We start from the raw sequence: 890,216 nt of genomic DNA on the forward strand, positions 1-890,216 counted from the left end.
AAAAATTAGCCAGGGCGGGCGCGGTGGCTCAAGCCTGTAATCCCAGCACTTTGGGAGGCCGAGGCGGGCGGATCACCTGAGGTCGGGAGTTTGAGACCAGTCTGACCAACATGGAGAAACCCCGTCTCTACTAAAAATTCAAAATTAGCCAGGCGTGGTGGCGCATGCCTGTAATCCCAGCTACTCAGGAGGTTGAGGCAGGAGAATCGCTTGAACCGGGAAGTGGAGGTTGCAGTGAGCTGAGATCACACCATTGCGCTCCAGCCTGGGCAACAAGAGTGAAACACTGTCTCAAAAAAAAAAAAAAAAAGTGAGGTGCAAATCCTACTTTTGCACCTACTGCTCTTTCCTCGCCCTAGAAATTTCCACAGGAGCACAGTCATCAACCTACAGAATGTTAACACCAAGGGGACTTTCAAGATCTGGTCACCTGACCAAATACCAGAGAGGGTAACCGCTTTGCCCAAGGTCACACTGCTGGCTGGGGCAGGGCTGGGACTAGAGTAGCTCTGGAAAATGGGAACAAGAATAGAACCTATCTCAATCTTGTTGCAGGGAGTATGTTACATGCTTAGCACATTGCTTGGCACATAATAAACTCTCATCGAATAGGAGCTGTTGCTGTTATCGTTGCTATTATCATCATCATCATCATCACAGGTGTCCATCCTTGCCTCCAAGTTCCTTGCCTCCTGATCCTCCCATCCCCCAGTGCTATTCTCCACTATTTCCTCCCTTTCCTCCCAATCCATGATTTCCTCCCTTCTCCCCTCCCAATTCATGTTTGGCCCACTGCAGTCAGCGTCCACCACCACCAGTGCCTGGAACCTTCCAGGCTGAGGTCACCAGGGACCTCCTCCTTGTAGAACCCTTCCTTCCCTCGACCTCTCAATGGCATGTGACCCTAGCACTGCTTCCTCCTTAAATGTCCTTGACTTCTATAACATAAACTCTCCTGCTGCTCAGGACATCCGGCTCTCCCTCTCACCCTCTCTGCTAATCCAGACACAAATAGTCAACTGCCTACTGCCATAGGCACCCAACGTCAGCACATCCAAAGCAGTTTGTTACCAGCTCCATCACCCTGCCCCGCTCCTGGGTTCTACTGTTCAGTGTACAGATAGCCCCGTCCACCAAATACCCTAGGCTGCACCAGGCAAGACAGGGGAGGACTCCCAGAGGTACAGCCTAGGGGATGGATTTGGTGGATGGGGTTCATCTGAACATCCTTCTTAACATCCCACCTTTTTTTTTTTTTGAGATGGAGTCTCGCTCTGTCACCCAGGCTAGAGTGCAGTGGTGTGATCTCAGCTCACTGCAACCTCCGCCTCCTGGGTTCAAGCAATTCTCCTGCCTCAGGAGATTCTCGAGTAGCTGGAATTACAGGCATGCGCCACCACGCCCTGCTAATTTTTGTATTTTTTTTTCTTGAGACGGAGTTTCACTCTTGTCATCCAGGGAGTGCAGTGGCGCGATCTTGGGTCACTATAATCTTTACCTCCCGGTTTCAAGCAATTCTCTGCCTCAGCCTCCCAAGTAGCTGGGATTACAGGCACCTGCCACCATGCCCAGCTAATTTTTGTATTTTTAGTAGAGACGGGGGTTTCACCATCTTGGCCAGGCTGGTCTTGAACTCCTGACCTCGTGATCCACCCGCCTCAGCCTCCCAAAGTGCTGGGATTACAGGCGTGAGCCACCATGCCCGGCCGCCTCTGCGCCTTTGAACATGCTGTTCCCCCTGCCTGGAATGCTCTTCTGCCCCTTAACTGCCTGCAAACTCTCCCTCACCCACTTGGTCCTAGTTCAGGCCCTCCCTGATCCCATAAACTCAGTTACTTCCTCCCTGCAGTATCAGCATCATTCATAGCACTGTCATAGCCCTTTTCATCCTGAAGTTAATAATTCCCTATGTCTGTCACCCCTACTAGCTATCTGTGTACCTACCATGTATCTCCATGTATCTGTTAATACTTTCCTATGTCTGTCATCCCCAGGTGCTATCTGTGTATCTCCTATGGCCAGCCCATGATGATTCAGTGAGTGTCTGCTGAAAGACCGAATAATTAAACTTTTTCAACTTCTGTCCTGATGGTAAGTATAAGAGGAGGGATGAAGATTAGGCTGTAAGGCCAGGCGCAGTGGCTCACACCTGTAATCCCAGCACTTTGGGAGCCTCAAGCAGGGGGATCACGAGGTCAGGAGATCAAGACCATCCTGGCTAACCGGTGAAACCCCGCCTCTACTAAAAATAAAAAAAATTAGCCGTGCGTGGTGGCACGCGCCTGTGGTCGCAGCTACTCGGGAGGCTGAGGCAGGAGAATGGCGTGAACCCAGAAGGCGGAGGTTGCAGTGGGCCGAGATCACATCACTGCACTCCAGCCTGGGTGACACAGCAAGACTCTGTCTCAAAAAAAAAAAAAAAAAAAAAAAAAAAAGATTAGGCTGTAAGAGGAACTGGTAAAGTGGAACACAGCAGGGCAAATGTGCTAGTCAACTGTCATTGCTTACCCTGGAAATTTCCCCAGGAGCGGAGTCATCAACTTACAGAATGTTACCACCAAGGGGACTTTCAAGATCTGGTCACCTGACCAAATACCAGAGACGGTAACTGCTTTGCCCAAGGTCACACTGCTGGTTAGGGGCAGGGCTGGGGCTAGAGTCCACGTAGCTCTGGAAAAAGTTTGGGCAGATGCTATCTCATCCCATGAACTTCTTCCCTTCCTACCCATTCTGTCTCCCCAAAGGAGGTCCCTGATGCCCTAACATGGTCAGGGAACTACCTGGGCTCACTCACAGCTCTTACAGCATTTGCTGGGACCTTGGCCAGGTGGAGTTACCAAAATCCTGTAGACTGGAGGCAGGGGGATCCAACTATCACCATATTAGAGATTGGCAAACTGAGGCAGCTAGCTAACCGCAGAGGGCAAGATTTGATATTGAGTACTGTGTTCCTCCTGTAGAAAGACCTGAGAAGCCCAAACTCCCACATATGCAGAGTCACTATTCACAATAATCATGACTGCTGACTTCCTAATGTCAGGGAAATCCCCTCACTCCCACCAGTTCCTCCTGAAACAGAGCCTCCCTCCATCTTGCACAGGGTGTCTGACTTAGGAAACAAACTGTACACCCACCCTCCTAAGCCACCCAGGCCTACTAGATAGATCACCTCCGAGTCATACCCTTTAATGGGGAAATCACCCTTCTTTGTGCCAGGCACTTGACATCGTCACTGCTCACATCAGCCCTAAGGTTAGTACTACAGTCTGCGATGGGGAAACGGAGGGTCCCAGATAAGTCACTACTAATCCATGGTCAAAGCAAGAAAGTGGCAGGGCTGGGACTCGAACTTAGGTTTGCCTGACTCCAGCGGGTCCCCGCCCAGGCGGGAGGCCCTCCCAGCTGAAGCCTTTCGCTGACTAGATTACCTGGGGGAAAATGACTTAACCTCTTCGAACCCCCAGAAGGTCAGAAGCTTTGCTTTTGGGGGAGAAAATGGTGTGCAAACGAGACGCGAAGGAAACGCAAACCCTCGGGCGTCGGCGCAGCCTCTTCCCCGAGCCTGGGTCTGTCTAATGGCCCAGAGGGAGAGGTCGCACCCCCGACCCCTGGCACCTGCGAAACCAAGCGCCCGGTCGGCTGGCAGAAACGAAACCTCAACACCCTCCAGCCTCCCCCGCTTGGTTCCCGGAACCGGCGAGCCAGGCTTCGCGGAAACTTGCCCGGCGGCAGCCGCCTAGGGCCCCGGGATCGCCCTGACCGCAGCCCGCAGCTCCGGGCCGGGAGGTGCGGGCCGGCGCGGTCGGGCCCGAGCAGCAGCGCGACGCGCGCTTCCGCCCCGCTCGGCTCCGGCGGCGGCCGCGGCGGCCCCACAATCCCCTTCTGGCTCCGGGGACGGGCGGGGCGGGGCGAGCGGGCGGAAATAATTTTCTGTTTGGTCGTCTCTGCCCCAGTCCCTTCGCCGCGGGACGCGCGAGACGGGAGAAGGTGCGGGAAGCGGGAAGCAGGAGCGGGAGCGCGCGGCCCTGGCACGCATAGGGCGGCGGAGAGGGCACGAGCAGGGATTGAGCACCTACTGTGTGCCTTCACGCTTTACAAAAGGATTTTCGTTCGATGTTCACTACAGCCCCTGCCCGGGGGTACTGATGCCCCATTTACAGAGGGACAAGCCGGATTTCGGAGAGGTGAAGTCACTCGCCGAAAGTCGCACCGCCAGGGTCTGCGTGACACCCTAAAGCAGTGTTCAGTTACCCCGGGGAGAGCGCGATGAACTTGAACCACTTGTTGGCTGGTTCCTGCTCTTGCTCGTTTTTTGCGGATCGACACATAGTGGGCGCTCAGGAAAATAAATGTTGGAAGCTTGAGATTGAACTTGACAGCTCGACCCTAGGTACCCGCCACGAATCCAGCCCAGCCCGCGGGGCACCGGGTTTCTCCAGACCTCGCAGGGAACATTTGCGGATGGGCTGGTAGAGGAGGCTCGGACATCCCAGTTCCGCACCCGCACTCGACCAACGCGTGGTAGCGGAACCCCTGTCGTAGCGAGGCACAGACTGGGTTCAAGTCCCGACTCTGCCGATTTCAGCCTGAGTGACTTTGAGCGAGTCACTTTTTCCCGTCGAAACCTCAGTTGCTCCATCCACAAAATGGGAAATATGAACAGCCACCCTAAAACGGTGTGGGGAGGATTAAACGAAACAACGTTCCCAAAACTCTAAACTTACAAATGTTGTCTCCCGTCCATCCCATAAACTTAGGCGACAAACCTGGCGCAGGGTGACCTGAGACAAAGGCTTCCCGGCCCCTGTCTCCAAGTCGTCCATCCCTGGGGCGTAGGCACGTTTTAGTGAGCCCTGTCCGGCGAAACCCGAAACTGCGGCCACCTTGGCAGCGGTGGGCCCCAAAAGGAAATATTCAAATATTCTGAAACTCGTGCATGATTTAGGACTGACATTTTTACGTTTAATTTTCTTGCAGTTTTATTCTTGCTAGTAAAGGTAATTCGTTAGAAACCCTTAAGTGCAGTTTCTCCTCTGTGTCTTGTTTAACTTTTCGTGTTAGCGAAATTCACAAATTTGACCAAGGAACCGGAGCGCGGCCGTCCTCGCCGGGATTCCGGTCATCGCAATAATCTGGCTCTCGGCCCCTACTCCCAGGCACGGAGGTCGAAGAGACGGGCTTCCCCTACACCGCCCTGTGTAGATGTAGCCTCTTCGTCCCGGCAGCCCTCCGAGATTCCCTGTGTCCACCGGAGCGAGGAGAGGTGTGGGGCTGCAGCCCAGAACTCAGCTTCCTGGACCTCCCCAAACTCCCGCCTCTCCGGGATTAAGGGAGTAAATCCCTGACGCCAAAGACCAGGTCAAGGACAAGTTCTCCCCCGCCCTACTCCCCCCTCCTGGGCGGGGATTCATCTCCCTTCCGGATGAAAGGTACTAAAGAGCCGACGGGGGGCCGCGGCGGGCCCCAGGCCCTTGATGTTCCGGTTGAACAGGTGCTGGTGAAAAGGAGGCGGACCCGGCGGAAGAGTCTGCCAGGGGGCAGTGCGCCGAAGGGGAGGCGGCCTCCTCCACCCCCAGTCCCCCGGCCCGTCTTCCCTTCTCCTCTCTGTTTGCCCCTCCCCCGCAGGAAGCGTTCCCGGCCGCGAGGTCTTTGAAGTGTCGTTGAAGCCCCCAGGGCTGCCTTCTCCCCTACGCCACCCGAACTCCCGCTGTGGGGGGCGGGTGACCTTTAGTCCCCACGAGTCGTCCCCCTTTAGGAAGTTTTTGGGGGTCAGATCTCACCCCCCCTTGCCCACACAGGTTGGGAAGAAGACTTTGGGCCGACGCCCCTCACTTCTCCCCCAGACCCAATTGCAGGGACTTTAGTCCTCTGGAGTGCTGCGTGTGAGTTACCTTGTGTGTCTGTGTGCGTGCCTAGAGGTCAAGTGTAACTGGTGTTCGTGAGCACCTCGTGGTTGCGGGTCTCTAACTCTCGTGGGTCTCTAAGCGCACCCGCGGGGCTGGAGCGGAGGTTCGTGTCTCTGGGAGGGTCAGTGGTGTGACTGAAGCTGGGAGTTAGCTCGTGTCTGTGGGTGCCTCGGTGTGTGTCTCTGGGGCTCTGAGTCCCTGTGCGTGCGTGTGTGTCTGTGAACCCGACAGGAAGCTCCCCGAGGGCAGGAATATGTTTTGCTCTCTACTCGATCCCAGCGACTGGCAACGAGCGTTTAATAAATATCTGTTGAATGAATAAATGTCTGCGTGTGAGAGCGTCTACCCTCCAGAGTGGCCTCGGAGGAAAGGGCCCGAGGGCGGCCATCCAAAAAGACCCCCAGACACGGGGTGGGGCGGGGGCGAACGGCCCGCGTCGCTCCCATTCCTCCTAGCGCCCCTTCCCCCGGTCTCCACTCCAAAGTTTCCCTGGGGCTGAAGAATCCACCCAGAGACGAAGACTTGGCGGAGGGGGCTGGAGACTCGGGGACCCGGGGCCCGAGACGGGAGTGCGGGCAGAGGGAGGGCTCGGGAGCGACGACCCAGAGCCGTGAAACGAAAAAGAAAGCAGGCAAAGCAGCACGGAGCGAAAGAGCGAAAAGCTCCCTACCAAGCCAGGCTTTGTTCCCTGAACCTAAGACTTTACCCGGCGGCTGGCGGCGGGCGGGCCGGGAGCGAGCGAGCGGAGGCGCGCGGCCATGGCTGCCGCGGCCGGGCAGGGGGGCCGGGGGGGCGGCGCGTGAGCGGGTGGCGCGGGGCGGCGCGGGGCGGGCGGGCGCCCGCGATGTGCCACTCGGCGCCTCCCCCGCCGGGCTCGGGCTACGCGGCGGCGGGGCGGCCCTAGGAGCCGGGCGAGCGGCGCGGAGGGGGCGAGCCCGGCGTGCGAGTCTCATTGTTGTGGGGGGGGCCCGTCGGGGCATGAGGGCGAGAGCACGGCGGGGGGGGCGGCCAGACAGAGCGAGCGAGGAGGAGGAGGAGGAGGACGCGGAGGAGGAGGAAGGAGGAGGCAAAGAAAAGAAGCGGCGGCGGCGGAGGGAGAGGAGGAGGGGGCGAGGAGGCGCGCGGCCCCCCGCTCCCTCCCTCCCCCCTGACCCCCGACCCCCGCCGGCCGGCCCCCCGCCCCAGCCCCGGAGGGAGCTCATGGGAGTATGAAGGAGATGGTAGGAGGCTGCTGCGTATGTTCGGACGAGAGGGGCTGGGCCGAGAACCCGCTGGTCTACTGCGATGGGCACGCGTGCAGCGTGGCCGTCCACCAAGGTACGGGGGTGGCCCGCGGGGGGCGGCGGGACCCCGGGGGCGGCGTGCGCGGGGCGCCCCCGGCCGCGCCCTCCGGAGACCTCCTGGGGCTCGCGCGCCCCTCCCCCACCCCACCTGAAGGGAAGGGAGGCGTAGGGGGAGCTCCCCCCGCCCGGTCCTGGAAGACCGGGTCAGGCATTGTTTTCTTGCCTATTGTTCCAGTTCCGCGCCCCCCACCCTAAGTTGAGGGAGTTTGGGGAGAGTCTAGGGAGCAATGAGTGAACTCCCCACGCCCCACACCGCGGGTGTCGGGGCTGCCTGGGGAATGTTTACCTGCGAGGTGTCCCCTCCCGCCCGGTTATTTTGGTCCCGGCTCCTGGAGGAAGAGGTCAAGGGGGGGGCGTCATCCCCCCTCGCTTCCGGATAATGGGAGGAGCGGACTTGGAAAGGGAAGAGAAGGGTCCCAGGGGAGAAGGGACTCCTAAAATCCGCCGGGGAAGAGCTAAGGATAGGAGAGAGGTTGTGCAGGGGGCCGGAATCGAGAAGAGGGAGGCTTGGAGTTTCCCCCAGCAGCACATGGTTCGGGAGTTAACTCCTTGAGGAATCTTGCCGAGGGCGCAGGCTGGCATCTCCCGCCTGCCTGGCACAGGCAGCCGGGCCCCCCCTTCCTGGGACATCCCTGAATGCTGTGGCCCGGGGCTCTTCCCGCCACGCTCCTCTCGGTTCCCAGCACCGCACCTGCCCTCAGCCTTGACTTTTAACCTGATTCTGGAATACTTAGAGGTAGAAGATGAGGTCCCTAGACCCCCTACTTCTCCGCCTCGTCCCTCACTGGCCCTTTAAGAAATCCCCCCGCCCACAACAACAAAACGTGTTTGACGGTCGTGACTGTTGTCCCCTCTGGTTTTCTCTATTTCTGATGCTGATGGCTGGTCCGAGGAAGAAGCTGGGAAACAAGTCCAGAAAGGGCGTGGGGGGAGGATCTTCTAGAAGTTTAAGGTCAAAGACTCAGACTTCCCGCCCTGTTTGAAGTGCTTAATTGTGTGGTTGAAGGCTGGTGTTGGGCGGTTGGGCAGTCCTGCTGTAGAGTGAGTGACCCGTAGACTGGGGAGCAGCCCCCACTGCTGGAACTGGCTCTAGTCCTTTGGAGTCACCGCCTTCCCCCAGTTACCCTGGGAAAAAGCCACTGGCTGACAGCTTTGCTCAGCGACTGTCCTCCCCACCCTCAGCTTGCTATGGCATCGTTCAGGTGCCAACGGGACCCTGGTTCTGCCGGAAATGTGAATCTCAGGAGCGAGCAGCCAGGGTGGTGAGTTCCAGACTGCCCCTCTCCACTCCCCTGCCCCTCCCACACACCTGAGCGTCTCAGGTTGAGCTAGGGGACTCTGAGGCCGAGGCTAGGGTGGGATTTAGCTCTGTCACACAGACTTCCTGTTTCCTGCACACCTACCTCCAACCTCATCTCTGCCTCACGCTCATCCCTCCCTCTGCCCCACCTCAGGCATGGGGCTTTGGTTTTTGTCTGTTTGAACTTTTTTATTATGGGAAGTTTCCTACTCATATGAAAGTAAAGGGAAAACTATAATGAATCTCATGTCCCCTTCCTCATTTTCAACAGTTACCAACTCATGGCCAATCCTGTTTCCACTGTAGCCCCATCCATCCACCCTAGAGCTTAGCATTTCAGCCTGGGACCCCTTGAACGTGTTCAGGGAGGGTCCAGCTCAGCAGATCCCCCAACCCCTGTGCACTCTTGCATTGGCAGAGGTGTGAGCTGTGCCCACACAAAGACGGGGCATTGAAGAGGACTGATAATGGAGGTGAGGCGGGCTCATCTGCTGAGGTCAGCAGGGCCCCCTGAGCAGGGTCTGGGAAGGCAGGAATGGACTGAGTTGGGGTGGAGGCCGGGTTTCCTTTCCCTGGCTGGCGCTGGAATCTGATGGGAAGGCTGTGGAGGAGGGAACAGTCTGCAGCGTGGGGTCATAAGGGGTGGAGTCTCCGGCTTGCCATCTGCAGCTGAGGCTACCCCCACACTGCCCCAGGCTGGGCACACGTGGTGTGTGCCCTCTACATCCCCGAGGTGCAATTTGCCAACGTGCTCACCATGGAGCCCATCGTGCTGCAGTACGTGCCTCATGATCGCTTCAACAAGGTCAGCGGCCCCCCGCCGTGTCCCCTACCAGTTCCCTCCCATCTATGGGTTCCTCCAACGCTCTCTTCATCCGGTGTAATTTGATTCTGTCCAACGAGCACTGAAAGGGAACTTGGGAGGTGGGTAGGTACCTACCAGTGAACCACCCTTCTGTTGACAGACACACTCATGCTCTGGCACTCAGGTGAAATAGTAGGCTCCCCTGCAGTAGTTCTGCCAGAGGGTAGACCTTCGCAGTTACTTCATTCATTCATTCGCTGGACACATTTTATTAAGTGCCTACTATGTGCCAGACCTGGTGCAAGGTAGCTGGCACACGCTGTTCGGTGCTGATCAAGACAGGTGTGCTGCCCGCTCAATGGAACGCAAGTTCTTGCATGCGAAGACTATAAATATCAGTAAAAAGGCAAAGTAAATGCAATTTGTGATAAATGCTGTGAAGAAAATAAGACACTAAAATAAAGACCTGGTGGGGGCTTACTTTAGACCAGATGGTAAAGGAAGGAGACATTTAGGCTGAGACCTGGGGCGTGAGAAGGAGCCAGCTTCCAGGAGGGTAAGGGCCCCCAGGTTCCAGGCAGAAGAAAGCCTGGGCAGAGGCACAGAGGTGGGCATAAGCTCCCTAGTGAGCAAGACAGACAAAGGCCTTGGCCTTTCAGAGCTAACCATCCAAGGACTGTGCTACCCAGCATAGTAGCCATCGGCCACACGTGGCTACATAAATTAATCAAAATTAAAAGCAGGCTGGGTGTGGTGGCTCACACCTGTAATCCCAGACTTTGGGAGGCTGAGGGGGGTGGATCACCTAAGGTCAGGAGTTTGAGACCGGCCTGGTCAACATGATGAGACCCCATCTCTAGAAAAATACAAAAATTAGCTGGGCATGGTGGTGGGCACCTGCAGTCCCAGCTACTCGGGAGGTTGAGGCAGGAGAATCCCTGGAACCCAGGAGGCGGAGGAGGTTGCAGTGAGCCGAGATCGTGCCACTGCACTCCAACCTGGGCGACAGAGGGAGACTCCGTCTCAAATAAATAAATAAAAATAAACAACAATTAAATACAGTTTAGAATCTAGTTCCTCAGTCACGCTAGCCATAGTTCAAGTGCTTATAGCCCATGTGACTGGTGGCATTTGTCTTGGACGGCGCAGACCATAGAGCGTTTTCATCACTGCAGACAGTTCTGTGGGATAGCACTGATCTAAGACTGTAGAGAGCAAATGGAATGGAGGGGGTGGCCTAAGGACCATCAGTAGAACAGGGGCTCCCTGGAGGAGGGGACGATTGCGCTGTGTCCTGCAGACCTGTTACATCTGCGAGGAGCAGGGCCGGGAGAGCAAGGCGGCCTCGGGAGCCTGCATGACCTGTAACCGCCATGGATGTCGACAAGCTTTCCACGTCACCTGGTGAGACCCCTGTCCCACCCCCCTGCCCCCCGGGTTTGTCCTGGATGGCCACTGATCAGGCTCATCCTAGCTGCTGTCCCTTTGATGGTGGTGGCAATGCTTTGGATGGTCTTGGCTTCGCCTCAGCAGGGGGCCAGGAGGGTGAGAGGAAGGTGGCTCATGTGATCTGTGGCCTCAGCCGTCTCAGGCTGCCTTCTCTGGTTAGTGCCCAAATGGCAGGCTTGCTGTGTGAGGAAGAAGTGCTGGAGGTGGACAACGTCAAGTACTGCGGCTACTGCAAATACCACTTCAGCAAGATGGTGAGTCCTGGCGACCAGCGCATGAGCGGGTCAGTCAGCTGTGGTAAGATGGTTAGAGGGCATGGGCTCTGGGCCAGGCCAGTGCCTGGTGCTAGGAGGACAGAGAGGGAAAAAACCCAGTCCCTGCCCAAGAGGAGCTCTTCATTCGATGAGGAATAAAGTACAGCTTCAGGTGTGTGGATCAGAGCTAGACCAAGCAGTCTGTCCCAAAAGACAAAGCTCAGACCCTGCCTGTCAGAGTCTAGGAGGCTTCAAGGAAGAGGTAGCATTTAAGCTGAGTGGAGGTGGAAATCAAAGTAAGAGCCAACATTTGTGTGGGAGGCAGCATTTACTACGCCTCCGCCTTAGGACAAAGTTCCTGCCATGTGTTATTTTGTGTGGTCCCCCCACCAACCCTAAGAACTAGGTGTGCTATATTTTCCCCATTTTACAGATGAGTAAACTAAGGCTCACTGAGGTCATATAACTTATCTTGCAGCTGGTAGATGGGATTTAGAACGGGCAGCCTAATTTGAAAACTCCTCAGGAGCCTGCCAAACAGAGAAACGAGTCCCAGGCAGAGGGACTAGCGTGGACAAAGTCCTGAGAGGAGGAAGGGCATGGGTGAGCAGCGGGAGAATGGGGTGTTTGGTGGGGAAGAGGCAGGAGATGAAGTGAGAAAGCAGAGCCCGAGCTGGGCTTGCCTCTGCCCCAGGCTTCAGGGGTCCAGGGGGAGGCTGGAAAGGGTGCTACTCTGTGTCTGTGTTTGTGGAGAGACGTGTGTCCCAGAAGCTGTGAGGTATTCTGGAGCAGTTGGCTGCAGCTTGGATCTACCCCCGAGCCACAGGCTTGTCAGGCCTGTAAGCGGGAGAGTAACATGATCAGATTTGTTTTTTAGGAAGATTACCCTGGCAGCCGCTGTGAGGCTAGATCAGAAGGGCTGAGGCTGGTGGCCGGGAGACAGCTGCAAGAAGGGGGATGGAGGGGTGAGGCTGGATGCTAGAACCATTTCTAGGGAGACTTGCCTAATCGTGGGAGTGGCTGAGAAGTAGGAGTTGGGGGTGACATTTAGGATCTAGGCTCTAGACACTGGGTAAATGGAGCTTGAATACCTGGGGGGTGCCATGAACAAGGGGTACAGCTGGCTTCTGTAGGGGGAACACATGTCCTGATTTGCCCCAGACAGTCCCAGTTTATACCTGTTGCCCTGGTGTAATTATTATTAGTTCCCCTGTTTCATTTTTGAAAGTGTCCAGGTTTGGATCATAAGTTACGTGGTCACCGTGGTTTCAGGGTTTGATGATAGCTTAGGACAAGGTAGCGAGCTTGGCTTGGTTTGCAGGAGACACCATGTGGAGACATTTAGATTTGGTGGATGTCAGACTCCTGGGCAGGGTGTAGTGGCAGCTCCAGGCTTATAAGGCTGGGGCCGTAATCCCAGGTTGTCCACAAGGATGGATCAGGCGGGCCACGAAAGAGGGGGCCTTGCAGGGTATGGGGCTCTGCAGGTAGGAGCTGTGTCCAACACTGGGGAGCTGCCCACTGGTCAGATAAGGCCTGAAATTAGCCCTTGGGTTTGGCAGTTGGGAGGTAGCTGGTGACCTTAGAGGGAGCAGCTATAACCCCGGGGAGGGTGGAGCCATCAGGCTGGGTCTGTAGTGAAGGGGATGGGGGAGGCAGGCCCTGGCTGGGAGGAGACGCAGCATGTGGGTTGTTTGGGTTGTGTTGATGTTTAACTTCCCCCCTTTCTTCAAGTTAAGGGCAGCATATCCTTTGGGACAGGAGCAACCACTGTGTTTGGTGGAGGGGAGGGGCCAGGATAAAGGAGAAGAGGGTGATAGCTGAGCCAAGTGTCTGGAGGGAGGATTGGATATGGAGTGCAGGGGAGCACTGGCTCCCCACGAGGGTCCCCTGCACGCCCTCTGCTCCAGGGAAGGAGGTAGAAACGGGCCGTGGCTCAGTCAGCCAAGAGGGCACCATGGAGAGAATGAAAGACCCGGGCCCCAGTCTCACCTCCACCTGGGCCTTGCTGGGGCCCAGACGCATCCTTGCCTCTTCTGGGCCTCAGTGGTTGACTCTGCACATTGGGCGAGCCAGCTGGAACACTCTAGGATTTTCAGGCTGGGGAACACCCTTCTGCTGAGCAGAGCATCATAGAGGACATGAGGTCCTCTTAGTGACAGACGGGGCACATGGGGCTGACCCCCAGGATCAGGATCCTCTAACCTTCTGGAAGCGTTCCCTAAGCCCGTGAGAAGAGGGTTTGCAATTTCTCTCAAATCTCTCCCGCAGAAGACATCCCGGCACAGCAGCGGGGGAGGCGGAGGAGGCGCTGGAGGAGGAGGTGGCAGCATGGGGGGAGGTGGCAGTGGTTTCATCTCTGGGAGGAGAAGCCGGTCAGCCTCACCATCCACGCAGCAGGAGAAGCACCCCACCCACCACGAGAGGGGCCAGAAGAAGGTAGAAGTCCTCCCCCACCTGCCATCACTCCCACACGGGGACTTGGAGACTCACAAACATGGCTCAAAAAGCCATCATGAGGTGCCCTTAAGGTCTTGGCCCTGCCTTCTTCCTTCCTCTGAGGCCACTGAGGGCAGGAGGGGGCTGAAATGAAACGGTGGGGGGGTGAGGCGGGAGCTTGGCTTCCCTGTGGCTGTGTTAGTGGTTCCTCTGGGTCCTCCCCATGACATCACAGTGTCCCCCAGGCCCCAGACACATGGCTCTGCACGTTGCACACGTCTCCGCAGTCCAGCCATGTGCCGCCTAGTAAGTGCTCATGCCTGCATTCCCTCGCGCCACATAGCACAGCGTGCCCAGCTCCTGTCCCTCTGTGCAGCTGTGTCCCAGGTGGACACCCTTGCAGGTGTTATGTTCACGCGCGTGGTGCTCTATAGCACTGGCGTGATAATGGGACAGGCTATTTTTAGCAGGCGGGGCCGGGGGAAGGGCTGTTGGCTCTCATAGGAACTTGCCTGAATCGCTCCTGCCCAGCCCATTATCCAGCCCTCCTCAGGGAGAGATGGTGCCCACAAAACCCCATCCCTAAGGGGGTGTCAGCTCCCCATACCCACATGTCATGTTTGTCCTCGCCCAGACAGCCCCCCAGCACAATATCTAGTCACCTCTCCCTCTCCAGAGTCGAAAGGACAAAGAACGCCTTAAGCAGAAGCACAAGAAGCGGCCTGAGTCGCCCCCCAGCATCCTCACCCCGCCCGTGGTCCCCACTGCTGACAAGGTACTGCTGCCCACCTTCAGGAGGGATGGTGTGTGGGTCTGGGGTGGCAGAGGGAGGGAGGCGGGGGCGAGAGGTTGGTGAGTCAGGGACCTGGGCACCCTCCCCACAGCTTCAAGTTAATGCCACTCCCCTCCTACCCCATACCCTCTACTCCTTCTTCCAGCCTAGAAGGGGCCACCAATCACCGACCAACCATGGGATTGGGAGTTTGGGGTGCTGTCTGCCAGATACTCCCATCTGCCTCTGTCCAGAGGGCCTCAGCCCTGGGCTCTTGTCTGCAGAGAGTGGGGGACGGCACTCAGGCCTGCTCTCCAAGTTCTAGGGCCCCTGTCCCCAGAGATCGGTAGAGGACATCCCCTACGCCCCATCAGGAGGACACCCAAAGCTTGTCACCCAACCCAAATCCCACTCTGTGCAGGTTGGAGGGGCTGAAAGTTCTGACCAAGGTGGCATGGGGGGCAGGCCCCTGGACAGTATCCCGAAACTCCCACTCATCCCACCATTCCCAGCAGGGCATGGTATGTCAGGCCTGTCTCCAGAAATGGGCAACATCTGGCTGAGCGATAGGCAGGCCCTACCCTAGGCCAGGGAATTGCTAATCCAAGCTGGAACAGCCCTCCCTGCTCCCTACAACCTGCCCTCCCCATGGGAGGAGAACCTGGTAGGGTGGGGGGAGATGGAGAAACTGCTCCCTCCTGTCACCATTATTGCCCATTCACCTCCACCCCATCTCAGACGGTTGGCAGAGTTCTGGGCACCTTAGCAGGAGGTTCAGGTATCAGGTTTCCAGGGTGATGTTGCTGTGGCAACTGCCCCAGTAAACCTCTCCCCTGCTTCCCAGGGCTCACCTGGAGACCTTGTCATTCATGCCCTCTGACCTTTCCAGGGGCCTGCAGGCAGGTGGCAAGAAATGGCCAGGGGTCTGGGAGTTTTTCCAGTAACTGGATGTCCCTTGGACATGCCAGAGAACTCTGCCCATCCTCCTCCACTCGCCCCAGCACTTCGGCTACCCTTCCCCCCAGCCCCTCTCTTCCCTTGCTCTCAGAACCACATCTGGCTCCCTTCAGAACTCCAGCTGTTGAAAAGAACAAAGAGGAAGACAGAGACCAGGACTCCGCCCGGGAGGGGCAGTGCAGGGTGGCTCTCGTTTCTGGTCCAGCCTGCATTCAGCATTTATCTGTTCAGCACGATTAACTGAATACCTGGTCGCTACTAGGAGGAAAAGGGCCTTCCCTGGCAGCAGCCTGAAGCACGAACGAACTCACGGCATGCCAGGCTGTGTTCTAGAACCAGGAGATGGAGGGGCATATGGAGATTAGTCCATTTAATACTCAAAATAATCCAATTAGGTTGGAAATTTATAAACCCCATTTAATATATGAAGATGATGGGGCACAGGGAGGTTAAGTAATTTGCCTAAAAGCACACAGCTAGTAAAGTGGTAGACCTGAGATTCCAATGCAGTCTGGCTTGAAGGCTTGTGCTCTTCACCTGCCCACAGCACTGTCTCTGCAGCTGCTGCCACTGGACGTCTCATCATTTATTGACCCTATACCATGTATCTGGCATCATGCTGCTTCCAACTCACCACATATGCATAGTGCTCCCTGTAAAGACACTGACACTTATCGACGTTGAGACTTTGCACAGTATAACATGGCAGTGAGGCCAGGCGTGGTGGCTCACGCCTGTAGTCCCAGCACTTTGGGAGTCCGAGGCAGGTGGATCACCTGAGGTCAGGGGTTCGAGATCAGCCTGGCCAACATGGTGAAACCCTGCCTCTATTAAAAATACACAAAATTAGCCGGGTGTGGTGGCTGGTGCCTGTAATCCCAGCTACTTGGGAGGCTGAGGCAGGAGAATCACTTGAACCTGGGAGGTGATTGAAGGTTGCAGTGAGCCGAGATCGCACCATTGCACTCCAGCCTGTGCAACAAGAGTGAAACTCCATCTCAAAAATAAATTAAGAAAAAACAAAAACATGGCGGTGAAGGGCAGAACCCATCAGGCTCATACCTTGCTCTGCCCGACTTAGAGCCCACGCTCCTTCAACCACCACCCTGCCGCTCTCTTTGGTTTCTGGTGCCTCAGATAGGACAGAACATTTCAGTGCAGAGTGGCAGCTGTTGACATGTGGTCATGTGTGCACAGTTCTCTGGAAATAAGGGGACAGAATGTCTTGTTCCACCTGAGGTATTTAGGGAGGCTTCAGGGAAGAGGGACTTCCAAGCTGGATTTTAAAGGATGAGAGATTTCCCAGGAAGAGTAAGGATAGGCTGTCCTGGCAAACGCTTAGTGTGTGCAATCAGGTTGTCTAGGAAGAGCATGGGGTGGTCAGAGAATGGGTGGAAAGCCAGGGGGCCGAAGTTTGGGGTAGTAGCTGGAGGGCTCCAGGATGGCACCAGAGAAGCCCATTCTCCTGTGGGTCCTCTTCTCTGCCTCGCCACTTCCAGCATAGGTCCCGCCTTCTTAGACGCCCTAAGTATTCAGTGAATGAATGGACCAATGAGTAAATCTCTTCAGACTCTGGGACTGTTTTCATCTCCCTCTTGGCTTCCATCTTCCCTGCCTAAGGTGAAAGACAGACACCTTCTTGGGTTCAGTGAATTCCCCTCTGCCTTACACCCAGGAGTGCCACAGCTGCCTCCCCATATCCCTGGTCTAGGAGCTCCTGGCCACTCCCTGCCCGGAAGTCCTTCATGAAACTAGCTGTGGGCTCTCCCAGTTGAGCTAGGTCCTGTGCCCTCCTGCTTCACTCCCACATCAGGATCAGCACAGGCCCAGGCACCTGGTGTTGAACCTTCCTCTCTCCTCTCCTTCAGGTCTCCTCCTCGGCTTCCTCTTCCTCCCACCACGAGGCCAGCACGCAGGAGACCTCTGAGAGCAGCAGGGAGTCAAAGGGGAAAAAGTCTTCCAGCCATAGCCTGAGTCATAAAGGGAAGAAACTGAGCAGTGGGAAAGGTGTGAGCAGTTTTACCTCCGCCTCCTCTTCTTCCTCCTCCTCTTCCTCCTCCTCTGGGGGGCCCTTCCAGCCTGCAGGTGAGTGTGGGCATCCGGGAGGAAGCTGGGAGCAGGGAAAGCCTTTTGTCCTGAGCTTTTCTGGCAAGGGACTTTGCATATTGGTTTTGCATCTCATTTACTTCTCCATTGGTTCAGGATAAAGATGGGGAATCCCCTCCTCTCCAAACCTGCCCCCAAACCCTTCCTTCTTGAACCAGAACTCTCCTCTCCCCTTCAGGGGCCACCCCACCAACCTCATAACAGTATTCCTTATCCCCTACATTTGTGCTGCAAGGTACAATTTTTCAAGAACCCCCATTAACATTTTCTCCTATAATCGCTACAGTCATCTGGTGAGGCCAGTAGGGTGCGAGTTACTCTCCCCCATTTTATTACAGGTGGGAAAGCTGGAGGGGTCGGGGGTACTCATCCCAGGACACAGACAGTGGCAGAGCTGAGACAGGAAACCAGGCATCCCCATTCGTGGACCAGAGCTCTCTCCCGCCAGTACACGCGGGAGTGGGAGGGAGTGCGGGGATCTGGGGTCCAGCTGTAACTGTTTCCCCTCTGTGCACAGTCTCGTCCCTGCAGAGCTCCCCTGACTTCTCTGCATTCCCCAAGCTGGAGCAGCCAGAGGAGGACAAGTACTCCAAGCCCACAGCCCCCGCCCCTTCAGCCCCTCCTTCTCCCTCAGCTCCCGAGCCCCCCAAGGCTGACCTTTTTGAGCAGAAGGTGGTCTTCTCTGGCTTTGGGCCCATCATGCGCTTCTCCACCACCACCTCCAGCTCAGGCCGGGCCCGGGCGCCCTCCCCTGGGGACTATAAGTCTCCCCACGTCACGGGGTCTGGGGCCTCGGCAGGCACCCACAAACGGATGCCCGCACTGAGTGCCACCCCTGTGCCTGCTGATGAGACCCCTGAGACAGGCCTGAAGGAGAAGAAGCACAAAGCCAGCAAGAGGAGCCGCCATGGGCCAGGCCGTCCCAAGGGCAGCCGGAACAAGGAGGGCACTGGGGGCCCAGCTGCCCCATCCTTGCCCAGTGCCCAGCTGGCTGGCTTTACCGCCACTGCTGCCTCACCCTTCTCTGGAGGTTCCCTGGTCAGCTCCGGCCTGGGAGGTCTGTCCTCCCGAACCTTTGGGCCTTCTGGGAGCTTGCCCAGCTTGAGCCTGGAGTCCCCCTTACTAGGGGCAGGTTAGTGACCCCTGGGGACAGAGGGCATTTCAGGGCCCAGCCAGTCTAGTGAGGAACAGAGCTTACACATGCACTTAGAAGGAAATGGGATGGATACCACTCCAAAAGATAGAGCACGGAGGAGACAGTCACCTTCAGGACATCCCCCTCTGCATGCGTGGAGTAGAAAGGATTGGGGACAGATTGTCAGAAGGTTTTACCAAGTTTTGGGAGGGAGATTAGAAAAGCTAGGAATTCTGTAGCCCTCGGCAGGGCAGTTTAACAAGCAGGCGCAGCAAGCAGATGTCACCCAGGCAGGAAGTGACATCTTTGCAGCAAGAGGGTTAGACTGGGGCATGTAGCCAGATCCCGGGGAGCACTCGAGCTGGGGAGGGGCTGTCAGCCACCTGGCTGAGCAGGAGTCTGGGGTGGAGAGTAACCACGTGCTTCCCTCTGTCCTTGTGCCTGCAGGCATCTACACCAGTAATAAGGACCCCATCTCCCACAGTGGCGGGATGCTGCGGGCTGTCTGCAGCACCCCTCTCTCCTCCAGCCTCCTGGGGCCCCCAGGGACCTCGGCCCTGCCCCGCCTCAGCCGCTCCCCGTTCACCAGCACCCTCCCCTCCTCTTCTGCTTCTATCTCCACCACTCAGGTGAGACCTGACTCCTGGGCTCCTCCTTCCCTGGGCAGGTTGGGGACAGACTGACAGAGGACCCCAGCCTTCCATGGGAATTGGAGCAACTGGGCTGAGTTGCCATCAGACCACCCTCCGGGCTCTGGACCCCTCTGCTCCCCAGCACACCCGGCCCCCTGCACCCCGGTACACACAGTTGTGCTCTAGATCCAAGAATAACCGCCAGGGGATTCTACCTCCCTCCCTTAGGTGTTTTCTCTGGCTGGCTCTACCTTTAGCCTCCCTTCTACCCACATCTTTGGAACCCCCATGGGTGCCGTTAATCCCCTCCTCTCCCAAGCTGAGAGCAGCCACACAGGTATGTGAATATCTGATCCCCTCTCCCCTTTCTTCCCAAAGGTCGGACACCCATCACCTGCATGTGACCCCAGAAAGAATGGGAGAGCTTTCTGGCTGCCCCCTCCCTCTGGCCATTGCCCTCCCTGCAAAAACAAACAGGCCGGGTGTGGTGGCTCACGCCTGTAATCCCAGCACTTTGGGAGGCCGAGGCGGGTGGATCACCTGAGATCAGGAGTTTGAGACCAGCCTGGCCAACATGGTGAAACCCCGTCTCTACTAAAAATACAAAAAGTAGCTGGGCGTGGTGGTGGGCGCCTGTAATCCCAGCTACTCAGGAGGCTGAGGCAGGAGAATTGCTTGAACGTGGGAGGCGGAGGTTGCAGTGAGCCGAGATCGCTCCATTGCACTCCAGCCTGGGCGATAAGAGCAAAACTCCGTCTCAAAACAAACAAAATCCCAGCGTAGTGGCTCCCGCCTGTAATCCCAGCTACTCAGGAGACTAGCCTGGGCAACACAGGGAGAACCTGTCTCTTAAAAAAAAAAAAAATCCACACACAGCAAACCAGGGTACACTTTCAAGTTAGAACCCAGCGAGAAGGCAGGGCAGGGAAGTTACTGCTCCATCTCACAGAAGAAAAAGGCAGAGATGGAAGACTTGCTCAAGGCAGGAAATGGCAGACCTAAAGCTCAGATTCTGTTCTCCTGACTCCAAGCCCAGTGCTTTCACCGGTGTAGCGTGCTTCCCCTTGGCTTCGTAGTGTGTCTTGGGATCAGCGCTTACGGAGGTCTCAACCTCTCCGGGTATTTACGAGTTAAGGGGGCGGGTCACAAGCGCCCCGCCCTCTCCCTGGAGAGTCAGCCCAGCCCCAGAAAGCTAATTGGTGCAGGGAGACCACCTGTCAGGCTGGGAGGCGGGGCCTACAGCCAGGCTGCCGACTCAGGTAAGCCTTAAAGGGGACAAATATGATTCCACGTTTAAGAACGACAGAGTAGGGTGATATATTTGTTAAAACTCAGATCAGGATTCTGTGGCCCAAGGAAGAGTTTTAGTTTTGCCTCCTGATAAGGGATCTGATGAATGTAAAAAGTCATACAGAGCTAATTATGATAATAGCTGCAGTCATTAAGGGCTTGCTACATGCTAGCTAAACCCTTCAGGTAAACACTTCACATTTATTACCTTCTTTTAATCTTAATAACAGTCACTTCGGAGAGGCTGGTTAGGAGCCCAAGGTCACAAAAGTTGATGTCAGGTTTAAGTTCAATCCAGGTCTGTCTTGACCTCAAATTTCTATAACTCTGAAGATCCCAGGAAAGGAATTGGGCGGTGGATCTGAAAGAAGCCAGACAGTGGAGCCTTCAGCCCAGAGGAGGAAGAGAGCAGATGCCCGGGGTTTGCCTCCCAGGGGCAGGGTTTCCAAGCCAGGGCCCTCAGCGCTGGCCTTGAACTGCCAGTGTGGGGTTGGGGATTCCTGGGGAAAGGGATCTGCGGTGAGGTCCCAATCCCATATCCATCTGGGGGCGGGGACCCTGAGGCAGCTACCACTCCTCCACGCTGATCCCAGCCTTCCCTTCTTCCAAGAGCCAGACCTGGAGGACTGCAGCTTCCGGTGTCGGGGGACCTCCCCTCAGGAGAGTCTGTCTTCCATGTGAGGGAAGGGGCAGCCTGGAGGAGGGGCTGGGGGCAGGAGGGACACCCGAGGGAGGAGGGACGGAGAGACCGGCGTGGGCTGGAACCCCTGGGGGATACGGGAGAAGGGCCAGAGGAGCCTGGAGTGGTCGGGTCGACTGAACCCAGGTTCCCTCTGGCCGCAGGTCCCCCATCAGCAGCCTCCCCGCACTCTTCGACCAGACAGCCTCTGCACCCTGTGGGGGCGGCCAGTTAGACCCGGCGGCCCCAGGGACGACTAACATGGAGCAGCTTCTGGAGAAGCAGGGCGACGGGGAGGCCGGCGTCAACAGTGAGGAGGGGTGGCGCCGGTCGGGACGCCTGCCCTAGGGCCCTAACAGTCACCTTTCTCCCCGAGGTCCCCAAGCTTCTTTAAGGTTCCGCCCTTAGGCCCCGCCCCAGCCTTGACTCTCGGCCACCCCGGGCCTCACCTCCCATCCCTGCCAGGCCACACGACCGGCCCTGGTCCCTCAGCGCCCCACCTTTGGCCTTCGTGGCCTCCGGGCCCCGACCTTACCAAACCGCAACTTCCGCCCTTCTCTCCTGACCCGTGTGGCCTCGACCCCAGCCTCAGGCTCCGCCCCAGGTCTTCACACCTGTGGCTCCCCAAGTCCCGCCTCTCTTCTCAGAGCTCACCTGTGTCCCTCCTTAGGATGGCGCCGCCTTTTCAAGGGCTGAGCACTGGCTCCCCTCCAGGCCCCGCCCCCGGTCCCCTGGCCCCGCCTCCGCCCCCTCGCCCCTCCCTCAGGTTCCTCGCTCTCTCCGCAGTCGTGGAGATGCTGAAGGCGCTGCACGCGCTGCAGAAGGAGAACCAGCGGCTGCAAGAGCAGATCCTGAGCCTGACGGCCAAAAAGGAGCGGCTGCAGATTCTCAACGTGCAGCTCTCTGTGCCCTTCCCTGCCCTGCCTGCTGCCCTGCCTGCCGCCAACGGCCCTGTCCCTGGGCCCTATGGCCTGCCTCCCCAAGGTGAGGGGATCCTGCCCAGCCCGGGAGAGAGGCCCGTGCCCTGAAGTCCGGACTGGCCCTGACTGCAGCCTGTGACATCCCTCCCACAGCCGGCAGCAGCGACTCCTTGAGCACCAGCAAGAGCCCTCCGGGAAAGAGCAGCCTCGGCCTGGACAACTCGCTGTCCACTTCTTCTGAGGTGGGCGCTACGAGGAGTGGGGCAGGAAGGAGGGGGAGACTCAAGGCTCTCCTGGTCCCATCTCTTCCCCGCAGCTATTGGAGGCTGGGCAATGAAGTGACTGACTGAGCAATTGATTGATCCATTCAGTCCTCCCTTAATCAAGTAATATTTATGAGGTGCCCACTTAGTGCCAGCCATTGGCTAAGCAATCAGTGAGCAAAACCGGCACAGCGCTGCTTCTTAAGATAGGCTACCCCAAGCAAAGAAGGAGTAATCACAAACTGGGAGATATGTTAGTGTGGAGAGAAATTGAGGGCTGTGAGAGAGAGAACGGGGGAGGGCTGCTTCTGTGGATAGAAAGTGGTTAGGGAAGGCCTCTTTGAGAAGTATTTGTGAAGGGTTTATTATAGCGCCTCACACAAAATAATTCCTGTGTAACTGGTGGCGGTTCGAATAGCAGTTGCTATTGTGTTGTGGTTATTACTGGAATCCAACAAACTGGGTTCTTGTTCTCTCTCTGCCATTTATTAACTGTGTGACTTGGGCAGTAATAATCATAATAATAACCAGCATTAATTGCACACTTGCCCTTTGTCATGCCCTATGCAAAAATTTTTTAAAGCATTCATTTAGTCTTCATAGTAAGCCTATGGAATAGGTACTACTGTTACCCCCCAGCTTACGAGTGAGTAAACTAAGACAGGTTGAACCCAAGGTCACCCAAGCCATTGGATTGTGGACATAGGATTTGAACCTGAGCCTTTCACTTTAGCTGTAGTGCTTTTGCCTGCAGAGTTACTTAACCTGTGCAAGAATCAATGGCTTCACCCATAAAATGAGAATAGCAAGATAGCACAGGTCAAGCCCTCAGCCCAGGATCTGGTTCACCAGATGGTCACCACCATCATCATTGTCCATTATTAAATGAGGATGATGAGGGGCGCTGGACTCCCAGGAAGGGGTCAGGAAACATGATTCGTGAAGACAATTTGGATTCTTAGCCCTCATCCCCGGACCTTGCTTCTTCCAGGGTGCCTGGGGGTGAAGTGGGGGTTGCTGTGCTCTGTGAGAATGCTGGTGGGTGCTGGGCCAGGGGCCAGAAAAGTCATGCTGGCCCTCTGACCCCTCCCTTCCCCCTCCCTCCCCAGGACCCACACTCAGGCTGCCCGAGCCGCAGCAGCTCGTCGCTGTCCTTCCACAGCACGCCCCCACCGCTGCCCCTCCTCCAGCAGAGCCCTGCCACTCTGCCCCTGGCCCTGCCTGGGGCCCCTGCCCCACTCCCGCCCCAGCCGCAGAACGGGTTGGGCCGGGCACCCGGGGCAGCGGGGCTGGGGGCCATGCCCATGGCTGAGGGGCTGTTGGGGGGGCTGGCAGGCAGTGGGGGCCTGCCCCTCAATGGGCTCCTTGGGGGGTTGAATGGGGCCGCTGCCCCCAACCCCGCAAGCTTGAGCCAGGCTGGCGGGGCCCCCACGCTGCAGCTGCCAGGCTGTCTCAACAGGTGAGGGAGAGCTCAGCCCTGGGAAGGGGAACAGGGTGGGGGGCTGGCTCTGGGAAGGGAGGGATTTTCCCCAAAACACCCACAATCCCTAAAAGGAAAAATGGCCTCTGGTCTCACAGGGTATATAATCCTAGTCACCTCTTGGCCTCTAAGGACTCCACAGACTGTTAGACATGTGTGTCCTCTGGACGGTAGCTCCCCAGGGACAAAAGAATTGTTGACTTCCTGTCCTGCACTCTAGGATTTCCTTCTGGGACAGTTCTTCTAAATCAGACCTGTATCCCTCTTGCTGCACCCTATGAGCACGGTGCTCTAAGATCGCACATCCCTGCCTTGCTTCCCCTGGGTCTGAGGGAGTCTAGGGGCTTGGGATTAGGAGCAGGAGTGTTTCCCTGGCCCTCCCCCATGGTCTGTGTGTTGTCCCCCCCCCACCCCCCACCCCCACCTCAGCCTTACAGAGCAGCAGAGACATCTCCTTCAGCAGCAAGAGCAGCAGCTCCAGCAACTCCAGCAGCTCCTGGCCTCCCCGCAGCTGACCCCGGTAATGCCCCTCCCTTCCCTGCCTCAGGTGCCCCTTGGTCTGCCTGGAAGGGCACATCTCAGAGGATCAGGGCCAGCCAGGAGAGGGCAGGAGCAGGCAGAGTGAGGGGAAGCTCTAGGCTGGGCCTGTGGGACTGGGGCTGGGCCCTGTGGAGCATCCATGGCAGGTAAGGGGGATAAGATCATGCCCAGGATCCCCTGGGCATTGAGAAAGGGCTGCTGTAATAGCCCCAGGTCGCATCCTGGTGAAAGACTCTGGAGGGCAGCAAGTCCTCAGTTATTCAGCATTTCAGTCCCAGCCCCAAAGGCATTCAGGGGAAACTCCAGGGTCTGAGTGGCTGTGCAGGTGACACCACCCTCAACCACAGCAGCTTCTTTGGGTCTGTCTCCTGTTGGGTCGGCTGAAACTACCTTTGGAGAAAAGGAGTTTTACTTTTTAAAAATGAGGGAAGCAGCCGGGTGTGGTGGCTCATGTCTGTAATCCAAGCACGGAAGACTGAGGCAGGCAGATCGCTTGAGCTCAGGAGTTTGAGATCAGCCTGGGCAACTTGGTGAAACTGAGTCTCTACAAAAAATTAGCTGGGCGTGGTGGTGCACGCCTGTAGTCCCAGCTACTTGGGAGCCTGAGGCAGGAGAATCGCTTGAACTGGGGAGGTGGAGGCTGCAGTGAGCTGAGATGGCGCCAATACACTCCAGCCTGGGTGACAGAATGAGACCCTGTCTCAAAAACAAAACAGGGAGTTGAAAAAATAAGAAAAATCAACATTTTCATATAAAGAAATATTAGACAGGAAACCAATTCAGCTGGCTGCCTGTAGGGACCAGATGGGAGCAAGAGGAGTAAGTTCTTAAGGTAAACTTTGATATATTATTTTGGTTTCTGGGACATTAAGAATGCTTTGCCTATTCAAAGCAAAATAAATGAATCTTAAATGATAGAAGCAAACAAAACAAAAGAGAAAGGGAATTGAAAACTTTTTTTTTTTTTTTTTGAGACAGAGTTTCACTCTTGTTGCCCAGGCTGGAGTGCAATGGCATGATATCGGCTCACTGCAACCTCCGCCTCCCGGGTTCAAGGGATTCTCTTGCCTCAGCCTCCCAAGTAGCTGGGATTACAGGTGCATGCCACCATGCCCAGCTAATTTTTGTATCTTTAGTAGAGATGGGGTTTCACCATGTTGGCCAGGCTGGTCTCAAACTCCTGACCTCAAGTGATCCACCGGCCTCAGCCTCCCAAAGTGCTGGGATTATAGGCGTGAGCCACCGTGTCCGGCGAATTGAAAACTATTGACCTAGTCAGTAGTTTTGGCGAAACCCCGTCTCTACTAAAAATACAAAAATTAGCCGGATGTGGTGGCAGGCCCCTGTAATCCAGCTACCTGGGAGGCTGAGGCAGGAGAATCGCTTGAACCCAGGAGGTGGAGGTTGCAGTCAGCCAATATCGCACCACTGTACTCCAGCCTGGGTGACAGAGCAAGACTCCGTCTCACAAAAAGAAAAGAAAAGAAAAGAAAACTATTGACCTAGTTTAGTGTTTTTCAACTTGGGGGCGTCTGTGGTTGTCTTAGGAGCTGAGGGGTGATTCTGTGGGCAGGGCCAGAGATATTAAATACCCTGCTGTTGGCCGGCAGTGCTGCAGCTGGCAAATACCAATGGCGTGCAACCATTTTCTTGTCTAGATGGGGAGACCCAGGCTAAGTGGGAAATGCGAGACAGTACCTTGACTGTCTCACAGGCCTCTTGCCTCCTGATTCCAGTGTGATGGGGTGGGGCCTGGCCAGGCAGGGCAGGCAGGCAGCAGGGAAGAGACCCCCGGGACTGTTGGCCAACAAGCGGTCTGGCCCCCTTGCAGGAACACCAGACTGTTGTCTACCAGATGATCCAGCAGATCCAGCAGAAACGGGAGCTGCAGCGCCTGCAGATGGCTGGGGGCTCCCAGCTGCCCATGGCCAGCCTGCTGGCAGGAAGCTCCACCCCGCTGCTGTCTGCGGGTACCCCTGGCCTGCTGCCCACAGCGTCTGCTCCACCCCTGCTGCCCGCTGGAGCCCTAGTGGCTCCCTCGCTTGGCAACAACACAAGTCTCATGGCCGCAGCAGCTGCAGCTGCAGCAGTAGCAGCAGCAGGCGGACCTCCAGTCCTCACTGCCCAGACCAACCCCTTCCTCAGCCTGTCGGGAGCAGAGGGCAGTGGCGGTGGCCCCAAAGGAGGGGTGAGTAAGGGGCCCGGGGCCTTCCTGCCTCCCCTCTGAGGGATGGGTAGAGATGGATTGTCAGAAGGCTTATCATCAGGTACCTCAGCAGGGGGAAGGAAGCAACCCCTAGGTCAGCAAAGTACCCTGCCTCAGACCCCAGGGCCTCTGCTTGCACATGGGTGCCCTCCTGCACGGCCAAGAAAGATCCGATCTGAGCATGGGCTCAGAGGAAAAGGACCAATTAGAAAACAGCCTTCCTCCGGGAGGACCAATTAGAAAAAGCCATTTTGTTTCTCATCCGACCAATTAGAAAAAGATGACCCTCTGGGTAGGCCAATGTCAGAAAGGCCCTCTCCCTCTCCTGAGGGCACACGGCCTTAGCTTGCACATGCCCACGCAGCCCGGTGCTCTTCTGCAGGGTGGTTTCACACCCCTGCGCATCGGCCCTGGTGCACACCCCTCAGAGCCCAGGCCAGAGGCTTCCATTGGCCCCGTTTCAGTACCCCACAGCAGCTTTCTTGGCCTAGGAAGCTGTTCTTATCTGGGGGTTAGGACCTGACACTTTCCACACCCCCGGCCTCCCTCCCTCTCTTTCCAGACCGCTGACAAAGGAGCCTCAGCCAACCAGGAAAAAGGCTAAATCCACCCTTACCCCTCCTGACCCCCCCAAGTGGAGGGAACAGATCCTGGCCTGAGGGGTCCTAGCCTGGAGCAGGCGCCTGCGCCCAGACCCTGGAGAGCCTTGACCCAGAGCCTGTGCTGAGGTCCAGGGAGTGTGGAGAGCTCCTGGTGTCGAGGACTGAGACTGAGAGGGGAGCCCCCTCCATCTGGCCCCCTTCCCTTTCCGCACTGTCCGCTTTGTGAGGCTCAGAGGAAGGACAGTCTGCAAGCCCGCCTAGGAGGTCCATCCCCAGCAAATGTTTTGGAGGTCCCCCCAGAGAGCAGAGTGGGCCATGGCAGAAGTAGGGGGTTGGTTGGACCTGTCACATGAAATGGATCAGCACTTGAATGGGGAGAAGTGGAGGGAGAGGCCCTGGGCCTGTCCCTGCGGGGAAATCTTTTATGGAAGAAGGGCTGGACCCACTTTACCTGCAGTTTCTTCCCAGCTCGGGCAGATGGCAGAAGGGACCCCTTGGACTTTTTCTCGCCATCCCTCCCCCCAGCGCAGGGGCACAAGCTGAGCTTGTAAAAGCCCACAGATGTTGGGGGCTGGAGAAGGGGCAGGAGAGCATCACACTCAGCCCCAGCCTCCTCAACCTCTTGGGGCCCCGTGATGGGGAGGAGAGGGCAGGTGCGGGGAGGCTCTGGCCTTCCTTGGTGCCCCGCCCTTTGTTTGCACTATTGGACTTAGGAGTGCCGAGGGTGGGGAGATGGAGCTGCCCGTCTCAGTGTGTGAGTGTGTGTGTGCGTGCATGTGTGTGTGTGTGTGTGTGTGTGTGTGTGTCTGTCTGCCTGTCTCTCTCCTCCTGGACCCAGGGCAGCCAAGGGCAGGGATAGGCGCAGTGGTCAGATGAAGCAGCGCCAGAGAGGGGACCTCCCAGCTCTTATTTGCACCCTCCCCACCTCACCAACTTTGGTCCCTCTCTGGGGGCATGAATGGTTAACAAACACCAGAGCAGTACTCCAATATTGGAGAGTCGCTGGGGGCACAGGGCTTTGAATCAGGGTAGTATCCTGCCTTCCCTCCCCTGACCCCACATGGTCTCAGGGCCCCCTTAGGGCCCCCTACCCCACTGATAGCTTCCTCCTTCTCTGGCACAAGGGGAGCCCCAGGGCTTGGGGGAGGGCGTAAGGTGGGGGGAAATGCCACTGCTTTTAGCAAAAGCCTCCCTCCCAGAATTAGCCAGCTTGCCTCCTGCACCCCACCCCCACCAACCAGGGGAGCCACTAAGCTGACTAACAACTGTCCCCTCACCCACCAGCTATTTCCCCAGGGTAGAGTGGGCAATTCTCACCTTCAAAGAGTCCCCGCCTGCCCAGGCCTTTGGCACAGAGGCTGAGTGGACAGTCAGGAGAGAGGCGAGAGGCAAGGCGAAGCCTGTGTCCCTGTTTCAGTTGCACTGGGGTTGGAGCCCAGGGTAGGGGTTTCCAGCTTCCCCAGGCTCCGGCCTTGTCAGTCTCTTTGCATGTGTGGATTTTTCTGTGTGTGTTTCTGTTTGGGTTTTTGTTGTTGGGTTTTTTTTTTTTTTTTAATAAAGAAAAGAAGATGTGTATATTTTTGGCAACGACAGAAACGTAGTGCAGATATATTTTTGCCTGTGCTGCTCAACTGTTTTTTTTTTCTGATACTGAAAATAATATTAATATTCCTGTTGATAAGACTTTGTAAGATGTTAGGGAGCTGATAATGGAGGGGGGTGGGAATCCTTCAAAGGCAATTTCTTAGGCACTTGCAAGGGCTTGGGGGAGGGGGAGGCAGTTGTGATGACCTCAGAAATACTCACTTTTTATTAATGCTAAATATGTTAGAAAGAAATGATAGCATTCAGCATTTTATTCTTCTTAATCTATTAAGCTGTGTAACTCCCTGCCCCAAACCACTGAAAAGAAAAGTAACCTTCAGGCCAGGCGCGGTGGCTCACGCCTGTAATCCCAACACTTTGGGAGGCTGAGGCGGGCGGATCACTTAAGGTCAGGAGTTCAAGACCAGCCTGGCCAACATGGTGAAACCCCGTCTCTATCAAAAATTAGCCGGGCATGGTGGCACGTGCCTGTAATCCCAGCTACTTGGGAGGCTGAGGCACGAGAATTGCTTGAACCCAGGAGGCTGAGGCTGCAGTGAGCCAAGATTGTGCCACTGCACTCCAGCCTGTGTGAGAGAGTGAGACTCTGTCTCAAAAGAGAAAAAAAAAGAAAAGTAACCTTCAGAGATTCTTAGAAGAGTTGCTCATTCACACCCACGCCCTTGCCCAAGGCTGGCCCACTTAGAGCGAAACTTAACTTTTGTCTGGATGGGAAGAGAAGTAAGTCTACCCCGAGGTTGCCATGTTGAAGAGTGAGAGGTCCAAGTGATTCTGTGCATTGAAACCAAGACACCCCACCCAGAACACTTCTTCCCTCCCTCAGCCCAAACCAAAGGCTGGGGTTCTCATCTCCAAGTGGCTGTTCTCCAACTTTCCCAAGCCGCTTGCATTCCCCAGACTGGACTACTGTGGCGGTTAGGTTAGATTTGAAGACGGGGCCCAGGCTGGGTATGAACGGGTGCAGCCCTCTTCTCCTCTTCCCCCCCACATCTCTCATGAGAGAGGTAGTGGCATTTCCTTCTCAGGGAGCTTCAATGGGAAAGGTCTCGAAAGCTTCAGGAGGAGCAGAATACCAACGCAGGGGGATGGCTGTAACGATCTCACCGTCTCCTAACCTCAGTCCCTTTTTTGAGAGTGAATGGTGGAGGGTGGGAAGGGACCCAGATTTGTAGATCTCTTTGTCTGGGGGAGGGGAAGGATGTGGTTTGCAGAGCGGAAGCAGAGTTTGGAAACGCATGAGAGCAGAGCTTCGTGTGTTCCCACCCTCAGTGAGGAGGTGTGAGTGGGTGAGCATGTGGAGTTGGGTGTTCCCACCCTCAGTGAGGAGGTGTGAGTGGGGGTGCATATAGAGGCAGTGCCTGCTGTGGGGTCACAACTGGTGCATGCCAGCGCCAAAGGGACCTGTCTTTAGGGGTCATTTCAGCCAGCTCCTCCCATCACAGATGACAGCTCCAAGCCTAGAAGGGGCTCAGTGACAGGGCCAGGACAAGCCCTCAGGACTGTGGCCTCCTGGCCCTTGGTTCCCCTGCCCCACAACATGGTCTCCACATGGCTGGCTGGCTGGCTGTCCCTGTGTGTGTGTGACACACGGTGTGAGTGCAGGGCTGTGCCCGGGGTGGGAGGGTGTCTATGTGGCACTGACTGTCTTAGCTCAGAGCTGGTGGATCCTCTCCATGGACAATGACACTTTAAGGATTGTCTTGGTTTGTTTTTCCTATTTGTGGGGTATTTTCCCCCTCAGGCTCCTGGGTCTGCTGCTGCCTCAAGGTGTCCTGACCTTGAGGCTGATGAGGGGACCCCTGCCTGTTTCCCCCATACTGAGTTCTAGGGAGGTGCTCACCCCAGACTCTTAGGAAGGGTCTAGAGAAATGAGAGGAGCCCAAGCCAGGGGCCAGCTCCGAGAAAGGGTAACCTCCACGCTTCTCTCTCCCAAATTGGAAATGAAGACAGGTTTTCAAAGGCACAGGCTCCCCCTGCCAGCTTCTAGGATCTTCCTTGGTGTGCAATGGGCCAGTTAGGGGTAGGCAGCTTGCACCCAGTTCTCCTTTATCTCAACTTATTTTCCTGGGGAGAGGTGCCTAGAGGGATTGAGGTAACTTCAACTGGGAATTCCAAGGAAGGTGGGCAAGTAGCCTTGGCTCTCTCCCACCATGTCCATCAGGATTGAGAGTGTGTCTAGCTCCCGACCACTTTGTCTTGACCTACTGAAAAGTTGGGAACTGAGGGGTGCCTTCATTCCCCTTTGTTCACTTTCTCCAGCTCAACTTGGGACTTGGGTGGTGGGACTGGAGACCTCACCCCTGCTCCCGTCCCGCCCCCTTTCTATCCCAACCTGTTTCCATGTAGCAGACCCTTCCTAGGGAGCAGGGAGGGGAAGCCACAGATTGCAAACCCAGGGGCTCCTTTTTCATTCTTTCTAAAACCTTGATATCCTCAGCCCAAAGGCGATGCCCCCCTGCCACCTCCAAGCCTGGAATTGTGCATAACCCGGATCTTGTATCTTTGTATAACGGATGTTATTTGTACGAAGGGCAGTTCGTAAACAGCACTTGTTCTTTTAATAAAAGAATGTTTTGCAAAAAAAAAAAAAAAAATCCGAAGAGCCCCTGCGTAGTCTCGCTTTATGGAAGGGGACAGGAGGTGGGTGCCAACTGCGGGGGTGTAGGAGGGCGTGGGCTGCGGCCCTTCTGTCCGCACTCAGCGGCAGAGAGCGCACAGACGCTCAGCACACCCGGGCCCACCACGCAGGGTGCATCAGTCCGTGGGCCCCGGCCGTCGGGACCCTGACCCGTCCCGAGGTGACGCGACGCCCGCGCGCTTGCTCCCAGAAGCGCGGCCTAGGCTCGGCCAGCAACAGCGACTCCTGGGAGGGTCCTGCGCCCTCGGGGGTGCCCCAGGCGCCGAGGCTGCGCGCGGGGCGTTCCACCGCCAGGCCCGCCCGGCAGGGGGCGCCGGGACCGACCGCTCACGCCCGGCGTGCTGAGGAGGCCGCTGGGCGGGCGCCGTGGTCGGGCTTCCGTACCCCGCCCGCCCCTGGCCTCCGCCCTCGCAGAACGCCGCGGCGTCTTCCGGGGCCTGGCGGGCCGGGGACCGAGGGGGCGGGGAGGTGACCCGGCGGGGGCGGAGCCAGCGGGCGGGCGCGGCGCGGGAGGCGACCATGCGCGGCGCGGGGGCGATCCTGCGGCCGGCGGCGCGTGGTGCCCGGGTGAGCACCCCCGCCCTGCACCAGCCCCCGTCCCGAACCCCAGCCGGGCCCCTGCCAGCCCCCACTCCAGCCCCGGCCCGGCCGAGCATCCCGGAGCTCCCGGCCCGTCCCGCCGGTGTCTGGCTTGCCTCAGCTCACAGGCTTTTCCCGAGCGCCAGTCCCTGCCAGGACCTCCGCAGCCAGCACCTTCTCTTGCGACCTTTTTCTTACCCTCTCATTCCTCCCTCGCCCCTTCAGCCCTGTCACCTCCTCCTTCCTAGATGGCCTCCCGTGTCCTTCCCTTTCCACTGATTTTATTTTTCCGTTTCCAAACCACCGTCTTGTGATGCCTGCCATGCTTGCGTACCTTGCAGGACCTGAACCCGCGGCGGGACATCTCCTCCTGGCTGGTGAGTCCCCCCATCCTCCCCTCCTCCTCGCACAAGACCCCCAGGCACGGAGATCTCAAAGGCAGAAACAGGAAATGGAGCTAGGAAGAGTACAGGCCTATTCCCTGGAGTTAGCCCGTGGCTCTCAGGGAGGTGGGGCGGACCAGAGGGCACTGGGCAGGGCGCCAGTCTTCTGTACTGAGGACAGCAGCACCTAATGAACCAAGCCCCAGTGTGGGTGGCCCTGCCGTAGGCTGGAAGGATCCCAGCCCGCCTTCCCTAGCACGCAGGTGGGAGCCAGCGTTTGAGGGAAGGCAGCTGGACCCTGAAACCTGAGTGCCTGCATGGCTTTGAAATCTCCCTGTCCAAAGCTCACGGTCCTATGGTGTCCTGGGGAACGGTCTTGTTGGGTGGCATCAGATCAGCCTCTTGTAGAGGAAACCTGCCACACACACAGGCCAGTGGGAAACTAGGAAGGGTCGCAGGCCGGACGGTGCTTCCAGGGCTTGAGCTAACCCTGAGCCCCTCATCTTCCCTGGCCACAGGCCCAGTGGTTCCCTAGAACCCCAGCCAGGTCCGTGGTGGCCCTGAAGACCCCCATCAAGGTGGAGCTGGTGGCAGGGAAAACCTACAGGTGGTGTGTGTGTGGCCGCAGCAAGAAGCAGGTGAGACCCCTGTCTGCCTTCCTACTGATACCTCTGGCTAGGAACAGCCTGGTGTCTCCAGTGAGTTCCCACCCAGGATGATCTTATTCTTCCCACACATACCTGAGGGACACCAAGGGGGCTTGGGAACAAAAGGCCAGTGCCACCAGCAACCTTAAGCTCACTGCATCTACCCCTTGCAATGAAGCCAGAGAGACAGAAACTCAGTCACGCAGCCAGCCTGGTGTGGCCAGGCTTCCAGTGGGCTCTTCTGGAGCTGTTTGTTTCTCAGAGGTGCACTGCATGGCGAAGCTCACCTGGCCCTTCCCTGTCTCCTTCCAGGAAGCGCCTGGGCCACAGATTCCCAGGCCTTGAACCCCAAAAGCCTACAGCACCTGGTATTTCCTGGCGGTCTTCCATCCAAGTACTAACCAGGCCTGACCCTGCTTAGCTTCCGAGATCAGATGAGATTGGGCGCATTCAGGGTGGTATGGCCATAGACACATTGGGAAGAGATTCTGCTCAGGCTCTCCTGCCTCCAAAGCCTCCCAGCCTTCCCCTGTGCCCCTCTCTACTCTTCTTCCAGAAAACTCTTCCTTCTCAGTTTATGGGACTTCCTGGCCGCTTGCCACAGTTTGCTGTCTTCTCAGCTTCACTGCCTGCCCCACTTGCTTCCCCTTCTGCCCAGGAGCCTTTCGTCCCAGCAGGAACCTGCCCATATTGTTTGCCTCCCTGGCCCCTTTCCTTCCTGAGCAGAGCTCTGACTGGTATTCCTTCAAGCTATGTGGCATGGTGTCAGCAGCCCAGGGTCCTTGAGTCCCACTTAGGTCCATGCACCTCAAGCCCTCTAAGACAAGTTGCTGGTTTCTATTTGCACGCTTCTCTCATCTCCTTTCCATCCCACCCTAACTCCAATGTCAAGAGGCCTTGGTTCAGCCAGGCGAGGTGGCTCACCTGTAATCCCAGCACTTTGCGAGGCCAAGGCAGGAGGCTCTTTTGAGTCCAGGAGTTCAAGAACAGTCTGGGCAACAAAGTTGAGACCCCGCTTCTACAAATGCCTCTACCCCCACCAAAGACTAGCATGGAGGCAGGCCTGTGTTCCCAGCCATACTGGAGGCTGAGGAAGGAGGACCGCTTGACCCCAGGAGGTTGAGGCTACAGTGAGCCGTGTTTGCATCACTGCACTCCAGCCTGGGCAACAGAGTGAGACCCTGTCAAAAAAAAAGGCCTTGGCACCAGCTCTGCCTTCAGCTAGCAAGGCATGTCACCTTTCTGGGCCTGTTTCCATTACCCAGTCTCTGCTTGAGCGGCTTCTGGGATGGGGAGTACACTTCTGTGCCAGCCAGCCAGTTTGCTATGGGGCATCCCCTCCTCCTTGTAACCTTCACTCCCTGTCACGTGCCCAGTTATTCCCTGGAGCCAAACAAAATTGCTACCACAGTGTACTCTCCAGCCCAAAGAAGTTTTAACCCAGGAACATGGGAAGTAAATGAATTTCATGATCCAGTGGAGACTCAGAGACACACACACACACACACACACACACACACTCACACTCTATTAGTGTCCTGGCCCTCTGGGTGTCCCAGAGACTAATGCTATAAAGACTCTGTAAATACTTACCAGACACTTACTATAGGCAAAGTGCATCACGATCATATTTTATTTCCTCATACAACTCTACTCTTATCACCCCCACATTACAGATAAGAGAGGTCACTCAGTGAGCCTTGGCAGTCTTGCTCTGGAGCCTGTACCCTAACCACTGTGCTCCACTCCCCCTGAGCTCCTGCAGCCTGCCCTGCCCTGCCCCAGCAGGTGGGGTCAGGTCTTTGACTCCTGTCTTTCCCCCACCAGCCCTTCTGTGACGGCTCCCACTTCTTCCAACGCACTGGCCTATCTCCACTCAAGTTCAAGGCCCAAGAGACCCGCATGGTGGCACTCTGTACCTGCAAGGCCACTCAGAGGCCCCCGTACTGCGATGGCACCCACAGGAGTGAGCGCGTGCAGAAGGCAGAAGTGGGCTCCCCACTCTGAGGGGGCTGCTGCTGTCCAGCCACAGGTGGCCTTGGCTCCAGGCCTCTGACAGGCACCCCCTTCTGTGGGAAAGGAAACAGGTGCTGAGCCCAAGAGACTCTGGTACCCACTGCTGGCTCATGAAGGAAGAATTATTCCTTATAACCTAAAAGTCTCCAGTCTGGGGCAGGCGGGAGTGGGCCCTGGTTCAATGTTTGCTGATGGGGAAGATGGCAAAAACAAGCCTGCCCAACCAGACTGGTAGTCCTGCAGTCACTGCTATGAGGCCCACGTGCTGCCTCCTGCTCCAGATTTTAACCTCTCTGTGGGCTGGGGGCACCTGACCAGCCACAGGAGAGGGCAGTTCAGATTCATTCTGTATGGGGTCCCCAAGCCAGGCTAAACCCAGAGATGAGAGGCACCCTTCCCTTCTTCCCTCCACCCCAAAGAACTACAGGCTCCAGAAAGTATGCAGCATTTATTACAAAGCCAAGAGATACAGATGTCCCAGGGCAAAGGAGGGTACAGTCACAGGACCTCAGACACAGGACAAGGTGCAAACACAGACAAGCCCATCAGGGGGCTCCCAACCCCACACACCTACGCTATGATGGAATCTCGAGTCTCGACTCCCGACTCCTCTCAGATCTATGCACACTTGAGGAAATCTCGGTGGGCAGCGACCTGCCAGGGTCTGTCCCTAAGGAGGTGGTCCGCTGACCTCTCAAGGGGTGGGGGTGGGGTCAGAGCTTACAGGTTTCTGTCTTCTTGTGCTTTTAGATGCAGTTGCTCTGTCCTGACCAGGTGACCGGGCCTCAGCTGGGGGTGGAGGGGCAATTGGAAGGCTGTTTGCCTCTGGCAAAGTCTGGGATCTGTGCTTGTGTGAGGTTAACCCACCCCCACTTCCACTCTAGGCCCCAGGTGAGACTCCACCACCAGTCCTGCTAGTGAGGGTTCCCCGGTGAGGGTAAGGTTGGTGGGGGTGCAGCGCTTCACAATGCTAAAGCCTTAGCCCTCCTCCAAGAGCTGAGACCTCTCAGGGCCTGAATCTTCTTTTCCACAAGATAAATGATGCAAAGGCCACACACACAGGAAAAAAAAAAAAAGAGGCAGAACTATCTATTCTTTGCACAAAGTTTCCACTGCAAGAGGAGGAGGTGATGCAGGTGCCACCTCCACCCTGCACTTGCTCCTCAGAACCAGGGATAAACTGCATTTGTAAAAGGCACTGTTCTTAGCAATTTCTGGACATTCAACAACGTGGGGGGCGGCCACTGGTCAGAGGCAGGACAGCAGCCAAGATGGGGAGAGAAACGGGGAGAGAAAGAAACGATTCTAACTGACTCCTATATGCAGCCAGTTGGAATCATGCCTAAAGCTTTGGGTCTGAAGGGGCCCCCAACACACCACCTGCCTTGGGAAACAGCGAGGATGGTGCAGAGCTTTATTGAGACTCCAGTGGCCCATCCAGTTCATCTCCAGGCACCCCCAAAAACAGCAAATTACACAAGACCCCCCCCAAAAAAAATGAACACCATTTTCCACACATACACACACACATAAAGTTTGTTTCCTGTGGCATTTAAATTAATCTGGTTGGTCCATAGAAAATAAGTATGTATATTTGGTTTTTCCTATGTACATATATATATATATTTATTTATAAAACCCGCCCCCCACCCCCAAGGTGGGAAGAGCTGGGGAAAGTAGAAGAGGTGGAAAAAAGGGCCCAGAAAAAGTGGAAGGAGTGGAGAGGCTTGGCTGGAAGAAGGGAGAGGGTCCCTGGCCTCAAGTTAAGGGGGGCACGGGAGCGCCGTTGACAGTCATCTTGCGCCCCCTGCTGGTGGAGGATGGTGTCTGCAGGCAGTTCAAGCTACCCCCGTTGGCAGCTGTGGTGGCCCCACTGGCTGTCGAAGGGGGAGTGGGGGAGGTAGGGTGGGTGGCTGGAGGCCCATGGGAACTGGGAGAGCCATGGGATGGGGTGGCTGGGCTGGGCAGGGAGGAGGAGGTGGCTGGCAGGGTGGCAGGGCTGGGAGCCTTGTCGCTGACTGACTCACACTCGGACGCCCCGCTGGTGTTGGTGCCCTCGGAGGGGGTGGGCACCGTGGCTAGGGTGAGCCGCTTGCAGGCTGGCTGGACACGGTACTTGAGGGGGAGAGGCCCGTTCTGCGGGGAGAGTGGGGAGGAGAGACACAGGGAAGGGGAAGGTATCAGGAGACAGAGTCCAACTAAAGGGCCACCATCTCCACCCCACAGTGTCCAAACTCGAAAAAAGGGATGGGATGGGGCCTTGGAGAGGAGAGAGACAAGGATACAGGGTGCATGAAGACCCAGAGAGGGAAAAGGTCTAAGAGCAGAGACTCCGTCAGAGAGGAGACGGGAGAGAGGGAGGCAAACACACGGCAGCTGCCAGCACCTATTTCTGCCCCCAAATCTGGGGACACCGTCTGCCCAGGGAGCCTTGTCTCCTGAGCGGAAAGTCATCCGCAAGAGATGGCCCAGAGGCTGACCTGCTGTAGCAAGCCACCCTGGACATGCAGCTCATGGGATAAGGGACAGACTGTCTCTGATTACAGAAGGGTGGCCCATGTGGCCACAGACCTATGCCAGACCCTGTGGGAGTCTGCTCCCTGCCCGCCCCACTCGCTGGCTCACCCGCCGCCAGGGGTAGATGTAGGCGATGTCCATGAGGGTGTAGTATTCCTTCAGTGGCTCGTCCTCGTACAGAACCTCCACCTGGGGGAGGGAAGCGGAGGACACCATGACCCTGGCCAGCTCGGGGCTCCAGGCTGGGAATGTGGGGGACTGGGAGGCGGGGCAATGGGAAGGGTGGATTTACAGATGGTCCCTTATTTCTCTGGGATTTCACTGTGGATTTGACTTCCCTGTCAGAGTTGTTCCAACATAACTCCTGACCACCAGGCAGGAAGGGTTCCAGAGAAGTTTCCCCTATTGTTAGCAGCCTCTGGTCCCACCATGCACACAGCTGTCTGGGTCTCCTATCTCTGGCAGGTCGCCCAGAGGAGCTGAAAAGGCTCAGGGGGATCTCCTGGAACTCTGGCTCTCACCCCCAGCTGCAAAATGGAATCACCCAGGGAGCTTTAAAAAACACCAATGTGGCCGGGTGCGGTGGCTCATGCCTGTAATCCCAGCACTTTGGGAGGCCAAGGCGGGCGGATCACAAGGTCAGGAGATCGAGACCATCCTGGCTAACGTGGTGAAACCCCGTCTCTACTAAAAATACAAAAAATTAGCTGGGCGTGGTGGCGGGTGTCTGTAGTCCCAGCTACTCGGGAGGCTGAGGCAGGAGAATGGCGTGAACCCGGGAGGCGGAGCTTGCAGTGAGCGGAGATAGTGCCCCTGAACTCCAGCCTGGGCGACAGAGCGAGACTCCGTCTCAAAAAAAACAAAACAAAACAAAAAACAAACACCAATGCCTAGGCCAAGTGCGGTGGCTCAAGCCTATAATCCCAGAGCTTTGGGAGGCCGAGAATTCAAGACCAGCCAAACCAACATGGAGAAACCCCGTCTCTACTAAAAAAACAGAATTAGCCGGGTGTGGTGCCACATGCCTGTATCCCAGCTACTCGGGAGGCTAAGGTGGGAGAATCGCTTGAGCCCGGGGGGTCAGCAGAGGTTGCGGTGAGCCAAGATCCTGCCATTGCACTCCAGCCTGGGCAACAAGAGCAAGACTCTGTCTCAAAAAACAAACAAACAAACAAAAAACCAAAAACCCACCAATGCCTGGCTAGGTGCGGTGGCTCACACCTGTAATCCCAGAGCTTTGGGAGGCTGAAGCGGGTGGGTCACTTGAGGCCAGGAGTTGGAGACCAGCCTGGCCAACATGGTGAAACCCTGTCTATACTGAAAGTACAAAAATTAGCCACGTGTGGTGGCATGTACCTGTAGTCCCAGCTACTTGGGAGGCTGAGGCACAAGAATCACTTTAAACCAGGAGGTGGAGATTGCAGTGAGCCAAGATGATGCCACTGCACTCCAGCCTGCGTGACAAAGGGGAAACAAAAAAAGCAAAAACAAAAAATCAATGCCTGCATCTTACCCCCAGAAATTCTGACTTAACTGGTAAGATGTGAGTTAACTCATGAGATTTAACAGGCAACAGTTTAGGATCCACTGTCCTAGAGTGTGATCCATGGACCTTCAGTACCTAGGAGCTTGTTAGAAATATGGAATCTGGCCGGGTGCCGTGGCTCATGCCTGTAATCCCAGCACTTTGGGAGGCCAAGGTGGGGTGGATCACGAGGTCAGGAGTTTAAGACCAGCCTGGCCAACATGGTGAAACCCTGTCTCTACTAAAACTACAAAAATTAGCCAGGTGTGGTGGCAGGCGCCTGTAATCCCAGCTACTCGGGAGGCTGAGGCAGGAGAATCGCTTGAATCCGGTAGGCGGAGGTTGCAGTGAGCCGAGATCGCTCCACTGCACTCTAGCCTGGTGACAGAGCAAGACTCCATCTCAAAAAAAAAAAAAAAAAAGGAAATATGGAATCTACTAAATAAATCAGAATCTGCATTTTAACAAGATCTCCAGGGGACACATATACATTCAAGCTTGAAAAGCTATGTCCTGGAGCTCCGTTGGAATTTCAGACTAGCCTTCCCACAGCCAACCAGCCTGAGGAGGCCCTGCGTTTTTTGCACTCACCTCTGCCACAGTTCCGAGTGTGCAACATGCACACATACACACCGTCTTGGTCCCATGCACCACTGCACACTGACTTCAACACCCCTAGACTGCCCCCAATCTTGGTTTCAACCACCCTTCTGTTAACGCATGGGCTCAGTTAACCGCGCAAGCCCTGGGTGACACCTAGCCAGCTCTGACCAATGGCTGGGCTGCACAGACTGTCTGACACACCCATACACAGACACTCATTTTTTGAAAGGCCCAGGGACCCACCTTGTACTTGCTGGGCACATCCATCTTGTTGCGGAGAAACTTGGCAAGATGCATGACGGTCATGGCTGCTGGGCATCGCAGGAAGCGCACCCCTGTCTGCTGGGGCACAGGCACCCATGGTAGGGGATCCACCCCAGGCCACTCCCTCCCAGCCCACATTCCAGTCCTGGGCAGGCCCCAGCACTCACTTTCTCTTTGTCCCCATCCCCATTCTCCAGGGGGCCCTTCTTCTCGTCCCGGTCCCTGGGGACGGAGAAAGAATGAAGCTAGGAAGACCCAGGAAGAACCAGGAGACCCAGGAGGATGATCCCTCAATGGACACATCCAGAGAGGGTCCTGGGTGGGAGAAGGGGTTACCCAGACTAGGAACCCAGAAGGGGCCAGCCTGGGCCAGACTTGCCTGGCACCTTCGTAGAATTCGATGGAGAGGCTGACAATCTCATCATCACTCAGAGCCCCCTTCTCCTGCTCCAAGACCTCGCCGCGGTCCTCATTGGAGCCGTTGGGGACTGCAGAAGGAAAGAGCTCTCGGGTTGGCGGAGGATGTAGGAAGGGAGCCCGCCAAGGACCCAGAGATCATGAACTCAGCCAGGTGAGCCCAGCCACCTTCTGGAGAGGTGTGCGCGGAGGAGGTCAGAGGGTGAGGGGTAGCGCTACACACCTACATGGTCCCAGGCAAGACTGTGCACACACAAACAGACGCGAGCACACTCACCCTCCGTCAGGGGGTACGCTGCATAGAAATCCCGCCGCCGTTTCATCTCATCTGGAAGAAGGCAGCAGGATGAGGACAGGGCCATGGGTTGGGAAATGGGGTCAGTGGAGGAGGAATGGAGTGCAGATACCTTTAAAAAGCCCAGGGACCAATTTGTAGACAATGTCTTGAAGTGTTTTGTCAGACCTGGGGAAAAATGGACAGGGCTTATCAGCAATGCCTTCTCCAGAGCGCTCCGACCTCGCCCTGCTCTCCCAGCCAGGGTACCCCTCTTCCCACCCCCTTCCTGAGACCGGTGCCCAGGCATTAGGATCCCTGTGGGTCTGGTCTTTGCCCCTCTAGTATGCCTCACCCTGTGATGAGCCAAATGTAACCCCAAGGTCGGGGAGTAGCCCAGGTCCACACCCCATGCTTCTCCTACACCTGCCGCCTTGGCTGAAGGAAGCACGGAGCGTGGGAGGGATGGGGGAGGCTGACCCAGAGGATCGCGGGGACAGGAGGTGCCGTGCCAAGCCCACCTGATGCTCAGCAGCGGCCGGGTTTTATGGACCTGCACGTCACACATGGGGCAGTATTTGTTGGTCTCCAGGTAGCGCACGATGCAGGTTTTGCAGACTTGGGGGTGTGGAGAGAGAGAGGAGAGTCAGAGCCAACTTCCAACTCCAGGACCAGCCTCCCCGCCCTCTGCTCAGACTCAGATATCCCTCCTCCTCCACCCTGTCCCTGCTCCGAGGCCCAATGTGGCGATGTGTGTTCTGCACGTGTGGTACCTGTCCTTGTGCACTGTTGAGGGAAGCTGGATCTTGTGTGAGACAGGCCAGTGTCATGTACAATGCAGAAGGTCAGCCCTGAGTCCCAAGCTCCCCGATGGAGTGGGGGACAAAAGCCAGCGTGTTCAAGATGCCTCTGAGTCCCACCCCCCTGCTGCCAAGCCCACAGTGCAAACAAGGGGTGTCCGCGTCTTCAGGGCATAAAATTTCAGCCATTTCAAGAAAGAACTGAGATTTCAGATGTGAGTCCTTGAAATGAACTTCTGGGCTGATGCCCCGCGCCCAGTCGCCCCTGCGAGGTAGGCCCTCTGTGACCTAAGGATTCCCAGCAGACACGTGGGCGCGTTGGCTCTTTAGGGCAAGGGTTTGCGTGCTACCTTCCTCAGGCCGTGCCCGCCCCAATCTGGGCACAGAGGCTGCCCACCCTGAGCAGCTCCCCTCCCCCCAACTCACAGGAATGCAGGCACTCCACGATAGTGGTGGCGTCGATGAAGTACCCCCCGCAGAGGGCACACATGAGGTGGGGGTTCAGCTCTGTGATTTTGATCCGTGTAGTCCGATGCATGATTCCGGGGTCGGGGGTGGGGGGACTGGGGAGCGTTGCCCTGGGAAACGGAAGTGGAATCAGAAACCCAGAGTTGGCCGGGCGCGGTGGTTCACGCCTGTAATCCCAGCACTTTGGGAGGCCAAGGCGGGCGGATCACGAGGTCAGGAGATTGAGACCATCTTGACTAACATGGTGAAACCCCATCTCTACTAAAAATACGGAAAATCAGCCAGGCATGGTGGTGGGCACCTGTAGTCCCAGCTGCTTGGGAGGCTGAGGCAGGAGAATGTCGTGAACCCGGGAGGCGGAGCTTGCAGTGAGCCGAGATCATGCCACTGCACTCCAGCCTGGGCGACAGAGTGAGAGTCTGTCTCAAAAAAGAAAAGAAAAAAGAAACCCAGAGCCTCGGCAGCCCCTCTTACGCTTCACTCCACACCTCCCCCCACCAGCACATCTCTCCCTGAGCCCAAGACCCTTCTCTGCCTTCAGGGTGGGCTGGGGGTGTACATGTGGCTGGTTCTTTCTGGCCACCTCTGAGAGTTCATTGGGTGCCCAGGCTCTGGAGAGTCACACAGCCTTGAGCAACAAGGTTAGGCTTCCTCTGAGAAGCAGGAGGAAAGACTGAAGTTAGGCCACAGGATGTACTGCCCAACTCCCCAGAGAATGTGAGGAGGCAGGAAAATGGAAAAGAAGAGGGTTTTTAAAACTCTTTCCAATCCCAAGTCGGGCACAGTGGCTCATGTCTGTAATCCCAGCATTTTGGGAGGCTGTGGCAGGAGGATCCTCCTGCCTCACGTGATCCCTTGAGTCTGGGTGGTCGAGGCTACAGTGAGCCGTGATTATGCCACTGCACTCAAGCCTGGGCGACAGAGCGAGACTCTGTCTAAAAAAGAAAAACAAAAACAAAACTCTCCAATCCCAATCCGTATTCACTCACATGGTCCACATTTAAAGCATCCTAGGAACTAGGAGGAAACTTAGATAAAGCAGCCACTGGCCTGAAACTTCAAGGAATAGAAGAAGGGAAAAATAAGTTATCCTTACTCCCTCAACCCCTCCACCCAGGTGCAGGGCCTCAGACTTGATCCTTCCACTACGTCCCAGCCTCCTATCTACTCCATCCATTCACTCCTCCTCCAGGAAGTCTTCCCTGGAAACACCATGGACACAGGCTACCCTAAGTTAGAAGGCCGCAGCCATCACTTGTGCTTCTGGCTCTGCATCCAGCCTAAGCTTTGGAGCACCTCCCTCCTCTAAAGTCTGCCAAATATAGGCTGCTCCCAGAAAATCCACCATACGCTAATCATTTGGCTTCCAGGCCTGAGACTCAGGCAGGGAACAGAGAGGGTCCTTACATGCCTGAAGTTGGGAACGTGCAGCTCCAGCCCTAGCCCTGGACTCAAAGAGTTTAGGCAAAAAGGCTATACCCCTGCCACAGGAATCCCTGCCAGTGTCCCTGATGGACAGCCGCCTGCATGAGTGCTCCCTGTCCACAAGCACACAGGGTCCAGGAACCCCCCTTTCATACACAATGCAGGAATCCCCCCCACATGGTCACTGTTACTCTCCCACTGTCTCCTGCCCTGGTGACGCCTCTGCCACCTGTTCACAGGCTGTCCAGTGACAAACCACAGGCTCTCACAGATGCCTGCCAAAGCTGGGCAGAAAGTGCTCTGTCCCCAGACCGCCTGCTCGACACCAGCCAGGCCCGGGCAGGGTCCAGAGAGGTGAAAAGTCCGGCTCTGGATTGGCCACCGTGCTTCCTTCTTGGTAAAGAAATCAAACCAAACCTGCACCTGGAAGGGACAGCAGCCCTCCCTCCTCTTTCCCAGAGTAAAAGCCCAGGGGTGGGGCTTGGGAGGGTGGCCAAGCCCCAACAGCTCCTTTACAACATACTCACACCCTTCTCTCCTTTCCAGAAAGATTTCTAAAGCCACCACACTGAGTTTTCTAGGACAAGAAATTCACAGCCGGGATCAGCAGTTTCTATAGAGACCCCAGGATGAGTCTGGCCAGGACCCAGACAGCCAACAGAGGCTCAGGGAACCTGGCCAGAGACCGAAAGAGATGCAGAGACACAAAGGCCACATGTGGGAGAGACACCAGGTTACAGGGCAGACAGAGGGGCACAAGCCAGTCCTACAGCAAGCCCAGAGACATGGCGGAGAGGTGGCGGCCCCGGGGATCTGAGAAGGGAGAGGGGTTCCCACCCCACGCAGGGTGGCCTCGGCCAGCCCTCCCTGCATGGGTCCCCCCTTTGCAATTACGCAGAAAGCTGCTGGATACTCCACTGTTTGGTCGTTTCCATAGTAACCCTGTCCCTGGCAAGATGCCCAAATATTATTACAACCATCCAGAGGAGAGAACAATCCAAGTGGCTGTCTCTCTGAGCGTGTGTAATATCCATCCTGTGTACGTGCCATCTGGGCCTCCAAAGGTACTTCCTGTGACTGCCTGTCAGTCATATGTGTGTCCAGATGCATCTATGTGTGTGTGCAGAGCCACCAACAAACATGCTGATGCTGAGCTCTGATAATGCCTGGGGTCTCTGTTGCTGGGGTAAATCGCATGCCCTCATCTATCTCCCGTTCACCCTCATATACACATGCACGCGTACACACACATACACATGTAGGCTCCGCACACTTCACATCGTGCCCGAGCCACCTCATTCACACACTCGCTGTGTTTTCAAAGCAGACACTTGCTCTTTTTTTTTTTTTTTTGAGATAGTCTTGCTCTGTTGCCCAGGCTGAAGTACAGTGGTGCGATCTCGGCTCACTGCAGCCTCCGCCTACCGGGTTCAAGTGATTCTTGTGCCTCAGCCTTCTGAGTAGCTGGAATCACAGGTGCATGCCACCACACTGGCTAATTTTTTTTTTTTTTTTTTAAACAGAGATGGGGTTTCACCATGTCAGCCAGCCTTGAACTCCTGGCCTCAAGTGATCTGCCCGCCTCCACCTCCCAAAGTGTTGGGATTACAGGTGTGAGCCACCACACCCGGCTGACACTTGCTTTTAAGAAGAACCCCACAGCCGAGAGCCCCACACTGCGAATGGCTGTACCCCTCACCCAGTCACTTCCCCGAGCATTTCTGAGAATTCAGCCCCAGCCTGTTCCTCTGGACCCTTTCTAGACACGAGGCCCAAGGTGGTGCTGACTGAATGAAACGCTGCTCCTTCTCCAGTTTAAGAAAATAAGCCCCTTGCCACACTCCCTGCTCCCCTCATTCCATCCCCACAGGTTCTGACTGTTACCTCTGGGGCTGGGGGTGGGGAGAAGCACTGATTGGCTCCTCACCTGATTGCCATGGTTACCTGCAGGGCCCTGCCAGCAGGTGCCAAGAGCAATGTAAACAGGAGCTCTGACTCCCTAGAGCACCCTCTCCCCATCTCCCCACCCCAGGAGGCCCCAGGCCGCGAATTCCTGATACCCAGTTCCTCCCCCGCTGCACTGGCTGGTGTGCTGTGAGAAGGTGAGGGAAAAAGGGGTGATGGGTGACTGGAAATCCAGCTGTCATTACTTTGAGGAAGAGGCTGGGAGATGGGAAGAACTCGAGGGAGAAAGAGTGGGAGACACAGATCCCAAGAAACAGAAAGGGGAGGCCAAGCACCATTGGAAGTGGCCTCTGCAGAGCTCAGGTGCTTTAACAGGTCAGTCCCAACTGTGTGTCCACCCCTCCCTGGACTTGAGCACTGCCTCCACCTCTAACACCACTTTTCCCCAAGCAGAAGCCAAGCCCTTCAGTGTCTTCTGCCATTGTCTTTGCAAGGGTGTGTGTGACCCTTAGGCAGCCCACATTCTGGGCCCTGAGGCCCTGGGTCTGGCTATTGCTAATGTGGCAGGAAGGGAGCTTGCTCAGCACCCAGCATCCAACCCCGACCCCTCTTTGCCATTCAAGCCTGGCACTTGTCTTTCCCAATCCTTAAAGACCCCTGCTAAGAAAACACCACCATCTCTTTCTCTCTCTCTCTTTTTTTTTTCTTTTTGAGACGGAGTCTCACTCTGTCTCCTAGGCTGGAGTGCAGTGGCAAGATATCGGCTCACTGCAACCTCCGCCTCCTGGATTGAAGCGATTCTCCTGCCTCAACCTCCCAAGTAGCTGGGAATACAGGCGTGTGCCACCACACCTGGCTAATTTTTGTATTTTTAGTAGAGACAGGGTTTCACCATGTTGGCCAGGCTGGTTTCCAACTCCTGGCCTCAAGTGATCTGCCCGCCTCGGCCTCCCAAACTGCTGGGATTACAGGCATGAGCCACCACACCCAGACCCATCTCTCCATTTTAACCAGTGTCTTTCTGGAAGCCACCCTGCAATTTAGGCCTCTCTCACTTCTTCATGGTCCCCTGTGGAAACAGTGGGTCTCCCAGCCCCAAGGCCCCTGTGCTTCTCTGATGCCATAGCTCTCTCTGCTCTCCCTGCCTCCAAATGAAATCAGCCCCACTCCCTCACTAGAATGTCTCCAGGTCTTGGGAAAAGTCACTCAAGGTCACATCCAGATGTCTAGAACTGCAGAGGTGAAAGGGCTTTTAGAAAGCACCTTGTTCAGCTGGGCGTGGTGGCTCACACCTGTAATCCCAACACTTTGGGAGGCCAAGGCGGATGGATCATGAGGTCAGGAGTTCAAAACCAGGCTGGCAAAGATGGTGAAACCCCATCTCTACTAAAAATACATGGTGGCTCACGTCCGTAATCCCAGCACTTCGGGAGGCCAAGACGGGCGGATCATGAGGTCAGGAGATCGAGACCATCCTGGCTAACATGGTGAAACCCCGTCTCTACTAAAAATACAAAACATTAGTTGGGTGTGGTGGCACGCGCCTCTAGTCCCAGCTACTCGGGAGGCTGAGGCAGGAGAATCGCTTGAATCCAGGAGGCAGAGGTTGCAGTGAGCCGAGATTGCGCCACTGCACTCCAGCCTGGGCAACAGAGCGAGACTCTGTCTCAAACAAACAAACAAAAATACAAAAATTAGCGGAGCATGGTGGCAGGCGCCTGTAATCCCAGCTACTCAGGAGGCTGAGCCAGAGAATTGCTTGAACCTGGGAGGCAGAGGTTGCAGTGAGTGGAGATCGTGCCACTGCACTCCAAGCTGGGCCACAGAGTGAAAGAAACTCCATCTCAAAAAAAGAGAAAAAGAAAAAGAAGCACCTGTTCAATCCTTTCATTTTACAGATGAGCACACTCAGATGTGACTTGTCTAAGGTCACAAAGCAAAGCAGTGGCAGTCCTGTGACAAGAAAGTGCCTGACTCCCACCCCAGTGCTTTTAACATCCTGGCACCTGGCCAGGCTCCTCACTCATCTAAAGCAGTAATGCCCGGCTTCATCCCAGCAGGTGGGAGGGGAAAAGAGCAGCTCCCTGGAGTGGCGGGAAAACCACTCAGTGGGCCGCCGTCTGGGAGGGAGTCAGTCTGGCCCAAACATGACCATCAGCATGGACTCCTGCCTTGAGGCAGGAAGAGGAGGCACATGTTAATTGCCTTACCCCACTTCCTACACATAGGGAAACAGAGGCTGCAGGGAAGCACAGCCAGCCAGAGTACAGCATCAAGACTCAGACCAGGGGTTTTATGACTCTGTTCCTCTCCCAGCTTCGTGGGTCCAACTGCGCAAGCCCCTTGTATTTGTGTTTGGGGCCGTGAGGGTCTGCCTAGGGACACTGTGAACCTCCCAACTTTCCCCAATCCTTGACAATGGCACAAAGATCTGCTCCCCTGTCCCCACCATGCATTGAAAAGGGCCTCCTGAAGCTGGGCTTACTCAACCCTCCCTTCCTCCCTCTCCCACCTCTCAACTCCCTAAGATCAAACAAAGGCAAAACCCCAAAATATACACATTGCCAGATACACACACATACAGCAAGACACACCCCCCTCCACCTCTCACACTCACTACACACAAGGCCAGATAGACACGCCACAACCCTCCCCCACCCTGCGCCACACACACACACAATCACAGCCAGACCAGAGCCAGGCCCACCCTCGCTACATGCAGAAGCCATCCACATCCACCCCCCACCTAGAAGCACACAGCCTGACATCCCTGCCTGGAAACAGACCCTGCAAACACACACTAACCTTTTGTACGACCCTGGTCCACCCAGGGTAAATTATAACATAAGTCTTCCAGCAACAAAAGCAGTTCAGCTTCCAAAGTCCGCTCTGGGGACCAGAGGCTGGAGGGCTGCAGTGGGCATGTGACCTGCACAAAGCTGTACCCTCTTCCTGTTCGGGCTCTCTCCATTCCCATGACAACAGCTCCATCAACCAAGATCTCTCAGGCAAGGCCAGGGGCAGCAGAGTCCCCCTTCCTGCCCAACCCCCAAGACTTCAACTTGAACCCTACCTAGCTACACATGGTCTGGATCCTGGGGTTGGTTTCCTGCTTCATTCCAAAGTCAGTTCTAAAGCCTCAATCCCCCAACCCCCAACCAGGGGAGCCCGTGGGAAAACCTTCCCACCAAAAAGCTGCAACAGAGCTGGCTTTATGCTCCCAGTAATAACACCTTGGACCAGAGTGAAGGGGGGAGGGAGGAGAGAAATTAAAGAGTTTCAGGAACAGAAACTGCCAGAGGTCCCAGAGGAGGAGGCATCAGAACAGAGCGGGGAGGGGACAACCAGGAGACAGCCCTCCCCTCGAGACAGACCTCTGGGGAGACTGAGGCAGCATGGGGGACACTGAGGGACAAAGATCTCGGGAAGCGCTGGGTAACACTTCCACAATATTCACTGGCAAATCCACCCGCCTCCATGCCGCCTCCTCCCACCTCAAGCCAACCGGAGCGATTATGGGCAGACAGGGGCAGTGGGGGAGGGCGAGGGGCAGCCCGGGCCCACCGTGGAGACAGGCAGGGGGTGTCTGCTTGCCCGGGGGTCCCACGCCCTCAGAGCTAGCAGTAGGAGGGCGTGCGCAGGGTGGGGTGGCTGGGCGTCCCAGGGGAAGGGGGGCCAGTTTAGCAGATCCCCCTGCTTCCGCTGGCGATGGGAAATATTGCGATAAATTTCCCTCCATCCCCATTCTACCCCCAGCGCCCGGGCTTCCCCAGGAGCCCATGTCCAAGGATCAGGGACCCCAGTTACCGGGTGGCCGCTCCCACCTTCCCTAGAGCCAAACTTTCTGCGGGGCCCCGGGAGGGGTGTTCCGGAGGGAGGCTCTGCTGAGGTGGTTCGGGGAGGGGGCGGGGCGCCGGCGCCGGGACGGGGAGCGGGGACCGGCGGGGGGAGGTGCCCGAGAGGACCCGGACCCCGGCGGGGAAGGGCGCCCTCCCCCGGCCTCGCGGCCGCCCCAAAGCACATCCCCTTCTGCCGGCCCCAAGTCCCCGCGCGTCCACGGCGCCCCTGTGCCCACGGGAGAGCGACCCCCGCCCAGATGGAAAAGGGGGTAGACCGGGCAGAGCGAGAGGCGGCTTTGGCTCGTGGGGAGCGGCGACCCAACCCAGCGCGCATCCCGCAAGCCCTCCCGGCTGCCCCGGACCTTCCCCCTCGCTACCTCGGAACAGGGTCTGCCCGGGGGCTGCTGCACAAAGAGGTGGTGGTCGAGGGAGACGCCAAATCGTTAAGACGGGGAGCCCGTTTCGGCCATCTTGGAAGAGAGGAAAGGGAAAAAGGGACAGAAAAAAGGGAGAAAGAAAGGCGGACGGGGCAAGCTGGGCTAGGGACTGACGGGGCGCGGGGGGTGCGAAGGCAGGATCGGCTCAGAGCCTCCCCCTCCCATCGGGGCTTGCGAAGAACGGCCGGCCCCCATCCCAATCCCCAGAGGGTTACAGGCCAGGAGAGGGAAAGGCAGGGGGAGTCCGCTCCGCTTACCTGGGTTCGGGGTCCGGTGGGTCTCGGGGAGGGGGGGATGGGAGGGAGGGAGGGAAGGGAGGGGAGGGGGGCCGCAGCCGTGTCGCTCGCCCGGGCGGCGGGAGGGGAGAAACCTACGGTAAGAAAGGAGTTTGTGAAAGCGGCTTGGGGTGGGAGGGAGAGGGGAGGGGAGGGGACCGAGGGGGGAGGGGAGGGACCGGAGTGTGGGGGGGAGACAAAATGGCTTTTTTCCTCCAGACAAGAGTAGGTCCCGCCCACCACTCACCCACGTGACCTCATTCCTTCAGGATGCTGGCAGAGACGGGAAGAGGAGGGGGAGGCTGGCGCGGCCGCTCCCCGCCACCGGCTGCCGGGTCCCTAGCCAGGACGAGACCCCTCCCTTCCCATGCGGCCGCCCCGACCCCGGAGGATGGATTCTCTTATGTTACCTTCCGCAGTTAGCCCCCCTCCCTTCAAAATATGGGTTCCCCCCACTGACACTGTGATGCCCATCCCTAACTGGGGCGCCTGGAAAATGGTGAAATGGGGACTGGGCTGAAAGGTGGCTCGTGGTCCTCCACGCCCCGGCCTAGACCAAAGGGCGCGGGGCTCCGGCGGGGGACGCGACGCCTTCAGCCAGGCGTCCGAGCGATTTTCATTCACTCCAAGTGACACTCCCTTAAAATTAATAACTGCATCTGGGAGGGCGAGCGTGTCCTCCCCACTCCCCTTGCCCCCTCGGCGGCAGGGGCGCTGGCCCCGAAAAGCGGCGCACCAGGATCCAGCCTGGGCGCCTGGCAGGGAGCAATCGCGAGAGGGGAGTGGAGGTGCGGGGTGAGGCCGGGTGGGGGGCCTCGCCGCGGGGGGATCGGGTAGCTCTGGCGGAGGCTGCGCCCCCGGCGTGCTCGGGCAGAGAAGAACGGAGGCCCGCTGAGGATGGGAACTCAGGCTCCGGGTCTGGGACACAATAATCCGGCCGAAGGCGAGCGGCCACACTGGACTAGGAAACGAGGCGCCGGGCTGTAAGGTGGGCCCGCGCCTTTTCTCCTGCCTGGCGCTGATTCCCGCATTTTTCGCTCGCGCCCTGCGCTGCGCGCTGCCTGTGCGCCTCCCTGGGCGCGCGGGCGGGAGAGTCGGGCGAGCGCCAAGACGGCTGGGCCCGACTCCCACTGGCGCCCCGGCTCCACCTGGCGCTGGGGCTCCGGTCCGCAGTGGCTCCGGCAGGAGGGAGAGAACGAGGAGGGAGGCTTGGAAACGCCGGGAGTAGCGGTGAGGCCGACGCCGGGGAAGCGAATCGATACTGCGTTACTGGACGCCCGTGGGCCTCATGAGGATGGTCGATTCCCTCATTCGTTATTCACGATTTATTAGGGATGGCGGCCGCGTCTGTCCCTCCAGAGAGCTCGATTATCCATCCGGCCAGCAGCGCCATTAAGCGCACTGACGGTGGGAGGCTCGAGTTAGAAATTAGGATAGGAATCTTCGCCCAGTTTTGGAGCGCCTGCCTCCTCTTCCCTCGTTGCTCGCAGCCAAGGCAGCCGCGAAGCTGGGGGCCTCGGGTGAATGCTTTCGCCCTCTGGCCGGCGACCAGGAGACCTGCGCACACTGGCCGCCGAGTGACCCCAGCTCGAGCCTGCAGCCACACCAGCGGGACGGGGGCGGGGAGGAAGAGGAAGGGCGGAGAGACTTCCTTCCAGAGGGAGTGGTCCGAGAACCGGCGGGAGAAGGGCCAAGGGAAGATCCGGTCACCTGCTCCGGAGCCTGCAGGCGGAGAGGCGAGTAGTTCACCGGCCCCGGAGGAAAGGGGACCCTCCCACTGTTCCCAGGCAAATGTGTCGCCGGCATCCTGCACTCTGCCGGGGAAGACGCGCATCCACTCGCTCTGCAGGGAGGGGAACGCGGGAAGGACTCCCAGTCAGCCGCCCCTCTCTGGCTACAAGACCCCGAACAAGAGAAACCTGTAACAGGGGCTCTGCGGAGATCTGGATCCCACCCACCAACCACATGGGCACCTGGGGGGCTGCCCCTCGGGGCATTATCAGCCAGTGGGAAGGGGGTTGACGTTCCTCTGCGGCCCATGAATCCTGGAGGGCTGCCCGAGGGGCCACCGGGGTCCATCCACTTATTCTTCGGTTGTTAAGCGCCAGACAGGAGAGAACCGCTAGAGAGGAGTGTGCTAAGACCCTATTACCCACTAAAACTCCATTTTCATCTTTTGCGTCCTGGATGACTAGTCTCCACATTCCTGGCCTTTCTGGTTTCTCAGGAGAACCTTCTGACCCAACTCTTCCCACATCGAAAGAGTTTCCTAGTCTTTTGTTCTACTACTAGCCGACATAGAAAGCACCTGTCATGTGCCAGTGTCAAATACTGCGCTAGGAACTGGGAACTCAAGGCACAGGAGCCTGGCTTTTGCGCAGGGCGCTCACAGGCCGGTGGGTGCAAACCCTGAAGGACACACAGCCTGTCCCTTTAGCGCCCATCGCTTCTGGTGTGAGCTCCCGCTAAGGGTGGGTGAGTACTGGGGTGGGCTTCCAGAAGAGGCCTCCTTTGAGCCGAATCTGCAGAGACCAAGTGTCTATGAGAACTGCTCAAGAGTGCTTTGCACATTCTCCTCCACAAAGGTCGAGGCTCCCACTGCGCCCAGGAATGCGCCTCGTCAGACATTAGGCGCCCCTTGATTTTGTGTTTGCATCTCACGCGGTCCTCTAGCTGACAAGTGCATCAGAAGAGTCACAGTGGCTGTCACAAGCCAGAGACTCGCAGAGGACAGGAACGCGGGAAATCTAGGCAATTACCTCCAGCATATACCAAGAGCTATTGCGAGGATCAGATCCCTTTAAAAATGGTGACGAGACAGGAGAGGGCGGCTCCTCTAGAGCTTTCCGGAACGTCTTTACCTCTGTGTCCTTTATACCTTTTATCTCCCCCAAACAAGGTCCTTAGTCAGTTTCTCCTTCTATTTCCCCATCTTCCTCCCCCACCTCCCTGTGTAGTTCTAGGGGGAAAAAATGTGTTGTTTTCCTTTTTTTCTGATGCTTCTAATATTAAATGCGTCTATTTTCCCACTCTCCATTGTCTTGAGGTCTTCCCCTACCCACCCTGCCTAGTTCTGTCACGTCCCTTCTTTCCCTGTATCACAACAATGTTCTCCCTTTCTCACCTTTGTTTCTCTTCATACTTGTTTCTCTCTCTGTGTCTCTCTCATTCTCTTCCCTTCCAAATGTAGTATTTGGAGACTGTAATATCGATTGAGGCAGACAATAGAAAACTGTCGAACCTCCACTGTAAATTCATTCTTAATCCTATGAAAAAATGCATCCTGAAACGTGTTGCATGCACAGTGAGACAAAAACCTGTGTCTTTAGGTTTCCTGCGATCTAGCTTGGAGGCGGGTTGGGGGGGTGTGGAGGGAAGTGCTGGAGAAATTATCCCATTATTGACTGAGCAGCAAAGAATTTTCAAGAACAGTGATTCTCCTAGAAAAAGTATTGCTGCTGCCATTTCAATGCAAAATTTGGCTTTTGAGTAAAAGGCTTAGGTTTTTATCTTCCGGGGAGAAAAAAAAAACCCAAAAGACAAAAAAAAAAAAAAAAAAGGTCATAGCGTCCCTGGGTGGGCTCGAACCACCAACCTTTCGGTTAACAGCCGAACGCGCTAACCGATTGCGCCACAGAGACCGAGTCGACTACCGGCGTAGTAGTGAGCCGAGTCAATGGGAGCGAGCCTGGACGGCGCAGACGCCGTAAGAGATGCCGCCATCGGGCGAAATAAGTGGAACCCGGGGGAGAAAGGGAAGGATCCTGATGGGGGAGGGAGGCGAAAGAGCTTGGGAGGAGAGGACGCGGGACGTGCACGCCCTTCCTCCATTGGAACGGCGAGAGGTCGACTCTGGCTATCCTCAGGTTCTACCTCAAACGTGGAGAGGCGCGGAACGTCCCTTTTTAGGGTGACCTGAGATTGAGGATACGTGAAGTCGGGCCGCAGGAAGTCCCCCAAATCAGAACAAGCTTCGGCTTCCAAACTCCCTTTCACAGCTGAACCCCTGCAGCCGCAAAATACCCGCGACGCCTACACGCGACGCCTTCCCCTTCCCACCTGCATCATTAAATTTCCATTTAATGGGCGCCTCCTATATACTAGGCACTGTTGTGGGCCAGTGAATATTCCGAGCCTAGGCAAGTGCCTGGTACACAGTAAACGCAGGATTTCTGGAGTGAATAAATAAGCTAGCACGACTAATACGACGAACTCATACATCACGTTGATAAGCGTCACGGTGCCCCTTCAGCTGGGGCCGCAGCTTCCTAAACCCAGTTTCACCAGCCCACGTGCGCGCAGGCTCCGCCCCCAGTCCCTGAGGTCCCGAGTCCAGGTCCGCCGAGATCCCACTATGCACCGTGTCGCAAGTCTCTTCCGCAGCCACAGTGACTTTTCACTTCCGCTTTTCCCGCCTCCGTTTTGACTTTGCAACCAAACTACCTGTACTGGTGACCGACAGGGACGTGTGACCAATAGAAAGCCCAGATGTCCAGGAAGAGTCCGCCTATCAGCCAATGAAGAGACAGCAGTGAGAGCGGTTGCGCAGTGAAGGCTAGACCCGGTTTACTGGAATTGCTCTGGCGATCGAGGGATCCTAGTACACCGCAATCATGGTGAGATGGGGAGTTAAAGCAAAGGGGCATGGGGAAGGATTGAGAAGCGGAGGGGGTCAGGAGAGGCTTGGGGACGAAAAGGGCCTAGGGTCGATGGAAGGAAGCGGTTTCAGTTCGAGGGGAGCGGGCCCCGGTGAGGACCAAGAGGGTGAGTGCGGCTCATTGCCGCCACACAGTGCTCATCCCAGCTGGAGAACCAGGGGTTCAGACGCCTCCGGAATGGAGAACGGGCGTACAGGAGCCTCCGCATCAGGAGCTGGGCCGGGGGCTGTGGCAGCGTTTGACCCCCCGCGCTGACCCCTCCGCTCTGTCTGTCCTAGTCTATTATGTCCTATAACGGAGGGGCCGTCATGGCCATGAAGGGGAAGAACTGTGTGGCCATCGCTGCAGACAGGCGCTTCGGGATCCAGGCCCAGATGGTGACCACGGACTTCCAGAAGATCTTTCCCATGGGTGACCGGCTGTACATCGGTCTGGCCGGGCTCGCCACTGACGTCCAGACAGTGTAAGTTTCAAGGGTCCCCGCCCACACCCAGGCCTCTTCTTGGACCATCCAACCCCGGCGTCTTGACCGGCCAAGGTGTCAGTCATCTACCACACACCACCAGTGAGTTTGAGACTTTGCCGCCTCCAAAAAACATGTCCTTCCCTTTCTTTTTTTTTTTTTTAGACAGGGACTTGCTCTGTCACCCAGGCTGGAGCTCAGTGGCATGATCTCAGCTCACTGCAACCTCCACCTCCCAGGCTCAAGCGATTCTCGTGCCTCAGCCTCCTAAGTAGCTGGGACTACAGGCGCGCACCACCATGCCTGGCTAATTTTTGTATTTTTAGTAGAGACAGGGTTTCACCATGTTGGCCAGGCTAGTTTCGAACTCCTGACCTCAAGTGATCCACCTGCCTCAGCCTCCCAAAGTGCTGGGATTACAGGCATGAGCCACCACACCTGGCCTGACTTTGATTTTGACAACAATTTTGAGCAGACAAGACAAGCCCAATAGAAACATCTTGCAAGCAGTTGGGGTTTTGTTATTACATCTCAGGGTTGGGGAAGCATTGGCAATGTGCCAAATCTATGGGAGCAGATTCTGGAGAGACAAAGTCTGTAGGGAGGGAAATAATGAGCGGCAGTTTGAGAGCTGAACGTTACATTTAGCAGTGAGGGGCGAAGAGAAGCCAGAGAAGAATAAGAGAGGAAAAGAACGGTGATAGGTTTTCAGGAGGGAATACGTGGTCACAGGGGGCAGGTCCTGCAGGGTACTGGTGCCTGAGGAGCAGCAGGTCCTGGATTTGTTTCCTAGAAGGTGGAGAGACTAGCTCACAAGCGTGGGTGGATGCCTGTCAGAAAATGTTCTCATTTCGGCTGGGCGCGGTGGCTCACACCTGTAATCCCAACACTTTGGGAGGCTGAGGTGGGCGGATATCTTGAGATCAGGAGTTCCAGACCAGCCTGGCCAACATGGTGAAACGCTGTCTCTACTAAAAATACAAAAATTAGCCAGGCTGGGTGGTGGGCACCTGTAATCCCAGCTACTCGGGAGGCTGAGGCTGGAGAATTGCTTGAACCTGACAGACGGACGTTGCAGTGAGCTGAAATTGTGCCACTGCACTCTAGCCTGGGCAACAGAGCGAGACTCTGTCTCAAACAAAATAAAAAAAGAAAGAATAAAAGAAAATGTTCTCATTTCTCTTAAAACTCCCTGAGTCTCAAGAACATAACACTTACTGAGATCTCACCCAGCCTGCCCTTTTTTCCTGTCTGGTAGAGTCAGAGAATGACATCCTGGGGTTCCTGTCAGTGAAGTCTCCCGTGAGCCTTCCCTTCTGCAGTCACTGCTGTTCTCACACCATTTCCTTTTCTTCAGAGGGCTTTTCTCACTGCGTTTGCTTCCTTCTGGGCAATGACTGCTCATTTCACTAGGCCTCAGTTTCCTTACCTGGAAGATGAAGCTCAAGTCATTTCTAAGTCTCTTTGCTCTGGTGTCCTGAGACTCATTGCTTTTCCTCCAGCAGGTGTGGCATTGGTCTGCTCTATGCAGGGGCCTATCCTGGGGCTCTGAGATGGAACTGGCAAGCTGTGACCTTTTTTCCTTTTTTCACCAGAGCTGCCAAATGGCCTTTTTCTAAGGCATCTTTCAAGTCTGTTAGCACATAGCACAGCAGTTGGTGCTGCCCCCTTTTTTTTTTTTTTGTCACCCAGGCTGGTGACATAAACTTAACTCACTGCAACCTCCGCCTCCAAGGCTCAAGTGATCCTCCCACCTCACCCTCCCAAGTAGCTGGGACTACAGGTGTGTGCCACCATGCCCAGCTAATTTTTGTAGTTATTGTAAGAGGCAAGGTTTCGCTATGTTGCCCACAGCTGAACTCCTGAGCTCAAGCAATCCTTCCGCCTCAGTCTCCCAAAGTGCTGGGATTACAGGTGTGACCCACTGCGCCCAGCCTAAACATTTTTAATATGGAACGCTTCACAAATTTGCATGTCATCCTTCTGCTAATCTTCCCTGTATTATTCCAGTTTTAATATATGTGCTGCTGGCCAGGCGTAGTGGCTCACGCCTGTAATCCCAGCACTTTGGGAGGCCAAGGTGGGCAGATCACGAAGTCAGGAGATCGAGACCATCCTGGCTAACACCGTGAAACCCCATCTCTACTAAAAATACAAAAAGTTAGCCGGGAGTGGTGGCGGGCGCCTGTAGTCCCAGCTACTTGAGAGGCTGAGGCAGGAGAATAGCGTGAACCCGGGTGGCGGAGCTTGCAGTGAGCCGAGACTGACTGCGCCACTGCACTCCAGCCTGGGCGACGAGTGAGACTCCGTCTAAAAAAAAAAAAAATATATATATATATATATATATATGTGTGTGTGTGTGTGTGTGTGTGTGTGTGTGTGCTGCCAAAGCAAGCACCAGTTGCTACTTCCTAACACATGTAAGACTACAGTTTTCCCTGGGCAGGGACTGAGATGAGATGTCTCCTTATGTTTCCCTGACCTCAACAGGGTAGACACTCAGGAATATTCAATAATGACTTACTAACTCACTTTTCTCCTACCTCAGTGCCCAGCGCCTCAAGTTCCGGCTGAACCTGTATGAGTTGAAGGAAGGTCGGCAGATCAAACCTTATACCCTCATGAGCATGGTGGCCAACCTCTTGTATGAGAAACGGTGAGTGCAAGTGTAGCTAGCACTGAGGGAATGCAGACATCTTTGAATGTAGTATGGAGTAGGTACTGAGGAAGAGGACTCTCCTTGTTTTTCCATCTCTTATTTGCAGGATAATATCCTTATTTTATGGGTGTGTTTTCTTTGGGCCTGTCTGGCAACCAGATAGGAAAGAAAATACTTATGTTGGAAGAAGGCAAGGAATGCACATAGCAGATAAATTTGCATCTAGGCAAAAGAGTTAGTCCCACCAGAGTGTTCTGGGGTCTCCCAGCAGGAGCCACTCTTGCCCTAGAGCTATTCTGTCAGCACTGGCTTCTTGGGAATAGCAGGGAGCCTAGGAATGGGGTGTTCATTTTCGTCAGTTCTCCTTGAGGGCTTTATGGTGAGAAACAAGGGGCCTAACTGTAGAATTTAGTGCAGAAATCTAGGATGGAATTGAAAGGAAACCCTGTGGGTGCTTTCTACCTCTGGGCAAACCTGGGTGGCCAGAATATAAGTTGAGCTCTCTTTTTCTTTTTTTTTTGAGACGGAGTCTTGCTCTGTCACCCAGGCTGGAGTGCAGTGGCGTGATCTCGGCTCACTGCAACCTCCACCTCCCAGGTTCAATCGATTCTTCTGCCTCAGCCTGCCATGTAGCTGGGACCACAGGTCCATATCACCACACCCGGCTAATTTTTGTATTTTCAGTAGAGACAGAGTTTCAACATGTGGGTCAGGCTGGTCTCGAACTCCTGACCTCAGGTGATCCACCTACCTTGGCCTCCCAAAGTCCTATTATAGGCATGAGCCACCATGCCTGGCCTGATCTCTTTTTTTTTCTTTTCTTTTAACTTTTTATTTTGAAGTAATTTTTGTAATTTGTAAAAATACCCTTTAGCTTTCAAAAACTTTTTCTTTTTTTTTTTTTGAGATGGTGTCTTGCTCTGTCGCCCTGGTGTGCAATCACGGCTCACTGCAATCTCCACCTCCCGGGTCCAAGTGATTTTCCTGCCTCAGCCTCCTGAGTAGCTGGGATTACAGGTGTGTGCCATCACACCTGGCTAATTTTTTTTTTTTTTTTTTTTTTTTTTTAGTAGAGACAAGGTTTCACCACGCTGGTCGGGCTGGTCTTGAACTCCTGACCTCAACTGATCTACTGCCTCCGCTTCTCAAAGTGCTGGGATTACAGGCATGAGCCACTGCGCCCTGCAAAAAGTCTTATAAAGTTGTAACAATTAACTCATATTTGGATGTATATTAAATGGCTTGCTGGGCGTGGTGGCTCATGCCTGTAATCCCAGTACTTTGGGAGGCCAAGGAAGGTGGATCACTTGAGGTCAGGAGTTCGAGACCAGCCTGGTCAACATGGTGAAACCTCATCTCTACTAAAAATACAAAAATTAGCTGGGTGTGGTGGTGCACGCCTGTAATCCCAGCCACTCGGGAAGCTGAAGCATGAGAATTGTTGAACTTGGGAGGCAGAGGTTGTAGTGAGCCAAGATCATGCCACTGTACTCCAGCCTTGGTGACAGAGTGAGACTTAGTCTCAAAAGAAATAAAAAATAGGTCGGGCGTGGTGGCTCATGCCTGTAATCCCAGCACTTTGGGAGGCCAAGGTGGGCGGATCACGAGGTCAGGAGATCAAGACCATCCTGGTCAACATGGTGAAACCCCATCTCTAATAAAAATGCAAAAATTAGCTGGGCGTGGTGGCACACACCGGTAATCCCAGCTACTTGGGAAGCTGAGGCAGGAGAATCGCTTGAACCTGGGTGGTGGAGGTTGCTGTGAGCAACTTGCCTCAGCCTCCTGAGTAGCTGGGATTATAGGCGCCTGCCACTGCACCTGGCTAATTTTTTAATTTTTAGTAGAGACAAGGTTTCATCATGTTGGCCAGGCTGGTCTCAAACTCATGACCTCATGATCCGCCCACCTCAGCCTCCCAAAGTGCTGGGATTACAAGCATGAACCACTGCGCCCAGCCAACGAAAAAAAAAGTTAATAATATCTGGGATTATCTGGATAAGAACCTTAAAACCAAATACTATAACACAGCTCAGGGCCTGTGTTTGAACTTCCTATTATGCTGATGCCGAGTTACCATCTGAAGTAACTTTTACTGCAGTGTTTCAGACAGAGGTGCGTAGATGGTATCTCTGGGGTCCAGATTTTAAAAAGGGTCTGGACATTGCTCAGGTTTGCAGTTCAATGCCTCAGCCTGTCCTGCCAGAAAAATCACTGATTTCAGATGGGCTCATAGAGGAAGCTCCCGTCAATAGTAGCTAAGAATCCAGAATTTTTCAGGTCACCTAATGTATTTTTTTTCTTTTCAATAAGAGTAAGACATTTATTTTATTATTTTTATTTTTTATTTTATTATTATTATTTTTTTGAGAGTTTCACTCTTTCGCCCAGGCTGGAGTGCAGTGGTGCGATCATGGCTCACTGCAACCTTTGCCTCCTGGGTGCAAGCAATCCTCCTGCCTCAGCCTCCCAAGTAGCTGGGACCATAGGTGCATGCCACCATGCCTGGCTAATTTTTAAATTTTTTTGTAGAGACAGGGGTCTCACTTTGTTGCCCAGGTTGGTCTTGAATGCCTAGGCTCAAGCAGTCCTCCAGCCTTGGCCTCCTCCCTAAGTGCTGAGATTACAAACGTCAGCCATCATGCCTGGCCTAAAAAAGTTATTTTCATGGTGGCTCATGCCTGTAATCTTGAACTGTGCGTGTGTATGTGTGTGTGTTTCTATTTAGAGCTATAACTGAAGATCATGCCCTTAGAAATGACTGTGATCCAGGCCTGGAGCATTGGCTCACGCCTGTAATCCCAGCACTTTGGGAGGCCGAGGTGGGTGGATCACAAGGTCAGGAGATTGAGACCATCCTGGCTAACACGGTGAAACCCCGTCTGTACTAAAAATACAAAACATTAGCTGGGCATGGTGGCGGGCACCTGTAGTCCCAGCTACTCAGGAGGCTGAGGCAGGAGAATGGCTCGAACCCAGGAGGCAGAGCTTGCAGTGAGCCAAGATCGCACCACTGCACTCCAGCCTGGGCGACAGAGCAAGACTGTCTCAAAAAAAGAAAGAAAGAAAGAAATGACTGTGATCCAATAAGACATATGGATAACGTCTCTTTTACTGACTCTTTCTACTGAGGATATTGGCCATTTGTTATTTGGTATTTTATAGATATTCCTTACCTTATAAACTGTTATAAGTTTAAAATATTGTAAGTTGAAATGGGTATTTTGTAGACATAGGATGCAAATACACAAAACACTATATCCAAAAATTGCTCACAGCAGAACAGTGTAAAGTATCTGTTGTTTCCTCTGGTGATTGTGTGGCTGACTGGGAGCTGCGGCTCATTGTCACTGCCCAGCATCAGGAGTGGGTTTGGTACCACAAATTGCTAGCCTGGGAAAAGATCAAATTTCAAAGCATAGTTTCCACTGAATGCCTGTTGCTTTTGCACCATCATAAAGTTGAAAAATTTTAAGTTGAACCATCATAAGTCAGGGACCATCATCTGTACATAAAGATCCCTAAGACTGATTTTTCTTTTTTTTTTTTCTTTTCTTTTCTTTTTTTCTGAGATGGAGTCTCGCTCTGTCGCTCAGGCTGGAGTGCAGTGGCGCGATCTCGGCTCACTGCAAGCTCCGCCTCCCGGGTTCATGCCATTCTCCTGCCTCAGCCTCCTGAGTAGCTGGGACTATAGTCACCCGCCACCATGCCCAGCTAATTTTTTTTTGTATATTTAGTAGAGAGGGGGTTTCACCGTGTTAGCCAGGAAGGTCTCGATCTCCTGACCTGGTGATCCACCCACCTCGGCCTCCCAAAGTGCTGAGATTACAGGTGTGAGCCACCGCGCCTGGCCCAAGACTGATTTTTCTTAAAGATCAGTGTCTAGAACAAGTTTCTGATGAGCTGCCATTTCCTTTTGACAATGAGAGTAACCCAGCCACTGAGTATCCCTCTTTGCCTTGCCTGCTAGGGGGCTCAAAACAAAACTTTGTGTTCAGTCTGAGTTATCTTGTATTATGTTTTAATGGTTTAGTTTTATTTTTCAGTGTTTTTCATATAAACTGCCTCCAATCTTTTCTCTAAAGGAGTAGAGGTATAAACATACACATAGAGGACTGAGTGATGGTAGGACCTTGGGTGAGGAGAGGGAGGATTAGAAGAAAACAATTCTGAAAGAAAGAAGGAGCACAAGAGGGTCAGAGGTGAGAAGGATAGAAAGGTAAGTGTTGAAGAAAAGAAAGTGGAAAAGTCTTAGAATATTTCTAGCTGGCAGGAGAAGGGAGAGGGAGCTGGCCTCAGGGAAAGGTGATCTTCCTAAACAGGTCCTCCATTTCCCTTTGGGTCTGGGTCTAGGCCGGGGCCTTGTCTGAATAGGCTTAAACATGAAAGCGAGCGTTCTTGAGTTCTGGTTTCTCTCTCTGATGCTGGCCCCCACAGGTTTGGCCCTTACTACACTGAGCCAGTCATTGCCGGGTTGGACCCGAAGACCTTTAAGCCCTTCATTTGCTCTCTAGACCTCATCGGCTGCCCCATGGTGACTGATGACTTTGTGGTCAGTGGCACCTGCGCCGAACAAATGTACGGAATGTGTGAGTCCCTCTGGGAGCCCAACATGGTACGTTGGTGGCATGGAGAGGGGCTGGGCTCTGAGTTACCCACCCTTGGTCATTAGGAAAAAAGTGTGTTTATGTGGCAGGTAATGGGGAGAATGGTGCAGGTGGGAGAGAAAGCCACAGCTGCTGCTCCTTGGAAGGGTATCCAGAAATTCCATCTGCCAGGCTGGCTGGCTGGCTCCAGAGGAGAGCATCTTCTGTTAGGAGACCACAGTTAGATATTTGCCACAGCAGTAAGAATTCCTTACATTGGGTTTACAGGGTTCTCGCATCCATTCACTGAGCAAACATTTAACTCAGTGTAGGGTTAGAGGCAGCTCAACAGGTTGTCTGGGTTGGCAACCTGGATCCACCCACCACCTTAGTTATTGTTCTTGGAGAAGCCAGTTTCCCTCTCTGCCTCCACTACCTTGACTGTAAAATGAGGATAAAAAAGTCTGCCTTAGAAGTGGTGCTGAGGAAGCCGGGCGCGGTGGCTCACGCCTGTAATCCCAGCACTTTGGGAGGCTGAGGCAAGCAGATCACCTGAGGTTTGGAGCTCAGGACCAGCCTGACCAACATGGAGAAACCCCGTCTCTACTAAAAAAAAAGTTAAATTAGCCGGGCATGGTGGTGCATGCCTGTAATCCCAGCTACTCGGGAGGCTGAGGAGAATCGCTTGAGCCTGGGAGGCGGAGGTTGCGGTGAACAAAGATCGTGCCATTGCACTCCAGCCTGGGCAACAAGAGCTAAACTCCGTCTCAAAAAAAAAAAAAAAAAAGTGGTGCTGAGGAAAACAAATGAGTATATGTGCTGCCGAAGCGAGCACAAAAACAAGTGAGAAGAGATGAGATAGTGCTTGACGGCGAGGGTCGGCTGTCGTTATTAAGTGCCAGCTCTTCCGGCCACTGGGGAAAGCAGGTACAGTCTGCTTTCAAGGGCCCACTGCAGTCCAGTGAAGCAAGACACATCCAAATACCTGTTGAACTGCAGTTTGTTGGGAAGAGGAGGAAAGAAAGGGTCTGGGGGCAAAGGTACAGGAAGGGGCAGGTATGCTCAGTGACTGGAGAGCTGAGCCTGGCTGGAGTGTGGGTTAAACATGGGGAGAAATGATGCTGGAGACTGAGATGAGACCTCAAAGGGCCTTGAATGCCATGCCAAGGAGTTTGAACTCTGTCCTCTGCCATAGGAACCTAGGGAATCAGGTGCCTTTAGGTGGACGTGACAGGCTGTTACCGCCTGCAGGAGGCGCTGAGGTCCTGAGCAAAGACAGTGGCAGTGGGGAGGCAGGAAGGCAGCTGTCAAGGGGACTTAGTCACTTAAAACAGAAGCGAAGGATGTAGAGACAGAGGATGGCTGGGTTCTCCAGCTAGGCTAGCCAAGACAGAATGTAGAAGGAACAGGTTTGGGGGAAGTGGGTTTGTGGTTGGACAGGTTGGGTTTTGAGGTACCTGTTAAGATATCCAGGATCAGAGCCCATCAGACAGCTGCTAAAGCACACTGGAGCTAAATAGGGATTCTTCTCCCTATTTTACAGAGAAACTGAGGCTCAGTGAAGAGAGACATACTATTTGCCCAATGTCACACTGCTGATTAGTAAAAGAAATTCAGGGCTTGAAGTCTCTTTCACTTTCCTTTACATAATTCTGCTTCCTTCCAAGGAAGGAGCTGAGAGGGGCTTCCCACATCCTGGGAATCATCCCTTACTTCAGGCATGTCTTGGGGCCAGAGCTGGGAATCTTGAGCCTAGAAAAAAGAGAGTTAAGGGACCAGACCAAATCAGAGCCAGAGGCTGTGGTTTGAAGGGGTTCCACTCTGTTGGCAGGATCCGGATCACCTGTTTGAAACCATCTCCCAAGCCATGCTGAATGCTGTGGACCGGGATGCAGTGTCAGGCATGGGAGTCATTGTCCACATCATGTGAGTATGGGCTGGGAGAAGTCTAGAAGCTCTGCAGACACCCTGCCTCTCTCCCTTCTCCACGAGCATACACCCCATTTTCCCAGCCCCCTGGTCAGGTGTGAGATAAGAAAGGTGCTTTTGGCAGTCCTGGGTGAGCAAAAGTCCATGCCTCCCTATGGCTGGTAACTGGCAGCCTACCCAGCTTCCTCTGGCCTCTTGTCAGGTGAGGTTCTGTGACCCCGTGCTCACAAGAGACATTTCTTCCTTAACAATGTCTCCGAAGTCTCAGGGATCCGTGTTGGGGTGAGCCACAACAAAGCTACTGCAGATGGATTGAAATTCTAGGTGGCTCGCATCCTCTCTCCAGCCCAGATCTGTGTGATGTTCTGAGCTCTAGAGACCAATTTCCAAGCCTCAGCCAACTCCCTAAGTGCCATCCTCCTTGTCCTTTTACTTGTTTGGGGCCATCACCAGGAACCTGATTGGATAGAGTAGGAGGTATCCTTCCAACCACTTTCCTACATTGCAGGATAAGCATTTGGACCCTTTTGGGGGATAGCCTGCTTAATTACCGTGAAATAGTATTTGGCCAGGCGCGTTGGCTCACGCCTGTAATCCCAGCACTTTGGGAGGCTGAGGTGGGCAGATCACTTGAGGTCAGGAGTCTGAGACCAGCCTAACATGGCGAAACCCCGTTTCTACTAAAGATACATAAAATTAGCCAGACGTGGTGTCACGTGCCTGTAATCCCAGCTACTAGGGAGGCTGAGGAAGGAGAATTGCTTGAACCTGGGAGGCAGAGGTTGCAGTTAGTCAAGATCACGCCATTGCACTCCAGCCTGGGCAACACAGTGAGACTCTGTCTCAAAAAAAACAAAAACAAAAACAAAAAACCCAAAAAACAGAATTTACCACCGACGGTTTTTTTTTATGTTCTTTGGGGTGAAACACACCACACCTTCTCCTTCCTAAGTGGCTTGTTCTCTAGGCTTGGAGGAGCTTCTTCCCCCTTTTTTTTTTTTTTTTTTTTTTGAGATGGAGTCTCATTCTGTCGCCCAGGCTGGAGTGCAATGGCACTATCTCAGCTCACTGCAAACCTCTGCCTCCTGGGTTCAAGTGATTCTCCTGCCTCAGCCTCCTGAGTAGCTGGGATTACAGGCACGTGCCACCATGCCCAGCTAATTTTTGTATTTTTAGTAGAGACGGGGTTTCACCATGTTGGTCAGGCTGGTCTTGAACTCCTGACCTCGTGATCCGCCTGCCTCAGGCCTCCCAAAGTGCTGGGATTGCAAGCATGAGCCACCGCGCCCGGCCAAGCTCCTTCCCTTCTTTTGAGAGCTGTGAAGTCTGGCCCTGAATCATTTTCTGGGAAAGCCTCCCTGAGGTGGTTCCACCTGTGGAAAGTCGGCCCAGGTCTCTGTTCCTATCCCTCCTTCCTCACCACAGGCGGAGGAGATGAGCTAGCAGGAATGAACTAGAGCAGGATAGTTACACCTAGAGGCAGCGGGCAGCTATTTGTTCTGCTCCCTTGCCGCAGGGCTTGAGGGCTTGGTGCTGAGGGCCAGGAGAGCTAGTCACAGTCACGGTCCAGATGGGTAGAGATGTTTTCTTGTGATTTTCTCCCTCTGCAGCGAGAAGGACAAAATCACCACCAGGACACTGAAGGCCCGAATGGACTAACCCTGTTCCCAGAGCCCACTTTTTTTTCTTTTTTTGAAATAAAATAGCCTGTCTTTCACTCCTGCTTTTGTCTTTGATGCTTTCCTGCAGATCTCTGCCCTAGCTGGGCAGCTACAGCCAGCCACTCAAGTGTGTGTGGCCTGGCCCTCGGCTTGCTTTCTGGCTCGTGCTCTACTCCATCAGTGCGTGCCAGTGGGGACAATCCACATGTCACTTGCTGCATGCTCCCTGTGTGCTAGGCCCCACACAAGTGCTTTACACGATCTAGAATTTATTCATCATAATGACTCAAGGTAGTTGAGATTATCCTTGTTTGGAGAAGAAGGACAGTTAAATAACTTACCCAAGTCTACTTTAATAAGTGATAAAGCCAGGACATAAACTCATGTTCCATTGATGCCAGAGCTTAGAATCCTTTTCACTCAAACTCTACGGGAAAACCCTTACATCTTTTATTGCTTCAGGTAGAAATTTGGTCAAGTACCCATAAGTAGTCTAGATTAGTGTTTCTTAACCTGGCCAGCTCATTAGTCACCTGTGGAATTCCTAAAACACATACCTTGATCCCACCCCTTGAGATTCCAATTGGCCTTTTAGGGGCCTGGGTACCTGTCTTTTCCAGAATTCCCCAAGTGATTCCAGCTTGCAATCTGCAGTACATAGATGGCCTAATAAGCAAGTAGAAAGTTTGCATAGCAGAGTGGTTCCCAAACGTTAGCCCCCATCACAATCACCTGGAGGGCTCATTAAAAGTTTGATTCAGTAGATCTGGGTTGGAACCTGAGAATTTACATTTCTGACTCCCAGGTGCTAATGACACTGCTGGTCCAAGACCACACTTTGAGAACTACTGGGTTTTAAGCTAAATGCCCAGATGCAGTAGATGAGGTGCACAGAGGTGACATGTTCAAAGTTATGTCAGGTGAGTGGCTCCTAGCCAGAGTTCGTTCTACACAGCTGGAGGCGGGGGGGCGGGGGGGGGGTTGTCCATTCTTCCATGTGCATGGTAGTAACAGCTAACAGGCAGATTGGCTCTGGTGCTGTGGTGTTTTGTTTGTTTTTTCCTTAAGAGTCTCATTGTTGCTAGGGCTGGAGTGCTGTGGTGCAATCATGGCTAACTGCAGCCTCAACCTCCCAAGCTCAAGTGATCCTCCTGCCTCAGCCTCCTGAGTAGCTGGGACTACAGACATGTGCCATCACATCCAGCTAATTCTTGTTTTGTAGAGACGGGGTCTCACTATGTTACCCAGACCGGTACTGAACTTCTGGGCTCAAGTGATCCTCCTGCCTTGGCCTCCCCAAGTACTGGGCGTGAGCCACCAAACCCAGCCAGTGGTGCTGTGCTTTTAACCACTGTTTATTAATTGCATCTGAAAGCGGGATGTCATTGACCATATTCTTTCTCCAAACTCAAGCCATACATTGATTTAGCCGAAGCTGCCTCTAAAGCTAGGACCAAAACTTTTTAATTCTGGGAAGAAAAAAAAAAGGTTCATTTCCCAAGGACTCACACATAACAGATGTACACAAAGCTTTTTGAGTTTTATTTTTTTCCTCAGGTTGGAGATTCATCGTAACATGCATGCATTTTCAAACAGTAACAGGGTCTCAAACTTTTTAAAGCAGACGTTAGACAAGCACAGGGGATTGAAAATTCCCATTTAAAAAATGGAAACTGCAGTGGGATATGGAGAAGTCACACACTTGGTGGGGTGGTGGTTTGTCCTGCTTCCCCAAAAGGTGGATATGAACTTAATTCACATTTTTTAATTTCAATGATCTGACCTGATGCTGGGATGTGCCGAGCAGTACTGCCCCCTCCCCCAAGGGTGTTGGCTCCCACCGCCTCTCACAGTGGCTCTGCGCAAGGGCAAGAGGCTCCTGTGGAAACTTCTGCCCTGGGATACTGGCACAAGCTGCCAAGGGACAGCTGAGTCTCCTTTTCCCCATGGGGCACTCTTCATAAGTGGCACATTCTAGAGGAGGGAGAGGGCCACGGTCACTGACCCCTGCAGATGGCTGGTAGATTGGGGAACAGTTGTCTGAATGGGTTTTCCCTTTCAGGACCTCCTGCCCGCATGACTGCCAGGAAGAGATGAGGCTCCTAGACTTGGGGGGCCACAGGTTTAAGGCCAGAGCTCTGAGTGTTGTTTAAACGCACTGTCCCTTCTAGCCCCCAACACCTGAGTAACTCACATGCTGGGGTGCTGCAGTTTTCTCTCCCACCCTGAATTGGTAAAAAGACAACTGGGGGGTAGGACTGGCTACTGCAAAAAGTCCTGGGTCTTTGGTCCACCTCCCCAAGGTATGCCCTGGCAGACCATGAAGACAGGAAAGGCAGGGCAGGAGTGTAGCCTCACGCCCTGAGCGCTACCAGCAGGCCTGTTTGAGGCCAAAAGCACAGGCAAGAGAAAGAGTCAAGTAGGGAGAGGGGATAAAGAGCTGCCTGTGGTGGGAACTTAAGAGACTGCCACTGAGAACAGCCACAGGGGCCACTCGTGGCGCCTGCCACAGACCAGCAACCCCTGAGCTAAAGAAGGAGAGGTGGAGCACTGCTTCAGTCTGCGCCCCTCAGCTGTGGCTTCCCGGCATGCCCTGTGACCCCAAGCCGCAGGGTACAGGAAAGAAGTTTGTGCTGGGGGACTCAAAGACCCAGAGGTTAATTAACAGGAACCAGGGCCAGGGGCCTTCATCTAGAGGTCAGTGGAGTCTCCAGGGCACTCATCACTGTGGCTGGGAGACTACAGTGTCTCGGCTGCGGACTTGTGGAAGAAGAGGGGGAAGGATGGGAGAAGGGGTGACTGGATGCCAGCCAGGAATCCTGGCCTTAGCCCTATCCTGGCCTCGCCTAATCAGCCATGTCGTTATTCTTACACCTTTCTTCTTGGGAGACCCAACATTATTCTGAGATGCCATGAGACTGTTTAGCTTTTCTTCATGGCCCCAGGGAGTGAGGCTGAGGGCAGTCACTTCCCCTCCAATGCCCTCGACTGCCCAGTAAAAGAATGGCGGGACCCAAGGAGGAAAGAGTGGGGGCAGACAACGCTTGGGGGATCAGTCCACTTTCTCTACATTCAAACTGCAGACCAAATAGAATACCATGACAAAAAGAAGAGAAAGGAAACTTGTATAAACCAAGATAAATAGCTTTTAAACATTTGAATGCCAAAAATTGGGGGCCAAACTCAAGGTTTTGAAGATAGCACAGCGAATGACCTTTAAAAAAAAAAATTGAAAATCCACCAAACCACAGCTCAAAATGTTATGACCCAGTCAACAATACTGTCAGAAAAACAAAAAGCATTTGAAACAGAATGCTACCTCTCAAAATGTAAACAATATACAAAACACACAAACATACACACACACACACAAACTCAATGTTAAACAAGTTAGATACCTGGTAGTCGTCTTTAACCAGTAAGAATGTGTTACACTTTCCATACACATTATGGCAACATGATCAGCAGACCAAATGCAGAGAAGCCGGTAGGAACCCGAGGCCACGGAGGCTGCTGGAAGACAGCTTTCCAAGCTTCAGAGATGCTGCGCCTGACGAGGAGCAGATCCAAACTTCCATTCTTCATTATGACGTGGGGAAATCAAGTCCAAACATTATTCCTACATAATCCCTTTCCCAAGTCAAATTTGTTTTCTCCATGAGCCAGTTGGTTTCAAGTTCCCTAAGTCATGTAGTGGTCTTGCGGCAGTTGTTCAGACCTACCTATGGCCCCTTCCTGGGGCCAAGGCAGTGGTTTGACCCCCATCTGCCTCTTCCAGAAGGTTTCCCATCCAATCCAGCAGCCCCAGTGAAGTCCAAGAATGCCGTCTCCATTCTTTCCTGACCTATATGCTGTGAGTCAGGCACAGAGACAGTGCTGGTTCCTGCTTCGGAAGCTGGGCTTGGCCAGGTTTGGAGGGAGCCACAGGAAACCAATCTATTCATTCAAAATGGTTTCACAAGCGATCTTCACATCTTTGGGGTTATCTACAAGTCTGACCATATCTCATCCCAAATCCCCAGTTCCTGGTTGAGGGGGTGAGAAGATGCAGGAATGTACCTCCCCCAATGCAGAACAACAGAGCTGTTTCTCTCCTGGCCAGAGCAGCCTGTGGCTCAGTTCTGAGGGCCTGGGTGGCAGGCTCCGAAGGCAGGTGGAACACCTGCAGGAAGCCACTCCTTCCAAAAAAGCCTGTGGGCTGCAGATCTGCTAAAAGTCTAGAGCGGGGCAACAAGGAAAAACAGCCCCAAGGCTGAGGCCAGGTCAAAACCCACATCAAGCCTCCAAACTGGATTTCCTGGATCACATCCTCATGTAACTAGGAAGCCACCTCACGTTTGGACACCACACTCTAAGATGGGGGCACCTTGCTGGCTGTAACTCTCCAGGCACAGGGAGACAGATCTCCTACAAGGTCATCCCGGAGCTTAACGAGGTGTCTCTGCTAAAAAGCACTCCAGGCGCTTGGAGATCTGCCCAGAGCTAAGAGTTCGGCTAGAAGTAAGAGTGCCTGGGAGGAGGTCAGAAGGAAGAAGGAAATAGATCGAGGGCACAGGGCCTCATTTGATACATCAGTTTCTGAAGTTTTCCCAAAGGGAAATAACCATTTAAACATGAGGGTCCTGATAAATCCAAAGGTACTCTAGTTCCTCTTGACCTAGTGGGAGGCAGGCTTTACAGAGAGGACTTCTGAACTCCAGGGGCTAAGACAGCCTGGGGCTTGGGTGATCATCACAGGGTTCTCTGAGAACCAGGTGTCCAAGAGCCCAGCCGCTTTCCTGCCCCTCACCATCCCATGAGGATGAACTTATTCCCCTCTGAGATCTCTGATTCTGATCTGAGATCTCTGGTGTTGACCTGGTGTATTCCAGACAGGATGGAGGAATAATGCAACAGTTTTCACTTGAATCCAAGGGAAAGGTGGAGGAAGTTGTGCACAATACTCCATAAATTACAAAGTTAATCCAGACAAGAGCAAATGCAGCAGGGCGAGGTGTCTGACCTCTCCAATCTGGCATCCATAGCACTTGGTTCTGGAAGGACCCTTGTGCTGGGTCTACCGGGTATCTCTTTAATTGAAGGGAACTGAGAGCTCAGCAAAGATGGGGAGGGTGGGTAGGCTGATGAAATATGATTATAAATAGCAAACCTGGAGCAATGAAATTTCAGAAACAAAACCCAAATAAACCCACGAAGTCATCTCTAGCCCCAAGGTATCTTAAAAGGTTACAAGGTACCAAAAAGGGAACCCCTTTTTAACCTGGGTGTCAAATGGGGAGAAAAAATCAAGGGTAAGCAGAAGGTGGGGTTACATCCTGTGAGCAGGTGCACACACAGCACATCCCCCTCCTCTTCAGCTAAAGTCTCTTTCGGTGTCACAGGCTGCAGTCTCATTGCTAAAGCCCTCCCAAACCCGACTCTGCTCCCACCCTCCCATCTAGCCCAAATACACCCTTCTCCCTAACTCCCGATCCCCGACCCCATATCCAGCTCTCTGGCTCTGGCTGAAGGTAGAAGAGAACTACGTCAGGATGTTGGACATAAACTCGTTGAAGCGTTTGGAGTACTGCTCAGGGTTCACAGTCGAGATCTCGGCCCCTGCCTGTAATACACAAGAGGCTGATTCAGGTTGAGTTCCTGTGCCCCAATCAGGAGGCTGCACATGGGGGGAGCCAGGGTATTCAGAAGCCTCTTACTCAGTATCAGAGCTGAATACCACCCCCAACCCCACCAAGACTGAGCAGACCACCTCAGGAAGTGGCATACAAGTCCTGAACTGTCCTGGCCCCACTCCTGTGATTTATAACCCCAGGCCTGCACCGAAGTAGAAGAAAGGCAGTGGGGAGGTGGCAACGCGGCTCTGGATCTCTGTGGGGGCCACTACATGGAGAACAGGGCTTCAGGCCCACAGGGAAACAGGCCTGTGGGGAGCAGTATGGGCATGGAAACAAAGCTATTACTCGCCCTTCAACAAGATGCACAACAGGCCCAGCAGGCCCTGGGGAAAGACACTGGCAGGCTTGGCCCCGAGGGCTGGAGAACTGGGGGATAAACAAATTGGGCCCAGCCTGGCAGGGAGCAGGTGGGTGAAGGCAGGGAACATGGCAAGGCAGGCAGGCTGCTCTTCCAGTCTGCTCTCCTGGGAAGAAGGAGACAGGAGTGTGTTCCTTGGAGCAGGAGGCCTGAGACTGCCCTCCCTGGGGTCTGAGGGTAAGCACAGATGCACCGACCCAGCTGGGCCCTGGATGAAGATGGAGAGGACTCACCCCGTGTTTCACCGTTTTGGCAGCATGTGCAGCTTTCTTCTTTGTATCGTATGGCGTGAGGATATCAATGATGGCCATGAAATACACCTCCTTCTTGGGGGAACCTGGAGGGACAAGGAGAGCAGGGAAGAAGGAAGAGGGGGCAGGAGAAGGGCAGACAGCAGCTGGGCACTGCTACAACCCCCAGACACAAGGCTCAGCTCCATCCTTATCATGTTGGGGCTGAGAAAAGGACCAGTGGAGTCCTTTCCAGCTGTCATAGCTCTTATCTTATTGGATCTTCACAGTCACTCTGTGGGGCTGACAGGACAGTATGAATAAAGTTTGGTTCATCTCATGAACCAGAGCAGAACCACTCTTCAGTCAGCCAGGACAAGCAGGGAAGTATAGGAAAGCCTGGCAGAGGAGGAGCCCCAGGTTCAGGTGGTGACCCTGGATGGGAATCTGGAGGCAGAAAGAGGTCAAAGGCAGCAATGAATGAGGTGGAGGTCCAGATGCCCCTAGAAGGATCTAAACAATGAGCTGAGGGGGTAGGATGAGGGCAGGGCTGTGCAGAGCAGGCGCAGGCTCTGACTTACTTTCATGGCTTTTCATGGCATAGACGTCAACAGAGGGGTCGAATTCCCCAGGACCAAAGAACCGAGGAAAGCTGAGGAGGTTGCCAGGGCTGTCCGGAGGTGTGCCATAGGAGCAGAGTAGGTTGCCACCCACCCCATCATTCTCACACTCCTCGTCCTCTGCCCGCTCCTCCACCTCCATCTCCTCCTGCTCTGCCCGGTCCACGTCGTGGATGCCCACCAGCAGGCTGTAGTCCATGATCTTCAGCTGTGCCAAGAACTAGGAAGGGCAAGGATGGAAAGATGGAAGGAAGAAGAGGTTACACAGGACATCCCAGTGACATCCAGAAAGGGGGGAAAGGCATTCCTTTCAACTCAATTCTACAAACAGTTTTGAAATTCAACAGAGAGTAAGGCATCAGAGCACCCGCCCTCGCGAGCTCTCTCTAATGGGGAAGACAGTCATTCAGCAGGGGAAAGGCAGGAGGTCGAGGCTGCAGTGAGCTGTGATCACACCACTGCACTCTAGCTGGGTAACAGAGGGAGATGGTCTCAAAAAAAAAAAAAAAAAAAAAAAAAGCAAGGAGCTGTGGGAGTTTACAGTGAGGGGTGAGCAAGACCCTCCCTGAAGAAAGGAGTTGAGGCCAAGGATGAAGAGGAGTCAGTGAGGCAAGTACTGCAGGTTAAAGATAGAACGAGCACTGCAGGAAGAGGGAACAGCCCATGACGGTTTGGGATCAAGAGAGGCCATGGTGGCTGGGCACGGTGGCTCATGCCTGTAATCCCAGAACTTTGGGAGGCCAATTAAGGAGGATCACTTGAGGCCAGGAGTTTGAGACCAGCCTCAGCAACGTGATGAGACCCCATCTCTACAAAAAAATTTAAAAATTGGCTGGGCGTGGCAGTGCACACCTGTAGTCCTACCTACTTGGGAGGCTCAAGTGGGAGGATCGCGTGAGCCCAGGAATTTGAGGCTGCAGTAAGCTATGACGGCACTATTGCACTCAAGCCTGGGGAACAGAGTGAGACCCTGTCTCTTGTTTTAAAAAAAGAGGCCATGGCCAAGTTTGAGGAAAGAAATAATGAAATGATATACTATGGAAGAGGATGGAGCGATGGATATGACACAACAATATATTTCAGATCAAAATTTCAACCCATTATGAGTCCTAAACCCAATGTAGTGGGCTGGAACTAGGATTTCTTTAAATTAAATGCAGTAGTCCACCCTTATCCACAATGGTTTCAGTTACCTGTGGTCAACTACAGTCCAAAAATATTAAATGGAAAATTCCAGAAATAATTCATAAGTTTTTAAATAGTGTACCATTCCGAGTAGCATGATAAAATCTTGCTATGTCCCATTCAGTGCTGCCCAGGATGCAGATTATCCCTTTGTGCAGTATATCCACACTGTATGCACTAACGTCCCATTAGTCTTTCAGTAGCTGTCCGTAGCTGTCTTGGTTATCAGTTCACTATAGTTGTATCACAGTGCTTGTATTCAAGTAACCCATATTTGACTTCATTATGACTCCACAGAGCAAGAGTAGTGATGTTGGCAATTCAGATATGCCAAAGAGAAGCCATAAAGTGCTTTCTTTTTTTGAGACAGAGTCTTGCTCTGTCACCAGGCTAGAGTGCACTGGTGCAATCTCGGCTCACTGCAACCTCCACCTCCCAGGTTCAAGTGATTCTCCTGTCTCAGCCTCCCAAGTAGCTGGGACTTCAGGCATGCACCACCACACTCAGCTAATTTTTGTATTTTTAGTAGAGACAGTTTCATCATGTTGGCCAGGCTGGTCTCGAGCTCCTGACCTCAAGTGATCCACCTGCCTCAGCCTCCCAAAAGTGCTGGGATTACAGGTGTGAGCCACTGCACCTGGCCAGCTTTAAGTGAAAAGGTGAAAGCTCTTGACTTACAAAGAAAATAAATTGCATGCTGAGGTTGCTAAGATCTCCTGTAAGAACAAATCTTCTATCCGTGAAATTGTGAAGAAGGAAAAAAAATTCACGCATAGTATATACAGGGTTCAGTACTATCTGTGGCTTCAGGCGTCCACTGGGGATCTTGGAACATGTCCCCTGCTGATAAGGGGGGACTACTGTATAATAAAATAGAATAGAAAATATCAGAATACATGACAGAAAATAAGGGTAGACAGTGTTTCAGTTGTGTGTATCCATTGGGTTGCAAGGTAAAATATACTTCTAACTGGCCTCAGAGACAAAGTCTGAAAAAACTATGTCATCGACTTTTCAGCCCAGGTAAAAATAGAAAAAAAAGGAAAAGGGAACACAAAACCATACAAGAATGGCAGCCAGAACCAACCAATATTCTCAACCCATTCCCTGAAGGTCAAAAGAGGCTGTGTGGTGCTGGGGGAAAGTCCTCCCCTAGCATCATGTGACTCCCCTTGCCAAGCCTTAGTTTTCTCATCTGTATAATGGGTGCTGTGAGCAGGGTGGTGGTTCAAGTCTTTTATCTAGGATTTCAAGACAAAGTATGGAATGATACAGGATGGAAATGGCCAGCTAGCATTCCAGTTTAGCTAATAATGAGGCAAGAGTGCAGTCACCATCATACAGTGGTCACTAGGAGACTGTTAGACTGACCACCATGTTAGGTCCTAACAGAGAACTAGGAGGAGAATCATCATGGAAGCAGAGCAGCTCTATGCACGAGCCCAGAACACAACTAAGGACAAGGAGCCCTAAAGATGGGAGCCCAGCAGGATCTCCTTGGAAGAGGAAGGGAGGGAGGGATGCCACTCTGAGCACTTCCAGACAAAGCCTTCTCAAGGCCCAGGGAGAAGGGGCTAGGGTCCCAGGAAAAAGAAGGTCCATGCACCATGCCCTCCACCCACCTGAGAACATTTATAAAGCAACATGCATTGAAAACAAATGCACTGAGTAAACTGCATTAAATTCTTCTCAGAACCACAGTAGGGGGAGAGGGTAGAAAAGGGAGAAGGACAAAGACTCAGGACAAATAATGTCAGATGATGAAAGGCAGAATAAGGAAAGAACATAGTTGGGGGTGACTAAGGAAACGCTTCCTAGCAAAACGAAGTTTATGACACCCATGTTCACAGTAGCATTATTCCCAACAGCTACAAGGTGGAAGCAACCTAAGTGTGATGGCTAATTGTATATGCCAGCTGGACTGGGCCTGAGTGCCCAGACACTTGGTCAAGCATTATTCTGGGTGTGTCTGTGAGGGTTTCTGGGTGAAATGAGCATTGAACTGGTGGACTGAGTAAAGCAGATGGCCCTCCCCAGTGTGGATGGGCATCATCCAATCAGCAGAAGGCCTGAAGAGAAGAAAAAGGGTGACCCTCCGGTGAGGAAGAGGGAACTCCTTCTGCCTGGTGGCCTGATGGCCTGTAGAATAAAACCACACCACCAGCTCTCCTGGGCCTCCGGCTTGCTGACTGCAGATCTCGTTGGTATCCATAATCCCATGAAACAATTCCTTAAAATAAATCTCTTAGGGCCGGGCGTGGTGGCTCACACCTGTAATCCCAGCACTTTGGGAGGCCGAGGCAGGCAGATCATGAGGTCAGGAGATCAAGACCATCCTGGCTAACATGGTGAAACCCCATCTCTACTAAAAATACAAAAAAAACTAGCTGGGCATGGTGGTGGGCGCCTGTAGTCCCAGCTACTCGGGAGGCTGAGGCAGGAGAATGGCGTGAACCCGGGAGGCGGAGCTTGCAGTGAGCCAAGATCGCGCCACTGTACTCCAGCCTGGGTGACAGAGCAAGACTCTGTCTCAAAAAAAATAAATAAATAAAATAAAAAATAAATATCTTGGTATAAAGAGATTTACAAAACATCCTATAGGTTTTGTTTCTCTGGAGAACCCCAACTGATATAACAAGTGTCCATTAACTGATGAATAAACAAAATGTAATACATCCATACAATGGAATATTAATCAGTTTTTGTGTGTGTGTGTGTGTGTGTGTTTTTGAGATGAGGTCTCGTTCTGTCGCCCAGGCTGGAGTGCAGTGGCACGATCTCGGCTCCCTGCAAGCTCCGTCTCCCGGGTTCATGCCATTCTCCTGCCTCAGCCTCCCGAGTAGCTGGGACTACAGGCGCCCACCACCACACCTGGCTAATTTTGTTTTTGCATTTTTAGTAGAGACGGGGTTTCACCGTGTTAGCCAGGATGGTCTCGATCTCCTGACCTCGTGATCCGCCTGCCTTGGCCTCCCAAAGTGCTGGGATTACAAGCGTGAGCCACCGCGCCTAGCTTTTGTTTTGTTTTTTAAAGAGATGGGGTCTTACCCTCTAGTTCAGGCTGATGCACAGTGGCATGATCATAGCTCACCACAACCGTGAACTCCTAGGCACAAGGGATCCTCCCACCCAGCCTCCTGAATAGCTAGGACTACAGGCACATGTCACCACACCCAGCTAGTTTTTAATTTTTTGTAGAGACAGGATCTCAGTAAATTGCCCAGGTCTCCAACTTCTGGCCTCAAGCAGTCCTTCTGCCTCAGCCTCCTGAGCTGCTGGGATTACAGGTGTTAGCCACCATGCTCAGCCTTATTCAGCTTTAAAAAGAAAGAAATTCTGGCCAGGTGTGGTGGCTCACGCCTGTAATCCCAGCACTCTGGGAGGCCGAGGCAGGCAGATCACGAGGTCAGGAGATCGAAACCATCCTGGTCAACATGGTGAAACCCCGTCTCCACTAAAAAAATACAAAAATTAGCTGGGCGTGGCAGCACGCGCCTGTAGTCCCAGCTACTTGGGAGGCTGAAGCAGGAGAATCGCTTGAACCCGGGAGGCGGAGGTTGCAGTGAGCCGAGATCGCACCACTGCACTCCAGCCTGGCAACAGAGCGAGACTCTGTCTCAAAACAAATAAATAAATAATAAAAAGAAAAAAATTCTGACACATGATACAGTATGGATGAACCCTGAAGACATTATGCTAAGCAAAATAACAGAGTCACAAAAGGACAACTGCTGTTTGCTTCCTTTTTTTTTTTTTATTTTTTGAGATGGAGTTTCATTCATAACATGTTGCCCAAGCTGGAGGGTCACCGCAACCTCCGCCTCCTGGGTTCAAGCGATTCTCTTGCCTCAGCCTCCCAAGTAGCTGGGATTACAGGCGTGCACCACCATGCCCGGCTAATTTTGTATTTTCAGTAGAGACTGGGTTTCTCCATGTTGGTCAGGCTGGTCTCAAACTCCTGACCTCAGAAGATCCGCCCACCTCAGCCTCCCAAAGTGCTGGGATTACAGGCATGAGCCACCTCGCTTGGCTGTTTGCTTCCTCTTATGTGAAGTTCCTAGAGTAGTCAACTTCATAGGGGCAGAAAATTGAACACTGATTGCCAGGGGTTAGGGAGGGGGAATTGGGAATTAGTATTTAATGGGTATAGAGTTTCAGCTGGGAAAGATAAAAGTTCAGAGATGAATGGTAGTGCTGGTTGCATAACAATGTGAATATACTTAATGCCACTCAACTATATATCAAAATGGTTAAGGTGCGTGCCTATAGTCCCAGCTACTTGGGAGGCTGAGGTAGGAGAATCACTTGAACCCAGGAGGCGGAGGTTGCAGTGAGCCGAGATCGTGCCACTGCACTGCACTCCAGCCTGGGGACAGAACGAGAATCTCCTAAAAAAAAACAAAACAAACAAACAAACAAAAAAAACACCTATTATTATATGTATTTTACCACAATTAAAAAAAATTTTTTTTCCCAAGTTTGTTTGTAGGATTTGGTTTTAACGAGCAGCCTCTCAATTTATTAAAAGAGAAGGAGACGCTGAGTTATCAAGTGGTCCAGATAACATTTTCACTATTTAGCACCTGTCCTCCCCAGATTACAAACAGAAGTTTGCTAGGTAAGTGGAGAATCAGAGCCAGAGCCAGAGAAGAACCTGATTAGTGGATTTTTGTTTTTTGAGACAGGGTCTTGCTCTGTCACCCAGGCTGGAGCACAGTGGCATGATCACAGCTCATGTTGCCTTGATCTGCCAGGCTCCAGTGATCCTCCTGCCTCACCCTTCCAAGGTGCTGGGATTACAAGAGTAAGCCACCATGCTTAGCCAACTTTTTCGGTTTTTGTTTTGAGACAATGTCTTGCTCTGTTGCCCAGGCTGGAGTGTAGTGGTGAGACCACAGCTCACTGCAGCCTCATCTCCCGGGCTCAAACAATCCTTTCGCCTCAGCCTCCCAAGTAGCTGGGACTACAGGTGTGTGCCCCTACGCCTGGCTAAATTTTTTAATTTTTAGTAGAGATGAGGTCTTGCTATGTTGCCTAGGCTGGTATTGAACTGCTGAGCTCAAGCGATCCTCCCACCTCAGCCTCCCAAAATGTTGGGGTTACAGGACCTTAATAGCTGGGTTCCTACAGCTCTGATGGCCAGATGCCCTCTCCATTGTAGGGACAACAGCAGAAGGGAGTTTGAAAAAGGTGTTGGAATGAATTAGTGAAAAGGGAAAAGCATTCTAAACTAAATTACAAAGGTCCTACTGGCGCCAACTATGCTCCGTCAGGTGGAATGATCATTTGCACTTGCTTTAGGTGCCCATAAGTGCCCACGCTGCTCAAATCACCACCCTTTTGTCCATACTCCTGGAAAGTACTGAATTCCATTCTTCTTAAGGTTTAAGAGGCGCCTACTCTAGGTACAGAAGGAGCCTTGCAGGTGAAAATGAAGGTTAGTAAGTACCTCAACGTCCCGCTTCAGTTTCTCCAGGAAGTTCTTTTTACTCTCCTCTCCCACATGCAGCTTCTGCCCTTCATTGAGGAAGTCATTGTCTTTGAATGTTGGCAAGTCCTTGGCCTAGGAGAGCAACAGCAGTTAGGCTGGGTAAGCCTGATTAATTCACCCCAGGGACACCCAACTGTTCTGCCGGGAGCAACTATACAGAAAGGGGAAGGAGGGGTTGTCAGTGTACCGACCCTCAACCTGCTAAATCAGCAGTGCAGGAGCCTCTAGTCCCAGGCTTTGGGTGGGCAGGGAGGGCAAACACATGAAAGATGAGGAATGACTAAAGGATTCTTTCCTGTTGAGCCTGGACCAGCTCAGGGCTCAGGCAGCCACTGACTGACTCAGGCTGGACTATGAGATAGAAATGTCTGCCATCCCAGCAGGACTATGAAGAACGTAGTGAGGGCAGAGGTAAAAGACCAGAGACCAAGGTCTAGGCCTAGCACAAGGACAGACAGGTGATTCATGACACACGGCATTTCATGTTGACAGACGGCATGTCTGGGAGCTGGGCTAGGGGCTGGGGTGGGCGAGGGACAGGATGGCCGACAGGAGTTGTTTCTGACTCCAAGCGACCCTTCCATTCCTGCTCAGCACCAGCATACCTTCTCCTTGTCGCTCGCTTCTCTGGCAACCGTAGAACCCTGAAAGGATAAGAGCCATCAGGGGAAGTCAAGCTGAGGCAAAGTCGACTGCATGAGCAAACATGGGAGAGCCAGCAGGTGAACTCAAGTAGGCTTGTTAGAGTCCTAGAGGGGCCAGGAGGCAGCACCTTGTTCATTTACTGTGTCAAGCCCACTTATAGAGCTCTATGTGCAAGACACTTTTTAGGTGCTCAGCAAACAGGACTGCACTGGAGAAGCTCAGTCCCTGCCCTTGAGCTACTTTCCTTCTAACAGGGGAGACAGATATTCAGCAGTGGTTCCACAAGTCATTAGTTCATTCACTACCACGGTGCTCAGTGGTACAGGGAGGAGCAGGACACTCTGAAAGCACATACCACACGGGCCCGGCCTGGGGAGGGACAGTGGCCAGGGCCTACCTACTTCCTGGAAGTAGTATTTGGGCTGAGCTCAGAAGGGTAAGGAGGAAGCAATTAGGTGGGGGAAGGAGTGGGTGGAGAGAGAGAAGGAGACTATTCCAGACAGCAGATGTGAAATCCTGGGAAGAGGAGCACAGGCACTGCAGGAACACAGAGGAAACCAGCCCAGTTGCAGCACAGAGGGAAGGGATGGCGGCATAAGGTGACAGAAGTCAGAAGCCAGGTTCAAGAACACGGAGCACCCTAGTTCACAGCCACAAGTGTGTCCTTCTCAGAGTCTAGAGATGCACTTGTGCTGGCAGTCCATGGGGGCCTGATGGATGCTAAAGTGCATGCGTCAGCACGGCCTCCCTCACTGTGCACATTCCACAGACAGGAACATCAACTGCTGCATAAATATGGCACATTTAGGGCTTAAATAATCTCCTGTTACTGTCACCTGGACTTCAAACTGCCTTTGGTCCACAAGAATCAGGCATATCCACTCCAGAGTTCCCTGTCCATGCCAACACATAGGCTCCAGCTTCCCAATTACATGGAAGTTGGAGTAGTGGCCCCTTCGGGGCTCAGATAGAGGGGAGGCACAGCTCCGGCAAACACAGAGCCCTTTACCTTGAGGTCATACTTGCGATGCACAGTGAGCCGATGGCTGAACACGTTCCTGGTAACCACCATGTAGGTTTCCACACCATCCACGGTCAGGCGGTACATGCCCAGGAACTGTGGCAAAAGCGTGTTGCCATGACACTCCACTATAAACTAGAATGGAAAGGAAGAAGAGAGAGGACTAAGGAACAGGCAGTGCCAGGGATGGATGGGGCTCACCCCAGACTAAAATGCTCCCTGGCTCCCTGGGATTCTAACCTCTAGACCAGTAGTTCTCCAGCTGGGTTCTATGAAGTAATAGGGGTTTCTCAGGCTTAAAATGGGCAACAGCCACCTCCAGCCTCCTGTTGGCATGGCAGAGGGAGAGGCAAGCTGAGCAGGTGGCTCAGAGCCCCTGTGGGTTCATATTATTAGTATCTCACCTAAGATTTTGTTTAAAGTAGGATTCTACCACAGGAAAATCCCTGATCCACACCTTGCATCTCTTCTGCCAGCCTGATATGGGAATGCCGCAGGGAAGAGACAGGATGCAGAGGCAGGCCAGGGATCCAGCCATCTGGGAGAAGAGAACAGCTCCATATCCAAAGCTCTTATCCATGCCATGCCCCAGGGTTTCTGCCATAACTCCTGAAAGACCAGAAGCTCCCTTCGGCCCTTCTCAGGTGCCCCAGAAATGAAGACCCAAGTAGGCTGAGGACAGACACACAGATGGTGCCACGGGGCTCCCTGCCTTCCTCATGGACAGGTTCCAGATGAGTGGAGAGATGGGACGGGAAAAGAAACAAGCCTGCCGAGCTGAGGGGGCCTCTTTCAGAAGAAACGGGGCGGATGCCAGTGCGTGAACACTTTCCAACTGGGAGTCAGTCAGCGATGAGCCTTCATGGCTCCTTTTTTCTTTTTTAAAGTAGGCATTTCAGCTCACAGAAATACGGTTGCAGGAGAGTCCCACTGCTTGGTGATCAGAAGCAGCTGCCATTACCAGAGAGGACCAACCCCTCCCTAAGAAGCTCCCCCAGGGCTCTCTTCTCCCTCTTCCAACCCATCCTCTGCAGCCCAGGCTTGGGACTCACCATACCTGGTGGTATTTCTTTAAGATGTTGTGCATCTCCGCCACGTCCTCGCTGGACACAGTCTTGATGACAAAGCGCCGGTCGTAGGTGGTGAGGAAACGCGTGCCACACCGACCCTGGCTGTCACTGTTGATGGGGGCGCTGCGCGTCACTGAATTCTGATAATCGAGACAAAAGAAGGCTGGGCTTGGCAGGGGAACAGAATTCTGACTTTCGCTGAGTCTTCCCTCAGGGGCTGGACTGCTTGAAAGCCAACAACACTGAGATAGAGGGACTCCCAGATGGGAGTTTACCCTCCCCTTTTCTCACAGGGTGTTCACATCCCTCCCTAAGTCTTCCTCCAAAGTGACAAGAATTGTTCCTTACCACCTGCTCTTCATCCCAGTCTAGGATGGGAAGAGGACTGACTGTGAAAGTTTCCATCCTGATCCCAGATAGCTATCCTACCAACTAAAATTCTGCCTCTGATGGAGGGGGCTGAGTCTAATCTGGACTCTCACACGCACTATGACCTTGGGTGAGCCATTTAACTTCTCTACCCCTGCATTTCCTCATCAGGAACACAAAGATGCAGACTGAGCTGATTCTCCCAGTCTCTTGGGGGTAGCAAAGATGAAGCTTAGAAAATACTGTCTTCAAGGGGTCTAGCACAAAGAAGCAATGCCCATTCGTCTCTTGTCCCTGGATCTACCCTAATGCTGAAAAACCTTCCCCAAAGCAGGAAGCTGATCCTCATCTCTGAGCCTGACACCTTTCCCCTTGCCTCAACCTCCTGCTTGTCTATGCAAGGCTGGGAGGCAGTTTTGGGGAGCTTTCCTGGCTGTATCCCTGCTCCTCCTCAAGGTCCTACTCCCATTAGGATCAGAGAGCAGTAGAAGCCTTAAGAGGGAGGGTGTGGGAAGGCGTGAGTCAACCAAAGGGATATGTTCACCAAGCAGATGCCAAGGGACCTCTGGGAAGCAACGGTGAGGGGAGATCCCAAGTGTCCCTGTTCCCAAGAAAACATACATGGGGATCATGTCACAGAAATGTCTCCTCTCCAAGATGTTTCCCCATCTCTTAATGAGGATCCTGTTATTATTTTTGTAGAGACAGGGTCTCACTCTGTCACCCAAGCTGGAGTACAGTGGTGAGATCTCAGCTCACTGCAGCCTCTACCTCCTGGGCTCAAGTGATCCTCCCGCCTCAGCCTACCAAGTAGCTGGGACTACAGGTGTGCACCAACATGCCCGGCTTATTTTTGTAGCTTTTGTAGAGATGTAGTTTCGCCATGTTTCCCAGGCTGGTCTAGAACTCCTGAGATCAAGCAATCCTCCTGCCTCAGCCTCCCAAAGTGCTAGGATTACAGGTGTGAGCTACTGTGCCCAGCCTTTTTTTTTTTTTTTAAAGATGGTGTTTTGCTGTCACCCAAACTGGAGTATAGTGGTGCGATCATAGCTCACTGCAGCCTTGAACTCCTGGGCTCAAGGGATCCTCTCGCCTCGGCCTCCTGAGCAGCTGGGACTATAGGCATGCACCACCATGCCCGGCTGATCAGGATCCTACTCTTTACTTTCCCCTAATACCTCCTCAGAAAACCCTGGTGGAGAAGTGAGGACCACCTTCATGGGGAAAACTAAAGTCAGAGGTGGTAAGCAGCTCTGGGAGTTCCTCAGCAAAGGTGCTAAAGTAGCACCCCAAAAAACAGGCTGTTCCCGTTACAGAAAGGTTGAGTAGACTCTGTGACTGAGCGCCTCTTCCTCCCAGCCTGGCCTCTCTACCATAAGACTTACAGGCTGCAAGCCTAGTTGGGAGGTAGAGGCAGCATCCCCTGACTCTCTAAGTGGCTGGTAGTCCAAGAATATAGGGTCCCCTCCCTGAGCACCATCCTCCCTGCCCTCATTTCAGTCTTGAGCACGGGCATGCGCCCACAAGGCTACTAGGGGCAAAATGCAGACACTGAGAGGATGTGGTTAGACAGCCCAGGGGAGGGAAAGGAACCCCTCACTTGCAACCCCTCACCAAGGAACAATGGAGGGAATCTGTCTGAGCAACTTGGGGTTGCAATAGTGGCAAGAAGTTTCCAGAAAACCTCCAGCCCCAGTCAAGTCATGATTGAGTTCAGGGTTCAATCCTAACAGCAGGCTGGAGGAACCTCCCAGTACCTCTTAGGTGTAGGCACTCCTGGGCATTCAAGCCCAAGGCATCTCCTCCTCCTCTCACAAACCCTCACCCTCTTCTTCGAGATACTTTTCTTTGCATGCAAGCCCTCCAGAGAGGAGGAGAGAGGGGAGGAGACTCTAACCCAAGGCCCCTTCTGCTGCTGTGAACTACTCTATCAAAGGGGTGGGGTGGGAGGAACTACAGTGTTAGAAAAGATTTGGGCATCCATTCTAGGTTTCACTGTGCTATACACTAGGTTTCACTGTGCTATGGGGAAAAGTTTTCTCCACAGATGAATGAAAGTCAGCTATATTTCAGGCCAGGTGCGGTGGCTCACGCCTGTAATCCCAGCACTTTGGGAGGCCGAGGCAGGCAGATCACAAGGTCAGGAGATCGAAACCATCCTGGTCAACATGGTGAAACCCCGTCTCTACTAAAAAAAAAGAAATGCAAAAAATTAGCCGGGTGTGGTGGTGGGCGCCTGTAATCCCAGCTACTCGGGAGGCTGAGGCAGGAGAATCACTTGAACCTGGGAGGCAGAGGTTGCAGTGAGCCGAGATCGCGCCATTGCACTCCAGCCTGGATGACAGGAGTGAAACTCCATCTCAAAAAAAAAAAAAAAAAAAAAAAGTCAGCTATATTTCTTACAGCTGTAAAGGTGAAGTGGAAAATTCGCCCACCTTCACCACAAGGCTGTCTGCCAAGGAAGAAGATCCAAGGAGATGTGCTAAGAGGAGAAGTGACAGAAACCATGGACTGAGTCAGATTCTAATGTCCCTGACACTGGGATTGATTCCTCCCAACAGGCCAATGGCCTCTACAACACTGTCACGCCCTGAAGGGGGCAGTTGCCCTGGCAGACCAACTCCCCACTCCCACCACCAGGATAGGGCACAAGTTTAGGAGGTGACACTCATACCTGGCAAGAGGTTACACTACCCTTGAAGTCTTCCTTTTCTAATCTATTTCATCTGCTTTAAGAGGCCTCATCTCTCGCTAACAACAATTCTCTCTCTCTTTTTTTTTTTTGAGACTGAGTTTCACTCTTGTCGCCCAGGCTGGAGTGCAATGGCGTGATCTCAGCTCGCTGCAACCTCCGCCTCCCAGGTTCAAGCGATTCTCCTGCCTCAGCCTCCAGAGTAGGTGGGACTATAGGCGCACATCACCATGCCCATCTAATTTTGTATTTTTTAGTAGAGACAGGGTTTCACCATGTTGGCCAGGCTGGTCTCAAACTCCTGACCTCAGGTGACCTACCTGCCTTGGCCTCCCAAAGTGCTGGGATTACAGGCATAAGCCACCATGCCCCACCCAGTTCTCTTTGAAGTCAAACTACGAATGAGAAGGGTTCTTCAGCCTAGACTGGGAATGTCAGACTAAAATAAAGGTGCTTCCGCAGACCCCTCTCCCTCCTGCTGCCCTCCCTCTGAGGGAGAGGAACCTGAGTGTGTGCAGCATCCTCAGAAGCATTTCTAAGGCCCTCGCCCTGCAAGGGGCCCCCAGTGCTGGGGGAGAGACCGCCTGGGCTGGAGCAAGGCATGACAGGGAGACACAGCACAAAAACAGCCAACACGTTTTGATTCTCTACCTGTCCTGTGGCTTCCTGACCCCATTCCATTCCCTAATCCACTGATGTTGCCAGGAGCCTCCATACCTGGTAATCCTGATCATCAATTCCAAACCTCTCCCGAAGGTTTCGGAACACCATGGGGCAATACTCCTTAAACTTAAAGCGGCTGGGCAGGTTCTCCCTAGGGAAAAGCAGAGATATGTCTTTGTGAACTGCCCCTTGCTCATCTTAATTCTATTATTATTATTATTTTTTGTAATAGAGACAGAGTCTTGCTATGTTGCCCAGACTGGTCTTGAACTCCTGGCTTCAAGCGATCCTCCCACCTCAGCCTCCCAAAGTGCTGGGATTACGGGCATGAGCCACCACACCCAGCCTCATCTATATTCTGACTTCAGAACTCTTCAAAGTGTGGTCCACAGATTGCCTGGATCTGAACATCTGCCATACTTAACATGTAGGTTTCTAGGCTCTTAGGAATTCTGGAGTTGAGTCGAAAAACAAACACTCCAGGTGATTCTGAGCATGTAAAAGTTTAAAAACTTTACATCTTGTATTCACTTTGTAAAAGTAATCCAGCAGTATAACTGGTATTTGTGCGATTTTCTATGTGTGTGCTGCCCTTCAATAAAACATACATTAAAGAAAAAAACTCTCACCCGCTGGGCCATAAGCCTGAGTGCAGGCTCCACCTCACAAGCACTGTGCTTACTACAGTGGGAACCTGCATGTGAACATCTGCTGTGAGGTGAAATCAGCCTGAATGCTACAAGGAAAAACCTCTCTCATCAGAGGGCCCCTCTCCTCTGGCCATATTCCTGTGGAAGCATCCTGAAGATGGTCACTTACAGGAAGCCCTGCCCTGGGCTTCCACTGGGACGTAGGAAAAGAGTGCCTGAGTTAAAGAGGTCTTCAGTCAACTGAGTGGGACCACAGAGCCCTGTCTGCTGGCTGCTGGCACCAATCTCCACCCTCCCACTCCCTCATCAATACAGACTCCCAGGAGGAAAGAGAATCACCTTGAAATGATGACTCTTACCAATCCTCCATCTTTACAACAGCTATCCTGTTTAGGGACCCCCTTTCAGAAATATGTCCCAGTGACTACTCCAGGATGACAGGCTTTAAGGAAATCAAAAGGAATGTCTTCTTGGAAAGGAAGTGGCCTATCTGCCTTATCTACCCCGTCTTCTAGTAAACAGTGCTAGAATCTAATAAATAGCACATACAGGGCTGGGCAAGGTGGCTCCTGCCTGTAATCCCAGTACTTTGGGAGGCCGAGGCAGGTGGATCACCCTGACTGAGGTCAGGAGTTCGAGACCAGCCTGGCCAACATGGTGAAACCCCATCTCTACTAAAAATACAAAAAAATTAGCCGGGCGTGGTGGTGGGTGCCTGTAATCCCAGCTACTCAGGAGCCTGAGGCAGCAGAATCACTTGAACCCGGGAGGCAGAGGTTGCAGTGAGCCAAGATCGTGCCACTGCACTACAGCCTGGGCAACAAGAGTGAAACTGTCTCAAAACAACACCAATAACAACAACAAAAACACATACACAGTTGTTGGAAGGACAAAAGGAATAAAGATAGAAGAAAATAAGAGATTGGGTTCTCTGCTTTAGGCCAAGATATCAAGGAGGTAGCACCTCACCAGAGGCCATGGACCCTGAAGGGGGTAGTGGTGCAATGCCCACTTCGAGAACCCGGACCTCTGAGTCAGAACAACCTTCTTTCTTCTGGGTCAGAACAACCTTCTTTCTGGTCTCTGAGTTGAGGGCTGCCTCTCCCTCCTTAGGTGGCCACTTAACAGGTGGCAGCTATGGAGACAGACGGCTTCTAGAACAAGATGGTATTACTTACTATGGCAGAGGGAGGTCACTAAGGGATGTTCTCAAGTCAATCTTCTCCTCTGGACTAACAGTCTGGGAATGGTGGGGTGACAGAACCCAGCTAGTGAGGTGGTGGGGACTGTGAGACAATGAAGAATAGAACCAGGATTCACATGCAGAAAGGAGAAAGTGTAAGCAGCAAATAGTCCTGGGGTGGTCCACAGAGGGATGGAAAATCCAGGCCCCAAAGGGCTTAAAGCAGGCCCAAAATTGTGCCAGGTGTGGCGGCCGCTAGTGTTTCCAACAATATCTGAGACAACCTTCAGACACTGGTGCTAATCCAAGAAGCGACAGCAGACAAAAATGGGAAGTGCTACTCTGGATAGTGCCCTCGAGCCCCATGCTCTGCCTGTTGCTCATACACCAGCCAGACAGAAAAGAGCCTGGCGGCATCCCAGACCAAGAACATGCCTGGCAACCTCCTGCCTCAGACTAAGACCAAGATGGGGCCACTGCTACAGCCTCACACTGAATACCTCAGCTCCAGAGCAGCTCACTGCCACCTGAGCTGGCTCTAGATGAATCACCCTGGGCCCAGCCACATGCCCCAAGGGCCACCGGAGGTAGGCTGATAATAGAGTGAGACGACAATACTAGGATGAGAGGCACATAACGAATGCATTTTCCTAGCCAGTTTGTCCGCTCTGAGATCCAGGTGCTGCTGTCACACCCTGCCAGGTGCTGCCTTGGCTCCCACCATGCATGAGGCTTCAGAAGCCTCTGACTTGAGGGAAAGGACTGCCCACAAAACCTGAGTCCACTCAGTAGACAACTTACTTATTGAAGAGATGATTGTCCACCTTGATCTTGCTGTAGGCTTTGAAGTCATCTGGCATTAGCATGACAGGAACAGGAACATTGCTCAGCTCATTGATCTGAAAAGCAAGGAGAACGTAAGGCTCTCAGCCAGGAGGCCACCTGCCTCAGAGACACTAAGCTACAATGTGGATGCCACAATCTTGCTAAAAGCATGTCCAAGTTTCCCTCTCTGTCTTTTTTTGTTTTTTTGAGACAGGGTCTCATTCTGTCACCCAGGCTGAAGTGCAGTGGCATGACAATGGCTCATTGCAGCCTTCACCTCCTGGACTCAAGCAATCTGCCCACACCAGCCCCCCAAGTAGCTGGGACTACAGGTGCACATCACCACGCCCAGCTAATTTTTTTGTATTGTGTAGAGACAAGTTCTCACTGTCCTGAGCTCAAGCAATCCTCCAGACTTGGCCTCCCAAATTATTGGGATTACAGGTGTCAGCCACCACACCTGGCCCCTCCCTGCCTTTATTTCTGTTCTTCTCTTCAAGTAAGTTCCCAACCTTGTCCTATTTTACCTATTGAAACTCTCCACCTGATAAGGGCCAGCTCAAAAGGCACCTCCTCCATGAAGTTTTCCAAGATTCTCTAGACCATCAATACCCTTTCCCATCTTGGAATTCCTGAAGTTTTCTTTGTATCTGTCTTCTGGCCATCTCACAGTCTCTCATATTGTAGTTAATGCCTATAAACCTCACCTGCTAGAGTTAAGCTAGGCAATACTATATTATTTATCTTTCTTTTTCTTTTTCTTTGAGACGGAGTTTTGCTGTTGTTGCCCAGGCTGGAGTGCAATGGCACGATCTCAGCTCACTGCAATCTCCACCTCCTGGCCTCAAGTGATTCTCCTGCCTCAGCCTCCCAAGTAGCTGGGATTACAGGCATGCACCACCATGTCCAGCTAATTTTTTTTTGTATTTTTAGTAGAGACAGGGTTTCATCATGTTGGTCAGGCTGGTCTTGAACTCTTGACCTCAGGTGATCCACCTGCCCTGGCCTCCCAAAGTGTTGGGATTACAGGCGTGAGCCACCACGCTCGGCTTTAATTATATTTCTAAGCAAAGAGCATCCTACTAATCTTTGGGGCACCACAGTGCTTGGCACCATTACTAGCATATATGGCAGATACTCAATAAATATTTGTCATATGCAATAATAAATGATCAATAGATAAATGTCTCCCAACCTAAGTGGGTATTAATTAAGGCCTTTGAATATCTTCATACAAATTGTGGGTCACTCAAGAAATTAGCTCAAGGAAGAAAAAAAGCTGGATGGGTTTGTGTGGACTTGTAACTCATATCCCCAAGGTAATAGATTAAATTTATTTATTTATTTATTTATTTATTTATTTATTTATTTATAGACAGAGTCTCACTGTGTCGCCCAGACTGGAGTACAGTGGTGCGATCTCAGCTCACTGCAAGCTCCGCCTCCTGGGTTCACACCATTCTCCTGCCTCAGCCTCCAGAGTAGCTGGGACTACAGGTGCCCGACACCACACCTGGCTAATTTTTTGTATTTTTAGTAGAGACAGGGTTTCACCATGTTAGCCTGGATAGTCTCGATCTCCTGAGCTCGTGATCCACCCACCTCGGCCTCCCAAAGTGCTGGGATTACAGGCATGAGCCACTGCGCCCGGCTGTAATAGATTAAAGTGAGCAGTAGTAAATGTCTGGCCACTGCCCCACTTGGACCCTCCTGATAAAAGCAGGGCCAGGCCTGGCACAGTGGCTCATGCCTGTAATCCCAGTACTTTGGAAGGCCAAGGCAGGAGGATCACTTGAGGCCAGGAGTTCTATACCACCCTGGGCAACACAGCAAGACCCTATCTCTAAAAAAAATAATTAAATGTGAAGCTGAGGCAGGCAGATCACCTGAGGTAAGGAGTTCAAGACCAGCCTGGCCAATATGGTGAAACCCTATCTCTACTAAAAATACAAAAAAATTAGCTGGGTGTGGTGGAAGCCACCTGTAATTCCAGCTACTCGGGAGGCTGAGGCAGGAGAATCGTTTGAACCCAGGAGGCATAAGGTATAGTGGGCCGAGATCGCGCCACTGCCTGGGCAACAAGAGTGAGACTCTGTCTCAAAAAAAAAAAAAAATTAAACACATTAGCCAGGCATAGTCGTGTACACCTATCATCCTAGCTACTCAGGAGGCTGAGGTGGGAGGATTGCTTGAGGCCAGGAGTTTGAGGTTACAGTGAGCTGACTGCACCACTGCACTGCACTCTAGCCTGGGCAAGAGTGAGATCTTGTCTCAAAAAAGAAAATAAAATAAAGCAGGGCCAGTTCCTGATGTCAAGTCCTGCCATACACTAAACTAAGGGAGATGGGGCAGGATGCCTTGCCTCTACTGCAAACAAACCTTCTGACTTTCATCCCTTCAGGGAGCTGGATCCTAGACAGAGAGCTAGCTTTCCATTGGTGCAGAGATGAGGGCAGATCCTGCCCTTCCCCACCTCGAGTTTAGCCAGTTAGTGGTCTAATTAACCACAGATGTCCTCTCCCATCACAGCAGAGTATTTGACATTTGACCCTCAACCCAGTTGCCACTAATGCATTCAGGATTTACAGAGGAAACCTTAGTCCTGACTTAATGGACTGGGGGGAGGGGGCACAGCCTTGTGTCTCCCACTTTCCTTGCAAATCCTGTTATCTCAATGAGGCCCCAGGTGGCAGTGAGGGGATAACCTAGAGTCATTAGAACTCCTCCAGGAGCATAAATGGGGGAAATGGCATTTAATTTGCTGCTCCTTTTATGTTACAAACCTTTTTTATTTAGAAATGTCAGAGAATGGAGGAAGTTCAAGTTAATGCAGTAACTGGGCTGGGGAACCATATCTTCCTAGAGTTGGGAAAAAACCCAATTTACTCATGGAGAAATGAAGGAAGCCATAGGAATGCACGTGCTTTGAGAGGGATGCTGGGGGCAGGGTAGTTTATAAGTTGGCAGTGGAGCAGACACTAGGTAAACTGCTGGCAAAAACTGGCATAGACACAAGAGTGTATCCTGTATAATTCCATTTATATGAAATTCTACAGCAGGCATCTATAATGAGAGAAATGAGATGAGTTGCCTGGCCAGGGGGCGGGGGGTGCTGAGTGTAAAGGGACATGAGAAGTGTGATTCTACGGTGACAGAAATGTTTTATATGTTGCTTGGGGTGATGGTTACATGAGCAAATACATTTGCTGAAATTCATCAAATTGTATACTTAAAATACGCACACTTAATATACATAAATTATTCCTCAATAAAGTTGATTTTTAAATTCCCAGCATCAAGCTCTGTGATACCCTTCATTGGCTAAACCCTCCCAATAGCCAAAAAAAACCCCAGAAGAGTCATGCCAGTTCCTATTCCAGGGGGTGCTCACAAGAGAATGTGACTGTCAAATCTGTGCCTACAGAGGAAACCATTCCACTTCTTTGTTTTTCTGCCAACAGAAACAATTCGTGGTGGCTGTCCCATTTCCTTTTTCCTGGCATATCAAGCCTGGCTCCGAGACTTAAAGGGAAAACAGAGACAAAGAGTTCAGGGCTCGGCTGGGCGCAGTGGCTCACGCCTATAATCCCAACACTTTGGGAGGCCTAAGGGGACGGATCACGAGGTCAGAAGATCGAGTCTTGCTCTGTTGCCCAGGCTGGAGTGCAGTGGCAGAATCTCCGCTCACTGCAACCTCTGCCTCCTGGGTTCAAGCGATTCTCCTGCCTCAGTCTCCTGAGTAGCTGGGATTACAGGCGCATGTCACCATGCCCTGCTAATTTTTGTATTTTTAGTAAAGATGGGGTTTCACCATGTTGGTCAGGCTGGTCTCGAATTCCTGACCTCGTGATCTGCCTGCCTCAGCCTCCCAAAATGCTGGGATTACAGATGTGAGCTACTGCACCTGGCCCAGCCTAGGAAATTTTTAACTCAGCTAACATTGGTGAACAATCCATATCTCAACTAGGGGAGACTTACCCCTCATTTCTACTAGGCCACATGTAGATGATTCACTGTAGGGATTAGCCCTATTATTATTATTTTTTTAGTTGTGTGAAATTTTATATCCCAGAGAGTTCTATTCCATTTCAATTGAACTGTTCCTATTGAAATATCTGCTACGTGCTTCATTCTGTTAGGTAGGTGTGTGGGAGGAGGAGAACACAAGGGGAGAAAGTGTTGTACATGCAAAAGAAACAGGAGGCTTATAATCTCATCAGGGAGATGAAAAAAAACCCTGACACCCTCAAAGTCAAAGCAGTATGCAATTAAGTGAGAATCCAGGGATACAGACATCAAGAACAGCAGAGGCTCAGAGAAGGATGAGGCTAGCATGGCCAGAGGGTCAGGCTCCCAGTCCTCATACATCAGGCCAGAAACAAGGCACCTAATGCCTCTCCTGGTATTGCACCAAGAGCACTTGACATTAGGAGAATCTACAAGATCATGCTACACTCCTGCTTAGAAATCTTCCATGGCTGCTCCTCTCAACCTCAGGGTAAAGTTTTAACTGCTTAGCCTGGCATTCAAGGCCTTTCCTAATCTGGCTCAGACTGCCAATTTTTTTTTTTTTTTTTTTTTTTTTTTGAGATAGAGCTTTGCTCTGGTTTCCCAGGCTGGAGTGCAATGGCGTGCTCACCGCAACTTCCGCCTCCCGGGTTCAAGCAATTCTCCTGCCTCAGCCTCCTGAGTAGCTCGGATTATAGGCATGCACCACCATGCCCGGCTAATTTTGTATTTTTAGTAGAGATGGGGTTTCTCCATGTTGGCCAGGCTGGTCTCGAACTCCCGACCTTAGGAGATCCACCTGCCTCGGCCTCCCAAAGTGCTAGGATTACAGGCGTGAGCCACCGCGCCCAGCCAGACTGCCAAATTTCTATTCAATTTACTTCTACTCAGTGTATTAAGGGCCTTACTATATGCTAGGAGCTGGGGATACAAAACCAAAAAGACATCTGCAGAGCTGGGCGTAGTGGCTCACGCCTGTAATTCCAGCACTTTGGGAGGCCGAGGCGGGCGGATCATGAGGTCAGGAGATCAAGACCATCCTGGCTAACACAGTGAAACCCCGTCTCTACTAAAAAAAAATACAAAAAAAAATTAACGGAGCATGATGGCGGGCACCTGTAGTCCCAGCTACTCGGGAGGCTGAGGCAGGAGAATGGCGTGAACCCACAAGGCGGAGCTTGCAGTGAGCCGAGTTCATGCCACTGTGCTCCAGCCTGGGTGACAGAACCAGACTCCGTCTCAAAAAAAAAAAAGCAATGAGTTCACTCTATGCTGATCTACTGGAGATGAAAATTCCTTGATTGATTGATTGAGACAGGGTCTCACTTCCATAGGCCAGGCTAGAGTGCAGTGGTATGATCTCAGCTCACTGCAGCCTCAACTTCCTGAGCTCAGGTGATTCTCCCATCTCAGCCTCCCTAGTAGATGGGACTACAGGTGTGCCATCATGCCCAGCTAATTTTATTTCTAGTAGAGACAAGTTTTCGCCATGTTGCCCAGGCTGGTTTCAAAGCCCTGGGCTCAAGCAATCCATCCACCTCAGTCTCTCAAAGTGAGAGGTATGATTCTGTTGTACATATACAACAGAATACTATTCAGCCTTTAAAAAAAAGAAGAAAATTCTGCAATATGCAACATGGAGATGAAAATTCAGCAGCTAGTTCTAGTCTGGTGAACTTGTGTGTCCAGAAGCCTCCACTTCCCTGTGCGACCTTCATAGGAATTGTTACCTAGGATGCCTGGACTAGGCATGCAGGTTTCCTGACATGTTCCAGTCCTCTGCTGTCGGTTCAGCAGTGGGCTGGCCACCACCAGCAATCACTTGTTACCTGCCACCATCAGAAAACATGACATGCTAGAAATACACTCACAGGACCGAGGAGGTCCAAAGCAAGAACTGCAACTCCAGAGAGGAAGAGAGGGCCACAGGAGCCAATAAATCTACCGGTGTTTACTCCTCCTTTCCATATCTTGCTTTCTCCTTCTCCTGCTGTTTGAGTCCCACTGCTCCCTGTGAGGTGGGAAGGCCTGCTAAAAGAAACTTCATTCAAAGGCCTGAGTAGGAATGTTCTCTAAAGATTTTTTTTTTTTTGAAACGGAGTCTCACTCTGTCGCCCAGGCTGGAGTGCAATGGCGCGATCTCTGCTCACTGCAACCTCCGCCTCCCGGATTCAAGCCATTCTCCTGCCTCAGCCTCTTGGGTAGATGGGATTACAGGCGCATGCCACCACACCCGGCAAATTTTTGTATTTTTAGTAGAGACAGGGTTTCGCCATGTTGGCCAGGCTGGTGTCAAACTCCTGACCTCAAGTGATCCGCCTGCCTCGGCCTCCCAAAGTGCTGGGATCACAGGCGTAAGCCACTGCTCCCAGCCATCTCTGAAGATTTTTTCTTTTTTTTTTTTTTTTGAGACGGAGTTTTGCTCGTCACCCAGGCTGGAGTGCAATGCCGCCATCTTGGCTCAATGCAACCGCCGTCTCCCAGGTTCAAGTGATTCTCCTGCCTCAGCCTCCCGAGTAGCTGGGATTACAGGCATGCGCCACCATGCCCGACTAATTTTTGTATTTTTAGTAGAGACGGGGTTTCACCATGTTGGCCAGGCTGGTCTTGAACTCCTGACCTCAGGTGATCCGCCCACCTTGGCCTCCCTAACTGCTGGGATTACAGGCGTGAGCCACCATGCCAGGCCCCTCTGAAGATTTTTAAAGCAGTAGGGCAAGATAAAAAGACAGGTAAAGGAGGTCAGTGGCTCACGCCTGTAATCCTAGCACTTTGGAAGACCGAGGTGGGCAAATCGCTTGAGCCCAGGATTTCGAGACCAGCCTGGGCAACATGGCAAAACCCCGACTCTTCAAAAAATACAAGTGTTAGTCGGGTGTGGTGGCATGTGCCTGTAGTCCCAGCTACTCGGGTGGCTAAGGCAGGAGAATCACCTGAGCATGGGGAGGTAGGGGCTTCATTGAGCCGTGATTGTGCCACTGCACTTCAGCCTGTGCAAGAGCGCGAGACCCTGCCTCAAAAAAACAAACAAAAAAAAAAACAAGAAAGAAAGAAAATGTATGGACAGAACAGAACTGGGGTGGAATGTAGGAGAGAAATTGAGCAGACTAAAGAATAAATCTGTCCCTCACACCATACCCAAAAGTGAATTCAAAATGGATTACAGACTTAAATGTAAGAACTAAAACTATACATACTCCAGCACTATTCACAAGAGCTAAGGTGTGAAAACAAATCCATCAACAGATGATAAAGAAAATGTGGTATACATATACAACAGAATACTATTCAGCCTTAATAAAAGAAGGAAATTCTGCTATGTGCAACATGGATGAACCTTGAGCACCTTACGCTGAGATCAGCTAGTCGCAGAAAAACATATATTGCATGATTCTCCTTATATAAGGTTTCAAAACAGTCCAATTCATAGAAACAAAGAGTAGAATGGTGGTTGCCAGGGGCTGGGGGCGGGGGAAATGGGGAGTTAATTGGTAGGCATAAAGTTTCATTCAAGCGAGATGAATACGCTCTACAGAGCTGCACTATGACACTGTTCCCATGGTCATCAATAACATAATCGTACACTTAAAATTTTGTCATGAGAGTACATCTTATGTTAAATGTTCTGACCACAATACAATTAAAAAAAAAAAAAGAAGAAGAAGAAAGAAAGAGCTAAAACTCTAGTTGGGAGGATTGCTTCAGGCCAGAAGTTTGAGAACATCCTGGGCAATACAGAGAAACCCCAATTCATTAAAAAAAAAAAAAAAAAAAAAAAGAGCTAGAACTATAAAACTTTTAGAAGAAAACAAAGGAGTAAATCTTCATGACCTTGGGTTAGGCAATGTCTTCTTAGATATAACACCAAAAGCACACACAACAACAACAAAAAAGATAAACTGGACTTTATTAAAGTTAAAAACTTGAACTTCAAAAGATACCATAAGAAAAATGAAAAAGGCAGGCCAGGTGCAGTGGCTCACGCCTGTAATCCCACCACTTTGGGAGGCCGAGGCGGGGGGATTGCTTGAGGCCAGGAGTTCGAGACCAGTCTGGCCAACATGGCAAAACCCTGTCTCTACTAAAAATACAAAAATTAGCCTGGTGTGGTGGCGGGCACCTGTAATCCCAGTTACTCAGGAGGCTGAGGCAGGAGAATCGCTTGAACCCGGGAGGCAGAGGTTGCAGTGAGCCAAGATCACACCGTTGCACTCCAGCCAGGGCGACAGAGCAAAACTCCATCTCAAAAAAAAAAAAAAAAAAAAAAAAAGAAAAATGAAAAAGACAACTCAATGAATAGGATAAAATATTTGCAAATCATATATCTGATAAGGGACCTGTATCTAGAATATAAAAAGAATTCTTGTAACTCAATAATAAGAAGATAACCCAATTTAATAATGGGCAAAAAGATCTTTGTAAATGGGCAAAAAATTTAATAGACATTCTCCAAAGAAAAGATACCAATGAAGGCTGGGGATGTGGCTCATGCCTGCAATCCCAGTCCTTTGGGAGGCCAAGGCGGGAGGACCACTTGAGGCCAGGAGTTCAGGACCAGCCTCGGCAACAAAGCGAGACCCTGTCTCTACAACAACAACAAAAAGAAAATGTACAGGCCAGGCACAGTGGCTCACACCTGTAATCCCAGCACTCTGGGAAGCCAAGGCAGGTGGATCACCTGAGGTTAGGAGTTTGAGATCAGCCTGGACAACATGGTAAAACTCCATATCTACTAAGAATACAAAAGTTAGCTGGGTGTGGTGGCAGGCACCTGTAATCCGAGGTACTTGGGAGGCTGAGGCAGGAGAATCGCTTGAACCAAGGAGGCGGAGGTTACAGTGAACTGAGATTGTGGCACTAAACTCCAGCCTGGGCGACAGAGCAAGACTCTGTCTCAAGAAAAAAAAAAAAAGAAAAGAATATGTACAAATGGCCAGTAAGTACATGAAAAAATGCTCAACATCATTAGTTATCACAGAAATGCCAATCAAAGTCACAATGAGGCCGGGTGCGATGGCTCATGCCTGTAATCCCAGCACTTTGGGAGGCCGAGGCAGGTGGATCACCTGAGGTCAGGAGTTTGAGACAAGCCTGGCCGACATGGTGAAACCTTGTCTCTACTAAAATAAAAAAATTAGCCACGTGTGGTGGCAGGCATCTGTAATCCCAGCTACTGAGGAGGCTGAAGCAGGAGAATTGCTTGAACCCGGGAGGTGGAGGTTGCGGTGAGCCGAGATTGCACCACTGCACTCCAGCCTGGGTGACGGAGTGAGACTCCATCACAAAAACAAACAAACAAACAAAATCACAATGAGATACGAATTCACACCCAACAGAATGGCTTTAATAACTTTAAAAAGACAATAACAAGTGTTGACAAGGATGCAGATACTGGAACTCTTATACACTGCTGGTAGACATGTAAAATGGTACAGCCACTTTAGAGAACAGTTTGGCAGTTTCTCAAATGGTTAAATACAGAGTCACCATCAACTGCTCCTGCTCCTCTGATCCCTGTGGTAAGGCTTCACACATACCTGGTTCTTAAAATGGCCAACAAGTATCAAGTCAGGTCTACCTCCCATGGTCTCCATGCTCCTCTCTGAGGCCATCTCTTCCCTAATTCCAAACCCTCGGAACTGTATTTCATCCACTAAAACACTGGTTTTTGCTCTTCACTAGTTCTTCCCTGACAGGTGCAAAGTCTTCTGATTTTTCTCCTTGTTTCCTACACATTCTTCCTCCACAAAATCCATGGGCTCTTGTCCATGAGAGCAGCTCCTGTGACAACACCAAGTTCAAAGTCCTCTCTTTTTCCACCTAGAAGTAAACTAATCACCTCATGAAAGGGTAACTAACTTCTGCTGTAGATAAAGACATATCCATCCTTCCTATCTGAAACACCATTAGCCACAGACCAGCATGCCTAAATGCCTAAACAGGTGAGAAACTAAAGAAAAGGTGGTATCTGAAATCTCAGATGACAAAATGTTACAAAGTAGGCTTTTTTTGAAGGGAGGAAATCTCCAAAAAAGTGCAGCAGTCCACCGAGGGCAATGTGGTCCTGATCCCTTAGACGAGTGCAAGATTACACTCTTCTTCTAGGCAGATGTCTCAGTTCCCAAATGGGGACACTGAAGTATCAGACCTTACTGCAGACCAGGATGAAGCAATAAAACTTACGACTAACTGGCCTCTGAAGCTTAGCCTGTCCAGGGCAGTGGTGGGAAGTTCCCATGAGATGCCTGTTCATTATGTCCAGAGGCACGGATCTTGCTTAAAGTCAATGCCTTTCCAACTAGCCCCTCAAACAAACTTTCAACTTAAAGTTAGCAAAGAAAAAAGATGACCACTTTGTCCAACAGAGTAGGACTCACAGGACTCCTGACTCGTGATACCTAACCATCAGCTATTGAGAAACTTCATAACCACATATGGACAGACTCATGCCTGCCTATCGGAACACCATGCATCACACACACTCCCAGGACCTGACATGCATAGGCGTATAACCCAGAGCATATATTCACCTTCTCTAACCGGACTATACTTCGCATCTATCCTGAGACTTGGCTGAGGGAGAGGAAAAGAAACAGGAGGCAAAGAAAACAAGACCAGCCACTCAGGCACCACCCTTGGCCGATACAGTCCCATGGTGCTAGACAATAAGCGACATCTCTTGCTGTAACCACAGGCAAGCTAATCCTCCACCTGAGGCCTCCTTTTCTTCATGTGTAAAATAAGGGACCCAAGGTTCATTGCAGCTAGCTGTAATACTCCTGACTCTCAGGCCTCTACCAGTTCTCTACAGACAGGTTGCTTTCTGTGAGAAACAGAACCAGCAGAGAGAGGCCTGGTAGAGTGAGAAGCAGGATGCAGAACAAAATCAAGGATTGACTTCCAGAAAGGGACATGGGGTTCATATTCTGATCACCCAGTTTCCCTAGAAATGTTGTCAGATGACCCCTGGGACAGCAGGAAGACCGAGTAACAAACTGGGCTGGATTGTTGGCCCGAAGCAGCTCCTAGAGGTCTGGGCATTATACCACTGGTACTCGCTATCCTGGCAGGACCCTCACTAACACCAGTGATGACAGTGAAAACAGTAACCTGCCCAAGACCAAGAAACCACAGAGACCTCAATTTACACATGCACTTTCCTAAATGACAGGTCAAGATCTAAAACCCTAGCTCAGATTACGGTTCATCGATCTCCACCCAAAGGCACCTTCAGCTCCTCTGCCAAAGCAATGCAAAGTCTTGCTGGCCCTCTTTGTCATCGCTTGGTCTTGTGAGCAATTTCAAGCACTCACAAGTGAACCTAAAGAACTGAAATCCACAGGAAACCCAAGCTTGATCCTCCTTATTCCAAAATTCTAGTTAGTGAAGTTGGTGTTTCGGGTCCTTTTACTTCCTCTGCTCATTCCTAGTGTGGGGATTCATAAAGAAATGGTCAGAAGGCAAAGAGCAAGTGGTTGGAAGAGGGAGAATAAAGACCCTGAACAAACACCACATAAACAGTCTTCCAGCTTAAACTGTCAGGATCCAACTTCCTGGCAGGGGCTGTTGAACAATCTCAAAGCACCCTAAGGACCCAGGGGACCTATCTCTCCTATCTAGGACCATAATCACTATGCATCATCACAACATTGCAGCCACACAACAGATAAGTCAACATCTTTAAAATGATCACCTTCAAAAACTATGGGAAGACATATTATTTCTACTATGAATAGTCCCTCCTTATAACCAGGCATCCTCTTCTCTCAAATGGTTAATAGCCATTCTTTCTTCTCCCTAACCCAGAGAGACCCAGGTGAAGTGTCTGGTTCAAGGAAGCCTGTGCTTCTCCAGTTGATACATCTTGTTCAAGAGGGAAAAAAAAGGAAACCCAGGGTGGAGTTCTACATTCAAAGGTAAGGAGGCCTGGAGGATGGAAGAATTTGAGCAGCCACAACAACCAAACGATCAGAAAGAGAGGACTATTTGGGCAGACCACTGCTACTTGACAGAGCTGGCAGCCGGCTGTAAGGAACAAGGGGGAATATACACCCTCACAAACAGGATGAGGGGGGAGGAGGAGAAGCAGGGATGAAAGCGACTCCACTGCACTGAGGCCTTGCCTTTGCGCTCCATGGGCTGCCCCAAGCGAGCACGCCACACGCAGGAAGCCAGAAGGGCTGGAGGGAAGGGGAGGTGGCGACGGCAGACCACAGAGACACCAGGCCTCGCGTGGCGTGCGGGGAGTGCACACGGGGCCGAAAGGCGTGCAAGGGTGGGGTGGGCGTGCAAGTGGCTTGGCGAGGGGTGGCAGGCGTCACCGGCAGGGCCTGCGGGGCAAGGGCCCAGGGCTGCAGGGGGCGTGGGAGCGCGCGGGGCCGCGCTCAGAGGGGCGCGCAGGAGCTGGTTACCGTGTGGTTCACCCCCCACATCAGGACGCTGAGGATCGGCTCGCTGGCCCGGAATAGCTTCACTTTCTGGCACACGAAATGCTTCTTCTTGGTCTTGGTCTTGCTGGCGCTGAGCGGCGCCACCGCCACCGCCGTGGTGCTGGTGCAGTTGGACGACATGCCCGGGGCGGCGGCGGCGGCGGCGAAAGAGGGGGGCGGCGGAGACAGCGCACAAGCCAGCGGCCTCAGGCCTCCCCCGGACCGATCCCCACCCCCGCTCCCTCACCGCGCCATGGTCGCGCCCGTCCCGTTACCTCCCACCCCGCCCCGGTGGTTCCGTCCGCCCCACGCCCCGCCCTCCCGCCCCGCCCCGGGGAGCCCGCCGGCCCGCTCCGCACCCCGCCCCCGGGCGGTGCAGCCGCCCTGCAGTCCCCTGGCCCCGTCCTCCCCGTCCGCGTGGTACGGCCCGTCCCGGGGAGGCAGCGGCCGCCCCGCCCGCCCCTCCTCCCCGGGCCTGACAGAAACCCGCCTGGCCTCCGAACGCCTCGGGGCCCCGTGCCGGAGCCGGAAGGGGAGGAGGGCTGGGCAGGCGTCGCTGTGGACCGCGGGAGGGGCTCCCCGCCCGGGCCCCCCAACGCCAGGGTTTGGCTCTTTCCCGCAACCCGAATGCCAAGATGGCGGCGATGCCACCGCTCCGGAAGGGAAGGAGGGACGGGAATGCGAGGAGGGCGGGACGTACCATGCCCACCCCGGGGGAGAGGAGGGACGCAGCAAGGGGAAGAGAAAGTCCAGCCTAGAAAGCCAAGGAACGCCCCCTCGCTCCACCTAAGCGTGGATCTGCCCACTCTGCTGGGCCCCGGGCGCGCTCCACCCGCGGGGCACGCCCCTTGCCCCCAGGGCCAATGAGAGAAGCAGGCCAGGAACACTGGTTTTTATGAATGGGCCCCGCGCCCACCCACCTGCTGCCTGTTCTCCCCGCAAAGGGTCAGAGCTCAGAGGCCGCCAGCACCTTCAGACACCTATCCCACTAATCGTCTTACTCTGGCTCATTTCGTAAAATCTTTGAGTAAACTGCCCCACGCTTTGTTACATAATTCTCAGATGAGGGATCTCCATATATTCGACACAAATTACAGGTCAACGTTGTTCTTTCTGCATGGAAATTCGTAAACACGGTACTCCACAGGTGGTCGCTCTTTAAACAGTTACAAAAATAAATGTGGCCTTTATTACCAATTATAAAATAAACATAATTAACCCCGGCATAATGAAGTGATTAAATGAATAAAAACGTATGTTACATTCTCTAGGGAAAGATCGGGTTTCAAGCATTACAGTGCCTGGCATCATAAGTGTTCAAAAACAGAAATCCAAATACATTTTAAGCAGAATTAGGAATTAGCAGAACAAGGAAATCGCCCAGCTAATGTGCGGGTCAAGAGGGCCTAGGAGTTCACTGGTCAAATGAGGGCTTCTGGTGAAAGAATAGAGAAGGGAAAAGGAGTAAAGACAGGAGAGTGGCCCCTCGAGGGTTTTGTTTTGTTGCTGTTGTTTTTTGAGACGGAATCTCGCTCTGTCACCCAGGCTGGAGTGCGGTGGCACAATCTCGGCTCACTGCAAGCTCCGCCTCCTGGGTTCACGCCATTCTCCTGCCTCAGCCTCCCGAGTAGCTGGGACTACAGGCGCCCGCCACCACGCCCGGCTAATTTTTTGTATTTTTTTAGTAGAGACGGGGTTTCACCGTGTTCGCCAGGATGGTCTCGATCTCCTGACCTCGTGATCCGCCCACCTCAGCCTCCCAAAGTGCTGAGATTACAGGTGTGAGCCACCGCGCCCAGCCTGTTTTTTGTTTTTTTTTTAGTACCTGACTGAAAGAGACTAGCAAACAACTCCTGAAAATCTGTAATTGTAGTAAGGTTACTACACGGTAAGAAGTGAAGCCGCAAAATAAAAACTTCCATTTTATTTTCCTTTAGGAGCCATGGAGCATATTGGCAATTTGGTTCTGACTCCTAAAATCATTTTACTATACCTTTACACTGCCTACATTGGAGACTGCAAGCAGTGGAAAAGAATAGATACTCCAGATCTCGTCGATAAACCCAGGCTCCTCCTAAACCAGCCAGATTCAGAGAGAAAAACGAGCTGGCCTGCCTTATTGTATTACTTGCCATCAAGGTTCAATGTGGTTCTATTACCCAGTAAAGTCATTGACCAAACAAGGTATTTTCACAAAGCTAACCTTTTTTAAAAGCATGTAAAAATTGTACATTTGTACATATACGCATTACAATTTTACATCCAAAGATCAAATAGTTAACAGTTCATTTAGGGCTTTTTGTATTGTTTGATTTTCCAGATTCTGTCACTCCCTTGGCTTTGACCTAACCTGACATCATTCTGTCACATTATCTTCTAAATCAAGTAAACGTTCATTTGTCTCAGTAAGCACAATCTATCTGGGTGACACCAGAGAGGTTTCTGAAGGGTCTGGTGTACGCTGAGGCAGTGAAATAGGTCTGTTGGCACAGGTAAGAAGGAAGTGGCATGATAAACATCACAACCCCAGGGAACAGCCTTCCAGAGTGGCACAAGCACTCCCACCGAGATGGTCCAGTGCCCACCCGTTAAAGAGTCAAAACCCAAAGTTACTGAGTGTCCCACAAAGCAAGTCACACTAGCTCTCAAAGGAAGTGAGCTGTTTCAGGACTCAATGAAGCAGGGTCACTTTGAACACTGGTGGTTTGACATCTGTGAAAGAAGTCATTTGAACTCTTATAAAGAGAATTAAGGGGTCAGCAGCTTCCCTGGAAAATGCAGGAAAACCAATAAGAGAGGGGACAGTTTTCATCTTTTCATAAAGTTCTTCTCCAGAGCTACCGAAGTTCTCTGTAAAGAGTAGATATTCCGCTTCACCCGATCCTCCAGGGAGGAAGTAGATGCACTCTCCAGCTTCATGCGGCTAGGAAGAGAAGACAGGCAAATGCAAGTCAAAAACATTTTCAATCAGTCAACTATTCTGGCAGCTTCAGAAGAAATGGGTTGTTAGCCATAGAGCAGCTGTAAAAACACAACCTCTTTTAAGCTCCCATAGATAACTTTCGAGTGACTCCACCTGGAACCAAATGTTTTTAAACCAGTGTCCATAAGGGAAAATGTATCTGTTTTGGAAAATAAGTCAAAGCCTCATTGGAAAAAGGCTTCCTGGGCCATGAATTCTTATTAAAAAGGAAGGTCAAGGAATTTCAATGATTTAGAAAATACCAAATTCACTTCTCCTCCCCTCAAATGAAAAACATCCCACTGTGTGGTCAGAAAGGAAGAGTAGTAGCCAAGGTGGTCTGAAGGCTGGGCTCCATGTGCAAACACAGAAACACTGGAACGGGAACCAGCTGCCAGCCTGCCTCTTAAGACCTTCCCCATGAAAGACCCTGGCAGGAAGAAGATGCACTCACTGGATGAACTTCCCATCCCGGGAGTCCAGCTTCTCTAGCCTCTGCTCCCGTTCCTCATCCTTAGCATGCCTCTTGAGGATGTTCAGTCTCTCCTCCTCCCTCCATTTGGCGTTTTCCATCATCTCTTGCCGTTTTCGCTCTAATTCCTCTGCAGAGAGTTTTCTGTTGAGCACAGAAACCATACGATCAGGTCTCTTCCAGCAAAAAAACCAGAAGCAGCACAAGAAGCACAGAAGCCAGGTGGGACCCCAAGCTCTCCAGTTCACTGCTCTCTCCAAGTGCAAGGCCAGCCTGAGTTCCCTTCTAACGTCCTGGTCAGGAGGTTTCATCCAAATTTCAAAGGCTTTTAGTAAAGTATTCCATAATCTCACTCAGTAATCTCTAGAGTGATTATTCTGAAATATGAAATATGAAATAAATTGGGAACTCATCAGGAACCTAAACTTGTAGCAATTATATCCCAATGGTTTGCTCAACAATTGACAGAAGAACAGAAGACTAGGTTATCCATGTAACTGTTAACATCTACCATCTAACTACCCATTGGAGACTAGAAATTCATGACACAGCCCATGAGTACACTACTTTAGGACTAAGCTAGAAGCCAGAAGCTGAAGGAATAACTTAGCCTCAGAAAATAATAAATAGGGCCAGGCATGGTGGCTCACGCCTGTAATCCCAGCACTTTGGGAGGCCAAGGCGGGCAGATCACCTGACGTCAGGAGTTCGAGACCAGCCTGGCCAACATGGGGAAACCCTGTCTCTACTAAAATTACAAAAATAAGCTGGGTGTGGTGGTGTGTGCCTGTAATCCCAGCTACTTGGGAGGCTGAGGCAGGAGAATCGCTTGAACCGAGGAGGCGGAGGTTGCAGTGAGCCAAGATCGCACCACTGCACTCCAGCCTGGGTGACAGAGTGAGTCTCTGTCTCAAAAAAAAATAAAAACCTCCAAACGAAAAACAATTTACTATTAAAAATCTGCTTCAGATAATAAATGAAAGATATTAGAGCATTCAAATGAGAGTAGGAGGCTTAAAAAAAAAAAACAAAAACGATTGCCAGGCACAGTGGCTCTAGCCCGTAATCCCAGCACTTTGGGAGGCTTAGGCAGGAGGATTGCTTGAGTCCAAGAGTTCAAGACCAGCCTAGGCAACAAAGTGAGACCTCCCATCTCTGCAAAAAAAAAATTTTTTTTTAATTAGTTGGGCATGGTGGCACCCGTGTAGCCCCAACTATTTGGAAGGCTGAGGTAGGAGGATCAGTTGAACCTGGGAGTGTGAGGCTGCAGTAAGCCATGATCGCCCCACTGCACTCCAACCTAGGCAACAGAGTGAGACCTTGTAGGGAGAAGAAAGAAGTTATCAAAGAAATAATACAAGAAAATTTCCTAGAACTCAAAGACATGGTTTAGATTGCAGGAAGCAAATACTGACACTAGGAAAAAATATACAAATCATACAAGAAAGGAAATGTAACCTCCATATTCTGCTTGGCTTAGGAATGAAAAGTATCAGTAAACAATATTTATATATCATACAAGTATGAATCCACATACTCACTGAACCAAAAATTCTGATGTAACCATATTGGAAAGATAGGGATAGAAGAAACATGGGACTAGGAGTGTATGAGAGCTCATTTACACTAACAGATTATTTACTATAACAGTAAGAAAATATCTAAGATCTGGCCGGGCACGGTGGCTCACACCTGTAATCCTAACACTTTGGGAGGCCAAGGCAGGTGGATTGCCTGAGCTCAGGAGTTCCAGACCAGCCTGGACAACACATTGAAACCCCATCTATATTAAAAATACAAAAATTAGGGCCAGGTGCTGTGGCTCATGCCTGTAATCCGAACACTTTGGGAGGCTGAGGCGGGCAGATCACCTGACCTCAGGAGTTCAAGACCAGCCTGACCAATATGGTGAAACCCCATCTCTACTAAAATATACAAAAATTAGCTGGGCATGGTGGCATGCGCCTGTAGTCCCAGCTACTCGGGAGGCTGAGGCAGGAGAATCGCTGGAACCCGGGAGGCAGAGGTTGCAGTGAGCCGAGATCGTGCCACTGCGCTGCAGCCTGGGCGACAGAGCGAGACAAAAAAAAAAAAAAAAAAAAAGGAAGCCCGGGCGTGGTGGCTCACGCCTGTAATCCCAGCACTCTGGGAGGCCGAGGCAGGCAGATCACCTGAGGTTGGGAGTTCGAGACCAGCCTGACCAACATGGAGAAAGCCTGTCTCTACTAAAAATACAAAAATTAGCTGGGTGTGGTGGCACATGCCTGTAATCCCAGCTACCTAGGAGGCTGAGGCAGGAGAATCACTTGGGCCCAGGAGGCGGAAGTTGTGGTGAGCCGAGATTGGGCCATTGCACTCCAGCCTGGGCAACAAGAATGAAACTCCATCTCAGAAAAAAAAAAAAAAAATTAGCTGGGCGTGACAACATGTGCCTGTAGTCCCAGCTACTCGGGAGGCTGGGACAGGAGAATCACTTGAACCCCGGAGGCAGAGGTTGTAGTGAGCCAAGATTGTGGCACTGCACTCCAGCCTGGGAGATACAACAAGATGCTGTCTCCAAAAAAAACAAAGAAAGAAAAAAGAAAATATCTAATATCTAAAATTAATGGATGAAGAGGCAGCAACATATTTGTATTTTTAGGAATATGTAGCTATGAAAAGAAACTACTGAAAAAGCTGAAAGTAGTTGCCTTTGGGTAGCATGACTAAAAGTGGGATCAGGCAGGGCAAAGAACTACTAGCTTTTGTTTTTTTAAATGTTTTTAAAATAATTTTTTGTAGAGATAGTGTCTTATTATGTTGCTCAGACTGGTCTGGAACTCCTGGCCTCAAGCGATCCTCCTGCCTTGGACTCTCAAACTGCTGGGATTACAGGTATGAGCCACCACACCCAGAGAGAATAATTGAGGGGTTTTTTAAAGAGGGTTTAATTTAAGAGAGGGTCTCGCTCTGTCGCCCAAGCAAGAATGCAGTGGCTTGATCGTAGCTCACTGCAACCTTAATCCCTTGACCTTAAGTGATCCTCCCTGCCTTAGCCTCCCAAAGCGCTGAGATTACAAGCATGGACTGCTGTGTCTGGCTTGGTTTTTGTTAAGAGACTTTTTTTTTTTTTTGAGACAAAGTCTTGCACTGTCGCCTGGGCTGCTGTGCAGTGGTGAGATCTCAGCTCACTGTAACCTCCAACCCCTGGGTTCAAGCAGTTCTCCTGTCTCAGCCTCCCAAATAACTGGGATTACAGGCATGTGCCACCATGACCAACTAATTTTATATTTTTAGTAGAGATGGGGTTTCACCGTGTTGGTTAGGATGGTCTCGACCTCCTGACCTCAGGTGATCCACCCACCTCAGCCTCCCAAACTGCTGTGATTACAGGCGTGAGCCACCACGCCCAGCCTTACCTCGTCCTTTCAATGTCCTCACATGGCTGGAGGCAGGGGACGCAGACCCTTACAGGTTGGCAAGATAAATAAAAGTTGGTTCGTCGAAAAGGTAATGATGGATTATCCATTTGCCATGGTTTGAGCCCCTTCTAGATTCAGGCCTGCAAAATGTGGTTAATCAACTGGGCTCCTGACTCACCTGGTGTATCCGGGAGCATGTCGCCTTTGGTAGACCTCTTTTTTAGGTGATGGGCTCCTAGTTTGGCCTGTCTCTCTCCTGTTCACCTTAGAGTTGTGCCTGTAGCAGACACAGAAGGCAAAGAGGAAAAAGCCTTTTTGGTCCAGGGGCTTACACTGAATCCCTCAAACAATGCAAGATGAGCTAATGGTCTTAGAGGTATAATCTAAGTGTGAGAAAAACAAAGGTATAGGGTTTGATGTTAGACTCACCCCAGAGCTCCCAAAGCACAGAATACACCTACAGATATGTGGCTTTGGATGCCTGAGCTTTACATTGAGGTGGAAAAAAAAAATGATGTAAAGGAAATACCAAAGCAAAGACATTTGGGAAAGTCAATGGACGGACATCACCAAAAGCAAAAACAAATGCCTGCTGGGACCAGGCCCCCACAGTCACAGGTTATTTCCCAGTGAATCCCACACTCACAGTTTGCTGGGTCTTGGGGACCGTGACCTTCTGCCCAGGGATCGAGACCTCCTGTCCCGGGACCCTGCTTCCCTGGTGCTCTTCTTGCTGGCATGTCTTGGGGGTGAGTGGGAGGAGCTTCTGGATCTGGAATGGTTCTTCATCCCATGCCCTCTCTTTTGCTCTGCTGTCAGAGGACCCTGAAGACCCTGGTTACGGTCAGAGTTCCGGACCTACATCATTAAGGAAAAGAGAAGTTATTCACATGGAAAATCCAGCTATTCAGGAGAAAACGCGGCCGGGCTCAGTGGCTCACGCCTGTAATCCCAGCACTTTGGGAGGCCGAGGCGGGGGGGATCACCTGAGGTCAGGAGTTCGAGACCAGCCTGGCCAACATGGTGAAACCCTGTCTCTACTGAAAATTAAAAAATTAGCTGGGCGTGGTGGTGGGCACCTGTAATCCCAGCTACTCAGAAGGCTGAGGCAGGAGAATTGCTTGAACTCAGGAGGTGGAGGTTGCAGTGAGCTGAGATCGCACCACTGCACTCCAGCCTGGATGACAGAGCGAGACTCCGTCTCAAAAAAAAAAAAAAAAAAAAGAAAAGGCAGTGAAACAGGAAATGTTACATAAGGAGCTCACTGAGCACACCAATATCATCACATAGAATTATCACAGAGAACTGTATAAACTTAGTTATCTGCAGAATCCCCTAAAAGAATCTCCTTCGGTCAGCCAGGTGCAGTCGCTCACACCTTGAATCCCAACACTTTGGGAGACGGAGGCAGGAGGACTGCCTGAGATCAAGAGTTTGATACCACCCAGAGCAACTAGTGAGACCTTGTCTCTACAAAATATTTAAAAATTAGCTCGGTGTGGCAGCACACGCCTGTAGTCCCAGCTACTCAGGAGGTTGAGGCAGAAGGATCCCTTGAGCCTAAGAGGTCAAGACAGCAGTGAGCCAGGATCACACCACTGCACTCCAGCTTGGATGAGAGAGAAAGACCCTGTCTCAAAAAAAAAAAAAAAAAAGATGGCTGGGTGCTGTGGCTCATGCCTGTAATCCCAGCACTTTGGGAGGCTGAGGCAGGCAGATCACGAGGCCAGGAGATCAAGACCATCCTAGCTAACATGGTGAAACACTGTCTCTACTAAAAATACAAAATAATTAGCTGGGCATGGTGGGCACCTGTAGTCCCAGCTACTTGGGAAGCTGAGGCAGGAGAATGGCATGAACCCAGGAGGCAGAGCTTGCAGTGAGCCGAGATGGCGCCACTGCATTCCAGCCTAGGCGACAGAGTGAGACTCCATCTCAAAAAAAAAAAAAAAAAGAAAAGAAAAGAAAAGAATATACCTGGCTTGGCTGGGTGCAGTGGCTCACGCCTGTAATCCCAGCACTTTGGGAGGCCAAGACGGGCAGATCACAAGGTCGGGAGTTCGAGACCAGCCTGGCCAATATGGTCAAACCCCTCTCTACTAAAAATACAAAAATTAGCCGGGTGTGGTGGTGGGTGCCCGTAGTCCCAGCTGCTCAAGAGGCTGAGACAGGAGAATCACTTGAATGCAGGAGGCAGAGGTTGCAGTGAGCCGAGATCGCACCATTGCACTCCAGCCTGGGCGACAGAGCGAGACTCCCTCTCAAAAAAAAAAAAGAAAGAAAAGAATACACCTGGCTTAGCTCTTCACTATAGGTTAAGGAAGAGCGAGATGCAGAAGCATGGAGGACAGGACCCAAGGTTAAAAATACAGAAATATGAGGCCAGGCATGGTGGCTCACGCCTATAATCCCAGCACTTTGGGAGGCCGAGACAGGCGGATAGCTTGAGGCCAGGAGTTTGAGACCAGCCTGACGAACATGGAGAAACCCTGTCTCTATTAAAAATACAAAAATTAGCCAGGTGTGATGGCAGGTGCCTGTAATCCCAGCTACTCAGGAGGCTGAGGCAGGAGAATCGCTTGAACCCAGGAGGCAGAGGTTGCAGTGAGCTGAGATTGCACCATTGCACTCCAGCCTGGTTGACATGGAGAAACCCTGTCTCTACTAAAAATACAAAATTAGCCGGGCATGGTGGTGCATGCCTGTAATCCCAGCTACTCGGGAGGCTGAGGCAGGAGAATTGCTTGAACCCAGGAGGTCGAGGTTGTGGTGAGCTGAGATCGCGCCATTGCACTCTAACCTGGGCAACAAGAGCAAAACTCCACCTCAAAAAAAAAAAAAAAAAATACAGAAATACAGAAGTCAAGCCAGGTGCCTTGAACTTGTACTTCCAGCTACTCAGAAGATTGCTTAAGCTCAGGAGTTCGAGACCAGCCTAGGCAAAATAATGATGCACTGCTACTCAAAAAAAAAAAAAAAGAACCCAGCAGATTTATGTTTGTCAAAAATCATCAACCTACACACTTAGGCCAGGCACGGTGGCTCACACCTGTAATCCCAGCACTTTGGGAGGCCGAGGCGGAGGGATCACCTGAGGTCAGGAGTTCAAGACCATCCTGGCCAACATGACGAAACCCTGTCTCTACTAAAAATACAAAAATTAGTCGGGCGTGGTGGTGGGCGCCTGTAATCCCAGCTACTCGGGAGGCTAAAGCAGGAGAATAGCTTGAACCCGGAAGGCAGAGGTTGCAGTGAGCCGAGATCGCGCCACTGCACTCCAGCCTGGGTGACAAGCGAGACTCCGTCTCAAAAAAAAAAAAAAACAAAAAAACCTATACACTTAAAATGTGTGCATTTCATGTAAATTATTTGTAGAGGGATGGGTAGAATGTCTCAATGCCCCATTGGTGGTTTAGTCTCTCTGCTCAGAGGGTCATCAGCCACAAGAAGGTGCTCAGCGATAAGAATGGGCCTGTTTCCCAGCAGCCCAGGCTTCACTGCCCACCTCCCTGCTATCCACATTGTCCAAGTGGCACATCCCACAGTCCCACAGTCACTCCTTTCAAGAAGCCCACATCCCTACCTGTAAGCCATATCCAGGGACTTTGGACAAAACAGGGGAGGAATTTGCCATCTTCTTCTGTGATCTAAGAGATCAAAATACACACACTCATTGAAAAAGAAAATATATATAGGTCCAATTTAAATATCTTATGCTGAACTATGCTTCTTGCCTCCAATGTGACCTTTCCGCCTCCCAGCAGTTACCTGGCAGTACGTTTCTCTATTTGGACTGTCTATGCCGAAAAATGCATCAGCACAATCAAATTTTCCTGTGAAAAACTGTGGGCCTCGCTTCTAAGCCCCAACGCCTGAACACCTTCTCCTCTCACTTCATGCTGCTATTCCAGGGACAAATAGTGACTCAGCAGCGGCGGAGCTGACTGCTTCCACAGGAAGACATGCAAAATGGGCCCACATCAGCCATCAGTCCATTAAAAAAAGCCTATATAAAGCCCACTTCAGTCTTGAAGGAATCCTAAGCTGAGATGAAACAGAGTCACCCCCAGGATGTCTGACCTACCTAAGACCTACTAGGCTAAAGTCAGCATTATTAAGGGTCTCTCTCCAGCAGCATGGCCAAGATACCCACTCACATTTAGCATCTCCAAGGAACTCTAGCATTAGATGGCAAGCTCTGTGGGCACTGGGCCCATGTTCAAGTGTTCATCACTGAATGCCCAGTACCTGGCAGCTTCCAGCACAGGGCAGGTGTTCATGTCTGTGGAATGAATGAGTGAATGAGCAAGTGAATCAACGAGAAGGGAGGCCAGTCGCCACATGCTCACCTCCCTGCACTGTGCTCATCCTCGCTGCTGGAACGATCACTACTCGAGCTTCTGTGCTTATGTTTCTTGTGCTTCTTTTTCTTCTCCTTCTTTTTCTTCTTCTCCTTTTTTTCCAGACTCATTTGCAACTGGAAAATGCCGAGAACACAAGCACACAAGATTACTGAGACCAGCCAGCGCAGTGGCTCATGCCTGTAATCCCAGCACTTTGGGAGGCTGAGTGGAGCAGATCATCACTTGAGGTCCGGAGTTCGAGACCAGCCTGGCCAACATGGCAAAACCCCATCTCTACTAAAAATACAAAAATCAGCTGGGTGTGGTGGTGGGCACCTGTAATACCAGCTACTTGAGAGGTGAGGTACAAGAATCACCTGAACCAGGAGGCAGAGGTTGCAGTGGGCCGAGATTGTGCCACTGCACTTCAGCCTGGGTGACAGAGTGAAACTGTGTCTCAAAAAAAAAAAAAAAAAAAAAGATTACTGGCTGGGCATGGTGGCTCACGCCTGTAATCTCTCAGCACTTTGAGAGGCTGAGGTGGGAGGATCACAAGGTCAGGAGTTCGAGACCACCCTGGCCAATATGGTGAAAGACCATCTCTACTAAAAATACAAAAATTAGCTGGGTGTGGTGGTGTGTACCTGTAGTTCTAGCTACTCGGGAGGCTGAGGCAGAAGAATCACTTGAACCCAGGAGGCAGAGGTTGCAGTGAGCTGAGATCACGCCACTGCACTCCAGCAGCCTGGGCGACAGAGTGAGACTCCATCTCATTAAAAAAAAACAAAAAGCCCAGGCGGGGTGGCTCATACCTGTAATCCCAGCACTTTGGGAGGCCAAGGCGGGTGGATCACAAGGTCAGGAGAAGGAGACCATCCTGGCTAACACGGTGAAACACCATCACTACTAAAAATACAAAAAATTAGCTGGGCATGGTAGCAGGCGCCTGTAGTCCCAGCTACTCAGGAGGCTGAGGCAGGAGAATGGCATGAACCTGGGAGGCGGAGTTTGCAGTGAGCTAAGATCGTGTCACTGCACCACTGCACTCCACCTTGGGCAACAGAGCGAGACTCCGTCTCAAAAAAAAAAAAAAAAAAAAAGATTACTGAGACCCCTATCAGTCTCCTTTGAGGGGCGTGGCTCATGCACAAACTGCCTGACTCCATGCCTCTGGGTCTACAGAAGTCCAGGACATTATAGGGGTTCCCTGTCAACACACCAGGGGAAGGGTCTTAACCCTGGCCGTGCACTAACACCCCCAACTACTGAACTGGTATCTGGTAGGTGAGACTAAGAATTTGTGTTTTTAAACAGTCACCAAAACCACTGCCTAGGAGTTTCCATTCTGTGTCACAGGAACTCCAATTCCACTGAAAGCAGTCAGGAACTATAAGGTCAATCTTTAACTTTCCTTACCAACTGATCCAAGACACAATTACATAATATGTCATGTGAATGGTAAGTGGGCCCTAGAAGCCTTATTTTTTTTTTTTTGAGACAGAGTTTCGCTCTTGTTGCCCAGGCTGGAGTGCAATGGCGCAATCTTGGCTCACAGCAAACTCCATCTCCCGGGTTCAAGCAAGTCTCCTGCCTCATCCTCCCAAGTAGCTGGGATTACAGGCATGAACCACCACCCCGGCTAATTTTGAATTTTTAGTAGAGACAGGGTTTCTCCGTGTTGGTCAGGCTGGTCTCAAACTCCCAACCTCAGGTGATCCACCCGCCTCGGCCTCCCAAAATGCTGGAATTACAGGCATGAGCCACCGCGCCCAGCCCCTAGAAGCTTTATACCACGACCAAGGGCATACTCCAACCTCCTGAACACACTGCATGGTAATGCTTTCCACAGGCTTAGCCCACACTCTTCTTCTGGAAAAACGACATCACATGGTGCATTCTCCCACCCAAAAGACTTTCAACCAAAATCAAGCTTAATTAAGCTTAATAAACTAAGATTACATAAAATAACCAACCTGACCAATATGAATAAACCCCGTCTCTACTAAAAATACAAAATTAGCCGGGCGTGGTGGCACATCCCTGTAATCCCAGCTACTAGGGAGGCTGAGGCAGGAGAATAACTTGAACCTGGGAGGCGGAGGTTGCGGTGAGCTGAGATCATGCCATTGCACTCCAGCCTGGGCAACAAGATTGAAACTCCGTCTCAAAAACAAAAAAATGATTACATAAAATAGCCACAACATGGTCTCTAAAAGACAAAAGTTTTAGAGGCCATTCTGTTTTTCCCCTGGTAAGCTGAGAGTAAATGGAGAGACGTTCTCACGTTATATGGCTAAAAGATGCTCTTGGTGCTTATCTGGTATACTACTTACCAATTCTTTGATTTTCTTCATTTTCACTGGATTATTTAATACCTCTCGTTTTTTCTCCTCCTCCTTCTTCCTAAAGAGAGATAATTACAAAATTCATGACTATTTCTTTTCTCCAAATTCTATGGAGTAACCTTTTCTCCAAACATATACAGACAAACTGGCCCATGTTAAAATCTACATGATTAGCTGGGTGTGGTGGTGTGCACCTGTAATCCCAGCTACTTGGGAGGAGGAGAATCGCTCCCAGCTACTTGAGGGAGGAGAATCGCTTGAACCTGGGAGGCGGAGATTGCAGTGAGCTGAGATCGTGCCACTGCACTCCAGCCTGGGTGACACAGCAAGACTCTGTCTCCAAAAAAAAAAAATCTACATGATGATGGGGCTGGGTGCAGTGGCTCATCTCACACCTGTAATCCCAGCACTTTGGGAGGCTGGGGCAGGCGGATCACTTGAGGTCAGAAGTTCAAGACCAGCCTGGCCAACATGGTGAAACCTCGTCTCTACCAAAAAAAACAAAACAAAAAAATTAGCCGGGCATGGTAGCAGCACGCACCTGCAGTCCTAGCTACTCGGGAGGCTGACGTGGGAGAATAACTTAAACCCAGGAGGCGGAGGTTGCAGTGAGCTGAGATTGTGCCACTGCACTCCAGTCTGGGTGACGGAGTGAGACCCTGTCTCAAAAAAAATAAATAAATAAAAAACGACATGATGGTGTCAAAGCCAAAAATCTCTCACAAATATAAGAGATTGTCTCAAAAAAAAAAAAAAAAAAAGAGTCATGCTCAGTCGTCCAGGCTGCAGTGCAGTGGCATGATCATGGCTCACTGCAGCCTTGACCACCTGGGCTCAAGTGATACTCCCACATCAGCTTCCCAAGTGGCTGGGACTATAGGCCCCCACCACCATGCCTAGCTAATTTTTATATTTCTTATAGAGATGGGGTTTCACCATGTTGCTCAGGCTGGTCTCAATTTCCTGGGCTCAAGCAATCCATCCATCTCTGCCTCCCAAAGTGCTGGGATTACAGGTGTGATCCACCGTACCCGGCTGTCAGTTGTTTTTTTTGTTGTTGTTGTTGTTTTTTCGAGACGGAGTCTCGCTCTTTCGTCCAGGCTAGAGTGCAGTGGCGCGATCTCAGGTCACTGCAAACTCCTCCTCCCGGGTTCATGCCATTCTCCTGCCTCAGCCTCCTGAGTAGCTGGGACTATAGGCGCCTGCCACCATGCCTGGCTAATTTTTTGTATTTTTAGTAGAGACGGGGTTTCACCGTGTTAGCCAGGATGGTCTCGATCTCCTGACCTCGTGATCCGCCCGCCTCGGCCTCCTGAAGTGCTGGGATTACAGGCGTGAGCCACTGCTTCCAGCCGTGAGTTGTTTTTTGATGGTTATAGAGTTTCAATTCAGAATGGTGAAAGAGTTCTGGAGACAGGCTGTGGTGATGGTTGCACAACACTTTGACTGTATTTATTTATTTATTTATTTTTATTTTTTATTTTTATTTTTTTTTGAGACGGAGTCTCGCTCTGTCGCCCAGGCTGGAATGCAGTGGCGTGATCTCGGCTCACTGCAAGCACCACCTCAGTTCACGCCATTCTCCTGCCTCAGCCTCCCAAATAGCTGGGACTACAGGCACCCAGGGTCTCATTAATATTATCAAGAAAATAGGCTGGGCGTGGTGGCTCACGCCTGTAATCCCAGCACTTTGGGAGGCCGAGGCGGGCGGATCACAAGGTGGTCAGGAGATCGAGACCATCCTGGCTAACATAGTGAAACCCTGTCTCTGCTAAAAAATACAACAAAAATTAGCCAGGCGTGGTGGTGGGTGCCTGTAATCCCAGCTACTCGGGAGGCTGAGGCAGGAGGATGGCGTGAACCCGGCAGACAGAGCTTGTAGTGAGCAGAGATCGCGCCACTGCACTTCAGCCTGGGCGACAGAGCGAGACTCCGTCTCAAAAAAAAAAAAAAAAAAAAAAGCGAAGAGAAAACTGTAAAGCAAGAGAATCAATGGCCTTAGCAGGGTCTCAAAGCATCTGTAACAAACCCCCTTCCTAGCCCCCCATTAGTACCTGATGATGAAGAGTGGGTCCTCCCGGATCTTGCTGGCCATGTCAAGAAGGGAATTGGCACCTGATGGGGCAAAGATAGAGCCTGGGAGAAGTCCTGTTTCAGAAGAGCAGCCTGCCTCCTTCTCCTCCATCTTCTCAAAAACATATTTGTCAATGGGGCGCCCCAGCAGGTACTCGTCACGGTTCACCATCCCACCAGGACCCTGGTACATCCAGTCCAACTTTTCTTCTTTTTTCCTGGTTCAAGGGAAGAAAAAGAAATACAATTTCTTTAAAAAGCAGACTTCTGCAAACCTACACCTAAAACCTGGACACAAGGGAGAGAGAACCACAGCTAATCAGAGTTCATTCTACTGGCACCTACCATGCAATAAACACGGCACCCCATGTGGCCGGCATAAAGAAATAGTGCGGGTTGCGTGCAGTGGCTCATGCCTGTAATCCCACCATTTTGGGAGTCCGAAGCGGGTGGATCACTTGAGGTCAGGAGTTCGAGACCAGCCTGGCCAACATGATGAAACCCCATCTCTACTAAAAATACAAAACATTAGCCAGGCGTGGTGGCGGACGCCTGTAATCCCACCTACTCAGAAGGGTGAGGCAGGAAAATCACTTGAACCTGGGAGGCAGAGGTTGCAGTAAGATCACGCCACTGCACTCCAGCCTGGGTGACGGAGCCAGACCTTGTCTCAAATAAATAAATAAATAAATGGTGCTTGTCCTCATGAGGCTTACGAGTGAATGGAGAGAGAATATTCACTCACATAAAGCAATTTATAAGGAAAACCAGTGTTCCTCAACATGGGGTGTGGATCTTGGCTCAGAGCTTCTCGAGTCTCCTTTACAGAGTCTTTATATTATGCTTTCATTTCCAAGATGACCTAAAACAATGAATAAGCACATTCTACATCACCATCTTACCATCAAGAACAATTTCAGTGACCACATACGCAGTTGCATTGATTGTGCATCTTGGTGCTTGTGGGCACACAGACACCAGCGGTAACACTACACATTTGAGGGGATGATGGGAAAAAATCAGAGGTAACTGAATAAGTGACGCTTTCAAGCCAAAAGAGCCAAACACTGAATACGTGAATCATTAGGTAACTATCTGGGTTTCACAAGTGAATAAACCCTGGTCTCAGCCATCTAGGGGCCAAATTAAGTCACAGCATCATGCCACACAAACATTTCCCTGCGGTTCTGGGAGAAAAAAGTGGTGAGAAAGTGGAACCCTCATACCACAGACAGTAAAGGCAGGCTAAATTCATAAGAGCATGCGTGGAAGCAGCCAATACTACATTCACACTGCAACCAGGAAAGTACTTTCATTGACAGTATTATCTATAACCTGAAATTAAATGCTTTTTGAATATGACTTTTTTGTTCTTTTTTTTCTTTTAGACACAGGGTCTCACTCTGTCACCCAGGCTGGAATGCAATGGTGCGATCATGGCTCACTGCAGCCTTGAATTCCTGGGCTCAACAAATCCTGCCTCAGCCTCCCAAGTAGCTGGGACTACAGGGATGCACCACCATGCCTTGCTGATTTTTTATTTTTTCAATTTTTAAACAGATGGGACTTGCTATGTTGCCCAGGCTAGTCTCAAACTACTGGCCTCAAGTGATCCTCCTGCCTCAGCCTCCCAAAGTGCTGGGATTACAAGGGTGAGCCACCATGCCCAACCTGAATATGACTTTTTAAATGTGTATACTTGTTTTTGAGGTTATATAACAACTGTGAGCATAAAGAATGTTTTCCTAGTTGCATGCTTGGACATTTTTGGTAAGAATAATTTAAACCAACACTGCAGGGCCATGACCCTTTTTTTTTTCCCCCAGACAGAGTTTCACTCTGTTGCCCAGGCTGGAGTGCAGTGGAGCGATCTTGGCTCACGGCAACCTCTGCCTCCCAGGTTCAAGTTATTCTCCTGCCTCAGCCTCCCGAATAGCTGGGACTATAGGCATGTGTCACCAAGACTGGCTAATTTTTTGTACTTTTAGTAAAGACGAGGTTTCACCGTGTTGGCCAGGCTGGTCGATCTCCTGACCCCGTGATCTGCCAGCCTTGGCCTCCCAAAGTGCTGGGATTACAGGCGTGAGCAACCGTGCCTGGCCCCAAGACCCTTTAGAATTTTTTTCATATTAAAAAAATGAGTCTGAGAAACACTGTAGTCTACAGTTAAGAACTGATCAGCTGGGCACGGTGGCTCACACTTATAATCCTAGAACTTTGGGAGGCCAAGACAGGCTGATCACGAGGTCAGGAGATCAAGACCAGCCTGGCCAACACAGTGAAACCCCGTCTCTACTAAAAATACAAAAAACTAGCCAGGCGTGGTGGTACACGCCTGTAGTCCCAGCTACTCGGGAGGCTGAGGGAGGAGAATCGCTTGAACCCGAGAAGTGGAGGTTGCAATGTGCTGAGATCATGCCATTGTACTCCAACGCAGGTGACAGTGCGAGACTCGGTCTCAAAAAAAAAAAAATAAGAATTGATCATGGGGCCGGGCGCTGTGGCTCACACCTGTAATCCCAGCACTTTGGGAGGCCTAGGCGGGCAGATCACTTGAGGTCAGGAATTCAAGACCAGCCTGGCCAACATGGTGAAATGCCATCTCTACTAAATATACAAAAAAATTAGGCCAGGCACAGTAACTCACGCCTGTAATCCCAGCACTTTGGGAGGCAAAGATGGGCGGATCACAAGGTCAAGAGACCAAGGCCATCCAGGCCAACATGGTGAAACCCTGTCTCTACTAAAAATACAAAAATTAGCTGGACCTGGTGGCGTGCATCTGTAGTCCCAGCTACTCGGGAGGCTGAAGCAGGAGAATCGCTTGAACTCAAGAGGCGGAGGTTACAGTGAGCCGAGATCGCACCACTGCACTCAAGCCTGGTGACAGAGCGAGACTCTGTCACACAAAAATAATAACAATAATAATAATAATAATTAGCCAGGCGTGGTGGCACACGCCTGTAATCCCAGCTACTCAGCAGACTGAAGCAGGAGAATTGCTTGAACCTGGGAGGTGGAGGCTGCAGTGAGCGGAGATTGTGCCACTGCACTCCAGCCTGGGAGACAGAGCAAGACTCTGACTCAAAAAATAATAATAATAATAATAAATAATAGGCCGGGTGCAGTGGCTCACGCCTGTAATCCTAGCACTTTGGGAGGCTGAAGCGGGCAGATCACAAGGTCAGGAGTTCAAGACTAGCCTGACCAACATGGTGAAACCCCATCTCTACTTAAAATACTAAAATTAGCCAGGCGTGGTGATGTGCGCCTGTAATCCCAGCTACTCAGGAGGCTAAGGCAAGAGACCCGCTTGAACCCAGGAGGCAGATGTTGCAGTGAGCCAAGATCGCACCACTGCACTCCAGCCCGGGCGACAGAATGAGACTCCATCTCAAAAAATAAAATAAAATAAATAACAAAAATAAAACCAGCCGGGCACTGTGGCTCACATCTGTAATCCCAACACTTTGGGAGGCCGAGGCGGGCGGATCATGAGGTCAAAGATCGACACCATCCTGGCTAACACAGTGAAACCCCGTCTCTACTAAAAATACAAAAAATTAGCCGGGCGTGGTGGCGGGCGCCTGTAGTCCCAGCTACTCAGGAGGCTGAGGCAGGAGAATGGCATGAACCCGGGAGGCGGAGCTTGCAGTGAGCCGAGATCGTGCTGCACTCCAGCCTGGACAACAGAGCGAGACTCCATCTCAAAAAAAAAAAAAAAAAAAAAAAAAAGAACTATACAAAACAAACAGATGAATACTTAAGTCATCTAAATACATTAGCAGTAAAGACCAAAAAGAGAAGGGGCAGAGAGAACCAAATGCTGATCTTAGTGTTTTACAATATTGTAGGACATGTGATAGGGCAAAACAAAACAAAGCATATAAAATCACCTTCCCCCATTCACGACAGACAAGCAGGCATGAGTCTGCAACAATGCTGGCTCCTTTCTCTACAGTTGTGCATCTGTACTCTGACCTCATTAATCAGACTCCACAAAAGCCCAAATTTCTGATAAATTGAGCACATGATGTGTAATGCTTTGGTGAATAAAAATGTCAAAACAATTTTTACCTTTGGATAGTACCTCGGCTTATGACTAATGGGTATTCAGTCTAAAATCAATTTTTACTTATTTATTTATTTATTTATTTACTTAGAGGCAGAGTCTCACTCTGTCACCCAGGCCGAAGTCAGTGGCAAAATCATAGCTCACTGTAGCCTCGAACTCCTGGGCTCAAGCAATCCTCCTACCTCAGCCTCCCAAGTAGCTGGGACTACAGGCACATGCCACCATGCCCAGCTAACTTTTCCTTTCTTTCTTTTTTTTTTTTTGAGACGAAGTCTTACTCTGTCACCCAGGCTGGAGTGCAATGGCGTGATCTCAGCTCACTAAAACTTCCAACTCCTGAGTTCAAGTGATTCTCCTGCCTCAGCCTCCCGAGTAGCTGGGATTACAGGCATGTGCCACCATGCCTGGCTAATTTTTGGTTTTTTTTTTTTGAGACGGAGTCTCGCTCTGTCGCCAGGCTGGAGTACACTGGCGCAATCTCAGCTCACTGCAACCTCCACCTTCTGGGTTCAAGCGATTCTCCTGCCTTAGCTTCCCGAGTAGCTAGGACTACAAATGCATGCTACCACGCCCAGTTAATTTTTTTTTTTTTTTTTTAGTAGAGATGGGGTTTCACCGTGTTGGCCAGGCTGGTCTCGAAATCCTGACGTCAGGTGATCCGCCCACCTCGGCCTCCCAAAGTGCTAGATTACAGGCGTGAGCCACTGCACCCAGCCTCTATTTTTTTTTTGTTTGTTCGTTTTTTTGAGATGGAGTCTCAATCTGTCGCCCAGGCTGGAGTGCAGTGGCATGATCTCAGCTCACTGAAACTTCTGCCTCCCGGGTTCAAGCAATTCTCCTGCCTCGGCCTCCTGAGTAGCTGGGATTACCGCCACACCCAGCTAATTTTTGTATTTTAATAGAGACAGGGTTTTACCATGTTGGTCAGGCTGGTCTCGAACTCCTGACCTCAAGTGATCTGCCCGCCTCGGCCTTCCAAAGTGCTGGGATTACAGGCGTAAGCCATCGTGCCTGGCTAATTTTTTTCTATTGTTTTGTAGAGATGGGTTCCTACTACAGACTGGTCTAGAACTCCTGGCCTCAAGTGATCTGCCTGCCTCAGTCTCCCAAAGTGCTGGGATTATAGGCATAAGCCGCCACACTCAGCCTATATATTTTTAAACAGAGATGGAGCCTCACTACATTACCCAGACTGGTCTCAAACTCCTGGGCTCAAGTGATTTCTCAGCCTCCCAAAATACAGCAATTACAGGCATGAACCACCGCACCTAGTCCCCAGTTTTAGTCTATCTGTTATTTTATTTTATTCTGACTTAAGAATACACTGCATATTGTATGCTTTTTATTTTCTCAAACATATTTACTCCCATCTCCTTTTATGAGATGGATGGGGTAGTTATTATCTGCTACTCGTATCCTATATTATACAACAGGAAATTGAAGCAGGGTAAAATCTAGTGGCATTGGCCGTAATCACTCAGCTTTTATTGACAAGCATACCATCCACCTTCTCTCATGGGACCTCACTCCCTGCCCCCTGTCCCCGCCGACCCAAGCAAGCCTGAAATACATTAACAAAGGCAGGACTGCATCCTCAACATATGCTGAGAAGCAGGGTAGAGCAACCATCCTCCATCACGGTTATCAGCCATCTACTGTGAGCTCGGCTTACAGCAAGTCCTTACGTGTTATCTCATTTGATTCTCAACAAACCTTAAGAAGGCGTTGGGTATTATTACTCCCTGGTCCTACTGAAGTAACCAAGTCTCTCAAATTTGATCACAGTTCCACAGCTAGTACATGCAAAGCCAACCTTAGAATCCAGGTGAGTCTGGCATTACAACCCATGCCCTTAAGCACTCAGCCATTATACAACACTGGATGATGCATCTCAGGACAGCTCTGCAATTCCCTACACACAAGCGCACCCCCAGCTCCTCACTTACTTGACGGCCCCAACATCCTCCGCATAGCGCTGCATCTCTTCCCGGGCTCTCTCTTCTCGCAGCTCCCGCTGAAGCTCCTCAATCTTCTTCCGCTCAGCCTCATGCTTCTGCTCGGCCTTCCACACTTTCTCCACATTCCTGAGGGTCTGCGGGTGCCAGCTCTTCTTCAGATTCTGTGGTAAATAAAAAGAAGGTGATGATAATTCGGGGGGTGACTGAGTGGTGGGTATAACTAGCCCTGCCTCACCCACCCTTCCATACCCAAGGCAGGCGTGTGAGGGCAAGATGTCTTCAACAATGGCAAGGTTTTCTTCCAATAATCTCTCACACATCTAGAGGGGAAGGGGAGCTTGTTCAAGTGTATAAAGCTTCAGGACAGGTCGGGCGCAGTGGCTCACACCTGTAATCCCAGCACTTTGGGAGGCGGAGGCGGGAAGATCACTTGAGGTCAGGAGTTTTAGACCAGCCTGGCCAACATGATGAAACGCCTCTACTGAAAATACAAAAATTAGCTGGGCGTGGTGGCAGGTGCGCCTGTAGTCCCGGCTATTCAGCAGGCTGAGGCAGGAGAATCGCTTGAACCAAGAGGCGGAGGTTGCGGTGAGCCGAAACTGCGCTGCTGCACTACAGCCTGGGCGACAGAGCAAGACTCCGTCTCAAAACAACAAGAACAAGAACAAGAAAGCTTCAGGATAGAACGGGTCCTTCCTGAATTCCCTTCAAACAGTTTTAACCTTAAAAGCATACAAGTCATCCTTCCACTAGCCATACCTAAATCAGAGTTGGTGATGACAAGACAGGAGGAATGCAGTAATGAGCAGGAAGGCACATATTTTGAAAGAGAACAGAACTCATGCACTTCTGACAGTGGACATTCATTCTTTTTTTTTTTTTTTTAAAGTCTTACTCTGTCACCCAGGCTGGAGTGCAGCTATCTCGGCTGACTGCACCCTCCGCCTCCCGGGTGCCAGCAATTCTCCTGCCTCAGCCTCCTGAGTAGCTGGACTATAGGCACGTGCCACCATGCCTGGCTAATTTTTGTATTTTTTAGTAGAGATGGGGTTTCACCACATTGGCCAGGCTGGTCTCAAACGCCTGACCTCATGATCTGCCCGCAGTGGCCTCCCAAACTGCTGGGATTACAGGGGTGAGCCACCGTGCCCAGCCTTTTTTGTTTCTTGAGACGGAGTTTCACTCTTCTTGCCTAGGCTGGAGTACAATGGCAGGATCTCGGGTCACGGCAAACTCTGCCTCCTGGGTTCAAATGATTCTCCTGCCTCAGCCTCCTGAGTAGCTGGGATTACAGGCATGCGCCACCACACTCGGCTAATTTTGTATTTTTAGTAGAGATGGGGTTTCTCTATGTTGGTCAGGCTGGTCTCAAACTCTCGACCTCAGGTGATCCGCCTGCCTTGGCCTCTCAAAGTGCTGGGATTACAGGCATGAGCTACCGTGCCTGGCATGGACATTCATTCTTTGGAACTCAACCTACCTTAGCTTGGTCTACTTCACCTGCCCTAAACTTGCATGGTTTACAACCCACCCAGAATCTCTTTCAACTTTCCTTCCCAGGAATCTCTCCTTGGTTCTGATCTCCCCATTCACCCTCAAAGAACACTTCTCTCTCTCCTCCCCATCAGATACTGCTTTGGTTCACTTTCCCAATAATGAAATGTTCCCCAAAGTAAGTAATATCTAAAGACAATTGTAAACTAGCCTGGTGATGTGTGAAGGGGAGATGAGGGGGGTAGATTTCCAAACAGAGGGGAACAGTACAGACAAGTGCAGTCCTGGTGGTGAGAAAGAACATAGCAATAATTCAGTGTGGCTGGAGATGTGGCAAGCTGATGGTGCAGGGACGCAAGAAGAAGCCAAGTGAGAAAGGAGCAGAATAAGGGCCTTATAAGCCATGTAAAGGGATTACAGGCATGCGCCGCCACGCCTGGCCAATTTTTTTTTTTTTTTTTTGAGATGTCGCCCAGGCTGGAGTGCAGTGGCGCAATCTTGGCTCACTGCAAGCTCCACCTTCCAGGTTCACGCCATTCTCCTGCCTCAGCCTCCTGAGTAGCTGGGACTACAGACATCCGCCACCATGCCCAGCTAATTTTTTTTGTATTTTTAGTAGAGACGGGTTTCACCGTGTTAGCCATGATGGTCTCGATCTCCTGACCTCATGATCTGCCCGCCTTGGCCTCCCAAAGTGCTAGGATTACAGGTGTGAGCCACCACACCCAGCCTGACTCCAACTTTTTTTTTAACTTTTTTTTTTTTTTTTTTGAGACGAGGTCTTGCTCTGTCACGCAGGCTAGAGTGCAGTGGTGCAATCTTGGCTCACTGCAACCTCCACCTCCTGGGTTCAAGCGATTCTCCTGCCTCAGCCTCCCAAGTAGCTGGGATTACAGGCGCCCGCCACTGCTCCCAGCTAATTTTTGTATTTTTAGTAGAGACGGGGTTTCACCATCTTGGCCAAGCTGGTCTCAAATCCTGACCTCGTGACCCACCCGCCTCTGCCTCCCAAAGTGCTGGGATTACAGGCATGAGCCACTGCACCTGGCTGAGACTCCATCTTAAAAAAAAAAAAAGAAAAGAGAATGGACTGGAGAGGACCAGGAGACCAATTAAGAAAATAAGATCATGTCCACAAGGTACTTGGCATGTGGAAAATGTTCGGTCAATGAGAGCTCCCTTTTCTTCCTTTTCTCTTCCCCTCCTTGTCCTGCCTCTCCCCTTCGTCAGGTCATTCAGTTGGTTGGTTGTGGGTCAGTCCGTCAGTTGGTCTGACCATCCGTCCATCCTTCCGTCCTTCCTCCCTCACTCCCTCCCTCTTTCTCCCTCTAACCCTTCCCATCTTGTCCTCCCTGCCTCAAGCATAGATTATTTTGCTCCCCAGGGAGAAAATCTTCTGGAGTCATTTTTGGCTGTCACAACTGGTGGAGACGGGTGTTAGTGGATAGCTCCAGTCTAGTGGCTAGAGGCCAGTGATGCTGCTAAACATTCTACAATGCACAGGACAGCCCAACTACCACCACTACCACACACCCCCAAAGAATTATCTAGGCCAAACTGTCAAGAGCGCTAATGTTGAGAAACCCTGGATTAGAGCTTTCCTGTCCTTAAATGCAGTTATGTGAAGAATACACTAAATTGGATGAAACTAGATGGAGTCCTGGCACTCACTGTGATTGAGAACACATGACAAACTAATAGGTTTACTGGGCAGGCGGCTAAGCTGATCTACTTGCTGGTTCAATTAGCTCCACTTTCCGGAGGCTAGCATTTTCCCAACCTTGCCCCATGCTCTTGTGGGTACATTTACCCTATTTGGGGCCTTAGCGCTTTACAAATGAACGTTTCAGTTTAAGAGACATTGCCACATAACTTATATTAAGTGGTATGAATTCAAAAGCAAGCTCTGCCACTACAGATCAGAATCCAGCACTGAAGGAGGTGTGGAAGTCAGAAAGATGGACAGGAAGATCCCTTCAGGCTTAAAAAGGACCCCAGGGCCGGGCGCTGTGGCTAACCCTTGTAATCCTAGCACTCTGGGAGGCCGAGGCGGGCGGATCACTTGAGGTCGGCAGATCGAGACCAGCCTGACCAACATGGAGAAACCCTGTCTCTACTAAAAATACAAAATTAGCCGGGTGTGGTGGCGCATGCCTGTAATCCCAGCTACTCGGGAGGCTGAGGCAGGAGAATCGCTTGAACCCAGGAGGGAAAGGTTGCGGTCAGCCGAGATCGCGCCATGGCACTCCAGCCTGGGCAACAAGAAACTCCGTCTCAAAAAAATAAAAAATAAAAAACGACCCCAGGGCATGGCTTAGGGTAGGGAGAATGGGGCACAAACCACCCCTACTTCAGTCCAGGACATGACTCTGAACTCTCACCCAAGGAAGAGAGGTGTGTGGCAAGACAAGATATACAAAACAAAGTGTGGTGACACGTCCTCCATATCTACCTCCTTTCCTAGCCATGGCTCCATCCGCCCCCTCCCCGGTCTTCCCAGAATTTACAGCCGGTAGAGCCGCAGTCAACAAACACGCAAACACCACCTGTCACTGTTCGCGACACACCTCGGACTTTCCCAAATCTCAGTCCCACCCCTCCATTGCCCTAAGGATCCATCCCCTCTTCAGGGCAACGGCCTCCTCCCGGCGAAAGCAAAGCTGCGTTGCCATGGTTATCCACTCCTTCCTCTACCCCCACCCCCTGCCAATTTCCGTCCCGGCCTCAGTCCTCCCCCGCCCAGGCCTCCCTCCACTCACCAGGTCTCCGCCCCCCATGACGGTGGAGACGATTCCTCACTACGCGGATCTGGAAGATTTCGGGAGGATCAAGAGAAAACGTAGAGAAATAGTTCGGGGGCTACCTCGCGGGATCTAGTCCCAGGAGCCGTCAACTGCCAGTTTCACCACCGCTCTAGAGGTCACTTCCGGGAGGGCGTCATCTCACCGCGTCGGCGTCGCGGAACGATGACGTACAGGGCTCGGTCGCGCTTTGTGACGTTGGCGTTACTTGCAGATTTTGCAAAGGTCCGGGCTCCGCTGTCGAGGCCTTTGCTGTCGAGGTCTCATTTTGGCTGCTTCGGGTCGCCACGTTGCCTGATGTCCCAGACTCTCTGTTGAAACGCCACAACTCTGTTCAGTGATGGGTTGCCGTGGGCCTGTGCCCACGGCTGTGTTGCCATGGCAGCTCACCAGGGCATTCGGCTCAAAGCTCCACGTAGTCTCTGCTAGACCTAAGGTGGACCAGACTAGGCCTCCTCCCCTCACCCTGCACACACCCCCACGCTCCAGTTTTCCAAAACGGCTTTGCAAACTGGCGCTTTCCTCAGACCTTGACTCACAGCAAATCCCCTTATGCCAGGCCTATTTTACGAAGCTAAATAGAAACCATCAAATCGAAATTCCATCAGCTTCCGTTTGCCAAACTTTTAAAATCTGCCAGCTTCCACAGTGGCAGATTTTCCCATAGTGGGAAGCTGGCAGATTCCTTTCCCTTCAGTTACTATGTGTTTTTGGCATGTTTTTCTTTTTTCTTTTTCTTTTTCTTCTTCTCCCTTTGTTTTTGTTTTTTGAGAAGGAGTTTTGCTCTCCCAGGCTGCGGTCGAAGCTGACTGCAACCTCCGCCTCCCGGACAGCAATTCTCCTGCCTCAGCCTCCCAAGTCGCTGGGATTACAGGCGCCCGCCACCCGCCCGGCTAATTTTTGTATTTTTTGTAGAGACAGGGTTTCACCATGTTGCTCAGGCTTGTCTCGAATTTCGACCTCAAGTGATCTCCCCGCCTCAGCCTCCCAAAGTGTTGGGATTACAGACATAAGCCACCGCGCCTGGCTATTTTTATTTTTGTAGCAACAGGGTTTTGCCATCTTACCCAGGCTTGTCTCAAACTCCTGGACTCAAGCAATCCTCCTACCTCGGCCTCCTAAAGTGCTGGGATTACAGGTGTGAGCCACTGCGCCCGACCTGTTTTGTAATTTTCAGAATAGAAGTTTTGCACATCTTTTGTTAAATTTATTCTAAATGTTGTATTTTTTGTGATGCTATTTTATTTATTTATTTATTTATTTATTTATTTATTTATTTATTTATTTATTTATTTATTTCGAGACGGAATCTCACTCTGTTGCCCAGGCTGGAGTACAGTGGCGCAATACCAGCTCACTGCAACCTCCGCCTCCTGGGTTCAAGCGATTCTCCTGCCTCAGCCTCCCGAGTAGCTGGGATTACAGGCATACGCCACCACGACCTACTGATTTTTGTGTTTGTAGTAAAGATGGGATTTCACCGTGTTGGCCAGGCTGGTCTGGAACCCCTGACCTCAGGTGATCCGCCTACCTTGGCCTCCCAAAATGCAAGGATTACAGGCACCCGGCCTGTGATGCTATTTTAAATAAAATTTAAAAATTTTAATTTTCCAATTGTTTGCTACTAATAGATAAGAACGTGCTTTTGTATAGTAACCTTCTATTTTACAGGCTTGCTAAATTCACTTATTAGTTCTTATGGCTTTTTAAAAATACTTATTGCCCGGGCGCGGTGGCTCACTCCTGTAATCCCAGCACTTTGGGAGGCCGAGGCAGGTGGGTGGATCACCTGATGTTGGGAGTTTGAGACCAGCCTGGCCAACATGGAAAAACCCCATCCTACTAAAAATACAAAAATTAGCCGGGCGTGGTGGCGGGTGCCTGTAATCCCAGCTACTTGGGAGGCTGACACAAGAGAATCACTTGACCCTAGGAGGTGGAGGTTGCTGTGAGCCAAGATGGCACCACTGCACTATAGCCTGGGCGACAAGAGTGAGACTTTGTCTCAAAAAAAACAGAAAGAAAGAAAGAAACAGGCTGGGCTCGGTGGCTCACGCGTGTAATCCCAGCACTTTTGGGAGGCTGAGGCGGGCAGATCATCTGAGGTTGGGAGTTTGAGACCAGCCTGACCAACATAGAGAAACCCCGTCTCTACTAAAAATACAAAATTAGCCGGGCGTGGTGGCACATGCCTGTAATCCCAGCTACTCTGGAGGCTGAGGCAGGAGAATCACTTGAACCCAGGAGGCAGAGGTTGTGGTGAGCCAAGATAGCGCCATTGCACTCCAGCCTGGGCAACAAGAGCAAAACTCTGTCTCAGAAAAAAAAAAAAAGAAAAGAAACAAACAAAATACCTATTAAATATTTACTTAAATGTATTTGAATAAAGTTTACTTAAAAGAAAAGCAGGCTCACTGCTGTAGTCCCAGCACTTTGGGAGGCCGAGGCAGGTGGATCACTTGAGCCCAGGAGTTGGAGACCAGCCTGGGTAACGTGGTAGAACCCTGTTTCTCAAAAAATACAAAAATTAGCAGGACATAGTGGCATGTGCCTGTAGTCCCAGCTACTCAGGAGGCTGAGGTGAGAGACTGCCTGAGCCCAGGAGGCAGAGGTTGCAGTGATCCAAGATCATACCACTGCACTCCAGCCTGGGCAACAGAGCGAGACCCTGTTTCAAAAAATAAAAGAGGGCCGGGCGCAGTGGCTCACGCCTGTAATCCCAGCACTTTGAGAGGCCAAGACAGGTGGATCACCTGAGGTCAGGAATCCAAGACCAGTCTGGCCAACATGGCGAAACCCCGTCTCTACTAAAAATACAAAAAAATTAGCTGGGCGTAGCAGTGCACGCCTGTAATCCCAGGTACTTAGGAGGCTAGGCAGGAGAATCGTTTGAACCCAGGAGGCAGAGGTTGCAGTGAGCTGAGATTGCACCACTGTACTCCAGCCTGGGTGACAGAGCCAGACTCCACCTCAAACTTAATTAATTAATTAATTTAATTAAATAAAGAAAAGCAAGCAGAGCACAGTGGCTCATGCCTGTAATCCCAGCACTTTGGGAGGCTGAGGTAGGAGGACTGCTTGAGCCCAGGAGTTTGAGACCAGCCTGGGCAACACAATAAGACACTGTCTGACAAAAAAATAAAAGGAAGAAAAAAGGAAAGAAAAGCAATGCTTTGGGAAAGAGTCTGGCAGTTCCTCAAAAGGTTAAACTTAGTTACCATATAACCCAGCATTTCTACTCCTGGGTATATACTCCCAAGAGAAATGAAAGCATACATCAATACAAAATATTGCCCATGAATGGCTTTTTATTTTGTTTTGTTTTGAGACAGAGTCTTGCTCTGTCTTCCAGGCTGGAGTACAGTGCTGTGCTCTTGGCTCACTGCAACCTTCACCCCACTGGTTCAAGCGATTATCGTGCCTCAGCCTCCCAAGTAGCTGGGATTACAGGCGCACACCACCACACCCGGTTAATTTTTTTGTATTTTTAGTAGAGAGGAGGTTTCACCATGTTGGCCAGGCTGGTCTCCAACTCCTGACCTCAAGTGATCTGCCCACCTCGGCTTCCCAAAGTGCTGGGATTATAGGTGTGAGCCACCACACCTGGCCAAAATCTTGTACGTGAATGTTCATAGTAGCCGTTATTCATACCAGTTAAAACATGGGGGAGGCTGGGCATGGTGTTTCATGCCTGTAATCCCAGGACTTTGAGAGGCCAAGATGGCCAGATCATTTGAGGCCAAGAGTTGGAGACCAGCCTGGCCAACATTGCAAAACCCTAAAAATACAAAAATTACTAAAAGTAAAAAATTAGCTGGGTGTGGTGGTGCACATCTGTAATCCCAACTATTCAGGAGGCTGAGAACCCAGGATTTGGAGGCTGCAGTAAGCCAAGATTGTACTACTGCACTCCAACCTGGGCAACAGAGTGAGACTCTGTCTCAAAAATAAAGTAGGGCAGAGAATCAAAACATATCCATTACCTGATGATGATGAATAGATAAAGTATGGTATATCCACACAGTGGAATATTATTTGGCCATAAAAAAAGAAGTACTGGCTACACATGGTGGCTCATGCCTGTAATCCAAGCACTTTGGGAGGCTGAGGCGGGCAGATCACGAGGTCAGGAGATCGAGACCATCCTGGCTAACACAGTGAAACTCCATTTCAACTAAAAATACAAAAAATTAGCTGGGCGTGGTGGCACATGCCTGTAGTCCCAGCTACTTGGGAGGCTGAGGCAGGAGAATCGCTTGAACAGGGGGGCGGAGGTTGCAGCGAGCCAAGATTGCACCACAGCACTCCAGCCTGGGTGACAGAGTGAGACTCCATCTCCAAAAAAAAATAAAAAAGAAGTACTGTTAAGAGCTACAACATAGATAGACTTTGAAAACAGTATGCTAAGTGAAAAAAGCCAGTCACAAAAGACCACATGTATCATTCCATTTATAGGAAATTTCTATAATAGGCAAATCAATAGAGACAGAAAGTAGATTAGTGGTTGCCTAGAGATGGGTAGGTTGGGAGGAAATAGGAAGTTGACTGCCAATGGGTATGGAGTTTCAGTTTGGTGTGATGAAATTGTGCTAAAATTGATTGTATCGATGGGTGAACAACTTTGTGAATATACTAAAAATGATTGAATTGTAGGCTTTTGTTGGCTGAATTGCACGGCATGTAAATTATATCAATAAAGCTATTAAAGAGAATCAGTATTACTTGCCATAAATAGAATGGAAACTAAAAATGACTTTTTTTTTTTTTTTTGAGATGGGGTCTTGCTCTGTCCCCAGGCTGGAGTGCAGTGGCACGATCTCAGCTCACTGCAACCTCTACCTCCCAGGTTCAAGCGATTCCCCTGCCTCAGCCTCCCAAGTAGCTGGGATTACAGGCACGTGCCACCACACCCGGCTAATTTTTTATATTTTTTAGTAGAGATGGGGTTTCACCATGTTGGCCAAGATGGTCTCAATCTCCTGACCTCATGATCCGCCCGCCTCGGCCTCCAAAAGTGCTGGGATTACAGGCGTGAGCCACCGCGCCCGGCCTAAATATGACATTATTAAACACTAACTAGATACATTTTATTTTTCTTGAAATGGGTCTCAATATGTTGGTCAGGGTCTAAATATATTGGTTAAGCTGATCTCGATTCCTAGACTCAAGTGATGCTCCCACTTCAGCCTCCAGAGGAGCTGGGATTACAGGCTGGAGCCACCACTGTGCCTGACAGGAGGAATTCTTATTTGGTGCCAGCTCTCTAACACTTCTAAATCTTCTAAATCCAAAGTGCAAGGATTACAGGTGTGAGCCACCACGCCTAGCCAATCTCCCTCTCTTTTATTCAAAGAGTGTACAGTGCTGGGCATGGTGGCACATACCTATAATCCCAGCTACTTGGAAGGTTGAGGCAGGAGGATCACTTGAGCCCAGGAGTTGGAAGCTACAGTGAGCCGTGATTGTGCCACTGTAGTTCAGCTTGGGTGACAGAGTGAGAGTCCATCTCTTTAAAAAAAATTTTTTAAACGACTTTTTTCTTAAGTTACTGAGGATAGGAAAGGGAATAATTTTTTTAATTCTGTGATTCAGTGTTTTTGTCTATCTCCAGTCAAATTGCAAATGCCTGCAGTACCCATCCCACACTTGGGACAAACAGACACAAGATGTGAAGCTGGGCACGGTGCTCACACTTGTAGTCCCAGCACTTTCAGAGGCTGAGGTGGGAGAATCACTTGAGCCCAAGAGTTGGAGACCAGCCTGAGCAACAAAGCAAGACCTCCTCTCTACTTATGTTAAAAAAAAAAAAAATTAGCCAGGTGTAGTGGCATATGCCTGTAGTCCCAGTTGCTGGGGAGGCTGAGGCAGGAGGATTACTTGAGCCCATGAGTTTCAGGCTGCAGTGAGCCGTGGTCATGCTACTACACTGCAGCCTGGGTGACAGAGCGAGACCCTCTCTCAAAAAAAAAAAAAAAAAAAGATGTAAAGCTGAAGTACACCACCCAGAATGTGACATATGCCCCTTCCATTTAAGCAATAAGCAATTCTTTTTCATCTTATTTTATTTTATTTTATTTTTTTGAGAGGGAGTCTTGCTCTGTCGCCCAGACTGGAGTGCAGTGGCCTGGGTTCACGCCATTCTCCTGCCTCAGCCTCCTGAGTAGCTGGGACTACAGGCATCCACCACCACCACACCCAGCTAATTTTTTGTATTTTTAGTAGAGACGGGGTTTCACCGTGTTAGTCAGGATGGTCTCAATCTCCTGACGTCATGATCCGCCTGCCTCGGCCTCCCAAAGTGCTGGGGTTACAGGCGTGAGCCACCGCGCCTGGCCTCCTTTTCTCTCTTTTTTCCTTCCTTCCTTCTTTCCTTCCTTTTCTTTCTTTCTTTCCTTCCTTCTTTCTCTCTCTTTCTTTTCTTTCCTTCCTTCTTTCCTTCATTTTCTTTCTCTCTTTCTTTCCTTCCTTCCTACTTTCTTTCCTTCTTTTCTTTCTCTCTTTCTTCTTTCTTTCCTTTCTTCCTTCTTTCTTTCTTTTCTTTCTTTCCTTCCATCTTTCTCTCCTTTTCTTTCTTTATCTTTCCTTCCTTCTTTCCTTTTCTTGCTTTCCTTCTTCCTTCCTTTTTTCCTTCTTTTCTTTTTTTTTTCTTTTGAGATGGAGTCTCACTCTGTCACCCAGGCTGGAGTGCAGTGGCGCGATCTCGGCTCACTGCAAGCTCCGCCCCCCGGATTCATGCCATTCTCCTGCCTCAGCCTCCCAAGTAGCTGGGACTACAGGCACCCGCCACCACGCCTGGCTAATTTTTTTGTATTTTTAGTAGAGACGGGGTTTCACCGTGTTAGCCAGGATGGTCTTGATCTCCTGACCTCATGATCAGCCCGCCTTGGCTTCCCAAAGTGTTGGGATTACAGGCGTGAGCCACTGCTTCGGCCTCTTTTTTTTTTTTTTTTTTAGGAGAGAGAGTCTCACTCTTTTTGCCCAGGCTGGTGCAATCTCGGCTCACACAATCTCCACCTCCCAGATTCAAACGATTCTGGTGCCTCGGCCTCCCAAGTAGCTAGAATTACAGGTGCACGGCACCATGCCCGGCTAATTTTTATATTTTTAGTAGAGACGGAGTTTCACCATGTTGGTCAGGCTGGTCTCAAACTCCTGACCTCATGATCCACCCACCTCGGACTCCTGAAGTGCTGGGATTACAGGCGTGAGCCACCGCACCCGGCATTTCTCTCTCTCTCTCTCTTTTCCTTCTCTCTCCTTTCTTCTGTCTTTCCTTCCTTCTTTTCTTTATTTCTCTTTCTATTCTTCCTTCCTTCTTTCTTTCCTTCTTTTCTTTCTTTCTCTTTCTTTCCTTTTCTCTCTTTCTTTCTTTTTTTTTTTCCCAGAGTCTCACTCTGTCGCCCAGGCTGGAGTGCAGTGGTGCGATCTTGGCTCACTGCAAGCTCCGCCTCCCGGGTTCACGCCATTCTCCTGCCTCAGCCTCCCCAGTAGCTGGGACTACAGGCGCCCACCACCATGCCCGGCTAATTTTTTGTATTTTACGTAGAGACAGGGTTTCACCGTGTTAGCCAGGATGGTCTTGATCTCCTGACCTCGTGATCCACCCGCCTTGGCCTCCCAAAGTGCTGGGATTACAGGCGTGAGCCACCGCACCAAGCCTTTTTTTTTTTCTTTCGACAAAGTCTCGCTCTGTCGCCCAGGCTGGAGTGCAATGGCGCGATCTCAGCTCACTGCAACCTCTGCGTCCCAGGTTCAAGCGATTCTCCTGCCTCAGCCTCTCAAGTAGCTGGGATTACAGGCGTGCACCACCACGCCCGGCTAATTTTTTGTATTTTTAGTAGAGACAGGGTTTCACCATATTGGTCATGCTGGTCTTGAACTTTTTTTTTTTTTCTGGACAGAGTCTCACTCTGTTGCCCAGGCTGGAGTGCTATGGTGCGGTCTCGGCTCACTGCAACCACTGCCTCCCGGGTTCAAGTGATTCTCCTGCCTCAGCCTCCCGAGTAGCTGGGATTACAGGTGCGTGCCACCACACCCGGCTAATTTTTTGTATTTTTAGTAGAGACGGGGGTTTCACCATGTTGGCCAGGCTGGTCTCGAACTCCTGACCTCGTGATTCACCCGCCTCGGCTTCCCAAAGCACTGGGATTATAGGCGTCAGCCACCGCGCCTGGCCCTGGCCCTTCTTTCATGTTTTAATTCGAGGCAGCTTTGCATGTACTAAGTTTTCAAAAGTACGTGCATTTTTATCTATACTCTGACACACACCCAATTACCAAATTGTGTTCACAGCTCTGTCAGACTCACTCACAGATTTAGAATCTCCTCAGGGACTTGGTCTTAATTGAAGACAAATGAGGTCCCAGATGGGCTTTTTGTCCTAAAGGTCAGCTGGAATGTGGGAGGAACAATTTCAGCACAAGAGCAAGTTGAAAGTTGCTTCATCTTTTCAGGTGATACTGTGGCTGACAGTATTTACTGTTAAATGGAGTGGAAGTGAGAAAACACCACAGAAGGGGGCACCTAGATTCGAACCGGGGACCTCTTGATCTGCAGTCAAATGCTCTATCCCTGAGCCCTACCCCCTCTACCTGTAATAAGCTTCTTCCGTGTCCACTTACGGTGACTCAATACAATCAAGTTCCACCCACACGAGTTCTGGCAAGCTTTGTGTTCTAAAGCCCCACCTTCTTAATTATCCATCATCTGCTTTGGCTTTTCCCTTGGCCACCAATAAACTGAAAGGGAACACTTGAAAAATGACATCCTGGGCCGGGCAGGTGGCTCACGCCTGTAATCCCAGCACTTTGGGAGGCCGAGGTGAGGTCAGGAGTTCGAGACTAGCCTGACCAACACGGTGAAACCCCGCCTCCACTAAAAATACAAAAAAATTAGCTGGGCATGGTGGCAGGCACCAGTAATCCCAGCTACTAGGGAAGCTGAGGCAGGAGAATTGCTTGAACCCCGGGAGGCAGAGGTTGCAGTGAGCTGAGATCACACTACTGCACTCCAGCCTGGGCTAACAGAGTGAGTCTCTCTCTCCTTCTCTCTCTCTCTCTATATGCATATATATATACATAAACATATATATATATACATAAACATATGTGTATACACACACACACACACACACACACTCACACACAAACATATATATATGTTTAGTAAAGACAGGGTTTCGTCGTGTTGCCCAGGCTGGTCTCAAGTGATCCACCTGCCTGAGCTCAAGCAATCCTCCCATCTCGGCCTCCCAAAGTGCTGGGATTACAGGCGTAAGCCACGGAGCCTGGCCTTTGCTCCGTTCTTTTTTTTTTTTTTTTGAGACGGAGTCTTGCTCTGTTGCCCAGGCTGGAGTGCAGTGGCGCGATCTCGGCTCACTGCAAGCTCCGCCTCCCGAGTTCACGCCATTCTCTCGCCTCAGCCTCCCGAGTAGCTGGGACTACAGGTGCCCGCCACCAAGCCCGGCTAATTTTTTTGTATTTTTAGTAGAGACGGGGTTTTAGTGTTAGCCAGGATGGTCTCAATCTCCTGACCTTGTGATCCACCTGCCTTGGCCTCCCAAAGTGCTGAGATTACAGGCGTGAGCCACAGCGCCCGGCCCTTTGCTCTGTTCTTGATGGAAACAATAGCCAGCTCTGACCTGGGGCCCTGCTGATAGCTGGGGAAGTGCTTTATTGAGGTTGAGTAGTGTGGCTCCTTCTTATCCCACTGGTAGGGGAGAACTGAAGCCCCTCCTTTCAAACCTGGCACTCGTTGGTATGGAGTGCAAGGGCGTAGGCCTGAGAAGCCCTTTCTCCTCTCACCTTCTCTCCAGAGGGAAGAGAAGCTGAGGGTAGAACTGGCTCCATCCTCTAATCTCAGGGAAGAAACAGCACACGTGGAGACACAAATTAATTTTTTTAACGTAAAATAACACTAAGAGTTCATCTAAACATTTGTCTTAGAAATTCAGGTCGATGGCTATGAAGGGAAAAGATGCTGTTAGAACAGAGGGAAGTGGGTGACCTCTCCGAAGACGGACGTGCTCTGACGGAGGGCTGGAGTGTTCCTGCGGTAGCCAAACCTTCCATTGAACCCATCGATCGGTTTCAGATCAGCATTGTAGTGGTCATGCCCAGTCACCTGCTGGAGAGAATGCCCTTGGGGACAAGGAGAGAGAGGCCTGAGCCTGCATTCAGCCCACCTCTTGGCTTCCCCATTCCCCTGGGTGTGGTATGGGATGCCAACCAGGCGTAGTCACTTGCATTCCCCATGCTGAACACGCAATCCACAAGTGTCCTGAGACTCTGGGCTGAAAAGCCAAGGGCTGGTGAGGTTGAGGGGCAGAAGGCTTCCTAGAAATAAAACCCCGCACCAGGAATAATTGCAGGAAAACTGTGAATGGTTTGTGCTGGGACAGGAAGGGCCAGAAATTCTGGGCTTGGCAAAGCTTGCCTTTCTCCCACAAGAAATGAGAAAAATCTCACCCTTGCCTCTGACCCATGTGGAAAAAATGGATGAGATCAAGATCAATTGAGCCAAATGGCACAAAGTATCATGTGACTAGAGGAGTGGCCCAGGATGGTGGAGCCAGGCTGGGAGGAGGGTTTACCCTGTTAGAAAAATATCTCTCAACTCTTTCCCATTGTTGTTAACCTGGGCCTGGAAAATGAGCAGGATGCAGCAGTGAGGGGAACAGGGGCTTCAGAGTTGGGAAGAGCAGAATCTTTTTGTTTGTTTGTTTTTGAGACAGAGTCTTGCACTGTCGCCCAGGCTGGAGTGCAATGGCGCAATCTCGGATCACTGCAACCTCTGCCTCCCGGGTTCAAGAGATTCTCCTGCCTCAGCCTCCTAAGTAGCTGGGATTATAGGTGCCTGCCACCACGCCCGGCTAATTTTTTGTATTTTTAGTAGAGACGGGGTTTCACTATGTTAGCCAGGCTGGTCTCGAACTCCTGACCTCGTGACCCGCCTGCCTCGGCCTCCCAAAGTGCTGGGATTACAGGCATGAGCCACTGCACCAGGCCAGGAAGAGCAGACTATTAATCCCAGCTCAGCCCTCTTGCCAAATTACTTTAACTCAAGAAACTTGTTTTCCTACCTGTGCCATGGGGTTAGTGTGAGGGTGAAAAGTGCCCAACAAATGGCTCATGTCTGTAATGCCAGCACTTTGGGAGGCTGAGGCCAGAGGATCACTTGAGCCTAGGAGTTCAAGACCAGCGTGGGCCACATAGGGAGACTCCATCTCCACAAAAAATAAAAAATTAACTGAGTGTGGTGGTGCACACCTGTGGGCCCAACTGCTCAGGAGGCTGAGGTGGGAGGATTGCGCAAGCCCAGGAGGTCAAGACTGCAGTGAGTAGTAATTGTGCTACTGCATTTCTTTCTTTCTTTCTTTCTTTTTTTTTTTTTTTTTTTTTTTGAGATGGAGTCTCGCTGCATCGCCCAGGCTGGAGTGCAGTGGCACGATCTTGGCACACTGCAACCTCCGCCTCCCGGGTTCAAGCAGTTCTCCTGCCTCAGCCTCCCAAGTAGCTGGGATTCCAGGTGCGAGCCACCACGCCTGGCTAATTGTTTTTTTGTATTTTTAGTAGAGACAGGGTTCAACCAGGTTGGCCAGGCTGGTTTGGAACTCCTGACCTCAAGTGATCCACCCGCCTCAGCTCCCAAAGTGCTGGGATTACAGGCGTGAGCCACTGCACCTGTCCGTGCTACTGCATTTCATGCATTCCAGTTTGGGTGATAGAGTGAGACCACGTCTCAAAAAAAAAAAAAATGAGGTCTGACATACAGTACTGGTGCTTATTAACTAATATTAGGGGGCACTGTGGCACCATCTGCTCATGTATGTGAAGAAAAGCTGGAAGGATGCAGTCCCTTTGCCTCTTCCCCTCAACCAGGCCTTGCTATGGCCCAGGAACCATGATGAGGCTAGAAATGGAGGCAGCACTTGCCTGTCCCTGCCCAATTTCTCCTGTTGAGGTATCTTTGTCCTTGCCCGAAGATGTGGATGTAGTCTACTATCCAGCCATCCCTTCCTGTACCGCCATGATCCTGAAAGTGGGCAAGAGAAAGTGGGCAAGAACACTGTCAGCCACAATGCTGAGGGGGACACAGTGCAAACTGCCCTGGGGTTTGCTGTGGGGATAGGGAAGAGGTCAGAGCCTTAGGTAACTGGTGCAGACAGATTAAATATATTTAAGAACCAGACCGGGTGCAGTGGCTCAGGCCTCTAATCCCAGCACTTTGGAAGGCCAAGGTGGGTGGATCACCTGAGGCCAGGAGTTCGAGACCAGCCTTGCCAACATGGTGAAACCCCATCTTTACCAAAAATACAAAAAATTAGCTGGGCATGATGGCAGGCGCCTGTAATCCCAGCTGCTCAGGAGGCTGAGGCGGTACAATTGCTTGAACCCCGGAGGCAGAAGTTGCAGTGAACCGAGATCCTGCCATTGCACTCCAGCCTGGGCAACAAGAGCCAAACTCCATCTAAAAAAAAAAAAAAAGAAAAAAAGAAAAAGAAAAAGAAGAACCTATTGCCTCTCCGGGAGGGGCAGTTGAGCTTGGCAGCTGAAGGCTCAGTTTCTGCTGCCAGACAGGCTGGGTTCTAACTCCAGCTCAACCATTAACAGGCTTTGTGACCTTGGGCCAATTACACAGCTTCTCTGGGCCTCAGTTTTCCCATCGGTAAAAGGAGTATTGCTGTGAGGTTTGTTTTTTGAGACACAGTCTTACTCTGTCACCCAGACTGGAGTGCAGTGTTGCCATCTCGGCTCACTGCAACCTCCGCTTCCTGGGTTCAATTATCCTGCCTCATCCTCCTGAGTAGCTGAGATTACAGGCACGCGCCACCATGCCCGGCTAATTTTTGTATTTTTAGTAGAGACAGGGTTCACATATTGGCCAGGCTGGTCTCAAACTCTTGAACTCAAGTGATCCACCCGCCTCGGCCTCCCAAAGTGCTGGGATTACAGGATTGAGCCACTGTGCCTGGCTTGCTGTGAGACTTAAGTGATTTTGTTCAGATAAAGGGCCTGGCATAGTAAAGTTTAATAAATGTTATCTTTATTTAAATGAAAATAATACCTACCACAAATGGTGGTTTTGATAATTAAATAATACTTTTAAAAATTAAACAGATTGGCTGGGAGCAGTGTAATCCCAGCACTTTGGGAGGCCAAGGCTGGAGGATCTCCTGAGGTCAAGAGTTGGAGACTAGCCTGGCCAACATGGCTAAACCCGGTGTCTACTAAAAATACAAAAATTAGCCAGGTGTAGTGGCTCATGCCTGTAATCCCAGCTACTCAGGAGGCTGAGGCAAGAGAATTACTTGAACCCAGGAGACAGAGGTTGAAGTGAGCTGAGATCGTGCCACTGCACTCCAGCCTGGGCAATAGGGCGAGACTCCACCTCAAAAATAAAATAAAATAAAATAAAAGATTAGCTGCTGGGCATGGTGGCACACGCCTATAGTCCCAGCTACTCAGGAGGCTGAGACTGGAGGATTGCTTGAGCCCAGCAGTTCAAGGCTGCAGTGAGCTGTGCCACTGCACTTCCAGCCTGTGTGACAGAGTTGCACTCTGTCTCAAAAAAGAAAATTAGAAAGCCTTTTTCAAGGCCGGGTGCGGTGGCCCACGCCTGTAATCCCAGCACTTTGGGAGGCTGAGGCAGGTGGATCACTTGAGGTCAGGAGTTCGAGACCAGCCTGGCCAACATAGTGAAACCCCGTCTCTACTAAAAATACAAAAAACTAACTGGGTGTGGTGGCGGGCGCTTGTAATCTCAGCTATTCAGGAGGCCGAGGCAGGAGAATTGCTTGAACTTGTGAGGCAGAGGTTGCAGTGAGCTGAGATGACGCCACTGCACTCCAGCCTGGATGACAGAGTGAGACTCTGTCTCAAAAAAAAAAAAAAAAAAAAAGGAAAGAAAGAAAGCATTTTCAAAATATGTATACCCTATCATTTTCAACCTTTTAAATACTCAAGTTCTTCCTTTTCCCCTCCCCAGACTCTGGTTCCTTCTGTCGTAAAATTACGAGTCGATGCCAGCATGGTGGCTCATGCCTATAGTCCCAGCACTTTGGGAGGCCGAGATGGGCAGAACACTTGAGCTCAGGAGTTTAAGACCAGCCTGGGCAACATGGTGAAACCCTGTCTCTGTAGTCTCAGCTACTAGAGTGGCTGAAGTGGGAGGATCGCTTGAACACGGAAAGCAGAGGTTGCAGTAAGCCAAAATTATGCCACTGCACTCCAGCCAGGGTGACAGAACAAGACCCTGTCTCAAAAAAAAAAAAAAAGAAAAGAAAAGAAAAGAAAAATTGGGCCGGGCACGGTGGCTCACACCTGTATCCCAGCACTTTTGGAGGCCGAGGCAGGCAGATCACAAGGTCAGGAGTTCGAGAACACCCTGGCTAACACAGTGAAACCCCGTCTCTACTATTTTTTGTAAAAATACAAAAAATTAGACGGGCGGGCGTGGTGGCGGGCACCTGTAGTCCCAGCTACTTGGGAGGCTGAAGCAGGAGAATGGCGTGAACCCAGGAGGCAGAGCTTGCAGTGAGCCGAGATCCTGCCACTGCACTCCAGCCTGGGCGACAGAGCGAGACTCCGTCTCAAAAAAAAATTAAAAAAAAAATTACATGAGTCAACACATGTGTGACTCATGTATGTCCATATACATGCACTGCACAGACCTATGCAAACAAACATTTGGGACTATACACACACACACAAATCCCGAAGATTTGCTCACAGAATAACCCCATGAGTCTTCCTGTCTCTTCCCCACACCGCTTATACGTAGAAACACAAATACTGGAAGCAAAATGTTGGGGGAAAAATTGAACCATCAGCAAACAGTCTCGGAATCTTTGATCTGGGGGGTTGGTGGAGGAGAACTCTGCTGGGAAGGGGCCTACACCTAGGAGGGAAAAGGCCAGGGGGAGGAACTGAGGTCCGCAGAGGTTTGAGAGGTGTCCCTCCCATCAGACCAAAGAACCCGGAGAGCAAGCCCCATGCCCTGCCACTATGATGTCACAGGAGGAAGGCGTCTCGCCCTGCAGGTCAAATCAATTCCCTTTGTCTTGCTCACTGAGGTCACACGGATTTTTGCGTATTTAGAGAATTTGCGGTGTGAGGTCACCCTAGAGGGCGGGTCTGTGACGTCACAAAAGACAAAGACACCGACTGGTTTGGGAGAAGCTGGCTTTGAGCCCTATCCCCTTGCCTTGCAGAAACCTGGAATGAGTCTATTCTCAAATTCAGGGCTGGAAGGCCATTCTGTGAGCTCAGGGAGCTTGCGCTCAACACCTGTCCTCCCTTTCCTCCAGTCCTCGGGCTGCGTTAAGAAAACTGGGAGGCGGTGGCGGGAGGATAGCGTGAGCCCAGGAGTTCAAGACCAGTCTGGGTAACATGGCGAGACCCCCTCTCTACAAAAAAAAAAAAAAAAAAAAAAAAAAAAAAAAAAAAAAATTAGCCCGGCGTGATGGCGCGAGCCTGTAGTCCCGGCTAATCGCGAGGCTGAGGTGGGAAGGTTGCTTGACCCTGGGAGGTGGAAGCTGCAGTGAGCCGTGATGGCACCACCGCACTCCAGCCTGGGCGAGAATCAGACCCTATAATTACAGGCTCACACCTGTAACATGGCGAAACCCCGTCTCTACCAAAAATATAAAAATTAGTCTGGCGTGGTGGCGCGCCTGTAACCCCAGCTACTCGGGAGGCTGAGGCAGGAGAATCGCTTGAACCCGGGAGGCTGAGGCAGGAGAATCGCTTGAACCCGGGAGGCGGAGGTTGCAGTGAGCCAAGATGGTGCCACTCACTACGCTCCAGCCTGGGCGACAGAGCGAGACTTTGTCTCAAAATAATAATAATAAATAAAAATTTAAAAAAGAAAAGAAAGTAAACCGAGGAGGTGAAAGTGGCGGAGCCTTCTTTGTGGTGAGAACGCTGGAGTGAAGATTTAGGGAGGTGTGTGGGGTCTTCCGGGAAGCTCCTATACCTGATCAGTTTTCCGCAAAAGGGGCGGAACCACGTGACTCTGGAAGTAGCTGCGGGCGTGGTAGTCCTGCTGCGCGTTGTAGGGCGGAATCGCCGACCACAGCTTGGGCCTAGAGCGCCCATAAGCGCGGGCAGCGGTGCTCACAGCCACCCCGTCCAAGATAAAGCCTTTCTCCAGTCGCAGGCGACACTCGCTCAGGTACGCCATCCCAACCACCGTAGCCTCGGAGGGCCTTTCTGGTGGGGGATGAGGACCCTAGATGGGGACACCCCTGCGCATTCTTACGTGATGTCAACGACCCCTGCGACACAAACCCTATTGTCTCCACTCACCCCGGGTTGACCGGTGGGCCCTTAAGGCCGTGGGGGAAGTTGCTTGCTTGGCCCCAGAGGAGGTTGACCAGACTGACTATGCAAGAGGAGTTGGAAAGTGAAGGGGAGGAGACTGGATAACCGATTGTGGGCAGTTTGTGTGCATTTAGGCCCCGCTCCCCCAGTTTTCCTTTAAGGTGAGTATTCTCTTTTCCCACGGTATTACATGCTATTTCCTCAGCTCAGTTTTGTTGAAAAGCTTGTACCCGGAATTGATCAGAAAGTTCAGATCGCACCTACTTCCAATTCTCATTTTACAGAGCTAGAAGTTGAAGCTTAGAAAGTTTCCCTAGGCCGGGCGCGTTGGCTTACGCCAGTAATCCCAGCATTTTGGGAAAACGAGGCGGGGGGGATCGCTTGGGCCCAGGAATTCAAGACCAGCCTGGGCAATAAAGCGAAAGTCCATCTCTACTAAATAAATGAATACTTAGCCGAGTGTGGTGGCGCGCACCTGTGGACTCAGCTGCACTGCAGGCTGGGCCATGGAGGTGGAGGCTGCAGTGAGCCATGATTGTGCCACACTCCTGGATGAGAGAAGGAGGCCCTGTCTCAAAAGACAAAAAAAAAAAAAAAAAAAAAAAAAAAAAAAAAGGCCGGGCGCGGTGGCTCACGCCTGTAATCCCAGCACTTTGGGAGGCCGAGGCAGGCGGATCACGAGGTCAGGAGATCGAGACCATCCTGGCTAACACAGTGAAACCCTGTCTCTACTAAAAATACAAAAAATTAGCCGGGCGTGGTGGCGGACGCCTGTAGTCCCAGCAACTCGGAAGGCTGAGGCAGGAGAATGGCGTGAACCCGGGAGGCGGAGCTTGCAGTGAGCCGAGATCGCACCACTGCACTCCAGCCTGGGCGACAGAGCAAGACTACGTCTCAAAAAAAAAGAGGTTCCCCAAATCCAGTTAGCTGACTTCCGGTCAGTCCACTTAACAATTCTCCTGCCCCACCCGAATTAACATTATTTATTTACTTATTCTTTTTATTTATTTATTTATTTTAGAGACAAAGTCTCGCTCTGTTGCCCAGGTTGTAGTGCAGTGGCTCAATCCTGGCTCACTGCAACCTGTGCCTCCCGGCTTCAAGCAATTCTCTGCCTCAGCCTCCCAAGTAGCTGGGATTACAGGCACCTGCCACCACGCCCGGCTAATTTTTTGTATTTTTAGTAGAGCCGGGGTTTCACCATCTTGGCCAGGCTGGTCTTGAACTCCTGATCTCGTGATCCACCCCTCTCAGCTTCCCAAAGTGCTGGGATTACAGGCGTGAGCCACCGCGCCCAGCCTTTCACTTATTCTATCTATCTATCTATCTGTCTGTCTGTCCGTCTATCTATCTATCTATCTATCTATCTATCTATCTATCTATCTATCTATCTATTTAGAGAGGGAGTCTCGCTCTGTTGCCCAGGCCGGAGTGCAGCGGCGCGATCTTGGCTCACTGCAACCTCCGCCTCCCAGGTTCAAGTGATTATTCCGCCTGAGCCTTCCGAGTAGCTGAGATTACAGGCGCCTGACACTAAGCCCGGCTAATTTTGGTATTTTTAGTAGAAACGGGGTTTTGCCATGTTGGCCAAGCTGGTCTCGAACTCCTGACCTCAAATTATCAGCCCACCTCGGCCTCCCAAAGTGCTGGGATTACAGGCATAAGCCACTGTGTCTGGCCTATTATATATATTTTAATATAAATATAAAATGTATATTTTATATTTAAATATTTTATATTTATATTAAAAATATATATATATATTTTTTAGGTGTCACCCAGGCTGGAGTGCAGTGGTGCGATCTTGGCTCACTGAAACCTCTGCCTCCCGGGTTCAATCTATTCTCCTGTGTCAGCATCCTGAATAGCTGAGATTACATGCCCGTGTCACCACCCCAGACTAAATTTTTTTTTTTTTTTGAAATGGAGTCTCACTGTGTCACCCAGGCTGGAGTGCAGTGGCAGGATCTCAGCTCACTGCAGCCTCCCAGGTTCAAGCGATTCTCCTGCCTCAGCTTCCTGAGTAGCTGGAATCACACGCGCACGCCACCACACCTGGCTAATTTTTGTATTTTCAGTAGAGCCGGGGTTTCACCATGTTGGCCAGGCTGGTCTCGAACTCCTGATCTCAGGTGATCCACCTGCCTCGGCCTACCAAAGTGCTGGGATTACTGGCGTGAGCCATCCTGCCCCGCCACCCAGCTAATTTTTTTTTTTTTTTTTTTGAGACAGGGATTCACTCTTGTTGCCCAGGCTGGAGTGCAATGGCGCGATCTCGGCTCACCGCAACCTCCGCCTCCCAGGTTCAAGCGATTCTCCTGCCTCAGCCTCCCTAGTAGCTGGGATTACAGGCATGTGCCACCACACCCGGCTAATTTTGTATTTTTAGTAGAGATGGGGTTTCTCCATGTTGGTCAGGCTGGTCTCGAACTCCTGACCTCAGGTGGTCTGCCCGCCTCAGCCTCCCAAAGTGCTGGGATTACAGGCATGAGCGACCATGCCCGGCCATTAATTTTTGTATTTTTATTATTATTATTATTTTTTTTGAGATGGAGTCTTGCTCTATTGCCCAGGCCGGAGTGCAGTGGTGTGATCTTGGCTCACTGCAACCTCTGCCTCCTGGGTTTACAGGTGCACGCCACCACGCCTAGCTAATTTTTATATTTTTCTAGATACAGGGTTTTGCCAGGCTGGTCTTGAACTCCTGACCTCAGGTGATTTGCCTGCCTCGGTCTCTGAAAGTGCTGGGATTACAGGCGTGAGTAATTTTTGTCTTTTTAGTACAGATGGAGTTTCACCATGTTGGCCAGGCTGGTCTCAAAATTCTGACCTCTAGTGATCCTCTCGCCTTGGCCTCTTGCCAAAGTGCTGGGATTACAGGTGTGAGTCACCATGCCCAGCCCCACCCGAGTTATTTTCACCCGCTATTATTTATGCTTGTTTTTTTCCCCTCGAGACATGGTTTCACTCCAATTTCCCAGGCTGGCATGCAGCGTTGCGATCCGGAATCACTGCAACCTCTGCCTCCCGGACTCAAGCGATTCTTCTGCCTCAGCCTCCAATTAGCTGGGATTACAGGCACACGCCACCAGGCCCAGCTAATTTTCGTATTTTTTGTAGAGACAGGGTTTCGCTGTGTTGGCCAGACTGGTTTTGAACTCCTGAGCTCAAGTGATCAGCCCACCTTGGCCTCCCAAGCTGGGAGGATTAGAGCCATGAGCCACCAGGACTGGCCTTATCTTTCCTTTAAAATAACAAAACGGTGGGGGGACACATTACCATATTTTTCCTCCAGCTAATTTTCTTTTTCTTTTTCCTTTAGTTTCCACATACAGCATTGGATCTAGGTAATTATATAAATTACATATTTTATTATTTTATTTATTTCTGAGACAGTGTCGCTCTGTCGCGCAGGCTGCAGTGCAGTGGAGCGATCTAGGCTCACTGCAGCCACCGCGTCCTGGGTTGAAGCCATTCTCCTGCCTCAGCCCAGAGTAGCTGGGAGTACAGATACACACAACCACACCCAGCTAATTTTTTTTGTAGAGACGGAGGTGTTTTTTTTGTTTGTTTGTTTTTTGGGTTTTTTTTTTTTTTTTTTTTTTTGAGACAGAGTCTCGCTGTGTCGCCCAGGCTGGAGTGCAATTGCGCGATCTCGGCTCACTGCAACCTCCACCTCCCGGGTTCAAGTGATTCTTCTGTCTCAGTCTCCCGAGTAGCTGGAGTTACAGGCACCTGCCACCACTCCCAGCTGATTTTTTAATTTTTTTTGAGACAGAGTCTCGCTCTGTTGCCCAGGCTGGAGTGCAGTGGTGCGATCTCGGCTCACTGCAAGCTCCGCCTCCCGGGTTAACGCCATTCTCCTGCCTCAGCCTCCCCAGTAGCTGGGACTACAGGCGCCCGCCACCACGCCCAGCCAATATTTTGTATTTTGTTTAGTACAGACAGGGTTTCATTGTGTTAGCTAGGATGGTCTCGATCTCTTGACCTCGTGATCCGCCCGCCTTGGCGTCCCAAAGTGCTGGGATTACAGGCATGAGCCACCGCGCCTGGCCTAATTTTTATATTTTTAGTAGAGACGGGGTTTCACCATTCTGGCCGGGCTGGTCTTAAACTCCTGACCTCGTGATCCGCCCATCTCAGCCTCCCAAAGTGCTGGGATTACAGGCGTGAGCCACCATGCCCGGCCTTGTTTTTTTTTTGTTGTTGTTTTTTGTTTTTGTTTTTTCTTTGAGATGGAGTTTCACTCTTCTTGCCCAGGCTGGAGTGCAATGGCACGATCTTGGCTCACTGCAACCTCTGCCTCCTGGGTTCAAGCGATTCTCTTGCCTCAGCCTCCCAAGTAGCTGGGATTACAGGCATGTACCACCACAGCCAGCTGATTTTGTACTGTTAGTACAGACAGGGTTTCACCATGTTGATCAGGCTGGTCTTGAACTCCTGACCTCAGGTGATCTACCCGCCTCGACCTCCCAAAGTGCTGGGATTACAGGCGTGAGCCACCACGGCCGTTGTTTTGTTTTTTGAGACAGAGTCTGGCTATTGTCGCCCAGGCTGGAGTGCAATGGTGCGATTTTGGCTCACTGCAACCTCCACCTCCTGGGTTCAAGTGATTCTCCTGCCTCAGCCTCCTGAGTAGCTGGGATTACAGGCGCCCATCACCACACCCAGCTAATTTTTGTATTTTTAGTAGAGACGCGTGTTTCGCCACATTGGCCAGGTTGATCTGGAACTCCTGACCTCAGGTAATCCACCTGCCTTGGCCTCTCAAAGTGTTGGGATTACAGCCGTGAGCCTCCGCACCCAGCCGAGATGGAGGTTTTTTTAATTTTTTTTGAGACGGAGTCTCACTCTGTCGCCCAGGATGGAGTGCAGTGGCACGATCTTGGTTCACTGAAAGCTCCGCCTCCCGGTTTCACGCCATTCTCCTGCCTCAGTCTCCTGAATAGCTGGGACTACAGGTGCCCGTCACCATGCCTGGCTAATTTTTTTTGTATTTTTAGTAGAGACGGGGTTTCACCGTTAGCCAGGATGGTCTTGATCTCCTGACCTCATGATCTGCCTGCCTCGGCCTCCCAAAGTGCTGGGATTACAGGCGTGAGCCACTGTAACTGGCCTGTTTTGTTTTTTTCATAGAGACAGTCTTGCCCAGGCTGGAGTGCAGTAGTGTGATCATTGCTCACTGTAGCCTTGACCTCCTGGCCTCAAGTGATCCTCCCACTTCAGCCTCCAGAGTAGCTGAGACTAAAGGTACACACCACCACACCCGGCCAATTTTTGCGTGCCTGTAGCTAGACTTCAGAATTGCTCATCTCAGCCTCCAGAGTAGCCGGGATAATAGGCATGCTCCACTAGGTCTTGTAGTGAATTTACTATTTTTTTATATTTACTACTATTTTTATTATGAAAGTACATGTATTACTGTTCAAGTTGCAAGCTACTATAAATCAGATCTGATATCTTGAATCCATTCTATTAAAACTTTTACCTAGAAAGAACTTGCAGAATATAAACAGTGACAAAGGAAACAATATATATATATATATATCTGGCCGGGCGCAGTGGCTCACACGTGTAATCTCAGTACTTCGGGAGGCCGAGGGGGGCGGATCACCTGAGGTCGGGAGGTGGAGACCAGCCTGACCAACATGGAGAAACTCGGTCTCTACTAAAAATACACAATTAGCCAGGCGTGGTGGTGCATGCCTGTAATCCCAGCTACTCAGGAGGCTGAGGCAGAAGAATCACTTGAACCCGGGAGGCGGAGGTTGCAGTGAGCCGAGATCACACCATTGCACTCCAGCCTGGGCACAAGAGCGAAACTCGGTCTCAAAATAAAAAAATGCTAAAAAAAAAAAAAAAAAAAAAAAAAAAAAAGATACAAAAATCAGCCTAGCGTGGTGGCGGGCACCTGTAGTCACAGGTACTCGGGAGGCTGAGGCAGGAGAATCGCTAGAACCCAGGAGGCAGAGGTTGCAGTGAGCTGAGATTGCACCACTGCACTCAAGCCTGGGCAACAAGAGCCCAGGAGTCTCTTGGAGCCCAGGAGTGAGATGGAGTCTCCCTGGCTCACTGCAACTTCCGCCACTGCAACCCCTGCCTCTTGGGTTCAAGCAATTCTCCTGCCTCAGCCTGCGGAGTAATTGGGACTACAGGCACGCGTCACCACGCCCAGCTAATTTTGTATTTTTAGTAGAGACGAGATTTCACCATGTTGGCCAGGCTGGTCTTGAACTCCTCACCTCAGGTGATCAGCCCATCTCGGCCTCCCAAAGTGCTGGGATTACAGGTGTGAGCCACCATGCCCAGCTGACAAAGGAAAACATTTAGTGAAGTGTAAATATAAAGTTTTTTAATCCAAGTCAAAAAAAATCTCCAAAGAATAAAATGTGAGGTGGGATGCAGTGGCTCACACTTGTAATTGCAGCCCTTTGAAGGCCACAGCAGGAGGATTCCAAGTCCAGCAGTTCAAAGTTACAGTGAGCTTCAGTGGTGTTACTGCACTCCAGCCTGTGTGACAGAGCAAGACTGCCTCAGAAAAGATAACATTCAAAAACAGCAGCGATTAGTGGTTAATATATAAGGATCATATATTGCCATAATATATAAAGACATAAATGGTGGGCCTAGGGGCTTGTCACACTAAAGCTGACTTGAAATTGACCATACTCAGGGATGTTATGGTGTAACTCTCTAAAACTAGAGATTTAATACATTTTTTTTCTTTCCCCCCAGAGTTTCACTGGTTGCCCAGGCTGGAGCACAATCGTGCGACCTCAGCTCACTGCAACCTCCATCTCCGGGGTTCAAGCAATTCTCCTGCCTCAGCCTCCCAAGTAGCTGGGATTACAGCATGCACCACCATGCCTGGCTAATTTTGTATAGTAGAGATGGGGTTTCAACATGTTGGACAGGCTGGTCTCACTCTCCTGACCTCAGATGATCCACCCACCTCAGCCTCCCAAAGTGCTGGGATTATAGGTGTGAGCCACCGTACCCAGGCGAGATTTAATACTTCTAAAACCAAGCCTGGTTCAGTCTAGACAGGGTACTGGTTCTCAGTCTTGGGTATACCTTGACATCTCCTGGGAGCTTCACAATTCTGATGTCTGAGTCCTATTCTGCAGTCTGACTTAATTGGTCTAGGGTATGGACCGGAAACATTTTCAAAAGCTCCAGGTTAGAACAACTCCTCTCTAGGTCTGGTACATTCCATAACTAGTCATGGAAGACACTAAGGGTAGTCCTTTTTGATACCAAGTGGAGCTTGTATTATACCCAACTTACAGGTAGAAACATTTATGGCTGAGTATTTGCAGATACAGATACATAAACACAAACCTTAATCTAAAAACCCTGTTTAGTCCACTTCCCTCCAAATTATTGTTCTAAACAAACACCCATTTTTCCAAAACGCTGGGTGTCACCTAAATAAACTCTTACACGTTTAGAAAGAAATGCTAACAACCTCCTACCTTAAGGCCAAGTCCCTTATTATCAGCGCTTTATGCCTGTTCAGTTGGCAAAAATTTACCACATTCTTCCATTCTCAAACTAGAGCTTGGAACATAAATTACACGATCATCCTGTTTGTCAAAACATTTTCATAGCAAAATACCTGTAGGTACCATCAACTTAATCATCTTCCACTATGACAGTAAACCTACATGGCAATTACTGTTGTTTTATAAATATTCAATTTACTCCAAATCTGTTAACTGCTAAAATGTACATACATAAACAAACTCACATCATTCCTCAAAATCCATGTGTGTGTCCAGGATCTAACTATATAGTCTATCTTAACTTCAATGCCTTTTTTTGGGGCGGGGGCGGGAACGGAATCTTGCTCCGTTGCCCAGGCTGGATGGAGTACAATGGTGCAATCTCGACTCGCTGCAAACTCCACCTCCCAGGTTCAAGCGATTCTCTCAGTAGCTGAGATTACAGGCGGTGCGCCACCACGCCCAGCTAATTTTTGTATTTTTAGAAAAGAGGAGGTTTCACCACGTTGGTCAGCCTGGTCTTGAACTCCTGACCTCATGATCTGCCTGCCTTGGCCTCCGAAAGTGTTGGGATTACAGGTGCCAGCTACCGCGCCCAGCCATTTGAATGCCTTCCTCACTCCAGGAGAAGCTACCATGTATAGCCAGTCATTGAGCAGTATCTACTATTATTTTTGGGACTCAAAACCCAAATAATACTTTTTGAGGCCAAAATTGTAAATACAGCAATTGGAAGATGCTGAAAGTCTGCAAACTCACAAAAAAGCAAGGATTGCTTTAAAAAAAAAATGCCCAGAGTTTCCATTTCAGAAAAGTGATGGTCAGGGTATGTCAAAAACACTGTAGAGGCCTGGGTGGGCAGATCACTTGAGATCAGGAGTTTGAGTCGTTTGGCAAACATGGTGAAACCCTGTCTCCACCAAAAATACAAAAACTAGCCAGGCATGACGGCAGGTGCCTGTAATCCCAGCTACTTAGGAGGCTGAGGCAGGAGAATCGCTTGAACCCTGGAAGTGAACAGGGAGACAAGCACTGCAAACAAATACTTTTTAATGGGTTTAGTTTTTTTTTTTATTTTTTACAAATATACTGGAGAATCATGCAATGCTGCCAGCATTGGATGCAATCCGGGGCCACAAGTCTGCACACTCCTTTGCTACTGGTCCTGTAATGGCAGAACCTGCATTAAAAAAATAAAATAAAATAAAATAAAAACATGTGGGGGACAGATTAAGACATCGTCAAACACAGAAGATCCTTGGCCTGTACTTCTAGACAATCCACCCAACCTCAGAGACCTAAGGAACAAGCTGGACTGATTTCCTACCTTTCATCTCGCCTTTATTGTTCACTATGACTCCTGCATTATCTTCAAAATAAAGAAACACGCCATCTTTTCTACGGTATGACTTTCGTTGTCGAATGACCACTGCTGGATGTACTGAGAGAAGAAAAAAGGACAGCAGTCATTAACCTGTCAAGTCGCAGTGCCACCACAAAAGCAGTTTCCAACTAGACAGAATGTACACTCAGCGTTTGAGACAGTGACAGTGTAAATATCAATCTTCAAGGTGATCCTCCCACCTCAGCCTCTCTAGTATCTTGGACTACAGGTGCACACTACCATGCCCAGATTTTTTTTTTTTTTTCATAGAGACAGGGTTTTGCCATGTTGGCAAGCCTGGCCTCCCAAAGTGCTGGGAGTATAGGGAGTAAAGGCATGAACCACGATCATCTATTCACATCTTAAAATCAAAGCTGCCAGTATTTTCTCACAAGTGTAAAACTCTCAGGACAACTATCCTTGCCTATGCCTTTTCCAACTTCACCTTACAGGTAGGTTATTAAGATCCCAGTATCACTGAATTGGGATGTAGAAATGGGACCTGGGACCCCCAACTCCTCCCAGTCCTGGCAATGAGCAGAGACCAAGCTATTCAGATTTACACTGGAAAACAGTTTGAATTCCTGGGCCCAAGCACCAGGCTTTGTTTTACTTTTAATGAACTGTTTTCTAGTGTCCTAAGTAACTTTTATACCCATCTGTACTAAAGTGAAAAAGACGCTTTTCCCAACTTTCAAAATGAAGTATCACTACACAGTGAAATATAATGCTTGTGAAGAACTATTGTAGAGTCAGACACACCTGGATTCACAATCTTCACTGATACTAGCATGGGGTCCTTACACAGAATTTTTATGACAGGAAGACTACACAAAAAATAGATAAGTCTAACCAAGTTAGTAATGGGACACACATGAGGTAGCCAATACTTACTGACTGACCCTCCTCTACTCATAAACCATTTAATCCTCACAAATTCTTCAAGTAGACCTGGTCCTTTTGCATATTTCTGTGCTTGTTATTTATTGATATTAAGTTCCAAGGGGAGGGGATGTATTCATTTAGCAGAAACAAGGACCAAAAAAGACATTAACAGAATTGGAAACTCACAACTAGTTTTAAAACTGAAGTGTTCGGAGCTCTGGTCTGTCCCACCACTGACTGAGACCAACAATCCACCCTCCTGCCATCTCATCTACAAAGTGAAGGCCATTTGCTCTGCTCTTCTCTGACAGCTCCCTGGGCCACCAATCAGACCCAGGAAGTGTTCTGAGAAGAGGAAAAAGCCCATGCAATTGCTGAATCACAATCACAGTGCTACCCAGCCCTCAAATGGATATTAATGGTGAACAAAAAACAATTTCTAACCCAAAGGCTAAAAATCTACTGGACAGCATCGTGGGGTGGATACAGGAATAGGAGTAACTGTAATACAGGGCTGACAAATCAACATCACATTTGTAAATCAAGGGATGGCCAGGAACTCTTTAGAAGAGCAAGACATCCCAGGGTAGAGACAGATTAGGCAGGCACAGGAAAAAAGTGCAAGCGCTGAAGTTAAAATGCACCAAACACCAGAAGTTCTAAAGCCAGACAGGACACAAGCTGCAAGTATTTTGAGGCCTCCCCCTTTAAATCATACACCTGACAGGAAAAATTTTGAGTGGGGAGCCTGAGATTAAGTAATGAGCAATTAGCCGGGTGTGGTGGTGCACACCTATGATCCCAGCTACTCGGGAGGCTGAGGCAGGACAATCTCTTGAGCCCGGGAGGTGGAGGTTGCAGTGAACAGATATGTGCCACTGCACTCCAGCCTGGGCAACAAGTGAGACTCCATCTCAAAAACAAATAATAAAATAAGCAACGGGCAGCTTGTTTTCGTTTTGTAATATATTTTTTTTTGAGAGCCCAGGAGGCGGAGGTTGCAGTGAGCCAAGATCGTGCCATTGCACTCCAGTATGGGCTGGGCGACAGAGAGAGACTCCATCTCAAAAAACAAAACAAAACAAAACAAAAACAACAACAAAAAAACAACTAAGGTATGGAAGTGACAAGATGATGGTCCCCCCTCCAACACAATATGAGCAAAAACTTAAGATACTTATCTCACACTGCCTCTCAATGGAAAACAAACTTGAGGCCTTGAAAACTGATCCATTTTCCAATAAAGGAAAGCGTCCCCCCACTACTCATCAGTATTAAGGTGGGCTCAGTGTTTACTCACCCTTTTTTCTGAGCTCTGGTTTGCCTTTCTTGACTGTGGCCATCACCATGTCACCCACACCAGCAGCGGGAAGTCTGTTCAGCCGTCCCTTGATCCCCTTCACGGAGATGATATACAGGTTTTTGGCTCCTACAAAAGAATGTAAATAAAAATAAAAAATGTTGAGGGCCATCAGGCCGTTCCATCAGTATAACATTTCCCAAACACTTCCAAAGCCCCTCCCTCCACTCACTGCCCAAGCAGTTAGTCCGCAAGAACGCCTTGTCACACCACCGATTGAAGCAAACAACACATGTTGCCACTTCACCCAAAAGCGATGTTTTCACTCTCCCCTTTCTTGACGGCTCAATAGGTCATTAGCCACAGGCCCATTGAGTGCTTTTAAAAGGGGGAGTATAGCAACGTGCAAAGACCTCACCTGTGTTGTCAGCACAATTGATTACAGCTCCTACCGGAAGACCCAAGGAAATCCGGAATTTCGCACCAGAGGACCCACCACGTCCTGTGGATATAAAGGGAAGGGAAACAGGATAAAGAGATCACAATCTAGACATGGTTCGGAGTTCCCCCTCATACTCAAGCTGTAATTCACCGCACATGCTTTGATAGACTGTACGCTATAGATTAGCTCGCTCGGATTTTACTTATGCCGTCCCCATGTGCCACCCGATTCTCACGGAAAGTAGCCTATTTCTTACTATTAACACTCTGACATCGAAATTAAGAAACCTAGACGACTCAACCCTTGCTCTAACTTTCGCAAAACGCAATTACTCCTGCAAGGCATAAAACCGCAGAGGTCGCGCAAACCAGGGCCTAATCCAGTCTAACTTCAACCCCATTACGATAGCCCTATTCGCGGAGCGATCTCGCGGTATCCAGACTACATTCACGTCGGGATCCTGCCATCTCAACTCTCCAGCACCCCACTGCCACTTTCGAGGGCCCTGGCAGTGCTCTCGCGGTGGCCTGGCTCTCTCTCTCCGGCCTGAAGGAGAGCAAAGCGCCCCAGCTGCCTAGGGCCACCGCTCCTGACGAATCCGCCAGCCACTGCACGACAGATGGTGGAGGATCCTCCAGAAACAAAACCTCACCTCGCTTCGACATCTTGAACGCCGGAAAAAAGAAAAAAGGAAGTCGATTCAAAGGACACTGGGATATGAACTTTAACGCCCCGCCCACCCTCCTCACGTGGCCGGAGCAAAAACCGGCCTCTTCCGCCTCTGGGCGCTGCCTTATTACGTAATAAGTTTACGACGTCGCTTTTAGCCCTCTCTGCGAAGTGGGAGTTGAGGTAGAAGCGCAAGAGATAGGAAGTATCTTCTCTACGAGCTTAAGAGTAGTTAGGGACATGGAAACAGTGATTTGTTAACTTGCTCACGACCTCTTTTGACCACTTAATAGTGCCAGGCACTTATCTGCACACTAGAGAATAGGAATTAAAACACGGTTTGTGCCGTGTGGGGGTTCCCCAAGGAACAAAGAAAGTGGGGGAGGGAGGGAGAACAAGCTCTAAACGGTTTCGTTGAATGTAATACAGTTGAGAAGTGCTGCAGATCATTCCATCTATGTGTTCTTGGTATCATACCATTCTGTATTTTACATATACAGTATTGCTCTATTTATTGACCCGTCCCCCCCAACACACACTCTTTTTTTCTTTTTTTGAGACCGAGTCTCACTCTGTCGCCCAGGCTGGAGTATAGTGGCGAGATCTCAGCTCACTGCAACCTCCGTCTTCCGGGTTCAAGCAATTCTCTGTCTCAGCCTCAGAGTACCTGAGACCACAGGCGCCCGCCACAACGCTGGGCTAATTTTTGTATTTTTAGTAGAGACGGGGTTTCGCCATGTTATTGGCCAGGCTGGTCTCGAACTTCTGATCTCAAGTGATCTGCCCGCCTTGGTCCCTCAAAGTGCTGGGATTACAGGCGTGAGCCCCCGCGCCAGGCCTAATTGCTCCTTTCACAGCTTCAGCCGCCCCTTATTCTCTGGGTTCTTTCCTTCCCACGATACATTAATTCACATACTTATTGAGCTCCTACTTTACAGCAGGTTCTGTCCAGGGCGTACAGCGGATTACATCAGAGAACAAAATAGATCAACATTCTTTTCCTTATGGAGCTTACATTCTGCTGGGGTGCAGGTGGAGGAGGATATTAGACACTAAACAAAAGATATAATAAGTAATTGCAGTATGTAGTATGTTAGATGGGGATATGTATTATAAAAATATAAATAGTATCGCTTCTCGGCCTTTTGGCCAAGATCAAGTGTAAAATATAAATAGTGGCCGGGCCTTGTGGCTCACGCTTGTAATCCCAGCACTTTGGGAGGCCGAGGCGGGTGGATCACGAGGTCAGGAGATCGAGACTAGCCTGGCCAACACAGGGAAACTCCGTCTCTACTAAAAATACAAAAATTAGCTGGGCGTGGTGGCGGGCGCCTGTAATCCCAGCTACTCCGGAGGCTGAGGCAGGAGAATCGCTTGAACCCAGAAGGCAGAGGCGGCAGTGAGCCGAGATCGCGCTACTGCACTCCAGCCTGGGCGACAGAGCTAGACTCCGTCTCAAAAATGTATATAGATAAATAGCTCTTTGAGGAAGACGCGGTCGTAGGTGTTGCGGATCGCTGATCCGCACGCTCCTGCTACTGACTCACCGCTGTTCGCCCTCGCCGAGGAACCAGTCGCTCAGGAAGCCGCGCAGCAGCCATGGCTTTTAAGGATACCGGAAAAACACCCAGGGAGGCGGAGGTGGCAATTCACGAATTCGAGTCACTCTAACGAGCCGCATCGTAAAATCCCTGGAGAAGGTGTGTGCTGACTTGATCAGAGGAGCAAAGGAAAATAATCTCAAAGTGAAAGGACCAGTTCGAATGCCTGCCAAGACTTTGAGAATCACTTCAAGAAAAACTTTGTGGTGAAGGTTCTAAGACATGGGATCATTTCCAGATGAGAATCCACAAGTGACTCATTGACTTGCACAGTCCTTCTGAGATTGTTAAGCAGATTACTTCCATCAGTATTGAGCCAGGAGTTGAGGTGGAAGTCACCATTGCAGATGCTTAAGTCAACTATTTTAATAAATTGATTACCAGTTTTTTTTTCTTTTTCTTTTCTTTCTTTTCTTTCTTTCTTTCTTTTTTTTTTTTGAGACGGAGTTTCGCTCTTGTTGCCCAGGCTGGAGTGCAGTGGCGCGATCTTGGCTCACCGCAACCTCCACGGCCGATATCTATCTATCTATCTCTATCTATCTCTCTCTCTCTCTCTATCTCTATAGAGATATATATCTATAGAGATAGATAGAGATATATCTATCTCTATGTATTTATCTATATTAAAAACAACTGGTAATCGGCCGGGCGCGCTGGCTCACGCCTGTAATCCCAGCACTTTGGGAGGCCAAGGCGGGCAGATCACCTGAGGTCAGGAGTTCGAGACCAACCTGGCCAAAATGGTGAAACCTCGTTTCTACAACAATACAAACATTAGCCAGGCGCAGTGGTTCACGCCTGTAATCCCAGCGCCTTGGGAGGCCGAGGCGGTCGGATCACCTGAGGTCGGGAGTTTGAGACCAGCCTGACGACCAACTTGGAGAAACCCCATCTCTACTAAAAATACAAAATTAGCTGGGCGTGGTGGCACATGCCTGTAATCCCAGCTACTCAGGAGGCTGAGGCAGGAGAATCTCTTGAAACCCGGGAGGTGGAGGTTTCAGTGAGCTGAGATTGCACCATTGCACTCCAGCCTGGGCAACAAGAGCGTTTGAAACTCTGTCTCAAAAAAAAAAAAACAAAACAAAACAAAAATGGGGCCAGGTGTGGTGGCTCATGCCTGTAATTCCATCACTTTGGGAGGCCAAGGTGGGTGTATTACTTGAGGTCAGGAGTCAGAGACCAGCTTGCCCTAAATAGCAAAACTCTGTCTCTACTAAAAATACAAAAATTAGCAAGGCATGGTGGCTCATGCCGGTAATTCTAGCACTTTGGGAGGCCGAGGCTGGTAGACTGCCTCAGCTCAGGAGCTGAAGACCCAGCCCAAGCAACATGGCGAAACCCTGTCTCTACTAAAAATACAAAAAATTAGCCAGGCGTGGTGCGTGCCTGCAGTCCCCAGCTACTCGGGAGGCTGAGGCACGAGAATCACTGGAACCCAGGAGGTGGAGGTTGCAGTGAGCCGAGATCGCGCCAGTGCACTCTAGCCTGGGTGACAGAGCAAGATTCCGTCTCAAAAAAAAAAAAAAAAAGATATTGACATGAAACCAGGCACAGTGGCTCACATCTATAATCCCGAAACAATTTGGGAGGTTGAAGCAGGAGGATCCCTTGAGCCCAGGAGTCTGAGACCTGCCTGGGCAACATAGGGAGAGTCCATCTCTACAAAACATTTAAAAATTAGCTGGTGGCGGCTGGGTACAGTGGCTCATGCCTGTAATCCCAGCACTTTGGGAGGCTGAGGCAGGCAGATCATCTGAGGTCAGAAATTTGAGACCAGCCTGCCCGTCATGGTGAAACCCCATCTCTACTAAAAATACAAAAATCAGCTGGGCATGGTGGTGGGCAACCTGTAATCCCAAGTACCCAGGAATCTGAGACAGGAGAATTGTTTGAAGCCGGGAGGCGGAGGTTGCAGTGAGCCCAGATTGCGCCACTGCACTCCAGCCTGAGCAACAGAGCGAGACTCTGTCTTAAAATAAAATAAAATAAAATAAGCTGGTGGCATGGGAATCTGAGGCAGGAGAATCACTTAAACCCAGGAATTGGGGACTGCAGTGAGCCGTGATTGCACCACTGCACTCCAACCTGGGCTACAGAGAGAAACCCTTTGTCATTTTCCAATAAAAAGCCCTAAGGCAGGGGTGTGACTGAACCGAATGAGCACCAGCAAGGAAGCCAGATGTGACTGGACAGGACGAGTAAAGAGCAAAGTAGTAAGAAATGCAGTCAGAAGTAATGGAACGGTGGCTCACACCTGTAATCCCAGCACTTTAGGAGGCCAAGGCAGGTGATAACCTGAGGTCAGGAGTTCAAGACCAGCCTGGCCAACATGGTGAAACCCTGTCTCTACAAAAATACAAAAATTAACCATGCATGATGGCAGGTGCCTGTAATCCCAGCTACTTGGTGGGTTGAGGTGGGAGAATCATGTGAACCTGGGAGGCAGAGGTTGCAGTGAGCCGAGATCACACCATTGCACTCCAGCCTAGGTGACAGAGCGAGAGTTCTGTCTCAAAAAAAGGAAGTCATGGAATGAAACCACTGTGGACTTTGGCATTGGCTGAGTGAAATGAGGAAACATTCTTTGATTTTAAGCAGAGGAGGGACATGATTTGACTAATGTGTCAGAAGGATCACTGTGGTTGAGTTGTTGAGACTACACTGTGGGAGAGGACACAGGGATAGAAGTAAGAAGATCCATTAGGAAGCTATTGCAGTAACCCAGGAGAGAAATGATGGTGGTTTGGACTAGAATGGTAGTAGTGGATGTAATGTAGTCAGATTCTGGATGTGTTTTGGAGGTAGAGCCAATAAAATGTGGGGTATGAAAGATAGGAATCAAAATGTCTCCAAGTCTTTAGGCCTGAGCAATTGGAAGATATCATTGCCGTCAACCAAGATGGAGAAGGCTATGGTTATAGGAGGAATAGTGTTCCTGGTTGGTACTACCACCAGTGTCTCAACCAAAAAACAGGGACACAATTAATTCTCTTCTCCCAGGCTCCTAGAAGTAGTCACCAAGGTCTATCAACTTGACTCTGTTTCCTAAATTTTTCTGCCCATGCCTTCCACGTTCTGCCTTTGTTTCAAAGCTATTGCATCGGCCTCTATATGGTCAGACCATAATTTCCCACTGCTTAAAATCATGTGCTGGCCAGGCATGGTGGCTCACACCTGTAATCCCAGCACTTTGGGAGGCCGAGGCAGGCAGATCACCCGAGGCCAGGAGTTTGAGACCAGCCTGGCCAACATGGTGAAACCCTGTCTCTAATAAAAATACAAAAATTAGTCAGGGGTGATGGCACGCACCTGTGATCCCAGGTATTCAGGAGGCTAAGCAGAAGAATTGCTTGAACCCAGGAGGCAGAGTTGCAGTGAGCCGAGGTTGCCCCACCGCACTCCAGCCTGGGCATGCAGTGAGACTCCATCTCAAGGAAAAAAAAAAAAAAAAAAAACAAGAAAACAAAACAAAAAACATGTACCGACCCTCTGGTACTTATAGAATACAGTCCAAGCTGTTTAAGCATCGAAGTCACTTGAAATGGCCTACCTCTTCCCTGGCTCCATCTTCTGCCACCTTGCCTCTTATATTTCACACACCAGAAACACCAAACCAGTTAGGATTTCTGGACATATAGCTTAGATTCACACTTTCTTGTATTTATGCATTCACCTGCTTTAGCCACTATGTGTTATTTATTTATTTATTTATTTTGAGACAGAGTTTCACTCTTGTTGCCCAGGCTGGGGTGTAATGGCACCATCTCAGCTCACTGCAACCTTTGCCTCCAGGATTCAAGTGATTCTCCTGCTTCGGCCTCCCAAGTAGCTGGAATTACAGGTGTACACCACCATGGCCAGCTAATTTTTTTTTTTTTTTGTATTTTTAGTAGAGATGGGGATTTTACCATGTTGGTCAGGCTAGTCTCGAACTCCTGACCTCAAATGATCCACCTGCCTCAGCCTCCCAAAGTGCTAGGATTACAGGTGTGAGCCACCATGCCCGTCCAACCTGTTCTTTAAAACTCTGCTCAGGTATCATTTCTTCTCTGAGCCGTTTCACAACCCCAGCAGTTTATTCTCTGAGCCACTTCTTTACTAGGAGCTGTGGTTCTCAAATATTTTCATTTTAGACCCCTTTACACTCTTTTTTTTTTTTTTTTTTTTTTAAGACAGAATCTCACTCTGTCACCCAGGCTGGAGTGCAGTGGGACCATGTTGGCTCACTGCAACCTCCATCTCCTGGGTTCAAGCAATTCTCCTGCCTTAGCCTCCTGAGTAGCTAGGATTACAGGCGCCCACTACCACGCCCGGCTAATTTTTTTATATTTTTAGTAGAGACGGGGTTTCACCATGTTGGCTAGTCTGGTCTCAAATTCCTGAACTCAGGTGATCCATCCGCCTCGGCCTCCCAAAGTGCTGGGATTACAGGCGTGAGCCACTGTGCCCGGCCCTTTTTTTTTTTTTGAGACGAAGTTTTGCTCTTGTTGCCCAGGCTGGAGTGCAATGGTGTGATCTCAGCTCAATGCAACCTCTGCTTCCCGGGTTCAAGCGATTCTCCTGCCTCAGCCTCCCGAGTAGCTGGGATTACAGACATGCGGCACCTCGCTTGGCTAATTTTGTATTTTTGTTAGAGATGAGGTTTTTCCATGTTGGTCAGGGTTGTCTCTAACTCCTGACCTCAGGTGATCAGCCCACCTCGGCCTCCCAAAGTGCTGGGATTACAGGCATGAGCCTCCTTGCCCAGCCTCCTTTACACTCCTAAATTATTAAAGACCTCAAGGAGTTTTTGTTCATATAGGTTATATCTGATGACATTTACCATATTATAAATTAAAGTTAAGAAAGTTATTACTTCACGTAAAATAACAATAAACCCATTTTTTGCTAAAGTAAATAACATTTTAGAATGAGGAATAGGTCAAGTTTGGTGGCTCAGGCCTGTAATCCCAGCGGGAGGATCACTTGTCCTCAGGAGTTTGAGACCAGCCTGGACAACAAAGTGAGATCCTATTTCTACAAAATATCAAAAAATTAGCTAGGTGTGGTGGCGTGAGCCTATGGTCCTAACTACACAGGAGGCGGAAGCAGGAAGATCACTTGAGCCTGGGAGGTTGAGGCTACAGTGAGCCATGATTGCGCCACTGCACTCCAACCTGGGCAACAGAGACCCTGTCTCAAATATAAAATAAAATAAAATAAATAAATGTAACTATATTTTTCCAAACAAAAATAATTTAGTGAGAAGGGTGACTTTGCTTTACTTATTTTTTTTTAAATCCCTTTAATACCTGGCTTGATGAAAGAACTGGTTTTTCATGTTTTTACACTAATCTGTTGTGATTTCACACATTTAATCTCTGGAAATCTCCACTGTATTCTCATGAAAGAGCAAGAGTAAGACAGAAAAAAAATGACATTATTATTAAAATAATTCTTTCCTCTGCACAGAAAGGGTCTCACTAATATTATCAAGAAAATAGGCCAGGCGTGGTGGCTCACGCCTGTAATCCCAGCACTTTGGGAGGCCGAGGCGGGCGGATCACGAGGTCAGGAGATCGAGACCATCCTGGCTAACACAGTGAAACCCCAGTCTCTACTAAAAAATACGAAAAATTAGCCGGGCGTGATGGCGGGCGCCTGTAGTCCCAGCTACTCGGGAGGCTGAGGCAGGAGAATGGCGTGAACCTGGGAGGCGGAGCTTGCAGTGAGCCAAGACGCCAAGACGGCGCCACTGCACTCCAGCCTGGGTGACAAAGTGAGACTCCATCTCAAAAATAATAATAATTATTATTATTATTCTGGCTGGGCGCGGGGGCTCACGCCTGTTATCCCAGCGCTTTGGGAGGCCGAGGCGGGTGGATCACCTGAGGTCAGGAGTTCGAGACCAGCCTGACCAACATGGAGAAACCCTGTTTCTACTAAAAATACAAAAATTAGCCGAGTGAGGTGCCGCATGCCTGTAATCCCAGCTACTCGGGAGACTGAGGCAGAAGAATCAGTTGAACCTGGGAGGCAGAGTTTGCAGTGAGCTGAGATCAAGCCATTGCATTCCAGCTTGGGCGACAGAGCGAGACTACCTTAAAAAAAAAAATCCTTTCTTGCACGCAGAAAGGGCCTAAAGGACACCCAGGATCCCCACATCACACTTACAACTACCAGGGATTCAGAGAACACTCCAAAGTTGCAGATAACACATCCTCCTATAACTTACCAGTTTGTATGTTGATATACTTTGTAGAAGGTGAAGTCTATGAAGGTGAAAAGGGGGTAATACGTAGTTTATTATTTTCCCAGTATCCACCACAGAATGCTCCGAGAGCTTTATCTTTCTTGCCCGTCACTGTGTTAAAACGGTGGCTGTGAGGGGGCACCCGGATTTGAACCGGGGACTTCTTGATCTGCAGTCAAATGCTCTACCCCTGAGCTATACCCCCTCTACCAAAAAAAGGAAGACTGCGTCTTAAATGTAGTGTTTTCTGATCAGACATTGCCTGCAGTGATTCAGAATAGTTTGGTGTCTATGATAAACTATTTAGAGTGATCTGGACCCAAGTAAAGTGGTGGGAGAGAAAAGAGAAGTCTAAGTCCTCTCTGATTCTGGCTTGAGGGTCTTGTACGGATGTGCAGTGGGATCCCTCTTTTCCATCACTATAGCGCCCCCTTTTTTTTCCACTACAGCCTTTTTTACCTCTGGCATCTGGGAATTCTCTTATTTTATTATTTATTTTTATTATTTTTTTGAGATGGAGTCTCGCTCTGTTGCCCAGGCTGCAGTGCAGTGGCGCCATCTTGGCTCACTGCAAGCTCCGCCTCCCGGGTTCACGCCATTCTCCTGCCTCAGCCTCCCGAGTAGCTGGGACTACAGGAACCCGCCACCACACCGGGCTAATTTTTATATTTTTAGTAGTGACGTGGGTTTCACCATGTTGGTCAGGCTGGTCTCGAACTCCTGACCTCAGGATCTGCCCACCTCCGCCTCCCAAAGTGTTGGGATTACAGCCGTGAGCCACCGCGTCCGGCTGCATTTGGGAATGCTTCAAGTCAATTTTTTAGCCTCTGTGCCTGCAACGTGAGCTGCAGTGAATCCTCAGCCCCGTGCTTTGCACACAAGAGGAAGTACTTCCCTTGTCCTTCCCAAGACCATCTCTGCTTCCGGGCCAGGTGTGTCTCCGTTGTCTCCATTTTCTCCAGCATCTTCAATCACTTCCTCTTCCCCTGGCTCCTTCAAACATCAACAGGTTTCCATTAGGAAAGTATTCTTCTTTTTTTTTTTTTTTTGAGACGGAGTTTCCCACTTGTTGCCCAGGCTGGAATGCAATGGCGTGATCTCGGCTCACCACAACCTCCGCCTCCCGGGTTCACGCGATTCTCCTGCCTCAGCCTCCCGAGTAGCTGGGATTACAGGCATGCGCCACCACCCCGGCTAATTTTGTATTTTTAGTAGAGACGAGGGTTCTCCCTGTTGGTCAGGCTGGTCTCGAACTCCCGACCTCAGGTGATCCGCGCGCGTCGGCCTCCCAAAGTGCTGGGATTACAGGCGTGAGCCACCTGGCCCGGCCAGAAAAGTCTTTTACCTGTGATTGCCTGTTCATTTTCTTCCTTCTCACTACCAATTTTTTACTTTTTTTTTGGTCTCGCTCTGTGGTCCAGGTTGGAGTGCACTGACACCATCTCGGCTCACTGCAACCTCCGCCTGTTGGGTTCAAGGGATTCTAGTGCCTCAGCCTCCTGAGTAGCTGGGATTACAGGTGCGCACCACCAGGCCCAGCTAATTTTTGTATTTTTTGTAGAGACGGGGTTTCACCATGTTGGCCAGGCTAGCCTTGAACTCCTAAATTCAAGTGATCCGCCCGCCTCTGCCTCCCAAAGTTCTGGGAGTAGAGGCGTGAGCCATCACACCCGGCCAAGATTGTGCATTTTTTGAGGGTAGGGATCATGTTGCATTATTTCTTGCATTTTCCAAAGTAGTCGGCGCAGTGCCTGGTTCATGGTAATCCCTGGTCGTAATCACCAAACTACAGCCTAGTTAAACTCACCGATGGGATTCCACCAAACCTGCACCCAAGCAGCTGAATGTTGCTGAAGAAAAAAGGTGCACAAGTTTGTGCCAATCAATGTAAAACATGCTTTCTGTCTAGCATTGCTTCACTATTGCCCAAATATGTTTACTTTTTCATGCTCCAAAATGACTATTTCACACAGTCTCTCCTTTCTTAAACCTTCCACACCTTCTTTCTCCTCTTGCTGTCAGATGAAGAGCTTGCCTCTTCCTTTTTTTTTTTTTTTTTTTTTTTTGAGAGGGTGTCTCCTCTGTCAGCCAGGCAGGAGTGCAGTGGTGCGGTCTCGGCTCACTGCAAGCTCTGCCCCCCAGGCTCATGCCATTCTCATGCCTCAGCTTCCTGAGTAGCTGGGACTACAGGCACCCGCCACCACGCCTGGCTAATTTTTTTGTATTTTTAGTAGAGACGGGGTTTCACCGTGTTCACCATGATGGTCTCGATCTCCTGACCTCGTGATCCGCCCACCTTGGCCTCCCAAAGTGCTGGGGTTACAGGCGTGAGCCCCCGCGCCAGGCTTCGAAACGCATACTCTTAAATATCAGTTAAGCACCTTAAATGAAACATGTTCATCCCAATACTGGAACATGATGTCTGTGAGGACATGGGGCTGTACTTTGTTACTTTCTTTTAAGAGTTTTAAAAATAAACTCATTTTTTTTCCCCTAAACTCGCCCCTTTCTCAGTGGGATTTTTCTCTTTTCTTTCTGTTTTTTTTCCCTCCAAGACTAAGTTTTGCTCCTCTTGCCCAGGCTGGAGTGCAGTGGTGTGATCTTGGCTCACTGCAACCTCTGCCTCCTGGGTTCAAGCAATTCTCCTGCCTCAGCCTCCGGAATAGCTGGGATTACAGGCACCCACAACCATGGCTGGCTAATTTTTTGTGTTTTTGGTAGAGACGTGGTTTCACCATGTTGGCCAGGCTGGTCTCGAACTCCTGACCCCAGGTGATCCACCCACCTTGGCCTCCCAAAGTGCTTGGATTACAGGCATGACCCATCGCGCCTGGCGTTTTTGTTTTTTTTTTTTTTTTTTTTTTTTTTAGATGGAGTCTCATTCTGTCACCCAGGGTGGAGTGCAGGGGTGCGATCTTGGCTCACTGCAACCTCCCACCCCTGGGTTCTATTGATTCTCCTGCTTCAGCCTCCCGAGTAGCTGGAATTACAGGTGTGTGCCACCACACCTGGGTAATTTTTGTGTTTTTTGTAGAGTGGGGTTTTGCCATGTTGAGAAGGCTGGTCTCGAACTCCTGACCTCAGGTGATCTGCCCACCTGGGCCTCCCAAAGTGCTGGAATTACAGGCGTGAGCCATTGTGCCTGGCCACCTGCATTCTTCTCTAGCTCGGCTGTTCTACTTGTTCCTACTTGTAATAGACTAAATAATGACGCTCCAAACATGTCTACATCCCAGTCTCCTTGTGAATCTATTTGTGACTATGTTACCTCTCATGATAAAAGCAACTTTACAGATATGATTAAATTAAATATCTTGAGATGTGAGGTTATCCTGGATTATCCAGGTGAGCTCAGTGTAATCCCACAGGTCCTTACAAGAGGGAGGCAGGAGGATCAGAGTCACAGAGAGAGGAGATGGTAACATGGAAGCATGGAAACCAAGGCTAGACGGAGACAGGATGATATGCTGCTGGCTTTGACAACTGGGGAAGAGGCAATGAGGCAGCAATGTAGCGGCCTCTATAGGCTGGGAAAGTCAAGGAAACGGATTCTCCCCTAAAGCCTACAGAAGGAATGCAGTCATACTAACATTTTAATTCTAGCCCTGTGGATTTTTTTTTTTTTTTTTTTTTAAGATGGAGTCTTACTCTGTCACCCAGGCTGGAGTGCAGTGGCACCATCTCGGCTCACTGCAACCTCCGCCTCCTAGGTTCAAGCGATTCTTCTGCCTCAATTTCCTGAGTAGCTGGGACTGCAGGCGTGAGCCACCATGCCTGGCTAATTTTTCTATTTTTGGTAGAGAAGGGATGTCACCATATTGGCCAGGCTGGTCTCGAACTCCTGACCTCGTGATCTGCCTGCCTTGGCCTCCCAAAGTGTTGGGATTACAGGCATGAGCCACCGAGCCCAGCCAGCCCAGTGAAATTGATTTTGGGATTCTGACCTCCAGAACTGTGAAGATAATAAATTTCTGTTGTTTTATGCAAATAGACTGTAATTTGTTATATCAGCAATATAAAACTAATAAAACACTGTAGTCTAAGACATCACCACCATCTCTGACCCGTATTATTACAATAGATTCCCAACTGGCTTCTCTCTCTCTCTTTTTTTCTTGAGACAGAGTCTTGCTCCGTCACCCTGGCTCACTGCAGCCTTGACCTCTTGGGCACAAGCAATCCTCCTGCCTCAGCCTCCCAAGTAGCTGGGACTACAGGTACACACCACCATACCTGGCTAATTTTTAAATTTTTTTTGTAGAGATGGGAATCTCACCATGTCGCCCAAACTGGTTTCAAACTCCTGGGCTCAAGTGATCCTCTTGCCCTGGCCTCCAAAAGTGCTGGGATTATGGGCATGAGACACCATGCCTGGCAGACCCTCTTAGATTTTCAACTATACAATACAGTATTGTTAATTGAAGGCAAAATGTTGTACAGCCGATTTCTAGAGTTTTTTCATCTTGCAGAACTGACATTTTAGACCTATTGATCAGCAACTCCCTCCAGCCCCTGGCAACAATCGTTCTACTCTCTGCTTCTGGGAGTCTGACTATGTTAGAAACCTCATATAAGTGGAATCATGCAGTATTTGGTCTTCTGTAACTGGCCTGCTTCACTTAGCATAATATCCTCAAGGTTCATCCACGTTATTGCATATTGCAGGATTTCTTTCTTACTTAGTTTTTTTTTTTTTTCTTTTTTGCAACGGAGTTTCGCTCTTGTTGAGAGCGAAACTTGTTGCCCAGGCTGGAGTGCAATGGCGTGTTCGTATTCTTTTTGGAGAGACCAAGGAAAAACTTTATCCAGTTTTGCAGGAGGTTGTTCTCTGACTTGCTAGCGGGGAGAGATGAGTGGGATTGTGGATAAAGAATTGAGCCTAGGCCGAGTGTGGTGGCTCACGCCTGTAATCCCAGCACTTTGGAAGGCCAAGGTGGGCAGATCACCTGAGATCGGGAGTTCAAGGCCAGCCTGTCCAACATGGAGAAACCCCGTCTCTACTAAAAATACAAAATTAGCCAGACGTGGTGGTGCATGCCTGTAATCCCAGCTACTCGGGAGGCTGAGGCAGGAGAATTGCTTGAACCTGGGGGGCACAGGTTGCGGTGAGCCGAGATCGCACTATTGCAATCCCGACTGATCAAGGAGAGCGAAATTCCGTCTCTGGGCAACATAGGGAGACGGCCTCCTTCACCCACCACCTGCCCCCATCTCCACAAAATGGAAAACAAACAAACAAACAAACAAAAATTGAACCAAGCAGGGGTGCGGTGGCTCATGCCTGTAATCCCAGCACTTCGGGAGGCCAAGGCGGGCAGATCATGAAGTCAGAAGTTCGAGACCAGCCTAGCCAACATGGTGGAACACTCATCTCTACTAAAAATACAAAAATTAGCTGGGCGCGGTGGCGGGCGCCTGTAATCCCAGCTACTCGGGAGGCTGAGGCAGGAGAATCGCTTGAATCCGGGAGGCCGAGATTGCGCCACTGCACTCACTCCAGCCTGGGTTACAGAGGAAGACTCCGTCTGGAGAAAAAAAAAAAAAAAGAACTGAACCTAGACAAAGCAGATTGGCACCTAAATTCACACGCTTTTCAAACTGCCACCACGTCTTGGCCTAGCCTTTTTTTTTTTTTTAGATGGAGTCTCGCTGTGTCGCCCAGGCTGGAGTACAGTGGCATGATCTCGGCTCACTGCAACCCCCGCCTCCTGGGTTCTGGGTTGCAGCAATTCTCCTGTCTTAGCCTCCTGAGTAGCTGGGACTACAGGCTCCCGCCACCGCTACCGGCTAATTTTTTGTATTTTTAGTAGAGACGGAGGTGGGGGGGGGGGGGGTGGGTTTCACCATCTTGGTCAGTCTGGTCTCGAACTCCTGACCTCGTGATCCGCCCGACGCGGCCTCCCAAAGTGCTGGGGATTACAGGCGTGAGCCACTGTGCCCGGCCTATCTTGGCCTAGTCTTTTAATTTCTCCTTCCTCATTGGTAATTTCAGTATAATCTAGCAAAGAGACACTAATTTTGAACGAATGGTGAAAGTATGAAAATTTTGGGATCAATCGATGTAAAAACAATTTACCAGAGAGCCACCGCCAGAGGGGGTATAGCTCAGTGGTAGAGCATTTGACTGCAGATCAAGAGGTCCCCGGTTCAAATCCGGGTGCCCCCTCGGGTTTCTTTAAGTTTTTTTCACAGCCATCCAGGAATAACCTGAGTCAGCGAGTTCTGAATGCAAAACTCACGGGAGGTGTCGTTTGTATCTTCCACCTACCTAATTTTCACCTTGAAAGGATTCCCGTACCCTAGAGGGAGAGAACAGCAACCAGAGGCTGCCTTTAGGTGGATCTGAGCCCTCATACCCCAAGTGGCGATAAGCGCACCAGTACTCTCAGTTGGAGAACAAAGGCGCGTATCGATTTCCATCTCCGATGCCCATTGGTTTAACGTTAATTATAATTTGTTTTGGGGTAAAAAATATGTCTTGGACGGGGCAGTAGTTCGTACTTGACTATGAAAACTAGGAGAAGTAATCCAAATTCAGAGGTTTTCATATACTCGCGAACTCGAACAGGACAGGGCACACAGATAGAAGGTAGACAGCGAGCAATTTTCCCCTCTTCCTTCTTGACTCAGCTCATAGGCAGGGCTTTGGCTTGATAAGCTATACATGGAAAGTTCAAGGCCTAAAGGAGAGGTAAAACTGGTTCCTCCTGGGTTTTGCACGGAACCGCAGCTCTGCTGATCTGTGATCTCTCTGTTCAGCCTAGAGATACAGCTCACAGTAATAGGAGCCAGGAGAAAAAAATGCGCGTTTCCCCGGGGTCCGAGGAATGACACAACCACATTCCGGGTTTAAAATATCGCAGCTGCCCTTTGACCCAGGCAGCACGCCTCTTCCTTTCTCCTTTATTTTTCCTTTTTTTGGGCAAAACCTAGTCGAGGGGGACGCCCTTGTCTCCCGTCACACTTACCATTTTCCTCCGGCCCAACAGTGACCCTGTCAGGCACGCAGCCAGCAGATACTTGTCCCCATCTTTAGGTTATGAAACTCCATGGCCTTTTATTCTTACTTCAGTGGTTCTTAAAATGTGGTCCCCACACCAGCAGCACCAGAGGCACCTGGAAACTTGGTAGAAATGCAAATTCTCGGGGCCCCCTTACAGAATCAGAAACTAGCAGTGTTTTAACAAGCCCTGCAGGTAATTCTGATGCACGTTCAAATTTGAGAAACACTGTGTTCGTTTATCTCAGTTTGCACTGGGTTATAACTTTACTTTTGTACATTAATAGTCAAGGATGAACACAGCACGTCCATGTCACCATTAATACAGAAAGTTGAAGTTGGAGAAGGGCTGTGTCTATGGGTTTCCCTCGCCTGACCCACCCTCCACCCCCAAAAGGAACGCCAAGTTGAGGCGTTCCCCTGTCTCCCTACCCCCATTGGAAACATCCTGTCCCTCAAACCCGGCACCTCGAACTGTCTGACCCATCTGAGGCTGGCGCCCGTGGCCGCAGAAATCCCTACACCTCTGGCGCGAGTAATGCGGTCGCGCAGCTTTTATACCCACCCCCTCCTCCCGCTGAGCACAAAGTAAAACCGAAAGATTTCTGCTAAGGTTGAAAAATGAGGAAGATACTTTTTCTTTTCTTTTTTTTTTTTTTTTTAGTCAGGACCCAATGTTAAAATGTGAGTCAAGAATGAAAAACAGATGGTTAACAAGGGGAAGGAAAAACCAAGCCATTGAGGGGGCACCCGGATTTGAACCAGGGACCTCTTGATCTGCAGTCAAATGCTCTACCACTGAGCTATACCCCCGCGCCTCTACAGCGCCTGGAGGCGGCTCCTTGGGTGCTAAGCATTGTTGCAGCTGCTACACTGTGAGTAGTGGTGTAACAGAAGGAGAAAGGAATGCTGGAGAAAAAGGGGTCAAGCTGAACGCAGACGGTGCCCGCATCCGGGGAACCCCGGGAAGGTGCACTGCAGGGGCTCGAGAGGGAAGCACTAGCCCGGGCCCGGCAGCGCGCAGGGTCCAAGAGGGAGGGACGGGTTCCGCCCCACAAATGTGGGAAAGGGTGTGGGCCGGAAGAGAGCTAAGAGGGGCAGGGTAGGGGGTCCCCGTTCGGTCCGCAGATTCATGCCGGGTAGAAAGTCCCCGAATGCGGTGAATCAGTTCCAGCGTTCAGGAGGATCCAACCCCACCCTCGACGGGCTTGAGGGGTTAGCCCGCCTCCCGCAGCCCGGGCGCCCCAGATGTGCAGCCTGCTCGCCTCTGCGCCGCCTCCGGCTGGGGAAGGGCCCTGGGCACCGGGCGCAGTCAGCCTGAGAGCGCTGAGGCGCCAGCACCGCGGGCCCCGCCGTCCCCCCAGGAACCCGCCCCCGCGCAGCCCCACGTCGCCCGGAGAGCGCGCCTCGCTGCGCGTGCCCTTGCCCGCGCCCGAGGCGCGTGCCCGCCCCAGTGCAGCCCCTCCTCCCCGCTGTGTTTATTAGGGGAAGGAGGGCGGAGGCGGAGGCCAGTTCCCCAGCTCCAGCCGCCGTCGCTGCTGCCTGTGTAGTTGCAGCCGCGGCCGCCTCCCGCCAGCTCGCCTCGGGGAACAGGACGCGCGTGAGCTCAGGCGTCCCCGCCCCAGCTTTTCTCGGAACCATGAACCCCAACTGCGCCCGGTGCGGCAAGATCGTGTATCCCACGGAGAAGGTGAACTGTCTGGATAAGGTGAGCCCGGGACCGGGAGACGCGTCTTTGCAATCCCCCGCAGTGCTCCGAATCCAGGGAGGAGAGAAGGGCCGGGTCTTTGCCGCCTTATCCCCGCGATCCCAGGAGAATGGAGGGAGGGCGAGCGGGCGGTGTCATGGGGTGTGGGGACACATCCCAGTCTGAAAACCAGGAGATCTGGGGCGAGGCGGGAAGTCCACGCGTAGCGGGCAGCCGCTGCTGGAGAGGGGTGGGCTCTGTGTCCCGGGGTTGGGAGGACGGGAGAGGAGCAGGGAAGTCAGGCGCCGGGGTGTGTTGGGGGAAGGTTAGGGGTGCAGTCCCGCCCCCTACGGCCTGGAGAGTGAGAAGAGACGGCCGCTCCCTCTCCGCTCTGCGCCGAGCGCCAAGTAGGCGGAAGCGCGGGGCGCTGGTGGAGGGGGCGGGGGGGCGGGGCAGAGGCTGGGGGGCCCTGCAAAACCGTCCGCTCCGGCGGGGGTGGCCTGGCTTCCTGGCCTGGCGGGGCGGGGGCTATCAGCCTGCGAGTGTGTGGCATCTGATGCGGGGGGTTTTGGGTAAGGACCCGGGCTCTGCCGCAAGAGCCCCGTTTTTGAACGACCTGCACCCCCTTGGATTCAGTCGTTAAAGGACTCGCAGACCTCCTCCACAGCTTCCCAACCCCCACCTCCAATTAAAAGCCAACTCCCGGTGCTGGGCCGTCCAGCCTGAGCCGGGTGGGGTTGGGTGGCAGAGTAGGGTGGGTGGAGGGTGCTTAGCTGAGATCTCCTGAAATTGTGCTCAGAGCCAGGAGACCGTGTGGAAGAACAAAGAGCTAACTTTTCAAAGCAGGTTTCTCCAATGGAGGGTGGGGTTGGCTGAGTTCTGGGGAAGCCGAGGAAAGGGGGAGGTATTGGGGGGAGGGGAGGGTGGCCTTGTGGAGATTCAGTGTCCCCTGGGGGCCCTGTCTCCCCAATGCTGGACTTGTTCATCTGGTTGCCATTAGACTTTTGGAGGGGGGTTGGAGAGTAGAACTGGGTGTTTCCCGTACAGTTTAGGGTAGGATCCTGTTCTCTTGTAAGCTCCGTAAGATCCTAAGGTAAAACCTGCCCCTCTGCATCCCCTCCCCAGTCTGGAGGGGAGGCCTCTGTGATTTTGTGCCCTTCCTCACCGCGTCTTTCATCCACCACCCAAAGCTGGCTCCAAGTCCAAGTATTCTGTCCTTTCCATCTGAACTGGGAGGGCTGGGAGGACTGGATGGAAGAGAGGTGCAAGGGTGGGAACACTAGATGAAAGAGGGGTATAGAGCCCTGGGGCCAAGTTCATTACTGACCTGGAGCCAGGTTTTGTTCAGGAGAGGATAGTTTATTGGACACCTTATCTCTCCCCTCCCCCTTGGTGTGTGAGCTTCCTCAGTGACCTTTGGCCTCTGAGTCAGCGTGAGGAGGTGGGGTTGGAGGTTCTGAAAGATATTTGAACTTGCTCTTGGGGAGTGTGGGCATATGGGGCCGCTGCTGTGTCACTGTTCCTCCTGGTCCTGGGCTTGACTGGGCAGGAGGAGAGGAGGGGGTATATTGTGGGCACGAGGAAAGTTGTTGATCTCCCCATGACCATGCCAGCCGCTGTTGGGCAGGACTTGAGCTTAGAGCTATCAGATAATGAAGTCTCCCCTTGAGAATGTACCTGTCCTTGCACACTGGGGTTTCGCCCGCCCCTCGTGGCAGAGATTTTGGCCTCTGCATCTTGAGTTCCCTGTGGTCCCCTTCTTCTCCACAGTCATGAATTGGGAAGAGGCAGTGGGCACTTGACCCGTATAAGGAAAAAGCAAAACATGAAGGCAGGATTGCCACTCCAGGAGTTGGGAAACTGGGTCCTTGTTCCAGGTCTGCTCCCACCAGTTTTATGAATGTCTCTAGGCCTCAGTATTCACCATCTGTCAGATGGGTATGATGATGTCATTTCCTTAAAGGTGGGGCAGTGCACTAAAGTCCCTGAGTGCTAAAGAGGGTGCTGTATAGACTATGCCCTCCCTACCTCTCTGGGATGCTCTGTTCAGCTCCACACCACTCCCCTTGGAAAGACCTTCAGTGCCGTGTACCCGAGGGGAGGGGAGCAGGGATGGGCAGGGTGCCCTCCCCAGTTCTCTTACCCTAGCTGGAAGAGGACGTTCAAGTGGGGGTTGCCCAGGGAAGTGGGAGTTGGTGATTCCTTCCTCTTTTTAGAACTCTCCCTATAGGAAGTGGCCCTGGAGAGACCTCGCCCCCTGTACTGAGCAGGAGACCTGAAATATCCAGGTATCAGACCTATTCCTCTCCACCTGCTCCAGGCAGTAAGGATAGGACCAGGAATGGGGAGCCAGTGCCTGGAGGATGCTGGGCTGTGACCAGGGAGGAGGGGAAACCTTCAGTCCCATAGGCAGCTTCAGTCCCATAGTTGCTAACCAACTTCCCAAGGCCTCCCATTTACAGCAAAAGAGTCAAATTAGACTCACCCGTTTCTCTACAATCCCCCATGGTACTCAGCCCACTACGTGGCCCAAAGCACAGGGTGTGTCCTTGGTTTCAGCCTTTTCTCCTCCCTGAGCCTTATCTCCCAAAGGCATAGGTGGGTAAAAACCTTGTCACCTCTGAAGGCCACCCTGCCCCCAACCTGCAGTACCCAGCATGCTTTGCAAGCTGGATAAATATGTATTGCTGATGACAGTGTTTGAGGAAGGAGGTCGAGATTTGCTTCTCCAGAGGACTTCTGGGATTAGAGCTGGGGGAGAAACAGGGTGACCTCATTTGCTCATTCAACAAATATTTATTGAGCACCTACTTTGTGCACCTGCTTTGTATCTAGGGAGCTGTGTTGTCAAGAACCTCGCCACGTCCCTCTTTCCTGGCTTGCTTCCCCAGGTTTCTGAAAACAGGTGGAGGTAGAGGATTGGTCTGCTGCCAGTTCCCCTGGAATCCCCTGTTAGGGTGGGCTCTCTGCCTCTGCTTGTCTCAGCGCTCCCTCCCCACTCGAGGGGGTTGAAGTCCTCACAGCTGTGGTGCCCCGTTTTGCTAGCTGAAGCTTAGAGTACCCCACCATCATCTTGTGACCATCCCTTCATAATAGCTACTAGTTATCACGATATGCTGGGCTCAGTCTTCACAGCAGCCTCACAAAGTAGGTGTATTCGCTCTTGTAAACGATGCACTCCATAAATGGAGGCTCAGGTAGCCCATGTGGCTCATCTCCCTCTCTTAGAGCTGAAATTCACATCCACAGTTCTTTCTGCTCAGCTCTTCTGCCAGTGTGTTTGCAGAAAGTACTTTTATTTATACATATTTATATTTTATTTACATCTCATTTGTGCCAAAAGTAGGTCCCATCCCTTCCTGACCCTATCTGGAGGAATGCTCTGGGCCTGGGGTCTTGTATGGGGGCGTGGGGCCACTGGGAATAATCCTGTCCTCCTCGGAATTTGTGGAGGTGCAGCAAAGATCTATGCCTTTAAGCCAGCGGGTCAGGTGGCCAACCAAGCTAGGCTGGTGCCCCGGCCAGGGTGGGGCTGGCATTGCCTCTGCAGGAGGGAGAAACTGTAACCCTGGGCAACAGGAAGGGAAGAGATGGTCTCATAATCCATCCCTGAGTCATGGCCACCCCAGGTAGCCTGGGTTCAGAGGCCAAGGTGCCAGGCTGCAGGCACAGTGACACGAAGCTTGCCACATCCCCCCCAACCCAGAGCCACAGAGGGACAGGCTGTCCCAAGTGAGGGGTATCCTTGCAGGCTTCTGCCCCTACCAGCCTGTTTACCTTTCTTTAGAGTGGGTTGCAGGTAGGCAAGGGAAGATCAAGATGACCCTGCCTTGGAGCCTCGGATCCAGGCTGAGAGGCCTCTAACAGGCAGCAGAGGTAGGGTCTGTCTGGTTTCTGTGAACAGGGAAGCCATGGACTTTGCAGGCAGCAGGAAGGGGCAGAGGTGCATGCCTCGAGGTGCAGTTTCCTTGAGTCCTGAGGCCCAGGAATGCTTCGCTGAAATCATCTTGCCTGGGGCCTTTAAAAGAGGGGGGCTCTTGCTCTGGGACAGAGCCCATGGGGCAGGGCAGAGGCAGACGGGGTCACTGTGGGGTCCTCTGGACATATTTCCCTGACAGTGTCCTTCCCCAGACCCCATTGAGACAAGGCAGGAGTTCTTTCATCTTAGGGTCCAGGCTTGGCTCACAGCGGTTGTGGAGGGACTGGCCATTTTCTGCCTCCCCTCCCCACAATTTTCCTACCCCAAAAAGGACACAGTGGAAGGAGCTGGTGGGTTTTCTTGAACCTTGGGGCCTTCCTCCAGAGAGGGTAGGGGAGTCGCCTGAAGCTGCTGGAGGTGCCAAGCATTAGGGGTGGAACGGCCTCCTCTCCTGACCTTCCAGCACTCTGGGAGACAGTGGCTGCAGCTCCACTTGACACTTGTGCTTCATAGTAACTGGTTTCCATGTTTCTGCTCAGAGCCCCCTGCAGGGGGACAGGCGACCACCCTCCTCTGCCCCACCCTTGGGTGTCTGGATGAGAGTGTGGGGCCTGTGAGGGAGGTGGGAAGGAGCTACTGATAGAAATAGGTGCCATCCCCTAGAAGAGGGGCTCTGCTTCCTCCGCGTGGCAGCCTGGAGGGGTCTTTGGAACCACTGGGTCCAGTGTTGGCCCTGTGCCCCCTGCCTGCTCAGTACACCCCACCCTCCTTCTCCAAGGGGCTTGGCTCCGGGTGCAGGCCTGGCCATCTGGAGTAGGGGTCTCTCTCCCTTTGTCTCCCCAACGTCAATCAGGAGGCAGCCTTGGAGGTCCGTGGTCCTAGGACAGTGTGTAGCCCTTCGTGTGTGTGTGTGTGTGTGTGTGTGTGTGTGTGAGAAAGTGGGTCATGGTCTGGATTCTGGAGAATGTTTTTCCTGGCAGGCCCCTGTGGGGGTAGGGGGAGGCAGGGGCCCAGGCAGGGGCCTAGGCAGGGGCCTGTGCAGCTAAGTAGGCAGAGGCCAGCAGACTGGGTGGTGACCAGGCTGGGGCACCCTGCCAATGCCTCCCAGTTACTCGGGGAGGGAGTGGGGCTGTCACTTCAGGGGCCTGTGGGGGCAGGGACCAGCCTGTCTTAGTGTCCCTGGTGGGTTCTGTGTGTTGGGGTATGCACCACTTCAGGGGCCTGTGGGGGCAGGGACCAGTCTGTCTTAGTGTCCCGGTGGGTTCTGTCTATTGGGTTATGCACCAGAAGGAGTCTTTAAGTTGCCTCATAGGAGTTTGGGGGCCCTGGGTCACTGGGATAGGCCCAGGTTGGGGAGGGGGCCAAGCTTAGACCCGCCACTTCTTTGCTTCCAGACTTCCGGCTGGCCGTCCTCCCCAAGAGTGGTTCTCCTAGCATTCTGTTTAATATTCCACCATTAGGTTTTTCCTTTGGGTCTTCTTGATAGGGAACCAGTACCCTATTAGAAGGTGATTTCCCCCTGAAATTACCCTGGGGGTCTCTGGTTGAAGTGGGCCATGGTAGGGAGGTTGAATCCCAGATTCTCAGCCTTCTTTCTGCTATCCCCTCCTCCCAGTGTCTCAGAAGCACCTCTCCCTCCGGGGGTTTGGAGACAACATTTTGAAAAGCATCGCCTTGGGGGAATTCCTTGACAAATGGCCAAGAACCAGCTCTGTGGCTGGGCTCCTTCAAAAGTCCCCCTGGGCCTGCCTCCTGGCCTCCTTCTTTTGGAATGGGGAATGTCTCCCTTGACTACTGGGAAATGGGGCAGGGACAGGCCAGCCAGGTCACTCAGGTGGCCTGGATTATTCTGGGGTCCTGGCAGTGGACCCCTGTTTGGTGGTGATCCAGCACATCATCCTGGGCTTCTGGGGGTGAATTTAGATCCTGTTGTCATGGGTTTGCCTAAGCATCAATACTTCTCAGGGGTTCCACAAAGACCCCTCCAGGCTGCCACGTGGAGCCTGTTAGATCGTTTCTCTTTTTTTTTTTTTTTTTTTTGAGACAGAGTCTTGCTCTGTCACCCAGGCTGGAGTGCAGTGGCACAATCTTGGCTCACTGCAACCTCCACCTCCTGGGTTTAAGTGATTCTTTTGCCTCAGCCTCCCAAGTAGCTGGAATTACAGGCATGCGCCACCATACCCGGCCTATTTATTTATTTATTTATTTATTTATTTATTTTTGAGATTAAGTCTCGCTCTATACCCCAGGCTGGAGTGCAGTGGCATGATCTCAGCTCACCGCAATCTCTGCCTCCTGGGTTCAAGCGATTCTCCTGCCTCAGCCTCCCGAGTAGCTGGGATTACAGGCACGCCGTCACTGCACCCGGCTAATTTTTTTGTATTTTTAGTAGATACGGGGTTTCACCATGTTGGCCAGGCTGGTCTTGAACTCCCAACCTCCAGTAATCCGCCTGCCACAGCCTCCCGAAGTGCTCGGATTATAGGCGTGAGCCACCGCTCCCGGCTAGATCTGTTCTCTTTCTGTCATCACTCTCTTCCCTCCGTCGGCCACCCTGGATGGGCCCTGTGTCCCACATTCTCTTTTTTTTTTTTGAGACGGAGTCTTGCTCTGTCACCCAGACTGGAGTGCAGTGGCCTGGGTTCACGCCATTCTCCTGCCTCAGCCTCCCAAGTAGCTGGGACTACAGGCACCCGCCACCACGCCTGGCTAATTTTTTTGTCTTTTTAGTAGAGATGGGGTTTCACCATGTTAGCCAGGATGGTCTCGATCTCTTGACCTCATGATCCGCCCGCCTCGGCCTCCCAAAGTGCGGGATTACAGGCGTGAGCCACCGTGCCCGGCCGTGTCCCACATTCTCACACGCATGAATGGATTGGAGCTGTGGTTGGCACAGTGAAGCCCCTCTGCACCCCAACACACACAATCTCCAGTGTGAGCCCTGACCCCCTCGGCTAAGGTTCACACCTGCTGTGCCCAGCACCTGACATCTGAGTGCTCAGAGGTGCCAAGTGCTGTGCTGAGGGCTTTGAAGGTGATTTCTCCTCAGTCCTGGACAATCCCAGGAGGGCCAGGTGTTATTACATCCATTGTACACACCAGGAAGTGGGCTCCTCTGAGGTGCAGGGCCCCGCCCAAGGCCATACAGTTAGTGGGGTAGAGCTTTGATGTCCACTATAGGGGTGTCCACCTTCAAGGCTTTGAAGTAGAGCCCTTCAGTGCCTCAGTGGGAGACCCGCTGCCGGGTGCTCTCCTGCCCTCCTCCTGGGGTGGGAGAGGATGAGGGAAGGGTAGAAAGGATGTGTTGTGTTGACAGAGCCTGGGACACCCAGCCCACTCCTCTGGCCAGGCATCCCACAGGAAGTGGGAGGTATCGGAGCTGTAGCACCACCTGGGGCTCATGTGGGGCTGGTGGGTGTGCTGGGCCCTGGTACAGGAGCTAGGAGCACCTGGGTTCTGGGCCTGGGTGTGTGGGGGCTGGGCCTTCCTCTTCTGAGGCCTTGGTGCCACCAGAGGAGCTGCTCCTTCATGTTCAGCGGCTGCTCCCTAGCAACCCAGCGCAGCTTTGCATAAGCAATGAGGCCTCGCCAGCTCTGGGCAGGAGGGGTTCCCTGGGGAGGGTGGAGCTGACTTGGGGGCTGCTGCCACTGCTATAACTGGGCTCTTCCCCCCTGTCCTTCATGCCTGCCTGTCTCTTCCTCCTGGGTTCAAATGGCCCATTGGTGGAGGATGAGGAAGGAGAGAGGGGAGGGGAGTGCCAAAGCCTGTGACCTGAAATGCCCCCAGCTCACCTGGGATGATTCCATGTTCTCCCCACAGCCATGGGCCTAGGACAGTCCCAGCAGCTCCTGAGTGCCCCTTCCTAGGGCCTGAGCCCCTTTTTCAGAAGTCCTGGTATCTGATGTATGTCCTCCTGTCTCCATCCCCAGTTCTGGCATAAAGCATGCTTCCATTGCGAGACCTGCAAGATGACACTGAACATGAAGAACTACAAGGGCTACGAGAAGAAGCCCTACTGCAACGCGTGAGTCCTGTTCTGGGCAGGGGGCTGGGTGGGCACCTTGGCTCCCTCCCCGAGTGAGTTCTTCCTTTCCTTCCAATAACCGCAAGGTGACATTGGCGAACACTTCCATCCCCTACTTGAACATCACAGTTTGTCCTCACAACAGCTGAATGAAGCAAGCACTTTTTATCCCCATTTAAAGTGCTTTTATCCCCCATTTAAAGTGCATTTAAAGTACAGATGAGGAAACTGGGGCTTAGGGAAGGGAAGAGACTCTCAAGGTGGGATGGCTAGGGCAAGACAGGCTCTAACCCAATTTCGGGCAGTAAGGCGAGCACGTTTCTTTCCACTGTCCCCTGCTACAAAAGAGGGGGCTTTCCTCGTGGTCTTTCAAGAATGAGTGACGTGTCTGTTGTATTTGGGGTTGAGGACTTTGTTCTGTTTACCTTCCCTTATTTCTCTCCTCAAAATCGACAGTTTCCTTCTCTCACCTGGGTACTTCTAGGCTTTGGGGGCTCCTTCCTCCAGTGGTTCCTTCAAGAAAACTCTCTGGAAGCCTCATGCCAGCCCTTTTGGTGTTCATTTTTTGAGAATGGGCAGGGGTGCATAAAGGGTGTTGCCTGGGCCAGATAGATCTCTTCCCTGCCTGGTGAGGGAGGCTGTGGAGACTGTTTCTTTTGAGTATAGTCATCTTGAGTATAGTGCAGCTCTGTTCCTTCTGCACTGGGACCTGCAGCAGCTGACGGTAGGGAGGGAGTATAGAGGTGGGGTCCCCCATCCCAGAGCCTGGAGGAATACCTCCCCTCCCATCCCATCCCATCCCATCCCATGCAATCCCAGAAAGTACAGCAATTTTCCATCTTCCAATTGACCTTGTGAGTAGCAAGTACAAACTCAGTGTTGGGGCCTCACAGCCGCCTCCACCTGCGAGGTGGAGGCTTTGGAAGGTCAAGTCACTTATAAGTAATGATGTAATGATAATTTCTTTTTCTTTTAATTTGCTTTTTTTTTTTTTTTTGAGTCAGAGGACTCATCACCCAGGTTGGAGTGCAGTGGCGCGATCTTGGCTCACTGCAACCTCCGCCTCTTGGATTCAAGCGATTCTTGTACCTAAGCCTCCTGAGTAGCTGGGATTACAGATGCATGCTACCATGCCCAGCTAATTTTTGTATTTTTTAGTAGAGACCGGGGTTTCACCGTGTTGGCCAGGCTGGTCTCGAACTCCTGACCTCAAGTGATGCACCGCCTCAGCCTCCCAAAGTGCTGGGATTACAGGTATAAGCCACCTCGCCCAGCCTTAATTCGATTTTTTTTTTAATTTTAACTTTTTTTTTTTTAACTTCAACCAACTCAAGTAATGGTAATTTCAGTGTTCACATGAATTTAGGATCTGACTTGAGTCCAGTTTTTTTTTTTTTTCTCTTAATTCTCAGTCAGGAGGCTCTTTGCAGCTGAAGTTCACCCAGGGAAAAAAAAATTTGGGACTTGTCTAAAAAGGGGGCTTAAACCTCCAGCCTTACCCCTAACCTTACCCCAAACCTTCCTTGCTTCCTTACCCCCTCCCGTTCCCTGGCTAAGACCACTCTTTCATCTTTTTAGGGGCTCGCTCATTCAGCAGACATTTATTGCCTGCCTGCTGCTATAATACATACTAACCTGCACCAGGTGCTGGGAAAACAGATTCCTGATAAAAATCTCAAGCCCAAGAAGCAACATGAAGTTGTCCCTTCTGGAAGAAGGAGGGCACTGGGCAGGTTATCTGGGTAAAGGAAGGGTTGCAGCTCTGTCCTGGCCCCTCCTTCAGCTGCCCCTTCTCTTCTATTAATTTCTACTGTTCCTCTTCCCCCTACCAACCCCTCCCACCCCCACAAGGGAAATGGGACATTCTTCGAATTCTTAAGGGCTCACACAAGCCCTGGTTCTCTGCCACTTCCTCCCTCCATTGGGTAGTGGGGTGGGGTTCAGAGAAGCCAGGGCAGTTAACCCCTCCGTTGCTGGACCACCTCAGGCTAGATTCTGAGCCTCCGCCCCAGCACGCAGAAGTCTGACCGAGCCTTGGAGCCCAGTGACTCAAGCAGCCTAGAATTCAGTGAGCACTGGGAGCTGGAGAAAAATCAGAGGCTTGTCCTTGTTTTCTCTGCGTTTTATCAGCCTCATCCAAAGTTCCAGCTTACTGTTTTTACTGTCTTCTTGGGAAGCTGCCACAAGGTTGGGTGGAGGGCTCCTGCAGGGACTGGGGGAGCCAGAAGAGGCAGATCAAGGTTTCTTCTCTGGGTGATGCTTCCAACTTGCAGAGGCAGAGGTTCCCCTGTCTCCCTCCTGGCCTCCAGCCAAAAGAAGCAGGTTGGCCTCTCCATGTTTCCTCCAGCTTTTGTAGCCCTAGCCTCTGCCATGCCTCATTGACCTTTGGCCCAGTTGGGATGTTTCCTGGGAAGGAGCCTAGTGAGAGAGACCTGGGGGCTTTGTGACCCAGCTGTGTTTCACTTTAGCTGTAGTAGCACCTCCTCGCCCAAGGCAGTCATTCTCCCTCCCCTGCATCCACTGGGCCAAGAAGTTACCCGTGGGGATTCTGGGATGAACCAGGTGTGGCGCCCGCTTGCAAGGAGTGCTCTCTGGACGTGTCTGAGCCTTGGTTTCCCCATGGTTAAAAATTCCTGCCCAGGAGGCCTGGCATAGTGGCTCACGCCTGTAATCCCAGCACTTTGGGAGGCTGAAGCAGGTGGATCACTTAAGGTCAGGAGTTCTATCAGCCTGGCCAACATGGTGAAACTCGTCTCTACTAAAAATACAAACATTAGCCAGATGTGGTGGTGGGCACCTATAATCCCAGCTACTCAGGAGGCTGAGGCAGGAGAATTGCTTGAACCTGGGAGGCCAGGGCTGCAGTGAGCCAAGATTGCCTCTGCACTTCAGTCTGAGCGACAGAGCGAGACTCCATCTCAAAACAAACAAACAAACAAACTAAAGATAAAAAAAAATTCCTGCCCAGGGATGTTGGACCCTAGACCAAAGAGGATTTATTGAGCTCTTGCTATGTGCCAGACGCTAGGCCGAGTGTTTGCTGTCATTCCCTCCTGCTTTCTTACTTTTTTTGTTTTTATTTTGCTTTGGTTTTTTGGAGACAAGGTCTCCAAAAAAACTTCGTCCTGCTCAGTCACCCAGGCTGGAGTGCAGTGGAGTGATCATGGCTCACTGCAGCCTCCACCTCCTGGGTTTAAGTGATCCTCCTGCCTCAGCCTCCCTAGTAGCTGGGACCACAGGCATGTGGCGCCATGCTAATTTTTAAGTTTTTTGTAGAGAGGAGGGCTTGTCATACTCTTGGCCTCAGGTGATCTACCTGCTTTAGCCCAGCCTCCTCGTGTTTTCTTCCTGCCTCTGGTCTTATCCTTGAGTGACATTCAGGTTCCTGAATCCTGGGTTTACCAGGGTACAGCTTTCTGCCATTTCTGTTCTGGTCTTGCTTTGTGGACCACAGGCCTGGCTTCCTTCTCTGAAGCATCACGTGCTCCATGCTGGGCCAAGCCCAGTGCAGGACCCGTAGGGGCACGTGGTTTCTTCTGGCACTTTGCCAGGGAGTTGGGCCCACCCAGTGAGTGTGTGAGTTTGGTGTGCAGGGAGGCCTCTATGTTCTGCCTGTCTCTGGCTAGTCTCTGAGGGGAGCTAGGATCTTGCAGGGGGCTGGTCAAGAAAGAAGAAAGCTATCTTTCCCTGTGGTTTCTCAAGATTCAGATTTAAGCTCTAGAAAGTGACTGTAAAGTAGGCAGTGAAAAGGCCTCTTCTGTTTCTGTCCTTGCATCAGACTTGTTTGGGGGAGAGGCAGGGGAGAGAACATAGGCCAGAGCTCACTGCCAGCCCACCTGGTGTGGCGGACCCCCACATGCGTGCAGTTACACACATGCCTGGTGTGTAGGCAGACACCCACGCCGGTGCTGGGGCGGGGGAGGAGGACTTGGGAGCTGGACTGAATGGGCTGTGTTTGTGTTTCCACCTTCAGGACTGCAGCCATGCAGCCAATGCTGTGGCAAGGTTGAGGGTGCACTCCCGGCTTCTGCACAATAGCCAGTGGTGGAGGAAGAACTGCTAATAGAATTCTTTTTGTTTGTTTTTTTTGAGACGGAGTCTCTGTCGCTCAGGCTGGAGTGCAGTGGTGCGATCTCCGCTCACTACAACCTCTGCCTCCCAGGTTCAAGCGATTCTCCTGCCTCAGCCTCCCAAGTAGCTGGGATTACAGGCACCTGCCACCATGCCCGGCTAATTTTTGTATTTTTAGTAGAGATGGGGTTTTTCCATGTTGGCCAGGCTGATCTGGAACTCTTGACCTCAGGTGATCCACTCGCCTCGGCCTCCCAAAGTGCTGGGATTATAGGCATGAGCCACTGCCCGGCCCGAATTCTTTCTTGAAGCTTCTGGGTGGGTGGAGTGAGCCTGCTCTTGGTGAGAGAGATATTTAAGAGAGATATTTATGCCCTCCATTACTTGTTTTGTAAACTGGATTTTCCAAAAGTGGGGCAGATCAGTCCACACGCCCAGGCTTAGCATAAACCTGCATCGTTGTCTCCCTGCAGATAGTCTAGAGTACTGCCTGTTCCCTCCTCTTTAGGGCCCTACTGACAGGAGGCAGGGTTGCCAGCCAGGGAAACCAGCTTGTGAGGTGTCAAGTGGGAGGTGGGCATGGGCTGGGGAAGGAAAATTGGGGGACTTGGTTGCACCTTTCCCCTCTTCTCTGACTGCACATATTTGGGGTTCATTCTCCAGTTTCCTTGAGCTGTGGGGTAAGGACTGAGGAGGGTAAAGATGTCCCTGATTCTGGGGAGCCAGGAACTATGTTTCTGCCCCTTCCCTTAGGCATCAGATGGGAGTAGGGTGTGGTCTGTGTCAGACAAGGCTGGGTGCTTAAGTGTCTCTGGATTCTAGCAAACTGTCTTTAATCCCAGCTGCTTTTAAAAGGTGGGGCAGGGTTGGGTGCAGTGGTTTATGCCTGTAATCCCAGCACTTTGGGAGACTGAGGAGGGTGGATCGCTTGAGGCCAGGAGTTCAAGACCAGCCTCATCTCTACAAAAAATGAAATAAATTAGCCGAGTGTGGTGGTGTGGGCCTGTGGTCCCAGTTACTTGGGAGGCTGAGGCAGGAGGATTACTTGAGTCTGGGAGGTTGAGGCTGTAGTGAGCCCTGATTGCACCACAGCACTCCAGCCTGGCAACAGAGGGACACTCTGTCTCTAAAAAATGTAAAAATGAAAATAAAAATAGGTGGAGCAGGAGTAGGCAAACCCCGCACTGGGGCCCAGGGCTTTCCCTCCTTCCCAAAATTGTCTGCCTCTAACTGGAAAAATGGGGACTAGGGATGACAGTGTGGGGGAGGGCAAGTGCAAATGGCCAGCCCAAGTAGCCAAATGTGGCCTCCAGGTAGCCCTCCCACCTCACTTACCCCCAAATCCCTGTCCTTCAGGCCTCCTGGAGCCTGAGGGATCACTTTGCTTCCTAACACCTACGTTTTACAGATGAGGAAACAGGCCCGCGTTTCCATGCCTTACTCAACTTGCAGAATTGTTTCTCTTCTATATTACCGACAGGGGCAGGCTTTTTTTTTTTTTTTTTTCTTTTCATTTTGTGTGCAATCTGATGGCTGGTAAGTTCTTCCTCAAGTCTAGCCTTGATCTTTTTGACTGCTCTTTTTTTTCCTCTGATTGAACAATGCCTCCTTGTTGCTTCCTATCGCCACCACTTCAGCCCCTTAGGCCTGAGGGGATGGACGGGTGAGAAACTGGGTTAGCAGGGAGCCCTCCCTTCCCGCCTGTGGGCAGCCTTCCCAGTAGGGGCTTTTGGAATCCGCAGCTCTTTCTAGAGGCAGGATGTGGGGGCTGTTTTTTTTTTTTCCTTTTGGTAAAACCAAAAGCTCCTTGTTGCTTTTGTTGATGTCTTTTTGTTCCTCCTTGAACACAAAGCTGTGGTTTTTGAAGAGATCCAAGCCTGGAACGGGCGAGGCTCTGTGTAGAAAGGGCGCTGGGCTTTCGGGTTCGCTATCCTGTTCTTCTGACCCTGGAGTGTGGCTGATGGCAGGACTGGAGAGTGAGGCTGGTGGCTGACAAGCTGTCCCTGTCACCTGTGAGCCCGGAAACCTTGCCCCTGTAGTCCCACCAAGCAGGAAGGCCACCCAGAGGTCCTCACAGATAACCCCTCTCCTGGGACACAGGGCCTCTTCAGTATCATATCCTTTTTTTTTTTTTTTTTTAATTTTTATTTTTTGAGACAGAGTTTCGCTCTTGTTGCCCAGGCTGGAGTGCAATGGCGCAATCTTGGCTCACTGCAACCTCTGCCTCCTGGGTTCAAGCGGTTCTCCCGCCTCAGCCTCCCAAGTAGCGGGGATTACAGGAGGCCGCTACCATGCCTGGCTAATTTTTTTGTATTTTTAGTAGAGACGGTGTTTCACCATGTTGTCCAGGCTGGTGTCAAACTCCTGACCTCAAGTGATCCGCCCACCTCAGCCTCCTAAAGTGCTAGGATTACAGCGTGAGCCACCACGTCCGGCTTTTTTTTTTTTTTTTTTTTTGAGATGGGGTCTCTCTCTGTCTCCCAGGTGGAAGTGCAGAGGTGTGATCTCGGCTCACTACAACCTCCGCTTCCCGGGTTCAAGGGATTTTCCTGCCTCAGCCTCCTGGGTAGCTGGGACTACAGGCGTGTGTCACCACGCCCGGCTAATTTTTGTATTTTTAGTAGAGACAGGGTTTTGCCACGTTGGCCAGACTGGTCTTGAACTCCTGACCTCAGATGATCCGCCCGCTTCGGCCTCCCAAAGTGCTGGCATTTCGTGCCCGACCTGTATCATATACCTTTGAAAAGTTCAGAGGGATAGGCAGCTCCTAAGCAGGTGTGGCTGAGAGGCCCCAGAATATCTCTCATAATGGCCGAGCTTGGAAACGAGTTGGGTTTGAAGGATGAAGTGCTTTGTTTTGCACCCAACCTGCCAAGCACATCTTTCCCCAGAACTGAGTGCTGGAGGTGGCTGGGGTCCATCTGGCCTCCCCTTCGCTGTCTGGGCAGCTGTGGTGTAGAGGAGAATGCCTTGGGCAAGGTCTCTGTCCTTGACACTGGACCTCAGTTTCTTCATCTGTAAAACGGCACAATGAGAATGCCAGCCTAAAGCTGTGTGGTGGGTTTTGAGAGAGAATGTGCACAGGACTCAGTGTGCCAAGATGTTGCTTTGTGTCTCTGTAAATTGTCCTGAAGCCCGAGGCTGCTGCCAATAGCTGCCTGTTTGCCCTGCCCTATCCCTGTCCAGTCCCTGTTCCTGCCCCGCTTCTTCCTGTCCTACATGCCTCTCCCTGCAAACTCCCCAGAGCAGCTGATAGCAGGGAGGAAGGGTGGGTGGGGCACCTGCAGAGAGCCCACCACCCACTTGGAATGATTAACAAGGGGCCAGTACAGGCTGGCCTATGGGACAAAGGACAGCTGTGCTCTGGACTCTGCCCTGCACCCAGCTGATCACCTGTCCCTCATTCCTCGCCATGGCCCAGTCTGTCATGGGGTTGGGTTCCAGCGGAGTCACCAGCTGGGACGGGTGGCCCCTGGTCTGTCTTAGCACCCATGTTGGCATGCACACATTTCCAGCCATCCCTGCTGGGATCTAGGGGTAATGGATGGGATGGGCAGGAAGGGAAAAGGTAGAATTCCCAAAAATTGTTTCTGGAGGGAGGTCAAATCAGTTGGAGCTTTCTTTGAAGCCCGGCATGCTGGTGGGGGGAGGGGTGCAGCACTGATGTTCTCATGCCTTTGCTTCTAGAAACAAACCCGTGACACTTGTCCTCCTCACCTAAATTATCCAGAAAGATCCTATAGACACAGTCTCCTGACTTTGCCCTCATGGGCTTCTCCTTAGTTGAGGACCCCCTTGCTGTCTGTGCCTCTTCCTCAACCCCCGTAGACCTCTCTCTCTCTCTCACTCATTCTCTCTCACTCGCTCTCTCACTCTCACTCTCTCTCTCTCTCTCTCTGTCTCGCTCTCGCTCTCTCCTCACTCTCTCTCTCACTGTTGCTGCTCTCCTGCCTGGAGCTGAAGATGAGGTTGCCATGGAAACCTGAAGCGTAGTGAGCCGGGAGAGGGAAAGGCAGAGTCGTCTCGCCAGGGCTGGGGGCTGGGGACTGGGGACTGTGGGCTGTGGGGAGGGGACAGGGTTGACCCAGCAAGAGGAATATAGCCCAAGCTGTCTGCCTGCCTTCCTCTGCCTGGGGTTGGGCTTAGTGGGCAGGGGAAGGAGCTTGGAGGCTCTGGAGTGCCTCTTTAATCTAGTTAATCTGATGCAGGATTAAAATCCTCCCTCACTCCTGCCAAATTAAGCTGAGCTCACATCTGGGCTGGCTCACCCCCACTTCCCTTCTGATGGGATTAGCACTCCAGCTGTCGGGGGCTGAGACTAGGGGGAAGGGTGCTTCTGAAGAGGATGAAGTACCTGCCAACCCCACCCAAGGTGCCTGCTGCATGTTGGAGGGGCTCCCGAGACCGTCTGGTGGGTGTAGGGTGAGCAGAGGGACACAGTGTGGGGTGCAGGGGGTGTGTGGACATGGCCTCAATGCAGCTGCTGCCTGGGTGTCTTGGAGGCGCCCATCGGTGCAGAGGGCACATCTATATATTCATCGTGTGTGAGGCACAGTGCAGTGTGTGTAGGAACTTCAGACTGTGGAATGGGTGGGGCACGTCAGGTGCACCTGTCTGGCGGTCTTTGGGCACTGGAGCTGGCCTCTGTTTTATTTATTTATTTAATAAAAACAGGCTCTCGCTCTGTAGCTCAGGCTGGTCTCAAACTCCTGGCTCAAGAAATCTGCCCTCCTTGGCCTCCCAAACTGCTGGGATTACAGGCGTGAGCCACTGCACCCAGCCTGGCCTGTTTTAACCCTGTGCATTCTGGCCAATGAGAAACCCCAGGGTTTTGCAGACCGGGTCTGGAGGATGTGTTTGCCCTGCTTGCCTCTAGCCCTCCCCATCAAATGCTAACCAGCCTCATCTTCTCAGAATTGAGTCTTCGAGTGCTGGGCCAGAGCTGCCCGGAGGTCTCCTCTCCCCCACCCTGCTTTTGCCACATGTGCCTCTACTTCCATGTGCTTGCCTCACCACAGCCCCTGCCCATACAGTCTGCAGAATGGCTCTGATGTTGGGAGGAGGGTCGTCTCGTCTCTGAAGCGCTCCCTCTTAGGGCCTCAGGGCCTGCCAGCCCTGCTAGAGATCTTCCCTTTCTGGTCTCTAGGAACAGACTCGTGGTTGATCATCCCTTGGCCTGGAATTGTACAGGAACTTTGAAGGGAGCTCCTCAGCTGTGGGTGGCCCTGGCTGCACGGGGACGACCCCAGACTTGGCCACGTATTCATCACAGGCCACGTCTGTTGCCAGCTGCGGACACCTGTGTTTGCCTTTCCTCATCTTCCCTTCCTCTGCTGGAGGAACTGCGAGTCTGGGCTGACCTGGGTGGCCAGGACCCAGGTGAGGGCTGGGGGACGGGCACCGCTAGGATCATCTGGATCCGGGACAGTGAAACTGGCCCAAGGGAAAAAGGATTTGCCAAGGTCACCCAGTAAGTCAGTGGCAGGGCCAGAGCCCTGCACTGGGCCCTGTCAAGTTATGCTCCTTTGATTGAGGTCTCCAAATCCTGAGCCCTGCCCTTCACAAGTGGTGGCCTCAGGGGAAGTCGCCTGTTTACAGGTAGCTCTGATGCACGGCCATGTGGGCGGCAGGAGAACATGCCGAGCAGAGGGGCAGCTCGTTCTTAGCTCTCGAGTGTGTCAGTTTTGGGTGGAACGTGCCTAGGAAGAGGTCCCAGGAGGCCATCTATGGCTTACCTGGGTGCAGCCTGTGAGTCAGGGATCTGCAGGGGTCATAGCTGTGGTGGGCTGTGGTCACCCAGGGCTAAAAATGGCCTGACGGGCTCCGGCTTGGAGAAGCCACCCACCAGTCCCTGAAGTAATTGGGGCCCATGCAGACCCCCAGACATTTCTCATAGCAGCACATACACACAAACCACATGGCTCAGAGCTGCCTGTCTCTCCTGCAGCTGGTTTGCTAGGGGACCTTGTGATGAGAGAGGGATGGAGAAGGGCTGAGTTCTAGTCCTGCACCAGCTTCAATTCCTGGCGTGACTTTTTTTTTTTTTTGAGATAGAGTCTTGCTCTCGCCCAGACTAGAGTACAGTGGCGGATCTTGGCTCACTGCAAGCTCCACCTCCCAGGTTCAAGTGATTCTCCTGCCTCAGCCTCCTGAGTAGCTGGGATTACAGCTATGCGCCACGGTGCCCGGCTAATTTTTGTATTTTTAATAGAAACAGGATTTCGCCATGTTAGCCAGGCTGGTCTCGAACTCCTGGCCTCAAGTGATCCACCTGCTTTGGCCTCCCAAAGTGTTGGGATTATAGGCGTGAGCCACCATGCCCAGCCTGACATTTGTTTATTCAACAAATATTTACTGAGCATCGCCTACTATTCTAGGAACTTGAGATAAATCAATGAACAAAAGAGACCCCAAAATCCCTCCCTTCATAGAGAAGTAGTGGAGAGAGAAGACAATACATTGATGTGATAAATAAGTTAATTATGAAGACTGCTAAGGGAGAAGTGCCTGGTGCCAGCACACCGTTTCCTCCTCTGAAATGAGGGAGTTGGACCAGAGTCTTCTGGAGGTCTCTGCAGGCTCTGAGGGTTGCCGTGGCTTCGGCTGCCTCCAAGCCAGGCCCTCTTCCTGGGGACCAGGCTGTGCTGGGCCTGGAAATTGGCGGCTAAGTTCAGCATGAACTGAAGAAATCGTCTGGGCGCAAATCTGGATCCCTGTGTGTCTTGGCCATGTTGTTTAACCTCTCTGGCCTCAGTTCTCCCATCTGTCAAAGGGGTACGCTGAATACCAGTCACACAGGTGGCTGTGAGAATTCGGTGAACTAGGGCACATAAGCCCTTAGCACAGGGAGAACATTCACTGTTTGTTTTTTTTTGTTTTGTTTTGTTTTTTCTTTTTGAGACGTAGTCTGGCTCTGTCACATAGGCTGGAGTGCAATGGCAGGATCTTGGCTCAGTGCAACCTCTGCCTCCTGAGTTCAAGCGATTCTCCTGCCTCAGCCTCCTGAGTAGCTGGGACTATAGGCGCACGCCATCACACCCGGCTAATTTTTGTATTTTTAGTGGAGACCGGGGTTTCAGCATATTGACCAGGCTAGTCTTGAACTCCTGACCTCGTGATCTGCCCGCCTCGGCCTCCCAAAGTGCTGGGATTACAGGCATGAGCCACTGCGCCCGGCCTAATTCACTGTTGTTACTATAGATTGAGCAGCCCTAATCCAAAAATCCAGAGTCTGAAGAGCTCCAAGATGCAAAGCTTTGAGTGCCGACGTGATGCCACAAGGGAAAATTCCACACCTGGCCTCATGTGATAGGTCATAGGTCAAAAAGCAGTCAATAATTTTGTTTCATGCATAAAATTATTTAAAATATTGTATAAAATTACCTTCAGGCCATGTGTATGAGGTATATAGGAAATGGTCCCATCCCCAAGATGTCTCAGTATGGATATTCAAATATTCTAAAATCTGAGAAAAAATCCAAAATCTGAAACACGTCTGGTCCTGAGCATTTCCAATAAGGGATACTCAACCTGTATTTTACCTGTCACCCTCAGGTGACCTCCTTTTTTGTCCTCAAGCTGGCCTTCCCACCTACCCTCCAGTTAGGTTGGACCTTGTTAACCGTTTGAAATACCACTTTAACCGTGTGTTTTCTCTCTCACCACTTCCTCCAGGAAGTCCCCCTGGATATGTGTGTCCCTTTGTTTTTCTGTCTCCCCCTTGCTCTCCTCTGCATGGTCGGTCTCCACTTCTGGTCTTAGCTGAAAGCTTAGTCCTGACTCACCTGTGCCCATCTTCCCCCAGCCGGGCCCAGTTGCCTCGACCTCCATGTGTGGTAGGCACAAGGCATGGATTATCCCCAAACAAGGGTAACCTTCAACCCTCAGAGAGTGGCCCAGTGGCCATCCTTTCGCTCAGGACAGTTCTCCTTGGCTGGCCCATCACTGATGCCTGCTGCGTCTTCCCAGGTCAGCCAGTCCCAGCTGAGTCTGAGAAACGCTTGTCTCCCCTCGGCCTTGGTGGTGGACACTGAAGTCCTCCTGTGGGGCCGGGCCAGGGCGTGCCCAAGCATAGGACGAAGTTCCCAGGAGGGCATGCTCTGTGAGAAGCCCAGAGGCTCCTGCCCCTCCCCCAGAGTCACCCCCACTCTGTTTTTTCTGTCCTGCAGACACTACCCCAAGCAGTCCTTCACCATGGTGGCGGACACCCCGGAAAACCTTCGCCTCAAGCAACAGAGTGAGCTCCAGAGTCAGGTGAGGGGCTGGGCGGTGCTGGGGCCTGGCAGGGAGGGATGCTGGGGAGGGAAGTTGTAAGGTCGGCATTTGGCAAGAGTACCTTCCCCTGCGGTTACTCTGCAAGGCCAAGGTGCTGAAATCCTAGCATTGCCTTTAATCTTGACCCCACCCCTGACTTTATCAAAGGAGCAGGGTAGAGCGTTCTCCCACTTCCTACCTAGAGGGGGTTGGAGAGGTGTGGGTGTCTATTTGAGCCCGCTCTGGGGCTCCCTAAAGCCTACCTCCTCCAGGAAGCCACTCTCCCCTCCCTCTTCCCCATTCACACTCACCCACAAAGGAGGGGTTTGGGGAGGACCAGGGAATTTGCCCCTCCAGGTCATGCCAGTCTGAGGCTGGGCAACCAACCCTCTATAGCCGCGTCCCAAACCTCCACCCACTGAAGGGCAAGGTGTGAAGGGGGCCCTGCCATGGGGGCACAGGATAGGGGGCTGTTCCGCCTCTGTCTCCTTTGGCTTGACTTTCCAGAACACTGCTGAGTGGGAGGTATGTGCCCCTGTAGGAGGGGAGGACGGGTTCCAGGCCTAGGGAGAACTTGGTCTTTAGGGGACACGGAGGAATAAGCAAAGGGTCTGGAGTCCTGAGAACAGAACAGCTGACCCACCCTGCCTGGGGGTGCGAGGGCTCCTGGGACAAACCTGGCCAGTGATGAGGTGGGGTGGGGTGGGGCGGGGCTTCAGCCGATGAAGGATTAGGCGCGAGAATACATGTAGGGGAATTTACCACGTGGGCAGCGCGCCCAGGACCCACTCAGGATCGGGAGAAGACTGCAGAGGTTCCACCCGGGCCACAGAGGGGATCTCTCCCAGTTCCTCCAGAGGGGACTCCTGCTGCCTGATCTTGATGTGACTGCCCGGGTCCATCAGGGAGAACCGACCCTGCCTTTTGTCAGGCTTTCCATGCACCCTCTCTCAGCATCCTCCCAGCAGCCCTGTGAGGAAGGTGCTATCTTCCCCATTGTTACAGATGAGGCGACTGAGGCCCAGCGACTTTGAGGGACTAGCTGAGGTCCTGCGGGTAGGAGAGGCAATAATAATATTCACAGCTGACGATGGAGGGCTCAGTGCTCCCGGCGTGTGAGCTCGTTTAATCCTCACCCAGCCCTGTGCAGCTGTAGCATCACTTCACTTCAGAGAAGAGGAAATAGACACTGGCAGCTTTGAATGTAGGTTTGTCTAACCCAGGGACTATCCACTCCCCAAGAAACAGTCTCTACCTTAATAATAAACATGATAGTTCCTTATGCTGTTGAGAAGTTTTGTAGTTTAGGGCTGGGAGCCATGGCTCACGCCTGTAATCCCTGTGCTCTGGGAGGCCAAGGTAAGAGGATCACTTGAGCCCAGGAGTTCGAGACCAGCTGGGGCAACATAGCAATACCTGGTCCCTAAAAAAAAAAACGAGCAGAGATGGTGGTGTGCACCTGTGGTCGTAGCTACTTGGGAGTTTGAGGCGGGAGTATCACTTGAGCTGAGGAGTTGGAGGCTGCAGTGAGCCATGATCGCACCACTACACTCCAGCCTGGGTGATGGGGTGAGACCCTGTCTCTAAAAAAAGGAAAAGCAAGAAATTGTGTAGTTCAGCAAGTGCCTTTAGTTAGTTCCCCTGTTTATCCTTGACTGGGTTCTGGGAGAAGGTAAAAGACCCAGCGTCTCTGTCTTACAGATAGGGGAACCGAGTGAGTGAATGCGGATCCAGGATTTGGGCCCTGGTCTTGTCACTCCCAAGTCTGGGGCCCTTGATGCTGCACAGCCCTGGTAGGGCCTGAGGCTCACAGAGGAAGAGAGCAGCAGCTCACACCTGCCACCCACCCACCTGCGGCACAGAAGCTGAAGTTACTAGGAAGCAGGGAACACCACAGCCTGCCTGGCCATATTTTACAGATTCTAGCCAGGCCCTGACTCCTGCCTTCAATTCCCTGCCCTGTGGAAGGGCCATGGGGGCCAGAGGTGGAGGGGCTCAGAAGGACCTCGGAGAAGAGGTGCTGGGAGCAGATAGCAGGTCTTTGGAGACACACACACACACACACACACACACACACACACACACACCCTTCTCAGGGGAGAAATTCAAACCCCTCAGCCTTTGTCAGTTCCACAAAAGCGTGGCTGCAGCTCTTTTTGCCCCGGCACCCTATCCCCGAGGGGTGGGGTTTGAGGAGGAAGCACCTCCACGTTGTTCCCCCTGCCCAGGATGGGCAGCAAGTGGGCAGGGCATGCTGTTGGCAGGGGCTGCTTCTGCCCCCCACAGGGGAAGCCAGCACCACGCTCTGGGTTTGGGGGCTCCTGTCCCTGGCCTGTGCCCCCTGCTTCCCAGGGTCATAGCCTGCTGGGTTCCCGGGGGGGCCTCTTGGGAGATGAAAATGGCGGTCACTCTTCATTAGGGCCTCACTGAGGGCCAGAGCGTGTCCGTGTGTGTATGTGTGTGTGTGTGCGTGTGCACGCATGCACGCGTGTATGTGTGTGTGTGTGTGTGCAAGCATGCACGCATGTATGCGTGTATGCCTGACTTTGTTTAATCCTTACAGCCACCTGATGAAAGAGGGGCTCTTATTATCCCCATCATACAGATAGGGAAACTGAGGTTTACAGAGGCTGCCCTGCTTGTGCAGAGCCCAGGGACAGGGGCAGACATCAAGTCCCATGACCTGGCCCTGGAGCCCGTTGCTCTGAACAGTGCTGATGGCACAGGCACCGAGCCCTGTGCTCCCACCCTGCAGGATGCACCAGTCAGCAGCAAGTAGGATGGGCTTGTTGGAATGCAGATTCCTAGGCCCCACCCAAGGGACTTCTGCTTGGCAGCTCTGGGTGAGGCCCAAGAATCTGCATTTTGACTCCCCCGTGATTCTGATAAGGACTTTTGGCCCCACTTTAAGAAGCTTAGAGATGGGTCCATGGGCAGGAGTGTACCGACCCTGTTTGTATGCTCTGAGGGGTGCCACATTAGGGTAGGGCTTTGCACTAAGGGCACGGCTCTGTTCCCCTGAGGTGGGGGTCCTCGGGGGTTGGGGGCTGAGGGCAGGATAGGCAGGGGAGGAAAGGGTACTGCCCTTTTTGCAGGCCTGTTCTGTCTCCCTTCCCACCGCCCACCAGCTGTGTGGTCTGAGACTGGCCTCAGACTGTCTTTCCTCTCATAGCTTTGCTTCCTCACCAGTAAAATGAGGACAGCAAACCCAGTTGCCTCAAGCTGGGGGCTGGGCCTGATGCTTTGAGGCTTGGAAGGGCTGAGCCGGCCAGGCTGGAGCAGTGACGGGTTCTGGTTCCTGTGGCTGCCGTGGGGGCAGAGCTGGAGAGAGCTGCCTGCGGCTAGCAGGAAGGGAAGGGGGAGCCTCTTCTGCTCACCCAGCTTCACCCCACGGGGTCAGCTGGCTTCTCTCCATGCCCCTTCTGGGCCTGCCTTGCCCTTCCCTGTCTCTGGGAAGCTGCCCAGGCTATTTCAGCTTTATTTATTTTCCCATCTCTATATTGGTCTCCAAAATGGCACTTTGGGTGTCTGGGACACCTGGAGCCTCCCCTGTGGAGGAGGTAACCACAGAACTGTCCAGAAATGACCCTCTCGGTGGTCCTGCCCAGGCCTGGCTGAGGCAGGGGGCTGGCAGCTGGACCCCCAGCCCCCCTTCTCACTTGCTGCTCCTATCCCACCCCCAGGCTGAGCAGAGGCAGTGGCTTTGGGGTGGGACTGAGCTGGAGGTGTCTGTATGGCCCTGAGCCCAGGCAGAAGTGCCAAGTGCCAGTAGACTGTTCTTCCATTTTTTCCTTCATCAACTCACCTTGATGGGGTCATGGGAAATTACAGGGGGGTTTCTATCCTCCTCGGATCTTGTAAGCAGCACGGGTGGTAGAGTATCACTCTTACCCGAACTAGCTGGCCTGAGATTGAATCTCGCATCTGCTGCCACCAGCTGTGTGACCTTGGGCAAGTTGCTTAACCTCTGTGCACAGTGCCTTCGTCTGAATAATGTGGATTACCTCTCTCCAGAGGGTGGTGTGAGATAGGAGGATATGTTAAGCATTTAAAGATTCCTGACGTGGAGTCAGCATTCAGTGTTTGCTACTACTGTTCTCCCGGAAAGGAGAGGAAATGGAACTTGGACATGAAGAAGCTGGGAAATACACACAGCAACCTTTTGACCATGACTTCCAGCCCCGGCCCTTTCCATCAGCTCTCCTCTCCATCTGTGTGTGTCTAATTTTTTTTTTAAATTTGTATTTTTTTGAGACAGGGTCTCTCTCTGTCTCCCAGGCTGGAATGCAGTGGCGTGATCTTGGCTCATTGCAGCCTTGACTTCCCAGACTCAAGCGATTTTCTCGCCTCCACCTCCTGAATAGCTGGGACTACAGGCGTGCATCACCATGCCCGGCTAATTTTTGTATTTTTAGTAGAGACAGGGTTTCGTCATGTTGCCCAGGCTTGTTTCAAACTCCTGACCTCAAGTGATCTGCCCACCTCAGCCTCCCAAAGTGCTGGGATTACAGGTGTCAGCCACCGCGCCCTGCCTAAATTTTAAAAACTAGTGTTTCTTTTTTGTTAGAAGGGGATGGGTTACAAAGTATGTTGGCCCAACACATGGTAGGCACATAATAGTGGAAATTGTATTTCGCTCAATAAATTTTGTATTTTTTTAGAGATTTTTATTAATTTTTTTTTTTTTTAAATAGAGATGGGGTACTATGTTCCCAGGCTGGTCTCGAACTCCTGGGCTCGAGTGATCCACCTGTCTTGGCCTCCTAGACTGCTGGGATTACAGACATGAGCCATTTTGTTTTTTAAGTCCAGCCTAATTTTTGTGTTTTTTTTTTAGACGGAGTTTTACTCTGTCGCCCAGCCTGGAGTACAGTGTCACCATCTCAGCTCACTGCAACCTCCGGCTCCCAGGTTCAAGGAATTCTCCTGCCTCAGCCTCCCAAGTAGCTGGGATTACGCCCACCACGCCCGGCTAACTTTTTTTGTATTTTTTTTAGTAGAGATGGGGTTTCAGCATGTTAGGCTGGTCATGAACTCCTGACCTCAGGTGATCCACCCACCTCTGCCTCCCAAAGTGGTGGGATTACAGGCGTGAGCCACCGTGCCTGGCATAATTTTTGTTTTTAAGTAATGATCCTTCTTCTTATATTGGGTCATCAAGGCAGTTGTTTTCCCAATTATGCTGCTTTGTTTGGAGATTACGTGTCTGCATTCAATTCATTCATGATCCAACAAATGTTGATCTGCACCTCCTGTCTGCTGGGATGAGAAGCAAGATAGATCCAGGGAGAACAACTAAGAACTGACAGAAAAATTAGAGTTTCACGGATGGTGGTTGTTTGGGTGTCAGGAGCCTCAGATGTCAGTCAGTCCTGGGCCTGACAGCAGAGTTTCCAAAATGGGAGCCCAGGTATCTCCCAGGAGTGGGGTCCTCTGGGAGCCCAGGCATCTCCCAGAAGTGGGGTCCTCTGACCGAAGCGCTGAGTTGCATCCTGGCCTGAGCGACAACTGGGTTGTGACCTTGGGCAGGTCCCTTCCTCCACAGGGACCCCCACAGCACCCTGGTGAGCCATCCTAGACAACAGGGGCAAGCACTCCTGCCAGGGCAAGAAGGGAGCCCTGAAGAGGGGCTCTGGGCTGGGCCCTCCCTACACCCCTGGCCCCCCACCCTTCACTTCTGCCACCCCTTCCATACCCAAAGACCTTTCAAAGAGCCTCCCTGTCTTGATTATCCATAGTCAGGGTCTGAAGGTGCTTTAAAATGGTCACAGACTCCAAATGGGAGGGATTTTAGAGATCAGCTAGCCAGCTCCCTTCAGGGGACCCAGAGAGGGGAACTGACTTGCTTAGAAACACACAGCAAGGTGGTGCTGATCCCAGGCTCCCTCCCTTCTCAGCCCCTACCCCTCACCCCTACCCTCTGTGGGCCTCCTATGTTAGCAGTGAAATGAATGATCCTTCCCCAACAGGGAGGGGGAGGCAGAAGCAGTTCCCGATCCTGGGAACCTGCTGATGTCATTGCAGCGTCGCCATGGCGATTATTCCCCTGGATTAGGGGCCTGACCCTTGCAAAGCCAGGAAGCAGGGGACGGAGTGGGGGACTGGCACTCGTTCAGCACTTCATTGCTGACAGAGCACTTTCACACTGGCCCTCCACAGTGCGCTGCTGCTTTAGAGCCACTGTCTGTATCGTGGGTTGGAGTGACTGGCGTTATGGTCCCCATTTTACAGATGTGGGAACTGAGTCTTGAGATGTGAAGTCGTTGGCCCAAGATCACTCAGAAGTGGGAGACTGAGCCTGCGTTAGTGCTAGCTCCGCCTGGCTTTGTGCCCAGACTTGGTGATAAGAAGCCCCCTCCCCATATTATACCTGATTTCTGTCACAACTCTTTTACAGATGAAGAAACCGAGGCCAGGGGCTTGAGATGCAGGGCTTCTGTATCTGGAGCTACATTTCTCTGCCTCTGAGTGCCCTACCTTCCCCGATGCCCGCTTCCCAAAGGGCCTCCCACTAAGAGTCACCGTGCTGGCCCAGGGCTTCCAGGACTGAGGAAGAGCTGGTGCTAGGCAGGTTCTGGACTCTTGGGGTGGGTTGGTGCCTCTATCCACTGCATTCACTTCTGAACTAATGGGGAACAGCACATCCAAGCCCTTCTTGTCTGGATCAGAACAGAGAAGGAGAGGGAACCACATGGATGAGTGACTGGGGGCTTCAGGAGACAAACAAGGACTCTGACCCCCACAGGCATGTGCAGAGGACCTGACAGGTGTGGCCGTGGCTGCATGCGCATGCGCAGTCGCTCCAGTCCAAGCACAGCTCGGTGCTGCTGCCAGATGATTCCCTGCCAGGGAACTGCCTGGGTTTGTGTCCTGGGCTGACCTGTGTCCAGGACAGTGCAGCCCCCGTGGAGGAAATCCAAGCAGCTGGTGGGGTCTGGAACAGATGGCTGATGAGGTGGACAGTGAAGTCTCTGGAAGCCAAGGAATAGTTTCCTGTTCCATGAGTTTTCTCAGCCTCATTCTGTTCTTCAAAACCCTCAGGGGAGGACAAGCTGTTCCTCATATTTCAATTCCTTTCGTGCCAGGGAAGTCCTTTCTGATGTCTGACTTGAGTCCCTCTAGTACTGTGGTGGGGTGGAAGGGTTCTTCCCTGGAGCTTGGAGACCTGCTGAGATGCTGTCTGACCCCCGCTGCTTTCCTCCCCTCCTATGGCGGTGGCCTCTGAAGCCATCCCGGCAGGCTCCCAGAATCCGCGGGGCCTGTCAAAGGCGCACTGATGGAGCCTTCCCTGGGGCTGTCTCACCACCCTCCTTTCTGGGCACCAACTCTGTCCTTTGGCACAGCCCTCACTCAGCTGGTTGCTGAAAAGCTCCCCCAGGCGTAGTGGGCAGGGCCACATCCTGGCTAACATGAGGGCTGGGGCCACCCTGGGAGCCCTGGAAAGAACCTTTTTCCTATAAGCTTCCAGACAGGATGGGCAGGGAGTGAAGGGTCAAGAGTCAGGCAGATGAGGGTTTGCACTCTGGTAGTGCCGGACATTGACTGCTAAGCTCTGTGACCTTGGGCAGGGGACTTTGCCTTTCTGTGGCTCCGTTTCCTGATCCGTAAATTGGAGCTGTTAATTGCGTGGCTATATGTATGGTGGGATCTAAATGAGATGGTTCATGTAAGGCCCTGGACTCTGTGCCTGCCATTCACTGTGCACCAAAGACTTGGTAGTGGCTTATTATTACGAGTCTAACACCTTTTGGCTGAGGCCTCTGCTTTGAGTTGGGGACTTCTGATCAGGGTCTTTCTGCTGACTCCCTGTCCCTGTCTCCTGACTGGTTGCTGCCTCAGAGGGGCCCCAAGCCGAGGCCCTTTCGGCTCCTGGCCTGACTCCAATCCCTCTTCCTCCCCTCCTGCAGGTGCGCTACAAGGAGGAGTTTGAGAAGAACAAGGGCAAAGGTTTCAGCGTAGTGGCAGACACGCCCGAGCTCCAGAGAATCAAGAAGACCCAGGACCAGATCAGTAACGTGAGCTCTTGCCCTGCCCTGCGGCATCCCTGCTGCCCTCTGTTTGGTCCCCTTCCTGCCAGCCTGGCAGACGCAAGCCTGGCAGATGTGAATGAGGCCAGTGCCTCCACTACCCCTGCCCTCCAGGGTGGGCCTGGGGAAGAGCTTGGGGTTCCCAGATGCCTCTTCTCTGTGTACCCCCAGACCACCAGCACGCATAGCATTTTCTTCTTGAAGGGACTGTATTCTGTGGGGGCCTGTGTGCTAAATCAGCCCCCACTCTCTCTGACTGTTGTTCTTTTTTCTGGATATCGTGGGTATCGGTGAAGACTGCATGTCTCATCTTAGCACAAAGGTCAAAACTGGGGGGCGGGGAGCACCTGGCCTCCCCTGGTCTGCGCCTGGGTGCTGACATTGCAGTCATTTCCGCCCTTCCTTGGCCTCCTCCCCCACATCAGCCTGCTCTTCCTTCCTGTGTAAAAACCCCAGCCAGCTTCACCCGCCAGCCCTGCACCCCCTGGCTCACACCCCCCGCCTCCCTGATGGTCAGTGGCATCTGGCTGTGGCAGGGGTGGGCATGGAGAGTGGGCAGGGGATCAACTGTCCCCAGCATCGTGTGCCCTCCATGGCACCTGTGGCCAGAGAACAGGCCTCAGTTTCCTGCTTGGCAGAGCCACAGGCAAGCAGCCTGTGTGGCTTTAGGCATGCGGGGGCAGGGCACTGCGGTGAGCAGCAACCATGGGGGATGCGCACACAGAACTGCAGGGGCTGCCCAGCCAGCCTGGCCTAGGAGGTCCTGCCAGGGAGGGTTTAGGCAGGCAGCTGTCTTCGTGTCTGGAACAGGAAGGGATCAGTGAGCTGCCCATTGTTGCTCTGGGCTGAGGAACTGGGGATAGAGATTGCCGGGGGAGCCTGGCTTTCCGGTGGTCTCAGCACCCACTCCCTGGGCTCCACATCCCTTCCTACCCTCCACCTGGCCACCTCAGCAGGGCGCTCCTTTAAGAGCTTGGCTGGGCCGTGCATAGAGTGGGCTGCAGTGGTGGGTCAGGTGGATTTCAGAAGCACAGGCAGCCCACAGACAGCAGAACCAGCCATGCCCAAAATGGTGGCTTTCAAACTCTGACTTCAGCCTACAGTAAAATATACATTGTACGTCTTGACCCATCTGACAGGCATACATTTATGTAGAGGGAAAACAGAATGGAAGCTTTCATGAATGAGTACTTCCTACTTAGAGGGCGTTCAGATCTTTTTTTTTTTTTTTGAGACAGAGTCTCACTCTGTTGCTCAGGCTGGAGTGCAGTGGTGCTCCGCCTCCAGGGTTCAAGTGATTCTCCTGCCTTAGCCTCCCAAGTGGAGTAGCTGGGATTACAGGTGCACACCACCACCCCCGGCCAATTTTTGTATTTTTGGTAGAGACAGGGTTTCACCATGTTGGCCAGGCTGGTCTTGAACACCTGACCTCAGGTGATGTGCCCGCCTTGGCCTCCCAAAGTGCTAAGATTACAGGTGTGAGCCACCGCACCCGGCCACATTCAGATCTTTTCTAAAGATGCTGGTTGCAGGCCCCTATACACCCTCACATAATACAGCCCCTTTGAGGACTGTATTCCCAACACTTTGGGAGACTGAGGTGGGAGGATTGCTTGAGCCCAGGAGTTTGAGACTAGCCTGGGCAACATAGCAAAACTGTTTCTACAAAAAAAAAAAAAAAAAAAAAAAAATACAAAAACTAGCCAGGCATGATAGCACACGCCTGTGGTCCTAGCTATTCAGGAGGCTGAAGTGGGAGGATCACCTGAGCCCAGAGGTTTGAGGTTATAGTGAGCCGTAATTGCACCACTGCATTCCAGCCTGGGAAACCGAGTGAGACCCTGTTTCCAAAAAAAAAAAGGACCAGGCGCGGTGGCTCATGCCTGTAATCCCAGCACTTTGAGAGGCTGAGGTGGGCGGATCATGAGGTCAAGAGATCGAGACCATCCTGGCCAACATGGTGAAACCCCATCTCTACTAAAAATACAAAAATTAGCTGGGCGTGGTGGCGTGTGCCTGTAATCCCAGCTACTTGGGAGGCTGAGACAGAAGAACCGCTTGAACTCGGGAGGCAGAGGTTGCAGTGAGTCGAGATCGGGCCACTGCACTCCAGCCTGGCGACAGAGCAAGACTCCATCTCAAAAAAAAACCAAAAAGATGCTGGTTGCAGACTTACTGTGAATGGGTTTTGCAACTGGACTGTTGACCTGCAGTTTGAAGTTGGTGGCCTGAGGAAATGGCATGCTTCCCTTTGGCTAGCAGGGGATGCCTAGGGCGGGCACTCTAATCCTCCTTCCCCTCCAACTTCCAGAGGCCTGTCACAGTTGACTCTTTATATGCTAGGGCCTGGCCTCACGCCCTGGAGCTTCCCTTTGGCTCAGACCCTGCAAAGGGTAAGACCCTTAGGTCTGTGTTTCAGAGCTCTCGGCTTGGAAAGTGGGGGAGGGGGAAGATGGTCTTAGATTATGGGGAAAACCCGGAATGGTTCACAGAACTGGAATGTCGGCTCTTCAGCCTCTGCGGCTTTTCATGTAGAGGCTCTAGTCTTTTATCAGTGACACTTGCTCCCAATGTGCAACCCCAGCTCCCTGGCTGTTCACTCATTGCTTCACCCTGTGGGTTTTGGAGGAGGGGAGACAAGCCCAGTCATCCCTGCTTCCCTTTCTGGAAGGCTTCCAGAACACTCCACACTCAGCCTAAGCCACCTCCTCTTCTTCCCTCCCCCAGTTAGAGGTGTTAATATCCTAGTGACAAAACTCACCACCCTGGCCAAGCCATCCGCATCTCAGGAGATAACCATCTTTTACCCTTCTCGCGGTGCTGCAGTGAGCTAATGGTCCTCTGCAGGAGCTGGGGGAAGGGATCGACCCCGACCTGCTAGCTGCTTTTGCAGCTTTAGCAGAGACCTGTAGGGTGTGAATGCAAAGCCTGGAGACTCTTGGTTTTAATGAAAGCAATTACAGTCTGTCGGATATGGGCCTCCAGACAGCTGTAGCACAGTCACCTGTAGGGTTGACTGAAAATGCAGACTCACAGGCCTTCTCCCCTGGCTGCCAGAATCAGCGTCTCTGGGAGTGGGGCCCAGGAATCAGCATGTTAGACACATTCCCTGGGTTTCTGTGGTGCTCTCTGAAGTTTGAGAGCCACCACCTAAAAGTCTGAAAAAGCTTCACCAACCCCTAAGTCAGAGGGTGCCAGATCAGGCTGTACCTCAGAACCCCAGGGGAGCTTTATTTTTATTTTTATTTTTTTGAGACGGAGCCTTGGTTTATCACCCAGGCTGGAGTGCAGTGGCGCAATCTCGGCTCACTGCAACCTCCGCCTCCCGGGTTCACGCCATTCTGCTGCCTCAGCCTCGTGAGTAGCTGGGACTACAGGCGCCCGCCACCACGCCCGGCTAATAGTTTTTGTATTTTTAGTAGAGATGGGGTTTCGCCGTGTTAGCCAGGATGATCTTGATCTCCTGACCTTGTGATCCACCCGCCTCGGCCTCCCAAAGTGCTGGGATTACAGGCGTGAGACACCGAGCCCAGCCTATTTTTATTTTTGAGACAGGGTTTCGCTCCGTCATCCGGGCTGGAGTGCGGTGGTGTGTTCACGGCTCAGTGCAGCCTGAATCTTCTGGGATCAAGCCATTCTCCCACCTCAGACTCCGAGTAGCTGGGACCACAGGTGTGCACCACCATGCCCAGCTAATTTTTCTTTTTTTTGCAGAGACACTATCTTGCTATGTTGCCCAGGCTGGTCTCAAACTCCTGGATTCAAGTTATCCTCCCGCCTCAGCCTCCTAAAGTGCTGGGATTATAGGGGTGAGCCACCTCACCTGGCCTCCCAGGGGAGCTTTTTTTTTTTTTTTTTTTTTTTAATCAGAGACAGGGTCTCACTATGTTGTCTTAAACTCCTGGACTTAAGTGATCCGCCCACCTCGGCCTCCCAAAGTTCTGGGACTACTACAGGCATGAGCCACTGCGCCTGGGAGCTTTAAACCACACATAAAACCATTGCTAAGTTGTCCCAACCTCCTGAAGTGTTTTGGAAAATAGGGTGTTTAGAGCCACACCTTTTGTTTTGTATCCAAAATAGCATTCCTGTTCCTGTATGTAGCTTGTTGCTTTGCTTCCCAGATTAGCACCAAATGACTCCAGTTACTTTATTTATTTATTTTTAATTTTAGTTTTATTTTATTTTTGAGATAGAGTCTCGCTCTGTCGCCCAGGCTGGAGTGCAGTGGCGTGATCTTGGCTCACTGCAACCTCTGCCTCCCGGGTTGAAGCGATTCTTCTGCCTCAGCCTTCTGAGTAGCTAGGACTATAGGCACATGCCACCACGCCTGGCTAATTTTTGTATTTTTAGTAGACACAGGGTTTTGCCATATTGGCTCGGCTGGTCTCGAACTCCTGACCTCAGGTGATCCACCTGCCTTGGCCTCCCAAGGTGCTGGGATTACAGGTGTGAGCCACTGTGCCCAGCTGACTCCAGTTATTTCTAAAGGTCAGGCCATCTTACAAAAGAATGAGGATATGCTTCCTTGGAGGGATATGCTGCAGACTAGGGCTTTTTACCAGCCAGAGCATTTTAAAAACAAGTGTCTGATCTCCTCTGGGGTGTCTGCTTTGGATAAGTGCAGTCTGTCTTCAGTCTTGCTAAGTGGTGAGACAGTGAGGTAGGAAGAGATGGTAAGGGCCCAGATCCTAGCTTCTGTCATTCTGGGGCCAGGCAGGGCTCTTTGAGCCTCAGTTTCCTCATTTGTAAAAATGGGACAGTAGGCCCTACTTTGACAGGTGGTTGCAAGGAACATGCCAAGTGCTTGGCATGGGATAAATGATATCACTCTTATTATCATCATTATTATTTTTGAGACAAGATTGCCCAGGCTGGAGTACAGTGGCACGATCATAGGTCACTGCAGCCTCGAACTCTTGGGCACAAGTGGTCCTCTCCCGTCAACCTCCTGAGTAGCTGGTACTACAGGCATATAGCACCATGCCCAGCTAATTGTTATTTTTTTTGTAGAGAGAGGGTCTTGCTATGCTGCCCAGGCTGGAGTGTAGTCACGTGATCACAGCTCACTGCAGCCTTGAACTCCTGGGTTTAAGTGAACCCTGGCCTAAGACTCCCAGGTTGCTGGGATTACAGGCACACGCCATCACACCCAGTTATGTTGTCAATGTTATCAATACTTTAAAGGCACACTTGTCTGCTTTCTACACTGTTGCCGGAGAAGGGTCATAAAGTGAAGTTTGGCAGAAAAGTTTGGCCATTGTCTAGTACTGAGAATGTGTGGAAGTGAGGAAAGGGGCCAGTATATTACACATCTATGGTGAGTAGTTGTGTCATCATTAAAGGCATTTGAAGAGTTGCCTTTTGATGGGTCCATGCTATGGGATAAAGGTTACATGTTAGGAATCCTGGCCTTTTGTCATGAGCTCTAGCAGTGTTCAAGTATGGAAAACTTTAGTCACTTTACTGGAGCCTCTTCTTTTATTTACTTACATATTGATTTTCTGTATACAATTTTGTGTCCTTAAAACTTTTTTTATGTGTGAAATATGACACATAGTAACATATACAATAAACACCTGTTTCACCAGGCAGGTATACCATACATTGTATTACTGTATGCCTGTCAAGAGCCCAGTGTTCACAGTGTTAAAAATATAACTCCCATGTAGTAAGTACTTATCATATCTTTATTTAATTATGAGGGAACCAGCTAGAGATTAAAACTGGGGAATATGAGAGGCAGAGGTAAATGCTAGTCTGTGAAAGAAAGTGCTGGGGCCGGGCGAGGTGGCTCATATCTGTAACCCCAGCACTTTGGGAGGCCGAAGCGGGCAGATCACCTGAGGTCTGGAGTTCAAGACCAGCCTGGCCAGCATGGTGAAACCCTGTCTCTACTAAAAATACAAAAATTAGCCAGGTGTGGTGGTGCACACCTGTAGTCCCAGTTACTTGGGAAGCTGAGGCAGGACAATTGCTTGAACCCGGGAAGTGGAGGTTGCAGTGAGCTGAGACTACACCACTGCACTCCAGCCTGGGCAACAGAGCAAGACTCCGTCTCAAAAATAAAAAAAAAAAAAGGAAAAAAGAGAGTACTGGATACATTTAGCTACAGAAATGGTTAAGGGCCTACCATTAGTTACACATTGGCTATTGTCCTACAGGAAAATAAAACCATAAACTTTGAAGATATCTTTGCTGCAGGCAGAAATGCTTTGCATCTCAGTTGGCCAGAAATAATGAGCATTTTATACTCTGTAATGAGCTTCAGTCTTTAGAGTCTGGGCCTAATCAATAGTAAATAGTCAAACAAAGTTTTGTCCCCAGAGTAAAATACTCTGAAGGCAGGTTTGTTGGACAATCCTCTAGTTTGATTTTGAAAGCATGTATTTTTCATTATAATTTTAGTATGTAATTATGTATTCTTAAACACTATAGTTTTGCTTTTCCTGATTTTGAACACAGAGTAATTTTGTGTATCTTGCTTCTCTTACACACCATTGGGTTTAAAGATTCATCCATATGTTTGTGTGTAGCGGTAGTACATCCTTTTTCATTGCTATATAGTATTCCATTGTTTGTTTATACCACATTTTATTGATTCTGTTGCTGGTGGACATTTGTACTGTTTCCAGTTGCTATGGACATTTTTGTACATATCTCCTGAGGTCTATGTACATTGGAACTGCTGCATCTTAGAATGTGTGCTCCTTGGGCCGGGCCGTGGTGGTTCACACCTGTAATCCCAGCACTTTGGGAGACCGAAGTGGGTGGATCATGAGGTCAAGAGATCAAGACCATCCTGGCTAACACAGTGAAACCCCGTCTCAACTAAAAATACAAAAAATTAGCCGGGTGTGGTGGCGCACTCGGTGGCGCAATCCCAGCTGCTCTGGAGGCTGAGGCAGGAGAATCACTGAACCTGGGAGGCAGAGGATGCAGTGAGTTGAGATCGCACCACTGCATTCCAGCCTGGGCGACAGAGTGAGACTCCATCTCAAAAAAAAAAAAAAAAAAAAGTGTGCTCCTTCAACTTTACGAGATAATGCGGAACTATTTTCCAAGTGGCTGCACTGATTTACCCTCCCACCAGCAGAGATGAGTTTCATTTGCTCCATGTGCTCAGATATGTTCACTTTAGCATTTTGATCGTGTAGAGTGTGATAGCCGATGGTTTTAGATTGCATTTCTGTGATTACTAATGAAGTTGAGTACAGACTTTTGTTTGTTTTAAAAATAAAATACTGGGGCATGGTGGGCTCACGCCTGTATCCTAACAGTTTGGGAGGCTGTGGTGGGAGGATTGCTTGAGGCCAGGAGTTTAAGACTTGCCTGGGCAACATAGCAAGATACCATCTCTACAAAAAAAAGAAAGAAAATTAGCCGTGCATGGTGGCATCCACCTGTAGTCCCAGCTACTCGAGCGGCTGAGGTGGTAAGATTGCTTGAGCCCAGGAGTTTGAGGCTGCAGTGAGCCATGATCACGCCACCGCACTCCAGCCTTGGTGACAGAGCGAGACCCTGTCTCTAAAAAATAAATAAATAAAATATTGTGAGTCTCTGATGGGGAGCAGTATTGCATGGTGGTTGAGAACTGAGGCTCTGATGTTAGAACTGGATTCTGACTTAACCCACTGTTTGCCCACATCTTGAGCCTTGGTTTCCCTATCTGTAAAATGGCAGTATTCTCGGGCTGGCTGAGGAAAGGAAATGAGGCCAGGCGCGGTGGCTCAGGCCTGTAATCCCAGCACTTTGGCAGGCTGAGGCAGGTGGATGATTTGAGGCCAGGAGTTTGAGATCAGCCTGACCAACATGGCAAACCCCCGCGTCCACTAAAAATAGAAAAAAATAGCTGGGCATGGTGGTGCACCCCTGTAGTCTCAGCTACTTGGGAGACAGAAGCAGGAGAATTGGTTGAACTTGGAAGGTGGAGGTTGCAGTGAGCTGAGATCGCACCACTGCACTCCATCCTGGGCGACAGAGCAAGACTGTCTCAAAATAAATAAATAAATAAATAAATAAAGTTAAAAAAGAAAAGGAAATGAGTAATGCATGTAAGGGCACCCAAAAAAAGACCCTAGCTGGTGAGCTGATGATTCCACCCAGAGCCTGCTGTTCCCTCGTTCACTGTGATGTATAATCATGTGAGGAGCACCGTATGGAGAGTCAGACTTTTATTTTCCACCACAGTTGGGAGAGCAGGGGGGTCAGAAAACAGAACATCAGCTAGCAGAGCTTTGTCATGGACCCTAACTTGTCATCCTGGAGTCCCAGCTAGTAGGGTCCTGGCTGAGTCGGGAGGGTCCTTAGGCCTGGACCCCTGAACCCACATGTACTTGGACCTCATGGGCACAGGTAGAGTGTGGCCTGTGTCCACAGAGGCCCAGGACAGCTTCCAGGCTGGGGGCTGTGCTGACATGTCTGGGCTTAGGGCGCTCCTCACTCAGGGCTCTCTGAAGGCCAGAACTTTGCAGAGCTTGGAGCAGGGATGAGCCAGGCCCTTGGAAGCTGGGAAATGTTTCCTTGCCTTCTGAATGTGCTAACATCCCCCTCATGTGCCTATTTGCTTAACAAACCAGTAGGTGGGTCAGGAAAGTAATAACACAATTTCCTCATTTGCTGGCGAGGGGAAGGAGAGGAAGCTGAGGGTTTGGAAATTTTATCCAAGTGGGCCCAGGCTGGAAGGAGCTGAGCCTCACTTTTTCTCAGCCCATTTAGCCGCTCTGTGCCGCCTGTCCTGAGTTGCATGCCTGGTGTCCCTCTCTCTCGAGTTAGGGTGACTTTCTGATTATCATTCTTGTTGAGAGTGAAAAGGGGTGCATTGAAATTTATCCCTGAGCAGCAGACATGAACTGGGACTTGGGCGTGTGGTCACCCTGCTCCACACCTGTTCTCAGGAAAGGGCCTGTCTAGCTGTGATTTTGTCCTTGTGTCACCAGCCTTGGCTGTTACTGAGCAATGAAAGCTCTGCCTCGGGAAGTCATTTAATTTCTGAGCCTCATGTTCCTCTTCTGGAAGATGGGAATGAAAGTGTGCGTGTCCGGCCCATTTTTTAGGGCAATGATTGTCAGGGTATGAAGAGCTTGGTCAAGCTGTGTGAAGAGCTGTACAGCTGCAGAGGTTGTTAACATTGATAGAGCCACCCAGGAAGGGTGTCCTGGGTTCAGGCAGCTACTCCTCCAGCCGTCGGGTCAGCCAGCCGTAACTTTAGATACACTTATCCATGTGTAATGACTTTTTAAGAAGCAAGATCAGTTTCCCCAGCCCTTTATGGGAATACCCATGTGTCCATACTTGCTTTCAGCTTAGAGTTTGCTCAGGTTCCTAGAGCTGGTCAGGGTTTGCAGGACCGCCTGGGAGCAGATGGTACCATGGCCTTATTTACAGATGAGGAAACTGAGACCCAGAGGGGAAAGTGACTCCCAAGGTCATGTAGGTAAGCATACGGCTCCCCTAAGGATGAGGCATTGGTCTGGTGACAGTGCAGCCCATCATAAGGGACTGAGCCTGTGGGGTCCAGACCTGCTCTCCTCCCAGAGGAAAAGGCTCCCTGTCACCCCATCGCTAATGCAGATAGCGTCATGTCCAGGGAAGCTGTCACACATTCATCTGGGCCCCCAACATCAAGGACACCTGTCCCTGCAGGCCCCCTGCTGGCACCTTCGGGGCCCAGGGCAGGCCCCTGTCCATTCCGTGTCTGCACTTCCCTCCCTGGTCACAGGTTCTCAGGGGCAGGCTCTTTTCCTTAGCAGAAAGGAAACAAGGGAAGCTGACCTTTCCCACCTCAGAACAAAAGTTGGAAGGGCAGGTGCCTCGTGAGCCTGGAGGCCTCAGGAGGGGTGTCCCCTTCCCTTGTGCCCTCCCCGCCACCAACACCAGTGGACAGGGATCACTAAGAGAGTGGGGCTCGGGAGACTCACCTTCTGCGCTGGGTCTGTGAGAACATCACCTGGAGTGCCCCTCCCAGCGGATGCTGGGGTCGGTTGGATTTTCAGCCTGGCCAGGGTTGGCTGCCTCACCTCAGGAACAGGCTTAGCCTGTGCTGCCACGTGGGTGCCGGTCCTTGCTCTGGCCTGAAGGGAGGGGGCCGGGAAAGGAGGGACTGATCCTGACCCAAACCCCTAAGTAAACTGCCCTCTGCGTCCAGACTGGACTCCCCCCAGACTCTGTCCAGGCCCTTACCACTGCCCTCCCTGTGCCCCCAGCCCGGGCTGCAGGAACTATTGGCTGTTCAGCCAGCAGGAGCAGCAACCATGCAGGTGTTTCCAGCTGTTAACGTGTAAGCCCTGCCTGGCCACGTGCTTGCTCTTGCCTTTTGTGCACAGCCAGTGCCAAGGGGGAGAGGAGGCAGCAGAGACGTTGTGCGGAGGGGATGCCCAAAGGGGACTGCCCAGGCTGGGACAGCCCTGATGGGGCAGGGGCGTTCCAGGAAACAGCAGGTTTTGCCTCTCCTCCTCTTCCCACCCCACTACTCCCACCCCATTTTCCCGGATCAGGAAAAGGCAGGCCAGCATTCTAGGGAACAGGAAGTGAAGTTGGCTTCCAGCTAGGTGCCTGCCAGGGCCTGGAGGAAATTCCTGCAGGCCTGAGCCCGTCTGGGAAGGACCAGTTTCTCTCCTTGTCCTGGTGTCCTGCTTTCTGAGTTTCCCCTGAGGGTGGGGGAGAGCTGTCACTCTCTTCACTCTATGTCCCGCTTCCTCCCCCATCCTCATGGAGCACTCAAACCCTGAACCCTCACACCTTTCTATGGTTGTACCCGTCCCCACCAGTTTCCTCTCTGGAAAGTGAAGAGGAGGCTGGGCACGGTGGCTCACGGCTGTAATCCCAGCACTTTGGGAGGCCGAGGTGGGCAGATCACAAGGTCAAGAAGTTCAAGACCAGCCTGGCCAACATGGTAAAAGCCTGTCTCTACTAAAAATACAAAAATTAGCCGGGCGTGGTGGCAGTTGCCTATAATCCCAGCTACTCAGGAGGCTGAGGCAGGAGCATCACTTGAACCCGGGAGGCAGAGGGTGCAGTAAGCCGAGACTGTGTCACTGCACTCCAGCCTGGGCGACAGAGCGAGACTCCATCTCAAAAAAAAAAAAGAAAGAAAAGTGAAGAGGATAGAGCCCACTAGGGGTCATCAAGGTGTGGGACAGGCAGCATGTTCCTACAGGAAGAAAACTCTAACTCCTGGTTCTGGTTCTTTTTCATCTCATTCATTCATTCATTCATTCATTCATTCATTTGTTTTGAGATGGACTCACTCTGTCTCCCAGGCTGGAGTACAGTGGCTCGATCTCAGCTCACTGCAATCTCCGTCTCCTGGGTTCAAGTGATTCTCATGACTCGGCTTCCCAAGTAGCTGGGATTACAGGTGCCCACCACCATGCCTGATTAAGTTTTGTATTTTCAGTAGAGACAGGGTTTCACTGTGTTGGCCAGGCTAGTCTTGAACTCCTGACTTCAAGCAATCTGCCAACCTCGACCTCCCAAAGTGCTGGGATTAAAGGTGTGAGCCACCGCACCTGGCCATCTCATACTTTCACAATTCATTCTTTGGTGCAAGTTTTACAATATACATTCTATATTTGTCAAGTGATAACTTCCATGTAACTTATAAAATACACATAATTCAGGAAGATTGTGCTAAAATACATTTAACCAATAGGAGTATGCCGTCAGAATATTTTGGCAAACAAGGGTCACTAAGTTTTTTCTGTAAAGGGCCAGGTAGGAGGTATCTCAGGCTTTGTGGCCATATGGCCTCTGTGGCAGCAGCTCAGTTCTGCAGTTCTGCCATGAAAGCAGCCACAGATAAGAGGTAATTGAGTGGGTGTGGCTGTGTTCCAATAAAACTTTATTTCTGGAGGCTGAAATTTGAATTTCAGAGAAATTTCATGTGTCATGAAATATTATTCCTCTTTTGGTTCTTCTTCCCCCCCTCCACCGCCCCCTGCCAAGCATTAAAGAATGTGGAACCCGTTCTTAGCAGCCGGCTGTGGGCTGGATTTGGTCCATGGACCATAGATTCCCAGCTTCTGCTCTAGACCACCCGTTCTCAGACTTGAAGCCTGCTTCAGACTTACCTGGAGAGCTTTTTTCCAAAATGCATATTCCAGAACCCCAGCCCTGATTTTGTAGATTTTCTGGAAGGCCCCAGAACCCGCATTCTAACAAGGAGCCCAGTTGAGTCAGACACAGGTAGTCTGGAGTCCACTTTTTTTTAAACAGAGTCTCAGTCTGTTGCCCAGGATGCAGTGCAATGGCGTGATCTTGGCTCACTGCGACCTCCGCCTCCAAGGTTCAAGCAATTCTCGTGCCTCAGCCTTCCGAGTAGCTGGGATCACAGGTGCCTGCCATCATGCCCAGCTAATTTTTGTATTTTCAGTAGAGACGGCATTTCACCATGTTGGCCAGGCTGGTCTCAAACTCCTGACCTCAGGTGATCCACCAGCCTCAGCCTCCCAAAGTGCTGGGATTACAGGCGTGAGTCACCGCGCCCGGCCAGGAGACCACATGTTAAGAAGCAAAGCTCAAGGGTCTCCAGGATCCTGGTCTGTTCTCTTCAGCCAGTCCTGAGGCCTGGGGTGTGCAGTGCTGTGGGAGACCCCTGCATCAGAATAACTGGCTCCTTCACTACCTTCCAGGAGCTTCCATCCAGTGGGGGTGGGGGACACCACCCGCCAACAGCACAGCCCAGTCCCAGGTGCTATGGAAGCCCTGGGTTCAGCCTGGAGCCAGGGCCAGCGTCCCGAGGATGAGGTGCCGAGATGGACCTTGAAGGATGAGAGAAGCCTGGACTGCCCTTGAGTGGCGAGGGTGGGCTGCCTCCAGGTTGACCTTAATCCCTTCCCTCCCTACCACCATGTGTCCAGATGACCTTGGGCAGGTCCCTTAGCCTCTCTGGATATCGGGATATGACATTGACTACCTCAGAGACTTGTGGGGAGGATTCGGCGAGCTGATATGCATGAAGTGTATCAACTAGGGCTGCTGGCTGGTATCTCCTTCCCTTGTCTTCCCCCACCACCCCAGCCAGGGGACAGGGTGCTGCTGAGGGAGTGGGCTGGGAGAGTCACTTCTGGCCTTGTCTTAGGGATCTGAGAACAGGGCATGGGCCCCGTGTCTGGGAGTGCCCTGGTGCCCTTCCTAGTGGGGTTGGGCGTGGTCAGTCTGGCCAGGGCTGGCTCCCTCCCCCATAAATAGGCTCACCTGGAGGTCTTTTCCCATTTGAGGCAATGAGATATGTATGTGAGGCTTTATGACTTGTCTTTTTTTTTTCATTTTGAGACAGAGTCACGGAGTCTCACTCTGTCACCCAGGCTGGAGTATAGTGGCATGATCTTGGCTCACCGCAACCTCTGCCTCCCAGGTTCAAGCTATCCTTTTGCCTCAGCCTCCCGCGTAGCTGGGATTATAGGCGCCCGTCACCACACCCAGCTAATTTTTGTAGTTTTAGTAGAGACAGGGTTTCACCAAGTTGGCCAGGCTGGTCTCGAACTCCTGACCTCAAGTGACCCACCCACCTTGGCCTCCCAAAGTTCTGGGATTACAGGCGTGATCCACCGTGCTCGGCCTCACCACCCGCCTTTCTTGTGGTGTAGTTCTTGCTGCCTCAAGAACTACATATATCAGGCCTCAAAACCCACCTGATATATGCGTGCCTGGGAATAGGGACCTTGACTTTTCCCCTGTCCCATATGGGCCCAGGGGCCGGTTCTGGGCTGGCCCAGGTGGGGCTAGAGCAGCTGGATCCAGGCACATGAGATGTGAAAGTGTGGGCCTTACGCCGCATGGAGCGGCTGGAGGAAGGAGAGAGGGAGCAAGGGTGCCGCAGGGTCAGATTGCCACAGGGCCAGGGTGCCACAGGGTCAGGGTAGGGCCAGGGTGCCATAGGGTCAGAGTAGGGCCAGGGTGCCACAGGGTCAGGGTAGGGCCAGGGTGCCGCTGGGCCAGGGTGCCGCAGGATCTGGTTGCCACAGGGTCAGGGTGCCGCAAGCACAAGGAGTCACCCGTGATTCTCCAGGGTCTGGCTCTTGGGCTGAGATCCAGGAGACCTTGGCAGGCCTGTCTTTGGGAGTCTGGCACAGCCCCAGAAGGCCATCTGGACAGTTTTCAGACCTGAGAGGAGGAAAGGGCTTGTGTCTGGAGAAGGTGCCATGGGGGATGGGAGGTGGAGGAAGCCTGGGGCCAATCAGGATCTGGATCTAGCAGGGAACACCGAGGCCGGTGTTCTCGTCCCACCATGGGACTCAGCCTGAAGAAGACAAGGTGAATGAACGACCATTTCTCTCTAACTCAGTTGGCTAAGAGGACTGAGCTGGCGCCGAGGCTCTGGACACAAATGGGCCAGTTGACCCTGAGGTTTCTTTCTGGTAGTGGAGGTGGGGCTTCCTCTGGCTGACCCTGCTTAGGTCTCTGATGGAGGTAGCAGGGGCTCTGGTTCCCCCAAACTGGCCAAGTCCTCCACCATAGCACCCAAGGGGTCTGGGCAGAGTGCAGCTTCCCTCCCCTCCCCAGCTTGGCTTGGTGGGCACCTGCCTCCCCTGCCCTCCTGACCTTGATGGCTAATGCAGCCAGCCCCAGGCAGGCACAGTCACAGCCCTCAAACAACATGAGGCCCAACTCAAGACTCCTGGGTGGTGGTGGTCAAGGTGGGGGACTCTGTAGCCAGTAGAGCACTGTGGGGGCAAGAGACTGACTTGAAGGCTTGGAGCCTCACATGCCCGCCTAGTGGGGTGGTCCTGAGGGATATGACTTCTTTGGGCCTCTCTGCTCATTTTTGGAACCTGACCCGAGAAGGAGCCCATCCAAGACAATGTCCCGCCCTCAGGGAGGGTCTGGCAGTTTTTATCCCTAAAGGCTGGGATTCTCAGCGGAGCATCCTAGGCTGTAGTACCCACGACATCTTGCACACAAGAGGTGGAATCGCCTGTTGATGAAGAGCAAGGCTCTGGAATCTGTGATCTTGGGCCACTCACTTCACTTATCAATCCCTTCGCTTCCTTCTTGCCTGTTACATGGGGTCTGCAATCTACCCCTCAGGGGCGCTGACGAGCTCACATGAGCCTGTGACATAAAACACCTAGCACGGCCCTGGCGCAGTAAGAGCTCAGGAAACGGGCTGCTGCTGTGGTTACTGTGGACCCAGGCGGAAACAGAGCAGCCCCGCCCCTGCCGCAGGCATATAAAAGTGACCACTTGGCCGGTCACGGTGGCTCACGCCTGTAATCCCAGCACTTTGGGAGGCCGAGGCGGGTGGATCACCTGAGGTCAGGAGTTTGAGACCAGCCTGGTCAACATGATGAAACCCTGTCTCTATTAAAATACAAAAAATTAGCTGGGCGTAGTGGCAGGCGCCTGTAATCCCAGCCGCCCAGGAGGCTGAGGCAGGAGAATCACTTGAACCCTGGAGGTGGAGGTTGCGGTGAGCTGAGATCGTACCATTGCACTCCAGCCTGGGCGACAGAGCCAAACTCCGTCTCGAAAAAAAAAAAAAAAGAAAAGGGACCACTCACTTTGGTCTGATTCTTCAGTTCTCATGGTCCTTTTACATCGGTCATTTCATTGCATTCTCCAACAGTGTCTGAGGGAGACTGGTGTCTCATTTTGCAGAGGTGAAAACTGAGGCTTGGCAAGATTAGGTAGCTTGTCCAAGGACACACAGCTGGTGCTTCCAGAGCGAGACCTGGCTTTCTGTACCCAAAGCTCTTGGGTAGTCTCTCCCATCCTGGGATCTTGAGGGTCACGGGAAGGAACTGGGTGGTTTGCAGTGGGACCCTTCACCTAGTGCCTTCTGACCTTGCAGATAAAATACCATGAGGAGTTTGAGAAGAGCCGCATGGGCCCTAGCGGGGGCGAGGGCATGGAGCCAGAGCGTCGGGATTCACAGGACGGCAGCAGCTACCGGCGGCCCCTGGAGCAGCAGCAGCCTCACCACATCCCGACCAGTGCCCCGGGTGAGTGCAGGTCCTGTTGGTGCAGATGACCTGAGGCGAGGCCAGTGGGGTGGGGAGGAAGCCAGGAGAAGACAGACAGACAGATACACCTTCCGGAGCCTTGCTCTTAATCAACAGGCGATTATGCCTCTTGTGTGCAAGAGGGGACCAGAGGACCTGAGGCCGGGCCAGCTGGGGTGGGGAGGAAGTCGGCGAGAGACAGACACACACACACACACACACACACACACACACACACATGCACGCACGCATGCAGGCGAGGAAAAGACTGCTTCCCAAGACCCCAAGTTCCATTCTCATCCAGAATGAGGACGTGAGCACCAGGGTCAGGCCTGTACTGGGCCAAGAGGATTGAAAGGAGAGGCCCCCAGGTCATGGGGCTCAGAGCCCCTGCGTGGGATACAACACACAGGCAAATGTGCACACGTGGACATCAGCCTTTGAGCTGTGGGGCTTGAGCCAGGTTGGGGGCGGGGTGGAAGTGCATGGTATGGACTTCTCGGGAGCTCTGGGAGGGGCTGGGTTTGGCAGGACAGTTTCCAAGCCCTGTCTCCTCCCATCTTCCAGTTTACCAGCAGCCCCAGCAGCAGCCGGTGGCCCAGTCCTATGGTGGCTACAAGGAGCCTGCAGCCCCAGTCTCCATACAGCGCAGCGCCCCAGGTGGTGGCGGGGTGAGTAACCCTGGCCGGAGGGGAGAGGCCAGAGGCAGGGGGTCCTTCGGGAAGGCTTGGACACAGCTCATGGATTCTCCTGACCTTTGCACCCACCCTCTGTTGTGTGTGATGATAAGGATCTCAGCCTTGTGAGCAGAGAGGAAATTGGTTGGCGTAGTGGGCAGAGGCTGGCTGGGACTGGGGCCCTGCGTTCCAGCCCTGGTGTACCATGGGCAGGTTGCTCACCCTGCTTTGGGTGGGGTTTCCTTACCCCAGCTACCTGGGAACACACAAGGCAACTTTCTGCATGGGGCCTTCCAGCACTGGGCGCTGCTCTCCTCGCTTCATGAGGATGGCCCCCACATCCTTCAGCTCTCAGGCTGCCCCTGCCTCTGAGGGGCCTCCCCAGCCATGTCGTGTAAAGCGCATCACCCTGATGCTTTGCATCACTCGACTCCGCTGGCTGCCTTCAGAGCACTTTTTCCAACTAAAAAGAGCTCTTCGTGTTGGTCACCTTCTCTGTGTCCCCTGCTGGGCTGGGGACCCTGGCAGCGTCCGTCTGGTTCACCTACTCTGAGCCAGGCCTAGAGCAAGTGAATAAGCCCAGCAGGAATGGGGTGAGATCAGGCTTCCTGAGCCCTCAGAGCTGAAGTCCCGGCTCTGTAAGTCCTGCCACTCACTCCACCCATGGGTGCCGCTGAGCCACCCTTACCAAGCTCCTGGCAGGCTCAGCGCCTCCAGGCTGGGTGCCTGGGAATTCAAAGTAGCTCACGTAGGAGCAGAACAGATACTTAGAGAGATAAAATCGCCTGAGATAATGGCTGGCTGGAGTCTGATGCTCTGGGCACACAAACAAAGGGATGTTAGGACTGCCCAGGGCACTGTGGGCGCAAGAGTTAGTCTGAAGTATAAGGTTCCAGGCAGCCCAGCCAGTCCCTCCCTCCTCAATGGGTCTGTCCTGGATGTGTAGGGTCCATCTCTGAATATAAAGCCACCTCTCTGCCCTCTGGGGGCTTACATTCCAGTCAGGGGGACAAACAAGAAAACAATAAGAAAATAGGTGTATAACATAAGGTCAGCGGTGACACGCTGTGAAGAGAAAGACAGCAGGGTGAGGGATGGATAGAAAGCAGCTGGATTAAGACATTTGGCCGGGGGTGGTGGCTCACGCCTGTAATCCCAGCACTTTGGGAGGCCAAGGCGGGCAGGTCACTTGAGGTCAGGAGTTCGAGATCAGCCTGGCCAACATGGTGAAACCCCCTGTCTACCAAAAATACAAAAATTAGCCAGGTGTGGTGGTGTATGCCTGTAACCTGTAATCCCAGCTACTCGGGAGGCTGAGGCAGTAGAATTGCTTGAACCCGAGAGGCAGAGGTTGCAGTGAGCCAAGATTGCACTATTGCACTCCAGCCTGGGTGACAGAGCAATATCTCCAAAGAAAAAAGACATTTGGCCGGGTGCGATGGCTCACACCTGTAATCCCAGCACTTTGGGAGGCCAAAGTGGGCAGATCACCTGAGGTCAGGAGTTCGAAACCAGCCTGGCCAACATGGTGAAACCCTGTCTCTACTAAAAATATAAAATTAGCTCGGCATGGTGGTGCATGTTCATAATCCCAGCTACTCGGGAGGCTGAGGCAGGAGAATTGCTTGAACCTGGGAGGTGGAGGTTGCAGTGAGCCGAGATCACGCCATTTGCACTCCAGCCTGGGCAGCAAGAGCAAAACTCCAGCTAGAAAAAAAAAAAGAAAAAAAAGACGTGACATTTGAGCAAAGTCCTCAATAAAGGAAGGAGTGAGCCGTGCAACGAGGACAGGAAGTGCAAAGGCTCTGAGGCAGGAATATTCTAGGAAAGTTCAGGGAGCAGCAGGAAGCCCGAATTGACTAGAGTGGGAGAGGGTGGGAGGTCCGATTATGCAGGGACTTGTGGGCCCCAGGAAGGCCTCTGTGACCTGTGATCTGTGCAGAGCGACATAGGTTTTTGGAAGACCACCCTGGCAGCTGTGTTGAGAAGAGGCAGTGGTTTGAGGGTAGAAGCAGGGAGACCGTCAGGAGGCTGTTGCAGGATATAGGCATGGATGGGAGTGGCTCAGCCCAAGATAGAGGCAGAATTGGTGATGAGAGAGACTGAGGTTACTTCATGGGAGGTGTGACTTCTTATCCCATAGACCTGTTGGTTTCAAACTGTCCTGTGGAGCCTCAGAGACCAGTCAAGGGCAGTGAAGGTCAGGGGAGGTAGAATGTTGTCTATAGCTATAGGATTTATTTTTCTTTTTTTTTTCCTCTTTCTTTTTTTAAACTCCATCCTGGTAGTAGGTGGCGCTGTAGGTTTTTGTGTGCCTTACTGAACATTACCTAGATCTAGGGCTTAAGCGGCAGATTTTGGCTGAGGCTTGGAAGGTGGAACCTGATAGACTCGTCTTCTGTCCTCTGAAGATTTTTCTCCCAAGGAAAGATCTTTGTCCTGAACTTGGACAGGACTCATCATGGCTTCTAAAAGAAACTACTGGTGCTTATAATCATACAAATAATAGCATACAGGGCATGTTTTTTCTGTTTTTTTTTTCTTTTTTGAGACAGGGTCTTGCTCTGCTGCCCAGGCTGGAGTGCAGCAGTGGTGCAATCACAGCTAGCTCACTGCAGCCTTAACCTCCTGGGTTGAAGCCATCCTCCCACCTCAGCCTCCTGAGTAGCTGAGACTACAGGCATGTACCACTAAGCCTAACTAATTTTTTATTTTTTGTTGAGATGGGCTCACGCTAGTACTTTGGGAGGCCGAGGCGAGCGGATCACTTGAGACCAGGAGTTTGAGACCATCGTAGCCAACATGATGAAACCCTGTCTCTACAAAAAAGTACAAAAATTAGCCGGGCATGGTGGTACACGCTTATAGTCCCAGCTACTTGGGAGGCTGAGGCAGGAGAATCGCTTGAACCCGGGAGGCGGATGTTGCAGTGAGCCAAGATCACACCATTGCACTCCAGCTTGGGTGACAAAGCAAGACTCCATCTCAAAAAAAAAAAAAAAAAGAGGGAGTTGGGGGGTCTTACTGTGTTTCCCAGGCTGATTTCAAACTTCTGGGCTCAAGCAGTTCTCCTGCCTTGGCCTCCCACAGTGCTGGGATTACAGGCGTGAGCCACTGCACCTGGCCTGCATGTCGTATTTTTAGACATTACTCTGTCATCATGGCTGGTGGACCTTACTGCAGTCCTGTTCAGGGAGGTGGGGCAGAGCTGATGTGACCCGGTCCCTGCTCTGCCTCTGGCCCTTAGTAGCTGCCAAAGGTTGTAAAAGATCGATTGCTCTCAGAAAGCAAGACACAGAGGTTAAGAATCTTTGCAGCAGAGCCTGGTGCTCCATTTCTGAGTTCACTGCTCCCCCAGGCTCTGCTCCAGGGTCGTGGAGAGTTAGAAAAAAATGCTCAGACCCAGGTGAGCCGGCATGCAGGGCCCTAGGCTGACCACACTTCCCCCACAGAAGCGGTACCGCGCGGTGTATGACTACAGCGCCGCCGACGAGGACGAGGTCTCCTTCCAGGACGGGGACACCATCGTCAACGTGCAGCAGATCGACGACGGCTGGATGTACGGGACGGTGGAGCGCACCGGCGACACGGGGATGCTGCCGGCCAACTACGTGGAGGCCATCTGAACCCGCAGCGCCCCCATCTGTCTTCAGCACATTCCACGGCATCGCATCCGTCCTGGGCGTGACCCGTCCATTCTTCAGTGTCTCTGTTTTTTAAAACCTGCGACAGCTTGTGATTCCTACCCCTCTTCCAGCTTCTTTTGCCAACTGAAGCCTTCTTCTGCCACTTCTGCGGGCTCCCTCCTCTGGCAGGCTTCCCCCTTGATCGACTTCTTGGTTTTCTCTCTGGATGGAACGGGCATGGGCCTCTCTGGGGGAGGCAGGGCTGGAATGGGAGACCTGTTGGCCTGTGGGCCTCACCTGCCCCTCTGTTCTCTCCCCTCACATCCTCCTGCCCAGCTCCTCACATACCCACACATTCCAGGGCTGGGGTGAGCCTGACTGCCAGGACCCCAGGTCAGGGGCTCCCTACATTCCCCAGAGTGGGATCCACTTCTTGGTTCCTGGGATGGCGATGGGGACTCTGCCGCTGTGTAGGGACCAGTGGGATGGGCTCTACCTCTCTTTCTCAAAGAGGGGGCTCTGCCCACCTGGGGTCTCTCTCCCTACCTCCCTCCTCAGGGGCAACAACAGGAGAATGGGGTTCCTGCTGTGGGGCGAATTCATCCCCTCCCCGCGCGTTCCTTCGCACACTGTGATTTTGCCCTCCTGCCCACGCAGACCTGCAGCGGGCAAAGAGCTCCCGAGGAAGCACAGCTTGGGTCAGGTTCTTGCCTTTCTTAATTTTAGGGACAGCTACCGGAAGGAGGGGAACAAGGAGTTCTCTTCCGCAGCCCCTTTCCCCACGCCCACCCCCAGTCTCCAGGGACCCTTGCCTGCCTCCTAGGCTGGAAGCCATGGTCCCGAAGTGTAGGGCAAGGGTGCCTCAGGACCTTTTGGTCTTCAGCCTCCCTCAGCCCCCAGGATCTGGGTTAGGTGGCCGCTCCTCCCTGCTCCTCATGGGAAGATGTCTCAGAGCCTTCCATGACCTCCCCTCCCCAGCCCAATGCCAAGTGGACTTGGAGCTGCACAAAGTCAGCAGGGACCACTAAATCTCCAAGACCTGGTGTGCGGAGGCAGGAGCATGTATGTCTGCAGGTGTCTGACACGCAAGTGTGTGAGTGTGAGTGTGAGAGATGGGGCGGGGGTGTGTCTGTAGGTGTCTCTGGGCCTGTGTGTGGGTGGGGTTATGTGAGGGTATGAAGAGCTGTCTTCCCCTGAGAGTTTCCTCAGAACCCACAGTGAGAGGGGAGGGCTCCTGGGGCAGAGAAGTTCCTTAGGTTTTCTTTGGAATGAAATTCCTCCTTCCCCCCATCTCTGAGTGGAGGAAGCCCACCAATCTGCCCTTTGCAGTGTGCAGGGTGGAAGGTAAGAGGTTGGTGTGGAGTTGGGGCTGCCATAGGGTCTGCAGCCTGCTGGGGCTAAGCGGTGGAGGAAGGCTCTGTCACTCCAGGCATATGTTTCCCCATCTCTGTCTGGGGCTACAGAATAGGGTGGCAGAAGTGTCACCCTGTGGGTGTCTCCCTCGGGGGCTCTTCCCCTAGACCTCCCCCTCACTTACATAAAGCTCCCTTGAAGCAAGAAAGAGGGTCCCAGGGCTGCAAAACTGGAAGCACAGCCTCGGGGATGGGGAGGGAAAGACGGTGCTATATCCAGTTCCTGCTCTCTGCTCATGGGTGGCTGTGACAACCCTGGCCTCACTTGATTCATCTCTGGTTTTCTTGCCACCCTCTGGGAGTCCCCATCCCATTTTCATCCTGAGCCCAACCAGGCCCTGCCATTGGCCTCTTGTCCCTTGGCACACTTGTACCCACAGGTGAGGGGCAGGACCTGAAGGTATTGGCCTGTTCAACAATCAGTCATCATGGGTGTTTTTGTCAACTGCTTGTTAATTGATTTGGGGATGTTTGCCCCGAATGAGAGGTTGAGGAAAAGACTGTGGGTGGGGAGGCCCTGCCTGACCCATCCCTTTTCCTTTCTGGCCCCAGCCTAGGTGGAGGCAAGTGGAATATCTTATATTGGGCGATTTGGGGGCTCGGGGAGGCAGAGAATCTCTTGGGAGTCTTGGGTGGCGCTGGTGCATTCTGTTTCCTCTTGATCTCAAAGCACAATGTGGATTTGGGGACCAAAGGTCAGGGACACATCCCCTTAGAGGACCTGAGTTTGGGAGAGTGGTGAGTGGAAGGGAGGAGCAGCAAGAAGCAGCCTGTTTTCACTCAGCTTAATTCTCCTTCCCAGATAAGGCAAGCCAGTCATGGAATCTTGCTGCAGGCCCTCCCTCTACTCTTCCTGTCCTAAAAATAGGGGCCGTTTTCTTACACACCCCCAGAGAGAGGAGGGACTGTCACACTGGTGCTGAGTGACCGGGGGCTGCTGGGCGTCTGTTCTTTACCAAAACCATCCATCCCTAGAAGAGCACAGAGCCCTGAGGGGCTGGGCTGGGCTGGGCTGAGCCCCTGGTCTTCTCTACAGTTCACAGAGGTCTTTCAGCTCATTTAATCCCAGGAAAGAGGCATCAAAGCTAGAATGTGAATATAACTTTTGTGGACCAATACTAAGAATAACAAGAAGCCCAGTGGTGAGGAAAGTGCGTTCTCCCAGCACTGCCTCCTGTTTTCTCCCTCTCATGTCCCTCCAGGGAAAATGACTTTATTGCTTAATTTCTGCCTTTCCCCCCTCACACATGCACTTTTGGGCCTTTTTTTATAGCTGGAAAAAACAAAATACCACCCTACAAACCTGTATTTAAAAAGAAACAGAAATGACCACGTGAAATTTGCCTCTGTCCAAACATTTCATCCGTGTGTATGTGTATGTGTGTGAGTGTGTGAAGCCGCCAGTTCATCTTTTTATATGGGGTTGTTGTCTCATTTTGGTCTGTTTTGGTCCCCTCCCTCGTGGGCTTGTGCTCGGGATCAAACCTTTCTGGCCTGTTATGATTCTGAACATTTGACTTGAACCACAAGTGAATCTTTCTCCTGGTGACTCAAATAAAAGTATAATTTTTACCTGCGGACTTGGTTTCCTCTCTGGCTCTGAGCTGCTGTTGTGTGTGTCTGTGTGTGGGTGTGTGTCTCTAGCTGTAAGGTGCTGCTGTGTGTGTGTGTGTCTAGCTGTAAGGTGCCACTGTGTGTGTGTGTGTGTGTGTGTCCTGTCTGCTTGGGGGCACTGGCCTGTGGCCCTCCTGGGACCTCTGCTGCCCCTCGGGGAGAGAATGACTTGTCTGGATGCCAAGGGGGAGTTTGCTGCTGTCTGTCAGGCCCTTGGCCCCTACTTCCTCCTTGCTGAGAACTCCCCACCAACCTACTTCTGGCTTTCCACCCGCTCATTCCTCTCTGCCCAACTTGGTGATGCTCCCGGAAGCTTCCCTGAGCTCCGTCTCGTATTACTGTGTCACTTCCTCAGTGACATATCTGTCTCCCCACTAGCCAGAGCCCTTGGGGCAGGTGATGAGTCTAATTCATCTCTAAATCCCGGGTACCTGCCCAGGAGCGGTGCGGAGCTGTTGAATTAATGAATGAGCTTGGCTGGGGAGCAGTTCTAGCACTCTGCCGCTGCCAGGCAGAGAGCAGGAGCTCCACGCATTTGAGGAACGAGATGACAGGGCATTCCACAGTGGGACGGGACCTGGATAAAGCTGTCTGTAAGGTGGCCTGGCAACCCAAAGCACTATTCACAGTGCCTTCTGAATGTAATCTTTAATACACATCCCCTTTCTTCCTTCTTCCTCACAACCCTGTGAGAGAAGTAACTACTTATAGAGGGGCTCACTGAAACCCAGAAAGGCAAAGCAGATTGGTGGCAGTCACAGCTAGTGGCAGAGTGGGGCCTGAGACCCCCATGTGATGCTCACAGTCTGGTGCTGTGCCACCCGGCCATGGCAGGCCGCGTGCCTGTGTCTGTGGCAGCTCTTAGATGTGTGTCTCCTGGGCTCCATGTTTTGCTCCAGGTGCCCAGGGTCTGTGACTGGCCAGAAGGCCAGGCGGCCTCCCCTCTTGCTCATTGGGCTTGGGAAGAGGACAGTGGTAGAGAGGGGAATCTGGCCCTGCTCAGTGCTGCCAATCAGCCTCAGGTCCAGCTGCTTGAGGGGCATTTCTCTCTTGGGGCTCAGAACTAAGGAATTCTCCAGCCTCAGAATCACAGCAGGGTGGAGAGGAGGAGGGCTCTCCTGAGCTGAGCATTTGTAATCTGGAGAATGACATGGCCAGAGTCAGCTGAGCTGGGGCAATGTGGGGAGCATCCAAGGCTGCCCTGGGTGGTATAATTAGAGACAGCACTGACACCTGCTCCCCTCCAGGGGTGCAGGCAGCCCAATACTTTCCCAATAGAAGGGAATTAGTTGGCAAAGCTTGCCTCATGTCGGCCTGCCCCACTCCCCGGGAGGCTTCATTCACCTTCAGATCTATTTGATGGAACAGTGCTTTGGGGGACATTGCTGCCAAGTCTCCACTCCCTGCTCACAGAAAGCTCTGCCTCCTGGAAATGGGCCAATGGGAGGAGTTTCTGGATTTCCTTCTGGCAGTGGCCTAAGTTCCTGAGGTCTTGCATTATGAGGGGGTTACCAATATATCTTAACCCCAGGCCTTTAAAAAAAATATTATTTGGGGTGGGGGCCAAGGAGACTAGGCCTCAGAGACGTCCTAGGGAATGATTTAATTTAATAGAAAATAATTGAGGCTTATAAAAAGGCACAAAAATCCTGGCTAACACAGTGAAACCCCGTCTATACTAAAAATACAAAAAATAAGCTGGGCGCGGTGGCGGGTGCCTGTAGTCCCAGCTACTCGGGAGGCTGAGGCAGGAGAATGGCGTGAACCCGGGAGGCAGAGCTTGCACTGAGCTGAGATCGTGCCACTGCACTCCAGCCTGGGTGACAGAGCAAGACTCCGTCTAAGAATAAATAAATAAATAAATAAATAAATAAATAAATAAATAAATAAAAAGAATAAAATAATTCTCTTTTCCCCCTCAGAAGAAACCACTTGAATTTTTTAAATTTCAGGGATACCCCTGGGGAATTCTTCAGTGTCCTCTCTGTGTACAACACTATGCTGAGCTTTTGGAAGAGGATACCAAAGAAAACAAAACTAGGCCGGGTGCGGTGGTTCACACCTGCAATCCCAGCACTTTGGGAGGCTGAGGTGGGAGGATCGCTTGAGTCCAGGAGTTTGAGACCAGCCTGGGCAAAATGGCAAGACCCCGTCTCTATAAAAAAAGAAAGAAGGAAAACAAAACAGTGGGTAATGACTGCAAAGAGACGAAGGAGTGGGTGGAGGAGGGGTCTCTGGTGCTCGTCCTGTAGGTGGATCGATGTGAAAGCAGTCCACTGCAAGCTGAGCAGTGCACGTGGGGTGTAGGGGCCTTCCGGACCAACAGGGGGAGCAGTGTGGCGCAAGAGGAAGAATATGGACTTTGGTGTCAGCATGCCTAGTTTTGAATCCTGGTCTCTGACATTTTTAATTAATTAATTAATTATTTTGAGACGGAGTTTCACTCTTGTTGCCCAGGCTGGAGTGCAATGGCACAATCTCAGCTCACTGCAACCTCCACCTCCCAGGTTCAAGCGATTCTCCTGCCTCAGCCTCCTGAGTAGCTGGGATTACAGGCATGTGCCACCATGCCCAGCTAATTTTGTATTTTTAGTAGAGCTGGAGTTTCTCCATGTTGGTCAGGCTGGTCTTGAACTCCTGACCTCAGGTGATTCACCTACCTCAGCCTCCCAAAGTGTTGGGATTACAGGCATGAGCCACCACACCCAGCCTTTTACTTTTTATTTTATTTATTAATTTATTTATTTTTGAGACGGAGTCTCGCTCTGTCACCCAGGCTGGAGTGCAATGGCACGGTCTCAGCTCACTGCGACCTCTGCCTGCCGGGTTCAAGCAATTCTTTAGCCTCAGCCTCTTGAATAGCTGGGATAACAGGCACCTGCCACCACGCCCGGCTAATTTTTATTTTTATTTTTTTTTTGAGACAGAATCTTGCTCTGTAGCCCAGGCTGGGGTGCAGTGGCGCGATCTCAGCTCTGCCTCCCGGGTTCAAGCAATTCTCTGCCTCAGCCTCCCAAGTAGCTGGGATTACAGGCATGCACCACCAAGCCTGGCTAACTTTTGTATTTTTAGTAGAGACAGGGTTTCACCATCTTGGCCAGGCTGGTCTTGAACTCCTGACCTTGTGATCCACCTGCCTCGGCCTCCCAAAGTGCTGGGATTATAGGCATGAGCCACTGCGCCCGGCTGGTCTCTGACACATCTAAGCTATGAACCATTAGGGTAAGTTTCTGACCATCTCTGAGCCCCATCTATGAAAGACTCATAGGGAGGTTGAAATTGCACCACATGTACGATATCTGGCCCAGTGTAGGAAATGTATAAATGTTAGCTTCATCCCTCAGGGAAGCCCACTGAGATCCACACGAAACTTTTGTCTGTGTCTCCCCATAATGTGACCTTTAGAAGTTGCCAATGGCCCACCCAATACCCAACCATGATTTTTCTGAGATAATCTGCCCGAGGTGTGTGAGAGGAAACGCGAAGAAGGCAGTCAGGAGGATTCACTCTTGGGGGAGCTGGGTAGGATCCTATCTCCTCCTACATCCAGAGCATGCAGGCTCCATTTAGATACAAAGGGGTGGGATTGGGTTCCTGGGGAGAAATTGAGCCCCTTTGATTCTGCGGTTCTGTGGGTCTAAATCTGGCATCTCCTTGGCTATCCACCCCCAGGCTTTGTGATTGGTTGGCTGTGGTTGGTGGGGGGGCAGGAAGCTGCTGGTGGAGCTGCAGCATCCTTCAGTCTCAGGCCCCTGGGAGGGGGAGGGGAAAGAACCAGGGCTGAGCTGTGGAGTGAAGGGGAGCCATTTCTCTCCACCGACTGCAACCTCCGTGCTCACAGCTCACGGTTCACCAGAATCCAGGGGCTTGGTCGGCCTAGGAATCCACAATGCTGGATATTTTCATCCTGATGTTCTTTGCCATCATAGGCCTGGTCATTCTGTCCTACATTATCTATCTGCTCTAGTGGCCTGGAGCTGCGGCCGGAGCCTGCTGGAGAACAGCTCAGAAGGAAGGATGGAGATGAATGGCCGAGTGCCCTGCTTGCTGACGCACCGGTGGATTTTTGCTTCTGCTGTTATCTCGGGTATTGATTCCAAAAAAAAAAGAAAAGAAAAAAAGAAAGAGTTTGCTTTCCTATTTTTTTTCTTAGACCACTCTGAAAAGAATAAGAAATGCCAGCTTCTTTCTTTGGGACCTAATTTAAAATAAGACTTTAAAAATTACAAATAAAATCCACAATGTAAACGATTTTTAGGCAGAACGGGTTGGGAATGATGGATGTGGTGGGGAGGGACTATTATTTCCTAATTTCTTCTTCAAGTTAGGTGCTCAAACTCAAGTTGTCTATTTTCTTCTGGTAATTAAAGGTAAAACACATCTTTGCATGTCAGCATACTTGCAATATAGTTGTTTACAACTATGCTTGTATAATTGCATTACTTAATGATTGACTCATTCTTATTTGAGGGTGAGACGGCAAATAAATTTTACTTGGGGTGGGGTTTTCGGGGAGATGTCCAACTGTGGGATATGGTGGAGAGGAGGGAGGAACTCCTGGTACTTTGCAGTTGTCCCCATCTGAGACTTTTTATTTCTGGGTTTCTTACAGCTCCTGGTCTCTCCAGTCCAACAAGAGGCCTCTCATCCACAGAAGCAGTCCTACTGCCCAGCAGACCTCTTTCAGAGCCTTCCAGACATGGCTGACCCCTGGCAAGCAAGGGGCTTTTTGAGCTGAGAGGCACTTGGCTGGGACTTCAGGAATTCATGGACAGGGCTGGCAGATACTGCATATGTTTGAGCTGTAGATGGGATTGAGAACAGAAAGTTGAAATGGAGACTTATTAAAGTTACCGTGGAGAACTGCTCAAAAATTCATTTTGAATTAAGGAAACTTAAATTCATTTTAAGTTTCCTTAGATCTAAATGCAACTGCACATTACACTCAAATATGTTCCTTCCTTCTCACACACAGGACTCCCTTGTGAAACTCAAGGGGAAGTTCAAGTTGTCCATCTTCATCTATGAAGTAGTCACTTTATCACTGTCTTTACAGATTGCACAGTCTGGGGTTTTGTGGTTTCTCTTGTCTCACTCTCCAGCCAGGAAGAACTTGTCATTTGAGTTTTTAAAATGTATCATTTCTTCCCCACCTCAAACCACTTGTATCCCAGTTTCTCATTTAAAGGGAGAAATGGTTATATAGTCCTCTCTTTGCACCTGATTGAATTATAAATGATAGAAACAAGATGGCTATACTTATTTAGGAAAAATCTCTTACCCCAAAATGAGTGTGTGTGTGTGTGTGTGTGTGCGTGTGTGTGTGTGTGTGTGTTTTAATCAAAGATCTTTTCTGGAAAAAACTTTCCACATAGTTCTCTGACCCATTAGAGTTGAAGAAACTATGTATTTTGGGATTCAGAGTAGAATTGGCCTGCAAATCTGGGGTGTTTATTCCTTTTACAAGTCTATCATAATTGTTCTACATTTAATTTTCCTTTCTTGCTTAAAAGTAAACAAGGAGAGTCAGGAGTGGTGGCTCATGCCTGTAATCCCAGCACTCTGGGAGGCCGAGGCGGATGGATCACCTGAGGTCAGGAGTTGGAGACCAGCCTGGCCAACACGGTGAAACCCCGTCTCTACTAAAAATACAAAAATTAGTCAGGCACAGTAGTGCGCGCCTGTAGTCCCAGCTACCCGGGAGGCTGAGGCCGAAGAATTGCTTGAACCCGGGAGGCAGAGGTTGTAGTGAGCCGACATCATGTCACTGCACTCCAGCCTGGGAGACATAGCGAGATTCCGTCTCAAATAAAATAAAATAAATAAATAAATAAACAAGGAGAAAGATTAGTTTTTAGTAATAACATTGTGTCCAATTTCCATGTTTTAAAACAAAAATTGAGGCATTATATGTCACAACTGAAATGGAAAAGTTGTGTTTAAAAATTATGGACAAGGCCGGGCACGGTGGCTCACGCCTGGAATCCCAGCACTTTGGGAGGCTCAGGCAGGAGGATCACTTGAGGTCGGGAGTTTGAGACCAGTCTGACCAACGTGGTGAAACCCTGTCTCTACTAAAAATACAAAAATTAGCTGGTGTGGTGGCAGGTGCCTGTAATCCCAGCTACTCAGGAGGCTGAGGCAGGAGAATCGCTTGAACCTGGGAGGCAGAGGTTGCAGTGAGCCGAGATCACACCTCTGCACTCCAGCCTAGGTGACACAGCAAGACCCCATCTCAAAAAAAAATAATAATAAAAACATAAAAATTATGGACAAGAAAAAACACTATTCTGGAAGCTTTGTTTTGGCAACAAATTATATGACCTGACCTTTCATAAGTCATTTAAACTTTAGGGCTAGGCCAGGTGCTATGGCGCATGCCTATAATCCCAGCATTTAGGGAAGTAGAAGCAGGAGGATAGCTTGAGGCCAAGAATTCCAGACCAGCCCAGGCAATATAGCGAGACCCCCGTCTCCACAAAAATAAAAAATAAAATAAAAATAAATAAATACATAAACTTTAGGTCCTCTGTTTATTCTGTCAAATGAAAGTGTTAGGCCAAGGTCGCATTATCTCTTTGGAAACTACATCGAGAACAGAATTCCCATGGAACGAACTCTTAATAGTTCACTGGTAGTCCCCCTTTTCTGAATATTCTTCCCAACATGACACTTTATAACAAAAATTTAACTGCAAAACTCTTTTTTTTTCACCAACAGCCAGATTTTGATGAGAAAATGGCCATATTTATTTACTCCAAATATATATTATGTCTGTGATAATTTGCCTAAACTGTTTAAGGAATATTAACAAGTATGATACTGCATCGTGGTATGTAGCAAAAAGATAGGTAATCTGACATACATGGATGCAAGCAGCATGGCTGTGAACCTGGATATATTTAGAAATGATCTTCAGTGGAGTCCTTGATGTGACATTTTCCACTAAAACATTCTTCTAACTCTGGTATATCTTAGTGTTTCGAACTATAATTTCCGTCTTCAAGCCAAGACAGCAGCTCTACATCCTTACCTAGGTAATTCAGGCATGCGCCAGTATTTTGGAGGGGTCCAAATTAGAGTTAGTTATGATGGTATAGATCTTTAAAGTATAGTCTAACCAAGCTTGCTCTGGTCTTTTGTGACATCAAGGCTTCTCAGTCTGTATTCACATAAAGTTGAAACAACTAATCAATTCAGTGAAAAAAAATCAGCAGATTTCACTCATACACTGGTGATATATACCACTGGTATTGGGTACAATGTAAGGAGAGAGGATTACCCATCTCTTCAGTTACTTGTAAAATATGATTTTAAAAAAATAAATCAATACATTTTGGAAAAATTATATGACTTTGTGCTTATATTTATGCAACAATATGCTAGCTTATAACAGGGTTTTACTGTGTTATTTTGATAGTTGTTTAAATTTTACATTTAAACTATTTGTATTTTGGCATCCCAAAACATAATAAAACACTGCAAAAAGTTACCTCTGTAATATAAGATTTTGTATAAATTTTATAAATTTGTGTCATAGGGTAATTTTGTCCAATAAAATGTCAATGAGATAAAAACCACTCTGAAGAATTATAAATTACTTAGAAAAAAATCAAGTGACAATGCTAAGAATCATTACACTAATACCTGCTTTCTTGATGAAAACAGGGGGTTTGTGGGGAAGAATGATGTATTTTATTTATTTTATTTTTTGGTTTTTGAGACAGAGTTTCGCTCTTGTCACCCAGGCTGGAGTGCAATGGCACAATCTTGGCTCACTGCAACCTCCGCCTCCTGGGTTCAAGCGATTCTCCTGCCTCAGCCTTCCGAGTGGCTGGGAGCACAGGTGTGCATCCCCATGCCTGGCTAATTTTTGTATTTTTTAAAGTAGAGACAGGTTTTCATCATGTTGGCCAGGTTGGTTTGGAACTCCTGACCTCAGGCTATCTGCCTGCCTCAGCCTCCCAAAGTGCTGGGATTACAGGTGTGAGCCACCGTGCCTGGCCAAAATATCATTTTGATTTTAAATTACTCAAAAATAATGGGACTTTTCCTTAGGCATCGAAGTACAACTGAAGTGGAAAATTGTCTTTGTAAATTACATGCTTTGGCTTTATCAAACTATAGATATTTTCAAAGCCTAGAGTGGCCTCTTCTTTTTTTTTTGTTTTCTTTTATTATTATTATTATTTTTTTTTTTATTTTTTATTTTTTATTTTTTATTGATCATTCTTGGGTGTTTCTCGCAGAGGGGGATTTGGCAGGGTCATAGGACAATAGTGGAGGGAAGGTCAGCAGATAAACAAGTGAACAAAGGTCTCTGGTTTTCCTAGGCAGAGGACCCTGCGGCCTTCCGCAGTGTTTGTGTCCCTGGGTACTTGAGATTAGGGAGTGGTGATGACTCTTAACGAGCATGCTGCCTTCAAGCATCTGTTTAACAAAGCACATCTTGCACCGCCCTTAATCCATTCAACCCTGAGTGGACACAGCACATGTTTCAGAGAGCACAGGGTTGGGGGTAAGGTCACAGATCAACAGGATCCCAAGGCAGAAGAATTTTTCTTAGTACAGAACAAAATGAAAAGTCTCCCATGTCTACCTCTTTCTAGACAGACACGGCAACCATACGATTTCTCAATCTTTTCCCCACCTTTCCCCCCTTTCTATTCCACAAAACCGCCACTGTCATCATGGCCCGTTCTCAATGAGCCGCTGGGCACACCTCCCAGACGGGGTGGTGGCCGGGCAGAGGGGCTCCTCACTTCCCAGCAGGGGCGGCCGGGCAGAGGCGCCCCTCACCTCCTGGACGGGGCGGCTGGCCGGGCAGGGGGTTGACCCCCCCTACCTCCCTCCCGGACAGGGCGGCTGGCCAGGCAGAGGGGCTCCTCACTTCCCAGTAGGGGCGGCCGGGCAGAGGCGCCCCTCACCTCCCGGACGGGGCGGCTGGCCGGGTGGGGGGCTGACCCCCCCACCTCCCTCCCGGACGGGGCGGCTGGCCGGGCGGGGGGGCTGACCCCCCCACCTCCCTCCCGGACGGGGTGGCTGCCGGGCGGAGACGCTCCTCACTTCCCAGACGGGGTGGCTGCTGGGCGGAAGGGCTCCTCACTTCTCTGACGGGGCGGCTGCCGGGCGGAGGGGCTCCTCACTTCTCAGACGGGGCGGTTGCCAGGCAGAGGGTCTCCTCACTTCTCAGACGGGGCGGCTGGGCAGAGACGCTCCTCACCTCCCAGACGGGGCCGTGGCCGGGCAGAGGCGCTCCTCACATCCCAGACGGGGCGGCGGGGCAGAGGCGCTCCCCACATCTCAGACGATGGGCGGCCGGGCAGAGACGCTCCTCACTTCCTAGATGGGATGGCGGCCGGGAAGAGGCGCTCCTCACTTCCTAGATGGGATGGCCGCCGGGCAGAGACGCTCCTCACTTTCCAGACTGGGCAGCCAGGCAGAGGGGCTCCTCACATCCCAGACGATGGGCGGTAGAGTGGCCTCTTCTAAGTCAGTTTTGTGCCCATCTATTTTAAACAAAAATAAAACCAAAGTCATATATTAACAGGGGAACAGAAAAAGCCATTGACACAACTTCCATTATAAAATCAAACACACCAAGGCAGATACATTAGAAATGTTTAAGAACATCTTTGTACTTAAAATTTAAACTGTGAGACTGCCAGGTGTGGTGGTGGCTCACGTCTGTAATCCCAGCACTTTGGAAGGCCGAAGCAGGTAGGTCACTTGAGGTCAGGAGTTGGAGACCAGACTGGCCAACATGGTGAAACCCCATCTCTACTGAAAATACAAAATTAGCCGGGCAAGGTGGCACATGCCTGTAATCCCAGCTACTCAGGAGGCTGAGGCAGGAGCATCACTTGAACCCGGAAGGTGGAGGTTGTAGTGGGCCGAGATTGCGCCACTGCACTCCAGCCTGGACGACAGAGAGAGATTCGGTCTTAACAAAACAAAACAAAACAAAACACAAAACACAGGCTGGGAGCAGTGGCTCATGCCTGTAATCCCAGCACTTTGGGAGGCTGAGCTGGGTGGATCACGAGGTCAGGAGTTCGAGACCAGCCTGGCCAACATGGTGAAACCCTGTCTACACTAAAAATACAGAAAAAAAAAAAAAAAAAAAAAAACCTGGGCATGGTGGCACGTGTCTGTAAATCCCAGCTGCTCAGGAGGCTGAGGCAGAAGAATTGCTCAAACCCAGGAGGCAGAGGTTGCAGTAAGCCGAGATTGCACCATTGCACTCCAGCCAGGCGGCAGAGCAAGACTATCTCTCAAAAAAACAAACAAAACAAAAAACAAACACCGTAAGAGGCCGGGCACTGTGCTTCACGCCTATAATCTCAGCACTTTGGGTGGCCGAGGTGGGGCAGATCACCTGAAGTCAGGAGTTTGAGACCGGCCTTTCCAACAAAGTGAAACCCCAGCTCTACTAAAAATACAAAAATTAGCCAGGCGTGGTGGTGTGTGCCTGTGGTCCCAGCTACTCAGGAGGCTGAGGCAGGAGAATCGCTTAAACCTGGGAGGCAGAGGTTTCAGTACGACAAGATCGCACCACTGTACTCCAGCGTGGGTGACAGACTCTGTCTCAAAAAAACACTGTAAGATCTTATAGTCATGGGAAATTGCAGGTAATCCACAATATTTAATTACATATTTTATTTTTTGAAACTGATATTAAGCTATGATAATTGTAGCATTTCTAGTTTAGCAGCAATTGGAATATTCATTGCTTACGGATTTAATCACTGAATTAAATAGCAGAACAGTGCAGAATACTGTTCTATAGATTATTGTTTATGAGTTATTGCTAGTAAATGAAATTATTTAATTTTATATGTTAATATTAAGTGTAAGTATACACATACATAAATATACAGCTAATTACAATATTAATTTATATTAAGACATTTCATTTTTTTGATCATGGTAGAGCTATAATTAACAGCTTAAATGAAGGTAAGTTCCCCCACAAAAAGCTCAATGACTTGCATAATGACAAACTCTGAACAAGATGGAATGTTTTCAATTTTAACATAGTTTTATTAATATAGTAAATAAACAAAATTTAGCAAATATCAAATATTTAGTATCAAAGAAAATTTACCATAAAAAGAATACTTCTGAAATAGCAATGCATATTTTCGTTATACGCACCTTTAAGAAAGCAGTGATCTCAGAATGTCTACAAGTATTACTATTATTATTTTAATTTAAGAGTCTTTCAAAGGCCAAATTGTTGCGGTTTGTGGGGTTCTTTTTTCAGTCTCTAGTTTGAGGAATTTTCTGGAGTTATATTTTTCTTTTTTTTTTTTTCAATCTTGCCCTTAAATGCAATATATTTGTTTTCTTGATGAAAAGAATGCAATCTTAGTCCTTTGGAATTTTTTTTCTTTTTTAACCTGGAGAAGACTGTTCAATGCAGCTATCTTTCAGGTCACCTTTCCTAGCTTAGTAATGCCTCAAAAACCAAGGAGCATATGTCCATATCCTGATTTCTTACAGGTTTCACAGTTACCTGCTAGTGGAAGTGCTACAGAAGTCACGTTGTTAGTAAGATATCCAATAACCAAAGAGGCTTTTGTAATAGCCTTATTTTTACCCTTCACAATATTTATTGACATAAAAATCTGTAATCATACATTTGAGTACTATTTGCATAAGGAGGTTAACCTTTTAGTAATAATCACAAAGAGGTTAGTGTTTGTTATTCATTGACATAAGATGGTATTTCCAGCTGCACCTTCTGTTGGGTATCTCATAATTGGCATGAGCAGGAGTCCTCCAAAAAAGTGTTAAAGTTTCATAGTTTCACAAGATACAGAGAGCTTATCACAAGTTGTACATTTTCAATTAGTTTCTAAGGAAGATAGCATCATTAGTTTGTTAGTACTATTATGGTGCATGGTGTCTGTAGACATAATAATAAAGATAAAGATAATAATGTGTTATTGAACTTGCCTTCTACAGGGAGTAAAAAATCATTCTACAAATCAAAGTCAAAGGAGGCTGAGGAAAGCATTACAAAAACGAAAAAGGAGCTGGGCCCCCAGGTCTGCTAATTTAGGCCAATCTTTTTTTTTTTTTTGAGTCGGAGTCTTGCTCTGTCGCCCAGGCTGGAGTGCAATGGCGTGATCTCAGCTCACTGTAACCTCCGCCTCCTGGGTTCAAGCAATTCTCCTGCCTCAGCCTCCCAACTAGCTGGGATTACAGGCGCCCGCCACCATGCCGGGCTAATTTTTGTATTTTTAGTAGAGATAGGGTTTCACCATGTTGGCCAGGCTGGTCTCTTGGCCGGGCTTGTCTCGAACTCCTGACCTTGTGATCTGCCGCCTCGGCCTCCCAAAGTGCTAGGATTACAGGCATGAGTCACCGCGCCCAGCAGCCAATCTTCTACTTTAAAAAACAGTACAGGCTAAATTATCTGACTTGTTAGTACTTTACATAGTTATGTTGTTATGACTGTTCCAGAGTTAGTGAGAAATTGACAGTCTCCTAATGTTTTTAAACTATTCATTTTCCAAATGCTCTTTTTTTGTGACAATGACTGCCTATACCATCACTTAAACATTGATAATAATGGTAATAACAACATATGCTTTTAAAAGTTAATTTCCCCTTTAAAATTTGACATTACACTTTATTCTTCATGACAAAGGTATTCGGCAAAAAAGAATGGACCACTGAATTGAAAAAACTCCAAATTTGGTCATAAATGTTATTTGTATGTTTTAACAATTGAATGGACAATTTGTCAGCTTGCTTTTTATTGGTGGCAGAATGACACAGTTTATTTCCTGCACCCAAAGAATGAATCAAACTTTTTATGTTCCAAATTTTTGGTAAGATGATATAATAATCTCACAATTATTGAGAATAATGAAATAAATAATGTGAGGTTTTTTTTTAATTACAGCAGCAGTCATGTCAGTTCAAGTGAATAAAGAAGATTCAAAACCCAGACCAAATATGTTTTACATGCTTCTTTTGTAAACTTGCTAAAAATAATTGCTGTGGAGATGGATAATTCAAGGAATTCAAGGAAACTTTACAATGCCAAATTTCTTTCTCTAAGGAAATGAAATCTAGAATCCATTTAGTAAAATATTAAAAATATTCACTATTGCTGGGCATGGTGACTTACACCTGTAATCCTAGCACTTTGGGAGGCTGAGGCAGGTGGATAACCTGAGGTCAGGAGTTTGAGACCAGCCTGGCCAACATGGCAAAACCCTGTCTCTGCTAATGATACAAAAAAATTAACCGGGTGTGGTGGCACACACCTGTAGTCCCAGCTACTGGGGAAGCTGAGGCAGGAGAATAGCATGAAGCAGAGAGGCAGAAGTTGCAGTGAGCCAAGATCACACCACTGCACTCCAGCCTGGGCAACAGAGTGAGACTCCATCTCAAAAAAAAAAAAAATTCACTATTTATATTTGAATATTTTACTTTTTTTTCCTTATTTTTTCTTTCCCTCACAGATAGTTGAAGAGGTATATTCTTAACTTGGAATAATCAATGTTTTGATAGATCTATGCTTTGCAAGCATGTATAGGAAAAAAGAGAGGGGAAAATGAAAAAACTAAGGTATTATTTTATACTCTGGTATCTGCCAACTTTTAATCTTTGTAATTCAATTCCATTTATAATTCAACTGAAGGTGAATTCTTACATTGAGAAGAAGAAAATGAAATCAGGATAAAAGCAAGAACTTTGTTTTTGCATAAATATGCTAATGAAAAACTGGAGAAAAAAATTCCTGCCACCAATGGAATTACAGTTGGAAAATCCATCTAAGAAAGACAGTTAAACTTCTCACCTTCCAGAAATGAAGGTAAGTGCCTTTACTACTGAAGTACAATAAAATCCTGTTTTCACAATTTGTATTTTCTCCACAATTTTCACTCTTCCTCAGTCCTATTCATCTCTCACTGAGTCCCTCTTACCAAACATTTGAGAATTTCCCACAATTTACCCCCTACTTCTGCAGATACTTTCCATATCTTCTAGTGTTTCTTTCCTTCATCAGCTCCAAAGGTGAGTTAAATCAAGAGCTTGGGTAAAGAAGGCCAGCCTCTGAGAAGTCCAGGTGGAAGCAATGTGTCTTCAGAAGTAAAGTGCTCAAACCCAAGGAGAAAAAAATGGGATGGGAGATCCAGGAGGACTCCAGCATTATTTCAGCCCTGTCAAGTACTGTTACTATCTACTTTAATAGTAAAAGTAAAAGCAGGAGTGGCAGATGCTAGTCAGGCTGAAACAGTCCTGCAGCTTCTTGGAATCTATATACTTGAGAGAAGAGAACCGAACCCCACTCTCTCATGGGCTGCTGTAAACCACCCATACGTTTAGTTTCCTTTGTCAAATCTTGTTTTTTTGTTTTGTTTTGTTTTGTTTTGTTTAGAAACAGGGTCTCACTCTGTCACCAGGCTGGAGTGCAATGGTACAATCATAACTCACTGCAGCCTCCAACTCCTGGACTCAAGGGATCCTCCTGCCTCAGCCTCCAAAATTGCTGGGATTACAGGTGTGAGCCACTGTGCCCAGACAAATCTCACTTTTTAAGATAGGGAGAAAAGCTTTAGGAAGAAGTAAAAACTATTTGTAAAGATTATTCTGGCAGCAGAATCGCTATTTTCTTTCATTTTATTTTTCTCTTATTTGCTACATTTTATTTGAATCCCCAGTAAAAGATGATTTGATTGCATTGAGACAATATATACCTTCCTGTATGTATAGACCTTTTGTATGATTACCTTAAAGAAGGAAATATATGTCTGTGTGTGTGTGTCTATATATATATATAGACATATATGTATACTTTGTTTTTTATCCATTAGTTCATGTAAAACATGAACAAAATATAATGTTCTTTGTAAGCATATGCCAAGAAGGTAGTAAAAACTGTGATTTGTATTCTACACATTCCAAAACACCATATTGCAAATCTTCACAAAACATTCTGGGCTATGTCTATACAACTTAAACAAAGTGAACATACACACTATTTAGTGAATTTGGGTCTAACTATAAAATGGAATTTTCTCTTGCTTCAAAAATGCATACATACAGGTTGGCTGGTCCCAGATTCTTGAACAGCTAACATTCTATTTTGGTTTGGTGTTAGGTTGACTAAAACCCGGAGAGGCAGAGCTTGTTTTCCAGAGAAATCTCAGCACATTCTTGAGGCTGCCTGTTATTTTTATATTAATAATGATGTACGTAGTTGCTTCTAAAATTCTATCCAGCTTTTGAATTCTTAGGTTACTTAGATGATAAAAAGTCCCATGGATGCTATTTTTTGAGTGAAAAAGTAGCACTCCTCTAATCATTCGTTCAGTGACGTTCTCTAAAGGCAAGGCTTTCTGAGGATTTAGGTAGACAGAGGAGTATTCATGGTCAAATACAGGACCTCCTTATGGAAGTTAGCCTGAGCATGTACAAGATGGAACAAATTCAAAAAGCTTCTGTCATCTTCATCACGGTCTCCTATATGCCATACATAGTGGGGAAAAGAAAATGACAGTTAAAATGTTAAGTATATAATTTATTTTATTAATTAATTTAATTTTTGAGACACAGTCTCCCCCTGTTGCTTAGGCTGGAATGCAGTGGTGCCATCTCGGCTCACTGCAACCTCTGCCTCCTGGGTTCAAGCAATTCTCCTGCCTCAGCCTCCCGAGTAGCTGGGATTACAGGCATGTACCACCACACCTGGCTAATTTTTGTATTTTTAGTAGAGATGAGGTCTCTCCATGTTGGCCAGGCTGGTTTCAAACTCCTGACCTCAGGTGATCCACCCGCCTTATACGTATATAATTTATTTGAAACATAAGATGTTCTAATTTTCCCTAGTAATATTTATTTATTTATTATTATTTTTTGAGACAGCGTCTCCCTGTGTCGCCCAGGCTGGAGTGCAGTGGCACAATCTTGGCTCACTGCAAGCTCCACCTCCTGGGTTCAAGCGATTCTCCTGCCTCAGCCTCCCGAGTAGCTGGGACTACAGGCGCCTGCCACCACGCCCAGCTAATTTTTTTGTATTTTTAGTAGAGACGGGGTTTCACCGTGTTAGCCAGGATGGTCTCGACCTCCTGACCTTGTGATCCACCCGCCTCGGCCTCCCAAAGTGCTGGGATTACAGGCATGAGCCACCTCGCCCAGCCTTCCCTAGTAATATTTAAACAGGAGACTTTTTGTTAGTGACTTTACTAAGTCAAGTTAACTACTGAAATCATGGAATTATATAAGAAAAGTAGATTAGAAGTCAGAAGAAAAGGATGCTCATCCATGCTTTATTGCTTCTAACTTTGAGACCTTGGTAAGTCAGGTAACTTCTCTAAGCCTTAGTTTTCTCATCTGTAAAATAGGGTTAATTATCATGTTGGTTACTTAATAAAGCTGTAAAATAATATTTACAAATATATTTTTATGCTAGTGACAGTTGGTAAGTGAGCAAGTTAAATTTTTTTGCTGTGCAAAATTGAAAGTGGTTCCTTTCAAAGCAGACTCTTCAACTTTATATTCTCCATTAAAACCAATACCAGATTTTTAAAGTGACGAAAGCCAGGAACTAAATATATTGCAAGGAAAAACAAACAAAAGTCCGCTTCCTCTACTTATTGTTAGTTTTTATTTTTTAAAGTCAACATAGAAATAGCTTTTTTTTTTTTTTCCATTCTTGGACTGTTAGAGAAAAATATCTCTGTTTTAGGTGGAGACTAGAGCGCATTTTTACGCACACCTGTGCACCAAGTACATTCCTACTCACCAGACATAATTGATTGCAGCATTTCCATTATAACACATGCAAATGCATTTGCCACATTCTGCAGGAAGTTCTTTCTTTCCACTGGAGTGCTAAAGACTTTGCAGACTTTTTGCATCATTTTAACTGTCCAATCCATGCAGTACAGTTCTTTCTCACACACCTGATTTAGACATATAAAGCGCTATAAACCTTCATGTGAAGAAAGCTATAGAATTTGAAAATGGTGAACAATGATGAATAATTATAGTTTGTGATTTTACATAATTTATGATACCTGACACCATACTGAGTCTATACATGGGAAATGCTCTTCTATCTAATACTATTTTGCTTTCAAATGGTACAATTTTAATGGGAAAAAAGTATGAAGTAAATACAAGCCTAATTTAAGATTATCATAGAAGAATATTTACTAATGAAATAACTAATATTGAAAACAGGCCAGGCACGCTGGCTCATGCCTGTAATCCCAGAACTTTGGGAGGCCAAGGTGGGCAGATCACCTGAGGTCAGGAGTTCGAGACCAGCCTGGCCAAAATGGTGAAACCCTGTCTCTACTAAAATACAAAAATTAGCCAGACATGGTAGCGAGCACCTATAATCCCACCTACTCAGGAGGCTGAGGCAGGAGAATCACTTGAACTCAGGAGGCGGAGGATGCAGTGAGCGGAGATCATACCACTGCACTCCAGCCTGGGGGACAGAGCCAGACTCCATCTCCAAAAAAAAAAAAAAAAAAAAAAAAAAAAAAATATATATATATATATATATATGTATTGAAAACAGTTACTGAACATAGAAAAAAAATTTCTGCTCATTTACTCATTCAATAAACATTTATTGAGCACCTGCTAGGAGCTGAAGATACAATGACAAACCATAAAGACATGGCTCTATTTTCAAGAAGTCCAATGAAGGTGATAGACAAATGGGCAATTTCAATAAGCAAGAGAATTCTATGGTATTGTCGACTTTCCATCTTGAGAATTTTAGGGAATATTTGTTTCTTCATTATTGAAAAGATAAATATTTAAAGATTACATGTTCCTAGCTAAAACTGACTGAAAAGTAAAAGGTTTCTTTTTTTTTTTTTTTTTTTTTTTTTTGAGACGGAGTCTCACTCTGTCGCCCAGGCCGGACTGCGGACTGCAGTGGCGCAATCTCGGCTCACTGCAAGCTCCGCTTCCCGGGTTCACGCCATTCTCCTGCCTCAGCCTCCCGAGTAGCTGGGACTACAGGCGCCCGCCACCGCGCCCGGCTAATTTTTTGTATTTTTAGTAGAGACGGGGTTTCACCTTGTTAGCCAGGATGGTCTCAATCTCCTGACCTCATGATCCACCCGCCTCGGCCTCCCAAAGTGCTGGGATTACAGGCGTGAGCCACCGCGCCCGGCCAAGGTTTCTTTACTAACATCCTTAATTGCCAATCTAACTCACATAGCCAAATAAATAATGCATATTATTAAAATAAACTGTATAGTAGTGTAACTAAATAATAGCACTGTGATAGGAAAGATCTATTGACTATTTATTATGTGTAAAGCACTGTATTATGAACTATGAAAGAAATAAGTGACACAGTACTGGATTTCAAAGAGCTTGCAGTCTATTTTGGGAGATGACCTACTCCACACATACAGTGGCTTAAGGACACTAATAGTAGATGAAGATAGAGAAGACAAATCAGAGGTAATTCAGAGAACTTTAATGATCAGAATTGACATGTTAATCAGAGAAGGCTTTCTAGAGAAGGCTTCCCCACCCCTAGTGATTTTCTCTTCATTACATTTGCTATAGTGCTGCCAAAATGATCTGCCAAAAACACAAAGCCAATTATGTCTCTCCCCTTCATAAAACTTTTCAGTAGCTCCCTATTAGAAAATGGGTTCAAGCTCCACAGAATGGCCCACAAAACCCTTCCTTACCTAGCCTCTCCCTTCATGTCTAACCTCACCTCCTGCTACTCTTCTGCAGATTCTACCCTTCAGAAATCATACTGAACTGCTTACAGTGTCCTGAATACAGTCACATGATCCCATTTTTCTTCTGCCTTGAATAATCTGCTGCCACCCTCTATCTGCCTGGTGAACTCCTACTTATTCATTTACTTATTTATTTTTTAGAGACAGGGTCTCCCTCTGCTATGCAGACTGAAGTGCAGTGGCGTGACCATAGCTCACTGCAGCTTCAAACTCCTGGGCTCAAGTGATCCTCCTGCCTCAGCCTTCTGAGTAGCAGGGACGATAGACACACACCACCACACCCAGCTAGTTTTATTTTATGTTTTGTAGAATTGAGGCTTTCCCTATATTGCCCAGGATGGTCTTGAATTCCTGGCTTCAAGTGATCCTCTGGGCTCAGCCTCCCAAAGAGCTGGGATTATAGACATGAACCAATGCACTCAGCCTTTTATTTAAGTAATTTATTTTTTGAGATGAGATCTCATTCTGTTGCCCAGGCTAGAGTGCAGTGGTGCTATCTTGGCTCACCACAGCCTTGACCACCCAGACTCAAGTGATCTTCCCACTTCAGCTCCTGAGTAGCTGAGCTCACAGGCACGCATGCCACAACTCCTGGCTAATTTTTAAATTTTTTATTATTTATTTATTTATTTTTTTGAGACAGCATCTCACTCTGTCACCTAGGCTGGAGTGCAGTGGCATGATCTGCTCACTGCAACCTCCGCCTGCCAGGCTCAAGTGATTCTCCTGCCTCAGCCTCCCGAGTAGCTGGGATTACAGGCACCTGCCACCACACCTGGCTAATTTTTGTATTTTTAGTAGAGTTGGCATTTCACCACTTTGGCCAGGCTAGTTTCGAACTCCTGACCTCAGGTGATCCGCCTGACTCAGTCTCCCAAAGTGCTGGGATTACAGGCATGAGCCATCATGTCCGGCCAATTTTTAAACATTTTTATTATAGAGACAGGGTCTTGCTGTGTTTTCCAGGCTGCTCTCGAACTCCTGGGCTCAAGAATCTCATAATTTATGGCCCATAGTAAGCACTCAATACAAATTTGTGTTAAATGAATATTAAATAAATATAATATTATATATATATATATATATATATATGTATGTGTATATGTATGTGTGTGTGCGTGTGTGTGTGTATTGAGAGGGGAGAGGGTCTCGTTCTGTTGCCCAGACTGGAGTACAGTGGCACAATTTTGGTTCACTGTAACCTTAAACTCCCAGGCTCAATCAATCCTCCCACCTCAGCCTCCTGAGTAGCTGGGACCACAGATGTTGCCAACACACCGAGCTAATTTTTGTATTTTTTTGTAGAGACGGGTTTCGCCATGTTGACCAGGCTAGTCTTGAACTCCTGGACTCAAGTGATCCTCCTGTCTCAGCCTCTCAAAGTGCTGGGTTTATTACAGGTGTGAGCCATCCCGTCCGGCCTAAATATATTTTTAAGACTTTTTATTTTGAAACATTTTGACTATACAAAATTAGAGAGAATAATATAATAAACTCCCAGTACTCATTTCCCAGTTTCAACAATTATCAATCTTATTTCAACTCTATCTCCATTTACTCCCAAGTCCTCTCCCCAACCCACCCCCACAGTGATTATTTTGAAGTAAATCAAATGGGATGCTTTTTTTAACATGGAATTTTTTTTTAAAAAGAATATAACTTAGCAGAACTGTATAATGAAAATCCAGACTTGAAGTGGGGAGAAGTTAATAGAAGGGATGATTCCAAATATTATAGTTTATGACATGTTTTAATATTAGGCCAGGTGTGGTGGCTCACACCTGTAATCCCAGCACTTTGGGAGGCCAAGGCGGGCAGATCATGAGGTCAGGAGTTCGAGACCAGCCTGGCCAGCATAGTGAAACCCCGTCTCTACTAAAAACACAAAAATTAGCTGGGGCATAGTGGTGCATGCCTTTAGTCCCAGCTACTCAGGAGGCTGAGGCAGGAGAAATGCTTGAACATGGGAGGTGGAAGTTGCGGTGAGCCGAGATCGCACCACTGCACTCCAGCCTGGACAAAAGAGTGAGACTGTCTCAAAAAACAAAACAAAACAAAAGAAAACATATGTTTTAATATTTTGAAAAAGAAACATTAAAAATATATACTTCAATACTCATTTTTACAAAATCTTTTGTCCACATTTCAGTTCCTTCAGGGCAGCTCCCTGTAGGTCAATTGTAGTGTTAAAAAACTTGCTAGAGAAAAACTTATTTTTACTTACCAAAGCCAAAAAGACTACGAGCCTTGCCAGTTCAATGGTGCGTCCATTCACAGCTTTACTAGCCATGAAACTGAAACAGATGTTGTTTCCACTTAGCATTAGGAGACGTGCATTATTCTCTAGAAGCCACTCACGGGGAACCACTTTTATTAGAGGAAGAACAATTATTTAATGAGAAATCACACAACAGCTATAGTAAATACCATTAAGTACATGCAATATTTTATCTTTATTGGAAATACAATTAGTGCCAAGGGAAATGCTCAGAAAAAAATGCTCTAGTTTTCCAATTATGGCATTCAGTCAGAGACAGGTTATTGCCATGTCATGGAGGCTCTTACAAATGTACTAATAATATAAACAAAGCAATTCTCCTACACATAGGTCAGCAGGCAAAGTGTTCTAATCCTGTGCAAGGAAAGCATCCTTGTAAACTTTAGAATCTAAAGGATTATGCAGGAATAGGAATAATTGTTTCACCTTTCCTTTACTCACAGAAGAGGGCTTTTTACAGAACCTAGGAGGGTGTTTCTGAGAATTTACAACATGGGAGTAATTGAGCTAATTAAATGAAGAAGCTTTCAAATAATAATAATAATAAATGTTTATTTATAAAATTGGCAAGCAAAGGAAAGTAAGTTGATTATATGCATTCTCTTCAAACATAATGCCAAACTCTTTAAATATTTTAGAGCATTCAGTGATTTCCAACAGGCACATCATTTGTTACCTGTAGAATTATCCTTATAATTTTATAACTGCATTTTAACAATAAATTTCTATTATTCTATGTTAGTAAATATATTTTTTACCTGATAGTTCATCTACAAGACTGATAACATCATCTGCTGTCCACTCTTTAGTGCTAGCGTCATATAGTAACTTAATGGCATCAGCCAAACCTTTCAGACTGAATTCATCTGTAGGTTCTTCTATCATTTCCTGCCAAACCACCTGTCCTGAATTGAAACAAAAACGAGGCTATGACAGAATAGTTGGCTTTGTGATAAAGACTTGTTTAAAAAGGAAAGTGAATTGCACAATGGAATCCCATTACTTATACAAGCTACTTTCATTTTAACTTTTGAAACAAGAAGTCAATTCTGGTAATAGTATAGATTTGAACGTCTCTGGCCGGGCGTGGTGGCTCATGCCTGTAATCCCAGCACTTTAGGAGGCCGAGGTAGGAGGATCACTTGAGGTACGGAGTTCGAGACCAGCCTGTGAAACCCTGTCTCTACTAAAAATATAAAAATTAGCCAGGCATGGTGGTGCACGCCTGTAGTCCCAGCTACTCAGGAGGCTGAGGCACGAGAATCGCTTGAACCTGGGAGGCGGAGGTTGCAGTGAGTGGAGATTGGGCCACTGAACTCCAGCCTGGGCAACACAGCGAGACTCTGTCTCAAAAAAAACATGTGTGTGTGTGTGTGTGTGTGTGTGTGTGTGTGTGTGTGTGTATGCTTCTTGGCCAGGCACAGTAGCTCATGTATGTAATTCTAGCACTTGGGGAGGCCAAGGTGGGAGGATCACTTGAGCCCAAGAGGTTGAGAGCAACCTGGGTACCAAAGTGGGACCCTGCAGGAGATCGAGACCATCCTGGATAACACGGTGAAACCCCGTCTTTACTAAAAATACAAAAAACTGGCCAGGCGCGGTGGCTCACATCTGTAATCCCAGCACTTTGGAAGGCCGAGGTGGGAAGATCACAAGGTCAGGAGATCGAGACCATTCTGGCTAACACGGTGAAACCCCATCTCTACTAAAAATACAAAAAATTAGCCAGGCATGGTGGCAGGCGCCTGTAATCCCAGCTACTCGGGTGGCTGAGGCAGGAGAATGGTGTGAACCCGGGAATTGGAGCTCGCAGTGAGCCGAGATTGCGCCACTGCACTCCAGCCTGGGTGACAGAGCAGACTCCGTCTCAAAAAAAAAAAAAAAAAAAAATTAGCTGGTTGTGGTTGCACGCACCTGCAGTCCCAGCTACTTGGGAGGCTGAGGCAGGAGAATCGCTTGAACCCGGGAGGTGGAGGTTGCAGTGAGCCATGATCGCACCACTGTGTGCGTGCATGCATGTGTGTGTGTGTGTGTGTGTGTATAATATATGCTTCCTAAATATATATATGCTTCCTAAAGTAAAAATAATGAACCAGTTATGTTACAACCCTGAAAGATGGGTGCTCACCATCTTGAGGAGATATTGGCCCAAAGATGATATACAGTAATCTTGCCTGATTCACCATTGGCCATGGTTTTAATATTCGCGTCAACCAAAAAGCAGAATCACTTCGATGTGTCCAATGATCAAGGAGGACATTCCTACAGAAGAGTCTGATTCTTAACTCCAGTTTTTGGGCACTTCCTATGAAGACAAAAGAATTGTAAATCATTCTTCGTAGAAAGGCTGCTGTGCATATTGAATAGTGATCAAAGCAACTTATTAATCATTATGGTTAGTGATAGTAAACTAGGTTTCTAAACAGGAAGTAACCAAGAGATTATCTATTCTTAAACTCCCCTAACTTCATAATTTGTCTATCTACTTACTTACTTTTACCTTCCTGATTTATAGTCAATATTTTGAATAATGGGTCAATCAATCAAAAGACATGCTTAAGCTTACCAGACTCTTGTACAATTTTGGATTTAAAAAGAAATAAATGCAGAGAAAGGTCAAAGACATATATCATTAATATACTTTGTACTGAAAGTGTCACTTCATTTTCCTCTATGAAAGTTTTATGGCAGGTGTGGTGACTCTTGCCTGTAATGCCAGCACGTTGTGAAGCCGAGGTGGGAGGATCACTTGAGGTCAGGAGTTCAAGACCAGCCTGGCCAATATGGCGAAACCCTGTCTCTACTAAAAATACAAAAAAAATTGGCCGGGTGCCGTGGCTCACACCTGTAATCCCAGCACTTTGGGAGGCTGAGGCGGGCAGATCACGAGGTCAGGAGATCGAGACCAACCTGGCTAACACGGTGAAACCCTGTCTCTACTAAATATACAAAAAATAAGCCGGGAGTGATGGCGGGCGCCTGTAGTCCCAGCTACTTGGGAGACTGAGGCAGGAGAATGGCGTTAACCCGGGAGGTGGAGCTTGTAGTGAGCCAAGATCGTGCCACTGCACTCCAGCCTGGGTGACAGAGCGAGACTCTGGCTCAAAAAAAAAAAAAATATATATATATATATAAATATATAAATATATATACAAATATATAAATATATATAAATACATAAATATAAAAATATAAAAATATATATAAATATATATAAAATATATAAATACATAAATATATATTTATATATAAATACATAAATATATATTTATATATAAATACATAAATAAATATATATACATATATAAATATATAAATACATAAAAATATATAAATATATAAAAATATATATAAATATATAAAAATATATATAAATATATACAAAAATATATATAAATATATACAAATATATATAAATATAAAAATATGTATAAATATATATAAAAATATATATAAATATATAAAAATATATATAAATATATAAATATATATAAATATATAAATATATATAAATATATAAATATATATAAATATATAGATATATATATAAATATATATATCTATATATAAATATATAGATATATATATAACTATATAAATATATATGAATATATATAACTATATAAATATATATGAATATATATAACTATATAAATATATATGAATATATATAACTATATAAATATATATGAATATATATAACTATATAAATATATATGAATATATATAACTATATAAATATATATGAATATATAACTATATAAATATATGAATATATATAACTATATAAATATATATGAATATATAAATATATATAAATATATATGAATATATAAATATATATAAATATATATGAATATATAAATATATATAAATATATATGAATATATAAATATATATAAATATATATAAATATACAAATATATATAAACATATAAAAATATATATAAACATATAAATATATATAGATATATAAACATATATAAATATATAAATATATAAATATATATAAACATATAAAAATATATATAAATATATAAACATATATATAAATATATATATAAACATATATAAATATATATAAACATATATAAACATATAAATATATATAAACATATATAAATATATAAACATATATAAATATATGTAAATATATATAAACATATACAAATATATGTAAATATATATAAACATATACAAATATATGTAAATATATAAAAACATATATAAATATATATAAACATATATAAACATATATATAAACATATATATAAACATATATATATAAACATATATATAAATATATATATATATAGTAGCCAGGCAGCGGCAGTGGCACGTGCCTTTGATCCCAGCTACTCAGGAGGCTGAGACAGGAGAATCACTTGAACCCTGGAGATGGAGGTGGCAGCGAGCTGAGATCTCACAACTGCACTCCAGCCTGGGTGACAGAGCTAGACTTTGTCTAAACAACAACAAAAAAAGAAAATGTTATGTTGCTGTTGTTGATAGACATGGGGTCTTGCTCTGTCACCCAAGCTGGAGTGCAGTGGCATGACTGATCATAGCTCACTACAACCTTGAACTCCTGAGCTCAAGCAATCCTCCCACCTCAGCCTCCCTAGTAGCTGGGACCACAGGCTAATTTTATTTTTTGTAGCGACAGAGGTCTCACTATATTGCTCAGGCTGGTTTTGAACTCCTGGCCTCAGATGATCTTCCCACCTTAGCCTCCCAAAGTGTTGAGATTACAAAGCATGAGTTACCACACTCGGATATAAAAATTTTAGATTAACGGCCAGGCGTGGTGGCTCATGCCTGTAATCCCAGCACTTTGGGAGGTTGAGGCGGGTGGATCATGAGGTCAGGAGATTGAGACCATCCTGGCTAACATGGTGAAATCCCGTCTTTACTAAAAATACAAAAAAATTAGCCGGGTGTGGTGGCGGGCACCTGTAGTCCCAGCTACTTGGGAGGCTGAGGCAGAAGAATGGGTGTGAACCCGGGAGGCAGAGCTTGCAGTGAGCTGAGATCATACCACTGCACTCTAGCCTGGGCGACAGAGCCAGAATCTGTCTCCAAAAAAAGGAAAAATAAAAAATTAGATTAACATAGGACTACTTTTTCAAAAGCTTTACTGAGATATAAATCACATACCATACCATTTACCCATTTAAAGTGTACAATTCAGTGGTTTTTAGTATATTCACAGATATGTGCAGCCATCACCACAGCCAATTTTAGAACATTTTCATCACTTCAAAAAGACATCCTGTTCTTTTTGCTATCATCCTGTTATCTCTCTGTCCTTTACCACCCCTAGCCCTATGCAACCAATACTCTACTTTCCATCTCCATGGATTTCCCTATTCTGGATTTTTTTTTTTTTTTTTTTTTTTTGAGACAGAGTCTTGCTCGTCACCCAGGCGGGAGTGCAGTGGTGTGATCTCGGCTCATTGCAACCTCTGTCTCCCGAGTTCAAGCGATGCTCCTGTCTCAGCCTCCCGAGTAGCTGGGATCACAGGTGCTCCTCACCACGCCTGGCTGATTATTTTGTATTTTTAGTAGACATGGGGTTTTGCCATGTTGACCAGGCTGGTCTCAAACTCTTGACCTCAGGTGATCCACCTGCCTTGGCCTCCCAAAGTGCTGGGATTACAGGTGTGAGCCACCACGCCCCGCCCCTATTCTGGATTTTTATACGAATGAAATCATATAGTATGTGGCATTTTGTGACTGGCTTATTTCAGCTAATACAATGTTTTCAAGGTTCATCCATGTTGTAGCATATATCAGCACTTCATTCTTTTTTTTTCCTTCAACTTTTAAGTTCAGAGGTACATGTGCAAGATGTGCAGGTTACACAGGTAAACGTGTACCATGATAGTTTGCTGCACAGATCATCCCATCACCTAGATATTTATTTATTTATTTTTATTATACTTTAAGTTCTGGGATACATGGGCAGAACGTGCAGGTTTGTTACATAGGTATACATGTGCCATGGTGGTTTGCTGCATCTATCAACCCACCATCTACATTAGGTATTTCTCCTAATATTATCCCTTCCCTTGCCCCCATGCCCCCATCACCTAGATATTAAGCCCAGCATCCATTAGCTATTCTTCCTGATGCTCTCCTTCCCCCAACCCCCACAGCACTTCATTCTTTTTAATGGCCAAATAATATTCTATGGTATGGATGTAATACTACATTTTGTTTATCTATTGACCCATTGATGGACATCTGAGTTGTTTCCATCTTTTGGCTACTATGAATAATGCTGCTATTAACATTCATGTAGGCCAGGCATGGTGGCTCATGCCTGTAATTCCAGCACTTTGGGAGGCTGAGACAGGCAGATCACTTGAGCCCAGGAGTTTGAGACCAGGCTGGACAACATGGTGAAACCCCATCACTATAAAAAATACCAGAAAAATTAGCTGGGCATAGTGGTATGTGCCTGTAGTCCCAGCTACTCGGGAGGCTGAGGTTGGAGGATTGCTTGAGCCCAGGAAGTGGAGGTTGCAGTGAGCTGAGACCATACCTCTGCACTTCAGCCTGGGTGATAGAGCCAGACCCTGTCTCAAAACAAAACAAAACAAAACAAAACAAAACAACAATAACAACAACAACAACAACAAAACCATTCATGCACAAGTTTCTGTGTGGTCATGTTTTCATTTCTCCTGGGGCTATATACCTAGAAGTGAAATTGATGGATCATATAACTCTATGTTTAATCATTTGAGAAACTGTCAGACTATTTTGCAAACTGACTGCACCATTTTACTTTCCCGCCAGCAATATATGAGGATTGTTGTCACATTCTCACTAACACTTATTATTTAAATCGAACTTTCTGATTCTAGCCATCCTAATGGAATGTGAAATGGTATATTACTATTTCTTTGCTTTTCTGAGACAGTGTCTCACTCCATTGCCCATGCTAGAATACTGTAGAGCAGTCATGGCTCACTGCAGCCTCAACCTTCAGGGGCTCAAGTGATCCACTTCAGCCTCCTGAGTAGCTGGGATTACAGGTGTGAGCCACCTTGCCCAGTCTATCACTGTTTTCTTATGACAGCTTTATTGAAATATAATTTATATGCCATACAATTCAACCATTTAAAGTGTGCAATTCAATGGTTTATAGTATATTATTAAATTTCTTATATTGTGATAAAATATAGATCACATAAAATTTGCCATTCTAACCATTTTTAAGTACGCAATTCAGTGGCATCATTTATATTTACACTGTTGTTCAACCACCACACTATTTCCGAAAGTTTTTCATCATCTCAAACACAAACTCTGTAACCATTAAGCAGTAACTCCCCACTCCCCCCTCCCCTCAGCTCCTGGTAACCTCAAATCTACTTTCTGTCTCTATGAATTTGCCCGTTCTAGGTATCTCATGTAAGTAGAATCATGTAATATTTGTCCCTGTGTTCCTGGCTTCTCTCACTTAGCATAATGTTTTCAAGGTTCATCCATGTTGCAGCATATACCATATTTTGTTTATCCATTCACCTGGTCTTTTTTGTTTGTTTTGTTTTTTTTTCTAAGATGGAGGGCCTCCTCTGTCACCCAGGCTGGAGTGCAGTGACTGGATCATGCCCGCCTAATTTTTTTTTTTTTTTTTTTGGAGATCGGGATCTTGCTATGTCGCCCAGGCTGGTCTCTAACTCCTAGGCTCAAGTAATCCTCCCACTTCGGCCTCCTAAAGTGCTGAGATTACAAGCATGAGCCACTGCCCTCTGCCTGCAATGACCATTCATATGCATGTCTCCTTGTGCATATTGTGGGAGTTTCTCAGAGGGAAACAGCTCGATATAAGGTTCTATAATTTAAAAATATGAAATATTTCTGGTATATAGAGAGGTTTACAGGATGCTATAATGAGCTCCTTTGTATCTACCAGCTGGCTTAAGGAATAAAATATCATCAATACAGTTGAAGCCCTCTTTCTCCAATCTCATATTGCTTTTTGCCCCACTGTCTTATTCGATATTTATCATTCCCTTACATTTCTTTGTCCTTTTACTGTAGATGTGTGCCACAATTTATTTTATTTTTATTTCTTTTGAAAAGGGGTCTCTGTTGCCTAGGCTGGAGTGCAGTTACTTGATCTTGGCTCACTACAGCCTCAGTCTAGTGGGCTCAAGCTATCCTCCCACCTCAGCCTCCTGAGCAGCTGAAACTACAGGTACATGCTATCATGGCTGGCTAATTTTTTGTAGAGACATGGTCTGTTACATTGCCCAGGCTGGTCTTGAACTCCTGGCCTCAAGGATCTTTCTGCCTTGGCTTCCCAAAGTGTTGGGATTGCAGCTGTGAGCCACGGCACCTGGCCCACTATTTATTTTTTTATTTATCGAGACAGGGTCACACTCTGTTGCTCAGGTTGAGTGTGGTGGTGCGATCACAGCTCTCTGCAGCCTCTACCTCCCAGGGTCAAGTGATCCTTTCACCTCAGCCTCCTGAGTAGCTGGGACCACAGGCACACACCACCATGCCTGGATAATTTTTTATTTTTTGTAGAGACAAGGTCTCGCTATGTTGCCTAGGCTGCTCTTGAACTTCTGGACTCAAGTGATCCTCCCACCTTGGCTTCCCAAAGTGCTGGGATTTTAGGCATGAGCCACTACACCTGGCCCAAATTACTTTTAATTACATTTTTAAAACTCTGTTTATTTTTTCTATTTTAATCTCTGTATATTATATGCAAATTATAGTTTTTTACCTGGTTTGCTGCAGACAGCCATTTGTATCTTGCGGCAGAGATTAGTCAGTTCGCATAAGAAATTATAAACGCGATGGCACTCAAGTTCATCCCAACCTGCTGTTAAGGTCTGAGGAAAATAAAGAAAACATTGTGGATATTCAGACTATCAAGTCAAAACATAAGTCACACCAGGCATGGTGGCTCACGCCTGTAATCCCAACACTTTGGGAGGCCAAGGTGGGTGGATCACCTGCAGTCAGGAGTTTGAGACCAGCCTGGACAACATAGTAAAACCTTGTCTCTACTAAAAGTACAAAATTAGCCAGGTGTGGTGGCGGGCACCTGTAATCCCAGCTACTCGAGAGGCTGAGTCAGAATTGCTTGAACCTGGGAGGTGGAGGTTGCAGTGAGATGAGATCATGCCATTGCACTCCAGCCTGGGCGACAAGAGCAAAGCTCTGTCACAAAAAACAAACAAAACAGGCCGGGTGCGGTGGCTCACACCTGTAATCTCAGTACTTTGGGAGGCCAACGTGTGCAGATCACGAGGTCAGGAGATTGAGACCATCCTGGCTAACACGGTGAAACCCCATCCCTACTAAAAATACAAAAAATTAGCTGGGCTCGGTGGCACGCACATGTAGTCCCAGCTACTTGAGAGGCTGACAGGAGAATCACTTGATCCCTGAGTAGAGGCTGCGGTGAGCCAAGATTGCGCCACTGCACTCCAACCTGGGCAACAGACAGAAACTCTGTCTCAAAAACAAAACAAAACAAAAACAACACAAGTCACTACTGCCTTATGAGTGTAACTGTTTTTAGCATATGATCAAGGTGATGTGCAATTTTTACCCATTATGGAACAATCAAATTAATAACAAATTTACATAAACAAAACTTGGGAAGCTCCAAAATCCAGTTTCTTTTTGGTTGGAAAGGAAGTATCTTTTCAGAGAACTTTTTTTTTTTTTGAGATTCAATCTCACTATGTTGCCCAGGCTGGAATGCAACGGAGATAACTTTTTTATTTGTTTGTTTGAGAAGGTTTAAATGGTACTGAATCCTGAACTTCGACAATGTGAGGCAAGTAACTAAAACCCTGAACACAGTTTAGATATTTCACTTACAACCATGCTGTGGCTTTAAGACTAGAGTAGAACCCCTTTGACCTCCCCTAGTTGTCATTTATGATATTGCTTATAAATGAGAATGATCCAATTTCAATGTGACAATTCTGAGCATTTATTTATGACTTTTTTTTTTTTTTTTTTTGTAGAGATGGGGTTTTGTCATGTTGGCCAGACTAGTCTTGAACTCCTGACCTCAGGTGATCGGCCTGCATCAGCCTCCCAAAGTGCTGGAATTACAGGTGTGAGCAACTACGCCTGGCTATTTATGACTTTTGAATGTGAACAAACAAAACACTTTCATTGGCTGGGCACAGCAGCTCATGCCTGTAATCCTAGCACTTTGGGAGGCCGAGGCAAATGGATCACTTGAGGTCAGGAGTTTGAAACCAGCCTGGCCAACATGGTGAAACCCTGTCTCTACTAAAAAAAAAACCACACACACACACACACACACACACACACACACACACACACAAAATAGCTAGGTGTGGTGGCAGGCCCCTGTAATCCTAGCTACTTGGGAGGCTGAGGCAGAAGAATCACTTGAACCCGGGAGGCCGAGGTTGCAGTGAGCTGAAATCACGCGACTGTACTCCAGCCTGGGTGACAGAGCAAGACTCCGTCTCAAAAAAAGAAAAAAAAATTAATCTGGCCAGTCGTGGTGGCTAATGTCTGTAATCCCAGCACTTTGGGAGGCTGAGGTGGGCAGATCACCTGAGGTCAGGAGTTTGAGACCAGCCTGACCAACATGGCGAAACCTCGTCTCTACTAAAAATACAAAAATTAGCTGGGTGTGGTAGCGCATACCTGTAATCCCACCTACTTGGGAGGCTGAGGCAGGAGAATTGCTTGAACCTGGGAGGTGGAGGCTGCAGTGAGCCGAGAGTGTGCCACTGCACTCCAGCCTGGGCGACAGAGTGAGACTCTGCCTCAAAAATAAATAAATTAATTAATTAATAAAAACTAATCTTATTCCCTGTGGAAGGACATACAAGAAACTGAAAACTGATTATTTCTGGTGAAGGAAACTCAGTGGACAAGGAGAGAGACTAACTTTTTACTTTATACATTTTCTACCCTTGGAATTGTACAAGAATACATACATAGGTATTACATGTCCCAAAGAAAGAAAGAAATAAGTAAAAAACAAAATTAAATAAGAAAAATCTGTCTTGGAAGAAGACTAGTAGGAGGGCTTAGACCCCTGGAATCTGGGTGAGTAGGAGTTGGTGGCTGGTAGGCTGAGCACAGCAAGATTCTTACGGGTGCAGTGCCTGCCTCACAAGGTTGTTGTAAATTTAAATTAGTTAATACATGTTGTCGGGTGTGGTTGCTCACGCCTGTAATCTCAGCACTTTGGGAGGCCGAGGTGGGTGGATTGCTTGAGGTCAGGAGTTCGAGACCAGCCTGACCAACATGGTGAAACCCTGTCTCTACTAAAAATACAAACAAATAATTAGCCAGGCGTGGTGGCGGGCACCTGTTATCCCAGCTACTCAGGAGGCTGAGGCAGGAGAATCGCTTGAACTTAGGAGGTGGAGGTTGCAGTGAGCCGAGATCATGCCATTGCACTCCAGCCTGGGTGACAGAGTAAGACTCCGTCTCAAAAAATAAATAAATAAATAAATAAATAAAAATAAATTAGTCAATACATGTAAACTGCTTAGAACAGTGTTTGGCACACACTAAGATGAATAAACGCTAGTTATTATCTTCTTTGTTTACAATAAAAGATTAGTCAAAATGTTCTTGAAATAATACATCTGATTACTAATATCACACCTTAAATAACCAGCCCAAGACTAAACTCATTATATAGATACAGATACACGCATGCACACACACCACCTCATAATATTTCTAATCTTTACAACTAGTAGAAACTTTGAGGACACCAATTCTTCAGGAGGAGTAACCTTCATTCAGCATATAGAATGGTTTGGGGGATAAATAAATGTCAAACATTTTTTACCACTGAGAAACTCAAAACAAAAATCTGAGATAGCAAACACTATTAGATTAATACATTCTCAAATCTTTATTTTATTTTGCTCTTTTTAAGATTATTATAACTTTATTAACCTATGAAAAGAGAGATTGGATATTCTATTTGTTATCAGTTCCAAAGGTATCCCTTTTCTTCTCTGATTAAAAAAAATGTACCTGTAAAAACATGCCATAACATGTTAATCCTAAACACTGCATAGGAGCTGCACAGCCATTGAATTTAAAGCAGGAAACCTGTAAAGAAAACAATGTTAATACCTCCTTGTCAGTGAAACTATAGTTTGACAATGGTGGAACAATGGTTTGACATTCAAATTTAATGGAAATAAGCAAGAATTTTTTCAGCACCTATTCTGATCAACATTGGTTACATAGGTGGGGATTATAAAAGTAGTATAAAAGTCTCGGCTGCGCGCGGTGGCTCATGCCTGTAATCCCAGCACTTTGGGAGGCCGAGGTGGGCAGATCACGAGGTCAGGAGATCGAGACCATCCTGGCTAACATGGTGAAGCTCCGTCTCTGCTAAAAATACACAAAAATTAGCCGGGTGTGGTGGTGGGCACCTGTAGTCCCAGCTACTCAGGAGGCTGAGGCAGGAGAATGGCATGAACCCAGGAGGCGGAGCTGGCAGTGAGTCGAGACCGTGCCATGGCACTCCAGCCTGGGTGACAGAGCAAGATTCCATCTCAAAAAAAAAAAAAAAGTCTCTACTCTCAAGGAGTTCACAATTTATTTAATAATAATATTTTATTTTTATTTTTTATGATGGAGTCTTGCTCTGTCACCCAGGCTGGAGTGCAGTGGCATGACTTTGGCTCACTGAAGCCTCTGCCTCCTGGGTTCAAGTGATTCTCATGCCTTAGCCTCCCAAGTAGCTGGAATTACAGACACCACCAGGCCTGGCTAATTTTTGTACTTTTAGTAGAGACGGGGTTTCACCATGTTTTATAACTTCTTGTATAAAACCTTTTGCCGGTTTAGTAGAGACGGGGTTTCACGCCTGTAATCCCAGCACTTTGGGAGGCCGAGGTGGGAGGATCACGAGGTCAGGAGTTCGAGATCAGCCTGACCAACATGGTGAAACCCTGTCTCTACTAAGAATACAAAAATTTGCTGGGCGTGGTGGCGCACGCCTGTAATCCTAGCTACTTGGAAGGCTGAGGCAGGAGAATTGCTTGAATCTGGGAGGCGGAGGTTACAGCGAGCTGAGATCGTGCCACTGCACTCCAGCCTAGGCGGCAGAGCGAGACTCCATCTCCAAAAAAAAAAAAAAAAAAAAAAAAAAAATTAGCCGAGTGTGGTGGCACACGCCTGTAATCCCACCTACTCAGGAGGCTGAGGCAGGAGAATGGCGTGAACCTGGGAGGTGGAGCTTGCAGTGAGCCGAGATCGCACCACTGCACTCCAGCCTGGAGGACAGAGTGAGACTCCATCTCAAAAAAAAAAAAAAGTTTTATTTATGAATGTCATGCTTTAGGAAGAGTAATCTTGATTCAGCATACAGAGCGGTTTGGGGAGTAATGAATTGGATGACAGAAAGGTCATCTGGGAAGCTGCTATAATAATATAGACCAGAACTCAATGCAAATGCTGACATGAAAAAATTGGCTGGGCAAGGTGGCTCATACCTGTAATCCCAGCACTTTGGGAGGCCAAGGTGGGCAGATCACCTGAGGTCAGGAGTTCGAGACCAGACTGTTCAACAGGGCAAAACCTCATCTCTACTAAAAGTACAAAACTTAGCCAGGTGTGGTGGTGGGTGCCTGTAATCCCAGCTACTCAGGAGGCTGAGACAGGAGAATAGCTTGAACCCAGGAGGTGGAGGTTGCAGTGAGCCAAGATCATGCTGCTGCACTCCAGCCTGGGTGACAAGAGCGAGACTCTGTCTCAACAAAAAAAAAAAAAAAAGAAAAAGTCAGTGTATCAGAAACAGCAGATACCACTGAGTGTAGAACTGAACCATCAAGAGTTGGACATATGCTTGGATTTGTATATAAAATTGAGTCTTATAAAGAGACTATGCCCAAACATATTAATACACATTTCCAAGTCTATTATCATAAAATGTTTGTCATTTTATATATTAAAATACTTTCCCATGTTTCTATACATTTAAACAATAAAATTTCAAAATTCAGAAATTATTTCACTTTAATACAATATCTACATCACTACTTTAAAACTTCCTCAGGATTTGTATGTGGTGTAAAATATACTTTATACTCTGACAAACCTAATAAACTTGAATGATGTGCTTAGTTATATATGAAAATTGTTTTATAAACAAGTGAAAGATTACTACATTTTGACATTATATAATCTCGAAGTACTTGGTAAAGTATTAGATTATAATAAATCAATTTTTTAGTGCTAATTCATGAAATTCTACTAATATAGAGTAAAATGAGCATAAGATAATAATAAAATATCTTTACTGGAAATCAAGATTGTAAACTAATTTAGAAGTATGATCTTACTTCTGTGAGTATCTTGTGAATGTATTTTAGCCTTTCCTTGGTGGGTAGCAGCAATGTGCATCTTTTAAACAGTAGACCTAAGAAAGTAAAGAGACATAAGAAAAAATGACAACAATACAATTAAGAACATCAATAGAGCACAGAATAATGTTTCCTGAAAGTCAAGTATGGTATATCACAGTGGACTATGAGTTGATATGATTTCTAAGAGAAAGTTTGGGAGGAAGGGTGCAAAACACTTTCCATTTATGGTATTTACCAAGTGACTCTGATGCTCATCTAAGAGGCCTTGGCATAAAATCTTGCAAAAAATTGTTAAATTGCTACTATAGGACACATGGAAAAATACATAGAGTATAAAAGATACAATAAGACAAAGACACACTAGAGAAATTTTATTTTGTCTTTATTCCACAGAAAACAGATTTCAATATCTCTTGAAATTAACCTCATGTCCACAAAGGAATATGTTTTAAGAGTTGTTAATCTAAAACATGGAAAGAATGAGAAAACTGATTTTTCTTTTTTTTTTTTTTTTTTGAGACAAGGTCTTACTCTGTCGCCCAGGCTGAAGTGCAGTGGCATGCCATCATGGCTCACTGCAGTCTCGACCTTGTGGGCTCCAGTGATCCTCGTGTGTGCCACCAAGCCCAGCTAATTTTATTTTATTTTTCTTGATACAGAGTCTCGTTCTGTTGCCAGGATGAAGTGCAGTGGCGTGATCTCCGCTCACTGCAACCTCCACCTCCCAGGTTCAAGTGATTCTCCTGCCTCAGCCTCCCGAGTAGCTGGGACTACAAGTGCACACCACCACGCCCAGCTAATTTATGTATTTTTAGTGACGAGGTTTCACCATGTTGGCCAGGATGGTCTCGATCTCTTGACCTCATGATCCGCCTGCCTCGGCCTCCCAAAGTTCTGGGATTACAGGTGTGAACCACCATGCCCGGCCCAAGCCCAGCCAATTTTTAAAAAACATTTTTTTTGTAGAGACAGGGTCTTGCTTTGTTGCCCAGGCTGGTCTCGAATTCCTGGGCTCAAGTAATCCTTCCACCTTGACCTCCCAAAGCACTGGGAATAAATTGCGTTGGGCCGAGAAAACAGGTTGTGTATCCCTCTCTCCAAATACAAAAATTTAAGTCATAAGTACTTAAAATTTCAGAAGCTAGATTTTTTTTTTCCCCACAGAAAGTATCCAGTTAGGATGAAATATCCATCTCTTCCTTCTAAGATATCCTTTTATGGGACTTGCATGTTAAGAATGTATAAGATTTTGTGTACAGATACTTTAAAAAGAAAAAAAAAAAAACTCCTCAATTTCTCAGTGAGATGTGTAACTTGAGCTACAGTGACAGGAAGTGTATGATTTGTTTCCTCTAACTTTAAACGTTCTATTTTCCTAAAATGGCCATACATTGTTAACATTCCTATGAGGGCAAATGTCCTCAAACTAAAAATAAGATATATGGTAGGAAAATACATACCTGAACCTTATGACTTTTTTCAGCTTTCATCTTCTATTTACTTTTTTACATATTATAATTACTTTATATAATTCTGAAGAATCTACAGGAGTCTAACTTATTTTTAGAAGTTGCTATGTTTGAGTAACACATGAACAGAATTGTTTTAAACAAAAACCCTCTTTATTTTTGTATATAAAAAGACATTTTTCATACTTGACAACTAAGGGAAAAAAAAGACATTTTTCAGTGTTTGGTTTTTAAGCTGAGTTCTTTCCCTTCATACATTGGTATCCAGTTTCACAGCATATAATAACTAAGGAATTCCAGGCATTAATTCTTAGAATTCTACTCCTGGGCACAATTGATCCTCCTGCCTCAGCCTCCTGAGTATCTGGGACTACAGGCATGTGTGACTGCATCCAGCCTTATTTTGGTATGCTGACTGCCTAATATAAAACTCCTATTTTTAAGGATTACAACTTACCATAAAACCCAATACTGGCTGTTTAAAAAAAAAAAACAACCACAGGTGCTCTGCTATACCCTTTAGAGACTAACTTTTTTAAAGTTCTTCCCTAAATAGAGTCAGATGTAATGTTCTTTCCACATTGGCCATCTGCTCTGTTTTATGTGAAGAAACAAATTAAAATTTATAATTGGCCGAGTACGGTGGCTCACTCCTGTAATCCCAGCACTTTGAGAGGCTGAGGAGGGCAGATCACTTGAGGACAGGAGTTCGAGACCAGCCTGGCCAACATAGTGAAACCCTGTCTCTACTAATACAAAAATTAGTTAGACATGGTGGTGCATGCCTGTAATCCCAGTTACTGGAGATGCTGAGGCATGAGAATCGCTTGAACCCAGGAGGCAGAGGTTGCAGTGAGCCGAGGCTGTGCCATTGCACTCCAGTCTGGGCAACAGAGTGAGACTCTGCCTCAAAAAAAAAAAAAAAAAAAAAAAAGAAAATTATTCTTCAAAGCATTGTGTGTGTGTGTGTGTGTGTGTGTGTGTGTGTATGAATATGAGACAGGGTCTCACTCTGTTGCCAAGGCCGGAGTGCATTTTCACAATTGACTCACTTCAGCCTCAACCTCTGCGGCTCAAGTAACCCTCCCACCTCAGCATCCTGAGTAGCTGGGACAACAGGTTTTGTCCTCTAATTTGTTTCCTCTAACTTTAAACATTCTATTTTCCTAAAATGGCAATACACTGTTAACATTCCTATGAGGGCAAATGTCCTCAAACTAAAAATAAGATATATGGTAGGAAAATATATGCCTGAACCTCATGATTTTTTTCAGCTTTCAGCTGGGCCGCCATGCCCAGATAATTTTTTAATTTTTTGTATAAATGGGGATCTCCCTATGTTACCCAGGCTGGTCTTGAACTCCTGGGCTCAAGCGATCCTCCCACCTCAGCTTTCCAAAGTGCTGGGATTACAGGCATGAGCCACTGCGCCCGGCCCAAAGCACAGCATTCTGAAAATCTTATTTTAATGTCTGAAAATAAGGCTGGATGCAGTCACACATGCCTGTAGTTTCAGATACTCAGGAGGCTGAGGCAGGAGGATCGATTGTGCCCAGGAGTACGGGCCAGCCTGGGCAACACTGCAAGATCCCATCTCAAAAAAAAAAATAGTGAAAACAATAATAGATCAGGTAAGAATGACGATATGAGAAAATGGTAAGTATATCAAACATTTACTTAAAGAATTAGTCATAAACCAAGTGTTTGCATCAAAATTAAATAGAAAGTTGAAATCCTTACATGAATAAAACCATTTAAAAAAGCAATTAAGATCAATACATATTTGTACTTTTTACTGAATTATACATATAATTGTCTTAGTGTTTTTGTTAGTTTAAGCAATTGAGACTTGATCAGGGAGAAAAATTTCTTTCAGATCAAAACCAAAGTATAAGCTCCACTGTGTTACCCAGGTACCACTTCCTCTACAACTAACGATGAATTAAAAATAATTCTTTCTCTTTTTTTTTTTTTTTTTTTGAGATGGAGTTTCGCTTTGTCACCTAGGCTGGAGTGCAGTGGCGTGACCTCGGCTCACTGCAACCTCCATCTCCTGGGTTCAAGCAATTCTCCTGCCTCAGCCTCCTAAGTAGCTGAGAATACAGGCATGTGCCACCATGCCCGGCTAATTTTTGTATCTTTAGTAGAGACAGGGTTTCACCATGTTGGCCAGAGTAGTCTTGAACTCCTGACCTCAGGTGATCTGCCTGCCTCGGCCTCTCAAAGTGCTGAGATTACAGGTGTGAACCACCGCAGCCAGCCGAAAAATTATATTTATAATGAGAAGTAGGAAAAAGTAGTTTCCATATTCTGTTACAGGCTTTACTAAGCCTAATCATAAATACTGAAACCAACAACACTGTAATCAGATCAGATACTTTTCTTTCATTTGGTCTTATTAAATAAACAGGTAATCATCAAATACATTTTGATATATTTACATATCCACATATTCCTAATATCTTAAATCTAAGCATCCTTGGGCTACTAAAAGGCAGTATTCACTTAACTTACTGTTATGCCTTTATTTAAATCACACCATCTTGACATTTGGTTTTATTGCCATGCTTTGATGAATTATAAAGTGGTTTCATAATTAAATCGGTGTTATTAAGTCAAGTCAAAATTAGAATTTTACTTCAGCACTCTCTGGGACAATGAAATCAATGAATGGAGTAAAAGGCATAAATGATTACAAATTAAGGAAGAAAGATTATACAGAATTTGCTTTGATAAGGTCAGTTTAATTATAGCTTAGCCACTTAGTAAATGTACTTAAAAAACCGTAGTTTCTGCTGAGAGGATAAATAGTCTTCCATAATAATGTGTTTAAATTTCTATTTTAAAGGACTAGATTATGGTTGAAAGGGAAAAGAGATAAAGAGATAAAACTCACTTGATCCACAGGAAGTGACGCATAGAAAATACATCAATTTCCTAACCTGATAAGCCACTAGACATTAAGCATCGGTGACGTTATATCTATATGAAATCTCAAGAATTGACACTTTACATCAAAATGCATTTTCTCACCTTTAAAGATAACTGGTTAAGGGAGTGTTCTCACACTAAAGAGTAAAAACATCATAGAAACAGGCATATTTTGGAATATATTCCATTTCCTACTGGCCTTACAGAATTGTATACTAAGTTTCTCTTAATTAAGCACAGTTCTTTACTTGTTGCAATTCTCATTACATAAGTTACCTAGAGATCTGTAGTGCTCCAGTATAGCAGAGTCTTGTCTCCTGTCAGGCAGCTCAAGGTTATGAAAGTCCTGTAGTAAAAGTCTTTTGCTTCCTGATGAGGTTGAGATATAATTAATAATGTGTTGGCTGACTGTTTTGGACACCATGCTTAGCATGCTGATATCCTTCACTACCAAAAGAAATATATATGTGTATGTATCAATGGCTTAAATGCAAGAACGTCACTATTAACACAGTCTATTAACTTATAGGTTAACTCAATCGTCATCATTATCACCATCATCATCCCTTTGGGAAAAAAGGGAAAAACCTTAAAATTGTTTAAAATCTGGTTCTCAATGAATTAGAGACATGTTTGGATTTACCAATCAAGGTACTATATCATAATTACAGGCATGTTTTCAAGAGTTTAAGTACTGCTGTGTTCAAAGGAAGATTTAAAAAAATTAATTTAGGGCTAGGTGCAGTGACTCATGCCTGTAATCCCAGTACTTTGGGAGGCCAAGGCGGACAGATCACCTGAGGTCAGGAGTTCGAGACCAGACTGATCAACATGGACAAACTCCATTTCTACTAAAAATACAAAATTAGCCTGGCATGGTGGCGCATGCCAGCTACTCGGGAGGCTGAGGCAGGAGAATAGCTTGAACCCGGGAAGTGGAGGTTGCGGTGAGCCGAGATTACGCCACTGCACTTCAGCTTGGGCAACAAGAGCAAAACTCCATCTCAAAATAATAATAATAATAATAATAATAATAATAGTAATAATAATAATTATTTAAGTATTGTGCTTTCTCATTGTACTCCTTACCTGACAATAATGAAACTTTAGAAAATAAACACTTAAACACTTAACATGAATGTCATTAACATTTTAGCATGGCCCAAGATGACAAACTAGTTCTTGGGAAAAATTAAAATACTCTAGTGTCTTGTGTAGGCTATTCATAAGTTCCCAAACCTCACCTGACAAATATTTTAAAATTATCTGGAATATTTCCAATGGTAAGGCTTTAAAATTTCCAAATGTTGATATGGGTTGAAAGCCTGAGCCAAGGGTCTTGGAATAACAGCTGGTTTGACGATTACTACGTCTAAGTTTCTGGTTGGGAATCAAAGTGAAATTTGTATTTATTCTGGATGCCATTCTTCTTCTTGTCTCACAAATTTATCCTGGTCAGAAAAACAAAGTACAAGAGACAAGAAAGAAAGGAAATTAAAGCAAGAAAGAGATTTTTTTTTTTAAACGAAGAGGTTGATAGTACGATATGCAATAGCTGTTTCTCTGTATTTGCAAAAGATTTTTGGTTTTTTTTTGAGACGGAGTCTTGCTCTGTTGCCCAGGCTGGAGTGCAATGGCGTAATCTCGGCTCACTGCAACCTCCACCTCCCGAGTTCAAGTGGTTCTTCTGCCTCAGCCTCCTAAGTAGCTGGGATTACAGTCATGTGCCACCATGCCCAGCTAATTTTGTATTTTTAGTAGAGACGGGGTTTTGCCATGTTGGCCAGGAAGGTCTCGAACTCCTGACCTCAGGTGATCTGCCCTCCTCAGCCTCCCAAAGTGCTGGGATTACAGGCATGAACCACTGAACCTGGCCCCACTTACTTTATTACAGCTAAAATTTAAATAGTTTTAAAGTCTCTATTTTCATCTCTTTTTTTATTGTTTCGAACAAAAAAAGTCAGTACTCAGTTTTAAATAAATAGAAAAACATTACTATGAAATTTTAAAGCTACATTAATATTTTGACTTTTTAAAAGAATATAGGCTGGGTATGGTGGCTCACGCCTGTAATCCCAACACAAAAAAGTAGGTGGCATTACTATTACCAATTATGTGCTGTATAATACTCAAATAAGCAGTGAATTAAAGTCTTTCTTCTTTTCTTTGTTGGTTTTTGTTGTTGTTGTTGTTGTTTTGTTGTTTTTTTTTTTTTTGTCAAGGTCTTGCTCTGTTGCCCAGGCTGGAGTGCAGTGGCATGATGATAGCTCATTGCAGTCTTGAACTCTTGGGCTCAAACAATCCTCCTGCCTCAGCCTCCTGAGTAGCTGGGACTACAGGCACAGAGCCACCATGCCCAGCTAAAGTAAAAAAAAAAAAATTGTTTTTGTGGAGGCAGTGTCTGCCTGTGTTGCCCAACCTGGTCTTGAACTCCTGAGCTCAAGTGATCCTCCCACCTCAGCCTCCCAAAATGCTGGGATTATAGGCACAAGCCACTGTGTGTTAATAAGACTAGAATAAATACATGAATAGTAATAATTCTTCCCTCAATTCCACCTTCTGTTAATAATAGCTACTGGCCGAGTGACGTGACTCACCCATGTAATCTCAGCACTTTGGGAGGCGGAGGTGGGTGGAACACCTGGGGTCAGGAGTTTGAGACCAGCCTGACCAACATGGTGAAACCCCGTCTCTACTAAAAATACAAAAATTAGGCTGGGCCCAGTGGCTCATTCCTGTAATCCCAGCACTTTGGGAAGCCAAGGCGGGTGGATCACCTGAGGTCAGGAGTTCGAGACCAGCCTGGCCAACATAGCGAAACCCCGTCTCTACAAAAAATACAAAAATTAGCCAGGGATGGCAGTGTGCACCTGTAATCCCAGCTACTTGGGAGACTGAAGCAGGAAAATTGCTGGAACCTGGGAGGCGGAGGTTGCTGTGAGCCCAGCTAATCTGAAGGCTGAGGCATGAGAATCGCTTGAACCCGGGAGGCGGAGGCTGCAGTGAGCTGAGATCATGTCATTGCACTCCAGCCTGGGGCAACACAGTGAGACTTGGTCTCGAAAAACAAACAAACAAACAAACAAAAAATAACAATAATAATAATAGTCACTGATGAATCTTAGAAAGGGCCTACGCATCTTGATTTCAAAGACAAATATTTCTTAAACTCATTAAATGCAACTTATTAAAATCACTGATTATTTACTTACACTAAATAATTTTTTTTTTAGACAGATTATCGCTCTACTGCCCGGGCTGGAGTGCAGTGGCATGACGCGATCTCAGCTCACTGCAACCTCCCCCTCCCAGGTTCAAGTGATTCTCCTGCCTCAGCCTCCCAAGTAGCTGGGATTACAGGCGTGTGCCACCACTAGTAGCTGGGATTACAGGCGTGTGCTACCACACTCAGCTAATTTCTGTATTTTTAGTAGAGACGGGGTTTCACCATGTTGGTCAGGCTGGTCTGGAACTGCTGACCTCAGGTGAGCCACCAGCCTCAGCCTCCCAAAGTGCTGGGATTACAGGCGAAAGCCACCACGCCCGCCCATTACACTAAATAATTATTTAAACATGTGTACCACACAGCGACTTTGTGTCACTCTATTGTTCTAATTCAGAAAACAATGTCTTTTGTGTATACATATACATATACGCATAATTACAACTCCAATCGAAGGCTCCTTGTTTCTGAAGTAACAACTAAGACATTTTCATCAAAGATATATAATTGTATCTGGCCAAAATGCATTTTCTCCTTTCTACAAATTGCTAAAGTAACATTGTTACTTATACATCTTGAAATGTTACATATCAACTTACATCAATTTAAAATTGGTTACACATTTGAAAACATAACAAAGAAATTTAGTGTTTAGTGAAAAGTACACTCTGAACCTCCTTTGAAACCATACCACAGCGATTGGGGTCAGTATTCAGTGAACACTTAAATTAGGAGGTATTTTAAAATTATCATTAAAATTACACAAATAGGCCGGGCATGGTGACTCACGCCTTAATCCCAGCACTTTGGGAGGCTGAGGCCGGTGGATCACGAGGTCAGGAGATCGAGACCATCCTGGCTAACACGGTGAAACCCCTTCTCTACTAAAAAAAAAAAAAAAAAAAAAAAATTAGCCGGGCATGGTGGCACGCGACTGTAGTCCCAGCTACTCTGGAGGCTGAGGCAGGAGAATCGCTTGAACCCGGGAGGCGGAGGTTGCAGTGAGCCGAGATCACACCACTGCACTCCAGCCTGGGTGACAGAGCAAGAATCTGCCTCAAAAAAAAAAAAAAATAATTACACAAATAACAACTTTACACAATACAGCTAAACAAGAAGAAAAAAATTAAGTTCACTTATAAACACTTTGGTTTATATAATTTCAGACTTTTACATACATATATTTCTTTTTAACAAAAAAGAGGGATCACTATATATAATACTTTGTAATCTGCTTTTTTCAATGAATTCTCTTTCCATGCTAATAACCTTCTACAAGTAATCATATTTTAATGGCTATGTGTCATTCCACCAAGTAAAATAATCTTAATTTGTTTAATCCATAAGGCTGTTTGTAACCTTAACTTTTCACAGTAGGCGTTTTGTTTGTTTGTTTGCGATGGAGTTTCGCACAGTCTCCTGGGCTGGAGTGCAGTGGCGCGATCTCGGCTCACTGCAAGCTCCGCCTCCCGGGTTCAAGCGATTCTCCTGCCTCAGCCTCCCTAGTAGCTGGGATTACAGGTGCCCGCCCCCACGCCCAGCTAATTTCTGTATTTTTAGTAGAGACGGGGTTTCACCGTGTTAGCCAGCCTGGTCTCGATTTCCTGACCTCGTGATCCGCCTGCCCCGGCCTCCCAAAGTGCTGGGATTTACAGGCGTGAGCCACCGCACCCGGCCAACACAGTAGGTGTTTTAAAGCATTTTTATTACAATAGCATAAATCCGGCCTTGGCTTCTTCCTGTTTCTCTGAGAAATGTGGACAGTGGGGCTTGGGCCCGTGGGCTCTTCAAAGACTGTCAGTCACCAGGCGGGGACTTCACTGTGTCAACTGTGAACTACATACATGTTTAAAATAAATATAAACAAAAATTTAAAAATGATAAGCCCAAATTCTTCTAAAACTCAAGTCTCCACTTATAGTTCCTTATTTTCCTCACTCAGAGCTGGACGTTTCGTAGGGAAAAAGCAAGCTTTTGTGAAAATTCTAAAGGTATAATCCTAAATTATTTCTGGTTTCCGCTCACCCCTCTAGCGAATAAGAATCACAGCCCCAAATAATAATAATAAAATGATGTTTCATGCCCCCTGTTCTATCCCACTAATTTTGACCGCGCGTGAAAGGTTTTGAGGGTTCAATTGGATGAACCTCCCCGCCCCCCACACCTTTAAGATAAAAACTACATTCACAGGGATGTCTGTTTTAACATAAAACTCTTGTAAGGGCCCCACCCCATCTGTCGGGCAGCTGCCCCCAAACATCTCCAAAGCCGCAAACTAGGGAAGCCTAAAGGACAAACTGGTCAACAGGAGAATCAGACCACACGGGGTACATGTTTCGCTCCCTTCAGTCCATGAAAGATGAAATTATCGCAATAAAATACTGGGAAAAAAAACCCTCTTTTACCACAGATTTTGACAGTTTTTCCGGCTACAGAGTCACAGGAAAGTGGGAGTTAGTCGTTTTGCCCCACCATCCTCAAATTTCTTAGTGTTTAGAAAAGAAAATATCTCCTCAAGAGCTTCCCGCCAGGAGGCGAGAGGGTCACACTCCCGTAGGCTCCGGAGCTGCAGCCCTACCCACCAGGCGTCCCCGCGGCCTCTAGAATATTGTAGAATCTTCCCAAGAGCCCCCGCGGGAAGGAGGCCCGCCCCCTCATGAATAGCAAGCAGCCTCAGCTCTCGTAGTGCCCGCCTCCCTCATGAATATTGTAGATCTTCCCAGAAGCCCTAGCGGGAAGGAGGTTCCCCCCCGCCTCCCGCCTCCCCGCTTTATGAATAGCAAGAGAGCCAGCTCCCATGGTGCCCTCCGTCTCATGAATAACTAACAAGGGCGAGGTTCCTGGAGCCCAAACTCAGGCCTCAGCCACCCTTCGCTCCAAGCTGAAGACAAGAAGGGGCTGGAGCCGTTACGGTGTGGGGAAGGGGAGGGTGTAGCCCAAGATCCTGAACGTGGCGAGCCACGTCTCTGCTCCACTGCCTTTCCCTTCACCTAGTTTTGAGACAATTTTTGAGTTCCTCCCACCCCCACTGACTCCAGTAGGGCAAGTTACAAGGGGTTTCATCAAACCTTTTGGTGGAAAAAAACCTCCAGACATTCCTTTTTAAATTTGTCTTGCCGGTGCGGTGGCTCACGCCTGTAATCCCAACACTTTGGGAGGCCGAGGCGGGAGGCTCCCTTGAGTCCAGGAGTTTGAGACCAGCCTGGGCAACATAGGGAGACCCCCACCCCCAGCCATAACCCCGCTCCCGGTCTCTAAATAAACACATAAATAATAAATCTGTCTGGAATCAAAGGAAGATGTGTGTCTCCATCCTCTCAAGATGAAATCAAGACAAATCTTTCTAGCTAGGCCTTCCTGGCTAGAAGATTAAATTCTCATTCATTCATTTCTTCATTCATTCTGTAACTATTTATTGAAGCCTGCTCTGGGCCGGGCACAGGAGTAGGCCCTAAGGATGGAATAGAGAACAAGACAGATACGTTTCCTGCTTTAATGGAGTTTATTAGCCTAATGGGGAAGATAGAATGAACAGACAGAGCATCTACAGATGTTGAGAGCAGTTCCGGTGAGAGCAGCGTGACAGAGGAAATAAGACAGAATGATGGGGTGTGTGTGTGTTGGCGGAGAGCTACTTTAGATAGACTGATACTCAAGGTCCCTTTGATATGACGATTTGAGAACTGATGGAGGAGAAGGAGCCAGTCAGGAGAAGGGCTGAGGGAAGAGGGAATGGGGGAAAGATTCTACTTTTGTAGATCAATTCTACATTATACCCAACACAAAATATATAAGGAACTACATAAAGACTGAGTGGAAATTTAGGATTAGTTGGCATGCTGTTATTTTATATAGTCACATATATTCATCCATTTGGCTTTGTATCTTTTTTTTTCCTGACCTCAGGTGACCTGCGTACCTCAGCACTGCAAAGTGCTGGGATTACAGGTGTGAGCCACCACTCCTGGCCTTTTTTTTTTTTTTTTTTTTTTTTGAGACAGAGTCTTGCTCAGTCGCCCAGGCTGGAGTTCAGTGGCACGATCTCGGCTCACTGCAGCCTCTGCCTCCTGGGTTGAATTGATTATCTTGCTTCAGCCACCCAGTAGCTGGGACCACAGGTGGGCACCACCATTGTATTTTTAGCAGAGATGGGGTTTCGCTATGTTGCCCAGGCTGGTCTTAAACTCCGAGGCTCAAGCGATCTGCCTGCCTCCCAAAGTGTTGGGATTAAAGGTGTGAGCCACCGGGCCCAGCCCTGGCTTTGTATCCTTTTGCAGCCAATTCTTTTTTTTTTTTTTTTTTTTTTGAGATGAAGTCTGCCTCTGTTTCCCGGGCTGGAGTGCAGTGGTGTGATCTTGGCTCACTGCAACCTCCACCTCCCAGATTCAAGTGATTCTCCTGCCTCAGCCTCCCAGGTAGCTGGGATTACAGGCACCCACCACCATGCCCAGCTAATTTTTTTGTATTTTTTAGTAGAGATGGGGTTTCACCATGTTGGCCAGGCTGGTCTTGAACTCCTGACCTCAGGTGATCCACCCACCTCAGCCTGCCAAAGTGCTGGGATTACAGGCTTGCGCTACCGTGCCCAGCTGCAGACAATTCTTTTTTTTCCCCCTGTCTCCAACATTGATTAGAGGTCCTTGACCAAGTATCATCCCGTTGGCAGTGGGCCAGACGCACATAATGGAAACAAGGATCCTTAGTGGTGAGAATTTAGCTTTTACTCAAAGTGTCATGGGAAGTGTCATGGGAAGTCCTTGAAGAGTTTTAAGCAGAGAGTGCTATGATCTGATTTACATCATTAAAAGATTGCTCTGGCTTTTATGTGGAGAATAAATGAGGCTAAGAGTGGAGGGTAAGATCTGTTAGGATGTTGCAGGACTAGAATGGTGGCTCTGAGGGATGGGTTTGAGATATATTTTGGTGGTAGAAGTAACTGAATTTACCTAATGGATTGGATATGGGTGGAAGGAAGGGAAAGGAAGGAGACAGGAATAATTCCCAGGTTTCTGACTTCAATAAATGGGTAGAAGTTAATCCCATTTACTGAGATATGCAAGTGAGGAGTTTTTCTAGTGGAGTTTTGTCTTTTCTTTTCTTTCTTTCTTCTTTTTTTTTTTTTTTTTTTGACGGAGTTTCACTCTTGTTGCCCAGGCTGGAGTGCAATGGTGCGATCTCGGCTCACTGCAACTTCTGCCTCCCAGGTTCAAGCGATTCTCCTGCCTCAGCCTCTCCAGTAGGTGGGATTACAGGCATGTGCCACCATGCCTGGCTAATTTTGTATTTTTAGTAGAGACGGGGTTTCTCCATGTTGGTCAGGCTGGTCTCGAACTCCCAACCTCAGGTGATCTGCCCACCTCTGCCTCCCAAAGTGCTAGGATGACAGGCATGAGCCACTGTGCCCAGCCTTATGTTTTTCTTTTCGGAACAAGGTCTCACTCTGTTGCCCAGGGTGGAGTACAATGGTGCAATCACAGGTTACTATAACCTCAAACTCCTGGCCTCTAGCAATCCTCTCACCTCAGTGAAGTGCTGAGATTACAGGCGTGAGCTACCTCGCCTGGCCAACTAGTGGAGAATTAAGAGAATTCTAGTGGATAATTAATTTTCCAAGTGGTAAATTTGAGATTTCTCTGAGGCATCCAAGTGAAGATGTCATGTTAAGGAGGCAGTTGAATTTAAAAATCAGAGTGCTTTTGGAGGAAAATGTCTGGGCTGGAGATATACATTTAAGGATTAGAGGAATATAATTGTAAGCATTAGAGGAATATTGACACTCAGACATTGGGAAAAGGAGGGCAAGATCTCAAAGGAGATTGAAAAGGAGTATCTAGCAAAGTAAACTGGAGAAAACCAGGAGAGTCTGGGGTCACAGAATCCTGAAGCATCGGTGCTTCAAGAATGAGGAGTAGCCCTCTGTGACAAGTGCCACCCAGTTGAGCAAGGTGTCTGTTACATGAGCATTGCAGGTGTCTGCTGGATTTGGCAATCCAATTTAGGTACAAGCACTGCAGGTCCACCTTGTCATTTCCTATTTCAATAACCCATAGTAACTTTGCCTTGCCAACCACCTGAAACTCAAATCTCTCTGCTGTTTCATCAGCGTCCTCTATGATCTGTTGTTCACCTATTCATTCATCCATTTGTTACGTTCAAGCCACGCCTATTTTCTGCCTGGCCTAGTGGTAGCTCAGGATAAATACAATTTTGGCCTTTCAATGGCTCATGCTCAGAGCACCCAACTTGAATAAAATGTAACCCCTCCTTCCCAAATCCGCTACTCCAGCAGGGGTGGAGGCGGTACCTCCTCCTTAACAGATTTATCCCTACCTCTTTGTGCTAAAACTCCCATTAAAAATGACTTCCCTGCTTTCTAAATCTCCCTCTGGGTTCCACTTTAAGATTCACACCCTGCATCAATAAGTGTGCCTTCTTGCCTAAGTGATGCTGTAAACCCCTTGAGATGCCTTATATCTCTTTTGTATTCTTCACATAGAAAAGAATGCCAGGTACAGAGATGGATCTACCGTGAGGCTATGGAAATATCAGGGTTCCCTGCTTGCTCAGGCCCCTTCTAAGTCTTCTTTTTTCTTTTGAGACAGAGTCTCGCTCTGTCACCCAGGCTGGAGTGCAGTGGCACGATCTCGGCTCACTGCAACCTCCGTCTCCTGGGTTCAAGCGATTCTCCTGCCCCAGCCTCCCAAGTAGCTGGGACAACAGGTGCCTGCCACCATGCCCAGCTGATTTTTGTATTTTTAGCAGAGACGGGGTTTCACCATATTGACCAGGCTGGTCTTGAACTCCCGACCTCAGGTGATCTGCCCGCCTCAGCCTCCCAAAGTGCTGGGATTACAGGCATGAGCCACCACACCTGGCCCCTGAGCCACTGTGCCCAGCCCTGTAATTCTGTATTCATAAACAGCAGATGAAGATTGAAGAAATATTTGCTGATGGGCTCAGAATTAGCTAACTTCACATATTTGTTGATTTATTAAGCTTGTTTTATTAACAGGGATTTATGTAAGGGCTTTACTTACTGATCATATCATTCCCTTGCCCCAGAGCTTTCAATGCCTCTGATTAAATATAAGCTTGTTCTTCAATGCCTGCCTCAATGTGGCTGCATTTTTAGGTCTCCAGCCTATCCCCTTAATCTGAAGCCCCCATTATCATCCCTGGTGGCTTTGTTCATGCTAATTTCTCTGCTCAGAAAGCTGTCTCTTCCAACTCTACCTTTTTTTTTTTATAGACAGGATCTCCTTCTGTGCCAGGCTGGAGCACAGTGGCACAATCATGGCTCACTGCAACCCCCCTGAGCTCAAGCAATCCTACTGCTTCAGCCTCCCAAGTAGCTGAGACTACAGGTGTGTACCACCACATCCAGGTAATTTTTCTATTTTTTTAGAGACGAAGTCTCTCTATGTTGCCCAGGGTGGTCTCGAACTCCTGGACTCAAGAGATCTGCCTGTCTTGTCCTCCTGAAGTGCTGGCATTACAGGCGTGAGTTACCACTTCTTCCCGCTTTCACCTTTTCCCATCCTAAAATATCCTTCGTCATTTGCCTCTGAAAGAGAGGTTCCTGGACCAACAACCTAACTGAGAGCTTGTTAGAAATGAAGACTCTCAGACACCATCTCAAAGCTAGTGAATGGGAATCTGCATTTGAATAAGATCCACAGTAAAGTTTGAGACATAGTAACTTAGGCCATTTCACAGGCTACCTCCTTGAGGAATCCGAAATCTTTTAATATCCCTGTAATGAGACAACGTTTTTCCTCTTTTGAACTCTTCATTCATTCTTTGCTGGTACTTCTCTCTGGGCACTTTATTTCACCTTGAATTGTGGTTAATTATGCACAAGACTTAGTTTTCCTGTTAGGTTGTGAGGTCTTTGAAGGCAGTAACAGTGGAATCTCCACTTTGATGAATTAGTTGGCTTGGGAACATTCACACACACACATACATACACGCACCCAAATCTAGGTGGTACTGGTGTTTTAGTTGATCCTCAGAATTTTGCAAGGATTCAAATATAAATTGACTTTCAAATGTGAATGCCATGCATGGGCAAGATCTGTTGCAATTATTTTTACTTAATAAAACAAGCATACAACTATTATTTTATGTCATGAAAGTCTTTAATATAATTTTCTTTTCTTTTCTTTTCTTTTTTTAGAGACAGAATTCCACTTTTGTTGCCCAGGCTGGAGTGCAATGGCCTGATCTCGGCTCACCTCAACCTCCGCCTCTCAGGTTCAAGAGATTCTCCTGCCTTAGCCTCCAGAGTAGCTGGGATTATAGGCACGCGCCACCACGCCTGGCTAATTTTGTATTTTTAGTAGAGATGGGGTTTCTCCATGTTTGTCAGGCTGGTCTCAAACTCCCCGCCTCAGGTAATCCACCCTCCTCAGCCTCCCAAAGTGCTGGGATTACAGGCGTGAGCCACTGAGCCTGACTAATATAACTTTCTTTACCTTTGTCTGGTGCTGTGTGATAAGATTATATCTTCATCTGTAAATTGCAGAGTAGGAAGAGGGCTAGCCTAAATTATTTAAAAACAGCTGGTTACCTGTAACATTCTATAAAAACTCCAGGGAGGCTGGGCGCGGTGGCTCATGCCTGTAATCCCAGCACTTTGGGAGGCCAAGGCGGGTGGATCACTTGAAGTCAGGAGTTTGAGACCAGCCTGGCCAACGTGATGAAACGCTGTCTGTACTGAAAATACAAAAATTAGCCAGGTGTACTGGTGCGCATCTCTAGTCCCTGCTACTTGGGAGGCTGAGGCAGGAGAATTGCTTGAACCTGGGAGGTGGAGGTTGCAGTGAGCCAACATTGCACCACTGCACTCTAGCCTGGGCAACAGCGTGAGACTCTGTCTCAAAAAAACCCCCAAAAACAAACAAAAAAAAACTCCAGGGAAGGAGATTCCACAGATTCCTTTGACTGAAACAATATTTTTTCGGTGGGGAGGGGATGGAATATTGCTCTGTCGCCCAGGCTGGAGTGCAGTGGTACAATCTCGTCCCACTGCAACCTCCACCTCTGGGTTTCAAGAGATTCTCCTGCTTCAGCCTCCCAAGTAGCTGGGATTACAGTTATGCGCCACCAAGCCCAGCTGCTAATTTTTGTATTTTTAGTAAAGATGGGGTTTCATCATGTAGGTCAGGCTGATTTGGAACTCCTGAGCTCAAATGATCCACCTGCGTTGGCCTCCCAAAGTGCTGGGATTACAGGCATGAGCCACAATGCCCGGCCTAGATTTTTTCATAAAATTATTAATTTAGGCTGGGCATGGTGGCTTATGCCTATAACCCTAGCACTTTGGGAGGCTGAGGTGGGATTATTGCCAGGAGTTCAAGACCAGCCTGGGTAACATGGCAAGACTCTGTTTCTACAAAATTAAAAAACAAACAAACAAACAAACAAACAATAATAATCTGGGCATGGTGGCTCATGCCTGTAGTCCCAGCTACTTGGGAGGCTGAGGCAGAAGGACCACTTGAGTCCAAGAGTTTGAGGTTGCAGTTAGCTGTGATTGAGCCACTGCACTCCAGCCTGGGCATCAGAGTGAGACCCTGTCTCTCTCTTAAAAAAAAAAAAAGAAAGAAAGAAAGCAAATTACTTTGAAATTCCCACAAGAAATCAGTGTTCACTGCAGAAAAATATAAAAATTACACACAAGTCTCTCTATTCTCCCCATATCAATCCAATATTTCTACCAGGAGGTAACTGCTGATAACACTTTAGTATATTTCCTTCCTAAAGGACTCTTTCCTGGCCAAGAAATATACATACATATCATCATTTTTCATTTTTACTAGCTACATAGCATTTCACCATAAAGATATATCATACAAATTTGTTTAATTGGTTCTGCATCATTATTAGATTGTTTCCAATTTTTGCCTTTTTTTTTTTTTTTTGAGACCAAGTGTCACTCTATTGCCTGGGCTGGAGTGCAGTGGCACGATCTTGGCTCACTGCAAACTCCGCATCCCGGGTTCAAGCGATTCTTCTGCCTCAGCTTCCTGAGTAGCTGGGATTATAGGCGCATGCCACTGTGACTGGCTAATTTTTGTATTTTTAGTAGAGACGAGGTTTCACCATGTTGTCCAGGCTGGTCTCGAACTCCTGACCTCAAGTGATACGCCTGCCTGGGCCTCCCAAAGTGCTGGGATTACAGGCGTGAGCAACCATCTAATTTTTTTCTTTTTAAACAATGCTGCAATAATCATTTTGTATACTCTTTTAGGATAAACTTTCAAAAGTTAATTTAAAAAAAAATTTTTTTCCCCAAAGGATTCAGGAATAAGAAATGCTCTTGGTACTATTCTTGCTACTCTGCATTTATAAAATTACCTTTCGAAATGTATAGCCTTCGAAGAACTGAGAGATCATCCCAATGGCTCTTAATTATCATCATTGTCATCATCATCATCATCCTATTTCTGGTTTTAAGAAAAAAAAAATATATGTATATATATTTTTTGAAATGGAGCCTTGCTCTGTCGCCCAGGCATGATCTGGGCTCACTGCAACCCCTGCCTTCTGGGTTCCAGCAATTCTCTGGCCTCACCCTCCGAGTAGCTGGGACTACAGGTACATGCCACCATGCCCTGCTAAATGCCTCCTGAGTAGCTGTGACTACAGGAACATGCTACCATGCCCGGTTTCACCATGTTGGCCAGGCTGGTCTCGAACTCCTGACCTCAGGTGATCTACCTGCCTCGGCTTCCCAAAGTGCTGGGATTACAGGTGTAAGCCACCGTGCCCGGCCAGGATTCAATTTTTTTTTGAGACAGAGTCTCGCTCTTTTGCCCAGGCCGGACTGCAGTGGCGCTATCTCAGGTCACTGCAAGCCCCGCCTCCCGGGTTCACGCCATTCTCCTGCCTCAGCCTCCCGAGTAGCTGGGACTACAGGCGCCTGCCACCGCGCCCGGCTAATTTTTTGTATTGTTAGTAGAGACGGGGTTTCACCATGTTAGCCAGGATGGTCTCGATCTCCTGACCTCGTGATCCGCCTGCCTCGGCCTCCCAAAGTGCTGGGATTACAGGCGTGAGCCACTGCGCCCGGCCCAGGATTCAATTTTTATGAGGAAGTTAGAGTAGTCAAAATCATAGACACAGAAAGTAGAATGGTGATTGCCTCGGCCTGGAGGGAGAGGGCAGTGGAGAGTTACTTTTTTTTTTTTTTTTTGAGATGAAGTCTCACTCTATTGCCCAGGCTGGAGTGCAGTGGTGCAATCTCAAGCACACTGCAACCTCCGCCTCCTGGGTTCAAGTGATTCTCCTGCTTCAGCCTCCTGAGTAGCTGGAATTACAGGTGCCTGACACCACGCCCAGCTAATTTTATATTTTTAGTAGAGACGGGCTTTTACCATGTTGGCCACGCTGGTCTCAAACTCCTGACTTCAGGTGATCCACCCATCTCAGCCTCCCAAAGTGTTGGAATTATAGGCGTGAGCCACTGTGCCCGTCCAGAGTTACTGTTTAATGGGTACAGAATTTCAGTTTCTGGAGACAGGATGTGGTGATGGTTGCACAACATTATGAATGTATTTAATACCACTGAACTGTACATGTGGAAATAGTTAAGGTGGTAAATTTTACATGTATTTTACCACAATTAAAAATGCATTTAAGGCCGGGTGTGATGGCTCACATCTGTAATCCCAGCACTTTGGGAGGCTGAAGTGGGCAGATTACATGAGGTCAGGAGTTCGAGACCAGCCTGACCAACATGGTGAAACCCCATTCCTACTAAAAAAAAAAAAAAAAAAAAAAAAATTAGCCAGGCATGGTGGCGCACGCCTGTAATCCCAGCTACTCGGGAGGCTGAGGCAGGAGAATTGCTTGAACCTGGGAGGTGGAGGCTTCAGTGAGCTGAGATCGCGCCACTGCACTCCAGCCTCAAAAAAAAAAAAAAAAAAAGCATTTTAAAAAAGAGATTATATCTGTTAACTAGGATAAAAATTAAATAAAAAATAAATAAATAAAAAAGAGAGTACATATAAAAATGCAGTTTTGGCTGGTGCAGTGGCTCACACCTGTAACCCTAGCACTTTGGGAGGATGAGGCAGGTGGATCACTTGAGTCCAGGAGTTTGAGACCAGCTTGGGCAATGTGGTGAGACCCCTGTCTCTACAAAAGATTAAAAAATATTAGTCGGTCCTGGTGGTGCACGCCTGTAATCCCAGCTACTCGGGAGGCTGAGACAGGAGAATCGCTTGAACCCAGGAGGTGGAGATTGCGGTGAGCTGAGATGGCACCATTGCACTCTAGCCTGGGCAACAAGAGCAAAACTCCATCTCCAAAAAAAAATTACCACGTGCCTGTAGTCCCAGCTATTCAGGAGGTTGATGTGAGAGAATGGCTTGAGGCCAGGAGGTGGAGGCTGCAGTGAGCTTAGATTGCTCCACGGCACTCTCCAGCCTGGGTGACAGAGTGAGAACCTGTCTCAAAAAAAAAAAAAAAAAAAGTCTGGTCTCATTGGCTCATGCCTGTAGTCCCAGCACTTTGGGAGGCTGAGGAGGGAAGATCTCTTGAGCCCAGGAGTTTGAGACCACCCTGGGCAATGTAGAGAGACTCTGTCTCAATTAAAAAAAAATATATATATATACATATATATGTGTATATATATACATATATGTGTGTATATATATGTGTATATATATATACATATATGTGTGTATATATATACATATATGTGTGTATATATGTGTATATATATACATATATGTGTGTATATATATGTGTATATATATACATATATGTGTGTATATATATGTGTATATATATACATATATGTGTGTATATATATGTGTATATATGTGTGTGTATATATATGTGTGTGTGTGTGTGTGTGTATATATATATATATATACACACACACACACACACACACATATATATATTTGAAAAAAAAATCATCTCCACAAAGGATACAAAAATTTAGCCAGGCATGATGGCATGTGCCTGTGGTCCCAGCTATTGGGGAGGCTGAGGTGGGAGGATTACTTAAGTCCAGGAAGCAGAGGTTGCAGTGAGCCATGATCATGTCACTGCACTCTAGCCTGGGTGACAGAGTGAGACCCTGTCTCAAAAACAAACAAAAAAAATGCAGTTTTTAGACAAATACAATTTAAAATATTTGGAGATGTGATTGTAAATAGGTCTAAATAGGCTCAAAGTCCACTAAACGTGGTTGTTAAAATTTATTAGATTCATAAATAGAATATTAAGATTTTTAACCTGAATTTGGAAGCATAAGGGAAAACTTGGATTTTAATGTGTAAGTCTAATAAACCAAATATTAAAAGGAAAAAGAATATGTTGCTTAAAATTATCATAGGCAAGTGACAGAAAATCCCAGATTACAGTACTTTAAACAAGATAGAAGCTTATTTTTCTCACATAAAGTCCTCGGATAAGCAGTCAGGAGTGGTGTGACAGCTCCACAATCATCTGAAACCCAGGCTCCTTCTATCTTGTTGAGCCGCATCCTCAACCTGTGGCTTCCACCTCATGGCCCAAGGTGGCTGCTTAAGCTCAAGCCATCATGTGCACATCTCAGCCGGCAGGAAGTGGGGAAGAAGGGACCCCTACACACATATACTTCAAAGACCAGAACTTAGTCACATGGTCACTACCAATGGGAAAATATTTTGGAAGGCCCTGTGCCCAGCTAAAAAATAGCGGATTCTACTATTATATAGGAAGACAGGAGCAGGGCACAGAGGCTCACACCTGTAATCCAGCACTTTGGGAGGCCAAGGCAGGTGGATCATTTGAAGTCAGGAGTTTGAGACCAGCCTGGCCAACATGGTGAAACCCCGTCTCTACTAAAAATACAAAAATTAGCTGGCCATGGTGGTGAGCACCCATAATCCCAGCTACTTGGGAGGCTGAGGCAGAATTGCGTGAGCCTGGGAGGTGGAGGTTGCAGTGCGCAGAGATTGTGCCATCGTACTCCAGACTGGGCAACAGAGTGAGACTGTGTGCCAAACAAAAAAAAAAAAAAGAAGGGAGGAGCAGATATCAGGGTATGACAGCAGTCCCTGTAAAAGGTAAGCACATTTTTCATTTTTCATACATTTTACCTTCTGTTTCCCATTCCTTAATCAATAGCCTTTTAATGTCTACATTAATCTAACAACAACCTAAACCAATTTCCTGTTGTTCTTGATAGAGAAGAAACATAATTGACTTATGTCTTTTATATAATTGAAAACAATTAAATCTACTTCTAACTTCCCTTCTTTAGACAAAGTAGTTTCCTTTCTAGCTTGACTTGCTTCAAGTTTCCAAACCTTATTCCATCCTGAGATATTTCTCATCTTTTATTGATGTTGCTTTACTTTGGTCCCTAAGTTTGTTATCTCTTTTTCCTACAAAATTATACTTGTTTAAATTGAATTGAATTGAAATATAGTGACTTCATCCTATACTTTCGTTTATTTACTTATTTAAATACTAAGAGTAAAGCTGAACAATTGATGGGTTTTTAACTTCCCTTTTGTCCTCCTTGGTTTTTTTTGTTTTTTTTTTTTTTGAGACGGAGGATGGAGTCTCACTCTGTTGCCCAGGCTGGAGTGCAGTGGCACGATCTTGGCTCACTGCAAACTCAGCCTCCCAGGTTCACGCCATTCTCCTGCCTCAGCCTCCCGAGTAGCTGGGACTACAGGCGCCCGCCACCACGCCCAGCTAATTTTTTGTATTTTTAGTAGAGATGGGGTTTCACCATGTTAGCCAGGATGGTCTCGGTCTTCTGGCCTCGTGATCCGCCTGCCTTGGCCTCCCAAAGTCCTGGGATTACAGGCGTGAGCCACTGCAGCCGGCCTGTCCTCCTTGTTTTTATTAAAAAGACGGATTTTTTTTTCTTTCTTTTTTTTTTTTTGAGACGGAGTTTCACTCTGCCAGCCAGGTTGGAGTGCAATGGCACGATCTCGGCTCACTGCAACCTCCACCTCCCGGGTTCAAGGATTCTCCTTTCTCAGCCTCCTGAGTAGCTGGGACTACAGGTGTGCGCCACCATGCCCAGCTAATTTTTGTATTTTTAGTACAGACAGGGTTTCACCATGTTGGCCAGGCTGGTCTCGAACTCCAGACCTCAAGTGATCCACCTGCCTCACCCTCCCAAAGTGCTGGGATTACAGGCATGAGCCACCACACCCAGCAGAATATTTTCTTTTTACTCGTTATTTTTAAAGACTAGTCAGGTGAATCATAAAAGTTGCTAGCAAACATAATAAGGCATATTCAAGTGATTTGCATGGGGTAGTTAGAAAAAATGTACTGCTGGGATTACAGGCATGAGCCACAGTGCCCAGCAGTATATTTGGGAGGCGGGCAGATCACTTGAGTCCAGGAGTTCAGAGACCAGCCTGGGCAACATGGTGAAACTCCATCTCTACAAAAATTAGCTAGGTGTGGTGGTGCGCACCTATAGTCCCAGCTACTTGGGTGGCTGAGGCTGGAGGATTGTTTGAGCTTGGGGGTCAAGGCTGCAGTGAGCTATGATCACAACACCGTGCAGAGCAAGACCCTGTTTCAAAAAAAAAAAAAAAAAAGAACAAGAAAAGAAAAGAAAAAAATATATACTAACCAAAAATAAAAGAATGTACAAACTAAGGCTATGTGGCACTTGGGGCCGTCTCACATGAGAATGTGACATGGTGACAAGATTTCATCCAAAAACATGCTTTGGCAGAGGAATGGTTTTTAGGGTTGGAAAAAAATTCCTCATTTTTCAGACAAGGGCACCAAGGCCCAAGGAGGTAAAAGCCTTTCCCAAGGTTTTCCACCCCAGTATCCTGGCATGAAGCCAGTTTGTGTAATTACATCTGGATCATGTCAAATTTTGTCTGGGAAAGTGCTATCTTAAAAAGTCAACTATAAAATCATATGTGCTGTATTATCCTATTTTATGAGGGAAATGTACATATAAGTATATAAGAGACTGGAAAGGATGGTGACACTATTAATATGTCAGCAGTAGTTATTTTTGCACTGCAAGATTAAGGGAGGTTCAAGTTCTTTTTTCTTTTATGCATTTCTGGGTTTTCTAAGCTATCTCTATCCCAGCCTATGTTATTTGTGTCGTTAGAAAAAATATTTAAAATATGCACTGTTGTATATTATTTTACCACAAATGGAAGAGATAGAGAAGGGTTGGAAAGTAGTTTTGGATATTTTTAAGTGGGTGTCATTATAAACTGAAAGACGGCAATAAATAAGTGTATTCAGATATCTAAGCCAGTTAATAGTTTTGTCTGGGAAATTAAGAGACAGAGGGACAAATAGCACAGCCGTGAGTAAGCATTACCTCATTTTCCCAAAATCTTTTCCTGACTTCTTTCAAAAGAAGTGCACTGCCCCATGTTAGTTTTTGTTTTGTTTTGTATTTTTTTGAGACAGAGTCTTGCTCTGTCACCCAGGCTGGAGTGCGGTGGCGCGATCTCGGCTCACTGCAACCTCTGCCTCCTGGGTTCAAGCAATTCTCCTGCCTCAGCCTTCTGAGTAGCTGGGATTATAGGCGACCGCCACCATCACGCTCGGCTAATTTTTGTATTTTTAGTAGAGATGGGGTTTCACCATGTTGACCAGGCTGGTCTCAAACTTCTGACCTCAAGTGATCCATCTGCCTCAGCCTCCCAGACAGCTGGGATTACAGGTGTGAGCCATGGCGCCTGCCTGCAAATTTAAACTACAATGTGATACACTGACAACACTAAATGCTGAAGGATGTGGAGCAACAGGAACCCTCATTCATTGCTGGTGGGAATGCAAAATGGTACAGACACTCTGGAAGACAGTTAGGTAGTTTGTTTTTTCTTTCTTTTCTTTTTTGAAAAATTTTTTGTAGAGATGAGATTTGGCCATGTTTCCCAGGCTGCTCTCGAACTCTTGAACTCCTGAGCTCATTTTTTTTTTTTGAGACAGCATTTTGCTCTGTTGACCAGGCTGGAGTGCAGTGGTGCGAGTATAGCTCACTGCAGCCTGGAACTCCTGGGCTCAAGTGATCCTCCCACTTCAGCCTTCCAAGTAGCTGGGACTACAGGAAATGCCACCATCCCCAGCTTAGTTTGTCAGTTTCTTACAAAACTAAATATACTCTTACCATATGACCCAGAAGTCATACTACTTAGTATTTACCCAAATCAGTTGAAAACTTATCTACACAAAAACCTGCATACAGATGTTTATAGCAGTTCTATTCATAATTGCCAAAACTTGGAAGCAACCAAGATGTCCTTCAGGAAGTGAATGGACAAATAAACTGTGGTGCATTCAGACAATGGAATATTATTCAGTGCTAAAAAAAAATGAGTTATCAAGCTATGAAAAGACATGGAGGAAACTTAAATGCATGTTACTAAGTGAAAGAAGCCAATCCGAAAAGGCTACATACTGTATGACTCCAACTACGTGACATTCTGGAAAAGGCAAAACTGTGGAGACAGTGAAAAGATCAATGATTGCCAGGGATTGGTTAGGGGGAGATAGAGGATTTTTAGGGCAGTGAAAATGCTCCGTATGATACTATAAAGGAACTCTATGATACATGTCATTATACATTTGTCAAAACCTATAGAACGGCTGGGTGCATTGGCGCACGCCTGTAATCCCAGCACTTTGGGAGGCCGAGGCAGGTGGATCACTTGAAGTCAGAAGTTTGAGACCAGCCTGGTCATCATGGTGAAACCCAGTCTCTACTAAAAATACAAAAATTAGCTGGGTGTGGTGGCACGTGCCTGTAATCCCAGCTACTCGGGAGGCTGAGGCAGAAGAATCGCTTGAACTCCGAAGGCAGAGGCTGCAGTGAGCTGAGATCGCGCCACAGCACTCCAGCCTAGGTGACCAGAGCGAGACTCCATCTCAAAAAACAAAAACAAAACAAAATAAAACAAAAATTAGCTGGGTGTGGTGGTGGGCGCCTGTAGTCCCAGCTACTCCGGAGGGCTGAGGCAGGAAAATCACTTGAACCCGGGAGGCGGAGGTTGCAGTGAGCCAAGATCGTGCCACTGCACTCCAGCCTGGGAAATAGAGCAAAACTCCTACTCAAAAAAAAAAAAAAAAAAAAAAAAAAGGATAATTTAAATAAAATATTTTTTCTGTCCTATTAAATACTTCTTATGTTCTATTAAATACTTCTTATCAGACCTCATGAGTGCATCACCAAAGACACTTATTGAAGCAAATTCTGTGTGAATAGAATTGGCAAGTCAGTCACTGCAAAGCACTAGACAAGTATGAAAAATACTCCCATGTGGGAAAAACTGCTAAAAAATTAATTTCCAGATGGTCAAAGTTCAGGCTTGACTCATGTGGAATTTTTTAAAAATCAAAAACACTGAAACTTGGAAAACCCAGAAAACTATAATTCTTATTAGTTGACTGAAATTACTAAGTAAACAAGCCACAGTATCGAAGAGCTCATTACTGTTACTGAAGAGCTCATTTTCAAGGAGAAATGTGTGCTGCAATTCTCCCAGAAGGTGGCAGCAGAAAGCTGTATACGACAATATGATTTTTCAAATGAAGCGGGGGGATATCCTAAAGGCAGAAAACTGGAAAGCACTTTAGCTGACACAGAACACTCTCATTTTACAGATGAGAAAGCTGAGTTCCAAAGAGATTACCTGAGTTTCTTAGGCAAAATTCTTCATTGAAATAAATTCCCTGAGGCCGAGCATGGTGGCACACGCCTGTAATCCCAGCACTTCGGGAGGCCCGGGTGGGCAGATCACCTGAGTTTAGGAGTTTGAGACCAGCCTGGCTAACATGGTGAAACCCCATCTCTACTAAAAACACAAGAATTAGCCAGGCGTGGTGGCGCACGCCTGTAATCCTAGCTACTCAAGAGGCTGAGGCAGGAGAATCACTTGAACCTAGGAGGCGGAGGTTGCAGTGAGCCAAGATCAGCCATTGCACTCCAGCCTGGGTGGAAGAGCAACGCTCTGTCTCAAAAAAAAAAGAAAAGAAATAAATTCCTTGAGAGCTGGGAGCAATGGCATGCACCTGTAGTCTAGACCCAGCAACTCAGGAGGCTGAAAAAGGAGGATGGCTTGAGCCCAGGAGTTCTAGGCTATAGTGCACATAATTGTGCCTGTGAATACACTGCAAATTAAAACCTGGGAAATATAGCAAGACCCTGTCATAAATAAATAAATAAATAAATTCCTTGAAATATGTCACACTATGCAGATTTCACTATGCATATTATGCTCAGTGTAAGCAAAATTATTTTTATTTTTGGAGACAGGGTCTTGCTCTGTCACTCAGGCTGGAGTACAGTGGCACAAATCATGGCTCACTGCAGCCTCAATCTTATAGGCTCAAGCAATCCTCCTGCCTCAGCCTCCCAAAGTGCTCGGATTACAGATGTGAGCCACTGTACCTGGCTGCAAATTTAATTAGACATAAAAATATAATATTAAGTTATGATAGAAAAAGCTTTGGGATATTTCCAGAACTTCCCCTCTCTCCACCTTTTTTTTTTTTTTTTTTTTTGAGACTGAGTCTCCCTCTGTTACCCAGGCTGGAGTTCAGTGGTATAATCTTGGCTCACTGCAACCTCTGCCTCCCAGGTTCAAGCAATTCTCCTGCCTCAGCCTCCTGAGTAGCTGGGATTACAGGCACCTGCCACCACACCTGGCTAATTTTTTGTATTTTTTAGTAGAGACAGGGTTTTACTATATTGGCCAAGCTGGTCTTGAACTCCTGTCCTCAGGTCATCTGCCCACCCTAGCCTCCCAAAGTGTTGGGATTATAGGTGTGAGCCACCGTGCTCTGTCAATCTGTCAATTTTTTTTCATTACAAAGTCAAAGACAACCAACCCAAAATTTTAAAAGCTCATATTACAAAACGAAGAAACACCAAAGCAGTGTTATAAAATTTGTGTTACATTAAAAAAATTTATGTTTAATAAGTTAGAATTCCAAACCAAGGAATACATTGCAATATAACTGTGCCAGTCATAAGGTAATAATAGGACATATGAAATATTAATTCACAGGGCACTAAAGAAAGTGTGTGGGCTGGTATTGGGACATATGCTTAAGGCTGTATAATGAATATCTTCATTTCTTCTTTTTTTTTTTTTTCAAAGCAACAACATAAAGTTGTAGGGATATCTTCATTCTTGCTCATTTTTGAGACTGTTGTGCTCTCATTTGGAGATGACGTCAAAGTTTGAATTTGATGACCCTTTGTGACAATGGGGGCTCAGCTAAGCAGCTCTCTGGACTCCCATTATAATAAGCTGTACATACTTTCTGATGTAATAGTAGAGATACTTGGTACTTTATCCTAGAAAAATGTTTTTATTATCAAACATGACAGGCTACTTATGTGGCTGTATTTTATTTATTTTATTTATTTATTTTTTGAGACGGAGTCTTGTTCCATCACCCAGGCTGGAGTACAGTGATATGATCTCAGCTCACTGCAACTTCTGCCTCCCAGGTTCAGGTGATTCTCCTGCTTCAGCCTCCCGAGTAGCTGGAATTACAGGCATGCATCCCCACACCCGGCTAATTTTTGTGTTTTTTGTAGAGACAGGGTTTCACCATGTCGGTGAGGGTGGTGTTGAACTCCTGGCCTCAAGTGATCCGCCCTCCTTGGCCTCCCAAAGTGCTGGGATTATGGGAGTGAGGCACCACGTCTGTCCTGAGGCTGTATTTTAGGTATTGTTCCTTTGTTAACGTTGGAAAATGGCCGAGGAAGCTAATGGGCTGCACGCAGCCAAAGGACATAGTGGCCCGGTTTGTACCCTTCGAGGTACCTGAGGAGCCTCAGTAAAACTTTACCCCGAAAAGGGCCATTTTCTCCTTTTAGCCACTTGCATAAAGAAGAATGATAGTTTACTATGTATTGAAATTGTCCATCACAAGTATTTTTTCTGAGGGTTATGGTCATCACACAGCACCACAAAGGCATTAGGAAAAGAAGCAGTCTAGACAAGTCCAATCAAGTAGATGGCCTTGGTGTTGACACTGAGCCAGATTTACAAATAAAGCCCAAACTTAAACAACAACAAAAAAACTATATTGTTAGGAATGTCTTTTAAAATTACATTTATGGCCAGGTGTGGTGGCTCATACCTATAATCCCAGCACTTTGATAGGCTGACATGGGAGGATCACTTGAGCCCAGGAGTTTGAGACCAGCCTGGGTAACATGATGAAACCAAAAATGTTACCAAAAAATGTAAAAAATGAACTAGGCATGGTGGCACCCACCTGTAGTCCCAGCTACCTGGGAGGCTGAGGTGGGAGGATCACGTGAGCCTGGGAGGTTGAGGCTAGAGTGAGCCACGTTCACGCCACTGCACTCCAGCCTGGGTGACAGAGTGAGACCTTGTCTCAAAAAAAATTATTAAATATTGAAGAGATCAAAATAATATTTGCAAAATATATAAAGTAATAAAGAATCATGATACAATGGACCCTTATGTATTCCCCACCACTCATGTAAGAAACGTGAGGAACAACATCATTGTGAACTTTGAAGTCCACTGGGATTCCCTCCTAGGTCCCCTCCCTTCTTTCTCTCCTTGGAGGTAACCATTATCCTGAATTCATGTTTTTAAATTCCTTTGTTTTTAATTATAGTTTTACCACATGTGTTTGTATTCCTAATATTTATATGTATATAAGTGCTTAAAATTTTAACAGAAATATAGCATGCATACAAAATCATGCATGTTGGCTGGGCGCAGTGGTTCACGCCTGTAATCCCAGCACTTTGGGAGGCCAAGGCGAATGGACCACCTGAGATCAGGAGTACGAGACCAGCCTGACCAACATGGTGAAACCCTGTCTCTACTAAAAACACAAAATTAGCTAGGCGTGGTGGTGCACACCTGTAATCCCAACTACTTGGGAAGCTGAGGCGGGAGAATAGCTTGAACCTGGGAGGTGGAGGTTGCAGTGAGCTGAGATCGCACCACTGCACTTCAGCCTGGGCAATAGAGCGAGACTCCATTAAAAAAAAAGAAAATCACGCATGAAAAAAATGATTTAAGGCTGGGTGTGGTGGCTTATGCCTGTAATCCCAGCACACTGGGAGGCTGAGGCAAGAAGATCGCTTGAGCTTAGGAGTTTGAAACCAGCCTGGGCAACATAGCAAGACCTCGTCTCTACTGAAAAAAAAAAAAAAAAATTAGCCTGGCAGTGGTATGTGCCTATGGTCCCAGCAACTTAGGGTGCTAAGGTGAGAGAACAGCTTGAGCCCAGGAAGTCAAAGCTGCAGTGAGTTATGACCATTCCACTGCCCTCCAGCCTGGGCCACAGAGGGAAACCCTATATCAAAAATAAAATAAAGGGTCGGGCGCAGTGGCTCATGCCTGTAATCTCAGCATTTCAGGAGGCCAAGATGGGTGGATCCTCTGAGGTCAGGATTTCAAGACCAGCCTGGCCAACATGGTGAAACCCCGTCTCTACTAAAAATACAAAAATTAGCCGGGTGTGGTGGTGGCACGCCTATAGTCCCAGCTACTCCGGAGGCTGAGGCGGGAGAATCGCTTGAACTCAGGAGGCGGAGGTTGCAGTGAGCACAGATTGTGCCACTGCACTCCAGCCTGGGTGACCAAGTGAGACTAGGGAGACTCCCATCTCAAAAAAAAAATTAAAAAAAGTAATTAAAAAAAACAATAAAATGAACACACATGAATCTTTTGCCAGTCAAGCAAGAGAACATTGTCACGTTCAGGGAGCCCATGTGCCACTTCTCCAATTGCATCTCCTTTCTTCTTCCGAGAGAAGAATACTATCTGGAATTGTACTAACCACTTTTTATAGTGTAAAATATACACAACATGAAAGTTAACATTTTAACCACTTTTTTTTTTTTTTTTTTTTTGTGAGACGGAGTCTTGCTGTGTTGCCCAGGCTGGAGTGCAGTGTCGCAATCTCGGCTCACTGCAGCCTCCGCCTCCCGGGTTCAAGCAATTCTCCTGCCTCAGCCTCCCGAGTAGCTGGGATTACAGGCATGCGCCACCAAGCCTGGCTAATTTTTGTATTTTTAGTAGAGACGGGGTTTCACCATGTTGGCCAGGATGGTCTTGATCTCCTGACCTTGTGATCTGCCCACCTCAGCCTCCCAAAGTGCTGGGATTACAGGCATGAGCCACCGCACCCGGCCAACCATTTTTAAGTGTACAGTTCTGTGGCATTAAGTCCATTCACATTGCTGTGCAACTATGACTACCATCCATCTCCAGAACTTTTTCATCTTCCCCAAATGAGACACTGTATCCATCAAACAATAACTACCCAATCCTGCCTCTCCCCAGTCCCTGGCACCACCCATTCTACTTTCTGTCTCTGTGATTTTGACTGCTCCAGCTACCTCATATAGGTAGAATCATTCAATATTTGTCCTTTTGTGACTGGCTTATTTCACTTACTGTAAAGTTGTCAAGGTTCATCCATGTTGTAGTATGTGTCAGAATTTTCTTCCATTTAAAGGCTAAATAATATTCTATTGTAGGTACACCCACATTTTGTTTATCCATTCATCTGTTGATGGACATAGGTTGTTTCTATCTCTTGGTTATTATGAATAATTGTGCTATGAACATGGATGTCCAAATACCATTAGAGTCCTTGCTTTCACGTCTTTTGGGTATATACCCAGAAGAGGAATTACTGGATGATGTGATAATTCTATGTCTAATTTTTTTTTTTTAATTTGAGATGGAGTTTCATTCTTGTTGCCCAGGCTGGAGTGCACTGGCATGATCTCGGCTCACTGCAAACTCTGCCTCCCGGGTTCACGCCATTCTCCTGCCTCAGCCTCCCGAGTTGCTGGGACTACAGGCGCCCGCCACCACGCCCGGCTAATTTTTATTTTTATTTTTTTTGTATTTTTAGTAGAGACAGGGTTTCACCACGTTGACCAGGCTGGTCTCAAACTCCTGACCTCAGGTGATCCGCCTGCCTTGGCCTCCCAAAGTGCTGGGATTACAGGTGTGAGCCACAGCGCCTGGCCCTATGTTTAATTTTTTGAAAAACTGCCACATGGCTGCATCATTTTACTTTCTTTTTTTTTTCCTTTTTCTTTTTGAGGCGGAATTTTCACTCTTGTTGCCCAGGCTGGAGTGCAATGGTGCAATCTCAGCTCATTGCAATCTCCACCTCCTGGGTTCAAGTGATTCTCCTGCCTCAGCCTCCCAAGTAGCTGGGATTACAGGCATGTGCTACCATGCCCGGCTAAGTTTTTGTATTTAGTAGAGACGGGGTTTCACCATGTTGGCCAGGCTGGTCTCAAACTCCTGACCTCAGGTGATCTGCCCACCTCGGCCTCCCAAAGTGCTGGGATTACAGTCATGAGCCACTGCGCCCGGCCCTATGTTTAATGTTTTGAAAAATTGCCACACTGGCTGCACCATTTTACATTCTTACCACCAATGTGCAAGTGTTCCAATTTCTCCACATCTTCAGTAACAACTTGTTATTTTCTGTTTTCTTGACAATGGCATCCTAATGGGTGTGAAGTGATAGCTCATTTTTTTCTTTCTTTTTCATGTTTTTGGTGATGCTTTGTTTTAATTATCATTATGGTTTTGATTTGTATTTCCCTAATGATAAGTGATGTTGAGAACATCTTTTTTCTTTGAGACAGAGTTTTGCTCTTGTTGCCCAGGCTGAGTGGCAATGGCATGATCTCAGCTCACTGCAATCTCCACCTCCCAGGTTCAAGCGATTCTCTTGCCTCAGCCTCCCAAGAAGCAAGCCCGCTGCCATGCCCAGCTAATTTTTGTATTTTTAGTAGAGACAGGGTTTCACTATGTTGGCCAGGCTGGTCTTGAACTCCTGACCTCAGGTGATCCCCCCAGCTCAGCCTCCCAAAGTGCTAGCATTACAGGCGTGAGACGCTGCGCCCGGCTGAGCATCTTTTTTTTTTTTTGAGACGGAGTCTTGCTCTGTCCCCCAGGCTGGAGTGCACTGGCACGATCTCGGCTCACTGCAAGCTCTGCCTCCCGGGTTCACGCCATTCTCCTGCCTCAGCCTCCCGAGTTGCTGGGACTACAGGCGCCCGCCACCACGCCCGGCTAATTTTTTGTTTTTTTTTTTAGTAGAGACAGGGTTTCATCGTTTTAGCCAGGATGGTCTCAATCTCCTGACCTCGTGATCCGCCTGCCTCGGCTTCCCAAAGTGCTGGGATTACAGGTGTGAGCCACCGCGCCCGGCCAGCATCTTTTTATGTGCTTATTTTTCAGTTGTATATCTTCTTTGGAGAAATGTCTATTCAAGTCTTCAGGTTGTTTGCTTTTTTGTTGTTGTGTTGTAAAATTCTTTATCTATTCCAGATATCAATTCCTTATTAAAGAAATGATTTGCTAATATTTTCTCCCATTCCAAGGGTTGCCTTTTCACTTTGTTGTTAGTGTTTTGGGGTTGTTTGCATTTTTGTTTTTTTGAGACAGGGTCTTGCTCTGTCACCCAGGCTGGAGGGCGGAGGCATAATCACGTCTCACTGCAGCCTCAACCTCCCAGGCTCAGGTGATCGTCCCACCTCAGCCTCCCAAGCAGCTGGGACTATAGGCACATACCACCACACTCGGGCAATTTTTGTGTTTTTAGTAGAGATGGGGTTTCATCATGTTGCCCAGGCTGGTCTTGAACTCCTGGGCTCAAGTGATCCGCCTGCTCCAGCCTCCTAAAAGTGCTGGGAGTACAGACGTGAGCCACCACACCTAGCCTTGATAGTGTCTTCTGATGCACAAAAGTTGCTTAATTTTGGCAAAATCTAGCTTATCTATTTTTTTGTAGTTGTTGTTTGTGTTTTGGTGTCATATCCAAGAAATCATTTCCAAATCTGATGTTACAAAGTTTTCCCGTCTTCTAAGATCTTTAGTTCTTTGACTCACTTTTTTTTATTTTTTATTTTTATTTTATTTTATTATTATTTTTTTGAGACAGAGTCTTGCTCTGTCGTCCAGGCTGGAGTGCAGTGGCGCAATCTTGGCTCACTGCAACCTCTGCCTCCCTGGTTTAAGCGATTCTTCTGCCTCAGCCTCCTGAGTAGCTGGGATTATAGTCGCACGCCACCACGCCCGGCTAATTTTTGTATTTTTAGTAGAGACGGGGTTTTACCATGTTGGTCTGGCTGGTCTGGAACTCCTGACCTCGTGATCTGCCCACCTCGGCCTCCCAAAGTGCTGGGATTATAGGCATGAGCCACCGCGCCCGGCCTTGACTCATTTTTAATTAATTTTTGTACATAGTAAGGTAAGGGTCCAACTTCATTTTTTTTGCATGTGGATGTCCAGTTTTTCCCAACACCATTTGTTGAAAAGACTGTCCTTTCCCCCACTGAAAGGCCGTGGCATCCTTGTTGAAAGTCGTTTGACTAAATATGCAAGGGTTTTTTCTGGGCTCTATTCTATTCTATTGGTCTATTTTTCTGTCTTTATGCAGTACCATAATCATTCTAAAAATAATTTTTACCTCCTATAGAGTATCTCTAACCTGTTTATTATTTAATTTTGTCTCATAAATTTTTTCAGTGGAACCACACAGTATATATACTCTTGTAGCTTGCTTCTTTATTGAATATTGCATTTTCACAATATTTTTGCAAGACCCCCCGATACAGTTTGCATTTTTGTCCCTACGCAAATCTGTGGAATTGGAAGAGTGGCCTGGTAGTAGGTGATTGGATCATGGAGGTGGATTTCCTCCTTGCTGTTCTTGTGATAGTGAGTGAGTTCTCACAAGATCTGATGGTTTAAAAGCGTGTGGCACCTCCCCGCTTGCTCTCTCTCTCCTGCTCCGCTGCAGTAAGAGGTGGTTGCTTCCCCTTGGCCTTCTGCCATGACTGTAAGTTTCCTTAGGCCTCCCAGCCATGCTTCCTATATAGCCTGTGGAACTGTGAGTCACTTAAACCTCTTTTTAAAAATACATTATCCAGTCTCAGGTAGTTCTTTTTTTTTTTTTTTTTTTTTTTTTGAGACGGAGTTTTGCTCTTGTTGCCCAGGCTGGAGTGCAGTGGTGCAATCTCACCTCACTGCAACCTCCGCCTCCTGGGTTCAAGCGATTCTCTTGCCTTAGCCTCCTGAGTAGCTGGAATTATAGGCATGCACCACCATGCCTGGCTAATTTTGTATTTTCAGTAGAGACGGGGTTTCACCATGTTGGTCAGGCTGGTCACGAACTCCTGGCCTCAGGTGATCCATCTGCCTCGGCCTCCCAAAGTGCTGGGATTGCAGGCATGAGCCACCTCGCCTGGCCTCAGGTAGTTCTTTACAGCAGTGTGAGAATATGGAGGGTCTTTCATATCGATATATGTAGCTAAAACTTACTAATTGTTCCTGATATATGGCATTCCAATAAATGAATGTACCATGATTTATCCATTCTACTATTGAGGAATGTCTGAGTTGTTTACATTATTTTGTTATTATAAATAATGCTTTAATGTATATATTTTTAAAAGATCTCCTGGTGCAAGTGCAGAAGCATTTATCTGGGGTGTGTAGCTAAAAACAGAATTGCTGGGTCTTAGAAACTGAACATCTTCAACTGACAAACTGTTTATCAACGTGGTTGTAACAATTTATACTCTCATTCCAGTATATATTTCCTGTTGTTCCATACCTTTGCCTAACATTTAGTAGTAAGACTTTATTTTTTGCCAATCTGATAGTTGTAAATTGTTCTTTTTTTTTTTTTTGAGACTGCGTCTTGCTCTGTCGCCCAGGCTGGAGTGCAATGGCGCGATCTCGGCTCACTGCAACCTCTGCCTCCCAGGTTCAAGCAATTCTCCTGCCTCAGCCTCCTGAGTAGCTGGGATTACAGGTGCCCGCCACCACACCCGGCTAATTTTTGTATTTTTAGTAGAGATGGGGTTTCACCATGTTGGCCAGGCTGGTCCCAAACTCCTGACCTCAGGTGATCCGCCCACTCGGCCTCCCAAAGTGCTGAGATTACAGGCGTGTGCCACCGCGCCTGTCCCATAGTTGTAAATTGTATCTCATTATTATTATTATTATTTAGAGTTGCTGTCACCGATGTTGGAGTGCAGTGTTACTTTCATAACTCACTGTAACCTTGAACTCCTGGGCTCAAGTGATCCTTCTGCCTCAGCCTCCTGAGGAGCTGGGACTACAGATGCACACTGCCATGGCTGCCTAATTCTTTTTGGTAGAGACAGTGGTCTCCCTACATTACCCAAGCTGGTCTCCAACTCCTGGCCTCAAGCAATCCTCCCACCTCAGCCTCCCAAAATGTTGGGATTACAGGCATGAGCCACTGTACCTGGCCAATGATTTTTAATTTATATTTCTCTGATTACTACTTAGGTTGGGCATCTTTTTTGTATGTTTGGTTTGTTAGTCTTTGGATTTCCTTTTTTCTGAAGGATATACCCATGTCTTCCCATTTTCCCATTGTGTTGTCTTTTTATTGATTGTGCTTCTTTCTGTATCCTAGATAATTTTTAGTCTCTTAATGGTATCTTTTCATGAACAGATGTTCTTTAGTATGAACGTAGTAGAATGTCTCAATCTTGGCACTATTGACATTTTGGGCTGGAAAATTCCTTGTTTTTTTTGTGTGTGTGACTCTGTGTGTGTGTGTGTGTGTGTGTGCGCGTGTGTGTGTGTTGGGGGCTGTCCTGTATATTGTAGGAGGTTTACCAGCATCCCTGGCCTCTGTCCATTAGATACCAATAGCACCCTTCTGCCCAAATTATGATAACCAAAAATGTCTCCAGACATTGCCGAAAGTGCCCTGGAGAGCAACATTGCCTTTCTGCCTCCTGTTTAAGAAATCCTCCACTATTCTGGTGGGGCGTGGTGGCTCACACCTGTAATCCCTGCACGTTGGCAGACTGAGGTGGGCAGATCACTGGAGGTCAGGAGTTCAAGACCAGCCTGGCCAAGGTGAAACCCCGTCTCTACTAAAAATACAAAAATTAGCCGGGCATGGTGGCACATAGCTGTAATCCCAACTACTCAGGAGGCTGAGGTAGGAGAATCGCTTGAACCTGGGAGGTGGAGGATGCAGTGAGCCGAGATTGCATCACTACGCTCCACACTCTAGCCTGGGCGACAAAGCAAGACGATGTCTAAAAAAAAAAAAAGAAAGAAAAGAAAGAAAGAAAAAGAAATCCTCCACTATTCTGAGGTCATGAAAATATTCTCTTTTATTATCTTCTAAAAGCTTTATGTTATTTTTCACTTTTCATATTTGGATTCCTGATTCACCTGGAACTGAATTTTGTATGTGGTGAAAAGTAGAGTTCGTTTTGTTTTTTTCTGTATAGATCCTCAATGTCCTAGTGCTATTTATTGCACTTATCTAACCACAAGCCCCCCTCTGTTATATGTCAAGTGGCATGGAGGCAGGTGTGTATTTCTGGGCTTTCTATTGTTTTCAGTGCTCTACTTTTCTGACCTTGCTCCAATATCACACTTCCGTAATCATTGTTGACTGTTAAAGAGGCTAGATCTGGAAAGGAAGTCCTTTTATTTTGTCTTGGCTATTCCTGGTCTTTTGTACTTTCATTTACATTTTAGAATAAGTTTGTCAAATTCTTCACAAAATCTGTTGGGATTTTGACTGAGATTGCATTGAATCTGTAGATCAATTTAAGGAGAACTGACATTTTTATAAATGTGTATCTTGCATTGCATGAACACAGTGCTCTATTTATTTTAGTATTCTTTAAATCTTTTAATAAAGCTTTATTATTTTTTCCTTAGAGAGCTCTGGCACATCTTTTGTTTGATTTATTACTCTGTACTTCATATATTTGATCCTATTATAAAGTATCTCTCTCTCTTTTTTTTTTTTTCGAGACGGAGTCTCACTCTTGTCGTCCAGGCTGGAGTGCAATGGTGCGATCTTGGCTCACTGCAACCGCTGCCTGCCAGATTCAAGCGATTCTCCTGCCTCAGCCTCCCGGGCAGCTGGGATTACAGGCGTGTGCCACCACGCCTGGCTAATTTTTGTATTTTTTAGTAGAGACGGGGTTTCAACATGTTGTCCAGGCTGGTCTCGAACTCCTGACTTCAGGTGATCCACCTGCCTCGGCCTCCCAAAGTGCTAAGATTACAGGCGTGAGCCACTACACCCGGCTACTTTACTTTTTAAACTTTTTTTTTAGATTCAGTGTCTCACTGTGTTGACCAGGCTGGTCTTGAACTCCTGGCCTCAAGCAATCCTCCCACCTCAGCCTCCCAAAATGCTAGTATTATAGGCATGAGCCAATGCACCCAGCTATAACTTTTCATTACAAAAAATTGTCAGTGTATATGAAAGGTGAAAGAACAGTACAATCAGCACACAAATACCTAGTTACAACAATTGTTAACATTTTATCATTTTTGCTTTGTCTATTTACCTTTACTTTTTTTTTTTTAATTTTAGAGACAAAGACTCACTCTGTTGCCCAGGCTGGAGTACAGTGGTGAAATCATAACTCACGGCAGCCTCAAACTCCTGGGTTCAAGGAGTGATCCTCCCACCTCAGCCTCCGGAGTAGCTGGGACTACAGGTGCATGACACTGTGCCTAGCTAATTTTAAAATATTTTGTAGAGACAGGGTTTCACTATTATCCAGGCTGGCTTCAAACTCCTGGCCTGAAGCAATCACTCCCATCTCAGCCTTTCAAAAGGCTGAGGCAACTGATGTCAGCCACCATGCCTGGCATCTGCCTGTTTATCTGTCAATCAATCATCTATCTTTTATATATACACACATACATATATACATTATATATCTATATGGAGATGGAGTCTTGCCTTGTCACCCAGGTTGGAGTGCAATGGCATGATCTCGGCTCACTGCAACCTCCGCCTCCTGGGTTCAAGCGATTCTCCTGCCTCGGCCTCCTGAGTAGCTGGGATTATGGGCACCTGCCACCACACCCAGCTAATTTTTGTATTTTTAGTAGAGACGGGGTTTCACCGTGTTGGCCAGGCTGGTCTCAAACTCCTGACCTCAGGTGATCCACCCACCTCAGCCTCCGAAAGTGCTGGGATTACAGGCATGAGCCACTCAGCTGGCCATATATATATTTAAACCATTTGAAAGTGTGTGTGTGTGTGTGTGTGTGTGTGTGTGTGTGTGTGTTTGAAACCATTTGAAAGTTTATGTATGTGTATATATATATATAAACACACACATATTTTTATTGTCTATTTGATTCTTCCTTTTTATGCTTACTTTTTTCTTCTCTCTTCTTTTTGATCAATTACTTTTCATCACTTCATTTTTTTCTTATTTTTCCCCCTCTACTAGTTTGGAAGCTAAATATTCTATTTCTCATCTTTTAGTGACTGACCTAAAAATTTATTGTGCATGCTTGACTTACCAAAATCCACAGTAAATCTTTATCCTTTTACCTTCTCCCATACACCACAATGGCCTTAGAACACTTGAACACCAATCGCTCACCTTCTGACTTCTATGCTACGGGCTGTGTATTTTATTCTGTCTTGGTTTATTCCATCAAGGTTTCATTATGCACAGACAGAGGAGGAGCTCAGTCCTTGTGGCAGCTGCTTTCCTAATGAAGACTGGGGCCCTGCTCAGTCCTTCCCACTCCCTCTTGCTGAGGATGTATGTCCCCACCCTTTTCTTGATGAATGTGAGGGCCAGATCTCCCGTGGATATTTGGAACAGCTCCGCGGGCAAGTTGCTGGCTTGTTTCAGGTGAAGCCCACGCTTCTCAGATCACGCCCCACAAGAACCTGGTGTGCTTGGCGCCATGCCTGCCAGGGGGCTGTGCTTTGTCTTGCTCTCCCTCTTGGTCACCTTATGACCCTTGTTGAGGCCCACAGGGAGTACCAAGCCACGGCTGGGCCTACCCTGTGGCCCTGGGGGTCCGGATGGCAGTGGACACCCTCTTGTTAGCTTTTTAGATGTTAGCTGTAGATTTTGTTGTAGTTTTATGTAGTCAGTAGCAGATCAGATAAAATACAGAGTTCACATGTGATTCACTCCTTCCTTTATCTCATTCCTTCCATCTGAGGTTACGTTCCTTCTGCCTGAAGTAGTTACTTCAGGCTGAGGTAATTGATGTGAGCCACTGTGCCTGGCATCTATCTGTTTATCTGTCGTTTCCTAAGAATTTCCTAAGAAAAGGGTCTTTGGTAGCAAATGATTTTAGGTTCTATTTGTTTGATATTCCTCCTCCTCCTCTCCTCCTCTTCCTCCTTCTTCTCCTTTGTTCTTTATAGATATTTTCAGTGGGTATAGAGTTCTAGGTTGATGGTAATTTCCTCAGCACATTGAAGGTATTATTCCATCATCATCTTACTTTTATTGTTGCTCTTGAGAAATCAGCTGTCAATCAAATTGTTTCAGGCTGAAGTTTTCTGACTCTTTTGTCTGTTTCTTTTCTTTTCTTTTTTTTTTTTTTTTTGAGATGGAGTTTCGCTCTTGTTGCCCAGGCTGGAGTGCAATGGCATGAATCTCAGCTCACTGCAACCTCCACCTCCTGGGTTCAAGCAATTCTGCTTCAGCCTCCCAAGTAGCTGGGATTACAGGCGCCTGCCACCACGCTCAGCTAATTTTTTGTATTTTTAGTAGAGATGGGGTTTTGCCATGTTGTCTAGGCTGGTCTTGAACGCCTGACCTCAAGCAATCTACCCGCCTCGGCCTCCCAAAGTGTTGGGATTACAGGTATAAGCCACTGCGCCCAGCCTCTTTTGTCTGTTTCTAAGATCTAGTCTCTGTCTTCAGTGCTCTGCAATTTTATTATAATGTGTTGAAATGTGGATTTCCTTTTATTTCTGTTATGAAGTTACTGAGGTTCTTGAATCTGGGTATCTTATTTTCCATTTATTTTCTTTCTTTCCCTTCCTCTCTCTCTTTCTTTCCCTTCCTCTCTCTCTTTCTCCCTTCCTTCTCCCCTCCCTTCCCCTGCCCTCCCCTTTCTTTTTCTTTTTTTTTGACAAGGCCTTGCTCTGTTACCTAGGCTGTAGTGCAGTGGTGCAATCACAACTCACTGCAACCTCCACCTCCAGGCCTCAAGCAATCCTCCTGCCTCAGCCTCCTGAGTAGCTGGGACTACAGGCATGCACCACGACACCTGGCTAATTTTTGTGTTTTTGCAGACACTAGGTCTCACTATGTTGCCTAGGCTGGTCTCAAACTCCTGGCCTCAAGCAATCCTCCTGCCTTGGCCTCCCAAAGTGCTGGGATTACAGGTGTGAGCCCATAATCCCAGCAGTGAGATTACAGATACAGTGCCCGGCTCATTTTCCATTTATTTTTCTCACTGTGCTGTCATCTGCATCATTTCTTTCACTCTGTTTTCTCTGCTTTTTTTCACCCCTTCTTCCTCTGAACTGCCTTCTCTTTTCAGTTGTGTCTAACCTGCTATTAAATCTGTCCAATGAATTTAAAATTTTTATTACTATATTTTTCATCTCCAGAATTGTATTTTTTTTAAAAAAAACTGCTTGGTCATTTGTATATTCTTTTATTATTAATTCCATTTGTCTGTCTTTCTTTTTCTTTTTCTTTTTTTTTTTTTGAGACAGAGTCTTGCTCTGTCACCCAGGCTGGAGTGCGGTGGCACCATCTGGGTTCACTGCAACCTCCGCAGTCCCGGGATTAAGCGATTCTCCTGCCTCAGCCTCCCGAGTAGCTGGAACTACAGGCATGCACCACCATGCCCAACTAATTTTTGTATTTTTAGTAGAGACAGGGTTTCACCATGTTGGCCAGGATGGTCTCCATCTCTTGACTTCGTGATCTGTCCACCTCGGCCTCCCAAAGTGTTGGGATTACAGGTGTGAGCCACCATGCCTGGCCTCATTTTTATTTCTTAAAAGCTCTAAAATAGTAATTTTATGTCATGTTTCTGATAATTTCTATATCTACAGTCTTTGTAGGTCTGATTCTGCTGTCTATATTTCTGCTTCTTTTGCTCATGGTGCCTAGTTTGTTTCGGTTTTGTGATTTTTGATTCTGTGGTTATTTTTATCAAAACTATATGTGGGAATTTTTTGAGGCCTGAGATAAAGGTGGGTTCTTCTAGAGAGAATTGCATATGCTTCTTCTAGCACTTTAGGTACTTAGGACCACTTTGTTTTATTTTATTTATTTATTTATTTATTTTTGAGGTGGAGTTTCACTCTTGTTACCCAGGCTGGAGTACAGTGGTGCCATCTTGGTTCACTGCAACCTCCGTTTTTTGGGTTTAAGTGATTCTCCTGCCTCAGCCTCCCGAGTAGCTGGAATTACAGGTGCCTGCCACCAAGCCCAGCTAATTTTTGTATTTTTAGTAGAGATGGGGTTTCATCATGTTGGCCAGGCTGGTCGCAAACTGCCGACCTCAGGTGATCCACTTGCCAGGTGATCCACTTGCCTTGGCCTCCCAAAGTGCTGAGATTATAGGCGTGAGCCACCACACCTGGCCCTTAGGACCACTTTAAATTAAAATCTCTGCTGGAGGCTTTTCAGACGATTCGACCCTGTGAAACTAAACTGCAAATTGTTAGGACTAGCTTTTATATCTTTTTCAGGAGTTCTTTTTCACTTTTTTTTTTTTTTTTGAGATGGAGTCTTGCTCTGTCACCCAGGCTGGAATGCAGTGGCGCAATCTTGGCTCACTGCAAGCTCCGCCTCCTGGGTTCACACCATTCTCCTGCCTCAGCCTCCGGAGTAGCTGGGACTACAGGCGCCTGCCACCACGCCTGGCTAATTTTTTGTATTTTTAGTAGAGATGGGGTTTCACTGTGTTAGCCAGGATGGTCTCGATCTCCCAACCTCGTGATCCACCCGCCTCAGCCTCCCAAAGTGCTGGGGTTACAGGCGTGAGCCACCACACCTGGCCCTTTTTCACTTTTATGTAGTACCAAGAACCAAGGCCATTTTGGCTATAGCCCCTTGTGGTCAGATGTATTTCTAGTTTAGCCTAATAGTAAGGGTATAGCTTTAGGGTCTCACCTGTGTGAGAGAATATGCAATTAGAATCTCCATCTTGGGCAGACCTTGAGTTCTGTCTTCTGTCCCTGGAGCTCCTTAAGGTCTTAAAAACTGAAAGCTACTGGTTTGGCAATTGCTCTGTTTATCTCTCTGGGTATCTGTTGTCACATGGTTTGGCTGAATATTCCTTACTTTCATTCATTTATTTAGAGGAAGATATTTTTAGTATTTGATCCAGAATTTTTAGTTGTTTTCAGCACGAGGATCAGTTAGGGCGCCTGGGTCAATTACACCATCTGAGGGGGACGTCTGGTTCCCCCTCACTTATTTTTCAATAATATCCTTAAAGTTTCTTTAGATAACTCTCAGGTCTATATGTGCATTGGTTCCAAAACCTTTGTACATAGCTTTATATTATTGTTTCCTTTCAATACCATGTCCTTTAAGTATGACACATACACAGTGAATTTTAGCATGTGAAACTGATATATTTGGCTGATGAAGAATTACATAATGTTAGGCAGAGAAAAAGATTTCAAGGGCAGCTGAGGTCTGCAATGTTCATGAAGTTTTGGATTTTTCTTTTTTGTGTGCCTCCTGTTTTCTCTTATGTTTTAAACTTTAATTTTGAAATACTCCTAAATAGCCCTGTTTATTTTCCTTGTTAACATTTCTGGTAAACAGAACAGTTTAATGTTTATCAAAGGAATGTTTTTAAGGACAGCATGATCACATTGGATAGTCTCCATTTTCAGCGAGTCTGGCTTTGAAGCACATAATAGAAACATTTTGAACATCTGATTCTCCACATTTCACCAGAGACTAGGCTTTATTTTCTGTGAATGCACCGATTATGGCAGCAAGAGTCAAGAAAACACAGCGAAGAGGAACTCAAACCTCTCCCCTTCCATTTCTCAGCTTGAAAGGGCTTTTCTTTTTCTCAGTTTTTTCTATTTCCTAAAGCCTTCTCTGACCAGCCTGGGGGAAGCCATCTCCCCTCCCCCTGAAAGCAAACGAGATGGTGCTCTTCTCACTCTCAGTACCATCCTCCCACAGGACCCCCTCAAGCTCTATGTCTTCTCCTACATCACTTTCTCTCTCCTGCCTCTCTGGCCTCTCCTCACCGCCTTTTCTTTTCTATTTTTGCCATTTTTAAAAAATTTTTTGAGACAGTCTTGCTCTGTCGCCCTGGCTGGAGTGCAGTGGTGTGATCTTGGCTTACTGCAACCTCTGCCTCCCGGGTTCAAGCTATTCTTGTGACTCAGCCACCTAAGTAGCTGGGATTACAGGAGCATGCCACAATGCCCAGCTAATTTTTGTATCTTAATTTTTATTTATTTAATTTGTTTGTTTATTTTGAGATGGAGTCTCGCTCTGTCGCTCAGGCTGGAGTGCAGTGGCACAATCTCAGCTCACTGCAGCCTCTGCCTCCTGGGTTCAAGCGATTCTCCTGCCTCAGCCTCCTGAGTAGCTGGGATTACAGCTGCCACCACGCCCAGCTAATTTGTGTACTTTTAGTAGATATGGGGTTTCACCATGTTGGCCAGGCTGGGCTTGAACTCCTAACCTCAAGTGATCCACCTGCCTCGGCCTCCCAAAATGCTGGGGTTACAGGTGTGAGCCACCACGACCAGCCTATTTTTACAATTTTTAAAAACGTCATTTTGTTTTTAAATAGTTTTAACATTTTTTACTATCTATTGTATATCAACTGGTCATATCACAACCTCCTTTTCACCTGCTTCTTTCTTCCTTTTTTTTTTTTCTTTGAGACAGGGTCTTGCTCTGCCACTCCAATTGGAGTGCAGTGGTGCAATCACAGTTCACTGCAGCCCCGACCTCCCAGGCTCAAACCATCTTCCAGCCTCAGCCTCCCGAGTAGCTGGGACTACAGGCACATGCCACCACACCTAGCTAATTTTATTTTTTGTAGGATGAGGTTTTGCCATCCTGCCCATGCTGGTCTCGAACTCCTGGGCTCAAGTGATCCTCCTGCCTTGGCCTCCCAAAGTGCTGGGATTATAGGTGTGAACCACCACACCTGGCTTCTTTCACCTTCTTCTTAAATGCCAGTGCTCCTCCAGGCTGTGTGAGAGGCCCTTTTCTCTTCTCCTTCCAAACACTCATCCCCACTGGTGGCTCATGTTGGTGACTTATGTTGATGACTCACAAAGATTATCTCTAGGTCGGCCTCCCCAGGAGCTCCAGACCTCTGTCTCCAAGTGGACACCTCCACCTGGATGTCCCATAGGCTTCTCAACTCAATGTGTCCTGAACTTATTTGCTACCCAACTCCCCATCCTCACTAATATCTGCTTTTCTTCCTGCTTCTGTTCAAGCCAGAACCTGGAAATCATCCTAGACCCTTCCTTTCCCTATTTCCTCATCTCATTCTTCCTCTAAGGCTGACCAGTTCTTTCTTCACAGACAGATAGTCATTATCTGTTCCATTACAAATGCCACTGCCCCTTCCAGGCCCTCCCCTTTTCTTGCCCAGGCCACTGTATTTGCATCTTAACTAGTCTCCCTGCCTCCCATAACATCCTCCTTGAATCCATCCTCTGCACTACCTCCAGGGGACCTCCAGAGTGAGTGTTCTAGAATGCAAATCTGATATCTTTCCCTTGATCAAAACGCCTCACTGGTTTAAAAGGAAGGAATTAGAATTCTTCAGGGTGGCTGCCATGTTCCTCCCACCCCCATCTTGGCACACTCCTCTCCTGTACCCAGCCACGCCTACCCTGTGTTCCAGCGGAGTGAATTGCTCACAGTTCCCAAAGGCCCCAGGCTCTTGCACACAAACCTCCTTTGCTGGGAGTGGACTTCCTCTTGCCGCCGCCCACTTAGCCGGGTCATTGCGGTTTTTCCTTCCAGGCTCAGCCCAAACATCGCCTCTTCTGGAAAGCCTCCCTTGAATCCCACTCCTCTCCCTTCCCCGGTCTGAAAAAGTGTCCTCCTCTGTGCACATTATGTTTTGGGGCATTTTTGCCAGTAGAAGGAAGCTCAGTCTCCTGGGCTTTGAGCTCCTTGAGGGCAGGAGCCTCTATCGGTCCCTTCTGGGCTCTCAGGCACCTCACACGGTGCTGACACAACAGGTGCTTGACCCCAAGTTCTTCTGTTGATGAGCGAGGTGATCTTGGGTAAATCATTTAACCTCCTTACATTTTAGTAGAGATAAATGTACTCTACCTCCCACCGGATTAAATAAGATAGAGTGTATAAAAATACTTTGGAGATTGCATTTCATTGCTTTTCAAATGTGAGGACTTCTTATTACCATGGATGTGCAACTTCAATTAGTGTGCTTTAGAAAAATGTACTCTGTTCATTTCCCCCTCCTTCTCCGGGGCCTTCTCCGCTCCACCAAATGCCCTCTGCCTCCTTCCTTTCCCATCTGGCTGTTTTCTTCTTTTCCACCTACAAATCCATTCTCAGCTCACCCATTCTAAAAACAAGTCTTCCTCCCATCCCTCCTCCCCCTCGAGCCACAGTCCTTCCTTTCTTCCCCCCATTGCTGCCAAAGCCCTTCAAAGAGTGTTTTACTGGCGGCTTCCGGATCTCACCACCCACTTCTTTCTTAATCGGCACAATCTGGATCCGCCCTCAGCACGTCACAGTCCGTGGATCCTCTGAGAACTCCTGTGACCTCCTATTGCTGCTGGATTGCAGGCTCTTCTCGGGCTTGATCTTGGAAGCATCTGGCCCTGCTGAAACCCTCCTCCTTGGCGATAGGGATCCTGAACTTTCCCCATTTTCCTTTTCTCTCTCCAACAGTTGCTTGTTCTCTTCCCGTAAGTGTTGGCATCCTCGAGACTCTTGCCCTTTGGCCTCTTGTTTTCTCTCCTTCCTGCTTCGTGATCTCACCCACTCCCAGGACTGCCATCAGGCCCTCTTTGCAGATGTCTTCCCAGACTGCCGTTTAGCACTGAGCTCCTTTCTGAGCTGTCGGTCCATGTATCCAGCTGCTGGCTAGACAGCTACATTTGATGGTCCTGCTGGCACCTGAAACTCAAAATGTCCAAAATGAAAATCATCCATGGCTGGGCACCACGGCTCACGCCTGTAATCCCAGCACTTTGGGAGGCTGAGGCAGGCGGATCACTTGGGGCCAGGAGTTCACGACCAGCCTGGCCAACATGGTGAAACCTCATCTCTACTAAAAATACAAAAAAATTAGCTGGGCGTGGTGATGCATGCCTGTAGTCCCAGCTACTCGGGAGGCTGAGGCACAAGAATTCCTTGAACCCAAGAGGCGGAGGCTGCAATGAGCCAAGATCATGCCACTGCACTCCAGCCTGGGCAACAGAGTGAGACTCCATCTCAAAAAAAAAAAAAAAAAAAAAGGAAAATCATCCTCATACTGCTTTTCCCACCGAACCACTTCAGTTCCCGTTTGTCTTATTTCTATTAATGGTGCCCTCATTCTCCCGATCGTCTAGAAATTCCTCACTCTTGCTTTCCTCCCACATCAAGTCACTTGCCAAGTCCTATAGATCCTCTTACAGAAGTATCTGTGGTTTCCCCACCTTCGTGTTTGGAGTGCCCTCCAGAAAGGCCTTCATTACCTCTATCTAAACCATCTCCATAGCCTTACAGGTTTGGCTTTCATAATTTTTTTTCTACTTCCTTCCCTTCCCCCTCCCTCCTCCCTCCTTGTCTCTCTCTCCCTTCCTTTTCTGTCTTTCTCTCTCCTTTTCAATAAATATTTATTGAGCACCTACTATGTGCCAGGCACTGGAAAAATAAAAAGTTAATGCAGTGCAGTCCCATTCCCAAGATTTTGAAAGCCAGCAGAGCACTTATTTCAAGAGCCCTGCATTCCGGTGGGGGCCCTGCAGAAGTAAGCCACAATCACAATAGGGTGTAATTGCACTTAGGGCCTTCCAGCTGGTCTCCTGGCCCCCATTTCTTCCTCCTTCCCAATCCATGGTGTTATTAATTTGTGTTAGATTAATATTCCTCAGGTCTTGTGACAATTCCGCCAGTCCCCTTCATTGGCTGTCCATTGCTATGTCTAAGTCCTCAGTACATTTTTATGAGTTTTTAAAAATTTCCCCATCCTGCTTCTCTACATGCGTCTCCAGGGTTCTCCTCTCCTGCTCTCCACCACCCATCGTTTACTGGGAATTCTCTGAAAATGCATTGTTCCTGCCCCTGTGCCTTTCTTCTTATAATTCCCTCCTCCATCACTCTGGCTGTAAAAATTCTAATTATCGCCAGGTGCGGTGGCTCACGCCTGTAATCCTAGCACTTTGGGAGGCCGAGGTAGGCGGATCACTTGAGGTCAGGAGTTTGAGACCAGTCTGACCAACATGGTGAAACCTCATCTCTACTAAAAATACAAAAAGTAGCTGGGCGTTGTGGCGCAAGCCTGTAATCCCGCTACTCGGTAGGCTGAGGCAGGAGAATGGCTTGAACCTGAGGGGCGGAGGTTGCAGTGAGCCAAGACTGCACCACTGCACTCCAGCCTGGGTGACAGTGAGACTCCAACTCAAAAAAAAAAAAAAAAGTCCTAACCATGGGTCTATTTTGAGCCGTGACTCCAGCAGGTATAACTCTTCCCTCCAGCAGTGCTTCCAACCCCCTCGTCATTCTCACTGTGGCACAAAACGAATGATTCAACCAGCAAACCATCTGCTAGAGTCACAGAGAGCTGCAGCAACCCCCAGCTTTGTGGGGTTAACAAGCAAACCCTGAGAGCCATCTCCACCAGCAACAAGGGTCCCGTGTTAGGGGCAGACGTCCCTGAGCAGTCAGGGGAAACCTTGCACTTATCCAAGAGCACAAATAGGACCAAAGCCCCCAACACGCCATAAGGGCCATCAGCAGCATCATCGCGAGGAGGGACTGCAGAGTAGAACCCATCGTGTGGCCTCTAGAGTCCATAGTACATGGCTGGGTAGAGCAAACTGCTCACAGTTCTGGGGCACATTCTACATCTCACATGCCACCAGCTCCTCCCCTATGCTTTCCTGATTTTCTCATCACACGTTGATGCTACTGCTTTTCCGTATTGCCCCTCATGACATCTGCTGTGGTATTTGGTACCTTTTGCCTAGGAGATCTACTTTTTTTTTTTCTTAGACGGAGTCTCACTCTGTCGCCCAGTCTGGAGTGCAGTGGTGTGATCTCGACTAATTGCAGCCTCCGCCTCCCGGGTTCCAGTGATTCTCCTGCCTCAGTCTCCTGCGTGGCTGGGATTACAGTCGTGCGCCACCATGCCCAGCTAATTTTTGTATTTTTAGTAGAGACGGGGTTTCACCATGTCGGGCAGGCTGGTCTCGAACTCCTGACCTCTGACCTCAGGTGAACTGCCTGCTTCAGCCTCCCAAAATGCTGGGATTACAGGCGTGAGCCAGCGCCCCCGGCCAAGATCCACTTCTTTGTGTACCTTTTTTTTTTTTTTTTAAGAGAGAGGATCTAGATCTGTCACCCAGGCTGGAGTGCAGTGGCATGATCACAGCTCACTGCACTCAACCTCAACCACCCCAGTTCAAGCTCTGCCTCAGCCTCCCTAGTAGCTAGGACTACACGTGCACACCACCATGCCCAGCTAATTTTTAACATTATTTTTGGTAGAGATGAGGGCTCACTATGTTTCCCAGACTGGTCTTGAACTCCTGGGCTCAAGCGAACCTCCTGCCTCAGCCTCCCAAAGTGCTAAGGTTACAGGCTTGAGCCACCGTACCTGGCTCTTTGTGTACTTTTGTCTCATCCACCCTAACTACTAAACTCCCAAGCTTGTTAGGACAGTGATCACAAGCCCTGGAGCATGGGAGAAGGAGATTACTAAGTATCCGTGGACTCCAATGCAGGGAGATTTCTTCCATGGCAGGATAGGGGAGGAACCATAGCCTAGTCTTGGTACTTTCCAGGGTGACTCTCAGGGTGGCTTACACACACACACACACACACTCACCCACACTCACACACTCTTTCTCTCACTCTCTCTTAAGAAATGCTGCTGATTGATAGGTTTAGCCTCTGAAGGGAGTATCTTCTCTTCCCTACTATTCCAGCACAGAATAGAATTTTGAACCAAATGGGAATCTGAACTACAAGAATCTAATCAAAATTTTAAAACCTGAGTGTTAGGTTCTTGGCACATCTGAAAGCACCTAGCTTAATGTCTGAGACATAGGTATGTTCAGAAATGTGAATCTTATCACACACACACACACACACACACACACACACACACACACACACACACCAGGGAACCATGTAACAGGTTCTGAGACAGCACAGCCGGTTACATCTGGTTTCCAGTAGGCATGCCTTTCTTTCTTTCTCTTTCCTTTCCTTCCCTTCCCTTCCCTTCCCTCCCCTCCCCTTCCCTCCCCTCCCCTCCCCTTTTTCTTGACAGAGTTTTACTCTTGTTGCCCAGGCTGGAGTGCAATGGCGCGATCTCAGCTCAGTGCAACCTCTGCCTCCCGGGTTCAAGCGATTCTCTTGCCTCAGCCTCCCGAGTAGCTGGAATTACAGGCATGCACCACCACACCTGGCTAATTTTGTATTTTTAGTAGAGATGGGGTTTCTCCATGTTGGTCAGGCTGGTCTGGAACTCCCGACCTCAGGTGATCTGCCCGCCTCAAGTGCTGGGATTATAGGTATGAGCAGGTTTTCTTTATGGATCAATTGATGTTACTTAGGGGTAACATGCAGAATAGCTTGTTCCACGGGGCAAGGTGGACAGATCCTTGTGATTAAGGGGCTGCCCAGTGGGCATTCCTGGACTCAGCAGACAATGACTATGCCCCACCCACCACGTTATGCTAAAATGCCACAAGACATCCGAAGAAATGCTTTCTTCCTTTGGGGGTAATGCAAATATTGCCATTTTTCTGTTTCAAAGAACAACAAGACATTTTCTTGGTAATCTCTCACCTAAAGATATTATTTTGAGGGGGTTAAGAATGTCTTTATCTTTTAGAGACACATGTTGAACTGTTTATGGGTGAAATGACATGATATCTAATTTTCATTAAAAATGACTTAATTGGCCATGCGTGGTGGCTCATGCCTATAATTCCAACACTTTGGGAGGCCGAGGTGGGTGGATCACCTGAGGTCAGGAGTTCGAGACCAGCCTGGCCAACATGGTGAAACCCTGTCTCTACTAAAAAAAAAAATACAAAAAGTAGGCCGGGCATGGTGGCTCATGCCTGTAATCCCAGCACTTTGGGAGGCTGAGGAGGGCAGATCACCTGAGGTCAGGAGTTTGAGACCAGCCTGGCTAACATGGTGAAACCCTGTCTCTACTAAAAATACAAAAATTAGCCGGGCGTGGTGGTGGGCGCTATTCTGGAGGCTGAGGCAGGAGAATCACTTGAACCCAGGAGGAGGAGGTTGCAGTAAGCCGAGATCGCCTCATTGCACTCCAGCCTTGGCAACAAGAGTGAAACTCCATCTCACACACAAAAAAAAAAAATTAGGGAGAAGGGGGAGATGCAACAAGAGTGGCCCTGTGTTGATGGTTATTGTAACTTGGTGGCAGATATGTGGTGATTCATGGTACTAGTTTGTAGAACTTTTGTGTATATTAGAAATTTGCCATAACAGAAATTTTGTTTGTTTTTTTAGAGCACAGATTTTAGAGCAGAACAGACCTGGGTTCAAATTCCCTCTGGGTTCAAATTCCTGCTGTTTTGTCTGGGCAACCTTCCTATTTAAGTCTTCTGAACCCTGTTTCCGCGTTTGGAAAACACTCATAAGAATAATTCTCAGTTCACAAATTTGTTGCAAGTATACAAAGCACTTAAGGCATAGCCTGGAACATGATTGGCAATCAATAATCCTACGATAGCTTTACTTGAGCCTGACCATGCTAGCTATATAAACTGTACAGCTATGGTTTGAATGTCCCCTCCAAAACTCATGTTGAAATTTAATTGCCATTGTGATGGTTCTAAGAAGTAGGATTATTAAGAGGTGATTAGGTCATGAGGACTCCACCCTTATGAATAGGTTAATGTTGTTATTGCAGAAGTGGGTTTGCTATTGAGAGGGCAGGTTGTTATAAAAGCGAATTTGGCCCTCTCTTGCTTGCTCCTTCTCATGCTCTCTTGCCCTTCTGCCTTTCACTATGGGATGAAGCTGCATAAAGGACCTCACCAGATGCTGGTGTCATGCTCTTGGACTTCCCAGCCTCCAGAACTGTGAGCTAAGTACACATCTATTCCTAGTAAATTTCCCAGCATGTGGTATTCAGTTATAGTAGCATAAAACAGATGAAGACAACGACTTTTGGGATCAGCCTGCAATCATGGTTACTGGCAGAAGGCTGGCCTGAGGTACAAGTACAAATTATATACTTCAGACCCTTTACTGAAACTCCTGGAGGGCATTTATTTTATTATTATTACCTTATTTATTTTTTAGAGACAGGATATCACTCTGTCACCCAGGCTGGAATGCAGTGGCACAATCATGGTTCATTACAGCCTCAACCTTCTGGGCTCAAGTGATCCTCCTGACTTAGCCTCCAAGTAGCTGGGACTTCAAGTGCATCCCACCATGCTCAGCTAATTTTTAGCTTTTGCAGAGACTGGGGGGTGGGTCTCTCTATGTTGCTCAGGCAGGTCTTGAACTCCTGGCCTCAAGCCATTCTCTCATCTTGGCATCCTAGTGCTGGTATTATAGCTGTTTTGAGCCACCATGCCTGGCCTCTTTTATTATTTTTCAATGTGGAAAGTAGAGATGAGAGAGGACAGGGGCAATGGTGGGGTTTGTTCCTGGGTTCACAGCTCTGCTGTCACTGTGAGGGAGCTACAGAGGTGGGGAGGGGCAGACCAGGAAAGCAGACCCCTGAAATACAATGTCATTTGCAGATCCAGCCTCTTGTTTTCCATCCTGGACATTCTTCCATTACCAGGCAGCCAACACTTCCCAGGCTGTCCTGGGACTCGCAGTTCTGTCTACCTGGGCACAGTTTCAGGCTCCAGCTGGCAAGGCAGCCCCATCACTTTCTGCAGAGGAGCATGTGCTGGAATAGGAGACAGTGAGATCACAGGAATTCATTAGCATCCCATATTCATTTTCTTTTCCTTTCTAGGCCTTCTCCCCAACCCTCTACCCGACACCCACCTCAGTCATTTTTTTTTTTTCCCTTAGAGTAGCTGGGGGAATCTGTCAAAGCCAGTTCAGGAGCTTGCCTTTTCTGGTGTCTTTTCTAAAACTACGGCATTCAGCCCTCACCAGATGGGAACCTATCAGCTCAGCAGGCAGATAATTATTCTTTCAAGGGTGGGAGGCCCTACCATGAATGGAAATTCAGGCATTTCTGCAGCTGAGGCCCCAAAGCCCCATCATGGAAGCAGTGCACATACAGCAGACAAGCTTTACCTGGGCAAGTCTGCAGGAAGTGCTGGTCAGTGGAGGTGCGAGGAGTGAGATATAGGATGGATTCGTGTTCCCTTCCCCATGAAGCAGTGTGGAACCCACTGGACCCACTCCTGAAGTCTCTCCTTAGGGACCAGTGCAAGCCAGCCCAGTTTTGGTCTGGCTGAAGGGGGTCACCTCCTCTGTGAGGATCCAGAACTCAAGATCAGATATTAGGATGCACAGATTTCTCCTCATTTGATGGAGGAAAATTCTAATAACCAGCTGCCAACAGTGGAGCATGCTGCCAGGAAGGTAATGAGCTCCCTGTTGTTGGAAGTATTCAAGCAGATGCTGGCTGGCCACCTTCCAAGGATATTGCAAAAAGAAGACCTGACATGAATGAGAGTTTGCCTCTTATGTCCTCCAAAGTCTCTTTACCTTTATTGGTTCTCATGGTGTAAAGGGTGAACTTGGAGTCACCATAGGCCCAGGGTTCAAGTCCTGGCTGTACAGCTAGCTGGCTAGATGGCCTTGGGCAAGACACTTAATTTCTTTATGAAATTATATAGGTATATTTTATTTTTCTGATAATGGGTGATAATTATAAAAAAAAAATTTATTGGCCAGGTGCAGTGGCTCGCACCTGTAATACCAGCACTTTGGGAGGCCAAGGCAGGTGGATCACAAGGTCAGGAGACCGAGACCATCCTGGTTAACACGGTGAAACCCTGTCTCTACTAAAAATACAAAAAAATTAGCTGGGCGTGGTGGCGGGCGTCTGTAGTCCCAGCTACTTGGGAGGCTGAGGCAGGAGAATGGCATGAACCTGGGAGGCGGAGTTTGCAGTAAGCCGAGATAGCGCCACTGCACTCCAGCCTGGGCGAAAGAGTGAGACTCCATCTCAAAAAAAAAAAAATTATTATGGACACTTTCTATCCTAATATGTACAGTTTTAATGTATCTTTTTTAATTTTTAATTTTTGTGGGTACATTTTTAAATTTTGTGGGTAATTTTCTGGGTACATATATACAGTAGGTGTATATATCGGGTACATGAGATATTTTGATACAGGTATATAATGTGTAATAATCACATTAGGGTAAGTGGGGTATCCATCACCTCAAGCATTTATTCTTTGTGTTACAAATAACCCAGATACACTCTTTTAGTTATTTTATTTTTTTTTTTTTGAGACAGGATCTTTCTCTGTCACCCAGGCTAGAGGGCAGCGATGTGATCACAGATCTCTGCAGCCTTGACCTTGCTCAAGCAATCCTCTTACCTCAGCCTCCAGAGTATCTAGGACCACAGGCGCCTGTCACCATGTCTGGCTAATTTTTGTATTTTTTGTACAGTTGAGGTTTCACCATGACGCCCAGGCTGGTCTTGAACTCCCACGTTCAAGCAATCCTCCTGCCTTGGCCTCCCAAAGTGCTGGGATTACAGGCGTGAGCCACCATGCCCAGCCTTCTTTAATTATTTTAAAATGTACAGTTAAATTATTATTGACTATAAGTCATCCTGTTGTGCTATCAAATAAAGATCTTATTCATTCTTTAACTATTTTTTTGTACCCATTAATTATCTCTGATAGGATAGGAGGCAGGGAAATTCTGGGCAGAAGAGGGCAGGTCCCTGGTGAGGGCCCCGTCCTCAAGCCTGGAACTGCAGTGCAAAGTGAGAACATGCATTCCTGTTTTCCTGCTCAAATGTTGCCTTTATAAAACCACCCATGGCCCACCCTGCCCCCTATCCTGTGGCCATAAACACCTAGGCTCTGCCAGCAGAGAAGAGGAGAAAAGAGGAGAAAAGGAGAAGCAGCGGGATGTCTGAGACTATGAGTTGGATGTTACAGAGAAGTAGCTTGACTTCAGAGGGACAGCTTGACAGCATTGCTTCGGAGATGAGTGCAGTGGGGGATGGCTGGACTCCAGGGGAAGGTTATCTTCCCACTCCATCCCCATTTCAGCTCCCCTTCCCACTGAGAGCCACTTTCATTGGCAATTAAATCCCCCCAACTTACTATCTCCAATTCTTTTGTGTGACCTCATTCCTCCTGGATGCCAGACAAGAACTCAGGTGCGAGTACAAAAGACACTGACCCCCCACTGAGCTGTTAACACTTAAGCTGTCCGTGGATGGCTAAGCTAAAAGAGCGCTGACTGTAACTCTTTCTGGGGCTTCAGGGGTCATGGGCATCTCCCTAGAGGCTACCGCAGGACTGCTCAGAGTTTTGCTTCTCCTGGCACCCAAAAGCGCTCGCCCCGACTGCTGCACTCACTCACCTGTGCTTCCCCTCCTGCAAGGCGGGGGACAAAGCAGGACTGAGTGAGTGGAGTCTGTCCTTGCCAGCACCGGCACCCTAGCGGCCGGCTAGTTCTAGTGCCCATGCACTCCGGTTCCCACCGGTGAAGGGGTTGGGGACATTTCCTGCTTCATCCTCACTTCCCACCCACCCCTGACTGCCCTTCCCAGCCTCTGGTAACCCTCAGGCTACTTTTTATCTCCATGAGTTCAATTGTTTTAAAATTTTTAGATCCCACAAATAAGTGGGAACATGTAAAGTTTGTCTTTCCTGGCTTATTTCACTTATCCTTTTTAATAGCTATGTGCCTAAGTCCTTTAAACCAGTGGTCCCCAACCTTTTTAGCACCAGGAACTGATTTTGTGGAAGACAGTTCTTCCAAGAACTGGATTGCCGTGTATGGCTTTGGGATGAAACTGTTCCACCTTAGATCATCAGGCATTAGATTCTCATAAGGAGTGTGCAACCTGGATCCCTGGCATGCACAGTTCACAATAGGGTTTGTGCTCCTATGAGAATCCAATGCTGCCACTGATCTGACAGGAGGCGGAGCTCAGGCAGTAATGCTCCCTTGGCTGCCACTCACCTCCTGCTGTGTGGCTCGGTTCCTAACAGGCCGTGAACTCGTGCAGGTCTGTGGTCCAGCAGTTGGTGATCTCTGCTTTAAACCATGGCTTCCTCACCTGTAAAATGAAATAATAATGAAATTGTGAAGATTACATAAATATTAAATAATGAAACACACATAACACGCTTAGCGTTTAGTTAAGCATCTAAAACATGTTGATAGGCCGGGTGCGGGGGCTCATGCCTGTAATCCCAGAACTTTGGGAGGCCGAGGCGGGCAGATCAGTTGAGGTTAGGAATTCAAGATCAGCCTGGTCAGCATGGTGAAACCTCACCTCTACTACAAAATACAAAAATTAGCCAGGCCTGGTGGTACGTGCCTGTAATCTCAGCTACTCGGGAGGCTGAGGCAGGAGAATTGCTTGAACCTGGAAGGTGGAGGTTGCCGTGAGCCAAGATCGCACCACTGTATTCCAGCCTGGGTGACAGAGTGAGACCCTGTCTCAAAAAAAAAAAAAAAAAAAAGGTCATTGATCATTATTTGAAAACAGCCCTGACTCCTAGAAGTATGAGGTAAGTCTCAGATGTAATTAAAAATTTTCTTGTAGCCACACTAAAACAGTAACAAACAATAAACAAGTGAAATTATTATTATTATTTTTTGAGGCAGAGTCTCGCTCTGTCACCCAGGCTAGAGTGCAGTGGTGCAATCTCGACTTACTGCAACCTCCACCTCCCGGGTTCAAGCGATTCTCCTGCCTGAGCCTTCTGAGTAGCTGGGACTACAGGCATGAGCCACCCCAACTGGCTAATTTCTTGTATTTTTAGTAGATACGGAGTTTCACCATGTTGGCCAGGCTGGTCTTGAACTCCTGACCTCAGGTGATCCACCTGCCTCAGCCTCCCAAAGTGCTGGGATCACAGGTGTGAGCCACTGTGCCCCACCAAATTAATTTTAATAATTTACTTAACCCAACGTCCTCAAAACATGTAATCAATATAAAAATTATTAACGAGATATGTTTATAATCTTATTTTTGTGCCAAGTTTTAAAACTCTGTTGTGTTTTTTGCACTTACAGCACATCTCAGTTTAGACTGGCCATGTGTTAGGTGCTCAATGGTCACATATAGCTAGCAGCTGCCATATTGAACAGTGCAGCACTAAATCTTCTATCTTCGCTCTCCTTTGATTTACTGTAACTCTGACAGTGTAGTCTGTGTGGTGTTATGATATATATTGGTTTTCATCTATGGTTCTGAAACTGCCATTGCAAAATTATAACTGAGACAGTGAAAGCAATCTGACCTAACCAACTCCATCTTGCTTCTAACCTCCAAGCTGTCTTTGTTCATTCCTAGGAGTAGGCCAAACTAAATTTGGGAGGAGCTTAAATTTATAGTTTTACTTTGAAACAAAGATGATAACAGCTCATTCCCCTAAACAAACCCCCTTCTTGCCTGGGGACCAGACTGCCTTTGTAGGACTAACAAATTAGCCGAAAGATTAGAAATTATGGTTTAGGAGCCAGGCAGCTGGAGGCTACAAGATTCTAACCCTCCCCAAATTGCTCCTGGGGACAACATCACTATTGTAAGAAGTAAGATCAGATATTTTACAGATTCTGCACTTGATGGATCAGCTGGCATCACCCAGATCAATAAACTGGCTCATGTGATCTTGTGGACCCACTCAGGAACTGACTCTGGAAGAGGACAGCTTTAACTCCCTATGATTTCATCTTCGACCCAATGAGTCAGCACTTCCGACTCACTGGCCCCTCCACCCACCAAATTATCCTTGAAAACTCTGATCCCTGAATGCTCAGGGAGACTGATTTGAGAAATAATAAAACTCTGGTCTCCCACACAGCTGGCTCTGTGTGAATTACTGTCTCTATTGCAGTTCCCGTCTTGACTAACGGGCTCGGTCTAGGCAGCAGGCAAGGTGAACTCGTTGGGCTGTTCCTGGCTGATAACTCCCAGAGCCCTTCTTACAGTCTTGTTAGAACATTGGGTATGTTAGGCCTCAGGGGCAGGCCTCTGACCTTCTCCTGCCCTCCTTTCACCTGAATGTTCCCCTGATTTCATGACTATGAGTCTGAAGACCACACCCTGGGGGAAGGAATGCTGACATCGTGAAGCTTCCATAAAAACCCAAGAGGCCAGGCTTGGTGGCTCACGCCTCTAATCTCAGCATTTTGGGAGGCCAAGGCAGGAGGACTGCTTGAGGCCAGGAGTTTGGGACCAGCCTGGGCAAAGTGGCAAAATTCCATTTCTACTAAAAATACAAAAAAGTAACTGGGCCTGGTGGTGCACTCCTGTAGTCCCAGCCACTCAGGAGGCTGAGGTGGGAGGATTGCTTGAGCCTGGGAGGTGGAAGTTGCAGTGAGCCGAGATTGCGTCACTACACTGAAGCCTGGGTGACAGAGCAAGACCTTGTCTCAAAAACAAAACAAAACAAGCCCCAAGAGGACAGGGCCCAGTGAGCTTCTGGATAGCTGAACACTGGAGCTTCCTGGAGGGTGATGGGCCCAGGGGGCGCGTGGAAGCTCCGTACCCCTTCCCCCACACCTCACCCTACATGTCTCTTAGATGGGATACTTCCCTCAACCCCCTTCGCGAGTGGGAACTGGAGTGGCTTGTTGCACTCAGCCTGTCACTGACCACTCCTCATGGGAGGGAAAGTGTGAGTGAATAAGTGTGGGAACCCGAGGGGACAAATGCTGGAACCGGCCATTCGCTCCTCTCTGGCTGCATCAGGTTCTGTGTGGGCCCCGCACAGCGTCCAAGCATGTTACAACCAATGCTCTTTCAGTTCTGCTGTCCAGGGCTGGTCGAGTGCCAACTAGCTCAGTGGAGGGTCAGAGTGGGAGCCCCTGCCCTCTCGGCACCCAGATTCTTGTCCAGCATCCAGGAAGAATAAGCTCACATGAACTGTTTGAAATGTGATGAATGGCCGGGCGCAGTGGCTCACGCCTGTAATCCTAGCACTTTGGGAGGCTGAGGTGGGCAGATCGCTTGAGGTTAGGAGTTTGAGACCAGCCTGGCCAACATGGTGAAACCTCGCCTCTACTAAAAATACAAAAATTAGCCAGGTGTGGTGGCGCGTGCCTGTAGTCCTAGCTACTCTGGAGGCTGAGGCACAAGAATCACTTGAACCCGGGACGCGGAGGTTGCAGTGAGCCGATGTCGTGCCATTGCACTCCAGCCTGAGAGACAGAGTGAGACTCCGTCTCAAAAAAAAAGAAGTGATGAATGCGGAAGACTTTATTGAGTGGTGAGTGACTCTCAGTGGAAAGGGAGGCTGGAAAAGGGATGGGAAGGTGATCTTTCCCTGAAGCCTGGCCGTCTCCAGCTGGGCCCCTCTCAGAAGCTGCACCATCTGAAGTTAGCTGCATCTATCCGTAGTCTCCGATGCTCAGTTGCTTCTCTGGTCACAGCTCACATGCTTGTATCCTGACCCTCAGCCACTTGTGTTGCTGTGCCAGCTGAAGTCTTTTATGGGAACAGGATAGGGGCGGGGCAGGCCAAAAAAGGCAACGTTTGGGTGGAAGAATGGGTTCAGCTGTTTTCACCTAGGGCCATGGTTCCAGGCTTAAGGGTGGGGTTTAGTTGGGAGCCCAGCCCTTCTGTATCATCTTCATCTGTATCCTTTGTAATATCCTTCTAATAAACCAGTACATGTAAGTGTCTCCCTGAGTTCTGTGAACTGATTCAGCAAATTAATTGAACCCAAAGAGGGGTCATGGGAAGCCTAACTTGAAGCCTGTTGGCCAGAAGTTCTGGAGGCCTGGACTTGCGACTGGTGTGGGAGTGGGGCAGTCTTGGACACTGAGCCCCCAGCCTGTGGGATCTGACACTATCTCCATGTAGATAGTGTCAGAACAGAATTAGAGGACACCCAGCTGGTGTCCAGTCCTTGGTGTGTGGAGGCAAACCTCCACACACATGGTCACAGAAGCCTTCTGTGTTGATTGTTGTGGTGTGAGAGTAGAGGAAAAACATGGTTAGAGAGAGTTTGAGCTGGGAACCGTGGATATTACCTAATCTACATCATGACACCACATCCTGCTTACCCATGGATTAGGTTCACGTGGCTCATTGCTTTCATGTGATTTCTTTTTTTCTTTTCTTTTCTTTTTTTTTTTATTTGAGACAGAGTGTCACTCTGTTGCCCAGGCTGGAGTGCACTGGTGTGATCTCGGCTCACTGCAACCTCTGCTGCCTGGGTTCAAGTGATTCTTGTGCCTCAGCCTCCCAAGTAGCTGGGATTACAGGGGCCCACAACCATGCCTAGCTAATTTTTGTATTTTTAGTAGAGATGGGGTTTCACCATGTTGGTCCGGCTGGTCTTGAACTCCTGACCTCAGGTGATCCACCCACCTCGGTCTCCCAAAGGGCTGGGATTACAGGCGTGAGCCACTGCGCCAGCCTCTTGTGATTTCATCTTGCCTCACTGACTCCACAGTAAGCACTGTAAGTGCGACTAGTTCTTGTTTTCTGTATTTTCAGAACTGCTTTCCTGGGCCCAGGATAAGTGCCCAAGAAGCGTGTTTGGACTGACATCCTTGGGAATCCAACAATGGTTAAAGATAACCACTTCCTTTCTACCTGCTGATGTGGAGCACATATGAGGCGCTAAGCACCGCCTGCACCAGGCGAGCCATTCAGTAAATGTTAGCTCTTATTGTTCTCTTATTGGTGGTGGGCAGAGTTGAAGTTCTGATGAGATCTTCTCAGAAGGGTTACATTGCAGGGGGGCCTTGGAAAATCATTCAGGGCTCTGAGATTCAGTTTCCTTCATCCCTGAAATGGGATGCGAATTCCCCCCTTGCCAACCTCAAAGAACTAGTAGGATGGTGCAAAAGTAATTGTGGTTTTTGCCATTAAAAGCAATAGCAAAACTGCATTACTTTTGTACCACCATGCCCAGCTCATTTTTTGTATTTATTATTATTATTTTTTTTCCGAGACGGAATTTCACTCTTGTTGCCCAAGCTGGAGTGCAATGGCGTGATCTCGGCTCACTGCAACCTCTGCCTCCAGGGTTCAAGCGATTCTCCTGCCTCAGCCTCCCGAGTAGCTGGGATTACAGGCACCCACCAACACACCCGGCTAAATTTTTTTTAATTTTTACTAGAGACGGGGTTTCACCATGTTGGCCAGACTGCTCTCGAACTCCTGACCTCAGGTGATACACCCACCTCAGCCTCCCAAAGTGCTGGGATTTCAGGCGTGAGCTACCACGGCCAGCCTAATTTTTTGTATTTTAATATGATGATCAGATGAGATATTCTGAGAAAGTGTTTAGAAAACTAAGGGGATCCATCAATCTAAAGTATCATTAAACTTGCACTGAGCTCAGCATCATGCTTGGGCTTGGGCAGGGGGAGAGACCGCAGCGGGTGCCGGGACGGCCCCATCTCTGCATGCGCTCTGCTTGCCCTGCCTTTAAGACTTGAACGTGTGAAAGTGCCTTGAAAGCTGTAAAGTCCTATCCAAGGGATCCTTTTATGATGAGCAGGGGTGGAGGCGGGAGTGGGAGTATCAGCTATGCCAGACTGACGAGGAGCTTTGTTTTACTAGAGTGCAGGAAATACAACTGGTGCAAGAGACCTGCATTCATCCAGGTTCTTGTAATTGCTGGGTGTCAAATCCACACAGTTGCTTGAAAAGAAGAAACCAAGATGGAAGTAACAGAAACCACAGAGGTGGTTATGTCTTTTAATAATCAGACCCAAGGAGGAGAACTGAGAGAAAGCTTGAAGGAAACCTGCAGGAGCTTGTCTGCTTCTCTAAGGTCTCAAAGGCAGAACTACTTCCTCAAAAGGCCTTTTGGTAAATCACCATAAACAAAGGAAAGCGGAAATTCCTTTAAGCTTTTTGGTGCTTGATTCTAATCCACCCTGAGCCATGGTCCCAGGCCTCCTACGCTCCTTGCTCCTCCGATGTTTATATGACAGAAAGTTATTTTCCCCAGAAACTGACAATCTGGATTGCAAAGACCAGGCCAGGAAGGAATTTATTCCAGAAACACTTGCAGTGTCTGGCACTTTGCTCCCCATTTCCTCATTTTGTGTTGTTTGTTTATGCAGTGGAACTGCCTATGAGTCATATATTTGGGTGCTGAGGATGAAGAGTTAATTTGGATGAAGAGTTAATCCAGAGCAAGGTCACAACTCTCTTGAATTCTATGAAGGCTGAGAGGGGTGATGAAGCTTCAGAAGAAAAGTTTGAAGCTCGCAGAGGTTGGCTGAAGGAATGAAGCTGTCTCTGTAACATAAAGGTGTAAGGTGAAGCAGCAAGTGCTGATGGAGAAGCTGCAGCAAGTTGTCGAGAGATCTAGCTCAGATCACTGATGAAGGTGGCTACGCTCAACAACAGATTTTCAATGTGGATGAAACAACCTTCTATTGGAAGAAGATGCCAGCTAGGACTTTCATAACTAGAGAGAAGTCAATGCCTGGCTTCAAGGGATAGGCTGACCCTCTTGATAGGGGCAAATGCAGCTGGTGACTTTATAGTCTTTTACCTTTCTAGAAATCCTAGGGCCCTTAATAATCATGCTAAATTTACTCTGCCTGTGTTCTATAAATGGAACAACAAAGCCTGGATGTCAGCACATATTTATAGCATGGCTTAGCAAATATTTTAAGTTTACTGTTGAGACCTACTGCTTAGAAAAAAAGATTCTTTAAAAAATATTACTGCTCATTGACAATGCACTTGGTCATCCAAGAGCTCTGACGGAAATGTACAAGGAGATCAATGTTGTTTTCATGCCTGCTAACACAACATCTGTTCTACAGCCCATGGATCAAGGTGTAATTTCCACTTTCAAATCTTATTATTTCAGAAGTTCATTCTGTAAGGCTATTGCTGACATAGATGGTGCTTCCTCTTGGGTGGGCGCGGTGGCTCACGCCTGTAATCCCAGCACTTTGGGAGGCCGAGGCAGGCAGATCACGAGGTCAGGAAATCAAGACCATCCTGGCTAACATGGTGAAACCCCGTCTCTACTAAAAATACAAAAATTAGCTGGGCGTGGTGGTGAGTGCCTGTAATCCCAACTACTTGGGAGGCCGTGGCAGGAGAATTGCTTGAACCCAGGAGGCAGAGGTTGCAGTGAGCTGAGATCACGCCATTGCACTCCAGCCTCGGTGACAGAGCAAGACTCCATCTCAAAAACAACAACAACAATTTAGAAGAAGTTGATTCCAATGCTTATGGATGACTTTGAGGAGTTCAGACTTCAGTGGAGAGTAACTGCAGATGTTGTGGAAATAGCAAGATAACCAGAATTAGAAGTGGAGCCTGAAGATGAAACTGAATTGCTGCCATCTCATGATAACACTTGAATGGATGAGGAGTTGCTCCTTTTTTTTTTTTTTTTTTTTGAGATGAAGTCTGGCTCTTGTGCCCCAGGCTGGAGTGCAGTGGTGTGATCTCGGCTCACTGCAACTTCTGCCTCCCGGGTTCAAGCGGTTCTCCTGCCTCAGCCTCCCGATTAGCTGGGATTACAGGCACTTGCCACCATGCTCAGCTAATTTTTGTATTTTTAGTAGAGATGGGGTTTCACCATGTTGGCCAGGCTGGTCTCGAACTTCTGACCTCAGGTGATCTGCCTGCCTCAGCCTCCCAAAGTGTTGGGATTACAGGCGTGAGCCACCGCGTCAGGCCAGGAGTTGCTTCTTATGGATGAGCAAGGAAAGTGGTTTCTTGAGATGGAATCTACTCCTGGTGAAGATACTATGAACATTGTTGAAATGGCAACAAAGAATTTACAATATTCCATAAGCTTAGTTAATAAGCAGCAGCAGAGTTTGAGAGGATCAACTCCAATTTTGAAAGAAGTTTTACTGGGGGTAAAATGCTATCAAACAGCAGTGCATGGTACAGAGAAATCTTTTGTGAAAGGAAGAGTCAATCAATGTGACAAACATAACTGTTGTCTTATTGTAAGAAATTGTTATGACCACCCAACCCTTCAGCAACCACTACCCTAATCAGTCAGCAGGCATGACATTGAGGCAAGACCCTCCACCAGCAAAAAGATCATGACTTGCCAGAGGCTCAGATGATTGTCAGCATTTTTTAGGCAATATTTTAAAGTTAAGGTATTGATAGCGGCAGGAGGCAGACAGATCCTAGGCAGACAGGGGTGGGTCCCCAATGAAAGCTGACCTCCAAACCAGACAGTTTAAAGGCTGAAAGCCAAGCTACAAGTCTTGGATAAATCCGTGGACAGATTGAGAACCTCTCTTTCTGTTTGGCACGCTTTCCTCTGATCGATCCCTGCCTTTAACCTATTTTACATATGCCTACTCTTCCCTGTTTTTTTACGCTGTGCCCATCTTTAAGTGGTGCCTTTTTTTTTCAGCCTTTTTGGCATACTCACAAACCAGTCAGCACACACTCTCCCATTCTGAACCCATAAAAATCCTCTTCAGTCCTGGTTCCACTTCCTGTAACTGAAACAATTACCTGCGAGGTATTATTTAACTTTTGGACTATGATGTTTCTAACCTGTGACCATTTCACATAGCCATTCAAATATAAAGGTACGGTAAAGATTATGAAACGGGTTGGGTGCAGTGGCTCATGCCTGTATTCCCAGCACTTTGGGAGGCCGAGGTGGGTGGATCATGAGGTCAGGAGTTCGAGACCAGCCTGAGCAACATGGTGAAACCTCGTCTCTACTAAAAATACAAAAATTAGCCAGGCGTGGTGGTGCGTGCTGTAATCCCAGCTACTCAGGAGGCTAAGGCAGGAGAATTACTTGAACCTGGGAGGCAGAGGTTGCAGTGAGCTAAGATCGTGCCACTGTACTCCAGCCTGGGCAACAGAGCGAGATTCCATCTCAAAAAAAAAAAAATGAAACAGTTACTTGGTATCATTTTGTAAGTAATGAGTTTTTAGTGCTCTTTGGACATTGAGACCATTTCATAAGATTTAGGTTTTGAGAATTTCACAGCATAAAGCCCATCACTGATGCAGCAATGAAGGAAATGTTCTACAACTCAACAGACAGGTGAGAGGAGAAATGTAATTCATATTAGATTTATTTATTTACTGAACTTAGAGCCTGGGGTTACTACTCGACCCCCACTGTTATCTAGTTTAAGTGTTCTTTTCTACTTTAGCACATACACCTAGTTTCTGTGTTTTTTGCCTTTTATAAATACAGAAAAGAGAATAATGTTTTAAAATAAAATCAAGGAAAGGCCTAAGGCACCTGAGAGGGTTTTGTTTTTGTTTTTGTTTTTTTTTTTTTCAGTGAAATGAAGGGAAATTGTTGCCAGCAAGAACTGTGGCAAGGTTATCCAAGGTGACAAATGTCTGTACCACCCAGCAGCTCCGAGTCCTTCTGAAGCATCCTGGTTGTCCAGAAAGACTCCACCGTGACTCATGATACCGGCCAGTCTTCCCGGTAGCACTCAACATTCGAAAATTAGTCTTCATTTCTCCTTCCCAACATGCATTTCTCCTTCTCTTCAGTTGGAGAAAGTAATTTAATTTTTTTTTTTATAGAGTCTCGCTCTGTTGCCCAGGCTGGAGTGCAGTGGCGCAATCTTGGCTCACTGCAAGCTTCGCCTTCTGGGTTCACGCCATTCTCCCGCCTCAGCCTCCTGAGTAGCTGGGACTACAGGTGCCCGCCACCACACCCGGCTAATTTTTTTTTTTTTGTATTTTTAGTAGAGACGGGGTTTCACCGTGTTAGCCAGGATAGTCTCGATCTCTTGACCTCGTGATCCGCCCGCCTCGGCCTCCCAAAGTGCTGGGATTACAGGTGTGAGCCACCGTGCCCAGCCTTACATCACCAATTCTTTCTTATATGTCTATTTTTTAAGTGTAGTATATGATTATATTCATGAAATTCAAATGATACAAATGAAGTCAAATCTATTTGTATTAGAAATTAATAAGAATTAACAGTAAAGTTAATTCTTTATTGATTTGCACACCTATAGTTGCAGCTACTTGGGAGGCTGAGGCAGGAGAATCGCTTGATCCCGGGACGTGGAGGTTGCAGTGAGCCAGGATGGCGCCACTGCACTCCAGCCTGGTGACAGAGCGAGACTCTGTCTCAAAAAACAAAACAAAACAAAAAGAATTGATGATGTAAGAAATCCACAGGAATGTGTAAATTATTTCAAGAATTAACACTCAGTAGATACTTGCATTCCCAAATAAGCTTATAAATGCAGATGAACCTCTAGTTGTTTTAGTTGCTTGTAAAATTCATAGAGGTACGTGTATTTCTTCATTTAACACGGGTTAGTCACTTGGGGAGGGGGATGGGTGTTGGGTTCTTTTTACCTGTTCTTCAGGTCACATACTCAAGCAGGAGCTACTGAATGGGAAGACTGAAACAATTTCTTTTCTTTGCACACTTGGTATTGATAAATGTCAGGTGTATGCAAAATAAAATCTCTGGCAGGTTGTGATATTTATGGGTCTATCTCTTGTGACTGTAGTTTCGTCTCGGCACCAGACATAAGGCAGTTCAATGTCAGGCCATTGCCCTAAACAGTTCCCGATGCCAAGAACTGACAAATTGCTACTTTGGTTTCAATGGATGGTCAAAAGGGATCATCAGGGCAAACCTTGTAGATTTTCTTTCACCAACCCTATTCTCCTTTCAACATTGAAATCCTAGACTTTAGACAGAAATATTGAACTGGGTTGTAGTGAGGAGATATGAGAGGCCTCCTGCCATTGAGGATAAGTGGATATGTCTGAATTGGCCTGCTACCTAGAATTAATAATCTCAATCACTTGGAGGGTGGTATCCATAATTTTCTCCACTATTTGTGCCACCACACCCGGCTATTTTTAGTAGAGATGGGGTTTCACCATGTTGGCCAGGCTGTTCTTGAACTCCTGGCCTCCACCTGCCTCAGCCTCCCAAAGTGCTGGGATTACAGGCATGGGCCACCATGTCCAGCCAACCAAACCTTTTTCTCTTTTTCTTTCCTTTTCTTTCTTTTCTTTTCTTTTTTTTTTTTTTTGAGATGGAGTTTCACTCTTCTTGCTCAGGCGGGAGTGCAGTGGTGTGATCTTGGCTCACTGCAACCTTTGCCTCCCGGGTTACAGCGATTCTCCTGTCTCAGCCTCCTGAGCATCTGGGATTACAGGCATGCACCACCACACCTGGCTAATTTTTGGTATTTTTAGTAGAGACGGGGTTTCACCATGTTGGTCAGGCTGGTCTCGAACTCCTGACCTCAGGTGATCCTGCCGCCTCAGCCTCCCAAAGTGCTGGTATTACAGGCGTGAGCTGCCGCGCAGGCCGTAAGTATGATTCTTATACAATAATCAGCGGCTTTGCTGTGAACCTTGGAAGTGGTCATGCTATTGAATGGCATTGTTTGTATTCCCCATTCACTTCTACAGTGGCACAAATGTTATAGGCTGTGCCTAAAGGAAACCTGATGATTAACAAAGAGTCCCTGAACAGAGTTGCTCCTGCTTCACAGTGCTGAAGGCTTAGAGACTGAGAGATCCTAATTAAGTTACCACAGACCTTTATTTGCTTGTAAGAGACGGCCCTGATTGCTCTCAGCTTTCCAACCTGGGCAGCCCTGCTAGTGAAAGTATTACTTCCTTGGTCATCAACTGTCAAGTCTGAGTAACAACCTTTAAGAACCAAACTGAATGTGTGGGTTGTTTACCTCTCCCTCATACTCGAAGGTATCCCTTGCACACCTTCAAAACCTCTTAGACCAAAAGCCTTATGGCTCTAGTTTGCCTGGAAGGAAGTTGTATTGTCTATAGAGTATGTGTGCCAGTTTCTGCAATAAAATGTTCAAATGTTCTCTCTCTCTGAAACTTTGTTCATTGTATCTGGTGGAATTTTGGTTCTCAGGGAGTAGACACCTGGCCCTTGCTTCTAATGTGAAGTGTCTACCAGCCCAGTGGTCTCTATTCCAGATTTGAACTTACTTTGACCCCCGCCTTATTATGTCTTAGAATTTAATCATATCATTATTATTATTTTTGAGATACAGTTTCACTCTGTCACTCGGGCTGGAGTGCAGTGGCGCGATCTTGACTCACTGAGACCTCCGCCTCCCGGGTTCAAGCAATTCTCATGCTTCAGCCTCCCGAGTAGCTGGGATTATAGGCGTGGGCCACCACGCCTGGCAAATTTTTGTATTATTAGGAGAGATAAGGTTTCACCACGTTGACCAGGCTGGTCTTGAACTCCTGACCTCAGGTGATCCGCCTGCCTCGGCCTCGAAAAGTGCTAGGATTACAGGCGTGAACCACCACGCCTGGCCACCATTTAATCATATTATGATTGAACATTTTCGTTTCCACAGTTTTGTATTTCTTATGTTATTATTCCTTAGTTCCTATCTGTAAGATCATAAAGTCCTTTGAACCAAACACAGTTAATATTTTATACATATGTTAAAAACTGAGGGCTGGGTGTGGTGGCTCACGCCTGTAATCCAAGCACTTTGGGAGGCCGAGGCAGGTGGATCATGAGGTCAGGAGATCGAGACCATCCTAGCTAACACTGTGAAACCCCATCTCTACTAAAAATACAAAAAATTAGCCAGGCGTGGTGGCAGGCACCTGTAGTCCCAGCTGAGGCAGGCAGGAGAATGGCGTGAACCCAGGAGGCAGAGCTTGCAGTGAGCCGAGATCGCGCCACTGCACTCCAGCCCCAGCCCGGGTGACAGAGTGAGACTCCGTCTCAAAACAAACAAACAAAAAACAAAACAAAACAAAACAAAAAAACTGAGGTGTGAGCCCGGACATGGGGACTCACACCTGTAATCTCAGCACTTTGGGAGGCCAAGGCAGGAGGATCACTTGAAGCCAGGAGTTTGAGACCAGCCTGGGCAACAAAGCGAGACCATGTCTTAAAAAAAAAAAATTACCCAGGCACAGTGGTGTGTACCTGTAGTCCCAGCTACTCTGGAGGCTCAGGCAGGAGGATCACTTGAGCCCAGGAATTCCAGGCAGCAGTGAGCTATGATAGTGCCACTGAACTCTAGCCTGGGTAACAGAGTGAGCCCCTATAAAAAGAAGGAAGGAAGGAAGGGAAGGAAGGAAGGAAGGAAGGAAGGAAGGAAGGAAGGAAGGAAGGAAAACAAGTGTGAGATGAGGAGATGAGGAAACTTTCAGAAAAATGCTCTTATTTTCTGCTTTTAGAAACCAAAAGATGAAATGGTAAGGCATCAGGTGGGAATCAAAGTAAGTTCAAAGATGGAATAGAGACCACTGGGCTAGTAGACACTTCACATTAGAAGGTTGCAGTGAGCCTAGCCCGCGCCACTGCACTCCAGCCTTGGGTGACAGAGCGAGACTCTGTCTCAAAAAAAAAAAAAAAAAAGAATGTCTCATCATGGGGTACTACCATTATACGCAGGATTTTTTTTTTTTAGATGGAGTTTCACTCTTGTTGCCCAGGCTGGAGTGCAATGGTGCGATCTCGGCTCACTGCAACCTCAGCCTCCCAGGATCAAGCGATTCTCCTACCTCAGCCTCCCCAGTAGCTGGAATTACAGGCACACACCACCACACCCGGCTAATTTTTTGCATTTTTAGTAGAGACGGGGTTTCTCCATGTTGGTCAGGCTAGTCTCGAACTCCCGACCTCAGGTGATCTGCCTGCCTCGGCCACCCAAAGTGCTGGGATTATAGGCATGAGCCACCGCGCCCGGCCTGTGCAGGAAGTTTTAGAACGAAAAAGATTCTGAATTGATCCTTGCTAACTTTATTTCAGAAAGTGGTAAAATAGCTGTGAAGTACAGACCCAGTGAAGAGATTGTAGGTGTCAGATGTAAAGAAGAACTACACGGTTTAATTCAAGTATGTGGAGATAAAAACTCACTGGTAACATAACCAGCGTAAACATAATTCAAAACAAGCAGCAGAATTTGGAGGATAATTTGTTTCATTCTCAGGAAAATGTGAAACTCTGAAACTGCTTTTGAGTGCAGGGTATTTCTGGGGCTTTTCCTGAAGTCTTGACCCATGTCTCTGACCCCTTATTTGAAGTTTGGAGAGCAGAACTGAGGACGGTTAGAGTATTACTACAGTTGTGGACACAGGAAAGGGGTTAGTCTCCCCCCACCACCCAGGAGTAAAGGGTGCTGGGCTGCTTGAACACAGACCTTTTAGAATTCCCTTCAAACAGGATCCCAAATCTTTCCTCGCTAAGGGGAGGGGAGGGGTGTTCGGAGGTGGGGTGGGACAGGAAGTGGGGTTTGGATGGGATTGTGGGATAAGATCGCGGAGCGGATCTGGACCCGAGCCTAATAAAGGCGGTGTAAATACAGGTGTCATAAAGGACGGGGCGGGGCGCGCGGTTGTCAGGGGCGCAAGCGTCTCGGGGCTGCCAGAATGGCTCCGGCTCAGGGCGCGGCGCCAGCGCCTGTCATGTCCCAGCTGCGCCTCTGGGTCCCACGGCACCTCCTCAGGTTGGCAACTACTGTGGCTACTAGTCCAGGAGGCTCAGCCTCTGGAGTGGGTCCAGGACCGGCTCCAGCCGACTTCCGACCCTCTGGGGCCGACTGAGCCCTGGTTTTCCTGCTCCCCCAGTCTCCCACCCGAATCTCCCTTTGCGCTTACCCCCGACCCCCGCCCCCACCGGCAGACCCCGGGGACTTTGATTACCTGGGGTCCTCTGCTTCCTCCCAGATGTCAGCTCCGCCTCAGGAATCGACTGAGACTTTGACCGAGACTTTGGTTCCATTCCTGGACACAGATTCAGCTGGAGAGCTGGCCCCGGGGCCAGAGCAGTTAGCGGCTGCACACCAGGACCTGAATGACAAGCTGACTTGGCAAGAAAGGCTCCCAGAGGGGGTCTCAGTGCTGGACTGGGATCAGAAACAGACCTTTGCTCGGCCTCCTCGCCTCAAAAGTAAGGTTCATACTGCAGATCTAGATCAGGCTGCAGATCATCAGGCAAATTAAATACTTTACTTGTTCCACCTCTAGATAGTCAGAATTCAGGCCGGGCGCGGTGGCTCACATAATCCCAGTACTTTGGGAGGCTGAGGCGGGCGGATCACGAGGTCAGGAGATAAGAGACCATCCTGGATAACACGGTGAAACTCCGTCTCTACTAAAAATACAAAAAATTAGCAGGACTTGGTGGCACGCGCCTGCAGTTACTCGGGAGGCTGAGGCAGGAGAATCGCTTGAACCCGGGAGGTGGAGGTTGCAGTGAGCCGAGATCGTGCCACTGCACTCCAGCCTGGGTGACAAAGCGAGATTCCATCTCAAAAAAAAAAAAATAAATAAATAAATATAAAATAAATTAAAAAACAAAATAAAATAAATAAGATAGAATTCAAAAGCAACCAAGTTTACTGTTTCGCCCAAGAACCTGAACAAAGATCTAGCTAAGTATCTGAAGCTTGCTAAGGTTGTTGTGTGGAACTCCACACCTATTTGTATCAAAACCTCAGTGTCAGAAACAAACTTTGCAGGATGAGTATTTAGATTCAAGTATGGATACAGTGTATCGCAGCAGCCTGCCTCCAGAACTCCAGATGAACTCAGATGAGCCTCCAGGGCCCCCTGAGAGAGTTGGACTTTCTCAATTCCATGTAGAGCCTGAAACTCAAAATCCAGAGACCCTTGAAGAGATCTAGTCCTCTTCATTCCAGGAAGAAGCCCCAGAGCAGCTTCCACAGCTCACTGAAGAGGCAGAACCTTCTTCAACCCAGCAGGAGGCCCCAGCTCTGCCTTGAGGGGGTCCACTCTTCTTCAACAGAGCAGGAGGCCCCAGCACAGCAACTACCTGCCTCTGAAGAGATTGTAGCTCTGCCATTGATACATCATGAGGTAAATGTTCCATTGAAAAGTTGGAGTGAAGCTCAGCACTCACACTTGCGCAGTGTCACAGTCAAACCTGTGGATGTGGAGCTTGCGCTAACTCCAGAGCCAGAAGGAACTTATGTCAAGCCAGGAACAGGCCTCTGCTCAGCCTCCAGAGCGCGCCAAAGAGGTGGGCTCTTCCTCAACCCAATTAGAGGCCCCAGCTCAGACACCAGAGCGCCCTGAGGAGACGAAACCCTCTGCAACCAGCAAGGGACCCCAGCTGAGCCTCCAGGTCCTCTTGTGGAGGCTGAACTTTCCCCCAGTGAGCAGGAGCAGCCAGCTCAGCCTTCTGAGTTTCCTGTGGGGGGTGGGGGGGTTGAACCTTCTGAGACCCAGCAGAAGGCCCCAGCTCAGCCTCCAGAGTCCTCTACAGAGAGTGCAGCTCAAACTCCATCAAAGCATGAGGTGACAGTTCACCCTCCAGGTGAGGATCAAGCTCATTATAACTTGCCCAGCATTACAGCGTTACAGTGAAACCTGCGGATGTGGAGATTACCATAATTTCAGAACCTACCAAGGAGGCAGAATCTTCTCCATCCCAGCAGGAGATCCCAACCCAGCCTCCAGAGGAGGTGGAAGCTTCTGCAACCCAGGAGGAGGCCCCAGCTGAGCCTCCAGGTCCTCCTATGGAGTGTGCACCTTCCCCCAGTGAGCAGGAGCAGCCAGCTCAGCCTTCTGTGTTTCCTGGGAGGTTGAACATTCTGAGGCCCAGCAAGAGGCTCCAACTCAACTTCCAGAGTCTTCTATGGAGAGTGGAGCTCAAACTCCACTGAATCATGAGGTGACCATTCACCCTCCAGGTGAGGATGAAGTTCCTTTTGACTTGTCCAACGTTACAGTTAAACCTGTGGATGTGGAGGTTACCATAACTTCAGAGCCTACCAAGGAGACTGAATCTTCCAAAGCCCAGCAGGAGGCCCCAGCTCAGCCTCCAGAGGAGTGGAACCTTCTGCGAGCCAGGAGGAGGCCCCGACTGAGCCTCCAGGTCCTCCTGTGGAACCTGAACGTTCCCCCGGTGAGCAGGAGCAGCCAGCTCAGCCTTCTATTTCTTCTGGGAAGGCTGAATCTTCTCCAGCCCAGCAGAAGGCCCCAGCTCAGCCTCCAGAACATCATGAAGTGACAGTTTCACCTCCAGGTCACTGTCAAGCTCAGCATTCAGATTTGCCCAATGTCACTATTAGGCCTCCAGACATGCAGCTCACTATAGCAACAGAGCCTACTGCAGAGGTGGGAAGTTCTCCAATCCACCAGGAGGCTACAGCTCAGGTCTCAGGGCCAGGAAGTGATGTAGAACCTTCTGCCACCCAGCATGGTGGTGCACCTCTGCGTCCAGAGTCATCAGAAGATGCTGGACCTTTAGCAGGTCAACAGGAGACTTCAGTTCAATCTCCAGAACCTGTTAATAATGAGAACCCCTCTCCAACCCAGCAGGAAGCTGCAGCTGAGCATCCACAGACCCCTGAGGAGGCTGAGTCTTCTCCAGCCCAGCAAGAGGCCCAACCTCAGACTCCAGATCCCCCTAAGGAGGTAGAACCTTCTCCAGTCCAGCAAGAGTTCCCAGCTGAGCCACCAGAGCCCCCTAAGGAGGTTGAACCATCTGCAACCCAGCAGCAAGCCTCAGGTCAGCCTCCAAAGTCCACTGAAGAGGTCAGTCCTCCACCACAGCAGGAGATACCAGCTCAGCCATCAGAGCCACCTGAGAAGGTCAAACCATCTCCAGTCCTACAGCAGACCCCAACTCAGCTTTTAGAGCCACCTAAAGAGGTAGAATCCTCTCCAGTTCAGCAGGCAGGCCCTGCTCAGTCCTCAGAGGCCCCTGTGGTCATAGAACCCTCTCGGACCCAGCAGATGGCCCCATCTTCACCTCCAGAGCTCCCTCAGGAAGTGGAACCATCTCTTAACTCAGCAGGGGGTTCCAGCTCAGACTCCAGAGCCCCCTATGGAGGCAGAACCTTCTCCAATCCAGCAGGAGGCCACAGTTCAGACTCCAGAGCCCCCTATGGAGGTAGAACCTTCAAGCCAGCAGCTGGTCCCAGCTCAGCATCCAGAGTCACCTAAGGAGGTTGCAGCTCAACCTCCAGTGCATGAGATGACAATTCCAATAGCAGGCCAGGACCAAGCCCAGATTCCAGTATCACCCAGTGTCACATTTCAACCTTTAGACCTGGGACTTACCGTCACTCCAAAATCCACTATGGAGGCTGAGTATTCTACAACCCCAAGGAAGACTACAGCTCCTCCAAAACACCCTGAGGTGATGCTTCCACCTCCTGACCAGGTTCAGGCTCAGCACACAAACCTAACAGGTCATAGTTCAACCTTTGCACCTGGAACTTACCACAACTCCGCAACCATGTTTTTTTCCTCCAACCATGAAGAACTCAACTCAGCTTCCAGAGACACCTACAGAGGTTGCAGCTCAACCTCCAGCTCATTATGAGGTGACAATTCCAACACCAGGTCAGGATCAAGCTCAGCATTCAACACTGTCCAGTGTCACAGTTCAGCCTTTGGGCCTGGGGCTTACCATCACTCCAGAATCCATGACAGAGGTTGAACTTTCTCCAACCATTCAGGAGACCCCAACTTAGCCTCCTAAGGAAGTTGTACCCCAACCTCCAGCATATCAAGGGGTAACAGTTCCAACACCAGGTCAGGATCAAGCTCAGCATCCAATGTCACCCAGCGTTACAGCTCAACCTTTGGACCTGGGACTTACCATCACTCCAGAACCCACTACAGAGGTTGAACATTCTACACCCCTGAAGAAGATTCCTCCCAAGCACCCTAAAGTGACACTTCCACATCCAGACCAGGTTCAGACTCTCCATTCGAACCTGACTCAAGTCACAGTTCAACCTTTGGATCTGGAACTTACCTTAACTCCAGAATCCACTATGGAGGTTGAACCTTTTCCAACCATGCAGAAGACCCCAACTCAGCCTCCAGAGCTACGTAAGGAGGTTGTAGCTCAACCTCCTGTGTATTATGAGACGTCCATGCCAACACGAGGCCAGGATCAAGCTCAGCATCCAACATCACCCAGAGTCACAGTTCAACCTTTGGATCTGGGGCTTACCATCACTCCAGAATCCATTACAAAGGTTGAACCGTCTACAGCCCTGATGACTACAGCTCCTCCTCCAGAGCACCTTGAGGTGACACTTCCACCGCCAGACAAGGGTCAGGCTCAGCATTCAAACCTGACTCAAGTCACAGTTCAACCTCTGGACCTGGAGCTTACCATAACTATAGAACCTACTATAGATGTTAAACCGTCTCCAACCACGGAGGAGACCTCAACTCAGTCTCCAGACCTGGGGCTTGCCATCACTCCAGAACCCACTACAGAGATTGGATATTCTACAGCCCTGGAGAAGACTATAGCTCCACGTCCAGACCAGGTTCAGACTCAGCATCGAAACCTGACTGAAGTCACAGGTCCACCTACTGAACTAGAACCTACTCAGGATTCACTGGTGCAGTCTGAAAATTACGCCCAAAATAAGGCTTTAACTGCACCAGAGGAACAGAAGGCCTCCACAAGCACCAACATATGTGATCTCTGTACCTGCGGAGATGAGACGCTGTCGTGTATCGATCTCAGCCCAAAGCAGAGGCTCCGCTGAGTGCCTGTGCCAGAGCCCAACACCTACAATGGCACCTTCACCATCTTGTAAGAATCACCTTTCCTCCATTGTCTTCTGTGTCCTGCCTCACATGGCAGCCTTTTCCTGGAGGCCTTCCTGGGCCTTCTTTATCTCCCCAAGCTATACTGACAACTAACTTTCTGCTTTCACCTCTGCCGGTAATCTCTTCTTTCTCGTCGTTCTCCTTTACTATTAGGCCCCTTCTCCAGTCTTTTACTTGTGATTGCTCTTACTTGTTTACTTGTCCATTTTCATTTAGCCCCATCGCATCATTGCTTAACCGCTGCTCTCCTCCCATTTTCGCTTCACCCTCTTCACAGCAGCCTGTCCCTCTCCCCATCTCAGTGATGATGCTCTAAATGGTTAAGAGTTGATTCTAGAGCCAGGCTGCCTGGGTTTGAACCCAGGGCTGTCATTTATTAGCTTGATGACCCTGAGCAAGTTATTCTGCTCTGTGACTTAATTTCCTCATCTTTAAACTGGGGATTATGCTAGTTACCATTTCATAGGATTGTTGTGAAATTTAGGTGAGTGAATATATGAAACACTTCATCAGTGCCTAGCATATGCAGGAGGGTTGGCTGTGAACATGATTACTCAGTCTTTGAGTTATGTCCAGAACTCATCTTTGTCCCTGGCTTTCTATATGTAGCACTCATTTTGTGTCCAACCCAGAGCCAAGTATGCTACTGTCCCTAGAACACGAAAATGGTAGGAGGGAAGAAAGAGAATAGGCATAAAAAGGGAGGTATATATAATTAAGTACTAAAAGATAATGCAGACCATCGGTGCTAGAATTCACCAAAATCTGTGATCTTGAGATTTGGAGGTCAGAGAAAGCTACATGGATAAGCTAAAACTTTACGTGGGGGTTAAAAAGTAGCTATAATTTGTTAAATAGGGGAAAAAATGGGAGTACAATCTAGGCAAAGGCATGGCTACAGATATGATGAGAATTTAGTAGACCAATCTGGCTGCAAAGAATCAGGCGAGGGAGCGATGAAGAAATGATTATGTAAAACCTTGATTATCAGGTATGGGAGTTTAAAAGTTACACAGTGAGATATGGGAAGCCATTGAAAGTTTCCAACCAAGAGAGATTAAATGATTAAAACAGGGAGGATTATTTTATTTTTTGCATAATGTTCAAGTGTAGACATGCAAAGGATTATTTTAGAATCCATATGTAGAATGCCCTAGAGGGGAAAGCTTAATTCAGGGAGACAAAATAGAAAGGTCTAGCAAAATCTAGGAGTAAAGTGTGAAGGGGCTAAATCAGATTGGTTGTGATAGGAGTGAAAAGAAAAAAGCCTAGGATGTTTCAACTGAGGGCACTGGGCCAAAGCTTTGGTGTTATCCGGCATAGGGTTTCTTTCTTCTTATTTGTTGATAATAATAAGCTTTTGCCCATTTTTCTGTTGAGGTATTTACCATTTTTGATTTGTAGAAGGAGTTAGTTTAGACACATAAGTGATTTTGGATAAAGTCCTTACATTCAAAGTAATTAACCGGCATTATCTGTCTAAGAGATGGGATGGATAGGAAGTTAAGCTTCCGGGAGATGCCTCATTTGTGCCAGTGGTCCCACATTATTTCTTGATTAATTGTGCAAACTGGGAAGCTGATAGCTCTGGAAATGAGAAAGCAGGTGTTATTCTCTGTTTCTGAATATCCCCCACAAGGTTGCCATGATTCTTTTACTTATCCTGTTCATTCTTTTCCTACCTATTCAAGGATATGAACTGTGTTTCTTCACAGAAATTTCCAAGGAAACTATATTTCTTACATTGGTGAAGATGTATGGAAAGCATACAGTTGGACTGAGAAACTGTGAGTATATTCTCTCCAAATATGACAAAAAACTAACTGCATTGTAAGATCCTTCTTGGTACAGAATTTTGAGGTCGGTACCTCTGAGAAAACATGTTTCCCTTCCATACCCCAAATGAACCTCTGTTGATTGCAATCGTGTGGTAATTTTAAAATTAAATTTGGTAGGCTCTCTTTAAAATAAGAGTCAATTTAAATTTATTTTTATTATGCAAATAATACATGGGTATTTTTTTTTCTTTTTCTTTTTTCTTTTTTTTTTTTTCGGAGACAGGATCTTACTCTGTTCCCCAGGCTGGAATGCAGTGGTGCAATCACTACTCACTGCAGCCTCCACCTCCCAGGCTCAAGTGATCCTCCCATCTCAGCCTCCCAAGTAGCTGGAACCACAGGTGCATGCCACCACTCCCACCTAATTTTTTATTTTTTGTAGAGACAGGGTCTCCCTATGTTGCTTAGGCTGGTCTCAAACTCCTGGGCTCAAGTGATCCTCCCACCTTGGTCTCCCAAAGTGCTGGGATTACAGGCATGAACCACCACTCCCAGCCCATGATTATATTCTTAATGTATAAAAATGAAATAACAGCTATAACAAAAATCTTCCTTGTGTCCTACTCCCTCATCCCTGAGGTAACACTCTGTGTTTAGTATATAACCTTCCAGACTTTTTCCCATTTGCCTACATACATATTTACATAAAGCAAAATAGATTTGTTGTGTGGTTTTAAAAATCTTTTTTCTTTACATAAATGGTAACATCTTGCAACTTGATTCTTTCACTTCATGATGTGTCTTAGATTTCCTTCCTTCCCAGTACTTAGAGGGTTACCCCATTCATTTAAACTCCTGCATAATATTCCATAGTATGGATGTATCATAGTTTATTTAATAGTTCCCCCATTGATGGATGTTTAGATTATGTCTAGTTTTCTTGTTACATGCATTGCTGCAATGAAATCCATGCTTCTTTGTGAACATGGGCAAGTATTTCTGTAGAATAGATATCTAGAAATGGAATTGTTGGAGTGAAGCCTATGTAGATATGAAATTTTAATTGCCGTCAAAAATGTTGTGCCTACTTACACTATCGTCAGCAGAGTATGACAGCATTCATTTCCCCACACCTTTTCACCACTGGCTATTCTCCAACTTTTTGTTGATGTTATGGATGAATAAAAGGTATCCCATCTAAATTTGAATTTTTCTGATTACTTATGAATTTAATGAAATGTTTTTATGTGTTTATTGAACATTTGTGTTTCTTCTCTGAGTTTTCTGTCCTTTGTTCATGATCTCGTTGAATTTTTAAAATCATTTTCACATTGATTTATAGAAGGAATTCGACACATAAATGATTTTGGAAAAAATGCTCACATTCAAAGTAACTGGCTTTTTTTTTTTTTTTTTTTTTTAATTGAGACAGAGTCTCGCTCTGCCGCCCAGGCTGGAGTGCAATGGCGCCATCTTGGCTCACTGCAACTGCCACTGCCCGGGTTCAAGCGATTCTCATGCCTCAGCCTCCCGGGTAGCTGGGACTACAGGTGCGCACCACCATGCCCCGCTAATTTTTTTGTATTTTTAGAGATGGGGTTTCGCCTTGTTGGCCGGGCTGGTCTTGAACTCCTGACCTGAGGTGATCCGCCCACCTCGGCCTCCCAAAGTGCTGGGATTATAGACGTTAGCCGCCACCCCCGGGCAGTAACTGGCATTTTTTACAACAGTTTGTGTGTCACATTATTAGTTCAACTTACATAGACAAGTTATACACGAGCTCTAAATTAAAAATAAAACACATGACAATCATAGTCATCTAAGAAGAGGAATTATGACCACTTTAAAGTAGTTTCCCTCACCCTTAGTGTGATATCTTATTGGTAAGAAAAAAAAATGCTAGAACCAGACAATCCTGTTTTCTAGCTCTAGAGGAGAGATGGGATTCTGCGGCTTGTGTTCCAGATGGAGTCTCCTGATAACAAGAAGGTGTGGGAGATGGCTAGTAAGGGAGTGTACACCCTTCCTCCAGGGCTCCAGGACCCTGCCCCCTTTCTAACACCAATTGTTCCTGCCTGGAGGAAGACACTCTTTGCTGCCTGGCCCAAGGAAGAAAGATATGTGGTTGATGTGCCTCTGGCTTCTCCCACTCCACTGTCCCAACCAATAACTTGTAGGTAGTTCCTGGGCATTTCTGACAGGGGATCATTTGTAGAGATGCTTCCACATTTTGAGCTAAGTTTGTGGATTTTTAAATTATTTCTGTTCTATGATTTTTAGAGATTTGCTAGAGGTTGGATGGGTAGAGACTTGGCATGTTTTCAATCTGCCACTTGAAATACCACTTCTTAGGAAAACAATTTTGTGCCCTTATTATATCCTAGAGAAACTCAGGCAAAAGTACTATCAGGATACAAGTATAAGAATGTTCAAAGCAGCATTCTTTGTAATAACTAAAAACTAGAAATATCTCAGTATCCATACCCAGTAGATGAATCAATATATTGCAGTAGAATCATATAATGGAATACTCTATTATTCTATTATATAATAATAGAAGTATGTTAATACTTTATATAGTAATAGAAGTATTATTAATACTTATTAAAAGTATTATGTGTGTGTAATACTGAATGGAAGGATTATTAATACTTCTATTATTCATTAGAAACATAATGCAAGCCACATACATAATATTAACTTTTCTGGTAGTCACTTAAAAAATAAAACTAAAAAAGAAACAGGTGAAACATGTTAATATATTATATCCAAAATATTTTCATTTCAACATGCAGTCATTATATATGTTATTAATGAGATATTCTATTTTCATACTAAGTCTTCAAAATATCCAAAGGGGTATCATTTCTACATGTTGTTAGTATAAAAATTAATTGGGGAGTTTACATTCTTTTTTCCATACTAAGTCTTCGAAGTCTTAATTTGGTTGCTAAATTTTTATAAAAAAAAAAACCTTAATCTGTTCTGCTCAGCAGTCTAGGGAGACAAGTAAATAATAATAATAAAAATACTTAACCTGGCTGGATGTTAGGTAGCTCATGCCTGTAATCCCAGCATTTTGGGAGGCATAGGCAGGAGGATCACTTGAACCCAGTGGTTCAAGACTAGCCTGGCAACACAATGAAACCACATCTCTACAAAAAATTAAAAATATTAGCCAGGCATGATGGTGTGTGCTTATAGTCCCAGCTACTAGGGAGGCAGAGGTGGGAGGATCACTTGAGCCTGGGAGGTCGAGGCTGCAGTACGCAGTGATTGTGCTACTGCTCTCTAGCCTGGGCAACAGAGTGAAACCTTGTCTCAAAACAAACAAACAAACAAAACACCTTAGTCTATATTTAGATTTTGTAAAATTTGCAGTTGAAAAAGTAGCATCATATACCCAAGTTGTTGCAAACATAAATTTTCTAATGACTACATTGAGTATCAGCTTTTAAATTTAAAAATAATTAAAATGAATATATTAAAGATTCAGTTCCTCAGTCACACTAGTCACTAACAGTAGCCAAATATAGCTAGTGACTACCTTATTGGAAGCACAACACAGGCCTTGAAATGAATCAATCTCAGCAACATACATCTTAAATGTCCAAACAGATTATTGAGTGAAAGAAGTGATACAGAAAATAATATGTGTAATATGATTTCATTTATATAATGTTCAAGTAGGCAAAACTAAAATATGTTGTTTATGACTGACATATAATAGGTAAAACGACATTTTATTTTATTTTATTTTATTTTATTTTATTTTATTTTATTTATTTTTGAGACAGGGTCTGCAGTGGTGCAAATGCAGCTCACTGCAGCCTGGACCTTCCATGCTCAAGCGATCCTCCCATCTGAGCCTCTCCAGTAGCTAGGACTACAGGTGTGCACCAACATGCCCAGCTAATTTTAAAATTTGTCTAGAGATGAGGTCCTGCTGTATTGCTCAGACTGGTCTCGAACTTCTGGGCTCAAGCAATCCTCCTACCTTGGCTTCCCAAAGTGCTGTGATTACAAGTGTGAGCCACTGTGCCCAGCCAGAACTACATTTTACTTTACTATTTTATTTTATTTTATTTTATTTTATTTTATTTTATTTTATTTTATTTTATTTTTTGAGATGCAGTTTTGTTCTTGTCGCCCAGCCTGGAGGACAGTGGCGTAAACTCGGCTCACAGTAATCGCTGCCTCCTGGGTTCAAGCAATTCTCCCATCTCAGCCTCCCAAGTAGCTGGAATTATAGGCGCCCACCACCATGCCCAGCCAATTTTTGTATTTTTAGTAGAGATGGGGTTTCACCATGTTGGCCAGACTGGTCTTGAACTCCTGACCTCAGGTGATTCACCCGCCTTGGCCTCCCAAAGTGCTGGGATTACAGGCGTGAGCCACTGTGTCAGGCCAGAGCTACATTTTAAAAACAAGAAAATTATTACGAAAGTCAGGATAGTGGATATCTATAAGGGTTAGAGAGGGGGTTGTGATTGGAAAGGGGCACACCTGGGGCTTCTGGGATGCTAGTAATGATCTTTCGTAATGATATTATATGGGTATCTGCTTTATAATTATTAAACTGAATATTTGGCCAGATGCAGTGGCTCACATCTGTAATTGCAACACTTTGGGAGGCTGAGACAGGGGGATCACTTGAGCCCAGGAGTTTGAGACTAGTCTGGACAACAGAGTGAGACCCTGTCTCAGAAATAATAAAATAAAATAAAAACAACATTTATGTTATGTGCACTTTATGCACATTGTAGTTCTCAAATATTTTTAATGGGAGAAAAAAGTCAAATGGCTTCACTTGCAGCCCTGACATAGTTCCATGTGGGGCTTTTATAACAAGGTTTGGGAAAAGAGAGGAGGAAATGGAAGTTCTGCTGATCTTGGTGCCACCCAGAGTTGGATTCTAACAGGGACTTTGTGATCTAGAGAGGAGGCATTAAATATACAATTTGGTGGGAAGAGTGGGTAGGGGTGTGCTTGTGTGTGTGTGTGTGTGTGTGTGTGTGTGTGTGTGTGTGTGTATGTGGTGGTGGTGGTGGTGGTGGTGGAGACAGATGGACACAAAAAGGAAAATGTAAGAAAAGCTTTTAATGAAAGCAGAGCAGATACCACCATCTTGAAATTATCATGACCCAGATTTCCTCCACATGTAGGAGTTAGTCCTGTGTAGCAAATAGTTGTAGTTTGCATTTTGATCTAGAAAATAACTTTTTCATTTTCCAGAATTCTCAATGAAAATTATTTGACTAAATTACATAGGGATTCATTTGAAGGGCCTGCTATCCCTCCAGTATTTGTAAGTTAGTTAGTTAATCATATTTATTAGTTTTTAGTCATATTATCTGTAAAATGAATATAGGGGTTCAAATTAGATAATCTCTAAGATTTCTTTCAGCAATACAATTCTGCAATTCTGTAAGTTTGTATAGGGTCTCAGCCCATCTCTAGCATTAATACCTTCTATGCATTTTCAATTTTTTAATTATATAGACAGAATACAGACAGAAAAGAATTTCACATGGTAATAAGATCTGAGCAGTGATTGACACCCATATGAACCTTGTTTTATAAAAAGTGTTCACATCTCATCTTCCTATATTCAGTCTACAACCAATAGATCAAATCTAATCTACAGTCTGTTTTTAAATAGCCCATTAAGTTAAGAATGGTTTTTACACTTTTAAAGGACTGGGAAAGAAAAAGAAAAGAAACAAAGAGAAATATGCAACAAAGACCACATGCGGCCCACAAAGCCTAAAATATTTACCAACTGACCTTCCCAAAAAAGATTTGGGTCCGGGCACGGTGGCTCACGCCTGTAATTTCAGCACTTTGGGAGGTCGAGGTGGGAGGATCACCTGAGGTCAGGAGTTTGAGACCAGCCTGGCCAACATGGTGAAACCCTGTCTCTACTAAAAATACAAAAATTAGCCAGGCATGGTGGCAGACGCCTGTAATCCCAGCTACTCGGGAGGCTGAGGCAGGAGAATCTCTTGAACCCGGGAGGCGGAGGTTGCAGGATCATGCCACTGCACTCCAGCCTAGGCGACAGAGCAAGACTCTGTCAAAAAAAAAAGAGAAAAGAAAGATTTGAAAAAGTTGCTTTAGTAGAATGAAAGGAATTAAAGTTAACTTCAGATTGTTGCCTAAAGGAGAAGAAAATATAGACTACCTACATTAATTTGAATATCATTAATCCAGAATTTTTTGATAATTTAATCTAAATTAAATTAACATTTATATATTAAATAATAAGCAGCTGAATTATATAAATAATATTATCAAGAATATTAAGCTACCAAAAGAATAGCCTGGTATTAAGGATTTCATTTCAGGAATTGTTATATTAAAACAGATGTTTAAAATGATGGTTAAGTGGTATAGCTAGAGTGTTTATAGTAAGTAAGCATATCAGAAATGCCCCTAACTCTTCACTAATTACAAAATAACTATGTCCTCAGCCCTGTTACCAAGGAAGGGATACCTGCATAGTATTTCTGTCTGTTTAGAGATAAGAAGATACTATGTTCATTGCTATGAAAGCTGGATTTTTATCCTTTGCCCATGGTTTAGAGGTGTGTATGTCATTAATCCTCATTAAGCTCATTAGTGATGCTTTTTTGCAGACAGATTCTTTCAAATGTAGAAGGCTTAAGGAAAGTGGGTGTAAAGACCCTCAGGTGGATGCCAAAGCGCTACAGAGGCCATGAAGTAATAAAACTATATTTCCTTTAAAATAGTCATTTTCCTTCTACTCACTGCCCCAGCTATTCATTTATTTTATAAATATGTGAGTTCATTTTATTTCCATGTGTCAGTTTTAAACATGGTGGGCAACGCAGATGAGCAAGAGCTAGTCCATGCTTTCAAGGAGTTTATGCTCAGAAGAAATGGGATGAAAAATAAGTACATTCAAAAGAAGAAATGGATGTGGGCACTAGGAGGGATACATTGTTTCTGGAGCATAGAAGAGAGGAGATTGACTTCAATTTGGACCCATGAAGATGTTACTAGAACAATGCCATTTGAATAGGACTTTGAAGGGCTGCTGCGTCACATCAGACAAACATGTTGGGGAAAAGATTCTAAACTTGCAAAAGGAAAATGGGAGAGGGGCAAATCACAGGAAAGTATTTGAGGAATACCATGAGTACCTGTAGAGTACAAGGAGGGAGAGTAGGAAATTGGAGCCAGATCTTCTAGGGCTTTGAATGTCAAGCTAAGGGGCCATCATACGGACCAGTGTTATCACAGCAGTGCTGTGAGATAGAGCTGCATCACAATCACTGGGAGGTCGCGTTAGAACTCAGTTCTGCACTCTACCCTCGCAGTTACTGATTCAGTTGGTCTAGAGTGGGACCAAAAATTTGCATCTTCAGTAATTTCCTAGGAGATGCTGATCTTTGCAAGCCACTTCTGGAGAGTTTATCTGATGACTGTGTGCAGGATGGTTTAGGAAGGGAGAGACTAGAGATGGAGACATCAGCCAGACAACGTTACACCATCCAGGTAAAGAGGGAGGGACAAGCTGACAAGCTGGAATCAATGGAAGTAAGAGTTAACTGGAGTCAAGAATGGGTGTTGACTACAACCGTTTTTATTTGAAAAATAAAAATCTAGTTCCATGTTGTTTTGTTGCCCCATCACTGTATAAGTGAAGAAATTGCTTTCATGGAATATTAAAGCAATATGAAACCAAAAAAGAATTTATATTAATATGACAGAAATTAATTATATTAATATGATTTGAATTAGTTCAAAGTTATGTATTAGTTAAAGGGGTAACTTCCTTTCAGATGATGTGAAAGGATGTCTTTTATTTCTTCTGATATTGAACTGGCTTAGGAAAACAGACCTAAACTAGGAAGGTGAGACTATTCCTTTTAATATCAGAAACTATATATAAGGATAAAAACTTTGAGCTTACAATCTAGGATTTGATGAGACTACAAAAGGTCATCTAATCAAGTCTACTGCTCTCAGGAAAAATTAATTCCAAAGTCTATCAAGATCTATAGTTGTATATTTTATTTATTAAAACTATGAAGGTGAGACTCTAGGAGAGGTACTGGCAGGGTTAGGGACTCTGGGAAGTTCAAATACAAGTCTAAAGATTTAGAGTTTAGACGAAAACCATGTATTCAATGTTACTCTAAACCCTTCCTATTTATTCCTACTAATTTGACATCTAATAACTAATCAAGGCAATATTTTCCTTTTACTTTTCCTAGAGATTTATCCTGCAATAAAATACAGCCTATTGAAAGACATACATTTGAACCACTACCATTTTTGCAGTTGATGTAAATTACAAATATAACTCGATTACATTTAGAACTTTAATAAAACTTAATGATAAACCTCTTTGCTATTCATTTTGAAATATGATTAAAATTTTAAAAGTAGAAAGTTACTAAAATTATACAGCAAATCCTCTTTGTCTCTAGGAAAGATTAGTGTAAGAATTACTACAGAGATCATAGTGAATCATCAGAGAGCAGTGGTTCTCAACCAGTGTGATTTTGCACCCAGGTGACACTTGGCAATGTCTGTAGACAGTTTTGGTTGTCACAACTGTGGTGTCCTCCTGGCATCTGGTGGGCAGAGGCCAGGAATGCTGCTAAATATCCTACGAGGTACAGGACAAACCCCCACGGCAAAGAATTATATAGTCCAAAATGTCGATGGCCCTGAAGTTGTGAAATCCTGTCCTACAGAAATAAAGATCACTTAACATAAGTATTTACTGAGCATTCACTCTTTTGTATCTAATGCACCACATGTGCAATGTTAAAGTATAAATCATAAGCCAGTATCTTCCACAGTGAGATTTCTTTAGTGCATAAAGTATTGAGGTTATGTTCCATCCTATATAAATTAGAATCAATGCAAGTGATACATGTTCTGAAAGAACATACATATTTTTCTTCTTTGGCTTGTGTCTTTTTTGGTAGGAATCTTGGTTGCAATTTACTGACAGAACTGAGCTTTGGAACCTTTCAGGCCTGGCACGGAATGCAGTTTTTACACAAGTTGTAAGTGAAATAGAAGATGAATACATGTAAACAACTATTTACATGTAAGAACCTCATACAATTATTGGTTAGCTGGGTATAAGCCCATTATGGATTCTGAAAAGCATGTCTTAAATCCATTCGTTTTTTCAAATGGGGAAACTAAAGTACGAAGAGGCCAAGAAACTTATATAGTTTATATATGACCTGCCCTGCTTTTCCTAGTTCTGACCTTTGGCATGGGCAAGAAAAGGCATGAAACAAGTGACCCTATTGGCACAATGGTCTCAACACAGCAAATGTATGTTGGGGGCTGGGCTCCTTTGTTTTGGGTCGAATCTTTCTAGTAAACAGAACTAATTTGCTTCAGGAAACATTTGCTGCAGTGAGATATATGCCCATTGCATTTCTTTCCAAAGGCAAGTTGCCAAGCGAAGCTGCCAGTAATTTTGTGACCGATATGACACTATTCTGTGGTGTTTGTAAGTTGAAACAGTATATTTTATTGCATTACAAAAGTTTGTTAAAAAAAAAAAGGGGGGGCCCCAGCTGTGGTGGAATGATGATGAATTGAATAGAGCCTCAGCATCAGGGCTTCTCACTTGCACGGTCCTGGGAGGCCCTTGGGAATCGTTGTATTCATACTTTTCCATGTTTTTATTATTAATAGGTAAGGTTCAGGCCCCATAAAATCCTGAAATCACCCTGGGTTCCAATAATTACAATTTTGAATGAAGCCTCTATGTTATTGACAAATACTGATCAGCCGAGTTAGCGGTGTGGTAGGGTCAGTCTATTTTGAATTTGAAACCCATCCCAAGGATATAGCAAGAGCTTATTAGCGGACTTAACTGGGGTCCACTGGCCCAGCACAGTAAAGCCAAACCATTCTGAGGTTTTGCAGTGGGAGAAAGGAGCACATTGGTTTGCAGGGCGCCAAGCAAGGAGGACCAGGCAGTTAACAATCAAAGTCCCCCTCTGAATGGTAGCAATAATCATATCTCTTACAGATGAAATCAGGAATGAAATGGTCTATGGAAAACCAGCAGTGGTTGATAATACTAAATGTTAAGTATGTACATATTTTTTCCCTGACTTTAAAGTGCTTCTCCTTCATTTACCTACACAGGTCCGGATTGATGGCTTATTTTAAAAAATTTTCTTACTCACTTCATTGGTTCTAATAATACAAGCTCCATAATTTTGGAAACTGAATGACTCTGCAATGTAGAAAGGCTATACCTTGGCCCGGCGCGGTGGCTCACGCCTGTAATCCCAGCACTTTGAGAGGCCGAGGCGGGCGGATCACAGGATGCCCGGGCATTTGTAGAGAACACTGCCAAAGAAAAAAAGGCTCAGGAGTCCAGCCCCAAGGGAGCTGGAACAGCCTCACATGGTGCAGGGGCCAAGAAGTTAGCCAAGAACTACTTCATTTCCCACCCCCCATCAAATGATGCCAAGGAGACTAACTCCGAAGAGGACTGATGTAAAATGCTTCTGCCCAGCATGGGTGTTCACTGCACGAGAGCACTTGGCCAAGGGGGTGAGTGGGGCTGAAAATCCTGCTCAGGCTCCATGCTGAGCCACATACAAAGTCTCCCCGAGACATTGTGGGGCCCTTCTGGACAGACATGGAGAGCTTCTGAAAGTCCCGCATGCTTGGAATTATTTTCAAGACCCCAGGTATGTGGTCTGCAGTGGTTCTAATCACTGTTACTATGGACTGAGGTACTCATTTAGTCCTAATAAGACCAGAGAAGTACATTGTGAGAGGCGTGGGAACGGCAGCATCACTCACTGTCTTGTCCACGTGTCTCCCCGGAGGCATTTTCAGATTTCTGCCACATAGGAGATGCTCATGGCGAACTGAAACTCAGGTACATTGGAGGATTCATTGCTGTGGCCAGAGAAAGCAGAGGACATGCAAAATGCATATTTCCCTATCCTCCAGGATGGCTTTGTCTAGTTAAGACAGCCACTCTGGCTTAGGGGTATGTACAGACCTCCCAGTGCTGCACGCGTGAAAAACATGGCACAGAAACCTCACGGCAAGGAGTCTTCCAACAAGGATGACATCTTTCACAAGGACGTGGAGTAAACGACAGAGCCTTCGTGGTTCCCATCTAAAATGAAGAGGGAGTGAAAAGTTGAATTGCTCCTTTCAAGAATCAACAAGCTTGGCATTTTAATTCCTATCCCAGGGGCAGTGAAGCCCCAACAGAGAAAACTCAAACCAGAAAGTCGTCTGGCTGCTGAGCGGGAGGAGTGTGAGGTCCCCTGGGAGGACCTCAGGCCTCAGGCCTCTGCAAACTTGGGAAACTGCTGCTGAGGTCCTTCCAGCTCCATGGTCCCCAGGCTGGTGACTGATGGGGGAATATGGAGTCCAGCTGACTACCAGAGCCTGCATGTCTGCTGCTAGCCGGGAGGAAAGGATGACTTCTACCTCCTTTCCATATTCCAAATTTTACATGACTGCATTTTTTTGGCAGCACCCTGCTGGCAAAGGAGACTTGACGTGTGGTTCCTGGGCTTCTGTCACCTGCACAGACAGGGGTGAAATGAGTGTCACAAGCAGCCACCACTCTGCAGCATACCTCCACATCTAGGCGTGGTGGGGAGCCCCACTTATACTTGGAGGTGTCCTGGCACCCTACCCACTTTTTGGTAGGTGTTTGGGTGTCCAAGGCTTTGCAGAAGAAGCAGGCAGGGAGTCTATGGTGGAGTAACGTGGTGGAGAGGCCTGGAGAGGTGTCATTCTAGCTGGGCAGCGGGTGACACGCAGTCATCCCCTCAGTGAACGCTGGACGTGCTCTGTGGCTCCCTGCAGGCCTGCGGATCCACCAGGGGGCTCCGTTCCTTCTGGGCCAAAGCTGAAGAAGCGGCTGCTGCACCAGAGAAGTGCATCTGGATGAAGGTGGAAGCACACGCGGGCCCGCAGAACCGCCTAAGATATCTTCAGGTGTGGGCTTGGAACTGGTAGGCTTTCATTTCTGCTTCATTCCATGGCCAAAGCAAGCCACATGGGCAAGTCTGAAGCCGGGGCAAGAAAGTATCCTCCACCCACAACGAAACCATGGCAAGCGGTAGGTACTAAGAGGGCTGAGGAATTGAGGCCAATAGTTCTATCTATCCAAGTGAGTGAGGAGCTCTGCTTTGGGGATTGCACAACCTGGGTCTGCTCTTGCTGTGGTGTCTGTCACTATGAACATGACAACATGGATCGCCATCAGGTCAGGGACCCTGACAAGGCAAGAATCATGTCCTCCTCTGCACACAACCCCACTCCCTTCCCCACCATGCCTAACACCAAGCCTGGCCCTCAGGGATGACTCAGGAGAGCATTTTAGGCCATTCCTTCATTATCCCCATGTGACTTGTTGATAAAGATAAGTGCCTCTTCAAGTTCACCTTTTTGAATAAAAGGGATTTATTTAAATATTTCTTTTAAATCTCCACAGCTTTTCATATCTCACACTAACAGATCTTTTATTCTACTAATAATTCTTTGTTAAGCCCAAGTAGTTGTTAAATGGAGTAAAAGAGTGAGTATATTCTGTGTTCTTATATTGTAACCAAGGCCTATCTCATTTTTTCCCTAAGTCTGTCCAGACATGCCTGAACATGCCCAGGCATGTCCCAGCTTGCAGCCTATGCCCCTTCCTTATTTGGAAATGTTATTGCCTTCCTAGTTTCCTGTAAAAAGTCCCCTCCCTTCCTTTGTTTCCCATTGCACCTTTACCTATTTAGGAAAATTTCAAGGTTTTAGCCAGTCGGGATCAGTTTAGATTGTGAGGTGCAGCTCCAACCAGTGGAGGTAGGACACAGCAGTAGAAGCCCAGTGCGTCAGGGATAAGAACTCCTGCCTTTCTTTGTTCAGTGTGCTCTCGTGGCAGTCCAGCTTCCAAGAAGCACCCTTTCTGCAGAAAGTAAATTTGCCTTGCTGAGAAAATTATTTAAGTGCTGGTTCTTCTTTGCAGCACTGAGGAACAAGCATTTGTTTGCAACACTTGTTATGAAATATAGACTGGGCTGGGCGTGGTGGCTCACACCTGTAATCCCAGTGCTTTGGGAGGCTGAGGCAGGTGTATCACCTGAGGTCAGGAGTTCAAGACCAGCCTGGGCAACATGGTGAAACCCCATCTCTACTTAAAATACAAAAATTAGCTAGGCATGGTGGCATGTGCCTGTAATCCCAGCTACTCGGGAGGCTGAGGCAGGAGAATTGCTTGAGCCCAGGAGGTGGAGGTTGCAGTGAGCTGAGATTGCGCCATTGCACTCCAGCCTAGGTGACAGAGACTCTGTCTCAAAAAAAAAAAAAAAAAGAAAGAAACATAGACTTATTTCCTAAAGATCAGCACATAGTGCTAAGTATTTCCCCTGTAAGCTGTAAACAGACTCTGCCATTTGAAACTGGGATCTGTCCCCAGATGTGTCAGACCACCAAATCCCATGTCTACTGCTGCCCTCCAGAAGAAAGGGTTTATACAGAGCCAAACACCAAGGCAGGTTAGTGAAATTACTCTAAAGGCCATTTAAAGCTGGAAAGAGGCTCACCACCTGAAATGCCCTAAGAGGAAGGCTGTCTAGGGATCCAGATGGGACTTAAGGACAATTTTTTTTTGACACAGTCTCATTCTGTCTTCCAGGCTGGAATGCAGTGGTGCACTTGGCTCACTGCAAGCCTCAAGCTCCTGGGCTCAGGTGATCCTCTCACCTCAGCCTCCCAAGTAGCTGGGACTACAAGCATGTGCCACCATGCCCAATTAATTTTTTTTAAGATTTTTTTTGTAGAGACGGGGTCTCCTTGTGTTGCTCAGTCTAGTCTTAAACTCCTGGACTCAAGCAGTCCTCCTGCCTCTGCCCCTCAAAGTGCTAGGATTACAGGCATGAGCCAAAGCACCTGTCCTCTTAAGGACAATTTTAAGAATAGTGAGGCTCACCGTCAGAGCCCCTGCTGCTCTACAAAGCCCCTTGGCCCCTCTCATCAGGATAAAAGCAAGAGCAGCCCCAGATGTTTTGTCTTAATGGCCATCTTTCTCAGGAGACTTTGCTCTTTAAAGGAGAACCACTTAGAACTATGATTAACTCTAAAGAATGCCACCAGCACTACTGAATGCCAGGCATGGGCCTCATGGGTGAAGAGTATATTTTAGAGCAGTGATTCATGGTAAATTATCTCCCCCAGCCCCTAAAATTGACTATTCAATGTCAAACTATCTCAGGCTCAGGCCGACAAAAGTGGAGGTGTGACGAACCTAGGGTTGTTTCGAAGTGTCTTGGTTACGGTATATGTGGAAGATTTTAGAGCTTGTTGTAAAAACATGATGACCCATTGCTCTCCAGGCTGGGTGAGGGATTGCCTTTGTAGATTACAAGAGGATATTATGCAGCAGTTTTTAAAAATGAGGCAGACTAGGCCAGGTGAGGTGGCTCACGCTTGTAATCCCAGCACTTTGGGAGGCCAAGGTGGACAGATCACCTGAGGTTGGGAGTTCGAGACCAGCCTGACCAACATGGAGAAACCCTGTCTTTGCTAAAAATACAAAAATTAGTTGGGTATAGTGGCAGGCACCTGTAATCCCAGCTACTTGGGAGGCTGAGGTAGGAGAATTGCTTGAACCCGGGAGGCGGAAGTTGCAGTGAGCCGAGATAGCGCCACTGCACTCCAGCCTAGGCAACAAGAGCAAAACTCCATCTCAAAAAAAAATAAAGGTGGGGGGCAGACTGGGGCAATCTGTCTCCAGAATACATAGGTGCTGTTAAGGGAGTAAAGCAAGATGTAGGAGGGCGTGTATAGTATGCTACTGTGTGCTGTGCATTAGCTGTACAGAATTGTGTGGTCCGATACAGTAGCCACTAGCCACATATGGCTACTTATGTATAAATTTAGGCCAGGCAGGGTGGCTTATGCCTGTAATCCCAGCACTTTGGGAGGCCAAGGTGGGAGGATAACTTGAGGCCACAGCCTGGGCAACATAGTGAAACCATTTTTCTACAAAAAAATTTAAAAATGTAATAATTGGCCAGGCACAGTGGCTTGTGCCTGTAATCCCAGTACTTTGGGAGGCCGAGGCAGGTGGATCACCTGAGGTCAGGAGTTTGAGACTAGCCTGCCAACATATAGTGAAACCCTGTCTCTACTAAAAAATACAAAAATTAGCCAGGCATGGTGATGCACGCCTGTAGTCTCAGCTACTTGGGAAGCTGAGGTAGAATCGCCTGAACCTGAGAGGCAGAGTTTGCAGTGAGCTGAGATAGTGCTGCTGCACTCCAGCCTGAGTGACAGAGCAAGACTCTGTCTCTCAAAAAAAAAAAAAAAAAAAGTAACCAAACATGATGGTGTGCATCTGTAGTCCCAGCAACTCAGGAAGCTGAGGTGTGAGACTAGCTTGAGCCCAGGAGGTCAAGGTGGCAGTGAGCTATGATTGCACTATTGCACTCCAGCCTGGGCAACAGAGTAAGGCCCTGTCCCAAAAAATAAATTTAAATTTAAATTAATACAAATTAAATACAGTTTAAAAGTCAGCTCCAGTTGGATGTGGTAGCTCACACCTATGATCCCAGCCCTTTGGGAGGCCAAGGTAGGAGGATCGCTTGAGGCCAGGAGTTTGAGACCAGCCTTGCTGACATTGCAAAACCCCATCTCTACTAAAAATACAAAAAATTAGCCAGGCGTGGTGGCGGGCGCCTGTAATCCCAGCTACTTGGGAGGCTGAGGCAGGAGAATCTCTTGAACCTGGGAAGCAGAGGTTTCAGTGAGGCGAGATGTGCCGTTACACTCCAGCCTGGGCAACAAGAGCAAAAGTCCGTCTAAAAAATAAAAATAAATAATTTTAAAGGAATATTTGTCAGAGGATCAGAATAGAATGTACTTTATTTAACAGCCTTTTAGTTTAATTTATAATTTGCAAATATTGAGACAGATGGCCTGTGGCATCCATCTGTCCTCTTGCCCTGAGCTGCACGTCCAGACTTGACTCATAGGCCCCAGCTTGGGTTTTCCAGTTCTTTGAATAGGTAGGAATCTACCCAGGGCTCATGTTTTTCCCAGCTGTGGGGCTGGGGTGGAGGGTCCCTCTGGTACCCCTTTGAATGCTGCAGAAACCAATTTCCAGCATGTGGTCCTGGGCTATGGAAACCTCTCCTTCTGCCTGGGACTCTCACTCTCCAGAGACGAGTTCATTCAGGTCATCTGAGGCCCCTGAAGATTTTTGGCCACAAATGGTTCCTCATAAAGTGGTGCCCCCAGGATGTTCAGCCTCCCCACAACCCCTGCAGGCTTCCTATCCCAGGGTGCCATGTGCTACTGCCCTGCTGGGAAGAGAAGTCTGGAGGGGCACAGGGCAGCACTGCCAGCTTAGAAGCCCCTTGTCCTTTCTTTCTGTCAGATCCTGCCGCCCTGTTCCAGAGGGAAGAGTGGTCTGTCAGTAACAAAATTTCTTCTGTCTTGCCCCTTTTTTGCTACAGTTGGTAGAAATTCGTCCCAGACTTCTTTGGTAACTAATGATGTTGGGATGTTGTGGCCTTCACTGGGAGGAGACAGGTTGTCAGGTCATCCATTTCACAGATGGTTGACCCGATGCCAACCATAACAGGCAGGTCTCCTTTGGCTGCAAGTGACAGAAACCCAATTCAAACCTGTTCTGTGAGTAGGGACATTTCTTGAACCTCAGAATTGAAGGAAGGGGAAGGGTGTGTTTGGGTCCCAGAAAGGGTGAACCGTGGGACTAGAATCCCATCCAGCCTCTACTCCCTCTTCACGGAGGCTTAGCGCCTCAGATGGGTTGTGTACTCTGGCCCAGCACCCACAGGCTTCCTGTGAGAAGCTGAGCAGCTTTACTTGCTTCCACTTCCAAATGTAGTGACTGGCACACAAGCATTCCTATGCCTATGGGGGGAGTGGCGGGGGACAGGGCCCTGGGACTGGCAGCCCCCGCTAAAGCCCCATGAGGGAAGGAGTTCCCCCAAAGGCAGTGCTGTTCTCAGACAGGAAGGGAAGAGTCAGTGCTCTCCACTCTGTCCCGCCTGGCCATTTTCCTCACAGATGTCACCTGTCCTTCCAGGCCCAGCTGCTATTTCTGCCTGACGTTTGGCCAATTTGCATGGTTAAAACCAGTGTATTTCCAGGAGATGGATGATGTTACAGAACTAGGGTTCCAGAAGGCTGGGGTGGCCCGGCACTCCCGCCTTCTTTAGAACACGGAGAGCTATTAGTTAGACAGGGCTGAAGCGTAGGTGGCGAGGAAGAGGAGGCTCCTACTGCAGATGGCCTTGTTCTACTGGTCCTCCCAGAAATTCCTGGGCCAGCTGGAACCCGGGGTCAGAGAGGGATGGGAGAGAGGTAGGCTGTGAAAGGGGATGCGAACACACCTTCTGGAGCCACTGTCTTCCTTGAGGGGACCCCGAGAGGGGGCTTAATGGGCAAGGATGGAGCTTCCTGCTTCCCGAGGCTCAGCGACACCTATCTCTGAGCGACCCTCCTGAGTTAGTGTGGGGTAGTCAGTTGTTGTTTGCCTGAAATTCTAATTTAACAGGGGATCTTGTAAATTTTATTTGCTGAATCTGTTAGCTCTGGGGGTAGGAGGATGAGAAAAGCAAAAGAATGGCCCCAAGCTCAGGCCACTGTGGAGTGAGACAGAACAAGAGACCAGAGAGGAAACAAGCCCACCAGGGTAGCCATCTTGTCCAAGCAGAAACCGCCTGACACCTGAAGGCGGTGGATGGAAGAATTCAGGCCTCTGCCCCCTCAGCAGCATACACCTAGTTTAGGGGAAGGACATACCTTCCCTCAGTGACAGAAATAGCCCCAGATTTTCAGTCTTTACAATCTATACATCTGACAAAGGACTAATATCCAGAATCTACAATGAATTCAAACAAAGTAAGATAAAAAAAAAACCCATCAAAAAGTGGGCTAAGGACATGAATAGACAATTCTCAAAAGAAGATAGACAAATGGCCAACAAACATGAAAAAATGCTCAACATCACTAATGATCAGGGAGATGTAAATCAAAACCACAGTGTGATACCACCTTGCTCCTGTAAGAATGGCCATAATAAAAAAAAATCGAAAAACAGATGTTGGCGTGGTGCGGTGATCAGGGAACATTTCTACACTGCTAGTGGGAATGTAAACTAGTATATCCACTAAGAAAAACAGTGTGGAGATTCCTTAAAGAACTAAAAGTAGAACTACCGTTTGATCCAGCAATCCCACTACTGGGTATCTACCCAGAGGAAAAGAAGTCATTATTTGAAAAAGATACTTGCACACACATGTTTATAGCAGCACAATTCACAATTGCAAAATCATGGAACTAACCCAAATGCCCATCAATCAACGAGTGGATAAAGAAACTGTGGTATATGTATATAATGGAATACTACACAGCCTTAAAAAGGAATGAATTGACAGCATTTGCAGTGACCTGGATGAGATTGGAGATTATTATTCTATGTGAAGGCCAGTGGAGGAAAGGCCAGAGGGCTAGCAATGAAGGGGGTTCTGGGCATTGCTCTATATGGGAGACTCAGCAAGAACTGGGTCACGTGTGTGGAGAAGTTACTGAGTGTGAGGCAAGAACCATGTCTTTTTTCTCCACAGGGTAGAATGGAGGTTGCACTATTCGGGCCGGCCACTCTCCTACTGGCTGACAGGATGCTGCCCGAGATGAAACAGGGTGTGTGTGCACCACGGAGTCAGTCCAAGACTCCTGTTCTCACTCAGGGATTCTTCATTTCTTCTTCCTATTGCCTCCACTTCATGTTATTTTCTTCCCTTCCCATTTACAAGTAAAACTGACCAGAGCCCCAGGAATAAATGGTTTTCTTGGCTTCCTCCTTGCTCCCATCTGGACCCAGTCCCCTGGTTCCTGTTGGTCATTTGCAAACCAAGAGGACCACAATAAACAAATCTCTATTTTTTTTTTAAATATTAAAGCATTCACTCTGCAAAGAATGTGTCAATTTATTCATTACTAATTCTATGTATATTTGAGTACATAAGACAGTAGGAGTGTACTAGGTACGAGAAGGAAGATAGAACTATTTTTCTTGAGGTGTTCATAATCTAGGTGGAGAAGCAGAGACATCCACAAACATTACAAGAGATTATTAAATGTATAATAAAATCCGTATTTATTGCTTTGAAACAGTATTGGCGTCCAAAAATTCCTCCGAAGAACAATTTTTGAAGTAAAACAGAAAGCTCAGAAGTAGGCAATGGGTGAGGCTAAGGGTCTGGTGTTGGGGTGGAGAAAGTAGTGATGGGATGGAGAAATAGTAGCAGATGACAATGATTTGGGGGTAATTTGGGAGAATAGGCTAGGATCTAGATGATTTAAAAAAAGGCTTCTCTGAACAGGATCTGGTTTGCTTGGAGGGTGCTGATGTGGAGTAGAACATGTTTAAAGAAAAGGCAAAGGCAGAACAGCGACAGTTGAAGGAATATCCAGCATAAAGCCACCATCAGTAGTGTCTGACCAAGCTGGGGTTTTATCTTGGACCCCTCGTTTCTCTACCTCTGAGCCTTAACAGCTTCTACCATAAAAGGAGAGATTTGACTATTCAGTGGTTCCTAGACTTTTGTTTTTCACAGGTCATAAAGTGTAAAAAAAATTAAACCTGAGATTTTAAATTTTTAATTATAATATCCAAGTAAGAGCATTAAAGCAACTATATTTATCCAACTATCCTCTATTTATCAGCATCTTTTTATAAAGGGAGGTCATACTTGTAGGAGAATGGAGTGGAATCTATTTTATTTTATGAAATTATTAAAAACCTAATTATATTTTCCATATTGTCCTCATTTTGTAGAGTAGGGGTGGAAACTTCATCACAGCATGGGTCTGAGGACCATTATTTAGAAACCACAAGAGACTTGTCCTGCAGGGTCTCATCTGGCTTTGACATTCTAGGATTAAAGTAAAGAGCAGTAGGACCCACTTTCCCTCTTGTGTTACTGAAACTGCCTTTACAAAAATTATGACAATTCCGACCTAACTGACTCCATCTTGCTTCTAACCTCCAAACTGCCCTTGCTCATTCCTGGGCACAGGCCAAGCTGACTATGGGAGGAATTTAGTTTATTGTTTAACTTTGAAACAAAGATGATAATCCCTTCCTAAAACAAATCACCTCCTTGCTTGGGAATCAGACGTCCCTTGTAAGACTAACAAATTAGCCACAAGATTAGATATTATAGCTCAGGAATTATGTAACCAGAGGCCACAAGATTTCAAACCTACCCAATTGCTCCTATAGATAACATTGTTGTAGGCTGGGCACAGTGGCTCATGCCTGTAATTCCAGCACTTTGGGAGGAGGGGGGTGGATCACTTAAGGTCAGGAGTTCAAGACCAGCCTTGCCAACATGGTGAAACCCTGTCTCTACTAAAAATACAAAAATTAGCCGGGTGTGGTGGCAGGCACCTGTTACCCCACCTACTTAGGAGGCTGACGGGGGAGAATCGCTTGAACCCAGGAGACGGAGGTTGCAGTGAGCCAAGATTGCGCCACTGCCTGGGCAACAGAGGGAGACTGTCTAAAAACAAAACAAAACAAAACAAAAAAAACCCCATAACATTGTTATAGTCTCAGCAATGCACCAAGATTTAACAGTCGCTCCTTGTCTGAGATAATGCGCCCCAGAGTTCTTTGTCCTACCTCCAAGACAATTAAGGAGAGCAGACACAAAGGTGAGGTTAGAGTGAAAGTTTAATAAGCGAAAGAAGAAAGCTCTCTGCCAGCAGAAAGGGAGTCCCACACGGGTGCCCCTATGAGGCTGATGTCCAGGGTTTTTAAAGACTGGGAAGGGGAAGGAATGTGGTTAGTTGCCCCAGGACCACTCAGGAGCTGAAATGATGATTCCTAGATGCTGCTTAGCTTGGCCCAGGACCAATCACGAGCTGAAATGATGATTCCTAGATGCTGCTTAGCTTGGCCCAGGACCTATCAGGAGCTGAAGTGAAAGCTTGGCCCCGGACCTATCAAGGGCTGAAGTGATAATTCACAGAGGCCAAACTTATAGTCCAAAAAGGAAAGTAGAGTGTCCACTGGAACCCACTGGAGCCCACTGTAGCCACGCCCACAAAAGGAGAAGAAACTTTGTCCTGGGAGGCCGCTGACTATACAAAGGACAAAGACATTTCTATGCCAGGTCTTGTTCCTTTATGTGAGTGAGATGGAAGTTTGTTGAAGTTTTTATCCAAATGGACCTGAGGTTTTTCTATCTGTGCAGCCGTGGGCATGTCTCCAGGCACAACACCCTGTGCCTGTTCCCTTATGGGTGCCTGCAGCTTGAATGTTTTCCCAGGCTGCTTTTTCTGTTGTGTGGGGATGAGGCACTGACCTGTGGGCCGGGAGCTCTCTGGGGACCCTTCCCTTGTTATCTACCTAAGGCAAGCTAACTAACTCCTTTCAATATTACTATTGTAAAACCTAAGGGCCGGGCGCGGTGGCTCATGCCTGTAATCCCAGCACTTTGGGAGGCCGAGGCGGGTGGATCACAAGTTCAGGAGATCGAGACCATCCTGGCTAACACAGAGAAACCCCGTCTCTACTAAAAATACAAAAATTAGCCGGGCGTGGTGGTGTGTGCCTGTAGTCCCAGCTGCTGGGGAGGCTGAGGCAGGAGAATGGCTGAACCCGGGAGGCGGAGCTTGCAGTGAGCCAAGATTGCGCCACTGCACTCCAGCCTGGGCAACAGAGCAACACTCCGTCTCAAAAAAAAAAAAAAAAAAAACCTAAGATTGGCGTTCTAGGTATTTTTCAGACCCTGTATTCTGATGGACCAGCTGGGACCACTCAGATTGGCAAACTGGCTCATCTGGTCTTGTGGCCCCCAACCAGGAATTCACTCAGCACAAGAACACAAGTTTTGACACCCTATGATTTCATCCTTGACCCAACCAATCAGCATTTCCCACTCCCTAGCCCCCAGCCTGCCAAACTATCCTTAAAAAACCCTAGCTTCCAAATTTTCAGGGAGGCTGATTTGAGTAATAATAAAACTCCAGTCTTCTATTTAGCTAGTTCTGTGCTTATTAAACTCTTTCTCTATTTCAATAATGCTGTCTCAGTAAATCGGCTTTTCTGGGCAGTGGGTACAATGAACCCATCAGGTGATTACACTGCTCTACCACGTAGCTGATTATGACACCTACCCCTCTCAGACACTATCAGCTCCAATTTGGACCTATTCTTTGAATTTTTTTTTTTTTTTCAAAATTGATCTCTACTTCTCATTCAAACCTCCCATCTCCCACATCATCTGACCTCCACAAGTTCACGTACACAATTCCCCAGAATCACGTAGGACAACTAGGAAATTCTTTTTAAGGATTTCATGCTAGACTGTTAATAGCTTAGTGAGTTATACTTTTATTTGAATATGTTAAACTCCTTAAAAAAAAACCTCTTAAGTCAAAAGATTGCATCTTTCATGGTTATTTCCCACAAGCTCAGTAGGTAGTGCTAATACTTAGTACCCTAATCTCCAGCAGGAGTGAAGATGAAACTGGCTGCTATAAATATGTCCCTACCCTTTCATGCTGTCAGGCCATTTTGGGACTGTACCCTAAACATGCACTTGAATGGAAGTTCTAAACTCAGGGATCGTGGCGGTGTGGCTGGAGGACAGGAACAGGCTCAGAGGCCGGCCCCAGGTAGGAGGGGCGAGGGAGCGATCCGGGCGCCGCCCCTCCCCTCGCCTGCGCCTCTTTTTTTAAAAAAAGCGTGGGCGTGCCTTGCGCAGGCGCAGTACTGCGCGAGCCTTAGCCGCGCAGGCTCAGCGAAGGGAGGCTGGCGGATCTGCTACCTTTTGCGGTTCCCACCAAGAGTGACAAAACCTTGCTAGTGTGGGAGCTGAGCTCTGGACCCACGGCCGACGCTTTGCATGTGAGCCTGGGCCAGGGTGGAGGGAGGGATGGAGAAAGCCGCCCACCTGCTAACTGGGAGTTCCAGAGTCCTGCTTCAGCACCTCACCTGCCTCAGCCTCTGCTGAAGGACTCTTTTTTTTTTTTTTTTTTTTTTTTGAGACACACTGTTGCTCTGTTGCCCAGGCTGTAGTGCAGTGGCGCGATCTCTGCCCACTGCAGCATCCGCCTCCCGGGTTCAAGCGATTCTCCTGACTCGGCCTCCGGAGTAGCTGGGATTACAGGTGCCCGCCACCACACCTGGCTAATTTTGTATTTTAGTAGAGGCGGGGGTTTCACCTTGTTGGCCAGGCTGGTCTCGAACTCCTGACCTCAGGTGATCCGCCCGCCGTGGCTTCCCAAAGTGCTGGGATTACAGGCGTGAGCCACCGCGCCTGGCCCGCTGAAGGACTCTTAATTCTAGAGGGGACCCCAGCAGACAGCTACCCCAAACAGATTTTTAGAGTCCCGGAGAGGTACCTCTCCAGTCAGCACATTTTACCTTCTAGGACTTCTTCAAGTTTAGGATCTTAAGAAGAAAACTTGTTGGTTAAGTGGGAAGTGTTTTGAATTGCATCCTTCTCGAAGAAGCGTTTGGGGAATATGAAGGCATGGGCGGTTTTGTTTTCTGGGCGTGAGATTTCATGCGCTTATTTGGCGTAGGACCACCCCCACAGCTTTCACTGTTCACAGCATTTTCCCAGTTTGACCTTTTGTATTCAGTCCGGGTCTTCCCAAATGCTGCAGTGGCCCATTCTGGTTTCTATGGCGTCATTAAGTTTTATTCAGCAATGGCTGTCCACGGAGCCCAAAAGGCATGCCACCGGAAGCAGCTTTTTCAGACATCTCCTGTCAAGGTGGCTCCAAATATGGAATTCCTAGCTCCGCTGAAATGAAGTGCTGAATTCAATAATAGATTAGCATTTGTCCAGCACTCTGGTTTACAGAATATTTTCAGATGCATTGCCACACTAATCTTCCAGTTCTCTGGTTTTTTTAGATTAAGAAACTCAAACTCAGGGTGGTTAATTGACTTGCTTAAGGTTCCTGACAAGAATTATGGAAGCTTAAGGTTGAACTCAAACCTACTGATGCTAAACCCCATGTCATTTTATGCTGTCCCTTTTTAAGAAATCTCAGCTTGGGCAACATAGTGAGACCCCATCTCTACAGAAAAAATTTAAAGATCAGGCTGGGCACGGTGGCTCATGCCTGTAATCCCAGCAGTTTGGGAGACTGAGTCGGACGGGTCACTTGAGACCAGGAGTTCGAGAGCAGCCTTGGCAATATGGCAAAACTCTATCTGTACTAAAAATACAAAAACATACAGTTCCCTATTGCGCTGTGCCTCAGTGGCCTCCTGTGTAGGGTAGAGGTAGCAACAGCACCCACCCCATAGATGACGATACAAGTAAATCTCCTAAAATGTGCTTGGAACATAGGAAACACCCAGTAAATGTGAGCTGCCGGCAGCACCACCAGCAGTACCATCCCAGAGTCCAAAAGTCAGTAGACCAGGACCTTTGGTTTTAAGTAATGTTTACCTCTGCCTAATTTTGTTAGTTGTGGCTCCTTCTTCACGGCTAAAGAGGGCTAAGTGCTTGTCTACAGAGGCAGAGGGAAGAGTGAGCACAGCTGGGAGGATTCTGCTCAGTCTGTAATGGGCCTGGGGGAGAAGAGCCCCAGGGAACAGAGAGGGGTGTCAGCAGCTGTAGAGAGGGGATGCTCCATCCGGGCGTGGTGGCTCACACCTATAATCCCAACACTTTGGGAGGCTGAGATGGGAGGATTGCTTGAGCCCAGGAGTTCAAGATCAGCCTAGGCAGAAAAACAAGACCCCATCTCTACAAAAAATAAAATAATTAGCCAGGCATGATGGTTCCCACCTGTAGTCCCAGCTACTTGGAAGGCGGAGGTGGGAGGATCACTTTAGCCCAGGAATTCAAGGCTGCAGTGAGCCATGATTGCATCGCTGAACTGAATCCTGGACAACAGACTGAGACCCTGTCTCTAAAAAAAAAAGAAAGAAAAAAAAAGAGAGAGAAAAGGGAGGCTCTGAGAACGGGAAGGTAGGCCCTACAGGAGGCTGCCCTTTTGGCCTTGAGGAGGGGCTCTTGGAATTGCTTAATGTTCCTTAGGAGAGCAGAGTCAGTGCACAGGTTTGCTGAGAGCAGCATCTTCATCTCTTAATTAAAAATGGGATCTAAGGCCGGGCACAATGGCTCATGCCTGTAATCCCAGCACTTTGGGAGGCTGAGGTGGTCGTATCACTTGAGGCCAGGAGTTCAAGACCAGCCTGGCCAACCTGGAGAAACCCTGTCTCTACTACAAATACAAAAATTGACTGGGTGCAGTGGCTCATGCCTGTAATCCCAGCACTTTGGAAGGCCAAGTAGGGCGGATCACCTGAGGTCGGGAGTTCGAGACCAGCCTGACCAACGTGGAGAAACCCCATCTCTACTAAAAATACAAAATTAGCTGGGCGTGGTGGTGCATGTCTATAATCCCCGCTACTCGGGATGGTGAGGCAGGAGAATCGCTTGAACCCGGGAGGTGGAGGTTGCAGTGAGCCGAGGTCACGCCACTGCACTCCAGCCTGAGCAACAAGAGCGAAACTCCATCTCAAACACACACACACACACACACACAAATACACACAAATTAGCCGTGCATGGTGGCACACACCTGTGGTCCCAGCTACTCAGGAGGCTGAGGCAGGAGAATCGCTTGAACCCAGGAGGCAAAGGCTGCAGTGAGCCGAGATCATGCTACGGCACTCCAGTCTGGGCAACAGAGCAAGACCCTGTCTCAAAACACAAAGAAACAAAACCACACAAACTTTGAGGGGGAGAGACTGAAAAAGGGGAAAGACAAGCTGGAAGGGAAGGTTCTAACCCAAGACTCTGGGAAGGTATGATGAAATTTTATTGGCCCATATTCAGGTGATTTTTTTTTCAGTGCTTTTAGCTTTGTGGAAAACTGTAGGCATAATTTAGCTATCTCTAGGGACCAAATGTAAAAATGTTTTATGAACATCAGAAAAATCATTCCCCACAAAATTTCTCTCTGGATTTCACAGTTGAAGTAAAGATTCTACCCCTCTTCCTTCCTCCCTGCACCTCTGGCCCCATCTTGGCGAAGGAAGTAATCCATTGTCCTCCATCCAAGAAGATAAATTAGATGGAGGCATCGCCTGGTGCTCTGTAAGGCTTGTGAGGAGTACTTCTAATTCTTCATGTGGGAGGGTCGCTAGTGTGAGCAGCGGGATGAGAAGGAGGCAGCAACAACTAGGACATTCTCAAGCTCCTGGGACTGTGCAAATAAATAGATGGTAAGCTCACAGTTTCGTGAGCCAAGAGCGAGGATCTGAAGTCATCACTAGGCATCTCTTCGAGGATCTCTACAGGCCTGGAGCAGTCTGTCTGTCATAATCCATAATCTGCTTCTATATTAAACTGTGGCCATGTGGTTCTGGCAACACCCTGAGGTACACAGAGAACAACCTCAGATGGGAATCCAAAAATCTGCACTTGGGGTTTTTCTCTACTTACTAGCTGTGTGACCTTGTGCAAGTCACTTAATGGTGCCTGGCACACAGGCGTTTAATGAATGTGGATCAAGTGAATAAATAAGTAAGCCACCTCCCTGAGCCTCAGTTTCCTCATCTGGGAAAGGAAAAACAGTGCTTCTCCAACAGGCTGCGATCATGTAGGTAGAATTGCTTCCTAAATGGTGCATCTCAAACTTTCATGCCCTTCACAGGAGTCACCTAAGGAGCTGCTCAAATGCAGATTCGGACTCAGTAGTTCTGGGGTTGGGGGGCCTGAGTGCTGCATTTCCAGCTAACCCCAGGGAATGCTAATGCTGCCTGGCTGGACCACACTTTATTATTTTATTTATTTATTTATTTATTTTTGTAGAGACAAGGTCTCGCTGTGTTGCTCATGCTGGTTTTGAACTCCTGGCCTCAAGCCATCCTCCCATCTTGGCCTCCCAGAGAGCAGGATTACAGGTATGAGCCACTGTACCTGGCCTGGACCACACTTTATTATACAGATTTACATTTTTTTAAAGCAGGGTCTTGCTCTGTCCCCCAGGCTAGAGGGCAGTAGCGTGATCATGGCTCAATGAAGCTTGGAACTCCTGGGCCCAAGCCTCCCGAGTAGTTCGGACCACAGGGCATGTACCACTGTGCCCAGCTAATTTTTTTTGTTTTGTTTTTGTTTTTGTTTTTGTTTTGTTTTGAGAGAAAATGTCTCCCTGTGTTTCCCAGGCTGGTCTCAAACTCCTGGGCTCAAATAGTCCTCCCACCTCAGCTTCCCAAAGTGGTGGGATTACAGGCATGAGCCACTGTGCCTGGCCCTGGACCAGACTTTAACTAGCAAGGTTCTATATTCTAAAGTGCTTTCCAGGTGCTTGAAATCATTATTTCTTCAGCCAATGGGGTGGGAGGGCTGTGCCAAGGGTAGAGGGGACCAAACATGGCGAGGGAGCTGGGGACACCCACACATGGGGATAAAGGAAAATCTTGAGTTCCTTCAGGGAAATCCTAGCTAGCCCTGAGAAGTAAATCAGCAACTTGGTAAGCAGGAAGGTAATAGTAGTCTAAAACAATAGCTGAGGAAGTTAGAGCCAGGAGATGTTTGGTTCCCCTCTCTACAAACTAAAGATAACATCTTAACGTATGTCCCTGAGTTGTTTTTCAGAAGCCCAGACCCCTCCAAAAGGGATCCGCTGGCATGTAGACCTCAGATAAACGGGTGCTGAGGACTGACTCTGACTATAGTTCGTTGTTCTAAATTTCTTCCTGAGGGACCTGGAGGAGGCCATTGCCCATGAGCCAGAGCTAACATTCTTTTCTGCTGATCCCACATGTCTAGACAAAGCTTCGCCTCCTGAACCAATCGCAAATCAGAAAATCTTTGAACCCACCTTATGACTTGTGGGTCCTGCTTTGAGACGTCCTGCCTTTTTAGGTCAAACCAACGTATAGCTTCCATATATTGATTTATGATTTTACCTGTAACATCTGCTTTCCTGAAATTTACCCCTGCCTTTTAAAATCCTTACCTGTGGCTGGGCACAGCGGCTCATGCCTATAATCCTAGCACTTCGGGAGGCCGAGGTGGGCAGATCACTTGAGGCCAGGAGTTTGAGACCAGCCTGGTCAACATAGTGAAACCCCGTCTCTACTAAAAATACAAAAATTAGCTGCACGTGATGGTGCATGCCTGTAGTCCCAGCTACTCAGGAAGCTGAGGCAGGAGAATCACTTGAACCCAGGAGGCAGAGGTTGCAGTGAGCTGAGATCGCACCACTGCACTCCAGCCTGGGCAACAGAGTGAGTGAGACTCTCTCAAAAAAAAAAAAAACAACAAAAAAACCTTACCTGCAAGCCATCAAGAGTTCATATCTTAAGCATAAGCCACCCAATTCTCCTTGCTTGGAGTCCTGCAAACAAATGCCTTCCTTTCTCTATTGCTGCAAAGTCTCAGTGTGGACATCTGGTGTTATTGCGCCAGGTGAGAAGACCTGGTTTGGTTCTATAACATTCCAATGTGCCCAGGATTGAGGAGATTCCTGGGATGCAGGACTTTGTGTGTTAGAACCAGGAGAGTCCTGGATAGAACAATTTGGTCACCCTATCGGGATAATGAAAGAGAAAGGCATGCTTTGGTCTAAGTTGCTGTGTGACCTGAAAAAGGACCAGGCAGCTGATTGCTCAGGTCCCACTTTAGACCAGTTAGTCTAGTACCTCCTATTTCACAGGGGTGGAAGCCAGCCCAGAGAAGTCCAGTGACTTGTCCACATCACCCAGCTACTCAGGGGCAGGGCTGAGGCCAAGCTCCCACCTTCCCACTCCCCGTCCAGCTCAGCACCTTCTCCATCAGTTCACGTTGTCTTCTCTTAACACATTCCTCTTGATTTGGCGAACACAGCATGTTTATTTATAAATTGGCTTGTTTGGAGCCTGAAATGTGGCATCACTGATTTTGGCTGTGAGGTGTTCACATTTTTCCTCTCTTTGTTTTGGCTCGCTAAACCATGTTTTGTGAGCAAAACCACAAAGTAATAAAAACACAATGAGGCCGCTAAAGTTGTTCAAATGCAAAGCATCCAGAAATGTGACAGCATAGACTTTCTCAGATTTATTGTATGTCCTCAGACAGTAGATAAAAATGCATGGGGTTTACTTCCAGGGATTTACAGACCAATATAAGTAAACAGCTGGGGTTTCTTTTTAGGCTGTTTCTCTTGGAGGTGGTGCAGGAGGTTGAGGAAAGCACCTCTGATGAGCAGATAGCTGGAGGCTGTTCCCACAGTCATGTCTCAGCGAAGAAGTCGGAGTTCAGCAGCCATCAGAACCAAGGTATGTGTGGTGATCTTCGGAATGCCACTCCAAATCCTTTGCACTTTCTTTTGCACACAGCAGGAGTTGTAAAAGAATGCTTCCTTTTATTATTAACACTGAGAATCCATGCAGAGAGTTTACACTAAACACATGAATACATTGTGTTTTAGAAGGCTGGGTGCCCTCAGTCCCCAGATCTTTGAATTCTACCATTAAGTTCAGGTAGGTTTTTGGAGACAGAGATTGGCCGCATCATATCTGTGACACTGACTCTTCTGGTGTAGGTTTGCTTGGCCAGGGAGTCTGAGTGCAGCCCCTGATCAGTGCTTCATGCCAATCTGTGAGTCTGTTCCAGGAACTAGAGGAGAGAGAGCCTTAGCCTTGCCTGCAACCAGATGAATGGTTAGCTTTAGTGGTGAACACTTTGCTTTTTGAATAGTGTGGTTGGCTGGCAGCTCTTGTCATTGTTTATCTCTCAATTTAACAAACCAAGCTGAAGCCTGAGCACAGCTACAACCTTGTCCAATCTCTTTAGCAACAAAATACCTGTGTGTGCATATCTTATTGCTCAAAACATTAAACAAGGCTGTATACAAACACACACACAAACATACACAGATACACTGTACAGGAGACCCCTGATAAAACACACAAATTTTAAAAATTTATTTTTAAACAAATGCAGTGGGATGATCATAGCTCTCTGCAGCCTTGAACTCCTGAGCTCAAGCAATCCTCCTGCCTCAGGCTCCCAAGTACCTGGGACTACAGGCGTGAGCCACTGCACCTGGCCATGTAGTGAAGGACTTTCTAAGCAAGACCTTGACTTGGAAAGTTGCCACCAACTCCCCAGCTCTGTGAGAAGTTTTAGGGGCAGGGGGTTTAAATTATCAAATTTAGCTGGTTTGCAGGGGGAGTTCTTTCCCAGTGATGAGTTGGGGCTGCTTCTCCCCAGAGTAAAAAATGGCAGCAAATAAATGTTAGATCACAGCCTCTTCTTAGTCATACCCATTTATACATGTCATGAGGGTCATTGCCAAAGAAAGAAGTGAGTTAAGTGTAAGGGAATCTGGTCGGGGGTGGACCAATAACCAGACTCATCCGAACGCTTGGCTGATGGTTTTCCAGTTGCTCCGTGGTTTATCCTTTGTGAAGATGCAAGTGACAATCAGAGTTGGAAACGTGGGGCCTCAGCTCTGCTTGATAAACCAGGCAAGGAAGAGCTGAGGGTGGAGTAGGGGGGTGCCGGTGGAAGGAGGGTCTGAATTTGAGGAAGAAAAAGGACAGTGCAGCAAAGAGTTGGGTTCCTTTCAAGCTTCTAAAGGACACAGTGGGCTGTAACAGAGCTCTCTGAATGAGGGAAGCACAGCCCACCAGCAGAGCATTTACCACCTGTGTGTGTCTCAAATGGCCAGTGGGGCAGTTCCTGCTGTGGCCTGATTCCATGGACAGCACCACTCATCTCACTCCCCAACTCTAGCACACGTTTTCCCACTGGGAGCTCGGCCAACCATTTTGGATCCCTGAAGGGAAAGAATGTCAGGAGTGGAGGAAGGGGTGGTGATGCGGTGAAGCCTCTGCTGCTAGCCCCTGCAGGCAGAGAAAGTTCCAGATGCCTCGGCCTCAGTCAAAGCAAGCCTGGCTGACCCATAGGATGTCAGTGGCATGGGGAGTGGATGTATTTGGCGGCAGATGGCCTGTTTGTTTATGACAAAAAGTACTAGAGATGTGTCACCAAGAGAGGCCTATGGATTTCTTAAGCCAAAACACTTGGACAAAGTCTCCCAAAAAAATAGAACCAAGCATCTCATAGAGTTAATGATTGTCTACAGGATCCCTGACAATGTAAGCATTTCTTTTTCCGTTCTTTTTTTTTTTTTTTTTTTCGGAGACAGGGTCTCACTCTGTCACCCAGGCTGGAGTACAGTGGCATGATTATGACCCCCCACTGCAGCCTCAACCTCCCGGGCTCAAGTGATCCTCCTGGCTCAGCCTCCCTAGTAGCTGGGACTACAGGTGCACCCCACCACACCTGGCATTTTTGTTGTTGTTGCCCAAGCTGGTCTCAAACCCCTGGGCTCAAGCAACCCTCCCACCTCAGCCTCCCAAAGTGCTGGGAGTACAGGCACGAGCCATCAGGCTTGGCCAAATAAGCGTTTATTGGACAGATCCAGTTCTCCAAAGTTTAGAGCAGGTTAACTTGGTAGCTATGGAGTATGACCAGATGGAGACATGGGTCTTGTGGCCGGCCCTGCGACTGGCTGACAGTCCAGCAAGGCAAGGAGGTAGGTACTTCACACACTGTGCACACCCATCTCAGGCAGCCGTAGACCCCTACGCCTCCCCACCCCACAGGCACATGCAGGCTCCAGGGAAAGCAAGTAGTTGGCAGGTGCCTCTCCAACCTGGTGTCTTTGGGCATCCTTGCCCTGGGCGACACAGTGAGACCCTGTCTCAAAAAAAGTCCCTCCCATGCCAGCTGCCTGTGTCCCAACCACTCAGGTGCTTTGCCTCTCAACAGAATCCACCTGCAGTTCCCTGCTAGGTATGTCTCAAGGAGCCCTCTAGCCACCCGACTTGTCTTTAATGCCTATAAAATCCAGTTCAGAGGAGGAAAAATATTTATCAGGCAAGTCCTGCCTTTGGAGGTATGTACAGGCACTGACATCAGAACAGGGCAGTGAGTAAACCCGGCACCGAACAGGCCATCAGAATAGGGAGCCCCACATGGTAAATGTGGCTGCGCATAGCAAGCTCACCCAGGGAAGGCTGGGCTGCAGGTTGGGGTAAAGCCCTTGATGCAGGCTGTAACATGTTTTGATGCAGAAGTTATTGGTTCTGAGTAGAAAGGGCAAGGTAAGAGAGCAAAGCCTAAAAATGCAGTTTCCCCCTTGAGTTCTTTTCTCTCCTCTTATTTGACTTCCCTCCCATGATAACATGCCCCAAGGGCTGAGAGCCACTATACTGTGTTTAACAGATGGAGAGAATACCTTCTTTAGGCTTTCAGAGCTACAGAAGCTGGGGCTAAAATGCCAACTCTATAGCCATGAGGATCTGCTTTCTTTTTTTTTTTTTGAGACGGAGTCTCGCTCTGTCACCCAGGCTGGAGTGCAGTGGCACTATCTGAGCTCACTGCAACCTCTGCCTCCCAGGTTCAAGTGATTCTCGTGTCTCAGCTTCCTGAGTAGCTGGGATACAGGCAAGCGTCACCACACCCAGCTAATTTTTTGTATTTTTAGTAGAGACATTTTAATTATGTTGGCCAGGCTGGTCTCAAACTTCTGACTTCAGGTGATCCGCCTGCCTCAGCCTCCCAAAGTGCTGGGATTACAGGCGTGAGCCACTGCACCTGGCCAAGGACCAGCTTGTGAGTCTAGGGAACCTGGAATGCAGCAGCCCCAATCTTGACTTTAGTTAACCTGTGTCATATGCAGGGGCTTTAAAGGTGGCCAGGAGCAGGGCATCTGGCTATCTGGCTATCTCCAGGTAGTGGGTCGGGGAGGCTCTGAGACTGCTACAGAGCAGACCATTGACAGCCTGTAACTGAGTCCAAATTCATTCTGCTTGCTGCGTCATAGCCAATACGTTGAGAGACAAGGAGTTGGAGCAAGGAAAGGGACTTTATTTCGGAGAGCCAGCAAACCAAGAAGATGGTGGACTAATGTCCTAAAGAACCGTCTTAAAATTATGCGGGCTTTGCCTTGTCTTTTATGTTTAGGTCGGGGGAAAGGAAGGGGCTGACAACCGCAGACATCTGGACACCAGCAAGGGTCCAGGGGAGGTTTGCAGAACTTCTTTGTCCTTGGCTAACAGTCTGTCATGTGACAATAGCCAAACCTCCTCATTCCTATAAATCTTTAACAAAAACAGTTAGCTGTTTACATGCTTCCCCTTTAATCCCAGAGTTAGTTTTGCAAACGGCATGATTCCTGTTTTTGCGTTTTATGTCAGTGCTCTAAAGTTATCCTAGCCTAGGTGCAGGAATAGGTAAAGGCCCCTTAAACAAAAATGGAGTTAGTTATGTTAGTTCTTCTGCTGTTTCATGGTTACAAGACACAGAAGAGAACCCTTGCATCAAAACAGGATGAGATTAGGTTGTTGTTCCTATAAAAAATCCATGTGGTTGTTTTTTGGCCCCCTCTTCAATATTCGGGGTGTGCTGACGAAGCGAGCAGCAGCTCTGGAGCCATAAACCACCATCTCATCTCAGCCCAGGGCATGCTGGGAGAGGCCAGGAAAAGTCACTTCTCTTCTTTGCTTTAACTGTCTTTTCTGTGGCCTCAAAGTCTTCAAAGGGGAGACTTGGTGTTCTCAGCACTGCTCAGCCTCCATGAAGCCCTCCTTCTCATGGCCCGAGGGCTCCACCTCCGCATAGGTGGAATGGTCAGGGTGGCTGCGAAACTTCATGGCTGGCCAGTGGTGAGGTCTACGCTGCAGAAGGCACAGAGGCAAAGTCAGTGGGCATGCCCCCGCCCCCATGGGGACCCCACACTCCTGAGCGACAGAGCCAACCAAGACTGTCTCTTATAAGGGCCCTGGGGCACTTGGGCCTACCAGGAGCCACACAACTGACCTTCAGGGACCCTCTCCCTAAAATGTTCCGTGCTGTGATCCCCCAACCACTGGGAAACCTGCCGAAAGCTAGAGTGTGGAAGGAGGACACTTTATCCTTCACTGTGTGGTCTGCAGAACTCACAGCTGAAAGGTTCAGCAATACACCAAGTGGAGACCTAGGACTGCAATGTGAGGGAGTGGCTCAGAGATGGCTGGCATGATGCTTGAGGCTCTGAAAATGCCAAGATAACCCTCCAAGGTAGCACAGGATCCACATCAGAGTCAACAGGGGGCTTATTAAAATGCAGATTCTGGCCTGTGCAGTGGCTTATGCCTGTAATCCCAGCACTTTGGGAGGCCAAGATGGGCAGATCACTTGAGGCCAGGAGTTCAAGACCAGCCTGGCCAACATGGTGAAACACTGTCTCCACTAAAAATACAAAAATTAGCTGAGTGTGGTGGCACGTGCCTGTAGTCGCAACTACTCAGAAGGTTGAGGCACCAGAATTGCTTGAACCCAGGAGGCGGAGGCTGCAGTAAGCCAAGATTGTGCCACTGTACTCCAGCCTAGGCGACAGAGTGAGACTGTCTCGAAATAAATAAAATGCAGATTCCTGGGCCTGCCTTAGACCTGCCCTATCAGAATCCCTGTGGCCCAGGGATCTGCAGTTCCCAGGTGTTACCCAGGTAGGCTAAGACTTCAGAATGACTAAGCCTCCTAAGAAACTGGGGGAATGACCTAGGCCTGTGGGTTAATGAGGCTGGTGGGCTTGTGACCCACGTGGAAGAAACTAGGGTCACAGAGGCACCACTGCTGCACTCTGTGGGGAACTCGTAAGAAGCCAGAAGTGGAGGACTGGGGGCAGGAGCTGCTGAGCTCTGCAGCCCCGAGTGAAGGGGGCTGAGCCTCACATCCCATGCTGCCCCTCAGGCTGGCTCTTCAGAATTGAGACATTCAAAACTTAGTATCCTCAATTAAAGCTCCCAGAGGGCAGCTCTTATCATTATTTGGCTTGTCTATTTTATTTTTATTTCTATTTTAGAGATGGGGTCTCCTCTATTGCCCAGGTTGGAGTGCAGTGGTATGGTCAGGGCTCACTGCAGCCTCAAACCACTGGGCTCAAGGGATCCTCCCACCTCAGCTTCCCAAGCGGCTGGGACCACAGGTACGTGCCACCACGCTGGGCTAATTTTTTAAATTTTTGTAGAGACGGGGTCTCACTCTGTTGCCCAGGCTAGTCTCAAACTCCTGTGCTCAAGTAATCTTGCCTTGGTTTCTCAAAGTGCTAGGATCTTAGGAAGGAGCCACTGCACCTGCCCCTCAATTTTAGCCTTAAAAGCAGGTATCAGTAGGCAAAAGAGGCAGAGACCCTGGTTCCCTCATGGCTTTGAGTAAGTACTGAGCCTGGCATTTGGGCATGAGAGACCATAAATCACTGGAGATAGGCTGCACAGCCACTAGATGAGCACTATGTGGCACTGTGGCCTTCTTTCTTTCCTCTGGGGATTTTTTCTGATTTCACAAATGGGGGAACAAAAGCAGAGGGGCTGTTCCACAGGACAGGAGGGCCGAGGGAGTTCTGAGGTGCTGATTTATCAGGGTGCAGGACTTAACGGGCGCCAGCCATCTCGAAATGTGCCAGGATGGGGTGGATGAAGTTTTCTCAGGTATGTGGCAGGGGAGAGGGAGAAGGGGAGAGGCAGGGACCGAATGGCCCAGGAGACGCCGACGCAGAAGCAGACAGGAGCCCTGTGGCCACAGATGACACGGACCTCGATGAAGAAGAGCGCAGCATTGGATGTGGGGTGGCCATTGATGTAAATTCCAGCCAGGATGATGGCCGCCACGAGGAGGACTGCCAGCACGATGCCCACGATGGTGCCCAGGTGCACAGGAGTGCCCTTTGTCTTGGGGGACAGGTTGTTCTGAAGGCCTGTGGAGAGATCATTAGGGCAGACAGGGGCTGCAGGGGAGCAGGGAAGGTCGAACCATGGGGTCTTGGGTTCTAACAAAGTCTCAGAGATGAAAGCCGACAGAGCCTTTGGGTCCACTTATCCAATACAGGAAGAGGTTGGGTGGGAGTTGGAATCATTATGAGTAAGGCATTCATGTTCTTGACACCATCTGGGTAGTTTTCCAAAATCATGTAAAAGTTGCCCCAAATGTCTAATAAGGATCATAAGAGAAGTTCTCTCTGATATCTGTGCCACTACATAAGTGCTATTAAGGAATTCACAAAGGGCATCGGAGGGTTAAGAGTTTGGGATCTGAAATCTGGCTGCCTGGGTTGAAATCTATGCTCTGCCACTTACTAGCTGTGTGACCTTGTGCAAATTATCTAACCTCTCTGTGTCTTCATTATCATTTCTTTTGAACAAGGATAATAACACCCACCTAATAGGGTTATTGTGAAGGTTAAAATTAGATGATCCATGTCAAGCACTGAGGACCATGTCTCCCATTTTGGATGACTTCAATAAGTATTAGCTATTATGATGGCAAATGACCATAGTTTTTCCTATCACTGTCCACTCCCAGATTGTGACCTCTTGCAGGGCAAGGATGATGTCTTATTCAACTCTGTGTCCTCAGCTCTTAGAAAAACTGGCAGGGGCTGGCCGCAGTGGCTCACCCCTGTAATCCCAGCACTTTAGGAGGCCGAGGCAGGCAGGTCACCTGAGGTCAGGATTTCAAGACCAGCCTGGCCAACATGGTGAAACCTTGTCTCTACTAAAAATACAAAAATTAGCCAGGCATGGTGGCACGCGCCTGTAGTCCCAGCTACTCAGGAGGCTGAGGCAGGAGAATAGCTTGAACCTAGGAGGCGGAGGTTGCAGTGAGCCGAGATCGCACCACTGCACTCCAGCATGGGCGATAGAGTGAGACTCCGTCTCAAACAAAACAAAACAACAAAACTGGCAGGCCCGTCAGAGAAGCTCAAAGAAAGTCTATGGGATGATCTAGGTCCTCTGGAAGCTAATAAGCCAACAGTCACCCTCTGAGAACATCCTAGGCACTTGAAATACGTCCCGGGGGAGAGAGTATTTTCCACAGAGCTGGAAGCTCAACCCCTTTTGTGCATGACTGAGGTAATGGAAATAACAGAGAGGTTAAGTGATTTCCCCACAGACACACAAATTCAGTGCCCACCACTAAAAAACCTAGTTCCCTGACACTACCTTGGGTGGCTATTTGCCTCTTCACCCTATCCTAAAAGAGATAATGAGGTAGAGAAGACAGATGAGCAGGTTGGCAACAAAAATGTTGCATTCTTCCTACATAGCTAGTGGGTGGGTTGGGAGGGAACTAGGGGTGGCAAGTTTTAATGGGATGTTGCATGCACTCAGAACCATTGTCTTCCCCATCCCCTTTGCTCTGCTCTGCACTCTGTAAGCAGAGGACACCCAGGAGAGAAACTATCCTGGGGCACTCCAGGGCATGGCTAGGGCCTCTGTCTGCCAACAGGTGGGAGGACTGAGGTGAAATGCCCCAGGTGAGCCTCCCCTGACCTGGATGGCAATCAGCCCGCAGCCTGCAGTGGCTCTGATGATTTGATGATGAAGGCTTCTGCTGATGAGCACATGGTGCACAGCGAGGGGATTATGGCCCAGCCACCCCCACAACACACACACACACCCACTGCCTATGGAGGAGCAATGGCTCCACCTCTGCTGGGGGACACCATCACACTGTGCTGCATTAATAATCTTTCCTCTCCTGCTGGAAGCCCTGATGACAATCTCCAGCCCCCGGAGCTGGAAGGCACTTTCATCTCTACTCTTGCACAGGTTGCCGCAAAGGCCTGAGCTGGCTCTGGGCAAAGGGCAGGGGAGGTGGGGGCAGCTCCCACCCTCAGAAAGGAGATTATCCTTCTAGGTAATCCTAGGAGGCTGCAGGGAGTCCCACCTTCTGGCATCCTGCAAAAATTGTAGCGGACAATTTTATGTCCTCTGCCAGCCTGAGTGAGGAAAGAGAAGCTGCTCTCCACCCCTTGCTGACTATGAGCCCATGGGGATCAGAGGGGATGGCCACAGGCCCCACCTATACCTGCCCTGGCTCAGTCCTTCCCCTCCTCCCACTCCTTTCTGGGCAGTGAATATTCAAGGACAGAGAGCCAGGAGAAGAACCACAGGAGGTTCAGGGCTGAGATGAGAAATGTCTAGGGTAGACATGTTCCTTCGATCTAGGGCACCTGTGCCCAGAAGCCCCCCTGCCTCCCCACCCAGCAGGAGGTCTGGGATGCTCAGGCTGCCGTTGCTCCCTCTCCGCACTCATAAAAATAGCCCAGGCGACTGCTGCACCCTCTTCTGGGGTGGGTCCAAGAGGCGCTGGGTCTGACGCTGAGGGCAGGCAGTTCTGTACTCACCGTCTCCTCCTGCATAGGGATTCAACTTGGTGTCATCTTCAAAGAGAGAAGACAGAAGGAGCAAGATTAGTGGAATCATTACAGCCTTTGTCACTCTGAGTCCAGATGGGATGAAAGTTCAGCCCAAACTTTCATTTTAGAGGTAAGGAAACTGAGGCTCAGAGAGGGGAGGAGACTTGCTCAAGTCACACAGCAGTTGAGTGTAGCTGGAGGCTGGGGAGTAAATGAGCGGGGACTGGTGAGAGATGAGGCTGGGAGTGGAGGGCCGGCTGCCTGGAGAGCAATAGGAGGCCATGCACGTTCTTCTGTGGGGCGACAGAGAGATGTGTAAGGGTTTGAAGAGGGGCTTTATGTGTCACAAGGTCAGATCAGCCTGGAGACTCCCTGGGGCTGCAGTGTGCAGGAGAGAGTCCCAACCCACTTTCTGTCTATACCTCGAGGCCTGTAGCCTGTGGCTTTCTAAGTAAGTTTCAAGGGTCCACCCTTCCTGTGGTTCCTTCCCATGCAGATTTTTATGGGGAAAGAAAAGCAAGAGTTCCATGTCAGGAGAATGCTGTAAATGACTGAAGATTCTTGCCCTAAGCACCTGAACTTTATTTATTTATTTATGTATTTTAGAGAGAGGGTCTTGCTCCGTCACACAGGCTGGAGTGCAGTGGTACAATCACAGTTCACTACAGCCCCGACCTCCTGAACTCAAGTGATCCTCCCACCTCAGCCTCCCGAGTAGCTGCGTCTGGCTAATTAAAAAAGATTTTTTTGAGATGAGGTCTCACTGTGTTGCCCAGGCTGGTCTCCAACTCGTGGGCTCAAGCAATCTTCTTACCTCAGCCTCTCAGAGCACTGGGATTACAGGCGAGAGCCACCTCACCTGGCCTAACAAGGTATTTAAACACAACTTTGAATCTATTTCGTTACTGCAAATTGAAAACAATGAATTGATTCATCAAAACTAAGCAAAGGAACTTAAATATCACTGGGCAAATTAACTTGATTTGAATCAACTTGTTGCAAATCTAGACCATTGAAGATCAATTATGGCTCAGTCTGCACCTACCACTGGTAGACAAAAGGACACAGTGCCGCCCACTGCCAGTCCCTCCCAGAGTGACTGAAGGTGGCCACACTGTGCCCACGCAGCCTCTCTCCCACTCACCAAGGGCTGGTTCCCAGCTGCCATCTTGCTGGGGCTCCATGTAATGCACATTGGCTCCTGAGTTAGTGGATCACATGAGAACTCACACAGGAAGAAATGCATGCAATGTTGATCAAATGAGTGGTCATTTTCTGTTGTTAGTTGTCACTTCTTGTGGCTATCAAGGTGTTCTGTTCTGTTGCTTATAAGATAAGCCCTTCTGCACACAGTTGTTCTGGGTGAGTGCCTGTCTCTCTTTGCAATCAAATGCATGGGCTTTGTGACAGCTACTTGCCACTCAGAGGTCATCTGGTTCATTTAAGTGAGTAGCGTTTGACTGCAAGTGAACGGCTCTTAAATCCAGGCCCCATGTCTCCCACTCCTCCTGCCCTGCTGCTTTCTACTTCTGCCTGCCCAGGCAGGCCCCTCTGGCTGGAGTGCTGGGTCCCTTCATTCAATCTCCCTGTTAGAGCCTGTACCCTCATAGAATGTATGGGAAAGACTCTATCCCACACCTGCCTCTGCAAGTCTCCCTGTGTGGGCTGTAACCACACAGGCAGGAGAGTGACTCAAACTCTCCTGCCAAGATGCCTTGCAAGTTGGGCATGTGGGGGGAAGTCATCATTAAAAATGTTTTTTCTTATAAACCAGGCACAATGGCATGTACCTGCAGCACTTAGTAGGTTGAGGTGGGAGGATCCTTGAGCCCAGGAGTTCAAGTCCAGCCTAGGTAACATAGCAAGATCCTGTTCCACCCTCCAAAAAGTTTTTTCTCTTATAGATGTAACTTCAGAATCTTTGCCACCTCTTCCAGGACTGGAAGGACATAGAGCCCTAACTGTCTTCACTTTTTACTCTAATGAATGTTTTCTGTTGGGAACCACTACACAAAACATGGAAATGAGACCCATTCCTTAGCTGGCAGGGGATGCACACAGATAATAAAACTGGCAAACAGAACTCGCTACCTCTGTAGGACAGAGGACCTACATGGTGGGCTGTAGGACAGCCCAGGGGGCTCAGTAATAACAAGTCAGGATTTAGGCTTGGCCCCCAAGTGCTGTGCCCTGGGCTCCCCACGCCACCACAGACCCCCTTCTAGCCTCTGACACTGTGCCTCCACCAGACACTGTCTGGCTAAACCCTCTGGGTGGGGCAGGGTATGTTTGCAGCACCCCTCCCCGCCCTGGCCCAGTGCTGGGCTCAGAACATGCCCTCAGTAAGCCTAGGGGGTTAACTGGCAGTAACTAATCAGGGACTACCTCCTTGTAGGAGGAGCTTTCTTTGACTGGAAGGTTAACCCTGGACTCTGTCACCAGCTCCCCAAAGGGCAAAGTTTCTTTCTGCTTCTTTTTCTTTTCCTTTTTCTTTCTTTCTTTCCTTTTCTTTTTTTGAGACAGCGTTTCACTTTGTCACCCAGGCTAGAGTGCAGTGGTGCAATCATAGCTCACTGCAGCCTCAACCTCCTAGGCTTAACCAATCCTCCCACCTCAGCCTCCTGAGTAGCTGGGATTACACATGTGCGCCACCACGCCCAGCTAATTTTTGATTTTTTGTAGAGACATAGTTTTGCCATGTTGCCCAGGCTGGTCTCGAACTCCTGAGCTCAAGTGATCTGCCTGCCTCAGCCTCCCAAAGTGTTGGGATTACAGGCGTAAGCCTCCTCTCCCAGCCTCTGCTTCTTTTTCATTGAATCCCCTGCAGCACCACCACGTGCTCTGCTCTCAGTGCCAGCTCCTTGTTATTCCAGAGCAACTTCAGAGTAATGGGAGCTGTCGGAATCTGCCTCACTTTTTCACACTTTGCTACTCTGCCCTGACCCTGAATTCACATAGACCCTTTTCCATTTCTTTCAGCACCAAGAGAGGCAGTGGGGTTGAGGGGAAAGATCTCTGCTTTTGGAGCTAGATGAAACCTGACTCTATCCCTTCTTGGCTGTGTGACCTTGGGAAAGTCATCTGCCTCTCTGAGCCTTAGTGTCTCCTTTATAAAACAGGGATATAACAGTATCAAGATCCAGGATTGTTGGGAGGACTGAATGTTAATTTATGCGCTACTTTAGCATCCTACTGGGCATATAGTTGGTCCCCACAAATGCTGATGCTTTCTATCATTCATTCATTCTCCTCCACAACCTCCCCCCAGCCAGGTCCATGGGTCACTGACTTTGTTCTCTAGTTTTCTAGGTAACGTTTAGAAAGGCAGGGGACACACCAGGTGCAGTGGCTCACGCCTGTAATCCTAAGACTTTGGGAAGCCAAGGTGGGTGGATCACATGAGGTCAGGAGTTTAAGACCAGCCTGGCCAACATGGCAAAACCCAGTCTCTACTAAAAATACAAAAATTAGCTGGGTGTGGTGGTGTGCACCTGTAGTCCCAGCTACTTGGGAGGCTGAGGTGGGAGAATTGCTTGAACCTGGGAGGCAGAGGTTGCAGTGAGCTGGGATTGTACCACTGCACTCCAGCCTGGGCAACAGAGCAGGACTAAGTCTGAAAAAAAAAAAAAGAAAAAAAAAAAAAGAAAGAAAAAAGAAAGGGGACATTGTGGAAAGAACATCTCACCACTTACCCCTCCCATAACCCTGAATAACCTACTTTGCCCCTTTACGAGCCTCTTTCCTTATCTATAAGAAAGGACTATGGGCCAGGCATGGGGGCTTAGGCCTGTAATCCCAGCACTTTTGGAGGCTGAGGCAGGAGGATCGCTTGAGCCCAGGAGTTTGAGATCAGCCCGGGCAACATAGTGAGACCTCATCTCTACAAAAAATTTTTAAAAATTAGCCAGGTATGGTGGTACATGCCTGCAGTCCGAGCTGCTTGGGAGGCTGAGGTTGGAGGATTGCTTGAGCCCAGGAGTTGCGGGCTGTGGTGAGCCATGATCACTCCAGTGCACTCCAGCCTGAGCAAGAGTGAGACCCTGTCTCAAAAAAAAAAAAAAAAATCCTAACATAGGGCTAGAGGGGGAAGAAAAACGTGGCTGAATAATGTTTTAAAATGTTAACTTTTTTCTTCTTTCCTTTCCTTCTTGCCATTATTCCTTTCAAGCAGATATTTGGTTCAGGGGAGGCTGTAAAGAACCCACAAGTCTTTCAGTCTTAGCCTAAGGGGAAGGGGCTTTCAAAGCTGGATGCAGGGTTTTGTTTTGTTTTGTGTTGTGTTGTGTTGTTCTGAGACAGGGTCTTGCCCTGCCACCCAGGCTGGAGTGCAGTGGCACAATCTTGGCTCACTGCAACCTCCATCTCCCAGGTTTAAGCAATTCTCCTGCCTCAGCCTCCCGAGTAGCTGGGATTACAGGCGCCCACGACCATGCCCAGCTAATTTTTGTATTTTTAGTAGAGATGGGTTTCACTGTGTTGGCCAGGATGGTCTCGAACTCCTGACCTCGTGATCCTCCCACCTCGGCCTTCCAAAATGCTGGAATTACAAGCGTGAGCCACCGCGCCCGGCCAATTTTTATATTTTTAGTGGAGACGGGGTTTCACCATGTTGGTCAGGCTGGTCTCAAACCCCTGACCTCAAGTGGTCTGCTCACCTCAGCCTCCCGAAGTGCTGGGATTACAGGTGTGAGCCACTGTGCCTGGCCGAGATGCAGGGTATTGAAAAAGGATAAGGGAGAGGAATGTCTCAGACATAGCTACAGAATCCTGGAGGGGGCATGGGAGAAAGGGAAGAGATTTGAGGCCTAGGACCGGAGGAGCCTGCACAAGGCTTCCTGGGACACCGCCTGGTGCATTCACGGGGATGGACCTCTGGCAGCTTCAACCAAGACCCCCAGGCCTCCAGGTAGCAGGGAAGCCCCTAGATTGCAAGACCTGAATAGTCAGGGTGGATGGACAGCTGAGGTGGAATTCCCCATCCATCACTCCAGGGCCTGAAAGTGAGAAGTCAGGTGATCATACAGAAAAACAAGGCAGCCTTTCTCTCACGCCTGAGTGTATGGACTGAGTTCATACCTGCTACAGGGATGAGCCTTTTCAGGTTCTGTGAGGACTGCTATTAAGATTAGCTGAGATAAGGTATATAAAATACCTGGCACTGGCCTGGGCTATTAATTTTTCCCCTCTTCACAGTGAATTGTCTGTAGCCCTGATGTGGGCCAGTACAGTGGTTAGAGCCCAGGAGTAGAGTTCAAGTTCTAAATCTGGCTCTGCTTCTCACCAGCAAGTGACCTAAACTGTCTGAACTTCAGGCCCCCTTAGCTATAAAAGGATGGGGCAGTTCCCATCCCATGAGATCATCCCTGTCAGGGACAGAGAGGGGGCCCCAGAGGGGTGGGTAGCTCTCCTTCCTGGCCTCCTCTCTGCTCCCCTCCTGGGCTCAGAACTTACCTTCTGTGGTGAGGCTGTCGATGAAGAGGGAGGAGGAGGTAGTGGTGAGGTCTCCATCATAGGGGCTGAAGGAAGTGTCAGGGGAGGCTGAGTCGTGGTCCTCATCCTGGAAGTCCTCGCACATCCTGCCCTCTGCCTGCAGGAGAGAGCCAGTGCTGTGTCTTGAATGCATTTACACCTTTCCCTTCATCCTGAAAGCATCTTCTCTTACAGGGCAATTTATCTGTCAGCTGCTTCAAATCCTTCCTCAAGGAAGGGGCTGAGATGCCAATCTTAAATAAATAGAGCAAATCTGAACGGTCACCAACAGCTAACTTCAAAAGTAGGCGGCTGGACAGGGTTTTTTTAAAGCCCAGACTCAGACTAATAAATAGACTGTGGTAAGTGTATGGCCACAGGGTCTGGAGAGTTGATATTTAAATGCTGGGCCCGTCACCTTCTAGCAGCGAGATGCAGGCCAATTCATTAAACTTCTCTGAGCCCCAGTTTTCCCCTGTGATCGATCAATGGGGGCAATGGCCCCCAGCTTTTGGTTCAGGTTAAATAAGAGCGAGGGTAGGGCAACTCACAGTGACATGCTTGGCACATGCAGCATGCTTGCTTTGCAAGAAGATATAAAGGGAGGGGGCAAAAAAGAGGGCACAGATGAATAGACCCATCTATGTTAGTCTATGGTGTGAGAATAGGATGCTTTCCACCTAGAATCAGTGTTGAGTGTACTGGAAAATTCTTGCAGTGAGAAGGAACCTGGATGGGATTCTAAAGAGGAGATGCCTGGAACCACCCTTCTCACTCCCAGAATGACTGCCTTCCTCAAAAGCCAGAGGACCAGAGGCTTAGCAGGTGCATCATTAAGGTCAGCAGGTGCACAGTCTCCCAGAGGAGCCAGCAGTGGCTGAGGCCATGCCCAACATCCCCTCTGCATGCACCAAAAGAATTCCTTGAGAGCTGCCCACTTAAGGTCAAGGCATCAGAATGCTCGTCTCAGAGACCCACAGAGCCCTCTGAAACCTTCCAAAGTGGGTCTGATTGGCTCAAGGCAGTCTGGAAAACAAATCTTAGATGGAAGGGAGGATATTGCCAAGAGCTAATGCCACCTTGAGAAGAGTTTCCAGGGGCAGGCCCTACTGGCTGCCCTCCTGTTCCCCACCACCTGGCACAGGAGTTGCAGCAGATACTTATGCTTCTCACCTCCTGTGCACAGCCATAGTCCATCCACTCCTGGCGATAGCGGTCAAAGCCACTGGAGCATCTGCAGGAGGACCAAAAGGACAGAGTTATGATGGGATTGACAAAGAAGCCTTCCCCTTTCACTGTTCAGTAACAGCTCTCTGCTGATAGTGAGAAGAGGAGCCAAGGTCCCCAGGCTGAGGTAGTCAGGCACTCCCATTCCCTCTACTTCCCCGGAAGATGAAGGTATTTGTGGCATCCCTGCCTTCCTTCCCACCCAGCTCCCCAGGACCAAGGCCACATCTGCCCATGTGAGTAGGTGTAGGGGCTAGCAGGACTGCATGAGCTCCAGTGATCCTCAAGGTCGCCTTGACTCTGAGCTGCCGTGACACTGCTGAGAATCCAGGCAATTCACATACGTGTTTTCATCCTGGTTGTTGAGGGACCTAAACTTGGGAAAGAGAGTAGGGCTAAAGGTAGGCCTCAGCAGACTTAGTCAACACCTCCCCATGTGATCATTCAAGGGCATTTCTGACGGTCCTGCCAGAGAGGCTGGGAGACAACTGGCTGACAAGGGTCTCCGGAGAGGGCATTGGACAGCTCAGCTGGGCTGGAAGACACCAAGCGCCCCTGTAGGGAAAGGATGGGGGCATGACGATGCACCAGAGAATGTTCTCCATGCATCATTCCCAACTTTTCGTTCTTTACTCTTTGGTGCTAGGGGAACCCACCAAGCCCTACTCAAGCCCAGGGATGTCTGCATGGGAAGAATAACATCATGAACCACCAGTGCCAAGAAGGAATTCTCAGCAGGTTAACTGCACCAGCACCCACTGAGGTTTGGTGAGGCCAAGGGCCAAGGCTTGCCAGGAGCTGTCAGTCTTTCCTTCTGCAGATGCCTCTGGGCTCTGAGCTGCTCCTCCTGCAGCAGGGATGGCTGAACTGAGCCAGCCACACTCTCCTTCTGTCAGGTCCTCTATGCCCACTACTTTGGGGGATGGAGGATTAGGAAGGCTATTGGAGGCTGAGAACTAAAGTTTCTTTTAGGGCTGGGTGTGGTGGCTCATGCCTGTAATCCCAGCGTTTTGAGAGGCTGAGGCAGGAGGATTGCTTGAGCCCAGGAATTTAAGGCTATAGTGAGCTATGATGGCACCACTGCACTCCAGCCTGGGTGACAGAGCAAGACCCTGTCTCTTAAAAAAAAAAAATAGTTTCTTTTAGACTGTGCTAACTGATTCTTTCAAAGATTGAGCCTTTGGTATGGGTTTATGACCCCCATTTCTGGAGCTAATCCTGGAATTAACATTACCCTTAGACTCCAGAGTGGGTCATGGCGGGGCGGGGGCAGGCAGGCATCTGCCGTGAGAGACGAAATTGTTTAAATCCATTCCAGCCCAAGAGCAAGGAGAAAAGCTCTGGGAGGCTGTGAAAGGCAAAGTGGGTGGAGGGGAGGGGAGCAGAGAACCATGCAGGGACTGACTGCAGCTGTTGGCAGAGAGACCATGTCAGCTGGCCCTGCCCTCCGGGTTTTTAGGGACCTAGGTTCAGCTCTCAGTTGCAGCTGAGGCTCCAGAGAGCTTGTAAGAAGGGACAATGTGCAGGAGTGAGCCCAGGCCCATGGGGCGCCTGGGGATGGGATGATTTTCAGCCTGCACCAGCCATGCTCCCCCAGGTGGAGTTTCTCTGTGCTCCTCTTTGCTGACACAACTCCTGCAGATGCACACAGTCAGAGGCCTTGCCCTTCCCCCAGCCTGACCAACCTCCTAATGTTGAGGAGGGCTCAACCCTCATTTAACTCATAGTCTCTGAATTTGGGCATATGCTTTAAATGGGGGTTGTGTTGATGGGAGAGTTTGGCTGTCATCTGACCCATTTTGCAGTTCTCATGGCTCAGCGCTTGTGAAAGCTGAGTCATGTGGTGGCAGCCAGCCCCAGGATCCCAGGGCTCATCTGAGGCCATCTCTCCATTGCTTAGACCATGGTTCTCAAATTTGAAAGTACACAAGAGGGACCACTTCAAAAATCAGATTTCTGGGATCCTGGTTCCAGAGGATCATATTCAGTGGGATGGGGCCCAGGAATCTGCATTTTACAAGCCCTCCAGGTATAAGGAGAGCCTCACAGTCTGCAGACTATTCTGCAACGCTCTGCTCCAGGAAGAACCAACCTGGGGTCTATCCTACATATTCTTTCTGAGGCTCTGTGAGTCTCATGCGAAGGATGCTGAATGCTTTGTAAAAATGCTTCTTGCGGCTGGGCGTGGTGGCTCACGCCTGTAATCCCAGTACTTTGGGAGGCCGAGGCGGGCGGATCATGAGGTCAGGAGATCGAGACTGTCCTGGCTAACACGGTGAAACCTCATCTCTACTAAAAAAAAAAAAAAAAATACAAAAAATTAGCCAGGCGTGGTTGCAGGCGCCTGTAGTCCCAGCTACTCGGGAGGCTTAGGCAGGAGAATGGCCAGAACCCGGGAGGCGGAGCTTGCAGTGAACCGAGATCGCGCCACTGCACTCCAGCCTGGGTGACAGAGCGAGACTCCGTCTCAAAAAAAAAAAAAATGCTTCTTGATATCTTGATAGCCTGGGTGCAGTGGCTCACACCTGTAATCCCAGCATTTTGGGAGGCCGAGGAGGGCAGATCACTTGAACCCAGGAGTTCAAGACCAGCTTGGCCAACAAAGTGAGACCCCATCTCTACAAAATATTAGAAAAATGGCCGGGTGTGGTGGTGTGCACCTGTGGTTTCAACTACAGGGGGGACTGAGGCAGGAGGATTGCTTGAGCCAGGAGGTTGAGGCCACAGTGAGCTGTGATTGCACCACTGCACCCCAGCCTGGATGACAGAGCAAGACCCTGTCTCAAAACAAAACAAAAACTGCTTGAGGAGTTTAAATAACAGTGTGTTTGTTCCCACATCTTCCTGAATCACATGACCCCAGCCCATTTTACAGGGTAAACAATCTGAGGCCCCAAGAGAGTGAATAAAAGCACAGCTGGTGGGAAGAACACCTGGGAGACCTGATGGGCACACCCCATCCCCTCTGGGCCCAGAGCTGTGTCCTGTGTGCTAGGCAGGCTGCCTATAAAGGCGAGAACTTCTACATTTGCAGCAGGATATTGGAAAGGAGCAAAGGAATCCTGGAATTAATGTTACTCTTAGACTCCAGAGTGGGCCATGGTGCAGAGGCAAAGGAAATCACTGGGGCCGGGGCAGTGGCTCACGCCTTTGGGAAGGCCGAGATAGATGGATTACCTGAGGTCAAGAGTTTGAGACAAGCCTGGCCAAACTCTTGGTTTGGTGAAACCCCATCTCTACTAGAAAAATACAAAAAAATTAGCTGGGTGTGGTGGTGTGTGCCTGTAATCCTAGCTACTCAAGAGGCTGAGGCAGGAGAATCGCTTGAACTCAGGAGGTAAAGGTTGCAGTGAGCCAAGATCACACCATTGTACTCCAGCCTGGGCAACAAGAGCAAAACTCTCTCAAAAAAAAAAAAAGCACTGGAAAGGAGCATTGGAAAGGAGCAGCACGACAGCTGCACAGGAACTCAGAGACTATAATTTAGCAATTTTCAAGATTGCCTTAAAAGCCCTTGGAGTTCATAGGACTTCCCACTCTCATGAGAACTCTAGTCCCCAAGGAAATCTTTTTCTTCCCCCTCCTCCTGTCATTTATTTATCTTGGACAGGGAACAGAGCTTGAATGCTGAGTCTAATCTGTGAGGAAATGATTTCAGAACAAGGAGTGGAAGAGGAGATGGATTTAAGAACATTATCACTGAAACTGAATCTCACCCAGAATTTTCTGAGCTTCTAAAAGCAAGCAAACACAGCTTTTTAGCTCTCCCAACTTTCCATGGATGCCTGTAGTCCACACCCCTGGTCTTCAGAAAAATCCCTTGCAGCCCAAGAAAGATCTTGAGGTGGTGTTTTGGGGTCATGGGTCTTTGGACCAGACTTTGTCTCTGAACTGGCAGTTCTCACACTTGTTTGCAGATGAAGCATGATGTTAAAATGCAGCTTCCTGGGTTCTCTCCCAGAGATCCTGATACAGAGGGTCTGGGATGGGTCCCAGGAATCCAGTGTGTTTAACTGGAGCCCAGGGTCTAATGCCCACAGCTGTGGAACACTCCGAGAAGCCCTGTTCCAGGATGAACCCTCTCCTCCTGGGTGTGAGGAGGGAGCCTGAGTAGCTGGAATCCCTAAATGGTCTTCCAGAAGCCCCCAGGCCATGTTCTTGTCCCAAGAGTCAGAGTGGTACTGGCCAGAGATACTCTCATGTTGGCTGACTGTGGGCAGTGAGGCCAGGACGGGGCCATGCCACCCTCTTCCCCTCCACAGTCGGCCAGTGGGAGTCAGCAGGTAACCCTGGGCACAAACCTCTGGAGGACATGGCACCAGCTGCAGTTGAAGGTCAGGTCTGAGGACATGCAGGCGTCACAGCTCCTATGCTGCAGGCAGGCTGCAAGAGAGAAGGCAGTGGCCGCTCAGCACCGAGCCTCTCCTTGGGCTCCAAAGGGTGCAACTCTGAATTCCTGGTATTTACAGAACTATGGAGCCCCTGACTTTGAGGAGACCTTTAAGGTCATTAATGCCACCTCCCTTGGTCCAGTCTAGCCCCAATTCCTAACTTCTTTTTTTAAGGGATGAGGTCTCGCTGTGTTGCCCAGGTTGGTGTGTGATGACCTGATCATGGCTCACTATAGCCTCGAACTTCTGGGTTCAAGTGATCCTCCTGCCTCAGCCTCCCCACCATCTCTTCCTCCCTCCCTACCTACCTTCCTTTTTTCCTTCTTCTGTCCCTCACTCCCTTGTTCCCTGCCTCCCTCGCTTCCTCCCTCCCTAGCTTCCTTCCTTCTCACTAGAAGGTCAGGCCCTAAACTGGGTGCTGGGGATTCAGCAGTGAGACCTAGTCCCTGCCTTCTTAGGGCTTAGACTCATATGGGGACACAGACACTAAACAGATAATCAAAAATCACTACAGAATTAGAACTGTCACGAGGTCTATGACGGCAAATCACAAGGTGCTGTAAGTGTGTACAAAGGAATCTCACCTAGTCGGAGACATTATACTTTCAGGTGTGTATCCCACAGTCAAAGGGTTGAAAGGGATTTTTTAAAGGTCAGAGCATACAAAGTAGCAGGTATGTAGGATGAACAAGGCTAGAATCTACTGTATAACATGAGGACTGTAGGTAATAAAATTGTACTGTATGTGGAGTTCATGCTAAATGAGTAGATTTTAGCTGCTCTTGCCACAAGAACAAAAAATCTAAGGGAACTGTGAGATGATGGATATGTTAACTGCTTCATCATGGTAACCATCTCACTGTCTATATGCATCCCATAGCATCATGCTGTATACCTGAAATATGTACAATAAAAGTTATTGTTTTAAAAGATGCTCTGGTTGCCCCCAGTGCTTGTTGGGGGCACTCACTGCCCACTCCTGATGTTCGGTCCATGGGGAGAAAACAGCTCTCCTGGGAGAGAAGAAGTCAAGGCAGAAAGGTCCCATGTGCAGAGCCGAGAGGGGAACGGCCCAGACGTGATCCCAGCAGCAGCCAGAACTGCTACCAGGCTGCACAGAGTGAAGGGGCTGGAATTAGTACGAATGAAGAGGGAGCGACAGCTGGGGCCCAGCCTGGGCAGGACAGAGCCAGAGAACAGAGAGATTAGTGGGACCAGGTTGCTGGAGGGCGCGTGAACCCTTCTGGCACAGGCCAGGCACAGGAGCAGCAGGGCAGGGGGCGCAGTAGGCACGGGGGCTGGATTTAAGAGCTGTTCACTTGCAATCCAGTGCTACTCACTTGAATGAACCAGATGACCTCTGAGCGGCAAGTAGCTGTCACAAAGCCCGTATATTTGATTGCAAAGAGAGACAGGCACTCACCCAGAACAACTGTGTGCAGAAGGGCTTATCTTATAAGCAACAGAACAGAACACCTTGATAGCCACAAGAAGTGACAACTAACAACAGAAAAATGACCACTCATTTGATCAACATTGCATGTGTTTCTTCCTGTGTGAATTCTCATGTGATCCATTAACTCAGGAGCCAATGTGCATTACATGGAGCCCCAGCAAGATGGCAGCTGGGAACCAGCCCTGGGTGAGTGGGAGAGAGGCTGCATGGGCACAGTGTGGCCACCTTCAGTCACTCTGGGAGGGACTGGCAGTGGGTGGCACTGTGTCCTTTTGTCTGCCGTGGTGTTGAAGGCCCTGGGAGAGTGGATGGAAAGAGCCATGGGCAGGAAAGAAGCAGGGGCTGCCCTGTGCAGGAGGATGAGCACTCTCTGGCTGTTTTGTTCCCTGTGTATCCAGAGGGTCTGGAACAGTGCCTGGCACATGGTATGTCGAATCAATATATAAGTGCTCTTGTTATCCCCATTTTATGGAGGAGGGAACTGAGGCTTGGAGAGAGTCGTGGAGCTGACAGTGAGAGGTCTGGGTTTGAACCAAGGTCTGTTTGAACATAGAGATCGAGCTCTTAGCCTTGAGGTCTCACTGTGGGTTTCCCCTGCCCCTTCCTCAGCTCTCACTCCCACCCCAGGCCACTTTTTTATGGGTCTCTCCTAGAAGAGGGACCAGGAGGGACCAGCTACAGAATACGATGGCTTGGAGATAAGCCACTCACCCCTCTGAAGTAATCTGGACAAGTCCTTCCCACACCCAAATGGTAAGGGAGAAGCCAGGGGATACAGAGAGTTTTCTCCCTATCTGGTTTCCCAGGGGCTCAAATCACAGCCTTGATAGCATTACCCCTCCTTCACCAGCTGCTTCCAGGTGGGAGCCCTGCCCTTGCCTTTCCCAGTGACTTTGGAGGCCCCTTAAAAGACTCCAGTCAAACTGGCCACAGAGAAACTCCTGGGATCCTCCTGGGGTATTCATAACACCTACTGACCTTTATTTCTCATCAACATTTCAGATGGCCTGAATGCTATTAAATGCTCACAAAATTCACCGGAGGGGTGAGAAGTACCTTAAATGTACAGTGTCCCAGAAATGCATTCCCAAAACATTTCACTGCTTCCACCCAGGCAGTCAGCCCTGCCCTTGGATGTCCTTGCTCCTAAATGCAGTTTTATCCACATCATAGAGGCTAAGGTTTGCTCTCACCAGTCCTCGAGGAACCCTGGTTCTCAGGCCCTGAGCCTTCTGCCCCGATGGAGAGTGATAGGGTTGGGGTATGGCTGTGACCTCTAAAGTGTCCCAGCCCTGTGACCCCTAAAGTGTCCCAGCCCTGTGACCCCCTGGTGTCTGAGTCCTTTCTGTTGTCCAGGGAAAGACACCTGCTGAGCCCTGTCTGAGACATGGCCTAGCATTTGAGAAGATCCTCCCTCCTTCTCTTCCTCTTCCTTCTCCACCCCCTGCTCTCAGGACCTCCAAGGAAGAGGAAGCAGGGGTAAAGAGAGGCAAGAAATGCCACTGAAGACCGGGCATGGTGGCTCATGCCTGTAATTCCAACACTGGACATGGTGGCTCACGCCTGAAATCCCAGCACCAGGCGTGGTGGCTCACACCTGTAATCCCAGCACTTTGGGAGGCCGAGGTGGGTGGATCACTTGAGGTCAGGAGTTCAAAACCAGCCTGGCCGACAGAGTGAAACCCTATTTCTATTAAAAATACAAAAATTAGCCGGGCATGGTGGCGGGTGCCTGTAATCCCAGCTACTTGGGAGGCTGAGGCAGGAGAATCACGTGAACCTGGGAGATAGAGATTGCAGTGAGCCGAGATCACACCACTGCACTCTAGCCTGGGCAACAGAGTGAGACTGTCTCAAAAAAAAAAAAAAAAAAAAAGAAGAAGAAAAAGAAGAAATGCCACTGAGGCAGGGAGAAGGCCATGGCTTCAGCAGGAAGCTGGGGGCACCACAAGATGGGAGAGGAAATGAAGACCTTCATAAAACAACAAGAAGGAAGATGCTGTACTCCTTCCCGCAGTCTCAGCTGTCCCAGCCCCATCCCGAAGAGCATCCACCGCGGATCCTGTGGGCTCCACAACAGCAGGTGGCTGCCTTCAGCATGGGTGAGTGGGGTGCAGAGGGCCAGGGTCCCATGGTTTATGGAGGCCACCTGCTAAGTCCCTCCATTGCCTCCTGCCTGTGGACCGCAGCATCACCTCCTCTAAGGAGAATACAGTGACAAACTGAGGCCCGTCTAGTTCCTGGATCACCTTTTCTGGGGGCTCAGTCTAGGCGTTCTCAGAGGTACAGCTTTCCCGGGTTTCAATTATGTGGGAATAACAATAGCTGTCCTAGATCAAGCCCTAACCCCCACCCCAAACCCAGAATGGACCCATCAATGTCAGAGCTGCGGCCGATGTGCTCAACTCCACCTAGGTGGTTCTCACCCTTACCCTATCTCTGGGAGGGAGGTGGCATCAGGCTCGGGTTACAAAAGAGAGATGGAGGGCCCCGAAAAGTTAGGTGGCTGCACAAAACAGGAGTCAGTCATGGGCCTGGGACATGAAGCCAGTCTGCTTGACTCCAGAGCTCTTTCTGGGATGGCGGAATGACCCCTACTCACTCGGCAATGGGGTGAACTCCACGGCCGACATGCTGGTGACCTTGCTGGGGTCCAGCTCTATGCGGTGATATTCAAAGATGCTCCTTCGCCGAGATTCTGAAACAGAGGCAGAGCCTGTTGTCAGGAGCATATCACAGGCAGAGGGCATCGAGGCCTCTTCCCGGACAGTCTGACAGGTCAGCCTGCTGCACTGAAGGCAGTAAGTGCACCCAGCAGCCTGGGACAATGATGTTGGCGCTGCTGGAGACAGGGACAGGTGCGGACCTGGAGAGGAGAGTGTTGTGGTGTGAGGCTAAGTGACTCAACGCAGAGACCTGGCTGCTCTTGGGGGCAGGACAAATGGGATCCCATGCTTGCTTCTCCTTGCCTCTGCGCCTTCACAACTGCTATTCCCCTGACCCAAGATGTTCTTCCACCCCTTCTTCCTGTCTAGCTCATCCTTGCAGATCTAGCTCAAGGGCCACTTCCCCTGAGCAGCCCTCCTTGGCCAGCTCCCTCCTCTGCCTGGCTCAGGCCAGGTGCCCCCCTCCCACTGCACTCACCACACTGTGGACATGAGGGTCTATTTGGAGGCTGGGGATGTGTGAGACCATGATCATCTGGTCCTGAACCTCGCTGAGTGCTCTGTGAATGTCTGCAGATGGACAGGCTGACTTTTGCATGTTGCTGTCCACCATCCACCTCACCCCTCCTGGACAAATCCCCCAGCAAGGCTCAGGGCTTGCAGCCAGGCTCGAGTCCTACTTTGGTCCCTGCAGAAACTTCTCACAGGACCTCAGAGTCAGGAGATCCAAGTTCGTTCTAGTTCTGCTCACGACTTGCTGGATAACCTCAGGCAAGTCATTTGGACCTCAGTTTCTTGTCTGTGGAGTGGAAAGACAGAAACACCTACCACAACACCCTTGGGAGGAAAAAGCTGGAACTGTACATGAAAGGCTTCTTTTTTAAAATGACAATCTGAGGTGCTCTGATACTTCTCTCTAGGCCACGATACCCACCCAGGAACCATGACTTGGGGTTGGTTTTCTTCAATTTTGAAAGGCAGGCAGCCCAGCCAGGCATGGTGGCTCATGCCTGTAATCCCAGCACTTTGGGAGGCCGAGGCAGGTGGATCACTTGAGGTCAGGAGTTCGAGACCAGCCTGGCCAACAGGGTTTTTAGTAGAAACCCTGTCTCTACTAAAAATACAAAAATTAGCTGGGTGTGGTGGTACACGCCTGTAATCCCAGCTACTTGAGAGGCTGAGGCAGGAGAATCGCTTGAACCTGGGAGGCAGAGGTTGCAGTCAGCTGAGATTGTGCCACTGCACTCCAGCCTGGGTGACAAGAGCAAGACTGAAAAAAAAAAAAAAAAAAAAAGAGAGAGAGAGAAAAAGAAAGAAAGAAAGAAAGAGAAAAAGAATAGAAAGAAAAGAAAGAACGGAAAGAAAGAAAAGAAAGAAAAAAGAATAAGAAGCAGACAGCCAGGAATTGAGCTTTGAGAATGAGTTACCCCACAAGAGGAAAGAACCACTCAGTGTTTGGTCCGCCCAACACCCTTTCGTCTTCTGGAAACAGCAGCATTCCCCTTGGGGTACTGTGCCTGGCCCATTCCTACAGGTGGGCTGAACCACAGCTGCCATCTTCTTCCATGATCCTGCCTCTCTGGCCACGCTGTGATTGTTCCAGGCCTGGGTATCGGCTGTGAGCTGGACCAATCAGAGACCTCCCCTGGGACTTTTCAACTGTAACCAAGAGGCCTTTTGCTGTCTGGTAATGAAGCTGAGAAGATGCAGGCTCAGAACCTGTGAATGGCCACAGTACCGGGCTCATGGGGAAAGGCAGAGAATGAAGCCACCTCATGGAGAGAAACAGGAAGTGCTGGTATGTTCTGGGCCCTGGGGTTCCAGGACCTGCCCCACTATTCAGCTCTTCTTTTGGTTCTTTGGGCTACTTCAGTATCCTCCGTGCACCCCCCTTTTCCATTTAAGCGAGTTTGAATTGGGTTTTCGTCACTAGAAGTAGGTGGGGACATACGTTTCTCGCTCGGCTGAAGGTGGTTTGGAGGAAAATTTCCCAAGGTGGCAGAAGAGCTGAGTAGGGGCATCCACAAAGGGGTGGGCGTCCCGTGCCACTGCTGGGTGCCCCACCCCCACATCCCCTCCTATGTAAGGAACCTAGAGGAGCTTTGTCCATGGTTCACATAGTATCTCATTATTTATTTACTTATTGAGACTGAGTCTCGCTCTGTCACCCAGGCTGGAGTGCAGTGGGATGATCTCGGCTCACTGCAACCTCTGCCTCCCAGGTTCAAGCAATTCTCCTGCCTCAGCCTCCCGAGTAGCTGGGATTACAGGTGCCCACCACCACACCTGGCTAATATTTTGTATTTTTGGTAGAGAGGGGGTTTCACCATATTGGCCAGGCTGGTCCCAAACTCCTGACCTCAGGTGATATGCCTGCCTGAGACCCCCAAAATGCTGGGATTACAGGTGTGAGCCACCATGCCTGGCCTGTATCTCATTATTTATTTATCCTTAACGTTGGAATTAGTCCCTCCTACTTAACCCAGGACTGCGCCCCCGTGGGTCTGGCACCAAAGCATGCTCTCTTCCCAACACAATGCCCTGCTGCAGGACACTTCAGCCCCTGAAACATTCAAGACCTTGGAATGTCATTCCATGCAGTGAAAAGAAGACTACTCTGGCATTGGTGTCAATAAAGATTCCCTGGAGCTGAGCAGCATCTACATCCCTGAGGCCTGTCTGAAATGCTGGTGCCCCCCACTCCCATGCCACTAGGAGGGTGCACCTGCTACCCACAGGCCAGATGCTGCTCCAGGCCGAGTGGAAAGGGGAAAGCAGATGGGGGCACTGATGAGAGCATGGAGGAAAAGAAGCTCGGCCCCCGGAGGGTGACCACACAAGGAGAGGAGGCTTAGGGTTGCCGCAGCTGGGCAGACAGGCTCTGCCCTTACCGCCTGTGTGACCTTGGACAAGGGACTCAGTGAGCCGCATCCACACATGGGGCTGGTGATGCCATGCAAATGGTGTTGTCCTGAGAATTAAGGGAGACACTCAACGCACAAGGACCCCAGGAGCCCTCGAAGCATGTGAGCCCCTTTTCTCTCTGCCCCGACTGCTTTTTTGCTGTTCTTCTCATGGCTGAGACTCTAGGGCATTTTCAGCCTCTTCTAACCCCTCAAAGTCCACCTTAAGCAATGTTTATAAACTTGAACATGAGGAGGAAGGATGGCACGCATTGCTTTCTCTTTCCTGTCCTTACTCTGTCTTTCTCCCTCTGTCTCTCTCTCTCTAGGACGGCATATTTCTTGTCAGCAAGTCTGATGGGTCCCCCAGTTCCCCGCTGCTGTGGAGAGAGAGGAGGCCCACAGAGGCGGCCTGACCGCGGTACTGTGCTGGCACTCCAGACGCCCTGTTCCCACCCGTCATCCTGCAGGCCTCTCCTCTCTTCTGCTGCCCCCACAGTCCAGGCTGCCTGCTTCTCCTGCTGTGGATGCCACTGCCCCCACCCTAGCTTCCCCTTGTTTCTTCCTGATTACTGTTTCTTGCTTTTGCCACCACTGGAGAATGAGGTCATGGGAGCAGTGGGGGACGGCAGTGCTCAGGTGGTGAATGGACTGGGGACCCTGGAGACTGAGGTGAATTTCCCACGCCCCCTCTGAGGGCTGCTCAGAGAGTACTTATCTTGGAATCCATCTCCCCGCAACACACACCCACTGACTCCCATGGGGAGAGGCAGTGGAGAGGACTTTAGCCTTGGTCTTCCTTTCCTACCAGGAGGATGACAGCTCCAGCCCTGCAGCTCCTTCCTTCGCCCGACTCCTGCACTGGAGCCGGATGGTTTAGAATGAGATCCAGGCCTCCTCCCACGTCTCCCTCCCTTCCTTCCATCCCAGGCAGATCAGGGAACTTGCTCCTCCTCAGGAAAGCAGCTGGACAGAGTGGGTGGGATGAGGAGTCCAGGTGGTCCCCAAGGCGAGCACTGCGCAGGTGTGGGCTTTATGAGAGAGGAGATGAGCTACAGCTGCAGAGACTCAGACATATCAGGTTGAGAGAGCAAGGGAGTTAAGAAGTCAAGTTGGCTGTACACCTGTAATCTCAGCATTTTGGGAGGCCGAGGTAGGTGGATCACTTGAGGTCAGGAGTTTGCAACCAGTCTGGCCAACATGGTGAAACCCCGTCTCTACTAAAAATTTAAAAAATTAGCCAGGCGTGGTGGTGAGCACCTGTAATCCCAGCTACTTGGGAGGCTAAGGCGGGAGAATTGCTTGAACCCGGGAGGTGGAGGCTGCAGTGAGCTGAGACTGCACCACTGCACTCCAGCCTGGGCAACAGAGTGAGACTCTATCTCAAAAAAAAAAAAAAAAAAAAAAAATCAAGTTGTCTTGCCATTCATTCATAAGTGGGGAAACTGAGGTTCAGACAGATTAACCCATAGACAGATACAACTTTGTATAGCACTTTACTTTTTCATTTATTTATTTATTTAGAGACAGGGTCTCGCTCTGTCACCCAGGCTGGAGTGTAATGGCGCAATCACAGTTCACTGCAGCCTTGACCTCCCAGGCTCAGTAATCCTGCCTCAGCCTCCCAAGTAGCTGGTATTACAGGCACACCCCATCATGCCTGGCTAATTTTTGTATTTTTAGTAGAGATGGGTCTCCCTGTACTACCCAGGCTGGTCTCCAACTCCCGGGCTCAAGCAATCTGCCTGCCTCAGCCTCCCAAAGCGCTGAGGTTCTAGACATGAGCCACCACACAGGCCACATCTCTTTACAATTTACCAAGCCTAGCCATTAAGTAGACGGAAAACATCTACTTAAACGAGAAAACTACAAGAGCACAGCGCCACCATGCAGCACATTTGTTGACTCCTTCAGCATGTCGGTGCAGACACCTGCTCTGTGCAGGGGCTGTGCTGAGTGCAGAGCACTCTGTTAGCTCGCAGCCTTGCAGGTTCCCTGGAGCTGCACCATCTCATTTCCCCTTACAACTTCCTGAGGTGCACAGACAGACATCGCTGCTCTCCCCACTTTACAAAGGAGAAAAGTGAGATCGGAGAGGGGACGTTATTTGCCCAAAGCCACACAGTCTTTGTTTTAAAATCAGAGGCTAGACTTTTAAAAAACCTCAGGGCTGGAAGCCACTGTGGCTCCAGAAAGTCACCAAAGTTGTGAGTGCAGATAAATATTTAACAACTGCCTGGGGGCTGGGGTGCAGGTAGGGGCAGAGGAGTCCTGAATTGCCGTTGTTGCCAATTTCTGTGGTGTAAATACTTCCACGGTAGCTGACTTCCAGCTACCCTTTCAAAAAAGTTACTGAACATGGAGTTAGGAAGAGACATGTTCAGTTGCCTCTCACCCAGCTGCATACATGATCTCCAGCACACCCCTGCTGAGAGCTTCCTGATTTGTGTTTCTAAAAGAGTCAAAGGGAAACATTTACATTTCTTTCTTTTTTGTTTTGTTTTGTTTTGTTCGAGACAGGGTCTCACTCTGTTGCCAGGCTGGAGTGCCGTGGTGCAATCACGGCTCACTGCAGCCTTGGCTTCGTGGGCTCAAGTGATTCTCCCACTTCAGTCCCTGCCCCCAGCTCCACCTCCCCCACCAAAGGCTCATGCCCTGGTAATTTTTTTTTATTCTTTGGTAGAGACAGGGTCTCCCTATGTTGCCCAGGCTGGTCCCAAACTCCTGGCCTCAAGCAATCCTCCCGCCTCCAATTCCCAAAGTGCTGGGGTTACAGGCGCGAGCCACTGCGTCAGGCCACATCTCTTTACAATTTACCGAGCCCAGTTGTTTATTTAAAAATAAAAACATTTATTTAAAAATTACGGGCACAGTGGCTCATGCCTGTAATCCCAGCACTTTGGGAGGTCAAAGTGGGCGGGTCACCTGAAGTCAGGAGTTTGAGACCAGCCTGGCCAACATGGTGAAACCTCATCTCTATAAAAATACAAAAATTAGCCAGGCATGGTGGCACGCGCCTGTAATCCCAGCTACCCGGGTGGCTGAGGTAGGGGAATCGCTGGAACCCGGGAGGCAGAGGCTGCAGTGAGCCGAAATTGCACTATTGCACTCCGGCCTGGGCGACAGAGAAAGACTCCGTCTTAAAATATATATATATATATATAAAATTAAGCCAAAATCCAAAAGATGGAATGACTGTGTGTTTGTCTCCTAAAGAACCCTAAGTCTGAGAGAGGAGGCCCCGTGGCAAGCCTCGTAAATATCAGGCAGTAACTGCCGGGTGTCTACAGAGTCACTGTGGCTCTAAGAGGAGGGAACCCTCCATGGAAAGCTGAGGTGGCGAGGGGTTCACAGAGCCCCGCACACGCATGTGCACACCCCAGCCCTCCAAGACACACACACACCTGCACATGAGCACATACTCATATGCACACACATATGCAACCCTTTGACACAAGAAAGACCCTTTGCCAAGCCCGAGTGGGATCTGACAGAGATTGGAGGATGGGCACCTTTTTGTAATTCACATGCCCAGAGGTGGCACCAAGGCCACCTGTGCTGCAGGTGCCCCTGAGTGATGCCAATGGCCATGAGAAGGTGGCCTGGGCTCTGAGTAAGCCTGGGGGCCTGGGAATATCTAGATGAGGATGGAAAGTTTGAAGCAGACTTTCACACACCATCCCCACTCATTACTCCCAGGGGCCATCTCTCCTTCCCCTTCAGCACCAAAACGCAATGGGATCAAAAATAAACATGAAACTCCAAGTCTCCCATGTCCTGACTTCCAGGGTGCCTGAGGCCATAGGTTCTAGAGTCCAATGTCAACCTTTCTTGCTTCAACTGCCTCATACTTCAAGACTCAGCTCAAATGACGTCCCCTCCTTGAAGACTTCCCCCACTCTCAGGCAAAGTGACTGCCCCCCGACCCGGCCCCACTCTGAGTCTACAACTCCCTGAGCAATGTCCAGTGTCCCCCATTACATCGCTTGGTCAATATCTGCTCTCCTGGCCACTCCCGCAGCCAGACCACAAGCTCCGCTAAGACAGAGTCTGCATGGAATTTATCTCTGTACCTCATCCCCTAGCACCAGGCCTTGCACTTAACAGGACCTTAAGAAATGACTGTGAGTGAATGAATGGGTTACAAATAGTCATGAAAACCTCAGCAACTTATAACGTCAGCCCACAGCCCAAAGGAAGCACGCCCTCCCTCCCCAGCCCACCACAAATTACTGCCATTCTCAAAAGGACAACCCTGAAAGACCACAGTAAACCAGACATGCCGCCTCCTAAGCTAGATCTCAAAGCGGGAGGAGAGCTGGCTTTCAGGATTTCTCCACCTGCAAGGCTGCAGGGCAGAGCTTTCCCTCATCAGAAGGAAGGGGAAATGGGAGGGACAAAGGGACTCAGGGTGGGGCACAGATAGAGACTCAGACTTTTCAAGGGAACTGAGTTCGAGGATAGAGACACAAGTGGCAGCCAGGGAAGCCAAGTCTCCTAGAAACTTCACACCAGGCTCTAGGGATGGGTTTCCCCACCATCCGGGCTGGGGGGCAGAGTTGGGGATGTGCCCCAAGCATGGGTGCAGCCAGGGATGCCAGCTGTCCTCTGAAAATACAGTCCTTCCAGCGGAGTGGGGGAGGCTGAGTGGTGGCAGAAAGGGGGATGAGGGTGGGGGGTGGAACTATATCTCTAATTGAAACTATTTGCTCACTTCAACTGCCAGCTTGTACTTGTTCGAGTGTGGGTTTGGTAATATTTTTATTTTTTTAATAAAAGAATCCTTACGCCCCGCCCCCCCCCCCCAACCCCCCAAGCCTGGGTTATTTGTTTTGGATTGTTTCACCAACATCTGGAGCTTGCCCAAGACAATGACTTCCATCTCCATGACCAACAGATCCTTTCTGGAACCAAGACGCAGGCTTCCCCAGAGCACCATTTCTGGCAGTTTAAGGTGTTCTGTTTTATCTCTGCTTCCAGGCATCAAAGATTCAGAAATACTCAGGTCCAGACTTGGCAAACACTGCTGCCCAAACAAGAAATGTTTTTGTTTTTTGTCTTTTTTTTTTGGCGGGGGGGTTGTTTTTGTTTTGTTTTGTTTTTGTTTTTGAGACAGGGTCTTGCTCTGTCGCCCAGGCTGGAGTGCAGTGGCACAATCTCAGCTCACTGCAGCCTCCACCTCCCGGGTTCAAGCAATTCTCCTGCCTCAGCCTCCCGAGGAGCTGGGATTACAGGTGCCTGCCACCACACCTGGCTGATTTCTGTATTTTTAGTACAGATGGGGTTTCACCATCTTGGCCAGGCTGGTCTCAAACTCCTGGCCTCAAACGATCCACCCGCCTCGGCCTCTCAAAGTGCTGGGATTACAGGCGTAGCCACCATGCCTGGCCCCAAACAAGTAATGTTAATGGTTCAAGTGAGAGGTTTGCATGTCCCTTTGTGTTTCAATGCCAGATGCCCATGGGAGAGTGCTGGCTTGGCCAGAAGAAGTTAGGAGATGACAGGTCGATCCACAAACTCCCACCTGGAATGGGTGGTTACCGTATAAAAAAATCTAAGAGGTTGGGTTGGGAAAAAGTCTTCATGCATTCTTTTGTTCCTTGGCTCATGTGATTATTCATTCAATAATCACGAGTGGAGCCCCAGCAGGGGACCCTGCCCCACGGGGGAGAAGTAGGGGGGTCCCTCAGCATTGAAGCAAAGCAGAAAAAGGCAGAGAAAGAAGAGGCCAGAAATGACTCAGGGAGCAGAGTAGTGGGAAAAACAGAAGTGAGAAGGGAAAAGAGGGAAGGATGGGCCCCCAGATGGATTAAAAACTTCCAACGAAGGGCACTTTAAAGGATCCTTTATCAGAAAAGGCAAAATTGGCCAGATCCTCAGCTTCTCCCTGCACCCACTTCCTCACGTGGCTGCCCCTAGATCCCTTCTGTAGCCTGCTCTGGGACCCACCCCTCCCTTACCTGCAGCCTGGCAGGAAGGTACACACAGCTCAGGCCCTGACATATATCTGGACTCAAGTCTGCCTCGGAAAGGACAGGAAAGTTCCGGTAAAGGAGGAGGACCAGCATGTTGGGGCCGTCCAAGGCCATTCGGGGCCAGCCAAGGGGCAGGCTACATTCTGGAGCTCTTTGTAAGAAAATCCTCACTAACTGATCCCACTAATTCAGAATCCCTGTCAGTTTCGATGTTGGCAATGCTAAAGTTGCTTTTATACTAACCATGAAATAAAGAGTTTCTTAAGCAAATGAACAGAGGAAATAATATTGACTTCCGGCGGTCTCCCCAGCCACATAGCGGATACACTGTCCTGTGTGTTTTGAGTGCCTCTGCAAACAGATGCTGCTAATTGCACATGACTTTTCTTTTCACCAAAGATGCTTTGCAGACTCTGCTGAAAAGCCTGCGGAAGAGTTTATACGAGGAAGTACTGGTAAGAACTCTTGTGGTTTTCAGCCTCTTCTACCCTCTCCCCCAGGAGTGAGGCTGTGAGGAGTCCTCCCCATTGCACCTCCCATCCCCTTGCCTAGCAGGGGTGGGGAGGAAAGTGTTTAGAACCTGGGGGAGGAGAGTTTTCCCCAGACAGGGTTCAGTGGCTGGGGATTCCTAAATAGTGAGGAATCAAACTCCCCTCCTCACACTGCCCCAGGCAGGGAGCAGTCAAACCTGGGCACAAGGACAGTGACGCCACCCATTCTGTATGATCAGGTGGGCTTGGTCAATAGGATTATCCATGGTGATCATAGGGTCTGCAGACCAGATGGCTCTTCCTGAACTTCTGTTTCCTTTAAGCCATGATCATTTGGGGTTTACTATTACCTGCAGCTCAACCTAATCCAAACAAATTCCCTGCTTGCCGGATTGAATGTGAGACCCAAAGTCATCTGACCCCTTAGCCACATAAAAGCCATTTCTCCCCAGGAGCAGAGGCTGTGGCCCATTTTAAACCCCAATGAGGGCCATGGATACTGTCCCAGAAAAACGCATGGATGTGAACATGTTCCACTTGCATTTCAATACTCCACATACAGGCCTTACACGGTGGCTCACATCTGTAATCCAGTGCTTTGGGAGGCCAAAGCCAGAGCATGGCTTGAGCGTAAGAATTCAATACCACCCTATTTTATTATTTGTCTTTACAAATAATAAATAAATAAATAAATAAATAAATAAATAAATAAATAAGCTGGGCATGGTGGTACACATCTATAGTCTCAGCTACTCAGGAGGCTGAGGCAGGAGGATCGCTTAAGCCCAGAAAGTTGAGGTTGCAGTGAGCTATGATTGTGCTACTGCACTTCGGCCTGAGCGACAGAGCAAGACCCTGTCTATAAAAAAAAAAAAAAAAAAAAGGCCAGGTGCAACGGCTCACGCCTGTAATCCCGGCACTTTGGGAGGCCAAGGTGGGCGGATCACCTGAGGTCAGAGTTCAGGACCAGCCTGGCCAACATGGTGAAACCCCGTCTCTGCTAAAAAATACAAAAATTAGTCAGGCGTGGTGGCGGGCACCTATAATCACAGCTACTCCGGAGGCTGAGGCAGGAGAATTGCTTGAACCCAGGAGGTGGAGGTTGCAGTGAGCCGAGATTGCGCCATTGCACTCCAGCCTGGGCAACAAGAGTGAAACTCCATCTCAAAAAAAAAAAAAAAAAAAAAAAAAATCCGTATACAATTTTAAGATTCCCAGACTTCCTGAATTTTATGCTTGTTCCCGTAAGCTAAAAACCTCTGACAAAAAGGGATGCAATTTCCAAAACACTCAACTCCCAAACTCAAGTGGTGTCAGACCCCTGTTCTCACCTAGAGTCACAATAGAGCAGAGGACAAGGTCTATGCTATGTCCATTCCCTTCAGCGGTGCCCTAACCCCAGCAACTAGGTCCACTTTCTTGTAGTTACTCATTTTCTAAAAATGTTAGTGCCTGCCCACTGGGCTCACTGCTGGGGGCCATAGAGAGCCCCCAAGGAATTCACACCTAGCTGGGGAGGACAATAAGTTCTATGTTAAGAGTATCAGCATTTGTTCTCGCCACCACTAGAAAGAAAAGAAGAAGAAGAAAAAAGTATCAGCGAAGTGCCGGGGGGAAGAAGAGGAAGCCGTGAATTCCACTGCATGGCGGAGTGGTTACTTGCACAGCATCTGACCTGGGCCGCTGGAGAGGGAGAATGGTGCCAAGCAGTAAAAAAGATTGGAGTAAGAGGCGTTTTATACAAGGGGACTGTGTCATACCGATGTGGACAGCCCTTAGCATGTTCAGGGAACCCAGGGGACACAGACCAGAGCTCCCCAGGCAGAGGGCGGTGAGCGGAGGGAGGGTTTGGAAATGCGCCTGCGTGGTTGACTGCACCCAGCTGTGCCCGGCCTTGAATGCCACACTGAGGATTTTGACCTGACCTGTGGGCAGCAAGGAGTCAGAGAGTGATGTGATCGGATCTGATGGTGACAAGGAGGAACAGGAGACAGAGGGAAGGAGGACGAGGCTGGGAGCTGCTGGCAGTGTCTGGGGGTCAGGTGCTGGCTTTCACCTGGCAGGTAGACCCAACACCTCAGCACACAGCACCTGGAGTCAGACTCCAACCGCTCCCACCACCGAGATTTCCTCCTGATCCTGCAGAGCAGACATAGCCTCCCTGCTCTTTCAGGTGGGTTGTGCTTCCCCGCCCCCTTCACCCCTCATCTCTCTGGTTTGCTCTAAAGGGGCTTCTCATTCCAGAATCACAGAGGAGCCTCAGAGGCAGATGCTACCGGGGATCTGACCCCCTCTAATTCACCCTCATTCCACAGCTTGATCAGGCACACGTTTCCTGAGACTCTGCCTGGAAGAAGCCCTTGAGGGAGGTGCAGATGAAACAGACACATCCCTGCCCCGACAGTGGGCTCAGTAATGTACATGGGATGCAGGATAGGGAAGGAAATAAGGCACAGACACCAAGAACAGTCCCAAGAAGCAGCCTGGGGAGTTTGCACACCCCACTCTGTGGGTGTTTGGGGGAGCTGAGGAGGAAAAGATTCCCCTGGGTGGAATGGGAGTGGGTCAGTCTAAGAAAGGCTCAGTGGTGGACTCCAGGATTTAAATGGAGAAGATCTGGACTTGAATTCTTCCTTTCATAGCTGTGTGACCAAGGATAAGTCACTCTACCTCTCTGAACATTTGTGTCCTCATTTAGAAAGGGACAAATGTACAAACTCACAATGTTTGGGGAAGATCCAAGACACTGTCCAGCTTAGTGCATGGGAAAGAGGATTATAATCAGTGTGGTAGGCAGACGCTAGCATGGCCCCCAGAGAGCCTCTACGGTGGCTGCCTGGTATCCACACCCAGGTGCAATCCAGTCCCTGAGCGTAGACTGGATCTGTGACTTGGTTCTAGCCAGCGGAATGTGGCAAAAAAGATAGGATGTTACATCTAAAATTAAGCTATAAAAAGACCCTGGTTTGCGTCTTCCTCGCCCTCTGCTTTTGTCTCGCTTGCCTGCTCTGATGGAAGCCAGCTGCCATATCATGGGGAAGTTTACCAGGCAAGGAGCCAAAGAAGGCCTCCTTGGGGAACTGAATCCTGAATTCTGAATCCTGAATCCTGCCAAACCACATGAAAGCTCTGAAGCCGGTCCCAACCCTCCCCACCTGCCACCCCATCACGGGGGTAACTGTGACCCTGGCTAACACTTTTTTTCTTTTTTTTGAGACAGAGTTTCACTCTTTCACCCAGTGAAATCGTGAGTGAGTGGTGTGAGGAGTGAGGTGGTGCGATCTCAGCTCACTGCAAGCTCCGCCCCTCGGGTTCAAGCGATTCTCCTGCCTCAGCCTCCCAAGTAGCTGGGATTATAGGTACCCATCACCACACCCAGCTAACTTTTGTATTTTTAGTAAGGATGGGGTTTCGACATATTGGCCAGGCTGGTCTCAAACTCCTGACCTCAGGAGATCCCCTGCCTTGGCCTCCCAAAGAACTGAGATTATGGGCGTGAGCCACCGTGCCTGGCCGCTGGCTAACACTTCAGTCGCAGCCTGTGAAAGACCTTGAATGAGAGGTCCTGGCTGAATTGTGCTTTGCTTCCTGATCCATAAAAACTCTGAGATAATATGTTGCAGTTTTAAGCCACTAAATTCTGGAGCAATTTGTTATACAGCTGTAGCTAACTAATGCAACCAGGTGATACGGAGATGATTTAACAACTGGCTCAACACAGGCGTTTACCAACCAGTCAGAGCAGATGCTGCCTGCAGCCATGGAGCCAGGTCCTGGAGCCCAGGCTGTAATACTTGATAGAGGACTGGGAGCGCAGGGGGCTAAGGGGAGGGCAGGAGGGGTCGTGGGAGGTACGAGGGGGCTCAAATCAGCAGCAATTTGCCAACAAGAATGCAAGTATTTCAATATTTTGACAACTGATACAACTGTAGTGGGGTGCACTGACTCTCAGCCCAGGATCTAATATCTAGGGTTGGAAATGGGCCTTAAAGGATAAGGTGATATCCACAGGGCCCCATGGCATGGAGCAAGGGAAGCCACACATTGGAGCTGAAGGAAGAGTTTTCTGCTGTCGCCGCTTGTGTGCAGTTTCAAAGACTGCTCCATACACATATGGCAAAGACAGGAAAACAGCTCTACTAGCTTAAAAACAGTTCCTCGTGTAGCAGCAACATAACAGAGGCACTGAAATATCAGAAACGCGCAGAAGAGTTCAAGGCCGTGTTTGAGAAAGGGAAGGAGGGAGGGACATTCACACGTATCACGTATCGAGTAGGTGCCTGCTGTCTGACAGACACCCTGCCCGGCTTTATATCCAAGTCTAGGCCACTGGGGCACAAAGGCCTCATGAGGAGCCATGTGGTATGGGTGGCAATGAGCCACAGCATCCAGGACAGTTTTGTGGAAGAAAGGAGACAGAGGGCACGGGGCCCTAAAAAGGGAGACGGAGAAGAAGGGAAGGGAGGGTGAGGTGCGAGCCCCACACTTCTGTGGCAGGCTAGGCCTGGGGTACAGCCACCAGCCAACGGGCCCATGGATCAAGACTATAACCCACCCAAATGCTGACCAGGGAGGAGGGATTCCTTATTTGCCGCTTAGCAGTGGGCGCTTTGCCCTCAAGCCACCAGAGCCATTTGCTCCCAGAACCATAAGCCGGGACCACCCTAGTTATGCTGAGAGCTGAATTAGTCCCAAGTAGAAGCAGCAAAAACTTGACCACAAAACTCCTTTCTAGTAGCATATGCAAATCAGATGCCCCTCCACTCCGATGCCCTGCCCTCTGCCATCTCCCTCGATATCATGCAGTGTTGCGTGGGAAGGGTGTCTAGCGGCTGGCCCTACCGAGAGGTGGTATGCTTCGGGGAGCAAGTCTATGCCTGCTTACCAGCTGGGAATGCTGCAGGCAGGCAGATATTGGGAAGAAAGAATAGAAAGGGAGGTTGTAGGAAGGTGGAGGAAGAAGAAGCTGGTGAATTTCTGAAGAGGGGAAAGAACTCCTGGCCTGTTGGGAATTAACCAGGCCCCATTCACCAGCCCCTTGACCCTTGAGTGCCACCCACCCCACCCACAGATCTGCCCAGATGAAGGTGTGGACTGGGGCGAGATGCTTGGTGGGTGCTAACCAGCCTTTACTGGGCACCCCGCCCAAGCCAGGCACAGTGCCTGGTGCTCTGTGCATGGATATCTCAGCTAATCCTCACCACAGCCCTTGAGGTAGCTCGAGGCAACTCATTAGATGGTGACAGCTACAGCCCAGACCTTGCCTTGGGACACACGGCAAGCGAAAGAGTAGGTGACAGGCATGCCCACCTATGAGGAGGGTAAAGTGCCAGAGTCTCCGTGGAACCCACTTTGGCCACAGCTATCAAAATTGTAAATGCCCCTGCCCTTTGACCCAATGATTGGACCACTGAGAATATAGCGTACGGAAATACTCACACGGGGGCATGAAAGTACCTACTGTATTATTTGTTATAGCCCAAGATTTAAAACAACTGAAAAGTCTACCCCCAGGGGACAGGTTAAATTAAGGTCCATCCATGGAATGGACTATCAGGCAGCCATTAAAGAGAAGAATGAGGCAGCTCACTGTGTGCTGAGACAGAACAGTGGGCAGGATGTACTCTGTTCAAGTGCAGAAACACTGACATCGTATGCTATCAAATACACACACACACACACACACACACACACACACACACTCACTCACCTGAAGGCTTGCAGCTCTGGAGATAACCCAGAACACTGGTTTCCCCTCCCTTTGCCTCCAGGGAGGAGAGCTGAGAGATGGCGAACTGAGAGACAGGGTTCAGGGGCAGGTGAAAAACCTAATCTCTGTACATCCTTTTATATCTTTTGCATTTTAGACCAGATACACTTATTCATGAAAAAATATAACTTTATAAATGAAGATAAAGAAATGCATTAGTACTTTGGGAGGCCAAGGAGGGTGGATCACAAGGTCAGGAGATTGAGACCATCCTGGCTAACATGGTGAAACCCCATCTCTACTAAAAATACAAAAATTAGCCAGGCGTGGTGGCAGGTGCCTCTAGTCCCAGCTACTCAGGAGGCTGAGGCAGGAGAATGGCGTGAACCCGGGAGGTGGAGCTTGCAGTGAGCTGAGATCTCATCACTGCACTCCAGCCTGGGCGACACAGCGAGACTCCGTCTCAAAAAAAAAAAAAAGACATGCATTACTAAATAAGCTGGGCTCAGTGACCCAGGCCAGTAATCCCAGCACATTGGGCACTGGGAGGCTTGCAGGGGAGGTTAAGTTGAGCCCAGGAGTTTGAGACCACCCCAGGCAACATGGGAAAACCCTGTCCATCTCTCCAAAAAAAAATTTAAAAATTAGTTGGGCATGGTGGCATGTGCCTGTGGCCCCAGCTTCTTGGGAGGCTGAGGTGGGAGGATGGCTTGAGCCCAAGTGTTTGAGGCCGCAATGAACTATGATGGGGACACTGCGCTCCAGCCTGAGACCCTGTCTCTAATAATAATAATAATAATGAATAGTAATTCATGGCTGGGCGCGGTGGCTGACTCCTGTAATCCCAGCACTTTGGGAGACCGAGGCAGGCAGATCACCTGAGGTCAGGAGTTTGAGACCAGCCTGGACAACATGGTGAAACCCTGTCTTTACTAAAAATACAAAAATCAGCCAGGCGTGGTGGCCGGCGCCTGTAATCCCAGCTACTCAGGAGGCTGAGGCAGGAGAATCACTCGAACCCGGGAGGCAAAGGTTGCAGTGAGCCAAGATCGTGCCACTGCACTCCAGCCTGGGCAACAGAGCGAGACTCTGTCTCAAAAAAAAAAAAAAAAAGAATAGTAATTCATGGAAATGGCAAAAATCTCAAAGAGGGATGTGCAAACAAGTAAAGGTAGGGAAACTCTGCGCCACTATAGCATGTGACTTTTTGTCCCTAGTCACAAAAGCTGCATGAAAGTGTGAAAGTGCTGTGGCGGCATCTGACCTGCGACACCAGCATGAGGACACTGCTTGTTCCTAGTCCTGCACTGTTCGCTACAGAACAAGGTGTCCTGCTGGATTATAAAATGCTGAGTTTTAAAGTCTACTGTAGTGAGATATTCTTATACCGGACTCACAGACCTGATGTGCCAGACATTAGGCCCAACACTTTACATACACTATCGCCTGCGTGTTTGCAGCAGCTGTAGGGGCAAAGTATCACTCTTATCCCTATTTTACAGATAAAGAAATAAACGCAGAGAGGTTGAGTGACTCACCAGAGGTCAGATGCTTGTGGAAAGTGTGGACTCCAGCTCAGGCTTCCAGTTCCAGAGCTGAGCCCCTAACACTCCACTGAACTTTGCATATAGAAGGTACTGGGTAAGGCCTTTTAACTAAGCCCTGGTCCTTTCCTTCAGATTAAAAAAAAAATAGATTAAAGGCCCCATTGTTCCCCAACCCTTAACATTTCTGTTAAAGACAGAGGTTTGGGGTGGGGCATGGGGGCTGACGTCTGTAATCCCAGCACTTTGGGATGCCAAGATGGGAGGATCGTGTGAGTTCAGGAGTTTGAGACAAGCCTGGGAAACATAGCAAGGCCCTGTCTCTACAAAAAATAACAAAATTAGCCAGGCATGGTGGCATGTGCCTGTGGTCCCAGCTACTCGGGAGGCTGAGGTGGGAGGATCACTTGAACCTGGGAGGTGGAGGCTGCAGTGGGTAGAAATTGCACTACTGCATTCATCCTGAATGACAGAGCAAGACTTTGTTTAAAAAAAAAAAGGCTGTGCTCAGATACTGAATGCCTCAAGGGCAGATGCCCTTCCTCTTCACTGTATCTCAACAGTGCCTGGAACATAGTGGCCCAGTGTGTAAGCAGGAACTCAGAACACGTGTACTGATGGAACCGAACAGAAATAGGCAATGATGCCTCCCCCGGGAAGCCCTGATTTCACAGAACGGCGGTACCTTGCCCTTCTACAGGAAGGTGACTTGGGGGCTCCCAAGCGTGTCCTTCCGTCCAGCCTGGCATGGCAAGAGTGGAGTTGAGAATGCCCCCAGGCCCCATCAAAGCCCAGGTGGGGTGGGAAGGGCAGACAAAGGCTCCTCCCCAGACCTCCCGGGGTCCTACATGGCAGAACTTGTGCATACGGCTCAGCAGAAGAGGTCAGGTTAAAAAGTCTCTGAGACAAGGGTCTAGAAGGAGCGGCAGTGCATGGGATGCCTGCCGCGCTCCCCAGGAGTACAAATCCAAGACCCTCGTGAGCACGCAATGGGGGTCGGGAGCAGGGGAGAAAGAGCTATGACCTCCTAAAATGTCAGCACTGGAGGAGGGCCTGGGAGGGAGAAGCACTCCTTCAGCTACTATCCCATTTTGTAGATGAGGCAACTGAGGCTAGAGAGATGATGTGGTTTGCTGAAGGACAGGGAGGTAACAGCATGGCCGAGGCTGGATTCCTGTCTCCTGGCATCCTATGATGCTCCCTTTATCACCTGGAGTGGGAAGGCCACAATGGTTGTATTCTGGGAGGACTCAAACCCCTTACTAGGGCATCTTTGGAGGTTTTCTACATAGAACAGGGGCTGAGTGGAAGGGCTGTGGCTCCCTTTCACCTTAACAACCAGAGCAGTGCCTCCCATTGGAGATTTTGCTGGAGAAAATGGTCCCTCTGCTATAACAAAGAAAAGCTGGAAGTCACTGGGCATCCTTTCCTGCCTGGTTTCCCTCTCAACTCTCTGCCCCTTGTCTACTCCCTGCCACTGCCATCCCCCCAGCAGCTCAGGTTCAGTCTGAGCGGAGTCCTACCCCCATCAAGGCCTCTGCGGGGTCCCTGAAGACTCACCTGGCACATCCGGGGATGGATTGAGAATCATGAAGGCATCCGATAGGCCGGTTTTGACAGGATGCTGGGAGGAGCTGATTTCCGGGACAGACATAGGGATCTGCGGCAGGGAGAAGAGACTCCGTCCACCTCCCAAACGCTCTGGGGCCCACCCAGCCCTCCCCTGTGAGCTCCAGACCCATCTTTCTGGATGGCACCACCTCCTGGAGGACTCCAAGACATTGGAAGCCCAGTGGGACCCCACCCAAATTCCAAGTCCTCTCCACACCACCTCCAAGCACATTTTCTTCTTTCCTCTGTCTCGGTGAATGGCACTCCATGCAGGCCGGAAACCCGGGACATACCCTTTTCCCTTCCCTTTCTTTCATTTCTTCCCTTCCCCATCTAATGCATCTCCGAATTCTGTTGCTTAACCTGCTAAGTGGCTCTCAAATCTGTCTGTTTTCCATTTCCCCTCATCCTACTCTAAGCTGCTGTCACCCTTCTCCTAAATTACTTCCCAGTATTCCCTCTAAGCCCCCAACAACCTGTTCTCCACTCTGAAGCCAGAGTGACTTTTCTCAAGGGCAAATCTGTGGTTCCCTTGCCCTGTCCTGCCCCTCACTCTCTCCCTTCCAACCATGCTGCCTTCTTCTATTTTTTTTTTAATAGAGGTGTGTGTCTCACTATGTTCTCCAGACTGGTCTTGAACTTCTGGGTTAAAGCAATCTTCCCGCCTCAGTCTCCCAAAGCGCTGGGGTTATGAGCCACCACCCTGGCTCATCATGCTGCCTTCTTTTTTCTTTTTTCTTTTTCTTTCTTTTTTTTTTTTTTTGAGACAGATTCTCACTCTGTTGCCCAGGCTGGAGTGCAGTGGCACGATCTCAGCTCACTGCAACCTCCAACTCCTGGGTTCAAGCGATTCTCCTGCCTCAGCCTCCTGAGTAGCTGAGATTACAGGTGCCTGCCACCACGTCCGGCTAAATTTTTTGTATTTTTAGTAGAGATGGGGTTTCATCATGTTGGCCAGGCTGGTCTCGAACTCCTGAGCTCTGATGATCCACCCACCTCAGCCTCCCAAAGTGCTGGGTTTGCAGGTGTGAGCCACCGCACCTGGCCCATGCTGCCTTCTTTCAGTGCTTTGTGCCAGCCGTGCTCTGTCCTGCCTCAGGACTTTTGCATGTGCTGTGTGCTGTTGTCTCTCCTAGAACATACTTCACTCTCCTCTTTGCTTCCTGAACTCGTATTTATCCTTCAGATTTCAACTCTTTTCCTCAGCAAAGCCTCCCCTGGCCTCTGCCAAGGTTAAGAGGTCTGTGAAAGGCTCAGCTAGCACCAGGCACCTCTACTTGGGAGCGCTTGTCACAGTGGTGATTCTACATTTGTCCCTGTAATTATTGTCCACCTCCGCAACCAGACTTACTGCTCCAAAAGGGTAGGACCCGCAAACATCTTGTTAACTGCTGTATTACCAGCAGCAAGCCCCATGCCTGGCACATTGCAAATTCTCTAAATATTTGCTGAATGAAGAAAGGCTCCAAGACCCAGCTGTCTCTGCAGCTGGGCCCACTCACCTCTTTATAGGCAAAGACAATGCGGCCGTCATGGTGCAGAGCTGCCTGGAAGGTGAAACTGCCCTTGTCTTCCCAGCCTTGGAGATAAACGTGGTCCCACTGAACCACAAAGACTGTCCCTGGGGAGAAGAACAGAGACCCGGCTGGACGGGAGATCATGCAAGGAGCAGGGCCCTACAGAAATGCCAGTCGGAGGGCAGCGGCCACAGGTTGGGTCCCTTCGGGATGATGGGGAAGTTTGCAAAGGTAAGGAGGCAGGAGCTGGGCAGCTCACTAAAGCAGCGCGGCTTCCAAGCAGCAGAGGAGCCAGAAGATCCTGCTTCAGCCCCAGATACTGTACTTGATCATCTCTTTCCCTTTCCTTCTTGTCTATTCTGACTCCTTGAGATAAAAGAAGGAGGAATGTCTGTTCTCCTGGATTCAGACGGGGCTCAAGGGACATCCTGGTGAATGTAAGTAACAATAAAGGCCCCTAACATTTATTTTACCTCGACTAAGAGCCAAGCACTGTCGTTTTGTTATCTCATCAGATTCTTCTGGGTAGCAGGCATTTTTGCCCCTATCTGACAGGTCAGGAAACTGAGCAGAGAAAGGTAGGTGGCTGCTTTGCCGTGGGACTGTGGGACCCTTGCCCTCTCTAGGCCCTGTGCTCCTCTAAAGGACTGGACAAGGGATCCCTGGAGCTGGGTGACTTAAATTCTGAGATCCAGTCTCACCATTGTCAAAGTAAACAACTGTGGAGTTGTCGGAGTAGCCAGGGTTGAAGTTGGCCATCAGGGGCGCCACATACTGAGTAGCTGTGAGCATCCGATGGATCACGTCCCCCATGAAGATGAAGCCTAGGGTGGGAGAGGTGCAGAGGAGTCACCAGAAATGGCCCAGAGGGGCCGCTTTGGGGGCCTTTTCCCCAAGGGCAAGAAGGGCAGCGCAGGCAGAGCTGGAAGTGAGCCTGAGACCTCTGTCGCCCATCCCCATCTGGCGGGCTCTGGGTCTGGTGTGTATGGAGCCAAAGGACCCCAGATAGGAGAAGGTCCTCCCTGTCCCTTCAGCAGGGCACAGACTATAGGGCGAGGGGGCAGGAAGAGGAGAGGACTCACAGCTTTCCCCATCCCTGGGGAAGTGGGATGTGGAACTGAAGTGCAGGGATTAAAGACAGGTGCCTCCTATCAACAGGGAGCCTGGCCCCAGGAGCCCAAGCTCTCAGTGGAGTCTCCCTCTCCCTCTTATTCAGCAACTCCGGGACACAGGGCTGTCCACACTGACTCGTGCTGGCCCGAGGAGACACACACGTGCAGGCACATGAGCAGGTCAGCTAATGCAAGGGAGATGCTCTGACGTCCACTGACCCCCCTCCTGAGAATCAGACTCCTATTAGAGCCAAATGTGCCTTCCTCCCATTTCATATAACCCTGTCTCCAGTGAGCCACCCCTGGGAGGGCCCCTGAGTTCGGGCTGAGGTCTCCAGACTCTCCCCGGGGCCCCACGACGTGGCCTTACCTCCAGTTGCTATGGTGATCTGCCGCAGAGGATGCCCGTAGAAAGGGAAATCAAAGGACAAGACCACTCTCTGCAGGGGATGGGAGAAAGTCAGCACGGGCCAAGCTGCAGGCCAGGGGCCTGGGCACCCACACTGCCTCATGCTTGTTTGGACAGAGTGGGGAGCAGGCATGCCCAGGGCCACTGCTGGGCACCCCAACTCTGGCAAAGTCCCATGGGAACCCCTGGAAGGTACCTCCCAGGTCACAGACCTCGGGCCACAGCCATGCCCACTGACCAGGCAGGGTGGTTTGGCCCCCGGCCTCCCAGCACAGGGAAGCATGGCTGGCGACTGGGGCACTCACCGAAGCCTGCCGGTGGGTGTTGGAGAGTATTGTGTGGATCTTCACTTGGCTCCGGTTGGCCTCGGCCACATCTACCCACAGTTCCCGGCTGTGGGGCTCGCTGGGGCCATAGAGACGGGACACATAATAGCTGTGGTTGTCCTCCTGCCGGCACCCAAGATAAAGCCCACAGGAGGTGTGAGTAGTCAGCATGCCAGGACTGACTCTCCGCCCTTCCCCACTCAGATTTCTGGGTACAGGAAGTCACCACCCTCCCAGGGTGCTGGACCTGTGGCCCCAAGGGCTGATTTAGGCCTAGGACCCCCTGGACTCCCCCTTGGCCCCAGACAGCTCACTAGCTGGCCCCTAGTGGTGCCCCAACAGGCCTGGCCACAGCCAAATCCACGCCTGCTGCCCTCATGCTCAGCCCTCCTGTTCCCAGACAAGCCAGGAGGCCGGCAGCCCCTGCATCCCTTCAGACCAGGACCAAGGCTGAGCTTGGCATGGGGCATAAGGGAGGAACAGACAGGATGGCCTCAAACCGGGCCCTTGTTTTCAGGGAGCTCCCAGGCCGAGGGAGAGTCATAGTCCCTGCCCTGGAAGAGTACCCTATTTAATGGAAAAGGAAAATCTGGGCTGGACGCGGTGGCTCGCGCCTGTAATCCCAGCACTTTGGGAGGCCGAGGCGGGCGGATCACGGGAGGTCAGGAGTTCGAGACCAGCCTGGACAAAACAGCGAAACCTCGTCTTTACTAAATATACAAAAATTAGTGTGGCCTGGTGGCACACGCCTGTAATCCCAGCTACTTGGGAGGCTGAGGCACAAGAATCACTTGAACTCGGGAGCCGAGATCGCGCCACTGCACTCCAGCCTGGGCGACAGAGCGAGACTCTGTCTCAAAAGAAGGAGAAAAATCTGGATCTTAGAAGGCACCAGTCTAAAGGAGGAGGCTGCCTCTTGGTCCTGGGGAGTTTCCAGTCTGGAATGGGACTTATATAAACAGAGGAGCAGACACAGACCCTCAAGCAGAGCTAATACAGAACCCAGAGTCCACACAGCATCACCAGGGTGGTGGGAAGGGGAGAGAAGCAGCAAGGATTCCTTCGAGGCATATCTTTGAGCCTTTGCTGTGTGCCTGATGGAGATGAAATAAAGAAGTTAGAATGCTATGGGCTGGGGGTTCATTCTGCAAAGGCTCTCCTGCAGAGGAGCACTTGGGCCAGGGTTCAAAGGAGGCCAGGGAAATGGTTGGCAGAAAGACTTAAGAGCCAGAGAGGGGCGATGTGGAAGCCCTTCCTGGAGCCGACCCAAGAGCACCAGCCGCAGGAGGAATGGAGGCAGGGCAGGCAGGTTCCCTTGGCAGCCACCGCCACAGAGGTGGGGCCGCTGACCTGTGAGGAGCCCTGGGTCATTAATCAGGCTGCCCAGCGGTGGTGGCGGCAGACACAGCAGAGTAAACGACATTCTCCCTGCCAGGCTGCCAGCTGCCCAGCCGGCCCTTGCCCTGGGCGCAGCGTGAGCAGGGACAAGGGGTTCCTGCACTCCTCACCTGCCAGAAGGCACTCTGCTCTTACGATAAGCGACACAATCTGGAGACCTGGGGTTGGGGCAGGCTGGGGGACGATGAGCGGAAGAAGCATGGTTGGTTGGTGTCGGGGGCTATTCCCTCTGCCACTGCCCTCCCTTCCTGCCTCCAGACAGCCCATGCCTCCACCCATCCTCAGCACGGCAGTCAAACCAATCAAAAACACCTTGCTCTGTTCACAGGCTATCCAGGGCTCCCTGAAGACACTGTCCTCGAGACGAAAACCAAAGCTCTTAGGCTGGCATGCAAGATCCCACCATCAGCCAGCCCCAGCCTCTCTCTAGCTCCTTCTCTCTCCTCTCACCACCTTGTGCATCCTTGTGTGCCCACCCCCCAGACCAGACTCCCCTGACAGCCTCAAGCCACCAATGGTCACTCGTGCCACTGCCCACGCTGGTCCTCCTGTCTGGAATGGCCACCCTCGCCTTCTCCCCTTGACAGATTCCTGGTCATTCAACACTCGGCTTAAACTCTGCCTTCTTTTATTGTTGAGACAGAGTCTCGTTCTGTCGCCCAAGCTGGAGTGCCATGGCATGGCCTCGGCTCACTGCAACCTCCGTCTCCCGGGTTCAAGCGATTCTCGTGCCTTAGCCTCCCAAGTAGCTGGGATTACAGGCACACGCCTCCACGCCCAGCAAATTTTTGTATTTTTAGTGGAGACGGGGTTTTACCATGTTGGCCAGGCTGGTCTCAAACTCCTGACCTCAAGTGATCCACCCACCTGGGCCTCCCAAGGTGCTGGGATTACAGGTGTGAGCCACTGCGCCTAGCCAAACCCTGCCTTCTTATCAGCCTTTCACCCCTACCTCCCCAATGAGGACCTCCACCCCCTGCAAGTGGCCTCCACCATCCCTTATTTCAGGGAGTCCTCAAGGGGTGACTCATGTGTACTATTTGCAAGAGTTACATGGGGCCACTCTTGTTGGATTCTTGGTTTTACTCACAAAGCCACCTGGTAGGGGGGCTGCCCTGATGCCACGGCCCCTGGGGTGAGGGCTAAGGATGCTGCTTCCCATTGCTGCCACAGCCACCAGCCCTGGAGTCTCGGGAGGGTACCCAGAGGGGGACGCACTGCTCTCCAGCTCTGCCCACAGGCACTGAAGCCACTGCTTCTGCCCAGAGCTCTTAGCCTCCCTCGGGAAAGCAGCTCCCTCTGTTTCTGCCCCTTTCCCCATCCTCCAGGAGAACTAATGCTTCATGTTTTTCCTTGGTGTCTGTCTCTCCTATTTCCACCCATCTCTGCTGGAGACCCCTATCTCAATTTTTAAAAAAATCACCCATCAAGAAACAAAGCTCCGTGCGTGGCACTCTGTGCAGAGAGATCTGCACAAAGGAAGAGTCCGATGGCCGCCTCCCAGCCTGCTTCCTGGATTCACAGGTGAGCAGTTTTTATTCCACTTCCAAGCAAAAAAAATATAGGGGGCCCTGCCCAACACTGTACATCTGATAGTCTGTAGGACTCCAACTCTGAAGCTGGTTATGGTTCACCTGGGACCACCTGCCACGGCCGTAGCTACAGCCTGCCCTCTTCCCCCCAGTTCAAACAAAAAAGTGGCTTATTAAGAGACATCAGTTAGCCTAAAATTTTGCCTGAAGAAAGGAAACCAAGTTTAGATGCTATTCAGCCCATCTTTTTTTTTCTTTCTTTTTTTTTTTTTTTTTTGAGACGGAGTCTTGCTCTGTCGCCCAGGCTGGAGTGCAGTGGTGCGATCTCAGCTCACTGCAATCTCTACCTCCTGGGTTCAGGCAATTATTATGCCTCAGCCTCCCAAGTAACTGGGATTACAGGTGTGCGCCACCATGCCCAGCCCAGCCCATCATTTAAATGTTTGTTTGCCCCTGAACTACGAGCCCCTGACACGCAGGGATGGGCAAGGTCACCTCTGTGCCTATGGCTCAAGGTCCCTCACTTCCTCCATGCTTAGGAAGTGTTTGCTGGAGGTGGGGGTAGGGGGACTGGTGCTTTGCAATGTGTTAAAATTAGGGAAATAAACCTGCCTCCCTAAATCCTGGGCTATCTTATGATCTGTGGGTGAGGGGAAAACGAGTGGCCCACCTTAGCCCAGCCAGCACCAGATAGCCTTTCCATCCTTTTGCATGCTGTAGTGAGTTTCAACTGTGTTACCCAAAACGATATGTTCAAGTGTGAACCTCTGGTACCTATGAATGTGACTTTATTTGGAAATAGTCTTTGCAGATGAAACAAGTCAAGATGAAGGCAGACCGGATTAGGGTGGGCCCTAAATCCAATGACCGGTGTCTTTATGTAAACGAAGAGGGAGATGTGGATACAGAGTCGCAGAGGAGACACAGGGAGGATCCCTGTCACAATGAAGGCAGAGATTAGAGTGACGCTGTTTACAAACCAAGGACACCAAGGATTTCCAGGAGATCCAGAAGCTAGGACAAGACAAGGAAGGCTCCTTTCCCAGGGCCTTGAGAGGGAGCGTGGCCCTGCTGACACCTTAATTTCAGACTTCTGGCCTCCAGAACTGCAAGTGAATAAATTTCTGTTGTTTTCAGCTACCAAAATTGTGGTAATTTGTTCTGGCAGCCCTAGGAAATGAATATCTGTGCCACAGGTGTGTGTTACTGTGGCCCAGTTGGGACAACCTGAAATTGTTTTCCCTGTTCCACATCATCCCCTTGCTTAGGCCATTCTGTGGCTCCCCAGTTGCACTCAGAACAAAGGTTACGCCCCTTCCGCCATTCCCTTCTCTTCTTTACTAATAGAAAATTGATTTTGGATTGAGCACAGTGGTTCATGCCTGTAATCCTAGCACTTTGAGAGGACGAGGCTGGAGGATCACTTGAGGCCAGGAGTTCAAGACCAGCCTGGGCAACATAGTGAGACCCTGTCTCTACAAAAAATACAATAAAATAAAACAATTCACTGGGTATGGTGGTGCATGCCTGTAGTCCCAGCAACTCAGGAGGCTGAGGCAGGAGGATCCCTTAAGCCCAGGAGGTCGAGGCTGCAGGGAGCTGTGATTGAGCCACTGCACTCAGCCTGAGTGACACAGTGAGACTCTGTCTCAAAAAAAAAAAAAGATTGATTCTGTAGCAACCAGCAATGATGTAGCCATCTAATAAACCTCATTCCCTGGATGTCTTAAGGATTACCATGTGACACAGGCTGGCTCATGACATCAGCTGAAGGTTCTAGTGGAACCTTCTGAAAGAGATCAAATTTGACTGCTTGTCCCTCTTATCTTTGCCCTTCTTCTTCCTGCCTGGAATGCAGACATGATGGCTGGAGTTCCAACAGCCATCTTGTGAGTATAAGGACAAGAGCCACACCCTAAGGATGGTGAAGTGGACAACTAGATGGAGACTTGGTCCCTGATGACATGCTAGAGGGCTGCTTCTTAAGTCCCTGGGTTTAGCTCTCTGTTAAACGGAAACACAAATCCTTCCCCACGTGTGGTGGTCTGGCCCCAACTCAGCACCTCCTCCTCTCCCCTGCTCTCTTGTTCTGGGAATCACCACACAGTTGTCTGCCTCAGGACCTTGGTGCCGCCTGTGCCTCAAAATTTCTTCCCTTCCCTGTTCAGGAGCTGACCCTTCCTCACCTATCCAGCCTCAGCTCAGGAGTCACTTCCTCAAGAAAGCCTCTCTGATTCCCTGTTGCATTCCCATCACACCCTGTGCTTCTTTCTCCTGGTGTTTTGCACACTTGTGACAATTTACTTGGATTTTATACACATCTTCATGTCTGCCTTTCCTGTAAGATCGTAAGACCCCAAGAGTAAGGTCAGCCTTTATTTATCGTGTTTAAGCACAGAGTATGTGTTCAATGGAGGATTTGTTGAGCAAAGAATGACCACAAATTATAGCTGCCTGTTTTACAGGTACCACTACATATTCTGAAGTCCAGGATAGGATCATTTTACCAAACAAAGCAGGACAGCTGCAGATGCTAAACAGGTGCTCTCAGGTAAGTCTCAGAGTCAACTGAATACAGCTTCCACCTGGGAACCTGAGCGGGCCAGTGTTTAAGACGGTTGCTTTGAGGCTCGGAGAAAGGTCTGGTTTCAATCAGCCTGCTTCCTGGGCCCCGCACAGCGAGAGCTTTCCCCAAACCTCCGGGCGTCTGAAATGAGTGCCCGGGACAGAAGCCACGCTCTGCAGTTGTGAAGCCCAAACAGATGCTGACGTGTCTCTTGCCGCCTCAGCTAAGACTGCAAAGCGTGAGCTTCCTGGGAATGCATCTTCCTGGCCCGTTGCTCGGAGTTCTCTGCTTCACAGCAAAGACAAGCAGTCTGATCCAAACTAGTGCTGTTCTGCAGAGAAACCAGGCCCTGTGTCACGTGCCTCAGCTCTGACACCTGGATGATCCCTGGACTCATTCTTGGAGTTCCCGATGACCCCTGCAATGGCACCTCTTAACTGACAGAAAACTTCCATCTATTCTGACTCAAGGAAAGTCAGAAATGAAACGAGCTGCTGCCTCTAACTCCTAAGCTGATTCTCTCCAATGAGTCAGCAGATCCCAGGGAAGGCAAGAGCCTCGAAGCCTAACGATGCCCTACTCAGGCCAGCGAGGGTGAGGCCAAGCTCTGCTTCAGGCCTCAGAAGTGCCAAGTACAGCTGGCCTGCCAGGGGGAGGACTGGCTCAAGGGCAATGCCATGCAGAATCTGCTGCAGGTCCCAAACAGGCCCAACAGACTGCCCTCCTGGCACACCTGACTTTTATTACTCCAGGACAGTGAAGCCAGGAGCCATATCTACTCAGCTCTGGCTGAGGGTGGCCACACAGTGATGGGTGAGGCCAAATTGCACCCTGGAGGGAGGGGGCGACTTGCAGGGGGATCACTCCTGGGCAGAGCCAAGCACAAAGCCTGCAGGGGAGCATTTGGGAGCGTGGGAGGAAGGAGAAGGGAAGCTGGCATTTGCTGAGTGGTGATGGGAGAGTGCTGGGCATTTCATATTTGTTACTGCAGGGCAACCCTAGGAGGTGAGCACTAATATTAGTCCCATTTTCTCAGTGGGGAAACTGAGACTAGAAATCATGTAACTAGGCCAGGCATGGTGGCTCATGCCTGTAATCCCAGCACTTTGGGAGGCTGAGACAGGGCGGATCACCTGATGTCCGGAGTTCAAGACCAGCCTGGCCAACATGGTGAAACCCATCTCTACTAAAAATACAAAAATTAGCTGGGTGTGGTGGCGCATGCCTGTAATCCCAGCTACTGGGGAGGCTGAGGCAGTATATTCAATTGCTTGAATCCAGGAGTGGAGGTTGCTGTGAGCCGAGATTGCGCCACTGCACTCCAGCCTGGGTGACACAGTGAGACTCCGTCTCAAAAAAACAAAAAATAAAAAGAAATAATGTAACTGTATGAAACCAGGTCAGTTCCACTCAAAGACAGTGACCTTTCCTCTATCCACTGTCTCTGAGATCTTTAAGCAACAGCTCTCCGGGAAGGTGACTTAGGCTACCTACCAGTCATTGGTTAAACTCTCAATCAGAAGGACCACTGTCTGGAGGCTGGAGCTCAGGGATGGTGGCACATTCATCTCCGCCCCCAGCACCTCCCTAGCGCAGGGGTTGGCACCTGGCATCTGGTGGGTGTTCAGCATCTGCTTGCCAAATGAGCTGAATCACAAGGATTCTGCAGCCAATGGTGTCAAGACTGTGCTGAGAATGTGCAGTGTGGCTCTGACAAGGACAGCATCCTCCCCCATCTCCAGTGGCAGGTGACACAAAAGCCACTTGTGGAGGAACCAGCTGCCTCCTCTGGGAATCCAAGCCCACAGACAGCATTCCCAAACCTGGGACATCCTGGACACAGGAAGGTGTCTCTGGATTCCTCAATTTCTTCTCTGAGGAAGTAAAGCCAACAAGGCAGATACCTTCGGGGGCAAGGAAGAGAAACCCAGCTTCAACACGGAGGACATGTGTTAGACCAAGCGTCTGAGAGCCTGGCAGCAGGCATGGAACATGGATGATCCTCGTGTCATCAGGACATTGTCCTAAGTGTGACTGCCTCCTGGTCCAAAGAGGGCTGCCTATAGCCACTGAGGCAGCATGCTTCCTTGTCGGGTTCAAAAGGAGAAACCTCGCACCAAGAGTGGAACACAAGATCTTCCCTTCAGTCTGATGTGGCCCCCGATTATTACAAGGGCCAGGGCGTGCCAGATTGGTTAAACCAGTCTACTTCCCCCAGGAACTGGGGATCATGGCTCCGCTAGGAATGGGGAATGGAAGCTGGGTGAGCAAAGGCCTGACATCAGGGTTGACGGGGAATGTGGCTCAATGACCAAGACCAAGCTCTTTCAGTCTTTCTTCTCTGCCACTTTCAGTGTGGGCTTCATTGTAAGGCTAGGCATCTTGTAGTGACGGGATGGCAGACAGTGGCAACTAGCCCTGGCTCATGGAAGCAAGACAGGCACAGCACACCTCTCCCCGACCACTGAATGAACACGTGTGCTTCAAGATGGCAGGGTCAACCTGGGTCCCCTGCCACCTCTGGACTAGGAAGCCCTAGATGCTAAACAGCTTCCACCTAAACCAAACACCAGCTGGGGGGTAGGATTATCATGGAACCCAAGATCCCATTCCTATTGTACAAGGCTGTAAGGTAAAATATATGTTGAAAAGTCAACCGCAATGTCCACTTGCCATCTGAATCCAACCAATGAACCAGTACTCTCAAAAGACAAGAAGCACTTTGGGAGGCTGAGGCAGAAACATCGCTTGAATCCAGGAGTTCAAGACCAGCTTGGGCAACATAGTGAGACCCTCCCCCCAAGTCTACAAAAAAAAAAATGCAAAAATTAGCTGGGCATGGTGGCATGCACCTGTAGTCCCAGCTACTTGTGAGGCTGGGGCAGGAGGATTGCCTGATCCCAAGGGATCAAAGCTGCAGTAAGCCATGATCATGCCACTGCATTCCAGCCTGGGCAACAGAGCAAGACATTGTCACAAAACAAAACCAAGAGACATGCCTTTTACTTTCTGGAAGCAGAGCTGAGTAAAGGGTTTGATTGGCCAGCATCCTCCAATCTGTCCACATGCCCAGGGAGGTGCAACAGTTCTGCCAACCACTCAGGCCTTGTGGAATGAAAAAGAAGAGACTTCAGCTGGGGCAGGGCTGCTCCATTGCCTGTATTGATTGTCTCCATCCAGTTCTTTATGAGGCCAGAGTTTACCCAGGTTCCTCAGGGCTGAGCATCAGTGATGCAATGAAAGCTATTGCCACCTACCCGCGGCGTTCTAGAGCCAGTCCTTTTAGTCTAGAATTCCTTCCCTCCCTCCCTCCCTCCCTCCCTTCCTTCCTTCCTTCCTTCCTTCCTCTCTCTCTCTCAATCTCTTCCTTCCTTCCTCTCAATCTCTTCCTTCCTTTCTCTTTCTTTCTTTCTCTCTCTGTCTGTCTGTCTCTCTCTCTTTTCTTTTCTTCTTTTTTGAGATGGAGTTTCGTTCTTGTCGCCCAGGCTGGAGTGCAATGGTGAGATCTGGGCTACTGCAACCTCTGCTTCCTGGGATCAAGCGATTCTCCTGCCTCACCCTCCAGAGTCTCTGGGATTACAGGTGCATACCACCACACCCAGCTAATTTTGTATTTTTAATAGAGACAGGGGTTTTACCATGTTGGCCAGGCTGTTCTTGAACTCCTGACCTCAGGTGATCCACCCACCTTGGTCTCCCAAAGTGCTGGGATTACAAGCATGAGCCACCATGTCCGCCTAGTCTACAATTTCTGATGCTCCTGAAACATCAATGTTGTATGGAGCCCTGCTAACTAAAATTTCAGGTGTGACATTATATTTTAAATAATATCCTTGTACCAGACATGTTTTAGGATGCTCCATCCCCATCCCAATGACGTTTGCCCCCAGACCCGTAGGCCCTGCTGAGTTGACTACACCCATCACAGTCTCCTACATGACCCTGTGCTTCCTCAGACTGATTGGACATAGGTAATCACATGATTCAAAAGCAGCTCATCTATTGGAAGCCTACAATCTACAGCTTGTGCAGCCTGAGCCAATCAGATCACCACCCGGGAGGGTGAAATTGGGAAACTGAGAAGCTGGCAGCAAGAGAGCTGAGTTGAAAGATCTTGGAGACTTAGGAACTGAAACCATTCAAGATGAACAGAGTCTGTGAGAAAAAAAGAAAAAAAGGAACCGAAACCATCCTGAGCTGTCTGCAGAAGACTTCTGATCCACAGAAAGGAAAGGCAGACCTTATATACATTTGGCTTCAATAAACATATGATGAATTAATGAAAAGGAGGCAAGAACTGGGGGAGGGGACCTGGTTCCCAACAGCTTTCCAGCTTCCTTGAGGTCTGGCTGTCCTTCATGTCCAGCCCTTGGGTCTCCCATGATCGTCTTCTGCACCCTCACGATAATCCTTCTCTGTGGGACAGCTCAAATAGCTCCTCAGAACCAAAAGGACCTTAAATAGAATAGCCTTGCTTATGAGGTGATCAGAGGAAAAACCTCCAGGGTGAGCCCAGGCAGTCCTTCACTGGTACAGACAGCAAGAGTGTGAATGAGCCCACCACAAAGCAAGGGTACGTGTTTGAGATTATGAATGTGCAAATTACCCTGATCTGATCACTATACATTATATGTATTGAAACATTACTATGTACCCCATGAATATGTACAATTATTTGTCAATTAAAAAATTAAATTAGATCGGGCGTGGAGGCTCAGGCCTGTAATGCTGGTACTTTGGGAGACCCAGGTGGGTGGATCACTTGAGCTCACGAGTTCGAGACCAGCCTGGGCAACATGTTGAAACCACCATCTCTACAAAAAATACCAAAACTGGCCAGGGGTGATGGCGTGCTCCCATAGTCCGAGCTATTCAGAGTCTGAGGCAGGAGAATCGTTTGAGCCTGGGAAGTTGAAGCTGCAGTGAGCCAAGATCGCACCACTGCACCCCAGCCTGGGCGACAGAGTGAGACCCTGTCTCAAAAAAAATTTTTTTTTAACTTCATTTTTAAAAAGAATATGAATGAGAAGAGAGAACTGAGAAACTAAATTTCTGGGAGAACTTTTCCCTGGCAACACATCAGCCACTGTAAACTAAAAATAAAATCCTAAGTCCCCCAACCAACTGAATGGACCCCCTCTTGGCCAATGAGACCCCAGAAAAGCTGAGTTCCCAGCCATAATGGGATGGGAGACCAGACACACCTCATTGTAACCCCTCCCTTTTGCAGTTTAGACACAACTACCAGCATTAATATTAAAATAGAGATCAGAAGACAGACAGAATGGACTCTGTGGCAATATGATATCAAATTATAAAGAGGACCTAAGGCCATGACAGGCACGGGTTAAATCACGCACCCCTGCAGGCCACTCTGACCCAGCGCTTTTTTGTTTTGTTTTTTGAGATGGAGTTTCGCTCATGTAACACAGGCTGGAGTGCAATGGCACCACCTCGGCTCACGGCAACCTCTGCCTCCCAGGTTCAAGCGACTCTCCTGCCTCAGCCTCCCAAGTAGCTGGGATTACAGGCACCCGCCACCACGCCCGGCTAAATTTTGTATTTTTAGTAGAGACCGACCTCAGGTGATCCACCCTCCTCGGGCTCCCAAAGTGCTGGGATTACAGGTGTGAGCCACTGCGCCTGGCCTGACCCAGCATATTGAGTCTTGCTCTGACATATCACATGACATATCAGATAAGGCATGAGATGATGTGACTCTGGCAGATCATACGATACATGGCATGATATGATTGGCAGATCACATGATGATTAGCAAACTTCTTTATCTTAAACATTCTTTTCCACTGACTCCAAGTTTTCTATTTTTATTTATTTTAGGTTTTTTTTTTTTTTTTGAGACAGGGTCTCACTCTCTTGCCTGATCATGGCTCACTGCAGCCTCAGTCCTCGACCTCCAGGGCTCAAGTGATCCTTCCGCCTCAGCCTCTTGAGTAGCTGGGATCACAGGCATATGCCACCACACCCAGCTAATTTTTTTTTTTTTTTTTTTTTTGAGACAGAGTTTTGCTCCTGTTGCCCAGGGTGGAGTGCAATAGCACAATCTCGGCTCCCTGCAACCTCCCGGGTTCAAGTGATTGTCCTGCCTCAGCCTCCCAAGTATCTGGGATTACAGGCATGCGCCATCACGCGCAGCTAATTTTGTATAATTTTGTATTTTTAGTAGAGACAGGGTTGGGATTACAGGCATGAGCCACTGCACCTGGCCAAACACCCAGCTAATTTTTAAATTTTTTGTAGAGTCAAGGTTTCACCATGTTGCCCAGTCTGGTCTCAAACTCCTGGACTCAAGCGATCCTCTCACCTCGGCCTCCCAAAGTGCTGGGATTACAGGCATGAGCCACTGCACTTGGCCTCTACTGACTCCAGGTTTTTGAACAAAGCCTTACTCCTTTAACCAATTGCAAATTAAAGAATCTCTGAACCCACCTATGACCTGTGAGCTCTCACTTCAAGATAGCTCACCTTTTTTGGGCCAAAGCAACATATAAACTCCATATATTAATTTATGACTTTGCCGGTAACTTCTGCTTCCCTAAAATGTATAAAGCAGAGTTGTCACCTGTCTCAGGATCACTTACTCAAGGCTTCTTGGGTTTGTGTTTTCTCCAGGCTGCAATCGCTCATAGAGGCTCAGAATAAACCTCCTAGTTTGATTTCTCTGCCAACACCACTGTGATTCTTCTTCTCTAAAGTCAATCACTGCTAGCTTCTTGGCTGGCCATTGGGAAAAAGAGTCCCATGGCTTGAAATTCACCAACTTTGGGGATACTTCCCAACTGCCACCATAGGCCCCTTATCACGCTGCCACCCACATGGGCAGTTTTGATGGAGGAACCCCACCCATGGCAAAGACTAATAACTGCCTCCCAATAACCACTCTCTCCTTCTTCCTTGAGTTGCAGAGGCTCCCAGTTATAGCTAGGCACACAGTCACACAGTTAAACCATATTTCCCAGCCCTCCTTATGGCTAGGTATGGCTACATGACTATGTCTGGCCAATGGAAGATGAGCAGAAAGATTGCCCGTAATAAGAATGGGTGACCGGGTCCGGAGGCTCACCCCTTTGGGAGGCTGAGGCCGGCAGATCACTTGAGGCCAGGAGTTCGAGACCAGCCTGGCCAACATGGCGAAACCCCATCTCTACTAAAAATACAAAAATTATCTATGTGTGGTGGTGGGCGCCTGTAATCCCAGCTGCTCGGGAGGTTGACACAGGAGAATCACTTGAACCCAGGAGGTGGAGGTTGTCGTGAGCTGAGATCACGCCACTGCATTCTAGCCTGGTTGACAGTTCAAGACTCTGTCAAAAAAAAAAAAAAAAAGGGGGGGGGGACTGGGTGCAGTGACTCACGCCTGAAATCCCAGCACTTTGGGAGGCCGAGGTAGGCGGATCACTTGAAGTCAGGAGTTTGAGACCAGCCGGGCCAACATGTTGAAACCCCGTCTCTACTAAAAATATTTAAAAATTAGCCAGGCGTGGTGAGGCACACCTGTAATCCCAGCTACTCAGGAGGCTGAGGCAGGAGAATCACTTCAGCCAAATCGCACCACTGCACTCCAGCCTGGGTGACAGAGCGAGACTCTGTCTCAAAAAAAAAAAAAAAAAAAAAAAAAAGACTGGGGTGCCCTCTCTCTGCCTGGCTGGGATGCAGATGTGATGGTGGGAGCTGAAATAGCCATCTTGAGCTACAAAATGGAAAGCACATGTTTTAGAAGGCAGAGCCGCAAGATAGCAGGAACCTAGGCCCCCAACACCAGGCCAGTCTATCCCAGGGTATGGTCACTATAATCCATATTGATGTGCCTCTTAAAAAGGATGCGGAGACCTTGCCTGGCAGTGAACCTTCCCAAGGAATTCACACAATTCACAGCCCATTGTAGAAGCTCTGACCAGGATGACTTGACATTACAAAGGAGCTCAGTGAGGGTTACACGAGCCACGCCGCTTGGCAAGTCCACCAAATGGAATGATGTTTCCTTGAAATGTGTGCAAGAAGCCCTGATCAATAATCCACATTTGTTTTGGGAGGCAGTGTGATATGGATTTCAAACATTTTTGGTCCTGAAATCATTTCTTCCAACAAATCTTTCATAGAAGCTCAATACACAAATCACATCAAAGTAAAGCCACATTGGGAGAAGGACAGAGAAGGGTTGGAGCCTAGCTTGCTGTGCTACTTCCTTTTCTGCCACCCTCACTCCCACAGCAGCCCGTGAAGCGCTCCTCAGACCCTCGGGGTTCCATGGAGCACAATTCGAAAACCATTGCTCTAGGATCAAACATATTGTCTGTGGAGTAAGACAGACCCAAGTTCCAAAATGGGCTCCATTATGTAATGGTTGGTGTCCAGCATTCCTCTCTTCTCTGAGGGTCAGTTCCCTCATCAGTGACCTTTCTTGCAAGGTTCCTCTTTTTTTGAGACGGAGTTTCACTCCTGTTGCCCAGGCTGGAGTGCAATAGCCGCATCTCAGCTCACTGCAAACTCCACCTCCTGGATTCAAGTGATTCTACTGCCTCAGCCTCCCAAGTAGCTGGGATTACAGATGTGAGCCACCACACCAGCTAATTTTTGTAATTTTAGTAGAGACGGGGTTTCACCATGTTGGCCAGGCTGGTCTCGAACTCCTGACCTTAGGTGATCCACCCGCCTCGGCCTCCCAAAGTGCTGGGATTACAGGCATGAGCCACCGCGCCTGGCCTCTTGCAAGGTTCTTGAAAGGGGTTTCTTGAAAGGATTAGACAAAACATATCAACACAAAGCTCTTAGCCCAGTGCCTGGCCCACAGGAGGTATTTGAGAAGTGGGAGCTATTACCCTGATTTGTTTGGGCCTTTCCAGGAAAGGGCTTGATTGTGGAGGCTGCCTCCTCAAAGCAACCCCCAGCTCCATCTGAAACGTCAGCAGTTACAGTATTTCTTCCGCCTCAATTAGTCATGCCCAGAGGCCCGACAGGCACTTCATTTCTGACAGCGGGGCAGCATTTACCTTGGCTGAGCTCAAGACATTTCTGGACAGGAACTCTGGCTAAGCTGTCACAGTCGGCCCATCACCTGCCAGCCAACTGGCAGGAGGAAATGCTGGGGCAAGCAACCAAGGACGTCCTGCAGGGCTGCTAGAGAGGCTTGGCTGGCCAGGCTGGTCAGGATGGTGCTGAGGCAGCTGGGTCCAACCCAGGAGGCGTGGATGGGATTACTGTGGGGAGGGGGACATCCCAGTCCCTGCCCTTCGATCGCAGGGCACATATACCAGGAAGCCTTACAAGGCCAACAGAAATGCATTCTAGATCCTGCTTTTCCAAGAGCACCCCTGGGCCGCAACATCAGCATCACTGGGAGCCCGTTAGAAATTCAGATTATTGGGCCCAACCCCAAGCCTGCTGAATCGGCATCTGCCTTTGGAAGCACTTCCAAGGGGATTTTTTGCAAAGCACAGTTTCAGAGGTCCTGGTCCAGAAGTACCTTCTGCATCAACACGTCACTCATTTTTGTCCCTGAAGAGACGGTGGGTAAGAGCTCAGACTGCCTGGGCACTGTGGCTCACGCCTGTAATCCCAATACTATGAGAGGCAAAGGAGGGAGGGTCACTTGAGGCCAGGAGTTCAAGACCAGCCTGGGCAACATAGGGAGCCTCCATCTCTACAAAGAAAGACAAAACTAGCTGGGTGTGGTGGAGCACATCTGTAGTCCCAGCTACTAGGGAGGCTGAGGTAGGAGGATCACTGGAGCCCAGGAGGTCAAGGCTGCAGTGAACTATGTTCACGCCACTGTGTTCCAGCCTGGGCAACAGAGCAAGACCCTATCTCAAAAAAGTTTTTAATTAAATTAAGTTAAATTGTGAGAAAGAGCTTAGGCTCTGAAGGCAAAGACCTGGGTTCTTGTCCTGGTTTTGCCACTTACTGGCTGTGTGATCCTGAATAGGCAACTTCACCTCTCTGTTCCAGATAGCTAAAGAGAGACATGCCTGCCTCATCAGGTAGTTGTGTGGATTAAACATAAAGCCATACAATGAGGCTGGCACTCAGGAAGGGCTTATTTATTTATTTAGAGACAGTCTCACTCTGTTACCCAGGCTGGAGTGCAGTGGTGCCACCTCAGCTTACTGCAACCTCCACCTCCCGGGCTCAAGTGATCCTCCCACCTCAGCCTCTTGAGTAACTGGGACTACAGGCACAGGCCACTACGCCCAGCTAACTTTTTTTGTAATTTTTATAGAGCCAGGGTCTCACCCTATCAGCCAGGCTGGTCTCAAACTCCTGGGCTCAAGCAATCCTCCCTCCCTCCGCCTCCCAGAGTGCTGGGATTACAGGCCTGAAGCGCAATTCCTTTTAATGTCCCCTGTTATTATTTTCTCTCACCTCATGTATCCATACAATAACCCCCAGCTGCCCTCTGGACATAGCCAAACCTCAGGTTGAAATAAACCCACACAGAACATTTGTCATCACAGAAATGCAGGAAGTATGTCCCCTGGTATAACCCTGCAAGGGGAGATCCAGGCTGGACAAAGAGCTCTGCCTCGCTGAGGGTCTGGGGTAGAGAGATGTCAGAGTGAGTGAGGCTGACCTAAGAAAGCCCTGGAAACAGGGCTTTGGATTAGGCTTGTACAGAGGATATGGACTGGCATTGGGGGTATTAAGCATTTCTTAATACCCCTAACAGTTCATGGAAATGGAAAAATCATCCTATCCTGGCAATGACCCAAATGTGGGCTTTTTGAGGGATTGTGATAGGGTAAATATAGACCATATAGCCACAGAGAATTAGGACAAGGACAGACAAAAACAAAAACAGGCCTTCCCCATCCCTCATCTGGTCCCATGCTGGCCTATTTTCTTCTAGTGTTTTTTTATATGTATGTTAATTTCACAGTCACAGTTCTGCTGATCATGCAGTTTCATGGACCGCTTCTGTCACATTTCATGATATCAAAAGCAGCTTTTGATGGTAAACAAGGTATTTCCAAACATCATTTGTAACAGCTGCATGACAGTCCACTCAGGAGAAAACTCACAATTTTCTTCACTATTTCTCTTTTATTGAGCATTTAGGTAGCTTCCAATTTTGATGCTTTTATAAATACTACTGTGATGAACTTGTTGATACATTTTCCATATCTTGGATGACTTCCTCTGCTTCGTAGCCTTTGGTATAAAGCAATGCTTCTCAAACATGAGTGCACATGGGCCGGGCGCGGTGGCTCACACCTGTAATCCCAGCACTTTGGGAGGCTGAGGCAGGCGGATCATCTGAGGTCAGGAGTTCGAGACCAGCCTGGCCAACATAGTGAAACCCTGTCTCTAATAAAACTATAAAAATTAGCCGGATGTGGTGGCGCATGCCTGTAATCCTAGCTACTTGGGAGGCTGAGGCAGGAGAATCGCTTGAACCCAGGAGGTGGAGGTTGCAATGAGCCAAGATCGCACCACTGCACTCCAGCCTGGGTGACAAGAGTGAAACTCCGTCTCAAACAAACAAAAAAAAACCAACATACAAACAAAAAAGAGTGTGCATGTGAATTACAGTAAGGCCTCACTCAACATTGTTGATGGGTTCTTGGAAACTTTGACTGTAAGCAAAGCAACGTATAATGAAACCAATTTTACCATAAAGTAATTGATATAAGCAAGAGTTAAGTTCCTAGGGCATATTTCCAGTTGCTTCTAAATAAAGTCAAACTACTAAATAAAGACCAAAACACTTCTAATATTAAACAGACATAAATGTGAGTTATGTAATACATACATTTAAAAAAGACTCATAAAAACAAGTTAGAATAATTATTTACACAATTATTCCAGTTCAGGGTCTCTGGTGGCTGGAACCTATCCCAGCGGCTCAGGGAACAAGGCGGGAACTGACTCAGAGCCCATTCTATCACAGGGCGCACTCACACATATTCACGCTCACTCATCCTGGGACAACTTAGACACTCTAGTGAACCTAAAGTGCACATCTTTGATATGTGGGAGGAAACCAGAGTACCCGGAGACGTGAAGAGAACATGCAAACTCCACATCAGTGGTGCCCCCAGCTGGGAATCCATTTATTTTTTTCTCATCAACACTACAACAAAACAACGGTGACCACAACGATGTCATTGGAGGACCTACTGTACCTGGGAATCGGATTCTGATTCTGCAGGTCTGAGGACTCCGACATTCCACATTTCCCACGAGCTCCCAGGCACTGCCAGTGCTGCCGGTCCCTTCCCACACCTTGAAGAGTATTAAGAATATGAAAGATAACACCTGAAGCTTCAAGGCCAGGAAATCCTCTTTTGTGACTACAATCCTATTTTTGTACTTTCAGGTAAGATCTGGGAGGGATCTTTCTAGTTAACTTTCTCAAGCAATCAGTGCATCTGATTTTTAGAACAACCCTATGAGAAATGATCAGTCCCACCTTACAGATGAGGAAACAGGTTTAGAGTTAAGGCCCAGCAAGGATACGCACGGTCTACCTCATCTGGGACCTGAGGAGGGTGAGCAACTGCCCCAGTTTACATAGAACTTAGGAATTTCCAGGATGCCAGACTCTCAGAACTAAAGCCGGGACCATCCTGGGAAACCCGGGATAGTTGATCCCCTAGACCAGAGCCGAATTCCAAGTCAGCTTATGCTTCCCACTCCCACTGTGTGCTAGGCCCTGAATGGACATTACCGCACAACACCTTTGCAATAACACTTCAGACAATAGCATCCCCATTAGACAATGAAGAAATGGGCTCCTCAGTAGAGGGGCTAAGAAACTCGCCCAAGACAAAAAGACAAACATTCTAATTAAAAAATTGGCAAGGGGGAAGAAACGGACAAATGACTTGAATAGATATTCCTCCAAAGAAGATATAAAAATAGCCCAAAAAGACATGAAAAGATGCTCAATAAGGCCGGGTGCAGTGGCTCATGCCTGTAATCCCAGCACTTTGGGATGCCGAGGCGGGCGGATCACGAGGTCAAGAGATTGAGACCATCCTGGCTAACACAGTGAAACCCCATCTCTACTAAAAATACAAAAAATTAGCCGGGCATGATGGTGGCGGGCGCCTGTAGTCCCAGCTACTCGGGAGGCTGAGGCAGGAGAATGGCGTGAACCGAGGAGGTGGAGATCGCACCACTGCACTCCAGCCTGGGTGACAGGGTGAGACTCCATCTCACAAAAAAAAAAAAAAAAAAAAAAAGATGCTCAATATCAGTATTCATTAGGGAAATGCAAATCAAAACTACAATGAAGTACCACTTCATACCCACTAGGACAGCTCTCTCTCTCTCTCTCTCTCTGTCTCTCTCTCTCTCTCTCTCTCTCTATGTGTATATATATATATATATGTATATATATATGTGTATATATATGTATATATATGTGTGTATATATATGTATATATATGTATATATATATGTGTGTATATATATGTATATATATGTGTGTGTGTATATATATATTTTTTTGAGACAGAGTTTCACTCTTGTTGCCCAGGCTGGAATGCAGTGGCGCGATCTCGGCTCACTGCAACCTCCACCTCCTGGGTTCAAGCGATTCTCCTGCCTCAGCCTCCTGAGTAACTAGGATTACAGGCACAAGCCACCATGCCCAGCTAATTTTTGTATTTTTTTAGTAGAGACGGGGTTTCATCATGTTGGCCAGGGTGGTCTCAAACTCCTGACCTCAGATGATCCGCCCACCCAGGCCTCCCAAAGTGCTGGGATTACAGGCATGAGCCACAGCACCCAGCCCTATAATTTTTTAAAAAAGGGAAAATAACAAGTGTTGGCGAGGATGTAGAGAAATCGGAACCCTCATACATTGCTGGTGGGAATGTAAAATAGTTCAGTTGCTGTGGAAAACAGTCTGGCAGTTCCTCAAAAAGTTAAACACAGAGTTACCATATGACCCAGCAATTCCACTTCTAGGTATAGATCCCAAGGAATTCAAAACAGATACTCGCCGGGTGCAGTGGCTCACGCCTGTAATCCCAGCACTTTGGGAGGTCGAGGTGGGCAGATCACGAGGTCAGGAGATCGAGACCAGCCTGGCTAACATGGTGAAACCCTGTCTTTACTAAAAGTATGAAAAATTAGCTGAGTGTGGTGGCACGCGCCTGTAGTGCCAGCTACTCGGGAGGCTGAGGCAGGAGAATGGCTTGAACCTGGTAGGTGGAGGTTGCAGTGAGCCGAGATTGTGCCACTGCACTCCAGTCTAGGCAACAGAGCAAGACTCCATCTCAAAAGAGAGAAAAAAACAGATACTCATGCCAGATGCGGTGGTGCACGCCTGTAATCCCAGCACTTTGGGAGGCCAAGACAGGTGGATCACTTGAGGCCAAGAGTTCAAGACCGGCCTGGTCAACATGGCAAAATCCCATCCCTACTAAAAATACAAAAATTAGCTGGGCGTGGTGGCACACACCTGTAATCCCAGCTACTCGGGAGGCTGAGGCACAAGAATTGCTTGAACCCAGGAGACAGAGGTTGCAGTGAGCCAAGATCATGCCATTGCACTCCAGCCTGGGCGACAGAGCGAGACTCTGTCTCAAAAAAAAAAAAAAAAAGAGGCTGGGCACAGTGGCTCAAACCTGTAATCCCAGCACTTTGGGAGGCTGAGGTGGGTGGATCACGAGGTCAGGAGATCGAGTCCATCCTGGATAACACGGTGAAACACCGTCTCTCCTAAAAATACAAAAATTAGCCAGGCATGGTGGCACGCGCCTGTAGTCCCAGCTACTTGGGAGGCTTAGGCAGGAGAATCGTTTGAACCCGGGAGGCGGAGGTTGCAGTGAGCTGAGATTGCGCCACTACACTCCAGCCTGGGCGACAGAGCAAGACTCTGTCAGAAAGAAAGAAAGAAAAGAAAGAAAGAGAGAGAGAGAGAGAGAAAGAAAGAAAGAGAGAGAGAGGGAGAAAGAAAAGAAAGAAAGAAAGAAAGAAGGAAAGAAAGAAAGAAAGAAAAGAAAGAAAGGAAAGAAAAGCAAGAAAGAAAGAAAGAGAGAAAGAAAAAGAAAGAAAGAGAAAGAAAGAAAGAAAGGGAAAGAAATTTAAGTACATTTACACATGTTCACAGCAGCACTATTCACAACAGCCAAAAGGTAGAAACAGCCTAAATGTCTATCAATAAATAAACGGATAAACGAATTATGGTACATTCATACGATTAAATATTATACAGCCATAAAATGGATAAACCTTGAAAATATTATGCTAAGTGAAAGAAACCAGACATAAAACATCACATATTATATGATTCCATTTATATGATATATCCAGAATGTGTAACTTCATAGAAATAAAACACAGATTGGTGGTTGCCAGGGGTTGGGGTGGAGGAGTGAACAGGGAGCAACTGCTTAATGGGTAAAGGGTTTTCTTTTGGGTAATGAAAATGTTTTGGGGCCAGGCACGGTGGCTCATGCCTGTAATCCCAGCATTTAGGGAGGCCAAGGCAGGAGGATCACTTGCGTCCAGGAGTTCAAGACCACCCTGGGCAACTTAGTGAGATCTTGTCTCTACAAAAAATTTAAAAATTAGCCTGTTGTAGTGGCATATGCCTATAGTCCCAGTTACTTGGGAGGCTGAGGTGGGAAGATCCCTTGAGCCCAGGAGGTCGAGGCTGCAGTGAGCCATGATCCCACCACTGCATTCCAACCTGGGCAACAGAGCAAGACCCTTTCTCAAGAACAAAAACAAAACAGAAAAGGTTTTGGAACTGGATGGGGGGTTGGTTGCACAACATTGTGAATTTATTAAATGCCACTGAATTGTTCACTTTAAAATGGTTTATTTTATTTTACTTTATTTTATTTTTGAGACAGTCTTGCTCTGTCGCCCAGGCTGGAGTGCAGTGGCGTGATCCCAGCTCACTGCAACCTCCACTCTGGGTTCAACCAATTCTCCTGCCTCAGCCTCCCAAGCAGCTGGGATTACAAGCATGCCACCACGCCCGGCTAATTTTGTATTATTTTAGTAGAGACGGGGTTTCACCACGTTGGCCGGGTTGGTCTCGAATTCCTGACCTCAAATGATCCACCCAACTCGGCCTCCCAAAGTGCTGGGATTACAGGCATGAGCCACCGCACCCAGCCTAAAATGGTTAATTTTATATTATGTGAATTTCATCTCAACAAAAAAGAAAAAAAGAAACTAACCAATCAACCAACACACCACCCTGCCCAAGGAGAAAGGAAAATGGCCTGCAAGAGGAACCGGACCGGGAGAAAACCACCTGGGGCTGAGTAGCCGGGAGCAGTGTTGTGACCCGAAGCGGAGGGGAGACCACCAGGACCAAGAACCATCATGGGCCTCATATTCTGCTCTTAAATCAACTCTGTGAGATTGGTATTTACCACCCATTTGGGAAATGTGAAGCTAGCAAGGGCTTGGAGGGGCTCTAAATGTCAGGTTTGTTAACTGAGGGGTTAAGTATCCAGCCCAAGGCTATGCAGCTGGTCTGTGTCAGGACCAAGATCGAGGGCCAGGACTGCCGGGCTCCTCCACAGCACTGGAGACGACATCTGCACTCCACCTCCTGCCTCCCTGGACATGCTTTCTTCTCACAGAATCTCTTCTCTCTTTTTCTTTTCTTTTTTTTTTAGGCGACAGAATCTCGCTCTGTCGCCCAGGCTGGAGTGCAGTGGCATGATCTTGGCTCACTGCAACCTCCACCTCCAGGTTCAAGCGATTCTCCTGCCTCAGCTTCCCGAGTAACTAAGATTATAGGCGTGCACCACCATGCCCAGCTAATTTATGTATTTTTAGTAGAGACGGGGTTTCACCATGTTAGCCAGGCTGGTCTTGAACTCCTGACCTCAAGTGATATGCCCTCCTTGGCCTCCCAAAGTGCTGGGATTACAGGCCTGAGCCACCATGCCCAGACAACCTTTATCTTCTCTCTCTTCAAAACTTGGCTCCTAACTTTCCCCTCCCTCCACCCACCCCCCAACTCTGCTCCCAGAATCTTCCGGGATTGGCCTCCTTACCTCGTTCCCTTGAGCACCCTGGTGGGGCCAGGTTCTTGGAGGAGCACTGCTTGCCCCCTGTGGTTTGTGCGAGGAGTCTGACTGGCTTCCTGTCTCCCAAGGCCCTGCGTTCTGAAAACCTTCTTTCGGGAGCTGCCTCCTTTGGAAGGTTGTAGAAACCAGGCAGGTCTTGCACTCTCCCTGCCAACTGTCTTGGATGATGGGGTCCCTGCCCTGACACAGGGTCCCTCGCATTCCTGGGGCCTGCTATGGTGATGTACAAGCCAGGAGGTTTTGCTTGAGCCAGAGAAGAGAGAGGAATTCAGGGATGCTGGGCCATGGGGGAGATTGGGAGGTAAGGGGGGTGAAAGGGAGGGGCACCTCCTCAAATCTAAATGTTCTTATGCTTGATTTCCCCCAAACTCTGGCTCTAAACCTGAACCATGGAACCAAGTAAACATTGGAGTAGAATTTTGAAATCCTCAAAGGAAGAGAACCTTTGCCAAGACCTCCCCTTTCCAGCCTCTTTGAGAATAAATTGTGGCACATCCCAGGGTCTCTGACTCAGCACATCCCAGGATCTCTGACTCAGCACATCCCAGGATCTCTTGACTCAGCACTATGGCTTCCCCAGTTCTCCTGCTCCCGTCCCCGAAACGCCCAGTGTCCCCAGGGCCTCAGAATTGGTCTTGGTGGAAAATCTCCGGAAATCTTGAGTCTGGACAAGAGTCCTGTTTCCACTGTGATGTGGTGGTAGATTGGGTGTGGGAATGCATTTTAGGGAGGAGATGGTTCTGACCAGGGTCCTCGGAGCTGCCAGCTCACCCTGGGACTGGGAGGGCAGGCTAGACGCCTCGAGGCCTCCAAAGCAAGAGGTTCTGAATTGGAAGGAGCATTGTGGTGAGATGGCCTGGCGGGGGGTGCCTGGCAGAGGCACTGGGCAGAGAGGGCTGAATGGAGGCAGCTGGGCAGAGGGTCTGGATGGAGGAGCTGAGTCAAGGGGGCTGAGCCAGAGGGGAGGTCCGCAGCCAGGAGGGTTACTGAGGAACGATGGAGGAAGGTGATGGGGCACTGGGGTTTGTGTAGGGGGAGGCAAAAGGCATGGCAGCCCACCCGCCAGCCCTCAGTCCCTTGATATGGCCCCAGAGCAGAGGGTCCCAGAGCCTGGTTGCTGTTGGCCAAACCCAGCTGTGATACCAGATGAACAGAGGAAGTGTTCCTGTTGAAACCCAAGAAAACTCTGTGAGACAGACCAAATCAAACTTGCTGAAACAGCCCCTTCCCGCCACTCTCCTCTTATCTTGCCCACCCTCTGCCGCCAACCCATCATCTAGATGAGACTTCCTTAGGCCACAGTGATGCTGAGCTGTCAGAGGCATGGGAGAAACAGGTGACTCTGGACACCTGTGCCGGACTCCCAGCCAGGGCCACCCATTCTCCAGGTTGGGGGTGGGCAGATAGTGGGAAAGGGCGTTTGCGGTCTGGCTGCTGGGGGTATCACCAGCATTCTCAGGTGAACACCACCCAGAACAAGGCCTAACAGGACGAGGGCAGGGTAGAGTTTGGGTATGGAGCCACCTGAGTCTCGGGCGTGTGCAGACACCCTGGTGTGTGTAAGCACTGACATTCTCTCATGTGTGTGGGAATCCAAGTTAGCAGAGTTGGGGTCCTTAGAGGCTCCTGTGTCCAGTGACTCACACCAGGGACAATCACACCAGGCAGAACTCTTCCCTTCTACAACCCTGTTTTTGGAGACTAGGATGTCGAAAACCCTACTTCCTTTGTTCATTCAAAGGAGTGCTTGTCATGGACCAGGCACAGTCCCGGCTCTCCTGTGCTTACATTCCAGGGGGAAGATAGGCAACAGACACCAATACATGGATCATTCTTTTCTATTTTTTTGAGGCTGGGTCTTGCTCTGTCACCCAGGCTGGAGTGCTGTGGCGCGACCATGGCTCACTGCAGCCTCCAACACCTGGGCTCACGCGATCCTACAGCCTCAGCATCCCAAGTAGCTAAGACTACAGGCGTGCACCACCATACCTAGCTAACTTTTTAAAAATGGATTTTTTGTGGAGATGGGGGTGTCACTGTGTTGCCCAGGCTGGTCTTAAACTCCTGGCCTCAAGCAATCCTCCCACCTCAGCATCCCGAAGTGCTGGGATTACAGGCGTGAGCCACTGTGACTGGCTGATACACATAATTTGATGCAGGAGGTGATAAGTAATACGGAGAAAAATAGGCCAGGTGCAGTGGCTCACGCCTGTAATCCCAGCACTTTGGGAGGTCAAGGTGGGTGGATCACGAGGTCAGGAGATCAAGACCATCCTGGCTAACACGGTGAAACCCCATCTCTACTAAAAATACAAAATAGCCGGGCGTGGTGGCAGGCGCCTGTAGTCCCAGCTACTTGGGAGGCTGAGGCAGGAGAATGGTGTGAACCTGGGAGGCGGAGCTTGCGGTGAACCGAGATCGTGCCACTGCACTACAGCCTGGGCGACAGAGCAAGACTCCGTCTCAAAAAAAAAAAGAAAAGAAAAGAAAAAAAAATAAAGTCTATTCCCTGTGCCCCAGTCACAGCCCTGCAGCTGCTGGAAAACCACCACATTGGCGGGGTGTGGTGGCTCACGTCTGTAATCCTAGCACTTTGGGAGGCCGAAGCGGGTGGATTGCCTGAGCTCAGGAGTTCAAGACCAGCCTGGGCAACACAGTGAAAGCCCGTCTCTACTGAAATACAAAAAATTAGCCGGGCTTGGTAGCATGTGCCTGTAGTCCCAGCTATTCAGGAGGCTGAAGCACGAGAATTGCTAGAACCCGGGAGGCAGAGGTTGCAGTGAGCTAAGATCATGCCATCACACTCCAGCCTAGGCCACAGAGCAAGACTTTGTCTCTAAAAAAAAAAAAAGAAAAAGAAAAAACAAAGAAAAGAAAAGAAAGAAAGAAAACAACCACATCTAGAACCTTCTCTGTACCAGGCTAAATACCCCAAACGCCTTCTACCATTCCTCCAGGGACAAGAGTGCAAGCCTCTTCACCACCCCAGCTGCCCTCCCCTGGACTCTGCTTGTGTCTGGGAAACCACTTGAAAGGGGAGCACAAGCCCCTCAATGGTAGTCAGGCCCAAGAAATAGCCCGCAGGACCCCCAGAGCCCCAGCCCCAGTCCCCAGGTTTCCATCATGCAGCTGGCTTTCCCACCTCCAGCCTTGGCAGCCACTTTATGCGCCTGACTCATCCTAGCCCACAAGAAGTGGGGATCCCCAAATCTTTTCCTCGTGAGCTGCTGCTAAACCACATCTCTCCCAACTCATTCTAAACTTAAATGCCAGGATTTATATTTATCCCAGTAGTTTCATCTGTTCCGAGGCAGATGTCATTCCAGCCTGCCCATGAGGCCTTCGGGTTCCTGACCTGACATCTGCACTCTCCAGATAAGTTATCCCTTAAAGCCTGGTCCTCCTGTCTTTAGGCAGAGCCGGGGACAAGCCCTATGGCTGTCAGAGGGACCTCCTTCCAGGTGGCCTTGCTCCTGTGTGGACCCTCGATGTGTAGCTGCAGAGGGGATCACAAAGCCCCTGAGATGGTGGAAGCCTCATGTTCTGACAATCGAGCGGGTCACCAATTATAAAATTGGTTTGAAATCTTATAGATCGGAAGTTCCTGGCCAGGCATGGTGGCTCCCGCCTGTAATCCCAGCACTTTGGGAGGCTGAGGCGGGTAGATCACCTGAGGTCAGGATTCTGAGACCAGCCTGGCCAACATGGTGAAACCCCATCTCTACTAAAAATACAAAAATTAGCTGGGCGTGGTGGCGCATGCCTGTAATCCCAGCTACTTGGGAGGCTGAGGCAGGAGAAACACTTGAACCTCGGAGCCAGAGGCTTCAGTAAACCGAGAGATTACACCACTCATTCCAGCCTGGGCAACTGAGCAACACTCCGTCTAAAAAAAAAAAAAAAAAAAAGTTCCCACACCTACATGACCATCAGAATCACATTTTTAAATCTCTGCAACTTCGCCAGGAACACATGGGGAACTTGAAACAACAACAACAACAACAAATTCCCAAAATCCATTGCCCCAGTGTTTCTGAACCAGTCCATCCAGGGTGGAGCCTGAGAATTTGTGGTGTTTTTTAAGCTCTGGCGTTATTGAATCCATACTGGCTCTTAATGAACCCCACTGTCCTTTCTGAACACCCACGAACAATTGCTTCCAGAAATCTAAGTCTCCATGGCTCTTTTCTGAAAGGTCCTCTTTGTGCAGACTGGGACATAATCCTTCTGACCTGTGTGTCTGGTCCTGAGCAGGTTATCAGTTATTCAACCAATGGCCCAATAAAGCTGTGGGGTCAGGGATGAACTGCCAGGTGTCTCCTTAATCAGGGGCCTCTCCTACTCTGTCCTTCCACTCCACCATCTCACCATGGCAGTCCTGCTCCTTGCTCTGCAGGATCAAGAAGACAGGGCAGATTGGGAAGGGAGTGATGCCATGTCCCCTGAAGTTCCACCTCAAACTAGGAGCCCAAACTAGGGTGAGGTAAGGAGGCACCTACCTGGGGTACAACATCTAAGATGGCACCAAAACTCAGGAATCAAGATAGAGAATACTTCAATGCAATATTTTAAAAAATCAAAATGAATACAAAAAAATAATATTTTGATGAACAGAATATCAAAAGTTTATTATGTTTTTTATAGAGGCAAGTTCTCGTTATGTTGCCCAGGCTGGTCTCCAACTCCTGGCCTCAAGGGATCCTCCCACCTCGAGCCTCCCAAAGTGCTGGGATTACAGGCGTGAGCCACCGTGCCCGGCCCAAAGTTTTAAAGAAATACAGGTTTAGTCATGGTTCCAAACCATTTCAGAGCCTGAGATACAAGGAAAAAAACAGTAACAGAAACAATGCAGAGAGCAGAGGGGAAAAAAATCTCAAAATTGTTCTAATATCCTCAGAGAGAGAAGATATTACATCCACAAAAAAAGAACAGGATGCTTTTTTGTTAAAGAAAAATAAATCTGAAAATAAAAAAGAGCTCTTAGAAATTAACAATACGATAGTAGAGAAAAAAATCAGTGACATTATGAAAATAAGATTGAGAAAATCCTCCAGAAAGAAGAACAACAAGCACACTAACAAATAAACAACAAAAAATGCAAAAGAGACGCACAGCAGAAGAGAGAAGAAAAAATTGAAGGATCACTTCCAGAAATGGACATCTAACCATGAGGAATTGTAGAAAGGAGAAATCTGAAAGAAATAAAGCAAAAACGCTTTCCAGAACTGACAAATGTAAGTCTCTTGATTGAAACAGTCCCCCAACGTCCAGCATGGCAAACAAAAACAGCCAGAGAAGGTCATGTCACTGCAATTTCAGAATGCTGGAGTTACAGGGAGTACCCTGAGAGCTTCCAGAAGTCAGGGGAAAACCGGCATACACAAAGGTCAAAAATAAGAATCACACCAAGCCTCTAACAGTGAATCAGAAGCCAGAAGACAATGGAGAGATGCCTTCAAACTTGTGAAAGAAAACTATTTTCAAGGCCTTGAGCGGTGGCTTACACTTGTAATCCCAGCACTTTGGGAGGCAGAGGCTAGCAAATCACTTGAAGTCAGGAGTTTGAGACCAGCCTGGCCAACATGGTGAAACCCCATCTCTACTAAAAATACAAAAAATTAGCTGGGCATAGTGGCACACACCTGTAATCCCAGTTACTCAGGAGGCTGAGGTAGAAGAATCGCTTGAACCCAGGAGGAGGAGGAGGTTGCAATGAGCCAAGATTGTGCCACTGCACTCCAGCCTTGGCGACAGAGCGAGACTCCATCTCAAAAAAAAGAAAAAGTAAATTATTTTCAATCTAGAATTCTATATTCAGCCAAACCACTAGTCAAATGAAAGGACAGAATAAAGATATCTTCAGACATGCACGTTCTCAAGGGAATTTTTCCCTCTGTGCAACCTTTCCCAGGAAGCTAAACAAACAAAAGGATGAAGCAGGAAAGAGAAGACACAGGGTCAAGGGAACAGGGGATCCAACACAGGAGGGAGACAAAGGGGTTCCCAGGACGAACAGAAAGGGAGGCCCCAGGATGGCACCCGTGGTACCAGCAGGCGAGTGGCTGGGCGGGATTGGAGTGCAGGACAGGAGAGAAGTTTCTCGGGGGGATAAAGGAACTGACAGGTTTGACCACCCTGAATTATCTTATTTTCTTTCTTTTATATTTTTTCGGAGACAGAGTCTTCTTCTTTTTCCCAGGCTGGTGAGGTCACAGCTCAGCACAGCCTTGACCGCCCAGGCTCAAGCAATCCTCCAGCCTTAGCCTCCCAAGTAGCTGGGACTACAGGGGCAAACCACCACATCCAGATAATTTTTGTTTTAATTTTTTAGAGACGTGGGTCTCACTATGTTGCTTAGGCTATTCTGGAACTCCTGAGCTCAAGCGATCCACCCGTCTGGGCCTCCCAAAGTGCTAGGATTACAGGTGTGGGCCACCATGCCCAGCCCACACTGGAATTACATTTGAGGCTAGGGGACGTGTAGGAAAATGTAGCTACGGTAGGCACAGAAAACTAAGTAAGCAAGGGCAGGAGAGGGGGCCAGGATCCAGGAAGAGCCAAAATCATACAAGAAAAGAAACAATGTTATGACCCTGCCTGGATTAGAAGTGAACACTATGTACATGATCGTCACAATCCACAACCGAGCACACGGATTGAACAGGAAGATTGGGCGGCAGGGTGAAAGGTTGCTCAGCGGGAGTATACAAAAGCCAAATCTCCCTGAGCCGCAGCAGGCCATGAATAGGTACGGCCTAAAACCAGTGCACAGAGAGGTAGCAGTACAGTATAAGCAAATCCCTTGGAAATATGGAAGTAAACTCCAGAGGAAACAGCCCAGACAGAGCCTTCTGAGAAAGGGAAGGGGGCAGGCCCCAGGGGAGAGGAGGGGCAGGACTGCTGTTTTGTTTTATGATTTTAGCACTATTTAACCTTTTTTTTTTTTAACTGTCAGCACATACTAATTTAAGAAAATAGTTATTAAAATATAAAATAAATCTATACTGAGAAGAAGGTCCTCTTGTTGCTTCTTGCGTCCTAAGAATCCACCCTCATCACTCCCAGCCGCAGGCACCTACACACACAGCCACAGGCACACTCACACTTACACATGCTCATCACAGACACCCACAAACAGCCCACAGTGACAGACAGGTACACATACATAATATACAAAATCATCTGACACAGGTGCGAACCCAGCGTCCATGACACACACACCCATTCCCAGAAACGCACAATTATATTAATAGATTCACCCCCAGACACACCGAGGCTTCCAAGAGCCTCCCGGAAACCCTGAGAGAAGAGCACTCCCTCCAGGCCTCTCCTCCCTGTGCCAGCACCCCAGAACTGCCCCAGGCCAAGGAGGTTGTCTCCAGGAGCTGCACCCTAATTGCTTTCTCTACTCAGCCCCCTGCTGAGTGCCCAGCCCTTAGGCTAAGCAGCCATTAATCCTCTTGCGCCCCAGTCTGTAGATGGGGCAGAAATGGGGTGGGGAAGGGCCCCATCTGGCAGCTGAGATGTGACTCATAAGGCCACTGTCAGCTTTTTCTTCCCTAAGTCATGGGAGAGTCCAGTTTCAGGAATGCTGTGGTCAGGCTGTGCATCCTGATACAATCCATTTGATGTCTCTGGGTCCAGGAGGGAGTAGGCAGCCTATGAAACGCTGAGATGCTGTGATTTTATGACCCAGTCTGGGCCCTGCTTCCATCCCCTCCCCGGGGATTCTTCTCTCCACCCTGTCCTCCGGGGCCAACCCCAAATGATATGTGATTTGCATGTAGGACAAGCACACCTGGGGCAGCTGGTGAGACCTCCCCCACCCCCACTTCGCTCCCCCTCCATGTTCCTCCAGCACTCACCACCACCCTGGTCCTGTTATCTGGCAGCGTGTCCATGGCCAGGGTGCCCCCACCCAGGTCCTGGCTCAGCTGGGTCCTGTCCGGCTCTGACACATGCCCAGGGCTCTCTCGGGCTCTCCGGTTCCAGCCCCGCACGGTCCCTTTGGCAGCCCATCCAGAGCCTGGGCCCTCATCGTGACCTGGGAGAAGGGGACAGAAACCTGAGTGCCAGCAGTCCGGAATGAAGATCAGGAGGGGAATCCAGCCCAGTTATTCTGCAAGGGCCCCAACACCATGCCACTGTAGAATTTGCAGACACTTGACTGACTACCAGGACAGGAGACACCCAATGTGTACTGAGAGTCACGTGCCCAGCTCCAGGCCAAGCACTTCGCACATATCCTTTTAATCCTCATGCCAGCTCTCCGCAGTAGTTAGGATGTTCTCCATTTTGCAAACAAGAATCAGAGGCTCAGAGGTTAAAAGTCACGCAGTGGGTTAGGCATGCAGGTAAGTTTCAAACCCAAGCTGATCTGCCTCCAAAGGGTGATTATTCTCAACCTCAGCTATACACTGGAGTCACCTGGACAGCTTCAAAAGTTCCTGATGTCTGGGTCCCACCCTAGAGATCTCTTGTAACTGGTCTATGGTGTAGCCTGGGCATTCAATTTCTTTTTCTTTTTCTTTTTTTGAAATGGAGTCTCGCTCTGTCACCCAGGCTGGAGTGCAGTGGCCCGAGCTCCGCTCCCTGCAAGCTCCGCCTCCAGGGTTCACGCCATTCTCCTGCCTCAGCCTCCCGAGTAGCTGGGACTACAGGCGCCCGCTACCGCGCCCAGCTAATTTTTTGTATTTTTAATAGAGACGAGGTTTCACCGTGTTAGCCAGGATGGTCTCAATCTCCTGACCTCGTGATCCACCCGTCTCGGCCTCCCAAAGTGCTGGGATTACAGGCGTGAGCCACCGCGCCTAGCCTCGATTTCTTAAAAGAGCCTCAGGGGAGATTTTGAGGAGTCTTGGACTTAACTCTGCAGGCAAGGGTGAGAACCATTGCCGTTGAGCCTTCCAAACCAGTTTCTTATTTCTCTGGCAGAAATGGCACATAATCCTATTTCCCAGTGGGGTCAGGGGACTAGAAGCCAGAGTTCTTTTCGTTCAGGGCTTCTCAACCTCGGTACTATTGACATTTGGACTGGATAATTCCTTTTCCAATTTTTTTATTGTGGCAAAATACACATAACAAAATTTGCCATCTAACCATTTCCAAGTGTACAATTCAGTAACATTAAATACATTCCTAATGTTGTATGACCATCACCACCATCTATCTGCATAACTCTTTTCACCTTGTAAAACTAAAATTCTGTACCCGTTAAATAATAACTCCCTATTCACCCCTGTTATTTTATTTTATTTAAGAGATGGGGCCTTGCTCTGTCACCCAGGCTGGGGAGTAGTGGTGCGATCATAGCTCACTGCAGCCTCCAACTGCTGGGCTCATGCGATCCTCCCACCTCAGCTTCCTAAGTAGCTGGGACTATAGGCATGCGCCACCATGCCCAGCTAATCTTTTTACTTTTTATAGAGACAGGGTCTCACTATTTTGTTCAGGGTGGTTGGTCTTGAATTCCTGGTCTCAAGCAATTTTCCTGCCTTGGCTCCCAAGGTGCTGGGATTACAGATATGAGCCACAGCGCGCAGCCTGTATCTATGATTTTGACTACTCTAAGTATCTCATATAAATGGCATCATACTATATTTGTCTTTTTGTGATTGGCTTATTTCACTTAGCATAATAAATTCAAGGTTCATTCATGTCGTAGCATATGGCAGAATTGACTTCCTTTTGAAGGCTGAATAATATTCCATTGTGTGGATATACCACATTTTGCTAACCCACTCAACTATCAATGGATGTCTGTTTTGCTTCCACGTTTTAGCTATTGTGAACAATGCTGCTACAAACATGGGTGTACAAATATCTCTTTGAGACCTGGCCTTCAATTCTTTTGGGTATATACCCAGAAGCGGAATTGCTGGATTGTATGGTAATTCTATTTCTAATTTTTTGAGGAATTGTCATACTGTTTTCCATATAAAATGTTTTCCATGTAAAATGACTGGACCATTTTACATTCCCACCAACCGTGCACATGGGTTCCAATCTCTCCACATTCTTGCCAATACTTGTTATTTTCTGTTTTTTTTATAGTAGCCATCCTAACAGGTATGAGGTTATATCTCATCGTTTTTATAAATTGGCATTTCCCTGATGATTAGTGATGCCGAACATCTTTTCATATGCTTGTGGGCCATTTGTATATCTTCTTTGGAGAAATGTCTATTTAAGTCTTTTTCCTGTTTTTAAATTGGATTGTTGGTTGGACTGGATAATTCATTGTTATGCGGGAACTGTCCAGTGCTCTGTAAGATGTTTAGCAGCCGCAGCCTTGGCCCCTGCTCACTAAATGCCAGTAGCACCACGCTCCTCCCCATCCCAAGCTGTGACAATGAAAAACGTCTCCAAACATTGCCAAATATCCCCTGGGGAATAAAATTAACCCCCCCTTGCCCCATTGAGGGAGGGGTAATTTTTTACTGTTTTACTCCTATCACTACCTAGATACTGTCTAGGATGGCAAATAGGTTTCATATCACATGCCATCTGCAATCCATTCGTGACAGCCAGAGGCACTCCAACTGAGAATGCAAAGGCTCCTCTTGTATTTAGCAGGAAGGACTGTGAAGATCAATAAGCAATGTCTGCCATGGGCACAGGATTGGAAAGTGACTACACACAGGCCATTTCGCGGCCATGCGAACCTCCATTTCTGGAGGTTGCGAAATGGCTTTAGGTTCCATGATCTCCTCTCCAGTTCCCTCTAGGTTGTTAAATGCATGCTTTTTTTGAGACAGGGTCTCACTCTAGCATGCAGGCTGGAGTGCAGTGGCACAATCACAGCTCACTGTACGCTTGACCTCTCAGGCTCAAGCAATCCTCCCACCTCAGCCTTCTGAGTAGCTGGTACTACAGTTGCATGCCACCACACCCGGCTAGTTATTATTATTTTATTTTGTATTTTTCGTAGAGGCTGGGTTTCACCATGTTGCCTACACTGGCCTTGAACTCCTGGGCTCTAGCGGTCCTTCCACCTTGGCCTCCCAAAGTGGTGGGATTATAAGCGTGAGCCACTGCACCAGGTCTGTTAAATTAGTTCTAACAAAAGGCCGGGCGTGGTGGCTCACACCTATAATCCTAGCACTTTGGGAGGCTGAGGTGGGTGGATCACCTGAGGTCAGGAATTCGAGACCAGCCTGGCCAACATGACGAAACCCCGTCTCTACTAAAAATACAAAAATTAGCCGGGCATGGTGGCGGGCACCCATAATCCCAGCTACTCGGGAGGCTGAGGCAGGAGAATTGCTTGAACCTGGGAGGCAGAGGTTGCAGTGAGCCGAGATTGCGCCACTGTACTCCAGCCTGGACAAAAAAGCGAAACTCCTTCTCCAAATAAATAAATAAACAACACAAAAACCATCCTTTTCCACTTCAAAAAGATTTATGCCCCCCAAAGCTGTGGCTTTTATTGTCATTCTAATGGTCACACCTACTATGGATGTATATATGAGAACAGACCATCAGATAGGTGGATCTGACATTCCCCACCTATGACCCTCTTCCATTTCAGGCCCACCCTGTGTCAGATACCTGTCTCAACCTCTGCCTTCCCCCAGCCCACTCCCCAGAGCTCCTGGATGTGGCTCTCCCTCTCCTAGAGCACCTACGTGTGCGACTATGTGCCTATCTCCCTGGTAGATTTGAGTTCCCCCAGGATTCTCTCCACCTTCTTCAAATTTGGCATGTCCAGCAAACAGCAGGTGCTCCATCACTGCAGAATTGAGGACGCAGTGCATAGGGTAGCTCCTGGGAGCCAGCAAGGACAGAGGTTGAGACCAGGCTTGGCCAGGCCCAGGCCTGGGGCTGAGGCCAGAACTCCGCTGTGGGGCCCTGCTTTGTCATTAGACATTGTATCCAATTAAGTCATTCTTGGCTGCTGGCGCCTACTGGACCCTTGCCGGCCCCCTCTCACTTCTCTGCCCCTAATAGCAACCAGATGCTGCTGGAGCACGTGGGGAGGAGGGCAGTCCCCAGACCCCTTCCCCAAGATGCCCACTGGCTGCCCACAGATGGACATGAGTCCAGGGCTGGGAAGGCAGCCTGCCCACTGCCCAGGCCCAAGCCAGGGCTGTCTGGTCTCTCTTGGGTGGGGCCCACAGCTGCTTCTGGAGACAGAGCTGTTTGTGCTGGGCTGGTCTGCCCAGCTCCCCAGGTCTTCCTGCAAGCAGCCCTGGGGCCTGGGCAGGAGCCAGAACAGGATAGAGCGGGTAGTGAACAAGTGGAGGGGCTCAGCGGCCCAGAGAGGAGTGTTGGGGATCTTCAGGATTCACAAACCTGGAGCCGAGACAGGAGGCGGGATGGTGGAGGCCTGCAGCCCGGGGAAGGACAGGGAGGGGGCCCAGCTGGGGGTGGCCAGGGAAGAGACACTGGGTTGACCTCCACACCCAGTCTTGCCACTCACAAGTTATGGGACCTTAGCCCCATCAGTTTTCCTCTCTAATCCTCAGCTCCCTAGTGACTCAAATGGATTTGACGATGGTGCCCACAGTACAGGCTGCCATAAGCGTCAAGTGAGAAACACAAATGAGGTTTTATAGAGAGCTCAGGCCAGGGTAAGAGGTAAAGAGTCCATGAAAGAGGGCAGGGCGAGGGATGGAGAGGGAGCTTGACCAGGACCCTGGCCTACCCTGGCCTAGCCCTGAATCTTACTCTTCCAACCCATACTACATCTGTTTCCTGGCCACCCTTCCTTCCCTGTTGCCTGGGACAGGACGTCATCCCCACGACTCATGAAAGAAGCCAACACAGCTGGTTGCTCACGTGTATGTGCAGGGGCCCACGTGCCTGTGCACATGCCCACAAAGACTTTCCTGAAAGCCTCGGCCTTCCCGTATGTGCTCACACACAAGTTGGACACCTGCCCAACCCTCAGCCACTCCTCACCCCACCTGCCTTCCACTGGAGAGAGCTCCATTTTCCCTGGACCCGTTCCCCGCCTGCATGTGTTGCCAAGGAGCTTCCGGAACACAAGCTGTTCATTCATTGATTCACTCACTCATGGCCCCAAGTAGTGTGCAGTCCAGTGGGATGCCATAATAATCACCCTAGTAATAAAAATGATAGCTGACTTTCAGAGAATGCTGCTCTGTGCTAGCACTATTCCAGGGGCTTTAAACACATCCACCCCCTTAATCCCCACAATAATCCCATGAAATAGTTACTAGTTTAAAATCCATTTTACAAATGGAGAAACTGAGGCACAAAGACGTTAAGGAACCTCCCAAGGTCACAGAACCAGTCCATGGCAGGATCTGAACTCAGGCAGGCTGGCTCCAGAGCCTACTCAGAACCACAGAAAGTGCAGTAAAAAGTGACCGACAATCCCCACTGTTTCCCAGGGTGCAGGGGCAGCCCCGGGGTGGGGCTGGCATGTGGGCTAGGTTCTTGGAGGGCCCTACTCAGGCTGCCATTGGGCCTGAACCTGAGAGCTTCCCTGGGAGACTGTGTCCCCCAGCATGCAGGGTACAGCCCAGCAGTAGCGTCCCAGTCCCCTCAGCTGGCACTGGTCCCATTTCAGGGCAAGGGGGAATGGGGCTGACCTCAGGAGGCCAGGTTGTGCGGCCCCAGAGCCTGGGCCAAGCCATCCTCATCTCACCCAACACCCAAACTTGGCATCCCAGCCCTGGGCCACCCCATAGCTCAGGTTACCACAGCCTCTATCCTGGGTCAGCCTCCACCCTTAATGCCCTAGAGCTAATCTCCCCCACCATAGCCAGGACAAGCCACCTAGAGGGTGAACTTGATTCCATCTCTCTCCGGCTTCCAGCTCACCTGTCCCTGGCTCATCCTGTCCCACAGGCTGAGAAAAAGAGGAGAAGAGAAAGGAGGCGAGGGGAGGGGAGGGAAGGGAGAGCATCTTTAAATGCCCTGAGTACCTGAGATACACCGAACTGGAAACACCCTTCCCTTGGAACTTCATTGTAGTATCAGAGCAGTAAAACAACACAGGTTTGGAATCAGACAAGCTAGACACTGAACCCTGAATCTACCACCTACTAACTACAACATTGGACAAATTACACACACTCTCTAAGACTCAGTTTCCTCATCTGTGAGATGGGGCTGATAAAACATAAACTTGGTAGGTTTGACACTTTAACAAAATCATATACACAGAGCACCCAGCAAGTCGCCCTGCCTTCCCTGGGTTTCACATGAGGACTGAAACCGTCTTCTCAGGGTTAACAAGAATTACATGCCGGGTTCTGGGCAGAAGTATAGGAGTAATTAAGCATTAATCAGGCTGCACTTCGGCCCATTCCTTTTTTTTTTTTTTTTTTGAGAGGGAATCTCGATATGTCACCCAGGCTGGAGTACATTGGTGTGATCTCAGCTCCCTGCAACCTCCACCTCTCGGGTTCAAGCAATTCTCCTGCCTCACCATCCCAAGTAGCTGGGACTACAGGAGTGCGCCACCACACCCAGCTAATTTTTATATTTTTAGCAGAGATGGGGTTTCACCATGTTGGCCAGGCTAGTCTTGAGCTCCTGACCTCAAATGATGCTCCCGCCTTGGCCTCCCAAAGTGCTGGGATTATAGGCATGAGCCACCACGCCTGGCCAGCTTTTATTTAAGAATTGTTTAAGGCCAGGTGCAGTGGCTCATGCCTATAATCCCAACACTTTGGGAGGGTGAGGTGGTGGGATCACTTGAGTCCAGGAGTTCGAGACCAGACTGGACAACATAGCAAGACCCCATCTCTACTAAAATTTTTTTTAAAGTCTGGACATGGTGGCTCATGCCTGTAGTCCCAGCACTTTGGAAGGCCAAGACAGGAGGATTACCTGAGCCCAGGAGTTGGAGATCAGCCTGGGCAACATGGCAAGACCTTGTCTTTTTTATAATAAAAAAAGGTATTATAAAATTTAATTTATTATTAATAATAAATTTTAAAAAATTAGCCAGATGTGGTGGTGCATGCCTGCAGTCCCAGCTACTCAGGAAGCAGAGGCAGGAGGATCACTTGAGCCCAGGAAGTTGAGGCAGCAGTGAGCTATGATCACACCACTGCACTCCAGCCTGAACAACAGAGTGAGACCCTGTCTCAAAAAAGAAAAAAAAAAAAGAAGGATTAAGATGGTTTTCGGATCCTGAATTCCAGCAGAAGGGCCAATTCGAAGACCCTCAGACAGGAAATGATTTTTTTTTTTTTTTTTTTTTTTTTGAGACGGAGTCTCGCTCTGTCACCCAGGCTGGAGTGTAGTGGCACGATCTCGGCTCACTGCAACCTCTGCCTCCCGGATTCAAGCAATTCTCCTGCCTCAGCCTCCCAAGTAGCTGGGATTACAGGCATGTACCACCACGCCCAGCTAATTTTCTTGTGTTTTTAGTAGAGACAGGGTTTCACCATATTGGGCAGGCTGGTCTCGAACTCCTGACCTTGTGATCCACCCACCTCGACCTCCCAAAGTGCTGGGATTACAGGCGCGGGCCACCGCGCCCAGCCGAGGAACTGATTTAACATGAGAATGCAGTTTCTTTATTTCTTCATGCACTCTTCAACCAATTAACAATTCCCACACGTTGGCCACCCCACCCCAAACCCCATAAAACCTCTAGCCCCAAATGCTGCCCCACGATGATGAAACTCTTTCTCTGCTGCCCCCTCGGTGTTGGTGTGTCAACTTGCTGCACCTTGGGCAACACACCAGTTAGGGTCACAGGACCAGCTTTCAGAGGGGCCAGGGAAGGCTCCAAACCCTAAACTGAAATCCTGCCTCCAAGTTACAAAGCCCCTAACCATACCCTCTCCCTTTCCTCTGGCAGGTAGGGACCCACTGAGGACCCTCACCTGGGGAGAGGGAAGGAGTCAAAGGAAGTGCAGGGAGGGACCACCAGGTAGCAGAAGGGAAGAGGGAGGGAGGGAAGGGGAGGGGAGGGGAAGGGAGGGACAGCAAGAAGAGTTCAGCTCTCTATGTGTGTCCCTTGAGGGGAGAGTCTGGGATCTGTGCCACCTCTGATATACTCACTCAGTCACTCACTCATTCATTCAATACACTTTTATTGAGTCGCAGGCACTGTGCTGGGTGCTGGGGGGACACAAGCCCTGTACCCAGGAAGAGTCTAGTTTTCTTCATGGAGACATACAAAATGAATCATTTGGTAAGGGCTATGAAGAAAATCAGACAGAGGAAAGGGTTGGGGTTGTTGCTACTCTACACAGAGCCATGAGGTGGGGCTCTCTGAGGAGGGTCCCCTTGAGCTGATTAAGACCTGAATGAGAAGAAGCCAGTTAGTTATCTGTCGATCGGAGGGGACGGCAGCTGGAGTGGGTTAAGGGGTGAATCTGGGGAGAGCTAGAGAAGATGGTGGGATGAGGGAGGGGCTGCCTGACCTCCATAAGTTCGCATTTTAGTCTCAGGTTGTTGGAGCCCTAGAGACAATCTGGTCCAACCTCCTTCCCTCCTTTTTTTAAAAAAAGATGGGACCTCGTTATGCTGCCCTCACTATGTGGCATGATCATAGCTCACTGCAGCCTCCAGTTCCTGGGCTCAAACGATCCTCCTGCCTCAGCCTTCCGAGTACCTGGGACTACAGGCGCACACCGCCATGCCCAGCTAATTTTTTATTTTAATTTTAATTTTTTTTTTTGACAGAGTCTTACTCTGTTGCCCAGGCTGGAGTGCAGTGGTGCGATCTCAGCTCACTATAACCTCTGCCTCTCGGGTTCAAGCTATTCTCCTGCCTCAGCTTCCTGAGTAACTGAGATTACAGGCATGCACCACCACGCCTGGCTAATTTTTACTAATATACTAATATTAATAATATTAATAACAATACTAAATATACTAATTTTTGTATATTTAGTAGAGACGGGGTTTCACCATGTTAGCCAGGCTGGTCTCAAACTCCTGACCTCAGGTGATCCGCCGGCCTCGGCCTCCCAGAGTGCTGGGATTACAGGCATGAGCCACCCTGCCTGGCCTAAATCATTTATAGACATGGGGTCTCACTATTTTGCCCAGGCTGGTCTCAAACTCCTGGTCTAAAGCTATCCTCCCACCTCAGCCTCCCAAAGTGTTAGGATCACAAGCATGAGCCACCGTGACTGGTGCAAGCCCCCATTTTATAGACGGGGAAACCTTCCTCAGAGAAAGGAGGAAGCTGTCAGGGTCACCAGTAGTTGGTATTGAGCCTGGCCTCCTGCAGGACTCCCAGGCCAGGATGCCAACTCTCGCTGCCTCTTCTTTATCTGTCATATGCACCTCTGGTTCCATCTGACCAGACTGTCAGTTCCCTGGGCCCCTGCTCTGCACCCCAAGGCCATTTTCCTGTCTGTCATCCTGGTCTCCCCTGCTGTCTGACTCTGTCTTTGGGCCACTCATCTCTCTGCTGCTGCTGTTCTAATGATAGATGAGGTTTCAAGGCTCTACCAAACAAGCCTGTCCATCAGGAGCGAGGGGAGATCTCAGCTACTTCCCAAGGCCCCCCACCAGCCCCACAAACCCAGAGCCTTGGGGAAGGATGCTAGCATCTCTTCAGGTCCTGCTCCCAGCTGCCCTTCCACTGGTCACAACAACTCCGCCATCAATCAGGTCAGGCTGCCCCTCCTTAGCAACTCTCCCCCAGAACGTCCTTCTCCTACATCTGGCCTCCCCAGACACCCGCTTCCTCCTCATAGGTCCTCCTGCCTGTGAAATCCCACCTGGCCTGTGAAAAGGGCACCGGACTGGGAGTCAACAGCTGCCGCCTCTGGCTTCTTACAGATTCCTTAAGTCTAACCTCTATCCCTCCTGCTGCAGAAAAAGTGCATTTCTCCTGGCTCAATCTCTGTCAAAGCCAAGAAGACAGGATAGCCTCTACTTAGAGAAGTGATTCAAGTCTCTGCCTGCCCCACTCTTCCTGGTCTCCTCAACCGTCTACTACCCCAACCCTACTCTGAAGGGGCCGCCCTCAGCCAGGCCCGGGTCTGGCCACTATCTCCCAGCCCATCCTTGTTACCTCCCAATTCCCCCTTCCCCAGCCCTCTCCGTGGTTCACACAATCCAGCCAAAGGTTCAGATCCTCCCCTCATAAACTCTGTTACACCCAGAGTTCAGAAGATCACACCAGGTTGAGGATTCAAAGGAGCCCAGAAATTATTCATAACATATCCAACTCTCTCCTGTTTACCTTGATTTTTTTAAAGTATCAGTTACCCATAAAGACCCTAACAAATATGAAAAGGAAAGGCAATTATAAAAGATCCTTCATTATTCCACGCACAAGAGTCAAAGATTTTGCCAACAGCCTCACTTTATAAATGCAAAAATAGGTCCAGAGAGAGAAAGTAACTTGTCTAAAGTCACACAGCAAGTGAGATGGCGGGACTAGAAGCCACGTCTCTGGCCACCCTCTGTGTGGTCTCCCTGAAAATTGGTGGTTCTCACCAGCAGCTTCTCGGTTCGTCAGCTCCACTGCCCTCTGCCCATACTTCCCACTGTCAGCCTCCTTCCCCTCCCACCCCCAACATACTCTTCTTCTCAATAGGGACCCAGGTCTGTCTCAGCTACATGCTGGGACCATTAAAGTCAAGAACATTGCCACTGACACTGTGCCTGGTGCCAGCACACTCCTGAGACACAGCAGGTCAACCACAGCACTCACCTCAACAGCGCCTCCCTCACCCCACCTGAGGGGCACCCATGCCAATGATGCACAGGTATCTATCTTCTTAATCATCTCTGCTGAGGGGCCAGGCTGCAAATTACCCATCTCCCCAACCCCAGAGAAAGTCTAGGTGCTTAGGGGAGAACAGAGACTATGAAAATTATACCATGAGGGATTCCAGGTAGATCTCAGAAAGGACTTCCAGGTGGGAGAGATGAGTTTGGAGAACTGGTAGGGGGGAAGAGGAGTGTGCAGAATGGGACGCCTCCCTCCACCCCCTACCCCAGTGCCCCATCTAGAGCCAGAGTAGCTGAAAGCCAAAGGCTGCCAGGGCAAATGGGAGCAGGTGTGAGGAGGGGGACTCTTGAGGCTGGGGGTGCAGAAGCAGCAAGTTGCTTCTTCCTGGGCCCACTGCCTCTCTACTGACACCAAATAGGCAAGGGAAGGTGACCGAATGGCTGCTGCCTTCCCAGGCAGAGACGCTGTGTCCCCACCATCCCCCTGGCTGCTCCCACCTATCCCTAGCCTGGATCAGCTTTGGGGTCGGGGGTGTGGCAGAGAAGAGGAAAAGAAGGCATGGCTGGGGCAGGGGCCTCCCCAGGCTCCCATCTCATCAGAATTCAGCCTTGCCTGGGGTGATCAGGGGTCCTGATGACTCTCCCGCTGTCCCCTTTCAGAGCCCATGGCCACATAGAGCCCCCTCTCCTAAGGTCCCTCCAGTATCCTTCCAGGAGAGAAGGAGAGGTCCGGGCATCGGTGTCTCCACCGTCACTCACACACCCTATGTGTTTGGGAAAGTGGGGTCCCTATCCACCTGCCCACAGCCCACAGCTCTCCTGGCCTCCTGCGGACAATGCCCCCCTCGCGGACATCGCCAGGCCGTCCACACCTGCCCATGCCCACACCTGACTGCCCGTCCCTCCCCGCCCCCGGCCCACCCGGGCCGGCTCCCGCCAGTCCTACCTGCTCCGGGCTGGGGGCTCAGCGCCCGGGCAGCCTCCCTGAGCACCAGCACCAGGAGCCAGAGCTCGCCTCGCATGGTGGGTGCCCGGACCTGCCCCCGGCCTGCTTGCTGCCCCGGTCCTGACGAGGGAGGGGGCCCTGGCTCAGGCTGCGGCCGCGCGGTCCCCGGGGCTGGCGGAGGGGCGGGCGGCGAGGAGACGGCGGAGCGCGGGGCCGGGCGAGCCGGCAGGAGCGGCGAGAGCGCGAGCGGAGCTGGAGGCTGCGGCCTCCGGGAGCAGGCGGGGAGCTGGGGGGGCCGCTGGGTCGGTGGGGGTGGGGGGGAGCTGGGGCAGGGGGCGGGGCGGGGGGCGCGGCGTCGTTGGGGGCTCTCCCGGCGCCTGCCCTCAGCCCTAACGGAGCGCTCCCCTAGAGCTCTGCAGCCGCTCCCAAGGCAAGGGGTGCAGAGTAGGGGACAGGGCGGGAGCCCCTCGGGCTGAGAGAACCCCTAGAAGCATCAGCCGCCCCGCGCTCCTCACTGAGCTCCTGGCTCCCTTTCCCTCCTCCGTTCCGCCGGGAAAGCTGCAGAGAGAAGGCCCGAGGACTGGACCCCTGGAAGGGACAGGCGCCCCATCCCTGGGTCACGGGCCCCTGACTGTTCCCCGCCCCCAGCTCCTCCAAGCTCTGCGACTTCCTGAGCTGTTCTTCGGAATTCTGTGCGTCTCTGATGCTTTGTCCTCCAGCCCCCACCCCCAGAAATCTCCCCCTGCAGCAAAGACCCCCAGCTTTTCTCCCCAAGAGGGGCCTGAATCCCACCCCCCTTCCATGACTCCACCTTATCCCTCCACCCCCCATTTCCAGCACCGATTTGCCCCCCAAGCCTAGCAGACGTGAGGGTGGAGGGGGCCTGGCTACCCCTTACTCTGCAACAGTCTGGACCCCTCCCCACGAGTAGGTAACCCAGGCCTCCTGCCTCTCTGGGGCCTCCAGGCCTACTCAGGGCCAGACCCAATCAATCTTCAGAGCCAGCCCCAGACGAGGAAATGGCTCACCCCACCTGTCACCACCTTCTGACAGGCTCTGGGGATAGATAATCTTTTTATTTTTTCTTCCAGGACAGAATAAAAATACCCGCAATGTAGGATATTTAATAGACGGCAAGGAATCAGGTCAGGACACGAAGATGCCTCTTCCCTCCCCTGACCTACTTCGTTCTTGTGACGGCAAGGAGCTGGGGCGCTGGAGAGTGGGAGACGGGGTGAGGGGGCATCCTGGCTTCTAGTGGGCTGGGGCCTAGGGACTAGAAAACCGCGGAGAGGAAGGGTGCGAACGCTGAGCGCCATTGGAGAAATTTTCCAGGAGGAGGGATATGGGCGGGGACAGGAGAAGGTACACTGTGGGCTGGAAGAGACGGATTCCGTGGCACTGAGGTTAAAAAAAAAAAAAAGAAAAGAAAAGAAAAAAAAACACCTAAGAAAGGAAACAACTAAAGGCTCTCTAATCTCTTAGAACGCCGGTTCCTCCTTCCGCCGGGCCCAGAGTCCCAGAGACTACCTCCTCCAGCCCTAAACCCAATGTCCCCTTACCGTGGAACAAGGCAAGGCCGGTCTGTAAATTCTTCTTGATGTCTAATTTAAATCCCAACTTGGCGGACTCTCAAACAGAATCAGATAGGCAGCTACCTCCAGCTGCAGCTACTTGCTGCCCTCAAGTGGCCACGTGACGAGCCACAACCCTCTTGTCCTGCGGGTTTCCTCTTTCCCCAGCCTGCCCACCCCCTGTCTCCGACCTCCTGCCTTCCTCGAGGTCAAGGTGAGAAGTCTCGGGACGGATTCCAGCTCCAGCCCCGGCGTCTTTGCACATTCCTCCATCTGGGGTACCTCGTGGTCTGTCTTACAAGAAGAGCTCAGGCTGAAACATAAACTTGTAAATAGTAGAAGCAAATGTGTAAATTTTAACGTAAGCCTCTAGAACTTGAGATCGTAATCACCTGCAGGGTGTGTGTGTGTGTGTGTGTGTGTGTGTGTGTGTGTGTGTGTGTGTATTTTGTTTGTTTTTTGAGACAGGTTCTCGCACGTTGCCTAGGCTGGAGTGCAGTGCTGCGATCATAGCTCACTGCAGCTTCCAACTCCTGGACTCAAGCGATGGGGAGCGTATATGAAAACACAGATTTCTGGACTCCACCCTCAAGTTTCTAATTCATTAGGTCTGGGATGAGGCCCGAGCGTACCCAGGTAATGCTGCTGGTCCCAGGACCACATTTTGAGAGCCACTGCTGTTGAATCCCCAGTTCCTTTCAGTCCCTCACTGCTCCTCGTCTGCCAGTAGGAGTAAAAGCAAACAGCTTAGGAAAAATCGACACCCAGGACAAAAACAGTATCTCGAAAAGGCCAAAGAGGGGGCACCCGGATTTGAACCGGGGACCTCTTGATCTGCAGTCAAATGCTCTACCACTGAGCTATACCCCCTCTGCCGGCAAACCGACCGCACGTAGTCGTTTAGTGGTATTGCTGCGCAGGCGCTGTGTGGCGTTCCCGAAGGGAAGTGGAAGTGGGGTAAGACGTTTACAAGAGATGGAAAAAATACAACTCCCAGAAGAATTACTCACTTGGAAGCAGGGGTTGTTCCCTGAAGCTCTGAGCTGAAGATCCCCACTGGCAGTATAAGAAAATATATTCCTGGGGTGTGGAAGGAGAAGTCTCTCGAAATATTTCACTTCGGGGGCGTCCCACTCTCCTGCCCTGCAGAAGACCCCTTGCCACGTCTCGGAGCTTCTTTCTCCCTCCCACATGCTCACGCGGCTTCTCCCGACCTGTCTTCCCCAGCCCAGCCCTTAGAAACTCAGCCTCCTTCCCGCCAAGAAAGAGCCAGGCTGACCTGGGGGTGCGCTCGCCTCCGCCCTGCCATTGCGAGGTTGAGCCACCCGTACCGTGTTCCAAGGGTCAGCCCGGAGCTCCTCGCCCTCACTCGCATTGCATTCTACCCTGGGTACACACACAGGCTGAGCCACTGGCAGGGGCCAGGACTCCATCCTCACTCGCCTGCGAAAGCAAAAAGGGTGGCAGGGCTCGAGACTCCCTCCCATTCCATCTGTGCGGGAACTCTTTAGAGGACCTCCGGAGACCAACAAAACGAGGTAACTCCGGAGCACAGAGGGGGCACCCGGATTTGAACCGGGGACCTCTTGATCTGCAGTCAAATGCTCTACCACTGAGCTATACCCCCGCCACGCCACTACGTTGTCATTAGAGTTAATTTCTATGGAATAGGGGTGTGGTCTTCATTTTCCCTTAAAGTTTTAATCTGAGGGTTGCGTCGGGATACCTACTGAAAAAAACACAAAATACAATGGGAATGGCTAGAACTCCTGAGTTCTTCCTTCATAGCCACGCTTTCGGAAAACCAACTAGATTAAGGAATCTTGGGCCGAGAGCGGTGGCTCACGCCTGTAATCCCAGCACTTTGGGAGGCCGAGGCGGGTGGATCACAAGGTCAGGACATCGAGACCTCCTGGCTAACACAGTGAAACCCCGTCTCTACTAAAAATACAAAAATTAGCCGGGTGTGGTGGCGGGCGCCTGTAGTCCCAGCTACTCGGGAGGCTGAGGCAGGAGAATGGCGTGAACCCTGGAGGCGGAGCTTGCAGTGAGCCGAGATCGCGCCACTGCACTCCAGCCTGGGCAACAGAGCGAGACTCTGTCTCAAAAAAAAAGGAATATTGGGTCCTCTATATCCGTGCCTAGACTCTCCCCCAAATGTCCACTGACTGGCTTGAGAAAAGGACTGTCCCCAGGACCGCCCCAGGTCCAGGGATGTACAGATGAACAGACTGGATCTCCATCTTGTCTCCTGGGCTTTTCCAACCCCAGGGTCGCTCCTCCCCTTCTCTCAAACCAAAAGCCAGTTTGAGGAACAGACAGAGGAGAAGGCTGAAATAAGAGGTAAGCATTTTTCAATAGCATTTACTACAGCCTTATAAAAATCCTAATACAGTATTTTTTTTAAAATCCTGGCCGGGCGCGGTGGCTCGCGCCTGTAATCCCAGCACTTTGGGAGGCCGAGGCGGGCGGATCACGAGGTCAGGAGATCGAGACCATCCTGGCCAACATGGTGAAACCCCATCTCTACTAAAAATACAAAAAAATTAGCAGGGCGTGGTGGTGCGCGCTTATAGTCCCAGCTACTCGAGAGGCTGGGGCAGGACAATCGCTTGAACCCGGGAAGCGGAGGTTGCAGTGAGCCGAGATCGCGCCACTACTGCTCTCCAGCCTGGGCGGTAGAGCGAGACTCCAACAATAACAACAACAACAAAAATCATTACACAAAGACAAACAAGCAGCCCCTTTAGGAATCTGGTATATTTGGGAGGAGTGGGATTCAAATTGGAAGGACACTAGAAGTAAAGGGGATGCTGTGGGGTGGCTTAAAGTCCAAGAGCTGTGGTCAGAGTCAGCATCTCAGAGGGAATGGGAAGACGAGGAGAAGTGGAATCCCTGCAGTGCAAAGGGCTGTCCCTATCTGGGACGTCCTGTCCTCCTCCATTTCCCCTTCCAGTTTTTGCCTCTGCCCTCCTCCCCTTGAGCCCACCTTCTTCACCTTGCTAGAATCTCCTTTGCCCAAAGGGAATGGGACAAAAATGGCTGAGGGGCTAAAAAGCCTGAGGGTGGAAGGAGGTTTGAGGAAATGAAGAGCAATTCCAGGGTTTTTTGTTTTTGTTTTTGTTTTTTTTTGAGTCGGAGTCTCTCTCTGTCGCCCAGGCTGGAGTACAGTGACCCGATCTCAACTCACTGCAACCTCCGCCTCCCAGGTTCAAAGGATTCTCCTGTCTCAGCCTCCCGAGTAGCTAGGATTACAGACGCCCGCCACCACGTCCGGCTAATTTTTGTATTTTGCTTTGTTTTGTTTGAGACGGTGTCTCGCTCTGTCACCCAAGCTGGAGTGCAATGGCACAATCTCGGCTCACTGCAACCTCCACCTCCCGGGTTCAAGCAATTCTTCTGCCTCAGCCACCCGAGTAGCTGGGACTACAGGCGTGCACCACCACCAAGCTAATTTTTATATTTTTAGTAGAGACAGGGTTTCACCGTGTTAGCCATGCTGGTCTCCAACTCCTGACCTCAAGTGATCCTCTTGCCTCAGCCTCCCAAAGTGCTGGATTATAGGCGTAAACCACCGCGCCCAGCCTCAGGGGTCTCTTAATCTGCCCCCCCAACACACACACACATTATTCCTACGGAGAGACTGAGGGCTGAGGAGAGGGAGAGAGTTCCACTCACTAAATCTGCAACATATCCAACATTTCCCTGACGTCTCCAAGAAGGATGCCTGCGGCCATGGAGTGAGGAGCAGCTTCTTCTGCTGTGCTGTCTGCAGGAATCCAAGGTATGCAGTCCAGCTTCTCAGCAACGGGTTGGGAGAATGGTGTCAATCTCACTGTCCATAGCAGCCACTGCTCCCACTAGAGAACCATAGAAAAGTAATAAATAGCCACTTGATTTTCCACCCATGTTGACCATGCAAAACCCCAAAGTTTCTGGTTGACCTCAGACTGGAACATCAGTTAGCAGCGGCCTGAGATTCCATCCACTGAAGTCTGGCAGGCAGCCTGCAGGGAGGAAGGAACAGGAGGGGTCAGCCTAACCCAAGAGAATGATGGCCTTCAAGTCTCCAGCCCTTGCCCAGATCGGACTGGGTGCAGGAACCAAAGTTACATCCAATAATTCAATTAACAGAGATGAACTGGCTTGAGTATCTGCTGTGCATCAGGTACTGTGCAAGGCTCTGGAGTTACTGGTGAAAATGCAGACATGCCCCTGAGGCTTACTGTCTAGTAGAAGAGATGGATACTAAATAAATGGTCAGACACATAATTCTGTAATTACATACTGTGATAAAGGAAATATACAGAGGCCTCTGGATGCCTGAGAGTCAGGGAGGGCTTCTCTGAGGAAGGAGCCTGGAGACTCACCTTGCTGGGCCCCTTAGCTGTGTCTCTGGGCAAGGATTCTTCACGGTGATCTGTGCCAGAAAGAGGTTCCCTACGCAAGTTCCCCCATTAGATTGTAAGCAACTCCGGCGCATGGGTGGAGTCTTGGTCATCTCTGTATCATCCTCAGCCTTGGTCTGGCACCGCACAGGGAACATGGGGGGTACTTAGAAAATGCTGATTGGGCCAGGCGCAGTGGCTCACGCCTTTAATCCCAGCACTTAGGGAGGCGGAGGCGGGTGGATCACCTGAGGTCGGGAATTCGAGACCAGCCTGACCAACATGGAGAAAGCCCGTCTCTACTAGAAATACAAAAATCAACTGGGCATGTTGGCGCATGCCTGTAATCTCAGCTACTTGGGAGGCTGAGGCAGGAGAATCCCTTGAACCCGGGAGACGGAGGTTGCAGTGAGCTGAGATCATGCTATTGCACTCCAGCCTGGGCAACAAGAGTGAAACTCCACTCAAAAAAAAAAAAAGAAAAAAGTGGCCGGGCACAGTGGCTCACGCCTGTAATCCCAGCACTTTGGGAGGCCGAGGCGGGCGGATCATGAGGTCAGGAGATCGAGACCATCCTGGCTAACACCATGAAACACCGTCTCTACTAAAAATACAAAAAAAAAAATTAACCGGGCGTGGTGGCTCACGCCTGTAATCCCGGCTACTCGGGAGGCTGAGGCAGGAGAATGGCGTGAACCTGGGAGGCAGAGCTTGCAGTGAGCCGAGATCGCGCCACTGCGCTCCAGCCTGGGCAACAGAGCAAGTGGCCGTCGAAGAAAGGGAAGGAGGGAGGGAGGGAGGGAGGGAGGAAGGAAGGAAGGAAGGAAGAGAGGGAGGAAGTGAGGGAGGGAGGGAGGGAAAGAAGGGAGGGAAAATGCTGATTGAACTGACTGTGGGTTGTGGAAGAGGGTTCTCCTGACCCAGCGGGTGGCAAGGACACTGCTAGAAACGTGTGGTCCCTTGGACTGACTTGCCTAAAGTCTCCCCTTCTTCAAAAAACACATCTGCGCCAGGCGTGGTAGCTCACTCATGTAATCCCAACACTTGGGGAGGCCAAGGCAGGAAGATCATTTGAGCTCAGGTGTTTGACACCAGCCATGGGCAACGTGGCAAAACCTTGTCTCTACAAAAATACAAAAATTACCAGGGCATGGTGGTGTGCGCCTGTAGTCCCAGCTACTAGGGAGGCTGAGGTGGGAGGATCGCTTGAGCCCAAGAGGTTGAAGCTGCAGTAAGCCATGTTTGCACAACTGTACTCCAGCCTGGGGGGTGACAGAGGGAGACCCTGCCTCAAAAAAAAAAAAAAAGATACCTGTGTGCCCAGCCTGCCATGATTCCACTTGACAGGTAAGACGAAAGGGAAGTTTTCCAGGCCTGATGTAAGGCCCTTTCTACGTGGCCCAGCTCCTTAAAATCCTCCAGGTGATTACTCAATATCTACCTGCTTAGTGTCCCTTGTCAGATAACTTACCTAAAATTGCAACATTCCCTCCACACACTTCCACTCTCCCTTTTCTTTTCTTTGTTTTTGCTTTTGGAAATGGGGGTCTGGATATGTTGCCCAGGCTGGACTCCAACTCCTGGCCCCAAGCCATCCTCCTGCCTCAGACTCTCCAGTAGCTAGAACTACAGGCATGAACCACCATGCTGGCCCAATCTCTGTTTCTTACTCTTTATTCACCTTATCATTTATCACTTGTTTTTTTTTTTTTTTTTTTTTTTTTTTGAGACAGGATCTTGCTATGTCACCCAGACTGGAGTGCAGCAACATGGTCAGAGCTCAGTGCAGCCTGGAACTCCTGGGCTCAAGTGATTTTCCTGCCTCAACCTCATGAGCAGTTAGGAATACAGGTGTGTGCCACCACATCCAGCGGTTTTTTTTTTTTTTTTTTTTTGTAAAGACAGAGTCTCGCTCTGTTGCCAAGGCTTTTCTCAAACTCCTGGCCTCAAGCCGTTTACCATTTTCTTTCTTTCTTTTTTTTTTTTTTTTGAGATGGTGCTTCGCTCTTGTTGCCCAGGCTGGAGTGCAATGGTATGATCTTGACTCACCGCAACCTCCGCCTCCTGGGTTCAAGCGCTTCTCCTGCCTCACCCTCCCAAGTACCTGGGATTACAGGCATCTGCCACCACACCCGGCTAATTTTTGTATTTTTAGTAGAGACGGGGTTCCTCCATGTTGGTCAGGCTGGTCTCGAACTCCCGACCTTGGGTGATCTGCCCGCCTTGGCCTCCCAAAGTGCTGGGATTACAGGCATGAGCCACCGCGCCCCGCCATCATTTTCTAACTGACTATATATTTTTCTTGTTTATCATCTGCCTCCCCTACCGGAAAGTAAGCTCCGTGAGGGCAGGGATTTTTGTCTGTTTTGCTCGCTGCTGTTTCTCCAGTGCCTAGAACAGTACCTGGCACAAAGGAGGTGCTCAAGAAAGATTTGTGTACTGAATGGTGTCATTTACTCTACAGAAACTCTAGGAGGTATAATGATCCTCTTCCTTACAGTTAAGAAACTGAAGTCAGAGTGAGTCAATGATTTCTGCCTGGAAGGCTTGTTCCCCAGGTCTCCCCATGGCTGTCTCCTACTCTTCACTCAGGTCTCAGCTCAAAAGTCATCTCTTAAGAGAGGCCAGCCCTGACCACCAGAACTAAATCAGACCTATCCTTCTCCCTTCCATTTCTGGTAACCAGTGGGATTCTTCACATCACTTCTCAGCACCTAAGATTATTGCGGCCAGGTGCAGTGGCTCATGCCTGTAATCCCAACACTTTGGAAGGCCGAGGCCGGTGGACCACCTGTGGTCAGGAGTTCAAGACCAGCCTGGCCAACCCCATCTTTACTAAAAATATAAAAATTAGCCAGGCGTGGTGGCGGGTACCTGTAATCCCAGCTACTCCGGAGGCTGAGGCAGGAGAATTGCTTGAACCTGGGAGGCGGAGGTTACAGTGAGCTGAGGTCATGCCATTGCACTCCAGCCTGGGCAACAAAGAGCAAAACTCTGTCTCAAAAAAAAAAAAAAAGAGAGAGAGATTATTGCATTTAGGCGGAGTGCTACCTCTTTCTCCACTAGAACAAGCCCCTGAGAGCAGGGATGCTGTCTGCTTGTGGCTTACCCACCACATCTCACCTGTGGGGAGATGCCAAATTGGCTTGGCCCAGGAGCCAACTGTGAACCAGATTCTCACAGGAGAGAGGCAGGAGAAGGGTTCTGATGGTCAGTCATCCATTGGTTCAGCCAGGCCCTAGAGATCCAGGTAGGGCAGCCACTAACCCTTCCCTGGTGAGGGCACAGCAGCCTTGTATATGCCACGAGTGGTCTTTGATGGTGCTGAGAGTAAGGAAATGGGAGATCTCCACCATCCTCATGGAGTCCTTCACGTCCTGCTTATTGGCAAATATCAGGACTGAAGCATCCTGTAGAGCCTGTGGACAGAGGAGCCCAGCCCCAGTCAGCCTGCTAGTGCCCAGCCTTCCTTCCTACTGCCTCACAGGCGCTCTCTGGCTCCCTCTCCAGCTGTCCCAGGAAGAGAGGCCCATGCCTGGATGGGGCAGAGATGGGGGCCCTGCCACAATGGTAGCAACCGTATCAAATAACATCAGCAGCTCAAGGAAAGCCTCTTTATGACAATCCCATAGGTGGGAATTGATGATCCTCCTCATTTTATACTTGGGGAAACTGAGGATTAGAGAGGTGAAGTCACTTGTCCAAAGTCCTACAGTGAATGAAAGATGGAGTTAGAACTTGAACCAGCAACTCTGGCTTCTATAGTCAATTGCACTGAGGGTACTGATGCCCTTCATCAGGCACAAACCAGCCCTCCTCATGCTGCTGGTATAGAGGCTCTCAGAAACTGGGACAGCAGGAACGAATCTCAGAGAAGCTAAGTGACCAGCCTGAGGGCACACAGCTAGTACCACTGGGCCCTCTCCCAACTGCAGGGGGCTTACCTCATGGGCCAGCATTTTATATAGCTCCTCCCGAGTGGTCAGCAGCCGATCCCGGTCCGTGCTGTCAATCACAAGGATGATAAACTGGGCAGCAGAGGGGAGCCGTGAGAGACAGGCTTTCTCTTTGGTAAATGTGTTTCCTGCCCTCTTTCTTTCCCCACTGGTCTCTGCACTGCCCAGATGTCAGCCCCAGAGAAATGAAAGCATGCAGCCTCAAGATTTCACCACCCTGCTTCCATTATAATTGTCTTTTTTTTTTTTTTTGAGGCGGAGTCTCGCTCTGTCATCCAGGCTGGAGTGCAGTGGCGCAATCTTGGTTCACTCCAACTTCTGCCTCCTTAGTTCAAGCGATTCTCCCACCTCAGCCTCCCAAGTAGCTGGGATTACAGGCGCGTGCCACCACACCCGGCTAATTTTTGTATTTTTAGTAGAGACGGGGTTTCGCCATGTTGGCCAGGATGGTCTCAAACTCCTGATCTCAGGTCATCTGCCTGCCTCAGCCTCCCAAAGTGCTGGGATTACCACCAGGTGTGCTGCCACACCTGGCCTGTAATTGTCTTTTCTATCCAGACATGGGAATAGCACACCTCTGACTGTGTGGCAGAGGCTGTGCTACATAAGCATTGGGTGTTCATGACTCCATTTAGGCCTTACCACAACGCTGTGGACTTGGTACTGTTAGTATCCCCATTTTACAAATGAAGAGACTGAGGCTCAGTGAGGCTATGTATCTTGCTCTTGACCACACAGCTGGTGAGTAGCAGTGCTGGAAATGGAACCCAGCTCTGTCTCGGTCCAGGAATTATACCACTGAATTCTACTCCTGCTGGAGTAAGAAAGTAAGGCCCCTAGAGAGAAGGGGCCTACCCATCCAGTGCATCAAACAGAAAGCTGCCAGCAGCTGCCAGGAAGTATTCAAACACGTTAACAGGCAGGCACTGCACTGTGTTGAGTATCTGACATATATGCATTACATATTGGTTTGTTATTTAATTTTCACAACAACTTAGGGAGATCATTATATATATGTATATATAAAACTTTTTTTTTGAGACAGAGTCTTGCTCTGTTGCCCAGGCTGGAGTTGCAATGGCGTGATCTCGGCTCACTGCAACCTCTGCCTCCCAGGTTCAAGCAGTTCTCCTGTCTCAGCCTCCCGAGTAGCTGGGATTACAGGTGCCTGACACCATGCCCAGCTAATTTTTGTATTTTCAGTAGAGGTGGGGTTTTGCCATGTTGGCCAGGCTGGTTTCGAACTCTTGACCTCAGGTGATCCACCCGCCTTGGACTCCCAAAGTGCTGGGATTACAGGTGTGAGCCACAGGAACCGACCATTATAATCTCTATTTCACAAGTTGGGGAACCAAGGCTCAGAAAGGTTACATGACAGTCTGATATCACACGCCTGCCTTGGAGACCCTTCAGCCCTGGTGCCCTCCTCACCTCAGTGTTGGAGTAGTATGTGTTCCAGATAAAGCTCAGAGCCTCAGGTCTCACTATGTCCCACATGAAGAAGTGGGTCTTCGGCAGAATGATCTCCTCCACGTTGCTGCCAATGGTGGGACACATATGGACCACCTCATTGGTCAAGCTGGGGAGGTAGGAGTGGGCACCAAGAGCTCAGTCCAGCCTACTCCCAACTCTGGCCCCCAAATGCTCTACTCCCAAAGCAGTCTGAATCTAACTCAGAACAAGTCCACCCAGGTTCACCAAACACCTGCTCGGAGCCAGGCCCCGTGCTGGGCCCTGGGGAATGAAGACAGGAGTGAGACTAAGCCCTGCCCTGGCTTGGACCCCAGAGAAGGGAAACATCTTAGAGGAGGCTCCTCAAACTTTATCTCTTTTTTTCTTTTTATAGAAACAGGGTCTCACTGTGTTGCCCAGGCTTACCTTGAACTCCTGACCTTGGGCTCCTGTCAAGAGATCCTCCTGCCTTGGCCTCCCAAAGTGCTGGGATTACAGGCATGAGCCACAGAGCCCAGCCTCCTCAAACTTTAATATGCAGTTGAATGACCTGAGAGTTTTGTCAAAATGCAGATTCTGACCCAGTGAGTCTGGGCAGGGGTCCAGGCTTTTGCCTTTCTTTCTTTCTTTCTTTCTTTCTTTCTTTCTTTCTTTCTTTCTTTCTCTCTTTCTTTCCTTCTCTCTCTCTCTTTCTTTCTTTCACAGAGTCTCACTCTGTCGCCCAGTCTGGAGTGTAGGTACGATCATGTCTCCCAGGTTCAAGCAATTCTCCCGCCTCGGCCTCCTGAGTAGCTGGGATTACAGGAGCACACCCCCACGCCAGGCTTATTTTTGTATTTTTGTAGAAACGGGGTTTCGCCATGTTGGCTGGGCGAGTCTCGAACTCCTGACCTCAAGTGATCCATCCACCTTGGACTCCCAAAGTGCTGGGATTACAGGCATGAGCCACCGCATCCGGCCACAGTTTTGCTTTTTTTTTTTTTTTTTCCTTGAGATGTAGTCTCTCTCTGTCGCCCAGGTTGGAGTGCAGTGGCACAATCTCAGCTCACTGCAACCTCCGCCTCCCTTTGTCGCCCAGGCTGGAGTACAGTGGCGCAGTCTCAGCTCACTGCAACCTCTGCCTCCCGGGTTCAAGTGATTCTCCTTCCTCAGCCTCCAGAGTAGGTGGGATTACAGGCATGTGCCACCACGCCCAGCTAATTTTTATATTTTTTTAGTAGAGATGGGGTTTCGCCATGTTGGCCAGGCTGGTCTCGAACTCCTGTCCTCAGGTAGATCCACCCACTTCAGCCTCTCAAAGTGCTGGGATTACAGGCGTGAGCCACCTTGCTCAGCCCTTTGTTGTTGTTGTTGTTGTTGTTGTTGTATTTTTAGTAGAGACGAGGTTTCACCATGTTGGCCAGGCTGCTCTTGAACTCCTGATCTCAGGTGATCCGCCCGCCTCGGCCTCCCAAAGTGCTGCGATTACAGGCACTTTGAGAGCAACAGCGCCCGGCCATGGTTTTGCATTCCTAATAAGCTTTCAGGTGATGCCTGTGTGACTGGTCTGTAGACCACACTTTGAGGAGCAAGAGTTTAGAAAAATGAGACAGACACAGTGAGGGACATCAGAGAGGTGCTTTGTTTAAAGTGACATAGAAAATATACACATGCTTTTATATGTAAATAATGCTTCTGAAAAGTTACGCAAAGTTACAATAGGAGGAAAACTAGGAGCCAGAGGCAAGAAGGAAACTTACTTTTCACCGTGTATTCCTCCATTGTTTGAAATTTTCCTTTATAATTTTTTAAAATCATTACATGTATTACTTTTTCATGGAAAAGCTTCTCCTAAGTAAAGTACTTTGGAGGCTGTAAAATGGGAGAGGTGCCATCCAGAGAGCGAATATCGGGGAAAGCTGCGATCGGTATTTACTCAGCACCACCCATATGTGCCAGGCTTGCTAGACCAGGAGCTACAGAGCCTCAGTGAGCCTTTGGGTTTGAAGAAGGGGAAGAAAGTTAACTGGCAGAGGGGACAGGGGTGAGAAAGGAGGGACCTGCCGCTAGAGGGAGCGAAGAGCAGGGAGGCAGTTTGGGACACTTGGCAGGCCTGGAGCTGGGTTTGGCAGGGCCCCCGGGAAGATGGAGGAAAGCAGTGGGAGCTAGGGTTGCCTGTACGGTGCAGGATTTGAATGCCAGACCGAGGAGCCGCAGTACTAGGAAGGTCCAAGCAGCGTGCCCAATCGCTCCTCCGGACTACAGAGGAGCCCGGGAACCCAGGGAAGAGCTCCAGTGATTGGTCCCCCTGCCTGTCAGTCTGGTGGGAGGCCCAGCTCTCTACCCTCCCCGCCCGAGAGTCACTTACAACCGGTAGAGAATGGTGGTCTTTCCTTCATTGTCCAGTCCCACGATGATGACCGTGTGCTCTGGAAGCGTCGGAGGAAGGGCAGCGTCAGGGCCAAACCCGAAGACCAAGGGACTGTGTGCCCCCACCAGACCTCCCAGGAAGGAGATAGCGCTCCCCGCAGGCTGGGGACCTCTGCCCACCGTACCGCGTCTGCTTCCCACCCAGCTCCGACACCTGCCCCACTCCGGGACGGTGGAAAAGACAGCTGAGCCCCCACCTCCCTTCACATTCCAGAAAAGTGTCTGAAAGGCCCGGGGCGCTTCGGGGCTTGCCAAGAGACGGTGTTTAGAGAAAGAGCATAACGCGAAGTCACAATCGCAGGAAACTCGCAGCAGCCCCCCATCCCCGCCGCTGGCTCCGTTTAGCGGGGAGAAAGGAGGGTCGCCCAGCTTTGCGTCCTGGGGCGCACCGAAGCGCCGGGACCCAAGAGGAGCAGGCAGGGACGGGGGCAGGGGAGGCCGCGGGGCAGTCGAGGAGCGCCCATATACGACCCTCGGAGCCCGAGGTCCCCCCGTGCGTCCGACCACAGATCAGAGGAGTCCCAGAAGAGGGCGAGATCAAAGCGCTCGCTTGGATGCCCTGTGCGCCCCTTACCCTGGTTCCCGAAGATGCTCATTAACTTGGCGATCAGCTGTCCCATGGCACTTCCCGGGCCGGACAGGTGCAGGAGGGCTCAGCGGCCTCAGGAGCGGAGTCGGCCCTGGTATTCGGAGCTCCGCTCCCCCGGGAGGGTCTGGCAGATTTTGCCTACGAAGTTAGGGAAGCCCCACACGTCACCAACCTGACCTGGGAACCCTCTGGGACGCTGGCCCTTCGTGGGCACTATGGACACCCCAGTGACTAAGGGCTGCCTGTCCCGGGCCCAAGAGGTGCAAGGAATATGGGGGTTCCAGGCTCCAGCCCTCCCCCTCGCCCTGCGAAAACTCCTGAGTTCTCCGGGTGGACTGCTCCACTACCGCAAATCAGGGGAGACTCAGCACTGCGCGCGGAACCGGATCCCAGCTCTCCCTCCTCTGAGTGCCATGTCTAGGGCACTAGACTGAAGCAAAACCCCAGGCGACCCACTTTCTGTACCTACCAGCTGTGTAGTACAGACAGGGCTCACCGATCCTCTCTGAGCTGGGAGAATATTCCAACCCTCCACAGATGTGCAGTTGGTTCACTAGCGTGGGTCTTGTGGGCCCACTCAAATTGCATTCCCCTGGGGAAGGGCAGGGTCTCCCCTTGATGCTTGGCAACTTCTAGGATAAATCAGTACTCCTACAATTCACGGACAAACCTACTGCCCAGGCACAGCTTCCTGATCCCCAAAAGTGGGCGCCTGAAGACAAGGATGGAGCATGAAGAGAGATCCTCCGGCTGGAGACCCTGCAGAGAGGCCCCAGATACCTGGCAGAGGAGTACATGGGCCAACAGAGAACCAGGAGGCCAGGCCTGAGGAGGGAATGGAAGGTGGAGTTTCCTGCTGTTGCTTGTGAATTTCTTTCTTTGCTTAAGCTGGGGGGAAAAAAACAAAAAATCAGATAACAAAAGGAGAAGTCCAAAAGGCAACGTGCCCTCAGGCTGCAGGAATGGTTAGCAGGAGATCCAGCCAACACACCAGGGAGCCAGCTCCTTCCACCCGACTGTACTGCCTTCCTGCAGCCTCCACTAAGGTAACAACCCTCCATTAAGGTAACAACTTTCTAACTGGTCTCCCTGCATCTTCCTCTCCTTTCCCAAGGCATCCTCTCCATGGCCCCTATTAACCTTCCTAAAGCACAGCTCAGGGTCTGTAACTCCCCCAGCTCATAGATCTTCAATGGCTCCCTATTGCTCACTGGATTCAGATCAGTCTCCACTTGACATTCAAGAGCTTCCACGAACAGCCCCCACCTGCCTTCACAGGTTTATCTCCCAGGCTCTGTATCTACTGGTTCCTGCCTATACATGCCTGGCTCTTTCTGATGGTGCCTTTGCTTCTGCATTTCCTCCTTGAGTGCCTTTCACCTTCTCAGAAAGGAGAATGCCTGAGACCCATTAGCTGCCCTGCCATAAAAGCCACCTGCTTCCCCAGCCCTGACTTGGTTCTCCAGCCACATGGGGCTTCTCCCTACACTGGGCTTATAGACGGGCAAGTCTGTTTCCTCCCATCAACTGTGAGTACCAGGGTGGGATTCATATATTGTTAACCAGCATATGACCTCCCCCGCCAGCCCAATCACTCCCTGCCTGGTCCAGAACCCTGCACACAGGAGGAATGTGTTGCTGTCAGACTGATGTAGAATGAGTTAAGCTACAGCCTGAGAAATGGCACTTGGAGTATTAAAAAAGGAATGTGAACACAAGTTTAAGAGGATTGAGGAAGGCTGGGAAGTTTGCGGGAAGAAGAAGGAAAATAGCTGACTAAATACAGACTTTCATCCCACCCTGCTTGGTGCCCAGAGTTAGAAGGATAGAGTTGACTGCCAGAGCCCATCTGGGCTGATTGCATTTCAGCCTTAGGAGAGAAGGAGCCAAGTCTGGGGCTGGGGGGTGGGGCACCAAGGGTGCTGAGGGAAGCAGCAGTGTCTTAAGCATTTTACCATCTGTTTCCTGGGGTTAGTGGGATGCGGGGAGGAACATCTTAGTGCATGCTGCCCTCCCCACCTCCTCTTTGCAGAATTGAAAGTAACACTCTGCAAGCTGGAAACACATTCAGTAAACAGACAAGGAGAGGGCATCTCTCTGAGCATACTCTGGCTCTGGAAGCTGCCTGATTAAAAAAAATAATAATTAAAAGAGAAAAGAAGAAAAAAAAAAGAAAAGAAAATAGAAAAACAGACGAGAAGATCTGCCTCCACTTTGAGGCCCAGGACCTGGATCTTAAGAAGCATTCATTCGTTCATTCATTCATTTGACAAATATGAGCCAGGAAATACATGAAGTAGACAAAACAGACCTAGTCCAGGTGTTTATGTTTTTGTTTTGTTTTGTTTTGTTTTGTTTTTTTGAGACAGAACCTTGCTCTGTCACCCAGGCTGGAGTCCAGTGGCAGGATCGCGGCTCACTGCAGCCTCAACCTCCCAGGCTCAAGTGATCCTCCCACCTCAGCTTCCTGAGTAGCTGGGAGTAGAGGTGAAAGCCACCACTCCCAGCTATTTTTTTTTTTTTTTTTTTTTTGTAGAGATGGGCTTCGCCATTGGTCTCCAACTCCTGGACTCAAACAATCTCCCGCCTCAGCCTCCCAAAGTGCTGGGATTACAGGTATGAGCCACTGCTCCCATTCCCAGTCTGGGTCTTTATGGAGCTTGTGGTCTAGAGAGAGAGACAGATACACACACACACACCCCTCTGAGAGACAGTAGGAAGGCCTGATTTAGAAAGAAAGCAAGGCACCCTTCTCTGAAGAAAATGAGAGGTGAACCTAGCTGGACTTCCTGGGTCGAGCGGGGACTTGGAGAACTTTTCTGTCTTACAAGAGGATTGTAAAACGCACCAATCAGCGCTCTGTAGCTAGCAAGAGGATTGTAAAATGCACCAATCAGTGCTCTGTAAAAACGCACCAATCAGTGCTCTGTAGCTAGCAAGAGGATTGTAAAATGCACCAATCAGTGCTCTGGAAAATGCACCAATCAGCACTCTGTAAAACGCACCAATCAGCAGGATCCTAAAAGTAGCCAATCACAGGGAGGATTGAAAAAAAGGGCACTCTGGCAGGGTGCAGTGGCTCGGGCCTGTAATCCCAGCACTTTGGGAGGCCGAGGGGGGCAGATCACGAGGTCAGGAGTTCGAGACCAGCCTGACCAACATGGTGAAACCCCATCTCTACTAAAAATGCAAAAATTAGCTGGGCGTGGTAGTGCCCACCTGTAATCCCAGCTACTCAGGAGGCTGAGGCAGGAGAATTGCTTGAACCCGGGAGGCAGAGGTTGCAGTGAGCCGAGATCGCGCCATTGCACTCCAGCCTGGGCAACACAGTGGGACTCCATCTCAAAAAAAAAAAAAAAAAAAAAAAAAAGAAAGAAAAGAAAAGAAAGGAAAAAAAAAGAAAAAGAAAAAAGCGCACTCCGATAGGACAGAAACAGAACATGGGCGGGGCCAATAAGGGAATAAAAGCTGGCCACCTCCCAGCCAGTAGCAGCAATGTGCTCGGGTCCCGTTCCACGCTGTGGAAGCTTTAGTTCTATTGCATTCTTTTGCTCTTTACAATAAATCTTGCTGTTGCTTAATCTTTGTGTCCGTGCCATCTTTAAGAGCTGTAACACTCACCGCGAAGGTCCGCGGCTCCATTCTTGAAGTCAGCGAGACCACGAACCCCACCAGCAGGAACCAACTCCGGACACAAAAAGATTATTGGAGCTAAGACAAAATTTTTCTCTAAGATACTGAACTGGGACAGCCCCTTGTCCCTGGACCATGGTGGCCTCAGCCTAGTTCTCTTTAGTGTAGAACAGTGGAAACCTTAAGCCACATGTAGGACCTGGGCCTCTCCCACATCACCTCATTCTGGGACAGAACCCACTGCAAAAACAGGAGCAGCTAGTCAGGGAAGGAAACAAAGGGTCCCAGGTAGCAGAAGTCCCCAGTCCCTCAGTTCCTGCCTGGTCTCAGCTGACTTCATGGTTGTCGAAATCCTCACACATGGACAACCACTAACTTGCTGATGGTGTAGCCAGAGTTAATTGAGAGCTTCTGATTACCAAGAAACAAGAATCTGCCCCCATCTCTCGCTATCTCCAAGCCAGCTAGAAATGCCTTTCCTGCAAGTTCCAGGCAAATGCAATTTCTTTTCTCTCTTTTTTTTTTTTTTTTTTAGACAGAGTCTCCCTCCATCGCCCAGGCTGTAGTGTAGTGGCTCCATCTCAGCTCACTGCAACCTCCCCCTCCTGGGTTCAAGCGATTCTCCTGCCTCAGCCTCCCAAGTAGCTGGTATTACAGGCACCCACCACCACGCCTGGCTAATTTTTGTATTTTTAGTAGAGATGAGGTTTCACCATGTTGGCCAGGCTGGTTGCGAACTCCTGACCGCAAGTGATCCACCCACCTCGACCTCCCAAAGTGCTGGGATTACAGGTATGAGCCACCGTGTCCGGGCTGCAAATGCAATTTCAGGCAGAAGGCACATGGGGCACAAATACACTCAGACACCTGCTTCCTCCTTCTCAAACCCCCAGCCCCCGCTTGCAGAAGCTGATGCATCCTGGGACAAGGGAATTAGCACTGAACTTGGGGGTCAAAGGCACCACAGAACTTGACATCTATATATCTGAGTTCAAATCCTTGCCTCATGGCTGTATAACTGTGGTCAAATAGTTTAACCTCTCTGAACTTTGTAAACTGGAGTTAATAATACCTGACATTGATTCAAAACATCAGACTCTACTCCAGACCTCTCTGTGGAGCTCCAGACCATGTACCCAGCTGTCTTTTCCTCTTCTCTCTCTTTTTTTTTTTTTTTTTTTTGAGATAGAGTCTCGCTCTGTCACCCAGGCTGGAGTGCAGTGGCGTGTTCTCAGTTACTGCAACTTCCACCTCCCGAGTTCAAGCAATTCTCCTGCCTCAGCCTTTGAGTAGCTGGGATTACAGGCGCCCACGACCACACCCAGGTAATTTTTGTATTTTCAGTAGAGATGAGGTTTCACCATGTTGCCCAGTCTGGTCTCGAATTCCTGACCTCAATTGATCTGCCCACTTGGTCCTCCCAAAGTGCTGGGATTACAGGCACAAGCCAGCACGCCCAGCCTCTGCTTCTCTTCTTGAATGTCCCACAGGCACCTCAAACCCACTTTGACCAAAGATGGACTGATCACTTCTGCCCCTAACTTCTTTGTTTTTTTTTACCTGCTTTTGCTGAGAAGACCACCATCAGCAGTCACTCCCTTTTTTTTTTTTTTTTTTTTTTTTTTAAGACAGAGTCTTGCTCTGTCACCCAGGCTGGAGTGCAGTGGTGTGATCTCAGCTCACCACAGCCTCGCCTCCTGGGTTCAAGCGATTCTCCTGCTTGGCCTCCAGAGTAGCTGGAGGCGTGTGCCACTGCACCCGGCTGATTTTTGTATTTTTAGTAGAGACAGGGTTTTGCCATGTTGGCCAAACTGGTCTTGAACCCCTGACCTCAGGTGATCCGCCCGCCTCGGCCTCCCAAAGTGCTGGGATTACAGACATGAGCCACCACACCTGGCCACCTCTCTTTCTCTCTCTTTTTTTTTTTTTTTTCTTTTTTTTTAGACGGAGTCTCCCTCTGTTACCCAGGCTGGAGTGAAGTGGTGTGACCTCAGCTCACCACAACCTCCGCCTCCCAGGTTCAAGTAAATCTCCTGCCTCACCTCCCGAGTAGCTGGGATTATAGGCGCCGCCACCACGCCTGGCTAATTTTTGTATTTTTAGTAGAGATGGGGTTTCACCATGTTGGCCAGGCTGGTCTCAAACTCCTGACCTTGTGATCCACCCACCTCGGCCTCCCAAAGTGCTGGGATTACAGGCGTGAGCCACCGTGCCCGGCCTCACCTTCCTTTCTCTTATCAGCCGCCTCCACTTGCTCTCCAAGAGCTCAAGATGCTAACATTTATTTATTAATTTAATTTCTTTATTGAGACACGGTCTCGCTCTGTCATCCAGGCTGGAGTGCAGTGGTGTGATCATAGCTCACTGCAGCCTTGACTTCCTGGGCTCAAGAGATCCACCATACCTCAGCCTCCCTATCACAGCCTCCCGAATAGCTGGGACTACACACGCAGCTAATTTTTAAAATTTTTTGTAAAAAGGTGGGTCTCACTATGTTGCATAAACTAGTCTAAAACTCCTGGGCTCAAGCATTCCTGTCCCCTTAGCCTCCCAAAGTGCTGGGATTACAGGCATAAGCCACCAAGCCCGGCCATCTAACTGCTAGATCTCTCTGGCCTCTTTGCCTCCCTTCCAGTCCCACTGCTGTGGCGTAAGGCAAACCCTCCTTTCGCACCTGGATTATCACAGCTGTTTCTAAGCTAGGCCTTCCAATCTATGCGCCAAACTGCAAACAAAGCAATCTTGCTAATTGCTTACAATCCTTCCATTTCTGCATACGAGCTTCAGGACAAAGCCCAAACTCCTTAACATGACTCAAGGCCCACTGTGACCTGCTCCTGCCAATTCACCTTGAGAGCACACTTTGGTGGTGAGGTGCCAAGAATATGTCATGCATGTCCCCTGCTTTCTCTGCCTTGAACACTTTCCCCATTTGTCTGCTAACCATGCTTCCAGATTCTACTCAAGCCTCACCTCTGCCAGGAAGCCTCAGCTGACCTCCCCAGGTTATGGGACTAACCCCTCTTTCAGGTTCCCACAGTACCCAATGCTCCCACAGTACCCAGTGCTCCCACAGCAGAGAGCACATTATGCTGTGCTGAAATAATCTATGGCCCCTACGTAGACTTGTGCCTGGTACATAGGAGGTGCTCAATAAACATTTGTTCAAGGAAGAAACACAGGAATGAATGATTCTGTAGGAAGGCAGTGGGAAATGCACTATGCTGGGAGGCAGAGACTAGGCTCTCATCAACTTTGCCATTGGCTCCCCCAGGGAACTGGGGTCAGCCACTTGACCTCTGGGCCTGCCCAGTTTCCCTTTCCTTTGATCCACTAACTCCTCATCTGTAGGGTCTTGGGGGATGTCTTTTGCCCTACACACACACACACACACACACACACACACACACACACACACTCACTCATGTTGGGCCTCAGCACTCAGGTAGCGGACTCAGGAATTTTAGTCCTCCACGGCGACCAGCACAAAAAACAAGAACCAGGGTGGGCACAGTGGTTCATGCCTGTAATCCCAGCACTTTGGGAGGCCAAGGTGGGTGGATCACCTGAGATCAGGAGCCTGGCCAACATGGTGAAACCCTGTCTCAACTAAAAATACAAAAATTGGCCAGGCGTGGTGGCAGGTGCCTGTAGTCCCAGCTACTCGGGAGGCTGAGGCAGGAGAATCACTTGAACCTGGGAGGCGGAGGTTGCAGTGAACCGAGATCGCGCCACTGCACTCTTCAGCCTGGGCGACAAGAGCAAAACTCCATCTCAAAAAAAAAAAAAGAAAAAGAACCAGGAGGGAGGGGAAATAGTTTGAGGGTACTGTGTGAGGCAGGACACAGGTGGTTGCAGTAACTGTCAGAAGTCCACATCCTGCCAGCTGGGGATGGGAGGAATGGGTACACTCACCTGCTGACTTTCAGTCTGGGACTGGCAGAATCCCTGATTTTCTCTGACCTGCCCCCACAAGTAGTCTGCCTCCCTGTCCCCAAAGCTGGTTAGCAGGAACGAGGGGGGCATTAGTGGAGCCAGAAGCTCAGCCCCTCCCTCTCCTGAGGTGTTGGGGCACAGTGATGCCACAAGAGCAGAAAAACAGTCATGTGTATTTAAGACATTGCACCAGTGGGTCTGGATCTCACCCACTGAGCAACATTGAGCTTCCCATTGCCTTTGGCTCTACTTGTGGAGAGACAGGTAAGTGAAGGGGCTCAGGGCCAGTGTGGAGCTGGGACTGCCCAAGCAGCTCCTGGCTTGGGCACAATACATCAGAGGGCCAAAATCAAAGGATCATCTTTTCTTTTGAGTCAATGACTCAGGGCACAACATCTTCAGGCACCCACCCTTTCAACTCCCCGTGCATATCAGCAGCTCCCAGGTGCCTACGCTGACGACTATGTGGCGAGGACAAAGAAGCAGGCTTGGGAGGCAGCCACAAAGGACAGGACAGTGGTTTTATATATGGCAAAATACTTCTCCTAGGGGAGTACAGACAAATATAGACAGACAGATGGGGGCACAGGACACCAGACAGGGAGGGGGGAAGGGAGGGCAGTGGTGTCTTCTAATCAGTAAGTGGAAGCTGCACCCCACCCCCAGGTGGAGGGTGGGACATTGGCACAGGAGGTGGCGAGACAGGCATGAGGTGCCCATCCCTGAGGCGGGCAGCCGGGCAGGCCCCAGTCCTTGTTGGCACACTCGGCTCTCTCTGGCCCAGCTGGGATGCTGGGGAGGGGCAGGGTTGCTGGGCTACAGGGATGCCAAGGCAAAGGGATGCCCCAGGGGAGAGGGGGTACCAAGGCCTCTCCTGGGGGAAGTGAACATGGGTAACAAACAGAATCACGAGAGGCAAATACAGAGCAGCAACAGCAGCAGCCAAGCCCCCCAGAGGAGATCCGAGGTCCCAAGGCAACCCCTGGGCACCATCCCACGGGTCCTCTCCCCTGGGGCCTCAGGGTGAGGGTGAAGGAGCAGTTTTTTGGTTTAAAATGAGGCGGACCAGAGTGTTCCATGGGCTCCACACCCAGGTGGCACAGGGATGGGGGGCTCAGATGCAGAGGGGCCCCCTCTACTAATGGCAGCAGGCAAGGGATGTTGGAGGCCAAGCTCATTCCTGGGGTAGGCAAAGGCTGAGGCATGGAGGTGGGGGGTGGGGAGCAGCGTCTCGGCCGCTCACTCCTCAGGGTTCTGGGCCCTGGACGTTGCCATGGCCACGGAGGGTAGAGGGTGCTGTATGCCTGCCAGCTTCCACCCAGAACCCTCCCCAAGACAAGCTCCCCATGGGGTGTCCATGCTATGGCTTTCACCGACCAGACGATGCTGCCAGGAAGCTGGGAGGAAGGGGCAGGCAGGGTGAGGGACCTTGGATCTGGGGTCTGGGGAAGAGAGCCCCCATGGGAAAGAATCTGTGGCCTCCCTTTCCAGGAAAAGCGCCCAGCCCTTCCCCAGTACTGCAGCTTGGGAGAAGGAGAGCCATCCCACTTAGGACCGTCACTTAGGGCCCCGAGTAGAAAGAGTTAAGGAAGTGCACCTTTTCTCTAGGAGGGTGAGGGAGGAGAGCCCCTTAAGATGGGAGAAAGGGGACACTTCAGAAAGGTGGGTATCCCCCATCCATCCACAACAGGCAGGTAAAAACCGACAGCTGGGGCTTAAGGGCCTCCCGGGAGCTGGGATGGTAACACCAAAGAAACCCCAAGCTTTGAGCAAAGGCATCTGAAAGGAGGGAGACAGCGCCCCCTGGAGGCGAATACATGTCAGGTGTGAGCCCCTCGCTCCCTCCCCTCCCCTGGGCTCAGAGCCCTTCCTCCCGCCGTGTGGCCCCTGCCTCTCAGCGAATGTAGACGCCTCGTCCCCAGCCCTCCAGCTCATTCTTGTTGCGCCCCAAAACTGGACCCCCACCCTCAGCGCAGTAGCGGGCCTTATTCCGGCCCCGGTTCCGGTTGTCGGTCAGCTCTTCCTCATAGTCTTCTTCCTCGTCCTCCCAGGATCCCTGTCGGGCTGGGGGCGTGCCGCCCCCTGCAGGGTCTCCAAGCCCTGGCCCCTCTGAGGGGTCAGTCTCCATGTCCACACATGAGTCTCCCAGCTCCGTGTAGGCAGAGTTTCGGCTGCCGGGGGTGTCGGCATCAAAAGTGTCTTGGCGGGACAGTGCCCGTAGCGTGCCTGCCCGGCCTGGTGGGTGGCTGCTGGGGTAAAGGCCTGGGGGCTGGCCCAGCTCCCCTGGGTACTCGTGCATGCTGGCGTGCTCCCCGGTGGCCCGTTCCAGTGGCTGGTCCCCGGAAGCAAGGTAGGGTCCCTGGTTAGCAGACGGACAGCACACACCATGCAGATCAGGCAGGGGTGAGAAAAACACAACAAAGCAAGGCAAGTTAGTGACAGCATTAAGAGGTCCGGCCTGGATGAAGAGGGTGCTGGCTCTAGAGGAGGGGCCCCGGGGACAAACGGCTCTGGAGCCCAGCCAGAGGACAGACCTCAGGGCATTTGCTCCTCTCTCGGGACAGGGGGCACCCGACCTTCAACAGATGTGAGGACATATGAACTCTCAGGGCAACTATGGCCAACAGCCGTGAGCCATGAGTCACCGCTTCCTCAGTGCAGGTCATTAATGCTATCTTGGGGCTAACTGTCATTAACAGCTCAGTATTGCCACTCATTAGCGGTTGATTCGGTTAGTCATTGCCTTTGGTTTTCCAAATATATTAACGGGATTTCAGCTCAAACCTGCTGACCCTGGCTTCTTCGACCCACACCAAACCCCAATCTCAGGCTTCCAGAACCCCATGCTTCTCCCACCATTCCCTAGTCGGATGACACCATCTCCAAGGCTGATGGGATTCCTCCCTTGCCCCCAACAAGCACTCAAAGCAGCAAGCTGGGGAAGGCTGCTGGGTCTCCCCCTCCTACTGAAGATGAAGAGGTGGCCCAGTGTCCTTATCATCAAATGTCACGTGGAGGTGGGGCACAAGAGGGGTTCCAGTCCCTCCCCTGCCATGTCAAGCTGTGTGACCCTAAGCAAACAGTTCCCCTCTCTGTGGCCTCATTTCTTGGTTGTAATGTGATGGGGGTTAGACCTGAGTAGCAGTTTCCAAACTGTTACCTAGAGATCTGGGGTGGCATTGGGTGGGAAGGGCACAGAAGTGCTTCAGGGGTCCCCATGGAGGTGGAGGGGAGGCCATTCCCCTGGCTCCCTCAGGGCAGAGCAAGGATGCATTATCTAACATCCTCAGCTTCCACGTAAGATTCATTGAACAAATGGGCTCTGTTGCTGAAAACAAATTTGAAAGCTACAGTCTAGAATGATTTCATGGGTTTCTTCTGGCTCTTAAGACCTTATACTTAATGGTGTGCCATCAAGAGGTGGGCTGTGGCTCCCATGGGAGGAGGGCAAGGCAGGATGGGTCTCCCATGGGAGGTCCTTTCCTGGACTTTAACTGGGAGAATGGTGGAAGGTTCAGCATCAAGTCATAGAAGATGCCACATTCTTGGTCCCTCTTGAGGGGCCTTGTGGAGTCAGGGCTCCAGGGAGGGAGAGTCCAGGTTTAACGTAGGTTTCCCTGGCTCTGAAGGCCCCTGCTCTGTTGGGTCTAAAAAGGGTGTGGAGTCCAGCGAATCAGTTTATCAGTCTTCCTCGCATGTCCTTCCTAGTCCCTTGTCTTAAAAGCGCTCCCATCAGGCCTCATATCCAGCGGGCAGCAGATGCGCTCCTATGGCACCAGGCCCAGGAAGACAGCACCAGAAGCCCCAGACCCATCAAAAACCACAGACACCAGAAGCTGCCGCTCATCTTATTTTTTTACAAAATAAAGCTCTTCCCTTCCTCCTCCATGTTCCCTGCACTCCAGTTCCGACCCCAGAGCAGGAGGGAAGACGGGCAGGGCGCCCACTACATGGCATGTTCCTGCTCCTGGGGCACCACACTGCCCCGCTGTGAGGACTCCAGCCCGCCCCAGAAGCCGAGGTTTCTCCTGAGCGAGGTGAGCACCTGTACCTGGAGGTTGGAGACAGGGGCAGGGCTGGCAGCCAGGGCTGCGGTAGCCATGGTGCGGTTCAGCAGCGGATTGGGTGGCGTGCTGCTGGGCGGGTGTGTGGCCTTCCAATAGGCTTCCAAGTACTCCGCCAGATGCTCGCAGGCATCCTCCAATTGGTTCTCATCCAGGATGATGTCAAACATTTCCTGTGAAGGCGGGGTTAGGGGGCAGGGCTGGGATGAGTGGGGCATGGCCAAGGGGGTTGAGGGTGTGGCCTGGGTGCAGTGGGTAGAGTCAAGGGATTGAAGGACAAGGTTAAAAAGAGGCCTCTGGATGTAGAAGGGAAGGAGAGCTCTCAGATCTACAGATTGGCAGAACTGCAAGAAGTTTTGGCACTCAGTCCAACTCCCTCATTCTAGAGATAAGGCAACCAAGGCTGGGAGACAGGGCTTGACTCTCCACGCAGAAGGGTGCTTCTGGGGCTTGAACCCAGTCTTTGACTGACGGGACCTGCGCTCTTCCCAGAAGACCAGTCTGCACCCACAGGCCTGACCCAGGTGTTCCTGGTCACCCTGTCTCTCATGTAGGCCAGAGGAAACCAGGACAACCCAAATGTTCTCCCTCCATTCCCTTCCCTGGGATCTAGGCACTCACAGGGGGGCACTGTGCCAGCTTTTCCGAGGCCGCTATTTGGACATTGAGGTGTTTGGACTGAGACTTTCCTCGGGACTTGATGAGCCTTTGAAGTACCTGGTTTGGGGAGAGAGAAAAGGAAGAGGAGCTAGAGGGACTCAGGCAATGCACCCAGTCAGAGAGGCGGGTCCTGGTTGGATCAGCATGGAGAGCCAGTGTCAAGACCCTTGAATGCTCCATAACTCTCAGCCCTGGGCACCTCTGCAGAAAGGACCTCAGCAGCCCTGTGTCTACCCTATGCAAAGCTCAGGCTCTCTCCTGGTGTTATGCCAGCCTTCCTTAGGGGCTATATGAAGGGCAGTGATTCTCCTTCTCAACTTCTCTAACATTGTTTGTAGGCCCGCCCACTCTCCTTTTTTTTTGTTTTTTTTTTTTTAAATTTTAGAGACTGGTTCTCGCTCTGTCACCCAGGCTGAAGTGCAGTGGTGTGAACATAGTTCACCTCTACCCTGGGCTCAAGCGAGCCCCCAGCCTAGCCTCCTCAGTAACTAGGGCTACAGGCACGTGCCATCATACCCCACTAATTTTTTTTAATTTTTTTGTAGAAACAGGGTCTTATTATGTTGCCCAGGCTGGTCTGAAACTCCTGGCCTCAAGTGATCCACTTGCCTCAGCCTCTCAAAGTGCTGGGATTATAGGCGTGAGTCACTGAGCCCAGCCACACCCTCTATATTAACAACGGCAACAACAACAGTCTTCCTTTATGGGGCACTTGCTACATACCAGCATTGTTCTGTGCTTTTCACATGATCAATTGAGTCCTGACAACAATCCTGTTAGATAGCTGCTATTATCATTCTCATCTCAACAACAAGAACCATAATTATAATAATGCAAAACCGGAAACTAATCATGAGGAACAATCACACAAACGCACACTGAGGGACAGACAGTCTACAGAATAGCTGTCCTGTACTCTGCCTAAATGTCAGTCTCTGGAAAATTCAAGAAAGGCTGAGGAAGCCTTCCAGATTAAAGAAAACTATACTGGCTGGGTGCGGTGGGTCACACCTGTAATCCCAGCACTTTGGGAGGCCAAGGCGGGCAGATCTTGAAGTCAGGAGATCGAGACCATCCTGGCTAACATGGTGAAACCCCATCTCTACTAAAAATACAAAACATTAGCCGGATGTGGTGGTAGGCGCCTGTAGTCTCAGCTACTCAGGAGGCTGGGGCAGAAGAATGGAGGCAGAGCTTGCAGTAAGCCGAGATGGTGCCACTGCACTCCAGCTTGGACAACAGAGCAAGACTCCGTCTCAAAAAAAAAAAAAAAAAAAAAAAGAGGGCCGGGTGCAGTGGCTCATGCCTATAATCCCAGCACTTTGGGAGGCCAAGGTGGGTGGATCACGAGGTCAGGAGATCAAGACCATCCTGGCCAACATAGTGAAACCCCGTCTCTACTAAAAAAATTAGCCGGGCATGGTGGCAGGTGCCTGTAGACCCAGCTACTTGGGAGGCTGAGGCAGGAGAACGGCGTGAACCTGGGAGGCGGAGCTTGCAGTGAGCTGAGATCGCCACTGCACTCCAACCTGAGCGACAGAGTGAGACTCTGTCTCAAAAAAAAAAAAAAGAAAGAAAGAAAGAAAGAAAACTAGGCCGGGCGCAGTGGCTCACACCTGTAATCCCAGTACTTTGGGAGGCTGAGGCGGGTGGATCACCTGAGGCCAGGAGTTCAAGACCAGCCTGGCCATCATGGTGAAACCCTGTCTTTATTAAAAAATAATAATAATACAAAAATTAGCTTGGCGTGGTAGCACATGCCTGTAGTCCCAGCTACTCACGAGGCTGAGGCATGAAAATCACTTGAACTTGGGAGGCAGAGGTTGAGGTGAGCTGACATCATGCCACTGCACTCCAGCCTGGGCGACAGAACAAGACTCTGTCTAAAAAACAACAGGCAACAAGTGATCCTGGGTTGGTTCCTGGATTGGGGGAAATGTTGCTATGAAGGGCATTCTATACCGGCACAGTGGCTCACGCCTGTAATCCCTACACTTTGGGAGGCAGGGGTGGTGGTGGATCACCTGAGGTCAGGAGTTCGAGACCAGCCAGGCCAACATGGCAAAACCCCGTCTCTACTGAAAATACAAAAATTAACTGGGTATGGTGGCAGGCGCCTGTAATCCCAGATACTCAGGAGGCTGAGGCAGAACTGCTTGAACTAGGGAGGCAGAGGCTGCAGTCAGCCAAGATCGCATCACTGCACTCCAGCCTGGGCAGCCAGAGTGAGACCCTAGCTCAAAAAAAAAAAAAACCAAATATGGACTATATTTTAGAAATAATTCTTGAATTTTACAATTGCATCATGGTTGTGTAAGATAATGATGTTGTTCTTAAGAAACACAATATAGGCCAGGCATGGTGGCTCACGCCTATAATCCCAGCACTTTGGGAGGCTGAGACAGGTGGATCTTTTGAGGTCGGGAGTTCGAGACCAGCCTGGCCAACATGGTGAAACTCTGTCTCTACTAAAAATATAAAAATTAGCCAGGTGTGGTGGTGGGCGCCTGTAATACCAGCTACTTGGGAGGCTGAGGCAGGAGAATCACTTGAACCTGGGAGGCAGAGATTGCAGTGAGCCAATATTGTACCACTGCACTCCAGCCTGGGTGACAGAGCGAGACTTCGTCCCCCCTCAAAAAAAAAAAGAGAGAAAGAAAGATAAAAGTAAATGTTTCAAAATTTGTGAATCTGAAAAAAATTAGACTGTACACTTAATTTATTTTTTATTTTTTAATAGAGACAGGGTCTTGCCATGTTGCCCAGTCTGGTCTCCAACTCCTGAGCTCAAGTGATCCACCTGCCTCAGCCTCCCAAAGTGCTGGGATTACAGGTGTGAGCCACCAAGCCTGGCTTATAGACTTTAAATGGCTGAACTTAATGGTATGGGAATTCTACCTCAATAAAATGTTAAAAAGTTAGTGAATCCTGGTGAAGAATATTCAAAAAATAAGATTTTTTTGATACTATTCTTGCCACACTTCTGTAAATCTGAAATTATTTGAAAATGAAAATCTTCTTACAAAATGGAACAGATATAGTTCTGGGATACCAAGCGTTTATTTTTATTTATTTATTTATTTATTTTTGAGACAGAGTCTTGCTCTGTCACCCAGGCTGGAGTGCAGTGATGCAATCTCGGCTCACTGCAACCTCCGCCTCCTGGGTTCAAGCAATTCTTGTGCCTCAGCCTCCTGAGTAGCTGGAATTACAGGTGCCCACCACCATGCGCAGCTAATTTTTTGAATTTTAGTAGAGGCAGGGTTTCATCATGTTGCCCAGGCTGGTCTTGAACTCTTTAGCTCAGGCAATCCGCCGGCCTCGGGCTCCCAAGGTGCTGAGATTACAGGTGTGAGCCACCGTGCCTGGCCCAATACCAAGCATTTTTCATGGTTAACCCATTTATTTAATCTTCACAAACCCAGTATGCCTATGCTGCAGATGAGGAAACCAAGGCATAGAGATGTTTGGCCGCTTGCCAAAGGAACACAGAGCCAGTAAGTGACAGCCCTGGAGTAGAAGGTCCAGGCTGCCTGGTTCCAGAGTCCCTCCTCTTAACCTCAGTGGGGGAAATGGAAGCATTGGTTACTTTCTAGTTCAGTGTTTTTGCATCCATTATCTCATTTGGTCCTTTCAACTCCCCTCAGGAAGTACTTAAATCCCATCATCCCCTTTATCTCATTAGAAACAGAGGACTCAGAAAGGTTAAGTAGGCTGGGCGCGGTGGCTCACGCCTGTAATCCCAGCACTTAGGGAGGCTGAGGCAGGAGAAATCACTTGAGGTCAGGAGTTTGAGACCAGCCTGGCCAACATGGTGAAAACCTGTTTCTACTAAAAATACAAAAATTAGCCAGGTGTGGCCGGGCACAGTGGCTCACACCTGTAATCCTAGAACTTTGGGAGGCCGAGGCCGGTGGATCACGAGGTCAGGAGTTCAAGACCAACCTGACCAACATGGTAAAATCCCGTCTCTACTAAAAATATAAAAATTAGCCAGGTGTGGTGGCATGCACCTGTAGTCCCAGCTACTCAGGAGGATGAGGCAGAGGAATCACTGGAACCCAGGAGGCGGAGGTTGCAGTGAGCAAGATCGCACCACTACACTCCAGCCTGGGTGACAGAGTGAGACTCCTTCTCAAAAAGAAAAAAAAAAAAAGCCAGGTGTGGTGTGTGCCCGTAATCCTAACCCCAGCTACTCGGGAGACTGAGGCACAAGAACCACTTGAACCTGGGAGGCGGAGGCTGTAGTGAGTGAGATCGCACCACTGCACTCCAGCCTGGGTGACAGGGCAAGGCTGTCTCAAAAAAAAAAAAGGTTAAGTAACTGGTCCAGGGAGCCCAGCTCATGGGATGATAATGGTTACCACTATTGGCTGCCCTCATAAATCAGAGAGTAGGCTGGGTGCGGTAGCTCACTCCTGTAATCCCAGCACTTTGGGAGGCCGAGGTGGGCAGATCACGAGGTCAGGAGATCGAGACCATCCTGGCCAACATGGTGAAACCCTGTCTCTACTAAAAAATACAAAAAATTAGCCGGGCCGTGGTGGTACACTCCTGTAGTCCCAGCCACTCAGGAGGCTGAGGCAGGAGAATCGCTTGAACCTGGGAGGTGGAGGTTGCAGTGAGCTAAGATCGCGCCACTGCACTCCAGCCTGGTGACAGAGCAAGACTCTGTCTAAAATAAATAAATAAATAAATAAATAAATAAATAAATAAATAAATAAATCAGAGAGTATACTGGGCTCCTTACAGCAATCCTCTCAACAATAACACGAGAGGGATTACAACCCCACTTTATAGGTGAAGAAATAGAGAATCAGAGGCTAAATAATTCCCCCAAGATTCCAAGTTCAATAAAAAACAACCAACAATAAGAATAAATCAATACGTAAACCAATCAGAGCTTGAATTTCAAGCCCATGCTGTCTTCTAACTTCAAATCCTCCACCTCAACTCTTCCTCCGTGTTTCTCAGATCCCCACTGGCATCTAGAAGGGAAAGTTAATGGTGCTGCAATACAAGGAAAAAGTAAGGCGGCCTTCCTACCGATTTCCCCTCTATCAAAGTCCAAATGAGGACACTGCAGCAAAAAGGGCTGATATCAAGAGAGGAAAGCAGCCTGGGCAACACAGCTAATCCCATCTCTAAAAAATAAAAATATTAGCCAGGCATGGTGGTGGACACCTGTAGTCCCAGCTACGTGGGAGGCCGAGGTGGGTGGATTGCTTTAGCCCAGGAGGTAGAGGCTGCAGTGAACTATGATTGCATCACTGCATTCCAGCCTGGGTGACAGAGCGAGATCCTGACTTAAAAAAAAGAAGAAGAAGAAGAAGAAGAAGAAGAAAGGAAAGACCTCCCAACTGCCAAGTAGCTGGGTGGCACTGGAACAAAAAGCACAGAATTCTTTCAGTCCAAGGGTGGGAAGTCAATCAGAGTGGAGACAGGGGACTGGTCTGCATGACCCTAATAATAGTAAATAATAGCTAACATGTTGTATCAGACCATTTGCTAAGTGCTATACATTCATATGAGGTTGAAACACTTGACAATACGATGGAGCTTTACAGAGAAGGAAACTAAGACTCAGGCAGATTAATTCACGTAATTAGTAAGCAGTGGAGCTGGGATTTAAACCCAAGCAGCCCTTTCAAACCACGCTGTCCTGGCCAGGGTCAGGCTCCTGCACCCACCTTGGGAGAGGTGATCTTGATGTAAACAATGATGGGGGCCAGCGAGGTCTTGGACAGCTGGGCTGGGTGATTGATGGTGTCAGCATCCAGAGCGACCAACTGAAGGGTCCGGGCCAGCTCGAAGATTCGCTCGATTTCACTCTGCACCTCAGCTGGGGGCATGGAGTCATGTGGATGGGGGAATGTCAGGTGGCCTCCCAGGAACAGCAGGTGGAGGGAACACTTCTGGAGATGGCCCTGCCCACTACCTCCCACACCTCCCACCCCTCCCACATCCGGCCCAGAAAGGGGGAGTGAAGACAGCAGGAGTAGGCTCACCCAGGCTGGAGCGTGTGTTGGAGCGCTCAATGATGATGTGTTTGCTGGGGTTGTTGAGAACTGAGCGCTTAGCCAGGGAAATATCTGCCGTCACACGAGTGATGGAGATCCTGGGGAATGGGGCAAGAGGGGAGTCAGGGGTCAGGGTGGGCTGGAATGCCCTGCCCACTCCCCAGTTCCAGGCCCGCCTTCTGTTCCTCAGTCCGAGTCCCAGGATTGTGATTCGAGGCATCCTGCCCATCCCCAGCAGCAGAGAGCAACGGCAGGTGCGAGGAGCAGCTCCCAGGATCTTACCTGCCATCAAACCGATGCTTCAAGAAGTCAAATAAAGCTTTCTGCATCATGTCTGTAACCTGGGGGTGGGGGTTTGTGGGGAGGGAGGGAGGAGAAGGCAGGCATTTAAAGCCGCTCAGACTCTGAGTCGCTGGGTATTTGTACCCTCACGTTCCACTTTCTTCTGGACAGGCCTTTACGGCGGGCGGGGGTCTGAGTCTGAGGGGCCTCCACTGGGGTCTCTGGTTCCAAGGTCCCTGTAAGTGGCATCTCTGGGAGGGCTCTTCTGAGGGTTTCTTTGGGGGACGGGGCTCCTCTGAGTGGGTCTTTCTGTGGATTGGGCCCCCTGGGGGTTGTCTCTGAAAGTCTGTAGCCCTCCTGGGAGGATGCCTTGGGATCGGGCCCTTCTAGGGGATCTCTCTGGGGTCTGAAGATCTTTCTAAGGCCCCTCTGCATCCACTCCCCTCTAGGAAGTCCTACCTCGTAGCCCTTGAGCGACGGTCCCACCAGGATGATGGGCCTCATGGAAGGCACCACGTCATAGGGGGGCACATGCTCTGTCTGGGGGGGGAAGCAGGGAGGGGAAACCCCAGAGTGGAGATGACATTAGATCCTCTCCCCCAGACTCCAGGCTCCCCCATGCAGCCTTCCCCCACCCTGGTCCCAGAGCCCAGATGTAGGGATCAGGGTGGGGGTGGGGAGGGATGGCCAGGGAGAACCAGGAAGGGTGGGGGAAATGGGGGACAGATGTGGGAATGGGTGTTAGAAGGTCCCCCTAGCTCATCCCAGGGAGTGGGGAGGAGGACACAGAAAGCTGTGATACTCACCGACTTCTGCTTCTGTTTGGCTGGGTCCAGAGATTGCCAAGAGAGGGAAGGGGGAGGAGAGAGGGAAGGGGACCCAGGCAGGGGCAGAGGGCAAGGCAGGAGCCAGGACAAGAGAGGGAGGGAGAGCCGGGCAGACGAGGAGAGATAACAGGGCATGCGTGTTAGTGACAGACAGAGCCAGAGACGGGGAACGGGACCCCACGCCAAGGGGGAGCCAGAGGTGGCCCTGGATCAGGGCTGGGAGCAGGACTGACAGTCAGTCCAGTGGATGTGGGAATATTCAGACATATCCTACCCTCTTCTGGGTCTTGGAAAAGAGCTGGAGAGGGTGACAGCCCCTATCTTGTTGCCCATCTCCTGCCCCCAGTGCATGCCAACATGCCCATTTTAGGGGTTCCCTTAACTGTCTTGCTTTGCAGCCAGCAGCCCCCCCCCACTATGTGCCCACCCAGAGAGTCAAAAAAGGGCAAAGAAGGAATGCCATCCCATGTCCTGCTTCACATGCCAAGGTAGACACCAACACCAGAGCAGGCCCCTGGGAGTGAGGGGAGAGGTCAGGGTTCATGACCACCAAACCCTGCTGCCCCAGGTGTGGGGGCAACCTTCCAAGGGCAAGATCTCCTTCCTGGAGATCGGGCCAGGGTGGAGTTGTGTGTGGAGGGGGATGTGCCCATGCTACCCTTCCCTCCACCTCAGCAGGAAGCCCTGATGCCCACAGAACAGGTTGGTACCACATCTGAATCCATTACAGCCCCCTTCCCTCCACCAAAGTGCTGGCCCTGACTCCCCCACCTCTTGCAAGAACACAGCGAGAATTACCTTCTTAAAGAAGGGGATGCGTTTGCCATGGGGTGGCGGGGTGGTGACACTGCTAACACTAGTCTTGGCAGAGCCACTCTGCTCACCAAGCTCAGCCTCTTCCTCCTCTAACTCTAGGGGGTCTAGTTCAAAGGCTAAGTTAGTCATTTCATTACCTGGACCGGAGAGTCAGGAGAGAGGGAGGAGGGAGGCGAGGTGGGGAGAAGGAGTGAGATGAACGTGGAGACACAAGTACAGAACGCAGGGATGGGGATGGGGAAAAAAGAAAGAAGAAGAGGTGAATGGAACAGGGCTGGGAGAAATGAATGGGGGCAGGGCAGGGGAATCAGGCAGAGAGATGGAGCTACCAAAGAAAAGGGAGAGGAGAGACATGACAGGCCCAGCTTGAGGGGTAGCCTACTCTTCATGGAGGGGGAACCACTGCATGTGCTTGGGGGACTCAGGATTGGGGTGTTTCCTACTGCAGGGAAAGGAGGATTCAGGGAGTGGGGAGACCACCCCACCCAGGAGCTTCTTCCCAAACCCCTGCATGGCGATGGCTCTTACCACTGGCAGGGGGTGTGGGGCGGCGGGTGCCAGTCACCACATCTCCCAGACTGGAACTGGAGTTATCGCCTGATTTGCTGTGTGGGCAGAGGCAAACCGAGCTTGTGAGCAAAGAGGTGGGCGTGGGGGGCTCTCATCCTCTCACATGCGGCACCCCCGGAGGTGCTCCAGCCCCACTGGTGATGCCACAGGCAGCTCTGTGCCCTCAGGGCCAGGGACAACCATTGAGGCCTAGTCCAGGCTGTATGGCCTCTCCTGGGGTTGGCAGCATCCCCTTCCCCTGCCCCACCCAGACACCTGGAGCCGAGGCGGTTCTGGCGCAGCTTCTGTTCCTGCAGCAGGCGAAGGCTGTCCAGTTTGACGGGGCTGGGAATGAAGCCAACCTCACAGCCCTCCTTCACCAGCCGCCCGATCCACCAGTCATTATTGTATTTCTGCAAAGAATATGGCAGGTGGGTGGAAAGAGCAAGAGGGAAACTGCAGGGGCAAGCTAGCAGTCACTCTCTAGGGGAAACGCCCAGACTCACCTCCCAGCCCAGGGGTGGCACCCTCAAAAATCCCCAGCCCTGGCTCCAGCCTCTGAGTGGAGCTGCCAATTCTCAGGACAACTCCAGGACCAGCATGCTTTCTGGCCATGGACCACCCTGCCACCGGCCCAATGCAATTCTGAGAGTCCTTCTCCCCATGTGCCCACCCTACTCTACAAAGGCCGCTGGAGTAAATGCGGATACCTACATGTCCCTGGCACACCGCCATGCCAGTTCAGGCCCCCTAACAAACCCTCCCAACAACCTTCTGACCTAAGCATTACCACCTCATTTTTCCAGTAGAAAATTAAGAGGCTCAGAGAGGTGGAGAGATTTGTCTAAGGTCACACAGCAGATTCAGCCTGGCTCTGCTTGGCTCAGAAGCCTTTTGTCCACTAGCACTCTGGCTGCCTGTCTCCTGGCACCCACTTCCCTGCCCTCCCTCCAGATACCCACCTCCTTGATGTGCAGGAAGTCTTTGGGCTCGAAGGTGATGGCCACTCCCTGCACAGGCACCTCATCCCCTGGAGACGGATTGTAGCCAACATTTGTCCGCACAGCAAATGCCACTGGCTTGGTCTAGAGGAGGCACACAGGGGAGGATGGCAACTAGAGGGCAAACCACAATGTAATGTACAACTTCCTGACAGTAGTGGTGGTTACTTGGATGTTTACTTTATAATAGTTCCTTGAAATGTGTATGGACATGGGCAGGGTGTGGTGGCTCACACCTGTATTTCCAGCACGTTGGGAGGCCAAGGTACGTGGATCATCTGAGGTCAGGAGTCCGAGACCAGCCTGAACAACATGGTGAAACCCCGTCTCTACTAAAAATACAAAATTAGCCAGGCGTGGTGGTGGGTGCCTATAATCCCAGCTACTCAGGAGGCTGAGGCAGGAGAGTTGCTTGAACCTGGAAGGTGGAGGTTGCAGTGAGCCAAGATTGTGTCACTGCACTCAAGCCTGGGCAACAGGGCAAGACTCCATTTCAAAACAACAACAACAACAACAAAATGTATACTGACACTTTGGGAGGCCAAGGCAGGTGGATCGTTTGAGACCAGCCTGGCCAACATGGTGAAACTCTGCCTCTACTAAAAATACAAAAAAATTAGCTGGGCATGGTGGCACACACCTGTAATCCCAGCTACTCAGGGGGCTGAGGCATGAGAATCATTTGAATTCAGGAGGCAGAAGTTGCAGTGAGCCAAGATGGCACCACTGCACTCCAGCCTGGATGACGGAGCAAGACTCTGTCTAAAAAAAAAAAAGTCTGGGCGTGGTGGCTCACGCCTGTAATCCCAGCATTTTGGGAGGCAGAGGCAGGTGGATTCATGAGGTCAGGAGTTCAAGACCAGCCTAGCCAAGATGGTGAAACCCTGTCGCTACTAAAAATACAAAAATTAGCTGGGCGCAGTGGCAGATGCCTGTAATCCCAGTTACTTGGAAGGCTGAGGCAGGAGAATTACTTCAACCAGGGCAGCAGAGTTGCAGTGAGCCGAGATCATGCCACTATACTCCAGCATGGATGACAGAGTGAGACTCCGTCAAAAAAAAAAAATGTATACTGAATTGGCTTGTGTGGTTTTCTCCATGTATATTAACTTTTACAATAAAAAACAAGAAAGCAAAATGTGGAATTCAGCCCTCTCAGGGTAGAGGCGGGGCACTCAGGAATGAAAAGGGTTGGGGGTGGGGAAGCCCACAATGATACCCAGAAAAAATAATAATAATAGCAGGCCGGGCACGGTGGCTCACTGCTGTAATCCCAGCACTTTGGGAGGGCAAGGCAGGTGGATCACTTGAGGTCAAAAGTTCGAGACCAGCCATGACTAACATGGTGAAACTCTGTCTCTACTAAAAATACAAAATTAGCATGGTGTGGTGGCACATGCCTGTAATCTTGGCTACTTGGGAGGCTGAGGCAGGAGAAACACTTGAATCTGGGAGGTGGAGGTTGCAGTGAGCTGAGATGGTGCCACTGCACTCCAGCCCGGGCAACAAGAGCGAAACTCCGTCTCAAAAACAAAACAAAATAAATTAATTAAATAATAGTTATAGGCCGGGCGCAATGGCTCATGCCTGTAATCCCAGCACTTTGAAAGGCTAAGGTGGGTGGATCATGAAGTCAGGAGTTCGAGACCAGCCTGGCTAACATGGTGAAACCCCGTCTCTACTAAAAATATAAAAATTAGCTGGGCGTGGTGGCACGCACCTGTAATCCCAGCTACTCAGGAGGCTGAGGCAGGAGAATCACTTGAATCTAGGAGGCAGAGGTTGCAGCAAGCCAAGATCGTGCCATTGCACTCCAGCTTGGGTGATGGAGCAAGACTCCGTCTCAAAATAAAATAAAATAAAATAATAATAATAATAATAATAGCAGCCAGGCACAGTGGCTCACACCTGTAATCCCAATACTGGCTTGAGGGAAGGAGTCTGAGACCAGCCTGAGCAATATAGGGAGATCCTGTCTGTTTTGTTTTGTTTTGTTTTGAGATGGAGTTTCGCTCTTGTTGCCCATGGTGGAGTGCAATGGCGCAATCTTGGCTCACTGCAACCTCTGCCTCCTTGGTTCAAGCAATTCTCCTGCCTCAGCCTCCCAAGTAGCTGGGATTACAGGCATGCGCCATCACACCTGGCTAGTTTTGTATTTTTAGTAGAGATGGGGTTTCACCATGTTGGTCAGGCTGGTCTCAAATGCCCGACCTCAGGTGATCCACCCACCTCAGCCTCCCAAAGTGCCGGGATTACAGGCGTGAGCCACCGCACCCAGCCAGCCCTGTCGGTTTTTAAAAAATAAAAGGGGCAGCTGGGCACAGTGGCTTACGCCTGTAATCCTAGCACTTTGGGAGGCCGAGGCAGGCAGATCACCAGGTCAGGAGTTCTGAGACCAGCCTGGCCAACATGGTGAAACCCCATCTCTACTAAAAATACAAAAAAAAATTAGCCGGGCATGGTGGCGGGCGCCTATAATCCCAGCTACTTGGGAGGCTGAGGCAAGGAGAATCGCTTGAACCTGGAAGGCGGAGGCTGCAGTGAGCCGAGATCGCACCACTGTACCCCAGCCTGGGCGGCAGTGCAAGACTCCATCTCAAAAATAAATAAATAAATAAAAGGGGCTGGGCACAGTGGCCCATGCCTGTAATCCTAGCACTTTGGGAGGCCGAGGCAGGAGGATCACTTGCACCCAGGAGTTCAAGACCAGCCTGGGCAACATAGCAAGATCCCATCTCTACAAAAAATAAAAAATCAGCCAGGTGTGGTGGTATGCCTCTATAGTTCCAGGTACTCGGGAGGCTGAGATGGGAGGTCAAGGCTCCAGTGAGCTGTGATCACGCCGCTACACTCAGCCTGAGTGACAGAGAGAGACCCTGTCTCATAAAAAATAATAAATATTTAAATTTATTTATTATTATGTTTTTTGAGACAGAGTCTCGCTCTGTCACCCAGGCCGGAGTGCAGTGGTGCGATCTCAGCTCACTCCAGCCTCCGCCTCCTTAGTTCAAGCGATTCTGGTGCCTCAGCCTCCCGAGTAATTGGGATTACAGGCGTACACCACCACACCCAGCTACGTTTTGTATTTTTAGTAGAGACGGGGTTTCACCACATTGCCCAAGCTGGTCTCGAACTCCTGACCTCAAGTGATCCGCCCAACCGGGCCTCCCAAAGTGCTGGGATTACAGGCGTGAGCCACAGCACCTGGCCTAAAATTAAATTAAAAAAAACAATAATGACAGTAATGACCATTTAGTGTTCCAGGTACCATGTTACACACTTAACACATATTCTCTCATTTATATTCATCACAAAAATAAAAAATCCTCTGAAGTTAAGTGGTATTATTATCTTCCTTTTAATGTGACTTTCCTAAGATCACACAGCTATTAAGAGTCAGGACCAGGTCAGGCACGGTGGCTCACGCCTGTAATCCCAGCACTTTGGGAGGCTGAGGGGGGCGGATCACAAGGTCAGGAGATCGAGACCATCCTGGCTAACATGGTGAAACCCCGTCTCTACTAAAAATACAAAAAATTAGCCGGGCGTGGCAGCCAGAGCCTATAGTCCCGGCTACTTGGGAGGCTGAGGCAGGAGAATGGCGTGAACCCGGGAGGCGGAGCTTGCAGTGAGCCGAGATCATGCCACTGCACTCCAGCCTGGGTGACAGAGCAAGACTGCAACTCAAAAAACAAAAAAAAGAAATTTTTAGCACTTATCAAGCCCTTATTATGTGTGGAAACAGTATAATAACACGCACTTATTATACTTATTATACTGTATAAGCAGGCAGGTATTATAGCCCACATTGTGCAGGTGAAGGACAGAGGAGCAAGGTTCAGGGGTACTAGGAAGTGGCTGGGTCAAGACTTGGCCCTGGTTCTGTCTGGGCTCTCTCTACAGCCCAGGACTGGGGGAAATCATGCCAGCACAGCCCCTCCCCACATCTTTCTCACCTTGGCCTTCTCGAGCTGCGCTAATGCCTGGCGCTCTGCTTCCTTCCTTAAGGCTTCCCGGTCCTCCTCCAGAGATACATCAGAGTCTGATGGACGGCTGGTGTAGGACTCCGCTGAGCCCTGAAAATAGAGAGAGCCAGATCAGGGCCATTGCTGCCCCTCCCAGCTCCTGGGCCTGGGAAGGCATGGAGGTGCCACCCATCATGGATGCCTCGAGCCCCAGCCAGCCCAGCATGACACCACAAGGGCTAAGACAAGGTGGTATTAGGTGGAAGGGACCAGGAGCTGAGATTTCTCAGGCCCCTGGGGAAAGTGTGGCCCTAGTGAGGGTGACAGCAGCAAGCAGGAGATGAAGGCAGGCCCAAGGACAGCTGCTTGGGGCCCAGGGAGGGGTGGGAACCTGATAGGGGCACAAGGCAAGGGAGGAATGCCAGGGACGAGTCTCTACTCCCACTGCTCCTTCCCTCCCCTGCCCCCAGCACCCGCTGAGATAGACTCAGCTGAGGTCCAGTGGCATCCATTCCAGGGACTGCAGCCACCAGCTTCGGCCTGAGCTCTCTGCACTATCAGCCGTGGACGGCCTGCTCCGCAGGATGGGGCCACCACAGATTTTGCCAGCTTCTGTTCAAGGGTAGAGGGAGACAGACTCCTACCTCCCCTGCTCCTCTTAACTGGTACTGCCAGAATCAAACTTCACTACTTACAGCCCCAGTCCTCAGGCTCTCCTAGGACACAAGAGAACCCAAGAGTTCCAGGCTGGTACAGACCGAAGAGGCAAGTTAAGAGCAGGATATGGGACAGGGCTTTCCCTGAAATGAGGGCTGCTGGGTGCCAGACAGCTGGCTTTGACCACAATGACCAACCCAGAGCACAAGGGACTCCTTTAGGGATGCACACATATGTGTAAGACACATGTTGCCCGTACAGACCTGGTAGTGGGAATGCACGTGCTTCTTCATGTGTGTGTGTGGATGTGCAAGTACAAGTGTGTGGAGGAGGGTGTGCTCTATAGTTGGCTGCATATGACTGTGTGTGTACAGCCACATGTGAGTGTACTGGGGGGGAGCTCCCAGACATCTGTGACCCTGAGGTTGGGGGACATGTGAGGGCAGGAGGCAAGAGGTGTGGATTTGTGTGACTATGCAGGGGTGGTGTTGGACAAGGCATAGGAGGTTATGTGGCAAAAGAGGAGGACTGCAGGGATGTAGGGGTTCTTTCCTGAGGGCAGAAAAGGGTCACTTGGCCAGGAAGGTCCATAAGTTTGGCATGGAGGGGACCTGGGAAAGACAGAAACAAAGTCCCACCTCTCCCCAGGGGCCTCAGGTCATTAGCTGGTGCAGCTGCCCATCTCTTTCCCAGACAAATAATGAAAATGGGAGACCCGCGGAGGAAGGGTTGGGGTGGAGCGGGGGTCACTAACAGAAGTGGGGAAAGAGGCATGAAGGAGAGAAGGAGAGAAAACCAGCGTAGCTCCCCCTCTCCCCCCTGATGGGAGCACGCAGAGTCAAAGAGCCAGGGAAACAGACAGGGAGACAGACTAGCAGAGAGGCACTCACCGACCCCAACACACACGCGGGCATGCGCGTGCACACACACACTCACCAACCCCAACACAAATGCAGGCATACGCGCGCACACACTCACTGACCCCAACACACATGCAGGCACGCGCACGTGTACACATACACACACAGTTACATGCACACACACAGACACACATGCAGACGCACATGTGCGGGCAGACACACACACATATGCAGACACACAGGTGCACACAGACACACATGTAGGCATGCGCACACATACACACACATATGCAGACACATGTACGCGCATACACACGCACACATCAGAAATGGCAGAAGACAGGAAACAGTGAGGAGGCATGGAGACACGCTGGAGTAAAGGCTGCCCTCCGTCAGCTTTCCTGAGAGGCTGTTCTACCCGCTGCCACCCCACTCCATCCCCAGCTCACCACCACCACGGTCCGGCTGGGCGCCTCCATCCCGGCACCCTCAGTGCCTGGCCCTGCTGGCCTAGGGGGTGGCCCAAACTGCCCGTTCCCTTGGGGGCTCGGGTTACAAGCAGAGTTGCTACATGTGCAGACTGCTAGGGTATATTTAGCTCAGAGATGTGGCAAGGACTGCCCCCCTCCACCACTCCCCACCACCTACCGGGGATCAGAGCTGGGGAGCTAAAAGGAGGAAGAATTGGAGGCTGGGGTCTGACTCCCTGGGTTGGCAAACACTGAAGGAGCCAAGGTCCTTTTCTGCCAAGAGGGGCAATAAAAGCACAGCGTCATTCTTCCCAGCCCTGGCCATGTCCTGCAACAGGAGGGATGAGGGGGTGATTGAAGAAAGGACTTCCTGTCTGTTCCTATACTTAGAAAAGGCTAGAATGAAGCCTCCCCTTCCTGAACCTCCCAAGTCAGACTGAGGCTCACATGTGCCAAGTGCTGTAGAGACAGAAGAAACGGAAAGAAGGGCCTCACTCTAATTAGTGGTGGATCTGCCTGGCATCACCCTCGCTCCTGGCCCAAGGTGGAAGGGAGGGGCTCATCTCCAGAGGACCCCTCCTCTGTGCTGTCTTCTGCCCTCAAATGCCCTGCCCATTTCCTCTTCAATACACGCCTTTTCCTTGTCTAATCCCAAGCCCCTCTCGCCTTTTTTGGGTACCAGGCTTTGGTGAGATGCTAAGTAGTCATAGCAACCACATGCCTCTCTCAGTCCCTCACCCTGAGCCTAAGATGGCCCAGGGTTGACAGATGAGAGCAGCCGCTTACTGACTGAGCACAGAAGACCCCAGAAAGCTATTCTCAGTTACACCCTTTCAGGCAGGGGTGCTGGGCTATCATCTTCTCTATTATAAAATCAACAGCCTCATGCCTCAACCACCCCCACCCCCGTCACCATCACCCTTTCTCTGTGCTTCTTAGACAGTCATGTCTCGAGGTGAGGAGCGTGTTTCCCTGGCCAGGACCTCACCAGGACTACAGGGACCCAAACATCCTTGCTCTGCTTTTCCTAGGACCTGCCTCCACCCAACCCTGTCACAGATTCTGGGGGAGGACATGGAAGCAGACAGCCGGCAGGGGGAGTGGGTGACAGCCCGAAGCAAGCTGGAGGGAGGCAGGCCAGGCTGTCCCTGAATGAGATGACGCAGGCCAGCAGGCAGCAGGGGAGGGTGCCTGGTGCTGGGGGAGGGGCCGGGCAGGGGCGGGGGCTGAGCGAGTGGGTGCCGCTGACAGCACATCCAGAAGAGGTCATGGGGTGTCAGGGTGATGGGGTGGCTCCAGGCAGGTGACAAATGGCACAGGGAAGGGTGCCTGGACAATACCGCAGACCTGGCTCACCAATGCTGGTCTCCACCAACCAGCCACCTCCCTCCTCTCCGCCCAGCCTCCCCATTACCTGGCGGACAAAGCTGTTGGATGTGGTATCCGAGGACGTGCTCCCATCTGACCGTTTGAATCGCCCTTTCCTCTTGCTGTATTTGCCCTGAAGAGGCCAGGAAAGGAACAAGAGTAGAATCAGAAGGGCCCTTTCCCAACCCTCATCTTGCCAGCCCCAGAGCTACAGCCAAGCTTGGGAACAGCACTCCCAGCCCCACCTCCACCCCCCTGCACATTCCTCCTGAGGTGGTACGACCCAAGGGGAGGGAGGGTCTCCCATCCTCACGGAGAGGGCCCAGAGCACAGCCAGGAGTGGGGACCAGTGCAAGAGAGCCCCAGAAGACCCACACGGAAACCACCAAACCAAGCCAGAGAGGCTGGGAAGGGGGGAGGCGCGGAGAAGCTGGAGGCTCATTAGGCAGCAGAGCTAATTAAGATGCTGGGCAGGCTGCAGAGGCCTCCGAGGAAGGGAGAGGCAGCCGGCAGTGCTGGGTGTTGGGTGGGGAGAGCGGGAAAGTCACCCCCACTCCCCCTCCGCAGGAGCAGAGCAGGGCTGTTTGTGTTGGTGGCCCCCAGAGAGGAGGAACTGCCAACCCAGGGCCCAGCCTGGCTTCTCCCCTGTGCCCAACTCTTCCCTTCGCTATTCACAGAGTAGGGAGGGGATGACAGCTCTCTTGGAGACTCAGAGCCAGATTTCTGGGGAGGGAGTAGGGGCATGGAACTGTATTTGGAGAGTAAACATCCAGCCTGATCCCTGGCACCATGGGGGCAAATTTTGCTCCCCACTCTCATCCCTTGCCCAGACAGGACTTTTTCTCAGCTCCCTCTCTCACAATCACAGTAGCTACAATCCTCCCCAAGGGGGCAAGAGGGATCAAGCTTCTACCCTGTGGCCCCCAGCTGCCACTGCCCATGCCCCATGCCCATGGTACCCATCAGGCTACGTCAATCTAAATGTCCCTCGGCCCCGCACCACATGAGCCTAGGACACAGCCCCACAGATCTCTAGGGGGTAAGCTGGCTCAGTCTCAGAGACCGGGTGGAGGAAATACCGCCTGACCATTCAGGAAGCCACACGTTCAGGTTAAGGGCGTCAGGTATTTCCAGTCCTCTTGTAAGAAGAGCTGCTTCTGGCCCTCCCCAGCTTGTACCCACACACACTTGGCCTCAGCCCAGTTCAGAATGGGGAGAGTGAGTGAGGGCTCAGACTTCCAAGTCCCCGCCCTTGGTCTCCATCCTAGACTTTCTTTGGCCAAAGAACCTGGAGGGGCCATGACCAGACTGGGGGCTTTGGCTGCTGGGATCAGGGTACAAGAAAGAGGATGGAAAATGGGAGAGGAGGGCCCCTGGGGACCTTTCCAAGATCCTCCCCTCCCCGCCCTTCTCTCAAACCAGACATATACCCCAACTCAAGTTGTGATGCTCCCTACAAACCTAGGAGGATCACCCAGTGAATCCCAGACACCACCCTCCCCCACCACTGCCAGGCTGGGCAAAGGGAGTGGCACTCAGAGGGACAGGGGACAGCTGAAAGGAAGGCCCCAGTCAGCTGCCTCCCAGGCTCAAAGGGGCCTGGGGTGGAGGAAGGTATTTTTAGGTCTGACTTGACCCCTCTACATACCCATCAGTCACATTATCATGGTGGTTACAGCTGGTGGCCACAGTAACAGAAGAGTTAATGCTATCCTTGGAGAAGGACACTCCCAAAGAAATCCCCTGGCGCGACCATCCCAGAGCCTGCTGGTCACCCCATGAGAACCCACCGCGCCCAAGAATGCCACTTCCTGGGAGTAACCAGGGGTGTAGGAAAAGTGTGCGGGTGGGGATGGAGAAGTAGACCCCTCCCCCAGGTAAAACAGCTTCCCCCCCTCCTATGAGTTGGCATCCATCCAACTTTCCAAACTTTGGAGGCGTTTTTGGGGCGGGGGTGGGGGTGGGGTAAGTCAACGTGGGTGTGGGGGGAGGGGAGCAGGTCCGACATAGAGATGGAGCCCAGGTGGCTGGGAGGGGACCTCGACCGGGGTTGGCTCTTTCCCCACCCTCGAGAACCAGTGTCTGCGGCTTTGAAGGCCTGTTGGCATTTGGCACCGCCCTCTGACCATCGCCTCGGCCACCTCCTCGTGCCACCCCCGCCCCACCCACACCCGCCTGGCGCCCCCGAGCGTGCTCTGCGTCGCCCCCCTTGCCTGGCTCGCTTTCTAGCCTCTTTCAACCTCCCCTTCTCAAGGCCCAGATCCCCCTCCACCAGCACCCCCACGCTCAGCCCACTGAAGCTGGTGCCCAAGCGGCAGGAACCTTGACGCGGGGGAGATAAGGAGGCGAGGGTGACAGGCAGCCCACCCGCCCCCTCCCCGCTCCGCAGCATCGCCACCCAGCCCCAGGCCCAGCGCCCATCAATCACAACCTGCAAGGATGGGGGGCGCGCAGGCATCCCTCTCTCCTCCGCGCCCGGCATATAACCCCTTCCTCTCCCGCGCCTCTCGAGCCGACCTTAACACGGTCCGCGGGAGCGACCCCCTCCCGTTGGGCCGGGCCACCACGCCTCACCTGCGGGCTGGGGTCGAAGACCTCCATGGGGATCTCCTGGGAGGGTGGGTAAGGGCCCCGGGACATGCTGGTCTTCTGGACCATGGAGAGGAGCCTCCCCTCCCGCCGCCGGCCCGGCCCAGCCGGGCTCCCTCAGCGCATGGGAGAGGCCGTGGGAGCCGAAAGCAGCGCGGCGCAGCCAGCACCCGGTCCAGCCACCCAGCTCGGCCTTCGGCTGCCTCCTTCCTGCCTTCCCTCGCTCCTCCCGCTCTCTCCACTGCCGCCGCCGCCTCCCCCGTAGGCTCAGCATCTCCCCGCGCCCCTCCCTCGCTCCCTCCCTCCGCCCGCCCGGCCCCGCCCCTCGCAGCCCCTCCGCCGGCTCGGCGCACACAATGGGCGTGCGGCAGCAGGGAGGCAAGCCCCTCTCGGCTCTAGGTGGCCGCAGGTGGGCCTCTGACTGGCCGTGGGGTGCAGGCGGCCCGCTGGGGCGGGAAGGCAGAAACTAGGCGTGGAACTTGGGGGAGGGGTGGGGGGGCGGTCTACCAGTGGATGCCGAGCGCTGATGGGGATTGGCATGGCTGGCACCACCCCCCTTTTGTCCCAAACCTCTCTTCCTGCGGGTCCCCCCAACCCACTCCTGTTTGGACCACCGGAACTTCCCGGTCCCGGTGATCCTGGGACCTGGCTTTAACTCCTTTCTCCCCAGTGTGGGGCCCAGGCTGCCTCAAACCAAACAGAAAAGCCTCTCCCTCCAACATGGCTCTGGGGCTGCCGGTGGGAGGCTGAGGCTGAGATGGGGAGGGTGTCCAATAGAGACAGCAAAATAAATCCCAGGGGTCCAGGAGTTCTGCCCTAATCAGTCACTAGGATACACCGCCCCCCCAACCCCTGTTCTTCCAAAAGGCCAGGAATGGGGCTGGGTGAGGTCCCTGCTCTTGGATGAGAAAAGAGGAAGAAATATGGAGCTGAGAGAGGAGAAGCTGGTAAAATCAGATCTCATGACCTTTGACCTAGAATTGCGCCACCTTTACCCCTGATTTAGGGAGAAACATCCAAGATCTGGATGCCACCCACCATGACTGGTGGAGAGAAGAGGAATAGGAGATTCTGGGCAATAGACTCTGGCGCCAATTTGGCTCAGGCTGTTTCTGGTTGTATAGCCCCGGACAAATCACCTCTCTGAGCATCAGTTTCCTCCTCTCCTATAAAATGGGGTTGCTGGTACTGTGGAGTCTGTGTCACCTGGTATTATTGGGAGGATGAGGGAGAATTAAATGAATTGCTGGGGTGTTTGGAGAAGCTGTAAGTTTCAATGAAGGGGTCACTCATGACAGGAGGACCCATTCCCTTCCTACTCCACCCCTTCTCCTGCTCCACAGAAAGGAGAGATGGAGAAGACCCTCTCCAGGTCAAGTGACCTTACAATAAGGCCACCACCTTGCTGTGTTCCGCAGGACAGGAGACTATGGGACTCCTCCTCCTCACCCAACTCTAATAGCAAGTGAATGGTCAGTCTGTCATTCCTCTGATCACAACACCTTGGGGAAGGCGGAGCAGTGAGTGAAGATGAAGCCCATTAGAAACGTTCCAGGAGAGTTCCAACCCTGAGCAGGGTTTCCACCTGCCCCTTGGAGACAAGAAAGGCTGGCATAACCGCAAAAGTATGGGCTTTGCAATCAGAAATATCTGTGTTCTGAATCTGTTACCTTAGCTGTAAAATGAGGGCAACGCTAATCGTGTTGTTGTGAGGAAGTAGCATAAATGTTGCTTCCCTTTCTCTCTCTTCTACTTTCTCAGCCAGGAAAGTTGAGATGAAACGGATAGGGTGATCAGCAGGAACCAATCATGAGTTGGAGCCTCAATTCAGATGTAGACTTCTTAAACCCCAGAATGTTCTTCTTGGATTTTTACATTGGGTGTTCCAGATCAGAAGAAAAGGACTGCTTTTTTTTTTTTTTTGAGACGGAGTCTCACTCTGTTGCCCAGGCTGGAGTGCAGTGGCGCAATCTCGGCTCACTGCAACCTCCGCCTCCTGGGTTCAAGCGATTCTCCTGCCTCAGCCTCCCCAGTAGCTGGAATTACAAGCACGCGCCGCTACGCCCGGCTAATTTTTGTATTTTTAGTGGAGACAGGGTTTCACCATGTTGGCCAGGCTGGTCTCGAACTCCTGACCTCAAGTGATCCGCCTGCCTTGGCCTCCCAAAGTGCTGGGATTACAGGCATGAGCCATCGAGCCCAACCCAATTTTTTTTTTTTTTAATTTTACTTTCTGCAATCATTCATCCATTCAGCCAGTGCGGTATTTCTGAGGTGTGTTCGATCGCGGATCCATGCCTGCCGCAGTACAGTTGTGAGCCAAATGAGACTGAGACTAGTTCCCGCCCTCCAAGAGCTTGCAAGACCCGCAGTGGCGTAAAAACACTAACATCTTTTAGTGATCGATTCTGCACTCCAGGGGTTTTCAATCTACTACAAGAGTGAATAAGAGTTCGCCTTTGTCTGATATCTGTTGTCATTCTCTCTCGCTTCTTTAACTGATTTTTTCTCAGCTAATAAAACATCCACCCACAACCCCCCGAACGCCCGCAAACACCAGGCCACTCTAGCAAAACCTCTCTCACTCCGCCTGCGCAATCCAGCTGACTTCCGGTTACAGATAACCACGTGATTGGGAACCCTTGCTGCGCATGTCTAGTAGGAAGTCGGACTATACCACTTTCCCTACGGAAGGGGTACTTTTTTATGTTTTTAAGTTTAAAACCGATTTCTGATATTTGACTTTTATCATTTCAGGCCTATATGGAGGCTATGAGTGAGTTTAGTGTGGCAGAAGATGAAAGAACCGGACAGGAATACGGACGAAATTGGAGCAGGGTTTGGGCTCTCCCCTTCGCAGATAATGGGAGGAGCCGGGCCCGAGCGAGCTCTTTCCTTTCGCTGCTGCGGCCGCAGCCATGAGGTGAGGGCGAGCTGGTCTCCATCAGGCGCTGACGCGTGTCGACAAGGGACTGTCGGTCTTGGGACCGCAGCTGGGGTTGGGGGAGATGAAATGGAGGCCGCCCTAAAGCGGCCGGTCCCGGGGTTTGGGGTAGGCCGGAGCACTTTCGTCCCGGGCCTCCGGAGTGAGGGGGGGCGGGGAGCGTCGCAGCAACTGAGACCAGGAAAAGTCTGCCCCGGCTGGTGCCGCACCGCACACGTGTCCGGTCGACCCACGCGAGCAGAGCAAACGGAGCGAACAAGACCAAGCCGTGGGCCCTTTCTTGCTTGGCACACCCGGAGCGGAGCCGATCTCTGCTTTCACGTGATGTAGGGCAAGCCTAGTGTAGGCCCCAGGCCTCCGACTGCCGAGAGAGGTGATCTCTAACTCTTGACTCCATTCACTCCTTTGGCCTCTCATAAAGGAAATCTCTGCGAATAGCCGAACGAGGCTTGTTACTGTGATAAAACAGGGAAATAAGCCCAGAAAACAGAGTAACTTGCCTGCATTCCTAGACTAGAAATCAGGTCTACTCACCTCGAATATTCTTTAAACGCTGAGTACCAGAAATGGCATAACCCCCCTATTCAATCCAATAAGTCCTTGGCTTGACTTTCCAGAGGAGAAATGCGAACATGAGGCTCCGAGAGGTGAAGGCATAGCGTGGGTTTTGAAGTCTTAAACCCAAGGGGGCCAGCTGCATAGCCCAGAGCCTTAAAGATGATTTAGGGAAGAGTCTTATTTCGCGGCTGTGGTGTGGGTCACAAAGGGCAGGTCTTGATGGGGACGTTCATTCTTGCCCAGGATTGGCTTTCAGAGTCTAATCATGTTTTCTGTGTGTCTAGTATGCTCAGGCTTCAGAAGAGGCTCGCCTCTAGTGTCCTCCGCTGTGGCAAGAAGAAGGTCTGGTTAGACCCCAATGAGACCAATGAAATCGCCAATGCCAACTCCCGTGAGTACCTGGGATCTGTCTCTTCACCCTACTTCCTTCTTTTCTCCTGCGTCAGATTAATGATAACACAATTGTGTTGACTTTTTTTTTTTTTTTTAGACAGTCTTGCTCTGTTGTCCAGGCTGGAGTGTAGTGGTGCCATCTGATCATTGCAACCCCTGCTCCCAGGCTCAAGTGATTCTCCCACCTCAGCCTCCTGAGTAGCTGGGATTAGAGGTGTGCACCACCACACCCAGCTAATTTACTCTTTATATTTTATTTTATTTTTTTTGGGACAGAGTCTCACTTTGTCACCCAGACTGGAGTGCAGTGGTAGGATCTCAGCTCACCGCAACCTCTGCCTCCCAGGTTCAAGCGATTCTCCTTCCTCAGCCTCCCAAGTAGCTGGGACTAAGGCACGTGCCACCACACCCAGCTAATTTTTGTATCTTTAGTAGAGATGGGGTTTCATCATGTTGGTCAGGCTGGTCTCAAACTCCTGACCTCAGGTCATCCATCCACCTCAGCCTCCCAGAGTGCTGGGATTATCGACGTGAGCCACCACACCTAGCCTGGGTTGACTTGTTACAAACCTAGGAAAGTTCATTCAGAGTGTCTATAAAATGGAGGAGTCATTGTATCAGGCTTGTTCTTTTGAGTGTGCTTTCATATATTTAAAATGTAGAAATGGCCAGGCATGGTGGCAGGCATCTTTAATCCCAGCTACTTGGTAAGCTGAGGCAGGAGGATCATGAGCCCAGAAATTCAAGACCGGCCTGGGCAACATAGGGAGACTGTCTCAAAGACAAAGGGTATTTCTCACAACCTCTGTTTGTGAAGGAAAAAGAAAAGATAGAGGTTTTTTGGGTTTTTGAAGGCAAGAAATAAGTTCCAGTGTTTCCATCCTTTTTGAGACCGTGGGGCCAAGAATGTGAGCAGTGTCTCTGGCCTGGCCTATTTGGACTCTGTGATGTGCTTGGGCCCCAGTTGACTGACCAGGTGCATTATGCTTTCCCAGGTCAGCAGATCCGGAAGCTCATCAAAGATGGGCTGATCATCCGCAAGCCTGTGACGGTCCATTCCCGGGCTCGATGCCGGAAAAACACCTTGGCCCGCCGGAAGGGCAGGCACATGGGCATAGGTAAGTGTGGTCATCTTCTCCTTAAGAAATGATAGGTGCTGGCATCTATGCTGAAATATATTCAGGATCTAAGCACTCTGTCTCATCTTGAGCCTGTTTCTTACTCCTTGATATTTGATGTGTTTTCTGCCTGTGTGCAAATCAGAAAGTTGGTGCTGGTATTGGAATTGAGAGTATCCCTGGTAGGAGGTCACATTTACTAAGTCCCTACCTACACTATGCCAAGGATTCTGTACTTTCTAGTTTCAGAATGATCGAAGGAAGCTCCTTACAACGTGCTGTGTTGCCTTGGTGCACTGCCTGTTACACCCACATTCTGCATGAAGTGAATGGGGAATTATTGCTGTATTTGTGCTTCCTTTAAAATTGAGTAAACGAAAGAACTTACGTAGTTGGGATCATCATCTGGAAAATGGAAGTAATGCTACTTAAAATGAGGTTGTGAGGATTAAATGAGTTAAGGACCCTGACTTGAAACTATATTCACTTGGTGTACTTATACACAGTGGGCCTGGGTAGTGGCCCGTTCCTAACTCATCTTCTCCACAGGTAAGCGGAAGGGTACAGCCAATGCCCGAATGCCAGAGAAGGTCACATGGATGAGGAGAATGAGGATTTTGCGCCGGCTGCTCAGAAGATACCGTGAATCTAAGAAGATCGATCGCCACATGTAAGCACACCCTCTTGGGCCCAGTACCCATTTGCTGCTTTGATGGCTAGTTCATTTCCCAGAGATTTTTTTTTTTTTTTTTTTTTTTTTGAGATGGAGTCTTGCTCTGTCACCCAGGCTGGAGTGCAGTGGCGCGATCTCAGCTCACTACAACCTCTACCTCCCAGGTTCAAGTTATTCTCCTGCCTCAGCCTCTTGAGTAGCTGGGACTACAGGCATGTGCCACCATACCTGGCTAATTTTTTGCATTTTTAGTAGAGACGGGGTTTCACTGTGTTAGCCAGGATGGTCTCGATCTCCTGGCCTTGTGATCCGCCCGCCTTGGCCTCCCAAAGTGCTGGGGTTATAGGCATGAGCCACCACGCGTGGCCCACAGAGATCTGTCTTACTGGCCTTGGGTAGGGAGCTTTTTTTTTTTGGAGACAGAGTCTCGCTCTGTCACCCAGGATGGAATGCAGTGGCACGATCTTGGTTCACTGCAATCTGCTTTCGAGGTTCAAGCACTTCACCTGCCTCACCGTCTCAAGTACCTGGGATTACAGGCATGTACTACCACGCCTGGCTAATTTTTGTATTTTTAGTAGAGATGTGGTTTCACCGTTGGCCAGGCTGGTCTCGAACTCCTGGCCTCAAGTGATCCGCCCGCCTCAGCCTCTCAAAGTGCTCAGATTACAGGCCTGAGCCACCACGCCCAGCCATGGGTAGGGAGCCTTTCTAAGAAAGTTTTTCTATTCTGGTCTTTCTTTTTTTCCCTGTATGTCATCAGGATAGCCCAACAGTTTATTTGCCAGGCAAGTTCTATCTAGGAACTGCACACAAAAAAGTCATGGTTTAGGAAGTAATTCATGCAGCAATAGGAGAAAAGAAAGGAAGCTACAAGCTTAGTGACCTTGGGTGGAGGAACAGCTCACAAGGCAGCCTCTGATCCATCACCAACCAGCATCTCTTCACTCCGTGTACCCTGCAGGTATCACAGCCTGTACCTGAAGGTGAAGGGGAATGTGTTCAAAAACAAGCGGATTCTCATGGAACACATCCACAAGCTGAAGGCAGACAAGGCCCGCAAGAAGCTCCTGGCGTAAGTTTCTTTTCAGAGTCTTAGGGGAACATTCTTAGACCTTTGAGAGTTGTTCTTAGATACTTAAAATGTGCCAATGCCTAAGTCTTGACTTGCACGTAGTCTGTCTTAGGAATACAGCTGTTCCCTTAGAGGCACCCACTCCTCTGTCCTGTACACACCCACTCTTCCTGTCTCGTAGGGACTAGAGGTTAGTTGAAGCAGGAGCCTTTGGTGGGCCCAGCAACTCATTCCAGAAGCTGACTAGGCTCAAAGGGAGAGGTCTGGGGATGTGCTTCTGTCTCCCTAGCATCTCATCTCTTCCCAAACTGACCCGTCTTTTCTCTTCCCTGACCAGTGACCAGGCTGAGGCCCGCAGGTCTAAGACCAAGGAAGCACGCAAGCGCCGTGAAGAGCGCCTCCAGGCCAAGAAGGAGGAGATCATCAAGACTTTATCCAAGGAGGAAGAGACCAAGAAATAAAACCTCCCACTTTGTCTGTACATACTGGCCTCTGTGATTACATAGATCAGCCATTAAAATAAAACAAGCCTTAATCTGCCTTCCTCTCTGCTTCTTGCAAGGTTTACGGTTACTGAGTGAGGTTTTTTTTTTTTTTTTGAGACGAGTCTTGCCCTGTCGCCCAGGCTTGAGTCCGATGGCGCAGCCTTGGCTCACCGCAAACTCCACCTCCAGGTTCAAGCAGTTCTCCTGCCTCAGCCTCCTGAGTAGCTGGGATTACAGGTGCGTGCCACCACGCCCGGCTGATTTTTGTATTTTTAGTAGAGACTGGGTTTCACTGTTGGCCAGGTTGATCTCGAACTCCTGACCACAAGTGATCCACCTGCCTCGGCCTCCCAAAATGCTGGGATTGCAGGCGTGAGCCACTACACTTGGCCTGCTCACTGAGTCTTTTACCTTGTTTTAGTGGGATGTAGGGAGAAAAGGAATGGCTTTTATGCAAGCCTCCAAAATACTGTGCCTCAGAACTGCCCTTCGAAGCACGAGTGACACCTAAGAAGTGGTCTCAGAATGTTGGTTGGGACCAGTAGTTGTGACATCAGTTAAGGAATCAGTCTTTACAAAAGCCATAGGAAATACTTAGGGTGTTTATACTTCTCAGCTGACAAGTGGGGGTTACAAATGGGACCTGAGCTTGGACTACTGGCTACTACCTAAGCTGTCACTAAACAGCTTTATTGAGATACAGTTGAAAGTTTGAGACAGAATCACCCTGTCACCCAGGCTGGAGTGCAGTCGGCAACCCCTGCCTCCTGGGTTCAAGCAACTCTCCCTGCCTCAGCCTCCTGAGTAGTTAGGATGACAGGCACCCACCACCATGCCTGGCTAATTTTTGTATTTCTTTTTTTTTTTTTTTTTTTTTTTTTTTGAGACGGAGTCTCGCTCTGTTGCCCAGGCCGGACTGCGGACTGCAGTGGCGCAATCTCGGCTCACTGCAAGCTCCGCTTCCCGGGTTCACGCCATTCTCCTGCCTCAGCCTCCCGAGTAGCTGGGACTACAGGCGCCCGCCACCGCGCCCGGCTAATTTTTTGTATTTTTAGTAGAGACGGGGTTTCACCTTGTTAGCCAGGATGGTCTCGATCTCCTGACCTCATGATCCACCCGCCTCGGCCTCCCAAAGTGCTGGGATTACAGGCGTGAGCCACCGCGCCCGGCCCCCTAATTTTTGTATTTCTTAGTAGAGACGGGGTTTCGCCATGTTGGTCAGGCTGGTCTTGAGCGCCTGACCTCAGGTGATCCACCCGCCTCTGTGCCTGGCCCCCCAGCTCTTTTCTGAGGAACTCTTCTGTTGGAGTGATGAGCTGGCGTGCCTTTCAGGGCATGTAATGGGCTGATGGAAAAGGGCAAGACCTGAGTGGGAATGGCAGGTTGGCTATGGTGTCAGGGCCAGCAGACTCCTAGCTCTGCCTCTGGCGTCCTCATGCCATTCTGGGCAGGATGGGCAGGTGGGTAGCAGAAGGCAGGGAAGCCCACACTTAGAAATGTCCCAAGGAAGCCGGGCACAGTGGCTCACGCCTGTAATCCCAGCACTTTGGTAGGCCGAGGTGGACAGATCATCTGAGGTCGGGAGTTCGAGACCAGCCTGACCAACGTGAAGAAAACCCATCTTTACTAAAAATACAAAATAAGCTAGACATGGTGGCACATGCCTGTAATGCCAGCCACTTGGGAGGCTGAGGCAGGAGAATCGCTTGAACCGGGAGACAGAGATTGCAGTGAGCCGAGAGCCATTGCACTCCAGCCTGGGCAATAAGAGTGAAACTCCATCTCAAGAAAAAGAAAATGTCCAGAGGACCCCCCATCGTATGCCTCACAGCCTGGGATGAGAGGACACTGGCTTCTGGATCCCCCTGGCCACTGGAGCGGCCAGCGTGTTTCACCCATTAGCTCTTGCCCTTTGAAGTGGGGAAGCTGAGGCCTAGAAAGGGAAGGGTCTTGGCCAAGCTCCCAGCTTGGTGTGTGGGACACCTGCTTCCCAGGCCTGGCCCAGAGGAGGAGGGGTAGTGGAGACTGCCCACCCCCAACCCCTCCATGCAGTAGAGAGATGACAGGAAGGAGAAGCTGGGTGTGGTGGCTCACGCCTGTAATCCCAGCACTTTTGGAGGCCGAGCGGGAGAACTGCTTGAGTCCAGGAGTTTGAGACTAGCCTGGGCAACATGGCGAAAACCCATCTCTACAGAAAATACAAAAATTAGCCGGGCATGGTGGTGCACCCCTGTAGTCCCAGCTACTCAGGAGGCTGAGGTGGTAGGATCACCTGAACCCGAAAGGTGGAAGCTGCAGTGAGCCAAGATTGCACCACTGCACTCCAGCCTTGGTGACAGAGCCAGACCCTTCCCCCCAACCCCCAACCAAAAAAAAAAAAATGTCAGGAAGGAGAATGAGGTAACCCAATATGAGACCCTCCCAGGATTCCAGAGCCTGCAGCGCAGAAGCTGGTTTCCACCCTGGACCAGAAGATGGTGCTACTCGCTCACAGGTCAATGCAGGTGTCAGCTGCTGCCTCACTGGAGTTTTTTTTTGGTTTTGTTTTTGTCTGTTCTCGGGGGCGGGAGAAAGAGATGGGTTAGGAAGTTGTAGGAACCCACCTCTTGGAAGGCCTTGGGTTTCCCCACTTCTTTCCTAACCTCACCCCAGGCCTGAAGTTGGCCTCTTTCCACCATGGTCCTCCAACCTCTTCCCAGGCCAGTGCCTAGGAGGGATCCACTCCCACAGGAGCCCCAAGCAGAAAGAACCCCTAAAGTAACTGCTGGATCTTTTCCGGGTCCTGTAGCCTTGAGAAAATCTGATTAAAAGATGTGTCCTCTTGTTTCCTTACTTATGGAAAAAGAAAAAAGAAAAGATGTGTCCTGTCAGGCACATTGGCGTGAGCCTGTAGTCCCAGTTATTCTGGAGGCTGACTGGGAAGGGCTACGTGAGCCCAGGAGTTTGGGGCTGCAGTGAGCTATGACGGTGCCTGTGAATAGACACTGCATGCCAGCCTGGGCAACATAATAAGTCCCTGTCTCTAAAACAAAAATATCAAAAATAATTTGTTGGCTGGGCGCGGTGGCTCACGCTCGTAAACCCAGCACTTTGGGAGGCCGAGGCGGGTGTATAATTTGAGGTCAAGAGTTAGAGACCAGCCTGGTCAACATGGTGAAACCCTGGCTCTACTAAAAATACAAAAATTAGCCAGGCGTGGTGGCACGCGCCTGTAATTCCAGGTATTCGGGAGGCTGAGGCAGGAGAATCACTTGAACCCAGGAGGCAAAGGTTGCAGTGAGCCGAGATTGAGCCACTGCACTCCAGCCTGGGTGACAGAGAGAGACTCCATCTCAGGGGAAAAAAAAAAAATTGTAAAAAAAAATGTTTTTTCTTTCAAGAGCATACAAGTGTCCCTATCATATAATTCCACACCCTTTCAAGGAGCTCGTGACCCACACCCTTACCACGTAAAGAATCCCTGAGCAAACCCAATGCTTGATTTTCTAGAGGAGGAAACAGAGACCCAGAGGAGCCAGTGACTCTTCTGCTGTGCTCAGCAGTGCGGCAAACAGGCCGGGGGTGGGGGGGCTAGGCTGGCTACTGGCTGGTGGCAGACACAAGTGGGGTGTGCAGAACCTCAGTGCTGCACGAACACTGGCGCCTGACTCTGATTCCCAGGCTGCAGTCTCCCGACGTGGGAGGGTGTGATTCAGATTGGGGTGCAGCAGAGGCACTGAGCACAGCTGCTACTGCAGGGCTGTGAGCTGGAGAAGAGGGTACAGAGGGGCCTGGCCTCCTTCCAGTACTGCCTCTGAGGCTACGGCAGGGCTAACCTAGGCTGGCTTCCTGCAAAGCACAGGGAGGCTGAGGCTGCCTTCCTTGCACTCCTCAGCAGGTGCCCCCACCTGCCCAGGCATTGGGTGGACAGCGGGTAAGAATGGGGGTGAAGAAGGTTGAAGGGGCCAAAGGAAGCAGTGCTGGCAAAATGAGTAGGGTTGCACCGAGGGGCTCATTCTCTCTTCTCCCCACCTCCAGCATCCATCTCTCCAGACTCCCTCCTCTTTCTGCATCTCCCTGAAGTCCAGGGAACCTTCATCCCACACAGTACAAGCCAGGTGAAGCTCAGCTTCTGTGTAGGGGGGCATGAAGGGCACATGTGGGTCAGAGACAACAGAGCCAAATGGTGGGATTTGGGATCACCAGTAGCTTCCTAGGCACCCTTTGCCCCAGACCAGTAGTGTTGCTGGTCCGTCCACCCCCAGAGTGGGCACAGAGGAGGGCAAAGGCTACAGTGGGGCACCAACTGTTCCCAGGCCCTAGGCTGTGAGCATGCTGCATGGGGTTCAGCCACCCAAAAAAGCTGCTGTGCTCAGCAGTGCGGCAAATAGGCTGGAGGGGGATGGGCGTCCAGGCCAGCTGCCGGCTGGTGGCAGACACACAGCTGGGTGTGCATAAGGCGTGGCTGCAAGGCTCTCAGGCTCTTGATCCCTGGAGCCTCTGGCCCAGCGTCTCAGGGTGTCTCTGTCTCCATTTTGTTAGTTTAAGGCATTGAGGAAGCCAGGGCAGGGGAGGGAAAGAGCTGAAAGGAGAAGAAAAAGCCGCGGTTTCCAAGACTGGCTTGATCACTCATTTTGCTGTGTGACCCTGGACAAGTCATTAGCCCACTCCAGGCCTCAGTTTCCCCATGTATAAAGAGGGCAGTGTTGAGCTGGGTAATCTGTGTGACCTTAGATAAGCCACCTAACCTGGCTGTGCCTCAGTTCTTCCCTGTGAGAGGAGGACACCCCCACTCGCCTCACAGGATCCTGGAAAGGATTAAGTAACATCAAGTTCCTGGCACGGTTCCCTGGGCACAGTAGGTGCCTATTTATGAGTTCCCTCTCTTTAAGCATTCACACTGGTCTTGTGACCCCTTCTTCCACTCCCAGGGCTGGGGATCCTAGGAGGGGGAGGGTCACCCTCCTTTCCCGGCTCTCTCGACCCCCAACCTCCAGGGCCTTCCTCAAGTCAAGGAGCCCAAAGAAAGCTCAAGGAGGGGACCCAAGGTCTGGGCCCACCTGGCCTACCTGGCTCAGGGGGCGGGGGCTGTAAACCGGAACCGGTGGAGGAGGGGGCGCTCATCAGGAAAGGCAGCCCCCACTCTGCATCCGGGCAGCGCCAGCAGTGCCCCAGCACCCCCGCAGCCCGCCTCTCCTTGGCGCCCCGCTCCCCTCCGCCTATAAATAGCACAGGACGTGCTCGCCGTGGCGATGACGCGGCTGGGCAGGCGGAGGGGAAGGAGGCAGCTCTGCCAGAGCGGTGGGCGGCGAGCGCGGCGGCGGGAGGGGTGCGGCCCCTCCATGCTGGGCTCCGATGACAGGGGCGACTGAGTCATCCCGGGGACCCACGGGCCACGACTGTCCCCGCCGCCAGCGTTTCTGTCTCCGGCTTGGGGGACTGCGGGGACGAGGCTGACCTCGGATGGGTACTGAGCCCTCCCAGACCCCCGGCACGCCCGGTCTCGGAGGGCACCTCTGGGTGGGCAAGATCGGCCTCGACGGCCCTGGCGCGCAGGAGCATGTCCGCCCCTGCGCGACTCAGGTGCACATGGAGGCGGAAAGTGACCGCAGCCCCAAGCCGTTTCCCTCCAGCGTCCCCAGACCTCCTCCCACTTTCCTCAGGTCCCCTTTTGGCTCTCCCCAGACCCCACCCTCCTCGGGCTGCTGGAGGAAAGGGATGAGGCCTGGGACCCCTGCCATGTTGCCGCCTGCCCAGCACCCCTCCTTTCAGAGACGGAGGAATTCTTCCACCCTCAGCCTTGCCCCTCTCAGCATCCCCAGACCCCACTCCCCACTTCCCTGCCCCTTTCCTTCCTCTGTCCCAGTGAGAGACACAGAGCAGATGGGCTGGGACAAGAAACATTTAATTAGGGGTCTGGGGAATCAGCAAGGCCCCAGACCCATCATGCAGCCTCATGTACAGTGGGCATTGGGCCCGCCCCTGGGATATTGCTGGGGGGGGGGGCCTCATGGCAGCAAACAGGGCAGTGTGGCTTGAGACCCCGCTTTGTGGGGGAGAAGTGGGGCAGGGGCCTTTGGGTACGAGGGTCTGTGTTTCTCCCACTGCATGGGAGGGTGTAACTGTGCCCAGGATGGGGGTGGCATGGGCTGGCACAATCAAGGGCATAAGAGGAGGATCTGAGCTTGGGGGAGGGAGGTTGGCACCGAGAAAAGCAGCTGTATTAAGAGAGGGGTCCTCTCTGTGTATGCCCACCCCACCCCATTTCCTGGTGGCCAAAACAGAACATTCCACCTTCCTTGTCTGTCTTCCACCCCCTCTTTTTCCCAGGGCTCTGTGTCCAGAACAAGGGAGCAGATAAAGCCAGCAAAGGGGCTCCTGCAGCACCTGCCCTGTCCCCTGCAGAGCCTGGAGAGAAGCAGGAGAAAGGTCAGCCCAGAGGGTTGGGTTCCTGGGGCGGCCGGGCAAAGCCTGGGACAGGAACTGACAGTCACAGGCTCCCCTGGCGGGTGGTTCCTGTGTGACCGGGGGTCCTGACAGTGAAATGGGTTTGCTTTGACCAAGCACGGGCCAGGATTTTGTTCTCAGTTGGGTTTCCGTGTGTCCAGGCAGCTCTTGGGTTTCCTTTTCTTTCTTTCTTTTTTTTTTTTTGAGACGGAGTCTCGCTCTGTTGCCCAGGCTGGGGTGCAATGGTGCAATCTCGGCTCACTGAAACCTCCGCCTCCCGGGTTCAAGTGATTCTCTTGCCTCAGCCTCTGGAGTAGCTGGCATTACAGGCAGACCCCCATCATGCCTGGCTAAGTTTCGTACTTTTAGTAGAGACGGGGTTTCACCATGTTGGCCAGGCTGGTCTTGAACTCCTGACCTCAGGTGATCTGCCCACCTCAGCCTCCCAAAGTGCTGGGATTACAGGCATGAGCCACCACACCTGGCCAGCTCTTGGGTTTTCTACTTGAACAGATAGTCTCTGATTTGTTACACCTTCCAGGGACCTCAGCCTTCCCCTCATCTGTCCGCCCAGGTTTCAAGTAACGGGAGAGATTCCTGCAAAACTTTCCTGAGAATTGACGGAATGACAGAGGTGGAGACCAGGAGGTGGACTCAGGACCTTCCTATGGTCCTGGGTCCCCTCCCCACCAAGGGTGGAGGGCCGAGGACACAAAAAGGCCTGCTCCCAAGACCCCACTTGCAAAGGAGCAGATGCACGGTCACACACACATAGACCCAAGCAGAGGCTCTGTGGGGAGAGGGGTGTGCCAGGCATGCGCAGGTGGTGTGGGCAGGGGAAGGCTGGGAGAAGCAGCAAATAAATTCCCCAGGAATCTTCCCCAGGGCTGGACTCAGCCCAGCAAGTAGACTGGGGTGCCTGGGCGTTGGGTGGACCTACCTGTAGCTTCCTCATTCCCTCCCACCCCACCCCATCCCCGCCAAGTCCCAGAGGATCAACCCACTCAGGGCACCCCACCCAAGAAATAAAATCTTCCCCAGTACAAAAGGCTCCTAAGCCACGGTAAGTGGCACCTAGGAGAGGGACAGAGGGAGGAAGGGTATGGAGTGGACAAGGGGGCCTGATCCCCTCCCTGGCCAGAAGCAAGGTCCAGGCATGGGCAAGGGTGTCATCTGGGTTCCCTTGGCTCCTCTCAGATCTCAGTCAGGGCGTCGACTGGCACCAGGCCCCGCTTCTTGCCACTGCTGACGCGGATGAAGCCGTCAGCATCCTTGCTTCTGCCCACGCCCACGCAGATCTGAGCCAGAGAGACATGGAGCTGAGGCCTGGCATGGCCTGCAGCCCTGGCCCTGAGTCCTGCCCATGGCCCCCAGGGGACCCACCCTGGGGGATGATGGGACCAGTGTCAGATGTGGATGGAGCCCTTTGCTGGAGTGATGGGACCAGATCCCAGGAGTGTAGAGGCCTCAGCAGCAAGACCAGCACGTCAGCAGACACCCAGCAGCACTTCAGGGCTGACCTTGGAGATTAGCCGCTGTACTGCCCTGCCTCACCCCCATCACAGAGGAGGTGGAGGGAAAAGGACTTGCCTCAAATTACACAAAAAGCCAGAGCTAGCATTCAAACCTGAGCTTTAGACTCTGAATCCAGTGCTCCTGCGCTAACCCAAGCTCCCTCTAATGTCATTCAGTCTCCTGTCTCTGTTGGTCACCAGCCCAAATTCCCCAGCAGGGGCTGGTAGGAGGGCCCTGCAACCCTTTCTTTCTAACCCGCTTTCCCCTCAACTGCCAAGATCAGCCTCCTCCTGCAGAGCATTTACCCCCGCACCGCAGCCTGTCTCCCCCGCCCACTCCCTCCCTCCGCCATAGGGCCTGGGCTGGGCCTCAGGCACTCACCTGGTTCTCCTTGAGGCTCATGTAACCCTGTTCCTTGTTCCCGGAGAAGGGTTGGCAGCAGCGCCAAACATTCTCGCCTGGCCTCACCCGTTGCACAAAATTAGCTGGGAAGAAGCCAACCCGGTCGCCGATCTTGCCCTGGGGATGAGGTTGGCAATGAACACCCGCGCCACACCCCACCCCTGCTGCCCACCACTGCTTTCTCCAGACCCGGTTCCCACTCAGCACCAATGCCATCATCCTCCAGATCTAGGGCTCTCCGGATTCCAGCCCCCAGCCAGGTGGCTTCTGGGCCAGGAATAGCATAAGGTGAGCAGAGGGACAAAGCTGAGGCAAGGAGAGTCAAAACTGAGAGGATGTCCCAAGGGTTGGTCCTAGTTTTGGCTGGGACCAGTGGTTGGAGGAGAGGTTGTCTTTGGGGCCTGGAGAGAAGGTGGGGGCAGTGCCCATTGGGGGTGGGGGCTGCTGGGGTGCCTACCAGTGTCCCTCCACTCCCCACCCTGCCAAGTCACCTTCCACCAGTCCTCGTTAGAGTCATCCACCAGCATGATCCGATCTCCAGGCCTGGGGAGGACAGAGCTAGGGTTGCATATGGAGCAGGGAGTAGTGCCCCTCCCCATCCTAGCAGACCCTGGGCACCTGGGGGACACTGCAGTCCTCAGCTGGGAGAGACGATTCTTTTTTTTTTTTTTTTTTTTTTAAGATAGACTCTCACTCTGTCACCCAGGCTGGAGTGCAGAGGCACGATCTTGGCTCACTGCAACCTCCACCTTCCGGGTTCAAGCCATTCTCCTGCCTCAGCCTCCCGAGTAACTGGGTTTACAGGCACCTGCCACCATGCCTGGCTAATTTTTGTATTTTTAGTACAGATGGGGTTTCACTATGTTGGCCAGGCTGGTCTCGAACTCCTGACCTCAAGTGATCTGCCAGCCTCAGCCTCCCAAAGTGCTGGGATTACAAGGGTGAGCCACCGCGCCCCGCTGGGAGAGGATTCTTGATGCCCTCAGAGGACACCATGTGACCACAGGTACAGCAGGCACTCGCTGGGCAGCCCAGTCAGAGGGCGGGAGACACGACATTAGCATGAGTCACTCTTAGACCCTGGGCAGTTCCAGCTCCTGTCTGGGCTCAGCAGCCTCAAGCATGCAAGAAGGTTCCTGAAGGCCCCCCTCACACTGTGTTTCAAGGTCTGGGAGCGCAGAGCTGCCCAGCGGGGCCAGGTCACAAAGAGGACTTACTGCAGAGCCAGATCATTGTTCTCCTGGGGCAGAAACTTGTAGAGTGCAACGTAGGAGTACATGGGCCCCACATCCTTCCGCAGGGTGGCTTTGGGGAGCTGCGGGAGAATCTCTGGGTCGGTGACCGGAAAGCAGCACCCTCACTCCCCCCACTCTCCACTCGCTCTGAGTGTGCTACCCTGGGGGCTGTGAGGGGACACAGTGAGTCCTAGGTCAACGGCAGGGAGAAGTGAGACCCTCGTACATGCTATGCTCACCCACCCCAAAGCGCACTGGGACGGGAATGGAGAGGGGAGCCCCCTTCTGCCTGCTGTACCCTGGGGCTGCCTGCCTTTGGGAGAGAAGAAATGGGTGCAATGGGCAGTGGGCTGGGGGTGGGAGGGTAACTCCTCCTGCCTCCCATGCCCTCTCATCCTGGCATTGCCCATCCCTGAGGATAAGTGAGGAAGCAGTGAATCCCCACGCACCATGCTCTTGCCCCCCTATGAATCAATGGCAAGGAGAAATTACACCCGCTTCCCACCCTGACCTTCCGGGCCAATGCCAGTACAGGCTCACCTGCTGTCCAGGACTCTTCTCCTCTGGTCCTGGCCCTTCACTCTCTGCTGGGGCTGTGAATACTGGAGATGCTAGGGGCAGGAGAGGGAAAGGGTGAGAGGCAGCAGGGAGCACCCTCCATTGTACCCCATTCCTGCCCTTGATGCCCACCACCACTCACCACTGTCACCAGGCCCCTCCTCAGAGCTGCGGATGCTGCCTTCCCCATCCTCGGTCAGCTCATCCCGCTCACTCTAGGGACAGAGAGAGGAGAGGGCTCAGCCCCCGAGCCCACTGTCATGCTCAGACACCCCTCCCCAAAAGACCCCCCCTTTTTGCCCACCATACCAGGCTCCTTGTCGGGGACTCAGAGGTGCTGCTGAAACTGGAGCGGTTCATCAGTGCCAGGGAGGTGCCATAGCGCAGGGTCTCGTAGACAGGGTCCACCTTCCCACTGTCCCCTGCAGATTATCCACCCTCAAGGCCTGGCTCTGCCTCAAAGCCCTGCATCTCTAGTCCCGGCTCAGCATGCCCCAGGCTGAGCTTCCCAGCTGCCCCCTCACCTGTCCCTCCCAGGTCTTCCTCATCCCAGAGATGGCTCTGGGTCCTCCCATGGTGCCCATGCAGAAACTTGGAGCATCCTTGACTCCTCACTGTCCTCACTGCCCACAGCCACTCTGCCACCTAGTCCTCCCTCCTAGCATCCCTACAACCTATCCACATGTCTCCATCACCACTGCTAGCAGTCTAATTCACATCACCACACTCTCTTGGCAACTGTCATGGCCTTTCAACTGGTCTCCCTGCTTCCACTCTAGCCCTGCCAGTCCACACAGCAGCCAGAAAGCTTTTGTAGAAACACACAAATTACCCTTAGAAGAAAGTCCAAAAGGCTACCCTAAAATGGACCCCAAGGCCTCGTACCCATGGTCTCGTTTTTTCTTTTTTTTTCGAGACGGAGTCTCGCTCTGCCGCCCAGGCTGGAGTACAATGGCACGATCCTGGCTTACTGCAACCTCCGCCTCCTGGGTTCAAGCAATTCTCCTGCCTCAGCTGGGATTACAGGAGCCTGACACCACACCCAGCTAATTTTTTTGTATTTTTAGTAGAGACGGGGTTTCACCATGTTGGTCAGGCTTGTCTCAAACTCCTGACACTGTGATCCGCCCGCCTCGGCCTCCCAAAGTGCTGAGATTACAGGTGTGAGCCACCACACTTGGCACTTTGCCCTTTCTTTAACTCCCTGTCCTTCCTTTCTCAGGCTTCCCTCTGCCCCACACCAGTCTTTCCAGATCCTAAATGGATGAACCCCTCATGCCTCATCCTTCACATCTCTGGGAAGTCTTCCCTGATTTTGCAGATGAAGACAGCGAGCTTTTTCTTTTCTCTTAATTTAGAGATAGGGTCTCACCATGTTGCCCAGGCTGGACTCCAACTCCTGGGCTCAAGCAATCCTCCTGCCTCAGCCTCCCAAGTAGCTGGGATTACAGGTATGAGCCACCACACCCAGCTTTCAGCACACATTCTATGCTCTATTCCTTATCTTCCCCACTTAAGGCGCTCATGCTGATGGTGATTGATTGATGATTTGCATGACTGTCCATTTCAGTCCTATCTCCTTTACTAGACAATAAATTCCACCTTCTTCACTACTGTGTCTCAGAGTCCAGCACTGTGCCTGGCACTTAGTATGTGCTTAATAAAGTGCTTGTTGAAGGAATGATGAGTGAATGAATGAATGAACCCCAAATTCAGGACAGGAACATCCAGAGAAGGGAAATGGTAGGAACTGTCTGTGCCAGTGTGACTCAGGCACCCATCTCAGAAATGTTGATTTCTTTCTTTTTTTTTGAGATGGAGTCTCACTCTGTAGCCCAGGCTGGAGTGCAGTGGCGTGATCTTGGCTCACTGCAACCTCCGCCTCCTGGGTTCAAGCAATTGAGAGACGGGGTTTCACTGTGTTGGCCAGGCTGGTCAGGGATGTTGATTTCTCATCCCACCACAATGGGAGCAGGGACTGCGGCCAGGGGGGGCACTCACCAGTGGGTGGGGACTCTTTGCTTGTGGCACAGACTGGTGGCGGCTCATGCACCAGGAGAGGGGAACTGAAGTTGCGGCGGAAGGAGGTGGACTATGGCAAGAGAGGGCAGAGAGGTTTTGAGGAGGTCATGGCCTATGGAGAACTTGGTCCTTCCCAAGCCCAGGGCCCACCCCACAGGAAGGAGCAGCCCTGAGGGATACTCATTCTCCCATGTGACAGTACTGGCAGCACTCAGCTGGCCATCTCTGCCTGGGTCCCCGCTCACCGTCTTGCCTGGGCATTGCTGGTGGGAGATCTCCTCAGAGCACCAGAGGTGGACGCTGACTTTGCACATCTTACATCGCAAGCCCTGTTTGGAGTTTCCTAGGAAGAATTTGGGTTCAGCAATTGAGGACACCCCCGTGGGCAACAGGCAAAGGAGGGGCACATTAGGGGATGAGGAGAGCAGGGGTTGGGCATTCTCATGCCAGCCTTGAGGCCCAGCACCTACCCCTCACACAGTCAGGGTATGAGGGAGCACGGAAGCCAGAGTCGTTAGTAAACATGGCAGTGACACTGAGGCAGTGACACTGAGTATACCCCCACCCTTGGTGGTGCTCCTCTCTCTGCCTTGGGTAAGAGGCACAGTTGGGGGTGGGTGCAATGGCTCACATCTGTAATCCCAGCACTTTGGGAGGCTGAGGTGGATGGATTGCTTGAGCCCAGGGTTTGACCAGCCTGAGCAACATGGCAAAACCCCATCTCTACAAAAAATATTTTAAAATTAGCTGGGCATGGTAGTGTGTGCCTGCAGTCCCAGCTACTACAGAGGCTGAGGCAGGAGGATCCCTTGAGCCAGGGAAGTGGAGGTTGCAGTGAACCAAGATTGCATCACTGCACTCCAGCCTGGGAGACAGAGCAAGACTCTGTCTCAAAAAAAAAAAGAGGCACAGAGGCACAATTAGTATTGGGGCTCCTGAACAGCAAGAGCCCAATAATATTGGGCGCAACATGAGCCCACTCCCCAGTACCCACGCTGGCCCCTCCCCGTGGCCGCCTCAGTGCCCAGGCACCTACCTACGATGAGCTGGTGGCACAGCTCACAAGGGCTAGCTCGCTTGAAGACATGTTCCTGGAAGCTGTGCAGCCTCACTGGTTTGAGCGCTGCCAGGGGGCGTGGGACTGGGCATGGGGAGGGGGATGGGGTAGCCAGGCCCCTGTCCGAGGCTGTGGGTGGTGGGGAGGGAGGGGGCAGTGGGGTTGGGGGCGTCAGCAGCACCTCGGTGGGGCACTTGAGCTCAGAGCCCGAGCGAAGGAAGAAGTTCTCCAAGCTCTTACTTCGGAGGATGGTCTTGAGGGAGAGGGAGCGCTTGAATCGCTGGAGCTGGGAGAAAAAGAGGGAGCTGTGAGTGGGAGCCTAGAGGGGGCTGGCCAGGGCGGGCTTCCCTTCAGGGTGTCTCTGGCGGTAGGGGCGGCAGCAGCAGCAGCAGCAGCAGCGTGGGGGCTGAGGGCCAGAGCGAAATGAAACAGCAACAGAGAGGCTCCCCAGGTCCCGACGACACTTCGCAATCTCAGGTGCCACAAAAGCCAGGTGGTTGACCTCCATGGAGAAAGGAGTTCTGGCCAGGTGGGCAGCAATCAAGAGCCGTGGGGACTGTGGCAAACTGGATGGCCAGGGAGTAGCTGCAGGTCTCCTCAAGCCAATTGAGGCTGTTGCCAGGTTTTCTAGTTTTTCAAAAGAAATCTAGACTTTTATGTGAAATCGGATAGAAACAAGTTTAAGTGGTTTAATTCCATTTTTCTTTGAAGAAATGGTAGTATACTATATTTCCTGTGCCTTGCTTTTTTTCATAAACAGTAAATCTTGGAAATCATTCCATACCCATACATAAATAGATTCATCATTCTTTTTTATGGCTACAAAGTATTTTGTTGTATGGGTGTACCATTTACTCAAGTTTAGAAAAAAAAAAATAGGCACGGTATGGTGGCTCCTGCCTATAATCTCAGCACTCTGAGAGGCTGAGGCGGGAGGGAATCGCTTGAGCCAAGCAGTTGGAGACCAGCCTGGGCAACGTAGTATCCACCTGTGTTCTCGAACAGGCTGGTGGGGGGTGAGGAGTGGTCGTCCTGGACCCTCATCCTTGGGACTGATTCTCCCCGACAGAAAGTCTCTCTAGCCCTCCCCTCCCTCCCATTGACTCGTCACCTCACAGCCCTTAGTTCAGGCCCTGATGCCCCAGTCTGCTTCAAGGCCACAGCCTCCCCTCCAGCCCCCTGCTTCCACCTGTCCTCCATACAGCTGTTGCGGGGGTGATGCCTGATCCTGCTAAAAACTCTTCCTAGCTCCTCGGGACACCGTCCAAGGCTCTCGCCCCAGCCACGAGACTCTCCTTGCAACTTGGCCAAACCTGTCCTTCCAACCTGTGCCTTTGCAGCCCAGAAACTCATTTCTCAATTCATTGAGAATTGAGAATCCTCAATTCTCAAACTCATCCATGCTTTTATGCCTCTGAGCTTTTGACATGTTTGTCCTCTTCTCTGCCTCACTCAGTTCATACCCTCTTTATCCTGCCAATATGCTTCCACTGGTCCTTCCTCCTCCAGGAACTCTCTTCTGCAGGAATTCTGTCTCATGACCCACTCCCTCCTCTGGTGTCCACTGCATCCAGCCCAACTTCCACCACAGCTCCACTCGGGTGATGCTTGTTATTTATTTCTCACTCCCCCAGGAGATTGTGAGCCCCTTGGGGACGGACACAGTTGCTGGCTTCAAATCCCCACGCAGGCTCTCAACACATAGTAGGTGCTCAATCAGCAGCCTTTGGTGAATACATGAGCCAGCGGCTGGACTCTCCTTGAAGCCTACATTCTGGAGGGCAGGGTCGATTCTGCGGTGAGGCCAGAGCTATTTCCACCTCTCATTCAAACACACCCTACTGAGTCTTCCCAGAGAGAGGTCTGGAAACCTCTTGACCCAGAGCCTTGGCCGTCTCCCTTCCCGTTGAGAGGCGGCTTACCCCTGCCCACTCCTTTCTATTAGAGACAGAAACAGGGGCCAGCAGCCTGGCTCCAGGCAGAGGGACTTGGCCAGGGTTCCCAGCTGGCACGCTGGGTAGCCTACGTGCCATGGCTGCCTGCCTGGCCACCCTGCCAAGGGGATGGAAGTGGTGGCCCCACCAGCCTCCGGGAGGCCAGCAGGCAGCAAGACAGAGGGGGAAGCAGAGGGGATGTTTGGGCACAAGGCAGGCTCTGGTGTGCCAGTTGGGAGGCCAAAGCCCTGGGGTGTCTGGCACACTGAAGGGCTCAGTGCCTTCCAAACCCAGCTTCCTGGATAGCACTGTGGGCTTCTTTGTGTATCTATGAGAAGCAAGGCCCCAGGCCCCAGATGCCTGGGCCTTGGAGCATAGGTAGAAGGCTGGAGAGACAATTAATGAGAACACAAAACTCAGCCCAGGTCAGGCTCTGGGCCAGCCAGGACCAAGTGTGGCTCTGGGGGCTTGGATGGGCCCCAAGAGGCAGGTGAACCGTCCACTGTTCTGTCCAGGGACCTCAGGCATGGAGCACACAGGGTCGCCGGAGGATGTGCTGGGGCTGGGGGCAAAACTAAACCTACTGCCTGAAGGCAAATCACCCCACTTCTTCTCTCTGAGCCTCAGTTTCCCCACATCCAAGAGGGAAGCCTAGATACTCTTTTTTTTTTTTGATGGAGTCTCACTCTGTCACCCAGGCTGGAGTGCAGTGGCACGATCTCAGCTCACTGCAACCTCCACCTCCTGGGTTCAAGTGATTCTCCTGCCTCAGCCTCCCAAGTAGCTGGGACTACAGGCTCCTGCCACCATGCCCGGCTAATTTTGTATTTTTAATAGAGGCGGGGTTTCACTGTGTTAGCCATGATGGTCTTGATCTCCTGACCTCGTGATTTGCCCGCCTCGGCCTCCCAAAGTGTTGGGATTACAGGCGTGAGCCACTGCACCCGGCCTATCATTTTTATTTTTTATTTTACTTATTTATTTATTTATTTTGAGACGGAGTTTCACTCTGTCGCCCAGGCTGGAGTGCAGTGGTGCAATCTTGGCTCACTGCAAGCTCCGCCTCCCGGGTACACGCCATTCTCCTGCCTCAGCCTCCCGAGTAGCTAGGACTACAGGCGCCCGCCACCACGCCTGGCTAATTTTTTGTATTTTTAGTAGAGACGGGGTTTCACCGTGTTAGGCAGGATGGTCTCGATCTCCTGACCTCGTGATCCGCCTGTTTCGGCCTCCCAAAGTGCTAGGATTACAGGCGTGAGCCACCATGCCTGCCCTCTTGTTTTTATTTTTTTGAGACGGAGTCTTGCTTTGTTGCCCAGGCTGGAGTGCAGTGGCACGGTCTCAGCTCACTGTAACCTCCACCTCCCAGGTTCAAGCGATTCTCCTGCCTCAGCCTCCCAAGTAGATGGGATTACAGGCGCCTGTCACCACACCTGGCTAATTTTTTGTATTTTTTTTTAGTAGAGATGGGGTTTCACCGTATTGGCTAGGCTGCTCTCGAACTCCTGACCTCATGATCCGCCCACCTTGGCCTCCCAAAGTGCTGGGATTACAGGCGTCAGCCACCGCGCCTGGCCAAGACTGGACACTCTCTAACCAATAAAAGGCTCTAGGTCCAAATATCCCCAGAAACTTACATCTCTGAGGGGCTGTCATGGTCAGAACATTGGAATTGAGCTAGCACTTTATATGCAGCATCTCATTAATCCTGATGCTGCCCTTGGAAGTAGTGATAATTACTGTCCCACTTTTCAGATGAGGAACTGAGGCTTATAAGGGTTAAATCACTTACCCAGGAGTCCTCAGCTGGTAAACAGCAGAGCCAGGACTTGAACCAGCGGCTTCGGCTGCTGAGCCCAAAGCACCAGGAGCATCCTGCTGTGCTGAGCCCTGCATGGGCCTCACCCTCGCCTCTCAGCTGGGCCCTGCCTGGGCCTCACCCTCGCCTCTCAGCTGGGCCCTGCCTGGGCCATCACCCTCACCTCTCAGCTGGGCCAGGGGCTTGTCCACAAGGTCAATCAGAGAGTTTAGGGTGAGAAGGGACCTGGAAGACTGGCCACCTAGAGCAGTCCCCAACTCATCACCCTGCGATGGCCTGGCCACATCCCGTCTCAAGAGTTGGTCACCTCTTGTGATGGGAAGCAAGCAGTCTCTTGGGACAGTCATTCCATCTTTGGGCAGCTCCAATGGCTGCAAAGTGCTTCCCCATATAGAGCTGAAACCTGCCTCCCTGGGATTTTCGCCTATCAGCCCTCCTTCCTCCCTTGGCTCCAGAAAGGGCTACTCCCTCTCATACACTTCAGCCCTTCAAATATTTGAAGACACCATCAGTCATGTTCCCCCCATCCCCAGGCCCTTGTTTCCATAGTAATCCTCATAGGAGGAGGTTCCAAGTCTCCCTACCCTCCAGGCTGTGTCCTTTCCTGGTACCCCTTGGTCTCAGTGCCAAGAGCCACCTCTGCTAGGTACCGGAGGCCTCTGGAACAGAATGTTCCCGGGTACCAGGGCAGCCCCGACTCTGCCGGCCGACTCCCTGGCTTGGCTGTGGGCCCCAGATCCCAGGGGGGTGGAGAAGCGAGAAGGAATGACATGCCACCTGGGGTGGCTGGCAGAGATCAGACTGTGGCTACAGGTCTGGGTTGGGGCATCTCTGCCAAATGACTTGATGCCTGACCACTTCAGAGACATCGGGCTTGGCTACCCAAACCACATTTTGGCTCAGCCAGGCCAGGTATTCCGGCTCCTGGGGCTCCTCATTCCTGGAGAGGACCTTTGCCCATCTCTTCTCCCCACTATACTTTTGGTGCCCTCACTTCCCTGGGACCCATTCTCTGGCATGGGGAGAAGCTGCCATGTACCTTGGCAAGTGGGCCTGCCTGGTCACTCTTCCCTCCCAACGCATCCAGAGTTTGTCCAGCTAGGAGCCTGGACCACAAAGTCTGTTCTTCTGAATCCCCTCCCAGAGACAGGGCCTGGCCTGCCTGTTTCCTCCCCACCTCCCCATATCCTGGACGGCCCCTTATTTCCTCAATTCCCCACGGCGTCTCCTGAAAGGGCATGAGGCATCTGGCAGTGGGTGGTGGCAGACGTGGCACAAGCTGACTCACAGCAGAGATGGCATGGGGTGGTCCTCCCAGGGGTGGCAACAAAGGGTGATGGGCAGGCCTTATGTGATAAGAAGGGAAGGAGACCAAGAGAGGAGGAGGACTCGCTAGGAAGGTTGCTGGGTGGCTTGGGTGCAGGGCTGATTCAGCCTGGGGGCAAGCAGGAGGCTGGCCAGTGATTCCCAGGGGGCACCAACACTGATGAATAAGCCTGGAATGTTGGCATCACTGCCTGAAGGGCATTGGCCCCCTCTGTTGTACCTGCCTCACACTGAGCTTGGTGGGCGGCACCCAACTGTACTCTTCCATCTCCACCCACAGTCTGGAGACAGGAGCTTCTTTGGGCCAGGTTGAGGTGCAGGATGGAAGGAGGCTAGCAGGGGTCCTGAGTTCTCTCTCTGCCCACCTCTGCCCTGCTGAATACCCCCGACCCAACCCACAGCCCAGTCTGTGTTAGTGCAGAATCCTTCACAAGAGTGATGTATAGGGGAGGGGCGGAGGGCCGGGGCTCCAGCTGGCCTGACACAGAAGGGCCGGATCAGGGGTGTAACCCCTCCCCTCCCCTACTCCTTGAATCTCCAAGCTCAGACCCAGAGGTGACAACATTGGAGGGTCCCTGGCCTGGGAAGAGGGAGAGGTACAGACCTGTGGCCCTTGACCTTCCCTCCCCACACAGCTGAGCAGGCAGCTTGCTGGAGTACTGAGGCAGCACTACCCCACACTCCTGCCCGCCTTCCAGCACTCCCACATAGGAGGAGGCTGGAGAGGACAGGCCTTGGTGTGGGAAACAGGGCAGGGCCTGGGAGGCCCCCAAGCCCCTGGAGGCAAGCAGGGGGACTGTGTATGTCTACCCAGGTGACTAGAGGGCAACCGAAATCAGGGGCATTGGAACTCAGGGGAGGTTCAGCTCCTAGACCTTCTGCTTGACAGAAGTTGTCACAAATATTCCAAGCAATATCCTCCCACCCAAACATCTTAGTCCTTTCCCAGGAGAGACTGAGACTTGGCTCTCTAAAGGGGAGTCAGCTCTGGCCTCACAGACCAGAGTCTCATTTTTAGAAGGGGGCAAGAGAGAGTCAGGTGTGCATGTGAAGACTTGAATGTGGAGACCTGCTGGGTCCCCTGGTGCAGGATGGGGGCTCCCTGGGGTGCCTCTGCCAGACTCCACCCTGACCCTACGGCCTCCTCCTCCGGTCACTCCCTTGATGACCTTGACCTTGAATTAACCTCAGCTCCTGCGGGATGGTCAAGATGGAAGAAGGAGGAAGGGGGACAGTGGAAAGAAGCCTAGCGAACCCAGGACGCCTCCGGAGCCCAGGCTCCCATCATTTCTGGTCCTCACTGTCCCCTTTCGCCTCTGGAGAACAGGAGCAGGATGGGAACAAAATACCGGGTGAAGGGGGAGGGAGGAGGTCTTGGCCTGAAGTCTGGGAGGTGGCAGGGCGCGCCCTTGGCACAGCCCTTTCTATCCCAACCCCAGGCCCGCTCAGGTTGATCCCGCAGAAACAGAACTTCTCGCGGGCCAGTCGCCAGCACCTAGAACTTGGGAAGGGAGCAGACGGATTAGAGGTCGGGGGAGTGCTGAGTGTGAGCGGCGGCCTCCCCACACCCCTTTCAGCGCCAGGAGTCTGGGCTCCGCCTGCCTTCGCGGGGAGTAATTTATTCATGGTGACTCCCTCAGGAGTAACAATCATCCATAATTAGGGTTAATGATGACATTCATTAATTACGATGACTTCTCTTTTTGCTTCTACCCGCTCCCCCTCCTCTGGTCCCGCTCCCGTGGTGGGGCGCGGGGCTGCCTGTCTTTCTGGTCTGGAGCCACAACCGCAGGCCCCCGTCCTCGCCCGTGACCGACGGCCGGCGCTGCTGCAGGCCCCCTCGCGGACTCCGCAGCTGCGCACCCCCGGCCGCGGCCTCGCGTCCCCGAGCCCAACAGGGCTAGGAGCGGGGAATGCAGGACTGCGGAGGGGCAGGGAGAGACGCCCTGAGACGCGGAGATAAACACCCGGAGACGCCGGGAGAGACGGGGAGAGACGCACACAGAGACACCAAGACACAGACACGCAGGTTGTAGAGACAAATTCAGAGACACGAGCGAGGATAGAGGCGCGGACTGAGCCCGGGACTGGGACCCGGCGGCCGCTGGAGGGTGCGCCTCGCACGCACAGCCGGGCGCGTACCCCGCCCGCACCGCTCCACGCGCGCCCTCCGGCCTCGCTGCGCCCATCTCTCCAACGAAGACCAGTGGCCGCCTCCCCAGAAGGTCGCGATGGCGCGCGCGGGCGTGCGGTGCCGGTGTGATCGGGGGCTCCTTGTGGCCCCTCGTCGCCAACCCACTCCTACCCCCGGGAGCGGCGCGGAGCCTCAGTGGTCACGCGGGCCTCGCGACCGCGACCCTAGGACGCCCGGGCCCACAGGAGGACCCCGCCGGGAAGAGGGCGCCCGGGCCCGGGGCGCGGACAGGCCTTGCGCCCCCCAAGTTACCTTGGTTTCCTGGAGGGCGGAGACGGTCCCTGGGGGGCTGTGGGTGGCCGCGTCATCCGGTTCGTTCTCCTTCTCGCTCATCTCGGTCATGGTTCGGGGAGAGGGGAGGAGAGGGTGCCGAGATCCGACGGCAGGCCCACCGCGGGCAGGCTGCGGGTGGCGGGCGTCTCCGGGACTCTGAAGCCGTTCTCCAGAGGCTGCCCCCAGTTAGCCCCCGGCACGGCAGCCCCCAACCCGCGGGAGCGGGCAGAGAAAGTTGCCGGGGTGGCGGGCGAGGGGAGGCCACCACGCTGAGCCGCAGGAGCGGGACGACCCCGGGCGCGAGGACCGAGGGTCTGCAGAGGATGCTGCTCGCAGCGCGGGGAGGAGGGAAGTGGGGCCGCGGGGATGAGCCGAGGGAGGGAGCCAAGGAGCTGTCCGTGTCCAGCCGGCTCCGCCGTCCGCTGCGCCCGCCCCCCATCCCCTCCCCTCCCCCGCCGGCCCCAGCCCGGCACCCGGCGGCCCCTCCGCCCAGTCCTCGCCGCCCAACTTTGATTTAGGAGGTCGCCTGGTCCCGCCCCCTGCCCTACGCCGCTCCCCCGCGCAGCCCTGCAAATCAGGCTCTCAGCTATTGGCTGCCTCGGTGGCCAGGAGGGCGAACTGGGCGGAGTCTTGGGGGGCTCGACACGATGGGGCGGGGCTTGGCGGGGAAAGAAGCGGAGGAGGGAGTTTCACACTGAAAAACCCGGGATGGAGGGGCGTGACCAGATTGAGGGAAGCTTGGGGAGATCATAGTAGCGTCTGGATGGGTTGCAGGGAATAGAAATAGGTTGGGGCCGCAGCAAGATAGCGGAGAGTGAGATCGAAGCTAGGACTTCCAAAGAGCGAAGATTGATAGATGCCAGAGGTTGGTGAAGGAAGAATGGGGACCCATCTGTGCCATTAATTGGATGCCTTTATACCCTGAAAAGGCTCTCTCCAAATATACACACAACTGGACTATGGTGTATGTGTCAAAGGCCAGGCCGGACAATTCCTCCTTGTGATGGAAAGCCGGATGACTCTATCCCCTTCCAGTCTTGGCGTCTGAACTTCAGCAGAGATGGGGGCTCAGTCCTCACACCCAAAGTCCCCAAACTTCTCTGAGACACGCTCCCCTCCTAAAGATCCTACCACAACTGGAGTTAGATCAGGGGATAATACAGAGAGGTGGGGGAAGAGGTCCTCACCATCACCTTCCAAGGTGCCCCTCTCTCCACAATAACCTTCTATTTTTTATTTTTTTATTTTTTTATTTAGAGACAGGGTTTCACTCTTTCACCCAGGCTGGAGTGCAGTGGTGCGATCATAACTCACTGCAGTCTCAAACTCCTAGGCTCAAGCAATCCTCCCACCTCAGCCTCTCTAGTTGCTGGGACCACAGGCATACGCCACCATGCCTGGCTAATTTTTAAAATTTATTGGTAGAGACAAGTCTTGCTATGTTACACAGGATGATCTCCAACTCCTGGGCTCAAGCGATCTTCTCACTTTGGCCTCCCAACGTATTGGGATTACAGGCGTGAGCCACTGTGCCCGTTCAAGATATTTCCAATATTTCTTCTTCTCCTTCTCTTCTTCTTCTTTTTTTTTTTTTTTTTTTTTTTTTTTTTTTGGAGACAGGATCTTGCTCTATTGGCCAGGCTGTAGTGCAGTGGCTTGATCACACCTCACTGTAGCCTGGACCTCCTGGGCTCAACCCTCCCAAGTAGCTGGGACCACAGGCACATGCCACTGCACCCAGCTAATTTTAAAATTTTTTGTAGAGATGGAGTCTCGCTATGTTGCCCAGGCTAGTCTTAAACTCCTAGGCTCAAGTGACCCTCCTGCCTCAGCCTCCCAAAGTGCTGGGATTACAGGTGTGAACCACCACACCTGACCAAGATACCTCTTCTAATGCATGTTGATTATCTGGGACCCATTTTCTCAGGTCCCCCTCCCTCACCTCCAGCCCTCTTTCCTTCTGCCCCTTCTGGCTCTGACCAGCAGATCTGGCTTCCTCTCTTGGTCTGCCCAAGAAAAGGGAGATGCACTGGTGGCTGAGAGAACCTTTCCCTGGTGTGGGTGGAGAGACTTCTGGGTTTAAGTCTCCCTCCTCCTCTGCTGTGGGTGGTAAGATTGTGGGTGGGGGGTGCCACATGGGGGGCCTGAGGTGCTGAAGGGGGCCCTTATGCTAGCCTGAAAGTTGAGGGGTGGGGTGAACACCTCCACCCCCCACTCACCTCCCCCCATGCACACAGCCATTCATAGGATCTCTGCCCTCCCAAGCACGAGCTCACCATTGGAGCCCTGCTCAGGTTACCCTGTCCAGGAATAGAGATTTATTTGCCAGTGGCAGAAGTAGGACAAGGGCACAGTGAGGGTTCATGGTTGTAGGGGCTCTGACTTCGAGATTTCCTGAGGAAGGTGGGATGGAGCCTGAGTGCCATCAAATCAGTCTCCCCAAAGGCCTGTTCATGGCCAACCTTCCCCCATCTCCCACTGGACTGTCCTTCTCACTCCTGCCCAGCCCAGGCCAGTCCAGCCTTCCCTCCCTGGGCAGCTCAGATGCTGGGATGCTTGCAGCATTGAGACAGCAACATCAGGCCCTCCACTTATCCTGGGCTGGAACACACAGGGCCTTCTTCTGAGTTTGGAGATCTTCTGGGGGAGGTGCCCCTGTCTCCTCCCAAAGAGCAGGGGCTTTGGGTTCCTTAGGGGCCAGTACCTCTTTGGTCACTAATTAAGTGTGTGACCTTGGGCAGATAACTCAATCTTTTAGAGATTTTGTTTGTTTTGAGACGGAGTCTAGCTTTTGTTGCCCAAGTTGGAGTGCAATAGCAGGACCTCGGCTTACCACAACCTCCGCCTCCTGGTTCAAGCGATTCTCATGCCTCAGTCTCCCGAGTAGGTGGGATTACAGGTGCCCGCCACTACATCCAGCTAATTTTTTGTATTTTTAGTAGAGAGAGGTTTCACCATGTTGGCCAGGCTGGTCTGGAACTCCTGACCTCAGGTGATCCACCTGCCTCACCCTCCCAAAGTGCTGGGATTACAGGCATGAGCCACCGTGTCTGGCCTATAGCCTTGGTTTCTTCATCTGAAAAATAGTCATCGTGCCTACCCCACTGCTAGAATGAATGAGATAGTGTAGAGTGGCACTTAGCCCAGACAAGACAGGAAGACAAGACAGGAAAATTTATTTTAAAAAAAAAAGTGTTTATTTTGGTAGGGATGGGGGTCTCACTTTGTTGGCCCAGCCTCATTTTGAACTCCTGACCTCAAGCCATCTTCCTGACTTGGCCTCCCCGATAAAGTGCTGGGATTACAGGCACACGCCACCACGTCTAGTCAAGGAAAGTCCATTATTTTTCTTTTTTTTTTTTTTGAGACGGAGTCTCGCTCTGTCGCCCAGGCTGGAGTGCAGTGGTGCAATCTCGGCTCACTGCAAGCTCCGCCTCCCGGGTTCACGCCATTCTCCTGCCTCAGCCTCCCAAGTAGCTGGTACTACAGGCGCCTGCCACCACGCCCGGCTAAATTTTTATATTTTTAGTACAGACGGGGTTTCACCGTGTTAGTCAGGATGGTCTTGATCTCCTGACCTCATGATCTGACCGCCTCAGCCTCCCAGAGTGCTGGGATTACAGGCGTGAGCCACCGTGCCCGGCCATTATTTTTCTTTCCCTCCTTTCTTCTGGGAAATTTGTCCCTTCCCAGTGCTTTCTCTGAGGCAGAGAGAAGAAAACCGCTTCCTTCTCTCACTTTCCTTGGCCATTTGGAGCCTGGTATTCTGTGGGGTAACCAACCCAGAAGTGGTGATTCCTGGACAAAGAGATGCTAACTAGATACAGAGAAGAATTCCCAGGGGAACCCGTAGTTCTGGCAACCGAGGAAAGCCAGGGAAGTTGGAGGACTGTGGGGCTCATCTAGTCTGGACATCAGAAGCCTGAGGTGGGGCAAGCATGGCGGAGGCAGGGGGATGGATGCCATGACCTCTCGATGTCCTTCCTGGCCTGCAGCCTTTGTGTTTCAGAGCGGTCTCTCCTGAACTAAGTCTGAGTCATTGCTCTTAGTACTGACAACTCCCACTGCAGTGGATCAGAGACGAGGCGGAAGCAGCCTGGCCAGCCTCTCCTGGGAAGGAAGGAGCATTGCCCCATCTCAGATTCGGAGGGTAGAAACGAGGGGCAGGCAGAGCGAGGGCCAGGTGCTGCCGGGGGGATGAATGGCAGCCACACTCTGGAGGGCTCCCTCAGAAGTGGCAATAGAACTACTGGGGTGCCTCTTGTTGGGAAAGTGGGCAGTGGGCTCTTGGGAGCCCTGGGACAGGGATGACTTCAAATCTGCATGCAGCACAATGTCTAGCACATGAAGAGAGACCAGTCCTCAGCCCAGCTCTGCCTTTTGCTTCCTGTTTTGTGACCTTGGGCAGAGAGCTGTCTATCTCTAAAGGTACTTGAGTTTCCTTCTTGTCAGACTGGCAGAATTGGATTAGATTAGTTTGAAATGAGGAGTTGGATTAAAATGAGGGCAATAATGATACATCTCTTAGCACTCTTTTGAGGATTACATGAGTTAATGTACGTAAAGAGATGGACAGGTTGGGTGAGGTGGCTCATGCCTGTAATCCCAGCACTTGGGGAGGCCAAGGCGGGTGGATCACCTGAGGTCAGGAGTTTGAGACCAGCCTGGCCAACGTGGCAAAACCCCATCTCTACTAAAAATACAAAAAATTAGCCAGATGGGGTGGTGGGCACCTGTAATCCCAGCTATTCGGGAGGCTGAGGCAGGAGAATTGCTTGAACCTGGGAGGCGGAGATTGCAGAGAGCCGAGACTGCACCACTGTACTCCAACCTGGGCAACAAGGGTGAAATTCAATCTCAAAAAATAAAAATAAAAAAATAAAGAGATGGACAGAATAAATGCACAGTAAATGGATGTTATTTTATTCATTTATTTATTTTGAGACAAGGTCTCACACTGCTGCCCAGGCTGGAGTGCAGTAGCACAGTCATGGCTCACTGCAGCCTCTACCTCCCTGGCTCAAGTGATCCTCCCACCTCAGCCTCCCAAGTAACTGGGTCTACAGGCATGTTCCACTGAACTCAGCCTGTTAATTCTCATGTTATTATTAGTTACTATTAATTACTACTAATTATTATTAATAGTAATATTATTATTGGGGATTTTTAACCTTGGACTTGTGAGTGAGCTTCAGGGAGTTCATGAACCACTCGAAGCTGTGTAAAATTATGGAAGATAATAAACATTTTCTGGGCAGAGTTGAGCTTTCAGCTGCTCCTCAGGGCATCTGAGATCCCCAAAAGATTAAGAGCCACTGGCCTATATGACCCCCAGGGACTCTCCTCTCTGAGTGGCTGAGATTCTCTGATGTGAGGAATTGCTTCTCCTCCCATGGTGGTGATCTTTGCATCAACACCTCCAGTCCAAGCCCTTTGCATCTGTGGCCTCTGCCCCATGGGTCACCCAGGACAGAAAACATAAGTGACTGGCCTTTCCCGGCAGCTTTAGAATCAGGGTGTCTAGTGTGGAGGTGCCCAATGTGGTTGGGAGCTGAGTCTGGGTTCCTGTCTCCCAGCTGGGGAAAGGAAGGGGGTCCAAGCCCAGCAGGGCCAGGGATGCAGAGACCACAGTGAGAGGCCTGGCCTTGCCCCAGCGTCCCCTGCCTCCCCCCACCAGCCCACCTGGGGGCCCGAGAGGCAGATACCACTCTAATGAGCTAAGGCTCATGGCAGGCAGCGGTAATTATGATTTTATGGAAATACAGAAGGCTCTTACGCAAGTGCCTGACATACTTCCCGGCTGTGGCATCTGGGACAGCCAGGTCCCCAGGGGCTGGAGAAGGCCCCCCCACACCCCCTGCTGCCTCCAGCCCCTGGAGCTTGGGACACTGGCATGGAGCCACCCTCCCACTGCCCGTGGCACTGTCCCTAACTCGCCCTGGGTGAGCTGTTCCCGCGCTCTGCACCCCAGGCCTCCTGGAGGGGAACAACATGGGCTCTGTGTATGCAATCCCTCACGCCCTCGCTCCTGCTGCCCCCTCTCCCTACCACAAAGCCAGGATCTCTGGGAGAGTTGTTCTGAAGGGATAATGAGGTTATAGCTGTTTCCTTTTCCTCAATGAAGAAAACCCCTCTCTCGAGGAACACGTCCTCTTCTGTTCTGTTTCTTTTCTCCTTGAGGCTGGGGACACGGGGCTGACAGCAGCCATGGTGGGGTGGGGGTGGGGCGTCCTAGCCCTTGGCTGCCCCTCCCCAGCCCTGTGCCAGTTTGTCTACACTGAGCCCCCACCCCTGTGCTTCCAACAGTGTCCTGAAGCCACTGCTCCTGTCCTCTAGTCTATTCCCCTTACCCACCCACAAAGCATCTGTTACCAAGGTAACAGCAAGAGCATAACTTTGGGGTAAGCAAGGGGGTGGAGCCCTGCGGAGGAGGGGCATGGTTGAGGGTTAGAATTTTGGAGAGATGAGCACTGTGGACCCCCGAATTCTTCATGGAGGATCTTTTGCTGGAGAGGAGGCCCCACGCAGGCTGGGGAGGGGCTGTGGCTGAGAGCGTATGGAAAGGAGGGAGGATGAAGTCTGGTCGCAGCTGGATTGGGTGTTAGCGGTGAGGGTGCCCATGGCTTACTGTGTGGGACAAGCGTGAGTGTGGTGATGCCGAGGAGACTTCGAGGCAGAAAGATTGAGCCTGCCTTTAACTGCTCCCTTGGGGTTAACGCCTGGGGAGAGATCCTGTGGCGGGGGAGTCTAGACCCAGCTGAAGCAGCCTGGGGACCTGCGGCTGGCCTGGGCCCACACTGCCCCCTGCAGACTGCACAGAAAGCAGCACCGGGGCAGCCCAGGGGTTCAGGCGGGGCCTTGGAGGGTCTGCATCGGAGACCATCTAAACCATGAGGTCCTACCAAGTGTATGGAATGGTCCTGAGCACCGGGGGCACCTAGTACCTGCATTCGAGGCCCTTCTGTAGATTCTGACCCAGAGAGGGGTAATACAGAGGGCCACATCAAGCTGAGCTAACGGGGGCCATCGAGTGGACTGGAAGGCAGAGGGGACTAGAATATCCTAAGCAGAGGGAACAGCCTAGGCAAAGGCTGGAGGTGTGAAACAGAACAGCCGGTTCCGGAGCTACTGGAAAGCCCAGAGGGAGAGAGATGGTGAGCACCAAAGGCAGGAAAAAGTGAACAAACGGCCTTGAGTGCTGGATCAGGAAGCTAGTTTTCTCTGCACAAAGGGGCTTCTCGAACTCATTCACTGGAGCCCTGAAGAGCAATTCAGAGATACCGTGGGGGGCGGGGCGGGGCGGGGAGTGGGGAGCAAGCAAAGTGGTTCACTCCAAACTTGAGAGGGATTTAAAGACAAGGCTCTATGTTAAACATTGGTGCAAGCCTTGCATTTGACTCCAAGAATATCTGTGTTAGTTTTCCTACCAAAAATATGATTTTTAGCACTAACCATTGTGTGCCATGGATAGCCTGGAATATGACCCATAGTTACCCAGGGACTCCACAGCCCAGCTTGAGGATGGCACTGAGGGTAACAGGAGGCCATGGAGTGTTCTCCATAGAGGAGTAATTGGGTAATTCCTGTGTCTTAGGGAAGTCTCTCTGGCTCCCGAGGACAGCATACTAGACACAGAGGACCAAGTAGTGGGCTCCTAGTATCCTTCTGGTGGCCAAAGCCTTCACAGTGAAAATAGATAGGAAGAGCCACCTCGCCTGGCCCAATATTTGTTTTTAAAAGGCTGGGCATGGCTTATGCCTGTAATGGTAGCACTTCGGGAGGCCGAAGTAGGAGGATCACTTGAGACAAGGAGTTTGAGACTAGACTGGGCAACATAGTGAGAGCCCATCTCTACAGAAAAATTTTGTAGGGCCGGGCGCGGTGGCTCATGCCTGTAATCTTAGCACTTTGGGAGGCTGAGGCCAGCAGATCATGAGGTCGGGAGTTTGAGATCAGCCTGGCCGATATGGTGAAATCCCATCTCTACTAAAAATATAAAAAATTAGCCAGGTGTGGTGGCACGTGCCTGTAATCCTAGCTACTTGGGAGGCTGAGGCAGGAGAATTGCTTGAACTCGGGAGGTGGAGGTTGCAGTGAGCCGAGATCACGCCACTGCACTTCAGCCTGGGTGACAGAGTGAGACTCAAAAAAAAAAAAAATGTAGTTAGCCAGGCATGGTGGCTCAAGCACATAGTCCCAGCTACTTGGGAGTCTGAGGTAGGAGGATTGCTTGAGTGTGGGAGGTCGAGGCTGCAGTGAGCCATGATCGTGCCATTACACTCCAACCTGGGAGACAAAATGAGACCCTGTCTCTAAGAAAAATAAATAAAAGCCCACACATATGTATCCTGACGAGTGGGGCATAGAGCAGTAATTAAGAGCAGGGACTAGCCAGGCTTGGTGGATTACGCCTGTAATCCCAGCACTTTGGGAGGCCAAGGCAGGTGGATCACAAGTCAGGAGATCAAGACCATCCTGGCTAACACGGTGAAACCCTGTCTCTACTAAAAATACAAAAAATTAGCTGGGCATGGTGGCAGGTGCCTGTAGTCCCAGCTACTCGGGAGGCTGAGGCAGGAGAATGGCGTGAACCCGGGAGGTGGAGGTTGCAGTGAGCTGAGATCGCGCCACTGCACTCTAGCCTGGGTAACAGAGTGAGACTCTGCCTCAGAAAAAAAAAAAAAAGAGCAGGGACTGTGACTCAGATGGCCTGGGTTCAAATCCTGGCTCTGTTTCCTCCTAGCTGTGTGACCCTGGGCTAGCTACCTAACCTCTCTGAGTCTCAGTTTCCCCATCTATAGAATGGGGATCAATAATAGAGTAACAGAAAAAAAATAGTATCTACTACGTAAGAAAGTTTGAAAAGTAGTCTGAAGTCACACTGAGCACTGAAGAACAGCCTACTAAAGAAACAGACCTGGCTGGGCGCAGTGGCTCACACCTGTAATCCCAGCACTTAGGGAGGCCGAGGCAGGCAGATCACCTGAGGTCAGGAGTTCGAGACCAGCCTGACCAACATGGTGAAACCCCATCTCTACTGAAAATACAAAAATTAGCCAGGTGTGGTGGCAAGTGCCTATAATCCCAGGTACTGGGGAGGCTGAGGCAGGAGAATCGCTTGAACCTGAGATCATGCCACTGCACTCCAGCCTGTGCAGCAGAGCCAGACTCCGTCTCAAAAAAAAAAAAAAGAAAAAAAAGAAAAAAAGAAACAGGCCCTTGGCTGGGTATAGTGGCTCACACCTGTAATCCCAGCACCTGCACTTTGGGAGGCCAGGGCAGGTGGATCACCTAAGGTCAGGAGTTCAAGACCAGCCTGACCAACATGGTGAAAACCTGTTTCTACTAAAAATACAAAAATTAGCCAGGCATTGTGGCGGGCGCCTGTAGTCCCAGCTATTCAGGAGGCTGAGGCACAAGAATCGTTTTACCCAGAAGGTGGAGGGTGCAGTGAACTGAGATCACACCATTGCACTCTAGTCTGGGTAACAGAGCGAGACTCTGTCTCAAAAAAAAAAAAAGAAAGAAAGAAAAAGAAACAGACCCTCTATACTTAGAAGTGTTATACAAATAAACCTATATCCTTAAGTGTTAAATAAACCTTTGATGTACTAGGCCCTGGGGAAACGATGGAGTAAAGGGGAATATTTATTGAGGGCTCAATTATTGTCTTTACTTCTGGGGTAAAAGCTCTCATCATCCCCCTTATGCAGTTGCAACAAGAGGCTCAGAAAGGTTAAGTCACTTGCCCAAGGCCACACAGCTGGGCTTGAACTCTCAGAGTCCATCTCAAGAAACATGCTCTGGCTGGGCGCAGTGGCTCATGCCTGTAATCCCAGCACTTTGGGAGGCCAAGGCGGGCAGATCACCTGAGGTCAAGAGCTCGGGACCAGCCCGGCCAACATGGTGAAACTCTGTCTCTACTAAAAATACAAAAATTAGCTGGGCGTGGTCCATGTGCCTGTAATCCCAGCTACCCGGGAGGCTGAGGCACAAGAATCGCTTGAACCCGGGAGGCGGAGGTTGCTGTGAGCTGAGATCATGCCACTGCACTTCAGCCTGGGCGACAGAGTGAGACTTGGTCTCAAAAAAAAAAAAAAAAAACAAAAAGAAGGAAGAAAAGAAAATAAACGTGCTCTTAACCCCAACACTAGTGCACGTCTCTTAGTCCCTGCCCTCTGGGAGATTTCACTCTGGTGGGAAAAAAGACATTAGACAAAGTACGCAAACCTTCACTGCACGTTGGATAATTACCATGAAGGACCTTAGTAGAGCACTGCAAAGCCCAGAGACAGACGGGGAGAACATGAGCGTCAGCTGGAGGGTCTGTGGGAAGGGCTAAGAAGCAGGCAGCAAGTCTGAAATGTGAGCAAAGAGTCTTCCCCAGGAGAGACTTAAGGTGGTGCTAGAGAGGACCTCAGGTGGAAAAGACTGAGGGTTTGAGCCAGCCCTACTCACGGTCTAACTCCAGAGGGCGCTGTTCAGGGCAGATGGTGCCCTGTAAACTGTACCCGGAGGTGCCAGGGACATTTAGCTGGGACGGGGACCCTTCATCTCACTTCTGGGGTGGAGACATTTGTGTGCACAGATGCACAGACCACACAGTGATTGCCATATGGTATTGTCAGCTCTGTGTGTGTGTGTGTGTGTGTGTGTGTGTGTCCTGTAAGCGAAAAACATCCTACGTGCTCCAGTCTACCCCTTTCGTCATAATTTTGCCTGGAACTCAGGACTCAGCCCTTTTGACCACCCGCATGCGGGGAGCACGGGGTGCCTGAGCTCTGGATAGGGCAGGATTCTACCCACCCAGGTATCCTGAGAGACAGCCTGGCATACGGTAGGCACTCGAGAACAGTTTGTTGAATGAATGAATGAATGAATAGACAGCTTCCTCTCCCAGCCCATCCTTTCTTTGAGGGAGGGGCAAACTTCACTCTCCAGCTCTCCAGGTTGGAAAGGTGCCTGGGAATAGGAAACAAAACAAAATGTTTTGGCTGGAGTAGAAAAAGGCTCCAGCCCTGCTCAGACAGGCACGACTCCCCCCAGGCCAGCACCAAGCTACACAGGGACCCCTCCTACCCTCCTCTCCCCGTCTTCCTGGGATCCTGCTCTGCCCTCCCCAAGGTCTTGAGGGTGCCTCCCAGCCTGGAATCCAACTCAGGGCGTGGGGTAGGTCCTCACAGCCTTGGGGATAATGTATGGAGGGGACCTCAGGGCCTCTGGCTGCTTCTTTGGCCCTAGCAGCAGGAATGCCTCCATCACCCTGCTCCCCCATCCTCCCCACTTGGATTCCATCCAGACTCCTGGGGGAAGAAAGCCCGTGGGACCAAGTGCCAGGTGCCTGGAGATGCAGGTGGCAGAGCAGGGGACAGGCATCTCTTTGGCTCTGCCGCCCCCCAGGCAGGCCCCTCAGAATCTGGGAGCCTGGGTAGCTAGAGTCCCATGAGTCAGCCACATTTTAGTACCCCATCTCTGCTCTCTGCCCTAGTTCTGTTTATATCAAACACAGTAGTAGGAGGTGGGCAGGGGGCTGGGGCTGTCTGTGTACAGTGACAACATGTGCCCAGTGTGGAGAAAAAGGCCCACCCACAGGCTGACTGTATTTGTCCATAAACATGGCCTGCTCCAAGCCCCAGGGCAAGGAAGGGGCAAAAGGACCAGCCCCACTGGAGCTCCTGGGCTGCTCTAATGGGGAGCCCTCCTGGGCAAACCTCCCTCTCCTGGAAGCGCCACCCCCTGGAGTGTTTCCACAACAAGCTGGGCTGTGTTCTGTAAACTCCAGTCCCCTAGCTAGGTAGCCCCCAGCTAAAGGACAGGTGTCCTGCCACCAGTGCATGTGTGCGTATGTGTGTGTGTGTGTGTGTGTGTGTGTGGTCAGGCAGAGGAGGGAGGGAGGGCAGTGGGCATCAGAGGCCCTTTTGCAGGTCCCTGTGACGCTGTGTCTGCCTGTCCTGTCCCCTAGAGTGGACAGGCTTCTCCCGTGGCGTCAGGGGAGGGGCCGATCCCAGGGGTCTCCAGGATTCTGTGTGGCTTATGGATCTGGGGCCAATCTTGAAACCTGAGGGTGCCCCTCATTGCCCCTGGGCCTCTTGGGGACCAGTAGAGGACTGGACATCCATCCTTGTGACTTTGTTTTGCTGTACCCTCCCCTTCAAGTTAATGATTGCTGGGGAGCCCTTGGGACCCAGATCTTGATTCCCCCCAACCTGGGCTGCCCCCACAGGTCCGGAGTGTGCTAGAGCCCTGGGTGCTCAGCCAATAAGAGGCCCAGGCCCCGCCCCACCCTTTTGCGGGTGTGCTTCTGTGTATAAAGGTAGAGGCCCCAGGTGAGGGGCCAGTGGGTGCAGCCCAACCCCACGCTGAGCTGTTTCACAGCCGGCCCTGCCCCCTCTCCAAGATGCTGTTTTGGCACAACCAGCCGGAGCATCTATGGCCCAGTCCTGGGGACCTATACCCTGGGCCCCCCAGCAGCCTGCTCAGGTAAGGGCTGGATCCCCCAGGTCCCGGGGAAAGTGCTGGTCTGAAGTTGGAGTGGACATCATCCATTTCAAGCTGAGGGAAGTGGGGCTCCCATTCCCGGGCTCCTCTGGAGATGGGGAAGTGGTCAAATGTACCTGGAGTTCAGTGTGTCCTGGGACATCTCAAAAACACCCTGATCCCACTTAGGACATTTTTGTTGGGAATTTACTCAGTATCAGGCAAGCTTTGAGGTTGCAAAGACAAGTAATTGATGGCAGCTGTTGAGTAGAACAGCCACAAATCTGAGATCAGCACCTTCAGGGAGGCCTCCTGGAGGCCTGAGGAGCTGAATGGGGGTCCCTTTGGCCCTGGCTGCAGCTTGGGGACCTGCTACAGGAAACTGTGGGTTCCCCAGAGGGAAGGTCTGGCATAGAGAGTCAAAGACCTTTAGAAAAGGGGATGGACAGGGCAGAAAGCTGGCAGAGCCCTCCTCTTCCTGGCAGGGAGCCCCTGCCCTTGCCCTACTTGAAGCAGGAGGAGCTGCCCAACATCCCTGGCACGGAGCTGCCCTGCCCCATGTTCTAGTACGTGCTCTGTGCAGCCACCTCGCCAGCCGTGAAGCAGCAGGAGGAGACCCTCACCTACCTGAACCAGGGTATGCTAGGCCTGGGAGAGGGGAGGAGCTAGTGGGCAGTGAGCTCGGGAAGCTGGGCTCAGGGTGAGCTGGAGGTGGTAGGTGCCACTCTGCCCCTCAGAGTGGGGCTCACGCAACCCCTTAATCCCTCCCACGCCAGTCCTATGAGGTCCGGATGCTCTGCAGCTCCAAGCCGTGTGATGCCACCCAGTGCCCCCAGCTGCTGAAGGTGGGTACACTCCTCCCCGGAAGTGGCAAAGGCTGGGTATGACTGTTTCTCTGGGCAAGAAGCCAATGTCATCACAGTGATATCATCGTCACGGAGAACCCTCTCACGTCCGTCATTTAATTGGACCCTCACAACAGCTCCGTGGTGGGCAAGAATTGAAGAAACAGGCACAGAGAAGTTAAGTGTTTTCTCAAGGACACAGAGCCAGCAAGTAGCAGAACTGAGATTTAGAAACACATTTACACAGTGTAGGCTGGCCACAGTGGCTCACGCCTGTAATCCCAGCACTTTGGGAGGCTGAGGCGGGCGCATCACCTGAGGTCAGGAGTTCAAGACCAGCCATGGTGAAACCCCGTCTCTACTAAAAATGCAAAAATTACCTGGGCATGGTGGTGCACACCTGTAATCCCAGGTACTCGGGAGGCTGAGGCATGAGAATGGCTTGAACCCAGGAAGCAGAGGGTGCAGTGAGCAAAGATCGCACCACTACACTCCAGCCTGAGCAACAAAGCAGACTCTGTCTCAAAAAAATAATAATAATAAAAATAAAATTAGAAATATATTTACACAGTGTTATTCACACACATGACCTTTTCTCAAAAAATTACCTATTTAGCCCCCATTCTATGCCAGAAAATGTTCCATGAGCTAGGGATTCATCAGTAATGAGACAGATGTGGCTCCCTTCCTCAGGAGGCTTGCATTCTACTAAGACAAACAAGTAATTACACATATTCTGTGAAATGACCAACAGTGACATGTTGCAAAGAAATGGGTGGCGTGCCTAGGGTGGGAAGGCATTAACTCCCCCTTTTTACAGATGAGGAAACTGAGGCTCAGGGTCTCTAGATTACTTCTCTGGTTCACAGTCGTGAGTGGCAGATGGGCATTTGAACACGCATTGGTGATTCTAAGTCCTAATGCCTCCTGGGGTAGGAAGGGAGGTGTGGGAAGGTCAGCCTACACAGGTGTGAAAACTGGGTCCTCAATGCTGGCGTCCTCTGACTGTGCGCCACGCCCTCCTGTGGCTGCAGAGTGTGGTGCAGGTGATGTTCCACGACCCGCACCTGCAGTACACAGAGCAGCAGCGGCAGCTGGCTGGGTGGAGGTGGAGCCGGGCCCAGGGACCGCATCCTGGACATCGATGAGTGGGGAAAGGCCGGGGGCCCTTCGAGCCTGAGCTCTGGCTCAGGAGTCCTTGTGGACTGGGAAGGCTGAGCCTGGCTCCCTGCTTGCCACCCTGTGCCTGCAGATGTGCCACTGTCCGTGGGAGTGATAGAACCCCAAGTGCTGCTCTCACAACTCAACATGGTGGAGTTTCACTGGGACCCAACAAAGAGGACATCTCTCTTCCTGCAGGTGAGCCTGAAGCTGGGCCTGGGAAAAGGCTGGAGGTCAGAAGGGGGTGGCAACCGTGTAGGTGGAAAAGGAAGGTGAGTTTGGGCAGGGGTGAGGGGAAAATAAGAATGACTCTCGGCCAGGTGCGAAAAAAAAGGATATATATTTTTTCTTTGCTTTTTTTTTTTTTTTTTTTGAGATGGAGTTTCACTCTTGTTGCCCAGGCTGAAGCGCAATGGCATGATCTCGGCGCACCACAACCTCCACCTCCCCGCTTCAAGCAATTCTCCTACCTCAGCCTCCTGAGTAGCTGGGATTACAGGCATGCGCCATCATGCCCGTCTAATTTTGTATTTTTAGTAGAGACAGGGTTTCTCCATGTTGGTCAGGCTGGTCTTGAACTCTCAACCTCAGGTGATCCACCCACCTCAGCCTCCCAAAGTGCTGGGATTACAAGACTGACCCACCGTGCCTGCCTTACCACTTCTTAGCATGGATCTTACCCAGGTCCTGTAGCCTCTGTGAGCCTTAGTTTCCTCACTCTAAAGTTGGACTCTTTCACTGTTTTTCACGGGATTATGGGCAGGCTACTGTGAGTACTGGGTGTGAAGAGAGAAGATGCTGCTTACCCTTAGAATCCTGGTGCCAGGCCAAACACAGAGGCTGCAGGCTGCTCGGGGTGGCAGGCCTGAAAGGCTTCCTGGAGTGGATTGGCAGATTTAGCAAATAAAATATAGGATGCTCAAATTTGAATTTTACTTTATTTTTATTTATATTTATTTATTTATTTTTGAGACAGAGTCGCCCAGGCTGGAGTGCAATGGCGCGGTCTGGGCTCACTGCTGCAACCTCTGCCTCCCAGGTTCAGGTGATTCTCCTGTCTCAGCCTCCTGAGTAGCTGGGATTACAGCACAGGCCACCATGCCCAGATAATTTTTGTATTTTTAGTAGAGACAGGGTTTCACCATGTTGGCCAGGCTGGTCTCAAACTCCTGACCTCAGGTGATTCTCCTGCCTCAACCTCCCAAAGTTCTGGGATTACAGGCATGAGCCACTGTTCCCCATTTTATTTATTTATTTTGAAACAGAGTGTTGCTTTGTTGCCCAGGCTGGAGTACAGTGGTGTGATCCCAACTCACTGCAACCTCTGTCTCCCAGTTTCAAGTGATTCTCCTGCCTCAGCCTCCCAAGTAGCTGGGATTACAGGAGCATGCCACCATACCCAGCTAATTTTTGTATTTTAGTAGAGAGATGGGGGGTCTTATCATGTTGGCCAGGCTGGTCTTGAACTCCTGACCTCAAGTGAACTGCCCGCCTCAGCCTCCCAAAGTGCTGGGATTACAGGCGTGAGCCACTGCACCCAGCATTATTATTTTAAATTATTGTTTTTTTTATATAGAGAGGGTCTCACTCTGTCACCTAGACTGGAGTACAGTGATGCAATCATAGCTCACTGCAGCCTGGAACTCCTGGGTATAGGCAATCCTCCTGCCTCAGCCTCCCGAGTAACTGGGACTATAGGCATGTGCCACTAGGCCCAGCTAATTCTTAAATTTTTTTGTAGAGGTGAGGTCTCACTCTGTTGCCCAGGCTGGCCTCAAACTCCCGGCCCAAAGCGATCCTCTTGCCTCTGTCTCCTGCTGTGTGCTGGGATTATAGGTGTGAGCCACCACACCAGCCAAATTTAAATTTTAAATGTTTTTTAAAACAAAGTCTCTTGAACCCAGGAGGCAGAGCTTGCAGTGAGCCGAGATTGCACCACTGCACTCCAGCCTGGGCGACAGAGGGAGACTCCGTCTCAAAAAAAAAAAGAAAAAAAAAATTTTTTTAGTATAAGTATATTCCATGCAATAGTTGAGATACACTTACACTAAAAATTATTTGTTGTTCATCTGAGATTCAAACTTTACTAGGCATCCTGTATTTTATCTGGCCGCTCAACTACCCTTGAAGGGGATGTCTTAGCTCAGATGTGAGTAGGGGAGCTTTCTGGGTAGAGGCCTCTGGGGAAAACTGCAGGTGTGTTGGGGTCCTGATTAGGGAGGCAGGGTGGGTCAGTGGGTTCACTGACGGATGAGAAAGAGCAGCCGTGCAGCAATGCTTGACTTGACTCTTTAAGGTGATCCAATACCAGGGTTAGGAACTTTGCTTCTGGTCTCACAACCATGGGGAGCCATTGAAGGATTTTGACCAAGGGAAAGAACGTAGTAAAGTGATGCTTTAAGAATGGAAACTTGGGGCCGGGTGCGCTGGCTCACGCCTGTAATCCCAGCACTTTGGGAGGCCGAGGCGGGTGGATCACGACACAAGGTCAGGAGATCAAGACCATCCTGGCTAACACGGTGAAACTCCGTCTCTACTAAAAATACAAAAAATTAGCCGGGCGTAGTGGTGGGCGCCTGTAGTCCCAGCTACTTGGGAGGCCGAGGCTGGAGAATGGTGTGAACTTGGGAGGCGGAGCTTGCAGTGAACCAGCCTGACCAACATGGAGAAACCGTCTCTACTAAAAATACAAAATTAGCTGGGTGTGGTGGCACATGCCTGTAATCCCAGCTACTCGGGAGACTGAGGCAGGAGAATTGCTTGAACCCGGGAGGTAGAGGTTGCTGTGAGCCGAGATCACGCCATTGCACTCCAGCCTGGGCAAAAAAAAAAGAATGGAAGCTTGGCCGGGAGCTATGGTTCATGACAGTAATCCCAGCACTTTGGGAGGCCGAGGCGGGGGGATCACTTGAGGTCATGAGTTTGAGACCAGCCTGGCCAACATGATGAAACCCCCATCTCTACTAAAAATACAAAAATTAGCTGGGCATGGTGGCATGCGCCGGTAGTCCCAGCTATTCCAGAGGCTGAGGCAAGAGAATCGCTTGAACCTGAGAGGCGGAGGTTGCAGTGAGCCAAGATCACACCATTGCACTCCAGCCTGGGTGACAGAGCAAGACCCCGTCTCAAAAAATAAAATAGAATGGACACTGGTTGGGGATGGAAAGTTGCTGTCGTAGTATGTGGCTGACAGGTGGCAGGCGGGTAACGGGTTTTGGGTGGACTCCCTTGCATGTGGGTGGATCTGGAGTCGCCCTGTTTTCTCTGTTTCTTCTCCATCTCAGTTCACACCTCGGAAGAAAGGTGGAGAGAAAGGCATCCCTTTCCGCCTCCAGATCGACACCTTCAGGCCCAGTGACAAGGGGCTGCCGCTAGACCACCTGCACTCAGCTGGCTGCCTCATCAAGGTGTTTAAGGTACAGGCAGCAATGGGGCCCATTTTCCTCTCTCTCAGGGCTGTCACCTGGCCTCGCCGGCTGTGTGGGTTCTGGCCCCACGTTGCTGTGGATCCTCAGCCTGCTGTGCCCCATCTCTTGGACTGTTTCCTTTTCTGTACACAGAGGGATGGGGCTTGGTCTCTGTCTCACAGCCAATCCAACAGAGCCACTGAAGAGAGGCAGGCAGGTAAAGAAAGAGTCTTTGGGCCGGGCGCGGTGGCTCACGCCTGTAATCCCAGCACTTTGGGAGGCTGAGGTAGGTGGATCACAAGGTCAAGAGGTCGAGACAAGCCTGGCCAATAGGGTGAAACCCCATCTCTACTAAAAATACAAAAATTAGCCGGGCGTGGTGGCACGAGCCTGTAATCCCAGCTACTCGGGAGGCTGAGGCAGGAGAATCGCTTGAACTCAGGAGGCGGAGGTTGCGGTGAGCTGAGATCGCGCCACTGCACTCTAACCTGCACAACGGAGCGAGACTGCAGCTCAAAAAAAAAAAAAAAAAAAAAAAGAAAAGAAAGGAGCCTGAGGCTTTCCTCATCATCCTCCTGCAGCACAAAGGAGCGGAAACTGAAAATGGACCGTGAGAAGATGGAGAAACAGCCCCTGCATGAGAGGGACAAGTATCAGACCGCCTGCGAGAGCACTGTCTTCTTGGAGGTGTGTGTGTTGGGGCGAGAGCAGGAGGGGAGAGTTGGAGAAAAGATCCTCACGGTACAGATGGGGAAATGGAGGCCTCCAGGGCTCTGACTGCTGCAAGCCCATCACAGCCCCCTGGGGACTCCACCACTTCCTGCAAAGGACACTCTCTGCCCTGTCTGTGGTTGTTGAAGCTTCCAGGAGCTGACGCCCTCCAGGCTGCCTGTCCTACGCGGGCCATCGCCACCTCCTTCCTTGTGTGCTCCCTCTGCCTGGCCCCCTCCTCCTCCTGCTGCTCCTCCTGGCCAGCTCCTCCAAGGCCCTTCCTCACTGCCCCAGGCCCGCCGGGTGGTTAACTTCTTCCTTCCTGTGGAAACCCAGTCCACTTGTCAGGCCCCTGGTCAGCTCTTAATATACAGGTGGAGAGAAGGGAGCAATGACCAGCCTTGCTGTGTGTTTGCCTGCAGTGTTCGCCATGGCCGGAGTCCCCTGCAAGGCCCCGGCCACCTCTCAGCTCTCTGGCTCTGACCTCTCCCCACTCCTGCAGGCTCTTGTCCCCAGAAAGGTGAGGCAGGATGAGCACCTCCTGTCAGCCCTTTGGGGTGAGAGTGAAGAAAAGAGCTCCCAGCCCAGGCATGGAGCAAAGGGCAGGGCTGGGGATTGGTGGGGAATTTGTGGGGTGAGGACAGGAGCAAGCTCTGTGTCCCAGGGCAGGCCTGGAGGAAGGGTGTTGGTGGAGGGAGACTGGCTGTAATGCTCCGCAGAGTTCTTGAACCTTTGCTCCTCCTCATAGGCTCTGTTCCTCACCACCATTCGCTCTGGATACCTTGGGGTGTAGCCCAGTTGAGGTGAGCCTTCCCCTTCCCACTCTCCACTGTCCCAAAGCCTTCTCCGCAGCTTCATCTCAAGCTCCAGAATGGAGTGGCCCTGCCCCCTGGTGGCCAGATGTGATATGGCCATAGATTGTAACTTACCTGATAAGACTGGGCAGGAAGAGCCTCCCTTCTCAGACTTGGGACCTCCCAAGGGAGGGGCTGTTTCCCTTTCTTGTTCTGTCCCTGGGTCCTGGTATTACCTGGACCATCCATTTTATACCTCAGGATCTGAACCAAAAAGCCCCCATCTCAGAGACACAGCAATGGTTGCATCAGCACTGGTTCTCCAGCTACTGCCGGATGCTGGCCAACTTCACTGGTGAGGCTAGTGTCTGGCAGGAGCCAGACCTGTAGGGGACTGAGAGTGGGTGGGACACACAGGCAGGAAGCCTGTCTCTGTCCTGGCTTGTTGTGGGCCCTTCAACTAACATTTACTGGGGACTAAGAGTTGCCCAGCATTGTGCTAGGCTCTCGTCTCACGAATTATCCCATATAATTTATACACTATTCCTTGAGGACAGTGCCCAGAGAGGTTAAATAACTTGCCCAAGGACACACAGCTAACAAGTGGCAGAACTGGCATTTAAATCCAAGCCTGACTCCCATATCTGAGCACACTAGGGCTATTTGTAGACTAATAGACTGTGTCCCTTACTTCCCACCCTTGATCCCAGGCCTCTTTCCTCAGTCTGGCCCTGTCTGACTCTACAGGTCTGGATCTGCTGAAGCTTACATGCCAGGACCTTATCCAAATCTGCGGGGCTGCTGATGGGATCCGCCTTTTCAATACTCTTAGAGCCAGGTGCTGGACACTGCCAACCAGGGTCCCCTTCCCACTGTAGTGGCCCTTACTAACTTAGCTAGCAGGTATGTTTCATACAATTTTTTTTTTAATATGGAGTTTCACTCTTGTTGCCCAGGCTGGAATGCAATGGCGCAATCTTGGCTCACTGCAACCTCTGCCTCAGGTTCAAGTGATTATCCTGCCTCAGCCTCCTGAGTAGCTGGGATTACAGGCGTCTGCCACCATGCCTGGCCAATTTTTTTTTTTTTTTTTTTTTTGAGACGGAGTCTTTTGCCCAGGCCGGACTGCAGTGGCACTATCTCGGCTCACTGCAAGCTCCGCCTCCTGGGTTCACGCCATTTTCCTGCCTCAGCCTCCCGAGTAGCTGGGACTACAGGCGCCTGCCACCGCGCCCGTCTAATTTTTTGTATTTTTAGTAGAGACGGGGTTTCACCACGTTCGTCAGGCTGGTCTTGAACTCCTGACCTCAGGTGATCCACCTGCTTTGGCCTCCCAAAGTGCTGGGATTACAGGAGTGAGCCACTGCACCCGGCTCATACAATGTTTAAGCCAGAAGTCACCTTAAAGACCACTTAGTCCCACTCCCTCTTTTTACAGAAGAAACTCAGGCCCAAGAAGGACAGTGACCAGTCTGAGGTCACAACCCAAAGCTGGCAGGGCTGGGGTGAAAAGCTAGGCTCCTGTGACCTCCTTCTGTGGCCATCCCACCTGCCTCATTCCATTTCTGGGGATAGAGATGTCTGTGGGGTTTTTTCCTCCCCATTTTTTCTCCCCCTAGTGTCCAGCATTCGTTAAATACCTAAGAACTACTTAGTGACCTCCCTCCCTCGAGACCTGGGAGGAGGCTGGGATCTCTCCTAGGATGGGGGCTAGAAGTGGGAGCTGTTAGTTCAGGTATAAGACTGATACATAGACTGTTTTCCTGGCCCAGGCCCATCTGTCACCAACTGACTTTGTATGTGGCTCAGGAGACCTCTAGGCAAGGGAACGAGGTTCCTAAGAACCCTGACTCAGGTGAGGTTCTGGCCTCTCTCTCCAGAACATAGGAAATTCAGGTGTAGCTGCATGAAACCTCTCCCTAGAAGAGGAATGGTGATACCCCACCATTCCTGGGACCCAGGATGCCCTTCTTGGCATTTCCCTACCTTCCATGACCAGATTAGTCCCTCTCCTTCCAGAATGTCTCCTTGGGTTTATTCACCATGTTCTACTCCTCCACCCCACCTGATCGTCACTGCATTAGCATATGGGATTAGAACATCATCTTGTTATGTACTTGGGTCCCAGTCACTAATATGTGGGTGTCCTGTCTTTAAACTGGGGGTTCCCCTCAGACACCTCCCAAAAGATGAGGGATGAGAGGTGAAGTAGACTTTTTTCTTTTTTTTTTTTTTTTGAGACGGAGTCTCACTCTGTTGCCCAGGCTGGAGTGCAGTGGCGCGATCTCAGCTCACTGCAACTTCTGCCACCCAGGTTCAAGAGATTCTCCTGCCTCAGCCTCCCAAGTAGTTGGGATTACAGGAGCCTGCCACCATGCCCAGCTAATTTTTGTAGTTTTTAGTAGAGATGGGGTTTCACCATCTTGGCCAGGCTGGTCTTGAACTCCTGACCTCGTGATCCACCCCTCGGCCTCCCAAAGTGCTGGGATTACAGGCATGAGCCACCACACCCAGCCAACTTTTCCCTCTTTACTTCTCCTCCCCCCACCCCATAGCCATCTTCCTGGCACCCCTGGTTTCCTGTGGGCACATCTCTGGACTCCCTTCCCCTGCTGACCCCTGCCTCTGTGTTGCCCATGCCCCCAGACTTTTATCAAGAGATCTCTCTGGATGAACTCAGTGCTGTAGAGCTGATGGGGAAACTGGCTGAGCTCTGGCCATCCCAGCCAATCAGATCCATCACCTTTTCCACCAGGGCACCGGGGGCATCTTCATTCTCCTCAGTGACCAGATAAAGGGCAGCCATTTCCTGTCGCAAATCCCCACGGAGGCCTCGCTAACACTTCTGCCTCAGATTAAGCTTTCTTTTCCATGGCATGGCTTGTTCTCTTTGGCTCCAATAACAAAATTGCCTTTGTGCCCGCTTCACTCTTACAGGTGGTCCAGAATTTTAAGGACGAATCATACTTTGTGGCTGTGGTGAAAAAAGGGATTTTAGAGGCAGAGGAGTGTGCCTGGCTGGCCCTATAAAGGGGGATAAGAGTGTGCTGAGCATATATTCCGTCTCCTAAATGAGACTAAAAGGCTCTTTGGGGGCCAGGCGCAGTGGCTCATGCCTGTAATCCCAGCACTTTGGGAGGCTGAGGCAGGTGGATCACTTGAGGACAGGAATTCAAAACCAGCCTGGCCAACATGGCAAAACCCCATCTCTATAAAAAATACAAAAAACTACCCGGGCGTGCTGGCACGTGCCCGTGGTCCCAGCTACTTGGGAGGCTGAGGCAGGAGAATCCCTTGAACCCAGGAGGCAGAGGTTGCAGTGAACCGAGATTGCCCCACTGCACTCCAGCCTGGGTGACAGAGCGAGTCTGTCTCAAACGTCTCAAAAACAAACAAACAAACAAAAAACCTCTTTGAAGGGGATTAAGGGGATGTGTCCCAATTAACTAGCAAACACCTGTGAATGCCAGCTTTGTGTCAAGGGGAGAGGGATTTGTATAGCTAAAAGATATTTATTGCTTAGGAAAAACATGACTGAATAAATGCATCCTCATTAAATAAAAAATGCTCCAGTTTCTGTTGTCAGGGAGTTTATTAGAGGGAAAGGTAAGGCCCCCACTTTTCTCCACCTGCCCCTGGCATGATACAAGGCAGAAGGGCAGGTGCTTCCTGGACATCATCTGGCATAGGGCACCTCTGACTAGTCTGCTTGGCATCTGGTTATTCAGATGTTTGCCTTCCACCCCTCCACATGCCAGAGCTGGTCAGCTTGGCTTATGTACACAAGGGGGTAGGAAGAGGTAGATGTGAAGTCGGGTTTTAAGACACGTGTGGCCGGGCGTGGTGGCTCACACCTGTAACCCCAGCACTTTGGGAGGCCGAGGTGGGCAGATCATGAGGTCAGGAGTTCAAGACCAGCCTGGCCAAAATGGTGGAACCCCATCTCTACTAAAAATACAAAAATTAGCCAGGCGTGGTGGCGGGCACTTGTAATCCCAGCTCCTCGGGAGGCTGAGGCAGGAGAATCGCTGGAACCCGGGAGGTGGAGGTTGCAGTGAACTATCGTGCTACTGCACTCCAGCCTGGGTGACGAGCGAAACTTCACCTCAAAAAAAGAAATAAAACAAAAAAACACTTGGGTGTGCCAGACGCATTGTAGGCTGCTTGGAGGGTGAGGACCTGACTGGTCCTGCTGGTGCCTTTTTACTGCTTTCGGTGCAGAATCCAGATGGCTACTACTTGGTTCTGACCTAGGCCAGGGGAACTCCACTGCTCAAGAGACTGATAGCTTGTCTTCACCAGAAACCTTGTTAAAACACTTGGCTGACTCAACAGGCTCCAGGTGAGCCAAAGTATCTTGCATCTCACCCCGAGAGGAGGCAAGTAGCCTCCAGCTTCACTTTTCTTTCTGGTCAGCAGCAATGGCTGTTGGAAGTCTTCCTTACCCATTCGTTCTTCTGAGCTGGCCAAGTTTATGAGGCAAAAAAAAAAAAAAAAAAACTGGCAATGTGGAAAGAGCTTTTGCCATGAGCAGTGTTGGCTGGTGATCACTGAGAGTGTTAATTCATTTAAAAATTTTAAGCCCTTTTTAAATTAAAAGTTAATTTTTAAAAGGTATATACACTTAATGTGTTGTCCAATGTGTTGAACATTTAATGTGGTGTTCAGTTTTCTTGGCTTTATTGTCCCCAAGGGGAAATGTCTTCTGCTTAAACTATAAACTAGGGCAAAGGATGGGGTCTGGAACAAGGGAATAAATCAATCCAGCTGGATCTTTTTTTCACAATTAGTTTGGGCAAAACTAATTACTAAAGCCTCCAAAAGACCATTCAATATTCAAATCACTGTACCTACTAAAAAACTCAGTTCTAAGAGATTTAGGAAATACTATAGCTATTATCTAGAATTGAGGCTATGGGGCTTTTAGAAAAAAAAATTTAGACATATTGTTTCCTTAGTTTTAAGAGATGAGGTCTCTGTTGTCCAGACTGGTCTTGAACTCTTGGTGTCAAGTGATCCTTCCATCTAAACTCTCAGTAGCTGGGATTATAGGTGTGCACCACTGTGCTTGACTTTTTTTTTTTTTTTACCTTAAATTTTATTAATCTTTCCCTAAAGTCATAAATTTAATTTTTTTTTTTTTTTTGAGATGGGAGTCTTGCTCTGATGCCCAGAGGTAGAGTGCAATGGTGCAATCAATCTGGGCTCACTGCAACCTCCACCTCTAGGATTCAAGCAATTCTCCTGCCTCAGCTTCCCGCATAGCTGGGATTACATGCTTGCACCACCACGCCCAGCTAATTTTTGCATTTTTGGTAGAGATGAGTTTCATCACGTTGGCCAGGCTGGTCTCAAACTCCTGACATCGTGATCCGCCTGCCTCAGCCTCCCAAAGTGCTGGGGTTACAGGCGTGAGCCACCGTGCCTGGCCTACTTTTTTTTTTTTTTAATTTATAAAGAAAAGAGGCTCTTTTTTGGCCGGGCGTGGTGGCTTACACCTGTAGTTCCAGCACTTTGGGAGGCTGAGGTGGGCGGATCACCAGTGGTCGGGAGTTCGAGATCAGCCTAGCTAACATGGTGAAACCCTGTCTCTATAAAATATACAAAATTAGCTGGGCATGGTGGTGTGTGCCTGTAATCCCAGCTATTTGAGAGGCTGAGGCAGGAGAATCTCTTGAACCCGGGAGGCAGAGGTTGCAGTGAGCCCCGGGGTTGGTCTCCAAAAGAAAAAAAAAAAGGTTTGACTCAGTTTTGCTTTTCACGTTTAGGTCAGTAACCAACTGAAATTGATTTTTGTGTATCTTGCAGGTAGGAATCTAGTCCTCTTTTTCCATACAGAAAACCACTTTTTTTTTTTTTTTTTTTTCCTGAGATGGAGTTTCGCTCTTTTGCCCAGGCTGGAGTGAAGTGGTGAAGTGGCACGATCTCAGTTACCGCACCAGGCCCAGAAAACCACTTTTATATTAAACAGTAAACGCTTTCTTAAAAGACAAATGGTATCAGGTCATATCTTAACTGTTTTTTTCCATTCTCCCTCCCTTAAAGTTTTATTACGAAAATCTTCAAATATACAGAAAAGTATATTTGATGATTTCCAAATGCACAAAGTGGAAGACAAGTCATTTTTAAGAGACAAGTGCCCTCTTAAAAATTCTTGCATAAGCCCGGGCTTGGTGGCTCACGCCTGTAATCTTCAGCACTTTGGGAGGCTGAGTCAGGCAGATCACTTGAGGTCAAGAGTCAAGACCGCCTGGCCAATATGGTGAAATCCCATCTCTACTAAAAATACAAAAAAACCATAGCCAGGCCGGGCACGGCGGCTCACGCCTGTAATCCCAGCACTTTGGGAGGCCGAGGTGGGCGGATCACGAGGTCAGCAGATCAAGACCATCCTGGCTAACACGGTGAAACCCTGTCTCTACTAAAAGTACAAAAATGAGCTGGTCGTGGTGGTGGGCACCTGTAATCCCTGCTACTTGGGAAGCTGAGGCAGGAGAATGGCTTGAACCCGGGAGGCAGAGGTTGCAGTGAGCCAAGATCACGCCACTGCACTCCAGCCTGGTGACAGAGCAAGACTGTCAAAAACAACAACAACAACAACAACAACAACCAAAAAACATAGCTGGGCCTGGTGGCACACGCCTGTAATCCCAGCTACTCGGGAGGCTGAGGCAGGAGAACTGGTTGAACCCAGGAGGTGGGGTTACAGTGAGCTGAGATTGTGCCACTGCACTCCAGCCTGGGCCACAAGAGAGAGATTCCATTTCAAAAACAACAACAACAAAACAAAACACAAAAACCTTGCATAATTATTTGCTGATAATTTACCTACGGTATTATTTACTAATCATCTTTGATGAGACTTGAACCAGGTAGCCTCTGCTAGGGAGGGTGGGAAGGAAGAAGGCTCTGAGATGATAACCAATGGATGGGGTAAAGGGAAGTCTGTTTAATATTTACTTAAAAGTTAATATGGACAACTGAGCAGACACTGCTTGCATCCCTGGAAGGGACTGTGTTGGGACTTATCTAGACCAGGTCTTTATGCAGAATAAACAGATGTAAAGTGGGGCCTTTGATTCCACAGGGCTCCCCAAGGGTGCTTCATGGCAAGGTAGATAGAGATTTAAATTTAGTTTGCTGAGTTGGCTCTACTGCTCATCTCTACCAAAACAATAGGGACCCTGTTGCATTTATGTTTGTGTATCTTTAAGCCCTAGAGGCCTCTAGCACAAGACTAGGTATTGAAATATTAGTTGAGATAAAGGGAATAAAAGCAGCCAACACATGAGTGTTTACTATGTACCATTATCTCATTTAATCTTTACAACTCTATAAAGTAGATACTGTTATCCCCATCTTACCAATGGAGAACTGAGAAAGGGGGGTTAATTGGCTGAGGTCATACAAGATAAATGGTATAGGTTTGACCTCAGGCAATCTGACTTTCGAGCTTGTGTGTTTAACCATTACACTACTCCATCTTCACTCCTTCATAGTCAAGGTAAGGGCAATGAATGCTCTGCAGAGAGAAGGGACTTGGCTTGAATTTTATCCATCAAATTAACTAAGGCAACTCATTTACATTATGTCTTCCATGTTTCTCGAGGACAAGTGAAGCTCAGGGTATTAAATAATGGCTGTTAAAAAAGTATTAAACGGAGGTTATTAAATGAGTAAATGAGTATTAAATAAAGGCTATTAAAAAGTATTCAAAAATATAAGGATGCCAAAAGGAAGTCCCTTCATTCAGCCTCACGAGTAGTTCTAGGGTTCAAGGAAGTTAAGAATCACTGCTCAAAGTCAGGCTATTTCCACAGGAAAATGAAAAGTCTTCACAGCTTACTTTCTTTAATTACATCATAAAACAAAATTAGAACATACAAGAAACAATAATAGTTACATAACAATTTACTTTATATATTTATATATAAAAAACTTTTTTTTTTTTTTTTTAGTCCAAAGATTTTTAAAGCAAAAGGAATCCTCTACTGCCACCTCGGATTTTATTTATTTTAAATAATCCCCCTCCCCCCATCCTCAAGCGCCAAAAGTACTGGGTGGAAACAGTCACTTGGAGAGCTAATGGAACCTGGTGCTAAGTCACCCCGTAGGCAACTGTGTCGGCTCCAGAGATTGGCTAAGCATTTGGAGCAGGCCTAGTGGAGAAACAAGCAAGCAGCAGCTCTCACACACTGCAGCACTCCAGGGTAGGCCCTAAGGCTTGGGAAGGAGGGAATCAGACCCTTCAGGTCAACCACCTCTGCATTTTACCCCCTCAGGGGAGTGAGTGGGGGTGCGGGGTGCAGGGATGAAACAGAGCCTGGTATGAAGATAAAAATGTCTCCAACAGCACCATTTACCCATCCATCTCTGTCCCTGAGCAGAGTCTGACAGGCATGGGTAGTCCTCACAGTTCTCTGAGCTCTGCACAGGCCACATTATTCGGATCTGTACTCTCAGGGTCACGGGAAGGTGGGCAAAGGTGAGCAGAGCAGCTGAGAAGTGCACATGGTAGGTTACCTGGAAACAATTCCTAGGAGAAAAAAGGAGGAGGCCAGAGTAGGAAGCATCTGAAGGCCAAGTCATAAAACAGGAATGGAGAAAAACAAAATTAAGAAATGCAAAATTAAGAAGGCCGCTCTCCTCTTACAGTCAACCTTTGGAGTGGGTAGTCACAGATACTCAGGGCTCCAAGAGCCACACCATGGTGAGAAAGGACATGGGTAGCTTCTGAGGAGCATGGTCTCGTGGATCTTGTGTATGTGCCAACAGGCTGTAAGGGTTAGAAGTTAGTGTGTAATTTGGAAGTAGGGTGAGGAGGGGAGTGAGAAGAAATCAAAAGCTCATCCCTTCCTGCACTATTAGAAATTAACAGTCATCAGAGAAGCACAGATAAATTATTCTTAAGGGCAGGAAAAAACTAATGTAAACCCAGGAAAGCAGCAGCAAAGGTTTCACTTACTAAAAATCTATTATATAGGAAAGAAAATTATTTGTCCACAGGGGAAAAAAGTAATCAAATCATGCCAGTTAGAGACTTTTTCAAGTTAAGATTTTCTAAGACCTTAGGTTTTCATTCTCTAGTGCCATAAAAAAGGAAAAGAAAAAAAAAGAGTAGAATAATGACTTCAAGGCCTGAGAAGGTTCAGGCTAAGGTAAGAAACATATATGTGTGAGCAGCAATGAGGTACAGATCTGAATTAATGAGATAATGGCAAGAGAAACTTAGTGAAGCAAAGTTTTCTTTTCTTTTCTCTTTTTTGTGAGATGGAGTCTCACTCCGTTGCCCAGGCTGGAGTGCAGTGGCGTGATCTCGGCTCACTGCAACATCCGCCTCCCAGGTTCAAGTGATTCTCTTGCCTCAGCCTCCCAAGTAGCTGGGATTTTGTATTTTCAGTAGAGATGGGGTTTCACCATGTTGGCCAGGCTGTTCTCAAACTCCTGACACTTTGTGATCCGCCCGCCTCGGCCTCCCAAAGTGCTGGGATTACAGGCGTGAGCCACCACGCCTGGCTGCAAAGTTTTCTTCTTCCAATTTAACAAAAAAGACGTCACTTCAAAGATGATCCTTGGTTCTTGGGGCATGACAGAAGAGAAAAGGTAAATATGTCTGGACACCTCTCTTCTCCCATCTCTTCCTAGGGTAAGGACTGTCATTTACTGCTCACTTCTCTAGTCCTAGTACCAAAACCATGCCCAGATGCAGCTGGGGTGCACTTGTGGTTCTTTCGGTGGTGCCAAAACCTATCTGTTTGACTGGTTAAGTGTGTAGAAAGTAGGAGCCCTCTTTGCCAGTAAAAAGGGGTGCAGTTGATCAGAGAGGAAAGTAAATGTACCCATGTGTGACACAGCCATCACTATGTATTCAAGACAGATGCTGTACCTGAGGCAAAGTACCCCAATTCTAGAGCTAATTATCTGCTTTATTTGAAACTTGTCTATCATTTTACCATGCCGATTCTTCAAAATAAGACTATAAAACATAAAACAGAAAGGACTATTGATAGGATTTTGCTTGTTCATGGTTCTTTGTAAAACAGCAATAAACCACCCTGGCTGAGGAAGCACTGAGACTCAACCTCTATAAACTGAACTTCACAAGCACTTATTTAAAAACAAGAGGCAGAGATGGAAGAAGCGCATATGGACTTTCTCTTAACATCCCACAGGGGAGCTTGCCCTAATTCTTTTTCTCCTGAAAATTAACTCTCTTGGGCTCCAAAGATCAACTCAGCTTCACCTAAGAGGTTATGTACTGACCTTCCTAACGATCAAAGGCTTCAGAGACACTGAATTGATGCGTCTAAAAAAAATAGATACAACGGGCCGGGCGCGGTGGCTCACGCCTGTAATCCCAGCACTTTGGGAGGCCGAGGCGGGTGGATCATGAGGTCAGGAGATCGAGACCATCCTGGCTAACAGGGTGAAACCCCGTCTCTACTAAAAATACAAAAAATTAGCCGGGCGTGGTGGCGGGAGCCTGTAGTCCCAGCTACTTGGGAGGCTGAGGCAGGAGAATGGCGTGAACCTGGGAGGTGGAGCTTGCAGTGAGCCGAGATCACGCCACTGCACTCCAGCCTGGGAAACAGAGCGAGACTCTGTCTCAAAAATAAATAAATAAATAAATACAACAGGTAGATGTGACTTGAGGGGGAAGCTGCAGAAGCCCATCATGCAAGAAACTCACTTGCCTCTTATGGTACTTTCAGGCAGGTAGAATGTTTATCCTGGGCTGGGCGCAGTGGCTCACGCCTGTAATCCTAGCATGTTGGGAGGCTGAGGTGGGCAGATCACCTGAGGTTGGGAGTTTGAAACCAGCCTGACCAACATGGTGAAACCCCGTCTCTACTAAAAATACAAATTTTGCCGGGCGTGGTGGCACAGGCTGTAATTCCAGCTACTCGGGAGGCTAAGGGAGGAGAATCGCTTGAACCCAAGAGGCGGAGGTTGCGGTGAGCCGAGATCTCACTATTGCACTCCAGCCTGGGCAACAAGAAAAAAAAAAAAAGTTTATCCCAAGTGAGAAGGCAAGGTTAGTAACCTAGTAACCTATGTTCTTTGCTGGAGAATCAAAATGTCAAGTTAGGGCACTCGGATACAACCCAATTTTATTCCTAAACTACCTGGGCTAATTATACCCTACTGGTATGATTTTATACAGCTCTCTGTATCTTCCAATCTTACATTTAAAATTTATGATAGAAACTGGCCAGGTGCGGTGGCTTACACCTGTAATCCCAGCACTTTGGGAGGCCAAGGCAGGTGGACCACTTGAGGTCAGAAGTTCGAGACTAGCCTGGCCAACATGGCAAAACCCCATCTCTATGAAAAATACAAACATTAGCTGGGCGTGGTGGTGGGCACCTGTAATCCTGGCCTCTTGGGAGGCTGAAACAGAAGAATCACTTGAACCCAGGAGGCAGAGGTTGCAGTGAACTGAGATTGTGCCATGGCACTCCAACCTGGGTGACAGAGCGAGACTCCATGTCAAAAAAAAAAAAAAAAAAAAGAAATATAGGCGAGGAAAGGCTGTGACTCCATTTTTCCCCATTATCCTTTTACTGCTTTAGAATTCTTTGGTACAACATCATTAATGGGGAGAGAGGTTCTGTCTCAAGAATTCCAACCAAACATCCTACATTTCTTCTCAAACAGGACTTGGCTAATTCACAGTGCCTGGGTTTGAGGTGGCTAAAGATTCTAGGATTGGCAGGCAGATAGAGAGGCAATCTTTTTGTAAAATGCTTCAGAGCTCAAACATATGATTGAGAAAGTCTGTCAGCCAGGAGATACAACCAGGATAAAAGCCTACCCTTAAATCATACACATAAGGAGGAATAAGGCAAAATAGAGCAATTTCCTTTAAACCCCTCCTCTCACTGGTAGCAACTGGCATGAGCCGCCTGTGACTTTCAGCACAATAAACATAAAATGGCCAAGGGTCACCCATGACCCATGAGTGCTCTTCTCCCAACAACACAGTCACCTAAGGACATGCTGACTAAACAAGCAGGCAGGAAGCCACTCTCTTCTTTCCAGTGACACTCTCACACTTTCTAACAACTTCAAACCAAGACAGGTTTCATCACATATTTTGTTTAGTCCCCCATGGCATTAGTGGGCTATCAAACTAGTAACGATGCATTTTTTTCTTTCTTTCTTTCTTTTTTTTTGAGATAGTCTCACTCTGTCGCCCAGGGTGGAGTGCAGTGGTGCGATCTCAGCTCACTGCAACCTCCACCTCCCGGGTTCAAGCAATTCTCTGCCTCAGCCTCCCGAGTAGCTGGGATTACAGGCACCTGCCACCACACCTGGCTAATTTTTGTATTTTCAGTAGAGACAGCATTTCACCATCTTGGCCAGGCTGTTCTTGAACTCCTGACCTTGTGATCCACCCACCGTGCCGGGCCATAACAATGCATTTTACAAGGCAATTAGAAGTAATAAAAGAATGTCGCTACTAAAACATTATGGCTATCTTGAATAACTCAAATAGTCTGGAAAGCCCAAAATGAAGCATCATAAATTTACTAGGTTTCCCTATAAAATGTTTGATACAAGGGATATGTGAAACTTCTGACTTACATGTCTGCTAAATCAACTTAATGAATGTGGAAATCAGACTAGAAATTTGCAAAAGCTACTTAAGGAATACTTTTACCTTCAGTAAAGACAAGAGCAGAATAGGAGAAGAAAACATTTTTTACACAAAGCACAATATGCTTTCATATTCCAAATATTGGAAAAAGGGCTAAGGCCATATCCCTTTCTTCCTCATATCCAACAGTTTGCTTTTAAACTGAATTCAAATTCAGTATGCAAACACCAAAGACCACCCAATGAAAAATGGCCTGAGCCACCTAACAGTCACTGAACTTTAAGGCTGCCTTTGACAGCCCCTGGAGTAGGAGAAGGATTCAAAAAGGAAGCTAGACTTGAGACATCTGAGAGTAAATCAGCAGCATTACTGAGGGTGAGATGGAGGCTTTAAATAGAGGGAAAGGATGGGTGTGGGAAGGAAATGGTGGAAATCAGTGCAAAAATAAGCTGGAGTCAGCTCAATGGGGCTGATGAAGAGGATGAAAAGACATTGATGTAGCAAATGATGCTGGAAGATGTAAGGTATGAGATTAGGGGAAAAACTGCTTAGAAAAGAGATGATTTGGATGTTCAAGAACTTTCTCCAGAGACACTACAGTAATTCCTCCTTGCCCACCTGTAGGTTTACGGCAGTAGTTTTGAGGGTACCTTCTAACTTATCCCCAAATCTCTTCTCTCTGTTCACTGTTTTTTTCCATTATAAAAGGCATATTTTGGAGTGGCTATGAGGTTAGACAAACAGATCAATTAGCTTTTCCTGTAAAGAATTTTTCCTACATTAAGCCTTACTGAATTTTCAAAAGTATCCCAGATGTTGAGAGAGGAAGCATTATGTTCAGATGTCAGGCTCCTTTCCACCTGACCAAAACTTACCATGCTTTGTGTTCTCTCAAAGTCCTAGCATATTCATCAGCTGGTGTAGGCTGCAAATCAGCATAAAAAAATGTATTTCCTTCCAAGCTTGATAGGCCTGAAGTTTTCTTGAGAAAGGAACAAGGCTTCTGCCTGACAACATACAAGCCAGTGCTGCACATCTCTGAGTCTTCATTCTCTCTCACTTGACTCTGTTCTTGGCACAAACAGGCTGGAATTTGCCTTAATAGCAGAGATCACCAGAGCAAGTCCCCATGGACCTGCCTGTGGGTATATCCTTTGAGCAGAGAAACAGCATTTCCAAGATCATCATGAACTGATGAATAGAGTCTTTTAAACTTATCTTTTAAGTAAAGAAGTACCTTAATAGCCTCAACTTAGGCAACTCAAATCCACACTCACTAATCAATCTGGGTTTTATGGTCAATTTGTACAGGCACTAAAACAACAACAAAACACCTTAAACTTTAAAGCAGATGGCCCCTAAATAGTTCTCTCCTTTAGTTTTGTTTGAGTAACCTAGGGATCTGAATATTATTAACCACATCTGGAAGTATGTGTGTATGCACGTATGTATTTTTATGTGTAGGGGTACAGACAAGAAACTGAGTTTCATGTTAAAAACTATATTCCTTATAAGGTAATCTGAAAGAGAATAAGGGGAAAGGGGAATGAATAAACAAGTAATCTGCGTTTTTAAAGCGGCACAATAAAACAGGATTTAAAATAAATTTAATATGATAAATATTAATGGATAGTATAGACTTCTAAGACCCTTTCATCCAATTGCCTTCTAAATCAATGGATAAATAAATCAGACTTTATTCTTATATATGCTGGTATAATCAGCAACTGCAGCATTAAAACAAACCTCTTAAGCTGGGTACAGTGGCACACACCTGTAGTCCCAGCTACTTGGGAGGCTGAGGTGGGAGGAAGGCTTGAGCCCAGGAGTTTGAGTCCAGGCTGGGCAAGATAGCGAGACCCCATCTCTAAAAAAATAAAATAAAATAAAATAAATAAATAAAACAAGCCTTTTAATAGTCTGGATCATATAGAAGATTAATATTATGATGGATTGCACATTAATGTCTCAAAGGACACCCCCCGCCAAAATCACCCTACTAAAAATCACACTGGGTTTCTAATCTTGGGGTTTAGAAATTTTCTTCTTATGCTTTAAAAACTCATTTTACTTCCTTTATCCTCTGATTTTTTGGGAAGACAGAGGGTGCTTCTTCTTGGACTCTTGAGTCCTGGACACTAAATTCCTCCCTCAGTTCTAGTGCCCAGGCTAAGCAGAGACACTAAACCCCTTACTTCCTCTCAGTGTTCTCTTTCAGCTGCCTCAATGCTTCACCTGGCTACATTCATACTTCATTCAGAAGTCTGAACAGGGCCGGGCATGGTGGCTCATGCCTGTAGTCCCAGCACTTTGGGAGGCTGAGGCAGGTGGATCATTTGAGGTCAGGAGTTCAAGACCAGGCTGGCCAACATGTGAAACCCCATCTCTACTAAAAATACAAAAATTAGCCAGGCAGTAGTGGTGCATGCCTGTAATCCCAGCTACTCGGTAGGCTGAGGCAAGAGAATCGCTTGAGCCTGGGAAGTGGAGGTTGCGGTGAGCCGAGATCGCACCACTGCACTCCAGTCTGGGCAAGAGTGAGAACCCGTCTTAAAAAAAAAAAAAAAAAAAAAAAAAGACTGGGGCAGAAAAGAGAGATGACTGACAGGTTATGGGAAGGTTCTGGCCCTTTGGGGTGCCAACACTAGATATGAATCCATTAACACTGACATACAATTGACCAGCTGTTATAGAGCCATTCTTGTATCCCTGAAAGGCTGAAATGGGGGAAAAGAGAGAAACAGACTGGCTAGAATACACAGCTCCTCTAGTGGCATTCCTGTTAAAACAACCTCATAGGTCAGAGATGCCACTGATCACTCCTAGATTTCAGTAAATATATAATAACATTAATCATTAATGTCTGAACTTGGGTGTTGGGGACTTTCAGGCTCTGTTTTGTGATTTATCATTTTCACTCTTTCCTAATAATACATCTCTCTCTTTCCTTATGATACAGTTGGTGGAGTCTGACAGAAGGAAGAATATGTAGGGGGAATATTGGGGATACCATGCGAATTATCACATATCAGAAGATAAAATAGAAACCAAAAGGTAGCATCTGTTTTCATCAAAACAGTTTCTTCTCATAACTTTTCTTGCTTTCATTAGAGTTTCCTTGCAGGTTGGCAAAGATTCAGGCAGGGTCCCCTAATGGTAAAATTTAGAATTAAAAAAATATTTATTGATAATATCTTTTTAAAAAATGTTTGGTAATCCCAACTAATCATTCAAAATGCAAACTGTAAACACGACAACAGCAAAAGGGTAACAATTGAGTGAGTAAGCAGACTGAACAGGTGACAGACTGAGCAAGAGTGTGGGGGGGAGCAACAGAGAATGTAAGACAGGTGCACAAGTGTGCTACAGACAGTGATAATTTGAGTGTGTAAGAATTACATTTGGACCACAGTGATTTCAAGGCAACCATTTAGGAAACCTCTGGGCCAAATACTAAAACACAGGAGGAATGGACGAGCCTTCTTTGTGAGCATGCTCAGCATGTTGGCATGGAAACAAGGAAGCATAGAAGCTCTTTAGTCACAATGAATGTCTACCATTTCTAAGATGCAAAGAAATTTTCTTTCTGGTCCCTGGGTACATCATATATTGTCTTTCCATGCTTTTCTTGACCCCGGAGGACAGCAGATGCTGTTCTAAAATCCCCAAAGAAACCCCTAGACAAAAATTTAAAAACCACAGTAGCATTAACACGGGGTTTGCTGGAATGCCCCTCCCTATCTTGGCCTATGATTTTCTTATGGGCACCTCAACAGGAATGGTTAAATTTTACCAATCTACTTGATAAAAAAGCCATCACAAACTTCAGTCCCATGGTCACAAAGCTAGAGTGGATGGGGGTAAGGGTGTGTATGTGTATGTATGTGTGGCTCTGGGGATCTGGACACTGCCCTCCCTCACTTTGTAACCCTTGCTCAGAACACTGGGGTTGCTTCCACTGGAGAGACTCCACGGTAGCTCTAGAAGTGTCATTAAATACTCAGTTCGCCAAGGTTGACCACCTCCATTGTCATAGGATGATGCAGCATCTGCAGAAGCGCTGTCTGCTGCCCCCTACTGATGGGGGTGGAGTGACAGGTGCGAAGTAGGCGTGGACTTTAATATTGGGTAAATGGGTCTGAAACAAGACAGAAACATTAAACGTTTAAGAGAGGGCTTAAACAGAAAGAGCAATGTTGGTTCTTAGAAAAACTACCGAGGGGCTCAATGAACATAAAAGCAGGGCAAAGGCTGAGCACTGGTCAGGATGTTAGAGGGCCTGGGTTCTACTTTGTTCCATCCTAGGTTGTTCTCAATGACCAGAACAACTCATATGACTTTGGTACCTGTTTGTGTAATAATAAAACTGAGGGCCGGGCGCGGTGGCTCACGCCTGTAATCCCTGCACTTTGGGAAGCCGAGACGGGCGGATCACGAGGTCAGGAGATTGAGACCATCCAGGCTAACATGGTGAAACCCCGTTTCTACTAAAAATACAAAGGCTAATTTTTGTATTGTTAGTAGAGACGGGGTTTCACCATGTTGGCCAGACTGGTCTCGAACTCCTGACCTCAAGTGGTCCGCCCAAGGATGGGAGATGGAAGAGACTCCTGGCAGCCAGGCAGTCTAGGAACCCTAATGTAAGTAGGCACGTAAGAGGCTCTGGTTGACCTGTGGCTCTCATTCTCTTTGGTGAAGAAAAAAAATGGCTGCAAGGCCACCCCCAGTGCAATTATGCTCACAGTCCTCTATGTCTGAAGAGGGGAAGAGGAACTGAGGCCAACTCGAACTCAAGATGAAGTTTGGTACTCTTTTATTTGCTCAAGGCCATGTGGCCAACGTGGATTTTTTAGAGGTTGGTATTTTTTTTGAGATAGAGTTTCATCTTGTTGCCCAGGCTGGAGTGCAATGGTGTGATCTTGGCTCACTGCAACCTCCGCCTCCTGGTTCAAGCGATTTTCCTGCCTCAGCCTCCTGAGCAGCTGGGATTACAGGCACCTGCCACCATGCTCGGCTAATTTTTGTATTTTTAGTTGAGATGGCATTTCGTCATGTTGACCAGGCTGGTCTTGAACTCCTGACTTCAGGTGATCCTCATGCCTCAGCTTCCCAAAGTGCTGGGATTACAGGCGTGAGCCACCGCGACTGGCCTAGAGGTTGGTATTAAGGGCCTGAATAAGCACACTGCCTTTCCTACAGCAGGTGTGAAGCAGATGTTCCAATAAACATCTGTTGAGCAGAACAATCTAACACACAGATTCATCCAGCTTTTTAAAACTTCTTTTTCGGCCGGGCGCAGTGGCTCATGCCTGTAATCCCAGCACTTTGGGAGGCTGAAGCGGGCGGATCACGAGGTCAGGAGGTCGAGACCATCCTGGCTAACACGGTGAAACTCTGCCTCTACTAAAAATACAAAAAGAAAATTAGCCGGGCGTGGTGGCATGCACCTGTAGTCCCAGCTACTGGGGAGGCTGAGTCAGGAGAATAGCGTGAACCTGGGAGGCAGAGCTTGCAGTGAGCCAAGATCATGCCACTGCGCTCCAGCCTGGGTGACAGAGCGAGACTCTGTCTCAAAAAAAAAGAACAAAAAACTTCTTTTTCTAGTTATTTGGCTATACCTGGGTCTCTCTATTATGGTGGATAGGTCCAAAAGCAAAGGTAAAAATCTGGGCCTGGCACAGTGACTCACACCTGTAATCCGAGCACTTTGGGAGGCTGAGGTGGGAGGATCGCTTGAGGCCAGGAATTTGAGACTAGCCTGGGAAACATAGCAAGACCTTGTCTCCACAAAATAGTTTTTTAAGGCCGGGCATGGTGGCTCACACCTATAATCCCAGCACTTCTGAAGGCCAAGGCAGGCAGATCGCTTGAGCTCAGGAGTTTGAAACCGGCCTGGGCAACATGGTAAAATGCCGTCTCTACCAAAAATACAAAAAATCAGGCTGGCGTGATGGCACACGCCTGTAGTCTCAGCTGTTGGGAGGCTGGGGTGGCAGGAAGCCTTGAGCCTGGGAGACAGAGGTTGCAGTGAGCCAACATCGAGCCACTGCACTCCAGCCTGGGTGACAGAGGAGACCCTGTCTTAAAAAATGAAAAAAACAAGTTTTTCATAAAATTACCTAGGTGTGGTGGTGTGTGCCTGTAGTCCTAGCTACTGGGGATGCTGAGGTGGGAGGATCTTAAGCCTAGGAGTTCGAGGCTGCAGTGTGCTAACAAGGTGCCACTGCACTCCTGCCTGGGCAACAGAGTGAGATCCCATCTCTTAAAAGAAAGACAGAAAAGGTAAAAGTCTATGTCTACTTTACTTGTTGCCTTAAAAAATATGAATCCCAGGAAGAGGGCTCAATGTGAAACACAATTACAAATTAAATTCTTAAATCCCATTTAACCAAACACTTTCTCTGTTATTCCTTTCTTTCCTTTAGAACAAAAATGTGGCATGTGCTTTTTTTTTTTTTTTTCTTCAATCTGGGAATGTTATTAAGCCCTAGACATTATTAGACAGACTCTGCTGGGAGGAGACCTACTTTTCTTCCCTTCAGTGGGTCTTTTCCTACTAAATTTCCATCTCTGGAGCCAGAGGGAAAAACTATCTGTCCTTAGGTTTGCACTTTTTTCTCTTTCCCTTGTTAAATGTTCAAGTAAATATAAAAATCATAGGAACCTAAATTTGAAAAAAGGAAAAAAAAAGAGAGAAGAAAGTGCTGCTAACACTAGAGTTGGAGAGTTATGTAGCCATTTTTACCCTGAGTCTCTTGATTCCAGCCCGTGTGATTTGCTGGCAGTCATAGAGTTCTATCCGCTCAAGGCTATGACAGCTCTTCAAGTGCTCCAGGGATGCATCTGTGATTAGTGGGCAGTTGTCCAGCTCAATCACCTCCAGCTGGTCATGGGCGCAGGCCCCATTCCCCAGGTGACGAATTCCATCATCTGTGATCAGCTCACAGTGAGACAGACTCTGCAGCCAAATAGAGCAAGGAAGGATGTTGAAATATCTTCTGGCATTCCTCTAGCCAGAGGCTTGTGTGAATTGGAAAGGAGACATTTTGGTTTGATTTTGATGAATATGGAGCTGGCACTAGATCCACGTGGTGAAATTTAAAAAACTAGAGATAGTGGGGTTATGCTTTTGGCAATCAGTGATTGATATTTTGGTGTGTGATTCTAAATATATTTTATAAATTCATGTAATGACTATGAAGTAGTTCATAAACAAAATAAGACAGCCTTAAAAATTACCCCTTCCTCAAATTAACACTTTTCCTTCTCTACAGGGATAAATGGGAATCAAGCTTTTCATGCAGTTTTCTGGAATTTGAACTAAATATTGAATATCTGGTTCAGAGACATGCCCCAACAATTAATTAGCTGAAGATTTTTACAGCTGTCAGGTGTGATCATCTCATCATCTCTTCATCAATATTTATTAAATCCCTGATCCTGGGAAACTCAGAAAATCTTGACCCAATTTTAGATAGTACTGTGTCACCAAACACCAAAAATGAGCCTGGATACAACAGAACAGTCACTCAGAATGCCTTCCTCTAGTGTCACTGAAAGTAGGAGCAGAACACCCCTTAGTAAAGCTTTGATTGGTTCCATTCTTACGACCAGTAACATTACATCTTAAGGTGAAGCAAATTGTATTTTGGGCAATCTGATCCCCTGGATCTCTAGAAATTTAAACATCATTCAGGTTGGAGTATAAGTTATCTACAAAAGAGAACTCATATGTTCCAAGGCAGTTTTCAGTCTTCAAGCATTGATATAGAAAACATTTAACTTTTTCAGTTCTTATCTGTTTCCTACTTCACTCATGTACTCCTTTGGTTCTCAGTAAGCTGGCAGTTTGAAGAAGCATCCTTTCCTAAAATGGTAGCCAGACACTAAGAGCTGGGTTCTTGAACTGTAGCACTGGCTTTTGATTAAACCCAGTAAACACATAAAGTTTTCAAAGTTAAACTCACCAATACTTGAAGTCGAGGACAGTGTATAGAAAGTTGGATTAATGTGCTATCTGTTATCTGAAAGAAATAACGTATGTTGATTTTAGGTATAATCCAAATAAAATCCTGAGTCATACCTGATTCTTTTTTCTTTTAGTCTTGCTCTGTTGCCCAGGCTAGAGTGTAGTGGTGCAACTATAAGCTCACTGCAGCCTAAAACTTCTGGGCTCAAGCAATCTTCCCACCTCAGCCCCCTGAGTAGCTGGGACAACAGGCACAAGCCACCAGGACTAATTTTTTAAATTAAAAAAATTTTTTTTTTTTTTTTGTAGAGACAGGGTTTCCCTATGTTGCCCAGGCTGCTCTTGAATTCCTGAGCTCAAGCAATCCTCCACCTCAACCTCCCAAAGCTCTACAGGCCACCATGTGCGATCACAGCTCATTGCAGCCTCAACCTCCCAGGCTCAAGCCATCTTCCAGCCTCAGCCTCCTGAATGGCTGGGACAACAGGTGTGCACCACCATGCCCAAGAAATTTAAAACTTTTTCTTGGGCAGAAACAGGGTCTTGTTATGTTACCCAGACTGGTCTTCAACTTTCAGGCTCAAGCAATCCTCCTGCCTCGCCTCACAGAGTGTTGAGATGACAGGTGTGAACCACTGCATGTAGCAGCCCCATACCTCATTCATTCTTTTTTTTTTTTTTTTTTTTTTTTTGAGACAGAGTCTCTGTTGCTCAGGGTGGAGTGCAGTGGCATGATCTCAGCTCACTGCAACCTCCACCTCCCAGGTTCAAGTGATTCTTGTGCCTCAGCCTCCCGAGTAGCTGGGATTACAGGCTAGTTTGTTGTTTTTTTTTTTTTTTGGAGATAGTCTCGCTCTGTTGCCCAGGCTGGAGTGTGGTGGCACGATCTCAGCTCACTGCAACCTCCACCTCCTGGGTTCAAGCGATTCTCCTGCCTCAGCCTCCCAAGTAGCTGGGATTATAGGCATGTGCTACCACGTCCAGCTAATTTTTGAATTTTTAGTAGAGATGGGGTTACACCATGTTGGCCAGGCAGATCTCAAACTCCCGACCTCAGGTGATCCACCTACCTCAGCCTCCCAAAGTGCTAGAATTACAGGCATGAGCCACCATGCTCGGAATATTTTTAGTGGAGATGGGGGTTTGCCATGTTGGCCAGGCTGGTCTCGAACTCCTGGCCTCAGGTGATCCACCTGCCTCAGGCTTCTAAAGTGCTGGGATTACAGGAGTGACCTACTATGCCCAGCCCCCATGTCTTATTCTTGACTACATTTCTAGTCCAGACATTTTAATAATCAATCATCAAATAACAGAATCTTTCGGTTTAAATCCCATTGGCTACCTGAACCTGTTCTATGAGAATCCACTCAGGCTACATTTGAACACATCTAGTCATCTCTAGTCTTCATCTTTAGACAGCTCTATTCAAAATCTGTTTTATTTTTTAAATGAATCAAAATCTGTCCCCTTGGTAGCTAGTTGTAGTGGCTTGCGCCTATAGTCCCAACAATGCTTGGGAGGCTGAGGCAGGAGGATTGCTTGAGGTTAGAAATTCAAGACCAGTCTGAGCAGGGCCAGACATGGTAGTTCACGCTTGTAATCCCAGCACTTTGGGAAGCTGAGGCTGGTGGATCACCTGAAGTCAGGAGTTCGAGACCAGCCTGGACAACATGTTGAAACCCTGTCTCTACTAAAATACAAAAACTAGCCGGGCGTGGTGGCAGGCGCCTATAATCCCAGCTACTTGGGAGGCTGAGGCAGGAGAATTGCTTGAACCTGGGAAGTGGAGGTTGCAGTGAGCCGAGACTGAGCACTGCACTCCAGCCTGGGCAACAGAGTGAGACTCTGTCCTCCCCACCCCACACCACAAAACAAAACAAAAAAAAACAGTCTGAGCGGTAACAGCAAGAAAAAAAACAGTCTGAGCGATAACAGCAAGACCCTGTCTCTAAAAAAATCTGTCCCCCAGAACCTCTACTTGCTGGACTTTGTTCTATCTCCTTAGAATCATCAGAGAAAGGAATCAGACGATAGTGCTTGCTGGACTTTGTTCTGTCTCCTTAGAATAATCAGAGAAAGGAATCAGAAGATAGTGCAGTGCTCTATGAAAAAAATTAATGTTGGAACATCCTAAAATTTTTAATAAAGCATGCCACTACTCAGTATCGATAACTTGGGTTATTTTCCCAAGGGTGGCAGCCAGGCACTGCTGGAATCTGGGTTAACCAAGAATATTCAGGTAGGAAGAACAGTTTTCATGGTTATGTTAGGACTGAAAGTAAATCAGCACTTCTTTTCAAATTCTTCTCCAACTCTGAGTTTATTATTTTCTACTACACATAGCTTCACAGGGGCTACAAAATGGTAGAGAAAGGGGGTGGGCGAGCAGGCAGGCATGTCCGTTCAGAAGGAATAACACTGGAAGGGACATAGAGGACACTCAGGCATGTATAAGAGATAAACGGATGCGAACAAGTTTTAGTTTAGTAAGAACTAACAGCTGTTAAGTAGTGCCTATAAAACAAAAAATTTTTTAGAAAGTGGCTTTTACAGTTACTGACATATCTCGCCTTCTTTATTTTTACCATTAAAAAATTAATTGCTCTTTCTTTTGTGGAGTCCCATGTTCGAAGTTTTTCCTTGGTCAATTAATAATCTCAAAGTTCTTAAAATTGTGTTAATGTGGCTCACGTCTGTAATCCCAGCACTTTGGGAGGGCGAGCCAAGTGGATCACCTGAGGTCAGGAGTTCAAAACCAGCCTGGCCAACACAGTGAAATCCCATCTCTACTAAGAATACAAAAAATCAGCCGGGTGTGGTGGCGCATGCCTGTAATCCCAGCTACTTCAGAGGCCAAGGCAGGAGAATTGCTTGAATCTGGGAGGTGGAGGTTGCAGTGAGCTGAGATCTCGCCACTGCACTCCAGCCTGGGCAACAACAGTGAAATTCCATCTCAAAAAAATAATAATAATAATTAAAAAATAAAAACTGTTAATCAGGAGATCAGTTTGGCTTAAAGGCAGAGTTCCATGCAGAGTCAGGTCTCCAGGGCTAACGATGCCAGGGATCTAGGATACAGCAAAGCTAAAGAAAGGCAGTGCTATATAGATCAGTGTGATGGGGCTTTAATTATTTACTAGCATCATAACTCTACAGGTCTAAGGAAATATTTTTAACAGCTTTACAGCCTGAATGCTTGGGCCTCCTTTCTCTCTAATGGCAACCTGATTGATGGCATATATTTCCACAGTTCTGCAACACATACCATGAGCACCTCTGCCTGGAAGATACCTTACTTAATGGGGAATCTGCAATGCTGTCAGGCACTACAGTATCCTACACTAGGGTAGGGAATTGCACATTCTGATGTTGTGTATTATCTAAGTGTCTACTATACTGTATTTCTGAATTAAAATCTACAATCTTACCTGAACACACTCTTCCAGGTCCATCTTTTCAAGTTCATGGCAATTCTACAAAGTACAAAAACAAACACAAACATTACAGTACAAACATTTAAAACATGAGAAACTTTTAAGGACAGAAAACTAAGAGGTAATATTAAATACGTTGATAAATTCTTTGGTGTTTCAGAGCTAGTGTCATGCTAATTTTTTTTTCTTTCTTTTGAGACAAGGTCTCACTCTGTCACCCAGGTTGGAGTGCAGTGGTGAAATCATGGCTCACTGCAGCCTCCAACTCCCTGGGCTCAGGTGATTCTCCCACCTCAGCCTCCCAATTAGCTGGGACTATAGGAATGTGCCACCACACCTGGCTAATTTTTGTATTTCTTTTCTTTTTTTTTTCTTTTTGAGATGGAGTCTGGCTCTTGTCACCTAGGCTGGAATGCAGTGGCATGATCTCGGCTCACGGCAAGCTCTACCTCCCGGGTTCACGCCATTCTCCTGCCTCAGCCTCCTGAGTAGCTGGGACTACAGGCGCCCGCCACCACGCCTGGCTAATTTTTTGCATTTTTAGTAGAGACGGGGTTTCACCATGTTAGCCAGGATGGTCTCGATCTCCTGACCTCGTGATCCGCCCGCCTCGGCCTCCCAAAATGCTGGGATTACAGGCGTGAGCCATCGCGCCCGGCCTTTCCTCTTTTTTTTTTTTTTTTTTGAGACAGAGTTTCGCTCGTTGCCCAGACTGGAGTGCAATGGCACGATCTCAGCTCACTGCAACCTCCGCCTCCCGGATTCAAGCGATTCTCCTGCCTCAGCCTCCCAAGTAGCTGGGATTACAGGCATGCGCCACCATCACCGGCTAATTTTGTGTTTTTAGTAAAGTCAGGGTTTCTCCATGTGGGTCAGGCTGATCTCGAACTCCTGACCTCAGGTGATCCACCCCCCTTGGCCTCCCCAAGTGCTGGGATTACAGGCATGAGCCACCGCGCCCGGCCTTTTGTATTTCTTACAGAGATGAAATTTCGCCATGTTGCCCGGGCTGGGCTCAAGCGATCTGCTTTCCTTGGCCTTCCAAAATGCTGGGATTACAGGCATGAGCCACTGCACCCAGGCTATGGCCTCCTTTAGTCATGCCATGTGCTGGCTCCCACCTAATTAATATTCTATCGATCTGCCTAAAAGCAAACGACCATCCCCTTGTACCATAACACTGGTCAAAGTCAGTATAATTTTAAATATTATCATATAGTAATTTATAAACCCGTCCAAGTATTAAAATACTCAGGAGAATACAGAAAATCTCCTAAAACCTTTCCATTTAGAACCAGACATGTGTTTCCTTCAATGTTACTTTCATCCACTAGTCATGTACCAAATAACCAATAAGTTTTTTCACAAAGTACCAAGAAGCACCTGCTTAATCTATTAGCTTATGAAATTGTGAAGAATCAAGTCTCATGGGTGGGTGCAGTGGCTCACGTCTGTAATCTCATCACTTTGGGAGGCCAAGGTGAGCGGATGACTTGAGGTTGGGAGTTGAAGACCAGCCTGGCCAACATGGTGAAACCCTGTCTCTACTAAAAATACAAAACTTAGCTGGATGTGGTGGCACATGCTTGTAATCCCAGCTACTCGGGAGGCTGAGGCAGGAGAAATGCTTGAACCTGGGAGGTGGAGGTTGCAGTGAGCCGAGATCGTGTCACTGCACTCCAGCCTGGGTGACAGAGCGAGACCCCATCTCAAAAAAATTTAAAAAAAATTGTTTAAAAAGTATCATGAAGGGGTTTTATATTCTCCAATGCATGTGTGCATTTCTAGGAGCAGTTTGTATTCTTATTGATATCAGTAGGTCTGTAGCTATAGCATGAAACCCCGTCTCACTCACCCAATTCTGCTACCATTTCACATTTCCCTTGCTGCTTGTTCTTCTGAAATAAAAAGCCCTAATAAAACCTATGGAAACAAACCTATGGAACCTAAAGAAAATACTTACCCTGGCTAGAGTGGTAAAGCCCACATCTGTTAATTGAGAACATCTTGCCACTTCCAATATTCTGTTAAAAAAAAAAAAAAAACAGTGAAAGTCAAGCTCTTGGTCCCTGAAAACTGAGTTTATTAAAACAGTAAGAATTTACAAAAACAATCTTCTATTCTCTAAGGACTTTATAATATAGAATGACATTAACAACTAAGCAAGTCTGTATACAGATCTTGCCATTCATTTTCATGGAGTCATCATAAAGTGGTCCTATAAATACCACATTTCAGGGTGATGCAATCAATGAACACAGAAGAATATAATTGAAGCTTGTAGTTAATGCCAAAACGCATGAAATGCATTAAAAGCCTTCTTGATGGCATACTGCTTACCCCCAGAGGGCAGCCTGCTCCTAGAAAACAAAGGAAACGGAGATACTCTATTTCAGTTAATCTCTTGCTGAAATGAATTATTTTCTTTCCTGTTTTAGAAGTAGGTTCACTTAGATTTAAATTGCTTTAAAAAAAATGTGACAGGCCGGGCATGGTGGCTCATGCCTATAATCCCAACACTTTGGGAGGCCGAGGTGGGCGGATCACCTGAGGTCAGGAGTTCGAGACCAGCCTGGCCAACACGGTGAAACCCCATTTCTACCAAAAATGCAAAAATTAGTCTGGCGTGGTGGCGGGTGCCTGTAGTCCCGGCTACTCGGGAGGCTGAGGCAGGAGAATCGCTTGAACCCGGGAGGCGGAGGTTGCAGTGAGCCGAGATCCCGCCACTGCACTCCAGCCTGGGTGACAGAGCAAGGCTCCGACTCAAAAAAAAAAAAAAAAAAAAAAAAAAAGGTGGGGGGGATTGCTTAATTACAGGTCTATCCCAAATATGAAATTCTAGACTTGTGAAAGCTTCCTGCTTTCTCCCACAGGCTCCCATGGAGGCCCAGTTGAGAGGGAAGCTGAGCTGGCAGCCATTCACCTCTTATTAAGCAACTGTTAAACTCCAATCTAAATACCAACCACAGGATTGGGGAATCAAAAGTAGCTCTCTTCTGTGAAAAGTTGGGTGACCTCTGTAAAATGGTAACAAAGAACATGTTTGTTTATAAAATTCTTACTACTGAAGTTGAAAAAAATTGAAGTTAAAGTATAGGAAACAATTATCAACTGAAAATCAATGAGAAATGGATGGCGGGGTGCGGTGGCTCACACCTATAATCCCAGCACTTCAGGAGGCTGAGGCAGGAGGATCACTTGAGCTCAGGAGTTCAAGACCAGCCTGGGCAACATACCAAGACTTCACCAGTATAAAAAAATTTTTAAATTCTGTCCGGGCGCGGTGACTCACGCCTGTAATCCCTGCACTTTGGGAGGCCGAGGCAGGCGGATCACGAGGTCAGGAGATCGAGACCAGCCTGGCCAACATGGTGAAACCCCGTCTCTACTAAAATTACAAAAAATTAGTCAGGCATGGTGGTGGGCACGTGTAGTCCCAGCTATCTGAGAGGTTGAGGCAGGACAATCACTTGAACCCAGGAGGCGGAGTTTGCAGTGAGCTGAGGTCACGCCACTGCGCTCCAGCCTGGCAACAGAGCGAGACTTTGTCTCAAAAAAAAAAAAAAAAAATTTTTTTTTTAATTCCAAGAGATGGCCAGGTGCGTTGACTCATGCCTGTAATCCCAGAACTTTGGGAGGGCAGATCACCTGAGGCCAGGAGTTTGAGACCACCCTGGCCAACACAGTAAAACCCAATCTCTACCAAAAATACCAAAAAAATTGGCCAGGCATGGTAGCGTATGCCTGTAATCCTGCCTACTCTGGAGGCTGAGGCACGAAAATTGCTTGAACCTGGGAGGAGGAGGTTACAGTGAGCCAAGATCATGCCATTGCACTCCAGCCTGGGCAACAGAGCCAAACTCTATCTCAAAAAAAAAAAAAAAAAAAAGAAAGAAAGAAAGAAAGAAAGAAAAAGAAAGAAAGAAATGAATGCTACCTAATGGGAAAACACGATCTGACTGGAACACAACTTTTGATTTTCACAGTTGAGAGCTTTTCCATTCTAACAATGTAATGAACCATATAGGGAGATGGAGCTGAAGACTCCTCTCTCTACAGTCGAAAAGGATAAAGTGTAAGATATTCAGAGAGAAGTTTGATTACCTCCCCAGCTCTTGAGGAATATTTTAGGCTTCTGATATTACTAATTTTGACCAATAGGTGTATGTTCTCTTAAGAAATTTTGATATTGTAGGCAAAAGGTTTTTTTGTTTGTTTGTTTTTTTGAGAGGGAGTCTCACTCTGCCACCCAGGCTGGGAGTGCAACTTCCACCTCCTGGGTTCAGACAGTTCTCTTGTCTCAGCCTCTCGAGTAGCTGGGATTACAGGAGTGGGCCACCACGCCTGTAATTTTTGTATTTTTAGCAGAGACGAGGTTTCACCATGTTGACCAGGCTGGTCTCAAACTCCTGACCTCAGATGATCCGCCCGCCTCAGCCTCCCAAAGTGTTGGGATTACAGGTGTGAGCCACTGCGCCTGGCCACAAAAGTTCTTTCAACAATTATGGTTAGGCCAGGTAATCATCAGAAACAATTTTCTGAAAGTTTTATAGCTTTACAATGATTATTATATGTAAGAAAAGTGGCTTCATAGGCTCAGGAATCAGAGTTCCTGGGTGAATACTTGTTCCTACACTAACTAGCTGAGACCTTGAGCAGGTTACTTTGTCTCTTTGTGCTTCAGTTTTCTCATCTATAAAATGGCAGTAACAAGGCTGGGTGTGGTGGCTCACGCCTGTAAACCCAGCACTTTGGGAGGCCGAGGTGGGCAGATCATGAGGTCAGGAGACCATCCTGGCCAATATGATGAAACCCCATCTCTACTAAAAATACAAAAATTAGCTGGGTGTGGTGACACTCGCCTGTAGTCCCAGCTACTAGGGAGGCTGAGGCAGGTTAATCGCTTGAACCCAGGAGACGGAGGTTGCAGTGAGCCGAGATCGCGCCACTGCACTCCAGCCTGGGCGACAGAGCAAGACTCTGTTTCAGAAAAAAAAAAAAAAGGCGATAATAGTGCTTATATGGTGCTATGGAGATTAAACAAATTATTACTGTTATTGAGAAAGAGTCTCACTCTGTTGCCCAGGCTAGAGTGCAGTGGTGTGATCTTAGCTCACTGCTGTCTTGACCTCCTGGGCTCAAGTGATCCTCTCACTTTAGCCTCCTGAGTAGCTGGGACTACAAGGCACACATCGCCATGCCTGGCTAATTTTTTTATTTTTTGTAGTGACAGGGTTTCGCCATGTTGCCCATGCTGGTCTCAAACTCCTGGGCTCAAGCGATCTTCTAGCCTCGGTCTCCCTAAATGCTGGGATCACAGGTGTGCGCCTCGGCACTCAGCCCTGAATTAGTATTTGTAAAGCACCTAAAGCAACACCTAATTTACAAGTACTATGTAAGTTTATTTTAGAGAACAAAAAGTGTAGCCAGGTGTGGTAGCACATGTCTTTAGTCCCAGCTACTCCTGAGGCTGAGGTGAGATGATCACTTGAGCCCAGGAGATTGAGGCAGGCATACACAACACTACCTCAAAAGACAGTAACAGGCTGGGCACAGTGGCTTTCACCTGTAATCTCAACACTTTGGGAAGCTGAGGTTTGAGGCCAGCCTGAGCAACACAGCCTGACCCCATCTCTACAAAAAGTAAAAAACACAGCATTCTTCAAACTGAGGAGCCAGAGAGAAATAAGACTGTTTTAAAAACCCATCAGTACAAAAGAGGTATTCCTTTAAGAGTGTCTTTTAAATATAGTACCCCCTGCTATGTACCTGGTATCATTACTATGACAAATGACCTTAGGGTGGACCTTTAAAAACTACTTTGAGAAAAGAATTATACAAAAGCATTAATAAGAGAAAATACCTTTCTTTCTATCTCAAGTAATAAAATGTTGATTCTTTTTTCTAGTATGGATAGCAAGTAGTGGAATTTGGGGATTGTTACCCCTTGGTTCACACCAATTACATGAAATCAAATGAGGTACAAAAAGGAAGTAGGTGGGCATCTAAAAGGGACTACCTTAAAATTTCAAAGCGTCTGCAGTGCCTACCTTAAAATTCCAAAGTTCCAAGGAAGAAATATGGGTGAAGGAAACTTTTGTTCTATGATTTTTTTGAGCTAAACAAGAAATGTTTACCTAAGCCGTGGGCAGTTCTGACCTAGAGCATTCAGGATGGCATCTGTGATGTTGGAGCAGCCAGAGGCACAAAGGGATTGTAACTTATGGCACCCTCTGCATATAGTAATGAGACCTTCATCTGTGATTTGCTAAAAAACAAGAGCAAAAAAATCCATAGATATTAGTATCTTAGCAAAACAAAAAAAGAAAAAAATGATAGCTCTGTGAAAATAATCACCAAAAAGGAAATCAAGACATGCTTAACACATTCATCAGATAGCAGACCTAAAAGAAAATGAACACACGTTGTTTCTTCCTTCCAGTTCTCTGTGCTTACCTTTGGTGCAAAGGGAAGAAGCTATAATAGAATCCTGTTGAAAGCTACAATGGAATTCTAATAGAACTGGGATCAGTATGGGGTACATCATAGTTTAGGTTCAATTAAATAATTTTATTTATTTATTTATTTATTTATTTGGAGATAGAGTCTCACTCTATCACCCAGGCTGGAGTGCAGTGGTGCAATCTTGGCTCACTGCAACCTCCACCTCCCAGGTTCAAGCGATTCTCGTGCCTCAGCCTCCTGACTAGCTGGGACTACAAGTGCACGCCACCATGTCCGGCAATTTTTTTTTTTGTATTTTTAGTAGAGATGGGGTTTTTGGCCAGGCTGGTCTCGAATTCCTGGCCTCAAGTGATCTGCCCACCTCAGCCTCCCAAAGTACTTGAATCACAGGCTTGAGCCACCATGCCTGGCCTCAATTAAATATTAAAACCTAGAAAAAAGATAAGGATATAAGTATTTTAGTAGTATAAATATATCTAAAAGTTCAAATTGACACTGATAAGTTAGTGAAAAAAATTAAACTGTGGATGACAGTTGCAATATTGTATCAGCCACAGCATCCATTTACTTCTATATTTTAGTTTTATAATATAAAGAACATCCTAATTTATAGATAAAAGAGTTGTATCTAACTCAGACACAATTTTGTATTTTTTACAAGTTATTAGACTGGGTGGAGTGGCTCACACATGTAATCCAAGCACTTTGGGAGGCTGAGGTGGGTGGATCACCTGAGGTCGGGAGTTCGAGACCAGCCTGGCCAACATGGTGAAAACCTGTCTCTACTAAAAATACAAAAATTAGCCAAGTATTGTGGCACATGCCTGTAATCCCAGCTACTTGGACGGCTGACACAGGAGAATCGCTTAACCCCAGGAGGAGATTTGCACCACTGCACTCCACCAGGCAATAGAGCAAGAAAAGAAAAAAAAAAAAAAAAAAAAAAGGGACGGGAAGGGAAGGGAGGAAGAGAGGGAAAGGAAAGAAGGAATAAAGAAAGGAAAGAAAGGAAGAAAGAAAGAAAAGAAAGGGAAGGAAGGGAAGGAAGAGAAGAAAGAAAGGAAGAAGGAGGGAGGGAGGGAAGTTATTGAGGCCGGGCATGGTGGCTCAAGCCTGTAACCCCAGCACTTTGGGAGGCGGAGGCGGGTGGATCACGAGGTCAGGAGTTGGAGACCAGCCTGGCCAAGATGGTGAAACCCCGTCTCTACTAAAAATACAAAAATTAGCCAGGCGCAGTGGCGGATGCCTGTAATCCCAGCTACTCGGGAGGCTGAGGCAGGAGAATCACTTGAACCTGGGAGGTGGAGGTTGCAGTGAGCCAAGATTGTGCCACTGCACTCCAGCCTGGGCGACAGCCTCAGCCTCCCAAAGTGCTGGGATTACAGGCGTGGGCCACCACGCCCGGCCCAGGTACAAATATTTCATAAATAATATCTGGTTGTTTTCTAACCAACTGAGTAATTTGTTGCACAATAAGCCACCTCACATCAAAGATGTTATATTTTTAGAAATATTACAAGCACACATGCCTACAGTCCCAGCTACTCAGGAGGCTGAAGTGGAATGATCGCTTTAGCCCAGGAGTTCAAGGTTAGTCTGGGCAACATAATGAGACCACCCCCAACTCCCGTAAACAAAAAAAAGGAAAGTTACACATAAACATCTCAACATGGTGGATACTATCAACTCTTCAATTTGTCCTCCAGATTCACTAATTTTGTGTAGGCCTAAAAATAAAAGCTCTCTTCTTGTCTCTGTTTAATAGTCATGTCCATAAATTACAAGGACAACTGAAAAAACAAAATCCCACAACTTTTAATATCCACTGCTTAAATCATGCTTTCAATATCATGTAGCTGACACAAATATAGATTAAAAAAATTGGATGCTAAGGCAGATACTAATGAGGATCAAGTAATGAGATACTAACACACGTGGAGGCAGCTAAAAAAGTCCCACACAAACATGATGTATTGTCTTTAGACTATGATAGCCGAGATGTAAAGAGGGAAGTAAGAATCAATACACATGCAAATTTAGCAGGCCAAAGATATTTGTGCCACACAATATTAGAAAAGTACCGTAGGGCTGTGCTGCCCTTTCCTTTGTATGTTATAAGAGAGTACTGAGGAAGAAAGATGAGTTAAGTCATACTGTCAGTACTTTAAAAAATTGTAGGCCAGGCACGGTGGCTCGCGTCTGTAATCTCAGCACTTTAGAAGGCTGAGGTGGGCAGATCACTTGAGGTCAGGAGTCTGAGACCAGCCTAACATGGCGAAACCCCGTTTCTACTAAAGATACATAAAATTAGCCAGACATGGTGTCACGTGCCTGTAATCCCAGCTACTGGGGAGGTTGAGGAAGGAGAATCGCTTGAACCCAGGAGGCAGAGGTTGCAGTGAGCCAAGATCATGTCATTGCACTCCAGCTTGGGCAACAAGAGCAAAACTCCGTCTCAAAAAAAAAAAAAAAAAAAAAGTAAAATTTACTAAACTTTTATGTTTTTCAAATCTGTCAAGAAAATGAAAGCATCAAAAATGTACTTTAATCACCTCAATAATTTTGGGCAGAGCATGAAATCTCATGAATGCTGAGAATCATTTTATCACGCTGTAGGGAAGAAATGACTCCTGTACTAAGATTTGGGTGAAGGAAAACAATAAAATACACATAAGATAGAATTGGTTCTTTACGTTCACTGTGATTCCTGCCTGCTGGAAGGATGAAGAAACACCAAACTAAACCCACAAATGTACATATTTATGTCTATATGTGTGTGTATGTAATGTGTATGTATAGAGTGTGTAAATATATGTGCATATATATGTGCTTATACATACAAACACACACACTTGTTTTTTGTTTTGAGACAGAGTCTCGCTCTGCTGCCCAGGCTGGAGTGCAGTGGCGTGCTCTTGGCTCACCGCTACATCTGCCTCCCAGGTTCAAGTGAGTCTCCTGCCTCAGACTCCTGAGTAGCTGGGATTACAGGCACACACCACCACACTTAGATGGTTTTTGTATTTTTAGTAGAGATGGGGTTTCACCATATTGGCCAGGTTGGTCTCGAACTGCTGACCTCAGGTGATTCACCCGCCTTGGCCTCCCAAAGTGCTGGGATTATAGGCACGCGCGTGTGTGCACACATACACACGAAGCTCTCCAGGAATAGTTTTTCTTTGGCATTTTAAGATAATGATTTCATGTTTACAATAACTGTGGTTGATCTCTCAGGAGTAAACATTCCAGTCTTTTTTTTTTTTTTTTTGAGATGGAGTCTGGCTGTGTCGCCCAGGCTGGAGTACAATGGTGCGATCTCAGCTTACTGCAACCTCCACCTCCTGGGTTCAAGCGATTCTCCTGCCTCAGCCTCCCAAATACCTGGGATTACGGGCACACACCACTACGCCCGGGCTAATTTTTGTATTTTTAGTGGAGATGGGTTTCACCATGTTGCAGGCTGGTCTCGATCTCCTGACCTCAAACGATCCACCGTCTCGGCCTCCCAAAGTGTTGGGATTACAGGTGTGAGCCACTGTGCCTGGTCACATTTCAGTCTTAAAAATGAAATCATGGCCGGGTGCAGTGGCTCATGCCTGTAATCCTAGCACTTTGGGAGGCCAAGGCCGGCAGATCACTTGAGGTCAGGAGTTCTAGAGCAGCCTGGCCAACATGGCAAAACCCCATCTCTACCAAAATTAGCCAGGCATGGTGGCACGCCCTGTAATCTCAGCTACTCGGGAAGGTGGGGCAGGAGAATTCCTTGAACCTGGGAGATGGAGGTTGCAGAGAGCCGAGATCGCACCACTGCACTCCAGCCTGGGCGATACAGCGAGACTCCGTCTCTAAATAAATAAATAAATAAAATGAAATTAGGCAAATTCTGATAGTCAGCAACTATAGTAATCGGAATTGTAAGGAAGAGCCCAGGTAGCTCACGCCTGTAATCCCAGCACTTTGCGAGGCTGAGGCAGGCAGATTGCTTGAGCCCAGACATTTGAGACCAGCCTGGCAACATAGGGAGACCCTATCTCTACAAAAAAATTAAAAAATTAGCCAGGTGTGGTGGCACACACCTGTAGTCCAAGCTACTCAGAAGGCTGAGGTGGAAGGATTGCTTGAGCCCTGTAGTTGGAGGTTGCTGTGAGCTGTGATCATGCCACTAATAGTCCAGTCTGAGTGACAGAGTGAGACTTCACCTCAAAAAAAAAAAAAAAGGAACTTATCACTTTTTTCTTTGCCATGAGCAACTCTCACTCCAAGGCAAATACATTTGTAATTTTTAAGGCAAGAGAAAAAAGCTAAAGGTGTACTGTTGGCCAGGCACGTGGCTCACACCTGTATTCCCAGCACTTTGGGAGGCCAAGCCAGGTGGATTGCTTGAGCCCAGGAATTCGAGACCAACCTGGCCAACATGGCAAAACCCCATCTCTACAAAAAAAATACAAAAATTAGCTGAGTGTGGTGGCACATGTCTGTAGTCCCAACTACTAGGGAGGCTGAGGTGGAACAATCACTTGAGCCCGGGAGGTGAAGGTGAGCAAAAATCACACCACCGCATTCCAGCCTGGGTAACACAGCAAGACTCTGTCCCAAAAATTAGGCCATGGCAGTGGCTTACGCCTGTAATCCCAGCACTTTGGGAGGCCGAGGCAGGCAGATCACCTGAGGTCAGGAGTTTGAGACCAGCCTGGTCAACATGGCAAAAACCCATCTCTACTAAAAATACAAAAATTACCAGCCTGGCCAACATAGTGAAACCCCATCCCTACTAAAAATACAAAAAAATCAGCCAGGTGTGGTGACGGGCGCTTGTAATCCCAGCTACTTGGGAGGCTGAGGCAAGAAGAATCGCTTGAACCTGGGAGGCGGAGGTTGCAGTGAGCCGAGATCGTGCCTCTGCACTCCAGCCCAGGCAACAGTGCAAGACTCCGTCTCAAAAAAAAAAAAAAAAAATTAGCCGGGCATGGTGACACACACTTGCAATCCTAGATACTCAGGAGGCAGAGGTAGGAGAATTGTTTGAACCCGGGAAGCAGGGTTGCAGTGAGCCGAGATAGCGTCACTGCACTCTAGCCTGGGCGACACAGTGAGACTCTGTCTCAAAAAAAAAAAAAAAAAAAAAGTAGCTGGGTGTGGCGTGTAATCCCAGCAATGCAGAAGGCTGAGGCAGGAGAATCGCTTGAGCCTAGGAGGTGGAGGTTGGCTGCAGTGAGTGCAGATCTCACCACTACCCTTGAGCCTGGGTGACAGAGTAAGACTTTGCCTCAAAATAAATAAATAAATAAATAAATAACAAAATAAAGATGTACTGTTAACATTCTAGGTGCCTGAATAGTTTCAGCAAATTATCTGAGTAGAATTCAGGGGTTTTGGGGTAGACACAAAAAAGCTGATAGTTTGAACAAGACAAAACGCTAAATATAGATGCTACTTGAAAATAATTTGACGAGTATATATTGCTCATCATCTTATTTATTTTTTTGAGACAAGGTCTCACTCTGTTGCCCGAGCTGGAGTGCTGTGGCATGATTTCAGCTCACTGCACCTCAAGCTCCCAAGCTCAACTGATCTTCCCACCTCAGCCTCCCAAGAAGCTGGGACTACAGGCACACACCACCAAACCCAGCTAATTTTTGCACCTTTTGTAGAGACGGGGTTTTGTCATGTTGCCTAGGCTGGTCTCAAACTCCTGGACTCAAGCAGTCTGCCTGCTTCAGCCTCCCAAAGTGCTGGGATTACAGGCATGAGCCACCGTGCCCAGCTTGACTGCAATTTTAAATACTAAACTTGTGAATCATTTACATTTTAAAAGTAGACAGTTTTTTTAAGTATGTAAGAAAGGGGTGGAGCTACAGTTAGTTCATCTGGAATTCTGCATAAGCTAGCTACCTCCTATCTTATCTATGCCAAGGCCCCTAGGAATGAGTATTGTTAAGCACGTCAAAAGTCATCTGTGTGTTTACTTTGTCACTAGGGTTGTGGTAGAAAAACAATACTGGTCTTGATGACTGAAGCTCTTAAAATAGCTCTTAAAAATTTTAATGAAATGAATTACTAAAACAGAAGAGTTGTGAGAAGGGATGTTTACCAAGCAAGTCTGCAAGTTCAAAGTCACCAGTTCAGGGCAGTGTGCACCTATGTACTTGAGAGCTTCATCTTCTAGCTAGAAAGATTAAAAAGTAAGAAAAAAATGATTATTGACATTGTCTCAAAGGAAAGAGATTTAAGAATGTACACATTCATTCATACATTCTAATACAGCCAACCAAGTTTCGAAGGAACAATGAATCAGAAAATACGCTATGATCATATAACAGTATAATTCTTATTATGATTCTCAGTATTTTTAAAATCAGCTTTGACCACATTCAAATTCACATAATCATCAAATCAAGAACAAAGATGAAGTAAACACTGCCTAGTTTTTATGGGTTTTACTTCTGATAAATTAAATATACCTGACAGCATTTTACTGAGGGCCCATGAAACTAAAATAATTTTCAAACTTCTACACACCCCTTATAAAGTTTTTTATAAACAAACTTTGAGGAAATACAGCCAAGAAAGGAATCCAGTGTTCATCTCCCACTGGAAGATAGGTGCCATGCTTACAGTGCTGAGAACAGATGGTAAGTAACTGATTATAATGATACATTCCAATCAGTATTTTTCAGGATTCCTTAAATAACCAGAAGCTCAAGCTGTTGTTTTAAGGCAGTCATACATCTGAAATTCTCTTTCAAACAATGGAACCCCTCTCATCGTGATAAAAGAATCAGGGCACTTTTAATGGAATCCAAGTTATGGTTTTAGTAACCATTAATAAAATAAAGTAGAGCCTAGCCTTAGTTTGTCAGCCACAATTTAAATCCACTCATTTCTTTCCAGAGGCTAACTAATCAATTCTTTTTTTCACTATAAAACACTGAGATAGTAAAATTTTTAATGACAAAATATGTTGGATTTGTAATGTGACTGGCAGGAAATAAGCATCAATACTATAAAATGCAGGTTGCTGTACACTTGGCATATTTAAGAAACACTGGTGGTTAAAAAACAAGTGGAAATTGCTAAGACTGCCTTCTTTGCCTATCCAGTTCAAAGTATCAGGCAGTGACAACAAGCCAAGTTTTCTTTTCAGCACAAATTAAACTGCATGGAACTCTTCTTGACCATGGTGTATCTTTAATATAATCTTAATTTACACTTTGTCTCCCTCCTCCTCAAGTTTATTTTTGGTCAGATGTTAATTCTTCTCATTCTTTTATCCTAAGGAAAACACTTTAATTTTTGGTAAGCATTTGTCTTTTGTCAATAATACACACAACTAACCTTTCCCTCCAGACAAACATCTTGGGGCTGTCTATAAAGAGCTCATGATTCATTCACGATTCTTCCGAATTTCACGAGCCCTACATGGAGTATTACCTGCGTGCAGCCTTTTAAGAATAAGGCCTTGAGACCCCCACAGCCCCTCACTAGTGCTTGAATGCCATCCTTGGTTACTTGGTCACACCAGGAAATGTTCAACTGCTCCAACAGTGGACATCCCTCACTTAGGATAAAACAAAATAAGAGAAACATATCACTAAATCCAATTCCAAAAACACCAACGTCTCAATTTATTGGCTATTTAGTAAAGGAATGGAAACATTCCCATTTTTTCCCACAAGAAAAAACATATTTACCTAATGTATATTTAGATTTATCGATGTGGTATTCACATGGGACTATACCATTAGCAGGAACATCTAAAATCCAGCTTAACCAACAAACACAAAGCATTATAATGTTTTTCAGATTTATATTCCTTTTGTACTTATCACATATCTCAAAGCTCTCTAGACAAAAAATGGAAATTAAGTGATTTATTCTAGTTTACAGAGTAATTAATAAAGAGCTCTGATTCAAAACGAGATTCTCCATCGAGCAATGCTATTACTGGTTGAGTATCCCTTATCTTAAATGCTTGGTACCAGCAGTGTTTCAGATTTCAGATTTTGCAATATTTGCATTATACTTACATAGCTGAGTATCCCATATCTGAAAATCTGAAGTGCCCCAGTGAGCAGTTCCTTTGAGTGTCACATTGATACTCAAAAAGTTTGGGATTTTGAAGCATTTCAGATTTTCTTTTCTTTCTTTTTTTTTTTGAGACAGGGTCTCGTTCTGTCACCCAGGCTGGAGTGCAGTGGCGCCATCAGGGCTCACTACAGCTGTGACCTCCATGGCTCAACTGATCCTCCCGCCTCAGTCCCTCAAGTAGCACCCAGCTGCATTTTGGATTTTTGAAACGGGGATATTCAACTCACAGTACCAAAGTAGTAATGAAGCCTTTTAAACTTTTATTTTAAAAAATTACAAAGGCCCTGTGTATTTCCTTATCTGAGATGTTTCTAGAGTACCGCTTTTGTAGGCTGAATTTAGGATATCTTATGTCCGATCTCTGCCTTCAAAATACTAGTTTCATTGTTGATTCCATCTACTCTTAATAGTTTAGCTTCATATTTGTATTATGGATGAATTCCAAGTTTTCTATAATATTCTTCAGAAAAACACTCCATAAATTGTTTGAAATATTCCTGCCTGCAGAAAAGATCCAGAAGATAAAGCCATGATATCAAGTTCATTCTCCAATATTAATAGTTTAACTTCAGGCAAATGACTTTAGGAAGCCTGTCTGAACCTCTCTTAGTCCAAGATTAGCCCCATAGCTCTCTGTTTTCCCAAAACTGATGTACTCATTCCTACCATAGCATTTATTCCACAATAACAGTTGACTGTGAGCAACTTAAGGGCAGCAATATCTTACTCGGTTACATCTCATGGTTGCATCACAGTACCTGGCAGTCAACAGCTTTCTAGATTTTCTTAGCTGTAAAATGACCATCCACTCTACTTCACAAAGCTTTTAAATAAATAAGATCATTTATGTGAAAATATTTTATAAATGATAAAAGTTGTTATATTATCAAGTTTATTAGCCTACACAGCAAACCGTCTTAGGTACATGTGTTCAATATTCACAAAGAAGGTCTAAAAGGAGCCACATTTTAGATTATTTATACTCTACTTAACTAAATTTGTATTTTTTTCTTGAGATGAGGTCTCGTTCTGTTGCCCAGCCTGGAGTGCAGTGGCACGATTACAGCTCACTGCAGCCTCAACCTGCTGGGCTCAAGTGATCCTCCTGCTTCAGTCCCCTGAGCAGCTGGGACTACAGGGGTATGCCACCACGCCTGGCAAATTTTCTTATTTTTTTTAGTAGAGACAGGGTTTCCCTATGTTGCGCAGGCTGGTCTAGAACTCCTGAGCTCAAGCGATCCTCTTACCATGGCCTCCCAAAGTGCTGGGATTACAGGTGTGAGCCATCACGCCTGGCCTCAGGGACCCTTTTTAAAGCACTTTATATTCATTAGGTTGAGCCACATGTAGCTGTCATTCTTATAACATGAAAACTGTCAAATACTAGCAAAACTTTATATGGTGTTGCCTAATACCTTGTTAAACCTTAATAAAATGTTATGAGGTGATAAGAAAAAGCTCAGAAAGGTTGTGTTTGCTTAAAGTACCTGGTTAATAATCTGGCTCCAGATACCTGTTTTAAGCACTAAGCTATAACACGTGCCCTTTCTTTCTTTTTTTTTGTTTTTTTTGAGACAGAGTCTCACTCTGTCAGCACACTGGAGTGCAATGGTGTGCTCTTGGCTTACCGCAACCTCTGCCTCCCGAGTAGCTGGGACTACAGGCGCACGCCACCATGCCCAACTAATTTTTATATTTTTAGTAGAGACAGGGTTTCACCATGTTGGCCAGGATGGTCTTAACCTCTTGACCTCGTGATCTGCCTGCCTCGGCCGCCCAAAATGCTGGGATTACAGGCGTGAGTCTTCATGCCTGGCCTTATTTTCTTTTTGAAAATAAGACTTCATAAAAATCTAATTGTTTATGTATAAACTGTACTACCCTGTTCAGAAATCCTAGTTACCTCTAGTCATTTCACTTTAGTATGTCCCATAATTGTAATTTGGGCAAGTGGTAAAACAAATTATCTATTCTGAACTATAGAATATATCCATAAAACAGAGTTGCCTTCAATTCCCACTTTATATCAATTATTTTTTTAAAATATGTATTTTTTTTTGATTACTTGACATGCTTATTATAAGAAATTTACCTCAGAGCTTTTAGAGACATGTTTGTTATTGATGTACAGGAAGCCAAGTCAAGGTGCCTGAGTTTGGAACAGAACTTGCTAAGGCTAGTACATGTACTGAAAAATGGAAAAAGGAGAAAATAATGAATAAACAAGACAAGTACACATCCTTGGTATATCAGACACTGTTCTTATTAAACACATGTGTATATATAAGAACTGTAAAATTTTCATACCCCTAAAAAAGCAGTTATATATCCTACGACCCTTCACATTGAGGAAGAGACAGATACCATTCACAAAGAAAAAAGGCTGTGCTGCATATGAGAATTTGAATGAGGGGAAGATGGTGTTTGATTCACATTTTAAAATGTTAACAGCAATTGACAACATGATACTTAATGTGAGTTCGAAGAGATCTATATGCATTTTGCAAATCCAGAAACACCAGAAGCTAATGGCTATCTACCAGACGTAGTCAAACATGAAGAAGAAACGCTCTGCATGTTTTTTCACTTAAATCCCTACTCAAGATAACCTTTTGCATAACACTAATGTAGGAACTGGATTTTTGCAAGGTATACAAAGGATGGACTGGTCTGGTATTGGGCTGAAAAAAGTAAGTTATGTATTAAAGACTTTTTTCTGCTGGTCAAGTTCTCATTTTAATATTTAACAGATCATGGAAAACTTCAAATATAAACAAGAGTAAATAATACAGAGAACCCACATGTACCATCAGTAAACTTCAACATTTATCAATACTGTTTTTCTTTTTGAGACAATCTTGCTCTGTTGCCCAGGCTGGAGAGCAGTGTTGCAATCTAGGCCCACTGCAACCTCCATTTCCGGGTTCAAGCAATTCTCATGCCTCAGCCTCCTAAGTAGCTGGGACCACAGACACACACCACCACACCTAGCTAATTTTTCATATTGTTTGTAGAGATGGGGTTTTGCCATGTTAGCCAGGCTGGTCTCCAACTCCGGGCCTCAAGTGTTCCGCGTGCCTCAGCCTCCCAAACTGCTGGGATTACAAGTGTGAGCCACTGTGCCTGGCCCAACATTTATCAATATTCTACTATTAAATATTTTTATTTCTTGGGAGGCTGAGGTGGGTGGATCACCTGAGGTCAGGAGTTCTAGACCAGCCTGACCAACATTGTGAAACCCTGTCTCTACTAAAAATACAAAATTAGCTGAGCGTGGTGGCACATGCCTGTAATCCCAGCTACTTGGAAGGCTGAGGCAGAAGAATGGCTTGAGCCCAGGAGGCGGAGGTTGCAGCGAGCCAAGATTGCACCATTGCACTCCAGCCTGGGCAACAAGAGTGAAACTCTGTCTCAAAAAAAAAATTTTTTTTATGCCATCTCTTCTTCCCCCCTTTTTTATTCCAGGATTTTAAAGCCAATTCCACACATATCATTTTACCTGTAAATATTTCAGTATCTATTTCTTTTTTTTTTTTTTTTTTTTGAGACAGAGTCTTGTTCTTGTCGCTCAGGCTGGTGTGCAGTGGCACGATCTTGGCTCAATGCAACCTCCGCCTCCTGGGTTCAAGCAATTCTCTTGCCTCAGCCACCCAAGTAGCTGGGATTACAGGCGCCTGCCACCATGCCCAGCTAATTTTTCTATTTTTAGTAGAGACGGGTTTTCACCATGTTGGCCAGGCTGGTCTTGAACTCCTGACCTTGTGATCTGCCCGCCTCGGCCTCCCAAAGTGCTGAAATTACAGGCATGAGCCACCACGCCCGGCCTTGGTATCTATTTCTAATAGGTAAATACTTTAATTTATTAATATCATCTGATACTGAAATGTGCTAACTTTTCTCCAATTATATCATAAATGTTTTTGACAAGTTGATTTGTTCAAATTAGGATCCAAACAAGAGTCACACATTCTCTTTGGCTGATATGTCTCCTAGGTCTTTGTGTGGGCCAATGTTTTCATTTCCTTTTTCTTTTTTTGTTACAGACAGGGTCTCACTCTGTCACCCTGGCTGGAATGCAGTGGCACTATCATAACTCAATGTAACCTCCAACTCCTGGGCTCAAGCGATCTCCCACTTCAGCCTCCTGAGTAGCAAGGACTACAGATACATGCCATCACACCTAATTAAAAAAATTTTTTTGTAGAGACAGGGTCTAACTATGATGCCCAAGCTAGTCTCGAACTTTTGGCCTCAAGTGATCCTCTTGCCTTGGCCTTCCAGAGTGCTGGGATTACAAGCATGATCCACCACACCCGGCTTGTTTTCATTTCTTTTGGGTAGAGTCCTAGGAATGAAATTGCTAGATCCTATGGCAAGGTTATGTTTGACTTTGAAGAGAACTGCCAAACTGTTTCCCAAATTGGCCGTACCATTTTACATTCCCGCCAGAAATTCATGAGGGACCCAGTTTTTCCAAATCCTTGTCAACACTTGGCATTGTCTCTCTTTTTGAATACAGCTATCTTAGTGTGTATGGTGTGGAATTGCATTGTGGTTTTACTTTACAATTCTGTAATGAAAACTTTTTTTTTTTTTTTTTTTGAGATGGACTCTGTCACCCGGGCTGGAGTGCAGTGGCATGATCTCAGCTCACTGCAACCTCTGCCTCCCAGGTTCAAGTGATTCTTCTGCCTCAGCCTCCAGAGTAGCTGGGACTACAGGCGCACACCAACACACCCAGCTAATTTTTTTTGTAGTTTTAGTAGAGACGGGGTTTCACCAAGTTAGTCAGGCTGGTCTCAAACTCCTGACCTCAAACGATCCGCCCACCTTGGCCTCCCAAAGTGCTGGGATTGCACACATGGTGAGCCACCGCACCTGGTGTAAATACCTTTTCTTATGCTTATTTGCCATTCCTATGTCTTCGGTGAAATGTCTATCCAAGACTTCAGCCCATTTTTGTTCGTTTAATTGTCTTCTCATTATTAATTCTAAGAGCTTTCTATATACTCTTGAGAGAAGCACTGTTATTAGATATATGACCTGCAAATACTTTCTCCCAGTCTGTGTCCTGTCTTTTCATTTTCTTTCTTTTCTATCTTTTAAATTAGAGTTGGAGTCTTGCCAGAAACACCAGTCAGGCTAGATTTGCTCTTCTGGGCTTAAGTGATCCTCCTGCCTCAGCCTCCCAAGTAGTTGAGACTACAGGTATAGGTCATGGTCCCTGGCCTTTTCCGATTATTATTTTTTTAATTTTTTCCCCCTCAGACAATCAGGTGAAGTGACCTTTTTTGTTTTTTTAAGTTAATGGTATCTTTAGACGCATAATTTTTTTTTTCCTAAGACACAGTCTTGCTTTGTCACCCAGGCTGGAGTGCAGTGGCGCGATCTCGGATCACTGCAACCTCTGCCTCCCAGGTTCAAGCGATTCTCCTGCCTCAGCCTCCAGAGTAGCTGGGAGGCACGTGCCGCCACACTCGGCTAATTTTTTGTATTTTTAGTAGAGACAGGGTTTCACTGTGTTAGTCAGGATGTTTTCAAACTCTTGACCTTGTGATCTGCCCACCTCGGCCTCCCAAAGTGCTGGGATTACAGGCGTGAGCCACCGTGCCTGGCAGAAGCATAAAGGTTTTTAATTTTAATGAGGTACAATTTATCATTTTTTTCTTTATAGCTTGTCTATGTGTGGGCTCCTTTCTAGGCACTTTATTTTAATCCACTGACTGATATGTTTATGCTTATAGCACCAGCACATTGCCCTGATGAACGTTCCTGTAATAATAACCCTTCAAATCAGGTAGTATAAGTCCCCAAACTTCACTGTCCATCAAAATTGATTTCGTTATTCTAGAACCTCTGCATTTGCACATGAATTTAGAATCAGCCTTTCAATTTCAACAAAAAAACCTATTGGGATTTTTTATTGGAACTGCACTGAATCTGTAGAACAATTTAAGGAAAACAAGTATCTTAACAATATTGAGTTTTTAGGCCAGTCTCAGTGGCTCAGGCCTGTAATCCCAACACTGTGGGAGGCTGAGGCAGGCAGGCTGCTGGAGCCCAGAGTTTGAGACCACCTTGGGCAACATGGTGAAATTATCTCTCTACCCAAAATAGAAAAATTAGCCAGGCATGGTGACACACACCTGTAGTCCCAGCTACTTGGGAGGCTGAGGTGGGAGCCCAGGAGATGGAGGGTGCAGTGAGCTGTGGTTGTGCCACCACTGCATTCCAGCCTGGACGACAGAGAAAGACCCTATCTCAAGAAACAAACAAAAAAAAAACCCAAACTATAACAATACTGAGTTTCTAAATCTATATGTATGAGGCCAGGAGTGGTGACTCACGCCTGTAATCCCAGCACTTTGGGAGGCCGAGGCAGGCAGATCAGTTGAGGCCAGTAGTTCAAGACCAGCCTGGCCAAAATGGTGAAACCCTGCCTCTACTAAAAATACAAACAAAAATTAGCCAGGTTTGGTGGCAAGTGCCTGTAATCCCAGCTACTCAGGAAGCTGAGGCACGAGAATTACTTGAACCTGGGAGGCAGAGGTTGCAGTTAGCTGAGACTGTGCCACTGCACTCCAGCCTGGGCAATAGTGCGAGACTCAGTCTCAAAAAAAAAAAAAAAAAAAAAAAAAAAAAATTCTATGTTTATTTCTCTATCATTTACTTAAGTCTTTTTAAAATTTTCTTTTCTCTAATTTTTGTTAGTGATCATTTTATAATTTTCAGTGTATATGATGACTTACACATTATTTTTAAGTTTATCCTTATATTTTTTATATTTTTGGGTATTACTATAAATGATGTATCTTAAACTTCATTTTCCAATTGCTGATTGCTAGTATACAGAAATAGAATTGAGTTTTTGCAAAGTAGTCATGTATCTCATTACTTTGCTAGAACTCAGTGGATCTAGTAGCTTTGACAGATTCCATGGACTTTCCTATGAATCCAATTATACCATTATGTGAATGCCTTTTATAATCCTTCCTCTATTGCATTAGGCACAACATCCAGTACATGTTGAACAGCTGTGGTAAGACCTGATATCCTTGCCTTGTTCCTGATGTTAGGGAATCTTTGATCTCAGGAAGTCTTTCACCATCAAATATGATGTTGTAAGAGATTTTTCACATATATACTTGATCAGGTTGAAGAAGTTACGTTATCTTATTTGTCCACAAACTTTTTTTTGAGACAGGGCTTCAGTCTTTCACCCAGGCTGAAGTGCAGTGGCATGATCACAGTTCACTATACCCTCGACCTCCTGGACCCAAGCGATCCTCCCACCTCAGCCTCCGAGTAGATAGGAACACAGGTGTGCGCCACCATGCCCAACTAACCTTTTATTTTTTGTAGAGATGGGGTCCCACTACGTTGCCCAAGCTGGTCTCAAACTCCTGGGTGCAAGCAACCCTCCTGCTTTAGCTTCCCAAAGTGTTGGGATTACAGGCATGAGCCAATGCACTCAGCCTGTGCGTGTTCTTTCTTGACTAATCTAGACAGAGGTTAATCAAGCTTATTCATTTTATTTTGAACAATCAACTTTTACTTTATAAGTCTTCTCCATTCTGTATTTTTTTTTTTTTTTAAGACAGAGTGTCGCTCTGTCGCCCAGGCTGGAGTGCAGTGGCGCGATCTCGGCTCACTGCAAGCTCCGCCTCCCGGGTTCATGCCATTCTCCTGCCTCAGCCTCCAGAGCAGCTGGGACTACAGGAGCCTGCCACCACGCCCGGCTAACTTTTTGTATTTTTAGTAGAGACGGGGTTTCACCATGTTAGCCAGGATGGTCTCCATCTCCTGACCTCGTGATCACCCGCCTCAGCCTCCCAAAGTGCTGGGATTACAGGCACTAGCCACCGCGCCCGGCCACCTATTTTTTATTTCATGGATTTCCAGTATTATTTCCTTCCTTCCTTTGGATTTAATTTACTTTTTTCTATTTTTTTCTTCCTTTTTGGTAGGTAGGGAGGGAGGGAGGAGAGAGGAGAGACTCTTTTCTAGCTCTCTAAGCAGATTAGATTCTTGATTTTAAAACTTTTCTTTTTTTTTTTTTTTTTTTTGAGATGGAGTCTCATTCTGTCACCCAGGGTGGAGTACAGTGGCACAATCTCAGCTCACTGCAACCTCTGCCTCCTGGGTTCAAGCGATTCTCCTGCCTCAGTCTCCCAAGTATCTGGGACCACAGACATGCATCACCACGCCAGGCTAATTTTTCGAATTTTTAGTAGAGACGGGGTTTTGTCATGTTGGCCAGGCTGTTCTTGAACTCCTGATCTCAAGTGATCCACCTGCGTCGGCCTCCCAAAGTACTGGGATTACAGGTGTGAGGCACTGTGCCCGGCCAAACTTTTCTTCTCTAATATTAGCATTTGATGCTATACATTTTGCTCTAAGCAATACCTTAGGCGCATTCCACAAATTTACAAAGTTATATTCTCATTATCACTCAATGAAGCATATTTTCTAAATTTCTTCGTAAGCAATTCTTTGAACTATGGGTTATTCCAAAGTATGTTATTTAATTTTCTAATCTTCCAGGTATCTGTTATTAATTTCTACTTTAATTTTGTTGAGGTCACAGAACATACCCAATATGATTTTAATCCTTCCAAATGTATTAAAATTTGTTTTATGGCTCATTATTTGGTTTGTCCTATTGAATATTCCAAATGTACTTGAAGAGAATGTTTATTCTGATGCTTTTTGGTGTAGCAATCTATAAATGTCAATTATATCAAGTTCATTGATAGTGTTGCTGAAGTCCTTAATAGCTTTACTGCTTTTTGGCATACTTGTTTTATAAGCCAGGGGTACTATTTAATACCTTTTTTTCATCTAATTTTTTTCCTTAAATTTACGCCATCTGATATTACTGTCCACTCCAACTTTCCCAACTAGTATTTATAATAGTATGTATTTTCCCATTCTTTTAGTTTCATTTTTTTAAATTTTTGCACATATTTGTAATTGTTATTTAAAATTTCTTATGTACTTATTTACTTACTTTTTGAAATGTGGTCTTGATAGGTTGCCCAGGCTTGAGTGCAGTGGCTATTAACAGGCATGATCACAGTGCACTGCAGTCTCTAACTCCTGGTCTCAAGTGATCCTCCTGCCTCAGCCTACCAAGTAGCTGGGATTACAGGAGCATACCACCACACCTGGCTTGTAACTGCTATTTTTAAACTCCTTATTGTTCAGTTCTATTTCAGTCACTTCTGGGTCTATTTCTTTTCTTTTCTTTTTTTTGAGAGTTTTTCGCTTGTTGCCCAGGCTGGAGTACAATGACACGATCTCGGCTCACTGCAACCTCTGCCTCTTCCGGGTCTATATTTCTATTGACTGGCTTTTCTTTTGGTTTTGGGTCACATTTTCCCACTGCTTTGCATATGTCTTATAATTTTTTTTTTTTTTTTTGAGACTGAGTCTTGCTCTGTAGCCCAGGCTGGAGTGCAATGGCGTGATCTCAGCTCACTGTGCAACCTCCGCCTCCCAGGTTCAAGCAATTCTCCTGCCTCAGCCTCCTAAGTAGCTGCGATTACAGGCACCCGCCATCATGCCCGGCTAATTTTTGTATTTTTAGTAGAGACGGGGTTTCACCATGCTGGCCAGGCTGGTCTCAAACTCCTGACCTCAGGTGATCCGCCCACCTTGGCCTCCCAAAGTGCTGGGATTACAGGCATGAGCCACTGTGCCTGGCCAACATGTCTTACAATTTTTGATTGAGTGACAGATATTCTGTATGCCACATTGCTGGGTTTCTGGACTTTGATGTCTTCCTTTAAAGAGTGCTGAGCTGTGTTTTGGCAGGCAGTTAAGTTTGTTTTGGATCACTTTTTTTTTTTTTTGAGACGGAGTCTCGCTCTGTCGCCCAGGCTGGAGTGCAGTGGCATGATCTCGGCTCACTGCAACCTCCGCATCCTGGGTTTGAGCAATTCTTCTGCCTCAGCCTTCCAAGTAGCTGAGATTACAGACACATGCTACCACGGCCTGGCTAATTTTTGTATTTTTAGTAGAGATGGGGTTTCACCATGTTGGCCAGGCTGGTCTTGAACTCCTGACTTCAGGTGATCTGCCCACCTCAGCCTCCCAAAGTGCTGAAATTGCAGGCGTGAGCCACCATGCCCGGCCTGATTCTTAAAATAAAATAAATAAAAAAATAAAATATTTAATAGAGCAGGTCTATTTTAGCCCTACCACCAAGGTGTAATCTTTCTGGAGTCTTTATTGAATGTCCCAGGTGTTCAATGAATTTTCTCCATTTTGGGTGGGTGGAACTTCATCCAGCCTTATTAAGCCCTGGAAATTCTTTGGCTTATAGTTTCCCAGTAATTGTTTTTTTCCTCACTAGATCTTCTTTGCCAAACTGTGTGGGGTCTCATCCTGTGCATGCAGAGTTTACTATTCAGCCAAATCTACATAAATTTCTGTAGCCTTTATTTTTTTTTTTTAGTAGCTTCCTCTTTATCAGCCACAAATTTCAGCTACTTTAGCCTCCTTGAATTCTGATCTCTTTCTTTTCAAATCAGCAAAAACTCTGTCCTCTGCTTGGGCTCCCCCTCCCTCTATGGCATTGTCTGAAAAATGCCTCAGTCACAAAGTGAGGATAATCACATGGCTCATTCATTTGCTTCTCAGTCTTGTGCCACAAGTACAACATCCTAAACTGGTCTTCTAGGTTTTGTTTAGTTTTCTAGTTGTTTACAGCAGGAGGGCAGTTATTGTCACTGTGAGAAGGAGAAGTCTACTTGGATTTTTTTTTTTTAAGACATAGGGTCTCACTATGTTGGCCAGGCTAGACTCAAACTCCTGGTCTCAAGTAGTCCTCCTGCCTCAGTCTCCCAATGTGCTGGGATTACAGGTGTGAACCACCACACCTGGCTGCTTCTTTATTATTTTTTTGAGACAGGGTCTTGCTTTGTTGCCCAGGCTGGAGTGCAGTGAAACATAGCTCACTACAACCTCTGGCTCCCAAGCTCCCAAGCCCAAGCAATCCTCCCACCTCAGCCTCCCAAGTAGCTTGGACTACAGGCATATGCCACCATGCCTGGCTAATTTTTTGTATTTTTTTGTAGAGGTGGGGTTTCTCATGTTGCCGAGGTTGGGCTAAAGTAATCCACCCACCTCAGCCTCTCAAAGTGCTGGGATTACAGGAGTGAGCCACAGTCCCCTGCTGCTTCTTTGATTTAAAAAATTTGTATATTTCAAGGCTAATACTGTGTTTAAAATAGTGTATTTTTAAATTCACTAAAATGTGGAAATTTGAATATTGACAACTGGTTATTTGATGATTTTAAGATATTGTTTTTAGAGGAGTGATAAAAGTTAATGCACTTATGGCCAGACACGGTGGCTCACGCCTGTAATCCCAGCACTTTGGGAGGCCGAGGTGGGCAGATCACCTGAGGTCAGGAGATCCTGACCAGCCTGGCCAACATGGTGAAACCCTGTCTCTACTAAAAATACAAAAATTAGTTGGACATGGTGGCATGGGCCTGTAATCCCAGGTACTCAGGAAGCTGGGCTGAGATTGTGCCACTGCACTCCAACCTGGGCAACAGGGCAAGACATCGTCTCAAAACAAAAAAAGTTAATGCACTCATATGAGAGACTTTATTGTTAAAGAGTACATACTGAAATACGGATTAAATAATATGATGTCTAGGACTTTTTTTCAAAATAAGATAAAACAAGAGGGGATAAGTGGGTGGGGTTATCGATGAAACAAGACTGGCTGTAAACTGGTAACAGTTAAAGCTGGGTGATGGGCTCATTACACGTTTTTGTCTACTTCTGTATATGTTTCAAATTTTCATATTTAAAAAAAGTCAGCAGAAGTAATTTCTCTCTGTGTGACTATAACTCCAACTTGGGTTCAAGGGGTTTTTTCTTTGAACCAGAGTCTTGCTCTTTCATCTAGGCTGGAATACAGTAGTGTGATCTCAGCTCACTGCAACCTCCACCTCCTGGGTTCAAGCGATTCTCATGCCTCAGCCTCCCAAGTAGCTGGGATGTGCCACCATGCCTGGCTAATTTTTGCTTTTAGTAGAGATGGGGTTTCACCATGTTGGCCAGGCTGGCTTGAACCCCTGACCTCAAGTTATCCACCCACCTCAGCCTCCCAAGGTGCTAGGATTATAGACCTGAGTCACCGCACTGGGCTGGTTCATGTGTTTTTAATTTGTAGGGATTGCTTTCATTTCTTTTTGACTTAATTTTTGTTTGAATTATGTAAAATATTTACATGGCTATTAAACGATAAAACATAATTCAGAGTTCTCCCTTTTATCTCTTTCCCTTGTGTTTTCTCACTTCCCCATATAAGTAACTATTTTTACTTATTTTATTTTTGATTGGCATTTCCATTCTTTTTGAAAATATGCAAATATGGAGATATATATATATATATATATATTAAGTCTTCTGGCCCTATAAAAGGTGTATTATACAAACTCCTCCGCAGTTTGCTTTTCTTCATTTAACAACATGTCCTGAAGATCATCCAGAGTATTATATATAGATTTTCCTCATTACTTTTATTCAACCTGTTCTCTACTAATAGACATTGGGGAGTTTCCTATCTTTTGCTATTACAAGTAATGTAGTAGCCTTGCATATACATATTATGTTTTCACCAATGCATCTTGAGGATAAGATAGATTCTGACAAAAAAGTGTTAATTACATGTCACTTTTCTAGATACCAAGTGGTCAAATTCTTATTCTTTATAACACTAAGTACTCAAAGGAAACAAAAATTAAAAGATAATTTATCTAAAGTAAATGTAGTTCTACTGGTATAAAGTAATGGTGGGGGAAGAGGTTAGTATATTTCATCTCTCACAGTAAACGTTTCCAAATCAATCTATAGGAATACTTATTAGCAGAGGCCAGGCGCGGTGGCTCATGCCTGTAATCCCAGCACTTTGGGAGGCCGAAGTGGGCGGATCACGAGGTCAGGAGATCGAGACCATCCTGGCTAACAAGGTGAAACCCCGTCTCTACTAAAAATACAAAAAATAAGCCGGGCGTGGTGGCACGTGCCTGTAGTCCCAGCTACTCGGGAGGCTGAGGCAGGAGAATTGCTTCAAGCCAGGAGGCAGAGGTTACAGTGAACCAAGGTTGCGCCACTGCAGTCCAGCCTGGGCAACAGAGCGAGACTCTGTCTCAAAAAAAAAAAAAAAAAAAAAAAAGAAATACTTATTAGTAGAGTTAATGAATAACTACCCTCTAGGTCTAATTTCTGTGACTGTAAGCCTCTTGAGGATGAAGAATTAAGCTTAATTTCCTTCAGATCATGACCAACACAGACACAGCACATTTAGTGAATCATTTTCATTTAATAACTGTTCTCAGGACTGATTATCATAAGCTGTTTAGTCCTCTGTTTAAGATTTTAATCTTTTCACTGAATTATGTTTACTGTGGCTTTTAACTGGTAGCTACTAGTATCTAGAAATATAAATAATCCCAGTAATATGTATTATTAGTATCCCTACTGTATGTACACTGACTACAATTATTAAAAGTTTCACCTTAAATTGTATCAAAGATAGAATTCCAAAACAAGTTTCTTATTCTATTTCTACTTTGATGTTGCTTTCTCTTCTAAAAATATCTTTCCTCTACAAAACCAAGATAAAATTTGCTCAATAGAGTTAATGGCCTGAATTTAAGGTTGTATCAGCCAGACATAAGGGGTTATGACTTATCCTCCAAAAACATAAAATACTTACGCGTCTGTTGTCTTTGTACACCCATTTAGATTCAGTACTTCAATGTTCCTGCAGTTTTGTGCAAAGGTTCTTTGTAGGAAAGAAAGTAAGAGGTTTCAAATGAAATAGGCCAAATTCCAGTCATTAAAAAAGTAATAAAATATATTATTATTGGTAATATTGATTGTTGATATCTGTGATACTGTGATATAAAGGAAAAACATGTATTTGGTCTTCATCTTCGGTTCTTGGCATACCATCCCTAAAATCTTTGTAATTTCCTGAGTGATAGTATCTTTTGTTACAGGTTGGTGAGAAGTAATCGCGGTTTTTGCCATTACTGCTCATGGCAAAAACTGTGATTACTTTTGCACCAACCTAATATAATATTTGGTCTTCAATTATGTCTACGATCAAGGAAACTCTGTAAAAACCCCTAAATGATAGGGATCAGAGAGCTTCTGGGTTGGTGAATGTAACCACGTGCCAGGAAGGTAGTACACCCCAACTCCACAGGACAGAAGCTCCTGTGCCTGGGACCCTTCTAGACTCTGCCTTATACACCTCTTCATATTCCTTCTACCTCAGCCTCCCTAAATGCTGTGATTACAGGTGTGAGCCATTAAGCCTGGCCATGATTTTTCTTTTGAGATGGAATCTCTCTCTGTCACCCAGGCTGGAGTATAGTGGTGTGATCTCAGCTCACTGCAGCCTCCACCTCCCAGGTTCAAGTGATTCTCCTGCCTCAGCCTCCTGAGTAGCTGGAATTACAGGCACGCACCACCATGCCCAACTAAGTTTTTGTATTTTTAGTAGAGACAGGGTTTCACCATGTTGGTCAGGCTGGTCTTGAACGCCTGACCTCAAGTGATCCACCCACATCAGCCTTTCAAAGTGCTGAGATTACAGGCTTGGGCTATCACACCTGGCTTAAATGAATTTTCCATTATAAATTCTTCAAACATAACTTTAAAAATTATTTTAAATTAAAAAAATAAATGATTGCTTATTTATTTATTTATTTTTAGAGACAGGGTCTTCCTCTGTCACTCAGGCTGGAGTACAGTGGTACAATCACAGCTCACTGTAGCCTCAACCTCCCAGGCTCAAGTGATCCTCCTACTTCACTCAGTATCCCAAGTAGCTGGGTTTACAGGCATATGTCACCTAACCTGGCTAATTAAAAAAAGTTTTTTGTAGAGATGGGAGCCTTGCCATGCTGCCTAGATTGGTCTTGTACTCCTGGCCTCAAGTAATCCTCCCACCTAGCCTCCCAAAGTCCTGGGGTCACTGCCCAGGTTAGGGTTAACCATAACCCTAAAAAAGAACTAAGCTGGGTGCAGTGGCTCATGCCCGTAATTCCAGCACTTTGGGAGGCTGAGGCAAGAGGACTGCTTGAGTGCAAGAGTTCGAGACCAGCCTGGACAACAAAATGAGACCCTGACTCTATAAAAAAATTTTAAAACTTAGCCAGGCGTGGTGGTACACGTCTTCAGTCACAGCTACTCAGGAGAGGGAGGATTGCTTGAGTCCAGGAGTTCAAGACTATAGTGAGCCATGATTATGCCAGGGCACTCCAGCCTGGGTGATAGTGTGAGACCTTGTCTCAAAACATAAAATAAAAATATTAATTAATTTAAAAAAAACTTATTCAAAGCTCCAAAAGAACCACTTATGATGGGGAATCTGGGTTTTTTTCAGGCAGTACTTGTTCTTGTTTACTGTTAAAACTACATTTCTTATTACTGGATATTTTCAGATTATAAGCAATGTGTGGTTGCATTTTTAATAACTTAGGAATTTTAACGATTTTAGCCTTTTCTGGGTGAGATGGTGCTGCTCTTCACTTCCATCAAGAAGATTAATCAATAGTTATGTTTTTACCTTAATGCATTGTCTCCCACTCCAAGACATCCACGAAGACTTAACTTTCGTAAAAAGCCCCCACATCGTTTTGAAATATTCTCCACTACTCGGCCCTGTAAAATGAGACAGGCAAACAAAAAGATAACCCACCTCATTACTTTAGAAAAGAACACATACTCATTTTTAACGATTTATAAACAAAGAGAAAATGCTTCTATTATGACCTAATTTAATAGGAAAATTGTAACTTACCCTGAGAAAGCTTTCCTGATTAACCCCTATCATTTGCATCATGCCTAAACCCCATATTCTTATTTTGTTTAACTTGTAAAATATATTCTGTACTTGAGAAAATAATGTTCTATAGTTCTCTTTGGCATTATATGCATATATACTGCCTAGCTGGGTTAAGCTGCAGCTACTGAAAGACAGCAACTACATTATTTTTTTGTATCTTTTCCAAAATGTTTATTATAGTACTCTGCTTATAGTAGAGACTCAATGAACATTTAACAAAAGCTGGTCAGGGGCCAGGCACGGTGGCCCACGCCTGTAATCCCAGCACTTTGGGAGGCCGAGGCGGGTGGATCACGAGGTCAGGAGATCAACACCATCCTGGCTAACACGGTGAAACCCCATCTCTACTAAAAATACAAAAAACTAGCCGGGCGTGATGGTGGGTGCCTGTAGTCCCAGCTACTCGGGAGGCTGAGGCAGGAGAATGGCGTGAACCCAGGAGACGGAGCTTGTAGTGAGCCCAGGTCTTGCTCCACTGCACTCCAGCCTGGGCGACAAAGCGAGACTCTGTCTCAAAACAACAACAACAACAACAAAAACAAAAGCTGGCCAGGTGCAGTGGATTCCGCCTATAATCCCAGCACTTTGGGAGGCTGAGGCAGGCAATCATTTGAGGTCAGGAGTTCGATACAAGCCTGGCCAACATGGTGAAACCCAATCTCTACTAAAAATACAAAAATTAGCCGGGCATGGTGGCTCACACCCGTAGTCCCAGCTACTTGGGAGGCTGAGGCACAAGAATTGCTTGAACCCAGGAGGCAGAGGTTGCAGTGAGCTGAGACCGCACCACTGCACTCCAGCCTGGGTGACAAAATGAGACTCTGTCTCGAAAACAAACAAAAACAAAAGCTTGCTGAATAATTCTGTGGGCGGTGTTGCTTTAAATATTTACATCCATGAAGGGTATAGAATTGTGAAAAACAAAATCCCATATAATGCCAGTGGATATTATTTTAAAAGCACTTTGGTTGGTTTTGAACTCCTGACCTCAGGTGATCCGCCCACCTTGGCCTCCCAAAGTGCTGAGATTACAGGTGTAAGCCATCCCACGTGCCCTCAAAAAACCTCATTTAATCCTTAAGAAGCCATGAAGAAGCTATTTATTTCTACCTTCCTGATGAGAAGGATAAGAAAAACAGGAGTTCAAATTCAGTTTAAAATAATTTAAGTGTAAGCCATTCTCCATTTTATAGATAATAGGCTATACTAGGAGATAAAACATGGGGCAAAAAGTGAGAGGAGGAAAAAACTTCTCTCTCTAGCAAAAACGATTCAATAAATGGCTTTGGCCTCATTCAACCTTCGTTCTCCACAAGAAATTGGCTCCTCAAGAACCAAAACACATATCTCAAAAAAATATATACGAACGCCATCCCAACAAGTTATAACTCTATTTATTCCTCAGTAAACAAATATAAAATGTCTTCACTAAAATAAACATAGATTCAATGTTTCCACTGCAAAAACAAACTTTTAGTCCTATTTCAAGACCAAAGAGTCCTATTTAGTCCTAGTAATACTAAGTAATTGTATTATTTCAGTGAAATAATCTGGCTCATTCTCAAAAACTGCAGAAACCCTTGGTAACTTTGGGGGTTCCTGTAAAGTTCAGATGCACTGAAAATAATAGTTCCTCTCTTTAACGAAAATGAGATTAATATGGCTAGGGCTAATCTGTTCCATGCTGTAATTACTAACATGAAAACTGGGGCCACACACCACATAATTATACCTCAATATCCCTCTGGAAATCAAATAGGTCAATTCGCTGCCAGTTACTGCCATCCAGAGCCAGAACATTCCAGGCCTATTTTAAAGAAAAAGAGACAGAATGAGCAGAAGCTAAAATTAAGGGGAAAAGGCAGCAATATTCAAGTTCACAATTCAACCAACTAATGACTAAAATGGATCCAAAAATTTATCAGGCCCTATCCACTTACTCCCAAATGATGTGTCTTACTCCTGACCCATATTGTATTCTCCAATTAGATAATCTCATAAACGAGTGGGTACTAGAAACTAGCAGCTACAAAAGATCTTAGGCCAGGCATGGTGACTCAAATTTATAATCCCATCACTTGGGAGGTCAAGGTGGAAGGATCACTTGAGCCCAGGAGTTCCAGACCAGCCTGGGCAATATAGCCAGACCCGATCCCTATAAAAAAATTTAAAAACTTGGTCGGGCATGGTGGCTCACGTCTGTAATCCCAGCACTTTAGGAGGCCGAGGCAGGCGGATCACCTGAGGTCAAGAGTTCGAGACCAGCCTGGCCAACATGGTGAAACCCCGTCTCTACTAAAAATACAAAAATTAGCCGGGTGTGGTGGCACGTGCCTGTAATCTCAGCTACTCAGGAAGCTAAGGCAGGACAATCACTTGAACCTGGGAGGCGGAGGTTGCAGTGAGCCAAGATTGTGCCACTGCACTCCAGCCTGGGCGACAGAGCGAAACTTCATCTGGGGGGGAAAAATTAAAAAAATTAGTCGGGCATGGTGGCACACAACTGTAGTCCCAGCTATTCGGGAGGCTGAGGTGGGAGGTGAGCCAGGAGGTAAGGGCTGCAGTGAGCCATGATCTCACCATTGTACTCCAGCCTGGGTGACACAGCAAGACCTTAGCAAAAAAACAAAAAACAAGACTAACCCTCCCTCCCCCCGCCCACGCACACTTAAATTAGAGAAGTTAAGGAAAGGGCAAGTTGTGATAAGTATCATAGCCAGAAGGTATTTTCTAACTGGAAAATTCTAGTTTCTAATCCCAAAATGAGACAAAAGTTCAGTTTATGAAAAGCAAGTCTTTCTTCTATGCTTAAAAATATGATCCTTAAAAAAAATCCTTCTATCTGGAAAAATATGAAGGTAAAACCAAACATCAAAGGGGACAGTACTCTGAATATTGCTCTATTCTCACTCTCTTTTTCTATATATAGAGTATATATATAGAGAAATATATGTATTTCTTGAGACACGGTGTCACTGTCACCTGGGATGGAGTGCAGTGGCTCAATCATGGGTCACTTGCAGCCTTGACCTCCCCGACTCAAGCAATCCTCTCACCTCAGCCTCCCAAGTAGCTGGAACCACAGGCATGCACCACCGCATTTGGCTTTTTTTTTTTTTTTTTGAGACGGAGTCTCGTTCTGTCGCCCAGGCTGGAGTGCAGTGGTGCAATCTTGGCTCACTGCAAGCTCCACCTCCCGGGTTCACGCCATTCTCCTGCCTCAGCCTCCCGAGTAGCTGGGACTACAGGCATCCGCCTCCATGCCTGGCTAATTTTTTGTATTTTTAGTAGAGATGGGGTTTCACTGTGTTAGCCAGGAGGGTCTCTATCTCCCAACCTCATGATCTGCCCGCCTGGGCCTCCCAAAGTGCTGGGATTACAGGCGTGAGCCACTGCACGCAGCCCTAATTTTTTAAATTTTCTGTAGAGATAGGGCTCCCTATGTTGCCCAGGTTAGTCTTGAACTCCTGGCCTCAAGCAATCCTCCCATCTTGGCCTCCCAAAATGAAGGGATTATAGGTGTGAACCACCAGGCCCAGCCTTAGTTCAGTACTTCTTTGCTATCTATATCCTATCAGGTGGTAGGACTTACAACTGTGATATAGTGATTTGGGACTTAGAAAAGATACTATCATTGCTCTGAAACTATTTTTTTTTTTTTGAGACAGAGTCTCGCTCTGTCGCCCAGGGTAGAGTGCAGTGGTGTGATCTCGGCTCACTGCAAGCTCCGATTCTGCATTAACTGTGAATCTTACTAACTAGAATTACTGGTGAAGCAAACTTATCCATCGAGACTATCTGGTATGTGTTACGCATGTATTCTGTTGGTGCTGGAAGATGTCTGTGTGCCTGCATCAACATGTGACTTCATGTAAAGTTTCTTCATGTTCACAGTTCTTAGCAAATGCAGTTTCAATCCATAGATAGCCAGCAGTGGATGTTACTACAGGAAAATGCAAGATTAAAATTGTCCTTGTGTAAAAAAAAAAAATGAACTAGGAAAACATAATAAAACAAGATTTCATCACAATTTTGAGTCAAGTCTAAACTTTTAATATGCATGTTTATTGCTTTTTCATCGAAAATGTTTCCTGTTTATATTACACAAATAAGAGATACAAAAAGTCAGAGACAGTATATATAGTAGAATCCCATCATAAATTTACATGGGTTTGGGTATGTCATTGGTGAAATAATCTCCTTTAAAACATGAAAACATACAAGTAACACCTAAAATAAATGGATGGCCTATGAAAGAGGCTGTTATCATCAGTATGAAGAAGGGGTCCCCCTGTAACTATGCCAACAATACTTACCCTGGAGACCTGAGCACAGCGGCACAGGGTAACAACATCTAGAAAAGAAAATATCCTAAAAAGAAAAGAGAGAAAGACAAATTTTATTGTATGATAAAGTAGTTGACCTTTATTTATTTTGAGACAGGGTCTCACTCTGTCAGCCAAGCTGGAGAGCAGTGGCATAATCACTGCTCGCCCCAGCCTTGACTTCCTGGGGTCAGGTGATCCTCCCACGTCAAGCTCCTGAGTAGCTAGGACTAGAGATGCGTGCCACCATACCTGGCTACTTTTTAATTTTTTGTAGAAACGGGGTTTCACCATGTTGCCCAGGCTGGTCTCGAACTCTTGGGCTCAAGCAATTGGCCTCCCAAATTGCTAGGATTACAGGTGTGAACTATTGCACCTGGTCAGTATGATAAAGTAGTTGCTCTTGATTTTAGCATAGAAATAACAGACTACATGTATATACACACACAAACACAAAGGCAGTTCTTTAGAAGAAACACACAAAATGCTTGAGCAATCTGTGAAGATAATACTGCCCATATAAAACACAGTGGGAAAAAATGTTTTACTTGATAATGTACATACAGATGCTGACCAAGTTCAATTACCTACACCAAAGGATAATAAATAATCTCTAGCTGGTTTTTTTAAAGTAAAAAAAAAAAAATTCCCACCTAAAATTATCAAAAGAAAGAAGCCAGGGGAAGGATCTTTTTTTGTTTTGTCTTGTCTGAAGACAGGGTTTCACTCTGTCACGCAGGCTTGAGTGCAGTGGCACAATCACAGCTCAATGCAACCTTGACCTCCTGGACCCAAGCAATCCTCCCACCTCAGCCTCCTGAGTAGCTGGGATAACAGGCACATGCCACAAAGCCTGGCTAATTTTTTAATTTTTTTGTAGAGATGAGGGTCTCCCTATGTTGCACAGGCTGGTTTTGAACTGCTGAGCTCAAGCAATCCTCCTGCCTCAGACTACCAAAGTGCTAGGACTGCATGTATGAGCCAACATGCTTGGATGGGAAGGATTTTTTTATTTGAAACAAGGTCTTGCTCCTGTCACCCAGGTTGGAATGCAGTGGTGCAGTCATCATTCACTCCAGCCTCAATCACCCAGGCTCAGGTGATTCTCCCACCTCAGCCTCCCAAATAGCTGGGACTAAAGGCGCATGCCACCATGCTCAGCTAATTTTTTTTTGTTGTTGTTGTTCTTTTTGTTTGTTTGTTTTTTTGAGAGAGACTCACCCGGCTGTCCAGGCTGGAGTGCAGTGGCATGATCTCGGTTCAAGTGGTTGTCGTGCCTCAGCCTACCAACTAGCTGGGATTACAGGCATCCACTACCACGCCCGGGTAATTTTTGTGTTTTTAGTAGAGATGGGGTTTCACCGTGTTGGGCAGGCTGGTCTCAAACTCCTGATGTCAGGTTATCCGCCCTGTCTCAGCCTCCCAAAGTGCTGGGATTACAGGCGTGAGCCACCACACCCAGCCCCTGCTGGGAAGGATCTTAATGAAGTATTTTACAGTTATGAAGAAAAAAAGATAATTTAATAAAGCCTAAAAAACAGCAATGAAAAATGTTAAATGTCTAGAAAAAAAAACCCAGAAACAAAATATAAATTAAAAAAAGTTAGATCTCTACATATTTCATTCTAATTTAATAAATTACAAGACTCCTTTAACACAGCAATGTTAGAAAATATTTACTGTCTAGAATTTTTCTCAGCCTTATAGAAGGCAAATAAGTATTTATTTTGAAGTAGACCAATAAGTTATTTGCTGAAAGCCTGATAAACCACACCATAAGCTACCTGTGCAAATAGTTCAGGGAATCCTGGAAATAAAAGTGAATGGGAGATCAGGCAAGGTGGCTCATGCCTATAATCCCACCTCTTTGGGAGGCTGAAGTGGAAAGACTGCTAGAGGCCAGGAGTTCAAGACCAGCCTGGGCAACACAGTGAGGCTCCCTATTTTAAAAAAGAAAAGAAAAAACATAGCTTTGGCTAGGCATGATGGCTAAAACCTGTAATTCCACCATTTTGGGATGTGAGGGCAGGAGGATAACTTGAGGCCAAGAGTTTGAGAACAGCCTGGAAAATACAGTGAGACCCTGTCTCTACAAAAATTTTAAAAATTAAGCCGGGAACAGTGGCTCACGACTGTAATCCCAGCATTTTGGGAGGCTGAGGTGGGTGGGTCATCTGAGGTCAGGAGTTCGAGACCAGCCTGACAAACATGGTGAAACCCCGTTTCTACTAAAAATACAAAATTAGCCAGGCGTGGTGGTGGGGGCGCTTGTAATCCCAGCTACTCGGGAGGCTGAGACAGAAGAATCGCTTGAACCTGGGAGGTGGAGGTTGCAGTGAGCCGAGATGGTGCCATTGTACTCCAGCCTGGGAGACAAGAGTGAGACTGTGTCTCAAAAAACAAACAAACAAAAAAAAACAAAGTAGCCAGGCATGCTGGTATATGCCTGTAGTTCCAGCTACTTGGGAAGCTGATGTAGGAGGATCTATTGTGTTCAGTTTGAGGCTGCAGTAAGCTACAATCACAGCACTGTACTCCAGCCTGGGTGATAGAGTGAGTTCTTTTTTTTTTTTTTAAGACGGAGTTTTGCTCTGTCGCCCAGGCTGGAGTGCAGTGGCACCATCTCGGCTCACTGCAACCTCAGCCTCTTGGGGTCACGTGATTCGCCTGTCTCAGCCTTCCGAGTAGCTGGGATTACAGGCATCCCACCACCACACGCCAGGCTTTAAAACAAGTTTTAAATTTTGATGTAATCCACTTTATCTATTTTTTCTTTCATTTCCTGAACTTTTGGTGTCAAATCCAAGAAATCACTGCTAAACTCAATGTCATGAAGTTTTTCTCCTGTTTTCTTCCAAAGATTTTATAATTTTAGTTCTTAGATATAGGTCTTTGCAAGACCATTTATTGAAAAGACTGTACTTTTCCCCACTGAATGGTCCTGGCATTTTTGACAAAAATCATTTGACCATATATGTGAAGGTTTATTTCTGAGCTCTCTATTCTATTCCATTGGTCTATGTCTGCTTTATGCCAGTATCACACTATTTTAAATATTTTCAGTTTTGAAGCAGAAAGTGCTTTTGGTGATTGAAATATTTGCATGATGTCAGAAAAACTATTAATAGCAACTGAACTGGTTTCAAGAATCTTCCCTTAGGTTTTCTTACACATTTACTTCCTCTAACAGATTTCTGATATTTTGATTTTTCTCCAACTGTAGAGGCCCATGTAAGGGACTGTTTAAAACTGATAATAAATTAAATAAGCTGGGAGGGTTAAGCAAGGAGCAACACGGAAAGCAAATATAACTGATCTATATCCTGCAATCTCAGCAAGACACCAGCAAGGGACAGGAAAATCCCTGAATAAAAGCCCAGAGACCAATTATAGTGAATAATGTCTAGAGAATCTGCCTTCTCTAAGGAGAACCGGATAGGTGGATACAAAAGGGGGAAACATCTAGTTAAAATGATGAGCAGTATCTGAAGCTGTGGTTATAATTTTTCAGCTTGCCTGAAAGGAAAGAAAAACATTCTGATTTGGAGGGTGGTGAGTTTCATTCAAAAAACATTTTTACCACCTGCTATCTACGGGCACTGTTTTAAGTCCCTACTGTTGAGTAACTCACGGCATAGGGGCTGGAGGTAGATAAAAAATAAGTAAAATATATGAGAAAATTTCAATTAGTGATGAGTACTATAAAAAACATAAAGCTGAGTAATGTGATAGAAGGGTGGTCAAGGAAAGCCTCCCCTAGGAGTAGGTATTTGATTTAAGATCTAAATGATCAAAGGAAACAGATTGCCAAGATCTGGGGAGAAGAGCATTCCAGTAGACGAAATAGTGGGTGTATGACAAACGAATGTTTGAAGATCAGAATAGACAGTGAAGCTGGACTGCAGCAGCAGCACAACCCTATACTGAGTTCTTAATTATGTACCAGGTATCATTCTAAGTGTGTAAATTTACATACTAATCCAATGACTCCTTAAAACAATTCTATAAGATAGGTACTATTAGCATTCCCATCTTATAGATGAGGATATTGAACAAACTTCTGTTAGTCAAGGGCCAGAATATGTTAAAAAAAAGACTGGGCGCAGTGGCTCACACCTGTAATCCCCAGCACTTTGGGAGGCCGAGGCGGGTGGATCACCTGAGGTCAGGATTCCAAGACTAGCCTGGCCAACATGGTGAAACTCTGTCTCTACTAATAATACAAAAACTAGCTGGGTGTGGTGGCAAGTGCCTGTAATCCTAGCTACTTGGGAGGCTGAGGCAGGAGAATCGCTACAACTTGGGAGGCAGAGGTTGCAGTAAGCTGAGATGGCTCCACTGCACTCCAACCTGGGCAACAGAGCAAGACATCATTTCAAAAAAAAAAAAAAAAAAATTTAAAAGACTTTGTGGACATAGTAAATGATTTCAACTGTATTCTAAGTCTAGGGGAAGCCAGGCCAGGCATGGTGGCTCACACCTATATATAATCCTAGCACTCTGGGAGGCCAAGGCAGGTGGAGGATCACTTGCGGCCAAAAGTTTGATCTTTTTTTTTTTTTTTCCTAAAGACAGGGTTTTGCCATGTTGCCCAGGCTGGTCTCGAGCTCCTGGGCTCAGGTGATCTACCCACCTTGGCCTCCCAAAGTGCGGGCATTACAGGCGTGTGTCACCACACCTGGCCCATGGCCAGGAGTTTGAGGCCAGTATGGGCAACACAGTGAGACCCCGACTCTGTAAAAATGAAAAAATTTAGCTGAGGATTGTGGTGCACGCCTGTAGTCCTAGCTATCCAGGGGGCTAAGGAAAGAGGATCACTTGAGCTCAGGAGTAAGTGGCTGTAGGGAACTGTGATCACCCCACTATGCTTTGGCCTGGGCAACAGAGCCAGACTGTCTCTTAAAAAAAGAAAAAAAAATAGGTTTCTATTAGAATGGTGGGAAATAAAAAATCAAAAAAATTTTTAATACAATAATTTTTTTTTTTTTTGAGACGGAGTCTTGCTCTGTCACCCAGGCTGGAGTGCAGTGGCACAATCTTGGTTCCCTGCAAGCTCCCCCTCCCAGATTCATGCCATTCTCCTGCCTCAGCCTCCTGAGTAGCTGGCACTACAGGCGCCGAACCACCACGCCCGGCTAATTTTTTGTATTTTCAGTAGAGACGGGGTTTCACTGTGTTAATCAGGATGGTCTCAATCTCCTGGCTTCCTGATCCACCCGCCTCAGCCTCCCAAAGTGCTGGGATTACAGGAGTGAGCCACCGCACCTGGCCTACAATAAAAAATTTTTTAAAAGGTAGAGAGGAATACACCCATTCATACAAGTATTATAGGCATAGCCTTGAGGCTTCTGCCTCAGCCTCCCAAGTAGCTGAGATTACAGGCATGTGCCACCACGCCTGACTAATTTTTGTATTTTAGTAAAAGCCTTGAGGCTTTTAAAAGTCTAGGATTCCTTATTAAAAAGTTCCAGCAAAGCCATTTTTTTTAAAAAGGGTCTATATGGCCAATCACTATTCTTGTTGCACTTTATGCAAATAATCAGGCCAGATATAATAGGACTAAAAGTTACTTTGCACACAAATTGATTACTACAATTTGTCTCTGATAGAAATAAGGGACTGAAGAGAAAAATATTATGCTTCTAAAGAAAACTATACCTTGTATCAGATTCCAACCCCGACCACTGTTTTTGAGTTATCGTCTATAATTCAGACTGAGTCCTGAATTATCTCTAACAGTGGCCTCTAACAAACCTGGATATATATATTTAAAACCTTGTTTTCATGGATCCCATCAGGAATAAGATCTATTTTTGAAGGATTACTTAAACTAGGACTTATACTTCTATACATGCTGAGATTTCTCTTCCTTCTTGTCAAGGTCTGTACCTGCTGTTTGTCTATTATTTTTATTTTATTTATTTATTTAGAGACAGAGTTTTTGCTCTGTTGCCCAGGCTGGAGTGCAATGGTGCGAGACAGCTGGATCACCTGAGGTCAGGAGTTCGAGACCAGCCTGGCCAATATGGCGAAACCCCGTCTCTACTAAAATACAAAAATTAGCCAGGCGTGGTGGTGTACGCTGTAATCCCAGCTACTTGCACAGGAGATTTGTTTGAACCTGCGAGGCGCAGGTTGCAGTGAGCCGAGATCATGCCGCTGCACTCCAGCCTAGGTGACAGAGTGAGACTCCATCTCAAAAAAAAAAAAAAGAAAAGAAAAATAAAGAAAAGAGAAAGAAAAAAAAGAAGAAGAACAAGAAAAAACAACTTAGGCCAGGTGTGGTGGCTCACACCTGTAATCCCAGCATTTTGGGAGGCTGAAGAGAGCAGACAGATTGAGACTGAGCCCATGAGTTCAAGACCAGCCTGGGCAACAGGGCAAAACCATGTCTCTACAAAAAATACAAACTACCTGGGTGTGGTGGCGTGTGCCTGTAGCCTCAGTTACTCGGGAGGCTGAGGCGGGAGGATTGTTTGAATCAAGGAAACAGAGGTTGCAGTGAGCTGAGATCGCCCCACTGCACTCCAGTGACAGAATGAGACCCTGTCTACAAATTTAAAAAAAAAAAAAAAGAAAAGAAACGAAACAACTTGCTGAAACTCCTTCTGCTTGTAAGATCACAAAACTGGGTGACATCAGCTGGAACCAATGTGTCCAACTGGAGTCTGCATAGAACCAGTTTGCCGATGTCACAGCTAGAATTTCCATCACGTTTCATACTAACTTCCCCTGAATTTGCACATGCAATCCATGACGTAGCATGAAAAGACAGCCATGCATGCCTGAAGACTTTCCAGACCTCCCCTTTCCTTCCGCCAGTTACCTAATCTAAGAATTCATCCCCTAAACCTTTTCTAATAAAATTAGTGCATTAAAGCCAGCACAGGGCAACAGATTTGAGCTGGACTCCTGTCTACGTGTTAGTCGACTTGCAATAAAAATCTTTCCTTTACTCAAAAACTCAGTGTCGGGTAGGCACAGTGGCTCATGCCTATAACCCCAGCACTTTGGGAGGCTAAGGCAAGGAGGATTACTTGAGCCCTGGAGGTTGAGACCAGCCTGGGCAACACGGTGAGACCCTATCTCTACAAAAAAACACAAAAATTAGGCTGGGCTTGGTGGCTCAAGCCTGTAATCCCAGCACTTTGGGAGGCCAAGGTGGATGGATCACTTGAGGTCAGGAGCTCAAGACCAACCTGATCAACATGGTGAAACCCAGTCTCTACTAAAATACAAAAATTAGTCAGGCATGGTGGCACACGCCTGTAATCTCAGCTACTTGGGAGGCTGAGGCAGAAGAATCGCTTGAACCCAGGGGGGCAGAGGTTGCAGTGAACTGAGATCGCGCCACTGCACTCCAGCCTAGGCAACAAAGTGAGACTCTCTCTCAAAAATTAAAAAAAAAACACACAAAAAATCAGCTGCGCATGGTGGTATGCACGTATATGTAGCCCCAGCTACTCCAGAGGCCAAGGTGGGAGGATCACTTGAACCCAGGAGTACGAGGTTGCAGTGAGCTATGATTATGCCACTGCACTCTGGCCTGGACAACAGAGTAAGCCTGTTTCTAAAAAACAAACAAAAAAACAAAACCCCGTGTCACAATATTAGTTTTGAGTGCATCAAGCAGCAAGCCTCTTTTGCTCAGTAACAAAACTTTTGGCTTTTAAATTTAGCTGCTGCAGTATTTTATCTTCTCCTTACCTGTCATATTATTTATTTTCCCTTCTTTCATTACACTTTACTGTCCTTTTAAGCATTTCTGATTTTTTCTTATTTTTCATCTCTTTGTTTCCAAGTCTTACCTGGGTTCTCTATTAAGACTCTTTTTTCTTTTCCTTTTCAGTTTCTAAGTGGCAGGCAAGGGAGGGTATCAAATAACCAGGAAAGGTTGTATGTCTTTCTTCTTCCCTTGAGACAAATTTGCTACCACCCTGATGGTTCTCCTTAATAAATTTTCTATCTTCTTCAATATTGATTATCCAACTCCACTCCCAAATAAACATATATACTTCCAATCTAGGTAACTCAATTCCCAAAACAAAAAATTTATCTAATGTAACAAACATTACATTGATGAAATGCTGCTGCTTTTTCCTGTCATTCACTAAACTGTACTTTTATGAGGAGCTTCATAATCTAAAGATTCTTAGGTTTGCCAAAACATCACTAACTCCTGAGCAATTTTTATAAATATTATATGGGGGTGGCAGGAGTCACAGGTGAGAGGCTTTACAAGCAATGATCCTAATTAGACTTTAGTAACCTTTCAAGAGAAAGGTTCTCTATGAAATAAAGCACAATAGACAGACATGAAACATCAGGTTGGTAGTCAGATGTGTGCAGACTTAGGAGTACCATTAAACACACATCTCAACAATCCTAATTCTGTTCTTAGAATGTCCTGAAGGGGTTCTAAGTATTAAGATGTCATTGAGTTAGCTTTTCACTTGGATTTGAACGTTTTAGAGCATTTAAAAAATTAAGAGGAGAAGACAAATATAGTCACTATGTTCCTCTATTAAAGTAGTAAGAACTGGCCGGGCATGGTGGCTCACGCCTGTAATCCCAGCACTTTAGGAGGCCGAGGCAGGCGGATCACAAGGTCAGGAGTTTGAGACCAGCCTGGCCAACACAGTAAAACCCCATCTCTACTAAACATACAAAAATTAGCTGGGTGTGGTGGCAGGCACCTCTAATCACAGCTATCGGGAGGCTGAGGCAGGAGAATCGCTTGAACCCAGGTGATGGAGGTTGCAGTGAGCCGAGATTGTGCCACTGCACTCCAGCCTGGGAGACAGACCTATACTCCATCTCAAAAAAATAAAAAGTAGTAAGAACTTAGTCTTTACAGTTCTAATCTGGCTCCCTAGTAAGATGGATATAAGCCTCAGCACTTAAATCCCTTCTACCACTCTACATCTAGTATGTCTAAGTATTTGCTATTATTTAGCAACCCTTTAAATTCTATCTTTTTTTTTTTTTTTTTTTTTTTGAGATGGAGTCTCACTCTGTCCCCTGGGCTGGAGTGCAGTGGCACAAGCTAGGCTCACTGCAAGCTCCGCCTCCTGGGTTCACGCCATTCTCCTGCCTCAGTCTCCCGAGTTGCTGGGACTACAGGCACCTGCCACCACGCCTGGCTAATTTTTTTTTTGTATTTTTAGTAGAGACGGGTTTCAATGTGTTAGCCAGGATGGTCTCCATCTCCTGACCTCGTGATCCGCCTGCCTCAGCCTCCCAAAGTGCTGGGATTACAGGCGTGAGCCACTGTGCCCGGCCTAAATTCTATTTATTCCATATATTTGATAATGAAGATAGTTACTTTTTTTTTTTTTTTTTTGAGATGGAGGCGCATCCTGTTGCCCAGACTGGACTGCAGTGGCGCGATCTCGGCTCACTGCAACCTCTGTCTCCCGGGTTCAAGCGATTCTCCTGCCTCAGCCTCCTGAGTAGCTGGAATTACCGGCGCGCACCATCATGCCTGGCTAATTTTATTATTTTTAGTAGAGATGGGGTTTCACCATGTTCGTCAGGCTGGTTGCAAACTCCTGACCTCATGATCCGCCTGCCTTGGCCTCCCAAAGTACTGGGATTACAGGTGTGAGCCACAGTGCCCGGCCATCTTTTTGTTTTTTTCTTAATTTGTATTTTTTCTGAGATGGAGTCTCACTCTATTGCCCAGGCTGGGGTGCAATGGCGCAATCTCGGATCACTGCAACCTCCACCTCGCTAGTTCAAGTGATTCTCCTGCCTCAGCCTCCCAAGTAGCTGGAATTACAGGCGCCTGCCACCACGCCAGCTAATTTTTGTATTTTTAGTAGAGACAGCGTTTCGCCATGTTGGCCAGGCTGGTCTCAAACTACTCACCTCGAGTGATCCGCCCGCCTCGGCCTCCCAAAGTGCTGGGATTACAGGTGTGAGCCACCTTGCCCAGCCGAGATAATTATCTTTAGAAACCAAAATAAAAGAATTGGTGGGGTAGGCTGCCAGGGTTTTAGCTACTACAGCAATTATTTTTTTCCCTCATAACAAACATTTATTTATTTTTACTTTTTTGAGACGGAGTTTTGCTCTTGTTGCCCAGGCTGGAGTGCAATGGCACAATCTCGGCTCACAGCAACCTCTACCTCCTGGGTTCAAGCGATTCTCCTGCCTCAGCTTCCCGAGTAGCTGGGATTACAGGCATGCGCCACCATACCCAGCTAATTTTGTATTTTAAGTAGAGATGCGGTTTCTCCATGTTGGTCAGGCTGGTCTCCAACTCCCGACCTCAAGTGATCTGCCCACCTTGGCCTCTCAAAGTGCTGGGATTACAGGCATGAACCACAGTGCCCGGCCCAAAATTTATCTTTTAAAATACACACTTTAAAGTGCATAATTCGGTGATTTTTTTTAGTATATTCACAGTGTTGTGCAACCATCACCACTATGTAATTCCAGAACATTTCAACAATCTCAAAAGATTCCCTGTACCCATTAGCAGTCACTCTCTATCCCTTCCTCACCCAAACTCCTGGCAACCACTAATCAACATTATTTCTCTATAGATTTGCCTATTCCGCACATTTCATATAAATGGAATAATACTGTAATGAAGACTTTTGTGTTGGCTTTCACTTAGCACATTTTAAAGAATATATCCATGTTGTTGCACGTATTCATACTTCATTCCTTTTTATGGCGGAATAATATCCTACTGTATCCATTCTCCAGTTAATGGACAATTGGGTTATTTTAACTTTTTGGCTATTATGCTTTTTGTTTTTTCAGAGACGAGTCTCACTCTGTCACCCAGGCTGTCACCTGGCTGTAGTGGCGCCATCCTGGTTCACTGCAACCTCCTCCTCCCAGATTCGATTCTCCTGCCTCAGCCTCCTGAGTAGCTGAGATTACAGGCACAAGGAACCACATCCAGCCTTGTGCCTGTACAAATTTTGTATATATAGTAGAGACAGAGTTTCACCATGTTAGCCAGGCTGATCTGGAACTCCCAACCTCTAGTGATCCACCTGCCTCGGCCTCCCAAAGTGCTGGGATTACAGGTGTGAGCCATCACAACTGGCCAGTTATGTGGTATTTCTATATTTAGAGATTTTAGAAACTGCCAAGCTGTGTTCCACAGTGGCTGTACCAGTGTACACTGTAGTGTACATTCTCACGAGCAGTTTGTGAGGGTTTTAATTTCTCCATATCCTTTTCTTTTTTTTTTTTTTTTTTGAAATGGAGTCTCACTCTGTGTTGCCCAGGCTGGAGTGCAGTGGCACGATCTCAGCTCACTGCAACCTCTACCTCCCTGGTTCAAACGATTCTCCTGCCTCAGCCTCCCAAGTAGCTGGGATTACAGGTGTACACTACCACACCCGGCTAATTTGTGTATTTTAGTAGAGACGGGGTTTCACCATGTTGGCCAGGCTGGTCTCAATCTCCTGACCTCAAGTGATCTGCCCACCTCAACCTCCCAAAGTACTGGGATTACAGGGTTGGGCTACTGTGCCCAGCTTAATTTTTGTATTTGCACTAGAGACAGGGTTTCGCCTTGTTGGCCAGGCTGGTCTCGAATTCCTGACCTCAGGTGATCCGCCTGCCTCGGCCTCCACATCCTTGACAACACTTTTTGATTACAGACATCCTAGGGAGTGCGAATTGGTACCCCATTGTTGTTATGATTGGCATTTCCCTGATGGCTAATGATGTTGAGCATCTTTTCACGTGCTTATTGAAAGCAGTACGCTTTTAGTAAGGTTTTCACAAACTACCTCAGGAGGGAAGATTATTAATGGGCAAAGTTTAAATAATTTATATATATATATATATATAGTACATGTCTTTAAAACATATATAGGTACACGTTTTCTTCCTCTTCCTTTCCTTTGTTGAAAGAGTCAGTTCTAAAGCCATTAGGAGGGGCATAGAAAGGTAGGTATCAATGCCAGGTTAGAGGTTGGGTGCAGAGGCTTGAACAATACGTCGGAGTCCAAGCAGAGTGAGGAGAGGACCCTTGAGGAGGGTGACCTAGCAGGAGATACTGGGATACAAGCAGGGTGAATGGGCAGCCTTGGGTAGAGTGTCAAAGTAAGGTGAGAAGGGCATCCACACAGAGGATAAACCTAGTGCGGGCTTTAGAACCCAAGCAGGACTTTGTCCGTGCAACAGGAGGAAGGTGGCATGGCATGAAGTGCCCAAACCCAATGAAGTGAAGAGGGGATCTTTGAGAGAGAGTGAGAGAGAGAGACAGAGAGAGAGAGAGAGAGAGAGAGAGAGAGAGAGAGAGAGAGCAACTGTAGAGCGAAATTGGTTAAAATCAGGGGAACTGAGTAAATAATAAAATACATTAACCATAATAAAGATGGGCAAGGTGGCTCATGCCTGTAATCCCAGCTTTTGGAAAGGCCAAGGTGGATCACTTGAACCTTAGAGTTCAAGGTTACAGGGAGCTGTGATCATGCCATTGCAGTCTAGCCCGGTTAACAGAGCAAGATCCTATCTCTAAAAACAAAAAAACATGAACCACAACAGAAGTTAGGTTTCTGTTACAAAGGGAGATGTGAATCTGGAAAGGGAGAAAACTAGACTAAATTATGCAGTGTTGGATTGGAATTGGAAATATCAGTGTATTAATAGAAACATAGTTATCAATATATACAGATATAAACATACATGTAAATTGTGTACATATATACACGTGTTCATCTACATATACACACACACACACACACACATTTTTTTCTTTCCCCCCGAGCTCTGTCTACTAAGAGGGCCTGGAGCAATAACCCCTCAATGGCAATGGTATTTAACTCCCAGATACTGGCTTCTAAACATTTCTTTCTAGTAGAAGGAATCAGGGCTCCTTGGAGAAATAGGGCAGAGAAAATGTACGATGAGCCTGGAACACCTTGTGATAGAAAGCAAGTGAGTGCTCAAAGAATGATGGGGACACGTCAAAAAGTCATGGTAACCAGCTTGAAGGGGCTTCCACTGGCCAAATCTGGGACAACCTGAATATGAAAACAAACGAGAGCAATGAATTACAATTTACTAAATAAAAAAGGGAAGCCATAAGTTCAGACTGATGTAAATTAATAAACTGAAGTTTAAGAAGAATGGGACGGCTGGGCACGGTGGCTCACGCCTGTAATCCAAGCACTTTGGGAGGCCAAGGCGGGGGTGGGCCACCTGAGGTCAGGAGTTCGAGACCAGCCTGGCCAACATGGCGAAAGCCCGTCTCTACTGAAAATACTAAAAATGAGCCGGGCATGGTGCTGGGCGCCTGTAATCCCAGCTACGCAGGAGGCTGAGGAATGAGAAGCACTTGAACCTGGGAGGCGGAGGTTGCAGTGAGCGGAGATTGCGCCACTGTGCTCCAGCCTGGGAGACAGAGTGAGACTCCATCTCATTTAAAAGAAAATGAAGACAAGAATAATTAACCAAACATAAGATGTTCTTGGATAGCATAATTTAATATCTTAGAAGATACCAATACTTCCCAATGTAATTTAATTTCCTGATTAAATGTCCAATATATGAATTGAATCCAAACAGATTTTTGCTTAACGAAAAAAATTGATTCTGAAGTTGATATGGATGAAAAATGTGTGAAAATCACCAAGAACTTATTAAAAAAGACAAAGAAGAGCTGCTTTTCTTTCCCCCCATGAGACAGAGTCTCACTCCATCACCCAGGGTGGAGTGCAGTGGTGCTATCTTGGCTCACTGCAACCTCCGCTTCCGGGGTTCAACTGATTCTCCTGCCTCAGCCTCCTGAGTAGCTGGGATTACAGGCATGTGCCACCATGCCTGGCTAATTTTTATATTTTTAGTAGAGATGGGGTTTCACCATGTTGGCCAGGCTGGTCTTGAACTTCTTACCACGTGATCCGACCGTCTCTGCCTCCCAAAGTGCTGGGATTACAGGCGTGATCCACCGTGTCCGACCAAGGTGCTTATTAAAATGTACAAAAATTACTGAATTCCAAATAATATGGTGATTATAAAGAAGGAAAAAAAATGATGGAACAAAACAGGGCATCCAGAAAGGCCCCAGATACATGTAGGAATTTAATACATAGGAGAGTTTGACTTTGTTTTTTTTTTTGTTTTTTTTTTTGTTTTTTTTTTTTTTTTTTGAGACGGAGTCTCACTCTGTCACCCAGGCTGGAGTGCAGTGGCACGATCTCGGCTCACTGCAAGCTCCTCCTCCCAGGTTCACGCCATTCTTCTGCCTCAGCCTCCCCAGCAGCTGGGACTACAGGTGCACGCCACCACGCCCAGCTATTTTTTTGTATTTTTAGTAGAGACGGAGTTTCACCGTGTTAGCCGGGATGGTCTCGATCTCCTGACCTAGTGATCCGCCCTCCTCGCCTCCCAAAGTGCTGGGATTACAGGCGTGAGCCACCGCTCGCGGCCTCACTTTCAAATTAGTAGGAAAATAATGAATTATTTAGTAAATGGTGTTAGGAAACCTCATATTTGAAGAATGTAAAATCCCTGCCCTCAAGCCATATAAAAAAAAATTCCTATGATAGCTTTATTGGCAAAATGTTGACAATTATTGAAGTGGGGTAACAGGAGTTTCATTATACCATGTTGTCTACTTTTGTGTTCGTTGGAGTTAAGAATTCCATGAGAAAGAGTAGATTTTAGTGGATAAGAACAAAGGAAGGCAGGTTGAGTTTTTGGAGTATGCCTAAAGAATGAGAAGCTGGTCTGCATCTTTGATAGGATGTGGTAAGAATCCTCAACAATAGTCTAAGACTATCAGAATTCCACATAGCCAAGTCCTTGGAAAGCCCTTAACCTTAAAAGTGTTCTGTGCCACTAAATTTTCTGTTACGAACATTTTACCACAATTAAAAAAACAAAACAGGCCAGGCACGGTGGCTCACGCCTGTAATCCCAGCACTTTGGGAGGCCAAGGCAGGCAGATCACCTGAGATCGAGAGTTCGAGACCAGCCTGACGAACATGGAGAAACCCTGTCTCTACTAAAAATACAACATTAGCCAGGCTTGGTGGCGCATGCCTGTAATCCTAGCTACTCAGGAGGTTGAGGCAAGAGAATCGCTTGAACCAGGGAGGCGAAGGTTTCAGTGAGCCGAGATCATGCCACTGCACTCCAGCCTGGGCAACAAGAGCCAAACTCCATCTTAAACAAACAAACAAACAAACAAAGCAAAAACCTTCTGTACCATAATGCTGAAATAGTTCATAAGCAACTTCCTCTTCTTCTTAAATAAACCCAGAAACTCCCTAAAAAAGAAGCTCATAGCAAAATGTAAGCGGAAATCTCCTTATTAAAATACTGAGAAGTCTTTGTTATTTCCAACTTAACAATCAGCAAAAATTTTATTACAAGACAATATTAAAAAGAATTCTGAGCCGGGTGTGGTGGCTCACGCCTGTAATCTCAGCACTTTGGGAGGTCGAGGCAGGCAAATCACGTGGTCAGGAGATTGAGACCAGCCTGGCCAACATGGTGAAACCCCGTCTCTACTAAAAATACAAAAATTAGCTGGGCATGGTGGAGCATGCCTGTAATTCCAGCTACTTCGAAGGCTGAGGCAGGAGAATCGCTTGAACCAGGGAGTAGGAGGTTGCAGCGAGTTGAGATCGCATCACTGCACTCCAGCCTGGCAACAGAGCAAGACTCCATCTCAAAAAAAAAAGAGAGAGAGAGAATTCTGCCTCTCAGAGAATTATTAATGTTTAAGGATAGTTTTTCAAATTTCAGATAATAGCAACTCTACATTCTAAGATTACCTTACAAAATGGCCACTAAAGCCCAATGAAGAGAGATTTAAAAAGGATAGCAGGGCTGGGCACGGTGGCTCACGCCTGTAATCCCAACACTTTGGGAGGACGAGGTGGGCGGATCACAAGGTCAGGAGTTTGAGGCCAGCCTCGCCAACTTGGTGAAACCCCATCTCTACTAAAAATACAAAAATTAGCTGGGCGTGGTGGTAGGCACTTGTAATCCCAACTAGTCAGGAGGCTGAGGCAGGACAATTGCTTGAACCTGGGAGGCAGAGGTTGCAGTAAGCCGAAAGCATCTGGCCTGGGCAACACAGCAAGACTCCATATCAAAAAAAAAAAAAAAAAAAAAAACTATAGCAGAGGGCAGAACTGGGAGGAGGTAGTGAAGGCCAGAAAAAAAAAAAAAATAGAACAGCAGGGACATAAATCTTTTCATTATTATTTTTAAAATAGAGACCGGGTCTCGCTGTTGCCCAGGCTGCTCTCGAACTCCTGGCCTCAAGCAATCCTCCCACGCCAACTTCCCAAAGTGCTGAGATTGCAAGCATGAGCCACTGTGCCTAGCCAATCCTTTTACTAAGTCTAATACTGTGTATTACACTTACTTTGACGGGCTGATTTTAATTGAAAAACACACAGATGGTAATATACATACTGTAAAAAGTCCCTTCTGTCCTTGAGACAGTCACTGTTGCTTATTTATTTTCCCATGAATTTTCTGTCCCTACAAACAACATACATACACGTACACACAGATTTTGTTTCTTATATAAACTAGTTTTGTAACTTGCTTTGTTGACACAATAGATATGCAAATAATTTTTTATCAAATACTGTCTGCCTCTTGAAGAATTCTGTGCAAAATTTGGTAGATCAACTATCTATACTTGCCTTGTTAAAAATCAACTTAAATTTTTTTGGTATCAAGTAAAAATAATTAAAAAAATATGTTTATAGCTACTTTAAAATTTTAAAAACCCTTTAATTTTTGGAGGTGGATCTCTATTTGATCATACTTGCCTGTCTGCCTTCATCCATTCCCTCCTTCCTGAAGACAGTAACAGAGGCATAAAAGATAAGTGGTATATACTGACCTCACAGCACGGTTTACCAACTTCTGACTCTAAATATTTCACACATAACTATTAGCATAAGAGGCTTTTGAATATAACTTGTATTATACAGATGGAAATATTAAAGCTTAGACTGATTTCTGATAGTGCCCTGTCCAGAATGTCTAGTATGAATTTTTTTTTTTTTTTTTTTGAGATAGAGTTTTACTCCTGTTGTCCAGACTGGAGTGCAGTGGCAAGATCTTGGCTCACTGCAACCTCCGCCTCCCAGGCTCAAGCGATTCTCCTGCCTCAGCCTCCCAAGCAGCTGGGACTACAGGTAAATACAACCATATCTGGCTAATTTTTGTATTTATTGTAGAGATGGGGCTTCACCACGTTGGCCAGGCTGGTCTCAAACTCCCAGGGTTCAAGTGATCCACTGGCCTTGGTCTCCCAGAATGCTGTGACTACAAGCCGTGCTCGGCCCAGTATGAATACTCTACAACAAAAAGTGACTAACAGCCACACGTAACTCAGAAGACAATATATAGTTTTAATAAAAATCTTTATTTCATATTTTTATGATTGCATTTGCTAAGTTCTTTTTTTGTTTTTTTCTCTGAAAGAAACTAGTATGTATTTGTTAAGTTCTTGGTTGCCTATAAAACAATTCTGCTCCAAAATATACAGTGAACATAAGTGAAAACTTAAGAATACTCCCAGTATATTTTTGAAGTCCACAGTCGACATGCTGTATAAAACTAATCAGTCAGCCAGGAACGGTGGCTCACGCTTGTAATCCCAGCACTTTGGGAGGCCAAGGTGGGTGGATCACGAGGTCAGGAGTTTGAGACCAGCCTGGCCACCACAGTAAAACCCCATCTCTACTAAAAATACAAAAATTAGCCGGGCACGGTGGCAGGCACTTGTAATCCCAGCTAGTCGGGAGGCTGAGGCAGGAGTTGGAGGTTGAACCTGGGAGTTGAACCCAGGAGTTGGAGGTTGCAGTGAGCCAAGATTGCACCATTGCACTCCAGCCTGGCAACAGAGCTAGAATCTGTCTCAAAAAAAAAAAAAAAAGAAAAATCAGTCTAGGGCCAGGCACGGTGACTCATGCCTGTAATCCCAACATTCTGGGAGGCCGAGGTGGGTGGATCACCTGAGGTCAGGAGTTTGAGACCAGCCTGGCCAACATGGTAAAACCTCATCTCTACTAAAAATATACAAAAATTAGCTGGGCATGGTGGCAGGCGCCTGTAATCCCAGCTACTTGGGAGGCTGAGGCAGGAAAATCGCTTGAACCTGGGAGGTGGAGGTTGCAGTGAGCCAAGACTGGGCCATTGCACTCCAGCCTGGGCAACAAGAGTGAAATTCTGTCTCAAAAAAAAAAAAAAAAACAAAAATAACTGATCAGGCTATAGTCATTTCCTGAAGTAAGCGTACTATGACTGAAACTACCTGATTCAATGTTTGAATTTAGTACAAGGAAATCAGTTACCATATTCCTAAAAAATCAGTAATAATTGGTAATTCTAAGATAAATACTCAAATCTGTCCCAGTTAGAACCAGCAGTAGATATTTCATTTGAACTTGAATTAATTCTTGATTTGATAATAATAATGTCTTGCTACAAGACTAACCACAAGACCAAATGCCTAGGCCGAGCATGGTGGCTCATGCCTGGAAGGCCAAGGCAGGAGGATCACTTGAGGGTAGAAGTTCGTGATCAGCCTGGAAAACATAGTGAGACACTATCTCTACCAAAAAAAAAAAAAAAAAAAAAAAAAAGCCATGCCCCATGCTTAATTTCAGTTGTTTCATGTGTGCATATGTGTTTTGTGGGGAAATAATTATTTTTAAAATACTTTGAGACTAACAGACTAAAATATTCAAATGTATAATTATATGGAAGTGAGCTGTTTTACAATTAAATAAATTCTTTAGGTAATGACATATGCATCAACATATTAAACTCCCAAAAAGTTTACAAAAAGCTGCTGTTTCTCCAGAACATCTAAGGTGAATACATAAACTGAGTATTAAAATGTATGTAACCTGATACCTGTGAACATATAAATTTTTAATTAAAAAATTTTTTAATTTGACTAAATACTAAGATTGAGAAGTGTATAAAAGTTAAGTGGATCGTTATATTGAGTAGTTGATTACAAATTCTCATGAGTAGAATACTCCCGTTTACCTTGTCCAGATGCTCAAGCACTCTGTGTTAACTACTGGGGGTTGTGAGAATTCTCTCTTTCAGATAGGTAAAGCATGTTTTGATAGGAACACATATCTATAATGAGTAAAATAATGAAACTACTTCTGTAACCCACATAGGAAATAAAAAAAACAAACAACAAAACTCAAAAGTTAACCTCATTAATGTTTTTATTTATTTATTTTATTTTTTTATTTTTTGAGACAGAGTCTCGCTCTGTCATCCAGGCTGGAGTGCAGTGGTGCAATCTCGGCTCACTGCAAGCTCCGCCTCCCGGGTTCACACCATTCTCCTGCCTCAGCCTCTCAAGTAGCTAGGACTACAGGCACCAGCCACCACGCCCAGCTAATTTTTTTTTTTTTTTTTGAGACAGAGTCTCACTCTGTCGCCAGGCTGGAGTGCAGTGGCACAATCTCGGCTCACTGCAAGCTCCGCCTCCAGGGTTCACGCCATTCTCCTGCCTCAGCCTCCCGAGTAGCTGAGACTACATGCGCCTGCCACTGTGCCCAGCCAATTTTTTGTATTTTTAGTAGAGATGGGGTTTTACCATGTTAGCCAGGATGGTCTTGATCTCCTGACCTCGTGATCCGCCCGCCTCGGCCTCCCAAAGTGCTGGGATTACAGGTGTGAGCCACCACACCCAGCCTTAACCTCATTAATTCACAGCTTTCCAGAAAAAGCCAAGTCATTAGGTGTCCCTAAAGTTCTTAATTATATCCAGTACTGTGTCAGAGAGGAAATTCAGTAACAATATAAAATATCTGCTTTTCAGAAGCATATATTCTTGTTGAAGAAAACAGTAGACACTAGGCAGCTTATTAAGCAACATAATGTGTGACCTGAAAATATAGGTGCTATTGAAAGTAATGAAACAATGAGATCAAGATGGGTGGGGACAGTTAAGAAGGGGGTTTTCTCTCATCACCTCTTTCTTCTTTACAATCTAATTCCGGTCTTTACTCAATTGCAATTGTACCTTGAAGAATACTACTGACTTAATTGTCAAGGCCTTACTATTCAAAGGCCTTTTTCAGTTTTCAATAAGCCTCACCCCCTTAAAATACAGGACACACCGACCATTCCCTACTTATTAAGAATCTCTTCTCCTGGCTTCTCAGACACCACCTTGTTATGTCTTTAGTATACTTCTGTTTTCTTTTTTTTTTTTTGAGATGGGTCTCGCTCTGTCGCCCAGGCTGGAGTGCAGTGATGCAATCTCGGCTCACTGCAACCTCCCAGGTTCAAGCAATTCTCTGCCTCAGCCTCCTGAGTAGCTGGGATTACAGGCACCTGCCACCACGCCTGGCTATTTTTTGTATTTTTAGTAGAGACGGGGTTTCACCATGTTGGCCAGGCTGGTCTCGAACTCCTGACCTCGTGATCCAACCCCCTCCCCCCCCCACCCCCTGGCCTCCCAAAGTGCTGGGATTAAAGGCGTGAGCCACCGTGCCTGGCCTATACTTCTGTTTTCAAATGAAGGCATGTCCCAAGATTTAGTTCTTATTCTTACACTTCACCGTGTACTAAAGAACGGCTCATGAATCAACTGCATCAGTATACCTGGAGTGCTTATTAAAATGCAGATTCCTGGGTCCTAGCTCGGACCTACAGATTCCTCTAGGTGAGAGACCCAGGAATCTATCTTTTCTAAACATTCTCTCCAGGTGATTTTTCTTTTTTTTTTAGACAAGAGTCTCACACTGTCACCTAGGCTGGAGTGCAGTGGCAGGATCTCGGCTCACCACAACCTCCACCTCCCAGGTTCAAGCGATTCTCCTGCCTCAGCCTCCCAAGTAGCTGGGATTACAGGCACTTGCCACCACACCCGGCTAATTTTTTACATTTTTGGTAGAGACAGGGTTTCACCATGTTGGCCAGGCTGGTCTCGAACTCCTGACCTTACGTGATCTGCCCGCCTCCCAAAGTGCTGGGATTACAGGCGTGAGCAATGGCGCCTGGCCCAGGTGTTTCTTAATAATATTAAAGAGGGATCACCTAACTACTATAAAAACATTTATAAAATTGTGAATTTAGAGTTTGGCAATTCATTTTTTTTTAAAGAAAACTGCAGAACAAGTAGACATTTCTCTTTTAATCCTCCAATTAAGTTGTGAAATGTATCAGGATAGAAATGTGACAACAGTGCATTGCAGCAAGGTTTGATCATTAACTTACAAATTCTAATCTCCAGATGAAGATGAAATCTCTTAATCCAAATCCAACTGATAAAAAATGAATGTCAATGATGGCATTTGAGATTTAATACTCAAAAAAAGTCAAGGTCAAGAATCATTCTTTAGGCCAAGTGCAGTGGCTCACGCCTATAATCCTAGCACTTTGGGAAGTGCCAAGGAAGGTGGATGGGTTTGAGCTCAGGAGTTCTGAGACCAGCCTGGAGAATATGGCAAAACTCTGTCACTACAAAAAATACAAAAATTAGCCGGGCGTGGTGGCAGGCACCTGTAGTCCTAGTTACTCAGGAGGCTGAGGTGAGAGGATCACCTGACCCTGGGAAGCTGAGGCTGCAGCAAGCTGTGATTGTGCCACTGCAGTCCAGCCTGGATGACAGAGACCCTGTCTCAAAAAAAATAGTAGTAATAATCATTCCTCAGACAAAACTCTTGTGAAATGACTCAAAATGAAGGATGAGAATGGGGTAGAAAGAAGGTTGGAGTGGAGAGACATATCTTTTAAGTAATACCTTTTTGTACAGATCTGACTCTTGAAATAACATGTTTTAAATAATCAAACATAAAATTGGTTTCACTTCTGGTCACGGCTGAGTAAGCTTCCACTGAACTAACCTTCCAGGTACAATTATAAATTGGGAATGAAATATTAAAAATTACCACCTGAATGTATTGGAAAGTGAACAAAAACAGGTAGATATTAAAGGGAGAGGGGAATGACAATTTCTAGTTTTACAGCATTTATCCTGAGGGCAGGTTATATTTGGGACCCTCAGAACATTTAGAAAATGGATAGAAACCTGCAAAGGAAAACTAGAGAACAGAATTTGGAGCAACCACATTGTAAATTGTAGAGAGATCCAATGTGAGGCAACATAAATTCTGTTCAAATTACTGACTGACCTCTGAACACTGCACGCACAGGGCAGACTCCAAGCAGCTAAGGGTAAAAGAATTTAACTTATATTTGAGCTGGCACCCATGACAGGCAGTTTGGGTACAGCAAAGTTAACTATCTGCTAAAAAAAAATACACTGAATAAGGATAAGGAGAAAAATCCTGATATAGTTTGAATGTTTGTCCCCTTCAAGTCTCATGTTGAAATGTGATCCCCAATGTTGGAGGTGGGACCTAGTGAGAGGTATTAGATCATGGGGGCAGATCCCTCATGAATGGCTTAGTACTACCCCCTTAATCATAAGTGAGTTCTCCTCCAGTTGTTCATACACGATCTGGTTGTTTAAGAGTCTGGGACTTCCCTCTTTTCTCTCTTCCTCTCTTGCCATGTGATAAGCAAGCTCCCCCTTTGCCTTCTGCCATGATTAGAGACTTCCTAACTTCTCACCAGGAGTAGACGCTAGTTTCTGGTATAGGCTGCAGAATCATACGCCAAAAAAAAAAACCTCTTTTCTTTATAAATTACCCAGTCTCAGGTATTTAATTATGGCAATGCAAACGGACTGACACAAATCCAAAACTGAATACGAAAATAAATGAGTAAAACAAACTATATTCTAAATGAATAACCTAAAGAACTAATCAAAGTTAACTTAAAAAAAAATTCTTGGTCAGGTACAGTGGCTCATACCTGTAATCCCAGGCGTTCCAAGCCAGCCTGGGCAACATGGTGAAAACCCATCTCTACAAAAAAATACAAAAATTAGCTGGGTGTGGTGGCACCCACCTGTGATCCTAGCTACTAGGAGGGCTGAGGTGGGGGGATCACCTGAGACTGGGAATATCAAGGCTACAGTGAGCCATAATCACGCCAATGCACTCCAGCCTGCGTGACAGAGCAAGACCCTATTTAAAAAAAATTTTTTAGAGATGGAGTCTTGCTCTGTCACCCAGGCTGGAGTGCAGTGATGCTATCATATACCTCACTGCAGCCTCAAACTCCTGGCCTCAAGCAATCCTCTCGTCTCAACCTCCCAAGTAGTTAGGACTACAGGTGCACGCCACCACACCCGGCTAACATATATACACACACGCTTTTGTAGAGACAGGGCTCTCACTATGTTGCCCAGGATGGTCTTGAACTCCTGGCCTCAAACAATCCTCCTGTCTTGGCTTTTTTTTTTTTTTTTTGAAACAGGATCTCACTCTGTCACGCAGACTGGAGTGCAGTGGAGCATCTTGGCTCACGACAACCTCTGCCTCACAGGCTCAAGTGATTGTCCTGCCTCAGCCTCCCGAATAGCTGGGATTACAGGCATGTGCCACCACACTCGTCTCCACTAATTTTTTTATTTTTAGTAGAGACAACGTTTCACTATGCTGGCCAGGCTAGTCTTAAACTCCTGACTTCAAATGATCCACCCGCCTTGGCCTCCCAAAGTGCTGGGATTACAGACGCGAGCCACCGCACCCAGCCCTGTCTTGGCCTTTAAAAGTGTTGGGATTATAGCCATGCACCAACATACCCAGCCTCAAAGTTAACTTCTGAACTCAATATTTTCTTTGTATTATCAGGCTAAAGACAAAAAGCAAACAAAAAAGATAAATAATAAGCTCCAATTAGATTTTCTTCACAGTGATATGGGTAAATCACTTTATGTGCTTTCTAGGATTAAGTAAACATATTATGGAGTTATATTTCTTCCTTGGAGAAAGAAAAAAATACAGAAAGGAGGAGGGACAGAATGAACCCTAAGGTAATAAACTAGATATTATTGGAGGTGTCAATATGAACTAGGTATGTTTGCTTATGTAACAGGATTATCATAGTTTTTAATCTATCCAGCCACCTATACAGATATAAATATGGGCAGATATAAAATTACATAAGATGTACACACGCACCCCCCAAAAACCATATATTTATTAAAGTACATCCACAAGGAGACTTTAAAAAAAATACATCTACAACCAAACATGTATTTCTTTTTTGTTTTGTTTTGTTTTTTCAAGACGGAATCTCGCTCTGTCGCCCAGGCTGTAGTGCAGTGGCACAATCTCGGCTCACTGCAAGCTCCACCTCCCGGGTTCATGCCATTCTCCTGCCTCAGCCTTCCGAGTAGCTGGGACTATAGGCGCCTGCCACCACGCCCGGGTAACCAAACATGTATTTCTTAGCTCTGTCTTATGAGAAAGTCTAGAAGCAATGCCACTCAGGAGCAATGAGCATATCTAGAATAAAGACTGTATAGTTTCTGGCCAGGCAAAGTGGCTCATGCCTGTAATCCCAGCACTTTGGGAGGCCAAGGCAGGCGCATCACATGAGGTCAGGAGTTTGAGACCAGCCTGGCCAACATGGTGAAACCCCATCTCTACTAAAAATACAAAAATTAGCCGGGCGTGGTGGCGGGTGCCTGTAATCCCAGTTACTTGGGAGGCTGCGGCAGGAGAATTGTTTGAACATGGGAGGTGGAGGTTACAGTGAGCCGAGATCACGCCAACTGCACTCCAGCCTGGGCAACAGAGCGAAACTCTGCCTCAAAAAAAAAAAAAAAAAAAAAAAAAAAAGACTGTAGTTTATAAATACCATTCTCTACTAAAAAAAAATACAAGGGCTCCTTGGAGAAATAACTGATTCCAGGACTGAATCAAGGGAGGTGTAAGAAGGGTCTGAAACACCTTGTTGTGCCAGAAAACAAGGAAGTGCTCAATGAATGATGGGAACATATTCAAAGGACAAAGGACACAGTTGGAAGGGGATCCCACTGGCTAAATCTGAAACAGTTTGAGCATCAAAATAATGATAACCCAAATGAGATAACAATGCACTGAATATATTAGCAATCCATGAATCCATACGGATATAAACACAAACAAATAACAAAATGGAGTCCAAGAGAAAGCTCTTCTTTACAATGGAACTCCAACTAATAAAATGTGGAAGTAACGGTAAATTTAGAAAATCACAATCATATTGCAACTGCAATAGTAATAACTGTTTCAGGAAAGAATCAAATTAGTGAGTCAAAGTTTTATGAGAAACAAGATATTTACAATGTCATGGCTAGGCACAGTTGCTCATGACTCTAATTCCAGTGATTTTGGAGGCCCAAGGTGGAAGGACCACTTGAGGCCAGGAGTTCAAGACAGCCTAGGCAACATAATGAGATCCCTATCTCTACAAAAAATTTAAAAATTAGCTAGGCATGGTGAGGCATGCCTGTAATCCCAGCTACTCAGGAGACAGAGGTGGGAGGATTGCTTGAGAGCAGGAGTTCAAGGGTGCAGTGTGCTTTCACTGGCAACTGCACTTCAGCCTGGGTGACAGAGCAAGACTCTGTCAAAAATAAAATAAATACAATGTCTCAAAGTATTTTTACCATAGGACATTCTTTAAACAAAGGGAAAAAAAAGTAACATGACAACGAAAAAATCTGGCAGATACTCCTCAGACCTAATGATCAAAGCTGACATCACCAGTAAGAGGACAAACAGACATCCTATGCCTATGTTATGATACAGTTAGAAGGATACTACTTCTATGATATTCTAACCCAAATCCATAAGTTAAATTTAATAATGAAGGACATTCTACAAAGTAACTGGCCTATAATCTTCAAAACTGTCAATGTTGTGAAAGACAAAGACTGAAAAATTGTTGCAGATTAAATACATCCAAAGAGAGGTGACAAATAAATGTAATCTGAGATACTGGCTGGAACTGAATCAAGAAGAAAAATATTTTCCCCCTTTACTATAAAGGATATAAATGAAAAAATATTAATAACTAGAACAGGGTCTCTGGATTACATAACAGTACTGTGCCAATGCTCGTTATCTTCACTTTGATTACTGTACTGTGGTGTTTTGTATCTATCTATCTATCTTAGATATATATGTATATATAATGTTTTTGTTTTTAGAAAATACTGCAGCCTTTCAGGGGTAAAAAGCATCATGTCTATAACTTATCTCTAATGGTTCAGAAAAAAAACAGAGGGAAAAAAGGTCGGGTATGGTGGCTCACATCTGTAATCCCAGTGCTTTGGGAGGCCAAGGCAGGAGGATCACTTGAGGCCAGGAGCTCGAGACCAGCCTGAGCAACATAGCAAGACCTTGTTTCTACGAAAAAAAATTAAATTAGCCAGGTGTGATGGCACATGCCTGTAGCCCTAGCTACTAGGCTGGAATGGGAGAATTGCTTGAGTCCAGGAGTTTGAGGCTGCAGCAAACTATGATTGTGTCACCTGCACTCCAACCTGGGTGACACAGCAAGGCTCTGTCTCAAAAAAATCAAAAATAGGATGGGCGCGGTGGCTCATACCTGTAATCCCAGCACTTTTGGAGGTTGAAGCAAGCAGATCACCTGAGGTCAGGAGTTCAAGACCAGCCTGGCCAACATGGTAAAACCCTGTCTCTACAAAAATACAAAACAAATATTAGCCGGGCATGATGGTGGCTGCCTGTAATCCCAGCTACTCAGGAGGCTGAGGCAGGAGAATTGCTTGAAGCTGGGAGGCTGAGGTTGCAGTGAGCCAAAATTGTGCCATTGCGCTCCAGCCTGGGCAACAGAGCAAGACTCTGTCTCAAAAAATAAAAAATAAAAATAAAAAATAAAAAATAGGCCAGGTGCAGTGGCTCATGCCTGTAATCCCAGCACTTTGGGAGGTTGAGGCAGGCGGATCACATGAGGTCAGGAATTCAAGACCAGCCTGGCCAACATGGTGAAACCCCAGCTCTACTAAAACTACAAAAATTAGCCGGACATAGTGGCGTGTGTCTGTAATCCCAGCTACTTGGGAGGCTGAGGCAGGAAGACTGCTTGAACCTGGGAAGCGGAGGTTGCAGTGAGCCAAGATTACACCACTAACACTCCAGTCTGGGTGACAGAGCAAGACTCCATCTCAAAAATAATCAAATAAATAGATTAATTAAATAATTTGCTTTTAAAGAAAAAGAAAGAAAATGAGGGGCCAAACAGGGCCAAAGTCTCTCCCTGAGAGACTAAAACATCCAATGTACTCTAGAGAGTGTTTTTATTTTTCCTCCAGGAAATGGAACAATGAGCTTGACAATATTAAAACAGATGACTATTAGGCAGAAACAAACCAGGGAGAAAATAACATCCTACAGAGAGGCAGCATCCAATTTACAAAAGGAGTACATGTACAAAGTTTGTAAATTCTCCAAGAGAGATAAATGATGGTTAATTTGCCAGGCAAGCCTTTAAAAATAAAATCCTAAATTACAATACTAGGTACTATGCAAAGAGCTTGGGCCTCAAATCTTGTAGCATACCTGAATCAAAGTCCTTTTCCTCTGCCCACAAAAAGGACTCAACACAACAATCTCTCTCATGGGACTACACGCATGTGCCACCACACCTGGCTAATTTTTATTTTCGTTTTGTTTTGTTAAGACAGAGTCTCGCTCTGCGCCCAGGCTAGAGTACAGTGGCATGATTTTTTTACAGCCTCCACCTCCGGGGTTCAAGCGATTCTTCTGCCTCAGCCTCCCAAGTAGCTGGGATTACAGGTGTGTGCCATCATGCCCGGCTAATTTTTGTATTTTTAGTAGAGATGGGGTTTTACCATGTTAGTCAGGCTGGTCTCGAACTCCTGGACTCAGATTTTCTGCCCGCCTCGGCCTCCCAGAGTGCTGGGATTACAGGTGGGAGGTATCATGCTCAGCCTAATTTTTGTATTTTTTTGTAGATACAGGCTACTACTCTTTAAGTCACAGCTCATTTGTCTCATTTCTGGGGAAGCATTTTCTGAACTCTCCATGCTAGGTTTAAAGCCCTACATGTGAGATTGCTATAATGCCCTAGGCAAAACCTCTTTTCTAGCTCTATATTGATTATTTCCATGCCTGTTCTCTCTACTGCCCTGTGAGCTCCTTGAGGACAGTGATTGTTTATTTCTATCTTCAGCATAATGCCTGGAACACTGTAGGCACTCAACAAATGTTTGTATCCACATTAAAGTTTAAGGAAAGGTAATTTAATTATTTCTATACATCTAATGTCCCTCATAAAGAACATCGGTTGTCATCCCACATAGAGAAACTCTCCTAAATGACTAAATCTGTTTGTCTCTTCATTAACTAAACAGCCCTGCACTGTAATGGTTTGAATATTTCTATTACCAGTTTTTGTATTTTATACTTTTATATTTAATCCATTTGGCCTGCTACAACAAAATACCTCAGACTGGGTAATTTATAAACAGCATAAACTCACTTTATGGTCTATGAGTAAAAAGTAGAACCAATGTAACAATACATGCCTAACAATTTTATAGCATTTACTATGTGCCGAGCATTGTGTCCTCAATTAACAGCAAGTGTATGACAGAATCCAGGAAGTCAGATTGTAGAGTCCATGTTCTTAACTATTAATGCTTTTCAAAGGAAGGAAAACACAGACTTGTATTTTTCCACACCTTCAACTCCTAGAATTTAAACCGAAGGAGAGGCTACAAGAAATATAAAACATTGTGTGCGAGCTTCTCTGAAATGAATATGAGATTGCACATGTGCAGAAAAGAGTTAACAGAGCAGGCCTAAGAATGCTATCTTTAGAAATGCCTGCTTGCAAGGTTAGCCCCTGAATGGCACCTAAGCCGCTGGATTTTGGAAGGGTTCCTACCATTCACTGATGAACTTCTCTAATGGACAATATTTCACATGTGTCGTCACAACTTGCTCCTGGAGGAATTAAGTGCACCCTGTGTGGTTCCACTGGGAAAGGACCCTCGGAAGCTTACTTCTAGTTTCCTACACATTTTACCTGTGCACCTTTCCCCTTTGCTGATTTTTCTTTGTATCTTTTTTTTTTTTTTTTTTTTTTTTAAGACAGAGTCTCGCTCTGTGCCCAGGCTGGAGTGCAGTGACGTGATCTCGGCTCACTGCAAGCTCCGCCTCCTGGGTTCACGCCATTCGCCTGCCTCAGCCTCCCAAGTAGCTGGGACTACAGGTGCCCGCCACCAGGCCTGGCTAATGTTTTGTATTTTTAGTACAGATGGGGTTTCACCGTGTTAGCCAGAATGGTCCCGATCTCCTGACCTCATGATCTGCCCACCTTGGCCTCCCAAAGTGGTGGGATTCCAGGCATGAGCCACCGTGCCCAGCTGTATCCTTTCTTATAATAAACCATAGTTGTGTGTATGACTACATGATGAGTCCTGTGGATCCTCCTGCACATCACCATACCTGTGGATGGATCTAGGGGACCCCAACACAGTATGAATTGCTGCCTTTTTCCTTTTTCTTTTTTAAGAGATAGTGCCTAGCCATGTTACCCAGGCTGGTCTCTAACTCCTGGCCTGAAGCAATCCGCCTGCCTCAGCCTCCCAAGTAGCTCAGATTATAGGCCTGAGTCACACCTGGCTCTCTACTATTTTAGAAGGAAAAAAATTCAGCTCTCCCTCTCCCTCTCCCTCCTCCCTCTCCGTCTCCCTCTTTGCACGGTCTCCCTCTGATGCCCAGCCGAGGCTGGACTGTACTGCCGCCATCTCGACTCACTGCAACCTCCCTGCCTGATTCTCCTGCCTCAGCCTGCCGAGTGCCTGGGATTGCAGGCGCGCGCCGCCACGCCTGACTGGTTTTCGTATTTTTTGGTGGAGACGGGGTTTCCCCGTGTTGGCCGGGCTGGTCTCCAGCTCCTGACCGCGAGTGATCTGCCAGCCTCGGCCTCCCGAGGTGCCGGGACTGCAGACAGAGTGTCGCTCATTCAGTGCTCAATGTTGCCCAGGCTGGAGCGCAGTGGCGTGATCTCGGCTCGCTACAACCTCCACCTCCCAGCCGCCTGCCTTGGCTTCCCAAAGTGCCGAGATTGCAGCCTCTGCCCGGCCGCCACCCCATCTAGGAAGTGAGGAGCGTCTCTGCCTGGCCACCCATCGTCTGGGATGTGAGGAGACCCTCTGCCCGGCTGCCCAGTCTGGGAAGTGTGGAGCGCCTCTTCCCGGCCGTCATCCCGTCTAGGAAGTGAGGAGCGTCTCTGCCCGGCCGCCCATCATCTGGGATGTGGGGAGCGCCTCTGCCCCGCCGCCCCGTCTGAGATGTGAAGAGTGCCTCTGCCCGGCCGCGACCCCGTCTGGGAACTGAGGAGTGTCTCTGCCCCGCCGCCACCCCGTCTGGGAGGTGAGGAGCGTCTCTGACCGGCTGCCCCGTCTGAGAAGTGAGGAGCCCCTCCGCCCGGCAGCCACCCCGTCTGGGAAGTGAGGAGCCCCTCTGCCCAGCCGCCACCCCGTCTGGGAGGTATACCCAACAGCTCATTGAGAACGGGCCACGATGACGATGGCAGTTTGGTCGAACAGAAAAGGGGGAAATGTGGGGAAAAGAAAGAGAGATCAGATTGTTGCTGTGTCTGTGTAGAAAGAAGTAGACATAGGAGACTCCATTTTGTTCTGTACTAAGAAAAATTCTTCTGCCTTGGGATGTTGTTAATCTATAACCTTACCCCCAACCCCGTGCTCTCTGAAACATGTGCTGTGTCCACTAAGGGTTAAATGGATTAAGGGTGGTGCAAGATGTGCTTTGTTAAACAGATGCTTGAAGGCAGCATGCTTGTTAAGAGTCATCACCACTCCCTAATCTCAAGTACCCAGGGACACAAACACTGCGGAAGGCAGCAGGGCCCACTGCCTAGGAAAACCAGAGACCTTTGTTCACATGTTTATCTGCTGACCTTCCCTCCACTATTGTCCTATGACCTTGCCAAATCCCCCTCTCCGAGAAACACCCAAGAATGATCAATAAATACTAAAAAAATTAAAAAAAAAAAAATTCGAAAAAAAAATTCAGCTAATCCATGCTTGCCATTTCAGTTCATAAAGTTCACCTCTTACCCACTTACAGAGGATATATCACATCACAATTATGACCCAACACCAGAAGAGTTGAAAAAATGAGAAAAAAATTTCATATTCTTTTTTACCTGAATCCTTTAAAAAAATTTCATATTCTTATAGGTAATAACAGTCCTTATTCTGAAACCGCATGTTATAACTAAAAGGGCACAGTGCAGACTCAAGCAATCTTTATCACTTAATGTCATTTTTACAGTTATCAACGTCATCCTCAGAAGGAATCTTTGAGGGCTGGGCACAGTGGCTCATGCCTGTAATCCCAGCACTTTGGGAGGCTGAGGAGGGTGGATCCTGAGGTCACAAGATTGAGACCATCCTGGCTAACATGGTGAAACACCGTTGGAACAGAAATTAAAAGAAATTAAAGAATGTGTAAGCAAAAACTCAGTTGTATGTAAGAAAACCCAATTCCCCCTGAGGAAGAGAAAGAGCTGGAGTCCTTTAAAATTAACTGCCTGTTTTTCCCTCTGTGGCTAGTGAGCCTTATCTCTCCACTTCCCAGGCATTGTGAAGACCCTGTTTCTCTAGCTGTGCAGCTGCAAGGTCACTAGACAGATAATCTCAAGTCGTAAAACATGTTGTTCCTTAAAAAGTAAGAAATGATGTAATGCATGTCTTAACTGAATAACTGTCTTTGTTTCTTGCTTCTGTAATACGCTTCCCCCTGCACAGATCTACCCCCACCCCACGAAATGCTTAAAAGGTAGCTTGACTTTTTGTTCAAGGCTCAGTCCTTTGGATGTTAATCTGACTGGGTTGATGCACCTAAACAATTAAATAATTCCTCCTCAACCCCTCCGGTCTCTCTGATTCCTTAATTATCCCGCTGCAGTGTCTCTACTAAAAATGCAAAAAATTAGCCAGGCATGGTGGCACGTGCTGTAGTCCTAGCTACTTGGGAGGCTGAGGCAGGGGAATAGTTTGAACCCAGGAGGCGGAGGTTGCAGTGAGCCGAGATCATGCCACTGCACTCCAGCCTGGGCAACAGAGTGAGACTCCGTCTCAAAAAAAAAAAAAAAAAAAAAAGAAGGAATCTTTGAGAAACAACTCACTTCACAGTAGCTCTTGGAAAACACAGTCTTTGTCTTAGAAACATAGATGTTCCTTTTTCAAGTGGTACCGCTAAGTAAGTACATATGGTTTTGCTCTAAGAGGGAGTACTGTCAATCTTGCTAACTGAATTTCACATTATGCAAACAGTGGATTCCAGCTTGTTAAACCATTAATCACAAACTTTGTTTCAATAGGGAAGGAAGAGAATCAGTATAAAAGGGGAAACAGGCTGGGTGCAGTGGCTCATGCCTGTAATCCTAATACTTCGTGAGGCTAAGGGGAGAGAATTGCTTGAGGCCAGAAGTACAAAACCAGCCTGGTCAACAAAGTGAGTCCCCATCTCTACAAAAGAAAACAACATGCGTGTAGTCCCAGCTACTCAGGAGCTGAGGAAGAGGATCAATCGTTTAGGCCCAGGAGTTTGGGACTGCCATTATCATCCCACCGTATTCCAGCCTAGGCAACAGAGTGAGAGCCTGTCAGAGGGGGGAGGGGAGGGGAAGGGAGGGGGACTAGAATAAAATAGAGGAACCAAGAACATTTGCTTAAATTATTGGTAACTTGGCTGTAAGCACTGCAAATACATGGAAATAATATGGTCCTAACAACACAATTGTTTTTGTAGGTTAATATATGTTTGATGAAATGACATAATATGTAACTTAAAATCTAAACAAACCAAATGTTGTATATTTATTAAACTGCACTTTTAAAAATAGCTAATACACAGAAACTCAAAAGACACACACAAATTTAAAAGACAAAGAAAGGCTGAGCAACAAAATAAGCAGTGAGGGTAACAATATAATTCAGACTAAAACAAATATCCATGAGTCTATACTACACTAACTATAAATAGAACAGATGGGAAAGCTCTACCTTACAGCAGAATTACAATTAATGAAAGTAGAAGGTTGGGGGCGGTGGCTCACACCTATAATCCCAGCAGTCTGGGAGGCCAAGGTGGGTAAATTACGAGGTGAGGAGTTTGAGACAAGCCTGGCCAACATGGTGAAACCCCATCTCTACTAAAAATACAAAAATTAGCCCAGTGTGGTGGCGCACGCCTGTAATCCCAGCTACTCAGGAGGCCGAGGCAGGAGAATCACTTGAACCTGGGAGGCAGAGGTTGCAGTGAGCCGAGATTGCACCATTGCACTCCAGCCTGGGCGACAGTGTGAGACACCATCTCAAAAAAAAAAAAGAAAAGAAAAAGAAAGTAGAAAGAATTGAGCAGACAGAAACCACCATAGTAGCAAACTCCACAATGCTAACCTTCATATAACATCATGGATGTTAAAAATAATAAACGACCTCTCCCTCTCCCTCCTCTCCCTCCTCTCCCTCTCCCTCTCCCCACGGTCTTCCTCTCCCTCTCTTTCCACCGTCTCCCTCTGATGCTGAGCCGAAGCTGGACTGTACTGCTGCCATCTCGGCTCACTGCAACCTCCCTGCCTGATTCTCCTGCCTCAGCCTGCCGAGTGCCTGGGATTGCAGGCGCGCGCCGCCACGCCTGACTGGTTTTCGTATTTTTCTGGTGGAGACGGGGTTTCGCTGTGTTGGCCGGGCTGGTCTCCAGCTCCTAACCACGAGTGATCCGCCAGCCTCGGCCTCCCAAGGTGCCGGGATTGCAGACGGAGTCTCGTTCACTCAGTGCTCAATGGTGCCCAGGCTGGAGTGCAGTGGTGTGATCTCGGCTCGCTACAACCTCCACCTCCCAGCCGCCTGCCTTGGCTTCCCAAAGTGCCGAGATTGCAGCCTCTGCCCGGCCGCCACCCCATCTGGGAAGTGAGGAGCGTCTCTGCCTGGCAGCCCATCGTCTGGGATGTGAGGAGCCCCTCTGCCTGGCTGCCCAGTCTGGAAAGTGAGGAGCGTCTCTGCCCGGCCGCCCATCGTCTGAGATGTGGGGAGCGCCTCTGCCCCGCCGCCCCGTCTGGGATGTGAGGAGCGCCTCTGCCCGGCCGCGACCCCGTCTGGGAGGTGAGGAGCGTCTCTGCCCGGCCGCCCCGTCTGAGAAATGAGGAGACCCTCTGCCTGGCAACCGCCCCGTCTGAGAAGTGAGGAGCCCCTCCGCCCGGCAGTTGCCCCGTCTGAGAAGGGAGGAGCGTCTCCGACGGGCAGCCACCCCATCCGGGAGGGAGGTGGGGGTCAGCCCCCGCCAGGCCAGCTGCCCCGTCCAGGAGGGAGGTGGGGGGTCAGCCCCCGCCAGGCCAGCCGCCCCGTCCAGGAGGGAGGAGGGGGTCAGGCCCCGCCCGGCCAGCCACCCTATCCGGGAGGGAGGTGGGGGGGTCAGCCCCCCGCCCGGCCAGCTGCCCCGTCCGGGAGGTGAGGGGCGCCTCTGCCCGGCCGCCCCTACTGGGAAGTGAGGAGCCCCTCTGCCCGGCCACCACCCCGTCTGGGAGCTGTACCCAACAGCTCATTGAGAACGGGCCATGATGACAATGGCGCTTTTGTGGAATAGAAAGGGGGGAAAGGTGGGGAAAAGATTGAGAAATCGGATGGTTGCCGTGTCTGTGTAGAAGGAAGTAGACATGGGAGACTTTTCATTTTGTTCTGTACTAAGAAAAGTTCTTCTGCCTTGGGATCCTGTTGATCTGTGACCTTACCCCCAACCCTGTGCTCTCTGAAACATGTGCTGTGTCCACTCAGGGTTAAATGGATTAAGGGTGGTGCAAGATGTTTTTGTTAAACAGATGCTTGAAGGCAGCATGCTCATTAAGAGTCATCACCACTCCCTAATCTCAAGTACCCAGGGACACAAACACTGCGGAAGGCCGCAGGGTCCTCTGCCTAGGAAAACCAGAGACCTTTGTTCACTTGTTTATCTGCTGACCTTCCCTCCACTATTGTCCTATGACCCTGCCAAATCCCCCTCTGCGAGAAACACCAGAATGATCAATAAAAAATAATAATAATAATAATAAACGAAAAAAGTCACAATGTATAATGTAGTCTCAATGTAGTTCTAGCCAAAATAAATTTATTAACTACAAAGAACATAATTCTGCAGTGGATAAGCTAAAAGACACTACCTTAACTAAGTGACCAAAATTAATATCACCAGTAACAAGCATTAATTGACATCATGTACCTCTTGTTGATACATGGACAAGGATACACCACCATTTCTACAGTATACTTGTCAAACTGCATAACTTGAATTTAATTATGAGAAAACAAGAGTAAACATCAGACAAAGCCAAATCGAGGATATTCTATTTTAAAACTGACCAATATTCTTTAAAATTATCAACCCTGGGTAAAACAGCTCATGCCTGTAATTCCAGTACTTTGGGAGGCTGAGGTGGACAGATCATTCAAGGTCAGGAGTTTGAGCCCAGCCTGGCCAACATCGTGAATCCCTGTCTCTACCAAAAAATACAAAAACTAGCCAAGTGTGGTGGTGCACACCTGTAGCCCCAGCCACTCAGGAGGACGAGGCAGGAGAATCGCTTGAACCTGGGAGGCGGAGGTTACAGTGAGCCGAGATCATGCCACTGCACTCCAACCTGGGAGACAGTGAGACCCTGTCTCAAAAAAAAAAAAAAAAAAAAAGACCAGCCTAGGCAACACAGTGAGACCCCATCTGCCCCATCTGTATAAAAAAAATAAGAAAATTAGCCAGGCCATAGTTTAAGAGTAGCCTGGGTAACATAGCAATACCCCATCTCTATGAAAATTTAAAAATTAGGCAGGTGTGGTGGCATGTACCTGAGTCCCAGCTACTTAAGAGGCTGAGATGGAAGGATCACTTCAGGCTGAGAGGTCAAAGCTGCAGTGAGCTGTGTTTGCACCACTGCAGTCCAGCTTGAGTGACAGCAGGAGACTTTTCTGTATTCAGCAGGAAATCCTGCTGTATTTCCTGCTTCCCTGTTGAAGCTGTGGATAAAATCCTGTTCTTAGAAGAGCAAGGAGGCATAACAATTCAATGTAACGTGCAATCCTGGACTGAATCCTGGGCCAAAAAAAGAATACTACCGTACAGTTGAAGAATTTGAATAAGGTTTGTAGATTAGTTCACAGAACTTTTTTTTTTTTTGAGTCTTGCTCTGTCACCAGGCTGGAGTGCAGTGGCACGTGATCTCAGCTCACTGCAACCTCCACCTGCAGGGTTCGATTCCCCTGTCTCAGCCTCCCGAGTAGCTGGGACTACAGGCGCGCACCACCACACCTGGCTAATTTTTTTTTTGTATTTTAGTAGAGACAGGGTTTCATCATGTTGGCCAGGATGGTCTTGATCTCCTGACCTCGTGATCCGCCCGTCTCAGCCTCCCAAAGTGCTGGGATTACAGGCATGAGCCACCGTAACTGGATTTTTTTTTTTTGAAATGCAGTCTCGCTTTGTCGCCCAGGCTGAAGCGCAATGGCGCTCACTGCAACCTCTGCCTCCCAAGGTTCAAGTGATTCTCCTGCTTCAGCTTCCCAAGTAGCTGGGATGCCCGCTGCCACCATGCCCAGCTAATTCCTGGGGTTTTTGTTTGTTTGAGATGGAGTCTCGCTCTGTTGTGAGGCTGGAGCGCGGTGGCGCGATCTTGGCTCACTGCAACCTCTGCCTCCCGGGTTCAAGCGATTCTCCTGCCTCAGCCTCCCGAGTGGCTGGGATTACAGGCATGTGCCACCATGCCAGGCTAATTTTTGTATTTTTAGTAGAGATGGGGTTTCACCATGTTGGCCAGGCTGGTCTCAATCTCCCGACCTTGGGATCCGCCCACCTCGGCCTCCCAAAGTGCTAGGATCACAGGCGTGAGCCACCGCGCCCGACTAATTTCTGTATTTTTAGTAGAGACGAGGTTTCACCATGTTGGCCAGGCTGGTCTCCAACTCCTGACCTCAAGTGATCCGCCTGCCTTGGCCTCCCAAAGTGCTAGGATTATAGGTGTGAGCCACTGTGCCCATCCAACAGTCCTGTTTCAATGTTAATTTCCTGATTTTGATAACTGATATTATTGAGATGTAAGATGTTAATATTAATTGAGAAAGCTGGAGTATAAATTCTCTATCCTATTTTTAGAACTTTTTGTTTAAGTATGACACTATTTCAAAATGAAAACTTAAAAATAAGAACATCTAAAAAAAAAAGATACATAAAAGCCTAATAAAAAGTCAGTTTTTCTCATCTTCCTACTACCCAGTTATCCTTCCCAGAGGCATCTACTGTTCCAGTCATAAAAACCACATATTTGAAAGTAATTTTGAACCATTACTTAAAACTTTTAAAGATATATTAAACTCAATGAATTTTTTAAAATTACAAATGCCCCAAAGTGAATTTATTAAAATTTGTGCTGACCAATTGTTTTCTATCTAGTATAATGTCAAAGATGCCTCTATGCTATTTGGCTTTAATTGTTTAAACAAAGTTTTGCTTTTTTTTTTTTTTTGTAACATGGCAAGGTTTCATCATGGGGTTTAAACAAAATTTCAAAATTTCAAGCAACTACTTTACATACATAAACCAATGTTTTGTATAGTTAAATACATTCATAAGTATTAAGTGTTTTGTGGTGTCAAATCTGTTTCCTTCCTTTCCAGGATACTAATTTCATTTGGCCTCCAATTTAGGAAGGACTTGTTTCCAACATTAAGTTCAGAATTGGTTGTTTGGAATTCAAGTTCATTTTCCCATAGAAATCATGTAATAAATGATAGTTAGATTCCCTGATTAGCTTAGAAAGGAACCAATTTAACCTATAATGTATATAAGAGTTATTCCAATATAACACATATAAATCCAAATCAAGCTCTCAATGATAAAAATGTTGCTATAGATAAAATACCTCCAGTGTCCCAACTTGAGAAAACAGTCACATATCTTCTTTCAGATGAGAGGCAGAGGTCATGCTGGAAAATCATTACATAACTCTACACTGTAGTCAATGTTGAAGACTGAAGAGTACAGGCCGAATTAAGGAGAGAGGGTTCATATGTGACTGTGTATATATATGGTACCTACAGGACTGTTTACATATGTTCATATACTCCTTCTCCCATATACTTCCTCACTCCATCACTATTAGGCTTGGACATGTGACTCGCTTCAGGCAATGGAATCTAAGTAGAAATGTAAGCTGTATCAAAGATCACTTAGGTGAACTGGCTTGGTATCTTGTGCACCTGCCCTCAGCCTTGGAGAAAAAAACCACTGAGATTTACGACTTGTTTGTGATAGCCAAGTCTGGTTGATTTAGAAGTTTCTCCTCATCGAACTTCACTTGTAATGTCATCTGTATGGTAACTACACACCTTATAGCTCATCAACATGTAGTAGAGTGAGGTCAGAAATGATGACAAAAGCAAGAAAGAGCACAAGTAGGCAATGCTGCAGTCTAAAGAATTTCAGGAAATGTTATCTCTTGGATGGATTTACTGAACAGCCTTCCTATTGCTCCCCACTCCTATCCCGCAATTTGGTCTTTGCATGGTAGTCAGACTAATTATTTAAAAACAGAAACCAGTTTATATATTTATGTTATACCCCTGTCTGATCATGAGGGGTTTTGTAGGCCATGGTATGGAATTTTGAGTTTCATGGTGAAAACAAAGAACTCTAGAAGTAATAAAAAATAAAAATGTAGACCATAACACAGTAGGGCCAGTTACCAGAGTCAAGTAATTTTCCTAAATCTTAGTAAACCTCAAGTGAGCTACTGTAGGCCGGGTACAGTGGCTCAAGTCTGTAATCCCAGCACCCTGAGAGGCTGATGTGGGAGGACTGCTTGAGCTCAGCAGTTCAAGACTATTCTGGGCAACACAGTGAGACCACCTCTCTCTACATAAAATTGAAAAAAAAAAAAAAAATTGGGGCTGGGCACCGTGGCTCACGCCTGTAATCCCAGCACTTTGGGAGGCCAAAGTAGGCAGATCACGAGGTCAGGAGATCAAGACCATCCTGGCTAACACAGTGAAATCCCGTCTCTACTAAAAAATACAAAAAAATTAGCCAGGCATGGTGGCGGGCGCCTGTAGTCCCAGCGACTCGGGAGGCTGAGGCAGGAGAATGGCGTGAACCCAGGAGGCAGAGCTTGCAGTGAGCTGAGATTGCGCCACTGCACTCCAGCCTGGGCGACAGAGAGAGACCCCGTCTCAAAAAAACAAAAAAAATTAGCCAGACATGGTGACATGTGCCTGTAGTCCCAGCTACTCAGGAGGCTGAGGTGGGAGGACTGCTTGAGCCTGGGAGGTTGAGGCTGCAGTAAGCCGTGATTGCGCCACTGCACTCCAGCCTGGATGACAGAGCAAGACCCTGTCTCAAAACCAAACAAACAAAAAACCTACGTTACTGTATATACAAGAATAAAGAAAAGGGAAAATATGTACATAAAATCATATCATAAGTACAAGTTGGAATGGAAAAAATTGGTACTAAATTTTGAAATATCTTGATTGACATCTAAAAAATGCAGAGTAAGATTGTTCAAAGCAATCAAATTTAAAAATTCAGATACAGATACTATACATATATGAAAATTAGCAAAAAGTTAAAAAATTTTAAACAGGCAAATATGACATACACATAAAAAAACCCATAAAATTAGCATTCAGACTTACCGTAACAGGAGTTCTTTGGGAAGTTTTTTATTGATTACAGCTTCATCACTATTTGAGAACATCTGCAAAAACAAAATCATAGTGTCAAGTGTTACTTAACATTTTATTACAGAATGTTCAACTCAATAGTTTAGAGGCAATTCTCTCAGGAAAGAGGTAAAAAAATATAGTCGGCATCATAAACCAAAGTCATAATTTTGGAAACTCTTTAAGATGAAAAAGATCTTCGAGGCATTTAATTCATTCCCTGTCTCCAAAGAAAAACAAGAGCAGTCAGAAGGATACATTACGTGCCAGATACTGTTTCAGATGTTTTCACATATTAATGGTTTTAATCTTCATACCATCCCTATTATCTTCACTTTATAGATAGGAAGCTTGGTTACCAAAGGTCTACTGCTCAGAGTCCGGGCGCAGCAACTCACACTTGTAATTCCAGCACTTTCAGAGGCTGAGGCAAGCGGATCGCTTGAGCTCAGGAGTTCAAGACCAGCCCAGGCAACGTGGCGAAAACTCTTTTTTTTTTTTTTTTTTGAGACAGAGTCTTGCTCTGCTGCCCAGTCTGGAGTACAGTGGCATGATCTCAGCTCACTGCAACCTCCACTTCCCAGGTTCAAGCGATTCTCCTGCTTCAGTCTCCTGGGTAGCTGAGGTTACAGGTGCATGCCACCATGCCCGGCTAATTTTTGTTTGTTTGTTTTTGAGACAGAGTCTCACTCTGTCGCCCAGGCTGGAGTGCAGTGGTGCGATCTCGGCTCACCACAACTTCTGCCACCTAGGTTCAAGCAATTCTCCTGCTTCAGCCTCCCAAGTAGCTGGGATTACAGGTCCCTGCCACGGTGCCCAGCTAATTTTTGTATTTTTAGTAGAGGTGGAGTTTCACCAACTTGGTCAGGCTGGTCTTGAACTCCTGACCTCGTGATCCACCCGCCTTGGCCTCCCAAAGTGCTGGGATTGCAGGCATGAGCCACCATACCTGGCCAACATGGCGGAACTCTGTCGCTACCAAAAAACACAAAAAATGAACCAGGCGTGGTGGTGTGCGTCTGTGGTCCTAGCTACGTGGGAGGCTGAGGTGGGAGGACTGCCTCAGTCAGGGAAGTGGAGGTTGCAGTGAGCTGAGATCACACCACTGCACTCCAGCCTCAGCGAGACAGTGAGAACCCCTCTCCAAAAAAAAAAAAAAAGGTTTACTGCTCAGCTCACATCACTATGGAGTGACTATTTTAATATGCCATTAAGAGAAGATGACTCCCCAAACTTGGCTCACATTTACTTGCTCAAGGAGATGTTCGGAAATCTGGAATAGAAAATATTCACTTTTGGCCAGGCACAGTGGCTCACACTTGTAATCCCAGCACTTTGGCAGGCTGAGGTGGGTGGATCACCTGAGGTGAGGAGTTCGAGACCAGCCTGGCCAACATGGCGAAACCCCATCTCTACTAAAAATACAAAAAAAAGTACGCAGGTGTGGTGGCACACACCTGTAGTACCAGCTACTCAGAAGACTGAGGCATGAGAATCACTTGAACCCCAGGCTGCAGAGCTTGCAGTGAGCCAAGATGGCGCCCCTACACCCCAGCCTGGGTGACACAGCAATACTCTATCTCAATAAAAATAAAAATTAAAAAAGGAAAATATTCTCTTTCATGTTTATATATTGTGCAGAAAACCAACAGTGCTTCATAACTGCCACCATAGTGGCATCAAGTGCATCACTTGATGCACTCAAGTGATCATTTAACAAATTAATCAAATTACTCACAACGGATACTTTTAACGAGAGCCACCATTTTTGCCACAAAGGAGATCATGACTGTAAGCTTATCTAGCAAGCTATGTAAAAAACCAAATACCATACACAATCAAAAGCCCAGTAAAAATGGCACATACACATGTGACCGAAGCTGAGAGAAATACGTTCCGTCGCTGCTATTAAGTATTGCAGAAATTCCTCTTAAGGTCATGCAATAAACATTACTGAATACCCAATCAGGCACTTTTCTAGACAATGGGATAAAAAAAGACACGATCTCTATCCTTAAGGAGCTCTTGCACTACAATGAAGAAAACAGAAGAAAGCAAATAATGTACTAATTACTAGAGACAGATGACAAGAGATGTAAGAGAGAACAAAGAATGGCACAACTAATTCTACCCGGAGTTGTATCTAAATTGAGCTTAAAAGAAGGCCAAAAATTAGCTGGGAAAAAAAGATAACAATATGTACAAAATAATGGAGTCATACATGAAGATCCTGGTATCTCATGGAGATTCAAAGTAGAGGTAATGAAGAGAAAGCAGAAATGGTAGGGAAGTCACAGATAAAATGCACTGCCCCTCAATTTCATTTAAAGAATAATTTTAATAATTTTTTTTTTGAGAGAGTTTTGCTCTATTGCCCAAGCTGGAGTGCAATAGCACAATCTCAGATCACTGCAACCTCCACCTCCCGGGTTCAAGCGATTCTCCTGCCTCAGCCTCCTGAGTAGCTGGGATTATGGGCGCCTGCCACCACACTTGCCTGATTTTTATATTTTTAGTAGAGACAGGGTTTCACCATGTTGGCCAGGCTGGTCTCAAACTCCTGAGCTCAACGGATCCTCCCAACTCAGTGTCCCAAAGTGCTAAGATTACAGGTGTGAGCTACCACACCTGGCCTAAATATTTTCTGATTACAATAACCTACGTTCCAGATAAATGGAAAGCCCTGTGAGGGCAGGGAGCATGCCTGTTATGTTTGGCATAATTTTAGGGTTGTGCACAGAGCCTGCTACATGGCAGGAAATCAATAAATCTACCTCTGGGCAACATGGTGAAATCCTGTCTCTACAAAAAACACAAAAATTAACCAGGCATTGGCTGGGAGTGGTAGCTCATGCCTGTAAGCCCAGCACTTTGGGAGGCCAAGGTGGGAGGATGGCTTGAGCTCAGGAGTTCAAGACCAGCCTGGGCAATATAGTGAGATCTCATCTTGAAAAAAGATGTAAAAAGATTTATAAATAATAAATCAGATGTGATGGTGTACACCTGTAGTCCCAGCTATTTGGTGGGGGGGTGCTGGGGTGGGAGGATCACTTGTGCCCAGGAAGTCAAGGATGCAGTGGAGCATGTTCACACCACTGCACTCCAGACTGGGCGACAGAGTGAGATCCTGTCTCAAAAAAAAAAGATAATCATCATAATGAATGGTTTATTAAATGGATGGTGGGGCTACACCATGAAGGAAACCTGTATACAGTTTAGAAATGCGAAACACCACCACAGGGAAGAGAATCCTAAAGACACCGAACTCTGGACTAGTAGGAAGGAAATAAAGTTAGGAATCCATTAAAATTATGGTCCAAGTAAAAGATGACGCAGTTGTCTGTAAGATTAACAGGGACAGTGAAATGAAAAGAAACTGGAACAAAGATTGTTAAAAAAGCAACAATACTTAGTAACAAAAAGTTGAATCATTTAGCAGGTTTCAGTGCAACAAACAGACTACTAGAAATGCTAATGACTGACAATTACTTTTTTTTTTATTATACTTTAAGTTCTAGGGTACATGTGCACAACATGCAGGTTTATTACATATGTATACATGTGCCATGTTGGTGTGCTGCACCCGTTAACTCGTCATTTACATTAGGTATATCTCCTAATGCTATCTCTCCCCCCTCCCCCCACCCCACAACAGGTCCCGGTGTGTGATGTTCCCCACCCTGTGTCCAAGTGTTCTCATTGTTCAATTCCCATCTATGAGTGAGAACATGTGGTGTTTGGTTTTCTGTCCTTGCAAGTTTGCTCGGAATGATGGTTTCCAGCTTCATCCATGTCCCTACAAAGGACATGAACTCATCCTTTTTTATGGCTGCATAGTATTCCATGGTGTGTATGTGCCACATTTTCTTAATCCAGTCTGTCATTGATGGACGTTTGGGTTGGTTCCAAGTCCTTGCTATTGTGAATAGTGCTGCAATAAACATACATGTGCATGTGTCTTTATAGCAGCATGATTTATAATCCTTTGGGTATATACCCAGTAATGGGATCGCTGGGTCAAATGGTTATTTCTAGTTGTAGATCCTTGAGGAATCGCCACACTGTCTTCCACAATGGTTGAACTAGTTTACAGTCCCACCAACAGTGTAAAAGTGTTTCTATTTCTCCACACTCTCCAGCACCTGTTGTTTCCCGACTTTTTAATGATCGCCATTCTAACTGGTGTGAGATGGTATCTCATTATGGTTTTGATTTGCATTTCTCTGATGGCCAGTGATGATGAGCATTTTTTCATGTGTCTGTTGGCTGCATAAATGTCTTCTTTTGAGAAGTGTCTGTTCATATCCTTTGCCCACTTTTTGATGGGGTTGTTTGATTTTTTCTTGTAAATTTGTTTAAGTTCTTTGTAGATTCTGGATATTAGTCCTTTGTCAGATGGGAAGATTGTAAAAATTTTCTCCCATTCTGTAGGTTGCCTGTTTACTCTGATGGCAGTTTCTTTTGCTGTGCAGAAGCTCTTTAGTTTAATTAGATGCCATTGGTCAATTTTGGCTTTTGTTGCCATTGCTTTTGGTGTTTTAGTCATGGAGTCCTTGCCCACCCCTATGTTCTGAATGGTATTGCTTAGGTTTTCTTCTAGAGTTTTTTATGGTTTTAGGTCTAACATTTAAGTCTTTAATCCATCTTGAATTAATTTTTGTATAAGGTGTAAGGAAGGGATCCAGTTTCAGCTTTCTACATATGGCAAGCCAGTTTTCCAAGCCCCATCTATTAAATAGGGAATCCTTTCTCCATTTCTTGATTTTGTCAGGTTTGACAATTACATTTTTTAGAAGAAAAAAAAAATCCAATCCCTCCTCAGAAGGCAGTCTTTCAAAACTAAACCATTACATTTCTCTCTAAACAAGGTTGGGTTCGTCTTTTTTTTTTTTTGGTAGAGAGAGAGTCTCGCAGGGCACATGTTCTCAGGATCTCCTGAGGGCTGTGTCACACACATACAAAAGATGATGTCTCGGCTGAGCGCGGTGGCTCACGCCTGTAATCCCAGCACTTTGGGAGTCCAAGGTGGGTGGATCACGAGGTCAAGAGATGGAGACCATCCTGGCCAACATGGTGAAACCCAGTCTCTACTAAAAATACAAAAATTAGCTGGGCATGGTGACGCACACCTGTAGTTCCAGCTACTTGGGAGGCTGAGGCAGGAGAATCCCTTGAACCTGGGAGCGGAGGTTGCAGTGAGCCGAGATCATGCTACTGCAGTCCAGCCTGGCGACAGAACGAGACTCCGTCTCAAAAAAAAGAAAAAAAAAAGATGGAGTCTCAGTATGTTGACCAGGCTGGTCTGAAACTCCTGGCCTCAAGCAATCTTCCTGCCTCAGCCTTCCAAAGTGTTGGGATTACATTTGTGAGCCACTGTGCCCAGTCAGGTTCTTCTAATGTTCTTAAATAACATGGTTTCAAAGATACTATGTCACTATGGTCATCATTCTCCAGATGCACTCATAGGCAGTAATTCACAAAGTTGTAATGTGTTTACATGTTCTTACTTTTGAGACAAGGTCTCACTCTGTTGCCCAGGTTGGAGTACAGTGGTCCTATCATAGACCACTGCAGCCTTGACCTCCGGACTCAATGCTCCCCCTTCGGCCTCCTGAGTAGCTAGGACTACAGAAACGTGTTACCACACCTGACTAATTTTTGTATCTATTGTAGAGATGGGGTCTCACTATGTTGCCCAATCTAGTCTTGAATGCCTGAGCTCAACAGATCCTCCTGCCTCAGCCTCTCAAATTGCTGGGATTAGGCCGGGCACAGCAGTTCATGCCTGTAATCCCAGCACTTTGGGAGGCTGAGGCGGGCAGATCACTTGAGGTCATGAGTTTGAAACCATCCTGGCCAACATGATGAAACCCCGTCTCTACTAAAAATACACAAATTAGCCAGGCATGGTGGCAGGCACCTGTAATCCCAGCTACTTGGGAGGCTGAAGCAGGAGAATCACTTGAACCCGGGAGACAGAGGTTGCAGTGAGCTGAGATCATGCCACTGCACTCCAGCCTGGGGAACAGAGCGGGACTCCGTCTCAAAATAAATAAGCAAATAAATAAAAATCGAGCCACCATACTCCAGCCTGGGCAACAGAGCAAGATTCCATCTCAAAAAAAAAAAAAAAAAAAAAAAAAAAAGGCTGGGATTACAGGTATTAAGTCACCATGCCTGGTCAGAATTTTCCATAGTGGTGTCATGTCAGCACTCAAAATCTTTCAGATTTTGGGCTGAGCAAGGTGACTCATGCCTATAATCCCGGCACCTTGGAAGGTTGAGGCAGGAGGATAGCTTGAGCCCAAGAGGTCAAGGATGCAGCAAGCAGTGTTTACACCACTGTACTCCAGCCTGGTAAAACAGTGAGACCCCACCTCTGGAAAAAAAAAATAAGAAAATTCCACACCTGACCTCTTGTGATAAGTCACAGTCAAGATGCAGTCAAGGCCAGGCGTAGTGGCTCACGCCTGTAATCCCAGCACTTTGGGAGGCTGAGGCAGGCAGATCACGAGGTCAGGAGATCGAGACCATCCTAGCTAACACGGTGAAACCCCATCTCTACTAAAAATACAAAAAATTAGCCGGGCATGGTGGCTAGCGCTTGTAGTCCCAGCTACTCAGGAGGCTGAGGCAGGAGAATGGCATGAACCCGGGAGGCGGAGCTTGCAGTGAGCAGAGATCGCGCCACTGCACTCCAGCCTGGGCTAAAGAGCGAGACTCCGTCTCAAAAAAAAAAAAAAAAGATGCAGTCAAAACTTTGTTTCATGCCCAAAAAATTATTTAAAATATTCTATCAAACACTCAATCTACTAGAACTATGTCCAACCCAAATCCACAAAAAGTAAAACTTAATCATTTTAATTTTAGAAAACAAAGTATTAAATGCCACATCTCACCTAATAAGGCACTATGTTCACTTCAATATACATAATAATGGAAAATAACAAAAAAACACATTATATGTTGTTCACATGACTTCTACAATTTCACATATAAAAACAAAGAAGCACCAGGCACAGTAGCTCATGCCTGTAACTTTGGGAGGCCAAGGCGGGCTGATCACCTGAGGCTGGGAGATCGAGACCAGCTGACCAACATGGAGAAACCCCATCTCTACTAAAAATACAAAATTAGCCAGGCATGGTGTTGCATGCCTATAATCCCAGCTACCTGGGAGGCAGAGGCAGAAGAATCGCTTGAACCTGGAAGGCAGAGGTTGCAGTGAGCTGAGATTGTGCCATGGCACTCCAGCCTGGGCAACAGAGCTAGACTCCTTCTCGAAAACAAAAACAAAAACAAAAAAAGAAGCAAAAAAAAAAAAAAAAACATAGCTAATTTCCTCCCTTGCTTTGGTCTATATAAACTGAGAATGCTGCTGCCTCTGTAGGAGCATTAAAGTGAAGGGAAAAAGAAACAGCACCCTGGAACCATTTGGGAAATGCCATTATGTGTAAGACATCTGTCCAGATTTATATTTCCCTCCCCTTTCTTCTGCACATAAGTCTCCTAACTCCAGGTTTGTAAGAAAGAACCAGATTAGTGGTTAAGAACGGATGGTCCCCTGAGCAGGAGTATCAGCATCAACCCGGAACTTACAAGAATTGAAAATTCATAGGATTTTCCCTAGACCTGTAGAATCAAAGACTGGGGGTAGGTGGGCAGGAGAGAAAATGGTGGGGCAATCTCTATTTTAACAAGACCTCTATGTGATACTGATGTACCCTAAAGTTTAAGAACCAATAGGTCAGATGAAGTAGATTCAGGATCTCAGGAAAAAATAACACATAACCAGAATATTATCACTTGAAGTGACACAGCAATAGACATTAGAAAATAATCCTAAAGCCAAGCATAGTGGCTCACGCCTGTAATCCCAGCACTTTGGGAGGCTGAGGTGGGCGGATCACATGAGGTCAGGAGTTCGAGATCAGCCTGGCTAACATGGTGAAACCCCATCTCTACTAAAAATACAAAAAATTAGCAGGGCATGGTGGTGTGCACCTGTAATCCCAGCTACTCGGGAGGCTGAGGCAGGAGAATTGCTCGAAACCGGGAGGGGGAGGTTGCAGTGAGCTGAGATCACACCATTGCACTCCAGCTTGGGCAACAAGAGAGAAACTCTGTCTCACCAAAAAAAAAAAAAAAAAGAATCCTAAAAGTAGACACAATAACACTAGATGTTTTCTAGGAAACCCAAATGGTTCCTGCTCCTGTTCATGCTATTGTTTATAAAACAACTATTTCATAAAAGCAATAGAATATGTGTTTTAGGTATTTTACTATTTTATATTTCAGTTGAATCCAAACTCCAGGTTTCTCATTCAAAAATATAAAAGGAGTCAAAACAATTTAGATCAAGGCTATAACAAATTACAACAATCTTGTGAAGGATTTTCAATATAACAGTTGTAGAGGAAATAACTATTCAAATGTTTAACATTCTTAGGTAATTCTCTGGTTTTATATTAACACAGGAAGTATCATGATATATTTCTGTCATCTATAAACAATTACAAGGAAGTAATCAGCAGAAAAACATGGGAGCAACTAGATTCTTCTCTTCTTATTGTTTCAAAGGACAATATCACCTAAACATGCAAGCAGACACTGTGATAGCCATGACTTCTAGGGGTAGAATGTTCTTAAATATATTGGTTTTTAAAAAGCTAAGCAACTTGGTTTATATACAATAATATACTGTTGGTTTGTATAAAATTATAATTGTTTTTCTATAACGTACATAGCTGAGGAAACAACTTTGAAGGCCCTTGTACCAATGTAGAATTATATCATCTAATAGAGTTTGTGAATATTAAGCAGCTTGTGTGTGTGTGCACGCGCGTGCACGCTATTACTTTTGCCTTTTCTATCAGTTTCTAAATCTCAGTTTGACACATTTGAGGGATCTGTTTACTAACATAATACATTTATTTAAATGCTTAGTAAATAAACAGGACCCAAGAAACCACTTCAGGAGGCTCTAAAACCAGAGGTTGGGTGGAAAAGGGCCGAAAGGTTGAACAAAGAAACTAGGAAAGAGCCAGGCACAGTGGTGTGTGCCGGTAGTTCCAGCTACTTGGTAGGCTGAAGGGGAGTATCGCTTGATCCCAGGAGTTCAAGTCTGGCCTGGGCAAGATCGCGAGACCCCATGTCTGAAAAAATAAATACATTAAAAAAAATAGGAAAGAAATGGCCATGCACAGTGGCTCACAACTGTAATCCCAGCACTTTCGGAGGCTGAGGCAGGCAGATCACTTGAGCTCAGGAGTTGACCAGACTGGCCAACATGGTGAAACCCCATCTCTACTAAAAAATACAAAAATCAGCCGGGTGTGGTAGCGTGCACCTGTAGTCCCAACTACTTGGGAGGCTGAGGCATGAGAATTGCTTAAACCCTGGAGGCGGAGGTTGCAGTGAGCCGAGATCAGGCTACTGCACTCCAGCCTTGGCAACAGAGTGAAGCTCTGTCTGGGAAAAAAAAAAAAAAAGAAAAGAAGAAAAAAAAGGAAAGAAATACTTGTTCAACAGTGACCCCTATTGCTTAAATTAAATCTACTAAGTACTAAACAGGAAATTAAAAGCTCTGACCTATATTATTTAAGCTTTATAGATTATATACAGAATTCCCAATTCTTAGCTAGCACCTGGCTGTGTGGAAAGAAGACTATTTCTCTTGCAGCTAGGCAGGATTCAGTAACTAAGTTTTGACCAGTAGGTTGTAAGAAAAAGTGCCATGTACACTTTCAGGAGAGTACTTAAAGAGAGAGGTTATGTCCTTTTTCTTTACCCCTTTCTCAATTCTGCTGCTTAGAATAGGATTAGGATGCCTGGAACTCCATCTTGTATCATGAAGCTGAAGGCCACCGTTTTAAAGACAAGCAGAAAACTAGAAAAGGTCTGCAGATGATTGCAGGGATACCATGCCAATAAAAACTGTCTACATCTGGACTTTATGAGAGAAAATAAACATAAATATTTAAGCCACTTTTAATTTGGGTCTCTGACATATGCAGCTAAACTTAGTAATACATAGGCAGCTAAACCTACTAAAACATATGCAGCTAAACTTACTAAAACTTACTAAACTTACTAAGTACCTCCTTATCAGTGGTTTTCCTTTCTACGGTCCATGGTCAGCCACAGTCTGAAAACAGGTTAGTAAAAGAGACATTCACACAACTTTATTCCAGTATACTGTTATAATTGTTCTATTTTATTAGTTATTTTTGTTAATCTCTTTCTGTGCCTAATTTATAAATCATACCTTATCATAGGTATATAAGTATAGAAAAAATCATAGTATATATAGGGTTCTATACTATATGCAATTTTAGGCTTCCACCAGGGGTCTTGGAACATATTCCCCATGGATAAGGGAGACCACTACACCTTATTTATTTATTTATTTATTTATTTATTTATTTATTTATTTGAGACAGAGTCTCACTCTGTTGCCAGGCTGGAGTGCAGTGGCACAATCTTGGCTCACTGCAACCTCCACCTCCCAGGTTCAAGCGATTCTCCTGCCTCAGCCTCCCAAGTAGCTGGGATTACAGACACGCGCCACCACACCCAGCTAATTTTTGTATTTTTAGTAGAGATGGGGTTTCATCATATTGGCCAGGATGGTCTCGACCTCTTGACCTTGTCATGATCCGCCCGCCTTGGCCTCCCAAAGTGCTGGGGTTACAAGAGTGAGCCACCGCACCCAGCCTATTTTTATCTTAAAAATGTTTCGTTTTTCAAGATGAAGAGTTCTGAAGATTGCTTGTACAACACTGTGAATGTACTTAACACTACTGAACTGTGTAATGTACATTTAAAAACAGTTAAGATGGTAAATATTATGTTACATGTATTTTACCACAGAAATTTTAAAGGTACAAGTATTTTCACATTCTGGCATCTGTGAAATCAGGATTCATCTCACAATTAAAAACCAAAAGCATCTGTGTATAAAATAAAGTTGCAGTTTATAATTCATGGCATCTTTTGTTTAATGATATATAGTGAAGTCTACCAACGGGGAAAACAAATAAGATAGTATCCCTGAGGACCATTTGCTTCTCCTCAAACAAGCTCTTGCTTTTTTGTTCATGCTATTTTCTTTAGAGTACCTGTGCAATGAAATCTGCCTACTCTGTCAATACAAAGAGATTAATGTTCATCGCACTTACTACCCATTCCATGTCCTTCTCAATCTCGTTAACTGGATGTGACTGTTCCTTCTCCTATGAAACCTCAAAGCATCCCAAAGCTCAGAATACCAGTCCTACGTTGGTGTTACCAGACTATAAGCTCTGAGAGGAAAGGGACCATGTCTGTTTTGTCACCACAGTATAGTCAGCAACCCACAGCTAAACTAGTGCCTAGGAATCACTGAATCAATGAATGTTATTTATACGTTAGGAATCTGGAAGTACTCTAATCCCTCCCCTCTTTTTGACTGTAAATTCCCAGCAGCCTTTTGTGGCTTTTTCACTACGTATCTCTATAGCAGACTGTCTTGCAAAAAATGCAATAAAAATATTTAATAAATTGAATGTCACCCATTTAGCAAATAAGATATGAATGATATCAGCACAGCAATAGACAGACTGAATTATACTACAACAAATAAAATAACAATTAAAATAGTTGAAAAAACAAAAGTTTGGAAATCCAGGTTACAGCCCACTTATTTCAAGGGATGTTCACCACATAAAATTTCTTGGTTTTTTTGTTTGTTTGTTTGTTTTTGAGACAGAGTTTTGCTCTTGTTGTCCAGGCTAGAGTGCAATGGCACAATCTCAGCTCACTAGAACCTCTGCCTCCCTGGTTCAAGTGATTCTCCTGCCTCAGCCTCCCAAGTAGCTGGGATTATAGGCATGCGCCACCATGCCCAGCTAATTTTTTATTTTTAGTAGAGGCGGCATTTCACCATGTTGGTCAGGCTGGTCTCTTAACTCCTGACCTCAAGTGATCCACCTGCCTCAGCCTCCCAAAGTGCTGGGATTACAGGTGTGAGCCACCACGCCCGGCCTAAAATTTCTTGATTAAAAACACTATGGCCACGCCTGTAATCCCAGCACTTTGGGAGGCTGAGGTGGGTGGACTGTTTGAGCCCCTAAGGTTGAGAACAGCCTCCCAAAGTGCTGGGATTGCAGGCATGAGCCACGACACCTGGCCTTCTTCATATATTTTAAATAGCCCTTTATATAAATGATTTGATTATTTGATTTGCAAATACTTTCTCCCATGTCACCCAGACTGTGTTTTCTACTTCTTAATGGTGTCTTCTGACACACTACTGTTTTTAATTTTGATAAACTGCAATTTTTTTCTTGATGTATCATGCTTTTGATGTCTTATACAAGAACTCCTGGGCCGGGCGCGGTGGCTCACGCCTGTAATCCCAGCACTTTGGGAGGCCAAGGCGGGCGGATCACCTGAGGTCAGGAGTTCAAGACCAGCCTGGCCACATGGTGAAACCCCGTCTCTACTAAAAATACAAAAATTAGCTGCGCGTGGTGGCAGGTGCCTGTAATTCCAGCTACTTGGGAGGCTGAGGCAGGAGAATCGATTGAACCCAGGAGGCAGAGGTTGCAGTGAGCTGAGATTGTGCCATTGCACTCCAGCCTGAGGGACAAAATCGAGACTTCGTCTCAAAAAAAAAAAAAAAAAAAAAGAACTCCTTTGCCTAATCCAATTTCATAAAAATTTTCTCCTATGTTTTAAAAGTTTTGGGCAGGAGGGGTGGCTCACACCTGTAATCCCAGCACTTTGGGAAGCCAAGGTGGGTGGATCATGAGGTCAGGAGTTCGAGACCAGCCTGGCCAACATGGTGAAACCCTGTCTCTACTAAAAATACAAAAAGTAGCCAGGCGTGGTGGCATCCACCTGTAATCCCCTGCTACTTGGGAGGCTGAGGCAGAAGAATCACCTGAACCCAGGAGGCAGAGGTTGCAGTGAGCTGAGATTGTGCCACGGCACTCCAGCCTAGGCGACAGAGCGAGACTCCATCTCAAAAAAAAAAAAAAAAAAAAAAGTTTTATAGTTTTAGCTTATACACTTAAGTCTAAGATCCATTTTGAGTTAATTATCATATGTGGTATGAGGTGAGAGCACAACTTCATCTGTCTGCATGCAGATATACAATTGTTTCACCACCATCTGTTTTGTTTTGAGACAGGGTTTCACTCTGTCACTGAGGCTGGAGTACAGTGGCACAATCATGGCTCACTGCAGCCTCAACTTCTTGGGCTCAAGTGATCATCCCATCTCAGCCCCCCAAGTGGCTGGGACTACAGGTACATATCACCACGCTCAGCTATTTTTTCTATATTTTATAGAGACGGGATTTCGCCATGTTGCCTAGGATAGTCTTGAACTCCTGGACTCAAGCAATCTGTCTGCCTTGGCCTCCCAGGCGGCTAGGATTATAGGCATGAGCCCCTGCGCTCGGCCTACATTTGTGTTTGTTTTGAGACAGGGTATCACTCTGTCACCCAGGGTGGAGTGCAGTGGTGCAATCACCTCTCACTGCAGCCTTGACCTCCCAGGCTCAAGCAATTCTACCACCTCTGCCTCCTGAGAAGCTGGAACTACGGGTGCGTGCCACCACACCTGGCTAATTTTTTTTTTTTTAATTTTGCAGTAGAGACAAGGTCTCACTATGTTGCCCAGGCTAGTCTTAAACTCCTAAACTCAAGAGCTCCTCCCACTTTGACCTCCCAAAGTGCTGGGATTACAGGCATGAGCTATCGTACCCAGCCCCATTTGAAATAGTCTTTAAAGCAAATGGGGCTGGGTCCAATGGCTCATGCCTGTAATCCCAGCACTTTGGGAGGCCAAGGCGGGTGGATCACCGAGGTTGGGAGTTCGAGACCAGCCTGACCAACATGGAGAAACCTCGTCTCTACTAAAAATACAAAATTAGCCGGGCGTGGTGCTGCATGTCTGTAATCCCAGCTACTTGGGAGGCTGAGGCAGGAGAATCACTTGAACCCGGGAGGAGGAGGTTGAAGTGAGCCAAGTTCGTGCCACACTGCACTCCAGCCTAGGCAACAAGAGCAAAACTCTGTCTCAAAAAAAAAAAAAAAAAAGACTTTTTTTGCCCAGTTGAATTGCTTTAGTACCTTAATCAAATATCACTTGACCATAAATGTTGGCATTATTTCTAGACTCTCAATACTGTTCCATTAATCTATACATATATCTTTATGTCAACAATTCACTGTCACTGTTAGGCATGCCTCTCATTCTGTATGTTTTCTCTGTCTCATATCTTTTGTTCTTCTGTTCCTTTTATATTGCCTTCTGGTATCTTAAACAGTTTTATAATTATCATCTTACGCGAAACCCCCTTTATTTCTTGAGACAGTGTCTTACTATGTCACCCAGGCTAGAGTGCGGTGGCACAAACATAGCTCACTGCAACCTCCAACTTCTGGGGCTCAAGCGAAGCTGCCTCAGCCTCCCAACGTGTTGCGACTACAGGTGAGTCACCATGCCCAGCTGGCAAATGCCTTTAATTCAGTCAAGATAATAAAAGAAACATTTACTTATTGTCGTTCATATTTACCTCTGAAATTAACTTCTGCTCTTCTTTTTCTTCAAGTTACCATCTGGTACCATAGCGTTTCATTTCAGCTTGAAGTACTTCCTTTAGTAAGGCAAGCCTGCTAACAAATTCTCTCAGTATTTGCTTATCTGGAAACGTTTTTATTTTGCCTCAACTTTTGAACAAAGTATTAGTTCAGGTTTTCCAGAGAAACAGAAACAATTACATATATATAAACTCTTCTCATACATATGCATATGAAGAGATTTATTATAAGAACTGTCTCACAGAAAGCTTATAATGTAATCCAGTCAGAGTCCAAAGGCCTAACTAAGAACCAGAAGTGGAGGTGAGGCAGTATTACCAGCGTCCAAAGGCCAGAACAGGAGCTCTGATGTCCAAGGAAAAGAGAAAATGAATGTCTCAGCTCAAGGAGAGGCAGTATTCTCCCTTCCTCCACCTTTTTGTTTTATTCAGGCCCTCAGCTGATTGGATGATGCTGGCCCACACTGGTGAGGGCGGATCTTTCTTTACTCAGTCTACTGATTTAAATACTAACCTCTTCCACAAACACCCTCACAGACACACCCAGAAATAATGTTTTACTAGCTATTCGGGCATCCCTTAGCCTTCTCAAGATGGCATATAAGGCCAGGAGCAGTGGCTCATGCCTGTAATCCTAGCGCTTTGGGAGGCTGAGGTGGGTGGATCACTTGAAGTTAGGAGTTTGAGACCAGCCTGGCCAACATGGCGAAACCCTGTCTCTTCTAAAAATACAAAGATTATCCGGGCGTGGTGGCGTACGCCTGTAATCCCACCTACTCAGAGGCTAAGGCAGGAGAATCACTAGAACCCTGGAAGTGGGGGTTGCAGTGAGCTGAGATCAAACCACTGCACTCCAGCCTGGGCAACAGAGTGAGACTCTGTCTCAAAAAAAAACAAAAAAACAAAAAAACAAACAAAAAAAACACCTCTCAGTAGAAACAATAACAACACTATCAACAGAATGAAAAGACAACCTACACATTAGGAGAAAATATTTGCAAATATCTATCTCAGGAGTTAACACCCAGAGTATATAAAGAAATCCTACAAACTGAAAAACAAACAAAAAACAATCCAACTAAAAAATGGGCAAAAGGCTTGAATATTCAGACGTTTCACCAAAGAAAATATACAAGGGACCGATAAGCACATGAAAAGATGCTAAACATCACTAATCATTAGAAAAATGCAAATCAAAACCACAAGATACCACTTCACAATCATTAGGAAGGCTATTTTCTAAAACAAAAAATCTGGCAAGGCGCAGTGGCTCACGCCTATAATCCCACCACACCACTTTGGGAGGCTGCTGAGGCGGGCTGATCGCCTGAGCTCAGGAGTTTGAAACCAGCCTGGCCAACCCCATATCTACAAAAAAAATATAAAAAATTAGCGTGGCGGCACGCACTTGTACCTGTAGTCCCAGCTACTTGGGAAACTGAGGCAGGAAAATGGCTTGAGTCCAGGAGGTGGAAGTTGCAGTGAGCCAGGATTATGCAACTTCACTCCAGCCTGAGCGTGGGTGACACAGCAAGATCCTGTCTCAAAAACAAACAACAGAGGTGGGCCTGCAATCCCAGCACTTTGGGAGGCCAAGGCGGGCAGATCATGATGTCAGGAGTTCAAGACCAGCCTGGCCAACATGGTGAAACCCTGTCTCTACTAAAAATACAAAAATTAGCCAGGCGTGGTAGCACACCGGAGGCTGAAGCAGGAGAACTGCTTGAACCCGGGAGGCGGAGGTTGCAGTGAGCCAAGATCACGCAACTGCACTCCGGCCTGGGCAACAAGAGTGAGACTCCATCTTGGAAAAAAAAAAAACCCAGAAAGTAACAAGTGTTGGTGAGAATGTGGAGAAATTGGAAACCTTAAGAGACATTGCTGCATTGCTCATGGGAATGGAAAATGGTGTGGCTGCTACAGAAAACGGTATGGCAGTTCCCTAAAAAATTAAACAGAATTTTCATATGATCCGGCAATTCCTATTCTTATTCCTATTTCTTCAATTCCTATTTTGGTACATATCTGAAATAACTGAAAGCAGGTTCACAACAGCCAAAAGGCAGAAGTCACTCAGGTGTCCAACAGATGAATGAATAAACAAAATGTGCTTTTTACATAAAATGGAATATTTAGTATTAAAAAGCAATTATTACATACAGAATTAAATTATTCAGATAAAACATTAAAGTATTAAATGTATAAACATAAAATATTAAAATTATGTTGTTTTATGATTATATAAAATTTACATAAAAACATATATTACATATTATTTAGTATTAAAAATGAAAAAATTCTGACACATGGATGAACCCTGAAGACATTATGCTAAGTGGAATAAACCAGTCACAAAAGTACCACTTACAAAGGGTACCCACAGTAGTGAAATTCATAAGAGAAAGGATAGTGGTGGTTGGCAGGGGCTAAAAGGGGAGAGGGAATGGGGAGTTACTGTTTAATGGTTAGAGAAGTTTCAGTTTGGGAAGATGAAAAAAGTTCTACATGTGGATGGTGGTGACAGGTTTCATAACAATGTGAATGTACTTAATGTCACTGAACTGTACACTTGAAATTGCTTTACGTGGTACATCTTATGCATATTTTATAATAAAAATGATTTAAAAACAAATTTCACACTGTTGTCAATTTTAAATTTTCAATATTTGATGTGGTTCTGTGACAGATTTTACTGAGTCAATTTGGTTACGGTAGTAACAGTGTTTCCCAGAAATCTTTTCTCTACATGGTTTGGGTTAGGAGCGGGACAAAAATGGAACAAGATTTTGGAAAGCAGAGTGAGGCATGATGAATACACTTTGATGACTTTCATGATCTTTTCACACTCAGAGACAGATTCAGAAATGTCTGTCAGAATCCACTTTGTCCTCTGCTCTATGTCTGGCTTTCTTCCCGAACGCTGGCCTTGCTGACCAACAGTGGCCTCAAACCACTGTTGGCTAAGCATCAGAGACAGTAGCTATTCAGATAACAGCTTCCCATATACCACCCCAGGAACTCCTTGTTCAGAGGCCAATTCACATCCCCAAAACAATGCCTAGAAATCTCCTTAGATATACCAGTTGTTACCAATGGTCATATTTTTGCCAGTTAGTCTACATGTATTAATACATGACATGGGTCATATTTTTCCCAGATTCTAGTAGCAATTTCCCCCATTGTTCCAGCCTCCACCAACAGGCTTCTTGACACCCGTTCAGCCTTTGCCTGCTACCTGATCCTAAAGTCAGTGCCACATTCTAGGTTTTTATTATTGCATTGCATTTCTGAGTATAAATTTCTGTATTAAGCAAGGTTCAGTCAGGACAGCAAAGTCACCTGAGTGTTAGGGAACAGGAGTTACAAGAATTAGACCATAATGAAACCATGGGAAGATCTAGAGAGGTGAAGGTCTAGAAGAAGGAGTTGGAGGATCAGAGAAGAGCCATCAATCAGAGAAGCCAAGCAGATTGAGCTGCCAAGTTGATGCTGTGAATGGAGTTTGTGAAGTCTATGGGAGGCCATTTCGCTGTTAGCTGAATAGTTTGATAAACTAACTATGATAAAGTAACATGAGAGATATGCAGAAGAAAGAACTGCACAGTTTGCAAAGAACTGAGAATATTGAGAGCCTAGAATTTGCTGGATTGGAAAATAAAACTTCCTCATCTTCTGTCTCTGGAGCCCAGAAGCTTCTCAAAACAAGAAGAAATGTTTTTGGTCAGGCAGGGTGGCTTATGCCTGTAATCCCAGCACTTTGGGAGGCTGAGGCAGGTAGATCATTAAGTCAGGAGATCGAGACCATCCTGGCTAACACTGTGAAACCCTGTCTCTACTAAAAATACAAAAAATTAGCTGGGTGTGGTGGCACGCGCCTGTAGTCCCAGCTACTCGGGAGGCTGAGGCAGGAGAACTGCTTGAACCTGGGAGGCGGAGTTTGCAGTGAGCCGAGATCGCACCACTGCACTCCAGCCTTAGCGACAGAGCGAGACTCCGTCTCAAAAAAAAATGCTTTCTTGGCCAGGCACAGTGGCTCATACCTGTAAATCCCAGCACTTTACAAGGCTGAGGTATGAGGACTGCCCGAGCCCCGGAGTTCAAGACCAGCCTGGGCAAGATAGCAAGACCCCATCTCTAATATTTAAAAAGAGTAAAGTTTTAAAAATGCTTTTGGATTTTGGAGCACTAAAAAAAAAAAAAAAATGCCCTGGCCAGGCATGGTGGCTGATACCTGTAATCCCAGCACTTTGGGAGGCCAAGGCGGGCAGATCACGAGGTCAGGAGATCGAGACCATCCTGGCTAACACGGTGAAACCTCGTCTCTACTAAAAATACACACACAAAAAATTAGCCAGGAATGGTGGCGGGCGCCTGCAGTCCCAGCTACTCAGGAGGCTGAGGCAGGAGAATGGCGTGAACCCGGGAGGCAGAGCTTGCAGTGAGCCAAGACTGCCCCACTGCATTGCAGCCTGGGCAACAGAGCGAGACTCCGTCTCAAAAAAAAAAGAAAAATGCTTTCTTGGCCAGGCACAGTGGCTCATACCTGTAATCCCAGCACTTTAGAAGGCTGAGGTACGAGGACTGCCTAAGCCCAGGAGTTCGAGACCAGCCTGGGTAAGATGGCAAGACCCCATCTCCTGCCTCAGCCTCCCGGGTAGCTGGGATTACAGGCATGTGCCACCACACCCAGCTAATTTTCTATTTTTAGTAGAGAGAGGTTTTCTCCATGTTGGTCAGGCTGGTCTCGAACTCCCGACCTCAGGTGATCCACCTGCCTCGGCCTCCCAAAGTGCTGGGATTACAGGCGTGAGCCACCACACCCGGCTTTTTTTTTTTTTCTGAGACAGAGTCTCGCTCTGTCAACCAGGCTGGAGTGCAGTAGTGCGACCTCGGCTCACTGCAACCTTCATCTCGGGTTCAAGTGATTCTCCTGCCTCAGCCTCCCAAACAGCTGGGATTACAGGCATGCGCCACCACACCCAGCTAGTTTTTTTGTATTTTTAGTAGAAATGGAGTTATCACCTTGTTGGCCAGACTGGTCATGCTCCTGACCTCAAGTGATCTGCCTGCCTCGGCCTCCCAAAGTGCTGGGATTACAGGTGTGAGCCACTGCGCCTGGCCTAGTAAACTTTTCTTAATGAAACACTTATTACAACCAACCATTATTAAATGTCCTTTACATCCCTTTCCTACATTTTATTTATTTATTCATTTATTTATTTGAGACAGTTTCACTCTTGTCGCCCAGGCTGGAGTGCAATGGCACGCGATCTCAGCTCATCACAACCTCCGCCTCCTGGGTTCAAGTGATTCTCCTGCCTCACCCTCCCGAGCTACTAGGGAGGCTGGGATTACAGGCATGTGCCACCACACCCAGCTAATTTTTTTTGTATTTTTAGTAGAGACAGGGTTTCTCCATGTTGGTCAGGCTGGTCTTGAACTCCCAACCTCAGGTGATCCACCAGCCTGGGCCTCCCAAAGTGCTGGGATTATGGGTGTGAGCCACCGCGCTTGGCCAAATTTTTATTTTTAAATTTGTTTTAGAGACAGGGTCTCCCTATGTTGCCCAGGCTGGTCTCAAAACTCCTAGTCTCAAGTGATCCTCCCGCTTCAGCCTCCCAAAGTGCTAAGATTACAGGTGTGAGCCACCACACCTAGCCTCTTTTTGCATTCTTTACAAATATCTGAGTGTTTATAAATTAAGCCACATGTCTATACAAACAGATAAATAATGGGCCAAACAAGGTGGCTTACACCTATAATCCCAGTACTTTGGGAGGCCAAGGTAGGTGGGAGGATTGCCAGGAATTCCAGACCAGCCTGGGCAACATGATGAGGCCCCTCCTCTAGAAAAAATTTTAAAAACTAGCTGGGCATGGTGACACATGTCAATAGTCCCAGCTACTTGGGAGGAAGAGGTGAGAGGATTGCTTAAGCCCGGAAGTTGAAGGCTGCAATGAGCTGTGATCTGGCCACTGTACTCCAGCCTGGGTGACAGAGCAAGACTTTATCTCAAAAAAAAAAAAAAAACAAAAAACAAAAAAAAAAACAATAAAAAGTAAGTAATGAAACCCAATGAATCATATCTTTTTTTTTTTTTTTTTTTTTTTGAAGACAAAGTCCCACTCGGTCGCCCAGGCTGGAATGCAGTGACGCGATCTCAGCTCGCTGCAACTTCCACCTCCTGGGTTCAAGCAATTTTCGTGCCTCAGCCTCCCGAGTAGCTGAGATTACAGGTATGTGCCACCACGCTCGACTAGTTTTTGTATTTTTAGTACAGACGGGGTTTCACCATGTTGGCCAGGCTGGTCTCGAACTCCTGGCCTCAAGTGATCCGCCCACCTCAGTCTCCCAAAGTGCTGGGATTACAAGATGTGAGCCACTGCGCCTGGGTCCCAATGAATCATATCTTTGTGGCAATGCCCCTTTGCAATGCAATTTTGTTGCTTCTCCCTTCAAAAGATGGGGTTTATTTTCCCACCCCTTGAATCTAGGTTGACATAGTGACTTGATTTGACCAAAAGAATGTGGTGGGGCTGGGTGCAGTGGCTCACGCCTGTAATCCCAACAATCTGGGAGGCCAAGGAGAGTGGATTGCTTGAGGCCAGGATTTTGAGACCTGGGCAACATGGCAATACCTTCTCTCAAAAACAACAACAAAAATTATCTGGGCGTGGTGGTGCACACCTGCAGTCTCATCTACTCAGGAGGCTGAGGCGGGAGGATTGCTTGAGCCAGGGAAGGCAGAGGTTACAGTGAGCCAAGGTCGTGCCACTGCACTCCAGCCTGGGAGACAGAACAAGACCCTGTCTCAAAAAAGAAAAAGAAAAAAAGAATGTGGCAGGAATAACACTGTGATTTCCCAGGCTAGGACTTAAGAGACAATAAAGCTTTACCCTCTTGACAGACTCCTGCAGCCATCTAAGGAAGTCCACACTAAACTCCTGAATGATGAGAGATCATGTGGAGAACAAGAACTGGCTGACAGCAACACCAAAAGGTCTCAGAGTATAAGTGAGGCCATCTTAGACACGTAAGCCCCACTCAAGTCACCAAATGACTGCAGTCTTATGAGCGACCTATTGGGGAGATGGCAGGACCGTCAGGCTGCATAATGAATTGTTTTAAGCCACAAAGTTACAGGGTGGTTGTTAAATAGCAAATACTACAAAAACAGGTTCTCTATTGAAGAAGTTTATGACTCACGATCTAAATTTCATAGATTAAGAAATTTAAAAAAAGAAATTTCATAGATTAAGCAAAATTTCTAACATACAAAGGTAGCCCAATACAGGTCAAATCTTTTGGTGGTAGGAAAATGTTAATGAGAGATTAAGAATCAATTTTCATTAAAAAAAATCCAGAGTTGAAGCTGCAGAAGATTTTTTAAATGTGTATTTTTCCTATAAGTAATTTTTACTGATTATGCCATTCCTTCATTCAACCAACACCAGATGTTTTTTCCAGTTGGCCAGTTTTCTTGCCCGAATCTAAAAGGAAAAACATTTTTGTTTGGCCAGATAAACCTAAAACAAAGTAAGTTTATAATTCCTCCGCCCAACATCTTGTCCCTAGCAGAAATAAAATTGCTTTTTAGAAGCTAACTACTGCCAGTGCATTGCCGTCTCATGACTAAACTTCTCCTAAGAAAGAAATCACTAGATAAAAACATTACGGAAGGAATACATTTAGCTAACAGACACATTACTTAATAGGTCAAACTTTCTGCTTTGGACACCTTCTAACATCTGACTCAATATTCTGAGCTTTCTTTTATGCTGACTTCTGTTTCATTTACTTAACCCAAACCTATGTCCACTACCAATTCACTGCTCTCAGTCCAAAAATAGAGCATCTACACACTTTTATTTTTTTCTTTTCAGTATTTTTAATTTATTTGACATTAACCATCCTCAGCAACAGTCTAGGACCTGGAGGATTCCATGAACTCTGAAGAACTGAATATGACTGAATCTCATGTTGAACTGGTGCTGCTTAATCCTGGAAATGTTCCATGCCCTACTGAAAACTTCTTTTGAAGTTATGAAGTGAAAGGAAAGAAACTAAAATTCAAAGTGACAATATTATTTCATGTCCACCTCTCCTCCTCCTTCCTCCATTTCCCTTAGTTTCACTTCATCTGTAACACAGGAAAGAACTAAGAGGTGGATACTAAAAGACAACAACGGAATTTAAAAAAATTTTTTTTTTTTTAGAGATGGGGTCTCGCTATGTCTGAAGTAGACTGGCTATTCACAGGAGCGATCATAGTACACCCTCAAGCAATCCTCCAGCCTCAGTCTCTAAGGTAGCTGAAATTACAGTACATGCCACTGCTTCTGGCTGTATTCAGTGTAATTTTCTCACAATCTTTGTTTAAATTAAGCGTCCGTGTGAATATTTAGTATTTAGATACTACTCAGTGTCAGGACAAGCAGACAATAGGACTATGGACTCTTTCTCACCCTACATATAGGCTATCATATTTTTTTCTACTTTCTAGACTCTTTTCCCTCAACTGCTCCAAAATCTGTCACATCTGAATATTTTCCATATGCTCAAATGCATCAGATACTGTTTTTCTCTGGTGCTAAACATTCCCAGAACACTTTCTTTTCCTACACTCTAAGAAATTCCCTAGACTGGCTACACAACTGTCATCTTGGGCTCTCCAGTAGCTCTTCTCTTTTATTGCATTGTTTCCAGTACCCCATATTGTCTCACTTGCTTTTTAAGGGAACATCTCACAGTAATTTATGAAAAAACAGCTCATGGGAACTCAGGTTTTTAAGTCTCTTGCATGTCTAAAATATGTATTTACCTTAGACTCACATCTGATTGATAATTTGGCTTGCAATAAAATTATAAGATGAAAATCCTTTCCACTGAAGATATCTGAAGACACTGCTTGATGCATTTCTGACCTCGTAAGTTTCTGCTGTGATATATAATGCCATTCTAATTTGGGGTCCTTTGAATGTAACCTCTAGTTACTTTTGGAAGCTTTTAGTATATTCTCTTTATCCTCAGTTTACCAAAATTTCATCATCAAGCCTCTTGGTCTGAGGTTATTATTCTATCAGTCCTTTTTTTTTTTTTTTTCCTGAGATGGAGCCTCGCTCTGTCAGCCAGGCTGGAGTGCAGTGGCACAATCTCGACTCACTGCAAGCTCTGCCCCTGGGTTCACGCTATTCTGCTGCCTCAGCCTCCCAAGTAGCTGGGACTACAGGCACCCACCACCACGCCCAGCTAATTTTTTGTATTTTTTAGTAGAGACGGGGTTTCGGCGTGTTAGCCAGGATGGTCTCGATCTCCTGACCTCAAGATCTGCCTGCCTCAGCCTCCAAAAGTGCTGGGATTGTAGGCATAAGCCACCGCGCCCAGCCTATCAGTCCTTTCAATCTAGAAGTTTATATTTTTCAATCTGGTAAATATTTTGGAAGTTTTTCTGGTTTCTCTGTCCTCTCATTGTAGAATTCCTATTAGTCAAACATTGGACCTCCTGGTTTATCTTTTTCTTTTCTTTTTTTTTTTTTTGGAGATAGAGTCTCACTCTGTTGCCTAGGCTGGAGTGCAGTGGCGCAATCTCGGCTCACTGCAACCTCCAACTCCCAGATTCAAGTGATTCTCCTGCCTCAGCCTCCCAAGTAGCTGGGATTACAGGCGCCCACCACCACACCCAGCTAATTTTTATATTTTTGGTAGAGACAGGGTTTCACCATGTTGGCCAGGCTCATCTCAAACTCCTGGCCTCAAGTGATCTACCCACCTCAGCCCCTCAAAGTGCTAGGATTACAGGCATGAGCCACCATACCCAGTGAATCTTTAATTTGTTAAATAATTTTTCTCCTATATCCAAATTGCTTTGACTTTACTTCCAAATTTTTACTAATTCTTTTTGGGGGACAGAGGATTATCATATTTTAAAATTTTCAATAAGTTTCTATTTATTGAAAGATTATTTATATATATATATATTTTGAGAGTCTGGCTCCATCAGCCTGGCTGGAAGGCTGGAGTGCACTGGCCCAATCTCAGCTCACTGCAACTTCAGCCTCCCAGGTTCAAGAGATTCTCCTGCCTCAGGCTCCGGAGTAGCTGGAACTACAGGCACGCCCCACCACACCCAGCTAATTTTTTTTTTCTTTTTTTTGTACTTTTGGTAGAGAAGGGGTTTCACTATGTTGGCCAGGCTGATCTCAAACTCCTGGCCTCCAGTGATCCGCTGGACTCAGCCTCTCAAAGTGCTGGGATTACAGGTGTGAGTCACCACACCCCGCCTGTGAAAGATTTTTAAGAATAGTATCCTAGGCCAAACACAGTGGCTTACTCCTATAATCTCAACACTTTGGGAGGCCAAGGTAGGAGAATCACTTGAGGCCAGGAGTTCAAGACCAGCCTGGGCAACACAGCGAGAACTTATCTCTACAAAACAATAAAATAAAATTACACAGGCACAGTGGTGCACTCCTGTAGTCCTAGCTACTCAGGAGGCTAAGGCAGGAGGATCACTTGAGCCCAGGAGCTCAAGGCTGCAGTGAACTATGATCACACCACTGCACTCCAGCCTGGGCAACAAAGCAAGACCTTGTCTCTAAAAAAACTTAAAAATTTTTAAGAATGAAAAAGAAAGACATTTCACCACTACCTGATTTTAATCTCAAGCCTCATCTGTTTCTTAAGAGACCTTTTCCTACCAAGTCCTAAGTCTCTTTCCTACCAAGTCCTGAGTTTTGTTGAGTATACTTTTTGTTGCTGTTCAGTATACTTGCTTCTCCCTGACAAGCCCCTCTAAAAACAACAAAGGGTGTAGTTTCCTCCGCTTAGCTAAATCACTTAACACCCTTCTAACTTTTTTGTTTGTTTTTTGTTTTATTGAGATGGTGTCTCGCTCTGTTGCCCAGGCTAGAGTGCAGTGGTGCAATCTTACCTCACTGCAACCTCTGCCTCCCGGGTTCAAGCTATTCTCCTGCCTCAGCCTCCCGAGTAGCTGGGACTACAGGTGCAGGCCACCACACCGGGCTAATTTTTTGTATTTTTAGTAAAGACGGGGTTTCACCATGTTAGCCAGGATGGTCTCGATCTCCTCACCTCGTGATCTGCCCACTTCGGCCTCCCAAAGTGCTCGGATTACAGGCATGAGCCACCCCGCCCGAACCCATTTTTTTAATCTTCTAAAAAATAACTGAAGTTTCTCATGTATTGTGGTTTCTTCTTTCACTCACTTTTGTCCCTGTGATCTCATGTTTCTTTTGTTCCCTTATTATCATTTTAATGCTATTTGAAGAAAGGAAATAGGTATATTGGATCAAACCTCCATGTTTAACCAAAAGTACTATGCAATAGTTTTAGAAGTACTGGATAAAAATCATAAAGTACAGTATATTTACCAACCTTGTGGAGATTACAAAGCTCATTAGAATAAATAATGCCTCAAACAACAGAATTAGAATTCAATGCTTTTTTTTTTTTTTTTTTTTTTTGAGACAGAGTCTCTGTCGCTGAGGCTGGAGTGCAGTGGTGTGATCTTGGCTCATTGCAAACTCCACCTCCTGGGTTCAAGCAATGCTCCTGCCTCAGCCTCCTGAGCAGCTGGGATTACAGGCACACACTACCAGGCCCAGGTAATATTTGTATTTTTAGCAGACAGGGTTTCACCATGTTGGTCAGGCTGGTCTCGAACTCCTGACCTCGTGATCTGCCAGCCACCATACCCAGCTAATTTTTAGTATTTTTAGAAGAGACGGGGTTTCACCATGCTGGCCAGGCTGGTCTCAAACTCCTGACCTCATGATCCACCCGGCTTGGCCTCCCAAAGTGCTGGGATTACAGATGTGAGCCACCGTGCCCAGCTATGTGTTTATTTTCTTAGAGACAGAATCTTGCTCTGTTGCCCAGGCTGTAGTGGTATGATCATTTCTCACTGCAGGCTGGGCTCAAGCAATCCTCGCACCTCAGCCTCCCCAGTAGCTGGGACCACAGGCATGTGGTCCACACCCCACTACTTTTTAAATTTTTCTGTAGAGACAGGCTCTCGCCATGTTGCCCAGATTAGTCTCAAACTACTGGTCTCCAGCTTTCCTCCTACCCTCCTCCAAAAGTGCTGGGATTACAAACACGAGCCACTGCATCCAACCCACATAATACTTCAAAATATGGCAGGCATGGTGGCTCACACCTGTAGTCCCAGCAGTTTGGGAGGCCAAGGCAGGAGGATCATTTGAGCCCAGGAGTTGAGCCTGGGAGTGAGGCTTCAGTGAGCCGTGAACATTCCAGTGCCCTCTAGCCTGGACAACATAGCAAAACTCAGCCTCAAAAAAATAAATAAAATATTAATGGAATTAATACATCTTAAAAATAATGTTTGCATGTGTCCTTAACAAAGAGGATGGTTTAAAAAAAAAAAAAAGAGGACCAAGCGCTATGCCTCACGCCTGTAATCCTAGCACTTTGGGAGGCCGGGGCGGGCGGATCATCTGAGATCAGGAGTTCGAGACCAGCCTGGCCAACATGGCAAAACCCAGTCTCTACCAAAAATACAAAAACCAGCCAGATACGGTGGCAGGCACCTGTATTCCCAGCTACTCAGGGGTTGAGGCAGAAGCATCGCTTGAACCCGGGAGGCGGAGTTTGCAGTGAGCCAAGATCAAGCCACTACATTCCAGCCTGAGTGGACAGAGTGAGACACCATCTCAAAAAAAAAAAGAAGGCCGGGCGCGGTGGCTCACGCCTGTAATCCCAGCACTTTGGGAGGCCGAGGCGGGCGGATCACAAGGTCAGGAGATCGAGACCATCCTGGCTAACACGGTGAAACCCCGTCTCTACTAAAAAAAAAAAAAATACAAAAAATTAGCCGGGCGTGGTAGCGGGCGCCTGTAGTCCCAGCTACTCGGGAGGCTGAGGCAGGAGAATGGCGTGAACCTGGGAGGCGGAGCTTGCAGTGAGCCGAGATCGCGCCACTGCACTCCAGCCTGGGCGACAGAGCGAGACTCCGTCTCAAAAAAAAAAAAAAAAGAAAAGAAAACATTGGCAACCTTATATTAGCCCCTTCTACCTCTTTTCACCCATTTCACTAATCTCAGGCTTTTGTGGATTTCCTAGAACCTGTCTTATAGAACAGCTGTATAAAGAGTTTTGTCAGACCGAGGGTGTTGGCTCACGCCTATAATCCCAGCACTTTTGGAGGCTGAGGCGGGTGGATCACCTGAGTTTGGGAGTTCGAGACCAGCCTGACCACCATGGAGAAACCCCATCTCTACTTAAAATACAAAATTAGCCGGGCGTGGTGGCACATGCCTGTAATCCGAGCTACTAAGGAGGCTGAGGCAGGAGAATCACTTGAACCTGGGAGGCGGAGGTTGTGGTAAGCCGTGATCCAGCCTGGGCAATGAGGGCGAAACTCCACCTCAAAGAAAAAAGAAGGGTTTTGTCATGCATGACTTTATGAGGTAATCTGCCATCAGCCATAAAAAAAATAACAAAAATATGCTTATATACTTTTTTTAAAAAATCAAAACTTATAGGCATGAGCCTGTTAATGCATAAATATATTTTTTTAAAATTCAGCTATCTTTTCTCTGGGGCCATTCTTTTTTATTGGATGGAGGGCATTCTCTTACTGCAGAGGAAGATCCTCTAAGCTTTTACTTGGCTGCAGGCATTCTACAGCTAGATGAGGGAAGGAGATGGGGAACTACACTACTAATTGTATAGACTTCTCACTTAATTGGCTCCTGACTTCCATTTTCTGTCTGGAACTTAGCTAACCCCATCCTCCTCTGGGATTGGGGTCCTAGGTCCTGAACATCTCATATTCAATTCCTCCAAAGAACAAATCTCCTAACTTCTTTTTGTTGTTTACTTTTTTCTTTTTTTTTTTTTTGAGACGAAGTTTTGCTCTGTTGCCCAGGCTGGAGTGCAGTGGCATGATCTCGGCTCACCACAACCTCCGCCTCCTGGGTTCAAGTGATTCTCATGCCTTAGCCTCCCAAGTAGCTGGGATTAAAGGCACGCGCCACCTCGCCCAGCTAAAATCTCCTAACTTCTGTAAGGCTGACGGTAGCTGTCCAACTACTCAGGTTTAAAGGAGAAAGTACTGAGAGGGAATCTATCTTCCCATTATAGACTTCTGGAAAGTGACCCTGTTGTCAGCCTCCATCTTATCCCTGCCTTCTGTTGTACGTGGTACCTTCAGGTTCTGAACTTTTCAGGAGCTTCACAGACAAATCATGACCTGCCTCTTGCCAGTAGTCTCCTGAAGCACTTGGGTTTGACCCACCTCTCTTCTGCTAAGTCATTTACTATTTCTTTCTCTTTTCCTTTTTCCCATACAAGGATTACATATGCCTCATAATTTCAAATAGAGTTTATATCACTGTTTTTAGGTGATTTTCAAAACAGCCTGGGAATAATTCTACTTTGCTGTCTTAAAACCAAAAAAAAGGCCAGGCACGGTGGCTCACTCCTGTAATCCCAGCACTTTGGGAGGCTGAGGCAGGTGGATCACAAGGTCAAGAGATGGAGACCATCCTGGCCAACAAGGTGAAACCCCGTCTCTACTTAAAATACAGAAATTAGCTGGGCATGGTGACGTGCGCCTGTAGTCCCAGCTACTTGGGAGGCTGAGGCAGGAGAATCGCTTGAACCTGGGAGGCGGAGGTTGCAGCGAGCCGAGATTGCGCCACTGCACTCCAGCCTGGCAACAGAGCGAGACTCTGACCAAAAAAAAAAAAAAAAAAAAAAAAAATTGGTAATCTTTTAAGGCAAAAAACCTTGAAAATGAGCCAATGACTGTTTAAGGGCTAAATGTCTGTTTGATAATTTTTTTTTTTTTTTTGAGATGGAGTTTCGCTCTTGTTGCCCAGGCTGTAGTGCAATGGTGCAATCTCGGCTCACTGCAACCTCCACCTCCCAGGTTTGAGCAATTCTCCTGCCTCAGCCTCCCAAGTAGCTGGCACTAGCTGGCACTACAGGTGTGTGCTACCACACCTGGCTAATTTTTTGTATTTAGTAGAGATGGGGTTTCACCAGGTTGGTCAGGCTGGTCACAAACTCCTGACCTCAGGTGATCCACCCGCCTCAGCCTCCCAAAGTGCTAGGATTACAGGCGTGAGCCACTGCGCCCAGCCTGTTTAATAACTCCCAAAGGATAACAAAACTGAAATCGAGAACTCAAATGCTTGATTAAATTAGACTACTTATTTTTCTTTTCTTTTTTTTTTTAATCAGACTACTTGTTTTTCAAACATAGCTTATACTGTCTCATCTCTGTGGCTTCACATCGTCTATATAGAAACCTACCCATTTTTAATGCTCAGCTCAAGGCATAACCTCCATGAAACCTTTTCTGACCCCCTTTGTAGAGAGGAATGCCTCTTCCCCACTCCTGGTTTACACAAGGAAAAACTTTCTCTAAACACACTCCTGGCTCCTCTGTACTTCTTTAAAGAGATTAAGTATAACTTATCTTTTAATCTTATTTGACTGGCAAATCATGGAAGAATGAAGTGCAACTTGGCTCAGAGTTCTGTGTTTCTACCCTTTCTGAACAAGTGTTCTCCATTTCTTCAGGGCCAGGCTCTCTCCTGCGTTGAAAAGCTTGATTTGGTATAGGACTGCTTAGAACTGCGGGCTGGGGATGTCTATCTGATAGACTTCAGTTAACAGATACAATTTGGCTCACATACTGAAAACCAGATCTTCCAACCTGGTTTCTTTTAATAATTTTGGTCTCCAGCTGCCACTCCTGTTTTCTCCATTTGTCTAGAAATTCTGCAAGGATGAGGAATGCTTTTCTTGAGACCTCTTCAGAAATCCGAATATTTTCTAGGTAGGCATGTTCTTTTATTTCCCTATAATCCATAGCACTTTGCTTATAGTTCTGTTACAAAGCTTCAATTTTGTCTTACTGTGTTCAATTTTGTCTAGCCTACTAGGCTGTAGTTTCCGGAAAGTAGATTAAACATAGTGCCTTACACATGACAAGCCACAAAACAAGTATTTGTTGGATTAACTGATTGAAGGGCTAAATGTTTCTTTCAACTAAAAGTGAAGATGATTATATGGGATTTGTTTTGCTTTCTTTGTTATTTCAGGTAAGATAAAGTCACAGACATCACCACATTATCAGTATTGCTAGATTATGGCCGGACACGGTGGTCCACGCCTGTATTCCCAGCACTTTGGGAGGCCGAGGAAGGTGGATCATTTGAAGTCAGGAGTTCAAGACAAGCCTGGCCAACATGGCTAGACCCCACCTCTACTAAAAATACAAAAATTAGCCAGGCGTGGTGGTGGTGGGCGCCTGTAGTCCCAGCTACTCAGGAGGCTAAGGCAGGAGAATCGCTTGAACCTGGGAGGTGGAAGTTGCAGTGAGCCAAGATCACGGCACTGCACACTAGCCTGGGCGACAAAGCAAAACTACGTCTCAAAGAAAAAAAGAAAAAAAAAAGACCAGTCGGAATGGCTCACGCCTGTAATCCTAGCACTTTGGGAGGCCAAGGTGGTTGGATCGCTTGAGGTTGGGAGTTTGAAACCAGCCTGGCCAACATAGTGAAACCCCGTCTCTACTAAAAATACAAAAAAAAAAAATTAATCAGGCCTGATGGCGGGTACCTGTAATGTAATCCCAGCTACCTGGGAGGCTGAGGCATGAGAACTGCTTGAACCTGGGAGGCGGAGGTTGCAGTGAGCCAAGAATGCACCAGTGCACTCCAGCCAAGGCAATAGAGCGAGACTCCATCTCAAAAAAAAAAAATTGCTAGATTATAACTAATTTTATAACTAAGATTTTATTTTTCCTTGCTATAATATGTTGGGTCATCACTGTTTCTGTTTTTTGTATGTATTGTCTAGGATTCCTAAAAACTAATTATACATCTTCTAAACCTAAAACTGAAAATAATTCCATTTACACTGAGGAGACAACTGTGCCAAAGCAATTCCAATGAAATGGACAGAATTTAAGCGGACAGCTCAAGCTACTTTTCTTTTCTTTTCTTTTTTTTCCCTGAGATGGAGTCTCTCTCTCTTGCCAGGCTGGGTGTAGTAGCGTGATCTCGGCTCACTGCAACCTCCGCCTCCTGGGTTCAAGCAATTCTCCTGCCTCAGCCTCCCGAGCAGCCGGGACTACAGGCGCGTGCCACCACACCCAGCTAATTTTCGTATTTTTAGTAGAGACAAGGTTTCACCATGTTGGCCAGGATGGTCTCAATCTCTTGACCTCGTGATCCACCTGCCTCGGCCTCCCAAAGTGCTGAGATTACAGGCGTGAGCCACCGCACCCAGCTGCTACTTTTCAATAATATAGGACAAAGACAATACTCACAGAATTAGTGTATCATCATCAGTGACTTTAGTGGTTAAAAATAAGCAGCATATAAAAAAAGTGACGAGGAGAAGACATGGCCCAAGTAGTTGTTGCGGCCATCTTCTGCAAAACAAAAACTATGAACTGAGAAATACATTTACTTTTGTATAACTGGAGGTCAAAATAAGGTACTGGAGCTCTTCAGAAACCTCCAATCAAACATGTACTCGGAGATGACATCAGTGAAAATGCCACAATAAGAAACAAACGAAAAAAATTTCACCCCTCCATAAAAGCAACAATAACAACAAAACTGGCAAAAATCAAATATTTACAGTTAGATAGAAGATACAAGTTCTATTGTTCCATAGCAGAACAGGATGACTATAGTTGGCAAGGATGTACTGTGTATTTCTAAGTAGCTAGAAGACTTGAAATGTTCCCAACACATAGAAATGATAAATACTTAAGGTGATGGATACCCAAGTACCCTGACTTGATCATTACACATTTTATGCCTATAATACTTATATGTACCCCACAAATACATAAATATTACGTATCAATTTTGAAAAATCAAATTTTTTTACTTTAAAAATTAACCAAGTCTTGCAATAACCCAAGGAGTTTTCATTCAAGAAAAACGGCTGAATCTCAGTAAGACTAGAGGTTTGTATCATTTTAATTTACCCCAAATGTGCCTGTTGGCAGTAACCTTAAAAATAACATCCGTGGCTGGGCGTGGTGGCTCAAGCCTGTAATCCCAGCACTTTGGGAGGCCAAGGCGGGCAGATCACGAGGTCAGGAGTTTGAGACCAGCCTGACCAACTTAGTGAAACCCCGTCTCTACTAAAAATACAAAAAATTAGCTGGGCATGGTGGCGGGCACCTGTAATCCTGGCTACTTGGGAGGCTGAGGCAGAAGAAGAGCTTGAACCCAGGAGGCGGAGGTTGCAATGAGCCGTGATTGCACCACTGCACTCCAGCCTGGGCGACAGTGTGAGACTCCATCTCAAAAAATAAAATAAAATAAAATAAAATAACAGCTGACATTGCTGGTAACTGAGGGAATGGAACAGATCTGATTCCCAAAGAACTGTAATGATTTGTTTTAACCTGTCTGGTGCTCCCTGGAAAACCAGCTCAAAACGTTTGTCTTTATATTGTCTCAGAACTGGCCTACTGCTAAAGTAGGTACCCTGCATTTGTCAAAAATATTTATAGGCAAATGTTTTAGTCACTGCTGACTGAGGGACAGATAATAAACTAACCAAAAAGCTTAAAAGAGAAGCCAGGGAAAAAAGCTAGGGAAATGTATGTCCATAAGGGCATTGGTAAGCTCTGATATATTCATGAGAGTCAGAAGGCCACATGCATGCCCAGCATTGTGCACATACTCAGGAAAGACCTGAGAAGGCCCAGAGTTCTCACCTCTGGTTGATCTTGAGAATTTGCAGAAGTAGGAAGTTGAAGGCTAAGCCAGAGTTGTAAACTGACTGGCCGTGTGTTCAAAGTGTGCCCCTACACAAATGCCTCTGGCAAAGACTAGGAGAATTTGCGGTTCTAGGTATTAAGAAATTTTTGTACAGTCATTAGCTGACCACTAAGCTAATGGAACAGAGATTTTAACCCAGGTGCAGTGGCTCATGCATGTAATCCTAGCACTTTGGGAGATCAAGGCAGGAGGATTGCTTGAGACCAGCCTGTGCAACATAGTGATACCCTGTCTCTACAAAAATAGGAAGGTGAGCCGGGCATTGAAACCACCTTTGCAAAATTATGACTGAGACAGTGAAAGAGATCTAACTTAACCGACTCCACCTTGCTTCTAACCTCCAAGCTGCCCTTGTTCATTCCTGGGCTGACCTAACTTTAGGATAAACTGAGTTTATAGTTTAAAACAAAGACCGTAACAGCCCTTTCCCAAAGCAGACCTCCTTCTTGCCTGGGGACTAGATTGCCTCTGTAGTACTAACATTAGCCACAAGATTAGAAATTATGGTTTAGGAGTCATGAAGCTGGAGGCTACAAGATTCTGACCCTCCCTAAACTGCTCCTAAGATCAGTGCTTGAGATATTTTGCAGACCCTGCACTTGATGGATCAGCTGGCACCACCCAGATCGATTAACTGGCTCATCTGATCTTGGAGCCCCCACCCAGGAACTGACTCAGTGCAAGAGGACAGCTTCGACTCCCTATGATTTCATCCCTGACCAATCAGCACTCCTGGCTCACTGACTTTCCCCCACCCACCAAGCTGTCCTTAAAAACTCTGATCCCCAAATGCTCGGGGGTGGGGTGGGGTACTGATTTGAGTAATAATAAAACTCCCGTTTCCCGCACAGCTGGCTCTGCGTGAATTATTCTTTCTCTATTGCAATTCCTGTCTTTTTTGTTGTTGTTTTTTTTTTTTGAGACGGAGTCTTGCTCTGTCGCCCAGGCTGGAGTGCAGTGGCGCGATCTAGGCTCACTGCAAGCTCCGCCTCCCAGGTTCATGCCATTCTCCTGCCTCAGCCTCCTGAGTAGCTGGGACTACAGGCGCCCACTACCACGCCCGGCTAATTTTTTTGTATTTTTTAGTGGAGACGGGGTTTCACCGTGTTAGCCAGGATGGTCTCGATCTCCTGACCTCGTGATCCGCTCCCCCTAGGCCTCCCAAAGTGCTGGGATTACAGGCGTAAGCCACCGTGCCCAGCCTGCAAGTCCTGTCTTGATAGATTGGCTCTATCTAGGCAGCGGGCAAGGTGAACTCCTTGAGCAGTTACAGCATGCTGGCACATGCCTGTAGTCCTAGCTACACAGGAGGATGAGGTGGTAGGATGGCTTGCACCTGGGAGTTTGACGCTTCAGTGAACTGTGATTCTAGCCTGCACTCTAGCCTGGGCGACAGAGCAAGACCCTATCCTCCACCACCTACCGCCCCCCAACCAAAAAAAGGACAGAGATTTTAAGGTCACAAATGACAAATACAGACTGTACAGAATTAGGTTGGGAAAGACACTAAACAAACAATACTAATACAACAAGTAGAACTAACTGGGAGGGAATTGAATGTGATTTCCAGAGTTGCCACATTATAATATGCAAAATGTTCTGTTTTCAACAACTACTAAAATCACGGTATGCATAGAAATTATTTTAAAATGATATGAATGTATCCAAAACGAAGAACTCTTATAACCCAACAATAAAAATACAACTAACCCAATTAAAAAATGGGCACAGAGGTGTGGTAGCTCACATTTGTAGTCTCAGCTACTTGAGAGGCGTAGGCAGGAAGATTGAGCATAGAAGTTTGAGATCAGTCTGAGCAACAGAGCAAAACCCCATCTCTTGAAAATATAAATAAAAAACTAAACGGGCAAAGGACTAAACAGACATTTCTACAAAGGAGATAGACAAAGCCAACAGGCACACAAAAAGATGGTCAACATCATTCATTAGACAATTACAAAGCAAAAACACAATGAGATACTACCTGACACCCACACCCACTAGAATGGCTATAATTTTTTTTTTTTTGGGATGGAGTCTCACTCTGTTGCCCAGGCTGGAGTGCAGTGGCACCGTGTTGGCTCATTGCAACCTCTGTCTCTTGGGTTCACGCCATTCTCCTGCCTCAGCCTCCCAAGTAGCTGGGATTACAGGCGCCCACCACCACGCCCAGCTAATTTTTGTATTTTTTAATAGAGACAGAGTTTCACTATGTTGGCCAGGCTGGTCTCGAACTCCTGACCTCAGGTGATCCGCCTGCCTCGGCCTCTCAAAGTGCTGGGATTACAGGCGTGAGCCACCGCGCCCGGCCATAGGATGGCTATAATTTTTAAAAAAACGAAAATAGGCCAGGCACAGTGGCTCACGCCTGTAATCCCAGCACTTTGGGAGGCCGAGGCGGGCAGATCACCTGAGGTCGGGAGTTCAAGACCAGCCTAACCAACACGGAGAAACCCGGTCTCTACTAAAAATACAAAATTAGCTGGGGTGGTGGCGCATGCCTATAATCCCAGCTACTTGGGAGGCTGAGGCAGGAGAATCGCTTGAACCCAGGAGGCGGAGGTTGTGGTGAGCCGACTCCAGCCTGGGCAAGAAGAGTGAAACTCCGTCTCAAAAAAAATAAATAAATAAAATAAAATAACATAATAATAATAATAAAGGAAAATAACAATTGTTGGCAGGATATGGAGAAACTTGAGCCCTTGTACACTGCTGGTGGAAATATACAATGATGTAACTGCTGTGGGAAACACTTTGGTGATTCCTTAAAAAGTCAAACATAGAAATTCTAACTTTGGGAGGCTGAGGCGAGGGGATCGCCTCAGTTCGAGAGGCCAGCAGTTCAAGAACAAGCCTTGGCAACATAGCAAGACCCCATCCCTTACCAAAAAAAAAAAAACTGGCCAGGCACAGTGGCTTACCCCTATAATCCCACTTTGGGAGGTCAAGGCAGGAGGATCACTTGAGATCAGGAGTTTGAGACCAGCCCGGGCTACACAGCAAAACCTCTTTTCTACTAAAAATAAAAAAAATTAGCTGGGCGTGGTGGTACCCATCTGCCACTTAGCTACTTGGGAGGCTGAGGTGGAAGGATCCCTTGAGCCTCAGGAGTTTGAGCCTGCAGTGAGCTATGATTGTACCACTGCAATCCAGCCTGGACAACAGATCAAGATCCTGTCTCAAATAAATAAAATAACATAAAATAAATAAGTATATAAAATATTTAACAATTAGCTGGGTGTGGTGGTATATGCCTGTGGTCCCAGTTACTCAGGAGGCTGAGGTGGGAGGATCACTTGAGCCCAGGAGGTCAAGGCTACAGTGAGCCATGATCGCATCATGGCACTCCAGCCTGAGTTGACAGAGTGAGACCCTGTCTCAACAAAGAAATTAGAAATAAATATATATATATAAGTTCTACTTTCAAAAGATATCTAGAATCCAATCACTTCTCCCTGTCTCTACTATAATCAACTTGATGCAAAATATTAACATCTCCTTTCTCATTTATTGCAAGAGCTAAGAACACTGGTTACAACATCACAGTCTACACAAAACAAGAGTGATACTCAATATGAGTTATATCACGTTCCTCTTCTGCTGAAAACAGAACACAATTCAAAAACAAATCTATGAATGTATGGCTTACTTTGTAAGAATAAAATTCAGAGCTTAAAATGGATTACAAGGCCATTCATTATCTGCCCTGCTCTCTAACCACCACCACCACCCTGTTCCGAATTCCCACCAATAACTCTGACCTCATCCCTACCACTGTTCCCCAACTTCACTATGATCTGACTACAGTAACCTACCACTGTTCTTAGAGTACATCAAGGACACTGCAACTTTTGTTTTTGCACTTACTATCCTTTGGCTATAATGATCTTTCCTCTGATAACCACACACCTTGCTTTATTTCATTAACTCTGCTCAAATATTACCTTAATAGTGAGGTCTCCTTTACCATTCTCTATAAAATGTGAACCATGCTCAGCTCCCTTCCCCCCTTTCCTGCCCTTTATTTTGCCCATCACTATCATTAACATCTGGCATATTATTTACTCTTTTATGTTGTCAATCTCCCCTCACTAGATTTTAAACTCCATTAGAGCAGGACTTTTTGTCCACTTTTATACGCTCAGCATCTATAAGAACACCAGGATGTAAAAAGTGCACCACAAATATTTGCTGACTGAATTAGTGATGAGAAAAATTTAACAGGAAAGAGAAAACTCACCTGTACTACCATTAAAAACTATAGAAATAAAACTAGCAGGCCGGGCGTGGTGGCTCACACCTGTAATCCCAGTACTTAGGGAAGCAGAGGCCGGTGGATTGCCTAAGGTCAGGAGTTCGAGAGCAGCCTGACCAACATGGTGAAACCCCGTCTCTACTAAAAATACAAAAACTAGCAGGGCGTGGTGGCAGGCACCTGTAATCCCAGCTAGTCAGGAGGCTGAAGCAGGAGACTCACTTGAACCCGGGAGGCGGAAGTTGCAGTGAGCCAAGATCAAGCCATGGCACTCCAGCCTGGGCAGTAAGAGTGAAACTCCGTCTCAAAAAAAAAAAAAGTTGTTAATAAAAGCTAAATAACAGGCCAGACACAGTGGCTCATGCAATTCCAGCACTTTGGGAGGCTGAGGCAAGAAGACTGCTTGAGCGTAGGAGTTTGAGACCAGCCTGGGCAACAGCTAGAACTACCTCATCTCCACAAAAAAATACAAAAAATTAGCCGGGTGTGGTGGCATACACCTCTGGTCCCAGCTACTTAGGAGGCTGAGGCAGGAGGATCACTTGAGCCCAAGAGGCAGAGGTTGCAGTGAGACAAGATCGTGCCACTGCACTCCAGCCTGGGTAATACAGTGAGACTCTGTCTCAAAAAAAAAAAAAAAAAAAAGGCTGAATAAAGCCTGGCTTGTAGTTCATGCCTGTAATCCCAACATTGTGGGAGGCCGAAGCAGGCAGATAACTTGAGCCCAGGAGTTTGAGACCAGCCTGACAACATGGTGAAACCCCGTGTCTACAAATAAATACAGAAATCAGCTGGGTATGGTGGTGTACACTTGTAGTCTTAGCTACTCAGGGGGCTGAGGTGGGAAGATTACTGGAGCGGTGGAGAGGTTTAGGCTGTAGTGAGCCATGATTGCACCATTGCACTCCAGCCTGGGTGACAGAGCAAGACCCTCTCTGAAGGGAAAAAAAAAAAAAAAAAGGCCGGGCACAGTGGCTCATGCCTGTAATCCCAGCACTTCGGGAAGCCGAGGGGGGCGGATCACGAGGCCAAGAGGTCAAGACCATCCTAGCAAACATGGTGAAACCCCCTCTCTGCTAAAAATACCAAATTAGCTGGGCGTGGTGGCACACACCTGTAGTCCCAGCTACTCAGGAAGCTGAGCAGGAGAATCACTTGAACCTGGGAGGTGGAGGTTGCAGTAAGCCCAGATCAGGCCACTGCACTCCAGCCTGGCAAACACAGCGAGACTCCGTCTCAAAAAAAAAAAAAAAAAAAAAATCCATTCCCCTAAATTAACATTATTGTATTATAAATTAAAAATAGATGGCTTGGCGCGGTGGCTCACGCCTGTAATCCCAGCACTTTGGGAGGCCGAGGTGGGCAGATCACAAGGTAAGGAGATCGAGACCATCCTGGCTAACACGGTGAAACCCCATCTCTACTAAAAATACAAAAAATTAGCCAGGCATGGTGGCGTACGCCTGTAGTCCCAGCTGCTGGGGAGGCTGAGGAAGGAGAATGGCGTGAACCCAGGAGGTGGAGGTTGCAGTGAGCCCAGATCGCGCCACTGCACTCCAGCCACAGCAACAGAGAGAGACTCCATCTCAAAAAAAAAAAAAAAAAAAATAGATGAAAGGAACAGGCCTTAGTTCAAAACAGACTTATGAATGTATTCAGCTTTATTATAGATATGGCTTTTCAAAACCAGGGGAAAGCCTGGGCAAAGTGGCTCATACCTGTAATGCTAACACTTCAGGAAGCTGATGTGGGAGGATCACTTGAGGCCAGGAGTTTTAGACCAATCTGGGCAAGATAGGAGAGCCCACTGCTACAATTTTTTTTTTCTTTTTTAAACTTGCCCAGGTGTGGTGGCATGCACCTGTAGCGCAGCTACTCGGGAGGCTAAGGTAGGAGGATCACTAGAGCTCAGGAGTTGCAGGCTGCAGTGAGCTATGATCCTACTCTGCACTCTAGCCTGGGTGAGAGAGTGAGACGTTGTCTCTAATAAGATAAACTAAATTTTAAAAATTTAAGAAAAGGTCAGGTGCGGTGGCTCACGCCTGTAGTCCCAGCACTTTGTGAGGCCGAAGTGGGCAGATCACAAGGTCAAGAGATGGAGACCATCTTGGCCAACATGGTGAAACCCCATCTCTACTAAAAATACAAAAAAAAAAAAATTAGCTTTGCATGGTGGCGTGCACCTGTAGTCCCAGCTACTCAGAAGGCTCAGGTCGGAGAATCTCTTGAACCCGGGAGGCAGAGGTTGCAGTGAGCCGAGATCACGCCACTGCACTCCAGCCTGGCAACAGAGTGAGACTCTGTCTCAAAAAAAAAAAAAAAAAAGAAAAACTGAAATATTCATATAATGGAATACTATGTAACAATTAAAAGAAATATATCCAACAGACCTCTAAAAAACATAAAGTTTCAGAATAACAGACACAATATAAGGTCAATTATGTAAACACACATACACAGACGCACATGGAGAAGAAAAACCTTGGTCGGGTATGATGGCTCATGCCTATAATCTTAACATTTTGGAAGGCTGAGGTGGGAAGATCAAATGAAGCCAGAGTTGGAGATTAGCCTGGGTAACAGAGAAAGATTCTGTCTCCAAAAATGAAACAGAAAAACCCTACAAGGATAATCACCAAGTCTGTAACTGTCCTTATCTCTTGAAGTACAGAGTAGAATGAAGAGGATCAGTGTTATAGGTAGTGTCAGAGTCTCTTTTTGTGATACTTTATATGCTTTTTTTTTTTTTTTTTGAGATGGAGTCTCATTCTGTTGCTCAGGCTGGAGTGCAGTGGCGCGATCTCGGCTCACTGCAACCTCCGCCTCCCAGGTTCAAGCAATTCTCCTGTCTCAGCCTCCCAAGTAGCTGGGATTACAGGCGCATGTCACCATGCCTGGCTAATTTTTTGTATTTTAGTAGAGACAGGGTTTCACCATGTTGCCCAGGCTGGTCTCGAACTCCTGAGCTCAGGCAATCCACCCACCTCGGCCTCCCAAAGTGCTGGGATTACAGGCGTGAGCCACCGTGCCGGGCTACTTTGTTATGTTTTAATTTTTAAAAAATTTATTCATGTAAATTTTATACATAAAATTTACAGGCCAGGCCTGGTGGCTCATGCCCATAATCCTAGCATTTTGGGAGGCCAAGGCAGGAGGACTGCTTGAGCTCAGGAGTTCAAGACCAGCCTGAGCAACATAGGGAGACTCCATCTCTACAAAAAGTCAAAAAAATCAGCCAGGCATGGCAGCATGCGCACATGGATTCAGCTACTTGGGAGGGTAAGGTGGAAGATCACTAGGGCCCAGGAAGTCAAGGCTGCAGTGAGCTGTGATCATACTCTTGCACTCCAGCCTGGGTGGCAGAGAGAAACCCTCCTCAAAAAAATAAATAGGCCAGGCGCAGTGGCTCACGCCTGTAATCTCAGCACTTTAGGTGGCCGAGGTGGGCAGATCAGAAGGCTAAGAGTTCAAAACCTCCTGGCCAATACGGTGAAACCCCGTCTCTATTAAAAATACAAAAATTAGCTGGGAGTGGTGGTGCGCGCCTGTAGTCCCAGCTACTCAAGAGGCTGAGGCAGGAGAATCGCTTCAACCCGGGAGGCAGAGGTTGTAGTGAGCCGAGATCACGTCACTGCACTCCACCCTGGAGGCAGAGCAAGAGTCCATCTCAAAATAAATAAATAAATAAAATATAATAAAATTTATATATAATTTGTATAAATTAAAACTTATTTCTAAAGGTGGAGAAGAAGAGGTGCTAAACTATATGTCCAGTATAATCTTGTTTGTTCATAAAATATAGAAATAGATTACATAATTTGGCCGGGCACGGTGGCTCACGCCTATAATCCCAGCACTTTGTGAGGCTGAGGCAGGCAGATCACAAGTTCTTCAGCAGTTCAAGACCAGCCTGGCCAACATGGTGAAACCCCGTCTCTACTAAAAATACAGAAATTAGCTGGGCGTGGTGGTGTAATCCCAGCTACTTGAGAGGCTGAGGCAGGATAATCACGTGAACCTGAGAAGCGGAGGTTGCAGTGAGCCAAGATCACGCCACTGCACTCCACTCCAGCCTGAGAAACAGAGACTCCGTCTCAACAAAAGATAAATAAATAAAATAAATAGATGCATAATTTATAAAAGGATACATAATACACAATTAACAATGGTTACTGCTGGGGCACAGTGGCACACAATGGCTCACACCTGTAATCCCAATTAGCTATGCATGGTGGTGCATGCCTGTAGTCTCAGCTACTTGGAAGACTGAGGTGGGAGGACTGCTTGAGCCTAGGAGGTCAAGGCTGCAGTGAGCTATGATGGCGCCACCGCACTCCAGACTGGGCAACATTGTGAGACACTGTCTCTAGAAACACACACGCGCGTGCGTGCACACACACACACACAAGCTATGATGGTGCCACTGCACTCCAGACTGGGCAACACTGTGAGACCCTGTCTCTAGAAAACACACACACACACACACATAAATGGTTACCTCTGGGGAATGAGGTGGGGAGAAGAAAGACTTACTTTTTAACCCAAACTCACTTTAAGATAAATAGAAAATTGTATTTTAACTTCCCTTCCCAGCACAAATACTAAAGCAACAGTTTAACCTCCATTTCCAGTCTGAAATTAAACCACAGGCCTATTCCTATAACTGTCTTATTTTAGTAAAACAGAAGTGGGTGGAAGAAAGATATGTCACTGAAACACATTAAACTGAGAGACTTGAGGCTACTGTAAGAACAGCCAAGGAGGTTGATGCTCAAGTTTCCTTAACTAAAATAATGGTAACAATTCACAGAGACTGAGCAGTCCAACTCAGCTGGAGTGAATGAAAACTACAAGAAAGTTAACTGAACTAGTTCTCCATTAAATTTTGATTAGGCAGCCAGGCGAGGTGGCTCACGCCTATAATCCCAGCACTTTGGGAGGCCGAGGTGGGCAGATCATGAGCTCAAGAGATCGAGACCATCCTGGCAAACATGATGAAATCCTGTCTCTACTAAAAATACAAAAATTAATTGGGCATGGTGGCGTGTGCCTGTAGTCCCAGCTACTCAGGAGGCTGAGGCAGGAGAATCACTTGAACCCGGGAGGCAGAGGTTGCAGTCAGCCAAGATCGCGCCACTGTACTCCAGCCTGACAACAGAGATTCCGTCTCAAAAAAAAAAAAAAAAAAAAACACCAACTAATCAGTCCTGCTGGGCGCGGTGGCTCACACCTGTAATCTCAGCACTTTGGGAGGCCAAGGTGGGTGGATAAGAGGTCAGGACATCCAGACTACCATGGCTAACACAGTGAAACCCGGTGGTACGTGCCTGTATTCCCAGCCACTCCAGAGGCTGAGGCAGGAGAATCTCTTGAACCTGGGAGGCAGAGGTTGCAGTGAGCGGAGATCGCGCCACTGCACTCCAGCCTGGGTGACAGAGCAAGACTCTGTCTCAAAAATAAATAAATAAATAAATAAAAATTAATCAGTCTAGGGACGGGTGACGTGACTCACGCCTGTAATCTAAACACTTTGGGAGGCCAGGGCGGGGTGGATCACTTGTGGTCAGGAGTTCGAGACCAGCCTGAGCAACACAGTGAGTCTCTACAAAAAATACAAAAATTAGCTGGAAGTGGTAGCGTGCGCCTGTAATTCCAGCTACTCAGGAGGCTGAGGCACAAAAATCGCTTGAACCCGGGAGGCGGAGGTTGCAGTGAGCTGAGATCACGTCACTGTACTCCAGCCTGGGTGACTGAGTGAGACTCCGTCTCAAAAAATAATAATAATAAATTTTTTTTTGCTTAGACCTCTATCTTATTTCCATTTTTAAAGAGTACCATTAGCATGAAGCATAGTAAATACCTACAAGTACTATGTGACTGGTTAGGGACTTTCAACCTAAATGTGTATCCACTTCTAATTCCACAAAAGAACACTATTTCCAATAAAGATTATGTGGAGCACACATATTCTCCCCTACTTCCCAGACTGATATTGCATTGAATCTTGTGCTTTTTTGTTCTTATGTTAACTCACCTCTGAAGAAATACTGTTTCTAGTAATACTGACCAAACATCAGCCATCTGACAACAGCCAGATCATGTAAAGAAAAGAATAAAACTGTATGCTTGCTAGGTATGTAATACAGGTGTTCCCTGACTTACGATGGTTTAACTTAAGATTTTTTGACGTTACAATGGTGTACACGTAATATGCATCAGTGGAAACTGCAATGAGTACACGCACAACCATTCTGGTTTTCACTTTCAGTAGTCATTAAGTTACATGTGATATTTAACATTTTTATTATAAAACAGCTTTGTGTTAGATAATTTTACCCAACTGCAGACTAACGGATTCTGAGCATGCTTAAGGTAGGTGAGGCTAATCTATGATGTTTGGTGGGTTAGGTGTATTAACTGCACTTTTTTTTTTTTTTTTTTTGAGACAAAGTCCCACTCTTGTCCCCCAGGCTGGAGTGCAATGGCGCAATCTCGGCTTGCTGTAACCTCTGTCTCCCGGGTTCAAGCGATTCTCCTGCCTCAGCCTCCCGAGTAACTGGGATTACAGGCGCCTGCCACCATACCTGGCTAATTTTTGTATTTTAGTAGAGACGGGGTTTCACCATGTTCGCCAGGCTGGTCTCGAACTCCTGACCTCAGGTGATCTGGCCGTCTCGGCCTCCCAAAGTGCTGGGATTACAGGCGTGTGCCACAGCGCCCAATCTTTTTTTTTTTTTTTTTGAGACAAGGTCTCACTCTGTCTTCCAGGCTGGAGTGCAGAGGCATGATCTTGGCTCACTACAACCTCCACTTCCTGGGCTCAAGCAATCCTTCTACCTCACCCTCCCAAGTAGTTGGGACTACAGGTGTGCACCATCATGCCCAGCTAATTTTTAAATTTTTTGTAGAGATGAGGTCTCACTATATTGCTCAAGCTGGTCTTGAACTCCTGGGCTCAAGCGATCCTCCCACCTTGGTCTCGCAAAGTGCTGGGGTTACAGGCGTGAGTGACCGCACCAGGCCTTAACTACGTTTCCAACTTACGATACTTTCAATTTATCATAGGTTTATCAGGGCACAGTCCCATCTGTATTATAAAAACTAAAAAGGTAATGTGATGAGTTAATTACATATTTCATTTGAATATATATTTGACAGTGGTTAGAGGATCAGCTAGATCTTGACCACAACTTCAGAACGCCATTTATTGAGACCACTTATAATGCAAATTTCACATTATTGAAATAATAAGTAATATAAATGCTTGAGAAAATGGTATTATTTTTTCTTGGTATTCTTTCTATATTAAAAACTTATTTTGACCAGGCATGGTGGCTCACACGTGTAATCCCAGCACTTTGGGAGACCAAGGCAGGCAGATTGCTTAAGCTCAGGAGTTTGAGACCAGCCTGACCAACATGGCAAAATCTCATCTCTACTAAAAGTGCAAAAAAAATAGCTGGGCATGGTGGCACACGACTGTAATTCCAGCTACTCGGGAAGGTGAGGCACAAGAATCACCTGAGCCTGGCAGGTGGAGGTTGCAGTGAGCCAAGATCGCACTACTATGGCTCCAGCCTGGGCAACAGAACAAGAACCTGTCTCAAAAAAAAAAAGTTGCTTTTTTTTTTTTAATTTTTTTTTTTTGAGACGGCGTCTCGCTCTGTCGCCCAGGCTGGAGTGCAATGGCGTAATCTCAGCTCATTGCAACCTCCGCCTCTCGGGTTCAAGCAATTCTCCTGCCTCAGCCTCCCGAGTAGCTGGGACAACAGGCGCCCGCCACCATGCCCAGCTAATTTTTATACTTTTAATAGAGACGGGGTTTCACCATGTTGGCCAGGATGGTCTCGATCTCTTGACCTCGCGATCCACCCACCTTGGCCTCCCAAAGTGCTGGGATTACAGGTGTGAGCCACCGCGCCCGGCAAAAGCTGCATTTTTTGTTGTGCTTTAAAAAATTAGATCTGCCGGGTGCAGTGGCTCACGCCTGTAATCCCAGCACTTTGGGAGGCTGAGGTGGGTGGAGTACCTGAGGTCAGGAGTTCGAGACCAGCCTGACCAACATAATGAAACCCCCATCTCTACTAAAAATACAGAAAATTACCTGGGCATGGTGGCAGGCGCCTATAATCCCAGCTACTAGGGAGGCTGAGGCAGGAGAATCGCTTGAACCCGGGAGGCGGAGGTTGTAGTAAGCTGAGATCACGCCATTGCACTCCAGCCTGGGCAACAAGAGCAAAACTCCATCTCAAAAAAAAAAAAAAAAAAAAAAAAATTAGATCTACATTTGGGAAGCTTCTTTTATATAACCCCAGTCAACTGTGACTAAGAATACTGAATAATAATGAAGTTTCTTATCTCCCTGCAGTTACTATTCATGATAATGTACAAGGAAAGTTATAGTATTAAAGAAAAGTTTTAACCAGTCCTAGGAGAACGCCAAGATACATCAGGTTGCTTTTCTACAAGTGGGTGGCAGAAATAAGTTGTGATATGATTTTGTTTAATATGACCTTCTTTTCTTTACATGAAACACATGCAAACGATTTTCAAAAAGCTGATAAGGACGAATGTCGGGAAAGGGTATTGGCAATGCAGTGCTCGTTTTAAAAAATAAATGCAGGCCAAGTGCAGTGGGAAAGGGTATTGGCAATGCAGTGCTCGTTTTAAAAAATAAATGCAGGCCAAGTGCAGTGGCTCATGCCTGTAATCCCAGCACTCTGTGAGGCTGATGCAAGCACATCACAAGGTTAGGAGATCGAGACCATCCTGGCTAACACGGTGAAACCCTGTCTCTACTAAAAATACAAAAAATTAGCCAGGTGTGGTGGCAGGTGCCTGTAGTCCCAACTACTCAGGAGGCTGAGGCAGGAGGATGGCGTGAACCCAGGAGGCGGAACTTGCAGTGAGCCAAGATCGCACCACTGAACTCCAGCCTAGGTGACAGAGTGAGACTCTGTCTCTAAATAAACAAATAAATAAATAAATGCATCTTTAATGTCTGTGTTTAATCATGTCATAGCTTTACTTTCTACATATCAGAGAAGGAAGAATGACCCATTTCTGGGGGCGGAGGTAGGGTGCGGTTAAAAGCTTGCTGATCCAGTGTTTTAGATGTCAACTTACAATTTGGTGCCAGATTTTCATCTTAGGAGACACTTATTCATATTTGCCTAACAATGAGTACAATAATAGTTGCAGTATAAATTCTAGACTGAAACACTACTAAATTATTACTGTTGAACTAGATTAAAATTCATAGGCATTCCTGTTTAATAAACCCAATATAAAAAACTGATTAGGCTGGGTGCAGTGGCTCATACCTGTAATCCCAGCACTTTGGGAAGCCAAGGTCCAGGAGTTTGAGACCAGCCTGGGCAACATGGCGAAATCCCATCTCTACAAAAAAATACAAAAATTGGCCAGACGCGGTGGCTCACACCTGTAATCAATCCCAGCACTTTGAGAGGCCGAGGCAGGTGGATCACCTGGGGTCATGAGTTCAAGACTAGCCTGACCAACATGGTGAAACCCCGTTTCTACTAAAAATACAAAAATTAGCCAGGCGTGGTGGTTGGCACCTGTAATCCCAGCTACTAGGGAGGCTGAGGCAGGAGAATCACTTTAACCTGGGAGGCAGAGGTTGCAGTGAGCTGAGATGGCGCCACTGCACTCCAACCTGGGTGACAGAGCGCAAGACTCCATCTTAAAAAAAAAAAAAAAATAGCCAGATATGGTGGCACCCACCTGTAGTCCCAGCTACTGGGGAGACAGAGGTGGGAGGATGGCCTGGGCCCCAGAGGTCAAGGCTGCAGTGAGCCCTGATGTCACCACTGCATTCCAACCTGGGTGATAGATCAAGACCCTGTCTCAAACAAAAACTGAGTCAGATAAATAAAGAGGTCATTAGTAGGCCAAGTACAGTGGCTCACGCCTGTAATCCTAGCACTTTTGGAGGCCAAGGCAGGTGGATCACGAGGTAAGGAGTTCAAGACCAGCCTGGTCAAGATGGTAAAACCCTGTCTCTACTAAAAATACAAAAATTACCCGGGCATGGTGGCAGGCGCCTGTAATCCCAGCTACTTGGGAAGCTGAGGCAGAGAACTGCTTGAACCCAGGCAGAGGTTGCACTGAGCAGAGACAGCTCCACTGCACTCCAGCTTGTGCGACAGAGCAAGGCTCTATCTCAAAAAAAAAGATCATTAGTTGTATTCTTCCCTCTGTAAAAGGATTTTTCCATTAAATAGTAAGTTCCTCTAAAGCATTTAAAATTTATTTGCAGTTCGGTGCAGTGGCTCATTCCAGTAATCCTAGCACTTTGGGTGGCCAAGGTGGGAGGATTACTTGAGACTAGGAGTTGGAAACCAGCCTGGGCAACTAGTAAGACCACCTGTCTCAAAAAAAAAAAAAAAAAATTATTAAGAAAAAAAAAGAAACAAGCAGGAATCGAAAGCAGTATATAGGATAATATTACAAAGTCTAACTGGCTTTTCTTTAATAGCAGATGTAAGCAAAGAAATCTAAGAACACTGGCAATAAACTGACTATCTAATCTCTCTCCAGAGAATCACAGAATTTCCATGCTAGAAGGAAACAGAGTTGAGACAATGTAGGTCCAGAGACGTAACTTACCCAAGGTCCCACAGACACCAGTAATACTAGAACTTCACTAGAATATGTATAATACACACAAAAAAAAACACAAATTTATATAAATTATAAGAGTACATTTTGTTTCATAGTTCGGAACTGACTCCCTTCGTAAAATCCTGATGACATCACCTTAAAGCTGTCATTGTCTCCTTATCCAAATTAATTTCAAAATAATAACATCAAAAGATATAGATGATCTGGTTCCAAAAAACAAGATGAAAAAACATTCCAACAGAGAGCTCTGGAAAACCTTGTAGCTAAAATTTAAATCGTTTATTTGCTACAAACCACAAATCCCTTCTCCCTTTCTTTTTCTTTTCCGCAACTACCTCTAAAAAGGAAAAAAAAAAAAAGGGCTGGGTGTGGTGGCTCACGCCTGTAATCCTAGCACTTTGGGAGGCCAAGGTGGGTGGATCACAAGGCCAGGAGTTCGAGACCAGTCTGGCCAACACGGTGAAACCCTGTCTCTACTAAAAATAGGAAAAACTGGTCGGGTATGGTGGTGCAGTAATCCCAGCTATCGGGAGGCTGAGGCAGGAGAATCGCATGAACGCAGGAGGTGGAGGCTACAGTGAGTCGAGATCACGCCACTGCACTCTAGCCCAGGCGACAGTGCGAGACTGAGAAGAAAAAAGGAAAAGAAAGAAAACAGCCAGGCGCAGTGGCTCATGCCTATAATCCCAGCACTTTGGGAGGCCAAGGCAGGTGGATCACCTGAGATCAGGAGTTTGAGACCAGCCTGGCCAACATGGTGAAACCCCATATCTACTAAAAACACAAAAATTAGTTGGGCATCATGGCACGTGCCTGTAGTTCCAGCTACTCAGGAGGCTGAGGCACCAGAATCACCTGAACCTGGGAGGCGGAGGTTGCAGTGAGCGAAGATCACACCACCGAATCCCAGCCTGGGCAACAGAGTGAGATTGTCTCCAAAAAAAAAAAAAAAAAGAAAAGAAAACAAAAAACAAAAGTAGCTCTTTTTCAATAAGTGCAATTCAGTATACAGTGCGTTGGCTTTTCTTGGACCTATAAAAAAAGGGCGACATATACAAAAAATGCTCTACACTTAAGAACCTACCCTAATCTAAAACTTTTAGTTTTCTTTTTGCCTGTCCTTCCTGCCACATATAATTCCTCACTCTGCAGATAGTAAGCCAAACATGAAGTGCCCAGAATAGCTATACGTATGGTATCTTATTATCACAAATTAAAAGTAAAACTGAGGCTGGGCGAGGCGGCTCACCCCTGTAATCCCAGCACTTTGGGAGGCCAAGGCGGGTGGATCACTTGAGGCCAGAAGTTCGAGACCAGCCTGACCAACACGGTGAAATCCCATCTCTACAAAAAAATGTAAAATTTGCCGGGGGTAGTGGTGCATGCCTGTAATCCCAGCTACCTGAGAGGCTGAGGTTGAACCCAGGAGGCGGAGGAGCCGAGATCGTGTCATCGCACTCCATCCTGGACAACAAGAGTGAAACTCCATCTCAAAAAAAAAAAATAGGCCGGCACGGTGGCTCATGCCTATACTCTCAGCACTTTGGGAAGCCAAGGCGGGCGGATCACCTGAGGTCAAGAGTTTGAGACCAGCCTGGCCAAAATGGCAAAACCCTATCTCTACTAAAAATAAAAAAATTAGCCAGGTGTGGTGGCGGGCACCTGTAATCCCAGCTACTCAGGAGGCTGAGCCAGGAGAATCACTTGAACCCAGGAGGCAGAGGTTGCAGTGAGCTCAGATCGCGCCATTGCACTCCAGCCTGGGCAAGAAGAGCGAAACTGTCTCAGGAAAAAAAAATAATAAATAATAATAATAATTAAATAAATAAATAAACTGAGAACGCTTCCCCAGTTTTCACTTTGAAATGCATTCTCCACTTGATCAGAAAGTCATACCAACAAACACCACAGTGGTTACTACATTTGATTAAGTTTGGGCTGGGATTTTATATATTTATTGCCAACCTTCACTTCCATGTTGTTAGATAAAATTTCTGTCTTAGCACCATAGTAATGCCTAAGATCAACTTAATTACTCACTTACATGGAATTGGATTTCCTTTTTTGTTTTGACCAGAAATTCCTGGGATCAAGGACAAAAATGATATATAAATTCATTATATTTCCACCTGACTACAACTATTAGATAAGAGGCTTATTAAAAGAGTATCATAAAATCAGTTTGAAGATACATGATTAGGGTATAAGTAGGTTACTTACTTAGAGCTATAACTCAAATGCCTAATAAATAATTATTTAAACTTTGCTGAATACCCAATAAAATCATTTACTTTAAGAGAAAGTCTTCAAAAGCTAATGCAAATTTGGTTTGGATTTATCATATTAAATACGTATCTTTGTTTTTTATAAAAGTTATACAACTAAGCAAGATGAATTGAGCACAAATACTATTGCACAGTTCAATACCACCACCTATTGTTAGTTGCTGTCAAGTAAAAATGTTTTATATATCTAATGAATCCAACTACATTAAGACATAAAACTGTAAACCACAGTTGGATGCCTTGGCTCTTCTGAGCCAATATTTGGGTGGGAGGGGTCTGATCTAAGAATTCGCTTAGTCTCACTAAGTCTGGAAGATCAAGTAGGAAAACAGTGTAAAGACAACTGTGCACAAGTAGCTAAATTTGGTCACTTTAAGGGCTTTCTTTCTTCTCCCTCCCTCCTTTGGATTTTCCTGGTGTCACGGAATATTTTATTTTGAACATCTAAAAATACCCTTCTAAAAACCACAGTACTAGTTAGATTACTGAAACTTTTTTTTTTTTTTTTTTGAGACAGAGTCTCGCTCTCTCGCCCAGGCTGGAGTGCTGTGGCTCGGCTCACTGCAAGCTCCACCTCCCAGGTTCACGCCATTCTCCTGCCTCAGCCTCCCGAGTAGCTGGGACTACAGGCACCTGCCACCACGCCAGGCTAATTTTTTTTTTTGTATTTTTAGTAGAGATGGGGTTTCACCGTGTTAGCCAGGATGGTCTCGATCTCCTGACCTTGTGGTCTGCCCACCTCAGCCTCCCAAAGTGCTGAGATTACAGAATTTTTCTTTTCTTTTTTTTTTTTTTTAAGACGGAGTCTCATTCTGTCTCCCAGGCTGAAGTGCGCTGGCACGATCTCAGCTCACTGCAACCTTCGCCTCCCGGTTTCAAGCGATTCTCCCACCTCAGCCTTCTGAGTACCTGAAATTACACACACTACTACACGTCTAATTTTTGTATTTTTATTAGAGACAGGGTTTCACCATGTTGGCCAGGCTGGTCTCGAACTCCTGACCTCAAGTGATCCGCCCGTCTTGGCCTCCCAAAGTGCTGGGATTACAAGCCCGAGCCACTGTGCCTGGCCAGATACTGTACCCGGCCAGATACGGAAATTTTTAATTCAGTTTCTAGTATGTTACTAGTTGAGAAACAGTAATCTAAAGAGTAGGAATGAGATCCTTGGCCTGTAAGAAAGCACTTATAAATTTGCAAGAAAAGTGAGATCAAGATTTGAAAACAGACAACTTTGGGAATGAAAAGAGATGGATTTTTTTAAAATTAGGATTAAAAAGCATCATCAACACTAACAGTTAAAAACTAACAAATGACCTAAAACATAAGAAGATTTTAAAAGTGTGACCACTTCTAGGCCGGGCGTGGTGGCTCACACCTGTAATTCCAGCACTTTGGGAGGCCGAGGTGGGCAGATCACCTGAGGTCAGAAGTTCTAGACAAGCCTGGCCAACATGGCAAAACCCCATCTCTACTAAAAACACAAAATTAGCCAGGCATGGTGGCATGCCCCTGTAATCCCAGCTACTCGGGAGGATGAGGCAGGAGAATCGCTTGAACCTGGGAGGTGGAGACTTCAGTGAGCCAAGATCATGCCACTGCACTCCAGCCTGGGCAACAGAGTGAGACTCCGTCTCAAAAATAAATAAATAAAAGGTAAAAGGACCCATGATTATGCAATAAAGAAACATCAACAACACTATTCAAAAAGGACAGGTGGTCTGAATGGGTCCAAAAAGCCCAGGCCTTTGCTATGTATTTTCTATAAGTTAGATAATTGTTTTCAAACCAGTTGCTAGAGTGTTAAAAACAAAATTCCTTAGTTTCACCAGTACTCAATCCCATTGCAAAGGTTTTCAAAAGAAACAAATTACTGTCACCCACTAGAAAAATATATACCATTTTCACATGCACCAATTTGGAAATATGGTTATTTTCTATGCACAATGTTCTTTAAATTAGATGCTAAAAGTTTTAATGGATAAAAAGGTCTTTATTCAGTCACTTTGTCATTGTGAAAAGCAGGAGTATGAGTGAAATGATGTAGAGAGAAGCTCTGGCATTAGAAAGCAGTGGCCAAAGGCTGGATCCTGAGAGGCAACACTCATTACCAGGTTAGCAGAAGAGAGCGTTCCATGAAAGAGACTGCAACTCATCCCGGAGGCATGAGGAGAACCAGGAAAGGGCAGAACCACAGTCATTCAAAGCCAAGAGTTTTGTGGGGTTTTTTTTTTTTTTTAATTCATTTGTTTTAGTAGGTGTTTCATGTATTAAAAGACTTTTCGAAAAAAAAAAAAAAAGGTCTTTATTTCAGCCTTAACGGTGTATTCTGAGACTGAGCCTACAAACTTAAATATTATAGTGGCTGTTTCAGAAGAAATGGCCAGGGAAATATGATCCTCTGCTTTTATTCAAAAAGCACAGATGCATAGGATTCTAGAAAAAAGGTACCTTAGTGATTGATTCTATCTCCCTCGCTTTACAGAAGAGGGAAATCACCAAGCTAGAAAAGTAAAAAGAATGACCAGGCCGGGTGTCGTGGCTCACATCTGTAATCCCAGCACTTCGGGAGGCTGAGATGGGTGTATCACCTGAGGTCAGTAGTTCAAGACCAGTCTGGCCAATATGGCAAAACCCCATCTCTACTAAAAATACAAAAATTAGTTGTGCATGGTGGCGGGTGCCTGTAATCCCAGCTACTCAGGAGGCTGAGGCAGGAGAATCGCTTGAACCCAGGAGGCGGAGGTTGCAGTGAGCCAAGATCGCACCATTGCACTCTGACCTGGGCGACAAAAGCGAAACTCCGTCTCAAAAAAAAAAAAAAAGAAAGAAATGACCAAAGTTACAGTTAGTTGCTAGCAAAAAATTAAGATTAATATGCAGGTCTTGCCGGGCGTGGTGGCTCACACCTGTAATCCCAGCACTTTGGGAGGCTGAGGTGGGCGGATCGCGAGGTTAGGAGATTGAGACCATCCTGGCTAACACGGTGAAACCCCGTCTCTACTAAAAATACAAAAAAAATTAGCCGGGCATGGCAGCAGGCACCTGTAGTCCCAGCTACTCGGGAGGCTGCGGCAGGAGAATGGCGTGAACCTGGGAGGCGGAGTTTGCAGTGAGCTGACATCACGTCACTGCACTCCAGCCTGGGCGACAGAGCAAGACTCCGGCTCAAAAAAAAAAAAAAAAAAAATCCAGGTCTCTCCACTCACAATGTAGTATGCTCTTTTTGCCATGCTGCATTTTAAGATTTTTGTTATTCTGTTTTTTGTTTGTTTGAGACAGGTCCAGGTAATTTTTGTAGTAGAGACAGGGTTTCACCATGTTGGCCAGGCTGGTCTCGAACTCCCGAGCTCAGATGATCCACCCGCTTTGGCCTCCCAAAGTGCTGTGATTACAGGCGTGAGCCACCATGCCCAGCCAGATTTTTGTTACTTTGGATAAAATGAAGCAAGTAGGCAAACAAATATTACATGCTAGGGTTACAGGTTGCACATAATATTACAGATTTATACGAAAGGCAGTGACGTATAATGAAAAACAATAATGAACATGGATTCAAAATACCGAAATTGGAGCATATCACTTTCTAACTTATGGGTTCTTATCTCCAGGCACTGTTTAAACTGTAAAATGGTATCTGAATGTCAGTTAATGTTACCACTATGATTGTTTTTTAATGTTAGGCTTTTTAATAAACCCATTAAGACAGAATTTTTCTCCAACAGTACTACATCCTCATAAAGAAGCTACTAAGAGCATGACAAAGTGGAGAGGCTTAACTGAAGCAAATCTAAGCTTAGATTCAAGGGCTAGTCTAGATATTTAAACATTAATCTCACTAAGTGTTAAGATAATGTCAGTTATGGCACTTAAAATGAAGGCAGTCAGGTGTGGTAATCACACCTGTAATTCTAACACTTTGGGAGGCCGGCGAAAGGATTGCTCAAGCCCAGCAGTAGCAAATACAAAATAAAATAAAATGGATGAACTTTGGAAAAGCTCTTTTCCACAAATTTTATAGACTTTTTGCTAGTCATGCTAAAAAAAAAAGCAGGATGACAGTGGAGTCAAAAAAAAAAAATGCAGATTGGAATCCTGGTTCCCCCACTTACTAGGTGTGCAATTTGAACACCTTACTTAACCTCTCAGGCCTTCACTTTCCTCAAGTGTAAAACAGAATCGTAAAACTAGAGGTAACTAGCCGGGTGCGGTGGCTCACGCCTGTAATCCCAGCACTTTGGGAGGCCGGCGGGCGGGGGGGGGGGGGGGGTTGGATCACGAGGTCAGGAGCTCGAGACCAGCCTGGCCAACATGGTGAAACCCCGTCTCTACTAAAAATACAAAAATTAGCCGGGCATGGTGGCAGGCGCCTGTAATCCCAGCTACTCGGGAGGCTGAGGCAGTAGAATCGCTTAAAACCTGGGAAGTGGTTGCAGTGAGCCGAGATCGCACCATTGCACTCCAGCCTGGGGACAAGGGCAAGATTTCATCTCAAAGAAAAAAAGCAACAAAACAACAACAACAACAAAAAGCTAGAGGTAACTGAGGTAAAACATCTGGCTCAGTGTCTGTCATGCAGGAAGTATTCAATAACCATCGTTAAATTTGAAAGACAATTACTAAAATTTGCTGCAAAGTTTACCATAAATAACATAATTAAAATATCTGAATGGTAAGTTTTAATTGATTAACACAATTCAGCACATACTATGTTGACCTACAAGGGTTATTACTGTATACATTTAATGCCATGGTGACACAGCAAGAAAAACATGAATTTTCACATCTCTTGATCTCTTAAATAGAGATTCTTTATTCAGTAGTCATCTACTTTGGCTATTCCACAGGATGCTACACATCTGGCTAACAGGTACTCACCCTCGTTGTTTTTTGTTTTTTTTTTGGAGACGGAATCTCTCGCTCTGTCGCCCAGGCTGGAGTAAAATGGCACAATCTCGGCTCAATACAACCTCCGCCTCCTGGGTTCAAGTGATTCTCCTGCCTCAGCCTCCTGAGTAGCTGGAATTACAGGTGCCCACTACCACGCCCGGCTAATTTTTGTATTTTTAGTAGAGACCGGGTTTCACCAGGTTGGTCAGGCTGGTCTTGAACTCCTGACCTCGTGATCCACCCACCTCGGCCTCCCAAAGTGCTGGGATTACAGGCATGAGCCACCTCGCCCGGCCCCTTGGTTTTAAATTAAAAAAATTTTTTTTCTATAGCTCTAACCCAGAGTGGGAGATTTAAGGTGTGTGGCCTCCAGTTACAACATATAAAAGCATACCTACAAAAGGATTTCAATGAATCAACTATCTGAAAATCATAGAGCTTCAGTTATCTTCTCCAAGAAAAATAAACCTTACGTAGCCACAATTTGAAATTAGCTATTATGTGATATAAAGATTTCATGCATCCACAAAAATTCTCAATGAGATCTGCTATCTGCTTACAGTTGTAAAATTATCAGTTCTTTAAGAAGCAGACTGTAATCTTGAGGATTTAAAATATCATTTGATGTAAATGTTTAGATCTGCTTTATTTACGTATCTTTTATTGAAAGTAAATATTTAAAATATTTTCAACAAATAAGCAATAAATTTATTTACTACTTCCTAAGAAGCCAATTACTAATTGTCTCAGTCCTTGTAAATTAGGTCAATAAAGAGGTAAATGGTTTTAAGAAGTACTCAATGAACTTCATTAACACATATCATTTCTAGCCATTCTCATCTGTATTCCGGCATGGAACACTTCACATCATATTAAGTGAATAGCTTTTAGTTTATAAACAAACACTTATTTAATCATGAAACCGTCCAAGAAGGACTCCCCACCTTATTCTTTTTTTTACCTTCTCAGATCATATTTAGAAAGATTTCGTTGCCAGCTACATCAGCTACAAGTTAAAAAGAAACCTCTTAATACAGCAACAAATTTCCTTATTACTTTATTATAGTATGCCACCCCTACAGAGATTGTAAATTAAAGTATAAGATAATTATAAAAATACAAAATAGCAATGTAATTTTACACCACATACAAGAGAATACTTTCCAAAAATTATTCAATCTAAAATGAACAGCAAACTGATAAAGAGCTAATTCCACAGGCAAAAGACTGTCCCCGACTCAAATCTTCAGTATCTGGAACTGCCTTTCAAGATTCCTGTTAACTGCTGAACGTCTATTCAGCAATTTTAGTGACATTCTGGGTTTTTACGGTACTACTGAATACGAAACCATCATAAATTAACTTTATTGGGGCTCTGTACATTAGGGCCATCCAATGTCCTATTAAACACCAAATAATATATTCCATAACATTTTCTTCTAGTGATCAAGTTAAATACTAAAACTCTAAGAAGGCCAATTCTTTGATTTTCTCCACTCCTGAAGTGCAACAGTAACACTGAAGCTCTGAACTTAAACTGCACCCAAAACACTTCCTATCTTGATCTTCGTGGATCAATTCAAATTATTTCCCAGTTCGCATAATAAGAAATCAAAGAATAGATTAAACTGACAACCCTTAAAAGTTTTCACACCCTGAACCTAGTTGTCGAGTTTCTTAAACTTTTGTCTCGCCGTCTTACAATTTCATCTCTCAAATGGAGATGAAGAAAAACACCGAGTGAGATTGTCCACTGAGCTGTGAGTGATCCCAGGTCAGCCTGGTTCTCTGCCAGAAAAGACCAGGTGACATTTACTCTTCCTGTAGAAGTTTCTTTCTCTTGACCCTCAAGGAACCTTCCAGTATATTGTTATACTACTGTAATTCATCAGTAGTTACAATATTTCACTTCCCAAAGGAATCTCTTCCTTGCAAGATGACTACTCTCTAAAGACGCTTTCAAGACCGTCCACTCCTCAATTCCAGGACAGTAAACCTCCCTCGCTAGAGGAGAAAAAGTTCCTGAAAGACAGACCGGAATGGATTTGCTGAACTTTCGTCCCAATCTCAAAGCATGTAGACATCCAAGGGTTCCCAAGGAACAATGAGCTACAGAAGTACAGACTAAACGGGAAAGCAGAGGAAGTATCAGAACAATACCCAAACCAAACACAGCACCGAAAACCCGTGGTAGCCTCTATCATCCCAAACTACCGTCCCCACTTCCCTAGTTTCACCAAGGTCTCAAACTCGGAGAAATGGTACCCATCCCCTAATTTCCTCCCTCAACAGACAACAAACGCGTCATGAAGGTAGCAGCGAGAAAAGCAGCAGGCTCTGGTGGACCGGAGCCGTGATGGCTGGGTGGAAGGAGGCAAGCCAAGGGTTGTGTAAAGAATGGAAAGCTGAGCGATCCTGGAGGAGGGTGGAATTAGGGCGCCCGAGCTAATCCCCCGCGGGGGCCCGCTGGTGGGAAGAGACGGGGGGCGAACCGGCGAGGGGACTGGGGGCACCGGGCTGCGCTGGGCTTCTGGGTCGCAAGAAAGGGGAGCGGAGTCTGGCAGCCCCGCCAGTGGGTGGGTGACGGCGCCTGCCAGGGAGGAGGCTCCGTGCGGAGCGGACGTTTTGGGATTAGAGCGCGCGACCCGCCCTCCTCACGCCGCCCGAGCCCCCCAAGCTCACACCTCAAACCTGCTCTTGGTCACTCCGTTCACGTCCCTCCTCATGGGGCCGGCGGGTGCGGCCCGGGCCGGGCGCTGCGGCGAGCGGAGTGCACAGACCGGGGGCCCAGGACAGGCCCGGGAGTTCCGGGACGGGGACTGGGCGCCGGAGGGGTGACGCCGGGACCGTGGGACGGGAACAAGAGACCTCTCGGCTCCGGCTAGGCCTCCACCACCTCCCGCGGCGCCGGCGGCCGCAACGACTGCTCGTCGCTAGCTCGGCTCTCTCCTCAGCCTCAACTTCAACCCAAAACAAAAACACTCCCCACCTGCCAGCAACGCCGCTGCTCATTGGACAGAGCCGCCCGGGCCTCGGAGCGCCCGGGAGGGGGAGGGGCGGGAGGGGAGGAGCGCGGCGGCGGCGGCGCGAGACCACCCCTCCCCCACACGGGGCCGGCCCTGACGGCGCTCCCGGGAGCAGCCGGTGCGCGGCGGCGGCACGACCCCCTGCGCCTCCGAGGCAGACGAGCCCATCGGGAGAAGGCGAGGCAGGGAAGTGCCTGTGCGTGTGGAAAAGGGGGTCTGTGGGGCGGATGCGAGTGCGCGCGTGCTCGCGGACCAGCGAGGGAGAGTAGAGCAGTACCGCACTCTGCGCGGGGGCCCCTCTTCTGCCCCGTGTCCCCCTCTCCTCCCTCCGCGGGCAAACAGGCACGCACCTGCCTGCACAGAACCTCAGCCTCTGCCCGCGCCCGTCGCCCCTCGTCACTTGTTCCCCAGGATCCTGTAAGGCACCCGCATCCTTCCCGGCCACCCAGCTCCCTTCCCCTGTCACTCACTGTCGCCTTGAACCCAAAGTGCAGCAGGCGGTCCCTGCTCGGAGCCATTTTCCTCCTCTTCTGGATGTGTCTAGATTGGGGCAGTGCGGCTGCCGCCGCGCCTCCGCGGTTGCCGCCGCCGCCGCCTCCCCCGCCTCCCCCGCCCCAGTGCATTACATTACGGGGTGCTGCAGGGAGGCCTGGGGGGCCGGGGCCGGACGCTTGTCTCCCTGTGCATGGCTCGGGAGGGCGAGGGTGGTTGCGCTGAGCAACAGGCCAAGTGCCCGCCCTGGTCCGGGGATGGCTGCGGAGCTGCACCTGAGGCCGGGGGTCGGGGGTGCAGGGCTGGAGCCGGGCAACCCTTCCTTTGGCCGGGGTCGGGGCGCGCGTCCGTGGGGGTGGGGCGGGCGAGACCGAAGAGCCTTTGGTTTTCCTTGCTCGGCCGCCGCCGGCGCCCAATGGGCTGCAGCGCCTGCCTGTCCGCCAATCAGGGCGCTGTTTGGTGAGAGCTTCGGCCTGACGTCACTTTGGCGGGAGAAACAAGCGTGTGTGAGCGAGTAGGCGGGGGCGTTTTCCCGATGGAAACACTTCATCAGACTCCCGGGCTCCTTGTATAGAAGCTGATCTGTGTCATCATATTATATTATGTTTTAACAACTCTGGCCTTCAAGGTCTCAGAATTTATGACCGAATTTCCACGAAGGAATAACACAGGATTTTGTAGTTTTGTTGCCCCTTCTATGAGCAACAAACTACAAAATTATGTCCTAAGAGTGAACTATTAGAAACTGTATAATAAATTCCAGCACACCTGGCAGGAGCAGCAGCACTGCTAATTGTATGCTTCCAAAGCAGTTATGAGTTGGTCTTCCTCACACCCCTTTTAATTAGTGGTTTTAGCGACTGACTTGTTATGCGTCTAAGAAATTAACAAGAGCAACAAGTGCGGCAGATCTTTAAGAACAGGTATATTTTAGCTGGAGGACATATTACCCAACTCTTAAAGCACTGTACAAACTTTTTCTTTTTTTTTTTTTTTTTTTTTTTGAGACAGAGGTTCAACTCTGTCGCTTAGGCTGGAGTGCAGTGGCACGATCTCGGTTTACTGCAACCTCTGCCTCCCGGGTTCAAGCCTCCCAAGTAGCTGGGATTACAGGCGCGCCGCGCCGCACCTGGCTAAGTAGAGACGAGGTTTCGCCATGTTGGCCAGGCTGGTCAGGAACACCTGACTACAAGTGATCCGCCCGCCTCGGCCTCCCAGAGTGCTGGGATCTTTTTTCTTTTGTAGAGACGGGGTCTCCCTATGTTGCCCAGACTAGTCTGCAATTCCTGGGCCCAAGTGATCCTCCAGCCTCCTCCCAGTGCTGAGATTACAGGCCTCATGTGAGCCACCACGACCAGCGCGCCACCCCCCGGCTTTTTTTAATCCTAGAGGGGGCTTCCTAAAACCAGGGACCTAGCTTCAGAAACTCATTCTCAGGCCCACAAACCCAGGTCTGTCTTCTCCTCCTGTCCCAGGTACTTTTAATGTTTTTGCTTGACTTCAGCCAGTGGAATAAAAAAGCCTTTTCATTCTGTCTCATCTAAGAGCTGTTTTCTCCCAGCAAAAACTGATGCATTTGGTGAGTAACAATGGCAAAGGGATGGCCGGGCGCGGTGGCTCACGCCTGTAATCCCAGCACTTTGGGAGGCCAAGGCGGGCGGATCATAAGGTCAGGAGATTGAGACCATCCTGGCCAACATGGTGAAACCCCGTCTCTGCTAAAAATACAAAAATTAGCTGGGCGTGGTGGTGGGCGCCTCTAATCCCAGCTACTCGGGAGGCTGAGGCAGAATTGCTTGAACCCGGGAGGCGGAGGTTGTAGTGAGCCAAGATTGTGCCACTGCACTCCAGCCTGGGCGACACAGCGAGACTCCATCTCGAAAAAAAAAAAAATGGCAAAGGGTAGAAAAACTGGCCTACAGAGTAATAGAATGAAGACAAGTTTCACAGCTCCGTCAGTTACCAGTTGACCCATTTCAAGTAGTACTCAGGGAAGACATTTACTGTTGACTGACTCTTTAAAATTGACTGGAGTTTTGAACAAATGAAAAAAGTATTCAAAGGCTAAAATTTTATTACACACAGGCAAATTACTTTTTATCAAAGAAGTTTATTTGCATGTAAATAAACAGGTTATTTTGTAATGTTTCGGGAAAAAAATCCCACAACAGATTTCATCTACTTTCAAAAAAATGAAAAACCCCAAAGTATTTACAAAACGGCCATATGCACAGAAAACCAAATTTGAAAGATTTTTTTAAAAAAAGACCCTCCCCAGCTGCTCCTGATGTACATTTTTAAACTCAAAATTTAAAGCTCAGTTCTTATAGCTGAGCATGTTTCCCAATCTAGCTTCTGAGATGTTAAGTACTTCCTGCCCCTCCAAAACTAACTCAAGGATAGAAATGTATGGGGGGCAGGGGAGGAGGGGAGAAGGAAAAAAAAATGAGATTGCCCAAGGATTGTGAATAATGTTTCGTATACTGACATCTTTAAGTGACTCAACTGTGGATACTGTATGACTCACTGGCTCCCTGAAAGGGCTTCTGAGAATTCATGATATTGCTGCACTTAATTTTCTGATCTAGGCCTGAAGAAAGAAAATCTTTCAAGAGTCACCAACCTCAAGCCTGGTTTTGGCAATTATATCCTGCGTTGTTTGTCCCCACCACCCCACCCCCCACCCGCTAAAATACTTCTGTTTTAAGACACATTGATATTGAACCTGAAATCTTTATGTACATCAGAGCAGGTTATGACCAAGAACCCCTAATGTTAAGTCAAAAGACAGAAGAGGAATCAGGTCAAACTGAGAATACATAAGACACCAGCAGCAGAAGATAGGTAGAAGTTGACTTCATGTCCTTGCCTTCTTTTGAAACAGAAGAATGAGTACACCTAGACAGGAGGGAGGTGTCCCAGGCTTGGTTTATTCTGCCTCTTCTCCTCCACCCTGTGGAGAAATGCAGTGCTCCCTGGTTCTCAGGCAGGGTGAAGCAGTTTAGCCCCGGCTCCCTGTTAAGCAAGTTCAGATGCTGGGTCAGTGTGGGGGTGAGCCCATCGACAATTCAGGGGCTTATCCTTCATCCAGATCCTAACTCGGGATTCTTTGATCTGGGATGAAGACAGAAAGAGAGAAAAGCTTCCCAGTTTACTCATTTTGGTATTTGTTGGCCCTGCATGGGGGAGCTGAGCCCATGATACTATTCAGTACATTCCCCCTAAGATTCTCCCCACTCAGAACAAATTTTAAAAACCACATAAATTTTTTTTTTTTTCCTGCAGAAACCAACGGGATAGGATTCAAAACTAGGTGACAAACTCATGAGAAATCCAACCTGGCTGAATGTCTGAGAGGCTGCTACTGTATCAACATCACAAGATAAAGCACTCTGGTATCACCTGCCCATATCCTCCTTAGTGTCACCCAAGACATTTGACTCTGATGTGGTTAATTGATAACTTTTCTTGCTCCACTTTACAATGTTTTGTTTCCTACATCTTATTACCTTGGGACACAAAAGTGGCAGAGTTGTTGAGAGCTGATGACAATAAAAAGGAGAACACTAGAGGAAATGAGACAGGAAAGAAAGCCAAAGCTGATTTTCCAACTCTATGCTGACTCCAACCTGCAGAAAAAGCTGAATATAGAAATCTTCTTCCATATATGATGAAGTCACTCCACTTACGACATAACACACAAAGGAATCACCTGGCTTTTTTTTTTTAACCCAGAAGAGTTGTGCTGGGGACCATGCCCCATCCCGCTGATACAGATCCTGAATGGAATAATCAGGAATGGCACAGTGCAGGTGTCAATATCAAAGTAAGGCCGCAGAATTTTTGAGAGGACCCTCCAAATACTGAGAACTTCTGTTGCACTCGAAACAGTCTCCTGGATTTCTATATTTTTATGTGAAGGGCTCTTATTGATGTCCCCCAGAATCCAGACTCAGACCTATTTCTCCAAAAAGGTCCAATTGGGTTGCTACATAGTAGCAAGGGTTTATCTTCATGCTCACCTAGCATTCCAGGCCCCCATTACTTCAAAAGTGAGCTTGAAATTGTTTTAAGTGAACTATGGCTGCGGATTTTTTACTGTTTTATCTCAGGGAGCATACAGTGGAGTGATTAAAGTTTGGACTCCTTCTCCTTGTGATGAAGAGAAACAGTGAGTCCAGCTCTTAGGAATGGCATCAGTTCTCCTGCAAACAAAATGCTGGGATGCAGACTTTTGGCACATTGTGGAAGTAGGAGAACTATTAATCCTGTAATGGTTTTCATGCCACTGGGTCAGGAAGGCTGTCCTACACTAAACCTTACTGCATCTGAAAACATGTTTACATCCCAACAAGCCACCTTAGCTTTTTTTTTTTTTTTTGAAAGGAAAATGAGATTACAAGTCAATACCTCCACAGAGAGGTAACTCCTAATATTCCTATGATCTCTGAACCCTATTTAAACCCTCCTAAAATAAAAATATCATTTTGGTTTTTCTATTATATTTAACTCTAAAGGCGGGCTCTGACTAATTTGCTTGGGCTTGATGCTACAGTATTAGCACAAGCTATAAGCTCCCTACCACCATATAAGCCTTGCTCTTCGGCCTTCCATCATTTTGAACCCTAAACCTCATAGATTTAGAACGAAACACTGTATAAAAACAAACAGATAAAGGGTTAAAATATTACAAATAAATAGCTAAAATAATCTTCCCTCCCCCAGTCACTCCTAAGAAACAGACACCAAACATTACTTAAGTGTCCAAAATGACCAAAGTCCTTCATTTGCCCATGACTCAAACGGACAACTACCTCAAACAAAGTTGAACAACCTTCATGCAAATGCATCAAGGAATGTATTGCTTTTTCATTTTCTGCCCAGCCCTTCATATACATGCACTAAAATGAGTTTAAAACATGGCCTAAAAATGGAAAAAGGGAGAAGAAAATATATATGAATATTTCCCACAAAACTGTTTCCCTCCCTTCCCTCTCCCTACACCCCTCCCACCCCCCTCCCTTTCTTAAGCAAGTATTTTAACTTTCTTTCTGGCACAGGAACAAAGAAGACTTCCTGGTAACCAGAATCAAACCCTGTGGTTTCTTTAATAGGGTCTGGATATGCCTTTCTAATTCACCCAGCTTGATGTCAAAGCCATGCCATTTAGGATTCTTAACCAAATCAGACCTGTCTGACTCACCCCTTATGGTGGTTTGCCTATAAACTTATCAATAGTTTTTTTTCCTCTGGCCCTGTTTCTTTTAGGAAATAAGGTTCCTAATTCCCAATCAGGGCCACATCCATAAGATCATCATCTTCCTCCCCAATCATAAAGTCTGGGCTGAGCCTTGAGGGTCTGTCTGCAGATAAGATTGTGTTACTTGTCATAGACAAGGACTGGTCTGAAGAGATGGGTGATTTGGACCAACTCTCTGGCTTGATGCTATGAGATTTTTTCTTGTCTCGGTCTTTGTCCCGGTCTCGGTCCCTATCTTTGTCTTTTACTTTCTTCTTTTCCTTTTTGTGCTTCTTATGTTTCTCTGTGCTGTATTCTGGAAGTGGTCGGATACCATCGTCTGAGCTGGGACTATTCTGATAAGATTTCTCTGCTATGGAGGAGCCTGACTCACTTTCACTGTCCAGATTCTGGGGGGTATATGCTGGTGACTTACTATGGCTGGGAGAGCCACGCTCATGCTTTGGAGTGGAACCACTGATGAGTGGAGAGCCATAGTTTTTAGAAGAAGCCATTTGAGGCCTAAGCCCTTCTCCACTACTTTCCCCAGGTTTCTGCAAAGTCACTTTGGCTTTAATGCTAGGGGAGCCTCCATCATGCTTACTGATGATAATTTTTGCCACACCTGTGCTCCCCACATTTTTTGACTCTGAGGTCTTCTTAGAAGAATCCACTGAACTCCCGGAGGTGGAAACCTTTGATTTGTCTTTATCACTTTTCTCACGCTTGCCCTGAAACTCTCCTCCTGACATGTTATGTTTGGAGGACATAGGATGGCTGGAAGAATTTGTGCTCACCCCCATCTGGCCGTCCAGTGGGTCTTCACCCCCAGGGCCACTGGTGACAACCCCATGCTTCAGTTTATCTATGACAGCTGTCAAGGACGGCTTCTTGTTTCTGCTGGGAGATTTTCCTTTAGAACTCCCATGCTGGTTCTGAGAGGATGACATGGAAGAGCCACTTGAGGAAAAGGAGGAGGAAGATGCCGTACAGGAATTAGATGATGGGGGAGTTTTCTGGGACAACGAGCCTGAGGATCCTAACCCTGAAGATGACTTCATGCCAGAGCTTGAACTAGTTCCAGACATATGAGAACCACCAGAACCTGAACTGATAGGGGACTTGGCTTTAGAGGATGGAGGAGTTCCAGGAACAGGCTTCATTGGAGAGGCAAGCTTGTCAGAGCCTCCAGGTGGCCTTGAATGAGAAGGGGATATGTTTGGTTTACTTAAAGAAGGATTCATAAGTGATGATGGCTTTCCTTGAGGTTTCATCTTGGTGCTGCTAGAGCCACTGCTCAGTCCATGCTTGGTTATGGGAGAGGAGCCTGGCTTCCCCCCAGACTGGGATGAATTTTTGGACTGGCTAGATCCAGAAGACCCCTGGCTAGAATACATACTGCTACTTAACTTGGAACTTGATGAACCTTCTGATTTACTGCTTTTCATCTTCCCTGAGGTGGAAGCAGATGAGGAAGAGGAGGAAGAATGGCTATGGTGGCTTTTGCTGCCTGAGGAAGACACAGAACCACTGCTGGTATACTGACTGTGAGAGGAAGGCTTGCCCACCATCACTGTTCCCTTAGGAATCTGAATAGTGATTTTGGGAATGGGTGGTGTGGCAACACCTGGGGGAGTCTGAGATCTTCCTGCACTGCCTGGCGATTTAGATCCACCTGTACTGGTAGGTGGGGTAAAAGGTCTGTTAGAAGAACTATGAGATGGAGACTTTCCCTCAGTGTCTGCCTTCTTCCGCTTTGGAGGCTTATCTTTGCTTTTCCCATCATTAGAAGGGGTCCGACTGCGCTTCCCTGGTTTGCTGTCTAATCCGGGCCCCGAGAGAGTACTATTACTGGTGCCATTGCCTTCCTTTACCCTCTTTTGAGTCTTTTCTTTCCCTAAGTCCCCAGTGGTCAGTAAAGGACCCTGACTACCACTGTGATGCTCCATAAGATCTGCAGGAGCTAAAGCTTTGCCGGCTACTGAAATAATACTGAAATCAACTGTGTCGGCTTGGTTATTGCCCTTAAACTTGGTCTCCCCATTATCACCTCCAAGCATTGGCACCCCCAAAGTATTTAGTGCCTGAGATGCAAATCCTTTGAAATCATCATTATCCCCACTTTGGCTGCTTTCATCAAAATATTCTTCTCCAAAACCACTTTGGCTCTGGCTGTTCAATAAATCAGGATTGAAATCTACTCCATCATGAAAAAAATGATTGGTAGGAGAGTCACTACTGGGGCTTCCAGCAGCATCTGCAATAAGATCAGCTGGATCAGTGTATGGATTTTCATTATTGTTAGTTTGAAAGACATCAGAGTCAAACAGGGTACTCTGAGAATGCCCAGAGCTTGAAGAATCTCGAAGAGGGGTGCCAATGGCTGGGCAATCATCACTAGTGCTGGGAAGTTTAGAAGCTTCTTCTGCAATGTCTGAAAGGATGTCAGTTACATCTGGGCCAATGCTGTCTGAACTGGATAGTCGGACCATCCTTTGAATACTGGGTTGGGGGTGAGGTACTGGTTGTGGGTAAGTTGTTGGGGGAGTGCTACACTGGCTTGGAGCTGGAGTGATGTGTGGCGTATCCAGCGTGTCAGCTGTCATGTTGACATCAAAGATAGGGTTCTGTGAGTCAACATCCATTGAAAATAGCTCCCTCTGAAAGTCATCTTCAGTCTGGTGCTTTGGTTTCTCAGGTGGTAATCTTGATGACTTCTTTTTCTTGGTCTTGTTGCTCCCCGAGCATATTTCCATGCGGGGTGAGCCGGAAGAGGAGTTCTGCCTTTCTAAAGGGCTGCTTCCATAAAGGGTTGAGAAATCCTGGGCAGGATTATCTTTAAGAAGGTTCATGAGCATCGGGTGGTTCTTGGTGTTGCCGGCCATCGAAGAGACAGGTGGCGGCGTGTGATGAGGAGGGGTCGGACTCGAGCCAATGGTAGACCCCCCGTTCCCTGTGATTTGCAACAAACTGGTAAGAATTGGGTTCTGAGACACCTTGCTGAAGTCCTCCCCATGGCCCACCGACTCATGCCGATCTTTGATGCTCATGCTCATATTAAACAAGGTGGTAATGGGACCCCCCGGAAAGGTGTTGGTTGGTGTAGTGGTACCACTCATTGGGTTGTTGCCTGTGGTCATGCCATACCCTGGGCTGCTAGCCGGGGGCAGGTTCTTTTTCACCATGTCTTCAACTGTCTCTGCAATGAGGGACAGTGCTGGGGTGTCGGCTTGAATGGTTTCAGCTTTCCTCCGAATAGCCCTCATCGTCACAGGGATGGACATACATCTGCAAAATAAAGAAGAAAACAAAGTTAACATTGCAATAGCTGCTGAATGAGACCTGAGATTTAGATATAACATCAGAGTTTTGCAGTAAGCAGTTTTCAGGTAGGGCAAATAATCTGTAAGACAAAAATAGTTCTATCAAATACCAGAGCTTTGGGTAAATACATTCTAAAAATCTAACCCAACATAAAATTGTCAACCTCTTATGAATCACACAACAAAAGCAAACTATAAACAAGAGTCCAAATAATTGAATTTCAAACTTAACTAAAAGAAAATTGGTAATAATGGAACTCAGTAAGAAAATGCCTCCTTAGGGGCCGGGCACAGTGGCTCACGCCTGTAATCCCAGCACTTTGGGAGGCCAAGGCGGCTGGAACATGAGGTCAGGAGATCGACACCATCCTGGCCAACATGGTGAAACCCCGTCTCTACTAAAAATACAAAAATTAGCTGGGCGTGGTGGCGCGTGCCTGTAATCCCAGCTACTCGGGAGGTTGAGGCAGGAGAATTGCTTGAACAAGGGAGGCGGAGGTTGCATTGCACTGAGATCACACCACTGCACTCCAGCTTGGCAACAGAGTGAGACTCCGTCTCAAAAAAAAAAATGCCTCCTTAGGTCGGGCGCGGTGGCTCACTCCTGCAATCCCAGCACTTTGGAAGGCCGAGGAGGGTGGATCACTTCGGGTCAGGAGTTTGAGACCAGCCTGGCCAGCGGGGTGAAACCCTGTCTCTACTAAAAATACAAAAAATTAGCCAGCCGTGGCGGTGCACAGCTGTAATCCCAGCTACTCAGGAAGGGTAGACAGGAGAATCACTTGAACCCAGGAGGCAGAGATCGCAGCGAGCCAAGATCGTCCCATTGCACGCCAGCCTTGGTGACAGTGCAAGACTTCATTTCAAAGGAAAAAAGAAAATGTCGTCCTCTGGGGGGCTTCATATGGTAATTACAGGGATACATAATTTATTTTAATTAAGGAACCATTAGAAAAATCTCCGCCGGTCAGAGTGGCTCACGCCTGTAATCCCAGCACTTTGGGAGGCCGAGGCGGGTGGATCACAGGGTCAGGAGTTTTGAGACCAGCCTGGCCAACATAGTGAAACCCCATCTCTACTAAAAAAAAGAAAAAATACAAAAAATTAGCTGGGCATGGTGGCAGGTGCCTGTAATCCCAACTACTTGGGAGGCTGAGGCAGAATTGCTTGAACCCGGGAAGCAGAGGTTGCAGTGAGCTGAGATTGTGCCATGGCACTCCAGCCCAGGTGACAGTACAAGACTCCATCTCAAAAAAAAAAAAAAGAAAAGAAAAATCTCTTGACCCATTAAGTACTAAACCTTAATGACTTAGATCATCCCAAACCTACACTATTATAAAAAGTGCTATTTCTGTTATAAATCTTGTTTATTTTAAAGCAAAGCACTTTTTATTTTCCAGATAAATTTATATTCATAAACCTCAGTTTGCAAACGTTTTGCTCTAGAACATATGTCAGCAAATTTTTTTTTCTTTTTTTTTTTTTTTTTGAGACGGAGTTTTGCTCTTGTTGCCCAGGCTGGAGTGCAATGGCGCGATCTTGGCTCACTGCAACCTCCACCTCCCAGGTTCAAGTGATTCTCCTGCCTCAGCCTCTCGAGTAGCTGGGATTACAGCCATGCGCCATCACGCCCAGCTAATTCTGTATTTTTAGTAGAGACAGGGTTTCTCCATGTCAGTCAGGCTGGTCTCGAACTCCTGACCTCAGGCGATCCACCCACCTCCCAAAGTGCTGGGATTATAGGCGTGAGCCACCACACCCAGCCAGCAAATTTTTCTTTTTTTTTTTTTTTTTTTCTTTGAGACAGAGTCTCGCTCTGTTATCCAGGCTGGAGTGCAGTGGCATGATCTTGGCTTACCGCAACTTCCGCCTCCCAGGTTCAAGCAATTCTCTGCCTCAGCCTCCCAAGTAGCTGGGATTACAGAAGCCCGCCACCACGCCCAGCTAATTTTTGTATTTTTAGTAGAGATGGGGTTTCACCATCTTGGCCAGGCTGGTCTTGAACTCCTGACCTCGTGATTTACCCGCCTCAGCCTCCCAAAGTGCTAGGATTACAGGGGTGACCCCCGCACCCGGCCGCAAATTTTTCTTATAAGGCCATATAGTAATCCGTTAGGCTTTGTAGGTCTTGTTTCCTGTTCACCTACTCTGCAATATTAACTAGAAATCTGCCACAGACATGTAAATGAACAGCAGTGTTCCAATAAAATTTATTTACAAAAATAGGCTGCCAGACCCAGCTGTAGAAAAATCTCAAAAAATTACATATTAATGGTTCTGGGATGCATACTGGCTTAACTATCACGTAACAATTAAGTTGGCTTTTTGTTTGTTTTGAGATGGCATCTTGCTCTGTCTACCAGGCTGGAGTGGAGTGGCACAATCTCGGCTCACTGCAGCCTCCGCCTCCCAGGTTCAAGCAATTCTCCCGCCTCAGCCTCCTGAGTAGCTGGGATTATAGGCACCTGCCACCACACCTGGCTAATTTTTATATTTTTATTTATTTAGTTAGTTTGTTTGTTTTGAGACAGAATCTCACTCTATCACCCAGGCTAAAGAACAGTGGCGCAATCTTGGCTCACCGCAACCTCCGATTCCCAGGTTCAAGTGATTCTCCTGCCTCAGCCTCTCAAGTAGCTAGAATGACAGACGGATACCACCATGCTCGGTTAATTTTCGTATTTTTATAGAGATGACATCTCAACATGTTGGCCAGGCTGGTCTCGAACTCCTGACCTCAAGTAATCTGCCCGCCTTGGCCTCCCAAAGTGCTGGATTACAGGCATGCACTGCCACGCCCAGCCTAACATTTAAGTTGTGAAATCTGCTCAGGCAGACACAGTGGCTCACACCTGCAGTACCAGCTACTCAGGAGGTCTAGGTGGAAGGATAACCTGAACCTCGGAGGTCAACACTTCAGTGAGCCGTCATCACACCACTGCACTCCAGCCTGGGTAACAGAGTGAGACTCTTGTCTCAAAATAAAAAAATAAAAGAATAAAAAGATAAAAATGTCACATCTATGAAGAATTGGCACACAGGATAGGTAAGAAAAATATCTGTATTTTATTATGGCTTTCTCCTGCCTTAAAGTACCATAATTCCAGGCCTGAAGTTACCTACTTTACTTCCCATTACTCTCATAGTAATATCATTAAAAAAAAAAAAAAAAAAAAAAAAACAAAGCTGGCTGTGTGCAGTGGCTCACGCCTGTAATCCCAGAACTTTGGGAGGCCAAGGCAGGCAGATCACCTGAGGTCAGGAGTTCGAGACCAGCCTGGCCAACATGGTGAAACCCCGTCTCTACTAAAAATACAAAAATGAGTCAGGTGTGGTAGCACATGCCTGTAATCCTAGCTACTCAGGAGGGTGAGGCAGGAGAATCACTTGAACCCGGGAGGCAGAGGTTGCAGTGAGCCAAGATTGTACCACTGTACAATCTGGGCATCAGAGCAAGACTCCATCTCAAAAAAAAAAAACAAAGCTTAGATTACTTTGAATCCGAAAGCAGAGAAGGGTGAAATCAAAGCAATAACTAAATTGCTCCTTTATTTGAAATTCATGCTAATTCTGAAAACAACATTTTTTTTTTTTTTTGAGACAGAGTCTCACTCTGTTGCCCAGGCTGGAGTACAGTGGCATGATCTCGGCTCACTGCAAGCTCCACCTCCCGGGATCATGCCATTCTCCTGCCTCAGCCTCCCTAGTAGCTGGGACTACAGGCGCCCGCCACCATGCCGGGCTAATTTTTTGTATTTTTAATAGAGACGGGGTTTCACTGTGTTAGCCAGGATGGTCTCAATCTCCTGACCTCGTGATCCACCCGCCTTCACCTCCCAAAGTGCTGGGATTACAGGCGTGAGCCACCAGGCCCGGCCTTTTTTTTTTTTTTTTTTTTTTTTTTTTTTTTTTTTTTTTACAACAAAAACAAAAACACGGAGTCTTGCTCTGTCGTCAGGCTGGAGTGCAATGGCGCAATCTTGGCTCACTGCAACCTCCACCTCCCAGGTTCAAGTTATTCTTCTGCATCAGCCTCCCGAGTAGCTGGTACTACATGTGCCCGCCATCGCGCCTGACTAATTTTTGTATTTTTAGTAGAGATGGGGGTTCACCATGTTAGCCAGAATGGTCTCAATCTTCTGACCTCGTGATCCGCCTGCCTCGGCCTCCCAAAGTGTGGGGATTACAGGCGTGAGCCACCGCGCCCTACTCAACAACATTCTTTATACATCTCTAAATGGGACTCAGATGAAAAAGGGCCAAGGCTACCTTTGAACAACTTTGGCAATGAAGTCATCTGTGCAGATCAGTGCATCCGACAGCCCTTTGTAGAGTTTACAGCTCACATGTGTTGAGTCCTGCACATCCATTACCACTGAAAGACAAAATACATAGGAAATTGTTTTAGATTTAGCTTCTGACTTTTCCAAAAAAGACATAGGGACCAAACCGCTCCATGAGAGGTGTTAGCCACCCACACAACTCACCACACACCAGGGAGTCATTCACAGGGTGCTGAAAAGATACGCTGAAACGAGACTCTGAGAGAGGACACACTTCAAATTGGAGAAGCCCAGGAGAATCTAAAAGGCAAAGAGAAAGATCATAAAACAACCAAATATAAGACTTCACACAGGCTGGGCACGGTGGCTCACGCCTGTAATCCCAGCAGTTTGGGAGGCCAAGGCAGGTGGATTACCTGAGGTCAGGAGTTCAAGACCAGCCTGGCCAACATGGCGAAACCCCAACTCCACTAAAAAATAAAAAAAAGAGGCCGGATGCAGTGGCTCAGGCCTGTAATCCCAGAACTTTGAGAGGCTGAGGTGGGCTCATCACCTGAGGTCAGGAGTTCGAGACAAGCCTGACCAACATGGACAAACCCCATCTCTACTAAAAATACAAAATACAAAATTAGTCGGGCGTGGTGGCACATGCCTGTAATCCCAGCTACTCGGGAGGCTGAGGCAGGAGAATCACTTGAACCTAGGAGGCGGAGGTTGTAGTGAGCTGAGATCGTGCCACTGCACTCCAGCCTGGGCAAGAGTAAGACTCCATCTCAAAAAAAAAAAAAAAAAAAAAAAAAATTAGCCGGGTGTGGTGGCGCACACCTGTAATCCTAGCTACTCAGAGGGCTGAGACAGGAGAATCGTTTCAACCTGGGAGGCAAGGGTTGCAGTGAGCCGAGATCATGTCACTGAACCCCAGCCTGGGAAACAGAGCAACACTCTGTCTCAAAAAAAAAAAAAAAAGACTTCACACAAATAACATTCCTTAAATGTACAGACTGAAATTCTCTCTCCCTCCTTGGAAACTAAATCGCACACTTTTTTCACATACAAAACCTACTATATGTCATCCACAGATGACAGAAGGAATCAGATTCCAAGGAACCTGCCAGTTTGTTATAAATTTCTCCAGAACAAAAGTAGCTAGACTTTCAATTTTCCAAGATGAAGAAACTTAATCCCTAAAATGTAAAAGTGAATTCTGAAAATAAAAGTGGCCGAGTGTCTCATTCTACTTGATAAGCAGATATCCAGAACCACTGCCATAAACTCTGCTTTCTATCAAGTGTTTGCAGCTGTTAGATGTGCAGCCCATAGTTTGGCAAGCAGAGATATAGAGGCTATAATCTAAAATAATGTATTTATTCCACATATATCTAGCCATCATCATATGTTCTTATGCCAGATGTGCTAGCAGCCTAGACACAAGGATCATATACTTTCTTTGTAAAAAGCATGCCTCTCTATAGGATTAGCTCCATAACTGCCTTATGAAAACTCATTTTTAAATGCCCTAAAGCTATCTGGAGACTTCTTAAGGCATTTTAACACATGAAACAGAAGTGCCACAACTTTGAACATATATGCTCTATGTTATTACTCCAACTACTAAAAATTTCTCATTTCTAAAGCAATTTTTATTTCCATGAGAAGAATCTCCTGGCCCAGCACAGTGGCTCATGCCTGTAATCCCAACACTTTGGGACACTGAGGTGGGAGGAATGCCTGAGGCCAGGAGCTCAAGACTATCCTATACAACATGGCAAGACACCATCTCTACAAAAAAAATGTTGCTGTATAAATATGTACACTGAAATAAAAAGTATAATATAAATTTCTTTAAAATTTGACTAGATGTAGAGGTGCATGCCTATAGTCCAGCGACTTGAGGAGCCTGAGGGAAGAGTATCACTTGAGCCCAGGAGTTTGAGGCCAAAGTGAACTATGACTGTACCACTGCTTTCCAATCTCGATAACAGAGCAAGACCCTGTATCAAGAAAAAAAAGTCCAGGCATGGTGGCTCACGCATGTAATCCCAGCACTTTGGGAGGCCGAGGCAGGCAGACCACTGAGGTCACGAGTTCAAAACCAGCCTGGCCAACTCGACGAAACCCCGTCTCTGGTAAAACTACAAAGATTAGCCTGGCATGGTGGTGGATACTTGTAATCCGAGCTACTTGGGAGGCTGAAGCAAGAGAATTGCTTGAACCCAGGAGGCAAAGGTTGCAGTGAGTGAAGATCACACCACTGCACTCCAGCCTGGGTGACCAAGCAAGACTCCGTCTCAAAAAAAAAAACAAAAAGGCCAGGCGTGGTGGCTCATGCCTGTAATCCCAGCACTCTGGGAGGCTCAGGCGGGCAGATCACGAGGTCAGGAGATCGAGACCATCCTGGCCAACACGGTGACACCCCGTTTCTACTAAAAATACAAAAAAATTAGCCGGGCGTGATGGCGGGTGCCTGTAGTCCCAGCTACTCGGGAGGCTGAGGCAGGAGAATGACGTGAACTCAGGAGGCAGAGCTTGCAGTGAGCCGAAATTGCGCCACTGCACTCCAGCCTGGGCGACAGAGCGAGACTCCGTCTCAAAAAACAAACAAAAAATAAATAAATAAAAATAAAAGAGATCTGATTTGCCTTCCCTATTTCTTATTGTCTATCACTGGCACTGACACATATCTATCAACAGAGCGCTTCTGACTTAAGATTTTTAAAATTAACTATGGTTAGCTAGAACAGCCAAAATTTACAGCAAAGCTTCTAATAGCCAACTGTCTTTGAAAATCATCAGCATTTACGCCGGGTGCCATGGCTCACGCCTGTAATCCCAGCACTTTGGGAGGCCTAGGAGGGTGGATCACGAGGTCAGGAGTTCGAGACCAGCCTGGCCATGATGGTGAAACCCCATCTCTACTAAAAAAAATTTAAACAATTAGCCAGAGGCTGACGCAGGAGAATCGCTTGAACCTGGGAGGCGGAGGTTGCAGTGGGCCAAGATCATGCCACTGCACTCCAGCCTGGGGAACAGAGTGAGACTCCGTCTCAAAAAAAAAAAAAAAAAAAAAAAAATTCATCAGCATTCCAGAATCCTGAGAGAAAAAAGAGCTAAACCTTCTTAAAGCTGTAAGATTAAGTTCTCCAAACAATGGGGAGAGAAAACATACTCAGAACTAAACCTGGGAAGCACTCTCCTAACAACCTAAAATTTAACCTAAAACTGGCCAAGCACGGTGGCACCTATTATCCCAGCACCTTGGGAGGCCTAGTCAAGAGGATCGCTTCAGCCCAGGAGTTACAGACGAACATGGGCAACATAGAGAGACCCTGTCTCTACAGAAAAAATTAGCCAGGCTTGGTGGTACATGCCTATAGCCCCACCTACTTGGGAGGCTAAGGCAGGAGGATCGCTTGAGCCAAGGAGGTAGAGGCAGCAGAAAGCTGTTATCATGCCACTGTGGTTCAGTCTGGGCAACAGAGTGAGACCCTGTCTCAAAAAAAAAAAAGCCTCTCTCACTACAGCATTCCAAGTTCTACCTTATGTATATCTGCTACAGGGTACAGCCCCTAAAATACCCAGTTACATTACTATGTTCAGAAAAAGAGTTAAGAACATTGCAAAAAGCAGTGGTCTCCAAATGCTAGTCTACAGACTGGTTCCATCAAAATGATTTGTGGAGTTTAGATTCCCAACTCTTCCCACTGAGATTATCATTCAGTTCATCTTCGTGTGGAAACACAGCATCTGTGATTTTTTTTTTTTTTTTGAGAGGGAGTCTCATTCTGTCACCCACACTGGAGTACAGTGGCATGATCTAAGCTCAGTGCAACCTCCGCCTCCTGGGTTCAAGTGATTCTCCTGCCTAAGACTCCCAAGTAGCTGGGACTACAGGTGTATACCACCACACCCAGCTAATTTTTGTATTTTTAGTAGAGACTGGGTTTCACTAGTTGGCCAGGATGGTCTCAATCTCTTGACCTTGTGATCTGCCCACCTCGGCCTCCCAAAGTGCTGGGATTACAGGCACAAACCACTGCACTCAGCCTGGTGTTTTGTTTTTGATTCAGGGTCTTACTGTGTTACCCAGGTTGGAGTGCAGTGGTGCAATCTGAGCTCACTGCAATCTCTGCCTCCCAGGCTCAAGCGACAATCCTCCTGCCTCAGGATCCCGAGTAGCTGGGACCACAGGCGCACACCACCACAACTGGCTACTTTTTTCTAGAGATGGGGTTTTGCCATGTTCCTCAGACCGATCTCAAATCATGGGCTCAAGTGATTTGCCCACCTTGGCCTCCCAAAGTGCTGGGATTACAGGCGTGAGCCACCACACCTGGCCATCATCTGTAGTGTTAAAAGCTCCACATGTTTGAATTTTTTTTTTTTTTTGAGACAGAGTCTTGCTCTGTCACCCAGGCTGGAGTGCAATGGCATGATCTAAGCTCACTGCAACCCCCGCCTCCCGGGTTCAAGCGATTCTCCTTCCTCAGCCTCCCAAGTAGGTGGGACTACAGTCGTGCACCACCACGTGCAGCTAATTTGCTTGATTTTTATGCCAAATATGAAAAAAAAAAAACTTTTTTTAAGTTCTACAGGTGATTCTGATGGGCCACCAATTAAAGAACCACTGGAGAAGTAAGTTTCCATCTTCCAGTAAGCATATCAAAGGAAAGGCAGTACCTTCTTTCAGAATAGTTCTTTTGACACAGCTTCCAATGAGGGTGTTATAGGCCACTTGGTGTCTGATCAGATTTAGGATAAGAGGAACTCGGCCAGGGTGCTGAAAGGTGATTTTGCTAACAAGGGTTCCCTGTAGACTTCGGCCATCTGGAAGAGGAGCATCCTTGTTGAGGAAATAGCAGTGCTGCTGACCAGGAAGAGCCTGGGCAAAAAGAACAGTTAACGAGTGCTATTTAGTTACCTATTGTATTCCAACCACAAAGTATCCTGAAAAAACCTACTACTCAAAAAAGTGCAGAAAAGTCTCCACAGTGAATGTTTTCATCAGCTGATATTATAAATGTCAATCAATTACTAATTAGGCTGAAAAGATGTCTTTTTAGTAAATGCACTATGCTAGTGATTTCCTAACCTAGCTAACATAAAAACTACCTCAGAAATCTGTATTAAAGAGGTTCCTAAACCATAAATGCAAAATCTCTTTTTTTTTTTTTTTTTTTTGAGACAGAGTCTCCCTCTGTTGCCCAGGCTGGAGTGCAGTGGTGCGATCTCGGCTCACTGCAAGCTCCGCCTCCCGAGTTCATGCCATTCTCCTGCCTCAGCCTCCTGAGTAGCTGCGACTATAGGCACCCGCCACCACGCCCGGCTAATTTTTTTTGTATTTTTAGTAGAGACAGTGTTTCACTGTGTTAGCCAGGATTGTCTCCATCTCCTGACTTCGTGATCCACCCACCTGGGCCTCCCAAAGTGCTGGGATTACAGGAATAAACAACCACGCCCGGCTGCAAATTCTCTATTTTTAATAAAACACCTATATAATAATAATGCAGCCAGAATTTGGTAACCACTACTTTAGTCTATTGTAAAAGATTCAGATAAATACAAGTCCAGATGAGGTTTTGGAACGTTCCCTTATTATTATTATTATTACTTTTGAGACAGGGTTTCACTCCCATTACCCAGGATGGAGTACAATTGTGCAATCTTGGCTCATTGCAATCTCTACCTCCCAGGATGAAGCCCCTCAGCTTCCCGAGCAGCTGAGACTACAGGCATGAACAACCACATGTGCCTATTTTTTTTTTTTTTTTTTTTTGAGACAGAGTCTTGCTCTTGTAGCTCAGGCTGGAGTGCAGTGGCACGATCTCTGCTCGCTGCAAGCTCCACCTCCCGGGTTCACGCCATTCTCCTGCCTCAGCCTCCCAAGTAGCTGGGACTACAGGCGCCCGCCACCACACCCAGCTAATTTTTTGTGTTTTTTAGTAGTGACGGGGTTTCACCATGTTGGCCAGGATGGTCTCGATCTCCTGACCTCATGATCTGCCCGCCTCGGCCTCCCAAAGTGCTAGGATTACAGGCGTGAGCCACCGCTCCCGGCCACATCAGCCTAATTTTTGTATTTTTTTTTTGTAGAGACAGGATTTTGCCGGAGGATGAGGCAGAAGAATCGCTTGAACCTGGGAGGCAGAGGTTGCAGTCAGCCGAGATCGTGCCACTGCACTCCAGCCTGGGCACCAAGAGCAAAAAAAAAAAAAAGAAAAAAGAAAAGAAAAGGACAGGCAAGGTGGCTTGCGCCTGTAATCCCAGCACTTTGGGAGGCGGAGTAGGGTGGATCTCAAGGTCAAGAGATAAAGACCAATCTGGCCAACATGGTAAAACCCCGTCTCTACTAAAAATACAAAAATTATCTGGGCATGGTGGTGCACACCTACAGTCCCAGCTACTCAGGAGGCTGAGGCAGGAGAATCACTTGAACCTGGGAGGCGGAGGTTGCAGTGAGCCGAGATCGCGCCACTGCACTCCAGCCTGGCAACAGAGCTAGCTAGACTCCATCTCAAAAAATAAAAAAATAAAAAAGAGAGGATTTTGCCACGTTGCCCAGGCTGGTATTGAACTCCTGAGCTCAAGTGATCTGCCTTGCCTTGGCCTCCCAAAGTGCTGGGATTACAGGTGTGAGTCACTGTGCCCAGCCTCTTAATTACTGCTTCCAGCATTTTCCTCTCTGTAAGTACTTTCAGGATCTTTCCAGATTCTAAGCTCATGGCACTTGAAAGAATTAAACAGTAAGAATTTATAACACCTAATTATGATATTCTAAAAGTTCAAAATACCATTAAGAGTCTGTCACCCCGCCAGGCAAGGTGGCTCACGCCTGCAATCCTAGCACTTTGGGAGGCCGAGGCGGGCGGATCACGAGGTCAGGAGATCGAGACCATCCTGGCTAACATGGTGAAATCCCGTCTCTACTAAAAATACAAAAAATTAGCCAGGCATGGTGGCAGGCGCCTGTAGTCCCAGCTACTCAGGAGGCTGAGGCAGGAGAATGGCATGAACCCGGGAGGTGGAGTTTGCAGTGAGCTGAGATCTCACCACTGCACTCCAGCCTGGGCGACACAGCAAGACTCCGTCTCAAAAAAAAAAAAAAAAGTCTATCACCCAAAATTTCTTTTTCTTTTTTATTTTTTTGAGACGGAGTCTTGCTCTGTTGCCAGGCTGAAGCGCAGTGGTGCGATCTTGGCTCACTGCAACCTTCGTCTCCCGGGTTCAAGCAATTCTCCTGCCTCAGCCTCCCGAGTAGCTGGGACTACAGGTGCATGACACCACACCCAGCTAATTTTTGTATTTTTTTAGTAGAGATGGGGTTTCACCCTGTTGGCCAGGATGCTCTCGATCTCTTGACCTCGTGATCCACCTGCCTCGGCCTCCCAAAGTGCTGCTGGGATTAGACATGTGAAACACCACGCCCAGCCTCGTTTTTTTTTTTTTTTTTTTTTTTTGAGACGGAATTTCGCTCTTGTTGCCCAGGCTGGAGTGCAGTGGCGCAATCTTGGCTCACTGCAACCTCTGCCTCCCGGGTTAAGTGATTCTCCTGCCTCAGCCTCCCAAGTAGCTGGGATTACAGGCATGTTCCACCACACCCAGCTAATTTTTATATTTTTAGTAGAGACGGGGTTTCACCATGTTATCCAGGCTGGTCTCAAACTCCTGATCTCTAGTGACCACCCGCCTTGGCCTCCCAAATTCCTGGGATTACAGGTGTGAGCCACTGCACCTGGCCAATCACCCAAAATTTCAACAAAGAACTGTACATTGTTGTTTCCTAATGGAAGCTCATGCCCTTTTACTTCAATACATTTCCGAGATTTCTTTTTTTTTTTTTTTTTTTTGAGACAGAGTCTCGCTCTGTCACCCAGGCTGGAGCACAATGGCACAATCTTGTCTCACTGCAACCTCTGCCTCCCAGATTCAAGCCATTCTCCTCCCTCAGCCTCCCGAGTAGCTGGGATTACAGGCACCCGCCACCACACACGGCTAATTTTTTGTATTTTTAGTAGAGACAGGGTTTCCCTATGTTGGCCAGGCTGGTCTCGAACTCCTGACCTCACGATCCGCCTGCCTTGGCCTCCTAAAGTGCGGGGATTACAGGTGTGAGCCACCGCGCCCAGCCCATTTCTGAGATTTCTGTAATTTCCTGCCTTACTAAAGAAATAGGACATGATCCAGCAGTCTTGAAGAAACTTATCTGACCTCAATAATGCTATAAAGGAAGATTATGATCTTGGGTCCAAACATAACCTACAACATTCTAGCTCCCTAGGGCTTTACTTACAGCATAAAATCTCATGTTGTGATTCAAAGGTATGGGGTCAGGGTCCTTTGATAGCTCAAACTGAGTGATCAGTTCATACAGGGGTGCATAAGTTGGTTGAGTTTCAAACAATGGAATTCCTGGAAAAACAAGAATCAATATAATGATCATGTTAAGATGAAAACACTGACAGCTCAGTTTCCCCTTGATATCTACATTCATTCACCCAAAAGAGTACTTACTAAGCATTTACTAGTACAAAGCACTATAACATCTTTACCAGTAATACTTCAATGAGGCATGTAAGACTGAAAGACGTCATGATAACCTGACTTTGAAGTTTCTTTTTCACATTTATAACAAGTACTAGATCCTGATGCTCAAAACTCACCTGTGCAGTTCTGCAGTTTCTGAACAAATGCTCTAGATACTGGGATTGGCTGGGGAAATTTCAAGAAGAAACAGGCAGGAAGATCAACACTGTTGGCACTGGTGATTGAGGAGAAGGAAGGGGTCCTTCAAAAAAAAGAGGGTGGAAGGGTTGGATTCTGACTTGATATAAAAATGAAAAACCCAAACACCTTTTTTTTTTTTGAGACAGATTTTCCCTCTTAATGCCCAGGCTAGAGTGCAATGGCGTGATCTTGGCTCACTGCAACCTCTGCCTCCCGGGTTCAAGGGATTCTCCTATCTCAGCTTCGTGAGTAGCTGGGACTACAGGTGCCCGCCACCACGCCCGGCTAATTTTTGTATTGTTAGTAGAGATGGGGTTTCACCATGTTGGCCAGGCTGGTCTTGAACTCCTGACCTCAGGTGTTCCACTTGCCTCAGCCTCCCAAAGTGCTGGGATTACAGGCGTGAGCCACCATGCCTGGCCACAAACACCTATTCTTAAACATGTATGTATCACACAGACACATAAGTACAAACTCTCAAAAGCTCACTCTGTGAAACTTCCTACCCCCAATTCCCAGACATGCTATTGGTTAACACTGTAGAATTTAATCAAACATTTATCCTGAGGCATGTTCTCCAGTTATTACTCCAATGTAACTAATGAACGTAAGATAAAAGGGGGCACTCATTAAGCCAGAGGAATTAGCACAGTTCTCTTCTTTCCCTTTCAGTGCAGAGAATGTGTTCTACGAGCCGACTTTGGAGAGGAACACTCAGATATCAAACAAAAGAGAAACCAATGAATGGATAAAACAAAAGGCCAACCTCTAGAAATTCAAGTGGGGTAACAGCCAGGTTAAAACTTGTTACATACTGCGCTTTGAGAAAAATTGACTTTGCTACTCTAAAATTATATTTAACTTACCATTTATTGTCAACTGGATGTGACCCCATAATTAATGGTGCAATTGGGAGTTTGTACACAGCAGATGTTCCTTCAATTGTCACTGATGCATTCATGCCCAAAGATCGAGAAACTGGGGATAGGAAAGAAAAAGGGTATTCCTCAAAGTAATACAAATGATGGGAATCACAGTATGTTTTAAGAGGTTAATTTTTGCAATATTTGTCAGCTATAATTTATCAGATGCTGTTATTCCCTTATTTATTTATTTATGTATTTATTTATTTATTTTGAGACAGAGTCTTGCTCTGTCACCCAGGCTGGAGTGCAGTGGCGCAATCTCAGCTCACTGCAAGCTCCACCTCCTGGGTTCACACCATTCTCCTGCCTCAGCCACCCAAGTAGCTGGAACTACAGGCGCCCATCACCATGCCCGGCTAATTTTTTGTATTTTTAGTAGAGATGGGGTTTCACCATGTTGGTCAGGATGGTCTCGATCTCTTGACTTCATGATCCGCCCATCTTGGCCTCCCGAAGGACTAGGATTACAGGTGGGATTACAGGTGTGAATCACTGCGCCCAGCCTATTTATTTATTTTTTTATTGGAGGCAGAGTCTCACTCTGTCCAGACTGGAATGCAGTGGTGTGATCTCGACTCACTGCAATCTCCACCTCCCAGGTTCAAGAAATTTTCATGCCTCAGCCTCCCACGTACATGGCATTACAGGAATGCACCACCATGCCTGGCTAATTTTTTTGTATGTTTTGTAGAGATGGGGGTTTCATCAGGTTGGCCAGGCTGGTCTCAAACTCCTGGCCTAAAGTTGATCCACCCATCTCAGCCTCCCACAGTGCTGAAATTACAGGCATGAACCACCAGGCACGGCCTGTAGTTCCTATAAAACTTAGAAATCAGGCCAGGTGTGATGGCTCATGCCTGTAATCCCAGCACTTTGGGAGGCTGAGGCGGGTGGATCACAAGGTCAGGGGTTCAAGACCAGCCTGCAGAAGACGGTGAAACCGCATCTCTACTAAAAACACAAAAATTAGCCAGGTGTGGTGACAGGCGCCTGTAATCCCAGCTACTCAGGAGGCTGAGGCAGGAGAATCACTTGAACCTGGGGGGCGGAGGTTGCAGTGAGCCGAAATCGCACCACTGCACTCCAGCCTGGGCGACAGAGTGAGACTCTGTCTGGGGAAAAAAAAAAAAAAAATTAGAAATCCTGGAAGTTACCTTTCTAATCAACCAATAATTTTTGTCAGTAAATAAAACACAAGAAACAATGCAGTCCAAAAACATCATTTTTGAAGGGTTCAGTATCAATATTTACTTATTTTTTCTTCAGAATGCATTTAAGTAGGATCATAATAAAAGGACAGGCTGGTGCACTGGCTCACACCTGTAATCCTAGCACTTTGGGAGGCCAAGGCGGGAGGATGGCTTGAGCCCAGGACTTCGGGGGCTGTAGTGAGCTGTGATCAAATCACTGTACGCCAGCCTGGGCAACACAGTGAGACCTACCCCGTCCCCCATGCCAAATTATAATAACAATAAAGGAGCCTGACGCCAAGGCTCGCACCTGTAATCCTAGCACTTTCGGAGGCCAAGACAGGTGGATCACTTCAGGTAAGGAGTTCAAGACCAGCTTGGCCAACATAGTGAAACCCCATCTCTACTAAAAATACAAGAATTAGCCGGGTGTGGTGGTGCATGCCTGTAGTCCCAGCTACTTGGGAGGCTGAGGCAGGAGAATCACTTGAACCCAGGAGGTGTAGGTTGCAGTGAGCTGAGATCGCACTACTGCACTCCAGCCTGGGTGACAGAGTGAGACTCCATCTTAAATAAATAAATAAACAAACAAACAAACAAACAATAAAGGGATGGAGTCAATGAGTGAAGCTACAAAGGGACCTAAGGAGGTATTAGTCCATTTCACTTTTTTTTGAGACAGAGTTTTGCTCTTGTTGCCCAGGCTGGAGTGCAATGGCACAATCTCGGTTCACTGCAACCTCCGCCTCCCAGGTTCAAGCGATTCTCCTGCCTCAGCTTCCTGAGTAGCTGGGATTACAAGCATGGGCCATCACGCCTGGCTAATTTTGTATTTTTAGTAGAGACAGGGTTTCTCCATGTTGGTCAGGCTGGTCTCGAACTCCTGACCTCAGGTGATTCGCCCACCTCAGCCTCCCAAAGTGCTGGGATTACAGGCATGAGCCACCGCGCCCGGCAGTCTATCTCTCTTTATCTTTTCTTGTATCAAGGGCAAACAGAAAATAATGTCCATTACCATAGTTCTTTAATTTAGAAAACTTCACTTTTTTTTTGATCAGTAACTCACTACGTTGCCCAGGCTGGAGTACCATGACTATTTACATGCACGATCATGGTATGCTACAGTCTCAAACTCCTGGGCTCAAGCAATCCTCCCGCCCAAACCTCCCAAGTAGCTAGGACTACAGGCATAAACTACCAGGCCCATCCTTCTACACTTTTTAAACAATGAGTAAGCTGATTATCTCAGGTCAGATCGTTTATATCTCTTCTTATGAGTTGCTCATTTACTTATTTATTCAAAAGTACTTTTTTTCTTTTTTTGAGATGGAGTCTCGCTCTGTCACCCAGACTGGAGTGCAGTGACGCAATCTTGACTCACTGCAACCTCCTCCTCCCGGGTTCAAGCAATTCTCTTGCCTTAGCCTCCTGAGTAGCTGGGATTACAGGCGCGTACCACCATGCTTGGGTAATTTTTGTATTTTTAGTAGAGACAGGGTTTCACCATGTTGGTCAGGCTGGTCTCCAAGTCCTGACCTCGTGATCTGCCCACCTCAGCCTCCCAAAGTGCTGGGATTACAGGCGTGAGCCACCGTGCCCAGCCCAAAAGTACTTATTAAGCTCCTATTATGTATGTGTGTATATATGCATGTGTGTATATACATATGTATGTACTTGTGAACACACATATACGTGTGTGAGGTGTTGTGTGTATAAGGTGCAAATGGTAAGGTCAACAAACTCATTAGAGAATAGCAAACCAGAAATTAAAGGCAAGCTGGGCACCGAACAAAACCTTTAATTCCTTTACAATTAAAGTCTTACCATTATTCTCATGCAAAATGATGGGAGATGCAGTCTTGTCATCCAGTAGGTCAGAAGGAGAGACATAGTACTTCAGGTTCATTAAATGACCTATAAAAAATAAAACTCATAACTGTATCTTTATCAGGTAAATTACAAACACAGAAAAACATTAACATTTATTATATAAACCGATATTCAAGAAAGTACTTTAACATATATGAAGAGTCATGCTCCAAAACAGCTTATGAAATATGGCAGGTGTGGTGACTCACACCTGTAATCCTGGCTCTCTGGGAGGCTCCGGCAAGAGGATCACTTGAGTCCAGGAGTTTGAGACTAGCATGGTCAACACAGTCAGACTCCACCTCTAAAAATAATAATAATAGGCCGGGCGCGATGGCTAATGCCTGTAATCCTAGCACTTTGGGAGGTAAAGATGGTGAATCACCTGAGGAGAGAAGTTCAAGACCAGCCTGGCCAACATGGTGAAACCCCATCTCTACTAAAAATACAAAAAATTGGCCAGGTGCGGTGGCTCATGCCTGTAATCCCACAACTTTGGGAGGCCAAGGCAGGCGGATCACAAGGTCAGGATATTGAGACCATCCTGACTAACATGGTGAAACCCCATCTTGACTAAAAATACAAAAAACTAGCTGGGCATGGTGGCACGCGCCTGTAGTCCCAGCTATGCAGGAGGCTGAGGCAGAAGAATCGCTTGAACCCAGGAAGCGGAGGTTACAGTGAGCTGAGATCATGCCACTGCACTCCAGCCCTGGCAACAGAGGGAGACTCCGTCTCAAAAATAATAATAATAATAATTAGCCTGGCATGCTGGTGAGTGCCCGTAGTCCCAGCTACTCAGGAAGTTAAGGTGGGAGGTCAAGGATACAATGAGCCGTGATTGTGCCACTGCACTCCAGCCTGGAAGGCAGAGCAAGACCCCGTCTCAAAAAGTAAAAATAAAAAATAAAGAAATATGACAGGCGCTTGGGTGTGGTGGCACACACCTGTAATCCCAGCACTTTGGGAGGCCAAGGTGGGCAGATCACGAGGTCAGGAGATCAAGACGAGCCTGGCCAGCATGGTGAAACCTTGTATCTACTAAAAATACAAAAAATTAGCCAGGCATGGTGGCTCGCACCTGTAGTCCCAACTACTCGGGAGGCTGTGACAGGAGAATTGCTTGAACCCAGGAGGTGGAGGTTGCAGTGAGCTAAAATCGTGCCACTGCACTCCAGCCTGGGTGACAGAGCAAGACTCCATCTCAAAAAAAAAAGACATATGACAGAAGATGAAGTATGGATTCCGGGACTAACAATTTATTTCACACAATTGATTTAAAAAAAAAAAAAGGCCAGGTGAACTGGCTCACGCTTATAATCCCAACACTTTGGGAGGCTGAGGCTGGAGGATCACTTGAAGCCAGGAGTTCAAGTCTATAGTGAGTTATGACTGCACCACTGCACTCTAGCCTAGGCAACACAGTGAGACCCCCATCTCTAAAAAAATTGTTAAAGTTACCCAGGCATGGTGGCACTTGACTGAAGTCCTAGCTACTCAGGGGGCTGAGGTGGGAAGATCACTTAAGCCCAAGAGTTAAGGGCTGAAGTGAGCTATGTTTCTGCCACTGTACTTCAGCCAGAGGGACATAGCAAGGCTCTGTCTCAAAAAGATAACAAACAAAAATGGGGAGGACAGGTATTGACAGCTTAGAAATCATCGCAAAAAGCCCAGGCGCAGTGGCTCACGCCTATAATCCCAGCACTTTGGGAGGCCGAGACAGGCAGCTCACCTAGGGTCAGGAGTTCGAGACCAGCCTGGCCAACATGGTGAAACCCTGTCTCTGGTAAAAATACAAAAATTAGCTGGGCACGGTGGCACGTGCCTGTAATCCCAGCTACATGGGAGGCTGAGGCAAGAGAATTGCTGGAACCCAGGATGCAGAGGTTGCAATGAGCCAAGATCGCGCCACTGCACTCCAGCCTGGGAGACAGAGCAAGACTCTGCCTAAATGCCTAAAAAAAAAAAAAAAAAAAAAAAAAGGAAGAAATCATCACAAAATACACAAATATCTGGCAATTTTCTCCCTCTGCTTATATGTTTATAAACCCCAAGATGAGGCCGGGCGCAGTGGCTTATGCTTATAATCCCAACCCTTTGCAATGCAGTGGCAGGAAGATCACTTGATCCCAGTTCAAGACCAGCCTAGGCAACATAGTAAGACCATGTCTCTATAAAACAACAAAAATTAGCCAGGCATGGTATCCTGTACCTGTAGTCCAAGCTACTCAGGAAACTGAGTTAGGGGGATTATTTGGGCCCAGGAGGTTGAGGCTGGAGTGAGTCATGATTGCACGACTGCACTCCAGCCTGGGCAACACAGCAAGACCCTGTCTCAAAAATAAATAAATAGGGATTGGTGCAGTGGCTAATACCTGTTTGTAATCCCAGCACTTTGGGCAGCCGAGGAGGGAGGATCACTTGAAGTCAGGAATTTGAGACCAGCCTGGCCAACATGGTGAAACCCCATCTCTACTAAAAATACAAAAATTAGTCGGGTGTGGTGGCACATGCCTGTAATCCCAGCTACTCGGGAGGCTGAGGCAGGAGAATCCCTTGAACCCAGGAGGCAGAGGTTACAGTGATCCAAGATTGTGCCACTGCACTCCAGCCTGGTGAGAGCCTGTCTCAAGAAAAATAAACAAATACATAAGAATAAAAATTGGCCAGGCGCAGTGGCTCATGCCTGTAATCCCAGCACTTTGGGAGGCTGAGGCGGGCAGATCACGAGGTCAGGAGATCGAGATCATCCTGGCTAACGCTGTGAAACCCCGTCTCCACTAAAAAATACAAAAAAATTAGCCAGGCGTGGTGGCGGGCGCCTGTAGTCCCAGCTACCCTGGAGGCTGAGGCAGGAGAATGGCGTGAACCTGGGAGGCGGAGCTTGCAGTGAGCTGAGATCGCGCCACTGTACTCCAGCCTGGGCAACAGAGCAAGACTCCGTCTTAAAAAAAAAAAAAAAAAACAGAATAAAAATTAACAAATAAATAGGCTGGGCGCAGTGGCTCATGCCTGTAATCCCAGCACTTTGGGAGACCAAGGTAGGCCGATCAGTCGAGGCGAGGAGTTCAGGACCAGCCTGGCCAAAACAGTGAAACCCTGTCTCTACCAACAATAGAATAAATTAGCTGGCTATTGTGGTGCACACCTGTAATCCCAGCTACTCAGGAGGCTGAGGCATGAGATTCACTTGAGCCCAGGAGGTGGAAGGAGCAGTAAGCCGAGATCATGCCACTGCACTCCAGCCTGGGCAACAAAGTGAGACTCTGTCTCAAAAAAATAAACAAACAAACTAAAGGTGAAATGAAAAGTAATGACCCTCAACTTAAATTACACATGTTTCTAAACAAGCAAAATAGGATCACGTACCCCCACTCCTTGGTGTGAGATAGCCAACACTTCCATGAAGAATCTTATCCAAGGGACCAGCATTAGTTGCTTTCCTGTAAGACAAGTGATCTATGTTTGCTTATATTTAATCCCTGATGGTCTTGGTACACACTGTGATATTGAGTTCACCTCTCCGAAGTCTTGTCTTTTTTTTTTTTTGAGACGGAGTTTCGCTCTTGTCGCCCAGGCTGAAGTGCAGTGGTACAATCTCAGCTCACCGCAACCTCCGCTTCCCAGGTTCCAGTGATTCTCCTGCCTCAGCCTCCCGAGTAGCTGGGATTACAGGCGCCCGCCACCACGCCCAGCTAATTTTTTGTATTTTTAGTAGAGACGGGGTTTCACCATATTGGGCAGGCTGGTCTCGAACTCGTGACCTCAGGTGATCCGCCCGCCTCGGCCTCCCAAAGTGCTGGGATTACAGGCGTGAGCCACCGCGCCCAGCCCAAAGTCTTATAATACTATCATAATGGTTCTGTCTTGTAATTGGGCATATAGCAAATGTATTTCACCTCCAAAGTAAAGGGATTATTTCCAAGTACACACCAGTATGTAGTATGGTGAACAAAAATTACACTTAGACTATTATTTCTCAGATGGGACTCCAGGTCTGATGAGTCTTGAGATAAAACCTATGGTAACCAACAACTTAGCGATACTGATACTCAGAAGTTCAAATACAATCATCATTTTGGAAGAGAAAGGACATATTATCATACAGGCTTAATAGAGATGTATAAAATAGGACCCTAATCTCCCCAGAGAAAAACTCAAGGGATCATGTAGAATTAAGGTTTTAGCAGTCTTACCAGTACATAATTGCCATTTTAGAAAGATCTTGTTCTAAGGATTGGAGAGCCAAGTACATTTTAGTCTTCAGTTTGCTGGAGAGTAGATGAGAAGAACATGAGTTAATAGTTGAAAAATATGACCAAGCGGGGTGGCTCAGCCTGTAATCCCAGCACCTTGGGAGGCTGAGGCGGGCAGATCACCTGAGGTCAGGAGTTTGAGACCGGCCTGGCCAACATGGCAAAACCCCATCTCTACTAAAACTACAAAAATTAGCCGAGCGTGGTGGCAGGCACCTGTAATCCCAGCTGCTCGGAAGGGTGAGGCAGGAGAATTGCTTGAACCCGAGAGGAAGAGGTTGCAGTGAGCCAAGATCATACCACTGCACTCCAGCCTGGGTGACAGAACAAGATTCCATCTCAAAAAAAAAAAAAAAAAAAGTTGAAAAATACACATATATACATACAGACACAAACAGTGACATAGAAGGCCTAAAGAGCAAGTCTAAATTGAAGGCAAAAATATATATATATTTTTAAAAACTGGCCAGGCGCAGTGGCTCATGCCTATAATCCTAGCAATTTGGGAAGCCGAGGAGGGCAGATTGCCTGAGCTCAGGAGTTTGAGACCAGCCTGGGCAACACGGTGAAACCCCGTCTCTAATAAAATACAAAAAAAAAAAATTAGCCAGGCGTGGCAGCATGCGCCTGTAGTCCCAGCTACTTGGGAGACTAAGGCAAGAGAATTGCTTGAACCCGGGAGGTGGAGGTTGCAGTGAACCGAGATCATGCCATTGCATTCCAGCCTGGTGGCAGAGCGAGACTCTGTCTCCAAAAAAAAACAAAAACCAAAAAAAAAACTGGCCAGGCGCGGTGGCTCACGCCTGTAATCCCAACACTTTGGGAGGCCGAAGCGGGTAGATCACGTGAGGTCAGGAGTTTGAGACCAGCCTGACCAACATGGTAAAACCCTGTCTCTACTAGAAATACAAAAATTAGCCAGGTGGCTGGGCGCAATGTCTCACGCCTATAATCCAAGCACTCTGGGAGGCCATGGCGGGTGGATCAAGGTCAGGAGTTCGAGACCAGCCTGGCCAAGATGGTGAAACCCCACCTCTACTAAAAATGCAAAACTTAGCCAGGTCAGTGGTGGGCGCCTTTAATCCCAGCTACTCGGGAGGCTGAGGCAGGAGAATCGCTTGAACCCAGGAGGCGGAGGTTGCAGTGAGCCGAGATGGCACCACTGTACTGCAGCCTGGGCGACAGAGCAAGAGTCCATCTCAAAAAAAATTATAATAATTAGCCGGGCGTGGTGGCGCATAGCCGTAAACCCAGCTACTCGGAAGGCTGAGGCAGGAGAACTGCTTGAACCCGGGAGGTGGAGGCTGCAGTGAGCTGAGGTCATGCCACTGCACTCCAGCCTGGGTGACAGAGCGACAATCCGTATTTAAAAAAAAAGAAAAAAAAAAAACATTTTAAAACATTAATTCTTGACTGGACCTCAGGTGGTCCACCCACCTCAGCCTCCCAAAGTGGCCAGGATTAAAGGAGTGAGCCACTGTGCCCAGCCTAAAACATTAATTTTTAAAATAAATTTTTTTTGTTACTATATATATATATATATATACACACATATTTTTTCTTTTTTTTTGAGACAGCATCTCGCTCTGTCAACCAGGCTGGAGCACAGTGACGCAATCACTGCTCACTGCACCCTCAAACTACTAGTTTGAAGTGATCGTCCCACCTTAGCCTCCGAAGTAGCTGGGACTACATGCACCCATCACCACCCATCTAAGCTGTTGCTGTTGTCTTTCTGCTAGAGACAGGGTCTCACTATGTTGCCCAGGCTGGTATTGATCTCCTGAGCTCAAGAAATCTTCCTGTCTTGGCCTCCCAATGTACTGGGATTAGAGGCATGGGCCACTTTGACTGGCTTCACTACTATTAAAGCCTATTTTTAGCACTTCAAAGCTTATTTTTATCTCTGTTTTAAAAAGCCAAATACGTTAATAGAATCCCAGGTAGGTTAAAAATAGAATTAAAGCCAGTTCCACAGCAACTAATTCCTTTCAGCCTAGAAATTGGAATGTTGGACATCTCAAAGATTATATTCTGTCTTCCAGCATTATGATCGATTAATGCAGGTGCTGCCTATTGAAGATATCTTTGAAAGGCCCAATGTTGGAAGCTGAGCTACAGATTGCAGTATAAGTAGAAACTAGGAGTGACAAACAGCAGAAGAGGTGGCAAATTTCTAGGCATAAGGTGGCTTATAGATTTATACTGATTTTTACAAACAAAAGCAAAAATATTAAAAATACTTACTTGTCCCCTGGAAGGTTATACAGATTAACAAGGCCCTTAAGGTGCTTAGAAAATTCATCAAAATTTTTTTCCCTATAAGGAGTTCAGGGAAGAGGGGAAAGAGAGGAAAATAAAACATAAAATTACTACTCAATCTTACAACAAAGTGCCAAAAATCACAGCTATATAAAACTGATTTTAATAATCAGCTTTAACCATTTTCCTCAAAAGTTTTCTAGCATCAATGTAAAGCAGCAAAAGAAAAGAAAATATTTTCCTTTGTCTCCCTCCTCCATTTTTTCTGGAGAAGGTGCTAATAAGCAGTGTGAAAGTTAAAAGGAAGGTGGGCAAAATCTCTTTACCAGGTGTTTTATTAGCTCCCAAGCAATGAAACCTGATTTAAATCAATCATTAACAACTTTCCTTTCTTTTCCCTTTTTATTAATTTTTTTGTAGAGACGGGGTTTCCCGATGTTGCCCAGGCCAGACTCTAACTCCAGGACTTCAGCAATGCTCTCACTTCAACCTCTCACCTTCAACAACAGGTGTGCACCACCACACCCAGCTCCTTTCCTCCAAATATGTAACTGAATTTGGATGTCAACAAAAATAAAACTTTTGATTGCAGAGATAATAAGAAGAAAATAAATTAGGAAGGGCCAGGCACAGTCCTCGCGCCTGTAATCCCAGCACTTTGGGAGGCCAAGGTGGGTGGATCATGAGGTTAGGAGATCGAGACCATCCTGGCTAGCATGGTGAAACCCCATCTCTATTAAAAATACAAAAAAAAATTAGCCGAGTGTGGTGGCGGGCACCTGTAGTCCCAGCTACTCAGGAGGCTGAGGCAGGAGAACAGCATGAACCAAGAAGGCGGAGCTTGCAGTGAGCCGAGATCGCGCCACTGCACTCCAGCCTGGGCAACAGAGCAAGACTGTGTGTCAAAAAAAGAAAATAAATTGGGAAGACACAACACTTGTGGGTATACAGCAACATGAGAGCAAAGATGAGAGGGAAAACAAATACTAGGACAGAGATGGAGACCCAGAGAAAAGGTAGTGGGTACTCTCGAGGCAAAATACCCATTAGAAAATATTGCTACGACCAGATCTACCCTAGAAAACATAAACTACTACCGTGACCTCTGGCTTTCTAGGACCCAATATTCAGGCTTCGATTGTCGGACAAATGGGCTTTTGTGGATAGGTTTAGGAATCCAATACATCTCCACAATTCTAACTCTTGATATCTTTTTTCAAACTTGAAAAAAAAAGCTCTCTGGAAAGCTAAACTGCCATGACAATGTCAGACACTTGAGCAGACATTCTGTGAGCATTTACTGAGCACTTACAGTCAACAGTGCTATTAAGACAGCAAAAAGAAACGAGTAGCAGCAAAATATATTCTTTAACTTAATATTACCATCTATACTAAATGGTAATATCAGGTAAAAGTCAACATTATTTCTTTTTTTCTCCTTTTCTTTTTTGAGACAGAGTCTCACTCTGTCGTCCAGGCTGGAGTCCGATGGCGATGGCACGATCTCAGCTCACTACAACTTCCACCTCCTGAGTTCACGCAATTCTCCAGCCTCAGCCTCCTGTGTAGCTGGAATTACAGACGAGCACCACCACACCCGGCTAATTTTTTGTATTTTTAGTAGACATAAGGTTTCACCATGCCTGGATACTACAAAAATTAGCCGGGCATAATGGCAGGTACCCATAATCCCAGCTACTCAGGAGGCTAAGGCAGGAAAATCGCTTGAACCCGGGAGGGGGAGGTTGCAGTGAGCCGAGATTGCGCCACTGTACTCCAGCCTGAGCAACAGAGTGACACACCATCTCGAAAAAAAAGGCCGGGTGCGGTGGCTCACACCTGTAATCCCAGCACTTTGGGAGGCCGAGGCGGGCAGATCACGAGGTCAGGAGATCGAAACCATCCTGGCTAACACGATGAAACCTCGTCTCTACTAAAAATACAAAAATTATCCGGGCATGGTGGCAGGTGCCTGTAGTCCCAGCTACTCGGGAGGCTGAGGCAGGAGAATGGCATGAACCCAGGAGGCGGAGCTTGCAGTGAGCAGAGAGCACACCACTGCACTCCAGCCTGGGCGACAGAGCAAGACTCCAACTCAAAAAAAAGAAAAAAAAAAAAAAAAAAGCTTTTGCACACACACATACACAACTTATTTCCTCAATGTGAACACTCTAAGACATCCTCATGTGGTGCCTGAGAACTTCGCAATGCTCAAAACAAAGTGTATGTAATAACTTCCTTAAATTCCCCAAAAGTCTTAACTCTGAGTTTAAATTTAAGTACAGAAATTTCCACTCAATTAAAAGAAAAGTGAAAAAATCCACTATCTGCTAAAAGCGACTGTCTTCAAGCCTAGCACTTTTACTGTAACACACATGTACCTTCTAAATGAAACAATTTTTCCCAAAATCAAAGCGAAAAAGTTATTTTCATGGTATCATACTCAATTATCAAGCCTTCACTGATTCAATGATTACCTTCTATTTATTTTGTTCCACACATAATTCTTTATTATTTTTTTTTTTGAGACAGTCTCACTCCGTCACCCAGGCTGGAATGCAGTGATGTGATCCCAGCTCACTGCAACCTCCACCTCCCAGGCTCAAGCCATCTTGTGCCTCAGCCTCCTGAGTAGCTGGGATTACACGTGTGAGCCACTATGCTCAGCTACTTTTTTTTTTTTTTTGAGACAGAGTTTTGTTCTTGTTGCCCAGGCTGGACTGTAATGGCATGATCTTGGCTCACCACAACCTCTGCCTCCCGGGTTCAAGCGATTCTCTTGCCTCAGCCTCCCAAGTAGCTGAGATTACAAGCATGTGCCACCACGCACGGCTAATTTTGTATTTTTAGTAGAGACGGGGTTTCTCCGTGTTGGTCAGGCTGGTCTCGAACTCCTGACTTCAGGTGATCCGCCTGCCTCGGCTTCCCAAAGTGCTGGGATTACAGGCATGAGCCATCGCGCCTGGCCTCACATTCAGCAATTTTTGTATTTTTTGTAGAGACAGGGTTTCGCCAGGCTGGCTAGGCTGGTCTTGAACTCTTGGCCTCAAGTGATCTGCTCACTTCGACCTCCCAAATTGTTGGGATTATAGGCATGAGCCACCGCCCCCAGCTATATGAAATTCCTAAACCTAGATCACCAATTCCCAACCAGGGGTGATTTTGTGCCCCAGGGGACATGGTTGTAACAACTAAGGAGATACTACTAGCAACTAATGAAGAGGCCAGGGATGCTATTAAACATAATAGAATGCACCAGGCCACCCGGGAGCAAAGAATTTTCCAATCCAAATTGTCATTAGTACCAAGTTTAAGAGACCCTGGGATATCTTTCTGTTGGGAATCTGAATCAAAATAAGAAAAAAAAAATTAAAACTTAAAAAAACAGGGGCCGGGCACAGTGGCTCATGCCTATAATCCCAGCACTTTGGGAGGCCAAGGCAGGAGGATCACCTGAGGTCAGGAGTTTGAGATCAGCCTGGGCAACACGGTGAAACCCCGTCTCTACTGAAAATACAAAATTAGCAGGGCGTGGTAGCACATGCCTGTAATCCCAGCTACTCGGGAGGCTGAGGCAGGAGAATCACTTGAACCCAGGAGGCAGAGGATGCGGTGAGCCAAGATCACACCATTGCACTCCAGCCTGGGCAACAAAAGTAAATCTCCGTCTCACCAAAAAAATAAAAATAAAAATAAAAAAACAGAAAAGGGGCCAGGTGCTCAGTGAGCCGAGACCGCACCATTATACTCCAGACTAGGTAACAAGAACAAAACTCCGTCTCAAAAAAAAACAGAAAAGAAAAGAAAAGGGTCCAGCATGGTGGCTCACAACTGTAATCCCAGCACTTTGGGAGATGTGAGGTCAGGAGTTCAAGATCAGCCTGGCCCACATGGCGAAACCTCGTCTCTATTTTTTTTTTTTTTCTGAGATGGAGTCTTGCTCTGTCACCCAGGCTGGAGTGCAGTGGCACGATCTCAGCACACTACAACCTCCGCCTCCTGGGTTCAAGCAATTTTCTGCCTCAGCCTCCCGAGTAGCTGGGATTACAGGTACCCACCACCATGCCTGGCTAATTTTTTTTTTTTTTTTTTTTTTTTGAGACGGCGTCTTGCTCTGTCGCCCAGGCTGGAGTGCAGTGGCGAGATCTCAGCTTACTGCAAGCTCCGCTCCCAGGTTCACGCCATTCTCCTGCCTCAGCCTCCCTAGTAGCTGGAACCACAGATGCCTGCCACCACACCCAGTTAATTTTTTGTATTTTTTCTTTTTTTAGTAGAGATGGGGTTTCACCGTGTTAGCCAGGATGGTCTTGATCTCCTGACCTCATGATCCACCCGCCTCAGCCTCCCAAAGTCCTGGGATTACAGGTGTCAGCCTAAATTTTATATTTTTAATAGAGATGGGGTTTCACCATCTTGGCCAGTCTGGTCTTGAACTCCTGACCTCATGGATCCACCTGCCTCAGCCTCCCAAAGTGCTGGGATTACAGGCGTGAGCCACCGCACCCAGCCACCTAGTCTCTATTAAAAATACAAAAATTAGCTGGGCATGGTGGCACACACATGCAGTCCCAGCCGCTCTGGAGGCTGAGGCAGGAAAATCGCTTGAACCCAGGAGGCAGAGGTTGCAGTGAGCTGAGATCGCGCCACTGCACTCCAGCCTGGGCAATAGAGCAAGACTCCATCTCAAAACAAAAACGAAAACAAAAAAACCCTGGGATAGAGTAGGGTGAAAAGCTATGCTATGTCAATTCAGGACGTGATTAAGTATAGACTCTTAAAAATCTTTGCCCAAGAAAATAAACTTGTTCCTGAGGAGAATAACTTCTGACCAGTCTTAAAAGCCAGCTGTAAAGAACAGCACTGTCTGTCAATATCAAGGAATATAAATCGTATTTGCTCACCTTAGCTGCTGTACAAGCTCCGGACAGCTCTGAAATCAAAGAAAATTATGTTAAAACATTAAAACTACTTTAGCAACTTTGAAGATATCAAAAGCCTTTCTCTTTTTCTATAGCACATGTTTTACAACAAAACCATTAAAACTACAGATGGTCCTCATATTAAAATATTAAAAAGCATCTTCTTCCTACTTGGTGAACCACAGGATTAGGGTGAGAAATTTAAAGTCAAAGCATATGAAATAGTTTTTAAAAGAATCTACTTTCAGTAGCTTGTTTAAAACATTAGGAACTCTAATGCCATACATGGAATTCATATCAAATTATCTGGTTACACAGATTTTACATTCATCTCTATTACATAATTTTTCAGATCATCTGTTCTTGATTATAATCTCTTTGAAGGTAGTAACCCTGAGTCATTTATTTCTGTATCCCCAGCACCTATTGTTCAATCGTGGCTCATGTTTGTTGATATGAAATGAAAAGGGTTCCTGCCGGTGCAGTGGCTTATGCCTGTAATCCCAACACTTTGGGAGGCTGAGGCAGGTGGATCACTTGAGGTCAGGAGCTGGAGACCAGCCTGGCCAACATAGGGAAACCCCGTCTCTACTAAAAATACAAAAATTAGCCAGGCATGGTGGCACACACCTGTAATCCCAGCTACTTGGGAGGCTGAGGCAGGAGAATTGCTTGAATCCAGGAGGCAGAGATTACAGTGAGCCAAGATCATGCCACTGCACTCCAGGCGACAGAACGAGACTCTGTCCCAGGGAAAAAAAAAAAGAAAAAGAAGGAAAGAAGGAAAGAAAGAAAGAAAGAAAGAAGGAAGGAAGGAAGGAAGGAAGGAAGGAAGGAAAGAAAGAAAGAAAGAGAGAAAGAGAAAGAAAGAAAAGAAAGAAAAGAAAAAGAAAGCAAGCAAGCAAGCAAGAAAGAAAGAAAGAAAAAAGAAAGAAAAGAAAGAAAGGAAGGAAGGAAGGAAGGAAAGGGAAAAGGGTTCCTATGGTGTTTCCACTTGTTAAAGCCTTTGGATGATGTCAGAGATGGGACCCATATTTTCTAAATCCCATTCTATAGCTGTTGATTTTGTAGCCCATCACATCATCTCTACAGTGGCTCATGGAAAAACCTAAACCCAAGCTATTTAAACCCCAACAATTAATTTTAAAATTAATGTCCCTAAGTAAACCCCACAGATTCCAGTGAAATATCAACAACACATACCACAGGATTCTCCCCATGGTGAGCCACTTTTACATCACAAAGCTGTCCTGCAGGATCTAACTGCACTTCCACATAGAACATATCTGACGTGATGTAACATTCAGTGCCACTGGCACTGAGATGAGAGCCCAGTCTAGCAGGAACAAATCAAAACAAAAATTAATAGAAGACACATAAATAAAGCCACCCAAAGTTAACACTAAGTTAAACATTTCTGCCTACAGAAAGACTACTTACCCATTCTGTCTTGCTATGGACTCCAAACGATCAGTCATTGCTGGTAAAGATGTTACTATAAAAGGATGAAAAAAGGAGTCACAAAGAATGCTCCAAATGACTTAAATGATATTCTTTTAAGACAGAAAGATTCATCCTTCCAAAACCGTAAACATATTCAGTAGTTCAAATGCTTGTAATTTACATAAAGTTCACTGATTAGGGTTAGCTGTGGCCTATGCAGTACTAAAGGTCAAAAAAAAAAGATCTATTTGAAAAATTACCGAACCTTTCTCCTCTCCTGTTTTCATTACTCCTTATGTGGGACAAACTGCCTTTAACTTAAGACACATTTATCTGCTAATGATAGAATAAGGAAGATTAACATTAAAACTAACATTAAAAAAAACTCAACATTAACAACACCATTAATCACAACAGTCAAAAGGTTAAAACAATCCAAGTGTCCACTAGCAGATGAATGGATAAATGAAATGTATATACATAAAGAGGAGTATTTTTCAACCTTAAAAAAGAAAGAAATTCTAATAAATGCTTCAAAATAGATGAACCTTGAAGACATTACGTTTAGTGAAATAAGCCAGTCACAAAAGGACAAATATATGATTCCACTTATATCAGGTATACAGAGTAGTCAAATTCATAAAGACAGGAAGCAGAATGGTGGCTGCCAGGGACTGGGGGAAGGCGGGAATGGGACATTACAGAATGTAAGCTTGGGAAGATGAGTGAAGTTTTACAGATGGACAGTGGTGATGATTATACAATAATATGAATGTACTTAACGCTACTGAACTATACACTTAGAAACAAAGAAAATGGTAAATTTTGTTACCTATATTTTACCACAATTAAAACAGAAAAAAAGGCCTCGTGCGGTGGCTGACGCCTGTAATCCTAACACTTTCGGAGACCGAGGCATGCGGATCACAAGGTCAGGGGTTCAAGACCAGCCTGACCAACGTGGTGAAACCCTGTCTCTAATAAAAATACAAAAATTAGCCAGGTGTGGTGGTGCGCGCCTATAATCCCACCCTCTCGGGAGGCTGAGGCAAGAGAATCTCTTGAACCCGGTGGGGGCGCAGTGGTTGCAGTGAGCAGAGATCGTGCCACTGCACTCCAGCCTGGGTGACACAGCGACACTCTGTCTCAAAGAAAAAGAAAACAAAAAAAGGTAAAGAAGATAATACTCAGCTGAGACTGGGCAAAGTGGCTCACGCCTGTAATCCCAACACTTTGGGAGGCCAAGGCAGGCAGATCACCTGAGGTCAGGAGTCCAAGACCACCCTGGCCAACATGGTGAAACCCCATCTCTACTAAAAATCCAAAAATTAGCTGAGCATGGTAATGGGCGCCTGTAATCCCAGTTACTCAGGAGGCTGAGGCAGAACAATCACTTGAATCCGGGAAACGGAGGTTGCAGTGAGCAGAGATCGTGCCACTGCACTCCAGCCTGGACGACAGAGTGAGACACTGTCTCCAGAAAAAAAAAAAAAAACCCTCAGCTGAATTAGGTTCATTTCTGGTGGATCACAGTAAAATCTGTTTTTACTTTCATTATTCCCCAAAAATAGAATTAGTCATTATAAGCATGAATAATCAAGCTCATGACTTATATTTTACATTTGCTTTCCTGGAAATTTGCTCCATAAACACCGTAAAAATCTTTTTAGAGTTAAAATGTCCATCTTCTGGACAGGCATGGTAGCTCACGCCTGTAATCCCAGCAATTTGGGAGGCCGAGGCGGGTGGATCACGAGGTCAGGAGATCTATACTATCCTGGCTAACACGGTGAAACCCCATCTCTACTAAAAATACAAAACATTAGCCAGGCGTGGTGGGACGCGCCTGTAGTCCCAGCTGCTTGGGAGGCTGAGCCAGGAGAATCGCTTGAACCCAGGAGGTGGAGGTTGCAGTGAGCCAAGATTGTGCCACTGCACTCCAGCCTGGGTGACAGAGTGAGACACCGTCTCGGAAAAAAAAAAAAAAAAAAAAAAACTTCGCGAGTTGCTGTGGCTCGCGCCTGTGATCCCAGAACTTTGGGAGGCCAAGGTGGGCAGATCACCTGAGGTCAAGAGATCGAGACCAGCCTGACCAACATGGAAAACCCTGTCTCTACTAAAAATATAAAATTACCCGGGCATGGTGGCACATGCCTGTAATCCCAGCTACTTGGGAGGCTGAGGCAGGAGAATCGCTTGAACCCAGGAGGCAGAGGTTGTGGTGAGCCGAGATTCCACCACTGCACTCCAGCCAGAGCAACAAGAGTGAAACTCCATCTCAAAAAAAAAAAAAAAAAAAAAAAAAGTCCATCTTCTTATCGAGATTAATCAGAAATAAATGTGAAGGGAAAAAAAACTTTTCCCAGGTATCTTTTTTTTTTTTTTTTTTTTTTTTGAGACAAGTCTTGCCCTGTTGCCCAGGCTGGAGTGTAATGGCGTGATTTTGGCTCACTGCAACCTCCGCCTCCCCAGGTCACACTGTTCTCCTGCCTCAGCCTCCCGAGAAGCTGGGATTATAGGTGCCCGCCACCACGTCCAGCTAATTTTTGTATTTTTAGTAGAGACAGGGTTTCACCATGTTGGCCAGGCTGGTCTCAAACTCCTGACCTTGTGATCCGCCCACCTCAGCCTCCCAAAGTGCTGGGATTACAGGAGCGAGCCACCGCACCCAGCCTCCCCAGGTATCTTATATTACCCTTCATCATTTATCTTTTAAATCTCTATCAGCCTCCAAAACAGGATCAAAAATAAATGTTTCAAACTTTAGCAAAAAGATCATTCCAACTCCATAAATGAATGCAAGAGCAATATCTAATACATAAAGTTGACCTACCTCAATTTTTTACTTCTAGTTTAAGTATAAAATGGTCCTTCTTGAACTGGGGGTTTTGTGAAATCAGCATATTTCAAAAGTGTTCACAAACCTTTGAGAGCCTTCTGCAATGTCTCCAAACAGCTGACCAAATGTTGATGCCCTCCAGAACTCATCACAACCCTCTTCTCCTGTGTCAAGTGGGAAAACATTTGAGGTGAAAATTAACCAGGCCAACAGTGTTTTAGGTAAACATACACATTATCCTAGTAGTAATATTGCAGGACAGTCTATAGACTCAATATAGTCTATAGATTTTGTAGACTATATAGAGTAACACTGGTCTACAAGTGTTACTCTGTCCATCCATGCAAAATCCATATATATGAGTGTAGAAAAAGGTATTCCTCAGCCAGGCACGTGGCTCATGCCTGTAATTCTAGCACACTGAGAGGCCAAAGCTGAATAATCACTTGAGTCCAGGAGTTCGAGACCAGCCAAGGCAAGATAGAGAGATCCTGTTTCTATTTAGTCAAAAACAAAAAAGAAAACGTTGTATTTCCACATCTAAAACAAAAAAACCTTTAGAGAAATATTAGGAAGAATCAAAATGTAATACATGAGATCTGCCGCCTGTGGAAGTGACCACATGCTAAGATATAAACAGTTAAATAAGATGGCTCAGGAGATTTGGTAGTGTACAAATTTAACAAGGTGATTTGCATGTAATCTGAGAAACACAACCAAATTTTAAGAAAATGAGATTGACTCTAAAAAACAGAACATATAGGCTGGGTGCGGTGGCTCACACCTGTAATCCCAGCACTTTGGGAGGTCAAGGCGGGTGGATCACGAGGTCAAGAGACTGAGACCATCCTGGCCAAAATGGTGAAACCCCGTCTCTACTAAAAATACAAAAATTATCTGGGCGTGGTGGTGCACGCCTATAGTCCCAGCTACTCAGCAGGCTGAGGCAGGAGAATCACTTGAACCCAGGAGGCGGAGGTTGCAGTGAGCCGAGATCACACCACTGCACTCCAGCCTGGCGACAGAGAGAGACTCTGTCTCAAAAAAAAAAAGAAAAAGAAAAGAAACAGAACATGTAGTCCAGAAAAGGGACTTCCAAAGAACAAAAACTTAGCCTAGTTTGAGGCCGGTTGCAGTGGCTCACGCCTGTAATCCCAGCACTTTGGGAGGCCAAGGCGAGCAGATCATGAGGTCAGGAGTTCGAGACCAGCCTGGCCAACATAGTGAAACCCCATCTCTACTAAAAATACAAAAATTAGCCAGGTGTGGTGGTACGCGCCTGTAGTCCCAGCTACTCAGGAGGCTGAGGCAGGAGAATCGCTTGACCCGGGGATGCAGAGGTTGCAGTGAGCCAAGACCACACCATTGCACTCCAACCTTGGTGACAGAGTGAGACTCCATCTCAAACAAAACAAAACAAACAAACAAACAAAAAAAAACTTAGCCTAGTTTTCCTAACCCTATCCAGTGAAGAAGTTTCTCTCTGAAAAACATTCCAGTCCCTAAAAACGTGAACAGTTTTCTGGTATAAGGATAGTTTTCCAGGCTTTTCCATGTTGCAAATAAATCTATCTCACTGCTCTAATTCTCCCTTACAAAACAAAGTAATTTATTAATAATCTGAAATCTCTTGATTCTTGACAGGAGAAGAGGTGCTCTGGTCAATGAATACCAGTATTATGAAAACTGGAAAACTAAATGTTTTGTCATAAATTAATAAATAAGCATACAGTATGTCAGTTGTTGAAAACTCTTTTTTTTTTTTTGAGATGGAGTCTCGCTCCGATGCCCAGACTGGAGTGCAGTAGCATGATCTTGGCTCACTGCAACCTCCACCTCCCGGGTTCAAGCGGTTCTGCTGTCTCAGCCTCCCGAGTAGCTGGGACTACAGGCGCCTGCCACTATGCCCAGCTAATTTTGTCTTTTTAGTAGAGACAGGGTTTTACCTTGTTGGTCAGCCTGGTCTCGAACTCCTGACCTCAGGTGATCGACCCGCCTCAGCCTCCCAAAGTGCTGGGATTACAGATGTGAACCACCACGCCCAGCCATGAAAACTCTATAAAATCTTGATGTACCAATAAAATTAGGTTTCTGAATCTGCAAAACTGAAAAGTAGACAAGCAAAGTCATGGTGACCAAACCAAGAGAGTGGTACCCAAAGAGAGGGCCTTATTAGCCACCTGGAATCCTTCTATCTCACAATGTCTCTCTAATGACAGTATCATTTACAGAACATATTTCAAGCTAGAATTTGGTTGCCTTAAGGAATAAAAATGACAACCTGGGCCAGGCACAGGGGCTCACACCCGTAATCACAGCACTTTGGGAGGCTGAGGCAGGTGGATCACAAGGTCAGGAGTTCAAGACCAGCCTGGCTAACATGGTGAAACCCCATCTCTACTAAAAATACAAAAATTAACTGGGCATGGTGGCGGATGCCTGTAATACCAGCTACTCAGGAGGCTGGGGCAGGAGAATCGCTTGAACCCAGGAGGCGGAGGATGCAGTGAGCCAAGATCCCACCACTGCACTCCAGCCTAGGTGACAGACAGAGATTCCATCTTTAAAAAAAAAAAAAAAAAATGAATCCGCCAGGCACGGTGGCTCACACTGTAATCCTAACACTTTGGGAGGCCAAAGTGGGTGGATCACTTGAGCCCACAAGTTTGAGACCAGCCTGAGCCACAGAGTAAAAACCTATTTCTGGCTAAGCGCAGTGGCTACGCCTGTAATCCCAGCACTTTGAGAGGCCGAGACGGGTGGATCACGAGGTCAGGAGATCGAGACCATCCTGGCTAACACGGTGAAACCCCGTCTCTACTAAAAATACAAAAAGTTAGCCGGGAATAGTGGCAGGGGCCTGTAGTCCCAGCTACTCGGGAGGCTGAGGCAGGAGAACGGCATGAACCCGGGAGGCAAAGCTTGCAGTGAGCCGAGATCGCACCACTGCACTCCAGCCTGGGTGACAAAGCGACACTCCATCTCAAAAAAAAAAAAAAAAAAACGATTTCTACAAAAAATATAAAAAACTAGCTGGGCAGCCGGGCACAGTGGCTCACGCCTGTAATCCCAGCACTTTGGGAGGCAGATCACGAGGTCAGGAGATGGAGACCATCCTGACCAACATGGTGAAACCCCATCTCTACTAAAATACAAAAAATTAGCCAGGCGTGGTGGCGTGTGCCTGTAGTCCCGGCTACTCGGGAGGCTGACGCAGGGGAATCTCTTGAACCTAAGAGGCAGAGGTTGCAGTGAGCCGAGATCGCACCATTGCACTCCAGCCTGGCCACAGAGCAAGACTCCATCTCAAAGAAAAAAAAAAAAAAACTAGCTGGACATGGTTACATGCACCTGTTGTTCCAGATACTAGGAGGCTGAGGTGGGAGAACCACCTGAGCCTGGGAAGTTGAAGCTGCAGTGAGCCATGATCGCGCCACTGCACTTGAGCCTGGATGATAAGACCTGGTCTCAAAAAAAAGAATGAATCAAAAATTCTACTAGTACAGGCTGGGCATACCTAATCTGAAAATCAAAAATCTGAAATGCTCCCAAATCCAAAACCTTTTTAGCATTCCCAATGATGCCACCAAGGATTTCACACCTGACCTCACATAACAGGGTCATAGTCAAAATGCAGTCAAAACGGCTGGACGCGGTGGCTCACGCCTGTAATCCCAGCACTTTGGGAGGCGAAGGCAGGTGGATCACCTGAGGTCTGGAGGTCAAGACCAGCCTGACCAACATGGAGAAACCCCGTCTCTACAAATAATATAAAAATTAGCTGGGCGTGGTGGCGCATGCCTGTAATCCCAGCTATTCGGGAGGCTGAGGCAGAAGAATCACTTGAACCTGGGAGGCAGAGGTTGCAGTGAGCCGAGATCGGGCTATTACAACCCAGCCTGGGCAACAAGAGTGAAACTCCGTCTCAATAAAAAAAAAAAACAAAAAAAAACTTAGTTTCACACACAAAAGTATTAAATATATTATTAAATATGTTGTATAAAATTACCTTCAGGCTATATCTATAAGGTGTTTATGAAACATAAATAAATTATGTGTTTAGACTTGGGTCCCATCCCCAAGATATCTCATTATATATTTGCAAATATTCCAAAATCCAAAACAATCCAAAATCTAAAACACTTCCGGTCCCAAGCATTTCATATAAGGGATATTCAACCTGTAGTATAGATACAATAGACTCCTAAAGTTGAAACCACCATGTATTCAGATGTTTTATGAAGATAGTATGAACACATCTACATGGGGAGCTTAGCGTATTAAGAATAATTATCTAAGCAAAACACTTTACCCACTTCACCACAATCCTTACCATGACTTGACGCACAAGCTTAATGGTTTCACTCCAGGGTCTATTTTGGTTAAATTTTGCATGGAGCCGTTCCAGGAGAGAACTCATCTTACTCAGCTTTTCTGACTCTATGATTTAAATCAGAAAACGTTATCAGTAACTGTTCTATCAAGACCATCCACAGTTTTCCTTGCAAAATAAATTCCCACACTTCATCACAGTAAGAATTCAGTTAAAATATTTTCCAAAATCATTTTACTTCAAAACATCCAAAGAAGACATTTTTAATGGCAAGATGACACACAAGTTATGGGTCTGATGTAAGGAATACCATACCACTGGACTGTTATCTATCCACCTTTTTTTTTTTTTTTTTAAAGACTAAGTTTCACTCTTGATGACCAGGCTGGAGTGTCAAACCCTGTCTCTACCGAAAATACAAAATTAGCCAGATGTGGTGGTGCATGCCTGTAATCCCAGCTACTTGGGAGGCTAAGGGAGGAGAATTGCTTGAATCCAGGAGGCAGAGGTTGCAGTGAGCCGAGATCACACTATTGCACTCCAGCATGGGCAACAGAGCGAAACACTGTCTCAAAAAAAAAAAGAAAGAAAAAAATTAGCCAAGCCTCCTGGCATGTGCCTGTAGTCAGTCCCCAGCTACTCTGGAGGCTGAGGCAGAAGGATCACCTCAGCCTGGGAGGTCGAAGCTTCAGTGATGAGCCTTGATCACACCACTTACTCCATCCTAGGCAACAGAGGGAGACATTGTGTCAAAAAAAAAAAAAAAAAAGTTATTGAACTGGGCTAGAGAGGAAAATTTAAAAAAAAGAAAAAAAATAAATGAAAATGCTGGCTGGGCGGAGTGGCTCACGCCTGTAATCCCAGCACTTTGGGAGGCCAAGGCGGGTGGATCACCTGAGGTTGGGAATTCGAGACCAGCCTGACCAACACGGAGAAACCCCATCTCTACTAAAAATACAAAATTAGCCGGGCTTGGTGGTACATGCCTGTAATCCCAGCTACTCGGAAGGCTGAGGCAGGAGAATCACTTGAACCCAGGAGGCGGAGGTTGCAGTGAGCCCAGATTGCGCCACTGCACTCCAACCTGGGCAACAAGAGCAAAACTCTGTCTCAAATAAATAAATAAATAAATGAAAATGCTAAAAAGACAGCAATGAACAAACTAGACAAAAACTCCTACTTCATGAAGTTTCCATTTTTACACTTGTTGTCTCCTTGCACCCAAGGAGTACATCTTTCTTTTCTTTTTTTTTTTTAAGACAGAGTATCACTCTGTAGCCCCAGCTTGAGTGCACTGGCACAATCAAGGCCTATTGCAGCCTCAACCTCCCATGCTCCAGGATCAAGTGATCCTCCCAGCTCAGCCTTCAGAGTAGCTGAGACTATAGCTAATTTTCCCTTGAAACAGGGTCTCGCTCTGTCGCCCAGGTTACAGTGCAGTGGCATGATTCTGGCTCACTGGAGCCTTGACCTACAGGATTCAGGTAATCCTCCCACCTCAGCCTCCCAAGTAGCTGGGACTACTGGCTTGTGCCACCATGCCTAGCTAATTTTTGTATCTGTTGTAGAGACAGGCTTTTGCCAGGTTGTCTAGGCTGGTCTCCAACTTGTGGGCTCAAGTGATTCGCCCGCTTCGGCCTCCCAAGGTGCTGGGATTACAGCCTTGAGCCACTACCTGGAGCTAATTTTTTATTTTATTTATTTTCAATTTTTTTTCTTTTTTTTTTTTTTTGAGACGGAGTTTTGCTCTTGTTGCCCAGACTGGAGTCCAGTGGCACTATCTTGGCTCACTGCAACCTCCACCTCCCGGGTTTGGGTGATTCTCCTGCCTCAGCCTACCAAGTAGCTGGGATTGCAGGCATGCCACTGTGCCTGGCTAATTTTGTATTTTTAGTAGAGAAAGGGTTTCACCATGTTAGCCAGTCTGGTCTTGAACTCCTAACCTCAGGTGATCCGCCCACCTCAGCCTCCCAAAGTGCTGGGATTACAGGAGTGAGCCACCACACCCGGCCTTTTTTTTTTTTTTTTTTTTTTGAGACGAAGTTTCGCTCTTGTAGCCCAGGTAGGAATGCAATGGCGCAGTCTTGGCTCACCACAACCTCCACCTCCTGGGTTGAAGCAATCCTCCCACCTCAGCCTCCCAGGTAGCTGGGATTACAGGCATTCACCACCACGCCCGGCTAATTTTGTATTTCTAGTAGAGACGGGTTTTCTCCATGTTGGTCAGGCTGGTCTCGATCTCCCAACCTCAGGTGATCCACCCGCCTCAACCTCCCAAAGTGCTGGGATTACACGCGTGAGCCACAGTGCCCGGCAATTTTTTTATTTTTTTTGTAGAGACAGGGCCTCAGTATGTTGCCCAGGCTGGTCGCGAACTCCTGGGCTCCAGGGATCCTCCAGCCGCAGCCTCCCAAAGCGCTGGGATTACAGGTGTGAGTCACTGCTCCCGGCCTCACCTTTCGACCTCTGCTCCAAAACACACTCTTTGTTTTTCTTGAGAAACCTGCTGATAAATATCTGTACTTCGATGCTCCAACACTTTTTGAGCGACTATTACGTGCCAGAAACTATACAAAAATAATCAGGCAAGGACTCTAATCTGCAAAGCTCAGAGGAAACTGGAGAAGATAAACAATAACACAGTTCACTGTATCAACAGAACTATGCCCAAAATGCTAAGGCAGCATCTTAGCCGGAGTGTGGAACTTTAGAAAATCTTAGTAAAGTTCCACAGAAAAGTTGTTTTTCTGCAGTTCGTAGTTCGGTCAATAAAAGAACGAAATTCAGCGCACTTTAAAAATACACAATGGCACAGGATCTGAACACTTGACATTGTAGAGAACTGCTGGCTGCTAATAAATATAAGGACCTAATCATTTCATTGATGCCAAAATAGTCTCCAGTACGTTTACACACAGCCCTAAATTTATTCAGGCGTCTCTTCTGGAACGAGATGTAAGCTGATTTTGTATTCATTTGCCCCGTCTCCCACCACTTTAGGCCAAAAGTGCCCTAGTCGAGCATGAAATCTTCACAGAAGTTGAGAGTCCCCATCGCCCTAAAGTCGAAGCTCTATAATCACCAAGGAGGGTATAGTGACAATCTAAAACTAATACACATTCCCTCTCCTGGACTCTATGCCCCTAAAGTGGCCCCCATGGGACATCTGCAAGAACCTCCTCTCACAAACTGGCTCCCCCAGTTGTGTCCCGCCCCCTCCTTTCCCCTACAGTCACTTACCCTCGGTTTCCCCCTGAGCTTTCATCCTGAAGGCGAGGAGAAGCTAGATCCGCCACAAAAGGATAAGCCCTTCCCCACCACTAACGGAGGAAACAAGTTGGCTCGGGATCCCGGGACGCAGGGCACCAGCAGTCCCTACTCTTCCCGGGAAGGATCAATCTGAAGTCCCCGGCGGCAAGAAGAGAAGGGTGCTCGAGGCCGCCGCCATCTTCCCCAACGGAACTTCCCAAAATTCGCGAGATAAACCGTGGTCCTGCCAGAGAGAGGAAGAGGACAGGGCATCGAAATCTCGCGAATATTGGTCAATGCGTCGGCCTCGCGAGATTTCTTTCAGCGCAGTCTTCCCTTTGATCTGAGCTGTCTCAGGCCTCGCGCCGCTGGATATTAAACCTGCCGGCCGGTAGCTTTCGGCTCCCCTGCGGAAACCGCCATTTTTTTTTTATTTTAGCAGTTAAACAGCTCGCAAATTAAAATCTCCAGATCCCTGTACTGAAAGACTAGCTTTTCTTTTTTTTTTAATTTTTTTTTTTTTTTTTTTGAGATGGAGTCTTGCTCTTGTCGCCCAGGCTGGAGTGCAATGGCACGATGTCGGCTCACTGCAACCTCCGCCTCCCGGGTTCAAGCGATTCTCCTGCCTCAGCCTCCCGAGTAGCTGGGATTACAGGCACCCGCCACCACGCCCAGCTATTTTTAGTAGAGACGGGGTTTCGCCGTGTTGGCCAGGCTGGTCTCGAACTCCTGACCTCGCTGTCCGCCCGCCTCGGCCTCCCAAAGTGCTGGGATTACAGGCATGAGCCACCACACCCGGCCATGACTAGATTTTCAAAGGCTATTGGTATCAGGAGTGTCTTATGAAAGATAAGTTTAACCTGAGATACTAGATGCAATAATTACATCCTAAGAAAGATAGTGGCGCATTGTAACATGACGTTCAAAGCGAGCCTATAGCACAGTTAATTCCCCTTTTCTCATTTTTTTAGTTTCAAAACTATTTCTGGCTAGGCGCAGTGGCTCATGCCTGTAATCCCAGCACTTTGGGAGGCCAAGGTAGGTGGATCATCAGGTCAGGAGTTTGAGACCAGCCTGGCTAACATGGTAAAACTCCGTCTCTACGAAAAATACAAAAATTAGCCAGGTGTGGTGGTGCGCTCCTGTAATCCCAGCTACTCGGGAGGCTGAAGCAGGAGAATCTCTGGAACCCGTGAAGCGAAAGTTGCAGTGAGCAGAGATCGCGTCACTGCACTCCAACCTGGGTGACAGAGTGAGACTGTCTCAAAAAGAAAAAACTGTATCCTTTACTATCCTCAAACTAAGTGTTCTTCACTTAGTAAGCATCTGTGGAGTCCTAATATGTGTATATTTGGAGCTGCTAATACAAACATGAAAACACGGCTGGTCGCGGAGCTACTCAGGAGGCTGAAGCAGGAGAAGCGCTTGAACCTGGGAGGCAGAGGTTGCAGTGAGCCGAGATCATGCTACTGCACTCCAGCCTGGGTGGCAGAGCAAGACTCTGTCTCAGACAAATAAACAAACATGAAAACACAACCCTAGCGCTTGATAGGCTAATCTTATTTAGAGTTCCGAAAATATGATTGGTCACTATAATCATAGGGGCTCAAAATTTTTTCATTAATTATTATGCCCTAAGTACCAATGCCAGATACCCAACTACACTTTATCATGGAAACTCTATACAAATAAAAAAAAAAGTCTGTACTAAGTGTTGCTAGGAAATTTTTAACTTTATAAAGCTTATAAATAAACTTTACTAACTTCTGGTTACAGAATGGAATGAGAAGTTATCATTTGTCATCTGAAAATGCAGATGAGAGACACCATTGGAAAAGTTCTACTCTAGAAGATAAGAGAGCAATGTCCTTTGGGAGGCTGAGGCAGGTACTTGAGATCAGGAGGTCGAGACCAGCCTGGCCAAAATGGTGAAACCCCATTTCTACTAAAAATACAAAAAATTAGCCGGGTGTGGTGACACATGCCTGTAATCCCAGCTACTGGGGAGGCTGAGGCAGGAGAATCGCTTCAATCCGGGAAGTGGAGGTTGCAGTGAGCCAAGATCGTGTCATCGCACTCCAGTCTGGGCAATAAGAGCAAGACGGAGTCTGAAAAAAAAAAAGAAAGCCATGTCATTAAACAAGAAAAGTATTCAAGGTACATATAGGAACAGTATACATAGGAAAATGGGTACAATGGGCAAATTGTAAGTGACTAAGCTTTGAAGGAGGCGCCAAAGGACTCTTTTTTTTTTTTTTTTTTTTTTTTTTTTTTTGAGACAGTGTCTCGCTCTGTCGCCAAGGCTGGAGTGCAGTGGCACAATCTCGGCTCACTGCAACCCCCGCCTCCTGGGTTCAAGCAATTCTTCTGCCTCAGCCTCCCAAGTAGCTGGGACTACAGGTGTATGCCACACCACCCAGCTAATTTTTTTGTATTTTAGTAGAGACAGAGTTTCACTATGTTGCCCAGGCTGGTCTCGAACTTGAGCTCAGGCAATCCACCCACGTTGGCCTCCCAAAGTGTTACGATTACAGGCATGAGCCACTGTGCCCGGCCCAGAGGACTCTAAACCTAAAATCTAAACTAACAAATTGGTTTGTTGGGGAAAAAGAGCTATTGAAACTTTAGTTAAATATTTCTTCTTGTGTACAGCCTAAATGGAAACTTTCTGACTTGTTTTAGTAGATTTGCAGGCTAAGTATTGCCATCACCTGACTGATCACTTGGGGTTCACAGAGTTGCCCTGACTCTCTGCCCTTGAAGGTTATGCAAATAAAGCAAATGGAGCAGTCCTGGAATTTCTGAGTTCAAAGTTTTTCTGTATAATGAAGCAACCCTTATTTTACAAAAGCACAGATTGGATCAATACCTGCAGTTTACAGTAGATATTGTATTTTAAAATTTAGATACAGCCTGAGATTTTCTGCTGCAGAATTTTATTCACCAAAAAGAGGAATACCATGTTAGGGAGATTATCTAAAAGAAAGAGAGAGAGAGAAAGAAAGGAAAAGAAGGAAGGAAGGGAGGGAGGGAGGAAGGAAGGGTAGTTCAATACAAAGTACTGGTTTAGTATGTAGAAGTGAGGTGTCCCGGCTCCAGGCACTTTCTACACTTAAGTGTCAACATGGTCCAATCTAACTCCTTCTCAGTGTCAGTTTAACCTATATTAGATGTCGATAATAAGTGGCTCACGCCTATAATCCCAGCCCTTTGGGAGGCTGAGGTGGGTGGATCACTTAAGGTCAGGAGTTCGAGAACAGCCTAGCCAACATGGCCAAAGTCTGTCTCTACTAATAATACAAAATACAAAATAATACAAAAAAATTAGCCGGGCATGGTGGCGCATGCCTGTAATCCCAGCTATTTGGGAGGCTGAGGCAGGAGAATTGCTTGAACCTGGGAGGTGGAGGTTGCAGTGAGCCAAGATCCTGCCAGTGCACTCCAGCCTAGGCCACAGATTGAAACTGTTCTCAATAAGCATAATAATAATAATAGGCCTGGTGCGGTGTGGTGGCTCATGCCTGTAATCGTGCCACTGCACTCCAGCCTGGGCGACAGAGGGAGACTTAGTCTCAAAAAAAAAAATAAAAATAGTAATAAAAATAACATAATTTCATTAGTTTATTTATTCAATTGAAATTTATTGACGGGATTAAAAGAGTTCCGTGAAAAATTTTAAAGTGCTATAGAAATTCAAGATATTATAAGTTCAAAGTTTCAGGGATAAAGCTTCATTCTTTCATTAGTTACTGGTCTCTAATTGGCTTCAAGAGGCAGTAACAGATAATTTTGAAAGGTTCAGCCAGGTGCAGTGGCTCACGCCTGTAATACAAACACTTTGGGAGGCCGGGGCGAGCAGATCACGAGGTCAGGAGATCAAGACCATCCTGGCCAACACAGTGAAACCCGGTCTCTACTACAAATACAAAAAATTAGCCGGGCATGGTGGCAGGCACCCGTAATCCCAGCCATTTGGGAGGCTGAGATAGGAGAATGGTGTGAATCCGGGAGGCGGAGCTTGCAGTGAGCCGAGATCGAGGCGAAGCTTGCAGCGAGACGAGATCGCACCACTGCACTCCAACCTAGGTGACAGAGTGAGACTCCGTCTCAAAAAAAGAAAAAAAGTTTCTGCTGGTGTTTAATCTGGATAATCAATTTAATTCTTCCAGATTTTGACACATCACCGATGCCTTCTGTCGTCTTCACTTTTCCATTCTACTGTGGGTACATCGTGAATTAAAAACTTGATCTCAGCCAGGCACAGTGGCTTGCACCTGTAATCCCAGCACTTTGTGAGGCCAAGGCGGGGGGTGATCACAAGGTCAGGAGTTCAAGACCAGCCTGGCCAAGATGGTGAAACCACGTCTCTATTAAAAATTAAAAAAAAATCATCTGAACATGGTGGCAGGCGCCTGTAATCCCAGCTACTGAGAAGGCTGAGGCAGAGAATTGCTTGAACCTGGGAGGCGGAGGTTGCAGTGAGCCGAGATGAAGCCATTGCACTCCAGCCTAGGCAACAGAGGGAGACTCCATCCCAAAAAAAAGGCCAGGCATGGTGGCTCACACCTGTAATCCCAGCCCTTTGGGAGGCCAAGGCGGGTGGATCATGAGGTCAGGAGTTCAAGACCAGCCTGATCAACATGGTGAAACCCCGTCTCTACTAAACATACAAAAATTAGCCAGGCATGGTGGCGTGTGCCTGTAATCCCAGCTACTAAGAAGGCTGAGGCAGGAGGATCGCTTGAATCAGAGAGGCAGAGGTTGCAGTGAGCCAAGATAGTGCCACCGCACTCCAGCCTGGCAACGGAGCAAGACTCCATCTCAAAAAAAGAAATTAAAAATAAAAACCTGATCTCATTTAAAAGACAGAAAAATCAGGGTGAATTTTATTGAACTCATGACAACAAACCCATGCCAACACTTACTATGGCTGACTGGTCACTACATTTAATCAGCCCAGGAAGTCTCATGCCATCTGTCATCATGTAAAACATTCAAGGCCAGACACAGTGGCCCATGCCTGTATTCCGAGCATCTTGGGAGTCCAGGTGGGAGGATCCCTTGAGCCGAGGACTTCAAGAGCAGCCTGGGCAACATAGCAAGACCCCGTCTTTACAAAAAATAAAAAAAAAATTAGCCAGGCTCTGTGGCTTACACCTGTAATCCCAGCCAGGAGAGGCTGAGGCTGGAGGATTGCTTGAGCTCAGGAAGTGAAGATGGCAGTGTGTCAGCCGGACACAGTGGTTCACACCTGTAATCCCAGCCCTTTGGGAGGCCAAGGTGGGTGGATCACCTGAGGTCAGGAGTTCGAGACCAGCCTAGCCACATGGCGAAACCCCATCTCTACTAAAAATACAAAAATGAGCCGGGCATGGTGGCAGGCGCCTGTAATCCCAGCTACTCAGGAGGCTGAGGCAGGAGAATCACTTGAACCCAGGAGGTGGAGCTTGCACTGAGCCGAGATCGTGCCATTGCACTCCAGCCTGGGGGACAAGAGCGAGACTTCATCTCAAAAAAAAAAAAAAAAAGACTGCAGTGTGTCATGGTCATACCACTGTACTCCAGCCTGGGCAACAGAGCAAGACCTTGTCTCAAGAAAATAAATCCAGGTTGTCCTGGCAACACTGTACTCCAGCCTGGGCAGCACAGCAAGACCTTGTCTCAAGAAAATATATCCAGGGTGTCCTATCCTCCTATAGCGGTGAATAAGGAGTGTTCACAACTGAGTTCCAGTACTTGTGTTTTTCTTTTCTTTTCTTTTTTTTTTTTTTTTTTGGAGACAGTTTCACTCTTGTTGCCCAGGCTGAGTGCAATGGCACCATCTCATCTCACCGCAACCTCCACCTCCCGGGTTCAAGCAATTCTCCTGCCTCAGCCTCCCTAGTAGCTGAGATTACAGGCATGTGCCACCACGCTGGGCTAATTTTTGTATTTTTAGTAGAGACGGGGTTTCTTCTTGTTGGTCAGGCTGGTCTTGAACTCCTGACCTCAGGTGATCTGCTTGCCTCGGCCTCCCAAAGTACTGGGATTACAGGCGTGAGCCTCCATGCCTGGCCCGTGTTTTTCTTTTTTCTTTTCTTTTTTGAGGCAGGTTCTTGTTCTGTTACCCAGGCTGGAGTGCAGTGGCATGATCATGGCTCATTGCAGCCTTGACCTCCTGGGCTCAAGTGATCCTCCCATCTCAGCCTCATAGTAGCTGGGACTATAGGCAAGCAACACCATGCCTGGTTAATTTCTTGTTTTTGTTTGTTTGTTTTTGGTAGGGACGGAGTCTCGCTCTGTCGCCCAGGCTGGAGTGCAGTGGCGTGATCTTGGCTCACTGCAAGCTCTGCCTCCTGGGTTCAAGCAATTCTCCTGCCTCAGCCTCCCGAATAGCTGAGAATACAGGCCCACACCACTACGCCTGGCTAATTTTTTTTTTTTTTTTTGAGACAGAGTTTCTCTTTTGTTGCACAGGCTGGAGTGCGATGGCCCAATCTCGGCTCACTGCAACCTCCGCCTCCTGCGTTCAAGCGATTCTCCTGCCTCAGCCTCCCGAGTAGCTGGGATTACAAGCATGGGCCACCATGCCCAGCTAATTTTTTAGTATTTTTAATAGAGACGGGGTTTCTCCATGTTGGTCGGGCTGGTCTCGAACTCCCGACCTCAGGTGATCCGCCCGCCTCAGCCTCCCAAAGTGCTGGGATTACAGGCGTGAGCCACCAAGCCCGGCGGCTAATTTCTTTTGTATTTTAGTAGAGATGGGGTTTTACCGTGTTGCCCAGGCTGGTCTCAAACTCCTGAACTCAGGCAATTTGCCTGCCTCGGCCTCCCAAATTGCTGGGATTACAGGCATGAGCCACCTTGCTCGGCCTGTCATTTCTTGTATTTTTTTGTAGAGACAGATGTCTCAACATGTTGCCCAGGCTGGTCTCCAATTTCTGGGCTCACGAATTCCTTCCATGTTGGCCTTCCAAATTGTTGGTTTTACAGATGTCAGCCACCACACTCAGCCCTTTTTTCTTTTTGTTAGCCACTTTTTTTTTTTTTTAGATGGATTCTCACTCTGTTGCCCAGGTTGGAATGCAGTGGTGCAATCTTAGCTCACTGCAACCTCTGCCTCCCAGGTTCTAGTGATTCTCATGCCTCAGCCTCCTGAGTAGCTGGAATTACAGGCATATGCCACCATGCCTGGCTAATTTTTGTGTGTGTGTATATATAAATATATATATATTTTTTTGTTGTTTGTTTGTTTGTTTTTGAAACAGAGTCTTGCTCTGTCACCCAGGCTGGAGCGCAGTGGCACGATCTTGGCTCACTGCAACTTCTGCGTTCTGGGTTCAAGCGATTCTCCTGTCTCAACCTCCTGAATATCTGTGATTACAGGCGATCACCACCACGCCTGACTAATTTTTGTATTTTTAGTAGAGATAGGATTTCACTGTGTTGGCCAGGCTGGTCTTGAACTGCTGACCTCAAGTGGTCCTCCCACTTCGGCCTCCCAAAGTGCTGGGATTACAGGCATGAGCCACAGTGCTTGGCCTCTAATTTTTTTTTTTTTTGAGGCAGAGTCTTGCTCTGTTGCCCAGGCTGGAGTGCAGTAGCGTGATCTCCCCTCACTGCAATCTCTGCCTCCCAGTAGCGTGATCTCCCCTCACTGCAATCTCTGCCTCCCGGGTTCACACCATTCTCCTGCTTCAGCCTCCTGAGTAGCTGCGACTACAGGCACCCGCCACCACGCCCAGCTAATTTTTTTGTATTTTTAGTAGAGACGGGGTTTCACCGTGTTAGCCAGGATGGTCTCGATCTCCTGACCTCCTGATCTGCCCGCCTCGGCTCCCAAAGTGCTGGGGTTACAGGAGTGAGCCACTGCGCCCGGCCTATTTTTGTATTTTTAGTAGAAACAGGGTTTCACTGCATTGGCCAGGCTGGTCTTACTCCTGACCTCAAATGATCCTCCCCTCTTGGCCTCCCAAAGTGCTGGGATTACAGGCATGAGCCACTGCTCCCAGCCACTTCTTTTTTCTTGATAGCATTAATTTTACTTCCATAGAAGATCAAAAAGTTGTCGTGGAAAACTTGGTCTTTTTATTTTTTAAATTTTTTTATTATTTACTTATTTATTTTGAGACGGAGTCTTGCTCTGTTGCCAGGCTGGAGTGCAGTGGCGCGATCTCGGCTCGCTGCAACCTCTGCCTCCAGGGTTCAACCTCTGCCTCAGCCTCACGAGTAGCTGGGACTGCAGGTGTGTGCCACCAAGCCCAGCTAATTTTTGTGTTTTTAGTAGAGACGGGGTTTCCCCATGTTGGCCAGGATCGTCTCCATCTCTTGACCTTGTGATCTGCCCACCTTGGCCTCCCAAAGTGCTGGGATTACAGGAGTGAGCCACTGTGCCTGGCCTGATCTTTTTATTTTAGAACCAATATTTATGGACTCAATCATTTAGAGACGGCGGGCGTGGTGGCTCACGCCTGTAATCCTAACACTTTGGGGGCCAAAGTGGATGGAATGCTTGAGCCCAGGCATCTGAGGTCAGACTCGGCAACATAGCCAGCCCTCCATCTCTACAAAAAAATAAAAATAAAAATTAGCTGGGCTGGTGGCCTGTGGCTGTAGTCTCAGCTACTCAGGAGGCTGAGATGGGAGGATCACCTGAGCCCATGAGGGGAAGGCTACAGTGAGTTATGATTGTGCCACTGCACTCCAGCCTGGGCGACAGAGCGAGACCCTTCACACACACACACAAAATTAGGTTAAAAAAAAAAAATGTTTTGGATCGCCCTGTGAGCAAAAGGAACAAGAACATTTACAGAGAGTGATTTTTGAGAATTGAGACTACCTTAATTCAGAATGTTTTCTGGTCCTGAATTTACCAGCTGAACTTCTCCGTTTTGGACAAGCCCCTTCATTTCTCCATGCCTTAGTTTTCTCACTTATACAACCTATTTCAGAGGACTGTTGTGAAGATGGAATGACTTAAGGTAGGCGAAAGTTTTTTAAAAAGTAATAAATGAGGGGCCAGTGTAAGATAGTGTTATTTTCTTGTTAATTAATACTATGCTTTTCTTGTTCATATTATAATCTTTTGTATGAGGATGAAAGGCTAAATTATCCAATAACGGCCATGGGAGGATCTCAAGATGGGATGAGCTTTTAGGTTCTGAGATTTGAAGCAAAGATTGGTAAGGAGACAACACCATAGGATGGAAGAGCTTGTGTTTTAGTCTCAGAAAGACATGAATTTGAATGTTGACTGTGGCACTTGTTGGACCAAATTATTCAACTTCCCTGAGGCTGGGATTCCTTTTCTATAAAACAGGGATGAAAATCTCGTGTTTTGCAGGATAATTGTGAAAATTAGAGATAATGTATGTAAAATTCTTGGCAGGTAGCACACACCCTATATGTGGGAAGCACTGTTAAAACACTCAGGGACTTGGGTTGAAATGTCCCGACATTTGTCTTTTGCTCTGTAAAAAATAATCTCAACCGGGCGCGGTGGCTCAAGCCTGTAATCCCGCCACTTTGGGAGGACCAGACGGGCAGATTGCTTCATTCTAGGAGTTCAAGACCAAGGATCGCGGATTGCTTGAGTCTAGGAGTTCGAGACTAGCCTGGGCAACATGGCGAAACCCCATCACTACGAATAATAGAAACAAATTAGCACGGCGTGGTGGCGCGACTCTATAGTTCCAAGTACTCGGCAGGATGAGGTGGGAGGATTGCTTGAGCCCAGGAGGTGGAGGCTGCAGTGAGCCGAGATCGTGCCACTGCACTCCAGTCTGGGCAAAAGAGAGAGAACTTGTCTCAAACAAACAAAAAAATGGCCCGGCGCGGCGGTTCACGCCTGTAATCCTAGCACTTTGGGAGGCCGAGGCGGGAGGATCACTTGAGGTCAGGAGGTCGAGACCAGCCTGGCCAACATGGTGAAACCCTGTCTCTACTAAAAACAAAAAAGTTAGCCGGGCGTGGTGGCGGGCGCCTGTAATCCCAGCTACTCGGGAGGCTGAGGCAGGAGAATCGCTTGAACCCAGGAGGTGGAGGTTGCAGTGAGCCGAGATCGCGCCACTAACACTCCAGGATGGGCTACAGAGCGAGACTCCGTCTCAAAGGAAAACAAAAAACAAACAAAAAAAAGTCATCCTGGTAGTTAAAAGATTTGTTAAAAAGGATGTTGAAATTATTTTGTCACGGAGCCTGGGAGTGTTTGTTTAATCAGTTACCGATAAAGTTTTGGTTAAAAAAAAAAAACTCGGTTTGTTCCGTTTCAATAAAGCTTTGCTCAAACGGGGAGCTCCGGGAGCTCATCGCGAGACTCAGGTGAAACGCGTTTCTAGTTTGGGACCTGATCTCGCGTTGTTTGATAAGCAGGGGAATGAGGTGAAAGCGAAGCACGAAACATCGCGAGAGGCTACTGGACTCTCGCGACGATTTCTGGGATTGCCCCTCCCCCCTTCCCCAAGTGCCGTTTCGGTTTAATCTAGTGTGTGACTGGGTCTGTGTGAGGGAGAGAGTGTGTGTGGTGTGGAGGTGAAACGGAGGCAAGAAAGGGGGCTACCTCAGGAGCGAGGGACAAAGGGGGCGTGAGGCACCTAGGCCGCGGCACCCCGGCGACAGGAAGCCGTCCTGAACCGGGCTACCGGGTAGGGGAAGGGCCCGCGTAGTCCTCGCAGGGCCCCAGAGCTGGAGTCGGCTCCACAGCCCCGGGCCGTCGGCTTCTCACTTCCTGGACCTCCCCGGCGCCCGGGCCTGAGGACTGGCTCGGCGGAGGGAGAAGAGGAAACAGACTTGAGCAGCTCCCCGTTGTCTCGCAACTCCACTGCCGAGGAACTCTCATTTCTTCCCTCGCTCCTTCACCCCCCACCTCATGTAGAAGGGTGCTGAGGCGTCGGGAGGGAGGAGGAGCCTGGGCTACCGTCCCTGCCCTCCCCACCCCCTTCCCGGGGCGCTTTGGTGGGCGTGGAGTTGGGGTTGGGGGGGTGGGTGGGGGTTGCTTTTTGGAGTGCTGGGGAACTTTTTTCCCTTCTTCAGGTCAGGGGAAAGGGAATGCCCAATTCAGAGAGACATGGGGGCAAGAAGGACGGGAGTGGAGGAGCTTCTGGAACTTTGCAGCCGTCATCGGGAGGCGGCAGCTCTAACAGCAGAGAGCGTCACCGCTTGGTATCGAAGCACAAGCGGCATAAGTCCAAACACTCCAAAGACATGGGGTTGGTGACCCCCGAAGCAGCATCCCTGGGCACAGTTATCAAACCTTTGGTGGAGTATGATGATATCAGCTCTGATTCCGACACCTTCTCCGATGACATGGCCTTCAAACTAGACCGAAGGGAGAACGACGAACGTCGTGGATCAGATCGGAGCGACCGCCTGCACAAACATCGTCACCACCAGCACAGGCGTTCCCGGGACTTACTAAAAGCTAAACAGACCGAAAAAGAAAAAAGCCAAGAAGTCTCCAGCAAGTCGGGATCGATGAAGGACCGGATATCGGGAAGTTCAAAGCGTTCGAATGAGGAGACTGATGACTATGGGAAGGCGCAGGTAGCCAAAAGCAGCAGCAAGGAATCCAGGTCATCCAAGCTCCACAAGGAGAAGACCAGGAAAGAACGGGAGCTGAAGTCTGGGCACAAAGACCGGAGTAAAAGTCATCGAAAAAGGGAAACACCCAAAAGTTACAAAACAGTGGACAGCCCAAAACGGAGATCCAGGAGCCCCCACAGGAAGTGGTCTGACAGCTCCAAACAAGATGATAGCCCCTCGGGAGCTTCTTATGGCCAAGATTATGACCTTAGTCCCTCACGATCTCATACCTCGAGCAATTATGACTCCTACAAGAAAAGTCCTGGAAGTACCTCGAGAAGGCAGTCGGTCAGTCCCCCTTACAAGGAGCCTTCGGCCTACCAGTCCAGCACCCGGTCACCGAGCCCCTACAGTAGGCGACAGAGATCTGTCAGTCCCTATAGCAGGAGACGGTCGTCCAGCTACGAAAGAAGTGGCTCTTACAGCGGGCGATCGCCCAGTCCCTATGGTCGAAGGCGGTCCAGCAGCCCTTTCCTGAGCAAGCGGTCTCTGAGTCGGAGTCCACTCCCCAGGTGAGCTATTTGTCTAACAGTCCTTCCTCATTTAGGGTGGGTTGCGAGGAATTGGCATTCAGCGTGTTAACATTGTCTGGAAGCCCGCAGTGTTCATCATTGACTAGAACACTTTGCTGTTGGCTAGTCATTCCAGTGTGTGAATCTGTCTCCCCTTAACCCAGAATTCGAGAAGTGAAGAGTACATAGGCCTCAAACCGCCAAAGGTAGGTACTTCCAGTGGTGGGGTCTTCAGTTGTAAGCTTCTGAGTGAGAAACGTCAAAGGCTTCTGCTTAGTGAGTGGATGGAGTTGATACTAGTTCCCAGAGCATGTCTAGCTATTTCTGTTGCTTAGTTTTATATTTTTAAAAATCACATTGGTATTTGTGCTTTAGACTCTATGGGACCTGGTTGAAGACTTAAGAAATTGGTATGGAAGTTACTTGCCTAGTTTATCCTATTTGTGTTGTCCACTGAATCCCCAAACCTGTACATTTATTCATTTCCTACTTGGCACTGTTTTAATTATTTACAAAAGATTCCTGTCTTTTAACTGATGTTTTAGTGGAAATTCAGCTGATTAGTCTGTTACCCTTTTAATGGTATAACCTAGCAGAAATTGGTTCCAAGGACAATTTGGTTTTCTTTACAGCATCATCACTGACCTACCTTGTGACCGCTGACAATTTTCAAAATCTTTCTCTAAAACACATAGTAATAATGCCTTCTTTATATTTTTGCGAGAAAGGCATGCTAGTTTGAAATTTTGTTGTTAGAGTGAATTATTTGGAAAACTGTGTTCTTGTTCCTAGGTAATGAGATGTATCTCCTTTGTGGCCTCACTTCTGTTCACAAAAACAGAATGTGGGCTTTAGTTAGACCTTTGTGGAATCCTAATGTTGCTTTGTGACCTTTAGCAAATGAGTTAATTTCTCCTTGCCTGAGTTGCTTCAGGTGTAAAATGGGAATAATAAATACCTACTTTTAAGGGTTGTGATGATTAAATTAGTCAATTTGAAGTGCATAGCACAGTGCCTTGTACATAATATCACTCAGTAAATTATGAGTGAGGATGTTGAACACTGGTAGAGAAATTGTGCTAATTTGAAAAAAATTCATGCATGACTTTTTTTTTTTTTGAAAGACAAGATCTTGCCCTGTTGCCTAGGCTGGAGTGCAGTGGCATCATCTTGGCTCACTGCAGCCTTGACTTCCCAGGCTCAAGCAATCCGTCCACCTCAGCCTCCTGAGTAGCTGGGATTACAGGTTCATGCCACCATGCCTGGCTAATTTTTTTTTTCTTTTTCTTTTTTTTTTTTGTAGAGACTGGGTTTTGCCCTGTTGCCCAGGATGGTCTTGAACTCCTGAGCTCAAGCAATCCTCCTGCCTCCCAAAGTGCTGGGATTACAGGCATGAGCCACCACGCCTGGCTCATGCATGGCTTTTGTATTTCAGTGTAATTTTTGCTGACTTAAAGTTACAATTCATAAATGGTGTGAGTACATCAAGCTGCAGAGTGTTCCTAGCTGTCAAGGGCTGGAGTTCTTAATGTTTCCTCCTCCATTTTATTATAAAAAATTTTCCAGCACAGAAAGGTTGTAGTGAACACCCATATATGTAACAGCAAGATTCTACAATAAATATTTGCTGTATCCAGGCTGGGCAACATAGTGAGGCCCCGTTCTCTACAGGAAAAAAAAAAAAATTAGCTGGTCGCGGTGGTGCACATCTGTAGTCCCCACTGCCTGGGAGGCTGAGGTGGGAGGATTGCTTGAGCCTAGGAAGTCAAGGCTGCAGTGAGCTGTGATCACACCACTGCACTCCAGCCTGAGCAACAGAGTGAGACCCTGTCTCAAAAAAAAAAAAAATTGGGCCAGGAGTGGCTCACACCTGTAATCTCAGCACTTTGGGAGGCCGAGGTGGGCGGATCACGAGGTAGGGAGTTTGAGACCAGCGTGGCCAATGTGGTGAAATGCTGTCTCTATAAAAATATAAAAAATTAGTTGGGTGTGGTGGCGTGCGCCTGTAGTCCCAGCTACTCGGAAGGCTGAGGCAGGAGAATCAGTTGAGCCCGGGAGGCAGAGGTTGCAGTGAGCTGAGATCGTGCCATTGCACTCCAGCCTAGGTGACAGAGACAGAGTAAGACTCAGTCTTAAAAAAAAAAAAAAAAAAGCCATGTATTTTGTAATCTATCTACCTGTCCATTAATCTATCTTTTATTTTCATTTATTTCAAAGTAAGTTGTAGACATCAGTATACTTCATTCTAAACACTTTAACATGTTTACCATTAGCTGGATTACCCTTTTTTTTTTTTTGGAGGGGTGAGGAGTAAAATTTATATACAGTAAAATGCCTAAGTCTTAAGTGTAGCATTTGTAAAGCTGCTTTGTTTTTTGTTTTTTTTTGAGACAGAGTCTTGTTTTGTTGCCCAGGCTGGAGTGCAGTGGAGCGATCTCGGTTCACTGCAACCTCTGCCTCTCGGGTTCAAGCTATTCTCCTGCCTCAGCCTCCTGAGAGTAGCTGGAATTACAAGCGCCCACCATCACATCTGGCTAATTTTTGTGTTTTTTTAGTAGAGACAGGGCTTTACCATGTTGGCCAGGTTGGTCTCCAACTCCTGACCTCAGGTGATCCGCCAGCCTCGGCCTCCTAAAGTGCTGGGATTACAGGCGTGAGCCAATGCGCACAGCCATGCTGCTTAGTGTTTTAAGGAAGTCTAAAAAGTATTCTTAGGATATTTGTTTCTTGATAGAGTAGTTCATTAAGGCTGTAAAAATTGTTAACTTTAGGGTATGGGAATAGAGAAGAGTGTGCTAAGACTAAAACACTAAAAGGAGTTTCAGTAAGAAGTGCTTCTTTCTAGTGATTCCTTTTGGATTCTTAGGTAAAACAGCATATCTCATGTTCTCTTAAGAGAGTAGAGGAGGCTGGGCGTGGTGGCTTATGCCTATAATCCCAAGCACTTTGGGAGGCCAAGGCGGGCAGATCTCCTGAGGTCAGGAGTTTGAGACCAGCCTGGCCAGCGTGGTGAAACCCCGTCCCTACTAAAAATACAAAAATTAGCCAGGCGTGGTGGCATGCACCTATAATCCCAGCTACTCGGGAGGCTGAGGCAGGAGAATCGCTTGAACCTGGGAGGCAGAGGTTATAGTGAGCCAAAGTCACGCCACTGCACTCCAGCCTGGGCGACAGAATGAGACTGCGTCTCAAAAAAAAAAAAAAAGAAAGAAAAAGGCCAGGCGCAGTGGATCACGCCTGTAATCCTAGCACTTTGGGAGGCTGAGGCAGGCGGATCACCTGAGGTCGGGAGTTCGAGACCAGCCTGACCAACATGGAGAAACCCTTTCTCTACTAAAAATACAAAATTAGCTGGGCGTGGTGTCACATGCCTGTAATCCCAGCTACTTGGGAGGCTGAGGCAGGAGAATTGCTTGAACCCAGGAGGAGGAGGTTGAGGTGAGCCGCGATTGCAATAATTGCACTCCATCCTGGGCAACAAGAGTGAAACTCTATCTGAAAAAAAAAAAAAAAAAAAAAAAAAAAAAAAAAAAAAAAAGCAGATGAATCTCTACTCACATAATTTAGTCAGTAATGGTAAAAATAAGTTTAGAAAAAATTGGAGACACAATATGGTAGCGTAGCATGCAAATATAAACATATAATATTCCCAGAGACACATGCACGCTTTTAGTTGGCTTATAGAGAGCATTATATGTTTGTATGTGTGCATTACATGTTTTTCTTCATTGATTGAAATTCTAAACAGTACAAAAATTTTGTAGAGTCAGAGGAACATATAGATCCCTTCTATGATATTCTCTTGTGTTTTTTTCCTTGGGAGACAGTCAAAATGAAATAAGCAACATTTTATTTTATTTTATTTTATTTTATTTTTTTAATTTGAGACAGAGTTTCTGTCGCCAGGCTGGAGTGCAGTGGTGCGATCTCAGCTCACTGCAACCTCCGCCTCCCAGGTTCAAGCGATTCTCCTGCCTCAGCCTCCCAAGTAGCTGGGACTACAGGCGCGCGTCACCATGCCCAGCTAATTTTTGTATTTTTAGTAGAGACGGGGTTTCACCATGTTGGCCAGGATGGTCTTGATCTCTTGACCTCAGGATCTGCCTGCCTCAGCCTCCCAAAGCGCTGGGATTACAGGCATGAGCCACCATGCCCGGCGAAACAACCTAATTTTAAAAGACTGAAAATGCTTTGGCAGAAATGCAGTGTCTTTGCATCCGCTAGATTAGCAATGATTAATAGTTGAGTGGAACCTAACTTAATTCGGTGAGTGGGGGGGAAATACATTTGTTTTTGAAGACATTTCTTGAAGACACATTGCTTATTGCTGGCTGTGTTTACCTATTTGTTGTCTACTCCTCCGCTTTTTTCTAGAAGAGTGAACCTGGAACTTAAATGTAGCATTTGTATCACTAAAAATACCACAAGTATATGGCCATCCAAATCTGTTAACAGTAGGCTTCTGTGAGAAATTGAAGGGTTTCTAACAGACTTCCTTAGGAAGATTTGGTCATGCTGACTAAAACAGTAGTACTTGGTAGCTAGCTGGCATTAGTGTTTTGGGTTTTACATGTTTTCCCTGGGATAGAGATGTTACTTAGCTGTATTTCAAGCAGAGAAAAACTCTTGTTTCAGCCAAATATGTACAGAAGGAATGTTAGTTTTCTTAAGGGTAAGTGCATATTTGGTCAATATCAGTACCTTTCAGTATTTTATATTCTCATGTTCATGTTTGCGTTGTTGTTTTTTAGTCCTATTGATTCCAACAATATTTTTAGTTTTGTTTTTTTTTTTGAGATGGAGTGTCTCTCTGTCACCCAGGCTGGAGTGCAGTGGCGTGATCTTGGCTTACTGCAACCTCCGCCTCCCGGGTTCAAGCAATTCTCCTGCCTTAGCCTCCCGAGCAGCTGGGATTACAGGCGCACACCACCATGCCCGGCTAATTTTTTTGTATTTTTAGTAGAGCTGGGATTTCACCATATTGGTCAGGCTGGTCTCAAACTCTTGATCAGGGTGATCCACCCGCCTCAGCCTCCCAAAATGCTGGGATTACAGGCGTGAGCCACCGCGCCCAGCTTCCAATAATAATTTTATATTTTAACTGACTTTTGGAAGCAAACTTGCAAGAAGCAGTATAGGTAAAAGAAAATCATCGCTGCCATTATGCAAGTTGTTTCCCTTACACATATATGTTGTTTTGAAACATTTTGGTTCATGTCAGTCTTACTATATGTCAGTCTTACCATATCTCCCTGATCAAAGATAAAGGAAGATGTGATGATCTAGAATGGAAGCAATTTGTTTTAGACTACTGGGAAAATTTTGTTTTGTCCAATTATGCTTTTAATATTTTTATTTTATTTATTTATTTTTTTGAGACGGAGTTTCACTCTTGTTGCCCAGGCTGGAGTGCATTGGCACAATCTCAGCTTACCACAACCTCTGCCTCCCAGGTTCAAGCGGTTCTCCTGCTTCAGCCTCCCGAGTAGCTGGGATTACAGGCATGCATCACCATGCCCGGCTAATTTTGTATTTTTAGTAGAGACAGGGTTTCTCCATATTGGTCAGGCTGGTCTCGAACTCCCGAACTCAGGTAATCCGCCTGCCTCAGCCTCCGAAAGTGTTGGGATTACAGGCGTGAGCCACAGTGCCCGGCACTTTTAATGTTTTTATTTTAATTAATTAATTAATTTATTTATTTATTTATTTATTTTGAGACAGATTTTCGCTCTGTCGCCAGCCTGGAGTGCAGTGGCGCAATCTCTGCTCACTGCAACCTTGGCTTACTGCAACCTCCGCCTCCTGGGTTCAAGTGATTCTCCTCCCTCAGCCTCCCAAGTAGCTGGGAATACAAGCATGTACCACCACACCCAGCTAATTTTTGTATTTTTAGTAGATACAGGGTTTTACCATGTTGGCCAGGATGGTCTTGATCTCCTGACCTCGTGATCTGCTGCCTCGGCCTCCCGAAGTGCTGGGATTACAGGCGTGAGCCACAGCACCCGGCCTTTGTTGGTTTTTTGTTTTGTCACACATTGAGGCCTTAGCAGGTTAGGCTTTAGTAAAAAGTCATGAGAATTAATGACATTTGGGTTTCAACTTAAAATGATCTGCCCCATAGATTCCCAGATTTTATTTCCAAAGCCTTTCTTAAGAAGACAATTAATTAAACATGCAATAATATCTTTAGGAGTTTCTAAAAAGTCTATTGGAAATCATTTTATAATAAAGATATTAGGAGCCCTCATGTTTTTGAAACGTTCTAAAAGTTATTTTGGTAAATCATTTTCTCCACTTTATTTGTTTTGTAAATCCTAAGCCTTATGTGTTGGGAATTTGTTTAGTACTTTATTTTAAACTTTACAACTTTATTATAAACTGAGGATGCAAGGAACAACATATTTTTCTGGGCTCTGCCATTTAACTCTCTAGCTAACAAATTTAGGTTTTGGTGAAGCATGCTTGTTGCTTTTAACTTCCTGATGGATATAACCCACCTTTACTATGGAGTATGACTTCTTTTTTTTTTTTTTTTTTGAGACGGAATTTTGCTGTTGTTGCCCAGGCTGGAGTGCAGTGGCACAATCTCGGCTCACCGTAACCTCTGCCTCCTGGGTTCAAGCGATTCTCCTGCCTCAGCCTCCCAAGTAGCTGGGATTACAGGCGCCCACCACAACGCCTGGCTAATTTTGTATTTTTAGTAGAGACGGGGTTTCTCCATGTTGGTCAGGCTAGTCTCGAACTCCCAATGTCAGGCGATCCACCCATCTTGGCCTCCCAAAGTGCTGGGATTACAGGCGTGAGCCACCGCACCTGGCCAAGCATGACTGCCTTATCCTGTTTTCACTTTATCAAAGATTAAATTCAAAATTCTGAAAGTAATCATTGTGAGTATGGCTGTTTCTTTTCCAATGTGGGAAAAAAATAGTGACCCATCTTTTTTCAGATGAATAAGTAGTAGATAATTTTATTGTTATATGATTCAGATATGTTTTCATGTAGGATTTAGTTTAATCTATTTTTTTTTTTTTTGAGATGTAGTCTCACTCTGTCGCCCAGGCTGGAGTGCAGTGGCTTACTGTAAGCTCCACCTCCCAGGTTCATGCCATTCTCCTGCCTCAGCCTCCTGAGTAGCTGGGACTACAGGTGCCTGCCACCACGCCTGGCTAATTTTTTGTATTTTTTAGTAGAGATGCGGTTTCACCGTGTTAGCCAGGATGGTCTCGATCTGCTGACCTGGTGATCTGCCCGCCTCAGCCTCCCAAAGTGCTGAGATTACAGGTGTGAGCTACCGTGCCCAGCCAGTTTAATCTATTTTTTAAATGAACTTTATTTCTTTAGAGTAGTTTAAGATTTACAGAAAAATTGTGAAGATAGCGCAAAGAAGTCTCATATATCCCTGCATCCAGTTTCTCCTATTGTTAACATCTTACATTAATGTGGTACAGTTGTTACAGTTAATGAGCCAATATTGATACATAATTATAAACTGGAGTCCATACTTTATTTAGATTTACTTAGTCTACCTAATGTCCATTTTCTGTTCCAGGATCTTACTCATTATACCATCTTACATTTAGTCCTGTCTCCTTGGGGTGCCTCTTGATTGGGCTGGTTTCTCAGACTGTCCTCGTTTTTGATGGCACTTAATCTATTTTACAATTGATAAGTTACAGTTCTTCATAGTTTGTTTTATTGATCTGTTTTCCTCCATATACTACTGTAGTCCATTCATTTAAAACTGGCTTTTTATTTTTCCAGTAGGAAATCCATGAAGTCCAGAAGTAGAAGTCCTGCATATTCAAGACATTCATCTTCTCATAGTAAAAAGAAGAGATCCAGTTCACGCAGTCGTCATTCCAGTATCTCACCTGTCAGGCTTCCACTTAATTCCAGTCTGGGAGCTGAACTCAGTAGGAAAAAGAAGGAAAGAGCAGCTGCTGCTGCTGCAGCAAAGATGGATGGAAAGGAGTCCAAGGGTTCACCTGTATTTTTGCCTAGAAAAGAGAACAGTTCAGTAGAGGCTAAGGATTCAGGTTTGGAGTCTAAAAAGTTACCCAGAAGTGTAAAATTGGAAAAATCTGCCCCAGATACTGAACTGGTGAATGTAACACATCTAAACACAGAGGTAAAAAATTCTTCAGATACAGGGAAAGTAAAGTTGGATGAGAACTCCGAGAAGCATCTTGTTAAAGATTTGAAAGCACAGGGAACAAGAGACTCTAAACCCATAGCACTGAAAGAGGAGATTGTTACTCCAAAGGAGACAGAAACATCAGAAAAGGAGACCCCTCCACCTCTTCCCACAATTGCTTCTCCCCCACCCCCTCTACCAACTACTACCCCTCCACCTCAGACACCCCCTTTGCCACCTTTGCCTCCAATACCAGCTCTTCCACAGCAACCACCTCTGCCTCCTTCTCAGCCAGCATTTAGTCAGGTTCCTGCTTCCAGTACTTCAACTTTGCCCCCTTCTACTCACTCAAAGACATCTGCTGTGTCCTCTCAGGCAAATTCTCAGCCCCCTGTACAGGTTTCTGTGAAGACTCAAGTATCTGTAACAGCTGCTATTCCACACCTGAAAACTTCAACGTTGCCTCCTTTGCCCCTCCCACCCTTATTACCTGGAGATGATGACATGGATAGGTAAGTCCTATAGTGAACTGGAAAAAACCCCCTTGATCTAAACATAAAGCATTTTCTGTTTTAATCTTTGTCAACACTACCCTCATGGTTTTATGAACAGGAAATGTCTTTGATATTTTCAGTGGGAAAGTCTGTAATTATGACATTATTACTTGGGAAGAGAGAATTAGAATTTGAGGCCTGGTTAACCCATTTTATCATTAAGTTTATTTTATTTATTTTGTATTTTTTGTATTTTGAGACATGGTCTTGCTCTGTCGCCCAGGCTGTAATGCAGTGGCGTCATCTCAGCTTACTGCAACATCTGCCTCACAGGTTCAAGCGATTCTCCCACCTCACCCTCCCCAGCAGCTGGGACTACAGGCATGCACCACCATGCCTGGCTAATTTTTGTGTTTTTAGTAGAGATGGGGTTTCAACATGTTGGCCATACTGGTCTGGAACTCCTGACCTCAAGTGATTTTCCCACCTGGGCCTGCCAAAGTGCTGGGATTACAGGCATGAGCCACCATCCCTAGCCTAAGTTTATTGATAATGCTAATTTTGATTAAAATTTTAAAAAAATCGAGTTTTCCCTTAAATTTTTGTTGAAAATATTAATACCTATAGAAAAATTAAAAGAATAATAGGCTGTATGCAGTGACTCATGCCTGTAATCCCAGCACTTTGGGAGGCTAGGGCAGGCAGATCACCTGAGGTCAGGGGTTCAAGACCAGGCTGGCCAACATGGTGAACCCCCATCTCTACTAAAGATACAAAAATTAGCTGGGCGTGGTGGTGGGCCCCTGTAATCCCAGCTACTTGAGAGGCTGAGGCAGGAGAATTGCTTGAACCCAGGATATGGAGGTTGCAGCGAGCCAAGATTGCATATTGCCGTATTTGCTCTGTGGATATCATGACACTTTACTTCTAAATATTTCAGTGTGTCTCTCCTAATAATAACGTTCTATATAATTACAATATCTTCATCACCCTGAAAAATTTAACATTGACTTAGTAACATCAATAGTTATATAAATAACATGCTATCGGCCAGGCGCGGTGGCTCACGCCTGTAATCCCAGCACTTTGGGAGGCCAAGGCGGGCGGATCACAAGGTCAGGAGATCGAGACCATCCTGGCTAACAACGGTGAAACCCTGCCTCTACTAAAGATTTAAAAAATTAGCTGGGCATGGTGGCAGGCACCTGTAGTCCCAGCTACTTGGGAGGCTGAGGCAGGAGAATGGCGTGAACCTGGGAGGCGGAGGTTGCAGTAAGTCGAAATCGCGCCGCTGTACTCCAGTCTGGGCGATAGAGCGAGACTCCGTCTTAAAAAAAAAAAAAGCTATCAATAATCATAATATTTAACCAAATAGTCCCAGTAGCCCCCAAAATGTCTTTATTGTTGGTTTTTGTTTTCAGTTGGAATTCAAAATAACTCACAAAATGTCTTTTATAGCCGGGTTTGTTTTTTCTCTCCTGATCCCAGGGTCCAAACTAGGATTATTTTGAAAAGGGCTGCTTTAAAAAAAAAGAAATTATTCCATAAAAAGTAAAAGAATAATATGTAAAGTATTTGCTAATTAGAATATAATTCACAATGGGATGATGGGAAGAGCTTTAATTTTAATGAGTCCTCTGTATATTGAGAACTGAAATGATTATGAAGCATGAATCTAATTTTATAGAAGGCATTAACAAAAATACTTCTTTAAGGCTGGGCTTGGTGGCTCACGCCTGTAATTTCAGCACTCTGGAAAGCCGAGGTAGATAAGATCACTTGAACCCAGGAGTTCAAGACCAGCCTGGCCAACACGATGGAACCCCATCTCTACTAAAAAAAATACAAAAATTAGCCGGGTGTGGCCAGGTGCGGTGGTTCATGCCTTTAATCCCAGCACTTTGGGAGGCCAAGGCGGGCGAATCATGAGGTCAGCAGTTCAAGACCAGCCTGATATGGTGAAACCCTGTCTCTACTAAAAATACAAAAATTAGCTGGGCGTGGTGGCGGTTGCCTATAGTCCCAGCTACTCGGGAGGCTGAGGCAGAAGAATTACTTGAACCCAGGAGGTGGAGGTTGCAGTGAGCTGAGATCGTGCCACTGCCCTCTAGCCTGGGCAACAGAGCCAGACTCCGTCTCAAAAAAAAAAAAAGAAAGAAAAATTAGCCAGGCGTGGTGGCAGGCGCCTGTAATCCCAGCTACTCAGAAGGCTGAGGTGGGAGGATTGCTTGAACTCAGGAGGCAGAGGCTGCAGTGAGCCGAGGTCATGCCACTGCACTCCAGCCTGGGTGACAGAGCGAAACTTTGTCTCAAAACAGTATATATGTATTTCCTTAATATCTTGACAGGACTAACTAGGCAAGTACCACCAAACACACTTGCTTTAGCAGTGACATGTGATGGCAGTCTTTGTGTTATGGTTTGCTTATTCTACTGTGATATTGTGCTCTTTGGGATGTGAATTGCATTTATTGAAACAAACTTTTCATTGTAAGCACAAAATTAAGTGCCACCGATCTTGCATCCTAGCCTAATTCCCAAGCCTTCATTCCTTTCAAGGTGATAATTGTAATTTTATTTCATTTTATTTTGAGACAGGATCTGGCTCTGTCCCCCAGGCTGGAGTGCAGTGGTGTGATCTGGGCTTATTGCAACTTCTGCCTCCCAGACTCAAGTGATCCTCCCACCTCAGCTTCCTGACTAGTTGGGATTACAGGTGCATGCCACTACACCCGGCTAATTTATTTTTTGTAGACATGGGGTTACATCATGTTGCCCAGGTTGGTCTTGAGCTCCTGGACTCAAGTGATCCGCTTGCTTTGGCCTTCCAAAGTGTTGGGATTACAGGCATGAACCACCACTCCCGGCCAATATTGGTCATTTGAATGATGATACATTGCAGCCCTCTGGGTGAGAAAGTATGTTTTTTCGTACCCTCTGTTCTTTAGAGAAGATGCAAGTACAGTAAATGGAAAGGGGGAAAAAAACTATTTTAAGGAATGGCTCCATCACTATAGAAAGAAATATGATGTTTCCTTTTTTTTTTTTTTTTTTTTTTGGCATTACCAGACTGCCAAAATCTGATTTTTTATTTTTATTTTTTTTTGAGATGGAGTCTCTTTCTGTTGCCCAGGCTGGAGTGCAATGGCGCGATCTCAGCTCACTGCAGCCTCTGCCTCCTGGGTTCAAGTGATTCTCATGCCTCAGCTCCTCTGAGTAGCTGAGATTACAAGCATGTGCCACCATGCCTGGCTAATTTTTGTATTTTTAGTAGAGACAGGGTTTCACCATGTTGGCCAGGCTGGTCTCGAACTCCTGACCTTAAATGATTCTCCCACCTGGGCCTTCCAAAGTGCTGGGATTACAGGCATGAGCCACTGCACCCAACCCAAAATGTGATTTTAAAGAAAAATTCCATATACTCTTTCTAACATTAATAGGTATTTATGGACTGAGCTTTGTGGATGTAATCCCAGTACTTTGGGAGGCCATGGTGGGAGGACTGTTTAAGGCCAGGAGTTCAAAACCAGCCTGGACAACAACATAGTGAGACCCCATCTCTATAAAACATTTAAAAATTAGTTGGATGTGGTGGCAGGTACCTTTAGCCCTAGCTACTTGGGAGGCTGAGGCAGGAGGATCACTTGAGCCCAGGAGTTCAAGGCTACGGTGAACTATGATTGGGCCACTGTACGCCAGCTTGTGTGAAAGAGACCCTGTCTTTAAAAATAAAATTTTAATTAAAAAGTAATAACAAATTCTGCCACGTGATGAAAATTACAGAAGAGAAGAGAACCTGAAATTTTTTTTTTTTTTTTTTGAGACGGTGTCTCACACTGTTGTCCGGGCTGGAGTGCAGTGGCGATCTTGGCTCACTGCAAACTCCATCTCCCAGGTTCAGGCGATTCTTCTACCTTAGCCTCCCGAGTGGCTAGGATTACAGGTGCCTGCCACCACGCCCAGCTAATTTTTTGTATTTTTAGTAGAGACAGGGTTTCACCATGTTGGCCAGGCTGGTCTCGAACTCCTGACCTCGTGATTCGCCCACCTAGGCCTCCCAAAATACTGAGATTACAGGTGTGAGCCACCATGTCAGGAACAGAATCTCAAATTTATGTGGAAAAAATTAACTTGAGGTCCAAAATATAGATAGATAAAAGCCATAGATAAAAAGATAAAAGCCATATTTTTATAGTTTTTGTTGGAAAAGGAAATAGTTGAGCATTGTCCAAAGGGACCCTGGCCCTTTAGCTATAGGAACCTCATTTCAATACTTGTTTACATAGTGGCTAGAATATTAATGTGGGTAAGAATCTTGATTTTTTTTTTTTTTACTTCAGAAAAATGTTTAGGAAACAAAAAGCATCTTGATGATTTTTTTCTTTTTTGAGATAGATTCTCTCTCCATAGCCAGGCTGGAGTGCAGTGGCAAGATCTTGGCTCACTGCAACTTCCCAGGGTTCAAGCGATTCTCCTGTCTCAGCCTCCCGAGTAGTTGGGACCACAGGCACCCGCCACCACACCCAGCTAATTTTTGTATTTTTAGTAGAGGTAGGGTTTCACCATATTTCTCCTGGATGGTCTCGATGTCTTGATCTCATGATCTGTCCGCCTCAGCCTCCCAAAGTACTGAGATTACTGGCATGAATCCCCGTGCCCCAACTATTTATTATTTTATTTATTTATTTTTTGAGATGGAATTTTTGCCCTTGTTGTCCAGGCTGGAGTGCAGTGATGTGATCTCGGCTGCATCCGCCTCCCGGGTTCAAGCAATTCTCCTGCCTCAGCCTCCCAAGTAGCTGGGATTGCAGGCACCTGCCACCATGTTCAACTAATTTTGTATTTTTAGTAGACAATGGGTTTCGCCCTGTTGGCCAGGCTGGTCAGGAACTCCTGATCTCAGGTGATCTACCTGCCTTGGCCCCACAAAGTGCAGAGATTACAGGCATGAGCCACCATGCCTGCCTTTTTTTTTTTTTTTTTTTTTTTTTTTTTGAGACAGAGTTCTGCTCTGTCGCCCAGGCTGGAGTGCAATGGGGCAATCTCAGCTCACGCAACCTCCGCCTCCCAAGTTCAAGCGATTCTCCTGCCTTAGCCTCCTGAGTAGCTTGGATTACGGGTGCCCACCACCACGCCTGGCTAATTTGTGTATTTTTATTAGAGATGGGGGTTTCACCATGTTGGTTACAAACTCCTGACCTTAAATGATCCACCTGCCTCGGGCTTCCAACGTGCTGGAATTACAGGCGTGAACCACCAAGTCCAGCCCTAATCTAATTATTATTATTATTTTTTGAGACAGTCTCACTCTGTTGCCCAGGCTGGAGTGCAGTGGTGCCATCTTGGCTCACCACAACCTCCACCACCAGGGTTCAAGCGATTCTCCTGCCTCAGCCTCCTGAGTAGCTGGGACTACAGGTGTGTGCCACCATGTCTGGCTAATTTTTGTAGTGTTTTTATTTTTGTTTTTGTTTTAGATGAAGTCTGGAGTCTCACTGTTGCCCAGGCTGGAGTGAGTCTCACCCTGTTGCCCAGGCTGGAGTGTAGTGGCGCGATCTTGGCTCACCACAACCTCCACCTCCTGGGTTCAAGCGATTTTCCTGCCTCAGCCTCCCAAGTAGCTGGGACTACAGGCGCATGCCACCATGCCCAGCTCATTTTTTTGTATTTTTAGTAGAGACGGGGTTTCACTGTGTTGGTCAGGCTGGTCTCGAACTCCTGACCTCAGGTGATCCACCCACCTTGGCCTCCCAAAGTGCTGGGATTACAGACGTGAGCCACTGTGCCCAGCTAATTTTTGTATTTTTATTTTTATTTATTTATTATTTATTTTTTTTTTTTTTTTGAGTCAGAGTCTTGCTCTGTCGCCCAGGCTGGAGTGCAGTGGCTCGATCTTGGCTCACTGCAAGCTCCACCTCCTGGGTCCACGCTATTCTTCTGCCTCAGCCTCCCGAGTAGCTGGGACTACAGGCGCCTGCCACCACGCCCAGCTAATTTTTTGTATTTTTTAGTAGAGATGGGGTTTCGCCGTGTTAGCCAGGATGATCTCGATCTCCTGACCTCGTGATCTGCCCACCTTGGCCTCCCAAAGTGCTGGGATTACAGGCGTGAGCCACTGCACCCCGCCTATTTTTGTATTTTTAGTAGAGACGGGGTTTCACTACATTGACCAGGCTGGTCTTGAACTCCTGACTTCGGGGTCTGCCTGCCTCGGCCTCCCAAAGTGCTGGGATTACAGGCATGAGCCACTGCACCGGGCCCATCTAATTATTTTTAAACATGATTTTTTTTTTTTTTAGCCATCTCCTCCTCCACCTCTTTTTTTTTTTTTTTAAGAGACGGGGTCTTGCTATGTTGCCCAGGTTTGTCCCAAACTCCTCAACTCATGTGATCCTTCCACCTTGGCATCCCTAAATGCTGGCATTACATGTGTGAGCCACTGAGTTTGGCCATTATTTTTTTTTTTGAGATGGATTCCTGCTGTCACTCAAGCTGGAGTGCAGTGGCTCAATCTCAGCTCACTGCAACTTCTGCCTCTGGGGTTCACATGACTCTCCTGCCTCAGCCTCCCCAGTAGCTGGGACTACAGGCGCATGCCACCATATCCGGATAATTTTTTTGTATTTTTAGTAGAGACAGGGTTTCATCATGTCATCCAGGCTGGTCCCGAACTCCTGACCTTAGGTGATCCACCTGCCTTGGCCTCCCATAGTGCTGGGATTGGAAGCATGAGCCAACGTGCCCAGCCCTGGCCATGATTATTATCAGTATTCTACATATAAATAAATTATTAAAGGTAGAAAAACGGAAATAGACCAGGTGCTGTGGCTCACTCCTATAATCCCAGCCCTTTGGGAGGCCAAGGCAAGAGGCTTGTTTGAGCCCATGTGTTTTAGGCTACATAGCCAGACCCTGTTTCTACCATTAAACAAGAAAAGGCATGATAGCATGCACCTGTGGTCTGAGCTACTTGGGAGACTGAGGTGGGATGATTACTGGAGCCTGGAAGGTCAGAGCTACAGTGAGCCATGATCGCACCACTGCACTCTAGCCTGGATAACAGTGAGATGTTGTATCAAAGAAAATGAGATGAGGATGTCTTCCATTATCAATTTTATTTTTTTATTTTAAATTCATGATGTGTTTCTGTTTCTATTTTGTATGTGTGTGTGTGCTGCTATATCCATGTACCAGCTGCTCCATATCCATGTACCAGCTGCTCCTATCTTTGACATGAAAAGTAATTTTTACATAGGAAAGCTTTTTAGAAAGAAATCTAATGGCCGGGTGCGGTGGCTCACACCTGTAATCCCAGCACTTTGGAAGGCTGAGGCGGGCAGATCACGAGGTCAGGAGATCGAGACCATCCTGGCTAACACGATGAAACCCCGTCTCTACTAAAAATACAAAAAATTAGCCGGGCATGGTGGCGGGCCCCTGTAGTCCCAGCAGCTCGGGAGGCTGAGGCAGGAGAATGGCATGAGCCCGGGAGGCGGAGCTTGCAGTGAGCCGCGATCATGCCACTGCACTCGAGCCTGGGCGACAAGAGCGAGACTCCGTCTGAAAAAAAAAAAAAAAAAAAAATCTAAAAGTTTTGTAAGGAGCTCACTTATATTCTCTGTTTTATCTTCTCACTCGAGACTGCAGCAGCATAATGTTGAGAATGTGACTTACACATCATTTTTAGTATGTTGTGGGTGGAATACAGAATGCAATTAGTAATGTTGGTTATTTTAATTGATGGGTAAATAAAACTTCTAATGGAGCCAGGATCAGGGCTTGTGTGAAATGACAGTGGACTTGTAAAAGAAGTCAGTGTGCACATAAAGAACATAAAGCTTACATTAGAGGATTTGTCTGTTTTTTTTTGTTTTGTTTTGTTTTTTGTTTTTTTCCCCCGAGACAGAGTCTTGCTCTGTTGCCCAGGCTAGGATGCAGTGGCATGATCTCGGCTCACTGTAATCTCCGCCTCTCGGGTTCAAGCAATTCTCCTGCCTCAGCCTCCCAAGTAGCTGAGACTATAGGTGCTCACCACCATGCCTGGCTAATTTTTGTATTTTTAGTAGAGACAGGGTCTCCTCATGTTGGCCAGGTTGGTCTGAAATTCCTGACCTCAGGTGCTCCACCCACCTTGGCCTCCCAAAGTCCTGGGATTACAGGCGTGAGTCACTGCACTGGCTTTTTTTTTTTTTTTTAAGACAGAGTTTTGCTCTTGTTGCCCAGGCTGGAGTGCAATGGCGTGATCTCGGCTGACTGCAACCTCCACTTCCTGGGTTCAAGCGATTTTCCTGCCTCAGCTGCCTGAGTAGCTGGGATTATAGGCCCCCGCCATCACGCCTAGCTAATTTTTATATTTTTAGTAGAGACGGGGTTTTACCATCTTTCCCAGGCTGATTGCAATCTCCTGACTTCATGTGATCCACTCATCTGGGCCTCCCAAAGTGCTGGGATATAGGCGCGAGCCACCGTGTCCAGCCTAGAGGATTTAGTGTCATTTTGGGAAAAGAATGAAACTTTACTTTTTTTTTTTTTTTCCGAGACAGAGTCTTACTTTGTCGTCCAGGCTGGAGTGCAGTGGCGTGATCTTGGCTCACTGTAACCTCCATCTCCATCTCTGAATCCCAAGTGATTCTCCTGCGTCACCCTCCCAAGTAGCTAGGATTACAGGCATGTACCACCATGCCCAGCTAGTTTTTTTTTTGTTTTGTTTTGTTTTTTTGAGAGTTTTGCTAGTTGCCCAGGCTGGAGTGCAATGGTGCGATCTCAGCTCACTGCAACCTCTGCCTCCTGGGTTCTAGCGATCCACCTTCCTCAGTCTCCCAAGTAGTTGGGATTCCAACTAATTTTTTGTATGTGTAGTAGAGAGAGGGTTTCACCACGTTGGCCAGGCTGATCTCGAACCTCTGACCTCAAGTGATCCACCTGCCTTGGCCTCCCAAAGTGCTGGGATTACAGGTGTGAGCCAGCACGCCCAGCCGAAACTTTTCTTTTCTTTCAAACATGTATTTTGAATAGGAGTGTACTAGCTCAGGTATCAAATGCAAGAGTGAATTCAGCTAATGGTATTTCAAAAGCCTTTCTCATTTGTGGTCTATAATTCTTGATTTCAAGAAGCAAGGCAGCCCACGTCCAACATAGTACAATCTACATGACCATAGCTATTAATGGATATATTTCTGCCTTAAGTAGATCATCTGTATACTTTTCTTAGAAATTTCAGTTAACCAGCCGGGAGTGGTGGATCACGCCTGTAATCCCAGCACTTTGGGAGGCCGAGGCCGGCGGATCACCTGAGGTCGGGAGTTGGAGACCAGCCTGGCCAACATGGAGAAACCCCGTCTCTACTAAAAGTACAAAATAAGCAGGGTTTGGTGGCCCATGCCTGTAATCCCAGCTGCTTGGGAGGCTGAGGCAGGAGAATCCCTTGAACTCGGGGGGCGGAGGTTGCGGTGAGCCGAGATCACGCCATTGCACTCCAGCCTGGGCAACAAGAGCGAAACTCCGTCTCAAAAAAAAAAAGAAAAAAAAAAAAGAAATTTCAGTTAACCATATAGAATTTTTAAAGTCTTCTTTTCTTCTTTCTCTTTTTTTTTTTTTTTTGTGGCAGAATCTCACTGTCACCCAGGCTGGGGTACACTGGCGTGATCTTGCCTCACTGCAATCTCCACCTCCTGGCCTCAGCCTCCTGAGTAGCTGGGACTACAATCACAAGCCATGCCCGGCTGTTTTTTTTTTTACATTTTTGGTAGAGACCAAGTTTTGCCATGTTGCACAGGCTGGTCTCGAACTCCTGAGCTCAAGCAGTCTGCCCACCTTGGTCTTCCAAAGTGCTGGAATTACACGTGTGAGCCACTGCGCCCAGCACTTATGTGCTTGCTCGCTCGCGCGCTCTCTCTCTCTCTCTCTCTCTCTCTCTCTCTCTCTCTCTCTCTCTCTCTCTCTCTCTCTCTCTCTCTCTCTCTCTCTTTCTCTTTTCTTTTTTCTTTTTTTTTTTTGACAAAGTCTCATCCTGTTGCCCAGGCTGGACTGCGATGGCACTATCTCGGCACACTGCAACCTCCGCCTCCCGGGTTGAAGTGATTCTCCTGCCTCACCCTCCCAAGTAGCTGGGATTACAGGCAAGCGCCACCATGCCTGGCTAATTTTTTGTATCCTTAGTAGAGATGGGGTTTCACCAGGTTGGCCAGGCTGGTCTCAAACTCCTGACCTTGTGATCTGCCCGCCTCGGCCTCCCAAAGTGCTGGGATTACAGGCATGAGCCTGGCTTGCCTTTTTTTTTTTTTTTTAACAGAGTTTCGCTTTTTTTAGCCCAGGCTGGAGTGCAGTGTTGTGATCTCCACTCACTGCAACCTCCACCTCCTGGGTTCAACCAATTCTCCTGCCTCAGCCTCCTGAGTAGCTGGATTACAGGCGTGTGCCACCACACCCTGCTAATTTTGTGTTTTTAATAGAGATGGGGTTTCACCATTTTGGCCAAGGTGGTCTTGAACTCCTGACCTCAGGTGATCCACCCGCCTCGGCCTCTCAGAGTGCTAGGATTACAGGCCTGAGCTACCGCACCTGGCCTTGCTCTGTTTTTCTAATAGCCTTGTTCATTTGGAGCGTACTGAACTTCAGGGGAGTCTACATTATTTTTAAAGGCTGTATCTCTATAAGTTCAGTAAACTCCAAATGAACCAGGATTTTCCTAGTAGAATGGGATGCTTGGTTTCCATTTTTTATGTACTTAACTAAACTTTTTTTTTTAGGGAACACTTCACGAATTTGTGTCATCTTTGTGCAGGGGCCATGATAATCTTTTCTGTATTGTTACGGTTTTAGTGTATGTGCTGCCAAAGTGAACAATCAACTACATTTTTTTTTTTTTTTTTTTTTGAGGCAGAGTGTCTCTCTGTCACCCAGGCTGGAGTGCTGTGGTATGAACTCAGCTCACTGCAACCTACGCCTCCCAGGTTCAAACAATTCTTGTGCCTTAGCCTCCCAAGCAGCTGGGATTACAGGCATGTGCCACCATGCTTGGCTGATCTTTGTATTTTTAGTAGAGAGGGGTTATGCCATATTGGCTAGGCTGTTATCTAACTCCTGGCCTCAAACAATCCACCTGCCTCAGCCTTTCAAAGTGCTGGGATTACAGGTGAGAGCCACTATGCCTGCCTCAACTAAATTTTTTTTTTTTTTTTTTTTTGAAACGGAGTCTCACTCTGTCCTCTAGGCTGGAGTACAGTGGCATGATCTCGGCTCACTGCAACCTTCGCCTCCTGGATTTAAGTGATTCTGCTGCCTCAGTCTCCTGAATAGCTGGGGTTACAGGCTTGTGCCACCACGCCTGGCTAATTTTTGTATTTTTCGTAGAGACGGGGTTTCACCATGTTGGTCAGGCTGGTCTCGAACTCCTGTCCTCAAGTGATCCACCCGCCTTGGCCTCCCAAAGTGCTGGCATTACAGGCGTGAGCCACCTCGCCCTGGCTCAACTAAATTTTTGATAAAAGTTTGTAAATAGTGGTGAAATCACTGTTTCTTTTCTTTTTTTTTTTTAAGAGACAAGTTTTCCCTTTGTCGCCCATGCTGGAGTTCAGTGGCCTGTGCACAGCTCACAGTATCCTCTACCTGCTAGGCTGGAGCGATCTTTCCACCTCAGCCTCTCAAGTAGCTTGGACTACAGGCACGTGCCATCATGCCTGGCTAATTTTTGTACTTTTTTGTAGAGATGGAGTTTGACTGTGTTGTCCAGGGTAGTAGAACTCCTAGACACAAGGAATACACCTTCCTTGGCCTTCTAAAGTGCTAGGATTACAGGCATGAGCCACCGTGCCTGGTCTGAAATCATGTTTTAAACAACCAACTTCAAGGGGAAGGAGATAAAGGATTATATTTAAAGTAGTTTACGCTGTTAAAATGGGCAAATTATCTCATTGAAAAATTTAGTGTTTTTTAAACAGTTACAATTTATTTATTTATTTATTTATTTATTTATTTATTTATTTATTTTTTGAGGCGGATTCTTACTCTCATGATCCGCCTACCTTGGCCTCCCAAAGTGCTGAGAGTACAGGCGTGAGCCACCACCCCTGGCGTAAATATTTATAAATTTTATATTTTTTCTTTTTTTTTTGTTTGAGACAGGATCTTGCTCTGTTGCCCAGGCTGGAGTGCAGTGGCATGATCTTGGCTCACTGCAACTGCTGCCTCCAGGTTCAAGTGATTCTCATGCCTCAACTTCCCAAGTGGCTGGGATTACAGGCATGAGCTACCACACTTGGCTAAGTTTTTGTATTTTTAGAAGAGACAGGGTTTCACCATGTTGGCCATGCTGGTCTCAAACTCCTGGCCTTAAGTGATATGCCTACCTCGGCATTCCAAAGAGCTGGGACTACAGGCCGTAGTCACCATTCCTGGTCTATATTCTTTTTTTATTAACAGTATTTTTATTAGAAGTGTTTCCATTACACCCACAGATTCAGTTCAGATTCCAAAATACTATTCATATTCTAAAAGTTTGGCAGTCCTAGAGCTTGGTAGGTTTTTAAATTACACATGTATTATGAAACCTAATTACCACATGTGAATTTGTGTATAGGTATAAATGGGGAACTAGGAAATACTGATATAGTTAGGGTACATCAGCGCTTCCTGGTAGTGACTTTTCAAGTAATGACTGTGATGTATAGTATCTGCTCCCCTATGATAGACTCACTTTGCATGTACCACATGTCCGCAACCCTTTATAATACTGAGTGTCCTATGCTAAAGGTGATAATGTTAAGCATTGTAGTTTTGAGGCTGTCATTAAATTTTCAAGGTTTTTAGTACATTGGAATTTACTGAAACAGGATTTGACCTCTATTCAAATTGTATATCCTGAACTGGTAGGACATAACCTATCAAATACTCATTCTGTCTTGAAATAAACATGCTAAAAATGTAATATTTTAGAAGCAGTATACATTTTTCATACATGTTCAATATCCCTAATCCAAAAATCTAGAAATCCTCCAAAATCAGGAACATTTTTAGCGCTGACATGATACTCAAAGGAAATGCTCATTGGAGCATTTCAGTATTCAGATTTTTGCATTGAATATGCTCATCCAGTATAATGCAAATAATCCAAAATCTAAAAATTTTAAAAATTTGAAACACTCAGGCCGGGTGCGGTGGCTCACGCCTGTAATCCCAGAACTTTGGGAGGCCGAGGCGGGCGGATCACGAGGTCAGGAGATCGAGACCATCCTGGCTAACATGGTGAAACCCCGTCTCTACTAAAAATACAAAAAATTAGCCAGGCGTGATGGTGGGTGCCTGTGGTCCCAGCTACTCGGGAGGCTGAGGCAGGAGAATGGCGTGAACCCAGGAGGCGGAGCTTGCAGTGAGCTGAGATCGCGCCACTGCAGTCCAGCCTGGGCGACAGGGCGAGACTCTGTCTCAAAAAAAAAAAAAAAAAAAGTTCAGACACTCTGGTTTGAGGCATTGTGGATAAGAGAGTACCTAATCTGTATTAGTACTTTATTTGAGCTCATAAAGTAAACATTGGAGAAAACAAAAATATGAAACACAGATTGGCTGGGCATGGTGGCTGATGCCTGTGATCCCAGCACTTTAGGAGGCCAAGCTGGAGGATTGCTTCAGGTGGGAGTTTGAGACCAGAGCTTAGGCATCCCCCCCCTTTTTTTTTTTTTTTTTTTTTTGGGAAACAGAGTCTCACTCTGTCGCCAGGCTGGAGTGCAGTGGCTCAATCTCAGCTCACTAATCTCCACCTCCCGGGTTCAGGTGATTCCCCTGCCTCAGCCTCCTGAGTAGCTGGGACTAACAGGCGGGTGCCACCACGCCTGGCTAATTTTTTTTGTATTTTGGTAGAGACAGGGTTTCACAATGTTTGCCAGGATGGTCTTGATCTCCTGACCTCATGATCCCCGGCCTCGGCCCCCTAAAGTGCTGGGATTATAGGCATGAGCCACTGTGCCTGGCCCCTGTCTCTTAAAAAAAAAAAAAGCAGCTGTGGTGGTATGCACCTGTAGTCTCAGCTGCTTGGAATGTTGTAGTGGGTAGATCACTTGAGCCTCGAGGCTGCAGTCAGCTATGATTGCACCACTACAGTCCAGCTTGGGTGACACAGCAAGATCCTGTCTCCAAACAGACAAAAAACCATAGACTGAATTTATTTGAAATGATGATGACACAATTAAAATACCTTAATTTTTCTTTTTTCTTTTTCTTTTTTTTTTTTTGAGACAGAGTCTTGCTCTGTCGCCCAGGCTGGAGTGCAGTGGGGTGATCTTGGCTCACTGCAACCTCTGCCTCCTGGGTTGAAGCGATTCTCCTTCCTCAGGTTCCCAAGTAGCTGGGATTTTGGGAGTGCACCACCATGCCCAGCTAATTTTTGTACTTTTAGTAGAGATGCGGTTTCACCATGTTGGCTAGGCTGGTCTTGAACTCCTGACTTCAGGTGATCCGCCCGCTTGGCCTCCCAAAGTGCTGGGATTACAGACATGAGCCACTGCACCCTGCCTCTTTTTTTTTTTTTTTTTTTTTTCTGTGAAACAGAATCTTGCTCTGTCACTTAGACTGGAGTGCAGTGGCACAATCATGGCTCACTGCAACCTTGGCCTCCTTCCCTGGCTCAAGTGATCCTCTCGCTTCAGCCTCGATAGTAGCTGGGACCAGAAGTGCATGCCACCACTCCCAGCTAACTTTGTTTATTTTTTTTAGAGATAAGGTCTCACTATGTTGCTCAGGCTGGTCTTGAACTCCTGGGCTCAAGCAATCTTCCTGCCTTGGCTCCCAAAGTAGTGGGATTACAGGCATGAGTCACCATGCTCAGCCTGATTTTTCTTGTTCTTCTAGTGAAGCCAAACCAAGAAGAAATCTGTTTTGAATAATGAGGAATTGAGATTTGTAAAGAATATTCCGACAGTGGTTGAGAAATTACAAGTTTTTTTTCGCTGAACATCTTAAAAATTAGAATAATTTAAAAAATCTATGTTGGTGGGGTGCGGTGGCTCATGTCTGTAATCCCAGCACTTTGGGAGGCTGAGGTGGGCAGATCATGAGGTCAGGAGTTCGAGTCCAGCCTGGCCAATATGGTGAAACCCCATCTCTACTAAAAATACAAAAAACTAGCCGGGCGTAGTGGCACACGCCTGTAGTCCCAGCTACTTGGGAGGCTGAGGTAGCAGAATCACTTGAACCCAGGAGGCAGAGGTTGCAGTGAGCCAAGATTGCACCACTGTACTCCAACCTGGGCAATAGAGGGAGACTCCGTCTCAAAAAAAAAGAATCTATATTACATTGTGACTCAAAGAGTTTTCTGATAATAAGTTTTGTTTCTAGGATGGAAAAATCTGAGTGCAGATTATAATAATGTTGCATGTTCATCTCTCCCAGTATTTCAACAGAAAGTTTCAGATGATCATTATCTACTCCACTGACTATCCCAGTTCTGGTTGATGTGGTACAAACTAACCTATATTGTATTGTTCTGTCTGATTTACAAGGGATTAAAACGATAAAAATTGGCAGGAGTCAATAGCTGTTGAGATTTATGTTCTTATATTTTGAGTAAATGACATTCTTTTATGGAAAATTCACACACAAGGGTTAACAGTATTCTTTAAAAAGATACATTGCAAGAGATAGATCTTTGTGGTCTAGGAAATATTCATGCAAAGCACCAATATTTTCCTTTATAACTACCTGTCATAAAAATAGAGAAGATTGCCTGTGGTTAAGGTTCTCAGATCTTTTTCAACCATCTGATACTGTGAAGGAATAGAGAAGACCTATCTGGCCTGATTTTATTTGTAGACATGAGTTAGTCTGTTGTACTATAGATGTCTTATTTTTTCTGAGGATGTGCATGACACAATTTTTTTTTTTTTTTTTTTTTTTTTTTGAGATAAAGTCTTGCCCTGTCACCCAGGCTGGAGTGCAGTGGCACGATCTCGGCTTACTGCAACCTTGACCTCCCCAGTTCAAGCAATTCTCATGCCTCACAAGTAGCTGGAACTACAGGCACATGCCACCATGCCCAGCTAATTTTTGTATCTTTATTTAATAGAGATGAGGTTTCACCATGTTGGCCAGGTTGGTCTTGAACTCCTGGGCTCAACTGATCCGCCTGCCTTGGCCTCCCAAAGTGTTGGTATTACGGGCATGAGCCACCACACCTGGCTCTTGGCACAAAATTTCTCTACCACTTATTAATAAATTGAGATAGGCAAAAAATTGTATCTGGGCCATACGTGGTAGGAGGCGAGGCAAGAGCATCACTTGGGGAGGTCCAGGATTTTGTGACTAGCCTGGGCAATATGGCAAGACCTTGTCTCTACAAAAAATTTCAAGAATTAGCTGGGTGTGTTGGTGTGTGCCGTGGTCCCAGCTTCTTAGGAGGCTAAGGTGAAAGTGTTGCTTGAGCCCGGGAAATTGAGGCTGCAGTGAGCCATGATTGTGTCATTGCATTCCAGCCTGGGCAACAAAGTGAGTCCCTGTCTCAAAAAAAAAAAAAGATTGAAAACTGACTTTTCTGATCTATTCCTGGAAACCTATCTTTCTACAAAACCCCACTGACTACTATAATTTACTGATTACTGGGAGAGGCTTCTGCCACCAGGTGCCTTAATAATTCTGAAATAGTTGCTTGGACCCTTTTTCTTTAGATTTTTAGTTTGATGATTGTCTATTTTGGCTGGTCAGGTTTGCCTTCTGCTTTGAAGTGAACGGAATGATTCAGTATATTTTTTATTAGTTTTGACTTACAACTTAGCTATATTTCTATTTTTTTGTAAATATCTTCGGCAATTTATATTTTTTACAGGGAAAGCATTCTAAAATACTATTTCTTTTTTCCAAGATTTTTGCACCTCTTTAGCGATAGAGTAGTATTAAATTGTTGAGCTCTTCTTGTTTGTTAAATCTTTGCTAAAATGTAGAGTAAATTCGATGAACTCCACGAGTTGCAGTGATACTTTGTGAATTTAAGAAAATTACTTCCTGCATTTTATTTCTATTTTTAAATTTTTTATTTTTCGAGACAGAGCTGCCCTTTGTTGCCCAGGGTGGAGTGCAATGGCATGGTGATGGCTCACTGTAGCTTTGACTTCCTGGGCTCAAATGATGCTCCCACCCCAGGACTGCCGGTTGCCATCTGCCCCCAAGTAGCTGGAAACACACACTTATACCACCATGTCCAGCTAATTATTTTTGAGACAGAGTCTTGTCACCCAGGCTGGAGTGCAGTCGTGCGATCTCAGCTCACTGCAACCTCCTCCTCCTAGGCTCAAGCAATTCTCCTGCCTCAGCCTCTCGAGTAGCTGGAATTACACCACCACACCCAGTTAATTTTTTTTTTTTTTTTTTCGAGATGGAGTCTCACTCTGTCTCTCCGGCTGGAGTGCAGTGGCGCGATCTCAGCTCACTGCAACCTCCACCCCTGGGGTTCAAGCAGTTCTCCTGCCTCAGCCTCCTGAGTAGCTGGGAGTACAGGTGCACCCAGCTAAATTTTGTATTTTAATAGAGATGGGGTTTCACTGTATTGCCCAGGCTGGTCTCGAACTCCTGAGTTCAGGCAGTCTGCCCACCTTGGCCTCCCAAAGTGCTAAGATTACAGGCGTGAGCCACCGTGCCTGGCCAGTTTCTATATTTTTAGTAGAGACAGGGTTTCACCAGGCTGGCCAGGCTGATCTTCAACTCTTGACCTCAAGTGATCTGCCCACCTCAGCCTCCCAAAGTGCTGGGATTACAGGCATGAGTACTGTGCCTGTTCTAATTTTTTTTTTTTTTTTGAGACGGAGTTTCATACTGTTGCCTGGGCTGGAGTGCAGTGGCACGATCTTGGCTCACTGGAACGATTCAAGCAATTCTCCTGCCTCAGCCTCCTGAGTAGCTGGGATTACAGGCAGCTGCTACCATGCCCGGCTAATTTTTTGTAGTTTTAGTAGAGATGGGGTTTCCCTATGTTGGCCAGGCTGGTCTCGAACTTTTGATCTCGTGATCTGCCCGCCTCAGCCTCCCAAAGTGCTGGGATTACAGGCTTGAGCCACCGTGCCTGGCCTAATTTTTTTTTTTTTTTTTTAATTTTTTGTAGTGATGGAGTCTCACTGTGTTTTCCAGGGTGGTCTCAAACTCCTGGCCTCAAGCAATCCTCTTGCCTCAGCCTCCCAAAGTGCTGGGATCACAGGGGTGAGCCACCATGCCCAGGTGAATTTTATTTCATCTCAATAAAACTCCAAATAAAATCTTAGGAACGATATATTAAGAGTTTGATAAAGGGAACTGCAAGTAATATCACAAATATTTCATTGTTTTTAAAATATACTATAGATTTCTATTTATAAAATTTATCTCAGCCAGGCATGGTGGCTCACGCCTGTAATCCCAGCATTTTGGGAGGCCGAGGCACGTGGATCATTTGAGACCAGGAGTTCAAGACCAGCCTGGCAAACATGGTGAAACCCCATCTCTACTAAAAATACAAAAATTAGTCTGGCATGGTGGCACACGCCTGTAATCCCAGCTACTTGGGAAGCTGAGGTAGGAGAATCACTTGAACCCAGGAGGCAGAGGTTGTAGTGAGCCAAGATCACGCCACTGCATTCTAGCCTGGGCGACAGAGTGATACTCTGTCTCAAAAAAAAAAGAAAAAAATTAAGTATCTTTAGTTGTGATTAATTATTTTTTTTTATGTTATAGTACAGGTTTTTTTCCTTAAAAATTAGATCTTTCTAACCTTTTCGTAACCAGGCATTATGATCTTTGAAAATTTTTATTTGCGTATCTTTAATTGTAATTTTGTCATCTCTTCTCATTTATTGTTTAGTCCAAAAGAAACTCTTCCTTCAAAACCTGTGAAGAAAGAGAAGGAACAGAGGACACGTCACTTACTCACAGACCTTCCTCTCCCTCCAGAGCTCCCTGGTGGAGATCTGTCTCCCCCAGACTCTCCAGAACCAAAGGCAATCACACCACCTCAGCAACCATATAAAAAGAGACCAAAGTGAGTTTTTGGAGGAATCTGTCTTTCATGATAGTTTTCTCCCTTCCTTTTGAACTAAATCTCTCATGTTTCTTCTATAACCCACACCAGTAAGATCGTAGAAGTTTGGTCCCAAAGTATTTTTTAATTTTATTTTAATGGACAAAAGCCTTTCTTGGAGACTCAGGTCATTCATCTATGCCCTCAGATACCCAGCTATGTTTTTAGAACAACAGAAAATTCCCAAATCCAGATATACTATGAATGTTTATCTCATTATGTCTTTTTTATTCATAATATTTAGAGTACTAAGGAAGAATAAAAGCTTTTTAAATTCAGGATGTGTCAATCGTGTACACATTAACCAAAAATTAATAGATATGGGATTTTTCTTCCTGAAAGCATATAAATTGTCATGCCATAAATTGAGTATAAATATGGGTCTAATCTTCTGATTGTTAGCATTTCTCTCTTAATAATAAAAATAGGTATCATTTATTGAGCACGTATTATTGTCGTAGTTTTATATATACACATTTTTGAGACAGAGTTGCGTTCTTTGTTGCCCAGGCTGGGGTGCAGTGATGCTATCTCTGCTTACCGCAACCTCGGCTTCCTGGTTCAAGCAACTCTCCTGCCTCAGCCTCCCGAGTAGCTGGGATTACAGGCACGTGCCACCACGCCAGGCTAATTTTTGTATTTTTAGTAGAGATGGGGTTTCACCATGTTGGCCAGGCTGGTCTCGAACTCTTGACCTCAGGTAATCCACCGCCTTGGCCTCCCAAAGTGCTGGGATTACAGGCGTGAGCCACCGCGTCCGGCCTTATATTTTCATAGCAGCCTTAGCATGTAGCGATTAATTTCCCATTTTATAGTTAAAGCCATACCTGAGAGAGTTCAGAAAGCAAGCAACTAATCTATTATTTCAGTGTATGTCTTCCTAAAGCTGTAGCCCTATGTCTTAGCCACTGTGAGAGACTGTTTATGTATTTTTTTTTTTTTTTTTTTGAGACAGAGTCTCCCTCTGTCACCCAGGCTGGAGGCACCTGCCACCATGCCTGGCTGTGTGTTTATATATTTCATATCATTTCATTTCTGACTTTTTAGTAAAAAATGTATAAAAGATACAGGAGTGGCTGGGCGCGGTGGCTCACGCTTGTAATCCCAGCACTTTGGGAGGCCAAGGCGGGTGGATCATGAGGTCAAGAGATCGAGACCATCTTGACCAACATGGTGAAACCACATCTCTACTGAAAATACAAAAATTAGCTGGGCGGGGTGGCGCCTGCCTGTAGAGTACTAAAAAAAAAAAAAAAAAAGATACAGGAGTTAGTGAAATCATCATAAAAGAATCCTTTTTTCTTTGACTCGATTTCATTTTCTTTTCTTTTTTTTTTTTTTTGAGTCGGAGTCTCGCTCTGCTGCCCAGGCTGGAGTGCAATGGCGTGACCTTGGCTCACTGCCACCTCTGCCTCCTGGGTTCAAGTGATTCTCCTGCCTCAGCCTCCTGAGTAGCTGGGACTACAGGCGCCTGCCACCACGCCCGGCTAATTTTTTGTATATTTAGTAGAGACGGGGTTTCACCGTGTTAGCCAGGATGGTCTCTATCTCCTGACCTCGTGATCCACCTGCCTCGGCCTCCCAAAGTGCTGGGATTACAGGCATGAGCCACCGAGCCCGGCCAATTTCATTTTCTTTTTTTTTTTTCTTTTTGAGAGGGTGTCTTGCTCTGTCGCCCAGGCTGGAGTGCAGTGGCGCATTCTTGGCTCACTGCAAGTTCTGCCTCCCAGGTTCACGCCATTCTCCTGCCTCAGCCTCCCGAGTAGCTGGGACTACAGGCGCCCGCTACCACGCCTGGCTAATTTTTGTATTTTTTTTAGTAAAGACGGGGTTTCACCATGTTAGCCAGGATAGTCTCGATCTCCTGACCTCGTGATCTGCCAGCCTCGGCCTCCCAAAGTGCTGGGATTACAGGCATGAGCCACCGCGCCCGGCCTTCATTTTCTTAAATAACTATTTTGTTGTTTTTACTTTTTAGAATTTGTTGTCCTCGTTATGGAGAAAGAAGACAAACAGAAAGCGACTGGGGGAAACGCTGTGTGGACAAGTTTGACATTATTGGGATTATTGGAGAAGGAACCTATGGCCAAGTATATAAAGCCAAGGACAAAGACACAGGTAAATATTGCCACAAAATTTTAGATGTCAGAATGTTAACAATTTAGCAATACTAATATCTTAAGTGGATTTAGCAAAAGTAAATTCTGAGGTGTTTTGTTTGTTTGTTTGTTTGTTTGTTTTTTGAGATGGAGTCTTGCTCCCCAGGCTGGAGTGCAGTGGTGCAGTCTCAACTCACTGCAAGCTCCGCCTCCTGGGTTCACACCATTCTCCTGCCTCAGCCTCCCGAGTAACTGGGATTACAGACCGTGCGCAACCACACTCGACTAATTTTTGTTTTTTTTTTTTTTTTAGTAGAAACAGGGTTCCACTATGTCGTCCAGGCTGGTCTTGAACTCCTGACCTCAAGCAATCTGCCCACCTCGGCCTCCCAAAGTGCTGGGATTATAGATGTGAGCCACGGCGCCAGGCCTTTTTTTATTTTTATTTTTTGAGACGGGGTCTTGCGCTGTCATCCAGTCTGGAGTGCAGTGAGTGGATCAATCTCTGCTCACTGCAGGCTCTGCCTCCTGGGTTCAAGCGATGCCTCTGCATCAGCCTCCCGAGTAGCTGGGGTTACAGGCATGCACCACCACACCCAGCTAATTTCTGTATTTTTAGTAGAGATGGGGTTTTACCATGTTGGCCAGGCAGTCTTGAATTCCAGGCTGGTCTTGAACTCCTAACCTGAAATAGCCACCCACCTCAGCCTCCCAAAGTGCTGGGATTACAGGCATGAGCCACCACGCCTGGCCAAATTTTTAGTTCTAGTTTTGTCTCCAAAAGTTATTGAGTAGATCAAAGGTTTCCAAAAGAATACTATAATTATAACTTTTAAAACTCTCCAGCTGGGTGTGGTGAGTCATGCCTGTAATTTCAGCACTTTGGGAGGCCAGGTGGGCAGATCACGAGGTCAGGAGATTGAGACCATCCTGGCTAACATGGTGAAACCCCGTTTCTACTAAAAATAGAAAAAATTAGCCAGGCGTGGTGCCACACGCCTGTAGTCCCAGCTACTCAGGAGGCGGAGGCAGGAGAATCACTTGAACCTAGTAGGCGGAGGTTGCAATGAGCGGAGATCGCGCCAGTGCCCTGCAGCCTGGGTGACAGAGCAAGACTCCATCTCAAAAACAAAAAATTCAAGTCTTAAGAAAAAAATTAAAGCCAGGAAAGGGAATATAAAATTTCCTTTTTTGTTTTTTTATTGAGAAGGAGTCTCACTCTGTCACCCAGGGTGGAGTGCAATGATGCGATCTCAGCTCACTGCAACCTCTGCTCACCGCAACCTCTGCCTCCCGGGTTCAAGCAATTCTCCTGTCTCAGCCTCCTGAGTAGCTGGGATTACAGGCATCCACCACCACGCCCAGCTAATTTTTGTATTTTAATAGAGACGGGGTTTCACCACGTTGGCTAGGCTGGTCTCGAATTCCTAACCTCAGGTGATCCGCAGGCCTTGGCCTCCCAAAGTGTTGGGATTACAGGTGTGAGCCAGTGCGCCTGGCCTAGAGTTTACTTTTTAAAGGTGTATAAGTATCTCGTGTAAGCATTAAAGTAAGCACTAAGTTTGTCTTCCAGAGCAAGGGCATATATTGCTGGTTCACAATAGTGGCCAAAAATGCTCATTGATAATAACAGTTTACATTTGTTTTGGCAGGAGAACTAGTGGCTCTGAAGAAGGTGAGACTAGACAATGAGAAAGAGGGCTTCCCAATCACAGCCATTCGTGAAATCAAAATCCTTCGTCAGTTAATCCACCGAAGTGTTGTTAACATGAAGGAAATTGTCACAGATAAACAAGATGCACTGGATTTCAAGAAGGACAAAGGTACTAGCAAAGAATCACATTTTTACAGGGTAGACTGGTCCAATCTTTGCCTTTCTTTTTTTTTTTCTTTCTTTCTTTCTTTTTTTTTTTTTTGAGACGGAGTCTTGCTCTGTTGCCCAGGCTGAACTGCAGTGGTGCGATTTCAGGTCACTGCAAGCTCCACCTCCTGGGTTCACGCCATTCTCCTGCCTCAGTGTCCTGAGCAGCTGGGACTACAGGCGCCCGCCACCACACCCAGCTAATTTTTTGTATTTTTTTAGTAGAGGCGGGGTTTCACCGTGTTAGCCAGGATGGTCTCGATCTCCTGACCTCGTGATCCGCCCGCCTGGGCCTCCCAAAGTTCTGGGATTACAGGCATGAGCCACCGCGCCTGGCCCTTTCTTTCTTATTTATCTATTTATTTTGAGACAGTCTCGCACTGTCGCCCAGGCTGGATTGCAGTCCTGTGATGTCGGCTCACTGCAGCCTCTGCCTCTCGGGTTTAAGTGATTCTCGTGCCTCAGCCCCCAAGTAGCTGGGATTTCAGGCATGCGCCATCATTCCGGGCTTATTTTTGTATATTTAGTGGAGAGGAGGTTTCGCTATGTTCGTCGAGCTGGTCTCACACTCCTGACCTCAAGTCATCCGCCCGCCTCGGCCCCTCGAAGTGCTGGGATTATAGGAGTGAGCTACCATGACTGGCCTCATGTGTTTTTTTTTTTTTTTTTTTTTTTTTTTTTTTTATAAAATAATAAGTGAATGAATGGATATGATGCATGTATGCCTTTGGTGGAAAAACTGAAAATATAGAAGAAGAAGAAAAAGAAGATGGTAGTGGCCAGGCGCAGTGGCTCACGCCTGTAATCCTGGCACTTTGGGAGGCCGAGGTGGGCAGATCACAAGGTCAGGAGATCAAGACCATCCTGGCTAACACGGCAAAACCCTGACTCTACTAAAAAAATACAAAAAAAATTAGCCGGACATGGTGGCAGGCGCCTGTAGTCCCAGCTACTCAGGAGGCTGAGGCAGGAGAATGGTGTGAACCTGGGAGGCGGAGCTTGCGGTGAGCCAAGATCGTGCCACTGCACTCCAGCCTGGGCAATAGAGCGAGACTCCGCCTCAAAAAAAAAAAAAAAAGATGGTAGTAATTTATCTCCCACTTCCTCCCAATATACTACCATCCATGGAAAACCACTGAAGTATTAATACATTTCGGTATATTTGCTTTTAGTTCTTTTTGTTTTTGTTTTTTTTTTGAGACAGAGTCTTACTCTCTCACCCAGGCTGGAGTGCATTGGCTCGATCTTGGCTTACTGCAACCTCCACCTCCCAGGTTCAAGCAATTCTCCTGCCTCAGCCTCCCGGGTAGCTGGGATTACAGGCATGTGCCACCACTCCCGGCTAATTTTTATAATTTTAATAGAGACCGGGTTTCACCATGTTGGCCAGGCTGGTTTCGAACTCCTGACCTCAGGCAGTCATCCACCTCAGCCTGCCAAAGAGCAGGGATGACAAGGGTGAGCCACCACACTCAGCCCTGCTTTTAGTACTTTATGCCATATCTACTGTATTTATTTTAACAAAGCTGAGATTAAAGGTTATTTCGTGTTGTATAACTTGTCATAAGCAATTTCTCATATCATTAACAAATTTTAATGTTTATGCGTAAACATAGGTGAATCCAAATTTACCAGTCCCTGTTGAGCAATTAGTTGCCAATTTTCAGTTTAAAAAAAAAATAATAGGCCAGGTGCAGTGGCTCACCCCTGTAATCTCAGCACTTTGGGAGGCCGAGTCAGGTTGATCACCTGAGGTCGGGAGTTTGAGATCAGCCTGGCCAAGATGGTGAAACCCTATCTCTACTAAAAATACAATAATTAGCTGGGCATGGTGGCTAGCGCCTGTAATCTTCAGCTACTTGGGAGGCTGAGGCAGGAGAATGACTTGAACCTGGTAGGCAGAGGTTGCAGTGAGTTGAGATCACGCCATTGCACTCCAGCCTGGGTGACAAGAGCAAAACTCTGTCTCAAAAAAAAATCCCAAAAAACATAATAACAATGCCTTGAGTATCTTTCTGCATAAATCTTTGCATTATGATTTATTTTCATTGTATAGCATTTTTGATACAGAGTTATTTGGTCAAATGGATTTTCATATTTAATGTCAGATTCCTTTTAAGAAAATTAGTATGTCCAGTGGGTGTCCATCTCAGTGTATCCTCCCCAACATTCAGTATATCTTTTTTTTTTTTTTTTTTTTTTTTTTTTTTAATTTTGAGAAGGAGTCTCACTCTGTCGCCCAGGCTCGAGTGCAGTGATGCAATCTTGGCTCACTGCAACCTCCGCCTCCTGGGTTCAAGTGATTCTCCTGCCTCAGCCTTTGGAGTAGCTGGGCTTAAACAGGCGCACGCCACCACGGCCGGCTAATTTTTGTATCTTTATCAGAGACAGGGTTTCGCCATTTGGCCGGGCTGGTCTCAAACTTCTGTCCCCAGCTGATCCGCCCACCTCGGCCTCCCAAAGTGCTGGAATTACAAGTGTGAGCCACTGTACCCGGCCAAGTATATCTTTTTAAAAAATTGTCATCTGGGCTAGGTGTGGTTGCTTATGCCTATAATCCCAGCATTTTGGGAGGCCAAGGCAGGCAGATCACTTGAAGTCAGGAGTTTGAGCCAAGCCTGGCCAACATGGTGAAACCCCTCTCTACTAAAAATGCGAAAATTCGCTGGGCATGGTGCTGGGCACTTTTAATCCTGGCTACTGGGAAGGCTGAGGCAGGAGAATTGTTTGAACCCGGGAGGTAGAGATTGCAGTGAGCCGAGATTGAGTTACTGCACTTTAGCCTGGGCAACAGAGCAAGACTCTGTCTCAAAAAAAAAAAAAATTGTCATCTGGATAGGTTAAGTATGATATTATTATTTTATATATTATTTTAATTTAATTTTTATTTTTTGAGACAGTCTCAGTGTGTTGCCCAGGCTGGAGTACAACGGTGGTCATAGCTCATTACATCCTCAACCTCCAGGCTCAAGCAATCCTCCATGCCTCATCCTCCTGATTAGCTGGGGCAACAGGCATGCACCACCACATCCAGCTGATTTTTTAAATTTTTAGTAGAAACAGGATCTCTCTATGTTGCACAGGCTGGTCTCTAACTCCTGGGCTCAAGCAGTCCTCTTGCCTTGGCCTCCTAAAGTGCTGGGATTACGAACTTGGGCCACCGCACCCAGCGAATGTCATTTTGGATTATATTCCTTATATTTTGGGTCTTCTCTATGTTACCAGTTTTATTTACTTTCTCTCCCTCTCTCTTTCTCTCTCTCTTTCTCTCTTTCTTTCTTTTTTTTTTGGGACAGAGTCTTGCTCTCTCACCGAGGCTGGAGTGCAGTGACATGATCACAGCTCACTGTAACTGAACTCCTGGGTTCAAGGGATCCCCCTGACTCAGCCTCCCAAGTAGCTAGGACTAGACACCACTCCTGGCTGGTTTTTAAAAATTTTGGTAGAAACAGGATTTTGCTATGTTGCCCAGCCTGGTCTTTTTGTTTTGTTTTATTTTGTTTTTTTTTTGAGACGGCGTCTCACTCAGTTGCCCAGGCTGGAGTGCAGTGGTGTGATCTCGACTCACTGCAGCTTCCACCTCCTGGGTTCAAGCAGTTCTCCTGCCTCAACCTCCCAAGTAGCTGGGATTACAAGTGTGTGCCACAATGCCCAGCTGTTTTGTGTTTTTAGTAGAGATGGGGTTTCACCATGTGGGCCAGGCTGGTTTCAAACTCCTGACCTCAAGTGATCCACCCGCCTCGGCCTCCCAAAGTGCTGGGATTACAGGCGTGAGCCGCCGCGCCCGGCCATCCTTCTCTTTTTGAAATTTTTTGTAGACAGAATCTTGCTTTCTCACCCAGGCTAGAGTACATTGGTGCAATCACAGCTTATTGTAGCCTCAAACTCCTGGGCTCAAATGATTCTCTTGCCTCAGCCTCCCAAGTAGCCAGGAATACAGGCAAGCACCATCATGCCTAGCTAATTTATAAATTTTTTTGTGGAGATGGTGTCTCACTATTTTGCCCAGTCTGGTTTCCAAAGCTCAGGCAATCCTCTCACCTCAGCCCCTCACAATGTGGGGATTACAGGCATGAGCCACTGAACACAGCCCTAAATTTGTTGATTCATTTTTCTCTCAATTTTTAATACTATGATTTTCTCTTTCTTTCTTTCTTTCTTTCTTTCTTTCTTTCTTTCTTTCTTTCTTTCTTTCTTTCTTTCTTTCTTTCTTTCTTTCTTTCTTTCTTTCTTTCTTTCTTTCTTTCTTTCTTTCTTTCTTTCTTTCTTTCTTTCTTTCTTTCTTTCTTTCTTTCTTTCTTTCTTTCTTTCTTTCTTTCTTTCTTTCTTTCTTTCTTTCTTTCTTTCTTTCTTTCTTTCTTTCTTTCTTTCTTTCTTTCTTTCTTTCTTTCTTTCTTTCTTTCTTTCTTTCTTTCTTTCTTTCTTTCTTTCTTTCTTTCTTTCTTTCTTTCTTTCTTTCTTTCTTTCTTTCTTTCCTTTTTTTTTTTTTTTTGAGACAGAGTCTTGCTCTTTTTGCCCAGGCTGGAGTGCAGTGCCGCTGTCTTGGCTCACTGCAACCTCCGCCTCCTGGGTTCAAGCGATTGTCATGCCTCAGCCTCCCTGAGTAGCTGGAATTACAGGTGCACGCCACCACGTCCAGGTAATTTTTGTATTTTTAGCAGAGTTAGGGTTTCACCATGTTGGGCAGGCTTGTCTCGAACTCCTGACCTCAAGTGATCTGCCCGCCTTGGCCTCCCAAAGTGCTGGGATTACAGGCATGAACTACCGCGCCCAGCCTCTTTTTTTTTTTTTCTCAAGATGGGGTTTTGCTCTTGTTGCCCAGGCTGAAGTGCGATGGTGCAGTCTCAGCTCACTGCGACCTCTGCCTGCTGGGTTCAAGCGATTCTCCTGCCTCAGCCTCCCGTGTAGCTGGAATTATAGGCGCCTGCTATCATGCCTGGCTAATTTTTGTATTTTTTTTTAGTAGAGATGGGGTTTCACCATGTTGGCCAGGTTGGTCTCGAACTCCTGACCTCAGGCAATCCTTCTGCCTTGGCCTCCCAAAGTGCTGGAATTACAGGCATGAGCCACCATGCCTGACCAGTACTATGAATTTCACTAATAATTTATAACACATTTATTATGATGTCCCTGGCGTATTGAGTCCCATTAACTTGTATAAAAACCTTTACAAAATAGTCGTCAATTTTATGTAACAAATGGGCATGGTTGTGTTACAAATACAACTTCATTTACAGCAACAAGCAGCAGGCTGGATCTGGTCTAAGCTCTGTAATTTGCTAACTGACTTAGGTCATTAAAGTCTAGTAAGACAGGCTGAGCACAGTGGCTTATGCCTCTGACCTCAGCATTTTGGGATGTTGGGGTGGAAGGATTGCCTGAGCCAAAGAGTTAAGAGACCAGCCTGGGTACCATAGCAAGACCCTGTCTCTACAAAAAATGAAAAACATTAACTGGGTGTGGTGGCCTGTGCCTGTATTCCCAGCTACATGAGAGGCTGAGGCGGAAGATTCGCTTGAGCCCAGGAGTTTGAGGCTGTAGTGAGCCATGATCATGCCACTGCACTCCATCCTGGGCAACAGAATGAGACGCTGTCTCAAAAAAAAAAAGAAGAAAAAGGCTGGGCGCGGTGGCTGACGCCTGTAATCCCAACACTTTGGGAAGCTAAGGCAGGCGGATCACCTGAGGTCAGGAGTTTGAGACCAGCCTGACCAACATGGTGAAATCTCGTCTCTACTCAAAATACAAAAATTAGCCGGGTGTGGTGGCACATGCCTGTAATCCCAGCTACTTGGGAAGCTGAGGCAGGAGAATGGCTTGAACCCAGGAGGCGGAGGTTGCAGTGAGCCAAGATAGTGCCACTGCACTCCAGTCTGGGTGGCAGAGTGAGAGTCTGTCTTTAAAAAAAAGCCTAGTAATGCAACCTGGTCAGGGCACCTGCCCCCATGAAGAGGTGAGTAGTCCATATAGTACTAGACTAGGAATTGAAAGATTAATTCCTTTTTTTTTTTTGAGAAGGAGTCTTGCTTTGTTGCCCAGGCTGGAATGCAGTGGCACCATCTCAGCTCACTGCAGCCTCCAGCTCCTGGGTTCAAGTGATTCTCCCACCTCGGCCTCCCAAGTAGCTGGGATTACAGGCACGTGCCACCATGCCCAGCTAATTTTTGTATTTTTTTTTTAGTCAAGATGAGGTTTCATTCACCATGTTGGACAGGTTGGTCTCGAACTCCTGACCTCAAGTGACCCGCCCTCCTCGGCCTCCCAAAGTGCTGGGGTTACAGGCATCAGCCACTGCGCCCAGCCACAGAAGATTAATTCAAATATTAGCTCCGTTGTTTATTATTAGGAAGGACTAATTATTCAACTACTCTTCGTTTCAGTTTCTTCATCTGTAAAATTCAAGGGTTTTTTCTAGAGAACCTGTGGTCAACTCCAAAATTATATTAGGACTTGAGGCATTGTTATTTCAGCATTCTTTTTTTTTTCTTGCTTTTAATTTTTTTTCGTCTTTATGTAGGTGCCTTTTACCTTGTATTTGAGTATATGGACCATGACTTAATGGGACTGCTAGAATCTGGTTTGGTGCACTTTTCTGAGGACCATATCAAGTCGTTCATGAAACAGCTAATGGAAGGATTGGAATACTGTCACAAAAAGAATTTCCTGCATCGGGATATTAAGTGTTCTAACATTTTGCTGAATAACAGGTAACATAGTAACCAAATAAGATTAAGCACTTTCCTCTTCTCCTCTGACCTTTTTAGTTTCAAATGGTTAATTGGTATTATAATTAGACCTAATAGTGCAGTATTCACACACTATTTAGTGATATTTCCTACGTTCAGTGTGGGAGAAACATACCTGCTCCTTTAGCTGTTCTTGAGCCTTTTCTCAGTTACCAGCTTTCTGAGTAAACATTGATGTGCAGTTGGTGATTGGCCTTTTCTGCCTAGTACTTACTCCTAGGTTTTAATAGCGTAAACAAACAGGAATCTGGTTATGAACAGGTGTTAATTCATCAGAAGTTTTTATCATTTGCTTTCTTCTTTTCTGTTTATTTGCCTATACTGCATTGGTAATATCAGATGTATTATGCACACTAGGTTTTTTGTTTTGTTTTTTTTTTTTGAAGATGGAATTTCGCTCTTCTTGCCCAGGCTGGAGTGCAGTGGCGTGATCTCGTCTCACTGCAACCTCCACCTCCCAGGTTCAAGCGATTCTCCTGCCTCAGTGTCCCAAGTAGCTGGGATTATAGGCGCCCGGCACCATGCTCTGCTAATTTTTGTATTTTCAGTAGAGATGGGGTTTCACTATATTGGCCAGGCTGATCTTGAACTCCTGACCTCGTGATCCACCCACCTCAGCCTCCCAAACTGCTGGGATTACAGGCATGAGCCACCGCACCTGGCATACTAGTTTGTTTGTTTGTTTGTTTTTTGAAACGGAGTCTTGCTCTGTCGCCCAGGCTGGAGTGCAGTGGCGCGATCTCACCTTACTGCAAGCTCTGCCTCCCAGGTTCGTGCCATTCTCCTGCCTCAGCTTCCCGAATAGCTGGGACTACAGGCGCCCGCCACCACGCCCAGCTAATTTTTTTGTATTTTTAGTAGAGACGTGGTTTCACCATGTTAGCCAGGATGGTCTCTATCTCCTGACCTCGTGATCCGCCCACCTCGGCCTCCCAAAGTGCTGGGATTACAGGCGTGAGCCACCACGCCTGGCCGGTTCAGTTTTATCTAACAGACATTATCTATATAGGAACATGGAAAGATTATGACACATTTCCCCTCTTTATGGTGTAGAATAACCAATCTTGCATGGTTACCTGGGACTGTCCTGGTTTTAGCAGTAAAAGGCTCACATGCGACGATTGAACACTGGAACTCAAAACTTTTGCAGGAGAAATAAATAAATTACTCAATTCAGTAAACATTTATTAAGGTCAATTTTTTTTCACTTTGAATTTGAGAGTATCTGGAAAGGTGTAACCTTGAGGGATGAATAAGAATTTATCTGAAAAACTGACAGTGGGTGGGTGATCAAATTTCTAGGCAGAAGCAGCTGCATGCACAAAAGTACATAAACATGAAAATAACATGTTATGTCTGGAAAACTGTAAACAGGTCAGTATTTCTAGAGCAAGAAGAGGGAAGCACATAATGGCCAAGAGATGAAGCTGGATAGTTACATAGAGCCCACTTATGGATCTTGCATGCCCCACTGAGGAACTTAAACTTTATCTGTATTTGACAGGGATCAGCATCACTTGAACCCAGGAGGTAGAGGTTACAGTGAGCCGAGATCAATCCACTACACTCCAGTCCAGGTGACAGAGCAAGACTCCATCTCAAAAAAAGAAATAATCTTAGACTGAGTCTCACTCTGTCGCCCAGGCTGGAGTGCAATGGCAGGATTTCACTGCAACCTCCAACTCCTGGGTTCAAGCGATGCTCCTGCCTCAGCCTCCCAAGTAGCTGGGATTACAGGTGCCCACCACCACGCCCAGCTAATTTTTCTATTTTTAGTAGAGACGGGATTTCACCATATTGACCAGGCTGGTCTCGAACTCCTGACCTCAAGTGATCTGCCCCACTTGGCCTCCCAAAGTCCTGGTATTACAAGCGTGAGCCACTGCGCCCGGCCAAAAGAGTATTTCTTTATGTTGCTTTCTCTGACTCATAATTCCCAGTAAAGTTGGAAGTGGGTGACTCTACATCTATAGTAAATAATGCATTAAGAACTTAATAGCTATTAGCTTGCAACTTTCTGGCCTATAGTATAATATACTTTCTGCTGTTCCCTTTACTCCTCCATGAGGAGATGTCTCAAAGCAGGGAATAATTGCAGCTCCGTTTGGTGTCCTCTCTGGTGGGTAAGGCCTCTTTTGGTTCCTGACCTTCCAGAGTCAGAAAGCTGATGAGGTTCCAGACTAAATTGAATTTCCTCCTCAGGTTGCTAAGCAGGATACAGGAATCCTGTGGTCTAGCCTGATCCATCCAGCCTCTTCCCTTACCCATTTAGCTCTGTCTACTCAGACCTGTGGGTGAGATGGCCTGGAGAAAATGGTGAAGGGTCGTCAGCTGGGCAAGGAAGAGAGCGAACAGGTGGCAAGAGAGAGAGAAGAGCAGAGTTGGATTCCAAATGAGACCAAATCATTTTATATAGAAGAGAGACACAGTCAATCTTCTGTTTTGGAAAGGTCACCAAATTATCAGTTTATGCCGATAAACTGGAGGCAGAGAGACCCTCTAAGAACTTCGTAATAAATGGTCAGTGCTGGAAATAACCCAGACACCACTAGTAGGGATGGACTCGGTAGATCTGTAGACTTTGGTTGAGTGAGTGTATGGTAGATAATGAATTAGAGAAAGTAAGATAACTCACAGGTTTCTGACTTGAAAAACTAGCTAGATGGGTGGCACTACTAGTCAATACAAGGAAGATGGAAGAGTAGGATGGATGGAGTAACAGGCAAATCTCTTTTGAATATGTCTTTTATATATCCAGGGTAGTGATATTTAATAGCATATGGTCATTTGGGAATTCCAAACTACCAATACAGAGTTGGTAGTTACAGAACATAGAAAAGATGTCAGAAATGTAACCCAAGAGAGATGGTCAGAGAGATAGGAAGAAAATAAGGAAAATATGAATGCAAGATAGGCAGGTTTAAGAAGGGAGTGGTGATTGATGTCAGATGATGCAGGCAAATTATAAGAGAATCTGAAAATTAAAAGGTCAGTAGTGATAATTAGTGTGGAGTAAGGGGTTGAGTAGCACAGTTAATGGGAAGGTACTGGTAGGGGGTGTCTTTAATTTTTAATTTTAAGGATGGCAGAGATTTGAATATATTTAAATGCTAAGGGGAGGCCAACGTGGTGGCTCACATGTGTAATCCTAACACTTTGGGAGGCTGAAGTGGGCAGGTCACTTGATGCTAGGAGTTCGAGACCAGCCTGGCCAACATAGCAAAATTCTGTCTCTACTAAAAGTACAAAAATTAGCTGAGCTTGGTGGTGCACGCATCTAATCCCAGCCACGTGGGAGGCCAAGGCATGAGAACTGCTTGAACCTGGGACACAGAGGTTGCAGTGAGCAGAGATTGCCACCACTGCACTCCATCCTGGGTGACAGAACAAGACCCTGTCTCAAAAAAAAAAAAAAAAAAAACGCTAAGGAGAAAGAAAATCTATAAAAAGGGAGCAGTTGAAGATTTGGGGGCCAGGCGCAGTGGCTCACACCTGTAATCCCAGCACTTTGGGAGGCCGAGGCGGACGGATCATGAGGTCAGGCGTTCAAGATCATCTTGTCCAACATGGTAAAACCCCGTCTCTACTAAAATACAAAAAATTAGCTGGGCATGGTGGCGCATGCCTGTAATCCCAGCTACTTGGGAGGCTGAGGCAGCGGAATCACTTGAACCCAGGAGACAGAGGTTGCAGTGAGCTGAGATCGCGCCACTGCACTCCAGCCTGGCAACAGAGCAAGACTCCGTTTCAAAAAAAAAAAAAAAAAGGCCAGGCGCGGTGGCTCACACCTGTAATCCCAGCACTTTGGGAGGCCAAGGCGGGCAGATCACGAGGTCAAGAGATCGAGACCATCCTGGCCAACATGGTGAAACCCCGTCTCTACTAAAAATATAAAAATTAGCTGGGTGTGGAGGTGCGTGCCTGTAGTCCCAGCTACTCAGGAGGTTGAGGCAGGAGAATCACTTGAACCCGGGAGGTGGAGGTTGCAGTGAGCTGAGATCGCACCACTGCACTCCAGCCTGGTGACAGAGCGAGACTCCGTCTCAAAAAAAAAAAAAAAAAAAAGATTTGGGAAAGAACCAAAATAATTTAAAGGAGCATATTTCTAGAATAGATGGGATCAAGGCCACAGATGGAGGGATTGATTATCCTTGGTCAAGAAAAGAGATTGACATGCTTTTTATGTACCATTGACCGTTGAACAACGCAGGTTTGAACTGTGGCATGTCCACTTATACACAGATTTTATCCAACCAAAAACAAATAAAAAACAGTGTTTGCAGTATATGCAACCTGTTTATATGGAGTACCAGTGTTTCATATATGCAGGTTCTATAAAGCGTACTGCAGGACTTGAGTTTGCTTGAATTTTGGTATATGTGGGAGTCTTGGAACCAATTGCTAGATATACTAAGGGATGACTGTAATTAAAAGGAAAGAGGAAAGTAAAATTATAGATGGAAGTAAGTTTACTGGTAAAAGGTAGGATGTTAAGGACCTCTCACCTAATGACTTTAATTTTTTCACTGAAAAAGGTCATTTACTAAGTAAGTGTAAGAGGGTAGGGGATGGATTAGAGCATTAAGGAGAATGCCAGAGGTCTGTAATGACAGCCATGTTGAATGGAAGTTGCTGATTACAGACAAGTAAAAGGACTAACCAGCAGCATTCAGGAATTAACAGAGAGAGGAAATCACACATTTTGCAGTGACACCATACAATATGATTATATGATTTTTTTTTTTTTTTTTTTTTTGAGATGGAGTCTCACTCTGTCACCAGGCTGGAATGTAGTGGCGCTATCTCGGCTCACTGCAACCTCTGCCTCCCGGTTCAAGCCCTTCTCCTGCCTCAGCCTTCCGAGTAGTTGGGAATACAGGCGCATGCCACCACGCCTGGCTAATTTTTGTATTTTTAGTAGAGACGGGGTTTCACCATGTTGGCCAGGCTGGGTCTCAAACCTCTGACCTCAAGTGATCCACCCACCTCAGCCTCCTAAAGTGCTAGGATTACAGACGCGAGCCACCACGCCTGGCCAATTATATGATTTTTATTCTTTACACTTGTGTTCAGCTCTCTAGGTAGAGCAGAAAAGACAGATTTTCTAATGATCCAGAATTAGGGACTTAGGGATTAGCTATATCACAAGCTAAGGCAACGAGGAAGACAATAGTTTGGTTAATTAACCAAGGGGTCCAGGTAGGCAAGGGAAGGAAGTATTACGTGAAAGAGGGCTGAACTGGGAGTGAGTGGAGGCACTGTGTACTTGAAGTTCTTCTCAAAAGGCAAAAATGTTAAACCATGGTCTCAGAAAGGATTCTCCAGATATTTCTATATTCACCTTATTCCTTTGAGACAGGACATAAACAATATGATGGCACTTCTTTTGTATTGTATTTTATTTTGTTTATTTACTTATTTTATATTTTATTTTTTGAGATGGAGTCTCACTGTGTCACCCAGGCTGGAGTGCAGTGGCACAATCTCAGCTCACTGCAACCTCCGCCTCCCAGGTTCAAGCGATTCTCCCACCTCAGCCTCCCAAGTGGCTAGGACTACAGGTGTCTGCCGCCACGCCCAGCTAATTTTTGTATTTTTAGTAGAGACAGGGTTTTACCATGTTGGCCAGGCTGGTCTCAAACTCCTGACTTAAGTGGTCCGCCTGCCTCGGTCTCCCAAAGTGTTGGGACTACAGGCGTGAGCCACTGCGCCCGGCCTGTTCTATTTTATATTGCAAAAAGTTACAAGTACTTCCACACTTCATACTGAGTCACCTTAATGGTTTAGTTGGAAGGAAAAGTGGGAGTCAGTAAAAGTGCTATCAGCGGCCGGGCGCGGTGGCTCATGCCTGTAATCCCAGCACTTTGGGAGGCCGAGGCAGGCGGATCACCTGAGGTAGGGAGTTCAAGACCAGCCTGACCAACATGGAGAAACCCCATCTCTACTAAAAATACAAAATTAGCCGGGCGTAGTGGCACATGCCTGTAATCCCAGCTACTCGGGAGGCAGAGGTTGTAGTGAGCCGAGATAGCGCCATCGCACTCCAGCCTTGGCAACAAGATTGAAGCTCAGTCTTAAAAAAAAAAAAGTGCTATCAGCAGGTTCTGTAGCAGACTAAATTCGTTTAATAAACATTTATTTAGTACCTAGTATGAGCCAGGCAGGAAATATGTTAGATGCTGGTGATATTCAGGTCTACACTGATTTCTGTAACTATATATCCATTTCCATTTTGACTTTCAGTCCTACTATGTGCCTTGAATCTTACATAATTTCAGGCTTTCAGAGTAAGGATGCCAAGTAATTTGAGGAATCATCTTTGTCTTAATATAAGTTAACTATTTCTTGTTGCTTTTCTCACAATTTGCTTATAAATTGAACTTAATGTAATGGTGTTTGGGGCAAGTGGATAAGGTACCTTTAACTTCACTAGGAATAAGCATTGATTTAATGTAGAAGTTTGTTGCTAGTAGTTACCTTGTTTTAATATTGTCACATGTCCATATTTTGGGGAGCACCTCTTGGCCTCTTTTCTGTACTACATGTTGAGTATCCCCTGTGCTTGAGACGAGAATTCTTTTGGATTTCAGATTTTTTTTAGATTTTGGAATATTTACATTATACTTACTGGTTCTGAACATCCAAAATCTGAAATGTTCCACTGAGCATTTCCTTTGAGTGTCATGTTGGCACTCAAAAAGTTTCAGATTTTGCTTCAGACGGCGGGGGGAGAAGGTTCTGAAAAATTTTGGATTTCACATTTTTGGATTTGGATGCACAATCTATATCTCACTTTTTTGCCTGATCTGAACTATTAGACACCTACACCAGCTTCCTATAAGACAGTGAGCTGGCTTTTCATGTCCCAAGAAGTAGCAAGGCTGTAAATATGACTAAACAGGTTACATGAATTTAGATAAATATCATTAATCCAAAGTAGTCAATAAGTAGTTGTTGGGTTTTGCATTGCCCACCCCCTCCAATAAATAAATAGTTTTAAAATAGATTCCCAACATCTCGTCTTGCAGTTTTCAAAAATATTCCTTCATGCAGGAGGAGAGAGAGCATCAGGAAAAATAGCTAATGCTTGCTGGGCTTAATACTTAGGCGATGGGTCAATAGGTGCAGCAAACCACCATGGCACACATTTACCTACGTAACAAACCTCATGTACCCTGGAACTTAAAAAAAAAAATTCCTTTATATCACTGTCAAGGATAGAATACTGAGCAGAGGCCAGTCATGGTGGCCCATGCCTGTACTCCCAGCCCTTTGGGAGGCTGAGGAGGGAGGATCACTTGAGCACAGGAATTTAAGACCAGCCTAGGCAACATAGGGGAACTCTGTCTCTACAAAAAATAAAATAATTAGCTGGACATATTGGTGCACACCTATAGTCCCAGCTACTTGGGAGGCTGAGGCTGGAGAATCACTTGAACCTGGGAGATCATCAAGGCTACAGTGAGCCAGGGTTACACCATTGCACTCCAGCCTAGGTAATAGAGTGAGACTCTGTCTCAAAAAAAAAAAAAAAAAATCAGCAGAGTGAAACATGGTTGGGATCTCCTTGAAGTGATTCTCAAAGCCTGATTCTCAGGCCAGCTGCATTGGCATCACGTATGGGCCTGTTAGAAATGCAGATTCATGAGCCATGTTCTACTGAGTCAGCATCTCTAAGAATGGGGCCCAGGAAACTGGGTTTCTTTGCTTGTTTTTTCAGAGATAGGGTCTTGCTCTATTGCCCAGGCTGGAGTGCAGTGGCCTCCCAAAATTCTGGGACTACAGGTGTGAGCCACCATGCCCAGACTGTTGGCCCTCTTAAGTCTTTCTCAATCTAGAGCAAATCATTTCTTTTTTTTCCCAACAATAAGTATTTAATCTAGCACGTTCTAGGTACTGTTGTTTACCATGAAATAAATTTAGCTAAGGAGTCAAATTCAGAAAATGTAATAATAGTTTTTTTTTGTTTTTTAAGTGTAAGGCATTATAATTGAAGTAGTCAAAAAAGGTTTAATTAGGGGGATTGAGTGTTAAGAGTAGAAGTAATCATGAACTGGGTATTGTATAAAATTTTTTAAAAAGAAAGAGAAAAGAGTAGAACAAAGAGAGCAGAAGTTAAAATTTATTTTTGTAATTCCTTTACCCCTAACTTGGCGCATGACTTTTCAGGTGTATTTTGGAGGCCACTGCTATGGCTTATGAAAATAATTGTTTTTTGTTTTACAGTGGGCAAATCAAACTAGCAGATTTTGGACTTGCTCGGCTCTATAACTCTGAAGAGAGGTAAGGCATTAATTAAAATTACATGTGGGAAATAAGGTTTGTTTTGTTTTGTTTTTTTGAGGCAGGATCTTATTCTGTTGCTCAGGCTGGAGTGCGTGGCTTGATCTCAGCTCGCTGCAGCCTCAACCTCTGTGGGCTCAGGTGATTCTCCCACCTTAGTCTCACAAGTAGCTGGAACCACAGGTGGGTGCCATCACACCTGGCTAATTTTTGTATTTTTAGTAGAGACGGGGTTTTGCTATGTTGCCTAGGTTAGTCTTGAACTCCTGGGCTCAAGCTGTCTACCTGCCTCAGCCTCCCAAAGTGCCGGGATTACAGACATGAGCCACCGCACCTGGGCAACAATCTCTCTCTTTTTTTTTTTTTTTTTTTTTTGAAGACGGAGTCTCAATCTGTCACCTGGGCTGGAGTGCAGTGGCGTGATCTCGGCTCACTGCAACCTCCGCCTCTTGGGTTCAAGAAATTCTCCTGCCTCAGCCTCCCGAGTAGCTGGTATTACAGGTGCCCGCCACTACGCCCAGCTAATTTTTTGTATTTTTAGTAGAGGCGGGGTTTCACCATGTTGGCCAGGCTGGTCTCAAACTCCTGACCTCGTGATTCATCTGCCTCAGCTTCTCAGAGTGCTGGGATTACAGGCGTGAGCCACCACTGCGTCCGGCCAAGAATCTTTTTTATTCCTAGATGTTCTAGTATTCTGCAAGTTGCAACAACTGTCAGAGTTCCCTAATTATCTGAAAGCGTTATCACTTACATTTTAGGCAGCAAATTTTATCTAAATTCTTGAATCGTCCCTTGGCTGGAATAAATAAATTAGAATGGAAGTTATTTTTTTCTCTCTTCTCTTCTCTTCTCCTCCTTTTTCTTTTTTTTTCCTGGAGATTTGCTCTTGTTGCCCAGGCTGGAGTGCAATGGCACAATCTTGGCTCACTGAAACCTCTGCCTCCCGGGTTCAAGCGATTCCCCTGCCTCAGCCTCCTGACTAGCTGGGATTACAGGCATGTGCTGCCATGCCCGGCTAATTTTGTATTTTTAGTGGAGATGGGGTTTCTCCATGTTGGTCACGCTGGTCTCGAACTCCCGACCTTAGGTGATCTGCCTGGCTTGGCCTCCCAAAGTGCTGGGATTACGGGCGTGAGCCACCGTGCCTGGCCTTTTTTCTTTTTTTTTTAATAGGCCAGGCGTGGTGGCTCACGCCCGTAATCCCAGCACTTTGGGAGACCGAGGTGGGTGGATCATGAGGTCAGGAGATCAAGACCATTCTGGCTAACACGGTGAAACTCTGTCTCTACTAAAAATACAAAAAATTAGTGGAGTGTGGTGGCGGGCGCCTGTAGTCCCAGCTACTTGGGAGGCTGAGGCAGGAGAATGGCGTGAACCTGGGAGGCGGAGCTTGCAATGAGCCAAGATGGCGCCACTGCACTCCAGCCTGAGGGACAGAGCAAGACACCGTCTCAAAAAAAAAAAAAAAAAAAAAAAATGAGATCTTGCTGTGTTGACCAGGCTGGTCTTGGACTGGCCTCAAATGATTCTCCCCTTTAGGCCTCCCAAAGTGCTGGTATTACAGGCATGAGCCACCACGCCAGGCATGGAAGTTATTTCTTCATCTCCTACTTCTGAACAGTTTGCTTTTGGAGTGTTAGGTTGCTCTGGATTTGTTTTTCAGTCTCATCTTCATTTGGCACCTATTTCTATTTGCATTTAGTTATGTGAATATTTTTCATCAGAAGCCACTGTAAGTTTATGTCATGGTTGTTTTTTATATTTCAGTCGCCCTTACACAAACAAAGTCATTACTTTGTGGTACCGACCTCCAGAACTACTGCTAGGAGAGGAACGTTACACACCAGCCATAGATGTTTGGAGCTGTGGGTAAGGTTCTGTTAACTTTTTCTTTTGTCTGTAACTTACATACTGTTGACTTGTACTTTGTTTTCTCTGTACACTGGCTTTTTAGAGCTCTTCTTAAGTTCAGAAGGATGGCGATAAACTTTTGGCCAGATTTCCGGGAAATCTGTTGAATATTTCTTAATGTCAGAGACCCTTTTTTTAAAAAACAGATTTCTTCTTTTTTTTTGTTTAAACTTTGTTTGAATTGAGATCCAAATAAGATACCCAAGTAAGGTTCATAGCTTGCAATTGATTACATCAAATCTTTTAATTTTACATTCCCCTTCTGTGTTACCTAATTTTGATTTATTTTGTTTCCTTATAATTTCATTAGAAGAAACTATTTCACTTGTCCTATCCAGCCTTTTATAGTCTGGATTTCGCAGATTGTATCCTTGTGATGATATATATGTATTTTTTAGCATGATTTTTTATCTTTTTGTTGTTTGAGATGGAGTCTTTCTATGTTGCCCATTCTGGAGTCCAGTGGCTGTTCATAAGTATGATCATAGCACGCTATATCCTTGAACTCCTGGGCTCAAGCAATCCTCCTGCCTCAGCCTCCTGAATAGCTGTGACTACAGGCGTATGTTGCCATACCCAGCTTATCTTTTTTACTTTTAGCAAATTGTAAATGGATTAAAGGTTGATTCCTAACCACCCACCCAGGGTCAGGGTAGTAGACCCTGAAACTACTTTACAGTTTGTTTTGAGTACTTCTAACAAAAGTTATATAATAAGTGGTACATCAGAGTTGGAAGGTGGGGAGCAGTGGGAGCCTCTGCCCAGAGAGTACAAGCAGTAAATGAGTATGTTGTCTGTGGAGAATTTTGAAACAACAAAACAAAACAATCCAGTACAAACTAGTCAGCTTTTTATTATGGCCTTATTAGGGCAGTTCTAAATGAGCAGATTTATACACACATACCACTTTACATAATACGTAATTGTCTTTTTTTGGGATGTTAACAGTTACTTGGCCATTGCCCACATCTGTTAATTAATTTGTGGTTATTTTATGATGGTCACATTCTAATTATATCATTTCTTATTGGAATACTTATATAAAGATATCCTCCCATCTGTTTGGCTGAACTCAGGTCTAAATAATATAGAAAAGGTAGGATAAAAGTTAATTCTTTCATTTTATATAACGGTTTTCAAAATAATGAAGTAGTTTCCTAGTATCCTTCAAAGATGACCAATGAAAAATGTTTTTGTTTTTTGGTTTTATTATGAATTCTTGGATTTAAACTTATTTCATGTATTTTAATCCATTGTGGTTATTATCCTTATTCTTGTTCAAACTGTCCAGTCTTTGGCCAGTGGGAGCTTATTCAGGTTATATTTTGAGTCCTTTTGGCACACCATAGTAGTGTTACAGTAGAAAACATCTTGTTTTTGGTTCCAAGCTTGTCCTGTTCATTTCCTGCCCCAAACCTGGAATCATCCATTTCTCTAAGGAGTCTTAGTTCCTTTTACTGGAAAATGATATTTAGAAACTACAGTTTGTGTGTTGGGGCATGGATGTTTTAAATTGGCCATGTTTGTTAATTGTATCTTATGTTGTATGATTTATGCCCAGTCACACACTGTCCTTGACCTTTATACTTTACAATTCTGACATATATACTTCCCAGTGGAGCAAATCACTTCTTTCCATTCTTTTCCTTCCTCTATTAATGTCAGTCTTTAAGAGGAGCACTACAGGGGTTTTATTTTAAAATTCAACAGAATGATGGAGAAAGAGCATAATTTCTGTGGTAGCCTACCCAAATAAAATAAAGCTTTAGTTAAATTTTACTGACTCAAGCTGGGTGTGTTTTTGTTCTGGACAATTTGCTTTAACAGTATTAGCATTTAAATTGTCACAACTAGGCTCTAAAGTTAACGCCCCATTAAGATGCACGAGGAAAGTTCATAGCTCTGTTCGGTACTATTATTTCAGTCTGTGCAGCCTGCCACCTCAGAGCAGTAGCAAAGTGTTGATTACATAATGAAGATGTCTTCCCACCAAAGGACTGGAAACCAAAAGAAAAGAAAACAGAAAAACACAATTGGAAATTAAAACTACATAAAGTTAGACATTCTTCAAAGCCCAGTGGCTCATTGAATTAAGATTTTGTTTGAGTTTTGATGTGAACTTACTACTTTGGTGATTCATGGTAGTCTCTCTGAAGATATTTTTATGGGATTTTTTATAGAGAATTGGTATGACAGTTCAGTGTGCAAATTAGAATCGAGGAGAAACTAGAAAGACTAGTACAGCAAATTATGTCAGGAGTCTGAAAACCTAGTGGTTTTTTTTTCTTCTTTTCTTTTTTAAATGTCTCTGATTTTACCCGCTGTGACGACAACATTGCACTTAGAACTTGATGTGGCAGTTAATGTTGAAAACAGAATTAAATTTTACTTTTTTTTTCTTTTTATAGAGTTGGGATCTCACTACGTTGCCCAGCCTGGTCTCAAACTCCTGGGCTCAAGCAATCTTCCCACCTCGGCCTCACCAAGTGCCAGGATTACAGGCATCAGCCACTGAGCCTGGCCTAAATTTTATTTTCACTTTTCCATCTCTGAATAGGGTTTGAGAGAATATAGGAAGTAAGAATTTGTCTTTGAAGTTGTTTTAACATAATTCGTTTAAAGGTCCAAATTCTAACAGAAAAGTGCTACTTAAAAAGCTAGGTTCGTTTTGCTTTCTCAAATTAAGTCAAACTAAAGAATTTTAAAATAAAAGTATAAATTTGGTTTTGTATTTGTCTCATTTCAAAGCATAGGTCAGACAGATTCATCGACCTTTTTTTTTCTTTCCCCACTTTAAAAAAATGAAAAATTTCAGGCACGTAACAAAAAGTATGGGATATTCATGTAATCTTTGAGATGTGGTCTTCCTATGTTGCCAGGCTGGTCTTGAACTCCTGGCTTCAAGTGATCCTCCTGCCTAGGCCTCCCAAAGTGCTGGGATCACAGACATGAGCTGCCATGCTCAGCCTTTATTTTATTTTGAAATAATTTCAATGTATGGAAAAGTTACAGGAATAGTACAGAAAACTTTAGTATAGCCTTATCAAATTCATTCAATATTTAAACCTATTTTATTGAAGTATAAAATAAACTGCATATATTTTGATATGTTTTGACATAACATATCCACCAGTAAAACCATCAACACAGCCAAGATAATGATCACCCACCACAGTTTCCTTGTGCCCTTTTGTAATCCCTTTCCTCTACCCGTACCCTCCCATTCCCAGGCAAACCACTGTTCTGCATTCTGTCACTATAATTTCTATTTCTAGAATTTTACACAAATGGAATTATATAGTATATACTCCCCCCACTCTTTTAATCAGCATAAATGATTTGAGATTTATTCATGTTAGATTCACTAGATTCTATTAAAAATACAAAAAAATTAGCCGGGTGTGGTGGTGCATGCCTGTAGTCCCAGCTACTTGGAAGGCTGAGGCAGAGAATCACTTGAACCTGGGAGGCAAAGGTTGCAGTGAGTGGAGATAGCACCACTGCACTCCAGCCTGGGTGACAGAGTGAGACTCTATCTCAAAAAATAAAAATAAAAAAAGTCCAACTGATCCTAGCTGATGACAGTAAATTATTTTATTTGAAATACAGTGCCAAGAAGGCTATAGTATAGTGCATCTTCTACAGAGCAGATTAATGACAAAAATGAATTCAAACTTTATAGAAACTAACTGCAGAGAGCATCCTTGTTTATTTATTTTTTGTTAGTATTGTTCTTTAATTTTGAGCAACCTTGTAAAATTGTCTTTAGTTATTTCCTTAATTACAATGGCATGATAGAAAAAGACTCTTGACTCCCTTTCTCTGATCATAGAGTGTCCTTAATAGGTGGCAAAAGTTTGATCTGCTGGCAAATTTAAATTCTTTATACTGTCTGTTTCACTGCAAGAAATATTTTCTCTTTGGAAACTCAGACACTGAAATTTGGGGCTATTTATCTTGGTTGCAATCCGACATATCAATAATGTAAAAATTTTTTGAGACACTTTAAATAGGCTCTAAGAATTTCTCTTCTGACCTCTCAATTTTACCTTTTCTAGATGTATTCTTGGGGAACTATTCACAAAGAAGCCTATTTTTCAAGCCAATCTGGAACTGGCTCAGCTAGAACTGATCAGGTACAGCTGTACATGTGCTCTTGAGTGCCCAGGTGTGATAGGTATTCTCATCCTCCAGTTTCTAACACTTTCTAGTCATTCTGAATGAGTTTATGTTTCTTATGTCCAAGTAAGTTTCTCTTTACTCAGTCAGGTTTACCATATATTTTGTCATAGGCTATACATATAAAGAAGTTTTATTTCACCTAATTTTTAGATCTTACTTTGCATATTTTTTATTAGCTCTTCATATAAAAGCATACCATTTTGGGGATGGCTCTTCCATTCATAGCTCAGATGAGATTAAATTTATTCAGCAAACATTTATTGAGCCTGTTATACAACAGATTACTTTTAACATTAAACTTTAGGATTCAGAGATAAAAAATAGGTCCCCGCCTTCAAAGAATTCAGAGTTTAGTAAGGTATATAGCATGTAAATAGTTATAAAATACAACCTATAATAGAAAATATGGGGAAAGCCCAGGATTGGGCTGGCATTTGGGTGGGTTTGTTTTTGTTTTGTTTTTTTCAATAAAATTAAAGGGAAGAATATAGCAGGCTAATGTTTTTTGTATTTTTTTTTTTAGACAGGGTCTCGCTCTGTCACCTAGACTGGAGTGCAGTGGTGTGATCATAGTTCACTGCAGCCTCAAACTCCTGCACTCAAGTGATCCTCCCACCTTACCCTCCTGAGTAGCTTGGACTACACCTGTAGTCCCAGCTATTTTTCGTTCATTTGTTTTGTAGAGATAGGGTCTCATTATGTTTGTTGCCTGGGCTGGAACTCCTGGGCTCAAACAGTCCTCCCACCTTGACCTCCCAAAGTGCTGGGATTACACACGTGAGCCACCACACCAGCCTAATGCAGACTTTTTTTTTTTTTTTTTTTTGAGATGGAATCTTGCTCTGTCACCCAGGCTGGAGTGCAGTGGCGTGATCTTGGCTCACTGCAAGCTCCACCTCCCAGGTTCAAGCCATTCTCCTGCCTCAGCCTCCCGAGTAGCTGGGACTACAGGTGCCCACCACCACACGCGGCTCATTTTTTTGTATTTTTAGTAGAGACGGGGTTTCACCATGTTAGCCAGGATGGTCTCGATCTCCTGACCTCATGATCCGCCCACCTCGGCCTCCCAAAGTGCTGGGATTACAGGCGTGAGCCACCGTGCCCGGCCAATGTAGACATTTTTTAAAGGTGATAAAGGTGATATTTTTGTTGTTGTTATTTGGTAAACTGTTGATTATCTCTCAAAATTTTCAGTCTTATACTCTCTTCTCATCTCACAGTTTACCCTATAGGGATACTATAGGATCATCTTAGCCCTTTGTAATTACTACTAACTGAACAGAACAAAACTGGTAATAAAAACCTGTATGGGGGGATTAAAACATTTCACAAATCCAAATAATGTGGATCATTTAGGATTATTATCCGAGTATTTTTTCTTTCCTCTGTTATAACCAGTTCTTTCTGTTCTCTGCCTTTCTGCCCTTAAAGCAGTAATGTCATATTTTCCTTTCTGCATGCCCTGTAATGTAATAACCAAAGATTCCCCAGACCTCAGGAGGTAATAATTTCTGCTTCTGAAACCTCCGGAATTCATGATGTTGACTCACTCACTCCATTGTTCTTGCTTTTGCTTTGTTTTCAGCCGACTTTGTGGTAGCCCTTGTCCAGCTGTGTGGCCTGATGTTATCAAACTGCCCTACTTCAACACCATGAAACCGAAGAAGCAATATCGAAGGCGTCTACGAGAAGAATTCTCTTTGTGAGTTTGGGGAAAATGAACATCTCGTTTCTGTGTCTGGCTGGTGTTGGGACTTGGCTTTTTCCTGGTCTGGGTAGTTAATGTTGTCCCAGTTTATCATGGCAACACAGTGTAGGAAAACATTTTAGTTTCGAACAGTATATGAGTTTTATCATAGCCCTTTTGTAATTTTCTCTTCTGAAGGCTTTAGACAATAGAAAACCATTTTATTTTGAACAATATATAAATTTTCTCATAGCCTTCTTGATCTTTCCATGAGAAAAAGAGAATGGAATTGTTGGCTTCATGGGTTTTGTTTGTTTGTTTTTTAAATTGAGACAGGGTCTTGCTGTGTTGTCCAGGCTGGAGTGCAGTGGCACGTTTAGGGCTCACTGCAGCCTTGACCTGCTGGGCTCAAGCAATCCTCCCACCTTAGCCTTCATTTTTTTTTTTTTTTTTTGAGACAGAGTCTCACTTTGCCACTTAGGCTGGAGTGCAGTGGCATGATCTTGGCTCACTGCAACCTCTGCCCCCCAAGTTCAAGTGATTCTCCTGCCTCAGCCTCCCAATGTAGTTGGGATTAGAGGCCTCTGCCACTGCACCCAGCTAATTTTTGTATTTTTAGTAGAGACAGGGTTTCAGCATGTTGGCCAGGCTGGTCTTGAACTCCTGACTTTGTGATCCACCCACCTCTGCCTTCCAAAGTGCTGGGATTATAGGCGTGAGCCTCTGAGTCCGGCCCCACCTTAGCCTTCTGAATAGCTGGGACCACAGGCACCCGCCACCACACCTGGCATTTTTTTTTTTTCCGTGTAGAGATAGGGTCTCCTAATGTTGCCCAGGCTGGTCTTGAGCTCCTGGGCTCAAGTGCTCTTCCTGCCTCAGCCCCCCAAATTGCTGGGCTTAAACTTTGAGAGGCTGAGGCAGGAAGATCACTCGTGCTACCACGCCTGGCCATGTTTTGGTTTTGTTTTCTTCTTACTTTTTTCCCTCTCTGTTATTTTATTTTACTTTTTTTAACTTTAATAGATGGATAGAACTGGCCATATTTTTGTGTGTGTCACCCAGGTTGGAGTGCAGTGACGCGATCTTGGCTCACCACAACCTTCGTCTCCCAGGTTCAAGGAATTCTCCTGCCTCAGCCTTCCAAGTAGCTGGAATTACAGGCACCCGCCACCATGCACAGTTAATTTTTGTATTTTTAGTAGAGATGGCATTTCACCATGTTGGCCAGGCTGGTCTTGAACTCCTGACCTCAAGTGATCTGCCCACCTCAGCCTCCCAAAGAGCTGGGATTATAGGTGTAAGCCCACCACACCTAGCCAGAATTGGCCATATTTTTTACTTGTGTTATAGCACAGCATTTCTCGTTTGTTTGTTTTTGAGATGGGGTTTCGCTCTTGTTGCCCAAGCCAGAGTGCAGTGGCATCATCTCGGCTCACTGCAACCTCCGCCTCCTGGGTTTAAGTGATTCTCCTGCCTTAGCCTCCTGAGTAGCAAGGATTACTGGCACGTGCCACCACACCCAGCTAATTTTTTGTATTTTTAGTAGAAACGGGGTTTCACCATGTTAGCCAGGCTGGTCTCGAACTCCTGACCTCAGATTATCTGCCCGCCTCGGCCCCACAAAGTGCTGGGATTACAGGCATGAGCTACTGTGCCCGGCCCAGCATTTCTTAAATCCTGTGTGGGAGCAAATCTGCTTGCTTGTGTTAGCCAACCTCCAGCTTGCTTTCTTTGGTTTTACATGGAAATTCAAAGACTTTTTTTTTTTTTTTTTTTTTTTTTTTGAGACCGTCTCACTCTGTCACCTAGGCTGGAGGAGTGCAGCAGTGTGATCTTGGCTCACTGCAACCTCCGCCTCCTGGGTCCAAGCGATTCTCAGCCCTCCAAGGAGCTAGAATTACAGGCGTGCATCACCATGCCTGGCTAATGGGGTTTCACTATGTTGGCCAGGCTGGTCCTGAACTCCTGGCCTCAAACGATCCACCCGCTTCAGCCTCCCAAAGTGCTGTGTGGGACTGTAGGCATGAGCCACCATTGCACATCCTTTTTTTTTTTTTTTTTAAAAAGAGATGGGCTCTTGCTCTGTTGCCCAGGCTGCAATGCAGTTGTGCAGTAAGAACTCATTGCAGCCTCAAATTCCTAGGCTCAAGTGATTTTCCAATGTCAGCCTCCCAAATAGCTGAGACTACAGGGTGCACAGCATTGCACCCAGCTAATTAAAAATATATATATATTTGTAGACATGAGGTTTCAGTATGTTGCCCAGGTTGATCTCAAACTTCTGGCCTCACGCAGTCCTACCTTGGCCTCCCAAAGTGCTGGAATTACAGGTGTGAGACCCTTTGAAACAAAATTACAAATTTGAGAACTGTAGGGTCATTGTGAACTTGTCCTTTCTGTGTTCTTTTCCATAGCATTCCTTCTGCAGCACTTGATTTATTGGACCACATGCTGACACTAGATCCTAGTAAGCGGTGCACAGCTGAACAGACCCTACAGAGCGACTTCCTTAAAGATGTCGAACTCAGCAAAATGGCTCCTCCAGAGTAAGTGCTGGTAGCCATGTTGTGACCCTAAATCTTTCCCTGGGCCTTAGACGATGAGAAACTCATAAAAGAACCACAGATGCCCAGTAAGACCCAAATGAAGAGGTGTCTTTGAGTATTATGGTTGAGGTTTGTTTTTTTTGTTTTATCTTTGTTGTTTTTTTCTTTATATAAGTAATAGATTTAGCTTTGATACTTGTTCTAATTTGACTCAAGCTATCTTCTTTTGTCCCTGGATCTCCATCCCAGAATATTGTTGTGTAGAGCCTCTTTGAAAGTATTCCTTTTAGATTTTTGTGGGTTGGTTTATTTATTTATTTATTTATTTTTGAGATGGAGTCTCTGTCGCCCAGGCTGGAATGCAGTGGTGCAACTCAGCTCACTGCAACCTCTGCAGGGTTCAAGCGATTCTCCTGCCTCAGCCTCCCGAGTAGCTGGGACTACAGACACACACCACCACACCCAGCTAATTTTTGTATTTTTAGTAGAGACGGGGTTACACCTTGCTGGCCCAGCTGGTCTCGAACTCCTGACCTCAGGTGACCCACCCTGGCCTCCGAAAGTGCTGGGATTACAGGCGTAAGCCACTGCGTCCAGCGTGTTTTTGTTGTTGTTGTTGTTGTTGTTGTTTTGAGATGGAATCTTGCTCTGCCTCCTCCACCTCCCGGGTTCTAGCGATTCTCCTGCCTTAGCCTTGCAAGTAGCTAGGATTACAGGTGCCTGCCACCACACCCGGCTAATTTTTTTGTATTTTTGTTTCATTTTGTTTTGTTTTTTGAGATGGAGTTTCGCTCTTGTTCCCCAGGCTGGAGTACAATGGCGCAATCTCAGCTCGCCGCAACCTCTGCTTCCCAGGTTCAAGCGATTCACCTGCCTCAGCCTTCCCAAGCTGAAATTACAGGCACGTGCCACCATGCCCAGCTAATTTTGTGTTTTTAGTAGAGACAGAGTTTCTCCATGTTGGTCAGGTTGGTCTCGAACTCCCGACCTCAGGTGATCTGCCCACCTCGGCCTCCCAAAGTGCTGGGATTACAGGCATGAGCCACAGTGCCTGGCCATTTTTTTGTATTTTTAGTAGAGATGGGGTTTCACCATGTTGGCCAGGCTGGTCTTGAACTCCTGCCCATCTTGGCCTCTCAAAGTGCTGGGATCACAGGTGTGAGCCACCGTGCCTGGCCTGTTTGTTTGTTTGTGTGTTTTGAGACGGAGTTTCACTCTTCGCATCCAGGCTGGAGTGCAGTGGTGTGATATTGGCTCACTGCAATCTCCGCCTCCCAGTTTCAAGCAATTCTCCTGCCTCAGCCTCCCAAGTAGCTGGAATTACGCCACCATGCCCGGCTAATTTTTGTATTTTTAGTAGAGACAGGGTTTCATCACGTTGGCCGGGCTGATCTTGAACTCCTGGCCTCAGGTGATCCGCCCGCCTTGGCCTCCCAAGGTGCCGGGATTACAGATGTGAGCTACTGCTCCCAGCCTTTTTTGTTTTTTCCGAGACGGAGTCTCGCTCTGTCGCCCAGGCTGGAGTGCAGTGGCGTGATCTCGGCTCACTGCAACCTCCATCTCCTGGATTCAAGCAGTTCTCCTGTCCCAGCCTACTGAGTAGCTGGGATTATAGGCGCAGGCCACCACGCCCGACTAATTTTTTTGTATTTTTAGTAGAGACAGGGTTTCACCATGTTGGCCAAGGTGGTCTCAAACTCCTGACTTCAGGTGATCTGCCTGCCTCAGCCTCCCAAAGTGTTGGGATTACAGGCATGAGCCACCACTCCCAGCCTTTTTTTTTTTTTTTCCAATTGTAGAAATGGAGTCTCACAATGTTGTCCAGACTGTCTCAAACTCCTGGGCTCAAGTGATTCTCCCGCCTCAGCCTTCCAAAGTCATGGGATTACAGGCAGGAGACACATGCTTGGCCTCCCTCTGGTTTTTGCTCTTAACCATTCCTCCAGCTGTAATCATGCATGTCTCTGGTGACCATGTATATCTCACACTTGCAGAGATAGTCCCAGTTTTTTGGGGTTTTTTTTGTTATTATTTTTTTTGAGACAGAGTTTCACTCTTGTTGCCCAGGCTGGAGTGCAGTGGTGTGATCTCGACTCACCACAAGCGTTTCCTGCCTCAGCCTCCCGAGTAGCTGGGATTACAGGTATGCGCCCCCATGCCTGGCTAATTTTGTATTTTTAGTAGAAACAGAGTTTCACCATATTGGTGAGACTGGTCTTGAAGTCCCGACCTCAGGTAATCTGCCTGCCTCGGCCTCCGAAAGTGCTGGGATTACAGGCGTGAGCCACTGAACCCGGCCAACAGTCCCAGTTTTAAATGGTTTGCATCACTGCCAGTTTTTTTTGTTGTTTTTGTTTTTTTCTGAGACAGGGTCTCTCACTCTGTCACCCAGGCTGGAGTGCAGTGGCACAATCTCAACTCACTGCAACCTCCACCTCCCGGCTTCAAGCGATTCCCGTGCCTCAGCCTCCTGAGTAGCTGGATTACAGGAGCCCGGCACCACAGCTGGCTAATTTTTGTATTTTTAGTAGAGATGAGGTTTCACCATGTTGACCAGACTTGTCTCCAATTCCTGACCTCAGGTGATTCGCCTGCCTCGTCCTCCCAAAGTGCTGTGATTATAGGCGTGAGCTACCGCACCCAGCCAGATTACTGAATTTTGATGTAAGAAATAAGATCTTTCGGTCGAGCGCGGTCGCTCACACCTGTAATCCCAGCACTTTGGGAGGCCGAGGTGGATGGATCACCTGAGGTCAGGAGTTCAAGAGAGCCTGGCCAACATGGTAAAACCCCGTCTCTCCTAAAAATACAAAAAATTAACCAGGTGTGGTGGTGTATGCTTGTAGTCCTGGCTACTCAGGAGGCTGAGGGAGGAGAATCGCCTGAACTCGGGAGGTGGAGGTTGCAGTGAGCCGAGATTGTGCCAGTGCATTCCTGCCTAGACCATAGAGTGATACTCCATCTCAAAAAATTAAAGTAACATAAAAGAAATATGATCTTTTAATATGTCTCTATTTAATTAAAATCTTATGAATGCCTCTGTATTGTATTGGAGCTTCAGAGATTCATATCCCACATTATAGCACATAAAAAGTCTTTTATCTGGCCTGGCACGGTGGCTCATGCCTGTAATCCCAGCACTTTGGGAGGCTGAGGCAGGCAGATCACCTGAGGTCATGAGTTCGAGACCAGTTTGGCCAACATAGTGAAACCCCGTCTCTACTAAAAAATACAAAAATTAGCCAGGCGTAGTGGCGTGTACCTGTAGTCCCAGCTACTCAGGGAGACTAAGGCAGGAGAATCACTTGAACCTGGGAGGCGGAGGTTGCAGTGAACTGAGATTGCACCACTGCACTCTAGCCTGGGCAACAGAGCAAGACTCTGTCTCAAAAGAAAAAGAAAAAAAAAGTATTTTATCTTTGAATTTGTCAGTGACAGTATTATAGCTTTAATGTCAAATTTTGGAGGTCATTTTCTTAAGAAAGACTACATGTCTTAAAAATGGATAGGATGTTAGTTCATGAGTAGGTAGTAATTCTAAATCTGATTGCTCCAAAGAAATGTCCAAATTCATTTATTTTTTTGAGACAGACTCTTGTTCTGTTGCTCAGGCTGGAGTGCAGTGGTGTGATCTCGGCTCACTGCAGCCTCCACCTCCCAGGTTCAAGCAATCCTCCTGCTTCAGCCTCCTTAGTAGCTGGGATTACAGGCACACACCACCACACTTGGCTAATTTTTGTATTTTTAGCAGAGACCAGGTTTCACCATGTTGCCAGGCTAGTCTCGAACTCCTGACCTCATGATCCGCCTGCCTCTACCTCCCAAAGTGCTGGGATTACAGGCATGAGCTGCCGCGCCCAGCCAAATTCATTTATTACACTAGAATGTTGATACATTGAATATGACTTGAAACATATAAGGGTTTTACTGAAATTTGGGAACTCCTATTATAGAGAGATTTATAGTAAGATTTGACCTACTTGGTCTGATTGTATGAGAGATTCTGGACTAAGTTATACGTAGTGCTGAACTCCACAGATGAGCAAGTTGATATCCAGTCATAGAAATTCTGTGGGCAGAAAGGGGAAAGAACTAGTCTTTGGTCCTCACAAACCAAATTACACATAAGTTGATTTTGCACAGAGATGTTTTGATCATGATACATGGTTCCATGGTTTAAGTCACCGCCTTTCCTCGACCTTCTGTATACATTAACAAGCCAGCCATTACTGTCCTCGTCTTTATTCCCTACTGAAACTTGACCAATACTGTTCTCCTTTTTTGTTGTTATGCCAAGGAAAGACAGTATTTATATGGGAATTTATATAGCTGGTCTGTACCTAGTATTAGCAAGATCCTCCTTTCTCACTATGTAACTTTCGTACTTTTATTTCCTCAGACTACCATCTGCCATGATTTATTTTACACTGCTGTTACCTACTTTTACTAACTTTTTTGGTTATTTTTGTTTTCCTTATTCTTTACATTTCCCACAGTCTTTGCCTTCCCATTTTAATCCTTTGCTCCTCCATTCATTCACTGCTGCATTCCCTTACATATTTCCCCTTTGCTTTGTCTTTTTCCAGCCTCCCCCACTGGCAGGATTGCCATGAGTTGTGGAGTAAGAAACGGCGACGTCAGCGACAAAGTGGTGTTGTAGTCGAAGAGCCACCTCCATCCAAAACTTCTCGAAAAGAAACTACCTCAGGGACAAGTACTGAGCCTGTGAAGAACAGCAGCCCAGCACCACCTCAGCCTGCTCCTGGCAAGGTGGAGTCTGGGGCTGGGGATGCAATAGGTCAGTGCCAGAATGGGGCCTTTGTGCTTTTGCTAAGCGTATTTGGCAGGTTTTGAAGGTCAAGTGTAAGGAGTTTGTGTGTGTGTCTGTTTTTTAGTTTTTGGTCCAGTGAACCATTAGGAAAGAGGTTAATGTCCTCATTATGGTGAGAAGGAGATTAACCAAGTTTCGTACATATGGTCCAGAAAGTCTACAATAGATCATTTTCCTTTCCTGAAATATGTACGGAACACTGTATCTCAATTAGATGTGTGGCATAAATCAGTGAATTAGGTAAGCCAAATTTAATTTAAGGTTAGTTCACCCATGACTTTATGAAACACATAATTTGGAGCCTTGTTTATATTAGATTTGATAAGACCTTCATAGAATCTAGTAGTGTTAAATTACAATTGCTAAATGTTGTTCTATAGACTGTTATTTTGATCTAAATGTATCTGAAACTATGTCATATTGAACTGTTATAACAAAGTAGTTCTCCTGTGTTATGACCAATTCTTCGGGACAAAAGATACTCTTTTTCTGGTTCACTTTCCCCTCTTCACTTATAGCAGTGGCTTTTAATACTGGCTGTATATTAGAATCATCCTGGAAGCTTTAAAAACAAATATGCCTATACGATTGCCTATCTCTAGGGATGGGTCCTGAGGCATCTGAATAGGAGAGATTTTTAAATCTCTCTTAGTAATTCTGATGTATAATAAAGGATTGAAAATCACAGAACTTGAAAAATACAGATAAAGTGAAGTCACTTTTATGCACAATCCAGAGATGTTTTAGTTATTAGTGCCTGTATTTCTTAAGCGAAAGCATAAAGAGTAACAAAATGTGTCATGACATTTTGAGGCATGAAAAAATGAGACATTTAAAATGAAATTTCATTTTTTGGATATTGTAAGTTGCTGTTGCCAGTTGAAGAAGGCAAAGGGCCCTTGGCCTATCTCATCGTCTTATATTGGCTTCACTGTCTTTCAACAGGCCTTGCTGACATCACACAACAGCTGAATCAAAGTGAATTGGCAGTGTTATTAAACCTGCTGCAGAGCCAAACCGACCTGAGCATCCCTCAAATGGCACAGCTGCTTAACATCCACTCCAACCCAGAGATGCAGCAGCAGCTGGAAGCCCTGAACCAATCCATCAGTGCCCTGACGGAAGCTACTTCCCAGCAGCAGGACTCAGAGACCATGGCCCCAGAGGAGTCTTTGAAGGAAGCACCCTCTGCCCCAGTGATCCTGCCTTCAGCAGAACAGACGACCCTTGAAGCTTCAAGCACACCAGCTGACATGCAGAATATATTGGCAGTTCTCTTGAGTCAGCTGATGAAAACCCAAGAGCCAGCAGGCAGTCTGGAGGAAAACAACAGTGACAAGAACAGTGGGCCACAGGGGCCCCGAAGAACTCCCACAATGCCACAGGAGGAGGCAGCAGGTAAACAGACCGGTCATGAATCTCATTGAGCTCAGGTGCTGTTGATACCCTCTTAAAAATCTCTTAACATTTTTTTTCCCCCACATCAATGGCCTTGGTTTCAGTTATTCTGTAACCTAGTCTACAGGAGAACATAGCACCAAGTAATGTATTTCTTGCTTGGCTTCTTTTATTTAAGTCTCAAAGCTTCCCAAAGCACCTTTCCTATACTGATTGTTTTTCCACCTCCTAGGAGATAGGTAAGTAAAGCCCCTGTGTTCTAACCAAGGAAACCACAACCATAGCTAGTGATGCATCTTGAACCACACATCTTGAACTGTGTGTGGTGGCCAACTAGTCCTAGCACTTGGAAATCTGACTTCCAAACAAACCATTATCAGACTATACTTCTTTACCTCTAGTGGAGTGGATGCTGAATGCCAGTCTTTCCTGGAAGATACAATCAAGAAAACCCTAATAAAATATCATTGTTAATTTCCTGAAGAATAATTTGGGAATATTTCTAAGTAGATAATTAACACTATACATTTCTTTTCCCAAAAATAATAGTGTATAAGAACAATTCCTTTAAATCTGTTTCTGATAGAAGCAATTGAATGGACCCCAGATCAGGAAGTGCGTGTATTATAAAGAAAAAAAAGGAAAATGGGGATAAGTTATACGTTAATCTCACATGACCATAGCGTGCAATTTATTAGAGGGAAAAGCAGTTTAAGTTCTTTAATTCTGATTCACACTGTATTTGCAAAATCTTTACTTATGTAAAAATGTTTTTAACTCCTCGGAAATTCTCACTGTCCATGAAGACCCCATGAATTGGGGAATAAGAAGAGGCTCGAGGGCTGAAGAGATATACTAATCTTCAACTTTAGGGTCCTACATTCACATTTCATATGAGGTGGTGCAGAAAGTATATGTTTTAAGGCCTGGCCTATGGCCAGAAGTTGTTGGATTTACTTTTCAGAGGAAAGTGTAGAGATGCCGTAACTAATTATTGCAGTCACCCCTGGATTATTCAGCTGATGCCTCTACAGTGGCTCACTTGTTCTTGTTTCTCCCCTGCTATCTCTATTTGGCCATTTCACTGTTAATTAGCACTTCCACCAGAGGGCAGACTGTATAAACCAGAGAAGGTGACAGCCTATTAATTGGGCTGCTGTTTTACTATTCTGTACTTACTGGGAAGGGTGATAAGTTGAAATCAAATGAGTAAAATGAAGGGTTTTGTTTGTTTATTTGTTTGTTTTTGGAGGCGGAGTCTTACTCCATTGCCCAGGCTGGAGTGCAATGGCATGATCTTGGCTCACTGCAACTTCCGTCTCCTGGGTTCAAGCGATTCTCCTGCCTCAGCCTCCTGAGTAGCTGGGATTATAGGCATGCACCTCCATGTCCAGCTAATTTTGTATTTTTAGTGGAAACGAGGTTTCACCATGTTAGCCAGGCTGGTCTCGAACTCCCAGCCTCAGGTGATCTGCCCGCCTCAGCCTCCCATAGTGCTGGGATTACAGGCTTGAGCCACTACCCCCGGCCTGAAGTTTTAAATTTATTTTTACATTTCAATAATACATCCTTATTGTTGTCAATCCTGAAAGTCCGTACTTTTTTTTTGTTTGTTTTGAGACAGAGTCTCTCTCTGTCACCCAGGCTGGAATGCAATGGCGCGATCTTGGTGCACTGCAGCCTCTGCCTCCTGGGTTCAAGCAATTCTCCTGCCTCAGCCTCCCAAGTAGCTGGGATTACAGGCACCTGCCACCACACCTGGCTAATTTTTTTTTGTATTTTTAGTAGAGATGGGGTTTCACTGTGTTGGCCAGGCTGGTCTTGAACTGCCGACCTCTGGTGATCCACCCGCCTTAGCCTCCCAAAGTGCTGGGATTACAGGTGTGAACCACCACACCCAGCCAAAAGTCCATACTTTTAAGGATTGACAACATTGATACTTTAGATCATAACAATATGATTTATAATTCATATTTTTAATTCCTTTAAGAAGTATTAGGCTTACTTTAATAAGTTTTTTTGTTTGTTTGTTTTTGAGATGGAGTCTCGCTCTGTCACCCAGGCTGGAGTGCAGTGGCGTGATCTCAGCTCATTGCAAACCCTACCTCCCAGGTTCAAGCGATTCTCCTGCCTCAGCCTCCTAGTAGCTGGGATTACAGGTGTGTGACACCAGGCCCGGCTAATTTTTTTGTATTTTTAGTAGAGACGGGGTTTCACCTTGTTGGCCAGGCTGGTCTCTAACTCCTGACCTCAAGTGATCTGCCTTCCTTGTTCTCCCAAAGTACTGGGATTACAGGCATGAGCCACCATGCCCAGCCTTTGCTACTTTGGAATAGAATTTTTATTTTACACATATGAAAGAATTTGACCTCAAGTGTTAGTTCTGTTGAAACATAATTAGGCTATTTACATAAAAGGCACAGTTTGAATACAAAAAAATGGCATAGCTGGAAGAATGTAAGTTTAGATTATCTCACTTTTACAGTTACACATTTTTAAGTTATTTGACCTCGGTATTAAAAATCCTCGTGTTCCATTTTATGTGTAGTCCAGAAATACTTTTTAAATAACTGGTACAGTGATGTCCTTATATAGAGAGTGTTGAAAGCAAAAGGCTCTGAAATCTATCATTACTTGTAGTCCAGTTTGCCCTCCTTTTTCAGCATGTCTACTCTCCATGTTCAAAATTTTCCATGGCTAATTTTTTGTCCTTAAATTCATTTTCCCCTGCCACCCTGTCAACCAGCCAATCAGTCAACAAATAACTTGGGTGGGTACTATACATAGGGTCACCAATTCATTCCTGAACTGTCCCGGTTTTAAAGCTGAACATTGACAACCTGGAAAACCCCCTCAGTCCCAGACAAACTGGGACTGTTGGTCACCCTGCTTGGATGTTACATGTAACACCTGACCATCTTTTGTACTGTACAACCTTACAATTTTGTAGTGTTTTCAGAGTGCTTTCATCTGCATGCTAAGGGAATACAAACTTAATTACTGATTGTCTTTGCAAAATATAATTAAGGTAAATATGCTACAAAAATATCTAATTATAACTAAAAACTGTTTTTGGCTTGTTTTGAGTAATGACTTTACATCACAGCTTAGATAATTGAAGAATGACTATATATATATTTTAAAATATGCTTCCATAGGGAAAAGAAAAATCGGTCATTTGGAAGATATCCCAAAACATTAAATCTTTTCTTCAGCAGGATGACTCTCAATTTTCTAAAGGCATTGTTCTACCATACTTCTGTCTCAGTGGTTTTCTTTGTCCTCAAACTCATACCATTTTACATCTCTCCTCTCCTGCCTTGGCAGGAGTTCATTATCAGACAATGTTTATCATGCTTAAGCACATTTAGGCAGCAGTGGAAAAAAGAAAGTCTGGTGGAAGTAGTTCAAGAAAGACAAAAGATCTTTGTAAAGACAGAGTATAGTATGAATTTAATATATTTCTAAATATTTAGTTCTTGTCACCGTCTCCAAGATAAACAGATGTTTATCAACAGTTCATTCTGCATGACACTGCTATAGTGATTTTTTTTTCATAGCATGGAAAAAAATGCAGTAGTTAGGAAAACAAAATAGAAAATTATGATAGAAATTAGTCTTTAAAATTACTGTAACATAGGAAGCTGAATGATAATATGGTAGTTACAATCCTTTCAGACTATGATTTTGGGGAGACGTGACTAAAGTTTGGAGAAGCAAGTGTATTTTTATACATGACAGTAATGAAAACTTTTTACTTTATTTTATCTCTCCTATATATTCTTTAAGTTTTATTTCAGGTTAACCTATGTCATCAAACATTCTGTAAAATGTGTTAGCCAAGTCCATGCAAGGTCTCTGTTGTAGAGCAAGATTATGTCCTAGAAATGTGACCACAGCATGTATATTGTTCCCTCTCATCTTCCTTCCTTCTGCTTTGTTTTAATGTTTCCATCTAACAGCAAAAAGGGGCAGGGAGTCTGCCAACAGCCTGCATGTTAGAACAGTTCTTTAAAGGAAGGAAATGGAGGAAATCTTAGACCAAAATCAGGATAATCATTTGAAACATATGATATTTTTACACTAGCTGTTAGATCCAGGATGCAACTGTTTTACTTTTAATCACTTGATTTATTTATAATTGCAATTTTCTGATCCCAAGATTTTATTCTTTATATATCTGGTTACTTATATTGATATTTGTTTATGTTGCACAGTGTGTGTGTTTGTGTTTATAATCACATGTGCTTTTTAAGATGGTGTTTAAAAGAAGTAACCCTTCCACAGCATGTCCTCCTCACATTCTTCCACCAGAGAAGAGGCCCCCTGAGCCCCCCGGACCTCCACCGCCGCCACCTCCACCCCCTCTGGTTGAAGGCGATCTTTCCAGCGCCCCCCAGGAGTTGAACCCAGCCGTGACAGCCGCCTTGCTGCAACTTTTATCCCAGCCTGAAGCAGAGCCTCCTGGCCACCTGCCACATGAGCACCAGGCCTTGAGACCAATGGAGTACTCCACCCGACCCCGTCCAAACAGGACTTATGGAAACACTGATGGGCCTGAAACAGGGTTCAGTGCCATTGACACTGATGAACGAAACTCTGGTCCAGCCTTGACAGAATCCTTGGTCCAGACCCTGGTGAAGAACAGGACCTTCTCAGGCTCTCTGAGCCACCTTGGGGAGTCCAGCAGTTACCAGGGCACAGGGTCAGTGCAGTTTCCAGGGGACCAGGACCTCCGTTTTGCCAGGGTCCCCTTAGCGTTACACCCGGTGGTCGGGCAACCATTCCTGAAGGCTGAGGGAAGCAGCAATTCTGTGGTACATGCAGAGACCAAATTGCAAAACTATGGGGAGCTGGGGCCAGGAACCACTGGGGCCAGCAGCTCAGGAGCAGGCCTTCACTGGGGGGGCCCAACTCAGTCTTCTGCTTATGGAAAACTCTATCGGGGGCCTACAAGAGTCCCACCAAGAGGGGGAAGAGGGAGAGGAGTTCCTTACTAACCCAGAGACTTCAGTGTCCTGAAAGATTCCTTTCCTATCCATCCTTCCATCCAGTTCTCTGAATCTTTAATGAAATCATTTGCCAGAGCGAGGTAATCATCTGCATTTGGCTACTGCAAAGCTGTCCGTTGTATTCCTTGCTCACTTGCTACTAGCAGGCGACTTACGAAATAATGATGTTGGCACCAGTTCCCCCTGGATGGGCTATAGCCAGAACATTTACTTCAACTCTACCTTAGTAGATACAAGTAGAGAATATGGAGAGGATCATTACATTGAAAAGTAAATGTTTTATTAGTTCATTGCCTGCACTTACTGATCGGAAGAGAGAAAGAACAGTTTCAGTATTGAGATGGCTCAGGAGAGGCTCTTTGATTTTTAAAGTTTTGGGGTGGGGGATTGTGTGTGGTTTCTTTCTTTTGAATTTTAATTTAGGTGTTTTGGGTTTTTTTCCTTTAAAGAGAATAGTGTTCACAAAATTTGAGCTGCTCTTTGGCTTTTGCTATAAGGGAAACAGAGTGGCCTGGCTGATTTGAATAAATGTTTCTTTCCTCTCCACCATCTCACATTTTGCTTTTAAGTGAACACTTTTTCCCCATTGAGCATCTTGAACATACTTTTTTTCCAAATAAATTACTCATCCTTAAAGTTTACTCCACTTTGACAAAAGATACGCCCTTCTCCCTGCACATAAAGCAGGTTGTAGAACGTGGCATTCTTGGGCAAGTAGGTAGACTTTACCCAGTCTCTTTCCTTTTTTGCTGATGTGTGCTCTCTCTCTCTCTTTCTCTCTCTCTCTCTCTCTCTCTCTCTCTCTCTCTCTCTCTGTCTCGCTTGCTCGCTCTCGCTGTTTCTCTCTCTTTGAGGCATTTGTTTGGAAAAAATCGTTGAGATGCCCAAGAACCTGGGATAATTCTTTACTTTTTTTGAAATAAAGGAAAGGAAATTCAGACTCTTACATTGTTCTCTGTAACTCTTCAATTCTAAAATGTTTTGTTTTTTAAACCATGTTCTGATGGGGAAGTTGATTTGTAAGTGTGGACAGCTTGGACATTGCTGCTGAGCTGTGGTTAGAGATGATGCCTCCATTCCTAGAGGGCTAATAACAGCATTTAGCATATTGTTTACACATATATTTTTATGTCAAAAAAAAAACAAAAACCTTTCAAACAGAGCATTGTGATATTGTCAAAGAGAAAAACAAATCCTGAAGATACATGGAAATGTAACCTAGTTTAGGGTGGGTATTTTTCTGAAGATACATCAATACCTGACCTTTTTTAAAAAAATAATTTTAAAACAGCATACTGTGAGGAAGAACAGTATTGACATACCCACATCCCAGCATGTGTACCCTGCCAGTTCTTTTAGGGATTTTTCCTCCAAAGAGATTTGGATTTGGTTTTGGTAAAAGGGGTTAAATTGTGCTTCCAGGCAAGAACTTTGCCTTATCATAAACAGGAAATGAAAAAGGGAAGGGCTGTCAGGATGGGATAATTTGGGAGGCTTCTCATTCTGGCTTCTATTTCTATGTGAGTACCAGCATATAGAGTGTTTTAAAAACAGATACATGTCATATAATTTATCTGCACAGACTTAGACCTTCAGGAAACATAGGTTAAGCCCCCTTTTACAAAGAAAAAGTAAACATACTTCAGCATCTTGGAGGGTAGTTTTCAAAACTCAAGTTTCATGTTTCAATGCCAAGTTCTTATTTTAAAAAATAAAATCTACTTATAAGAGAAAGGTGCATTACTTAAAAAAAAAAAACTTTAAAGAAATGAAAGAAGAACCCTCTTCAGATACTTACTTGAAGACTGTTTTCCCCTGTTAATGAGATATAGCTAGATATCGGTGTGTGTATTTCTTTATTATTCTCTGGTTTTTGATCTGGCCTTGCCTCCAGGGCCAAACACTGATTTAGAAAGAGAGCCTTCTAGCTATTTTGGCATTGATGGCTTTTTATACCAGTGTGTCCAGTTAGATTTACTAGGCTTACTGACATGCTATTGGTAAATCGCATTAAAGTTCATCTGAACCTTCTGTCTGTTGACTTCTTAGTCCTCAGACATGGGCCTTTGTGTTTTAGAATATTTGAATTTGAGTTATTGGGCCCCACTCCCTGTTTTTTATTAAAGAACGTGAGCCTGGGATACTTTCAGAAGTATCTGTTCAATGAAAAAAAGTTGGTTTCCCATCAAATATGAATAAAATTCTCTATATATTTCATTGTATTTTGGTTATCAGCAGTCATCAATAATGTTTTTCCCTCCCCTCTCCCACCTCTTATTTTTAATTATGCCAAATATCCTAAATAATATACTTAAGCCTCCATTCCCTCATCCCTACTAGGGAAGGGGGTGAGTGTATGTGTGAGTGTATGTGTATGTATGATCCCATCTCACCCCCACCCCCATTTTGGGAGTCTTTTAAAATGAAAACAAAGTTTGGTAGTTTTGACTATTTCTAAAAGCAGAGGAGAAAAAAAAACTTATTTAAATATCCTGGAATCTGTATGGAGGAAGAAAAGGTATTTGTTAATTTTTCAGTTACGTTATCTATAAACATGATGGAAGTAAAGGTTTGGCAGAATTTCACCTTGACTATTTGAAAATTACAGACCCAATTAATTCCATTCAAAAGTGGTTTTCGTTTTGTTTTAATTATTGTACAATGAGAGATATTGTCTATTAAATACATTATTTTGAACAGATGAGAAATCTGATTCTGTTCATGAGTGGGAGGCAAAACTGGTTTGACCGTGATCATTTTTGTGGTTTTGAAAACAAATATACTTGACCCAGTTTCCTTAGTTTTTTCTTCAACTGTCCATAGGAACGATAAGTATTTGAAAGCAACATCAAATCTATACGTTTAAAGCAGGGCAGTTAGCACAAATTTGCAAGTAGAACTTCTATTAGCTTATGCCATAGACATCACCCAACCACTTGTATGTGTGTGTGTATATATAATATGCATATATAGTTACCGTGCTAAAATGGTTACCAGCAGGTTTTGAGAGAGAATGCTGCATCAGAAAAGTGTCAGTTGCCACCTCATTCTCCCTGATTTAGGTTCCTGACACTGATTCCTTTCTCTCTCGTTTTTGACCCCCATTGGGTGTATCTTGTCTATGTACAGATATTTTGTAATATATTAAATTTTTTTCTTTCAGTTTATAAAAATGGAAAGTGGAGATTGGAAAATTAAATATTTCCTGTTACTATACCACTTTTGCTCCATTGCATTTACTTCTTAATCTGTACCCCCTGAGCATATCTAATCATGTATAAAGGACGTTTTTCCTCCACTTTATCTTAGGGGTTCTCTGTCTCAGAATCATTATAGACTCATTAACTCCCCCTCCCAGCAAAAGGTTATCAGGATTTGAAGAGGTGCTTGAAAACGCTAGACTAGGAACTAGAGAATAAATGAGTTGGGAAAAACCATGAAATGTGATTTTTTTAAAGTAGAAAAGTTATACAAATAATGGTACCAAACCATCAAAAGAGTTGAGCTTCATGTACCCTGACTCCTCCTGACAGGAGAGGTAAGTGGGTTTGAGCTCAACTGTCATCAAGGGAAGTTGGTAAGAGGCTGTTTAGACCCAAAGGATAGTCTTAAACCAGACTTCACCACCCACCCTACCTCAGTTCCCATGTTATTACATGCAGAGTCAGCATGGGGATTAGTGTACCTACCTTTGCTGAGATTTCCCGATGCGTTGCCAATCCAGAAAGTGAATCAAAAAGTTGTTTAAAAGTTAAAATCTCTATTGTTTCCAAAATCTTTCCCATCTCCACCTGAAGACAGAATTGCTTCCCCTTCTCTTTCATGGCTTAGAACACAGGATAAATTTGCCCCTGTGGTATGTGCTGCAATCCTGCTAGTTATGACAAATGGGCAGAGGGCAGATAAAGTCCACTAGGAGAAAGAAAGAAGGGCGATAGGTATCTGAAGTTGTAAATGGGGTGAGCAAGTCATACAGGAAGGTTAAGGGATACACCAGAGCAAGGGAAATTAGAAGGAAGTTGAGTTCAAAAACTGGTGATGATGAGAGTTGCTAACCTGTTTTTGAATCCTCAAAAGTTTAAGTGGTGTTCCCTTTCCTGTGGGCTAAGTCACATCTTATAAGGAGAATGGAGAGCTCAAGATTGTTCCAATTTCTGGAATTATGTGTTCCTGGTTGCAAGTTCATGATTGGGGTATAAACTTCAACCTACTAGAAAATACTGTTTTCACTTCATAGCAGTGAAAATTGAAGCAGTGTCTTTTCAATTCTGGGCCTAAAGGCTGAGGACCTTACTAACCTAGATTTTTCTGTCATACCCAAGGCCATTTCTAACCAGAAACCATGCTGTTCAGTACCTCAATTTCTTAGGCACTGTTCTTTCCTAGATAGGCATCCTTAACTGTATGGTTAATGCCTCAAAGAAGTAAACAGTTAATGCTCTTGGTGCTGATCTTGGGATTTCCATTGTTATTAAAGATTGCCTCATAGCTTGACTGTTTTTTAACTATGGAGTGACTTTTCATATCCTAATCATCCATAAGGGCTAAGTGGAATGGGAATGGGGAATTCCTCAAGGGAGGAAGCACTCAACCATTCCAAGGGAGAGGTGGAACTGCTGAGTCTTCTGGTTGTCCTGAGAGGCAAGGTGAGCATTCCTGGACACTTTGGTTAATTTTACTGTCCAGGTGTGACAGTTCTTATCTGTAGGAACACCTCCAGTGTTCCTAATTAGGAATTCTCTCAAGTAGGAGATTACTCCAAGCCAGAGTTGAAAGACTGGGGGAGTACGACACCTGAAGGAATTACTGGTGGTACTCCTTACTGTACGCAACTGTCTCTCCATCTCCTATCCACCCACTTCTTTTCCCTATTTCTCTTTCTCCCCACTCACCATTCAACTGGAATAATTTAGGCCTACCATCGGTATTGATTGCTTAACCCTACCAGGTATTTAGAGTTACTGCTATTTCATTGTTTTGAAAGGTAATGAGAGTCAATTCAGAAGACAAATGTCTATCTGGATCCTCAACCTACTGTAGTGGAAAGTGAAGGAGAAAGTAAACTAACCATACTTTCTTATTGCTAGGAGCTATGAAAGGAGCTTTTCATTTGTGTTATGTAGGGTACAAAAGATTATTTTGTACCCTGGCCAGGAAAGGCAGGGAGTCATCTTTCTGTCTTCCTGCTTCCCCTCTTTCAACCTTCACCTTTTTATCCTCTTCTTCCATATCCTGAGATTGTTGCTTTTGCTGATGACATTTCTAAGCTCAGTTGCAGATGGTGTCTGTGGGAAGTAAAGCTTGGTGAGAAGAGGGCTCTCTGGTATCTAAGAGAAAGCAGATAAGAGTTGCTTTAATGTCCTGGTGATTAATCACTGGGGTGCCAAAACACTTTGACCACTGGATTTCTCTCATATCTCTTATCTCAAAAAATTAGTACTCCAAGGCTGAGAGAAAGAGACTGATACTGAGTTTGTCTTTCATACCCTCTAAGTGGGTAGTTTGTTAGTGGACCATTCTCAATTTGCAACCTTCAGCTACAGCATACTTCTGTGGAATAAGAAGGTATAGCCATGAAATAAATTTACTTAGACCCAGGTTCTCTAGGACCTGTAAATGGATGGACTTTTTGATATCTTGCTCTGGCATGTTTGTAAACTACAGATAGTATTGACAGCTCTAAAGGAATGAAGGGCATTTTATCCAGGCCAAACCAACCCTGAGGGAGGCAGCATGAAGAAACCTTTAAGAAGTCCACCATATAGCAGTCAGAGCTAAGTAAAGAACAAAGTCTGAGTCTTGGAGGATGTCTTTTCTCTACCTAAGGGGCCTATCTGATGGACTCTCTAGGAGGGGATCCTTCTCCCTCCTCAGTCTCAGAACTACAATAGTGCCTAATGAGGGACACCCTTGGTGAGGATCAGCTTGTAGATGACCCTCCTCACCAAGGCTAATGCAATTTTGAATGCATTTGGACCTGGAGAAAACAGGCTGAATTCAAAGACCTAAAGAAAGCTTAGTAGCCTGGTCCCTTTTTTAAAGTCTGGAACTTTTTAGTTTGGCCTTATACTAGTGTTAATATTTATAATTTCTGTTAGGGGACCAAAAGTCTCAGAAAATGAAGCAATATAAGAGGTGGAAATAAGGGTAAGAAGGGAGAACTAGAAGAGTCTGGTAGCTGGGCTGCAGAAAGAGACTTGGGGTATAATTCCTTATTTTTATTTATTTATTTATTTATTTATTTATTTATTTATTTATTTTTGAGATGGACTTGCTCTTCTTGGAGTGCAGTGGTGTGATCTCGGCTCACTGCAGCCTCCACCTCCCAGGTTCCAGCAATTCTCCTGTCTCAGCCTCCCAAGTAGCTGGGATTACAGGTGCGTGCCACCATGCCCAGCTAATTTTTTGTATTTTTAGTAGTGACAGGGTTTCACCATGCTGGCCAGGCTGGTCTTGAACTCCTGACCTTGTGATCCACCCGCCTCGGCCTCCCAAAGTGCTCGGCCTCCCAAAGTGAGCCACCGCGCCCAGCTTGGATATAATTGCTTATAAAGAAGAGAGGGATACAGGATGGAAGGAAAAATTATGGTTGAGTTAGTGAAATTTATAGGATAATTTTCTTAGAGATTCACAGTTCATTTCAGGAAGACCCCATTAAAGCACCAATACTGAGTAAAGAATTCCCCTTAATTACAGTAGTCTTACCTTTAGGGTTGGAGGATGGGCCAAGAACCCCTAGGATACTATGAAGACATTTTCTGTAGGGAAACTAGAAAAGATGGGCAAATATGTTAAGCAATATGTAAGGACATTTACTTAACACTGTTATCTACATAGTTCAAGAGAGTAATTCAAGAATAAGGAGGAATGACATGGATGCATCACATTAAACAGTTATTTGTATTGTTTGAATTTCAAAACTCCTGCAAGTGGTTTTAGGTATGCTAAGTCAACCTAGAGACTAGTAGTATTCCTCTGCCACTCATTTTAGATCCAAATGATGGCAGTGCATAGAAGAACAAACGAGAATATGCGAATTAGAGTCACAGAATGTTAGAGCTACAAAAGAAGATTAGTTTGTTTGGTTCAGTACCATCTTTAACCAGTAAAAAATGCCCAGAAAGGCCGAGGAACATGTATGGTGTTGCGAGAAAGAAGGGAGAGAAAGGGAACTAACATTGTTGGGTACCTGCTATGTGTCAGGCGCTGCCTAAGTGCTTTGTTTTTATCTTGATTGATTAGCACCTTGAGGCTAAGGGATAGAATGAATAAATGGCAAACCCCGGCTACCTGGGAGCGGTGGCTCACGCCTGTAATCCCAGCACTTTGGGAGGCCAAGGTGGGTGGATCACGAGGTCAGGAGATCGAGACCATTCTGGCTTACACGGTGAAACCCCATCTCTACTAAAAATACAAAAAATTAGCCAGGCGTGGTGGCACAAGCCTGTAGTCCCAGCTTCCCGGGAGGCTGAGGCAGGAGAATTTGCTTGAACCCAGGAGGTGGAGGTTGCAGTGAGTGAAGATTGCGCCACTTCACTCCAGCCTAGGCGACAGAATGAGACTCCATCTCAAATAAATACATACATACATACATACATACATACATACATACATACATACATACATAAGGCTAGTATCCTGAGCAATATGTAGGAGATAAAAGGGAGTGGTAGACCACGTTTTTCTCTCTAACCACACAGGGCTAAACTAGAGGAAGTAAAGAGTCAGCATTTGAGAGTGAGGTTAATCTAAGGAAGTATTTGCCAAACTGTTGAAAGCGACTCATAAATAACTTCTCCATTCCTAGAGACCTTCCAAAACATGTTGATAAGAGTTAGGACTGATAGGGACCAAGATTACTCTTGGCTCTGGAATTGATTTTCATTTTGGAAAATCAAGTCATGACCTGAGAATGTGGGATTAATTGTACAAATAGGAAACAAAATGGAGCTTCTCATCCTAAAATGTCTTCAAAGAGAATAGTATTTATCTACCATGAATGAAGGAGATAAATTCCTTTGGTGACTGTACTTGTTTTTTTGTTTTGTTTTGTAACACTTTGAAGTCATGAAACTGAATTTGTAATCTTGGGGAGATTCAGTGCCAAGTTCAAGGCAGGTGGCAATTTGAAAATTGACAGAATAAGATTGTGTTCCTCATGGTTGTTTGATATAATATCCCAATAGTTATACCATGAGGGCTGCTTCAGTGGGGAGCATTAATATCATTAGCAGAGGCATGTCCTGTGTACAGACAGGACAACCTCTGAGGAAGAAGACTGGGGGAGGGTCCCACCTTCAGGAAGCTTCTGGGTCTTGTGAGAGAGGTCAGTCTTACAGCTGGTGGAGAGTGGGGAATCTGTAAGTCAACATATCAATGCAGGTTGTAATATAAAACTATTATAATAAGAGGAAACCAAAGGAAAGAAATAATCGGAGAAAGTGGACTTATTCAGAAACAATTATTTGAAAATAAAGAAGATAGGGGACATAGAACAGAAGAGGAAGGTGAGCAGTGGGAGGAATCTCATGGAAGAGGGCTCATGTATGTTTTGTGCAGAGGCTGTGAATTGGCTGACCAGAATGGTACAGGAAAGGAGTATTAGGAAATGAAGTTGGAGGAGCAATCTCATTGGCTTGAATGAGGAATTTGAGTTGTTAAGCAGTAGCAGGGAACAGAGCATGATGAGATGAAAATCACATTGAGGACTTTTGTAGCAGTACTTGGTCAAGGAAGCAGGAAAGTTCACTAAAATATTATTGTTCTTGCCAAGACATGAAGCACTGAGAGTTTACAGTAGAGTAAGACAAGGAGAATCAGAGGAAAGAAAGTGGGTCCATAGGAATTAGCAAGGCTTGGTCACAGCTTGGATGTGAGGAGAGGGATAAAAGCCTCAGGATGATGATCCCAAGACACATTTGTGCTGTTGGTGGTGATGAAAGCTTGATAAGAGGGAACTGCTTTGTTTTTAAGTAGGAAGTGTTTTGTCTTATTAACCAATTGATAGGATGTGTCAATGTTCAGTATTGCAGAGTCTAGGAGGGGGCACTGCCCCTGGAGGATAGTGGAGCATGCACCATGTGTCCAGATGATAACCTGCATGCACCCTGCCCTTTTCAGGTTGAAGAACCAGGCAAGAGGGAGTCTGTTGCTAGGGTGTGCCCATAGACTTCAAGAATGCTATCCTACTCTGGATCTGGGAAAGAAAATAGTATTTTTGCCAGTTTCTTCCCCTTTAATGCTTTGAAAATGGGATATGACTAGCCTGTGGCAGCATGTGCCTGTGGATGCACAATTCTCTAGCTTGATTCTTGGAAGGCCTTTTTCTGTCCCTCCCTAGGGATCATTTGTATCTCTGATTCCTGCTCCCAGAGCCATAAAGTGGGAGCCCCCATTTATTAATTGGGCTGGGACTGGGGCGGGGGTCGGCGGGGGACTCTTTAGTGCGGCAGGCGGGGGTCTTCCCGAATGAGCCCATTAGCCAGCCCCAACGGCAGCTGAAACGGGGCCTCAGCCAAGTCCTCTCTGTTTCAAAAACCCTCCATTCCCTGCAGCAGATCAGAACAAGGCCTGCGGGAGCCCTTAGCTTCTGATTGCAGCTGAGAGGAAGGACAAAACAATTTATAGGAAGCCAAGTAGCTCCTGTCTCACTGTGTCTTCCTTTCCAACTTTGGGGAAGGGGAAGACTGGGATATGGTGTCGCCTCCCACCATGGCTTGTTACAGGCTTAAAGTAGGGGAGAATGAGAGTATATGGACATTGATTGAACACTTATGTCAATGCTGTGGATGTGTTTACACATGTCCCTGCTTTCTTCTTCCCATCTACACACAGTTGAGTTGGATTAGCAGCTACTACTTATGGGGGGCTCCCTAGGTGTGTGCTAAGTCTGGGGGGTGGGGAGGTATGCTTATCATACTCCTTCCTGCCCCATACCTGCTCTCAGTCTCCCATTTGCTTTATCAAAATTCAGGGTTAGAGTTAGACTGCCTCAACTTCTTTTCCTCTTAATGGGAGGAGTTTGAGTTTGGCTCTTTTTTTTTTTTTTTTTTTTTTTGAGACAGAGTCTCGCTCTGTCACCCAGGCTGGAGTGCAGTGGCGCGATCTCGGCTCACTGCAAGCTCCGCCTCCTGGGTTCATGCCATTCTGCCTCAGCCTCCCAAGTAGCTGGGACTACAGGCACCCGCCACCATGCCTGGCTAATTTTTTTGTATTTTTAGTAGAGACAGGGTTTCACCATGTTAGCCAGGATGATCTCGATCTCCAGACCTCGTGATCAGCCTCCCAAAGTGCTGGGATTACAGGCGTGAGCCACCGCATCCGGCCCCGAGTTTGGCTCTTAAAGGAAGGCCTCCTTCTGAAACATACTTGTCCCTTTGGTTAAGCCAGCAAGGGAAAGGTAGGCATCTATAGGGGAGTTTCTCTGCAGTGGCCCAGAGAGAAGCTGTAAAGGGCAGGAATGAATGTATCACTTCCTGATGGAATGACACGTCTTCTCCCTTAGGGAATCATAGATTGCCAGGGCTAGGAAAGAGGTCAGGTAATCTAACCTCTCCCTTTACAGAGCAGGAAACTGAGGCTTAAGGAAGGAAAGTGCCTTGCCCACGCAGTCGCACAGCGAGTTAATGGCAGCCAGCCAGAACTAGATCCAAGAGGCCAGAATCTTGACTTCTGCGAGTAGAGTGCCCCCAACTTTAAGATGACCCTTTCCTGAGAGCCCTGAGCTTCTTCAGGAAAGGAAGGATGGACTGTGAGATTTGAGGAGGGAGAGAGAGATTGAGGGGGAAAGGTAGATCTAGAAAGACTGGGAAATTATATATACATATATATATGTGTGTGTGTGTGTATCTTAAAGAATAATCTTTTTTTTTTTTTGAGACGGAGTTTCGCTCTTGTCACTCAGGCTGGAGTGCAATGGCGCGATCTCGGCTCACTGCAACCTCCACCTTCTGGGTTCAAGCGATTCTCCTGCCTCAGCCTCCCGAGTAACTAATGGCTAATTTTTTTGTATTATGTAGCCTGGCTAATTTTTTTGTATTTTTAGTAGAGACGGGGTTTCACCATGTTGGCCAGTCTGATCTCAAACTCCTGACCTCAGGTGATCTGCCTGCCTCGGCCTCCCAAAGTGCTGGGATTACAGGCGTGAGCCACCGCGCCCAGCCTCTTATTTTCTTTTTCTTTTTCTTTTCTTTTTTTTTGAAACGGCGTTTCATTCTTGTTGCCCAGGCTGGAGTGCAATGGTACGATCTTGGCTCACCACAACCTCTGGCCTCCCGGGTTTGAGCAACTCTCCTGCCTCAGCCTCCCAAGTAGCTGGGATTACAGGCATGTGCCACCATGCCCGGCTAATTTTGTATTTTTAGTAGAGATGGGGTTTCACCATGTTGGTCAGGCTGGTCTTGAACTCCTGACCTCAGGTGATCCACCCACCTGAGCCTCCCAAAGTGCTGAGATTACAGGCGTGAGCCACTGCACCCAGTCTAAGAATAATCTTTCAATGACATGCAGATTATACAAGTGTAATTTTTATTTAAAGTCAAGAGGCTGGTTCATTGGGAAGCAGATGGCAGCCACAGCCAAAGATCCTGATGCCCTCAGAGTTAACCCAAACTTCAAAGAGCATTTTGCAACTATCTCTGGAGGTTGGATAGCAGGAAAAGATCCTTAGAGGCAATGTGAGGAATTCACCCTAAATCTCAACTGAAGCTCTTTTGCTATATTGAAAAGAAAAAGGGAATGGAGAAAGAAAACACATCGGCTAGAAAACTATGGTGGCGGAAGGGGGTCCCTGAATGATAGATGAGATGATAGAACTCAGCAAAAAGAGGTATGCTCTGAGATTACAGGAAAATGGTAAGGGGACCTTCTCCTCTCCTTTATTTTAGTTTTTAAAGTTTTGAGTTGTTTGATATTCTCCTTTGATGAGGCAGAAGGAAGGTGGTATGTGGTGATCCACAGTGGCCTAAATACCCTAAATAGTGTGTTCAGTTGGCTGACACGCATTGCTGGTTCTGTAAGTCATCTCAGTCTGGTGCCAAGATGCCTTTCCCTCTTTAGACCCCTCCTGGATGTATCTACAGTCCCTTCCAGTGTTTGCTTTCTCTGAGCATATGAGTCTGGGAGCCACTGATGAGCAGAGAGTGGAATACTGGAGCATGCCTAGGCTGGAAGCAGAATGGTGAAGGGAGGAGGGCATCATTGGGCAGATTAGAAAGAGTTAATGGGTCTAGGGGAGAGGTACTGGGGATCTGCAAAGTGAATATTGTCTGCTGCTGATGAAGAAATAGATCCCAGTACATATCCTTTACGTTTTGTTCATCAACTTTGATAGACAGCATAGAGGAAATGTGGAACTGGTCTCCATGTAAATTTGTCTCTAGGGAATGTATGATAGACCTACTTGTCCAGATTACATTAAGTTTGCTGTCCTGCAAACCTCCTTTCTCACAGTCAGGATCCTTTTTTGCCTTAGAGTCCTTCCTGAAGGAGCTGTTATGGATGAGAGAGCCACAAGTCCAACCTCATGATCTGATCTAAAACTGGGTGGCCTCCTCCCAGTCACCTTCTTTTATTAGCCTTATATTAACCATTAACCTTCATTGATCTTTATGATTCTGGGTTTCACAGCTTCTGTTTCTGTTGAATTCCCTAACTTTAAGAACCATGTTTTTGCTTTTATCAGCCTGGGAGCTAGGTCCCTGGAGACAAGAATTTTAGAACAGTTATGACTCTCTCTGGGAGTGTACTAAGGTTAGTCTGAATCCTTCTGGGGAATTCAGGTTTGAAGGAGTTAGAAGAGTGCTAACATCACCGTCACTGTTACCTACCAATGGATGCTTCCTGGGTGCAAGACCAAAGATGTTCTTTGGTGTCTAGTCCCTTGTCTCATGTCTAATGTAACCTGCCATTTTCCTTTACAGGTAGGAGCAACGGTGGGAATGCCCTCTGAGGAATGCAGTGATGTCCATCAGTCACCTCTCACCCAGAGCCTGGCAAATTCAGTCTCTTTCACAGAACCTAAAGCCAAGCCAGGTAGGGGCCTAAAGCCAATCAGAGGTCACTGGCCTGCTTTTGTGTGGGATGACCCTACTCCCATCCCACCCCACCCCACCCCTGGTCTTAGAGAAGTTTCTTTCTTTTTTTTTTCTTTTTTAATTTTTATTTTTTGAGACAGAGTCTCACTCTGCCGCCCAAGCTGGAGTGCAGTGGCGCAATCTCAGCTCACTTCAACCTGCGCCTCCGGGGTTCAAGTGATTCTCGTGCCTCAGCCTCTTGAGTAGCTGGGTAACAGGCGATCTTTTTTTTTTTTTTTTTTTTTTTTATGGAGTTTTGCTCTTGTTGCCCAGGCCGGAGTGCAGTGGCATGATCTCGGCTCACCGCAACCTCCGCCTCCCGGGGTTCAAGCGATTCTCCTGCCTTAGCCTCCTGAGTAGCTGCGGTTACAGGCATGCACCACCACACCCGGCTCATTTTGTATTTTTAGTAGAGATGGGGTTTCTCCATGTTGGTCAGGCTGGTCTCCAACTCCCGACCTCAGGTAATCCGCCCGCCTCAGCCTCCCAAAGTGCTGGGATTACAGGCGTGAGCCACCGCACCAGGCTAACAGGTGATCTCAGGGAAGTTTCTTATTCCGAAAGATCTCCAGAGGAGTTTCCTTAGCTTTTTATTTGACCCTATATTCTGATGTTCTGCCTTCTGATTAATAGATTCTCCCTTCCAGCTAGAGCAGGTAACCCCCTTTCTTGGCATTCCTGTTCTTTCCTCTTGTCCAGCTGTGCTAATGGATGTTCCTCTACAGTGGGTTGCTGATGTCAGTTAGTGGGTTACTCTCAGCCCTCTCCTCCAGGGCAGCTAGCCCTCTAGCCCACAACCCCATCTATATACACAGCCTTGCAGGGTCTCACTCCTGTTGCCCAGGCTGTAGTGCAATGGCATTATCATAGCTCACTGCAGCCTCAGGTGATTTCTCCTACCTCATCCTCCTGAGTAGCTGGGACTAGAGGCGTGTGCCACCATGCCTAGGTAATTTTTTGTATTTTTAATAGAGACAGGGTTCCACCATGTTGCCCAGGCTGGCCTTTAACTCCTGGACTCAAGCAGTCTGCCTGCCTCTGCTCCTAAAGTGCAGGGATTATAGACGTGAGCCACTGTGCCCAGCCCCAAAAAGCTTTTTTTTTTTTTTTTTTTTGAGACAGAGTCTTGCTCTGTTGCCCAGGCTGGAGCGAAATGGCGTGATCTCAGCTCACTGCAGCCTCTGCCTCCCAGGTTCAAGTGATTCTCCTGTCTCAGCCTCCTGAGCAGCTGGGATTACAGGTGCCCGCCACTACGCCTGGCTAATTTTTGGTATTTTTAGTAGGGACGGGGTTTCACCATGTTGGCCAGGCTGGTCTTGAACTCCTGACCTCAGGTGATCTGCCCACCTCAGCCTCCCAAAGTGCTGGGATTACAGGATTTTTTTTTCCTTCCTTCCTTCCTTTTTTTTTTTGAGATGGAGTCTTGCTCTGTCACCCAGACTGCAGTTCAGTGGCACGATCTCGGCTCACTGCAACCTCCACCTTCCGGGTTCACGCCATTCTCCTGCCTCAGCCTCCCAAGTAGCTGGAACTACAGGCGCCCGCCACCACGCCTGGCTAATTTTTTGTATTTTTAGTAGAGATGGGGTTTCACCATGTTAACCAGGATGGTCTCGATCTCCTGACCTCATGATCCGCGCACCTCGGCCTCCCAAAGTGCTGGGATTACAGGCGTGAGCCACCGCGCCCGGCCCCTTCCTCCTTTTTTATGGAACACTTTACAAATTTGCATGTCATCCTTACACAGGGACCATGCCAATCTTCTCTGTATCATTCCAATTTTTTCTTTTTTTTTTGAGACGGAGTCCTGCTCTGTCGCCCAGGCTGGAGTGCAGTGGCACAATCTCAGCTCACTGCAAGCTCCGCCTCCTGGGTTCACTCCATTCTCCCGCCTCAGCCTCCTCAGTAGCTGGGATTACAGGCGCCCCCCCACCACGCCTGGCTAATTTTTTTTTGTATTTTTTAGTAGAGACGGGGTTTCACCATGTTAGCCAGGATGGTCTCGATCTCTTGACCTCGTAATCCGCCTGCCTCGGCCTCCCAAAGTGCTGGGATTACAGGTGTGAGCCACTGTGCCCGACCTCCAATTTTTTTAGTATATGTGCTGCCAAAGCAAGCACCAAAAAGCTATTTTCTATTTCTTTCTTCTCAGTCAAGATAGGGCAGTTCTGTCCCTTCTCACTACCTCTAATCAGCTTCTTCACTTCCTTTCCAGGTTCAGTGGGAAATCCCACCTGTCCAAACACTGTGTGAGACACCAGAATTAGAGGCCTGCAAGCCTGCTTCCTTCATCCCCAATGCCCAGATGGGACAGGTCACCAGCCTCCTGTGTCTACCCCCACCTTTCTTGCTTGCTGGTAGGTGTGCTGCTCCCCCTACCCATCAACCCCAAACAGGGTTATGTTTCTCTCTCGGAGTATTTTTCTCTGTTATTAAATGTCTCCAACAAGGGGAAGGCCTTGGTGACTCGCCTGTATGTCTTCGTAACTTCCAGCCCGAATCTGTAAAGAGCCGCTAACCTCCTGGTATCAAATGTCCATCCCTTTTTCTATAGTTCATGACCATTTTTCCCATTTAGTGGGTGTGGGAATGGACCAGTAAACAGATGGTATTTGGTACTGGAGAGGGAGAGTCTAATGACAGGTAGCCTTTCTTCTGGGGGCTAGAAATCTGAAGCCACAGATGTGCATTCTTCCTAGTTGCTTGCTATCCTGGGAGAGTACTAGGATTTTTTTTTTTTTTTTTTTTTTTGAGACGGAGTTTCGCTTTTGTTGCCCAAGCTGGAGTGCAATGGCACGATCTTGGCTCACTGCAACCTCTGCCTCCCGGATTCAAGCTATACTCCTGCCTCAGCCTCCTGAGTAGCTGGGATTACAGGCATGCGCCACTATGCCAGGCTAATTTTTGTATTTTTATTAGAGATGGGGTTTCTCCATGATGATGAGGCTGGTCTCGAACTCCCGACCTCAGGTGATCCGCCTGCCTTGGCCTCCCAAAGTGCTGGGATTACAGGTGTGAGCCACTGCGCCTGGCCTACCTGGATCTTTTGAGCGAATGGTTTTATGTGTGCATTTGTTTTTAATAATATCCAGACTGTTCCGAAAGGAAAGATGATTTATCTAGTGTCTATTTCCCAGGACCAGGATCTTAGGCTCTGAGAATCTGTCCATACTCATTCCCAGATGCCTCCAGGAAGTGGAGAATAGATGGCCATAAAGCAGAATCAACTACTAGGTGTTACTGTCTTGAGCTCAGGTGTCAGCTCTCCTCTGGGGGCTGTTGAGAGTTGCAGGGTCAGGTGTGGGCAGAGCATCTCCCTGCATCCTGGGCATAGGAGGTGACATCAGCTTATCCTCTTGACCCTAGGCCTCCTCTCTCTGCAGTGCCTCTCTCATCCCTGCAATCCAGACAGCACATGCAGCAGCTCAAGTAAGTGCCACCTCTGGGTAAGGTGCTCCCTCTCCTGGTAGGCATATGGGTTGAGTTAGAGGTGAAGCAGGTGGGCTGAGGTAGACAGAGGGATAGAGCAAGTGTTAGCAAGAAACGTCCCTGGATGTAGTCAAGCAGTAAGTATGCATGGGGTACCTTGAGCACCAGCATTTATAACTTATCTTCATGTCTTCTGTCTACCAGGTTATCTGATCACACAGAACAGGCCTGCCAGTTGGGCAGCTGCAGTCATGGTTTCTGCCACACGAGGGCGCTGCTGGCCAATTAAAACTCATGCCCCTTAGCAGACAGTTTGGGGATGAGGGCACCCTTTCTCCAAAACAGGGGTCAGAAACTCTGGGGCTCTCTGGGCCCCAGAGAGCATGGGCCCAAAAAGTGAGACAAATATTTGGTACCACTTGTTCTTCCTTGAAAATGGCCTGAGACCCCTAAACACTTTGCTCTAGTGGCCTGACATCTCAATGTGCTTCCAGCTGAACTTGGGAAGCCCCCTCTTTCCAGGCACTTAACACCTTGCACAGGTGCATCTCTCCCTTAAGGTGTAGCAGGTTCCAGCTGTATGCCCCGTTGTCCCCCTGCCTTAATGGCAGTCACTTTCCGACCCAGATGGTGGAGGTGCCTGTGGTTTTTAGGGGGAAAAAATCTCTTATAATTGTTCTAAGAAAAGTGTTTTGTTAGTGAGAAAGTGTTAGGGGTGACTGAAGCCTGGGAGAGTTAGTCTCCCCGTCACCTACTCCAGCACAAACCTATAGAATTCAAGATGGTCTAGTGGATGTTTGCAGCCTCAGTGGCTGGAATACACCCCAGGACATTCCAGGGCCCTGAGCCAAAAATGGTGTCAGAAAGCTGGATAGGAGTGTGGGCTGCTTTGGGCCATGAGCCTCATACCCACCCTGTATCAGGCAGTGTTTCTGCTAGGGGTGCCAAATGGCCCTGGGGCCTCTATGGGACTGAGGACTCCACAATTGACCCTCCATCTCCATGAAGCCCTTCCAGGCTGAACAGGCTAAGGGACATGACAGAGGTTCTCCTCCTCCTTCCTACCCCCATGCCTGAGGGCCCCTCCCCAGGAGGACAGCTTGATTAAACAGTCGGTGCTGCTGGAATTACTGCACAGCTGGCGCTCCCCCCAGCACCCCGAGCAGAGCAGCAGTGCAGATTAAAATCTCCAATTAGCGTTAAAGTGAAGTGAGGAGGTGCTGAGGCTGCCAAGGAGGCCAGACGGGGGCCCTGGGTTGGCAAAACCCCCACTCTTGCCTGGATTCTGAGTGTCACCCTTAGTCACCCCTACTTTCCCAGCTCCTCTCCCAACAGCTTTCAGTGCCCATTAGTTTTGTATCGCTTGGGGCCAGAGGGCTTTGCAGAGGGGTGGAAGGGGGCAAATGCCTTACCTAAAATGCTAGGGACACCGTAAGTATGGAGGAGGAGAGCGGTCAGTGCTCATCAAGGGAGATACCCTATTCACTGCCTGCCAGGCAGCCAGGCCAAGGTGACTTCACGCTACAGCTCTGCTTCTTCTTTTTGCTTGAAGAAAAGATAAACAGGACGGGTCCTTTCAGGTCCTTTACCTATGAAGTGCTAGGGGACATGGTGCCCACATGAACATCTCTCTCTGCATATTTTATCCTATCTGACCCATCTGCTCCCACCGAAGTTATGGCTCCTTCCTCCCTCTCTCCATTCTTCTCTCAGCTTTCCTGTGGGCAGGGGTAGGCACAGCCAGGCTTGGGAGCATCGCCATGCCCTGCCACCTGGGTCCCAGCCTGCTCCTCGTTATAGTCTTCCCAGTTTGGGGAAGAGCAGTGATATGCCAAGAATGGAGGCCTCAGACTCTCCCAATCCCTGATTTTTACATGTCCCCCTATAAGGCCCCTCTGCCATCTACACTTTTGCCCTTCATCCACAAAGCCCAAAAGGAAGGCATTATAGCTAGCCATGCCCTCTGACTGCCCTCTGCCCCTTTAAGGGAAATGGAAATGGGTACCCAGCTGACTGAACCTACTCAACACCTCCAGAAATTAGACACTAGGGCATGGTGCCACCCTCCCAGGCTGGCACATGCTACCCTGGCAGAGGATCAAATAACCCCCCCATCATACCCTGCCCCATGTCTTCCTCTACTCTCTCCCTCATGCTTTCTCTCTCTCTCTCTCTCTCTGTCTCTCTCTCTCTCTCTCTCTCAGCTCAAAGCACAGCTGAGCCTTAAAAGGGGGGTTGAGGGGGTGGAGAGACCAAGCTGGGGCAGGGGGGTATAGAGCTCCAATAGCACGTTTTCACCTGCCATTTAATTGGATGTATTTTTAATTAATGGGACCTCAGGGACCAACATGAGACAATCTGATATCTGAATAGGGACAGGGGAGGGATTGGGTAAGGGAGGAGGATTGGGCCACTGGGTGCGGTTACCGGGAACCCAGGCCCATCAATCACTGGCCACTTTGCGTTCTGGCATGGAGAATAGCGAGGTGGAGGAAGGGAGGCACTGGGGAGAGGTGCCAGGATTTCCCCCCAACTGCCAGGACCTCCAAACGGATTGGAACTATACTGGTTGACTCAGGTCTGGAGCCCAAAATCACAGCCAGAATATAAGGTGAGGCTGTTTTCTTGCTCCTGGGGTTTTGTCTGGTTGGGCTTGTCCCAGGGAGTGCTGTAAAATTGTGAAAGGAAGGTGGGGACAGAGCTTTGAGGTCCTTGTAGAGAGAAGACAAGAGCTATGGACCATAGAACCAGAGACTATGGAGAGACGGAGGAGAAGGGCAGGGTTCAGAGGTATTTCTGTATGTTTTGACATAAAATAAGTGCCATGGAGATTACATGCAAAATGGCATGCAAATGAGGCCTGGTGCCTTTTGGGGTATGAATCGTAGAACCTTGCTTTTGCAAGAAAGGGAACTTGGCCAGGTGCGGTGGCTCACGCCTATAATCCCAGCACTTTGGGAGGCCGAAGCAGGTGGATCACTTGAGGCCAGGAGTTCGAGACCAGCCTGGCCAACATGGTGAAACGCCATCTCTACCAAAAAATACAAAAAAATTATCTGGGCATGGTGATGTGTGCCTGTAATCCCACCTACTTGGGAGGCTAAGGTAGGAGAATTAGCCTGGGCAACAGAGCAAGACTCTGTCTCAAAAAAAAAAAAAAAAAAAGGGAACTTGGAGCTCATCTTGCCCCACCCCTTCATTTTACAGATGTGAAAAACAAGACCCAGAGAGGGGAAATCATTTGAATCCTGTCCTGGTATTGCTTTGTGTTCCTGGATTTGGAGAATTTCTGGGAACACAGGAAAAGGAAAGGTAGGTAGGTGTTGGGGGAGGAAAGTCAAGGGAAGAAGGTATGCAGGATATTATTCTCCATTGCTTGAAGTCTCAAGTTTCTATCCCCTGTCTTAGAAGCAACTTAGGGGAGTCATGGACAGGTTCAGCTTCTATGGAGCACTATTAGGGGGACATTTCCTCTATACAGCTTGTTCCAGAGATCATCTTATCCATTTTCTTGCTTCCAAGTACACAAATCCCCTACAGCCCCTGACCCCTATGGAATTTTACCATGTCTTATAAGATCTACAGGGAAGGAAATGCATTATTTACCCCACCTCCTTAACCAAGAAGCAAATCCCCCAATCAAGACTAAATGCTGAGCTTTTTTTTTTGAAATCTTACCACATATTTCCCTGCTGCAATATAATAAGCCACTGGAGAAACTTATGCCAACAAATGTGTTAAGGAGTAGTCTTATACGTCTTGTCCCATGGCAAAGCCTAGAACAGAGATAGAATTTAAATTCAAGGCCCTGAAGGCTGAATTAGAAATGCTCCTGAATTCATGTGGTGCCATGGCCTTAGAGCTCTTAGACCCCTCTGACTCTTGTAGTGTTGATGTACACTGGAGAAAGGGGCAAGTTTCCAGCTGTACCCATCCCCAACCCCTTGCTTCCTTCAGTGTTCACATGCTAGGGTTAGGAGGGAAGAAATGAAGGAGAAAGGGGGTTCTCCCACTAGGTTGCCAAGGTGGCATTTCTTGCCATCCTCCTCCTTCCTCAGAAAATTCAACATTTTTAGTTCCATGCTTCATGAGACTAAGTTAGGTTAGGGACAAGGATAGGCACAGAGCTTGGAAAGCAGTGCCAGTAAAAACTTTATCACACTCCCCAGGCCCCCAACACCCTTCCCCCACCCAAGAGTTGCCTTCTCTTCCCCATTTTATATCCCCAAATCCCCTGAGAAGAGCAAGATCTGCCTAAGTGCCCCCCAGCCTCACCCAGCCCTTCCTTCAGACTGTGAGTCATCTCCTTGGCTGTCTCATTGCCTGCCTTCTTAACTGCAGACAGGATGAGAAGAGCTCTCCTCAGATCCCTCCAAAACAGTTTGGAAAGAATTTATCTAGGACCCCGTGCCTACTTCTAAGGGCCCCAGGGGTGTCAGCAGGGGAGGAAGGCTGTGCCAAGGGGCTGGAAAGGAAGATTCTCTTGTTGGGAGAGCAGATAAAAACCTGAAAGTGGTGACAAGGCAGAGGGCGAAGTTTGGGAACTGAGACCTGTAGTCCCACCTGTGGGGCTGGCTGCCTAATGTGTGGCAGGACATTTAGAGCAAGTATGGTTTGTAGGATTTATTAAATGGCTGCTGTTTACAGAGCTGCTGTTTCTACTCTGGAACACACAGCAGTGGAAAGGAGCATGCATTGAAGGAGAGAGGGTGGCAGGCTTTCTGTAAGCCCTCTTTTTCACCCTTTGTCCATCCCTATTCCAACATATTGCAGTCATGTTAGAGCTAGGGCTAAAAGGCCCTAAAAGCATTCAGTCTATATTCTGGGTGTTTCTCCAAGGAACAGAGCCTCCTTTCTTGTAACTCCTGTCAGATCTGCCTCCCACTCCTAAGGCTTTTTTGTTTGTTTGTTTTTGAGATGGAGTCTCACTCTATCGCCCAGGCTGGAGAGTGCAGTGGCGTGATCTCAGCTCACTGCAACCTCTGCCTCCTGGGATCTAGTGATTCTCCTGCTTCAGCCTCCCAAGTACCTGGGATTATAGGTGCGCACCACCATGCCTGGCTAATTTTTGTATTTTTAGTAGAGACGTGGTTTCACCATGTTGGCCAGGCTGGTCTCAAACTCCTGACCTCAAGTGATCCGCCTGCCTCGGCCTCCCAAAGTACTGGGATTACAGGAGTGTGGCTCAGCCTCTCATTTCTAAGGTTTAGCCAAGGGTGCCAGATCTTTGCGGGGAAGAGGGATGACTTGAAGTGAGTGGAAGTTAAAAATGGTAGTACCCAGAATTTCCTGCACTTTGGAGAAAAGAGACTAGGTGGGGTACTCAATGTTAGCCTACGGCTCAACTCTTACTCTAATAGGATCTCTTTCCTCCTTCTCCCCTAAATTTTTCCCACTGGTTGAAGAGAGATCTGGATGACTAAACCTCCCATCTTGACACCTTGGAGTTTGTTAAGCAGGTCCCCTCTCTGTAGCTTCCAAAGCCATGAAGAAGGGGAAGGAAGGCCAAGACAGGGGTAGATAGAGGTGGCAGTGCCATGGTGTCCATCAGCACCCAAGGAGAAAGGCCAAGGAGAAGAAGGTAACTAGAGAGGAAGCCAGGAGGAGATGTCTGCTCCTGAAACAGCATTCTTACCCCATCCTCTCCTGCTTCCTTGATCACATGCCGACAGGGCTGTTTGCCCAAGTGTGCCAGCTCGCCTGGCTAGTGATCCTGCTCTGCTGTGCAGGCAGCCAGCTCTCTGCCCCAGCACAGAGCACATGCTGAGGTCTCTCACACTCCTTTGCTCACTCATTTCCATGTGTCTATGTTGTGGATTCCTAGAAATGAAGGAGGGGACTGTGGGCTTGAAGATAGGAAGATGGCAGGCTCTGGGGCCCATTGGGCACATATCTGCCTGGCTGGAGGAAGGAAAGAGGGAGAAGGCTGCTGGTAGCTCAGCAAGCTCAAGGTTCTGGTGACTCATAGCAGTGGAGGTGGCTCACAAAAACAACAGAGGGGAAGGGATCCAGGCCTATTAGAGCTCTCTTTTGCCCCATATCTCCCCACTCTGAGCTCTGTGAATGAAGGTCCCTCATCTGGATTGTGGAGCAGGGGAGGCCCCAACTATAAAAAAAACAGGGAAATGGGAGAGAAGAGAGCAGGGGAAGCTGAGCATTCCCAGTGAGAGGTATCTCAGTGAGGAAAGGATAGGAGAGGCCAGTTATTCTTGCCCTACTGTATTCATTGGGTGCACAGGAGGTACGGGGCATCCATCTGTGCTAGGGTAGCTCAGTGCCCCTGGGCACTTTCCAGAAGAGGGGTTTCTAGGCAAACACAGTTACTCCTCCCTACCCTCACTTGCCTGCCCAGAACTCTAGGTACCCAGCTGACACTAAATTTTTAGAAGTAAAACAAGCTGTGTTATAACACCAGAACCTGGAAGGATAACTGCTGGGTCTCAGTCCTCTCCTTTCTGGAAACAGACACCTGGGACAAGAGAGAAGCAGCTAGGGACTCCTATGCTGGCTGAACCAAGGTAGTGGTGCAGGCTGTGGAGGTGGGTGCAGAACCATAGATCTTCAGAAGTGTCGATTTCCTCCTCCCTTGTGTGCCAGGTGGGCAGTATGCATCGTCTCCATTTTTCTGATAGAGGGGATAATAGGGTAACGGGGTTTGAGGTCACACCAGGAGAAAGAGGCCAGAAAGTGGACCAGGAGAACCATTCATGCCTTGGACTCCAGTCCCAGGGGCCTATACTGGATCTGGTAAAGAGTAACAGCTAGGATAGCCGGGCACGGCAAATCACACCTGTAATCCCAGCACTCTGGGAGGCTGAGGCGGGTGGATCACGAGGTCAGGAGATAGAGACCCTCCTGACCAACATGGTGAAACGCCGTCTCTACTAAAAGTACAAAAATGAGCCAGGCGTGGTGGCGTGCACCTGTAGTCCCAGCTACTCAGGAGGCTGAGGCAGGAGAATCGCTTGAGCCCGGGAGGCAGAGGTTGCAGTGATCTCCGAGTTGAGATCGCGCCACTGCGCTCCAGCCTTCCAGCCTGGGCAACAGAGCGAGACTCCGTCTCAAAAAAAAAAAAAAAAAAAAGAGTAACAGCGATCTTGTTTGCCAATGTATCCAGACACATAATAGTAAACATCTGGCTGGGCACAGTGGCTCATGCCTGTAATCCCAGCACTTTGGGAGGCCGACGCAGGCGGATCACAAGGTCAGGAGATCGAGATCTGGCTAATATGGTGAAACCCTGTCTCTATTAAAAATACAAAAAATTAGCCGGGCATGGTGGCAGGCTCCTGTAATCCCAGCTACTCAGGAGGCTGAGGCAGGGGAATCACTTGAACCCGGGAGGCAGAGGTTGCAGTGAGCCGAGATCGCACCACTGCACCACTGTACTCCAGCCTGGGCAACAGAGCGAGACTCTGTCTCAAAAAATAAATTAATTAATTAATTAAAAAATAAACATCCCATCTTCAGTGAAGGATGGACTAAGAGGAGGAGGGTTCTGTGACAGAGCCTGAGTTCTCATTTGCCTATTTCTGTTCTTTCATTGCTGGCAGCTCTGCTCTCCTGCCAGGATGAGGGACCTCTGCCCACTTGCTCTTGGTGGTCCAGAGATGGCTTTGGTTAGAAAAAGGACAGAAGATTAGCCACTCCTTGTGTAGGAAGTCAGGAACAGCTCCATTCCCCCAGCTCTCCCGGGCAGTATCAGAAGCCCCAGGTTGCCTGCTGGGAGATGCATAATAAAGCTCAGTCCTGAACTAAACCAACACATCACCTGGCCCTGGGTATAGAAGTAGTATTGTGAGGGGGATCTTGGGTCTTCCAGGCCAGGTGTAAGCAAATGTAGGGAGTTCAGCCCCAGGAGAGATAAAAGAATCATGCCATGGCCAGGTGCAGTGACTTATGCCTATAATCCCAGCACTTTGGGAGGCCGAGATGGGTGGATCGCTTGAGCTTAGGAGTTCGAGACCAGCCTGGGAAACATAGTGAAACCTCATCTCTACACACACACACACACACACACACACACACACACACACACACACACACACACACACAAAGCCAGGTGTGATGGCATACATCTCTAGTCCCAGCTACTTGGGAGGCTGAGGTGGGAGGATTGCTTGAGCCTGGGAGGTGGAGGTTGCAGTAAGCCAAGATTGTGCCACCATACTCCAGCCTGGGTAACAGAGTGAGACCCTGTCTCAAAAAAAAAAAAAAAAAAGAAAACATGCCACGATGCCACATGCTCCCTAATCCTCTACTTTCTCAAACCCTATTTTCTGCCTGCCTTTTCTTTCACCTCCCTTTAGCCAATTCCATTCCTGGCTACCTCATCCCCTCCAGTCTGAAAGGACGTGGTAAGTACTTGTCTGTTCCCTATGCTTTTCTCTCTCTCACTCTCTTCCTCTCCTCCCAGCTCCCAACTGAGAGCTATCCCTGTTTCAACTCTTTCCAGTGAATGCCACCAGGATCTGAACCCAAGATTCCAGCCTCGGTCACCACCCTGACCCTGAGAATGCCACTGGGATGGGGAGAACTTGTCAGTCTTCATCCTTCCCCACAAGTATACTGAAGCCAGGACAGGTATGTCCACTGCCATGAAGGGCCCTGCCCTGGAGTAGAGGGCAGCCATAGGGGTACAGTGGGGTCCCAGCCCTAAATGTGTGTATGCCTGTGCATTGGGCACACTGGTTTATTAGTGTTATTTCAGCATTGTGATGCAGAGAGAGTAAGTGTAACAGCTGCTCCTTGCTTGCAGTGTTTATTGTTACCTAGAGACAACCTCCTGGCTTTTTCCCAGCTCCCCCTCCCCGCTAGCCCAACCCCCTCCCTGCCAACAATCCTGCTCTCTCCACACTGATGGGAAATTTATAGCTTGCCCATACCATGCCTTTAACCCTCTCCTATCCATAGGGTAGATGGGCTGAGGGAAGCCAAGTGAGCAGCAGGCATGCTTGGGCACCAGCAGGGTAGAATAATGTGTGGAGGAGGGAGGGGGCAATGACACCCCTCCCCTCCATTCTATGTGTCCAGTCTTAGGCCCCTGCTGCCCTCCTGGCTCTCAGTGGAGAGAAAAGAGGAAATAAATTTGGACCCAGCCTTGAGATCCTGGAAGAGCTCCTTTGGATTTAGCCTTGGGATCCTAGCATCTCCTCACAAAATTATGATCTTCCCTGGGCATCTCTAAGCCACCAATTGGGTTGCCTGCACCTGAGCAAATACAGCAAGGTAGTATTGAAACAGAAGGGTAAATACAGAGTGGCAGAACCCTCAGATCCCTCCTTTATGTCTGAGAGAGAGGTAGCTGTAGAGATGTCTTATCAAGACAAGAGGTGCTGGCTTGAGAAATGCTGGCTGGACTTCTACAGCTGGGTAGATGTTAGACATGAAGCCGGCCGCTGAGTCTGGTGGGAGAAACTGCCCGCCTTAACATCACCCTGAGCGCAGCACTAAGATCCTGAGAGACCCCTGGGTCATTCTCTAAGCTGGTCTTTTTGATCTGGTTATGCTGCTGCTTTTTACTTTTCCTTCCTGGGTCATTTTCTCCTACACATCTTCTAGTTTGACACCTTGGGGTAGATCCAAGAGACTGAGAAGATGGAGGCATCCTAGTCATGGCCTCAACAAAGCTGGGGAAAGAAAAACTCCTTCTGTCCTCTCTTGACCTTTCATGGAGGGGCACTGTGTGTTCTACTCACCATCCTCACTGGAAACAGAAGAGAGGAAAAAGCATCAGATTTTAGCAGAAAGGATAGAGGGAAGACATATGGAAAAACTTACTCATGGGATGAAAGACTTCAGATTGGACCTGCTTCTCTTCTGAGATTTTTCTTCTGCCTGCCGGTTTGTTTTTGTGTCTACCTAAGAGGCATTGGATGAAGCACAGTTACTTTTCCAGGCCTCTTCCAGACAGCCTCAGCACAGTTTCCATACAGTGCACTGCTTCTTGGTTCTTCTAAATGTCATGTAGTATGTGTGGTGGTTAGATCACAAGTTTTGGAGACAGACAGCCCTGGGTTCCAGTGCCATCTCTGCCACTTACCAGCTGTGCTACCTTGGTAATTCACTTAACCTCTTTGAGTCCTAGTTTCCTTGTAAAATGCAGAAAAACAACTACTCCTTAAGTTTGTTGTGAGAATTTCGTGAAATAATGTGTGTAAAGCACCTACAACAGTGCCTGATACTCAGTAGGTGCTCACTCAACAGTGGCTGGTGCAAGAGTACTACTACTTTTATGAAGTTAGCAGGGCTGATATTGCTTCAAAGACTTTGTGAGTCCCCTGAGATTAAAGGCCAAATGTATGTGCACATGCTGGGGGAGAATGTAGTTTTCTACACGATGTGGAGTAGGGGTGGCCATCCTCTGGAAAGAAAGTAGTCCCAATACTTGACTCAGACTCCCCAAGAAATCAGTTACCCCATTCCTATGCCTCTCAAGCCAGAGTACCTTGGCAACTGTTCTGCCTGGAAGTTCAGCTTCATCCAGGATGGAGGGGGGAGAGATAGTCATTAGAAGGATAGCAGCAACTAGCATTTGCTAGGCACTTTACAGTTCGTTAATTACATTTATCTGCATTAGCTCTTTTGATACCCAGAACCAGTAAAGAGAACTCCATTTATTGATGCCTGTATGCCAGGCATTGTACTGAGTGTGTTTTTTAAAGTATGTTTAAAGCCTATAGAGTATTTCATCCCCTGGATATGCTGTGATTTATAAGGCTCATCCCCTATTTTGAATCATTTGGTTATTTTTTCTGTTATAAAAAATACCACAGTGAATATCCAAACAAATAAAACTTCATGCATTTTATTTTATTTTATTTACTTTTTGAGACGGAGTTTTGCTCTTGTTGCCCAGGCTGGAGTGCAATGGTGCAGTCTCGGCTCACTGCAACCTCTGCCTCCTGGATTCAAGTGATTCTCCTGCCTCAGCCTCCCACGTAGCTGGGATTATAGGCGTGTGCCACCATGCCTAGCTAATTTTCGTTTTTTTAGTAGAGACGGGGTTTCATCATGTTGGCCAGGCTGGTCTTGAATTCCTGACCTCAGGTGATCCACCCACCTTGGCCTCCCAAAGTGTTGGGATTACAGGTGTGAGCCACTGCGCCCGGCCTTCATGCATTTTAAATAGTTAATTCTGAGACATGGAATTATTGGTCAATGGATACAAATACCCACCTCCCATGGTTGTGTTCATTTTATTGATGTACACTAATGAGAATATAATATTTATTAGTCTTCCTCATTGGAATTCTACATTGGAAACACAAGGCGGCCCCTTTTCCCTCCTATACCTAAAAGAGACATTAATAATCTATCAAGGCTTTTAAAATTGAGATCATTGTAGATCCACATGCAGCTGTAAGAAATAATACAGAGAGGTCTCTTGTACATTTTGCCCACTTTCACCGAATGGTGACATTTTATAAAACTACAGTATAATGTCACAACAACCAGAATATTGACCGTGATATAACCTACCAGTCATATCCAGATTTCTCTAGTTTTACGTGTTCTCATATGTATATATATTAAGTACTATACAATTTTATTACCTGTGTAATTTTATGTATCCACCACTACAGTCAAGAAGCTGAACAGTTCTAACACAACAAGAATTCTTCATGTTGCCCTTTTATATTCACACCTCCTTCCCTCTCACCCACCTCATCCCCTCCTTAACCCTTGACACCACTAATCTGTCTTCTAAAATTTCGTAGTTTCAAAAATGGAATAATGTAGTACATAACTTTTTAGGATTGTCTTTTTTATTGTTTTAGACAGGATCTTGCTCTGTCACCCAGAATGGAGTACAGTGTCTCAATCATAGTTCACTGCAGCCTTGAAAGCCTGGGCTTATTAGCTGGGCATGGTGGCATGCTCCCATAGTCCCAGCTACTTGGAAGACTGAGGTGGGAGGATCTCTTGAGCCTGAGCGGCAGAGATTGTGGTAAGCCAAGATCATGCCACTGCACGCCAGCCTGGGTGACACAGCAAGACCCCATCTCATAAAAAAGAAAAAATGTTAAAAAAAAAAAAAAAAAGAAAGAAAAAAAAAAATCCTGGGCTCAAGCCTTAGTTTCCTAAGTGGCTGAGACTACAGGTGCCTGCCACCATGCCAGACTAATTTTTAAATTTTTGTAGGAATGTAAAATGGGGCCTTGCTATGTTGCCCAGGGTGGTCTCAAACTCCTAGCCGCAAGCAGTGTTTCTGCCTTAGACTCTCAAGTTGCTGAGACTACAGGCATGAGCCACTGTGCCTAGGTTGTCTTTTTTCATGCAGCATAATTCCCTGAGATCTGAGTTTTTATGTGTATCAATAGTTCATTCCTTTTATTTATTCCATGGTATGAATATACCACAGTTTGGCCAGTTACCTGTAGAAGGACATCTGGACTAATTCCAGTTTCTGGCTATTACAAATAAAGCTGCTATGAACATTCACGTACAGATTTTTGTGTGAACATAAACTTCTTCTTATATTACCAGGTTGCCCATCAGCAAGGTTCTCTCACTTTGTACTCATTAGCAATGAATGAAATAGCTCATTTCACTTGTTTGCTGAATGTTTTATATTCATAATTATTAAACTTCTTAATTGGGCATGGCACTACTATTATCTCCATTTTATAGATGTGGAAAATTGAGGCTCATGTTAAATCATTTTCCCAAGGTCACATGTTAAGTCACAAAGAAGAGCCTGGAATCCAAGATAATAAGGCTTTTTCCACCACAGCTGACTTTTCAGGTGGAGGCCTTTCTACACTTCACTAAGGTTGCTGAAAAGAGGGTGTGGGTGCTACTAGCAGAGAGATGTTGGGGGCAGGGAGAGCACTGGAGCAGCCTGGGTCACTCAGGTCCTCACAGCCAACTTCAGTCCATAGATCAAAAGAGCGGCACAGGCCATGTGGGGTGGCTCATGCCTGTAATCCCAGCACTTTGAGAGGCCGAGGCAGGTGGATCACTTGAGGTCCAGGAGTTTGAGACCAGCCTGGCCAACAGGGTGAAACCCCATCTCTACTAAAAATACAAAAATTAGCCAGGCGTGGTGGCAAGCACCTGTAATCTCAGCTACTCAGGAGGCTGAGGCAGGAGAATCGCCTCCACCAGGGGGTGGAGGCTGCAGTGAGCCAAGATCGTGCCGCTGCACTCCAGCCTGGGCGACACAGCAAGACTCTGTCTCAAAAAAAAACAAACAAAAAGCAGCAGTGTCATGGATCAGGGGACCTGTGCCCTTGAAATTGTTTCCCCTTTGCCAGAGAACAAGGCTAAAGTGAATGGTGCGCCTGAGCATTCTATCCAGACACCTGAGACCTGGAATGGGGAAGGGAGGACCCAGCCTTTGGATGCCTATCAGAGGATGAGATATTAAGGTCCTCTTTGGAAATGTGCTGTTGAATGTGTTTATGAGGCCTGAGGAAATTGAGACCTATGATAAGTGAGCTCTCTATTCTGAGGGGTAAGGGAGATATAGCACTTTTTGTTGTTTTTGAACAGGGGAACTATAGTTCATTTACAAACCCATACATCCACATACACCCCTTGGGCAGGCTCAGTGTCTAGGACGTGGTAGAGAGGGCATGAGCACAGTGGAAGCAAAAATGCCAGTTCAGTGCTTAGTGCTGACTTTACCACCGTTCTTCATGGCAACTGAACTCATGGACAGCTCAGGAGAAGCTAGAGAAATTGTTTTGTCTGTCACTCAGCCTCTGGGGCACTGGTTGAAGCTGACAGGTGGAAACCTAGAGTTGGCCCAGACATGATGAATGCAGAGATGCCAATTTGTAGGAGAGTAGGTTTGGCTCCTCTCCTGGGAGTTCTGTCTGGCCAAAGGCTCCCACCTCCCACCTCCTGCTGGAGCTGGCTCTTTTATAGTTGATGTTACCATTGCTCTCTTGGCCTATTCCAGCAGCTGTGGACTCCTAACAGTTTTCCCCACTCACTTACAGCTGCAGAATCAGGCTAAGATTACGTATCACTCCTCCATCTTCTTGGGCCCATCAGGAACAGCATATCTCCCAGTGGTACCCACTGTCCCTGCCCAGTAGTCCCAGCCATGTGGGATATAAACACTGAGGCTAGACCTGGAATGGGGACTATAAGGATTATTTATTTTTTTATTTTTTTGAGATGGAGTCTTGCCCTGTCACCCAGGCTGGAGTGCAGTGGCGCGATCTCGGCTCACTGCAACCTCCGCCTCCTGGGTTCAAGCGATTCTCCTGCCCCAGCCTCCCAAGTAGCTGGGATTACAGGCGCGCACCTCCATGCCCAGCTAATTTTTGCATTTTTAGTAGAGACGGGGTTTCACCATGTTGGCCAGGCTGGTCTCAAACTTCTGACCTCGTGATCCACCCGCCTCAGCCTCCCAAAGTGCTGGGATTACAGGCGTGAGCCACCGTGCCCAGCTGGGGACTATAAGAATTATATAGGCACCACACTTTATCATCGAAACAACTAGAGATACCCATTCTGAACCTCTGTCCTCTGGTTGGGAGTTCTTAGACAAAGGGAGACCACTCTTTACTAGCTCTTTCACCTCTACCCACTCTGAGATTTTCTGGCTCTGGGAGGTCCTGACTGTGGCTGGGAAGACAGCTACCTTCTCTTAGAGCCAAGATGGTGAGGAAATCTCAAGACCCCTCCCTGCCTTGTTCCCTTTCCTTGGCTGCTTCTCTATTCAGGTCCCCACCTCTCCTGGTACCACTCCATTCCCATTCCTTCTTTCTGTTTTCCTCTCTCTCTCAGCAAGTTTTTTATGTGATTACAGGCACTGCATGGTAATTAGTGCTAAACTCATTTGCACAACTACAGTTAATTGGCTACAACAATTAATTAATGTGTTGGAAATTTGGCACTGGAAAAAAAAGTTTGTCATCAAAAAAAGGGCAAAAAATTGTAGAGTGAGGTACCCATAAAAATCGAGGGTAGGCTTCAAAAGCCCAGCTGGGCCTCAAACTTCAGGCCTGCCTCAGCTGCTTTTCCACTCTCAACTTCAACGCATTTTCCTCTCTCATTTTTTTCCTCCTTTCTTTCTCTGTCTCTCTCTTCTCCTTTTTTTTTCTTTTTCTTTTCTTTTTTTTTTTTTTTTTTTTTTACAACTTAAGCAAACTCATTTCCCTGATAAAATATAGCATGACTAATGGCTAGAGCATGTAAAAATCATTGGGAAAATGTCCTTGGAAGACGAATGCATTTTCAGCAGAATAATTAACTTAATTAACAAATTCACATGCATATTCATCAGGCTATTAATGTCTTCTCGGCTCAGCTTGATGAACATTGCGGTAATAACCATCTCATTTACATACTGCATTCTACTGCGATCCAAAACAGAGACAACATACAGGCGTATGCACACACACACACTCACACACACGAATACACACAACATGCCTGGGCCACTCTTGACTTCCAGGTTGGCTGGGAGAGTGTGTGTGTGTAAGCGAGGCAGGGTAGGGAGTGGGTGAGTGGGAACCCTGACTGGGTGGTGTGATCTTTAGATGGCCATGAGTCAGGTGGGCTAGGGATACCCACATGTAAATATCTGAGAGAACTCAATATTCTCTCTCTCTCTCTCTTTTTACTTGTTTCCATTTCTCTGTGTCATTTTCTCTCTTCTTCTCTTGCTTCCCGCCCCCCCCCCGCCCCCATATCTCTCTAGGGAAAAACTTGGTATCTGTGCCAACTTTTTTCCCCCTCCCCTCCTCCCTCTCTCTTCTTCTTCCACTCTCCCAACTGCTGCCAGCCGGCATCAGCGCCGAATTGCCATCTCCTTGAGCTCTCTGTGGAGCAATCTCAGAGAGCAGTAAGGTGTGACGCGAGGCTCTGCCGGCTTCGCAGCACCGCCTGCGGAAAGAGCGCAGGATGGCGGAGGAAGATTAAGAGAAATCGCGAGCAGGGCTCGGCTGCCATTGGTGTGTGCAAACGCCGAGGAGGAAGGGAGAGGGAGAGTGAGAGTGAGGAAGGGGGGAGAGAAGGGGGAAAAACCAGCAGCTGTCGGCCTAATTCTTCTAACACTCTGCTTGTGGTCATATTAGAAAAACAGATTATGCCCCTCGGTGCCACTCACTTATACTTGACATACGTTAATGTTCTATATCTCCATTTTCCGGTTCTTGATGACGGTGGACTTGAGGTCGAGGAGGATGGGGGCCTGGGTGGCCAAGGGGCACAAAAAACCCTGTCCTCTCATTCTCTCCTGACCTTGAACCCCAGTCTGTACTCGCCCTTTAGAAAGCAAACCAGTTTACATCTGATGCCACCATTTGGCATTTTACAGCCCCTTATAAGATGCAGAGGTCAGAGGATACCTGGAGGACCTTACCCCTAAGTCACCCCTCCTTTGTAGTCTTAATAGGTCACTTTAGGACCAAGTGAGACCAGCTTTTGTGGCACTACCCCCCAACCTTTCTATGGGCTCTCTCCCTCAAATCAGAAGTTGAGGGTCAGAGAAGGGAGTCTATGATAGTGTGTGTCCCAAGAGGGGGTTACAGAGAAGCCATAAGCAAAACAAGGCCAGGATTGTTTCTGGGTTGCTATGGAAACCAGGTTCCCTCCTCCTGGCAGGAATGGAGGAGTGCCTAAGGCCTTCCTCCTACCACCAATCCTGAGGGTTGTAAAGGCGGAGTTTGCTAAGGCCTGGGGAAAGGGCTGGTCTTGGAGGACAAACCAACCATTCCCTATAGCTGGCCTGCTATTCAGAGGTCTTTGACCCCCACCTTTCCTACCCTCCCACCTCTATATTCAGTCAAAGGAGGCTTTTTCCTCTGGTACCTTGTCCTCTATAGAGACCTGTTGCTTAGCAACCACTAGTGCTTTCTTCTTAATAACTAACACGGACGGAGAGATAAAATATCTGTGTCTATATTCAGTTCCCCTCCCCTGTCTATTTATATTTAATAACTGAAACCCTGTCTTGGGTTCCCTTAGCACCTGCCTTAGAGAGCTCTTAGAGGGATTATCCGCAGCCTGAAGAAAGAAGGTTACAACTGAGGAAGAACTTCTGAACAGGGAAGAGTGGAAGAAAAGACTGCAGTACGTAGAGCATCAAGGGAAGCTGTGGAAATATATTTTCTTAAGTACAGGTAGAGAGGGGAAACAAAATATTTAGAACTTGGAATGCGGGAAGGGGATATCCACAGGGATTCTTAAGGGACAGCTCCAGGTCCTGGAGTGGACCCTAACAGCTGCTTCCAGGCTGGCATTTGCCACTCCCCACGCCCTTCCCTGCCCCTGCTTCCTGGCCACTTCCAGTCTATGTCCCTCTCATATTTCTTTTGTTTGTTTGTTTGCTTGTTTGTTTTGAGACAGTCTCGCTCTGTCGCCCAGGCTGGAGTGCAGTGGTGTAATCTCGGCTCACTGCAAGCTCTGCCTACTGGGTTCACGCCATTCTCCTGCCTCAGCCTCCTGAGTAGCTGGAACTATAGGCGCCCGCCACCACGCCCAGCTAATTTTTTAGTATTTTTAGTAGAGATGGGGTTTCACTATGTTAGCCAGGATGGTCTCGATCTCCTGACCTTGTGATCCGCCCACCTCAGCCTCCCAAAGTGCTGGGATTACAGGCGTGAGCCACCGCACCCAGCCTGTTTGTTTGTTTGTTTGTTTGTTTGTTTGTTTAAAAAAAACGGAGTTTCGCTCTTCTTGCCCAGGCTGGAGTACAATGGCATGATCCCAGCTCACTGCAACTTTTGCCTCCCAGGTTCAAGCGATTCTTCTGCCTCAGCCTCCCAAGTAGCTGGGATTACAGGCATGCACCACCACGCCCAGCTAATTTTTGTATTTTTAGTAGAGATGAGGTTTCATCATCTTGGTCAGGCTGGTCTCAAACTCCTGACCTCAGGTGATCCACCCGCCTCAGCCTCCCAAAATGCTGGGATTACAGGCGTGAGCCACCGTGCCCAGCTTCCCTCTCATATTTCTATCTGTAAGCAGCCTGTTGGATCTCCAGTTTCCTAGTGTCTGGATGTTGGTATCCAGGAGAGGGGGCTGTGCTGATGTGTGTCCCCCAAGGTCTGGGTACTTCCCCATTTTTCAGTCACTAGGAAGGAGTTCTTCTGAGCTCTCCACTAGAAAACCCCACACCTGACCTGGCAGTGGGGGCTGTACAATAACCAAAAAATGAGCAAGGAAGGTCTACAGTAGCCTAGGCCTGTATGTAGAGTCAGGAGACTTGGATTTAGTCACTTCTCCTTACTCTCCTGTGATCCCAGGTTATTATCCACTTGATCTTTTAAAGCCCTTGTTGCTTCATCTATAGGCCAGGAATAATAATAAAGTTTACCTTACTGGACTTTAGCAGGATCAGTTAAAGTAATATGTGAAAGAAAATATGCTGCAAACTGTCACATTTAACTAAAATATTTTAAGTTCTGGAAAAGGTCTGATTGCTAGGGAGAGGGAGGCATCATGAATCCAGCCCAGCCCTGGGCTTAGGAATGTCCCTTCCCACAGCTGTCACGGCCTCTGGTCTTCCATTAGTTTGTTGGCAAGAGGGGTATGACTCTGCTCTCTGGTCATTAGGGCAAGGAGCTATAAAAATCAAAATCAAACACCAAGCAGTCTAGGGAGAGTCGTGCAGTGTTGTCCCTATCATTTTTCTCACCTCAGACCCAACCTCTGGCCTCTAGTTTTCGGCTGCCAAGACAGCAGCCCTACCGACACCCCACCCTGACCCTCTGCCCCTTTCGGCAGTCAGCACCTTTGCTGCCATCGTGCTAACTCACAGACTGTACAGTTTCACCCGCCATACCCCCCTTCTCTGCACCTCTTCCAACCCGAGCCTTCTGTGGCAGACAGATGGGGTGTCTGCGATGGAAAAAGCTCTGGGCTCTACGCCGTCTTGGGTGGGCAGCCCCCCTCCCCAACTCCCCATTACTCCCTCTCCCCACCTAAGACACTCAGATTCACCCCAGGCAGCACTAGAAGGGGCTGAGAATTCCAACTCTCTTCTCTTCTCAGGCTCAGCTCCAGAAGCAGACCCAGAATGGCATCCTTCTCTGAGACCCAGACCCCAGCCCCTTTTCATGGAAGACCAGCACAAAGGAGGAAGTAGGTTAGGGAATGGTAAGGCTCCATGTGATGGGACTAATGTGGAGAGGCCTGGGGCCTTTCCCTGAGGACTGGATGGCTGGAGTTTGGGAGCCTGAGTTGACAGAGGAGGCTAAGCCCGGGCAGCTACTTTGTTCCAGAAATCTAAGGTCCCTGGAGGGAGGCTCTGCTTTGGGAGGGGGAAGGGAGCTAACATTGCAGAGCACCAACTGTGAACCAGGTACAATGGCAGAGCCTTTCCATACCTGTACTCACAACTAGCGGGTGAGGAGTCAAGGCAAATAGGTGTCTCATAGCTCCCCATATCTCGGCAGTCGACCACCTCCTCCTTTGATTCTCTGATGTCACTGCCAGTTCTCCTCCTATTGCTCTGACCTGTCTTTCTCTGTGTCCTTTGCAAACTCATTCTCAACTCCTTAGACTCAGTCAAGTCCCCCAGTTACACACTTCCATGGTACTATATATCATTCCTTCAGAGCACTTAACACAGTTATTTCCTATGTATTTGTCCAGTCATTTGAATAATGATCCTAGTTTCATTGGATGGAAAGTTCCACAAGGTCAGTGACCATTTCTATCTGTGTTCACCAATGTGTTCCCAGTGCCCAGAAACAATGCCTAGCATAAAGCAGCTGTTTTGTAAATACTTGTTCAATGAATGAATAAATGACAAAAGAACATCTCTCTGGCCTAAACTCCCTTCTTAGCCACTCCCTCACCCTGAGCTCACCCACCCCAATGTGTGGACCAGGGAACAAAGTACCTGGGAGGTCAGGCCACCTTGTTCTCCCTCATCAGGACAGGACCAGTCCTAGTTTCAGGGTATGGGGCCATTGCTGTGCCAGAGCCTGGTCCTGCCTGTCTGCTCTTCAGCCTTTCCAGGGACTGAGATAATTCAAAGTCTCAACAGTTTTTCCCCACATGGAGGCCTGAAATCATTCATGTGAGCTGGAAAGGGAGGGGAGTTCCATCAGAGGAAGGTGCTCTGAAGAAAATCCCTCTTTTTTGCCTTGCCGAGACTGCAGAGACCATCTGTTGCCACCCCTCTGTTTGCTTCTGTCCTCTTACCCTGGACTTCAGGGAAAGAGATGGTTAAACCAAGTAGGAGGGATAGGCAGTTTACCAGATGCAGGACAGGCTGCTTGATCCTGAAAATGTCTGGGGAGCTAGATGATGAGCTTCGGCCAGGTGATTGGAGCAGAGGAACACAGAATCCAGGAACAGCCAGTCCTTTGGGGCTGTACTCCCTAGACCCTGGGAAGCAGGGTATAGATAAAATGACCTTTATGAGGTGTCCAGCCTCCAGCCCAGGGCTTTATCTGACTCCTTTGCTGCCCTTACCATCTGACCTCAAACAATGTTCCCAAATCTGTTAAGAGTTAAAGTTAGCACAAACGTGGTAGCTCCTTGCTGTCTGTGGCTATTCCCCATTCTTAACCTTGAACAAGCACACAGACGTTTGCCCATCTCCCAGCCCAGAGCATCTCTTCATCCAGCTCAGTGCCAATACCCAGTGCTCACAGCAGCTTCTCAGCCCCCTTATCCTAACAGTGCCCGTCAGCACCCAGGTATCTAGGGTCCTGGATCTGGGAAGCCACTCTGGGCAGTGTTGCTCTCTCTGACCCCACCTGTTCTCTGGGCCCTAATGAAGCAGGACAACTCAAGGCTTCAGGCCAAGTCCTTGTGTCCTTATCAAAGGCAACATCTGTCCCCTCCAAGAGGATAACCCCTGGGGGGAGGAGGGTGAGACAGGCACAAGGGAGAAATCCTGATCTTGCCTGGGCCCTCACCCCAGATTCCACTGCAGGCATAGATTGGGGGTGAAAGCCAAGACAGTCACAGAAGCCCTCACACACACATGCCCCTGCATGGGCCTTCATGCCTCTGAGCCCCCACATATGAATGCCCCTCTTGGGCTCACCCAGCTACCTGGGCTGCTGCTGCTGCCAAGCGGCCTTCTTTTATTCATGCGTTGTTTTATTGCTGGCAAATGCTGCTGCTTGCTGCTGTTGGAGGCGTTCCTGCCAAATCCATCCCAACATCTTGGCCTGGCATCAGGGCGGCATGCTAATGTGGAAATTTAAAGAGCCGCTCGGCTTTAAATCGGAATTTTAAATGAGCAGCAGTGCTCCGAGGGGACCTGGGCAAAATCGAACAGTATCTGATCCACCCTTCCTCCTCCCACACCCACAGCATCACCCCAAGTTCCTCCCACCCCTCCCTTTGATTTGGACATTAGAGGAGGTATTGGCATGGGACATCCTAAGGGAAGAAAGAGGTACCAGGGCAGAGGAATTTGTTCAAGATGGGGGTCATCTGGACCAGTGAGGAGCTAGGATCACTCTGGACCAAGAATGGATCTACTCCTTGCTGTCATAGGCAAATGACCAAATACAGGATGTTCCACAAGGGAGAAGGGCTAGAGGTAATGAAACTGAAGTTACTCCCTCACTTCCCGTTTTACCAGGAAACAAGAAGAGAAGGCCTGCTCTGCAGAGAAGAGGGAAGGTGGAATTCCAAGAAGACACTCACACACAACATACTCTTGTTGCCAATGGGATGTGTGCACACAGCTGTGCATGCAGGCTGGGATGCTTGATGAGGTCCCTGCAGCACATATACACATAGCTCACACATCACCCCTGCATGGAGAGGAATTATCTGCACATGGAGGGCGGTCTTTCTTTCCCTATCCAGGACACTATTGTAACCCCAGAGCAAGCTGGCTTCTGCAAGTTGCTAGCCTGAACTGTGCCCCAGGTTTTTCCGTGGATCCTAATTTCCCAGATCCTGGCAGCTGCTTGAGTCAGCCATGGTGATGGATCTCTGCAGCTCTTCTGCCAGGACAGGGGCAGGGGGAACCTGAGGTCATCCTGTGCACCTGTCTTGGCCACAGTGTGGTGCCTTCTCTGGTGATCACCAAATGACAGGCTCAGACATCTCATCTGGGAGAGGTTTTGGAAACAGCCTTGGTTTCAAAGGAAAGAAGGGGCTAATGGGAAGCGAGAGAGGCAGAGTCTGTGCCTCCTTGTGATTCCCTCTCCTTACCTATCTCCAGGAGGTAGGTAGCCCCTCATTATCAGAAAACATTTTTTGAGTGCCTGCCCTCAGGGAGACACCATGCTTTACTTTAGCACAGTGCCTCACAATTTTCTGGATTGACAGCAGCCCTCAGAATCTGGATGTGCTGTCCCCATTGGAGGGTCCACAGTAACACACATGGTGACATCCACCTTACTCATGTTAGGCTACCAGGCCAAGGGATGCTCCAAGACCTTCCCTAGAATTCCTCCTCCCTCAAAGAAGGAGCCAGCTCCTTCAGGGGCTGGTGTGGCTGCCAGCCAAGAGGCTTGGGGCAGGCCTGGGGCATGCAGCTGATACCTGCCCACCAGATCTCCAAGGAACACCCTCCTCCCCCACTCCCACAGCCTCATTCAGATGGCCACTGGGCTACAAGGAGACAGTGCTCACTTCTCCCCACTCCCAGAAAAAACTTCAAAGCTGGACAGCCTCCCTTTCCATTGTAACCTGTTCCAAGATCCTCCACTTAGACTAGATACACTAACGACCCACCAAGCAATTTTGCTAGGCAGGACCAAATGTTTAATATAGTAGGGGTTGAGCTAGGCCTAGGTACGGAAACTTGAGGAGTGAGGCTTGGGCTGGAATTCTGGGAGAAGTTGTTGAGGTCAAGAGAGGTATGAGGAAGAACAACTTGATGTGAGTGAAATAGGACAGGGGGACATGAAGGGGAGGGCCTGAAAGAATCTGCCTCTCTCATCTAATTATCAACATGTAAATAATATGCAAATAACACACTCTTTGTCTAGAGACCACAAGGCCACTGCTTTTTGGAAGTGGATTACAGAGGGCCCACCAGACAGTATCTCTGAGATCCTCAGATATGGGACACCCAGGCTCAAGAGAGAGGCCAGAGTGCAGCCATCTGGTTCTTGCTTATTCCCTGGATTGGCTCACTTTCTGTGAGCCTCAGTTTCCCTATGTGTGAAATGGCAAGACTACTGGATGGTCTCTAAGGGTTTTTTCCAGTACCGACAGTCTGGGATTGTATGACCTGGGCCCAGTGCCAGGGCAGAGTGGAGGGTTTGATTCCATTCTGGGGTGGAAGCCAAGATCCTTGGCTCTCTTGCCCCTGCTGCCCACCTCAGCAGTTCTGTCATGCTGCCCCCGCAGCCCGCAACATACCTGCCATCCCAAACATGGGCAGTTTTCTGAAGGCAGTGTTTTCTTCCATCCATGCCTTTACCTACACTGTTTCTCTGCCTGGTATGCCCTTCCTGTTTCAGCCCCTCAGTTGGCTAAGTCCTCCAACTCCAACAGCCTTGCCTACCTTACTCCTCCACTCCCCAGTTCTGACAAGGTGCCTCCCTTCTGGGTGCCTCTATGCACTGTCTCTTTACTTCTCTCTTGTCCCACTAGACCATGAACTTTTGGTTTTGTTCCAGACTAAATCTCCATTATAAGTGTATTAGTTTCCCAAGGCTGCTGTAACAAATTAACCACAACTCTGGTGTCTTAAAACAACTGAAGTTTATTCTCTTACACTTCTGGAGATCAGAGGTTCAACATCCATTTTATTATACCAAAATCAAAGTGTTGGCAGGGGTATGCTCTTTCTGGAGGCTCTAGAGGAGAATCTGTTCCTTGTCTCTTTCAGCTTCTAGTGGCTACTAGCATTCCTTTGCTTGTGGCCCCATCACTGCAGTTTCTGCCTCTGTCTTCACATCACCTTCTACTCTTTGATATATGTATAATTTCTCTCTCTCTCTCTCTTTCATAAGGACACTTGTGTTGGCATTTAGGGCCCACCTGGATAATCCAGAATAATCTCCCCATCTCAAGATTCTTAATCACATCCTCAAAGATGAACCCATTTTCCAGTTAAGGTAACATTCACAGGTTCTGGGGATTAGAACATGGACATATCTTTAGAAGCTATCAGACTACCAAAATAAGCAAAGACATTTTAAAATTTACCATTTATTAAGTACCATATGCCAGACACCTACATACATTTTTCTCACCTCAATTAAGTTTTACAATAACCCTGAAATGTAGGTATTAATGCCTGTATTCTATAGACGAGGAAACTGAGGCTCAGGGAGATTGAGTCACGTGCCCAATGTCACGTAGCTGGTAAATGACAGAACTAGGATTTGAAACCAGATGAGCTGGGCTCCAAAGCCAACATGCTTTTTGCCTCACCAACAGCCTCTGAGCCTACTCCAGGCCCTGGCACAGGTTTCTTGCCTGAATGGATGCAGAAAAAGAAAGATAGGTAGACAAGAGAACAGACGATGAGGCCCAGCATTTTTAGTGATACTGCTTCTAGCTTTCTTTTGCCAAAGCCCCCTTACCACCCCTCTTATTCTCCCCCACCAACCCTGACCTCTTGTTTCAGAAGCCTGGAATACCCCCCAGCTTGCAGCCCCCTGCCAACTACTGCTGCCCAGAAGGGTGGCACAGTGCCTGGACTTCAGGCAGAATCTATCAAATCACAGAACCAGAGGGTGTCTGGAAGTCACCTCATCTAGTCCTCTGTTCACATCCAGCCCTGCTCACGAGGACAGGGGCAGACAGGTTCAGGGTAGTGGGCAGCAGAAGGATGAAGTGCCCATCTCCCTTCAGCTGCCCTTTCTCCTTTCTTACTTCTTACACAATTTATATTGGAAGTCCTCACTCAGATCTGACTTTGCAGACATCATGCATAATGAGAATTGGCCAGAATCAGGAGTCCTATGGTCATAGGACTGACCCAGTCCTAGATTCTCCAAAAAATAAAACGAGATTTTTGGCTAGGTCCTTTCACCTCTGTGGGCCTCTAATTCTTCATCTTTAAAATGGGATCGATAATAGGGGTAATAATAATACCCAACTCACAGGGCCTTTGGGATAATAACACAGCCCAGGAAAGAAGCATCCAACCCACGGCCTGGAGCAAGGCAGGTGCTGCAGGAATATTTTATAACACCCCCCGTCAGCCCTCCAGCCAAGCCCCTTTATCCTGGGTAACACAAGGCTCTGCTCACCTCAGCCATTCTGGTCTGCCTCGCGCGCTAGACTGTGAATTCCTCTTGGCAGGATCTTGTTCATTTCTAATCACCGCCCGTTCCCCTCCCTAGTGTCTAGCCTGTGCTCGGGTACGTAAGTTCAACACACATTTAATAAATACGGCCAGGCGCGGTGGCTCACGCCTGTAATGCTAGCACTTTGGGAGGCCGAGGCGGGCAGATCACTTGAGGTCAGGAGTTCAAAACCAGCCTGGCCAACATGGTGAAACCCCGTCTCTACTTAAAGTCCAAAAAAATTAACCGGGCGTGGTGGCGGGCGCCTGTAATCCCAGCTACTCGGGAGGCTGAGGCAGGAGAATCGCTTGAACCCGGGAGGCGGAGGTTGCAGCGAGCCGAGGTCGCGCCAATGCACTCCAGCTTACCCAATAGAGCGAGACGCCGTCTCAAAATAAAATAAAATAAAATAAAATAAATAAGTGAGCGAGTGTATGAGTCGGCCTCCCAAGTCCTGAGAGGCTCAGAGCTTGACCCCCACCAGCAACCTTTGCCCGCACGACCATTTCCCCTGGGGTCCTGGCGGCGACCGCAATGGAGGGGAAAGAGGCCACTGCAGCTTTAAGATTTCTCTCGGGCGTCCCGGTTGCCAAGGCGCGGTTGCCAGCGCCCTGCGCGGAGCTGCGTCCTGCTTTAGCGCGCGGCCTTCGGGTTTCCGCCATCGCCGCCGCCGCCGCCGCCGCCGCCGGGCCGCGCCGGGCTCCGCTCCTCCGAACCGTCTGGCGGACTTGGCACCGGCCCCCGCTCCTCAGTGCCCCCGCAGTGCGTGGCAGGCTGCGGCTTCATTATCCTGATTGATTCCTCCTGCTCCCCGACACCATGGGGGCCCCGGACAAGGAAGGGAGGCGGAGGCGGCATCTGCAGGCCCCTTCCCCGGCCCTCGCCCCCAGCCGCTCCTCAGGCCACCCTGCTGTGGCTGGCCAGGCAGGGCGGGGATGGAGGACCGGCCCCGCCTCTGCTCTCTTGGTGGGCGGGGAGGGGAGGGCCCCAAGGGAGAGCGGAGCAGTGTCCGGTCGGTGCTCTTCCAAGGTTCCAGCTCTGGGCCGCGTACACCCTGCCTCGGCCCGCCCTCAGCAAAGATTTTGCGCCTTCTGAACCGGGAGGATATGGAAAGGTTGGGGTGGGGAAAGAACACAGTGGAGGACTGAGAACTTCAGGAAAACAAGCCCTGGTAAAACGGGAAAGGTGACATCTCTGAGGAGCGTTGGTCACGTGTGTCAAGGCCTGGTGACGCGTGTCTTATGTGCCTCCCTGGGCATCTTCTCAGTACAGTTCTCAGTAGAAGCAGGGGCAGGGTCTGGACCCAACCAACACAGGACACCCCGCAAGGATCTAAGCTTAAAGGAAGGCCAGGAGTCTGTGTGAGGGAGAGGACCTTTTCCCCAGAATCCAGCATGGTGTGCCCACCCCACGCCCAAACCAAGTACTGACACCTTAAAAAGAGCATCTGGGCCGGGTGCGGTGGCTCCCGCCTGTAATCCCAACACTTTGGGAGGCCGAGGCGGGCGGATCATGAGGTCAGGAGTTCGAGACCAGTCTGGCCAACATGGTGAAACCCCGCCTCTACTAAAAATACAAAAAAAAAAAATAGCTGGGCGTGGTGGCGGGCGCCTGTAATCCCAGCTACTCTGGAGGCTGAGGCAGGAGAATCGTTTGAACCCGGGAGGCAGAGGTTGCAATGAGCCAAGATTGCACCATTGCATTCCAGCCTGGGCAACAAGAGCAAAACTCCGTCTCAAAAAAAAAAAAAAAAAAAAAAAAAAAAAAAAAAAAAAAAAAGAGCATCTGGGGCCAGAACTGAGATTGGAGCATCTACTTAGTTCCGCCACTTGGTTTGTAGCCTGGGCAAGTCGCTTTACCTTTCTTAGCCATGGCTTATCCATCTATACAATAGGGATAAGCCAGTTGCCAATGACTAAATGGGATAATATGTAATGTGTAGATGGCAGGACCTTAAGTCCTCTGGCAAAAAGAAGAAAGGGAGATAAGGGGCTGACCTCTATCCCTGCTGCTGTTTTGGGTGGATACCTTGAGGGAGGTGAGTCTTCTCCATATGCTTAAATCCCTGCTTAACTGGAAGATTACCTCAAACCTTCCAGCCAAAGCCGCCCCATTGTCACAGTAGAGGGGCAAAACTGCTCTTTACCTCATTGGCATTGCACGGATTCAATATCTAGGTTTACACCAGGCTCTCTACTACTGTCCTTCTCTCCTTGGGTCCTCTCTTCCCACAATCCCTGACAGTCTCCCTCTCGTGCCTTGCCCCTGTCCTGTCCAAGGGCCAGACCTGGGAAGTTTCTTCCATAGACTCCAACCTTTGATCCCTCTCAGCCCTGGGAAAGAGGGAACTGGTGGAGAATTTGAGGCCGTTTAATGTATACCTGTCATGCTTGTGAATGTGATCTGAGCCTCTCTGGCAACTTCAGTGTCTATCTCAGGGCCTGTTTCCTCTTCTGTAAATTCATTATTCTTGCAACCCACATTGACTGGGTGACAACAGCAGGGCAGCATGGTGCACCCAGCAGGTTGGGAGTATGGAAAAAACACAGGATGGAAAGAACTCCACTGAGGCCGGGCTCGGTGGCTAATGCCTGTAATCCCAGGACTTTGGGAGGCCGAGGTGGGCAGATCGCCTGAGGTCAGGAGTTGAAGACCAGCCTGGCCAACATGGTGAAACCTCGTCTCTACTAAAAATACAAAAAGTAGCCAGGCATGGTGGTGCGCACCTGTAATCCCAGCTACTCAGGAGGCTGAGGCACGAGAATCACTTGAACCCGGGAGGCAGAGGTTGCAGAGAGCTGAGATCGTGCCACTGCACACTGCAGCCTGGGTGACAGAGTGAGACTCCATCTCAAGAAATAAAACCCCACTGTGAAACTACTGATCTGGGGACAACAGACCAATGCACACAGCAGGCTCTCCAATACTAGGGGTCGGTGCAGGGACACCTCCCAGATTCTAGAGCATTCCACAGTGTCATGATGCTTCCTCCTGTCCTTCCTGAGTACAGCAGACTCTTCCCCTAGACTTCTGTCAGAGGCTAATTCATTTCCTACGGGAAAAGACATCCTAAAATTTGAGTCTGGGGCTTTTGTTCATTCCCTTTTGTTGGAATTCCCTATTTTTACACCAGTCATCCAGTATCTTTATATTCAAAGGGAAAACACAATAAAAATACTTCCAGTTTGCCAGTAGCCAGAATCAGGTTAGCTCATGTATCTAGGTTTGCAAAGCTGCCCAGGACCTTTGTTCAGTGTGGCCCTGTGTGTGGCTGCCTTAGTCTACCCACTGGCCTGTCTGCCCACCCATCCCTGGCTGGCCTGCCCTATCTTCAGCGCCTATAGCCCTCAGCTCCACTTCCTATTAATACAAACCATGTGGGACCCTCACTGTGGCGTCTCCAGGCAAAAGATGAAGCCACAGCCGCCTAGTGGCTGCCAGGGAGGCTGGCAGGAAGGGGCATCTCTACCCGGCGTCTCCTGGGAAACAGCGAGCTCCCCAGAGAAGGGACATTTGGAAATAAAATTTCTGCCGTTGTGTGTCAATGTGTGTGTTGAGGCAGGAGAGGGAGTTAAGAAGCCTCCCCAGCCCCTCTGTTCCTTTCTCCTCAGGAAAAGCCTCTTGGAGCAACTCTCCCACTGCCTCCCAAAACTCCAGCCCCTTGTAGGCTCTCCTGGGACTGGACAAGTGGCTGAAAATGTTCCTTCAGATTCATGATGCAGGTGAAGAAGAGCACTGGACTGAGAGTCAGAGGCCCCAGTTCTGAGCTTCCTGACTTACCCCGTGGCTCTGGCCTGTTATACCTCCCTTTCTGAGTCCTAAGTTCCTCCTCTGTAAAATGAAATTTTTTCATCATTCCTGGTCTCTACATTGGGCCTCCTCCACAAAGTCCAGGAATATAGTTGGGGCATTCTAGGCCATTCTTTCCTATACTTAGGACAGATAACTAATAGAAGCTTATAATTCCTAGAGTGACCTTGACTCTAGGAATTCTACAGCGACCTTGAATGAGCCAGGGCCCTTCACCTGCCCATGCATTCATTCAGGCATTTGTAGGTGCCTTTTGAGAGTGAAGTCTGTGCTAAGAGGGTGAAGTCTGTGCTAAGAGGGTCTAAAGCTGCCCCAAATTTTTTTTTTTTTTTTGTAGAGATGGAGTCTTGCTCTGTTACCCAGGCTGGAGTGCGGTGGCGTGATCTTGGCTCACTGCAACCTCCACCTCCTGGGTTCTAGCAATTCTGCCTCAGCCCTCAGCCTCCCAAATAGCTGAGACTACAGGTGCACGCTGCCACACTCGGCTAATTTTTTGTATTTTATTTTATTTTTATTTATTTATTTTTAGATGGAGTCTCGCTCTGTCGCCAGGCTGGAATGTAGTGGCACAATCTTGGTTCACGGCAACCTCTGCCTCCCGGGTTCAAGCGATTCTCCTGCCTCAGCCTCCCAAGAAGCTGGGACTACAGGCGCCCGCCACCACGCCCAGCTAATTTTTGTATTTTTAGTAGAGATGGGGTTTCACCATGATGGCCAGGATGGTCTTTATCTTGACCTCGTGATCTGCCTGCCTTGGCCTCCCAAAGTGCTGGGATTACAGGCATGAGCCATCGTGCCTGGTCCTATTTATTTATTTATTTATTTTGAGACAGAGCCTTGCTCTATCACCCAGGCTGGAGTGCAGTGGCACAATCTCGGCTCACTGCAGCCTCTGCCTCCCAGGTTCCAGCGATTCTCCTGCCTCAGCCTCCTGGGTAGCTGGGATTACAGGTGCAGACCACCACGCCCAGCTAATTTTTGTATTTTTAGTAGAGACGGGGTTTCACCATGTTGGCCAGGCTGGTCTGGAACTCCTGACCTCAGGTGATCCACCCACCTTGGTCTCCCCAAGAGTTGGGATTACAGGCGTGAGCCATGGCACCCGGCCATTTTTTTGTATTTTAGTAGAGAGGGGGTTTCACCGTGTTGCCAAGCTTGGTCTTGAACTCCTGAGCTCAGCAGTCCACCCAACTTGGCCTCCCAAGTTAGGATTACAGGCATGAGCCACTGCGCCCAGCAGCTGCCCAAATTTTTATGAAAGAGGCATCTCAGCTTCCTCTTGCTGTCCTGTACCAGAGGTCAGCTGCATGCCACATTCCTTCCATGATGACCCCCTTCATGAGGAGCTGGAGGGACTAGGAACCTTCTCTTCCCCTAGTGTCCAAAGCCAACCTAAGGGAGAAGCCATGGTGTCTCCTGGGAAATAGAGGTGGGGGTGATGTCCCTGCCCCCTCCTCTCTCACTCCCACCTATTTCCCTTTGCTCTTTCTTGCTCTTGATAGTCAAGCCCCACTCCTAGCCCAATCCACTGCTCTCCTGTAAAATTATGGGATGTCCAAATTAGAGACAGGAGCCCTTTGGAACCACAGGCAGAGGTCAGAGGCGCCCTAGTAAAAGCAAGTGGCTCTCTCCCAGCTGGAGGCCCCCTCTTGGTCTCACCTCCTAGAGCTTCCCTTCCTCAAGAGACTCCACCTTCTAGGCAGGTTGGGGATTGCTGAGAGGGCCCTCCATGCAGGAGACAACCCCCAAAACTTGGAGGAGACAGAATAGCTCTAGGGAGGAGGAGGGCCATGGTCCCTGCAGAGACCCAGGGGCCCAGGCCTCCTTCCTTCCCATCTTGTGGCTTCTCAGCCCTTGATCTACATTGAAGGAAGGGTCAGGCAGTGGGAAGTCGGAGAGAGGAAGGGGAATGAGGGGGAATGGGGGACGCTCAGAAGCAGGGAGAGGTCCTGGAGATCTGGATTCTGACTTGTCACCTTTACTGGGCATCTACTGTGTGCCAGGCTCTGTCCCAGTTTTACATAGATTATGTCATTTAGCCCTCAGCCCAGCGCTGTGCTGTGGCATTATTATTCTGCTCTGACAGAGAAGGAAACTGAGACTCAGAGGCCTTATATAACTTGCCCAAGGTCACACAGCTTGTCAGGAGTGAAGCCAGAATCCTAGCCCAGGTCTGTCGGCCTCCATTGGGTTCTCCCTGCTGCCAAAAAGTCCTCCTCCTGGAAAAGCAGGTCTGGGGTTGGGGTTTTCAGTTGGAGCTCATCAGGATCCCCAGAGGCAAAGCTATTGTCATCTGCCTTCCTCCTCCTCACCCATCTGCCAGGCAAGTCGCAGGTGAGCCCCCACCACCATGGCCCCTGCCCTAGCCCCAGGTGCCAGCACTGCTTTGCCTGGCTCCCACCCTCTCCCTGGTGCCCCCAAGGTGGCTCTGAGGTCACCCCACACCCCAGTGCCTCCATTCTGCATTTCTACATCTCCGAATGCTTGGGAAAAACAGAAGGAGAGAGGAGGTCAATTGAAGGTTGGAAATGTGGACTCTGACTATAGGTAGAGCATTCGGGGGCCTGGTTATCTTCCTCAGTTCAAATGAACCCTTTCCCCAACTCCCACCCCCTCACCCCCAGAGACAGCCAGAGCTTTGCTTAGTTAATGAAATACAAAAGAAGGAATCAGGGGTGGGGGGTGGCTCCAGAGCCCTGGAAAGCGAGGGAGAGAGAAAAAGTTGGGTCTCTTCCAAAGAGTTAATGTTCCACAGTATGATCGATTAGGTGTCAGATGTAATTTCAAACCAATACAAGATGAATGGCATAATTTTCCCTCTCTCATTTTAGACAGAATTAAGAATCCATTAGCTAACACAAATTTTTGGCAAGTTTAATAGGAGCTCAAATCTACATTCGGAGGAAATGCTCCCCAAAGCCTGTTTCAAGCTTTTACTTCTCAGGCCCCCTGCCTCCAACGTCCTCTTACCAACTCACTGTTGTCTGTCCACCCACCAACCCCTCCTCCCCCGCCGCATGCAGCCCCCACTCCCTTCCTCTGGTCCCCCTACATGCCCCTCCCCAAGCCAGCCCAAGATTAACTGGCCTGACCTCTCTCACAAAGGCCGGGCCTGCCCACCATTGTCTTTCAGTGGCAATGGGTGGGGGAAATGGGTGGAGGGGCTGGCAGTGGGCCCAGGAGAGGGGAGAGGTTGCTGAATTGGCCCTAGGCTGCAGACAAACCCTAGGGAGAGGGGTATATTGGGGCCTTGGGCAGTTTGAGTCTCAGCTACTCCTCAGTTTCACCTCCAGAAAAGTTGTTTTTGTCCTCAACAAAGCATTACCCAGTTCATAGGGAGGACACGAGCCCCATCCTTGTTGTCTCTTATAGTTACATACATTAATTCACAGAGTTAACCTGAGGTAGGAAGAACAGCTATCATCCCATTGCATACATGAGGAAACTGAGGCTCAGAGGGTTGGACTTTGGCTCTGCTGTTTGCTCTCTTACTAGCGCCAGAAGGCACTTACCTCTGGGCCTTAATTTCCTCATCTATGAAATGGGAAGAACATTTAGTAACCAGCTCATAGGATTATCCTAAGGAACAAATGAGATGGTACACATCAGAGCTTTAGCACAGAGCCTAGCACATTAGGAGCGCTTTCATGACTGCCCACCCAGGCAGAGGTGCCGCGTGTCCGCCCTACGCCAGCTTTGTGCTGGGGTTGAGACCTGGAACACAGCCTGAATCAGCTCTAGCCTCAGCCCGTCAAATTCACAGCCTGGTAAGGGAGACAGACATGCGGACTGACCCCTGCCCTGGAAGACAAAAGAGGCTGGAAAAAGAATTATGGTGGCTTACCCTTACTAGGCATTTATGGTATGCCAAATATGGGAGCAAATCCTTTGTATATAGTAACATGTTTACTCCTCACAACCACCTTATCAGATAGATACTATTATCATCACCCCCATTTTCCAGATCAGGGAACTGAGGCCCAGAGAAATGAAGTAACTTGCCCAAGATCACCCAGCTACCAAATGGCAGAACTAAGATTCCAATTCAGGCAGCCTGATTCTAAGGCCTGTGGCTCTTAACCCCAATGGATGGTGAAGCATGAGGATGTGATAGACCCTGCTTGGGGTCTAGGAATGCTTCTCAGAGGATAGAAGGCTTGAACTAGGTCTTTTTTTTTTTTTTTTTTTTTTTTTTTTTTTAAGACAGAGTCTTGCTCTGTTGCTCAGGCTGGAGGGCAGTGGTGTGATCTCAGCTCACTGCAACCTCCGCCTCCTGGGTTCAAGCGATTCTCCTGCCTCAGCCTCCTGAGTAGCTGGGATTACAGGTGCATGCTGCCATGCCCAGTTCATTTTTGTATTTTTAGTAGAGAACAGGTTTCACCACGTTTCCCAGACTGGTCTCAAACGCCTGACCTCAGGTGATCCACCTGCTTCGGCCTCCCAAAATGCTGGGATTACAGGCGTGAGCCACGGCGCCCGGCGCTGAACTAGGTCTTGACTGATGAGTTGGAGTTTGCTAGGTGGGCAAGGAGAGAAAGAGCATTCTAGGCGGCAAGAACAGCATGTGCAAAAGCACCGAAAGGAGGCTCAGCATGGGAGGCAGTGAGTAACGCGCTTCTTCACCAAAACATGGGGTTCGTGCGGAGGATGGCAGGAAACAAGGTTGGATAGGCAGGCCTGATGCTTCATTCTGACAATCCTCGGCAAGTTGGGAAGTTCTTCCTATTGTCTGACTCCTACAGACAGCTTTGCATGCTGTGCTCAAGAACTATGATTTAAATCACGTTGTCATAATAATAGGCATAGCTAGCATCTCTCGTATGCCAAATGCTTTATATTGATTATCTTGTTTCTCCTTTACAATAACCACATGAACCAAGTACTATTATCCCATTTTTCAGATGAGCAAACAGAGGCTCGGAGATGCGAAGTAACTTGGCCCGAGAGAGACAGCTAGAAAGTGACAGAGCTAAGTTTCAAACCCAGGTCTGACACCAAGCCCAAACTCTTAATCGCTTGCTTGCTGTGTGCTGGTAGGCAATGGGGGAACTTTGGAGGAATTTTCAGCAGTGAATTGAATTTTAGAAAAAGAATTCTGGCAGAGTGTAGAGGTTGGATTGGAACAGGGTGAGACTGGAGGCAGAGAAGCCAGCCGTGAAACTGTTTCTCTTGTCCAGATGAAAGTTCCAGATGGAGAACGATGGGAGGAAAGGCCCTTCCTTATCCATGGGGATGAAAGAGAGGGCCTTTTGGAGCCCAAGGAATAATAATCATACTATAGGCAGGGCGCAGTGACTCATGCCTGCAGTCCCAGCACTTTGGGAGGCCAAGGCAGGGGGATCACCTGGGGCCAGGAGTTCAAGACCATCCTGGCCAACATGGTGAAACCCCGTCTCTACTGAAAATACAAAATTAGCCAGGCACGGTGGCGCATACCTGTAATCCCAGCCACTTGGGAGCCTGAGGCAGGGAAATCTCTTGAACTTGGGAGGCGGAAGTTGCAGTGATCTGAGATTGCGCCATTGCACGCCAGCCTGGATGACAGAGTGAGATTCCTTCTCAAAATAATAATAATCATAATCATCATCATCATCATCATCACCATACTATTAAGTGCCTACCATGTCCTCTGTAAGGAAGTTTTTTTTTTTTTTTGGACATGGAGTCTCGCTCTGTCGCCCAGGCTGGAGTGCAGTGGCGCAATCTCGGCTCACTGCAAGCTCCGCCTCCCAGGTTCACACCATTCTCCTGCCTCAGCCTCCCAAGTAGCTGGGACCACAGGCGCCCACCACCATGCCCGGCTAATTTTTTATATTTTTAGTAGAGACAGGGTTTCACCGTGTTAGCCAGGACGGTCTCGATCTCCTGACCTTGTGATCCACCCGCCTCAGCCTCCCAAAGTGCTGGGATTATAGGCATGAGCCACCACACCCGGCCAGGAAGTATTTTTTTTTAAATAAAATAAGATAAAAATAAGTGCTTACTCTGTGCCAGTGAGCCATTTCCAACTTGCACATGCTGCAAAGCAGATATTATTAGCCCCATTTAACAGATGAGAAAGCTGAGGCTCAGAGAAGTTGACCAACTTCAGAGCCAGGACTGGCCTAAAGCCCCAGCCTTTCCCTTCTACCACACTGCCATAAGGTGATTGGGCCATACATTAGAAGTCAGCTCTTCCCTCTCAACCTGGCTTAATATTCCCTGGGTACATATGGAGCTGGTCCTTATTTTGGCCCCAGCAAATGGCGTTGAGCTGAGGGAGGTAGAAAAGGGATGAGGGGGAGTGGAGAAGGGAAACTGGAGAGGAATGAGGTCTGGAGTTCGGAGGATCTATTGCTGACTATTCAGGAAGACGTAAAGGAAGGCACACAGGAAGATTAGTGGATTTAATTCTCTTAGCCCTTAAGAGGAGAAGACACCTCTGCCGGGCATGGTGGCTCACGTCTGTAATCCCGGCACTTTGGGAGGCCGAGGCAGGCGGATCACAAGGTCAATAGATCAAGATCATCCTGGCCAACATGGTGAAACCCCATCTCTACTAAAAATACAAAAATTAGCTGGGTGTGGTGGCCCATGCCTGTAGTCCCAGCTATCTGGGAGGCTGAAGCAGGAAGATCACTTGAACCTGGGAGTCGGAGGTTGCAGTGAGCCAAGATGGCACCACTGCACTCCAGCCTGGTGACAGAGCGAGACTTCATCTCAAAAAAAAAAAAAAAAAAAAAAGGAGAAGACACCTCATTCCTTTACTTCATTTCCTAACTTTTGGTAAATCCTTCCAGCTGTCTAACTCCTATCCCTCCTAATAGAGTCACAAACCACCCCAGTTGCCAGTTTTAAGGAAGAGCTCCTATCCATGCTCCCTACCATGAGGGCATACTTCATCCTTTCTTGTGGAGTAGGAGGTAAGGAGATGGGGGAGTATTCCACCTACTTTTATTTTTTGAGATGAGGTTTTGTTGTGTTGCCCAGACTGGTCTGAAACTCCTGGGCACAAGTGATCCTCCCACCTCAGCCTACCAAGTAGCTGGGACACAGGCATCGTGCCAGCTCATCTACTTACTTTTATATCAATTAATACCCAGAGGAAGCTAGGTTCCCAGAGTATTCCACCAAAAAGGAGGAAATGACCAACTCTTGCCCCAGTAGAGAGAAGACAGAGAATGCTTGGCACCAGGTGGGTCTCATCGCCTGCCCCTCAAGAATGGTTGCCACTTTTGAGATCCTTGATCCCCATACCTTTATTATTGAGTCCATTCATCTACTCGCTCCACATTTATTTATTGGGCACCTAATATGTACCTGGTCTTGTCCTAGGTGCAGGGAGTGCTACTAAAAACAACCCCCAACCCCAACCAAGGAGCTTGTGTATGAAGTGGGGGGAGATAGACAATGAACATAATAAATGTGTAGAATACATAGTGTGTTAGATGGTGAAACATATACGAAAAAAGAAAAAACCAAGGAAGGTGGGCCAGGTGTTGTGGCTAACACCTGTAATCCCAGCACTTTGGGAGGGGGCTGAGGGGGGCAAATCACTTGAGGTCAGGAGTTCTAGACCAGCCTGGGCTAAGATGGTGAAACCTATTTCTACTAAAAATACAAAAAAAAAAAAAAGCTGGATGTGGTGGTGGTGCATGCCTGTAGTCCCAGCTACACAGGACGCTGAGGCAGGAGACTCACTTGAACCCGGAGAGGTGGAGGTTGCAGGGAGTGGAGATAACACCCCTCCACTGCAGCCTGGGCAATAGCGCAAGACTCTGTCTCCAAAAAAAAAAAAAAAAAAAAAAAGGAAGAAAGGAAAAGCAGTACAGTTTTGAATGGGGCAGCCAGGAAAAGACTCTTAGAGAAGGTGCTATTTTAGTATGGATCTGAAAGAGGTCAGATATCTGGGGAAGAACTTTCCTATCAAAAAGAACAGCCAGTGCAAAGACCCCGAGGCAATAGCTTTCCCAGAGTGTCTGGAAGAGGGAATGAGCAAGGGGAAGATTGAAGGAGTTGAGTCCAGAGAACCCTAGGGTCAGACTGTCTAGGGCCTTCAGGTTTTCATTCTGAATGAAAAGGTACACCACTTGAGGGCTCAGAGTTCTAGGCAGAGGAGTGACATCATCTGACTTAGTATTTAAAAATCATTCCAGTTGCCTAGGGCTGAGGTATTGGAAGGCAGGTGGAGAGAGACTGCTAATGGGATGGGCTTCTTATTAGAGTGCTGAAAATGCTCAGAATTGGCCAGTTGTGGTGGCGCACACCTGTAATCCCAGCACTTTGGGAGGCTGAGGCAGGTGAATCACTTGAGGTCAGGAGTTTGAGACGAGCCTGGCCAACATGGCAAAACACCATCTCTACTAAAAATACAAAAGTTAGCTGGGTGTTGTGGTGCACATTTATAATTCCAGCTACTTGGAGGCTGAACCTGGGAGGCAGAGGTTGCAGTGAGCTGAGGTCATGCCACTGCACTCCAGTCTGGGTGACAGAGTGAGACTCTGTCTCAAAAAAAAAAAAAAAAAAACCAAAAAAAAAAAAAACTCCAGGGCTTGGTGGCTCACACCTGTAATCCCAGCACTTTGGGAGGCTGAGGCAGGCGGATCACAAGGTCCTGAGTTCAAGACCGGCCTGGCCAATGTGGTGAAACCCTGTCTCTACTAAAAATACAAAAATTAGCCAGGCGTGATGGTGGGCGCCTGTAGTCCCAGCTACTCGGGAGGCTGAGGCAGGAGAATTGCTTGAACCCAGGAGGCAGAGGTTGTAGTAAGCCGAGATTGTGCCACTGAACTCCAGCCTTGGTGACAGAGTGAGACTCTGTCTCAAAAAAAACAAAAAAAAAGGAAAAGTGTTCAAAATTGTGTGGTGATGGCTGTGCAAATTTATAAATACACTAAAAATCATTGTATTATACACTTTATTTTTTATTTACGTATTTATTTACTTGTTTGTTTATTATTATTATTATTTTTGAGATGGAGTTTCGCTCTTGTTGCCCAGGCTGGAGTGCATTGGCGTGATCTCGGCTCACCGTAACCTCGGCCTCCCAGGTTCAAGCGATTCTCCTGCCTTAGCCTCCCGAGTAGCTGGGATTACAGGCATGCGCCATCACGCCCGGCTAATTTTGTGTTTTCAGTAGAGACGGGGTTTCTCCATGTTGGTCAGGCTGTTCTCAAACTCCCGACCTCAGGTGATCTGACCGCCTCGGCCTTCCAAAGTGCTGGGATTACAGGTGTGAGCCACCATGCCTGGCCTACATATTTATTTTTTTGAGACAAACTCTTTGTCACCCAGGAGGGAGTGCAGTGACATGATCATGGCTCACTGCAGCCTTCAACTTCTGGGTTCAAGCCATCCTCCCGCCTTAGCCTCCTGGGAAGCTGGGACTATAGGCATGCACTGTCAGGTCTGCCTAATTTTTAAGTTTTTTGTACAGACAAGGTATCACCGTGTTGCCCAGGTTGGTCTTGAACTCCTGGCCTCAAGTGATAATTCTGCCTCAACCTCCCAAAGCACTGGGATTACAGGCAAGAGCCATCACTCCTGGCCTGTTGTATACTTTATTTATTTTTTATTATTTGTTATTTTTAAGATGGAGTCTCTCTGTCACCAAGGTTGGAGTGCAGTGGTGCAATCTCAGCTCACTGCAATCACCACCTCCCAGGCTCAAGTGATTCTTGTGCCTCACCCTCCCAAGTAGCTGAGACTACAAGTGCCTGCCACCACAACTGGCTAGATTTTGTATTTTTAGTAGGGATGGAGTTTCACCATGTTGGCAAGGCTGGTCTTGAACGCCTGACCTCAGGTGATCTGCCCACCTTGGCCTCCCAAAGTGCTGGGATTACAGGCAGGAGCTGTCGTGCCTGGCCCTGTTGTACACTTTATTTTTTAAATTTATTTTTTATTTTTTGAGATGGAATCTTGCTCTGTTACCCAGGCTGGAATGCAGTGGTGCAATCTTGGCTCACTGCAACCTCTGCCTGCCAAGTTCAAGTGATCCTCTCACCTCAGCCTCCCAAGTAGCTAGGATTTAAAGGCGTGCACCACCACACCTGGCTAATTTTTTTATATTTTTAGTAGAGATGGGATTTCACTGGGTTGGTCAGGCTGGTCTCGAACTCCTGATCTCAAGTGATCCATCCACCTTGGTCTCCCAAAGTGCTGGGATTACAGGTGTGATCCACCGCGCCCAGCCTGTCGTACATATTAAATGGGTGACTTATATCTCAACAAAGCTGTTCTGTTTTTTAAAAAGTCACTCTGACTGTTGCACTGAGAATAGACTATAGACAGGAGTGGATCAAGGGCAGAAACTGGTCATCCAGGAGAGAGGGAAGGCAGTGGGTAGCAGTGGAGGGACAAATGCGCTGATTCTGGATTTATTTTGAAGGCAGAGCAGACAAATTCCCTGATGAATCAGATGTGGGATATATAAGAACATAAACTAGAATAGTTGAAGAACTGGAGTTCTGGAAAGGAGGAAGGGCTGGCCTGAAGGCATGGGCCTTCAAGGGCAGCGCTGAGATTGCCCTTAGAATTTAGGTTCTAAGACCCTGGCTTTTTATTTTTTACTGATTGATTGATTGATTGCTTGATTGATTGATTTAGAGATGGGGTCTTGCTCTGTTGCCCAGGCTTGAGTGCAGTGGTGCAGTCTTGGCTCATTCAACCTCTGTGTCCCGGGTTCAAGCGATTCTCCTGCCTCAGCCTCCGAGTAGCTGGAATTACAGGTGTGTGCCACTAGGCCTGGCTAATTTTTTTTGTATTTTTAGTAGAGACTGGGTTTCACCATGTTGGCCAGGCTGGTCTTGAACTCCTGACCTGAAGTGATCCACCTGCCTCGGCCTCCCAAAGTTCTGGGATTACAGGTGTGAGCCACGGTGCCCGACTGACCCTGGCTTTTTAATATGAATTTTAACCCTATTATATTTCAGAACATCTCTGAGCATCAGTTTCCTCAGCTTGTACTCAATCAGCTGCAGAGACTGATGGGGACAGACCTGACTCCTATAAGGTGCTTGTGGAGCATTCACTCCATTCCTATCCTCTTCTTTTCTGGCCTTCTAACTGAGACTGCTCTGAACCAGGGGCCCAGGAAAGAATGAGGGGGAGGAATATGGCAGAACTTAGGTCCCAAAGGGAGTACTGGGCAGGGGGCTTGGGCATTGTTCCTAGTTATCTGATTCCTGCAGTGGGGAAAGAAGTGGAGGACATTGCCCATCGCCCTTGAGCCTGACCCATCCATGGTCACCCTGGCTCCTGTGCCTCCACCTTCCCTGGGGGCAGAAGGACTAGTGCCTTACACATTTGGGGTTGGCAGAAGATTATCTTGGAGCCAGTTCTCTTCAACCTAGTGGGAGATTCTAGGAAGGCATTAATTACCACCTTCCTGCTGATGCTCGGTTAATGCGATGATTCAAAAGGTGTATTTTTCAATTACATTTAATGAAAAGATTTATAGTCAAGTAAAACATAATTAGGAGGCTGCCAGCAGACTGGTCTCCTGAGAGGAAGAAAGGTGGGACCAAGTCCTAATGAGGCAGGTTGGAGCCCAGGCCAGAGGACCTACTTATCCTTCCCTACCCCTCTTCAAAGATGCCGAAGCATTCATCAATTCCGACATTCAACCCACATTTATAAGTACTTATTCCATGCTGGGCCCAGAGTGTACAATGGAAACAGAATAAACACTATGATCCCTGCCCTCAGAGAGCTTACACACGAGGAGAGGGGGCCAACCAAAAAAACAAAAAAACAAAAACAGCTGACAGTTTAACAAAGTGCTGCAAGTGCTGCAAAGAAAATAACAGGATGCTGAACTAGAGAATACCTGGGGGATCTGCCTTGGGCAAAGAGATCAGACAGTGTTTCGGGGTGAAGGGGCAAGCTGAGATTGGAAAGATAGAAATGAGTCAGCCAACCCAAGAGCGGGAGGTAGTTGAGGGAATTGGTTCTCAGAAAGCAGCCCAGGTGGATCATCTG

The 890,216-nt window shown here is 47.8% G+C and overlaps 19 protein-coding genes, 11 long non-coding RNA genes, 14 other non-coding genes and 7 pseudogenes across 160 annotated transcripts, besides 104 other annotated features; 21 read left to right on the forward strand and 30 right to left on the reverse strand.

The window, feature by feature from the left end:
* Positions 1–2,625: 2,625 nt before the first annotated feature.
* On the forward strand, positions 2,626–6,226 carry LOC105371763 (uncharacterized). The gene is made up of 2 exons (NR_158157.1): positions 2,626–3,252; positions 4,127–6,226. It is a non-coding gene; the product is annotated as an uncharacterized LOC105371763 (long non-coding RNA).
* Positions 3,596–4,127: an enhancer, noted in NCBI's record as "H3K27ac-H3K4me1 hESC enhancer chr17:36858367-36858898 (GRCh37/hg19 assembly coordinates)". NCBI's record gives its function as "activates a minimal SCP1, AML or CMV promoter by ChIP-STARR-seq in primed H9 embryonic stem cells {active_cell/tissue: H9 hESC(primed)}" and the evidence as "EXISTENCE:reporter gene assay evidence [ECO:0000049][PMID:30033119]".
* On the reverse strand, positions 3,744–3,813 carry MIR4734 (microRNA 4734). The gene has a single exon (NR_039887.1). It is a non-coding gene; the product is annotated as a microRNA 4734 (primary transcript).
* Positions 6,227–6,754: 528 nt separating the features above from the next.
* On the forward strand, positions 6,755–31,277 carry MLLT6 (MLLT6, PHD finger containing). Its single transcript, NM_005937.4, has 20 exons — positions 6,755–7,223; positions 8,432–8,511; positions 8,968–9,022; positions 9,245–9,354; positions 10,655–10,758; positions 10,964–11,057; positions 13,329–13,496; positions 14,173–14,271; positions 17,094–17,310; positions 17,849–18,463; positions 18,914–19,095; positions 19,327–19,435; positions 20,999–21,065; positions 21,232–21,377; positions 21,854–22,051; positions 22,141–22,229; positions 23,360–23,709; positions 24,160–24,250; positions 26,102–26,458; positions 27,039–31,277. The coding sequence occupies exons 1-20, from the start codon at positions 7,115–7,117 to the stop codon at positions 27,078–27,080; spliced, it is 3,282 nt and encodes a 1,093-aa protein (NP_005928.2). The 5' UTR covers positions 6,755–7,114; the 3' UTR covers positions 27,081–31,277.
* On the reverse strand, positions 15,622–17,149 carry LOC124903993 (uncharacterized). The gene is made up of 2 exons (XR_007065742.1): positions 17,060–17,149; positions 15,622–16,840 (listed from the first exon to the last, which is right to left on the reverse strand). It is a non-coding gene; the product is annotated as an uncharacterized LOC124903993 (long non-coding RNA).
* Positions 18,208–18,867: an enhancer, noted in NCBI's record as "H3K27ac-H3K4me1 hESC enhancer chr17:36872979-36873638 (GRCh37/hg19 assembly coordinates)". NCBI's record gives its function as "activates a minimal SCP1, AML or CMV promoter by ChIP-STARR-seq in primed H9 embryonic stem cells {active_cell/tissue: H9 hESC(primed)}" and the evidence as "EXISTENCE:reporter gene assay evidence [ECO:0000049][PMID:30033119]".
* Positions 18,868–19,527: an enhancer, noted in NCBI's record as "H3K4me1 hESC enhancer chr17:36873639-36874298 (GRCh37/hg19 assembly coordinates)". NCBI's record gives its function as "activates a minimal SCP1, AML or CMV promoter by ChIP-STARR-seq in primed H9 embryonic stem cells {active_cell/tissue: H9 hESC(primed)}" and the evidence as "EXISTENCE:reporter gene assay evidence [ECO:0000049][PMID:30033119]".
* LOC105371762 (uncharacterized) lies at positions 20,570–21,801 on the reverse strand. The gene is made up of 2 exons (XR_934735.3): positions 21,722–21,801; positions 20,570–20,749 (listed from the first exon to the last, which is right to left on the reverse strand). It is a non-coding gene; the product is annotated as an uncharacterized LOC105371762 (long non-coding RNA).
* On the forward strand, positions 21,173–21,230 carry MIR4726 (microRNA 4726). Its single transcript, NR_039879.1, has one exon. It is a non-coding gene; the product is annotated as a microRNA 4726 (primary transcript).
* Positions 27,140–27,831: an enhancer, noted in NCBI's record as "H3K4me1 hESC enhancer chr17:36881911-36882602 (GRCh37/hg19 assembly coordinates)". NCBI's record gives its function as "activates a minimal SCP1, AML or CMV promoter by ChIP-STARR-seq in primed H9 embryonic stem cells {active_cell/tissue: H9 hESC(primed)}" and the evidence as "EXISTENCE:reporter gene assay evidence [ECO:0000049][PMID:30033119]".
* Positions 30,220–30,442: an enhancer, noted in NCBI's record as "control region 19, which was negatively scoring by a predictive classifier". NCBI's record gives its function as "activates a minimal c-fos promoter by transgenic reporter assays in zebrafish embryonic heart {active_cell/tissue: heart(embryonic)}" and the evidence as "EXISTENCE:transgenic organism evidence [ECO:0001131][PMID:20075146]".
* A 545-nt stretch (positions 31,278–31,822) lies between the features above and the next one.
* CISD3 (CDGSH iron sulfur domain 3) lies at positions 31,823–37,087 on the forward strand. The gene is made up of 4 exons (NM_001136498.2): positions 31,823–31,888; positions 32,242–32,277; positions 32,802–32,921; positions 34,758–37,087. Exons 1-4 carry the CDS (start codon positions 31,841–31,843, stop codon positions 34,935–34,937), a joined length of 384 nt encoding a protein of 127 aa, NP_001129970.1. The 5' UTR covers positions 31,823–31,840; the 3' UTR covers positions 34,938–37,087.
* Positions 32,619–33,156: an enhancer, noted in NCBI's record as "H3K4me1 hESC enhancer chr17:36887390-36887927 (GRCh37/hg19 assembly coordinates)". NCBI's record gives its function as "activates a minimal SCP1, AML or CMV promoter by ChIP-STARR-seq in primed H9 embryonic stem cells {active_cell/tissue: H9 hESC(primed)}" and the evidence as "EXISTENCE:reporter gene assay evidence [ECO:0000049][PMID:30033119]".
* On the reverse strand, positions 33,284–33,402 carry RNA5SP440 (RNA, 5S ribosomal pseudogene 440; annotated as a pseudogene).
* PCGF2 (polycomb group ring finger 2) lies at positions 35,380–51,274 on the reverse strand. 6 transcript variants are annotated; one of them, XM_017025016.2, is made up of 12 exons: positions 49,943–51,274; positions 49,678–49,790; positions 49,361–49,453; positions 41,773–41,924; positions 41,068–41,164; positions 40,680–40,735; positions 40,550–40,600; positions 40,235–40,343; positions 40,023–40,077; positions 39,835–39,930; positions 37,572–37,652; positions 35,380–37,082 (listed from the first exon to the last, which is right to left on the reverse strand). In XM_017025016.2, the coding sequence occupies exons 4-12, from the start codon at positions 41,882–41,884 to the stop codon at positions 36,705–36,707; spliced, it is 1,035 nt and encodes a 344-aa protein (XP_016880505.1). In that variant the 5' UTR covers positions 41,885–41,924; positions 49,361–49,453; positions 49,678–49,790; positions 49,943–51,274; the 3' UTR covers positions 35,380–36,704. The 6 variants fall into 6 exon arrangements, with proteins under 6 accessions (XP_016880505.1, XP_047292616.1, XP_047292617.1 ...); XM_047436660.1 differs by lacking the exon at positions 49,361–49,453; XM_047436661.1 differs by having other exon boundaries at positions 49,361–49,790.
* Positions 36,405–36,932: an enhancer, noted in NCBI's record as "H3K27ac-H3K4me1 hESC enhancer chr17:36891176-36891703 (GRCh37/hg19 assembly coordinates)". NCBI's record gives its function as "activates a minimal SCP1, AML or CMV promoter by ChIP-STARR-seq in primed H9 embryonic stem cells {active_cell/tissue: H9 hESC(primed)}" and the evidence as "EXISTENCE:reporter gene assay evidence [ECO:0000049][PMID:30033119]".
* Positions 43,594–44,494: an enhancer, noted in NCBI's record as "H3K27ac-H3K4me1 hESC enhancer chr17:36898365-36899265 (GRCh37/hg19 assembly coordinates)". NCBI's record gives its function as "activates a minimal SCP1, AML or CMV promoter by ChIP-STARR-seq in primed H9 embryonic stem cells {active_cell/tissue: H9 hESC(primed)}" and the evidence as "EXISTENCE:reporter gene assay evidence [ECO:0000049][PMID:30033119]".
* Positions 46,857–47,622: an enhancer, noted in NCBI's record as "H3K4me1 hESC enhancer chr17:36901628-36902393 (GRCh37/hg19 assembly coordinates)". NCBI's record gives its function as "activates a minimal SCP1, AML or CMV promoter by ChIP-STARR-seq in primed H9 embryonic stem cells {active_cell/tissue: H9 hESC(primed)}" and the evidence as "EXISTENCE:reporter gene assay evidence [ECO:0000049][PMID:30033119]".
* Positions 47,623–48,387: an enhancer, noted in NCBI's record as "H3K4me1 hESC enhancer chr17:36902394-36903158 (GRCh37/hg19 assembly coordinates)". NCBI's record gives its function as "activates a minimal SCP1, AML or CMV promoter by ChIP-STARR-seq in primed H9 embryonic stem cells {active_cell/tissue: H9 hESC(primed)}" and the evidence as "EXISTENCE:reporter gene assay evidence [ECO:0000049][PMID:30033119]".
* Positions 49,416–49,951: an enhancer, noted in NCBI's record as "NANOG-H3K27ac-H3K4me1 hESC enhancer chr17:36904187-36904722 (GRCh37/hg19 assembly coordinates)". NCBI's record gives its function as "activates a minimal SCP1, AML or CMV promoter by ChIP-STARR-seq in primed H9 embryonic stem cells {active_cell/tissue: H9 hESC(primed)}" and the evidence as "EXISTENCE:reporter gene assay evidence [ECO:0000049][PMID:30033119]".
* LOC100287808 (uncharacterized) lies at positions 50,516–53,234 on the forward strand. The gene has a single exon (NR_149004.1). It is a non-coding gene; the product is annotated as an uncharacterized LOC100287808 (long non-coding RNA).
* A 28-nt stretch (positions 53,235–53,262) lies between these two features.
* TRN-GTT2-5 (tRNA-Asn (anticodon GTT) 2-5) lies at positions 53,263–53,336 on the reverse strand. The gene has a single exon. It is a non-coding gene; the product is annotated as a tRNA-Asn (tRNA).
* An 886-nt stretch (positions 53,337–54,222) lies between these two features.
* PSMB3 (proteasome 20S subunit beta 3) lies at positions 54,223–65,707 on the forward strand. 3 transcript variants are annotated; one of them, NR_104195.2, is made up of 6 exons: positions 54,223–54,311; positions 54,632–54,816; positions 57,365–57,472; positions 61,990–62,090; positions 63,893–63,987; positions 65,601–65,707. NR_104195.2 is itself a non-coding variant. In NM_002795.4 (6 exons), exons 1-6 carry the CDS (start codon positions 54,309–54,311, stop codon positions 65,647–65,649), a joined length of 618 nt encoding a protein of 205 aa, NP_002786.2. In that variant the 5' UTR covers positions 54,223–54,308; the 3' UTR covers positions 65,650–65,707. The 3 variants fall into 3 exon arrangements, 1 of the variants encoding a protein (NP_002786.2); NM_002795.4 differs by having other exon boundaries at positions 61,913–62,090; NR_104194.2 differs by lacking the exon at positions 61,990–62,090.
* RNU6-866P (RNA, U6 small nuclear 866, pseudogene) lies at positions 56,761–56,882 on the reverse strand (annotated as a pseudogene).
* A 1,465-nt stretch (positions 65,708–67,172) lies between the features above and the next one.
* Positions 67,173–101,038, reverse strand: PIP4K2B (phosphatidylinositol-5-phosphate 4-kinase type 2 beta). 7 transcript variants are annotated; one of them, XM_011525327.3, is made up of 12 exons: positions 100,748–101,038; positions 91,720–91,850; positions 88,305–88,402; positions 85,725–85,821; positions 81,934–82,086; positions 81,334–81,414; positions 80,865–81,011; positions 79,816–79,854; positions 79,169–79,282; positions 72,496–72,754; positions 71,918–72,021; positions 67,173–71,253 (listed from the first exon to the last, which is right to left on the reverse strand). In XM_011525327.3, the coding sequence occupies exons 3-12, from the start codon at positions 88,367–88,369 to the stop codon at positions 71,173–71,175; spliced, it is 1,140 nt and encodes a 379-aa protein (XP_011523629.1). In that variant the 5' UTR covers positions 88,370–88,402; positions 91,720–91,850; positions 100,748–101,038; the 3' UTR covers positions 67,173–71,172. The 7 variants fall into 7 exon arrangements, with proteins under 7 accessions (XP_011523629.1, XP_047292844.1, XP_011523628.1 ...); XM_047436888.1 differs by lacking the exon at positions 91,720–91,850 and adding an exon at positions 94,208–94,367; XM_011525326.4 differs by lacking the exon at positions 91,720–91,850.
* Positions 100,215–101,033: an enhancer, noted in NCBI's record as "H3K27ac hESC enhancer chr17:36954986-36955804 (GRCh37/hg19 assembly coordinates)". NCBI's record gives its function as "activates a minimal SCP1, AML or CMV promoter by ChIP-STARR-seq in naive and primed H9 embryonic stem cells {active_cell/tissue: H9 hESC(naive and primed)}" and the evidence as "EXISTENCE:reporter gene assay evidence [ECO:0000049][PMID:30033119]".
* Positions 101,923–126,803, reverse strand: CWC25 (CWC25 spliceosome associated protein). 4 transcript variants are annotated; one of them, NR_073428.2, is made up of 11 exons: positions 126,648–126,803; positions 122,383–122,555; positions 117,107–117,223; positions 116,343–116,579; positions 114,277–114,346; positions 111,950–112,077; positions 111,184–111,247; positions 108,247–108,458; positions 107,779–107,877; positions 104,182–104,343; positions 101,923–103,688 (listed from the first exon to the last, which is right to left on the reverse strand). NR_073428.2 is itself a non-coding variant. In NM_017748.5 (10 exons), the coding sequence occupies exons 1-10, from the start codon at positions 126,663–126,665 to the stop codon at positions 103,574–103,576; spliced, it is 1,278 nt and encodes a 425-aa protein (NP_060218.1). In that variant the 5' UTR covers positions 126,666–126,803; the 3' UTR covers positions 101,923–103,573. The 4 variants fall into 4 exon arrangements, 1 of the variants encoding a protein (NP_060218.1); NM_017748.5 differs by lacking the exon at positions 117,107–117,223; XR_007065311.1 differs by lacking the exons at positions 101,923–103,688; positions 104,182–104,343; positions 107,779–107,877; positions 117,107–117,223 and adding an exon at positions 111,758–111,882 and having other exon boundaries at positions 108,421–108,458.
* Positions 125,511–126,142: an enhancer, noted in NCBI's record as "H3K27ac-H3K4me1 hESC enhancer chr17:36980282-36980913 (GRCh37/hg19 assembly coordinates)". NCBI's record gives its function as "activates a minimal SCP1, AML or CMV promoter by ChIP-STARR-seq in primed H9 embryonic stem cells {active_cell/tissue: H9 hESC(primed)}" and the evidence as "EXISTENCE:reporter gene assay evidence [ECO:0000049][PMID:30033119]".
* A 516-nt stretch (positions 126,804–127,319) lies between the features above and the next one.
* Positions 127,320–127,374, forward strand: MIR4727 (microRNA 4727). The gene has a single exon (NR_039880.1). It is a non-coding gene; the product is annotated as a microRNA 4727 (primary transcript).
* Positions 127,375–136,567: 9,193 nt separating this feature from the next.
* On the reverse strand, positions 136,568–142,920 carry SPMAP1 (sperm microtubule associated protein 1). The gene is made up of 3 exons (NM_001080465.3): positions 142,665–142,920; positions 138,623–138,722; positions 136,568–136,828 (listed from the first exon to the last, which is right to left on the reverse strand). The coding sequence occupies exons 1-3, from the start codon at positions 142,869–142,871 to the stop codon at positions 136,671–136,673; spliced, it is 465 nt and encodes a 154-aa protein (NP_001073934.1). The 5' UTR covers positions 142,872–142,920; the 3' UTR covers positions 136,568–136,670.
* A 61-nt stretch (positions 142,921–142,981) lies between these two features.
* Positions 142,982–149,772, forward strand: LOC124903994 (uncharacterized). Its single transcript, XR_007065743.1, has 3 exons — positions 142,982–143,172; positions 146,334–146,358; positions 149,747–149,772. It is a non-coding gene; the product is annotated as an uncharacterized LOC124903994 (long non-coding RNA).
* On the reverse strand, positions 149,342–155,203 carry RPL23 (ribosomal protein L23). The gene is made up of 5 exons (NM_000978.4): positions 155,180–155,203; positions 154,504–154,587; positions 154,086–154,214; positions 151,844–151,957; positions 149,342–151,696 (listed from the first exon to the last, which is right to left on the reverse strand). Exons 1-5 carry the CDS (start codon positions 155,190–155,192, stop codon positions 151,614–151,616), a joined length of 423 nt encoding a protein of 140 aa, NP_000969.1. The 5' UTR covers positions 155,193–155,203; the 3' UTR covers positions 149,342–151,613.
* On the reverse strand, positions 153,006–153,140 carry SNORA21B (small nucleolar RNA, H/ACA box 21B). The gene has a single exon (NR_145761.1). It is a non-coding gene; the product is annotated as a small nucleolar RNA, H/ACA box 21B (small nucleolar RNA).
* Positions 154,056–154,839: an enhancer, noted in NCBI's record as "NANOG-H3K27ac-H3K4me1 hESC enhancer chr17:37008827-37009610 (GRCh37/hg19 assembly coordinates)". NCBI's record gives its function as "activates a minimal SCP1, AML or CMV promoter by ChIP-STARR-seq in primed H9 embryonic stem cells {active_cell/tissue: H9 hESC(primed)}" and the evidence as "EXISTENCE:reporter gene assay evidence [ECO:0000049][PMID:30033119]".
* Positions 154,056–155,623: a biological region, named in NCBI's record as "P300/CBP strongly-dependent group 1 enhancer GRCh37_chr17:37008921-37010120".
* Positions 154,150–155,349: an enhancer, noted in NCBI's record as "P300/CBP strongly-dependent group 1 enhancer chr17:37008921-37010120 (GRCh37/hg19 assembly coordinates)". NCBI's record gives its function as "activates an origin of replication core promoter dependent on BRD2, BRD4, P300/CBP, MED14 and CDK7 cofactors, with strong dependence on P300/CBP, by STARR-seq in HCT116 cells {active_cell/tissue: HCT116}" and the evidence as "EXISTENCE:reporter gene assay evidence [ECO:0000049][PMID:35650434]".
* On the reverse strand, positions 154,345–154,477 carry SNORA21 (small nucleolar RNA, H/ACA box 21). The gene has a single exon (NR_002576.1). It is a non-coding gene; the product is annotated as a small nucleolar RNA, H/ACA box 21 (small nucleolar RNA).
* Positions 154,840–155,623: an enhancer, noted in NCBI's record as "NANOG-H3K27ac-H3K4me1 hESC enhancer chr17:37009611-37010394 (GRCh37/hg19 assembly coordinates)". NCBI's record gives its function as "activates a minimal SCP1, AML or CMV promoter by ChIP-STARR-seq in primed H9 embryonic stem cells {active_cell/tissue: H9 hESC(primed)}" and the evidence as "EXISTENCE:reporter gene assay evidence [ECO:0000049][PMID:30033119]".
* Positions 155,347–155,456: an enhancer, noted in NCBI's record as "active region_12080". NCBI's record gives its function as "activates an Ori minimal core promoter by ATAC-STARR-seq in GM12878 lymphoblastoid cells {active_cell/tissue: GM12878}" and the evidence as "EXISTENCE:reporter gene assay evidence [ECO:0000049][PMID:35858748]".
* RPS20P35 (ribosomal protein S20 pseudogene 35) lies at positions 156,676–157,186 on the forward strand (annotated as a pseudogene).
* TRC-GCA14-1 (tRNA-Cys (anticodon GCA) 14-1) lies at positions 163,166–163,237 on the reverse strand. The gene has a single exon. It is a non-coding gene; the product is annotated as a tRNA-Cys (tRNA).
* Positions 165,382–165,461: an enhancer, noted in NCBI's record as "active region_12081". NCBI's record gives its function as "activates an Ori minimal core promoter by ATAC-STARR-seq in GM12878 lymphoblastoid cells {active_cell/tissue: GM12878}" and the evidence as "EXISTENCE:reporter gene assay evidence [ECO:0000049][PMID:35858748]".
* Positions 168,919–169,532: a transcriptional cis regulatory region, noted in NCBI's record as "candidate enhancer chr17.2188 targeted for multiplex CRISPR interference". NCBI's record gives its function as "positively regulates PGAP3 gene expression in K562 cells {active_cell/tissue: K562}" and the evidence as "EXISTENCE:mutant phenotype evidence [ECO:0000015][PMID:30612741]".
* Positions 168,919–169,793: a biological region, named in NCBI's record as "CRISPRi-validated cis-regulatory element chr17.2188". NCBI's record gives its function as "regulatory_interactions: PGAP3".
* Positions 169,127–169,198, forward strand: TRC-GCA2-2 (tRNA-Cys (anticodon GCA) 2-2). The gene has a single exon. It is a non-coding gene; the product is annotated as a tRNA-Cys (tRNA).
* Positions 169,191–169,793: an enhancer, noted in NCBI's record as "H3K27ac hESC enhancer chr17:37023962-37024564 (GRCh37/hg19 assembly coordinates)". NCBI's record gives its function as "activates a minimal SCP1, AML or CMV promoter by ChIP-STARR-seq in primed H9 embryonic stem cells {active_cell/tissue: H9 hESC(primed)}" and the evidence as "EXISTENCE:reporter gene assay evidence [ECO:0000049][PMID:30033119]".
* Positions 169,750–169,849: a silencer, noted in NCBI's record as "silent region_8442". NCBI's record gives its function as "represses an Ori minimal core promoter by ATAC-STARR-seq in GM12878 lymphoblastoid cells {active_cell/tissue: GM12878}" and the evidence as "EXISTENCE:reporter gene assay evidence [ECO:0000049][PMID:35858748]".
* Positions 169,750–170,394: a biological region, named in NCBI's record as "H3K27ac-H3K4me1 hESC enhancer GRCh37_chr17:37024565-37025165".
* Positions 169,794–170,394: an enhancer, noted in NCBI's record as "H3K27ac-H3K4me1 hESC enhancer chr17:37024565-37025165 (GRCh37/hg19 assembly coordinates)". NCBI's record gives its function as "activates a minimal SCP1, AML or CMV promoter by ChIP-STARR-seq in primed H9 embryonic stem cells {active_cell/tissue: H9 hESC(primed)}" and the evidence as "EXISTENCE:reporter gene assay evidence [ECO:0000049][PMID:30033119]".
* Positions 169,970–170,149: an enhancer, noted in NCBI's record as "active region_12082". NCBI's record gives its function as "activates an Ori minimal core promoter by ATAC-STARR-seq in GM12878 lymphoblastoid cells {active_cell/tissue: GM12878}" and the evidence as "EXISTENCE:reporter gene assay evidence [ECO:0000049][PMID:35858748]".
* Positions 170,774–170,845, reverse strand: TRC-GCA4-1 (tRNA-Cys (anticodon GCA) 4-1). Its single transcript has one exon. It is a non-coding gene; the product is annotated as a tRNA-Cys (tRNA).
* Positions 171,270–171,579: a silencer, noted in NCBI's record as "silent region_8443". NCBI's record gives its function as "represses an Ori minimal core promoter by ATAC-STARR-seq in GM12878 lymphoblastoid cells {active_cell/tissue: GM12878}" and the evidence as "EXISTENCE:reporter gene assay evidence [ECO:0000049][PMID:35858748]".
* Positions 171,540–223,252, forward strand: LASP1 (LIM and SH3 protein 1). Of its 4 annotated transcripts, NR_073384.2 has the most exons (8): positions 171,540–171,740; positions 179,568–179,662; positions 191,902–191,986; positions 198,384–198,553; positions 199,894–200,001; positions 215,807–215,957; positions 216,525–216,628; positions 220,087–223,252. NR_073384.2 is itself a non-coding variant. In NM_006148.4 (7 exons), the coding sequence occupies exons 1-7, from the start codon at positions 171,672–171,674 to the stop codon at positions 220,258–220,260; spliced, it is 786 nt and encodes a 261-aa protein (NP_006139.1). In that variant the 5' UTR covers positions 171,540–171,671; the 3' UTR covers positions 220,261–223,252. The 4 variants fall into 4 exon arrangements, 3 of the variants coding, with proteins under 3 accessions (NP_006139.1, NP_001258537.1, XP_047291921.1); NM_006148.4 differs by lacking the exon at positions 198,384–198,553; XM_047435965.1 differs by lacking the exons at positions 171,540–171,740; positions 198,384–198,553 and adding an exon at positions 175,362–175,595.
* Positions 171,640–171,789: an enhancer, noted in NCBI's record as "active region_12083". NCBI's record gives its function as "activates an Ori minimal core promoter by ATAC-STARR-seq in GM12878 lymphoblastoid cells {active_cell/tissue: GM12878}" and the evidence as "EXISTENCE:reporter gene assay evidence [ECO:0000049][PMID:35858748]".
* Positions 172,100–172,199: a silencer, noted in NCBI's record as "silent region_8444". NCBI's record gives its function as "represses an Ori minimal core promoter by ATAC-STARR-seq in GM12878 lymphoblastoid cells {active_cell/tissue: GM12878}" and the evidence as "EXISTENCE:reporter gene assay evidence [ECO:0000049][PMID:35858748]".
* Positions 172,802–173,403: an enhancer, noted in NCBI's record as "H3K27ac hESC enhancer chr17:37027573-37028174 (GRCh37/hg19 assembly coordinates)". NCBI's record gives its function as "activates a minimal SCP1, AML or CMV promoter by ChIP-STARR-seq in naive H9 embryonic stem cells {active_cell/tissue: H9 hESC(naive)}" and the evidence as "EXISTENCE:reporter gene assay evidence [ECO:0000049][PMID:30033119]".
* Positions 179,237–179,316: a silencer, noted in NCBI's record as "silent region_8445". NCBI's record gives its function as "represses an Ori minimal core promoter by ATAC-STARR-seq in GM12878 lymphoblastoid cells {active_cell/tissue: GM12878}" and the evidence as "EXISTENCE:reporter gene assay evidence [ECO:0000049][PMID:35858748]".
* Positions 181,408–181,990: an enhancer, noted in NCBI's record as "H3K27ac-H3K4me1 hESC enhancer chr17:37036179-37036761 (GRCh37/hg19 assembly coordinates)". NCBI's record gives its function as "activates a minimal SCP1, AML or CMV promoter by ChIP-STARR-seq in primed H9 embryonic stem cells {active_cell/tissue: H9 hESC(primed)}" and the evidence as "EXISTENCE:reporter gene assay evidence [ECO:0000049][PMID:30033119]".
* Positions 183,158–183,740: an enhancer, noted in NCBI's record as "H3K27ac-H3K4me1 hESC enhancer chr17:37037929-37038511 (GRCh37/hg19 assembly coordinates)". NCBI's record gives its function as "activates a minimal SCP1, AML or CMV promoter by ChIP-STARR-seq in primed H9 embryonic stem cells {active_cell/tissue: H9 hESC(primed)}" and the evidence as "EXISTENCE:reporter gene assay evidence [ECO:0000049][PMID:30033119]".
* Positions 185,748–185,797: a silencer, noted in NCBI's record as "silent region_8446". NCBI's record gives its function as "represses an Ori minimal core promoter by ATAC-STARR-seq in GM12878 lymphoblastoid cells {active_cell/tissue: GM12878}" and the evidence as "EXISTENCE:reporter gene assay evidence [ECO:0000049][PMID:35858748]".
* Positions 194,382–194,955: an enhancer, noted in NCBI's record as "H3K4me1 hESC enhancer chr17:37049153-37049726 (GRCh37/hg19 assembly coordinates)". NCBI's record gives its function as "activates a minimal SCP1, AML or CMV promoter by ChIP-STARR-seq in primed H9 embryonic stem cells {active_cell/tissue: H9 hESC(primed)}" and the evidence as "EXISTENCE:reporter gene assay evidence [ECO:0000049][PMID:30033119]".
* Positions 197,042–197,563: an enhancer, noted in NCBI's record as "H3K4me1 hESC enhancer chr17:37051813-37052334 (GRCh37/hg19 assembly coordinates)". NCBI's record gives its function as "activates a minimal SCP1, AML or CMV promoter by ChIP-STARR-seq in primed H9 embryonic stem cells {active_cell/tissue: H9 hESC(primed)}" and the evidence as "EXISTENCE:reporter gene assay evidence [ECO:0000049][PMID:30033119]".
* Positions 197,564–198,085: an enhancer, noted in NCBI's record as "H3K27ac-H3K4me1 hESC enhancer chr17:37052335-37052856 (GRCh37/hg19 assembly coordinates)". NCBI's record gives its function as "activates a minimal SCP1, AML or CMV promoter by ChIP-STARR-seq in primed H9 embryonic stem cells {active_cell/tissue: H9 hESC(primed)}" and the evidence as "EXISTENCE:reporter gene assay evidence [ECO:0000049][PMID:30033119]".
* Positions 198,086–198,607: an enhancer, noted in NCBI's record as "H3K27ac-H3K4me1 hESC enhancer chr17:37052857-37053378 (GRCh37/hg19 assembly coordinates)". NCBI's record gives its function as "activates a minimal SCP1, AML or CMV promoter by ChIP-STARR-seq in naive H9 embryonic stem cells {active_cell/tissue: H9 hESC(naive)}" and the evidence as "EXISTENCE:reporter gene assay evidence [ECO:0000049][PMID:30033119]".
* Positions 199,836–199,945: an enhancer, noted in NCBI's record as "active region_12084". NCBI's record gives its function as "activates an Ori minimal core promoter by ATAC-STARR-seq in GM12878 lymphoblastoid cells {active_cell/tissue: GM12878}" and the evidence as "EXISTENCE:reporter gene assay evidence [ECO:0000049][PMID:35858748]".
* Positions 200,174–200,695: an enhancer, noted in NCBI's record as "H3K4me1 hESC enhancer chr17:37054945-37055466 (GRCh37/hg19 assembly coordinates)". NCBI's record gives its function as "activates a minimal SCP1, AML or CMV promoter by ChIP-STARR-seq in naive H9 embryonic stem cells {active_cell/tissue: H9 hESC(naive)}" and the evidence as "EXISTENCE:reporter gene assay evidence [ECO:0000049][PMID:30033119]".
* Positions 200,356–200,675: an enhancer, noted in NCBI's record as "active region_12085". NCBI's record gives its function as "activates an Ori minimal core promoter by ATAC-STARR-seq in GM12878 lymphoblastoid cells {active_cell/tissue: GM12878}" and the evidence as "EXISTENCE:reporter gene assay evidence [ECO:0000049][PMID:35858748]".
* Positions 200,696–201,215: an enhancer, noted in NCBI's record as "H3K4me1 hESC enhancer chr17:37055467-37055986 (GRCh37/hg19 assembly coordinates)". NCBI's record gives its function as "activates a minimal SCP1, AML or CMV promoter by ChIP-STARR-seq in naive H9 embryonic stem cells {active_cell/tissue: H9 hESC(naive)}" and the evidence as "EXISTENCE:reporter gene assay evidence [ECO:0000049][PMID:30033119]".
* Positions 202,846–203,471: an enhancer, noted in NCBI's record as "H3K27ac-H3K4me1 hESC enhancer chr17:37057617-37058242 (GRCh37/hg19 assembly coordinates)". NCBI's record gives its function as "activates a minimal SCP1, AML or CMV promoter by ChIP-STARR-seq in naive H9 embryonic stem cells {active_cell/tissue: H9 hESC(naive)}" and the evidence as "EXISTENCE:reporter gene assay evidence [ECO:0000049][PMID:30033119]".
* Positions 213,394–214,353: an enhancer, noted in NCBI's record as "H3K27ac-H3K4me1 hESC enhancer chr17:37068165-37069124 (GRCh37/hg19 assembly coordinates)". NCBI's record gives its function as "activates a minimal SCP1, AML or CMV promoter by ChIP-STARR-seq in primed H9 embryonic stem cells {active_cell/tissue: H9 hESC(primed)}" and the evidence as "EXISTENCE:reporter gene assay evidence [ECO:0000049][PMID:30033119]".
* Positions 216,461–216,524, forward strand: MIR6779 (microRNA 6779). Its single transcript, NR_106837.1, has one exon. It is a non-coding gene; the product is annotated as a microRNA 6779 (primary transcript).
* Positions 218,157–218,335: a silencer, noted in NCBI's record as "fragment chr17:37072928-37073106 (GRCh37/hg19 assembly coordinates)". NCBI's record gives its function as "represses an EF-1alpha promoter that drives an FKBP-Casp9 reporter gene in an ReSE screen in K562 erythroleukemia cells {active_cell/tissue: K562}" and the evidence as "EXISTENCE:reporter gene assay evidence [ECO:0000049][PMID:32094911]".
* Positions 223,481–224,091: an enhancer, noted in NCBI's record as "H3K27ac-H3K4me1 hESC enhancer chr17:37078252-37078862 (GRCh37/hg19 assembly coordinates)". NCBI's record gives its function as "activates a minimal SCP1, AML or CMV promoter by ChIP-STARR-seq in primed H9 embryonic stem cells {active_cell/tissue: H9 hESC(primed)}" and the evidence as "EXISTENCE:reporter gene assay evidence [ECO:0000049][PMID:30033119]".
* On the forward strand, positions 227,096–230,863 carry LASP1NB (LASP1 neighbor). Its single transcript, NM_001414697.1, has 2 exons — positions 227,096–227,373; positions 227,899–230,863. The coding sequence occupies exon 1, from the start codon at positions 227,176–227,178 to the stop codon at positions 227,251–227,253; it is 78 nt and encodes a 25-aa protein (NP_001401626.1). The 5' UTR covers positions 227,096–227,175; the 3' UTR covers positions 227,254–227,373; positions 227,899–230,863.
* Positions 231,175–231,720: an enhancer, noted in NCBI's record as "OCT4-NANOG-H3K27ac hESC enhancer chr17:37085946-37086491 (GRCh37/hg19 assembly coordinates)". NCBI's record gives its function as "activates a minimal SCP1, AML or CMV promoter by ChIP-STARR-seq in primed H9 embryonic stem cells {active_cell/tissue: H9 hESC(primed)}" and the evidence as "EXISTENCE:reporter gene assay evidence [ECO:0000049][PMID:30033119]".
* Positions 231,721–232,267: an enhancer, noted in NCBI's record as "OCT4-NANOG-H3K27ac hESC enhancer chr17:37086492-37087038 (GRCh37/hg19 assembly coordinates)". NCBI's record gives its function as "activates a minimal SCP1, AML or CMV promoter by ChIP-STARR-seq in primed H9 embryonic stem cells {active_cell/tissue: H9 hESC(primed)}" and the evidence as "EXISTENCE:reporter gene assay evidence [ECO:0000049][PMID:30033119]".
* Positions 237,914–268,885, reverse strand: FBXO47 (F-box protein 47). Of its 4 annotated transcripts, none has more exons than XM_011524865.3 (11): positions 268,711–268,885; positions 264,327–264,533; positions 263,359–263,451; positions 258,659–258,735; positions 256,338–256,415; positions 253,063–253,171; positions 246,442–246,618; positions 245,072–245,218; positions 244,260–244,402; positions 240,055–240,214; positions 237,914–238,772 (listed from the first exon to the last, which is right to left on the reverse strand). In XM_011524865.3, the coding sequence occupies exons 2-11, from the start codon at positions 264,505–264,507 to the stop codon at positions 238,657–238,659; spliced, it is 1,281 nt and encodes a 426-aa protein (XP_011523167.1). In that variant the 5' UTR covers positions 264,508–264,533; positions 268,711–268,885; the 3' UTR covers positions 237,914–238,656. The 4 variants fall into 4 exon arrangements, with proteins under 4 accessions (XP_011523167.1, NP_001008777.2, XP_011523168.1 ...); NM_001008777.3 differs by having other exon boundaries at positions 263,359–263,529; XM_011524866.4 differs by lacking the exon at positions 263,359–263,451.
* Positions 268,886–310,527: 41,642 nt separating this feature from the next.
* LOC105371767 (uncharacterized) lies at positions 310,528–329,179 on the reverse strand. Its single transcript, NR_188621.1, has 3 exons — positions 329,032–329,179; positions 314,415–314,511; positions 310,528–311,184 (listed from the first exon to the last, which is right to left on the reverse strand). It is a non-coding gene; the product is annotated as an uncharacterized LOC105371767 (long non-coding RNA).
* Positions 313,256–313,793: an enhancer, noted in NCBI's record as "OCT4-NANOG-H3K4me1 hESC enhancer chr17:37168027-37168564 (GRCh37/hg19 assembly coordinates)". NCBI's record gives its function as "activates a minimal SCP1, AML or CMV promoter by ChIP-STARR-seq in naive H9 embryonic stem cells {active_cell/tissue: H9 hESC(naive)}" and the evidence as "EXISTENCE:reporter gene assay evidence [ECO:0000049][PMID:30033119]".
* Positions 313,794–314,331: an enhancer, noted in NCBI's record as "NANOG-H3K4me1 hESC enhancer chr17:37168565-37169102 (GRCh37/hg19 assembly coordinates)". NCBI's record gives its function as "activates a minimal SCP1, AML or CMV promoter by ChIP-STARR-seq in naive H9 embryonic stem cells {active_cell/tissue: H9 hESC(naive)}" and the evidence as "EXISTENCE:reporter gene assay evidence [ECO:0000049][PMID:30033119]".
* On the reverse strand, positions 328,197–328,592 carry LINC02079 (long intergenic non-protein coding RNA 2079). Its single transcript, NR_135645.1, has 2 exons — positions 328,530–328,592; positions 328,197–328,427 (listed from the first exon to the last, which is right to left on the reverse strand). It is a non-coding gene; the product is annotated as a long intergenic non-protein coding RNA 2079 (long non-coding RNA).
* A 2,208-nt stretch (positions 329,180–331,387) lies between the features above and the next one.
* Positions 331,388–354,687, forward strand: LRRC37A11P (leucine rich repeat containing 37 member A11, pseudogene; annotated as a pseudogene). Its single transcript, NR_033753.2, has 5 exons — positions 331,388–333,919; positions 335,652–335,723; positions 344,681–344,761; positions 345,870–346,423; positions 354,347–354,687. The product of NR_033753.2 is annotated as a leucine rich repeat containing 37 member A11, pseudogene (transcript).
* Positions 347,558–348,757: an enhancer, noted in NCBI's record as "MED14-independent group 3 enhancer chr17:37202329-37203528 (GRCh37/hg19 assembly coordinates)". NCBI's record gives its function as "activates an origin of replication core promoter dependent on BRD2, BRD4, P300/CBP and CDK7 cofactors, and independent of MED14, by STARR-seq in HCT116 cells {active_cell/tissue: HCT116}" and the evidence as "EXISTENCE:reporter gene assay evidence [ECO:0000049][PMID:35650434]".
* Positions 358,343–358,582: a silencer, noted in NCBI's record as "silent region_8447". NCBI's record gives its function as "represses an Ori minimal core promoter by ATAC-STARR-seq in GM12878 lymphoblastoid cells {active_cell/tissue: GM12878}" and the evidence as "EXISTENCE:reporter gene assay evidence [ECO:0000049][PMID:35858748]".
* RDM1P5 (RDM1 pseudogene 5) lies at positions 358,501–393,440 on the forward strand (annotated as a pseudogene). Of its 2 annotated transcripts, NR_174975.1 has the most exons (6): positions 358,501–358,641; positions 364,904–365,028; positions 373,949–374,073; positions 374,550–374,815; positions 387,941–388,588; positions 392,385–393,440. The product of NR_174975.1 is annotated as an RDM1 pseudogene 5, transcript variant 2 (transcript). The 2 variants fall into 2 exon arrangements; NR_036551.2 differs by lacking the exons at positions 387,941–388,588; positions 392,385–393,440 and adding an exon at positions 381,286–382,933.
* Positions 364,795–454,449, reverse strand: PLXDC1 (plexin domain containing 1). 17 transcript variants are annotated; one of them, XM_047436432.1, is made up of 15 exons: positions 454,406–454,449; positions 441,136–441,314; positions 410,730–410,873; positions 410,386–410,455; positions 409,605–409,727; positions 408,889–409,007; positions 407,336–407,435; positions 389,089–389,184; positions 384,941–385,022; positions 380,984–381,010; positions 380,586–380,646; positions 379,395–379,530; positions 373,932–373,967; positions 371,338–371,498; positions 364,795–369,441 (listed from the first exon to the last, which is right to left on the reverse strand). In XM_047436432.1, exons 2-15 carry the CDS (start codon positions 441,169–441,171, stop codon positions 369,322–369,324), a joined length of 1,311 nt encoding a protein of 436 aa, XP_047292388.1. In that variant the 5' UTR covers positions 441,172–441,314; positions 454,406–454,449; the 3' UTR covers positions 364,795–369,321. The 17 variants fall into 17 exon arrangements, with proteins under 17 accessions (XP_047292388.1, XP_047292391.1, XP_047292380.1 ...); XM_047436435.1 differs by lacking the exon at positions 380,984–381,010 and adding an exon at positions 454,028–454,244; XM_047436424.1 differs by lacking the exon at positions 454,406–454,449 and adding an exon at positions 452,844–453,119.
* Positions 373,456–374,244: an enhancer, noted in NCBI's record as "H3K4me1 hESC enhancer chr17:37228227-37229015 (GRCh37/hg19 assembly coordinates)". NCBI's record gives its function as "activates a minimal SCP1, AML or CMV promoter by ChIP-STARR-seq in primed H9 embryonic stem cells {active_cell/tissue: H9 hESC(primed)}" and the evidence as "EXISTENCE:reporter gene assay evidence [ECO:0000049][PMID:30033119]".
* Positions 382,260–382,319: an enhancer, noted in NCBI's record as "active region_12086". NCBI's record gives its function as "activates an Ori minimal core promoter by ATAC-STARR-seq in GM12878 lymphoblastoid cells {active_cell/tissue: GM12878}" and the evidence as "EXISTENCE:reporter gene assay evidence [ECO:0000049][PMID:35858748]".
* Positions 382,500–382,569: an enhancer, noted in NCBI's record as "active region_12087". NCBI's record gives its function as "activates an Ori minimal core promoter by ATAC-STARR-seq in GM12878 lymphoblastoid cells {active_cell/tissue: GM12878}" and the evidence as "EXISTENCE:reporter gene assay evidence [ECO:0000049][PMID:35858748]".
* Positions 384,950–385,450: an enhancer, noted in NCBI's record as "H3K4me1 hESC enhancer chr17:37239721-37240221 (GRCh37/hg19 assembly coordinates)". NCBI's record gives its function as "activates a minimal SCP1, AML or CMV promoter by ChIP-STARR-seq in primed H9 embryonic stem cells {active_cell/tissue: H9 hESC(primed)}" and the evidence as "EXISTENCE:reporter gene assay evidence [ECO:0000049][PMID:30033119]".
* Positions 388,789–389,289: an enhancer, noted in NCBI's record as "H3K4me1 hESC enhancer chr17:37243560-37244060 (GRCh37/hg19 assembly coordinates)". NCBI's record gives its function as "activates a minimal SCP1, AML or CMV promoter by ChIP-STARR-seq in naive and primed H9 embryonic stem cells {active_cell/tissue: H9 hESC(naive and primed)}" and the evidence as "EXISTENCE:reporter gene assay evidence [ECO:0000049][PMID:30033119]".
* Positions 394,486–394,555: an enhancer, noted in NCBI's record as "active region_12088". NCBI's record gives its function as "activates an Ori minimal core promoter by ATAC-STARR-seq in GM12878 lymphoblastoid cells {active_cell/tissue: GM12878}" and the evidence as "EXISTENCE:reporter gene assay evidence [ECO:0000049][PMID:35858748]".
* Positions 400,429–401,030: an enhancer, noted in NCBI's record as "H3K27ac-H3K4me1 hESC enhancer chr17:37255200-37255801 (GRCh37/hg19 assembly coordinates)". NCBI's record gives its function as "activates a minimal SCP1, AML or CMV promoter by ChIP-STARR-seq in primed H9 embryonic stem cells {active_cell/tissue: H9 hESC(primed)}" and the evidence as "EXISTENCE:reporter gene assay evidence [ECO:0000049][PMID:30033119]".
* Positions 410,392–410,580: a silencer, noted in NCBI's record as "fragment chr17:37265163-37265351 (GRCh37/hg19 assembly coordinates)". NCBI's record gives its function as "represses an EF-1alpha promoter that drives an FKBP-Casp9 reporter gene in an ReSE screen in phorbol 12-myristate 13-acetate-treated (for megakaryocytic differentiation) K562 erythroleukemia cells {active_cell/tissue: K562(+PMA)}" and the evidence as "EXISTENCE:reporter gene assay evidence [ECO:0000049][PMID:32094911]".
* Positions 412,737–414,826, forward strand: LOC124903995 (uncharacterized). Its single transcript, XR_007065744.1, has 2 exons — positions 412,737–413,672; positions 414,483–414,826. It is a non-coding gene; the product is annotated as an uncharacterized LOC124903995 (long non-coding RNA).
* Positions 420,668–420,717: an enhancer, noted in NCBI's record as "active region_12089". NCBI's record gives its function as "activates an Ori minimal core promoter by ATAC-STARR-seq in GM12878 lymphoblastoid cells {active_cell/tissue: GM12878}" and the evidence as "EXISTENCE:reporter gene assay evidence [ECO:0000049][PMID:35858748]".
* Positions 454,623–454,772: an enhancer, noted in NCBI's record as "active region_12090". NCBI's record gives its function as "activates an Ori minimal core promoter by ATAC-STARR-seq in GM12878 lymphoblastoid cells {active_cell/tissue: GM12878}" and the evidence as "EXISTENCE:reporter gene assay evidence [ECO:0000049][PMID:35858748]".
* Positions 455,145–455,651: an enhancer, noted in NCBI's record as "H3K27ac hESC enhancer chr17:37309916-37310422 (GRCh37/hg19 assembly coordinates)". NCBI's record gives its function as "activates a minimal SCP1, AML or CMV promoter by ChIP-STARR-seq in primed H9 embryonic stem cells {active_cell/tissue: H9 hESC(primed)}" and the evidence as "EXISTENCE:reporter gene assay evidence [ECO:0000049][PMID:30033119]".
* TRC-GCA2-3 (tRNA-Cys (anticodon GCA) 2-3) lies at positions 455,216–455,287 on the reverse strand. The gene has a single exon. It is a non-coding gene; the product is annotated as a tRNA-Cys (tRNA).
* Positions 455,652–456,156: an enhancer, noted in NCBI's record as "H3K27ac hESC enhancer chr17:37310423-37310927 (GRCh37/hg19 assembly coordinates)". NCBI's record gives its function as "activates a minimal SCP1, AML or CMV promoter by ChIP-STARR-seq in primed H9 embryonic stem cells {active_cell/tissue: H9 hESC(primed)}" and the evidence as "EXISTENCE:reporter gene assay evidence [ECO:0000049][PMID:30033119]".
* On the reverse strand, positions 455,973–456,044 carry TRC-GCA2-4 (tRNA-Cys (anticodon GCA) 2-4). The gene has a single exon. It is a non-coding gene; the product is annotated as a tRNA-Cys (tRNA).
* Positions 456,033–456,102: a silencer, noted in NCBI's record as "silent region_8448". NCBI's record gives its function as "represses an Ori minimal core promoter by ATAC-STARR-seq in GM12878 lymphoblastoid cells {active_cell/tissue: GM12878}" and the evidence as "EXISTENCE:reporter gene assay evidence [ECO:0000049][PMID:35858748]".
* On the reverse strand, positions 458,214–467,643 carry ARL5C (ARF like GTPase 5C). Of its 3 annotated transcripts, none has more exons than XM_047435964.1 (6): positions 467,197–467,643; positions 466,561–466,621; positions 464,193–464,340; positions 462,750–462,833; positions 461,929–462,224; positions 458,214–458,277 (listed from the first exon to the last, which is right to left on the reverse strand). In XM_047435964.1, exons 1-5 carry the CDS (start codon positions 467,240–467,242, stop codon positions 462,033–462,035), a joined length of 531 nt encoding a protein of 176 aa, XP_047291920.1. In that variant the 5' UTR covers positions 467,243–467,643; the 3' UTR covers positions 458,214–458,277; positions 461,929–462,032. The 3 variants fall into 3 exon arrangements, with proteins under 3 accessions (XP_047291920.1, NP_001137440.1, XP_047291919.1); NM_001143968.1 differs by lacking the exon at positions 458,214–458,277 and adding an exon at positions 458,376–458,424 and having other exon boundaries at positions 462,073–462,224; XM_047435963.1 differs by lacking the exon at positions 458,214–458,277 and having other exon boundaries at positions 461,850–462,224; positions 464,640–467,643.
* Positions 466,470–467,271: an enhancer, noted in NCBI's record as "H3K4me1 hESC enhancer chr17:37321241-37322042 (GRCh37/hg19 assembly coordinates)". NCBI's record gives its function as "activates a minimal SCP1, AML or CMV promoter by ChIP-STARR-seq in primed H9 embryonic stem cells {active_cell/tissue: H9 hESC(primed)}" and the evidence as "EXISTENCE:reporter gene assay evidence [ECO:0000049][PMID:30033119]".
* Positions 467,272–468,073: an enhancer, noted in NCBI's record as "H3K4me1 hESC enhancer chr17:37322043-37322844 (GRCh37/hg19 assembly coordinates)". NCBI's record gives its function as "activates a minimal SCP1, AML or CMV promoter by ChIP-STARR-seq in primed H9 embryonic stem cells {active_cell/tissue: H9 hESC(primed)}" and the evidence as "EXISTENCE:reporter gene assay evidence [ECO:0000049][PMID:30033119]".
* On the reverse strand, positions 474,935–499,151 carry CACNB1 (calcium voltage-gated channel auxiliary subunit beta 1). 9 transcript variants are annotated; one of them, NM_000723.5, is made up of 14 exons: positions 498,894–499,151; positions 496,366–496,452; positions 492,956–493,075; positions 488,961–489,083; positions 488,275–488,411; positions 487,978–488,054; positions 486,613–486,632; positions 486,266–486,346; positions 485,807–485,865; positions 485,513–485,622; positions 485,195–485,346; positions 479,466–479,561; positions 478,832–479,017; positions 474,935–477,139 (listed from the first exon to the last, which is right to left on the reverse strand). In NM_000723.5, the coding sequence occupies exons 1-14, from the start codon at positions 498,975–498,977 to the stop codon at positions 476,675–476,677; spliced, it is 1,797 nt and encodes a 598-aa protein (NP_000714.3). In that variant the 5' UTR covers positions 498,978–499,151; the 3' UTR covers positions 474,935–476,674. The 9 variants fall into 9 exon arrangements, with proteins under 9 accessions (NP_000714.3, XP_005257702.1, XP_016880513.1 ...); XM_005257645.3 differs by lacking the exon at positions 486,613–486,632 and adding an exon at positions 487,432–487,586; XM_017025024.2 differs by lacking the exons at positions 486,613–486,632; positions 496,366–496,452; positions 498,894–499,151 and adding exons at positions 487,432–487,586; positions 493,438–493,576; positions 494,931–494,979.
* CACNB1-AS1 (CACNB1 antisense RNA 1) lies at positions 476,111–485,855 on the forward strand. 2 transcript variants are annotated; one of them, XR_934743.3, is made up of 4 exons: positions 476,111–476,199; positions 477,345–477,441; positions 478,489–478,817; positions 485,715–485,855. It is a non-coding gene; the product is annotated as a CACNB1 antisense RNA 1 (long non-coding RNA). The 2 variants fall into 2 exon arrangements; XR_001753099.2 differs by having other exon boundaries at positions 478,686–478,817.
* Positions 476,890–477,491: an enhancer, noted in NCBI's record as "H3K4me1 hESC enhancer chr17:37331661-37332262 (GRCh37/hg19 assembly coordinates)". NCBI's record gives its function as "activates a minimal SCP1, AML or CMV promoter by ChIP-STARR-seq in naive H9 embryonic stem cells {active_cell/tissue: H9 hESC(naive)}" and the evidence as "EXISTENCE:reporter gene assay evidence [ECO:0000049][PMID:30033119]".
* Positions 478,268–478,769: an enhancer, noted in NCBI's record as "H3K4me1 hESC enhancer chr17:37333039-37333540 (GRCh37/hg19 assembly coordinates)". NCBI's record gives its function as "activates a minimal SCP1, AML or CMV promoter by ChIP-STARR-seq in naive H9 embryonic stem cells {active_cell/tissue: H9 hESC(naive)}" and the evidence as "EXISTENCE:reporter gene assay evidence [ECO:0000049][PMID:30033119]".
* Positions 478,770–479,269: an enhancer, noted in NCBI's record as "H3K4me1 hESC enhancer chr17:37333541-37334040 (GRCh37/hg19 assembly coordinates)". NCBI's record gives its function as "activates a minimal SCP1, AML or CMV promoter by ChIP-STARR-seq in naive H9 embryonic stem cells {active_cell/tissue: H9 hESC(naive)}" and the evidence as "EXISTENCE:reporter gene assay evidence [ECO:0000049][PMID:30033119]".
* Positions 485,454–485,954: an enhancer, noted in NCBI's record as "H3K4me1 hESC enhancer chr17:37340225-37340725 (GRCh37/hg19 assembly coordinates)". NCBI's record gives its function as "activates a minimal SCP1, AML or CMV promoter by ChIP-STARR-seq in primed H9 embryonic stem cells {active_cell/tissue: H9 hESC(primed)}" and the evidence as "EXISTENCE:reporter gene assay evidence [ECO:0000049][PMID:30033119]".
* Positions 494,335–494,835: an enhancer, noted in NCBI's record as "H3K4me1 hESC enhancer chr17:37349106-37349606 (GRCh37/hg19 assembly coordinates)". NCBI's record gives its function as "activates a minimal SCP1, AML or CMV promoter by ChIP-STARR-seq in naive H9 embryonic stem cells {active_cell/tissue: H9 hESC(naive)}" and the evidence as "EXISTENCE:reporter gene assay evidence [ECO:0000049][PMID:30033119]".
* Positions 498,349–498,478: a silencer, noted in NCBI's record as "silent region_8449". NCBI's record gives its function as "represses an Ori minimal core promoter by ATAC-STARR-seq in GM12878 lymphoblastoid cells {active_cell/tissue: GM12878}" and the evidence as "EXISTENCE:reporter gene assay evidence [ECO:0000049][PMID:35858748]".
* Positions 498,909–499,308: a silencer, noted in NCBI's record as "silent region_8450". NCBI's record gives its function as "represses an Ori minimal core promoter by ATAC-STARR-seq in GM12878 lymphoblastoid cells {active_cell/tissue: GM12878}" and the evidence as "EXISTENCE:reporter gene assay evidence [ECO:0000049][PMID:35858748]".
* Positions 499,319–499,448: a silencer, noted in NCBI's record as "silent region_8451". NCBI's record gives its function as "represses an Ori minimal core promoter by ATAC-STARR-seq in GM12878 lymphoblastoid cells {active_cell/tissue: GM12878}" and the evidence as "EXISTENCE:reporter gene assay evidence [ECO:0000049][PMID:35858748]".
* LOC124903996 (uncharacterized) lies at positions 501,637–502,696 on the reverse strand. The gene is made up of 2 exons (XR_007065745.1): positions 502,387–502,696; positions 501,637–502,280 (listed from the first exon to the last, which is right to left on the reverse strand). It is a non-coding gene; the product is annotated as an uncharacterized LOC124903996 (long non-coding RNA).
* Positions 501,765–506,214, forward strand: RPL19 (ribosomal protein L19). Of its 2 annotated transcripts, none has more exons than NM_000981.4 (6): positions 501,765–501,831; positions 502,695–502,801; positions 503,799–503,921; positions 504,471–504,591; positions 505,559–505,669; positions 506,007–506,214. In NM_000981.4, exons 1-6 carry the CDS (start codon positions 501,827–501,829, stop codon positions 506,128–506,130), a joined length of 591 nt encoding a protein of 196 aa, NP_000972.1. In that variant the 5' UTR covers positions 501,765–501,826; the 3' UTR covers positions 506,131–506,214. The 2 variants fall into 2 exon arrangements, with proteins under 2 accessions (NP_000972.1, NP_001317129.1); NM_001330200.1 differs by having other exon boundaries at positions 501,805–502,225; positions 506,007–506,212.
* Positions 505,684–505,884: a silencer, noted in NCBI's record as "peak2833 fragment used in MPRA reporter construct". NCBI's record gives its function as "represses an SCP1 promoter by STARR-seq MPRAs in K562 erythroleukemia cells {active_cell/tissue: K562}" and the evidence as "EXISTENCE:reporter gene assay evidence [ECO:0000049][PMID:32103011]".
* Positions 508,674–508,933: an enhancer, noted in NCBI's record as "active region_12091". NCBI's record gives its function as "activates an Ori minimal core promoter by ATAC-STARR-seq in GM12878 lymphoblastoid cells {active_cell/tissue: GM12878}" and the evidence as "EXISTENCE:reporter gene assay evidence [ECO:0000049][PMID:35858748]".
* Positions 510,603–510,692: an enhancer, noted in NCBI's record as "active region_12092". NCBI's record gives its function as "activates an Ori minimal core promoter by ATAC-STARR-seq in GM12878 lymphoblastoid cells {active_cell/tissue: GM12878}" and the evidence as "EXISTENCE:reporter gene assay evidence [ECO:0000049][PMID:35858748]".
* Positions 510,713–510,842: an enhancer, noted in NCBI's record as "active region_12093". NCBI's record gives its function as "activates an Ori minimal core promoter by ATAC-STARR-seq in GM12878 lymphoblastoid cells {active_cell/tissue: GM12878}" and the evidence as "EXISTENCE:reporter gene assay evidence [ECO:0000049][PMID:35858748]".
* Positions 510,713–511,423: a biological region, named in NCBI's record as "H3K27ac-H3K4me1 hESC enhancer GRCh37_chr17:37365492-37366158".
* Positions 510,721–511,387: an enhancer, noted in NCBI's record as "H3K27ac-H3K4me1 hESC enhancer chr17:37365492-37366158 (GRCh37/hg19 assembly coordinates)". NCBI's record gives its function as "activates a minimal SCP1, AML or CMV promoter by ChIP-STARR-seq in naive H9 embryonic stem cells {active_cell/tissue: H9 hESC(naive)}" and the evidence as "EXISTENCE:reporter gene assay evidence [ECO:0000049][PMID:30033119]".
* Positions 511,314–511,423: a silencer, noted in NCBI's record as "silent region_8452". NCBI's record gives its function as "represses an Ori minimal core promoter by ATAC-STARR-seq in GM12878 lymphoblastoid cells {active_cell/tissue: GM12878}" and the evidence as "EXISTENCE:reporter gene assay evidence [ECO:0000049][PMID:35858748]".
* Positions 511,388–512,054: an enhancer, noted in NCBI's record as "H3K27ac-H3K4me1 hESC enhancer chr17:37366159-37366825 (GRCh37/hg19 assembly coordinates)". NCBI's record gives its function as "activates a minimal SCP1, AML or CMV promoter by ChIP-STARR-seq in naive H9 embryonic stem cells {active_cell/tissue: H9 hESC(naive)}" and the evidence as "EXISTENCE:reporter gene assay evidence [ECO:0000049][PMID:30033119]".
* STAC2 (SH3 and cysteine rich domain 2) lies at positions 512,023–527,427 on the reverse strand. Of its 6 annotated transcripts, none has more exons than NM_001351360.2 (11): positions 526,895–527,427; positions 519,551–519,655; positions 518,558–518,655; positions 518,292–518,382; positions 516,600–516,712; positions 516,433–516,505; positions 516,273–516,343; positions 515,715–515,812; positions 514,989–515,040; positions 514,477–514,614; positions 512,023–513,878 (listed from the first exon to the last, which is right to left on the reverse strand). In NM_001351360.2, the coding sequence occupies exons 3-11, from the start codon at positions 518,624–518,626 to the stop codon at positions 513,774–513,776; spliced, it is 810 nt and encodes a 269-aa protein (NP_001338289.1). In that variant the 5' UTR covers positions 518,627–518,655; positions 519,551–519,655; positions 526,895–527,427; the 3' UTR covers positions 512,023–513,773. The 6 variants fall into 6 exon arrangements, with proteins under 6 accessions (NP_001338289.1, NP_945344.1, XP_016880069.1 ...); NM_198993.5 differs by having other exon boundaries at positions 519,349–519,655; XM_017024580.2 differs by having other exon boundaries at positions 514,989–515,055; positions 519,349–519,655.
* Positions 524,853–525,022: a silencer, noted in NCBI's record as "fragment chr17:37379624-37379793 (GRCh37/hg19 assembly coordinates)". NCBI's record gives its function as "represses an EF-1alpha promoter that drives an FKBP-Casp9 reporter gene in an ReSE screen in HepG2 liver carcinoma cells {active_cell/tissue: HepG2}" and the evidence as "EXISTENCE:reporter gene assay evidence [ECO:0000049][PMID:32094911]".
* Positions 526,685–527,185: an enhancer, noted in NCBI's record as "H3K4me1 hESC enhancer chr17:37381456-37381956 (GRCh37/hg19 assembly coordinates)". NCBI's record gives its function as "activates a minimal SCP1, AML or CMV promoter by ChIP-STARR-seq in naive H9 embryonic stem cells {active_cell/tissue: H9 hESC(naive)}" and the evidence as "EXISTENCE:reporter gene assay evidence [ECO:0000049][PMID:30033119]".
* Positions 539,252–547,286, forward strand: LOC101929578 (transcription factor CP2-like; annotated as a pseudogene). Its single transcript, NR_164152.1, has 10 exons — positions 539,252–539,395; positions 539,878–540,029; positions 540,169–540,237; positions 541,490–541,596; positions 544,683–544,814; positions 545,387–545,492; positions 545,939–546,036; positions 546,265–546,319; positions 546,572–546,665; positions 547,058–547,286. The product of NR_164152.1 is annotated as a transcription factor CP2-like (transcript).
* Positions 545,836–546,410: an enhancer, noted in NCBI's record as "H3K4me1 hESC enhancer chr17:37400607-37401181 (GRCh37/hg19 assembly coordinates)". NCBI's record gives its function as "activates a minimal SCP1, AML or CMV promoter by ChIP-STARR-seq in naive H9 embryonic stem cells {active_cell/tissue: H9 hESC(naive)}" and the evidence as "EXISTENCE:reporter gene assay evidence [ECO:0000049][PMID:30033119]".
* A 6,858-nt stretch (positions 547,287–554,144) lies between the features above and the next one.
* On the reverse strand, positions 554,145–704,038 carry FBXL20 (F-box and leucine rich repeat protein 20). Of its 6 annotated transcripts, none has more exons than XM_047436952.1 (15): positions 703,952–704,038; positions 644,662–644,723; positions 605,067–605,121; positions 602,483–602,557; positions 600,472–600,566; positions 598,609–598,677; positions 586,960–587,055; positions 584,211–584,337; positions 582,871–582,945; positions 576,452–576,582; positions 572,278–572,338; positions 570,309–570,353; positions 566,879–566,935; positions 565,657–565,869; positions 554,145–563,049 (listed from the first exon to the last, which is right to left on the reverse strand). In XM_047436952.1, exons 2-15 carry the CDS (start codon positions 644,721–644,723, stop codon positions 562,942–562,944), a joined length of 1,269 nt encoding a protein of 422 aa, XP_047292908.1. In that variant the 5' UTR covers positions 703,952–704,038; the 3' UTR covers positions 554,145–562,941. The 6 variants fall into 6 exon arrangements, with proteins under 6 accessions (XP_047292908.1, NP_001357137.2, NP_116264.2 ...); NM_001370208.3 differs by having other exon boundaries at positions 703,655–704,038; NM_032875.3 differs by lacking the exon at positions 703,952–704,038 and adding an exon at positions 702,843–703,108.
* Positions 598,882–598,991, forward strand: MIR548BC (microRNA 548BC). The gene has a single exon (NR_162098.1). It is a non-coding gene; the product is annotated as a microRNA 548BC (primary transcript).
* Positions 617,445–617,645: a silencer, noted in NCBI's record as "peak2834 fragment used in MPRA reporter construct". NCBI's record gives its function as "represses an SCP1 promoter by STARR-seq MPRAs in K562 erythroleukemia cells {active_cell/tissue: K562}" and the evidence as "EXISTENCE:reporter gene assay evidence [ECO:0000049][PMID:32103011]".
* Positions 634,554–635,064: an enhancer, noted in NCBI's record as "H3K27ac hESC enhancer chr17:37489325-37489835 (GRCh37/hg19 assembly coordinates)". NCBI's record gives its function as "activates a minimal SCP1, AML or CMV promoter by ChIP-STARR-seq in primed H9 embryonic stem cells {active_cell/tissue: H9 hESC(primed)}" and the evidence as "EXISTENCE:reporter gene assay evidence [ECO:0000049][PMID:30033119]".
* Positions 638,724–639,481: an enhancer, noted in NCBI's record as "H3K27ac hESC enhancer chr17:37493495-37494252 (GRCh37/hg19 assembly coordinates)". NCBI's record gives its function as "activates a minimal SCP1, AML or CMV promoter by ChIP-STARR-seq in primed H9 embryonic stem cells {active_cell/tissue: H9 hESC(primed)}" and the evidence as "EXISTENCE:reporter gene assay evidence [ECO:0000049][PMID:30033119]".
* Positions 660,598–660,892: an enhancer, noted in NCBI's record as "tiled region #12086; HepG2 Activating non-DNase unmatched - State 8:EnhW". NCBI's record gives its function as "activates a minimal TATA promoter and a strong SV40 promoter by Sharpr-MPRA in HepG2 cells {active_cell/tissue: HepG2}" and the evidence as "EXISTENCE:reporter gene assay evidence [ECO:0000049][PMID:27701403]".
* Positions 702,361–702,653: a silencer, noted in NCBI's record as "fragment chr17:37557132-37557424 (GRCh37/hg19 assembly coordinates)". NCBI's record gives its function as "represses an EF-1alpha promoter that drives an FKBP-Casp9 reporter gene in an ReSE screen in HepG2 liver carcinoma cells {active_cell/tissue: HepG2}" and the evidence as "EXISTENCE:reporter gene assay evidence [ECO:0000049][PMID:32094911]".
* Positions 702,718–703,147: a silencer, noted in NCBI's record as "silent region_8453". NCBI's record gives its function as "represses an Ori minimal core promoter by ATAC-STARR-seq in GM12878 lymphoblastoid cells {active_cell/tissue: GM12878}" and the evidence as "EXISTENCE:reporter gene assay evidence [ECO:0000049][PMID:35858748]".
* Positions 703,178–703,377: a silencer, noted in NCBI's record as "silent region_8454". NCBI's record gives its function as "represses an Ori minimal core promoter by ATAC-STARR-seq in GM12878 lymphoblastoid cells {active_cell/tissue: GM12878}" and the evidence as "EXISTENCE:reporter gene assay evidence [ECO:0000049][PMID:35858748]".
* Positions 703,408–703,487: a silencer, noted in NCBI's record as "silent region_8455". NCBI's record gives its function as "represses an Ori minimal core promoter by ATAC-STARR-seq in GM12878 lymphoblastoid cells {active_cell/tissue: GM12878}" and the evidence as "EXISTENCE:reporter gene assay evidence [ECO:0000049][PMID:35858748]".
* Positions 703,738–704,127: a silencer, noted in NCBI's record as "silent region_8456". NCBI's record gives its function as "represses an Ori minimal core promoter by ATAC-STARR-seq in GM12878 lymphoblastoid cells {active_cell/tissue: GM12878}" and the evidence as "EXISTENCE:reporter gene assay evidence [ECO:0000049][PMID:35858748]".
* Positions 704,093–704,257: a silencer, noted in NCBI's record as "fragment chr17:37558864-37559028 (GRCh37/hg19 assembly coordinates)". NCBI's record gives its function as "represses an EF-1alpha promoter that drives an FKBP-Casp9 reporter gene in an ReSE screen in HepG2 liver carcinoma cells {active_cell/tissue: HepG2}" and the evidence as "EXISTENCE:reporter gene assay evidence [ECO:0000049][PMID:32094911]".
* MED1 (mediator complex subunit 1) lies at positions 705,767–752,745 on the reverse strand. Of its 4 annotated transcripts, XM_006721957.3 has the most exons (18): positions 752,520–752,745; positions 749,280–749,386; positions 745,032–745,110; positions 742,105–742,159; positions 741,868–742,000; positions 740,647–740,675; positions 735,731–735,802; positions 733,424–733,498; positions 732,597–732,670; positions 729,183–729,272; positions 726,109–726,220; positions 725,179–725,303; positions 724,809–724,927; positions 721,199–721,400; positions 716,726–716,821; positions 716,508–716,613; positions 712,063–712,203; positions 705,767–706,691 (listed from the first exon to the last, which is right to left on the reverse strand). In XM_006721957.3, the coding sequence occupies exons 1-18, from the start codon at positions 752,542–752,544 to the stop codon at positions 706,481–706,483; spliced, it is 1,851 nt and encodes a 616-aa protein (XP_006722020.1). In that variant the 5' UTR covers positions 752,545–752,745; the 3' UTR covers positions 705,767–706,480. The 4 variants fall into 4 exon arrangements, with proteins under 4 accessions (XP_006722020.1, NP_004765.2, XP_047292270.1 ...); NM_004774.4 differs by having other exon boundaries at positions 705,767–712,203; XM_047436314.1 differs by lacking the exons at positions 741,868–742,000; positions 745,032–745,110; positions 749,280–749,386; positions 752,520–752,745 and having other exon boundaries at positions 705,767–712,203.
* Positions 762,745–763,669: an enhancer, noted in NCBI's record as "NANOG-H3K27ac-H3K4me1 hESC enhancer chr17:37617516-37618440 (GRCh37/hg19 assembly coordinates)". NCBI's record gives its function as "activates a minimal SCP1, AML or CMV promoter by ChIP-STARR-seq in naive H9 embryonic stem cells {active_cell/tissue: H9 hESC(naive)}" and the evidence as "EXISTENCE:reporter gene assay evidence [ECO:0000049][PMID:30033119]".
* Positions 762,745–764,594: a biological region, named in NCBI's record as "CDK7 strongly-dependent group 2 enhancer GRCh37_chr17:37618166-37619365".
* On the forward strand, positions 762,968–869,041 carry CDK12 (cyclin dependent kinase 12). Of its 50 annotated transcripts, none has more exons than XM_047436256.1 (23): positions 762,968–764,599; positions 772,361–773,245; positions 792,039–792,215; positions 794,233–794,372; positions 796,006–796,176; positions 802,732–802,921; positions 811,187–811,243; positions 813,011–813,112; positions 817,213–817,290; positions 818,922–819,038; positions 821,438–821,569; positions 826,156–826,367; positions 827,346–827,798; positions 832,086–832,503; positions 845,731–845,842; positions 848,099–848,240; positions 849,250–849,312; positions 849,517–851,923; positions 852,520–852,624; positions 857,622–857,669; positions 857,768–857,895; positions 866,242–866,396; positions 868,270–869,041. In XM_047436256.1, exons 1-15 carry the CDS (start codon positions 763,554–763,556, stop codon positions 845,732–845,734), a joined length of 4,182 nt encoding a protein of 1,393 aa, XP_047292212.1. In that variant the 5' UTR covers positions 762,968–763,553; the 3' UTR covers positions 845,735–845,842; positions 848,099–848,240; positions 849,250–849,312; positions 849,517–851,923; positions 852,520–852,624; positions 857,622–857,669; positions 857,768–857,895; positions 866,242–866,396; positions 868,270–869,041. The 50 variants fall into 50 exon arrangements, with proteins under 50 accessions (XP_047292212.1, XP_047292217.1, XP_047292216.1 ...); XM_047436261.1 differs by having other exon boundaries at positions 866,242–866,346; XM_047436260.1 differs by lacking the exon at positions 857,622–857,669 and having other exon boundaries at positions 866,242–866,346.
* Positions 763,030–763,079: an enhancer, noted in NCBI's record as "active region_12094". NCBI's record gives its function as "activates an Ori minimal core promoter by ATAC-STARR-seq in GM12878 lymphoblastoid cells {active_cell/tissue: GM12878}" and the evidence as "EXISTENCE:reporter gene assay evidence [ECO:0000049][PMID:35858748]".
* Positions 763,170–763,229: an enhancer, noted in NCBI's record as "active region_12095". NCBI's record gives its function as "activates an Ori minimal core promoter by ATAC-STARR-seq in GM12878 lymphoblastoid cells {active_cell/tissue: GM12878}" and the evidence as "EXISTENCE:reporter gene assay evidence [ECO:0000049][PMID:35858748]".
* Positions 763,395–764,594: an enhancer, noted in NCBI's record as "CDK7 strongly-dependent group 2 enhancer chr17:37618166-37619365 (GRCh37/hg19 assembly coordinates)". NCBI's record gives its function as "activates an origin of replication core promoter dependent on BRD2, BRD4, P300/CBP, MED14 and CDK7 cofactors, with strong dependence on CDK7, by STARR-seq in HCT116 cells {active_cell/tissue: HCT116}" and the evidence as "EXISTENCE:reporter gene assay evidence [ECO:0000049][PMID:35650434]".
* Positions 763,620–763,749: an enhancer, noted in NCBI's record as "active region_12096". NCBI's record gives its function as "activates an Ori minimal core promoter by ATAC-STARR-seq in GM12878 lymphoblastoid cells {active_cell/tissue: GM12878}" and the evidence as "EXISTENCE:reporter gene assay evidence [ECO:0000049][PMID:35858748]".
* LOC124904107 (U6 spliceosomal RNA) lies at positions 783,968–784,070 on the reverse strand. The gene has a single exon (XR_007065982.1). It is a non-coding gene; the product is annotated as a U6 spliceosomal RNA (small nuclear RNA).
* On the reverse strand, positions 847,586–847,726 carry RNU6-233P (RNA, U6 small nuclear 233, pseudogene; annotated as a pseudogene).
* LOC105371770 (uncharacterized) lies at positions 872,892–874,612 on the reverse strand. The gene is made up of 2 exons (XR_934745.3): positions 874,410–874,612; positions 872,892–873,630 (listed from the first exon to the last, which is right to left on the reverse strand). It is a non-coding gene; the product is annotated as an uncharacterized LOC105371770 (long non-coding RNA).
* Positions 875,103–875,372: a silencer, noted in NCBI's record as "silent region_8457". NCBI's record gives its function as "represses an Ori minimal core promoter by ATAC-STARR-seq in GM12878 lymphoblastoid cells {active_cell/tissue: GM12878}" and the evidence as "EXISTENCE:reporter gene assay evidence [ECO:0000049][PMID:35858748]".
* Positions 876,038–876,612: an enhancer, noted in NCBI's record as "H3K4me1 hESC enhancer chr17:37730809-37731383 (GRCh37/hg19 assembly coordinates)". NCBI's record gives its function as "activates a minimal SCP1, AML or CMV promoter by ChIP-STARR-seq in primed H9 embryonic stem cells {active_cell/tissue: H9 hESC(primed)}" and the evidence as "EXISTENCE:reporter gene assay evidence [ECO:0000049][PMID:30033119]".

Source organism: Homo sapiens, chromosome 17 (genome assembly GCF_000001405.40).
Source record: "Homo sapiens chromosome 17, GRCh38.p14 Primary Assembly".
NCBI lineage: Eukaryota > Metazoa > Chordata > Mammalia > Primates > Hominidae > Homo > Homo sapiens.

Excerpts from the sequence above, each read along its gene's own strand:
- MLLT6 (NM_005937.4), top strand. The coding sequence starts at position 7,115 with ATGAAGGAGATGGTAGGAGGCTGCTGCGTATGTTCGGACGAGAGGGGC. Across the intron at positions 14,272-17,093 it reads TGGTCCCCACTGCTGACAAG|GTCTCCTCCTCGGCTTCCTC; the intron begins GTACTGCTGCCC and ends CCTCTCCTTCAG. Across the intron at positions 17,311-17,848 it reads GGGGCCCTTCCAGCCTGCAG|TCTCGTCCCTGCAGAGCTCC; the intron begins GTGAGTGTGGGC and ends CTCTGTGCACAG.
- CISD3 (NM_001136498.2), top strand. The coding sequence starts at position 31,841 with ATGCGCGGCGCGGGGGCGATCCTGCGGCCGGCGGCGCGTGGTGCCCGG. Across the intron at positions 31,889-32,241 it reads CGGCGGCGCGTGGTGCCCGG|GACCTGAACCCGCGGCGGGA; the intron begins GTGAGCACCCCC and ends CGTACCTTGCAG. Across the intron at positions 32,922-34,757 it reads GTGGCCGCAGCAAGAAGCAG|CCCTTCTGTGACGGCTCCCA; the intron begins GTGAGACCCCTG and ends TTCCCCCACCAG.
- PCGF2 (XM_047436660.1), bottom strand. The coding sequence starts at position 41,884 with ATGCATCGGACTACACGGATCAAAATCACAGAGCTGAACCCCCACCTC. Across the intron at positions 41,165-41,772 it reads CGTGGAGTGCCTGCATTCCT|TCTGCAAAACCTGCATCGTG; the intron begins GTGAGTTGGGGG and ends CACACCCCCAAG. Across the intron at positions 40,601-40,679 it reads GGTCCCTGGGCTTTTTAAAG|ATGAGATGAAACGGCGGCGG; the intron begins GTATCTGCACTC and ends GCCTTCTTCCAG.
- PSMB3 (NM_002795.4), top strand. Across the intron at positions 54,817-57,364 it reads GCCACTGACGTCCAGACAGT|TGCCCAGCGCCTCAAGTTCC; the intron begins GTAAGTTTCAAG and ends CTCCTACCTCAG. Across the intron at positions 63,988-65,600 it reads GGAGTCATTGTCCACATCAT|CGAGAAGGACAAAATCACCA; the intron begins GTGAGTATGGGC and ends CTCCCTCTGCAG.
- PIP4K2B (XM_011525326.4), bottom strand. The coding sequence starts at position 100,906 with ATGTCGTCCAACTGCACCAGCACCACGGCGGTGGCGGTGGCGCCGCTC. Across the intron at positions 82,087-85,724 it reads TTGATGATCAGGATTACCAG|AATTCAGTGACGCGCAGCGC; the intron begins GTATGGAGGCTC and ends CTCGATTATCAG. Across the intron at positions 81,415-81,933 it reads TCTTAAAGAAATACCACCAG|ATGGCTGGATCCCTGGCCTG; the intron begins GTATGGTGAGTC and ends CTCTTCTCCCAG.
- CWC25 (NM_017748.5), bottom strand. Across the intron at positions 114,347-116,342 it reads GACCCACTCTTCATCATCAG|GAAGAAGGAGGAGGAGAAAA; the intron begins GTACTAATGGGG and ends ATCTCTCTTTAG. Across the intron at positions 108,459-111,183 it reads TCCCTGGATATGGCTTACAG|GTCCGGAACTCTGACCGTAA; the intron begins GTAGGGATGTGG and ends TTAATGATGTAG.
- SPMAP1 (NM_001080465.3), bottom strand. The coding sequence starts at position 142,871 with ATGGCGTACCTGAGCGAGTGTCGCCTGCGACTGGAGAAAGGCTTTATC. Across the intron at positions 138,723-142,664 it reads TTTTGCGGAAAACTGATCAG|GATCATGGCGGTACAGGAAG; the intron begins GTATAGGAGCTT and ends GCCCACTTTCAG. Across the intron at positions 136,829-138,622 it reads GAGAAATTGGGCAGGGACAG|GGCATTCTCTCCAGCAGGTG; the intron begins GCAAGTGCTGCC and ends CTTGTCCCCAAG.
- RPL23 (NM_000978.4), bottom strand. Across the intron at positions 151,958-154,085 it reads ACCAGAGCTCAGAAAAAAGG|TACATCCAGCAGTGGTCATT; the intron begins GTGAGTAAACAC and ends TTCTTCTCTCAG. Across the intron at positions 151,697-151,843 it reads CAATAAAGGCGAGATGAAAG|GTTCTGCCATTACAGGACCA; the intron begins GTAGGAAATCAG and ends TTTTTAATGCAG.
- LASP1 (NM_006148.4), top strand. The coding sequence starts at position 171,672 with ATGAACCCCAACTGCGCCCGGTGCGGCAAGATCGTGTATCCCACGGAG. Across the intron at positions 171,741-179,567 it reads AGGTGAACTGTCTGGATAAG|TTCTGGCATAAAGCATGCTT; the intron begins GTGAGCCCGGGA and ends CTCCATCCCCAG. Across the intron at positions 179,663-191,901 it reads AAGAAGCCCTACTGCAACGC|ACACTACCCCAAGCAGTCCT; the intron begins GTGAGTCCTGTT and ends TCTGTCCTGCAG.
- LASP1NB (NM_001414697.1), top strand. The coding sequence starts at position 227,176 with ATGCTGGATATTTTCATCCTGATGTTCTTTGCCATCATAGGCCTGGTC.
- FBXO47 (NM_001008777.3), bottom strand. The coding sequence starts at position 264,507 with ATGGCATCCAGAATAAATACAAATTTCACTTTGATTCCCAACCAGAAA. Across the intron at positions 253,172-256,337 it reads GTTATGGCATGTTTTTACAG|ACCTTAACAGCAGGTTGGGA; the intron begins GTACATTTTTTT and ends TATTTTCCTCAG. Across the intron at positions 246,619-253,062 it reads GGCTGTCTGCAGCAAACCAG|GAAGTGCCCAAAAACTGGAG; the intron begins GTAAAAAACTAT and ends TTGTCTTCATAG.
- PLXDC1 (XM_047436424.1), bottom strand. The coding sequence starts at position 452,919 with ATGCGAGGCGAGCTCTGGCTCCTGGTGCTGGTGCTCAGGGAGGCTGCC. Across the intron at positions 410,874-441,135 it reads ATAACAGGACCAGGGTGGTG|GAGGACAACCACAGCTATTA; the intron begins GTGAGTGCTGGA and ends GGGTGCCGGCAG. Across the intron at positions 409,008-409,604 it reads AGTTGTTTACTTTGACAATG|GGACAGTCTTTGTGGTTCAG; the intron begins GTGAGACTGGAT and ends TCTTCTCCCCAG.
- ARL5C (NM_001143968.1), bottom strand. The coding sequence starts at position 467,242 with ATGGGACAGCTGATCGCCAAGTTAATGAGCATCTTCGGGAACCAGG. Across the intron at positions 464,341-466,560 it reads ACCACCATTCTCTACCGGTT|CTTGACCAATGAGGTGGTCC; the intron begins GTAAGTGACTCT and ends CTACCTCCCCAG. Across the intron at positions 462,225-462,749 it reads ATAAAATGCTGGCCCATGAG|GCTCTACAGGATGCTTCAGT; the intron begins GTAAGCCCCCTG and ends CTCTGTCCACAG.
- CACNB1 (XM_005257645.3), bottom strand. The coding sequence starts at position 498,977 with ATGGTCCAGAAGACCAGCATGTCCCGGGGCCCTTACCCACCCTCCCAG. Across the intron at positions 493,076-496,365 it reads CCAACAGCTTTGTCCGCCAG|GGCTCAGCGGAGTCCTACAC; the intron begins GTAATGGGGAGG and ends CTCTATTTTCAG. Across the intron at positions 485,623-485,806 it reads AAGCATCGGTTTGATGGCAG|GATCTCCATCACTCGTGTGA; the intron begins GTAAGATCCTGG and ends CCCATTCCCCAG.
- RPL19 (NM_000981.4), top strand. Across the intron at positions 502,802-503,798 it reads AATCGCCAATGCCAACTCCC|GTCAGCAGATCCGGAAGCTC; the intron begins GTGAGTACCTGG and ends ATGCTTTCCCAG. Across the intron at positions 503,922-504,470 it reads GGGCAGGCACATGGGCATAG|GTAAGCGGAAGGGTACAGCC; the intron begins GTAAGTGTGGTC and ends TCTTCTCCACAG.
- STAC2 (XM_017024580.2), bottom strand. The coding sequence starts at position 526,984 with ATGACCGAGATGAGCGAGAAGGAGAACGAACCGGATGACGCGGCCACC. Across the intron at positions 518,656-519,348 it reads GTGCCACCAGCTCATCGTAG|GAAACTCCAAACAGGGCTTG; the intron begins GTAGGTGCCTGG and ends AATTCTTCCTAG. Across the intron at positions 514,615-514,988 it reads CTAACGAGGACTGGTGGAAG|GGCAAGATCGGCGACCGGGT; the intron begins GTGACTTGGCAG and ends CCTCATCCCCAG.
- FBXL20 (NM_001370208.3), bottom strand. The coding sequence starts at position 703,702 with ATGGCTCCGAGCAGGGACCGCCTGCTGCACTTTGGGTTCAAGGCGACA. Across the intron at positions 605,122-644,661 it reads CCCAAAGAACTCCTGTTACG|GATATTTTCTTTTCTAGATG; the intron begins GTAAGTCTGAAT and ends TTTTCTTTTTAG. Across the intron at positions 600,567-602,482 it reads ATTTCCAGAGGGATATTGAG|GGCCGAGTAGTGGAGAATAT; the intron begins GTATAATTATGT and ends CTCATTTTACAG.
- MED1 (NM_004774.4), bottom strand. The coding sequence starts at position 752,544 with ATGAAAGCTCAGGGGGAAACCGAGG. Across the intron at positions 733,499-735,730 it reads TATAACCTTCCAGGGGACAA|CAAACTGAAGACTAAAATGT; the intron begins GTAAGTATTTTT and ends TCTACTCTCCAG. Across the intron at positions 732,671-733,423 it reads AAAATGGCAATTATGTACTG|GAAAGCAACTAATGCTGGTC; the intron begins GTAAGACTGCTA and ends CTTGTCTTACAG.
- CDK12 (NM_016507.4), top strand. The coding sequence starts at position 763,554 with ATGCCCAATTCAGAGAGACATGGGGGCAAGAAGGACGGGAGTGGAGGA. Across the intron at positions 794,373-796,005 it reads AGCCAAGGACAAAGACACAG|GAGAACTAGTGGCTCTGAAG; the intron begins GTAAATATTGCC and ends TTGTTTTGGCAG. Across the intron at positions 796,177-802,731 it reads GGATTTCAAGAAGGACAAAG|GTGCCTTTTACCTTGTATTT; the intron begins GTACTAGCAAAG and ends GTCTTTATGTAG.